General features: G+C 39.2%; 8 protein-coding genes and 8 non-coding genes across 23 annotated transcripts; 7 read left to right on the top strand and 9 right to left on the bottom strand.

Annotated features, from left to right (window-relative positions):
* Nucleotides 1–59,473: 59,473 nt before the first annotated feature.
* Nucleotides 59,474–62,609, top strand: LOC139687272 (neuropeptide-like protein 29). The gene is made up of 2 exons (XM_071584411.1): nt 59,474–59,585; nt 61,555–62,609. The coding sequence occupies exons 1-2, from the start codon at nt 59,574–59,576 to the stop codon at nt 61,867–61,869; spliced, it is 327 nt and encodes a 108-aa protein (XP_071440512.1). The 5' UTR covers nt 59,474–59,573; the 3' UTR covers nt 61,870–62,609.
* An 18,339-nt stretch (nt 62,610–80,948) lies between these two features.
* LOC139687277 (uncharacterized) lies at nt 80,949–101,719 on the top strand. The gene is made up of 2 exons (XM_071584418.1): nt 80,949–81,189; nt 100,817–101,719. The coding sequence occupies exons 1-2, from the start codon at nt 81,172–81,174 to the stop codon at nt 101,432–101,434; spliced, it is 636 nt and encodes a 211-aa protein (XP_071440519.1). The 5' UTR covers nt 80,949–81,171; the 3' UTR covers nt 101,435–101,719.
* A 26,644-nt stretch (nt 101,720–128,363) lies between these two features.
* LOC139687271 (uncharacterized) lies at nt 128,364–129,670 on the bottom strand. Its single transcript, XM_071584410.1, has one exon. It carries the CDS (start codon nt 129,638–129,640, stop codon nt 128,609–128,611), a length of 1,032 nt encoding a protein of 343 aa, XP_071440511.1. The 5' UTR covers nt 129,641–129,670; the 3' UTR covers nt 128,364–128,608.
* A 1,730-nt stretch (nt 129,671–131,400) lies between these two features.
* On the bottom strand, nt 131,401–510,273 carry LOC139687317 (protein piccolo-like). Of its 3 annotated transcripts, none has more exons than XM_071584470.1 (10): nt 509,893–510,273; nt 419,871–420,562; nt 159,458–159,504; nt 152,730–152,926; nt 150,927–152,243; nt 149,982–150,148; nt 147,385–147,479; nt 143,053–143,142; nt 135,740–139,468; nt 131,401–132,856 (listed from the first exon to the last, which is right to left on the bottom strand). In XM_071584470.1, exons 1-9 carry the CDS (start codon nt 510,007–510,009, stop codon nt 135,906–135,908), a joined length of 6,285 nt encoding a protein of 2,094 aa, XP_071440571.1. In that variant the 5' UTR covers nt 510,010–510,273; the 3' UTR covers nt 131,401–132,856; nt 135,740–135,905. The 3 variants fall into 3 exon arrangements, with proteins under 3 accessions (XP_071440571.1, XP_071440570.1, XP_071440572.1); XM_071584469.1 differs by having other exon boundaries at nt 147,322–147,479; nt 509,893–510,272; XM_071584471.1 differs by lacking the exons at nt 419,871–420,562; nt 509,893–510,273 and adding an exon at nt 384,549–385,432 and having other exon boundaries at nt 147,322–147,479.
* On the bottom strand, nt 423,667–423,738 carry TRNAE-CUC (transfer RNA glutamic acid (anticodon CUC)). The gene has a single exon. It is a non-coding gene; the product is annotated as a tRNA-Glu (tRNA).
* Nucleotides 423,927–423,998, bottom strand: TRNAE-CUC (transfer RNA glutamic acid (anticodon CUC)). The gene has a single exon. It is a non-coding gene; the product is annotated as a tRNA-Glu (tRNA).
* TRNAE-CUC (transfer RNA glutamic acid (anticodon CUC)) lies at nt 426,598–426,669 on the top strand. Its single transcript has one exon. It is a non-coding gene; the product is annotated as a tRNA-Glu (tRNA).
* TRNAE-CUC (transfer RNA glutamic acid (anticodon CUC)) lies at nt 427,502–427,573 on the top strand. Its single transcript has one exon. It is a non-coding gene; the product is annotated as a tRNA-Glu (tRNA).
* TRNAE-CUC (transfer RNA glutamic acid (anticodon CUC)) lies at nt 427,767–427,838 on the top strand. Its single transcript has one exon. It is a non-coding gene; the product is annotated as a tRNA-Glu (tRNA).
* On the top strand, nt 428,833–428,904 carry TRNAE-CUC (transfer RNA glutamic acid (anticodon CUC)). The gene has a single exon. It is a non-coding gene; the product is annotated as a tRNA-Glu (tRNA).
* TRNAW-CCA (transfer RNA tryptophan (anticodon CCA)) lies at nt 445,471–445,542 on the bottom strand. The gene has a single exon. It is a non-coding gene; the product is annotated as a tRNA-Trp (tRNA).
* On the bottom strand, nt 495,006–495,077 carry TRNAP-UGG (transfer RNA proline (anticodon UGG)). Its single transcript has one exon. It is a non-coding gene; the product is annotated as a tRNA-Pro (tRNA).
* Nucleotides 510,274–519,215: 8,942 nt separating the features above from the next.
* Tim23 (translocase of inner mitochondrial membrane 23) lies at nt 519,216–526,654 on the bottom strand. Its single transcript, XM_071584468.1, has 5 exons — nt 526,509–526,654; nt 526,034–526,283; nt 524,732–524,901; nt 520,394–520,505; nt 519,216–519,787 (listed from the first exon to the last, which is right to left on the bottom strand). Exons 1-5 carry the CDS (start codon nt 526,573–526,575, stop codon nt 519,772–519,774), a joined length of 615 nt encoding a protein of 204 aa, XP_071440569.1. The 5' UTR covers nt 526,576–526,654; the 3' UTR covers nt 519,216–519,771.
* Nucleotides 526,655–528,007: 1,353 nt separating this feature from the next.
* Nucleotides 528,008–529,087, top strand: LOC139687290 (uncharacterized). The gene has a single exon (XM_071584430.1). It carries the CDS (start codon nt 528,008–528,010, stop codon nt 528,902–528,904), a length of 897 nt encoding a protein of 298 aa, XP_071440531.1. The 3' UTR covers nt 528,905–529,087.
* Nucleotides 529,088–531,187: 2,100 nt separating this feature from the next.
* Nak (Numb-associated kinase) lies at nt 531,188–582,465 on the bottom strand. Its single transcript, XM_071584467.1, has 14 exons — nt 581,983–582,465; nt 581,789–581,907; nt 581,567–581,700; nt 581,372–581,483; nt 572,564–572,767; nt 571,488–571,620; nt 571,305–571,408; nt 567,750–568,563; nt 565,943–566,189; nt 555,983–556,223; nt 553,251–553,407; nt 550,458–550,550; nt 550,140–550,211; nt 531,188–537,341 (listed from the first exon to the last, which is right to left on the bottom strand). Exons 1-14 carry the CDS (start codon nt 582,107–582,109, stop codon nt 534,616–534,618), a joined length of 5,283 nt encoding a protein of 1,760 aa, XP_071440568.1. The 5' UTR covers nt 582,110–582,465; the 3' UTR covers nt 531,188–534,615.
* Nucleotides 582,466–585,158: 2,693 nt separating this feature from the next.
* Nucleotides 585,159–1,094,790, bottom strand: Rim (Rab3 interacting molecule). Of its 6 annotated transcripts, none has more exons than XM_071584461.1 (22): nt 1,094,536–1,094,790; nt 981,266–981,470; nt 951,874–952,687; nt 645,477–645,685; nt 634,576–634,706; nt 632,128–632,293; nt 630,065–630,154; nt 627,259–627,479; nt 626,254–626,380; nt 624,647–624,813; nt 622,514–622,703; nt 619,167–619,233; nt 618,525–618,673; nt 613,681–613,937; nt 610,255–611,729; nt 608,125–608,268; nt 607,384–607,413; nt 606,361–606,511; nt 601,443–601,657; nt 598,228–598,367; nt 591,145–591,279; nt 585,159–589,343 (listed from the first exon to the last, which is right to left on the bottom strand). In XM_071584461.1, the coding sequence occupies exons 1-22, from the start codon at nt 1,094,760–1,094,762 to the stop codon at nt 589,341–589,343; spliced, it is 5,313 nt and encodes a 1,770-aa protein (XP_071440562.1). In that variant the 5' UTR covers nt 1,094,763–1,094,790; the 3' UTR covers nt 585,159–589,340. The 6 variants fall into 6 exon arrangements, with proteins under 6 accessions (XP_071440562.1, XP_071440563.1, XP_071440567.1 ...); XM_071584462.1 differs by lacking the exon at nt 606,361–606,511 and adding an exon at nt 604,413–604,554; XM_071584466.1 differs by having other exon boundaries at nt 610,255–610,367.
* Between the last annotated feature and the right edge of the window lie 7,098 nt (nt 1,094,791–1,101,888).

Below are 1,101,888 nucleotides of genomic sequence, written 5' to 3'. Positions count from 1 at the left end.
ACCGCAGACCTAAAGACTATCCCGAAAGAAGCGTTCCAGGCGGCATTCGAAAGCTAGAGAAAAAGAGTTTAGAGCTTTATATTGATAGCTAAAGGATGTAATTTGAGGTCAAAGGCATGACTAAACGGTTACTAATAACTTCAAGTATTTATTTAAAAATACTCATCTCTTTTTAACGTACCTTGTAAATTCCAAATTCCCATCAATTCTTGAGTTTTTCTCATCATTGAAACATTGTAGTTACGTGTTAGTTGAAGGAAAAATACCGCTGTGCCAAAATCGGAAAATACGACTCGCTCATGCATTTGAGTTTTATTCGAAGTAAGCACTACCCCCCGACCAACAGAAGACTTACAGAAGATCAATTGCTACGACGTAAGCCCATCTTAGGGAGAATATAAGACTGGATGGAGTACAAGTGAGAGTGGTGAGAAGAGACAAGACGATAATAGAATGTGAGAGAGAAGAAAAGTAGTACCAGTAAGAAAAAATCAAACCAGTACGAATATTTGTCACCTACGTCAATCATTACGGTGATCACCGATAAGGAAAAAACCTCTTATCAGCCAAAAGCCAACAACATATTTGTGATCGCATTATTCCAATATACAGAACGTTTTCAGTTGTTAATATTCACTAAATTTTTATTTTACATTATTCAATTTCAATCCCATGAAATAACCTATCATTTGCTATCAACGAAAACAATTAATATTACCCAAGAATTTTACTCGCCCACAGGGGTAGTATAGCCTTTCTTCAGAGATTACCACGACGTGTTTCCAAAATTCCACACGTACATGAGAAAAGGCTCAGACAAATGCCCTCAAAAAAGTCGAATTGGCGCCCTTTCAAGGTTGTTTTTAACTTTGGAAACAAAAAAAATCTGATGGAGCCACGTCTGGAGAGTAGGGTGACTGCGGGATCACGGAAGTTACGGCTCTTGCGAAAAACTCAGTCACGATCAGCGCTGTGTGAGCCGACGCATTATCGCGACGCGTGTCATGCCCAAAATGTCTGTCAAAATTGTCTGGCAGGATCCAAAGCTTATGTTCACTTCCTCGGCTATTTCCCTAACAGTTAAACGGCGATTTGCCCGCACCAAATCGTTCACAAAATTGACATAGTTGGGGTCTATCGAAGTGGCAGGCCAAATCGCGAATCTTCATCTGTCGAGGTTCTGCCCGATTTAAAACGACTGTACCACTCAAAACACTGGCTTAGACTCGTAGCTTCATTAACATAGGCTTGCTGAATCATTCTAAATGTCTCCATGGCACTTTTGCCAAGTTGGAAACAAAATTTCACGCACACACGCTGTTCCTCTAGCTCCTTCATTGCTCCCGTTGCACGCGGCGACGAACAAGTTTAGACACGTACCGCAGCTGCATCGTAACGACTCAACGTAAACAAACGCAACACCTCTCGTTTTAGCCGTCAGATGTGTTGCTAGATGGCGCACTGAGTCTCGTTTCTATCCGTTAAACGGTTGGCGCAGAATAAAATCAAGGTATTTTTTTATCACACCTTGTACGTGTGGAGGATAGGGAGTAGTGATGGCCTGTGTTAGGAATAGGAGAACAGAGCCTTCCACCACCCGTATTTTTCAACGCATATGGGGAGGAAATGGTAAAAGAATTTGGGAAAGGACTGGAGCTAGGAGCAAGCATTGCTTAGCCAGTCAACCAAGTGGTTACAAACATTGATGAGCGTATTAGATAAAGAGTATGGTAAGGATACGATGGGGAAAAATGTTAAAAAGACAAAAGTCACGAGGATTTCGAGAAAGAGGAAAACTAAATCGAACGTTAAAATTCGTACAAGGGTAAAAAACTGAAGTAGATTCAAGAGTTAGCCTGTCTTGGGCTTACATTTTCAAAGTACTTGGGACATCAGAACGAGAAATTAATTAGACAAATAAGCTTCACAAGGAACCAGGAGCTAATTAAATTTGAGAAATGATTAGTGAAAACGTTGAGCATGATTTTGTGCGGCGTGGAAACTTCGTCGTTGAAACAAAATGACAGGTGTGGATTGCAGGTTTTTGGAATGTAATGAAGGATGGAAAAGGTAAATTGAACGGAAAGGAAAACCAGCGAAGACGTGAGTGGTACATTAGGGGAGGTGAGAGAGGCTTGTCGGGAGAAATCCAGAAGGGGCAGCAAAGATGGATCCAGAGTATCTAGATTGGCGATGGGATGGTTGAAGACCGATTTGAAGGATAAATAGTCAGGTAAGGAGGTGCGGGAAGTAAGCATGTTGGACATAATGAATAGAGGTGGAATGTATGCAGAATTGAAGAAGAGCATATTGCAGCCGACCATTAGCAGGAATGTATGCAGAATTGAAGAAAAACATATTGCAGCAGACCATTAGCAGAGCGCTAGACCATTGCGGCGTTATGCGTAGAGCGCACTTCAGTCTTTGTCCATCTGAAGCCTACCTTAAGTGGTATACTGCAAAATAATGATGAGTTGCTACTGGCTCTAGCCCATGGCTTGCTATGGTAGCATCATCCCTGGACGATTCCCCAGGCACACGGTTCGGGAACAAATGCAGAAGATCGGTGGATGCCAGGGACAGCGGGAGAGCTTTACATAGTCACAACGGTTTGGCAAATCTAGGAGTAATATGTAAATACCCAAAAGCATGTAACAGTAATTGAGGCACCATTCTACGATTTGAGATCCAAATTGCACACAATCGACAGGTATCTTTGTTCCCATAGTTCTGGAACACTGCATAGGTAGAATTATATGTTTCGTAACAACACTTTACCAGTACATGTCCTTTACTTAAACTCACACCACTTTAGATAGTCCTTTGTTCAGTTTTCTTATAAAATCCAATATACTAGTGGCGTCTTCTACATCAGGTATCTTTCAAAAGGAGGGGGGAGTTGATGGCAGGGACGTTGAGTAAGGATGTTGAGAAAAGACTTGTTCAAACTTCGATATGGAGCGTGGCTATGCACGGCGCGGAAACGTGGTCGCTGCAACAGGATGATAGATGTAGATAGGAGGCTTTTGAAATGTGGGTGAGGAGAAGGACGGAGAAGGTGAAATGGACCGAAAGGAAAACAAATGAGGAAGTACTTGGTATGATGGGCGAAGAGAGGGGTTTGTTGGGAGAAATTCTTAGGAGGCAGGAAAAATGGATGAAGGGCATATTGGTCTGCAGTGGGATGCTGAAAACGGTAACGGAGGGGAGAATGTTAGGCAAACGAGGAAAGGGCAGGAACAGGATGGGGATGTTGGACGGGTTGAAGGAAGTACTCAGAGATGAAGAGGGACTCGATGTAGAGTAGGTTACTAGATTGTGTTTTGTTAGAAGTCACAAAATATTTATTTTGTAGTTGTGTCCATCCCAAACCTACCTTAACCGGTGGATTACTTGCAAAAACATGCGTTATATAATTTTAAAGACGATGAAAAATGTGATAAAAAGTAAAGAAGATTTAAGTGGACGGAAACTGATGTTAGACACGGCACAAAGATTTATCGGGGAAGCTTCAAGGCGCCGGAAGGTCTTGCCAATTTCCAGAACTACTCGGCTTTCAACGCATTTCTTCAAAAATCTTAGTGTTGGCCATTGACTACCCGTTAAAAAGCATTTCGCTCAAGTGATCTAATAATTCTCAGATATGTTATGTGTTATGCATGTTTTCCGAAATACTATATATTTACCTTCACCATAGATGCATCACCCAGACACTGAAAGGGCGTTTCGATTTAGGGAAGAAAAGTGGATGTAATGAATAAGCTGATTTTGCTGTTATTAAGGCGTATCACAAAAGGGAGAATAGGTTTTCGAAGAGATTAGGCTTACACAACTGATTTTTTCAAATAGTTAATACCATCCAGACAGAAAATATAAATATTGTAAACTAGAGCTGCCTCCTTCCTTCGTCCACTTCAAAAGCAACTTTCTTCTTTAGCGTTCAACGAACCCACCATTCAAAATGTAAAATCGATTTGAAATGAGATATTCCTAACATCGACTGGCTGCAGTGATTAATATTTACGATTACGTCTCGAAAACGACTAATATTTGATGCTCAAGTAAAAAGTTTTCAAATGGATTATTCTAACCTTACGAGACAAATGTATTTTTCGGGAAGCACACCTATAAACTATGCGATAACACCTATGAACTATGCGATATTATTTTAATAATCACATTGAGTACGTGAATTGTTCCGCGTTGATCGACCTTGTTTGTTGCAAGGAAAATGACCCACACTCTTTTAGAAGAGCAGGCTGCACTGACTAGACGAGAAATTAGATATTAAATTATAGACAGGAAAGGAAGGATCGCTCATTATCGCCGCTCATCTTTCGTGTTTTACTGAGAAGCCAATTAGTGAGACCAAGGCAAGATGAAATGTGCCGTACAATAATAGGGAGACGATAAACACGCTGCGATTTGCGGACGCCATATCAGTACTTGTAGATAAAACACATCTGATACTATGGAGAAGGGGATGATGAAGTACAACCTCAAGCGAACCAAGAATAAAATAAATGCAAATGACCGCCTCTCCAAAAAAAATAAGATAATCCTCGCATAAGCCGAAGGAAAAACAAAAGCGGAGGAATTTTCGTTTGGAAGTAAAATCACTAACGATGGAAGAGGTAAAATGACCGTATATTGAGCATGTTAGGAATGACGAATAAGACTTTCTAACAGAAGAAATAACTAACTAATATTGACAATAGTAATAAGCTAGACATAAAGAGGTGATTCTATTATAAAATATGCGAGGCGATGACATTTTTATGGATGCGAGATGTGGACGATGGGGGCAGTAGAGAAAAAACAGGCGATCAAAATGTGGTGCTGCCGAAGATTCATGAAAAATAAAACAGATAAAAGACAGTAGCCAATGAGGAAGTGCTTCTAAGGGTTGGAGATGAGAGGAACTTCTGAAGCACACTGGGAGGAAAAAGAGTGTAACTAACAACAGGCAGCCTAAAGAATGATATTTTATCAAAGTTCAAAACTGAAGGGGTCTTAGATGAGAGTCATTAAAAAGGTGAGCTTAGTATGAATTACGAGAAGCAAGCAACGGAAAACGTAATAGCAAAGAATTATACAGAGTCGGAAAAAACAGGTAGATGGGGCACGTTGGACAACTATAATAAACCAGTCCTCGGGCTGATAACCCATATCCAATGACGATGCGGGTATGCACGGAGTGGTCATTCATGTTGCCATTGCATTCTTCGTACAAATTTGGCAAATGGCTAATATTAAACAATCAAATCAAGCATATGCAATCTCCCGTACCTAGTATATGTACATTAATGTGCCCCATTTTTTAAATTAAGGTTCGCATCCCTGCTGGATTTTACATGTTTGTAAACGAGATTAATCCACGTAAAACCGAACACCAAACAACACCCTGAGAAAACATTTTTGGCGAAATTCTTACATTATTACAATGTTATTAACTGGATCCATCTAATATTTTGCTTCGAAAATACCTTCAAATGATTACGAATACATTAAATTAATTAATAATACCAACAAGCCGTTTCCAAAATGAATTTTATATCTTTAATTTCCCCTTTAAATACATCATGCATACTAGGTAACCAAGTATTTCATATTGACGGATCACAGTACGTGGCCCGAAGACTGGGCTGATTCATGAAGGTATGGATTACCCCAGGACTTGGACCTGTAGATTGGTTGGGGAGGCAGTTCCCTTCTCTTTTCCACCGGCGTTATGAGTGGGCCCGTTACCCACAGCTGGAGCAAAACTGAGGATACCCAGAGACATAATCCGGATTTTAACCCATACTTAAGGATAACTTCCCAGTAGCTGAACGGTTTGCCCACCACCCTACCAAAACGCTTGATTTTACACTAAATGACCTAATTGCCTCGCAATGGAACACAAATTGTTGTAATGGAAGGGCTTACGTCTTCTGATAACCGCCAGTAGGCCGTACTGGAGGAAGCAATGAGAATAGCTGTCAGTGCGGTAACTAGATGCGTTAAATGTTAGGAGCCAGATGGAAGTCTACACAGTTTCTATTTCTCAGTAAGGCGGCTGCGAAGGCGTTCGACTACAATGGAGCGTCATATACATATAGTAATGGAGTCACGTTGAAAACATTATTTAGGAAGGCAACGGAAAACCACCTCAACTGCTTCTTCCAGGAAATTATGATGAAGCAGATTTAAGAATAAGTCTTAGCGAGTATGAAACCAGGCCGGTGTCACTCCCGCCCATGAGGGAGGCAACGTCTCCGCGGATGTCATCAAACGTTAACTCGCAACGCCAAATTCACAACGACAGATAAGACGGAAGAGAAGCGCACCTGCTTGAATAGGAGCGCGGAATGAGGGTACATGGCTGAGAACAGGTTAAGTTTAAAAACGTCAACCATTTACCTTCGCTCAGCCCTGCATTACGACTGGGCGACGAAATGGTAAGACAGCGGTTGAGAAACAGTTACCTAAAGCGGATATAAACAGAGTAAACAGATGTATTAAAAATGTAGGAAGTAGTAAGCTCAGAGAATTTAATGGCAGAATATCTATAAAAGAGATAAAATCAGATACAACGAACTTGGTACTTTCTCAGTCTTAGATATATGCCGGCAAGTAACGTATATCTACACGAAAGTCGCATGCTTAGAACAAAGCGATGTGAGTGAAATAGGAATTAACGGCTTTTGAGAAAGAAAGGACCATGAAAGAAAGCAGTAGTTATTCATGAGGAATGACTTAATCATTACTAATATCTGGGTTTAACACACAGAAGAGTCAAACGTGCAAGATGAAGGGAGATACAAGGAGATGACAGTTGCATTAAAGTTAGGTACAGATTTAGGGGAAGCGTTATCGATTCACAATTTCCGGGGACAAGATGCAGATTCAGGTCATGATTCAAGAGGAAAAACAAGGGAATAAGTCTAAGAAAAATCAATACAGAAGCTTAAACTGAAAAGAAACAGCTAAAAAACACCATGAACCATTTGGTAAAATTTGAATTAGGTAATGGGTGAAGGAGGAGAAATGTGGAAAAGTAAATCTCTTAAGAAGTATAGGCTGCAGAAGGACAACAGGAAAGGTAAATGGGAAAAAGGATTAGCGATCCATGGACCACATAAGATAATTTAGAGGATGTTTCGGAGAAATGCATTTGAGAACGCAAGCACAGGATTAGGAAGAAAGTAAAAAGATCAAAATACTATCCTTAAACTAGAAACAACAAAAAAAGGAAGGTTGGGGGAAAGAGGCGTGAGGGGTTGTGGAGAGATTACCAAGGTCTGGTGAAAGTGATGCACAATGCACGAATGAAAAATAAACTGATAAGATATGAGAAGGAAATATCTCTCAACATTATCAGGGATAAGAAATTGAAAGTATTTATCTCAGCAGGAAACGTGGAAAGAGTATGACTATACGTAGTGCCTGGGAAAGATTATTGTCCGTCTTGAATTTTCCTTAACAGCATCTTTCACATGTCCGAGTTCTGACCATTAGTTACTTCCTATTGTAAGGATAATTTTATCTAAACACTTACTTAGCACCACCCTCTTTATTTTATGTCCATCAAAAAATAAACCTGATGATAATTACTGTTTGGGATTATGCCAATCAAAGGATAGTTAGTGTTGATAAAGGGAGGCAGAACAACATTTGGAACTAAGCTTTCGGTGTGGCATTCACGCAATCAGGGTGGAGGGGGAATTTCCTTTCTTTACGATTCTAAACGAATTTCTCGTCTCTAGAGAATAGCACCGATTACATTTTTAGATCGGGTCGTTTAATGGCAACCCACGTGATCCTGAACCCGGAAGCATCTACTCAACAGCTGAACGTTGTTTGCTAGAGATAAATGCGTCATCTCCCATTTTCATACACAATGAAAGTATTTCACTGACGAGGCAAAGTAATAACAGATTTCGGGGGGATCAGTTTTTACCTTTGCTAATTGCCCGGGATAGAATGCGTGTACCTCCTTCCCTTTCTCTGGAGAAACATATGTCCCATGTTTGAATGGAATGACATATTGCTAATGCATACGTTAAGAACTTACATGGTCACTCTACGTATAAAAGTTATTCCCTCATCAATTCCCATTCTAAATCCACCCCTTTAATTTTTATTTAACTTTGGACAGTTATTCTATATATACTCCCAGTCATTTTATGAATCCTGTACAATGGGGCGATATTCGCATCCTCTTAAACCAGAAAAAAATTCATTCTGTAGGAACACATTGCAAAATGGCAAAAATAGGTATATACTGTGATGAATGAATGGGCTATAATTGTTGATATGCATTATTATATGTTTAGTTAACTACTTGACATGTGAGGATGGGATAATGTAATTATGCAATAAATGAATAAAAAGGGGCAAGATCCTCGTCATATCATATCCGACTTTTCCCGAGTCTACCTCTAAAGCCCCGTAAACAGTATGCATGCCAAATTCCATTTCACATAACTTGCGCGATACTGCGAGTTTGATTTTTCAGGTCTCATTTATACCGATACACTCAACCATAGAGTATTTATTTTTTACACCCCTAATAAAAGGGATTTTTCATCATCACACGCTCTATTAGGGCCCGTTACTTTTTCATGATCGGTTATTTTATTCCGCCCTATGGTGGAAATTGCGAATATTGGGTAAAATTAGCTTAACATTACTTTTCACGTTTAGTATTCATTTCCAGTTATAGTGAAAATGTCAAAATTGGAAAATTAATTTGATGTTATTTATGTAAATTTAAACTTCACAACATACTTAAAGTTTCAGGCTTGACTTTGTGGCACCTAACCTTTACGTAAAGAAGAAATAGCCATGTTGTTTCCACTATTTTTTTTAATCTTACACAAAAATTTTAAAAAATTAATTGAAATTGACATAGCTGTTTTTTCTTGCCGTTTGAGGTTCATGCTCCCGATATTCCTAAAAATTCCAATTAAATAAAATAACTATTTAAATGTAACCCGAACCCCATTTGTTTTCACAAGTTTTCGCTCCAAACAGTCGGTTAAATATTAACATTAAATGGTACTTCGAAGCCGCGTAAGAATCTCTACGAAAGCGTCACTGAAGTACGTTTTGACAATAGCTGCATTTTTATAATCATCTGCACAGGATTTGAATTTCCAACACGCCTCTGTTACCTCACTGTGTCCCTTATACAACTAAAATCGTCGATCCGAACTCGCCTCGTACGCAGCTCGGTCACGCGGCGCTGAATTCCCCGCCCCAAGGTCACTGCTGATGAAAATAAAAGTGGCGTTTTCCGCTCGTTGTCAGTTATATTTCCTCCGAAAGGCCTGCGCAATTATAAAAGCTAACAGCGAGAACTCCTCAAAATGAATAGTTAATACGAAAGGAGTCGCGGGGGGATAGGGATGGTGCCGTCACTAATCTACTGGCTTTCTACCCCAAGGGTCCGGGTTTGAATTCCAGAAGTTGGTTGGATTTTTCTCCGTCATCCCGTTCCCAACTTTGGGTGAACGTGGAGATCACCTGGAGTGTGCCGTCCGTCGGTTGCGACGTTAAATTTTGGGCCCCCTTGACGTCAACTGTGAAGCTTAGGCTAATGCCAACGCCGAGTTTCTCTCCACCATTTCCTCAACATTCTACTCGTACCAAACCATCCACTATTCCTTGATTTCGCAAATGATTTTAGGAGTCAGTCGCCTCTCCCACTAGCGACCGTTACCAGGAGTTACATCCAGTATGACTTTGCTGGGAAGAAAATATTACTAATAATAAGTTACTGATCTTAGTGGATATAAATTATTTTTAAAAAATATCACAACCCCCGAATTGCGAGCAAACTTAAAAGGAAGTACATATTTCAACTAAAAAGCAACTATATTAGAGGCAATAAAAGACTAATTATGAAACATGAGAGGTATCTCTTTCTTTCGTGCACACATCCGTATGGATCACGTGAAATAAAAGACAGTTTGTTTTTCAAAATTTAGGCAATTCACTGTGATGATGAAAAAGATGTCAGGTTACGGGAGCTAAATATACTTTTGGAATATATTCTTTAATGCGTGAATTACAAACACGGTTGAAGGAAAAAATGGCTTCGCGTAGCTTCGGTAGATTGGAAATCCAAAGACTCAGTTACACCGTATAACTTAGGAATGAATACGATAAACACACTGCAATATTTATAACAATTGGTATTTTTTTCAAAACAACGGTTTTATTACAACAACTCAATTCACAACTCAAAGTCGTACTTATCAAAACAAACGTTTAATATTAACGACTTTTTATCGTTGCTAATGCTTTATCACGCCTCCCTTCTCATGAGAACAATAGCAGTAGTTTTCAAAAAACCATTCGCTCTCTTTCCCCTTAAACTCGGCTTATGTGTTGGTCGATAGCGCTGACTTCTCTTTCGCAAATGTTTAAGTCTCCAAGTCGTCCGGTTATCAGAGAAAAATTCCCTGGTAATTTGCGACAAAAAAACTTGAGCACGACGGCTGCACTCTGGAAAAATAAATGAGTATTCCCTCTCGACTACTTGTTTAATATTAGTTTTAAATGGTGAATGGCTTCAGGAGGGATAAAATCGGCCACACTTGGTCCTAGATCATATACATTCTCACACCAAAGATGTTCTTTCATTTGGAAAGAATATTAAATAATTTACGTCAAGTTCACAAAAATTAAAATTTACACAATGCTAACATCCTTCTTAGAAATTTTCAGTATCACATAAGGGTAAGTTAGGAGAAAGATGTGGAGTGGATATACAGAATGAGATGCGGACGCCATCTACCGAAATCCTTGAAAAGCGATGTCGACAGCAGCAGCACAGAAGATAGGAGAAGACCGCGACAGTTACCATAAAAACTTGGGGCGTTCAAATGTTGGAAAATGGTTGAGGGCAGGAATATTAAAAATTATAAAGCGAAAGATGAGGCGAGAAAATATTAACATATTTGGTACTGCGCGAGGTGAGATGTAAGGATAGTGGGGGTACCTGAATCGATAGTTACAGAATACAGGTATTATATTGTGGATGGCCTAAGAGGCTGCGAGGGGAAGGGCAATAGTTTTGCACGAAAATATGAGAGAAGCGAAGTAAAAATAGAGGAGGCGAATGGTGGAATATTATTAGCAGAAGTAAAAGCTGAAACATAAGAGTTTAGTCATTATTCAGGTATGCATGCAACCAAAGAATCAAAAGGAGGAAGAAATAGTGTATACAATCATTTTAGAGGACATAATTGGAGGTGTTCTTGGGGCAAAGCGTTTGATAGTGATGAGGGATTGGAACGCGATTTTAGGAGGAAAATGAGATAGTAGCGAAGTACGGTTAAAAGACGAGAAATGTCGGCTGGGAGAAAGAAATAGTCGAGCAGGTCACCAGGGTCATTCATCAACTCTTGGTTTGGAAACCACAAAAGGCGTCTGAATTAATGAAAAATATTCGGAGATTCAGAAAGGTATCAGTTATACATTTGGGTCAGACATAGATTTAGGAACAGCGCGATCAATTCGCACATATTTCCGGGAGCGGATGAGGATTCAGAACAACATTAAGTTCCAAGATGGAAGAGGATAACAGAAGGAAGAAGATTGATAAATTGAACGGATATGCATTTCCCGGGACGATTAAAGGAGTAATGACGAGATTTGGAGAAATTATGAATGATGATGGCGAAAAGGGGCCAGGGGAAAAAAATGAGAATATATCAAGAAAGGGATATCGAAAGCTATAAACGAAACTATACGAAAAGTTAACTGGAAAAGGATAATGAAACCACTGATTGCGGGCGATATGATTTGACATACATACGAGAGATGGAAATGGAGGAATGTAAACCCATAATTGTGAAGAAGTTCACCGAGTTGAACAATTAACCGGGGCGGTAAATTAAAAGGGCGAAGGAAGCACAGCGGCAGACGCAGTGCAAGGATATGGAAAGTTTACAAAGGAAAGATTAGATTGGTGCGCTGTATGTACAGGAAGGTGAAAGCACTGTTTGGAAGTAAGAAGGTAAATCCGCGGACACTATCAAAGATAGATCAGGAAAATAATTACTGGAGCAATGGAAATTCAAGGACGGAATAATATATAGAGATGTATACAGAGAAAATACTAGGACAGCAAGACCGGGAATGTGGCGTATACGAGAATAGCTTAAGCCCAGGCATATTCGATAGTGAGATAGAAAGGGGATTAAGGAATTAATTTAAAATCAATTTATGGGTACGGGTAACATTCCCAAAGAGCTACTTAAGGGTTTGTGAGTACATGGAAGGAAGGGTAATTATCGTCCAATTCATAGAATTTGAGAGGGTTCTTATAAACAGGAAAATGTCGTCAAATGAATATAATTTCCCATCCCAAAAATGGGAAAGGCACCCTTTATGTGAGGGCCACAGAGAAATAATTTTATTTTCTCACGCAGTTAAAGTGGTACTTATGATCATCAAAGAGAGGATGGAGAGGAGGGCAGATGGTTAGCTAGGGCATTAACAGTTTAGGTTCAGAAAGGGGAGTGGCACGCGTGATGCCATTGCAATAATTACACTAATAGAATGAAATTTAAGTTGCATCAAGATGTATATTTGTCTCGTAGGAGGCAATTGTTAAAGGCCACATTAGGTAGAATTTATTTATGTATTTTAGATTACATTATAGCAGCAGAAGAGTTAACCACAATCTGTACATATCTCAAGAAATCAGATGAGAGGTGCGGAAAGAGTCAAGAAGGCCCGTTCAACGGAAAGGCTTGTTCCATTAATACTCGTGTTTTCCAACGCTTATGTAGAGCAAACTGCCGAAGAGAAATGGGAAGAACTGGATATTGGAATGAAAGTCGGTGGGATAGTCTTAAAATCAGTAAGGTATTCCGACGACCAAGCTTTAGATAGTCAGCTAAGATGTTGCCAGCCCTGATGAGTGCATTAGAGTCAGTGCGATACGTATAGTATGATAATCCATGCAAAAAAGCATTGGTTAAGCGGTTTTCGAGAAAGAAAACAGATAAGTTACGCATTAAAATAGGAGGGGAGAAACTAGAGCAGGTAGAACATTTCACTTATTTCGGTTGTGTTTGGGAACAAAATGGTCCAAGCAGTACGTACAAAAGAAGATTATGTCAGGCGAAGAAGCTACCACAAGGAGGGAATCAATGAGTAAGGAAAGTGTGAGAAAATAAATTAGTTGAGTTAAAAAACTCATTAAATCTTAGATATGGAATGTGATTTTAGACGTTTCGGGAACAGCGTCGTCGAAGCATTTAGAAATTTGGGTGTGACGAAGAAAGCAAAAGGTGAAACGGACAAAAAGGCAGACGGACGAGGAATGCTAGGCAGGGTGGGGCAAGAAAGAAGATGGTACGCAAAACTCGAAAGGAGGCACGTAGGATGGATGAGGAGCATTTCCGGGCGGTGGGATATTGAAGGGTGGTTTCAAAGATGGGAAAACGCTAGGAAAGCGAAGACAGGGTCGGAATTGGGCAGAAATGCTGGAAGAAATGAAATGAGGAAGCACATATGCGGAATTGAAGAAGACTTAAGTTGTAATGTCGAGTGTTAGGCTGTGTTTTCTTGGGAGAGGCAAAGAAATGTATCGTTGAACTGTCTGTGTCCATCCAAATTCTACCTTGAACGGAGATGAACGGGAACCTATGATAAATAGCAAATCTGCATTCGTTAAATGAAGACCACAATTTATTTTTCCACTGTTCTTTATTTTGGTACTACGAGTTGCAACGCTTAGGCGTCATCATCAGGTACATGATGACGGAAATATACATTGTGTTCTTCATTTAACGAACATGAACTTCCACAAAGTTGAGCCAGAAACCATCGAATACAAAGCAAATATTTATGCATTCAAAACTTATAATTTAGTATTCACAGCGAAAGAGTAACATGCTGACTGCCTCTGCTAATGAGGACCAACTAGCGTTTTCACGGGTCTGGGAATTTGGAATTTTGTTTGTATCCAGTCAAATAATTGCATATGTGACTTCAAATAAGAAAATAACAATATCTAGGCGACTAATTTCCACCAAATAGTCGCATAAATACGTAATTTTAAGTAGGAAATGAAGTCCCTGGGTGTGACGCTAGTGGAGGAAAGGGCTGACCTCTAACCAGGGTGACTAATCATTCAAATGACCTAGACTCTGCTTGCTGCAAAAGTGTTGCAGTTGGGTCAAAGTTTTACATTTTTCTGGAAAACTCAGAATTTCCTTGTGCTTTTCATACATATTACATTGCGTGTTTGCTTTAATTTGAATTATCTTTCGATGTGTCACGTCACTTTCGTGCGGTTTTTCATTCTATGAAAATCTAGCAATGGTCTATTTCGTTTGATTGAGAAATACATACATGTAATCTCCTCTTCCGAGCGTGGTAAGATACTCAAGCTGACGTTTGCTAACTCCGTCCGTGGCTTCAGCTCGAACGTCTAAGTTAACTAGAAGAACTTGCACTACAAAAACACCACCAAAACACATTAAGGTCCCTACATTTAATTTTTTCTTGTTTATTTTTCTACGCTAATGGAGTGTCTGCCCAGCATACTAGAGCCACGCAGGAGTTTCAGCCTCGGTATGCAACTATATTCCATTAGTGACCCTGCGAAGAAAATGAAGGTTTCGGAACATGATACATTACGCCTATGCCACTTCCCTATGTTCATTAAATAATGGTTCACTGATTTTTTTCTTCCACTTTATACAAAGTTGGCACTCATATCCAGACTAATATTCCCGACCAACATACCGTCATTCCCCTGATTTTCCTTTCCCTAAGTGCCTGGCATATGATCAGGCAATTTAAATTAATCAAAATTGCAAATTTTTAATTTATTATGATATTCCACCATATCACGCCTGAAATACTTTTTTATGATCTGGCTCTTCGTGCGAACAACCATTCATCGTTGCACGTGCCACTGGTATCAACGCAGCCGGTCCTCCGATACTTCTGGTCTCTGCTTAAGGCCTTTACACGAGATGTCCACAGCTATCACACGAGCAGGTGTCAAAACCAAAAGGAACATCTAACTCACGAGGAAACCCCAATTTTTAAACCACCTTCTCGATTTGTATAGCATATTCCCGACTTTTTTAATCCGATCCTTTTTCCATGTTTTACCAAACTTTTTTAAGAAATTGAGCACATCAGATTTTCTTTCACATCTTGAGCACATCTTTTTTCAGATTTTCCCTGCCCTGATATGAACCTCCACCCAGACGTGATGAATACAGGAATTTTCCCAAACTTTTCCAATGATGGCCCATTACTGCCAGGATAAGAATTTGGCTAAGCATTTCTAGAAAACATAAAGAGAGAACTTGGTCTCGAACATCCCCAGATCATCTCACTAATACATCCGATTACCAACAAGTCATAGAGAATTTTCCTCTTCATTTTCAGCAAAGCAGGAACAAATCAAACGAAAGACGACGTAAAGCCAGGAATGATGAACGAAAAATGCCTTTTGTCAGAAGGACCAGGTTGGAGTTAACCTTTAGTTATCTTTGTTCCCGAAAGAAATTACTGATTAACTCCCCACTGAACAAGTAACTGTACAAGGTGAGGTAGAAATCGTCTTTTTTCGATAAAATATGTTAATGCGTTATTTCTTAAAATACGTCTTTTTATTGCTCACCTCATCCGCACTCGGCTTGCATCCCGTCTTGTGGCGTTGAACGGAGATCAGAATGTAAATGCACATGCAGAGGAATAAAATCACGGTTTCGGTAAAAATAAATACCAATAAATATGCAAATGACCCTCTGAAAAAAGTCCCACACACAAATAAGAATAATGTATGGTAATATAAACACAACGTTTACTAAAAATAGTTCGCATATACAGGAGTATGTAAATTCCAAATATACGAGGGAATAGTTAGTCACAAAAGATAGCCAATGCCGAAATTTATTTATTTAATTTCAAAACATTATTCACATACCGAAGCAGCGCCAATTTACACTGAAAAATATAACAAAAAGCAGTAGCGCCAATTTACAGTGAAAAATATAACATAAGCATGAAACAGAACTAAATACAATAACTACGAGAACCGAACATGGACCGGGGAAAAATTTAATGTATTGAAAGGTGGGATAAAGCTTGGGTGGTGACATTACTGCATGATAAATTAGAAGGATCGACAGTGTGAGGGAGTGAATTTAGAAGGGAGGAGAGGCGAAATAAAGGTGAGCGGTTGGTGAGAAATATCCTAGGATTGGCAGATGGAGTAGGGAGTGTGTGCGGGTGGATCGAGTTTGTGTCTTGTAGTTGAAGAGAGAGAGAGAGCAGTTCAGGGCAATCAATAGTCGAGTTTAGGGTGTTGTGGAGGAGTTTATGAGTAGATGACTTAATGAAATGAGAAATGAGTAAATGACTCAATGAGCACATTACTCATGATACTTGCGAAGAAAGTAGATTATCTGTGATGACCTAAAAACATTTTTTGACCACTCACTGTAAAAGGAAAGGCCAAAAACAGTATGTACACATGACACAATTTGTATGGCAAATCGAAGGGTTTTCTGAAACGAGGGCCAACAGTTGAAATCATGGAGATTCGGGGTAAATGTATCAAAGACATATCTGGCCTCAATAACAAATTATAACCTTCCCTTTCCACAACTACTCCTTCGATCGTCTTCCAGCAAAAATACCTCCAAAACAATACGTGGCATACGTTGGGCGGAGGCAAAGGATCCTTTTTCTCGCTTTGACGGCGAACAATTTCTCAAAAATCGGGGCTTGTTATCGAGTGCTGCTAGAGAATTTCTTATTTTTCAGATCTTGCTTCTCCTTCTTGGGAGTCTGTTAGCAACTCCGCTATACACTTATTTGCCTCTATTCTGAGACTTTCTTTTCTTATATTTTTTAAGATGTTGCTCCAGCATCACCGATCTTCCACAGCATCACACCCACTCAACTATTCCCCTTAACAAGTAATTCACGAGGCTTGAATGTCTCATTAAAAGAGCCATAAGCTTGGTTCATCTTTTCACTACAACCTTCTCCCCTTTTATTTCGAACACCTCTCGGTTCGCGTCAATATCTACGGAACCAACTCCTAGGTAAGGTCCCTAACACAATTTCCGAACCGTGCATTCTTTTTCGATCTTCCTCCTCGATTATTCACTTTTCGCGCCCATGCAAAAAATGATCCACGCTGCAACAATATCAATTTCTCCTTTAAGGCTGTCATTATTTTTTACTGCAAAGAGTTGTTTATTCTTATTTTCAGTCGGGTCTTGCTTTTTACATGATTAGTGTACGTATTGTTGAGCTCTAATGGCATACAGCAACCGAGGCCGTCCCATTGAGTGGTCTCCGAAATTTGGGAGACAGGAGGAAGAAAAAACCAACAATAGTCTCGTGAACTGCATTTAAGCCCTTTTAGTCATATTTAGTACGAATGATCTAGCATGCGGAATATATTTGGGCGAATAAGTGCGACAGGAGCAGGGTTATAGCAACAAAGACGTCCCTCTCTTAAAAATTCTCCGCCAGACATCCATATCCATATTTTCTGAATAATGTTTAAGGGCAGACATACAATGCGGAATTGTCTTCGAACGGAAATATACAGAAATCCAGGAGCCTTCAAAATGAAAGAGGAAGATTCAGCTAGAGATAAAGTCTCAAGGTGGCACGAAATCACCTTCCATCTACGGCTGAAGAGTCGACTAACCTCAAGTTTGGCTCCCTCCACCAAAACAAAGAGGTTATAGGACACACTTACGAAGGCTAATTTTGACGGGGAATCTATATTCCATAAGACACCTACGTTGAACATTCTAAATCTTAAGTCGGATTAATTCTAATTACCTCTAACCTTGCTATAATGGTGCGAATGGTGGAGATTATTACTGTCAAGTGCCAAGGTCAAGAAATGTGCGGACCCGAAGGTCAGAAGGAAATAAATGGAAGTGTTGTTATGCGAGTATCATCACATACGCTACTTCCTCTTCATCATCGTCATCGTTACCAGAATTTCAATCCAAAGATTGGTGTCCTGCGGCCCTCCATTCTTTCCTATGAGTATTCAGTCGTATTTCCTCCGCACTCTGGTAGCTTCTATGTTTTACGTCCTTAATTTGTTCCCAGCACTCGTGGCCAAGCACTTTTGGTCTTCCTCGTGGGACTATCCCTTTAGTCAGTTGAAAATATCATTGAAATTTCGCATGTAAATCGCGCATCTATTGGTGACTACTTAGCAATCTCGCTCAGAACCTATTCGAATCTTTTCACCTGACCATCGCCAGAAGTCTCTGCATCAACTTTGAGAGTATCAAAGACAATTACATTACTCAACGAATTTGGGTATTAACCATTCTTCCAATTATAAATTAATTACAATTTTTTCAACCTGGTTATTTCTGAATGCCTTCTTACAGTATAACCGTCGCTTTAGTCAGCATAAATGAGGGTGGGTGTGGATTGGAGAGTTTTTTTTAGGCTTATCACTATTTTTTACTTTAAGTGAATAAAATGAATTATATTGATTACGAATTTTGGTGGCCTAGAATACACTGGAAATTTTCTACAGCCAATTTACACTCAGCCATCGTCACTATGTTGTTCTGTAGGTTGCATAATAACGATTTACTACAGCAGCTGTTAACTAGGATGCTCTTGATAACAGGAGCATTATTGCGCTCTGGCCAGGGATGTTATCCACAAAATCTCAAAATATGATTCTTGAATAACCAACAACAGAACAGGTCAGGGATGGATTGATCCGAGCTGTTCTTATTATTGAAATTGAGTGCTTCAATTACATGTAATCACAATGGGATTTTTCTAAAGGAAATGACTTGAGGCGTTAATATTTGTTAACCGCTCGCAATTTTTTTTTTCTATTTGAAGTAATCTGAGTAAGTCAAATTAGGGTATTAATTCACTTAAATTTTAACACTTCCGTTAGTCTGGATTATAAAATCGGAAGTTTCCAAGAATAAGTGCGTGCGGAACAAAATTGACTCCGGATTCTTTACACGCGCGTTACACCTTGCGAGAGTATGTATACCTCACCATAAGCCACGTGGGCGTGCGGCTAAGATGTTACGGCTTATTACTAGATAGGTCTTTATGAGAGTTTACTTTTATTCAAGTACATTAACGATATACCCTATCATTCGAATCAATAGTGACAGCATGCAAATATGTAATACGAATGTACAGTGCTATTGCAAAACAAACATTAAACAGAAAGTAGATTTTTTTAATGTCATGGAAAACTGTATACTACCATCACAAAAAAATAACCTTTTACATAATTCCATAAAAGGTTAACAATAAATTCATGATTTTGCTTTGATTGCAGAGTACGCGATGAGGGCCACTACGAGAATTTCAGTCCGTCCGTATGGGAATCTATTTCTTTCGTTTCGGCCGGGCGTTTCAGTCATAATTGGTCCTTATTAATTTTCCAAGTAAATAAAATCAAATTGCCTGTATATTTCCGAGTCTAATGACCCGCTCCCCTCTCACTATTCGTGTTTGGAAGGGCACCCATTCTATTTTTAATAGCAACCCAGTCATAGCAATTATTCACTTGAGGTTTCCATTCTACCATTCGGAAAAGATAAATGGGACGGCACGAGCCAAAGTATTCAAACACTCGAGGGATTCCCAGCTCTTGCGGGAGAACCGGGCGAGTTAGCAGGACGCATCTAAAAGCTTAGAATAGAGAGAGAGAGACACGAACACTAAGTTCATGAAGAACCGCTTTAGTAGTCCCGCAGCAGAGAGTCACCGCGCGCCCGCCGGAGCACGATGCTTCAGTCATGCAGATCAAGGTCAGACGGCGACAAGACCATACATAATGCTCTCCAACCTTTATTTTCCTCTGCCACGACATCCCGAACGCAGAGGTCAAACTCGACTCCTCCCTGGACACCCGGCGAAACACTGGGGGAATACCCAACAAATAAAAGTTGGGTCTTCCGAAAAAGAGAAAGCAATCCAAGGTCCAAGGCGGAGATTTCAAAACACAAACACGAAGATTTTGAAAGCACACCAAAATTCTGATCAAATCCTTTGAAGGATACTTTTCCATCAGCTGTGCCGCAGAACGGAAATTGCTGGAATAGTTTCGTTGCTGAGACCAGTTCTGTTGTTGGTCTTTTCGTAACACTGTGAATGAGTTGGGTAAGAGTTCCCGAATAAGACGCCGTGCGACTCATTTGCGGCGGGGAGTTCGCATATACACCGCTGGGCGCGCGTCATCTCTTCATTCAACTGCGCTCCAAACGACCTCGCACTCAAAATTCAGTGAAAGTTTGCCGGCCATATATAGTATGTAGAGTTTGGTGATGGAGGGTCATTTTGTCATGCATAACCAATTGGGTGTTTCGGGAAACTTTGGCTAAAAGCTCGTAATTTTGAGTAAACGAGTCTTACACGCTTGAGCACAAAACTTTTCTGCCAACCCACTTTCATTTTTGTTAAAGGATTATATCATAAAATTTTTAACCTCCCGTTCGTAATCAACATTTTTATTAATCAATTTAGCAATATTTTCAAAAGAAAGCACGCATCTACCGTTTCTTTTACGCTGATGACGAGTGATATCATAGTATTGCCAAACTCTCAATAAGGCACCGACATGACGGCTAATCGCTGAATGGGACCACGGAAGCCTTTCAATTAGGTGTTACGAATACTAGCTCATAAGCGAATTTATCCAATATTATTTCATAAACAGATAATAAATCAATTAAGACTTGTTTGGCTAAGAACGAATTATTGCTAAAGTTCAATTAATTATAACACTGGAATTGAGTTAAATATACAATTGCAAATGCAAAAAAAGAAAACGTATTCTCTTAAAATTAGGTTTATGATTAGATGATGGGAATTAATACTGACTCAATAAATGCGCGAAAGTACTTAGATCGTAACACGGCAGAAAAGAAACTTCACAGCCGGAATGAGAAGCCAGGTTTTAAGGATATATTCCCCATGTAAATATATGTCTTTATGTTCAGCATGAAGCGCAATTTACACTTAAGCTGAATATCAGAGAGAGATTTAAAATAAATTGAATCGAAAGCATTTCGCGCAATTGGAAAATATGGGATTTTCCATGGAACATAACCATAAAATTCGCTTTCCAAGCAATTCAGCGAAGACCAATTTCAATGACTTCTTTCGCTTGGTGTTTTCAAGTTTTCAAACCAAGAGGCACTTAGTCCTGAAACGACCGATAACTATTCGGATGCATCCGAGGACCCAAATCCCGGGACAAACAAGTTGAGTGATGAAGGCCGCGGCAGATTCAAGTTATCTCCAACTATTCTAGTCAAATTCATTTTAGGAATGGATTATCGAAAAATTAAATTATCAGATAGGAATAATTCTCAATTACAACAAATAAATCCATAATATAAAAACAAAATATTAAAGACTTTATTTTATAAAGGATTTTAACGGCAATTATTTCATCCATTGGTGCTTCTACATACTTCAATACCATTCGCAAATTTCTCTTTTGGCGTTGGATAAGTAAAAAAAATTACTGATTGCATTTCACATCATGAACCTTATTCCCATTCTCGAAGTTATTTTATACAACTCTACCCTTGCATACATTTTCTCACCTCTATCACATTCATACCTACTCTTTTTCTCTTAAGACTTCCCATACTCATTACCTAGAAATTCACTCCAGACTCATTCTCTCGAAACTTCTTTTATTTACCCTTTCCCCCCAAAGTATTTACCATTCTTATTCATACATTTTAGACACGTGTTTTTTTACACATCTGTTTGGTGATTTGACTCTCATACGTTCACCCAGCATGACGAAACCAGTGCAACACACTCATCTCATGCTCGACTATTACTGCTGCATCACACCCACGTTCTTTCGCAACCCACTCACTCCACGCCCTTCCGCACACTTTATCACAAATATTCCCCGCGTACCCCAAAACCACTGCAGCCTCCGGGAGTTTCGGTACACACTTCAAATACCTCCTAACAGAGGAGTGCGGACGAAAGTTATTATACTACACAGGATATCAAGGAAATTCCTTTAAAAGGGAGGTTGTAGAAAAATAGGAAAAGATGGGCTAGGTTGGTCACCACTGGGGCTTTGACTCAGCTCATGACATGCTGGAGAAGACGCGCCAAAACAAGTATATTTCCATACACAAAGGCAGGAAATGATACGCGAGACAAGAGTAATACAAAGGTTGTTAAATTTGCATGCCGTCTCTTTCATTAAAAACAAAAGTTATTTCAATACTGCGTATTAATCAATTACTACCGAGTCCAAAAACGAGAAGATTGGCTATTTTGAGAAAACGGCTTTTTAAAAATTACGTTGCTTAACATTTGATGTAAAACAAGAATCTAATAATAGGTTATTTGTAAATCCATCCATTGCTCTATATATATATATATATATATATATATATATATATATATATATATATATATATATATATATATATATATATATATATATATATATATATATATATATATATATATATAGCAATGGATGCATTTACAAGAAATATATATCTAATATAATATATATAATAATATATATATATATATCATTGTTAATAGTCCTCATTTATATAGAAACAGATATAAGGAAAAGGGATAGGAACACACATATAAAGGACGAACACAGTTGAGGTGGGGAAGGCGGAATCAAGCAGATCGCTAATGCAAAAATATTCCCTAGACCGGGATTTTAACTCCGGCTCTTTTCCCTTGCCGGGCTGAGGCTCTTAACCACTTGAGCTATCCAGGAAACGTAATTCATACTGACATCTGCGATGCTTTATGCAACCAAGTGCCCCGATTTTTTGGCCAAGAGATGGCGTTAGGGAGCTGTTTCACCCACCAAAGGAGAAATAGACAAGACACACAGAAGATTGGATAATAGTAAAGGAATCATATAACATCATTAAGGATAAGAACAATGCGTTTCGTGGCAGGCATAGCCAGAAGAAGAGACGAGCCACATTGGCCTAATACACATTCAAACACGAAATCCCGCCAAACGGCGAACAAATAGTCATTTATATAGAAACAGATATAAGGAAAAGGGATAGGACCACACATAAAGGAAGAACGCAGGAGATTAAACAATAACCCGCTGTAAAGGTCAGGAAGTGCTGTTTTCGGATTATTGCTAAATAAAAAAAATTAATTATTGAAAAAAATATTTGCTAAATGTTTGTTTGTAACCACACTTACTAAACCGTACGAAGGGCATTGCCAGTAAGGTCTATGTTTAAGTTGATATAGGAAAAATATATTTAAAAATAATGCCCCATTTTACACTTTTTTTGTAAGCAGCAAACTATTTCATTTGCCTATCAATTTATTCAGGAATGGTTGGTGACCTCACACTCCCGGCCAAACGCTCTCGCGGTGGCTAGCAGGGTACTTCGTAGACGTATAGTATTAGGTCTGTCTCATAATGACTCATTTTCTCCATTATTTTATTTCCTCGCCAAATTAAATGATTTTTTCCTCTTTATCTTTTGATCTTTCTTTAACTTAAAGACGATCAAAAACGCTAGAATTTCTTCACCTCTTTTTAATCTTCTAGCTTATTTAAGAGATGAAAGATTCTTTTGGTCTCCGTTTTCAAACAAGCTTTCCATACAATATAATTCCATTATAATATATACATTCCATATTATAATTCCAGCTTATTATAATTTATAGATGCTGTCGCAGACATCAGTAATCATCAAGTATGGACTTGATAACTCCAAGAAAACTCATACAATTTCATCACAGCATAGGCAACACAAGCGGGATTCTTACGTGCGACCTTCAGGCTAGCCAAAGAGCGTGTTGTCATCCGACCAACGGATCAATTCTATTCTCGCGAGCTTCGGCTACCATCTTTCATCTTCGGACTAAAGTGACATGTGTGTTTGTTCAAGCCAGCGGATCTATATCACAGACCCAAAGACGATAAAAGGGGAGATTGAATGTACTGGGTTAAAGAGCTTTTCCTCATCCGAACAACAATCACACACGAAAAGAGAACTTCTTCGTCATGGGGGTTTATCCCCATCTTTCATATCTAATCTTTAACAATGCTTTAATATCACCACATATTTTAATATTATCATCAAAAATCAAGTGAATATAAACGTCAGGTGACACGCAATCCCCTAGGTACGAGATTGTTTTACACAGAAATATTACAAAAGTGATAATTAAAAAATGAATCATTTAAACAATCATTAAAAAAATCACTACTGAGCAAAATATCAAAACTAAACAAAGCAATATTACTATATAATTTTCTCCTTCAGTTTTATCATTAATTTTCTAGTATGATGGGATAAATTTTACAACCGTTCACTCAAGGCGGATAATATGGTGAACGTTCACCAATTTTTCTCACTCTAATTCAAGGTTTGGAAACTTACAGGTACACTTCTTTGGGGTATTTGCCCCGTTTTTAAGTTTTGGCAAGCTCAATGACTCCCTGTACTTCGATTACCACAGATTCATAAAAAGGCGTCGCACGGTCAGCCCAATGAAGCCGAGTGCAAGGCAAGTAAAAATTCTGTAAACCTGGCATTATTAGATCCATATCCCCGTCGTCTTAAGTTAGTAGATACAAGGAAAACAAAATCTCGTGGAAGATGCGATAGCAGTGGCTTATCATGTTTTAAAAACAAAGCTTATATAATTTTAAATTTGATCTAGAAGATTGCCATCGCCAACTGATTACCAATGTTTTTTTTATATCTTTGAATGTTATCATTGATATTTTACCGGTTAAGGTAGGTTTTGGATGAACAAGAGTCTAGGCATAATATTCAACAGATTCAGGTGAAAAGTAGTGGAAGTTCGTCATTATGAGAAAAACAAAACTTGCACTTTTGCACCGATTTGTGGAACCTCTGAAAATCTAAAGAAAAGTGCAAATTTTATTTTTCTCATAAAGTCTAGACAACGGTAAAAGGATACATTAGCTTGCCTCTCCAAACAATGCACAACCGTTACCCTACAATGAACCCCTAATCAATAACGCATACTTCCTTCCTTCCACCATTCCGTTCAACATGCCTATTATATTTCTATCCCTTCCTTATTTTCCTAATGATATTTGAAATAAATAGGACATTTTAGGAATAAAAGGTATTGAGGCAAAATATTCGATTAATTTGGCGGGAAGGGTAAATATTAATATGTCTGTAAAAAGTATGCGCTTGACGTTCAAGCCCGCTACACGCTTCCACTACAGCCATTTTATTTTCAAGTTTTGCGATTTTGCTTCTTCACCGACTGTTTAAAGCAGCTTTAAATTTGCGGTGGGACGCGGGAAAATATTGAAGCTGTAGATGTAATAAACTGCACAGGAAAGGTCAAGGTAAGGAAGTGTCACCATCGAAAAATTTTGTTGTAATCCTGAATTCATTAGGGAAGATATTTATGGGAGGAAGGAAGATAAATATGACATTTTTTTCAACAAAAGCACGCTCCTGCAGAGAGATAAGACTGTAAAAATGCCTAAAATAACCGACTGCGTAATCCTTTCATGGCGGAAAATACTTCTGTCTCCAACCACCCATCGAGAAAAAACCTCCAGAGACGAGTTTGTGTGGTTTTTATTGCTTCCCATCTACCGGGGTCGTGGAGGCAGGAGCAGAAAATGCGCCGAATATGTGAATCTACAGCCATTAGACACCCTTCTAGACGTCGGCGAAGTTGCTGTCACATAGAATTCACGAAATACTAGTTTTAACACAGAACGTCAGCCATATTCAGCAATATAACGTTATATATGTCAAGCCCATGGAGAAGAAATCATCATCATTATTATTACAGGGACCATGCAAACAACAAAACAAAACATTCCTAAAAAATATTCTAGCATATTATCACACAATAGAATTTAAGGGAAATGTATAACTATACACAGGTAAGTTAACAAGCAAAGAGTAAAAACATATATCAGCTATGAAAGAAAAAATACAATAGTTTAGGAAAACGGGTAAAAGACGATAGCATAGACAAGGTCAAAAAAACACGAAAAAGGAAGTCTTTACCACTCCGGCGAAAGTTTAACGGCATTCGGATGCGCAGAGCACGACGTCATGGAGGGGAGGGGGGGTTTGCGGGGAATGGATAGAGAAAAGGGAGGGATGGGAGGGCGAGCAGGGCATGTCAAGCAGGCTAGCCACAACAGAATTTCAGAGCTAATGAATTCGTATGCTGCGTACAACGCAAATAAAGTTCAATCCAGTGACCCTTCCATGCCGTCCCAAAGAGTTGCTTACACCAAAAGATTGTGGACTGGAAGTTCTCATGTAATGACTTACAATTACGCCTTCAAGAAATTTATGAGCCAAAAAAAATAGTTATATTCGAAATTAATGCAATTAATTATTCGCATTTTATTCCTCGTGATTTTCTGGAAAATTTGAACCCCACCCACATAAAGTTCAATTCATTACCAAAAACAATTCCCGACGTAGTCATTCACAGTTAACACTACTAGAAACGGCCTGAAGAATTTCATCGTTTCATTTGATGAAAAAAATTCATAATTCGCTCCAAATTATATTACTTATTCGCTCTCGCAATTTTAATGTCTACATGCCAGACACCCTTGTGGCGGCTTGCAGGGTAAAACTTAAATGTAGCTGCAAAAACTTGATTTATAATACACAAATTTAAAATAATACTATTTGAAAATAATCATTAGGATAAATATGTCACTCAGGCTACAAGCTACCGAGAATCCTTGGTAAAAATGAAATCCCTGAAATAAGTAAGATTCATAGCTCTTTGAAACACTTCATGAATAGCACGGTGAAAGAGTATTTACAGCATGGAAAACGGACGACGATCAAGGGACAATTCAAGGGGTCCGATTTCTATACCAAATGCCGTGGTTCCCGCCTAAGCTTAGTATTTTGTAACCTCAGATGGTGTCGTTTCCTGGACACCCTGGTTATAGGTCCAGAGCGTAACCCATTTTTAGCTTACTTAATAAGAGACACGGAGACCACAGCAAGCGGTGGAAGAGTCATGCAACTTTTAATGATTATCCGAACTATAAGCAGCTGAGATAAATGAGGACTAGTGCCAATTTCTTTGCGAATTTTCCGGAACAAAATCGCTCGAAATCGAAATTTGTACAACGTAGCGAGAATTCTACGATAACAAGCTATTTTTTACGACCGTATTTCGTATTCCTGGACCTGGAATTGGTCTTGTTCACGTCCTCTGTAACAATTCAACCATGATATAAGACCAACATGATTTTTAGTAATATTCTAAATATCCGCATATAATTTTGCTTTTCAATGTACGTAAGGCAGTAATGACCACTTGGTTGTGGAATAGAAGTGGCATGAATCATTCCTTTTGGATCTTTTCAGATAGCATTTCATCATGTGACCAATTTTCCTGTTAGTAATTAATACGGCTAATCTAGAGTGAGTGTAAATTATTATTTTTCCAACGCACCCTAAAAAATATGAACAATGCATAGCACTAAAAAATATGAACAATGCATAGCACTAAAAAATATGAACAATGCATAGCACCTCCCCATCCAATATCAAGTGGATGACGCTCAGCACTTAATGGTGGCTATATTGACCCCTCTTGGCGACACGTTTTCCTTCCTCGGCACTTCCTCGACGCAGACTAAGAGAGAGACCGTTTTCCTAACCCTATATCGAGTTCAACATTGCGGGCCACACTTTTGATGTGGTCACGTAGTCCTAGATGAAATGAACGCAGAAAGGTCTTATGAATGCCATCATGTGTTTGTTGACTCCAGAGGGTATTTCGACCTTATCGCCAGCTTCCAACCCTTCCATTCGCCTCCCTTCTTTGTGAGTCTACCAATTATCTTAAGCCAAGAGCAGGCCAACACTCGCTGGGGTGACTTGATGCTCAAGCCACGAGACATACGCATTAGCCGAGGGTAAATAAATTCAAATAAGAATCGTTACGAAAACCTACACTTGCAAACGCGCAATGCCACGCAAGCCGCCGTGAACCTACCGGTAGAAAACTTTTGTATATTACACGCCCTTAAACATAAATACAATATACTTTCACGCACATAAGCATAATATATTTGCACATACATATAAACTTAATCCATTCCGCACACCCCAGCGTTGGTTTTAAGGGTAAGAGGGGTATTTTAACGGACGCACTAATTTCAATACTAACAATAGTATATTTTCAACCTAAAGCGAATTGAGGACCAGGGCACGGAAGCGACTTTCCGCTGCTAGGTTCTCGACGGGCGTTGTGTACATGTACGGTTGAAGGTCGTTTGTTTGTTGTTCCGATCAGGCCGCTGGAACTATATTGGGCCAATTTTCACGCCTCCATTGCTTTTAACTTTGCGAAAATAAGATCATTCACTTTATTATTATTATTAATGAAAACACATTCAGTAATGAAAGCACTAATTCTATTACTTATTTGCGCACATGACCCCATTTTTCGGAACAACGGCACTGCACTGATAGTCCATAATTCTTCCAGTGGTGGTCCTCCAATGCCATGGACTATATCTATCAACCAATAGGCTGGTTTGGTAAGTGTCGTTCGCGGTTCACCTCATGCTATGCCCACCGGCATGCGAAATTCACACTTCAGGGCATGGGGTCAATCCCTTTCCATGTGCCGCCTGCAGTTCCTCAGGATGTCCTGGTACCCGAAAAATCACAAGGCTTGGGTGAAGCTCTGGTTGACCGAGTATGTAACAACATGGATTTTCAGAGTCAATTTATACTAAAACTAGCATCGCAAGATCCTGATTTACCATCGTAAATTGATTAAATATACCTAGGACTAAGCGCAAATTTCATCACAATGGCATAAACCTGACTCATCGATCCAATCTATTCAATTACTGCCGCGTGGAAGAAACCTTTTCAAAGAGTACATAAATTCCTTCAATCGCTTCTCGGCAGGCTTGGCAGACTGTTCGCATAAAAGAGAAAATAAATCCTACATATATTTTCTAACTCTACCAATTTCCTCGGGCTTATTTCATTTTTTTATGTTTTAAGTAATGTTTTCGGCAGAAGGGTGTCCTTTTTTGGAATACAATTGTATAAGCGTCTCCATTGCCATTCATTCCACATATTAATGGATACATAATATACGAGTACTATATTATAATCTTGAACGAAAAACTCTTCGTAGACCTTAGTATATGGGAATTAATTAGCCGTAACTGTGAATTTTCCCGCAAATATCGATTCGTAATACCCCCATGAAGCCAAGACAGACTAAAAATCTGTATCTACTTCTATCAACTTTTATCTCGTTGGACTTTCTGACGCAAACACCAGAACATTTTTACCCACACACTCGAAATTTATCATAACTGAATACTGTTCCCCCGAAAATAATAATTATTATCATAATGAACACATTTAGTCTAGTTTAAAAAAATATAAATGTGTTCGAAAAGCAGGAAATATGCTACATATTTTAAACAATTATTAACTTGCATGATATTTATCAAGAATGTACCTATAAGAACTTCAAACCGATTGCCAATATTTCGCATCATTTAATATATTTTTCAATATCAATTAACACTGGGACTTATGAGATAAAGTTCGTCCTTAAAAAATGAAATTTCTTCAACCGAGAGGGGAGGTTGCAAGGAAATTTGAGGCAATAGATAATCCAAACGTGTGAAAAAAGTGATTCCTCAAACAACCTCAATTTTGAATTAATGCGGTAATTTCAAGGCTGACACGAAAACGTATGAGTACCGATGTTTCGCGTTTCATGTGTTGGCTTCGATTATTACATTCAACGCATTTACATCTTTCTGCATCACGAAATTAGTAAAACTCTTAACTCCATCATTAACAGCTATTACAATAAATTGACCTTTCGAGGACCATTTCAATAATTTCGAGATGGAGAAACATTGAAATTGTTTTAACATATTTTCAAAGTTTCCATTTTCCCATTAAATTCCACGCTTACATCCCATTTACCCATAGTTCTATACACATGTTCTTAATATTTGTTGGAGGATTAAAAGAATTCCCATCGTATGATTTTGGTGCGATAGATATAATCACAGTAGTTCGTATACTTCGTTCACCTGAGAAGTTAATTATTTAATACGTCGTTCACCTGAGAGGAGGAACTAATCGCTGACGGAAGAGCCACGATTTTGATTGCATTCAGTGGCGGCTTCATTTCTGCTTACAAACTCTTCACCATTTTAAGTCCGACGAAACCTATTCAAAAGAAAAAACACAAATTGGAAAAATTGGTTAAATAACATCGCTTTGAATCAAAAACGTATGCAATACACCCCATTGACTGCGGAAAGAGTATTCGTCAGTTGAAAAATTGTCTACAGATTGCATTTCCTAATCTTGTACCAATTCCGCACCTTTAAACAGGTGCTTTTCAATGAAAGGATGTTTTAATTCGAATTCAGAGGCGATTGTTTAAGAAAAGACAACATATATTAAGTATTTAACACCTCTCCCCGAACGTACCAAAAGGTTTGGTAACTCCAATGATAGGAAGCATTACAATCGAACCTTCAAAACAAGAATGTATTGGCGAAGGGTTGAAATCTTATCTTTGGCCAAAATATGCAGCAGTATGGATAATGGGGACAATGCTATCCACCTATCTGGTACATACGTCGCCAACCGTTGGGAATTAAAGAAAATTAAATCGCATTGTTATAAAGATTAACATCATGCTTGAAAGGAGATACTCTCCCTAAATAATAATGTTTCTCTAAAACTGACCTTGTTATTAACTATCAGAAACCTCTTATTATCTTACGCTTAAAATAATCAATTTAACTTCGGTGAACACAATTTCCTGGCTGGCTCCCAAATCATTGACCTTGAACTCAACCTCGCACGTGGACACCATAGCATGGCAAATTGGAGGTTTATTTCAAATTTTTCAGTTCATATCAAATTCTACACTCGTCACCGATGACACCAGTATTAATGACCATCTGGCGACCAAGAGAAATGAATAGGTTATCAAGAAATAATATTTTTCAAAAGCTATATCGATACGTTCTTACCCTTTGCAAACAATTTACTCTCACAGAAGTAAATCCTTCGAAAATTCACACATCCTTAACTTTTATAATTGAGTTTTACTTATACTTCATTCACTCGAAAATAAAACTAACTTTTTGCACATCATTAAGGCCTAAAAACTTTGGCAACTCATTAGGTCTCCCTAATTATTATTTCTTCAGAGCAAAAGTATAATATTGAATGATATAAAATTATTACGATGGACGACACTACCAAGAAAGGATCGAAGTTATCTGAAGGTTAATTTATCATATTATTACACATTTTTCTCGTCATATGCATTTTAGGACAACAAAAAGGTACCAGGAGTTGAAATAATCAATGCACTGGAATCAAAGCGAAGAATACCCTAATTAGAATATTTAAACAAACAATCTGCAACAGGAAGATTGAAAAAAGCCAAGAGCAAATAAATCCAAAGAACATAGCCTGACGTCTAAAGCATGGAAAATTCTTATTTGGATAATTAGCAGATAAAAAAGGGAATACAGGAGAACACCCCCCCCCCACACTAAACCAAACAGGATTCATGAAAACCCAGGGAATGAGAGAGGCAATACTCTGCCACAGGGCACTGGCCGGAAATAGTAGAAATAGTTATTACGTGGTATTCGTCGACTTGGAGATGTCCTTCAACAACACTGAATGGAAAAAGTTTATCAAGTTGCTGAAAGCAGTTGGAGTGGGATACATTGATATAATATTAATGCACCACCTCGACATGGATTATGTAACAATCATGCAAATGAAAAATGGAAACAAAATAAAGCCAAAATATACCAAAGAGTTGGAAAAGGAATCAACCTCTCGCCAGCACTACGTATTCAATACGTACAAAGAACACGCTACTAAAGAAGCGAAAGAACTACAAAAAAATTCAAGGTGAATGGCGAAGAAATTGACATGCTCCGGTTCGCGGATGAAATCGGATTAGTAACATGAACGGGAGAGGACCCTTTGACCAACTCAAACCACCGAAATGATAAGGGTGATATGCTTTCCTGTGTGTGTTTTACACCTTACAGTCTTGATCTCACATCTCATCGTTCCCTTTCGTTCATCAGGAAGAGGATTACCAGATTTTTCAATTTTAAAGTTACTATTAGGTAAAAAAAAAGTTACGGCAATTAAATCATATATTCAAGAAACTGCAGGAGATGCAGCAGTAACGTAACGTAGTCATCCGCATCATTGTGTATTGCCATGTTACACAATATGCGATAATTAAAAATGAGGTTGTGGACTTCAAAGGGCTTGTCCTTGATTATCCAGATGCAACAGGATGGATAAAACGAGTGTGATAACAATTACCGACATTATTGAGGAAACCGTATAACCTTCCGTTGTAAATAAAACGTTTGAGTCGCCCGAGCCGCGTGGTGGGTGAAGGGCACTCTAGTGGACAGATCTTTTCGTACTTTTCCGAAAACATGATCTTAGGTAAAGAGAATAGAAAATGACAATATGGCCTCAGCTGTAACAGCTGTCGAGGGGCTTAAACTTAGTTTTTGCAGTGACCGTGAATAGTGAGAAGGGAGAAAAGGTTTTTATATTTCTCAGTGCAGGAGTCCAGTCTCGCATTATATCTGGATTTCCTAACCTCTGTAATTAGTGAGGGTTTTTCTTTAGCAGATTGCAAATTATTCACTGCCTCGGAACTATGAGGGACCACGAGGATACTACGCTCTTCGAAAAGTCTTAGTCCCCCTTCGTCTCCTGTCTAAAGCAATCCTTGTGACTGGAGTTACCTTTTGAGAAGTCAGGAAATAATCGCTATACTATATTTCTCACCCATCGAGCAGATTTTTTATATGTCACCCAATTGCAAGTGCAAACCATTAGCATCATTATATAAAAAACGTATGGGATTAAAAAAGTGTTCCTGAATAATAGCTAGCTGTTTCCTGAAAAACGACTCACAATTGATTGCATTCCATATATATTCTCGCCATTATTATCGTTAATTTTTCGCCATTCAAGCACGTTTTAAACCACTTCTAAACTAACTCTGGGCTGCTAGTTTGTACATTTAATTTTTAGTTAAAAAATACGAACCAAGCGAAAATTTACCGAATTATTTTCTGTAAAAAAATCAAATTCGGATTTCGAAACCTCATTCCCAAGTGAATGTGTATCACTCACCCTTTTCTTCTTTCTTGCATTTTCTCTACCTTTCATGCGTGACAATTTAAATTTTCAACCGCTTTGCTAAATGTGTGTAACCGTAGAAACTGCATCATCCTCCACTGATTTAGAGGTAGGTTTTTGAGTTAGACTTAAAAAAGTTATGGGCAGCTTGGGTGCTAATAACCTATTGCCTGGTAATATGAGGCTAGCAGAGTAGTAACTACACATATTCTATCCCCCTTAGCAAATCGTGTACAGATTTTAAACCGCCCTTGAAAATACTCGTGTGAGAAAATACTCGCGTGGTTGCCTCTCCGCCATATGAGATGAGTATCCAGCAGTAAGTAATTAAAATACAAGAGCTAAGCCGTAGGAAATTACCGGAACTCCGCGAATAACGGTCATAAAAAAAAATGCGCCAGGGCCTTTGTTGTTCGAGGAAGTTCGATGGAGGTCGTCCCTGGCCCGAATTCAGGTGGAAGTCCGAAGTGTTTCGGCGCTAACAATGGAAGGTCTTTGACTGTAAACACGAGTGAAAATTTTAGGCCTTTCTCCCCTTACAATTAATTTCGGGGATAATTTGCCTTTGAGCGAGGAGATTTTCTGTTTGGGCACTCTTATACTCCGAAACCTTGACTTTTTTGATGGAGGAATTCGTTGAGAACAGCCCTTTAAGTGCCAATTCGATAGCCTTGCAATGGTTAATTTGCTCCGGTCAATAGGTGCCCACGGTTCAAGTCCTCACGCAAAGCGGTCGCACCTTGTCGAGGGCATCTCTGAAATCAATTCCGGCTCCCCAATTAACAAAAGGTACTGTAATACACTTCAGGGTAGAAAATTTCTCCGAAACGTAATTTTTCAAAATCAACAGTAGTCGATAGTGTTCAATGTTTTGACTTTTTTGTAATGTCAGTATATTTCCATCATCCTTTCCATCGTATTCATTAGCCTTGAGAATTCCATTTTCTCCTTTAAAGCAATACCAAAAACATAAATTTCACTTAATGAGCAACTGATTAGTCATTAACTATTTATACTTCACTATTTCAATCAGTATCTGGGTGAGGAATATGAATCTGCATCATTGATCCGCGGTCAATATTTTTCCTTCGCCAATCATTGTTTTTTTTCCTGATGACGTGATTGGTTTAGCTTTAACACACATTTTGATATTCACTTAATGATGGTTCTGTGTTCTATTAAAAATATAATTCCACCATCATAAAACTCTGAAAAACGGGAAAAAATTGTACTTCCCATGGCCACAAACTTCCAATTAATCATAAGTACTGAAAAAGGTGATTCATTTTGTTTCCAGATGGTATACACTAATTTTATAACACTATTTTGATTCATGACAATTGAATCCGTTTGCATGGCGACATATTTTTTTACGTATTTCGGTTATCTGTGATTCATCGAGCATCCATTCAGCACGGACAATTGAGATTTCCCGGTATATTATTTTTTGATGACCCCACAAAAAAATAATTTCCTATGTGGCACCAAGCTGCAGAAGACTTGTTCAAACTCAACCCGAAAGAATATCGGTATACACTTACCGATTTTACTGACCTAAAGCTGACTCACGAAAAAGATATCGCCCCTGATATAGGGTACGAGGCGGATCAGTACCTCGTTGTTTACCCTCCACTATCTCCTCGAAGCCTCTCCTCTCCGCACTAATCCTTCCATCCCAGCAAGAGATTAAACCGCAATCGCTGCAGTGGGGGGGGGGCGGCATCCATAGTAAGCATTTTCGGACAGATATTAGAGTTCCATTGTTCATATAAAAGTTATCATATTAACATTAGCTAATTCAGCAGCAGAATATTTTAGTGACAATGAACAGACCCCATTTAAAAAAGTCACCAAAACAAATCATTATACACTAAATGTGTTATTATATATATATATATATATATATATATATATATATATATATATATATATATATATATATATAAAAATATATATATATATTTTATATATATTATATAATATAAATTATTATAAATATATATATATATAATAGATATATCATATATATCATGTATAGTGTGTGTGTGTGGGTCGCAGCAGTTCAGGGGGTAGAGCGTTGGACTACTGACCGGAGGGCCCCAGGTTCAATTCCCGAGCAAGGCACTCTGGGCACCTGCAGCTCCACCCAAGCTATGTGAATTTTCAGGCACCAGATCTTCCTGAGAAACCAAAACCGACACAGGGAAAGGAACTGGCCCCCCTACCCTGATGTGTGAATTTCACACGCCGCATAGGGCTTAGTACCGGGTGAACTCTGCCATCACCTACCAAAGCGACCTTAGGGTTGATTACTGTGTTTATGGTTTTTGTTATGGATATATGTATATGTATATATATATATATATATATATATATATATATATATATATATATATACACATACATATACATACACACACACCCCCGTAAGAGTATTCGGTATCGCATCAGGCTACCAGAGGAATAAAAAATACACAAAATCTTGTATTAATCAATTTATTAATTAAAAAAATTACGACGGTACACGAGTCCGTAAATTATTTTCACAATTGAATTATTTTCTACGTTGAACTTGAAGTATTACAAAGAATTGGAATCATTGAATTTTGTAGACTTCTGCTCGACGGGGAGTACAGAAGTCGAAGAGCACATGACAATTCTATATTCTTTTTATGTGATTTAACTTTTTAATAAGCGTTAACCTTGAAAATATTTACATACTTAACGAGGTGTTGAACAGTGAAAATCTGATACAAAAACTGGAAGTAATTTGGATAATCAAACTTAATTATCAACAAGAAGCAAAATGAAGGTCGAAATGTAAAGAGAGTACCAAATTTATAACTGATAAAACAGGATCATTCGCAAAGGAGGAGGATTAAATGAAACACTTCACTTTAGGGTGTCACTTTTTCATTTAATTGGAAGGCATAAATATAAAAAGACGATAGAAAACACTCCTGTAGTCGGTCAAGAAATGCAGTTTGCATGTTCATTGTTGTTGGTCTTGCATATAGATTGGTATATCATGTGGCTCCCCCTACAAGTACAATGAACTCACTCCATTCTCGATATTAGTTCTTGCTTTACTTGGAAACAAAATTAGTTTCGAAAATGGCTGCACTTCCAAGAGTAAATAATTAAATCGCCATTCAGTATTTGCAATTCCAACAGAAATTACTATAAGATTAATCATGCATTGCTACCTAAAAATGCAGTCGAATTCGCAAATTTTTCATTGCGACACGGGAAACTTTGTTTAAGATCGCAATTATTGCGTAGCTATTTATCTACGTTACTTAATTTCAATATGATTTGAAAAAACTATGCATTTCTTTCTTGGTGAATTATAATTGGAATTCAATCTACTATTGACAAAAAATATTTGCGTTAGGTAAAGAAGCTTTGATAACAAGGTGGGAATTTACGAGAGGGACTATAAATAAATATATAACGAAAAGAACAAGCATAAACTTCAATAGGGACGTAGTTTAGGTGGTTTGGGAACTAGGTCGCTCGGCCTATGAAGACGAGCGTAAATAATGGAGGCTTCTGAGAAGAGTGTGGGGGATGGATACAGTGAAATGGAGGGTAATAAAAAGTAACTAGGAACGACCAAGTGGTGGAGGAGGAGATGAGACTGTTGTAAAAATTAAAAAAAGGCAAAAAATAGATACAGGATATATTAAGTAGCGATGGATTGTTGAAGATTGATAGCGGGGAGGACATTAGGTAGATGGGGTTCAGAATGGTAAAATAAGTAAATGAATCGCATGAATTTTTATGCTTATCGATTACCTTTGCTCGCCGGGGAAAATATTTATCCGGAATTTTTTTAGAAAAAAATATAACTTTTTCTAGATGCTTATTCTTTTTTCAATCGCATCTGGACTTAGTCTCACTCCACAAACTAATTTGAAATTAATATTACTTTCACATGATACAAAAGATAATATTTTGCGCCATTTTTGTAGAAATCTTTTAAAAGTTTAAAATACTGATTGTGTTCTTCATAAAATCTGTTCCTTCAACTATAAATTCAGCAAATTAAATTTTTTCTCGGGTAACTAGCAGAAGAATAGAAGGAAGGATAGCAAAAACCTCTCGGAAAACCGATTCGGATTCAGGAAAAATGAATTAATTCAATGGACCATTCAGTTTTGCTGCTCTGAAAGGTACACCATTCATTCGCCATCATAATATCAACCAAATCTGGTTCAACTTCAAGACAGTTACCACAAATCTGTATAAGATTCTTTGGTCAAGATAATTAACCCTTCATAGCAAAGAAGTTCTTCAATTATGTCCCGGTAAAAGTTTAAAAATTCCGTTGAGTCAGTAGAATCACCTGGTTAAATCAATAGAGGTGCGTAATATACAATTTCCCATGGGAATATTACCCATATATAACATCTAGTTTCCTATCGGAGATTTGTTTATGTTCTTATGTTTGGTTGATGCTAATTGGCACTGCAGATTTTTACCACTTATTCTTCGATGAATTTGACTACTTTCGTCCTAAGTTTACAAGTTACTTTATGCTAGCGCTTATATTCCGCATGACTTCATTAGAATGCCTTTACATAGCGTAGTGCTCTTTACAGTATTGTTTGCTCTGCCCTTTCTGTTTTTAAATTTCCTATTCCGTCCCTCGTCTCTCTCCGTGGGGGACCCTCCCGCTACCTGCAGCATTAGGTCGCATTCCCGACCATTGTTTGTTGCATGTCCACGGGGTAATGGAGTTTCGCCGTCTTACTTTTCTAATTATAGTTAACACGTTATGGAATATATTTCTTACTACATCCTAATGTGCAATTATTTGCTAAATGATATTATATGCCATAGAATGAAAGGATTTTTGGATGAATGTATACGCCATGGTGGGCAAAGTTTTGTATGTGTGTTGATTTTGCTTGTGGTTTTCTTCCTTTTTACGGGTGGTGACTTAACACCCCCCGCCACACACCCTTACGGCGGCTTGCGGGGTATTATGTAGATGTATGCTTCGGTGGCATTATTTACGAGTCTTACAGCTGCTGGTAATTAATGGATTTGCTTTTTATTTTAAATATTCTGCAATGCAACTTTTCTCCTCTCCAAATTGTATTATTTGTGGTGTTTACGGTTGGTATAGTTCTGTGAATCATATGTTGCGTAACTCTTGTAATTTTGTCATCGCAAAAAAGAAAATTATGTTATCTTCGGCTGGAACTTTTTGATCAAGGTAGTATATGTATGCTGAACGGAAAGAAGAGAGGCAGGAAGTAGGATGTGGATTTGAAGAATATTTTATGGCAATACGAGTTTTTTTATGACGAGTTTTATTTAGTGACGTGTTGGGTGTGGCTTAAAAAGACGACACTTTCGAGCTGGTCATAAGTTTAATACGCAGAGCACAGAAAGCATGGCAACACAGAAAAGAGTACGAGCACCACTGAAAACGAGACGGCCCTCCCATCTTCCACGCTCGGCCGTCGCGGGTTCCGCGAGGACTGCCTCTTCCCCGTCGGGACGCCGCACTTTCGCCGTGAGGTCAGATCGCGCCGGTCCGCCCGACCTTGGCCCACAAGAGAGAAACGACGGGCCCGCGGGATCCGGAGCAAGCACTTTCGGTTTCATCGACCTCAAAGCAGCGGAGGCTGCGGAGGTTATCCACCTTCCCTTTCCTCGCACGTCTCCCAACCTACGCAAATTTGCGGCAAGGCGCGAAACCTTAGGCGAAATTAAACATGTTAACGTGGAAACTATGCACTAGGCACCCATCCACTGTCGGAGTAGAACTGGCCATTTGATAAATCATACGGATGTGACCCGAACTATCCACATCGAAATCTATCGAAACCCGAACTCAACTAAAGAAGTTCTTAAAAGTAATAACTAAAGATTCATAGACGAAAGGAGCTTCGAAACAACAACCTCTGTGATACATGGCGAAAACGTTCGGTGCCATTAATGATGTCACATTGCTTCTGAAAAAGCCCTGCCATCCTCCCTCCGCCACGCAAGAGTGAACCTCCCCACAATACTAAGCCACGTTTATGCCATATTTGAAAAAAATCCCCCTTGACGAGAGGGTTGAAATTCGTCGGAATTTTATTTGATGGCGGACGCCGTGACCGTGACATTTACGCTTGCCCTCTCTCGGATGTCAAGTTTAAAAACACAGAACATTTTGAAAAAGCAAGGAAAAAAGAAGGAAACATAAAGGGAAATAAAATACATTACCCTCCCATGGCAAGTTCGAGCTACATATTCGTACTAGTCGTTATTAAATCAGCAGACAGGACCGGTTGCGAAGACGAGAGACCGTTGGTGATTTATTGAATCCAATCTTCAAACTCTTGAAGACCATACCTATCTAGTGCATTGGCGTTATAGGAAGTTTATTTTTAAAATGAAACATGATTTAATACTGCACATCGAGGAGTTTAAAATCACACACCATTGAGAATGTCTTCGCCATTAGCTCCTATTTCAACTTGACATTATCACGAAGAATGCTAACTGCCTAATTAAGGGGAACAACGCCATTTATACACGCATGGGCTTTGGACAAATGCCAGAGAGCAAAATGCAAGGAGTCGCTATTATTCGTCATAGAGTACACTGAGAGCCACCACCCTTCGTTATCTTGACGACTTCGCAAAGAATTTAATCCAGTGTAGATTTCAGAATGGCATATTAAAATAGTCCACCATTTACGTGCCAAAAAACTCCTACAAATGTTGAACGGGGCATTTTCAATCTTTAGCAAATAAAAATATATCAGGAGGTAACATCCAAATCTATAAACTGCCCAATAAATTTAACACCTTTGTAGATCTTCACTGAGGTAATCACGTCCCATAATTTCATATTAAAGTGTAATTTTGTACTTCTAAACAATATAACCAAACTGATACAAATTTCAAAGTTTTTATTAGTTTCCCTTTGCCTTGTCTACACCACCCATTGAAATGTAGCATTGCAAACTAGACATACTATTCGTAGTAAAAGGGTGTTAAGAAGCGTATTCGCGGATTCGAATACGAAATAGAGAAGAAAGGTGCATTAGAAGGAATGAGAATCAGTAGGCCATTAATTCCGATTTAGGCGATGGAATTCTTTCTCGCGAATAAATAATCGTAAATATTATCGCAGACAGGATGTATTGATTGATACAACAAATAAAGAATAATAAGGAGGTGAATGACCAACTAGGGGAACCAAATGAAAGTTCCGAGAGGTCTCAAGTATCCAAACACAAGCGAAGAGAGAACTGAGCATTTCGTGGGCAGCTTAATACGAACGTTGCCTGCAGACGTGTAAAGCCGACATCAGACATGTTTCGACCTATCTTTCACACGGCATAACCTACACCTCGTCCAATATCAGTCTTTAATATTGCTACGATAAAGCCACAAACACAGTAATAACTATTTACAACGTCGCAGCACTCCTTGGATTCAGTAATTATTATGATTAGGTAGTGTAACAGCTGAGGCAATGAACAAGATTGAACACGTCCACAGTTAGAAGCCTCGCCAAACAAAACACAACATGACACCTCACCCCACAATAAGCTGTTCATTTCTGCATACATTCTAACACCCTTTATTTTGATCAAATTTACTTGCTTTTACTCAATCCTAGTAGTAAAATAGAATAAAATTCAGTTTTAAAGAAATCATTGTAATTATGAAAGTCAATGAAAAGGAATTTAATGAAAGGACCCCGATCCTGGGAGAGAACAAAACTCAATCTTTTTGTTATTTGAAAATAAGTAGCTCCAATACAATAAAATATAATGTTCGTGAAATATTGTAGTCATTTAAAAATTAAATACTTTTTTGAGAAATTTCGTAGCATCCCACGACATCATTTTCTTTTCCTATAACTCAGGCGAGTATTAATTGAAAACTTCAACGCAGACAACCGTTATGGCTCACAAAAAATATCAACTGTCTTTGGAATTACCGCGGATATTTACTGCAACATAAAACCTTTTCAAACATTGAGAGGCGTTCGTCAAAAGCAAGATTTGTGATCCAGAAAATCTGTATCCTAAAGTCGGAACTTAATTGTTCACGAGATAAATTGGAAAATTTAGATTTTTGAATCCAATGCCGAAGAATTATGAAGAATGAAACAACACCGGAAAAGAAAATTTATAATTTTTTTCATTCCAGTCGAGAGAGACCAGGTGGCATTTCCTTCCCTCGAATTCAAGTCAAATGTGACCCAGGCGGGCAACTCGTTTTCCAGATCCCAAATTCCAGACTCCTATCCCTATTTTCCAGATGAGCATGTCGTCCTCCCCTTCCCAATTTGTTCATCCGTCAAGCTTGGAATCTGATTTTAGCGAAGCCAACCTCATCATCGCGCGTCAAAATGTCGTCTGCCATCGATACTTGTCCCACTACACTTAGGGATGTTTGCCAGGGTCTGCAGGCCGTGGAAAAATAGGTATCACAACTCTCAGATATCAATATTCTCATCGGGAATTCCCGATTCTCGTTACATTCCCGGTCTAATCAAAACAAGTCACGCCTTCGCCCGATTTTTCAATTTTTTTGCTAATTCACACCCTTATCATTAGTATCCAGACTTCGTGGCCACCCTGAGTCACGCCCCGGGGCGAAGAAATGCGACCTTTTTTTTCAAATGCCACGCCACTGGCACCTGCTTCGGGAATGGGCATCAGAACAAGCAGAAAGCCTGTCCCAAAAAAACCGGAGGGTAATTAGATTGCTAAGGGAATTGCGGGCAGGGCGGAGGGAGAGAGAGAGAGTTGGTGACCGGCGACCCCGCCCAGGATGTTAGCCGCGCGTGAACCAGCCTCCCGGGTCGACTCAGAAAATTAACGCAACTTGTCGCAAGGCGATGTTTTCGTTCACCTTTCGACGATGTTTATCGTCGACTTTTCCTATGATGCAATTTATTGGTGCCATTCTTTTCATCAGGTGAAATTTTCACTTTTCGTTTTGAATGTCGCCTAAACTGACCTTCTAGACGGCATAAATTTTCCTGACACATTAAAAAGAGAAGAAAAAACCAATGTCTGCATGCCGTACATAGGGGTTGGATTAGGATACATAGGCTTGGCAGATATTTTTTCAATAGATTCATACATTGCACACAGCAGTGGAATTACTTTGTATGATGAGAGGGTTTCTTAAATCTACATATTCTAACTTATTTGCATCATAGGGACGTGGTAGTCTAGGAGTAGAGAAATGGATTACTGGCCGAATGGTCCGGGTTCGATTCACGGTCACACCCTTGGGCACCCTCAGCTTCACCCGAGCTATGTGGTTTTTCAGGTACCAGAACTTACTGAGGAACGATAGGCGGCAAAGTGAAAGGATCCGGCCCCGCTACCCAGCTAATGTGTGATTTTCACACGCCGTTGGGTTTGGTACCGAGTGAACTCTACCTTCGCCTATCAGACTGACCTTCGACGATTGACAACTTCATTTCCTTTTAATCTGAATATATCATCATCATTAATATTTCCATTCTAAGACTGGTTTACTGCAGGATTCATTTCTTCCCTATTCAGTGTCAATTTTCGCACATTTTGGTAACTTTCCTTCAATTCCTTCCTAATCCATTGTTCCTCGACGTGTGTCCAATTCATCTTGATCTTCTTTGTCATTGAATTCTCCATAATTCCATTTCCTCTTCTGCTCTACTTCGCATACGTAACTACGTGGTTGGTCTGAACATTTTCCGACCTAACTAAGATACAATACATTTTTTCTGATATTTTCTGAAATCGGAAACTTTCCAGACCATCCTCGTACACACTCTTAAGTACATCAGCAAGCGAAACCAAAGTTTTGTTTTTTATCCATCTTGAAATTCTCTAGAAACGAAGAAATTTGAATAACTTCACTTCTTACGGACCGTGGCGAAAATTAACAATAACATTAACGAAAGGGGTTTCTTTTTGAATTCAGAGCAAATTTGCCGGAACTAAAGAGATGCCTCTTCTGTCTACCGTCAAATGCATGACCATGATACCGTTTCATGTTTCATGATAAACACACGCGATAAAAACAGTCGCGTAAGAAATAGCCCGGTTTGGCGTTGCGTGACGATTTCCCATTCAGCCGGAGTGCATGACAAGCGGGTGAAGGATCTAGCGCACTTTAATTTGCCGAGAGCGCACTCATTAAGTTAAATTGGCACCAGCTTATTTCTGCTTAATCATTTATCGCAAAGGTAACATGCGAAACCCCAAAAGTTGAATCATTGTTTGGAAAACAATCAATGAAAGAAGAAAGTTTTTCGCTTTGGCAGCTGTAAGGCTTACGCTCGAGCCAAAAGGTACACTTCGAATCTCCGATTTTATCGTTTCGGGCACCAGTTGAATACAAGAGAGCACATAGACCATCTGTATGTTTCGCGGAAAATTTATATCCCCAATTTTCATCTGAAAAACAATACTGCACCGACCAAACAAAAGAATTATGTAATAAATATCCATCGCCCTGTATAATTGAGCGACTCATACGAATCATAGGAATTAAAATTCACTAATGCAAACATACTCTGCTGTCGCTTTTCAAAATATAAGAAAACCAACATAAAAACGATTGGCAGTTGTGAGAGTGCGCATAATCACTAGCTACGAACAAAAAATGACAGAAAAACACAAAAATACTGGAAAATATAGTGAAGAAGAGCTGGGCTGAAAAATTAAAAAGAAAGAAAGGCACTGATCCACCAAAGGGATTTTCGAGTTGCCTTCGCCAAGCATCACCGGCCTTCATTCCGACTGACTGGAAGGTCACGGCAACGTCACAGAACAGCAGTAGATCTACAGACTAAAAACAGATACATTCAGTAATGAGTATCGCAAATACCTCAAAATTAATTAGGGAATATAAACGAGAGGTACAAGGCGCTGGACCACAAAGCAGTCAAATTGCTAACACCGCCACACACCGATTAGGTGTGACAGAAACGGCGAATACGTATCAATACACATTATGAAAGATTTTTCATAAAATAATTGCTTCTGAGGAAAGCATAAAAACCAATGGAAAAACAATTAGTCAAGAAAAATATCTAGAGAAATTAAGCAAATATCCTTCCTCCACTTTAAATGAAATATTTACATGTTGAATCTGTTAGAAACTTGCCATTCTCAAATGAGTTTGTGCTCTCTCGAGCAGTCATTTCCTCGACGTACTAAGTATTTTAACAGCACTTAACTAAGGGAAATAAACTCTTCTTGCAATAGTAATTCCTAAATTCGGAAAAAATAACCTTCAATCTCAAAAACTGTTTCGCCGAAGTTCTTCTCGATTCGTTTCGTCGTCAGCCTTACGCCGATCAGACTTGAATCAAAGGGTTACAAAAACCATCTCAAAGACTTGGAATGTCAGACAAATAGTTTTCTCCTTGCAGTATGGATCTATACTAATTAACATTGTCATAAAAATAAAAGTCAAAACATTAGCCGTGACCAAATGCAAATTTTAACTTTTACTCTGTCGACTTCAACTTCACATGTATAGGAAAATAGTCAATCGGGTAATGTTGCTGAGAACGCAAAGGTCAAACGCCTACGGAGGCTTTTAATTGCGAACATTATGGAATTAAAAAAACAAAAAAGAAAGTAAAAACTAAGAATTAGGCGCGTTCGAGTGTATTTTCAAAAATAAAATAGCATGAGTTTTTCGGAGTGGCAAAGGTAGGCATCACGTTTGATGCCGAAGGCCCGCCCTTGGGTCTCTTATGTGTTTATATTGTCCACAGAATCAAATTCTTTAGTCTCGAACCATAAATCCAATAATTCCACGTAGTCACGCTCGGTTAGTGTCTGAAATCCCTCATTCATTTAATATTTAGATAGCATGGACAAACGAAGCTTTGACTCACGAGGAATCCGCCATTTGATATATTTGCATGCTACAACTCGAGCTTTAGAACCGGAGAAATTCCATCCATGAGAGATATGTTAGAATTAAACCAACACATCGATGCATATCAAAGTGTAATAAATTCAACCAGGGAATGTTTCTCGCAAAAAGAAAAATATTCTTATTAAAATCATGCAATCATAGATAAAACTACAGACAAATTATTCAAGGTCGTTTTTGCCCAATTGTTTACTGCCGCATAGTATTTGCCGCACAGTACTATAATGAAATACATCATACTATCTTGGTGAAAATTACATTTTCTCACTTCTATCCGTAGAATTAATTTTACCATCCCGTCGATTAGACAGGAAAATAATACGAAGAGCGCTATTTTCGGTATTTTCAATCAATGTGAAAATTTAAGGTCCTAATAATATTCCAACTGATCCGCCTGGGGTTTTGCGACCCTTGTTGCAGAAAAATTATTGAGTTCATTCCATTCTATATTTCAAAATTGGCACAATAAAATTATAATACACACAATACATTCAATTGATGAGGCAACACTCATCCGTAAAAGCAAAATCCCACATAACAGGTTATGCATAAAATTTGCACAATTAGAATCTGAAATCAACGTTTATTACTCCTCTTTGAGATATTTCATTTGATGGCCATAAATGTTTCAACACACCACATTAGTGTCTTTTTAATGCTCCGTACTGCCCTTCCTTTTCCAATGAAATCGCGAGTCTTCAGACGGATAATTGGCTCGCAGATCTCTAGGCTTCAGGCGATTCTCACCTTTAACGGTTGTTCTAGTGGCCAAAAAAAGTTTCAACCCAAGGCCAAGATCAGAAATCCTATTTTTCGGCGAAGGGACGAATTACGAAAATACACCCACTTACAGATGCTGGAGACCACGTTCAGAGAAAACCGTAGGCGTACGAAGTTTCAGCAAGCATCTCTAAACAGAAAACTCACTTTCGCCGTCAAGCCCAAATAAGCACATTAGCTGATTCATCATTTTGTTATTAAGGTCACACGAATATCATAGGTTACGAAGTTAAACCCAATGAAACAGTACCCGTATCACGAATTATACATATACTGTCCCAAGTCAAGCGGTTACATCGAATCATAAGGAGCGTCTCGTTCTACGGCAGGCTTCTTTCGCACTGGATCAATAAAGTCCTCTTGGGCGTGTGCTAGCACACACATGCGATTATGAAAAGGGCGGGTGAATTATTTGCAAACATGACTGAAAGTAAAATTGCACAATATATAATACTCGTGAGAAATGTAAATGCATTTTTTTTAAATAATTCACCTTTCCATTAAAATTACCGCATTTTCCTTAAGCATCAATAGCATGCCACTTTATATCTATTAAATAATTACGCTCACGTTTTACTAGCCTCTTTGATTATTAATATTAAGAGTATAACTGCATGAAATACTAGAACAGTATTTCAAATAGACGTCTTAAAATTGCAAATAGACTCGAGTAAGATGTACATGTGCGTAGAAATAGACTCAGCTTCCACGCCTAAACTAATGTGCTTCAACAATTCGAAGAGACAATGTTAATCGTTTCATAATGGCCGTTCTTCGTACGATGTACATGTGCAAATTAGTTTCAGCTGATTTGCCAACCATATGTAAAAACTCTATCAAAACGAACATTCAACTAAACCACTGAAGTCTTTTCTTGTCTTACTCTAGGAAACCTTTGGACACATAAAATAGCAGCATCTCATGATGCAACCCTTCGCCACATATTTTTCGCATCTATACTTACAGCACAACACTAAGAATTTCTCACAGCGCAGGAGGTTGGACGAACTAATAATAACATAACTTTAGGATCACGGCCAGCTTTGATATATTTAATAAAATACAGCATTAATTTTGAGAAATACATCACCTTCGTATAATAATTTCAATTGCGTAGTGCCTTAAGACTTACCTGACAATTGATTTTTGAGCAGTCACCAATTTGAAACAAACCATTAGAATTTCAACAATTTGCCAATGTACTGCTTTCTCTAATGAACGCGAAATTTCAAACTAATCGAAGGAACAGCAGTTTTTCCCTGAATGAATAACACGGATAAAAATTCTCATGGTAAGTTATTACATAGACGAATTTTTCAGTCGAATTAAAACCTACCCAAGTTAAAAGAAAGCAATGTTAGCGATTTATCACGACCTGAAAATAAATAGTGCCATATAATTTTAGTTTCTGGTTCCAGTTACAAAATCAAAGGAATTTTCAATCCCAAATCTATAAAAAAAACCTGATTCAATAATAATGATTCGGATGACGATACATTTTTATCCTATGGATACGTTATTTTTGTGTCAATTCACCAAACTACTGAATATACAGAAGATATAAAAAGGCCCGTGGCTCACGCCATATATTTTCAAGATTCAAGTTCATTACAATTATCATGAAATGAACTCCTCAGTGAAAATTAAACTAAATTAAACAAATTTTTGTAGATTAATGCCACCGTAAACTATTTTCACACATTACGTAGGTTTCCTTGAAAATAAATTAACACGGACAGAAAAGCTTTCTAAATAAAAAATTCTCCCTAAATTTGCAACTAATTATTTACATATCTTTTTAAAATATGAAACGAAACAAAGAAGGCCTTACTTAAAAGTTATTTCAGTAGATAAAGCGAAGCGCTATCATAAAATAGAGTAAATATGAAAGTTTCCCTGCGGTAAAATAAGAACTCGTAATCGATATTATGAGCTTATGGGTTTTCATTTTTGCTTTTGTAATTATCAAAGAGCATTTATCAATAAAAACTGTTTGGCGCTCTATCAGAAGTTGGCGGAAATCAGAAGATAGAAAAGGGTATCTATGGCTTAAAGGGGTCGTCTCTAGGAAGCATTAGTGACCATACATAGCTTCCATTAGACCAAAGCTTCTTTCCTGATGACCAAGCAATGAGCACGTCCATACGGTTGAGACACAGCTGTTCGCCATCACGGGTTATCAAACTGAGGATTAGTGTACAACAGCTCCCCAAGCTATTCCGTTTTCTCCTAATCAGTTCATTTCTTAAGAATTCTACGCACTGCGTCTTCCATTCCCAGCTTCTCCCTCGTCGTTCATCCCTAAGTTCCTGTGTTTAAGGACGTTAACCTTAATTAATCAAGGGCATCATTGATTATTAATCAATTATCCCCTTGGATCAGCTACCATGCCTTATGGATGTGTTCAACCAATTTCTCTTCCAAGGAGTTTCTTCTTTAAACCTTTCTTATTTCGTTAAGTATTTCATTAGCAATCATTTTTTTCATTATTCTTGAGTATCACCACATTTCCATCTCTTGTCATCTTGTTTCTTTAGCTGCTCCTATCACCCTAGTCTCACAGTCGTAGAAACGTAAATTTATCATTGGTACTTTTTTCACCAGATGAAAACCCTCTGCGCCATCCCTTCCTTATATCCGTGTTGCATCTTCTAGCACTTGAAAACCTGCTTCCCTTAATTGCGAAATCCTTCCACTAGGTGTGTCTTTTACGGAGTCTGTGATAATAGAACAAACCCGTCAATTTTCACATCATATTTTCAATTTACCTGTACATGGTTCCGATTACTTGTGTTGCTATCACTTTTTCTGTATGTATTTAGTTACTTCAAAGCTTGTACATTAAAAGGTCATTAACCGAGGTGAAATTAAAATCTAAGCATTTCTATACCACTGCATTAATTGATGCGCGGCAAATTTCCACACTCCGTGACAAGAAAAATGGCAGTAATGTCCAATTTCGGAGGAATATATAATAAAAATTACAAATATCAGAAAACAATCACATGTATTCGTCATTACAATTTTCTAGAACAAATATATTATAGCCACAACAATCTCCAGACGCCCAAGATGCATCCGAAGATTAAATCACACTTGTACCAAGAGAGAAATAATACCACATATGAGAAAATACCACAATCCACCTCATGTAGTAGTCATATTTGGAAAATATGAGGGGTCAGTTATGTTTTAGAAAGGCAATCCAACACTCACCACACACTATTATCCAAAATTACCACTACTATCCCAATTAACTGTCCCTAATGATCTAACTTTCGGCAACATATAATTATAATTATAACTAATGTTTAACCTAAAGATTGATTTCAAATACAGTCAGAACCATTCCAGTCCATTACTAACTATTAAGAAAAAATCCATATTATCTATTGTCTTCCGTTCATTTTCATTTCGTTATGCAAATTATGAATACATATGTATGCACAATTAAATGTTACCGCTAGCAAATGATCAAGATTTAAGAAATTATGAGTCGGTTTCCCTCGATTTTAAATAAATAAGCTGAATTACATACAGGTTTTCCTTGGCAGAATGAAGGAAGTCCTCACTTTTTAATTAAATTGCGAAAGTGAAATTACGTATATCTCCAAGGCTACTTCTGATGAAGATAATGTTTGCAGAGAGAATTTATTAAAGCAGCTGTACTATCCTTAAATTCTCAATATGAAGATAAAGTGGGCATACTATGTATGTATGTGGGCATACTATGGGCATAGTATGAGGTATTTCTGAATATATTACGTACGGTGGCGTTATCCCCCATCCTAAATATTGATTTGCCGAGAGAAAGAAAAGAGGAAGCTACCTCTAACCAATTGTCTAACATTGGCGTTTAAATGCTTCCATAGCCGTTGGTGGAAATTTTATCAGGGAGGGCATTCAAAATCGTATGAGTTCACTCAAACATTGGATTGGGTAGCATATCAATATCAAACCAATAAATTTCTTTATTTCTGTTATAACGCGCCTCCACCCATCCATTGATGGTTACCTTCGGGAGTTTCCTCTCCTTTACTTGAAATCCATTAACCAACCATCACATTGTTCTTATGCTTACGAATTCTTACTTAGTGGACCGTAATAAAGCAATTATACATTAGATACAAGCCCCAAGGCTGAGAATATTTTATATTCAACCAAACGTATTTTGGCACGGTTATTAAGCCGATAAAGATTTTCCGGAATCAATAATGAAAAGGAGAAATTGAAATGAACGTCAAATTGCGAGAAATTTGGAGGTTAAAAACAGTAAAACCAACTTTTTTTTCTTTTGCATTTTTGATGACAGTTGATGAAGCGCAAATAGTCAAATTTTCACGCTTTTCTAAATGAAGCAGCTCATTCCACAACTGTGAGTGGCGCTAAGAGTGGATTATATAAACGCATTTTAACAACGAAATATCTAAAAATTAGCATTAATTGTAAATTGGCAATATTTCACAAAATATTTGGTGGACAATTCCCAATTTTTAAGTCATTATGATATTCCACCATATCACGCCGGAAACTTCTCTTTTTTAAAAATTAGCACTTTATTATTTTCATAAAAATTACCCAAACCATTGGGGTTATGACATACTCTGCGGCCTAACCAGTAAAAATACATCCAGATTACATGGAAAAGCACTTCATAAATAAAACTGCAGCCCAATTATTGTTAGTCATCATTAAAAAAAATTCCATGCTGGTCAAAAGGTATGATTGGACACCCGATCGGAATATAATGAGTCGTAATGCTGAGAAAAACTTCGATTCCAAAATCAGCAATGTGGATCAATTTTTTTGCCTCGAAGATTTCCATGATCGATTTTTAATCAAATATAGTTTTATGGATAGTCTTGAGCAACACCGCCCTTGTAATAAAAGTCAACACTCCAGCGTTCACGATGGCAATGTAGATGGAAACAGTCTCTCATTATTCAAGATTTTGGGCAATGTAGCTGGAAACCCGAGTCTTATTGTTATTCAAGATTTCGAGAGTTCGATAGCCTCATATTCATTGGAAGACATATTCATTGCCGACCCCGGTGGTGGCGGGGTAACGTCCTCGTCTGTCATTCCAAGGATCGCGGGTTCGATTCCCGCCTGGGTGAGTTTCCCTCCATCAAGGGCTTGGGTGTTTGTAAATGTGACCATTGTTATCGTTGTTAACAGTTCGATGTAAAGACCAAAATGCGCTGTTTTCGGACTAATTCTGAATAAATAAATAAATAAAATAAATAAAAATAAGTTTCTCATGCGCACGAAATTTCCCGTGCGATATGAAAACTCAATGGATGAGGGGAGTGGGTACATATGCCTCCGCAACCGTTTCGAGTGACTCCGCTAATGAGCCCCCGGCCTCCGATGCGGCATGGTTTCGCAATCCCCAACGCCGCGCCGGTGCTACTGCGCTTTGTGTCCCGAAGACATTTCCGTGCCAGTCGCTAATGTCAAATCTTTGCAGTTTTATTAAGGGTGCTGAATCATTCTCCATAGAGGGTTGGGGAAAAAAGGACACACTTGGGTGTTGTCAAGCGTGAAAAGTAACCCTTTTTACGCGTTTTTCTTTGCCTTTGCAACCATGCATGACCGATGGAAGAGCCAAGAATTAACCGTATGTGTTATGCTTGGGTGACCCTTGGAAGTATTTTCCCAATATTCAACAACTCAAACTTTTGGAAGAAATCAACTCGTGTTATGCTCAGCGGAAGATAATAATGTTTTTAACCAGGTTTAGAATTCAACAATTGATTACATCAGATGTATCATAAAATTTAAACGAGCTTGAATTATTTTCCGACTGCCAGTAGAAGATTCACATTATCTTTACATACCACCCTAAGAAATCGGAATATTTCCCTTAAATGAATCAAAATTTTTGTCATATTGATTAGCAAAATTTACCCTTAAATTAGTAAAAATATTTTTTGTTACCCACTTTGAATTTTATAAAATAGATGGTGATGGTATTTCGTGATAGCATGATGAATTTGGTACTGGATTCAAATAGTGCGTGTTTCAACAACATTTCAGTTTGAGCAAATCAATTGATTTTGATGATAAAAAGTTACCATAGATTGTTTTCAATTCCGATACAAAATATTGACGCACACTGCATTTTCCGCATCAGTGCGTACCATGATTTGCCCTTCTAGGAACAAGACGAAGGTTCAGATTCAGGAATAAAAAGTCATTAGCACTGCCTAGCTCGCACTTTTCCGTAACATGGAGTGAGTCGGAGAAAAATAAACTTACTCTATACGCTGCTCTAATGGCAATGGATTGTGGGCGACTTTTTCGAGTGCTTGGATGTACTAGTCTTTCCGTTTTCTTATTCGCGATGACCGTGCTCCTCAACCTTCCTTCAATCTTTCTAGCTGTTCGTGGAGCGAGAATTAGACGGCCACGTAGCACCTCAGGATTTGGGGAATCCCCACCCGATAGTCCCGATAGTTTTTTCTGCCTGGCCTCGCCTCGATGTCATTGACTGAAACTGAAGTGGCCTCGAAACACTCCCCCCAAAGAGCGTGACGCTCAACAACTTGAGAATGACATCCCACCGAACGAGCGCTGAACGGGTGGAAGGATAAGCTCACCGAGGGTCCAATATCCGTCTTTTCCATCACTTCGTTGGACGAAGTAGCGTAATCGTTCCATCCGCTTGTCCATTCATGCGTATTCGTCGATTTTAAGGTCGTATTCGACGCGAATGGTCCGTGTCAAGGAATATTTTCATGAGAAAAATTTTGAACTACGCCAGATTTAATGCATCAAGAAAAACGAATCTCTCTCTCTCAATTCTCTAGACGTCATCTTACGTGTGCTATACCATTGTTTTCCCTGAGACAACAAATGTTCTAAAAATGTATGTTTTATATTGAAATAAAAAAGGCCTTGTTTTTAATTTTTGGTATTCCTACGACCAACACTAAATAGCGATAGCGCTACAAACATTCAGTGTTTAATATCGTATTAAGCTGTGATTGAAAGATAATTACGCATTATACGAATAAATGAATATACTAAAGACCAATAGTTAATAAATATGAAATGTTATTCAGGTAATAAACACGGAAAGGTATATCATCCCACTTCCAAATTTTTACATCTTTTATCCTCAGATATGAAATTATACGTTCATTATTCTCTTTCCTCCCTACAATAAAGAGGACAGATGTAACATTATTTCATTTGTCCGCCAGAAATTAAACTTCCGTAACATGCATAAATCAACTGAAAACCCCTACACTATTACAAATTGGGATGGGGACAAAGCACACAGATTAAATGACAACGCATTTTTTCTCGAAAGGAACCGCTGTTGGTTTCACCTTTGCTGTTGTGAAATATCGTCCTAGTTTTCCTACTTGGGAGTCAAAGAGTTTCTGACAGTTTCGATTCAAAGTGAAGTATGTTCCAACCTGAAAACGTTAAAGCGTAATAGCATGGAGGCGTAAATACAATATTATAAGAATTCAAGCGAGATGAATAAGTACAGAATTACTTGAAAATCACATGTGGCAATAACTTACATGAAATTTACAACCTTTCATTTTATTGAGGTATTTCCTTTTTCTCGTATTGAATATAACAGAAAATTATTTTCACCAGGATTATGATGGAAAATGGTCGGATGCATAATCAATGAATGAAGGGCAACTGCGGCGATAAAACATCACGAATTTTTTAAATATTTGGATTAAGGGTACACGAGTTACTTCTGTACACTTTATTTCTTCAACATCAATGGAACTTTCCAATGGATAAATTTAACTTCGCTCCTCTATTAATTATGAGATATTACCCTTAACTCCTCCACTTACCAGATTCAAGATTATATGAACAGTGTACAGTTTGGCTGGACTGAAGTACCTCGACGTATTTAGAAATTTATCTAATTCTAATCAATATCTAATAATTATATTCTCCACTTCACTATTTTTTGGCAATGGAGATCCAATTACAAATACTTCACGTATTAGAAACAATTTACCTTATGATCAGGCAATACGGTAGCTATCGGTAAAGACGAAATATTGTTCATTACCAATCACACACATCAAACCAAGAGTCAGATGCTTCCAGATTAATTCGCTACATGAATAAATATTTCAAATAAGGATTTATGTTTCGAGAAAAAAATCGAACCAATAACGATAGCAAAAATTCGACTCTAAATCCCGATCCTTGATTCCGCAACTTTCTGTCGATAAATATTAGCGCTCTTTGCGTAAAAATACTGCCGGATACATCAAGTATATCATGAAATATTCCTATTTTGTTAAAGTTCAAATACGAACGATAGAATCAACGGCTTAGATATCTCCAAATTGGGTAGCAGAGTGAGAATATAATCGCTGAATTAATGGTGACAGCAATGAAATAATACGAACATATATAGTAACGGGCAATCAGAAATCCTTTAAGTCCGCGGGCAAGTAACTCAAATGACCCAGCGCGCGCCCACCGCTAATGCATGGGTCGCCGCCTCCGCGACGATTTATTGCCCGGTAACAATACGCGGCGTGCGTGGCCTTTTTTCGGGTTTGCCTCCTAGCCCACCTCTCCTCTTTCCCCGCTCTCTTTATTTAACCTTCCCCCTGCCGCTAGCTCGCCCGACCCATCCGACCACTTTCACTTTCCACTGACACGTAAGGGGCGAGCCCAAGGAGTTTCATATCTTCCGATGCTGACGGGACCAACGGACAAGGGATATGACCCCGACGAATATATTTGCGGTATGTTTCCTTTCAGACGTGGGACGCGAGTCTCGATCCAGCCTTCCCTACGGCGCCTTCACTCCGTTTGAGTCGTTTAGGCCTGATATTATTTTCTTTCAGTTATACTTTTGTAACACAATTTAACGTATGTTAAATAAATTTTATCAACCCTGTTTAATTAAAAAAAGAATATTTAGGGGTATGTCAATAACATTAATATTCACATTAATGACGTTTAACGCTTACCAGCTTTTGCCATGACATTTAAATAAAACCGACTATTATTTTGACATGGCAAAGGTGTTATGCATTTTTTTCTGAATCATAATAAATCCCATTATCGTGCTTCTCCGTCATTTTTCAACGTCCTTAACGTTTGTTTGGGTTTGCTTTCAATAAAAATATCAATAAATTTATATAAATATTTTTTTAAACGAAGGAGTGAGATGTCGCTAGTCAGCAAAAACACATAGAGACACATGCAAATGACACTCAAACGTATTCCAAATTTTCGGTGGCCAAACCACCTTCTTCTCGGGAAGGAATTAACTGACTTCCCTAAAGAAAGGTGATTTGGCCACCGAAACTTTAGAATATGTGTGAGTGTCATTTGTGTGTTTCCCTGTTTGTTTGTTGACTAGCGATATCTCGCACCTTTTGGTTTTAAATATTATTCACACCCGTGAGACTTTCCTCGTGGATTCGGCATAAGCACACCGGGGACCGATATGTTTTCAACATTTTTAAAGTGATAACTCACGTCCTGTGCGGGATTAGAATATCTATCTCCTGCCGCCGCGGTCATTTACTCTCGTCGGTCCAGTTTCGAAGGCCCGCAATATGTTTCACTTTTTTCTGTGACTTGGAAATCCCCATGATTCAACGCTGGGAAGAACTTTCAAAAACTGTTGGCGCGTCTCACGGGTCAGCGTGGATTATATCACCAAAGCGCTTTTTTCGGGGTTGGTAAACGACTCTTACGCATAACCGCGAGTTAAAAGTCGCATAAATGGTAATAAAACAGAAATCATTGACCTCAAAGGACGCTGGGGAATTCCCACGTTTCGATTGGTAAAGAGTGGATAGATTAAGGTTTCATGATCGAAATTCGTTATGAAATGATATTAAGTTGCATAATGCAAGACGAAGAAACAGCACGAGGTTATTTTTAATTCATGTTTAGCGAGAAGGGGGTTTTAAAAGGCACTAAAATTTAGAAAAATGAGGTGCAAAAGACAAGCGGATGGGCGTCAAATTATCAAACCTTTGTCCAAGACAAAAGGATAGCATTAAGTAAATAGGTTGCCCCACGAAAAGATCCGACGCTCGTTTAATATCATTATTGAATTTCGATCAAATCGAGTTTGATAACAGCCATTCGGCTGTAGGAATGGATTACTAATGCATAAAAAATTGAAAAAATGGTTTGTATGAATACATTTCCATGGAATTTACGTGCCTTAAAAAAGAACTTACACATCCAATGAAATAGATTCAATTTAAATATTCGCGAAAAAGAGCAGCGACGTATTTTTACTCCAGAATAAATGGATAACCCATGTTTTATAAACGTCAATTTCCTTTCCGCTGCAAATGTAAAAATATATTTCAGCAAGATGTGAATATTTTGCCATCGAAATATCAAAAACAGGCTATTAATTAGAGGTTTCAACTACTAACATGACAAATATACGAAAGCATTATTCAAATTTCCTAAGAATACAGCATTTCACAAAATAATTGTCTTTTTCCGAAATTGTACCCATCACTGTTAATTACCAATCGGTACAGAAGGGGCAAGTGCTATTCAATGGCCTGTCATTGGAGAGTATGCTACAAAAAATACCATGTATTTAATGGGTAATCAGATGGAAAAATGACAGTAACATAGTTCAATTTAAGCAATCCTCAGATCAGATGTAATAGCACCCTATGAGGGAGTGATAAACTTAGGTAACAATAACCTAGAATGCAACAATTACGCCCATGTTTAGATTGGAACTGACGACAAAATAAGTGGACATTGGGTCACAACAAATTAAGAAATTGGTGTTTAACATTTGAGTCCCGCGGAAAATCCTTGCTTCGTAAGATCAATTTCTCCTGACCAAGATCATCTCATCTCATTTCCAGAACATAACACATTCCATAACAAAACGTTAACCTGGAAACTAAATCAAAGGAACAAGTTTACAAAATATTTCAGTGGCTCTTCTCAAGGAATGCCGACCGAACCCGGAAATCGTCTTGGGTGCCCTTAAATTTAGTGTTTTAGAAACTTTACAGTGCATCGTGATGTGGTAACCCCGACTAAGTAAACACCGAAGAATGGTTTTCCTCGAAATTGGACAGTAGAAGAGTCTGAAATTTCTTTGCATGTGTACTCTACTACACTTTAACAAAACGCGGAAGCCGCGGTTCTTCGGCGCCAAAAACTTACCAGCGCTCTCGTCCACAAACGCAACAGATTGAAAATATTTTGGGTGCATCAGGATCACTGTACGCACATTTCGAAGTTCCTCAATAGAATTCAGTTGATTAGAATTCATCACTTATTTTCATAAATCACTTGAATAAGTTTTCGTGGCATCGTCACTAACCCTGGAATTCACTAGCAAACTGGGATATAGCCAAGTACATTCTTTCAATATTTCGAATTCTAAATATAGATAGCAATATTAATACTTAGGAAACTCATGAAATCGGTTTTAAATGCCCATTTTCATTCGAGAAAATGAAACAGTATATTAGAAGCAATACAAAAAGATTACTCTCCTAATTTATACATGAATTTTTCAAAGCTGGGGGAAATTGAATTGATTCATAGCCTGGAATATTTCGACTCCCGTTGTCGTTAAGAAATGAAGAACGAAGACAATGACATTCTCAAGACGTAGGGTGGCAAATTTACACATCAAATCAGAAATAATTGATTAAAACAGGTGGAACAGTAAACATGTCAGAGTAGCATCATGGAATAAAATGGGCCTAGTATGAGTATTCAGGACATTAGAAGAAAAATTGAGTAAGACTGAGGCATTTACAGAAAGGAGGGAATTGAAAGGCACGCTAGATTTAGACGCCCAAAATTATTAGTCTGAAAAATTATACGGAGCGTAGCGATGAATGTTTAAGGAACCTAGTCTTTGAGACTAGTGGATGAGGAGCCCAGCTGGTTTAGGTTTATTGGAGCGCATACTTTCGATTAAATCGCAAGAGAAAAATGCAGCAAATAAGAGAGAAATTAAGTTATATATATACCTGTGTGTCTATATATATATACTATATATATATATATATATATATATATATATATATATATATATATATATATATATATATATATATGTATATATATATGTATATATATATGTATATATATGTATATATATGTATATATATGTATGTATATATATATGTATATATATATTGTCTATATATATATATATATATATATATATATGTGGCGACGAAGAGAAAAGTTTCTGGGTAACATTCGATGAAGACAGAGAAGTTGATGGAAGAGATATTTATATCCTGACGTTGAAGGCCGTGAAGGAAGGGACAATGGTGGGTGAACAGGAAAGAGGAATTATGGAGGACAAACAAAATGTGGGGGCAGTAGATACGATACGATTATTGTTATCGATAATCTGCCTTAAGGTAGGTTTTCGATGGACACTAGCTACCAAACGGTACAGCGACAATTCCCTAGTCTTTCTTAATGAAACACAACCCGACATCCAACTTTATAACAGACCCCTCTTCAACTCAGCATACTTCCTTCCTACCGTCATTCCGTCTATTGCCGCCCCTACCTCGCTTGTCTAATATTTCTCCCTCAATCACAGTCTTCTACATCCCATTGACAATCAGAATGAGATATCTAATAAAAAATTAAGGACAATCCAGAAGCACTTGCTATCAGTATACTAAAATAAACATCAACAGAGTTAATACCGATTTTTTTCTAATCGATATCACACCTCATTGATTTCAAACTAATTTAAACAAGGGAGAGTATGAAGGGGATCTTTGGAGACTCAAACGCTTGGTAACCGAATTACAACGCATACCTGATCACAAGGAAATATGAAATTTCGAGGAATCGTGGTACCTTACCCTCGGTCCCTTGACAAATTATCCATCCCTTCGACGCTCGTCCACTGCACTTCGACTGATTACTTGCTTAACTCGTGTGCTCTACTCACTAGACTATTACGTCTCGACTACTCGATTACCCTTCCAAAATTCACCGGGGGTCTTACCACGTGATTTCGATAGTTCCCAAAATTTACATATCTCCGAACGTATCTTTTTCCGTTGCTAGCCCTACGAAATCTTCCCATTCCGCGCGAACGCAATGAAGGAGACCGTCTGGGAAATAAAGTCGCCCGGCGTGAGAAGGCTATTACTACGGCAACAGGACGCCGCCTTGGCAAAAGAAAAAGGCGTTGATTTAAAAGAGGAGGGGCCAACGGAGATTGGAGAGGTAAGGGGGGTGGAGAGAGTTGATAGGGTTATGCACAGGTGCCGCGGGTTGATGGCGAGGGTATGCGGTAGTCCGAGGGAAGAGGGGGGCGGGCGAAGGTGGTTTGGGACGAAATGGGAGGGGTCGAGTGGAGGTGGCGTTTGTTGGAACGCCGTGGTGGTGGAAGGGGTGGAGAGTGGGATTGCGAGGATGGGGAGGGGAGAAAGAGGGATTGTCTTAAGGACACGTGGTTTCGAGGGAAGTTTTTGAGGTCTCTCTCCCGCTTTGGCTGCGTTGGGAGCAGCCCCGATTCGGTATATAAGGATGGACTCTCGTCCACTCAACACAGTCACGATTCGGTGTGCACAGCCGTAGGACAACCAAGTAGAATCCCTTCCTTAACCGGACCACCTGTGATCTTCCGCAAGACGCCAGGACAATTAATTCAGCCAACATGCGTTCTCTGGTGAGTCTCCTATCTGAGTCAAACTTCCATTTTTTAAACTGTTGATTCTCGCTCTTAAAGGATTTCAATCCTTTACGACCGGGAGTAACCTTTCGTGAAACTTCACATATAATCAGATAATTTATTGCCAATAGGTGCTCAGTTAAATTTAAAAAAATACTTATCCGAATAAGAACTCGACTTTTGTGAAATCTAGCTAAGTTAGAATTTCTTGGTTGATATTTCCAGTTATAAACTCCGAACACTAACCCATTTGTTCTCAACTATGCGCGGGTTGAATGAAGTAAATTCGAAATTGAACTAAGAAAACCTCTGATGATGGCGTAATGTCGAAACCAATTGTATAAGATAGAGTATACTAGTGGAAATATTAGTACATAATAGTAAAAATTAGGTAATAATAGTAAAAAGTTATTGCTACCAGCTATGAATTATTACTATAAAGATACAGCGCATTATATTCAATTTTTAAGGGAATGACACGTTTAAAACAATGGCGACAGTAAACAATTAGCCTTATTTGAAGGTAGACCAATCATTTAGGAAAAAAGAAAGGGTCGAAATCCACGAAACACTAGGGAATGTACAACTCATAACGAAAAATGTATTTCTAAAATCTAATTGAACGAATGGCATTCTCAAATTTTCCATCGAAAAAGCGAAGTTCCCAATGAAAAATATTAAAAAATCAATCCTGTTGAAACGACCCTATTAAGATGTTTGCAGCCAATAATTCTTGAGAACCTATAAGGACGCCGACAGATCGTAGCACAGCTAGGTCAGAGCTTGCTGTGGTGTGGATTGAATTCGCTCAAATGTATCACTATTCAACCGTGTGGTGTTTGTTTAATGCAGATACAGTTTTTGGTCAGTGGAGAGATATGATTTGAATCACAGACATCATTCCAAGCAACATGATGTTATGTCAGTTCTGCAATTCCTTCCTTCGTATCATGAGTTACTCCCGCCTTTCTCTAATAAAAAACAAACGAGTACAAGTAACTTGTAATAAGTAATTCTGAAGTGAGAAACACTGCTTTAAATTTCCATCTTTATTTGTCCCAAGTAAAGTTGTTTGGATTAATGAGAAATACTACTCAAGGCACGGAAAGTTCTTTCTCGTTAGAAGCTTATTTTGGCAATCGTAAAATGTCGAATCTAAAGATACAATATTCATCTTTCTTAAAAATACATTATTTTTAATTTTACACGGTGAAGCCAAGGAGAAAAGAAAAATCAACGTCTTATAACCCATGGTTCTGTATATTGCTTGAATTCCTTGTGTCGTAGTCCTGTAATTTAATTCGTTTCATGAAATCCAGTACACGTTCATTGAGTATTTGTCAAAAGGTCTACAGAAAATCCTTCAAATGGGGCTCTTCTAAATGAAAATAAAAGTTATAGTAACGCTCAACTATTTACCGTTTTATATGAAAAGGAAATATCTACTGTGAATTACAAGGACATCTCGTAATGGTTGCAATAAAATCATCGCGACGGCAGGAACTACCTTTGACGAGGTTAAATTGACTTAACAGATAGAAAGACATTTCTATTCACTTTCCTTTTTGCGGTGCTTAAGTTTTTTTTAATTAACTGAGTACTTAAATGAAACTAAAATGAACAGATGTATAAACATTCACAGAGCATTCAACTTTTCGTCGCATAATCTGAAACGTATTTGGCAAAAACATATTTGCAAATACATGTAGGCGTTAAAGGCATTAAGACGTTACTCTCAAGGAATAGAAAAGGAAAAAATTTCATTTTAGTGATTGAAACGTAAGGCAAAACAACATCAAATACGTGTAAAAATGCATAATTAGGTATATCACCCATTATTTACGACTAATATTTTATTAATGGTAACTACACGCGGGGCATGGTTATTTTCTCGGCACCAAACATTTCTACGATTTTTTAACCACCCGAAAAGAACGCGAATCTGACCCCTCATTGTGTTTTCCAGCTTTTCGTCGCCGTTCTCGTGGTGATTGCCGTCTCCGCCGAAGCCCTCGGCCTTGGCCTTCTTGGAGGATATGGCGGCTATGGTGGTGGCTATGGAGGATACGGCAGGCCATACGGCTATGGTGGCTATGGAGGTTACGGCAGGCCATATGGAGGCTACGGCGGCTACGGACACGGCTATGGAGGCTACGGACACGGCTACGGAGGCTACGGAGGATACGGCCACAGACCAGTAGGCTATGGCGGCTATGGAGGCTACGGCAGGCCCTACGGCTATGGAGGTTACGGAGGCTACGGACACCATGGCATTTTCTAAAATGTCTTGCCAATGAAAGGGGACGACGCCCCTCTTTTCCAACAACTTCCCAACTTTGTGATCAAATACTGAACGCTATCAAAATGAAATCCGAGTCGGTAGAACATCAGCGGAGGCTAACGGTACTTTTTCCATTCAATCGTTGACATCACCAAAATATGTAACCGTTAAGTAGGGAAATGTTGGTAAAAACGCCTGGATACAACATCTTAAGTGCATTTCCGTTGTAGCAGGTGCATAAAAGAGCGTCGAAAAAACTTTGTAAGATACACCTTACTACCACCACTTATATGAGAGCGCTAATAATTCTCGGAATGGAAGTCGAACAATAACATCACAAAGGAAGACGACAATTGTTATTGGTGCTGTTCAACAAAATAACGGATTTGCGCCTTCGTGTATTGAGGAAGAAGAGAACTCAAGTGATTCCGACTTCCACCGAACGTATGAAGTTCCCATCCCACTTCAAGGATATCTATATTTCCACCTTATTGTGGCAAAAGATCTTTTGCAAACAAACGCACATAATTATGCTCTCTACACATTTCCAGTGCTGATTCAAACACTTTTACATTCCTAGCGAATTTATATCCCTCTCATATCATCTCCTGCGCCCTTGTCTTTCCATGCAAATGTAATTTTTTTTCTATGGATTAAGGTAGAACAAGAGCTCTGTAAACACTATACCACTGTTCCTCTTTTTTCAAATATATTTTCGCAATAAAAGTCGCCAAATACAATATTTGTGTACTCCAGATTAATTATTAATACCTATACCCAATGACATTCATCAGACGAGAAAACGGAGAAAATACCGTGGAATTTAAACGATTTCAAATACGTTCAGAGGTTAGATGTAACCATTAATAATCTGATATATTGTATCACCAAAAAATCTATATCTGCATGTAACCATTCGTGTCTCCGAGTAAATAACTCGATGAATGCATTAAACAAATCAAGGAGGCTTCAAACGAGAGGCTATTCCATTTTGATGTTGCAGTGATTTCAATTGGGAAGCATGATTGAGGCATTAAAAGTTAAAAACCTAAAAATAAAATATTAATTCTACATGCTACAAGGGGTTAGAAGGTAAAACGATAATTAAGTAAGCATTATAAATACTCCAATTTTTTCAAATAATTTGGGTATTAAAAAAATTCAAGTAAAATATTCCCAAATCAGTCACATAGAATACATGAAATTTTTCCTCAAATACTACTACGTCACGTCTGATATTACTGCTAGAGATCACCTCAGTAATTACAAGAAACACGAAAAAATGCTGCATTAAAGATCGACCATTTCTTAAGACTTACAACAAAAAAAGGAACATATGAAAATGGAAATTCATTCATTTTAGAGCATTAATAAAGATTAAAGTATGTTTTTAACAGTGTAATATACAACTTTTTGAATGAAAATTGGATCATTTAAAGTGTGATTAATCAATTAAAAAATACACTTTAACACCGAACTTATTCATCATTTTCTTAATTAAGATTTAAGAGCATACTTTTATGTTCTGTGTATATAAAATTCCTAAATTATGGCCCCTAAAAAATGATTTTCTAAAACAGCAAAAAATTATCACATCATCTACCCGCTGACAGCATGTAACTGGTGAGTATTTATTATGTAATTACAGTAGGTACAATGTGCGGCCTATACAAGTCTACAATTGATACAAATTTTAGGTTACTTGTTGAACTCACGTCAAGTCTCCTTCAATTGTCAAAAAAAAAGGTCGCTGTTACACCACAGTTGATCGACTAAAAGCTGAAGGCAGATATTATGGTATTATGGCCGAACCAACCTATATCGGGTAACTTCAACACCCTCCACTTTTATTCATAGACCGAGCACAATTAAAGACAAAGATGGAAGGCAATGGTGTCCCACCAACGGCTGACAGCAGGCGACATCTGAAACGGAAAATACTTCTGCTTTGTGCGCGAATGGTGCTCAAAGAAAGAATGAAATACGTCGAAATACATTGCTGGAAACTCAAACGGCAGTTTAACAAACAAAATTCTATATTTAACTCTATAATTACGTAGACGAGGAAAGTCACATTGAAGTCTATAATGTTTTATAAACCTTGTTAAATGAAGTGAATATTTTCCCGCGGAAGACAAGGTTTAAGTCTTCATTAGGTCCGCCGATACCTTTGGTAACCACTTCAGGGGTACATTGATTGGGCTCCAATTGTGCGAGTATGAGTAGTGTTTTCCTCTTTACGTATGTACCTCTGGTGGCTCAATTAATTTCATCGCAGTTCCTGATCATATATTTTGTAATGTGGACTGTACGACGAAAAATAAAGATATGAAACGCCTAACTAACTGCCATTACTTTACTGACGACTGGAAGCTGCAATGTTTTTCGTTTTATATAATTTGTTATTTCCAAAAATACGATAAAAGGAGCTTTAAAAAATGCAACGACATTGGCGTATCGAATTCGCATATATTAAATAAATTTTCAGCTTATTTACGCGAGGATTAAAAAAAATGGTTATTTATGGGCAAGAGTAAATTGTAAATGTTCATCGGTTCTGAATTAATTTCTTCGTATTGCAAAAAAAAACTTTAGTTCCCATACGGATTTCGATATTAACCAATTCTGTATGAGCGCATACCATTGTTGAAAATTCATTTTCTCGAAGCTTCAATAGCCATTAACCTATTGAAAGCATTAAAAAACAGTACCGGGAGCATGTTATTTAACGTGTGGCAGAGTTTATTATAATAATAATTACTAAATTGATAATGCAGTACCCTCTGGTAACAAGTTTTTTCGTAGTAAATAAATCACATAGATAATATATTTAGAGTACATTTAAGAGGAATGAATTTTTTTAACTCGTTGGAGTTCATTCTATGGAATTCATTTCATGCTGGAATTCAGTCTATTAATGGCGTTGAAAATGCATCATAACCCTCATCGCAGTACGGTTGGAAAGATCATACCAATAAAATTAGAGAGATTAAGTGCCAGACAGATAGATTATTATAAGATTTTTTGTTTCCACGAACGACAAGGCATCAGAATAACACTATCCTACCGCGGTAGGGGTCATATTCGGGTTAATTTGCAGAAAAATGTACCTCCTCTCAGAAAACCCAATAAATATCCTTTGTAAAAATCTTCATGTAATGCAAATTTAATTTGAGCCTCTAGATAAAAATATTTACCTAACCCGCTAATAACTTTGATCTTAATGCATTGCAAAAAAAATTGTGCACCATGCCTCTAAAAAATATTGGTCACTACAACAAATATATCTACAGAATTTAGGCTAATGGTCACAAGAGCATGTAGTACTACACATGTGGCACGTAAAAAAAGCAAGGTGGTTTTATTTGAAATAGCTCATTACTTTTCAAAAATGAATGACGTACTAGGGTTATGAATGCATCTAGTAATCACTAAATCGAGGTTTATCGAATTGAAGCAGGATGGCCCGCATTTAAATTCTGCCTGAGACAGTAAACGTACGACGACGACGAATTGCCTTGCCGTTTTTTAGGCGGCTTTTTTTTATCAGAGGTCGCCTAGTTGGGCTTATGCTCTGTGTCTCGGTATATATTTCCTTTTTCTTTCTGGAGCACCACCAGCATCGTTGTTTTTGCCCTTTTTTATATTTATTTAATTATTTTCCGTATTATTATTGGAGTGTGACATTATTAGGTCTCTTATGTTTATCATAGGGGCCTATTTTATTTATTTTTGTGTATGTCATGGCCCTATTTGGGTTTTCTTTTAACTTGTCATAGTATGTTTTACACCTTGTTAGTAGGAGATCTGAGAGTTTTTCTATGCCTGTTTTTCGGTATACATTCTCATTTTCCTCCCAGGGGGGGAGCCCAAAAGCCAGCCTCAGGGTCTTCCGTTCTGTGCTACATAATTTGTCCATTAGGGATCTACTGAGTAGTCCCATCCACGCAGGGGCTGCGTAGGTCAATATTGGTCTTATTATTGCCGAGTATATTAGAATTTTTATTTCCTTAGGGGTGGCGTTTTGTCGGATAATCGGTGCCAATTGCGACCTTATTGCGGCCGCTTTATCTCTTATCTGTTTGATATGTATTTTAAAGGTCAGTCTGTCATCTAAGTCCACTCCTAAATATTTGATGCTTTGACTAACGTTGCACATGTAAAATTGTCTTACGTTATATCTCGTTATTTTCAACTACAAGACCTTCAACTATAACCAACCAAAAGTCCTGAATTACGGGAAAGAAGATATACTATATAAATACATTTTAGCGCAACGCCAACGATCTATCGCTCATGCATCCGAAGCATTAACCTTTGCTGCAACTTGTGAATACTACATCGAATTTCATTGAGACATATAAATAAATTAAAACAGTTCCATCTCGGGGGAAAAATGCCTAAGATAGTCGGTGATACCAATAAATAGACAATAAGTGAAATATTTTGAGAGACACGGGTTGCTGTAATTGATGCCGATTTTTTTTTTTTAAGGTAATCTACCGGTTAAGGTAGGTTTTTCGATGGACACAACTACCAAACAAATATTTTGTGGCTACTAACAAAACACAACCCTAAATTCTACTCTACACCAGGTCCCTCTTCATCTCTGAGTACTTTCTTCCGCCCTTCATCCCGTCCAACATCCCTATCCTGTTCCTTCCCTTTCCTCTTTTGCCCAACATTCTACCCTCTATCACAGTCTTCAACATCCCACTGCCGGTCAACACCCCCTTCATCCACTTTTCCTGCCTCCATAGGATTGCTCCCAACAAACCCCTCTCTTCGCCCACCATACCAAGTACTTCCTCATTTGTTTTCTTCTCTGTCCATTTCACCTTCTCCATTCTTCTCCACACCCACATTTCAAAAGCCTCCAGTCTACGTCTATCCTCCTGCTTCAATGACCACGTTTCCGCGCCGTACATAGCTACGCTCCATATCAAAGTTTTTACGAGTCTTTTCTTAACATCCTTACTCAAAGTCCCCGTCATCAACTCCCTCCTCCTCGTGAAAGCCTCTTTGCCTAGCGCAATTCTTCTCCTTACGTCCCTACTACTTTGACCGTGTTGGTCCAAAACACTACCGAGATACGTAAACTGTTCTACCTGCTCTAGTTTTTGCCCTCCTATTTTAATGTTAAGCTTGCCCTTTTTCTTTCTAGAAAATCGCATAACCTTTGTTTTATTAATGTTGATTCTCATCCCATACCTGTCGCACTGAATTTCCAATTCACTCAGCAATGCTTGCAGCCCCTTGGCTGACTGACAAACTAAAGCTTGGTCATCAGCAAACCTAACTGATTTTACGAATTCCCCGCCCACTTTCATTCCTACCTCTAGTTCTTCCCATGCCTCTTTGATCATTTCCTCTGCATACAGGTTGAACAGCAACGGTGATAATGGGCAACCCTGCCTTACACCCCTTCCTAACACTGCCCATCCTGTCTCCCCGTTTCCCACCCGCACCTGAGCAGTCTGAGACATGTACAGGTTGCGGATTAGCCTCCTTTCCCTCCAATCTATTCCTATTTTCTGCAGAATACTCATTAGTTTTTCCCAATTCACTCTATCAAACGCTTTTTCGAAATCTACGAAACAGGCAAATACCTCCTGGTTGTGTTCTATATTCCTCTCGATTAATAATCTCATTACTGCAATGGCATCACGCGTACCTCTCCCCTTCCTAAACCCAAACTGATCATCCCCTAAGTAATCATTTGCCCTACTCTCTATCCTTTTGTTTATGATCCTGAGAACAACTTTAGCTGCGTGGGATATCAAACTAATTGTCCTATAGTCCTCACATGACGTGGCCTTTACCTTTTTCGGAATCGGAACTAAAACTGCTCTCACAAAGTCTTCCGGCCAGATTCCCTCCTCATAAATGCTACGGATCAGCCCATATAGCCTCTTCCTCCCACATTTCCCTAAGCATTTTAAAAGTTCCACGGGAATGTTATCTACCCCCACGGCCTTTTTTAGTTTCATCTCCCTTAATGCCCTTTCTATCTCATTGTCTAGTATGCCTGGACCTAAGCTGTCTTCCTCTACGTCATTTTCTTTTTCAATGTCTAACTTTGTAGGTCTGAGTTCTTTACTATACAGTTCTTCTATATACTCCTTCCATCTCTCTTGGATCTTTCCTGCGTCAACTATTACCTTACCCGCCTTATCGCTAACTGTTAGCATAGCTCTTCCTTTCTTACTTCCCGATAACGATTTAACTTTACTGTACAGCGCACCGATTTCACCCTTCCTCTGGAGACTTTCCATATCCTCGCACTGCGTCTTCCACCATGCGTCTTTTGCCTTATTTGTTGCCCGCCTCAATTTATTGTTCAATTCTTTGTACTTCATTTTGCCTAATTCTGTATTTATATTCTTCCATTTTCGCCGCTCATCCATCTTTGTAATCATCTCATCCGTGATCCATGGTTTCCTAGTCCTTTTAGCGTAAACGGTTCCAATAGTGTCTTTTGCGGCTTTAGACAACCCTTTTTTGATCATTTCCCATTTTTCTTCGATAGTAATAAGCCCTTTACCATCCTCCATGATTTTCTCTACCGCCTGTTTGTATTCCTTCCTTTTCAACCCATTTAATGCTTCTACATTCCATTTTCTAACTCGCCGCCCCTGCCTTATCTTTTTGAAACGTACGCTACATTTCATAACAACTAAATTGTGGTCTGAGTCCGCATCCGCTCCCGGAAAGCTGTGGGAATTTATCACACTATTCCTAAACCTGTGTCTAACCAGGATATAATCTAGCTGATATCTTCCTGAGTCACCTGGCATTTTCCATGTATACCTGCGTCTTTTGTGGTGTCTAAACCAAGTGTTGGTGATGACTAACCCCTGTCTCCTGCAGAACTCAACTGCTCTCTCCCCGCGGTCATTCCTCGTGCCCAAACCGTAGTCGCCCACCTCATCACCATCTCTTCCTTCGCCTACCGTCGCATTCCAATCCCCCATCACTATCAAATGTTTCCCTGCAGGAACACACGCGATCATGTCCTCTAACTGATCGTATATCTTATCGACCTCTTCTTCCTTATGGTTGCTCGGTGGCATGTATACCTGAATAATAACTAAGTTCGTCGGTTCTGCTTTTATCTCCACTAGTAGTATTCTATCCGTTACCTGCTCTATGTTGACTACGCTTCTTCCTACCTCTTCATTTAATACTATGGCAACCCCTCGTTGGCTCTCGTCCCCACCGCTGTATATTATTCTATACTTATCACTCCAGTAATCCCCGCTATCTTTCCATCTCACCTCGCATAGACCTAAAATATCTATATTTCCCCTTTCCATCTCTCGCTTAACATTCTCCAATTCTCCAATTTCCCTGTCCATTGATGCCGATGCTTAGTGGAATTCCATAGTAGTGCACAAGGAAGAATCAAAATACTTTGCGTTTCCACAGGATATAATTAATTGCTGCTACCTAGTTTTGCTATACTGTAATGAATTATTGCAGCCTCAAGGATGATAAGGCTTTACAATTATACTAGATTATAAGCATATATACAAGACTCATTTAGCAATATCATTTGCATTAATAAAATTAAATAATTATATATACACATTAGAAATGTTTATTTCACAGGTAATTAAGGATCACTTTTATGTATCGCCGTTAATGATATTCGTCCTTTTTACAAGGTTTTCCGAGACATCTGATGGCGCTCAGTCATATGAAAAATTTCTACTTCGCCAGTTCTCCAGTTAACTGCAATAAACTGATTAATAGTATATTTCCAAAGAGGAAATTGTGATTCTTCATTATGAAATTCAGGAGGGTCGCTGTCCATGACTTCTGCCACGGCAGAAAAAAATCTTGTCCTCGAGATCGGAAGGCGTTATCTTTAAAAGCTGATTAGCTCATTTTAAATATTTAAGTCACCCCTAATTGTAAGTTATGAAGCCATAGGTCAAAAATTCAGAGTGCTATATCATTTCCTGTGAACATGAATGAAGATATTTATTGAAGTTTTTATTCTGTTAATTTTTTACAAGAGCCACAATTAAATTTACTTTAAATTATAAATGTGATTTCTTTAATATTTTCGTTAGGAATTTGAAAATATCTAGATTTGAAGCCAAGCCAAGTTCTTCACCAAAACGACGGCCAGTTATGCCATTATAAGGCAACAACAATACGTGACTAAATTAAATAACTAACTTGCCTATAACAAAGACGTTTATTCGATAAGGAGTCATGTTTAATAACTCAGATAAGCATTTTATTTTCATACATATACATGCGTTAAATTTATTAATGTTTAAACGCAAAAAACACACTCCAATCTTACTGTTTAAGGTGGTCACCTCGTTGATGCTCTCGAGTTCACAAAAAAGGTGAATATGAATGAGTCAATCAAAATTATCACGCATTAAATAAAGGCATATGTAGCCCTTTATCAGTTAATACATGGAACGTAGTTTTTGCAAGCAGTCAAGACTTCTTGCTTTAATTTTACTCGTGCTTAAGCCGATTTCACATTAAAATAATATAATTTTAATTCGTGACCAAGAATTAAAAACGATCTTTGTCGCTTCTGAAAAGGGAAAAAATAATCCAGTATTCGCATGACACTCAACACAACATAGACTAAGAACCACTTATGATTTTTTTTGCTTGATATGCGACGCGATGCAAAAATAATTCCACCGTCATTCAGAACAAATTGCTTTATCCTTCAAATAAATTTCTTCCACTTTCACCCTCTCGCACAGTAGTTACGATGTGATTGTTTCGCAGTTCACTGACCAGGGAATCACCTTGAATCTTTAAATGTTATTTGCAGTTAAATCAGCGCGAATTCTGAGATAATTTGCACCATTACGGAGTAAGTGGAGCATCTAGGATTTAGGAGGAGTTGACAATGTGGAGAAAAACCGAACAAAACTGATGTGTTAGAAGTCGGAGTGGATATGAACGAGGGGAATTCACGCGACGATCTCAATATTAAAACGACCTCGACGCGCGGTCGGTCCACGGAGATTGGCGGTAAATGGGGAAGGCCGCAATGACGGTACCAGTGGGATTCACCCGCTCAAGTGACGTGGAGGCGAGGCGTCCTCGACGAAGTGCGATCCTTTAGCACAGAGTCACATGGTCGATTAGGGCTTTTTGACTGGGCCAATGAGAAATTGTATCAGTTATATATAAGGCATCGCCCTTTCTATTGCACCCTCAGCATCAAGAGAAGCATCCACGGGATAAATTCGAAGGAATACTTCCATTCGTTCAGTCAGTTCAGTCACAGTCGGAATTTTCGTCGGAATGAAGTCCTTGGTGAGTATTTTTCCATACCCACTTTGTCGGGTTTACCGACGGCGATGTACCGAAGGCATATTCGGTCTCATCCCAATTGATGAGACCGAATATGCCTTCCAATAGGAAATAGATTTACACCATTATATTATCTTTTAGGTGTTAGATTATAACACACGCATGTATCTATGTTTTAGAGTAGTGATACTCATATGTTCACATTTTGTGGACCAATTAAGCTAGGCGTTTAAGAAAGTCCGAAACCTACATCTAATTAGATAGAATATCTTTAGTGACTTACCTCACCTCTCGTGTGCACCACATTCACTTTTTCCCAATTAATCAAATTTTTCCCCAAAACCTTCTTCTGACATGACTACAACTTTATTGCCTGTTCTACCTCCCTTCTTCCACTCGACTTCATCCGCTTTTTTCTGCGACAAATTCCTAAGCCCTTAATCTACGCTCACGCTACGCGAAGCTCCTCAAATACTAAGCTTCTGAGCCATTAAAAATAAACTCCATGTAAAATATTTTCCACTATCTTTTCTGTAGCTCTTTGCTTCATTCTCTTTGGAAATTTAAATGACGTCTCTCATAAATGAAAAAGAAACACTTTGTTCCAATCCACCACTTTATCACTTTGTTCCAATCCACCAACAAAGTGTTTCTTTTTCATTTATTAAAATGAACTTCCACAAAGTTGAGGCTGAAACTATTGGACGTCTCTCATCTTTATTAACTCTTCTTTAGTCACCACCAATCTTCTCCGAAAGCGCTCAATACTATGTCCAGTTCTGTCTAAAAAGAGGTCCTAGGAAATACTGAGCGGAAATGCAAGGCCGAGGAGTGAGATTAAGGGTTAGGTACTTGGTGGGAAAAGTAACCATGACATAAGAATAGCCATTATGAACCAAGTGAAAGGGTATAAAAAGAAGGTGAAAAATGGTTTATTTCAACTTAAGTGGTAAGACTTTTAGCTTCTCGAGGGATTTTTAGTTTTAGAGCTAGAGTTTTTTTTATATTACCGGAACGAAGCAAATCCACTAAGGTCACTCGCTTAGGGTAAATTGTCCCCTTCAGGCTCTTTATTTTCTCTATGCTACCACAAGTTCTTCAATTTTTTTCTATTCAACAGACCTTTTTTTTAATTTCGTCAAGAAAAGAAGCAGTTTTACCGATTTTGGATAATGCGTTGTACAGTTTGCATGATGCCGTGACATGCCATTTCCTTCCGTGGAAATGTTGATGAGCTCTCGTAACAAATATATCTTTTAGCATTCCAGGAAAGATCCATGGGCAAGAGGTATGTTGGGACATATTTCTAGTAATTGAATGCTAATGGCCAACATTATTAGCCTTCAACGCCGAATATCAACCTTGCCAAATCATCCTGCTCACCTTAATCATTTCTGTTCTCAACCTTCAAATGAAAGTTTAAAAAAAGCAATCCCGCCTTCCAGTATTGCAATATTTTCACAATATAACTCTAGCAAAGGCATAGGGTCATTATTATTACAGAGAAGAGTAAGGAACACAGAAATCAAGTCTACATAACAATATTTTCTGCTCCCCTAAAATTTAAGAGTAATAAGATAATTTGAGAATCATAAATGATCTCTATAAAACCGTATTACGTTTAAAAGTTACTGGTGAATTGACGGCTGTGTCCAGGGGAACATCCTACCGAAGTCTTTTTCGATGGCCCCAAAAATCAATGCGTACCCTCAAAGAAGATTAATTAAAAATCGCTGTGTTATACTCCAAAATTGATATAAATAGTTATCTTCTGATTTATGTACCATCGTGATAAATATTCAAATTTTCTATTTGTCTGCGATGGAATCGCTGGCAGGAGATACTCGTAGTTCTGAGGATAATGTAACATTGACAGGTGAATTTCAAGCAATAGTGCACTGACGCGGCAATGGAATTCAAAAATTTTAAGTATGTAAAAATGAATTTTTCCGAACCTCTACAGCATTCAAAATAACGAAAACGCACGTTTATACTCGAAAATATATGTGGGCGTTACTCAAACTACCGTTCTCTCTTGGGCGAAGCATATCGGGGAGCATGTGGACCAGGTAGCAAGCGAGTGATACTATAATTATAATATCTTTGGTTGGACGTCATTTAAAACTCGCTCCAAGTGTGTAGAATCCTCACTTGCGTTTCCATTTCATTGCCGTCTTAGACCGTTCGCAGCAAAGATAATTTATTTATGTAAAACTCAGTTAAATTTGGTAGTGCACCTACATTATTAGAAGATAGGTTTGTGAATCACTCACGGAGCGAAGTTTGAATCACAGATTAAAAATCTTGCATAAATTAGAAACATGTACCTTTAGAGATGATTTGAAAATGTATCGCGTTTTGTCCCATCGTACTTCATGCGGTAAAATAGAATATGAAAATAAGATTAGAGAGGGAAAAGGCAAAGAAGACATTTCAGATGCCTATGTTCCCACGAACAATTAGGGAATCAAAAAATTCCGCGCAAATTTTTCCTGTCTCCTGATGATTTCCCCAAACAATACGAAGTGTTCTCCCCCATCATGCCTAGCAACTCTTCATTTGTTTACCTTCCTGTCCACTTGACCTTCTCTCCATCTTTCCTCACACCCACATTTCAAAAACCAAAGATGAGTTATCTATAGTTCATCTCTCTTCATGAGTAGCCCAATCGAGTGATTCTACTCGATGCATCCAGCATCAAGGGCTTAAGTTAAGGGCTGCTTAATTGACAGCTCCCAACAACAGCCAAATTGTTCAAACACCAAAGCTATGGCTTTAAGGGTACCGTGTAGGTGCATGTCTCATTTATTTCACGTCTTCAACCTTACATGTCATTTAGTATTAATGTATTCACCACGATAAAATGGTAATTGCTACTACTAGAACTCTAATTGAATGATTACTAACACCAATGTACACCTCGCAGAATAACATTCGCATTTTCGCTTGAAACAAAACATTTCTTCATTACAGATCATCGCTATTCTCTTATGCCTCGTCCTCGTGTATTCCGAGGCCACCGTTGGCATCTACGGCCCGGGTTTCCGTCCCCCTGGTTTCGGTGGCGGCTATGGCAGGTATGATGGATACGGGAGACCTGGAGGCTACTACCGTCCAGGAGCTAATTTCTATCCCTACGGCGGAAGACCCTTCGGATACGGATACGGCGCAAGACCCTATGGATATGGATAAGGGTTTCATAAACTGATGATCCCAAAATTAGAGTCCAAGAGGCGGAGAACTCTCTCATACCAGGCTTTCCATCAGGCTGGATTTGCAACATTCCATAAAAAGCACTCCTAAAGAAGAAAATCAATAGGGAAGGAGGACCGAACTCGAATTGGTCCATGGTTTTTTCAATTCCCGCAATCTAGGCTGTCACTCAAGAAGTGAGTAAAAGTTCCTGCCTTCAAATTGAAACAACGTGAACATTATACGACAGTGACGTGCCATTAAAAAAATAATCCCCAGAACTATTGCGAGTGTCAGTTCAGTGCTTCCGATAATTATCGACGGCTGAAATACCGAAGTGTATCATGAAAATTATGTGAACATAGGGCGAAGAAATCACAAGGTCGAGAAAAAACAAATACTAAATTCGATAGTTTCCAAAAAAAATGGAATAGCACTTGGAAAATTTTGCGCAACTCATTAAGCTGCCACTGGTTTGCCACAACCCTAAAACTGGCTGTACTTTAACGTGTCAGGTGGAATATGGAAAGTGCATTCTTATTTCTTTATTTCCATAGTAGCTGATAAAAAAATGTATTTCACACAATATATTTCATTGTAAGCCAAACTTGGGAAGTTGAAACTTATGTTTCATATGTCACCATTCTTTTGTTTACTAAATTGAAGTAACACTTTTTTAAAATTTTGTGATATTGTAAAATTTTTGGTGGACAAATTGTGTCGATATTATTATGTTTTTATCTGAGAAACGTGAAAAATGGACTACTTCTCCATTCTAAGTTGTCCTATAACGTCTCAGTGTTTGTACACTTTCGAGTCTAAAGCGCGAGTCCTCCATTGTACTTATAAGCATTTTAAGTATTTATATTGTGGACATAGTGACAAATGTAAATATTAATTATATCAAATATGTCTCAAATATGAACTGTACCCTGTGCTTAATAGCCAAACAGATGCAAAACATTAAAAAAGACCGACAATAAATCTTTACCAAATTCACCATTCAAAGGTGTATCAATATTTTATTTTTATTCGAAGTTCTCTCCAAATAATGTCCATTGACCACAAATTGAACGTTCATATTTAATTCCTATTAGAGAGACCAATAGAGAGCGACCAATGGCTGCAAAAGACAAGGCTCCACCTTTGGAAGATGATGATACGCAATGTTTTTAAAATATAAAAAAATGTAACATGCCACGACTGAAGTTGCTGAACCAAAATATCAGCATTTGAATGAACAGCAGGACGGAAGCGACACAGGATTTTGAGTTTGTCAAATGCGAAAGAGGTGGCAAAAGGTATCCAAGGTTGAGTTGAAAAATTATAACGTGTGCATTTAATTATCTTGATGACCAGCATGTAACGTGACAGACCAATTGAGACAATCATGCCAACGCTTCCTAATATATCGCTAACCAATATGCCCCCTTCAATGAGTACCATGACCTTACCCCCACCAGATTAAACCAGACAGAAGCAAAATTAGCAATACATCATTTATCGTCAAACTTATAGAAAAAAATTAAACTTTGATAAATCTGTACGTATCTACGAAGGTTAAAATGCTCTTCTGACCTCAAATTCGTGAAATACATGAATACCTGAACTCTTAATCAAAAGTACAAAATGGAGCACAATATCCTGTACCTAAGCACAAGTCACAGCAAAGAAAATAATTTTTCAACAGGATATTCTTAGCTCCTAGAACTTACATAAGACTACAACAATAATAATAATACTTAAGAACTGTGCTCGATAAACAATAACGCATCGTGCTTGGGTTTAAATTTGCAGTCCTACATAAACTTCCCTCCGCAGGGTCTTAGAAGTTTCAGGCCTAACTTTGTAGAAGTGGTGCATATTCAAGATGGGACAGACATGGCACTTTCTGCCACCACCACGTTCAAATAAATGCGCAAGTTTTCAAAGGGTCGCCAGATGACATACTCACATCCTCCCTTCCAACGGCCGTCCTCTCAATGGGGCGCCGCGCATTCTTAGACCAACCGTTAACACAATCCACCGCCTTCCTTAGTTCCTGTTTTTTTACAGTCTCCCCCCCCCCCTTAATCCCTTATTACCTCTTCCCTTCCCAGGCCACCACTATACCCACATACATGTATATGTATTAAGATGTTTCTTTCAGAATGACGCTGTGAGATGCTTTACGTACTAGAATGAAACCGGTGGCATTCCTTGAAATAATAGCGTGGAAATCTAAAATATGTCTCTTTCTTTTATCAACGCCTCCGAATGTTTGCACTAGAGCCAAATGTTTACTTTTTTCATACAAATTCATCTCTCTCCTCGTCTGAATCTAGCCCGATTTGTACTACGGCGTGAAAAAGGCTCCACTTATTCGTATGCAACAAAAGTGAAATACTCTTGCAACGATTTGTTCCATTTAATTCTCTTTCCACTTTCGATGTGTGTATATACACACACCGAAAGTGGAGAGGATTAAATAAATATATATATGTATTTATTATTTATATTAATTATATATACATCAGTTCTGTCCCTCTCTTCCTTGATGAAGGAAGGCCAAAACCCCTTCCTAGTAACCATCCTGTCGAAATTTTTATACGTCTCCTTATCCAAAAAGTATCCAATCAATCCTTCAGAAAACATCTCAGACCAAAAAACTCATGAGCCAAAACCCCTTCCTAGTAACCATCCTGTCGAAATTTGTATGCGTCTCCTTATCGAAAAAGTTTCCAATCAATCCTTCAGAAAACATCTCAGACCAAAAAATAACCTCTCCATGAACGAACGTCATGCCCTAAAAACCCTACAGTCCATTCCCAACATCGTTGTTACCTCCGCCGATAAAGGCTCCTCTGTTGTAATTCTAAACACCAATGATTACATTTCCAAAGCCCTCGCTCACCTGAACGATACATCCACCCATTCCACTCTAATCAAAATCCAACTCAAACTTTTCAAACCGAAATTCGGTCTGTACTCCTCCACTCCGGACCAGAAGAAGGCCTCACCTCCCAAGACATATCCCTACTTTCACCCCCAAACCCCAGAACACCCCAGTTTTATCTCCTCCCAAAAATACACAAACCCAACATCCCCTGTCGTCCTATAGTTTCCAGTTACAATTCTCCCACCGAAAGAATCTCCGCATTCCTTGACCACCACCTACAACCTCTACTCTCCTTGCCCTCCTTCACGAAAGACACGTACCACTTCCTCAACCGTCTAAATTCTGTCTCTATTCCCTCCACACACAACCTACTTATGGCCACCATCGACGTTACCTCGCTTTTTACTTCTATTCCCCATGCAGAAGGTTTATCCTCCCTCCGGCATTTTCTTTCTCTACGCCCCCTACCCCAGCGCCCCTCGACGGAATTTATCCTCAATCTTGCCACTTTCGTCCCGACTAAAAATGCATTCTCTTTCCAAAATTATTTTAACCTAATGACAAAAGGCACAGCGATGGGAACGAGGATGGCACCATCATGCGCTAATCTCTTCATGGGCCATCTCGAAGAGACTTTCCTGTCACAGCAACCCTTCCAACCTCTTTTATGGGTCCGCTACATAGACGACATTTTTATTCTCTGGACACATGGCTCCGAGTCTCTCAATAATTTCTTATCCACCTTAAATTCATCTTTCACTGTTAAATTCACCTCTTCCATTTCAGACTCTACCACTTCAGTACACATCAAAAGCCACTAACCATCAGCAATACCTATACCACACAAGCTGTCATCCGCAACACACGAAACGCTCGATTCCTAACTCTCTCTCTATCCGCGGACACCAAATTTGCAACACCACAGCCACTCTCAACAAATACCTTGACAATCTACATCTTGCACTCCTCAAACGCCCAGAAAAGCTCCTACTAAATAAAATCCACCGCTCCACCCGACCACACACACCACATGAAATCAAGCCCACGTCTGACGCAGGACTCAACCTCCGCACCACCTATTTCCCCGGATCACACAGACTGAAAACCTTCCTTAAAGAACTGTTTCCAATTTTACATGACAATGACGTGACCTAATCCTTACTACCCCAATTCCCATCTATCGCATAGAGACGACTCGACAATCTCAAAAACCTTCTGAGATCCTTGCAACCGCCCCCGATGTAAAACCTGTCTACTTATTAGGTCTACTCCCCTCTCCCTACATCCCCTCATTGCCCCCTCACCTCGTTCCCACGCTAATTGCCTCTCATAAAACATTATTTATCTTTTGTCATGCAAACATTGCACTTCCTTTTACATAGGCAAATGCATTACCCCCTTATCCATTCGAATGAATAATCACCGGTACTCCAGCAATTCTGCCTCACTCTCTTCTCTTCCTATCCCTTCACACGCCAATTCCCACAACCTTTCATTCGACCATTGTTTTGCTCTTAGCATCCTAGAATCCCTACCTGATGCAGCCACCAATATGGAGGTGAGAACTCGAGAATCCGCCTACATATTAGCTTTCCGATCTTTCAAAATTCCCACCCTTAACCGCCACCTTTAATTTCCCTCCCAGCATTCCCTGCTCCCACCTCCCTTCCCCGCCCATACCCCTTTCCTCTCTCCAGCATATTTTAGCTTAGGTCCAGGCATACTACACGATGAGATGGAAAGGGCATTAAAGGAGATGAAACTAAATAAGGCCGTGGGGTTGGATAACATTCCCGCAGAACTATTGAAATGTTTAGGAAAATGTGGGAGGAAGAGGCTATATGGGCTGATTCGTAGTATCTATGAGGAAGGAATCTGGCCGGAAGACTTTGTGAGATGAGTTTTAGTTCCTATTCCGAAAAAGGTAAAGGCTACATCATGTGAGGACTACAGGACAATAAGTTTGATGTCCCACGCAGCTAAAGTTGCTCTTAGAATCATAAACAAAAGGATAGAGTAGGGCAAATGATTACTTAGGGGATGATCAGTTTGGGTTTAGGAAGGGGAGAGGTACGCGTGATGCCATTGTAGTAATGAGATTATTAATCGAGAGGAATATAGAACACAACCAGGAGGTATTTGCCTGTTTCGTAGTTTTTGAAAAAACTTTTGATAGAGTGAATTGGGAAAAACTAACGAGTATTCTGTGGAAAATAGGAATAGATTGGAGGGAAAGGAGGCTAATCCGCAACCTGTACATGTCTCAGACTGCTCAGGTACGAGTGGGGAATGGGGAGTGCGGTTGGGCAGTGTTAGGAAGAGGTGTAAGGCAGGGTTGCCAATTATCACCGTTGCTGTTCAACCTGTATGCAGAAGAAATGATTACAGAGGCATGGGAAGAACGAGATAGGAATGAAAGTCGGTGGGGAATCCGTAAAATCAGTTAGGTTTGCTGATGACCAAGCTTTAGTTTGTCAGTCAGCCAAGGGGTTGCAAGCATTGCTGATTGAATTGGGAATTCAGTGCGACAGGTATGGAATGAGAATCAGTATAAATAAAACAAAGGTTATGCGATTTCCTATAAAGAAAAAGGCTAAGCTAAACATTAAAATAGGAGGGCAAAAACTAGAGCAGGTAGAACAGTTTACGTATCTCGGTAGTGTTTTGGACCAACACGGTCAAAGCAGTAGGGACGTAAGGAGAAGAATGGCGCTAGGCAAAGAGGCTTTCACAAGGAGGAGGGAGTTGATGACGGGGACGTTGAGTAAGGATATTAAGAAAAGACTAGTAAAAACTTTGAAATGGAGCGTAGCTATGTACGGTGCGGAAACGTGGTCATTGAAGCAGGAGGATAGACGTAGATTGGAGGCTTTTAAAATGTGGGTGTGGAGAATAATGGAGAAGGTGAAATGGACAGAGAAGAAAACAAATGAGGAAGTACTTGGTATGGTGGGTGAAGAGAGGGATTTGTTGGGAGAAATCCAATGAAGGCAGGAAAAGTGGCAAAGTATTGACCGGCAGTGGGATGTTGAAGACTGTGATAGAGGGGAAAATGTTGGGCAAATGAGGAAAGGGAAGGAACAGGATGTGACATAACTGCTTAAGAGACATCCTTTCAATTTATGCAAGAACATCAATCTGCAATTTAACCTTCGCTCCGTGAGTGATCCCCAGCCTAGCTGCTCGAATATTTAGGATAAGCTTTACGTTTACTATAACAATGTTTTACAAATCTCGACGCTGCACGCGATCAAATTCGGCAATTAATCCAACTTTGTGATGAAAAACGAAAAAAACCTCCACTCAAAATCCCCTAAAACACGTAACTGAAGACACCTGGTAACTAAAGACACCTGAAATCGAACCCGGGCCTTACAATTCCACCCACTATTAACCACAGTCCTCGTAGTATGAAGAGATGATGCTGATTCGGAATGAGATCGCATATTACTTCGAGTGCGCGGGAATATTTTGTCCCTTCCCTTCCGATCGAGGGAAACGGGTCAAACCATCATCGCCGAGGAAGGGAGGAGCGAAGTGCACCTTCATCTCTCCCTCGAGCGAGACATCTTCTCAACGAGCACACCCACTCTCCCGTTGCTCCCTCCCTCGATTCACTTTCTTTCATTCGCTAGCTCACCCTCCGACCGCGCAGAGAAATGACAGTCATTCTAGTCACCCCTCGCCACTATGAAGACTTGTTGAAAACACTTCCGCGTGTGCTCCCTCCCACGCACCCTCGGGATCACAAAAGGGCCCTTACACCCTTATATGCATGCCGCGCACTAGGGCTAGTCGCCACACGACGCTAGACATCGCTGGGAGCGCACCGACATCGGTATAAGAGGAAGAGACTCGGGGTGTCTGAAGCTTTGGGGGAGACCCTGCTGAAACGTCGGCGCCAATTTACCGAGGATTGAGTGTAGTGAAAAATGGATCTGATCCTTTTGGTAAGACACTTTTATTTCCCATTTCGGTAAGTAATATTATTTTTGTAAGGCCACAATTAAAATCTACCATTTTCTCTGGTAATTTTCCACGTGGTAAATTAAGCATCATCACGCGTCTCATAAAATATGGTATGAAGGATTCTAATTAGAATTCCACCAGCATCAATTGGGCATGTTTATTTTTTCTATATTAAAGAAATCGTTTAATCCAAAAATGGTTCTACGCACTCATAAACTGATCCCCAGTTACTACGAACTCATGAAAAGATGCTTGAAGTGTTCTCATAAAGACTATTATGACAATCAATAAGTAAACACTTTTTCGCTTGTCTAAACATCAAGATATGTAGCAAACATGTTTATAAGCATTTGTCACTTTTAATAAAGGGTTTATATAGTGGAATGCATCGGTGATAAACTGGTAACTTTATAATGGCAGTATATATGAAATGTCGCAAAACTAAAGAACATTTAGGAAGAATGTTTTCCGTGTTCCCTCTAACAACTAGCGCTCTCAGAGAGACAGATTTAATCGCACAGGCGGAACAGGAATTATCGTAATGTTATGCTCTACGTTATTTACTTTCGCTCATAACAGGAATTCCAATGGTATTTGCTTGATTTGTAACCGCTCTATACAATTTGAATCTTAACAGGAAGATCGTTTTAACCATAAAAATGTTCTTTATCTGTCTTTAAAACGTTTTACAAACGGAAACAATACTAGGGCAACAAAAACACCGCGCACGGTAAGAACACCATTATCTATTGGGAGCAAAATAATGGAAAGGAAGCTTATTTACTGAGCAAACTTTAAAAAATAGTTTTCTTCATCAACGCGACTTAAATCATTTAAAAATAAGAATTACTATGGATTTTTATGTTTTCATAATATTTCATTGTATCTTCTTATAACACTTGATATAAAAGACGCCATAGGAGTGCACGGCAGGGTGTTAGGAATGGAATGGAGAAACCCCACCACCTTCATAGTCACTAAAACGGGATGCGATAGGATTAATTGGAATAGTTGTGTAATATTTACCACTGTTGAAACTGTGAAAGGGCGCCGAAATATGATTTCTCATTGTTAACTATCTGTTCGACATAATATTTCCCACGACTTCCCAATTTGGTCCCGCCTATTGATGTAATGCCATTTTAAGATGGTTTTCTCGGCGCATACTGTACATGTATACTCACAAGATGTTTTTCCGTACTGGGAATCGGCGTTCCTCAAGCGACTCCCACCCTAAGTTTCCTCATAGTCGTGTGGCCATTCTTGTCTTATTACACAAATTTTATAAAACTGGGCGATTTTTCGCTTCCTTTTCTTGTTTTTTTTGGAAAACTGAATTTAATGGGTAATTCCTCACTAGGCCATGGACATTATTATAGAAAATTGTATCCTAAAACAATTATGTATATCTTATATAAATATCAGCAATATAAATACTTGAAACACTATTCAAAGACCACTTCCATTAATTTTTTCAGTTCTTGTATTTCATGAAAAATCTTGGGAAGCGCTAAGAAATAAATGCTGTTTAATGCAATCATGCCTCTTTACCCGTCAATCCCGTGTCTCGTTGCGTATTAGATATGCCTAAATAATGTGATTTCATATCACTTCCTAACTTTTTCAACCGAATATTTGCTCACAATTCTTTTGACTAGAGAAAACTTTTTCGATGCAGGTGATCAGATACTTCTTTTCCATACTAAAAAGAAAGACTCGTACTTTTCCACAGATTTTATTATAGTACCGTAAGTACCGTATAATAAAATCTGTGGAAAAGTACGAGTCTTTCTTTTTAGTATGGATATTAAATACTTCCACGAAGTGAAGCCTGAAACAATAGAATAGATACTTATTTCTTTCGCCATGCTATTATCGATGTAAAAGAAGTGTCCAAATGTCTGATTTAGATAGTTTAACATGAAAGGTTGTGTCTAGATAAACTAAATCCTGCGCGTTACAGCCAACGAACAAGGGCTAACAGGAATAGCGTATAGGGAAAAGGGCAATTTAGTACCCCACACAGCCAGCGTCGGTTATAGTTTCACTATTCCAAAACTGCGTAGGTACAGAGTAATTCATACATGGGTACAAGGCTGGCGACGCCGAAGAGAAAGTTGGATCGATATGTAACTAAAGAAGAAAGTAAAGAAAACATCTAGTACGCATTCCTTAAATATTACGTAACCCTATTTATTTCTACCGCCATATAATTACAAAATCAAAAAAAAATATCATCCAGGATCATGCGCTGCCTTCCAAATTAGTTCTAGATAGTTATGAATAAACTTATGGGTCAGTTGATTCCGTAAGTCTCAAAATATAGTGCACGAGACTAAATGGATTCCTTCCAGGGATTCACCTAAAAATGACAAAATACGCACGAAAAGGCCAACGAACCCACTAGCCACATGGAATGATAATATGAACCAATCACCTATAACTGTTCAAAGACCTAATTAACACAACAACACATTTTGCCTTTTATTCATTACGACTTTTCGACGAAAATAAGCATTTATATTCCCTATTATTTATTTAATTATAATAATTATTCCCTATCAGTGACAAAACACTTTTGTCTCGCGTAGTCAACCAGACAAATTAGGGCAAAAATATTTGAACTGCAAATTTTACACTGAATTCTAAATTCTAAAAAGTGAAACGACGGTTATAGATATATTGATAATCACTGTAACAGCTAATACTCAATGATCCGCTGGAGAAGCTCCATACCATTCTTTCGAAACCTTCAAACTGGCTCAGAGGATCAGAGAAAGGGAGGGGTACTTCCGTCATGCAGTACAATCACTGACGCAAAACCATCTTCAAAGAGAAGAAAATTCTGAATCCTTCGTGGCGACCACGATAGCAAAAAACTTCCGTAATTACAACAGAAAATTTCCAAATTTCATGCGATTCCACGCCATTAACCTGTAACTTAACGGTTCGCCTTGCGCCTTAATCCCTCATTCAATATCAAATGGAAACATATACCATTAACTACGGTTAAATTATCAATTTACTACGATTCCAGGATTTGTAACCCTATCATTCATTTCTTCCCCCAATCACTCTCATACATATCCCTGCTGCTACATACGAGGTCAGTTCAAAAAGTATCGCGACTTTTATGTTTTTTCAAAAATTATTCATTTATTCATGAGTATTAGTAGTATGAAGGGGAGGCGACCGACAGCTGAGGTCATTTGCGCCATTAGTGATGGACAGGAAAGGATGAAGGGTGGAGAGAAACCCGGCGTCGGCATTAGTCTCCTCTTAACGAAAGGCGCCAAGGGGTCCGCGGCTTAACGTCCCATCCGACGGACAGCGTACTCACTCGAAGTGCCCTCCAAAAACCACCTCAATTTGAACCCAGGCCCTATCGTAGCGTAGCGTCGTCCTTTCATGGCCCTTTTCAGTTTCGGGAACAAGAAAAGGTCACTGGGGACCAGGTCTGGAGAAAACGGTAGCTTCGGCATCATTGGTGTGTTGTTTTTGGCCAAAAATTCGCGAAAAAGTAACGATGTGTGAGCAGATGCGTGGTCATGGTGCAACATCCAATTTCTGTTCTTCCACAAATCCGGACGTTTGTGGCGGGAAAATCAAAATTCGCTATACTTTTTGGACAGATCTCGTACACTGAACATCATTCTTTCCCTGCCATCAACAGAGATTTACTGGGATGCAGAGAAGTTAAAACAAGCACGTTACGCAACAGAGGAAAAGCAAATATCCACATTCAGGTTCGATCACAAACGATAAGAGATCAATCAGAATAGTTGTCCGACCGCGTTAGTGTTTAAATGATTCGGGTCTAAATTAGTCTAGCGTGTTATTCACTCACTAACACACACCCTAGCTGGAGCTTCCAGATTACTGCAAATACTAATGCTAAAAATAAATCGGTAAACAAACGCTCACAAATTGTGCGCCAATGGAAGGCGATTTTTTTTAGCATCCGGCTGGACAAGCTCCGATGTGAATGAATGACATGGTGACCTGTTCAAATAACAGTATTCATTATTAATCTCCCAATTGAAGAGGTTATCGTCAGTGCTTGACATGCCGTATTGAAGTCTTTGCGTGCCAGGTCAGGACTCCGCCCGCTCACCGTATGCTGCTGACACCTATCGTATGCGGTATAAGGTTATCTCGTCTTGAACTCTTGAACTTGAATTTTGGAACGTTTTGCGAGAGGACGACTAAATAGTTTCAAAGGCAAAGAATTTGCGGGGCTGGGAAATAAAATTCAAGAACATAAGACGGGCTGAGACGAAAGACATTTCGGTACGTGAAAAACCCCTTGACAACGAGGGAGGAAATAATCGTGCAAGACGGGAAGAAAACATTCGGAAAAATAAACATTTCACGAGCCAATTGTAGGTTGATTTTTATTGACATGTGTGGAGACGAAAAAAAATCATATCAATCATCGAGAATCGGCTGGAAACAAAAAACATTGATGGAGGGAGGAATTTGTTGAGAGGAAGGTTTCAGGACGAAAGGTTTATGTTCGCTTTGAGACAATGTTGTTCACTTTCGTTCAAAGGCCTAATTGGAGTGTAAGGGCTAGTGTATTTTTGGGTTCTAAAATAAGTTATTATTATTATTCTCTTTCATTAAAAAGATAAAATACGAAGGTTGTTCAACAAAAGGTAATCGTAAATATTTGATCCGCATTATTTACAGCGCAAAAATATAATTTAACGTGATGCATTACCCCTAATGTGTAATTTATACATGTGGTAATAGTTTAATTGATTTGGCTTGAGTATTACGTCGGCCGTCGCATGTTGAAACATGTTCAGCTCGTCTTTGCCAGAGTTTGATGAAAAACATTTCTTTCACGAAGGTGCCTCTTCACTTGGGAGAGCGTGGGGTTAGGTCTAACCCAAAGGAAGCATAAGGAACGTACTTCACTTTAACTTTTGCGAAACACGGCCGTACTTCCTCGTAATGCTGCGTCCAGACTGATTGCTTCGAAATGTGCCGTTATGAGAATGATACGGCCTTGGAGAGTTTTCTCTAATGCCTTGAGTATTATGCTCTATTTACAGATGTGCGTGCTGGCACGAAGAGCTGATATACGTACCACTCTCAGAACATCGAAAAATGACATGAACGTCACTTTCCCCGTAGATTTCATCCCCTTTGGCTTTGGTAATTTCTGCACCGAACTTTGCTGTTTGCTCTCACTATCAAAATGCCGTAGCCAAGTTTCTTCTGAAGTAATGCCCTTCGAAAGAGACTCTTATTCTTTTAACATCAACTTCAAATGCGAACCAACCTCCACGCGACTATTCTGCTGGTCGGGTATAACCCAGCGCCCACAAACACGTTTCATTGGCAATTTAATTACAGTGTGGGTGGCACCAATGAAATTTTTGAGAGCGCTCCTAACGTTTGTCAACGATCTCTCACAATAGCAGCTAAGGCGTTCCGCGATCGACCGTGACTGGAACTCCGTGTCTCCCTTCCAATGAAATTATCTCCATTTTTTGAAGAGTTTTAACCACCTTCTACCAATCCTAATGGGAATAACATGCACTCCGAAAGCCTCCTGCAGAGTAAAATAGGTCTCGACTTATGATTTGCTCAGGCGGAAAATAATTCAATACTGCATCCTAGCCGAAATCGAACATGTTTCAACTCGCAATGGCTGCCACGATCCCACTACTGGAACCAAATTAAAAAAAAACCTTTTTCACATAACCTCACGCTAAGTTATTTAACAATATATTATCCGAATGAAAAAACAAGAATAAATATTTACTGAACATCCTTAGTACGAATATCCGATCAGATCAGCCCAGAGTGATACGCTTTCGATGAAAAAATGAAAATATATTTCCGGTGATCCTTTCGCTAGTTGGAGTATGACACTTTAAGGAGAATTTTAAATTTAAAGGTAACTTTAGCCAAGTGTATGCTCAGATTTTAAGCTTTGAAAACGTTTCTTCGATTGAAATACCTTACACCGATACATGCAACACTTCAATGCGGAAATTTCACTTTGATAATATGGATTTCCCTCAAGCGTTTATCTTTTTATTTGAATAACGCAAATAAAAAAATATCTCGGAGAATGAGAACAGCAATCGCCACATATTATCTGACGATGCTTAATGACGATTGCAAAACGGTGTTACGTCTTAAGGAAATTTTATTATTCGTTTCTATTGAACGAACGGCAACAGCTGTGGGCACAACTGAACGGTCAATATACAGCATTCATATGGGGATTCATTGGAACATGTGTTTCTCAAAATCAGCCTCACTTATATTGCAGCCATATTTTGAAATGTTTTTAACTCTCTCTCTCTATATCAGAACTTAATATCCACGACTCATCATTTCCTCTCACAAAAAAGAATCCCACGCGAAAATAAACAATTGAAAAATGACAAGCATATACGTACTCCTCTTCCTTTCTCTGTCTTCGCGTGAAGTTTTTTTCTCTTGCCTTTGGGTTCATTCCGTTGTATCAGTACAGCTCTATTGTGAGACTTCCCTTTTCCAAACATATTTGCCATTCAAACCACGTCCCCGATTGTTATTCAACATTCGAATTTCACAATTTACAACCTTAGACGGCGTGTCGATCGCTATGACCATTTTATTACGTCAGTTACGTGTCGAATTGACTTTCAATACCCAATTTTGGTCTCAATAGTCACCAATAAGACTGAAATAATTAATTCAACCAATCATATTCTAAAGGCGAAGTCGTGCAAATCACAGGAGAAAGATTATATAAGAACGGTTTCAATTCATGACAAGACGGAATAAATAGTGACATCTATGCAGGTAAACCGCAGTTACACTTACAAATGCCAACCTTAAGTTTAAGCCTGAATGTAGTTACACACCAAATAAATATGCACTCTTATCGCATTATATCGCTAAATGTCATCTGCGAAAAAGAATTGGTAATCAACGGTAAGCGATTAAATATAATACTCTCCGAATTTTATGGAAAATTATTTTCAACCCTACCTTACCAATCTGCGAAAACTCTAAGCAAATTATTCCCAAGCTGATTAATTAGAGAATAGCACGAAATTAACTACATTTAAGCACTCGTATCTTAGCTCTTATCCTTTCTGTACTGTATTTTTTGAACGTTCATGAGAACATTTTAAACCTAAATTCTTTAACATATGCCTACGTTTATTAGAGTACTGCCTTCAAAAATCAATATTAACCACAAACTTTCTTTTTGATGAGGGAAAAGTATTAAAGACCTGGATTATGACTGAAAACGAAAATTGCGAAATCTATTTCGTTGTATTCTGTGCTATCGACCTTCATCCAAACCCCAAAGGTGGCCAGCTTCACCAGCGACCTCTCACTCTCTTCTCATGGCCCCGACAGTGACAGCGTTACTTACTAACGTCACTTACAACGTTACGTAATAAAGTTACGCACTACGTTACTTAAAGACAAAATATTTAACAAAATAATATTGGAGGAGGAGAATATTATGCTTTATTCTTCGTCCGGTTCCTAAAACATTGATTTCTGATAATTTTCTGTGCTCGTTCGACTTCTGCAAACGAGTACAACCCATGTAAATAAACGTAAATGAACGCGTACCATGGCGTCCGAAAAAAGAATCAAGCGAATATGTAACCATCCCGCAGAGGCAAGAATTCCATGCAAAATTATTGAGAGAACGATTGATAATGCGACGTTTAAGAGGGATACAAGGATGTTAAATGGAGGAGAGGCGTTGGAAATAATGACTAGAAGTGGCTTGATATCGCTATGGACGCCGCCTTACTTTTCCGGTGAGAGGAACTCTTGGATAACCACTGGACATGATTTTCGGAGCACGAAAAAAAATCTAAAGGGATCAAGCACACACTCTTCCTCTGGGAAAAAGAAACCTTGTTGGCTCACTATTTTCCAAGAAGATATTTCAGGAAAGGAAATTATGGAGGCATGAAAATTGCGCCCTATTTAAGAAATTAGTATGCTACACTATTTCCAGACGAAATTACACTATTTCGCAAAAGGAATATTGGAAAAATAAGTATGTCAACGAGAAAAATTTAAGGACCATTACCATAACTGTGCATTAAAATTGATGGATAGAATTGTGTAATTCATGGGGATATCTTAAGCGGACCGCTTTCCAGGAAATGCCGATGCAATGATTGTTATTAGTTCGTCCGTGGATTTGAGGCCGACCCCCTTTCTACGCAGCAAACGAAATCACATCAGCGCGCATTTGGAGGAAGGGATTAAATTTATCACATTCAAAATAATTTTAAATTCGACTAATATAGCTCCCAAATTAATTTTTATATCCAATATTGTTTGAAAAATACGATTAATAAAATGCCATTCTGATTTAAAGCAACAATCAGCAAACACAAAATTGGTGAAAAATTCTCCTTCGTTAAGTTAATCCCTTCCTACGTTAAGTTAATCCCTTGAAACAAATGCACGAAACTAGATCGAATTCGGATAATATGGATATTCAAATAGCTCCTCACTATTCATAATTTCCACCGTTTTTTATTCCACCCCTAATTTACTTCTTCTTAGAACCCGTTTTTCAAAACTGCTCAACCAAATCATTAAAATTATATTTATTTAGTTTACAACTCATGGCATTCGTGTAGCCCAAAAACATTGCATTTTTTATTCCACTCTTAAACCGTCCAGATGTTGAATTAAAAGGACCGGTACCTACAGCCGTACTCTATATAAGAGTACGGCTTGGGGTAATTACTCGTTCGAGTACGGCGGGAATTGATTATTCTCTTAGTACGTCAAAATGTTCCATATTGAATTATTGTAATAATTTTTATTTTTAATGTGTTCGGTACTCTTGAAATGTACTTATTTTCTAAACAATTTGTTTAAATGAGTACACTTAGATAATGAAATAGCGCCATTTTCTACACTATTTAACAGAGAAGCTGGACGGTTTCGATGCTAAAGCGATGTCATTAAAAGGTTACAATGACACAGGTTTTTGAAGCATCTAACACCAATTTTGTGTCCATTATTTTATTAATAGAACATGCTATCATGGTAACACGTAAGTAGTACATCATTCCAATAAACAATACTAATGGTTTGTGACGGTCAACCAAACCATCTCGTGGGTCGGGATGGTGCGGTGGCTAACGAACGGGCTTCCCACACAGGGGGTCCGAGTTGAAATCCTGGAGACAACAAATATATTTTAGTGGTACCCTGATCCCTACTTGAGGCGCTTGAGGCGCAGGCTACTTAGCACTCTGGGTGAATACGACGTCCGTCGGATGGATCGTTAAACTGCGGACCCCTTGGCGCCTTTTGATGAGAGTAGGCTAATGCCGACGCCGGGTTTCTAAATGACCATAGCTATCGGTCGCCTCCCATAAAAACTACTACTGCCGAACCATCCCAATCCATGCTTCTTAGTTCGTCACCCACCTTGGCATCATTCACTCTCTTCTCGTAGGCCATCCTTGTCCACCCACTGAAGCCCTTCCTCCTTCTCGGATTTCAGTATCTTCTGTCGTTTTAGAATAAGCCCGATTACTTCTACCTCTCCTCGAGTCAGCTTATTCCATAGTTACTCTTTTCCCACCATTTAAGGCTATTTATTGGTCACACTGGCCATTCTATTTTCATTGTTCCTTTCTTCATTCATTTCTCATGTACTTCCGTTTCCGATTATTTTTTTGTTGTTTTCTTCCTCACTTTTTCTCACTACCAGTCTTAAAAAATCAATCTTCAGTTTATTTCTTTCGATGATATTTCTCATCTCCGGGCTATCAGTTCGATCTTAGTGGTGCGATTCGATAGTCTTTCCTTTGAACTGAAAGATTTTTTCTCTGGCGCTCCTCTCCCTGGGTACCATCTGCCGCTTACTCCCCTCTATTATGGTCGCCTCCGCAGCGTACTTATCCTTCCCTCATTCTCTGCCTTTTCATCTTTTCCTTTGATACGCGCTAAGACTTCAAGAAGCAACAGCAATTATATTATTGCTTCATATCAATTCCAAAATGTGCATCACTCCATACACATTTTTTACGCACCTAATAGATCTCATTCTACTATTCCTAAGCACGCTAACAATATCGACATTTAGATTTCCAATCGTTTTCATAATATCCCCGTTGCTAGTAGTTACTTATGTCCTGTCGAACTTGAGAATGTACTGGCTATTTGCTAACGCAAGACTTTCGCTATGACAAAAAATAAGCATTTTTTTCTTCTTACGGCATTTGTTACATTCTTGCAAAAAACAGCAGGAAAAAGCGAGGCGTATCAAAACTGCTAGAATGAACAATAGCCTCACTTCCGCAAGAGGATTCGTTACGAAGCCTTCCACCGCCAGACCGGAAAAGATCATGTGAACAAATGAGGTCTGACGTCGCGATTTTTTTCCCACTGGAGCTATTGCGCGAGCAATGCCCAAGGTCAGGCGCAATGCGTCGCCCGAGAACTTAGCACGCAGAACATGCACGGCCTCTACGGCACCCTAAGAGCCACCGCACGGCATTTCTGGAGAATTGAGTCGATCGGAAATGAAATCATAAAACGATGACAAATTCCAAAGAAACTGCGGGAGATGCCGCTACAGTAACTTTTAACGGAGTCATCCGCTAATGTGCATTTCAATGCAACAATTTCAGAGTGTAAAAATCATTCGCCTTGACTGGGACTCGAACCCAGATCCCTCAATATCCGGTCGAGTGCTTTAGCCACTTTAGCTACCGAGGCGTCCTCTCAGTTTCAGAGTTCCAAAATTTCTGAGTTTAATAGGACGCCTCGGTAGCTTAAGTGGCTAAAGCACTCGACCGGATATTGAGGGATCTGAGTTCGAGTCCCAGTCAAGGCGAATGATTTTTACACTCTGAAACTGTTGCATCATAAAACGATCTTGGTACGAAAAAACTGACAAGAGACGATGGTGCGTAATAAATTTGAGTTTCACGACCACTGAACGCGTTTAGACGTAAAAATACAACGTATTTCTGAGGCCTCGGCAGTTCTTGCAACGTCGACAAATAATTCAGATTCGAAGCGTGGGGGTATATGATTTTCCATTTATTTTTTTATCTCTTAAATGAGGAAAAGAAAGTCTTAAACATCGATCGATAAAGTATCATTTAAAAACTAACTCAATAGTTAGTATTTTAATATAGAAACATTTCTGCAACATGTGTATTTACCTTTTAATTACTCAATCATCAAGTTTATCACCACAACGACGAGCCGATGCATGCTGTCGGATCAAGGTCAGATATAACCTACCCACTAAGGAACTTTATCTTCCATACGAGACTTCCTTAACTTCGGTTTCTCACAGGTGTAAATGCAGGCAATATGTATACGAACTGGAGTATCCAGAACGAACGCCTTTGCCTGACAATTTGTACACGGGTTTCCTTCGATTGTTGTACTAAGTCGCTCCTACTAAACTAGGTAGCGCAGCGTAGTGTGTATATGCAGCGCAAAGCACAGAAAAAGGGCAGAATTTCGTTTTTATACATCATTTCGGTGGCGCAACCTCTTTACTTCCAGAAAGTAGCAGACAGCCTCCGTCTTTCCGGGGAAAGAGATGGTTTTACCACCAAAACCCTCAACTACAATATTTAGTGTGACAATATTTTGCATTTTGTGCCATCGTCGGGCATGTGACTCAATACACTTGCACATACACAATCCACTTGCTAAAACTCTCTCCTAGAGTTGAATAATTAAGATGTTTTATTAACTGAATGTCACACTAATTGTACCACTAGCATTCGCATAAATCTCTATAAATTATAAAAAAGAAGTCTTCTGCGATAGAAAAAGACAAATATAGAGTATCATTGCGTCCCATTCTAAAAGCGCTGAATGCTTAGGCGATCATTCAGCCACGTTCGATAATAACTATGCATGCTTTTTATTTAAGATTTAAAAATGTTCTGATTAAAATGAAACGCCCACTCGAAAAGTGTATTCAACGCTTTGAAAGTGGAAACGTGTCATGTGCATAACCGTTCGATGGCAATTGTCGTGAGCAGAAGGGAGACAAGAGATTCTTCGACAACACATTCCGGCAATTTATTTGATATTTGACGGGGAGTTTACAAATTCATATTATTTCAATCGCTGTAGGTTAATTGACTTTGGCCAACAGCCAAACATTAACCTCTACGAAAGTAGCGAACGCAAAAGAAAAATTTCTTTACTTCCAATTATCCACCTATCAAACACCTATCTCTATGAGCGTCCTTTCGATACTTTGAATAATATAAACCACCGATGAATACCCATTTGGCTTGACCGGAAACCCACAATATTACCAAAATTATCCATGCTATGGCCGCAGTCTACGGCCCAACGGAATATATGCACTAGTCATTCGCCAATTGAAAATCCTTACGCCCACGCCATCCAAAAGAAAAGCCTTCACGTTTTACTGATGATTATCTGCCACATTTCTTTTCCAGTTGATACACTTGAAGGACTATCCAGAGACTACATAATGACACGAGGCAGCACCGCGTCAATCTTCAATGGCACGCGAATTGGGTAATAATAAAGGTCCAACTTCACTTCTCACCAGGGAGGTTGCGTACTAAGAAACACCGCATTGAAACGAAACTCGTGGCCCGTGACCCCAAACGATTTATCACTCCTGACAAGCAGACAATGAAGAGACGATACCGCCTCGAGGAGAATAGGGCGTGGGACGTCGCGCAGTTATTGTACCGCCACGGCGCATGGAAGTGGCGCCAAAACTTTTCCACCCAGAAAAGTGTTTGCGTGGTCAAAGTTTACTGGGAAGAAAGAAGCGGAATCCGTTCGGCCAAAGTGTCCACGTACGTCCGTACAGCATCCGAATCGTTAGATCAGGTTCGTCGCAAGTAATTCCTCCGGTACGCGTGTTGCGATGGCAGGTAATATGTGCATTAATGATCAATTATCTCACATCAGACAACGATATTATATAGAGTTCTGGTATGAATACAAGGTATAACTACACCCCCATTGCATGAGTGCATCATTAGCTGATTGCTCGCATTGCATCCATTTCATTCCTTCAATAGATCATTTTTTCCTCCTCACATTTCTATCTTTTTAATTGCAAATTTGATATGCATGGAACTCACTAAGTGATTGAAATGAATCAGTTCCTCTTTTACTTTTTGTTAATTACACTTCTCCTCATACATCTTAATTTCAAAAGAATCTACCCTTAAACGCTGTTCGGTAGAATGAAGTGTATTTTTTCATACTATTCGGCGAACTGATATTATTAAGAAGAATACCTTTGTATTGAATATAAGTAATCTATCCGTCATGGACAAAGATAAAAATCTTGTATGTTCTAGGTATCCGTATTCACCAATATTCTGGGAAATGGTCATGGCAATGGCTATTCAGGACTAGTTAAGGTACTGTTATCCTGAAATACCTGAATACGGTCCCAAAAAATCCTTAATTTCCGAAACAACCCTGCGAATTTTATAAAGGAAATGTATTAAATCAATTCATAAAAGATCATTTCAATTTTTATGTCGAAACTGAGTTTTATGTTAAATATAATGGTCGTACATAGAGATACTATCGTTTGAAGAGATGTTTGTAAAACATCATTCATTACAGGCAAATTTCATTGACTATTTAAGCCAACTAAGCTAAGCCGACTACAGAACAATGAAGGATCTTTCTCCTCGCAGATGATACATTAACCAAAATTCCTTCACGAAACGATGTGGGAATAATGCTACAGATAGTTAAAAGACATTTCCTTCCACAATGCTGTCACTGTTATGACACAGTAGAATAAACTTCCGTTTCCCTAGGGTGTAATGGGTACGCACATAAAAATTACCCTCTAAATCGGAGAAATTAAGCTTTAGATTGAAACAACTAAATTATAAAATTTGATTATTTTAAACTGACTGAGCTTAGATCAGAGAGTTCAAATTCAAACATTAAATAAAATAGATAAAGTAATCGTTTCGGATTTATCAAACGGGAAAACCTAATCTAATCTCTTATGCAATTTTTACTAGGAAGATTATGACGTCTGGTTCAAACAAAACACTAAAATTTTATAACTCTACAAAACAAAACTCCACAAAAGTGAAATTCCAACTAAAGCTCTCAGTCATTAACCCAGGTAATCCTCAAATCAAAATGAAGAGGATATTATGATTGCAAAAGTAATTATCATCTACAAATGACCTTCACAAAGAATGAAAACAGCTATTCAAGAATAGAAACATTAATCAATTGCGGATGTATATATATAACTTCCTTAAACCACCCAAATTATTTAAATAATAAAGTTAAATGACAAGTCTAAAGATAATGTTTATGAATGAAACTAAAATTTAAGTCAACTACCCTGGAAACAAAAACATTATCACAGTGTCAATTATTTTCATAATTGTGCATATTATAATGCTAATCATTATGTTTCAAGATATCTGTACACATATATATGACTGCTATACATTTTCCCAATTACAATAAACGCAACGTACCTTAACTAAAGGCACATATGGTTATTATCATTGGTATTCTGCCGGTTAAGGTAGGTTTTTGATAGACAGCCTACACAATGGTACGTGACCTTGCCAGAGCAAATACCATTGCTCACACACACTCCACTCAGCTCTTAACACAAACAGCACAGCTCTATCAGAATGCACAATTCCTTCCACCACGACAAGGTGCAGACGATAGGGAGGGTGCATTTGATTAACATAAGTCTGTTACCCGCAACAAACTCAATTCATGTATCATCACAAAAATAATCCTAATAATGAGTTTCATTCCTCCATGAGCGACCAAATAGATTTCCTCATTGGGGAACACCACTAAAGTTTCCTTTGGAGGATAGAGCCACTCAATTTCAGAGAAGCACTCCATGACTCATTTCAGATAAGCACTTCTATGAGTCTCACTCGGGGAACTAATCTCAAGGAAAACGAGAAAACAGCAGGTGCTCTCAAATGGCCAGGAGGCTTCTGGGGGGGTACAATTCAAGATTTTGAATCTTAATCTAAGAACAGTTCAATTAGATCATACACTGTGTCCGCTTCGTGGACGCATGCATTAGAATATTAATCAAATCACACTGGCGTACTACACATATGGGCAGGTGCCCTTCCTTATGTGTGGTGTAGGGGATTTTTCATGTTTTTTGGGATAGCTGCATAAGAAATGGCAAATGACAAGGTCTTTGTAAAAATTATGATGATGAGTAATTTAATCTGATCCAGCATTGTTACACGCTAGGAGTACGTGGAGCTGAAAAAATGGGTCATGATAATTTAAGGTGTTACGGTGTAAAGGGCCGCATTAGGACAGAATTATAAGTGCAATGTTAAGTCTTTGTGCCCTTCAAACACTTACCTCAACTGTAATACTCTGGTACAGTTGTAAAATAATAATGTAGTAATATAGTGGAAGTAACCAATGTAAATGAACATTTCTCTCCAATATGGAAAGTTTCCACAAAGTTAAGCCTGAAAGTATACGGTTCGTTACTTTAACTGGATGACCACTACAGATAATAATAATTGCACTTCGTCCTTTCGTGATTAGAGCCGGTATTATTATTTGGTAATCTACCAGTTAAGGTAGGTTTTTGGATGGACGTAATTTCCAATTAAATAATTTGTGACCCCTAGCAAAACACAACATCCTACTTTACTTCAGGTCCCTCTTCAGCTGTGAGTACTTTCTTCCTCCCTTCATCCCGTCCAACATCCCTATCCTGTTCCTTCCCTTTCCTCTTTTGTTAACATTCTCCCCTCAATTACAGTCTTCAACATCCCGCTGCCGGTCAATATCCCCTTCAGCCACTTTTCCTGCTTCCATAGGATTGCTCCCAACAAACCCCTCTCTTCGCCCACCATACCAAGTACTTCCTCGTTTGTGTTCTTCTCTGTCCGTTTCATCTTCTCCATTCTTCTCCACACCCACATTTCAAAAGCCTCCAGTCTACGTCTATCCTCCTGCGTCAATGACCACGTTTCCGCACCGTTCATAGCTACGCTCCATATCAAAGTTTTTACGAGTCTTTTCTCAACATCCTTACTCAACGTCCCCGTCATCAACTCCCTCCTCCTTGTGAAAGCCTCTTTGCCTCGCGCTATTCTTCTCCTTACGTCCCTACTACTTTGACCCTGTTAGAGCCGGTATAAGGAATATTAAATTTTACATACGGAGGGGTGTGCTTCTTTTATTTAGCGCGGGGGTTAATATAGTGTACCCTTTTCTATTTCCTCGTAGCCAGAAGTAGTGCCCTTTCCGAAGAATTTATTCTAGTTAAATATACTGACTGGAGGGACTTGCGTTTTGATTTCTCTAGAGACACACTTTCTTCCGGTAGCGTTTTTTCGCTAATCTAGTTAATAATATTTAGAAATTATACAATTACTTAACTAACACTTTCACAAATGGATGTCAACTAACCAAGAATAAGTAATCAACCCGAAGTTTCGTATAATAGGAAGAACCTACCTAATAATCGTAAGCACAACGGCGGGTAAGGTTCAGATATCAAGAAGGGGGGTTGGGCAGTTCCCACTTGGTTTGAGCCAAGGGTGACAATCGAACCCGGACTCTCCGGTGAGTACGCCAGCGTACTGACCACTTGACTAACACGCCCCTTCATACCCGTATTTGCTACATTTCCCTCATGAAGCTGAAGTAACGTGGTGTAAAAACGTTTTCACTCAAGTACCCACGCAATGGAATAAGTTTCATTTTTTATCGCGCCATACCGCGGTGAAAAGTTGGTTAAGAACCATTCCTTAATTGTGACTTCTGCGTCGTTCCGCAATGAGTGGAGGAGCCCCTTCCCTTCTATGTACTTTCCCCGCACATCTGCAAAGGGTAACGATACTCCATCATGCCTCGCTGGAAGGGTGGCTCCGGAGTTGGTCCAGATTTATATATCTGGTTCGCGCAATTTTTGAGGGTTCATCCACGCCTCTTCAAGCCTTTCCGCACTTTCACTCGCGGGGCCACATGCGTAGGCGGACGAAAAACATTCCCCTCGCCCAGTTTGTCCGTACGCTATTGCATAAAATATTCCTTTTTTCAAAATATCTTCGCGAAAGCAGCGAACTCAAGAAAAAAAGGTTTAATGAGGTTGGTAACTTGATTGGTAACAATAGCTAACTGAAAGAGAATACTGTACTTATCACGCCCTTCTTACCGCAACTGTTATCTCAGAATTTCTTGTACGCCAACTGATTAATTACCTTTGAAATCTATCATGATCTGATAAAACACTTCAAGAGAATGTCAACCTGGGACTTGGGACGAATAGATTAATCAACCGTATGACTGGCATGACGCTAAAAAGGACGTGTCGGGGCCAAACATTTCCCGTGTAGGAAAGTATGCCCTGAAGCAGCATATAGTATGTCGGTTAAATTTATAAAATGTCACGAGGGAGATTATATAACATTTTAAAACATGCAAGCGTCGTCATATTAACGATTCCGGCTGCCATGGCTATGAAAGACAACTTCCGGGATCTCTGTTTTGGCAATTACCATTCTTAGTGCTCATTGGTGTCAAATTCATGCAATATTTTTTTATTTACTCCCGTTATCCCCCTAACGTGTAACAAAAGAAGACCATTTAGTCGTGGTTGATAAATTTCGAGTTTTTAATCTTAGCGCGGAACAGTATTAATAAAAGTTAATAGTATTAGTAAATAATAAACTATACCATGAGTGAATTTAACAATAATTTAAATTTTATTAATAACTGAAAAAGAAATAGCGAACTCATTTTGTTGATAGAATACCGCGACAAGTGTACCTCACTACGAATTGCACGAGCTAAAATAAAGAATAAAAAAATAAATGTGGAGCAGTTGAACTATAGATGGCAGTGGGTTAAAAGGCTATCTCGACCTAACTTTTTAGCCTGTGTGAAAAAGGAAACTTTTCTGATAAACAATATTTTTCACTTTACGATAAAACACAATAATTTTTTAACTCACTGCACATTTTTATTATTTTTGAACTCGTTATATTTCATGATTCTGCTTAAAACACACACCTAATATAGCATCTTAAAATATTGCCAGAAGGGAGTGTTACAATTTCCGAATAAAGGAAAATTAATATTCATAGTTTGAAAGCAAGCTACGTTATTGCACAGAGATGTACTAAAATTTAACAATGGATGGAGAGTGAACCATAATGCAGCCGATAGTTATTTAACACACAACCAATGTCGATTAATACAATCGATTACTTAATTATACAGCCGATGGGAATACGAAAAAAGCTTTGATTTTGTTCTATTGGAGAAAATTATTGCATTCGAAAAAATACGACATTTTTTAAACGTTTCAGATTGCTTAACATGCTCAGCTCCACGTATGTAAAATCCCTTTATTTTCTTAGCATACCTCTCTTCTAATAGCTAGGCAAATAAGGCAGCTACGACAGCATGAACAATGAAATCTCCTGACAGTAGTCATTAATGAACGCAAATCGCGTGTGAATACGGACTTATATGGGAATTTAGATTTGGTTATGAATCCTATAAATGAAATGGAATGAGCCCAATCAATTCTGCGGTCAATACAGGCATTTAATGACTCATTAAATTTCATTAGGACGCCAATTCCCGAGGATCCACGTGGAGCGGACTAAAGATAAGCACTCCTCGATGTGCGTGTGAGTCTACGGCATATACTTTTTCATACTGGCCTTGGCAATATTTTTTATCAAAGTAAAAACTGAACACCGGAAGTAAAAACCACTTCACAATCTTGTTTCCATTGCATCGTTTTGTCATCAACTTCCAGCTAGTGCTTTTTTCCAATTTGTTTTCACGCGTCGCCCTTGTACATTTGAATTTGAATCAACCTAGTTCCATTCTGGTAGCATCGTAAATAACATTTTTATCGTCTAAATTTAGTAGAACTGCGGAGCTGTATCAATGTTTTCTGTAAGTATTGATGAAATTAGTCAAAAATACGCAAATTCACTCGGTCACGTAGTTCATAACTGTTATTTCCACATATTTCCACATATAACCTCAGGAAACTTGATTAATTTGGGCTGAAAGCTTAGCGGCACAAATGCCTGTCGTACACATATTGACCACTTTGCTTATATATGCGAAAGTCCATTAAGTAAGTCCATAGCATGGGGTTAGATTAACTCATTAAGAAAGTTGCACCGAACCATATGCAATTCTATTTCAACATACACAGCTTAAATAGCATTAAGAAAGTACTTATTTTTTCAAGCTTAAATGTAAAAATTTATTGCAATATGCCTACATGTGGTTTCATTTCCATTAAACATTTCGAAAGTCAACACTAATGTGCCATTTGGTGAATTCACCTGGAATTAACCTTCGATAGTCTACACTGTGCCATAACTGTGGCCCGGATTTTCTTTTTCTTGTCGTGGTCCGACTTTTAATCCCTAACATTCATGTCGGCCATATTCATCAATGATTTTCCAGCCACGTAAACGTCGGGTTTCCCTGCAATCCCTCTGTCCAAGGAAACCGGACTTCGCCTCCTTGCCCCTGTGCTCACTCGACTATTCCAAAAATCCTGTCCGTGGCCGTCCTTGCTAACATCCGCCAAACAAATCATTTCAGATCGCAGTCGCGACGGTCCTCGGGGTCGAACGTGCCGCGACTCGGGACATTCGCGATCACCTTGACTTCCCGGAGCCTCCGAGTGACAACCTCGAACATCCGGGTTCATCACTTGTCAGGAAACGGCGCTTCTTCGATGACGGCGACGACCTGGAGAGCATCGAGAGGCATTTGGAGGAGGAGATAGGAGCGGTGTGTCCAGCCGCGAAGCGATGGTTCGACTCCCACGATGGTGGTCACCCGGGTGGTCCCAAGACTCTGGGCCACGGGGACGCCGTCCACTTGGCCCTCAAGATAAGGAGGTTGAAAAAGGCGTACACGACACTGTGCCACCCGCCGACCCGGAGGCCTCACAAACCGCCAGGACACAAGCCTCGGCCTCCGACCCATCGTCCGCCGTACCGCCCACCATACCGCCCGCCGCACCGCCCGCCGTATGACCCGCTAATCCTCCCGCCGACTCCCTCGTACGTCCCCTATCCCCCCCTCGGCGGGGGTTTGCCCCTTACGGACGAGGCGGCCAGGAACTTGCAAATCAGGCGCCACGTAATCCGACCTTTGAGGCGTTGGTTCGGTTGGCCGGTGGGAGCCATCGCCTCGGCTTTTCTTCTGCGCTGAAGTCCTCAGGAGCCTCCGCTCCGAGATGCTGCTGAGATTTTCCCCCATTCACGCCATCACATCAATCGTGATTGCAAACAGTCGACGGTGAACTCTTTAATCACTAAAAACTGGAACTTACCCCTCTGCTACAACCATCCATAAGGATGAGGACATAAAAAAAGGCTGGGGGAAGCGAGAATAATATTTTCTGCTCAGAACATTTCAGGCTATGTGTAATGACGCTTCACTAGAATGTACAGCGCAATAACATTCTTCACACTAAGATGACAAAATGGTAGCGCTTATTACATTTGACTTGTAATATAATATATACATTTTTGTACAAATAATTAGTAATTTCAATCCTCCAGACGGTCGGAGGCGTAAGAAAAATTCGAAAGGTTTCACGCTTTGCATTTTTCCTTCGAAGAAAATATTATTGCATCCATGCCCGCAAAAACTCATCCGAAACTTCAGGACTTCTCACGGTGTTTTCCCCGTGTTACTTTCATGAATCCTAACATAAACCCTTTTTTAATGCCACTTTCAGACCATTACTTACTTCGGAAGAATGGCGAAAGCATGGGAAGTTGCGTAAATTCAAATGGGTGGAAGGTGATTGGGAAGAATATACGTGAAAAAATTCCCATAACAAACAACAACAAATGCATCAATTCCTTCCAACTTCGCACGCTTTAGTTCTATTCTGTTTCAACTGTTCTTCCTAGGCCCAACTTCAAATTTCCTTTCCTCAGGTTCGACAAACGGAAGGAAAATTTTGGATTTGATAGTGGAGGAAGCTTCGTTTACCCGTCGTTCCTCATAGACTTGAACTTCTCAAGTCCCGTGGCTCCATCAGTCCAAAGATCAATTTTAAGGGTCAACACGATCGCCAGTATAACGGTGATCGCAGGAAAATAACAGATTGGAAATGGTCGAACGACACCATGCGATTCTATCGCCAGATGTATCCGTCTTTCTCCCGTTCCACTTGAGGCCGCAAGCCAATTCCCACCGATCTCCGTAGCTGCTGGTCAATTCTCCTTCGAGTCACCCGCACTCCCATCTCCATAAAAAATATCCCACGGCGAAGCGTTCAACGCACCAGGGAGGAGGCCATAAGAACTGGGCCAAGGACGAGTAAGGGGAGAAGCTATTGAGAAAAATAATTTTTGGGGCGTTCTCGAAATTTGTGGCAGGGGCCATGGGTTAAAGGGAGGGCGAGACGGAAAGGAATCGAAAAGACCGGGTGAAAACTTGCGTGTGGGCGAAGTGAGCGTACGCGCCCGGGCGAAAATGAAAGAGGGGACACAACGACGCCGACGGGGGTTGGCCAACCTCCCGCTGCGGGAATTGCAAGCGTGCCCGAAATTGGAAAGTTAGGGTACACCCATAGGGCGACGTAATGCGGTCAGAAACTCTATTCCAGTCACCGCATTAAGGGACAAAGAAAATGGCACTTTTATTTCGAGAGCGTCGTTCGCGAATTTTGACATTCGGCCGCAGAAGATTAAATCTCCATCAGGCACACATGAATTCAGACTTAAGAATAGATGAAAACATTTATCAGACCGAAATTTGTTTATTTTATCCATCCATATCAATCCTTAGCTGCTGTCAATAATATTTATGATTGCATAGGAAGTACCTTGGGCGGATTCGAAAAAATTTCTTGGACTCCGCACCTGGAAGTCTCATTCTGTTTTTGCGAACTCCACGCGGTTGTCCATTGTGGATGACTGAAAGAACGCCGAATGGTGTCAAATTTCTACCTTAAACACTGATTTACTTTAAGAGACGGAGGAAGATACGAACTTTTACAGCTGAAATTTTTTCACACGAAATGTATAGGCATATTGAAAATTTCAGCTTCTGACATCCTTAATTTCACGACTGAAGAAAGATGAAACGTAACCATTTCTTCTGCTTTCACTGACTGCTCTCTCTATCTCTCTCAGCGTTTCATTTCAGCAACACCATGTCATCATTTCGTAATTGAATTTAAAATCATCCTATCAATAAAATTTTTTTGCGTCATTTTTAAATGCATGTTAATAGAAATAAGGTTTACGGATTAACCTCACGGCATCACATTGTAGTTTTTTCATAGAACCTTGTTAATGGAGATTCGTAACAAATCGGCTATTAAAGTGCTCCAAAACTCATTTCTCACCGCAAACCCAATATTGCAAAAAAAGTAAAGGCTACAGGGCATCTGTGGGGGGTATTAAAGGGTTTGCCTATTGACTATTTAAGTCCGTATACTGGAGTCAAATCTCAGGTGCCGCATTTTGACGACATCTTAAATCTAAGCAGTGAGATTTTCTGATTTCCAAAAATTTGTGTGAAAGCGATATTTAGGTACAGAGAAAAGAATAACACCCTAACGCTGAATTAGTATATTTCACACTTCGCATGGCTTAGTTCAGTTTGTGCTCTACCCAGAAAAAGATGACGCGTGCTTTTTATTGGTCTGATTGCTTCGAGTTGATGGAGGACATCCGTGCCAATGGTTGAACCCGTGACCTTCGAGGTATACGACGAGCGTGTTACACACCTGGCTACCCGAGCCGACAGATGACCACACGAATGGGCAATTAAATAAAAAGGAGAGCGAATATTTCGTAAACTTGTTTTATTTATAAGTGGGCGTGTCCCGAACGTTTCGGGAGGAAATGTTGAAGGCAATGTCCGAGCTGCCAGTTGAAGTGACGTAACACATCCACGCTCAATTCCGAGGGGTCAGTGACTTACCGGGAGGGAGTGAAACGTATTTGCTCTTGAGAAAGGCAAACGCCTTCGGATTAAGAGGGGACGCCAAGAACTTGTTGGGATCGACTGACTCCCCCCCCCCCCCTTAGTGAACCCGCGGCTATTCAAACGTGTGCACCACTCCAGTTCAATGGAAAATATGCAGGTGAGGCTGAAGGAGGGTCAACAGATCTGACTGCAGAGGTTGAAGCGCATCTTGCAACATCATAGGCGTGGTTTGCACAATGGTAGATGCCTGGAAGGGCACATAATGAACGTATGAGGAACTCCCTTTCAAAGCAATACACGAGTGTTTCATTATGTTTCCCAATTAACACAAAAGTTTACAGAGGCACAACGCCATATTTTTAAACGAAAAAGAGATCCATGCCAAGAGTTCTGTTCATTTCGCACGAAATCTGTATCAATTATATACACCACCATTCTTTTATTAGAGCAAGGTTCCAAATATAGACAACGGTTCAGAACATGTTAGAAAGAACTCGATTAGTCAACGATTATTATTTGGAAGTCTATCGTTTTAGGATAGGTTTCAGGATGGGCACACAGAGTGTAAAATCCTACATTTATTAGTCTCGCCTAAATAGAGAAAGCCAGACCGCTCTACAATAAACTGTTCGATAGTTTTAACGACACGTACGTGTATCGAGTATCTCGATATCTCGTATCTCCCTTCATTCCGTCCAACATCCCTCGTGACTCTTCTACCTCCACCTCACTTGCCAAACGTACTCCCCTCTATCACAGTCTTCAGCATCCTTTCGCCAATCAAAATTCTCTGCATCCATCTGTCCTGCCTCCTTTGGATTTCTCCAATCTCTACCACCCCACCGTGCCATCACTTTGTGTGATCTCCGATCCGTCCATTTTACTTAAGTCTTCAACCTATGTACATATATAATCTAGATTCAACGACCAAAATCCCGAGCCGAACAACGCAAAGCCATACGTAACCGAACCATACCAGGGTTATAGCTTAGTCTTTTCCTCAACCTCCTTACTTTAAAGTCCATGTAATTAATTGATCCTGCTTGAGTCCTTATCTAAGTTCATAGCTCGAACACATGATTTTTATGTACAAGAGTATTTGTTCAAAATATTTACATGTTCAAAACCCATTATAAGACCTCGGGCCAACCGTCACTGGTCCATTTTTCGGACTAGGGAACCTCGATTCTGGCTCAGAACCCTCGAATCGGTGATCTGTGAGCCGCGGGTGAGCATTGAGCCGTGTTGCCTTTCTGCAACGGAGAGGTACACATCAAGTGGTAAAATTGGTATCATTAAAAAAGTGGTATCATTAAAATCAAGTGGTAAAATTTAACATTTCATTTAATTGGTTTCAATGCGCTGATACAAACTCTTTTTCAAACGGAATTGGGCGATAAATATGAATAAACATAACATTTCGTCCACAGAATTTATGTAGTTCATTCACGCATTGAGTGCTATGCTTTTCGCTAGTCAGGGCCCATATGAAATAGATTCTTGAAACGCTTCGAAACGGATACATTTAACGTAACACATTTATATTCAACTCTTCATTCCGCCGCGCATAGCCATTCATTCTCGCAACCTATCCTTTTCCACATCTTTCACCTCACGCAACACTCATTTCATTCTAACTTTCACAAGCATTACTCACACTTTCGTTTCCCATTACACTGTCTCATTCCGCCTGCTGTAATGAGAGTTTATCCTCGTGCTTCCATCCATTTCCGCGATCCACTCATGACGGCACCAAATTGAAATCTTTCCTATACCCAGAACACCTCAACGCTTACCGTCCCTACCTTTCGCTCTTTTCGTGCTCAATTAAATCGATTATGCCCTTCGAATTGAATATGTCCCTCAATAAAATTCATTCTGGCATTCGGGTTATTCGGTGGATACTGGGAAAGTCATTGAATTAAAATAAGTTTTGAGAGGATCCATAATTTATTGGATATAACTTAGCAGTAAAATATTTAATAAATCATACAATTGCACCTGATGATACCGTAACTGGCGAAATTAGCCACTTTCTTTTATTAAATAACTGAGATTCCAAAAGAAAATCATTTTAATTACGTGGCAATGGGTATTTACGCCGAAACCATGCGTTAGAAACAATCACGTCATTAAAGACAAGTGCCAGGAAACTGCGGGAGATGCCGCAGCGGTAACTTTTAACGGAGTCATCCGCTAATATGCATTTCAATGCAAACATTTCAGCATAAAAATCATTCGCCTTGACCGGAATCCCAGTCAAGGCGAATGATTTTTACCCTCTGAAATTGTTGTATAAAAGACGAGTAGTCAAAACTTTGTCATATGAGAAAAATAATATGTAGGGTGCAAAATTCGTGAGGTAATAACCACCAACATTGGCTAAGAGATCATGCAAAAAAGTAATACATTTGTGGCCCCTTAAAAATTACGATAACTGACCAGATTATGAAAAATGTTAGCGAAATGCACTTCATGATTTATTAACACGATCCGAGCTTCGTAGCGGCCCTACGTAACCTGGGTCTCATCATTAAAACACACGTACGTCTTCGGCCACTTCCACCGCCGTGGAGTGTCCAAACTTTTTTGTCGTTTCCTACTGGAATTTTTCCAAATATTTAGCACCCCAACTTGACTAAACATTCTGAGCAAAGGGTTACGGACAAATCGTTTCCTTTTTACAGGTAAAATCGATAAAAACACCGGAATTCGAATTCGACCGATTATCACAACTTCTTCGGTATCTTTTAGCTATATCTTCGATGCGATTTCTCATTGAGGACCAACTAATACGTAAAGAACGGAAAGGTATCCGAGTTCTAGAGAGTATGGGCCAGTGTCTAGATTGAAGACAATAGACCTCAACAAATCTATTATCTTTCCCATCCCTAATTGCACATTATCGTAGTCGATTTCATATCGAAAATCATATTTGCACACAATAGCCTCACCACCACATCTCTGATCACAATATTTTATGGACATAAGGAGATTAAAGAGCTTAGCTCATACTAATGTAATCACTAAGGATGTCAATTATCACGATCGAATTAAGGCGAATTCTTTCCCTTGAGCCAACTCATTTTCGTTTTAAGTGGGGAGCATCCAGAAAGTAAATTTCCCCGGACTTGAATCGTGGACCCACCGGTAGGTAGTAAAACACCCTTTTCACTAGGATTGCCACGTCGCTCGTTGTTCCACCATAAATATAATAATTGCAAGCGTTATTTCATTTTCAAGTTAGTGCACCATACATTTTGGCCTTTTAGAGTGATTTCCCTCGATACAGCACTTGCTCCACACCCAAAATGAAGAAACATAGTGGAGAATGTACTTCCTAGTTTTAGGGAACCGGAAAATATTCCAGTTCCTCTCCAGCTGTCATATTAGAATGCCCGACTGATTCTATTTGGAAAGGGGATGAAATGCATAAAAGTCAACATCACTCGGCCTGAAGTATTTGCTTTTTACTCCATTTAAAATGGTGCCTGCTAAGTCATAAGTGATGTTGTAGCCCAGAACGGAACTTGACTATCAATAAGGTAAGCAAAGAGACCAAATTTACTCAACAAAGTGTACAGGGCTCAACAAACCATCCCGCGACGACCCCTCGGTAATTTCGTTTTCAGTGTTTTCGAACTTAATACCTATAATTGAAATATGATTTATACCAGCTACATACAACAATGCCGTCGTCCTGTGGAGTAATTTTAAATTGAATGTACTCGCATACACTTAATAAATTTATTGGTAAAAGAACGTTAAGAGCGGGACACGAGTCAACTACGACCTTGTGGATAATGAAAGATTCATTGTCCTCCTAGGCAGACACGTCTCGCAATAACCGACCTTAATCCATTAAGGACAAAATTTATTTTAAAGGGTAAAACTTAACTGCAATTTAATAGGGTAAATATATTACGGGGGCTCCATGAGGATCATCTATCTATAGCATTCTATCTGCTATCTGCCATGCTATCTGCTCCATGTGGGCCAGCTCTATCTGTTGCATAATTACAACAGCCGTCACGAGTGTAACGTGGAAGAGGAAACTTCCATCTCAAACCAGAAGTATTTATTTATCTGATACCTGCATTAATTTTCACTGGAGTTCATTCAGAAAAAAAATATTATGGCAAATGATATATTAAATAAAAATAACTGCTTGATTCGATGTTTTTTAACCGCTTAATCAACGTGATCAAACACACGACCATTCAATTTGACCACAATATATGCAACAATTTCATGAAACCGACGCTTCCGCTGAAGCTATTGTGAATAGAAACGTAACTGCATAGTAATTGCGGGATAACGGTTCCCTCATTCAATTATTTCAATTTAGTAGCAGAATTCAAATTCACTTCATCGCGATCACAGCCCTGTTCCATTAAAACCCGATCACAATACAGCTAATAACTAGGGAAATACTATTTATTGCTTGCGGGAAAGATTTTAATTGTTCTCCCTTCGACCATTGTTCACTCTTTCGTTTTCTTCAATAACGATGTTCTTTTCCAAAGAGAAATGCCAGGGAATGAAGGTCAGAAAATGCTCGAGGACCTTTATCTCTGAACATCTGGCTGACATGATAACTGGGATTGTCAACATCGCTCTGTGCAGTTACGTCATGATAAATATGCGTGGAAATTGCCAAGATGTTTCCATCATTTCTGATCACTTTGCAGGCCCCAGGTAAGTGAACATGGAGAGGAAAATGGATAAAAACAGACATCTACATAATACCCCGCAAGCCACGGCAAGGGCGTTTGGCGGGGGGTGTTTGGTCACCACCAGTACGTAAAAGAGAAGAAGTTCAAATCTGCCATTGAACACTTCTGTGTGTCTTCTCATTACTCACTTTATGCCTAATTGTAATTATAGATAATAAATAAAATCAAAGCATGCTCTTGATTACCTGACCTTTCCATTATTAGTGGAAAACATAACTCATGCAATTACAATTCACGTCATTCTAGTTATAATCTTTGCTGACTAAGCAGGCAGAGATCATTGACGACTTTTTCATTCAAATCGATTGCTTCTTGAATTATTGGTCAGGCGATTCCCGATGTTCTCAAAAGCTCTTAATTGGGGAAGTAATAATTACATTACGACCACAGACGACCTTCACGGGTGCAGGCGCATGGATAACGAGGCATATTGCACAAGATGACTGTTCACTGGTAAGGAAAAATGACTCAAGCATAAAAAGATTCAAGAAGACAAACACAAGACAAGGTGGGCTTCTAACCAACATGGAATCTTTGGAGATAAATTTTTCGGAATGTAAATATGTCGTACAAAGATATTTAAACACATACTTGAGGAATTTAAAAGGTAAGGATTCTAGAAATGTGACGATAGAATTCCAGAGCTCAATGCTTCAACTGAAACCGAATACTCGCCTTTTTCAAAGGAATTTTCGCATTAGTCTGAATCTGACACCCGTCGAAAAGAAGCAATAAAACAGTACTGAGCTAAAAATTCCATAAAATTAATGAATATTAGACTATTTTTTAAGAACGAAAAATAATTTGAGACAGAAAAGAGACAGATTTAGACAACAAATTTCGAGGGAAACAGAAAACGATAATTAAGATTCTTAATTTTGATCTCGTGAAGTCAAATGTGAGGAAAGGACTTCCGCTCATATGTACTTGGCGCGAGGTGACGTATTCAGTAATGCACAGCGTCATATGAAAGTGTGACCGACCGTCGAGTCCGGACGCACAACTATCAAATGGATTACCTCTTGATGCATTAATATGGAATTATTATTACGTATTATTGTTTATTTTTTCGATAACGGGATACATTTTTATTTCTCTGGCAAAATTAGAAATGATTGAACCTAAATGCTAGATGCTCTGAATACTAATACAATAAATACTTAGAGAAGAATAATTGCGGTATTTGAAACGTATCATTTTAAATGGTAAACGATGGGCTTGGAGAGACGTACACGCCTTTCCATTCCCCCGGTGGGCAAGTCAAGTCAAAATATGATGGGATATTTCAGGAAACGCTTCCGATGTTTCACCCTTCCTCAGCCACGCTGATTTCTCCAACATCTGTCAGGCATTCATCCACGACACACCCACTCCGCAGAATCCCTGTTCTATTTTTCCCACCAAAATTCAAGTATCTCGTACCCGCAGTATTTAGTCGGCAGCTATCCCTAAGCTTCCATTTAAAGTGTATCAGTGTATTTATAATACGTGAATGTTTCCACGCAAGCGGAGTGGGACAATAAATATGCAAAATTGTCCGCTGAAGTGGCTGGACTCCCGCTGATGGATCAGTAATGCTACTCCCGATAATCTGCCAATGACGACCACACAAAACATTAATGATCTGCTAAATTCCGCCTTTTCTTAGAATTATTACGACAAAATGACACACACATGTATACACCAACTACTCTCTGCTGCCCTCCGAGTGATAAAAGAGGCTTGTAGCAGAAGATATTAGAGCACCAGTTATTTTTACGTGGGTGCGAGTTATAAAAAATGGTGATATTATGAGTGATGGAAGTGGAAATACATGATGAAACATCATATTGATCGTGTCAGAACTTTTAACAATTCACATATATTTTTTGAAGGGTCTAGAATACATTTAAGCTGTTTTTTCTTTACTTATACACAACAGTTTTTAAAAAAATTGTCATACTGTGAATTCTGAGCGCGTTTCATCCGCGATACCTACCGACATCCGCGATTCGACGTTGACGTATTTTATACCCGGGTCACCGAATTTGTGTAAGGCACCAGAGTGATTACCAAGAATAATTAATGAAACCCCTTGAACTTCGTTGAAACAGTAATTAATCGAACACTCGATTACCGGCATCCTTCCTTTCACAGTGAACCAAATGCAGGAGCATTGGACACACCATACGGAGTTCACATCAATACCCATACATCCCCGCCATCCGAAGGACGACCGTGAGGGCGGATGAAATAAATAATAGTCACGGATAAATGTGAACAAAGGAGGAATCCCGCGAATGTGCTGCGTCGTCGTGGTGTCATCGACACGCTGAATCGTGCGAAATCGGACAGAGGCGGCCGAAGAATGGGTTTGCGATGCGAGAGTGCAAGCTACCCCCCCTTTCCCTCTTTAACCCTCGATGTCCTACCGCCTCTGCTGTCCTTCCACCTCACCTTAGGAAACTTTAACAAAAACAGCTGAGGCGATGAGTTCAAGGAGGCATGCTTCAAAGTCCAAGCGTGATGCACATTTCGCATGCTTCCAACAAGGGAAAATGCAAAAGAAGAAGTCGACAAGTCCGATTGAACGAAAAAAATTAAAATTACGCCCGAAAACCGACCATTTTTTTATTTTTTGCCATAGTTAAGATTCCACAGACGCAAAGAGAAAATGGATCCGTCATCAAAATGCAAAATTTATAAAAGTGTAGCAAAATATGAATCGGCGAACATGACCAAACTGTACTTATTGTCCCCACTTACATCCCAGACCTTTTCCCGAGTCTGGGATTTTAAGGGTAGTCGATGAAAAGACGATCACTTATTAGTATATTTACGGACCAAACATCCAAAATTTCAGGTACGAAATTTTTTTTGAAGAAATAGCTAGAAAGATTTCCACTCCACAAATACACGCTTAACTTCTAATTTACTTGGTATCTCGAGACTTCTCGTATTCAGAGTCTTCACTTGGACCACATCCACCAACGAAGGACCCACCCAGCCTATAAACCCTTCCTCTCTACTCATTCATTGTCTCACAATTATCGCATCAGTCTATTACAAAGGTACGCAAAGCACATTCCTCCATAACTGCGCATTCCCCACCTCCACTTACCACTCTCTTCCATTTTTACCACAACCACTTCTTAGTGTCCCGTCCACACAGTATATAGTCAGCATATGCACATACTATTTTTGCTTCCTTACGCAAGCACTAACTTTCTTATATGCCCACCTCATAAAAGTCTCCCCATCGAGCATTCACCTCTTTTAAATATTTTGCAAAGATATCATGTTTTACACTCTGGCATAATATATAATATTACTTATTCATTTAATTATTTCCGATTAGTTGTTGACGACCGTTTCCGGAGGGATAAGTATTTTGGGTCAGAAGTGGTCTGGTGTGTTATCACCCCCTGCCAAACACCCTGGCGGTGGCTTGTAGGGTATGATGTAAATTAAAAAGTCTCATCAACTGCAATACTCCTTTCCATTCTCCATACCAATCACAACCATTGTCGCCTCCGTCGAATTTTACATCTTGCTGCTTACCGAAATGTTGTTTAACGCGCTCGGACACAATTCAACCCAGATCAAATTCTTCTTTTGCATCACACTTGCATTTTAACCTCGCAGAATAACCCAAAAGCCCTTTTAAATCCTACAGGATGTCACTAATAATTTAATCACGATAAGAAAGTATTGCCCATCAAGCGGTAAGGGAAGTGTTGGAGTTACTGGGCTCGAGGGGACCGTAAGGTTGATGCTAGAGGGTTGATGTGAGACTGTAGACCGCAGGTAACGCTCCCACTTCACGTCAATAGTTCTTCGACCTATGTTGTAGTCACCATTTTTACATTTTTAATTTTATGTGTGAATGAATGGTGCGACAGGCTCGGATTTTTCTCCTATAAGTTTTTCAGGAGTTAAACTCTGTAATGAACGAAATTTACATACATGATCATTTAGACATTTCTAAAATTCAATTTAAATGAAAAAAATAAATGAATAACAAATACGGGTCATAAGCACGCCTTAAGTGATTGGGAATGTCCTTTCATCATCTGTCACATATTGAACTTACATGAACTCTCTCCCAGTTAAATACTTCCTGTTTCAATCAATCTTCGAATGATATGCCACGTTAGCTCTTTACCTTCTCAACAATCTTTGTAGCTGAAAATAAATACTGTACACTATCACGCTGACTTGAGCCCCAACCGGAAGTTGTAGTGCGAAAATAGCCATGTTAGCGGCGACCGTAGTTAGAAAGATTCTGGCTCTGATGTAAGACGTCGCAACCCTTCCATCCATCATCGCCACGCTTCAAAGAACCCCTTATTATGCATTAGTGGGATCAAATAATTTGAACAGAAAAGAGGAAGAAGGGAACATTGAAAGAAGAGGACAAAATGTATCTCACCGCTAGAAAGAAATTATTGCAGTAGCCCGAATTATTGCGGACGCGCAGTTTCTCCACGTACTGACTCGAAAGGCTTTCACTCCGTTGCATTAACTCCCACACTCGACTGTCCATGAAACTTGCTGGAAGCCGATCGTTTCTCTCCCTATACATTTATTGGAGAGAGAGAGCGTACTCGACTCGGTTATCGGCTGGAGTCTTCCGGTATATTTTAGGCGTGTCCTAATTCATTATCTTTGCGAGCGACCCTCATCCATACTGTCAGCATCGAAATCATGTTCCGCTGGACTTTTAAACAAATTACACACGATGTGGAAGCGGATATAGTATACGTCGTTTTAAAGGTTTGTCTATTAAAATGACACTATTTTGAGTTTTTACAAATCTAAAAACTTTAAACATCGCAATCGGTAATTTACCCCGTGCGCCCTAAAATTAGGTCAAGTAGGGTGACTTGAGTAGTAAGTGCTGCAAAGTAGACGGCGCGTTTTAATTCCTTCGGCCAATTCCGATAAAGGAATTCAGTGGAAAGGTACCGTTCGTCTGTTTGTCGCTAACCAAAGCGCATGATTTGGAAGACGGGAAAAGGAAACTTATAGAGATTGCGAAAACCAGTTCAACGTCGACGTGCATTTAAATAGCATAAATACTGTGCAGTACTTTAGTAGTGGCGAATAAATTTTATTTTTCTACGGAGCCTCGTTATTTGGGGCTATCCGACAGAAAGTTACATGTCTACAATTCCATTCAGTTTCTGAGAAATGAAATACTTCTTTTGAATTTGAATTGAAGAAGGACGTTAAATATTGTCCAATGTAATGAGTGGAAGGAGGTATGGTCTCTTCAAAATTATCATTTAAGTCGCAAACGTCGAATTCCTGGTCTTCCATGTCTGTCTTCCAATTTTTCCCATCTCATGTTATTCGCTAACCACCACCTTCGCGATTTTGGCCGCATTCTCGTTTAAATTCTCCCATCGTTTACCTAATGGAATTCTAAGGCCATGGATCGTAGAACTGATTGAACATTAGGTTGATTTATCGGCTACCTACTTTGCGTTTTCATATACCTTCGTTGTTACGTCTTGCTTCATTACCTAACACGGGACCTGAAATCATATCCGCGTTTCTATCCCAAAACTCCCTTCAAACCACAGCTTTATGCAGCTACTGTGCCAGGTAAATCTACCAACTCTTTTCAGCGATGCCAATAATCTCCTTTCGTCTCCCGCTCTTTTTAAGTTTCAGTTTACCACTTTGGATGTCTCTTTTAAGGGGTAATATAACACTTTCGAAGAATTTCAAGACGATGAATTGGTTCTACAGAAAGAGTGAAAAAAAGGCCATTTTGAGAAGAATTTATTTGAAGCAGAAGAAGAGATTGACTTTTCGAAATTCATCCGAATCATGTGTTGGCATCCCACAAGCTCCCAAAAACTCTTTTGGCCCAATGCTGTTAATACGATATCGCTTTCGTCGCTGCAGTAACCCAAACACAATTGTGTATGTGGTGCGCGTAAACTGCGCGTAAACATGAATGAGAAGTCGGGAATAAAGCCAAATAATAGAAGTTGCCGATCCTGATTCATAACTTCTAACGGCTACCCGATAGTAATAATAAAATAAATATTTAATGATTGAAATTTATGAGGATAACGTAGAAGGATGATATCTAACAATTTTAAATGATAATAAAAACAATTTTAACTGACTATCCTCCGATTGACAGCAATTATGACAATGACATTGAAATAGAAACCCCTAATAGCGGTATCTTATATAATTAGGATCAAGCGAGTGCGTACCTATACATTTCTGAATTAGAATTTTCTTTCACGACATCATGGAGGGTGCATTTCTAAGGAGTCAGTCGTGTGGTCTCGCCGAGTTTCAAAACTCTTCCGGTTTAAGGAAACAAATGAAAATAAACACTTGATATCTTATCCAGAAAACTCGTAACTTCACCGTTAACTTCTAATCCTCGCTCTAAACATGGCTTTATGGTATTTCGTTGCACAGGTCGGAATCGCAATATCATACCTCCTAAGGCCATTTTGATAGCAAATATAACTACAGGTATTTATCACTTGAAACGCACCTTCCAGCAGAATATATCCATTCTACTTTTACCCAGCCATTAAGTAGTTCACCAGTGGGAGAAACTACGGCACATGCGTGCGTGTTAATTAGTTTTCGGGAACCTTATGGTATTAAAATTATTCCGGCACCAGATCAATTAGAATAACCACACCACCGAAGCCAACCAAACATAAATTGGCAATGGGACTGATACAAATTATTTAAGGAAAGTCATTTCAACAGCATGCTACGTTTTCAACTATAGATGTTGTAACAATCTATATTCTCAAATAGAGCAATGTCATCGGATACGCTATCCAGAAGTATTATACGAAAGGAAATCATTTGAGGCAAATTTCAAGTTGACTAAAAATTAACAATATTTAAATCTTTCATTTTCTGGAGTAGGAACTAACACTGATCTAACGTAGTCTTCCAGCCAAATTCTTCCCTCAAAAACGCTTCGAAATATTTCATAAAAACTTTTCCACCCACAAGCAAACGAGGAAAGCTAGGTATTTGAGGGAAGGAGAGGGAATTGCTGGGAGAAATCCAAAGGAGACAGGAAAGATGGATACAGAGTTTACGATTGGCGATGGGCCGTCGAAGATGCGAAAGAGGATGGAATGATAGGCAAACAAAGAAGGGGCACGGGTGGGACGGTGATATTGGACAGAATGACTGGAGGGAGGAAATATGCGGAAGTGAAGAGGGGCTTATTGCAAGGTTGGATTCCGGGTTGCTTTGTTAAGAGACATAAGAGAATTGTCGTAGCACCGTTTGTAGCATGTGCCCATCAAAAACCTGCCGTCACCGGTAGATTACCGATAATTATTTAAATATCATAGAATATAAGAAATCAAATAGACCAGACTCACATGGATATTAATGACAAGCGAAAGGAAAATACATTTAAGCAGTATGCAATATGGAACCAGTATTTAATTACCAAAAAATAAAATGATTAAGTGGTCAGTAAGTGTTGGTTTTTGAGGAAGCACGTCGGATTACATCGTACAGCACCGTTAATGTTAAAAGCAATAAGCAGTGATACAATGTATTAGGCCTTGAGAAGGGCAAAAAATCAGAACCAAAAACCAAGAGGAAAGACACCAACTCAACGACAACCACGATAAACGCCAGATAGCCAAGACAGTAAATGAAGTATTGAGTCAATTTTAAAACACTAAAGGAATACGAGAAACACGAAATACTAACGTACTCTTTCCCTCAAGTACTCCATCGTAATTTATTTGAACTTAATTATTTTTTCAATTAATTTTCTTGAAAATATTGACGATAAAAACCTTGACTAAGTTTCAGCTAGACCACGAGGCTAATCCCACCCGTTTGCTTCGGTGAAATTACTTAAAAACATTAAGGAAACATAGAAGGGTGGACAGAAGAAAAATATGCCTCATTATGAAAAGCATCACATTATTCCCTCGAAAACATTTCCGTGGAATATTATGATATCAATTGTTGGAAATGGTTATTTAACACACATCTGTGAGGGAAATCACACAAGTTTCATTTAAGTTTTCGGCCCGAGATCGAGAACGCGCAACTGCAGACTGTGAGACCGGCAAGGGTTGACCGATATAGCTCGAACTTGAGGATTTATAACCTTTCGACACTTAACATTTTCGGAGGGAATAAGAGTATAATCCGTACTCACCGACTGCATGAATCTCAATACTCTCGGATGTAACCAGTTAAGCACACGACCGCTGACAACCGGGATCTTCTAACAAATGCACCCGTCATTAACCGCGTGGACGTCTTGAGTCGTTGGAGAATGACACACGTTTGAACGAGCATAGCTGAAGGGAGAGCCAACGTCCAGAGCTGGTTATCTCCCAAATCGTTTATCAAGAAGAGCGCACGCTGGAGATGAGCTAAGGAGAACTGAATACTTTCGAGCACGTTCGGCAGTATTAAACTGTTTTTCCAGAAGCCAATTGTCACGGCAACAATTTCGACCTAAGACGATGGCACTTCTTCCGAGAAACTCCTAACGGCTTAACTTGATGGTTGCTTAACTAAAATGCTGTATTCTCTTGCGAGAGATAATTGTATGCATGATATATATTTCTCAAAAACAGCTCCAAGACTTTACATGAAACTTCCCAACTCAAAATTTTCTTCGGATTACAAATTCATTGAGCAATATCTCTTCTTCGGGAAAACTCATTTAAGGTATAATCGGGATTGAGAAATAATGGACGTGATTAATGCGAACAACGAGATCTTATATCCAGAACATTTTCCAATTAATAATTAAAATAAGAAAAAATTGAGCTAAGCCAATGGGACTTAAGCTGACAAACGACTAAAGAATTAAAGAATCAATATTTTTTCAATTCAAGGCAGTATTTACTAAATATTTTTCGGGCATTAAATTTAATAGTCCATCCCCTTCAAAAAGCAAATCTCGGTCTCCCGAATGGTATAGTATACAGAATCCATTTCCAAGAAACACACGGCCTGGACGGATAAGATTAGAAATACTCGAAAATTGCAAGAATTTTTAATGTAAGGAAATACGCACAGAAAAAAGGGAGCTTTAAGTGCCCCATTTCTGAAAAAGAGTTTCCCGTGGTCTCTATTTAAATTAATTCTCCAGAAACTGATTTAACGACTTGTTTCTGTAGCGAGAAAATTCTTACAATTGGAAGAAAACGCTGTTCCGTGAAATGCAGAGGCGCGTTTCAATCGAGCAACTGAGCTGGATATTTTCTACCTTTCAAGTGATCCAAAAATTCTCTTCTCTTCCTTCATTTCAATCACTTTCATAAGTCAGCATTTTTCACCCGATGTACGCATTTAAAGCAAAACTTTTCGGACTTACTCACATTGCTCCTACTTCGATCATCTAGCCTCTCTTATTTCCCACTCTGCCAATGCCCCACCTCATCCAGCCACTTCATAAGATGCTGACATTGAACTTGGTGGAAGAATGTTTTTCAATCAGAGAAAATGCGAATCCTTCAGCCCATTTCTTTCAGGTCTGAGCCGAGAAAAGAAGAATTTAGAGGTTTCTTAATATGTATGCACGGGGTAGGTGGAAAAAAAGGTCATGGGTTGGGTGAAGAGATAATTTTATCTTGCTATCTGGAGGCATACGTACACTCCATTGCCTGGGGACTGGACGTGGGACAGATAAGATAACACTAACTGATTGGCTTCCCTCACAGGAGTAACGTCAGCAGTCCACTTAGCATTTAGATGAGTTCGTGATTAGACATAGGAAGTGCCGTAGGTCTTGGAAAACCACGGATAGACATTTTCGGATGGAATATAAGAAATCATGGACGGAAGTAAACCGAAATGTTTTGTACCTTTTTTGAAGCCTTAAACAAATTTGTCTTTTACAGACCAAAATTATACATTCTATGAGAGAAATAGTGAGAGAGACTAAATTAAGTAATTCCAAATTCGCTTCGCATCAAAATCTTCAAAACTTACGACATTTGTTATTAGAAGATGAGTAAAATAGCTTTTCTGATGTCATTTGTGTAGACTGACAATCTATACCAGTGTTTCCCAAACTTTTTCGAGCCACGGCCCCCTTGGATCCATTAACGTACAGGTATACTCCTGAAGACCTCTATCTATCTATGAAAGAGATTAAGAGCTAAGTTTTCATATCACATTTATGCAAAAGACTTAATACACAACAAAAGGAACTTAGGTGAAAATAAACTATTTACATGCGTGTAAAAATATCAAAACAAATAATTTTAAGAGAGCTTTTTTTAGAAGTTTACATGTCATTTTTTACGTAATTAAGCAACTATATGACATGAAAATTTTCAAATTATGAAAATAGAACAACCAATCATGTTTCGTTAAAATTTGTTAAACAATTAAGTGACTATTGATTATAGTGTTTCGTGGTCTAGAAGTTATTTAAGGACATTCTATTGCCTATTTTAATAACATGTTTCCATTAAATTAAAATTGAGATCAAATGGATGGGCTTGATGACCTGATACCAGTTTTCCGAAGTCCATTTTAATTTCACTTAACAGGAGTCTTAAATCACCGCGTTCACAAACCTGAAGTATGTTTCACTGCTCGGAAATAAGCTGAATGACAGTACTAAAACCACGTTCAACCAAATATGAAGTCGGAAATACAAGAAGTTTTTTAACGTCCTTCTGCAACCAAAACTCTTGATTATTTATCTTAAACTTGGATTTTGATTCAACGTAATTTTGAAGTCCAATTAATTCTTCCTCTAATACTCTGCGTCATATACTATTTTTTTTTTTTTTATTTTATTCAGTATAAGTCCGAAAACAGCACATTTTGGCCTTTAAATCGAACTATTAACAACGATAACAATGATCACATTTACAAACACCCAAGCCCTAGATGGAGCGAAACTCACCCAGGCGGGAATCGAACCCGCGACCCTTGGAATGGCAGACGAGGACGTTACCCCGCCGCCACCGGGGCCGGCAATTGTATATTTATGCAAGGTGGCTAAATGGTCACACAAGACTCTCAAATCATCATCACCCAGACCAGCTTGCTCTCCTAGCTTAAGCAGAGAAGGAAGTGAGTGATAAAGCGGCTGATAGGGTGCGTTCTCAAAGTAATGCAATTATATTTGTAAAAGTAATTAATTGAACAGATTTGCACAAACCCTTAAAATTCTTCAAAGTATTGTCCTAGGGCCTCATCACATTTTTCCAGCGACTCTGCCATGACCGGTACGCGCCCTGAAAGGCATCTTCTAATGTGATGAGTAAGTCAAGGAGAAATGTCATCTGTCGTTAATTAGGCCTCATTTAGAATATACTGCAAGCATATGGGAACCTCATGAAGTTGGATTAATTGCCGAATTGGATCGCGTGCAGCCAGGAGCCAAATTTGTAAAACGTTGTTATGATAAACTTATCTGCGTATCCAAAATGTTAGGGCAGAGAGGATGCGAATCACTCACGGAGCGAAGGTTAAATTACAGATTGCAGCTCTTGCATTAATGGGAAGGTGGTGTCTTTAGCAGTGATGCTGAAAATGTATTATTATCCCCATCGTACTACGGTCGGAGATATCATGTAATTAAAATTAGAAAGATTAAGTGTAGAACAGATAGATTTAAGATGTCCTTTTTCCCGAACGATAGGGGATCATAATAAAATTGTTCGACCGCGGTAGGGTCATGTTCGGGTAAAATTATTCTGGTGTGTATTCAGCCCCTGCGGAACACCCTGGCGGTGGCTTACAGGGTATTTATGATGAAAAAAATAAATAAAAATATAATAGGTCCATTTATCAAAGTTTTATATTCTACAGTGAGTCATAACCAACTCATCTTCTATCATCTGTGATATGCGCGTCCATGCTGAGTAATTTGCTTTTCTTTTTTTTAATTTTTGCTCGTATATACACGAGCTACTCCAAAAAACTTTCAAAAATGTCCATTCCAGAGTATTGACTGTGTACGCTGGTCCTTAGTGTATCACTGACCGAATCCAATATTGTTAATGACCCTTAAATGTTACACTTCGATTATAATGCCACCGTTTTTTATTTAGACATGTTTCTATTTATTGCTCCCGTCATTTCACTAAATTGCTTACTTTCTTGGGTTAAACGATTATTTTTTTAATTTGAAGAGATATTTCGATTCATCCCAGACCGCTTGGACACCATATCTGCGAAGGATGGCGAAAGTAAGGATTTTGGTAGCGAATTCTTAATTCTTTTACAGAAACAGCTAACGGGTCTGTCTAATCCACAAGGTATGCTCTGTTACAATTTCGGGATAACCTTGCACTATTCTTCGAATATTTAATGCATACGATAATGAATTTTGAAGGTTACATCACACTCCTCATAGAATCACGTAACTACTCAAACTACCGTTTTATTACACTTTTTAGCACTAATTTTCACACATTTGAGATGATGTTGAGACTGAGTGGTCTCAGCCAAACCATTACAACACAGTGGTTCATTCCTTATTAAACTTTCTTTCCATCATCTACAGGTATGAAAGTATTTTTTTAAATTTGTCTGGTATATTGACTGATATATTTGATAACCTGCAGTTACGGCAGTGCAGTAGTATGTAGCTATGCAGTATCGTACGAATCAATTTAATGGCAGCAAAAAACACTTCATTTGGTGAAGTTCAAATTTTCTTCTAACCAACTGCTACCAAAAAAACCGAAACAATTTTTTTTCATTTCCGGTGACCACTCGAATACTCGTAAGATAAAAAAGGCATGGCAAATGACAATCCGTTCCAAAAACAAAGGCGACACCAATTCCGTGAATGATTCAGCCCAAAGATTGGCTTTAAAATGAAAGTCTACGCTAAGTATATTGCGTCAATTGAAGGGGAATAACTGTCATTAGATTGGTGTTCAATTAGAAGTCTTAAATCCAAAAGACCCCTCTCATTGGCTACAACCTTGACGTGGTGGAAGAGCTTGTGCGTCCCGATGACCCTTAGAGCTGTGTTGGCGGGAGAAATGATAATTGCTCCTGGAAGGTTCACCCAAGACAAATAGGTCGAAGGTTAAGAGCCAGACGTTAGTTAGTCCACGCACAGTCTATTCCTCAGTGAGGCGACTGCAAAGGCATCTGACTCCAGTGGGGAAGCCATTTAATAATTTTATTTCAATTATATATACCCTGCAAGCCACCGCCAGGGCATGTGGCAGGGGGTGAATGTACACCAGAATAATTTTACCCGAACATGACCCGACCGCGGTCGAGAAAGGCAATTATGATCCCCTATCGTTCGTGGAAAAATGACATCTGAAATCGATCTGTTCTACACCAAATATTTATATTTTTTCTAACATGATCCCTCCTACTGTTCTACTATTGAGTAATGATGTCACGTTAAAACACTTTCGAGGAAAGAAACGGGAAATCACCTCAATAATTATTCCCAAAAATTTTATAAGTTTTGCTTGTATAATGGACAGTACAGAGGATATGAGCCATGCAACTACGGTACTCGGCCCAATCGGCCGTGTGTCGTGCCCGGGATTGGGAGAGGCAAGGCTTCCGCGGTCGTCATCCCACGAAACCTTTGCAAAGGAAAACCAACAGCGGCAGAGCAGAAGACGCATAAAAAGAAGACCGAATTAGTTACATTAGGAACTTGGAATGTTAGGACAATGATGAGGACTGGGAAATTGGAGAATGTTAAGCGAGATGTGGAAATATAGATATTTTAGATCTATTCGAGGTGAGATGGAAGGATAGCGGGGATTACTGAAGTGATAGTTATAGTGTAGTATACAGCGGAGAGGACGGAGAGAACCAGCGAAGGGTTGTCATAATATTAAATAACAAGGTAGGCAGAAGCCTAGTCAACAAAGAGCTAGCAACGGATAGAATATTACTAGTAGAGATAAAAGCAGAACCGACGAACTTGGTCATTCTTCAGGTATACATGCCACCAAGCAATCACAAGGAGCCAGAAGTCGATAGGATATGCAATCAATTATAGAATATAATCGCGTGTGTTCCTGCAGGGAATCTTTTGATTGTGATAGAGGAAGGGAATGCGACGGTAGGCAAAGGAAGAGACGGTGATGACGTGGTGGACTACGGTTTAGGCACGAGGAATGACCACGGGGAGGAAGCAATTCAATTCTGCTGGAGAAAGGGGTTAGTCTTCACCAACACTTGCTTGAGACACTTCAAAAGGCGTACGTATACATGGAAAATGCCAGGTGACGCAGAAAGGTACCAGATTATTTTATGGTTAGGCATACTGTAGATTTAGGAACCAGAGGGACTTGTTGTGAAGTAGGATGCTGGATTATGTTTTGTTAGGAATGTTTATTGTAGTTGTGTCCATACAAAACCTAACTCAACCGGTAGATTGCCTAATAATAATCCAAAAGAATTAACGCATGCGCATTTTACAGGCTGCTGGGCGACAAAGATAAATCTATCTACCCGTGAGTCACTGTTACTTTCTTTTACGTTGAAGTCCATTCATCAACATGACACTTCACCAACTAATGGCGATATTATTCATCATTTGCTAGCAACGAATACACCCGAAAATCTCAAATATAGAAACCATTAAAGGAATAAATGACCACAGAGCAGTAAATGTTAAGTTTTCCATATGCAGATTCCGAAAAAAGAGAAAAATGCTGTCACGCCAAAACGAAAAAATCAGGAACGATATCTCTGCCAACGCACGGAATGAGATCACTTATTAGTTATGCAGGGCAAAAACCTGGGAAGAATTTCGGAAAGCTTTAAACAAATTCAAAAGGAAAAGATTGGCTGAAAATTTAAACGAGAATGCAAAAGCATTTCGGTCCTCTGTCAGAGAGGCTCAGGGAAAATAAGTCTACAGTTAATTCACTCAAAAACGATAAAGGCGAAAGGGTAACCAGCAGTTTGGGAAAGGCTAAATTATTAAATTCCTTCTTTAAAAGCGTTTTCACGAATGTCTCACCGAATGTCTCAATACATAAGCCGTTTCCGCCACCATTGCCCTAAATTGAAATTTCATACAATTGAATATAGCGATTGCTGAAAAATATTAGACCTAATAAATCCTCCGGGCCCGATCAAATGATAACATTGTAACATATGTTTATCTGCCAACGATGCAGTGGTTTAGAGAGATATCTGTAATCCTGAGGATAAAGAAGCTTTAATAAATGACCTAAATTCTACGCAAAGCTGGCGCGACACTTGGCTATTGGAGTTTAACTTAAAAAAGTGCGTAGTAATGAATTTTTTGAATAACATCAGTTCCCTCGGGAACGCCTACTGCATCAGAAATACCAAAATAGAATGTGCACACTCGATTAAATACTTATATGTTACCCGCATTCAAGACCCCTCCTGGGTGAAACATATATGGGAACTATGTGGACAAGCTAAAAAAATTGAGTTTTATTAGATGAGTATTGGGGAAGTGTGACGAAAAGGTTATTCAAAAATGTTATCTTTCGCTAGTAAAACCTCATTTGGAACATGTATGGTGCTAGGACACATATGGGACCCTCATGAAGTTGAATTAATTGGCAAATGGTATCGCCTGCAACGTATAGGAGATGGCTTGTAAAACGTTGTTATGACAAAGAGTAGCGTATCAAACTTATTATAAGAACTTGGCTGGGAATCACTCACGGAGCGAAGGTTAAATTATAAATTAAATATCTCGCAAAATTGGACAAAGATCTCTTCAGCGATTATCTCGAAAATGCACATATCATTAGCCCCATCGTACTACGGTAGGAGAGATCATGCAAACAAAATTAGAAAGATTAGGTGTATAACAAATGATGAAAGATATAATTTTTCCTACGACCGATTAGGGATCAGAATAATGCAGTCCAACCGCTTTAGGGGGAAATATATTTTGGATTAAAAGTAGCCTGGTGTGTGACCACCCCTGCCACCCACACAAGTGGTTGCTGGCAGAGTACTCCGTAAATAAATGCATACCAATCAGTATATTTAACGAACTATCGTCGGAATTTGCGTTTTATTCAGATATCGCATTTAAGAATTCCTTAGTGCGAGTAGAAAAACGGAGACAGCAACAAACAATCTATTACAGACCTATTTCCCTCACATCCATATCACACAAGATCATGGCCTACATGCAATAACATGTAACATAACCCAATCATAATAATGTACAGTTTGCTTGAAAATCCTTTACTCTTCACTGACTACAAGTCAATACACCTTCCAAATTGATTGATGCTATTTTAACCAAATTTATATTTTAAAGCTCAAAATCAATGTTAAATAAAATATGACAAGCATCACACAGGCATGAATCAACCTGTCTGGAAATCCTTAGGTTCACACCTTCAGATGCAGATCATTATTTGACAGAAAACAGCTTTGACCACCAATTGTAATGGGCAAAATTTGGTAAAAATTAGAAACCATCTCCATGAATATTAAAAAATGGTAAGGTAAAAAAGTAGAGTTTTAAATAAATTCCTTTTTAAACAGTAAAAGTTAATGTTGAAATTAGGATTGAGGACGATTGATGATGATGAACACACCATTATGAGTTAGATTTATATAGTACCCCGCAAGCCACCACTAGAGAGTGTGGCAGGGGGTGATTATACACCTGATTACCCTTAACCGAAAACACCTTTCCCTCTTAGTGGGGTCGGACAACGTTTCTCTGATCCCTTATCATTTGTGGGAAAAATGACATTAAATCTATCTGGTCTACTCTTTATCTCTCAAATTTTTTTACAAGATCTCTCCTACAATAGTAAAATGGGGCTAATAATACATTTTCAACACCATTACTGAAGAGACTTCGTTCCAATTTATGCAAGAGATTTAAGCTGTGATTTAACCTTCACCCCATGAGTGATTCCTTTGCCAAACCCTCTAATAATTTTGATTTGCTACTCAGTTCAAATATTTTAGAAATCTAGCCCTCTATGCTGCACACATGTTAATTATTAAATACATTAATTAGTCATGATGAACACATTAATGCCTCATCCTGGCCTACACATGTGTTCTTATTTGATGGATGAAGCTATGTGTAATGCATTTTACCCTTGGTCTTTTAAAAATCAAAAGGGAAGGAAATAAAATAGAGCAGATGGAGTAGTTCATGTATTTGGGCAATATTTTATTAGGAAATGGACATAGCAGGAAAATATTAGGAAAATAAAAGCATTTGTGAAAGATATGTCTATTAAAGAAGAGGACTGATGACAAGTATATCAAGTAAGATGTGAATAAAATATTAGTGAAGATTTTAATAGTGAACATAGTGCTTCATGGGTGTGAAACCTGGTCTTAGGCAAGGGAATGAATGTAGATCGATTGAGCTTTCAAGGATTGAATGTGGTGAGAAATAGAGGAAATAACATGTACCGAGAAGAAGACAAATGCTAAGATTTTTACATATATTGGGAGAAGGGGGAGAAATAAAAAAAACATAGAAAGCGGGTGGAGGGAGTATTAAAAGGTATTAGAATATTAAGGCAGTGATAGAAAGTAAAATAATTGGTAAGCATGGTAGAAGAAGAAAGAGAATAATTAGACAGCATGAAACTAGGCAGAGGTTACAAAGAAATGAAGAATTAAATAATGTATGGCAAACAAATGGAAGTTCGTACAACATGAAGAGTGTACAACATAGCATTAGGGTCTGTCAAAACTTCAGTAGGAAGAATATCCTGAATGAATAATCATATATGTACTACTGTCCAACATGTGATAAAAAAACGAGAGCACACAAGGTGATTTGTGAAATATAATCATCTTATGGTCTATATAGTCTGTTTGTCATTTTTTTGATCATATTTGTTTTGATGTCACCTTAATTTCCAGTGAAATGATGTTAGTTAAAAATAGCGGACGATTCCCGTATGATATATTGCTTTACGTAGGTATATAACATATGGAAAGTTTGGAAAACAAACATTTAATATTGGTCTTCTGGTAATGTTTCGTAATTGGAAAAGGTAGATCGATAGAGAAAATGATCATTCGCGAACATTAATAATCAATTACTCTCTTAGTGAGATTGCGCAGTGTTACCATTCGTATTCTGAAGTTGAATAAACTTTGTGTTTGTATTATTGGTTAAATGGATGCAATTGGATAGATAATAAGGAAAGTTAACTTTACAAATGCAAGTGAATCCCATATCATGGTTTGGGCATTTTACCCGGAATAACTTTTAATAAGTTCATTGAAGATGCATATACATTATTTTAGAATGCATAATAATATCATTTGACAATGGAAAACTCATATGTAGCATATCATATTAGTGTTTTGTGTTACATTTCCAAAAGTTATGAAAAACTCAAAATTTTTATTTACATGCAGTTTTCTGGGTAGTCAACCGTTTAAGGCAGGGTTTGAATGGACACAAACTATATAAAGGTACAGCAATACATTTCTCTGCCTCTTCTAATAAAACAACCTGACATCCGAAACTACAAAAAAACCTATCTTTAATTCCCCATACTTCCTCTTTTCATCCCGTCCATCTATACTGTTAATTATTTTTCCTCATTTGATTTACATTATTCATAGTAGTAGTAGTTTTAAGGGTTTGTAGGGTGCGTCTACAGCTATGGTCATTTTGCACCCATTATTCATTCTACTTGTTTTCAACATTCCATCCCCAATCAAATTAACCCGTTTCCATCGCTCCTGCCTCCTTTCAATTTCTTCCGACAATGCCCCCTCTCCCACCCTACCATGAATCTTGTTAAAATGCACTGTGGCTATACAACTTGTAAAATTCCTAGATTGTTAACAGTAATCTACTGGTAAAGGAAGATTTTTTACTTGCATAAAGTGCTACTTTATTGCATGCTGACTTTTCTAGACATGAAAAATTTGATGAAAGAATGGATTATTAACAATTTATGGCATAATCTATTAAAGAATTAACTACTTCAAGAATGATAATTCAAGTAAATTAATTTCAGTGGTGGCACTGATGTTTTTTGTTAAAAGTTTTCACTCATATTAGATAACATCTCCCTAACCATGAATCCTCACTGGCAGTATTTAATTAACCTTTTATTTACTTTAAATAAATCCATAAACTACCTCAAGGTGGTTGCTTTAAATTTCCGTTAAAATTTGATGTTTTTAATCAACAGATTCGATGAAGTGAAAAATTCAGACCTTATTTCAAGGTTTTTATTTAATTTATTTTGCCGAAGTTGAACTTTCAAAGTGCTTTTTTGCACTCATATATAATAATATTTGGAAATGTAAATAATGTTGTAATATCATAAGCAGTATTAATATCTATGATATATATACACATATATATATGCATTCCTTAAGGAATATAATATTTGATCATCTATGCATGCACTGAGAAAAATGTTGCTCAATATTTATCTATACTAATCATATCTATAGGGATGAAAAGGAAAAAGAATTAACTACGTTAATCTCTTTAAAATGTAATTATCTTTTTTTATTCACAAGATTTTAATTTACAGAAGTCTCCTTCGTAAGAAATCATGTTGACAAAGGTATTAAAAATCTTTCACTTCTAGAAAAGACCCTTGTTGAACTATTGAGCACATCTCATTAACAACATTGATGGCCAATTGTCACTCTGAAGTGCTTCACATCATAGCACATAATGTGGGAAAACTCACAGGGTGAGTACATTTTTAATACCTTTTTGATGGCGTTTCATTTTTGAGATCGAGAGTTAAGATCCAGTCCAAGTTCAATATCCTTTCCCACCATAGCCTCCATCGTAACCTCCCTTGCCACCATATCCGCCATCGTGGCCACCTCCATAACCACCTCCATAGCCTCCTTTGCCACCATATCCGCCATCGTGGCCACCGCCATAGCCTCCCTTGCCACCATATCCGCCATCGTGGCCACCGCCATAGCCTCCTTTGCCACCATATCCGCCATCATGGCCACCGCCGTAGCCTCCCTTGCCACCATATCCGCCATCGTGGCCACCTCCATAACCACCTCCATAGCCTCCCTTGCCACCATAACCGCCATCATAGCCACCTCCATAGCCTCCTTTACTACCATATCCGCCGCCGTAACCACCTCCATAGCCTCCCTTGCCACCATATCCACCATCATGGCCACCTCCATAACCACCTCCATAGCCTCCCTTGCCACCATAACCACCATCATAGCCACCTCCATAACCTCCCTTGCCACCATATCCGCCATCATGGCCACCTCCATAACCACCTCCATAGCCTCCCTTGCCACCATAACCGCCATCATAGCCACCTCCATAGCCTCCCTTGCCACCATATCCACCGCCGTAACCACCGCCATAGCCTCCCTTTCCACCGTAACCACCATCATAACCACCCTTTCCATAGCCAATTGACATTGATGGGTATGGCACGATCACATGGTGGTGCTTAGGCTGTAAGATGGGGAGACCATAGTTGCATCCGGAAGAGTAGCTTGGGGTGGGATAAGTGATGGACACATGAGGCTTATAGGTGGCAGGCATCCCATATCCATAACCTCCAGAACTATGACCTCCAGCTCCATAACCTCCAGCTCCATAACCACCATGACCTCCAGAACCATATCCGCCACTTCCATATACTCCACCTCCACTTGCGTAACCTGCAGAACCTCCATAACCACCAGCACTATGGCCTCCATATCCTCCAGATCCATAGCCAGCAGATCCACCATAAGATCCATAACCTCCTCCATAGCTGCCGCCATGTCCATATCCTCCATAGCCTTTCCCTCCATAGCCTCCCATGTCGTGACCTTTCCCTCCATATCCTCCACCCATCCCATAGCCCTTTGCCCCATACCCTCCTCCCATTTCATAGCCTTTTCCCCCATACCCCATGTCGTGGCCTTTGCCCCCATACCCTCCCATGTCATAGCCCTTCCCCCCATATCCTCCCATTTCATAGCCTTTTCCCCCATACCCTCCCATGTCGTGTCCTTTCCCTCCATATCCTCCCATTTCATAACCCTTCCCCCCATATCCTCCCATTTCGTAGCCTTTTCCCCCATACCCTCCCATGTCATGTCCTTTCCCTCCATACCCTCCCATTTCATAGCCTTTCCCTCCATAGCCGCTCATTCCATAGCCCTTGGAACCATATCCACCCATTACATAGTCACCAGTTGTGGCAGTTGATGGATTGGTGGCTGACAGGAGGAGGAAGACAGGGAGAAGCATCATTGCCATCTAGAAATGAAAATATTCTCTGTTAGAAAAATTCAATCTGATTTGTTTTCCAGGTGTAATTTGCCCTTTTCGTTGGCAATGAATTAAATGATTATGAAAGGGTAAAAATAGTCTATAGCTTGATTTAATGGATCTGAAAATGTAAGGTTAAGAAAAAATAACTGTAAGCATTAAATAGAATTCAAGATGTACAGTGAAATCACTAGGGGCAATGATCATTCAAAATTCAGAGTAAATTAGTAGTGAATGAATGCATAATATGCAGGTGAATAATTAAAATACATTCACAAATAATTTAACTGGGAGATATTTACTAATGGATGGATCTATTGTAATTTAAAATGAAATACATCCTAAAACTCTCACATTTTCTATTGGACAGTCCAGAAAATTATAAAGAAAGAAAGAATCAAAGGAAATTGAATTGTTTTAAATACCTTTTATCTTTCTCTTTGTTAGTAAAGAATTACAATGTTAGGAAAAGAAAAAATGACATTGTAGGAGAAGGATTTAATGTGCTCATAAACATTTTCTAGGGAGCTCTGAATAAGAAGTAAGCAATATAAAATGAGGTATCAAACAAACCTTAACTGATGATTGATAACAAAATATAAGTGAAAAAATAAAATGAAAATCCAAATATTTTAATGGGTTAGAATGACTAATACATGCTCCATTAAAATCATTAACTGAATACAACCTTAAAGTGCTATACTTTCCCTTGATTAATACATATGGTTATACAATTATTAATTAGGCCTATTGGCAAGCAATAAATGCTACATGAAGTAATTAAATAATATATAATAATCAAGATGAGACACACCTTGAAGAGGAATAATAGAATTTCAGTCACTCACCATATTTGAGACCATTGTGCTGCCCAGGGTTTCTCTTGCAATGAGACAAGTTCTTTCCTGCTTCACTGAGAAGGAAAGCACAATGATGGACAAACTGTTTGAAGGTCACCTTTTTATATGAGCAATTCCCCACTTCCCCCTCAGAAGCATCCATTGCAAGAATGCATTTCTGTCCTCAAGTGATGAAACTGCAAAATCATTACTTTTTCTGTCGGCAATGCCAACTACTCAGGAGTATAAGTGGAGTGGGAGCCCCCACATCTCTATGTGCATCAGCAAAAGTGAAGCATAAGCAAATTGCTGCATTCTTAATGCTTGGCATTTTTATGCTCATCCACCCGAGGCTATTTCTGAATAAGATTTAACAAGCTAAGGCAGAACAAAATAAAAATGCTGCACATTAAATTCGAATAAATAATCAAAAATTTTACGAATTGCAATAAATAATAATACATTCAATAGGGAAAAACTGTGCTTATTTTATTTAGTACAAATTTCTTTTACAGCACACAATATATAACAACAATGCTTGGTATTCATGCATTTATAAATTAATTTCAATGAGGAAAGAAGGGTTTAAGCTCATCAAAAAAACAAACCATCAAAATCATTGCAGTTTTTGCTATCAGATGAAAGTTTTGCAACAATTTTAATACCATTCAGGTAAAAAATAAACCACACTTTCATCTTCACCAAAGGTGAAAATTAAGCAAGTGGTCTAATTAAAATGAGAATCAATATTTCACTAAAAACAGTATAAATGGAAGTTTCAGACTGAGAGTGAACCTACACCAGATGTGATGAAACAAACTGAAGTTTCAGAAATTTTTTGATTGCAGTAAAATACTTCCACTTTTACAGTCTCTTCAAAACACACATGCTATTATTAGCTATCCATGTGATAGTAAAGTTATCTAAATCTTACATGACAGAGAGCATCAAAGTCATGAGTTCTTTCAGTGGTATCTAGTTAATACATTTCTCGGAAAGAATGTACAAAATGTTATTACGGAAAATGCTTTTGTGAAATATTATTTACAAAACATGCCATAAAACTAAATAATGACAATGAATGGTAATTAACACATAATAAGCATAACTTTGTTCTGGCATTATTCCAGTTTTAGATAGATCTCCATATTACCCACAATCACCACTTGTAAATAGTGAATAAAAATGAGAGATCCCCTTGAGGGAACATGAGGAACAAAATGGGCAAAAAAAGTAAAGCATTACTATTTTTCATGGCATTTCAGCACTGCTTGAAGCATTCAGAGAAATTAAATGAATTCATTTCCAACAGCAGAAATATTCTGTTGAAAGGAACACTGTAATCTTGTCACCCTGATTCAGAGTCATTATGCCAATCCACATTAAATCACAGGTATTCACAGTAACTATACAGCAATGATGTCATGTTACACTCAACACCATCCTTATTCCACTGTATCTCTGATGACAGTAAAATATGTGCTAGCCATGTAGATTAAGGCTTCAAAGCGATCTTGATAAGTCCCAATCAATGAAATGTTCTGCAGACTTATTTAGCTAAAAATGCAAAGCACCAGAGACAAAGCACCACATTGCTATGTGAGAGGCACTGATTGTAAAATGCCAACTTTGTAATGAGGCACCATGTGATAGGATCATTAGGTATGCAAGAAAAAAAGACGCTGATTTATTTTTCTTCACAATGAAACAAACCATAAAAACCAGCTGAGATGATACTATGACTGTATGTAAATGGCAAAGTTGGCAGCCATTAAAACATTGATTGACACTTTCCATTGATCCTGGCCATGGTTCAAAACTTTCATTGAAACAACTGACTATGTGGGGTATGGAAAGCACTGCTGAATCCCCACATAGCTGATATTCCCTGAACATGAACCTCACATGTCTGATTGCCCCGGGCCTGGAAAGAATGAAGGATGAATTAAGATATTGCTCCTCTATGACCACCTTGTTATTGAAAACACAATGAGAAAGCCAATTGCAGTAATTTGATTATTTAAAACATTTGAGAAATTTACAAAATACTTTTACATACTCAAAGAAAATATGTTCAGAAACTGTTGCATTTCACTGTTTTATTTGTCAGGCATGCTTTGTAATATTTTTGGATTCAACAGTTCTCCATACATGCTGAAGTTCAAATACCATTCATGGAACACCTTCACACAGCAACGTATAGTTTATTTTGAAAGTTACCAAATTGATGGATCAAATCTACCACTCACTGAAGCAAGTATCTACTCAACTCAAAACGCACCTTAAGAAGATTGGAATACTCGGGAAGTAAAAACTAAAATATTTCTCATATCATGCACACTTATTCAGAAACTGTCATGCATTATATTGCATTAACATTGAATAAAAGCTTAAATTATGCAAGGAATGTGTTATGAAATGGGCAAATAGCTTCATGGAAAATAACAGATTGAAAATTAAAGCAGGATAAATATTAATTAGGCATAATTGAGAAAATATTAGGTGAACCCAACAAAAAAATTAAAATATGTGCCATTGAAATACATTTAAAAACTATCCTAAACATTTTCAGCCGTGACTTAGCAGTTGTTTATGAGGTTCACTTAAATTTTCAGATGAAAAAAAAATATCCAGAAGATGAAATTACATTAGTGTATATTTCAGTAGGTAGATACCTATTTAAACATTCCAACATTCATTATATCAGTCCTAAGTGTCAATATTTTTAGTGTTCATCGGTCAATGGTAAATTTTTTTTTCAATCAGTGCTAATGATTACCCTAAAACAAAGATGCTTCATAATATCTAGATACCTAGGTTCATCATGGAAGTAAAGGAGTGAGATATAGCTTAAAAATGTTTGTACTTACACATGAATAATTCTGTTACTGAGTCCACAAACTAAGATCAACACTGAAAAGTGTTACTGACAAAGAGGAAAATATATATATTTATTATTGAAGCTGAAACCAAAATTTACACACCAATTTCTCTTCCTGTGTGTATCATCCTAAAATCTGGCAACTGTTTGAAACATATTGATGATATTTTATACAGGATCTACATTTGTCACTCTTAGTTCTTTAAAATTAACAGAATTATGGACATAATCTAACATATCTACCCGAGTACCTTTTTGTATATATATGTTTGTGTGTGTATTTACATGTATGAGTGTGTGGGTACATATATGGACACATGTACAAATTAACAGAAAGAAATCATATCCAAATGCAATGTCATCACTACAGAATTAATCAAGAGGTTAGGTACCCATAATCACCAAATCTTGCAATTTGAATGGAATTCATTCCTCATAACAAATAAATCACAAATGTAGTCACATAATGAAATTTATACTAAATGACTACATATTGCATGATGATATGCTGCATGTATTGAATGAAAAGGTCATGTGAACATTACAATGTGCATGGTGAATGTGCACATCAATTAATTTCAGTCTGCATGTGACATGTAATATTAAACTGCTTTGTTCCTACCTAAATACTTATTTTTTGGTATCATCCTGAGTTTGTGATCTTTCAGTCATATATGCACAAACTGCTTTATATTTCAAAACCAGTAAACTCTAGGTCACGCTGTCAGATTACATATAAAAAATGAGAATAATTAACTACATCATTGTCGCTGAGATTTATTTTTTCAGAGTCAGGGTTTCTTATTAGTTATGTGACATTTAGCAACCTACTTGGGCAATAAAATAGCTGGATATTAATCATGAAAAAATTCTTTTTTTGCCAAGTGCCATCTTTTGATGTCCCAATTCAAACACCTGTGAACCTTTATTTAATGTGTAACTAATTTACCTTCATAATGTATTTCCACTGAACTCCATGGATGTCATTCAACTTTTTATATTTTTGGTAAGTTAGTCCTAATTGTTAAGTGCACTATTATGAACAAAACAGGTCACTACGACATCACAAGTTAGAGAGGATCCTCACAATCTCTTTGAAGCAAACCACACCCAATCGCAGTCCTTTTTAAGTGTCAGTCCATAGTGAAGAAATTAATGCCAGCCGTAGGTGAGACCATATGAACTTCTAGTACATTGGATAACTAATTAAGGGATGAAGCTGTTAATGCATTGCAAAGAATCAAAAGGATATAAAAAATGTCAAAAACACGAGTGCAAAATGCAACAGTATATTCTGACATCTTGCCGATAAATTTACACCGAATATTTTACAATTCAAGGAAAAATTGACAAAATGAAGTCAACCACACTTTAATAAGTGCAGAGCTCAGAAAGGTTATAGGCATATATACGTACTTAAAGTTACTCAATATTTTTTCATATGGTTCTAAAAATGTTGCAGGCCTCCAGTCCAAACGAAATCTCTTGAAAGCATTAAATGTTTTTGTGAATATTTCAGCTCACCGAATCGGCTTTCAGAAAGTGAATTTCTCAAACAAAGATTCAGTACATAATATCTTCTTTGCTTTTAACTCTCATATCCATTCCTTTTACATTGAGAAAAACACCTCTTCTTTTCATTTTTAATTTAGCATACCCTTCTAGAGAAATTTTATCACAATTTCCTGTACACTATCATTCATTTTTTGATTTGAATGAAAGGGAATGGTGGAGTTTACTCCAGAGAGACCTCAGCACGCATCACTCAAACACTCATGGTATTATTATTTGGCGCAAAAATAAATCAAAAAAATTTAACAATTATTACAGGTATGTGAATGTAGTAGAGAAAAAAAGTAGATTAACTAAAAAAAGGAGGGAATATTAGCCCACAAAACTAGGCAAAATTTTTTACTGTTCAATGACCTGTTTTTGATATGCCTGCTGGCCCCAGGCCGTGACTCTTCATAAGTGGGGAGGAAGGGTATGGGGAAGATAATAGTGAAACGTGGAAAGGTCACACCTTGGATTTCCTTGCCTTCATCACGACCATTTAGCCCCCCACCCTCCCGACCCCCCCTCTCTCATGCGTTCAAGTTGCCTCAGGTGAACAGGGGGTTTGGTCAGGTATAGGATTGGGTTCACTTTTATCACTTACATCTGGACTCATGGGGTAGTGGTGGATGCCATCCCTATTGGGTACTCGGGGGCATTTGGCCCAGAGGCCATGGATAACACCACCACTGAAGCCCTTTGGTGTAGCATGCTCCCTCAACAGTCTAAAAGCTCTTGAAGGAACAACGTCATACTCTCCCCACCAAGTGGGTTGGTCCCATCTTTCACCACATCTCATGTACCCGTTACTATCCCTCCATGTGGCATAATAATCACAGTAATCCCTATAGTATGCAGGGTCTGCATAGCCCATAGGTGCATAATACTCTGCAGGTGAATGAACATAATCGGTATGTGTAGGAGGAGGCCTCCTTGCTGGACTCCCGTCCTCAGATGGAGAGCTTCCAGTGGCAGTGTCATAGGGGTCCATATCTTCCTGGAGGATCCTTAAGGCAGCAGCATGAAGTTTTGCCAATGGCACCTTCTTTGGCTTCTTATGATGCTGCAATGCTTGGGTATACTTCCTCCTTTGTAGTTCTGCAACCAATTCACCCACGAGACGCTCTGCAGAAGCGGTGGGTGAGGCTGGAGATGCCACTCCAGAGGATGAAGACAAGCTGTCCGCTCCACCCTGACTTGCCTCTCTGGCACGGAGAGGTAGGGTTAATTGACGGCGTCTCTTTGCGATATCCACAGTCTCCTCGTCCACCTCTCTTTCCTTGACAGGAGGCAAGGGGTCTGATTTGTTGTACTCTTGCTCTATTTCCCTCTGGTCATCTTCACTACCATCATCTTCACAAGCATCTCTCAAGAGATTGAAAAGACGAGAGTGAGTGGCCGCCCTCTGGAATTCAACCATTCCCCTCCTCTCCAAAACTTGTGCCACAATGGCTGCCGCAGCTGCAGCCGCTTCATCATCAGGATCTGTACAAGCAGATCGATTACCTCTACCAGTGGATGAGCTGTCACACTCAACATCAGATATGTGGCGACTGAGATCTGTCACACCAGAATCATCCTCACTACCAGGAGGAGATACTGGAGGTGGAGGGGGCTCATTTGCATTCTCAGCTGCTGTTCTCCCCTCCTTACTTACTTTCTTTGTGGATGAGCTTGATTTTGACTTTTTAATCTTCTTCTCTATTTGGGATGAACTATTTGAATCATCTGGTGCTCCTGCAGCCTCCACCTGGGCAGCTATTGAAGCTGATTTTTCTGGCATCTTCTCAATTGACTTTCCTAGAAGATTTTCATCATTAATTTCCTCTTCCTCATCCTCATCTTCATCTTCTGTTTCTTCTGATTCTGAAGAGCTTTCAGAAGACACTTCCTCCTCTTCCACTTTTGTGATTACCTCCTTTCCTACAATTCCACCGCTACTTTCCTTAGACTGAGTCTGGAATCCTCCAGATTCAGAGCAGGCACCGCTGTTTCTCCTGCCACCTACAGTTGAAGTTACTACAGCAGATGCTGCCCCACACAACCCAACCTTCACAGTTTGTATGCTTGTGCCACTTGAATCATCTTCCCAATGGCTAAATGGCGATTCGCTCTCATGTCGTGCCTTACTTTCTTCTTCTTCCTCCTCTTCCTCCTCATCTTCTTCTGATTCCTCTTCAGATTCTTCCTCTTCTGATTCCACATCTTCAATTTTCATTGAATTTCTGAAAGCAGCCCCTTCAGCTTTGTCCATTTCAGCTGCCAATGGCAATGATACAGTCACACTTACCTCGGAATCTGGCTCAGAGGAAATAGACTTTGACTTTGCGGTGGGTAAGGGAGATTTTGACCTCTCTCGGGAGTCATCAGTTTCACATTCACTTTCTGGGTCACTATCTTCCCCAGCTGAATATTTGTAAGATTCTTCTCTCCATTTTTCCACCTTAGTTTTGGCAGGAACAGACAGGGTGACTGAAACATTTGGATCATTTGGTTCACTAGCTATCCCATCTGATTTCTCCTCATCCTTAATCTTAGATATTGCACCTGTGGAACTTTCCATTTTCTCACTTTCACTTGAGCTGGATTTGCAAACTTCACTGTCACCCACAATCACAGTTGTCACTTGCTCATCATCATCTGAGCGACTGACTTTTATCTTCAGGGGCAGTCTGACAGTGACCGTTGAGGATGCTTCTCCATCCCATGACCCTGCTTCACTCCCTGAATCTGACCCAATATCTTGATCCACTGATGTCTTGCTTGATGCCATGACCTTTTTTCCTTTCTCCTCTTTCTTCTTTTCTTCTTCTTCAGTCTCAGTTTCCTCTTCAGTCTCTTCCTCTTCCGTCTCCTCTTCAGTCTCTTCTTCCTCTGTCTCTCCTTCAGTCTCTTTCTGCTTGCTCTCAGACTTAGACTTCTTCACCTTCCCTCCACTCCTTCCAGAAGTTTCTGTTTCAGCCTCAGAATTGCTGGCCACACTTTCACTCTCCTCATAAATGATGCTCAATTGTTTGGGGATCTGCTGTTGCTGTAAATCCTCCTCCTCATCTCCTTCCTCCTCTGCTTCCTCTTCTTCCGTTGTTTCTTCCTCACTCTCTTCCTCCTCTTCGTTCATGGAAGAGCATCCGGAGCGAGAGGAAGACTCAGCTAAGGGTGTACCCTCTCCATCATAGATGCCAACATTAGAGACGGACCGGATCGCTTGCAGGCCAGGGGATCTGTCTCCCTCTGCATCCTCGCTTTCTCCTTCTCCCTCAGTCTCAACCTCTGTCTCTGTTTCTTCCTCCTCTGATGTTGCAGATGCTTGCTCATCAGCATTATTCTCTAGAGATTCGACCTTCAAGCTTTTCATATTCTGCTTTGGTGATTTGTCCTCAGCAACAGTTTTTGATGACGTTGGGGTTTGAGAACCATCGGAGGCTGAAGGTGTCACAACTATACGAGGAGTCGGAGAAGTTGGGGGATTATTCTGTGCCTCATAACCATTTTGATACAAAGCAGGCTGTGGGTGGCCATAGGGAGATGAGTTTGAATCTTGTGCTGCAGCCGCAGCCGCTTGCATTCTACCATAATAAGCCATTTCTTCAGCTGATGAATACCCAGAGTAATCATCTGAGTCACCATTCATGTAACCTCCATAATAGCGAGGGTGGTGGTAAGGATAGGGAACCTGCTGAGGGGGATATCTACCCCACTGGGCAGGTGAGGGTGATGCGGCAGGGGTGGTGTATGGGGAAGCCGAAGTGGCTGCAGCAGTGGCAGCCTCATAACCAGCCATATAAGAGGCATAAGCATAAGGGTCCCACATTTGCGGTTGGGACTCGGCCCCATTCCACCAATAGGAAGGATCATACTGCTCACTACCCTCAAGCATAGGATTTGAATATGGGGAATAAGCACGGTACTGTGGATCATATTGACCCCAGTATGGTTCAGTGGGGGAGACAGAGGATGGAAGGGAGGGTTGGCTCTGGGGTCTGCGTGGCGGGTGTGGTGGGAGGCCAAGAGGAGAGGGTGAGTGCTTGTTTGAAGGATCTGAACGATGAGAGAGGAAGGCATCGGTAGGGGAGCCACCTCCATCTGAGGATGAAAGTGTCTCTACAAGAGATAAAAAAAGAAGGCCATGCGAGGAATGGGGTTATCAAAGCTACTGTGTCACTGTGCATGGGTTTGAAATAGTTTTGGCATGAGTGTTGGCAACAATATGAATATTTCAAATATAAGCAATATTCTTTATATCATAATATTAAAAACTGCATTTTCTTTCAATCTTGCATATCAGGAAAATATTATGTAATGTACCCTGTACTCAAATCCATGATATGCAGCATTTTTAAGAATGCTTAAATAAACATAAAATGGTAAAACTGCCCGTAAAATGGCTTAAAGTTCTGTAATTAATTTGCTCGTTATGCTCTTCACTTTGTTTGAAGGAAATTATTGACCTTGGTACAATATTTCCAGGAACTATTTACAATCTACAATAAAATGAATAATTTCAGCAAACATATTCAATGAAACTTCTATACAAATTAGTTTCTGCCAACACTCATGACAGGCAAAACAAAGAGCTCACAAATGAGTATCATATTCAAATAAACCTGTAATATTCCATTTCAAATGGCTAAGCAAAATGACAGAACAAACCTAAGGGATGTGAAAAAGTTTTTGAAAATATTTTCCAGCTTTCAAATGCCAACAAGTATGGCTTTGAAACCATGCTAAGGAACTAGAAACCATTTTATTAACATGAAATTAAAATAACTCTTTGCTCCTGGGTAAAATTCTGAAACTTATTTTTATGGAGTTTAAACAATCAAGCATAAGTGGACAGAGAGACTCAGTCAATATTGTATTAAAAAACATGTGGGTAACATTGGAACATATAGGAAACAAATAACTATACACATTCTAACAGAAATTTTCATGGTAACCACATAAGGAAGTGATTTAATATTGTCTGATTGAAAACTAAGAGTACATCAATACTGAACCAAACAATATCATATCAGTAATGTCATTTACTGACCCATTCAAACAAAATAGGTAGGCACCTACTATTGAAGCTTAAAAATTCCAACCATTTTTATCTCCCATTTTATCAGTTGATTTATACTTAAATGCAAATGCTCATATTCTATGCATTTATAAAATGTTGGAGAGGAGTAATAAAGTAGTCATAAGACTTTTTGTGCTTGTATCTTAGCACGTTTAGGGCTCCAATGGCTAGGGCTCATTTAGGGCTAGAATTAGACGGGAAGCTCATTCTTGCAAGTTAAGCTGGAAACAAATTTGTAATCACAAGCTTAAACGTTTTTGACAAGTTTGAATCAAGCAAACTGGTCTCTTTCTGAGAAGTTTGTGAAAGCTACATCTGAAAGTTTGATTTAAGCGTATGAATGTGTTTCCTGGAGGAATGCTAGTTCTGGACTATGAGCAGAAAGAGTTATCATAGTTCAGAAAGAAATACCGGAAAGCCTGGTGGGGTGTACACACAGTCAACTGTAGCATCACTAATGTTTAGGGAAGAAAGAACAATTGAACTTGTTCATGAAATGATCATTTATCTGCATAAATAACCAGATATACAACTATACTACTTATGTGCATTACAGCATGATCAAGCATAGATCTGAAACAATAAATCTGCCATTCAACTACTGTGCTCAATAAAATTTCAACTGAGTTAAGAACTGTACTGATCTATAGATTAGAACTGTCATAGGTGTAGTATAAGCGTTAAGAGTAATCCTCGATTGGCTGTGTATAGGTCCGCCAGCCCCATCACCTGTTTTAGTTGAGTTATTCCCTAAAAGTTGAGTCTGTGATCAAATGACTTCTTGACATCTCTTACTCTATTACTTCTGACTCCTGCAAGTTTGAGCTAGTTCAGGGGTGAACTCACTTCAGAGCAGACACTTTTCTGAGTAGTTGACAAGAGCTCTCTTGACGTCAACAGTAATTGAGAGACTATTGATTTAGCAAATATTAATGCATATAAACAAACTGCATTGTGTATTCTGATATGAATAGCAGAGCCAAACTACACCTGAAGATGTAGATTTGCAGGAATCAGATAAATCCAAGATTGAGAATAATGTTGAAACTAGATCTATAGTTCAAGTGCTGATGATGAAGTTGATGGTGATGGAAAGTGATGACAGAAATGGAGTAGCGAGTGAGAATTATTTTTCTGTTGCGTAAATATAAAAGTGCCTATCCTTATGTCTGAAAATATCTGTACAATATTGCTAGCATGTGGTGCTGTTTTGGCACCCAAAAATGGAACATTGTGGAGAAAGTTACCCAGTATGAGTCATATTGTGACAGACTCTTGGAAACATTTTTAAAGTGATAATATACTTGAATTAAGTGTTGCAGAGACAAACTTACACATCTAACATGTTTTGCATAAAATTCAAACATGGAAGAGTAGCAGGCCAACTGATGTGAATCAAATTAGAAAGGTGATTGCAGGTAAAATTTCCAGCGGATGAATTGATACAAAATCTGGAAAACTGAATTGAGACTGCCAAAGGTATTTATGGAAATGAAATATCAATAATACTGCCAAAGCCAGTGATTACTCAAGAAGAGGCCATTGTGTCCCCTGATATCCCATATGGTTACCCCAAAAATTTCTTTCCCAAAATATTATGTAAAAAATGCAATGCTTGAATTGCTTTTAAATAAGCACTTGAGAGCAATTTGTGAAAAATATCTTTCCAGAAATAATTTCAATGAATAAATTCATTGACCACACAAACTAAAATTTAGCAATTTTAACAAGATATATTCATATTTATAAAAATGTATTTTTATATAAACAGTTACCATTAGTGTGCATTTATTTTTTAAGTAATTATTGATACATTATTTTCACATATGTAAGTATGAAAAATAATCAGATAGGGGTCAAAATTTTTACTTGACCCTTGTGCAACCAGTGCAACCAATGCAACTAAAGGTATTCTAAAGTCACTTGGGCCTAATTGAATATTAAATCAGATTCTTGCACAACCTGAGAAAAATATACATTATTAAATATCTACAATCATGACTAATCATTTTTATAGACATTTCGACAAAGTAAATAACAACTTCCGATAATATTATAAATATAATAAATTCAAATTTATATTTTTATGTTCAAATCCTAATTGCTCAAAAAATTATCATTCTAGTCCTGTTGGCTTGTCTCATACTTGTAGCATCACTTGGCATGACAAGACAATATCAAATCAAGTGATTGTTCCAATTCCCAAAATGAAATGAGCATGAAGGTAGGTTGCCTTAAGCTTATGTCCTAACTGAGAGTTTAATGAATACCAATAGTGTTTATTATGATGGAGAGATTATATCCTTAATACTATACTTTATATCCTTACAATATAATAGTATACTAGGTGTTCAAGTATTTATCAGTCCACATTGATTAAATACATAATCCTATTGCATTTCCAGAAGAGAAGTAATATGAAATTTGCAAAATTAAGAAATCTCTCCACCCAAAATCTATAAAAGATTACAAAAAATCATAAGGGTAATTCATTAAGTCAAATTACAAGAACCACTCAATAGATAGTATAGGCATATTTATGCCTACCTATGTTTGCTCATAAATATAAATAAATAATCATTTTGGGTTCTTCACAGTTCCTTTAAACAGTTTTGTTACTCACCACATTCTCCATCATCTCGTCTTGCCCTGTATCCATGGGAGTAAGGGTAAGAATTTGGGGACATTGGAGCATCATATCCTTCTGTATGACCTGAGAAAATGAAAACCCAAAAAAGTTTATTAAATATAGCATGAATTTACCTGAGCATGTCTTAGGTTAATTGCATGGTGAATACTAAAGCCTTTGTTTTTTTAAGGATAGTTATTAGTTAGATGCAGATGATTAAGTACATGGCATATTAAATAACAGGTTTAAGTGCTTTGATATGCGGTGTGTTCAAAAAAGATCAAACATTTTAATATGAAACCAACCAGTACAAAGAGCATCCCAAGACTGTTGAGTAAACCTAGCTACAGAGTTTGCTATGTTGCACTATGACTGAGGAGACTTTGCATTATATTCTGGAGTGAGTACAGACACAAGCTCCACACAAGATCAGTGATGAAGTGTCAAGAAGAGACATTAAAGGGTAGTATGCATTTAAAATTTTGCTGCAAACTTGATGAACACTTAGCCAATATATTTAAATTATTTTATCAAGCATACAAGGGTCTCTATAATAAGCAGAATGTATTACTATACATTTTGAAGAAGGTAAAAAGTGAGTTGAAAATTGCCTGGATAAACTTCTGCATCAAAAAACAATGAATATACCAAGAAAATTCATCCTGTGATTCTTGGAAATTATAAGACAGGTTGCTGAGGAAGTGAGCTTCAGTAGAGGATGTTGGTATCTAAGGATGAATGAAACATTTGAGAAGCATCAAATCATTGTACAAGTTTTGCCATGCTTGTTAACAGATGTCCTTCGTCACTAATCTGGTTGTTATCTAGTGAATGTGCTCACTTCAGCAATTAGAGCTTGAATGCTAATACATAGCTGAATAAAGTAAATGGCAGGCCATTGTCAAAACTACCACTAGGCACGTTCAACAGTTATAGCATGCTCTCTCTGCTAGTTGGTCCGCATTCATTAACTTTGGTATTTTTTGTAACACACCTGACATCCTGGAAGCTAGAGTAACTTTATTATTTGACTGGAGGCAGGAAAGAATAGCCAGCAACAAAGTGGTAAGTAATGTTATCAGATAGGTACTCATCCATTCTGATTGCACAGGAATTCTTTGAATGCTACTTCCTTTGCTGTGACAGTCATTGCATGCATTTTAATGATGCATATATGCAATTGCACTTAGATGGACTGTAGATACTAGGAGTTAATTAATTTTGATCGATACTAATTAATAACCACTATTGCTGGACTGTACTATATACTATGTCCATCCAAAGAAATGAAAGTCATTTTAAGAAACAAAAATAATTTTAGCCAGTTGATAGCCTCAGCTCATGAATTAGCCTTGCAAGGGAGAGGAAAATTATCCATTCCAAGGCATGCTGGGTGAATTTATTGGCATCAACAATATTTTAATACCTGTGTATATATCATGCATAAGATAAGTGTTATTTCATATGAATGCATAATATTACATTATAGGTATTGTTGTAACCTTGCACCCTTGCAATAACATAATTTCAGGATTCATCTGATGTATTCAGTAATGCTATTTAGTGCAACAAAAATTTTTGAATACAAAGGAATGATTTCCTTCTAGGTGTTCAGATATTGTTCACTCTTATGATAATATGGTGCATATTTTTTCTTTGCATGTGAACATAGCTATATTAGAGTGTAAAATGTTGCTTTACTCATTTTAGGTAATCTCAAATTAATGACACACTTATTTTGCCAATTGATCATATTATCTATGTAATCTACATCTGATTATAAATGAGGTGCATTATAGGGATTTAATGTAGTCTTACTTTTATTTTGAGAGTTTTCACTGTGCTAACAGAGCATTGATCTATTTACTACCACTGTACAAGGAAACCAGTGTACTGTTACATCTGTTTGGTTGTCAGTTGGGGAAACAAAAAGAAAAGTATACCACATGTGCTGCATACTAGAAATGTATTTAGAAAGGTATACCGGTAAAAAAAGTGTAGGTAGTTATTGTCTAATGGTAACTTCTGTAATGTAAAATGTTTATCAGCTAGACTAAAAAAGAGATATTCAATGGTTCATGTAGTGAGAGGGAAAGAGAAATCGATGCAAGTATGCAACAAACAGCTCTAGGTAATTAATAATTGATCTAAGGTAGCCCCCAAACTAATATCCATAATGCAGAGTGTGCTGGATCATTGGGAAACAACCCAACGTGAATGGAAACAATAGCATACTCCTCAGTAAGTGTTACTTGAATGCTTTTCCTTTCCCTATATTCACAATGTTAAAAATCTATTGATCCCCTTGATTTCATATAAATGACTGAATGATGATAATATACCTGTATATTGATAGAATGATTAAATAAAAAAGCCAAACAGTAAATAAATATTTCTAGATATTTATATTTGTTCAGCAGAAGAATTATTCTTTATGTAATCTGAGTTTTTAGTTTATGCAATTATCTTCTTCTGATTAACAGCTTTAATGAGGAATCCAGTTGAAATTCATTTTGTGACTAGGACAGAGAGGACAGGAATTATTTAGTGGTTGGTAGAGTAATAATATTTGAATTCAATGCAGCTCTGGAAAGTTCTTTTTTCTCAAAATCCACTGGGGCAATTCTTAAGTAAATAATTTTTTGTTCAGAGAATAGGCAGGACAAAAAATGCAAAACATAATTGGGTTGTTGACACTCAAAACCAGATGAAGGAGTGCCTCCAGAGAAGAATATAATAATGATTTTCAATTAAATTTTGAAGCTTTGTAATGATACTGTGTGTGACTTTAAATAATAAGCCCTAAGTTAATTTCACGTTTTTTTTATTTTTCATGGCATATTAGCTCTTAATTTTAAACTTAAACATTGGAGAAAAGCCTGATACCATTTTTATAAAATTTAATAATTTAAAATAATTAATGGGAGGCAGTGAAAAACAGTCAGTCAACTAGCCACTCCCTGAGTGTTCAATGAATTATAAGCTAAAATAGGTTAAATTATTAGTATAATAATGGACACAGATGTCCCTTTCTGCATACATTTTTTATAATAACATGAATAAAAAAGAAAAAGTACAATGAAACTGATTGGTCAGGGGATTTGGAGCCTATTAAATATGTTGAGTGTCTCCTTTTCCAACTTTATGACTTACTCACTTTATTCACAAGAATTTTAGAACCAATTAATATTATAATACAAGGGTATGTACATGGCATAAGTCTAATATAATTTATAAAATGTATTCTTATGAAATTAAGGTATGGAATGTAATGAAAAAAATATGATAACATGAGAATGGATACCCGTAGCTATTTAATTAGGTGGGTAGGCACATTTCTATACATGCATGTCTTCTAGTAACGAAGGAATGAAATGCCAACAATAAGATAGAGTTGCCAACATGAGGGAAATAACTGAGAGGGTGTTGATTCAAAGCTCTCTTCCAGAATTGGAATTGTGTCTTTAGCATTACAGACAGGAAATTATAATGAGGAAAGAATCACATAACATAGTTGAAGATATCTTTGGAAGTCAGAGTTTACTAAAATACAACAAGGCCTAAGAAGGAATAAAATACCAAGGACAAGAAAGCAACTACAAAATATGAAAGTTTCTAAGAAGAGGTGAGGTACACCAAAGGAGAAAGACCACAATCTGCTGAATGATATTGGCATGCCGAAAGCTATCTATCATTGAAGACAAATAACACATGTTAGAACATACATACACGAGAGTAGAAATGTCAACATTTAGATGCTTTTAATTACAGCCAACAAAGGAGAACACATATGATGAGTTCTGTTTTAAGGAATAAGATCATTATTGACTGGAAGACAAAATAGAATCAATTTTTCATTGCTTTTGCAGAAAAGTGCTTCATAGCATTTAGGTAGGAGTCCAATTGAAGACTTCCACACTCATAGTATTAACCTTTAGGTTCTATTCCCCCATAGAAAACATACATATGGAAAAAAACAGCACCACAACATGATACGATTACAGTTGACATACTGAACATCGTCCCACTAAAATACGAAAGAGACAATATGAAAGACAACATTCTCTCCATATTCTCACAGGATTCCATGAACTCGGAAGCTCTTATGGCACAAGAAGAGGGTTATAAAGATAGTTTTGATAGTGAAGGGAAATGGAGAATTTGGAGATTTAAAAAAATACATCTGGATTTCTTGAAGATAAGTTGGCAACTCTAATTCCCTCATCTCAGCCACATGCACCTGGTATCATTAGCGCAACCCACCATCATCATCAGTGTCTGTGATTTTTTGAAGAACTCGGAAGGAGCGTGATTGTATTGGCCCACCTCCAGGTGTGGTTGGTCCCCACCCTCCTCCAGGAGATGGATTCTGCTGAGCTGAATGTTGCCTTGCAAACTGAGGAGGCTGATCAGTTGACATCCTGAAAAGCAGCAAGATTCCATATAAGAAGTTGGATTACACATTAAACTAACTGCACAACTAATTAAAAAGTTGCTTTCTTACAGTCAAATTAATTCCACCAGGCAGACATATTGATAAGCATTTTGTAAAAAAATTATAAATTCACATTCATTAACCTGAATAATAGTGTTAAGGGCAAGTGGTGTTGTCAGAAATCAACCTTGGAAAGAAATAACCCATCATTCATTTATTACTTTTGCAATATGGCTACCATTATCCTCCATTCTATCCATTGTTTATTCTTATATGTCTTGATAAACCTTCTAACAATCTTCTTGATTTTTGATCTATTTGATCTGATCAATGAATTGACCTACATATTTTCCCTCTTGGTTTCCTTATGGATCTTCCCTTCTATTACATTCCTAGTAATCTCAACACATACAATTCCCTTAGTATTTCATTTCCATAGTAATGCATGCCATTATTTTTCTCTATTCTATTTTCTATATAATTCCTCATTTTATCTTTTTATTCACCTCCACAGCAAGTTTTAAAGGCTTTTATCCTTCAATTCTGTGCATGCTTATTCTTCAAAATTTCTTCATTAAGGTAAACCAGGCATTCTGTTATTACATATGTAAATTTATTTTTGAAATTTTCATTTGTCTCTCTCCTTTCAAGGATTTAAAAATATTATCATTCTAAGAATAAAATAAATCAAAACATATTATTGCTTGCCTAGTGTACCATTGTGTGGTTGAAAAGGGGAAGGAAGAATATGAAACAGGCTCATGCAACTCTCTCTAGAATGATATTTTTTTAATGAAAGAGTTAAACATAGTTCCTGACTTACAAGAAGAATTCAAAGTAAATGATTCAAAGTGATGTCAATCAATCAATAAATTATCATAGGAATCAGACTTCAATGTTTGAAAAAATAAAACTTCGGTTCCTTTATGTCATTCGATTTCCTTTCTAATTTTTTCTGCTTCCTGTTGAGTAATTTTTCACTTTCCAACAGAGTCCTGAACCACTGAACTAAGCTCAAGGATATGACTAAACCACTGTCAAGGAAAGATGGAAAGAATACCAAGTCTTTTCATCTTTCTATAATAAAAATAAAAATGTTTACAAATATTGTGAATGTAATAAAAGTTTAATTTTATGCAATACAAAATGTATATTTGAATAGCATGAGTTTGAAACTTTGATTTGAAGGTAGTTAGGGAAGATAGGTAGATAGAGCTCGCCAAGCATTAAGCCCAATGGCATGTGAAATTCAGACAGCAGGGGAAGGGGAGCCAGTTCTTTTCCCTGCACCCCATGTGATTTCCCAAGAAAATCTGGTACCCAAAAAATTACACAGGTTGTGTAAAGCTCAGAGTTCCCAAAGGCTTCATCCAGAATCAAACCTGGGCCAGTTGGTCAGCATCCCAGCACTCTTTCCATTGGACTACCTTATGTCCAATTAGCTATGATGCAAAACCCAGATATGAAGAGAAGGATAAATATTGTATGGATGTGGTATCGGACCCTTTACTGGGTAAATTATTTCTTTGCTAGCAATGCAACAATTTCTAAGAGTAAAAAGCACTCACCTTGGCCAGGATTCTAACCCAGATCCCTTGATGTCTGGCAGAGTGCTTCAGCCAATTAAGCTACCAAAGCATCCTAATTGAGGATCGAATCCCAATCAAGGTGAATGATTTGAACCCTTTGAAATTGTTACAATGTAAGACATAGTGATGGATTACTCTGCTGAAGTTACTGTTGCAGGATCTCCTTTGGTTTCTTTGATTTTTCATTTCTCTGCTAGCTGTTTGACATGACACTACCTTATTGTTCCGGAGAAATATTCTAAATCAGTCATTAGAAATCACCCACATTCAGTCCCCTGTGTGTTTTATTGCATCACATAAGCTATTTCACATTATAACTTTATAATAGTGGCTCTGTGCAACTGATTTCATAATATAAATAAATGAAAATTAGCGTAAGTTTGACAAAAATGGTTTTTTCATAAGTTCAAGTGAAAATAAAATAGCAAAGAGAATATGAAAAGAAATATAAACCATGATTATAAAAGTAAATGAGACCTGACATATCCCTTCATTTTCTATCATTTTGTCAAGTAGAAAACATTGTGAGGGAGGTGATGAAGACTTTAAGTAAACTGGAAGAGATGATGATATTTCATGTCATTAATACCATGTTTGGACTGTTCAGGAAACAAGTTTTTAACCAGCAAAAGCTGTATTTCTTATAGTACTTAAAATATGCAAGCGAAGGGGTAATTTATGATTGATTGCTATTAGATGTGACCATTTAAAATAGGAATCCCATCAGTATAAAGGCAGGAATGTCAGGAAATATTATATAATGGTTTGGTATTCTTTAGCCATTAAACCTCATAACCTAAACTAGATCTCCGACTAATCATCTTATTAGCTCTCATGAATATATTTTAATCACACAGACTTCAAAGCCTGATGAGACTATATGAGTAAAACTGCCCTACCTCTCCATGGCAGAAACAAAGTTTCCATCCACCTGGTGTTGGTATTGAGGGGGAAATCCTGCTGATGGTGTTCCCGGAGAGCTGAACTTGTTCTGAACAAAAGGTGGTCTTCTGGTTTGCTGTTGCTGTGGTGATGGTGAAGACTGCTGGGTAGACCTTCCTTCAATCTATTGAGATGAATCAAAATAGATTTTGCTCATTTATCTATGTTTACTACACACATATTTCATCAAGAACATTATTCATTCATAGGGGTGAAATATATGCACATAAAAAATTACTCACATAACCCTTTGATAAAAGCAATTCATTCAAAAATACAGTTCAATGGAGCATAAATTGGAGTTCCTATAAAACCAAGAAACATCATATATGTCTATAACCTAATAGAATGAGATATGAGGTCATATTTGAAGTTGTGGTCAAAGTAAATAGGGAGGGAACGTTATGTAGAATTAATATTGGTCCTTGAGTACAGAGTAAAAATATCACTGTTTCCTTTCAAGTCAAAATTAGTGAATTTTCAGGATAGCCCATGAATAGACATCATATTAAATAACCACATTCAAAGTTGGTTTTAAAATAACAATATCCCTAATTCAAATAGTAAATTGATGTATTCTGTTTGATTTAGAAACACAGGATTTTGTGGAACAAGGCCTAATAGTAAGGTGTTTGCTCAGCAGATAAACATTTTTTGGAAATGTGTACACATACATAGCTGGGTTTGTTGAACCAGTTATAGGAAATAAAATTTACACTAAAAATTTTCCACTAGGGAAAAAGTAAACCAATTATTCAGGAGATGCATATCATCTTACACTCTTATCCTTAGCTACAAGTAGTAATACATTTTACAAAGTTCTAATTCAGGGTAGAGTCAAATTTAATTACTTGCATACACTAAACATAGCAACATATTAAAAATAAACATGCATGGACTACCTGGATCGGGATCATATGTTCTCTACTATTAGCACCCTGCTGTTGCATTTGCTGCCGCTGTTGACTCTGCTGTTTTGCGGCAGAAGGGGGATCATCACGCCCTTCTACGTGTATTGGTATTATCCTCGTTTGGGGCTGATGACCAGTCTGCTGCTGCACTGGTGGCTGCCTCTGCTGTGGAGGAAGTTGGGGCTGCTGGAACTGCGGCTGTTGGAACTGCGGCTGCTGAAACTGCGGCTGCATCTGGGCCTGCTGTCTCAACTGGTTCTGCATGAATGCATGCTCCTGCTCCCTCAGCTGCTGCTCCTCCAGATCCTTCTGGTATTGCTGTTGGTGCCTTTCCTTCTGAAGCTGCTGCTGTTGCTGCCATGGAGGTGGGCTCGACTGAGCGCCACTCTGCTGTGAACTTCCAGGAGCCCTGTTCTGTGAATTCAACCATGCGGGCTTGGGAGTCTTGTTGAGAGAGACTTGTATGGGCGACATGGGTGCGGTGGCGGAACCGGGAGTGGCCGAGGAGGCCGAGCCTGAGCCCCTGGACGAAGGGGTCGCTGTCTGCTGCTGCTGCGGAGGACTCGTAGGAGGGATGTATATCTTCCCGGGACCTGCCCTGACTGTCGCCGGCTGCTCATCCTGCCTGGCTGGCGGAGGACCTGTCCCGGCTCGGATCACCACCACCACGGCCGGCTGTTGCTGCTGTTGAGGGGGCGGCGGCGACGCCACCGTGGGTGGGGACCTGGGCGAGGGGTAGGACTGGGGTGCCGGTGGCGACTTGGGCGCCGGGGGAGGCGGAGGAGGGGTGGGCGAGGTCTGGGACGGGACCGGCGGCGACTTGGGGGTTTGAGTCGGCGACTTGACGACCGGTGGGGCGGGTTGGGACGGAGGAGACTGTCGCCTCTGGGCTTGGGAGTGGGGTGGTGCAACCCGGTTGAGGGTGTGCTGGGCCCCCGGGGGTGGGAACACCGGGATGGCTATCTGCGGCTGCATGGCCGCTAGGGCGGAGGGCGGCAGGGGGCCGGGGGGTGGTGGGGGCGGTGGAGGAGGCGGTGCGGGAGCCGTGGAGGTGGGCTGCTGGCCCGGGGCTTGCTGAGCGAGGGGAGAGGGCGCCGGCGGTTGAGGGCCGCCGGACACGCCCTCGGAGGCCGCGTTCCTGGAGATTCGTCTCTGCATCCGCGGGCTCCTCAGCTGCGAGAGGTCGATGCCCCCGGGGGTGTAAGTAAATGGTTTCTTGTCCTTCGTCATCATGGCGTTCTGGATGGCCGCAGGCGGGGGCATGCCCAAGCTCACTGCTTTCGGGAGAGTTCCACCTCTCTGAGCGAGCTGCAGGATTACAAAAGGGAATGTGTCGAATTTCAAAGTGATTGAGCAGCGTGAGGTATATCATATGAGGTATGCATGTAGCAGGGAAGAGAGAATCAACAAGTGAAAAAGTAGAGATTTCGGACCGTCCTTTAAAACTAATGCAGAGGCTGTTGAATCATTACAACGTCAAATATATGTATTTTTCCTTGAATTCTGACAGACGTTCATTTGGAATTTTCCGGGCATGAATTGATGGAAAAATGGTAAAAAAATACATTGGATAACTTTAGCAAAATGTAATTGGTAAATCATTTTCAAAGAACATAAGGTTACCTAAGCATTTTCAATTTTATTTTAGTCCATCATTCATGAAAATCTAGCTCCTACACTGAATACAAAATAATTCTCAATCCTTTGAATTTCAACTCCTTGGAAACGCTTCGAAAAAGCTCACACTGCGTTCGCATCTGAGTTAAACCACAAAAATACATTGACATCCCTTACCTCGCTGTTTATGCGAGCTCCCGGGAACCCGCCGCCGGATTGAGGCATGGGCGGTGGGGGTGGAGGGGGTGGAGGAGGCGGCGGGGCCCCGCCTCCGCTTGGGGCCGGCGGCGGAGGGGGTGGGGGCACGGCGCTCATTGGAGGCGCCGCCATACTGCCCTTGTCATTCCCATTGACACAGGTCTCGTCGTAGTCATCTGAAAACAAAGGACAGACAGTCACAAATCACACCACAACTTCACGCGATCCACCTGCCTGATGACAAGGGGATCTCAACATTAGATCGGTGACGAGTTCACGGGACTTCGATCACTTACTCCCGTCAACACGTTTAAGATGTTATAAGAGAAAGAATTAGAACTGACGAAAATTATAACACACAAAATAAAGGTATTACAACACATTTAATGAAGCAATTACATGCCTATAAAATCAATATCGATTTCTATTCTCTCCTTAAATTATGCCCATAGACGATAACATATCCTCAAGGGTATCCGATCTATGGGATAGTGGAAAGGGATATGGTAGGACGAAACCCTACATTGTTGGAGGAAATGGAAGTTAGCTAATTCGAAACGTGAAAAAAAGGAATAGACCGAATGTTGAATACTTCCTTCTAATCTTTAATCGCAGCTCATTCTGTTCATCGTCTCACTTTCTTTCATTCCCAAAAAAATATCTTTAGAGTATATTTTTAAACAAAATATATTTATTTTACATTTAATTCATTCCCATATAAGTTAAGTTATTAAAGCGGAGAAAAGTCTACGGTTAAAGGAAAGCACAAGGCAGTAGAACACATCGTATATCTGAAGAATGCTTATCGATGGTTATTGATGGCATGGGCAACGACAAAAGAAGAAAAGAGAAAGTTGGATGCATTGTGATTGCAGTGTTGTACAGGGGGTGCTACACCGAAGTTCAAATTATAGATCGCATAGCTAACGAAGAGTTTCTGCGAGAAGTAAGAATTTCAATGAAAACTCTGCAAAGAAAAGGGAGTAAGACTTAATACAGCAAATATTTAAGCAAACGGATCTGATTACGACAGTCGTAGCAGGAAAGCTGAACGGAAAGATCCAAAAATGATCCTGGATGAGATAAGAGTAATGTATACAATATAAACTATAAAAATAGTACTCAACCCGAAGGTCGGTTTGGTAGGTGATGGTAGAGTTCACCCAATACCAATCCCGACGGCGTGTGAAATTCACACATCAGGGTAGGGGGGCCAGGTCCTTTCCCTGTGCCGGTTATGGTTTCCCAGGAAGATCTGGTACCCGAAAAATCACATAGCTTTGGTGGAGCTGCAGGTATCCAGAGAGGCTTCCCCAGGAATTGAACCCTGACAGGGACCCTCCGGTCAGTAGTTCAACGCTCTACCCCCTGGACTACCGCGGGGAACCTGCAGCTGTACCAAAGCTATGTGATTTTTCGGGTACCAGATCTTCCTGGGAAACCATAACCGGCATAGGGAAAGGAACTGGCCCCCCTACCCTGATGTGTGAATTTCACACGCCTTCGGGCATAGTACTGGCTGAACTCTACCATCACCTGCCAAACCGACCTTCGGGTTGATTACTGTGTTTATGTCATACAATACATCGTATAATAATTAGCGTCAAAGAGAAGAAATATCTAGGCATGGAGAAGTTGGCCGTAAGGAGAATGGAGAGCCGCCTCAAAATAATCTTATGACTGAAGACCCGTGATGATGATGAATGCTGTGTTGTAAAAAATTCCCTGCCGGCTGCCGCGAACATGATGAATACGAGAACTCCGACAGAGTAAAACTCTTCGCGACAGAAGAGAATTCCGGATTTTTCCTATTGATCGATTCCCGGAGAGACAAATATTCAGGAATAATTAAGAAGCCACAACGCACAAAACAAGGCAGCTATCATTAAAGAAATGTATTAAATCGAGAAATATTGGCCCTTGGATTTTTGTCGCGCTTCGAAACTATATATCCCCATGTATACCGCCCACGGGACATTTCGTGATGGATTCCAAAAGCATATTAAGGAAAATAAAGTCATGGGAATGAAATGGAGAAGGAAGCAATGCGTTTGGAAACAACGGAAGGCAATTGTGTTTTAGTGGAAACTGAATAAGACTCCTAAATTCTTACGGATATGAGTAAATCTGTTCTTATCGGTATGGTGTAAATGACCGTCGTTCCTGACTAAAGCAAACCTAACCCAAGGACTTTCTTGTTCCCTATGAGGATCCAGATGAGAACTATTTATTTGCTGATTGAAGGGCACTACATTAGTCATTATATCGTTCTTTTGTTCGCGAACAACAGATTGCGGAAACTTGGTTAGGCCATGGAAGGAATGAGAGCGCTAAAGGAGAGCGTAACACGTTGGACTACGGTTTTGCAGTGGCGGAAATATATGCCCATTCGGGGCCAAGGATAGGTGTTTACGAGGGTGGTTGTGAGGAAAAAAACTCTTGTGGGCGGAAAAGCCGCACGGAATTCGGCCTCGGAAGCTGATCATTTACAACATTTATTTTGTGGGTAACTTTCCGGCATAAGCCTTCAGCCAATGAATCAAATGATACACGGGGAGGAGAGGGGGGGGGGAAATAACAGTGAGCCCACATTTCTCCATACAAATGGTCAAAATATTTCGGTATGTAGACATTAAAAAATTAGAAAAATCTTCTATCTTCAGCAATTTTCACGCCTGAATTTTCACTTTCTCAATGACTGCGACATCATAGGTTTGGCTGTTTAAGTGTCCGGCACTTAAATCACTCGTACGATGGCGCCATCGATGACTAGTTTCATTCTTAAGGTCAGCGAAATTTTTCGCGCATAAGAGTACACCGTGAAGTGAACCATTCGTTTTGGATGCTGGCCCTTGGTCAAGCCAAATGGAATAGCAATTGGTACTTAATGACTAACTTAAAATGTAAAAGTGTTAAAGTTAGATTCGCTCAGATTTTCTACCGAGAAAATTTAAATCTGTGAAAGCTCATTCAACATTTAAAGTAGTTAATAAATGGTGATTTTTCTAAACAAAATATTTCCTCATTAAAAAATTGGGAGATTCGTAGATTTTTAAAGATCCACTCTATTTCAACTTCGACATTTTATTTCAAGGCTAAAAAGAAACTCAAAGTCAAGCTCTGAAAACAAAATCATTTAACCATAAAGTTAATCAACGTGTACACTTTGATACACAGTATTTTTCATTGTCATATCTTAAAATGGTTTAAGGAAATCACAAAATTTTGAAACGTACTTCCTTGTTGCATGTAGAACTGACTAATGAGTATGCTTTTCTAAATTATTGACCTTAGGTTCAGTTCATGGGTCATATAAAATTTTTGTATACATTAAAAGATCTTTCTACATAAGACGGGACTAAATTTAGGGGATAAGATTTTATCAGGTCGATCTACTTACAGGCTGACTTACTTCCCAAGAAAATGGTATCAAATAGAGGATTAAAGAATTAACCGTACATGAAACCAAACTGCGTCACAATACCACGGCCGAATGTGCGTTACACACTTACGAGGGTAATCCCTGAAGTTCCCGGCCCAACAAAGAAAATTCAAAAATTTTGGAAAAAAATATATTTATTTTCCAACATAATATCCTCTCAGCTCTATACACTTCCCAGCGATGTTCCATTTGCTCGATACCCTTTTTATAATAAGAACTGTCTTGATCCTCAAAATAGCCATTTACTGCCGACATCACTTCTTCATGGTTGGAAAATATTTGACCACCGAGCCATTATTTCAAGTTTGCAAACAGAACATAATCCGAGGGGGCTAAATCTGGCGAATAGGGTGCATGAGGTAGCAATTCTAACTTTAATTCATGAATTTTGGCCTGTGCAATATCGGATTTGTGAGCTGGTGAGCATTGTCTTGATGAAACACTATCTTCTTAGCCTAATGAGGCCGCTTTTGCTTGATTTCTTCGCTCGAACGTTGCAATAAGTACACCACGATACTTTAGACAGCGATTTGACTAAATATGCGAGTATCATGAATCAGTTAAAGGTGAACTAAATTACAACAGCAATTTTCAAGCACCAAGAAAAAGGTTTCGATAGTTCTCCACACGAAATAGGTTAAGTTCCCATAATAAGCTATTAATCATAAATTTAAAAATATTAACAGTGAGCCTCTAGTAACAGTTGCATAACAGTGCAATCAGAATTTTACTGAATGTTAATTTTAAAGAAGTTCAGAGTAAACACAAATTGATGCGCAGATTAAGAATGGGAATGCTGTAAGAATTAGCACAATGGATTTTCTTAAAAATGTGTGCTTCTTTCAAGAAATCCGGGCGAAGTGTATCTTAAGTTTCCTATACAAGTGTATAGGATATATTCCTTGTATACTCATGTAAATATTCTATGTGCACTTAGTGTATATATTCCATGTATACTTGCTGCAGTATTTATAAATAGCTCCACGAGTAGGTTAATAATTAGATTAACTAGTGATTACTGAATTAGACCACGGTTTAATCGGAATTTAAATATTATTTCCCAAGCGAGTTTTGGCTGAGCACACAAACCAGCTACACGGTCCTGACGTGCGGGTAGTTATACCAACAAGACGCTCCCACTTGACTTAAAACGTAACTAGTTGTGAATAATGACTGCAGAGACATATGCAAGAAGTTAATTCATTGGAATAACTTATTTATTGGCAGATGTCTAGAGGATCAGGGTAGGTTCTCGATGGAACAGGCACTATCCACTGTTTCAGTTCTGATCCCATCCTAACAAACGACACAACACTCAATTGACTTAAACCCCATTGCATAATAAATCGCCATTAACTCCGCTCATTTTCCACCTCCCTTCATCCTATTCAAAATGTCCATTCTTTTTCTCCCTCAATCTTGCTTACCTAACATATTCACCCCCCCCCCGCAATGACAGCCTCCGGCATCCTATTACTTCTCAGTATCGTCTGCATCTCCCAGTTCGTCCAATTTGCATTCGATTGTCCCGCCTTCTTCGAGTTTCTCTAACTCTCTTCTCCCGCCATGCCTAGCGGGCATGGAAACCAAATGAGTTGCTATGTCATACCAAGCAATTCCTTTGTTTCCCTTTCTGTTCATTTTGTTTGCACATTAACCTCCACAGATAAATCTAAAAATTCAGAAATCTACGCTTTTATAATTACAATATGATCAAACAACACAGTTAAAATGTTAAGCAGATATTTACAGTGAAATCTTTACACTTACTAAAGACAAGTAATTTGCCGTAGCTACGTTAGAATTAAACGAATCCGAAAATCTGTGCGAAACTAAAATGTTATTAGCTTTATTCCGAAGCAAATCATTTACGGAAACTAGGTTTATCCGCATGACGCACTTTCAACGCCATGCGAGACGTACTATTGACATGAGACCAAGGATTGTTACATTATATGGATGGCAAATCTACAACATACGAACTCGAGAAGGTTGAGAAGAAATCAGATTGATGAGAGATCTATGATCAACTGCACCAAAGCCCGAAAATCAGACAGATATACTTAGTTAATTCATCTCTACATCGTTAAAATGCAGCTCACCATTCTTTTCCGTTGACTTTACGTTTGAATTACCATTGACGGTAACTCTGCCATTGGAAATAGCGAATTTATTTAGAAGGGAAATATATTAATACATTAAAATGGCCACTGGTACTTTTAAAAGATTTGATAAATGCTTTCGCGTGTTTTAAAGACTGCTGAATGACGAGGAACACTTAATAATTGCATAACAATAGAAGATAATAGGGTTGAGGGGAATCGTCACTTGAATAGAGTAAGTAAGTAAGAAAATCCTGTTAATGCTGTCATTGTAAGGCAAAGTAAAGCAGTTAGTATACGAAGCGAACGTTAAATACGGCCGTATTAATATTATGGGAAGAATTAAACCCCAGCCGTACTCTTACAGATGGGCAAAGGATATGGTGAGGATAATTAGAGAGGAAAAATAAATAAATGAATAAAAATAAATAAATAATTCAAATTAATTAAAAATAAAATAAAATGATATAGGGGGGTTAGAAATGAAAACGATTAAATCAAAATGTGATAGCGAAAAACGCTCTGTCTAAGGTGTACTAGATAAAGCATTTAGTGTTATACTACTGCTTTCTATTTCGAATAGAACAATCACATCAAAAGGACCTCTCGACATAAATCACGCTAAAATATAAATTAAATAAATGAGATACCATTATGGAAGAGAGAAAAGAAATATTTTAAATAATTGGTGCATGCAGTTTGATAAATAGTAAACTGCAGAGAATGTGATGTGGATCAAAACATTTTCGACGGTTGCAAAAATTTTCATTAAAAAAAATAAACTTAGGCTAAATAATATTTTCGGATCAATTATGACGAATGATTTGTAATTAGTTATAATTAATAAAATTGATTGCCTTTGTGTACATCCCCATTTATGCACAACAAAGGTATTTCGAAAAAAACAGGAAATGACAATATAGAATTCGTTATATACTCGTTATCTCTTTCTGGATTAGGAAGTTTAATTCAGAGGAGAGAACATCACAATCCACTCATTCTCGTCGGTAGTCAGACTCACAATTGCCAGGGGCATAATTAGGCTGAGTGTACTTCCTAATACATGCAAAAGGCACCAAATCACCAAATTCTGGTGGCAATACAATTTATTACCGTTTACGCCATTGCAGGGCCAAATATAAATCATAAGAATGCTTGTTTACCTGCTTCCGTTCCAGGTCCTCTGCCAGAGATTTGGCTGGACTGCCGTCTGAAAGGAAATAAAAGAACGTCAGAAACCACAAATAATTCAATAATTACGAAGTTAAAAAAAAATACAATACAATCATTTAAAAATGCAGCTATTTAAGCAACATAACATTTATTTTTTGTAGTGATGAGTTAATAAGCATTTCCAGATGATATAGGTACATATTTAAATATCCGCCAGTTTTTAATGAATTTACAGGTTAATGAAAATATCTGCGAATCAACAAGTGGATTAAACCTACACCTTGATTCCGCCGAGAGTACACATTTTCTAACTGTGATAGTATCTCACACAATAAAGGTTGGATTTGGTATCATTTTCAATGCCACAAAGAAAATGAAGACACTTGAATGCCACAAAAAATAGCCTATTTTGCTAAAATAAAAAAAAAGATCGATAAATAAAAATACCTAGAGCACAATAATGACACGGAATAATTCAAGTTCCGAGTTATACTTGCAAGTGAAATCACAAATAGAAGGGAAACTGATTGCCTGAAGACTCAATTTTCCCTCACACAATCGTGACCACAACAGTTAAAAAAAAATACGATCCATAACCAAAGTAATTAACCCAGAGGTGGATTTGATGCGTGAAAGTAGAGCTTATTCCATACGGCATGAAGAATTCGAGCACCAGGGTGGGGGGGGGGAATTTTCATTTCCAAAGCGCAGTTTTTCGAGGAGAATTGGTATCGGAAAAAAATCAAAAAACTTGAGTAAACCGGAGATGTTCTAAGAGCCCGGGATTCGAATCCGGGTGAGAGGGACATGCGAGTTAAGTCACAAAACAAGAAAATTGAATATTGCCTCATTTTTTTCTAAATTTACTCATAAAATTCCCAAGTTTCCCAAATGAGTGTTGACTTAACACCCCCTTCTACTGGCCCTTGCTTTGGATTGCATGGTATTGTGTAGACGCAGATAAAATTCGTCTCGCATGTTCTTCACCAGCAAAAAAATTAATTTTAGATTCTTGATTTGGTACCTTTTTGGAAAAAAATCTCCGCGTGAAGTGAAGAGCGAGCCTGTCGAGGGAGTGCACGAATCCCGATTGGCGCCAATGGACAACGCAGGGCCGCAACGGAGCTCCTCGGTTGTAAAGGACAAGTCGCGCCGTGCGGGAGAGGGTATATGGCGAGGGGGCGTGGGTGGACACGGGATTGCCATCTGGACGTCTTTCGACAGCGCCTCCGGAAGGGTAATGGTGGGGCGGGCTGAAGAGTGGGGCGGAGGGGGTGGTGGAGGGGGGGAGTGTAGAAGATCAGAGCGCGGGAAATATACGGCACGGTCACGAAAACGACTACATCACAACAAAACATATTTTGTAGGTCGCGGGAAATGAGTTCGTTCGTTCGGAGGCCGCTGGAAAGAGAAGCGGTCGGGTTGTGGAGAACAGGTGGGGAAAAAATTCTTTTTTTTTTCATTTCAATTCCATAAATGTATATCGTGACAGAAATATCTCGTTACAGTTTCAGGAGACGGATGATGAAAATGGCGAGGAAAACGGGCGATGCGAAAAAAAAACTACGGCATCCTGGAGGATATTTATGAACGTGAAAGGGTTATTTATCGTGGCGAGAGCGCTAAAGCGCCACCTTGACTCGAATTAATATTTCACGCGAAGGATGGATAAGAACCTTATAAGGCGTTGAGGCAAGGTCGCGGCGAGGCGGCGACGGGAGGGTTTATGATGGGTCAAGCGAGTGCAACAGGTGTCGCAGTCAACGAAGAGACGCGACGGATGCCGAGGTGTGAAAGACTCCAAATGCAAACCAAATGGTTATTTGGGGACGAAAGGAATTCCTCACTTAACGATAATCAACTAGAGCAAAGTCGATACTGACAATATAGGGATTAAGAACGTACGTAGCTGGATAGGTCATGGTGGGGGACCAAAGTTTCAAAACGTCCTTGTGGTTCAGAACATCTTAAAAAGCTTCACATACTTTCATTTTTCCAGTGTCATGGCCAAATTCCAAGAGTTGGGTAGCCTCCGACTTGTCCAAGGATATCTTTAATGCACACGATTAAAGGTTATAAATTATGGATGCATGCTACACAGACCTAACACGATCATTCGACGAAAGAAACACGATCGTTCGACGAAAGAAGCCAATTGGGAATAAGAATAGAAAATGAAAGAGTAGTTCCCGCCGCAGAGAATTATTACCGTCGTACTGTTAACTCGGTGGATTTTTGTAATCATTCAAAATCTAAACTTTTGAAATGCAATATACGAAAAAAACACGTAATTCTAATCGGGAGATAATTGAATAATCGAAAGGAAGAAGGTGAAAGGTTTCGAAGCTGAATTCCATTTCACAAGAAACTTATCCGCAACGAAAACGCCGATACGCCGTCAAAATACGCTCGGGATCGTCGGAGCCTTGTTCGTGCCCATACTAAATTCAAATTGAGCTCACTAATATGCCGAGATCACAGAGTCGGCGAGAGCTAATGTTGGGAAGATATCGCCGTGCTACAAAGAGGCGGCACATTAAATTGTAAACTGCGGCACAAGTGAAAAGCACTTTACACGCCCGAGTGCGCAAAGAAATCCTGCGCGTTTTGCTCTCGGATGGCGCCGGGACTTGAAAGGACCCACGCCGCACTTCAAGGAGTGGAAGCGTACCTTCCAGTTGACCTCGAGAGGGATAGTAAGTACCAAGTAATCCTCATGCAGGCACGGGCAGCGCGTGTCTAGAACCCTCCCGTCTCACCATCAGCCGTCATGAGACCTCTGACCACCCGTCATCTGTCAGAAAGTTCACCCGGGAAATGAAACCACGATAGTTCACTCATTGTCCAAATTGTCATCCACCACATTGAGGAATTAGTAGAATACCCGTACCTATTTCAGTCAAAAGCTTTAGGTATTTTTCTAGACACAAGCAGCAATTTTTAATGCAACAAATTCAGAATGTTAAAACCATTCGCCTTGACCGGGATTGACTGGTCAAGGCGAATGATTTTTACACTCATAAATTGTTGCATTGTAATACATAATAGCGGATGGCTCCGTCAAAAGTTACTGCCGCGACATCTACCGTAGTATCTTGGAAGCAATTTTTAAGTATAACTAAATCAAAAAAACATATCATTTTTGCTGAGAGCATAAATCTTTCATTGGAATTAGGGCCTCCCTCTACAATCGACATTCGAGTTATCATGATCGCTACTCTATCATACTGTCATCAGAATTTTCTCGATTAAATTAGTTCCGCTAGACTCTCTAGAATCCTCCTCCTCTACTTCCTCCTCTTCCCTCTAGAATCTTGTTCCCTCTTTATTCTTGTTAGGTAATTTCTCTCTTAATTTCCGACAGCATGCCGAATTTCCTTTTTCCTCCCCGACCGCTAATTTTCCCGTCTTCTTCAGGAAGTCCTTCTTTACGATGTGGCCTGTCCAGTCCACCGTCCTATTCCTATTATGTATTTTATTGTACGCGTACCGTCCAGTTGCTCTCATAACCTCCTCAATCACTAACCCTGTCGTTCAATCTAACCCTTTCCATCCTTCGACACAATTGCACCTGGAAATTTAGCAACATCTCTCGTTTATTCCTCGCCATCCACATTTAACAACCATAATCTGCAACCATTGAGCAAAATAACTCAAAAAGTATTACACCAAAACCTATTTTTAATCAAAAACCGAGAATTTTATTTTAATCTCTTTCATTCCAACCCGTCACCTTAAACCGTCATCTCCAGTCGGTCATCCCACCTCGTATCCTCCAAATAATTAAACAGTCATTAAAATAAGTTAAACCCAATGACCAGAACAATCTGTAAGAGATATACCGTAAAAACCATGGTCTCTTAAACAGACTTGGTATAAAACCAATGAGCTGTTTATTAATCGATTATTAAGAGACTGAAGTTTTCACAAAATACTTATCAATTACGCACACGTGTTCATTCAAATCATCTGAGATGGAACGAACAAAAAATTTGATTCTTCACTTGAAAATTCAGTCCTGTCATAGCTCTCTCTTATAGAGCCTATTAATTACGCACAAATTTAAATTCCACCAACCTATTATTCACCGACATAGTCTGTGTTCCATTCAATCACTTTCTGTAAAATTTACAACGGAAATTAAGCAATTCCACCCTACTACATCCCAACGAATGAGATCAACACACATTAAAAACCATTCATTACCCGCCATGAATTATTAACATCACGTTTATTCATCACAAAATGTTTCGGTAACACGTACTGGTAGCTTCTAAACAAAATTTAAAACCTCTTCGTTCGAGAGTACACCCTCACCGTCAGTGTTTAAAGGATAAATGACCGACTAACGTCCAACGATGGAGTACCAAAATTTTACACATCGCCGTACTCACGAACGCATCTTCCGTCGAGGTGAGGACGGCTAATAAGTGTCTTCGGAAGATAATCTGGGACCCCAGGAAGGATGAAGAAGTAAACAAAAATGCATTGAACTATTATTTTTCCAAAGTACATAAATGAAGTAATAAAACTACATGCTCTATCATAAACTGAAATCAATCGAATAGTTTGAGCTTCACGTTTCAAAATGGGTATCGGGTGGACGTGTGCCAAAATTCTGTGACATTCACCACAGAAACTCCTCGAAAAAAGTTTTAGTTTCTTTAATAACCCGCAAGCCACCGGTAGGGTGTGTGGCAGGAAGTGATTACACACCAGAATACCCTTGACCCAAAACACCTTTCCCTCTTAGTGCGGTCAGATAACGTTATTCTGATCTCCTATAGTTCGTGGGAAAAATGACATCTTAAATCTATCTGTTCCACATTTTATCTCTTTAATTTTATTGACATGATATCGCTTACCGTTGTACTATGGGGCTAATAACACATTTTCAACATCAATGCCAAAGAGAAATCTTTCCAATCAATGCAAGAGATTTAATCTGTAATTTAAAGTCGTTATTGTATTTCTTGGTTTTATGGATAAGTGGCACTACCAATCTACGAATGATGCCCATACTCGCATATTAGGTTAGTGTCGTAGGATGCAGGTAACCAATTGACAGACGGTATTTATTCTCAATCGCGTTCTCTGTGACGGGCAGAATCCCTCCACTCCCATCCAAAAGATAGATAGGAGATGGGATATCAGATATTACAAAGCATTAAAGCATGTGGCCCTACAAAGGGAATGGAATAAGTTCGACATGGCCCAAAGGCTATTCTGGAAGGTGAGAGCTCTTTCTCATTCTCCCTTTCTCGTTAAGAGCAGCTGGGGGAATGGATTGTTGGGTGGCCATTGTCGCCCGACAATACTTGATGGATGACACATAAATCTACGAATTAGCTGGCTCCATTCCTTGGCATTTACGTAGCTTAAGCATATCTACTCTGCCGTGTAAATCAGTCTCGATGCCGAAAAACGGTATTCGATATGATACGATGCCTCTTACGCATTTTCGTAACGGGAAGTCAGCAAGTTTTCTGAGCCCGAAATCCCATGTTATTCAAGTTCTGCAAAAAACAATCATTTCCGAAAATTTTAGACTACTTCCATCGGCGTCGCTAATGCATATACATGGAAAAGCAAAATATACAACTTTCCCTTAAGTGTGAACATTTTTACGAACGAAAATTACAAGATTAAAGTTCGTGTTAGCCAAACCTTTGCAAAGCAAACCTTTGATACCATTTTTACAGGTTAAACATTCGAGACCTCAAATATAAGATTTTAAAATTCAGAAATATATCCATCTCGTTTGAGATGACCCGGAATGATTATTAGCATATTATATGCCGCACTTAATTACTTCAAATTCAAGAAAAACTGTTGGTAATAAAGTTAGAGATTATGTTTTATTAAAATGGGGTTGGTGGTACAAAAAGTGGGTTTCATTCTTGCCACTAAAAATAAGTGAATACATCTCATCTGCATACACACAACCTCGAGTGCTAGGCAGTTTTCGCATCCGGTAATGCTAAATAATGTATCGCATGACGAATATTTTTTAGATCTCTTTCAATGGGTATTCAAACTACGTGACGTGATCTGATGTGATAATGTATCCTCTGCGATAAATTTTATTCATTTAATCATCAGTTTTCTTATCATCCGATGTAGTTTTGTCAGTTTCTATGCAATGTAAGATGTGAACTACACAAGTTATGACGATAAATTATGCATAAACTATTTAATTTTTATTCACGGACTGCTTCAATTACTTTATGCTCATAAAAACTTCCCAAGGCCATATGGAATAAAGTTTATATTTTTATAATCAACACAAAAATGAACCCAACTTCAGTATTTGGACCTGTAGTTTGGTTTGATAGGTGTGGGTGGAGCATAATTCGTAATAAGCGAGCGATATTCACTCAACAGGGCAACCTACCTCCTAGAAACCTACTGTATCCTAGAAACAATTGATACCCGAAAAATATCGCAGATTGGGTGAAATTAAGTGTGCCCAGAGGCGTCACCCGGATTTGAGCCCGGACTCTCCGACCAGTTGCCGAAAGCACGACCTCCAACGCCAAATATAAAACGAAGGTTAACACACAAAACACAAATAAAAAGGTTATAATATTATGCAACGAAAAAGAAGATTTTTTTATCGCTCCTTAAAATTTGGTTTCATCCAGCACTAAGGGGGATGACTTTTTTTTTCACAAAAGACTCAAGAAGACAAGTTTCGAAAAATTTCCAATTTTTCTTCTGTCCAAAAATATTTTTCAAGCGTCTAGTTTATTTCACGTGTGGTGGCGATAAAGATACTGTCAAAGTAGTGCAGTTGACCCAATCAACTTAAATAAGTGTCGATGGTGCGCATACGTTATCAAGGATCTCCCACAGCGATAGCAGAGAAGGGCGAGCCAAAAATATTGTCTTTAAAGTTGTGCGAGTTCAAACGCCCATCCCACCCAAAAGAAGCCAAACCCCCCGAAAGATTTTATTCAAACGAATACAAAGAAAAAAACGCCAAAGCTTTCACGCCCATTTATTTCAGACGAAACTCATTCCTTTTTTTGAGTAACAATCCTTCAGACCAGCCATAATGCCTTCTTCTAAAAGCGGTTAAATAAGCATTCCAAAAAAAGTCACTTGTATCTCGGGAGAGAGAATAATTTTAATCGCCTGATCGGCAGGAGTCAGGCAGGTTATTTCATTCGCGATTCTTGGTGCGAAATGAGATGCCTATCACCTTAACTTCTGGTCGTTAGGAATGCATCAACACCTTTTCAATTGATAGGCGTCGATAAAATCCTGAGCGGATTCTAATCTTAAGTGCTTTCCTGGCGCGCGTTAAGAGGGGAGGGGTGGGTCGCTCGTGTCATAGGCGGTGACGAAATGAAAGAACTGAAAAAATCTTAAGTGAAAATGGGTCGATTGTCGGACGTGATAAAAAGAACGTAAAAGAAAAGAAGCATTCATTAAGGGTCGGAGAGAGTTTTTATCATGGTTAGACCTCGAGAAATATACTCCCATGTTTTAAAATGTTTAATCATTTCCTCTTACCAGTGTCTTTAATACCTACGCCTTTAACCTGGAAACTCAATACAAGTTTGTTAGGATGATGAATATCTTCGACGCAAAAAAATCCTCCATACGTTCTGTAACATATACCTCACTTAAGAGATGGCATTCCCTGGATAGCCGGCCTCATTCACTGACGCCTTTAAAAATAATTTAAAAGAACTTAAGACGAAATAAGATTATTTCGTCTTAAATCCGTCAAAGCAGCAACCTTTGTCTGCAAATTTTCGGCCAAAAAAACAGAATTTATACAACAAATATTTGAGGAAGAGCGGGTCCAGTTAAAAGAAAAAGAAAGCAACAGGTAGAAATATTGTCCCATGCTTTTCACAAAATATTGATCACACACACAATGCGACCATTTTTCACTATTTTATTTGTTTTCTTTTCATACACATCAATCAGCTCCGCGACACAATGAGCGTCATTATATAAAGAGTCCGCGACGAGCGAATCAAACAATTGAGCGCGGAGACGAGATTGCGCGCCGGTTTGTTCGGCCGCCATCCGCCGCGGCGCCACAATCGGCGATGTATTCAAAGTGGAGGTTAAGTGATGAATTAGAGTGAGGGGGGTGGGGGTTGGGGGCGGGAGGGGGGGTGGCGAAGGAAAGAGATAGGGATGGCACCATGTATGGAAATGAGGAAGGACACGCGGGTAGTCGAAAGGTCGGGACCCCGGCGGGGAAAGGACTCCGTCGCCTGAAAAGGGGAAATATAGGCACGGAGCGGACGGACCTATTTCCCTTCTCATCTCACGTCCGATCTACGAGATGTCCTATTGCAGTCACCCCCGCCTCTTTCCCCTCCCCCCCATTCCCACCTCCGCGGGGCAATTACGCGCGACGGCGGACCTTGGGCCTCACGTCTTTCGGGCGACAGGATGGCGGGGCTACGGGCACGGGGCGAAGAAAAGGAGAATGCGAAACGACATGCGCAGTTTTAGGATTTTTTTATCAGTTACAGCCGGTTTGGGTGAATAGGAGACACCATTAGGTGAAATTATTATATGGGAGCAAGGAAATGTAAAACGCACCATTTGGAGGCTGGGAAGAAGGAGGGAGATGAGGAGATGGAGGGGGTTTGGCAATGTGGGGTGTATCTCCAATCATATCCACTCCCCTCCCTCCTCTTCCCGATTGTTTTAAACAGAAAGCACAAATAAGGAAAATCACCTGAATATCTAAAAGTTGTGCAAAATAGGGTTGAAATACTGACAAAGTTGGAACCACCGCCGAAACTTATACTATAAGTATGTATGTCTTTTTTGCGCCATCGATGTTTAAACAAAGTATTTTGCACCTTTGTTTGTTTGCTACTTTTAAAACTCAGTCCCCCTCCATGCTTTCTTAATATTACAAAAATTATACCATCAAAAAATGAAACCGGTCTTGGTCTAATTAAATAATTTACGACACAATTTTTCAAAATCAATGTACGTGAATCTTTAGATGGTTGTGTTTGAAAGATTCTCAAAGTAGGAGGATCTGATTCGTTACAAAAAACCGTCTTTAGAATACGAAAACTGTCTCCACGACGCCTTCTGGGGAAGAGAACAAGATTAAAGCTTGGCTTTGATTATTAATGAGAAGAATTTACATTTGAAGTTCAATCAATTATTCGAAGGCCAACTTAAAATTTCCAGTTGTACTTAAGATATATAAAAAAAAGAGCCAGAATCAAAAGGTTTATGGAGTCGTCAGCAATAATCGATAGTGCTCCACGATTACTGGTCTCTAATCAAACTCTCATAAATCCATTTCCGTTGGCGATGACACCATTGTTTTCGGTGGCTCGCGGCGGTGTGAATGCGAGCGTAAAAAAAGCGGGGACTGGAGAAGAAATCAACGCGATCGCGCCGACTTGGAGCACAAGTCGTAGCCGTTTTATGGAGGGGAGGAAAAGATCGTAAAGTACTTAGGCGTCTGGCGGTTCGATTTCGTCTCCCTAACCATAACGGTCGGGGAGGGCACCTATCGCGGACGTGAGATCGGCACTGGTAATGAAGGGGCACTCCTCCCATCTCCGCCTCCACGGGAGACGTCTTATTCGGTCCCCGAGTCAATTAAGTGTCGAGGCGAAATTCATCTCAAACATGCTTATCCGGCTCCTTTTTTCCAGATATTTTGGCTTTATCAAAACACGCCCCAGAAATGGATGGGGTGATGGCTTCCCAAACTCTTTCCAGTCGCCTCGATGAATGGCTCGAGTCTCCAGATGTATGCTTCTCAATAAATCTGGAAACAGCTTAAAATATTTCACGGAGGTAATTCAACTGTAATAGAACATCACCTCTCCATGAATATTTTGACCTTATATATTTTTTGCGATGTCTTTAACTTACTTCGCAGTTTTTATTTTTAGAAGATTCTAACTAAAGTTCATCATATCCTCTAAAATCATCTTTTCAGAAGACGAAGTGAAAATTGTATACGTATTTTCTATTCTCTAATCCCACAGAATTGCACGGAAGAGTTTTTGCATTGGATTTATATTTCCGATTTTGTTAGGAATTTAAACGCGAAATGTAAAATTTTAGCTTTTAAATAATTTGACCTTAATTGGCGGCTGTTCCGCGTCCACCCTCTTACTCTATTCAACCCGTCCATATGGGTAATAATTGGATCAGATTGCACGAACGCTAGGATGATTCTGATCAATTTTACCCACGCTGACGAAGCTATTGTACAAATAAGTCAACTAATCTGAATACATTACTAATTAATAATCCATTTAACTACTCCAAGGACAACCTTTAATTGCTTACCGACTGTCGTTTAAAACTCACGTTGAATGCCTTCCGCGGGACTATGCCAAGAATAGGAGCCGAACTACCTTGCTAATGTGCTCCCCATATTTATCCGGAGATATTCAAATTAGCGACGGTATCCACAGTGTTTCACTAAGCTTTCGCCATGGCTTTCCATCTGTGGGTGCTAAAAAAAACCCAGAGCCGTGATGATCTACGTGGACAGTGTTTTGTTCACATGCAAAGGAAGAACTCATAAATCTAAGGTAGACAAAGGCCATGGGTTTTATATCAGATCTAGAATTCCATTCTTTATCGGAAGAAATATGGGATATCTCAGTTATGAAACACTTCCCTGACTGCAGTAAAATAAAGAATTTAACAAAGAACTTTGTTTCGAAGCAATCATCACTTTATTATGAGTAATACATCATTTAAAAAGAACTTGTAATAGAAAATATTTGGGACATTCTAATCATTTTTGAGGAATCAAAAATACTAGGAAATTCGTTAAGAAATTCTACTTTAAATTTTTTAAAACTTAAACTTCCTTTTAGATGATATGATGGTGACGCACTTTTTTGAGCGATCTTGTATTAATTTAATTCCATCCATGATAACATTCTGATTCAAAAGATAAGGCGACTGCTACGACAAAGTGGATGATCAGTAGCGCGTTAGCTTGAAGATCTGTCACTAACCACTCCCAAAACCAACGATAGCGTTAGCAACCGTGAGATGAAGAGCACGCTTCGGATGCTGCAAGAACAGCTCTCATTAGAAGACAGCTCAGGCATCCGATGTGCATAACATGATTTTCCCAACGCTACCCCTGCGATCAAACCACGCTCTTCATTTGAATAAACGGAAAGGAACTCATCCAAATGAGATGCACCAATGGGCACATGACATGTGTTTTAAACTTCTAATCCGTGTTAGAATTACAGCAGAGAAGAAGACAAGAATCATGATCATCCAAGGAATTACATCGCATTTGGACTCTCCGCCACATCCCCATCACTCCGTTTGTCAATCATGTTGCGCATCCGGAGAAAATTTTCACAATCAGTAATTTGAAATTGTTGCCTTCAATTAAATTCAATGATAATGCTGCAAATTTATAAAATTGATGTCGAAAAATTTTCGACGAGATACCATGAACAGGTAGGATAACTGAAAATTGCCAAAAGTCGCAAAAGGTTCCTGAATAACCCATGGCTGACAAATATCTTTTACGACTCGTACTCAAAACTCTTTTCGTCTTCGGACCCTGCTTTTTCTATTGGTCCAAAATACCTATTCTTATCTTCCCTCTTCTTTTACGTTCGCCTTTCGATCTGAGTCTTCAACATGCCGCCAACTCTCCGTCTCGCGTTGCTTTTGCGTTCTTCGCAGTCGATAATTCGCAATGACATACCAACGTTCTTCTAAAGTGAACTCGTTCTGTACTGAGAAAAAAATGCAATCTACTATGGAGCTAACTGTCACGCTCCGTTTCGATACTCATCCATAGGTGAAGATTCATGTTCTTCAAGATTCAAGGCGATTAAATCGATTAGTATCAGAGTATTTGTAGTGGTACTTTTCTTTAGGCAGGTATCCATCGAAATACAGTCCATTCTCTTCACATTTCTCTCTAAACATTTACTTGATCCTTGACGAAAAATCCACGAGATCCGAAATTTGGCAACAACCTGTGGTACTCGAAGCGCACAGATGCAAAAAAATCCAGTAATAGACGCTCCATGTGCTCCAAAGGATACCATTTCAGACTGCAAGCGCATCTCAAGGTGCTTCGGAAATATGATTTCAATTCGCGACCTTCGAATCAGCCGGAATGTGCACCTGCCTACCATAATAAACGGGCCAGGGCATCGGAAGCCTGTTTAACAAAAGAAAGAAAATACCTTCCCATCCCTAAGGAAGGAACCCGGACCTTCGGCGTGGGCGGCCGGCATATTTGCCACCGCATCAATCAGATCTCGAGCTAAATGCAGCTGCTTCGTGCGCATTTCTATAACGTATGCACCGGCCAGCCTGACACAGCGCCTGCCACTGTGCATGACGATGGTAAATCAGAGGCTGAAAGGGGAGCGGAAGAACAGGTTTCAAATGAGCAGCCAAAAGGAAAGCGTGAATGTTTATGGGCATGGCGGGTTTTGTTGCTTGAAAATAAAACGATATCTTCGAACGCTAAGCCTGGCGTCTTATAGAGAAAAAAAGGAAAAGCAGGAAGAACTGTATATGTAGTGCTTCAGACCGCTCATCCCATGTAATGCTTCGTAAAGTTTTTCATTTATAATAGCTACAGGCAAATTATTTTCCAGGTACATGCTCAAACGATATTCCATTCGACGACACGCGATTTTAATCACGAGGCACGCACGCACGAAGTGTTCCGTGGGTCCATATCGCTAGCTTTCCTTCCGTAGATTGCTTTTTAGAATCTTTCTCAGTTCATCATTATTCTTTATATCCCTTACCCAATTTATTTCACTGTACAATGTAATTTTTTTAGTCTTTCTCATCTTATTTCCTTGCCATATTCTTTTTCCCTTGGTTCACGGGGGAAATTATTGTGTCATACCATCCTCCTAGATGATATGACACAAAATCTTAGGCACTTCTGAGAGGCGAGCTAGGGCATTTCCTAAATTCTAAGTGTAGCTCATTTTGGTGATCCCTTGGGCAAGTAGAAGTGGGGGAAAAGCGTAAAAAATCATCTATAACTTTTTGAACCCTCACACACTGCAGTTTTCATATCTCAACCAACGTTTTGGGTATTGTATTCATATTGCTAATCAAATGGGAGTTGATTATTTTATTTTATTATATAAGCTTGCCAATAATGTTGTTTATACATGCATATATTAATTTATTTACGATATATGCGATTTAAGGGGAGATAAGTCATTTATAATAAAATACGAAAACAGCGCTTAAGAATAAAACATGCTATACTACCTTGATCAAAAAGTTCCCGGAATAACCACCGTGTGGCGCTCCCATCGTTCCGATTTGAGTTCTGTTTTTTTTTGTTAAATTGGTACATCTGTTGTTGATATTCCCTTTAAATCTTAGTGTCATAACTTGACATTTGCAAAAGTTACGTAGCCAAGAGTACATCTATCTCTGTGTGTGTTGGCGATTTTTTACAATTGCAGAAATGGATTTAAATTTGCAACAACGAACTTGTATTAAATTTTGCGTAAAAAACGGATTTAGTGGCGCACGGACGTTGGAAATGTTGGAAAAGTGTTTCGGCAACGATTCTCTAAAAAAAACGGTCGTTTACCAGTGGCACGAGCGGTTCAGAAGTGGTCGTGAGTCAATCGAAGATGATGAACGCAGTGGCAGACCATCGACATCGAAAGTCGGTGAAAAAATTGATAAAGTAAAAGAAATGTTGGTCAATAACCGCAAATTAACCATCAGAGAAATAGCGGAGGACTTGAACATTGCCTATGGATCCGCCCAAGACATTGTGGTTAATGATTTGGGTTTCCGTCGTGTAGCAGCAAAGTTGGTGCCAAAAGACCTCAATTTCATGCAAAAAAGAGACCGTGTTGACGTCGCAAAAGACATGATTTGCGAGGCTGAATCCGATCCCACATTCATCAAAAGGATCATTACTGGAGACGAGACGTGGGTTTATGAGTACGACACGCAATCCAGACATCAGGAAAGTGAATGGCGTTCACCAAATGAGCCGAGACCAAAAAAACCACGTCGTTTTCAGTCAAAAAAGAAGGCAATGCTGACGGTTTTCATGGATTACAACGGTGTAGTGCATCATGAATTTTTGCCAGAAGGCCAGACAGTAAACAAAGAGTATTATTTGGGCGTTATGAGACGTTTGCGTGAAGCAATTCGCCGAAAGAGACCAGAAATGTGGGCAGAAAACTCGTGGATTTTGCACCATGATAACGCACCGTCGCACAGTGCTATCATTATTCGTAATTTTTTGACGAAAAATGCAACAAATACCATCCAACAGCCACCGAATTCACCTGATTTGGCTCCCTGTGACTTCTTTCTGTTCAATCGAGTTAAAAAACCATTACGGGGAACGCGTTTTAGCAGCCGAGAGGAAGTAATGGAAAAATCGCAGGAAGCACTGATGGACATACCGAAAACCGAATATAAAAAATGTTTCGAGGATTGGATCAAGCGCTGGCATAAGTGTGTTGCAGTCGATGGGGATTACTTTGAAGGGGACAATATAGATTTAGATGAATAAACTTGTATTTTTAATTTTCTGAATAAATTCCGGGAAATTTTTGATCAAGGTAGTATGCTGTGAATTAGACGACATTTCTCTTTTCTTATTAGAATATGAATTGAACAAAAAGGTAATAAATGGTTTACTCATTCGCCCCCCTCCCCCTGTTGGAAAATCCCTTAAAATATGACTTGAGCGGTTATTTGCCTCAATTAGACGACTATCTAATTGTTATTGGTGTTCAATTAGGGCAGGTTATGAATTAGGGAAAGGGAGGGAGGAGATGAATCGTTTTCCACAGCAGCCTGCGATAAAGAAAGAGAATCCAGGATTCCGCAGTGTTTACGCCTCGCCAATCGGATGGTCGGTTGCGAATGAAGCGTCGCACTCAAGGTAATCAAATTTAGACGTAAATTTAAAAAATGTTCCAAATCGGGGATGTTATTATCTGGTCTTTTAGAAACTTAATTTCTCTTTCGTTTTCAGTTTGATTCTTACCAATTGTCTGGACAAATTAGCTTCAGAGAATTCTAGTAGCTTTTGTTTTTAATGCCCACCAACCCCTAAAATACGTCCTGCTGCATGAAAAATTCAAATATTCAGGGCAGAGAGTCAGTTCCTTTCCTTGTACCGATTGAGGATTCCCACCAAGTTCTCGTGCACAGAAATACTACAGATCTCGTGCTTCTAAAGACGCCAACCGTATTTGAAATAAGAATTTTCCAGTCAGCAGACAAACGCTCTACCCACTGGACTACCGCACCGCCACCTCTTGTTTTGCAAGAGAAGAGAGAAGAGTATTTAATATTTCTCTCTCTATCGTAAGCCAACTATAATTGTTGGAGAAGTATTTGAATTAAAGTTGAAGGACAGGCATAAAATTCTTCAAAATGCTCTGCACATATCACGCCCCGCTCACAGGAGGGGAGGAAGAGTGGCAAATTCTGATAAGAGGGTATTGGAAAGTCACCGATAAAGCATTGCGCGAAAACTGCACGAATTTTGCGAGATGTCAATAATTTCATATCGTACTCAAGTAAACGTGATCAGACTGATCAGCGCCCTTTTATGGGAATGCTGGAGAGCACATCTGTCATGTGCCATTCATTAAACGGGTAGTGCGCAGACTCATACTTTTGGGCTGCTCATGAGCATCGTTTAAATAAAAAAAAAATTATAATAATATCTCTGAGCTTTAGAAAGAACCTCACTTAGCTGAAGGGAATCGATTGCCTGACAATAAAAGGAAAATAATGTGTGGACTACGAAAAATAAGATTGGAGTAAAAGAACGGGCGATTGGAATATGACTGGCACCCTCCGGGAATGTACCCCCCAGCTCAAGTCTCACTTCCCCGCAGCACAAAGAGAGTTCTGACGGCTGGTATTGAGGGCTCGCGAGGGTCCCTTCGCGGACTCAAGGCAGTCTTCCCCAAGGCCGAGGTGCGTCCTGGAGTCGACTCCACTCTCGGGAGTGATTTGTGCGTGCGGTGGTACGAGTGAGCCGCGGACTTATATGTTATGGGGAGGACACTGCGGAAAAAGAGAGTCGGCGGAGGCGTCACGTGCCCGGCCTTGTCAACGCGGTGTTTAGTCGTATCATGCAGTGACTCAGGTTTCACTCCATTTTGCTTTGCTCCTCAATCTCTCCCCCGCGGCCCTTACTTTTTTAACGTGTCCGCTGACCGAGAGGTTTGTTGTTTCACCGGAAATGTGAAGAGTTTGAGGCACGGATGGGAGTAAACACAGAGACGGTCGTCTAAACACGTGTCAGTTGGTGCCTTCATGTCGATACGAGATAGCCGTTTATCGGCGAGCATGATGGATGTCACTGGAAAATGGTGGACGTTGAAATAAATAAGCAAATAAAGAGAACAAAACCTTCTTCAGTTAAGCCACATTTGGGCGTAATCATTTCTGGGCATAATGTCATGTTAGAAGTTTACGAGTAAAAATATGTTCAGTATTAATTGACAAAAAATCAACCATTCATTCTCATACAGCAACATCGATTATTTAATGGCGAAGAAGCATCCAGTATACTGACATATATTGGTGCCGAAGTTTACCACCATAGTATAAACTAAATTTTGCTATAATTATCCTTAAAAGACGAAGAGAAAATTCATGCACTTGTGATTTTCATTACGCATCGTTGAAAGCAATAGATAGATACTTCTCAACTCAGCTGCATGAGCTACCGGCCATTTCGACTTCAATTCTTTCTATATGACGATGAGAAAGTATAAGTACAGCAACAGTTTGGGAAAATAAGGAAATGGTTTAAGTCATTCCGTGAATCAATTCTAAATAGAATCTGAACCAAAGGATTCAGGTATGTTGATCTCGCTTTTTCTTTTAATTCAATAGCTAAAAAAAATGCTGCGTTTAAGTGAAAATACAGCAAAACTGGACTAAAGAGTGACAGACCATGGTCCGCTATTATAGTTTAATATTTTGTCACGTATACGTAACCGCGAATATGAAGAGAAATGACCCCTGAAAGCGTTAGTTGTGAAAGGGATTGATTATGCTTTGAAAACGATTTGCTGTTAAAACGAATCGCGGCAAAGTGTTCAATTGAATCGGCCAATCGTCGCCGTTGAAAGCATTTGCGTTTAGTTTGTCGTCCTTTTCTCGTGGCATCGCTTATTTATCCCCAACTTTAATGCACTCTCGATTTTTATGCTGGGCCATAAAATTCTTTATCACTAAATTTTATGCACACGAAGCATTAACAATGGCTGAAATAGCCATTTTACCGAGAAAATAAAGAAAAACTATTGAAAGAATAAGCCATTGTGAGCGCGGCGGTATATCCATACCAAGCCACATTAATCAACCCGAAGGTGGTTTGATAGGTGAATGCAGAGAGGGCACCTGATACTAAACCCAACGGCACGTGAAATACACGCATTAGCGCAAGGTAAAGGGGAAGTTCATTTTCCAGTACGAAGCTCTGTGGTTTCCCAGGAAGATCTGGTAACCGAAATGTCACACAAGTTGGAGAAGCTAGGGATACGCAGATAACTCAACCAGAGTCGAACCCGGACCATCCGGTCAATAGCCAAGCACTACCTATGCACTCCCTTATATCATACTATAAGATAGACCATATCATTCAGAAAGGGTAAGCACCTTGACGGACTGTTTAAGCGTGAGAAGAGAGAAGTCCCTGTACCTCTCTGCGTTTGAAAAATCTAACATTTCATTCCATCCATCGGCGTTTGGTAATGGTTGTAACACATACTAAATATTGGGTAAATAAAAAAACTACAGGGTGACCATGCCTCAGGTACGAGTATATCGTTACGCAACAAAGTTTCCAGAAGAGAAAAAATATAGTATGACCTAGTAGAGAGCGTGATTCACCTCATGGGGTGATTCACAGGTTTAAAACACGAGCTGCCTTATGACCGCAGAAGTTAGAACTTAGAACTGATGTAATTATCGGGTTTAGGAGACCACCCACCCATGAAAAATCTACGGAAAAAACAAAAAAATGATGTATCATTAAGTAAGACTATATATGGGATACTAGGCCAAACTACCTGCAAGGGAAGCTTCGTTTAATGTCCGCAACAGATTACATAAAAAACTGTGATAGGTCCATAATATTTTTTTTTTTATGTTCCATAAAAGAATTTCGTTCCTTGAGATTGAAAGGAGAAAAACGTAACCACATCGGTTCAATGAGTTCTCAGATGGTCTCATTTTTTTCCACCATGAAAATGTCCACCCCTGTGAAAATTCTCAGGTGTTTTTATTAAATGTTAATAATGACACATCCACGCTGACAGTAGTTCATCCAGCAATTCCTACTACAAGGATTGCTCTTAAATCTAAGTACATGGAGGTAGAAAACATGGGAAATGGAATGGTTTGAGATTATTTCAGAACTACACCAAGGAATTACACGGAATGAATTGCGATTTTACTCAGCTGTTATGGAAATAAGATTTAATGAAGGCCGTTTAGTTATAGCACAGTTTTCGTTAAAGGATGGAAAGGGAAAGTCGATACGGCTATAGTTGTGGTCAGCGCGCTCGTAATCCACAAGCGCGCTAACCTTGTTCATGTAAACCGAGCGGCTGGATTTCGAACTAAAGCCAATTTCAAGTTTGTGGTTTTGTGGTATAAATTGTATGAATCTTGCTTTTGGTAAAAAATAATGTTGAGTGTAATTTTTCCTAAAACACTTACCATAATTTCATTAATTCAATATCACACAAATCCAAGAATTTGTCGAACTTCTTTCAGAAGGAAACATGTTCGCTTCTAGAAGGTGTACCTCTGGTTTGCTCTCAAGCATCATGATTTGAAACTGCCCAAATAATAAAAAATAATGGCCCGACGACAAATTGATTGAATTTTTTGTGATTCAAATAAGATATATTTTCCCATTACTTGTCAAAACCTGAGGCCTGAGTTCACAAAGCACTCAGCTTCAGTTTTATCATACTATAAGATAGACCATATCATTCAGAAAGGGTAAGCACCTTGACGGACTGTTTAAGCGTGAGAAGAGAGAAGTCCCTGTACCTCTCTGCGTTTGAAAAATCTAACATTTCATTCCATCCATCGGCGTTTGGTAATGGTTGTAACACATACTAAATATTGGGTAAATAAAAAAAAAATAATTACTTGTATGAGTTAACCATTTCAACGTTCCCCGATTTATTACCTATTTTAACGCACCCCGTCTAAATAATATTTAAAATCTAACCATCCAAGGTTCATGAAACATCCATGACTTCATGAAACATCATGGCCAAAGAAAAAGGTGAGAGGGCTTACGAATTAGTGGAAATAAAACTTATAAAAGCCCATAGAATTAATTTTTGCATCACTTCATTTGATTGAACTACCAGTTAATCTTTTATTTCTCATTTAAGTTCCCCATGCTTTCATGTCTTCATACACTCATAGCCTCATATATCCAATTGCTTTGAGATTATCCTCCTACTTCCTGCTCTCCTTGTCTTTCACAATCGTCTTTGAAGAGCAATCCCGCCTCAAATTATCCTCAATGGGTTAATCCGTTGATCGAATCCATGTTACTCATTGACATCTTTCTTTATCCACTTGCCGCAGAAGTTCTTCATTACAAGGCTCGATCTTCTCCTTTGATCTTCACCTTCCTGCCGCAGAACCGCATTTCTATTGCTTTACGAGTTTCTTTCCCTCCTGCTGCGCTCTCCCATTTCTCACAATCTTAAGGAAGTATACTCCTTATCTGTAGTTCTTTCTAATGCCCTGACCTTAAAATGCACTCTTACGAGAAAGATAAGAAGCAATAATAATTACGCGATCATTTCCATATGAAAAGCACAATCATGCAACGCAAAAGATTTCCTGGCTGAGCATTCGAACTGTTCGAGGATGGAATGCATTATTTCCTGGAGGAAAGGGAAAAAGAAATATTTATTTTTAATTCTAAAGGATTTTGTAGTTTAATAGTAGTATTTAGAGGAGGCGACCGACAGCTGAGGTCATTTGCGCCATTAGGGATGGACAGGAAAGGATGAAGGGTGGAGAGAAACCCGGCGTCGGCATAAGCCTACTCTTTACGAAAGGCGCCAAGGGGTCCGCAGCTTAACGTCCCATCCGACGGACGGCGTACTCACTCAAGTAGTGGAGTATCTGGACGTTTTGGTCTCACTTGAATATGATACCATGGGACACAGTAGCTAAAAATTATAGTTTTTGTATCCCATGGAGCGAGACAAAAGTCTAAAATAACTAACTGAAGCAACAATATTCACTATTCAAGTGGAGCAGGATTTATTATGATTCCCCTTTGAATGGCTAGCCAGTACATATCTCTGTGAAGCCGCTAATTAATAGGGAAGTGACATTTTGGGAGCCACCGCATTATTCTTATCAGGGAGGAGAAATCCCACTATTCACCGTTGGTGGCACTGGTTCTCTAGTCCGAGACGGAGCCCCCCGCTTGGCCCTGGGTGGGGTTGGGGGCAGGCGTCACGCCCAAATATGAGTGGCCAGTCTTAATGAGACACGAAATAGTGTTTCAGACAAAGGACCCAGTGCATAAGACGCCTAATGGGGCGAGGTCGTGACAAGGAAGTGTAATGGCTGAGATAGAGTCAAGTCTATCTCGTAAAATATCATTAAGAACGAACGATACAGGTATACACGTTCGAAATACTAATTTAATGACTGAACAGACAATAACTTGTCCAAAGAGACTTTTTGCAGGTAAGCCGTTTTTAGGTGTCCATGTGAGAAGAGAAAGGATCCACGCTAGACAAAAGTTGAAAAGAAGCATAGTAATTACACTTCTTCCTTAAATCAAACCATTACTTATAAGGGAAAAAATGTCGTGAAGCTGTATCGCAAAAAAGTAAAGAGCTAAATTTTAGAAATTCGACTATTCAAAAAACTGATGTCTATAATTGCTGGCGGAAAGAAGCTTTGCGACTGGAAAATCGTAAAAGGAAAATTTTCACTCAACGCAATCTTTAGCATGTGTATCAAAATGTAATGGAGGTATTTCCTAAATATGAGCAATTATTCTACGTGGGCATTTGAATATACTAACTTGAAAAAGAATTAAATCGCACAAGGATAAAAATAATGTACAGTGAAAAGTGTCTGTGGAACAACAGATGCATTTGACGTGGCATGACGCACGTAATTTGTATTAGGCCACTGACGTATTGGAGTATTAGGCCACTGACGGAGGGTCCGGATTCACATTCGGGTGTCGCAGGACACTCTTAAGCTTTACCCAAGCCGCGTCATTTTTCGGGCACGACGTCTAATTAGAAAAAGCAGCAAAGAGAAAGTAATGAGACACCATGCCTTCTGTGAATTTCACATACCGTATCGCTTAACGTGAGGTCTCATCTATCAAACATGCCTTCGGATTTACTACTACTGGTTATTCTCTTAAATACGCATTAACAGTTACTTAGATTAAAGGTTTTTAGAGGAAATTAAGAAAATTCAGCAAATATTCACATATACTATATGTGCATATTTCTCCTCGGAAGTTTTTAGTAAAAAAACTTGGAATTTCGTGATAAAGTGGATTTGAATCCTGTGAAATTGTAGAGCCGTGAATTGTGACATTAATCATTGCCAAATGAAGTAACTCGCAATTTTCATAAACTAATGCCAGAGGACACAAATAAAAGCTTAAATCTTAATAAATAAACGTAGTTAAATATATGAACTTCTGAATTCATTTAATGCATTGATACGTGTATACTTACAGTAATGACGACGAAAAACAATTTTATTATTTTTTATACACTTTTTATTGATTGACACGGGTTCATATGACTACAGCGATGTGCTTTGAAAGAATTAACCTGTTAACAGACAGAAATTTGCGAATTTTTGAAAGGTTTTTTCAGGCTTCACCTCCTCCAGCGTCAAACATCTTTGCTCTGGTTAAGTTTTACCTTGGCTGAGAACTTTCCAGCTATTGGATGATGTAAACGCGTCATTGATGAAAACATATGCTGCGTTTCACGCAAAATAAGAAGTCGAGAGACATAATTCTGAGAAAAAAGAGCTTATATTGACAACAGGGAGCGTGGGAGCTATGCTGATGATGATGCCGTCCAATGGAAGAAACGACATTACTCGTATTCTTTCAAGGATTCCTCGCCAGAGCACGTGAAAATGGCACCTACTTAAGGCGGCTCAGCTGTTGAGTAACGCCTCTAAAGTAACGCTAGACGTTGCGCCAAGTTTGGGAAAATCAGAACAACGGAGCAAAACATAAAAAGGATGAGGTCTGGCACTTCGGCTTCCAAGAATTTTTCCACAGTGTGGGATGGGGGCGGCGGATGCTGAGAGAGAAAGAGAGAGGGTGCTATGAGGATCCTGTTAATGGCGAGACTTGCGCTCTGGTGCGAGAACAATCGCGTGGCGGGGAGATGAAACGCTCCTTTTCCACCTCTCTTACAAGTTGCGGAGACTTTCATTCCAAGAAGCGCGGATTCAGACGGCAGTTGGCTTAGCTGGTTTTCCAACTCACGGAGGAAAAGAAAAAAGAACTGAACCCCGTGGGGGTATCTGACTAAGGCTTGACGCGTTGAGACATCGGCGTCCGGCCGTGAAATCTCAAAGGGCCGACGAAATAGGCGTGGGCTAAATCAATCGAGCCGAAATCAAGATCTTAAAAAGGTTATCCTTCATTTTTTTCCCAGCTGCCCTCGGGAGTTAAATGAACTCAAACAAGCTGAAATTTAATAAGACACTGGAAAAGGGCCCAGATTATTGTTGATGGCATTTAATAATTCGAGTTTACCTAACATTATAGTTTGAATTTTATAAAATTCTACTTGTATATTCTATTGTAAAAAAAGGTAGCTTTCAAAATCACACGACTGACACACGGGCAACTTAAGAAATAATCTGGTTGCGAGGAAGAGTCAAGGATACACTTACTTGCTGTTGGATGGGTGGATTCCTGGAAAATCAAGTTTCTTTGAATCAGGATCTTTAAAAAATTGCTTGAGGGCACCGCAAGTACGAGCCTTCATATCTTTTCTCTCGCGTTGAAATACCTAAAATGAGGTTTTTTTCCCGGACTTGAAAAGACAAAAATTATATTTCGCCGAATTCTAGAAAACTCGGAATATCTAAGGTTATGAAATTTAGGAATAGGTTTAGGGTGTAAAATTTATTTCAGATCGGTGGAAACTTCATACTTCCATGAAGGACAAACAAAAGAGACATGCTGTACGTGTACCACGCGTTACAAAGGATGTGAGCTTCCTGGTAAATGAGTATTTGTTTCCTAGCTACTGCCCTATCCTCATTGTCTCTAACCCTACCTGCGTACTTCGTCCCGCATTCTTCCATCCTGAGTCCTTACTTTCCGCCTCGAGTATCCAAGCGTATAAAAATTGCGCGAATGGGAAGTTTTTCTGCTGATGTATGAAACATAAGAAAGCAGATCGCAAGTTAACAAATACGAGGTGTATTAGCATTTATCACACTGAAACATCAACACATACTTAAAAATATCACAATAATTGAACCGTTAAAGTGTAAAAATTCGAAGGAATTCGAAAAAGAAAAGAGATGAATTTCGAGATGTATATACCTAAGCAACTTACGACTAAGAATTTATTTCTTTAATAATCGTACACGGTAATTCGACGAGTTTTGATAACGCGGCTTATAATAGTACTCGGGTTAAGGGTACTTTAAAGGCTTTCATTAAGTGTGACCGATTGGCACAGTATCATGAACACCGTCATAGCAGAGATCAGGCTTCAGGCAAACCCGAAGCTTAATTATGATATTTCGCCAATTACTGAAGTATAATATAAGACTTGAGATGTAGTTGATGATATTATTGGCGATAATATACAATATATTTCATAGCAATGGGAACGAAGTGTGAACGAAGAAGCTTCAATCAAAAGACAAAAGGGTACAAAATTAATTGCTGAAACCTCTGAGAGTAACATTTTTAATAACAAGGTGACATGATAAAATTCTGAAAAGCTTATTTTTTGCACTGCACTGAAAAGCTAATTTTTATGCCAAACCGGGAATTTTCATCGGGTGCTGGGGGTAATTTCTGCCACTCTTTTTCCCTCAGGAAAAAGGATATGGGTTTTGTATTCTTACATTCCATCTGACCAAGTATATACGAAACCAAATTCGCCAATGTCCGGCATCCAAATTAAACCTCATTTGCACCCTATGCGCGGCGATGGAAAAGCCCTTCGCGCTGTGCAATACAATGCACCGGAAAATACACTCGGAAAACTTGGCACATTAACAAGGCCCGAACTTGAGTTCTCACACATTTGCCCGAGGAGGTAGTCCATTCGGCTCGCGTTCTAAAGGGTCATTGAGAAATCTCTGCCGCGAATTTATGAATTTTTTTGAGGAAAAGACAACAGCACCCACAGAGCAGCACATGCAATCGAAGGTGCTCTCAAAATGAAAACACCCGTAATATAAGAGACAGGGATACGTCCACAAAGAAAGTAGAATATTTTAATTTGCGAGTAATATCTTCTTTTTGTGTTGTCGCGAATTGTGCAAAGGAAAAACGAACCCTTAAAGCTCTATTTTCACCGGTCTCTCTCTAATAATTTGCTACCATTATTCGACCGACATATATTGCTCGGTCATTAAAGTCTCCACGCCACAAGTAAACTTACAAGACTGATAGGTTAGAGATAAGTTTAAACTTCCATTAATTTTTTGCAGCTCGCAGGGGTCCCTATCATCCCTTAATGTCTGGAAACTGTATTCTGGTACACTTTGTGTTCCTTCGCCGGGTTGACTCTCAGTGTCGTTCCAACGGGAAGACGTGGATGCAGACTCGTGAGGTGTCAAAAATAAACGAGTGAAATGATTTGTTTGATAGCTGTAACGTATTAGTTCAAGGATTTGCTAACCTATTCACACTCCTTAATCAACACAATATCTCTGAGTCAATGGTGCGTCAGTCCACATCGGAAGTTCGAATTCCATGCCTCTGATGAGATATACACCATGTGATACTGTCAGGAATATTTATCACAACATTCAATGGGCGTAACGGGAATGATCCTCACACCTACGAACGAATTCTGCATTGGTGAATTACTTCCGTCAGTCTCCGTGCACGACGTCCGAGTTGGCGGTGAGCAACCTTTTCTTGAACGAGGGCCAAGGCCCGTAAATCCTCAAGGGTCCGGACGGCCAATGATTAGACGCTTTCCTTTCCCAGGTTATTTATCCACGTTCCGTAGCTCAAAATGTCGTCTTCAATGGGAGAATCATTATTTTCTCCATCTAGATCCTGCGATACAACAAATTCACACGTGTGGTGGGTTAGGCTAGCTTATCTAATTATTGAATGTAATGAAAATACCAAAGTAAATGTAAATTTACATACGTTTATCCTAAAATAACCAGGATATCAAAAATACTACAAAAGTAAATATATAATTATAGGTGATGCGTACATCTGTCAAGTCGACCCTTCACTTTGTAATATAATGTAATGTACACCTGAAAAATATGATCGTTTTTAACACCATTTTGCGCAATGTGTGAAATGAAAGGGAATGATAAACTGAATACAAAAATTCTCCACCCATGAAATTACCCATGCGAGCTACGCAATTCCCAACTCGACCAAAGATAATAATATTCACAATTGATCACCGCCGAGCGTAGTGCATTCAAAGCCGTGCGTGGAATGACACGCGGCACGCACTTTAATCAACCCGGTTTAAAGTCGTGGGTAGAACTTATTTCACGCTCGCTTGCTCCGGGCACAATAGCCCGCGACCTGACACGGCATAAGTAAAAGAGGTCATTAAAGAAAAAAGTATGCCCGTGGAAGAAACGGACGCCAGAACAACGCACCGGAATGACGACTCACAGCTTGGATCCGTTAAGAGTTGGAGAAAACAGAAATAAATAAAATAAAGGATGGCCAAAAGGGCACTCTAACACTCGCTTTCTCCCGCCTTCGAGCACGGCAAGAATGTACATTTTTTCAAAGTTTCATAACTTTCACGGGTTGGCACGTATGGGGCCGCATTATGTGCACCGTAGAAAACAGACTTGAGGAATCCTGACGACTCATTTGCTTTCACCCATGATCGTTGTTGATACAAACATTAGTGCGCGCTTGGACGTACCGGCACCGTGACCTACACCTCGTTTGAATAGCAGCGATCCCTTAACGGACGCCACGGGGAAAATGAAAGGGAATAAAAGGAAAAAAAGGAAATCTTTCGTCCGGGTGGAGCTCCGGGGGAAGAGATGAGAAAGGAAAAGAGTGTATAACTTATATGAAAGGGGTAAGAGGCGAGATCCACGAAGCGGCGCCGAGTAGATCACTCGACATGGGCGAGTGGAATGCGGCGGCCTCACCGACCGATCCAACCTTTTATTGCGTCCGCCAGGCGTCGATGCAATGATTTCAGCTCGAGCGCGACGGCTATAAAAGCTGAATTTTACGCGCACTGAGCCATAAACCGGGATCAGGCAGGCCATAAGCGTAATTGGAGTGCGGATTTCTCATGATAAAAAAAGGCGACTCTAATCGCTTAATACCTTGGATGCATCTTCATTTTAGTTTTTTATGAATCGATATTAAAGGCGCTATTAAATTGCATTTAACGAAAGTTCGCAAATTAAACCGAAATGCCAGAAATTATTTTATAGTGTCCTTGAATGAGAATCGTAGTTGCCGATAAAGGAGTAATTCAGAGTACATTTATAAAATACGATTTTTTTTAACGGTTTCAAAATCCACCTTTTTCATCCAACATTCAAAGAATGTATCCACGCTCTGGTAAAAATATCCTGATCGATATTCATTTGTCAGTTGACGACGAGTTATGTGGCATCAGTTATTTAATATTAAATATGCTTCTATTCGAGATTATTTTTAACAGATTATCAATTAAAATTTCAATCTCCTTCAGCACGGAAATTCTTTTTTTCACGCTACCGACTATCATTAAGGGTACATTAAAGTTTTATGACTAATGCCTGAATAATGATAAGATTCATATTTTTAATGACTCCTTGAACTTTTGGTCCTTCCGCCTTAAAGGATAACGTTCATAAAGTTTTATAAACATTTCGGGGATCGCAAGAGAAAAGTTACTCAGTAAAAAAAAACTCAGTAAAACACGGTGCCTCAGCCTTTTATTTCATTCCCACATTTCAGCTGCAACAACTCATTCTCTAGACGGTGTTCATTGCGAGACTTTTCCCAACACTTGCATATAGCAAAAATTGTTCGATTCTTTGAAGTGTATGGCTGCCGAAAATAGAGAGTATCAACCGAAAACAGAGAACATTCTCCACGGTCGATCAGCTTTTATGTTAGCATGCCAGTTAAGACCATTAAGGAGGTAATCAATTAATTTTAACGTAGGATAGAAATGATGAGTTCAAAATTAGCCCCTAACTGTGCGAGGGATAAGGCCAGTGTGCATCAATAATTTTTATCGCACATTAAAATTTTGGAGTTATTCCCTAATTGAATAATAAACATCAGCAGTGGCACTACGCAATAATGTAGGAATCAGATTTAGTGATATCTATAACACCACCGTGATCAACTTGAAAGGTTAGTTCCATAGGTGAAGGTCAAAAATAGAAAAAATGATAGTCTTTCCTCAGTAGCACATAAACGCTCTATTAATATTCATTCCCTCCTTTTCTTTAAGCTCATACAGGCTTTATAAAAAAAGCCTCAAAAGTCTAAATGACAGGGAAATTCTCGGCGACCTCAAAATTTTAAAGGAGTGACATTTCATTTCTTACAGCGACGCAGGAAAAACAACTGACAGTGCCCGGCAGCGTGCAAGAGTGGAGGGTATCAAAAAACCGTAATAGTCTACCGTTGAAATCCAAAGGTCGTCCAGATTTTCAGTTCCAGACCTTCGACGAGAGAGGTCCATTATAATCGCAGTGCCGCTCAATTTCAACTTAATTATCTCCCCAAACTTTATCGAGGAACGAGTATTTTCACTTTATGAATGCTTACTTATCGCGAAAAAAATATCTGATTAAAAGAGTTAATTGGTTTGCGGGCTTCCTTCCACATTTTGTACGTGTCTCGAGACAGAAGACGACAAAGCAACGCACGTAGTAGACAAAACTTTCGGTCAGCAAATTCATTCTTTCATAAAAGGAATAATTCATCAATTATTTCTCGTCGCTGTGAAAGCTATAACTTTAGGGTCCCTTTCTCGATGAGCGGAACAATATGCACGGGTGAAATGAGACCATAATGGACTCATGGACAGGTGGCAATTATCGAACTATAGAGTCCTTAATTGATGCACAGTATTTATAATCACATGCTCCACAGCAAACTCGTAATTTCACAATGAATTAAAACACAAACAACAGTTTATTCCACATATTTCTTATTTTCACGACACAGAATTCGGCTAAAAACTCATCATCAGGCGTACATCGCAATTCAGGTCGTGAATATATTAATTTTGTGGAATACGTAAAACGTAAATTTAGGGGGAATGATGCAACGATTTCAAAGTGAAAAAATCATTCGCCTTGACAGAGATTGAAAACTAGGTTCCCCCGATTTCCGACCAAGTGCTTTAGCCCGTTAAGCCAACTAAGCGTCCTCTTACACTGCGAAATTTTGGGGACTTCGAAGGAGAAAGATGCTACGCATAAATACAGTACATAAAATGCCACAGGTATTCGTAGTCGTGCGAATATGACTGTGACATGGCGTATTCGAACGAACTCTGATTTCGTATGCACGGTATTTCGTCGTGACACCCCTTTAAAACCCACAGAATTACAGATTATAAGAGGACGCCTCGGTAGTTTAATCGAGAGACCCGTGTTCGAATCCCGGTAAAGGAGAATGATTTTTAAACTTTGACATCATTGCATTGTAATGCGCATTAGCGGATGACTCCGCTAAAAGTTACTGCCTCGGCATCTTCCGCACTTTCTTTGAAGTGGAATGATATTCGGATATATTGTGCGGTTCGTGCTCCAATTCATTAAGATGAACAGATTCCACTGAGCCTCAGGAATTCCAAACTTGAGATGTCGCGATATCTAGCATTCCTTCCATTTCCATCGCAAAGTGGCGTTTATCAGCACTCCCACGATCACCGATTTCCATCGCACTGGGATGTGCCAAGCAACGCCCATCATCGGACATGGCGCACCTCCCGAGGTGGTGGAGGAGAGCACAGGCACTCGAAAGAAAGCAAGGAGCGAGAGGGCCGCTGCCTGCAGCGGGGATGTGGGCCACGGTCACAACACCCTTCGGCCCCGCTCACTCGATTCACCTTGATCCGTGGCGGGAAGGTCGGAGAAAGCAACTCGCAGCTTCCATAGACCATAGGGGGGGGGGGATTAAAGTCGGATGAGGTGAAGGCGCACCCGGGCGACGTTCTCTCCGAGGCCCCCTCCCGGGAAGGGAGGGAATAAGGCGCAAAACTCAACACATCCATGCCCCTGATTTTCCCCCAATCCCTCGACTCTCCATGCCAGCGGAGAGCTATGGTAGTCGCTGAAATACCCCTCCCCGTACGCACAAAACCATGCCGGAAATTCCCATCGCTCTGAGACAAGAGAGAACCGCCTTTAGTGGTCCGAAGAGTGAAAAAAATCACAAATATGAATGAAAGGACATTAGTAAGACCACTCTTTTAAAGTTATTGTTTAATACTACGGTGAATTCGAATCAGAAAACCTGAGGGTCGTCTTCTAAACTAAATCGGAAGTATTTCACCGAATCCCTTCCACTGCGAACGGATTCAGAAATTGTTCACAACTTAAGATTGAATTCTCTTTCGCGAGGTCAAACTTTGCTTCAATTTTATCGGATACATCAAATGGAAATAAATAAAAGTGCATGAAACACGCTTAGTGATGCGCAACTAATGCATTAGTACAACGCTCTTAGAAGCCGAAGTGGTCACTATTCCCTTCACAAAGCTGACCTAATATTCGAAAGTCTCCCCGATTCGTGATTAAAGTCCTGGGACAAACATGTAGCGCAATATAAAAAAATCGTGATATTATGTAAAGAAGGATTTAAAAAAATGAATGAATCCGCCCACCATCACCGCAGGCGGATAAAATTGTTCGAGCGGGTATCCATTCGGGGGAGTCTTCAAGTTAATTCATAATTATCCTGGGCGCGCGAGACTCACGGGGGGATTTCAGTAATTCAGGGCACGTGGGTGGGGGCCAATAAAAAGACAGCAGCAATATTACCAGAATCTTGATTTTAGCAGTCATTAAATAGCACTTCTACGTAATTTTTATAACTCCCTTCATTTTAAAGTCGTGAATATTTTTCTCGAGACTCATTTGGAAACACCAAGATAATTATTAATCTTTCTCCGATATTACCTAGGTATTTAACCTACTAAAGTAAGTTATGTATGAGGATATAATGGACAGCTCAATAAAATAAAAACGTATACGCCTAAATGTTACAGGATCCTTATATAGAGTCTATTATTCCTTATAGAACAGCTAGAATATGTATGTTTTCAAAATTCTGAAATGGGGAGACAAACTATTTCGGAGGAAGGTGGACACGGAGCTCCGGTAGCCGCTCTAATTTTAGAAGAAAACATTAACACGGATGCCGCCATTATTAGAAAATAACTCCGAATAACGTTAAGAGCATTTTCAGAAAACTTCATTGGGTGCCACCCACATGTTGGCAACAGATAAACGGCACATTAAACATGTGTTTTGCGCGCGGAGGTTTCCTCGAAACCCATCGCGAAATCGCGATCATCTCGCAAAAATCAATGTACAAGTAAAGTTTATTCCTCATCTTACCTAAAGAACAACCTTAGCCACATGTGAATTTTTCCCCGTTGCCCTACGTGAAGACACACCTTCGCGAAGAAGCGTTTTTCATCATTAGAAGTAGAAACGAACTGAACGTGTTTCAAATTACAATTGCTGTCGATGACGTAATACTGGAAGGAAATCAATGTAACCTGTACATAATATACATTATGCCTTTGGATAAAATAAACCATAAACACAGTAACCAACCCGAAGGTCGGTTTGGTAGGTGATGGTAGAGTTCACCCAGTACTAAGCCCGACGGCGGGTGAAATTCATACATTAGGATAAGGGGGGCCACTTCCTTTCCCTGTGTCGGCTATGGATTCCCAGGTAGATCTGGTGCCTGACAAATCACAAAGCTTGGGTGGAGATGATGGTGTCCAGAGAACCTATCCGAGAATCGAATTGATATATCCGAGAATCGATAACAATATAACAAATTTATATGCTTTCTCAGTTAATTTTGCAAATAAAAATTCATCACCACTCCCTAGATACAGCAATCGTATCGTTATAACGTTATCACAACGCGGCTATATGTTGCAACTGCTGCACTCAGAAACTGAAGTTTTGGAAACAATAGTTTCAGTTGTTACTGGAAGAGAGATATTGCGACTGAATTATGATATAGTGCCAAAGGATAAAATCAGAACTTGGAGAGCTGCTACAAACCAATTGATAGATTGATAACCTATGATGATGAAAGAGTTGTAAAATCTTTGCACTAAACGCGAAATGCTTAGAATGACAGCATGATGCATGCGCGTTTTTGACCTAACAAGGACAAAATAACATCTCGAGAAAAGAATCAAAGAAATCTCTCAATGGAAAAAATAGAGTTAATTCACGAGCGTAAAAAAAGTGCCAATGAATGCTGATTTTTAGCTCAGCTGTTTTTATATTCTCTTCGACAGACGTCGCGCAGGTGGCCATCGTCTTCACACATCCGATGCCGCCGACACATGCAAGTGATCTTCGCACTCGGGTAACATGCGCCTCTCACGTCCGCCGGAAACGCCTGCGTGTGATCCTGCTCTGTTACGCTTCCTCCGGGGAAAGTCGCTCACATTTAACCTCAACGTCAATTTCGGCGGAAGAAGGCTCAGCGCTCTTGAAGTTAAGTCATTTCATAGAGAAGTTGTGCGTCCTCTGAGCCATTTTCTTAATTTAAATTAAGCAATATGTTGGGAGGAAGGTCGGAAAAAAACCCAGTTGTCGATATGAGAAAGTATTTGTCTATAGATAGGAGTGAGGGTGCAACACACGGATGGGGGCAGTAGATTTCTTTTTTGGCCAATCCTGAGGCTCAGTGTATGTTACGTCGTGTAACATAGGCAACTAATCCGAGCAGGAACACAACAACCAGCAACAACGTCACGTTCGGAACCGCGACCATTACGTTTGCATGCGGGCACTCTACCGTAAGACCTGCTTCACCCAGCAACGAGGCCCAAAATCACGGACGTGCGCTGCTATTCTGCAATTTATATCATCCACAAGCCCTGAGGACCATAAATTGCAATAGCAATACTTCCAGCCGGCCACGGGACTGGTTTCCGGGCTCCCGCGCTCCCACAGCGCCACCATGGGACCATCCAGCAAACAATCCGAATGCTTTCCTAATTTCTCCAGTTCGTTTTACCATTTTTTACGTTTTATCACGGAGAGAAAAAAATGGTGCATTCTTTCAAGCCTACATTTGAAAAACTAAGCCAAAAATCACAACGTTTGGGTAAACCTAATTTCCATATAAATTATTTGAGAATTCATCGTTTGCCCAGATCCGGATATATAGTATCTCAACGGAAGACGAGCTCTACTCTAATCAGTAACTGTGCATCACCCTCATTACACTTCATCACGATGAAATTTATCAGTTGGAGCAGTTCACTTGGTGATAGAAACCAAACGCTATAATTTTAACGCTAGACTTTTCGTCCAGCGTAGCCGTAAATTACAATTTTGTTCTCTGTCAATGGGTATAAATTTACCTACCAATCACAAAGAGTTCGAAAACTTTACCTAGCACAAAGAGTTTGAAAAATGCATTGATTGCTGTGTGGTTGATGCTAGGAATGGTCGTTGGAATTTTCGGCCGGATTTATTTGAAAAAAATTTTCATCAAAATTTCCCAAAGCGATTTCTGACACAGAATAGGCATTGCCTGAAACCACCACTGGCAACAAAAAAAAGTTTCGGCGGAGTGGAGAAGGTTAAGCACCAGGTTCTAGAACCAGTTTTAATCGGTGTTAGGTAATGACCCAGAATTAAGGCGGTAAACCCCCCCGGGTTGAGAGTTTTCCAAATTTAGAAAAATACAAGGCATGCGATACGTAGCGTGTTATTTTCTTCACGGGGAGGGGCGGCGTATTATTTCAAACCTATAAAAAAAGTATGTCAAGTGTACTCTCCATTCTCCTTCACATTATGAATATGACGGCGGGGTCTTTGTTTACGGCATTGGACAAACAACTCTTCACTGTTAATCACACTTCACAAATTTTTTTTAGAACCCGTACGAAGGCGTGATTTCTCCGCAGGCCTTACCACCACGCTTTAACCAAGATGAAGTTATGTACGTCGGTCACAGACGCATTACCATGGCCATCATTACCTCGTCCTTTGTGCAGTATGAAGGTGGTAATTAGCATGATTGGAGCTGGGATGAATATGAAATGTCACGGTGATGTGCAAATGTTCCGCGGGATATCGGAGCGGTCTCTGCGGCATACTTCCCGCATGCGACGGCGATCAAGCAGGCGCACCAGGACGACGCGTCGGTGCTCCGCGGTTTGGTTCAAGTGCGCAAAGAGGTTAACGAGGGAGGCATTGATCCCGCGGTGAAATGCATTCGGAGCGGTGTCAGTCGTCCACGTGCAGTGGCGAGACGCGGGAAAAGGTCAAACGACGGACGAGAGTGCGAAGGATATGGAGAGAAGCATTCAAGAGGGAAATGTAGCGCGCAAGCTTGTTTCTTAATATTGGAAATGGTTCTATCGTTAGTGCAATGGGGTTATTCAGTAAGGCCTCCAAGTTGGCATTCCTCGACAATGCCGAGGTTGAGACGTCACAGCCTCGGTAATTCCCGATCCTTGTACATAAAATTCAAGATCCAGCTATAGGTTATTGTGTAAAATTTTCGTCATTATCGAGGGTCAAGCCCTTCCTGATTCGCAGGAGATCGTTTCTAAAGGCTAAAAGATAATTTTTATATCATCCTTTTAATTTTTTTCACGCAGAGTGCATTCTCATCGCGCTATTTATCGTCCAGTAACTACGGACACTGCATTTCACAGAACATGCGGTGTAAAATGTGGTATAATTCATTCGAATGGATCACTTTATTTCATAAGAAACGATTCCCAAAAACCTTTTGGCTAGGGAAGTTAAAAAAATATTTCAACCATTTTAACTTAAGAGATTAGTTTAGATATACTTTTTTAATTGATCGATTTGATAAAATAATCCCTATGGCGGAATATAAATGAGAATTACATCTGTTTTTCGGGGCTACGAGGCTTGCATTGACATAATATGAGATCTTTGGAAGACAATTTTCTAACAGATTTTACTACCAATATTTAAAAATGTGTTTTCTATATAATATTATGAAAGCATAGTTGCAATTATTTCACATTTTTTAATGTACCTTCCGCATTAAGTGCAGAATTTATAAAAATTTTAAGGAAACTGTAGGTAATTCCGCAACAGTATCTTCTGCAGGGTCGGCCGCTGATGCACACAAAAAATGCGGTATTGAAATTCTCGCACTTCATATAAATATTATCCATCAGTAAAAAATGACTTGAATTTTTTCGATAAATGCTAATTTTTATATTTTGCTTTCGCCCTCACCACAACCTTTGCCAATCACAGTTTTAAATCTTAAATGACATTTTTTTTACAGACGATATACTTCAGGGTATATAATCTTCTGTTTATTAGCTTGCGATTGAAACAATTAAGTAATATTGTAAGTTGATAGAAAGTATATATGTCTGTCAGGAATTAAGCAGTTGGCAATACTTTAAGCGATAAGAGAAAAGAACGTGCCATTAATGGAAACCAGTTACCCCGTCCTACGGCGAGCGAGTTTCGCTAATCTGATATAAAAAGCCGAACTAATAATTTTAAATGTCGCAACCGGTAATGGCGTAACTATAATCTTTCTTATTAACGACACGAGTTGAAAAATAGAAGAAAAGGGATAGTATTGCAAGATAAGCATCAAATATCACGTTCAAAAGGGCGTCGACAAGTAAATGAATGCACCTTCACATCAATCAATGCCTTATTATTTTTTAAATCACGCAAATCAACGCAAGTCAGATTATGACCCAATGCGGGCATGACCTTTTAAATGAAGCAATACGTAAGGTTACCTGCCTCGGAACGCAAGGATTAAATATGATCAATTGGATTCGGAGACAACAGCGACTACGATCTTCTTGGACATACGCCCAAGAAGATCGTAGTCGCTAATTCCGTCATTGCTTACCATGCAATACTATCCCCATTACAACGAGAAATAAGGCCCTCTTTATCGGTTCATGTTTTGATTCAAAATGAATGCGATCTAAGCTCGTAAGTCGATACGATACTCTACTGTGCTCTTGTTTCGGTGGAATCTGCGAGGAAAACGAAAGAAACTGTGCAAATAAATTTTGACAAGAATGAAAAGTATGTTCGCAATTCATATAAAGTCATCTTCCCACGACGAGATTTTTCACATATTAAAATACGGGTACTCGATGGTCCACAGATATTTTGCTGTACAAGAACCGGGTTTCGTGGCATCTAGAAGATTTCGCGATGCCACAAAATCTAAGTGGGAATGAGATATTGTGGGGAACAAATTTACGTATTTAAAAATGAAACAATTCCACAAAGTGACAGCTGATACCGTTGATACGTTTCTGACGACCTCAAACTAATTCTACATATCTTCTTGAACTTCTGAGTATTTTCTACGGCAAAACCTCTTGTTACATCAATTGCTTTTTCCGGAGCCATCCTTCATGTTATCCAAAAATTCCTATGCACTTCCTCCACCTATCCTGCCTGTCTTATCATTCAAATTTGGATTTCCGCATCCCACTAATTCTCAACTATATCCCCATCCTTCACGTAATTTTCCTGCAGTTTTAAAAGTTGTCCGAACAACCTCCTCTCTTCACCTGACATGTCCAGCTTTTCTCCGCTTATGTTCACTTTCGTCTATTTTATTTTCTCCATTCTTATCCACACTCAGATTTCAAGAAGTCTCAAATCATCTACAAAAGTTCTCTTTTCTCAACAACCCACAATCGGAGACACTTTTAGCAATCATTAGTTTATATTTCCCGTAAGTCTTAAGAACAAATGATATCTATTGAAGTCATCTAGATTGTCAACAGTCATGAAGGAATTTTAGGGGACATCTCGAAACCTTCACAGAAACCGAATCGGGAAAATATTACCTCTCGATGATACCTAAATGCGAAACAGGAATTTATACGATCGCACTAAATTTCCGTCACGTCACTTTCGAATGTCGTCCCCTCAATTCGGGCAGTGCAGTTGAAATCCACAGAATGAACGAAATGCACCAATCTTATAGAAATAATACAAGTACGCAACGACGGTCACGAAATGAATAAATCTTCGTCAAAAAAGGGAGGAATGAACGAAAGGTGGACGACCTTTTAATGAACAGTCATTTCAACTCATAAAAATTCTTTCCGAGGATTCAGGACCGCTACCTCCGATTTCCAGCCCCCCGCCACGGGCGACACGGATCATTCACTGAAAGCTGCCTTTGATCCCTGAAATGTTTTCGGCCGTCTGACTGGATTCCTACCACTCACTCCCTTTTGTTCTAACCGCGAAAAAAATAAAGAGAATTACAAAAGCTGAAGCAACTCCCGAGACGGCTCATGAATGGGAATGGCAAGAAAACGTCGCAATATTTCAAATAGGACGATGGGCGTCTGGGACCAAGCATGTTCTCGGGGGTAGCAACCTGAAACTCATCGACAAAGAGAAGGCCAGGACCTCACCTCAGGACGACTCGGCCTCGTTCGGGCGAGTTGTACGCTCCGGCCGGTCGGACGGATTCCCGGCCGGACGCTGACCAATGCACCCACCATTGGTGGTGACTCATTGGGAGGTTTTAGACGTCTGCGATCGAAACCCACACGCACGGAGAAAGTCGGGCTACAGGTTCGAGCGCTCTCGTTTTATGTCTTTTTCTGTCCATTCCACCCTCTCGCTCGTAAATTCCAAAACCCCGTGGGTCTCCTCTGTTGTTTTTTTTCGCCGAAAGAAAAGCAAAGAGGCTCGGCCATGCCATTCTTGAAACTGGCCATTCCCTGGTGACGGTTGCTATGGCAATCTTCGACACCTGTTTTAGGAGGAATAAGCCTATGGGTTTACAATAATCGTGCTCCGTGGAAGAGTCAAGTAAACTTTGGTTACAAGAGAATATCTCATCAAGCTGAATATTATTTTTAAACTTGCCATCAATGTTCTTAACGACCAATAAGTTCCACAAGGTATCTGTATTCTTTCCCTAAAATTTTGAAACGACGGCAAACAGAAAATTCTGACCAAAATATTCTTCAGACTCTTCAATGTATTTGATAAAACAAGCCATATATCCTTATTAACTCCCAGTAAAACTTAACGCCCCTCTTTTCATGGTGCGATTTTAGATTGGGTGAGCTTTAAGAAAAACTCAACGATAGAGAACAAAACTTCTTCCATCACATGCATATTTTTCCTCGGCGGGTCTTTCAAATCGAATTTCCGGAGCCGCGATTCATCGGTAGACATTTTTTCAAGAAGAATTATAATACAGAGAAATACTACAAATTGCGAGAACATTCTTTAACAGATTTTTACTCTTATGGTGTTCACATTAAATCAACAAACTTAATTTCACTCCTAATTTTGACTAATCACTCCTAATTATGGCTAATGAGCTGGATCAAAATAATGACATTTATTTCTAATAAATGGTCCGGGTATAACAGATCGGTGAACTCATATACACCTTAAAACAACCTCTCGGAAGAATGGCCGTGACAAAAAATATAGTACAATACTTATTTGTTCAAGCATAAAAAACACTATTTTTATAAATTATATGTATATGTATATATATATATATAGGAACAAACAATATAAGAACACATAAAAAGATCACTCACACGTTATTTCTTGATCATTTCGACGAAATTCAACCCCGTCTTCATCGGAAGAAATAGAAGTAATGACTTCAGTCATTTCTTCTATTTCATCTATATATATCGATGATGTAGAAGCACTCACGACAGCAATATCAGTCAGTGCCGTTCCTTTCTACTAGCAAGAGAACACCGAACAAATACCCATCCCATCAATAGATTCTTTTCCATGAAGCGCCAATTGGAACAGTTTCGTCTGCACGATTAAACGAGATAATTATTTGTTGGAGTGATGACTGGTGGATTTTCTGGGCTCGCCCGGAGGGAAACGTGGCAAGGGGCTGGTCGCTGGGTAAATAGCCTCGGTCATTACAGACAATGCGGCCGCCAATTAAGATCCTTCCTTCCATCAATCACCCCCAGCAGCAGCCGCGAGAGCCGAGTCACCTAACCTCGGGCGACGGACGTCCAAAATTGTAAATGAGCTCTTGATCCACTTAATGATCCTAAGCCCCTTAAATAACGATGGCTAAAGAAGTCGCAAGTGTCGGAGAACATTTTTTCATACGAAGAGTTTACACCAGACGACAGGCTTTGAAAGAATCGATGGATGCATGTTTATTTTTTTATCATCTACAAAAACTCGATCCCCAGATGTTCTATTTTATTGAGCCCCCGAGCGATAAACTACTTTTTGTCGGCAAGGAAAAATAGAATGGAATTGATATTTAATTTAAAGGGAATTGATTTTAATACACGCTGAACTTTATGTTCTTGGGCACTGAAATACATATACGAATGCACTTTCACCCTGCACATTCAATGGCAACAGGGAAAAACAAATGCAATATCTTAAAATGTTTCTTTTAGTTGGATTTACGGGCAGTTACGCACAAGATTCAAGCAATCCCGTGTCTATCGTAATCTCACTTCATCGTGAATCTCCGACTCCCGCCCAATTACCTGTTTTTACAACTATATACTAATGTAATCACCAACTGTACTTTGGTAAATTCCTTAATAAAAACAGAAGCTTCATTCTCCAAACCCTGTGTCTTCTCTGTAAAGCTATTAAAGTAAACGATGACGGAATTTTCCGTGCCTCTTATAACGCTTAAAGACCGTGAGTTCCAAAAACATCTGCATTTTCCCGAAAAGAAAAGCAATAGGAGGTCAACGGTTTCGGATGATCAAAGTGTCGGTTATATAAATATAGATTTATTAAATAGACTAGACAATGACCAAGTAGTAACTAGGCCATGTGTCTCAGGTACCCACCAACAATACACATTGTTTATTAGAGGGGTGGCTGAAATGCTTCACAGTAGTTTGATTTTTGATTTTTCATTACCCCATCGAAAATCGTGTCGTACCACAAATTGTAGCCATTGCCACCGAATGCAATTTTGTATTCTTGTACGTTACACTGTTTCAATGAAGTAATTTCAAACTGCTGTATAAAAATAGTGTGCAGTTCATTTAATTGCTTTTAATCGCGGTTAATTGCATATTTATACATAAAAAAGAATGAAAACTTTTAATAATTGCACAAAAATAACTTGTTTTTAAATTGTGGGTCATGTAGGTTAAGCGCAAGTGATTTCAATTAACCAAGATTTTTCTTTAAACAACTATATTCTGGGAATTGAGTCAACTATGTCAATCGTATGTGTGTATGACACATATGTGCTTTGTATATTTGGTATGTGACATGTTACAATTTGAAAACTATAATAGTCATCACAAAAGCAAAGATATTACCTTTTTATATCGCCAAAAAAATAATTTGCAGTCAACGGAGAGTTCAGTCCACAGATATTTTTGCAGTCTCGGAAATAATTGAAACATTTCGGACAACTGACGCGAGCGGAGAAAGGGATGAGATAAGATCGTATCGACCCTCCACCTCGACTACTTATACGCCTGCCTGCACCGATGCAAAAAATAGGGCGTCGCTGCACAAGTCATATTTGTAATAATAAAAATACGATATCGCAATTTTATACATTAACTTCGCAACTCAACTTGCAGCAAAAAAATCACAATTTTATGCATAAAACTTTTTCGATACTGATTTCGTCGCTGGATTATTCTATTCCAACCACTGCATGTCCGCGGAGCTTAGAGGTTAGCTACGCTCTGCTCTAATAGAGGAAGAGGACTTCTTGCTGCGCTAGTAACCTATTCCAAAGGCGGTGACTCATTAGGTATCCTGTGCCACAAAATCATTCTCTACCTATGCTAACCCTTTCTCTGTCATACTTCATGCGTCGGGAGTTATTTGATGAACCATCTACGGATTTTCCCTTCGGCTTATTACTGACCCAAAAGAATAAATCTCCTTCATTAATCATAGAGGAGGCGACCAAATATTGAGGTTACTTGCATCATAGTTGGTAAATTAGGGGCTGTAATCAAAGGCTATCATTCCTGGCATTGGTCTGCAGCAGTTTCCCTTCTTCAAATAATAATTTGTCCGCTAATATTTTCGTGAAGGATTTGGGATTTCAATACAAATTAACAACCATCGAGGCAAGAATCCTAATCTTCGGCGTGGGAAAACACTATAACATTTAGTATTAATACCATAATTATTTCTAATCAGCCTTCAGCTTACAGGAATCCCTGTAGGCAGGCTCGTTGGCATTGTGAAAGAGGGATTTGACTCTCGACTTGGAAATCTGGACGATGTATATTTTTCTCCCCTCGTCACATAATAATCGTATAGTGGAGGAAAATATATCGGAGTATTGATATTTTTAAGAAAAAGTGAAGATTTTGAAATAAGAAAGATACTCAAAATCATCCAAATGGATAATTGATGGTTTCCGGGGTAACTTTATGGAATCGATTCACACTGGAAATAAAAAAAATTAATTTTGTGATTCCTCTGGAAATATTTTTTCAAACTGCACATCATATAATCGGTGCGACGGAATGAATCAAACTTCGAATGAAATTATGGACCGATTAACTAAAACCCGCACCTATTTTCCTCTTAAATATGTATACAAATGGAAAGTAACCATGATATTTACTTATGCATTGCAATGAAATTAGAAACACTCCACAGGCGTCATTTTCTCGACGCATTCTAGAAAATTCCTCATTTTTGCGAAGCGAAACATATACTCGAATGATCATCAGGGAGATTTGTGGGCGGAAATAACAGCTGGCTCAAAAGGAAAATTATAATTCAAAGGCTGAATGGAAAAATTTCATGGCCAAATATTTTTAATCATCGAATTTTCATTTTCTGCAGCTATTCATTTGTGGCACCATATCTTCACAGATCTAGAAGTGGCAAGAGAGAGTAGCTGATACAGAATTCTTTGGCTGCCGTAGGCACCATATTACGGCCTCATTTGGTGCTGACGAGGACAGTTCCGCTATCAATATGTATACGAAAGAATTTCACTTAAGCGTCATAGGTTAACTAGCTTTAGTTTAATGTGTATATTTATGATTTAAAAATGAGTTTTATAGTATTTTATATTTATGAACATGAGTTGAAATATTATGTTCCGTATTTTCCTAAAAAGCATTACACTTCGTTGCGGGACTTCTACGGACACTTCCGCAAAATGTGAACTCCTATCGCCCTCCTACGTTACATTATTTTTCTTTGCTGCCATCTGCCATCACAGATGTCCTTTCTTTTCGTCCCTCAGCCAACCCCGCTTGCTAGCATTCTCTCTCTGAAGACGTCACGCTCACAACTCTGATCGAAGAGTAATTATTATTACTTTTTTATGTGGCTGGGAGGCATTGGCGATAGGAGCAACGGATAAAATATGATTAGAAACGATCGAATGGGTGGTACAGGAGAAAGATGACGAGAAAATCGATAAACCGAGGGACTAATAAAGGAAGCCTTCGAAGATCATTAAATAGAGAAGCCTATGGAGGACACAAACGAGTACAAGAAGTGGAGAGGGACTAATTGGACGAACCCGGCGGCAAAACAGTTTCCTGACGGCCATAACTGAAGGAGCCATAGAATTACAGATGGAAGGAAAGATTAATTATGAGACGCAGGTGTTTAGAAGATGCCAGAGTCGGGAGTTATGAAGAACGGCTCTAAACCAATCTCCCGAGTTGATAAACCGTGATGGTTTTTGTTGACAGTGAACGGTATAGAAGCAGATTTCTGACGTTTCCTTTCAAAAGTTTTGAATGACGTCGGAGAAAATTTATTCGAATGAAATAAAAATTCCATACATTTGATGTTCAAATAAAAACCGAGCGATAGACCACGTTTCCCCGGCACAGGGGCGGTTCGTCCGTCACATCAGTCGTGAGGGGGATCCCACGAAAGAGGATGAGTGCATCGACAGTTGGGAGAGGGGAAGCGGCGTCGGTTCCGATTGATTCGTCTCGCTTCCTCCCCGGCGATGAATGCTGATCGCTCCCGTCACCGCAACGACCGTCTTAAATCATCGTCCTCATTTGAGTCCAGAACCAGATTATTCCTCCGCGGTGCATGAAAAGGGAGCAGATATCAAGTAGTCCTCGGAGCGAATCGACGCCCGATTCGTTCCGAACGGGAGAGTATGTAAACATCCAAGCCATGTGGAGGGGATAGCGGGGCTGGGGTGGATGGGAGGGGGGGGCGGCGGTGGATGCTCGCTCCCCCAGAACGCGACGCCAGGAATCTCCGGCGCCACGGCTGTTGCAACGCATGCAACGAGGGTCGCTCCGTGGACTCGGATGACGCGCTTTCTCAAATTCGAAACTGGGATGAAAGGGGGGGAGTGGCCGAGCGACGGGGGTGACTCAGCCGAGCGTCGAAGGACACTTTCAAGTCGCTTTTCCTTTATGGTGCCTTCATGAATCCTAGTGATGAATTTTTTTGAGGGAAATTCAAGAAGGGTATTTAATTCATTTCAGGGAGAAGTTTATCAAAAAACAACGCTTCTCCATATCTCTGGGTTTGACCTGAAAACGCCGACACCGAAATCGAAGAAAAATAATAGTTTTATGAATAATCCCAGCCAAAGGTTACATTAACTAATCAAAATCTTCATTAAGTCTGTAAAATATTGCGGCTGTATCTCAAATTGGAGAATTTACTAATAATTTATCCACATCCACATAAATAACTACTCACTGAAACGACCTCCAAGTCTGGAAGCATGAGACACTAAAAATTAACATATTAATACTTTTTTTTCTTATGTATATATATATATAGATGTATATATATATATATATATATATATATATATATATATATATATATATATATATATTTTTCTATCGGTGATGAAGTACTCACGAGAGCAATATAACAATTGTATGACACAATAGAACACAATAATAAAATAGAAAACATGTAAAAGGACACTCGCATTTCAGAAAGTTAAAGCTTTCGGCCTTCTCTGAAGCCCTCTTCAGGACAGACTCTATATATAAATACATATAATCAAGAATACAGAGACACGCATGGGGGACAAGGTGTTTCAGTGGATATAGTGCTGGTCTGCTGCCCAGGAGGCTCGGGTTCGATTCCGGGTGACGCCAGTTAGCCTAGCCCAAGTTGTGTGATATTTCGGGTACCAAATCTTCATGGGAAACCATTGGTGGCCATTATTACTCTGATATGTAAATTTCACCTGCCATTGGGCTTAGTATTGGGTGAACCCTAATCACATATCAAGCCAAAAATCGGGTTTAGAACCGCGGTGGATATACTATATGCACTTTCACATACACAAACGAACTATATATCACCGACGGCAATAAATGACATTGAATTTGTTGTCTTATATTGTACTGATTATTGTTATTTTAAAATTTTCCAATTTCAATTATTCAATGTTAACCTACATTTATATTTCATGTGATTCTGATAAATTTTAAAAACTTCATAATCAACCACGATGTTTTCAGCAATGATCCCTTACTGCCAAAAAAGGTTTCCCCATTTATTACCCCTTCTGAGCAATTTTTCATCAATATATGTATCCGTTTCATGCTGTCATTTCATAATTCATTCTTTTCGTATTCTTTTCCTTCGCTCCCTGATATCCTACCTTCCGCCAAATTACCCTCGTAACCTAAATGATCTCAGCTGCCCGTCGCCTCGCCTAATGACCCCTGCCAGTCGATCTGACGTGTCGCGACGGTGAGAACGGAGAATAAAAATCGTAAGAAGCAGATTTATAGTCTTAATCAAAGAGAATGATGCCCATTTGATGTATTATTTCTAAATTATATGGTCATAAAATTGCTCAAAAAAGAGTTACGATTAAGACAAGTGTAGAGCGAGAGGGCAGATGGGAACAATTCGATTGGCATTGACCGCATGAAACTCGTGTCCTACAACGCAGTGAGTGCTGTTCACTCCACCATGTCATTTCTCAGAAATGTGAAGGGCGCCAATTAATCGCCGATGCGCACTGAAGATATGCATCCATCTCATTCCCTTCCGCCTCTCAGGCGGACAGAGTTTGTCAGCGTTCAGCAGTGTCCACTTCATTAATTACTCCGGGCTAATCTGTTTTACTGGCATGGAGACGGAAAGTCGCCCTTCCAGAAATCGGGCTTGAAAATAAATACGAAACGCCGTTCATTTGCTGCTGATAACCGACTTAGATTTCCAGGAAAGGCATCGCTCTTCCGGCCGCTCCCTTCGAACGTTAGGCGGTTTGCAATTCCGCCTTCAAAAGAAACATGGCCTGGAATATTCATTACAATGACTAATTTCATTCAAAAAAGATATGTCGAAATAAAATATGAGTGTTTATCTGTTTTCATTCGTTAAGAATCCCTGGGACTCGTCAAAGTTGACATTTTTTAATATTGTAGGCACAGATGTTTCAAAACTAACATGTTGTGGATAGTTCTGGATTAGGAGACGCGTCGACCCAACGTAAAAACTAGTCGACATAGAAAAATATTTTTTCTATTTATTTTCACAAATGAATTTGAGTTATTTAACATTCACACGTTACTTATTTATTGAGAATTAAAAAAAAATGACTGATTGTTCCTGATTTCTTGAATTATTAGTTTTCAAATTTAAAAACACGACTGTTACATAATTATTATTAGGTAGTCTACCGTTTAAGGAACGTTTCAGATGGACTTAAACTTTACAACCCTCGATTTATTATTCTCGTCCAAGATACATTGCCTGGAATTAGGCAGGTCTAAAAATAATCGAACCATCCATTTCTATTTCCTAATGCGTGAGAAGGTAAATTATTCATGCATACGCAAGTCGATGTTCCTTGGCATCAACGGATTTCGCGAAACAGCACTGATCAATCGCTGAACACCATGATGTCCGACAGTGAAAAGGCGGTCAGAATTGCATTGTCGTACATGTCTGTTGGAATATGTTAAACTAAGAATATCTGGTTTAGAGAATCAGGCTAGATATAGGAGACAGCCTAAAAATCGACGGAATTTTTATTTTTACTTTCATTCAGCTCACCACGAGCTCAAATTTACTTTCTGGCGAAAGAGTCTTAGTAAATAGTTGCATAAGACCCCCACAGATTTCAGTAAGATTTACGTTTCCTCGATAGTGCAATGGTTACAGTATCACGCACGTAAGTATAGCATAGTATAGTACGGCCAGGCCCGTGTGTTTTCCATGTGGCGGGTTTTCGTGTTTGAATATATATATATATATATATATATATATATATATATATATATATATATATATATATATGCTTTCATAAGCGTAACACGGAAGTGCCGAATAGTACAATACACAGTAACACACAATATAGAAACACAAAATACGAAATATCAAGAAATAACGTGTGAGTGTTCTTCTTTTTTTGTGTTTCTATATTGTGTGTTACTGTGTATTGTACTATATATATATATACATATATATATATATATATATATATATATATATATATATATATATATATATATATATATATATATATATATATATGTATACATATATGGGAACACATATTGTTGACATGGATTTAGATATCAAGGGTAGGGGAGGAAAACGGATAGGAATACACATAAGGGACGAACACAGGAATCGTGGGTAAGGTAGAATCGAGCAGAACACAAGCGTAAAGTTTCCTTGACCGGGAATTGAACCACGGATCTTTCGACTTGCTGGAAAGTTACTCTTAACCACCTGAGCTAATATATTATAAGGTAATCTACCGGTTAAGGTAGGTTTTTTGGATGGACACAGCTCCTAAATAAATATTTTGTGACTCCTAGCAAAACACAACATCCAGCATCCTACCCTACATTAGGTCCCTCTTCAACTCTAGTACCTTCTTCCTCCCTTCATCCCGTCCAACATCCCTATCCTGTTCCTTCCCTTTCCTCTTTTGCCTAACATTCTCCCCTCTATCACAGTGTTCAACATCCCACTGCCAGTCAATACCCACTTAATCCACTTTTCCTGCCTCCATAGGATTTCTCCCAACAAACCCCTCTCTTCGCCCACCATACCAAGTACTTCCTCATTTGTTTTCTTCTCTGCCCATTTCACCTTCTCTATTCTTCTCCTGAGCTAATATATTATATCGTATTTTCGACTTCAAAGGCGCTATCCACAAAGAGTTTGTGCTTCAGGGGCAGACAGTGAGTAATAAGTTTTTTTACGAGCAAGTTCTCCAAAGGCTGCGGAAAAGAGTGCAACATGTCAAGGAAGGAGATCTTTGCCAAATAGAGGCTGCACCACGGCGAAGTGCTCGAGTCCCCACACCGCCTTCCTATTTGCTTTCCTTCATCGGTCTGATGCAGGAAACGACGAAAATATAAAAAAAATTAAAAAAAAGAAGAAATCCCTTTGCCCCACCATCCACACCCAATAAACTAACCTCGTGCCGACCTAATAAAAATAACGTTTCTCTCTAATCCCACACTTCATAAAAATTTATAAATCCACGCTTTCACGGCGTTCGCGTCCAACTGCGCACCTATCATGGACTTGATTGCACACGACGAAAAAGAAGATAGACAACCGTCGAAATTCGTTGCACGTCAAGTGCCTCCCTTCCAGACAGAGACAGAGACAGAGAGAGAGGGAGTTACGGCAAGATGGGGGGAGGGGGGTTTGCGGGTGCGATCGGCCGCGTCGATCCTTTATTGGCGTCACGACTCCTCGATAGAAATCGCCCGCAACCGTATGATTTCGCCGACGCCCCGTCCCAACGGCATTCACGCTCGTTCGACCGCCCGGAACAGCTGAGATGAAAGGTGTTAAGTGGCAGGAAAAAATAAACCCCCGGCTGAGGGCGGCCGCCAGGATCCCTGCCGTCCAATCACCTCGTTAAAGGAACATAAATTATGAGATGGGGGAGCGGACTGTCACGCACGTGCACATGTAAGGGTCGAGTTTTCACGAGCCATCGCGAATTTACATCTACGCTTCGTCTCTGCCGGCGCCCATTTTCAGTCGCGTCCCGTGGAGCTTTTGTCCACCCGTGGAGGGCGGTTTGCTTCAGGTCCGGGCATCCCGGCCGAGACGAAGACTCCAAGACATCCGAGAGGGTCGTCTTGGGGAATACCGAATGAGGAACCGATCCGCGGCTCGAGTGGCACCACACGCTGGAGTGATGTCCATGACTCCGGCGGGCACAGAAGCGTTCACCGAATGCACGAAAAGTTTACGCGAAGGCAACCGCTTCGAGAAATAGCTCTCTCTCTACATCAACACAACGCCCAGCAAGCCGTCGCAATGCAATGCGGCAGGGGGTGTCTGGTCACCACGCTGTTCGGATGTTGTTTTCACTGTCGCAAATTGAACGAGGAAAAAACGATTCCTAAGATCCGTTTAAAGGTCTGATATCTGAAGAATTTTTTACAAGGAGGAAGGAGTTGATGACAGAGACGTAAATATTTTAAGAAAAGATTAGTGAAAACTTTGATATGGAGCGTGGTTTTGTACGATGCGGAAACTTGGCCGTTGATGAAAGATGATAGGATTAATTGGAGGCTTTTGAGATGCGGTGGGTTGGATGGAAAAGGTGAAATGCGCGGTAAGGAAATAAAACGAAGAAGTACTAGGTTTGGTATGAAGGGAAAAAAGAGGCTTTTTGGGAGAAATCCAAAGCAGATAGGTAGTATGGATGCGGATACTTTTGTTTGGTGATTAGATGTTGAAGACTTTAGGGGTAGGACGGAAGGTAATGTAGGGAGATATGAAGGATGCAAAAATGAAGAACAGTTTAATTTGGTCATGGTGTCAGGTATTATCTTATTACGCGAAGCTAAGAAATGTAGCAATGTTCAGCCTGTGAACATCCTAAACCAGTAGTTTACCAAATAAAAATATAGGGTTGTCCGAACGTCGATTCCCTTCAATTCCCAGAGCTCCCCTACGACTGTGACGTGGGGTTTGAGTTATCCCTTCTCTCCGTCAGCAATAACTCATACGACTCGGACTTGTACGTAGGTTAAGTCGTTATGTACTTCGGGTATACGTAGGTTAAGTCGTGCACGCAGTTATTGTTCTTATATTAGTCCCAGCCCAGGATTTTCATCAATCATGTGATACTTTCAGTTCGCTAGTATTTTATAATTAACCATTTGAGGAAAAGAGCAGCTTCCCCATTTCCAATCAGAAATAAAGCCTTCGTGCAAATCGGGTTCCAAATGCGCATCTAGCCTCTTCTACATTCGGATGCCACATGCTGGATGTGATGTGGTGAGATACAGTGAGTGGTACGGAGATTAGGTCAACTCAGGCCAAATGTGATATTTGAATACTCAACTCTAGATGCCCACCAGTTAGTTTTCCTTGGCAGTGATTCGGACTGTGTGATGCTACGAAGCATCGGCTGCGATGTGAAAGGGTCATGCGATAACCCGCTGTTATGTCCAATCTCTAAATTATTCGATACACCGTATTACTCTGTGAGATTGGTATTTTCAACATTTCATTTCAAATAATGATCCGTGATACCAACAAAATATCGGTGCTGTACGTAAGGATTCAGGTCATGTTAAGCCAATCGTAAAATTGTCATCGTATTACCACATCATCCTTAAATACATGAATTCTAGGCGTGCGTGGCCCATAGACATTAGAATAAATGAAAAAAACTGTTAACACAGTACAATGTGGTGTAAATTCGACGTGAACCATACGTCCATAATGTACCAGTGTACTCGGACATCACAATGTGAACGCATTGACACCTATGAGGTGAATAGTGAACAATATGATCGATCAATGCATGAGTTCTTCGCTGGAAGTATGGCCTTTTACATCACAACAACTGGGAAGTGTATCGGAACTTAAGATAAGAACAGAGAGGCTTTATCTCTGTAAGCGAGATCTGATAATGTTTGACGGATTCGCACTTAAAATATTTTCGTGACGATTTTACTGCCATGTTTTCTAAACTGGAAAAAGAAAGGGTAAGTATGTTACCTTCTGTTTTGTAAATTGAAAAAATAGCAGGTGTTTCATCGACTGACTTATGACCCATTACCCAACCGATTATTACCTCTATTTGCCAACTTAAATTCAGTTTCCTTGGTTCGAAATGTCACTTATCTACATAATAATGGGTTCGCTTTACCCTCATTAATATTCATGTGCAATTTATATTGTTCTGCTGGATGTGCTTCATGAGGATTTAACCTTTCTCTTTGATATTTCAGTTGAATCCAAACGTTTAACGAATATAAAAACGAAACTTTTAGAGTAACATTTTAGGAAGCGGAAAGGTGTGGCGCTTATGTTTGATTTGCTTCTTGCGTTGGCGTTATCTCGTATGATGGCGGAAATTGCCATCTCGCAGAGTTGCAATATTCTCATCTGATATAGGGTGACTTAAGTAAAAAATAAAAAGTTTTATATAGATGGTAAGATTTGTAAAAACGCTCTAAGGTTATTATTGAAATTAGGACGAAAGCTCATCAGTTCTATAAAAGAGCAATACTTTTGGGAAAATACTATGGTACTCGCGTTCACGCCTGACATAAAAGAAAATATACGTGTAATTGATATACCACAGAATATCGGATCGGAAGAACATACCCCCTGGAATAAATCGAAGACTACTAAATGTGCCAAGCAAACGCAAGTAACTTTCGTTTGCTTGGCACAATTAACGATTAAAAAAAAGAGTGTGCGTATAAATATATAAGTTTCAAAAATGAAACAAAGGGTGTCTGTGTATATTTATGTGTGTATGTATGTAAAAATATATTCGAAAATGAAAAAAACTGGGCATGGATGGAATGGACATCATCAATACTTTATATATTTCCCGGTGTTATTATATGCGCGGTAATTTAGAGTAAATAAAAAGAATGGACAATTGCGACTTGAAAGGGAAGCTACCAGTAATTATCTGACAAAAGTACACCATCTGGTCGAATTTTCATTACGAGAAAGACACGTTTGAAAAAAGAAAGTTAAAACAGATTTGCGACATAGTTTGTGTTTTCATTCACTCGGTTATGCAGATTGATTAAATTGTACCCAAGATTTACAATACCCGAAGAATTTTAATGGGGTAATTCTTGTCTTAAACATTATATTTTCCTATGGAAACGCTCTTTATTAAAGATAATCTTAGCTCACTGTGATGGTGGACCGTTCTGACTAAATTGAAAAGTTACTATCCAGGTATCGTCACAATTTTTAATGAGAAATTATAACTCTGACGGATAAAATAAAAGAGAACTATCTAGAATAAAGGAAAAATGTTGCCTAATGTGGTATTCAGCTATTTGGACACTTCTTTATGTATGGGTATTCTTAGTGATCTGGTAATATCGTAGAATAGAGCATTAATCTGGTATTGGGAATTAGATATGGCAACAACCTATTTGCAACTTCAACTCATTCCAGCCGTCCATAATGTCCGCTTTAATAACAAAAATAACACAAGTAGTCCTTGAGGACGGTCGTCTTTTGGCGCTTGCTCGTCCTGGACGTCCCCTTCATGCGTTCCTCCCCGGACCTTCAGTCAAGACAAATTGATGCCCAGGGGAAAATGGAAGACCAAGGTGTACGTATATGCATCCCATTACTTTCGAATATTTTCAAATACAGTTTGAAGTTTCATAAGAATTCTTTCTTTGCCAATGGCATGGTTAGATGTCACAGAACTCCTGGACATTTCATATTGAAGAATCGTAGAGAGTTCAGTTATTGAAAAACGGACAAGTGCAAATTAAGAGATTACTCTTGAAGCTATAAAGCAAGGATGAGCTTGAACTTATACATTGATTTGCTGATATTTTCGTTCACAAACACACCGGTTATTAATTTTCACATTTCAAGAAACATTACTCTAAACTGATTTTAGGTCGATAACATTTTTGATCAGATTTCTATCTTTTCCCGCGAGCTACACCAAAAGAAAACAAATTTTTTTAAGCGCATTTTTGAGTATTTAAATCCAAAACGAAGTCGTGAGTCTGAAAAAAATCTGAAAGATAAATCTTTTATCCATAAAATAATTACAATTCGAAAATTGATTTTTATACTTTTTCCTCAAGTTACATTGGCAATAGTTTATTAATTTTCAAATATCTTTTCTTACAAGTTAATTTTCTATTACGTGCCTGACACATTAATTGAGAAGTGCGTGAAGTTATACGTGGTGCACTTAGTAGTCGACCTTTATGATGATGTGAGCCAGAGAACGAATCCAACTGTTTTCATAAATAGACTTCAATGATTTCTGGAATGGAAACACCTCGACTCTCTTCCATGAATCGCCTACGGAATAAGAAAGCTCTTCGGATACCACAGCAATTAAGTAATCCGCGACGGGGTTCCGCGTCTTATATAGGCTAGCAGACTGCGAGGAATTTCCCTCGGGGGTGGAAGCTGGGCGTCTGGGAAATATCACTCGAATCACGTATTTCGCCTAACCCGATAATGCGTCATCGAGAAGCGACGAAGAACCAACCGTGACGCTAAACCCATAACAGGAGACTCAAACGACATTTTCACTTTTGAAAATGAGCCATAATGCTTTTTATCTTAACGAGTTCGAGCTTTCAATGCGGCATTAGTTCATTGGAGGATGAGACGATATTTGTAGCCGTGAGGAATGAGGATGTCATGCCTTTAAATACATCGACTGTCGTCAAAGACAGCGGTCAGAGATAAGGCAGAGGAGAGGGAGGAGGAAATAAACGGAAAATTAACGGCGACTCTGTATATTTTCGACAATAGCACATCCGCTGGCGTCTGAAATATCTGCAACTGCCCCACCACCCCTCCATCGATGAGAAACGGACCTGTATTTGGTGTGTCCTCCTTGAAGATAAGGTTTGGAGACACTTGAGCCAACGTCTCGGTTGGAACCTTACCAAAGAGGGAATCCGAACCGTTGCGCGAGGATTCGAAGGTCACTCATGAAGCAAGGTTTGGCAATACTGTTTGGCTTATCCGAGATAATCAGTAGTTTTCCACAATATACACAAAAAAACGGATATTTCACGAAGAGGGATCATATCGAAATGCCGTTTGGTTAACTACGTACGGACATTATTAAATCACATTCATATTGAATGCTGAGAGCATCGAAAATATCAAGTTTTCAAGAAAAATATGATTGTCCCATGAGCTGAAGCCACAAAGGGATACGAAAAAGAGGGATACGATACGGGAGGCATCCGCGACCAACGACATGTTTTCCCAAGAGCCAAATCGACTCAAGGGGTCCACAGGAGGGTCCCATTTTGATTTCAACATGAATGCTGCTGCTAGGTGTGATAATGATAGGTATCAGGTATTAATCCTGCTAGGCATTATAATCACCATATTCTATCATAAGATTATCTATTTTCTTATAAAAAAACTTCCTTGAATTCCTCAAATGATTTCAGCATCTCGACCATTGAAGGAATGGTTAGCAATGGGCATAACGTAAAATTTGTTGTTTTCGGAAAGTGCCCGTCACATGGCAGGTTGATATTTACTGAATCGCTTTACTGAATCGATGTTTCTGAAAGCATTCGAGTATTCATTGCTGGTAGTTCTCAGTATTAGTACTTTCAAATTTTTGTAAATTCATTATTAGACCACAAAATTCAATCCGAAGGTCGGTTTGACAGGTGAGGGTAGGTAGAACTCACTTAATACTCAGCCCAAGGGTCTTTCTCAGTAGTTCCCTGTTTGTTGCTCTTTCTTTATTTTAATTTTCGAGTTACATACATATCACATCTGCAAACTAAGTATTTGTATAAAAACTGGTATCTTTTGCTGAGGCAGTGAAAAACGTCAACTGGGCGAGAGAGTTAAGGCATATTTTTTATCGGACGATTTTAAATTAATACAAAAACTTCTTGCTTTAGTTAATGGACATGATACACGTAGTTTGCGAATAACGTTTATTACCGCGATCGAGGGTTGGAATTAAAATTCTCAGGACAAATACGATGGTTTTAATTCAAGGTTGATTGCACGCTCAACCATCCATCCATTGAATCTCGAGGGTAATTCTCATCTTTCCGATGTAGTTTATGCACGATTCGATGATATTTCTGCCAATGCATCGATATAATTTAACTGCATATAAATCTCTAAAATACCGAAATTAGATGATTGGATTTGCTTAATGACGTCGCCGAAACACAAGATGAAGCCGCTGAATCTTGTGAGCACACGAGCGGGGTCGGAACACGAGTGGAATGCGATCTTGGGAATTGCGTAGAAGGGCAGAAAGAGGGGATCCGAAGACTCGGGGGTGGTGGGTGGCTTATGCCATATAACGGTGGGGAATTAAGGAGTCGTGCCTCGAGAAGAGCAGGAAGTTACTGCGCAGGGCACGGGTGTCGGCATGCGGGCTTGGAGAAATCTTTCGCACTCCAAACAAGAGCAACGATAACGCGGCGGGGTGTGATGTTTGCGAAAAAACATTGGGGAGACAAGGCAGAGAAAAAAAGAACGCCGCCGCACGCACGAGGGACGATTATGATGGGAAGGGAGGGATGTTGGAAAATCAGACATCCCACAGATGTGACGGCACACCCAGGGGAGGGTGCACTTTCGGCGACGTTCTTACGAGACGACTTAGGAGGAAAGGGCCGTGCAGATTTAGTGGTAGGAGTCGGGGGAAAGAGAGAACTAACGCAACGAGGAGTTTTTTTCTCGCATTCTTCACTCATTCTCCTAGAAAAGGTAAATTGATAACATACCCACATCGGCGAGCGTAAGATTCGGGTTCAAAGCGAAGTGCAGCCAAAGTAATTTCTCACGGATAAACGATAACTTTGCATTTCATGTAAAGTTTAACATTAAACGGGGGAGTCAATACTCAGCGGCATAAATTAGCAGACAGTGTTCTCACGGAATAGACAAAAATAAAAATTGAACATAAAATCTCTTGAACGAGAATTTCCAAAGGTAAAAAATTAATAACTAAATGACTAATGATAGCGAAATAACTTTTTTATTTATTTTGCATTGGTCCAAAAACAGCACTTTGATCTTTGCATCGGACTTTGAATAATGATATAAAAATTAGGCTATTGCATACACCCAAGCCGTAGGTGGAGGATAAACCACCTAGGCGGGAATCGAACCCACAACCTCTGGGTAGGCAGGTGAGGATATTATCCCGCCGCCACAGGGGTCGGGCATTGTATTGTCAAATGCGTTTAGATAAAAATATAGACCGTTAAAGGCAATTAGATATGGTAAAATTAATTGTAAAAGGAAGTGTTTAGATAAATGGTTAAACCTCTAAAAAATTTGCAACACTGATTATGAGAAGGGCTGGTAGACACAGGTGGGACCGGAGGGAGAGGTCGGAGGCCGAGAGAATGGCAAGGGAGGGAGGGAGGGAGGCACTGTCGGACCCGGAATAGCCGTTTCCCCCTCCCACGCGACCCCGGCGGCGACTGGGTGGCGGCGGCGGTGGTCCGCCCTCGTGTACTCGGCCACTCGCACGAAAACCATATAGGCGTACACGCTAAACAGGCACGATCCTCACATTCCCAGCTTGGCATGCATCCGCCCGGGCCTTAAAATCTCTGGGTGCCCTCCGCTCACGCTCCAGCAGCACTCACTCTTCGGAGGCGAAACAGTGTCCCGGCGACGTTTCATCCCCACAGGATGTAAACAAGTCTGGAGGTCGTCAACCTCGCCGGTTGCAGACTGTTTACACGATTATATATGTATTTCCTCTGGTCAAATATTTTTACAAACATATGGCTCCCCTACTATACACAATACTACTCTCCTCTTGTTAATTTGCATATTTGTTCACGATCACTCCTGTCAATCAAACTTAAACGAATGAAACTGTTTGTATATTTTAACTGATAATGTCGGGGGATCAAGAGCGTGCGGTGGCTATCGTAATGACTTCCCACTCAGATGGCCCGGGTACGAATCACGGTGGCGTCGAATGTTTTTCAGCGTTATCTCGATCTCTACTGGAGATGCTTTGTGGCGGGCACTTTTGAGTACGACGTCCGTCAGATGGGACGTTAAGCTACGAACCCCTTGGCGTCTTTCGTTAAGAGTAGGCTAATGCTGTCGCCAGGTTTCTCTCCACCCATCATCCTTTCCTGTTCTTCCCTAATGGCGCAAGCCCTTAGGGGTCCCTTAGCTGTCGGTCCATTCCCCTAAATATGTAGTACTACTCGTAAGAATGTTTTATGACCATCAAATTTAATAAAAATATATTTTGCGCCCTATAACTGAATTACGTTGAATTACCTAACATTCTATCATTGATTATTTGTATGATGCCTTGGTATTCGACTCCGATGAGGCAACACTTTGGCCTCAGTTGGAATAATATCTAATCGAATAACGCAGGCAGCATAAAAAAAAGATCTGGATAACCATTGAGTAAAAGCAATGCCCACCACACAAATGCAGATGACAAGGGACAACTTCGAGGTATCATTCAGTGTACTACAGAGAAGTAGGAGTTATGAAAGATATTTATTATAATTATGCCATAATTAGGAATGACATTTAAAATCAATTTTTTAATTCAATATAGACTGACATTCACATGGCGCTATATATACTCAGAAAAACCTAACTATTTGCAAATAACCTAGTGAATCAATGATGTATTCATCGAATGGGAAAATATTATCCACAGTCACTCGCAAATATGAGACGTAGAAGACCGAAGTTTAATGGAGCAAGGGAGCAGAATACCATGTATTAAATTTAAGGGATACACATCGAATCTATTTGCAAAGATGTTGCAAAACTGATATGCTTTTATCACCATAGCCGTGATATACTTGCGACAGGAAGGGTCAATATTTTCAGAGGAATATCGTGAATACCTGATTTACATCGCTATGGAGTATTGCTAGACGTAATGCGGTGCCACATGAGCGTCGCACATTTATCAGCCAATAAGAGTACATCGAATTATTAAAAGACTAACTCAAACGGCGATTACGCATGGGAGTTATCTCGCAAAGGGGTCCGGTCGGAAGATCGACTATTTCAGATGCACATTTCGTGCACACGACTGTGCGAGATCGCAATCGAATCCGTCCGTGATCGAAAGTTGACAGAACAGTCGCCATCGTATACGCTATCCTAGTGAGTCAATCGTTTCGATCAAATCATTTGAATAATCGAATAAGCAAACAAAGGCATTTTTTAACCATTGCTTACTTTGGGAATCAGGTAAGTTACATGTTAAAGTTACTGCACATATGTAATTCTTTCACTTCAGATTTTGAGATCTACAGTCAACCAAATCTTTGGACCATTATCAATAATGCATTTTGTACTCGACACTCGCTTTTCAGCTTCCAAGAAACTGCGGGAGATGCCGCAACAGTAACTTTTAACGAAGTCATCCGCTAATGTGCATTTCAATGCAACAATTTCAAAGTGCAAAAATCATTCATCCCGGTCATGGCGAATGATTTTTACACCCTGAATTTGTTGCATTACTTCAGCTTGCTTCAACGCTGCTACCACGGCAGCTACATTTAAGATAGTTTGAACCGCGCAAGCGAGACGGGAACGAAAACGCTACGCCTTCAAAGTAAAAGGTGATTTCGATAAAAATCGATCGGTCATGAGTCGATTCCCAAGTCTATCTGGTGAATTTGAGGGGGGGAGAAAGGAAGAGAGAGGGGGAGGAGTGAGATAGCGCTTTACGCGTGTGCGGGAGAAAAGGACGGTTATGTTCCGACGGCCGCCTTCGCGCCAAGAAAAAGAGAAACGCGAAAGAGAGAGAGAAGCAATGAACATGAGAAAACTACAACGGCTTCGGCTTATTTTCACTCAACGCCAACACGAAAGCCCGAGGCGAAAAAAAAAATTCAAACACTCTCTCTCTCGCAGCATCCCCCCCGTTCTTCCTTCCCTCCGCAGCATACCCTCCCCTCCACCTCCCGCCCGCTTGAGGATGCCGCTTTGGGGAAAAAGTCACGGGCGCAATTCCTCTTCACTTCCACGCTTCGTTCCCGAGAGGGATTTTCGAAACGGAGCCGTCCGCCACAGCGGTTATTTGCGAGGGAAAGAGAGAGGGTTATGTGGGGAGCCACGGAATGGAGGGGAGGGAAGAGGTGGAGGTTGGGGAACCAACGGCTGGCGTAAAAAAATCACGCCCGATGGTCTGACAGAGGTGCTTGGGAGTGAGAAAAATTTTAATGCTGCCCACAAATTAGTTGAACGACCGCTGCTTACTTTCCAGGAAGCCGAATACTTGTTTCAAGTCTCTTAAAATTGTTGATGGGGCACGTTTCCTTTTTAATGTCATCGATTCTGATGAATACACTTGCCTTATTTTCTTTTTTCCTCCCCAGTTTCAGTGATTTGAGAGTGACTACTTTATGCTGGCGATGAATATTCGCACACTCAACCATATAAGTCATTCATCATTTACTGCTAAGAACCTCTTCCTTTGATATTTGGGGCATTCGGAATTTAGCATTTAACGATTCGAGCGCATTTGATAGGGTGTGTACAGTTATTCACACACGAATATAAACATATTATTCCTAAAAGAAAAATAGCTTAAAGACGCGGTCAAACAGTCCATATGGATCTCGTGAGCAAAATAAGTAAAGTTACGTCCCAATTGAGCAAAGACCAACATTTTTTTTATTTTTCTACATAAACTAGCTCAAGTTTCGAAATAATTCCATATTAATTTTAGCTAACTTACCGTGGGTCTAAATGGAAAACGCCCCAATTGAAGGTCACATTGCGCAGAGAGGAGTTTTCCACTTTTTGAGCAATTTTTGTATATGCAGTAGTCACTCTCAAAAGTCAAACGTTTGGCCAATGCTCAGTTTTAGTCTTTTTCGCTCTTAATCAATTCAGGACCGTCGGAATACGTATGTATTAGTATCCAAAAGACGCCAATGATAAAAATAATTAAATGAATTTTCGCTGGAATATCGACTTTTTGGAAGGATACTTCAGATAAATAATATTATGAACTAATATAAAGGAGCGATTCTATTATTTACAATGCTACACTCGTCATTTTAAATCTTCAGTCAGCCATTCGAATTAATTCACTCTTTACTGGGTTTTCGGGCACCTGCACGACACGAGATGGACTAATTACCCTCCCCCTCGAATGATTCTCTATTTAACACCCAATAATATATGTACATTGGAAATGCGACTCGACTGCTAGGGATACTTCGAAACGTAATTCATTTTCTTAATGATATCGTGAGAGCAATCAGTTCTTCAAGCGAGAAGCCTTCCATTGTGGGAAGACAAGGAGACTTTGAATTCGTGCAAATTCGCAAGTTTCTTCAACAGGTCTCTTAAAAACACTATTGTGACCTACAGGAAGGAATGCGGCGTGCGATGCGATGATAGCGTTTAACGAAAAGTCAAACTGATATTAAGTATGAAACTTTGATAACATGGAGCTCTTCAATCCCTCTTAGCAATGTGGTCACGTCCGTTCAGTCGAAGCAGATAGTGACGTCTGTAACCATGGAATTCCTATTCCTCTCATCTATCATTCTCTCTCTCTCTCATGAAGATACGACCACTGTCCCAGTAAACCCTCACTTCCTACTTCATAAGGAATTCCAGAGAACTTCTGCGAAAACAAGTCGAATTGTCAGGGTTGCTCATTGGCTAAGTGCGACTCGAGATGCGGATAGGAATTATAATGCGTGAAATCGAATGTCTAATGTGATTTAAATAAATTATGGCGCTGAACACCAGAATTAATTTAACCTAGACTTATTTAAATACCACTCTTACATAATAATACCACTATTGTAGAACATCATCCCCATTCTAAGATCTGAAAATATGTTAATAATATTAACCAAAAAATAGAGTATAAAAACCTGAAACAATAGAATATTTCAGCGCAGGAACCGGGATCAGAATCGATAGAAGATGGAGGGAGACAGAGGATGAATAAAGTAATCCGCAAGCTGGAGGAATGTATCACAATACAAAAACAACTGAAACAGCAAATTACACTATCATGACCGCAGGAAACGACTTTGTAAAACTTTAGAAAACTTATTCGCAAAGTAACAAACCACATCGACTGATATAATATCCCCAAGTAGGATTTAATCTGAAAGTCTGAGAGTTATTGATGATCACCCGATAAATTAGTAGGATTCGCAGTGTGAAAGTAAGAAATACTAGATAGAATGATTATGACGGATATTTACTATCGATACTAATTTAGCTTATGGAGGTAATGAACGGAGTTTCAATTGAATTCAATTCCAGAAAATGTCAGGGAAACCAATTCGTAGTAATGCTAGCATAAGAGGTCGTATACCTACTTTCTAATTCATTAGCCGACATGAAGAAAACCTAGAAGCAACTATATACAAACATTTCCTTTAGGCTAATTACAAATCATTGCCCTTTCAATTGGCCAATAATTTGCCTTTCCATCAATAATCAATCAGGCTGAAGAACGTATGGGCAGATATTAATTTGCGAAAGAGATCATTTCGTGAATGCCGACATGATACCATATCTGAGGAGAAGAGGGGATTTTCCAACACTGGTTGCACTCATGCACGCGATAATTTTGATTACCTGAAGAGCCTTGTACTAGATTTGAAGAGGCAACCTTAAGTACATGATACGATACTGCCGTTTCAATTAAGCCTACTGACACGAGACATGGGATTAATAATTTAACACTTCATGCATTTGATTTGGGCAAAAAAAAGTTTGGCTGCTGAAGAACCACGAATAATTTCACGATAAATATGATTCGTAAGAAAAACGGAACCCATTGGGCCCGGATTCGAATCCCGGTGGTGGCAGGATTATTCAGTGGTATCCAAATCCATATTTGAGATGCTACGTGGAGAGTACTATATTTCCAATTTGCGTTCGCCGTCCGTCTGATGGGACGTTAAAGTTTTGATCCCTTGGTGTCTTTCGTTAGGAGCAGGTGAATGTCGGCACCGGGTTTCTCTCCTTCCTAAATCCAATCCCTGAACATCCTCCCCATACCAAATCAATCATATTTATCCCTAATGGTGCAAATGACCTTAGACGTTGATCGTCTCCCATTACGACAACTTCCACAAAACCCGAAACCCCCGTCCTCAAATTATTAGTTGCCAGGAATAATCATTAGTAATCATTCAGTCTCCCTTGAAGTGGCCTTTCGTTATACTACTCTTCCTCATTTCCGCCAAAGGTCAGGAGAGGAAACAACAAGCATCCCATGATCCCTTAATCGATCCTTCTGCTGCAAGAAGACATAGTCTCAAGCTTCACGCACTTCTCCCACGTCATTCCATTCAAAGAACGTTTAGATGTTATTAGAAGACGTTTAATTTCCACGGATCGTCTCGTTTCAGAAACGGAAAGAAAACCTCGAAAAGCGTGTTTACCAACCGCTGCAATCTGTTTACGTTTCATCGGCACATTCACGTCCTTTCATTCCCAAATCATTTCGTGTTCCGGGTGTATATCGTAACTGCTAATTCCTTGGCCGTGAGGTAGTACTGCGAATCGCTGGTCGACGTCGCTGGTGGCGTAGACTAGCGCCTGGGGCGAAATGACGTCAGCCACGGATGAAAGACGAGGCACGGGTGCGTGGGGCCGCGCACGCCAGTGACATCACGCCGAGGGAAATGGAAAGCGCAAAAAAAAAATTCAACACACGAGACTTCCCGGCGGTGAAATTAAGTTTGCGAATGAGTTTTCTGTGGGCGCCTGGAGCGTGCATTTCCTGTCCTTCGAGGAAGCTTCCGCCTTCGCTGCAGAGGCGGTGATGTATCGCAAGTACCACAGGAAAGGGAGAGAAGCGAGTAAGAAGTATCGCGCTCTCGTGACAAAGTTTTGCGAGGGTACATCGACGATAAGGTACGTCAGCAGATACCGGCCCGTGCGGATCACGTGGGCTTGATAACGTATGAATATGAGACGATTTCTTCGCATACATTTCATACTAGGACATATGCACATATTTGTAAGAAGCTATTATAAAGAAGAAGTGACAGTGTTGAAGGCAATGCTACAATTAGGTAAATCAAAAAAGGTTAACCTTAGAATTTGTCCCACAGGAAAAATATTTTTGAATAGCGGAAAGCTTAGACAGAAAAACTGTTCAATACAAGACTGCTAGGAAATCTAAAATTAAAAAAAATTGCATAAAATGTAAGGCTAAATTATCAGGTTTATATACTGATATTGTAAAACATTTTTTTGAAATCATCTACCGGGTGAGGGCAGGTTTTAAATGGATCCTAAGATCACACACAACTCTAATCCTAAGACCTAACTGTTACGACAAAATATTCTTAGACCCATATTAAACACAGATAATTGTATTTCAATAAATCATTCTTAAGTTCGGCATACTTCCGACCTCCCTTGACTCCATTTACGTTGCCTATTCTTATTCTCCCTCTCCCGACCCACCTCACGACCTTCAATATCCCATTGCCTCTCAGTATCTTATACTTTCACTTGTCCTCCGAATTTCCCTTAACAACCTTCTCTCTACCATACCCAGAACTTTGCCGTTCGTTTTCCTTTCCTTCCATTTTATTTTTTTCCATCTTTCTACACACCCAAATCTCAAAAGCCTCCACCATCGCCTTATCCTTCTGCCTCAGCGACCAAGTTTCCGAGCCATACAAAACTACACTTCATATGAATGTTTTACAAGGCTTTTCTTTGATACATATTTACTGAATGTGTCAGCTATCAACTACCACCTCGTCGTAAACGCTTCTTTGCCAAACGCAATCTTTCTTTCAATGTCCCCACCAATATGCCCACCCTCATCCATCCACCCATCATCAACTTTTCCCATTTGATGACCTGTTCCAGTTTACATCCCCTAACTTAAACGTCCGTCAAAGCCTTCCAGTTTCTTGCAACTATCATTACCAAACGAAAAATCGGCAAAATAATTTCAGTGCTCCTTCATTTTACCCTTGAACTTGATTCAAGTCTAAGGTGCAAATTTTACGCTATTAACCTCAAAAACTTAAGAAAGCAATTATTAGGATTGGCGCGAAATTACTATATTGGCCTAAAAATACCAAGTTGTGCAATTGAACTTTTAAATAAACATTATGACTGCCTACAATAACTTTTACATTATATGTACTGTTGCTTGAAATATTATCCTACGTTGAATCTATTCCAAAATGTGTCAACATGAAAAATGAACGATAGTTGCGGCAGTTTTCCAGGAATTTATAAGGAAGGTCACCTTTTCTTAGAACTTCTGCGGTTTTGTCCCACTAAAACCACAAACGCAGAGGAAATAAAATTTAGTAGCAATAAAATATTTCCGCGGATGTACGTGTACCAATCGTGCAGTCACTTTCAGACATTTGGCCATTGTGCTACACCGTAAACAACTACAACAGGTCTAAATACGAGTACTTAATATAGAGCCCAATTCTAAGAGATAAACTTTGATTTATAATGTCTTCAATATCAATCATAAACGTAAAGTTAAACTTTATAAACTATATTGTGATAAATCTAGACAAGTTTTGAGCGTTTTATGCAATTCATTGCCACCAGATGGATCTATATGAGGAAATTGCAATGAATTGTTAATGGATTTGCAAAGTTGAAAGATAGTTCCCTGATATTTCGACCGATTTGAGAACGACTTCAATATTAAGAAGCACGCCCTTCAGGAATCGGCGTCACTTTTATCAGATTATGAGGGATATCACTCATGATGTATACCCGAAAAAATAATATGTTGAATTTGGAATTTGTTAAAATTTATTTCGGTGCCAGAAGATTCGGGGTTTCAAGCTGTTGAAATTGATAGAACTTCATAGTATTTACATTTAAGAATACATGTATTATTAACCCATTAAAACACAATCATAATTCTTTATATAAGTAGAAATACATGCGAACTTAATGGAACATGGCACGGCCCGCAGGAAGTCAAACAGTGAAGCGAGTAACTGTGCGATCCAGTCTGAACGTTGGTATCGGATCGATCTTGACAACGAGTCATAATCAATGAAACGGAAACAACTGCTCATGGGAAGTTCGGCCGTTTGCTCCGAGATACCCTCCAATGAGACGCCCTTCCCACGCACATGTCGAATAGGAGTTTCCGCCACAGGAAGTGACTCAACCCCCATGGAGCGAATCCAGCGTGCGGTCATAAGGAGTACTCCACATGCTTCATACTTGGAAGTCAAACATAACCGCCCTCCGCCAACTCAACTATTAAAAGTCTGGTCTGAATCCCGTAAAAAAATACCATTTAGATTGCGTCCTAGATAATACGGTAACCACCCACTGCTTCCTCCGGTGCAGCAATTACTTACGACGGCCGATTTGGTTTTTTTTTAATCCCCCTGTACGTGAGAGATGAAACCGATTAAAGGCGACAGGTGCGTGCGCGGAAAAACATGCGAAATGATTTGGGAAAAAAATAAATTAAAAACCTCTCACCCAATGTGAATTTCTCTTGGCTAAAAATCAATCTTTTCATTTTTTTTTGACGAAAGTCGATGCGTGAGCGAAGTCCCACGTTGGAACCCAAGTTTCTCGAACAAACGCACCGAGGCGTCGTGCATTGCCTCCCGATCACTAATTTTGAAACCCCACTCGTCCAGCTTTGACACACATTACTATTATATCTTTGGGTTTTCTCATAAGTACAAGCTGAAAATCTGAAGGAACGCAACTATTTGTTTGCACTTAATTGCTCGACTATGTGCATAGCCATAGGGAGGGGGAGAATGAAATATTTCTGGATTTCTGGAGCCAAATAATTCAGAGCCAAAGATGAGTGGCATAGGAATTAATTCTTTGAGCAAATATTCCACAACTGAGTTTCCGGTGAGCATTGGATTTCATTGCCCATCGACCTTATTATCCTGTGACTCGGAAGGGGATGAGTATTGCGGTGACCTCGGCCGACCCTAGTGAATAAGTTACCCCGCAATAGAGTCGTGCTCGCGAAGCAAGCGAGTGGACACATGGACCGCGGCCTTTTTCTGCATACGATTATGCACTTGATGACCCCAATCAATCCACCTTCAACTTCAACGATTCTAAATTAATACAATCCCACCAAACAAACCTTTTTGACACATTTCCGCGGTACCTTTGCCCCTTGTCGAGAGGTGGCTAACGATCTCATGACCTCTGTCCACTGATGCCAGCCTATGCTCCTCTTATTGGCAAGTATCTTCAATTTACAGGAAAGAAAACGCACAGAGATATTATTTTTTGGTTAGTCAGGGTGACGCAAACTGTCATTTTTGTCCACCTAGAATGACTACTTTATGATTGTTAAATTGAAACTGAAGGAGTTTCCTCTCCTATCAAACGGACACGCCAGGTTCTGTAAACAGGACAGAATACTTGAGGTACCTAATCTTTCTTTCTCTTTAAAACGTAAGAAAACAAGGTCTCGGCCTTATCCAGGCCATTTTCAAAGTCGACTGGTTCGCCACACCAATGGAAGAGGTTTATCTGAGGCGGAGCAGCAGACACTTTCTATGGAGAAGGAAGTTGGCAAGGAGCTAACTCATGAGGAACTTGACTCAAGAATTCGGAGATAAGAACATATATTCGTTGTGTTTTGCACGCCGAGCACTCAAGGAGAGAACACTTCGCACTTAAATTTAATGATCAATAAACTCTATTACGAGGACATTACTTACCCTTACATGATATTAATATTGTTTTTACTCCATCGCAACCGATAAAACTGAAAGCGCGCTTAAGGGATAAAGCAATAATTTATGTCAACAAATTTTTCCCTTAGGATCGATGTAATTCCGAGAGCCACTTTCGATATTTAATCACGCGTTGGTTACTACACACTGTTTAACCGCATACCCTCCCTTGCTTCCAACACCAAATCTGGGATGTGCCCTTGAATCTAACTTCTTGCCATTACCGTTGAAAATATATTGAATTAAACGCCACCCACCACTTGATGCAATGACTTTTTTTTTTGAAAGAAAATGGTGTAAGAAAGTTTTCTCCAGCACTACGCTAAGAAGTTGAACTACTATATATGTAATATTATTCCTCTTATCCCGGTGGATCAGTGATAAGGGATGCTGAAAGATTCGCAAAAATGAAGCAATTAACTCAGGACAAAAACACCAAAAAGAAATTAAAATTGGAAGCGGCAAGATCTGATATGGGTCATGCAAAAAATGGGTGAAATGAAATCAACAACGGTTTAAAATGACGGCGTTTCTTACATAACTCGGAGGGTACTTGAAAGGATGAAAGAGGAAAGCCGATTCTTCAAACTATTTCCATTTAGTGGAATCACCACACAAGGAAAGGGACAACTGATGCATTTATTGCAGTAGATATAGTACGGCTTCTTTTCTACAATCATTTTTCGGCCATCGATATCTCATCTTCATTTTTGTATTACGTCAAAACGATTCAGAATATTCAGAAAATTTATTTATGCAGCTACGCACACACTTCAGTACCCTAAAAATTAATTATTACTTTTACAGGGGGTAATATATTTTTATAAGCATGTACACCAATATTCATGATTGTAATAACGGATTAAATTTTGTTTGTAGTTTCGATATATGGGAAGACGGTTTCATAAATTCATTGAACATAATGACGCATGTATTGATACAAAACGCAACATTAAACTCACTGATGTCAATTAAGTCTTCCCAAATACATAATGCACAATTATTTTCAGCAATATTCAACATAGCTCTGAAAAAATAGCAGAAAAGAAGAATTTTATATCTATATTACGTCTCCGACAGAGTAATATTATCTCTATGTAATAGAATAGATAATTAGATACAAATACAACCAATGATCATTCTTCATAATTGTACATTGAGAAATAATTGCAAAAAAAATAAACTGTTTTTGATTTTGTCAATGAAATATATCTATCTGTAAAATCTTCAAACTCTTCCACAAATTTTATATATTTCTTATTATATTTCGAAAGCTGAAAAGGCATTTCGACCTTGAATATGTTTGCGTATAATTTTCATTGGACAGAAAAATTAGCACTGACAGATATTTCTATTAATAATGAATCGACCTGACCATGGGCTAAAATATCAAGATTTATTTAATATCACAACGCATCAACACCCTGAAGACGATGATGGATTGAAGTCATCGAAACGTCAGCAGCTGACACCCTAACCACCCGGTGGAAAACCCGCGAAGACTTCACCGCAATCGTGCGCCGGGAAAACACCAAAGCTATCGATTCGTAGCAAATATAAATGTACTATTCCACTGTTAACAGTAGAAAAGTGCATTATTATTTTCTACGAATCGATCATGTTCGTCTTCCACAGCATCAAGCTTGAACCCACATAATTGACCAAATCTACCATATCAAGGTTTACCTTTCCCAGCAAGTTTTCGTGAAATAGATTCATTATTAAGGTAAAATAATATATTACTATCCATTTATGTATTTTTTAAATATAAAAAGCTCACCTTGACGCACTTGACGTTATCATCAAGCCAATGTTAAAACATTCTAAGAGGCTGCAAGGAGCGACAATATGCACCGTGTGCATCCAATGAATGAATACCTTTGAAATATGGCATTTTTTGACAAAATTATTACTTCAAATACTTTCATGTGATCCTTGTTCAGGATATGATTTGGATGGAGGTTTGAAGGAGTGGATGGAGGTTTGAAGGAGTGATTCGAACAACAACTTTTCGAGATGGAATTTGAAAAAAATCAATTGGATTTTGAAGCGAAGCTCAAACAAATTCGCCCTTTCCTCCTTTAAGGTTGCGAAATTGCGCCTGGCTCCGAGGGAGAGGGCGCCAATCTTGTTGACCTTCGTGAAAACAAAGGCAATTCTGGGGTATGGAGAACATTCTCAAGAGAAGGACGGACGATTACACGAATTCTCGGCGGTCACTGCTCAAGGTTAAAAAGGAAGAAGAAGCACGCTACTCGAAAGTCATAACTCTTCCTATGCCCGAGAACTGTAAAAGAAAAGCCACGAGTGAACTTCATGGAATGCTTTTGGATTGGTGGATTAACTCATTTCAATTGCCCTTCACAGAAAATAAATACATTTAGAAGTCGTTTGAATTCTACTCGACATTCTCCACAAATCCGAATATTGAGTTTGGAGTGAAGTAAGCCTTCACTTTATTTGAAAAACGAACTCAAACAATCGGATGCAGTCACTGTCAGGTCGATTACATTTTGGATCTATCAATAGGCTGCGATGCAACCGAAATGCTCATTTTTTAATTGTTATTACATAGTAACATTTAATGTATTTGCTTAAAAATTTAAAGCGGCAGGCTACGATATGTGAGGCCGTGTGAATTTGAGTCAATTAAGAAACAACCCTCCAACGAAATCCATGTTTGGATATCATTTAGCAGAACTGATTTAACAGAAGGCATTTAGCAGTACATTAAAATTATTTTTTAATACCGCAAGTGTTTTAATATTTTGTGAGATGAAAAATCCGAAGCTAAAACAACATATATTACTCGTCCGGACAGAAAACATTATTAAGGCCTAGATTGGAAACATTTAAAATGTGGGTTTGAAGAAGGATGGAGAAGGTGAAGTGGTCAGAAAGGAAAACAAATGAGGAAGTGCAAGGTATATTGATGGATGAGAAGGGATAGTCGAGAGAGCGTCGAAGAGACAAGAAAGATGGATTCAGAGCTAATTGATTGGCAACAGGATGGTGAAGACTGTGATGGAGGGGAGAATGTTGGTTGGACGGAATGAAGGGAGGAAAGAAGTGCACGGATTTGAAGAGGGGCTTTATGCAGAATAGGATCTTGGGTAGTGTTTTGTTGGGAGAGGCAAGAAAATTGTCTCTGTACCCTTTAATTAGCTTGTGCCCATCCAAAATCTACATTAACCGCAGGCTTACCGAATTAATAATAATAACTGTTAAAAATCTTCACCTTATTCTAAACCCTCGATTTCATAACCCAATATTTTAACACTTCCCGTTAGTGCTTCCATTACTTGCCGTCAGTGTTCGTTTGGTAGATATACAATAAAGACAGATGTCAGAGGTCGTTTCAATGATTGCAAAGCAATCCGGAATCATGAGTACGTATAAACATCGCACTGATGAAAAATAATGACCGGGATGGTTTCGCTTATTCGACGCCACAATTTACGCGGAGAAAACACAGCGGGAGTGCTTCCCTTGCTCGGAGTAGAGCGGATTACGCAATGCACTGTCCAGAGAACTGCTCTCATTTCGCACAGTGAATTCCGAACGTGATTCAGTGCGCACTTCTCCCACGGCCACTCTAGACCCCCCCCCAAATGGTATTAAAAGACAATATTGACGACGCTTCGCTTCAGCGCGTGACAAAAAACGCCAACTGCTCGGCCGTGCAATTTAAAGAGACCAAATTCATTAAAAACGACACGTCCCCGTCGTCCCATAATGCACTTCCGACGCGGAAACCCAAGCATCCCAAGAGAGAGGCGCTTCGATATCGCTTTTTTCTTCCTCCACATCCTCCTCCTCGAGCCTTATCTTCCGCCGGCTCCTTCACTGTGCTCCAATTTTCTCATCTAATTGAAAGACAATTTAAAAGAAAAGAGCGTTAATTGGAGGCTATCGCAGTGAAATTTATCGCTCTCGGAAGGATGTGAAATAATTCACTTGGCGCCGACTCAGTCGTTGTAACCACTTAGCTCTCGATAGGCAGTCGCAGTAGGGCCCTAATGGAATATAAGGATACACAATGGTCCCGAGGGAAGATGAAGTCCCGTGTAACGACGCCTTGGACGTAATGGGAAGACATTAATGCGTTTAGCTGTTCATAAGCTGAGAGAAAAAATGAGATGATGGCAAAGGGAAGTCTGTTTCCTGTTGTCCTTTCCAGGTAGTCATATGCCGACTGATTAATTTCTTCTACATGATAAGGCATTTCCAACGATTAAGTTAAATAAATCGGATAACAAATGTTCAAAACCTTAAGATTTTGACATATTTGTTATAAAGCAGGTGAATGCGACCAGGGGTTCCCAAACTGCGCTTGTTCTAGCGAGGCTGATCTTCATCATTGAGAACAATTCAGAAGTCCTCAAATCCCTGGGATGAATATAACTCTAAAGGACAATATGCCTAGATGCTTGAAGTGCTAAAGTCAAAACCTAAAATGCTTGTCGACTCTCAATGCTTTCTTTTCAGTAGTGATTGTCATCGTTGAGTAAGTAATTATAGGCTTTGTTTTAAAATGGTTTTACCCACCGGTGAGGCTGCGCAATGGTTCTCTTAATTAGCTCCTTAAGCACATGGAACGACTGAAATTAAAACGCGAAATAAATATTTCCTCAGAAATTGAAAGTGCACGGGCATTCGGAATATAGGGCACGAAGGGAAAACTTGTTCATTAAAAGTACTCCCTTGATACGCTAAGAAGTAGGTCGCCCCACATGGACCAATTGGGTTTGCATTTCGGATTATGCAACGTGAGACACTCAATTTAAGAGACGAAAGAAAAAAAAATATGACACATTACACCCATTTTCGAGGCCTCATGAAATGTTGTCAGCTACTGTAAATTGAGGAACATGACCTCCCTTCCAAATGGCTCATTTATCACTTCAAACATCGAACGAAAAATATTTATTTCCGTGTGAACTGATATAAAAGAAAAAACGTACGATTGCAATAAAAGTGGCGCCTCTCTCCTTTCCTGTTCGCAAATTCTTATTTACAACACGCATGGCGATGTTAACGATCGAGCAACCGTCGACGGAAATAGTTATCAAATGTCCCACGCCGAACTCCCAACTTGTAGTCCTCTTTGTTACACGTATGTCATTTCTTTGCCAGCAGCTTTCTGACATCGCAGAAATACAAAGCATAAAAAATAATTTACATTTTGTATAGAACTGCGGCCATAAAGAATACTCTATAGCTTCCTAACTGTTGACAGTGTATTTAACTACCAACAACCATATCCCGACTTACCTAATACAACTGTATGCAATGCGCAAATGTAAAAATGTGGGAGATGACTATAAAGTGAGTAAAACGGTTGGTTGAGTCTTCGTAACAACTCTTGTGGATTCAAAATACTGGCTTGGTTATCTAATGCTGAAATAATTAGTAGGCTCTGCTTACTAATATTGCACGATCGGTAAGCATGACTCCGAGGCAGCAAAAACAACAAAGCATGTCATTAAATATTTTAAAAAATTAATTTTTAGCAAGTTCAAAGCTGCAGTGAAAAAATGGCAATTTATAACTTTTGGCTCTATGCTTAGAATAGTCACCATTTGATTACTGCAAATATACTTAAATTCTCCCCCTAATAAATATCAACAAAAACAAATTATGATTACAGCACATTTAGAACACCTATAAATGACGAAAAGAAAAAAAATTATAACTATGCACACAATCATTACCCTTGAAAATAACCAGCAGACGTCCAAAAAAATCGAGGTTTTATTAAATATTTTATTAATTATTAAATAAATTGTTTTTTTTCGTCAAGACATGAATCTAAAAGGTACGTAAATATACGTATGATGTCTAATTTTGTAATTTTCAATGTCTATATAAGGGCGATATATACAATTACAACGATCAAGAAATTTGACCGTCAGGAAATCAAACGTAAACACAAAATGTTTTCTACGGCTAATAAATGTTGGAAAACAGTTTCAATGACTGAATGTTGTTACTACACCATTCTATACCTACATCTACACAATACCTAGCAAGCCACCGCAAGGGCATTTGGCGGGGGGGGGGGGGTATTAGGTCAACAAACATGCGTGCACAATCCCAATCATGTCACCTCTACACAAACATTGATTTCGTTTGTACATTGATTTCGAAATCAAGATACTACAGAGCGAAATCAAAGTAGAAAATTTGAAATTTTAAAGGGAAATGTGGCGCGAATCGGTGAATAGAATGTGCCACAATTGGAAAAACAAAAAGTGAACGCATTGCGTGATACAGTACTTCTGATGTAAGCGATAGTTGGTCTCAGACTCACATCATTGACTCCAGCTGTTTGGCGATTCCCTGGTCCTCCCGGACGATTTTCTTGGGCAAGGCGTCCACCATGCCGTTCGCCCGGTCGTTGCAGTTACTCAGCATCCCCCTGTACATGTTGTACACCAGGCGACGGACCCGTGGGTCGTTGGGGTCGACCTTGTTCACCTGAGCCGCTGACATCTTCCTTCCCGTTTCTTGCTTTCAAACTTTCTTGGCGAACTCGACGCCTCGTGACCGTTGAAAAACACCTCTTTCGAAGCGCTTGAGATCAATTCCCAAAGTGATTTCTTTTCTCAGACGGCGAATGTCTGCGAGAGATCGTCGGAGTGTTTGAGCGGGGAATGAAGAGGTTTCCGGGAAATTCGATGAGATAACTGCTGCTGTGGTCCGCTTGGGGTCTGGACAGCACGAACGGCGTCCCCCCTAAGATTTCTCTCGCAGCACGTCAGATATCCTAATAACAAAGTCTCTCCTTTATACTATATATTCAAAATTAATTTCCTCTCCTTGTCTCCGAAGAACTCTGCTGCCGGTCTTCCCTTCGGTTTTCGCCTTTTTCCCTGCCCGTTCCTTAACTCCCTTTCCGACTGCTGTCGTCTCGAGGAAGAGCTATTCGCTTCACCCTCCGCCGAGCAGACAGACCGATGAATGAGGAGGAGGAGGAGGCTGTGGGATGCCTTCGGAGGAGGATTTAATTCCCGGAGCCGGACGTGTAAAGCGCCGTTTCTACAAGGTGCGCGCAGAGACAGAAAGAGAGCGGGTGGAGGAGAGAGAGTGAGAATTCTTTCCTCAATATTTCGAGATGGCACGCAGGTCGAAGCGGAGGCGAAGAGAGGAAAAAAAATAAATAAACCCGATCCCTTCACATCCGGCTGAGGTGCGCTAAACAATTTTATGCTCCCCCTACCTCACAACACCACCCCGTCGATCCCCGATTTCCCACGACTCCGAAGGAGAACTCCCGCCGTCGGACTCGGGTTAATTTTCGGTAATCGCAAAGCGGAACAATTCTTCCCACGACGGCCACTTACATACGCACACACACACGCAAATGTATACATATAAAGAGACACTCGAACACGCACGCACGTGCAATGCGGTGCGACGGGAATATAATAATGGGTGGGTGCCTCGGGGTGAAAAAATCGTTTCTGTTTTTTTGTTGAATTTTCGCGAAAAAATTTTAGACGAAATTTCGGAAATTTAGCGAAGGGTAAGGGTGATTTTTTAAATTCATCTATGCCCCCATCCCACTGATGAGCTCCCCCACTTGGACTGCCGAATAATTCTGCCCCTGCTACAGTCAACCTTCGCTCACCGCTCGGAGGGGATTCGAAGCGCAAAATCCAGTGTCGACGAGCGCATTGTGAGCGGGCGCACTTGGTCAGCGCTTTTCGAGAACGTAAACACAAACAATTGACTAGAGGACTGCCACCGACGGAAGCGTAACACGAAGGTGAACTCCCCCGACCGCGTTTACTGAATAACTCCCCGAGCACGACGTCCGCAATTGGATTCCGGGGAAGACACCGAATATCCTTACAATTCCGCAAATCGAAGCGCGAAGTTCCGCGAATCCGAACGCTTCAATGGGCGATGATGCGTCCGGGTGCGTCCCTTACACTCCTTCAGCACGTATGACGCTCTTCGACGGAAGAAAACACTCGGATTCGCAAAAAAAAATTTTTGGCGAAGAATTTGCGGTAGAATCCGAAAAGGTTTACTCGAACTGTCCCACCGACAGGTACACTCCAGGAGTCTTTCGTCCCGTCCCGAATGGAATGCGCGGTATTATCTCAGAGGAGAGAAGTGAGCAGAAATCTTCCCGAAAGTAAGAAGCGCTCGCACTTTCCGGAGAGAGGAACGGGATGCACAATTTCGAAAAGTATCCCGCGCACGACAAGGAGAAGGGAGATGGAGCGCACTCCGAGATCCGCCGGGCCACCACCTTCCGTCGCTGGTGTTCCCAATAGGATGGACTCCCGCTTCTTCTTCCGTTGCCGTGAAACAGCCACTCGAGTTTCCTCCCTCTGCCTCTCTCTCTCTTGACTGGGTGGGAGGGAGGCTGTGTGTGTGCCGTGCTCTTGGTCGAAAGCGCGATAGTCGAGTGGCGGACGATGAGACGGACGCTGCCGTGGATTCGGAGTCGGGAGAGAGGTCGTCCGCTGGGCGGTTGAGGCGCGAGAGGGGGGAGTCGGGGCGGGAGGAAGAGGAGGGGAGGGAAGTGGTATGGCGGGAGGGGAAGGGAGGGAAAGAGTGAGGGTGACGTCACGGTCCGTGAGCGTGCTTCCCCCTGAAGTGCATGTCTCGTGTGGGCTCAGTGTGCCTGTCGTGCCCACGACGCCGTGACGTCCCTCCCTCGCGTCTGGCGCCGGTGGAGGGAAACCCCGTTCCGCGGAGTTCCTAATTTTTTTAAAATCATCATTGTCAAAGGCTTCAAAGATAATGTCTCTCCACGCCCAGCTATTTGTTCCAAAATATATTCCGTATGTCGCTGACAAACCTTTCGTTTCGCCAAGACCTCCCTTTAGTTGATTTCCATAAAGAGGGATGGATCGGCTAATCAGACGTTTCGAGTCATGCAAATAGAGGATATTTTTGTATCCTGTAAGTCACCGCTAGGGTGTGTGGCAGGGGGTGAATACGCACCAGACTAATTTTGACCCGAATATGACCGACCTACCGCGATCGATCAATGTTATTATGACCACTTATCGTTCGCGGGAAAAATGAAATCCTAAATGTATTTTTTCTACACTTAGTCTCTCTAATTTTATTGACATTATCTCTCCTACCGTAGTACGACGGGGGTAATAATGACGTATTTTTAACATCCCTACTAAGGAGACATCCTCCCAATTTATGCAAGGGATTTTTCCGGATTGGTTTAACCGTTCAAGGATCGTTCAGCGGGCAGACGTGCTGATTATCCTGACATTATTTCATGAAAATTGTAATTCACTCTAAGTGAATAAGGAGCGTCCACCATCTCGACAAATAATTATGCGTAGCATTAAAATATACATAACTCAAATGATTAGAATTTAACTTCAACCAACTCACCTTGGTAAGTTTATGGAATCACTGATTTTCCAAGGGTGAGTTTTCGATAAACATTAATAGCATTTATCTAGCACAAATTAAGAATTTTTTCATACTACAATACATTCACGAATGAATTTTACAACGAGAGAGATTTCAAATAAGGCTAATTATCAACGAATCAAAGTTTTGGCCAGGAAATAAATATTTCACTCACATATAATATGCGAAATATTTTAGATAAGGCTGCATTAAAAATAAAATTTCAACATACTTAAAAAAAACACCATTACTTACAGCATCTAAGCTACGTATTTTAAAACTTTTGACTGCAGAATGCTTGTTAAAAATTAAGCTATTCTCATTTCTTTCTGCTCCCATCGATATTTCCCCTGATTTGGCTCTTTAGTGATTTGGATATATTATCCTAAAGAGTAATTCAGTATGTGCTAGTCACAATATTGCGAAATTTCCAGGAAATAAATGCATTCTAAAATAGTCAATAAGAATGCCGCGCCACAGTTGAAGACGAAAATGAAAGTAAATGAATTGCATCTATCAGTTGATGTAAAATGATAAAATTCTTATTCCTCAAAATGATGAATATTCTAACCCTTATTTTTCACTTAGTAATTTATAATTAGAACGTAAGGTGACAATGTACAATAGAATCACCAGAACAGTAGAGTTCAATTCACGCAAAATACATTCTAACACAGGTTAATGGTACAATGACGCTCTTTTTCTTGTGATTCTCGTCATAAGCCTCGTTGACTTTCAAAATAAAAATCTAAACCTTAATCAAGTAAGTTTTAGATTTTTACCTGATGATGAGGTCCAACGCCGATACCGGGGTCGTGTTTTCAAATAAAGTGTCGCGGAATTACAAAGTCAATAATGCCATTTCAATATCTTACTCAAGTTACACTAAGCTGCAAGACAAGCAGAGTTCTTTGGAGAGAAAAGATAACACTCACGCAGTCACTCATTTACAGGTTGCCTGTAGGTTGCACTCAATCGAATTTCAAACGGGAAATAACGAAGCAAGAGAAGGTGAAGTGGTAGTTTCATCATTTTAAAAGAATTATTGCCTGATTTATTTTTACGCACACGAAAACCTAATTTAATAATATGTTTTAATACATATTTGATATAATTAACTCTTTAGGCAAAGTTTTAAAAAAAAACTTATTTTAACTCAACTAAATTATAAGTGATCCATCGCGAGTATTTCAGAAGAGTTAAGCACCAGGTTTTTATTGGTGCAAGTTAACCCGAGTACATTGCAATCTGAATATGAATGAATTGGCTGAATATTACACTCCAGAGTATGCCCTCCATTCCCAATTTATTTATGGCCTAAAGTATGTCAATGGAACGGTGCTGGATCGGTGAATGATAAACCTTCGAAATGAATTCGATAAATCCGCCTTATGCCATTTTACAAATATCAAGGCTTTCAATGAGGAAAGAAATAGCTAAAAGATACAGGTATGCCATCGCTTTCCCTCACCAGAGGCTCCACTTTAAAATATAATTTTTGGACGAAAAATTAATTGCCACCTGCCCAACACTTTGAAAACCCCTCCCCAGGATATATCCCCTCGCATCGTGACCCACGCGCATTGTTGCTCGCCCCGAAAGTCAGCTCGAACTGCGGTCGGCGACCTTTTGGGTGCGGTGAGTTTGTGTGTTACGGTTCAATTAAATTGTGCGCCCTGAGGAGAATTCCAATGGCACGCCGATGGTCCTCATTAACGAACATGCAATAAAATAGAATACGCCAAAAACTTAACGATCCTGGGAATGAAATGTTATAGCATCATTCTTACCCATACATTTCCGAGAAGTCTAATATCCCCAGCTGTTGCTTTATGCCCATTCTACGAATTTATCGTACACTGTAGTTGCCCGTTCACGCCCTTCCTCCTACCTAGATATTCAGCGAAAAATTGGTCCTGAGAACATACCTACTACCTCCTCCTACTTATTAGTTTCATTTATTTTTCTATGAAGAATGAATGAATTATGTTCAGTGGATGATGATTGTAAGGAGAACCTTAAAATTTACATTGTAGTGTACTTCCTGGATGTGCTAATCTACAACGAAGGCAGGCGACATCAAAAAGGCGATTTAATCTTTTCTTTTTCGAGTTATTTTTAAGAAATGAAACAATCTTTTGGTTTCGTGAGCATCATTAATTAGGAAATTTATTGTGGGATAAAAATGATCAACTGCCAACAAATTTATGACTATTTACTCTAACCATAAGGTAGGACAACACAACATTTCTTTCTGGAAAGTGTAATTCCCCAATTTTATTAACTGGATTACACGTTCGACCGATAGCTACAAAGTGGGTATTTAAATCCCATTTGGAGCAGCGGTATTGAGCTTCTCTTAAAGGCATTGTCTCGTGTGAAATTACGAGATGCATCTGCGGCATGACCTCAACAAAAGGAGACACCGAAAAAGATTTCTCAGGTCTGTTTCGGAGAATACATTTCTAATAATAATCTTATAATCATAATAGCATAAAGCATGCCTCACGTGGTTAATAATATCTCCGAAAGGGAGGTATGTTCCGCATGGGTAATTTAGGAGCCTGGCTCACAGCTTTTCTGCTTGAGGTCCCAAACCCTTCCGTGAATTTTGAGGGCGAGGCTCTCTGAACAAAGGCAGAAAACCGGTGTCTCCGAAGTTAGCGCGGCCCCGCTGAATCCCCCCGGTGAGGCGTGGGGCGCACCGGGGAGGCGAGGTCGAGACGGGGATTCCGAGAAGCGCCGGTGAGAGGGGCGGGGAGGGCCGTGACAACGGCGACACGCAGGGGAGGCGCGCTGACGAGGGGAGTGGGAGGGGGTGGACTGGGGGCGGCGGGAGACGGATTGGGGGGGAGAGGAGGAGTAGGGCGACTGGCGGCCCGCGCGTATACGTACGGCCCTCGGGTGACCGTGACGCAACCGGCCACACGCCGCATCATTCAATAAGAGGAAATTGGAGGTTTCACGGGAAGGAGAATAAGAGAATCGAAAACGGACGAAAGGGAAGGGAGAGGACGAGAGGGAGAAGATGGGAAGAGGGCGACACTTGAGCGCGCCCATGTCACTTTTTGAAAGACAAGCGCTGAGGGACTGAAGTTGATCGCCACTGTTCGAACATCGACTTCGTAATTAACTCCGTAAAGCCGCGGTTGCATTCATCAATTGGATGTTTGCTTTTTTAGAAGAAAACAAATGGAGTGTAAAATATCCCATACGCATATTATTAATCCCCGAGGGGTATAATCGTTAGTTCTTGATCCGAGAGATGGGTAACCGAGATCCACGATTCTTCCCTATTCAGTTCTAATTCATTAAAATCCATTTTTCTCACATCTTCCTTAATTATTATTATGATTAGGTAATCTACCGGTTAAGGTAGGTTTTTGGATGGACATAATTACTAATTAAATAATTTGTGACCCCTAGCAAAACACAACATCCTACTCTACATCAGGTCCCTTTTCAGCTCTGAGTACTTTCTTCCTCCCTTCATCCCGTCCAACATCCCTATCCTGTTCCTTCCCTTTCCTCGTTTGCCTAACATTCTCCCCTCAATTACAGTCTTCAACATCCCGCTGCCGGTCAATACCCCCTTCAGCCACTCAATTAGCAAACATATTTTATTCAACGACTCGTCCTAAAACAGTAAATTTGGCCTTTACACAGGAATTGAAACAAATTTGTAATCCGCAGCAAAACATACATATGAACGAAAAATCTGGATAATGAAGATGGAGTTAAATCTTAACATAAAAAACACTTCAAATGTAGTGAAGAAGCCAGAGGAATCAAAGGCATAAATAAAGTTAATCAATATACGCCATGAGTGTTGTAGCACCGACGAATGGATAAATCTGTTGATAAGGATAAGAATGATAACATAGAATAGGAAATATCAACATTAGAAAGACGAAGAATGAGGGGAGAGAAAATGTGTTGAAGACTGAGAAAGAAAACACAGGGTTGCGGGACGTCGTTGGGATATGAGAAACGGAAACAGGTTTCAATGTTTGCGGAATGAGCCTCTTTTCACGTATTACCCTTCGCCTTTTTGCACCTATATTATTATTATTATTAAGTAATATACCGGTTAAGGTAGGTTTTGGATGGACACATCTACCAAATAAATATTTTGTGAATCCTAGCAAAACAAAATACAGCATCCTATTCTACATCAGGTCCCTCTTCATCTCTGAGTACTTTCTTCCTCCCTTCATCCCGTCCAATATCCCTCTCCTGTTCCTTCACTTTCCGCGTTTGCCTAACATTCTCCCCTCTATTACAGTCTTCAACATCCCATTTCCGATCATTACGCCCTTTATCCATTTTTCCTGTCTCCTAATGATTTCTCCCAACAAACCTCTCTCCTAGCCTCACGATACCTAGTACTTTATCATTTGTTTGCTTCTCTGTCCATTTCACCTTCTCCATTCTTCTCCATACCCACATTTCAAAAGCCTCCAGTCTACGTATATCCTCCTGTTTCAGTGACCACGTTTCCGCACCGCACATAATTACGCTTTGTAACAAAGTTCTTACGAGTCTTTTCTTAATATCTTTACTCAAATTCCCTCTCATACTCCCTCCTCCTTGTGAAAGCCTCTTTGCCTAGCGCAATTCTTCTCCTTACGTCCCTACTACTTTGACGGTGTTGGTCCAAAACACTTCCGAGGTACGTAAACTGTTCTACCTGCTCTAGTTTTTGCCCTCCTATTTTAATGTTTAGCTTAGCCTTCCCCTTTCTGTAAAATCGCATAACCTTTGTTTTATTACTATTGATTCTCATCCCATATCCGTCACATTGAGTTTCCAATTCACTCAGAAAAGCTTGCAGCCCCTTGGCTGACTGACAAACTAAGCTAGGTCATCAGCAAACCCAACTGATTTTATGAATTCCCCACCGACTTTCATTCCTACCTCCAGTTCTTCCCATGCCTCTTTAATAATTTCCTCTGCATACAGGTTGAACAGCAACAATGATAATGGGCAACCCGGCCTTACACCTCTTCCTAACATTGCCCATCCGGACTCCCCGTTCCCCACTCGCACCTGAGCAGTCTGAGACATGAACAGGTTGCGGATTAGCCTCCTTCCCCTCCAATCTATTCCTATTTTCTGCAATATACTCATTAGTTTTTCCCAATTCACTCTATCAAACGCTTCTTCGAAATCTACGAAACAGGCAAATACCTCCTGGTTGTGTTCTATATTCCCCTCGATTCATAATCTCATTACTGCAATGGCATCACGCGTACCTCTCCCCTTCCTAAACCCAAACTGATCATCCCCTAAGTAATCATTTGCCCTACTCTCTATCCTTTTGTTTATGATACTGAGAACAACTTTAGCTGCGTGGGATATCAAACTTATTGTCCTATAGTCCTCACATGATGTAGCCTTTACCTTTTTCGGAATAGGAACTAAAACTGATCTCACAAAGTCTTCCGGCCAGATTTCTTCCTCATAGATACTACGAATGAGCCCATATAGCCTCTACCTCCCACATTTCCCCAAACATTTCAGTAGTTCCGCAGGAATATTATCCACCCCACGGCCTTATTTAGTTTCATCTCCCTTAATGCCCTTTCTATCTCAGCGTCAAGTATGTCTGGACCTAAGCTGTCTTCCTCTACGTCATGTTCCTTTTCTATGTCTAACCTTGTTGGCCTAAGCTCTTTACCATACGGTTCTTCTATATATTCCTTCCTTCTCACTTGGAGCTTTGCTGCGTCAACTATTATCTTATCCGACTTATCTCTAATAGTCAGCACAAGTCTTCCTTTCTTACTTCCCGATAGTGATTTAACCTTGCTGTATAGCGCACCAATTTCACCCTTCTGAAAACTTTCCATATTTTCTCACTGCGTCTGCCGCAATGCTTCTTTTGCTTTATTTGTTGCCCGTCTCAATTTATTATTTAACTCTTTGTACTTCCTTTTGCCTAACTGTTTTTACATTATTCCATTTTCTTCTCTCATCTATCTTTCTAATCATCTCATCCGGGATCCATGGTTTCATTGTCCTTTTCTTATTAACGGTTCCTATACTTTATTTTGCGGATTTCGATATCCCTTTCTTGATAAATTTACATTTTTCTTCGATAGTACTCAGCTCTTTACCGTCATCCATGAGTTTCCCTACAACCAGCCGATACTCCTTGCTTGTCAATCCAGTAAATGCTTCTACATTCCATTTCCTCACCCCTCCGTCCCTGCATTTTCTTATTAGAACGAGTGCTTCACTTCATATTCATATTCTCTAATTTTCCTGTCCTCAACATTGTCCCAACATTCACAGTTTCTATTCTAACTAAATTGGTCTTCTTCTTCTGCGTCTTCTGTCCTGCTGTTGTCGGTTTTCCTTTGCAAGGGTTTCGTGAGATGACGTCTTTGGAGGCCTTGCCTCCCCCGCTGCCGGGCAAGACACCCAGGCCGATTGGGCCGATTCCCGTAGTTGCCAGGACTCAAAATCTCTATAGTGTCCAACATTATAATCTTGGAAATAATAATTGAGATAGTTTACCGGTGCCTTCCTCAATAGTGTTTTTAACGTGACCCCATCACTCAATGTCCGCCCCACTGGGGCCAGACGCTTTTGCAGCCTCCTCACTGAGGAACAGAAGCTGCGTGGACTACCTTTCGTCTGAATCCTAATCTTCGAAGTATCTACCATTTGTGACCCTACCAGGAGCAATCATCATTGCTCCCGCCAGCACAGCTCTAGGAGTCATCGGAACGCAGAAGCCCTTCCATCGCGTCAAGGTTGTGGCCCACGGGAGGGGTTTGCACCTATAGCCAATTAAATAATTACCGATTCTATTTCTTGATCCATGCACGCTCTTATGTCAAAACATTATAACTTAAATTATAGAGAATTTAAATGGATTCAATCGTTGACACCCGTGTTCCATTTTTCCACACAAAAAAAATATTCTTCGACTGTACTAAGAATTTTTTTCAGTGGACGTTGAATAGTTATCGTACGGTAACATTTGGCAAGGAGTCTGCTATACGCCTAATGAGGGAAACTCCTAAGGAGATTTAAGTGATGGGGTGCGCTAAATCTTTAATAATGTAAGGAAGCACCCTGAATTGAGGATCCTCCATTTTACCTTAATGTCATACATGGCGGAGGGGCGAGTTCCTCGGTTTCCGATGACGTGGGTGAGGGCAATAATTCTGATCTCCGGGCATGCTATCATCATGGTATTTTTTCATCTTGGGAATCCATCTTTATCAAAGATAACTTATAGACTGACTGCGATGAGAGATATAATGCAAACCTGATGAAATGTTTCACCACACATTCTTAGCTCTTCCTGGTGACTATGGGAATATTCAGATACGCTACTCATTTTAATTCTGAAGGAACTGCCTCCGGTTAAAGTGGTAGCATTCCCAAGCAGTGCCTAATCAGAATTACTTTCAAAAAGTATTAAAAGGCCCCCTATGGGTTTATCATATTTTTCTCTCTTCGTTCATTTCCATCATTGCACTCTAATGCGACAGAAGGTCGAAGGCACTGTCTGGGCATATTATCATTTTGACCGAAGACAGTTTCCACTTCAATAAAAATGCGAAGAGTAACAAAATTCTCGCAGAGGGAACAGGGGGATCGCCAGCATAATTCGAGCCTTTGTGCAGACCTTAACGATGTCGCGACTGTTTGTGAAACGCTTATACATGAAGGAGGTCTTAATCGCATTAACGGTGCAGTATTAACCAGTTTTTCTTATGGAACACCCAAGGCTGAGGTCATGTCACGACAAAATTCACATTAGAAAGTACATTACGACACCACAACCATTCTTAAGGTAGGATTCAAACTCAAGACCATCGACTAGCGCCTTATATACCAGACCTTTCCTTTCTTATATAATCAGTAAATAAATGGACAAAACATTGATGGACATGTGAAAAAAACTAACTAATAGTTAGGAAAACATAATATTAACCTTTCATTCGGTGAGTGTTATGGGAATGAATATTGAAGCAATATGCATTAGTCTAAACTACGGAATAATTCGATAGCTTTCGCATCATGGCGAAAAACGGCTCCCCCTCTCCCCCCCTCCCAGGAGTGCGCATTCCAGAACTCTTCTCAAAACGTTTTTTGTGGGAATTCCTTGTTGAGTGCTGCTCGGTTTCGAGGAAAGGACGCGGATACAGGATGACGTGTGAAGCCAAAAAGTCTCCCTCTTCCGGTAAGACTTGATATGAAAGTCTTATGGGGTCAGTGTGTGATGAAATACTGAGCAGACCGCAATTGTATAAAATATTTTCACGCTTACCCACTTCACAGACAAACATACTTATTTGCTCATACAAGCCTCTAGCGTAGTTCATCAAAAGAATAGCATTATGTATATACGATACCTTTTCGAATAATTACATCTATTTAAATTAGACTTTCTAATAATAACAATAACAATACTCTCATTATGTTTCCACAATCTTCTCTCCCATGCTTAGCGCTGTAACGATAAAATTTGTTTAGCTCGTCTTAAAGGTCCATTAATTTCCAATATGATACCATCTTCGAGGAAATTGATCCACTCGTAAAATAGTCAAGTCGGATAACAAGTTGTACACTTCGTAAACATTCAAAGAGGTCATTATATTTTTCTATGATAACTACTTCAAAAGGAGTAAAATATTAATAATTTATGCTTGATATGCCCGCAGGTAGTACTAGACGACTTTGAAAATATTTGACTATATGTATTTCCATAATTTTGTTCAGTGTATTCCAACAAAGCAAATGATGAGTTTCGCGATGTGTCGTGATAATTTTCCCTTGAAATCGAGAGTAAAACGGTTAACTGTAAACGAAGTAAATCGTCTAAACAATAAAAATAAGTTATTATGTAATGTAGTAGTATTTGTGATGCAGACATTAATTACATGAATTTGAGGGACCGAAGATCCTTCACAGCATAAACAGAAATATGTTTGCGAAGTACAAAGTACTAGCAAAAATTCGTTGCAGCATTGGCCTATATGTATTGTTTTCTTTATAAAACAGTCAACTTTCAAAAGCATTCTGGATCACTTACGAAAAGTGTTTTAAGTTTTTAGAGCTGAAAACTGAGAAGACGTACGTACATATATCTGACCTTCGAATGGAATATACTGAAATGCTCACACAATGGAGCCCATTATACTCATCTATGCCTCAACTTAAATTGAGTTTTTATTGCTTATTATATGGCTCCATATCTTAATATAATTTTTTTCTGCAAGCCTGAGAGTCTCCCTTTGAGAGTGTATCTCCAACGAGGTTAAAGTAAGTTTGAACGCGAGAAAGATATAGTCTCTAAAATCTTTACGAGAGTATTATAATACACGCGTTTTCCAATTCCAGATATAGTTAGCAGGTTTCTTAGAAATCAATTGTTCTAAGGGTTATTTCATACCTAATTAAAACCATTTCAGCAAGTTGTGCGAGAAAGATGACAGAGATTTTGGTTAATCAAAAGAATATAAAAATTAAAAACTATGAAAAACATTTATTTTCGATTGAAATTCATTTCAGTCTAGTTTTTGCCATACGTTCAAATGAAATTGAGACACTACCTTTTTTAATTATAGAGAATTATGAGTAAAAAACTTATGCCCTCCTTATTCGAAATCGGCCAAATTTTAAGAAGAGATTTTTGTTGGGGTTGGGCCATGAGAAGTAAGATCACATATCTAATTTCCTATGCTCAATAGATTTTGTTTACTGAATCAGTGTCGAAAAGTAATTGGCCTACTATATATCATTAATATTAATTATTGTTTCAACTAAATAAGGGAGATTTGCACCAGAAAAGTCGCTGCTTCTGTTATTCAAGTTGACCTTAAAGAGAGTGGCGAATTACTGACCGTCAGCTGTCACCAAAGGAACCTTTTGCTCACATAAAAATAAGGAAAATCCTTCAGAAAGTATTTAAAAAAATGAATGCCATCAAATTAAAATTAAATGTAATCAGACGTGTAATGTGCAGCACACCATTCAACATGCAATTAAAAATACAAGGCAATCGAAATTTCCTATCGCTTGCAACTGAACCAAAAAGAAAACTGCTCGCTTTTTCTCCTTATTCTCAATATTTGAATATACCTGAGGCGATTGCATAATTTTAGAGTTCCCCGGAATGGAAATTGACGATCCACCAAGAAAGATAAATGCTTAGGCGATCCGGTCACTTGGGAATTTCATACAAACATTGCTAATCTTCCAATTTTATTAGAAATATATGTGAATAGGGAAACATCGCAGCAGTGATATTGAAATTAGACTTTAACCTAGATAAACACGAGCCTATTTCGGAACATACGGGGTCTTTATCATTTACTTACTTTATCATTTACTTACTTTATCATTTACTTCATCATTCGATGCACAACTATGAATAATGAAATTTCTAAAAATCCAATTTAAATTACCAATAAACATACAGCCAAGACACGATTCCCGCAAGCGAATTAAGATAAAAATTGCTTAGTATGTAAACACTTAATGCGATAGTGTGGGCGAGAAGACGTTCGGGAAGAGGCGTGCAGTTTAGTTTTCATTGGTCTCAAGACATCAAAATCGTAAGAGACTAATCGTGTGAAATACCTGTACCCTTTATGTCAAGTCCAGTAGATTTGGCGATTAATGACATGAGTACAAGAAGTCAATGGTTCAAAGAACACGAAGCATGGACACCGCCTAATCTGAGCCGAGATTGCCGATGAAGGGTAAAGAGGGTCTCTCAAAAACAAGCGCCATCCTTTGTAATTTCAAGTGACTAAAAGAGATCTCCCTTCCAGAACAGCGTATACATATGCCCTTATTTGACATAACGTATTCGGAAAGGAGGATCTGGGCAGTTCTCTCTAAATAGATGACGATAGAACCATTGGGATTACCTAATAAGGACAATTCTATTCCGGTAAAAATATCAGTATTTATTGCAAAGAAACTCACAGTTCTCAAAGACCTCTTAAAAACTATAATCAATAGCATAACATAAGCCTGCTTAAAAAAAAGAACTATACCAATATACTAAAATGGTAAACCCGTTTGATATGTGAGCGTTCACTTCTAAGACGTTTGACAATCATTTTCAAGGTATTATACTTCAAGGTAGAGAAGCCTTTCTTGTTTTGCTTTCTCTGTGTTCACCATTCGGTCTCCCCAAAAGATGTCATGCCCGAAGAAACAAAATTATCGAATCTTAAATGGAGTTATCACGAGATACGATATCATCCTTGATTTGAACCTGGAACTCTCCCACCAGTAATTGAGGTCAATGGCGTCACCTAATTACTTTTTTTAACATTTATACCTTTAGAATGCTCATGTTGTGGAATATATAGTAATATTTACAATCAGTTTCTTCATAACAGCATGATAACTGTAAGAGCGATGATGCATGAGGAAAATACATATACCTTAGAACTGATTAATATCTGTTTAGAACCAGTTAATTTTTTAATTGACCCGATTAATTTCCATTATTTTCGGAGGTTAAGCTCAAGCTACATTCCATTTGGCAGGTTGTAAAAACCACGGAACCAATTCAGGCATTCAAAAGGTCAAATTGATCGGATGTCGTCTTCTTAAATAGTTAGCGATAACTTGTAATTATCCGAAGTCGCGACAAACGCTCCTCCGTGGAGTCCTAAATGTTTACCTTTACGTAAGTTACCTCAACCATACAAATCTACCTCAATCTGCCTCATAGAACCATTACAGAAATGAATGCGAATGGCGGTGTTGAGACCAAAGGTTTTGAGGATCGACATGCAGAGATTGAAATAATACCTCGGCCCCGCACCTATGCTTTGTTTACTAGTTTGTTTTCACTTAACTGCGCGACCTTATTTCCTTGTTTACATCCCTATTCTCCACACAAGGCATCGCAGCATTCCTTTGAGAGAGGCAATTTCATTCAAGGTCACCGGCGAGGAGAATCATTGGGCATTGGGCAACGATTTCTAGAGCAGGAGTGTCATCCGTGAGCGGCCCTGGTCACAAGGCTGTCGGCGCCTCCCTCTGTACCGATGGTTTTTCTCACTCTTGGGAAGTCATTTAGAAAGGAAGTGGTATAGGAAACATGGGCCACTGGGTTGTTGAGGGAAGGAGAAAAATGCACTTAGGAAGACGGCGAACGGTGAAGCTTCGAAAGCATGATGCTGGAGTATTTTCGGTCCCTCCCTTGCGATCTAATTCAGTCATAAAGCATCTTCCAGTTTTTCTTAAATGCATATTTTTACCAAGAAATAGGATAAAAATTAAAGAGTTTCAAAAGCATGAAATGTTTTCCTTTAATTCACATCAATCGACGGTTGAAGTCAAAGTTTTTGAGGATGGGAAATTGTCGTGGTATGAAAGCGTAACTTATTCGTCAGCTTTTACTCTTTACTCTACCTTTCAAATTTCTTCACATATATTTCGCAATATGGTACTGACGGTGAATTAATGAAATCAATATAATTAAATAACTTACCTTATAGAGGGCGAACCAAAATAACTTACTTTTTTAAAACGCAAAACTCTTTCAAAAAAGGAATTTATATTGTCCCACCCTGTAGAATCAATCTTCAATAGGTTTCAATAATGAAGTTTCTGAAATCTAATTTAACTGACCCAACCTCTTTGAACCATACTTCAATCCACCCGTGACCCCGAGAGGACAGGTGAAAATCAAATGCATGTGCACAACGAAAGATACAATTATCGCACGAAGAGCCGTAATTAATGCGTCAAAAAAGTACCTCGGCGTCCATTTAACTCAGCGTCGTATTTTGGTTTGGTTCTTGCTCCTCCCTAGAGTGAGAGGTGGTGAGTTTTGGTGGATTAGGACTCCCTCAGCAGAACGCACCGGGTGTGCTGTTTTGGTGCAACCCAACCAAAACATGTTGGGTTATGTTTGTTGCACGGCTGTTGCATGGTAGGAATGGTGTAATGCCCTTCTAATGAGTGAAAGTCACTCGTGTGCGAAGGTCACCGCGGCCACGGACCTCGCCTTCTCACGACTCCTCAGCGCCGGGACCTCCACAAACAGCGTGAGTACCGCAGGTCACTTGGCCTGAACCAGAATTTCACGGCTCTTAAAGAGACTTTAATGTATATGATTATGATTTAAGCCACTCTAGTTGCTCTACTTTTTATTGTTCGCAATAATGGTTGATGGGGAGGCGCTGCCAACGAGCTCTGTTGTTAACGGATGGAATGGGGGACACCACGAAGTATATCGAACCAAGGGAGGGGACATAAATCAAAGCAGAACAGGGTATAAAAACATAGGAAGACTTGGAGAAAATAAATAACGATGTGGAATACCATTAAAATAATGATTAATTACGCATTAAAATGGATGAGATGGAACTTTGTAGTTTCCTATCACTGGAATCAGAAAAGGAAATAATGAATCTTTAGACTTTTAGACTTTTACCAACTATTAGTGATTACTATAAATCTACCAGGATTTACTCGAATAACCTGCAAGCTATCGCAAACTTTGCAAGAAAAGGTGGCAGCACTAACTGAAAGAGGTCGGGATTGAGAGATTGCTTTGAGAGATAGGGATATTAGTTGTGCCTTCTATGCATGTGAATATCGTCGGGTTCCGAGAGAAAATAATCACAAACACCGATAACACATGTATCTATTTATTCACATTTGCGTCAGAATGACGCTGCGCTACGGATACGGTGAATTAAACTGTGCTGAAAATAATATTTTGGGGTTCAGATGTGAACCCAATTGCTCTATATTTTTCAATAGCTGAGCGTTATTTGTGGAATTGTCATTGGCTTATGTACACATCTAACGAAAAGGAGTTCCGGGGGGCTATTCCGCAATTCGTAAGTAGCCCTATACTATTATCTCAGGAATGGCACCGGGTACGACCGATGCCATTTCTGATGCCACGGTAGAATTAGGGAAGAGTGAAAAACATTATTTCAATCAATGCCATTGGTTGAAATGACAGTTTCCTGCAATTGAAAAACAGCAGACGCGGATTTTAAATGTTCACTGAATGACTGTATAGTTTTATTTACATATTCATGGATTCACTTTTTAAAGTCGTATACCTCACATTTACCTCGTATTTTAGAATTAGCATTTTCATATTATGGATAGCTTGTAGTAGGTAATATAGTCTGATATGAAATTTGAAGCAAGAAATCTTTGGTGCTATTTTTTTAAGTATTATCATTGGCTGTGCATATCCATTCACCTCTGCAAATATCACTCATGTCACACGTGAATAGAGAAATAAGATTTGGGTACGGAATTGCATTATAAAGTAAGAGAAACTAGAGGCAAACTTAATTTAAGTATAAGAATTTTCTTTCAAATTAAAACTCAAGAACCTGCTCCTTATGAAATGTTATTATTCATTGAATGATTTTTGAATGAGAAGCAGTTGTGGTGAATTGTGTTTTTATTACATGCAAGTAATTTTTTTTGTTTTTATTGGCATATTTATGCAAATAGCATCGGAATACAACGTTAGAGAATAACCCCCCAGTTCTGACAATTTTCACTTTTGGGCTTTCGGCGCGTGGAACAGAAAAACTTGGCCACAATGAATTCCAGTAGTAGTTGTAGTTTTTAGGGGAGGCGACCGCTAGCTTAGGACATTTGCGCCATTTAGGGATGGATGGGAAAGGATGAAGGGTGGAGAGAAACCCGGCGTCGGCATTAGCCTTCTCTTAGCGAAAGGCGCCAAGAGGTCCGCAGCTTAACGTCCCATCCGACGGACAGCGTACTCACTCAAAGTGCCCTACACAAAGCACCTCAAGTAGGGATCGTGTTACCGCTGAAAAATATTCAACGCCGCCGGGATTCGAACCCGGGCCCTCTGTGTGGGAAGCCCTATCGATCCCCACAGTGAATTCCATTCCACTCGTTATGTACCGAGCGAAAGGCTACTCAAAGTCTAAAACTCCCGACGGAATATCTGAGGCATTGGGGAAAGGTGAATAACTGGAAGAAGGCAAGTGCCCTATTTTAGTTAAAAATAAAAAAAAAGATAGCATAAAAATCCGGGGCCGTTTTTACATTTCTTTGAAGAAGACTGAGCCATATAAAATTAACTAATATAACCTATCATCAAACGGAGGGAAAAATGCTGCCCTTGAAGTACTTTTTACGTACATGACGCCCAAGGAGGAATACGGATAAAAAATGAAAAAATCCGTTACATTTAAGGGCTTGGTTCCACTCTCCCTTGAGAGAGGTCAGTAAATAATCTGTCGACGGGGATCGGTTCCGGTAAACTTCATTAGGTCAAGTGTTCCGGGGTACCATCCCAACGCAAGAAATGGGAGTGGTTGCCGAGTTTTCACTTGACGACGGTGCCTAGTCGGACACAAAGACTCCCAACCTTGTGAAATACACGCACACGACGGCGCGGCGCGCACACTCTCCAGCACCGACCACTACATCGATTCTACGGGCTTGTCCATGATGTCACTTGGTGATTCAGAGACAGGAACGAGGTCCGCCATTATCGCGCGTGATGATAGGGCTACGTAGAAACCCTACAATCGCTCAGATTAGTCATCAGATTATAGAGCTGACAGCGCGCCTGCATAATGGCACGTTCTAGCGCCTGGATGAAATTTAACATTTGCCAGAGGATAATATCAGGGAATCGGACAGAGAAATTAATGGAGGGTGGACTCGCAGAAAGACATTCTCCGATTTTCGGCCATCAGTTTCCGACGCGAGAGCCATCAAGAGATTGATAAAGAAGCTTCGTTGAAATTGGACCCTTGATGAGGAATTATCTCATGGAAAAAATCTAGCAAAAGGAATAGGACATTGTATTGTTATTCCCGAATGAGATAATATATACTTTCCCTTATTAGTTTCTGCTGTGTACCAATATATTACCGTTCTTCATAGACAAATAAACTCAATAGAAAAAATCTTACGTATTTGAAGTTATGAGAATTCGTAGGCTTAGAGTATTCGATTGCCAATTAATAGCACCTCTGGACACCCCAAAAAACTCAACTGTGATTTTCTGGGTAGCAGGGCTTTTGCGTCAATCATAGGCCGAACTGAGAAAGAAAGTTTTCCTCTACCATATGAGCATACCATCGTGTTGTGTGCTGCACATTACTAGAAGAGCCTAGTACGTATTATACCTAGAGAACGCGAAAAATGCGTCCGAACGTTTATTTTCAGAGAGACTTATTAAATATCTTTTAAAATATCTATCTATTCTTCGTTTCAATTGAAGGCCACATACAAGATTGTTAAAAGACTTTTTTTGAGCGAGTATGAATTTTGAAAGAATTCAAATGACTGCGCGAGATTCCGATACAGTTACTTTAACGGAATGATCCGCTGATGTGAGTCGAAAACGCACCCTGTGGAAAAATCATTCACCTTAACCGGGACTCGAAACCGAAACCCTCGATTTCTGGTTTCAATCAATGAAGCTGCTAAAGCATCCTATTACACTGCGAAATCTTTTGGATAACTTGTCCGTGACAGAAAGCCAAGAAATATTGGATCTCTCCCATAAATATCTTGGGAAACATACTCTTAAAGTATAGTAAATTGAAAAGCACAAGCATTATTCTAGGTATCTTCCAACTCAATGAAATTTAATGTTCACTCAAGTTTTTACAAACAAATTTACTGTGCTCACCAAAGTATATGTTCATACGCTTATGAAAACTGAAAGGGATCGCCAATGCACCATTTTTTAAATGATGACACGAGGTGCGTGGAAAAGTTCTGAGAGCTGCAATGCAATGAAAACTAACCGATAAACCTAGTGTTCTTGGTCAATAAAATCAGATTGTTGGCCAACAAGGTAAACACTGTGAAAAATATCGCGTGTGGCGCAGAGGAGTTACGTGATTTGTAGAACGTTGTTATGATAAACTGAGTAGGGTATCAAAAGTATTAGAGGGACAGTATTTGGAATCAGTCACGGAGCGAAGGGTAAATTACAGATTAAATCTCTTACATAAATTGGAAGAATGCCTCTTTAGCGATGGTGGTGAAAATGTTAGCACTATCGTACTACGGTAGGGAATATCATGCCAATAACATTAGAGAGATTACCCAGATGGATCTAATATGCCCTATCCCCAAGAACGATAAAGGCTCAGAATAAACGTTACCCGAACGCCCTATGGGGAAAAAGTATATTGCGTCAAACGTAGTCTGGTATGTAATCACCCCATGCCACACACCTTAGCGGTGGCTTTCAGGGTACTACGTATGTATGCACAAGTAAGAACACAAAAATCAACACCAGCCATTTTCTAGTCACTCCAGATGATTTTGAAGGAAAGCAGGATGACAAAGTTGGGCCTAGCGTGCAGATAGTGAAAAATAAAATAGCAGCAGGACCAAACAACAACTCAGGGCTCATCTTCATGACAGAAGCTTTTCAGGTGAAACCAAGAAAGTGGCGAAGCAATGTATTTTTTTGTTTTACGGAAAAATGAATGATATTAAAAAAAATAATATTTGCAACCATTTTTCCTAATTTTGTTGTCAAAAAGGAGACTTTTTAATCAAAGTATTCGTGAATGTTAGTATTACGTATATTTCCGCTCGCTAAGTATACGCATAAGCTCCACCAATCAAACTCTCTATCAAAAACTCCATCAAATCGACCAAAAGACGACATTATGTAGTTCGGAGGATGTTTAGTATTACGTAAAATTTGAAGGAGATACGCGAAAGGAGGTCGCTATGCAGCTCCATCTCGGCATATCGAGAGTGCGCTAAGTAACACGTCTATATGAAACGGAACCCAGGAGTTCTCTCAACAGTCATTCATAGATTCAAAAATTCGTCCCTTGGACAGCTATTATGTTCACATGTACGCGACTGATAGGAAATTTTCTTGTACATTTTATTTAGCGGCGAATAAAAAAAACTTGCTTGATGGAGACTCCCATTGAGAAACATGGAAAACGTTTTCATTGCTGAGTGCATCACATCAGTAGGTATATTTATTGCATTATTTACCCTCCTGCACAAATCTCCGAAAACCTTGACGCACGTTTATCAATCGTGAATCTGTGAACCAAGTAAGTTCGAGAGTTAAATTGTAATTTTTGAATCTGAAATGTAGAATGTTTAACATGCAGATATATTTCAATTAAGCTGCGGGAGATGCCGCAAAAATAACTTTTAACGGAGTCTTCCCCTAATGTGCATTTCAATGCAACAATTTCAGAGTGTAAAAATCATTCGCCTTGACCGAGATTCTAACCCGGATCCCCCAACCCCCCCCCACCAATTAAAAGCCCCCAAAATTACAGATAACTTAACTGGCTAAAGCACTCAACCGCATATAGAGGGATCCCGGTTCGAATCCCGGTCAAGGCGAATGATTTGTACACTCTGAAATTGTTGAATTGAAATGCAGATATATTGATTTGGCATGGATGTTCACTCAAATATTGACATCTACGAATTTAATTTATCCGTCTGTTACACAAATTTTACAAATTATATTTTTAGATAATAAAGAGAATAAATACATGAATTTTTATTATTACGAAAAAACTAAAAATTCGGCACATACTCGTAATGCCAACTTTGTTACGCCAAATAAAATTGTAGTGATGTCGCTGGAAAGAGTTAGCAAAAACTGGATTTGGGTAGCTCACGGATAGTTTACACTGGCTAGCTATATAGCTTTACATTTACACTGGCTAGCTACTGAACTAAGTATACAGAAAACTTTACGGTCCATGAAAAGTAACGGGCTTCATTCTACTGCCAGCGGTAATGCTATTGCCCTTAAAGGCCGAGATTTCTAGCCCAGAGAATCGCTAAATTAACTCATCACGCGTCATGCGGTAGGGCGATGATTATTCACTTAGGAAATCCGTAACATCTCGATCTAGTAGCAGAAGCAACATATTTTCCGCCTCTCAAACGAAATTATGTTTAGAATGATGATGTCTATATTTCAGCATTTATAACTTCGGAAAAGGATATCATTATGTCACTGAGACTGAAATTTTCATCCACTTCAATAAGGCATCGTAAATATTTTTCGAAAACTGAATCCAATACAGAAATTTTCAAATGAAAAATTATGATTTTAAAAATTATATTGATATAAAAGGGATGAACCAGAAATAAATTTGGTTTTTCTCAAGGTTAAGGCGCTACAGCCATTGGCTACGGAGAAGTGTTGATATTTACCTGATTGCTCGTGACTGACATTGGTGTTGATGCTTAAAAATTCAGCACACTTTCCTCAACTCCCTCGCAAGCATCACCTTCCCACGGTTTACGGCGTCAAGGCTTTACGACTTGATGGAATGACATCCGGTCGATATTCGCATTTTGAAAAGGCAGACATAATAGAATGTGAGGGAACGGGTGAGACTCGAAGAAAGTTGTCTTCATGACTGGCAGAGAGCATGCGAATGTAATTAAAAATCAAAGGAGAAGGATTATTTGACATTGGTTAAACCACAATAAGAATAAGTAGAAAATATTGCGGTACCATGGCAGTCTAAGGAATTAGTTTAAATTCAAAAATCTATTGGATACGAGTACATATGTGTGTATGCATATATGTCAAAACCTTTGTCGAGAATCGGTTTTCTTAGAAGTTTATTTGAATAATCTGTAACCGCACGGTAAATTTTACGAAGACTGATATTTCCACAAATACTAATTGGTCACAATAAAGGAAGTCATATTAAGAATTTCGTCTCTGAACCCATCGACGCACCCACAAGACAATTAGGAATAAATATTCAAATTTAGTGTGACTCATTTTATATTTGAAGATATACGCTACTGCTCAGTTAAATGTATTTTCCACCGAAGCAGTTGAGTTACAATATAATTTTGATGGTAATTGATCGTAGGTGGAGCTATTTTTATAAAAAATAATAAATAGCAGTGCGGCAGGTGTATTGCTTTCGCCATTTGCCGTTCTTGTTCCCCTAATGATTCAGGCTCACACATGACGAATGCTTATCGTTGAAAAGAATACAACAATTTCATTTAGTAAACCTGTTCCTTCATTTCTTCAATTGCATAACACTCTAATAACTACTTATTTTTCCTTTCATCGGTGTTTTAAATAACAGTCTTATTCTTTTGGTTGTGTTGCTTTCGGTCAATATCATATGCGAGACTATGCAAGACTAATAAAGAGCATCAAAATGAACACCATTCGAAATTGCCACTGAAACAGCGGCCGCTGTCGACAAGGGACCAACCCTCTCATTTCAACGGGCGATGTAAAAGAGTACATTCACGCATTCGGCTAGACCTCGAACCTGTTACGTAAACCAATCAGGAAGAAGGAGGAACATAATATCTGACAGGAACAAGCCACCATCCACGCCAAGAAGAGAGAATTAACACATTATCGCATTTCATTGCGGTTGTTTGATGTGAGCCGTTATTCCCGGAGCGGTCGATGTTGTACTTCACTCGAACCATCTCATTTTTAATACGATCAAATCGTCACGGAACTAGAAACGGAGAGCGCCAACGGGGTTCTAAATCCCGTTTTTCCATCAAAACTGATGGAGCGTGCTTGGAACCAATACTCATGCGCACACTCAGAACACGGACACCGTACTGTTGGTTTTAAATCTAAGAATCGCATAGTCTGGATTACAAAACCATCATCATACGTACATTTCCGCTGTGCCTGATGCTGGAAATCGAAGGAAAAAAAGAACGCCGGTTTTGGCTCTCAAGGATATTTATTCACGCAAAACACTCACATCTAATCATGAATATTCCAACGCGTAATATATTACCGTCGCATGAATCGTGATATTCATTGATGATTTAATAAAGACATAAAACCGATTTAATAATTCCATATCCATTGAATTTCGAATGGAATATAAATAGATCTACAAGGTACGGCGCTTAAATCCGGACGAATCTAAATTTGAATTTACCGCCATATCGCATTTCCACTGGAGGTCGCGATTGGCGTTCTTGAAAGCTATGGGAATCTAGTAAACAGTCATAATTAACCGAGATGTTACGTAAAAGTGCGGAGTACGATCGAAGAGCCGCTATTATCGAAAGTTTTCGCGCCGGGCGTTCGCATAGTGAAATAATTCGATTCTTCTGGTAGCCCAGATCAACTTTTTTACGATATTGTGGCTAAGTATAATGCTTCGGAGAAGTTCGCGGAATGTATCGCTAACTCGGCGAGGAAATCTCACCCACAATCGCGCGCTTGTCCGGATTTAAGCGCTGCACCCTCTATATACGTAGAAATATGAATGAAAATAAAGTCTGTGAGCTCTTAACATTTTTTCCTTACATTGCATACTGCATAGGAATGATCAAAGCTCGGCGTTTCTAGTGCACATAAATCTCTCCGGAAAGATTGGAAGAAAATGAAATACCTATCTACTTTTTACTATAATGTAGGCACGAGCTGGAGTCTCACGGCTCGCAAATGGACCCGCAAACAGGAATGTAGAGATTATAAAAAGCACGTGTACGTGAATAATAAACAAAATCAGTGCCCAAAGTAATAAAATTGAATCCTGACGCCATCACACTGGTATTTTATATTGCTTCTTAATGTTTTCGTTGGGGCAAATTAAGGAACATTTCTCGCATTAAATACGATGAAGCATGGACGGCGCCAGACGCTCTCCCGGCCATGAAAACCGCAGCGCCTTACATGGGAACAACGACCCATAGGCGCAGACATTTGTAATTCTGTCAGTGGGGGGCTTAATGGCACCGCCAAAATCAAGTGACCAATCATCTCCTGCATTCAATTTGAGTTGGCACGAAGCGGCCGCAGGGGTCTGATCCCCCCCGGGGTCTCATCGGGGGATGAAATTCATGGAACCCCTAAGCAGCAGGTGATCGTGGAAAAATCGGTAATGTCTACGGCACTTTGTCACAAAGACGTTTGTCGAATGAATTCATGTTTCATTCGGATAGGCATGCGTAATCAAATCGGGCGAGGGTTATGAAACTATTGATTTTCCTACCATAATGGAGTCGTATCGGGTTTTGGTACTTGAAATTTTTCTCCTACAAAGAACTTTGCGCAAGTACCTTGAATTATGTTCATAGTCCAAAAAAACTGAGGTACACTGATTATACTATCAGTGGAGAGGAGACCAAAGCCAAATCTTAGGCACTATAAATGCCGTAGGTAGACTTTTCGCGGAGGAAAACTTCAGTCCTCACCTCCTCTCGCTGAAAATCCCCTCTCTACTGAAATTGAACATGAATATTAAGGAGGTTGTTATTATTATTATACAAACCTCGTTGCAATTGGGCAATTGTCTTGCTGACAACGGTCAAGTATGGTCAATGGTCACTTTTACAGTACTCATTAATACATGCACAAGACGAACAGATATGAGACAAAATGCTCTATTACAAATACAATGACACTTCAAGATTACCAACCGCACCTTTACCATCACAGAACGGCTAGGTTCACACCATTTCTGCAACGCACTCTTCAATTATACGAGCATATACCGTTGAAAATCACGCCCCGTTAACACATTATTCACTTTTGCAATGCAACTTTTCACAGGTTGCATCGTGTATTGATGAAGAGTGATTAAAAGCAATGTTCAATTGACCGATTCATGCGTAGTTCGCAAAATGATGATGCGTACATACATCCAGTACTTTATTCATTTTTTAAACTTGCTCTAAAATTTATTTGGATAAATTCTAGGGAGATAATATTGTTCAACTACGCCACTATTTCAACCCATGTACAATCGTGCATGTGATATCATTTTTGTGTGAGACAGACATGTACTTCTGCCCAATTACACTATAATTCCCCGGGAGGTACCCCAATACCATGGGAACGCGGATAAAATATTGAATTTTCGATGTCAATTCCTATGAGAACTAACACGGACTTACATCGTCACCATTTGATGAAGAATGCCATGTCTATGCATATAGAAACTGCTATAAAAATGACATACTATATACCTGGCATTTACACGCAACCTCCTTACGCTTGGTTATTCTGTTACCACCAGGAGAGACTTGTGATATAAGTTACAGACACTACCGTAAACAAATAAACGAATCTTGTCTTGAATCAACACTCTGGTGCCGCTCTATAACTGAGAAACAAATAGCAGCAGCACATGGCGCTGATGTACGTATGAAATACACTAACTCTGTGTTAACGCTTAGTAATATGATTTCACAAGAGGAAAAAAACTTGTATTTGAGTAAAAGACTATTATTAAATAATTACCTGTAAGAATACAAAAAAATGTGCCGATTTTATCAAATGTCTCATGGTTAAAATTTGAACATTATTAACTTCATGGGGATCGGGATAGTGCGGTGGCTAACGTACTGGCTTCCCACCCTGAGGGGTGGGAAGCCAGTACGGTTTGAATCCCAGCGGTGGCAGATATTTTTCAGTGGTATCTCAATCCCTACTTGAGGTGCTTTGTGGAGGGCACTTTGAGTGAGTACGCGGTCCGTCGGATGGGACGTTAAGCTGCGGATCCCTTGGCGCCTTCCGTAAAGAGTAAGCTAATGCCGACGCCGGGTTTCTCTCAACCCTTCATCCTTTCCTGCCCACCCCTATGGATTCAAATGACCTCGGTTGCCTGTCGTCTCCCTAAAACTACTCCTACTAATAACTTCATACGTAAGTACGCAATAAGTTGAGCTAATCAAATCTACGTATACAGTTATATTGATTTTTAAACTTAACTCTTGTTCAGAAGAAAAGGAAGATTTCCTTAAATGAAGCCATGTACGAGTACGTAGACTCGTATGTATACATCGCATTTTAACATGTACAAAAACTAAGATTGGTTCAAACACGTACTTTTCATTTTCACTGCACGGTGCCCCTGCTTAATATTCCGTTTCAACCACGGCCCTCGAAAGAAGAAACTCGCGTGATTATATTTCCAATAACTCTGCCCACGGTCGAATATGACGTTTTGGAGGGACACATTTGAATGGCTCAAGACCGTGCGATTCTAGTGATCGAGCGGGCGGGCTTCAGTCGCCCGGCTGACCGTATGGGAAAGTTGCCCTCACGGGAGACTCGTGGGCTCTTGAGGATCGTGCTGACCATCGGATGAAGGCCGGACACGAGGAGAAAGCGAAATGAAGTGAATGCAGCGTGCGGGGGAGAAAGCTTGGCGGAGGAGGAGGGAGCGGCCAGAGAAGCGGGCCAATGTCGAAAAGGGACCCTTGAAAATTGTCATGCCACTGGCTAACACCATGCTGGAGTCGGCAGGCCGTCGGTGGATGACTCACCGTCAACAGTCATCAATACATAGGATTGGCTTTGACGCACCCCTTCATTCATTCGCTTCATCTGCAAAACTCTTTCCGTCTTCATATTTCCTCGCTTTGACGACTTCCGTCGTGTTTTTCGCAACCGGGGTCTTCAACCCTCACTCTACGAGACCCACGAGGGTCCCCAGCGAGATACCGTGCCTCAAAATATATCCGATGATATCAGGATCTCCCGGCACCTGGTCTTAAGTCAAGGAATCGCAAAACCATAGCCACATCTCCCAAGATACAATCAGTACCAATTTTATGAACAACATTTTGGCGCGAATATGTTCAAATCAATTAGAAATCAGCAAATGTATTAATATAGAATGATCAGAATGTATTGCGTTCACTCAAAAATAAAATTAGAAGATATGATCTAATGTGAATGCCTCAGAGGTATTTGTAGGTCTTGCGATAATTTTTATTTTATACGGGTTACAGCCTAATGCAATATTGCACGTGCCAGACTGCATGTTCTCAAAGGGAAGGATTCTAGACACCGCAGTGGAACGAGAACGCTGGGCGTTCAAGAAGTCGTAAGTCCCGTTCGCGAGAGTCCACAAACTATTTCCCATATATAGTTCAAGAAATTTTATACAAGAAACGTGAATGTGTTTGGGGTCATAATCGCAGTCATGTTTAACTTGAATTTACTGACGGGGTTCAGTTTTCATTCAAGTTTTCGCTCAGAAACGTGCTAGAAAATTCTTGGATTTATGATTCAACTAAATGGAAATGACCTATCAGTTCTCTCGTCCCCACAGTACACTCAGAATTCCACAACTGCTGATCAGCACTACTGCAGAATGACTGTCGCAGCAAGAAAAAGGAATTGCTCGCACTCATTCATGACAACTGTTAACGTATAATTTATGCTCGAAATAACTCAACCATGAACAAATTTCTCACCGGCTGTCACACTTGAGTGGCCAAAGCGGTAACGAATCTCATCAAACAATCATTGACGATGTGAAAACCTCGTCATAGTCGTGGTTCAACACTTGAGAGTGTTGGATCGAATGCAGCCCACGTCGGTGCTTTGAAACCATCCAAAGTTTTTTCTTCCTCTTTTATTTCACACATTTATTCATTGGAGCAAATGAAGGGGACCGAGAAGTCTCTTTTCCCTTAAGTATTCCTTAGATAACCTCAACATTTTTCCATATTTATCTGGTTTCTTATCTTCTGTTATCATTCTATACTTTGATTACATTCGTGGCTTCCTCTCCTATTCCTATATATATATATATATATATATATATATATATATATATATATATATATATATAATGGGACGGCACAATAGAACACAAATAGAATAGCAACATTTCAAAGGACACTCAAACGGTGAATTGTTCGAGCTTTCGGCCCTCTCAGAGGCCTTCTTCAAGTGAGACTCTATATATATATATATATATATATATATATATATATATATATATATATATATATATATATAGACTTGTCAATAAATATATACATATATACTATATATTTATGTATATGAATAAACTAGAGAGGAATATATATATAATATATGGAATATTACCAAGATCGTAATTTCACAAACATTTAATCGAAAGAATCTCCAAATTTTATGAACAACATTTTGGCGCAAATAGGATCAAATCAATTAGAAATTATCTCATATGGAATGTTCAAAATGTACGGGTGTGTACCTGTATTGCGTTTATATAAAAAATAAGTTTTAAGATATCATCGGATATGAATGCCTCAAAAGCTCTTTGTAGACCTTCTGATTATTTTTTACGATAATGAATGAATGTGGCTTGCTGACTCAGTTCCCGAGAGGCCTAATAGCATTTTGCATTGTCGATGAATCTTCAATTGATTTAATGAACGCAGCATTTGACCGTTTAATATTTGAACCGGACCCGGCGCTTTTCTCTAAGTTCACGACTAAAATTCTATTTTCGGAAGTTTTTGATTCAACTGTGAGTACGAATACTAAACTGTTCATGTATTCGCTAAGGGCTTTCATGCATTGCTTAGTTTACATAATGGCTGAGTTTTCGTGATTAATTGACATTTTAATATCATATATGCTCTCTTTCCCATGCCAGAATTGAATGTAGAATTATAAAGGATAGCTCATATTAGATACTTCTTTTGGCATCTAGTAAAATTGGCATATTTTAAAGTGGATTAGTTGTGATTTTTTGGGTACCAGATCTTCCTGGGATACCATAACCGGCACAGGAAAAGGAACTGCCCCCCCTTCCCTGGTAGTGTGAATTTCACACGCTGTTGGGCTTAGTACTGGGTGAACTCTACCATCGCCTACCAAACAGAACTTCGGGCTTACCATTTTTATGGGTTTTTTTAATATCCGTTCGCAGGCCAGAAAGTGTCAGGTTTCATTTTACGCGTCGTACAGTAGGTTGAAAACCATACAAAGGTGCCAAAACTCTAAAATATTGATATATTTAAACGAAAAGTTACTGGTAGGGATTTTTGAGATAACCGATCCAAAAATATCAACTAGAGTTTTATATACGAAATGCCAGATCGAAATAAACAAATGGCCGATGGCGGAAATAAAGTACTTAATTTTTTCGACGAAAATCTGTAAGTCCGTGTTTCCGATGCTACTAATTACGAAAATTTTAATGCATTTCTTCCAGACAAAATAAATAAATGATTATTACGCACCCAAATTCTTAAAATAATAAAACGTCGGACAAATATGCAAAACAGTGCAATTTAGCTGTACACAATTTTTTCATACATTTTAACATAAGTATGAACTAAGTTTTTAAACGCAGATTTCAATATTTTCAACTATTTCTGTATTTAATGTACCACGTAAATAACATACCTGCGTAAATAAACGGTTCTGATGCCAAAAGTGGATCAATTATTAAGATAAGAGGGTCATCCGGAAAGTAGTACCCGTTCGTCCCGCTTAAGTGCTGACGACGCGAGTAGCCGCTGGACGAGGTCAGATAGCTTCAGTGGCTTGTCTGCCTTCTCTGAGCCAAGTTGCGTGACGCTAGCATTGCCTGTGTTGTTTCTGTGATTGTTTACAATGTTTAAAAAAATTGAGAACGCCGCCAGTTGTGAAGTGAGGGCAGTGATTAAATTCCTCAATGCAAGAAACGTTCGCCCATGTGATATTCATCGCCAATTAAAGGAGGTGTATGGAGACAATGTAATGGACGAGTCGTCTGTTCGGCGGTGGTGTCGCAACTTCAACATGGGGAGGGGGAACACACACGACGATGAGCGTTCGGAGAGACCGTCTGTCATTACAGACCAACTGGTGAGCTCAGTTGACGAATTCGTGAGGAACGATCGGCGCGTCACAATTGATGACATCTGTGAGCATTTTCCCAATGTTTCTCGAACAATTGTTCATGAAATTGTTAAACACCATCTGCATTATGCAAAAATTTGTGCAAGATGGGTCCCTCGCGTTGAGAAGTAGTTTAAAGTATCCTCTTTCAAATAAAATTTTTTATGTTTGTTAATATTTACTTTTGTGTCTTTATTTCAAGAACGGGTACTACTTTCCGGATGACCCTCGTACTTAACAAAAACTGCCTACAAGGCATACTGTTCAGCATAGCGTTTTTCCGGCTTTTGACTCTTTAATGAAGGTTTTTATTTAATTAAATATAACCAAATATAACCCTGTTTATTTAAAAAATTGAATATCTCACAATTATAAACCGAGCTTCAAGAATACATTGAAGAAATGCATTAGGTATATGAATGAATATAATTTTGGATGTGGACAATGAAGGAGACGGATACTTAATTAAACAATTATTTTGTTCAAAACTTGCTCGAATATTATTTATAATGGTAATAAAAAGAAATAATTAATTACTGTCATTTCTCCGCTGCCTGCCTCGTCGTCTTCTCCTTAACCGCTAGACAACGAACTTCCGTTTGAACTGTCTGAGCTTATACCTGAACTATATAAGACGACGCGTCGTCCAGAATAGACGTCAGGTTATGGTGGGAAGGGATTCTCATAGAACACATTATATCAATGCGTCATTCCGGAATATAGTTACTAAACACTAGATGATTTTCGCCTCTTACCATGCTAAAGGCATGCACAGCAAATAAATGGAAACTAAAGCTATACAGAAAGTTCCACGCCTTCAGGTATTGCACCCATCCGGCGGGAACATTACCACAGCTGTCGACAAACCAGCCCTACCAAAATGGTACAAGTCCATAACCATAGTAATTCATCGTGAAATTATGAATCCATATTCCTTCGTGCTATTGCATCTGGAGTAGCATAAAAAACGTTGAATTTTATACCTACGAGTACATCGATATGGCCAATACGGTCACCAGGGAGGAATTTCAACGCTGGTAAACAATAATCTCGAACCTAATAGAAATGTAAGGATAAGTCAATCGGAATTCGCCAATGACAGGGATTAATATCGCGAGCTAGCTGATACCGGTGCTACTTTGAAAAATATCATTCTATTGTCCGTCAATGATAGGCGAATTTCTGAAGTCATAAACTAAGATGTTATCTACAAAAGGATACTTAAGATTTAGATAAGTCTGGCGCTGACACATCCTTATCGGTATATCTAATATTTATCCTGTGGGGGGGAGTATTGTAGTGGCTACCTTTGTCACTCACCTCTTGAAAGTGAAACGTTTCTAGCTTTATAAAGAAAAAAACTTTTTTTTCGTTTGTTTTCGCTTTATTTTTTTCAACATAATCTCCATCAAGATTAATACATTTTTTGTTACGGTGCTCTAATGCAGTGATAACAGTTTTATAATCCGATTCGTCAAGTCCCTTAAAATACGCATTTACGGCATCCATGACTTCCTCGTTGCTCTCAAATGTTTTGCCTCCGAGCCATTTTTTAAGGTTAGGAAATGCCATGTTGAAACGAAATTTTCTCCTTCACTACGTGAGGTCATTCATTTATCACTTCATCTTGTAAACATTACAATTAATCTGCTTAGTATTGAACTCCGATGTTATTACCCTTTTTCAGGTAATCAATGAAAATAATTCTTTTTGCATCTCAGTCACCATAACCTTATTCACCGAAAATTATTATTGCCTTCTTTGGGGTTGGTTCACCTGGTTCAATCAATTGTTTCGACTATTGTTTACTTTCAGGAGTGTAGTGGTGAATCCAAGATTCATCTACAGTTATAAATCGATGCAAAAATTTGCTGATGGTTTGCCTCTAAAACGCCAAAATTTGGATTAGCAAACGCGGCACCCATCTACCACAGAGCTTATCCACGCCCATATGTTCACGTTCACTTGACTTCTTATTAGTCTGAGTTATCTCATTCGCTTTTAATCTGTGGTTCTTCATCGCCATCTTATGATTTTTTTCAAACATTTCAGGAGCTGGGATCTAAACGAGGCGTCCTGAACGTGGTTCGTCAGAAGTGCTCGCGTGACCTTTCATAAATTCAGAAACTCACTGTTTAACCATGTAATATGATGGAGAAGAGTCTTTCAGTGTGGAATCCAGTTCTTTCTTAATTTGAAGTGACATTAAGCCTTTAAATTAGAAGTATTTGATGGCCGCACGCTTCTCTGATGTTTCCATTTTCACGTAAGCAATCAACGCGTCTTGTTCAGTCGGCTCTAAAATGTGTACTATTAAAGCAATCAACTTGAAAATGTATATACAAGCTTGTGAGATATAGCACTATAGAAAACAAGCCAAAAATTAGATCTACTGGTGCCATCTCTAAATATAATAAGGCGAATATTCAGAGTTACCTTCACATTTGCTAGTTTTCCGGGCGATAATAACGGGCACAAGTATGCCACGCCAATGATAACCATGAATGGTTAAGATGTATTGAATACTATTTTAAACCCGTGGTTAACTACTCTAAATTTGGTTTTTAGATCTCAGCGATCGAAATGGCACGTGCATAAGAAGGTTCAATATGTTTAACGGTATTAGATACTGATTTATCATTTATGAACATTCACATTAGACTACAACTAATCCAATATACCACAACAACGCGTTCTAAGTGCCTCAATATTTCTTATAATAATGCGTAATAAATTAATATAAATTATTATCCTGCTAAAATCACCAATTGGACTCGGTTAATGAACAGCAGAAGCGACTAGTAGATAACTTATCTAAATAAACTACTTTTGCTATTCACATTGAAAGCGATGTGACGGATTGGGCGAAATTCATCTTCATGTCAGGAAGCACTCAGGATACTATGTCCTGGTAAAGTTGAATTACTTATTTTTCACTCCATAGTTAATAGTTTGACATGTTATAGAGTCATAAATATTGGTGTATTGTAAATCATCGTAAAATAATTATAAATTTCCCAATTTAGTGACATCATAAATGAATTAAGGCCATATATGGCGCCGTGCACCACATTGATGGTAGTTTGCAAACTAGAATGTTAGCTGGAAAGAGTATTGAGTGGCTGAGTCCTCCTGATTGACGCATGGAATCGTTTTGTTTGAGTGAAAACATTGGAGATTTCCGTTCGTAAATTTCCCGTTTTCATCACTCTTCTCAAGAATTCAGCCCTTGCCCTGGAGAAGGGTCCGAGCTAGAGAAAGGAGAGCTTCTGGTGCAACCGAGGTTTGCTTAGCCAACCCCCTAAGCTCACCGTTTTCCGCCTGCCTTCAATTTACTCACACGTAGGTGCTAGATGCAGAGATCCGATGCGGGGCACGGTGAAAGCGGGCGGGGGCTTTCACGAACTCTGGTTGCGAAGGTACGTATTCCCTCCTCGGGGCAACTTCGAACGGTGACTCACGCTCGCTCTGAGATTAATCGTACCCCGTCTCGCGTTTCGCATCTCACGCACTTAACTATTGGCCATTAATTCGAAACAACTCTTCCGTGCCTTGGGCGATGTCTGGAGTATTCACGCCCGTAGGATGTGAAATACGCCCCAGTTTCGAAGTGACTAATGCTATTTATGCAGTTGATCAGGAACGCACCGAATCAGAATACCGTGGAGATATCGACGGCTTAATAAGCCGAGAATCAGGATTCAACTCGATGCCAGCGAATCAAGTCAATGAGCATTTCGTTGTGTACAGTTCTAATTAGCTCTATTCTAATATTTCATGTGTCAATGAACACTAATCGTCCTTCCTCCCATTACGCATCTCTTAAATATTTCAGCGGGATATTTCCCCGCAATTATTTCAAGGTATAACGTCTGATTTCCATACCTGAAGCCACCATAAACTGGTAATAGTAAGTTAGAAATTATAGTAGCTTTATTCGAGTTAAGAGATAATCTATTGAAACAGAATGATAATATACCTCCAAGAAGTTTGTTGTACTGAATTTTTTGTGCATTTCATATCGCACAATAAAGAACAATTTTATTTTTTTAAATGTTCATGATCACTGAGGAAAGAAGACATATCTAGGATTTAAACTTATAACGCGTTGGTATTATGGTAAATTCAAATTTATTTGGTAAAATTTGTTTCCTCGATCCTCATCGCAGTTATACATAAATACAATATTCCTTTACCAAGAACATGTTTCAAATCGCTGACTAGAATATTCTATTTGTATAATATTAGGCTAATTCAAATTTCAATACGATAAGTAGCAATGCACTCAACGATTGCATTTATTTCAATCAGCTTATACTGAAAATTTTAGCTCATTGAAATTTAAAATTCAATTGAAGAAATCGTTCACGTGCATTTCACGTTGACCAGACGACCAAAATAACGATCGCGATGTGAGCAATGATTATTTAAGAAAGAGATCCTGCATTAAAAAGATTAAAATTAAATAAATCTTTTCTATTCCATTGAAAAAGATAAATAATTCCTCTACGCCACTCCTGAAAGATGGTTTTTCTTGATGTACGTAATTTCAATTGCTTCAAGAAACAGTTGTTCATTTTTTCACGCTTTGGAATGCGGTGACTTTTTTCCTCATCTAATCAGTTGGAATTCAAAAAATAAATTATGCTCCAGGGTTCTGCATGATTAAGTACCTTGGTCCTTCATTGCATCTTACGTTTCAGGGAGGCACGAGCAGAATTTGTCCCGCTGAATGAACTCCAATTAGAAAAGCAATTAGGAGAACCAGATAATGGTTCTTTTCGTGTAGAGGTAATCAAACTATACTTTAGAGCTGACATTTGGTCAGGGAAGGTCGTGGAAATCGTAATCCAGGGGCTCTTAGTTCGTGGCACAGCGATAAACGACTCGGGCCGGGAAGAGCGATCTTGGGAGAGTGGAATGGGTGCGACTGTCGTAAGGGAAGGCGCTAACGAGATTGGATCCAATCAATTGGCAACACGGCTGATGAAGAATGGTTTTTCCTCAAAATGAAATAAAGGACATTATTTACTTATTCCCCCAATTTACGTAACACAAGGAAACGGTATTTTAGAATTCAGGGCTAGAAGGTCTGAAATGAGAGAAACGCAATGCGAAGATTCCTACAATCTCCAAAGAGCAGAATATTTCAATATTTTGGGCGAGATTTGTGAATATATGTATACAATTGATATTCTACCAGTTAATGTAGGTTTTGGACGGACAGAAACATTATTGTACAACAATGCATTTACTATCCTCTTCCAACAAAACACAACATCCTACCCAACAATAAATCCCCCTCTTCAACTCCATACACGAGTTCCTATATGCACTCGAACTTCCTTCCTTCATTTTTCCAACATACCCATCCAATTCCTTCCCCTTCATCTTTTTCCTAACATTCTCCCCTCTATCACAGTCTTCAACATTCCATGGCCGATCAAAACGCTCTGCATCCATATTTCCTACCGCTGCATTACTTCTCCCAACAATTCCCTCTCCTCCACCAGTACGTCCAGCACTTCCACGTTTGTTTTCCTTTCTGTCACCTTCACCTTCACTGGACCCACATTCCAAAATCTTTCAACCTACGCCCAAAGTTTTGCTTCAATGACCATGTTTCCGCGCCGCGTCGTACAAAACCACGTTCTGCATTCCTTATTCTTCAAGACTTCGCCTGCCCTTGGTTACTGCTTTTATGAATTCAGAGATTTTGTCAAACTTGACCATATTATTTTAGTTGCGTAATCATGTTCATGTGGTATAATCATTTTTATGTTGTATAATCAAGTATAATAATCATTCATTAAAGTTGTACCAAATTCGGTGAATTTATCAATAAGAAATAGGTTTAGCTATCACACAATTCAAATAAATAGAGGTCATTTTGACAATATTGGCAGCGTGCCTTGCGGTACTCGTCGTAACGCTCTGGGTATGCGTAGCTCAGGTTGTGGAACACTGTTAGAGCAATAAAATAAAACACGGCGTCAGTTGTGAAATACTGAATGTCTGCGAAGTCATAGATACCGTATGGTAGTAACATAAAATCGTACATGGAGGATGTCCGAAAGGTTTTCTCGTTCTAAGAGGAGTGGGTTTCATTCGGAGATGCAAACAATTCAGGCTGTTTTTAGTTAAGCGGAACCGCGTTAATGTGGCTAGTACCAGAGAAGCCGCTCGGAAGGAACGCCTTATGTCTTTAAGGAAACTTTTTCAGGATTAGGAATTTCCTATACTAACCTACAGAGACTTGTGAGTGACAAACTAAACACGGGAAGAGTCAAGTCGGCAGACGATTCAGCGTAGTGAAGACTGGTCAACTCATGTACAGCAATGCCATCAGCCTATTAAGCTTTCAATGTGCAACGTCAGGGCCAAAGTAGAAATGTTTGACAGTCTAACTCTAAGAGTCTCACTCCTAAGAGTTTCGACATATTCTCACGATGTACTCTTTAACATTTTCGCTAATGAATGTGGAATGAAAAGGGCAGAGATCTGTCATCACTGGAACCATTTAAAAGATCTCGCTTGATGGTTTTGGCGACGATCCTGAAAATACTCCGAGTGAGGGACAGGTGCATCGACACTCAGGGAGAGTATTTCAACACCAGCAGGGCAGAGTGATATCGTAGTTGCGTGCATTTCTCCGGTGTTCATAGGACCATTACCTGGACCCCTACGATCGCGCCTCAAAAGAAAAAATGATCTACTTACCAACAGTTATAGGTTACAAATCAGTGACCATTATTCTAGATGTTTTTATGTGGCTCTATGTCAGTGAATCTTACCTGGAAAGAAAACGAAAAAGTACAATTAAGAACCTAATGGATAATGTACATTTAGAGGATAATAAAGATGAATTGGTGGTTTTAAGCATTGATAAAATAAAGACGTAGAACGACTTCACAAATAATCTTTAATTGCAAATAAAATAAGTTTCATGTAAAACACTGGTCTTATATTTCCCACCGTTAATTGGAATATGGTTTACTTGACTAGTTAGTCAATGCTTTCATCAATTTGGACAGACCTGCTTAGATTAGGTATTGTACTCCAGAAGAATCTTTTGAACATAGAGGACATTCTTCAAAATTATAATAAATCATTGATTATTATAATTAATACCCTGGCAGGGTAGGCCAGAAAATAAAATTAATTGATATAAAATAAAAGAAGGATGTTTCATCTTCTACCAGGATGTTGTACTTTGAGATGCTCAATCTTGGCGAAAATGCAACAGCTGACAGGGTGGTGACAAATGACAGCCAGAGGGTAGTTTGCGTTTCAGGCAACCAAAGCGCCAATCCTTCCCCTACCCTTTCACGTGTGTCTTCAAAAAACTTTAGTTAATATTTAGGTGAACTTACACGCATTTCAATTACAACTGCATTTACCCTCCTTTTAGGTATATTCATCACTGACTGAATTTTTTAATGTCAATTTAAATTGGAGCGCTTTACTGCTTTCGAATAAATCGATTCTCGAAGGAAACAGGAATAAATATCGCGGTGAAATCTTTTTCTAAGTAGCCACACCTGAGAATGTGTAAAGGAAAGTATTTAAGCAAACATGAGTCGAGAATCAACAAGAAGGAAGTGAAAGCCGGATCACATCTGCCCGTCAGATGCGTTAACCGGTTACATTACTGTACTTAATGACTTTAATGATTAATGCACCCAGTAGACCGTTCTTGTGATCTGCGTTCGATTCCCAGTTACACATGGCGATGTTTTTGTGGCAAATCTCCTCTGGCGTGCGTACAAATAGACCCATAGAAAACACCACCACGTCTCCATTTCATATAAATATAAACTATAAACACAGTGATCAACCCGAAGGTCGGTTTGGTAGGTGAATGTAGAGTTCACCCAGTACTAAGCTCGACGGCGTGTGAATATTCACACATCAGGGTAGGGGGGCCAGTTCCTTTCTCTGTGCCGGTTGTGGTTTCCCAGGAAGATCTGGTACCCGAAAAATCACATAGCTTGGGTGGAGCTGCAGGTGCCCAGAGAGGCTTGCCCGGGAATCGAACCCAGTCCCTCCGGTCGGTAGTCCAATGCTCTACCCCTGGACTACCGTAACCCACTTGATATATATAATAACCTCAAATTAGAAAGGCTAAAATGCGTATATCATTCAAACTTATATTTTGATGCTGGACAAAAAGCACTTTCTTTCTGGAATAACTGTTGCTTGTACATTGGAATCAAGAAATGAAAAAACTCAGCCAAGATTAAAACAGCTATTTTGGGTATCTGAGGCATGGCAGAATTAATATTTGAATATAACTAATATAAATTAATATTTGAATCACAATTCTGATAAATAGAGGTATGCGGCCAATAAATTGCTGAAGGAGGTGAATTTCTTCATGATACCGCAATTCTCGATAGAATATCCTATTTTAATGAGTGGGCATCGGTAGAAGAGGAAATCGAGAGGGCTACGATTTCAAGTCGTAATTATTTGAACCACCTTGGGAGCCCACCTAAGGACATCTCACACCGTAGTAGTGTTCAAGCTCCGACGGCATCCATAAACTTCGAAAGTCCGTTCGGCACATGGATGCGCCGAGGGGATGATTACACGACCTCGAATGGGTTAATCGCGCCGAGAATTGAAAGCCGGCTCTTTTTTGGCGAGCCAGACGACGAGAGGCATTTCCTGAGGTGCGAGCAGGAAGAAGAAGGGAGTCCGGCCGGTAAGCGTACACAAACCGGCCCGCGGTAATTGACGAGCCACTCATGGAAAGAAGGGGCGTGGACTGTTCTCCTCCACTCCATGGACAGAGAAATGAGCCAAATGTTGAGGCGTAAAGTCCACCACTTAATAACCTCAATAGCACTTTAATACTGGCGTATATATCGCATTTTGTTACTCTGGTAGGCTTGAAACTAAAACCAGACTTCCACTTGAATCCCTCCACAGATAACTCCCGCTCATTACCGAAATATACTTAACAATATCTTAAGACCAAATGATTTGAGTAATTTGTATTTTCTGTGCTAGAAACGAAAACGGTGCCGTCGCAAGCAGTGGGCATCGTAAACTAAAATATCACCAAACCGTTCGAAGTGACGATCAAAAGGATTGACGGAATGTTGATTTTGAGCAATTTTAACGCAAGTCATATTTTTTAAGAAGTCATTACAATTAAAGGAATTGCATTTCCGCTGTACGAGGGCTTTCTGAAGTTTCCATCTGAGATTTTGACCCTTTTAACGATAACTTTCTTCAGTTGATTTTGTCAATTAATATTAACTTGTGTTGTTTACAGTGACTCGAAAATTTTTTCTCCGCGAAAAAATGGAGTTACCTCGTGAACACTTTCGTGCGATGATTTTTTCACGACTTTCGACGTGGATAATCAAGATGGGACATCCTCCGTAAAGCCCTAATTTAGCACTAAATGATATCTTTTTATTCCCGTTTATCAAGAAAAAAATTGTGTGGCCAACGTTTTTCGGCGCCTGAAGAAGCCGTTGATCCATTCAAAAACCCTATTTTGGAGATACCTCAATCGTAGTGGAAAAAGTGTTACGAAAATTGGTTCGAGCGCATGCACAAGAGTATTGATTATCATTCAGGAATACTTGGAAAAAAATCCATTTTCAACATTAAATGACTGTCTTTTCATTATTAGGCTGAAAATATAAATAGCAACCCTCGTATTGCTTCCTGGTCCGAGAGAAAACTTGGCGAAAGAAACGAGCATTGACTGGTGCTGAGGTCACGACACCGTGATGGGTACTGCCCGTGTTCACACCTGTGGCGTCAATGGAATGACATTTCATCGGAAGTAAATGGCATAAAAATGTTTTCTTGAAGTACTTTTTCTTTCTAGCAATTCTTTAGCCACAAGCCTACGAAATTTTCAGAATAGTGGAATGATTTTTATGTATGATGAAGCAATATCGGCATGGTAGCCAGAAAAACGGCGCTATTGACTCGTAGCGAAATAATGTGTGAGTACCATTTTACGTCCTATACAGTCACGATGAACTCTGTGTTCAATGCTTCAGAGCGTTTGCGTGTCTAACGATTACTTCACATTTTCGTGGGTGTGTACTTAAAAAAGGAATGTAACAGAATTTATTTAAAAATTTGAGTATGGGGATCTCCTTTTAAGTGAGTGTGTATGTCTCTTTTCATTTATTTATTAAATCATTTCTCTTTTCGTATTCTATTTATTAGCTAAATTACAACTCCCTCTGTGGGTGGACTAAAGCCACCCAATGTCGAAAAATCCTGTTCTCGATTTTGTCACGTAGTCTTGTGATATGGCGGCATGAATGAGACCGCTACTGATTCCAATGGGGTTGTATACAATCAGTCGGCATATTCTCAAGGCAGAGTAATTTCTTAGATAATCCCCACACTTGAACATAGCTTATATCGAAAAAAGGGGTCATGATGAACAATGGATTGATACGATTGAAATGGCACGAAAGACTATACTCTACCCCGTACGTATTAGAGAGTAGAGTAACTTTCAGAGGACATTATCACTACCTAGAAGGTACGGAGTCATCGAAAATTTATGCACACTTTTTGGAAAAAACACACGCCAAATATTGAGGAAGCATGCACCATATACTCTTCGCCTTATCCTGAGGAATACTGAACGGAAATGGTAAGTGCGCACTTGGAAAACTTTGCTCCGCAATGCCTTATCTATTATTCTTTCAAGAGTAACCCTCCTCACCCGAGCTAGGTGTTTTCTGCGCATAACATGAAACATATCTGAAAAGCGTACCGCGAGTAACCTCTTATGAGTTATTTATTTTCGGAAGAATGTATTTATTACAAGCCCTCATTCAACAATGTTTGAATTATTGGAATATTGTAACACTTCTACTTACATATTTACATTTTTGGACTAAATTACCATTTACTATATGTCCCGACTACAGAAAGCAAAACGTGATTCGCACGAGTATTATGAATCAAGTTCTACATTAACATACTCTTTGAGCCGATGGTGTGTGGCTGCGGGCCTTAGGACATCAGAATTTATTGAAGAATTGTGTAAAAAGGAAAAGTTGGCGCGTGTAGAATACCAAAGGATAACTGGATCTTGAATGACAAGGCGATGTTGCTTAACCTTGATTTTGTAGTTTTCACGAATTTTGCGATGGAAGAAATATTCAAATCAATCACCAAGGAATCTTATCTCTGATAGTTAGATTCCTTGCTTCCAGTATTATAACGGAAAGATACCTCAGATTTAATCATGGATATGTTTTGGGGATTATTACTTTTTCGAGATTACGTTCAAATTTAACTCCACTACCACTAACTTTCATCACACTAAGAGCCACACAAACTTTATTTCCGTAAAATTTTTCGACGAAACTAGGGGATTTTTTTGTATTTTTATTTATGAGTTGTCTCCCTTCACGCCTAGAAACATGGATTGACCGTTATGGAAATTATGTAGAAAAATAGAGAAATGTTCAAAATTTTAAATGATGTATCAATTATTGCAAATAAACGTTTCTTTCTATTTCTAATAAAAATTTGAGACCTTAATTTTGGAAATACCCTCGTAACTTATCGATTAAAAATATAATTGCTGTTGTTTAGCTATGAAGAAATCACTTAACCTCCTCTAGAATTCCATGACATTAACTATCAAGGCGGAGTGTATATCCTACTAACACACGCTCTTCTTGAAAGGTACGAGGTTAAAAAAAAGAACTTTCCAATACTTGGCTTCATACTGAGGAATGATTTCACTTCCTTCTATTCTTTAAATAATGTCCTGTGACCCACTTGTTTAAGCCGACATCAAACCAAGACGTGACATAACATTAATACTCTCTGTTGGCCTTAAAGGCTATTTTCAAGCCGAGTGTGAAATTAAACGAGCCTCTTCTGGATATTAAATTGAATTTTCCCCTAACAACTACATACGAGAATTTATGCTAGGGTTTACAGAACAAAATGACAGGGCTAAACAAAAATACTAATATTGCTATACTTAAAGAAACTAATACAAAGTGATGTCCTACTTGAACCATAACTCTCAATTTTAATTTTTTTTAGAAAGTCTGAATATTATTTTTGGATGATTAGTATAAATGTGAACAATGGAACGTAAAAGCTTCGTGTAGCTTACGGCTGAGGGCGGCACGCGACACGCTGTGTGCCCACAAACAGTTAGGGAAGAAAAAAAACACATTACGAAATTACATTCCGAGGTGTAGATAAAATCACCGACAAATCGCTGCGACAGTGCAATTAGGGACGCCATACGAGCACGTTATTTATTATGTGCTATGATGTCCAGTAAGGTGTGTGGCCCCAGCCGGGAGGCTAATGCGATCGCGATGGGGGTGACGGTGGAAAAGCACCATTGACCAAGGCACGACCCGGGCGTGTCACGCCTCACCCGGAGAGGGTCGGGCCACACTCCGGGGATACGTCACCTTTTTCCAACGCCGGGTTTCCTTAGATTCCGGACGGGTTGTGAGACGCGGAGGTTTTCTTAAAAAGCGAGTCCAGTGCGATGAGCGGATTGAAGAACACGCACGTGGAATCTTTTAAGGACTAATGAGGCGGGTGAGTCGACGAATGCTTCAAGGTTAACACCGTGTCGCTTTGAAGGAAAACACTGCCCGCGGCTCAAGAGCGTGGTTTAAATTTATGGGCGCTGTTGGAAGTTCTCGGGACGTGAGTGCGACTAGAAAACGTCGACTAATTTCGAATTTGCATGGATGCGATTCACACATGGATGACGCACGCCAGCCAGCTCTCTCATCCGAACTAGCCCTTTTATATGTATGTATAGTGCGACGCTGACACTTAGTTTAAGAGTTGCATAATATTTGCCATGAAAATATTTGTTAGTTGCAATTTACATTTATTATTCACGACGATTTTTTCCTCTCATGCCTAACCTACAAATAGTATGTATCCAATGTGCATTTAATTAAATACAACAGGTGATAAATAACATGGCAACTTTATTTTTATTCTACCATTAAGTATGATTTATCATGAATAGAGAGATTGAAAGTTAAACTGAAAAAGATATAGAAGGTTATGAGAAAATTATTACCGTTGTAAGTATATGTCTTTGAGGAATAATGAGCATAAACTATTACTAAAGAGTAGATTTTAGCATATAGAATCATTGGAATAAAACGAGAAGTGCAAAATAATGTGAGTCACCATTCTGTGGGGCAGACTGCATGCAATCATCACAATATACAGGCCAATATATATGTTTTTTTTACAACACCATCTAGCATTAACACGGAAGCAATGTATACCTCCTCTACAATTAAAACTTTTCCATATCTCAAAGCTCTCTCCGGGGGTTGTCGGTAAATAATAACTTTTGAGCAGAGATAAGAGTCGATGGATGGTCAAAACACTGAAATAGTTCACTCACACCAAATGCAATAGTAGCGTGGGCTGCAATTTTATGATGATATAAAAGAAAAAAAAATAGAATTTTCGAAAAATACAGGTATGTCCTCCCAAAAATATCACTTAAGTCAATGTAAAAATCTAAATTATAATTATTTATAAAATACACATGTATTGTATTTTATGTTGGCATAAAGAGAGACTTATTTTTTAATTGTAAATGCCATGAAAATGGCAGTTTCTTTAACACCGCTAACTTTAGGAGATTTGTACAAAATAAGATTTCCATCAAACTTCATTATTCAATTTGATTTCAGATAGAAAACCGTAAATTTTCAGGTTCGTCGTTAAGGACAATGGAAAAAGCTGAATTCTATGGAATTATGAAAGAGGAGCTCTTGCGCGGTTTGGTATTAGTTTTCGCCAGGTGCATCTGTTTGTTCTTTATTTTCTCTAATATAAGAAAATATGGTTACCGTAATCACGACCAGTCGAAAGCGAACTCCGTTAGCTCGGTGTACGTACCCTTAACCCTCCACCTGCTCATTTTAGTCATAAAACATTTGCACTCCAACTAACTCTCTTCTTTGCCCTTCTAATTCTTTTTATGTTATACCGCATCGGAAAAGTTAATACGCATTTCGTTCCACTCCTTTCATCATGGTTGATAAATCTTTTTTTAATTTCTGCTTCCCGACGACACATAAGATGTACACTATCTTTTTATGTCGTTTTTTCACGTCGGCTTTCACTGCCATTACGTAAAATACGAGAGATATTTCGAATAACTTTCTTTTACCACAATATTGATTAAACTTGGGAAGTAGTTTCCGGCAATTTCAGAATGCTCACCCTGTTAGCTGGTTATATTAGTCATTATTCGCAGGTTTTCGTATGTAGATATGTTTCCGCCGTCACCAATTCGATCGATAACACGGCCAAGATGTGGAAATTATCACTTGTTCTAATTTCCTGCTGCAGAGAAATTAAATTACACATACGAATACTCATGAAATCAAATTAATAGCGATCAATATTGATGAAGAAACATTGGAAAATATTATCACGGCAATTAGGTTCCAGGAGGCTCCTATGTTTCCGAACACGAATAAATTAAGGGTTGACCCCCGCAGACTTTAACCCGTGAACTTTCTTTTCTTCCACTCCCATTTAAGAAAAGAGAAGGAAGAGAATGAGGCCGAGAATTCTCTTGCAGTAAAGAGTAGGAAAAACTCTTACATCTCCCTAAATGCCTTTCGTCATTATTATTTCAGCTCCTATGTTTTCCTCTTACTTACCCATTGCCTAGACTCAACAAAGTCCTACAAAGATTTATAGCGCAAGATGTGGGAATTAAACGCGGAAGGCGCAATTACCAAACCTTGCCACTGAGCCATAGTCTGTCCACTGGTTCTAAACGCATCCATCTTCCATGCTTGGGCATCAGAACAATGGACCGCAGGACAAGTTGTTTTGGGAAATGAGGAATGAAATACGTCTAGGGTAACAATAAAAACATTGTGTATGATATACGTAAATTATATGCCTTCTTATAATTTCAAGCAAGCAACTTGGAGCGAGGAGGTTTAAGACTAAACAGTCCTCCCTGATTCCAATTCCTATTTCATAGTCAAGTCCATTTCACACATTCCTCAAAAAACAAATGGAAATAATAATGTATCATGATATTTATCCTATTACATACTATACATTATTAATTATCATCAGCCGGATTATTCTGTTGGATAACTCCGAATACGGAGAGTTGGATTCCCACCTTGTGTTGGTGGGGTTCTAATTATTATGTCCCTTCGAAATTATAATGACTAGCGAAGTTATCTTTGTGATCCCAGCCGCCGAATAACTATTTTAACAAATCTTGAATCACGTTTAATGAACAAAAATTTTCAATTCAAATGAGCGTAGGTCCTTTCTGTTAACCTGAAGAGTAAAATTGAGATACTTTGTTATTAAAATTTACATACATGATTATACATTTCTTTGAGCATAATTGTCAGTAAAAAAACGCGAAGTTGAAGACATAATGGCGGAGTGTTGATGCGCACACCAGATTTTGATAACATTCTTGCTACGAAGGAACATTGAGAGCAAGGCAAAACGTGAAATTCTCCCATCAAACTCTAAACTCCTACAGACACTATAAACATGAGCATAAGTCTGTTGCCACTCGAATACCTTTCATATTAAATAAAAAGTGATTTATGATAAAACCCATTAGTTGTACCAGCGTTTGGCAATACTTTCTCAAGAATATTTTACCAAATTATAGATTATTATATCGGTGTATCTCCCGCAGTTTCCTTGGAATTCGGTAAGACTGTTTAGGTGTTCTAAAACGTTTTGGATTGACTTCTTCCTAATCTTCAGAACGTTCTCTAAATCACCCAGAGAACTGAAAATTGTATAGAATTAGTTGACTTCTTTTAGAAATGAAATAATTAACCATATTTAAGGTACACGTATTACTCTACCCCCTTGCTATTCCCTTCGCTCCGTCACAAGGGCCTCTCTATGTCCTCTCTCTAACTCACTCACCCAACATTCTACACGCCGCCGAAGTCTCCAACACCTCTTGTCTCTCAGTATTTCCATATATATATATATATATATATATATATATATATATATATATATATATATATATATATATATATACACACACATATATATACACATATATATATATATATACTGATAGGTGCTTAAAGTACCCAATACCTTATAGGGCGTCGAAGTACCAATGGAAATGGTTGGGGAATAACAAATGTATGTAAGGAAATTGATAATGTAGTAAAAAAAAGTAGTGGAATACGAGCTATTGGTCAGCAGAAATCCCCATAATCAATAGTTTTGGTATCTATTTCTATAAATTAACGAGTGCAGTTCGATGGAAAAATAGAATTAAGTACACTAATATTTATTGAAGATCTTCAAACCACACTAACTTTTTAATAATTACTTATCTATAGTTCATGTTCCGTAATGCGCTTTAGCATATCAATAAACAGTTTAGCGCAGGCAAATCGACAATATTTTATGGGATAACTTAACACTACAGGGTTTACTGCCCTTACTTTCTACGCCGTACCCAATCCTCGCCAAGGTTTAACTCTCTGGGACAGGCTAAGCCTTTCCAGTAATTAAATCTAGTCTTTCTTCCCCAAATGAAAAGCAAGGAATAGGTTCGGATAAATAATGGCCACCTCTTGTCGCTATGTTCGTTAATTCTCACTTTTTTCCCGCTGACACTGCGCTTCTCTGAAGGGTTAAAAGAGCCGCATCTAACGTAAACAAGCAAACTAGGCAAGCTGAAAACCACGTCGCGAATCTCTACAATTCAACATTTCGCAGAGTCCTTCAACAGCACGCTGCTGGGACGATGAATTATTCGTCGGGATTCCTTAGCAGAGGGAAGGATTCTCGGATCTTCCGTCTTCCTCAATTTTAAATAATTCGTCTCCTCAGGGAGGATGCGAGGCGCGCATCCCAAGTACCCGGCGACGCATTCAAACAGACGCAAGTCCAACGTCAAGGGAATCGCTCTGCGCAGAGGAGCGAGGTAAGAGAAACGTCAACGCACGCATTCATTAGCGATGTCCGGGTGATGAATATGGACAATTCGGGGGAATGAGACTCGAAACACGGAAGCGATGAAATGTGTTGGCAATGAGGACTGCTTAAGGGTTCACAGGAATAGATACACCACGGGGGAAATTTTCCGTTCACTTCTTTTGCCTTTATTGCACCGTATCTCGATGCCAAAGTTCGCGACATACGTGTACATACATTCAGACCTACGAATAAACTAAATTCACACCTTTGAATGTACACATTTAGATCCTCCCGTTTTTCTTACCTGTGACAGTATTTCCAATGACAAACTTGCCTATTGGCCCTTCCAAGAGCTATGATTCATTTCTTAAGTCAACAAGGTAATTTATAACTTCTAAACGCAAAATCGCAATTATCATCATCATCGATCATCAGGGCCATCGACCCTGGAAAAGGTTTGATGTACATTCTCCACTCATTCATTCTTCCGGATAATTAATGTCAAAAACGTCAATTAATTTTGATTAAATACATAATGCTTAATTTTTAATCCAATAACTAGGAGCACTAATTGGAAAATAACATCAAATGAACATGGTTGACTAGGTCATCTGCGCAATCTGGCTCAGGCGGGTGGTAATCACTTACCGTGTGTTTCCGTTTCGTAGGCATGGAAGAATGATCAGTTCATTGACTGGAGGGTCTCGGTTTCAAATTCTAATTTTTAAACGATGAGGATTTTCTAGGTCCCAGAACCCAGTGGGTACCCAAAGCTATCTCGGTTAGGAGCAGAACTGGCTTTCCCCACCCATAGTGTTTGAGTTTCGTGCACCTTAGGGTTTAGCTATGAAATCGCTTCATCCTCACCCATCAAAAGTAACATTCTGACTGGTTTGTTTCGTATATGTAATAATAATCCCCTTGACTTAATGTACAAATACCATTCTGTGATTATTTATAATGTGAAACTATTCTCAAAAAGGAATTAGAAATTAATAAACGTGAAAGTTATGCGTTGGTCATGGTTTGGTGCCAGATGCATATGCATAGATGCACAGAACTTGAAAATCTTTAGTCCACGAACACTACGGGGATCGAGATGGTGCGGGGGCTAACGTACTGGCTTCCCACCCTGAGGGCGCGGGTTCAAATCCCGGCGGTGTTGAATATTTTTCAGAGGTATCTCGATCCCTACTTGAGGTGCTTTGTGGAGGGCACTTTGAGTGAGTACGGCGTCCGTCGGATGGGACGTTAAGCTGCGGACCCCTTGGCGCCTTTCGTAAAGAGTAGGCTAATGCCGACGCCGGGTTTCTCTCCACCCTTCATCCTTTCCTGTCCATCCCCTATGGCGCAAATGACCTTAGCTGTCGGTCGCCTCCCCTAAAAACTACTACTACTACTACGAACACTACTCTCTGGATTCACCTCCGGAACCCAATTCTTTCGCATGGGAAGCTAGTATAGAACATACACAGTATCGTCAATTTTAATGATTAAGAACAAATTTTCACCCAAGCAATTCCATGACAGTCATTTCCGGAAAGGGTTATGACTTATCGAAGCCGTTTCATGTTTAACGCGTCTAAGAATAAATGCGACGGAAATGTTCATTTTCATTTTTAGTCGGCTTTTATTTTCGATTGGATTCCATCAGGAAACGGACACAACAAAATTTATCGACTTGAAACTTCACAAGTTCTACCTTAAAACCTTGTGAACGTAGTGAATTTGAATATCAAATCAAGTATAGAAGCAAAATACGATTATTTTATAAAGTTGGCTGCAGTAAATATGAGTACCTGTAGGCCGATGCAGGCATATAAGCTCCAGTTTTTAAAGCACACATACTTAAATATAACAGTGAGGAAGGCATTAATCTCTGTTGTGCATAACACCCCTATTTGCAAGTGTCATTATATCCTGTTTAAAAAAATGAATACTGTCGACAGGCCGAACCACCGAAGTAAAAATAGCATTTTAAATCTTTCATTTAAAAAAATATAACATAAAATTCTCAGAATATCATTTATTCGCGATATTAACCTGTTTTGTAAGGCATGTTTTATATTAATCATATAAATAATACAGGAGACTTCATATAAATAATATATCTCGTAAAATTTGCGGCCATTCCGAGAAGATATTACGAGTTTTTATCGTATTTTATAAACGGACCATTTGCACACTGCGTTGGTTGAGGAGAAATAAGTGCTGGATCCAGACGAACAAAGAACTACCCTTTAAGCAACAAGAAAAAGAGGTTTTATATTCAAAGGGCGTCCTGTCTTTCCTGGTACATCCCGGCATCATTCGGGAAGATGTGGCACCGAGATTAAATGGGCTTACCCAGAGCAACATGGAGACCACTGCGGAAATAGATGCCATTCCGAGGCGGAAAAATAAATTTAAAAAAAATCCCGTGCCTTAATGCAACTCGTGCAATCGGGCAAAGCGCTAAAATACGCGCGGGCCAAACTGCCGAGTAAGTGCTCCTATAAATTCCCTCCACCCGCAAATGGATGGGACGACCGCGAAGGGATTACCGAGAGGGGGGGGGGGTGAGGTTCGATGAACTCGGCGAGAAACACAAAGGGGCGGGAGCAGGTACTGAGAACGCCGTGCGATCCCTTGGCTCGACCGCCATCCTCCTCCATCTCCTCGCCTCACCTTTGACGATCGACTCGGGAGGTTTTCGGCGTTTCTGAAGACAATGGCTCGCGAGGTGCCTTTTGAGGAACACAATTTGAGAGAGGTGACGGCACGTGATTGGGCCGGTGTTGAATCAGCCCTTTAAAAGGTGTGCCATCAACACAGGTTTCACAAGAGTATAAGGATGGCGATACCATGCATTTTTATTAATCGCTCAAATTTACGTAAGCCTCCGTGATGATGAATATATTTTTTTAAATGTTTGTTTCGGCATCATAGTATAATCTGTGTAATTTTGTAATTTGTCGAAGAAACTAAAGAAACTTAAAAGGCCTGAAGAGGTAATTTCAAGTAACCCTCTCCCATGATTTCGCAGCTTGTCAGGTTGATCCAAAGATATCATGCCGAATTAAAATAGGCCAATTTAAACATATTGGGGAATGTTTCCAAAGTCATGCTAAAGGTGAAAAATTAAGATGAAAATGTAGCAAAACATTAAAAATTATCTGGTTGGATTGATTCTCGAGCCTTTCATCTACCTAAAGCCGATCTAATGCTTTAAGCAATTATACAACAGATTATGGTCTCTGTGTTCCTCCTTTTGCTTGTAACTCTTCGGTGACTGCGTAAAAACCACCGTAGCAACATTTACCATAAGATATTTGTTGTGAATCGCCTTTTAGTTCATTTTATAGATCGGTCAACGATAGAATCACTATAGACTTTCCCCCTGCCACACTTTTTTGGTGGCTCGCAGGGTATAATTGTAGATTTAGACTATTACTTGGCTGTACTGCAACAAAAATGGACGTGCATAAGTCATAGGCATGACTTGGACCGGTGATTTGGCGACTATTAATCCAAGTGGCCGACCCCGGTGGCGGCGGGGTAACGTCCTCGTCTGCCATTCCAAGGGTCGCGGGTTCGATTCCCGCCTGGGTGAGTTTCCCTCCATCTAGGGCTTGGGTGTTTGTAAATGTGACCATTGTTATCGTTGTTAACAGTTCGATGTAAAGGCCAAAATGCGCTGTTTTCGGACTAATACTGAAAAAAAAAAGTTGTGCGCCAATCGCCAGCGCGAGGAATGGGGATAGAATTTACTATGCGACAGTGACTTTGTGACATGCGGTCATGAGATCGGGAGTTTGAAGCTTAAATTATGGTATTCCGTCTTTGAAGAGCCAAGAACTGCACTGTTAACGTCTTTTAAGATGAATTTCTCTCCACCCTGGTAGACGAAACAATGTTTTAACCCTAGCTCATGGCCTAAATCCGAGATTTCCCAGAAGGATTCTCAAACGAAGTGTAAAAGTATCGTCTTCCATAGGATCAAGATCCGATGCATTTAGGTTACAAGGGAAGATGTTATTAAAAAAAATTGAATTAAGATAAAAATAATATCCACTGAACTTGTGAAATATTGAAACGAGAAGAGGTATATTTGACGGGATTACTGGTGACAATGGTACAGAATGTTCTCTAACCAAGATGGTAGCTAGAAAAACTGAGATTTTTTAAATGAAAAAGAGCACTGAGTTTACCAATGACTCTGAAGAAATAAATATTCCAACACTTAAGCTCCAGGCTCCAAACTACCTGGATGAGAAATGAAAAATTGACTGCCTCCATGAAAGACGTCAATACTCAGTTCTTCCTCATACTTTACGTGAACTTAACAAAATCAAAGATTTTCATAGTTATTATTTATGCATTAACCTTCCTTTTACCGTCACGAACACTTGGTAAATGTCATAGAAGAGTACTTGGTAAAAGTGATGAAAGGGTCAAAGAGAAATGTTATCGGTCATTCGTTATGCTTCATTTAGAATATGCTGCAAGTATGTGGGATCCTCACGAAGTTGGATTCATTGCCGAATTAATTCACGTGCAGCTTAGAGGAGCTACATTTGTAAAACGTTGTTATGATAAACTTAGTAGCGTATCCAAAATATTAGAGCGGCTAGGGGGGGAATCACTCGCGAAGTGAAGGCTAAATTACAGTTTGAAGCTCTTTCATGAATTGGAAGGGAGTCTCTTTAGCAGTGATGTTGAAAATGTATTATTACCCCCATCGTACTACCGTAGGAGAGATCATGTGAATAAAATTGGAGAGATTAAGTCTAGAACAGATAGATTTATGATGTAATTTTTTCCACTAACAATAGGGATCTGGATAATATTGTTCGCCGATAATAGGGCCATGTTCGGGTAAAATTATTCTGGTGTGTATGCACCCCCTGCCACACACCCTGGCGGTGGCTTGTGGGGTAAATATAAATAAATAAACACTTCAAATAACAGATTCTAACTCTTCACAAGAATAATATTAAAGGGAAGTGGCCTACCACCCCAATGCCAAGCCTGGGTGGCGACTAGCTGAGTATGGCTTACATAAATATGCGTAAGTATTAATTTGCATATCATATATCTAACTAAAATGCAACCCTATCCTGAGATATACTATATTCCTAAGAAAACCAGTTTTCCTTGTTCATTTGTACTTATACAATAAATATTTCGCACGGTACTCCCGCTTCTCTTCGCGACCGTAGACTATGCGGATTCTTACAATGAAAAACCGTGCATTTGAAAACAAAATCCTGCAAAATACCGCAAAATAATCAAACAATTGATTCCAAATTCAACGTTTTGAAATGGCATTTTACTGACTCGGGTTCCGCGGGATCTGGATTAAAAGAACCTTTTCATAATTATTCTCAATCCATTTGCTTGGGCAGTGCCAAACGCATTCGAGTGTAATTCCTACGAAATTTTAGAATAAATAAAACTCTTAAATCTGCGCATGTATCGTGCTGGTTACTTAGTGGTGATTCAATGGCCGCAAGCAATAACGAAAAAGGCTTTTAACAGTGCTTGGAAATGATTAGAATTTATGGATGCTGCGAAATTATATCACTTCTTTTTCACGAAAAGATGAGACCCTAAACATACATACATCCAGCTGACCACTTTTATATTCACGGGTCAATCTCTATATTTCTCAAACGACTGTCCTCGCACAAAGCCACGGCAGGAAATTTTATGGCACATGGTTTCGGGGATACCGCATGATACCAATTTATTTAAATACACTTTCCGCAGATGCTACCAGATGCTTCGCCAATGGATACGAATGAGACAAGTTTCTACCCCAAGAGCACATTTGATATCCATAGCTGCCGTTTTAATAATGCATCAGTTCTATTTTTTCTTGAATCCTTTTAACTGACTTTGGTAATCGCAACAGTCCCCAGGGAATCTTTTCCAAATCCATATGAAATAATAATCGGCCCCTAGCTTAATCACTTCGGCTTGTTGAAAGTTTCCTTCCTTTTACGATTGAAATGCCGGTAGTTTATAAATATGTTACTAAAGATCTTGTCTTTTTGAAAAGTGCTTGCATGGTCATAAGATCATAGGGTGAATATGAGAGACTAAAAGAATTAAACATACATATAAAAACACAGTCGCCCCATTATTGAGACTCGTGAAATTATGCTCCGAATTCAAAAGGGAGCGGCATGGGTAGGTTTGATGAATTGACACAAGGAAATGTGTCTGTAATATTCATTCTATGTTAATTCCCGTGACCTCTTACGACGGGTAGTAATCCGAGAGTGAATCTGCCGTCATTGTGACAGTATTTTCTCTTGGGTTTCCCAGTCCGTTGGGCTGAAAACATTTGCTCGGCAAGCGAGCAAAAACCATTCGCATTCTGCTCGGGTGGAATGAGAGAAAAGAAAACTTGGCCTGATCGTGACAAGAATTACAAGAAACCTTTCGTTTCGCCAAAGTTCCGTTCACTAAAAGTGATGGGCCTTTCCATCCCAATATCGCGGCAAAAAATCTGATGAATTTTAGACTTTGGAAAATTTCCTGAGGTTTAGATATTTCAAAATTATTTCCGGCTTCCGACGGCGATACTGAATGTTTGAACACCTACTTTCTTACATTATTTTCGACTACTTTCAGTCGAAGATTTTTTATTTATAATAAAGTTAATACTACTTGAGAGAGCTATCACCATACATTTGGTCAAATCCTTCGAATAAAATTGAACAATTTAATCCCCCTAGTGTACAGAGCGATTCCGTATGCTTAAAAACGATTTAATAAAATTGCTATACACTGGCTAGAACTCAGAGCATATGTTTTGTTTCCTTTAGTTTCATGCAATCAAGTGACTGCTTTCTCTGCCATCACGTTATGCAAAATAAGTAATTAACACGCCAATGTTATCGTTAACTTCAATAATGCATGACGTGGCTTCTAAAAAGCAAGCCAAGTGCATCCCAGATATAGTGAATCAAAAGCAAAATAAAGCCTTCATTGCAATCAATGCTTGATCCACCCTCAATTCATAATTATTATCTCTTAAAAAGAGGTGCGACTACTACAATTTATCATTCATTTTACTTAAACTAATATCTGCGTAAACAATAAAATTGGAAAATGAAGGGATACAAAAGCCTCATATAGGTATTTCGATACTTCCAATTTCGTTTACCCTAGGACAGAAGGAATCGAAAATTTACCTGTAAAGAAGATTTATCGTCGGGTTCAAACGCGGTTGATACTTCTGAATACCCCCGGCCTCTTCAAAGCCGTAAGATTTTTTGGTGCTAGATCTGCTCAAGGGACCAGAGATGACACAGGATAAGGAACCGAACTCCTCCCAACGAATGCGCGAGTTTCACAAATTGTACGTAAGTATCACTTCATGCGTCACAAATCAATCCAACTTTCAGGTTATTTTTTGCGGTGGCGATAAGCATTAAAATGGGATTCATCTGCAGCTACTCTAGTATTTCCATTGCACAAATAATACATGCATAAGAATACCACTGACTGGCTCAATCGAATGAATGAAAAAACGTGAATTTGGATGTAAGTAGACACCGAAATAATTTACAACTCAACCGGTCTACGGCGACTGGAATTGATATCTCATCAATATTTGGCAGAGTGAAATAATTTGCACGTTGAAAATCAATAGTCGAATTATTTTTTCGCTCCAAAGCGGTACATTGTAAATGTGCGTTTGAATATTTTTAGCTAAGTTTCGACTGAGATATTCGATTGTGAAACAGGAAATATGAATCGATTCCATTGATGCACGGTGAAAACAATTCATCCATCCTTCCATACACCATTGACTCGAGGTCAATTCTCCCTGCAGTTGTGCACGCCCATGAACCTAATGATATCGCTTTACACTTGTTTTTCCCCTTCAAGTCACCGGGCACGATAGTTGGGAATCAGTCACGCAACCAACTAGGAATGACGGTGGTAAGGAGATCCACCCGGAGCAGCCCGCTCAGCTGTGAGAGGGGAGAGGGAAAAAAATAGCCGAGCAAGTAACCGCCAAGTTCAAGACATTACGTCTTGATGCGCTTATGCACAGAGATTTATGACAAGCAGAGCCGAGGTAATATCAGCGGACTTATGGCCTATAGAACGCGCTGCGAACGGGATAACTATATTCATGGGAAACAAGAGGCCTCGGGAGGGATAGGCGAGCTCGTGATCCAGCCAATGGGATCTCACGGCCACACGTGTTTTTATTCCTCACTGAGTAACACACGTTCACACGGTGACCAAAGCATTACTTTCAACCAACTAACTTCCTATTGCAACACAAACATCAGAGAGGAATCATTTTTGCATGCGCCATTATCGTACTTACTCCGCCCTCCTTGACATGGTCAATATCGTCCGAGATCAGACGCGCGAAAGAAATCAGAAAAAGCATGCTCTGACACCGAAAAATCAATTCTCTCGAAAGGATTTAATTCGTGGCTTTCGTAATGATTTCTTGAACTGAGGATCCAGGTTCAAATTATGGTGTTGTCGAATTTTTATTTTGCATTTGGATCCCTATCGGTAATTTAGGTGGAGAGCACTTTGTTTGTAAACAATCACTTTAATTGTAAATAGATCAGTTCTACAATTGAAGTGCTTGGGATGGTAAATTGCGCACACTTTGGAGCTTCTCAGTAAGATTAGTTTATATATAATGTAGCTTTTCACGACTGGAGAACTTAGGCTGAAACATGAGGATAAGCGTAAATTGGAGACTTAACAGGCCGCGGGCGTGGAAAAGAATACCGGAAATGAATGGACAGAAAGGAGAGCAAACGAGGAAGTGGTATGCGATAGGGGAAGAAAGTTGCTTTTGGTTTGAAAGGAGGGTGTTTTGAGAAGCAAGTGAATGTTGAGGAGTGAGGGAGAGAATGTTGGGTAAGCGAGGTGGAGGCCAAAAAACAAAAGGCCCTGTTGGACGGAATAAAGAAATGCAAGGAGCACGTTGATATGAAGAAGGGCTTAGTGCAGTGCAGGGTGTTACAGTGTCTATGTAGAGTAGTGCTAGAAGTGAGGAATTAGCTAGTCTATTTACCCATCAAAAGCCTCTGGTAACCATATATATATATATATATATATATATATATATATATATATATATATATATATATATATATATATATATATAATAAAACCGAAATTACAAGTATTTTTACCTTAAGAAAAGACTCGTGAAAACCTTGACATGGAGCCTAGCTATGTACGGCGCGGAAACGTGGTCATTGAAGCAGGAGGATAGACGTAGATTGGAGGAATTCGAAATGTGGGTGTGGAGAAGAATGGAGAAGGTGAAATGGACAGAGAAGAAAACAAATCATGAAGTACTTGGTATGGTGGGCGAAGAGAGGGGTTTGTTGGGAGAAATCCTAAGAAGGCAGGACAAATGGATGAAGGAATGGATGAATTGACTGGCGGTGGGATGCTGAAAACTGTGATAGAGGGGAGAATGTTGGGCAAACGAGTAAAGGGAAGGAACAGGATAGGGATGTTGGACGGGATGAAGGGAGGAAGGAAGTACTCAGAGATGAAGAGGGACACGATGTAGAGTAGGTTGCTGGACTTTGTGTTTTGTTAGGAGTCACAAAATATTTACTTGGTAGTTGTGTCCATCCAAAAACCTACCTCAACCGGTAGATTACTTTATAATAATTTACCATCCATGATGATGGGCATGAAGACAAGTGATCCACGACCCTTGGAGTTGCTGCCCACGTATATTCTTTAACAATTATCTGTTATAAGAAGCCGATTTAGACTTGTAGGCGACGCAATATGAAATAATTATTTTTTTGTGAATGAAACAATTTTAAATTATTGCCACATTTTCACGCATAATGACAATAAACATGCCATATGTTTTCCGCCAAAATAAATTATTACAACTATTTTGTAGGAGAATTCAAGTAAAAATTGTTTTTCAATTACATAGCTATATAAGTAGTAGGAGGAGGGAGAAAGGAACCACCCCGGGATTTGAACTTTAACAGTTGGCGGGAGGGAGGAAGTTCTTTCGATTCAAACAAAAATGTTTGCTGTCTCTCTCCCTCCCGCTCTCAATATACGAGTATGCAGTGAAGTTAGCAGTAATATAACGTTATTAGCGGAAAACTGTGTTCCTTGAAACTACGGAACAGTTTTACCGCTTCATCTTGATACCGCTACATGCATTTGCACACCGTTCTTTACCGCCTCTCTGGAGCCTTTATTCTGAGCAAGTTTTAATGGTGTAAGAGCTTCAAACAATCAAAGCTGTAAGAACTTTCCATATCCCAGATAAGGCCTACAAGGTAATCCATTAGAATTATATCCCTATCAATTTTTACGGCGAGATCAAAAGTTACCGCAATGAAATTGTTCGAGGGTAAATGCGGTATCGGCTCCTCACCAAAACTAAAGTCAAGAGACCCAACGCATATATTTTTTTCCAAGGCTATCATTAAGGTTTTACCCTCTCACCCGTTGATTAAAAAAGACGGCCGAGCATAAAAGAACACTCGTCACGATATAAACCATTCGCGTGAGCGTGTTTGGGGTCGAGTGCAGACCGGCGAGATGAGAAAAGGATGGATTAAACCGTGTCTTAAGTGACCACACGCCAACGAATGGCAGACAAATCTCTTCTTTTTTCTCTCCTCAGATTTTCTCTAAGATTTCCGCACGTGGAAATACATCCTCATTTCTCTGGTTAGACAGAATGGAAGATGGAAGGACGAGTCAAACCACACAGACGAACGGATTTTTCAAGATCCTGAGGTCGAAAACCTAGGCGACCGCCGGCAGATGTCTTCCTTCCTTCCGTTCGTCGGGATGGGTTTCTTTACTCAGCTGGGTTTTTTTTTAAAGTTAACCGTGGAAATTGCCGACCTTGGATGTGGTGGCAAATTTATTGGACTCCGACCCATTAAAAATAGTAGCCGCGGAAGATACAGCGTAGAGGATGAAGACTTTAAGGTCCAGCTCGATTTTGGAAGATTCCCAAGCAAAGAGAGAAGTGAAGAAAAGTATGTAAGTGATGCTCGGAGAAGATTAAGCCGTGACTATTCGGTATGCGTGCATGGGATTAAAACATGAAAGCTATGCACAAAGAGACTGTAAAAGAGGGCGGAATTTCTCTTTGATGCAGTGATATCACAGAAATTAGACAGGAAATCATCGGGAATCAATGTTATCGTATTTATCGCATTTAAGGCATTTATTGCAGTCTTTGCTACATCTGAGTGGAATATAATTCGAAGAATTAAAAATATACACATAGATAATTGAAATAACATCTATAGCAAAGACTTAAATACATTTTTTTAAGCATTCCTCTTCAATCAATTTAATATGTTTTTAAGTATCTCACCATATGAAAATCTGCGTCGATGATTTAAGTGATAATGATAGAGATAGTAAAGCGCTGATGAAATTGTGTCACCAGCTAAACTTCAGTTGCCCTGAAGTTCATCGATGTACGTATTACCAGACTTGACTAGCCTAACGCCCGGTGTGAAGACTTACTACACATACTACACAATCACTTAACTGGAGAAGACACTTGTCACAAACTTTACAATTAAGCCATTATTCCCATTGACAATTAACGAGCTGAGAACAATATTGAGCAATTTGCCACTTCCATAATCTAAGAAATCTTGGAAGTAAAAGGAAGTAAGATCAAGTAAAATGTACGACTAATAATGAAAAACCATTGATATTTGATCAGAGCAGATTTTCGTCTGCGGAACAAGATTTAGAATGGGCTGCAATCGAACAAATATTGACATTGGCGGTTTTTCAAGAAACGAGTCCCTTTTTCGGAAACGAACAAATCCTCGCAGTTTGCTCTTGTAGATATAATGAAAATAAATGCTGCAAAACACTTAGCTCGTCAACATTGCACAAGATATCAAAATTAAGGTTTTCATCCCTTCTACTTTTCTGAATTTACATTAGATTTATTTATATTTCTAAACTTCTTAAAACACATAAATTATTCGATTCTTCTTTTGATCCTTGTCATTTCTCTGTAGACACACATTTATCACTCTTCCAGTCGTCATTTCAATTCTTCTCTTAATGCACACGATTCAAAAAGCAAGCTCAAGAGATATGTTTGATGCAGTTCTTTCTCATTTTCGTGGTTGAATTGCTAGTCGTGATCCAGCTAGTCTACTGAAATAGTCAGATTTGCCTGAATTGCCACCCATAATGTTACTCTTGCCTTTTTATACATAGCTTATTTTATTTTACAAAGATTAAAGCGTCTTCATGACTAACTATGGCAACAACCACATTGTCTTAAAGACACAACATTTTCTCCACTTTTTTTGCTTTCTCAATGAAGTCGTTGAATGATTAGTGCAATGCGCATCTCCGCCTTACTCTATCCTACATTCTTTTCACATTGAGTCTAGATTTAATTACAGAAAACTGGTATTCATACAGAATGTGAATAACTCTTTTATCATTTAAAGACACTTCTTTTTCTTTAGGATAGAAATATCTTTAATCCATTGGACATTATCGACAACTCTTTCCAGACCCAAAAATGCAAGGCATGTTTATTGGTCATTTCCCATTTTCTTCCCCGCAAGTATCATAATGATTGAAATGGGTTCTTTTATGCCGATAATTTTCCACAATTTTAATGCAATATTTAACGTAAGCAAATTGAAAATTAACTATTTCAACGGTATATGAATTTGAAGAGTGCGTGACAATGAACGGAGTGCGGCGATTGACGGAGCGTTGTAGGTACGTATTATGAGAACCTAGCCCATGTGCGATGGTGAAGGTGCGGTTGATAACCTTTAAGTGTCATTGTGTATAAGAGCATTTTGCCTCATATCTGTTCTTCTTGTGTATGTATGTGTATTGTGAAAGTGACCATTGGCCAGATTTGACCCGTTGCCACCAGGACAATTGCCTAATTGAAACAAGGTTTATATAATAATAATAATAAACATTGAGAGAACAGAAGATATATGAGCGAGGCGAGGGAACTGCGTGAATAAGCAATGGATGCCGAATATCACGGTGTCAAACATCACAAAGGCATTGGTTGGGAGTTCTGAATGCATTCGCCCTCCCGAGTGTGCCACCCGTTAATGATGTGGGTCACGGGAGCTGATAAGGGCGGGGGAGGAGAGGCTGCACATGCCTTCGCCGCTTAGTCACAGCAGCGCAACACTCCCTGCTCGCCTACATCCCTGCAGCGACACCCGCCAGCCATAAATTATAAGGATGGGCGTGCTTTTAATCGTTCCATCTCCCTCGGCCGACCGACACCGAATCACTCCAGGTGCGCCTCGTGTATTTTGACGAGCGCTTTCTCCCTCGTCGCTGACCCCCCCCCCCCGCACTGACATTCCCAAAAGACGGGGAGAATGTGAAGGGGGGATCCCGCGTGAGGGTGGATCAAGAAACAACCTCCCACCTCCGAGGGTTGAGGGGAGATGACCTACCATTTTTTCAACGTGGAGGGGTGATATAATGTTTTGTTAATATTCCGACCCTCTTTCCCGGTCCCGACATGAATCTTCTCCCCCCCCCCGCCTCTCCCCAGGGCAAGGCGATCTGGGGTGAAAAATTCGAAGGATCACGTACGACCTGGGGGTTCCAGGAATCGTGAGTGAGTGGTACCGCCCCGAATTTTATGCCAATATATTTTTAGTTTCTCGTGGTTAGGTGTGATTGAATCGGCCAATGGAGAAATACCCTCATCCGCGAAAAGCAAACTTGTAGAAAATATAGAAATTCATTCCTTGAAAGACAACAGAGAGCGGTTTTTCAACTCAAAAAGTCCGTTTTCGCCGTCATTGACACGCCGCTGTTTGCACGGATTTTTCTAACGATGGTGAACCTGTCAAAACACACACTATTTGTTTATATTTTTTAAGGGGCGAGATTTAGAAATGTTTAGCCGGCTAAAGCCTTTAAACGACTCTAAATTCATCCTTTAGCCTCTTGAAAAAAGTCACAGAACTCGTGGTCAATCAATATCGTGCGATTGCCATCACGTGGCATTATTGACATTAACCGAGGCAATCAAATATTTATGTGTACATGATCAATGGCACTACTACCATTTCAGCGTGGCTCGATAAAAATAACCACAAAGAAAGAGATAGAGCTTACTTGGACTCAGTCGAAACGTAGACACTTTCTTCAATAGCCGATTTAAATCGCTTTCAATGCCTTCGAAGAGATTTTCAAGGATATGATTATTTTTCCAGCTTTCTCTGACTGAAATACTTGGCAAATTCCGCAGATACCATCGGGGATTCAGGAGAGAGTTGAGCACCACTCGTGCCCCCCCCCTCTGGGTATGCGCATGCCTCCCGACTCCCGTTGGAATCCACCCCTGGGCCGCGGACAGGACTCTGGCATTGAAATCGAAGTCGCGAGGGGTGTGGTCTCCAGGGATCGGAATCTTAGGCAAATATCCTGCCTCCTTGCCAACCGTTAAAATTTTCAGTTTCAATTATATTGTTTAAGCGCAGAGGTCTCTTCAATTATTTGAAAAATTGCCTGATATAATTCTTTAGATACAATGCTTTATAACTGTTCCTGATTATTGTTTTTTTAATTTTTTCACCACATGTAATTTAGGGTTGCGGAACTGGTGCATCGTTTTTGAGATGGCCAATCGGCAAAGGTGTCATAACATACGACGTCCCTATGACAAACAATAATTGACCAATCCCTAATTTGAGTCGGAGTTATGCTTCTAAAATTATTTCAGCCTAATATTTATATCTGATTTATGACTAGTTGTTAGCTATATGTCTGGGGCACAGGAGGTGACAGAGAAACCGACTTTTGGTTGCTCCGCTTGCGTCCGTCGTAATTGAGAAATGCGGCCGGCTTTGTAAGACCGCCTCGCGGTAACTGAAGTGAAAATTTTCTGGATTTCCATCATCTGCCATGTAAAGAAAATTTGAACGGTTACAGGATTCACTTAATAGATTTTTCCCAACTGCTGATTGGAAGAGCATTTGGTAATTTCAATGATTTAGACAAATTCAAAGAACTGCGGGAGATGCCGCGGCAGTTAGATCAACGTAGTCATCCGCTAACATGTACTAAATTCATCCATCTCAATGATTTAGATTCAAGAGAGAGGGAAAGGAGGACATAAATGGTAAAGATATAAAGCCAACAATTTAAGACATAAAAAGCTAGCATGACGCAGAAGGGGATATCTTAGGAGCAGGCATACTTGATTGGGCGAGGTAGAAAGGGCATAAAGGAAATTGAAATCAAATAAGGCCGTGGAAATAGACACCAATCCCACCACCAATCCATGGCACTACTTAAGGGTTTAGAGAAGAGTGGAAGGGAGAGTTTTTATGGGCTAATTCGTAACATTTAAGATGGAGGAATTTGGCTGGAATATGTCGTCAGATCAGTGTTAGCTTCCATCCCAAAAAAAGGAAAGATAGCCATATGTGTGAACTACAGAACAGGAAGCTTGATTTCGCACGCAGCCAAAGTGGTTTTCAGGATTATTAACAAGAGGATGGAGGCTAGGGCAAATGATTACTTAGACGATGATCAATTTGGGTTTAGGAAGTGGGAAGGCCCACGTGATGCCATGGCAGTAATCAGATCAACAAGAGAGAGGAACATAGAATTCAATCAGTACAACTTTGCCTGTTTCGTGGATTTCAAAAGACGTTCGATAGAGTTAATTTGGCAGAACCAATAGCTGTATTTCCAAAAATGGGAGTAACAATAAAGGGAGAGGTAATTTATCCACAACCTGTATATAGTATGTCCAAGATTTCTCAGGAGCGTGTGGAGGATGGAGACTCGTCATGGACAGTGTCAGGAAGAGGAATAAGAGAGGGATGTTCATTACCACCCGTGCTTGTTCAACGCATGCATTGAAGAAATATAAAAATTGGAATTGGAAGAACTGGTATTAGGTATGAAAGTAGTTGCGCAATTCCAGAAATCAGTTATATATAGTATGTATGTGGATAAAAAAAATTACTCAGTCAGCCAGGGGATTCATTGGGGTCATTGCTGAGCGGATGAGAAAATGTGTAATAGGTATAGGATGAGACTACGTATATGTACGTAAAGTAAAGAAATGTTATATATATATATATATATATATATATATATATATATATATATATACGAAAGAAATAAAATCTAAGTTATATATTGAAATACGAGGGCAAAAATTAGAGTAGGTGGAGCAGTTTACCTTTCTCGTCAGTGTTTTGGAACAAAATGGTCAAAGAATGAAATGAATAAGATGAAGAATTTCGTAGGATTAGGAAAATTTCACAAGAAGGAAGGAATTCATGACAGGGGCGTTGAGTAAGGATCTTAAGAAACAGCTCATAAAACTTTAAGTTAAGAGCGTGGTTTTGTACGACGCGAAAAAATGGTCACTGATGCTAGATGATAGACATAGATTGGAGACTTTTCAGGTGTCGGTGTGTAGAGAATGGGAAATGTAGAGTGGACGGAAAGGAATGCCATCGAAGAAGTACTACGCATTGTATAGGAGGAGATTGGATTGTTGGGAGTTATCCAAAGGAGGCAGGAAAGATGGATGCAGAGCATTTTGATTTGCGATGGAATGCTGGAGAATTTGATAGAGTGGAGGACTTCAGGCAAGCGAGGTAGAGGTAGGAAAACGATAGGCATGTTGGACGGAATGAAGGGAGATAGGATGCACGTATGCGAAATTTAAGAACAGATTACTGTCGTGCAGGGCGTCAGGTTGTCTTGATAGGCGAAGCTAAGAAATACGCGTGTTTAGTCTTTGTCCATCCAAAACCTTATCTTAATCTTAAGCGGTCAGTTAGGGCTTACAAGAACAATAAGTTTTACTGTCCATCAAAAACCTATTCTACGACGGTAAACTACCACTAGTAATGATTTTTATTTTCCGATCAATATTTGGACGTGATGGGTTTCATTTCGAGCTCACGCTCAGTTTTATAGTAGTATAAAGCTTAGGCAAACAGGTATACACCTATAATATTTTATTTGAACGCTGTTCGGGGACTCGAAATCAATACTGATTATTAAGCACTGTAAAATCAAATGTAATAACATACATAAAAGTCACATAACACTCTATACCGTAAGAAATGATGACGCGGTCTCAGTATTATACCTCGGAAATATTATATTTTTGGAATTAAATTATTATTACTTAATTATTATGGCACTTGTGGGAAGGAATTTCTGTTACTTCCCAATTAACTTTTTTATTCTGCTTTGTCAATATGGTACATCGCTATGCTGCACCGACAGGTGGCATACTCCAAAAAGGGTCGGCCAATGGGCGTTGATTTGTGACTTGAATTTCCACAATTCCTCCATTGTGGAAGTGAGAAGAGAGGAAAACACAAATTAAACTCGATTTTACAGCAATTTTACTGGCAACGATCCAGGTTTCGACAAATAATGTCAACTTTCGGTGCAGAGATCCGAAGGTGGTATACATTAGATGCACCCCTGAATCGCAGTATTAGGGAAGGCGACCGACAGCTGAGGTCATTTGCGCCATTAGGGATGGACAGGAGAGGATGAAGGGTGGAGAGAAACCCGGCGACGGCATTAGCCTAATCTTAATGAAATGCACCAAGGGGTCCGACGCTTGACGTCCCAGCCGATGTAAGCCGTACTCACTCAAAGTGCTCTCCACAAGCACCTCAAGCAAGGATCAGGATGCCACTTTAAAAATATGTCGCTTCCGGGACTCGATCCCGGATCCTCTGGGTGGGAAGCCAGTGTGTGGGGATCGGAATAGTGCGGTGGCTAACGTATAGGCTTATCACCGAAAGGGCCCGGGATCAAATCTTGGAGACAACAAATATTTTTCAGCTTCAGGATGCCTGCTGCTGGACCCCTTGGCGCCTTTCGACAAGAGTAGGCTAATAACGACGCCGAGTTTCTCTCCACCCTTACTTTCCCAACCATTACTAATGGCGCAAATGACCTTAGCTGTCGGTCGCCTCCCATAAAAACTACTGCCACCACTGCCAGTACATTAGCCACCGCAGCATCCCGATCCCTCCTTTCTGAATCGCTCGCTCCAATGAAATGTATGCAGCGGCAATCACGAAGGGAAGTTTTTCCATCTCTTCCCTCGATCGATGCGCATTGCATGTGTCCACTCGGGTGGGTACGCCTCTCCCGTGAGATCGTCTTCGTAATCGGATAGCCTCATTTCTTTCCGAAAAACAATCTCCGACAGCACGTGCGCGCGTCGAATCGCGCCGTCACTCGTCGCGGGGCGCTCGCCGTTCCCCCATCCCTCCTTTGCCGCCGAAGGAGAGGAGAGGAGTCGGATCGAGAGAGGTGCCCGCCCCGGGAAGATGCACCGTGGGAGATAGAGGGGCCGGGGATATGCACTTCCCTTGTTCCGTTATGAGGGGTCGGGGCTTATGGGGGTGGGAATGGGGAGGAGGCGACCCATGCGTTTAATGGACGGTCGGACGGGTTGAGCGGCGGCCGGCGGAGTCGCGATGGTCGGCGGATGCATGCAAGCCACCTCGCCTGCCACACGGCCCTCGGAACGCCACGCCCAGCCCATGCCCGTCAAGGTACTACGCCCACAGGTCTACCCCACAAGACAAGCAAACTATTCCAAACCTTGCCATATTCATTCATTAGTCTGTACATCCAAAGATACTTCGCTGATGGAAGCAATTCATTCTATCCTATCCTATTCAGTGCTAATATTCTCTTGAGAAAGCAAGCCAAAAAGTTATCGTAGTTTTTTAGGGGAGGCGACCGATAGCTGAGGTCATTTGCGCCATTAGTGATGGACAGGAATGGATGAAGGGTGGAGAGAAAACCGGCGTCGGCATTAGCCTACTCTTTGCGAAAGGCGCCAAGGGGTCCGCAGCTTAACGTTCCATTCGACGGACGGCATACTCACTCAAAGTGCCCTCCACAAAGCACCTCAAGTAGGGATCGAGATACCTCTGAAAATATTCAACACCACTAGGATTTAAACCCGGGCCCTCAGGGTGGGAAGCCAGTACGATAGCCACCGTACCAACCTGATCCCCCCAAAAAGTTATCCTTCTCTAGTTATGCCTCATTTAGAATACGATCTAGTATATGGGATCCTCACGAAGTTGGATTGGATTCCGAATTGTATCTCGTGCGGTGTAGAGGAGCTAGATTTTAAAAACGTTTTTATGATATAATGAAGAGCGTATGAAAATTATTTGAGGAGTTAGGTTGGGAGATGTGCTCACAAAGCGAAGGTTAGATTACAGATTAAATCTCTGGCATAATCGGAAGGAAATCTCTTTAGCAGTGAAATTGTAAATGTATACTATATTTAGCCCCATCATATGACGGTAGGACAGGTGTCAATAAAATTAGAGAGATTAAGCACAGAACATATAGATTTAAGATGCCATTTTTCCCTAGAACGATGAGGGATCAGAATAATATTGTACGACCGCACTAGAAATGTATTTCGGATCAAATTTAGTCTGGTATGTGACCACCCCCTGCCATACACCCAGTGGTGGTTGTAGGGCATTAAAAAAGAATAGGGAGGCAGTTTCTATGGCAGTAGCTTGGCTGTGTCGTAATGATTTCGTCTACCAAGAGCATTGGAAAAATTTAGCATGCTAAATTTGAGGAAACTCGTTTGAGGAGCGCGATTGAAAACGTTGCATTATTTGAGAAAAGGTTTGAAAAATGGAGGGTGTACAAATATAAAAAAATATTCGACTTCAAAACAGAGTAGGTACTACTTATCCTCGCAAAAAACCTACGTCTGCATTTCTGATCCATAATATTATCCTATTACAGACATCTAAAAATAGTCATGCCTAATGAGTGATTCACTACAACAGTCAATACACCTCAATTTAAATTTATTCTGCCATTTTAAGAGAGACAGATAAGAGATAAACATGAATTTTCCAGCACTTGAATATGATCTTACGATCCCACTCACATAACATTTTAACGTGAGACATTGCATTGCAATGCAATGTGAATAAAACACTTGATTATTTTTCAGGAAAACTGAGTCTTAGTTCATGGATGTTCCTTTTCTTTAGTCAATATTCGTCTTAAGGAGACGAGCATATAATCCAAGACTTTAAGTGGTGATAGACAACTCCTCTAATTGTTAGAGGGAACTATGGGTATTCCCTTATTTCTCCGGGTCTTATCTTAAAGCGGGAAAAATTTAGAAGAGGAAATTAACCTAATGAAGAGATAATAAGAAAAGGATGTAGTGCTTGGTGAACAGAGATAACAATAATATTTGAGTTGGTCCATTAGTATTAAATAGGAGGCATATGAGAAAAATTTCCAGGGTGATTGAGTAAAATTTACTCCTTTAACTCAAGACAATATGCGAGTTAAATTGATTATTCAATGTTACTTGTTTAATGACGGTATTTCATAAAGAATGCAGTGAACCACAAACGTAGAAAAAATAATGTGCCGATCGCATGATTTATTTATAAACGTGGTCATGGCAGCCGGCGTGCAATGTTGTGAAGTGGGGTGTGACCTCCAGCCGAGTACCGAGACTGGCTCGAGAAAAAACTTCGATAATAACCCGTGGCCGACATCGAAGACGCGATCCTCTTCGTGGATGCCGCTCTTCGATATCGCGGACGGCGCAGGGGCGGGGCACCGTGAAAATTTATACGCGCTAATCCGGATGCGACCATAAAAATTTTCCAGAAAAAATGAATACATCGCACACGGCGCGGACTCGCTTTACAACCGGTCATTCAGTTCTGAACTGTATTTGAAAGAATCGTGCCCTTCCACAGGGCGAGTGATTGATAGAGCGGAGGGTCGAACTCGACTCGTGCTGAGACCAACGGCGCGTGAAATCGCACACTTCCTCTCTCCGCTCCACCGTCGTACGAGAAAATGCCACAGCCTGGCCTCGGCCGAGAGTGTCCGGAGGGAGGCATCTCCTGGATTTGAATCTGGGGCCTTCTAGTCATCAAGCCGAATGCCCTACGCGCATCAGTAGCGAGACGACATGAAAACCCTATTTTCAAGTCGAGTTGGAAACTTTGTATGTATCACTTAAAATGTAAAACGTTTAACCCATCATTTTTGGGTAGACATTTATTTGTCAAGAAAATATCAGCCAATTTCATCTGAATAAAAGTCTTGAATTTGGCTCTAAATATGACAAATAAGAAATGTGGGCGTCGTATATAAATCATTATGGGTGGACTCAATACATTTTTGGTTCTTAGCCTTTTTTAAAAATTATGCAATCTGCCAAAAAGCCATCAATGAAATTGAGTAAAATAATTGCAATATTTTGATTTTCCATGCGAGATTAATTCCTTTGAAATAAAAAATATTCAGTTTTCATTTAATTACTTTCGTACAAATCTGAGTAGTCTAGTATGGAGTAAGTCACGAGAATCTCCTAGCTGACCATTCTAGGAGTGTGTTGTTAGATAATTGCTTAAAAGTTCAGTTAATGCGTAGAGAAATGTCACATAGCAAATAATGCTAGGGCATGGAAAGAAACGTAACTTGTTGAGCCGTGTATAGAAATGGTGAAATGCACAACGTATTGCGGTTACTATTCGGAAGTTACGGCATTCTCCATTTTTTATTTAGCATTTTCTAAAAGAATCAATTACACGAGTTTTCTCCAATACCGCGAGTAGTAAGAAATTCCAAAGAGATCTCGGAGTAGGTCGAATTTTTCTTTGATTCTTTGTTTATCTGTAAAAAGATGGCATACCAATTCTTTCGTCAGACAATTACTCTTAAAGGGAGTATTTAATTTATTCTGTCCCAATGACTTGCTGACGTGTACAAAAAGCATCTTTTCAAATCTAATCATCATGTTTTATTTTAATTTTTTTTATTTCTATTGAAATTCATGATTAGGGGTACATTGTTTGCACTTGATTAATAATAATAGTTTTATTCATTAAAATTAAATGGAAATGTTTACTTGGACAAATATGAATCATTATTAATCTGCAGTGTTCATCATGGAGATTCGTTTTAGATGGTACCAAAGTACGCTTAAATACTTCTGCAAGGCATAATAATAAGTTGGCGCCAACTAGCGTTTTTTTTCTTGTCCCCATTTGTCCAAGTGGATCCTTTAAAAGGTTCAAGTGTCACAACCTGAAATACCCCAATCTCTTTAAATATCTCATCCATCCTTTATTTCTTCGTTCATAGGATTCTCTTGGCGAATTCTTCTCTTTTCCAGCTGACATAACACAGCTGGAAAAGAGAGTCTTTCATTTACCCAGCTAATTTTCATTGCTAAACTCCGTGTTGACATCTCACAAGCCTCCAGTATACGCTCATTACTCATTCCCCCTTCCTTAAACCTTTTCCTTTTTGGAAATCCTTCCTTTGCTAACACAATTCTATCACTAATTTCTCCAACACAACAACACATTTTTGTTCAAAATAAATCCAAAAAACTTTAAAGGTATTGATTTATACCTCCTACATGAATTTTAAGTTTATGAATCATAAAAATGATACATAGAAAATTTTGTACCAGTTAAATTAGAACAATCAAGAGTTCACGACTCGATCAAAGAAAAACCCCTCCCAGATACTAAGACCTTGACATGGTGAAAGAGCTAGCTCGCTCTGTTGACCCTTAAAGTTTACTGGGAGGAGGAATGATAATTACCCCTGATAGGGTCACCCTTTGGGGATAGAGCGAATGGTACGAGGCAGGTAAAAGGCAGTCCAAGCAGCGCCTACGCCCAGTGGGGCGACATTGACCGATATACGCTGCTCGGACACCAATTAATGAGTTTAGGGAAAAATGAATGAAGGCATTACTTGAACTTAGAGACTGTATCTGTGGGGATATACTTAGGCCAGAAGATTTCCTTAGAATAATTTTTATAAATTAAGGGTAAAATGGGAAGGGATTGAGTTTGGAATAAAAGCAGGAGGCGAGATAATTAATTCAGTGTCGTTTTCTGATGAGCAAGCGATATTGAGTCAGACAAGAGATTGATGTTTTTATATGAGTGTTTTACAGTAACATTGCGAGAGGAATAGGATGAGAATTAACCATAAGTACATGGAATTTATGATATTCTCGAGAAGCAGGAAAGCTAAGTGAAAACAATTAAGTAGAAGGGAATGAACTTGAGTGAGAACAGAAATTACATGTATTTTGACTGTATTCTAGAGGAAAATGGCCATAATAGAAGATAAACGCCGAAGTTCTAAATACGTTGGAAGAAGAGAGGATGGTAGAGGGGTGATTCTATAGAAAGCAGAGAACGTGGGTAGAGGAAAAATAGAAAGTTTGAGCTACACCGGATGTGGTGACAGATGTGAGAATGCTGAATAACCAGAATAGAAGAAGGAAGGGAATACATATCTTGAATGTATGAATAGGAAAAAATTAAAACCCAATCAATAGCAATACTCGACATCCGACATTCAGTGAACTACTATTAATTTTTCGATGGCTTCATAATCCCGCCAAATTTCTCTTTCCTTCACGAAAGCAAACATTCCCACATGAATCCATATCACCCCCTGGGAGAGTGTACACCCAACAGGTGTTCGCCAAAGCGGATGGAATAATCGCTCCAACCCCCGCCACCCGACGAATATGCCCGATTTAGCCCTTTCCGGCCGGCAGGGGACCGGCAAGGGAATTCCCACGCCTCGGACGGCGGCACCTTGAGCGCATCAGCGACGGACGGGAGCATGCTTCACCTACATTCCATCCAGTTTGCCAACCCGCCTCTCCGACCAGAAAGAGGAGAAATTCCCCGCATTCAGCCACGCAAGATAAAGAGGGAGGGGATGAGAAGAGGGGGACCGAAAGGGGTGGGAATGAAATTGTTTTTTTAGTCGACCATTCCGTTCCATCAGAGGGAGCACGGCTCCCATTTTCCCACCCACCCCCTCATTCCATCCTGTCCGAAAGATGAGGGAGGGAAAGGGGGAGGGGAGGGCGTGGTGGAAACGAGGAGGGCGAATCTCTACAAGTGCCACCACACCGGCGGACGCCTTCCCTTCCCTTCCGCCCTCCTCCTAACCCCCTGCCCTGGACGGCGTCGTCTTGAACGGACCGTCGCTAGTCGACCACCGCTCCGCCGCCCCTTCTCGCCGCCCTTTGAGACGGGGGAAGAAGGGGGAGGAGCTTGGAATGCGGAGGCGAACCCTCCACCCTCGGCGTCCCCGCATTCGAAAACCCTGACTCACCCCGTCAGCGTTGTTACTCCGGGAGAATTTCATCCATGTTCACCAATACCCGAAGGACACGTGTCCATCGTTCCCTGGGTAATTTAAGCCTTACGAGCACGCCGGGATAAAATGAAATCAGGTAGTAAAGGTGCCGGTAATAGGGTTTTGGAGTTGCCCCGACGGTTCAAGTCCCTCTTTCGCCATTAAAGGCACCAACTCAATGTTTGGTTGGATAGGTAAGGGACGAACCTCTCTTCCTGCAGTGTTTGAATCACGTGAGGGTGTTGATTTTTTGAAGCTGTCCCTTCACAATGGGGAAATGATAAGCCCTAACTGCTGTTACGTAGCAACCAGTGACAAGCATGAAAATTTTGAGATGCTGTGCGTACATTGTACCTAAAAAATGGAATAGATTGGAACATATTTTATCACAACAAATTAGAGAGAAGGACATTAGCACAAATACAATGATCAAGTGAATCACTTCAGACTCCGTGGAACGTGGGGAATATTTTCAAATAGTAGAAAACAATAATTGGCAGTCTCTTGTCTAAATAATATTTAATCACAAAAAAAAGCTGTCCAAAATAAAGTGTAGGAAACGGGCAAACTCATGATAAATGTATTACCATACATAATTATCGTGACTATACGCACCTATAATAACTAACTATAAATACAAGGAATGAAATCAGAACTGTAGTTATGCAGTGATCAGAAATTCCAGGGCAGGATGAATGCAAATACCCACTTAACCTCCCCTCGTATGGGTTCATAGGCACGTATCCGTTCAATTATTACGTTGTTGTGCAATAACGGGAATGTTTCTAAACAAATTATGGGAGCAGGCGTTTACAGCCATTGCTACAATTAATGCTGTAAAATTAAGATTCGTCTGGGGGAGCTCGGAAGTCCATAATTTTTAACAGAGTGCGGTACTCTTGGGTCCCATCGATAGTCAGGTTATCTGCACCCTTAACTGGCCTCCATGGTATTGCCATATTACACCGTCTCCGGAAAATCTATTAGCAACCCACAAAAAATTTCATCGACGAGCACTGTGGAACTCAAACACACAACCTCCCGGTTATCACCCTGGGGTACAGGGACTGGCTGTGATGTAATGATAAGTATGTTAGTATTGATAAGTTAATAAGTTATTTATATCGTAACTCATACTTGATTAATTTATTTTTCCCTTAACAATTTCACATTGCGTTAATACAGTTTACAAAAAAAGTACCGTTTAGCTCGACGTGTTAAAAATGAATTCTCCTGACCAAAGGGGGCCCTCGTTCCGGAATAGGTTTGATTCCAATTTCAATTCAAATTCAAAAAGGAGTTTCAAAATTATTTAGAGAAATGTATCTTCAAGGGATTCACAATTTAATATTTTTTGGAAAATTGGCGAATAGAAAATATAAATTTTTTATTCAGATTTTACGAAATAAAAAATATATTTTTTTAAACCATAACTTGAGGATTCACTTTTAGGTGATTCTAATTTAACTGTAATTAATTTTATCAACTTAAACTTTTTACTAACATCAGTTAAAAATATATTAAATTTAATTTTCACAGCTAATAATAATTGTGAATGATTTTGTAATAAAGTTATTCTTCGTTACTAAATTATATCATGAAAAAGAAATGCTTAATTCAAAATATTTGTCAACGGACAATTGCAGTGATACTCATGCATGTGTAAGTCATCGGTTGCATTGGAAAGGACACGTGTAACTGTAAAACAGAGTCCATATTTCATTATATACTTAGGTATGGGTTAAAACTCTACTTAGAATTCTACCACATTTCGATTAATTGAAAATATCATCACTTATTTAGATTAAAAAGAAATTTCATACTTAATTCTTTCGGCTAAAGGCACAAGTGGGGGCAATACATCAATCCTCTCTGCCGCGCAGTAATTTGAAACGTAATTTTATTTAAACTTTAAAAACTTATGAATAAACCCTTTTAATGCAAACTGCGGTTTAATTAGTCGAACATTGTCTAATGGCTTGAACCGAAAGAATTTCTTCACTTACCTTTTGCATCGCCTTGAAAAAAATATTTTATAAGCTATCAATTACATACAACACGAGAAAAAATAAACACGCTATATTATTTTTTACTCAAGTCGGCGGAATGATTCGGTCCATGAGATGGAAAACGTGGCCAATTTAAAATCGTGCCACGAGAATGGGCGTTCACGGAGATGGAGCGAGGAGAAACGCTTTGGGGGTCGTAGGGCGGAAATGGGGGAGAAATGGAAGACAGGGAGTCGGAGAAGAGACTCGGGCGGGACCCACGATTCGCCCTCTCCGTGGGAGCGGGTTGAGAGCCCGGGTGGGGGGGAGGGGGTTGACGGAAATGTGACGAGTGGGGAGGGGGGACGAGAATCAACGCGGCTTTGGGCGTAGCGAGTTCTTGTGCGTGCGTATACGTGTGCGTGCTGCTCTCCTCTTCCATCAGAGGCTATTCGTTCTGCCGCCGTGGACGAAGGGACCTCCGGGTGAGAATCAAGGTATCTCGAATAAATTTACGAAAATAGATTTCATAAGAAAAACTTAGTGGCCGAACAGCTGCTTGGTTAAAAAAATGCGCTGACATCTCTTTTAGGACAGGTTAATGAACATCACACGCGAGGAATCACGGAGAAATAGATAGGAAATTAAAAGCGTCCGGGAGAAGAGATGCTCCTCAGGGCCTGGTGGATCTTGCGTCGGTACTTTTGACTCACGGAATTATTATTTGCTGATGTTACGAGACTAATTATTTCCGATTCACGACTTCACATAAATTAACTTGGTAAATTCCACGAGATGGAGGAAAAGTTAACGCCCGAGGTCGTCGATTAAGGTCCTGCACACGAGGGATTTAATAAAATATATTTTTTCACGGATCTAATTTTTAAATCCGTTTCTACATTATGATATTAAATATTATTATTTCCGAGGGAATCTTATTCAAAGGTCTAACAAATATTTGGTGCTTTTAAAAACATGCAAATTGGTTTCATTTTCGTTTCGTCGATGATGACAGCAAAATAAGCATACAAATATTGAAGCACATATTTGTTAAAATGCGTTGTGCAAAGATTAAATTAAATTCTGCAAAAATTAAATTGATGCTCGAAAAAAATTAAAATACGGCAAATTCCCAAAACGTATGCATATACGTACGTATACTTATACGTAGCTCTATCGTGCATCGTAGGCATATCTACGTCTACGAGATGTTTATAACAAATGTTAAAAATCCAGAAGTAATTTTAAAGCGAACCACTGGATTAAAATCGGCTGATAATCCAGTTTTCAAAATTAATAAAAATGGATTTGCGACCGTAAGGACGGGTTACAGTGCAAAATTTAATATATCTTTATTTCTAAATCAAAATTCCTTCTGGTTTTCTACGGACGAAAACTGTTGTTGCTTAAAATATTACACACACACCAGGAAAACATGAAGAATAACATTGCCATAAATGTGCCACAATATATACTGGGAATTCTTGTGCAAGCATAATTTGCCAAGAGATGACGGATTAAAACCTAAAAGAAACGAACACACATAGGATCTTATCTGCGCAGAAGAAAGAATACTGAAAAAAACGTTTTTTTTGAAGGCATTTTATTTTTCATCCAGAGATTCGTTACGCTTGGCCTCCAGTGCGATGTTGGACCTCGGATCACCAGTCGAGAAAAAAGTTAGAAAAAATACAACGCCACAATAAATTATCGCATCCCTCCGCAAATTTCAAATTGAATGAAAGTGATACTAAAAAGACTGTTTTCTGATAAAGTTTTCTGATAAAGTTTTCTGATACAGTTTTGTAGATGCGCTTCTAAGACGGGTGATAGGCTGAGCTTCGTTTTCGGTTACATGTGCAAATGAGTGTGCTGGTAATAATTATAACCGAGGTGAGCGGCTAGGAAAGAAATCCCCAATTCCATTTCATTTAATACATCAATTACTTTCTACAATTAAAGTGTTAAACTTTGGTGTCCAAACACACTCTGTCGCACACTAATGCGATTGTTCTCCAGTTATGGCGTAGAAAGATGAAACAAGAGGAATTAATGCTGATAAGATCAATAAGAAGCTCCATAACGACGATCAGAACACTTTGAAAGGGCGAAATAAAAGAGCGGTGGAGAGATTGTGAACTTTTGATTAATTTTAAATAATTTTTGGGCGAGATTGAGAATCTCCTGAGTCTCCTCAAACCTAACAAGCCCTTGTTACAAGTCGAAGGTAAGTGGTATATTATGCAAGCATATATACATATTATATCACATATGCAAATATATATATGTATATATATATATATACACGTATATATATATATACATATATATATATACGTATGTATATATATATACGTATGTATATATATATACGTATGTATATATATATATATATTATATATATATATATTATATATATATATATATATATATATATATATATATATATATATATACACACATATAAAACTTGGACAGCAACAAACAATATAAGAACACATAAAAAGAACATTCACACGTAATTTCTTGACAATTTCGACGGAATTTAGCTCCGTCTTCCTCAGAAGAAACGATTGCACTCACAAAAATACATGGAGAGTGGTAAGTTCAACAGATTCAGGCTTGAGGTCGTGGAAGTTCATCATAATGAAATAAGGACAGTTTGCACTTTTCCACAGTTTAAACTGTGGAAAAGTGCAAACTGTCCTTATTTCATTATGGAGGGTGGTAATTGGTCATTATAATAAAAAGTGAAAACAGAAAATTGAGTTTGTTGTTTATAAAATAGTTAGTGAATGATATGGTCTCTATTGGTCGAACTGAGATCCATAAGATTTGGGAATTGACATTTACAAAATTAGAATAGCTTTTCCATCAATTGAGCCATTTTTTTATTTTTGCCATCTCTCTTAATTCAATTTTGGGACTCCCTAGAGCTGCAGTGGAGAGTCCCGAAACACCACTGGAATAACTGATACGGAAGGGGAATGCTGAATGGACCAGCATCGAACTTGCAAGAAGAAAGTTATCTACCGTTTGATAAAATCCAGAAACAATACATATACAAGAGATCAATTGATGTTTTTAAGCCTTCGGCAGACCTTACCAAACTTTTTCCTGGTTACCAACAAACTAAAGAACAGGCAACAAAACCGTGGAGACATTTTTCATCAAGCACAAATTTTCCTAAAAAAATGTAAATATATTTCTGATTTTTGGTATAATTTGGAGAAACTTTTAGCGGCTACTCTCTCGTTTGGGAAGAATTTACTTCATAAGCAACGAAAAAAATCAGGAGTGCCCATTTGAATAAACTGACGACTAAATAAAACACTTGCTCTAAATGCCGTATGGCGAAAGCAAAAGAGAGAAGGGATAACAAGTATTTGAAGCCCTTATGCCAACCTTAAATCATAATAAAACAAACTGACTTTTTATTACTTACTTTCTTACAAATTTTAATCATATGAGGACATGGGATAGGATGTTATTCATGCATTAAGAATACGAATTATCGTATCAACCGCTAGCAAGTCAGCTCGATATCCGTGATCCAATCTCGTATTTAAATCCAACAGGACTTCAAGTTTCATGGACGCTTTTCCCTAAAACTAAGTGATCTCTTACGTGATTTATTTGCAGCGGACAGCGTGCATTTGTGTACGTCTGATAAGCATGTCATCTCCATCTGGGCATGCGATCTGAGGCGTGCAAGCATCGTGCTGCCTCGGAGCTGGGCAGTTACTGCTCCGGACGGTGAAGGGTGAGTGGCGCGCTGCGGTCTCATTGCCATTTGCTACGCGTCATTTGCACTCAAAAATAAGCTGTCTGAACAACTCTGTTATCAGGAAATTTGAGTAAATACTTTTCAAGAATTAGATATAACGTCAATGAACGCCTTTGTCGCTGGCAAAGAGTCACGTCACCTCCTTGCGGTCTATATTTGCGAGAAGAGGAAAGTGAAGGAAACCATATTTGAAATATATACTCATCGAGTTTGTTAATCCGAGTTGGTAAGGCTTAGAAACTCTTTCCTTCGTATTGGAAGAGATCATTTTATGGAATTTTCCTATTTGAATTCGTTTTCTGGTTACAAGTTGTTTTGCAATCCACAGAAAAATACGACCGCTAGCGTGTGAATCGTCTATCAAGCGTGTGGTCAACCTGATTCTCTGTTTTGCAATCTAATAAGTTTTAATAATCCCGTGGAACAGGAGAAGGAAAGTTAAAAATAACGTTTCGTTCACATGTTTGTTGAAATTAATGAGAATTAACAACGCTAGCAATAAATAAATAACCCAAATGCTGTACTCTTCAGGAGTACAAAGCAGTGAAGAGAGTGGAATTTAAAATAAATAAATGAAAAACAATGAAAAGGAGATGAGATTAGCTTAAACATTCTCCAACTCGGGTCTCTGATGCACAGAAACGCTCTTGAGTCTCTCGTATACGCACAAAAGGGTTATTTGCAATCACAAACCAATTGAAAAGGAAGGAAGTCAATACCGGAAAAACCTATCCTAAATGCTTTGGCGTTATCCTTTTGACTTCGTTGAACTATCGTAAACACTATTTTTAATTAATTAACGCTAACATTATTATCACTAGTCGTGCGTTTTTATTTAAGAAATACATTTACTAAGGGTAGCCATTTAGCATTTCCATACAATATCGTCAAATTCAACGCGTGATTTTATTTTAAGACTCACACACTCTTCTTCTCAGCACTGCATATATACTAAAGATGAATATGAAACTGAGCACTGGACGTAAGAAGAATGAAATTTCATGTTTTTGAATATAATTCGATTTTAATTTACATTAGAATTGCATTATGATTCAACACGTTCATCGGAATCAATATCGTAGCGTTTAGCGTAAATTTGAGTAATTAAGTATTCGTGCACAACTTCACAATTTCCCGGTAACTCGTATTTTAAATCTAATATTTTTTTGTTGCAAGTGAAAAGTTTAACTTCTCCACGTATTGCGACAGAGAAGAGCTAATTTCTTGAACGAAGAAGACCGTGGGTAGTTTATTTTCCACCATCGTGGAAGTAACTTTTCTCAAACTCAGGGTAAGACGATATTATGGACATTTATTATTTATAATGGACAAATGTCCATTATAAGCATCCTCATACCGCTCCCCTCCCATTGACCATAACCTTGGCGTTGTGAAAGGTCATGTGCGCTCTGTTGACCCATAGTACTGTACTGGCAGGGGTAATGAAAACTGCCTCTGATAGAGTCACCCATACCAGATAGGTCAAAGGGAACGAGCCAGACGAAGGTTAGTCCGCGCAGCGTCTGTTCCTCAGTGAACCGGCTGCAAAAGCGACTGACCCCAGTGGAGTGACCTTTTAAGTGATGGTGCAACGTTAACAACACAATTATGAATGACAACGGGAAACCACCTAAATTATTTTTCCATAATACTGTGAACGGAAAAAAGAGAATATAAATTCCAGTGACAAACGGGACTCGTCCCACTGCCGGGTGTCGTGTCCGGCAGCGGGGAAGGCAAACCCTCCGTGGTCGTCATCATGCGACAATTTTGTACAACCGAGCTGAAAGCGTAGGGGAAGAGGACTCAGAAGAAGATCGCAAGGGTTAGATTAGAGGATGAATTGTTAGCAGAATGATGAAGACTGGTGAGCTAGAAAAAATCAGGAGAGAAATGGCGAAAGGGGATATGGATATGGAAGGTTAGGTATGTGTGAGCCGTGAGGGGGATGGTAGAGTCAATGTGAAGTGGCCATAAAGTAAGTAGAGAAAATGGGATTTGAAGTGGCAGGTGGGTTATAGAATATTGGTAGAGATGAAAGTAGACCCGAACAATCTAGAAGTATTTATGGTTTGCATGACTAGTAGTCACCGGGAGGAAGAAACAAACATTTATTACGAGCGATTAGAAGAAATAATTGGCACCATGCCGGAAAGGAAGCACCTAATAGTAATGAGGGATTAGAATGCAGTGGTCGGTGCTGGGAGGGATGGGAGCGAGTGCGGTTTAGGAATTAGAAATGATCGCATCGAGTTCTCGTCGTCGAGACAGGAAGGGTTTGACAATAACTGATATTGACATTTTAGCGTTCGAAAGTGTTCAAACATTATTAGATGTATACGCAACGCATGGAAAACGCCCGCAGAAACAGATAGATTCCAGTTATATTTTAAAATGGTTAGACATAAATTCGGAAACACCGTCACCAACTCACACAACTCACTTTCTGGGAGTGGATACTGATTCAGGTCCCGATTTGGTCGTTATGAAACCCAATTTCAAATTCAAAAAAGATTAGAGTGCCATTATGGATTCTTGATGGTACATGTATAACCGGAATAAAATGGAAGGAGTACCTGGAAAAAATGAACAAATATGTATTAGAGAGTAGGGGAACGAGAGAACTGGATGGAAAGACCAGAAAAGGAAACAAAACAGAAATATTTAAGATTAATAGGATTAGGGAATATTAGAGTAGCAGAGGGAAGGAGCAGTGATCGGCAGGGTGGTAGGGCAGGGTTAACTTATATCGCCCGTTCTTACCGACATTAATGTCGAGGATAAGGGTAGCGTGGGAAGGGTTTGAGCTGCGTATAAAAGTGAGAGGCGAGATGATTGAGTCAGGTTTGAAGATGACCAAGCAATACTAAGTCATATGAGGGATTGCTAGTATCATTGAGTGATTCTCAGGATTTGCGAGAGATATAGGATTATGATAAGACATCGAAATTAATGAGATTATCAAGAATTAATATGATTTTCATGAAGTAATCACATGGCGGCTAGATTAAGTTCAATTGGTAAAGATAATAGTAGTTTAAGCGTTAATATGAAGCGTAGCACCGTGTGAATGTGAAATCCGAGTCTTTTGAGGCAAGAGGATGAGCGTCGATTGAGGGTTTTTGGATGTAAGTGCGGTAAAGAATGGAGGAAATAAGTTAGGCGAAGGGGAAGACAAACGCTGAGGTTTTCAACGGGGAGGGCAAAGAGAGAAAGTTGCTGGGGCAAATCCGAAAAAGGCAAAGAAAGCGGAGGGAGAAAGTTAGTGCTGTGACGAAGGTCATAATTGAAGAGAGGAAGATGGGTAAACGGGACAGAGGATGGCTGAGTGTTTTTAGACAACTTGCGGGCAGGGAGAACGAATAAATGAAGGAAATAACGTGGGAAAAACATGAGAAAGTGCTCCTGACACGTTGGCAATACATGCAGTCTTTAGGGATCGTCCAAATCCTACCTTATTAGGTAGAATACCTTAAAATGGCATTACGTTCCTGGTCACCGTGAAGTAGTGCCACCCTACCGTACATTGCGAAAGGGCTCTGTGGAGAATTCATGCTTCCTCAACTAATTGACAATGATATAACTGAAAAAGGTTTAAATATGATCAGGGTTACGATTGTTTGACCAAAATGGCCATTTGAAAGCACCTAGGGAAAAATAATGTAATGAAATATGCCTGGGTGTATTCATTTGCATAAAGATCAGTTTTTTAAATTATTTAAGGCGAACGAGCAAATATTCCTCCGTACATAATAAGCGAAAATTTACGCTGAGATAAGAATCCATTAATGATGAGGCATTTTTCCATAATCCAGTTTGAAGGTCGTACAAAGGAAAAATGTTTGCTGGCTTGAAATTAAATGTTGAATTATATCAAATTTAGGGTGTTATCATATTATAACGGTTATCAGTTATACAGATAAAAATCAAAAGGTATTGTTCAATGTTAAATAGGCTATCAAATAGAAGCGAATACTTAGTCATGCGTTCAGCGACTGAGTAAGATCACGGCCATTGACTTGGTATCAACTGAAATACAATGCTGAGGACTTTTTTTGGCAACAAATACATTATTCATACTTAGATGCATGATTATGCCAATGTGTTTATATAATTTCTCTTTTGTATTAAATTTTCATCCTTTACCGTCAATTTTACTCGATTGCGAAATGAAACGCTTCTTAATTTTAGCGAAAATTATTTCGTGTGACTATATTCCAATGAGAGTTACGGAAAAAAAAGTGTGAACTATTTATTTTCTTCTTACATGAATACGATTCCTGAGAAATTTACATAAAATAGGTAACTTCATAACGATGAAGGATTTAAGACTAGTGTTCAAGCTCGGAATAAGTTACTGCTGCTAACAAAGTTCGTAATTCCCGCCGGTATTTTGGAGCCGCATGACTGCAAAGGCAATAATAGTTCTACGGTCGGCCGCGTGGGCGCACAGCGACGCTACTTACTGCGCGCTTGAACTCGTCTTTCTTATGAATGAAATACACGTACAGCCATCGTGGATTCGAACAGCAAAAAAAACTTAGCCATTCGCAATCTTACCCTCATGAACATGAGATCTAGGCATCGTTCCACTATTCAGTCTCACTTATCTTTCCGCGGCAAAACTACGTACAGGCCAGTGAATTCCCAAAGTTGACATGGAAAATTAACACGACCTAAAGTAGAAGAATCAAATACCACCACCCAGATATTGTTTATACATATATAAGGCATACTGATTCGGTCCAGAGATAAGTAAAATTTTCTTATTTACCTGAATACTTTACACAAAAAACATCTTACTGAGGGCAAGGGCAAAGGTATTCATAAAAACGTTTTTCTTTTTTAAGTTGCCCGGAAAAATTCAATAATGACGCGCTGGTATTTGTAATTTTACATTCCCTCCCTCATAAATTTTCATACTCCGTCACACCGTCACGGTGGAGTAGACTTCCCCTCAAAGGACGTCACAATACATTTTTAACCCTAGACCTTTAATATTTTCCAAATATCACTACGTATGTCATTGTGTTATCAGACATAGTATGTATGTGTGTGTATATATATATATATATATATATATATATATTTTAAGGTAATCTACCGGTTAAGGTAGGTTTTTCGATGGACACAACTACCAAACAAATATTTTGTGACTACTAACAAAACACAACCCTAAATTCTACTCTACACCAGGTCCCTCTTCATCTCTGAGTACTTTCTTCCTCCCTTCATCCCGTCCAACATCCCTATCCTGTTCCTTCCCTTTCCTCTTTTGCCCAACATTCTACCCTCTATCACAGTCTTCAACATCCCACTGCCGGTCAACACCCCCTTCATCCACTTTTCCTGCCTCCATAGGATTGCTCCCAACAAACCCCTCTCTTCGCCCACCATACCAAGTACTTCCTCATTTGTTTTCTTCTCTGTCCATTTCACCTTTTCCATTCTTCTCCACACCCACATTTCAAAAGCCTCCAGTCTACGTCTATCCTCCTGCTTCAATGACCACGTTTCCGCGCCGTACATAGCTACGCTCCAAATCAAAGTTTTTACGAGTCTTTTCTTAACATCCTTACTCAAAGTCCCCGTCATCAACTCCCTCCTCCTCGTGAAAGCCTCTTTGCCTAGCGCAATTCTTCTCCTTACGTCCCTACTACTTTGACCGTGTTGGTCCAAAACACTACCGAGATACGTAAACTGTTCTACCTGCTCTAGTTTTTGCCCTCTTACTTTAATGTTAAGATTAGCCTTTTTCTTTCTAGAAAATCGCATAACCTTTGTTTTATTAATGTTGATTCTCATCCCATACCTGTCGCACTGAATTTCCAATTCACTAAGCAATGCTTGCAGCCCCTTGGCTGACTGACAAACTAAAGCTTGGTCATCAGCAAACCTAACTGATTTTACGAATCCCCCGCCCACTTTCATTCCTACCTCCAGTTCTTCCCATGCCTCTTTGATCATTTCCTCTGCATACAGGTTGAACAGCAACGGTGATAATGGGCAACCCTGCCTTACACCCCTTCCTAACACTGCCCATCCTGACTCCCCGTTTCCCCCCCGCACCTGCGCAGTCTGAGACATGTACAGGTTGCGGATTAGCCTCCTTTCCCTCCAATCTATTCCTATTTTCTGCAATATACTCATTAGTTTTTCCCAATTCACTCTATCAAACGCTTTTTCGAAATCGGGAATGTTATCTACCCCCACGGCCTTATTTAGTTGCATCTCCCTTAATGCCCTTTCTATCTCATTGTCTATTATGACTGGACCTAAGCTGTCTTCCTCTACGTCATTTTCTTTTTCAATGTCTAACTTTGTTGGTCTGAGTTCTTTACTATACAGTTCTTCTATATACTCCTTCCATCTCTCTTGGATCTTTCCTGCGTCAACTATTACCTTACCCGCCTTATCTCTAACTGTTAGCATAGCTCTTCATTTCCTACTTCCCGATAACGATTTAACTTTGATGTACAGCGCACCGATTTCACCCTTCCTCTGCAGACTTTCCATATCCTCGCACTGCGTCTTCCACCATGCTTCTTTCGCTTTATTTGTTGCCCGCCTCAATTTATTGTTCAATTCTTTTTACTTCATTTTGCCTAATTCTGTATTTATATTCTTCCATTTTCGCCGTTCATCCATCTTTGTAATCATCTCATCCGTGATCCATGGTTTCCTAGTCCTTTTAGCGTTAACGGTTCCAATAGTGTCTTTTGCGGCTTTACACAACCCTTTCTTGATCATTCCCCATTTTTCTTCGATAGTACTAAGCCCTTTGCCATCCTCCATGATTTTCTCTACCACCTGTTTGTATTCCTTCCTTTCAACCCATTTAATGCTTCTACATTCCATTTTCTAACTCGCCGCCCCTGCCTTATCTTTTTGAAACGTACGCTACATTTCATAAAAACTAAATTGTGGTCTGAGTCCGCATCCGCTCCCGGGAAGCTGTGGGAATTTATCACACTGTTCCTAAACCTGTGTCTAACCAGGATATAATCTAGCTGATATCTTCCCGAGTCACCTGGCATTTTCCATGTATACCTGCGTCTTTTGTGGTGTCTAAACCAAGTGTTGGTGATGACTAACCCCTGTCTCCTGCAGAACTCAACTGCTTTCTCCCCGCGGTCATTCCTCGTGCCTAAACCGTAGTCCCCCACCTCATCACCATCTCTTCCTTCGCCTACCGTCGCATTCCAATCCCCCATCACTATCAAATGTTTCCCTGCAGGAACACACGCGATCATGTCCTCTAACTGATCGTATATCCTATTGACCTCTTCTTCCTTATGGTTGCTCGGTGGTATGTATACCTGAATAATAACTAAGTTCGTCGGTTCTGCTTTTATCTCCACTAGTAGTATTCTATCCGTTACCTGCTCTATGTTGACTACGCTTCTTCCTACCTCTTCATTTAATACTATGGCAACCCCTCGTTGGCTCTCGTCCCCACCGCTGTATATTATTCTATACTTATCACTCCAGTAATCCCCGCTATCTTTCCATCTCACCTCGCATAGACCTAAAATATCTATATTTCCCCTTTCCATCTCTCGCTTAACATTCTCCAATTTCCCTGTCCTCATCATTGTCCTAACATTCCACGTTCCTATTCTAAGTAATTTGGTCTTCTTCTCCTGCGTCTTCTGTCCTGCTGCTGCTGGTTTTCCCTTGCAAGGGTTTCGTGGGATGACGACCGCGGAAGCCTTGCCTCCCCCGCTGCCGGGCACGACACACGGCCGATTGGGCCGAGCCCCGTGGTTGCCAGGACTCAAAATATCTCTATTGTCCATCATATTTTTCTAGGGAATGATAATTGAGGTGGTTTCCCGTTGCCTTTCTCAATAGTGTTTTTAACGTGACACCATCACTTACTGGCCGCCCCACTGGGGTCAGACGCCATTGCAGCCGCCTCACTGAGGAACAGACGCTGCGTGGACTACCTTTCGTCTGGCTCCTAACCTTCGACCTATCTGGCATGGGTGACCCTACCAGGAGCAATAATTATTACTCCCGCCAGCACAGCTCTAGGGGTCATCGGAACGCACAAGCCCTTCCACCACGTCAAGGTTGTAGTCCGGGGAGGGATATATATATATATATATATAATATATATATATATAATATATATATAATATATATATATATATAATTATATATGTATATACGCACACACACATACATACATATATATGAGTGTGTATATATATATATACGTAAAACCCCTTCTCTCATTCCTCCCCCGCCTCCCCTTCGCCCGCCCCCCTTCTCTTCCTCTCGCATACCTCATCTCCCATCACCTACAGGCATTACTAATGTTTCGTCTGAAGAAGACGGAGCTAAATTCCGTCGAAAGTATTAAGAAATAACATGTGAGTGTTCTTTTTATGTGTTCTTATATTGTTTTTTGCTGTCCAAGTTTTTTTTATTTGACACTGTATTATGTAAATTGTATTACATATCATGATGGTTGAAATTCGCTCTATTATTCTTGGCGGTCGGCTGAATGCACGCGAAACGCATTACGTCACCCATTCCCAGACGATGGGTAAAACAAACAAATTCATAATGAGCAAAATGTTGGTTACAAAATTCGAAATTAAATATTCTGCTGCCGTTGTACATTAATTATTGCCATCACTGAGAAAATAAAATGTCAGTCAAAGGTAAATTCATGCAATGGCCAGATAATCTAATATCCTTGCATTTATTCAGTAAAGCGGAGCCCAAGACGAATGAGGCGACGCATCACGGATAGCTAACCAAGGTCGTCCCGGATAGTCACGATGCCATCAAAACACCACTGCGTCTACAAGGTGCTTGGCGTCATTTATGGATGTCATATTCGAGTTTGTCGCCATATATGAGCCTCATCGTAAGTTTTTCTTCTTGAAATTGAAGTCTAAATACTGCATACGGCTGACATCATTCCACTTAATATTTCTAACCTGGTGAACCACATCAAAATGAATGATGAAAGAACTTTCTTTATCTTTTATGCATCAAATACGAATGTCAGGTGATGCCAACAAACTCATCGTATTGCCTTGTTGAATAATGACGCGTCAGCTAGAAATTTGGAAGTATTACATGGTAGGACAGCGGTATTACGTACACTATTCTTAATGAAATGAAATATAAGAGCCCATAGGAGTAACTTCCCATCCTACGGACGGTGCACCGCCTTACTGCACCTTGCCTCAAATTCTCTCGATATAAAATTTTCTAAATCGAATATGAACCGGAATTAGGTGAAATTCCAATTGTACGATAGGATAACAGTTTTCGAGACGAAATAATCACTTTCCAATTGGTGCAGAAAAAATTGCATTTTCAAAAAGCAAAATCTCGATTTCTTCTGCGAACTGGTTTTGCAATGGATGATGACGTTTGCGAGTGCAAGTGCATTCCAAGCTGAAATACGGAAATCCCAAGACAACCTACCTTAGTGGTACGATTTCGCAAAGCGTACTAAAAAGGCGGAATCCATTTATGTCTTTAAAAGCCATAAACATTTACTTAAACAGCTGTCGCTCGTCGAGTCGTGCTATTAATCGTTCCCCATTTAGGAAATAGTTTGAATAATTCGTCCAATTATCATTAAAGCTATCAAAGCAAGTGTTACTTCGCTATTGCGCTTCGTGGTAATACTACCCAAGGATTTTTAGATGGAGAGATTATTGAAAGAGCGTTTGCTGACACAGTAGGATCCTTCTGAGAAATGGCGGCATCAAATCTGTCCCCTTTTGCATAAACAATTGGCAATTTCCATACTTGATTTTTTACAGTGAAACAGGCGTCAAGTTGAAGTAAGGTACTAACCAAGGAATTTAAATGGAGGGAAACGGCGTACACATGTAAAAATATTTGTATAAATGCCTGATTGAAGATATTAAATATACGCAAATATTGTTTAAGCATAATAATAACTTAATAACATATCTTTGAAAATGAAAAAAATTTAGTAAACCATCAAAACTTGGACTAAGGTAACTTTAGGATACAAACGATGCTTCGAATGCGAGCAAGTGCATTTTGCAAATTAACCTTCTTCCCTGGCCGAACTCCAACAGTTGCCCAAGGGCTAAGGGAACCCTACAATTTTGATTTTGGCATCTCGAATCATCTTTCCAAGATTCTTCGTAGAAATGCGCCCCAGCTGGGATGACACGTCATGCACTCATCTCATTTAGTTGCGTCATTCTCCTTCGTTTTTGGCGAGACTGCGAGGAGGGAATTTGCCATTCCCGCTACTTGAGAGCAGAGCATCGAATTCGGGCTCCCGGCCTCAGGCGGATGGGAAGCGGCGGTGCTCATGGCATTCTGGGGTTTTCCTGACGACTTCTTACAATCACTTACGGTTGCTCTAGCCTCTTCGACCGCCAACAGTGCGTGCGTGATTGAGGTGTTGTAATTAAGGTAGATTTCCACACTTACGAGAATAAGTGCCCGCATAATAAACATCCCGCATTTTCGCGAAGCCTGCTTTCATTTCCTTGGTGTGGCGGTACTGATACTTATAAGGAAAGCTTTGATGAAAAAAATCAGACGACTCCATGCACAAGCCACCTAATCTTGCTTGCGGGAAAACATGATTCACGATAGAACAGTAATGTTTCTTATAATTTTACTAGATATCAATAAAGAGAGGATTTATAAAATTCCATTGTTTCCATTATCTAAATAGAGCAGGAATTATCATTTGCCATTTGATTATGGTGCACTTTTCCCGAGTTCAAATCAATAACTTTGAAACTTTAGATTTCAGTGTTGCTCAGTTTTCCTTTTCTTAGATAGCATTTTTTTTAAAACGAACGGGAATCGGTAGTGTCAAGCATAAAAATTAACCGGCGGTACCAAATACAGATGTCCGCCTCTTCAGCGAAACTCCGAGTTATATCGCGTCAGCGAGAAGGTGCTTGAATTGTAATACTATATGTTGTAACTAAAAATAGAAAATATCCTAATTTTAGATGCTACATGACTGGTGTTGAATCACCCCCTGTCACACACCCTAGTGGTAGCTGGCAGGGTAGCTTGCAGAATTTGAACTCCGGGATCCGGTAATACCACAATTCCGCCACTTTGAAAAACTAGTGGTAGATAAGGAGTCGCAAAGGTTTCATGTCTTGCACGATAATTTATTATTGCGCATTAGATATTTTCTATAAATATCCTGAAACCAGTAACGACGCTGGATAGGATTATTTTATTATGTTTATTATGTGAGAATTACCTTAATTACTAGAGAACTGGTGGTCAATATTCTGAGTGTTTAAAAAAGACACTGATTAAGGCCCCGAATTGAATGTACCATGGTATTTTGAGATCCCAGCCGGAAAGGAGATGGCCAAAAATTGAACAACGTATTGAGGAAGCAACGCGTTTCGTGACAAAATGTGATGAAAGCACACAAGGCGTGAGGAATTCACTTGTAGTTAAAAATTGAGACCAAAGGGAACGCAGAAACTCGATGATGAATTAAAAGTATCACAAAGACGATGTCGAGGGTTTTTACTTGGGTCATCGAGGGAATATCCTGAGTCCCGAACAACGGTGACGGAGCGGAGTATGGTGAAGCGTGAGAGTGTTGAGAAGGGGGATGGAGAGATTTGGGTTGCCTATTGTTTCCCCCTCTCAGAATTCGAAATTACAGCAGAAATAGAAGGAAATTTACTCATTAAAAGGTATATACAGATAATATTTTCTACTTCTTGTCAAGGTTAATGAGCAAAATACCCTCGAGAAATGTACTTGTGGCAGTTAGTTTCAAGGTATTGCGAGTGGGTATCGCACAAATCTTCTAGAAGTTGAACATAGATGGTCTCCATTACCAACCAACACAATCAAACTCGAAATACTCATTTTAATTTGGAATATGATCTTGTGTTTTTTCAGAAATGATCACTCTACCACGACTCCGAAATCTAGCCAAAAAATAAATATTTAACTAGCAAAATATATACTTAAACTACCAAACTTCCAAAAAGGTGAAATATCAAACTCTTTTGCCAAGCATTTAGCGAATTGGGAAAAAATGGGACTCGGGCGACCTCCATAGCCGAGGGATTGATTAAACAAATATGGTATCGTTCAATCCTTTTTCAATTTTGGACGTTCATCAATCAAATGCGGATAACAGAATCACTAATGTTTAATAATTTTGGCCATGTTTCCCCATCAAATATAATAAAAGCAAGAGAACAATTTCGAATGCTGTTCCAGTTTAAGACAGTAATTGGCTATGCGCATATTTCGATTTTATTTGAGAAATTCAATGGCGCAGTTCAATAACGAAATAACTGAAATGATGGAGAATGGAACTGAAGTCATTGGTTGTACGAAAACTGGTTCCACAAAGCATATATTTTTAAAAATTTCTTTAGAGAATGGAGATAACATTCCAATTTTGATTTGTCTTTAGCATACATTTCTCAAAAAAATTGTCTATACTTTTTTAGAATTAGGGCGAAATATTAATTTGCTCAACTACCAGAAACTGCGCTCTTCGACTCTGCTCTGATTTGAGCAATAGATTTATTTTAAAGCTAACATTCAGAAACACATTTTTTGATTGTGCATATTTTGTTTTGCAAAACGCAAACGAAAATATCACGCAATTCCGCGTTAATACGATATAAATTAAGTGGAAGGGAAGACTGGGTTCTTTCTAAATGGATTTCCGATGTTTACCTTTTTACGTTCATTCTTTGTCTATAGTTAACATATGTCATATACTCACATTAATATGTAGAGTTCAATTCAAGGTCAATTTATGACCAATGAAGAGTAAAATAAAGCATTAAATATTTTCAAGTAGTAAATTATACACGCGAACAAGTCGCGATGCACAAGAATGATCCAGAAGGTGGAAATTTCTGGCATATTAGAGTGCCGTTTAAGTGAGTGATCTTAAGAAATCAATACACAAGGAACAAAAACCTTGCTTGCTCGTGGTTTTCATGAAATACTGCAAAGGTTTATTTTAGGTAAAAACCAACTTATTTTCTTAGATACTTTTGAATTATTTTCGCGTCTGCAAAAGCTACATTTTTATCACCGTAGGCTTCTTTTAAAATACCTGAGCGTATTTATATATATTAACCGCCATTTAGGAAACAATAAAACGTAAGTTTGAAAGGAAAAACTCTGTCAGTAAACGGAATTAAATATGCTAAAACTTGCCCTTCATAGTCAATTCCAAAAATGATCTTCAAAATCGATAAAATGGCACTAACTTTGATAATGTTCAATAATTCCCATTTATTTTCATTCAAACAATGGGAATTGAAACTGACGTGAGAAGAAAATGAACCATTTAGGAAACTCCACAGGGAAATCTCTAGTCATTAATAAATTTAATCACATTAATCGAGTCGAAATGGACTACAGATGCGCATTAGTCAAAAAGCACGGAAGCCTTGCGTTTAGATTTTCAACAAATTTAACCGCGCGTAGAAAATATTTTTAACTTATTTTACTTGGCTTGTGCAGACGCAAATTTCTCTCGTGCTCGCTTCCCTGTTGCTCGAACCTGGCTCGCCAAGCCACTGCCCTACTTACCAGATTTATCTGGAACGGCAGGAGTGGCACTACCTACCAGAGCCTGTGATTTCACGTTCCATTTGAATAAGGAAGAAGACACATGCTCCATTGTCTCGCCGATCAAAGCAACCTATGCATCGAAAATTGTCCCTTCACGCAATTATCAACCTATAACATACAATTACTAGGCTTCTGACGACGCGGTAGACCAGTGGAAAGAGCGTCCAGATTATAACCATGCATTTAGTCTCACTAGGGGTAGTAAATTGCGCTTTTCAATTGGTACCATAAAATTACTAGGCCTTTGGCAGCCCAGTGGGAAGAACGTTCAGATCCTGATCGAAGATATAATTACGCCATGTGTAGTTACCAACATATTTAAATTTCAGAATAAACCAATCGGGTGGTCATGCAAATAGTCGTGCCTATTTTGAATTCAAAACGAACACGGGGAATAATTAGGACGTTTTCATTTAAGGTAGGGTCAAAACGATATAATGATAGTACTGATGACCATTATGATTGCTTATGAGGTGGTCGACTTCTGGCGGGAGGTCTCTGGTTTCAAATCGAGGCGAAACCTCAGGACAAACTAACTCGCGTGATTTTTTTGGGCACTAGATATTTCTGGAAGACCGCCAGACGCCAAACCAGTGGCGCTGGTTGGTTTTACCTACGTTGCCGATGTGTAAATTCCACACGCCTACTGCTAAGTGATCTCTTGTCTCACCTATTGTACACCTAATATCTTATTATGATTTATTCGGTACGTTTGTTTTGGGCTTAAATAAATTTATTTGAATTACCATTATATTTGTGGCATGGCCATAGCCGGACCACACCAGTGCCGGTTCAACCACACTCGCTAACTCGACACTACTCCAAAGAGATCTCCGACCGAGAAACGCGACGGACGTTGTGGTAACTGCACATTCTTCAAGTTACGACACGGATTTCCTCAACCTCGACTTCCTTCACATTCTCCTGACCTCAAGTTAACCGATCGTTTCTGCTGACAGAAGACGACTCAGAGCGATTTCCCAGTTCACCTGATCAAGGCATTTCCAACCCCGTTCAAAGAAACGCAAAGGCCTCGCTTTATCAGCAGATTAATGGAAGTCCATCCATTCGTGAGGAATATTTGTCGATGTCGCGAAAACAAGGTAGTCTTTGAGCTTCTTAACCTTTTGGTGCACTATCATAACACTTCCTGAATAAATAATTAACCCAGAATCTTAAAAAATATTAGAGAGCTTTTCATAAGATTTTTAATCAATTCCTATTCAATAAGAAATGGGGTTTTCAGTTGTACTGACAAGAAAAAGTTAATGCTTTGCAAATTCATATGAGGATATATATAATATTGGGTATCCGACAGCTTTGCTTAAAAGAAAGCTAGAACGAGGGTCTTAAAACAACAGAACTCGCCCTTCGAAATACGTAATGCCTAATACATTTTTAATAGGAAAAATATACAGAAATTATCGCAAGAAAATTGTCAAAAACTCCAATTAACAATATCATCTGAATGAAGCAAAAATGAAATTAAAGACGACCGATTCTGAAATGAATCTTCATCAAAGGGAAATTTTGTAAAATGAAAAGAAAAGCATATTGAATAATATATTGAATGATATATTGAATATAATTGAATGTCATATTAAGCATAGGTGCCGCTGGTATTAATTAATAATTACATTAATTGCTTGAATCGTTGATTCGGGACGTATTCTTGTGATCTCAAGAACGAACAATGCCAATACTGTGACATAGGCCTGAAAGGTAAATTATTATTTTTGTAATAAAGTCTATCACTTAAGGCGGGTTTTGGATGGATACATACTGAACAGCAATATACGAGGTCTGTACAAAAAGTATCGCGAATTTGGCATCTTCGCGGGTTACGTATATTTTATTTTCAATTTTTTTGTGGCGTCATGTTGGTACTTATGTTTCTCTACGTATTTGGCTTGTCTTCGATTCTTGCCTGTTCCAAAAAATGGATAAAAGAATCTGTATCTAGTTTTGTGTGAAAAACGAAATTAAGTGCGCGGATGCATTCCGAATGTTGACTGTGGCATATGGAGAAGCTACCTTGGACCGCAGCAACGTTTATCGGTGGTACAAAATGTTCTCTCTCTCTCTCTTGAGGGCCGAGAACATGTGAACGACGAAGAGCGTGCCGGACGCCCGAGTACGTCAACAACAGACGAAAACATTGATGAAGTGAAGAAAATAGTTTTGGTCAATCGTCGAATCACCGTTAGAGAAGTTGCTGAGGACCTAAACATATCGATTGGCTCGTGCCATTCGATTTTTACCAATTATTTGGGCATGACACGAGATACCGCGAAATTCGTACGAAATTTCGACCAAAAACAGCAACGCATTAACATTGCTAATGAGGTATTGGACTCTGTCCGCGACGGCCTAAATTTGCTCTAGAGGGCCATAACCGTTGTCGAATCATGGGTTTATGGCTATGACGCGGAAAATAAAGCTCCATCATCCCAAATCCCCCGAGGCCACGGACATAGCTATTATTCTATTCTAGCGTACCGGGCATTTCCCTTCAATTTTTCAACGAGCGACGAGCTTCTTTCCAAAATTCTAAATGCACTCTCGGACCACACAAATGAATGAATGCATAAAAATAATATTTCAGCCCACTTGGCTGATGTCCTGATGCCCCCTTGTCACATGCTCTTGTAGCGGTTTGCGGGGAATTGTGTACACGTTCATGTAAAGATTATCACTTATTGTGACACTGGATCTATTAAATTCCCATCTTATTCCTTCTAGTTGTTCGATCACCCATGAGGGCACAGTAAGTGCTACCAGGGAATGTGGAGAGGGCAAATAAATAGTCCTCCGTGCGGTGTGGAGAAGAATGCACCATCTTCCTCCAGACCCCTCTCTCTCTCCCTCGCCGTGATTTGGATAAACAATGTAAGTTGGCATTTCTGGTCAGTATTGTTAAAACCGTAGAGTTTCCGATAATCATCGAATAAGGGTTACAATTGTATGCGTCGCATCTCCAGACTCGAAAGATGCCGCACTTAATATTAAACGATTGAACCAAAGGAAATCGCCAAAAAACCAGAAGTCATAAATAAAAGAGACCATAATCGTATCTACAAAAACTTAACCGTCGATCTGAAAATCAAAATGAAAAATGCATAAATGACATGGATTCTACTCAAAAGGTGAATCAACGGTAAACATGAGGTGGTCCATAATTAGCTTTAATGGGGTTGACTGAAGTTTTCGAAATGACAAATTTTAAGCAAATCTGTGGAATCATCATTTAAATCATACAAAGTTCATTGAAAACCCATGCCTGTAGTATTCACATTCAATTCCTTCAATTACCAATGCATTGGATATCTATCCAGACCTGAATGTTTTACAGGTACACCCTCACTACGTTTCACCATTTGCACCGACACAATACCTTACTAATGGTTAAGAGTGTTAGTACAGGTCCTATTTCATGAAAAAAATTGATGAAATTTCACTTAAAGTATGAATTTTACGGTACGTAAAGAGAATGAATAATGGAAAGATCGTTCTGTAATATATTTTTTGTCAGCGCGTGGTTTTAGTAATACTCCCCCCTTGGATTATTTTCTGTTCGCAAACTTGAAAAAATAGCTCGGTGAGGTCGGCAGTTAATGGCTATTTTGAGGAGCAAGACTGTCCTTATTGGAAAAGGGTATCAATCGAACTTATTGAACATCGCTGGGAAACGTGTATAGAGCTGAAAGAAGATTACCTAGAAATATAAATACATTTTTTTCCAAAATTGTTGTGCTTTCTTTGTTGGGTCGGGTACTATTGGGACTACACTCGTAATCCGTGATCAAAATGCTATAGACATGATTTTGAACATTATCATATTTTTTTTAAATACCTAAAAGTTTAAAACAAGTTCGATTCTCGTCAAAGTCGAAACAAAGAAAATCCTGGATATAGTGAGAGCATAATTAATCAAGCGGTAATTGAACCCGTAGGGTCAAGTGAGGACAGCACGAAATAACTATTTACACCCTCATGTTCCAAGACGGGTATATCGCATTTCTTTTCCGGTGTGGACGTCACCGCACCCACCGCCTTGGTCCTTCTTCTGGCTGCTCCAATGCACTCACTGTGTCTGTGCGTATCCGTACCTTGCCCCCTTCCCTCCCTTCCCCCCCGCCTTCTCCCCACGCCCCTTCCGTCCCTTGCTTTCAAGCTTTCGCAGCTCCGCGCCTTGCATCGTGGCGTCGTGTCGTCCCGAGGGCGGCCTCTCAAGTTACACGCCCGCGACTACCCCCCATTCCCTCTAACCCACCCCCCCGCGGGGCGAAGCGCGAGGAAGAAGAGTGCAGGGAACGGGGGAGGGGGAGAGAGAGGAGAGAGGCGAAATGTGCCCCCTTGGTCTCTGCGCTTGTGCGCGTGACCACCCACGAAGCCAAGGACTCAGACACTCTCCGGTCTCCTATCGCCCCCTTCCTACCCTCGTGCCTACTGCACCCCGCCGGAGGGTGGTGGGTGGGAGAGAGGGGAGCTGCCCAGATGTCAGCGCCGGGACAGTGGAAGGGGGAGTGAGGAGGGACACCGACACACACATTTCTCCGGCTCTGATGATTTAAAATAAAAACAAAAGTTAATTTCTCTGAAACTGAAAACTGGATATTCCCACAATCGAATACCTGCTTTTTGGCAACCACCAGCGAATTATTCTCAGAACACGACCCAAGTCGCCTCTCTGCCGTGCATTTATGATTGCTATAAATGACACTGGCATTTTATCCTAAACAAAAGTTTAGTACGAATGTCAATAGTAAAATTAACAATAATTACACTCAAATTATAAACTCGGGTCCATTGCGAAACCTCCATGTTTTGATGGATTCAAGATATTTAATCCCATGTGGCCAAATTTGCGGGCTTGTTTTTTACCAATTCCCTACACATAGTTGCGAAAACATAAAAGAAACTTTTCTCGCATAAAAAGAGCACCGATTGAAATTTAAACCTTGCAGTTTGGGTTAAGGCTTCAGAATTACTGTTGCCTTCACGTTATTACTATTCCTTAACCGCTTAGTTACCTAATGTTCATTGTGGAAAATGCATGCCAGTTGTAGTATCATGCCCTGCAACATACTGACCTGACTTATGGGTTACCATGTAGACGAAAACCGAATAGTGATTAGGAAACGACCGCAGTGATGAGGCACCTTTAAAAACGGGTGCGGATTGGTGTTCCCTGCTGTGCACCAGGTCCACACCCGCTCGTGGTTCCGCCTTTTACCCGAGGTCTCTCCTCCATTCGCCACATCTCGCCACAAGTGAAAATAAAATTGTTTGAATGTCCAGAGTGGAAACATTCGACTTATTCCGATTGGTATTGTGGAGTTATTCTGACAACACTAGATTAGTCATCATCTTCAAGTGCACCACACACACACACACACACACACACACACACGGCATGAGATATTTCATCATTCGCCAAAAAGAGAGGATTCCACCTCGCGGAAATCAAATACTCGTCAAATATTTAAGGAATAATAACATAATTATGATACAGACATTAATTTTTATTGCTAGGAAACCTTTTCCCTCATCTGATGATTTATGCTGTAGACATAACTGTACACCTTAAATAAATTACCACGATAAATTATTGACAGGAAATATTTTAAGCTGTCACCCATAATGTGAAATATTATTTAGTCAGGGAAATATTTATTGTCTGCCTAATCGAAAAATTCAAAATATTGAATTAGAATCTAAGCACAGGAAACTCCAAATTATTTAGTAAATATATATGTTTGGGATTCTTTCAAGATTATTAAATATTATGGAGTTATTATTTGGAAGGCACAATGAGAGTTTCACATATTTTTATCAGACACAGGCATTAATAAAGGTCTATGGGATGGAAAATGGCAGATTTTTTTTAAGTATCTAAAGAATATACGAGGGGGAGTGGTAGTCCAGGGATAGAGCGTTGGACTGCTGCCCGGAGGGCCCGGGTTCGATTCCCGGGCATGCCTCGAGGCACCCTCACCTTCACCCGAACTGTGTGACTTTTGGAATACTAGATCTTCTTGGGAAACCATAGTCGGCACAGGGAAAGGAACTTGCCCCTACCCTAATGTGTGATTTTCACTAGCCGTCGGGCTTAGTAATGGGTGAACTCTACCATTACCTACCGAACCGACCTCCCGTATGATAACCATTACCTACCAAACCGACCTCCCGTATGATAACTATATTAATATGTTCTGTAAAATATCGTTATCGCGTGAATACAGTTTCCATCAATGAAGTAGAAAAGGGCCTTAAGCCATCCTAGTCCAACTAAGCCAAATTCGGCCTATCCACTGGGCTCCGTCACTCCGGCTTAAAATGAAGATGACATATTTTCGAAATGCTAATTTGAGTCTACTACGCTACGCACCCAATCGCAAAAATTAATCCTTTTGAAGTGGAGTGAAAACGAATTGGGCACATCCCAATCCGAAGCGAAAATGTTGCTCATTAATTACGTGGTCGGGCATCTAAAAAGGAGCAACCGTTTAACCTTCGTGTTGAAAATTGCATTTATTCTTGAAAGTCGTCCAAAGGATTTGGTTGCATTGCAGATTAAATTCGACGCCTCTCGTCTCACCCCCACTTCCACACATCCCTCCCACACCGGGAACTCCTCGATATATAAGATGAAGAGATCCCTTCGCATAACACCTGCCTTGAACTCGGAACGAATGGTACGATCAATCTCACCCCGTGGAGATTCTGGAATTGACCCCTATTCGGGTCATTCATGGAGTTGCAGAGGGAAGCAGACTTGAACTCGTGAACTCCCGGGAAAAAGTAGTCGAGCCATGCGATGCACTCGTCTGCAAGAGCACTTTGAGACGAGCCCAATGCACATCCATCAAATTTGACGTCCGACACCTCTGCCAGCCGCCTCTTACAGGCCACCGAGGGCTGTGCATCTCCTCCTACCCCACCAGCCTCCCTTCATCTTCCACCCACTCTCTCCCTCCCCTCTCTCAAGGCCTCCCGACTGTGAGATTCGTTTTACTCGCTATACCGACACGTCGTTATATTCAGGGCATTTTCTACGGGAATAATCGAATAATTCACTGCAGCAGGAGACAATTTTGTTAAATGGTAGACACTCTTCTACCCAAAAAACCTTCAACCGAACTAATTTTATCGAGTTCCTTTCCTCCCGATCAGTACCATTAGGTTTCCATTTGGTTAATGTAGGATTTCATTGGCACAGAAAAACCACGGCTTAAGTTTTAAGTCTCACCATACAGTTAGACACTTTGCACTACATCCTCGTTTGCCTAATATTTCCCTCTCCATGGGTCTTCTAAATTCCATCGCCGGTGCTCTTTTCCACTTTCCTTAATTTTTTCGTACTTCTAATAATAGTATTTCCTCTTACCCTACTATGTCGATTTCTTTTTGTTCCATTTTACTGTTACATCCGTCGCCACATCCACGTCTCAAAAGACTTTCATAATAGCTTATCCACTTCTCTAAACGATCAAGTTTCTGATCCGTTCAAAATGACCCTCCATTGGAGAGTTTTTACTAATCTTTTATTTAGGTCCACGTCGAGGAGTTTCTGACGCGAGAAATCTTTCTCTTATGCCTTAAATAGATTGAGTTTTCACTGACATTTGCCATCCCTCATCATGAATCCTTGTTTTGTAGGACTCTTATTTAGTTCATTAGATTCTTTTTCTGGCTCAATTTTATTTTTTGATTTCAAAACAATGATTTTCCACGAGGGAGCAGTTTTGTCATTCCCGCTGTCTTAACGTAAACGACTTCCTCTTCGACGTATTTTTTACTTCTTAAAATTTTACACTTTCTCATGAATCTCCAGACGACAACACCAATGAAGCAACTTTAAGGCATCAAATTAAAACTTCTTGTCGACGAAAACACACATTAGTATTGGAAACGAATATTCAATTATTCCAGTATTTAGCTTGACATCCAAATGCGCCCAGTTACATAACATTAGGAGCGCTGGAGCGATCATAATGAAAACTCTTTCAGTTTTCAAATTCTTCTCGTGTATGCATTATTGGTAAAAAAACTGTTGATATTTCGTGACTTCGGATTAATTCAATATTTAATTTCACAAATTAAAAGCTTTATTTTTTCCATTTCATAGTTTTAACGGAAGGAGCGATAGAAAGTGAGTGTCAGGTTTAGTTGGAAAATATCACACAAATTCCCAATGAAAGAGAAGAGATCATTTCAATATTGAATGCTTAGGAAATAGAAATAAGTTTTCTGCCCGCCTTTTAGAACATAGTGTAAATTTTAAGGGACACCATATATTTTCTAATATTTCTCTAGCGTATGGCTTTCAAACGCCTGTTAAACGCAGAGATAATTGTGTTTTCAAAAATGTACACCATACATGGGAAACATGTAAAATGTTGGACTTTCGTGACATATTAATGTCTTAACACATATTAATGTTGCAAAATTAATGTTGAAAAATTAATGTTGCATATTAATGTCCTTAATCGCTTGCTGTTGATTGAAGACACGTGTTACAACATGTTCAGCAGTTTATTAGGGAAGTTAGGAATACCAGCGCCAGATCGTGGAATGAACGACGCGTTTAATCTAGAATTGCAACGTGAACGTGTATATGATCGACATGAATTAGACCAATCAGTTCAAACGATTGTACCCCTGCTGAATCCCCAACAGAAGGAAGTGTATGATACATTAATGTAGGCAATTGATGATGGAAATGGTGGCTTATTTTTCCTGGATGACCCTGGTGGGACTGGGAAGACATTCCTCATATCATTGCTTTTGACCACTTTTCGTGCGAGATCGGACATTGCGGTAGCAGTTGCTTCTTCTGGCGTAGCGATCACATTGTTGGGAGGATGCCGTGCATCTCATTCAGCGTTAAAGTTGCCGTTGCACGTACAATATTCTGAACAAATGACGTGCAACATTTCGAAACAGTCCGCAATGGCCACAATTTAGTAGCATCTAAAATCATCAAATGGTATGAATAAACGATGGCGCACAAACGCGCATTGGAAGCACTTGGCCGGACATTGAAAGAAGCGTAATGACTCGAAATACTTTGGTGGCGATATGATTTTACTGTTTGGAGATTCCCACCAAACCATTCCTGCCAGCCATTCCAAGATCGACTGCTGCCGATGAAATAAACGCTTGCCTCAAATCATCAAATCTATGACGCTATGTGAGGAAACTTCAACTGGCATCAAACATAAGAGTTGCATTGCTGAACGATCCAACAGCTGAAAATTTCTTCAAGCAATTGACCATCGTTAATGGCCGTGTTCCTGTCGACGAATCGAGAGGATTGATTTCATTTCCTCGAAATTTTTGCAATTTCGTTTCATCGAAAGATAAGCTCTTCAACAGTGTTCCCGATCATCATTGATAACCACAAATATCACAAATGGTTGAGTGAGCGAGCAAATTTGGCGGCTAAGAACAAAGATGTGGATAACTTGAACTTCGTAATTCGGAATCAAATCGTGGTTACTCTGCATTCATTCAAACCCATTGACTTTCTTACCAACGAAGACGAAGTCACCAACTATCCATCAGAATTTTTAACTCCTTGGATGTGCCTGACTTGCCACCGCACAATTTACATCTGAAGGTTTGTACGGTGGTCATGATGCGTCGAGATCTAAACCAACCAAAACTATGCAGGGGAAAGCGTTAGGTAATTAAAATAAACTGATGAACAATGTGATTGACGCAGTGAGTTTGAAGGAATTCAATTTCCAGTTCGTGTTGGATTCGCGATGACGATTAACAAATCATAAGGCCAATCTTTGTGGTCTGAAATCTAGATAATCCATGGTTTTCTAATGGTCAATAACACGTGGCATGTTCACGAGTCGGTAAACCATCTGCTTAATTTTGGTCATTCCTGAGTTTCCATCCTTATGCTATTATAAGAAGTCAATATGATTAAAATAGGTTCAGCAATTCTTGATTTAAGATGGTGTAACTAAACTGTTCATTGATTGTTAGGCGGTACGAAGTTCGCCGGGTCAGATAGTAATTTATATATTTAAGACCAATAGCTTTGTTGAGGATACGTATACGACCGAAAATGTTCTATCATATCATTTTAGAAGCACTCCCATGTGATAGAATGACTGCTGCCATCTATGTTCCGGTGAAAACCTATATACCTCAAGACATGCACCAAATTAAGTGGTGAGATCAGATAATTAGCCTGAAAGATTGAGGATTGTGACGAAATGACATCAGGTGAAAAGAATCAATGCCGACATAAAATTAAATTTTTTACTGAACAAAATGACAAAAGGAAAAGACGGGGCAATCGCCACTTCGAGGTAACAACCAACCCTAGTTGTGATAGCTTAATTCTACTCCAATAAGACTCCATATTCATTCCTATTCTTTCTTTTGGTCTTCGAGGTCTCGGCATTAAAAACTATTCAGGTTACGAAGAAGAGTAAATGAATGAACTGAAACCCGGAAGACAAAAATAAAAATAAATGTGGAAATTTATGCGTAGTGGTTCATTTCAAACGCTGACAAATCGAGATAAGACTCATTTAATTTATAAAACTAATGACACCGTTTTGATGCTTACTTTTACAGATTATTAAGCTGCACTGTGGACGAAGGAAAAACTGGGATTTTTTTTGAAAAAAGTAAGGAAAATTATACGGTTCTATTTAAGGAATGAGATAATCGTCAACATAACTTGTGTGTGAAACGATTACATCGGACCAAGATGGTTTTGCTCCTTGATGCCACGCCGTGTATTAGCCTAGGAGTTTTCCGTCGAAATTTTGCCAGGACAAACAAGTCATTGCATGCGGTCGGGAAAACCGATGAGATTTCATCTGCCGCGTCAAAAAATCACGCGGGTACCTTTTTATAGACACTTGGGTCATTGGAGCAAAGCGGTCTGTTCGCCTGAAGATTTCCCAGCGGCAATCAACACGAGCCATTAGGTGAGGAAATGAAAAGACGGCATGAATAAAATGAGATAAATAAATACTGCCCTCTCGGTTGGGGGAGCAAAATCGGTGCTTGCGGGGGCGGGTCTAAGAGACTTTGCCAATACCGCTTCGAAATCTGGATCGCATAGCCATTTCAGTCGAAACTGGAAGTTTAGATTAAAGCATTAGTTTTATTAATAAAATTTATGTCCCCTTGTTTTCATTTTAAATGACATTCTAAGTTGTTTAACTATTTGCAGTTCATACAAATACATGGATTTGAAAAACATTTTGTTTCGGTTTCCTTACTCTCATAATACTTGTAGACGTTGAAAAATACAGTACTTAAAATTAGGTACAAAATTAGGTTAGCTTTCGAAGGAATATCAAAGTATTTTTATAACTAGAACGAAGAAGGAAGTGAACGACCTCATTTTATTAGGTAAAGTGTGAAATTAAACATATCCAAGTTCGCATTTGGTCATCACGTATGGTCCAAGATACGTTGCTGACTTTCTTCGGAATATGAAAATTCCTTTATCAGTCGCCAGCCACACAGCGCAACTTCATTGATGCGAGAAATACGTACCACCAGAAAATTTCCTATGATTGGCGTTATGAATTCCATTTATGCTTCGAGATTAGTCATTGCTTCCTCCTCCGAGTGGAATGAAAGGTTTACGCAATCGACTGTCAATTGACTGCCAATGGCATTCTTCAAAATGTTGATCTCTCCTCTCCGTATAGAGAATGTACCCATCTTAGGACAAATCGCTTTAATCATGAAGTGTACAACCCCGGGATGAAACGTAATATTAGATGAAAAAAGTAATAACATCTATGGCATAGCTCTTTTAGGCTCGCAGAAAACGGTGCACACTTCGCATGCGGACGGAAAGTGAACTGAAAACGGTGAAAAAAAAGGAATCACGCAAAGCGGGTCGGATGAAATTTACGCCTTGAACCTCCCTACGCTTTCTTTTAACACTTCCGTGAGCCGTCGTCTGAGGCGGGGAGGGCGTCCGCATTGAGCGCCGGCGCACGTGCTGCCCACCCGCCGGGGAAAGCACGAACGCACGCACGCGCGTGGGCGTCGGCGACACGACCACTCGGAATAGAACTCTTCTCTTCGCCAGTGAGGAGGGTGGGATTGGGGCGGGGGAGGGGGAAGGAGAGCGAGGTGGAGGGAAAAAAAGGGAGGCAAAGGAGGGAAAGAAAGAGATTTGAAAGGGGTGGATGAACGCACACCCTCCCCTTCCTTCCACCAATTGGAAACACGCCAAATATCCTATCGCAATTGCTAGAGATAGGACACCGACGCTGATGATATCATTTAGTAACAATTTTTGGGATCGCATAAGAGATTGCATTTAATGAGTAAAAACGTAGGACCTTGCCAAGAGACAAGGAGACCGCTCTAATAAAATGGAGAGATGATTTATGGCATTTTATCGTTAACCGTTTAGTTCGATTAACTAACAATAAATAAGTTAGACAGAAAGGTAGTAAATTGTTTGAAGGGTAAGAATCTACAATAATAACAGTATCAGCCGATAAAAATTACAGCAAATATGTCTACTTTTCATGGGGCTAAATATTCGATAAGTTCAGTTTATACGAAGCTCTTTTACATGAACTTTATAACCTTCTTCATTCGAAGGTTTGGCATTTTGAAAGTGAAATATATAATTTAATAAAGACATTCATACTTGAGTTTGCCCTAATTTGGAGCGATTTGCTTAGCATATTGGACGAATGATTGTCATTTTTTCACCTGTAATTAAATTCTAAAAACACTGTATTGGTCATGATTTTCGTATCAAACAAAATATGCGAAAAACAACATAGACTATAGTTGATTTTTTTCATCGGACCATACAAATAAAATTACATGAAAAATCAAACTATAATGTCAAGTTGACAACCGCTCCCGGAACTCATTGGCGCTTCCCCGAAGAGAGATGGTAATGAGGCATAAGATGATTTTGTTTGCAAAGTGGGTATTGCATTTCTATCAATTTCACCTGTGTATAAGCGGCAACGTAAATTTGGACTTCGTTAACATTTCCTTGTGTTCACAAAGCAGTATTCTCTGAGAAAGATATTTCATTTACGTATATAGAGTCACGATAATAGAGATAGATGTAGTGCAACGCTTGCAAATACATAAAATTAAAATGAAAAAAATAATATGCCGGAAAGACTGATTTTTTCATCTCAGATGACGCGAGATGAAGGATCATATGGAAAAGGGAATTGAACAATATGGAAGGGACGTGAAAATATAAGTAAATATCATGGCGTTTCCCAAGTGCTTCATTTTTAATGTCACCACTGCTTTATAAGGATACAGTCGAATACGCCAATACATTAATCTAACCAGGGCATTAAATAGAAAGCAAAAACATTTTAGACCATTAATTTCTCGAAAGATAATTTTTCAAAAGTTAATTTGAGGGGATTTCTCAGGATAAAATGGGAGCAAATTAGGAACGTCTGGTAGAAAAGGGACAATTGGTTGGTCCGAAAAGTGAAGAGTCAGGCGTGATGTTGTGGAATCGAGACATAATGAAAACTTCGTTGCAATTTTCCACAGTTAAAACTTTATTGCCGACCATGGTTTCGATACACTGTATCATCATCAGGTGAGCTCAGTTACTCACCTGATGATGATACAGTGTATCGAAACCATGGTCGGCAATAAAGTTTTAACTGTGGAAAATTGCAACGAAGTTTTCATTAATTGCTTGGTCTTTGCAAAAAAAGATTAAAATGAAATGAGTTTAACTTCAATTGAAAACACTGAGAGAAATGAATGTTAAACTACGAGTGATTACAAAAATTCATAATTATTAACACTCGTAGTTTTCAAGCAATAAAAGCATTAGCAGAATCACAATCTAATGCGTGTATATGTGCTTTTTATATAGAGTGAGGCAGAATGGACACCCTATTTTCAAAAATCACTGAAGAGCACGCAGGTAAATTTGCGGAATGGAAATGTTGGCGTTAGCTGGGATAAACGACGGAATTTTAGTAGTTAACATGCAGTAATCTAGTGAGCATCGAGGCTTTGACGTAAAGACGTTCTTTAAGAACAATAATAGCATGGTGGCGACACAGAGGGCGCCGTGGTCTAGCTATGAAGCGCATTTTCACCTCTCCCGCTCAGTAAATAAGCACAATTTTCGTGACTGGGTGACTGACAACCCTCGCGCACTTCACCCAAGATCTCTTTATAGCCCCAAAGGGACTGTTTGGTGCGCTGTGCCCTCCATAGGCATTATTGGGCCATGCATTTTTGAATCTCGAGGTTCAACTGTGAACTCAGTGCGCCGTTGTGAGATACTGGAGAAGTTTTTACTCCCCAAAATGGAAGAGTATGGTGAAGAATATGGCACACAAGCCTTTTGGCTTCAACAGGATGGTGCCACGGCTCGGCTGAGGTTTAGTACGTTCGACCAAGGACCTTGGAAGCTCTTAATGGGAGGCATTTACAGATGTAATCCAGGAAATAGCGCAAGATATGGTGATAAGAGTTTTCGATAACTTTTTTTCAAGCCTCAACATGTGAATCGCTCATCAATGTCGTCACCCGGATGGAATAATTTTCAAAACCTAATGAAAATACAATGACATTGAAAGCAGTTTTCAGAAATAAAAAGGTTTTTTTATTAACTTGTTTGGTTTTTTTTACAATTTACCCGTCGAATCAGAGAGTTCAGACTCACCTTGTACGTTTCTATCCCATTTCCCTAAACCTAAATAGGGATGATTACGTACGTATGAGCATGTGTATACAGGTATATATAATGTGTACATAATATATGTATGTATTAGAGAGTATACATGCATACATAGACATACATCCTTTACGTGTGTTTCTATCTCTTTTCCCTCTACCTTTACCTGAATGTGTATGCTTGTATATACATAGCTATTTATATATCAAAATATTATTTTTAAGAGAAACCACTAATGAGTTATAAACTGTCTATCACATACAGACAGGTTACTTACCAACTATGACGTTGAAACCATCGGGATTACTCTAGTTTCATTCTTAGAATCCGAGATGAGGAACTTACCTACAAATAAAATAAAGATAAAATTAGTATAGTAGATAATGCAAATTATGAAGAGGAAAGAGCAACATACTGAACTGTAACTACTGACTGACAGAGTCACATATTGTAAAAATATCCCAAGATTAAAATTCTAAAGAATGGAAAATAATTTAAATAATTCAAAAGAATATGAATAATGTTAATTTTTATGTGAATTAGCCAGGAGTTGACGTAATTTGATTGTTAATTCATATAATAATAAATGCTCCCTGGCTAATGCTTTTACTCGTAATAGAATTCCATGCACCTAAAAGTGATTCGTTGATATAATCTGGGGCTACCAGGAACTTACCCTTGGATCCCCCATATACCTGGGATCAGACTGATAAATAATGATTTTGCGTCATTTAGAAGGTTAAACGAAGGACAGCATGAGCCAATCAAAATGGTGATAGTGGCATGAAAAGAGTCACTATAATGCTCTTCAACTTGGACAGTAATCGTTTCAACTTAATTAAGTTATTTACTAATTTTCTGCGAGACATTTTTGGTGGCAAGTAGTACCCCAGACAATCCAAATTGCTTTCGAATCATCCCCATTCCATTTTCCATCCCGAATCAAAAAAAAGGCGTTGATCTCTAAATGTAATCGTCACGTCCGGAAATTCGCAAATCGAGATCGGGACGCTCCGAGGAGTCGAGAGACGGCTTTCTCCCTTGCTCCCCTCCCCCTCCCGACGAATCCCCTCCCCCCTCTCGAGCGTATCTTCAAGACGCCCACGCCGGCAGACGCGAGCCTCCACCACCCCCAACCTCGCCTCCTCGCCCTCCGCAGCCGGTCCGCCGCCCTCTTCTCCCCCTCTGCCGCCGCGTCCTCCCCCCTTCCCATGCGGTTTGCCAGTCTGGACCCCGGCGGCATCCCCCACCCCGCCCTGTACGCTCCAATTCACCTACTCTTCCCCTTACCACCCATCTTCCCTTCGACCCCCGCCCCCCCGAGACCCTCCCGGCGTCACCGACTCCTTCCCGTCGCAAGAGAAGTCCCCCCCCACCCGCACTACCGAGAGTCCCCTCAACCCCCCCCTTCCCCCAATCCTCCCTCCCTTCACTCCCGCGCTGTTAGCGCTTTCAACTCGTGTTCCGGGAGGTGGCGACAGCATACGGACGATTTTCTTTTTTCACCAGCACTGAACAGAAACGTGCGCACGGGGACGCAGTAAACACGTTGTCCGAAAAACCTCGGTTGAGGGGGAGGTGGGCGGGAAGACGCCAGCAGGGGATGGGGGCAAGGATATATTGGAAACGGAAGAGTAGGGCAAAGAGGGTCTCGAGATGAAATTATGTCGGAGGTTGGCGATTCGGGCTTCGGAATGATGTGCCGGGGTCCGGCCGGGTGATTAGGGAGAACTTTGTCGGGATGCTGAAATTCACGAGCTCAAAGCACCGCACGAAGAAACTATTTCGGCCAATCTTTGTATTTCTCATGCGATGAGACAATTCATTCAATTGGCGCATAATTTCTTTATTCTAATAACTGACACTCTCAACTTTACTCATGCAATGTGATTTTTCGGACAAATAGATGTTCCTGGGAAACCACGGGAGTCACGGGGAAAGTATAAGGCTCTCCTACCCTGATGTGTGGAGCTGAACGACATTACGACCCTGAGGGGATACCCGAGACCTATTCCCCGCCATTCTAATTTCCGGGAAAACCCTAATCTCCTTCTGATGTTGTGAATTTCGCGTGCTGTTAGGTTTAGTTCGAGGTGAGCTCTATCATCACCTATGAACCCAGCCTTCGGGTAGACTAGTATACATATTATTTAATTTCTCTTCATTAAGCTTGGTGGCTTAAAATTAGAGCACTGCCTCTTTTCCGGAGGGCTACCACGTTAGAATTGAGCCTTTGCACTACACTCTACCCTCCACTGCTGTAATCTGTCGGTCACGGTCAGCTACCAACGCTAGAATACTGCTTTTTCTATCTGCGGCGTCAGCAGTGGGGACCTCAAATTGCATGACCGTGGCGCAATTAATGCTTTCTCCTTCTTGCTTTCCAGTTCTGCATGTCCTATCTTACTATGGTGACGGTCTCTCACATACGTGATTGATAATAATTTGTATCCCTTCCTATTTGATTTATTGAAAAACTTCAGCAGTGGGTTAAAGTAACACTCGTTTAGAACTAAGATTTGCGCTAACGTACGTGTGTACCATAATATTACGTATACATAAATGTATATCTGTGTATTGGTGTGAGTTCACCTTCCGATAACCACCTTGATCGTCCTTTTCATGGGTTTTAACTTTTCCTCGAAGATATATTGAAAAGAGCAGCTGATAATGGGCTTCCCTGCCTTACTCCTCTACCTCAAACTATCCCTGCCGACTCTCCATTCGCTAACCCCACCTGGGGAGTCTGAGACATTAACAGGATACGGATAAGTCTTCCATGCTTCCAATCTACTCCTATCTTTAGCAACACGTTGACTAATTAGGTATCCAGTCTAACGCTTCCTCAAAGTCCAAGAAGAATACAAATGCATGCTGGATGTAATCTATGCTCCTTTCTACTGGTGACATGATTATTGCTATGAAGTATCTATTCTCTTTCTTAACCCTATCTAATATTCTTCTCAGTACTCAATGGCCCTCCTTTCCATTCTTTCGTTGATGATTTTAAGTAATACCTTTGACGCGTGCGAACTCAATCATACTATGTTCATCACAATCCTACTGCTGCTTCTTCCTTTTCAACAGTTGGGTATCAATGCTGATGTAGTGAATCCATTGGATCAAAATCCTCCCTCATTACTCCCACGATTGAGTCTACGAGACCTCTTCCTTACTGGTTGGCCCTAAATTGTTCAGTAGTTCTGTAGGAATGTTATTTGATCCCACAGCCTTCTTCAATTCCATTTCCTTAATTGATTTTTTATCTCAAAGTCAATATTCCTGGCCTTGAGCTTTCCTTACCGACATCATATTCCCTTTCTATTTTAGGTTTTCCCTGACCAATTATCCCTGCTGTATAGTTCGCCTATATATTTTCCATTTATCATAACAGTTTCTGCGTCAATAAATGTTTACATGCGGTATCAGTAATGACGTAAGCAGAATTTCCTTCCTTACTTCGTGTCAATTCCTTCATCTTTTTATACTTCACGCCTTTTTCTCCCTGCCTTCGTCAACTTTTAATCCTTGCCCTGCTCTATTCATCACATTTCCTTTGCTCTATTAGTGTTTCTCTACTCAGTTTTTTGTTCTACTCCTAATACTTTATGAGTAGGGAGCAGCAGAGAGCAATATATATATATATATATATATATATATATATATATATATATATGAACCATGAACAAAGTAATCAACCCGAAGGTCGGTTTGGTAGGTGATGGTATAGTTCACCCAGCACTAAGCCCGACGGCGTGTTAAATACACATAAGGGTAGGGGGTCCAGTTCCTTTCTCTGTGCCGATTATGGTTTCCCAGGAAGACCTGGTACCCGAAAAATCACAAAGCTTGGGTGGAGCTGCGGATGCCCACAGTGCCTTGCCTGGGAATCGAACACGGGCCCCTCCGGTCAGCCATCCAACGCTCTACCCCCTGGACTACCACATATAAATAGATATATATATATATATATATATATATATATATATATATATATATATTCGATGTGCAAAACGATGCAAAATATATATATTTCTGTCTGTATGTGTAAGCATATAAGTTTTATCTTATGGCTAACATAATATAAATACGACGATGGGTTGAATGGAAGTAGGGACCATTTGGTCTCAACTTCGCCCAAATAAATACCTCTATATATCTATGTACTTTTTTCTCCCTAATTCTATCTTTACACACTTCTATTGTCTCCTGTCGCCCATCTTCCAAATAATATTTTCTTTAATCCATGGCTTCCCAACCGTTTTTCTCATAACCGTTCCTATTGTTTTGTTTGACGATTTCTTTGTTCCTTGTTTGATATATTCCCACCTTCCTTCCGCGGATACCGTCCCCTTATTCACACCCAGAATTTTATCGACCGCTTCCTGTTACTTTTTGCCCCAGTCTTTCGGCTGGTCATTAAGAATTATTTTTAAACGTGATGAAGTTCTTATGAAATGGTTTAACTCGATTTAGTGCTAATTAATATTCGCCATGAATGTTTCTCACGATTTTATAATTTTCTTAAGCCTAGGAGGGATGAATTTTGTGAAACAATTTAATGAACATTCGGAAACCTCTAGCGGCAAGTCCTAGCATATTTAAGGAACAATAAAGTAATTTATAATTAATAAATAGTGATACAAAGGAAGTATTTTACTTACAAATGAATTAGTTTATTTAGAGAAAAGGCGCGTACGATAGTTAAAATAATTTATATTAATGTGGTTTAGCAAATCGTAAGTTACAGAAAGAAATTTACCAGCACTGATCAATTAAATAGAATTAAGGATGTTTTCACGTAATTTTAACCGCTAATAGGACAATTGCCCGTTTATAGAATGATAGACCCATTGCATGATGCTCTTTTAAAGTTAAAACTGGGGAAACTACGATTTCTGTTACAATAAAAATGACATGCATCACTCCAAGTGAATATTCTATCACCGAAGGAAATTTAAAGTTCAAAGCATATGAAATAGACAGCCGTCGCTCCTAGATCAGAAATTGTAATTTTCCTCATTTCAGCCTTATGCAACAGATCGCATGAATATGTTTAAATTATAATACTCGTTTCACGTCTGGTGTGCAAAACGAATAAAAGTAGTAGGGGATGAACATTTTTATTTTGAGCATTTAATGACTTATTTGTCTGATTTAATATCGCAATAAAATTACGGAATATATCTGATGAAAAATGTATTACATACGATAATACCAGTGGCCTGTGAGGACTGCAAAAGTCCTTGCCTTGATACACGAATAACTGAAGTTAAGGAAACACTGAAATAAATGATATTATTTCATCTTAAAAATTAATCTCTTTGTGATATTTTTACCGAAAAAAGGTGGATATAAAAAGGGTCCTTGGAGTGGAACCAAGTGGTTCAGTTTTGGAAACCAGGACCATGACGCAAATTTTGGCCATGGCAACAGAACACTCGCACAAATGTTGCATGTAGGGGCACTAAAAAATCGAGGATATTCCACAAGGCCTCTATTTCCAAATAAACTATCGCAGAGCGCTCGAAAATGACAAAAAAAATATTTAATTACGTTAAGGTGCGAAATATTTTCGTCCTGCCTTGATGTAAGTGGCTCAGGGAACAGCATAAACGCTTGACTCAAGTGCCCACATCAAAGGAAATAGACCGCTTGAACCGTCTCAAGCTTGAAAATGTTATACGATATTCGTAATCCGGCTCCGAGTCCAAGAGTTCTCTTAAAAATATCCTTGCGCTGGAACGAAGGTATTAGGGAAAATCCAAGCCCAAAATAACAGCGAGTTTTTTTAGATCCGGTAGTCCTGTAGGATGAAAATTGAGCCATTGAGAATAAAATTTGGAGCTCGATACAGGGAAATTAAATGTCCAATCTCTTCTAACGTTTATACTGATTAAAATATTGTAATTCCCAGGAACGATTTATTTGATGTAAATGTATCTAAGACCTTCTTCATATTACTGAGTGGGAATATAATATATTTAACACATTCTTCCAACATTAATATTTAATATAACTCAGTGTACCGGATATTATTCGATTGGTTTCATAGTGATATTAAAGTTAAATCTATTTTCCCCTACTTTTTTTTGGAAGGCGTTTCTGGCTGGACGCGAATTTCATACCTTCAAACGCTTCATCCCATTACGTATTTTTTTCAATCTGGGTGTAGAGTATTGGATATAACTGGGGCAAAAACGAAAACACGTATTATTTGCACACATAGCGTAAGGGATCGAGCGCTTTGTGAATGACGGAATAGGGTCACTAAAAGCGAGTACACTAATTCTTTTCCGCGAGACAATCCGTTGCCCCAGATAGCCTTAATCACCTAAAATTTATGTGCCGAGATAAGAAAGAAGGTGGTCCGAGCGATGTACTCTATTCAAAGCGCTCTCCATCAGTTTGAAATAGGGGATAGGAGCAACACCCTGCGGGAGAGAGGTGGATGGAGAAACAACGCGGAAGACTCGCAGCGTATATACTTCCAGAACAATTAAGTCGGAATTTCCTAAAAAAAAGAAGAGTGTTGGGCGTTCGATCATCGGGGCCTTCCGCGCACCTCTACGCTTCAGAACAATAAATCGTAACGAATGTGAGAAAAAAAAGGAAATGCTTGGAGCGAGCTGGTGCGGGGCCAAGGAAAATTGTACTCGCTTCGGAGAGTTCCATCAACAGGGAGGGAGGGAGCCGAGGATTCGGGAAGCGGAGCCGCGTAGGTGACAGGTGGACTGGGGAAGAGGAGATCTTTCGCGGCTCCTGAAGACGGGAAGGAGGGAGGGCAGAGGGAGAAGGAGGGAAAAAATATTAGGCCGACATTGGGGACGACTCGGGGCACTGACACGCACTCTAACTACCTTGGATCCCCTTGGAAACGGCCAGACTAAAGAGAAAAACTGTGGCGAGTAAATTCTAACGAACAGTGAGAAAAACAGGGACTAGAAGGGATCCAGCCACTTAAAAGAGCAAGACAGACGAGGCCTCGAGTTCAACAACCCTTCCCTGATTCCGAGTACTCCAGAAGCGCAACAAAAAGGGCCCCCATTTCATGTATGACCAAAAACAATTTAATAATATTTTATCCAACATAGTAATTCGCAAATAATCACATACATGAAGAGACCGCAACACACCAAGTAGCAAATAATTTTATGCTCAGAGTAGGTATTCACAATTAGTTTAGGGTGTTCGATGTTTTCAGGTTTAACTTTGTGGAAATCCGTTATCACTGAAGAAAAAAACATACCGAAACTAGTTGTACATAATAAAAATTTAGTGGAGAGTTGTCTTGGTATTTTTTACTTCAGTAGTTTAGGGTGTGTAAGCTATATTTATTTAAAATATATTTCCCACTCGTCGGATTCGCCCTTGAATGACCTTTATCGGCAATCATTTATCTTCAGTATGTAATGATGAAATTAATAATCAGTCACTTTATTAACCCTTTAGTCGAATCTCAACCGGAAAAGAATTTTTAAAATGAAATTGCCAATGTAATGCCGTTTTGCATTTACTTTTTAGTTAAAGTAATATAGTAGTCGTGATAAGCTCAGTAAATAAATTTAAATTAATATTAGGTAATAAACTAATAATACACTTACAAAAGTGTATTTCCAGGCCTCTTGCATTTACCTCGGACAACGTGGAACGATTTCACACAGATTTTGCAGATTTGACCAACTGTACCAATTCAAAAAAATAAACAGCCGTGATATTTGATTTAAATGAGCGCCCGATTTTTTCACGAACAATTACCGATCGTAATGAAACATAGGGGGAACGCCCTTATGAAGCCAATAGAAAGTTTATATCGACGTTTTTATTCCTTCTACGAACACTTCATAGAGCAAATTTTTAATTTCCCTTATGTATATCATTAAAATAGTGTGTAATTAAATATATGATGTAATTAGATAGTGTTATTTGTGATTTGGCCCACGAAATAACTTAATATTAATGAGAAGCATATATGGCACATTCGACTAATTCATTTCTCTTTGATGAAACGTGGAATCCTCTATCTACCTGGGCAGCAGCATAACATGGGGTGGAAGAAGTTCGATCGACAACAAGCGAAGAATAGCCCAAGTCAATATCGCATTCATGAAGAAGAGGCAATCACTGTGTCCAAAGAATCTAAGGCTGGAAACAAGGAAACAATTCGTCAAGACTTCCGTGTGGAGCATGGCGCTCTATGGTTCCGAGACTTGGAACATTGGAAAACTGGACCAGCGAAGAATAGAAGCCTGTGAAACATGGTGCTGGATGAGAATGCTGAAGATTAAATGGACAGACAAAGTAACGGACGAGGAAGTATGTAGAAGAGCAGAAGAGGATTGGACCATATGGAGAACTCTACGGCAAAGAAGAAATAGATGGATTGGACACACATTGAGCCACAATGGATTGATTAGGAAAATGATAGAAGGAAAAATAGAAGGGAAGATTCCAAGTGGAAGACAAAGAGACATGTATATAGGGCAAATTAAGAAGGACGTTAAACAGAGAAGTTATCAGGGATCGAGGGAGTTCATATTAAATCGAGTAGAATGGAGGGCTGCAGTAAACCAATCCAAGAATTGAAATACTGATGACGTTGTAACGTAAGTTTTCAACGCCCAGATTCAATCATCAGGTCAATACTTATCTCGCTGGAGACGATGTAGTATTCGTATGTTAACCTGACAGAGATGTCTAATTACTGAAACAGGCTTCCAGTTTTAAAGAAGTAGTTAACTAATGGAATAATATGCTGATGGTTTATTTTAAGGTACGATGATTTATCAAACATCACGAGACACGACTGCTGTTCTTTAGCAGGTTCATTATAGTTCGCATTCCGCAGTTTTGTTCCTCGATAGGGCACCCGAGAACGACTTCGCAGTAAAGAGTCAACAGGTCTGAGGTCAGATACGCGGGTGACACCAAAATTGTACAGTGACATCTATCTTGAATTTGGCATTCTAATGAACTTTAGAGATATTTTGAGATTTCCTGCTGGCTCACTATTTCTTCTGGAACCTAACTTTATAAGAGTCTATCATTTTAAAGGACAGGAATTTTAGATTTATTTTGGAGGAGGTTGGAAAAAGTGAAGTGGAATGCAATGAAAACAAAGGAGAAAGTTCTAGGGAAGAGAGCAGATTGTTGGGAGAAATCAAAAATAGGCAGGAGGGATGGATTCAGAACGTTTTGAGTAAGCATGGGATGTTGACGGCTGTGATAGAGGGGAAACGATGTCCAAACGAGGAAAGGGGCAGGAATAGAATAGGCATGTTTGGTGGAATAAAAGGAGGAAAGAAATATGCGGAATTGGAGATGAACTTTGTGTTACTGTGATGCTCGATGTCAGGCGTGTTTTTAATAGAAGAAATTGTATAGGCTGTATCCATCCAAAACCTACCTCAACCAGTAGAATACAAAAAAAATACGTTTTGCATACCTTTTCAATAATAATTGCGTTATAATATCTTCCCCTTCATCCAGGGTTGTGCATTTGAAACTAAAATTTGGCGCAGCTAATAATTAATAGCTAAATGAAATACCTAGCGCGGTTTACGGAGACCGATGTTCTGATGAGTTGAATGATTTGTTATGTCATTTATATCGCTATCACACTGATTTTGAAGCACATGAATACGGCATTTAAATGCACAATTAAGGTTCATTATGTTTCAATTCAAAACACTTGATGTGAGAAGGAAACCGATACAAAAATTTTGAAATTGATAATGGATGCAAATACTGCAATAACATTACAGAGATCGATATACGCGCGTTCTTAATATTTAATAAGCAATAGTTAATTGCACTGCAGTATCACGTCATGGAAACGGAATACGAAATAGAGGATTGATGCTAGTGGGTGGGAACGCAAGAGTTGACAATACCGTTCGAACCCACCGCAACTTTTAGGTCACGTAGCTTAAGCTATTATTGAGAAAGCATTTGGCTCCAACAGTGAGCGATATATGCACGTCAAACTTCCGCCTTCATTAGTAACATTGACAAATGTGCTCTGGGTAGAGGCGAAGGTGGTGTCGTATCCGATATCGAGGCAATAGAGAGAGATAGGGGAAGTGTGCGGACGCCTGTAAAAGGCCGCCCACCTTCCCCGTTACAATCGGCGCAATCTACGCACTTCCCCCCCCCCCAGTTCGAATTCGATCCCTTGAGATCAAGGTGAGAGAGATATGGTCTCTTCTCCAATCAAACGGGTTTCTCTTCACCGACTGACCTTTCTCCCAGTCGGTCCACCCACGAGTCCTCTCGCCACGACTGTCCCGTTGACCCTTAGTGTGTCCTCTACCCAGCGATAGAAATACACCATCTGCGGATGAGAATATTCCGTGACTTATCACGTTCGATGCACCAGATACAGCTGTGCCACGTGAACATAACCGGATGGCCCATTGTCTGCGCATACATTATTTTATTTCGACAGCGTCTTGTTAAAAGATAGGTTTCTGACGGACCCTGGGAAACTAAGCAATACACCGAGAAGTTACGTCGGAGAAATGAAGCATAGTTACACTTTTAAGTCCTAAATATACATTATATTACGCCTAAAACTCTCAATAATCTGAATCACATAAAATCATTTTCCACGTTCAAGTAAACTAAAGTCTAAACTAAAAGTGACGGAATGCTTTCTTGAAATTATTCTGAAAATGAATGAGATTTTTGTGAAGCCTTGTTGTTTTACTTTGTTGAACACAATCTTTAACGTTGTCATTTGTTGAAAACCAAGAGAATTCCCAACCAAAGTAGTTAATATTTATAAATGGGGTTCATTGAATACATAAGTTAAGATATGTATACACAATTTTCTATTCCTCGATAATCTATAAGATAAAGTGATTGAGACATTTGGGGAAAGCGAATAAATTATTTTCCAAACCGCCAGGATTTGCACACGTTACACTTGGCATTTGAATTTTGTTTTGGGAATCTCCAAATCAATTCTGAAAGTAGCGACCGATACAATTCCGAACTGGCAGAATTATAAGAATTAGATTATGATGAGTGATTCACCTTCTCTTGCCGTTGGAATGTAATTCGGCAATTATTCATGTATTCGCAAGTGCATTCATATTTTAATAGATATGGTAAAATTGGCTAAATATATATTAATAAACCTTTGCAATTTATACTTAGCTAATTTATCTACCGTGAAGAGGTAGCTTCATGATGGGTCTAGGGACAGGGCGTTGCTGAAATTCTAAGCTCCACCCAACAGTATCTGATCATTTCCTCCCTCTACTTTGCTTACCCAACATCATTCCCTCAATCAGTCAGCACCCAATTGCTTTCCATGGTGCCCTACATCCAATTTTTCTATCTTTCTCGAATTTATCTCACCAACCATTACTTCCCATACTATACATATATACCACCTCAATGTTTTCCATTTCCCTCCAATTTTCACTTTTTTTTACCTACATCCACAGCTCCAATACACGATTTACTCAACGATATAGCTCCGGCACCGTCCAACACATCATATAAAAGTTTTCAATAATCATTTGTTAAGACATAACCGAGTGTGCAGAGCACTGTGCGGACGACCAAGGTTCAATTCCTGGGGACGCCTCTGGGTCTCATCAGTCTCATCCAAGCTATGTGATTTTTCGGACCAGATCTTCCCAGGAAACCATAAGTTGAAAGTCCCTGGCTCCATTAAATACCTTGATAATTCGTTAATTTCACACAACGCGAGGCTCAAGATGAGATCCACTGTCACATATTAAACCAGCATCTTCGTTAATTACTGGTTTTTGGTTCATTACGCCTTTACTTGAAGTTTCCACCATTTCCAGCTCCTTAATGTCGGTAAATACTTCTTTATATAATTATTTTCTTCAAACAATTATTTTCTTAAATGTTCACATTATTTTACCAGTTTTTTCTAAAATAAATCCCAAATAAGGGTAGTGTTTTACCCTCTTCAAATTACATTAGCCTATTTTGATATTTCACATTGCCTTCCTGTGGAAAATTAACAAGTTCATTTTCGTTCTGGAATTTCCTTCTGATGACTTGAGGATCTCATTGCCAACGAATGATTCTGAATGATTATCATTCAATACCTCTCACAAAGATCATATCATTTTTAACGTCACATTCGTATTTTAAGAACTTAATATTACTCTTATGGATTCATCAAAATGAACTTATTCGTGTTACTTTATTGCTATGGTCTTTACTGAAAGACGATGAAGCAATGGTACCCATATTCCTTACGATACGTGGCTATTTTTCTCACTGTCTATATACCCCACCACAACATCCCCTATCTCCAGCCATTTATTGATACGCGCTTCCTCCCCCCCCCTGCGCTCTTCTTGTTTCCACCCCATTGGGCCCCAGGGGCGAAAGACATTGCGGTCAAGCAGCGGAGCGTTGCTTTTCTCCGGTCCGTCTCCGGGATAGACCGCCCGTCGCCCTGAGCATTACCTCGGAGTCCTGACAGCGGAGACACCGATCCTAAATTTCCGACGCAATTGCTACCACTCCCTTTACCGCCGCGGAATCCGATCCCGTGACCTTTCAAATGGAGAATCCTGGTGACTCGAAGGCAAATCGTGGCGTGGTGGCTCGCGAAACGGATTCCAACGCCGATGACCGAGGCTCCGGAGACTGGAGATTTGTTTTCTCAATTTTCCGTGTCCAAAACCCAAGAGGAAATGATCAAGGCAAAGTATGGCAGTAAGATTGTCGAGTGGGACTTGAAAAGATGGGCTCCTTCGGCTTCACTTCAATTAGCGAGGAAAAGAAATGTTAACGCAGTGAGTTATCGGACGAAAAGGAACAATTTCTGTGCTAACCTAAACGCCAACATTTCCCCTCACATATCAGGTGGCAATTGCCATCCTAATGACATTCGATTCTTTCGCGATTTTGAAAGTGAACGACAAAATGCTACCACATACAAACGCATCAGCACCATAAAAGTGCATATTCGAAGAAAAATGAAAGAGAACATACTATATGGTCAATCAGCAAGGCAAAAACTTTAATCTGGCCCGCTGAAACTATTCAGAGAAGCGTTTGATACAAGGTTCTTGTGACTAGCTCTTATAATATTTAACACAAGGCTAATTAAACCCTTCCTTACGTTGATGAGGAAGTGATATGTCAATTATAATACAACTGGTTTATTAGAAAGTAAGAACTTCATTGGCGCAAAGTTCTCTAGAGTAGAGGCTTTCCTCTGCATCCAGGGTTAATTCTGAGATCATTCTTCCCTGGAATAAATCTATTTTGTATTTCTTCTCAACCTGTAACTTTCTTCCACTTCCTAAATCAATAAGAAACGCAGCTACTCGAAGATTTATTTGAGATTGGAACAGTGTTGCCCTCATCCCAATTAGTTCCATCATAATTTATTTTCAACGCGATAATGTCTAACCGCAGCTCCAAATTCACAAATAATCTCTTAAGCCATTACAGTAATACTTATACACAAGGACGTTGATTTTGATAGGCGAGAGCAAAGCTCACCTCGATAGATTCCAAACAATATGACTCTAAGAGTTATTCACATTGGAATCCACTTATTGATGGTAAAAGGGTCAATTAATATCCATTAATCATTAAATTCCCCACTAAGTACCAATATTCAGTAAATCATTCCGCTGGTATATTGACTTAGAGTATCCGGGGCATCACCTACGTTTACAACCTTGATCTCTTACGTGAATATCCAAACCTATACTCGTTCTGTGGGTGCAGAGGCTTGTATGCAGCATAGTAGGCAAATGAATCAAGAATGGACCCATATTGTGTGCAGCGTGGAAGGACGGACGTCGAAGGTTAACGAGCGCAGAGGGATGAAAGAAAAAAAATGTCCCACTACAAAAATAAACCACACGGGAGGTGCAGTGAACCCATTAGAGCCGAGTGTGGTACTTAACTCTATTGCAATATTGGTTTTGGCTTGACAGAACGTTTGGCCCGAGACGGTAAAACTCGAAGAGGAAACGAAAGGGTAAAAACTGGAATCGGTCGAAAAAAACGATTCCCTTGCCTGCCTTCCTCCCCCAAGTTGTAACATGTTCCGCGATTCCTATAAATATAATCGCGTGAAGGTCACCGAGATGGTCGGCCTTCGGGGCTGGGCGAAGATCTATTCCGGGTGAAATCCTGACGGGAACGAACGCATTCGCGGCTCACGCACAGTTCCAAAGCAAATTTGGACTCGTTCATCCCCACATCCACTCTGTCAACCAACGACGCTTCTTGCCCCCCGTCCAAAATTTAATGAGAAGATATTTCAGTAGTAATGCCTCGTAATACCCGAAGGAGGCCTCGGAAGTGACGAGCCAGACAAAATTAATAGGAACTGGGACACTGAAATATCGACCATACAAATTGGGGAGGGCAAAAGAAGAATGGGGATGGAGAATAATTGGATGAATCGAATCGGGAATGGAAAATTTTCCCGTATATTCCAATGAGTTTTTCTAAAATAAAAATACCTACGTGTTTAAACGTTAGTTCTCGTATCTTCGTGTATTGGGGCGCTGTCCGCACGACTATGGCTACTCCGTGAAACTGTGCGCGCATCTCATTCCTTTAAAAGTTCTGGGGAATCCAATGAGATGGCAGAAGCACCCCGGTATTCCGATAGAGGTGAATGGTTTTAAAACCATGAACATTTTTCTACCAGTTGTGAAAGAATTGAAATTAGGGGAATCAAGAAGTGAAACTATGAATTAAATCTAAAGGAGAGGTCAATGCACTCGACGTATCTCATAAAATGAATTATTACTGACACTACATTGAAAAGAGGAGGAATTACATCAATTTACTAATAGTAGTTTGCACATCCATTTAAACAGGTATTCTAAGTAATAGGGTAATTTTTGGATGTCCTCACTATCGCCTAAATCTTTCGAAAAATTCATTTTGTTTCCCCTGCAAAGTATCCTCCGTCATTTCGTCACTTGCCTTCATGATCCATAAAAACCATTCTCTCTTCCTTCCTCCTTTCCCCTTAGGCAACAATCTCCCTTTTATCCCGTATTCTTTATCCAACTACCTTTCAACATTTCCTTTACCCATTTAATTTGTGTTTCCCGTATTTCCCCCATCGAATTCCTCTCTCCTCCCACCCTATTTAATCCCACCTAATTCCATGTTTGTCTTCCTCTCTGCCGAACTTATTTTTTCCATGATCCGACACTCTTAAAAGCCTTTATACTACGCAAATCCTCTAGCCTAAAATACCGGTGCCTTAGGTAACGGTTGCTCGATACTTGTATACACCATACAAATATTTAATGTCAGTTTTTTGGCACAAATTGCGAGGGTAATGATCCAAGCTGCCGATACCGAGTTAAAATATGCAGCAAGTATATGGGATCTTCACGAAGTTGGATTAATGGCAGAATTGGATCGTGTGCAGTGTAGAGGAGCTAGATTTGTTAAACGTTGTTATGATAAACTTAGTAGCGCACCTAAAATATTAGAGCAGCTGGGCTGGGAATCACTCACGGAGCGAAGGTTAAATTACAGATTGAATCTCTTGCATAATTTGGAAGGAGGTCTCTTTAGCCGTGATGTTGAAAATGTATTATTACCCCCATCGTACAACGGTAGGAGAGATCATGTTAGTAAAATCAGAGAGATTTAGAACAGATAGATTGAAGTTGTCAATTTTTCCTCGAACGATAGGGGATCATAATAATATCGTTGGACCGCGGTAGGGTCATGTTCGGGAAAAAATTAGTCTGGGGTGTATTCACCCCCTGCCACACACCCTAGCGGTGGCTTGCATGGTGCATACATTTATTTATTTTGTTATTTTATTTATATATACCCTACATTTTTCATACGCTACTAAGTGTATCATAACAACGTTTTTAAAATCTAACTCCTCTACGCTTCACGCGATCCAATTCGGCAATTAATCCAACTTCGTGAGGTTCCCATTTTTTAGCAGCATATCCTAAATGAGGACTAACTAAGGACAGATAACATTTCTCTTTGACCTCTTCATCACATTTACCAAGTATTCGTCTAATAAATCTTAATTTTTTGTTAGTTTGCAAACATATTTCACGTATGTGTTTCACCCAAGAGAGATCGTGAGTTAGGGTAACGCCTAGGTATTAAATTGAGTCGACCCATTTCCATTTCGGTGTTCCCAATGCAGTAGGCGTTCGGTTTTGAATCGCTCTTTTCCAAAAATTTATGACTACGTACTCTTTTAAGTTTAATTTTTAATGCCAAGTGTCACACCAGAGTTGTGTAGCATAAAGGTCATCTGATAAAGCTTGAGTTTCCTCTGTGCTACGGATATCACGGTAAGCCATTGCATTGTCAGAAAATAAATATACATTACTAGTGACTACGGAGTTAATGTCCTTAACGTAAAGTAGGAATAAAAGAGGTCCGATGACACTTCCCTGGGGAACACCTGAAGTAACTTCTATTGCATTTGAGCTAACTCCATCCATCACTACTCTTTGAATCCGACAATTCAAAAAGTCTTTGATCCAACCCCGGATCTTTTAATCTATGCCATATGCTTCTAGCTTTGCGAGTATTTTTCTATGAAATACTTAGTCGAAGGCTTCCTTAAAATCTAGAAAAATCGCGTCCACGAATATTGCTCTCTCCCAAAATAAGAATATCACTTGACTTTTTATTCATGATATTCCTACTTCGGGAGAGAGCAATGTTCCAGTGGACGCGATTTTTCTAGATTTTAAGAAAGCTTTCGACAAAGTATTTCATTGTAAACTACTCACAAAGCTAGAAGTATATGGCATAGATAAAAATATCCGGGGTTGGTGCTAAGACTTTTTGAATTGTCGGGTACAAAGAGAGATGATAGATGATGTTGGCTAAAATGCGGTAGAAGTTACTTTAGGTGTTCCCCAGGGAAGTGTCATCGGACCTCTTTTATTCCTACTTTACGTTAAGTATATTGACTCCGTAGTCACTAGTAGTACGTTTATTTGCCGATGATGCAGTGGTTCAGAGAGATATCTGTAATACTGAGAATAAAACAGCTTTAGCAATGCAACGTGCTAAATTAGCAAGTGAGGATTGCCGCAATGTACGTATGGTAGTCATGGACTACGGGAAAATGGGGCTGGGGAAGAATCCTGAAACTAGATAGGTCTTAGAAACCTGGCGCTGGAGGGGATGCAAAACACAATGTGCATAGACTAGAGGAAAAAGATGAAGTATGGAGAAGAGTGGAAGACTAAATGGATGAATGCAGGAGAAGACTCGTGGAGTGGCGAGACAATGGATTAATGAGGTACATGAGAGAAGTGCAATAATCAAGACCCAAGAAAAAATACGTAGACCTGAGGGGGATGTGAAGATAAACCATTAAGGCACAAGAGAGCATTGGGTGCATGCCAAAGTAATATTACGATTCAAGATATAAAGTCCAAAAGGCAACTATTATTTGTAAAACATTTAAAGGAATCCATAATATTACATAAGACACCCCGTTTCCATCATATTACCTGAACAAAAGCCAAATCAATTTATTAAACGTTTACTGAAAATTTCCCAGTCGCTTGCATTGCAATAATTCCAAAATAGTAATCAGAAAACAAGTTCTTCAATGCTTACGGCAATAAAATATGACAATAAAATATGGTCTCCATTGCTATGTTTAATTAGGAAATTGGTATTCCTTTTTTGCAGAATGGACGCCGCTTTTGAATTGATTCAGCAGCGTGCAAAATGTACCCTCCATCTCAGACCGCCAACTGGAATCGAGATCCCATCCTTTCGCAGGTCAGAGACTCATTCCCTTTTATTTGGCTAATCTTCATGTTCCATTAGTAACCGATATTTATACACCTTCCACCTCTGAGAGTCTTGAAGGCTTTTAAAGTTGGGATTAGAAGAGAAGCACTCTATTACTGCTTTTAGAAAGGGTATATAGTATAGGAGCGATGCTCTTCAGCGTGGAAGGGTATACGAGACGGCACTGAAAGAGAACTACACTCCACTTCCGACGGCAAAACGCAGAAGGGGAAACGAGGTGAAGAAACTTCCCTTTCAGATGACAGAAAAGAGTACCACATATTCAACAACTGGTTTCGCAAACTTTGTTTACCACGGGATAGCCAAATAATTTTTCAAAATGTGTCACCCTTCATTCTAAAATGCATAATAGTCATTAATTCCCGTTGGATGCGATAACTGTTTTTTCATCTGGTCTTCGACTTGATTACTCGACGAAAAATTAATCTAAAATTCTTCAATTCTTCGATGTGATAACTCTATATTTCATACTTACCAACTCCCTTTGCTCAAAACCTTCGTTTCCTCATTTCTCTGGAATGCAATAAACAAAGATACCGAATTCATTAACCTATAAATGGCTAAGTATTCAGCCTTTTGTTCTCGGGGAAAGTTGTATATGAAAAAAATGCGGACAGGCTTCTCTTAAATATATCACGCCAAGTCAATACGCATCATCGCAGGACGTCATTTAGAAATAAAATAAAATAGAAAACATACAGATAATAACTTACGTGGAATAAAAATAAACACGTGCCTACCTTCATTTTCTAAGTACTAGGATATCACAAAAGCATTATTCCAAAATCAAAATGCACAAGAGAAACGGAGTATAAGAATAAATCTTGTAAAATCCCAATTGAGAGTTAACTGTGAAAATTTACTGTTATTATATAAAACATATAATGCTATTTTCACGGTTTTAGTGCAAATATTGAACAAGGAACGCTGAAGAAGTTTGACTGTTTCAAACCAGAGCGATAAAATTAACTGTTCTTAGAAACTGCCTGCTTAGGGTTTCATCTGAACAAATTAGAGGCCGCAGGTTCAAAACGTTTTGGCAGCGTGGGGTGACCGGCACCTTTGAGTGCATCTTCTTTAGATGTGTGATATCCCACCCCCCTCTCTCTCGCTCTCTCCCCCTCCACACGCACTTCCCCCAACCACCGGGGGCAGGAGGGGGAGAACACAATGAGAAACTGCCTTCGTCCAATCAAGTAGGCGCCGCCAATGACGTCAAAACCACGTGGCGGTGCACAGACTCCCAGACGCCCCGAATCCTTCCCCTTCCCACCACGCCCCTCTTCCCTCGTGCCTCCACGCATCAGTTTTCCAGTGATTTTTACACCCGGGGAGCGCACCATTAACTCCCGCTTCCACCATCCCGGGGGAGGAGAGGCCTAAAAAAAAACAGTAAGACTCCGATTGCACGCTTTTCCTTTTAACTGGGTCCAAGAGACAAAGAAAAACCCTTGAAGAATACCCCGCTTGCTCGATTATGAAAAGGTTCCGCATACCGGCGGCGAGTGCGAATGAGGGTCTCCATTTTTGTTACTCAGTGGATGGCAAAGTGGCACCGAATGGTGGCTGCGATAAATCCTGCGAAAACTTCCCTCATCTCGAAGTGCACTGCTTATTCTACCGACGAGTAAAACGGGGATATGATCAAAATTAATCGCCGGGGAAATCGTAATTTACGAGTAGCTCAAATTAAACACCTTTAGGTCAATAGATTAAAATAAATTTGGGTGTAAAATAAGATGAAGCGTGTCGATAGCACGGGGTGCGCAATGCTAGAGTCAAGTCAAGCACGCAAGCTTCAAAGGACATCCTATGGGCGCAAGCATATATCATTATCTATTATTGGACGAGTATGGGTGCAATTTATTTTCTTGAGGTCTCCATGTGTTGCGTAGTATGTCAAGGAATTAAAATTCGTTCCTTTTGGTTTTCAGACAAATGTAAAGTAAGGACTTGAAAGATATGGTACCGTTCCAACGACAAGTGTATTTACAAACATATTTTATAAAGATCGGCTGCAGTAGGTTCACATTTATCATTCAATTCATAATATTCTTTTGATTTCAGAGTGTTGATCGCCTCCATTCATCCTCCTCCCTTCATTACTAGTTCTCTTACTGCACGTTAGCTCTTATTGGAAGCATGCTTCTCACGCTATGTTACTTCGTCTTCCTCGTGAAAACTCCTATTATGCTATTAGATTAGGTGCCTCAAGGTGTAGACTTGGGATCTCTCGACTCAATCGATCTGGTTCTCTTTTTCCGTCCACTAATACATACAGTGTGTCTTTTAAACCCTTTTTTATACGCTTCTCCCGCCGTGTTTCGTCTCTCAATTTGATCTTCTGCATCCTACGTTACCACCAGATTTTACGGGATATTAATCTCTTCTGGCCTGCATTTTCGCATCATTGATCTATTGATTGCCACTTATTTATTTACGGCTACGCCTCTTAATTCGAAAAGTATTTTTTCTCATATCATATCTTTTGAGTTTATTTGGTAGTTGGGCCCATCCAAAAACCTACCTTAACCAGTAGATTACCATATAATAATAACAATCTTTTGAATACCAAGGTGAAATTCCTCCCAAAGTAAGAATTTCCTGAAATCCTCGATTCATATAATATAATACTAGTAATGTTTTGCCAAATACATGAAAAATATAAATTGCCAATGACGAAAATTATGGGACTCGTTCCATATCTTGTCGACATACGAGGGTCATCCGGAAAGTAGTACCCGTTCGTGAAATAAAGACACAAAAGTAAATATTAACAAACATAAAAAATTTTATTTGAAAGAGGATACTTTAAACTACTTCTCAACATAATCTCCAAGCAAATTAAGGCATTTGTCATAACGTGTGACAAGTTTCTGTATTCCTGCTGCATAGTCCTTCGCCGCCAGCTCATTGAGATACGCGAGGGACCCATCTTGCACAAATTTTTGCATAATGCAGATGGTGTTTAACAATTTCATGAACAATTGTTCGAGAAACATTGGGAAAATGCTCACAGATGTCATCAATTGTGACGCGCCGATCGTTCCTCACGAATTCGTCAACTGAGCTCACCAGTTGGTCTGTAATGACAGACGGTCTCTCCGAACGCTCATCGTCGTGTGTGTTCCCCCTCCCCATGTTGAAGTTGCGACACCACCGCCGAACAGACGACTCGTCCATTACATTGTCTCCATACACCTCCTTTAATTGGCGATGAATATCACATGGGCGAACGTTTCTTGCATTGAGGAATTTAATCACTGCCCTCACTTCACAACTGGCGGCGTTCTCAATTTTTTTAAACATTGTAAACAATCACAGAAACAACACAGGCAATGCTAGCGTCACGCAACTTGGCTCAGAGAAGGCAGACAAGCCACTGAAGCTATCTGACCTCGTCCAGCGGCTACTCGCGTCGTCAGCACTTCATGCGGCACGAACGGGTACTACTTTCCGGATGACCCTCGTATAAAGATTTATTGGCCTTATGGAACTTGCACTTTGAAGCAATCGACATTTGGAGACGCCATTGCGTCTAGAAATGTCAATAGGTCTTTCAGTTTTTTAATATATTTGTTATTTTTTCGATTACTCCAGTAAATTACCCTGCTCTTCCAAAGCTTCACAAGTTTCATAGCTGTCTTAATAACTATTCAAGCAGAATGTTCAAACTTGCAGAAACATTTCCCCGACAACTCCAATCGATCCTGGTTCCTGAGATTTGGCTCTCGAAGTCAGACAATTACAACTTGAAAACCCAAAAAAATTGAAATATTTTCAGCAGCCAAGGAACATAGAGAAACCGTATTTCAGAAAGTAAAATATGATTATTAGTCGCTCAGAAAAAATATAATTTGAAAATGACTTGTGATTGGAAAATATTTATTCGGCGTTTCCTTTTCAGCCAATATATTAGGCAACTGAATTGCTTGAGTGTAACTCGGTAGGGTGATTATTGCCAGAATATTTACCCAAATGAGCAAAGATTAAGTATAAAATAAATATCATCGTAGAAAAATTACTTCCGACGGTTGTATTAAAAGAAATTTACAAGGAATGACATCCGTTAGGTTCAACTTACAATTCTTAGATAAAATACTTTTACGAAAAGAATAATTTTCAACGAAATCCTATTATTAAAATGAAAATTTGAAATAACGTTAACTCTCAAAGTTATACAGGTAACTAATATGAATAAAGTAATTATGTTGTTTACCAATGAATACGATTCAGCACAAAAAATTACTGATTTCGATAAAATTCACCTGGAATCGATTGTTTTTGTAGGGTTCCAGCTGTATAAAATCAATGTATAAATTGAAAATCTAATGTATTAATACTGAGTAATAATTGAAAAAAATATCTAATAGCAAACACATCATCGATACATTTGACACTTATATACCAGTTGTAAAATATCACGGAATCTTATAAACGCATCCCCATCTTCAAAGTTGTCATTATTATTAAAATCTCTCCTCCATTTTAGGTAGCGATTTATATCAGTTTTCTTAAGATTATATTCGATTTAAATCCAACAATACGATTCAATTTGAATTTCATTCAATCCACTTCTGTAAAAAGGTTTACAAAACGAATCCGAACGATCGATTCCTCTGAACCTTTCGCATATAATGCATGCTGTTCCTGCAATAGTTTTCTCGAGTATTAGCTAGCTAGTGGGGAAGAAAAATAATTATTAAACCGATACCTTCTCCACCATATGACTTGAATTCAAAACCACGCAGTCTAGCATGAGACATTAAAAAAATGGCAGGGAGGGTGGAACAGAATCAAGACCCGCTTTGATCCCGCGCATCCCCTGTACGCGAGGAAACGAGAGGTGGCGTGTGCTTATTGGTTTTCGTCGGGAACTGGGACGCTGGGGAATTCCCCCGCGGAGGACGAAGAGTACGCAGGCAGGGTCACGTGCGCGGCGCGGATAAAAAGAGGAGTAGCGAGAGTTTAACGAGTGTGAAAAAAATGGACGGAGCGCTTGCGAAGGGGCGGCGGTGGGCGGCGACGGGAGGGGAAGGGGCGATTCGGAAAAAGGCTCGGGGTTATATTTAGTTCGGTCTGAAACGGAGCCTTGGATCAGATCGCTAAAGCTTCATTCTATCTTCGTCCGTGAACTCAAGCGCCGTCGACGCCATCTTGAGCACACGGGCTAATATCATCTGGAGATGCGCGCAAGACCTCGACTCTTCTCCGCAACTCGGTGGTTCAAAGGGTGATTACCGTTCATGCCGCACCCGTTGATAGAAAATATGAATTGGCCGTGAACGGAAGGCAGCATACATTCAAAATATTTGAGAATTTCGGTTTAAAATTGAACCATAGGATCGACGATATTTACGACTGATATTTGAAGTGAAAATAAAAAAGTAAAAATTAAGAACAACACGCAAAGCAATCACACCACCCCAACTATGGAAAATCGACGTGGAAAAAATGTTTTCTCAAGATAAAAAATAACTCATAATTTCTAATCAGAGGGCATCGTATCGAGTATTCCTTCTTCCAGACGAATTTCTGGAGATATTTTATGGGAACTGAACGTTTTAGGTTACTTTTCATACAAAAGCAAAGAGACAAGTACTATATTAAAAAATATTTTACTTTTAAATTAATTAAATTACCCTGCATATAAATTCAATACAAAAATATTCTTATTCTTTAAAAAAACCTATCTTTATCGACACATTTACTCAGTCTTCTAGAGCGAAGAGATGTAACTTATTGCTAATCCTCAAAACGATTCCTTTGACGCGCGATTATTTTCTAGAGGTACAAAGTGGGCTGAAAGAGGGAACATCTCGTTCGCTTAAAACCCTCTTCAAAATCCCTCATGAAGGAGGAAAGCTTGGAGGCGCAATAGAGGCATCAGTGTCCGAATACATACTTTAGCGAAAGATTTTCTTCACTGCGAATTCCCGCAATAAATTATTATAATCTGTCTGTGGTAACTGTTGCTGAGGAAAATTAAAAAAAAATAAAAGGTAGTATAAACTAGAATAGTTTTAGACCTATTAACATGATGATGGAAAAATTCATAAACCAATCTAGGGCGACATCGCATAATTGAATGGGAAGGAGGAAAAAGTCAGCCAAATGAGTGGTGAATGAGGAACATCATATTTATTAGAGTTTTATAGGGAACGAAAACGAACAAGCTAGCGTTCATCGCTTTAGTAGTGTTGGAAAAAGCCTTCATAGGAGATGGTTGGAGCAATGTGCCACCTTAAGGTGAAAGAGAGGAAGGATGTCAATTAGTGGTAAAGCAATAAGCCACCGTTTTCATCAAGAGAATTCTAGCGAAGTTTAAAGAAAATGGCTCCAACATGGAAATAAAAATAAGAATTCTCAAAAATATGGAAATGAAATATATATTTTTCAAATAAAGTGAAGCATGGAGGGCAACGCAAGCAAGGAGGATTAATAAAGCTTTCGGTTGCTTTCGGCTTTGAGTCAGATTTTCGTCTGAAACCAGATTTTAAACGAATGAATATATGCTGACCACTACTGCAGAAGTTCGCGGAAGATCAGGCAAGGATAGTAAGCCGCTGTCGCCATTTAAACTCCTCGCATTTTCGTCCACTGATTTTCTCCTGCCCATTTGCGCCCAAGGACTACCTCTGAAGAGTTAATCGCGGCGGGGGCGTCTGGCGGGAGGTGCAAATACAATAGTTATGCAAAAGTAGAGAACGAGGGGTTTGGCCGAGAGAAATGTTGAACTTGTCAGTGCTTCCCTATTTTCATTAGTGTGCGTGAACTAGAGAAGAACGAATTTGTGAATTTAAACATATGTCAGGCATTTATATTTGAGGATTCGTTTCGACTGTCGAAGCCGATGATATGTCTGGCAGGGAAATCTATTTCAGAGTCCACATCAAACAGATTGCTTCAGATACGATGTAGTTTCCGGCGTTGAAACGCATATGACGAAATCCCATGAAATAGTCAGTTAACTTATTAGTGTTCAATGCGCTGTTGGGATAATCCCATTAAGTCATTTTTTTAGAAATACGTCTTATCCATCTTCTTTCAACGATTTCTGTATCAACTAGAAATTTTAACTTTCAAAGCTCCATTGAAAATTAGATTATTAAATCAGATCATGTCATCATTAACTCTTTGTAGCTCTTAGAAGCTTTAAAATTTTACGGATATTAATAATATTCGCATAATTCGCTTCATAATTCTAAATTATTAGCTCTTGAAATATCGATTTTTTTAAGACTTACCAGACTCTAATCCGAGAACGAACAGTATTTTGCTTATTAATTCAGGGGTGTTAATATACATACGCATCCCAACGGGTAATCTTTTTTCACAACTCTTTGACCGGTGATTGCATTAAAAAAAGGCAAGGCTACATTTCAATAGACTAACCAGAAGGACTTACATTAGTTCACTTAGCTACAGGCAATTTTTCCCAGGCGAAATGTATTTCACGATAGCAGTGCGACTGATAATATTAGCCAAGGTCATGAATTGGAGACTGAAAAACAAAATTGCCTCATTTACTCGTGGATGAAGCGTTTATTCTCTAATTACTTCTGCCGTTGCCTGGCCCAGCCACAGCCGCATGCCACGTCGTAATTTAACGGCAAAGAAGCTTGGAAAGCAATTGAAAGACTCCACGCAAGTTTTTCATTCGCTGGTAACTCGGGTGGGCATTTGTCCAGAGGAGACACGAAACGGTGGTGCGGGCGACAATATGAATAATTAGGCTTTTTGTAAGTTATTCACTCTGTAGCATAAAATACGGCGCAAGTTGGAGCCAACCTCTCCTGATCGACTGAGAGGGAGGTAGAGCAGATTCTAATTCGGTGGCTTCTGAAATCGTGCTCCTGGACGATCAATTAACAAATGAAGAACGTAACAGCGGACGTTTTCCTGCATACAGAAGAACCAGAGTGATTTAACGATATTCTCATCGGCGGGCGTCTCGAATGAGCTAATTACAACTTTCCAATCGTTCATGTGAGTTCTTGAAAAGGGGGATATGGTGGTCTAGTGGGTAGGGCGCTGAGCCTCTAGACACCCCCAATTTCACCCAAACTGTGATTTATCGGTTGACTGATCTTTCTAGGAAACCATAGGGGGCACAAGGGAAGCATGTGGACCCCTTATTACCCTGATATATGAATATCGCACGCCAAGGCGCTGGCCTTAGGACTAGGTGAGCTCTCCCCTCACCTAACGTATAAAACAACCTTCGGGTTAATCTCTTCGAATGGTTTTATGCTATTAAAAGTCTTCATTAGCGGTTGTAGGTCTAAGGGATTCAGCGATCGCTCGTATGCCCAGGTGTTGGTATATCTGAAAATAGCCACTACGGGGTGAAAATGCATGGTCAGATTATTTCCCAAATCCAATTAACACTCAAAAAGAGAAAAAATCAGAATTGGTAATGTTTTATAGCCAATTATTAATATTTAGAAAGGTGAAAAACGTTTTAAAGTTAGTGAAAATCTGTTTCAGAAGAATTCTAAAATTAAAACAGTAACAAAGGAAAAGTACTTTTAAGAGTGAGAGAAGATAGAAGCCTATAGTGAGAAAGATAAGAGTGAAACTGGCCGGAAACAATCTATTGTACGATAGCTTATTGAAGAAATTCATCATTATCATCGGTATTTCAATTTAACGATTGGTTTGCAGCAGCCCTTCCTTCTTCTCTATTCAGTGTTAATTCTCTCACCCCCTGTCAGCTCCTTCTTACTTTTATCCTATGCACTCATCTCTTGGTTATTCTTGCGGAATTCACCCTTCAATTTTCTCTTTCATTATGCCTCGTAACTAATACATTGTGCAGGTGTGCCTCATCCATGCAGTTCTTCTATTCCACAGAGTTCTTCGTATGGTCCTTTCCTCATCGGTTCTTCTGTTTACTTGTTAAAAACCATGAGACATTGAAGTGTTGAACTATGAAGTCCTCTTGCCAATGCGAACATCCGCGACAGAGAATGAGTCCAACGTCAATTTTATTTTTTAAAGGGAGAATTGAACCCCAGTAATCACGCCGAACGGCCCATAATCCTAATCCCGCTTAGTGAAACCCCTCGGTTGGCTTGATAGGTGAGGGTAGAGCTCACCTAGTAGGGTAACCCTTCATGGCGTGTTGAATTCAGAAATCAGGGGAAAGGGGGCAGTTCATTTTCCTTAGGCCGTAAATGGTTTCCCAGGAAGTTATGATACCCAAAAAATTCGAACACCTTGGGTGAAGAGTTAAGGGTGGTAAGGGGCGTCACCGGAATTGAATCCGGACCCTCCGGGCAGTTTTACAACGGTCTGCCCATTGTACTTCCGATCTTCCCACTGATATTGCACATTTACGAAGAATTTAAACAGCAATTTTGAATATACAAATGATATGCATTCTTCCAGGAGTTCAGTCAATGACCCAGCAAAGAGATTTATTTTTTATTGCCCACTCGTTAAAAAAGACTTTAACTTGATGTGTTTATAATCGATTGAAAGTACGTACTGATGGAATTCTTTTAAAGAAATGGATTGGTTTGGCATATTTGTTTGTATTATGCCCGCGAGTAGGAGTTTCCCAGTTACCTTCTAAATGTACCAGAAAGCCAGATTATTCGTAGATAACATGTTCACTTAAAACTTTAAGGCAAGGTGCACTCTTATCATCGGTAGATTATTAAACTAATAGGGGGCAGATTATACACAATAGAAAATAGGAGATAGAGCAACGTATAAGAAATTCGGGAAGCCATATGACGCAATGATTCTGCGTAGCTCAATAAGAGAATGCGTACCGACTCATCCGGCCAAAACTTTCAACTGAAGGAAGGGGAAAAGAGTTTTGGAGAGTAGCAGAACAGGTCATACACTTAAAAATAGTAGAAGTGACGTCTTGCAATAACCTTCCTGCCAAAGCACAGCTGGCAGGGAACGAAGAGAGGGGTAGCGTACAGCCTGATTTAAGTATAAACAATCGAAGCACGCACCGACATTCTCGTTAATGCCCGGATTCTAATGAGATTCGAGGTACGGAAGCAGGTTAAATGGGTAAAAAGTAAATTGAGGTTAAAGGGGAATAAAGCTGCGGGGTTTGATATACTAGGTGCGACCAAGAAGAAATTACGCGGAAGAATGATGAGGTGATGAGTAAGAGCGTCATGCGACAACAGTAAACAATGGCGGGCAACCAACAATGCATGCTCCCTCCGGGCTTTATTGCGACACGCGGGGGCTCGAAGGAGTCGCGGGAGGCGTTCGTTCATTCACGGATAAAAAGAGGGGTGTTGAATTCTGAGGCCGTGCAATGGACGGAAAGGGTGGATGACACCCGACGAAAGATACGCAGGCGCCTCACGTTCAAGAGAAGAATTAGGTGTAGGTACGCGTATGTGTGCGAGTAGGGAGAGCAAGGTCAACTTCGGGTAGATCAGGTACCCAGGAGAATCGAGAAAGGCATCTCAAAGGAAATAAGGGCAAGCTTTCATCTTGTCCTCTTGGTCAGAAAACTTAAATAAACACAGACAATGCTAAAACAAATGTGTAATAATTAATCTTGCTTCTATTAATAGAACATTTAAGAGATATTTTAATGTATGGGTGAAATACAAGCTTTTATTTTCAACTTTAAAGAATGGAGAAATTTGAAAGTTTTCCTAATACGAGGCAAATATCTGAATTAATGTTAGAATTAGTGTCACAAATGTATGCGCTCTTCTAACATTACCATGATCGAGAAGTTGGTGACAGTATGCGAAACTTAATTAATATTGTAATTGAGAACAATTTGTGTGTTTAATGTAAAACAAAAATTCATGTAATTATAAACTATCATTAAGAAGATTAGAACAGTGTGAAATGAAAGAAATATTTTATGCATACTAAGTTAGCATTGAAACACTTGAACATTTAACACAAACTAAGTTAGCATTGAAACACTCTATGAGTTATACTTATCAATCGATGAATGCCATTAAAATTTCAAGCTTGAAGATTGATCATTGAGGTTTTTTTATAAATATAACATGGGCAAAAAATGCTCATAATTCATTTAAGTCATCCCGTAACCTTTTACGCTCCCTCAACCTCGTTTTCCTAGCATTCTCCTCTCCTCTTCGGCATCACGTTGTCTCTCAGTCTCTCTTGCACCCACTAGTCCACCCTTCTTCAAATTTCTCCCAACAACATACTCCCCTCCCCCACCATGCCTAGAACGTTGTTTCCCTTTATGCCCATTTTATGTTTTCCATTATTCTCCAGTCTCAAATTTCAAAGGCCTAAAATCTCAACGCTCACCCTCTTGTCTCGCCGACCAGTTTCTGCAAAAAGTAAAACTTCGCTCAATATTAATGTATTCACCCATCTCTTCCTCGCGTTTTTTCGTGAGGTGCGGGTCATCATGAGAGTAGAGCTCGCCTAGTACTAAGCACAACGACGTGTGAAATCCTTTCAACAGCGTAGGGGACCTAGTTCCTTTCCCTGTACCATCTCCAGTTTCTTAAAAAGATCTGGTACCAAGAAAGCAAACAGCTTAGGTGAAACTGGTTACCCGGCGTTCCCGGGAATCGTATCCGGGTCCTCTGGCCAGTGCCACAGTGCTCTATCCACTGAAATAAACTTCCCCCTATAACAAAATATCCTAAAACGCATTAAAAAAATTAGGGCTCAATAAAAGATCTTAGTTAAAATACATAGCCAGATGCCATTTATTTGAGCCCTTTCGAAAAATTAAAAAGAGCACCTATGATTAATTTATCCTCTACTTTCACCCGGCCAACTTTCGATGAGTGACAGTATTCTCTCTTATCAGGGCGGCGAAGGGAATTCTGGACGCAGGCGCGGGGGAGGTATGACATGGGATTGAATGACCGACAGCTCGCCACCCGTGCGTATGTGAAAGCTATGTGGCCACAATCTGTACTCGTAAAGGCACCGCTGAGTGATGGGTTGACCCTTAGTTTTTCTAGGGTCTGCTCAAAGACACGTGACCCAGAGCGGAGCAGAACAAAGGAAGCCGCGGAGAGGAAAAACACCTGTTCAAGGTCGTCCACCTCGAGTCGAGTTGTTTTCGAAAAGTATTTGACCATTCGAAAAATTCACAAATTCCCTCATCAGCGATCACTTGGCCGGAGGGTTTCAGGGCGGCTCCAAAATAGGACTGGGAGCATAAATTTTCGTCGACCAAGTGCTCTCGGAGAATGAATGCCGCGGGTGAAACAACCTTCAAAAGTACTTCCCGGGAATTCTCGTATATTTAGGGATATCAATGCACAACAATTACTCTTTTCTCAGTGGCTGCCTCGGTGTTTTCGCAACCATAATCACTGATGCTCGATTCCAAAATTTTAAGCGAATTTTTTCCACCACCAAAATTAAGAAATAATAAGTTATACATACAGGTAGATTAACTATTATGAATTAATCTTCGGAAAAGTATGGAAATCGGAATTAAAATTGCCATGAAACTCCATTCTTTCAAACAGACACGGAAAACAATGTATCCTAACTGTTCTTTTTATCACAAGCATTTCTCTTACCAAAAGAATAGATGGACCAATACACTACACGCATGCAATCTTGTACACTAAAATTGTAAGTACAAAAAAAAATTATTTAGCTTATCTGTCAAAACTATCTTTCAGTTTTACAATGTCAAAAAAAATCCCATACTCTCTCCAAAAATAGTGAATACATTGAAAAAAGAAGACTTACTTGATACATTAACAAGCACTCGAATACAGAAGACGCAAGGTCTAGGGTCAACCTATCGATAAATATAATATATACCCGTGTACTTGTAGAAAAATATTTCACTCGTACCTTTCGATCTAAAGAAGTTTTGAAAGTACTAAACCTTATTAAAGTGCATATGCTTGCCGAGAAAAAACAACTATACAAAAACAATTTTGTACAGTTACATGGCCCAAAGTTCAATTTGTGGCAAATTTTATACAATGTACGAAAAATAAGATACAATCGAGAAAAAAATGAGACAAACGCTAGATAATATTACCAGGTGGTGTTTAAAGATAGTCCTGGTTCCAATTTAGTTACTGATTACTGATTTATAAACAGTGAAAAGTGAGTATCCAGGGAAAGCATTTATTCATAACTTTGATATGAATTTCTTGAATACCAATCACAATTTCTCAGTAAACTTTACCGTTTCAAAATTATGTTAACTTTATTAAAGCTGCCTTAAACGGCGGACTACGTAGGTAATTAAAATGTTTTATCCACCCTAACCTTTCTTTAGACATTTGTAAATGCTTAATGAATAGCATTAGCTATTTTCTACATTAATATTGTCATTATTAATGTAGAAATGTAATAAATTATACATGAATGAAACATATACAACCCTAGGAATTTCCTTTTCCGCAGAAATGACACGTGGGCGCTAACAGCATTAGAGAGTAGATTAGAATTTCCTGAAATTCAACACCACCGGAGGATAAGGTCAACAAAATGGATAGACTGAGTTACCATTGAAGTCCTTTGAAGAGTGGGTTCAGTAAGAAATTCCCGCGAGACGTTAACATGAAAGCTCGGGGAATTAATCGAAGCACGGTGTGGTGAGGTTCGTTAGTCTACTGCGGATATTAAGGATATTAAGTGAAGGAATGATGGAAGGGAATAACCACAAAGAAAGCCAAGGATGAAATTACGAGAGGCTGGTAATGGGATACATAAAAAGGAGATATGAATGGATATAAATGATGAGACTGTCTGGGTAACATCGCCTGGAGAATGGTAACAAGCCAATCCTAGGAAGATAACCTATGAAGGCGATATAAAATATTCTGAAAAAAGGTGATGGTCATTGCTTAAATAAATCCTTCATAGTGTTCCGAAAAGTTTTTATTATAACCTAGAATGCAATTTTTCTTGAAAATGACGCTTTGACGTCGAAAAAGATCGTTTGAAGCAGAAGTCGCGTGGAAAATATTTAAAATTTTTAAAAGCAAGTGCCACCAATAATGAATATGAAGGTGATGATCCACAGCTCCTATGATTAATTGTCACATTAATTATTTATTGATCATTTTCCATTGACAAACATACTTCAAAATGAGATGAGCGTCAGATCCTAAGGACCGCGTCACTTCTCGGGAATCCGTCTTATTAATGCCCAATGGATATTGTCGAGCTAACTGAGCGGAGTGACAGCCGTTGAAGCACTTAATCAACATACATGTAGAAGCATCAGGGCACAACCTTCCTTGGCGACGGGTGGGTGGGTAGCGAGTAAATTGAAGAAGGCCGATGCGGTGTGGGGGGGAGGGTTGGGGAAAGGCGTGGGTGGGGACGGGGGTGCGGGGGGGGAGAGGAGGGAGGGTGGCGACGGGGGTCGTGGAAGTGGATGCGACCGTGACGGGGGAAGGTGAAGGTAGGAGCAGGAAATAGAACGCGAGGGAGGAGGGCGAGGGGGTTTGAGAGCCACCGGAAAAAGAGGGGGAACATAGGAAGAAGGGGAGGGAAAAGAAATAATAAAAAATGGGACGAAATAAGTTCCGGAGGGCGGGAGGTCGATGAACTCGGCCGCAGATAACTTCAAGAGCGGGGGTTAAACGCGTAGCAAATTAATGCCAAGGGTCCCGACGTGACAGGGCTCTCGCTATCGGCTCCGATGGTCCGGAGGCACTCTTCGGGTCGCGTTACTCCCCGCGTACTGTAGTTAACGCCAGAGAGGGACCCGCATGGTCAACATCGTTTACCCCGACAGGGGATGGGATCATGAATGATTTTCGCCAATGCTACTCACTTCCCCTCCGTGGCGTGGTCATTGTGATCATGGATGTTGCGACCCATCTTCAAAGAATCGCTTCAAAACACAAACTAGGAATCTCATTACTCGTATACCGTGTTCGGTTATCTATCGCGAAATGGAAGAAGAGTGATATAAAGTATTTTTAAAAGAATCTGGTAAGTGGTAGGAAAACGCGTAAAGGTTTTGAATATAAAGGATTGCGCTCTTATTCCACTCAGATCTAATTTTGCTTTCCGTAATTGAAACATTTCAGTATTTTAGTGGATTCAATGCTACGAAATAAATTTTTAACGAAAAAAAGGACAGGTCTACCATTTTGAGATGAAAATTTATGTACGCCGACTTATTTTATTACAAGTTTTATTTGTATGACCTTTAATATTTAAAAAAAATGAAAATAAAACGAACTAAAACTTTCAAAAAACTTAAATATTAATCGTACAATAATGATGGCCAATCAAAGTAACTCTTTTAAACGATTCGGGACAACACAGGCAGGAAAACTATCTCAATACCGATTATGAAATGTCGCGACTATGAGAACTGCCCGGCCCTGAATTCCCAATTGCGAAGTGTCTGTCATTAATTTTCTCGACATACAAAAACATCAAGATCTAGAAGAGGAAGCGATCCCGCTTCTTTCCACGGGCATACACACACACACTTACACACATATTTCAAAGTCACAAACTGCATTAAGTCAACGAATATTCCTCAAATATGCATATGATTATGCATAGTTTGGGAAGTCGGCTTGCAGCCGTTGACAGTAAAATGCCACGTATTCTCATCTATATCAAAGCTGATGCATGCTATTCGCCGAAAACCAACTTGAATTCTATGCAAACTGGTTCCTTTAAGTGCAAGGCATTATTGAAATCAATGAATATAATGTTAAGGAGAAAATTTACGCTAAGATATGGCATCATTTAAAAACTGCACTTTATTAAAACATACTTGCTTCTGATTGGAATAGAATTTGTAATATGAAACAAAACATACTTTATTTGATAATATATTTATGAAGTCAAAAAAAGGGTTTTTTTTTCTCTCTGGATATTTACAAATAACTTGACATTCATAAAAGCCAATTATCCAAAATTTTCAATGCACTACATGTGAGCTGTATACAACTTCAAGGAATAAATACTAATTCAAAGAAAAAAAAAGAAAAGATCGCTTGATTGCTGGTTTTTTCATATTTCAACCTTGACAACTTTTATTAGCCCTATGGGATCGACTGGAGCTAAATTTCTTTGGTGGCACGAAAAATCGTGTAATCTATAGATGCTGCCAAGTCCCGTTTTCGACCAAGATGCTTGGTGCCTCTGCCTAGCAACGATTTTTGGCAGCAATTTAAATGAAAAAAGTCTAAGAGATAGGCTTTAAGACAAAATGAGTGGCAGTCATTGGTGGCGCAATAACACGGTGAAAAAAAATCACCCCACAAGGCTGAATGCATTAAATCGAATCCAAATTTAATTTTTTAAAACCTTAAAAAAGATACGGAAAATAAAAATGTGCTCACGGGTAAAAATAGCTTTCATGAAGCTAATAAATGCGTATTATATTTTCATCATTTTAATTGCTGGAAGAAATCAGAATAATACACGACCGATTAATTATTAACATCAAATATCGTACGACAATTTATACCTTGAATTATTTTTATCAATAGTATTTCTTTCTCTTAATTAAGATAGCAGTACAAATTGAAACTAATTATTAAGGCTAGAAAGATTTTGATTTAAGTTCCATTTTGAAAATTTACCAACAAATTCGCAATGCCAGAGAATAGTCACTAAGAAGGATTATTTAAAAAAAGTGAATTTTAATTAGAGTTTTAGATACAGTTGGACGACTAGTAGATATCGATGCTAACAGCAAAGCTGGAGGTAGTACCATCAAACTCCACAGATAAATTAAGTTTGTGATCTATTAGAACTCGGCAACGTTGATTCCAATAATAACCCTTTCTATTACCTGCTTTCGTTTCCGAATCTGAAATAAATTTGCTTACTTAATGGGTTCTACTTTGGTGGTCTTAGAGCATCTTAGAGTGTGTATCGACTTTTATTTTCTTTTCCATTTTGAAAAGTGGGATCTAACAATACACTTTTAAGAGAAAAACGTTGCCATACATTTAAAATTAACTTTCCAGCAAAGCAAGTCATTAAATTGTGGGTTCTTGAAATAAGGATATGTTTCTATTAGTCCAAGGTAAAAAGATTCCAACTTGAATAACGACCTGACCCAATTTCCTCTAAGCTCATACCTATATATTTATATATATATATATATATATATATATATATATATATATATATATATATATATATATATTGTTGTAAGGGCATGTGGTGGATTAGAGGGCTAAATATTTTTTCCAGACACGTAGTGCTCCGGTAGATAAACCAATTGAAGAAAAAAAAATTTCACGATGCTTCATTTGAGACCCCCCCTATGAAATTAAGTGCGATGAGAAAATAAGCGCATGCGCAACAGGCTCCTTACATTTTACGTCGGACAGTGCTCAAGGGTGAACTATAAAAAACCTCTTGACCGGGTGCTATTTAATCCAGTGCTCGCATCAGACGGCAGTGCGTCGGAAGTCAGCTCTCCTGACGTCACCCTTCCTCCTCCAGGAGAGAAAAATAAGCGCGAATCAATTAAATGCAGGAACGAGGCGGGACGTCGTGGAAAATACCCATCGGGAACCACACTGCGCGTCTCACCGAGGGACAACAAAGTGGGCAAAAAGAAATTTCCCACTGGAGTGGGAAAGCGGAAAGAAAAATGGAGGCCGCGAGGGCTAATTTTAGCGTGAGTGATTGACCAGACACGTGGACAAGGGTCGTTCCCTTGAGCCAAGAAGGAGGAGCGAAGGAGTTGGAGGAAGTCTGGAAGGACGTGGGGGAACAAGGGATGGGGAAAAAAAAGGATCTTCGCAGAGGAATGTTCGCGAGTCTCCGGGGGTGGGAGGGGTCGGGGGTTGGAAAGGTATCGGAGGAGGGGATGGTAATAGATCATCCTCGTCCATCGACGAGGCGAAATACTTCCGGGTCCTCCTCTCCCAGCCCACCCGCTAAACTCCTCCCTCCCTCCCCAGCGGCCTAATATTTACCCTCTCGCCGCGGTTTCCCTCCCATCACCTAATTCCCTTAGTCCGCGAGCTCTTTCATGACTTTAGGACCAATGATTGCAGGCGCTTTTGACTAAAAATAAAAGGAAACTACACAACGACACACTTTGAGGCACAGATTTTTTTCGCTTCGCTAATTTTGTTTTAAAATTATGACACGCGGCTGAGCAAACATACTCGCATCCGCAAGAGTATTGTGGGAATGATGAGGAAACATACGTAAAATAAAGCACAATCAATGCCCTATTGCCACTAGGTGAATTTATAAAAAATTATTGCAATCTCTTGGTACTAATATTTCATTGAAAACTGAAGGACGTTGAGGACTTAATTGATGCATCTTTGGTAGGTTAATATAAAAGATCGATATTTTATTATCCCCATATCCTATATCTGTAATTACTCAATAACATTGGTCCGTCGGTATAATGCAGGTTAAATACGAAAAATTCTCTTTAATAGTTGACTAATCACTAATTTTATGACATAAATCTAATAAAATTGTATATAGCTAAATCGCATTTTCCTAGGAGCACGCCATCTTAGTACGGGGTGCGGCAACATAGCTTCCCTTTTTGAAAGCGTTTTGCATTTGAAAAAAGGAAGTTATGTTTCCGCACGCTGTATTATATGCCTAAAACATCATTAATGTATACAACAGCTTATTTTCAAGATTGCCAAAGCAGCGTTGAGGTGACCTGGTATAATGGAATGACAGTTGCGAAGTGGATCGGAGGTAAATTCCGTCATTATTTTACAGACTCCATCCATAGCAGTTCTGAAATAATAAATCTCAATGTATTTCGATTGGGACTCAAATAACTCATTCAATGTTTTTTAAAAATAAGTCTCATGCCATACGTAACTATTTATTTTAACTCGTCCAATTCACACAGAGGGCCTCAGAGGACCACGGCGTGATAGTATTTTAGGGCCCAACTAAATTTCACCCTCACCGATGGACTGATATTCACCAATATTCATAAAAATATGACTCCAACAATAATTTATACTTGGGAATAGCAACATTAGCTTTATACGCTTCCTTTTGGAGAGAGCTTTTTCACTTTATCATAATTATATAAATAATACAGGACTATTAGAGTAGAAATGCAAATCGATATCAAAGAAACAGAGAATTACATTGTCCCATTTCGTTCACATTCGCCTTTGTAATTCAACGAAGGATATAGAACAAATAAGTATACACGAGGAAAAGTACTGAAACGTCTGCTGCCAAACGTGAAATTCGAAACTGAAGTGCTATACTCCTAGAGCGGTTGTTTGAGTTGCGTCTTCATCTCATCACTCCTGAACGTGTCACCGCATTTCAATCGCACAATGACACAACCCAGAGCAACATCCATTTCAGATATTTCGAGAATGAACCACCCTTGAAAATGACACCAGGAAGTAGGTCTCTTTGCAAACTATTCATCTTTTCCGGTTGTCATAGCATTCAGCAAGGACATTCTGACCATTAAGCTCTCGCCAATATGCCAAGTTTTAAATTTCCCTGCAAACATCTCGGTAGTGTGAAGGCACAGGTATACTCTTCCCTCAGGATAAGACACATACACTTGATAAATGCAAAATAAATCAAAGTGTTTGAATTTGAAAAAAAATATTGTATTATAAAGTTAAAGTTTGAGTAAAAACAGAGAGATGTGAACAAAATCAACTTTGCTTGAAGAAAACTATACCTTCATCAAAGTTAAGGTTATTAGAATAATTTAACTGGGTTAGGATATGGAATGCTTAATTTTGAAGTTATTTTTTGTCTTTGTTAGTCATTTTAGCATAAATTATGAACAATATGTCGACCAAAATTCAACTAAAGAATGCCATTTGGCGTGCAGCGCAATGGACGGTTTCTTGCATGCAAAGGTCACGTGATAAGAGGAGCAAACGTGTTACTTTCCGAGAAATAATCAATTACGCAAAACCTTCGAATGCGTGGACAAAAATTAAACGATTTTTCCCAATACTTCATACCAATAGATTCTGGAAGGCGTTCTAATGCTCTGTGACAGCAAGTACGACATTTCATAAAAACGTAACCTCTATCAATTAAACCTAAATATCATTTAAATTTTAAGACTTGAAAAATAAACCAAATGTTCAGATTTAAATGGTGTATGTATAAAACAGTTAGTATCTGAATTTAAAAAAAAATTATAATCGGTGGAATAAAACATTCAAGATTTTTTGGATAAATTTATGTGCTTCAATTTATATTTATTTTAGCTCATGTATTTAAAATTCTTAGCACTCGTAAGGCGTTTAAACATAGACCTTTTTATATTTTCGGGTGATTGTAGTCAAATAAACTTGATTTAGACTACGATATTAGAGTACTTACCAAAGCACACATATTTATCACCGTAAATTCATAGCTTTCTTTAGTAATCTAATCATCTAAACTGTTTAGGAATTCGCAGCTTTAATCTAATCAGAAAACGTATAATAACATTTTAAAATATTTTAAAGTCAATTCCTTAAAACAACAGGTGTTTTCCTAACAAATTAGAGCGCAAAAAATGTGATAGCAACCAACACTTGTTGATTGCTGTCCTATTCGTGACATCATATTACTCTCTTGGGACGAATTGCCCTTATAGGCGTTAGGTGCGTGGTCGCGAAATTAAGACTTATTCTTATGTTGGTCTTAAGGTTTTTCAATGGCCGGTTAAAATCCAAATTTTAGGTAATGCGAATGTTAACTTAACGAGGAGATTATCAACAAATCCGATTGTACATACACATAAGATTGCACATCAGTGAATGTGAAAATTGTAACTGCAGTAACAGCGTCTGTTAGTTTTGCTGTTTAGCGGTCAGTTTACAATTTACTAGTGTTCATTAAACTGAGTTTAGGCTTTAAGCGTAGGTTAAAGTGAATCTCCAGTTTAAAGAAATATTATGAAACAGGATTAGGTATATCTCTGTAAACCATTTCATCGTTGGCAAATAAACCCGGCGTGTTACTTCCATCTTTGCTAAAAGAAAACTGAACATGTTCCATAATGAAAAGGCTGCCGATGACAGTTTATTTAGTTAACTTTGATAGACGCCTCAAAATTCAAATTAATACCTAACCTTGGTAACAAACCGCGAGCGTGGTAGGAAGCAGCACAGAATTATTTCACTAGCTGGTCCCCTGATTATAAAATCAAAGCAAGTATTTTGGCAGTTGTACATAAGAAAGGCGTCCTTTGTGAAATTTGTTACGGAGCTGGAATGCTGTCACAGAACATTTCGAAGACACCTAGAAGCAATTTAGTCTCATTAATTAAAAACAAAAACTAGACTCTTATTCCTCCGCTTTAACGACATTCTTCAGACTGCAAATCGAAAAATGTTTTAAGAAGAAGTGTGAATCACGCAGATTCACTGAAGATCCGAAGGTGATTTCTTTTTTGAGGCCGAAGCCATGAAGACACGAATTCCACGCGATTTATAATAATTTCGCCGGTCTCTTTAAACTCAGAAGAGTGGAAGAGAAAAGAGGGAAGGGACTAAAATCAAGGGAACCTCAACCATAAAGAAAACTGCATGCATTCATTAGATACCTACATTTATACCATTCATTTCGTCCTCTTTCGGGAGAGGATGTGTAAAAAAATCCGTTTTCCAGGAACTTCAGGAAACTTAACTACATTGTAATAACTTATTTTACACTACTTTAGGCCTGTATACTTCTTTCGTCTCTTTCGTATTAAAGCATTGTTCCATATATGCTCTTCTGTTTGTGAGATCACTAATATCCTGGGTTTTCTGAGTCGCTCCGACCAAAATCACTAAGGACTATTTTCGTCTACCGCTCTCTCTCTCTCATAGCGTATGCTTGGTTATTCGACTTCCATCAATTATCTCATTATAACCAATCCCATTCCTCACCTTTCTCTCGTGATTTCCTGTTACTGATGCACTCAATCCACATTATTTCATAAGAACACTCACTTCTGACTCTCTCTCCCTCGTTTTAGACACAAAAACTCTTCCAATGTCCCATTTTTGGCCTTCATCTTTATAAAGGTATCCCCAAATTTCGTTTTCATCCAATACTAGTAAGTTTACTTTTATAAACTAACCTCTTTGGTGTCAAAAAAATAATTAAAAATTATTAAGTTAAAAGGAAAAAGAAGAGATCTTTGTGAATTCAACCCACTCCTGGGTAGGACTCACAGCTGAAGTCATATTTTGGAGGTAAATATACAGGTCATTTCGCTATTTCTTGCCTGATCCACGGTATAATCATTAAAATGAAATTTAGTGCGTGAATGGCAAGAAAAACATATTGCTATCTGAGAGATTTATTATGTCGTACCCAATTAGGTTATCTAGTTCTCGTATTTTATCTCAGAAAACTATTCAATTATCCTACTAACACATTTGACATAATATACTCTTTATCAATTTACTCTTAATTAATCCTTTAAATTAAAACAGTATGAAAAGTCATTTTTTTTAATTTAAAATATTTTTTTCACAAAAACTTGTTTTGGTTCTTGATATTTGAAAACTGCATTCGAGTAAAATCTTTAGTGAAAAAAAACACAGTGTTTTGGCGATTTATTTAATATTTGGGCAGCTAGTATTTGTCATTGGGGCCTTCAAAATTCCACGGAGGAGGTGGCAATCACACCCTTTACCCTCCCATCATTCGAGTCCGTCGATGAGGAGGGCGGCGCGACGGGGTAGCAAAGGGGAAACCCGGAAGGAGAACGGAATACGGCGCAGAAAGGGAAAACCGAGATTTCCAAACAAGAAGAGGTGAACACGATAAAAACACTCGCAGCTCTCTCCGTTGTAAGTTTGAAATGAATGAGGGCAGACCGATCGGGAGGGGGGGGGGGGAAGGTGAGGAGAATAAGAATGAGAGGAGAATTTGAACAGTGGTTGATGAGAGATCGGCTCCATGGAAGAAGGGAGAGAGGGAGGCAGACAAGCAGGACAAGAGGACAGAGGCGGTAAAAAATGCGAGCATCAACCCCCGGGCGGGGGAGGGTGGGGGAAGGCGGGGCGGACTAAATGGGGCGTCTGCGGGACACAGTGGGCGGGTTTTTGTGGGGGGGGGGGAGAGAGTGGGGGAATGGGTAGAGGAGGAGGAAGAGGAACAGAAAGATGCGCCATCAAAAGGCGAAAACAAAAGACGCTACCGAGCGCGGACGCAATTAAGACAAGCTGAAATAATAAGGGTCGCGTCCGGATCTACATACGCGAGGCCTTGTTTCGCTCGGGGGAGTGATGCCAAGCAACACGGCCGGAATGATGGACTGTATCCAATCACATCCCAGATTTCCCGCTCCCTCCCGCAGTGAGTAGTGAGTATTTTTCCGGGAAAAAGCTTACAAACTATTTTCATTCTAAATGCCTAAATTGTCGTATTCACTGGATTGGTGGAATATTATTAGCAAACTCTAGTGGAACAGGATATCGTAAAGCTCCCAAGAAAGCCAAGAGAAACGAGAAAAGAACAGCTTTAAAAAAAACAAGTCGTTACCATATGATTGAAAGACGGGCGAATAATGCAGGCTTAAATAAAAATTTCCTCGCCCTCATGAGCATTGCTCAAAATATACTTGGAAGAGTCAACACGTGGAGCACAAGTAATGTGTGACTAAGGAAAAAGGTTGGCGAGGCCAAAATTAGTTTCATCCGTTTATCAGCCATAACAGAAATTCGAATTGAAATCTTAAAGTACTTCTAGGATAGACGATGAAAGTAAATAGGAGGAAATATCATATAAAAACATGCTGAAGATTGAACATGTAGGTATTGAAGGCAGAATTTGAACTGCGACGTGAGAAAATGATCAGGAGGAATTTTCTCAAAAGCAGTTAAATGAATGATGGACGATGTTCGAACGGTATCGAACACGGATGAGAATCTAAGACTGCGTTCTTGATTCTAAGTTTTAAGTAATTGTAAGTTTAAACTTTAAGGCGTCATATGGACTTAATTTATGACGTTCGTACAACGTAGTTCAAATGACGACTGCTACGGAATATCCATACGTATGCCCCCTTATATACACCGGAGAGTCCAGTCGTTCGACGAGGTCAATCTCAGTCGGAACCTTGACTAACCATTTTACGCTCTTTTACATGACTTTGTAACTCCATTGTCATTAATAAGCAGATAATGCTTCACAATTAAAGGTATTCATTAACATTGAGTAGTACTATAAATGGTAATACGAATGAAGTGACATCGCACCTTCAAATCCACTAATGTAGTCGCTGACAAAATTCACGATATTCTTTTTCGAGTCACAATTAAGTAGACAGATTAAACAATAAGCATGTCCTCCATCGTACAAAAGGGATCTCGGCAATACTACTCGCAATACCGGCAACTCTTCTGCATTCTAATTGGAATACCGGCATTGGAATTATAGTCCTAGCATTAATTATAACTATATTCACAAATGTGCCGCACACAATAGACATTAGACATGTCTATTATTCCTTAAATATTCAAATTCTTAAGGCATAATTACAATTATTACAAAGTAAAATGAGGGGTTAGTTTTTAAAACAAGTTATCTAAAACCTTGCACCACGATTAATCGAAGACTATTTCACGAGGTGTTTATGTATAAAGAGAATCATTAAGAAATAACACGAAGTTGCGATTAAAATTAGCAATTATGCTTGTAATCGAGTCCAAATGAAAATTTCAATTACTGAAACCCGAAGAACAGAGGAAGAAATACCGTCGAGTTGTTTATTTCCGTTCCGCCAACATGACGGGAAAACGAACATTAATATGCTGCCATTCAGGCAAAGGAATGGACGCGAAGAGTTGACACAGTCGAAAAACGAGATTTACAGTAAAAAATAGAGGAATTGTGGAGCTGTCAAAGTTGGCCGTGGTATTGGCTCACTATGAGAAGGATTATCGATGGAATAAGAGATCCCTCTCCCTTGAAAGAATCTTAGAAACCATTAAGCTCCAATTTATTGCTTACGGGTAGAACAATTTCGAAGATTTAATTTATGTGGACTGTTATTCATAATCCAATTCTGAAAATATGATATTTCAATGTGTCATAAAATTCTATGTCTATAATTCTAAAGTAACATTCGAGTCTATGATAGCAAATTTTATATTTTCCAAAATTAAAATCAAGCCCATGCCATCGGAAGGAAATTCGCAAAACATTAGCTTTAGAATTAATATTCAATACTATAAAATTTTGTGAATTTGCCCCTTATGAAGTGCAGTTAAGATTATTTTTGCATGAATGTCATTGGATATATTTTACTTGCGATTACCTATTTCCCCTTCAATTTCCGTTAACCTTATAAAATTAAGATCACCGCCATCATTTAAAAGCGCGGCGTTGTCATTTGGACCATTTCCTTCTCCCATCCCCTTCCCAACATATTTCGCAAAACTTTGTATGACAACATACGATTCGCAGTCTTCTTCATCCTATTAAGCAAGCTCTTTCCGAAAATTGAATATCCTCCGAGGTAGATCTTTCGATTTATTATCCAAGATTTTTCCGTAAAATATCGTTTTTAAAATTCAGATATGAAAAATCATTGAGTGAAAGGTTTAATAATTATGTAAACACATACATTTTTCTAAACACTTTAATACTGTATGTTGGTTGACTACTTTTTTAGTTTCCCCATTTACCAATGACTTTCAAAGGAAAATTTCACCAGATCTCATTCTGTCGCTTTTTTTCCCTACAGTAAGAACATTTTTCTTATTATAATTTGAACAATATCCGCCTTTTTATACCAAGGGAAAGTCGTCTGCAAAATGACTCTCACTACTGGAGTACCGCTTGGGACCCTCCTCTACTTAACAAGATTCATTTCTTTTAAGAGAATTAACTGCATGAACTAGAGCCACTCCGATAATAATTCTATTCAGTAATGCACCAAAATATTGATAATATTTACAAAAAATATAAGTTTTGACCAAGATGGATATATTCCAACCTCTTCAATAACATCCACAAATTATTTCCAAAAGCATAAACGTTTCACTCCAACCCTGATGAAAAGCTTATTTCTAACAGAATATTTGAAACATTAAGGTGTTTTTTGAATAAGGCAAATACTGAAGGTTTTTATTTTCACTTTTGAGACTCATGCACAGTCCATTGAATTTTTTCAAATGCTGAACACAAAAAGCACGCTACTTCAGATGTATCAACAACTATGTCATCATGATGGCAAGAATGGATAAACTATTAAAAAGACATCCATGCTAGTGTGGTGAGAAACAGCTAACTTTCTGGGAATTCTATAAGCCTTCGCAACCTCGCCCTTGTTCTTATACCTCATAATCCTATGTTTTTTTGCCACTGTACACTTCTGACTGATTCTAAATATGAAATTTGTAGTTCCTTACAAAACCAAGGATAATAACGCAACATCCAAATAATCCCGATATCGAATCCTTATAAATCGTTAGTCATTCACATCTAAGCAAGGGAAAAATATGAATCAGAGCGAAAATTATTATATAATCATCCCATATTTAAACTAACAGTTTTTGGATTTCATTAAAACATGTCGACAAACTAATATTTTAGAAAAATGATTAAGTAATTAATTTATATTGGGAGATTAATTTTGATTGGAAGTATTTTCGTCTTAAATTTAATACTCAATATACGAAAGAAAAGAATAAGAAAGTCAATATACTCATTCTAAATGCATAAAATAACACATTACATTGCGATAATAGTGCCTCCATTTTGGTAATTTGCGATGCCCGACAAAAGAACTGTCGAAGACTACGACTTGTACAAATGAAACCTTTCTGAAATATTTTTGATGGCTTTTTTACAATAAGAAACATCCTGATTTTTATAAACATTTTATACTTAGGGGCGAGTGTATTCCTATTATTGAAAGGGAATAACTAAGAAAGTCTAAAAAAAAGTTGGTAGCTTAAATTATCTAGCATAGAGAATTTGTTTTTAAATGTTCCTTTACGTCTTTCTATGCTACATTTAGGATAATGTACACTTCCTGCCTGGTGTGTTTTCAGTCGTGCTATATTTAAAAACAACTGAGTTTTTACAAAAGGTTTTTGAAAAGCCTTCTCTTCATTGATTGAGGTCTATTAAACAAACTTCAAACTCGAAAATATCATAATTTCTGCATGATTAACGAGCTCTCTCTAAATCTGTCTCCATCTCTGGTTTTAAATTCTAAAAAAAATATTTACCTGGCTCTTAATTCAATTCCTTCTTTCATCACTTTTACTCACTGTATTAACTCCTAAATACAACTACAATCCAACAAATGGATATATGAATTTGGATTTTGATCTTATAAATATAATGACTGTTTTTGCATGCATATCTATAAACCCTAAGCGTATCTATTTGCCTTCCTGGTCCCATTTTCAATTATATTTTGGATAATCCTGATGTTTTTACAAAGATTACTCCATTTACTTTATTTTACCCATCCCTGTTTTAATCTAATATATCAAAATTTCCTTTCAGTGGCAGATCAGAATCTACCGCATAATAAATATGCTTATGACAAAATACCCCTCCCTCTATTTGTCGATAAAAGCCCTCCAAATTCAAGGCTCTTGACCGTAATTATGTTAAAAAGATTTTGATTTAGACCCATCATTTTGTACGCTTACACATGTGATTATAAGATTTCATGCATAACTATATCAATCAGACCATACTATATTACGAGGAATTTCCGAGTGGATTGAGTCAACACTTAAGAGTTCTTTTTACACGCATAATAATTTTAAACAATATTTAAGTTTTATCATAGGTCTTCACAAGTTAAAAATAACGTAAAATCATATTTTATATTTATCAATTATAAGTTTTACCGCATTAATAAAAATGATATACAATTAAACTGAAATTTTAATTGAAAAAGAAAATAAAAATTATTATTTTTACTTCATTTTTTTCTCTCTGGAATACAATGAATATTATATAGGGTGGGATTAAAAATATACAAAAAATTGAGTACTCATATGTGTGTGCATCGGGTTCACTCTGGACTGTCAAAATAGCATATTACCAAATTAATAATTACGTTCACTCATTTTTAACATGGAACTAAAGAGATTGATGCCAGAGTGTAAGCTGAGCCGTAAACAATGTGCATTTTAAACAAATTATATGGGTATTAACATTTAAATAAGTGACTGTTCAGGTGACAGAGTTTCAAAATATTGTAAAATACTAAAGAGAAAAAGACGTAAAAGGAAAAGTGTCACTTTGTACATTGAGGAAACACGTGTGTTAGCCAGATATTACATATTTTTTGGCATGTTTTTTTCAGGAAATAGGAAACAAGTGAATAAGGGAATCATCGCCATTGCACGGGTGGAACAGTATGCATACATAACCAACTGCGCAATTACTAGTACGTAAAGCTTCGTCTTAGAAATTCATCCAAGAAAAGATACAAGATTTACAGGCATACATTGTTTTGGATAACCAACCTTGACATTAAGCAAAGTTTCAGCGACTGAAAAATGAGAAAATATTTGGAACCCGGAGAAAAATATGAACGATCAAATAAAACACTGTCATTGATTGATCAAGATAGTTGTGCAGAAAGCAGGCTCTTAGTGAAAACATTTGCGAAAAAAATATTCGATCGGTTAAATGAATTAATCGTGGCTGTTCCTTTGAAAGATTAACCGCGGTTAGCAGAATTTTTCGAAGAGTCCGTCGATTAATGTTACAAGCCTGTAAAACCTCTACCCTGCAATCTACGCAACGCAATCGCGAGAAAATATTGCTTGGAATTGGTCTTGGACGGATTGGCAATCAAATTCACCGAAAGAAAAGAAGCAAGGATTATTACCAATTATTAATTAATACTATAGCTAACTAAAATCGTGGAGGTAAAACTCCGCGTCGGCCATATTTTGAAAGGTATGCCAACTCCGTAGTTCTCACTGGTAAAGCATGTTTTAATGGGATATTTATTTTATGTTTTATTGTGTTCTAATATACTTCTAATTTAAAAATTAGATTCCCGCGATAAATTAAGCTTTTGACGGGTTGATATCGGAGTGAAATCGTCGAAAGATATTCGGAGAATGTGACTTCAGAACGTCATTATTACTACTTCGTAATGATCTACTGAAATACAGTGAATAAACTCACAACAACTATCACTTTAAAGGGAGCATACACATAATGACTGTGGAATACAGAAGCTGAGAGAACCTCAACCATACAGCATTTAAAATAACATTGAAATCACGGTTAATTATTATTCAAAATAACATGGAAGCATGAAAACCAGTCACATTAAACCCGAGCTCTAAAATATGCATTATTTTCCGTGAAAACGCGAAACTCAGAGTACTTTTACTTTCATAAAATAAATTTGCTAATTTTTATCATGTCATTCAATAGGCAGTGCGATGTGACGCATATGTGACCCGAACCACGTAATTTTTTCCCAGATATTGCCTTCAGAATATGAATTTTTCACAAAATTATGTATGGATTATTTGAACAAATGATAAACAAATTAATTAGGATGACTTTCACGGGAGTTTCACACTTCCTGCATCAAGAATTTACACTTTACCCACCAATAACCACACCCTAACTAAAGATAGGCACTTTGCGACGAAAATATCCGATATAATGATGAGCACGACGATTTTAAGCAATGTATAACAGTAAAAGGTTACTCAAAAATATATAAATTATCATTCCCTTGGGCACGTAAATCCCTTGATCTCTGTTGAAGATTCTTTTCAATCCAGCGATGTGCAAAGTATGTCCCGTGGACTAGACCCAAGTCCTCGGATATTTTCATTCGGCCTTGTAAGTATTTTTAGAGATATGCACGATTTTCAAGTGGACATGGGTAAACCCGTTACATAAAGGTTTCTTTACAATATCGCGCGAATAATATCGCTCAATAAAGGTATTTCTAAACAGAACATGCAATTCTACCTCAGCAATTGCTGGACCATGAATGGACATGAGATTAAAGCACAGAATAAAAAAAGAACGACAACACAGGCTTCCCAATCACATCGATAAATGAGATCAGCACAGAAATCACTCATCTACGCATTCCTCCCTCCCGCTTGACTTACCTCCAAGGAGCGGCATCATCAGTCATATCCTCACTGGCCATCGTGTGTGAGATCAGAGGTTCGCAAGGAATCTGTTGAAGTAGGTGAGGTTTTTCGTATTCTATTTGTTTTCGTCTTTGAAAATCGTTCGGACACCGAAACTTTCCTCTCTTGCTTCGAAAGTTCGATGTTTCTGCGCCAGTCTTTTTGGCCGGACCGTCCCTTTGGTTTTTTCCCCTTCTTGTCTTTCACGTGTTTCCGACGGCAAACAGACACTGACGACGGGAAAAAAGGACTTTTCCCTCGGTTGAGACCAGCCCGACTCGCGCGAGGCGCCGCTTGCGGCGAGAAAAGAGATTCACTCTCTTCTTCCACCCAACACCACCTTGGTCGAGCGAGCGACTAGAAAGATAAATCCGACTCCTCTCTCTCTCTCTTTTCCACTTCCTCTCTCTTCTCGCTCCCTCCTCTCTGTCTTTCTTTCCAGTTCCAAAACGCCTCCCAAACGCTCTCTTCTCCCTGGGGATTTTATTTCCCTCGAGGAGAAAACGGCGAAAAAATCTTTTAAACGCTAACACACTTCCCAAAGCATCTCTCCCTATCCTCCCACGAGGACGTGAGCACAAACGTGTCCGAAAGAAACGAACGAAGAGATACAAGAGTGTGGAAAACCACCGTTACTTCTACCAATTCTCTTATTCCCATGAGGAAAAGTTTTCTTCCCACACGCACGCACACAAACGCACAAACATACACACACCCCCCTTCTGAAACTCCCACCGATCTCCCGAAGGGTTCTTTAATAATAGCTTACGGAGTCACACACCGCCTGGAACTTTTCCAGGGGTGCACCGACGAAATATCATACACACCTCGAACACCCTCTCAATTCCCTTCCCTCTCCTGCCTTTCGGCTTCCTTCCTTCTTCCCCCTCCCCCACCCTTTACGCCGTCTTCGGAAGTGTAGCAGGCGGGTCGGAGGCCGTGGCCGGGAGCGAAGGAACCTGGGTAGGTGGACGGACCATTTGCGACGCGAACCACATCATCTCCCGCTTGCCGATTCGCCGCCGGAAATCCGGGCCGGCCGATTTTGAAAGTTCGGGCTCCAGCGAACTCCCCTCCCCCCACAATCCGTAGTGGCGATCTTTCACCGAGTTAAAGCGACATCATGCCACCCCCGCTTGAGCCACCCCCCGTGGCGGCCGCGAAGAGGACCATCCCCCGCCCCGCTCACCCCTCACTCACCCCCCGCAGACTGGGGAGCTTCCGTGACGGAAGCTAGGGAGCTTCCGGACGGAGCTAGGAAGTGACGGAAAGTCCCTAATATCCGCAGCGACTGCGGAAACCGGACGTAAACACCACGTTCCCTCGGCAGAGAAGGAACTCTCGGCCCCAGAAATAGTACCCCGAAGGTCGCACGAGTCTACGGAATCTAATCGCTCGTCCCTTGACTCGGTGACACCTACAAGAACACCCACCTCCCTCCCGGGGACGTTGATCCTCTAAAAACGACACACTAAGTCTCAACGGCTGCGTCCCAACTGATCGCATGTAATGATTCGCTTGTGCCGGCAGAATTAAGTCCTCGGTCCACGCTTCCTTCCTTCTTCCCGGTTCACTGTCAAATCTCTCAGGTGATCGCCTCCTCACCCCCAGCGGGGACCTTTTCCATTAAGTCCAGACGAACACAGCATCGGGAAAATAAACGGCTTTCTGATCAGCAAAGACCTTAAGAATGCCGTGCAGCGCGTAGAATTCTGAGGTTGACCCCACGATGGAGCCCGCAGGCACCACCGAAACAGACGTCTCTTGCTTCCGGAAAAAGACTACCAATTTTCTAGACGGATGAGAACTCTTTAGAGGGTGCGTTTCCCGTAGAATTAGGAGGCGGTTGACTCCTTGAGGGAGCAACCCCGCTTGAGGTCTACCGAGCTCAGTAGTCCCTTCGAGGCGAAGATGGAGATCGGGAGACAAAGAGTCACCGAAAATATTAAGGAGAAGTGGCCGTGTGCGTGCCTCGGCTCGCTAAGTCGCCCGGGTGTGAACGTTTCCCAGGAGAGTCGTGCAGAAGACTGAGAGTCGAATGGGGGGAGAGGAGCGGAGGAGCCTTGGAGAACTTGAGAGCCCCCGTTTGTGTTCCTCGAGGTGTTGCGGACTAGGCTTCGCGGGGAGAGATGGGGGGGGGGGCGAAACCGAGAAGGTGGGTGTGGGGGGATGGAGAGGGGGTGGGTTTACGAGGGACAGGGGGGGAGATGAGGGAAGGAAAGAGAGAGAGAGAGAGAAAGAAGAGGGGGACCCTTTTTCGTGTTTTTAAACGGGTTGAAATGGTTCGCGGGGATAGGAAGAGACAAGACGAAGGAGGGAGGGAGGAAGAGGGGAGGGGGTGGGGGAGAGTTTGGGCGAAAGGGCACGGTGAACTACCCGCCTTTCGAGGAGAGGGAGGGGGGAAGGTAAAGAACTGGGGGGAAGGAAGGAGGGGGGTTCGTCTTTTTTTTAAGGGGGTGGATTTCAAGGGAGTGGAATGGGGGTCGCGGAGTTGTGCGAGTGGAGCGTATGAGGGCAGAGAGGTGAGATGGGGGTCACGTGAGAGGATGGAGCGATGGCCAAGGAGGGGAGAAATGATGCGGGGTGAGGGAGGAGGGTATGCAGGGTGGTAGGGATGAAGGTGAGCAGGGTTAGGGTCGATGGAATCCAATGAGGGGAGTGGTGATGACAGAGGAGGGGTCAAACGGAGCACGGAAGCGATGCGGGAGGCCGGACGGGAAGGGAGAAGGCGACGCGGAGGGCATGAGTTCGGCAAGTACGAGAAGCTGAAACGGGCGCCCGCTTAGGCGCCCTCCGAAACAGCGTCACGCTCTTTTCTAAGGTTGCCAACCACTTCCTCACTGTCACAACATGTCACGCTATATCGGGTGCCTAAATTGACTCCACGTTACTCCAAAACTCTTTTAATACACGTAACTTGCTGGAAATTCCAGATGATGACTGATATTCACACCCCTGTCCACATAAAGGTTAATATTTAAGTTACAATTATGCATAAGTTTTCAAGAATAATTAGAAGAAACACTTTCATCACGCGCCGTTTAGTTCCAAAACCAATTATTATAGCAAAACATGGATTTTAATTTGGGTGAGGACTAGATAATTACCAGTGTCAATGGCAGACGAACCCATCCATCGTTTATGATGCATGCATAACGCCTCAGCAAATGCGTGGCGTCTTAAATGCTCGGTGTCTTACTATTATTCCGTAGGTGTCTCTCACAAATCTGCTTCGAACAATCGAATACGAAACACACTGAATGCCCAAAATCTATCAAATTAAGTTTAGAATAAAATTGTATTTTAGATAGATGAAACTTAAGTTTTAAGAAGAAACACATAACTTTTATTTCTACGATAAAGTCACCGGACCATTTTTATTTAACATAAATACGGTCTTTTTTTCTATCCCCGATACTTTAAACATACCAGCTCTATGCCACTGTGTGTTCCCAGCGATTTCACGTTGAAGGAAACAAGTTTTAAAGCTTCATATGAGCAGATGATAGAAGATAATAATGTTAACCACTTAAGCCATTCCTGAGCTGTTTCTCTCCATCTTTTACATAAAAACAATACACCAACTTGAACAGCAAAACTGTCTCAGTGGTTACTTTCCAAACCATTTCTATTGACTAAATTCCATCATAACACTGGGATATTTGTTGAATTACACATTACTTTTCTTTGCATTTTTAATGGTGCATCATAGCATTGAACTTGAATGGAACATTTAATTCAGGATTCTAAAAAATCTCAGTATTTCAAACGCTGTTGTCTACGCTGCCAGCCAATTCAAAAACTTGATCGAATACATTTTTATTCTCGTGAATCAACTGAGAGGCCAGACTTAAACACCGATGAATACTTGTAATAATTTATATAAAGTCTACACGAAAGATACGATTTGTGAGGAATCACAAAACCGTGAAAACCCTGTTCTCTTAGTATTTTACTATTAAAAGAAGAACATAACGTATTTTTCCACAGTTCTTTATTTTGATACTACTAGTTTCATTGCTTAGGCGTCACCATCAGGTACCTAAGACGCCTAAACGTTGAAAATATTAGTATCAAAACAAAGAAAGTTGGAAAAATACATTGTGTTCTTCATTTAATGAACATGAACTTCCTCAAATTTGAGCCAGAAACAATCGAATAAGTATTTTATTATCTGTAAATTTATATTTTCCAAGGGCACGTATTGTATTTATTTAAAAATCAGTTACCATTCCAAATCTGCATAATAGCAGAATTAGAGCCTGTAAATAGCCAGATAAACAACATTGGAATTCGGTACTTCAGTACTTTACAATGCGTAAACCTAATAAATAGATAACAAATTTCCGCGGCAGTCAAGCTCAGGTAATAACAGCGAGAGAAAAGATAACAATGGAAGCAAAAGGAAATGAGGTGTCTCGGAAGAATGGTTAATATTAAATTGGAGGCGCGAATAGCGACGAAGAAGAACCAGGCTTGTCAAAGAAAAAGAGAGAAGAGCGGATTGGGCATACTCCAAGGCATAATAGCCTCCCGAAGACAATTTTGGATAGGAAAATATATGCTGAGGACTGCAAAAGAAAACATAAAATTAATATCTGCGGCAGACAAGAGATGCAAAAGCATTGAACTATGGAGAAATGTAGCGGCTAACTGGAATTTGCGACAGTGTGAAGTGCTGCAGCAAACAAAATATTTGGATTGAAAACAGCCAATGAACTTGATGATAAATAAATAACTTTAAAAACGGGTAGTAAATTTGAAACTGCTCCAATTACATTGTCAAATTTCGTTCTTAACCCCTGATATTTTCTAGATTGCGTCAAGAAAATCAGCCGAGGAAGATGATTTTACTTGGTGCTTGACCAGTGTGATATTCCCGCCCATAAAATTTCGTGCGGGGAATCCCAGTGCCATTTAGCAAATTCAGCCCACGCCACTAGTGATGAGTGGATAGGCAATAGCTGCCATCGCATTAGGGGAGCAAGGCGGAGAGAGAGGATGGGGTTCGTGGGAGGGGAGTCATGCTGGAGGGTTGGGGGGGGGAGAAGGTGGGGGAGGAGGGAGTGGGAGGCATGCTGTCCTCCGAGTGGGGGATGGGAGGGAGTGCGCATGGCGGAGGGCGGGGAGGATTAGGAAGTAGGCGGGAGATGGAGTAGAAGAAGTATGGAGGATAGGAGGATGGGGTAGAAATAAATGGAAGATGGGAGGGGAAAATGAGAAAATATAAAATATTAAGGAAGTAAGATGAAGGAATAGGAAATACGTGATAAAAAAGAGAATAAGAATCTCAGTGCTGTGCATTTATGAATAAAAATAAATGGATGATATTTGTTATCTGTTAACGTTTCTACATATTCGTTTAAAACTATAGCTTCGAGTCATGGACCATCCCATGGGAAATGGTCTTTGATCCTTGGAGAAACAATCGAACAAATTATAGGGGAGTGAGAAACCTGGTGCTGACGCAGGATGATCGCGATTAAACGGACATAAAATTATATAGAAGGACATCGTAGAAGAATAGAAGAAAAGCCTCATTGAGCTAAATACGTGAAAGAAGAGCTTACCCATTTCACCATGCTTTGAAAACAATGTATTTGTTAGGAATAAAAGGGAAAATGGTAGGAGAGCAAGTCACTCTCACGAAGACAAAAAAGAGGACGATATAAGGAGAAATGTAAAAAGGAAGATTATTCGAAGGAAGATTGGGTCCTCTCTGTGGAAGGGTGGAGAATACCAATTTTCGGAATGGAGGAAAAGGAATAAACGCACATTTATTATTCAAAAACATATAGAATATAACACCTTTTTTATTTCTATGACAAAATGCATATTAATTAGAATTCTGTGAGATTCTGTTGTCGGTACCGATTTATAACGTTCAAAAGGTAAATCTAAATATCAAAGTCAACATACACGCCGTCGAACTCCAATTTAATAAAAATTACCAGGAACTACAATTTTAGTTAACGCGTTGCGATTTACGATAGGGTCTGAGTGCTAAATGTGCATGCATGTAAATAAATACTGGATTGTATCAGAGAATTTGTCAATTTCGTGATTTAAGAATTTATATGGAAGAAATAATTCCATCTCTTTCAGGTTTCAATACAAAATCACCAAAGAATGAGACGGAATATAAAGCAAAAATATTGAGTGTGAGAATATATAAGAAATATTTGAACAAGTAAAATGAAGGCAGATGAAAAAAGACGCTAAAAAAAGACGCTATATTAAGACGCTATATTAAGACGCTATTCGTGCGGTGCAAAAGAAGCAGGCGCAGGTGGAAAATTAGGTGCATCGCAAGCATTTATTAAGTTTTATGCATGGATGCGAAAGAGAATACTAAATAAGCTACATGCTTGAAATATGGGAACAAAACTATTGGGACGAAGAAATGGAGCTGATTGTCCAAATACCTGGAGGGGAGTAGAGGAGTGCATCTCGCTGAAAGAAGTATAAAGACTTCGTAGCACTAAGAAAACTGTATTGAATAAATGAAAAAAACTCAAATAGCCGTGAACAGTTTACCTTTCAAAACAAAGTACAAATGAGATTAGTTGGCTAACGCCACAAGTCAAAGGAAGGGGCAGAGGGTAAAAAGGAAAGGGATGAGAAAGGTTAAAGAATTAATATTAAGAAAACTGTCGCGAAGCAGAAAACTTCTTTGTAAAGATAGACATATAAGTAGCTATCAATCTGATCTGAATGAAAAAAATACAAATGTATACTTTTAATGAAATGCGACGAGAGACATTTTAGCCAAGTTGCTATTGCCTTTTAAAAAAATCCTTTTACGCTTGTTCATCTTAATGCCATCGGGTCATTTAATTTTCTGCCGCATCATTTAAGCACAATAATAAGATTTTATGTTGTTTGGTAGAGACTAGGGTGGTATAAATTGCGCCAATTTAGTCTTCATTTCTCTTGGGTATAAAAATCACTTATTTTCGTTTTATAATGAACAATTGTATGCGGGAGAATCTTTTTATAACTTCGCTTGAGATAGAGGTGAAATAAAGCCCGCCAAATTGAGTTATCCAACTTTCTTTGCTTTATAAAAGCGTTCTAATTATATATTCACGAACTTCAGACGTTACCACGAGAGCCTTATTATAAGTTCCTACCCTTAATTTTCTTTGTTTCCAAAATATATCAACAATGCGTTCTATAATGGTCATCTACCAATATACACACTTTTAACAAAGAATTATATCAGGAGACGAGTCACTCAAAGTCCAATTCGCTCAGACCATGTAGTTAAGAGGGATCGCCAGCGGTTGTAGACCTTGAAAAGAATACGTCAGAAGAGTATAAGGATTCTCATAACAGAGAATCAGGTGTCATTCTATGAATTGGGAAGCATTTTACCTATGTATGAAACATAATAAAATTTAAACAATTAATTTAAGCATTTTAAGGAATTGCCGAGGAATTTTGTGAGATGTCGCACTATAACTTATTATCCCATCCTGATTGGAGCCACGCTTAACATAGGGACCTTCATTCGACCTTATTTGTTGGGAAGTGCCCTCCACAAATATAACAACGATAAAAGAATAACTGAATGTTCAAAAACTATGAGGAAGAAGTGGGGTTTGTAATAATCTTGTAAATCAATTATATTGTGGCAGTTTTATACACTAATTGTTTTATAATAGTTTTGTAACTTCTTGGGGTTTATAGAAGCAATTCTGACACAAACACAGGCATTTTATTTCAATTTGGTGCCTTTTTTTTTACCATATCAGAGGATTCTAAAATTTTCTAAATGAGACTATTCCAAAAATGAAAGCTTCAAGAATGTTTATAGTTAACATGTAGTGCCTATAACTTTTGATGGACTAATTTGACGATTCTTGAACCTACGATAACTCTGCCGATCCTCTTCCTGGACGAATTTGAATACCGTGCACAGTTCACGTCTAGGAAAGTTCATAGTCATCAGGAATCGTCGTGGAAGAAATTCATAACAGAATTGAATAATCACAGTAAAACTTGTTAAGTTTTGACTCGGGCATTGTGTTGTAATATGCAATATTGAGGCTAATGTTTTAATCAAATCATCAGCATATCACGCGATAATAGTGGGAATCTTCTTCCTCGCCAGTTTAATGACATCAGTTGTGGTTTCTTATCAGAATGTAAAAGATTGTATTATGTTCAAGTTGACACTTCACATTCCCTTAACGTTTACAAAACTGCAGGAGTGCTTTATTAGAAACGTATGAAATACGATTGGAAAAACGCCACGAATAAGATAAACAGGAAAGCCCAAGCATTAAGTTTTGAAAGTGAACAATAAAAGTCTTGACAAATATTAATAAATAAAATTTTGGAGTGAATGAAATCGGGATATTAGTACTACATACAAAATATGCAAGATCGAACTAAGCAACTCTGATGAAATTAAATACTTGTGAGCCCTTCTGCTCTTCTACGTTAACACCACCAGAAAGAATACGCTGGTCCACCTCAAGGAAACTTGGCTTAATTAGATGGGATGTAGGTAAATGCAAAATGAAGAACAGGTACCATTACACTCGAATTTAGCCGACGTATTTTTAGAGCATCGGAAAACGTTTTAATTAAGGAAGAAGATAAAGTTCAGAGACGATCCGCTAGATTTCAGAAATGTTTTCACGAAAAGAAAGTAAGTGTGTCGGAGTAATTGGGGAAACCGGGATGAGAGTCCATTCGAATGCAAGGATTAAGAGTTTCAGAAAAATACCGATAACTCGCCATTACTCTTGGCACCGAGAAAATTTGGATCACAAACTATTCGATCATTTTATACCGCAATCTTTCTTTTTAGAAAAAAACAAGTTAAACAAAGGACAACAGTTTACTTTCAAACTCATTCTAACCTAGCACCATGTGTCATCGAAATCATGCGAAGGTTGAGTACTCCAAGAAAAAAGAACATACCGTTTGCTGTTTCTTTAGCGAGCACATCCATTCCACCCGAATTCGTATGATTAAAGGCAGGTGCCCTAAAAAAAAGTCAAGAAGTCAAACGCCATCATTGAGAGCTGCAGGATGCAAAGATGTGGATCTTATATTTTATGTTTATCGTTAAATTCTAACAGACCGTCGTCTTGTGTTTTGGGGGAGTTATTATGCAGAGAAGGTGAAGGGACGCGAGGAAAAAAGACGTGAATCGAAGTGAAAAAAAGGAGAGATAAAAAAGGTGGAGAGGCATGGGCTGAACGGCGCTGGGGTTGATGGGTGGCAGATGGAGTTGGGGAAGGGGGGAATGCAAACGGCGCTCAGGGGAAGGGGGGAGGAAGGGAGGGGTTGGGGGAAAAGGCGGAGGATGGGGACCCGGGGGTCGGGGGAGGCCAATCGCCCGGTCGCCTCCGGGGAGGGGGAGGACACGTCGGACGCGATGGGTCGTGGGGTGTGAGACGAAGAAGCCCAAAGGATCTATTTCTGGAGGCGATGGTCAGAGGGTTCACCACCACTCACCCCCGTCCTTCCCTTCCTCCGCCTGCCCCCCCAGCCCCTCCCACAACCCCATCCTCCCCACGTCCATTTGTCCTCCTCCGCACCACGCGCAAAACCACCCGTTGAACCTCCCCCACCCATTCTGGACCTTCGTTCGACGCCTACTGAGATCTGTCACTGCTCGGAGATGGAGAGCTTCGGAGGAAAGACCCAAGGGGATGGAGGGAACAGGAAGAGCGCGAAGCCTTGCTCTCCTGCCCCATCCCCTCCCTCCCCCCCCCTCACCACCTCCTCCTCCCTCCATTCCGCCGCACAACCATCTCCTTTTCCACGAAGTGAGGAGGAGGAGGGAAGGAGCGTGTACCCGCGAGGAGTTGGGGGAGGGGGGTCGCGATGTTGCGAAACCCGCGGACAGTCGCGGAATTATGCATCTGCCGGGTGCGCTTGCCGCCGAGAGCGAGCCGTAATTCCTGCTGTGGTGACGCTTGTCGCCTTCGGGCCGACCGTGAGGGCACCGCCGCACCCCCCCCCCCTTCCACTAAAGCCATCTATCTACATCTTAACCCGTTTAACTTTAGGATAACAACGACTAAATTTGGCTCGGGAGAAATCACTACTGCAATTTAGACTACTCTTGAGAGTTTGACAAATACATAAATACGAGTTGGGTACAAAGATATCATTTGGCTACTTACAAAAAGAATATAGGAAAACAATTATATCGTTGAAATTAAGCCCGGCATAATCTTAAAATATTTCTCAATATTCATAGTCGTGCGCAATGATGCACGCATTTCTCGCATCTTGCTAGTATTATGACGATGCCCCGTTTATAGAATACCGCCGCCTTAGTCTTCAACAATTTCTGGACGTGTCTTCTTCTTTTTCTCATCACCACTGCCGAACTCCTGAGAGTCGACAATTTCTTTGAGGTGCGAAAATAGATGGAAATCCCTCAGCGCTCTTTCTGGAGCTCGCACGTGGGATGGTGATTTGTTCACAGCGGATTCAGTTGATCAGCTCCCTGGTCACACTTTCGGTGTGCCGTCATGCAGCAACTAATCGTCAGAACGCAGAACACCAAGCACTTTTTTGCGAATGGTGGATTGATAGATTACTTAATTAATTCATCTTAACGCAGTCATACATGGTACCCTGAAAATCACCTTTGTGTGTGGCAGAGGGTGATTACACACCAGATTACTTTCTAACACAACATACTTTTCCCTCCTAGCGAAGTCGGACAACCTATTCTGATCTATTAACGAATGATGTTTCGAACATCATATCCGACGCTTAATCATCAACGACGTGAACAAAAGCAAACAAAATGGCTGGGGCACATCACCAGGTGCGCCGGAGATATGAACAGTGGGCACTAATTTGCTGGACGCATCTAGATCGAGTGGAGTGGTAGATGGAACATTCGGCTCCCAGACGAAAGAAGATGGGTTCAAATACAGAGTGATGTATTTGGAAAGTCACGGATAAATTCCCATCTGAACGTCATAAATAAGCGGTAACCCGCGGGTGGCGCTGGGTAATGAAGTGAGAGCCACCTGCGAGCCATCTCCCCCCGGGTCCAGAGCGAATAAATTTGACTCGTCATTGGGATATGAGGGAAGTTTGAGTCTCTACTCCTCGATTTACATCAACTAATGCCTTCTTCAATGGTTCCTATGGTGATTGTACGATAGCAATCCCGCAAAAAGTCAGTGAGAGAAATTAGGAGCATCAGTTCCCTTTTCTCACAATTGCCTCACTTTCAAAGAACCCTTGTCCCAGACGGATCCTGGGATCTTCTTAAGAGCTGATGAATGAGTGGACCGACAGATACAAACTATTAAGGGGATCTTACGTCTGAGTGGTTGAAAACTGCCACGGAAATTTCCAAAAGTCTCTCAAACCTAAAATGTCAACTGAAAAGTTAACTGATTCAATATCGTTGAAAATTTTTACATTAAATAAGAAAAACAGAGGTGCCCAAATTTTTGATCGAGGTCTCAGTTTTTCATGGTGATAAGAAATCCAAAATTTAAATTAGAGGCATAAATGACACAAAAAATTTGGCCTTAAGGGTGATGATTATAAAGACTTTGACATTATTTTAATATGCAATCTACAGATACCTATACTACAGATTAAATCGTTCCATTCCCTTTCCATAGCGCATTCTTCTCTTCTTTAACTCGTCGTACTTTCTGACTCATTTCATGCCGTACAAAACATGCATGTTCTTTTCTCCTCCAGCCAGCTCACAAAATAATCTCCGATCCTTCATTGCCTTCAACTTTCCACTATCTCTCTCTGTAGCCACCATCCCTTTTCCCTACTTTCCTCCAACAACTCTACAGTGATTGCTAAGATAGGATCGCTTAGTGCTTGTGTGAAGTCGAGTATGATGGCTATCATAATGGTCCAACAGAATCGTGGTGTTACCAGCCGTGGTGATGCAATCAGCCGAAAGGAGAAGAAAAATAATCTTACTTTAATGTCTGTTTTCAAGGAGTTTGCCGTAAACACTTCAAAATAAGGTAGGTTCACAAGTAAATTATTTTAAGACACTTGGCCATAATAGATGGATTCTTCAACGGTTATACAAGTATAAAGCCCTTTATAAACATAATCATTTTTTTTTCTTTTGCTAATCCATCAGTGATTTAAACAGAAAAAATAAACATGGCTTAGGTTCATATTGGGATATGAAGTACGTAAACAGATAAAATTATAAAACGGGCATACATTCAAAGACGTACTTTAAACAGTATTCTCGTTACCTCCGAACACCTTTTTGAAACATTCATAGGTCTCTCATGTAGTAGGCATACGTATACATGGAAATTAAACTTTTCCAAGACCGACACAGAAATGTGTTTGCTAAAATTTTATCGGTTAAAAATTATTTGAAAACTGAATAGCAAACGTATTACGCACACGAGCTGAGTAACAAACTTGGGAATATTTTTTTAAGGAATGAACCGTGCTTTTAATTCCTCCAGAATATTAAATAAACGTATTCTGACTTGATCTCTAACATTAGGCGCACAAATAAACTACTTAAATGTGGTTTATAAGTCCGAAGGTTGTCATCAGTGCATTCAAGCACACCACTACTTGCAGTGGTAGCATTTGCCGCGAATTTTCGCTGAAATTAACCGTAGCTTTGAGCAGTGAACGCATCTTCTGAGAAAAAAAACCACAGTCGGACAACAAAAAGAACACGCCTCGGGGCGGTGTACGTATAATCCCGCGGCCACACGAAAAGTGAGTTACTCATCGGACTAACCCAACTACCTCAGCAGCACGCACGGCTACTAAATTCCATGTGGCAGCCTGAGCGATAACAGAGAAGTCTCAAACACTCCGCACTTCAAAAGGGATACGTACAAAAGAAAAACATCGAGAGCGTACGGGAGGAGAGACGAGGCGAGAGACACAGGGCGGAGTGAGAGAGTGGCAAGGGTGGGCGGCGGAGGGCGGTTTCAACGAAGACTTAATGCGACGAGGCACAAAAAAGAAGGGTCGGGGAAAGGGGAAGATTGAGGTCACGAGACGGAGGGGAAAGAGGAGTGGGCGGGAGGGAGTTAAGGGCGCGTTAGGGCGACGGGGGAGGATTAAGGAAGAGGAGGAGGGGTTTTGGAAGCTAAAGGGTTGCTATCGGACATCATCAAGGTAGACCGTGCCAAGCGAACGTTTTCCTTCGATTCCTTTGGAACATCTTCACGGAGGTAACCTGTGCACCAGGCCATTCTCATACACCAACCCCTTCGGTAATTTTTTTGGACAATCCTCTCAACGACAAAAGAAAGACATCCGTTCTCTCTATCACTCTAACTACCCTTCTTTTGCTGTTTATTCGCTCGCAACGAGGGGGGAAATGATAGCGGCGGAAATAAAAAGTTTAGAGGACGAGGGTTATTACTTGCCTCAGTCCTCCCCGCTCGAGGCTAAATGTGAGAAGGTGCTGCTGTGAGGAGGGCATATTACCGCGTAATGCTGAAAAGGATTCAATCTTGGTTTCAAGAGCGCTGGAACCTTTTAATTATGTAACCTTCCACGGATTTTTTTGAACTATCAGAGAGAGTACATCGACGTCATAATTAGTGAAGCATACGAAAATGTATCTCCAGCGATAAATTTAAGAGTCCGATCAAAGTTTAAGAGAATGACGAACAAAATCAATAGAGCGGATCAATTGCTATCCAGTTTACAAGGCTACAGGTAAGGTCACTAAGGGTATTAGAATTTTTACGTCGTATTTGTGAGCATGTTCAGAGGACTATTAAATTAACTCGTAGCTTGTGAAACGGGAAACTGAAAATTCATGCCGATAACGTAATCACCTGCCACATAATAGGTTTGCTAATTGGCTTGCCGACCATGACACAGGCTCTGTAAAAACTCAAGAGGTTCGACACAATACGGAAAGCAAAATTTCACATTGGCATGGATTGAATGAAATTCTGAGACAACATAGTAGTGAAAAAGAAAATAAAATTCGTGAAGGAGGTAAAGTTCTTCTTCATGCTTATGATGGCTCAGGATATCATTCAGGCTATAGACAGCGGAGCAGACGAAATGCCATCCTACTGAAGTAGGAAAGAAACGTAACAAAAACGAAGCGTGATATGTGATGTATGCGAATCCGATGGCTTGCTTACAAGGTTCTGTTTTTACTAGGGCGTTCAAAACCAAAGATTAAGATGATAAGAGTGCAATCAAGGGTGCTTTTACTCCAACCATACTGAGTCCAGATTATCCCGGGCCAGGGTTTCCAAGGGTATTTCCTCAGATAGACGTTAAAGCGATCGTTGATTCTCTGATTGGCTGATCAGCCATCCCTACCACCAAATGACTTTGTTATAATCGACGTAGCAGTAGCATTAGTCGGGTTTCTGAACCGGAAGGAAAGCAGAATGAGGCAGAGATTGATGAGTTGCCCGGGAAGACGAATGCGAACTCCCCGAATTGCTTGCCAGGCGGATGGGCGTGCTCTGCGGAATGCAGCGACATTAGGATAAGAATATGAAAGGTAGGTTGTGTTGCTGGCAGACTAAGAAATGCACTTCTGTGGCTGATTATACATGTGACATTTTTCTTTGAACTGTTCATCTTATTATTTTTTTATTAAATAATCGATTATTTCATTACAAGTTATTCCTACGGACCACAGATTTTGAACATGTAGTTGAAATAAATCGATGACAGATGACCTGGCATACGAGATTACAAGTAATTTGTCCCATCAGATTACAGACAATGGATCAGTTAAGCAGGAATTATATAACCATTTTACAAGCATATTAAACCTTCCTAGATACGGGAATCAAGATTAAATCCAACAAAAATACACATTTTCCTTATTCACTGGGGTATATCATAATTTAATAAATGCTGTATTAAAATTAAAAGGACTCATTTCTAAAATTAATAATATCGTCAGGCAAAAAATTTGAATCGTTTGAGAGTAACTTAATTTAGCAAAAATATGAAAGGGAAATCATTGAAATTACCGGAAAAAAGACATCTCGTCTCTCGAAAGTCTAATAACAAATAACTATAATGAAAGCTTCTCCAATCTGTAGGAGAACACGCCAGACAAAAGCACAGGGGAAGTTATGATATTTGGAATAATCGGAGACATCGTAGAGCGTGCGAATACATACGAATATCCAGATAGAATGAGAGAAAGTTAGCATTGCCAGAGCTCTGTGATACACATTATACTTTGTGCTGAATGACGATGTACGCTGTAGATATTTATAACGACCACGTTGAAGTGAATAATTTTAGGGAACTAATGTATCGAGGGTCGAATATTACCGTAAATTAGACGATTTGGATCTTGTTCTCGATAAGATGTGCCCATGTTACCATTTGTGATATTAAATAAAAGAAGGGTACTGCAAACATTGAATGATACACTCCACAATTATACCCATAAATGACGTCGGCTTTTAAAAGATAATTATTTCAAAATTATCGATAGCCTATGCTGGATAATGAATATTATACAGTCCTTAAGTGAACAGTAAAAGCGTAACCGGCTCGTGTGTAACTCGATTGATTTTAAAAAATAGTTTCTTCAGCTGGGAAAAATGAGCGCTAGAATATCATCGTTTTTAATGTGTAAGATAAAAACATTCACTGGTCTAATGACCATGATCAATGATGTTAAAATCTCCCTGGATAAAATCTAGTGATCAACTCATGAGTATTTCGTGTCAGTCCAGTGAATGAATTTGTAATCATACTGAGGTCACATCGCATCCTAAACTCAACTATGGAGGCATTTAATGAAAACAATGCATCGTCCATGCCAAATGCAAGATTCGATCACGCAAACCGATACAGATGAACCCACGAGAGTCGACCGATGTACTCAGGGGAGAATATTTCATTCCTTGGACACACCAGGAAACATATTGAATTGCAATAGGGTTTCTCCTTATTTTTACTAATATTTAATGATGACTTAATGCATTTTGCTCAATGCAACCCCTCACATCAGATTAATGTTAAATTCCCTCCTCCAAAAAAAGAAATTTGGGCTTTAAATTCTATTCTCAAAGCAAGCAGTCTGTAGTATAAGGAACACAAACAAAATCCGTAAATGATGGTACATTTAGTCAACAAATAGCAAAGTTCTGGTAATTTCTAAGACATAAAATATTCTCCTCAATTAGATTTAAATTCATTGGATTCAAAAGGAAAGCTAACGAATGCATAATGAAGTCCGAACATAAACCCTAATCTTTGATTGGAACGAGCATTAATTTTTTTCAAATCACCAGGAGTTTTATTTGAGGTAGGAAAATATTTTCCGGAATAAAATTTAACTAAAAGTTTATTGAGGCTTGCGTCACATTAGTACGAATTGTGGATCAACAGGTGAAGTCGCAAAATAGAGAACCAATTAATGCGTCTAGAGTTGTAACCAAAACTATTATGTAAGTAAAAATATACGCATAAATATCTCAAACGACACCTTTCTCTTTCCATGAAGGACGAAGAGATTTTTTTCTATCAAAAACTATAATTAGGAATGAGATGACTTCTCCTAATTCGTCCAAGGTTTGCAGGACAAAAATACTGCACCGCCATGATTTAGATTCAATTTAACTTTCACCCATTATTCGTGCATTAAAGAAAAACATTTTAAGTCCAATACTTTTTGATGGAAGTAAACTTGAAATAAATAAAACCTGCTCTAATTTTGGCCTCGATGCTTCATAATATGATTTAATACGTGTGTTGACTGCCAGCAAAAAAGAAATAGGAAAATGATCGATATGCCAGATGCTGACTTAGCTTGGGATAAAAAGCTCCTAAAGAAATATCATCGTCAACTATCCAATGAAGTCCTCGAAAACACAATCGTATATCGCTCTTCTATTTATATCCCAATTCCGAAAACTTTAAAAGAACGAATAAAAATAATAACTCAGGGTCAAACTTTCAACCCTCGCTAATTTCGTTCCCAGGGAGAATAAATAGAAATTCCTACATCCACTTTAAGAGGAGCTGCATATGCTCGGCTCTTATTTTTTTGGCTTGCGTCACGACACGAGGCATTCCCCTTGGATTCAAACGCGTGACCATGGCTCGTGCCACGTATTTTTGTCCGCCCATCTTTAAAAACGTGGTCTACTGCATTGTGATAGTGGTCCAGCAGCCTCACGAAAGTATAATTCAATAACTATAATGCGAATTCCGAACGTATTTTCTTCTAGAAAAGGATAGCTTCAAGTTGATGAGTAATCTACGCTTACAAAACGCGCTATCAACTTGAGACAAGGCGTGCGGCATTTTGGGTCGACATAACAGTCACGTAAGAATGGAAGAAGCTTGTGAAAGGAAAATAGTATTGGTGCCCAAAAATGTTACTGTTTCCTAGACTTTGTCTTCTTGTTGTGATAGTAAAAGACGCAAGGGAAAAATGAGCCCTGGAAGCTTACATTCGGTAGACTATCTCTCTTTCTGTTAACAAATGCCACCGATAACTTGTAAGGTATTCCAAACAATCGAACAATGCTAAACAAATATAAGTGGATTCCAGAATGAAGTCCCTGTGCTTTTTGATTACTCCTTTGCAAAATGTATCAAATGAACTGACAATATTTTATGTGCATTCCACTTGTACTTCAAATCAATTTTTTTGGATTTGTATGAAAACGATAACGGACTCTAATACAGGATGTGTTCCAAAAGTAATGCAATTGAATTTTCCGCGCCGATCCCATTGGTTGGAGTGGAATCGAAACACTTGGTGCTGTAGGTGGATGGACGCTAAACTTTTCCACAAAGCCTGCCTCGGTGCTCTTTAAGGTGTGGAAGTGGCAGGATGTCCGCTATTGTAAACTCTCTACGTGCCCACCGTGTCACGACAAAAATGGAAACGACGATCGAGCAAAGTTACGCAATTACTTAGCTTTGTGATAAACTGAAAACATCTCTTAAAGGAGACTAACAAAATGATTCGTGCGGCTTACGGGGACTTTGCTCTGTTCTACTCACAAGTTCCGAGGTCGTCAAAGGCCTTTAAGGAGGACCATGAAGAGGTTCACGAAGAACAACGCTCTGGGCGGCCGTCAACCAGCAAAACCGACAACAATGTGTCTCGTGTTCGACAATTGTTGGACTCTGACCGTCGATTAATTATCAAGATAGTTGCCAATGAACTGAACTTATCGTCTACTGTGCTGTTTCGTATTGTTACTGAAGAAGATATAGCCATTAGGAAAGTGTGCCGCTAAGCTCGTGCCCGAGCGGAAATTTCAAGTGAACCTTTTCAACGTATTGAAAATACAAGGACAGCACTTCGAATAATTTTAAATTTTTTTGCAAGTCTGTTCAATAAATTACTTTAAAAGTAATTGCATTACTTACGGAACGCACTCTGTATGTAGGAAATTTGCCAAAAATAATGGTGTCTCTTTTCGTACTTTTATCGTTATAAATATGCACATTCAAACTCTGCGCTTGATCAATGCTAATTTGTCCATAAAAATCAACCAATCGATAGGTAACCATTAAATTTAATAGCAAGCTCCACATTACAAAAAATCGACAAATCCGAGAGTCGACTTGGAGATCAATGGTGAAGCCATGGAACTAAAACTAAAACTTTTATAGGAATGAAACTCTGAAACTTTTCATAGGAATGAAATTTACTAAACCAAAAATGAAACTCCCCTTTTTAAGGAGTACCATTTAGACACATAGTTATTATTTAAGATTTCAATAGGAAACTTACTGCCTCTGACTAATATCTTCCATATTACTCTATCCTGGCAAACCTCTCTCCATGTCACATTCATGCCTCATTCTGTACATGCTTGAACGTTCCTGAGAAGTCTTATATCCCTCCTACTGAGAGCCCCTTCTATTGTGATGTCCTTTCAGCACGGATTGGAGGCGGGGAAGAGGAAAAAGTCTGGTGGGGCAACGTCAGGGCTGTCGGGTGGCTGAGGTTACCACGTTGTGCAAGCTCTTAGCAGATCCGCGTGCGAGTTTCTTTTCGTTCATCCGGGAGTAATCGGGACACCAACTTCGCACACACCTTTCTCGTGTCCATATTTTCGGTCACAAGTCGATGCACATCACTTTTAGGGATTCCAAGTTCATCAGAAACCAACCGAACACCCTGTCCAACAAAGTTTTCACTCTCGCAACATTTTTGGCGCTTTTTAAGGTCGAAGGGCGTCCTGAACGTTCGGCGTCTTCAACATTATCTCTACCCTACCAAAACAATTTGTGCCACTCAAAAACACCCGATCTGCCCACGGCGTTAACACTATAAACTGCCTTGAGGATATCATGAGAATCTTTCTCAGTTTTGCCCAGTTTCACGCAAAATTTGATAGAGTAGCTCTCTTCCAATACCGGGTTCATGTTGGAGAGTAACGATGTCACGTTATAGAGGTTTCGTAAACGAACAATCCGAGCTTTGCAAAGGGCTCTTGTGGGCTCTGATCTATCAAAACTACATTGTCGGAGGAATGAAGAGTGGGAACGGTTACATCCCTATTCTTACTCCTTTTACATCTTTCATTCAAAACTCACACAGTTGAGCATTCAAGCATTGACCCAAGCATTGGTCATGGTTACATTGCGTATCACTTGTTTCACAGCAGGCCTAATTTCACTCACTCAGTCTCAATTGCCCCCTCACTCCGTTTTATTTTCATAGATTGCTTTTATGGCAATCAATGATTGATCATAAAATATCTTGTAAACAATAAAATAATATGGCAATGACATTGTAAGATATCATCAGAGAAGTAAGGAGAAAAAATAATATCTATCTTTCCTTCCCATGAGTTATGGAATCACTCGAATAAGATATTTGTAACCGTTACATACGTTGGATGGGTTTGAAAAGAGAAAATTGTTATTTTTTCAAGCAAGAGCACCACGTGAAGAGTAGAAGACAGGAAGCCTTGAAGCTCTCCGAATTCAACTTTTGCTGGCCCGAAAAGCTTCCTGTTGATTTCCAAATAACCTTGAGAAGTAACATTCGGCAAAATAAATGCTGGGAGGTGGTTATTACTGGCCTCTTTGAGTGGGTGTAAAATGGGCACGGAGTCCTCAATGATTGGTCGACGTTTACACTCGACACATCTAAACTCAGCTTAGAAAAATCCACTGCGAGCCAGCAACGCAAATAAATTAGATATTCGCGTGAAAACATTTTCCGCATTTAAGTGTGGAGCAATGAGAATCGAATAAATACGAATACTTCAATGGAATCAATAATAAAATTTAAATTTTTAAAACAAATTTCAATGGAATAATTGATCTCAATTTCTCAAATAGAATGTTTAAAACAGTTAAGCTGCTAGCCAGAGCATTGGAATACAGAAAAATATTTTAGATCATACTTTGCGGTTTTTTTGTGAAAAATTGTCATTTCTGCAATACAAACAATGCTCATCTACGCAAAGACAGCATTTAATCACTTAATTCGTAATTGTGAAACTAAACAGCGCAGTTCTCGATTATTCTTCCGTAATAAGATTTCATACTTCAAAGTAATTTCTTGATATAAATAATGAATGTTACAATAAATCAACAGAACTTGACAAAATTCAATACTGAGTTATTCAGTGATTGAAAGACATAAAATGAACTACACGATCTGTTAAAATCTTCACTTCAATAATGCTTATGAGGCGATATACATAAAATTAGCACTGAGCATATGATAAATCAACATTTCGAAGTTCTCGCAAAAATTGTAAATAAATCAGAGAAGTGAGACAAAAAACTTAAAAGATTTTGTAAAATATAGGTGAGGTAAATTATTTGCAGCGAAACAATTAAGGAAAAATAAAAGCGCTTTGGACCCCATCGAGACTGAAACCCGGCGTGTACAGTGCGCCGTTTCCATTAGGAATGTGTATGAATGTTTACGCGAGGAAACAATGACATGCTGGCTTTCTTCCAAATTATATTCCCTGCGCCAGAGGAACGAAGCAATGATAGGACACCCATTATACAAAATAGTGAGGCCCTCTCTTTTTAGCTCATAATTTAAATGCTATTGTTAGTTTCGTGGTGTCGGGGTAATGAATTCGCCCAATATCCATCCTTTGTGCGATGTTTACATTGATATTAACCGACTATTCGATGTTGCCAGGCACGGTTGAGAGATGGCTGAGAGGTCCATGTCGACCCCTTTGTACGAGGAACGCTCCCATCCCCGGGGTTCATGATTCTCATCATTACTACACCCTCATTATTCCTAAGCCCTTTGGCTTCCCTAACGACCGTGAAACTTCTTTCTCTATTCTCAAATAAAATTTATATCTTACAAAAATAATTTTATTTGAACACCTAGAAACTAGGACAATTATATGGTGAATAAATATTAAAATAGATTATATCTTGAATTTCAACTAAATGGTGTTACATTTTTAATGGGTTTTTATGCATCCGTTATAAATAATAATGCAGGCTAAAATCACATATAAATGAAGGGAGAAGTAAAACTATTTACATCGATGCAGAGGAGTGGATGTGGGTGAATTATCTTTCCTTTTATGACTTCGGTACCCTTCGCAATTTCTCTAAGCTGCTCCTGATAGTTCAGGATAGGCTATTTCTTAAAACCCAATTGAATTGAAGGTTCATAGAGATTGATTTCTCACGAAAAATACAATATTGAGTCGCTTGGGTCAAAATACCAACACCGGAACGAAAATACTTGACAGCAGAAGATCATTATGATTCCATAAATGATTTATGATGTTTATTTAGTCAATTTGATTTTGCACATGTGAGCTTAAACTTACCAGATGAAGAGTTAATGCTACTTTTTTAATACAAGCACCAACGCATATTAACTCAGAACGTTAGGCACTCATCGCTTTATTTCCTGTTCTTAAAGGCACAGCGAAGTCCGTGACGGAGTGTTACGACGGACTATTTGGGCTATGGTTAAATCTTCCTGAATAATTTAGGCTCTCTGGAATAAATAAACAAATATTAGGTAAGTATATTCTGTAACAAGGCAAAAGAAGAAGTTTAGGACATGCACATGAGGTTTAATGCAGGATGTTGATAAATATATTTCTTACAGGGTTCGTCTCAATCCCTGATTACGCTTTTCATGCAAGGTTTGGGGCTCCTTGGGTACCGAAATCCCTTCATATATCGAGATTTTACGTCAATTGGAGGATAAAAATTAAATGTCTTCTAAGCACCCTGTCCTTCCGTTAATGGTGAAATTCTCGATAGCTTTATACGCATGTATAAAGTTATCGAGAATGTGCTCAACCTTGAAAATTCATCGTAGCAATTTGTTGGGATAGAAGAGATTTTTCGGACATTGATGACAACAAGTATTACTTTTACATGCTCAGCATTTCTGTCTCTCTCTCTCTATCTGTACAATTTAATCAGTCAAGGCCTGATTTCAAATATTTGGATTGATCATTCCCTCAATTGTCATTTTTTGATTAATAATTGACGCAGAAAGGAAAATTGAAATATTTATGCATAATTAAATAGATTCACAGTAATAAGTTATTTAATGCCTACTATTAGATGCCTTTTATATTCATGCTAACCCTAAAGGAATGAGATATCGAGAAATACTATCACATATTACCCAAAATTAGACACATGAAAACAGAAAGGCATTCAATTTTCGGGATGTAAGTCAGTATGATTCCTGGAGAATCTGAAAACCATTGGTATTATGAAAATATTCAGAAGTATTCCTATTATGAATGGTACAGCAGCTTTCAATAAAACACTTTGCTCTGTACAAGCGTTTATTCAAATGGCGTGTCCCGCCAAATGGAACACTAGTAGCCCAGCATCTCTTTTTGATTATCACTTCCCCTTCTTTCTTTCACTCTTTTCTCGAGTAACCCACAGCGCTCAGTTTCTGTACGGCTGTGGTAGTACAAGCCTTTGACCTTAGAGAAGAATCGGGGTCCATCTTTGTGCAGGACCACATCGTTATTGGGCATTTTTGGGAGTTTCTTATATCGATTGTATAATGTTCAAAAACACGCCGTGGCATTATTTCTCATAACTAAGTAAAAATGTGGGTACAACTTCATATCAAAATTTAGGAATTGAATTCGTAACTGCACTAAATATTAGAGCTAAGGTTTTTTTATTTATTGTTAACTCAACGCATTTCATGAATCACGAAATAATATAAATAATATTATCAAGATTCAAAATGATATTCTAAAATGATTTTTTAATGAACTTTTGTTTACAAGGTCAAACTATGAAATTTATAGAAGTGTCAAAGAACCCGTCAAAATCATGTTGCGAGTGGAAAACGTGTCAATGCGCTCGTTTCCACGAATTAAATGCAAGAAATCACCATATAGAGAGATTATATGGTTTACAATATAAATAAGTCGTTTGAATAAGCACAAAATCCGTTACTCGCAGTGACTAGCCTCATATATTTCCTTTCTTCCACTTTCGATCCTAAATAGTTTTAAAATTTAGATTCCCTTCAAATTTGTCCAACGATCTCCCCTAAACTGTGTACATGGATTGATCACTGAACAAATAACTACTTCTCAATAATCATAATTATAGCATTACATTTCTATAAATAATAATTGAAATATTATTTGATTGCGTATTAATTTACGTCCCATGAGTGAATATTTAACGGACTATAAATGCCAAAATTTATTTTTCATTCCCTTTGCCGGGAGTCATACCCGGATCCCTCGGACACTGAGGGATCAGGATTTGGGGGATCCAGGTTCGAATCCCAGCAAAATTTAGGAGTGTAAGAGGACGCCTTGGTAGCTGAACTGGTTTGAAAATACTAGTAAAGGCGAATGATTTTTGCACTTCGAAATTGTTGCATTGTAACGCCCATTACTCAGTTAAAAGTTACTCTTGCGGCATCTACCGCAGTTTAGCAGAATTAAAAAAAAACGGGCTATCCTTCGTTTTGAACATGATTATGTTCCCATGGTCACTGAAATTCTGTTAGGTCATAGATGAGCGCAGAAAAGGAACCTGGTCTCTTGCCGAGTATGAAATAATGCACAAATAATACCTAAGTTGCCAATTAAATTTCATTCGGGGAAAAAGGTGAAGGGGGGGAAGTCGATTCAACGAGGGAGGGGACAAAAAACTCCGTCTTTCGAGACCACCACAAAGGCGGCCGACGCAGTTTGCTGAAGGGGCGAGGCGACGGCAGCGCCACTTCTGAACTTAAGACGCGACGGGAGATCTCCACTCCCCTCATCAGTTTGAACCTCGCGCGGACAAAACGCGCCTCTCGCGCAACTTCTCTCGCCAAATAAAGGCTTTAACGACGTCAACCTCAAATTTCTAACACGGTCATTCCCTTGACTCCCTCCTCCCCCGTCTCCCTCTCTCCGCTCATCCCACCCCCTCCCTCCAACCCCCGTATCCAAAAATACCTCCGCACCATCTCTCTGGTGGCGGAGGGAAAAGGGTGGGGGTGAGGCTGGGGGAGGGGCGACGGGAGGGTAGGGCGACGGACCGGGGGAGGGGGGGGGTGGATGCGAAGGGGATGGTGGTGGGGAGAGGGGACGAGGAGCAGGAAATAGACGGGCACGGCAGACTGGAACTAAGGCGGAAATTTTTAAACGCCGCTAGAGTGGGTTCTAAAATAATGCCGACGGCTCGTACACTTCGCGAACTAACAAGACCGGCAATTAATAAGTGAAAAGGAAAATGTGTTGCTTCGTTGGCTGTTACTCAAATTATCTCAATTTTTTTAACCGTCACGGTGATCATTTCGGGGGAGAATAGTTGATTATAGAAGTTACGACGTACTGAGCCCTGTGACTTATCAGGAGAGAGGGAAGTTACTTAATATTTGACTCCTACAGTTAGCCATACGTTTCCGGTAATCGGATCGACCACGATGTTTGCGTTTTCGCTGAAGGGGCCAAAAAACATCGCCTTGTCTTGAACCCGGTACCAGGAAGGACCTGTAGCGGGATTCATCCCAAATGGAGAGCAGTAAAATATATGGAGTTGGTAGAACACAACACAATGAACTAATAATTAAATAATACATATATTGGAAATTAATAAGTTGTATTACGGCAGAGTTTTAGAAAAAACGTGGTATATTCACAAAATTTCCGGGTAAAGAACTGGATTCGATTCACAATTGATGCCTAAAGTATGGCGTTAAACTCAAGCGAATAATGAATAACTCATCGTAGTCTACGATCAATTATTAATGGTGTTCGACTTCCATCCAATCACGCCTGAAACCACTTAATTTGTTAAGAGAATGAGTTAGGGGAGTGTAAGAAAATTTAACGTGGAAAACGTAATTGAGACAATAATTAAGGAGTATATGGAGGCAGTCGATAGGATAAAATACTGAGCAATAATAAGGAAACGGGTATAACAGAAGGGGGATGGAAATATCTCAATCAAGGAATAATGGAAGCGGCATGCTTCCATTATTACGGAAAATACGATTCGGAAATTGAGTGATAGAAGGAAATGGAAAAACGTGAACATAACATCAGGGAGATGAAAGTACAAAAAGCTAAGCAGTAAAGTACGAAAGTGAAAAACAGTTCAAAGAGAGAAGGCTACACTGTAAATTAAAGAAACTGTTGCGATGTAAGAAAGGAAATTCCGTTTACAATATAATTATAATAGCTAAAATTCTCTTGGAACACATCAAGGGCCTCAGTCCTTCTTTCCTCTGTTGCCACGGTTATCTCACAGGAACCAATATTGGTATCGTCCCTTCAAGTGTTCTGGTTAGTATTGTAGCAATGATAACTATAATCTCTCTTGGAATAATGCTACTGGTATCTATCGAAGCAAAAAAGGTTCTGTATGATGGAGAGACAATAGAGAGGAACTATATGATAAAGATAATAGGCTGGTGAATTTGAATTGAGAAAGGGTTATTGATGTCTACAATGATAGCTCAGGACCAGGAATACTTAGCTGTGACAGAGAAAGAGCATTAAATGTAATGAGATCGAAGGAGGCTGTTGAAGAGAAAACGCCGCTGCGGAACTACTTTTTAAACTACTTTTAGGATGTAGGGCAAATAAGTGAGGTAGGGGTTTCCTAGACTCATTCGCAGCATTTATTATGGAGGAGGTCGACCTAAAATCTTTGTTATACCAGTATTGTTACCAATTTCATAAAAAAGAAAACGCAGAAATACTTGTGGGATGAAAGTTTGATTTAACACGTGACAAAGCAAGTACTTAGGATGAGCAGCAAAAGGATGGAGAGAAGTATTGGTAGTTTTTATGGGAGGCGACCGACAGCTGAGGTTATTTACGCCATTGTGGATGCATGAGAAAGGTAGGGTGGAAAGAAACCCGGCTTCGGAATTAGCCTACTCTTGTCGAAATGCGCCAAGGGGTTCGCAGTTGAACGTCCTATCCGACGGACATCGTACTCACTCAAAGTGCTCTTCACAAATCACCTCAAGTAGGGATCAGAGTACCACTGAAAAATATTTGTCTCCAGGGTTTGGACCCGGTCCCTCTCGGTGGGAAGGCTGTACGTTAGCCACCGTAACATATGGCGAAAAGAGAACTAAGAGACTACTAAGGAAAGGCTCAGTTTACGTTTAGTAATGGGCGAGGCACGTGTGATACTATGGACGACAATAATCAGGTTCTTCGTAGAAAGGGACATACAGGGAAACCAGGGCGTATTTGTATGCTTCATATATTTAGGAGACGTTCGAAAAAGTAAAATAGGCCATGATAATGAAAATTTGAAGAAGGTAGAAACGGATTAGGGATAGACAACCGGAGCCTGTACGCCTCTCCGACTGCAAAGGCGTGGATAGTGAATGGAGACGTTGAATGCTAAAGAGGGGAGTAGGGCAGGGATGTCCATCATCACCGCTTTTTTTCTATACATATTAGGAGAAAATGGCAGGAATGGGAATAGCTGGAGATAGGATGGAGAGTAGGTGGGGAAATCTTCAATTCAGTCAGATTTGAGGATGATCAGGGGTCAGTTAGCGAGTCAGGCAATAGGTTGCATGCATTACTCAGTTAATTGCAGAATCAGTATCATTGTATTATACGAGATGAAAATCAATCATATGAAAACTAATGAACAGAAGCAAACATAAATTACAGTTTGAAGTGAACGCAGTTTTATATCAATTTACTTATTATTTACCTTTACTCCAGATATTTAATTTCTCATTTTCACCGCTACGCGCTTTTCATCATATACTTTCCTCAGTATTTCCCGACTCTCATCTTTGCTGATCTTCAAGGACCATTACCTCCCCAAAGCGTGTTATTCAACAAGTTTTTCATTCAATAAACCAGTTAGACAATAACAAATATCATCGCTCGAATTTGTAATCGGGTTATCTCTCAATTATCAATCTGCTCATGTTTCACTTTCGTCCTCGCAATATATTTGAAAGTCTCCTCACACAATACATATTCACATTTTTATGTCCTCAAAACGAATGTTTTCAGTTTCTTGGGCATCTTAATCCATTTATTCCGAGCCAAGATTGTGAAAATCACAATGAATGTCTTCATTTTTAATTAACAGAGAGTGTCTATCATATTCAAGGTGATGTACTTATATCATGCTAAAGGTAAGTATGTAAGTTAAACCTCATTAACGTTTAATTTTTTTTAATTCGAGAAAAATTTAAGATGCAAATTTAGTGAAAATGAGTTTTTTTATTAAGACTAATGGATACTGGTGCTAAATGAATTTTGGTGTACAAACCATACGATTGGAACAAATATTAGATAAACCATTTTGACCTAGATTAAAAGAGTTAAGGGATTCGGGATTGTGCGTTGGCTAACGTACTTGCCTCCCACCCAGAGAGCCCGGATTCGAACCCCGGTGGCGGCAGATATTTTTCAGTGGTATTCCAATCCCTACTTGAGGTGCTTTGTGGAGGACACTTTAAGTGAGTACACCGTCGGATGGGACGTTAAGGTGCGGACCACTTGGCGCCTTGTGTTAAAAGTAGGCTAATGCCGACGCTGGGTTTCTCTCCACCGACCTCTCATCCTTTCCTGCCCATCCCTAATGGCGCAAATAACCTCAGATGTTGATCGCCTCCCCTAAAGACGACTTCTTCAAATAATTAAATTAAAGAACAAATCTCCCTCCTGTGGTAAGGATAAATTGGTCAAGATTTTAAGTCTACGATTTTACAAGTTTATACTCCTTTTACTGAAAAGCAAGTATAGTAATATACGCATTTACCTTCTACTCATATCAAATGTTTGCAAAACCTATTGTTTCAACTTTTCAGGTTGCATGAACTTCGGCCTATTGCGTATTTATCGTTTTAGCCAGCATGTACTATGTACAGACGAGGACAAGCTGCCCGAAAAGCCGAGGGCATCCGGCTGGTGTGGGAGCCGAGTTGAGCCAATTGCTTTGTTTGTCCTTCGATTAGTTCTTGCATTCACACAGAATCGGTGCATCATAGAGAAATTATTTGTGGTCCTCCAGCCATCGAAAATATGGCCCACTAGTAGGTCAGTAAACAGACCTCTTTAATACCGCACCGAGTTTAAATGTGAAGGTTAAATGAGAAAGTAATAAATCAAGGCGAATGTTTTCCTATTGAATTAAATTTAAATTAAACCAATCTCTTTGATGAATGAATTCTATGAGAATTAAGTTTACTTTACCAATTTACTGATGGTATCAATTTGTACCCAATGAATATCTTTTGTTTCCATTTTAAAAACACTATGATAATCGTCTCATGAGCTCCGGAAACTCGACAAATTAACATCTCTGCAAGGTGACCTGATTTTACAATTCGCATTCACACTTTTGTTTTCCCTTCTTAAAAATCACTTAATTACGTATTAATAGGTAGCACAAGAAATAATAGTCTCTTCGTCAGTTGAAACTGAAGACCAGTGGCGACGGATGTAAAGCTCATACCAAATAAATATTATTAATGCATGAGGTCGGTCATATCAACTAGAATAATAGTTCAGCATGATCGCGTGATAGAGGGTCCTTCATATCTTTCCCAGGCCTAAAATGTCCACTCGCATACAAATATATACTCCAGTACCTGAGATCTATCGAACGCATGCAAACAGAGGGGTAATTTGAAAACCAAAACATGAATTTACACTTTCCTTCTTGATCTCCAATACTCGAAAACTACTTCAGAACCAACAACTCTGATGGGCAAACGATAAGTGGGAATTGTTATCAAGTATAAATATGTCACATATAATCCCCGCACAGCAGTGACGTATATGAGGTCGGTCAGAAAAGATGTCCACAGGTTGGGGCTCTGAGTAATGAATTCAGACAACGAAGATGGTACAGAGGTACGACGTCGTACAGAGGTACGACGGAAGCTAGACAATTAGTGAAAGGATTCTGGTTGAGAAATTTATACAGGCCGACAAGTCGCTGTGCTTAGCATTTGTGGACTTGACGAAAGCCTGGAGTGGAGTAAGATGTTCAGGATGCTGGAAAAAGAGTGAATGGATTTCAAGGATAGAATTATGATCCATCATCTCTACAAGAACCAATTCACTTCAATGAAAATGAGACACGAAGCAAAACTAAAAGTCAAAATAAATGAAGTTGTTGTTCAACCAGGATGTCATCTATCACCCATTTAATTCATCATCCTGCTAAAAGAAGCACTAAGGAAAGAAGGGATTCTAAAAAAAAATAAAAAGGGTGAACGGATGCATGCTTTGCTTCGCGTATGGCAAAGCATTGTGAATACAATAGAATTGTGGACCCCTACAATTATCCTTGATGACAATGGACCAAATGTTGCATGAATATAATATGAAAATTAAAAAATGGAAACAAAAATTCCAATCTGTGGAAGAGAAAGGAGGATGCTGGGCTATCAAGAGAGAAAATTAAACGCGTTAGAGCATTCACCAACCTCGGAAGCACCACCGCACGGGATGAAAGAAAGTCAACGGATATCAAGAACAGATAATATCAAGCAAAAAAGGCGTTCGTGATGAAAAGGCAACTCCTATGCTCACTGAATATAAGATTATAAAGAAGAAAGAAGTTGGTGAAAACATTTATGCGGAGTATGATATTGCCAGGAAAGTAGACCAAGGAGAAAAGGTGTACGAAACTTGGTGCTGGAAGCTAAAGGACATAAGGGAGTACACAGAAAAATAAAGAGGCCTCGAGGCTCTTTCAACCATATGAATAAAAGAGGAGCCAAATAGATTTGAATCAACACACAAAGAATTTGTAAATAATATGATAAAAGGGAGATTAAATGGGTAAGTCCCACAAGGTTGGCGAAGAGACAAATTTTGTAGTGTTTCTGCGGATAGTGGCTAGGTTTATGAGGGACCCTGATACGCGTACGATGTTGCACTCGTAATCCCTTGCTAACATGGCACAGAAATTCTTAAACCTATTATCACATATTTAGGGGACAAATAATCGGCTAAATAAGGAGGGTAGAAGGACTATCAGGATATAACAGAATCAGAATGGGATAAATAAGAATGGAGGGCTACAGCCATACAATTCAAGGATTGGACCAAGAATGATGATGATCCAAATGTATTTACATTAATAAAATGCCGAATTATATACAGTTTTATGGTTTTGGGTAGAATAGGTATGGATGACTTGCTGAGTTGGGAGTGTCCGTAATTTGACGGAGGCCGAAAGGTGACCTAATATTAATGAAGTGTTTCCTGTTGGACGATCACTTTCCTGTCGCCGTGATAGCCCTGTTTGGATTCCTCGTGCTGGCCGCGCGCAGGCGGGGGGATGACGGATTGGATACCAACCGCCCTCACCTTCCCATTCTACAGCTATACACAACCCAGTGCGCTCCCGCCGTCTTCGCTAACACCTAAAACCTACACCCCTTTCAATCCATCGCCGCGGAGTTATATAAGGACGCCCTGACTCACTGCCGACGAATTTCAATAGTGTCTGGCCGCTGGCCCCGCTGAGAAGAATGCCTCAACGAGCATGGACTCGCAATTAAGGGCGCTCTTAACTGAAGATGCGCCCCCGACAACGTGGGAGAAGGCGCGGGACGGCCGGCTGGCATAGGGAATACTCTCCCAAACCCCGCGCCCGATGGAAATAGAAATGGACCGCATGTCTGAAACGCTTTCTACTGCCCATTGTTTGAGCTTCGTATGGAGTGGCTTCCCTCCACTCCCTTGATAACTGTATCCTATACTACAACACGGACGCCGTGGAATGTGTTTTTACCGAACATTTCACGAAAAACCACTGTATCACATTTTTCATAAGTTTTTCAGCAGGCTACAATTAAGTTTAAATGAGTGCAAATAAATTTTGCATTATAATTAAAATTTTACTACTGGCATGGCCTGGTTAAACAATGATTTCATTAAATGTATATCAAGAGTTTTAAACGCAATTCTAGCTCGGTTCGATATTTTATTCTTATTCAACTTTTAAATATTAGTCTGGGCCCCTATGTACAAAGGATTTTTTAATACAGTGAATATCATATGTGCTATATAAGTACATGCTATACGCATATACATGTTCTATATTTTTTTGATAAAAGACTTACGAAAATATTTTCGGAACGATATCGAGTTCTACACTGACTAAATTTACCACACTATGGTTACATGCAGTAAACAAAGTGCTAAAGACGTACGATGGGTTTCATTTCATTCTAAGGAAGAGCACTCTAGAACATGGGTAAATGATTCAGAATCTTCTCCATTTCTGGATATGAAACAGCTTCTGGGGATTTCTTTACCTTCACCTTATTGTACACAACATTTTTAAAGCCCATAATGCCAAAGGTATTCCCTTTTGTTATCGAAGTCTTGAGAACGCGCTCCACTTGAATTGTTTCTGGTTCAGTTAAGTCAGATTTCAGACTTATCATGGCGCAATATTGTAATCATCCACTTAATAGAAGGGTAGAAGCGGTTGCTCTGGCTTTTGCAAATTCCCTTCAAACAGACATACGAGGGGGATAAAATGTGCAGCACCTGAATTCTAGTAAATAACAATGAGAACATTCTTGGTGAAACGGATCACGAGGTCATCAACGTCAAGACTAAGGTTAGTATTGTAGAAATATTTTAAGATTCCTTAGCCGACCCTACCCATACATTCGTAATTTTAAATAAATTGAGGTTCTGGAATTGAAAGAAGACTCTCCTTATCAAGTCATCAATTACATTAAGTACAGGGTGACGCAGAATGAACTCCCTGATTTGACGGGTAAATTGTAAATAAACCAAGATAATTAAATTAGCTTTTTATTTCTGAAAACTAAAGTCAATGTCATTTTATTTTCATTAGGTTTTAAAAATTATTTCATTCAGGTGACGACATTGGTGAGCGATGTACATGTTGAGTCGTTCAAAAAAGTTTTCGAAAACTCTTCTCAGCATATCATGCATTATATCAGCGATGACATCTGTAATTGTCTCCATAAGACTTCCAAGGTCCTCGGTTGAACATTGTAACCCTCAGCTTTGAGATATCCCCAAAGGAAAAAATCAGATGGGCTAAAAAACCGGGGAGCGAGGGGGGCATGGAACATCCTCTCGTAAGGAGATCAGGCGGCCGGGAAATTGCTTTTGCAGGATTTGGCGTGAACGAGGGGTGGTATGAGCCGTGGCATTATCCTGTTGAAACCAAAAGGCTTTTGTGTCATATTCCTCACCATACTCATCCATTGCGGGGAATAAAAAGTTCTCCAGCATCTCAGAATAGCGCACAGAGTTCACAGTAGCAGTTGAACCTCAAGATTCGGGAAAGGAAGGCCCAATAATGTCTACGGAGGACACAGCGCAGCAAACTATCAATTTGAGGCTATGAAGAGGTCTTGGGTGAAGTTCGCGAGGGCTGTCAGTCACCAAGTAACGAAAATTGTGCTTATTTACTGAGCTTGAGGGGTGAAAATGCGCTTCCTCGCTAGAACACAGCGCCCTCTGCGTCGCCACTATCATTGTTCTTAAATGACGTTTCTACGACAAAGCCTCGATGCTCACTAGACCACTGCATGATAACTACTAAAAATGCCACGGTTTATCCTAGCTAATGCCACAACTCTTTTCCGCAAATATACTTGCGCGCTTTTCAGTGATTTTTTGAAACCAGGGTGTCCATTCTGCTTCATCCTGTTTCAAAGACACATATTGTACATACGTATTGGAGTGTGATTTTGCTTATGTTTTTATTAATTGAAAACAGTGCTAAATTACGAGTGCTAATAATTATGAATTTTTGTAAGCACTCGTAATTTAGCATTCATTTCTCTCAGAGCTTTCAATTAAAGAAAAACTCATTTAATTTAAATAATTTTTGGCAAAGACCAAGCAATTGCCCCGTTTCTAACAGAAGTTCCTAATTTGTTCCCATTTTATCCTGAGAAGTCTCCTCATATTAACTTTTTTTAAATTATCTTACGAAAAAGTAATGGTCTAAAATGTTCTCACTTTCTATTTTATGCCCTGATTGGGGTAATGGAAAGGCGTGTTTGTCTGTATCCTTATAAAGCAATGTTGACATTAAAGATGAAGCACTTGGGAAACGCCAACATATTTCCTTCTATTTTCACGTCCCTTTCATATTGTTTAACTTACTTTTCCATATGATCCACCGCGCTTCATCTCCCATTATCAAAGATGACAAAATCAGACTTTCCACCATATTTTCTTATTTTAACTTTATGTATATTCAAGCATTGCATTATGCTCCAACCTGTATATTGCTGTGTTTTCTATCGTCCATCACGCACCTTGTAATTACGTATATTTGGAAAATAAATATCTTTGTCAATTTGGAAATCTTACTTTGGGTGTATTGCGAACGTTGGGAGTCCTATTGCGGATTTATTATAAGAGCATCAAAATCAAATACGAAAAAGGGCATTAATGAAAACTTTCGGGTATACAACATAATTTACAGGCACACAACAGCACCGATTAAAAACAAATGTCTAAAATAATTAGTTAATTATTATCTATTTTGCGAAATAGCGACTAAAATCGTAAATTTTCCACAATCAAAGATTCAACAAATGCATATTTCCACATTACCAAGGTACCATGTAAATGGATTTCTATTTTCGCTCATCACTGATATTTGCACCATAGGCAAGGAAATTCGCCTCGCACATGTGTTAGGAATTTTTAAATATTTTTGCCACCAGCGATTGAAGTTGTAGATATTTCATAATTCATTGATTCCCCTCCAGCGACATGTCTGGCGATAACTCATTCGACTTTGGAAACATATACGTCGAGGGTGAAGTGTTACATCTTTTGGTGCATTCACAATACAAAGGAGATATTTTTTGGAATGCACCCAAGCCTACGATTTCCAGATAAAGAATCGTCAAAATGAAGGCATTTCCTGGAACGGGACGTGAGAGCAATTCTGGGAGATTGAAAAGACGAAAAGAAAACTTCCATATAAAGATGAGTTCACTTCCTTTTTAAGTCGTGAGATGTACTCGCCAGTGGACGAGTCGAAATTGAGTGACTTCACCGCTCCCGCATGGGCAAAGTAAATGCATAACTGCACGTACGTGCAGTCTATCGACCGACGCACACACGCTGGCGACGTTCGGGCGGTTAATTCGTTCCCTGAAAACCTGAAGTCAGCAACCCGTGACCCGACGGCCGGATCAGATCCTCGAGGTTGCTCTTGGTTTATAAAAAAAGGCTGTGTTTGTAAGCTTAGAGTCAATCCAGCTCTTCAGAATTTGACATTTCGGCAAACAAAACATTCGGTATTTCGGCACCTTTTAATAATAATATAATATAACAATTATTCGATTGTTCCCGGCTCAACTTTGTGGAAATTCATGTTAATTAAATGAAGAATATAATAAACCATAAACACAGTAAACAACCCGAAGGTCGGTTTGGCAGGTGATGGCAGAGTTCACCCAGTACTAAGCCCGACGGCGTGTGAAATTCACACATCAGGGTATGGGGGCCAGCTCCTTTCCCTGTGCCGGTTATGGTTTCCCAGGAAGATCTGGTACCCGAAAAATCACATAGCTTGGGTGGGGTTGTAGGTGCTCAGAGCGGCTTTCCCGGGAATCGAACCCGGGCCCCTCCGGTCAGTAGTCCAATGCTCTACCCCTGGACTACCACGACCATAATATAATAAAGATAAGAATAATTTTTCTAAGAATAATAATGAGTATAATAATTTTTTAATAAGAATATGGGCATAATTTTGGGAGAAACATGAGCTCTCTTCCCCCGTGTGCTTTGTTATAATCAAGCATTAATGTCAAATTGCCCTTCAAGAACTAACCCATTTGATTTGTGACCAATGGCTACCCGACGGAGCCAGCTACGCGGAAAGTACGGAGGAATTGCGGTATTTGTCGCCACTCACCCATCTTGTCGTGGTGGCTGGGCCGTGGTTTCTTGGGCTGCGGCCGCCTCCATGTCGTCATAGCTCCAGATGGAACGCGGCAGCCTCTTCCCCGCGCCGGGAGCCACCTCTCGCTCTTCCTCCTCCTCCTCCTCCACTTCCTCGTACTCCATCGGCATCATCGTCATGGTCACCTTGATGGCGAACGGGGCGTGTGACGGCGGCGGTGAGGACACGCTCATCGTGGGGGCCGGAGCAGCCTGCCCCTTGGAGGAACGCATGCCCCGGACCGGTGGCCCCGTCTCCGGCCCCTTGGAGTCCAAGGGCAGCCCATTTCCCTCGTCTCTCGTCTCCACGGCCGTGTACAACTGAGGGTACACCCTTATCCCGCCGCTCATGTCGTATGCCTGGGGACACGCCTCGGCGGAAACGTGGATCTCGGGGGTCATGGAGGGACCTCCCGCCGCACCACCCCCGTCCTCGCACGTCACGTACACTGTAGGCCCGGTGATGTCAAGGGTGGCCTCCGGGCCCCTTGTGCCTCCGGCGCCCTCCGAGCCCGCCTCCTGGATAAGCAGCTGGAGGGAGTTGCCGGCCGAGGCGATGATGTCGTCCACCTGGGAGGCGAGGAGGCCGCGGGTGGGATGGTTCTGGACGGCCAGAACGATGTCCCCGGGGACCAGGTGGCGGGCAGCCAGCGTGCCGGGGCATACCTACGAATGGGGCGAAAGGGGCGGGTTTAATTTGGCTCTCATTGTCATCGGTTGGTGAGAGATAGGATATGCACGGTACTTGAGAATATATGCACCTCGCCGTGGTCTCCCAACACGTCCTTTCGATCACAAATTTTATTTGCCCGATATTATTTCCTCCCCCGTCTTTTCACGAAGTTAAAGCTATTAATTCCGTGAAAATAGCTATCCTCTTTCTCGTTCTACCCCTTTTCCCAACATTCTCCACTCTACCACCACCTTAAACATTTCACTGACCCTCTTATATCCGTTTCCTTTGAATTTCGCCGACTCACGCCCTTCTTCCCTCATCACATTAGCATGAGACCTCCCCGTTTGACTCCCCCTCCTTGTACCTCATTGACTTCTGAGGTTATATAAGCATTTTCGTACATACTCATCCACTTTGTGCGCCTGGTTTCTTGAAAAAAAGGAATAGTAAGGCATAGCATTTAAAATAATACGTTCGGTTTCTACAAACCATATTTTTTTCCATTGCGATGTAGTTTCCAACTGGGTAGTACTCGGATAGTGTTCAGAGTGTCCCAAGTTCGGATCTAGGAGATGCTCCCGGGCACCACCAGATGAAGCCCCAAATACAATTTTTAGGCTACGTCAACTTTCCGGGACACCATTTGTGGAGTTCGGATGGAACTGAACGATAACATGAGACCTTCACACGAGGTAAGACTTATTGCGGAGCGAGTGAAACAATAACCTGTAAAATCGACCAATATGTTTAAGAAGACGGTTTACTTAATTATCACCATCTTTGGTCGCAACATATTTACAAAGGTGTTCATAAGGAAGAGGCAAATACTACTTTAAAAAATAACCGAGGTTAGAAATAAGGAAGCAGTTCGTCAAAACACACACAGGGAGCACGTCAGTCAATGGATCAGAGATATGGAATATTGGAAAAGTGGACCAGCGAAGAATATAGGACTTCGAAACATGGTGAATGAGGAAGAGGAGCGGAAGATTAAAGAACGATATGGAGAACTTGACAGCAAAGAAGAGCGAGATGGGTTGTACATATCTTGAGGCACAAAAGTTAGGAACATGATGGAAGTGAAAAATTTGAAGGTAAGATGCCGCACGCAAGAGACAAATACATATTGTATAAGGGAGGACGTTAAATACAGAAGTTATTTATCAGAGGTAAGAGGGAATTAGCGCTGAATAGAGAAAAATGAAGAGCAGCAGTAAACCAATCGTAGGATTGAAATACAAACAAATTAATGAGTGTTAATAAAGTGCACGATTTTTACTGTGCTCAAGTTAAATTTTAAGCATTTATTTTCAAATTAGTAATTTTTTTTCTTTACCCTAGCATGATGATCTGAGAACATCTTTTTAAACATGCATCACTCAAGTAGAAGGGACACTTTCTTTGAAACTATAGTTTACACTGAAAGAATTGGTATTACCTAGACATACGATAGCTCCAATGTATGAATTAAATCTTCAATTTAGAATATTTGAAAGAGAAAAACTAATTATTTTATTTTTATTAATTCTCAATTAAATTTTATATGATAAATTGTGATGTCTTCATTATCGGAAAAACAACAACGGTACCTAGCATCCTGTAGAAAGTGCCATTTGGATGCATCATACAGTTTGAGAAGTACTCCCGACAACCTTACCTAGGCGTCTCTCCTAGATCTTTACGACGAAAAGGATTGAAACGGCGTTCATTGTCGTCTTGTTTATATATAAAGACCCCAATAATCTAACGACTGGCGGCGCCTTTTCATTTGGAAGGCACCAATCAATCAGTATCGTTAAATATAAGGCCAGTATCATTTCTGCTCCGAGCATTCCAGGAGATGGGTGCATGTTCTTAATCGTCAAACCCATTTCCTCTTCACTCACCATTGTCATTACATTGTGATATTTGATCTCGTTTGTGTGTTCTTCAAGGCTTCTACTCATCCTCCCCTCCTCGTTCACCACATCACTCATCGTATCTTTCAACAGATCATTCCCTTTCCTTCTCTCCGCAACCTTTGCCTTCTTAATTTTTCAACCGCTAGCATCTTTCGTAACAACTAGGTTTAGCAAGAACCCTTTGACTTGCTCTACTTGCTAGTTTTTTTTTCTATGTCGCTCAAGTCCTTAGGTCGTAAAACTGAAATGTATTTTAACCCTACTTCGGAGTTCAGTTCTCCAAGTGATTTAATGCAATGTTCAATTATGATGTTTTGAATTATTTTCTGGCCCACTAATTCCTTCATCATCTCAATCAATACCGTTATATCTTGTCACTTTAGAGACTTCTTTTGTGAATAGTGAGTGATATTGTAGTACCGACTCCTCTGACCCCGTAAATTTCTAGCTCCTTTCCAGGGTAGTTTTAATATACATGTAGACATTGGCTAAGCATAGAAAAATTTGGGTCTTGGTTACTTGGGTACGTAGTCCTATCAATATCCGGTTATGCGTACTAAAGTCCCCGCAAGTGTGAAACAAACTTGTGAATAACTCGTATTAGGTGAAAATAAGGGTAAAAGACAACCCACGGAGAGCACCTCAACTTCTGATTAAGTGATCTTAATTTTTAAATAATTTTACACTTAAAGTGCATGATTTTTAACTGCTAAATCGCACGCGTGTGGTTTCACCTGTGTGAATTTTCTGACTGATTAAAAAAACTCGCAGTGGGAAGTTTATGAATATGTCTAACCTAAACAGTTTATGCGGTGGAATAAATTACTTATTATTATAGTAAGTAAGTAAGAAGTAAGTTGTTCGATGCAATCCTGTCGTGATAATCCACGTCGGAAGTTACAAGAAGTAAAAGAACGAAAGTATTTACGAGTTTACTCCATTTTTTCGCCGAGACAAAATTTTCGAGGCACCGTAAATACGCAAGTTAGGATCAAACGACAAAATCTTCTGAAGGAAGATAAGCGTTAAAAGGGTCAAACTTTCAGATGAAAACTTCAGATAGTGCCTAAAGCGATTAGTGTTGGCAAGGCTCAAAGCATAAAAAAGTAACCCTCGTATGAAATAACGCGATTGAAATGAGCGCATTTCGATTGATCGCAATGCATTACAATACAAGTGATGGAAAAAAATAATTCCGGTACCGGGAATCGAACCCGGGCCTCCCGGGTGAGAGCCGGGTATCCTAACCACTAGACAATACCGGATTATACATTTCCAAATTCTCTACCTATCAATATAAAACGGTATGTTTCATATCGAGAGGATTTTGCATTTATATGTATCTATGTGGAGGCTGCAATGTCCTTTCCCTTATAATATGAAATGACGCGATTGAAATGCGCGTATTACGATTGATCGCGAATATATCAATGTAAGTAATGGAAAAAAATAATTCCGGTACCGGGAATCGAACCCGGGCCTCCCGGGTGAGAGCCGGGTATCCTAACCACTAGACAATACCGGATGATGTTCAAGATTATTCAAACTTCTCTACCTCTATATGAAGCAGTACGTTCTGTTAGGACAAGGAAACCATGGATCACGGATGAGATGATTAGAAAGATAGATGAGAGAAGAATATGGAAGAATGTAAAGACAGGGCTTGACTGAAGGAAGTATTAAGAGTTAAATAATAAAATGAGATGGGCTAGATAAATACTTGTAATATTCTATCCGTTGCTTGTTCTATATTTACTACACTTCTTTCAACCTCTGTATTCAGTATTATGGCAACCCCTCGTTGTCTCTTGTCCCCGCCGCTGTATATTGCTCTATAACCATCACTCCAGTAATCCCCGCTATTCTTACATCTCACCTTGTATAGGCCTAAAATATTCGTATCTATATTTCCTCTTTCCATAGCTCGCTTGATATTCCTGTCTTCAACATTGTCCTAACATTCCAAGTTCCTATGCTAACTAATATGGTCTTCTTTTTCTGCGTCTTCGATTATCTTTCTGATATTCATTTATATTCAGTACTTAGTCAAATTTAATAAAAAACTCATCGGAGTTTTAAGAAATTAAGGTTGGAGCATGAAGAAAAGGAAAAATGTGTGTTGTACTTTAAATTTTAATAGAATAGATGATACGTGGATTATTGTATATATATATTAAGATTGACTATCCAGCTTTCATCAAGGTTGCAAAACGGTGTAACTTCACATTTCTGTCCACTGTTGAGAATATAAATGCACGTTAATATATTAATACTGACGAGTCACGCAATGAAAATATTAATTACGCATATTAATACAGCTGATTAGATTATAATAGATATAGTGACTGTTCTTCATGGTATGAGTACTCTTTAGCAAAAACATATAACACGTTATCGTGTCAATAGGAATTAGGATTTCTTGTTTACTGACATTAGTTTTGAAATAAGAAATTCCAGAAGGAGCGGGCAAGTTCTAAGCTAGCCTGGTCAGTTTTGTACTTGCACACACCAAAAATGTGGACTGATTATTCTTAGGCGTTAAACTTATGGAGGCAAATCCTATGAGTTTAAATACAATCCCTTGCTAAGTGGGCCTGAGTATTTAGCTAATGTTTTCAATTTTTTTAAGAGAAAGGCTGGTAGTAAATGACCCTTTTTCATTATTAATGAATATTTTTTTCTAATACTTAAGCGGAAATACGAATATGCAAAGAGGGCGCTGGGGTAAACGTGCGAAAAAGTGAGAAGTGTGAGATAAATGTGCTAAATGGCAAGTGGGAAATACGACCAGAGACTGACTGAAAGAAATACTTAAATGTAAAGATGACATAGTGATGAGCAGGTGAAGTAAAAGGAGTCATGCATGAACACGTAAAGCGAATAAATGAAGTCCCAGTCTGTCCTAATAAATTACGGGATTAGATTCAATAAAAATAAAGCAATGAGGTTCATGGGAAATAGGAAGGCCTAAAAAACATTAAAACTGGTGGGTATGAATTGAAGAAGGTAGACTAGATCACCTATCTAGGAAGTTTTTTCAGGAAGAAATATGGTAAGTAGGAGCATGAGAAGAATTGTGTTAACAAGCTATTACAAAAACGAGAAAGTTAAGCCAAAATTTGTGTTTGAAGATCCATGAAGCCAGAGCCAAAATTTTCACCTGAAGTGGGTTCGTAGGTTTTTGAGACTTCGATGCAATATAATAACCGTAATGGACTTATTTCTAAATATGTGTTTATAAAAGGATTACAAAAATTAAAATATAAAGAAAAAAAGCAAAGATATAATTTCTAGTAATGATAGACGTAGAGAAGGCAGATAAAAGAAAAAAAGTTGCCGCGATACGTTCGGTGAATGCAGGTAACTTCGAGTACTATTAATATGTTAAAGATGATGATAGCGGAGGATTTACGAAAGGTCGAAGGCAAGGAAGAAGAAAGGATGACATTAAAGCATGTTTAACGAAATAAAGCAAGGTAGAAGTTGCTTGGAATTGAAGTTGATTTACGTGTATTTTATTGTAGGGCATAAGGTATTCATGCCGTGTAAGGGATGACTATGGGGTGAAACAACGTTAATATCTCTGACCATAAAATCTTATTTCAAACGGTATACCATTCAGAATATCAGAAAAATAAAATTTTCAAGCCCAATAATATGAAAATACATTTGTATGCTTTGAACGACATTTAGTATGTTAGAAAGATCATTTATTCAGTGAGCGTTTACAAAAACTTTTAACTGGAAAATATTGACCAAAATTTCGTCTTGAAGTGGTGATGAAGAGTTTTCCTTACTATTCCGAAAAAAATATATTTTATCTACGATGTAATTTTGACCCTAGTTAATACGATATCGAAATAATAAACGCAGTAAAACCATTACTAAAAACCCTATTCCCAATTCACAATTTGAATCGGCGGGCTGTACCAATTTCCACGGTCATCTGAGAAATTTGAAGAGGTAGAGGAATTTAATCAGAACGCATAACCCCAAATCAGAGAGTCGCAAGATATTTTCAAAGTAAGCTCGAATATGCTAACTTTTGTTACTAATAATCAAATATTTGAGTGACACTAATATTTATCAAAATTTTAACTTGAATCGAAGGCCTTCTAATATCATCCGGTATTGTCTAGTGGTTAGGATACCCGGCTCTCACCCGGGAGGCCCGGGTTCGATTCCCGGTACCGGAATTATTTTTTCCCTGACAAACACATTGTATCATGATAGTAATTCGTTGAATCATCGCACAAACTTTCCTTAAACAAGACTTTGTACTTCCATCTCGTTAAATTAATGCCCATCATTTTCCTTATTCTTTCGGCAGGAGCATTATTAGGTGTTTTCAAATTTTGTATGCATACCACCTCGTTCAATGAATACTAACAAAGCGATAGAAGTCATTCTTAAAAGTTTCGTGGTTACTGACGAGTAATTATTTTTAAACCAGCGTCAATTAATTAAGTGCAAAATGATCAATCAGGAAGACTTTACAGCAGCCAGCATTAAAATTTTCGCTTTTTTTCGATTGTTATTCTCAAGATCTAAACATTGCAAAATCGATATCATTGGTGATTCATTTATCTTCCTTTATCAACTGAACGAAACTAAAATATTTTTTTTATGAACGAAGCATTCCACCCTTCAATAATGAACAAAGAAGTTCAGTGTAGGTCGTCGTTTATTTGGAAATTCAAAGAGAAAAACTTTGTGTTTATCACAAAATCTCCCTATGCATGTGGATTACTTAGCATTAGCCCCTAGCTATAATCTGGGGCTCACCGAACAAATAAATGCGAGATATTTCCATTCCGCTTACATCTTCGTAGTCCCCTCAATGCCCCCGTTTATTAGGCAATAATACACGCACAAGTGCTAATCTGGTTGCATGTTCCATAGTATTAGAGGTGGAGCATCCAAGCAAATACACACATGGATACACATAAATGCTAAATCCTCTCGATATGAAACATACTTCTCGCTCCATACCGAGAGGTAGAGTATTTTGAAGACCCTTGGACATCATCCGGTATTGTCTAGTGGTTAGGATACCCGGCTCTCACCCGGGAGGCCCGGGTTCGATTCCCGGTACCGGAATTTTTTTTTTCCGTTACTTGTATTGTTACATTTGCGATCAATTGCAATGCACGCATTTCAATCACGTCATTTCATATTATAAGGGAAAGGACATTGCAGCATCCACATAGACACATAAATGCTAAATCCTCTCGATGTGGAACATACCACTTTATATCGACAGGTAGAGAACTTGGAAAACCTTTACTCATCATCCGGTATTGTCTAGTGGTTAGGATACCCGGCTCTCACCCGGGAGGCCCGGGTTCGATTCCCGGTACCGGAATTATTTTTTTCCATCACTTATCTACATCTACAAATAACTACGGGCTGTTAGGTCAGCAGCCGTAAAAAGGAACAAAACCACGTGCAAAATCAACTCAACCATGCAAAAATATACCCACAGGGGCGTGCAAAAAATCAAATGCAAAAATCCTTTTATCCTACATCCATTAGATACTTATACTATCATCTAACAAATAATTACACCTTAGGATACGGTAAGAAATTTATCCGATAACGTGCAAACCAGAATTTGCAAGTAAGAAGCGAAATTCCACTACCACATGGATATGCAATATACAATGATATCCGTCCCCAAGGAAACAGGTAGGGAATGTGACCTAACGCTGCCAGTAGCGGGAGGATCCCCCCACAGAGAGAGACGAGGGATGGAAGGGGAAACTTAAAAACAGACAAAGCAGAGAAAGCATTACTGTGAAGAGCAGGATATTATTTAATGGCGTTCTAATGAGGTCATGCGGGAAGGTTTTTGTCAACAAAACATACGTAGTCAGTGAAAATGTATTCAGTCGAGTATAACTAATTTTGCCCAATGCGCTGAGGGTGGCAAGTGGAATTTTTAGTATCTATAACCCTACAGTTGCTATCCCGTATTGTCCGTGGGAGGAAGGAGTCCTTGAGTCTGCTAGTTCTGGCATCTATTTCCCGAATTTTATATACATGATCCAAGCGACCAATGTATCTTGGAGTGCGAATAATTTGCGAGACCTCTTTGCTGAAACATACGGATCTGAATGTATTTAATGAGTTCAATCTAGTATTAAATCGTCTTTCTTCTAATGATTACCACCCAAATTCCAGAAGAATTGCAGTGACGCTTTTCGTTTTATCGTCAGTGTATTTAACGAAACTGGCTTCCCGACGTTCCACCTTCAAGTATCTCATATGCACATAGATACACCTAAATGCTATATCAGGTAATGAAACGTACGGCTTCGTATCGAAAGGTAGAGAATTTGAATATATCAAAGTCAGCATCCGGTATCATCTAGTGGTTAGGATACCCGGCTCTCACCCGGGAGGCCCGGGTTCGATTCCCAGTACCGGAAGTATTTTTTTCCATTATCTGTATTGTTATATTCGCGATCAATCGCATTGCGCGCATTTAAATCCTGTCATTTCATGTTATAAGTGTAAGGACATAGCAGTATCCACATTGGCACACAGATGCGAAACCAAGTAATGAAACGTACTGCTTCATATCGAGAGGTAGACATCCTCTAGCGGCCGCGGACTGAACCCAATGAAAGTTCAGAAACAGTCTCCACAAACCAGCGGAGTCTAACGGCAAACGCAGTAACTTCTTTGTACCGACGACTGGGGGGGGCGCGCTAGTTCAAAGAATATTTTTTAAATGATCGGAGTAGAAAACAAAATGATTTTGTCATATAAACTTCTTCGCAATGCCAACGGAGAACGAAGTGCATGTACGATTTAATAAAAATTAGTGCATAAATATAAAATAATATGCAAATAGTATAGCGTAATCCATTCCATTGTGGCAGTAATTGAAGTTTGACCGAACATTTATTTTAATTCGAAATCAATATATATATATATATATAAAGATATGAAATTTAGTTGATGCATGATCGCAAAAAAATTTTCATTAACGATTTCCTCAATGGGTGAAAATTATAAATTGTAAATAGATGCATTTGCCATTCCTAAGCAAATCATTTTGCCCATCAAGTTCCCATAAAGATCGAATGCCCAAACAACACGCAGCCTGATTTTTTTTATGAATGGCTATTGACTGTTTACAGTTTGTATGGTACCATCCATGGACTTTGGGGTTTTGGACTCGAGACTATAAACAAAATTGAAGATGTTCCATTCAAAATTTAGTAATAAATGACTTAGAAAAATGCATTCTCAAAATTTATCTGCAAGAAACTAAATTATAAATATTAATATTTTATAAAAGACTGAATATTGAATTCACAATTTCAAAAAATTGTTCTTGATAATCTTTGCTTTAATTGATATCACGGCCAATGTACACCGTGGTATTTCTCATTAATTTATAGTAGCCGTCCAATGTTATCACCTGCACTGCGGTATTTCATCCATTACCCAAAAGTAAATAAACTCCAAATATACCAAATTTATATTTATTACTTCACATTTATTTCCCTCACATAGTAAAAGCGATCTATTAACAGCTATAGGTATCTGTTGAGTTTTAAATAAGTGAAGTTTAGAAATCCCTCAAGAAAAGTCAAATATCAAAGAAAAGAAGTCGGAACTTAGAGCTTAAAACAAAATCAGAGATAAATAAATAACTAAGAAGAAAATGAATGTATTCTGAAGCCTTGATTTATGATGGTAATGAATTTTGGTAAATTAAGACAGCGAAATAGATGGTTCTGTTTTTATTACTCCTCAAAAAAGAATGAGACGTACAATCACTGCCACAGTCAATTTACTGAAACATAGGAATAAATCCGGTGGAAGCAAAAACCAAAAAAAATTACGATAATTAATAATACTTAACTTACACAAAATACACTTTTAAAAATTAAAAATATATTACGACTTATCTGAATCACAACGGTCTGTAATCTTCAATCCCTTCACATTGTCGCTTGACCTCATGCTATTGAGAAATTTCTTTAAAGGAATAACTACAAAAAGTAGAAAAAGTAATCAGGCCAATATTTATTCTTATAAATTTAAATGTAATTTTTTTAGCATTTTTAAGAGCACTTTTTACTTTATCAATAAAAAAGGCAGTATTTGTCATTAAAATGTTATTACATTCATTGAATTCACGGTAAAACTAATGCCTTAACTTTGAAAACTTTTAAATGCAATGATACTGCTGACTTTAAATTAGCAGAATCACTAGCATTAGTAGACCCGTCGAGCTTTCCATTTGCAGTGGCATCCTTTTACAAAGTAAAGAGGCAATGGATTAAACTAACTTCATAATGCAGGGAAAAATTTGAGCCAAGCAGATTATATTAATTAATTCATACCGTCATGTATTAGACACCAAAAATGTTGAATGTTTTTCTGATTTACCGTGAGGAATGATAAACGTAGGTTTTGAAGGATACAAAATGAGCTCATCATATTAACAGCCAAGTGAAATATATTTTTCATGATATTCCAAAATTGAAGTATAAAGTCAGATCACATGTCTTTCTCACATAATACTAAAAACTTAGAGAAATGCAAATATCATCAAGAACTTCGATAATAATTTTATTTCTATTTCCAGAAGAAGTTTCCTCGCTATTAATTTGGTATTTCATTATAATGAACTAATTGTAACAATTGGTTATCAAACGCGAGGTAAACTGCGGTTTTTTTAGACAAAATATTTTCATAAATAAGTGTAATTGTTTTTAAAATTTGTCATAATTTTACATTACTAAGCATGGTAGTATATAGTATGTAAGTATTTGATCATCTTTAAAAGGCATTTTAATCACTGAGATATTTGGATCGGCACGGTCGAGAGGATAAGTTTGGCATCGTACGCTTCTATTCCGATCAGTGATTGGCAATAACGTGGCTCAGCAGTGAGCCGAAGAAGACTTGCAAGCACGCCGTTCTGGTCCTAAATTTAATACGACCACGGAATTAGCACGTTCTTGCGTTGTATTAAACATTTAACGCCAAGAAATCACATATGAAAACTCAAAGATTTGATTTATAATTCATACGTTCGAATTTTCACGCTTACGTGAGAATGTCAAGGAAGATAAACATTAAATTTGCTCTAAATTTATGCTACAAAATTTATTTCATGTTTTCTTTTAGCTTATTGATTATAGTGCAATCTTTTAATTTTTACATCAACGAATGTTAATAAATATCATCCGAATACCTTATGTCCAACAAGATTCGTAAAGCACTCGTATGTTAAAAATCGCAAATGCACACTTAATTCATCGTTGGATTGATAGATTCACATGTTAAATACAAGCCCAAAAGTAGTAATTTAAAAAAATGGAGCTTAACAATTCTTAATATAAACAAAGTCTGACTTAAAGGGTATTAATAACGAGGTTATTACGATAAAATAGCAGAAATCCTCTACCGTTGCATATTTTCTCCAGTGATTAGCATTCATATAATATTTACAATGTGAGCAATAAAAATTTATTTTTACTTATCAAGACCATCCAGACTAGGCGTCTGAATTCAGCCACGAGAACTAAGTCAATAGCACCACGTTCATTATGCATCGTTGTTATTTCTCGTCTCAATTAAGTTAGAGGTTGAGAGCATACTCGAACAGACTATCTTTTGACAAACATTTTACATTATTAAGGAAAATAAGTACCGATAAAGAATGAAAAAAAACAAAAAATGAAAATAGCCATACAGGTTAGCTCAGTACGAAGTTGAGAATTGACCGCATTGATCACTAATGAATCACATACCAGTCTTCAAATTATCTCCAAAATTGAATAGAACTAGAAAATTAAGCCACCTAGAGAAATATTAATATCAGGAAAACAGATGTTAACCAACAATAACAGTCGGTGACTAATGCGCTAAACTGGCTTAACCGAAGGTCTTGGTTCGAATCCTAACCCAGGTAATGTATTTTTGAGCAACTGCTTTCTTGTGCGGACTATAATTATGCTATAAGATTCAAGGTTCCCGTCTGTCTCAGTGGAGGTAGCTGTTCAAGATCGCATTATCATTACAAACTCTGCAACCGTGACATGAGCGAAAGGCAATAATAACTTCCTCAAATATTAAAATTCAACTCCGAAGGGTTCTTTGGTCATTGAGGGTAAAGGCCAACTCGCTTTAATCACTATACGCTCTGTGAAATTCAAATATCAAGTTTAAAAATTGGGCCAGTTCCTTCTTTCCCTGTGCCCCTTGCAGATTCTCATAAAGATGTGGCGCCCGAAAAATCAAACAGCTTGAGTGGGTGAAGTTGAGGACGCCTCCGACTGACGACTCTGGGCACCAGAGGCGTCACTTGGAATTACACACGGACCCTCTGGTCGGTAGCCCAGCATTCTGTTCACTGGATTTTCACGCTCAAATAATGTCACCACACGCAAAAAATTCGGGCAAGTTTTTTAATCACTGCCCCATATAAAGCAAAACATTTATCCAACACCATCTAGCATTAAAAAAACTGCTTCGACACGTCAAATAAACGTTCCAAGATTTCATAATTTTGTATTTTGTGAAAGGTAGTCAATGTTCAGTGAATTCAACATTGTAAAACTCGCGTAAACCTATTCTTAGAATTTATTTTAATATAACCAAAAGTCATAATGTAAAATTTATGAGTAAATAATAACATTCAATCATTCATTTTTTATTTCTACGGCGATAAATAGGCGACACTCCCACGTAATTAATATGCAATCTCTACGAAAGAAGGTCTCTTGCAATGAATTTATTACCGCCGAAAATTTACGAATTCGTTTCGGTTTTCAAAGTAAGCCTTAGAAAATTTCCACAGAAGTATATTTTATCCGTGGGCTCTTGGCTAGGAAGACGTCTTACCGCTGGCAGTGAAATGCTCTCGAGGCATCACGTCTCACAAGGGGGAAGTAATGGCCCTCACTCCGCCGATAAAGCGTTCCACGCAAAATTACCGAAGGATTTTCATTTAAAAACACTCCACCCTCCGAAAACACCATGGGAGAATACTCAAAAATGTCTACCAGCATTTTCACCTCGTTTAGACGAATGCGCCACGAACACCGGGACGTGCAAGGCCGTAATTTTTTGTACGGGCGACGTTTTTTCAAGCTTCTCACCCCCAAAATTCCACCCATTCCTGGCTCCGTGCCCTTGAGACTCTTCTGAACGCCCACACCACTAACAACAGTCTTGACTTGGCAATCTCTCCATCAGGGTGGATAGCACGCCGTCGGAAGGATTTAGGAGGAAGCACAGCGCGATACTACTGAATGGGCAGGGCAGACAGAAATTGAAGTTGCAGCTGAAGTGGCCAGAGCGCACAATGGAATAACAAAATATCTGCAAGTTTGCAGCATAAATAAACACGTCACATTTTACAATTGCATGTAAGTTCTCTTCATTGTATATATCTTGTCCTTTTTTTCTAATTAAATATTAATTTGGAAAAGAGTTTCGAAAATTACTAAAAGCTGCTGTAATGGTGCATTATTCGATGAAGTAATTACATCCGAATTCTCAATCTTATGATAAACACTATTAAGACAAGGATATAACCTGATACATTTTTAATATATAAAGATTGGTTATTAAAATTCCAAAAAGATAACTCTATTTCTTTTCTCTAAATGAAATCATATCAAATAACGTCAAATTTAAAAATGTTTTCATGTAAAGTATTGGTGCTTTTTCTTTCACAGAGTGCTGTTTGTGAATTTTTCAGTCCGAAAATTATTGCATTCACAGCCGTATGTTACCAATAAAAAAAACAAGATACTTAAAATGTATTGGAAGGGATTTAATCTAACTAGACTACTGAGATGAAGCCGCGGCAATACGGAAGCACCGGGGTTGTTTGATATTTTTCGGAAAAAAATATGTGTATAAGGATTCAGACAGAGAACCATACTCACTCATCCTGTTAGCTACTTTAAAGGAAAAAAATGAGAAATCTGCTGGCCTCGCACATTTTTCCCTAGAGTTTTTGTTACAGCATTAATATTCATTGATAGTTGGAACCCTAAGGCCATGCGATTTTGACTGACTATCCAGCTCGAAGGATGCGGAATATCACACATGAAAATCCATTGCTCAAAACTAAACTAGTATTTAAATAAAAATTTTAATTTCATATTTGAAAAGCGAGAGATGAAGATTTATTTCGATTATAAATATTTCTTATTCTCTGTACACAAAAAGAGAAAAATCAAACTTTATTTCATGAAGTTTGGTTACGTCTAGATTGGTCGACTCATGATATTCACTAATGTGTTTTGAGGTGAACACCGCTAAAAATTTCGCCAAACATCTTCCCTACGCATTGAAGGTAAAATATATACTTCTAAGTATACAATATTATCGACTTCTGACAACCCAAAAGGTTAATTCCTGTCCATGACTATGAGGCCGGAAAAAATATTTCAGAATTAACCCGGTGAAATAAATGAAAATGTGCAATTTTGGGAAATGTAAGTCTTTTGAAATGTAGATGAGGACAGGGAAAAGGACGGAAAAGTGAAACAAAAAGAAAGGAAACAAACGAAGAAGTACCAGGCATAGAAGGGGAGGAAAAGGGTCGTTTACAGTAATTCAAAGCGAACCCTTAAAGTTCATCCAAGTTATGTGGATGCATGGCGTTTTGAGCGGCGATAGAATGTTAAACAGAGAAAATGATGAAAGAATATTAAGCAAGCGAGAAGGGGGAGGGCAAGGCTAGGCATGTTAAATGTAATGAAAGGAGGCAAAAATTACGAGGAAATGAAGAAGGGTTTATTATTGTATGTAGTGTAGAATCCGAGATGTGTCGTGTTAGGTAGAACTCAGAAATGTATCGGTAGTTAGTCTATAGTATGTCCATCCCAAGCCTACTTTAAACCCATTTTAATTTAATGACCATTAATATTAATAATTAAAAATATAAAATAATCATCATGGGGATTTTCGAGCACGAAAAACTAACTTATTGGATATGTTCTCTACCTGTGGTAAAAAAACGCCATTTTCGCTTTCCCAATAATGGCATTATGGTTTTAGGTAAAGTAGTAGTTTTTGCACATAAATAGAAAAAGCATAACTTTATATAAAGAGTGCAATACAATTACCGAGATTACAATTTTTTATTACACTTCGTGGTACGCTGCAAAGCCAGGAATATAATTTAGAGGTTTGTTATAGTGGGGTTCGTGACAAATCCTTTGTCTACTACGCATGGTAATATGCATTTTGACAGAGTTTCGTTTAAGACAGTAATATTGTTTCTTCCTTTCGCGATGCCCCCCACCACTTGACTCGGGCAATCGGCCCAACTCCTCCATCTCCTCGAGAACTCCCGAGTCGAAAACTCCCTCCCTTCCCACGAGTCGGCGTAGTTTTCCCGGCCTCCATCTCGAGTTTCGACGGGCAATGTCTCCGCTGGTTTATGGTTTACGGACAAGGGAATGCTACCGCTGAAAAGCGGTGTGCAGAGAAGCTGCCAGTACCGGTGGATCCTCGCTACTGATAAGAAGTATAAAAACATTTTACGACACTTAAATGGCATTAATTTTTATTACTCATAAAATTCATATATTTACATTCTGAATAATGTCACGTGAAATACTTCGCAGGCAATGAAACGTCAATACAACTGTAGTAATTTGGTGGCGGCTCTTTCCTACAATAATTCTTTTCAACGCTTTCACACCAGATTATTCCGTTAAAATGCAAACGAAGGAGTCGACAGTGCGATGATTTATCTTACAAATGAAGATGTGACTACTTTATCGAAATCTGTGATATTTAGTTGATTTTAATGTGTTATATGAATAGAAAGATTATTTGTATTTCTTGGGTAGAGGATGGGAAATAAGACTTACTCTTGTGAATCCATTCCTTGATATTTAAAGAACCGAAATGAGCTTTTTCTACAATTTCTGTGAGTAGGTTACGGGAGAGTGAGCTCTTTGGAATAAATTACAGTTTATACGCTTCCCATTACCCGAATCTTACTGTGAACTCCTTGTGAGTTCATTGAAGTAATCGTTGTCGTGTGCTCTATTATTGATTTCCTTAAATTGCCGTCAAAATGGAAAGACCGAAACAGTATGCATGAGAGTGAGAAATCATCTTTAAGAAATAAAAACGAAGTACGTTGAAGTCAAAGGTACGAATGGGAATATGATAATGGAAGATGAAGGCATGAAAAACTGAGGGAGAGCATAGGTCGAAAAGGAGGAAAAAACTCTAGTAGGTGACTGAAAGGGCAAGAAGAAAGGTGGACATAGACGATCGGGGTTCGATTATACGAAGAAGTGGCGTCAACAGGATAGTGAAAGACCAACGAAGCAAGATCACATATCAAGAAAATTGTGGGAAGAAAGATGAAATATCATTAATAAGTATTTCGATACAGGAAGATCATTGGAAAGTGGGCCAAGCTAAACCAAAGGATAGAGAACGGAAAAAATAAATACGTTGCCATATGTGGAAATCGTGGACTTGGAGAAGACATTGACAACGGAAGGTGGAATATAATGTTTTTTATTTGCTGAACAAACTTGAAATGGTACTTAGAATGACGTGTGTGTATCAACACTATTTGATTTGCAGAGTCACCCACATTGTCACATCCGCATTGAAAGACAGAAAATAAAATCGACAGTAAATCACTGAGTCAGAGAATAATAAAACCTAAAAGGAACACTATTTTGCATGAGTGTCCTTGGAAGAGGCAATTAAATTACAACAGAGATGAACATGAAAGAAATTAAGGGGACCAACGAAAAAATCAGCATGCTAGGTTGACACTGTAGTTATAAAACGGAATCTAGAAACTCCGAATGCATTATTGAACTCAGAACGGCAATTTCTTTAAGGATATAACACGAAAAGTAACAGAAAATTAGGATGTGAGGGAGAGAAGATGATGGCAGATATTGTGCTGCGATGAGATAAGGAATCTCTCAACTACTTCGGAAGCAAAAAAATTGAAGAACTCATCAAAGGAAAAAAACTGCGCGTACATTGAGTGCATTATTAAGTGCATTATTAAGTGCAGAGTGACTCCAGCGAAGAAGGCGTTCACCACAAAGAGGAGGCATCAACTGCGCTCAAAAGAGACATAATTTCAAACAAGGAGGTAGCATGGGAAACAATCATACAATCTGTGAAACTCTGTGGGTTAGGAACAAGGAACATCAGGAAGTCAGGCCAGAGAAGAAGAGGAGCTTTCAAAAAATGGCTTTTGAGGTTGTTGCTAAAGATGAAGTGAACAAATGAAGTAAGAAATTATCAAGTATAGAGAATATTAGATGACAAAAATAGCGAAAAGAACTGGATGGATTAGGTTCACAGGATACCTCGATCTGTTAAAAAATATGAGCAGAGTTTGAAATGGAATGAGAGATACATCAGGTGTGAAGGTGGACTGGGAGGATCCCGGGGAATTGAGGGGTAATATTCACAAGCTTGTGCTTCATATATGTTTTATAATTAGTTTAAGATAGCCGCTGATTTTCAACCCATCGGATCAGATTCTACGTGATTCCAGGTTGTAACATCAAAATTTATAAAATTGCAGGTACACCATTTTTAATTTAACAGTTAATCATAGAAGAAACATATTCTACTTAAATATTTCCATATTAAATTCTAAAAATATTGCCCTGCCATTCTGATCTCCTTGGGGGTAACATTTTATTAAGTACTCATATTGGTTTCGATGCTGGCAGAGTTCAGAGGCAAAGTATCCCATAGCAAAAGTTCCATTAGGACTAGACTTTTCAGTATTATTGTAGCTTGCTAAAATATGAAGATTGGTTTCTAAATGAATGTAAAAGATAAAATTTTCGAGCTATAAGTTTCAAAATTCCAACTTCCAGTACACAATAACACATTTTTTACGAAAAATTAAACCCTCATAGAGGATTTTCCTTTGATTGGTTACATTCCTTCCCTCAACAAAAAGTTAGAAAATCATATACATTCTTCTGTATCAACGTTCTGTAATTCTTTTTCTGTGAGTAAATTTAGGTCAAGCGATGTCTTAAACTAGTTAGCAACTGTTATCCCCCAGCCATCGGGGGAACAGTAATACATCCTATTAATGGCAGTGTAAGAGCGGCATACAAAAAATGCCATTTAATTTTGTTAATTTAACTCCCTTGAGTCAAAATAAGTAATAATGAAAAAACTCCTCATGGGGCGCTGTTCTTAATATTCATGCATGAAAGTTATCATGACAATCTCATTGAAGCAGCTGCAAATACCTAAAATCCACTAAATGCATAAAAGTAATCACAATAGTTTCTGCGAAGTGAAAGGTGAAAAAACTGAGTATTAAGTTAAATAATACGCTTAAAACCGTAAGATTGGCTTGGAAAACTATTTAAGGGCTCAAAATGAACTGCTTTCGACCCCATCTTTGAAGTAAATACGAGAATAAAACAGTATTTTGTAATAGGAATCACGGGAAATTTTTGACCGTTTGATAACATTTCAGTAACTCATTCGAAGGATATAAGAGTCAAGTACGTAAGTCACTAAACACGTAAACATATCATCGTACGAAAACATACATGCACGAGTCATATGATTCAGTGTCCGCTCAATTTGAATCGGTGACAATGCTAATTGAAGTACGATTAAGATCATCATTCATCTCAAGGCTAACTAGTTTATTTCCTCAGAGGGTCCTCTAAATAATACACGTGTTCATTTTGACAGAAATAACGAAAAGACCCATCATAAAATCTACATGCACACATTTTGGTACACTTTAAAGGTTTTACAATTAGAAACATTAAACATTATGAAAAAAACAAAATAAAGAAGTGGCTTTAATCGAATCGAAAGGGTTTACCTTTCGCATCACTCAAAGAGGATCTTTCAGTGAGAGGGGAACACATAAGTGAGTTTCATTTTACATTGTTTCTAAAAAAATTTCCTCATTAGCCTTAAAGTTAATTAAAATTTAGCATTGAAATCAAACATTGGGTAACTCAAATTTCAATAATAGACAAAAGAAGATAAACGAGCATTTATTGTTAGCGTCCATTAGTGTAGCAGTGAAAGTTTGAAGGATCGAATTCCAAGCAGCTTTGTGTGCAGTTAATTCGTCAGTAGCTTTGTAAAATTATGTGTGTTAATTGTATAATTATATTAATAATATGATGCAAAATAATATATATTATATATTATTTAAAAATAATAATATATTAATCATAATTATGCACAAGAACCTATAAATGATGGTTAAGTTTGGTAAAATTCCTAAAGAATGGAACTGGTCCTTGCGGGCGGCTATTACAAAGCTGTTATCCTATGCTCCAGAAGCTGTGAAACGCGTGCTCAAATGCAATTGAATTGAAATAAATATGCCCTAATACGAGGTGTCATTAAACTTTTTAGATATTGTGTTTTAGGATGATAAATAATTGCTGGTATACTGGTGGTATAATTAAAATAATGTTGGTACACTAAATTTAACGGTTTTAAAAATGCTTTTTTGCTTAGCAGCCTTCATTGGTGTATCTAATTAGAGAGTATTGTGACTTCAGAGTCCATTTGCGTCATTTAAATGACGAATCATAGGTTAGGTACTTCATAAAATGTATTTGAGAGGGGATGGTGAGGAGAATCCCGGCATCGGAATTTCGAGTAAGAAGGAGGGACCTCATCTAAAACCCAATCGCCGTGTTGCCATTAATCTGTGAGCTCCAGGGTCCTGGTGGGTAATGTGTTTCTGTATCATGGGGAATTGGCATAGCAGAGGAATCTTTGTCCAGCCAGTTTTCGGAAATGTTGGCCGAATGGGGTATCGAGGGGCTTAGTGCTCTTATTGGAATTATTAAATTTAAACAATGCTGAAGTAGAATATGTAGACATACGTTTATATCCTATTTATTCACGATTTTACTTGGGATATACATGGGGTGGGTACCTTTTCGTCACATTATATTGATACATTTGTTTTGACGTTCCGCACGACGTTATTATAGCCATGTTAGATAAACATAGTATATATTTAATATCATATTTTTAATCCTTCCATTCATGGATTCCACTATTTTCAAATTTATGGGTGAAAATCATCGCCAGCTGGGGAACGAAGGGAGGGAAGACCCCGCTCTTGGGGACTTCCAGGCCCAGGTTGGGTTGTTCCCGCGCCCCAGGAAGCAATCTGGCCACCCATCCAGTCTAGCAATAAGTAGCACCTTCATCAGTCTTAATTTTCAAACTTAAAATTTATGATTATTTCCTTAATCACGGAGTTATCCTTTTTATTGTATCAGAGACCGGAATCTAAAGTTAATTCCACGACTCGTCCTCCGCGTAAAATTTCCTTCGAACTTTTCCAGGGCCGAATTCTCTTTTATTTCATCGTTACACTGCATTAATGGAAACATTATGGCGCCGTTCGGCGATGCGTCCGCGAAAACCACAGTTATCAGCCTGGATGTTCGGATCGGCAGGGTGCAATGCGGCTCACCTTATAATATTCCGCCTGCAACTCCAAGGATTATGCGGTCGTCGATATTACTGGTATTAATGCATATTGATTACTGGCGCCATATCATATGTGTATATTTTTGCGATTCCGATTGCCTCTTGATCAGTGTTACTTTCGATGACCCTCACATTTAAGTATTAAAATTAGGATTTTTGAGATTTTTGACATATATTAGGATTTTTGACTCAAGGCATTCGATTTCAGGTTTGAAGAATCCTAATAAAGATTTTTTACTTTTTAACAACGGGGAAATGTCCGAATATTTTTAAATCTGCTAGAAGTGATGGGAACGGTTCGTAAGCACCTATTTTTTATTTCTGATAAAAACCTCTCGACACCCCACGCAGCTAACCATTTAATACTTTAACCTTGGAAATCGAAATAAATAGTATGATCATGTTATTTATTCAATGAATAATGCTTCGTGATCAAATATTTAAAGGCGAATCAATATTAATTATTAGTAAAAATCTACCGTCTTGATTTAGGGTATTAATGTACCCTAAGATCACACCTTACTGAAAGTCCTATTGAAATGTTCTATTAGAATGAAAATTATTCTGGGATCCCCTAACAAATATTAAAATATCTCACTCTGTATACTTTCTACCATTGTTAATATCATAAAAATTCCTATTATTTTCCTCCCTACCTTTCTTTCCCAGAATTTACTCGTAATCCTCTATAACTGTCTTCAGCATCCCGTTGCCTCTGAGTATCTCCTGCATTGAACTTTCATGCCTTCTTCGAAATTTCTCTCAACAAGCTTCTGTCTTACCCTACAATGCCTAGCCATTCATCGTTGATTTTCCTTTCTGTCCATTTTATTTTCTCTATTTTTCGTCAAAATTGTATCTCGAAAGCCTCCAATCTATTCTTATTTTCTAGTCTCAACAATAAAGTTTCCCAGCCATGCAAAGCGACGCTCCTTATTAAAGTTTTCACGAGCATTTTCTTTATGTAGCTATTTAAGATGTCTGTCAATAAGTCCCACCTCTTTGTAAACGTTTTATACCTTGCAATTTTCCATGATCCTACTATCTGTCCACCATCCTCCTCTTCCTAAATAGCTGAATTCTTCTTTATTTTCTAGTTGATGCTCGACAAATTTAATGTTCAGCTAAGTTTGCCTACTTCTTTAGAGTCCCATTACCTTCGGTTCATAATGATTTGTTACAATCTCATACGCACAACACTGATTCTCCAAGTAATGATTGACACCCTTTGCTAACTGGAAAATTAGCGGCTTATCATCCACAAATCCGATTTTAAGACTTCACCTTCTACTTTCACTGTTACCTCCAGCCCCTCCCATACCTCCCTTACAATTTCCTTCGCATCAGTATTGAAAAGTTCAGATGAAAATGGAAATCGTTGTCTAATTACGCAGCCTATCGTCCACCGCCCATCCTGACTCTCCATTTTCCATCCGCACCTGCGCCGTTGGAGACAAATGCAAGTTCAGGATAAGTCGTATACACATATGTACGTATACATGTACATACTCGTATATATCCAGTCTGCCAAATGTTGATTGTTCCCAGTTTACTCGGTGGGACGCCTTCCCAAATTCTACGAAACATACAAATACATCTTGTATCACATCCTCTTTGTTCCTTCACACTAGTGGTCTTATTATTGCTGTGGAATCACATCTCTCAATTCTATTTCTAAATCCAAACTTATCTTCTCCTAAATACTGATTTTTTTCTCTTCTCTAATTCTTTTGTCGATTAATCTAAGTAATGCCTTTGCCCCGTGTAAAACCAAACTTAAAGTCCTGTAGTCCTCACACACTGCTTCTACACTTTTCTCTGAAATGGGTAAAATACGTACGCAGCACGAAATAAATACAAAAATATGTGACGCATATTAAAAAAATTAAATTACAAGGACACATCAAGACTAAATTACATTGTATTACACTTATCATATCTTAAAAGCTTTTATTTGTAAAAAAAATCATAAATAAGTACACAAACTCGGAATACCGATAAAACCCACCATGCAAACACAGAATGAACAAAATTTGGAAGACCTTTAAAATTTCAACATAAAATTTAACAAGATGTCCATATAAATTTGATGCTGGAACTATATGTTAGGGATTGTTGCAATTAAAAAGAAATCAAAGTTAAAATACTGCTGGCTACTTCTTGGTCCAGAGTTCCCTCTAACTCTGTAAGGATTAGGCCCGTTTTAAATGCAAAAAAGTTTATTTTTCACTGCATTATTATTTATATGTATTTGTTCGCTGCATTATTGGAAAGGGCTCCGCGGATCTGGGGGGAATTTAAATAGCTAGAATTTTCTTTCCTTTCTCCAAATGCTAGACCGGGTTATTTATTAAAATAAGTGTTTTTTTCGATTATTATTACAGGTGATAATAATAATATAGGTTTATAATAATAATAATAATAATATAGGTTAAGGTAGGTTTTGTGTGGACACAAACTACTCAATAAATCTCTTTTCCCAACTAACAATACACGACCCAACATCCTACTCTACAACAAATTCCCACTTCATCTCCGTATACTTCCTTCCTCTCTTCATTCCGTCCAACATCCCTATCCTATTCCGGCTCATTTCTCGTTTACCCAGAATTCTCTCCTCTATCACGGTCTTCAACATCCCACTGCCGACCAATATGCTGTTAATCAATTTTTCCTGCCTCTTTTTGATTTCTGCCAACAATCCTCGCTCCTTCCCCACCATACTTCTTCGTTTGTTTTCCTTTCAGTCCGCTTCACTTTCGCCAGCCTTCCTCACACCCACATTCTAAAACCCTCACATAAAAATAAACTATATAAAATAAAAAATAAACTTGTAAAAGGAAAACGCAATATTCAAAAATTTCTTAAATTTTTAGATTTTGATGGTATAATGAACGTGTATCTCAAATAACAAAAATGAAGAAGTAACTTGTAAAGAATGATTGCGAGGTATAGATAAATAATTAATAATTGTAGGTTAAGCTGCGGAAGTGGCTAAAAGAGAGGTAAAAGCCTTTCTCTTCGGCCTTGTCGGAATCTATTTATTAACAGAGAGGCGTTACTTCGAGAGCATTGGTGGCAGTAGACTAATTAATGAGATGAGGGAAAATGAAAAGTAGAGCTACGCATATAACAACTGCTATGAGGTTTCCGTAGCATTTGGTGGAGTGGACTAAACCCTAAAAATGAAACTTTAGGATTTTCCTCGAGTAGAGGAGGAAGTCATTAATTTCCCATATAGACGCATGAAAATACCAAGGGAAAATGAATATGGGATTAGCCGAAGAAATAAATCACGCCAACATGAAGTAAACATACGTACACGACCATTTTTATGACACTGTAGATGAAATCACAAAATATTTTCCTCCTAAGCCGTAGGTAATTTTAATTTTCCATCATATATATTTTATTATAATTGATCAATCGTATATTTAATATTACTTAAGAACTAAATAATGTAGATACTCTACAACCTTCTAAATATATATTTTATTTAATCTATTTATTTATGAAAACGTCTATGCATATATTTTAAAGACAAAGCATTCATATTTTTTATTACTTTTTTATCAAATAAAATTAAAAAATATAACTTATTTATGCTTAAAAAAATAAATGGATAAGGGAAGAAAATCAGCTTTTAAAAAACCGCTCAAAGAAACTTTAAGGCGAAACCAATGGAGAAGAGGATGGGAAATGAGGAGGCTGAAGACGAATGGGAAACTTGGTAGGAATTCGAGCTGAACATGAAAACGAGAAAACAGAAAAATTAAGAAGAAGATGGAATAAATCACCCAGAACACACCGATTAATGGGGAAGGCCAGAAATAGAGGGGAGGCATCTCTTAAGGAGGAAACGAACCATAGATTTCCTACCCGACAGCAATTTAAGAAATTACACGTAACATACTCGTACGTAGGCATTGGTGCTGCCTTTAGAACCCGAACCCTACATCGTACGTGCTAAATATGCACGTCTGGATTGGAGATTACACTCAGGGACCAACCAAATATTTTTTCCCAAACTTTAGCAAGGTACTATTCCTAATTAACATTTTCTGAAGACCAAAGTGGCCTCAGAAGACATCAATGAATCAAACCCGATGAAATAACATGGTAACACTGTGACGACAGAGCAAAGCCACATATTCGTTAGTGATAAAATGGTTTCACCGCATCTGTGCCTCAAGTACTTGTCGTCTTTGTCCACCCTTTATTCAATATTTACCCTAAAAACACGCACAAAATGTAATCCTACAAAATGAACTAGTAAAATACGGCACTTTCTATTTATTTATGTTTCATTAGTTCGAAAACAGCACTTCGACCTTTAAACTAACTTTGGACTTTGAGCATTGATAGAAATATATTTGCATTACATCCACCCAATGTCCACCCCTAGGTGGAGGAAAACACCACCTAGGCGGGAATCGAACCCGCGACCTCTGGGTTGACAGAGGAGAATGTCATCCCGCCGCCACCGGGGCCGGCAAAAACAATGACCCCGACGTGATTTGAACACGCAACCTTCTGATCTGGAGTCAGACGCGCTACCGTTGCGCCACGGAGTCGGTTAGCGTAATGATCAACATTTGGTTACTTTAACCATAAGTTGCAATAAATAATACTACAATAATGCACTTACATTCATAACTTATTCTGAATTTCCGCCTTCACTTCAAAAATCTATGAGACACTTTATGACTTCCCATAAGCCATTTCATTCGCATTCTGTAGACAAAATAAAACTGTGCACATCATGTGCACACACGAGGACTCTGGAATAAAACGGGAAACAGGTATTAAAGGAACCCTTGAAGCTAGTTCCTTACAGCAATTGGACGTATTCTCAACTCTCTTGAACCTTGGCAGACCGTGGCCAAGTTCCTCCTCCTCTACGGTGGCGGTGGGTGGTCTTGGACACACCGCATTGGACAGGGAGGCCTAATAGATCACTCGAGTGATATAATGACCTCTTCCTAAAAATATTTTCAGATTTTTCACCCTTGGTGCGATTCAGAATTAGTAAAATACTGGTCATGAGAGCATTATCACAGTCATGTCACAGTATTAAACTTTGCAGATTTCTTTGCTCTGGCTTGGCCAATAAATAAAGATCTAACTGTCTCTTGAAAAAATGGTCTTCAGAGGAAAAGGAAATGACGAAAAGAAAGTGATGATAGGAGTTGCAGAAGACCTAAATGGTATCGATCAGAAAATTGAAGGACAGCCACAAAAGGACAAATACTACAAATGTGATTTCTCCGTTTGATATTTTAGAGTGAATGACCATTAATGGTATTCGTACTTGATAAGAATTTCAAAATTTTTGCCCATGATCGAAAATAGCTTTAACATTTTAATTTTTTAATCATATAACCTAACTAGAATTGAAAATTGTCTGCTGGTCTTTCATACTACAGCTAAGAGTATTTAAAAAGTGGGAACAGGATATTTCAGACTTTAATACATTGCCGACGACCATACAAAATAATTAACGCAAACCTATCTCGATACATTAGAAATTTCAACATATCTTAGAAATAAGCATATTCCACATCAAGGCTTACCTATTCAGTAAAATGCATGCATGGTTTGTAAGTGAACTCCACTTTTGATCGCGAGGGAAATCATTTCTCTTTATTCTGAGACTATTATTGACTTTTATAGTTAGGGACAAAGTAAAGCAATAATTTTTGTCCCACTTAGTGAGATTTTTTACATTTTCTGGCTCTTTTGCAGAAATGGTCTGCCGCTTAAAAATTGAGTGAGTTTCCTCAAAATCTAATATTAATTTATACCGCTTAAATTCAAGGCCTAGCCGAGTTTTTCATTCTTTTGATATTGGGGTACTAGCATACCAAAATAATCGTTCCAGTCCAAAAGTTCCCAATTAAATAGTTACAACTAAATTTCAATAGTATATATTTTTCAAAAGTCAGCAACTTAAAATTTAATTATTTCCAAAAAAAGATAAAGTTTTAATAATAATAACTAGCCATAGAATATTTGGTAATTTTATCCTAAATGTCTTTTTTCCCGATTGTTGTCGCAAGGGCAAAAGAGGGTTTTTTTAACCCTGACTGATATTCCACAAAATACCTGCAGTTGCTGCGCAATCAGAACATTCATCTTATACAGGGTGCGGCGACATAACTACCTTTTTTCAAGCGCAAAAACGCTTTCAAAAAAGGAAGTTAGGTTGCCGCACCCTGTATTTTGCATCTCCAGCACAATATCATTTTCCATTGAATGTCATCACATATTACAGCTATCACCATTATTCCAATACGTAATTTACTCTCCGCGACGTAATTTTTTCAGTAAAAATTGGAAACCACACTCAAAAATAAAATTTTAAACTGAAAACTTGATTGAATATATTGAGTCGAGTGTTAATTTTGACACGGGTTGAAGAGTGTGCATCACTTAAAACTCGTATTTTTCTAATAACCACGCTTTAAGTTGCAAGATTACATAGATACTGAAATTTCTCGTAAGTTTTGGAACTGGGAAAAAGTCTCTTTGAAATTTTCGGTGTGGAACAAATTTTTTTAACCTTTTGACTTTCTCTCTCTAACGGCTATGAAAATAGTTTCTATTCTGATGATAGGAAAACAAAGAGCGGGTAAGTTGTCCCACTACTCCCCTTCCTATCGCAACTTTTTTTGATTTTCCATCCGATATTCCCACTTGTGCAATCTGATTCATATGCAGAGCTCGGATGACTTGGTTATCACTGTAGTCCACTGCTACCTTCTGAATACCATCATAATCACTTCATTTCCTGTACTCTGACGAGCATCTTCTCGAAATATACCACGACATCCTTGCTGTTTTTTATATCCATTTCTACGTCTTTATTCAATGCAGGAGGGTATTTTTTTGAATTGCTCTACGGTAATCTGACAATGGCTCCTCTGGTGGTTTCTCGGTAAATGAACGTAAATAGACGATTTGAAGAATAATTTGCAACGATGTCGTTCAGCCCGACAGTTCACGTCCAAGTTCTCGGGGGAGACTTCGGATTCCGTCGGTGGAAAAGAGAGACTGCGTCGAGGCAAGCCACCGGTCGGCCGGCAGGGTGGTAGACTCCAACGCCGACCCTGTCTGCGGCCCTCGCCGCTTGGGAATTTCCCGCGCGGGCTAGAGTAGGGGGTGGCACAGGAATTAAAGTGTGGGGAGGAGGAGGGATGGGGGGTAAGGGAGCTTCGATGAGAGGGGCGGCCACTTAAAAATAGAAATCTCTCCCCTCCCCAAGCGAGAGCACATCAGCCTTCAAAAGATCGAGTCCCCCAGGGCGAAAGTGCAGCGGAGAAACATGCGAGGAACGGAGCTCTCTCCACTTGCCTCATCCCGAGCGACTTTAACTTCAATAAGGGTACTGTCGGCGACGGGGAAACAATCGCCCCCCCCCCCCCAGGGATCGCAGGCACCTCACCCCGAGAAGTTGGGGCTGACGCCAGGAAGACTCAATGAGAGACTTAAGCCAAATGCGGGGGAATTCAGAACCACTTTCTAAATACCATCACCATAAGGAGAACTATTAAGAGGCTCAACTGTAAAACCGAGGATGGTAACATGCGGATGCATATGACTAAAGCAATGACCAATGCTTAGAAATTGCACAATAACTTGGACCTTTGAGATTTGTGGCATTTGAGATGTGTTTTACACCAAGATAGGGAACAAAATGCTAAACAGATTTAAAAAAAATAATATTTGAGCATGAAAAATGAAAGATGTTGGAAAATGTGAATATAGAATAAAAAGTAGACCGAGAAGATATATTCAAAAGTACAGATATTTTGAAGGTTGCTATGAAAGGAAGAATTAATAAAGAGACAAGAATCTCAAAAGGCCTGGAGAGGGGTGGAAACTGTTACACGGTGAAGTAGGAAATAGTGATCGGAAATAGGGGTTCACATTTTGAAGACTTACATATAAGCAATAGTCTAAAAGGATCTAAAAGCGATTACGTACACAAACTGAATCTTCATCAAAAAACTCCCATGAATGGTATACAAATTGGTTGGGTGAAAACTATTCTGAGAGGCGACAATATAATAGATTATATTTAAAGTTTTAAGACTATTGCTTAGGTATTCATATTGTTAGGTTAAAACGGACGGTAGGAGCTACGTGTAGACGGAAAATTTAAATTAAGAAACAAAATTTGAATTTTGTGGGAACAGAGACATAAGGAAATATTAAAAGGCTAGCGGAGAAGAGGGAATGGAGTTGCAGCGTGTCTATATTAAGACGTTCAACGGCAGCTGATGATGAAGACGAACGAGGATATAATCCAATCTCGACTTCATTTTGAGCACAGTAGTCCCAAATGGAATATTAAAAATTGGCTCGGGGGCAGCTACTCGCTAATGCACGTGGTATACGAGATCGTATAAAGAAATCACGGGAAATCACCTTTTCCCAAAAAGTAACTTTAAGATAAAGTATATAAAATAGCACATAAATTGTGCCATCCATCGAATATAGTTTCTTTTCATAATATTCGGATATTGTCATCACCAACCAACATCTTACCCTGACGTAAAAAATAAAAGCTAGAGAAATTTAACGAGGATATTGCTCCAACTCCTCCCACAAAATCTCATCGAATTAACTCACAGCGAAAAGTTAGTTACTTACCTATGCCGTTCCAGCATGCTTACCACACTTGCCGACTTATCAACCTCATTTTGATGGCCAAGACTGAATAATTTACACTCACTCCAATGGCAGTAAAATATAATTTACAATCATTAAAAATTCCTTGCCTAACAATCATTAAGGCCTTGGTTTCATACGCGTAATTTGCGGACAAGTTAATTAAAATTGGTGTTTGTTACGAGTATTTTGGCAGACGCGATTTAATTTTTTTAAGATTTTAAAAATGACTTGTAGGAAGCGTAGTATGCAGCCGATGGGTTTATCGGATCCGAGTCTCATTCGTGACATCGTAATTTTTTTACGTAAAGAAATCATGTTCGCTGTACCTCATGACTTTTAACAAGTACCCTCAATGCTTAAACATCATCATCCACAGCTCTACAACTCCGGAGTGGGCTTCCTCTATTATCGTATATATATATATATATATATATATATATATATATATATATATATATATATATATATATATATACACACATATGCCTCCATTCCAATCTTCTTCTTGCCTTCTCCCTCCATCTTGAGGCTCAATTCGCTCGCAGATCTTCTTCAACATCCTGCAGCCATCGGTACCGTGGTCTTCCTCTCTTCTTGACCCCCTTCCAACTTGCTACCATGCCGCCATTTGGGCATCTCGTGCTCACCCGTCCTATTTGCTCCAGCCATACCAGTGGCAGTGACTTGGGGAACCCAATTATATCATCTCTATTAATTCATTTATCTCTCAGTTCATTCTAAATCTCAATATCTGTCATTCTCCAACCAGACCGTAAATTTTCCTTATTATATTCATTTAATATCTCTGTGCTTCTTCGTCATTCTTGGATGGGACTCGCGTCTTTGTTCCATTTATTACAATAGGTCTTATGAAGGTGTTTTATAATTTCGATTTTATTTTTCTTGGCAAGAGACTTGGCATTAGAAGAGTAGCACTGGTATTATAGGCTTTATTGCCTGTCATCACACTAAGATCGAACTAATTATAAACCTTCTTTTCACTAATTAGAATGACTCCTAGATGAGTGGACGTTTTTTTGATACCCTTAAACTTATAGTTCCCAATCGTCATGATTTTCAGTATACGCCTGTTCTGCAAAGATGACATTTTCATGTATTTAATCTTTTCGTCATTGCTACTTAGACCCATTGTTTAAAAATGTCCTACCTGTTGTTAAACATTTCCTTAAGGCTATTTATATTCCGCGTTATTGGAGCTATGCCATCCACATATACAAAACCTTGCTTAGATTTATACACAATAGTTTCCCCAGTTTAAATTATTTCCTTGATAGCCTGATGTAAAACTAGAGTTGAATAATTAAGCTGAGAGTGTATTCTCTTGTCACACTCCAGAAATCATTTACTTACCCTTTGGCCAAAAAAAAACTTTACCTTTTCCTTCAGAGCCATTTCAACCATTTTAATTAGTTTTTCTGGAATACTGAATCCTCTCACTGCATGGATCATATCTTTTCTATTCACTCTGTTAAACGCTGATCGGAAGCCAATTAAGAGAATACGCAAAACAATGTTGTATTTGCAGTACTTTTCCAATGTTTATCTTGATGAGAACATCTGATCTGAAACATCTGATTGGAAATCATCAGAGACCAAGGCATTGAATAATATACCATAATTGTAATCAGTGGGGGGGAGGGCGAGCGCATATCCGAAGTGCAACCAATTATTTGTATCGTAAATTATATTTTTCGAGCAAACCATGAGAACGACATCAAAGAAACAAACGCCAGAGCTAAGCGAGTGGAAAGACCCCTTTTTTTCCGCGAACATAACATGAAGTATGAAGTTGAAATTCCCTCGCCTGCGCTCGATACGCGTGTTTCTCTTTTGGAGAACTTTCTCTCCCAGTTCAAAGTTCTCGGAGCCATGCCAAGCTGTCCGGAATGTGGTCAGGGAGTTGAGCATGATAAACGCACCCGCGAAACACATTGCAGTACGCCCGAACTGCTATGAGTCTCACTACTACTCCTTAGGTTCACTTTTTTAATGATGATTTTGAAGCCCTTCAGGAGCCAGGCAAATTCGCAAGATGGACCCCGCACTTAGCTATCATACAGGGTATCCATGGTGATGCAGATGCTTTTGTTTCAAAAAGTATTTCCTCTATTAACAACATAAAGGAAATATTGCACAAGTAAAGAGTGATTCACCAATAGCAAGTTGGCATGAAAACATTAACTGCATGACCACAGGGTCTTCTTAATGATCAAAAGGAAGCAATGACCACTATGAAATTAGCTTTATTTAGTTTAGTAGAGAGAAAAATTGCATGTTGAAAGTACTAGAATTAAAAAGCATAAAATTATACATATATTATACAGACTGTTCATATCGTATCGGGCAAAAGTTGTACAAAAAATACTCAGTAAGAAATATTACGTAAGAAATTTACAAATGAGATCAGCATTAAATGCAAATTGGGCATAACATTATTTTATGGACTAAGCAAAATAGCTCCAGAGAATCACATCCCCTCACGACACTTCATATTTATTGCATTTCACTTATGAAAAACAATGGACACATAAATATCCATTGTGCGATGCACGCATTCGAAACTTTCCTCTCAAACATCAATTAATTCCTACATTTGCAAGTCTTTGTGAAGGTAATATGTGTGTGCAAATGTTCCTTTACATAAATGTACAGTTCTGGCAGCAGATTTAAATATAAGCAATCGTATTTCTGCATTTTATTAACTAAATTCTGTTTCAAACATTCGTTAATTCAGAAGAAAATATTTTGCACAGTGTTTCTTTCTCAAATTTTGAGTAATAAAAAAGTTTTGGCTGTTAAGAAATGTTAGTAAGTACCATAGCCTGATAATAACAAATAAATATTGCATATGATGAGTACACACAAATTAACTACTTATCCAAAGTTTGAAATTCCTGAAATAAGTTTGAGGAGCTCCTAAACGAGTCTTCAGCTTCCTCAAATCTAAAATTTTTTAAAAAATACTAATTATATAAATTACCCAATAATTTCCATATTATTCTTCATTCCAAAAACTGGACCACTGTTATTTAATCAACACAAAATTAAAAATTCTTTTAAAATTTAATGAAGTCATTTCAAATGTTTATTTTGAATTGTGAACAAAAATATATTTTTACAGAGATATCTACCATCAATCTGAATCACTTCTCTCATTTGATAATTCATATTACTCGAAGCGCGAAAATTTTGTGTTTTTTTAGGTTGCGTGCATCATAAAGAGATAGTGAACACCTTATTTTCAGTTAAGAACAATTCCAAGCGTTCTTTTCGTTTCCACAGAGCCATGAACCGTGCAGTGTTTTTTATACACATGAAGTTGTTTGTATTTTATGATTTGTTTAAAAAATGTCATGATTTTTTTCATGATATTAATTTTGGTGTCTTTTGAACTTCCAAGCATTTGGAATACTATGATGATTTAATGTTATCTCTCTAACGACTGAAGTTCATTTTTTTTAACTTAATTAAGCATCCATATTTTTATCGATACATCAATTCCAGAAGTACGAGCCTTAAGTAATCCCTTGATCACACCTTCGTTCAGTAAACTACCACATAATACTCATCACTTGTAAATCCGTCTTAATGCGTGAAATTATGACTTCCTCGAGCAGGCCTTTTGACGCCACGAAGTCGTCACGGGAGAAAAGACTTCTACCATGGATTGTGCAGAATACACTGTAGGAGTTCTTTACACTACATGCTTCTGAATTTCTTGTTTCACCGGCTGTGGCAAATAAGAGGAGGTCATTACCATTAGCCTCGCCAGCCTTCGGCTATGAACGACCGAGTCTCAGCGTGCCTGACATCCCTTTTTATCTTCGCCAAAATCCCAATGACAAATGGCCAGTGAGCGAATTTTTACTTAGTACGCCTTTGAGAGATCATGGTGTCGCTCCCACAAGAAAACCTTGACGAAACGCTCTACGAAACTTTGGATATTCGAGCAGTGAACGAGTGTAGTGATGAAAAAATGTTGATTGAAATCGCAATTCCCAACAGGTGATGAAAAATTCGGCTGTTAATACAACGACGGTGAAACTAGCAGATACTCCTGGCGGATAATTCTTGGGAAAATTAATGATGTGCTTTCTCCTGCTCTTAACAATTATATCTGAATGGCAAAAAATAAACATAGGCTTTCTAGATTAGCTTTTACTAAACACGGCCGGCACTGACATCTGAATATACTTTGGCACAGTAAAACCACGTTTATTAAAATAATCATATGAAAAATTCATACTTTTCACCATGCGATGTTTCCACAAACTTAAAAGCTCGTAGCATCACGGGTCAACAGATGACTTGGCTGATGTAGAAGATTAATATATTAACCTTCCTGAAAAATCACCGCTTTCCTATTAGGGTGAACTATTGAACAAAAAATGTCCCCTTTTCTCGTACCTTTCTCTTTCTGGAACGTATTACACAATACGAGTTCCGTGCCCTGTACCAATATTCTATGGACATTTTCTCTCTCTTCTTGCTGTTCGTAATACATTCTTTAAAAAAACTCTCTCCTTAATTTATATTTATGTTCAGCCACGCTCGGCTATTTTCCCATCATCCTTAGTAGTGATCCTTGATGTATGGTACTCTTATCTTACGCAACTGTAGGCATTAAATATAAAAAAATAAAAAGGCACATTTAGTTCGGGCGAAGGCATTTTTCACTATGATTTACTTGTACTGATAACTTAAAATAGGTAGCTTTTGCTGGGGGCAATAATTGAATTACAACTCTTGTTTTCCTTTATTCTAGTAGTTTCAATATACGTACAATGAGATGAATAAAATATTTCCATTTTATTTTAACATACTGATAGTCGACCAATTCTGAAGCGACAGTTTCATTAGTGAGTATTTGAATTTTTCTCTTTGATCATAAAAGATAATTAACATATTTTGTACATAACCAATTGATCAAATGATGCAATAATAAACTCTAAGTAATATTCCTTCTGAGTCCAACCCCAGCCCACGTATGGAAATAGAATGAAATTGCACGTACACCCCCTTCCTCCCAAAAGCCTTACATAAATGCAATGTAGCACCAGGACAACCCCTTTATGATCCATACCTGTATGAATCACGCGTCTTCCCGATATCTAGCATGATGTTTGCAGTTTCATGGCTATTTTTTTGTCCTCTCAGTTGTGTTATCCCAAGTTGAACGCATTTTCCTCCACCCATCCCATTGACATGCTCGGAAATCGAGGGCTTCCAAGTTTTTTGTTGGTTCAACTTAATCCTGCCTGCTTCTTCAGGTCATAAATGGCGATGTAGGCTTCTCAAAAGTATTATTTAAGGATATCATAGTAACACATAGCAATATTACACATTATAGTCTCATACATTGACTCCTTATTGCGCTGAAATTTCATTACAAATTAGGAAACGGGAAGGATATACACTCACAGAAAGTTCTCTCAACACAACATGTACTGCATGAGATATGAGACGTACGCCGTTTTCTATATATACTTCTACTGTGCCGATGGTCGGCGCGCCAATCTCCACTGGTGGTTGCATTAACCATCGGTGGAGATTGGCACGGCAGCGGACCACTCCCGAGGAAAATAGCGGAGAGAGGAAAAAAGATGATATGGTTCACACGAGTGCTGACGAGGTATCTTACTAAAGATTCGCTCTGTATTAGATGTAATTTCTAAAATAACAGACATACTTATACACACATCGAGAAAAGTTATTAGTTCAAAATTAATATCCCCTTGGGAAAAAAATGAATCACCAAAATATGGGTACGCCTCCAAAGAGATAACTTAACTAAAACTGTGATTCATAACCATCTTCCGGTTAACGTTACCTTGTTTTTCTCTCTATGGAGTCTAATACTCGTAAATTATAATCAATAAGGGAATTAACTAATTGAATTGAATTTAGTGGCACTTCTTCTCTGAAAACTCCAGCAGAATGACTGAAGATAATGCTTTCAAAGGCAAGAGGCAAAGTAATAGAGGAAACGGCGCGAATGATTGAGTAGCTTCATACGTCTGCATATATGTCCCAAAAATACACGTAAAACTGGAGTTTAAAAAAAACGAAGAACTTCTGTCAAAATTAGCCCAAGTCACTTGTAAATTATAATTATTTACTTGAAACGACTTTGTAGTCTCTCCAATGAACCCAATCTTCTGGGGTACTATTTTAAAAGTTCTACAAGATATATTTCACCGAGTCGTAGGAGCAAAAAATCACCTGAGTAGGTAATGTAACAGAAAAAGTGAGAAAATTAACAAAGTACGAATTAACGCCAGCAGATAAATATGAGGCAATGGAGTAGAAGGAAAACAGAAGCGCTGAGAATAAGTTAAAACACCAAAGGCAAATAGTATGAAAACTAAAGTTAAACATATATTTTTAAACGTATTTCTATAAGTATTATTTAATGGCATTACAAATAAATGTATGGAATGGACATGGAAAGTTTGCGGAGGAAGGGTGAAATTGGTGCGCTATACAGCAAGGTTAAATCACTACCGGGAAGTAAAAAGGGAAGATCTATGATATGAACAGTTAGAGATAAGGCGGGCAAGGTAATAATTGACACATAAAAGGTCCACGAAAGATGGAAGGAATATAAAGAAGCACTGTAAAGAACTTAGGCCAACAATGTTAGACATTGAAAAAGAATATGACGTAGAGGAAGACAGCTTAGGTCCAGTCATACTAGACGATGAGATATAAAGGGAATTAAGGGAGATGAAACTAAAGAAGGCCGTGGGGGTGGATAATATTCCCGCGGAACTATTGAAATGTTTAGGAAAATGTGGGAGGAAGAGGCTATATGGACTGATCCGTAGTATTTTTGAGGAAGGAATCAGGCCGGAAGACTTTGTGAGATCAGTTTTAGTTCCTATTCCGAAACAGGTGAAGGCTACATCATGTGAGGACTACAGGACAATAAGTTTGATATCCCACGCAGCTAAAGTTGTTCTCAGGATCATAAACAAAAGGATAGAGAGTAGGGCAAATGATTACTTAGGGGATGATCAGTTTGGGTTTAGGAAGGGGAGAGGTACGCGTGATGCCATTGCAGTAATGAGATTATTAATCGAGAGGAATATAGAACACAACCAGGAGGTATTTGCCTGTTTCGTAGATTTCGAAAAAGCGTTTGATAGAGTGAATTGGGAAAAACTAATGAGTATATTGCAGAAAATAGGAATAGATTGGAGGGAAAGGAGGCTAATCCGCGACCTGTACATGTATCAGGCTGCTCAGGTGAGGGTGGGGAACGGGGAGTCCGGATGGGCAGTGTTAGGAAGAGGTGTAAGGCAGGGTTGCCCATTATCACCGTTGCTGTTCAACCTGTATGCAGAGGAAATGATCAAAGACGCATGGGAAGAACTAACTGGAGGTAGGAATGAAAGTGGGCGGGGAATTCGTAAAATCAGTTAGGTTTGCTGATGACCAAGCTTTAGTTTGTCAGTCAGCCAAGGGACTGCAAGCATTGCTGAGTGAATTGGAAATTCAGTGCGACAGGTATGGGATGAGAATCAATGTTAATAAAACAAAGGTTATGCGATTTTCTAGAAAGAAAAAGGCTAAGCTAAACATTAAAATAGGAGGGCAAAAACTTGAGCAGGTAGAACAGTTTACGTATCTCGGAAGTGTTTTGGACCAACACGGTCAAAGTAGTAAGGACGTAAGGAGAAGAATTGCGCTAGGCAAAGAGGCTTTCACAAGGAGGGAGTATGAGAGGGACTTTGAGTAAGGATATTAAGAAAAGACTCGTAAAAACTTTGTTATAAAGCGTAATTATGTGCGGTGCGGAAACATGGTCACTGAAACAGGAGGATATACGTAGACTGGAGGCTTTTGAAATGTGGGTGTGGAGAAGAATGGAGAAGGTGAAATGGACAGAGAAGAAAACAAATGAGGAAGTACTTGGTATGGTGGGCGAAGAGAGGGGTTTGTTGGGAGCAATCCTATGGAGGCAGGAAAAGTGGATGAAGAGGGTGTTGACCGGCAGTGGGATGTTGAAGACTGTGATAGAGGGTAGAATGTTGGGCAAAAGAGGAAAGGGAAGGAACAGGATAGGGATGTTGGACGGGATGAAGGGAGGAAGGAAGTACTCAGGGATGAAGAGGGACCTGACGTAGAGTAGGTTGCTCGATTGTGTTTTGTTAGGAGTCGCAAAATATTTATTTGGTAGTTGTGTCATATACGATATGGTATAATCCAAAACGTCAAGGTTGTTGTGTAATAGAGGGCACTTATGAAGGAAAATATAAAACAAAACAAGAGAAAATATCACGATTCGAATTATTTGTGTTTTGCATTATTTTTAAACGACTTATAACTCACGAAAGAAAGACCGATGGAATAGCACGGTAGAGGGTCGGAGAGCAGTCACATAACTCAGCATTGCACTATGCTGAGTACTTTTTTCCTGGTATTGTTAGATGGTGAAAAATAGCAGACAATTATTAAAGAAAAGGAAACATGGAATGAACGATTCAAATATGTATAACCGTGCTAGGGCAGAGCAAAAATATTCCTTTTCGAATTTTGCAACGGGAGTAACGGGTGAAAGTTGTTCCTAGACCCCAAATTATGTGCCCAAAATTTTCAACTTTCGAGGAAACATATCGAGGCCACACATTATTTCATCGAACCAATGGTTCATCCGTTAGGCACAATTTTCCATATTTTTAGCGAATATATAAAACATTTCACCCTCAAAAATTCTCATCTTGTCGTCTTCTCCTCCACTAAAATGTTTACATGCTTTTGATACGCATTTCTTTTTTACTAGCTCCATTGGCGAGCATATTACAACACAATTCAGCCAGCATTATTCGGCTTAAAATCATACTCAGCCTCTTGATTTTGAACTGCATGTTAATAGATTAATTAAATTGTTAACACAGTATGTAACATATTAGTTTTTTCGGTTGAGTGAATTGTAAAATCATGAATGCAGTGATAAGGCCGCATCTGTTTTAGATAAGTTAATCATAAGAAAATGATTGATGGGAATATCTGAAAATAGAAAAAGAAAACTATAATTGATTGTAAATGAACGGATACCTCGGATAAGTATTCGTGAGTAAGTTATTATGTTTACTTATGAACTCGGTATTTTGGCTCAAGAGATCTGCCTCCCATCAGCACAACTTAAAAAAATTTATCATTATGTCTACCGCGACCTAAAATGATTTCCATGCATCAGATTTTCCGAATCAATAAAGATGTAACACAATTTGAGAATCATACATTTATTCTGTCCAAATAAAATAATTATAACATCAATTACTGCTACAAATACGAGGTGTTGAAAACTAATTGTAGGCATAGCTTATATTACTGCCGATATCATCAGCTACCTTTACCGAACTGCAGTTTGCAATTCATGATTACCTAAGGACTGAAAGAACTATTTTTCGCTCTGAGGAAGTGACATTTCACAGCTAAAATACGGTTAAAAATGGAAGAGTTTTCGCTGCTGGAATAAGTGGAGACATTTGTTTAAGTAAAGCACAGTCCTAAGAACCTTAGAAAATTCAAATAACGACAAGCAAGTAACTGAATACATCAGGAAACCACTGACTTATTGGGAGAAGAATTAATTTGATTACTAGTTCTTAAGCAATTGTATTCCTTTTTCCATTGACAAAGCAGGCAATAAAGACTTTCCCTCCTCTAAGCGCAACAGCGAATCTAAAATTCATTCTGATGATTTCTCATGGAGATTGTGTACAAAGTATTACCCTAATAACTGAATACTCTCATTAGAGTGCGTTTCGCTTGAGTCCAGCCATCGGATAACCTAAAGGTCGCGGGTTGGATGCCCGCCAAGTGTATAGATGTTATGCTGTCAGGCTGTACTCCCGAAGAATGAAGAATCATGCTAAGATATGACCACTGCCATCGAAGCGTCTGTGATCATCGAAAACACTGATGTCAGCAAGTTGAAAACGAATGAGGTCATTCATTCAGTGTGTATTCAATTCACTGCGAGTGTGAAGGGCACAGAGCAGTTTACCCACCACAGAGCATTTACACACTGAAAAAGAAGAGAGGAAACGATAAAAAAAAGCACTGTACAAAGGAATAATACCTGTCTCCACGTTAACTATTAGCCCAGAAATCAAGAATGGGGTATCAGTTGCTTAAATCCTGGATTTTCTTGGGAAGAGCAATAAATAGCGCCAATTTGGGAACTTCCTACTTTACAGAATTAAAATATACGCTGCAGAAGTTCATTTGCATTTTACAGAAGTGAGAGACCTACTCCTAGGCCTTCACTCCGACCCCTCGGGTGGCCACCAAACTATCCAACTGGTGAAAAGAAAAAACTAAAACACCTGGCTCGTTTGCTAAGATACATGCGCTCAAACTTTGTGCCAAAATATTTCCACTCCTGAAATATTACAGACGTGATTCATTCCTTTACCTGACAATTAATCACTGTACAACCTACCTACATGATTGCGATGAAGCCAGTATTTATTTATTCCATTGAATAGGCTGTGGGTATTTTTAGGCTATCTTTCTAGAGTTATTTACCGAGTAGAAAAAATTTCGTTGCCATTATTTTCGTCATGTGACGATGGTTTCGGCGGTATTTTCTTTGGCGTACACAATTTAATGCTTGATCCTCCAATCCTGAAGATGTCAGCTGTAGTGTCGGCGAAACCGTCGTAAACTGTCAGTCCACTAACATATCAGGGTATGGGAGTACTAGAAGGCCAAATGAATCTTTCAAATTAGACACTCCGCAAAAGCATATGCACCAACGGAACAGTACATTCGCATAAATTGAGTATATAGACAAAAACTGGCATATTTAGGGAAAAAAACTTTGAGAAATTGAGCAATCTGAACATTTCGTCGCAATGATACCTAGTCTACGGAACGATCAACATTCAGAGAGTTAAAATATACGCATATAAATGTATTTATGGAAAACTACACAGTGTGGCGAATTTTGTCGCATTTGTCCTCATTTGGAAAGGTTTCTGTGGAATAGTGACATTGGACCTAGTAAACGAGCGTGTGTCCACAAATAAATTAATTTTATAACCTTCGAGGCATGTACTCAACATTCGTTTATTTATTTTGCGGGCACGCAGAGTTGTGCCGACCAAAATTGCGAAATTAAAAAAAATGTGAATTCTAACACACAGTCATTTCGCTAAACAATTCCATTAAAAAAATTATGCTGCTCCGATTTATAAATTATTAAATGTTATGCGAGAAAATAGAAGATAGTTTTTCGAATAAATGATATCACCAAATCTCAATGTTCCATTTTTCATATTGCAGGAACGTCGTTAATATTTCTCTTGCGACGAGACCCCGCAAAGGAAATAGCGGCCTAAATAAACGGGCCAGGGGTTCGGATGGGTCAGACGCTCTGTACGAGACGTTTGAAAAATCACTTGGTGCTCGGGAGGGTTAAGACTTTCGGCACAATTCCAATGCGTGATTGGGACACTTTTCCTCGCGAGTGTATCACTAATTTGAGATGTCAGGCATGAAATAGGGTGTTTTGACCCTTGGAAACCCCTCAATTACGTAGGGAATGATGGAAAAATCCACCCCCTGCGAGGAGAAATGGGGGTCAAGAGGGACGTTGGGCCATCCCTTACTTGCCCGTCCTCACGCAAACGTTCGTGCCACAGCGAAGTGGTGGGGCGATAAAATAAAATCGACGCGCTTTTTTAAAGAGCGATTCGACTGAGGCTCGCAAAGGCAGTTTTCAGTCGACCCTGAACGGGGGTATTGGCGGAGCGGCATTGTCTTCGGCCCCAGAATAGAAACCCTCGTCTCCCCTCTCACCCTTCCCTCAAAAATCCTCCTTCCGCACTTCCCTTTGCCCACCACCATCCCCGGATCCGCCGGAGGGCGGTGATCAGCTGGCGGGGGAGAGAGCAGAGTGCGCTCGCTGACGAGGAGGCGAGACACCAAGGAGAAGTCCCGTGGGACGGGAAAAGCGGTAAACAAACCCCCTCTTTCACGGTCGTCCTCCCTACAGCGAAGTTGGAAATCATTCAGATTGCGTGGTGTTATCGCGTGAAATGGTCGAGCCCTCCCGGACATGCTTTAAGGTGGCCTTGGAGGAAACCAGAAAAGTAAAGAGTTGACAGGGTAACGGCTGCTCCGCACCAAGGCAAACAGACCCTAAATCACTCATGGGAGCGAGAGGAATAGATTGATGACTTTCCCAAGGTTACGGTGCAAACCCTTTCGACACGGATTCTACTCATCTAATATATAATCAGCATCATTGGCTTAGATGTACAAATCACTTGGCGCATTTAGATCATGTATATATTATTTTGAATAAACTCTTTCCTTAAAAAAAAGAAGCATAGCACCATGAATGGCTACTAATATAAACAGCATTTACTAGCACTGAAAACATTTCGCCTTTGAGAGAAATTATGACTTCCATTCACGTATCTTTCATTACGTGACGTCAACCGAATGCAAAGCACGCATTCGCAATTTCCCTGGGACCAAGCTACGCGATCGCTTCGTGAATTTGGCCAAATTTACTCTAACGTATGGCATACAGGAAGATTGAAGGTCGAATAGGTTTTCGACAGGCCTCGTATGACAATCGCTGCCGTTCTACACCTTATGTTATTTGTGGAATGCAAAGCAACTCTACCTAACGAATACCTTGAGGATAGAGAACACATCTTGTGCATCCAATCTTCTCCTTCCTGCTGCTGTTACTGCTCACTGCCAATGAGAAGCACGCTCGTGATGTATGTGTTAATGAAGTGCTTCCAACTTCAAGGCTTGACGGTAGACCTTTCCTCTAGTCTCCTTTTCCCTGGGATATCCTAATGGCTATTTCCGTCTTGCTTCTTCCATATTTGTTAATTATTCTGCCCAAATAACAAAACTCTTCTATGCTTCTAACTCTCAGCAGTTTCAATTGTTATTTTGCCTACTGTTCTTTCGTAAAAGACGTTTACCTTGAAAATAATCTTGCATAACAAATTATCGGACGTTCAACCATTTTTCTAGATCACCTGAGAGATTGACAGTGGGCACTCGGAGGTGTGGGTAGAGTGGGAGAGGGGAGGGAGCGGGGAGGGGGTTCTTGGGTTTTCCCTTTGCTGCGGAGACGTGTCGTCCCGGCGGAAGGGCGAAGAGGGAAGGAGAGCGCACATGATGAAGCGATGATATGCGAGGGGAATGGGCTTCTCCGACCAATCCTCCTCCTCTTGGGTTTCGACAGCTCTGATCAGAAGATTTTATCTCCATTTTTCGATTCTGCACCGTATTGTTGACAACAGTTTCACTGGCGTCCCAGCGTCTTCAGTTCGAAGGAATCGGATGGAAGTTTTGCCCGTCATTATATAGGGTATATTGTGATCTTGCTGTTTCCTGATTCATTCTTCCTCGAAGGACACTCTTTTATACACTATGGAGAGGCTATCCGTATTCTATGCTCATGTTTTTGGGCGTTTTTGCGATTTCAATTGCTTCCTGTATTAGCCTAGGGGTAGTATATTTTCTCTTTTGCGCTGAATTGTTGCTTCTTCGAATAGAATGCCGTGGCCGGGTTCCCTGGAAAATTGAAACTGTTTTTTATTCGTGAAGTTACTTCCGTCGGACTTTCATGGCTCTGCAAGTCTCTCCAATTTATCCTTTTCCGCATGAGCATGGCACCCTGTGTACTCCTTCCTGGTTTCAATCGATACTTTTGACCTGTAGACGCTTCTTGGAACACCAGCGAAATAGTGATCAGCAATGTCCAGTATGCATTCGGTGATAACCGGAAAACTGGAGAGAAATTCTACAAATTCTCCTTAAGTAAACCACGGGAGTTAAGGGGAGACGAATGAAGAATAGGGAGAATGAGGACGGTGGAGATGAAGGCGATAAGATATTAATGTGAGGAAGAGTTTATGGGGAGGAACTAGACGCAATGTGATGAGGAAGAAGGAGAATGTTAAGATGAGAGAGGAAGATATGTACAGAGGGTGATGTACATTAACCTTAAATGGATATCTAATTGAAAAATTGTGGCTTTTGCATATAGTTTTTTTTTCCTTAATTACGGGTGGTGCCCTAACACCCCCCGCCACACGCCCTTGCGGGGTATTAAGTACTTGTAGATGTAAAAAAATGAATGAGTATTTTGATACCAATAATGGAAACTCGATTTCGATTGGTTTCATCAATGCTCAAGACAACAGCCAACATCTTTAGATACACAATTATTTCGTGGTCAATGTTAATGACTACATAGCCTCAAATCAAAACCATTTCTCAGGTAAGCTGAACAATATGCCATTTAGTATCATTAATTTTAGGTGATCTCCGCTCCTTCCAATTAACATTAGTGTAATTATGATATTGGAGTATCATATTGAGATCATTTGAATGGCCAGCACCACTAACAATGTAGCTCATTCGAGGTTACATTGGAGAGTAGAATCAGTATTGAAGCATACATTATATTTAGCCGTAATATCTACGATTAATGGGCCAACATAACATTCCTAGGTTGAAATTATCATTAAAATTAAACATAAAAATAAAATTATCATCAGAAAAATGCCTCTTAGTGAGATGATGGCATCAACAATTCCGTCAAAGACAGCCCTTATTGACGAATGTTTCCCTGCGTACCGAGGTTTAAACGTAAATGATTTAAGCCAGGCAGTTGAATTTCCCGGGGACCTCTAATTCGATTTACGATTAAGACTTCGAACGACGGCGCACGATATGGGAGGAGAACAGTAGTCATCGAATTTTATTTTTTGAGTCTGCGTGTGGGAGGGTATTGGGAACTTGGGAAAGGGGGTGGGGGGACCACTCTCTTTAAAAGCATCAGTTACTGTTGATGCGGAGATTTAATGGGGTGATGCACCCTGCTTTTTTAAAATGGGGAACGATGAGTACAATGAAGGAGGTAAACAGAGTTGGGCTTGCGAGGAGTCCCGGGGGCTTGGAAGGGGGACGGCATTCAAGTGTCCAGACGGCGGGAGGTGGCGATGGAGCGAAAAATCCAGCATATCTGCGTCTTGGTTTTTGGCACCGTTGACTGTCGAGAGGACGCCGTGTGATGTCGATTTTCTGTGTTGGAAAGATCGGAGTCGCGGAGATTGGCTAAGTTGGCCGGACGTCAGCAGAGCAGGCAAGGGCACTTCGGCATTAGTTTGGTGAATAATCTGCTCGTTTTCAAAATGTGTAACAATTATTTTAGGAGTGAAATAAGTATATGCATGACTTGAAGGCACACGCGAGTAAAATTTCATGTTTTTGATTGAGATTTCTTTGTTTTGAAGGGATTGACGGCGATATTCGTTCTTAGACAAGTCGATGGATATTATCCGTTTGTGAGGAAATTTCGGAGTTTCCCTAAGTTCGTATTCATTTAAATTCTTGTGTCTTAAATGCGGCGGTATCGGATGGAGTGTGATGGTGGGATGGACAGTAGCGGAAAATCGATCTGCTGGGCTGCGAGATAAACGATAAAGCGACAAAACATGCAGATTTGAAGTGGATGTTCAATGCGATATATTAGAAAAGAGCTGAGTTGAACTAATCTTGGGATTGATGCCCAGCGATTATATTGATGAGGCCCTAGTCATTAATATCCCCTAAAAACTGAACTACTCCGATGAGCTGTCTCCAAACCTATAATATCCTCTCAAATGCACCAATGTCAGGAGACTCCCGTGCCATTACACGAGGGCCTGGGAAAAGCGCAAAAACCCGAGGCAGCAATTTATGGGACGGCAGGGAAGGCGAAGTTTCTTCGCTAATCATTAACTTCCCTTCTCATCGCGCTCCCATTGCAAGGATACCGTTTTCGTTGAGCACATATTTTTGGGGAGTTTATATGTCTGGTTTGACAAAATCCATAAGGAATTAACAGATGCAATAAAATTCTACTTCAAGGCATGGTTCCCATTGACCCTCCCAATACTGGCTTTTCTACGTCAGTCAAAAATCGCCCTATCACTATAATACATAGAATGATCTCAGCAGGAATACAAGAGTAAAGTCTTCATATTGCGCCAGAGAAAACCAGAGCCAAAGAATCTTGGGATGTATCATTGGATTATTAATGTAGAGGATATTGGACAAAAAACCCTAGATGTTCCTTACGCTCAGCGTTTCCAGAACAAGTACATACAATACGAAAGTGTTTTTGGCTCCAACTACGAAAGAGGGAAAATATGTAAGCAAACAGCATTGTATTAGTACGAGTAGTACCTCGTATCACCATACCGATATCATTCTGAAGACATACCAAGTCGCCTATGACAGATAAGTGACAGCAAAAATTGAATTCAAGAGGACATCACCGAATACTAGACTGATTACTAAGTATGAGTAGCTGAAGGCCCACATAGAAATAACCACACAGGTATTTTCAGTCCTGAAGCGGGTAGTATGAGAAGATATGCACCGTAAATAAATTCTCCGCATTTTGTAACAGCCAATCGTATATCCTCGGAGTAATCTGTTCCAGTCTCATTTCGGTGAGCACTTCAAGAATTATGCGGTAGGTATAGTATAACCTCTGCTTACTATGGGACTATTGACCTAATTGACGGCTCTCAAGTCCCGACACTATATTAGGACATGGAGCTATGTCAGGGCAGGGAGTCTAAGATAAGGAAATTGAAAAGCACGCAAATTCCATTTCGAAATGCAGGATTGACTGATGCAGCGTGCTCTTGATAAAATATAAAGGTAAAACTGTATTTATTTTTTATCGAACAACTGTATTCATTTTCATTTTACAAGATTATTTTCATTAAAATATAAACAATGAATTAGTATTGCCTAAAACTTATCCGATTAATTTCTAATAAATGTGGATGAACACAATAATTGACATTTTTTCCACTATCCTCCACATCTTGATTATTTCCCACAAATATGTAATCAACATATTTCAATTTTTTTAATAGGGGTCCGAGCGAGATATTGAACGATCTTGAATTATACTTATCCAAAGAGATGTACCCGCAGCTATTTTCTGCAAATCACATTGAGTCTAAAACGGAATGTAACGGTACAAAATCATGATTGCAACACTTCTACTAACCTTTCTATTCTGAAGTTTCTGAACAATTAACTGCCCACTATTATAAAAATAGTACACATAAGACTCCGGACTGTGAATAGCGATGGTTGGTGCTGATCCGGGTATTTACTTTTACAAAGATGGGAAAGAAGGCAGAGAAGGAGGAAAGAGAGATGATTTACACCTATTCAATTTAAATAAAAAATATAGGTTAAGGACATTAGATCCTATGACACCTCTTTCGTCTCGTAGGCAGAAAGTATTTGCGTACCTAATCATACAAACACTTCGAATTATTTCGAAGCCTGCAACACAATACTAGTCGCCTCTATAATAACCTTATTTTTAAATCTGAGCCATTTTAAATAATTTTACTAGCAGCCTTATTGGCCCGAAGATTTGGATTTCGCGTCACATTTAGGTTAAAAGGAAGGTCATACGTACCCAGAAAACCTCGGGAAACCCTTATTTTCCACACCCGCCAGTCTAATAAACCTATTCAAATCTGTAGTTTCAAAATATCTAAGAAATTGTGGGAATTGCTTCAACAGTAACTTTTGACGGAGTCATCCGTTAATGCGCATTATAAAATGCAACAATTAAAACTCGCCTTGACCGAGATCCTGGTCCAGGCGAACAATTTTTACGCTTTGAAATTGTTGTATTTCTAAAAAAAATAGCTGAAGTCCTAAAAAATGAACGCTCTCCATCTACGCCTGTGTTTTGAGAAAACTTAAGAAAACTCATTTTCAACACCTCCCGTCTACCTGCCACTCCTTTTTTGAATGAGCTGGAAATTTGGAACTTGGCTCGAATATTAGTCGAGAGTTTTCAACGGGAAAGTCACTAGTTTAAAATAATTTATTCTAGGTTTAAAAATAGCTTGATTTTCGTGGGGAAGTACGTACCCAAGGTGTGCACATATGTTTACGATGCAAAGTAGGAAAATGTATCAGATGTTTAAAACTTTTCTGAATCTTTGGTATTTTAAGTTTGAATTTATTAGGACATTCGCCCAGGAGGTACGTATACTCAAATGTATTTTGCAAGCGAGTGTTTGAATTGAAATTGCGAGTGTTGGATTAACATGCGTAAATATTTGAAGTAACATTTGGGTAAAAAATGAAAGAAGGAATGAAGCATCTCACAGATAAAACAGAAGTTATTAAAACTCTAACAGAAAATTTAGAGTAGAAATACTGTTGAGGGCACATAAGGAGTGATCGGAACGGGTAATTTCGGAGGATTGCACGATAATCTCGAATCCCTGCTATTTCGCGATTCTTATGTCGTCATAAAATAGATTTTTATTTTAAGAGAACATTAGAAACAGCCACTAAACCGGAGTCAGGCGTATTCACACTTGGCGCAACCGTAAAGAGTGAATGCTAAATTAGATAATGTACCAGAAATAATAAGCTCTTCTGACATTAAACTTTAGCTGGACATTATCGTTACTGGCGAAGAAGGCGGCGGCCGCACGCCGGGTGCAACTTTCGTGTTGGAGCGCCAAAAGCTTCAAGTGGGCGTATTCACCAACGCGCATGCGTCCTCACCACCACCCTTCATCGGCTACTTGTCGCACGTGGCCACACTCATTACTCGGATTTGGTGTTGCGCTCTAAATTCGGAGTTGACTTTCGGATCGTCTAGACTTGCCGTCATAAGTGACGTACGAGCCTATTCAAGGGAATTCGTGGAGGAATTTATAGAACATTCCTCGGATATATAGGATTCCCCGCCTTTGGAAAGTAAAAGTCAAAGAATATAGCAAGGGGCGTGTAATACTGAACCGTAGACAGTATCTAATGAACTCTCGGGTTCATGATATCAAGGGGGAGGGGTGCATTAATGAGCGGGACGATGAGAATGTGAAAAAGATATGGTTATTGAACATGGACTTGTGGATAAAATCGAGTTTTGGGAAAAAAAAGGATTCGATAGTAACTAAACGTTTAAACAAAATTACTAGTGCAGGTTTTGGGATTGCAATTGGAAATTCCGAAAGGTTTATACAAAGTGGAACATTCTGGGAGGTGGATTGAGAACTAAATTCGATTACACCCACTACCAAACACAGTAATCAACCCTATTTAAAAAAACTAGGTAAATCAATCCCGTTATAGTGATGGATGAATGGTGGTAGAAGTACTACCCCGTACTACGGCCTGTGGATTTCACAGACGCCTTACGACTCAATGGGAGCCAATACCTTTCACTATAGAAGGCTTTGACATAATTTTCGCCCTGTCTTTTCGGTTGTCTCAAAGTATTTTCGAAAAGTCCACAAAATCAGGCAACACTTATTTCTTGTGCAACTGTAACAATAATGGCAACACAAACCCTGGTATATAGTGTGGGTAAGTCCTGTTGATTTCACTGACTACACGTTTGAAAACAACCCTTTATCACCAGTGTAGCCTGAATTAGGAAGTTCATGTGAACGTTTCATGAAAGGTCCATTTTCATTACTTTCATTATTTTCCTATGAAACTTAAAACTCAAAAACGGAGGAATGAGTTGGCGGAAGGAGGAGAAAATATGAAGGAAATAGAGCGCGAGATGTCAGCAAGACTAAAAATATGCATACACGGCATACAAGTTCACATACGGTGAAAACAAAGGTGATTCTGCTTTGCTAGTGAAAGTGAGTATGGAAACAAGTGGCAATGAATGGAGATATTATTTTTAAAATCTTAGCGTAAAGGGCATTGAAAAATACGTTTGAATTCAGACCACCTCATAATGCTTCCTATTTTTGTTCAGTCTCATCATAATATACGTATACAGCGGAGTTAAATTTTTCACATGAATATCAAAAGATAAAACCTTTATGTTATACCTCGAAATTTTTTGAAGCTATCACAAGGTGGATACCTCGATATTTCAAAGTTAACTTGCCTTAATTATTAGAAGTGAGCAATGGAGGGTCATAAGAAGTTGGCGGTACCTAGTTGGCACGACAAGACAAGAGCCGACAAACTTCAAGCTCAAAATAAATTATGTGATTGAATAATACATTCGTAAAAAAAAACAATGATGTAAATAAGCGTATCCGAAAATTTGAAAGTATTTCACGAATATGGGTACAATTAGCAACTGAAGTTCACCATAAACTCATTTTATAATCCAAATTATTCATTCTGAATCTATATTTATAGACCAATTAATCAATCAATGATTCAATTCGAGATACCCTCATGGATTGGCCATTTAATGTGAAACTAGGGTAAATAGAGTAAACCAGTACAAGTCGGAAATCTTAAAATACAACGTGATACTTCTATGACTAGTAGGTTAAAAATGAACATGGATATGTTTGTGAAAAGAGCGTATGGCCCAAAATTATTCTTTTAAGGTTTTTTAAGCTAAATATATCTTATAAATCGAACCTGAACAAATATAGATAAAATATTCCATTTCATTTCTTATTTTCACCGGGCACGGATTCAAATGCAACTCATTCGAGAAATACTAGGCTAGTGCTTTCAGGAAGGCAACGGGAAGCCACTCATCTATTGTCCCATGAACTGATGCTGGCCTAATTATTTAAATGATTCTTCACAACTCGACCAAATGATCCATATGTCCTGTCCGGTGGTATTGGGAGAGCCAAAGCAGACAAGATAGAATTTAGCCAGTTACCTATTAGGGGAGACGACCGACAGTGGAGATAATTTGCGCTATTAGGGATAGCTGGCCAATTTGGTAGGGGGAGATGTTGAAGACTGTGGTGGATGGGAGAACGTTAGGAATATGAGGCAGATGTAGGAATAGGATGGACTTGTGGGAAGGAACGAAAGGAAGAAGGAAGTATGCGCAATTGAAGGATTTATTGTAACGTATAATGACAGGTTTTCTTAGGAGAGGCAAAAAAATAGATCATTTTTATTAATTCTGTTCATCTAATACCTACCTTAAACAATAGAGTATCAATAATTATATAAATAATATAAATAATATAAGCATATTTAAAGAATGATAATAATGGCGAATGTAAGAAATTTATTTAATGCCATATGCCATAAATTCAACTCTCGCAACATGAAAGACGAGGTAGAAAGAGCTATTTTTTTATGCAGCTCCTGGTAATCAATCACACTTTTAACTCTCAAATTTGAGCAGGTTTGCTTACTGCAATTTATGAAATGAGAAAAATCAGTCGTGAAAATGTAGAAGCGTGGTGCAAAACAGAAATTAATACCAAGTCAACGACAAGTCTACTCGCATGATCTAGATTTTTCATACGGATACGGGCGAGTACACTAGAAGCTTCCGGTTCAACCACATCACACGTCCCAATTGCCTCAAGAGTCTAACGACCGCCTTCGTCAAAACATACTCGAAGGACAGCTTGGAGCCCATCAAGATCCTTCTCATATTCGAGTTTATAGATTATGCTCTGCTCTCTTCGTGCCTAAGTAAATATCCAGTATCTCCGGCGGCCTGGAACTCGGCCAAAACAAGCCACCTTTAAGAGTTCCAGCCTTATTCTTGAGACTAAACATGACACTTTGGCAAACTTCCACAGGTTACGCATTGCATGTGCAATACGGAATAATTTCCGTCTTATAGCTACTTCACCACCATACGCCATACTTGGAGGATATGGAAAAAAGGAAACAAGATGGAAGAGACGTGGGAGGGACTGGGGGATGGTGTGAATACATGCAAGGAGCTGATTGCCTCGATTAAATTTTCGAATGATCTGGCTTAAGCTAGCAAGGGCATGAAGCAATCCAAGTTTCATTATTGAGCACATTACGGAAACAGTATCAAGTATGTGGGATGAAGCTAAAATCATAGGAAAACGGAAGTAATCAGATTATCAAAAGCCTGGAAGACGAAGCGAAACGTTCAAGAGGTTGGGTGTACGTTAAATCGGCTCACTATTCTGAAATACTGCATATTTATGTATTTCAATATGCATAGGTGTACTTATAAAGGAATTAGGGGAAGTATTGAGAGAGAGATTGAAAATTTGCAAAAGGGAGTGTAAAACTGACATAGACATAAGGCAAAGATTAATCAAAACTTGCGTAGCGTTTCATGGTTCCGAAATTCGGTCGTATTTGAAAGAGGATGAGTGTAGCCTGAGGGCTTTTGATTTATTGGCGATGGAGAATATTAGATTGACAGAGAGATAGACAAAGGAAAAAGAGTTGGTGAGGTCAGAGAGGAAGTTGCTCGGCAAAATTTTAGCAGGCAGAAAATATGGAAGGAAAATGTACTGAGAGGTAGTGATATATTGGGGGCCGTGATGGAAGAGAGAATGATGGGTAAAATAAAATGAGAAAGAAAGGAAATATAGGCGTTCTGAGTGGCATGAAATGGGTTAAAAGATGCAGAAATGTAAAAGAAATATCTCAAAGACAAACATTCAAACCAGGAACAAATACTTATTAGTCCACAGCGATGTTCAATAATTTCCAAGCGCAGTCCAAAACTTATGTAGATAGTCTGTACACTACCTATGCTCTTAATGATTGGCCGCTTTTCAAAAGTGTTACCCCTCAATTGATAGCCAAAGACTAACGGGTAGACTCAAAGGATCGTGTCTATTAAACATTTACACTTGGCATAACTGGGGACATTTCAAAATTTAGGAAGACCTATGACAGACGTAGTACTGTTATTACTGCCACATTCCAAATGGTTTACCCCTTTGGAAGCAACTCGGAAGACAGGTAGGCCCGAACCAACGCGTGTCACCTGAAATGACCACAATAAAGTACAGTACGAAGTACTGTACTTTATTGTGGTCAATACGACCTTCATGAATTAAGCCCTTAACACATACGTAAGAGACTACCAATGGTTATTATAATCTTAGATTGGAATAAGAATGACTTTCATCAGCACAAAAATTGGTATTAAACACAGTAACAGTGTCATCTCAAGAAAACAGCTTATTTTTTGCAAATAATTCATCGAAATAGATTCTGAGTCTACTATTACAATTACTTATTCATACGTAGTACATACGAAATTGCGGAGAACGATAAAATGGCTTCATAACTAAATTAAGCGACATGCACAAAGCTGTCACTCGCCCTTGCTCTATGAACTCCTTCGGACTGAAAAGACTCGAAGAGGTCTGGACCGTGTCAAGAGTATTCATCGCGCATGGATTCACGCTTAGAAAAATTATTAGTTCACATCTTAAGGGCTGATATCGCGTGCAGAACCCTGGCGGTGAAACCTCATTCAGCCAAGCACCATCCTCCTTAATTCAAAATTAAGATCTTAAAGAAAAAACACTTTAAAATTCCGGGAAATATTTCACCATTTCCACGACGAATTCCCTGTTTTGATTCGTATCCGATGAAAATTTCTCGCTTTTATGTAATGGAAAAGCTTGAGACCATCATTGCGATAAGAGCAATACCAAGTGGAGAGGTTTTCAATGTCTTTAGGCTACGAATATACCAGATTACCAGGTGACAATTGAGAGGAAACTACGTGTTGAACACCAACGCAGTTTTTTTTATTTTAAAGCTATGGGCAGCAAAAATTGAGCTAAACTAGCGTGGAATAAAATAAGCCCTAGAAGCACTTTCGTAGAGGAAAGAGAGAGAGAGAAAGATAAATATAGATAATTTCCTCACAGTCGGCGTCGGGAGAGAATATTTCGCATAGTTGGCACAGTGTTCATTCATATTTCAGGGAGCGCATGGGTTGGAACGCTTCCAAGTCACTTCAATGCATCCGCTGCCATACGCGCGCTATTTGACGGCATATGCTGGGTTACTTCTACAGTGATTTAACCCTTAGGGTGCTAATTGGATCCGTCGAAACGAGGCGACAAAGCTATATCGAGTGGTTGAAATTTCGCTTCAATAATGAGGAGTGAGAGTTGACGCTTCACCATTACTCAAAAATAAAAATGCATGGTTAAAAATATGTACCAGCCGTACCGATATATCCTCGCAAAATGTCTTGAAAGCGATTAACTGAATTACTAGAGAATAACTGCTTCAGTGAAGAGGCCAAAGTTTCGATATGGTGATTGCTTTCTCCGTTGCGCGTTTGTTGGGTGTATGTATACATGGAACTGGATGTCATATAATAAGATTGGTTCATAATGGCGAGGGTGCCAGGGCCCATGGGATTTTAGGGAGGGGGACTGAGTATTTGCGTTCTCTGTTTCTCGAGGAACTCCGAAGGTTCATAGATATTTCGTGGAACTACTTGCGCATCTGTGCTTATCAACTACGGCCGAGCAAATTCTAATGTGTCAGTGTTAACATTAAAATGAAAAGGAAGCCGTGAAGATTTATGGAAAGAAAAGCAGAATAATGGCTCATGGCATAACAAAAGAAAATAAGGCATTGGCACGGGCAGCAGAAACGGAACCAAGTGGAAGAACTGTATCACCTAGAAAGCAGAACCACCGGAACAACGATGGAAGAAACGAGAAAGAAGTGGCGAGGGTAATAGCCCAGTAAAAGAAGAGGCTCTAACGTGAGAAAAAGCTCATTAGCAACTTACAAATAAAGTAGAGTAAGAAAGTATTTCATTACAATAGAAGAGAACTCTATTCCTTTCTATAACAGTAAGGCATGAACGGTGAACACATCAGTAAAAAGCAGACTGTAAGCAGTGGAAATGTTATGATATCGCAAAAGGAGATGATTAAGATGCTGCAGAAATAACAGCGACGTTAAGATAACCGTGGAAGGAAGAATGGAGAGGAAGACCCACGGGGAAATATCTCGGGCGAATAATCAAAAAGGAAAATATAAGAAATTATGAAGATATACTACCTTGATCAAAAAGTTCCCGGAATAACCACCGTGTGGCGCTCCCATCGTTCCGATTTGAGTTCTGTTTTTTTTGTTAAATTGGTACATCTGTTGTTGATATTCCCTTTAAATCTTAGTGTCATAACTTGACATTTGCAAAAGTTACGTAGCCAAGAGTACATCTATCTCTGTGTGTGTTGGCGATTTTTTACAATTTCAGAAATGGATTTAAATTTGCAACAACGAACTTGTATTAAATTTTGCGTAAAAAACGGATTTAGTGGCGCACGGACGTTGGAAATGTTGGAAAAGTGTTTCGGCAACGATTCTCTAAAAAAAACGGTCGTTTACCAGTGGCACGAGCGGTTCAGAAGTGGTCGTGAGTCAATCGAAGATGATGAACGCAGTGGCAGACCATCGACATCGAAAGTCGGTGAAAAAATTGATAAAGTAAAAGAAATGTTGGTCAATAACCGCAAATTAACCATCAGAGAAATAGCGGAGGACTTGAACATTGCCTATGGATCCGCCCAAGACATTGTGGTTAATGATTTGGGTTTCCGTCGCGTAGCAGCAAAGTTGGTGCCAAAAGACCTCAATTTCATGCAAAATAGAGACCGTGTTGACGTCGCAAAAGACATGATTTGCGAGGCTGAATGCGATCCCTTATTCATCAAAAGGATCATTACTGGAGACGAGACGTGGGTTTATGAGTACGACACGCAATCCAGACATCAGGCAAGTGAATGGCGTTCACCAAATGAGCCGAGACCAAAAAAACCACGTCGTTTTCAGTCAAAAAAGAAGGCAATGCTGACGGTTTTCATGGATTACAACGGTGTAGTGCATCATGAATTTTTGCCAGAAGGCCAGACAGTAAACAAAGAGTATTATTTGGGCGTTATGAGACGTTTGCGTGAAGCAATTCGCCGAAAGAGACCAGAAATGTGGGCAGAAAACTCGTGGATTTTGCACCATGATAACGCACCGTCGTACAGTGCTATCATTATTCGTAATTTTTTGACGAAAAATGCAACAAATACCATCCAACAGCCACCGAATTCACCTGATTTGGCTCCCTGTGACTTCTTTCTGTTCAATCGAGTTAAAAAACCATTACGGGGAACGCGTTTTAGCAGCCGAGAGGAAGTAATGGAAAAATCGCAGGAAGCACTGATGGACATACCGAAAACCGAATATAAAAAATGTTTCGAGGATTGGATCAAGCGCTGGCATAAGTGTGTTGCAGTCGATGGGGATTACTTTGAAGGGGACAATATAGATTTAGATGAATAAACTTGTATTTTTAATTTTCTGAATAAATTCCGCGAAATTTTTGATCAAGGTAGTAAATCGGTTATTCGAGGAAAGGGGGAAATGAATGCTGTAGAAAAAATTCGGCTTCACATATGGAAATGAGAGTTAAAACGTTTTCCTTTACGGAAGGCGACCGCGAAGGAAATTATTTTATCAATTCGTGAATACATAAAGAACATATCTTGCCTCATGCATGCTAGAATTGGAAGTGGACAAAAGAAAGGTGGCTGATGATTGAAGCGCCGAGAAAAGATTTAAAGAAGAGATAAGGGAAGGCTCTCATATAAAGAACGGTTGTATTGCTCCGAAACTTGGTCGTTGAGGATACGGAAAGGATAAATAGATAGAATAGATAAGCTTTTGAAATATGTGTTTGGAGAAGAATGTAGAAGGTGAAATTGGCCAAAAGAAACACAAAAATAAGAAGTGCAGGGTATGGCTGGGGAGGAGAGAGGGAAATAAATTGGAAAAAATTCGGAGAGGCAGGGGAAATAGGTACAAGGCATACTGGGAGGCGGTGGAATGTTGAAGACATAGCTGAGAAAGTTGCCTAATCGAGGCAGAAACAGAATAGGCATGTTTGGCTGAATGGAAAGAGAGGGAAAACATGATAACTGAAGAATGGTTTATTGTACTAGTGCTGGGATTTCCAGTGTTGAGGTCGTGTTAGACGAGGCTGCTGGCGTTTGTAGAGGATTTATTGAGTGTAGCAGTGTTTAGTCTCCGGGCACATCTAAAATCTAACTTAACCAGTTGATAAAAATTTTCGAACAAGTCCAAAAAACATCACAAGAGCCTCTTAAAGTAACAAACGTGAATTTAATGCAAATCAAATTAAATTTAGTGTTTGGAAAGCCTTTCGTAATGTCCGTAAGGGAGGAGCGCAACCACGCTCGCTTGAGCGAGCAAAATCGCTATTGGACATCCACGGAAAACCAACAGACAGGGACGCTTACATCAGGGAATAATAGTAGAGTCATGCATTTTCCTAGTTATTCTAAAGTTAAACCTGCCACACTTAAAGTCACATTTATTGTCATGATAAATTCACACGAAAATAGACAAAATTCTGTGCTCGATACAGGCTTATGAGGAATTTTAAATTAATAAATATCTAGCGCAGTCCAGTAAATGTAAATGTTAGCTTCTCTAAGGAAATTTCAATCATATCCGTGTACCTAGAATTTACCTGGTATTTGGTTTAAAATTAAAAACAATTTATTACATGAACCGTGAATTATTCCGACAAATAACACTACATATTTACATAAAATGCAAGAGGGCGTAATAGTGAAGTAATCGCTACATGTTTCCACCTGATTTATTAAAACTTCCAGTACAGGAAATTAAAGAACGTCCGGTACAGGAAGATACGCCTCCTTAGATAAAAGAAAAATATGTGACGTGTTCGGATTGTTATTTTTAAGACTTCCCTATATGGTCACTATCCAGAGTTATGCATTTCTCCTAGCATTTCTTGATCTTTTGAAAGCCGTTGTTGTAGAACACCAGATTGCGACGAAAACCAATGTTCCACCTCTACAATGGCGTCATTTATGTTGCCAAATCTCCGACCTCGAAATGGTATTTATGGCCTAGGAATAAGAAAAAGTGGCTTGGGGCGAGATCGAGAGAAAATGGGGGATGCTGCACAATTTCAATAACATATCACTCAACTGTACCATGAGATTAGTGAGCAGGTGTACTGTCGGCAAGAAGAGGGCCGCCGTCGGTACTCATGTCTCGCCTTTTCAGAGCAACACGCAATTTGTTCATCTGTGTGCAGTAATAGACACCGGTGATGCTGACCCATTTCCAGGTAGACTGTTCAGATGACTCCTTGACAGTCCTAAAAAACAGACAGCATGACCTTCTCTGCAGACTTCTTCACCTGTGCTTCCAATCCTTGCTCATCTCTTTGGTCACTGGATCATATTGATAGATCCAAAATTCATCCATTATTATCAGGCGATCAAAAAAATCCTTTTCGTCTAACTCTGAAAGATTCAACATTTCCCTTGACAGGTCGCGCCATGTTTGCTTCTGGAAAGGAGTCAGTAGCCGCGGAACCCAGCGTGCTGACAGCTTTGACATGTGCAGTTCATCGTGAATAATTTTTCACGCACTGCCTCATTCATCATTTGAGTCTCATTCATGATCATTTGGATAGTTGCTTTTTGGTCAAATACGATAAAGTCCTCCATTTTCTTCCCTGTGACAGCATCGTTCGTGAGTAATGGTCTTCTAATTCTTGGATCGTCTGTGAGAGAAATGTTACCAGTTGGAAAATTCCTTTACCGCCTCAGAACTGTGTCATATCACGGACTATCGTTTCCACAAACAACCATCATTTCACCGTGTATTTTCTGGTCAAAATAACCTTTCAAATTATGCACCTTAATCACACTAAGAGCCTCTATTTTCCACATACTGCGAGTTGATTCAATCTACGGCTTCCTTAAAAAAACAAATGAACATTATCAGCTTTAATTAAAACATTATGTGCGCAAGAATCAATTAATGTTCGGAATAAATATTATCCAGATATATCGGTTATTCCGTAGCTAATAGTTACTTAAAAACGATACTCCTACGTATTCTAGATATAATAGGAGTAGACTGGAGAGGCATGCGACTCTCATGCGGTTAGCAACCTGTACATGTCTCAGACTGCTCAGGTGAATGTGGCGGATGAAATCTCGGGATGAGCAATTTTAGGAAGAGGAGTAAGACGGGTGTTCATTTGCACCCATACCAACATTTAGAAAAACTGGAGATAGGAATGAATGTCAGTGGGCAATTCATAAAATCATATTATCGAATGATTAATGCTTATGAAGTTAGACAGCCAAAGGATTGTAATCATTGCTCACAGCATTGGAAAGTCAATACGATAAGTAAGGCAAGAGAATAATTGAAAATAAAAGGTTAAGCGGTTTTCTAGAAATAGGGAAGCTCAGTTAATAAATAAAGGAGATCATAAATTAGGGCTTGTTGGACAGTTTACCTATCTCGGAATTGTTTTGGATTAAAATGGTCAAAGTGGTAGAGACATAAGGAAAAGAAATGCGTTAGGCGAAGATGTTACCCATAGGACGGAAGAATTGATGGTAGGGACGTTGGGAAAGGATGTTAAGAAAAGACTTATCAGGACTTGGATATGGAGCATGATATTTTATTGCGTGGAAACTTGGTCGATGGAGCTAAATGATAACTATAGATAGGAAGATATTGAAGTGTTGCAGCGGAGAAAGATGAAAAGGATAAAATAGACGCTAAGGGAAACAAACGAGGAAGTGCTAGGCATCCTGGGGCAGGAGAGACGATTGTTGGGAGAAATCCAAATGAGGCAGGAAATTTAGATGCAGGGCATTATGACTGACGACGGAAAGTTGAAAGCGGGAGAGAACGGTAGGGGGTTGGTAAGGGGTAATGACGGTAGGGGGTTGAATATAGGCGAAAGTGAAGGAGGGTTTATTGTAGTGTTGGGAGTCAGGGCTATATATTAAGCGATGCTTAGAAATGTAGCGGAATTTAATCTGTGTCCAATTTAAACGTAACATAAAGGTAGGAATACCAATTAATAATAATTTCTACCATAAAATCTTGGAATCAAAGGGAAATAGCATCTGTACTTGTGATTAAGTCGGGAAGTATCAATGACGAATTTTATCGAGGTTCACGAATGAGAACTTTTTCAAAGAATATTATGAAGTAATTCTTACACTGAAATAATTATCCGTTCACTCATACTTAGTTATAGAAACACTATGGATCATGCTTATTATGTTAGTTTTTGAGTGATATCATAAGAACTTTCAATGTCAAATTAACATACTTCATCAACTTTATTCTTAAAATGAAAACTCTAACCCCCATATCCTTACGAATGTGAGGAAAATGTTCGAAACTTTGGCATTTGAGATATATTTAGATGCTATCGGTTATCCAAAAAAATTCAAGGTTTTAAAAGTTCCGGGAAAATATTTTGAAAAATTCAGTTTGCTAATGTTTAAAAACTCCAATCGGATCTTTTCTCTTGCAGCGCGTGAAAGTTTGTCTTCACTGCTGGGCATGGCCACTGACAAACCACATCAGTTTTTAGGAAGTACTAGCGGTTCTAAGCAGTGAATATTAAGCAGTAAATGATAGAAAAAGGATCAATTCTGAGATGCTTTCACATGAGCAAGGAATCTGCACCTTTCGATGTGCATCAATATATCAGACGCAACACGACGATGTTTCAAGAATTAATGTTTTGGTACTTAAATGGAGAGGAAAGAATTAGACAAGGATTATGTTGGGCGATTCCCAACGTAAATCAACGCCAAGAAGTCCAAGCTAACAAACGGCCGATAGGCCTGCTTCTTAAAAAAAAGCTTCAAAAACTTTTAACAGAAGTGTGCCAAACAAACATCCAAAAGATTCATAAAAAAACATTTGGCGGCGAAATGACATTGCGATCAAACGCTATCAAAATGATATAAGATGCCAGAAATGTGAAAGGCTCTTGAGTTAGTCGTATGATACACGATATGCAAATATGATATTCAATTATAACATTTCGCAAGTTATACTATCAACACAACATCAGGCTTTTCAGTGAATGAATACGGATGGAGGGAGTTCATGCAGGTGCCCAATAGTATCCGAAACAAAAACTAATGTTGGCAGTTTATTATAAAAAATTCATTCTATCTACTCTTTGCAAACAAACAATTATTTTTTAATCCATGCACTTATCCCAAAAATAACTGAATATAATTGACACACTGATTATACTTTATCGATGCATATATTTTTGTGTATCATCCAACACCTTTTGATTTCAAATGCTAATTATTTCCTTTATGCTCCAAACGCATAAAAATAATGAAATAACAAATTCGAAGCTAAACCAATTTACAGTTCGTTACATTTTACTAGCTAGCAACAAGTAGCATTAATAGTTAATTAATAAAAATTATTCAAACGAAAACATTCAATGACAAATATTTCTAGTTTTAGTTTTTATTTCAGGAATATTAATTATATTCGAAGTGAAGGCGCTTTGTATACAATCGTTTGCCTGGGGCGGGCCCTGTCACCAGGCGAGGAAGGCGGTCATCATAGGTGGCGCAATAATGGGGGGATAGCAAATTCTTAGAGCGATAAAAAATAAAAATAATCCATTATATTTTACGGCAAAAAAGGAATTATTATGTAAAGAAAAGCCCCAGGTATAGAATACCTCATACGCGAGATAGAAAGGCATAAAGGGAATTGAAATCTAATATGGCCATATAGTTATAATACGTTTCCGTTTCGAACTACATTTAGGTTTATGAAAACGTGAAAGAAAGGATTTTAATGGGCTAATTCGTACCATTTATGAGAGAGCATTTCTTCAGATTAGAGTTAGTTCATATTCCAAAAAGGGAAATTTAGCCATATGAGAAGAATGATCTGGTATTTTCCCGGCGAATAATGTTTTCCAAGGTTATTCGGGTCTCCCACCGGGTCCACGTTCGTAGGTGTGCCGACGTTTCGATGGCCGAGTCGTCCATCGTCTTCAGGGCATGTCGTTACTCAGGTATTTGGCCGCCTTATACAGTTTGGTCAGGAGGTCAGGTCACGTGTGATTGGTCGGACGCTTTCCGCCTCTTGTTTTCCTTTATGTTCCTCAAAATGGGTTTCCACGCGTTACTGAGGGAGTATCCGCTGTCTCGGTTAATGGATTTGTTTTCGAGCCGGATCGCTATTGCTTCCTTAGTCAATCTTTCCCAAAATTTCTCTTCTCGGCACAGGATCCTTGTCTCCTCCCACCGAATGCTATGGTCGGAGATGATGCTGTGCTCTGCAATGGCCGACTTCTCAGGTTGGCACAGTCTGAAATGTCTCCGGTGTTCTTTTAACCTTGCATTTTAACCTTTAACCACAGCATCCGGAAACTGGAAGCTTTGCGTAAGGAGAAGGCGAGACTCCTAAGTTCTCTCACCTTTCTCCTGCGATGTCGTGACGAAGAGGCCATCCCTACTTTCGCCGCAGTCCGATCGTAAAACAACACACCGGCTGCAAAGCGAATCCTGAAGCGGGCAAGCCTGGCGTTACTCCGTGAACGCATCCATGACAAGAGGAAACACCTAGACCAGTGCGCAAGGAGGTTGATGACGCTTCACTTACGCCTGGCAACCACGCTCTCACCTTCGGACTGGGAGTACATCGACCGCGCCACAACAGCCAGTGGGGAGTTACTGCTCCACAAAGACACCGAAAGGCAGAAAAAGAAGTTCAGCAGTCTTCCTACTAAAAAATCGGTGATCTCGCCGCTGGACCCAAAAAGGTTGGTGATCAACCTGACGAAAGAGAAGCTTGATGGACCTAGGATGTCGGTCCTGTCGAAAGGACTCAACTTCGCTCCAGCTCCCAGTATCGTACCACTCAGTGACTTCGTAGCCGGAATAGAACCTGCCGTCAGAAAGCTACCCGGGGACCTGGCTGAGGAAGTGAGGGCAGAGATCGCCTTGGTCCTAAAAAGGGCCGTTCCACCAAAGCCCAACACCACGAGAGAGGAAAAGGCTGCCGTCCGTGCACTACGTAACAACAAGGCCGTCACGGTTCTACCAGCGGACAAAGGCAACGCCACGGTACTGATGACCACCGAGGACTACCGCCATAAGATGCAGGACATCCTACGGGACCAAGCGTACCAGAAACTCACCAGAGATCCCACTGACTCCATCACTAGGAAAACGATCGCTTTGATCAAGAAGACAGGCCTTCCCACAGATGCGGCCAGAAAACTGTCTCCTCCAGCACCTCCTCCTCCTAGACTCTATGGATTACCCATCGTGAGTGCCATTGGGTCACCCACCTACAATTTGGCCAAACACCTCACCGGAATCCTGTCACCTCACGTCGGACTGTGTGAACACCACATCAAGAACTCAGTGAACTTCGTTAAAACTTTGGCTGAATTTCGCCTCGAAGAAGGAGACCTCATGATCAGCCTCGATGTGGTGTCATTATTCACTCGCGTGCCTCTCAAAGACACTCTCAGACTACTGGAAGCCATGTTTGATCGTGACACGGTGAATCTCTTTCACCACGCACTGACTTCCACGTACTTCAAATACGATGGCGAGTTCTTCGAGCAGACCGATGGGGTGGCAATGGGATCTCCCCTGTCTCCTGTGATCGCCAACTTCTTCATGGAAGATTTCGAAGAAAAGGCCCTAATATCAGCGCCTCTCAAACCTAAATGTTTCTTCCGGTACGTGGATGACACATTTATCATCTGGCCGCATAGATCGGAGACCCTCAAGCAGTTCCTGGAGCACATGAATAGCCTGCACCCAAATATACAGTTCACCATGGAGGTGGAGGTCAACAATAGCCTTCCATTTCTCGATATACTCGTCCACCGGAAAGCAGACGGGTCATTGGGACACAGCGTCTACCGCAAACCGACGCACACAGACCTTTACCTCAACGGAAGAAGTCACCATCACCCCTCCCAGAGAATGGCGGTTCTATCAACGCTTATACACCGAGCAAGAGCAATATCTGACACAGAAAGTCTTCACAAGGAGCTGCTGCACCTTAAGAAGACTTTCAGGCAAAATGGCTACAGCGAGAGAGAAATCGCGTTGGCGCTAAAAAGGACCGTCAAGCCTCGGGCCTCCACACCGAAGGAAGCCGAACCAAAACCACTGGCAAGGGCGGGTCTACCCTTTGTCTCCACGGTCTCGGGCCAGGTCACGAGAATACTGAAGAGGTACAACATCGACACCTACTTCCGTCCCTGTAACAAACTCAGGGACGAATTAGTAAGGGCAAAGGACTCCTGAGGCCTCATGACCCCTGGAGTATACCGGATACCCTGCGAGTGCGGCCAAGTCTACGTGGGAGAGACCGGAAGGACCATTGCTACAAGGTTAAAAGAACACCGGAGACATTTCAGACTGTGCCAACCTGAGAAGTCGGCCATTGCAGAGCACAGCATCATCTCCGACCATAGCATTCGGTGGGAGGAGACAAGGATCCTGTGCCGAGAAGAGAAATTTTGGGAAAGATTGACTAAGGAAGCAATAGCGATCCGGCTCGAAAACAAATCCATTAACCGAGACAGCGGATACTCCCTCAGTAACGCATGGAAACCCATTTTGAGGAACATAAAGGAAAACAAGAGGCGGAAAGCGTCCGACCAATCACACGTGACCTGACCTCCTGACCAAACTGTATAAGGCGGCCAAATACCTGAGTAACGACATGCCCTGAAGACGATGGACGACTCGGCCATCGAAACGTCGGCACACCTACGAACGTGGACCCGGTGGGAGACCCGAATAATCTTGGAAAATCAGCCATATGAGTGTACTACAGAACAATAACAAAGAAGCGCGGTAGATACCGCGACAGTAACTTTAACAGATTCGTCCGCTAATTTGCATTAAAATGCAGCAAATTCATAGTGTAAACATTATTCACCTTGAACGAGATCCTGATTGATTATTTAGGAGATCTTCAGCATGAGTCCATTCTCTCTCTGGCCCTCAACCTGAGCGGACCTGCCTACTGAGCGCTCCTGGTAACCGGTTTGACCCACCAGAGACTACCTGCCTACCAGCTTGATTCTTGGTGCTTTTGGTTTTAGTGAAGTGCAGTGTAGTGTCAACGTATACGTTTCCTCGTTTATATAGTTTTCGTTTTGTGTGTGGTTTGTTAACCGTAGTGTGTGGTAGTAGTAATTTATTTAGTGGATTGTGGTGGTTTTTGTCCTTCGACTCTGATTGGTGACCGGTGAGTGCTTTCCTTTTTCTTACTATCTTTTTTTTGGTCCTCTGAAAACCAGACCTTACTCAAGCATCGTTTTTTCCACTTAGGCTTCATATTCAAATCCAAATCGTAACTTGTTTGAGCTAAATTTAGCTAACCCCTTCTAGAAATTTTAGCATAGTGTATACAGGTTAGCTTTTGTTGGGAACTTGGTAATTAAATTAGGATGGCTTCATCCAGGTCCCCTGTTGCCATGCTCGAAGGCACTGGCGAATGCGCGGCTTTAAGGGCCCGTATCGTCATGCTGGAGAGAATGGTGCGGGAGCTTCGATTGGAGATCGCCGGCCGGAGGGCTCCCCTCGGGAGAGATGGTGCTCAGGGTCGGAATACGAAAACCCGCCACGCCCATAGGGGTGCACGGATTCGTCCGAATGCAACACGTGGCTGGGCGATTAGAGACCTACCCCGTGTCCCATCTCTCAACGAGGGAGTGTCTCACGTCCGTAGGTCGGACGATTGGAGGGTCGTCTCTCGGGGCAAGGGGAAGGTAACGCTGCGGCGAGGATTGGACTCTGCGGAGGCAGATACCATCCCCGTCTCCAACAGGTACCAGGTGCTGTCGGATGACAGCACCACCGTACCTGCAGCCCCTATCCCTACTCCGAGGGCACTGCCTAGGGTAAGGCATCAGCGGTCGGGGAGGGAGGGAACCGTTATATTAGGTAGTTCAAATGTCCGGCGTATAATGAACCCGCTGCGCCGCAGAGTCCAACAGGAGGGAGGTGTTGGATTCTTGTCGTCCTGGTGTATACCGGGCGGCGGGGTACCCCAGGCGACGCTGGCGGTGAAGGCGGCCGTCAGTAATACGGGCTGCTCCAAGCTACGCATTGTGGCTCATGTCGGGACAAACGACGCCTCGGAACGTGGATCTGAAGAGATCCTGCGCTCCTTTAAGGAGATGCACTCGGAGGTGAAACGAGTCGAGGCAGAGTTGAAGGTCCCAATTAAATTAAGTATATGTAGTATTGTGCCGCGTTCAGACCGCGGAAGGCTCGTTTGGAGCCGCATTGAGGGTTTAAATGAGAGATTGCTGGGATTTTGCCGGGGAATCGGAGCGGACTTCGTTGATCTGAGGCCCGTCCTCTCATCGTGTCGGGTACCCCTTAATCGCTCCGGGGTCCATTATACTGCCGAGGCATCGCAGTTGGTAGCGCGTAGGTTACACGAACACGTTTCGAGGGTTTAGCATAGCTGGTAGGAGAGAGCGTAGGTCATATATTGGGAAAAATAAAGTAGAATCCAGCGCTTTTTGTCAATTCAGTTCAGGTAATGCCTCTCATATCCCCAAAAAAATTGAACAAACAAATACTTGCGTTAAAACAACATATAACCCACGTAAATTTAATAAAATTGGTGCCTCTACATACATAACAGATAGCAATGCAAGTGAATGTAATTCTTTTGTCTCTGTTCACCACGAATCGCCTCAAAACAGTTTTGTTAGCGTACATAAAACCGAAAAACAAGAAGTTATTAGCCATATTAAAATTATAACATTAAACTGCCGTAGCATTAGAAACAAAATATCGGATATTGAACATATTTTTGTCAGTACAAACGCAGACATAGTAGTTGGAACAGAAAGTTGGCTCACGGGAGATATAGCAAACAATGAGGTTTTTCCAAACGGTTTCACAATTTACAGAAGGGACAGACCAAATAGGTTGGGTGGGGGAGTATTTATTGCAGTAAAGTCACATCTTAGTAGCCAACGATATGAATGCGACGTAGATGACATAGAAAGCGTTTGGTGCAACATTAAGGACTACAACGGCAGAAGCCTATACGTGTGTTCATTTTATAGACCCCCAGATTCTAACACAGATGTCCTACACAAGCTCGACGAACAAATATCCACTATCAGCAGCAGACAAAGCAACAGTATTACTATAATCGCTGGCGACACAAATCTACCGTCAATTGACTGGGACAACTACTGCGTAGGAAAATCTGCCAAAAACAGAGATTCATGCCAAGAACTCCTTCATATATTCACAAAACACTCCTTAGAACAAATAGTTAAATCACCAACACGGGGCCAAAGCATACTAGACATCTTTGCGACTTCTATGCCCGAAATCATTACTAACATTGAAATAATAGACGGAATCAGTGACCATAAGGCTATTCTTGTGGAGTTAAAAACGAAGTTCGTCAAAATAAACAAAGAAAAGCGTAAAATATACCTATACAACAAGGCAAATTTTAACGGACTAAGAGAATATTTAAAGATAAAATTACCAGAATACAAGACAAAAACACTGACAACAAATACAGAGAACACTTGGAATTATTTTTTAAATATTTTACGCGAAGGAATGAAGACGTACATCCCGTCCAAACTCAAATGCGACAGTAAGGAACCTAGATGGTACAACGGGGAAGTCAGATCGGCATTAAGAAGGCAAAGAAAGCTACAGGCAAATTTCAAAAAGAGTTTAAAAAGTGACGATATAATTTATGTGAATACAACCAAACAGCTACTAAAAGAATGTCGTAGTAAGACGAAAAGTATTATGCGCACAGCACTACACTCTTTTAAATCTAAAATGCTAAGCGAATATCTTGAGGAAAATCCAAAGTCATTCTGGTCCTATGTTAGGGAAATACAGGGTAAACGTCCCACTGTTCACTCTTTGAAGACGGAAAATGGAGAAATCATTACAGATAGCGTGAAAAAGGCAAATATTTTAAACCATTTTTTCCAGAGCGTCTACAACAAAAACACAAACGCACCAAACGATCCTCCACACCCACCCGGGGAACACATGAGCGATCTTACACTGACCAAGCAGGGAATAGTACATCTGCTCCGTAGTATCAAAGCACACAAGGCACCTGGTCCGGAAGAAATACCTGCTAGAATATTAAAGGAATTAGCTGACGACATTGCCCCATTTTTACATATTGTTTTTCTAAAATCGATAGAAGAAGGCTCAGTGCCTCGCGACTGGAAGCTAGCCCATATAACTCCCATCTATAAAGGCGGCGATAGGGATAAACCAACCAATTACCGACCCATTTCTTTAACATCGATCTCTTGTAAAATATTGGAACACATTATTGTCACTAACATTATGAAATTTCTTGATAGTAGGAAAATACTAATCCACAACCAGCACGGATTTAGGAAAAGCAGATCTTGCGAAACACAACTTGGACTCTTCATTCACGATATACTTAGATCGGGAGAAAAGAACACACAAGTCGATGCAGTATTCCTGGATTTCAAAAAAGCCTTCGACAAAGTCCCACACAATAAATTGTTACATAAACTTAAATACTATGGGATCAATGAGAAAATAATTAATTGGATTAGAGACTTCTTGTCAAACCGCAAACAAATAGTAGTCATAGATGGGTTGTGCTCAACGGAGAGAGATGTAACTTCGGGCGTCCCCCAGGGAAGTGTAATAGGGCCTCTTCTGTTCTTAATATACATAAATGACTTAAGCACACACGTTAGTAGCAATCTAAGGTTATTTGCTGACGACACGGTGATATACAGGGAAATAAGGAGCCAACTAGATCGCGAGCTACTCTCTAGAGACTTAGACAATATCTCGGAATGGTGCAATAAATGGGGATTAACACTTAATATAGATAAATGTGCAGTTTTGAAATTTTGGAATAAAGGAAGCGAGGAACAGGATATAAACTACAAAATAGAGGGTTCAGTATTGACTACGGCAAATCAAGTTAAATATTTGGGGGTTGCTCTAACACCACGCCTTTCATGGGGAGCACATATCAGGACAATATGCGGATCAGCTTTAAAGAAACTTGGCTTCATAAAACGGGTGGTGGGGAAATGTAATGAAAAAGTTAAAGAGAGGTGTTATTTTGCGCTAGTTAGACCTCATTTGGAATATGCCGCAAGTATTTGGGATCCGTGGGAGAAAATTTGGCAAAAAGAATTAGATAAAGTCCAGAGAAAATCCGCTAGATTCGTTAAAAATTGTTATGATAAAAGCACAAGTGTGACAGGTCTCTTAGGGGATTTAGGCTGGGAACCACTTGAAGTGCGGAGAGAACAAGCGAGGCTTAGACTTTTAGAAAAGTTCAGAACAAACGAGTTTAAATATGACACTGAAGGAATTATAATGGCCCCACACTACTTAGGTAGATCAGACCACAAAGATAAACTAAGGGAGATAGATTCCAAGACAGATAGGTACAAATACTCATTCTTTCCCCGAACAATCAGTAATCATAATAGCAAGAAACCGAAGTCACTTTAGAAATATTAAAAACGTTGAATTTACAAGTCGGAACAAAATTAAACACTATAGAGATGTTAGGTATACTTTCAGGTGCATGTGTATGTTAGTTGGTAGTTTGAGTGTTTGCATGTGTGTGGGGTGTAAGTGTTCATGCATGAATGTATGCCATGTTTTTTTTTTTATATATGATTTTGTCGTTATTGCATGCGGTTTTTTTTTCTTTTTCTTTTCTAAATTATGGGTGGTGTCCTAGCACCCCCCGCCACACGCCCTTGCGGCGGCTTGCGGGGTATTGAGTAGATGAGTTTAACAAGGGGAGAGACAGCGCGTGACGACATAGTACTAATGAGGCCACTAATATAGAGAAAAATATAAAAAATAGGATTTGTGTATTTGTTTTGCAAATTTCGAGAGGAAGTTCGTAAGAGTAAATTAGGCAGAGGTAGATTCAATGTCTCAGGCTGCTCAGTTGCGAGTGGCGGTTGAATACTCGAAATGGGCAGAGTTCGATAGAGGATTAAGAGAGTGGTTTCACCGTGTTATTCAACGTATACGTACATGAAGTAAACATTAAAATAAACATGGGAAGAACTAGAGATAGGAGTGAAACCCGGCGGGAGAATCAATAAAATCAATTCGGTTGGCGGATGATCAAGCTGTAGCTACCAGTCAACCGAGGGGTGATACTCGTTGCTGAGCGGATTAGAAAATCAATGTGATAGGTTTGGGATAAGAATAAATGAAAAAAAAACAAAGGTTAGAAGGTTTCTGATAAAGAAGAAGGCTAAGATAAGCGTTGAAAGAGGAGGTCAAAATGTAGTCATTGATGATAAGAACGTTGAGTAAGAATATTAAGAGAAGACTAGGGAAAAATTCAATATGGGGCGTGATTTTGTACGTCGCGGAACAATGGTCGTTGAAGCAGGATGCTAGGGGTAGATAGGAGGTTCATGAAATGTGGGTGTGGAGAAGGATGGGGAAGGCAAAGAAGACAGAAAGAAAAACAAATGAGGAGGTGCTGAGCATGGCGGGGGAAGATAGGAGATAGTTTGGGGAAATCATAAGGAGGAAGGAAATATTGATTCAGAGCGTTTTGATTGGCGATGTAATGTTGAAGACTGTGAGAGAGGGGAGAAGGTTAGTCGAACGAGGAAGAGGTGGATGTGGGATAGGCATGTTGGACGGAACGAAGGGAGGAAGGAAGTACATAGACGGAGTTGAGATTAAGGGTTTATTGTAGAGTCTAATTTCAGGTTGTGTTTCGCTAGTAGAGGCAAAAAAATGTATCCTTATTCAGTCTTTTTCCATCGCAAACCTACCTTAAGCGGTAGAATAACCTAATAGTTAGTGTCCAATGGATATAAATAAGCTGAATTAATTAGCAGAGAAGCGTTTTACCATCAATAAGATGCTCCGTATGATCAGTGCAAATAAAGAAAGATAGTTTTTCTAACTCTCCTCCCTCCTCCAATGACCATCTTCCTTCTAACGCTTGAAGCTGTCCTAAAATTACCTTAAGCTTTTTGGGAGAAGCAGAGGCGCACCGCTCCGGTTTATTACATTTCCTTACGCTAAGATGGGATGGCTAAGAACGACTCAAACATAAGATGAATTAGTTCAGTTTTTAAAGTCAATTTTCTTTTTTAAATTTTGATTATCCTTCATCACCAAGGAGCACATCGCGTAATGCTCTTTGGCGTTAAGAATTATTAAATCATTTATCAACTTAGTAAAAGAATTCCGAAACATTTTATTCATTTCAGTATTTTGTTTTATATATCACCAATGCAGAAAAACAACGCTTTCTTTCTTGATAGGGTAGTTTTTAATACACAAACATGTCATTGAAGTGATCGGGGAACTGTAGTGAAAAAGCTGCCGTCGAAGCTGAATGTACATTTTTTATTCTAAAAAGATTCCCGTTTTATATCTTAATAATAGCACCGATGATTACGTGAGTCAAGGGGAGGGAGAATTTGTGTCTTAAGGATCCTTAGAAATACCAAAAACGGGAAATTGGCCCTGGGTACTTTAAGTACGGCCCCCAAGGCCAAGTAACAGCCGTCGTTTCTGGTTCCACCTTCGCGGACAGAGTTGAGCAATTATTGTTTGCTCTGTTATCATACTGTGATAATTGTTCACAAAATACGGCTTCATGCTACGATATGGTTCAATGTACGGTTCATTTTTTTTAGATTATTACGAGTACATGAATTTTCTTATTTAATATTTCTTGAGTATCTAAAATAGCACAAAATAAGTGAAAAGGCTAAAAGTAAGTCGTTCCTCATTTCATTTTATATAATTAGAGCATACAGACAAAGCAAAAAAATAAGGTAGTCCAGTCGAATCAACGCCCTAATGGCCCACCTCCGCGGTATCAATTAGCTGATGTCTACGATGCCCTATATCTGGTTTAAGAAGATTCGTCACTGGAAGGTCCTAATGATAGGATGACTAAGTAGAAACCCCTTGATCTGCTAAAAATATAAATCTTTTCACGTTTTTGATGTCCCTAACCGCATGGTACAGAATCTTATTCCTATTTGGAAAACTACGAATATATTTCTAGAAAATGATTTGTAGATTGAGGCGGTAGAGTAGATGCATAAACCATAGAAATGTATGGTCTTCTCATGAAATGATTTAGATTTTAGGTTTAGGAAGAACAATACCACATGCCCGTGAACTGACATCAAAATTTCACCTGTCCTAGTGAAAGAGATTTTGAAAAGAAAATTAATGAAGTTTCATTACGAAATGATATCAGACACTCTAAAGGTAAAGTAGGCATTTGCTCTCTCGTTTTGGACTTAACAAAAATTCTGTTTAAGGAAGATTTACTCCGTTAGACTAGATACGTTAACGTTCAGATATTTTTGTGACAGTCATAACTTCAGGCATGAACAACTGCTGAAGTAATCACACTATTTTAAAATTTAGAACAGGTATATTACTTTCCAAAGTCATCTTCATCGATTGACTGAGAGATGAGTTGATTCAATGATGACACATGAGTGTACTCTGAGAATTAAGGCCAGAGTCATCGTATTCCTGAGGCTGCAACTGCTTCAGTCGTGCGGGACTTAAATCTAACAATTAGAACCAAATCCGAAAAGTCTGAGATACAGGTAAATTTGTTTTTACTCCACCATTGTCCGTAGTTTTTGAACTTAAGAGAAAACATTTTTCTAAACTTAAAAGTATGACATCTTAAATCAATAGTCAGGAAAGACTTGTTGAACTGGACACAATGCCAATTAAAAGTGAGTTAGCATAAGAAATTTAGCCAAAAGAACTGATTGCCGACTTAGCCTTGGCCAACGCAAGAAATTATCCGTATAATTAACTTACAATATATTTTAATGATTTATTTTCTAAATTCCACTAGTTATTTATACACTATCCATATGAATATAAATTTCAAATGTTATTTTTTTAAAATTAATATTCATATCTTCACTTTAAATGGTCTATTTAATTTGACGATTGTATTTTTAACATTTCGAATCAGTATTATTCATTTTGGGATATCGTAACGATGAATTTCACTAAATTTTCATATTTTTATATATTACGAAAATTTATCTCCGGTGATCTCAAAGTATATTATTTCGTCCGGTTGTTTTAATAATTAGAATTTGCTGCCGACTTTTACTTGAAATAGATGATTTTTAATTATCACATTTTAGCAGTTTACTTGAAAAACTAAAAGTCCACAAAAGCTTTTAAAGTGAACAAATATCGATTTCTCTTCCAGTCATGACATAACGATTTCTGCCTTTTTTATGTTGAAGTGAGGAATTACACTTGTCGCCTATGGTGGTGAAATATTTTAGGCCGGCCCTGTCTTTGGCAACCTTCTCCTCTCCGCCACAATTCGGTTAGTGTTGCAACACCGTCAGTTGTCTCCAATTGTACGCATGCAAACACGCCGCGTGGTAAACACTCTCTAAGTAAGTCAGCAATACCGACGCACATTTCAGGTCGGCGAGCATTATAGAGTGATAAACGATACAGAAAACCGTCGCTGGAATCCGACAAACATTGAGTGCCAAAATACGTTCTCGTCGGCAAGATCTCACGTTTGTTACTGCAGGACATTATTTCCAGATGGGGAATGAACATGATAATATTACAATTTATTTTTTTAACTGTGGTTAAGCATTGGATTGGGCATAAAAAATAGCGTTCATAGTTCATTCGGCTAAAAACTTCTAAACAAATAATGACTCAGGAACGATTAAATAACGTAAAACATCAAAAAGTTGATTTTTTTGTGAATTTATACAGAATTGGTTAAAATGATTTAACAACACGGATCTTCAGATATCTTAAGGAAAAGATAACAGCAACAAATTGAACCCACGAAGTAAAGATAGAATATGAAAGAAACAGCATTAAAGAAGAAGAAGAGGTGACAGAGAGAAAAGCTTTTAGAGATAAAGTATTAAAATCGGAGGGATTTCAAGGTAGAGGAGAGGAAAAAGAGCAAAACCGACCGGAAGAAAAAAAAGGAGACGTAATGAAAATATGAAAAATATGGGAGGAAAAGAAAACAGCAAAGGAGTAGGAAATGAAAATTGCACGAGGTTCCTGGACGGCTCTGTCGAAGAGAAAACATTACTGGATAAACTTAACAAGTAAGACCCTCCTAAGTGATGCAACAGCGTGAAGGACGTCGTAATCAGAAATACTACCTTGAACAAAAAGTTCCCGGAATAACCACCGTGTGGCGCTCCCATCGTTCCGATTTGAGTTCTGTTTTTTTTGTTAAATTGGTACATCTGTTGTTGATATTCCCTTTAAATCTTAGTGTCATAACTTGACATTTGCAAAAGTTACGTAGCCAAGAGTACATCTATCTCTGTGTGTGTTGGCGATTTTTTACAATTTCAGAAATGGATTTAAATTTGCAACAACGAACTTGTATTAAATTTTGCGTAAAAAACGGATTTAGTGGCGCACGGACGTTGGAAATGTTGGAAAAGTGTTTCGGCAACGATTCTCTAAAAAAAACGGTCGTTTACCAGTGGCACGAGCGGTTCAGAAGTGGTCGTGAGTCAATCGAAGATGATGAACGCAGTGGCAGACCATCGACATCGAAAGTCGGTGAAAAAATTGATAAAGTAAAAGAAATGTTGGTCAATAACCGCAAATTAACCATCAGAGAAATAGCGGAGGACTTGAACATTGCCTATGGATCCGCCCAAGACATTGTGGTTAATGATTTGGGTTTCCGTCGTGTAGCAGCAAAGTTGGTGCCGTAAGACCTCAATTTCATGCAAAAAAGAGACCGTGTTGACGTCGCCAAAGACATGATTTGCGAGGCTGAATCCGATCCCACATTCATCAAAAGGATCATTACTGGAGACGAGACGTGGGTTTATGAGTACGACACGCAATCCAGACATCAGGCAAGTGAATGGCGTTCACCAAATGAGCCGAGACCAAAAAAACCACGTCGTTTTCAGTCAAAAAAGAAGGCAATGCTGACGGTTTTCATGGATTACAACGGTGTAGTGCATCATGAATTTTTGCCAGAAGGCCGGACAGTAAACAAAGAGTATTATTTGGGCGTTATGAGACGTTTGCGTGAAGCAATTCGCCGAAAGAGACCAGAAATGTGGGCAGAAAACTCGTGGATTTTGCACCATGATAACGCACCGTCGCACAGTGCTATCATTATTCGTAATTTTTTGACGAAAAATGCAACAAATACCATCCAACAGCCACCGAATTCACCTGATTTGGCTCCCTGTGACTTCTTTCTGTTCAATCGAGTTAAAAAACCATTACGGGGAACGCGTTTTAGCAGCCGAGAGGAAGTAATGGAAAAATCGCAGGAAGCACTGATGGACATACCGAAAACCGACCGTAACTTTTGCAAATGTCAAGTTATGACACTAAGATTTAAAGGGAATATCAACAACAGATGTACCAATTTAACAAAAAAAACAGAACTCAAATCGGAACGATAGGAGCGCCACACGGTGGTTATTCCGGGAACTTTTTGATCAAGGTAGTACTTAGGAGAGATGGAGAAGCAAGTGAGATTATGGAACAGGACACAGAACTGCTGAAAAAATATAAATGAATCTTAGCTTTTTTCTCATGGGATTGAAAGGCAGGTGAAAAAGTAAATGAATTTAATGAAAATTTTATTTTTTACCGAAATACCATTACCGAAAAAAATAGGGCCTGTCCGGGATTTGAACCCGGGACCTCTCGCACCCAAAGCGAGAATCATACCCCTAGACCAACAGGCCTCTTGCTAGTCTTCAAAAATAAAATTAACCTTCAAGAAAATGCATTTCCTTATGACGTTGGGAGTTCCACATACCACAGATTTGGCCTCAGGCTATGGGAGTGGGCTCAACGGGAAACGAAAGTGCGACGCACACAAACACAGGCAAATCTTTTGAGAGTGTTAGAGGATCTCATATTTGTCATATGCAATGAAAGCTGAATTTGGACTGAAAATCCATGCAGTATTTCATGCTAATAAATTTATTTGCGTTATTTTACTAAATATTTGTTCAATATGTACAGTTTGGGGAGATATTACGATTCCTGAGTAAGAAATAGGAAATCTTGTTCATATCACATTGCTTGTGTAAATGGATATAATCTATTGTATTGTAGCATACAACTATTGCCGGAATATGGTTTCTAACTTGTTCTAACTTGGGACACCCTGCACAATGACCGCCGAGAGGAGAGGGCAACCCACCATTCAGTTGAAATCACCATTCTGGATCGCTCTAGTTCCTCATTCGATGTCGTTTTGCTCCAGTTGAAAATTACACTGATCTGTCGTTTTATTTAACCGTTTATACTTCAAGTGCCTGACAAAAATAATGCCTTCGCGCTTGGGCTCATGAATTTAAACATAGAGAATTCGTTCAATCATAGTTTGAAAAGAATCTGGGGCGTATTTGTATGAAGCTCGATTCGATTGCCCGAGGTAATCATTTATAAAAAAATCCACTCCTCGTACCCGAATTAAAATGTCTTGAAGGCCATAAAACGTCCTCATTTGAACGTTTTTCATCTAATTTTACTTGGTAATTGCCCCATTTGGGCGAGCACTCAAGTAATAAGTCGTCCAACCACTTAGTGGCTTATCTGTTCACGCAGGGTGGAGATTATACGTATTTAAGTTTATTATATTTAAATTTCACATTTTAGAATAAATTTGAGGAAAAATAATATCCTGTAGTAAAATTATGTTTTTCTTTCGTCCGTTCCTCTTTAAATCATCGCGTATGCAAAGAAAATCCTTAGTTCCCAAGCCCGTGCCCGTAACTGGAAGTAACTGGAATGCAATCAACCCAAAACAAAATAAATGGCATCTCATGTCAGGCGTTACTCGTGGGCAATGTTTTGTGTTCATCATTATAAATTGAAATCACAAGATGAATTTCTACATTCCATTCTTTTAACTGACACTGGTTTCGGTACTTTTCGTCCTTATGAAGGACGCACAATGTAAAATCAGAGCATACAATTTACAAAAAAATGTTCGTTTTCACTCGAGCGTTCGGAAAAGTTACGATTTATCGTTACATGCAATAAAACAATTTCTTTGCGTTATTTATTCAGTCCTTCACTTTGCAGCCAGTTTGACCGATGTGTTGAGCATCAAAGTCTCACATGCCAACTCATATGTTCCACTTCTTTCCAGATTAGCATATTTGTCTTTAGTGCTTGAAAAGTAAGCTTCCCACATTTATATAATTACAAATTGACACACAGTTTTCGGCCGGACAGTTTTTATTTCAGTCTCTACGGCAAACAGTCAATATAAGGTAACTTACAACCCTTGGTTACGGGGTTTTTATAGCAAGAGTACGGGCTATTATCATGAAAATATCATCCCTATTGGCATTGTTAGTTATGATACCCAAATAAGTTTGCTTTCTGATACATATCTGAAAATTTTCAATAATCTTACTGATTTTTTTATTTGTAATGGTCAATTGTTTTCTCCCTGTTGTCCCCTCCTAAATATTCGCCTACCGCCAACCTCACAACCATTAACCCACATAAGTGTGGGAAAGTGACCCTCTACACATCTGTCTTCGAGAGAGACTTTTTTTCCTCCGTTATCAGATTGCGATTTCATATCGAGGATGACGCACCTTGCCAATATCTTTCGCCTTATCTGTCCCCTACCCCAAACAAAAAAATCATCAAATCCTGTCCAACAAAAATATGATACATGACCCGACACGTTGGTCACGGAAAACCCGTGTCGGTTGTATTAATGATGTGGGGAAATTTACCTAGTGGTTTCAACGTATTATAATCAATTCAAAACTTTTGCATGCATATTTATTTTTCTAAATTATACACCAGACCTACTAGGGGGAAGTATAAACGCCCTGTTTAGTTGCATTTAGACAAGGTAAAATATTTCATTGTGATAATCAATGCGTTAACGTTGTCGCGAGATGTCATGTATGGAGTCAGTAGTTAGGATACAAATGATATAATGCATTGAGAGTCGCTATAAATCTATATTAAGACATCCCTAATTTTCAAGCGTTATGACTTTCATAATTTAGCGTCAAGGTAGTCATATTCACTTATTTAGCCTCAAGAAGCCATCTAGCCAAACTAGCGTGATACCGTATAATCACGAGATTATCATTTCTAGGGTACTTCTAAAATTTCAAGGCGCATCGACAATTTTCCCCTAAGTTTTGCAGGTATTACAGCATGCATTTGATTTTAATAACTTTTCAACCCTTTAAATACTTCCAAGATATTCAAAAATCTCCGTATAACTCATTACCATAGAAATGCACTGACGTCAATTCGGCGAGTAGTTTGGACTCAAGGTAGCCCTCTCACACGCAATGGAAAGCCGCATATGACGCCTCTGGATCTATCTATTACATCATTTCATCATGACAAAAATGGAAATAGACTACCCACGCAAAGTTTTATTGCCTAATTCTCTCGATTTTCTCGATTAACTTCCTCTACCCCTGGACTACCCTCACACACACACCAATATATATATATATATATATATATATATATATATATATATATATATATATATATTATGTCAAACAGACCGTTATTGCTTTGAATAATTAACAGAAAGTTTTTGAAAAAGTGGAGGAGAAGAAAATGATACTTCCTGAAGTGGAATGACCTATAACGAACAAATTTCGATAAACGCTCGGCTCTAATTGAGAGCACCGAGGTAATTTTTCCTATACGTAAAGTTTTATTTAGTATGTTTACCAAATGCCACAGCACTTAATCTTCATCTATTACGATAAGCCTCATAAAGTAAAACGAGCACCCCCTCTCAGTATCATCTCTATATAATTTTTATTACTTTAAGAATATCGGTCCCAAGGTGATTTTTGGACATTGAGCACAGGTCATACAATTGCAGCGTCATTTGAGAACATAGATCATAAATAGGTCATAAATCTAATGCACTAATTTTACACTAATAATTCTGAGCATAGTGATTGTAGTCACGAAAATATTAACTTAGGCAATGAGTACCTCTTCCCTTTCTACTCCTTGTATTTTTATCGATTTCTACAGTAAACACACATCGATACGTAATGCATTGAATCTGGGTTAGCTGGGATAGTAATAATGTCCTCCTCGTCCCCCATTCAAAACCTGCTCCTCGCTAAAAGGGGATGAGTTTATAAATTCGACAAAAGTGTCATCAACTTAATTTGAATCGGGAAATTTTCAAAATGGGCGCCCGTTTCTCGACTTTTCGTTCAATAGTTATCGAGAGAATATAATCCATATGTGTGGACTTTTTCCCTTAAGCACAGAGCAAAGTCTATTCGATTCGACAAAATTAATGCATCTGGAGCATATGCATCGAAAATACCCGAAATTGACGCACGGGTGCGCAGACCGCCGGAATAGGGGGAGAGAACTATTCCCTTCGTTTTCTGTAAAGTGGACACCCGCTTCCTTCGCATTAGGTTTCTCGTTCTTTTTACTTCGAATTGATATTAGTCCGGCACACCCAAAAAAATGTTTTGGGCAAACCTACCTACTACCAGGTTTATCTATGGATCTACTGAGACCACTAGAGACAGCCTAGGTTGACCATCGAGATCTGAAAACGAGATCCGCATATCACCATCCACGTGTTCTACAATGAGAGGACAATCTTCAATACGTGCGCCACATTGGTGAAGTTTGCTTGGTAATTACGCCAACACCTGCAGATATTAATCGTTTTAATTTCTTTAACAATCATCCTGAAAGCAGGCACGAAAATGAAATATATTGAACAGATTCAGGAGAGATGTAGTGGACGTTCACAATTATGAGAAAAAAAATTTGCACTTTTCCACAGATTCTAACATTTTGCAATTTTGTGCAAAGTGCAAATTGGTGACAAACTTGTTGAAAATGAAAATAATTTCGTAGATATAATTTGATCACAAGACACCGAAATCATTGATTTGTTCGCCACTGCCTTACAGTATGCTTGGCCGTTTAGGATTTTAGATACTATGGTACCGCGATTCCTGTTTGGATGCCGAGAGGAGAGAATTTCAACTGAATTACTCCAATCCGACGGATGGGCCGTTAACTCTATGATCCCTTTGCTGCCTTTCCTCATTTCGTGTTGCCTTTCCCTGTTCCGAGGTTTCGTCACATAGTATCTGGGTAGAGAGATCAATAATTTGGACAGAGGGAATACAAGTACTCTAAAAAAGAAGCTCCGCAGAATAACGGAAGAAGAGTTGGGTAAGGAATGGTCTTAATCCGAAAAAGGTAGAAACATATATGAGATATACCCAGATTTAAAAACAAGGAAAAGTGTAAGGTTGAATATAATCGATGGTTTCAGGCGTTATTTTATGGAATCGGTTCATTCTTAAGCGGATAAAATTATACTTTGTAATTCCACAGATTTATTTCACAAACACACGACCCGGGTTTCGACGTACAACGTCATCTTCAGGTGCAGACATTCAGGCGACCAACATATATATACCCTTAGACCGGGGGGGGGGAAGGTGGGAGGAAAATTGGGGGGAAGGAAAGATAAAAAAGGGGGGGGGGGCTGGGGAGGAGGATGGTGGGGGAGGGAGGGGTTGGGCAAGGCGCGCTTGTGGGTGGAGAGCCAGGCGGAATGAGTGGGTAATGGAGGGCCGAGGGAGAGGGGGGGGGAAGGAGTCCCTACCGGATTATCCCTTTACTGGGAGTCCCCAGCGGGGGGGGGGGAGGTTGTGGAATTTTAGGTTCACTATGGATATCTCGGAGGGAAAGGTTAAGGAGAGGGGAATGGGAGGTGTACAATAGGTCATTAACAATAATTTTTTCCTTGGAGCGAACATATTTTAAAATCTCCAGTTGCTCTAAAGCGTCAAGTCTATACCCTTTCTTCTCAACGTGTAATATTTCTAGCTGAAAGGCACTCTGGTGGTGGTTGTCCAGCAAATGTTTAGCAAAATGCGAAGATGGCTTTTGGTTCCGCACACAGGCCTGGTGTTCCTTCACTCGCGTACAGAATTTCCTTCCTGTTTGACCCACGTACACTGCATCACACTCACAACGTAACATATACACACCGCTCTTTTCTCCTTCTAAAATTTTGTCCTTTGCGTGTGAGAGCAGGTTTTTAAGGCTTGATTTATTATAATAAGCGATTTTTAACTTATCTTTTGGTAGCAATTTGTAAATTTTTTTCCAGGTTTCACCCAGATACAGGATTCTCCGCCATTTGGCAGAGGAATCTTGTAGTGGCTGGGATTTATAAATTCTGTCAATTGCCAGTTTTTTTATTTTATCTGTAAGGTTGAAGTATACAGGTATAGTGTGTCAAATGATAACCGAACACGGAAACTGCAGGTCATATATTGCCAGGATAGGAAAAAAAGAAAAATGGGAATTGTGAGGAATGCGGACTACCGAGTACATTCAAACATGTAATAACTACTTGCGTTATATATGAAGTATGGAGGTTTACGCTGTGGCATGAGATGGGATATCGGGCAGAATCACACACCGAAATTATACATTACTGTTTAAAAAACAATATGTATGATAAACAAAATAAATTGATTTAAGACATCAACAAGTAACAAGAAGAATGACGGAGAGAGTCCTAAAGACTACGACAATAAGGTGTGAAATAAGATTAACCAGAAAAAAGGAAGACCTCAGGTTTAAGGGCTAAAGAAAATGCAAAGAGAATGGTACTTAGAGAATTGTGAAGAAGAAAAACTATGGTATCAAACGATATCCAAAGAGGATGCACAAATAAGAATTTGCATACAATATAAGACTTTATATACCAAGACTATAACCACAGTTTAGACATTGAAAAAAATTATAATAAGCAATGTACACATATAACCAATAAGTATAAACAATAAGAAATAAGCATTAAGTGTAGGAATAAACAGCAAGAATGTACATTTTGTTGTTTCAGGCTTCAGTTCGTGGAAGTATTTAATATCCATACTAAAAGGAAAGACTTTTCCACACAAATCTGCGGAAAAGTACAAGTATTTTCTTTTAGTATTGATAGCAAGAATGTAATAAATGTACAACGATATCATTAGTGTAAATAAAATAGGATCATTAACGTAACAGCAAACTTATAGCTGACGTAGAGCAAGTAAATAATTAGCAAACCATAAAAGATACCAAAGCAAAAGCAAAATTGTATTACTAGTAGTAGTTTTCATGGGAGGCGACCGAAAACTAAGGCCATTTGCGCCATTAGGGATGATTGGGAAAGGATGAAGGATGAAGAGAAATAATTTAACTATACTTGTTATAAATTGCAGAAGCCTCAAGAACAAATCAGCGGATCTAGAACACTTAATCCAAACTCATTCCGCTGATATAGTATTAGGCACAGAGAGTTGGCTGTGCAATGACATAAATGACCAAGAAATTTTCCCAATAGATTTCAAAGTTTACCGACACGATAGAGATACAAGACCCGGAGGAGGGGTTTTCGTGGCAGTTAAAAGTCATTTTGAAAGCAGGCAAATTTCATTTGAAAATAATAACATAGAAAGTGTTTGGTGCACCTTAATACGGACCAATCAACCCAACATAAATTTATGCTCTTTCTACAGACCTCCAGACTCAGATTTGAAAACACTTCACACCCTCAACGATCAAATTTACAATTTTACACGTAAATATAATAACAGCATAAACATAATTGGTGGCGACTTTAATCTCCCTGGTATAGATTGGGACAACAATATCGTTAAATCTGGGACCCGCGATCGCGAATCTTGCAATTCCATGATAAAATTGGTTCAAAGAAACTCCCTCCATCAAGCAGTACGCATGCCCACCCGTGGAAAAAACATATTGGATCTATTTCTTACAAACACGCCTGAACGTATTATTAGTGTATCAACTGATGAGGGGTTGAGTGACCATAAAGCAATTAATGTCCACTTGGACATAGAAATAAAAAAGATCATTAAACCAAAAAGAAAAATTTATAATTACCATAAAGCAGACTTTGAATCTTTTGCCAATCAATTAAACTCTTCACTACCCGAGTTCAAAACCCGCTTAAGTCATGTCAACGTGGAAGAAACTTGGACAGAATTTGTCAATATCATGCAAAAAGGAATCGTAGATTTCATACCTATAAAATACGTCAAAGCAAATCGCGACCCCAGGTGGTACAATAAAGACGTTAGAAAAGCCCTTCGAAAGCAGAGAATGCTACACTCTAGGGTAAAGAGGGCAGGCGTGAACACATCATCCCCTGAGAATAAACAATTATGGGACACATATAGATCCTCCAAAATTGAAACCAAAACACAATTACGTAGCGCTTTACTGGACTTTCAACGCAAAGTACTTTGCGAGCACTTGGACACTGACCCCAAAGCTTTCTGGTCATACGAGGGACATCCCTAACATACGCTCGTATGTTAGGGAAGTAAATGGGAGTAAACAAACCGTGGCTTGCTTAAGGGATTGTAGCAATATAATTCATACAGACAGTGAGGGTAAAGCTAACATCTTAAATTCATTCTTCCAAAGCGTTTTCTCGAATGATGTTGCCACCGCATATCTCCAAGAAACAATACATACTCCACCCATGGAAAAAATAACAGTGGACCAACAAGGAATTCTAAAATTGCTTAACGAGATTAAACCCAACAAATCCCCGGGTCCCGAAAATATACCAGCTAGGGTGATAAAACATTTAGCTCCAAACATTGCCCCGTACCTTGAATTTATATTTAACAAATCCCTCACAGAGTGCAAAGTACCTAAGATTTGGAAAACCGCGCAAATAACGCCTATTTTTAAAGGTGGTGACAGGGAGGATCCCAGTAATTACAGACCTATATCTCTCACTTCTATCTGTTGCAAAATCTTAGAGCACATAATTGTCAGTTCAATAATGAGACACCTTGACAATATTAACTTTTTAAGTGACAATCAACACGGATTCAGGAAAACCCGCTCCTGCGAGACCCAATTAGGATTATTTACACATGATTTACTTTTATCGGGTGAGAGAGGTAGGCAAGTGGATGCCATCTTCTTAGATTTTCAAAAGGCATTTGATAAGGTCCCACACGGTAAACTCATTCCTAAATTAAAGGTCGCGGGTATAAACAAGGGCGCCATAAGTTGGGTTAAAGATTTTCTTTCAGAGCCGGAACAGAGGGTAGTCCTTGATGGCGCTAGTTCCGACAGCGTTCGAGTCACGTCGGGGGTACCTCAGGGAAGTGTGATCGGGCCGTTGCTTTTCTTGATTTTTGTTAACGATTTGAACCGCGAAGTGAAAAGTAAAATTAGGATGTTCGCGGATGACACGGTGATCTATCGGGAGATATCTGGGGATGAGGATCGTTTTATTCTAGAGCAGGATTTAGATTGCATTACTAAATGGTGTTCTAACTGGGGATTGACTCTAAATTATAATAAATGTTCAGTGGTAAATTTCTTTAAAAGATCAACGGGATTTGCTTACAAATTAGCTGGAGGTGACCTAGCAGTAGTTGATACGGTAAAATACCTAGGTGTCACATTCACCAAAGACTTAACTTGGGGGACTCACATACGTAAAGTCTGCGGTCAAGCATATAAAAAATTGGGATTAATTAGACGCATTGCCGGCAAAAGTGACTCGAAGGTCAAGGAACGTTGTTACCACGCTCTTGTAAGGCCTTATTTAGAATACGCATGCAGCGTGTGGGATCCGAGTGAAAAAGGTCTCATTCGGGAAATTGAGAAGGTTCAACGCCGGGCAGCCCGTTTTGTAAACAATTCCTACGATAAAACGCAAAGCGTCACCGAAATGCTCATGGATTTGGGGTGGGAATCATTGGCTGAGAGACGATTCAATGCAAGATTGAAATTATTAAATAAATTTAGATCCGCATGTTTCATCACCGAGGTCTCGCAAATTATTCGTACTCCTACATACATTAGTCGCTTGGATCATGCATATAAAATTCGGGAAATAGATGCCAGAACTAGCCGACTCAAGGACTCCTTCTTCCCACGGACAATACGGGATAGCAACTGCAGGGTTATAGATAGCAAAAATTCCACTTGCCACCCTCAGCGTCTAAAAAATAATTAGTTGTATTTAAATGCATGCTCTTCCACTAACCTTATGTGTTTTGCTATAATAACCCATTCTTTCCGAATGACTTCATTCATGTTCTGTTCATCTGTTTTTGAGTTTCCCTTTCAATCCCTCGTCCCTCTCCGCGGGGGCAAATTCCTGCTACCTGCAACGTTGGGTCCCATTCCCTGCCATTTAGAGACTCTTTGGGGGTAGAGTGTTTCGTGGTGCATTTTCATGTGGTAGTGATGTTTCAATTTCTTGCTTGTTGTGTTCTGGCTTCCGTGTTGTAGGATGTCTTTCGTGCTGCATCATGGGGTGCAGTTTTTTAGTTGTTTTGCGGTTTATGTGTTTGCATGAGTATTGGATGAAGGGATTTTTGCATGAGTGTGTGCGCTGCTGTGGGTGTAATTTTCCGTGTTGTTTTTTTTTTGCATGTGGTATTTTTCTTTTTTACGGTTGGTGACCTAACACCCCCCGCCACACGCCCTTGCGGCGGCTTGCGGGGTATTATGTAGATGATGTAGATGAGAGAAACCCGGCGTCGGTATTAACCTACTCTTGACGAAAGGCGGCAAGGGGTCCGCAGTTTAATGTCCCATCCGACGGACGTCGTACTCACTCAAAGTGCTCTCCACAGAGCACCTCAAGTAGGGATTGGGATACCACTGAAAAATATTTGTTGTCTCCAGGACTTGAACCTTGGCCCCGGGCCCTCTCGGTGGGAAGCCTGTACGTTAGCCACCGCACCATCCCGATCCCCAATTGAATTAAAAATGCATCCGTGGAGGTGGGAGGAGTAAGCATATTCTATGCATACAATTTGTACTGCATTCCATGTTGCCTTTCCTTAAAATTATGGTCAGCCTACACCTGTGTCTGTTTTCTCTCCAAGGTTCCACAAAAAACCAGCCTTCATCAAATCACCGAGACATTCCCAAGGACGCAAATGACAGCTGTCAGTCAGCCATCCAAACATAATCATGACTACAACTTCTCACCGAATATTTATCACGATCCCAGGAGTTACGACAGAAAAAATAAGATTGGAAGCAATGAGAAAATGGCACCGCATGAGAATGCTGTCGATCAAAAGAACAATCGAAAAATTTACAATGAAGTTCTACGAGAAGTCGAGGAAGAAAGATGACAAATGTAGCCACTGAAAAGAATAACCTTGCTGGAACAAATTTTGGAAGAGTTGGATTGAAGGAGGCAGTTGGAGGAAATTTGAGCTCAAAGAAACAGCTGAGGAAAAACTCAGTATAGGGCATGCGAAGTTAATAATTGTAGCCGAAAAAATGGAATGAATACACGGAGAGGCCAACCGAAAAAGTAGAGAGCTACTTCAAATCAATCCTAGTACTCATGATGATTCAGAATATTAAAGCCTTGGACCAAATGAAATATTTCGAAAGGAAAACTTAAAGGAATGACTTGCAATTAACCTCACGAAAAATCTACCGAGGTCAAACAGGTTGGGCTATATAATTCAGAGCACACATTAATATTTAACTGCACGAAGACACACATATTTTGACGCACATTAAACGTAAAGAAAATTCACCCATTGTAATATTCCTGACCATAACGGTACGGGACGTATAAATTTATACTTTGAAACGAGTAGAAAAGGTAGTAGAACTATAGTTTCCATAAATGAAATCAAAACTAATATCTAGGGGGAGTGAAGATGATGTAAGTAATTTTCCCCTTTAAAAAATGTCAAACGAGTGAATGTGGTTCTTCTCAGTGAGGCTAATCAATTGAGTTGCTGTTAGCATGGGTGGTTTTCATTCATCCATTTGCGTGGCGCAGAATGGCACATAACAAAACAAATTGTTTGAGCTTAGTTTTGTCTGCCCTATCCATTCATCCGAGTTTGTTTGCGGGAGCCTACCATCTCTGAATGAATGAAGGAGCTACTTACACTTAGATAAGAATTAGAGTGCAAATGTTTCAACATCATAATGGGTAATCTATCTACTAATAGTGGGTTTTGGACAATCCTCAATAACAATTATTAATGCATTAAGTTTCCTCTGGACTTCCTCTTGCTCTCCCTTAAGCATGTTTACTCAAATACGAGCATCAGTTTTGGCGTCGATGTGTTTTAGAAAACCAATTGTGCATACATTGAAATCATGGATCTTCATAACGGCCAGCGTTTTCGTTGTTAAACAGATGAATTCGCGTAATTATATCGACGTTCCTCGAATCTCCCCAGATGGAACGCAAATACCTCGACCGAGCATAATGTCACCACTACGAATCATTGGAGAAGGGTGGCCAAAATCAGTAAATCACACATTGAAAGACAGTAAAAAATCACGTAATAGGGAGCGATGGGGATAATGCACGAAAAATTACCATAATCGCCGCCAGGTTTTACATGAATATGACAGTTAACCCAAAGTGTACTCCAATAGCCAGACAATAGGCTCAAGAAAAGAGTGAAAATCTGCGGTAGTTATTTTCGACTTGTTTATGAGTATAAAATGGCTCACATTAAACGAAAATATGCAAACTATGGACACCGGCTTTTTGGCCGTGATTATTTTCCACCTTTATGATTCTTCACAGGGATTTAACGAGTTCTAGAAATAATCAGCTGCGAAACAAGAAAAAAATATTTCTCCTGGCATGCAGCCATTTTCTTCGAAGAAATTAAAAGCACAAGATATAGAAACACAGAATAATACGAATGGGCGCAGCGTGACAAGTGTCATTGCAGGGAGATCATAACGATCGCTGGAAGTCATTGTCCCATAATTTTATATCATTTACTGCTGCGATGAAAGCGACCATTCTTTTCCACATCCAATTCTTCATGCCCAACTTGTCACTGCCACGAGAAATCGACATGTACAAAATCACAGCTTATTTAAGGGTTAAATAAACGTAAAAATTTCTAGAATCTCGCACAAAAGACAATCTAATTTTGCACAAAATATGAAGAATGCACACAATTTCACGAATATTATTATTTTTCAAAACAAAAGCCCGACCTGTAATAACCGTACAAGAACGATCTTAATATGAAAATTATAAGCTGCTACTCTGATCGTTTAATGACAGCCTTAAACAGAAGGTTCGTGAGAGGCAATTCAAATGATTTTTCAGGGGATTTTTTGTCATACCCACCAAATACGAATCACCATGAGCGATATTAAATCAGGGGCGTTGGGGGAGGTACTTATCAAATTCGGAGTCAGAGAGGGTAAAAAATAATATTTTTTCAAAAATGTGCCTAATCCTTTGTATCAGAATATATTATCACATGAAACTAGAACTTTGGCTGAACGTAAAGATTACGCGGTACCTCGGTCGCTTGCAAGGAAAGCCATTCCATTAAAATTTGTTCCTCTTTATTGTCAGGCGAATCCATGACTACGCTTTGGAACAAAAAACTGTCTTTTTGAGTTCTCCTCGCCAAACGAAAAGAAAAACATGACGAAAAATCAGATGATGTCAACTATAATCAAGATTGAAAGAAGTCATTATATTTGACACAGTTAATAACCGCATACATCATTATGCCATTCAAACCCTCAACTTATTATTGTTCGACAATAAGTCATGGTAAGCTGACAGTAAAGCGTATATCCACAAAATTAAACTTGAAAAAATTTCGTCGGATCTGTACCTTTGAATTCCGGCCCTACTTTAACAACTGCGATAGTAACTCATTATTACATTTTGAAAGGACGAGATAAAAATTTAAAGATACTTTAAGGCTGACTCCCGATACCAAAAAGTCAGGAACTCATAGCAAAAAAATGTGTAGTTTATTATGGAGAATTTGAGATATTCTTTAAAAAATTTCAATTTTGCATGCATTCAAAAGGTAAAGACGAAGTTCGTATTCCTTGCTTCCGAGTCCGACGAAGGAAGATGAAATAACGAAGGATAGAGGCATATAACATTAACCTTATGGATGACTGATCGCTACATTTTATGATAACGCTATCGTGACAATCAGAGGGATTCCGCTGTATCTCGGAGAAAATAAAATTCTAATATTGCCCATTATCTGGTGAAAGTTGGTATTCCATGTGATAATTATAGAGCACTTACAAAGCCCCATTACTGAAACCATAACGCTGAATGTTATATAATTTTGGATAAATTAACAGAGAGGAACAAAATCTTATATTTTTAACTGTTTTTTCCATTTAGATCGTTAAAGATACGCTTTGGACGGTCACTAGAGAATATTATGATCTTTATTCTTTGCCCTATATGATTTCCTTCATTTAGTCGTAACTTCTGCCGGCCCTCCAGCTGTCTCAAAAGTCTATTCTCTCCCTTCCTCTACCCCCACTTACCTTACACTCCCCCATATAACATAGCCTTCAGCATCCCACTAACTTCCAATATTTCCTCCACTCACCCACTTCCTGTGCCATTTACGACGTTTCACCAACAGCCTCCCCTCTCATATTTAAAATACCATATTTAAAACTTGATGGTTCGTCTTCCTTTCTGTCCGGTTTATTTTCTCCATACCTACACCTTTCAACATAATTTCTTTCGCATACTAGTTTTATTGGTTTCCATTGCATTCAATAATTTTGAAACACGGTCATTGGACAATCAATGCGTTACGAACATTAAAAAATCCGATAGTTTTCTTTTCCTCGATGTTGTACCCGAAAAAAATGTTCACATCCATAATAAATAAAGGTTGAATCAAGTGATTCTGGATGATATTCATGAAAATGGTCTGAAAATTCATTTAACCACGTCTGATAATTCGAAGATAAAGAGAAAATTACCCTTTTCATTTGTCATTTACTTTATAAAATGATGAAGAGATAAACCCGCAGCAAGATCACTCGAATGGTGAAAGATTGTTATTCATCAACAAGATTAGTGTGGTGGCTTTGTTTACTATTATAAGGGGCATGACATTATCATAACTATCATCAAGGATTTAAGTCTATGGTTTGAATAACATAAATCCTAATTGACTTTATTTTTCCGAGCATTAATTAAATATAACGCAAAAAATCTAATTATCAACACTCTGAAGCTTAAAATAAAATGGAATAACCACTTTACATTTAAATTTATAATTAATTGAATTTAATGCTACACCAAGTATTCCTTGGGCAACACAGTCCATCGATCAAGCACACTCGGTGAAAAAACAATACATAAGTTTCCAAAACAAACTAAAAAATAATAGATAAATGTACGGCGTATAAGCTCATTCAAATTTTGGCGCCAATAGATAACCTGCAAAAAATAAACACGCAGCACAGGATTGGCCATTGACCGATTTTTCCAAGAAAGAAACGGCAATAAATATTTGACCAAGACAGATTCATCGCTCGGGAGTTTTAAATTCACATTGAAGTGCCACGCCTAAGCGTAAATACTACGAGAACTGATATACGTTTAACGAGTGCCAGGAAACGAATTAAAATTAAGTATTCATCAAAAAGAAACATCACTCTTCCATTTCACTACGAAAATTCCAACAGCCCAATACTACTCACTCTTAGGACGGAGACGGGAGGCGAGTTAACCTTATCGCCTCCTCCAGCCAGCCGGAAGCCCCAGGGCACATTGCGATCCTCCCTCTGCAGCACGATGCTAAGGAGACGCGTCGTCATTCTCAGCTGGAAGCGGCCGACGAAGCGATCATATGGTACGGCTGTCTTGCCTCTCGCCTCTTACCGGTAGCACAATTCCACGCCGACCACGAGGCCATAATCATCCGAGCACAGAGCATGGGTGCACCACTACCCACTCCTTTTCAAAAACGGATAACACATCGACGATCTCTTTTTGAATAAATAAACAAGTCAAGTAACTTCCCTCCTTCCTCTCCCGCCGTCGAATCACGCCAAAACGCCGGCCTCCGACCAACTAGACGCTGGCCATGTTAAGATTCTATTCTGCTTTTGAGAGGGGTATCCCCCGACCAGAGCCGAAGAAGGGGGAGGTTAAAGATTCGGTGGTGGGGATCGAGAGATGAGAGGGAAGGGGAGGAGAAAATGGCGAAGGGAGGAGGAGTCAGGGGAAGGAGATGAAAGGAAGGGACTAACGAAAAGGAGGCATGGGATAGCACGCGCTCTATCACTGTCGTCAAGGCACCTTCGGGGAAGAGAGATCATCTTATTCATCACCTCCGTCTATATTATTTGTTCCGACATCCTTCCCTTGCCCAACCCCCTCCTCCCTCATTTCAAAAGAAGTGTTGCATCTAAAACTCCTTACGCCTACAACAGGGACGCGGTAGAGAGGTGGTCTGAACCGAAATAGGATTGACAACTTGCGCACGACGCCATTCGCCTGGATCAGACGCCCAAATGTCACATACGCGGCGTCGTTAACGGGGGCGGCGGCGTTGGAACGCGGCTCGTCTAGGAGGATACACGAATATAGCCGACGGACAATTTGCACTTCCTATTCGACTCTTTGCATGATGCCCCCCCCCCCGCTCTCTCCCCCCAGAGAATGCGTGCCCACTGCATTGCAGCATGAGTTATGGACTGACTGGGAGGAAAACGAAGTCCGAGTGGAACCAGCTGTTAAAATTTACACATCTAAAACTTTGGATGGGGTATCTTAATCTCTCTTTTCAATCAGCGCTGCTTGATCATATTTTATAATGAAAACTGGAACTTTCTAACGCCGTAAAATCATTCAAGGTAAATCGAGCGACTCATTATCTACGAGATATTTTTCGGATATGCACTACTTCAGGATAGTATGGAGCATAATACAATGATGCCGTACAAGCCAATATCCAATTTAAGTGAATAATTGGTGAAGTCGCTCAGTACCAGCAACGCCAGTGTGGGAGCTCATACATTCCACATATGAGAGGAAAGTGATATACCGAAAGACTATGCATTTTTAGGTACAAGTTATTTGTACTTAGCATATTTTCAGGATGGTCCAAAGCCATGGGTCACATCACTGCCTAATTTGTTCAAAAATTTAATTTACCTCTGACTTGCATTCAATTAATGCATCTTGAAGGGTCAAGTGTTAAGGAACATATGTGCAAATATATATCAAAGGCTACTGTTGTGCTCCGCATTACGTCCCAATCCTGGGCACTCTGTAAGACCTGTAACCAAGACAAGGTTTGGGTTAAAGATCATTTCTACGCTGATGTAAAAATGGTCTTTCATCCCAGGATCTTTCATCCAATGCAAGTAGGACAAGAGAGAGGAAATTTGACTCATAAATGCTTCAACCAAAATGTTCTACTTCATTTTAGTCTCACAGTATACATTTCTACATAATGGATTATCACAATGCTCGATAGATGAAATTTAGTAGAGTACATATGGAGAGAAAAACCTAAATCTAATCTTGTCTGAATCCAAAATCTTTGCTTACGAAGAGAACATCATAAAATTAGTATTGCAGATAACCAAAAACAACAGTAATCGACCTAATGGATAGTTTGATAAGCAAATATAGAGTTCACACTTTATTAATGCCATAGTGTGTGTGAAATTCACTCATTAGGATAGGATGGAACTCCTTACCTATATTGCCTTTGATTTCCTAGAAATACACATTATCCTAAGAAAATTTATTTCGGGTTGGCCCAGGAGTATTCAAATTCACTGGGAATCACGCCCTTCTATCAGAAGCTCTCCACTCCCAAAACTATTACACCTCAGCATCTCAGATTAAGAATGTATAAAGCAAACTCAAAGATATAGTATAAAACACTCACTTTTTAAAATGTTTAAATTAATCTAAGAACACCATACATGATCCATTCATAAAAACTTTGAAAAGATTAGTATTTTTGAATTTATGGATCACTATTTCATTTGATTACTGAATGGCTTTGTGATGATCCCTATGACGTATAATAATATTTCAAAGGCCTGGTATCCAAAGATGCATATATAACATGAATTTTCAATGTGATTTTGGCCAAAGCTTGTGAGTTATCATACATTTTTTTGCTTACAATATCCTTAAAATTTTCAAAATCTAGGAAAACAATAAGCTAACCACATAAAAATATGAATGACTAGATAGGATGTATTTTTATAACATATTACTGAAAAATACCCCAAAAGTAGCTAGTAAATGCAATAATTATAAATATCATTATATTTAGCTTCCAATGATGCTATTGCAAAGCTTCCCAGGAAATTATTTATTTTGCATTAGTCTGAAAACAGCACTTCGACCTTTACATCAGACTTTGAACATTGATATGACAATTTGACAAATACGTTCACCCAAGCCCTAGGTGGAGAAAACACCAACTAGGTGGGAATCTAACCTTCAACCTGGCAGATGAGGACATTACCCTGCTACCACTGGGTTATGATGAAGTTTTGGAAGCCTTACCATGGGCCCTACCACAAAATTAGACTGGCCACAAAATTAGATCATATAAATGAACTAATCAGCTATGCAAAACTTGGTGGTAGGAGAAGATCAATTTCTAGAAAATAGTCTAAGTCTCCTTCAAGTCCACATTCCAAAACTACAAGCCTTGAAGGATCTTCATTATTGAAAATAATTAATGTCAGAATTGAACAGATAGCCTTACATATTCCTGGCTTGCCCTGCCATTACCTCCTATCACCCTAGATCTCATCTTAATGGCTTTTCAAATTATATAGCCACTGGCAGTAATATTATTCCACAAATGGCAGAGAGATTATTATAAATGAACACTTTCAGAGAAAGTATGTTGAATTCTAACATTCAATCATAGCCTTCAATCCTTCTAAATGAATTTGCAAACAATAGCCAAATTAGATAGGTGGGAAAAATTGCTCCACAGATAACTAAAAGGCTCTAGATTCCACTTCTACCTCATACATCTACGCTTTGCAGGTTAAGTGGTTAAATATAAGAAATTAATTGAGGAATAATTTTATCGTTTACAAGATGGCAACATAATACAAATGTTAATTCAACTGGAAATAGGCATAACCATTAATTATTAGCCATTGTCATAGCATAGTATGGTTATGGAAATACATATCAGATGTAATAATAACCTTCATGGCTTCAGAACTTGAATTTATCATATTTCGATAATTGTTGTTCCGTTGTGATGCAAGTTTGTCTGGCTCATTTTCATGAACTAAAATGAATTCCAGTGTGCTGACAATAAATTGTATTCACAAGACAAATATTCAATGAAAGAATCACCCAGAGGTTTAACTCAACAACCACTAAAACAGTTGCAAATCTTTTATGTTTCAGAGAAATTATCAGCATTGCAATTACCACAAGTTTGTAGTCCTCAGTATTTTTAAGATCATTTAACACAGAACAGAACCTAGAAAATGGTAAGAAAAATAGGAATTTTCCATGACGGAAAATGCACCTAGATTAAAGGAAAACCTCCAAAGGACTACAACCTTGACCTGGTGGAATGGCTTGAGCATTCCGATCATCCCTATAACTGTGCTGGCAGGAGCAATGCTAATGGCTCCTGGTAGGGTTCCCTATGCCAGATAGGTCAAAGGTTAGGAGCCAAATGAAAGGTAGTTCACCCAGTGTTCGTTACTCATTGAGGCAGTTGCAAAGGCATCTGATCCCAGTGCGATGGCCATTGAGTGGTTGTGTCACGTTAACGACACTATTGTGGAAGGCAGCGGGAAACCACCTCAATTATTATTACCATGATTTTTACGATCAACAGCATAGAGAAAATGAGTCCTGGCAACTAAAGAACTTGGCCCAATCGGCCATGTGTCATGCCCCGCAGCGGGAGAGGCAAGGCTTCCGCAGTCGTCTCACGAAAGCCATGCAAAGCAAAGCGAGAAGCAGTAGGACAGAAGACATAGAAGAAGACCAAAATAGTTAGAATAAAAGTTTGGAATGTTAGGACAATCTTGAGGACAGGAAAATTAGAGAATACTTCGGGAGAGATGGAAGGATAGCCAGGATTGGTGTAGTGATAGTTATAGAATAATATACAGCGGCAGAAATGAGAGCCAACGAGGGGTTGTCGCAACATAGAATAAAAAGGTAGGAAGAAGTGTAGTCAACATAGAGCAAGCAACAGAGAGAATGTTACTTCTATAAGTAAAAGCCAAACTGATGAACTTGATCATCATTCAGGCAGACATAAAACCAAGCAATCATAAGGAGGAAGTCAATAGGATATACGATCAGTTAGAGGACATATTCGCATGTGTTCATGCAGGGAAACATTTGAGAGTGATGGGTGATTGGAATGCAATGGTAGGCTAAGGAAGAGATGATGAAGTGAGGAACTATGGTTTAGGTACAAGGAATGGCTGTGTTGAGAAAGCAATTGAATTCTGCAGGGTTTAATAATCACCAACAGTTGGTTCAGACACCACAGAAGGTGGCATGGAAAATGCCAGGTGACTCAGAAAGGTATCAGTTAGATTCTATTATGGTTATGGACAGATTTAGGAACAGGATGATCAATTCGGTTTCCCAAGAGGGGATGCAGACTAAGATCACAATTTAGTTGCTACGAAGAGTAGTGTCCATTTCAAAAAGATTACTCAGGGGTAGCAGGTTCAGAAATGGAATTTAGAAGCATTAACTGGAATGGCAAGGAAAGGGAGCTGAGTACCATTGAGGAAGAATGGACACACAAATATTCAAAAACCACAAAAGAAACTATAGGAATTGTTAAAAGGAAAAAGACAAGGGAACCATGGGTAATGGGTGAGAAGATTAGAAAGATAGATGAGAAAACGAAATGGAAGGATGTAAACACAGCTGGGTAGAAGGAAGCAAAAAGAGTTAAAAAATAAATTGAGATTGGAACAAATAAAACAAAAAACTCAAGGTGGAAGCCACTGTGCACGGATATGGAAAGTTTGCAGAGGAAGGGTGAAATAGGTGCCCTATACTGGAAGTAAGAATGGAAGATCTATGTTAACAGTTAAAGATAAGTCGGGTAAGATAACAGTGGAAACAGAAAAGATCAAAGAAAAATGGAAGGAATATATAGAAGAGTATGGTAAAGAACTTAGCCCAACAACATTTAAAGACATTTAAAGAGAACATGACGAAGAGGAAGATAGCTTAGGCCCAGGTATAGTCGACCACAAGACATTTATTTTTTTTTATTTACTTATAAACTTAATTGGACGAGGTTGAGACCTATAGTCCCTTCTTCCACCTAATCCTTACATTACAGACATTAGATTGAAGACAATCACATACAACCAAGCCCTAGATGGAGGAAAATCCTCCTAGGCGGGAATCGAACCAATGACCTCTGGGTTGGTAGGCGAGGACGTAAAAGGCATTAAGGGAGAAGAAATCAAATAAGGCCATTGGAGTAGACAACACTCCCGCATGACTACTAGAAGGTTTAGGAAAATGTGGGAGGAAGAGTCTAGATGGATTAATTCATAGCATCTATGAGGAAGGATCTGGCTGGGACACTTTGTAAGATCCGTGTCAATTCCTATTTTGAAAAAGGTAAGGACAATATCATATGAGGACTACAGAAAAACAAGTTTGATTTCCGAAGCAGCTAAAGCAGTTCTCAGGACCATCAATAAAAGGGGGGTAGAGAGTAGGGTAAATGATTACTTAGGGGATGATCAGCTTGAGTTTAGAAAAGAGAGGCACAGGTGATGCCATTGCAGTAATGAGATCACTGGTAGAGAGAAATATAGAATACAAACAAGGATGTTGACTGTTTTGTAGATTTAGAAAAGGCACTTGATGAGAGTGAATTGGGAAAAACTAATCAATATATTTCAGAAAATAGAAATTGATTGGAGGGATAGGAGGCTAATCCACCACTTGCACGTCTCAGACTGCTCAGGTGAGAGTGGGGGAAGAAGTGTTCGAGCAGGCAATGTTAGGAACAGCAGTAAGGCAGGGTTGTCCATTATCACCGGTGATGTTCAACATGTATGTGTAGGAAATGATTAAAGAGGCATGGGAAGGACTGGAGATAGGAATGAAAGTCGATGGGGAATTCATTAAATCAATTAAGTTCGGTAATGACTAAGCTTTTGTTTTTCAGTCAGTTGCAAACATGGCTGAATGAATTGGGAATTTAGTGTGATCGATATAGAATGATCATAAATATGAATAAAACAAAGGATTTGGTTTTCCAGAAAGAGAAAGGCTAAGTTAAACGTTAAAACATGCGGACAGAAACTAGAGCAGGTGGAACAGTTTACGTATCTTGGAAGTGTTTTGGACCAAAATGGTCAGAGTAATAGTAAGGACAAGAATTGCACAAGGCAAATAGGCTTTCACAAGGAGGAGGGAACTAATGACAGAGATGTTGATTAAGGATCCTCATTAAAAGTTTGACATGGAGTGCAGTTATACATGTATTCGGAGTGGAAACATGGTCATTGAAACAGGATGATAGGCCTAGATTGGAGGCTTTTGAAATGTGGATTGGGAGAAAGATGGAAAAGTGTAGAGAAGGGAACACAACTGAGGGGTATGCTGGGGTACGAGAGGGGATTGCAGGGAGAAATCATAAGGATACATGAAAAATGGATGCAAAGGATATTGAGTGGCAATGGGATGTTGATGACTTGATGAAGGGGAGAATGTTAGGAAAATGAGGAAGGGGTAGAAATAGGATAAGTAGTTCGATTTTGTGGTTCATTTTCACACAATCTGATGGTATTTCATATAAAAAATTATTTGAGGCACAAAAAGTTTATTTCTACCATTGCCCAAAGCAGATAGATATGCAGAGAAAAGGTTTCCAGGATTTTGTGTCATTGCATGTCTAAACTAACCGCTCATTTACTTGAGAAATAATTTGATACATCTGGCTAGTATTTCAGGGAGAAGATACATTGCAATGAATACATGGTTAACACCCAAGATCGTGGTGGTAACCTGGAGGTTTTCATAACTACATAGATGCCATTTCCTTTAATTACAATCCACAATTGTCTCCAAATAATCATAATTAGTACCCTTTAAATTTTTATCATGTCCAATATCAGGTTTTTTTTATGATCAATGCACAGAAATAAAATTAGGGATAAATAATGGACGAAGAAAGGAGGCTGGACAAATAATAGGAAGAGCTGGAAATCAGATGGAATTTGAAAAAGGGTCATTTGGTCAACAAGTTATTGTTTGAGCACCTCTCCCCATCCCTTTGTTCGCGGAAATATCTATATACCCCCTCCTAAAACCGAAAGACCCTCCCTACTGTGAACCCTACTTATCACCTTTCCTCATGCTAAACACCCATCTCCTCCTTCCCATCAGCACCAATCACAACCTTCCCTCTTCCCCCCTCTTTCACACCCTTTTCCCCACACAAATGGTATATAAATGGACTGCAACGAGAGTGAATTTGTACCTGATGATGACTCCCAAGCGTTGAAACTAGTAGTACCAAACTTAAGAACAGTGGAAAAATACATTGTGTTCTTCATTCCATCATCTTGAAGAATAACACCCATTAGTCATAAAGTGAATTGGAAAAAATTCAAGATATATTTTCATTAAGAATTTGATTCAACTTACCTTTCCTTTCTATATTAAGTTTCAAATATTCTCATTACAACTCAATATATTACTGATACAGCTATGCGATACAAATTTTTATTATAGCCTGAAACTGTTAACTTCACCAAAATCTCTTGATCGCTGTGTCATGGCAGAGTGGTCTCTCTAAAAATAAATCCCATGATGTGCAGCACGTTAAAGGGTTTTTCCAATGCAAACATTTTAGTGAAATAGTGAGTAAAGAAGAAGGAACACAAGTGTTAGCGGGAAGTTAGACCTAGGGGTCCGCAGCTTAACGTCCTATCCGACGGACAGCGTACTCACTCAAAGTGCCCTCCACGAAGCACCTCAAGTAGGGATCAAGATACCTCTGAAAAATATTCAACACCGCCGGGATTTGAACCCGAGCTCTCTGGGTGGGAAGCCAGTACGTTAGCCCCCGCACCATCTCGATCCCCTTGGTAGCACATGCGTACAAGGAGGCAGTAAAAGGTGAATTGCCAAGGAGTTGGGGATGGGGAAGTAATGATTAAGGGGATAATGTATTGAATCCACCTCGACTTAATTTAAATTAAATGCAAGTGTGCCATTCCCAACTCTAGAAAAAACATTTTGGTTTGTACATGAACAGTGGCAAAGAAAGATAAGATTCTTCCTTTTAGGATTTAATCTGACATATTATGAAGCGGGGCATTTTATGGAATTCAAACAAAATATAGGCCTAGCTCTGTAATACAAATAACTGTTTTGAATGTAAACAAATTAAAAGTTTAAAACATGCACAGCAACTTAAGAACTTACATTTCTGGGGAAAGTTTCTTTGCAAGAATGGAAAATAGGACCCACGGTTTTGGGACAATGAACCCAAATTTCCTCAAGCCACTGTCCTGGGAACCTGGTATAATTTTTTTTCATCTATTTGTCAGAAATATTTAGTTTACATAGTGGAGGAATGTCACTGCTTATCTCAAGCAAATTCATGGGATATTTAGTTACATGCTGGCATTCATGCATTGATCAATCATTCAGTCATCAATTTATCCTTTCCATGCATAGATCATTGAATATTTAGAACCCACATTTTAAACCACACACTGGAGTTCTTTGAATGAAAGCACCAGTAAGGTAGAAAATTGAACAGTGTGATAGCACGTCAGAGTTTCCCACTAACACTTTTGTATTTTCCTAAGGGATTGGGGTCGAAGGCTTCATGTACCACAAGATGTAAGCTTATGCCATGAGCCTGATAAGGTTGGTAAGCGTAGTTTTACAAACAAGCCTTCACAACATTCCAGTCAGCCAAAGTCATTGAGTAAATATCTCACTGACTTATCAATGACACTTGTCATCAATGGTTTCATAAAGCTAAAATAAAACTCAAAGACACTTTTGCATTTGCCACTGTTTATTGAAGATAATTGGTTCCACTGATTTCTAAAACAAAGAATTTGAGGTAAATCGCTCAAAAATCATCAACAACAAAGAGCTGCACAATGCAGTTTTCCAACAACAGACTAAACTCTCAAAAGATGATCCCTCTCACAAATTGCATTTTACTGAGCTGGCCTAAGCATACAATTATAAGCCTAGGTGACCAGAAATTTGACTGTCATCCACTGGCACATCTTTGGTGTACCTGCCACCATCGAAGGAGACAAAGAGAGCAAAATACACTGAACAGAGGATCAGACGTGAGGAGAACTATAGTAAAATATTTCTTGCTATGTACAAAGGCAAGAGGCCAGAGTTCCTTTGCCAACACAATCATTTAGTCCCGTTTTGATGGCTTTAACACTCACATCCATGCAACTGGTCCAGATACTGAGCAGACACGGTAGTGACAAAATGTCATCATCGGCAATGGCTTCATCACACTTCACAGCACACTGACTTCTTCAACCTCACCTCTCCTACCCCCACGGGAAAAGACACTGGGGGTCCTATTCATCTCTAGATCTGTTTACCCAAGAGCAAAAGCAATGAATGAGGATGACAGTTCTCAAGCAGTGAAATAATGTAAAAATGTTTTCTTACTGTATATGCACAGAAAGTATGTCATTACTATGCTGAAAATAGCATCTAATGTAAAGTGCAGCTGTATTGTGATAATTAAGAATTTCGCTAAAATTCAATGCTATCGGAATTTATCTATATATACATATTTATATATATTTTTTGAAAAATCATAGTAAATTAAAATCTACAATAGAGAAAAAATTCCAAACAAAAAAAGGAATATCTTCTCCAATATCACTATTGCCCCCAGCAATGAGCTATCAACTTCTACCATCTATTAGTAGATAAATTCATATTATCAACAGTGGCAAGATTAAGTGGACCTAAGCTCAAGGCCTACTGACTGGAATCCCTTAACAGCCTTGTCTAATTGGAATATTGCAGCTTTAACTTTGTAACTCAATTCACAATTACTCAGCAACATGAGCACAGCATATTTTTTTCTTTAGACAGCTGTACTCCTTCCAAGTAGATACTTTGGCCTCCAACACTCTCACAGTCATACACACACAATCCCATGTTGACCTTTTAAAATATTTTCCTTACGCAGGGTTCATTTGCCGGAACTGTTGAATCCTATCTCTTGACATCCATAAGGAATACAAGGCAGCTATGCCGAAGCCAATTCCTCCACCTACTGCACACTTTCTAAGACCCGCTGCAAAAGACAAATAGTTTCAATTTCAGATAGATGTAAAACCTTGTGATGATGAAGGTGTCTTTTGAAAGCTCTAAGAGCCATAATCAACACATTAATTTTATTGTACAAAAAATTCACAACAGGTACAATTTGACCACGATACCAGCAACACCAAAGACTACAACAATTCCCATTTGAATTGGCAGACCCTAAATCACAATATAATCTCAAAATGCATGTCTTTTCTCATTTACTACTTTTTTACCCATGCAAAGTTTGAAAACACTCATTACATGCTATCACCAGGGCAGTTGGACATAAATGGATATGCCCAGCAGCTACTTCAAAGAAATGACTCACAATGACTTATTTAATGAGGATAATGGAATTATTTGTCCTCCACACTCCACCAGGAGCACTTAACTCCTAGACTTGTGATGCAATGGTCAATATTTTCCAATATAGACTATTTGACTGAATAAATGAATGATGGGCATATTTTTTTCACATACATAGCAATGGTGACCAAGATTAAACAATGGCCACTTTGTATCATGTGGGAATAGAGTAATTATGCATATGTTTTACGTAACTACTGCACTCCACCCATAATGGCCAGGGACTCACTCAAAATATTTAATTTGTAAAAATATTGTAGTTTAACTCCCTGAAAAACTAAGGTTCCGGTTACCCCACAAGTGCCTCAAAAGAGTTTTGTGAATATACCATAATTATGAAACCACAATGAATACAAATTTAAAAATTACCATTTCAAAATCAGGTTATATCTCATGTACTCATATAAGCAGAGCAACAATCGTCCCAAACCTTCAATACAGCATCCCGCTCAAAAAGCTTTTACTTTCATAACTTCTACCTGAAATTTTTTCTTCACCTCAACATTTCTAACCACTAAGTAAAACCCACAGTTTATAGACCTTAATTTAATGAAAAAGCAACAATTTATAAAAAATTCTACAGATCCTAAATCAAAAGTAGGTATGCCAGTAGGCAAAGGGAATATAAGTAATGGAATCTCTGACTTGAGACAGTTCCAACTCATTATCATTATTTATGTGATAATTAACAGATTCAATAACTGATAACAATATTGCCATTACTGTAACAAGATATAGGGCTATTTCATCCTATGAAAGATCACTTAAGGATGTTTGTTTTACTAAGTCTTTACCTTGACCAATACATTTAAATGATCAAACATAAGACCATTCCCCATGCAATACAGAAAATTCCACACCAACTGAGAGTTATGCACATGATTGTGTGATCCAACTCAGGGCATGCTCTATTTTATTTGCTTCAAAGTTCATTTTGTTAATATTTAGAGTAAATGGTTGTGCGCCTCCTTTGACTGTCAGTATTATTTAATCTCCAGAAATAAAATGCTAAGCAACATTTAAAGAATGATAACAAAATGGCATCAACCTGTGAGTTTGCATACGCTGTTGGTCACCCTTGGATAGAATCGAAAAGTTGAACATCATTTTGCAGACACCTGTCTGCATTTGGAAACTTGGATATGGGAGCATATGCATTAATGTTGACTAATTGCCATTACATGAGCATATGTTTAGAGTATTTGAGGGTTAATAGAAATAACAGAACAAAATATTGGGTGATGAGTTTTTGTGGGCCTTGAAAAAAGAGGGTGGACTGCATGCAATCAGAATCACCAATCAAATATAAATAAAAAGAGAAGTGATTAAATACTATGAGAAAGAGAGAAAGGGATGGGTAGACTGAGAAAGTCAGGGGTGAATGTTGTTGAAGACTCTCAAAAGGCAGGAAAGGGCAGTTTTGGGAGAAAATTGGTATATAAGGGAGTAATTACAGATATCAGGGCATATATCCCTGATTTCCTTGCACTAGGCATGAACCTTTGCTGGTAATTTATCATTCAACACTGTCAATAGATGAATGTGAAGAGAAGAATAAAATAGATGGAATTTTTATAAATCATCACAATGGAAGCATTACTTTAAAAATTGAAAATTGGGTGATAAACATAGAACACATTCAACTGTTCCAGGCTCAACCTTGTGGAAATTCATTTTAATAAAATTAAGAATACAAAGTATCCTTCCACAGTCTTTGTGCCTGATGATGACACTTGAGCGTTGAAACCAGTTGTACGCAAATGAAGGACAGTGGAAAGATACTTTGTATTCTTAATTTTATTAATAGAACAAATTTTTTAATTTCATGAAGGATGATAGGTACTGTATAATAGAAGCTGACAATGGGCTCATGAATGAGAAAAGGTATTTTCACTTATTTAGAGTAAGACCCAGCATTACTTTTTGTAGGTCTCTGAATTAAAGCCACCTTATTTTTTCAGGTTGCAATCGGATTTATTACTTTTTCCTATTTGACTGCCATTGGTGTGTTTTTTCCATTGTTAGAAATGGAAAAATTGAGTATTGTACAGTGATAATATTCTATGTAAAAGAAGGTTTGATGCTAACTGAAATTCATTTGAGGATTTAAAATGTGTATGGGGACTCATCTCCTTCAATTTTCACAACGAAGACATGAGTGACTGAGTTTAAACGTGGCCATGAAAGCCTCCAAGATGATCCACGTGAAGGACACCCGAAAAGCGGAACATACCTGAAATCATCAAACATGTGTATCATATGATTTTGGAAGATCACCACACAAAGGTGCATAAAAATTGCTAATACCATAGGGATATAAAAAGAATGCATCAGTTGCATCTCATACAAGGCATTGCACATTAAAATGCATAGTGCAAGATGGGTGTTGCACATGCTGCCTGTGGGTCAAAACTGCAGTCGGACGACATTTCCCAAATAGTTCTTGGTGTGCTTTACGAAACATAAAGGAATTTTCTGCATCGATATGTGATACCAGATGAAACATGGATTTGTCATTATACACAAGTCTAGAAACAACAATGCAGCCGATAGAGGCCAGTTCTTCAGCAATGAAGAAGGCAAATATGGTGCCATAGGCAGGAAAGGTCATGGCATCAGTTTATTGGCATGCATAAGGAATTCTGTTGATCATTATTTTTGAAAAGGGAAAAAATAACTTGGGAGTACTACTTCAACCTTCTAACTACATTGGAAGCAAACATTCGTAAAAGCAGGCCCAGCTTGCAGAGAAGAAACAGTTTCCTATCAGGAAAATGTACTTGCCTACGTAAATGTCTAAGCGATAGGAAAATTGAGGGATTTGCATACCCTACTAACAAAGTGGTGAGTAGAGCAGAAAAACCCAACAGTCCAATGGTATGACCCACCTACAATGGTCGATGTGTCATTTTGAAGGAGATAGTGGATAATTTCTGTGACATGTGCCACAGGACAAATTGTGGTTTAAAAACATTTAAATTAACTTTTAAGCAGGAGTAATTGATTTAGGGGAGGTGAGCAACAGCTAAGGTCATTTGCATCATTAGGGATGGATGGGAAAGGAGGAAGAGTGGGGAGAAACCCAACATCAGCATCAGCTCACTCTTAAAGGAAGGCGACAAGGGGTCTGCAGTTCAACATCCCATCCAATGGACAGCGTACTCACTTAAAATACTCTCCACAAAGGACCTCAAGTAGGGATCAGGATACCACTGAAAAATATCTGCTATCTCCAGGATTCGAACCTGGACCCTCTTGGTTGGAAGCCAGTATGCTAACCTCCACACAATCCCGATCCCCGATTAACTTTTGACACTTTTGAAATACTTCTGCAGCTTGGGTGTGAAAAGCCTAATGCCACAGTTTTCCTGATTCTGGGCAATCTGATGTTCATCTATCAAGACTTACTGTCAAATAATTGTTGTTATATAAAGGTCAACCTGGACAAAAACTATTCCCCTCAGATTTTTAAGTTCATGGCCAGCATCCAAAACAAAATGAATTTGAAAATTTGAGTCCCACTCAAACTTTCTCAAAACCATCACATTTGCAAAAACTACAAATATGGAAATTATCAAAACTACGAAATCTGTTCTTTCTTAACTAAGGCACAGAATACTTAACAACCACGGCAGATTTTCACAACAATCAGGAATCCTGCACACTTTGAATAACTTACACAATCAACTAAACCATTTACAAACATTAAACTGTTGGTTGTCTTCAACATGCGAGGGTTTCTCCAATAAAGACCAGTTTTAGAAAAATATAGAAAAGTGAACAAGGTCTATGTTATTTCAACTATGGAATTATCAATTTATTAATAAGGTGAACAGTAATAACTACCTGAAGATTTATATAGTAGGCCAGTAGCTGTGGCTGCTGCAACTGTGTTAGCTTCATCATCTGTTCCCCGGGCCCAAGATAAAAGTACACCAAAACTACTATACATCACAGCCAGTACTCCTAAAGTATTAGCTGATGCCGCTCCTTGTTTCATAACATAATTAAGAAGCCTGTAAATAAATTAAAAATGTACATTATGGGACAAGCATCAATGGCTGTACAATAAAGGTTTTGTGTAAGACACATATACATATATAGGTACATAAATATTATAAGCGATTAATGCAAGCTTTTAGATGCAACATATAACATCATTTGGTGAAACAGAGTGTAGATATTTATAGTGTTACAAATTTTTCATGCATCATTTAGTTCTCCTGGACACTTTAAAATGCCATAGTTAGGACAGAGGAGTCCTCTTGTTCTTCAGCTATTTAATATTCTATACTCTACATATGTACTGAATTTCAATTCAAGAAATAATAGCTTCTTACTCAGGCTTTTTACACATTCACAAACTATGAATGCCATTTTTATTTTGCCTTCAAATGAAAACGAGTTTTTTAATTCCACATGAAATGTGATTATAAACAAACATATGATGATGATATTCCACCAGAAGAATTCATTTATAAACATTTTAACTTAAAAATCACAAATGACATGTCATTACCCATCATGTAAACATAAATTTAAGGATATTTATTCAACCATTTAAATCTAGTCCAGCAATTAAAAAAATAAGGTCACTCACAATGCCCACCAAGGACGGAGAAATTTTCTACACTTTAACAATAGCTCTACTTAAGTCCGATCATCTGGAGTATCAATTCTTTAAGCAATATGGGAAGAAATGGTAATTGGATTTAAACTAAAGAATCAGGCTGATGCAAGATCAGATTTTGCTCTTACCTGATATGGCTACCAGGCCGTAGATTGATCTAATTAAAATGGCTAAATACAATTTTTCAAGGGAGGTCTCAAAATTGCATCACTCAAAACCCATGTGGCATTAGCAAACATCAATTAATCCAAGGAAAGAGACTCTTGATGTACTTACGTAATCGGATATCATTAAAAAGAAGGGCTAACACTAATGTCTAAGGTACACTGTTTTAAATTATGCCAAACTATTTTATGCATAAAGAACACTGTTCTGAAGTTTAACAAAAAAGTTAAATTATGAGAATTACTTTCCAATTGCAGTGTTTCCCATATTACCCTTCAACGGACCTGGATTCATGATTGTATTCATCCAACCTATACAAAGAATTAAGAAAAAATAAACGTAAATGATCTTACTGAGTTCTCCTAAGTTTTCCTGTTTGTCCAGCTAACGATGTGCTTCGAACTCCGTTGTACAGTCCGCCGACACCACCGATGGCAGCTCCTATCATACAAGACCCGCCAATTTGCGAAAAGGCGAACTCAAAGCGACCTCTCTGCCTTCCAGCTCCTTCAGGAAATATGAATTCTGGCTGGCTTTGTTGCAAATACGCTGGATCGAAGTTTAAGTACGGGGAAAGCGGGGCCAGGCCTTGGGGTGAGTGTACTGGATACAACAACATAAATCCAAACATTAAACTCGATTACATAAAACAACACTACATAAAAACCGTATTCACATTGTTCAAAAGACAATTAATGGATAGGAATTACGATACAAACCAACCTTATTTATAATCTTTTCTCAAACGTACCAATTTCGGCGACGTGATAACAATGCAGAACACATTATATTAAGTATACTACAAAAGTACCACTCAATTTGACCTACCTGAGATGTTCATACTGGGATCTGCGTTAGAATACATGTTTGGAATTCCTGTATCCTTATTGTCCATAACAATATTTTCTCTAATTCTTGCAGGTGACTATCTACACAGGGACATCGGGAAAAGTAACATGGAGGAAAGGAAGGAATGTTACTCACTTGTTTGTAATTCATAAACTACACAGTGGTGATATGAAAGCGCTATTGTCATTTTATATTCGAGCGGACATTTTAAAATTTAAAAAATAATAATAATATATTAAGCCGCTTCTTACAAGTAAATAATCAGTGATACACTTTATGATGACCTAATAAATTATTAACTATTCAAAAAATATTAATGTAACTTATTGATTAGGATGACTTACAAACGTTTTGTTGATATATGCTCAACCCACTGCTCAAAATAACTCACAAACTCGAAATATGACCGAAGGTGTTCGTTCCAACTCTTTATATCTCCGAAAGTTTTCGGCAATATGAATCCAGGGATATTATATTGTAACACTCACCATGGTAACACATTGTTGATGAGTTAAAAAAAACACTTAAATGACCTATCGAAACAGGCACCTGGTGCGATTAAAACCATGGTGTCCATAATTTCGCTGTTTGATGAATCAAGAATTATTGTTGATAGTTCATCACGGCAATAAAAAGATAAAACAATAATATTTATAGAAATGGATGTCTAGAATTGCATAGTGTCCCAGCAGCAAATATGGTTTATCTTTCCCTCTTATCTCTTGAGCCGCGCCTAAGAAACAGATGGGGATACGGACATACGTAGTGAATGAATTCATTTCGCGTGACGCTAACATTACGATATTCACATCCGTAGCATACTAGGTTCCTACGCCATGTGCTCTGAAGAAACAGAAATATTGGATGATCTACTTTTAAATTAACAACGCCAAATTTTCTGCCTTTTTCACTTGCAATTGTCTTAACTGGAAATAGTAACGCCCGATAAGGTTGCTGTGGTCTGAGATAAGACCTTTTTATCTCTTCATGAGTCTCGTCCATCATAATTTAGCAGTTCTTCAATTCGCCCAGCACAATATTGGGATCTGTTATATCGAGAGACCTTTGCTTAGGTACCTGCTGTTCAACCATCACAAATTATCGTGTTTTTAAGTGACTGATGATGTTTGCCGTACCAAGATAATTAATTACAAAAGTGAATAGGTATCCGAAGTTTGTGATAATATTTCATCATGTGAAGTACGCTATTTTTTATAGAGATTAGCGAGTAATAAAAAAAGTGCCAAAGAATTAAAATGGGTCCACGTGAAATGGAGCAGGTCATAAGTGCAACATACATATTTTCATCAATATTGTCACTAATTATAATAATATCGTCCGCTACGGCGTTCGCCAATTGGTCAGCAACCCTCAATTATCCCTGTATCAACGATGTGAGTGATGGCGTTGGCAGAGATGGTTACGGCCTCGGAGTGTTTGCAGCGGGAGACTGTGGTTGCATATTCTACGGAAAGGCTATGGCGGTGACTTCAAGCAATAGCTACGGATTTCAAGGAGGCCCCACAGCCATTTGCCATTTTGTTGTTTTCTCTCCCGTTCCAGTTTTCGTTATTTCAATCATTCTCGGAATATACCATGCATATAGATTTTGCATTGTTCTCCCGCGGTATTCAAAGAAAGTTCAACACATTTCGTCTCGTACTACGAAGAGCGTGAAACGATCGCGTGTGGAAGACGCAGATGAAGAAGCCGGCGAAGAGAGAGCCCTAAATACGAGATCCAGGGGGCGAAGTCCCCAGAGACGGAAGCTTGATCCAGTTAGCAAGAGGGCCCGTTCCCTTAGCCCATCTGGGAGAAGGAATAAGTCTTCAAGCACTAACTTAACAGTCACAATAGTTCCCATGCCGAAGAAAGTGCTTGGCGAGTCCGTCGGGTATGAAGACACGTTCGCGTGCTGGGCTCCAGTGGCTGCCGTCGCAGCTATTATTACAATGCTCGCCCTTTCTACGGCCGTGGTTTCCTCGGATGGCTACTCACAAACGTGCTCGCAGTGGAGGCGCGTCGCATTGAGAATGCTGTCAGCAAGTGGCGACTTAGCTCGTGTAATCTCAACACGTTTATCTTGTGGCCCTATATTTGATTTCATGGACTATTTACAACCTCGTAAAGTCATCCATTACGGATATACTTACGAGTTCCGAGACTTGAACAGTAGAACAGTGCGAGAAGGAGAGACAACAATCATCAACACGGCACTGGCATTGAAAATTTCCGTCTCTGCGGCTTGGATCAATGTCGTTTGTTGGGTGTGTTTGATAGTGCTTAATGTTAAAATGGCAGTCGAGAGGAGAAAAGCAATGAAAAGTCAACGGAAAAACAGTGGGATTTTGTGTGGTGCATGCTGTAGAAAATAGGCTGAAAATGACCTTTAGTATTTTTCACAAAACTTGTCGTGTTTAATGATACATATTACCTTAATTACTTTTTGATAATATTTATATATTGCTTATTCCTACTTGAAGTATTGCAGTTGTACTAAAGAGAGGATACATTTGCATGCAAGTTTTCCTATTGCACAATTGTTTTACTTTTTAGACATTTAAGTCCACATATTGTTTTTTCTGCTTGAAAAGTATAAATAAATGCCAAGAACTATCACCAAATACAAAAAGTTTATCATTTAAAGCTAATTAGTATAAAGTTGAACAAAATTTTCAACATTACTGACTTCCCTTATCATAATAAAGAAGACAATAGCATAATTGCTGCATTTATGTGCAGAAAAATTATGGAATTTAGTATGTATTCTAGTCTTGCTGTCAGCATAGAGTATCAACACGAGGTGCATAGAGCTGGGGTTCAAAGCAGAGGGGAATTTAGGAGGAGGAAGATGACATCTCCCACAAAATCTTTTTGAAAAAATATTTTCCAAAAAGGAAAACACACAAATAAATTATAACTGCCTGTTTATGCACAGGCATTCATTCTTAAAATTTTTAATGGCATAAGCCTGTTAAAAAAGCTCTACGAATGGCAGAAACAACAGAATATTTCCATGCCTTCCCACGTCCCCCAGGATTTTTTCCATGGTATGACATGAAGTTTGGAAAATATTGAGGTTATCTTATATTACCCTGTAATACAATTAAGACCAAGACCTTCTAGGACCTCACTCCAATCTAAATTTTAGCATCCATTTCCAAAACTATGAAATATTGTAGATATAACCTTGGTTGCACTCGGTGGCAGAAAAAGTCCTCAATTAATGGAAATGTTTTCCAAAAAAAACAGCCAGTTTCATTTGCTCTTGATCAATTTAATATTGCTTCATGTTCATAACTGATGTAAATATAGCACGAGCCATACTCAAAATAGCTATGTTTCCACATAGCAATCACCAGAAGTTAATTTTGATGCATATTTATCAGAGGAAGGGAAAATATAGCTATTGATCATTATAAATGGACTGTTAGTCCCAACTTAATGATATAACAAATTTTACAAAGCTTAACTGTCAATTAATTATAAATAATCTGGATGATTTCCCTTCCAACTGTTCCAGATTACTTAACTTTGCAGCAATTCAAGGAATTCTACATATTAAAGGTAGTTTTCGGACAGTCTCTTATGAATATTATCCTCTATACACTGTTAGAACTTCCTCTAGTTTGCCTAAAATTATTTACCTCTTCAATTCTTCTATGTGCCTTTAAGCTGTCCAAAATGCCTATTCTCTTCTTTCCTCAACCCCAACTTACCTAAACTTATCCCTTATATTGTGGACCTTCATAATTAATGTCAACATTCCAACCATTTTCAATATTTCCTCTCCACTTATTATCAGAAGCTTACTAAAAGATTCAAGTTCACATTTCCGGTAAATATTTTTTTGTTTCATCATAGATTTGTTTCTTCATATTGACACCCCTGTCTTGGAATGAGAGGATTTTTTCACTTATCACAGATGGTTCATTATCTCATTTATTCCTTTTGTCAACATTTGTACGCAAGTTGAGAACTAATTAAGAGAATTTGGTATACAGTTCAGTTTGGAGTGAAAGAAATAAAATTTGGAATAACATGACTGTTTAATATGTCTAATCTATCTTAATAAAGTCTAAAGTGCTGATGGTGACTTGATGTCCCATAAGTCAAGAGAGGGATATGAAGGACAGCCTGCCCACTCCCACTCTTAGATACCAATTAAGTCTTGGATGATGGAATACAAATACCGCACTCAAACAAAACAAAGGTTTCAATTTTGAGGTGATTATTCCAGAAATAGGCTTATGGTACCTTTTTTATCAACTCAGGATGCATGAAGATTGTTTCTTTCAATGCCCAAACCTAGCGCAAAAGTGAATTTTATGAGGGCACTAGGGAGAACGTTTGTCGAAGGAGTAATTTTCACTCAAAATTTCAAGTAAAATCCATTGTTCCCTTAAACATCACATGCAATTGACAGTGAGAAGAGTTCTTAAATGAAAACTTAAAAAATGGTACTCGCCCTGAAACCCACTTTTCAATGCATAATCCGTTCATTTTTATTCCAAAAATTTCAAAATAAAAATAAAACTATTCTTTAATGTGAACTAACCAGTATGCACATTATGTGCATAAAAGAGCACAAATAACATGAATGGTAGAAAAAAAACGGCAAATACATTAAATTAATTGATAACAATCCAACTTTTTAATACTATAATTTATTCAGTATACATATATAGATTTTTTTACATTTCCTATACACAGGAGTTACTCAACAAAGTTTAACATACCAACAATTAAGTTCATTCACTGGTAAGGCATTATTATCATTATTATGAGGTTAATCATTACATATTGGCACCTGATGTTTAATGCCAAATTTCCTCTAACACAAAGTCTTTAAAATGTATCTACAAGAGTAATAACAGCTGTTCCTCCGAACTAGGACATATGATAAAAATATACCACTGTACAACATCCGACCAGAAAGAAAAGTATACACTGTACAAAATCAAAGCTCTACAGATTAAATCTACACTTAAGCATTAAATTTCATGTTGATACAACAACCTTTTTGGAATGCAAACTTGTAATTCATATTAAAATAAAAGATTGCAAGCTTCGATAAAAACTGAGAGATAAATAAGAGACAAGATGAAAATCTTTGCAGAAAATAAAAAGTATTTTTTCAAAATTGCATAAAAAGCTGAGGAAAAAATATATAACATACCAAACTTGATTTATAAATGATAAAATAAAAATAGAAAGCTGCTCAATGCTGTCGGTTTAAGTATTTTAGAGTAAATTTGCTTGGAATGAAGCACCATAGGGTACTTAACAAGACCTAGCCTAAATAAATGCACGTATGTATGTACAAGCTGTCATTCTTTGTCTGTAAACCTAATAGTCTTCATTTTCCTATTCTATTTTTTAACCTGACACTAAGATCCTTACCCAGAAGTTAAAACACTTTGATTGAGCAATGTTTACTATTTCAGTCTACAATGTAATGCAAAAGCATTGAATAGCTGTCAAACAAAATATTCAGAATATAGGCCAAGAGGCATTTTGGTGAAAATTAATCACAGGAAATTCATATTTGAAATAAATAACAGTACATTTAAAACATTGCAAAAACAGATATCTTCACATGAGTAGCTGATTTCAGTTGCTTTTAGTCATATTTTGTAGTTGTTCAATGCCAAATGCATTTCTCATAGTTGACATACAGGTAAAAATTCTGCCATTAGTACCCCTGATGTGTTTCACAATAGTGTATGTTCAATGCACAGATTAACTGTTGATAAATTGATTAAACCATCATCATTGAAATGCTGGAAAGAGTGGGTTATATCTTGCAAATAAAATTGCTATGGCAACTGGACGTCAAGTACTCGAACTGATAAATATAGTTAAGTGATACAGCTGGTGATAGCAGTAGATAGAAGAAAATATTATGTACTTACGACTAATTTCATTCTATTAGCATTCATTAAAGGCACATCAGATTAGCTCTTCCATGTATTCATTATGTATTTCTCATTCAAAATTTCAATCAAAATAAGTTTCGAATTTCATCTGGAACAGGCAAAAATAACATCAAATTTAAGTAATTTGGTTCATTGTTTTTGCTTGGAACAAACATATCTCACATTTGGTAGTCAAGTAGATCACAACTATTTAATCCACAAGCAACTAGATATTGATTTTTTTTGCATATCAGTTCATTTAAGTGATTAAATGGTTTTCCAGTAGAATAATAGATTTATCTGCATATTTTGGGTTTATCTAGCCACCTCCGACATTAGGCACTGGTTACTACACGTAAGTTGCAATAAAATATTGATAGACAAGTTTGACAAATATTTCTTACATGTAGTGTATGGAGGGCACTGCTTATTTTTCTCTAGAGTACGCATACGTATGTATATATAAACTACTCTGAAAATATAATAAGCACCGTAAGAAGTTCAAAAATGATAACTTCCTAATTCGAATGTAGGTAATGATAATTCTAAAATATGAAAATACAAGCAATACCCTCCCTTTTTTCATTTTCTGATATTTAACCCCAGCTAATAACTTCTTTTCAGGATCATAACTTGCTAAGAGCAGGAAAATAGGAAATAAAAATATGAAATTTATCTTTCTTAAATAATCTTCAGCCAAATATAAATTTGGCTTCGACCTGATTAATTTCAATTGAGAATGTCAAAAAAATTGACAAATGATTTTGATTTAACAATAGGCAATTGTAGTCAATCACCAATTCATAAATACAATATGTATAATGAAAGATAGGAATGTAGCCATCAGCTTAGCAATAAGCAACATTCAAAAGTAAAATTGTTTGGTCTCATTCGGTAGATATAAAATGGAATGAACACGTAGTTAAATAACCATTAGAAAGACCAGAAAAAATAAATACTTTTGTGGTTTGAATCGCCATAGCACCAACATCTAAGTCATACATGGGCCAATTTTCTTACTTTTAATAGGAATAAGGCAATGTCAACCACTATATATATATAAATATTACAGCACAAACTGTAGCAAACTTTTCAATCATATCTAGAGTTAAATCTGGTTCTCAATAAATATACACCATTCAACTTTATGTACAGCCATTTCATTTGCTGGTAACTTTCCCATTTAGTAATAAAGAACATTCTTATAAACAAATTCAAACACCCATAAAAATGTCTTTCTTAGACATAGAGTTTGGATGAAGGTTTTAACATTCATATACCTTTGGCTCAAGCAGATTCAAATTAAATAAGTAAAATATAAATAACATTGAAATGCGACAAAATACTGTCAAAGATAATCCTACAATTTACATGGCTAACCTAAAATTATAACAAATCCCGAAGACAACATGATAGGATAAAATGCTTGCATATAATGCATTGAAAATTAAATACATGCACGTTGAATATTTAAAAAGAAAAATATAGTATGCAAACTCATTAATGATTAGCAAAATAGTTCAACATTTTTTTAAAAGCATAAATTTGTATGATCCAAGGAGGCTAACTCATAAATTAAGAAGATTTTGATAATGTACAACTTTTTACAGTCTAAATAAATGTACTGGAGAACAGGAATAAAATAACCTTCACCAATGCTTAATATCAATTGACTTTTTTTCCACCATCACATATATTATCATGTATTGCTGAAGATGTCATCCGTCATTCTTTTCAGTTTTACTACACCTAAAAATTAGTCCTCTTTACTCATTTGCAAAACAACAACAGGGAATCATAAAAAGTTCAATTGTTTGACCTTTTGGATGGAAAAAATCACATTGTTGAGAGTACAATCATAATCATGAATGCCACTTTATTGTGACAGACACATGGCTACTCCAAAAACCACAAATAAAATGGTAATGATAAATCAATCTTTGGCAAATTCCACACGAGCAAAACGATTCTCGTTTGTTAACCTGCCAAATTTTCCCATGAGACAACATAAAAGCAGTGCAAAAGAAAAAGCAGCCAATAAATGCAAAATATTGTCCATGAGTCACACTCATGGTATTTTCGAGCTCTTTCTCCGATATTGACTCCCATTGTGACCAATCTGGCGAAATGACTCCCTTGGGTGGAAATCACTTCAGTGTGGTCCATTTTCAAGAAAAGGGATTGCTCCGGCGCTTGAGGGAGCCGTACCAATCACCCTCCCTCTGGTACCTTACCCTCACCACTTCGTACCTCCCTTCAGAGCAGCCTGCACCCACTGCTGCCGCTTCCTCTTCACTTGGAATGTCCTCAAAACTCATATTGCTGAAGCCACAACCTTTGCCTCCAACTGAGCGGCCACCAACACCACCTTGAGATGAAGACTGTCCACCCTTCCTCACCTTGCTCTTCTTCGAGATGGGAGTTGAGGTTGTGGGGGTCAGTGGTCCAGAGTTTGATATTGCCTTGGATCTCTGGCGCTCCTCATCCTCTTCATCAACAACCAAGTGGTGGTACTTGGACTGATCACCCCCTCGGCTGCCCCCACCTACCTTCTTGTGGACGCGTGCTGCATAGGGATCACCTTGCCCCTCTGCCACTGACCGATTGGGATCCATGCTCACCTTGGACTCCTCCCCGATGGAGGCATAGGGGTTCGCGCTCATGGAAGGGGAGTACACTGTACTGTTCTCCCTTGCAGGCACATAAGGGGTGGACGAAGATGGGGATGGGAATGACTGAGGTGAGAGTGGAAGGGATGGTGGGAGGGAAGCCGGCCCGGACGATGAGAACACGTTCGAGCCCACGGCCAAGGAAATGGGACGTCGGAGGTGGCCCTGTGTCTGGTGAGGGGTGGCCTTTCTGTGCCAATTGCCGTGTGGATCCCTCTGCTGAAGACTTAGAATGCGGGATGCCATTTCTGCAAATGGAACTGCACCAAATAAATCAGGTTGGGTGGGTGTCGTGGAATTAGGAATGTTTGCAGAGGATGGTGATGCCACAGCTGGGCTTGGTGGAGGTGCATTGGTTGCCTTCATGTTTAGCTGACCAATGCTTGCTGGGATGGATGGATAATTCTGAGGCAACTTTTCTGCGACCATGGCGTTCTCGGGGGTGGATTGGGCTAACATAGGCATTACCGAAGCACCAAATAAGGGGTCACTCTCGGGGGAATGGTGGAATGGATTCTTGCTGCATGATGCTTCCCTGAATGGAGCAGATCCAAAAAGATCTCTGTCTTTAACCATTTTATCACCAGGCATAGTGGTGTTTGCCTCACTTGGGGAAACCTGACATGCAGTTACATCAATGTTTTCATACCAGTGATGACTTGAAGAGGAATGGTGTCCAGAATGAATTCCATCAGAGTTGGAGACAAACTCACGCTCCTTTCTGACATCACCTCCAGTGGAATGCACATGTGGCTTTGAACTAGGAGCTGGCAGTATGGGTGGAAGAGGTGTTATTTGGTTTTTGGGAGGAGATCCAGTCTCGAGGAGAAGTGGACACTGCTCCTCCCTAGTCTGCTCTTCACTATTGTCTTTGGGTGGATTTCCAATGGCATCCCCATCAAATTCTTTACAAGGCTTTGGAAGTGAAGCAGCACCCTGCATACCGGTAGAAGATGATGGACGGGCATACACTGGAGGCGGTTGAGGAACTCGTCCGAAGACATCCATTGGTGAAACAGTCTGGGATGTCGGCTGGCTGCGGCTCAGGAAGGGTGCAGGTCCACTGGCTACGTGGCTGGTCCGGTGGCTCCTCCTCTGCCGGCTACCACTCCGGCTCCTGGCCCCACTCCCACCGCCAGAACTTGAAATTCCTATGCTGCCCCTTCGTGTTGTGGGACGGACTGGTTTGGTAAATGGTGCAAGGGCAAAAACATCCAACTCCTCAGCTTCACCAGCTTCCTTAATAACACTCCCTCCATCTTCCCAAGACATGGACTTCCCACTCTTGGGACCCCCAGCCTTTCTCCTCCGAGCCATGCCCATTGTCCAGAATGTACCCGCGCCACCTTCTGCTTCGGCAATGTCACCCACTGACTCACCTTCAGGATCACCCAAACCTTCAGTGTCTTCAGCTTGGTCCAGCTCATCATCAGCAAGCAGTGGCCTGTCACCATATTCATGCCCAACAAAGAGCAAATCTCGGCCCTGATTCAAGGAGGATTTATCTTCTTTCTCCTCATTCTCCAACTCATCTTCATTAGCCTCATCTTCTTCCGAGCAATCATCTTCGCTGTTATTATCTCCTACTTTTCTCTGCTGCCCATGGATATCCTCCTTGTCCCTAAGAGGCCTTCTCTTTTTTCGCCTTCGTCTCACATTTTGGCCTTCATCCCCTTCATTGTAATTGGAAGAATGGTAGTTCAACGATGGGGGACACTTATCCTTCACAGTTGCCTGACTCCCTCTCTTGCTGCCAATTACACAACTACCATTCTCTTCCTCCTGCTCCCCATCATCATCCTCATTGTGGGCCCTCAAATCACTGGCAGACCCAATGGAATCATCTGAATGTAATTTGGAGCTGCCTTCCTCGGGGGCATCCTTTTGACCCTCTAACTTGTATGAGGCCTTTCTGATGGCCTTCTCACTTCCCCTCTTGGAAGAATCAATACTAGATGGTTTGGTCTCAGTCCTTGCACAGCCATCGTCTTTCCCACTGGAGTCCTCTTCATCTTCTCCAGACACATCTTCCTGGTTGAAGGTTAGCTTTTCATACTTGGACCGATCTTCTGCAGGAGCACGAACAAATGATCCTGAACTCAAAGCACCTGCATTTGTGCCGCTTGCTGAATCTTCGCCATCACAGCCACCACTAGTACTGCTGTCATCATTTTCTATTCTTGAGTCAATCTTTTGACCTGCTAATTTGCTTCTCAGAGTATTTTCTGGTAGAAGGAAACAGAAAGAAAATAAATTAAAATTCCTATCAAATTTCTAAGAATGGATTACATCTCTCAGTTTATAATCAATCACAAAAAAAAGAATCAATTGCTGCTTGCTGAAGAAGCAATTCACTCCATGAGCATTCCCATTTATTTTTGATTGTATACATGTGTGGGTGGGTGGGTGTGTGTATATATATATACATATATATAAATATGCCTATTTTTCTTATTCATGTATTACTGCTACATCCAATCCACATTCTTTTATGATCATTCTTCCCCCTAACACTCCTTTCACTAAGAGCACCCAATTTTGTTTTTATTTAGGCGAACCTCAGATACAAAAGCTTCACTTCCGGTGGGAAGTGTATATTTTTCATGCACAGTCCTTTCTGCTGCCTTAGATGTTCTGTCTGAATTATATAACATACTACCCACAAATTTCTGCTGGATTTCACATGCCTTTTAAATCTCATCTATCCACATACATTTTGAAGCCATTAAGATAGACAAATTGGCCACTCTTCCAATTATTTTGCAGCTGGTACTCACTATGCAATCATTTCTCCCTACCAAACAGAAATACTTTCAATTTGGATGCATTTCCCAAAATCCAAAGACAGGTTATATTTTTATGTAAATAAGGTAGATGATCCCTCACACTTCATTTGAGGCAGCCAGAAATTTGGCTTCTGAGTCCAGATGTTTCCCATGATAAAAAGTCCTTTTTCATGGCTATGTATGACCAAACACATATTACTTCCTTGTTTCCCGAGTGCTAACTGATGGGCATTAAAATCTACAAGTGCAAACGCCTTAACATTTTTCCTAGTTACATAGGCATTCATGGGTAGATAACGAGTCAATAAAATTGGTATTAAAAATCTGAACTCTCCAAAATAAATACCCTGCTTATAGTAGAGAGTTACAAAGTTTGGAGTTTTTAACCTAACCAACAAGAAACCTCATTGTATTTTTATAGCTAACATTCAGGTAACACATGTTAATAACTATTGATATAAGCCCATGGCAGCCTTGAACAGGACAAAATACAAAATCACTGGTCACATTAAATTAAAATAAAGAAAATACATTGGTTGTTTTTCCTTGTACTACCCACTATCTATTTTTCGGTAAAATACATAATTCCTCGCAAGATTTTTTCAAGATATTCCCATTCTTGGTTTTCTACAGTTTTCATAAATGGTTGGCCACCCTGTTATTCTCATCATAACATGTTTATCAGCCTGCCATGCCTTAACTGTATTCTATATATATTAATTATACTGATGAAATGCTATAACCAAGGCTATGCATTAATTATACTGGTGATAATTTGTGTAAAATAGTCCCAATTTGTTATTCTTCATACATTTTTTTAAGATAATTATTTAGGAGAAAAACCCTTTTACAAAAAGAAAGGCAAAAACATAACTAAAGAACTAATAATGCGCATTGAAATGCATCAACTTCAAATGGTAAGAAATCATTTGACTTGACCAGGATTTGAACGTAGATCCCTCATTATCCAGCTGAGTGCTTCACCCAATTAGACTACCCAGTGTCCAAATCACAGAAAGGAAAACAAAGGACACAGCAAACTGGAAAAGCAAGTAATAGAAGAAGAAGAAGAAGAGCACAATATTAAGCGTCTGATGACTGTTCATCATGTAATGGGAATTTCAAATTTTGTAGCATAAAGTATTGTTATTTAAGTGTTCCTTTTTGGCACTTCAGTGCAACTGTACAAATGATGTGTAATTAATATTTCGAGGTCTCTCAGGGTCTCCCACGTAGGTAACCATGCAAATATCAAATTAAGCACAAAAATGATACATGCTAGTATTTTCTTGATCCTTGGACAAATATTATTTGAACAAGGTTTGCTAGGATTTTCAAATGATGCTAAGTACAGAAGATAAAAAATATATTGCAAATTATGTAGTCGCAAAAAAATCTAAGTAACTAGGGCGACAAAAGAAGCTTTTATAAGAAAAGGGTGTTACAGTGTATTTTACATAGTATTGAACTAAAAATAATAAAAAGGGAAATATAAACTGTTTGGAATGTTGCTCAAGATGCATGTAAAACACGGATATAATGAAAATAAAGAGAAGAAATTAGGTTTGAAGTTTTCAATTTGGAAGGGAATATATAGCGAGTAGTAACCTTTATTGGTAAGAGCTTATGAATGCTGTAGATCTAGTAAAATGATAGGAAAAAAATACTGAGGTGGTGGCGCTCAGGTTGGGGAGTTTGATAAATTCAATGAAGTACTAGAAAATAAAGTAAATGAAAAGGAAACTAGCATGTGTGCTTGGTCTAGAAAGTTACCCTGAAATGTCAATTTCCAATATAATGAATACAAACAATTTTCAATTGATTTAATCCTACCACCTAAATCCCAATCATTTCCACATACATGCCTGAATTCCATGATTTTTGCAGGTTCAACTTAATAATTTTCATGTTTGAAATGCTCCTTTATGCAGGGATAAAATGTTAAAAACAATCTTATTCATCTAATGTGGATACACTTCCTCAATTTAGGTGAGCACAATGTATAGCAAACAAATAAATGAAATACTCTGGAAACAACACTTTTCCATTATCAATCAAGTGAGCCAAAGTCCATAAATAAATTTTGATAATAAATAATCATTTTGTTATGATTTTACTTTTGCTGTCAGAAATAATCACATTGATATATCCCAATATGAGGGAGAGAATATGCTATTTCATCTACTTTTACATATCAGGCTTCAAAATCGAGTTTAATAAAATTCTCATGCCTAACCAGTTCACTAACTCCATTAAAAAAATAATTGAAGAAGATAAAGCTTAGATGACTCTTCATAATATGACATATTTCTGCTCTGCAAGTGACTGAAAATTGCTAACTACATTCACAAAAACGCTGTGTTATAAATGCATTAAACTAAAGGTCCTTTACACTACAAAATCATTTCAATAAATTGCATCATATAATTACTGAAATTTTCAATTTAAAAAGCAACTGTTTGTCGTTTAAAAGCTTCAGCATACACACAAAAATTTTCCCATTTTTCTTTCTTGGATCCTCTGTACTTAAATCTCCTTTAGATGATGAGAAATATTACATTTCCTTTCATATTTAAAATGAGTCCAACTACCCTAACAAAACTAAAAACTTCCAATCTATATACCAGACAAAACTTCAGGAGTTTCAAGTGACAATGAAAATTGCAGAGCCATTTTTCCATAAATTTGAAGATCTCATAGACTTACACATTTCATTAAATATGACAACTATGGCATGAATTGCAGCTAATTCGATCAATCTAAGGGCATCCAGTTTTTGTTTCTATTCTGATACATTTTACACAACCTTATTTGGGTAAGAATATTGCTTTTAGAGTCATAGTTAAATTACAAATTGCATAATCAAGTGAGAGAATTCCAAATTATCCAGCACCATTATGTAGCTGAAAGAAATACTTCACCATGGAACACTTGGGGATGAAATGGCATATAACCTCATAAAGGCTGCTTCAAAAAAGGTGGAGATTACCAGGGTGCAAACAAACAAATACTCCTATGCTTATTTCATCTCAATGAGGCAAGCAATGCATATTTACATGCGATTAAAATATCCAAGAAGGAAAAAAGAAATGGGAGAGTGTGAAACAGACGAACAAGAGAAGAAGTTTCCATGACCAATGATCGTTACTCCCAGCCACCAAAGTTAAGCCTAAAGCACACCCAGCCACCTTTTCTGGAACGTCCCTCATCAGGCTTTCACAACAAATACATTGTAAAGGAAAACACACATTTTTGTATGGCAATCAGTTTTATTATTATTGCCTCCACATACAGCTGAGACCAAAATGGGATTTATTGAAAATAATATTTCTGGAACATCGGTTCTCAGTCATACCATATATGCCAACTCAGAGCTTAACCAAGCCACATAAACTGATAAGGGGTGGTTCCAGACAAGGTTACCAAAGGTTAAAACACATGCATTACACTAATCACCTATCAACACTAAAATTTTTCTATTTTGGAATGTGACAAATATATTTTTATGATTGGTCAATTATTACAGTTTTATCCCACTACAATGCTCTCAGGAATCAACCACAGGATGATGTTTAACTAATTAACTTCAGTTGCCTAAATCACAGGCTTTAAGAAATTGTACATGATATTTACATATACCATAATTTGCTTGATTCATAACATCATTGCGTTAAAAAAATACAAATACAGCAGATCCAATGAACCAACAAGTGACAGTTAAGCCCCCTGAAGTTACAATTCAATATATATTTATATACATTTGTGTCCAGTATGCATTGCATATACCATTTCTTAAGTGTGAGGATAACCCAACTTCTTTTAGAGACACTTTCAATGAAGTTAACTACTTCTGAAAGAACACAATGATACAGATGACTAGATGTTTATGGATACATACTTTAAATATTTATATATATATATATACACACAAAGTTACAATAATAGAGAACTGAAAGAACAGTTCATTTGATACACACGTCTATTAACTTTTCTATATTTCTACAACAACAGAATTTCATATAATGCTTAAATAAAATTCTATAAAAATCTTTAGGAGAAATTATTTTCTTGGCAAGAATGATTACAAATACTAGAGCATGTATGCAAAATACAGCACAGTATCAAATACAACACAGCTTTCTTTAATTTTATCACACATCATAATGATATTCTTTTCAACATTATTAAAAAAATCAACAAAATGTAGGCCGGAATAATGTTCTGTTTCATCTATCAAGTAGAAATAATCAGAGTAATAGCATGGTAAATAATCCAATGCTGCTACTAGGGATCTATCAAGTAGAAATAATCAGAGTAATAACATAGTAAATAATCCAATTCTGCAACTAGGGATAGAACCTGTTCTAATGCAGTAAGGTCCACAGTGACACAAAGTTAATGATCATTTCATGTATTTAGTCAACTGCGATCGTTCTCTTCTATAATATTGGAGGATAAAAAGAGAGACGGCACATAACATTCGACTATTCATCAAGGGAGATTTCCACTTATTATGAAGGAGGAAAGTGATCACTCACTTGGAAATTTTACTTGCAAAACTATGATGAGAAATGGCTGGGACAGTTAGAAAAATAATAATGACAGGCAGATGAACCATTTCATCATATGCAAATGAAACAGCAACCATGCTCAAGTGGTTATTATGAGAAGTACATTTAGGCCAACCATTGCAACATGCCTTACTGCATTTCAATTGAATGTCACCATTTCTCTTCTACATTTATCCATTATTCAATAGTCAACTACAAACTTTATTAATTGTAGGAATATAATTATCATTTTATGATATGCAGGCCTCCTAAAGGAAAATACACATTGAACTAAAGAACTGGTATAACAGGGTAATAAAATAAAAGTAACAATTAATTTTAATAATGAGCAACATATTTGATAATTAGGAACACTCTAAGCAAGCATTCCCAGGCTCAAAACCATTAATGTTTTATCATTCAGAATATTTCCTTTTAAAATGAGCATTCACTTGCACTTTCTTGAAATGACACAATTACAGTTTAGGCCACTTTCCTGCCCACTTAAGTAACTTCATTACACCATCTTCAAATGATAACTAACAGAATTTTCAAACATTAACACATATAAAGATAACAGCAACAGAGGCATATTGTGATGCTAAATACGTTAAACAGCATTAGAAAAATAAAGCGATAATCACATTCAACAAAATCTATCATACGAGATGTGTAATATTTAATAATAAGTACAATTAAACCCATAGGTACACCTCAAAATCTACTAAGAAAGTTAAAATGCCCAAAACCTCACAAGCACAATCTAAGTCTTCAAATCAAGTACCTGATATGAAATTTATATTGACATGTATTGCTGACTGGCATATCAATTTCCAGGAAATAACTGTTTAACAGAGGCAGCTAAAACTGGGATAAATATGTTTACCTAAAAAAAATAAGGTAGGTACAAATGATATAGTTTAAAATTAGGAAGTATAAAATCAACATAATTCCCTATAACTTCATTTTATAACAAATATATTTAATACCTGAATGAGCCAAGGACCTAAAAAAGGAGCACTGTAATTACTTGAAAGACATTTCTCTTTGAAACAGGCATAGCAAAATGCAAATTTTTTCTGATGTTATCTTAGATTGAAGGGAAAAAAAAACACTCCACCCTCAATCAAACCTATTTCAGGGTCGGTACACAGTGAAATTTTATGTAAATCATTTCATTCAGCAACTGATATAAATAAGAGAGCAAAGAATTACAAAAAAACAAAAAATTGCTGTCATGATAATTCCAAAAGCATAATTTGCTTCCAACACAATTTCAAAGGCATATATCAGTACCTATCCTTCAATTTCTAAGTTGAATTGATGTAAAAAATCCCATGCCAGCAAAAAACCAAGTAAATAACTTTGGGGCAATAAATGAACACATAACCCAGGCTTACCCAGCTGGTGGTGAGGAAAGATTTTTCTTGCACATGCAATGATGAGTATCATTACCATGTGAATTAAAGAAGTGCAACAGCAGCATGTTCATTGGAAATTAAAAGTAACTATTCACAAACATTCTCACACCTCCTTTGTGCTTTCTAAAATTTTAATTTAGCACAAAAACTGAGATTACATCACATTAGTTAGGTTTTGATATAGTTCAGAATGACTATGAGCTGTGCAATCATTCAATATGATTCTTTATATTGCACTTTCAACTAGCGCTTTTGCACGTAAAAAGACAAAAGTATGCGCACAGCTTTAAAAAGTGAGTTCACCAATCAAACCACTGCTTGTACTATGTCAAGTACCAAGAAAATTATGCTCTAAAAACATGAAACATTGCAAATAATCGGCAACCACCTCTGAACAACTGTGTAATTAAGCATAGTTTATCTACACCTAATTACAAAAGGCAACAAGAAGTCAGAGATATTACAGGCATATAAGAAGAGCAAGGGGAAGTGTATAGAGGAGGCTTGGATTAATGAACCAGCAAAGACAATCAAGGGAGAATGCAAGCAAAGAACCCAGGACAGATGAGAAACAAGAACTCCATATTTCACTTTAATCCTTCAGACTACCCTTTCTTTGTTGACCACACTCTGCAACAAGGGAGATAAAGTAAGTCAGATTATAGTGCCTGCACATGCAAATATTACATAAGCACCCTTTAGCATTAGTCAAGTACTACTTGTCTAGGTAGCCTATAGATGGAACTCAAGTACCAAATTAGTACATGTTGGGAATATTATCAAATGTACCATAAATTAACACAGTTTCCCTTCATATCACTCTTCACCAAGAAGAAAACTAAAATAGAACAGAAAAAAATAGTATACCTAAGGAGACCTAAAATAAACAGGTGAAATCCTCCAGGCTATATCCATGGGTCAACAGTACTTGAATATACATTGGAATCCTATTTTAGAATTTTTAATGGGGGTTTTTCATTAATGAAAAACCGAATACATGCTAAAATACGGGCAAGCCATACTGTTTAAGACAACGGTCAGGCCATGGGAAACCTATTAGTGGTGGAGAATCATAGAATTTAGGATTCTTCTAAGATTCCACTGTATCATGTATCTAAATTAGTACTGATGATCTTGCTGATGAAAGATTGACATGCATACCAATTTGGTTTGAAAGCTCAAGGCACAAGAAATGATATTTTATGGACAAGTCATCACATAATCATTTAATGGTACCAAATCAACAAATAATTTTGGCTCAAATTCATCCACTTAATTAAGTTCAAATACTTAAAGTAGATCAATGTGTAAGGTGGCAACATTTAAGTTGTTGCTGATAATGGAATACAAAAATTTCACTCAAGTTTTTGGGCAGCAATATAATTTCATCAATGAATCACTTGAAAATTAATTTATAGCTTAATTTTATGAAAACCATGTACAATTGTATTATGTACGATTTCTAAGGTAAGAGATCATAACAGTGTTTTTGTGAAAAAAAACTACTTAGTGACAAAATTATTCTCCGTCCTGTGCCACGCATTCGAATTTCTGGGTTGAAAATTTTAAAATGACCAAAATAATGATTAGAAATAAATTTTTCAGGCGCACACAAGGAAAACAAATGCCTTTCACAATTGTGTATTCTTGCAACAACATATTTAATGAATTTGTGACAGTACGCGGTGGAGCTGATAAATTTCAGGTTAGCAGATGATCAACTTTAGGTAAACCAGTCAGCAAAGGGATTGCAATTTTAGTTGAATGCACTAAAGACCATGGGGTAGATATGGAATAAGAATCAATCATAAGAAAATGAAGGCAACAACTTAATGAAGAAATAGGAAGGCTAAAATAAAAATCAAAGTTGGGGGACATAAGCTAGAGCTGGGGAATTTATGGCATGTTTTACACAAAGGTGGACTAAAAGGAAAGCACATTAAAAATACATAGAATTAAGTTAGGTAAATAAGCTATCCCAAAGAGAATGGAATTTATGATATGGACATGGAGTGAGGTTTTGTATGGCTGGGAAACTTTCTCATTGAGGCTTCATGGACAGGCATAGACAGGAGGTTTTAAAGAAGTATGAGTCGGAAGGAATGGAAAAAATGAAATGGATGGAAAACACTAAAGAAGTGGTGGGTAAGGAATGAGACAGGATTGTTGGGAGAAATTCAAATTGTTTTTGCCTTAAAAACATATCAATGGTATAATGTAGAGGAAAATGAAGGCATGCATTATGGAGATAAGTACTGAAGACTAGAAACTAATCGTAAAGAATTGAATTAAATTGGAACCATCAAATGATTAAAACAGCCAAGATAATATAATTCCTGATAACAATAAATGTGGTATTAAATACAGCGCTGGGAGTTTTTTGGAGAAAAATGCAAACCTAAGGTTTCGTGGGTTGCCTATCACAAATGAATCAAAGATAATAAACACGGCAAAATTAAATTACTTTTAAAGAAAAGTCTCAAGTTTCCTCAAGTCTCCCAAATCCAAAGACTGTTTCTAATGAAGGAGATATGGTCTAGCTTCCACTTCATGAAACAATAGAAAAAAGAAAGGTCTACACAAGAACAGTACTAATTTACAGTAATGTCTGATTAATTACAATATACAGCAATAAAAAAATTCAAAGAAATTATAGCTTAAATCTTCCACTTAATTACTTCAACTATCCATCAATCAACGTCAATGAATTCACTGTTAACAGCTGTTGAAAAAACCACAAATTTAACTTTTTTAAATTGATATCAAATAACTGGAGGCAAGCAGTGATTAGTACTTTTAATATCAATGTATCTTTAGTCCAATGCATCAATACTGCGGAATCCCATCTGAGTAGATATTTACACAAAGGCCTTGCTTATGATGATCTCATCCAATTCCCTGGGGGATATCGACGACTGATTACTCATACAGGTATGCGACAACTACCCACATACAGCATACTTAAACTCCTATTCAGAACAAAAAATAACCCAACCGAAGCACATATATGCACAACTTTTTAATATTTTGAAATCATTTTTATGATTTTTTTCACCTAAATGGGCTATTTTCACTAGATATGTGAGAAAAATAAATTCCAAAGTTACCCAAGGAGTTTTAGCAAGAGCATTTTTAAAAGATAAAAGAACAAGGCTGAAAAAGTATCTGGCAAGCAAAACATTCTGGAGCTAAACATGCAAAGAAAACCTAATAGAGATCTGGTGCTTTCCTGGCATATTTGCTTGATGAAGCCTTCTCCGGTCTTCCATCACGTCAGGGGTTCCGTATTGGCTGACGTTTTGATTCTTGACTCGCGCATTGTAGACCCTGAGGATGATGCACGAGTCCAGCATTGAAACGTCAGCCAATATGGAACCCCTGACCTAGTGTTAGGCCTGAGAAAACTTCATCAAAACCAAATACACTTTGAATAGAGCAGGAGTTGACCTTATTGTCAGCAGTCTTTTTCCTCCATCACATATATGCACTTCTGTGACAAATAATATTGCCGATAGAGGATAATTTGATTCCCTAATAAAGACTTGATAAACATAAAAGACAAAACAATCAAGTTTTGCTAACATACTACCTTGATCAAAAAGTTCCCGGAATAACCACCGTGTGGCGCTCCCATCGTTCCGATTTGAGTTCTGTTTTTTTTGTTAAATTGGTACATCTGTTGTTGATATTCCCTTTAAATCGTAGTGTCATAACTTGACATTTGCAAAAGTTACGTAGCCAAGAGTACATCTATCTCTGTGTGTTGGCAATTTTTTACAATTGCAGAAATGGATTTAAATTTGCAACAACGAACTTGTATTAAATTTTGCGTAAAAAACGGATTTAGTGGCGCACGGACGTTGGAAATGTTGGAAAAGTGTTTCGGCAACGATTCTCTAAAAAAAAACGGTCGTTTACCAGTGGCACGAGCGGTTCAGAAGTGGTCGTGAGTCAATCGAAGATGATGAACGCAGTGGCAGACCATCGACATCGAAAGTCGGTGAAAAAATTGATAAAGTAAAAGAAATGTTGGTCAATAACCGCAAATTAACCATCAGAGAAATAGCGGAGGACTTGAACATTGCCTATGGATCCGCCCAAGACATTGTGGTTAATGATTTGGGTTTCCGTCGTGTAGCAGCAAAGTTGGTGCCAAAAGACCTCAATTTCATGCAAAAAAGAGACCGTGTTGACGTCGCAAAAGACATGATTTGCGAGGCTGAATCCGATCCCACATTCATCAAAAGGATCATTACTGGAGACGAGACGTGGGTTTATGAGTACGACACGCAATCCAGACATCAGGCAAGTGAATGGCGTTCACCAAATGAGCCGAGACCAAAAAAACCACGTCGTTTTCAGTCAAAAAAGAAGGCAATGCTGACGGTTTTCATGGATTACAACGGTGCAGTGCATCATGAATTTTTGCCAGAAGGCCAGACAGTAAACAAAGAGTATTATTTGGGCGTTATGAGACGTTTGCGTGAAGCAATTCGCCGAAAGAGACCAGAAATGTGGGCAGAAAACTCGTGGATTTTGCACCATGATAACGCACCGTCGCACAGTGCTATCATTATTCGTAATTTTTTGACGAAAAATGCAACAAATACCATCCAACAGCCACCGAATTCACCTGATTTGGCTCCCTGTGACTTCTTTCTGTTCAATCGAGTTAAAAAACCATTACGGGGAACGCGTTTTAGCAGCCGAGAGGAAGTAATGGAAAAATCGCAGGAAGCACTGATGGACATACCGAAAACCGAATATAAAAAATGTTTCGAGGATTGGATCAAGCGCTGGCATAAGTGTGTTGCAGTCGATGGGGATTACTTTGAAGGGGACAATATAGATTTAGATGAATAAACTTGTATTTTTAATTTTCTGAATAAATTCCGGGAAATTTTTGATCAAGGTAGTATATACAGACAGTTTTATGGTTATCCTCATGTAATGATATTTCATTGATCTTAAAGGGTGTGAAAATTAAAAGATTGAAAACCACTTCAACTTGCTAAAGGTAGTTGAAATTTTAACTTTAAAGAAGCAACCCTCATGTCAAATTATCATTGAGGCATTAAAAGTTCTCTTTTCAAACTGAACCACATATTGAGTAGATTTGTATTAACGAGCAAGTGACAAAAATTACAGGCTCGGCAGAATTAGTCCACATGCTCTAGAATAAATTGGCAATTTTCAAGAAGTATTTCTTGGCTTATGAAAAGAAATTTCTAGTTTATGGAATATGTTAATTATTTATTGATACCAGTACTTCAGGAAATATCTCTTATAGACTGGTTTTGGCCAAATTTTCTGGAAGACTCCCAAGATTTTTAATGTTTAATATCATAAGTACCCTTGATTTTTTTCATTTCATATTTATCAAGATAGGTAAGATATCATGAGATTTCAAAAAAAAACCTCAAAAATGAATATTTCCAACTCCCCAAAGAAGATATACCATATTTAGGTCTAAAAATATAATTGGAATTCCCTAGAAGTTAACTAATTACAAGGTTAACCTCCTGACATTCATGATTTCCCCGATTCAATTAATCCACAAATTTGAAGTGAGCCTTAAATCCTATACCTCATATATTCAGACTTTACCTGTGGACGACCCCTTCAAAATGAGGGCCTATAGCAAAAAATATGATTCATGTATCACTAACAATCTAACTAACATTGATTATTTTTCCCTTTCCTTCGCTTGCTCCACCTTACATTTGCCCTCCATCCTAAAATTCCATGCTTGGTTCCATTGAAGTTTTACCTAAGTTTTCTTGATGGCACTACAGTGAATATATCCTCATCTTCCTGCCGGGCAAATATGGCATATTACATTGAATATGGACAACCAAAAGTCTAGAAAAACCCTGTCCTGCCTGATTGAGTCACACTGGAATCATCAAACATGCATCTTTTACAATGCAATGCACTGTAAATTTTGTAAAATTGATCAATTTTACATAAACAATAACGCTGAAGTAAAAAATCATTGATTGGAAGACCACCAGTCTATTATATTAATTCCTCTTATCCAAAACCAGGACAAGTGACTAGTAGAGAATATTTTTCTCCGAACTATCAAAAACTATTTATGTTCCCCAATATTTACAATAGGCATGCCAGTGAAAACTTCAAACTGCAACAAGTATTGTTCATTAAAATAGATTGCTAACCGTATTTGAATACAACTATATATTTCTGAGACAAAATAAGTTTGGCTCAAAATAATATGCATTATATTAAGTAACATTATTGTTTACCTCCTCCACTCAAAGCCCCTTGGCTGGCAGTCTTCTTTGTTGATTGCTTCTCCTTTGAGTTTTGTTTAGAGGCTGAAAATGTTAAGTAACCATGTAACTCACAGTTTAGGAAATTTACAGTACTTTTATCGTTTGAATAATAAGTTCTGCAAATGTTATCAGTATGCTAAACTAAATTTTTGGCAATTTTGTTTTCACTAATGATGCAAAGATATAAAATGATATGAAACAAATTTAAAACAAATGTAGGCTTGAGAATAAGACATGATGTATAACAATACAGGATATTAATAGCTGCAGTAATTGCCACAAGCATACCTGGCAAGCTAAATGGAGCAGAACTGAAGGGGTCTTCATTCAGATCAGAATAGGTCATCACTAAACTCTCTCGGCTTTTTACATTCGATATACCTGAAAAAAAGTAACACCACAATTAGTGTATATCCCATAAAACTCAACAAAGATTCCCAAAACAAAAAATAAAATTCAGGGATTCCCAATGGACTTGTATGAAAATAGGGTGCAAATTTCAGCAATTCATCGGAGCTTAATTTTGAAGGGAAAATGGAAATACAATGCCTGATTCCTATTTTCTGCCGCTTTGCATATATTTAAATTTAGAAATATTCTGTCCATATACAAGCAAACAAGAGCTCCAGACTTGGGGACACTTGATCAAAAAAATATTGCATTTACCTAAACAACATATAAGGACCATCATTAAGTACCCCTTACTAGCTTAAATATTAAATAGGACTGAACTTAAGTCACTAATGCACATAAATCAGGTCAGCATAGCATGTTTTGTGATTCAAAAATATTTATGGCACAATTTAAGATAAAATATGATTACAAAAAGTTTTAACTTCCCTTTTCCTTAGTGCTTGTATTTATAAACTAGCAAAAGTACCATATGAAAATTGGAGGTAACGGCTACTTAAACACTTTGGTACATTTTTGAATTTTTATCTCCATTAATGTCAATTAAAAGATAACATTATTTTAAAGTGTAATTATGTCCATCCTTTGAGTCTCTTAAATTAACTTCCCAATGGAATTCTAAGTGAAATATTAGCTACGTATCAATTTTTGAGTAACTGATATTGTAGCATCATTTTACTACAAAAGTAAATAAAATATATCCTACAATTTCAATGAGCTCCTTCGTCCTGGATTCATGGAACACGCATATGATTTTCACTACAGTTATAATCCAAATTTTTACCTCGGATTTTATCTATCAGCTCATTACTATGTCAATTATAAAATCGGACTTTTCATGTGATTGTATTCATTAAAGCTGCTTGTCTTTCTGGATAAAATATTGGTCTACTATTAAAAAATGGTGGCAACAGATTGCAAAGTTGACAGTCCTATTTGATGGATGGTGTGTCGTACATTATGTGTACTTCAAACACACACAAGTTTGGAGTATTGCCAAGCACTCTGGCATTTAAATGTGGGGGGATCAACGAGGATGGCAGGACACTACCAGCCATACTAACCTGAATCCCATTTATTTATTTACCTTTAGAAGTTCCTTGATAATATGATACTTAATGCTGAGACACCACAAGTAAACAAAAAATGTGGAATGCTGGAAAATGATATTATACGATTGGGGCAGAAGGGTGGATGAAAACCTGTTGTTGGCTTCAGTCTTACTGTTGACAGAAAGCACCAATCGGTCATGGATATTTTACATTGAGCTCCAATTGTATACTCAACATGAAAACTGTTAAATGATTTGATCACTCACAATTCAAGCAATGTATCAAATTTATCCGAAACGCAGAAGAAGTTTTCTTAAGTAATTGAACAAAAGAAAATCAGGGATCATCTTGCATTTCTGCACAAAAAATCAAGGTGGGAGCAGTCTAATCTTAAATGTATCGCAGAAGACCCTAATTTCATGTGCTTCACCTTTGCAAATTGTATGCAGTAGCAAGTGCAATTTTATAATATCCCACAATGACTTGACAAGGTAAAATCATAACACTGCTCCAGGTAAGAATTAACTCTCTACTTTGGCATCAGTATTAATAAATCAATTATGAACATCATTTGAAATGAACTTAGGTTATACAAGTTTTGCAAAATGTCCTCTTTGGTGATGCTGGATGTGATGAAGGTGAGTTGCATTTGGCTAAAAAATCTCATATGTGACTTGATGAAAACAACTGTTTCATGCAAATCATGAAATGCCATACAATGCCATGTAGATAATATGCATCTGCATAGATACAATTTAACCTAGTAAGACAACTTAAACGTCTCTTACAATTTAAACACAATGACTTCTATACTTGGTATGGCTGGCATTTAAAATGTTTCAAGGAGTAGGAGATTCACGATACTGCACCGCAATGCTTGGCTAATCTTTAATAGGCACTCTAAATCAATGTTATCTTTGACTGAATTTGTTTTTCTTTGTTATTTGTCCAATGTAATTGATGAGATATGGTTTTTGGACTAAATAAATTACGTTATTAACAATTTTTGAATAGGGCACCTTAAAAGATAAACATTAGATTACGTACACAAAGAATGGACCTTGCAAAAACAATATGATTTTAGCGATGACAGAAAGTGTAAATTAACTGTGGGGAACTAATTGGAATAAGCTCACAACTGTGTGGCAGGGAAAAAATACAATGTGACCCAGACAAGTGTGTAATAGCAGAGGCAAGCAAAATTGAAACTTGAACAGGAAACTATCAGATGGAAAAACAATCTCCACTATAATCAAAAGAGGACCTTGAAAATCAAAATCATTCCACCTCATCCACTAGCTATATTCACAGCCATGGTGGCAAAAACCATTGAACAACTAGAAAAATTCAATACCCCACGCTCAATATAGTTTTTTACACATTAGCATAAGCACTGCATTACAAAAATATTTCAGGCCAAGTGATTTCAAATAATGAATGAACATCAATAATAAACCCACTTTAGTCCACAGATAAGCATTCTTACACCTAAAATATGCTATTAAATGTATGCAGAAAAACTTAAAAGACACTCTGATGATTTCTTAGGTTCAGGAAAGGGGCATAAATATAATTATGAGATTAAAGGTGAAATAATTTCATAAATGAAAATACTAACTACTTTGAGATCCTCGACGTATTTTATCAAATTCAGCTCCAAATATATGATCCTCCGTCATCAAGCTAAAAGGGGTGCCATCCTCAAAGGGATTCCAGTCTGCAATGTCAGCAGATAGTGACCGTGCTCCAGGTGTTCCAGAAGAGGAAAGTTCTCCCTAAATACAAATGCCAATACTTCAATTAATTCTGTGATATACACAAATGTCTGAAGGTCTGAACTAAATTCTAGTCACTTAATAAAGACATACTAATACTTAAATAGCGGGGACAAGTACACCTGGCTAGCACACTGGAGAGAACTAAAGCACAGAAATCAACACATAATCATAATAATAGTGTTACATATTTATCCATTGGATAGCAAGGATTTCAATTCACAGGAAATATAACTCAAAAGCTCCCTTCCAATCTCCTGATAATAATAATCATAATAATTTTATTTGCTCAAGGATTAGTTTACAACAACAATATAGGACATTTGTTTGATAATTGCTTTTTTAACATTCTCCCAATATCTTAACCTTGGTTAAATAAATAGCTTGGTTATTTATTTGGTAGGTAAAAATTATTTCTTAAGATACACCTATTATTATCAATTCTTTACTAAATAAACTAATTAACAGGTACCAAATTTATATGACTGATTGCATTTGGTGGCTGTGATGTCACTGGTGGTTTAAATATTTGGAAACCCTCAAAATATACCTAATTGTAAGAGTTTTTTCGAAGTTCTATTTATAAAATGCAACTTGTTAACCAAAATAATTATAGTATCACCATGTGCCAATATGTTATTCATGTGTTATCACATTTCCCATCTTAAACATAATTGGGATGTAGAATGCAGTGGTTAGCGCAGGGCTACTGACCAGAGGGTCAAGGTTTGATTCCTGGCGATATCTCTGGACATCCTCAGCCTCACTTAAAGCGATTTTTAACCCCTCAAGATGGCATAGAAATTTAAATGCTTGGGCCTCACTTGCGGTATTTAATTTTTCTAAAATCTCTCCCTGTTGCAGCATTGTTGAAAACAATTTATCTTTTTCAATATTCATTCTAAAAGTTAAAAAAAAAAATATGTTATGTTAAATTGCTTATTCTATTTGCTAAAAATTTTACTTACATTATGTTTTATATTTTAATTCTTTATTTGCCTTTAATTTTTGAACCTCCGTTCTAAAAGTTCAGTTTTGTGTGACAAAATTTGAAACAATCCTCTAAATATAGGCCTGCCATGCAGTCGGGGCACTAGTACACTGTATCCCCTCCTTTTACCTCATGTGGAGCACACCTGACATCTTCTTTGAGGCCTGGACTTCTTCCCGGTCGGCGGTATCTTTTCAACTAAGTGCCTCTCGACCAAAACTCCTCACTTGAACTTGCACTGTCAGATCCAATACTCACTTCTCTTTCTCCATTCAGGTGTTCTACTTTATTCTCTATATCATCTTCACTCAAAAAAAGCTTATCCCTCTTGGAATCCATTACAGAGGTTATCTACGAGGCTTTTTTACTTCTTCTCAAGAAAGAAATCTAACAACTGAGACTATAGAAGGTGGTGAGGCCTTTTGCCCTCGCAACAGTTATGACGAAACAAAACGAAAGAATGATACACAAATGGTTCCAGAGAAAATAGATAGGGAGATTATAGCAAGCAATAACGATGAACAGAACCTGAGGACAAAGCATAGATGCAAAGAACTTGCTTATCTCATAACGACAGAGTTAATATTTATCTTCCTTTAAGAGTGCCCAATCATGTAGTCTAAACAGAGAGATTAGGGAGACATTATCTAAGAGGCCAAGGACAACCATAGATATTTTAAAAAATTCAACAGTGGGCCTGGGGACTCCGGTGGGCCTGTGGACTCCGATGTACATATCACCTACTGAGAACCACGCTGAGGGGTTAAGACACTAGGGACACCTCAGTAGGCAAAGTAAAACCTGGTATTCAATGCCCCCCCTCCCACCATACTGAGTGAATTTCCCATGCTGTAGAGGCTTAGAACAAGCAGACTTCTGCCCTTACCTATCATACCAACCTTCACGCTGATCACTGTGGTTAACAAAATCATTCAAGTATTTTATCAATTCAAAGAAACTGTCATCTTGAGGCACATGTGCTACTCAGATAAAAAGAAAACACATTTGTGCCTGTGTAGATACCTAACATGACACTTTCAATAATCTCCCTAACATACCACAGCACCACAATCCAACAATATTGCACAAGACAATGGCCTCAAAAATCCTGACAACTGTGGAACATTATTTAATATACAGGGTGTAGCGCTTAAATCCGGATAAATTTCAATTTGAATTTCCTGCCATATTGTAGTTCCACTGGAGGTCGCAGTTGGTGTTCTTGAAAGCCACAGGGATCTAATAAACAATCATGCCCTCAAAATGGCCGAGAGGTTACCTACAAGTGCAGAGTACAATCAAAGGGCCACTATTATTGAAAGTGTTTGTGCTGGGCATTATATTTTGAAATCTTCTGGTACCCCAGATCAACTCTTTACGATATTGTGGCTAAGTATAATGCTTTGGAGCAGTCTGGGGAACTGCCACTAACTCAGCGAAGAAATCTCATTAGAGAAAACACGCGCTTGTCCGGATTTAAGCACCACACCCCATAAAGCCTGGAAAGACTAGAAGCAATTAAACAAGTGTGGAGAGCAGTTGTTCTGACTATTCAATTCAGGTTGATGCAATAGATGAACTTACATGAGAGGCTGACACACCAACATGATGTCTGAGAGAGCTGTTCTCCACAGTTGCAGAAGAATCTAAAGGGCCACTCCCATGTTTTGATCCATGCATAGTGCTTGATATGAGGTTGCTATTGCTGCCATTCCCACCTTGGGAGCCTCCACCCATGCTGGCTGGGGGGCTGCTAGATCCTGACCGAGACTTGACCGAGGCCTCATAGGGAGCCAAGAATTGGCACGTCTCACTAGCAAACACCCTGTCCATAGAAAGTGTAAAAAAATTGATTTATAGAAAGAATAAAACTATAAACAAAGCAGGCATATCCCCAAAATATTTTAAGAGGGCAAAGAATCAGCGGCCATTGTGCTGTTAGTCAAGGGTGAGAGAGAGCCAGTGATGCTAGGCATCTTGCATTGGGGTCTATTATTTCAGGAAATTTAGTTTTGCATTACATTTAATGGGGTTTTAAAAGAGCCTTTAACGCCCTTGATTTGGAAAAGTTTTCCCTTAAGAGTGTTTCCAGGAAAGTGAAATATTTAGTAGAAAAAACATAGATCAATATTCATCAAATCATAAAATTGGATACATTTAAAGTGCTTCCTGATTATCTTTTTGACTACATTTCAGCATATAATGAATGATTAAATAGATTTTACATAAAGAACCAGTTGTGTTTTACCCTCCCTAATTCAAAATAAAATTCAAAGGAGAAAACCTACGAAACCTTAAAACAAAACCTTGAACTTGGTCCATGGGATCTTAACAAAAAAATCAATGAGAATATATATGAGGAATGTTCTTAAATTACTTAGACATACAGAGGGTGGCCAGATATAAAATTCAAATTACACAGTTTTTTTATAAAATGTTTGATTTGACTAGTCAAAAAAGTTTAGCATTTTTTTCACTCTGATAATTCTCCATTTTGAAACGTGTATAATATTGTCATGCAGAGTGCAATTTGAAAATTGTCATGCAAAGTGTAGTTTGGTCATTTACACATAAACGTATTATGAGCTAATCTAGTGAAAGGACAAGCAGCCACATGAGAAAAACCACTTCGCTCAAAAAAGTGACCATCTTCCTTCAGTCCATTATTTCACCACAAAAAATCACAACCTCCCTTAGAAGCTATAATTTTTCACCTCATTTTAAGGATTTTTTCATTCTAGTTATCAATAATTGAAAGACCACTAGCCACTCTGATCCAGTGTTTTATATGATTACATTACACAAAAATAAAATTAAAATGAAACAAGGTTTTACTTTCACTTATATGAATAATCTTAACCTTAAATTCAGAATTTCATCAAAATCATCAACCTAATACCATTTTACCTGATAAGCATCATCCATAATGAAATTTTGGAAAAGAAAATGGGAATGGAGAAGGTAAATACAGTACAGACTAATATCCCAAAATCAATTATTGGTCATGATGGTATTTTCAGATTGTACAGCATTCATTTAATATAACCCATTAACTTAGGCCATTCTGGCTCTGATTACCACACACAAAAAATTTGCACCAACATTGAAAAACAACAAAAAACCTCCCTTGCTACAGTGGATATTTCAGCATGTTTATTTCAGTCAATGGACTGACATAAACTATAGCAGAGGCAGAATGTATTGAATTACCAAGAGCTATTTCACCTTTGTCATAAAATAACCCCAGATACAAAATTTCAAATTGAAATAAACTGATAAAAAAATTTGAGTACTCAGCGCAGTAAATTTCATTTCTTCCATCAGGGAATATTGACTGGAAAAGATATTATTATTCACAATGCAACATATCTACTAAGATAGGTTGTTTTGGAGATCACTGCAAAATTTTATACAGCTTCAATATTATTTTCATCCCTAGAAGAGACCGCATATGACTAAGTCTAAGTCTAGGTTTAAGTGTAGGGTGGTTGCCAAAAAGTGGCAACCGCCCAAAAAGATTCCGGTATTTTGAATTGAAAATAGCTCCATAGTAAATTTTACATCCATATAAAATATTTTTCTCTCAGTGAATTATGACTTTCTGCAGCACAACAATTTTCCAGGAACACTTTTGCCACAAAAAGGTAAAGGGAAATAATGAGAACAATAATACTAAATCTCGCAACAAAGTGCACTTTCCTTAAAAAATCCAAAGTTGTAAACCAAAGCAAGAACTAATTGTTTTGACAATACATACAATTAGACTTAATACAAATATTTAAAAGCATTAATTATGAATTAAAGTAACAAATGCGTGACACCTTGGCAATATTTAAAACATAGTGAATTACCCTTGAACAACTTCAATCACTTAAAATTATTGATGTTAACCCCATATTCAGTTTATTTCAAAATGCCTTTTATTCATACATTTTCCATGGCACCATGAACTTATGAAGACATCTGTCACTAGTTGAAATGACTGACAATCAAGACCACAAATCAGACAAATTTAAAAGTAAAAGACAGATGTTAACAACAATGAATGTTTATTCTTTAATTTTTTCATACTTCAAGTCATTTCCTTCCATTATGAAACAATCTACGACATTTGACAATGGAGCAGTAAGCCTTCTTCACTGAGATCCATGCAATTAATCTCTAATTATGCCAATCATTGCAAATTCCCTTTTTCACATTTGTTAATAATATCACGTAAGCCATATCAGCAGCAATGGTTTCTTGTATCATGAAACTTTGAGATAATTTTGCCACACTTGTATAGTAATGTTTGAACAAGTAAGGTTGATAAGGACGAAAATCACATATGAAGATACCTTCTCAGCATGTTTTTGATAAAATTAAAATTTAGTCTAAGGTTAACCAAAACCAATGTTAGTAATTGGACTATGAAGAAAGCAAGGTGAAAAAAATAACGTCAAACCAAGAAATTGGTGAGAGAAGAGGCAATTGTGTGAAGTCATGTGCGGTGCTCAGTGCTCCTAAGCAAAATGGCATGCAGGTATTAGCAATTATGATTCATCACTAATTGGATTTAGACAAAAGAAAAAAAGAAACATTCATGCAATTGTGTGTTATGGAGTAATTGAAAGACAAAAGATGTTTCAAGTTACTCTTTTATTTTCCACAACTCTGAAGCAGCATATACTGACAATTGAATATTCACCTGAGATAATATGTATATATATATACTGATGTTAGTTTATAAGTACTAACAATCACGATATGGTAAAGAGAAACAATCTTGTTCAACAAATATATGTTATATTGATAAGCCCTCCTACAATTAAATATACATTAAATGTACAACCACAACTTATGATTTTATAGTTTAATAGATAATTGATAGCTCAAACTATCTTGTTACTGATTGCTAATAAGGGAATTGTCTGGGTCACTGGCACATTCATATACATTGTTAGATATCACCATTAATGTGCATTAGAATGGCCATCACAAGTACTTTACTTTGATAATTACAACTACCTCAAAGTTTTGCATGCGAACATAGACATACATCTTCCACGAATATAGGTTTGAATACATACACATTTTATCTGACTACAACTGCACCTTAAATATGACAAGTTTAAGAAATGGAAGCACAATAGTTTTTAGATTATATAACAGCAACTGAGATCATGTTTAAGTAAAACTTGTAACTTTAAAATGTATTATTTTCATAAGAAATTTAAATGTTGAATTCATAATTAATCCAAAAAAATGTCAGAAGACTGATGTAGTGTGCTGCAGTTGGCTAAGGTAAGGAAGGGTCTATATTTTAGAACAGGAACCTCTCATTACAGGATATTTCCCTTTTGAGAAGTGTTTTTTTTATTTCAATTACATTAAAACATTGATATCTCAATGAAAATATGGAAATTTCACACCAAATGAAACTCAATAACTTAATACTCTGTTACATCAATACCCTCTATTTAATTTTTACAATTTCATTTGCTTGGGCAACCCATTAAAAATTCATGGACTTTGGAGTACCTCCAATTACCCTGCCAAAGCTCATAATGTAATGTAGCTAAGATATGAAGAATATTGCTAAACAATGTTGGTCACAAAAGGATAGTCTTTTGTTTATAAGACTCTAGAATACAGAATAGCATCTGACCACAATCACATTAGAATACAAAGTGTAGCTTGTGCTTATGTCATTTGCAGGCTAATGATGCACATCCAACGACAATTACTTCAGATTATATAATAAATTTTCCTCTCAAAAACTGATTCATTTTTGCCAGACACAACATTGTACCCAGTGACAGAAATATAACCCTCTTTTATTTATTGACACATCAGGTAATGTATGTGTTTGATTTTGAAAATTGTCCAAAAGAATGGCACAGGCATAATCAGCATATTTTTACTGTATTGTCAAAGTCAAATCACAGATATGTAGCATCAAGTAGAGTCCAACAATTATGCACCACACTAATTGGAAGTCTATGGATTAGTCATGATAGATCACAGTCAAAATACAAAGCACAACCACAATAAATATTTGATTAGATTGTTACAAAGTATCCTACATCCCTACAGAAATGCAATATTGCAGAATGGTATTTGAATATCCCTCATTGCTATGTTAATGCAACTTATGTCAGCTGATAAAATACACTAATTATGTCTTTACTTATACCAGATAACATCATGGTTCTCCTCCAGTTTATAAAGGTACATTGGTTACTAAAACTTCATGTGTTGGAGCTGAGGGAATATCCCTGATTTAAACATTCATTATGGTAACAGATTAATGTATAATGGTAAGCAAAGCATGCCAAATAATAAACATTTATCATTTGAAAATAATTGAGAAAATCATCAGTAAGCATATGTTATTCCACTCATGAGAATGAAAATAATCCCAGAATGCATTCTTAAGCTTATAAAGTTCATATAAAAGTTGATCTCCCCACAAGTTTTGATTAAAATAGGGCATGCACTTAACAACCAAAAGCTACAGCTAATTAAGCCACATAAATGTTAACTCTTGAAAGATAAATTCACTACTTTTAATTTGATAGCCACATTCTTACCCATATATAACTTATTATAACTGCAATACATAAATCATAATTAAACTGTGAAAAGTTAAGAATGGAGAACCTGATAAAATGGAAGACCTAAAGGACTGCTCAATAAATGATCAGGAAAGCACCAGCTCTTCGAAATCACAAAGGCATTGACCTAATAAACTACAAAATTTAACTTCTGATTCATTATCTCTTCTATGTGACTCGTGAGACATGAAACAGATAAGATAAAAGAGAGACAAAAATGCATAACCACAGCAGTGTCCGCAGGGAGAAAGAGGCTAAAGTAAAAGATAATCTTGTTTGCTCAAAAACCATTTCTTAAATCCTACAAAGCAATTAAACATAACACCCAGGTTCTTTAGATACTAATTATAATGGAATATTTCTGAAATAAAATTAAAAATAACGTATAATATAGATTATAAATTAAAAAATTAATTTTTACTCAATGCAACCATTTCAGTTGTTCCATGAAAAATAGAATTATATTAGGCATAATTTAATATCTAGACTCTTTTAAAATTCTAATATAAATTGAAATAGATGAACATATATTTATAATAAAAAACAAGAGTAATGCAAATAACACAACTATAACAGAAAAACAGGCAAACCTTAACAGTTGTAAGATACTAGTCATTATAGCTCACTATGAGGAACAACTAGGAGATAAAAATTATTTCCAAACAATAATAACAGCTGGACAAAAACTATTAATAACTATATTTTCAATCCTTCAATGGATAGGAAGGGACATGGGAATGATGATATTGTGTTGGGAAAAATAGAACATGTAATTATAGCATTAATTAATATCAAACGTTTCTTGATGCTTATGACATATAAAATTTTAAAGTAATGAGTGTATCCAGAAGTGAGCTGCATAGTATTAATATGATAAAAACAAGTTTAGCAACAGACAGCAAAAGCTCAAGCTTAGGATTTATGCAAGAAATTTTGTACAAAAAAGAAATGGGTTGGACAACATGAAATCAAGAAGCCCTAAAGAGAAACTTTGAGAAAATCAAGATAGATTGAAGAGCGGAGTCACTGGAAAGTACAGGAACTAACATAGAGGAAGCAATGGCTGGCTGTAGTTACCAATGGCATATTTATACGATGACGATTCAATCATCTATGAAATACAAGTAAGAGTAAATGTTTTTCTCATTTGACTTATTTGATTAGAAAATTTGTTTACAGCATCAATGAACAAATTAATTCACTTAAAGATAAACAACAGCGAATGGGAAGCTCAAAATTTTGTTAATATTAAAAAATATAGAGTCTAAGAGCCATACAGAAGTGAACAAAGGAAGAGTTAGGCATATGTGAGTTTATCCCTCATACTAGGTATCATTTTTTAGTACTAAGTAGATGTTCAAAATGTACAATGAACCATAACCAAAATTAAGACAAATTTTAAACAAAATTAACATAATTCTATAATAAACACATTTTTGTTAAAAGATGGAAAATTAGAAAAAAATAAATCAGAAAAAACCGATTTGTAGTAATTATGTTTTTTAGTGACTTCACTGACTTGCAATGCCAAGTCAGCACTGATAAAAAGATGCTGCTAAATAATTTTTCCTAGCTTCCAAGAACTTATATGCATTGCCAGTATCCAAAGTCCCCCACACTGAATCCAACACATTAGATGCAAAGGATGTAACTCCAAAAAATTAAAAGTTAAACTGCTCTCCACTTTTAAGGTTACAGTGTTTTCATTCATACAATTCTTAATAACTCGCAAACTTAGCAAAGCAAAGATTTTTAAACTGCAAACATTATCTACAAAAAGCTGTATGTGCAGGCTACTGAAGTGCAGACCTTTAACTTGAATTTAAATAGGTAAAAATAATAAAATATCAATGTAAGATCCTATTTTAATTCATACCTCTGTATCAGTTCGGAATAAACCCATTTTTACTCAATTTACAAGAAAAACTCATAAGAAACTTTGGTATTACTGGTGAAACATAAATTAAATCCATGATTCCCCATTTAATCTAATTTAGGAAATGAACTATTAATACAAGAAGATGATAACATTTCTATGCCCATAAATAAGTATTTGAATTTTTTTACATTTAATGAAACATTTAAAAATGGGATCAACTATATTACACCAGGTTTCCACTGAATCAATTTGGAACAATAACACAAATCATATAAATATTGAGGATTTTACTTCCAATATCTTCATTTGATCCTAATTAATAAGGTCATCCAAAAGTATAATACTGAACTTTTTCACAGAGCAGCTTAATATAAGATGTTTTATCTACATCGGTTTTTAGGTTAATCAATGTTTAGTAAATTTACAGGCAATTAATCAATAACTGGTGATTAGACTTAACTGACTGGCTAAATCAAGAATTTCATACTTGAATTATGAATAAATATCATGACATACAATGAATGTGCCACACAGTTACTAGCATCATTATTAATTTTTGTACCAAACTCTTGATAACAAGTTTTAAAACAGATAACCACAAACAATATAAAATGTGATTAGGTATTAATAACTCAAGTGAATCAGTCCTTCAATCCAATGAAAAACTCTGAGTTATCATTAGATTTTGCAAGGTAATACTATTTGCTGCTGAATTTTTACACTGCACTACGCTGGGCTCAGCAAAGATCCAACTATTATCTATCAAATTAGAATTGCTGAAATTACACGGATTGATAATTATAACACCATTTTGGTCACCTGGTAGAAGCAAAAAGCATTTTCAACAATAGGAATCCACTATGCTATAATCTCTAATTTACTTCATCTCCCTCGATTCAGCACCAATAAAAACTTTGACACACTCAAACAAAATATCTACTCTCTTATAAGTTCCAACTAGGAACTAATTACAATTCATGATACTAGAAAATAATCAGTAGGTTATACTTATTACAGAAAAAAAGTTCACTAAGTTATACCTGATCAATGACCAACGAAATGTCAATAATAAATAATTTCACACAGCATTAATGACAATTTAAAATAAAATAGCAATAGTATTGGAAGACTTGCCTCAAGTTTCTACCTGATATGGGAAATGAGACACTTATTAGAGTTTGTTCGCAGAACTTTTCTAAAAGCTTAGAACTATGTATAATACACAATAACAATACTTATTTGACTAAACTGCTGATCGATATGTGAATCTATAACTTCCAGAGCAAAGCCAACTCACACTAAAACATGCAAAAAATGAAATTCTAAAAAATATCAACAACATACTTACATCATGTCTAGCAACATATTCAGAAAACAATAGCATCAATTGCAGTAGAAGCAATGTTTACTTAGCTAAACAAGACAGAGAAATTGAGCTCGACAGATGCACATACCACTAAATGCACGGACGAGAGCCAATAGACTTTGGATGGTGCTAGTTGGCTCCTAATAATACTTGGCAACTTAGAGCATCATATGTTTCTTGCATGATGTATTGTTACCAAGTAAGATTCAATACTGAATCAATTCACAAATTCTTAGAGATATTAAAATCAAAAAATGGTACTCGGTTTTTAGATGTCTTGAACATGCAATTTCATTATGCACTGTAGGAGTCAGTACCCTTTAACTTTATAAGGTAGCTTAACCCAATAAATGCATTTTGGTCAGTCAAAAATGAAGTACGATTAAAATTTTGTCCACATTAGAACCAACCTTCTGTAGCAGTTGGAACGCTCATAGATACATCAAATTTATGGGATCATATTTTCATAAAGAAAAAATCTACCAACTATAACGGATATCAGTGGCGGTGCAAGTAGATCAGTGACTTTTCCATTATTTAAATTTCAATTTTACATCTTTATATTTCTTTGTTCCTGAGTTATCAGCTTGATTTATTTGGTTTCAACCAATACTTAAATCAAATAAGAACACTAAATTATAATTGAATTGATTTCAGGTTGTTCCAAATAATTTCCAAATATACATATCAAGGATTAATAATTTAGGAATTTAAACCAATATTATGTTATCAGTGCTCATAAAAAAGTCTACAGTGGTTTACATATACCTACCACTTTTATATTTTTAGACAAGCCAACTGTAGGTAACAAGAGTTAGCAATATTTGCCGTTTAAAGCAGCAAATGAATACTTCTAAAAGAGAAGTCTAACCAGAGTTTGTAACGAGCAATTTAAAATGTTTCACGTGCATGCATTCCGAATTGTATTGCTAAGCTCAGAAATTTATAAAATGAGAGATATTAGCATGCATAAAATAATATTCCTTTAGTTAAACACAATCACTAAATTTTTCTAAAGCACTAACTTGAAATGGCCAACTCTCTTAAAATAGATTTACTTTCAAAAAACTTTAAATGATGAAGACTCAAAAACAATTGAGAGATCAACGAATGTCTGAAATAATTCACACAGATTTGACTATAAGTCATTGTAGTATCTCATCCCTTTTTGGGAAAATAACAGCGGAAACTAGTAAAAGTCTTCAGAAAAGAGTAAGAGGGACTACAATCAAAGAGGAACTATATTCTCAGCATATGCAGTCGTGAATGCTAATACAACTTCACCGATCAATTAAACAAGACAAGGTTTTCATGATATGGAAACAAAGTAATAGGATGCTGTATAAATGTTCCTTTTTTCCATTAAAGAAAATGTGAAAACTTTCCCTCATATTCAACAAATTCTATGAAAATTTGGAAAATTTAAAAGTTTACCAGCCCCTATGCCGTATTGATTCTCTTTAATACATCCCTTTTTCTTCCCAGGACTCAGAATGACGACGATTTCAAAACCAAGACAATATTATGTAAACTATTATCTACCAGCTCTTTCTGAAGAAACCAGTATGATTATCACCTGATCTTGATGCTTACAAATATATTTGAAAAGCAAATAAGAATCCATAATTTGTTCATTATTTATACCATAAACATCTTTGTTATTCTTGATAAATTCATGCTTCATGAAGGCCAGACGCACTCACTTGTTGAAAGCAGAAGTGTCGCTCATGTTTCTCCGGTGGCCCTTGAGACCTGGTGTCACTAGTGTTGGAGATGGAGGTGGCGTTGATGCAGCTAAATGCTGTGACACTGACTCAAGCTTGTGGTGAGGAGTGGATGCCACTCCAGACCTCACGGGACATGTCCCTGGTGCTCTGGGTATGGGTGGGACCTTGAAGATATCCTTTTCACTAGCCGCTCCTGCTTCATCTCGAAAAGGGTCAGGGTAACCTAAGGGGCATGAAGGGCAAAAATTATTCAGGTATACATACCACCGAGCAATGATAAGGAGGAAGCAGACAATAGGATATACGATCAATTAGAGGTTGCGTGTGTTCCTGTGGGGAAACTTTTGATAGTGATGGGGGATTGGAATGTGATGGTAGGCGAAGGAAGAGATGGTGATGAGGTGGGGGACTATGGTTTAGGTACAAGGAATGACCCTGGGGAAAAAGAAATTGAGTTCCGTAGGAGACGGGTTAGTCATCACCAACACTTGGATTAGACACCATAAAAGGTGTAGATATACATGCCAGGTGACTCAGAAAGATATCAGTTAGATTATATTCTGGTTAGGCACAGCTTTAGGAACAGTGCAATCAATTTGCACAGCTTTCTGGGAGCAGATACGGACTCTGACCATAATTTAGTTGATATGAAGTGTAGAGTCAATTTCAAAAAGATAAGGCACGGGTGGCCGTCTAGGAAATGGAATGTAGAAGCATTAAATGTATTAAAAAGGAAGAAGTATCAGCAGGCTGCAGAGAAAATAATGGATGACCGTTAAGATTTGAGTACTATTAAAGAAAAGTGGGAATGTATAAAGGAAGGGATATCGAAAGCTGCAAAAGAAACTATAGGGACCGTTAATGGGAAAAGGAAACCATGGATCACAGATGAGATGATTAGAAATATAGATGAGAGTAGAAAATAGAAGAATGCAACAACATAGTTAGGCAAAAGGAAGTATGAAGAGTTGAATAATAAATTGAGATTAGACACAAATAAAGCAAAAGAAGCATGGTGGAAGATGCAGCGTGAGGATATGGAAATTTTGCAGAGGAAGGGTGAAATTGGTGCGCTGTACAGCAAAGTTAAAATATTTATCGGGAAGTAACAAGGGAAGATCTGTGCTAACAGTTAGAGATAAGTCAGGTAAGATAATAGTTGACACAGGAAGGATCCAAGAGAGATTGAAGGAATATATAGAAGAACTGTACGGTAAAGAGCTTAGAGCGACAAAGTTAGACATAGAAAAGGAAAATGACGTAGAGGAAGACAGCTTAGGTCCAAGCATACTCAACGATGAGATAGAAAGGGCATTAAGGGAGCTGAAATCAAATAAGGCCATGGGGGTGGATAGAATTCCTGCGGAACTACTAAATGATTTAGGAAAATGTAGAAGGAAGAGTCTATATGGAATGATTCATAGCATATATGAGGAAGGAATCTGGCAGGAAGACTTTGTGAGATCAGTGTTAGTTCCCATTCCAAAAAAGGTACAGGCTAAATGATGTGAGGACTACAATATTTATTTGGTAGTTGTGTCAGTAGTAATAATAATAGCCTATAAAAAATTTCAAGAATGATCAATGGATGAAATGGGCCTTTATGTAAACTTGAATGTAATATTGTATTATAATTAAAATAGAGTATAAACAACGACTTATGAAGAAATGGAGCAGCAAGAAAACAAACAAGTAGACAGCTGCATTACTGATAATGAATAACTTCCATTATTGGGCAGAGTTGAATCATTGGGTACCTTTAAGGGCTATGCTCTCTAATTACCTGATGGGGGGAAGAGGGCCTCAAGGGCTTCTTTTGCCCTGGACTCCACCTTTTGACTTCCAGCTGGAGGAACCTGGACTGAAGCTATCACGGGAACAGAGGCAGCAGTCGTTGGCTGACTGGCTGGAGCAGTAGGGGTGCCAACCATTGGAACGTGAGGTTGATGAGGAAGGCCACCAATGCTGGCAGCTTCAAACCCAACTTTGGCTGGGACAACAGGTGAGGGGAAAAACGAGGCTGACGAGGAAGACGCAGAGGAGGGAGTGGGAGGGAATGTTGGCGGGGGGGATGGGACGGCTGATGCTGACTGCCTGGGTGTTACAGGCTCTACAGTTGGAACGAGGGAAGTCTCTGTAGGAGTTGGTAGGATGGGCTGAGGAATGATGTTTTGATGGTTTGCTCCTAGCGGCACCACGGGGGGCCCCCGGTTGGAATGCTGCCGTTGCTCTACTGGGAGAGGCTGTGGGACTAGTGGAGGAGGGGCAATCGCTCCATTCACCGATGATGCCACAGGAGGGCGTGCGGGCAAGTGGTTCATGTGCTGCGTACTGACAACAGGTCTACGAGGTGGTGTCGCCAGGGGAACTGGCTGTGAAGCTGGTGGAGGCTGCTGGGCAGGCAGAGGGAGAGGGGGGAGTGGCAGGGCTCCCACTGTCAGGGGCTGCCCCCCTTTGGGCCTCTGCCTTGGGGTGACACTTGTGCCTTCCACCACTGGAGCCACTACTGCTTTGGTAATTTGCTTCACCGAGGTGCGCTTCACTTCTGCCTCACTGGGTGGACAGGGAAGCTGGTCAAGTATGGGCACTGGTGATTTCTGAAAATGGATGTTCAAATTAAGAGGAGATGAACTGATGACGCAGTTACCTTCACATATTATAAGTCACATAATAAATACATCCTTTCATAATCCTTCCCATCTGTTTAATAATACTACAAGCCAGCCTTTATGAACAAAAATAAATGGGCAGATACTGATTTAAGGATTAAAAGTGAAGGTTGGGTAAGAAGAAAGCCAGAAATAATTCACCATTGTATACTATGTGGATGCAGGAATGTTTAATTATTATTATTTGATAATCTACCATCCTAAGTAGGTTTTTGGATTGATAAGACTGAGCTCGCCTACATTTCTTAGCCTCGCCGTACAATACACAACCTAACTCTCCACATGAAAATAAATTGTCCTTCGATTTCATATACCTTCTATCTTCCTTTATTTATTCCAAATCTATTTTTCTAGCCTTATGTCACTTGCCTAACATTCTCCCTTCTATCACAGTCTTCAGTATTTCATCAAAAATCAAAAGGCTTTGCATCCACCTTTCTGATTCAAAGTTAAACCCCATGCATGTCAATAACAGGTTAATTAAGTTTTCATGAAGTCGCAGAAATTAAAATTAAACTAGTCGGATGACTCTTCCAAACCACTGTATAAGCAGCTTTGGAACCAACATTACATGAACAAGAAGGCTCAGGAAATATTTCTTGTGATAAGAGGGGGACACCTTAACTTGATGGGATTTGAATTTAAAAATTCAGCTTGTGGTCAAATTTTGTATCTAAGTCAAGAACAGGTTTATACTTGTGTTGCTCAGGGGTAAAGATTTAAAAATTTGGAAGAGAGAGTGACCGACATTTACATAAATGTATTCATTCATTACCTTAATTCTTACAATTGGATTAATGATGAACACTTTTAGTGTGATATTTACACAACACCACTTTTTTTCAGGTCCCTCCAAAATGATCATTTGTTTCATTCCTCATAGCCTCCTATTTACTTCATTCCTAATTTCATCTGAATCATAGTGCACAGGATCCTTAGTGCAAAGATAACACTCCTGTGACCCCCTATTTAATATTTACTTGCATTTAAGGCCATTTTTTGCAGGCTAAAATAAAGCCACATTTACACACAATATATTTTATAACTCAAATTAATGCTTTATCATGTGAGTTACTCACATTTAAGGAACAAAATTCTGGTTTCAGAACAGATATTTATTTTCAAAATAAGGTAAATACTATGTAGTACATTTGTACTATGCGGCACACATGAACAAAAAAAATTAACTACTCTCACTAAATCTCTAAACAAAGCAAAGAGTAATTAGTTATCTTTCATACAGAACAATAAGTTTGATTTCCCATGCAGCTAATACAGTTGATTGCAATAATCCAATAGCCAGACATTTTTCCAGATAGCCCTATAAAATACCCCTTTGGCATACATGACATGCCTGATATAAATCTGCACTCTAAAATAATTGAAATTATGGGTGTGTACACTGCAATTGAGGCATAGTAGATCTGTCAGTGGACTGCTGTGCTACTGGCCAGAGGACGTGGGTTCCATTCTGGGTCATGCCTCCACACACACTCAGGTTCACATAAGCCATTGAATTTTTTGGTAACCAGATCTTTCTGGGAAACCAGAAGTAGCACAGGAAAAGGATCTGGCTCTCCTCCCTGACAAATGAACCCTACCCCATGAATTCCATATGCCATTGGGCTTTAGTATTAGGTGAGCTCTACCCTTATCTCTCAAACCAGAATTCTGTTGGTTGCATGGGGGTTTTACAATAAGTGATACATCAATTAATTCCTAGATTTTATTCTCTTATGTCACAAGTGAATAGCTTTAAAAGGCTATTATGGCTCAAGTATCTCTGATTTCTAACAGGTTGTGTATGAGATTGGTTTTTTTTGCATGGTCACACTAAACAAATACCCAAGGCTGTTAGCATTTTTCACCAAGGCTGAATTTTGTCATCCCATGTGCATTATTCTTTGTTTGAAATGGGTAAATGGTTTTTTAAAGATTCAAAATGCCTCAGAAGTTGAAAAAATATTTAAACTTTGGGGTCAATTTACAGGTTACAGCTATTAGTCATGGTTTTCCTGGTTTAAAGGAGGCAGTTCTTTATAGATGATGATAAAAAAATTAATCAGAAAACAATCGCTTGGATGCCAGAACTAGTCAACATCACTGGCATCAAGGCATAATTGAAAATCAGTTATGGACTAAGGAATAAAACTTAAATCGAAAAAATGACATGATTTTGCAACAGCAAGTGGGTACATTTTTATATCAAGTATGAGACCTTATGTGGGTCTTTGTGTACTTAATGTTATAGGATATACGAGGGCGATTCGAAAAGTAAGGTCTCCTATTTTTTATTTATGAAAAATCAAATTTATTCTCAACTTTGTGTACATCATAGGAAAGGCTGAGCATTTAGCTATTTTTTACATAGTCGCCTTGACGATCAGTCACTTTTTGCATCCTTGTAACCAGCTTTTTAATTCCGGTTCTGATATAATATTCTGCTGGTTACAAGGCTGCGAAAATGTGAATGATCATCAAGGCAACTACATAGAAAAATATCTAAATGCTCAACCTTTCCAACGATGTACACAAAGTTGAGAATAATTTTGATTTTTCATGAATAAAAAATAGGAGACCTTACTTTTTGAATCGACCTTGTATCACCGCACAGTCTTCAAAAAACCATGAAAGTAATATGAATTAGCTGACAATCAATAATTACTTACATGTAAGTTCTGCACAGGACAATCTTTTCCGAGAAGGGCAAAAGCTGCACAGGCAACTTGGAATATATCAGGCCGCTTCTCTGAATCTGGTTCCAACATATACCCTGACAAAATCAATATTCTGTATTGATCTGTTTTAAAATGAGACATACTACTTCAAAAGTTAAAATGACAAGTACTCACGTATAAGGCAGTGCATTCCTTTAGAATATCTGGAATTATCAGGAATATTAAAATTACCACTTTGAATTGCCAAAGTACTCTCTCCAAAAGGCAAAGTGAAAAAGCACAGCTTATAAAGTAAACAGCCGAGAGCCTGTAAGATATAAAAAATAATCCAAATAGTTTAAAAAAAATAATATTAACTAAACTGTAGATGGTTTATCATTCAAATTTGACCATTCATTAAAGTTTGGGAGAAATAAAGAGTGGGCCTTTATTAAATTACACAACACGCCAGTTTTTTCATTAAGTTTCAACAATCAGCTCAATTTTCTATCTCAAATATTAATTACAAATTAAAACACACGAGCACAAAATTTCATATAAACCGAAGGGCGAACAGTTTAAATTATATTCTGATCAAAAGCTTCATCATGATACAGAGTAAGACAGTTGAATCTTCTAACTCCAAATGGGTACACTTCGGCCATTATATAAGATAATTGCTCAATAATGAACGCCAAAAGAAATGTTGCTGCCTATGTTTGTGGGTTTGTTTTCCATTGATCATATTATCTACTTCTACATCCTATACAAGTACATAGAGTCAACCAGCTGGACAGATCTGCCAGTATAACTATAATACCGTGTAACTACTGTGATCATCCTTTTATTGACTTCCTAACCAGAGTAATTCCATCTTTGAGTTTTTGAGTACTTTAATGAATGATTAGGGCTTGTCTAGCAATTTAAACTGAATTTTGGATTAAACCAGAGCTTAATGTTAATCATTAAATCAACCAGATATTATAAATCTGGGACTTGATACTTGATTCAAACACAAATTATAGATTTGTTTATTTTTCCCACTGAATGAAAGGTGACCTTGGATTTCACCTTTTCATTTACCCACTTTTTTCATTTTTTAAAAACTTTTTGGTTTGAATTTTACCGCTTGATTTGCTATTACATTTTCTTGGCGATGTGCGTCACAATTACAAAAAACTGATATAAGTTAGGTATTTTTAGCATTCATACTAGTTTCTTGCCTTTGTGGCAATGCCTTACGAGACAAATATAACAAACAAAACACTAACCCAGATATCAGCTTTAGTTGTTATTGGTTTCCCAGCATACAAATCCACCATTTCTGGTGACCTGTATGATAATGTAGTATATTTCTTTATTTCATCTTCCACAGCAGCCACTCCATGCACCTGTGGATTTAGCACCTTCCCTGTTGCCGAACCAAAATCACACAAAACATAGTTTCCACTGTCAGAGAGTAGAATGTTCTCAACCTGAAAGAGCAAAAAATAAAACAGTTTAACTTGGATGGATGTCCAATCTCAACCCCATTTCTGTATCCTCACTGCATTTCTATGTTGTTTCAAGTAAAAAACAGTACTTTTACACTAGAGGCACAGAGCTTACGGTCACTCATAGAAAACATCTTACCAGAATAGACAGTATGAGGAAAGAGAGACACACAGCAGGAGTGGACCCGAGCAATTACCTTGGTAAAAGTTACACTGACATGTACAGTGATATTTTACAGTCATACTGCTGTATATTACCAGCTCTGTTTAAATACTCCTCAACAGATGAAAGGATGAAATGTGTTTTCCAGAGAGATAATAGGCTTTCCCTGCAGGACTTACTACCTGGGGACTTGCATAAACTTCGACATAGCAATGAGTGGCTCATATTAAGTGGTGTCACATGGATTTCCTCAGTTCACCAATACTATTGGATATACTGTGCTTGTATTGTGCAGCACTCTGGTAAATAAATGATTCTAAAAATGAGCAGGTTTCCCTTGCATCCCATAGGGGTTTATTTTGAGTCATGCACATCATGGTGATTGCCTTATATACAGTATTCCGGTAAGTAATTAGATTTTAGTGGTCAGAATCAGACAAACATTCCTCATATAACTGTAAAAATTAATACCCAAAAGGTTCACTCCTCAGTTACCAAAAAAGGAGTTCCTCTGCTGGTCAGGAAAGATGAGAAAATTCTAGCAAGACACTATTTATTCATAGGCATAAATTTGTTCCATCACCAATGATGGTGCCATTATATACACAGTAATTCATCAAAAGTCTACTACATTACTGCCCTGACAAATTTAGTGTAATAGAATGATTCTGCAGTTTAACTGGTTAAAGAACTAGGCTAGAAATTAAAAGATCAGGGTTCAGGTCCAGCTCTAGGTATAAGATTTTTACACTGTGAAATCCTCACTTTTTATATTTATGTACAAGTATACTGACAGCTATTGAGAAAATTTATAAGCCCTGAGGTATAGTAATATCAGTTCTTTGATAGGGTAGATATTTTTTATAAACTTAAATAGTGAAAGTCAGTAAAGGGCCGATAAATTAAACAGAGGTATTTGTAAGGCAATAAGTTCTGCAATAGACATTGCCAATGTCAAAATAATAAGTAATTAAGCTTAGACATTTCTTCAATAAAATAAGTGTTACTGCCGAAACTTGGGGGAGTAGGAGTATCTATTCTCTGACAGAATATAAGGAAATTGTCAAGAACTTTTCAATGGCATAAGTATTTAGATTTTGTGTTAAACCATTAATTTATCCACCAGGCCAAGGCCTCGCAGGATGATCAGGCCAACGACACAGTCAATAACGCAATTCATGCTTTTAATTTTCTAGTGTACACTGCACATTTTCAATTATCTATAATTTAAAATTGAAGGCATTATTTTGATCTCTTAATATGCAGACTTACAACCTTCATGCCTGTCTTTTTGCCATTTGTCAATCTCACTCAACCATATATAAGCTGACACTTTGAAAGAAAAAGTTTTTACAACAAAGAAGTAATATATGAAGCCTTGAGTGTGACAGTTGATGGATCAGAGATGAATCATTGGGAGAGCAGCCTTGAGAAAGATACAAGCCACAAAGTCTGGTGCTAGAGACAGATGTTGAATATCAAATTGACAGAGGAAGTATAGATACAGAATTGAAGAGGCAAAGAAATAATAGAGCATGATAAGTAGTAGAAAAATTAGATGGATTTGGCAACACATTGAGGCAATGAACTCAACAGCAACAAAAGGGAAGTAAAAGCAACATGAAGGTGCCCTGATAGAGAATTTAAAAAAAAAACACTTAAGATTAATAAATCCAAGAGTACGCAGGATTTTTTTGTATTTTTCCGTTACGATGAAAATTAAAATTCCATTGTGAACTGACCCAAACTCTTAAATCATTGGTTAAATGGAACACCTAAAAGAATATCATTAACTGCATAAAGAGATATGATAAAAGTCTAGCTATAGTGAAAACTGAGGTGAAACTGCACACTTAGCTGAGTTTAAATCCACTTCATGTTCAGAAGGCTACTGTAAATACCTATTCAGATATTGTTGCTTAAAGAGCAACATATATAGCACTGTATTATTTAACACATTAGCAAACATAAGAATCTTTCAATTTACTATCAGGATCAGGAAGAACTACAATAAATAATAAAAGAGTTAGGTACGACTCCTGGGGAACACCAGAAGGCCATAAATGGGGCTTGAATGAAAGTTACGAATTTCCACTGAGTACGATTGGTGAGATAACCTTTAACCTATGAGATCAATGGCTCTCTGAAGCCTATTTGGAACAGCTTGAATAGTATCACAACAATTTTTACCTTATCGAAAGCTTTAATAAAATCAGTGTAGATGACATTGACCTGACCTTTCCACACTATCAAGAATTGTAGATGTGTACATTATAAGGTTATTCACACTGGATAAACATGTGGTTAAGGACTGACTAGATGCTTGAATATAGTTGTTAGCTTTTTCAAACAAAGTATTTGAAGAGTTTGTGCATGCTGACATTTTCAAGACAGGAAACCCACATTGAATTACGTATTCATCCCCAAGATTATATGATCAATCTTGAGTTTCAACTGACAGGAGAATAACCAGCAACTAAGATTTCACTACACAATAAGAAGAGGGAGTAGCTGAGGCAAATTTGCATTAAGAAAGTACGACTGGAAGAATTCTAATTGGTCCTGTAGAGGTATTATCTCCCAGTCCTGAAATTCCTTCAGATACCTCGCTGAGAGAGAGGGGGGGGGAGGGGCAAGAAGTAATAGTATCAGATATCTGTTGAGCACAATAACAAAATGAAGTAGAACAAAAATAAATATATTCAGATGAGAAAAGTAAAGCAAAAAGTTTAGCTATATCCATAGGGCTTGGTGCTTGAACATTATCTCTATGCACATTAACAAGGATACCTGTGGTCTATGTTCAGAATTAATATCAGGAGTTATCTTTTTGGATCTAAATCCACATCATATAAAAGATAAACTATGATGATTACATTTTTGTAATTATATTTGTAATTATAACACCAACTTCAAGAAAATTATTTTTAAACATAGGCTGTGTGTATAACGATGGGTAATCAACAGTATTCTACAGATCTAGGTAGGTTTTTGATGGACTCAGTGGCCAGGCAATTCCTCGTTACCCCTAACATGGCACTAAATACCCTAAAACCCCGCATTACAATGAACTTTTCCAGCTACAAATATCTTCCTTCACAGTCCGAAATGCCAGCTTCTCCTCCCTCTACCTTATTCCCCAAACATCCTACCCGATACAAATATTCATAGCAGTATTCATCCCAAAAAAATGGCTTCTGCATAACAATTTCATTCTAATAAAACAACTAATGCACCTTGATAAATTGAAACATTCCACAAAAAAAAACCCTTAAAATTTGGATGCATCACAAACAAGATGTCCAATAATCAACTATCATGAAATTGACAAAATTTTCAAGGTTGCCAAACATGCTGAGCAAAAGAAACATTCTCTGAGCTTAACTATAGTAAATTATAGTCCTATTTACTTCAAATGGCCTTCGAAAGGGCAATAGCAAGAATGGTAGCATAAAGAGTTATCTTATTTTAAACTACATTTCCCTGTTAAAAAAATGCAATGACTTCAATATTTCTATGACCTAGATGTGATTCAAAACCTACAACCACAAGTCAACTGATGAGTATACAACCTGCATCTGAAAATTGCCAACATCAAAAAGGATATTCACTCATTTGTATATTGATTTTATTTATTAGGTTTCCTGTCTTTTGTGATCCACAGGGACCAGAATAAACAGGTGTTCTGATTCCAGTTTGTGAAGACCAAAAAACTGAATAAGACCACAGAATTGTTGGCCAAACTAAATATATATTGATTGTCTTATTGGATTCACTTGCTACTCCAACATGTTTGAGAAAATACAGGGTTCGTCCGGAAAATAAGTGTACTGATTTTTTCCCGCCGCTCCAGGCGCACCCAGCACCGCTCTGACGGGCTGCGATTGGAGGGGGGTATGTTGGCAAGCAACGCTGAAAAAGGCAGTCGGCTCTGAGCTGAGGTGTAGTGAGGAGCTCTGTTAACGCGAACCTCCACGCTCGCCCCACGTCACGGAACGCGATGCCGAAGTTTTTGGAGCAGCGTTATTCCATCAAATTTGCGGTAAAGCTTGGGAAATCGTCTACCGAAACTGTCGGTATGATTAACCAGGCTTACGGGGAGTCAGCCATGTCCAGAAACATGATCTTTCGGTGGCACAAGATGCTCATGGAGGGCAGAGAAGAGGTCGACGACGAGTCTTCAAGAGGTTCCCGATGATGCCTTCGCGGGAGCGTTCCAGGAATGGGAACGCCGCTGGAAAAAGTGTATCGACTCACAAGGGTCCTATTTTGAGGAATATTAGCTTAAGATATGTAAAAGTGCAATAAATTTTTTTTCCTGAGCTCAGTACACTTATTTTCCAGACGAACCCTGTAGACACGCAGAGTACACTTTATGCACAAAAAATGTATAATTTTGAGTATGAGGTGGTTATTTTACAAGTACTGCAGAATAAAAGGAAATGGCCAAGTTTTGATGGACTTCTGTGCAATATTTTGAAGAAAATATAACCAGGATGTTATGCCAATTCACAGCTTCAAGAATTTAAGGAATGCTTGCAATCCTCTCATTCTAGGTAGATAACTAGGATTCTCATGTTCCAGAAGAAAAATACATTTGCTATACATTTGCAAATCAAAACCAGCACATCAATAGATGCTACTAATTACAGTAGAAACTTCTCATTGAACAGAGGCTGCTCAATAAAGAATGATAATCATATTTATTCAGATAATTTACTGTGCAAAAATTAATGTTTTTCAGCATTGCTAGCTGAGTGTACGATCAAGAAGCACTATGAGTTTGGTTGATTTGATTTCCAAATCGCATTAGCAGCAGCAGTTGCAAGTTTAAACACGCCCAGTTTGCTGTAGGCAAGCATGATGAAGCTTTGAAATTTTGCTGTTCCCAGAGTGAATTGTGAGCTGAGGCCTACAGGAGGCTTATGGAGAGCTGGTTCTTTCCCATAGCACAGCTAGAAGATGGTTAAAATGTTTGAAGATGACAGGCAATTTCTAAAAAAGGAGGACCCAGAGTCAATGCTCTAATGAAAATAAGCATTCACACTAATGCTTATATTATGAGAGAAGATCCAAGGTTAACAATGCTATTAGAAAGATTCAAAATTTTATTGGATACCACCCACACATTGAGAGCAGACCAACTTCACAAGAAACTTGTCTGCACAGGGGGTAAACTCTGTGACTTCACAACTAAACAATAGGGTTAGCATGTAGGTGTGTCCGCATTTTAAGTAACAGGACGATGAGTTCTTTGGAAAGATACCACTTCAAATGAAACTTGGCTACATCAATTTGCTCCTGAGACAACAGTAAATCTCTCTTTGGAAATTTTTGGTACCAACAACACCAAATTAAATCCAAGTAAAGGCTGGGAAACCAATGGTCGCATCATTTGTTGACATTCCAAGAAAGGTGTGTCAACATGTCGTACAGATAAACATCTGAAAATGGCATGTTGACATTCAAAGAAAATTGTATCAACATGCTGCACAGGCACACACATCTGTACATGACGCATGATATAGGAATGTAGAGTGTGTTTTTAAAGGCCACGTAAATAGTTCAAGGTCACATTTGGTAGTGGTGCATTGATGCACACCACAAATGTTGTACCCATATGTCTAGGGCATATCAATATAACTTGTACCACATATGCATAATACTAACAATTAAACAATTGATTTTTTGCACAATAAAATAAGTGAATACTAATTTAATGATCTCCCTTCATTGCACCTTCCTTGTGTATGAAGAATGCACTTCGACACTCTGCCCACAGATTTTCTGCTGTTAATTAATGGAGCCAATTACCGCCATATTAGCAGAAATTTGCCTACAGCTTGTGTTCAGCCTCACGTGTATGCATAAATACTATATATGTGAAATTTACAACTTGTGAAAACATAAAAAAAATTGATATGCACACAAAGCATTTGATGTATATAATCTATGTCATCAAATACCACAAATCATTAAAAAAATGTCTGGTAGTGTTCTCATTTATATATTTGTTGGACGAAACAACACTGTTTTTACTGGTAACAATGAAATTTTCTCTGTGACTTATTCACTCGGCACTATCAGCTTAGCCCCTAAGCCAAACCAATGTATTGAGTTCATGTACTTAATAATGTGACCTAATAGTTCAGAGTGAAAAACATTTCTGAACACAACTTCTTCACTTTTAGTATGAGATATATTCCTCAATAAAGAACCCACCTCATTTAAAGTTTACTATCTTACCATGAGAAAAACCATAGATTTCATTCAAATGTCACTATAGGATGGCTTACTTTAGTTTACTGAGGGGACACACAAGACATTGGCAGAATACTAATCTATGAATAGATATTTACCTGGGACATAACTAGCTGTCAAATACTAGTGTTTGGTTGTATTGGCCATGCACTGATATTCCTTACTTCCAACCAAACAGGCATTTTGACCTTAACAATGGCTTGCAAGTCCCGCATATCAAGCTTCATTTATTGCTTTAATCAAGTACAATCAGAAACTTGATTGGTACACATTATTACTTGTGCCATTGATGACAATATTTCCCACATTTTGTTAGAATCTAGAAAGCGCATACACTACAGTAAATTTAAGGTTAATCAGCAGTTTACAAACAGGGCTGGAACTTGAAAATTGCAACTTCACAGTTTATCAGATTCTTTTCCATTAAAACTTAGTTCAATTTTTATACATTAATGTACCACAAATATAACCATGAAAAAATTTAAGGAAGAGTTTAAGGAAAAATCAATCATTCTCTGGGATGCTTTGAGTCATTGAAAAAAGCATGCTTCTTGCTTAGCTACATGCTTCCCATGAAAAAATTATAATTTAAAGTAATATGCACAACTTTAAGTGCAGGGAAACACTGTTTTCTATTCTGTTTATTCCCTTTAAGCCCTGCATCTTTATTAGTTTCATCCAAGTAAGCAATGTGGAACAGAGACCAAGCCTAGTGCAATATTAGCAGGTCAATTGTCAACTAGCAAGTCAAAAAAGTCAATTCACTCTTAGACCTTGGTATCGGTTTTCTACCAAATGAAAACATACTTCTGATTTACACCTCCCAAATTAATAGGTAATGATGCTGAACAAAGGACCTCTAAATGATAGTTTTCCTTGGGCTATTTTCATTAAATTGAAAAGCTATCTTCTTTACAGCTTTCATATGAAACTTATTTAAATATCTTTGAATAGATATTTCTTTAAAAATTTCTTCAAAAATAGTTATCCCTCTATTAAATGATATAGTGGGAAATAAAATGCAATTAGAGGTGATTTACATAAAATTTAATTTGAAAACGGAAATTTTGAGGAAGGCATATATACCAAACTACTGCCTTCAAATAACCACATTTTAGAAACTCATTTTCAAAAGCATAGCCAATAATTGAAGCAATAGTTTTCAAAGGCCAGTCAAACCCTAATCCGAAATTAAAAAGCTACTGGAAACATCTTTTTAGGATGCCATATTAGTTTTTTAAGAAATTTTAATCTTTTCTCATTCTTAAGGCAGATGACCTCAGATAAGCCCAATTTTTTGGGTTACCCCTTACTCTCAAACTTAGAGTGTGGAATACTTTTGAGATGCCAAAAGCAATGCCCATTTTAAACAATTAATCATCCACATACTAGTTTTCTTACAGTTACTTTAGAACTGACAGAACATTTTAGGAAACATTAAGTATTCTCTAAGCAAAATGATAAAATTGCACTATGTGAATGAAGGCATTTTAATTTTTCATTGGATGATACAGATGAGAATTGTACCATAGCACTGAAGTTCATACAATTGTAGACTTCATAAAGTCTAGTTAGGACATACACTAAATGAAAACATTTCTCAATATAAAAACAAACTAACACTACTGTTGCTCCATTACACCAATTCCAAAATACTTACACTACAACACATCCAATGAATGACATTAGTGACTACCATGGGTATTAAAAAAAAAATGATTGCCAAATTTATCCCATATCTGTCACCAATATTTATCAACCACCAACAAGTAATGCCAACTGAATGGTACCGTTATTTGTTCAAAGGGCAATAATGAAAAATGAATACTGAGTCAAGCAAAATAAAATATTAGGGGTTCAGAACTAAACAAATTAATATTAATCTAATGGCACAAGTAAGGGCATATCGCTAACCATTTCATCAATGAATACGGTTATACTTACATGAATAAGGCATTTTCCACGAAGAACACTCAGTAACACACACTAAAATCTCATGAATATAATTGCCATTTCATCAAACAATTATTATCGACCAAAAAGTGCGGCGACCGCACTCACTATCAGACAACAGCAATACCTCTCAAATGTATGATCAACATTAAATTATCTGAATAGACAGAACTCATGTAACTAGCTATCTTTCCGAAAAAATAACTTACTTTGAGATCTCTGTGTATGATAGGAGTTTGACAATGATGTAAGCGCGACACAGCTTCGCATGTATCACAGAAAATTTGCATAACTTCTGGCTCACTAAACCCAGACTGCAACCTGAAAATATTTAGAAGTTACTTAGGGTAGTACCAAGCCGACACAACTACTACAATCATGAAAAAGCAATTGCTGATTCGTACCTTCCATTCATCATCTGCAGGACGTGGGTTCTACAGTAAGGCATCAACAAAAGGACCTCGTAAACCCCATTGCCCGTATGAGTGATGCTTGAATCCACAAAGCCAATTATATTTTTGTGCCCACTCAAATTACTCTGAAAAGTGACATTATAATCCTCATAATCCTCATCATTTGAAATGTTTCAGCAAAAATGGGGCGGATTGAAATTGAGTTATACTTACAGCAATTTGGATTTCTCGTTTACATATACTAAGGTCATACTCATTATTTACGTACATCCTTTTCAACGCATATCTCATGCCATTACTAGCTTTCACAAGAAATACAACAGCAAAACCACCTGTGAGAAGTACACTTGTTAGAAACTGAGGTTCAACTCCAAACCGAAATATTTATGGTATTATTAACTACTTACCCTCGGCCAGAACATCTTCCACGGTTACAGTCATCCTACCCACCACAAATACTTTCCCCACATAATTATTTGGCTCTTTGGCTGTGTTGTCGATTTTAGTTTCAATTTTTGAGAATAGCTTCTTCATCTTTCCTACTTGAAAATTTCACGACTTTTCAAACAAAAACTAGTTCAAAACATACCTTACGTTGCTTCTTACTTATCTCACCGAATGTATTAAATCTATTTACAATTACTTTCAGCGATAACATAACAAAAACTCAATCATGTTACGATTGCAATGTAAACGTCCAAGAAAAAATAGTATGAACGTGTGAGGTGATAACAGGTCGGCTTACAATTTTTATTACGAGCAATAAGAAATAAAATCAAGGCTAATAATATGTTGGATGGTTGTGGTTAGTTATGAGCACTGTCCTGCGTTTCTTCATCTTGCAATTAATGAGCGCCTTGTCAGATGAGCTCTCTCACACCCTCCTGCCCCATTTCTCAAGATGGCTACTTCCTGGAACGTCAGATTTACTGCGGAACCGGAAGAAGGAAAAGATCGTTGAGCGCAGCGTACAGATGTCATTTATCGCGGTTATCGCCCAAAGGCGGTGGAAGATAAAATCAATTATTTTGTCTCTAAGAAGATATCAGACTCAATAAATGCAGTCAGACTTATATATTCAAGTAAGCTTTTCAGCAATTAAAGTTTTAGCTGTATGGTAGCGTGGCCGGGCGGTCTAAGGCGATGGTAATAGGCTCCAGTATCTTTTGAAGGGTGGGTTCGAATCTTACCGTTGCTTATTGTGTATATGATATTGTCTGTTACAAATAATATCCCGTTTCATTAGGCAATGTCGGTTTTTGTAATTTTGTGAACGATGGCACGTTCGCGTCCGCGGTTGTTTTGTGCATGTGTTGTTGGCTATCCAGGTAGGGTGCTGGTCATGATAGGTAAACATTGTGATGTCGCAATTTCCTCACTGTGCCGAATGAGGAATTAAAATGATGTAGTGGCTCACTCCGTTATCATATTGGCAACATGCACAAATAGTTACTCTAGGATGATTATATTTTGTTTTCTTTTAGTAAGTACTTCGAATGACTAGGAAGTTGGCCAATCTTTGATATGTTGTGAATGTTAACTTTTTTCGTATCTCCGAAATCATTTCAGAACCAGTATATTTAAAGCATAGAGTTTAAAAACTCGTTGGAGTGATAGATATTTGCAGACTTAATAGTTGGATAATACATAACATAAATCTAATTGACACAGCGGTGTAAGGTATTTCTTGTTTTTATTCGACGCTGCCGTGATCCTTAAAAATGGTAACTGTTGGACTTTAAAAATTACACGATATTTCTAGTTTCCACTATAGTGTGGTGCTCCATACAACGATATGTAAGTGTACTTTTCATTGATCGACCATGTTGATGAGAAAAGGCCACAGGAAATGCCCCTTAATTTCTGAAAATTATAATTTAGTGATTAAATTCCCCCAAGCAAATACCGCATCGACAGGAGGCAGGTTTCACTCAATTTTTACATCGCTTATGCTACCATCGATTAAGGATTGCTTGTGTTGAAATCTTCAAATTATTAGCAAACAGTCAGAAATTAGGTGCCAGTATATTTTTAGCATTGTCAATAATCTTCTTAAATGGTTGTGCTCATTTTTTGTATTAATGAGCTATGTGCCAACCATGTGAGAAAATGCATAAATAATTGACTGATAAATCATGCCTAGACTAGTGATTATGAAGAGGTTTTGTTCCAATGCACTTCAAAGTATGAAATTATTTGAACGGTTACATTACCTACCAGAAATATTGCCACTCACAATTTACTTGCCGTCTTGTTATTGTAGTATCTTGTCGAGCACAGCTTAATGTTGATGATACTGCGCGAATGTTGTGCTTCTTATTACTTTTGATGCATATTTGTAGTATTGTGGAAATATTATGTGTCGTAAGCTATCCTCTTGATAGTAGACTATTTTTTACTCATTTCGATTGGAATCCATTAACGTCGGGGTAAAAATGGTACTATGCAGTATTAAATATCCCCATACTGCGTTCACGTATCCATCTTTGCGCTCATTTATTTGACAATGTATTTTGTATCAACTGACGTCCACCATACCATGAATGAATAACGAATGTTATCATTATATTGGTGAATTGGGCAATGCGCCGAAGGTTTCCAGTGACAGTTTGTATTTCTATTGCGAGTAGTTCATCTTTAAAAAAACCACTATCATTTAAAGAAACGAGCATAAGTTGTGTCGGAGAGAATACATGCGGAAGCCCATTTCCCCATGTTATCAAATTAATTTTGTATTTCTCTTTGAACATTCTCTTTCCACGCAAGTATCTCAAGCAAAACTCAACTCAGATGTTGAAGTTCTCAATATACGTCTAGCTGGAGTTGTCTGTGAAATTTCAGGAAAGCTCTATAATTGATAAGAGTATTCATGTTATTCACTCTATGGTATTGACTTAATCAAGTGTCCAGTTGCAAATAATCCAGAATTAATTCGCTTGTTGTGAAAATCTTACCTTCTTATATTACTTGTTCATATTTATTTAACCTTCTAAAGTGGTTTATTCTAGCAGAAAAAAACATTTTCTTGTACTTTGAAATTGAAGTTGCTACAACAGGAATAGCTAAAATCATGAGGAACACTAGAATTTGATAGGTCAACAAGAACAATTTGGCAAATATTCAAATGTAACGTCTCAAAGATCAGTTATATTAAAGATTTATTTTTAAAAAGGCATAATTTGATATGAGCTGAAAACATTAATTTAATATTTCAAACTAATTTTTGAGTTTTAGAATTTTGTGTGATGCCATGCCCGTAATATTTGTAGTTTTGAATGATGAATAAGAAATGATGCATAGAAAGGACAGACATAAAACATACCAATATTTCAAAATGCTCCAAGGAGCAAATTAAAATAGTAGAAAAAGTACTGGAAGAAGATTTTCATCAATGCATTCACTTTATTGTCATGAGTCACGATAGTCCCTGGGATTACTACACAAGAAAAAGTTAACTGTAAACCAATTACAGAAGATGCGGAAGATCTTTGTGAGCAAGGCAGAGGCATAGTTTAGTGTCTGTACCAGTAAATGTCATCGGTAAAGGAGACTGAAGAAATGGATTAAAAATAAATCATAGAAATATCCAAGTAATCAGTCATATTCATTTGCAAACATATTTTTCACAAAAACATTTAAGTCCTATGATGTATGTCATTCACAGCAGTCTTATTAAGACTGGAGAAGGCTTCTACAGAATTAGGTAAAAACTTCTTCCTTGCTTTGATATTATAACACAACAACACCCTTAAAATGGTAAGAATGGGGTTTTATTTCTTATGATGTAATAGCAGAAGTTTTTAATGACCAAGAAGTATATATGGGTCTACCAATATGTTCAATGTAAACAAAAAACAAATCTTGTTTTGATAAACAAGAGTGAAGGCCACATTTGGTTATCTTGCTTCTTTCCATTTTCAAATCTTAAGTGAATATGTAAGCATGCATAAATGCCTATGTATTCACTTAACCATACATAACTTGGAAAACTTATATTAACAAAGAATGGCTAAATCTATGATGGTGACCTTGTGTCAGGGACTTTATTTACATATCATAATGCAGTTTTTATCTGCCCAGTACCAAAACAATGATTTTTTTTAAACAAATCAAACTATGATGCTTGTACAGGATTTATATTGTACAGACATTTTGAACATGTGTCCACAGCTCTCTGCTTGAAAAGCAGCAATGTATTTGAGTGGCCTCTCTTAACTTCCATAATCAGAACATGTGCCCCATCATGTCCTCCTTGTATATACCCGCTATTATGATATTCCAAAGCCAAATACTTTTTCTGAATGAAGAAATAAACTTTCTTGTAGCATTTCTTGTTGTACCAAACATACGATGAAACATGAACACATGGTAAGTGACACAGTACGTAGAAAGCATGGAAGAGTATGGTCAGAAACAAAGCACCTCACCCAGTACCATTGAACATTCTGTGCACAAGAAAGACTTCAGGGCTGTTTGCATCTCCAGACAGAAAGAGTGTTGGCTTTCATTAGTAATTTTATAATTTACAGATAGTAAGGTCAAAAGGCTATACTAGTGATGAATATATTTGTATACTGTACAACTGTGGTTGAGAATCGGTTTTGATGTTAAGTATTCTTTTTGAGTCTTGTTTCATAGGGATGGAGAAGCCAGTAAATAGTTGTTTCATTAATTCACCGGCTGAAAACATTTTATTTCACTTGAAACAAGTGAAAGTAGAAAGAAAAGAGACATTGCCATCAAACCACAGTTGTACTCACAGAAACTTTTAGCTAAGAAATCTAAGACCGCGCAACTTTTGTAAGTGACCCCATTCCTGAAAATAAGTACAGAAACATGCCCAGGATTAAATGATCTGTTATTTTTTGTTAATAGCCACAGCCTTGCCTTCTTCCCCTCAAGTAAGGTACAAAGTCTGATTTTTTTTCCTAACTAAAACCAATATTATGCATAAAAGCCAGCCTCAAAATGCATCCCCATCATTCGAGGAAGCACAGACAACAACCAGTAGGGGATAATCAACAAAGAGTTTGACTGCCATCACCAACTTCCAAAACCCGTGATACATTCCAGAAAATGTCCCATGCAATTTTTTGGTTCTATTTTTTTCTTTTTTTTGCATTTTGTATTTATATTTTTTTAACAAAAGTCCTGTGAGTAACCACATGCTATTCGTCCAGTCATTCAGAAGCAGTGGTCACTTTTGTCATACAAAAACAATGAAAAGAAAGGGTGATATTATGCACCCTGTAGGGACAAAATCATTTCACCTAAGGCCTACATCTAGTTAACTCTTGAAAGAATCTAATGATGATGTTGATGTGTTCATCAGTTTATGGGGTGCACTTGATATTCAACAAAATCAAGCACCCAAATAGACTAATAAGAGCCTTTAAAAAAAGGCTGGTGATACCTATGAAAGGCAATAATTGGAAAAAAAATAATTTTTCCAAATTTTCCTCCATATCAAATCACAGATATTGATTCCATTTTCCTGTTTATATAACTTTAGCAACAGTGCTATAAACAATAATTGATGCATTTCATTCAACACCAACGTCACAAACTCAACAAGAAAAACACTCAACACAGTACATTTGGACCAATATATACTATGTGTTAATTAGTGTATGTGTTATATATGTATATATACCTATAATTATGCATAAAAAACCAATAGAACTTGGCATTCATGCAGTAATTAAGAGGAAACTTTTATCGGCAAACTCGGAGTTTAAGGTAATTATTGAATTGTACAACAGGCAAGAGCGTATTTTGAAAATGTTACCGTACTTCAAACTCTGTTAATTAAGTCTTAGTAAGTCATTTCCGGTCATCGCAGTACTCTAATGTATCAAAGAAGAACAAGCACATCTCTTACCATTTGAAACAATATGGCAATGGTACCAATGAAACATACCCTTGTACATTTTATACATAACAAAATATTAAATTGTTGTTACAAATTAAGTCATGCAAGATATGTATGATCATAGTTAGCCAGAGGATAGGAAACCATACACGCCTTATGTAAGTTATTATGAATTTGATATATGATTGGGTAAGACTGAAAAATTCAAAACTGTATGCATGGCACTTCTTATAGGGTATTGTGCACATGGCATGGTGTCATGATTATACATGAATGATGACACCTTGCTCTGAGATGTGAAGCACAAAGTAAATTTCATGCATCCACAGCGCAGTTATGGATCAGAGCCATTTTCCTCATAAAAAGAAAGATTTGAATGTCTCATGACATTTTCAAAGCTTATATTTACATTTTTACTTTGACCAGAGCTTGTAAAGCATTTTGTAAGAGGTTTGTAGCCTATAGGAAGTATGATAGAAAAGGAGAATAGACAAATCCCATAGGGGTTCATAATCAATCACAATGGGATACATATTATTACAAAATTGTTACTTCTTTTAGGAAAAATTAAGACAATTTCAATAGAAGATTTTTTACCAGTTTTTGGGTACTAAAGAATAATGAGTAATAGTTCAAATATGCAAATGGGAGAATTTGATATCACCATTTTTGTTTAGTATAACAGTGAAATATCCACTGCAATGGCAAATAGATATTTAAAATTCATAATTGGTCTGGATTTGGGGTGGAGGGCAAGCTATATGATGATAAAAGTTCATAAAAAGCTTTTATGATCAAGGTGGAAAAAAATGCATTTTCAAATGCGAGAAAAGGAACGTATTTCAGGTGTTCTTTTCCTTATGCAAATATGGCATTGTTTGCATGATTCCATCTATCAATAAAATAATTATGCAGGCAAAATAAACATTTTAAAATATTTATGTGAACATCTCCCATTACTCATTATCAGTCAAAGAATTCATGTGAAATGGCTCTGTAGAAATTTAATAACCATTTGGAGGTGTTGATTCATGGCATGTACACACTTGCAAAGGAAAAAAAACAAACATCATATAAAAAAGCACAGTCACTTAATATAACTAGTGCTTCAAATATTTGTCATTCATTCGAACACATTTTGCCTTAATCTTGGGATGATTTCACTCTCACTTTCCCAAGGTGGTATAATGAAATTATGCATCACTCCTCTTCTCATTAAAAGTCTCTCCCTCTCACCTGCAAAAAATATATACTGCACTCAGTCCTCTTAACATGCAATGCTGCCTACTTTTAAGAGAAAACTCCCACCATTCAAATCAACATGGTTGTTTCCATAAAAATCCACTTCCTCTTCCATCTTCTCTGCTTGTGCAAATCACTTGAGTTTCTTTTCATTGCACCAAGTTAATGCAATGGAGAGAGGGAAAGGGGAAGTTGGAGGAGATAATATAACATCGTAGCTTATATAATTATTTTGTTAGAAATTCATTTTCTCTTGTTAAGATTGATCCGATATGGTTCAAGCATTTTGGCGGCTGGGACCTATGTATATACATATATATATGCATATTGTATTCATTGTGTGTAAAAAAACTTCTTGAACTCATTCTGTAAATCACTCTTTCTCAATGACACTGCTAACAGTCAGCTTGTCACCCAATTTTCCCCTCTTCACAAGGGTTCCTTGGCAGTACTCACTATCCACTCGCACTTGCCTGAGATCTAATGGCAGAGGCACGTGTGATGGGATTTAAAGTCAAGGGGGTGCGGTGGAAGTGGGGAGGGGTAGACGGCGATTCCGTCATACCAATCGAAGGCCGTCTTTGACACAGGCTTTTCTACCCCCATACCTGCCATTTTGCTCCCTCACATCCTCTCCTCCACACCAAAGTTTCACTGGTGAAAGGCACAAGAAAGGACTTTCAACATTTCTATATTCATAGGCGAGAGGAATAAGGGTTTATAGGTGGTGGTTAAGTATTCTTTTTTTTTATAAGGGTGTGAGTGCCAGACATGAAATGAAAAATAAAATTTAAATAACTGAGGAAAATGCCCAAAATATTCTCCATGAGAAATAAAAAGATAATGACCAAAAGAAAATTTCAAAATTAAAATGTTTATGGCAATCAAATATTTTGGTTTTGTCTCCATTTAGAGAGGACCCAATTTCTTTTCACTAATTTGCTAATTTAAGTAAAAGCTCAAGTTTATTGATAAAATTTTAGGGTTAGAGAAGGCTCAAGTAGCCTTTCAGAATTCAATGAAATCAAAATTCAAATAAATGTGAGTGGCTGATTAAATTTCTCCACTCTTAAAATATCTAGGTGAAAAAGCAGCTTAGATATTTCATTTGAGAGAGCGTTAGTAAGAGAGTGAATTTTACTATCAATGTAAGTAAAATATTTATCTTTAGAATTGTAATCAAATAAAAATAATGTAATGATTGAAGAATGTTATTATGATTACATTGGGTTTGGTGTCCCAGATATTGAGCCAATGACAGGCACATAATAAATAAATGTTTGAAGCATGCGTGCACAAGGCTTTTAATTTATAAGGTGTACCTTTTTAAAGGTAGGGATCAGAAAGGTGCCTCAGAGCATGCCTAAGGGGGGTTGCGAGCATGTAAAAATCTTCATAGTATGGTCTTTTGAGAACATGAATCCCTGTAAACTACATGCATTGCTATAGACAATTCTACTTCACTTTCCTAGCACCATACATGCCATAACATGCCTGACCTTTGTAACTCATGTTTTATTTGCATGTATATATTATCTTGCGTACCAAAAATTCCATACAACATTTATAGACTTGTCTGGAAAATTTTCAACAACATCAATCATCACAAGATGTTCCTGCATACTGTTTTCATTTAAATACCACTTACTAATGCCCCTATCACTATCTAATAATATGTAAATGATATGGCTTATTATATTTGATATTGTGCCCCAAATGTACTCAAATATGTTAATAGATAAATGGAGACATTGTTGAGGACAGACATTAAATAGGCATATATGGTTTAACCATAAGATTTTAGTTTAACAGCGGAGGGACTTAGACTTGGTAGGTAATACAACTGTTCAGTGCTACGGAAAAATATGATATATAGTTTTTTACAGCTCAGCTATGCAAGGATATACACTTTCATTGCTAAAATAACAGAGAAAAATTATAAGAGTGAAACAATAGAAAGAAAAGAAATACAAGAATGTACCAGAGAGTACTAAACATAAATTGGGAAGTAGATTTAAAGAAAAATAAGGTTAAAAAAAGGAAGGCGTGCAGATATTGCAATGCAGATACAGACTTGTAGATAATATTTTTGCATACTTTCAAATTATTTCTCACATGCAGGAGATATTTACAAAATATATGGCCAATTAGGGCTCAGACCCAATCATATGCCTACTGAGTCATGACCAGTGATGAAAAAAACAAATTTCTCATGTTATGACAGCTTATTAGAGGTAGTGAATGAATGCAAGATCAACAAAGTACAACAAATTACTGGAAAAGTGTATTTGCATTGCATTTGAGGGACTTAATAAAGGTTGCCTTGGTTGCTATCAATGTTCTGTGGTCTTTGCCTATGAGGAGAAGGGTGGAACGAGCTTGGTCACTAGAGTTTGAGAGAATTCAGGCTAGCCATTGAACTCCTTCTAGAGATGCCAATGGGAGGAACACTAACCAATGATGTTGTCCCAAATAGTTTGTACCAGCCTATGACAATATTTGAGAGGTTCAGGTCATCAAGCATTATCTGAGCAACTCCCATGAACACTTTTTTTCCTTCGATCCTGCCATAGTCGCCCCACACAGTCACCTGAAAAAGAAAATAGTTTTAAAATAGGCATACTAATTATTTGACTCAGTTCCAATTTACATAGGATTTTGATGGCATTTAATATTTTGGACAGAAAGTAAATTAATCAATACAGGTATTACCAGATCACTCATACACAGGCATATGCAAAGAGCAAATTGAGTAATAATAAAGTATTTAAAGGTTTTCAATGTTCTGGCCTAAATACATACATCAATAAATATAGTCACCCAAGTCATTCTACTTATAAAGGGGAAGTTTTGGATGGTACCTAATTACAATTATCTTCTATGTATTAAGAGGACTTCCTCATTGGTCATAAAGTATTTAAATTCTTTAGTTCTTCATAACATCTACTTGTCTCCAAGCTGTGTAAAAAGTCTGTTCTCTTCCTGCCTCTCTTCCACTTAACTCAAAATTCTCACTACCTTCAATATTTCCTCTGCCCACTTTCCTTTTATTCTGCCTTTTTTGTAATTCTCCAAGTGACTTCCTCTCTTCACCCACCTTACTCAAAACTTTGTCATTAGTCTTTTAGGAATAGTAAGGAAAATATTTGGATTTATTTCACTAAATATCTGTAAATTTATGCAAATTTATTCAATTAATATTTTATTCTGTTCTTTGGCAAGACCACATCTTGAATATGCTTCTGTGGTGAGGTCTCTATGTCAAACCAATAGAAAAAGTCCCGAGTAAGTTTTTGTTAAGTGTGAATTTTAAAATGAGTAATTTGATTAATATTTATGTTATAACATCTCAAGGCCTCAGGACTTGGACTTAAAAAATTTGGGATTTTGACTTGATTTGCTGGCCTAATCTATTTGAAAAAAATTTTTTAAAACACTGTTGAATCTCCTAGACTTTTATCTAGTATCTTATTCTAAGTTACCAACTACTTGGCAAGGCCCAGAAATACTTTTCTTACTCAGTCATTTAATCAAATTATATGTGAATGTCTAATTAACAGGATTTAGTGATATGGTAATATTTATTTCCAATATACTTCAATTGGAACATTCAACACTAATTTGTTAGAGATAAAATCATTACATGAAATACCGAATTATTAATCTTAATAGTGATTAGAGCTGTATGAGGGGGTACCCAAAAAGAACGGGAATTACTTTTTTTAATAGCTACGTATTTAATTTTTTTTACTAAACAACCTTATCACCTTCAAAGTACTCTACATTACATTAATCCTTAGACTCCTGTGATGTCTACCTGATGAAGGATTCAGGCTGCTCCTGGGAATTACCATCGTGTAGGTGCCTTGATAGAAAACTGTTTCGCCCCCAGTCCTGGAGACGTCTTCAGGTCGAAGTGATGTGCATCACGATTTGGCTGCTATATATATGTACATATAGGAGATTGGCTCTTTCTTGGTGGCGAATAGGAATCACCCTTTTCCATGTGGAAGTCAGGGTGTAGTCGTCCTCATGGTTGCTGTCAATGGTAACAGTTGCCCATCAACACACCTATGCAATGGTAATTCCCGGGAGCAGCAAGGATCCTTCACTCTCCATTACATTTATACATTTGTCCAATCCGCTATTCCCTCCCTGGAAACATTTTTCAAACTCATCTTGTTTTGATGCCCAACAGCTCCTGCCTCGTTTTTTTTCTTTACCCCTTCAGCATTTCAACATCATCAAAATGCTGTCCTTTCATGTCCCTCTTCATTCCAGGAAATCAGAATAAATTGCACGGAGCAAGGTCAGGTGAGTAAGGGGTGTGGTGCAAGGGAATCTAAACTTTTTGGCTAAAAACTGGCCCACTGAAATGGCTGCAAGAGCTGGTGTGTCATTGTGGAAAAATCAGTCCTTAATCTCCAACAAATCAGGGCTTCTTTGTTGGTCATTGTTAGGCAATCTTTTTAAAACCCCCAAATAGAAAGCCTGATTAACAATCTGACCTGGTGGAATGAATTCAGAATGCACTATTCTTTTCGCATCAAAAAACAAATGAGCATGGGTTGTAACCATAGCACCATGACTCATCACCAGTAATGAGCTTGTAAAAAATCTGGGTAAATTCGGAGATGGTCTTTCAATACACAGCAAGTTACAATTTGATTCTCGTTTTGCTGCTCATGAGGCACGAATTTTGCAGTGACCCTTCTCATCTTCAAATCTTCTGACAAAATTCCTTGAACTGAGCTCTACATTATCCCAGATAAATTACTCATCTCTTCAATAGTCCATTTCTGGCCTTCAAGCATAATTTCATGAACTATTGCAACATTTTCATCAATTCTAGAAGTTGATGGATGTCCCGAATGAGGTTTGTCATCAATTGACTTTTCACCCTCTTTTAAATTAAAAAACTATTGGTACCCTTGAGTTTTACCTATCGCACAATCCTGGTAAGCTGTTTTTAATGATGAAAACTGAGGAGCAAGCAAAACTGCTTTTACAATTTTGATTGTTGTGTCTGAACACAACCTTCTGTGACTTGCATTTTATATAAGCTATATAAGCTCCACCAACTGCAGCTCTATTCCGGTTATTTTTGGGTATCCCCTTGTTCTACACTTAAAATTTTCTCATTTGATAAAATGATTCAAAATACTTGCTTTTACTGGACTGTGAAGTTATTTGACATTACATTTTGTACTTAGGTTTTATACACAGTGGAACCTTGCTTAATGAGCACCTCGCACAGTAAGTAATTCGCATAACGAGCAAGCATATTGGCCCCGAAAACGACTCACTTAATGAGTGATTTTTTGCATAACAAGGAGAGGGCTAGTCCCAGATTCACTGCATTCCTGCTACTGCAGTTTGTCTCTAGTGCTCATTCCACTAGCATCTTAGCGTCACTAGTGATCACACATTTTCCAAACTTTTGTTCAAACATATTAATAGTGATTTTTTGTGCAAAGTTTAATGATATTTTATTAATAATTTTAAAATTTACCCTGAAGAAAAATACATAAGAAGAAAGCCAAACAAGAATAAAAATAAAAAATAACTGGAAATGAAAAGTAAAATCACTGAAAATCAGGAAAAAGGTGTGAGTGTGACTGATCCAGTATGAGCATCAGCAATTGATCGACATCAATGATTGCCTTTTTCTTCAAGAAAATGGATAAGACCAAAGTGATAGATGCTTCAGATGGAGTGACAAGAGTATCTATGCTATGGTTATGTATTCTCAATGATGTTGAAAGGTTGCTTCTCATACGCATGAACGAAAAGCAATTGCAATGCAACACCATTAACTAGAATATAATTTGTGAAGAGGGGAATGTGATTTTCACTGACCCCATTAATAAAATGTCAGAATCACCAACAGCTGAACAAACAAGTGTATAAAGGGAACCGTGCATGGTTTGAGAAGTTAACGAGAAGAACCGTCATAGTGTGTTGTGAGGCATGGTGAAGCAGCAAGCTCTGAGTCAAAGGCAGCAGAGAACTTCATCAATGACTTCAAAAAGCTCATAGATTCTGAGAGTTACCGGCTACAACTTGTTTTTAATTGTAATGAGATGGTTCTCTTCTGGAGGAAAATGCTGAAGCAAACCTATATTTGAGCATGAACCAGTAGAAGAGAATGCATTGCTCAACCACAAGGCATTGAAAGGCAGTCTCACACTGCTACTTTGCACAAATGCAAGCAACGAGTTGAAAATCAAACCCTGCTTGTTTACCATTCAGAAACTCCACAAGCCTTCAAAAAGTGCCAAGTCCAAAACAGCAGGCTAAATGAAATGTGAAGGTCACAGGAAACTTATGCTTCGTACCATGCATGAGAGGCATCATCCTAATAATGCAGGAGTGATGCATGCCATAAATTTATTTTAATGATATTCTGAATTACCTTTTTATACGATTTAGAAGTGTAGCAAAAACAAATGTCTCTCGACAGCTTTGTAGTAAAAAGGAATGAGTTATGTATTGTATTTAGTAAACTATTTCGATTCTTTTTTGCTTTGGCAAATCGAGTTTGCATTCCTGAATACATCACCCCACGATAGAAGAAAAGGTATAGTATGATCCACAACCCTAAGCAATGTATGTATAATATTTTTTAATAAATCTTGACCATAATTATTTTTTCCAGCATGGAATGCAGCATCATATTTTACATTTATTTTATGTGAAAATTTAGGAGAGGAACAAATTATGTTTCTATCACGAGGTCCCACTGCAATTGTATCATTATCATATTTATTTCCTCGACCACTATCAATCACTTTGTATCTTCTACTATTTTTTAATATGCTCACAAAATTTATTCACTTCTCATTTGTGATCTTACTGCGCAATTATATCAAAATGTTCCAATAGGGATTCAGCTTAGTACTACTAGACAAAGTGTAGCCTAGCTAAAAAAAACTAAGGATCAATTGGTTTTATAAATTTCACAATGAATATTTCATGAACGGAGCCTAATTCAAAACTGTCATTCATTTTTTCCTATAATTCCTTGTTTCATGTCAGGGCTATTTAAGGATAGCTTCCTGTATTCCAGAGACATTTTTTTTCTGATTTAATGATTTATCCACAAAACTGCAAATAAAATCTGCTGCCAATAAGATCATAAATTAAGGTCTACAGCCACCATTTTCATTATATTTCTTAAAGTACCACTATACTCTAAAATACTTCATGAGCAGTGCTTCAGATGGCTTTGCATTGGACAAATGAAAATTTTGATGCATGGCCACTTTCAAAAATCCACACAAAAATTCAGATTCATATTCCTAATTCCAGTCTATTTATAATAATTTCAAATACATTTCACAAGTCAAAATCATGATTTCCTCTATCAGATTTATGCATCAAGAACAAAATAATTTCATAACGTAAAACTTAAAAAAAGTCTTGCGTGTGAATTTGTGAGAGCCAAAATTCATGGTATTTGTTTTGATGCATGATCATAAAAACTGTGTACCACATGTACTGTATTTGAGCATGTTTTTGATCCATTCAGCGCAAACTATAGAAAGAGTAGCTATATCCTAATCAAGGCTATGCAAGATTTATGCAACATATGCCATAAAAACCAGCCAAATATGGTACATAAATTTAGTGGATTTGCAATGCTGACAGTCTATATGTTTCGCAAAGCATTATTTCCACCAGCAAAACAAGCAACCCTTGAGAAAAAAACCAAGGATAGATAGTCATCAAAGAATTCCCAGTTCCATATGGGGGAAGTTGTAGATATATCTGTTTATAATTTTTTCACTACCTTAGTTCCAAATTCTGGCTTTTGTGAAAGTTAGCTATAATATATTCCAAAAGCAATGGCACCACACAAAATAGAGAGCTATTTCCCACTGTATTTGGATTTCAGAAGGAAGTAATACTCTACTCAAATGTACCAAAAAAAATAAGGCTGTGATTCTATTATCTGTAATGCATGTAGATATGACTGTTCACAATAATGCTAAGAAGAAGCCCTTACAATTGCATAAGATAGTAAGCATAAAGCTCACATTGACACTATGGGCCAGAGAATTATCAGGCACATGACACAATGCTGCTCATTGAGATGTCACCAGTAATATTCTTCAATATGCTTGATATTAGGTCTTTGGCTTCATACAGTAATTATTATGAAAATAATATGATTTTGCCTGAAAATACGAGCTAAAAGTATTAATTTATATGACAGCTGAGTGAGCAGCTTGAAAGACCAGTCATTGAGAGCAGATTTCAAAATGTGCAAGTGACACATCATTGTAGTACTAAAATAGAAAGTGTGATCAGAGAGCAAATCTTTTCCATGGCTTTTTCAAGTCGTGAAAATCCCAGGGATTCATCTAGTAGAATTCAAGCTACTTACTCTTGCCATATTTGTATAAATCAAAAAATTAGAAAAAGAAGGAGCATGAGGAAAATTTGTAGCAATACTTATCTTAAAATGTTATCAATAAATACCTATTAAAATCAATGTATTGTGTACTTGATTGTTAAGTATCCCTCTCCACTTTTTTCATCAATGATAAACAAGTAACAGCAATTATTGAACCACAGTTGCATTTTTTGTGAAGTAAGTACCCCAGATGTGGTGGAGATATTGCCAACTTCCAAAGCTTGTGATTTTTAGAAAAATAATGGTGAAAATGTGTTCTAGGTGGCCTCTCCCTCAAAAAGACAACAATCATTCAGAGCTTAAGGGCAGAATTTTCATTTTTGCATTAGTTTCATACAAAACTCTATTGTTGTGGACACCTGGGTACCCATTGATGAACACAAGGGTTAAATGAGGGGCCACCAATCATGATGATATATTTCCATGCATTTGGAAGGATTTCAGTATCATTAGGGGTACCAATGGTATCAATTGACTGGTGATACATGGAGTTAATCATAAACTGTAATAATTGCACATTTTATTATTACTTACACTTGGCTTTATACTAATCTTGTATTTTATCACTAAGCAAATTAAAAGTAAGTTAAAGATTTTATCACTCTTCTATGTTGATCCTGTTGTAAGTCCAATAGTAAGTGAGCCATTCAATTTTGACTCCCAGAGGTACATGAATACAATTGGAAAAATATACTCTATGTGACCAGAAGTCCTGTACATGGGCCATGACATATTCATGCATTTGATTGATCAGAGGGAGCGAGATTTTGCTCCCTCCGAAAATTAAATGGGAGAACTATCCCTCCAAAAATTCTATTTTTTTATGATTTATTCAGAAGTTTAAGGAGAAGTTCAGGGGGGCTCGTTCCCAGGCAATTTTTAGTTTCACAACAAAATTCCATTAATCACTGATGTATTGCTAAGCGAGCTCATGAAAATGTTTACATATTTGTCCTATACATGTGGTTGTCGAAAAAACTTTTAAAATCTCTGTCACAAGAATTTTTGGATGAAAAATTGTGTTCATTGAAGAGAGAAGAAAATTTAAATGATTAAACACAGAATGAAGAAGGTTGAATGATAGAGCCTTATTCAATGAATTGTAATGCAAGGTATTACCTGTAGAATACAGCCTTGAAAGGGTTCCCGAAAGGACAGCTGTTGCTGATATAGGGGATCCAGTGTCCTTCTTGCAGTTGAAGTCTTGGCCTTTGCAATGCATCGTTTGCCATTCACCAGGTAAACCTTGACATATGGTGCTAGAATTGCAAGTTAAGAAGAAAAAAATTAATATAAAATGAAAAAGAATTTGAAGGCACTTTCCTGTCACATCTAATATTATGACAGTTTACAGCCTATATTTGTATGTAATCTCTTGTAATGCACAAGAAAATGTAAATAATCTTTTAAAAAGATCCACTGTACGTACATATTTCAAAACAAGGAACATACAAGTTAAGTACATCATATTCTCACTTAGCTAAGACCCAAGATTCTTATGAAATGCATGGGCTAACATTTCTTAATAAACTAACATAAGCTTCTTCATATTGTGTCAACATTTCAATATTCAAAATCAAACTTTGAATATTCAACCAAGGCTTTTTATGATGGGATGAATCAAAGCATTTCTTGAGAATGACATTAGTAGTGACATGGTTTTTGGGTAAAATATACATAAATATGAATAGGTATTCTGTTCTGTTATTCTAATATTTTCTATATTTATTGCAGTATGTAACCATTGCACGATAACTGTTGCATCAAATGAAAAGCTGGCCCAGGTGGTGGCAGGGTAATGTCCTTGCCTGCCAACCGATGCACTAGGGGTTCGATTCCCACCTAGTTAGGTTTTCCTTTCCCTAGGCTTTTGGTGTTTGTAATTGTCTTTCATGTTATTTCATTATTAAAATATCTGATGTAAAGGTAAAAAGTGCTGTTTTCAGTACTTTTGGCCTTTACATACAGTTAGTACCAAATAAAAAAATGAAAATTACAATTATGAATGCACACATAACTGGTATTCAGAGACATGTTCAAATGTATTGTCATGTTCACCCATTATTAGCAGTTATCATTCTAAATATATAGCATGTATGGGTGTGGGGAAACTCTATTCTGTTTTCTTTTCAACCTGCATCCTCATCATAATTAACTAATTATTTTACCTTCAATTATATTTACATCGCATTCAAGGTCATCATCTGTAGTTTTATCCATGGTTTTCTTCAAGAGGTCTAAGGAATACATCTCATGATTTTGCTCTATTGTCCTTGGTAATATTTACAACTTATATAATTCTTTTTTGGCCCATTCTTGGTAGGGTATATTCACTAATGCTTTGATCTAGCTATTTGATCTGTATAATTCTTTTGTAAAGCCAAATTTCCAGACTCACTTTCACAAGAAAGATAAATTTTCAACAGAAATTTTAAAATCGAGACAACTCCCAAAGGTTGAGCATCTTTTAGTTTATATTTAGCATCATGCATTTTGAAGAATAATATCAAATATATTAATACTTTTCACAGTATCATGTAGTTGATGTTAGCTGCTAATTGAGAGTGAAAGATTATTCTGCATGTCCACATCTTTAGACAGAATTATTCTTCTTTGGGAAGGATAAGTAGATAGAATCACAAGGCACATAAATATGAAATGACATGCCTGTCTTTCGGCCAAATTATTCTCAAACAGCCTGAACATTTTCATTTCTTAATTATACCATCATATTCTTTGTGAGCTTAATTAGCAGATATTGACTGTACACAAAATCTCTTCGAATGGTCAACTGTATGCCATCAAAGAGAGGACCTCCTCATCACTCATCCTCACATATTTATAAAAAGCTGCCCATGGGTATAAAAAAATTCCACTCTTTCTACTTTTAAACTTGAACTAATGAATCTGTTACTCCTCAAGTGTTACTGCAGTGTAGGTGAATTCTTGGGTGACAAATTATGATTAGACTGATTTCCCTTGTTTTTCATTTTGCTCTGCATAAAAATGTTTTTGTGTATTCTCTCTTCATTCTTCTTGACCATAATCCATGTCATGTGCTTGACCAACATGACAATAAAAGTTATTATTATATTATTACCAATATATGAAAAAGTCTTATAGACTATATATCCCTAGCCAATAGAAAGCACTTAGAAGAAGAAGAGAGAAACAAATTAATCATATCTTGAGGCATGATAGTTTATTTAATATCTTCATTGAAGGGGAAGGAAATCCATAAGGGGAAGAATTATGTAGGAAGAATGAAGATGGATTAAGAGAAACAAGTGGTGGAAAATGTCAACGAAAGGAACTTGGAAGTAATTAATGATTGGGAGGTAACAGGAAAACTGCTACAGGAAATCTTCAAATTAAAAATCCAAAATGACGACAGCCTATCCTAATGCCAAATACTTATAAAATGATTATATTAATTGCTAAATGTGGTATGCATTGACTGATCCTTTGTTGGTCTTCTACTGAGTCACATTCTCCATCTTCAATGATATTTTTTGTTTCGATGAATGGCACTCCTATCAAAATGTCAGCATTGATGGAGAATATGACCCAATGGAAGACCAAGGAAAAATTTATTTAGCAAGTAGAGCACAAGATCTTACAGTAGTAGATAATATTGATACTTAATTTGGCTTATATAACTGCTATAACTTCACTTGAAAGACGTCAACATTCTGTTTTTTGGCATTGACATATTTAGAAATGTAAACAAACAACATTTTTTTCAATTTTCATAATTATTATGCTGGTCAGTTACTGAAATACCTTGGAAAGGCATAGACCTTAAGTTTTCCCATGGAGACTGAATTTTATGAATAAGGAGTTCATACCTGCATTCAAATTTAATCCTCCTATACTTCTTATGACTTTACTCTTTCCTCAAACACACTTATCATGTGAAAATGTACCGTATTCGATTTCATAATTATTGGGTGGAAGTTGGTGGTCTAAGAACTGATTGTTAAACTTAATACCTAGTCATGGACACAATTGAATATCTGACACTGCAAGTTTTGCGATCATTAATGTAGTGTACCCATCCAAGTACATGATTTCTTGGGCAAGAGGCCGATCTAGTCATTCAGAATTAGTTTCCAGATAAATATGTGGAAATTTATCATATTTTGTCAACTTCATAATTTATTTCAGCCATTGGAAGTCTTAGCTTGACTGAATGTTTCCAAAACAGATAACACAAGTAAGTGGTCATGTATCAGCCATTAAGCTTCCTATATTTTACAATTAATGTTATTCATAAGACTTTAACCCTAACCAGACTTGTCCAATTAATACTCCACGAATAAATGCTTTCTTACCTGGTAACACTTTGGATCCTTGCCTTGCTTGTAAACCCCTTGCCCTGATGACTTCAACTTCTAGATAGCCTTTTTGGTAGCACATGGAGAGTTGTATATCACCTAGAGAGGGTGCTCCCAGAACTTGCCTACCCACCAACTGCCCTGGGCCTAGGCCATCAATGAAGTCGGACAACTGACCCTCTTGTGCCAGACGAAGGGATGGCGGCATCCAGCTGTGGCCGGAGAGATTGCTTGAGTTCACACTCTCCAAAAGTCTCCCCATCCATTTAGGTTGAAGGAGAGTGGTGATTTCAAATAATTGTCATTTTATTTGTAAATAAGCTGGCCATTTTTTACAATTTGAATATTTTCAAGCTTAGAGAATAGTTAAATAATAACTTTTAAGTACAAGATCTTGGAATTAAGTTCCACTTTCTTTGGAAAAGAAATTTCTCCAAGGCTATAGTTTGAAAAACATTTAGAATAAAAACATTAATTTTTTTAATTGAACATACATATATAATGAGCATTATTTAAATATTTCACTTTCAGTTACAGCTTAAAATTTTACATCTTCAATCAGATACATACTAGCAATGGCCCAAGTACAATATTAATTAAGTAGCAGATTTTAGTATGCAACAATGTATATTGGTGGTAATGAATTACAATAATATTGTAAGTATACCACATTTGTACAAAATTCTAAGTAATGTAAGATTTCCGCTGAATGCATTCCATGACAAAAACATGGTTATTAATATTTTGATGAATGATAAACTGATGAAGCATTGATGGAATATGTTAGCAGTGTACACAATAGTTAATCAAGTTTGGAAGTGGATGTCTATATCTGATCAGGTTAGGTGGGTCAATGTGTCCGTATTTAAGTCATTACTGCTGGCACATATTAGATCTCAAAATTTCTTTGCATAATAAAAAATTGTGAGCATACGTAGATAAACATTTTTTTAAGATTTGGCAATTTATCTTTCAACTTTTGGTTCATAGAAATTTTGAGATCTGATTTCTTACCAAGTTCAGAATTTTGTCTATGCAGAGTGCTCTATCTAAGCATCATAAAAGGAAAAATGAAATTAAAATTCAGAAATGCAAGTTGGCATCAATGGCTATTTTATTGAGTGACATTTACTTCAAAAAGTTTGAAAAAAAAAATAAATTATATTTAAAATGTGATGATTAATGTAAAATACATAAATACAGCATTACAAAGCTCAAGCTAAGGGACTTTACATTTACACAAGGAGGAAAATGATTATATGGATCAACTAAACAACTGGAAAAGCATTGCATTTTTCATGTGCAATTTGAAAGTGCAGTGCAGACAAAAGCATTTAACAGCAATAGTTGCATGCAATTAAGAGCAGTTCATGCTTGACTCTAACCTGATAACTCCTATTTGTTTCCTGTAAAGCTATAATTAAAGGTCAGTACTTTGAACTGATAATTAAAAATAATACAAGAGGTGTTATTTGTTGTTGTCGATAATGTTGTCAGCCTACATCTTCATCATAGATAAAATAATACCTACTAAATGCTCACTGAGGAGCAGGATTCTGCATTCCATAAACTGCTAAAATTTACCTTGATTACTTCAAAAAATTAAAATCAATAGGTACTAGAAACTATTAACTGTGATTAACTCCTATTCAATAGCAGTACCTATGCCTAGTTGCTAAAACTAATATCTAATCATGAGGAATAAAAATGACATCCTACAAATGAAGGGGGAAAATTCCCATAGTTATATCTAAATGAATCTGAAATAAAAGCCTCTTCAAAGAAAAAAATCACTAAAAATTTCTCATCCCTTAGATGAGCTAACAGTGGAATAAAAAAAATAAAATGGAAAGTACTGGTAAAAACTAGTTTCTAATTATTTGCTGAAAGGTAATTGTCTTTAGCTATGGTTTCAATAAACCTTATAAACTAGCTATTCTTCACAGTCCACACAGTCATTTGCTTCACTTCAAATAAAAATAATGATCCCTGAAATAATCATCAAAACTTTCCTCCTATTATCTCACAAAGGAATAAATTTAATTTGAAAAATTATTCATGGTCCAACAGGCAATGATGAATCATACATCATTTAGCATGCTAATCTCTAACTCAATGCATTTTAAACAAATATGTACCTATAAGGTATAAAAAATAAAACAAATAATTTCTTATAAACCCAGAAGCAATGCCATTCACAAAATCTGCCATATATGTAAGATTTATCCATTCCTAGCCAGTAGGTTTGTTGGCACTGAAAAGTCTGAAAAATCTTACATGAAAACCTGTGAAAAAAGGGGCAAGTGGGGTGTAAATAATATTTGACTCCCAATCACCGGGACTGCAAGTAGGTATACTAAAATATTAGTGTAAACTTTATAAATTGAAAATTTCACAAACATTCAGCATGAGATTTTGTTTCTACAGCGACACTGTAAAAATCCACAATGAAAGGAGCTGCATTCTGAGCAGGTAAATAAACATGCCTTTTTCACACAAAAAGAGTCACAAAAATTAATCACGTTGAGGTTCACAAAAGCAACCACAGATCCACCAACTAGAAGAAATACAAGCCCATAAGCCCAGAAAAAAGTTCAGAGCCGTAGCTACCATAATAAACAGACAAAAATAGACCAAATGCTCAATGCGAAATAAGACTTAGTGAGTGAAGTAGTCTGATAGATAAAATGTTGTCGGTAATAAAAAATTAAATCAAAAATTAATAATAGTAATTTAGATCACGAAAGACGTTTTCCTAACAAAACTCGAAGATCTACATGCTGCCAAGAGGTGCCTCCATCAATCAGAGAAATAGAAAAAAATGTATATATATATATATATATATATATTTATATATATAACTGTTAAAAGAGAGGTACAGGAGGCATTGTTGGCCCATGAAGAGGAAAAAAGACAAATAAGGGTGGGGCGATGGGATGAGCCACGCATTCTTCGACTGCTACTTACGTCGAGCCCTCCGAACTTATGCTGTTCATACTGCCGTCCGTGGACTCTTTAGAGGGTTGCTTGACAAGCCGGGAATGAGTGGTAGTCGGAACGACCTCCTGACTTCGTTGGATGCCGCTAGAGCTACGTTTTCTACCACCCTCTGTTGCGGCAAAAAATAATCAGAGCAAGGGAGTGCAGGAAGTGAGATGGTTGGATTGTTTTCATGGCATAGGTATTGTCATAGGGTTAATGGAATTGAGGGACAATAAGGAGAGGCAAGGGATTTAAGGATTATACAGCTCTACTGAGAACAACCTGAATGGTTCCCATAGGGATAAAAATGTATTTACTTTTCTACAACATAAATACTGTCAATCCTGAATAATATGGAATAGATTTCTAAATGCAGAAAAATTAAGAAGAGGATAAACTCCCCTTTTTTTTAATAAATATAAACCATGATTAAAAAAGATGCCCATCTCAGACACTACAAACTTTTCTAAAATAAAACTAACCAAATTGGGTTTTCAAAAAAAAAACTATGTATATGACCCAAACATTCACAAAAGCAGACTGCATACCATGGCTGCAAGGACGCACCAAAACACTGTCATTAACTCGGAGCCAAAAAGCCATTCTACACGCCACTACAACAAAATGAATCTACTGCTATGTAGGGGGATAGAATAATGAAGGATGATAAGGAAGAATAATATGTTACCGGTTTTTTACCATGTTGTCATGGATAACACATCCAGGATGCTTTGGTAATGCATTAAACATACCCGACCCATTCCCAGCACAAATTATTGCCAAATTAAGGCACTCCATTCTGCTCATTCTTTCGCAAACATCTCAACATCCAATTTACCTTAGACCCAATCAGACAATAGAAAAAAATTTCTTTATTAACATGCTGCATACTAGCATGTGCCGAGTTCAAACCATCTCATACATTTAAGGAGTAGAAGAAAAAGTCCTTAATTTGTGTCACTTTTGTCACAACTGTAGGATTGTCAATTGTCATCTGAAGCTATTTCAGTCACTTCACGTGGCATTTTATTTCAAGGAGAGGAAAAACAGATTTCAATTTTGGAATCTTTAAAAAAAAAGAAAAATAGACAAGAAATAAACTTATTAATTGCAGTTTAAAGTAATATTCAATTCATTTATGCTAAAAAAATAATCTCACTGTATTAAGCTAAAAAATGAAACTGGAAACAAAATTTTATTAGTTTCAGAATTGTCCTCCTATTGAAATTTTTGAAAGTTATTGAAAGTAATTAGCCTCTGACTATACCTCTCAAAATTTAGAATCATTTACATAACATTATGAACAAGTAAATATTATTTTGTTAACATTTAGCTGAAAAATACTTTATTGTGATAATAAGGATCTTTTACTTCTCTGGCATTCAAAGTAGGACAACACATTTGATGTGCTTTGAAATTTTGTGGTCTTCACTATTTTTATGAAGATAAATCAGGGGCCAGTCCAGATTATGCCATCTTCATAAAAATTAGATATCATTTATTTAGAAATTTAAAAAGTCAAGAGACATTATTCAAGCAGAGTGCTTAAGTTTTCAGTCTTTTTGAAAGGCGATAAAAGTAAGGTTTGGATGCAATTAATTAATAATGGAAAGAGAAATAACTAAGGGTAACGGACAAAAAATAATACTATATATAATCCTGACAAAACCACAAACCATAAAATTCACTGTAGCAAAAAAAATATCAATACTGATAATGATAAGTAAAGATGGAATTCTCTAAGGGTGATGGTAATTAGCCAAATCAATACGTTGTGAAGCTGTGCAGGGAAGCATATTTGTAAAGGATGAGAACATTGTGAATGTCAGTATGAATGATTTTTGTCTGCATTGGAGTCTTGGCAAGGTGAGAGTTGTTTTTTTTATTGTGTATCTGGTGTCAAGTGAATAAGTAGGGGGTGTCACAACCGAACCTGTCGCCATCTTGGGAGCCCTCCCCGTCGCTTGAGACGCTCGAGCCCTGTTTGACCAGATGCCTCACGTCCTCAGGCAACACTTCCTCGCTTCTATGGACGGTAAAGGAAGTTTTGCCTTTTCGGCCAAACCCTAACCTACGCTTCCGGCCTGGCCATGGTAAAAGGACACACACAGACATAATATATTAAGTTAGTGGAAACCGTATAAGATGAAGAATGATGATTGTTTTTTTCAAATGAGAATGAGATGATTGAGGGGGAAATAATGTTAATTATAATCTCTTTTTTTTTCATCACACTTAACTATAAACACTTAAAAGTGGCACTAAACTACTCATATTTGTAACATGGAACACATTGCTAAATAGAAATATTAAAAGACATGGAGAAAAAATCTTTCATTTATCGTTAGAAAACTCCAATTTGATCATTAAGACACAAGCAATCATTTAAAACAAAGTTGAGATGGGCCGCAAAAGTTAAAGGCTTTAATAATAGTTGTCTACGTTTATAGAGGAACAGTTAAAAAAGTTCTATACTAAGCCACAGGATTTGATTAATGACTTAAGATGATAAAGAGATATATGGAGAAGATTAATCAAAGCTAGATTTATTAAAAAGAACACAGATTGAATTCTTGCAACATAGAAAATGCCAGATTTAATCATGCTCAATTTTAAAAGTACACTTCTATAAATAATTAATATTTCCACTACAACTGAAAAATAATGCATGTGTAATTATACATATTATTACGTAAACTAAAGGTAAGGTGAGGGGAAGAAACGCACACCAGGTACCGTATAAATGACACCAACATGAATAATCATTAATAAAACTCCTAGCAAAGAACTCTACAAAAATCTTCTCATACTACTAAATCATACAACTGGAAAACTCGTAGATCAAAAAACATCAAATAAGTAAAGAGGATTTACACAATGGGTGATTTCCAAGTGCTAAAGTATATATATAATATATATATATATCAGTTGGTGTTTTTTCACTGAATAAACTTACTTTGTCCCCCCTTGCCCTTCAACTTCTTGACTGTGTATACAAAAAACATACAATACGTTAGGTTAGAGGAAACCAAAAAGTGTTCATAAAATATTGAGTTACAGGAAGGTAAGGGTATATATCATCAACAACAACACAACAACAACACAACAACAACAACAACATCAACAACAACAGCAATTTTATATTCTACTTTAAATTTTAATAGCTTTAAAATAACCTTTTCAAGCTATCATTTTCAAAAACTCTTGGTAAAATTATATTAGCAATTTGATTATTAATTTTTCTTTTGGTAAACAATAAACTTAAGATTTCAACCAAGCCTCATTCTACTCAACTTTAATAATTCTCAACAACTTGTTAGTAATCTGTGCAGCCATAAGTACAGAACAAATGGGGCATTTTATTTCTTTAAGCTTTATAAGAGCAGGTCCTACACGCTAAATAAAGCATTAAAATACTCTATATGGGGACCAAAAGCTAAATGCCCTTTTTTTGTTTCAAAATTTATCGGTATCAAATTTTCTATGAGACCAATCAAGCAAGAGGGATGTTAAAATATCCTCAGGAATAATCAAAATAGCAAACTAGTAATTGTGGTTTTTTTTGAGTTTCTAGTCTATAAAGCTATTACTAGTTCCAAAATATTTAGATCGATGCATTATGAAAAACTTCAAAAATTTTATCAAGTCTTTACAGAAGAACGTAAATACACATAGGATAAGGTTAATCCTATCTTACCTGTGGCAGAAAGTTGTGACGTGGAGTTACTCTTTTTATTCAGTCCTATAAATTGGCTAGGCTTTGTATTGCTTGCCATTTTTCTCCTTGTGCTTTCTAAACCATGGAGATGCCCCACAGCTGTGTCACTAAGGCTTCCATCACCTGTGAAATTAATTTGAGCAACACTCCAGTAAATAGTCATTTCTTAGCCAGCAAAACAAATAATAAATAACAAATTGACCCATCAGTAAAATTATATGACTCAATTTCTTATGGTTATCATTATGAAACAATGTTTTTTATACACTGCACCCCAGTAAAAATGATTATGTTTTAATTGAAAATCTGACCATACCATTGATCTTACTGCCGAATGATATTTCTTTAAAAAATTTAGAGAAAAATATTTTTATATGATGCAATCCTAAACAAAATGAATCTTTCTCAATGATCCCAGGTGGTAATTTCCTTGGTAAGAGAGAGAAAAGTCCTATACTTCCATCAAGTTCAGAAGAATATTTTGGAGTTGTTATTGACACAGAGAAATTAGTGTGCTATTTATTAACCAATAAAAATAACGTTAAAAGCTTCAGAAATAAGTAAATAATGGAGGATAGTGATTAAAATGGGATAACCAGATGAGGAGCCTATTGATGTTTACATAAATAAGGAATCAATATAATGAGAGATTGTGATTGTGTGGTTAGGGGCATAGGAGAAAGTTGATAAAATCAAAATTTTGCAATTAGTACCATTAAACTACAATCTTGTGAAATTGATACTCAGTTTAAAAATTACAGATGTTTTAAACTAGCAATCAAAGTTGCTTAATTTTGTAATTGTTGATTCATGGATTCATTTTTTTAATGGAACTAAATGTTGTTTTAAAATGTTGTCCAGTCACACTGAAGTATTAAACCATCCTTATTAGATAAGCATCTGCTTACCTAATAAAAAGGTTAACTATAGATTGCAGAATTGTTGTATTAAAAGTAAGTAATAATGTAACATGGTGATTTAAATAGACCATATAAGCATATGATTGGTCTGAAAACAACATTAGAAAAAACTAATATGCCAAATTTTGGATTTGGGTGGGCTACACATTGCAAATTTCCTCTAACTTTGCTCTTTTATCTGTTGGGACACCATTTGGAGAGAAAAATTCTCTTGTTAGAACAAAATATGTTATTCAATTTTTAATAGCACTTCCTGGATATCAGGGCTTGTTTGTTTGCAAAGCTAAAACTCTCATGTTTATTACTGATGTATTTACAGACTCTGAGACTTCTAGAGTATTGATAATTTAGTGAACAATATAAGCTTTAGTTATTGTGTGGATGTCTTTTAAGGCAAGCCACAACGTGACCCCTTAGGGCATAACTGTGGGGTCAGTTAAAAATAGATAATATAATCATCCTAAATAATTAAAGAATAACTTATTTATTTAAAGTATGTCTAACAGTTAAATTGCAGGACAGGCATTTTAAAATCACAAATATCCAAGTTCTAGGTGGAGGAAAACCTATGCAGAAGGGATTTGAATTATGACCTCTGGAACAGTGGCCTGGGAAGGTGTAAAATAATAGTGAAAATTATTGGTTATTCATGAATTGGTTATCCATGTTTTTTATTTAAGCATAGAAAAGAGTATTCTGTGAGGCTAGTGGCAATAATGCTATTTACCTCACTAAATTTTCTCTCCCTTCCTATCACTTCCATGTATTGTGATACAAATTGGCATCATGAAGCTGGCTATGAGACATTAAAAATTAGGAGAACAATTTGGCAATGAAAAGCAACTGAAATTTGAGAGAGGGATGCTGGAGAAAGTTAATATGAAAGAAGGTAAAAAATTCTCCATAGTGGACACAAAGAAATTTTTACATAGGCTGTTTTCTGTGCAGTTAATATGGTTGACTATTATGATAATTATTACGGTCATGCATCAACTGTAAACATTAAGGATGCAGCGCACATTTTATGGAAGGGCATGAAAGTATTTTGGGGAATTTCAGATACATGATACAACATCACTTCCCTGAGAGGAAAGAAATCCCTGATAAATCTTCTATTTTACCATGAAATGATTCAAATACTTCATGCACAAGGTTGAATTTTCTATAGACTTAAGCAAAATCAACTTACCAGCTTTCTCATCTGCTGGGACATCGGCATTGGAGAGACTTCGGGCAAACTGGCCCCTTTTTGTCACGCCCTGGGGTGCCCCATGACTCGTCACCCCCCGGGAGCCATACTCACTACATTGTGTGGGGGAAGAGACAGAGGTTCTACGATTAGCATCTTCATCACTACCATTAGCATCTTGGCTACTACCATTAGCATCTTGGTCATCAGCAATAGCATCAGCTTCCTGGTTGCTACCATTGGCATTGTTAGCTTCATGGTCGCTACCAGGTTCATACTCATAATACTCAAGCTTATCATTTATGCATACCATTGCTGCACTGGATGGTGGGCTAGCAGGAGGAGTGAGGGTGGAAGCATTAGTGTTCTTTCTACGATTTCTAGATGGGGAACGTTTTTTGTGCTTTGAAGAATATTTCTCTACATTGGAAGCAGAGTCTTGGAAATCACTGGGGGAGTTTCTCCCATCTGCATCTTCTCCCCCACTGAGTTCATTGTGCCTACTGTCATTTGTGTTTTCTGACTTCTCCTCCCCAACTCCTGATCCCCGCTTCCCCTTCCTCGACCCCTTGTTGCTTGAGATACTTCCTCTTCTCATGTCATCTGGAGTATATGGATTGCTGTGCTTATCATCTTCACAATGATCCTCATCCTCCACATCTGACCTAGCCTCAATCCCAAGAGGGTTACCCCTTCTCTCTTTCGTTAGCTCTTCCCTTGCCTCACAAATTATCTCCTTGAGTGAATCTCTCTTCTGCAAGGGTATTTCAGGAGATGCGCATGTATCAGAAGCAACATCTTCTTCACCTTCTTCTTTGGACTCAGTGTCATCACCTTTGAGTCTCTTACCACTAGATGTGCTCTTTTTCTTCAAACTTGATGTTCTGGGCTGCTCACTGATTGATCTTCTCCTTGATTGCCGTTGCTCAACTCCTTTCTCCTCTGCCTCAGTGACCGATTTGCTGGTATCATCCTCCAGGCCCTCCTCTTCTTCATTGACATTCCCCATTGTCCCCCAGCTATCAAAACTTCGGTCAGAGACATGTATTTCTGTCTCAGCACAACTATTCTCACTGTCATAACCATAATAGCATGGGCCACTGTGGCAGCTCTCGGTTTCAGAAGGGCAATTGTTATGGGAAATGGAGTAAAGCCCGGGGTCTGCTGTAGCACTGCGGCTCAATGGGTGTCTATGCAGGGAGGATGTCCTGCTATTAGGGATTGAGGGAGGCATTTCAGAGTCGGGGCTGCTATGAAGCAAGCAATCCACACGAGCTAATACAGTGGGGGAAGGATCACGATGGTGGTGGTGATCCCAATCACTTGGGAGGCTACTGCTGTGGCGATGCAGTGAAGTTGCCTCAGGGTATGTTGGAGATTGCGCCACTGTTGGGACGGAAGTGATATGGTGAACCTTTTCTCTGATGCTCCCGTCTTGAAGGCATACAGGGCATGCATTACCAGTGTTGCTGAGTCTGGAAATAAGTTCCCATTTCAAGAGGTCCTGGGAGTCAGCATCTAATTAATGAAAATCACCCATTGCAGCTGTTCTAGTCCAGTATCTCGGTTTTGGCCAACCCTAATATTATTGATTTTAAGGAATATAGTTCAGGACTAGGTTTAAATCATGCCATCTTTGAATGAGATTGATTGAAATAAGAGTGGTTATTTTTATCTAAACAACCACCTGCTTGAGAGTTATTGAAGAATAACCATTGAAGTATTTCATGAAATCCAGTGATTAATAAGCAAAAAGATAAAGTACACAAATACATTTATGTCAAGTTTGAGAGATCTAATAAATGCCATAATTGCTAGATTTTAGTTATTTAGTAAAATAAAATGATTTTAATAAATGAGAAAATCAGCCACGGAAAACATTTTATAAAATATTTAATCAAATTTTCACCCAGATAAGAACCACAGTTAGAGTTAAAGCACATTATGGGGCAAAAAGGTTTTAGAATGCGATAGAGAAATATTAATGTGCACACTTGTTTTTTAGGCAGGATACACTCAATTCAAATAGATCATACAATCAAAACATCCCAATTTTAAACAAAATGGATAGCTTACTTTAAATCTATGGGTACTATAAGACCATTCAGTGAGAGGGAGCCATTACTTCCCCTCAGGACCATGATTGCAGCTCTCCTAAGAAGTGATTACAATTCAGGAGAAGAATTGATTTTTTTCCTCAGCACATTGTCTATCCCATGCACTATAATAACAGTGGTTATATTCTAGGTTGCAAATACAATAAATGCTAACATTTTCATTAAAATTATAGATCCTTAAATACAAATAATCACTCAATGCAACATTCATCCTCAAACTGGAATTGTAAAACGCAGCTACAATATGCTGGAAAGTGTAGCTACATCCTTGTCACCATTCATACTTATTATTATTTTTAAGAGTACCAACACATTGTCAATTCAGTTTTAATATTTCTCCAAGAATAGTTTTCTGATTGCTTAATGTCTGGACCAACTAATTCAAGAAATTATACACCAACTATTAGACAAGTGTGATGACAAAGAGTCTTATCCATATCCACCGTAGCCAAAAGAAATAATGGCCATTTGAAACATGCCTCTCATTTTCAAGTTTTTATCCTGAATTTAAAATTTCATCCGCCATACCTAAATGAAACAAAAAATATTATTGAATATCAATGACACATTTATTTGTTTAATGATTTTCCATAATATCCAAAAAAATAGTTCCCTTCCAAAATTCTAGTTAATGGTAGTTATACATTTTTTTGCATTTTCAAGAAATATTAATTTGATTTTTTCATAAAAAACATAGACAGGATATAATTTGCACACCTTTAAATTTACATAATAACAGAAGAGCTGAAGATAATTAACATTGAAACTTATGGTAGAAACTATCACCAATAATCAGCTGGGTACATATTTCACATCAAGCTGAGAAAGAAGAATGTTTATTTTTATTGTTTTTTTAAGGTGAATATGTAATCTGGTTTAAGTACAAAAACATCCAATTGGATAAGTGATAAAAGTATGAAATCCATATTGTTAGATAGTTTTATTTTTCTTTATAGCTTAATTAGTTTAGCAAGTGCTTTAACCTACATTAACATTGTCTTAAGCAATTAAGATAAGTAAAGGTAAAAGGAAATGTGTATAGTTAAGTCACCTTAAAGGTAGCTACTAAATGAAAGGTATCTTTTCTCATACAGTTAAACCTCATTAGAACAAATAGGTAATCATTTTCTTGAATAATGAGAAGTAGAATATAATTATTATTACCATAAGGCTCACATTATTTAGTGCAAAATATTTCTACTTGAATAAAAAACATAAAAATATTCAAATAGATTCCTTAAAGTACAAATACACCAAGTGAGCAACTTAAAAGGCTGTGTTGTAATTATGGAACTGTCTTATTACTTACCCCATCCCTCTTGATCCTCGTGGTCGCTCTGACTGCGTTGAAAAGGCACTGCTTGTGACGCTCACGACACTCTCTATATCACTGTCCCCAAAATCTCCAAGGTCTTTGTCTGGGGACAGCCCATGTCCTGCTCGAAGTGTGGGGTGATGATGAGAATGGTGACTGGGGTGTGGGTGGGTGTGGTGGGACACGGCACCATGGTGATGGGAAGAGGAAGATCCTGAATGGTGATGTGGGGCACTACTCCCATGGGATACCTAATAAAATGAAATGCTTGTTTTTTTATGATGACACTACAGGAGGAATCTGGGTTATCAACAGGTCCATTTTCAAGTGAAATTAATGCGGGAAAGTCTCTACGGACACCACTTTGAAAAAAGGGTGGCAAAATGACAGCTTATCGTTCATTTGGCTGGTAAAACAAAATTCTCAAACATAGCTCATATGTAAATTCTCCCTCTGCTATTTTGCTCCTTTATCTGACTTGCATAAATGGATGCCCACAAGAAAGAAAGTGTAAAAGAAGACAAGGGATATTAATTTAGATTTGAATATCCACTACTTTTGATGGGGTTTGGGATATAAAGAGCATTTTCCGGTGATTAAATTAATAGTAAAAGGAATGGTCTCTAAGGCTGACACCTTCTATTCAATATTTATGTGGAGTCTTAGATATGTATAAATCCATGGGTCAGTTGTTATTTCAGATGCAGTGCCTAGGCAAGTAGCAGGTGAGTGAGCGATTTCTATTTTCTTAAATAGAAATCAGGGGCAGATAGCAACTGTGTTTTGATTAAACTACCATTATGATATGTAATACAAAGTCAATACTTTGCCAAACCTGTAATGGTGAACAACAAAGCTGGTCAATGTATTAGGGCCAAAAGTGTCCTTGTTTCCAATCTTGATGACTGAGCATCAGTCTTATAAAAAGTTAAGACAGGGCATCCCTTTGTTATATATCCAATGATTAATTTTCTATTCTATTTCATTTCACATAAAATTTCATATTTTCTCTGATGATGGAATATTTTATTTGTGATATACTATCCTGTTTCAGCCTTTAATGAAACCATTTACCAGTTATTAGTGAAATGACCTATTATGCATATATTATTTTCCAAATTGTATATTTTTTATATTGGTTCACCATGAAAGAAATTGGATGATAAATGAAGAACTTCTTTTTCTTAGTTAAATTAGCATTTGCCAAAACATCAACAGGTTTAAGAAGCAATGGCCTAAGATATGAGCACCAAATCTAAGATGAACTCTTTTTCTTCTCTTTCTCCGGGTCCATATACTAGTTGAGCTTCCCTACACAGTGCATGCTTTCAGGTTACTGTTTATTAGCATGGAAATGTCAATGTCTGTGGCTTCCTTTTACTTATTATTTAAAAGAAATGTATCGGAATGATTTGTTTTCATTGTTTACTGTTTTACTGTTACATTTGGGAGCTATTATAAGTAATGTAAGGCATCATCTATTGGATAAATATTATCTCAAAATGTATAATTAACATAGAAGCATGTCCTTTGATTTAAGATATGCATGCTTCACTTTATATTACAATGCATCCTTCCTCATGACCTAAGAATCTACAATTCTCTAATATCAAAACAAAATATGGAATAATATATGATTATCAGTAATTAATGCCATTTAGGTTCTTTTTAACGGAGCAGAACAGTTTTTTATGAGTGTGAAAATTCTTTTTACCAGTTTAATTCATATAAAAATTATGGCTTATCTAACTTGAAATGTAAATATATAATAACAATAACATTATAAACCCCTCTCTGATGAGTTCTGTTTATAACAAATCAACTATTAACTAATCACATTTTTGGTCCTGGTAGAGTATAAGATTATAGTTGTAATAAGAGAAAAGTTTATTGAAACATTTTTTCAGCTTGAGTTGTTTTTGGCATCTAGTGGTATACAGATCATAATTATCCCACAGCTTGCTAAATGTTTTCACATGATGAACATTTTTAATGAGAGATGGCATTACTAGCAGTATTATTTCTTTGTAGCATCTGGCTGTTTATTATATACTTGGTGCGATACAGTATTTTATGGCTTTTTTGGCAAGGAGAGGAAAGTTAATACAATAAAATTACTATATAGTTATTGTTACTAGTTACTAATATCACTACATTCAGAGAAAATTTTGCAATTATAAAGTGTAGTACTGGCATAAAAGCCTCTGTGAAATGTTGGTCACCAACAAAGTATATTAATGATGTTAGAACATTGTTGAATGTATCAGTAATGAGGTAAACAATAAGAGCAGAACAATTTAAATGACTATAGCCTTTGTTAGCTTATTGCCCAATTGTCTACCTTGAAAGGGTTCATTTTCCTGAAGATATAAACGGCCAGTGTGTAATGCAAACAAAAATTCAGAGTTCTCTGCTCTGACTTGTGCCTCTCCAAGCACACATTACTTCTAAGGTAATATGGAAAGAAACAGTTACAGTCCTAATCTTGAGAATTCAGCCTCATACTGCTCAAAGTACTATTTTCAATTATTTTCCACTAAAAGACCTCCATGGAATACTGAAAATGCAAATGTCAATATTCCATGCAATTGCATCCTGACAATGCAAGGAATGGTAAGTTTTAAAATGCTATAACCATTACATAACTAAATGTGGATAGATCATAGCATGATCCAAAAGTATGATAGAAATGCACCTTGAAAAACAGGAGACTATTTGAGAGAGGTTTATTTCCTGCTCTCAAAATTTTCAAATAAACTCCATAGTGTTAGATGACAGCATCAAAGATATCATATTTTTTTGGAAAATCTTTTTTGGAAACCCATTAAAAGGTTAACCATGATGAAGAACTGATCTGTATCATGAAATAGTGGTCCTCTGTTAAAAATTTTAGTGCTGAATATTCAGTGCCTAGGCAATAAACTTGTGGCTTTTGAAGCTGTGGCCATCAGTGAAAAACCTGACTTCATCTGTATCTGTGAGCATTGGTTAAAAGACGTACTTGTACCAATACGAGGTGACTAAATTAGTGATGGACTTTGCCATCAAAATCATCAGCATTGTGGTGTGGTTATTTTATATTAAGGATAGCCTGGTTTTTAATACCATTTCATGTATCATAAAGAACCTTAATGATGAATCAATGTATGAATGTTCAGCTGTAAAGCTCACACCGGCTGACTGTGTTTTTGTTGCTTTGGTCATATATGGGTCTCCCTTGGCTAATTTCATGTCATTTCTTGAAAAATTCGAGTGTTTAATAGATACTGAAACTAACCACTCATCCAGACCTTCAATCATCTTAACCTAAACTTTGTACTGGACAGGTGCTATACACTTGCCAGTATTATTACCATGCACTGTGTCTCTTGGATGAATAAAATATTATTACTATGAAAGCATACTTCCTGAGTAAATTTACTCTGATAAATCACAAATTATAAATATATAAATATTCTTGTTGAATAGTAAAAAAAGAATATAAAAGAAATGCCTTTGCAGCATACAGTTTAGTAAAAAATTGTTTTATAATTAGTCTTGAGACATTCTTTCGTGCAAACTATTTATAAGTCATCCAATTTTTATTTGTTTCTGGCAAATAAGGAATGTGCTTATTTGACCATACATTATTTAAAGCTTATTAAATGACTGCAAAATTTTCAATGCAAAAAATTGTTTCATTGTGATAGCATCAATTTTATGAAAGAATACAGCCACAATGCCTTCAGATTTTCACTAAGTGTTTGGAAGTTCTGGCACAGATAAAATAAAAATATTTTGTCTTATGAAAGCAATAATAGTGGACAATAAAAGATCAACTGGCCACCAAAATCAGTTGTTTGGTGAATATCTCTTTGTCTTTCATTAAGCTCATTCAACATTCGGAGCAATGTCATGGGGAAAAATTTATTACTATATTATCTAATCCATATTGCCAAGAAGATTATTATGCAATCTATATGGGGTTTACATTTTCTTGGTATCAAATTCAAATAAGTTACATTTCATTCTCTAATAATGGTGAATTTAGATTTTACGCTATTGTAAAATTAAAACTCAATCTAAAATAGAACCTTTGTTTCATCCTAAGGGTTTTATGAGTTTGAATCCATTTTTTAGAAAAATTTTCAGCTATGAATTTATATTTCCATTCTGTGGATGAAATTATGCTGCTTACATAATATTTTTTGAATGATAGCTAAATGTTATGGCTATTTTGGAGGAATGACATATCCAAGCCAATTTTGCCATGTCTTCAACATTTGAAAACAGAAAAATTAGTTCAGGGGATGACACTTGCTGGTGGATTAATACCTTCAATGGTCTATAGCACCTTATCCCCAAAATTTCACTATTAGAATGATAAAAAATATGTACTAATTTTCTACTTTTTCTGATAAATTGATATATTTTCAAACTTTTCTTTGACCCCGACAGTTATCAGCAACTTATTTTCATCCAAAGAAAGTCTGAAAGATGAGGAGGGGATAGTTCTCCCTTTTCCCATCTTGGGAACCTTTTCCAGGAGGGTCTCAATATTTTTCAAACCTTGAAAATATTGAGGTTTTTATACGGTAATTAGCCTTCTTCCTAAATGCTGTGTTGGTAAATGTCATTTGTAAGGCATCAAATGTCTGTAACAATGAACATAAACTTTTAAAATAAGTTAAAACTTATTTGCCAAGTGATTCCAAGTAATCCAATCAAGTTTCAAACCACTGCATTATTTTTTGGTAGTAATCATTATGATAGAAAATGATAGCCGCAGTTTGAAGGTTTAGATGAAACAATACTATATAAGAGATGTGGAAGTGAAACAAAATATTAAATTCACATACCTGATGGTACTGATGACTACGAGTGCTCACATGAAGACGCTCCCCACTGTCGCTTAATGCTCCGCCATAGTGATGATGGTAATGATGCCTACTACTCCCATTCCCTTCCCTAATATCTCTCTCACTTAATAATGATGGGGCATCCCATCCTATTGAATTAAATAATATACAGAATCACTCACTTGTTCATAATCTTATTACTCAACTTTCTATTTAACTTTTCTGAATGACAAATCTATAAAACTAATTCATAAACAGCAAATATTACAGGAAAAACATACTCATGAATTGACTTGACATTTATGAATGATATTATCTATTATGATAACATTTACAAATCTATTTTCACAGTTTACCCATGCTAGACTAGATTACATGCACTAAACATATATTCAATAATCTTAAACAGATTTTCCATTACTCAATACAACTTGTAGGATCTAGTAACATTAGGCTCTATTTTGATGAACACAAAGAAAGCTGTCAATGCTGAAGTAGCAGCTGAAATAGCATAGCATTGCAAAAATTATATTACATGTATATAATAGGAATAAGTGATGTTTTTGTATCATTGAAAAATAAAGTTTTTGATTAATTTATGCTCATTGATTTAGAGTTAGTAGAGTTAGAAAGAATCATTACCTGTGCTACGATGACTTGGAAGCTGCTTCATTCTTTGTTTGATATGCCTAGCTCTTTCTTCAAGGTCCTATAAATAAAGAAACATGTAAAGCATTAATTAAAACATATTTATGGACACAATGAGTGTAAATCATTTTGGAATCTTTCTCGCAAAGCAAAATACTCATTTGGTGAATTAAGTTTCCCCATATAAAGTAATGTAAAATAGGATGATGCATTCCATGCCAAAACAATTAATATATACAAGGTTTATTCAAAGAAAATTGCATGTACATTGTTTAAGATCATGGATCATCTTCGTCTTTTCTTCTCTTTTAGAATGAACTAACCTGGAATGTGAACTCAATTTGTGAGAAAAAAATAATCAAAACAAATAGTTAAATATTTATGATACATACCTAATTTTTTTTACTAGACAGCTGTATAGAGACATTTGTTTTTACTGATTCTCCAAAATTTTGTGAAAATGTGACATAGTGTTATCATAATATAAATTTGTAGCTTTCATAGCCACCGCCTTATCAGGGTAATGCTTCTCAATGTAGGATGCAACAGTTTCTCATGCTTTCCCATGACCTCCATATCAAATTTAACCTAAAATTCTGGACTTAACACTTCTCAAACAATCATGGAGTTTCTGAATGGTAAAAAAGCAGGGGTTAAGTTTTCAAATTGCTGCTTGCATTGGCACTAAATAGCAGCTAGAGACAATTTCATCAACTTTTGCCAAGGTAATGCATTCTGCAGTTATATAGGCTTGCTTTGGCATCTTTTTTGAGAGCAGACCTGTCTCGTCACAACCTCAAAAATCATATTCTTGTAACACCATTGAAAATATGTAACCACTGCATAGATACTCTAGTCACACACTTGGTCTGAGCACACATGTGGTCTGAGCAATAAATGTGCGAACTGGTGCAATCTGGTGGCCATGACGTTGATTGTAGCCCCTCCCCCCCGCCCACTAGCGGCGCTAGTTGCCTGAGACTCAATGAGTTGTCTGTGCTTGGGAGATTGTTGAGCTGTGCGTATGGTGCCAGTTATGTTAGTTTCTGCTGTTTTTGCTCTTTGCCGAAAATGGAAATTGGCGAAATCACAGAGCAACGAATCAACAGCAAGTTTTTTGGTGAAGTGCAGTAAAAAATATCAATTAATTACCGAAATGTTCACAGCTGTATATGGTGATAATGCTCTGAAGAAAACATCTGTTATCAAGCCGATTAAGCATTTTAAAGATGGTCGACAAGATGCCACGGATGATGCAAGGCCAGAATGACCTTCAACCACCTGTAATGTTGACAACATTACAGGTGTGCGATCCCTTATCCCTACCGATCGTTGAAAAACTGTCCGAATGATAGCTGATGAACTGAATTTAAGAAAATCAACAGTGCACACTATTTGAACCAAATATAATGGATGGATCCTTCACCATGACAATGCACCTGCACATTCAGCACTGATTGTTTGCCAGTTTCTGGCAAAAAATTCAATCACCATCCGTGATCATCCTTATTCGCAAGATCTCGCCCCCTGCGACGTTTTCCTATTCCCAAAATGTATAAATATGATAGGGGGACATCACTGGGAAGATGTGGACACAATAAAGCAAGAAGTGACGAGAAAACTAAAAAGCCTAACTGCTGAGGACTTTCAAGGGTGCTTTAAACAGTGAAAAAGAAGATGGAATAAGTGCATAGCAACAAATGGAGAGTACTTTGAATGGAACAAAATTGATGGACATTAAATTTTGCAAACTAAAGTGTTTATGACCTTAGTTTGCGTAGTTATTGGACAGGGTAGTATGTCCTCAATTTTGTCCTTGTTCCTCGATTTTTTCCATTGTCCTCATATTATAACGGAATTTTGATTTCAAATTACATAATATTGCTTAATGAAGTTTTCTGGAACCTTTCATCAGGTCAGGGATTCTAAGAATACCCAAGGAAGACCAGAAAAAACTTTATCAAGCAGATTAGCTGGGAAAGCACCAGATCTTACTAATTAATATTGATTTAATGATTTTACATAAAGCTATTTTGGCCCCTGATGGAAGTATCAAACTATTTATATGAAATAAAAGAACAGAACAAATGGAATTGCAGCAGGAATGGGAAGACTTGCGACAGTTTTGAAAAACTATTTGTAACACCATAGTATCATTCCATTCTTTTGTAACAAATTCTGGCACACACTTGTTTATTGTAATTCTATTTTTTATATCCTTGCGTTTCCACTGGAAAAACCTAGTCACAAATATCTTACCATAGTTTGTTCAGAAAACATTTATGAGGGAAGTGATTGACCTTGAGAACACTGCTTACTGATCCCAGTGACAAACTATGCTCACTCAAGAGGTCACTGGTATGAATTGATTTTGGTGGTATTAATTGCATTGTTTGTCTTAACCAAATGCCCAAAACAAATGCATTAATTATATTAATGAGCCTATTTTGACAAAAAAGCTAAAACAGGTATGAGGTTCACTAAATATAAGTTTTCAAATTGATTGTTACTACAAAGGTTGTCATTATATGTTGGATATTTTGAAATATCCTTATGTCTTACAAAGAAGTCGTAATTACCTGGTAACACTTTCCATGATTACGAGGAAGAGATTGGGTGCTTCCTCGGTTATAATAATAATACACTATTCATTTTGAATATGAGACAACCATAGGCTTTTGTGGTATCAGGAAAATTTTAAGTGGCAAAATCATAAATGTTATATCTTTATCCAGTTATGGGATGGGTAATATTCAATCTGCCAAAATTTATCATACTTGATGGCATATAAGACGCACTTTTTTTCCTAAATAATGGCTCAATAATCACTTCCGGAGCAAATGGCGAGAACTATAAAATGTTTTTTCATGAGTATTTATCTTTTAAATACATTTCAGGTTTAACTAATTATTTATTAAGTTCCAAGACTTGGAAAGCCAACTTAATTTGTCTTTCAAATGAATATTTTCATATGAAACAGAATTTATATTTTATCATTTAGTATTATTTAAATTTGGCATTATAGCAGAACTAATTTAATAATATCTTTCATGGTGAAAGTTTTAATGATGAAAAATTGTCAGGGTAAATCTGAATTGTCAAATGCATGACAACCAAAGCTCATTTATCATCATTGATAATCTTGATTTTACTTAACACATATTGATGATAAAATAAAATCAATATCTTACTGTGTGTAGTGTAAATCGTAAAATATTTTCATTAGGCAAGTAGAAAGTGAAGGATACACTTAATAGTGTTTTCTTTGAGAGAAACTGGTGATTATGCTTGTTTTATGCTTATTAAAATTACCATTTTTTATGAATAAAAAGAATACTCACATAGAGGAAGGACACTGCTCGACCACCGGAAGCCATTTGTGCTGCAGATCTAGAATCTCTTGAGCCTCTTTGCAGCCTATGGGGTATTTGTGGTAATTGGCGCTTCTTGGGAGAACCGGTTGGTGTGGCAGTTGCGGAATGTGAAGAATACCTTGGGATAGGGTAGCCTGATCCAGTTGGACTGTGCATTCTATGAAAATAAAATTCATAATTAATATTCAGCATTATTTTTTGTTTATGTAAACTCTTTACGGAATAAGAGCTCTATGAGTTTAATACCTGTATCTTGGCTTGTTATGTCACTATGGTTCATTATATATTAAGCATTTTCAGGTGACAAAAAACTCCATTTTTACAAAATGTAAACAGATATCTATACACCTATTTAACATTTTACTATAATTTTCATGTTTATAATAGCAAAGGACATTTTTTACAAATACAGCATCACATGCAAAATTATCCTTGGAACAAAGCACACATTTATTTTTAGATAAGGTAGTCAATTGACATGAATTCCATTATGTATTTCCAAAATGATTAAACGAGGAAATGAATATTTCCCTGCTTAATCAAAATTATATTTGATCTGTGGTTTCAAAATCTGGTAGCTATACATAGAAATACGGGGAATCTGAACAATTTTGGTTACAACAAATATCATTATTAATTGGGTCACTTTTATTTTCTTTGACCACAACTTTAACACTCCCATTTATCAATTCAACATGCATTTTATCATTCATTGTCTGACATATGAGGTGGATAGAAGTCAAGCTTTGGTCAAAAGCCATTGTATTATTATTATTATTTTATTGATTTCTAGGTAGGCATACAATAGACCTCATCAAACAGAACACATTAGGCATGTAGTGATCCTCTTCCCTTTCACACTGTACCATTAGAGGAGAGCACTAGAAGAATTTTAATAAAAACATGCTGACATGGTCCCAATTAAATTACGCTTGAAAATATTTCAGCTGGTATCTCAAAAGGGCTTTAAAAGTTGAATAGACACTTGATATACAGATTTCATTGTTTACTTTTCTTCTGTGACTGACTATTACCTTCCACTACCAATTCTGCCCCCAACCTCTCACTGAGAACCAGGATTTAATGGCATAGTTTCATTCATAGGTATTCTCTTTTTCATTTTTAAGAAGTTGTATCCATTTTAATGAATTATTCAAGGTAACCTACCGCATAAATGTTGGGTTTGGATATTCTTTAGTGAAAGTCATATCTTAATTATTACAGGAACTAGTTTACACTGAATGCAATAAACCCTATACCATATTATAAATTGTTCTGTGGGGAAAAGTACATTTACCTCAAAGTATGAATATCTTCAGCAAAGTTAAACCGGAAGGCATGGAAAGAATTCATCTTGTTTCCCCTTCTTAATGCCATCTACCTGTCCTCAGATGGTTCTTTGATATTGAAGGCTTAGGGGAATATAGTAGACAGAGGATATGAGTTTCAACTTTCTCTCTGAATCATTCCTTAGGACAACATTGCACACAGAGTCTTCATTTTTATTTTGGTAAACTAACATTAGCTCCTGATAAACAACTGTATAAGCAAGTTAGATGGCATATTAAACTTTAACACATTTATAACTCATACCATAGTCCTGTCCTCTTCTTTCCTCTATATCTTACATCATCCTATGTCTCCTTAGGCACACATACGTTTACCTTACAATTTGTTTGGGAGTGACTAAAATGGTTGTTTTTGGTTTATTTCAGAGTGAATGCATTTATTATGTACAAAATTGATTCTACAATTTCAAAACTTTGATGGTCATTTAAAAAATTTGAATTACATGTCAAAATCCATATCATTAGTAATAATTTACCTGGTGTTCACCAACCTTCACCACAGGAATGTATTTTGTAAAATGTTGATGGTTTTTGTTTAGTGAAAATTAACATGGTACACATTCATGGAACTAAACCCTATCATTTAGAGAGATATAACTATTGTTTTAAAATGTACTAGTTAAAAAACTTATATATTTTATTTATCTTATTTGTTAGTTAATTTATGTCCCTATTTATAAACAGGAGGATGGGACAACTAACCCTAAATGGCCACCGTGTGTAATAGGCATTTCTTTCCAGTTTCACTGACCTGCTCTCTGGTGGCGATAAACTCCTATGGCTGTGGTCTGATATCCTTCGTGGACTTTTTGATCTACTTCTAGAGTGAAGGCTTGGAGAGTCAGTTGGAGCTGCAGAATGTGATCTCTGCCTGCTTCCCCCAGTGGAAATTTCCATTGAAACTGTGCTATGATCCCCCTGTAATCAATGGATAAGAGAAACAATAATAATTAAATTGGTTTGGAATATTCATCAGGGATGGCAGGAAGGAAAATAATAATTTTTTTCTTTCTAATTCCAAAAGAGACTTTTAACATAATTTTAGAATAATATATAGTTGCTTACTCTTAAACCATAAAATCTGAGACATTTATGACCTTATTAGTATTTAATCACTTGAAGCTTCAGTGTCAGTATGAGTAGTGCATTCATTCATCTATGGATACATTTATTGTCAAGTAGTTTCCTTATATTTTGACAAAAAATAATGTAAGCCTTTATTTTTAAGAATTACCAAATTAAATGCCATAAGGTTCCCAAAAAATACTTTGAGTTCTGGACACATTTCTCAATATCCTACATAGTTACTTATCCCATTCCATTCCTTTTACTTTCATTTAATCAATTAAGAGGGGAAAATTTTTGTGGAGAAAAATTTCATACCTTTCCTAAATAATTCTGAAGTAAAAAATAATAGTTTGAGGAAGACCATATTTCCACTTTGTGTCTTAAATAATGGAAAAAGTAAGATAATCGGAAAGGAAAATGAATGAAGAAGTTAGGGGCATGTTATGGGAAGAGAGAAGGTTGTCAGAAGAAAATTATAAAAGGTAGGACCAGAGTATACAGGAGACCCTGAGAGGCAATGGAATTCTGAATCAGATAATATGGCAAGAATATTAGGATAGGAATGTAAAGTGAGGAAAATTAAAGAAATTTTGGATAGAATTAAGGAATTAGAAAGTATTTAGAACTAATGAATAGGTTTTTTTTAATAATTAGTATGGTGTTTAGGGATATTTTTTCATGCTACGGTTTAGAAGTACAATAATGTGTGGGGCTGGGCTAATCAAAAACCTATCCTAACTCAGTAGACTACCGCTAATAATGTTTGGATTTAAATATGGTGGGGTAATGATATATGAGTACATTAAATGATTTTATGGATGATGCATTCATCAATAAGTGTCGACTAGGTATGAGCATGATTTGAGAGATGGTTGAGGCCGATACTTTGCAGAAAGCCATTTTTAAGCATGAAGAAAGAATCTAAGACTTTACATTTCCACTGGAAAGAATTTATTGTGCTTTACTACACTTTGGCATCATCTACATGTAGATGATGCTACAGTGTGGTGAAAATAGTTGACACAATAAATTCTTCCCTGAGGAAAGACCAAGTCTTTGATTCTTTCTTTGTGCTTGTAGTATGGGCTTATCTTATGCTAAAAATAAGGAATTATTTTGTGAATATCAACCAAATAGTAAACATATATAAACTAAATTAAAGACATAAGTTTTTAGTTAAGTATTACTCATGGATTTTCAAGTAAAAAATGTAAGAATAAAAAATAAACTTTTTCCTTTATTTATCAGTTTCTTAAAATATTTATTGAATACTAATAAAAATTTGCTTACCCGATAACTGGGAGCCTGATAACTAATAAGTTTATCCCTAGACATCATTCCAGATCTTTTCCTGCCTTGTGGAGACATATCTCTTCTTGATCTTCTTGGTTCTGAAATCTCCATCTCTGGAGGTGGACTGTTTATAGAAAATGACTGTATCACTATTTGGAAGAACAAACTGCTATTCAAATACACCATTCACAATAATTCCACCCTTGAGTATTTTTTTCAGTATTCATAATCTATTCAGGTTGTAGATATCATGTTGACTAAAAAGGCATGACAATAATGTCTTGGAATAAACAAATTTACATAATATGAACATCAGTATATCAAGAGGTGTTCATTGAAACAATAAAAATGTTCGTTCTGTAAACAGGATGTTTAGCATGCTCATAGGAACTGGTAAGTCTATACATTGACTTACATAATTCATAAAAAGTCCATCAGTTTTGCGATATCTTGTATACAGCCTATAAATTATTTAATTCTAACTGAAATTCAATTAACAATTTCAATTTAAGTTAATAATTATAGAGAATGAGATGACAAAGATGTTTTTATAAAAGAGGAGGTGCACCCTGTAATGATTTCAGTGCATAAATATTTGCTTACAGAAACCTCAGAAATCTCTACTCAAGTGTATGCAAACAAATATTTAGAGATCAATCCTATTGGTACTTCAATTGGAAAAATAACTTCATATTAAGTGTGATATGGGTGGGAAAATTCCACTTTAAAGCCTATGCTAGTAATTATGAGGGACATTAAGGCCTCTTATATATCATGAAAGGTAATGATACCAAAAAACACATAAATACCAATTTGCCGCATGCAAATGAAAATATTTAGCATACTCATTAGAATATAAATGAAATGGATTGCACTCATCATTTGATTCAGGAAATTTCTGTTTGCATAGATTGTTTTATCATATACGTATATTAGTTTCATGGAAAAAGTAAAAATTTGGAAAACACTCGGATAGAATTTGCTCGAAAGATGATGAAATACCTTGAAGAACTCCCAACACTGGATATTGAAGCACCATCAACTCTACGGTCCCTGAGTCCTGCCATTGCATCATCTAGATCACATTCAGATGTTGTGTCGGAATCAGAGAGGCGGGAAGTTGTGCTTGGTGGAGAAAGATGGTCAGTGGGTGTAACGCCACCCCCAACCAAATCTCCCCCATCCATACAGCCCCCTGTTTCCATTAATAACACATTCCGTTTCTGAAATAAAACAATTAAAAGAATATATTATGAATTATAAAACCTCTACAGCAGTGAAATCTGTTGATTCTATCCACAGATGAATTTTAAAATACACAAATTCAACTGTTAAACATATCTATTACATATATATTACAAATTCAACAGTTACAAATATCAAATATGTCTTTTATGATCAAATAAAAGGATTACAAAATTTTGCAATTTCTGTTATTGATAACTGTTTCTATAAGAGGGTTCTCATGCTCAGCGTGCTGCTATGTGTGAAATGTTCATATCTATATTTCTATTTCCTTTATACATGCATGCATTTTATAATATCTCATTATTGAAATATTTCAGAAAAAAATCTGGTAAGGGCAACATATACTTTTGGATACCCCATTAAAATAGAGGTTATTTGTGCCAGATTGTATAAGTAGAGTTGAAATTTTATTTCAACATGGAAGTAACATGTTTAACTTTTATTTTATATTATTCCGTGATTCCTGCAAACCTTTTTTTATTAGGTATAGAATCATGACTGTATTTTGTTTGTATATCTTTAAGGCTCTGATTCATGTGAAAGTTAATCTAGAAACTTACCAATTAAGATCCAACCTCCATAACTATTCCACAAGAGGTAAATCGAATCCAAATACTACTTATTGTAGATTGTCATCAACTTACAACACATTTCACAATATGAACATACGACTGTATAACTATCTGCCTACTCAGTTGAAATCAGATGGTATCCAGAGTTTCAAGAATAGGGTATATACCTGGTTACTTGCTCACCCACTTTACTCATTGGATGAATTCTTTTGTGACAATCTTCATCACATTTAAGAAAGTATGTTTATATGTTAAATAATACTTATATTGACGACATTTAATATGGTTGTACCATTTTTAAAATGAATAAAGTATTATTATTATTATTATTATTATTATTATTATTATTATTATTATTATTATTATTATTATTATTATTATTATTATTATTATTATTATTATTATTATTATTATTATTATTATTATTATTATTATTATTATTATTATTATTATTATTATTATTATTATTATTATTATTATTATTATTATTATTATTATTATTATTATTATTATTATTATTATTATTATTATTATTATTATTATTATTATTATTATTATTATTATTATTATTATTATTATTATTATTATTATTATTATTATTATTATTATTATTATTATTATTATTATTATTATTATTATTATTATTATTATTATTATTATTATTATTATTATTATTATTATTATTATTATTATTATTATTATTATTATTATTATTATTATTATTATTATTATTATTATTATTATTATTATTATTATTATTATTATTATTATTATTATTATTATTATTATTATTATTATTATTATTATTATTATTATTATTATTATTATTATTATTATTATTATTATTATTATTATTATTATTATTATTATTATTATTATTATTATTATTATTATTATTATTATTATTATTATTATTATTATTATTATTATTATTATTATTATTATTATTATTATTATTATTATTATTATTATTATTATTATTATTATTATTATTATTATTATTATTATTATTATTATTATTATTATTATTATTATTATTATTATTATTATTATCATTATACTCTCAGACCCTCAAAAAGGCATATTTTAGTGGAAAGCCATGTAAAATATGGTATGATATATTTTGCAGTAAAACTATGTAAAAAATTTTTAAAATTTAATTTATCCAATCATTTTTGAAACAATGCAACTTTTTCTGGCTAAGGGAAATACTGTATCCTTCAAGACATTTAGATTGAGCATCTTCCTGAAATGTCATGAAGTATTAGTGGCTAAATATTTAAGCTGTAAAATTAATTGGCATATGCATTTTTTCCATATTGGCATTGAAAAATTTACATCAGTAATGAGTGTGAACAATGGAAATGTTTAATGTGATATTTTATGATAACAGCAAATAATTGATCCCACTTACAGTTATACAGCCAAATATCTGTTTCAATAAATCATCCTTGGCTATATGCAACTAGTGAAGTCATCAACCTCAAACATAGGCAAAAAGCATTATTCATATGGCTTAGTGCAAATGATTAACTATGCTGAAGGTTATTTATATCCTTGGCCCTGAGGGAAGATGTTTTGGAACAATTCTTTGTGCTGTAAGCTTTTTGAACAATAATTTTAGCTGACAATATATTTGGCAGAGTGAAGAAATTTAGGCAATATATGCAAAGTTTAGGAAATATGAAAGGGAAATAAATTAAAAATTAGAGAGTTGAATGTGTTGAAAGCCAGTGAACAGAAAAAGAGCGCATATAAAAATGTGAAAGGCAGAAGAGAAAAGTCCCTGAAGGTACTGGAGAAATCTAAATAACGTGCTTCAATTTGTAGCTAACTATGCATTCTATTTTTAAGGCGAATACCTATATGTAATAACTTATTTTGTGATTCAATTAGGTACGTCATGAAAGCTTTTATGAGGCATTAACAAAATAATTAGGAAAACATAAAAAGAGTCAGTTGAAATAAATTAGAAATATAATACTCACAGAATGAGGAGGAAGAATTTCTTCGTGAGCACTTAAATAATACCATTCTGGTTCTTCCTCTAGTGGTGCTACAGTCAATTCTATCACCACCTGCAAATGAAAACTTAGTTTAAAATACATTCTCATGAGCTAGATAAAAAAAAGCCTTCTATTGACCACAAAGACATTCTCAATGTTCTTATATTGTATCTTGTGAATGCTTTGTGAAAATCATTCACTAGAGAGATAGTTTTCATGAACAATTTTATAAATATTTGAATAATGAATTTGGAAATTTCCATATTGATATTTTTGCACTCTGCTGCTAGGTCAATGTCTTACAATGGCTTACATTATTTAGATTTTTAAATAGACCCTTGGGTAGTGATAATTTTAAAAATACCAAATGTGCATTTATAAATTCAACTTCTAATTGCTGATAGTAATTGAGAATATAATATAATAATAGTGCAGTTCTGTTGCAGTAAAATAATATTGGAGGTGTCAAGTTACATCTTGTATGAAAGCTTGTGGCCTCTTATGCACTGCCCAATATGTAATGCAAAGATGCAAAATTTACATAAGGAGAGGAAATTTGGCAGTATTGATGACCTGCTTCAAGCAAAAAAAGGTTCCAATAATAACAACTTTAACCAAACACTCTTTCTAGCTGAATTTTTTCAAAAAAAAATTGCATGGGCATACTAGTTTCTGCACTTCCTGAGAGATGTAAGTGTCCTACCAGTTTATGTAATCAACCTAGCACTTGATCATATACAAATAATTCTCAACTTATTCTTCAAGTATCACCTCTGAATGGTATATCATCAGAATGAAACTTAACCAACAATATGTTTTTTCAAATACTAGCAACTTAAACTAAAACAGTGAGAACCAGAAAAATAAATGCTGCCAGTCTAAAATACTAAGAACTGAAATAACAAAATGGACCCCCTTAACAGATCAAGAGCAGATCACATATACATGTATGCACAAACATAGCTGTGGGACATGTTATAAATGTCACGTTAGCCTTTTGACCTACTATAGAATGATTGACATCCCTTAGGTGATCAGCAAAAATATAATCTATACAATATCTCTGCACTGAATACGCGGCTAGTATGGAGATGAAAAGGATAAGCTCTTGGAAACTTTAAGATCATGCAGTTAGTTTTTTCTTTTACTTAATGCAGTAGGTAGTGCCTGTCGTGCATCACCCTGCTCTTCCCACCCCTTTTGGAATTTTCTATTCCTTGCCTGGGTTAGCTATTTGGGCCTTTAAAATGTCTTTTAGCATGCCTGGTATACTCTTGCAGGCGTCTCTGTATGTAAGAAATGTACCGACAGAGAATTCTTAATTTAGGGCTCAAAAAGTATCTATCTTAAACAGGACTAATGACTTGGGTCTATAAAAAAGAACAAGATCTGATTCTGGGTTTATTATTTGGTAATGTGGGCCATTTTTTGAAGAAGTGAAGCCAAATGAATCATCAAGACAGGGCATTAATTACCATCTCCAGTTGATAGATCAAATCAAGTCTCTTACTATTAAGATAAAAATTTACAATTATCACTTTCTACTTAATAATACTACTATGTATATGTTCGTATTAGAAGAATGAATTCAGTTAAATTTTCATATTCTATTCATTATCATCAACATTAAATACACTGAGATAAAAAATACACATTTTCTGAAATAATTTGTAGATAATAAATGGAAAGTATAGTGGCTTTGAGGAATGCAGTCATTACCGAATAAAAAAACAAACTTAATAATATTCCCCACAAAATACTGGAATATTGTGCAGTTTGTTTAATTATTCAACAATACAGAAACTGTAAAAACTAAGAAGGTCTCACTTCATCTTTTTCTGAATGATTCTTGTCCCCTGTATTTTCCCATAACCTCACCAAATAAAAGATTTATTCTCCTGGACCAAAATACATATTCTGCTCATCTCAAACATAGCAAAAATATTATAGATTCTTATCTTTTATTAACTGATTTCAACAATGTTATTTCCTTGCATAATACAATATATAATATGAAACCTTTATCATATTTTTCAGCATCTTACCTCACCGAGGAAATCATTTGCACCATACCGCACATAATCCCATACAGTAATTTCTAATATCCGAAGTTTTAGATCTGCTCTTCTAACCGAAGAATATATAAAAGTTTGATTCCATTTTGGATCATTTGTGTTAGCCAAGGTTCTTGTTCTTCTTTTGGACTTTTCACTGTAAAGAATAACAAACACGAAAGAAAACATTAATGGTAGGCATAAGTTCAAATAAATGTATTCTTTTATGTACTATTTATATCATTACAGTTTAATTAATATTGACAGCTAACATGAGGTGCACATATAACAATAAACTGAACATTCAGAAGATATTAACACTTAGAAACTCCAAAATAATAAAAATTAACAAAAAAAGAAAAAAATATATGATGTTCAAAGCAAGTTATGGAGGACTGCTTTTTCTCCGAGAAAGGCAGAACTGTTATTTAAGCCACATATATTAATGTGAAATTTCTACAAGGCTTTTTGTAATCTTCATCAGCACAACAAATATAAAATCAATATCTATTTGCATTACATCTCAAAAATTTGTAATATATTTTCAGCATCCAGTCAAGATAATTTTTGAGTAATCCTTGGCTGGCTCTGATGAAACTCATGATGCTAGTGTTACAGAAATTTGTAGCTACCGCAAATTTATTTTTAACCATATTTGATCAATCTTTACCTGCCTCAAAACATCCAAATCATAAATATTGTCAACTTCCAATGCATTGATCATGTCAGAAATATTAAAGTAATGGAAAAACCAACAAAGTATAATCCAATGGTTTAGTACTATTTTCACTCATGTTAGGTAATATATCACCTGAACATACTCTTCAGCATGCACGTGGTAGGCGACTTTAGGGAAAATGAATTTTATTGAAAATAATGCTATATCCTGTATATACCACAACCTACATACCTTATGGGCAAGTTTAGTGCATGGGTGAACGTAGTTCTTTTCAACATACACCTTTGTAGTGAGTGGACGAAGCTACAGTGGTATTCTAAATGATGAAATTAAAATTGAACATGGATGGAGGAGGGGTGTGAAGATGAGCTCATTGATATATTGTCTACAACTTCTGTTAATGAAAAGGATTTAACCAAAAATGAATATTCTAAAGCATTTCCATAGATATGGAGAAAGAAAAGATAGATGCAGGGAATTAAAACTAATGGCATCGAGATTCATCAAAAATCTGTCTAAAAGCTAGTAGGATCCTATAAGTCAACCAGATCAATAAAATGGAAGCATGAAAGATTGGATCATGGTATTCTGAATTAAGAGAGGTTAATTTGAATTAATTGAATAAAAGAAGAAAAATAATCACTTATATCTCAAGTGCAAACTGCTTATTCATAACCTGCATAGAACCTTGAGGAACTTAGTTTGTTTAAAGGATGTTCATAGAATTTTGATTTCTTACAAACTCATGACAATGTAATGGACTGAGCTGGAGCTAGGTGATGGGTATTGTTAATTGTTGCAAATGAACAATGATTATAATACATAATGTTCAAATGAGAAAGATTACAGCCAATGTAGACAAAGTACATATGTACTTTTGCTATAATAATTGTTGTTTTTCTATGTAAACTGGACTCCAACATATGTATCTTTTTTTGGCAAATGGATAGTCTTATATCACCACATGAAACATACATGTAGGGTACACCTTGAAAATGTTAAGATATAGAGCTTTGTCAACCACTCACTTTCCTGAAGATGTATGAACCCAACCAATGATGAAAAGACAGCATGAGACAATTGTAAGTGTCCATGAAACATGAACAGTTCATATTTTGTTGGCTAAGTCACTGAATGCTAGGAATGATAAAAGGTACAATGTCTTTGTATCTAAAATTTTAAGTCTTAATATTCTGGATACAAAATATATGCTGGCAGAAATGAGGGGAGTTAATACTGTCAGGAGCATCACATAAGAAATTATGAGAGGCTAGGTCATGCAAGCAGGAAGGTTGAAAATGAGATGTGTGATATTTTTCCTCTCATACGATGAGAGGAAAAATGTTCACATTTTCCTGCAAAAAATTTAGGGCATATTATGAAAAAAAACTCTTTTTGAAATTATTATTAATTTTTGATGGACATTGGGTAAAATTTGCTTTGCATTCATTTCCACAAAATTTATTTGGAAACTCAATTTAAACATAATATTATCGTATTCCAATGTATCTTAAGCACAAAAATTTTATTTCATGAGAGAGTTATGAAATAAAAAGTTTGTAGCAGAAATTTACAAAGTTATTTATACTCAGTACTCATAATTTCCACCAACTGATGAGCAAGTCTGCCACTATTAGAAGGTCATTTCTTTAATTATAACTAAGAAGGAAACCTACAACACCCAAATGTGCTTTGATAATAAAAACATTTGTTACCTTGAACGCAAGGAACTACTATTAAAATAATTAAAGATACTTCACCTTCGATCGGGCAGGAGGAACAATTTGGCATAAGGATTTCTTGGCTGACCATTGGTGCGTGGTGACAATCCTGCGGCACACACAATAGTAACAACAAGTTGGAGCGCAGTAGCATCAAACCAAAGTTTAACCTGAAAATGGTAAGGAAAATTATTATGAAACTGAAAGATAACATAATACATTGCTCAAGTACCAATATAAATTGTTGAATACATGCTAACACCAATTTTAATTGGAATTAATCATAACAAATCAAAACTTTTTGCTATCCTCTGGATAAAATTGTGATATAATTAATACTCACTGAGGTCAATAAGTATGTGCAAGTAAGATGGTCAATTACATGCTATTACTAGGAAATATGATTTCTACTTTATCTACATAAAAGGCATATTTGCCTTTTTTATACCTTTAAGACATAAGGATGGGTATCAAGAATTCAATGCACACTGACTTGAGTGAAAGCCCGACATATCTTTCAATTTTACTCAATGATATCAGGTTAATTTAATTACAAGAAAACATTCAGATGCTTATCAGCGCTTTTGGGGGTGTGGAGTTTTCTATTTTTTTTTGTAAAATGTAACCATTGGTGATTTTAGAAATATATTATATATTTTTTGGAGAAATATACTAACATAAATATAAACAAGTAAAATGATATCTTTGGAGTTTATTGAGGCACCAATTGGGGTGTGCATCAACCCTCTTTCTATTTAGTATCCAAGCTTTCATGACTATACATAATCAAGGATTATGCAAAACTGGATTCAAAATATTGCAGACTGGCCTCAACACATGATTGATTTCATATAGTGAATTATCGTTTGTATAAGTATCTGCCAACTCAGTTAAAATCGGATTGCATCCAGAGTTTCAAGACTAGGGTATATATCTAGTTCTTGAACAACTACTTTATTCGAGTAGTAGTAGTAGTATTTAGGGGAGGCGACTGACAGCTGAGGTCATTTGTGCCATAGGGGATGGATAGGAAAGGATGAAGGATGGAGAGAAACCCGGCGTCGGCATTAGCCTACTCTTTACGAAAGGTGCCAAGGGGTCCGCAGCTTAACACCCCATCCGACGGACGGCGTACTCACTCAAAGTGCCCTCCACAAAGCACCTCAAGTTGGGATCGAAGAACCTCTGAAAATATTCAACACCACCGGGATTTAAATCTGGGCCCTCTGGTTGGGAAGCCAGTACGATAGCCACTTCACCATCTCAATCCCCTCACTTTATTCGATTGATGAATTGTTATATCATAATTTTCATCTCATTGAAGAATTTATGCTGTGTTATTTTATATATTATACTTGTATGTATCTGGATTTTTTATTTTGTCAACATTTAATATGGTTGTACCATGCATCAAAATGAATCAAGTATTATAATTATAAGATCCTAAGATCATAGAACTTGCTCAGATGCTTAAAAAGGATTTGATTCAAATGATTGCATAGCAATTAAATTAGAATATCATCTTCTCTTTTATTCTATCATCATATGGGGTGAGACTTAGGTCTTCAGACATAAATATTATGCTATGAAAATTGATTGTATGAATTTCCTCCAGAGAATAAGGAATGAATACATCATGAGAAAGAGCACAAATAGTAATGATGTACATAAGTAGAGTGTGAAATACTCGGGCTTCCTCTTTTCAGTTTTTAAAAATTAATCATCAATTGGATATAAATCTCCTTCTGAAAATAACATGTCATATAAGGAACATTTTTCTATTAAATCCATGAATCTTCAAGGCAATGAGAATACATATCATATTTGAAGTACTACTCAATGAATTAGGAAGGGGAGGGAAGATATTGAGTCAATTAGAAGCAATTACACAATTGGAGTTGAGTCTGAAGACTTCATTTTATTAATATTGAGAGGGATGCAGCATCATGAGTTTAATTTCATCAGCAGTATTGTACAATCATCAACTACAGATTTTAGAAAATGGAAAATCATTACTTAGGTGAAGATCTATTAGGTTTTAAAAAGGTGACAGTGACATACAATGCCACAAGCAGTTATTAAAACACAGATAAAAAGGAAAAGAATAATAGACTGATATCATTATTTTCTTAGTGAATTTTTAAGGGTATATGATAAGGGAAACATATTCAAAACTTATAAATAACTCAGAAATCACAGATAAGGGTATCAAACAGAAAAATCTGTTAGTTGGTAACACTTAAAAATTTTGGCTGAAATGTTAATTTTATCTTGATATTCTGCATTTTTGTGTACAAATTGTGTTTCTTTTTATGTGCAGAATTTGCCAAGTTAGACATGTAAAATGAAAATATTTTGAAAAAAAAATTTGAAATTAATAGCTTTCTTAAATTCCGTTAATTTCCCACCTCAGTTACATGGGTCATTCAATTCAAATCCTTAGAAAATTGAAGAGATGGCACTAATATTATCAGAGAATGTTTGCTTGATGATTTAATACGTCTATTTTAAAGGCATAACACCAAAAAAGATTGAGTTGGATGAAGTTCATGGCACATGGATTAAGGGGGTGTTTTTGAAGATGGTAGACAAAACAGTAAGGACATTAGGAGAATTATTTTGGATAAAGAAGCTTTCAGGAAGAGGCAGGAGTTGAGGATAAACATCTTAAGTCAAGATATAAGGAAAAGACTCATTAAAACTTTACTTTGGATCATATTTGTACATGGCTCTAACATTTGGTTGTTCAGGCAAGGGGATCAATAGTAGATTTGGGGCTTTGGAGATGTGGGTGTAGAGACGAGTGGAAAAATTAAATTAGTCTAAGGAAGAAAAAAATCCCTATTATTTCTATGTATGGCAAAAAAAGAGAGAAAATAGTCTGGGAAATTAAAAGGAGGCAGAAAATTGAATCCAGGAGGTACAGGGGAGCAATGGAATGGAGTTGAAGATAATAATATAGGGAAAATGTTGTGTAAGGTGAGGGAGGAAAAGAATGGGCATTATAGAATCCATGAAGGGAGGTGGAAAGCATGTTGAGCTAAATAAAGGTTTATTGATTTGCCGACCATAAGGATCCATATTGTAAGCTTAATAAGATCCAGTATGCATATAATACTATTATTCTTTCAGATAACCAATAAGACCTCCAGTATCTGCTCAATAGGACCACAAAGCAAGTCAGTGATTTGATCAAAACACACCAGAAAAAAATGAGAAATATGTCAGCCAGAGGAAATGAGAGAAAGCTGTATTCATGTTGGACTGAAACAATGGAAAGAGTGATACAACTCACTGAAGTTAGGGATCCAGGCATGGAAATCAGATTTAGAATTGGTATTACAAAGGGACAGTTCAGAAGCTCAAACATCTGATGTGAAATTATGATCCCCGAATGGGAAATTACCAGTGACCTATAAATGCTACATATTATCTGTGTTACTGTATGATGCTAAAACTGGATTCTATTCTGAAAGTTTTCTCAGTAAAATAGGTGAAAGGGTTTAAAAGGAGAAGTATTGCAATATCCTGATAATATCATGGCAACACATCCCCAATGAGGAAGTACATTAATTAAATGGGAAAACTTGCTAAATCCTAACCTCAGTCAAGAACAGCAAAGCAAAATAATTTGGCTGCATGATCTGAAAGGACTGGTATAATCTCAGGGATGGCCCTAGGGGAGATTGAGCTGTTACCTAACTATGGTAGGGGGGCACCAAAGTCAGTAAACATTTTTTGTAAAAATCTAAAAATATTGAAAATTGTAATGATTGTTTTATTACTCTAACAAAAACTAATTGAACTACTGTATTTCCTGGCACATAAAACAAGGTGCATAAGATGCACCCTGATTTTTTAGGACAGAATTTATGGAAATACTTGGATCAGACAAAAAGAGGTCAATATATTCTATTGTTTCAGGCTTCACTTCGTGGAAGTATTTAATATCCATACTAAAAAGAAAGACTCGTACTTTTCCACAGATTTTATTATACGGTACAACGCGTTTCACCGACTTGCGGCATCATCAGGTACAAATTTGCAAAACAGACAAAGCAAGAATATATACCCTCAGGACAGAGTGGGGGCGGGGAGGGTTGGAAGGATTTGAGAGGGGTGGGGGCTTGCAGGTGTGTTGATGGATTGTTTTGACCATTTCCAGGCCAAAAAAAAAAAAAGAGGTCAAATTAATTTGGTGTTAACACTTAATCCGAAGAAAATTGAATAGCTGCATTAAAAAATTAGAAGCTACTCATACTAACATTTATTCATTGTAAAATCCTGGAAATTTGTCTTTACTGGGCCAAAATGATGGGTGATCATCTTGGCAAACAAGCCTACCCACTAATGCGTGACTATTGTAGGATCCAGCTTAAGTAATAAATGTAAAATTTTTATTGCATTCGTATATCCATTTGGAATATTTTATTTGATTTTCAACTGATGGGGATATCCCTTGCCTATATTAGAAGATAATGGCAACAATTTTGACACCCCAAGAAGGGGTCAAACTATTGGCCAACATTCTAGTTTTGGGGGGCACCCAGCACAACATAAAGAAAGACTAAATGCAAGGAAGGGGAGTAACACTAAAAAATTAATGAAAAAGGCAGAAAATATACCTGGGTGTATTTTTTTAAGTAATTATTACTAAAAAAACCAAGATATCTGGATACAATTTACTCTGCACATTTATTGATTCTTGTGTACATAATGTTGTAAATTACATCCCTTAATGCTGATTTGTTTTGTTTCAGAAAGCCATAGATTGACATAACTCACAGAATGGAGATGATAGAGGCTAATTAGATTGAGATGATGATTAAGTTCCTTATCGATATAATTTTTAAGTAATTACCATCAAGAAATAACCTAGATTTCTGGATAAAATTAATTCGGCATATTAATTCATCCTTATGTGCATAGTGTTGTAAATTACCACTGCTAATGTTGATTTGTTTAATTTCAGGAGACTGTTTGAAGTGATTAAGTTCCTTCTCTCGAAAGGTTACATGCCTGGCAAATCTACAATGAAATGATGGTCATTTATGGAAATGATAGCCCATCTTATAACACAGTTTTGAGGTGGAAAAGGAGTTTTCAAACTGACCACATGCCCCTCACAGATAATCCAAGTTGTGGAAGGCCATCACTCATAGAAAATACTGCAACAGTGGAGAAAGTGGAGGAATTTCTTCAATTAGACTGAAGAGCAACCACCCAAATGACCATGAATGGGGCTGACCTTAGTTATGGCAGTTTATGGAAAATTATTCTCAAAGAACTACACACTTTAAAGGTGCCAGCACACTGGGTTCCACGACTACGGACTTCTTTTCAGAAGCAAACATAGACTTGCAATCAAAGTGATAAGGCTTTGGAATTCTACCACATCCACCCTGTTCTCCCATTCTCACCCCAAGCTACTTTTTTTTATTCCTAGAACTCAAAAACCATTGTGGGGTTGGAGATTTGACAACACATACAACATCTTTTAAGGGATGGGTATGGTAATGATGATGATATGATTTTTGATACAATCTGCTGAGTTCTCGAATTACAGTCTTTGAAAGGTTAAAAAATCCTTGGAGAAATGAAAACTCTGGATGGTGACTATGTGAAGATGTCTTAAGAATAACAAATTCAAATTGAATTTCTATCTTCATTATTTTTACTGATACTTAAAAGTTTAAAACACCCCTCATATCTGCAGAAAAGGGCATAGTCATCGGAAACAAAGAAAACCAAACTAATAATAAAAAGAACAACAAGGGATACATAGTGCTGATTTATGGCACTGATTAGGTATCATTGGATGTTTTTTGCAGAAATTTGCTGATGTTAATCACCAGTTATGAGGATGACTTGTCATAGGGAGGATATTCCATTGAGAAAGGTGCATTAGGAAGCATTCAATCTGGTAAATAAGGTGCCATTTGTGGAACTAGCATTTGAATTTTTCAACACCTGCAGGATGGCCAGAGTTTCGGCCAATTCATCTACACGGAGTGGAAGTTGCTATTAAAAAGCTGGATAGAAATAGAAAGATGGATGAGGAGGTTCAAGGCAGCATGGGTGAAATTTACAATTTAAGTGGCTGCAATATTCACTCATATTATTATTTTTAGGTAATCTACCGGTTAAGGTAGGTTTTTCGATGGACACAACTACCAAATAAATATTTGGTTTCTTCTATCAAAATACAAACCATTGTCCTACTCTGCAATAAGCCCCCATTCACCTCCGTGTACTTCCTTCCAACCCACCCAACCACCCCATTTAACATCCCTATCCTGTTCCTGCCCTTTCCTCATTTGCATAATATTCTCCCATCTATTACAGTCTTCAACATCCCACTGCTGGTCAATTACCCCCCCTTCATAACCCCTTTCATCCATTTTTCCTGCATCCATAGGATTTCTCCCAACAAACCCCTCTCTTCGCCCACCATACCAAGTACTTCGTCATTTGTTTTCTTCTCAGTCCATTTCACCTTTTCCACTCTTCTTCACACCCACATTTCAAAAGTCTTCAATCAACGTCTATCCTTTTGTTTCAATGACCATATTTCCGTGCTGTACATATCTGCGCTTCATATCAAAGCTTTTACGAGTCTTTTCTTAATATCCTTACTTAACGTCCCTGTCATCAACTCCCTCCTCCTTGTGAAAGTTTCTTTGCCTAGTGCTATTCTTCTCCTTACTTCCCTACTATTTTGACCGAGTTGGTCCAAAACACTTCCAAGATGCGTAAATTGTTCTACCTGCTCTAGTTTTTGCCCTCCTATTTTAATGTTTAGCTTAGCCTTTTTCTTTCTAGAAAATCACAGAACCTTTGCTTTATTAATATTGAGTCTCATCCCATACCTGTCGCACTGAATTTCCAATTCACTCAGCAATGCTTGCAACCCATTGGCTGACTGATAAACTAAAGCTTGGTAGCTTGGTCATAAGGAAACCTAACTGATTTCCCCGCCCACTTTCATTCCTACCTCCAGTTCCTCCCATGTCTCTTTAATCATTTCCTCTGCATACAGGTTGAACAGCAATGGTGATAATGGGCAACCCTGCCTTACACCTCTTCCTAACACTGCCCATCCGGACTCCCCGTTCCCCACCCGCACCTGAGCTGTCTGAGACTGACAGGTTGCGGATTAGCCTCCTTTCCCTCCAATCTATTCCTATTTTCTTCAATATACTCATTAGTTTTTCCCAGTTCACTCTATCAAACGCTTTTTCAAAATCTACGAAACAGGCAGATACCTCCTGGTTGTATCCTATATACCTCTTGATTAGTGATCTCATTACTGCAATGGCATCACTTGTACCTCTCCCCTTCCTAAACCCAAACTGATCATTCCCGAAGTAATCGTTTGTCCTACTCTCTATCCTTTTTTTGATGATCCTGAGAACAACTTTAGTTGCGTGGGATTTAATTCACTCATATTCTACTAGAAATCATCACAATATACACATGCAACAGATACCATAAACCAGAAATTTCATATAGCAGCCCAATAGCAATGTGTGTAAGAATTGTTAACACATTACCACATTCATTGAAAATGAGTGATAAATTATGTAATTTCAAATTTAAATTCAGGATACTTCTTCTAATGAAGTGTTATTACTTTTTGAATGCATTTTTAAATAACAAATACTTGTAATGTATTGTGTTTTTATTACATACTTTAATGTATGTGCTCTGTTTTAAGCATGTTCATAATTATGAAATGTACCTGTATTTTGTACTTTTCTTTGTTTTTGACGACTCCTATACCTACATGATATGCATGGTCAGTGGACAATAAAAATGTTATTATTATGTTCTTCATATGCAGATGGTACATAAGCCATTGGTAGCATTATGAGGTGGTAAGCCACGAAATGAGTTATCCACAAGGCTATAACTATTTGCATGTGCCTTATACACTTTGACTTCACCCTGAGAGATTAAATACCTATGCCAGATGCCCTCTCATGGGCACCACTGGAGGAGAAGCTGAAGGAGAGCAAACTACTTAACAAAGACCTGGAATATGTCACAAAGGAAGGCTTTTCCCAAATTTGGATGATTAACAAGGTCGATGAGAAAGTTTGTGAGTATATATGAGAAGGGTGGCACAAGTCTAGAGGAAGCATCAGTCCAGAGGCCAAGGGATTCTTTAAATAATGGGGGGGGCTCGAGATGGTGAGGTGCCTATTGTACTGCCTTCCCATCCAGAGGACTCGGTTCAAATCCTGGTGGCATAGAATATTTTCCGGTGGTATTTCGATCCCCACTTGAGGTGCTTTATGGAGGGAACTTTCAGTGAGTACTCCATCCATTGGATGGGACATTAAGCTGCGGACCCCTTGGGGCTTTTTGCTAAGAGTAGGATAATACCAACACCAACCCTTCATCCTTTCCTGTCCATCCCAAATGGTGCAAATGACCTTAGCCATCAGTCGCCTCCCCTAAATACTACTACTACTTTTTTAAATAATGAGATAATTTGGCAGGTCGGTGGATTGTTCCTGCATTGAAACAGATTAGTCATTCCAAAATTGTTTCATCATGCAATGCTGTCAGGACTACATAAAGGATATCTTGTGATAGTTAAATGCAGAGCATGCAAAAGAAAATCTATTTGGTGGCCGATTATTTTGTGAGAAATTTGAGAAATGGTCGCAAGATGCATGGAATATGTGCAACATTATATGTTTGTATTAAGACCACTTAATCAGGTCAAGCTACCAGGATGCGCTCAGAAAAAAATAATCATAAATACTGTTTCAGTTAATGGAAGGGAGTAACTGGTGGTGACATCATTTTTCAAGATATCCAGAAGCAGCTTGCTCAGTTCAAAATCAGCAGTGGTGGTAATTAGGAAAGTAAAGTCGGCAAGGTATGGCATTCTGGAGAAAATGAGGATATATAGTGATCCACAATTATGGAAACAGTTTAGATGATAAGAATATAATTTTTGTGTGATTACCAGTATACCTTACTTAGGGGTTAGGATATTTAAAAATTTTAGCAAATATTACATCCAAGGAGAGAGCCCCTGATCTTGGCCTTTTAGCTTATAAGTTTATTCCTCTTGACATTAATGATGACTGAGCAGAATTGCTAATGGGACGTAAGTTTGAGCAAACACCCCACTACTAAAAGAGGCCCTTGAACCAAAATATCCTGATTATAAGGAATCAAGAGCAGGAAGGAAGATGAAGGAAATGAAAAATAATAGTTTGATTAATGCCACCAAACTCAGGAGTGAATGGAGCAACAACCTTGAGATTGAGTACAGGTGGTAGATAAGAAATTCTAAGAGAGCAGATCCACATTCTTATGAGGTGAGAACAAATGTATTATTGTAATAAAACCTTGTAATTATTGCTTCGAAAACTCTCTCCTACTCTCTGATTAGTGATAGCTAGTGACTATTTCAACACTTAATGATGAGAAGGAATATGATATCACCTTAGGACTAGCTTCATGTCTGAGAGGAAATATTGCCAAAACTTTGGTTTTCCAATTATAGAAATAAATAATATGAGTGGCTTAGCTACATTTAAAAGCCTTCTTCCCAAAAATAAGATGGGCAAAATTGAAGGGAAGTGTGTGTATGATTACTACTACTCTCTTATATTAAATTTTATAGGCACGTGTTTGATCTATATTTGCTGTTTACATTTTTACAAGAGATTTATTTTTTGCATCAACAAATGCCTCAGGATTTTACAAAGCTTCATATCGATGTGTTTTCTAATTAAATAGATATCTTGTAATTACGTGAACATTTTTACTTGTTCCTGTTTGGTAAGGAGATGTACCCACATCTACACCTTATAAGGCATCAAGCAGTCAATTGTAGAGTGTATATATATTTAAATATATAGAGCATATAATATTTAAAAATAAATTATTGTTAGTAGGAAATCACATGTTACAAATGAACAGCTCTTATATCTCTTTCTTCTTTCTGTTTTTTCATTCCAATCACCAGATATAAGCTGGTCAATGAGCAATTCAATGCAGTTCAGGTGTACTCCCACACACTCAACTTTTTAAGATAATTCCAATATAACAATAACAAATTTTCTCTAATGACTCCCAGTCCATTCCTGAAAGTAAATACTAAAGTGATGATTTGCTATGGCATCCTGAATCCTAGGTTTCATCTTGTCTGATATATTGACACATAAATAATGTGGGCAAGTACACATATATAATTAATGACTCCTATAACTGCAGCAAATTTGCAAGGAATAAAAGTTTTTAAATGCTTGCATTAAAATTAGGGACAAAAGGTAACCAAATAAATTTAAAAATGTCGAGGTTTTTGTTTACAACACAAATACTTATTATTAATACATGCAATGCTCCTACTTTAAGAATTGACCCAAATAATGCATCTAAATGATAGATATAAATAGTGATCCTTCATGACATTATTTTGTGACTCTGAGGATCTATTTAATTCTTTTACTGCCTGGCTATTTTGAAAAGTACAGAAGACCTTAGCTTTCGATTATCTTGAATGCATCAATAATTGGGCAGGGTGTAAGTTTGATCAAGTCCGCATTTATGCTTGGCAAATATACTGAGTCATGATTTTCAGCATAATCCTTGATTATATTTGTTTCTAAAATTGCATATAAAAAAGTAAGTTAGCATAACTATTAAACTAGTTTGCTAATCTATAGCTCTCACTTGGCACATCACTAACTCAAGTTGCTCTGTATTGAAACTCCATTGCTCCAAATGGCACAAAACTCCTTTGCTACTGTTGCACATCAACTAGTATCATAGATTTGATAGAAATTCCTTTCAGTTTCCAGAGGAGATCCATAAGAAAAGCGACGGAACATCAAATATAATTTGGGTGAGTAGTAATGAATTTCCAGTGTCACATTTTTCCTGGGGGATATACTATATGTGTTTGCCAGTCTTACCTGCAACCTCCCTCCAACTGCACCTCTTTCTCTGTGTTGTTGGTGCGGTCTTCTATGGTGCTCTGGTTGCTGGGTATGATGCTGATGATGACGGAGACCCCGTGCAGCTGAAGATGCAGCTGTTGCGGGGTCAGGAGAGCTTGGTGATGTCACCATCACGCTAGGCTTCTCTCTACCTGATATGTCCCTTCTTGATGGGTCATAGATATCTATAGAGAGAGGAAAAGTATTCTTTAGTACATTTTATACTCTTAAGTACATTTATACATATATATTGTATGCATATGCACCAGGTTGGGATTTTATGATTATCATAACATAAGCAACCAAAAAGCCTTTCAATAAGGTATTATCAATTTTTAAGAAATTACTTTGGATCTGGAGTCAATAGTTTTAAATTGAAAGTGAAACTTTATAAAAGGAATAGTACTGAAGCAACCCTTCATTTAAAAAGGCAATGCCTAGTTCAATTTTATTTTAGAAAATAAATCTCTGTATTATTAATTTACTCAAATAAATTATTTAAAAATAAAGCAGTAAAAAAATAATTAGAGGACATTTGGATTATTTTAAAAACTCCAGATAGCTTGTTTTATATTTATTTATTATTACCATAAATTAATACAAAAAATGCATCACATCTGTCAACTTTAAAAAAATTTCCTGCAAAAACTCCTAGAATTAACTTTAGTTTTTCATAAAAAATTTTGGCCAATAGTAATTGTGAGGTTTGGCCATTATATGAAGAATAATATTAACCATCGCCAGAAAAGTCATTATTTTTCTGTGACAAAATAAATTAACATAAAAGTGACCACAAAATGCTAAATAGCATCACATTTTCTCTCAAATGGAGAATTTTAGAAAAGATACAAATGGCTAATTTTCAATGGCTGAATATAATGGCATGTTTTTTGGGTTGTATACTTTCCCATTCTCATGTAAACCGTCTTTAATAACCTTTCTCCGCAAAACTCTCTTAGAGGGAGATGGAAAAAGAATAAGTATCTGAAATATATGTAGCTAATTTTTGAATTTAAAGAAAGTTATTACCTGAATTTATGTCTTCAAAATTCTTACTCCTTCATTTCCACATATGCTGATATTGTTATGAGGTTATTGAATATATATAATATGATTTTCTGATGTATTATATGTCTGATGTGCAGATATATGCTATACACTTTATGTGTTTTGATTAATGAGTTCTATTGTAAACTTACTTCATGACCATTTAATATATTGTTATTCGTTGAAAATCAATTGAAACTAAAGATACAGGTGCTAGCTTCCTGACTCAATAATTTCCTTTTCCTCATACCCTTGGTTCACGTAAGCTGGCTTTGTAATAGGTACCTCATTTAAGTAACCTATCCAACCTATCCAAATGAAACCATTCTTGGCAAAAAACATGTTATTTGTGAAGCAGATGTAGGCTTATTTTATTTGATTGAGATATGGTGATTATTTGACAAACAACTTTCACCATAATTTTGAAATTAATATTTTCACAATTATGTGTACTTCTTATTATAATTCTGCATTTTAACGTTGTGAAAATATGATATTTTTCCTTGCAGAGCATAAATCATGATGCACACATACATCTACTTCGGCCACTGGGAAATTCATCAATTTTTACTGGAATTTTCATGGCAATGATTGTATTCTGACAGTTCAGGTTAGTTTATTTTCTTACCTAAATGATATTGCATCCTATTTTAAAATTTTGATAAGTGTTGATTTTTATTGTAGCACCATACAAGTGTGATCAAGTTACAGTGGCAGGGTACACATTTAAGCACAAGCTGAACCTCATGACACATTTTTAATTGTTTTGATTCATTAATTGCCCCCTATATTAGAAAAAAGATCCCTCTTTGAATAAACCAAAGACCAAGAAATAACCAAAGACCTTCCAATATATTTTGTAAGTATAAAAATTGAAAGCACCTAGCTCTTGTATTGTAAATACAAATGCAATGAAATACCCACAATAATATGTTCCATTTATTCATCTCTCATAACTAGATGGAATAAAAAAATCTCAATTGCTAATCATTCAGAGTATTTGGCTTCAATTCTCATTAATTGAAGGCATTCATGGAAACCCACGGCATGAGAAATAGGAATAATGGGATGAGATTATCAGATATGAAAAAATATTGAATAATTAATGTAAAGAATTTTAGTAATTTTCAAAAACTGTGATTTTCACTCATCCATGATTGGTAGCAATGTATTTTTCATAAAGCCTATATGATACTGGCATAAATTACAACCACTATCAATCTAGTTAAAAATTTAATGCAGGCACTGCTTTTACAATCATTATATCAGGTTCATATAAATATGCACTTTAAGTTAATGTTGATCATCATCATATTTCCTAGGTACATATGGAGGAGATAATAGAAAATTCTCAGAACACAGAGTAATATTTTTAGCTCATGATTTATGTACTTATTTTTGCAATTTATGCATTAGTTTACTCTGTTCTATCTCTTTGGAGAAGAAAATTGGTTCACTGATAAAATCATCAAGATGCTCTTGATCATACCAATAGGTGAAAAATGAGCCTCCTGCTATGTTTTTACTTGAGTATTTTTCTGAAAACTTCATTAAATACATTTTTTAGACACACTGGCTAAGGCAATAATAAACTAGACAGACTCTAGTATAGTTTCCATTACACATATCAGCTAGGTCCAATAACTATTTCATTTCCATCATGAAGGTCATCTTCATAATGAAAAGGCTCATTTGGCAATTCTCTCTGTTATTTGTAATATAAATTCAATGATAGAGAACATGCTTCCCATGTGAATGAAAAAACTTTTCGTCAGGGACTTAAGTCATTTAAAGCACTTAAGGCGATTTAGTATGTGGAGGGTAATTTGCTTAATAAATGTGTTCATATGTATTCATATTAAATATGTTAAATATCTATATTCATTTATTGTTTCACAAATTCATAATTTTAAGCATTGATATTGTACTTTCTAACAATATGAACATTTCCTGCCCAGTTTTTGTACTTTAAAGTTAAATTCACTTTCCCTAATCTCATAGCGGCATGAAATATAATGGTAATTCATTTAAATAAGTTTTATATATCAGGGTATTTACTTGAAACATAAGAATATAGAAATTCTAGGAATGTTTTTGGTGCTTTGTGGGTATAGTGAACTTTCGCACATCTAGCTATTATCTTATATTTACGGCCATTCTATCAATATCCTCTTGGCTATCAATGATAGTAGGTAGTCACATGGTATCAAAATCAAATTCTTCTTGAATGCCAACTTCCTGAACTGAAGGAACATTATTTTCAACCACCCAAAGATTTTCCAGTAATACACATCATACATATTTGTCAAAATTAATTAGAATATATTAACTAAGATACCAGAAACTTATCACAGATTGTTAATTTGATTTAAATATGCCATTCTTTGACTTTGGGAAAACCTAATAACTGTAGTCAGCCTAACATGACTTCTCAAATATTGTACTTGCTACAATGTGTATACCAGTGTGGAACACCCTTGATGTAATCCTTTCATCATTAAAAAAATATTTTGCTAAAATCATTGATGAACCACTTGACATCTAAATCCATCCTTCAAAATGGCCACATTCTATTCATTAATGAATATTTCAACCATGCGAGTCATGGCGAATTGTACTAAAAATGTCCATGGGCAAAGAATGTCACTACAATAAAATTGCATGATTTTTTTCTTCATAACAATCAATGGAGATGTCTGTAAGTGCATCCTAAAGCTTAAGGTACCTCATTTCCACACTTTATTTTCCTCACATTAATTAGTATGAATTAATTTTCTCTCATTTTCTTATTTAAACTAAGCATGGTTCTGTACCCATGAGTAGCAAGTTGCAATCAATTTAAAAAAATTGCATTCATGTTAATGATAAAATTGAATGAATCTGGCTAAAAGTGTTAAATTAACATTGATTAGGTCAGTATTTAGTTCCAAAACAACAATTACAGGAACAATAAGGCCAGAGCATCTGCAGGGGATAAGCCAAATCTACACACAGCAGGAAAGAATAATTGTAAGATGTGAATTAGAGTTGCTTTGTGCTTGCAAGCACAATGAAATTAAAATAATCTCTATTTTGTTTCTGTTTTCAAAAGGCCAAATATTATTTTCTAAAATTTTTAAATGTGAATGACTGGGTGAATCCTAGAGAAGAATGCTTTCCTGAATAAATGACTCTTCAAATTTTTATGAAAAATATGTGGTCATTTTTTAATTATCATTGATGCCTGCAATGAACTTTCTTTTTATATGGATAACATCCTGTTTTTTTTCTGTGGGATTTAAACCAATCCACAGAAAAAAATGATGTATTTCTACTTGAAGGAAGAACATATATATTTTCTTGAATATCTAGTGTGGAACAAGATCTTACAGATTCTGAGTCAGACAATAAATCAGAAACATGGAATTGTCTTTTAACCGTTAAGAGCATTAATATTTATTTGGCCAAATTGCAAAAAAATCTTGAGAAAGGTACTAACATCATTGGCTTTGAAGCACATATCTAAAATTGTTGAGGAGGTTGCATCTAGATGTCAAGTGCATTGCATTTTGATAAAATTTCCTCTACTTGTAGCAATAAGTACCGGCACTAAGGGCTGACCCCAGAGGTGGCAGGATAACGTCCTTGCCAACCAATTCACAGGTCGTGGGTTCAAGTCTCGCCTAGGTGGGTTACCCCCCATCTAGGACATGAATGTTTTTAATATCTTCATTGTAATATGTAGGGGTTAGGTGGAAGAAGGGACTATGAAGTCTCAATCTTGGCCCAAAAAAGTCCTAAAATAAGCAAATAAATAAGTGTACTTTACCAAATGACAATGATAAAACAGAATCCTACCATTCTCATTTTCATAGAAATTGACATAAAAATCCAAAATTATGTATTATTTTATTACAGTGAAAGACCACCCAAATATTTGGAGATTAATAGAGCAGAAAAATATGTATGTTGTTCCTACAAAAAACTGATATCATTAGTGCAATTATAGGAGTTGTAATAGTGCCAACATATAAGCACCTACTTGCCAGCCAGCCATTCAACCAGTTTCTCCATATTAACTATTTTGTTGAGATTATTGCTCCTAACCATCATTCAGCTCATGTCTTAATGGGTCCATGGAAGATCATGTCTTCACAGAGAAAAATATGAGTCATAGTTTTTCATTGTTTTGGGTTGATTATAAGGAAGGTACATATTTTAGATTTTAATTAAGTTCTTTAGAATAGGTACCCGGAGATAAAAATTTACTACTTCAAATTCCAATAAATAATTTTATAGGAAAATGTATGGTTTCAAAGGTCATAGATATGCTCTAAAAATAAAAAAAATGCTAAGAATAAAACCTACTTCACAGAAATTGTCTATGGAATTTGTTAAAAAACATGGTTTATATTAATAGTTTTGTTTCTATCGAGGAAAGAAGCTTATCTTAGCAAAATTATTGAATGCATAAAATAACCATCACAATGTTTACCCATGACATTGCCAACTAGGACACCCAAGGAATCACAATAAAATAGTGGATTTGGTTTGTAAATACCTATACAAGTATACAAAGTGGGAACAAATGAAGGTTGTTGCTCCCATAATGGATATAGTAGTCAGATATTTAAAAAAAAAATGGAGGATATAAGTCATTGTATTGCAATATACACTGCAGTATAGCATATTAATCGTAAATTAATTGTAATTCTATTGACATCTTTACAAGACACTGCAGATAAATGATAAGTAGTAGGCTCAGAGAGAAAGAGAGAGTGTTCTGTTAGTACAACCATTATCATTCAGCCAATAGATTACAGCTTCCTAGAAAGATATATCTGCTAAATAAAATTATCTACCAACAAAGCAGTCATTAGGGAAAAGTTGAGGCCATCTACAGAAGAAAGGTTTGTCCACTTCATTTATCACATTGATGAGATAGTTATTTCTACCAAAGAGGAATTTGTAATGAACAGAATAACAGTATGTGTTCCTCTACTCAGCAATACTAATCAGCCTAGATCATAATTTAAAAATACAAAGGGAGTATTACTCTATGTGGATGTTTTAGGTACTATGCAATGGCATACTCCAGCAACATATGGTGCATAGCATTACTGAAACATAACATTACAAAAAATACTTTTAGAATATAAATGTTGAAAGGAAACTTTCATGGTTAAAACAGTAACATAAATTTGGTAGGTAATGAAAGAATCTTATTAATCCATGTTTAAAAATTTTTTATCTTGAACATATAAACTGTCTTCCCCTGAAGCTGCTTGTATTCGTTCCACTTCAGCTAAACAAGGAAAGAAAGGAGTAATTCAGGTTAAGTGCATCATCATACAGCATAACATACTTTTGTTAAACAGTCACAAGGACATTTTCTGGAAAAGAGTAATGTGGGAACCTATGTGTACCATGCATATTTAAGTTTATCTATAAAATACGGCCATAACTTTGAAATCAATTCCTAATTTCATTTTAATGATTGAACTAAATATAGAAATATTAATGTATCAGTTTCACCATACCTTGTGTTGAAATACTTATGTACAACTAATGGATACTTTATCAATCAGACATCAAATTACATAGAGGATCACGGCTAAGTAACATGAAAAATAGAATGCCTAAATAGTTAGTGTCAGTGTAAAAAACACCATTAAAACTTTTTAAAAAATCACAAAAAGATTCAATGCAGAATTTGGCAAAATTTAAATTTGAAATAGGAAAGTAAAAAAAAAATTACCAGCTATATAACTCCTTCGTGAAAAAAATATTGTCCAATCATCAATTTAAAATATAATAAGGGTGCATAATATGGTAGGTGCACAATATAAAAATTACAGTTATTTGTGATCTACAATGATTAGATTCTGAAGAAAACTATCTACCAAATTACCTTTTCCACTTCCAATGCCCCTTGTTGGGGAGGAAGAGGATGATTTATGATGAGAATGGGATCGATGATGGTGATGATGAGAGTACTGATGATCTGGCAGCATAGAGGGAGGTTGGTGTACTTGGTACTCTTGTTGGTGTCCATGGTGATGGTAGTGGCTTTGCTGGTGCCAAGAAGGTGCTGATGAATGACCCTGATCAACTATTCTTACTGCACCTCTCCCTTCTCGCCTATCACCCAACCCTGGCCCAACACTCCCCAATGTCCTTGACACTATGAGTTCCACCTGAGGTTCTTGCCGAGACTCGGCAATAATATCATACACTTCCTCAAAACTTTTTCCCTGAAGGGATCGTCCATTCCACTCAATAACTTCGTCTCCTGTGGATAGAAAGCAATACTTACAGTGGCAGGAGATGGAGGTTTATGTATTAGACAGTAGATAACATGGTGAAGGCTGAAATTATCTCCACTATTGAAGGAGACTAATCACAGCTGGATTGATACAATAGCAAGCACACATTGCAAGAGTCCAATAATATTACATTAATGACTTTGATACAGGTACTAATGAGAAACAATATATTTACGTAAATATAATGGGTACCAGGGTTTCATAATGAGTTGCTATAAATATTTTGGATTGTTTGTTGATTTAAAATTATTTAGGATCTAAGAATGCCTATTGCATAAAATTTGTGTTGCTTTCAAGGGAACCAATTTTTATAATAAAAACTCTTTAAATTTCATGTGTGACCAAATAAGAAATTAAAATAGATACCCATATTGTTTCCCTTTCATTTTAGCTACACCATTAAAGCTACAACTCTAAATTGATTTTTCAATCATATTAGCTAATGTACATCTGGCCCTCACCAGGTCGTAATTGCCCTTCCACATCAGCTGTGCTTCCTTTCTTCACCTTTTCAACTATTGCTGCCCTTCTACCACTCTCCAACAACACTCCTCCAACTACCTTCAGCCCCAAAATGGCTGCACTTGAATACCCAGATGAGCTTATTTCTCTTGACGGAGTCTTCTTCAATATCATGTGGCCAATGAGATGACCCCCATCTGCACTCACCTGCCATGACAGGGGGTGCTGCATTGAGGATGTTGGGTAGGGTCATGTGGTAGAAGGTATATATAAAGGTCAATGATGTCAGGTGAGATGAAGGTCACATAGTGAGTATTTTTAATGGTAGGATTTGAGAGAGAGAAGGGAAAAATGAAATGTCATTGGAACTGATGTCAAAACAAGCATAAGAAAATGGTGGCTTCATTTTTTAAAGGAGACTGTCACTCGGTTACAGGGGCTTCTTAAGTGAAATTAATGTTTACATTCATAAATATAAACCATTTCTGCAAGAAAATTCAAAGATTTCCTTATTCACTATTCAATAAAAATTCAAAAGAGATTTTTTGTTGCAATCAAATTGTACAAAAATAACAGTTCAAAAATTTGGACAACTGTTGATAAAACAACTAATCTCAGACTGTTTTAACATTTTTGGTGCTTCAACAATACATTGATTTTTTGCAGCACCCGATTAAATGGGAGAATTAAAAACATCATATATTTGATGAATGGCTGATATTGGGAGAAAACAAATTTTGTTTTGTAACACTGATTATTAGATACCATGTGACATTATTAGAAACTTGTCATCTAGTGAAAATTAATCATGTGAATGAATTTAATCAGTAAGAATGTTGTGAATTAAAATTGGGCTGTTTAGGCAGATAAAATATGCTTACTTCGAAAATTTTATGAATGAATCAAGGAGTGCTGATGTGAACCTGGCATTGTCATAAAAATGATTTTATATTCTGGTCTGAGTATTATTTACTGTCATTTCAGCATCACAAAATAATTTTCATTGTTTCAAAGATTTTGCAACTTGTAAATGAGAGCAATACATTAACAAAATGATTTGTATTTGGCTGAAGAATAACTAATTTAGTTGTTCAAATTAATGCAAATAGAATATTTCAACCTTGTAACCAATATCTTTAATTCTCTTGCAGATTAGTGAATTTGATTAAAAGAAATATTTACAATAGTGTTGTATATATAAAAATATATATTTTATTATTTTACAACAGATTTGAAAATCTGTTTATTATTTTGCTTGAAAGCTGATGTCTCCATTTTCATAAAAATTAATGAAGCTTCATTCCAGTATAATATGTTATACTTATCACACTTGAATGATACTTATTCACAATTTTTAATGGGTGATTATATTGCCATATGAAACTTTCTTGTCAACAAAACTGATTTCTTTAAAATATGTGAGATTATGTAATACTTAAATATTGGTCAATTTTAATGCTTTCATTGTGACAAGTGCCTGAAGTAAAAGCAAAATCAGCATCACATATGCCGCTCATGGGCTTTGAAATGAAAAATTAATTGATTTGAAATGTATTGACGATTTAAGGAAACCAATTTTGGGTGACAAAATTCATTTCGAAACAGTGAACAAGTTGAACTTTCTTTTAAAAAATACACATTAACTAAACAATCCAGGCTTGCAATTTTCATATTCATATGCACACATCACAGAATCACAACATTTACAAGTGACATGTTCATGCTATTCTTTTTTAACACAACAAACACCAAAAAGCTATAGAATAAGCAACATACAATTTGACACTGATTGACAACATCTATTAAGCTGGTGTCCCTTTGTAAAACCTTTTCTGAAAAATTCAGATTTGAAATATCTGAAAATTTAATACTTAAACTTGCACTTACTAGAGACATGCATGTGCAGTATTATTTTATAGATATAAAAAGGTTTTGCTCAAGAATACTTGTCAGATGATTTCAAAAAAGATTTTCCTCAGGGACTTATTTTAAACACATAGTTACAGCCAAGTCAAGGGACTACATACATGACACGTAGTTGTAATTACATTTGCGCACACATTGTTGATCAATTAATATACAGGGAGTATTAATTATTTCTAAGAAGGAGTGGTGTTTTTTAAAATTAAAATTCAGGTGAAGGTATTTTTTTTTTAAATATATAAGCTATTTCATATTTATAATAATTCTAAAGTAATACAATGCAACAATATCAGAGTGTAAAAATCATTCGCCTTGACCAGGACTCGAAATCAGATCCCTCAATGTCGGGTCGAGTGCTTTAGCCAGTTAAGCTATTGAGGCATCCTCTTAAACTCTAAAATCTCAATTTTTAAGAGGATACCGTGATAGCTTAACTGGCTAAAGCACTAGACTGGTTATTAAGGGATCCGGGTTTGAATCCCAGTAAAGGCAAATGATTTTTACACTCTGAAATTGTTGCATTGAAATGCATATTAGGGGATGACTCAGTTAAAAGTTACTGTTGTGGTATCTCCTGCAGTTTCTTTGGAATTTTTAAAGTAATAATCAGTTAATTTTGAGAAAAGTATAGTGAGATTGGTAATTAATTATATGTTTGTATCTAGTGTCTATTTTGCTTTAAAGTTTTATTTCATACCCAGATACAACATGCAAAGCGTTATAAAATTCAAGCCATATAAGGGCTTTTGACACAGACAAAATTTGTATTTAATCTTTGGTGTACTGATTTAATCCACTATCCCACTATCATAGGTCCATTCCTCAAATGTACAAGCCTATGTGTCTGTATATAAGATAGTCTCAATGAAAAATTAACATTCAATATAAAACCATAAACACAGTAATCAACCTGAAGGTCGGTTTTTAGTAGGTGATGGTAGAGATCACCCAGTACTAAGCCCTATACGGCATGTGAAAATTCACACATAAGGGTAGGGGGTCCAGTTCCTTTCCCTGTGCCGGTTATGGTTTCCCAGGAAGACCTGGTACCCGAAAAATCACTTTAGCTTGGGGGGAGCTGCAGGTGCCCAGAGTGCCTTGCCTGGGAATCGAACCTGGGACCCTCCGGTCAGCAGTCCAATGCTCCACCCACTGGACTACCGCGACCCACTAACATTCAATATATTCTGCTAAAATTAGGAATTCTGCTATTTGCAATTATCATGTTTTGGAACTTGATAATTGCAAATAGAAGGCTTTCTATGAGCAATTTAAAATGTCTTCGAAAATTCACTTGTACTTTTAAGAAATTGACTACAGTTAGTGTGAAGTAGGTATGAGTAAGAAGGTAGCAGATGATGAATTGTGTTTACACTGCAGAATAGCTGTATATCAAAGAACAACTTCATTTGAAATAAAAACCTTAGCAAAAGAGTTGAAAGATTTTAAAAGTGAGTTTCATCCAAGTGCTTTGATAATGTGTCACACAATTCTTTATTTGTATTATTTTCATAAATTATCTCATCTCCTATCTAATTATTTATTATTGGTTAATCTAAACATTACGTAATGCATTTATATATAATTTATAGTTCATAATGAGTTCAATATGACATATTATACCCCTCACCTATTCTATACTCCCATCTATGAAACTAACCTTCGGACTGCTATCAGCCCAAAGGTTAGTTTCATAGATGGGAGTTGAGCTCACCTAATACTTAGCTACTACTACAAGGTATATTAAATTCACACATAAGGGAAGGAGGGCCAGTTCCTTTCCCTGTGCCACCTATGGTTTCTCAGAAAGGTCTGGTGCCTGAACAATCATACAGCTTGGATGGATCTAAGGGTGCCAAGAGCCATCACCCGGAATCTAATCTGGGTCCTATGATCAGTAGCCCAGCGCTCTACCTACTGGACTACGTGTCCCTAATACATTATTATGGAAATTTAGTAATTAACATTGCATTACAAATTAGGGAACTCTTGATTATGAAAAAAATTTTAATTGTAACATTGTTAACCACCATTTATTATAACAGATATGAAAATGTAATAGAATCAATCATGAGTAAAAGGCACTGCAACAGCAATTATATTTTTGCCTATTTGAGTCAATTTTTAACTTGTAATTGTTTAAACCTATTTTAAAAGCAGTGACAAAAATGATTGAAAATTCAACTAAAGTCACATGATAAAAAAGCTGGTCTTAACTATTTGTGTTATAAATGGACACTTCTTCAGTTTGAATTAAAGGAAAGTTCATGTTCGAATTATGTACTTGCTCTCATTTGCCATAGAAAATATTGTGCTGCAAAATTAAATATTCAGTGCACATGTGGCTATTTTACTAGCTAAAGCTGTTTGCTACATTAATGAAGAAGTTTTCTTTAGCTACTGGAGTGTCACTACATTATCTACATTTGTGATTAAACTAATTACTATTTAAACATTCTCTACATTAAACAAATATTTTATACCTAATCCTATCTCTATAAAACTATTAGTAAATCTAATTCAATGAATGATATTTGTTGGAATCAGACTGTGAGAAAATGAACTTGAAAGTAATGTCTAAAAAATTTCTAATTTGATTCATGGAATATGCGCCCCAGAGCAAAGTTACGCTGTATATATGTGTATATATTTCACAACAGCTTCACTGATTGCTTTACCCACTTAGATAGCTTATGTACAGCTCAGTGAATCAGGAATTCTCACATAAATGAGCAAAAGCCAACAACATCATTCACTCAAGACAGTGATCGATACGTGTACTAAAGGAATGATCATAAATTTTAAGCTACACTTCTTTCTAATTTACACATTTTTGAGTGATTTTTCTTGCTCGCCATAGGTGCTGGTTGGTACCTTCAGACTTTCTCCCCTATTCGAATCTTCGCTCGAAGTGAACGTACTACTTGTGTCTATACCCGAGTCCTTGGTCTGGGAGTCCTGTGATCCTTGTCGGTCGGCACCCCACCTCGAACCACTTCCACTGCGCCACCCTCCCCCACCGCCTCCGTACCTCCCCCCACCACCACCACTGCCACTTTTCCACCACGTCTCCTCCGAATCCCCAACCCCACTCCCCTCAAGTCCACACGGGCAACCCCGGCCGTCCGAGGCGCCGCCGGCCGCGTCTTTGCCGTCCTGCCCACTGTGGCGACGGCCCACCGAGGCACTGCGGTCCCCACTCCCCTCTCGCGTCCGCCGGCGACCCCCCGTGCCGGACACAGCACTAGACTGAGCAACTGGCGCACTGATGCTATTACTCCTGGTGATCTCACCAGGGTCGAAGCGCACCGTCTTCTTTCTCCGCTCGGTGAAGTGCCTTTGGTCCGTGGACCGACTAGTGATGCCTCCGCCCCTATCGTGGCTCCGGCTACTCCCCCCGTGCCTGCCCCTCTCGTGGAGGTTGCCGGAGGGCGGCTCGTCGGACAACGTCCGCCTAAGGCCTTCCCGGCCACCCTCCCTCCCGCCGCCGCCGCCATCTCGAGACACACGGTAACGTACCCGATCTCGGTAATCGGCACTCACATCACGTGCAAATCTATCCACTTCTTTGGAGGAGGTGCTGTAACCTCTCCCTCCGACACCAACATCTGCACCATCAAGGCCACCACCTCTGCCACTGGTGGTGCGGCTTTCATCTCTGGGGGTTCTGTTATGCCTATGGCTGTGTCTCTCCCTATGGGAATTGTAATGGTGATGGTTTGAATGCTGACCGTGACGGTGTCTCAAGTTTTCTACTTTCCCTAGTAGAGTCAACAGCAATGAAACAGGACATAAGACTGGTTCATACGGTGCTACCACAATGCATAACATTAATAAAAAACATACTGAACGTAAAGATAAACACACTTCGTAAACAGTGAAACATAGGCGAAACTGCAAAACAAATAATCAACAAATTAGGTTAAAAACAACAAACAATTTAGATTAAAAATAACTCGCCAGTAAAAAAATAACTAATTTAACTAGTGGGATAGAGAAAGTTTTTGTGTCAATGTTTCACTGTTGAGCATGAGTTCATTCATTTGGAAAATAGAATAATTTAATTAATAGCCAAATATACGCTAGGTATCGCAGTTTATTCTAATTTTAAAGGCATTAGAAATAGTAATGAAACACCAGACACACAGAAAGTCCTGCAGTAAGGAAGGGAAAGAGACTGTTTAGAGTAAGAAAGGAAAATTATATAAGCTAGGAAAGATAGTAATATTTAAAGAAACGACATACACATAGTTTATACACTCTCATGCACCCCAGACAGGCATACCATACACATAAATACAGCCACAGGAAAGAAGGAGGCAGAAAGAGACAGACTTTCGGGAAACCACAATAGAAGAGGACAACCAACATCTCAACTCCAAATCACAACAAAAATCAGGCATGGAAGCGCCCGAACATATGGAAGAACATTGCAGGTAGAAGCTCCCAGGATCCAAGGATGCTGTGTTTCCATGAAACTAAGATCCCGAGTCATTCTTTCCACTGGTGTGCTCGACACCAAATTAAAGACCCAAACATAAACATACACATCCCTCTTCATTTTAGCATGCAGAAAAAAGCATGAGTCAAGAGGCTTGTGATCAGCTCTGAAAATGGAATCAGCAAGTCATGATGATTCTTATTTACTATGGATAGTACGTATGAACTACTGTTTATGAATTTCTTTTTCTCACCGCTAAAAATTTCTTTATCTTTTCATCAAGAATCTCCTGCCTTTTCAATCTCTCGCCCATGCTCTCTGGCAATCCTAAAAGAGAAAGATCAGTAACCTTTGGATTTCAGGATGCCTGGGAAAGAATACCAAAACACAAAGATGGGAGCAACAACTTCATTTCCAATTCTTAGGTAATCATTTATGTATCTGACTGATAAATTTCATTTGCTTTGAAGTGATTTACCTTAAAATTTTAAAGTTCTCTTTCATACAGGCCATGAAGATCCTCTTGGTTAAGGCCTGTTGTAACCTGTCCCTGTAATAACTTTCGTCTGAAATACCTACCCATTATCTCCACGCGAAAAAAATGTCTTAACCGTATATTTAATATGCAATACATTTTACCAAAAAAAAGTTTTCCTGTGTGTATAAGTCCAGCAGAAACGTGTAAATAAATAACTACGTCCATATACAACTCTTTATCATGGGTAGAATTCATGTGAATCTTGAATAATATCTAGTTCCGAGTCACAGCTAGTACCTCAAGAAGGGTTTAAACCGCATTTTATTGTTAGGTGCTATAAAGCGAAAATTTAAATTGCTTGCGATGGGATACGATTAAAAGATCACGCCTTTTTATTTTAAAATATGGGTATAAACGATGTTCACAACAAAAAATTAAAATCACAGTTAAATGTTACCATTTTGAATGTTAAATAAAATATCATTATGCCATTACTCGCATAGCAACTGATTGAGGTATTATAATTTGACAATAGTGTTTATTTAAGTGGTAAAAATCATAGAGAAAACCATGAGAGAAAAATTAAATTTTTTAAAGTTGACAGTTTTCTCTGCACCAATATAGCCTAAATAAATAATTCAATTAACGTACTCGAGAATCAAGTAAAGGTGGCACATATGTTTTTTCATTTTAAGCCCAATCTTCTTAGATTACTAGCCTGTGTTGTTAAGGTGGATACGATGATGCGAGGAAATACATTTCGGGAGCAACTAAAATTCAGTTCCAAAGTTGTCACATTATGTGATGAGATAGTTCTGAAAAATGTGCATATATATATTATTAAGAATAGATTATATATATATATATATATATATATATATATATATATATATATATATATATATATATATAATCTAACCACCGTTGGCGTTGCAACGATAACTTATGTAGGCTCAGGCTCGAAAAAAAATCAGTTTGCTCCCTGGATCATGCTTTCGAGGTTTTGCATAAATTATAGTCTCTAACAGAGCATAATTAGAATGAAAGATATCAAAGCGCTCTTAAGATAGTTGGTGATATAATGGAGTATTTATCACGTATTATAAGTCCAAGGAGATATCATTTTTCACAAATTTTAAAAGAAGAACCTCACTCCTGAATATTTTTTAATCCGTCGGATGGATAAATATATTTATCTATAAGTTTGAACTTATTTATTATATTGAATTTGTCCTAATTTATAAATAGTGAATAACTATTATGTCGCGTATCTTTATTTATTTTTATATTTGCCATTGAAACTTTATTATTATGATCATTTCACGCCGGAAGTTAACGTTGAAAACATTCTATTTCGTTAGATTATGAGTTTTTAAGGATTCAAAAATAAATTTATGAATTTTCGAAAAACAATAGAAAATTATCAAACTGAGGAGATATCTTTTTTAAATCACAACTGTCATTAGACGACAGTGCGAATGCGCTTTGCTAATTGCGTTTGCCATAAACGTAATGATGCCCAGAAAATCTTGCAGCCGTGATTTGTGTGAAACTTAAAACTACCTACACGCACATAATTTATATACATGTTAGATAACATGCTAATAGAAACGACAAACTACTATCGCGTCGAAGTGCTTGCAAATGGATCAAATGATTTCTTTGTTTCGTGAAATAAACGTAATAAATTAGAGAACATTTTATTAGGAATGCTTGCTCGTACATTTATATTGTGCGATCTTCATTTTTGATTATTCGTAACAGTCTATTCATTCAGCTCCGACCCCAAGGCATCATAGCCACAGGAGTAATTCCCAAATGGCTTTCCAGAAAATACACCACAATTTGTCATTTAAATTTTATTCCTACGGTGATTCATATCTTCGCCTTTTAATAAAAGAATTTTAATCATTAGTTTTAGGAATAATTTCACTTATTTGCTTAATTTAAATGCTCACTGGCCATATTATCCACACTATGAACGCCTTTAGTATTTTTTTCATTAATTATTTAAAGAATTGGTGTCCCATTTCATAGGAATCGGAAAAAAAACTTATTAAAATCAGAAGCATTATTAAAAGTTTTAATGTCTCTAGGGATAGCTGTTTTAATTGTCGATATTTGATTTATGAAATACCTTTATGGATAAACTGGAATACATACGCAATTAACTGGAATTCATATGCCATTTCTGAGAATCTCACCTCACATTACATTCACTTATTCGATGTTGATTTTTAATACTCGACCGTCTTTTTGCTGTCATCCTTCCGGTTAAAGAATAAATCCAAGGGAATGACAACGAACATTGGACCAATCACACAGAACGCTGTAACATAATGCAATAACGAACTTCAAGGGAAGGTTTCGAGTGCTTAAGTTTGGTTGAAAGCTGTGAAAAAGGATTGAAGACCATCTTTTATCGGATGGGAGCACCATGGGTTCAGCTATTTCGCAGAAATTTCTCCCGCGAACGCTTCGTTAAAATGCAGTAGGTTGGGTCCAAAAACGAATACCTCTAGGTTTGCGTCATTTTTTTCCTCGGCGACTACCGGCAAAGAAATTCCGGAGTTCAATTAAAAGGTCAGTGGGAGATGAGAAACATACCTCGAACCAAAAAAAAATGCGATCAGTGTGCAGAGCTAATTGAATTGTGAAAAATCGTGAGAGTAAAAGAGGTAGCGGTTTGAAAACTCGGTGATTTATAGTATGTGTGCAGCTCGAACCGATTCATTTTAGCATCACGCGAATGTCATGAATGCTTTGTTCAATTAATAAGCCTCCGAGAATTTTTTTATATTATCCAATTACAAATTAAACGCGTACGCCTAAGAGTGAACCGAATTTCATGGGTTACAGTGATTTATAGCGGCGCTTCAATTTCCCCTGAAGGGATGCCACGGACGCGACCGCCGGACTAAAAGGCGCTGAAGTGTGCGCGAAGTAGAATTAACCTCGAGCGCCATTAGTGACACACGCAAGACAACCATGATCGTCATAGAGAGCGAGATACATAAGTCGATTGCCTCCCGGATTTAAATAAGTTAATATGTGTATATATATACATATATATATATATATATATATATATATATATATATATATATATATATATATATATATATATATATATATTCACCACCGGCGGAAGATCTCCCTTGCTCAGGTTATTTGCCAAGTATCTCACACAAAGGCGAAAAAAAATAAGCACATGAAGAACCGCGTGGTTCTATCAGGATGCGTCGATACAGGGCGCCGGGGTCTTGAGGGTCAGGCGAGGTCAGGAGGAGGGAATGGCGGGGCTGAGAGAAGGTGAGGGTCGTGAAGGGTTGGGTGAGACAGCCGTAAGTGGGAGAGGGGCGGCGAGGGGTGGAGGGGGGGAAGGAAGAGGAGGAGGGGGAGAGGGAGGAGAGAGGAAGGAGATTTTTCGGAGGGAAAGGGTTGAGGAGGGCACCCCCACTCAGGTTTGAGATGCGGACAGGGGTGGTGTTCGACTCTCTCTGGTCGTTGGGGCGGTGGGGTGAGTAGGCGGCGACGGTTGAGAGGGGATTGTGCGACCAAACAAAGGGAATGTGGTGAAAAGAGAAAAAGAACGGGGAATGGTACAAAAGGGTGGGACATGAGGGGGAGGGAAGGAAGGAAGGATGGTGAGGGGAGGGTGGTATGCGGAAGATGAGGATAAGGCGGAGGAGAAAGGGGCGTGGGGTGTGTGTGTGTGAGAGAGAGATGATAGAGGGGGCTGGGCGATGGACCAAAGGGCAATAGATGGCTCGACTGATAGATAAAGGGAGTTTTTGAGACTAGACCGTGGGGTGGCGTGGATACGCCTTTTTTCCTCACAAGGGTGGCTGCCAAGGACTTGGGAATTCTGAGGATGGAAAGGGGCATTTGACCGGCCGGGATCAATTTTCTCTACAGTATAAGAGAGATCTGGTCGGTTATGTTACGGAACTCTGTGTTTTTAAACGGGGACAAAACACGTTTCATGTCTCAAGGGCATGGTTAAAAGGTTATAAAAATTTCCGGACAGTCAAAATATGGACATGAGTACTTTGCTTTTGAAGATTTTAATTTCCAAAGATATGGTTCATCCACGACCAAACGAGAGTCTTCAATAAAGCACGTCAAGGAAGACTTATTGCTGGGGCCTTATAATTGATTCATCATTGTTAATATTGGTAGATATATTATGAGGTCTCTCTAATTAGTATGAGTAATAAATAACATGATCAAATGGACTTAGAGAAAAATGAAAAAAAAGAGAAAATAATATGGTCGCTCAAACATTTATTCCATATATTCCAAGGTTTATGCGTACACAAATTTCCTACCTTACAAAATAAATTTAATGTGCATTTTAAGTTTAATTCCTTATTTAAAAATTAGATTCAGACTAAGACGGTGAATTTATGCTTGCATACAACGGCGACTCATTTGGTTAATCTCGACAACGGACTTTTGTTCGGTCTTCCAGAAGCCAGAAACACCTTATAAGTTTATCATTGTGACGTACACCAATGAATTCTCCGTACACCAAAGAATTTATCTTTATTCAAGCAAACTATTGTTCAAATCCTGAACGATGAAAGAATTGTGACAAAAGACTATCGGAGAGAAAATAGGCGCAAAAATAAACTACAAACATATCCACGAGGGATCATTCAAGGGCCGCTTTGAAAAAAAACTTCCCGGTGAATATTACACGGATATTTTTTATTTTCTCGCCCCATCCCTTCATAGACTATTGCCCGCAGTGAAGGGAAAAGGGACCGTTGGGAGAGAACCCGTCCTATTCCAGGAAAGAAGGTTACCCTCATGTAAGAAATCAAATCCTTAGGATGTGAGGCCATAAAAAGAGTAAAGTACACACGCCGTCTCTCCTTCCCTCCGCCAAGTTTGCATTTCACGCCCCCATCCTCCCTTTGAATCCAGATGCTTCGGAATTCTGGCGACGTTAAGGTTATCCCATGCGTGCCACACCAGTATCCTCCACTGCGCAAGCTTCGGCCTTCCCCCTCACGCCTCCCTAACAGCCCACCGTCGAAGGCTTTTTGATTACTTTCCCTTTTTCCAAATTCCAAAGGAATCGTTTTTTTCTCCCCCCAACCAACCCCTCTCCCCTCACATCTCTCTCCTCCTAATATTTTACATTTTCTATTTTTTTAAATGGTAGTTTTCACAAACGATGCTCTCCCGCGAGAGAGTAATGGCGAGGGTGAGTGGAGGCGACTCGATGGGCGATAGGCGATGAATTTTTTTTTCTCAAGCCCTGGAGTAGTCCCAGGAATGCATGGTCTAAGGATATCGCGCGATAACGGTCGGCGCACACCCAATTGCGCACGTGATAACTGCCATATCTCACGGGATCCGCGAAGCCTCACGGTCGTGTAAGGCTGCTTCCTTATTTATTGGACGCGAACGCCTTACTCCACAGACATGTCGTGCCTGAAGGAATTCGAGTCTTAAAAAGGCAATGTGACCCATACTCTTTCATTTGAAAAAAAATTAAGCAAATGTGTAATCTAATTCGGCCGCCTCTCATCTTTCACCGTTTTCTTTACGATACAGGGAATTGGAGACCGTAATGTTTTTCCACCAAAAAAATTCAATTTTAATCTTGGTGACAGACTGTTCACTGGGAATGGAAGACTTTACATGCTAGTACTGTGGAATTTTCCAAATTCCACAGTACTAGCATGGCTTTAGGAAACAATGCACAAAATATTGTAAAAACCAACGATTTAATGCAAGGTAAATCAACGACTTATGTTGATGAAAAACAAAATAAAAAAAGATTGTAAATTTACAGGGGAGATAATGTGTCTCTTTTGATGAAGTCCACTTTCCTACAATTCAACAAATGGAAATTATTATTTCAACACACGAAATTTCGAAGTATTTCTTTCAGTAAAGCATAAATGCTTCCTTTGGCAGAAACCTAAAATATATTTTTTAAAAAGACTATATTTTATTATTGATTTTAAGAAATAAATATTTAACATAATTACCTTTTGAGCCGTGGGGAACGAAAAACCTGGTTCTTTTATCGCTAGGAATGGGGGGTATAAAATTAAAATAATGAAATACTCCAATATACTTATATAGGATACACTACTTACATCATAGCAACTCAAAATAATTATCTTTATGAATTGATTTATTATTATTAATTTTTAATTGATTATAGAGTCGACAGTTTTTCCAAGTAGATGGTTATAGTTAATTGTTAAAAAATGTACGCAGTTTGAGAAGTTCAGAACGCAACTCGTTGTGCTTTGCGAATGGGGTGAAAAACGATTAAATAAAAGCAATTAACTCCCAGTTAAACAGTTAAATTGGAGTCAGAGGAAGCTACATCCCTAGAGTACGCCACATGCTTGGTGGTTGGTGTGTTTTGCCACCTTTTCTGTAGAGGATGATTAGGAGTGGAGAATAAAAGCTAGTTTTAGTCGCAGTTCTCCGGGCTGAAAATCGATCTCGCTGGGAATATAAACTTTTTCTCGCTGCATTCATGACAAACGGCTAAAATTTCAACTTGGCCTCTTCCTGTTTACGTACTTACCAGGGAACACACACTAAAAATAAAAATTCGGTGATAGCTATGTTAGGACGATATATAGATCGAACAAAACCTCTTCACAACCTTTGCAAGTCAGGGATACCATCGGTCATTTGTAACTTTTAATCGCTATAAAAACACATGAATTCAGTATTCCCATAAAAATGGTTGAGCTATAATAACAATGTATAAATCAAAAAGTTATTGCCAAATGGCCGCGGGAAAATTCATGAAGACAAATGCGATATACCATTAGTGGGACTTGCTTTGGTACTATTAATTTAAATGTTAATGGGCAGTTTGAAAATAATATTATGCATACAAGAAACTAATGACTTTAAGTTGTCTTTTTGAAAAGGAACTACAGTCGCAGTAAATTTAAAATGAAAAGTAAAATTAATGAGCATGATAGCCCAATGGATAGCTCTATTAAGGGTAACTGCGTCAAGCCTGATGAAGATTCTGAAAACTCCCAGTTAAACACGAGTTATATGGTTTTCACGGCGCTTGATTTTCCTGGAGAGACGGAGACAGTGCATTGAAAAGAACTGGTCCGCCTGTCTTTTTATGAAAATTCTCAGGCTGTAAGAATTAGTTGAAGGTGAGCTGTACTATCAACTTTGCAACCAAACTTTGAGTTGGTTACTATGGGTCACAATTCATGATAAATTTGCAGCAACTAACATATTTACGCACGATTAAATTAGAAGCATTTTCTCGTACATATTCTTGTGAAAAACAATATAGTCTTCATTCCATTAAAGGAAAAGTGCTGTGGTATTAGGGTCGGTACACATATTGTTTCTTTATCAGAATTCTTCATATCTATAAATCACTTACAAGATTCAATATTTATATAAGAATGTAATCTGATGACTCTACATTTAAAAGTTAGCGTATTTTACTAATTTTTCATACTTAACTAGATCAAATTGATCTGGACGGAACAAGAATATTTTTTCAAGAAGTCAAATACACCTACTAACGTTTGTAGGCGACACTGCAGTTTTTATTTACATGGCTGTAATATCATTTAAGAAATTTTAATTGAGCGTTCAGGACTACCACACACCAATAAATACGTTTCGTACTGCGTAGCAATTTTTACCCCAAATATTCTTGGGCGTAACGGGGGAAGTGTAATGCTTGATATAGAAGTAGATAAAAATAATAGCGGTAGAGGAAGACGTATATTATCATGCACGTGCGCTCCACGATGATATTTTTGTATTTCATTCCCTGTCTCATCCTATCAACTCGGATCGCGGAATGTAGGTCCTTCCATCAACTCCGCTCGTTGGGTCACGGCCGCATCTTCATTATCACTATCCCAATGAACTAACACCACTTCCCTCCCTAAGACCCGTGCACACCAAACACTGCTGGCACGAACGATATTGATGGGGCTCATCATTAAGAGTGGGGAAGAATATTCACAATACTAAACCATCAGGAGAGCGCTCTTAGGCAGGGCACATGTGGACTCCGTGGCACGGGAAGTGACGGTATGCGTGACCGTGTATGTGCGAGTGCAAACGCGAGTTCGTGTTTACCCGTTAGCCTGTTTGGAGCAATTGATAATTTGTGAGGGGAGAGAGGGAACGGGGGAGTACTTCACTGGAGAGATAAGGGCAAGGAAGAAGAATGCCCGCCTGCGCATTGGACGTACGTATGGTGACCGAAAGGGCACTTGGAGCTCACAGCGGAGACTCCTCCCCCGTCGGCCAGAGACGCTGAAATTAATGCGTTGAGATATTCATCACGAGAGTTGACGGCTGCGAGAAAGTGGACCTAACATCACTCTGAGAAACACTGTTTTGTTCGAGTTCCAGCGGTATTCCTGCTATGTAAGTTATTCTAGGGTCCTCATTAACGTGAGTACTAAACGTATTGTATAATTTCAGGCGAAACTCCGTGAAATTGGATTGTGCTAATGACCGGAATAGACGCAATTTCCGACTAATTGAAGGATTTATATACGACTAGATTACGATGTACTACTCTGGTTCAGGATGAGTACCAGTGCCGCCTTATATACACTTTTATCTGGGAGGAAAGAAAATAAGGCCACACCTACCTCTTTTCCACCATTAGCTTAGTAGTAAATGAACCATTCAATTAGTGGAAAATTGCGACTATTTATGCTATTACTAGATGATGTGGCTCCAAATATTATAATTTCGATAACGTCGTAGGATTTCCGGTAACGTCATCCACAAACTATTCCGCCATCAATATATTTGACCCAAAGTAATATGAAAAGAATAAAAAGAATAGATTATCATTATTTGAAGAATTACTATCGTTTTTAGACCTTTTACTTTCTTATCAGCTATTCAAAATTATATTTAATTACAATCAATAATTCTGTTCCCGTGAGGCATGAATAAGAATTCGCATATTTCATGGAGGAGAAAAAGAGAAATATAAGGAGTTCTGGAAATGTACAAAAAACAAGTATTTCTTTACAATGGAAAAAATATTGATATTATTTGATATTATTATTCAATGAGCGCAAATTAATTGGTAGACTTTTTATTAGAACAGACCTGACGCAAAGCTGTCTTTTTCCTTCCTACGTCTTGGCCTACTAATGACAACCTCTCGTATAATATGTTTTAGGACGATAAATAATCGGAGGCATATTATATTGCCTCAACTATTTGCTTTGAATCAGTTTCAACGCTTTTATTCACTTGGCATGGATCGAAATGAAAAATTGATTCGCAGCAATGAGGGGGGATGAAGAACGAGGCATTTTGCACAGGACAGATGACATGGTTTCAAGGCCGCGGCCATATTTGCTATGGGCACGGATGCGCACACATTGCTCGCCTGCCTCAATGAACCCGCCTTGTCCGACCCCGGTGAGCCGCACTCTGGGGGCCTCTCAGTCAAGTGTTTCCACCAATGAACTACCTCCAGCGCAGACTTCGGGTCGTGTCGACTCGCGCTCTCGTTGAACAGCGTTTTTAACGGTCACTCAAGCGCATTGCCGACGGCGTCTCTATGCAAATAGTCGGCGGAAGAAGTGGCACTTTATCGCAGCAATGTCTGTGTCGTGCTTGGGTCCGTTATCAGGGTGAAAGTACATCAGATTTTTAGACTCGTCTTTGTATGGTGGAAAAGCTGTGCGCGAGGAATGGGTTAGAAGAGCTGGTACCGGAGAAGACGGAAAACACATGGCACGCACAAAATAAATGATTTATCTAAAATATTGAGTCAAATGCAAAGGACAGTATGTAGAACAGGTGTTTTAATCAGGATGGGTAAGCTGATCATAAAAGTAGGGGGTAGGAATCTGAAGCAGTTCTTCACGTATTTGAGTTAGAATTGACGAACTCAGTAATGAGGGAAATAGTAGAATTATGTGCGTGGTTGCGTTAGCAATAGAATTTTCAATTGAGGGTTTTTTAAAAATAGGAAACCTAAATAAAAATGTAAAGTATGCATTTCCGGAGGCTTTGATTAGGAATCTAGGGATGAATGATTCCAAAATATGGTCTATGAGAAAGAGAATGGAAGAATATTGGAGGTTTTCGAGAAATTTAGAGATATGGAATAAGGAATAAAATAAGCTAAAAAGTGAGGGAAACACGAATAAATGATAAATGTACTAGGGTTAGAGGTAAAGCTGTTTAAAAATGTTACGAATTGGCAAAAAAAGTGAATGGCTGAGTGATTAAGAGGCAATGTTAAAACCAATCAGAAGAGAGCACGGGTAAGCAAGAAGAAGGAGGGAAATAATAGACATTTTGGATGTTGTTTAAGGCAGTGTGTAAAAGGACCAAGACAAAAGGAGGCGAGGCAGGAGTTTTAAGCAAAAAGGTGATTATACCCGGTGGAAGTTCTCCATAAGTTCGCAACCTCATATTTTAGTTTTTAAAGTTCACCTCAGACCTAATCGTTATCGATTGATCTTCTATAGCAACAATAATTAAAATATGTAAATGTGAAACTTTGAACCTTTATTATGGTTGGGATAAGGATAATGAAGTAGCAAGAAAAGCTTGGAGAAAATGACGTGTATTGTAATAACTGGTAATGAATCAACATTGATTTTAACTACTCTCAATTAAATATACCAACTCATGAAATATATACAAATGCGAGCTCAATATATTAAATTTGTACAGTTTGAAAGTTGTATTATAGTTTAATCTCAAAAACGGCCAAGCAGTATAGGTAGATCATAATATTAATGGTATGAAATTTATTCCTTCAAGCTTATTTTACTCGGATGGATTATAAAGCTAGACATCAATTGAAGGTAGAACGAACGCGGTCATAATCATTTGTTTCATTCGCCCAGGCCGAAGAATAGTGAAGCTCACCATGATACAACCCAGAGACGAATACGGTGGTGGGTGCAAATGAGAGCATACGAGACGATCGTGGGTGGAGGGAAGAGAACTACTTAACCTATTATGATTGGGGAAAGATCTCTGGGATAAAGACAGTTTCCTGATCTCGTTCCTGGAGAACTCAAAGCGAACATTCTTCTTCGCTCTCTTCTCCTCTGAACCAGCAACGAGTCCTCTTAGACGCCCAAGGGCATCCGCTTTTTCTTCGAAATGGTCTAAACACCCTCCACTCCCCTCGCCCCCGTGACCGCTTTCATGTCCTCACCTCCACCCCCGATCCTCACGTTCGACGCCAATGGCTTACTCACACACCGGTACGATAAAGCGACCGGGTCCTATTCAACCCTTTGTGCACAGAGTGTCGTGGGGTCGGAGCTTCGGTACCCCACCCCCGTGTTGCCTCATTCTACCCTCTTTTTCAACCAGAAATAAAGCCACAACACGTAAAAAAAAATCCTTTCTGAATTTTTGCGCTGGACATTGCTAGGGAGGAGGGGAAGAAGGGAGTGGGATCTTTCGGGCAACAAGAAAGGGGCCCAAGAAAGCTTTAGCACGCTGCGCTTTTTCCATCGTCGAGTTTTTTTGTAAATCCTCCCCCAATGCTATGCTTCCCCCCCTCTCCCGAAAAAGTCCCCTTTTAGAGCTCTATGCAATTAATCTGTTCTTCAGTGAGACGAATTCTGGTGTTGCCCCATGCACATTTTTTATGGCGGAAGGAAAGGTTGGAATACCGTTTCTCGGAAGGAAAGAATATTCATTTTTTCCCTCGAATCTCTTCTTTTACTCCTATGTTTAATTACGTCCCTAATTATTCTCCTACATTTAATATCATTTAAGACAATGCATCAGGATTTGTGAGGTGGTACCGTTGTGAGACGATGTGGTAACGTTGAAAAGATTTGGCTGTCTCTCATTAAGTTGTTTGAGTTAAAAACGCTTCGGAATATTTTTAAAAAGATTCTCAAAGAAAATTAAATAGAGATGACGATAAATATTAATGATTATCGCAATTAATGAAAGAGGATTACTTTGCTGATAAATTATGGCACTAATAAAGCCTCTCTTTGACAGTGAATTAAACTTATACTGGAGATGGTGGTGCATGAATACTATGACTAAATCAAAAATGTTAAAACCAACTCGTTTTATGTCTGTTAACATACATGTATGCACAATTATATTCTACCGCTGATCTTTTCTAGTTCCGTGGTTGGCGTGAAATCTTATTCCTCTCAACATGTGGTAATGCTATCGGCAAATTTAACATTTACAGAAATATTTCGTTTGTGAATAAAATAATAAGCGCATTGAATGATTTTCACAATATTTTATTCAACAAAACTTCAAAATGTTCGTCGCGAATAAAATTTTCTCCAATATTTACACACGCCGTTTAATCTCTCGGTTCTCAATTCCAGATACGTGCTCGCGGAAAAAGAGGTACTTTACTGCTCCTCCCTCCTCACTTCGCCTTTGCAATCCACTAATTCCCAGACTAATCCCAGTCCCGGCCTAAACCATGTGACAAGAGTTCCCGACAAGGCCCGAGCAGGCAGAATCTGCCACCGACACTATACGCTTGTCAAGTTCATTCCCAATTAGGCCACAAGTGGTTGTGTCGCTGGTGTCGCTGTGTGTGTGGGCGAGCTCGTATTCTTCTTCCCTTCCTTTCTCCTCCACTCTCTCTCATTATCCCTCTCCCCGCCCCTCTATCCTCCCTACGTCACCAAACTCCCGATCCATTCCTCGAACGGGCACAGGGTTCTTCCAATTTACACAGGAATGGATCCAAACCGAGTCCTCGGAGGTGATGCAACGCGACAGCAATTGGTGGTTTGGTGGCTGCGTGTTGGAGTGTATTGCTCGTGGGCTTATCAGTCTCCTGCCGGGAGCGTGTTGAGCTGAATGAGTTTCGACGTAATTTCCGTACAAATGAGGATATTCTTTGGATCGTGAGCGTGCAAGGTTGTGAAGAGGGAGGCTAGTATATGGATCCTTCCAAGTAGCGATTGGATTGTCCAAGGCCTGAGGAGTGAGCCTTTGCTTCCGGGCTCATTATCTTGAAGTGATGTGAGCTTCATTATATGGTGTACATTTTACGATTCGACCTTCGTTATTTCTTTAGGAAAACTCTGAAATATTATTGGTAATGTATAAAGAAAACATGCTCACGGGCATAATTAATGGCAAACTTTGGTTATAAATTTTTGATTTCGATTAATCGGGTAATTTAAATAGTGGTTTGAACGTTTTCACCGATTAATTGTCCACTGATTTGAAACTGGGACCGTATTAATTTTTGTTGCTATTCAATTAATTATTTTAAGTGGACGCTAAATCGAAACAACAGACTGCCTTTTCCTTTACTAATACCTTTTGAATTTAAAAGGCGCATTACACTGTCGCATGTTATAATAATAAGATGATAAGCATTTTGATGAAAAACAATACTTTCATTGCCAAATTATTAAATTGGAACGTGATTACACGAATCTGTGTGTATTTTTCGAGGAAAGGAAAGTAAATGGATCACAGGATTAAATTAATATAATTAATTGGACGTTTAGCTAAAAAAATGTCACTATAGAGAGTTTTAAGATATTTTATTTTCGTTACAAAGTATTTGTTTTTTATTTTCCCCTTAGTGTAGTCTTGGCACAATTAATATTCATTAAAATGCAAAAATCATAATCGTATAAATATAGATTTAGATGTATCCTATACATTATGCAACTTACTTTACTTGCATTACTCAACAGTATAGCGTGTGGCGTACACTTCAGGATATTTCACTACGATGCGGTACAATAGCATGAACCTGTCTAAATCCACACCATACTATATATCTTGCACTAAATTATTCAGTTAAATCAATGCATGAAACTTGGAATAGTAACGTAGTGGCAAACATAAATTTTCCAGGTGGTATAGCATGGCATTAAAACAATATCATGGTGCCCGTTTCCGTTATGACCCGAAAACCTGGTACTAAAATATTCAGATATTCTGTGCAAATTTTAGCCATTTCAGTGTATGTGACTTTACGGGCATACTCCTCCATTAAATCGATATGAATTTGTAAAAATTACTCCTAATCTATAATTGAAGCGCACATCCATGGAGCGGGCAATGATGAATAACTTAATTTAGATAACCCGAAGTTACACGTGGTGTAGATATTAAAATTCCCAAAAAGAAATATAATTTAATTTTGCAGATGTCACTTAGAAATCAAGGAGTCTTTAATATTTATATTTTTTCATTGAACTGACTTCATCTTTTCTTTAAAGCGCTGGAAAACTCGAGGAATTCCCTGAACTGAATGTGCAGAACCATAGGTTCCAAATAACCATAGTTAGGTTTTTACCTCGATGCTGTCATATTGCTGTCAATATGGACATATTCCAGCGCTATATAAATAAAATTTGGCGAGATAATCTCCCAATATTTGTTTTAGCAATTTTGAATGCATTTCAAGAGATTAGAATTGCTAAGAGTGTGGCACATTGATTAATTCTCATCAGATTCAATCAAAAGCGTTGAATTCTCTGAACCAATTTCTGCCATGGATCCACCTTATAAGCCTCAAGCCTAGATTGAATTTGTGGTTGTTTATTTGCGTGACCAGAAAGAATGAAGAAAGCTAAAATGATTACATTTCCAAAAAATGCAATACTTCGTCGTATAACCGTGTATCAGATAAAGTTCTTAGCGAATTGACATCGTAAAAATACTACCTTTCGTTTTCAGCCTATACGGACGAATCAGTTTCGGGTTTCCTATCCATGAGAGTTGAAATTTACTAAAGGCATGACTTTCGGGATTTAGATAGTACGTATTTAGAAATCTTGAGGAAAATTTACTTCAGCTGAGGATTTCTTCAATAAAAGATGATCACGCCTGATATTTTCATTGAAGCCGTTAAAAAATAGTAACTTATCCAGTTTTCTCAGAATTTTCACGACTTTAGGTTTTTATTCAGAAGATAGCTCTGAATTCATATATAATTTCAGGCTTACAGGTTGGCACCAGCATTGCAATATTTAACTTTTTAGTGTCAGCTCATGAATAACAGAATTATTACTGTTTCAAGAGGTTTTTCTAGGTACAATCATTCGCGGTCTTTTGAGGCCAAATTTTATGCTGAGAGCAAAATTCTGTACTCGAAAAGACGATAGATAACTAATGCCGTTCATTATTGATCTTTTGAATGCACAAACAAGGGTTTTAAATAATTACTCGTAAAGATACACCCATTCTTTCTCACAATAACTAGACTTTTGTAGCGTGAAATAGATCGTATTCGCCGTAACTCACTCGTTTGTAAGACCTTATGTATTTCAGATGCAAAATTCTGATCACGTCGTTTGAAATTGTAATGAAATCTAGATGAAAAGTAATACCTTAAAATTCCTCCAATGTCGAGTGTTTATCGTAAATATTAAAATCCACGAGGGTGACTGCCCCCTCTCATGTCGTGGAGTGTTTTCTCACGCGGGTACATTCACTACGGTAACTTGAAATTTTCTCTTCCCGAGACACCCCGTGACGCTGTCGGTTTGCCCAAACTCACCGCGGTAAAGCCTAACATGTGGATACACAAGTGAAATAAAATTGAAAATAATAAAACCGATGCACTATTTTCCACATCAACCGTCCCACGTTTTTCGTGTGATTGAGCCTCGTCTACCGACCAATATCTCAAACCTTGTAACAAATCAACAGCTTAATTTCTCTTTTGGAGAGACAATTTGATTGAGACGAAGAATAAACCAAGCTAAAAAAATATCCGGCGTGCGCGCCTGTAATACAAGCGGAGCGTGCTACGGGGAGTCCACGCGCTCCCTCCCCCCCCCCACGAGGGGGTGGACGGGTGAATAAGGCGGCTCAGTCCCGTCGCCGCCCTCCCAGGGGCGTTTTTCGAAGCGGTTCCGCCCGGGAGTGAAAGACATCATTCCCTTTTAATATCTCCTTTGTTCCCTTGGAAAAAGCCTTGCCCTCATACCTTATCCTCCTCATACCCACCTCTTCCCTCCTCACTCCGCCCGACCATCGCACCTTCCCCCACCAACTTCCCTCTCTCTCCCCCCTCCTCCGACTCTCCTTCCTCCTTCATTGAGCTCTCCTAATTTGCCTCTCGAACGACATTCCACCGACCTTGAACCCTTAAACAACCTCATGACGTCGGTGAAACTTGAAATTTTAACTTTTGCTTTTGAGAGGACGCGACGGGGAAAGAGCCGAGCATTTTGATGGAGAATCTTGGGAAGCCCAGACGAGAGTCATTCGTAGAGTGAGGAATATCCATGGGAAAGGCTGAATAATCCTTTAGCTCCTTTATGAGAGAAGTACACGAGGAATATTGAACATTTTCAAATTCGTAAAGAGACGAGAGTGCTTTGCAAATTCGTAAAGAGACGAGAGTGCTTAGATCATGAGAGACCAAGGTTACCAATAAACTAATCACTGAGAATACTGAACAACATTTTGCCTGGGTGTACTACTAAATGTGCTTACGAGATAAGTATGCCTAAAGCTCAATCTAACGGAATATCTTTGACTATTTGAAGGGTCCCAAAGTCTGTATTGCGATGTTGGTATTGAAAAATACTTCCTAAAAATGGTCTTAAATTTATATAATTCGAACTTTGGCCACAGAAAACTCATGGAAAACTGATTTGAATTTTGGCTCTGTTGTTGAGAGCAGTAGCAAAATACTAAGGAGGAATAGGAAAGGTCAAGTGAAAACTTAAAGCTTATTAATCTGTCCACACTGGAAATTTAAATGAAACACACACAATTTTGATGGGTCAAAGAAATACTTGAACCAGCACAATTTTAATGAATGTCATAAATGTTAGCATTTAAATTCATTTGTAGTTCATTCTAATCAATAACAATGCTTTAAAAAATTTCTGTAAATTTGATATCAACTGAATTTCATTTTATAAGCCTGGTAAACGAACTCAAAGTCTTATAATAAACTTTCTTGCTCCTGGAGAGAATATTGTTTTCTTTTTAGGAGTCTTGATAGTACCAGTAGAATTGTGTAAGTAATTAATATTTGAGTTGTTATGCACTTTTAATATAATCTGTAGCCTCTCGCATCAGATGTATTGAATAGGACATTAGAAAAGAAGAAAATTTTAATCTGAAAGCGTTCAAAAGGATATTTGGTTACGTTGTGGTCGTGATCGTTGAAAATTCAAATATGAACAAGAGAAACAAATTCGTTGAGACGAGAGCTGAGAAAAATCATGGGGATCAAAATGGAGTTAGAATACGTGGGAGTAGGGCTCAAAGTTCAGACCACCGAGGAGAGTTATTTCGGTATTCAACGAGACCAGAAGAGCGTGAACGACGAGGTTTATGGGATGGACAGGAGCGACGTAATTGGGCGACTGGGAGGGCGAAAAATCTCTTTTTTATTTTCTTTCTATCCCGCAAGAGGAAAGAACGTGTGGCGAATACAGGAAAAAGGAGGAGACGGATGGAAAGAAGGAAAAATAGGGCAGAGAGAGAGATACGGAGGCGAAAACAAGAGTGAAATGGTGAGAAGGAGTGTACGGCGACAGGAAACAATGCGCCTAAAAGACATAGGTCAGAAGTTAGAAAAAATTGAGGGGTCGAATGTCGTTCAAAACGAGAGGACAGAAGTGGAATGGAATACGGCGAAAGTTGAAATTGTAATGAGGTTGTCAGAAATAAATCATCGATTGGTTTAGAGTACAAATCACTAATTTTCACTGGTATAATAGGTAAATAAAATGCAATTCACGTGACTTGGTGGTTAAATAATAAGTAATCTCTAAAATAGACATACATTTTAAGGAGGTTATTTAAAATTAATGAAGGAGAGGGATTTAGACCCGATGTTTAACCGGTTCTAATAATTTGGTGGTTGATATAATGAGGTTGACCCCAAGGGTAGTGAGCTATACAGGGTTCGTCCGGAAAATAAGTGTACTGACTCCTGGGCTGGGCGCGCCGCTCCAGGCGCGCCCAGCACCGCTCTGACGGGCTGCAATTGGAGGGGGGTATGTTGGCTAGCGACGCTGAAAAAGGCAGTCGGCTCTGAGCTGTGGTGTAGTGAGGAGCTCTGTTAACGCGAACCTCCACGCTCGACCCACGTCACGGAACGCGATGCCGAAGTTTTTGGAGCAGCGTTATTCCATCAAATTTGCGGTAAAGCTTGGGAAATCGTCTACCGAAACTGTCGGTATGATTAACCAGGCTTACGGGGAGTCAGCCATGTCCAGAAACATGATCTTTCGGTGGCACAAGATGTTCGTGGAGGGCAGAGAAGAGGTCGACGACGAGTCTTCAAGAGGTTCCCGATGATGCCTTCGCGGGAGCGTTCCAGGAATGGGAACGCCGCTGGAACAAGTGTATCGACTCACAAGGGTCCTATTTTGAGGAATATTAGCTTAAGATATGTAAAAGTGTAATACATTTTTTTTCCTGAGCTCAGTACACTTATTTTCCGGACGAACCCTGTATAGCCGGGTAGGCAATATACCACGGTGATCTACCCGAGGGTTGCCTTAAAAGGTGAGGATAGAATTCAACTCGTACTTAGTCTTGTATGAGGAGTGAAATTCAATCATCAGGGTAGAGGGTTCGGTTCATTTCCCATTGCAGTTTTGGTAAAGATTAGGGTGCAGAGTAGGTTCAAGAATCCAACCCGGACCCTCCGGTCAGTAGTCCAGAGCTCTAAAACTTGAACTACCATGTCCCTAGATTATCAAGAGATGGCTTTTTTATGCAGAGTTTACTGTGTTATTTTACCTAAACCGTCGGAGAATATCAAAATATTCAATTGTATATTCATTTGTATGAAGACAGAATCAAAATCAGAAAGATCAAATATGACGTTTTCTTATTTTTTACAAGCATTTACTCGATCTACCGCTCACGTATTTGTCGTTTTTGGTCTAATTTGCAGCTTACTTCCCTCAAATTGTTTCATTAAAACCCTTATTACTGTCGATAACATGCCGTGAACGTATTGGAGCTTCATCTCCTAATAATAAAATTCATAAGTTGGAAAATTGAATAGGCTAATCAGCCGCGATGGCTGAGTGCGAATCATTGCCAACGTTTCAGCACATAATTTGCAGGGTAGAGATATAGAGCATACGATTTTAATTTTGAGCTTTTGAATTCATGAGTTTGAAATAATTTGATTCAAATCATTAAAACTATACCCTAGACTAGTTTAATTCTCACTGTGAAAATTTTTGTTTGCTATATAAAAATATTACTATCAAGAGTATAGGCGATAAGAATGGAAAAATTGAAATACTTTTGATATTGAACGTAATTGTTTCGTAATTGAGTGGCAAATTGCATTGCGGTTCACTTTCAACAAGAAGAGAGCCTTAAAAACGGACACTTGGAAATATGAAGTACAAGAGTGGGTACGAAGTTGGTTAGGAAACTAATTGGCTCCCAATGAGAAGACGCATAAAAATCCAAAATGAGAACAAACGAAACCCGTTGGGGGTGCGGAGTTGTTTGAGGGGCGAGAAGAGCCAAAAATGAAAGCTCGGAATGGCCCCTGAAAAAGGAAAGGGGAAAGAGATTCAGAGAAGAGAGGGGGCGCAGTGGTGTGAGTTGGCGGTGTGACGGTAGGAGGAACGGGCGGAATCTGCTTTGGATTTCGGTGTGAAAGGGTTAGAAAGACTATTTTTGCAACAGACCGCCCAACTAATGGTCAGAGCTTTCGTAGAAAAGGTACACTAGGCCACTTCTCGTAATTGGGAGCGGAAAAATAAACTCCTTTTGATCCTCATTTCTTCCTGAAAGCTGAGGGGACGAAGGCTACTTAGCAGCGTACCGAATTTAAAAAAGACTGAACATCTATAAAAGAAAAGGATTATTAGGGGACTCCAATAATAATTCACGAAAAAATACAAAGACAAATAATTAGGAGAGTGAATCAAAAAGGGTTCTGGGTGTAAAAAACTGCAGGTAAGAATCTTCATATCAAAATATAGCTAACGATGCCCGCATACCAGCTAGCAATTTGCTTAAACGGGAAAAATACCACACTCGGATTTCGGGAATGATTTATTTTATAATGTAGCGACGCGTGCGGAAAATACACGAGTGGATGGGTCAGCGAAAATCCCACAAATTTTCCGATCCGAATTCGCCCCCGACCAATGTTTTCGACCAGCTAGACCGGCGACGAGAGTGGCTCTATCCATCTACACACTCGCTGGATTGACAACAATGGGGAGGCTGAAGGGGAAAGGGTGGCTGTGGGGAGTTGGAAGAGTCTGGGGATGAGATTGCAGCTCCGAGTTCGGGGAAGAGGGAAGGGGTAGTGGGGGAAGATGGGCCTGGGATGTGGGGAGTGGGTAGAATGGAAGGGGAATAGTGGTGGGTGGCAGGAGAGGGGGAGTGAGGAGGGGTAGGGGATGGAGGAAAGTACAGGAGAGAGGGTGTCGGAGAAGGGTGAGTTGGGTGGTGGAAGTGTTGGTTAACCCGGGAGATTGAAAACTGTATGGCGGAACTGCAATGCAGGGGAATTATTTTTCTCCTCTGTCCTCTCCCGTCCGACTAATATACCCTCCTCCAAATATTTTTTCGCAAAGGGAAGTGGCGGAGCTGGGGTGGGGGAGTGGAATGAGAGAGGCATTCACCGCGTGGGAATGGGAGGGAGTAGGAGGGGGTAGACGGGATCAGACCAGAAATCTTCTTCCCTCTCCAACTGATACATTTCGATTCTCGAGGTCTCCCTCTTAACTGCTCTCTCTACTCTCACCTCACTCTCCAGAAGTCATTTTTCCTCTTATCGAAAACGGATTCGGACCATTCGAGATGGGAAAGAATTTATTTTTACTTCTTCACTAAGTAAAGGCTACCACCGTTTCGGGAAGCGGAGGAAAAAGGGGAGACAAAGCGTGTATGCTTTAGCCTTTTTTATGATAAAAAATAATATCCAGGTCTTATCGCTAACATGTGCAGTACAGAAGTAACTCGTGAGAATCTGAACGTTTTGCTATAGTGTGTTTCCGTCCGAGAAGAAAATGAGAATACGTGTAAATCTACTGTTATGATGTAACTGTGAGATGAGGAAAACTTTTTTAACTTAAAAAGTTTGAAAGGACGAATCGGAAACGGTCAACCGATTTTAACTGCTACAAAATAAATTGGCTCGTAATATTATTGCTTAGTTGAAACAAAATAAATAATATGACTCACACAAACGAAATTCGTTAAGAGGATTAAAAATTGGTAGACGTTAAGTTACTCATGGATATTTTTTCCGAAAGCAACTCATAAATAGTTTTATTTTGCACTTTAAAAGAGGATTTAAATAATACATTTCCAGTGCCTGAACTAACTGCTATCAAAAGGACTCACTGAAACAAATGGACTTTGCTGACAATGGTTGACTCTTTTAGCAACCACTTTTGCAATCACCACCTATGAATCAAGTTGATTGATTCAAAGGAGTCAACCAACCAAGAGTTTGCAAAGCAGTCGATAATAAGGTCATTGGTCCTAAAATCCTCCATATCAATTCCATGTTATTTGTTGAATAATAAATTTTGTCAATATGATAGAAAATACAGACAAAGTCTTTTTAAAGAGGATAAAAATAACTCATATTAATATAAAAGTACGTTAAAATAAAAATGCCTTCTATCATATAATTTTGAGAGACTTTTCGATTTTTTAAACAACACATATACCAGAGAATTTATTACGTTTCATTACATGAAAGGAGAGGCATATTTCAATACGCATGTAAATAGACCCTAGAGTAGTTTAAATGGAGAGATGGAGAAGTTTAGGAGTTTTGGAAATATTTCTCAATATAATGAACCGAATGGATACACTCATGGAATGCATGCACTTGACATAATTTCTCTCAAAAGTATTTGCAGATCATTAGTAATCAAAGAAATGTGGTAGCCCTCGATATCTGCGAGTTAAAATCAGTTATGATAAGAATATTCAAAATCACACTTTCTGTTTGCCATCAAACAAAAGATGGTTTAAAGGAATCGTATGTATTTCAGATGCAAAAGAGGCTGACGGAACAGAAATAATATTTCATTTTCGCGAATCTCTTATTTCTAAATTGATTGATGTATGCATTGAAATTTGGAATATAATTTTACCTTCCCTTCAAATTTAAATGCTTCAATTTGCATCAACTAAAAGGACAATTTTTTAACAAAATCCTGAAGTGACTGATTTTTTTTTCCAATGACAAGAAAAATATTTTTCATTATGTTTTGGTTAGAGGAAAAGGTAAATTACAGTGGATCGGTCCATATATTAAAGGACATAGCTCGTCCTAGCGTCGTTACCTATCGAAGCTTTGAAAGCAAATTTCAGGAGCAAACGAACCTAGAAGACTAAATTTGAAGCATATCGTGCAATTAACCCATCTCCAGTTTGTTTATTTCAACCATTTACAGTGATGTCGAAGCAATTTCGAAATTTGAGTAAGCCGAAGGAAAACGAAAAACGCTTCACGAATACCGCAATGTAGGTACGCTATGACCAGTAATTGGCCAATCATTTCGAATGCACGTTCCCATCTTCCTTCAGCCTGCTTTGCTACCTCACATGCAACTGTGCCATTTTCATTTTGCATTGAGGCTGTATCAATCCCCTTCGGCAATTTTCCAAAGGTTTCTCCCTCAAATTACTCCTTCACTCTCATTCATTTTGATGCACTGGTAACCTGAATTCCGGAAGTAAATCAATCAAAATCAATTGCCAATAATCAATTTCATCTAGACTATAACCAACTTTTTTGAAGGGGTAATTGAGGCGTGTATATCCCTTTAATTTATGTTTATGATGAGCATCAAGTTCTTTGCATTTAGCCTCGCTATCGAACCACTTAAAAACTTAAGGAACTTGGTGTTCTCAGAATAAAGGAGGGATGATATAAGAGGGGGAGCCCTCTTAGCCCTAATTATATTTCAGCTGCTCAACGAATTTTCCATAAACGATCTCATTAACATTTATCTTGACTAATTTTTTGGACCGCGCATCTCATAAAAAATAAAGTGGTATAATTTCTGTGGCCCTGTACTATAAAACATGGAAAACTATGATAAAAAGATTTTCTATCGCGATTGGAGTTACTCTGTGACGTTAATTGAAAAAAAATTGAGAGGGAATGGCAGCTAAACCAAAACATATCTCTATCAAACATTAATATTATTATTATTGGTATTCTAACAGTTAATTCCGGTTTTGGATGGCCACAGCCTTTTAAATGGTACAACGACAAAGCACAAATCTTAAAATGCAATAAAGTAAATACCTGATATGATAAACATAGGATGAAATGAAGAAAAAATGATTTTAATATTCGGTATAAATATGGGCAAAATTTTACAATATGACTACAACTATCACAGTTCAATGACATATTTTTGCAGCGATACCACGTTTTTAGAAATTTATACATATTCTCTTAGAATAGAAGCAAATTTCATTTACCAAAAACCAGAAAATTAATAGAGCTCGCCATTGTTCATGCTGTAGGGATTAATACTAACAGCCTGATTATGAGGCGTAATTAGGCTAAACTCGGGCTGGTAAATGAGGTAAAGCAGATGGAAACATTGGGTAACGGGCCAAGCAGAGGTGGGAAGGTCAAAGTGCAGTTAGATCACACCATTAGACTAAGACAATGAAGTTTGCGGTGGAGAAATGGGAGAGGCGGAGTATTAGGTTAATGGGAGGACATCCTTCAGAATGGGAAATGGGGGTGGGAGCAAAGAAGGGGGGGAGGAGGGGAGTGGAAAGTTTTATAAGACGGCGTGGGGAAGTAAGGGTTAATGGTTCCCAGGTCGATACCTGGGCATGCCCGGGAATATTGGCTCAGGTTGAGGGGGACCCGAGGCAAAGATGAGGAATGACAGCGGGGGTGGCGGGTGGGAGGGGCAGAAGGGTCTGGGGAGGCGCGCCGAGAATAATGGCGTTGGGCCTCTCGGATGACAAGAGGTGAGTGCGAAGGGGGGGGGGGGGGAGGAGCGGCGAGGGGTGGGGATCCCGGCACGGGGGTCACCCCTTGCTCGAAGTTCACGGCGACGCACCCCGCGAGAGCTTTTTCAGTGCTGCTGACTCGATTTCGACTGGAAACCACCTCAGCCATAACACTTATTCCTTGTCATTTTCTACTGACTCTCTTGTCATTAACTTTCGCCTTAACTTTGTGAAATGTTTTCGTGTCGCGTTTGGAAAATCACATTAACCCCCCCAAGCCTCTGAGGTTGTACCTTGATAAATAACCATAGCCCGCGATCAACAGCCTTCGTGTATTCGCTGAATTTTCACGTTCCAAATGCTGGTGAATCTTAATCTCAAGTTGATGCATTCAAAAAAGAGTATTTCTACAAAAAATATAATAATTTTTAAGTTTTCTGATGAAATTGTCCTATTGTTCAATGCATTTTTATGACACTTTGTTAGCCAAAGAATTTTTTCTTCCCATTCTGTTGCTTCCCACCTCTTCTAATTGCTACATTAAGAAATTCTGCATTGGTTGAGATGAAACTTGAAGCAGAAAACGTTTACATGGATTAGGTTCAAGCAACCCTCCATTGCTAAATATTGACGAAATAATATTCGAACATTTGCCATTAAAAAAATACATAGGGCACTTCGCAAATGATATCCAGTTATAAGCAGTTCAAAATATTGATTTATATTTTGCCATAGATTAAAGATGAATTAAAAAATTAGATTTTGTGACAAATAATAATGTGGTATGATTCCAGTGAAACTGCTCCGAGAGCGTTTTCTCATTGATTATCGTAATAAAAGTTACTATATCTTTCATAAAGTCAACGACGCGCCAGGGAAGGAAGTATAATCTACGCGGGAGATAAGTCAAACAGACTGTAAGATCGCAGAATGCTTAACGAAAAGAAAAAGCAATGCGGAGCATTAAGATGGAATGGAACAAGGTTATCTGACACTGCTGGAAAGAGTGGAACATATTTTTCTACCCAAGATGAAACTGAAATCCTTTTCTCTAAATATTGATTTTACTTTTCGATTTGAAAAGAGCATTGAGGAAGACTTTCTTCTTTGGAGAAAATCAAACCTCTCACAAGGTGTGCGTGTCCTGAAGGATTATGAAAAAATCGATTTAAGCAGTGGGAAATCGGGCTTGATCTAAATTTAATTCGTAGACAATGGCTTGATTCATTGAACGGCACGTTTTGAAATTTAGGCATGAAATTAATCTATAAAAGGCGAATCATTTCAAATTCTCTCACCGAAAGTTATACCTCTTTTTGTTTATTTTAACATTTCACAATAGAATTCTCTTATCGATATATTTCTAAAAATAAATCTTCATGCTTATTAATAGAAGATGATCTTTTCCTTTTTTACATGAATTATAATCTAGATTTGAGAAAGAGATTAAACGTATGGTGCTTTAGATGATGCCTGACACACTGGTCACATAATTATACCTAAACGTGAATACATAGATTTACAGTTTATACTATTTTTCAAATCTAATCGATAGGCAAACAGTCATGTTCGAGGAGATGAGAATAATAAGAAAACATGAAATATCTCAAGCGAGTAGATCAAAGATATTTCGGGGAAGAAAGTTACAGAAGGCCAGGCGGAGCAGAAAGAAGGAGAATGAGAGTGGAGTGCATGGCAGAGCAAATGAATCACACTAAGTGTAAGGGCTTAACGGGACGTAGAGAGGCCTAAGGAAAAGATGAAAATGGAGTGCTTGCAGTTAGCCAACGCTTGAATTTTCAACTGACGTCCGGGAAGACGGTGACAAAATCAGAAGGAAAACTCCGAAATAAGAGAATAATGCTTAAGGAGGAGAGAGTCTGGCAAGGGAGAAACTTGTAGAGGAAATGTAAAGCGAGCTGTCTAGGTGGGGAAAAAAAGATATCTCGGGTAGAAATATGTAAGGGAACGCTGAAGAGTGAAGAGGTTGACTGCAAGAGGAGGGATTTAAAAGTATCATGAAAGGTGAGAGGAGAGGGCACACGCTTGGAGATAATTATAGGCATGTCCGAAGAGGGGTGTGCATGATGGGTGGGTTGGGTAGAGGGTAAGAATGGATGAGGAGGGGGATGATGAGAATGGAAAGCGAGAATCCTTCCCAAAGAGTTGGCAAGGGAGAGTGAAAAAGTTAATTTGAAAGAGAATGGAGGATCCCCCATCTTTTTTTTCATTTATTTATCCCAACCGTTGAGGAGGAGAGGGAAAGTTTTTTAAGTTTGTCACTTATCTCGCGGTGTCCGGGCGTGTTTTGTTTTTAATGCATTATTCTGAGGTGTGACGGAAGCGTGGTGAAATTAATTAAAAGTGAGAGAATCCTCGCTCATTACTTTTTATGATTTCACCGCGTCGGCGGCGGCGGCATGGGAAATTAAAGGTATGATAAAATTTAACGTTTTGCGTTTAAATATTAATGTTAATGAGGGAGAAAACTCCGAAACAACAAGCTAAAACTTATGCTGTCATCAGCGGTAAATGTTTTATCAAAATTCCAAATTTTTCCGTGGGTTTATCCTACTCCTGATAAAAAAATCACTCCTAGTTGAATATAATTGAATAGTCATAACCCCGTTTTCGTAAACTTCCAGAATATTTAATAAAATAAAAATTTTCTCGCTAATCTCTCAATATACATGTGCGGACATTGGAAAATAATATCTAATTGAAATAAGTTAGTCGACATATCGGGAAATTGTAAGAGTAATTTTGATTCCATTGGCGCTGATATGGATAAGTACAGAGAAAATATTTATTTTCGGCGTGTAGCAGAAAAATATGATGGATGATTTTAATTTTATTTTTTAATCAATTAGCGATTTATTTTACAGGTACACATTCAGGCGACTTAAAGTTCATTAGTAATGGATCATAAATATGACCAAAGTCCTGGAGCAGAAGAGAGATCATTTTACGTCCTAGAAGTAAGGAGTGGAAATGACAGAATCCAGCCAAATTTTTGACGCAGCCTCAATCCACTTGCGCCCTACATACGGGGCCGGGAGCATACAGGAAATTTCGGCCCAAGCCTTTTTCGTTGAGGTGTAACGCACAGGGCTTCTTGACGTACGTCTCAAAGGAACTGACCCGGAGAAAAACTTCAACGAGATCCATTTCAATGTGAAGAGGTGAAGAGAGAGAGAGAGCGGGAGGGAGGGGTAGATGGAGAGAGGGAGAGAAAAAGGGAGACATACGGAGAGAGGAAGAAATGATTTCAAAGCGCTGGGGCTCTCTCTGACGGAAGAGAACGGAAATGACGGCGGCGGCTCAGGGGATTCTGGGACGAAATCCAAGCCGTGCATGCCCCTCTTGCGGTGCACGTCGGGAAATATGGCCCTTATCCTCGCCTCCTCTCCTTCTTCCCGCATCGGGACGTGACCGGGCTTCGATTCCTGACCTCCAACACGGGAATGAGGAGGGGGGAAGGTAGGACAGGCAGAGGAGGGCACCCGGAGGATGACGTGCCCTCGCTTGCTCCCGCGGATTGAAAGCGACGAGTACGTGAGCCTCTATACTTATTGCTTGAGCGCCGTGGAACCTAATTCACGTGCAGGGTCCTGGAGGAGAGGGATAGCCTTGAGGTGCCTGGCAGGGGAATACTCTAGATCAAGAAACATTTTTTTAATAAATGTCCGCACCGAAAGAATAGGTTATTCGAACCAATAAAGAAAATCTCTCAAATTAAATCTAATGTGAACGTACATAATAGCGAAATGCCAAGGCAAATTTTTGGAAAGTGCATTTCATTCATTTTAATTGAAGATCTATATATATATATATATATATATATATATATATATATATATATATATATAGATCTGATATTTCTATGGCGGTAGTGAAACATATTGATTCCATTTTGTACACTCTTTCAGCTTCTACTCGAGAAACATTGACCACCCAACAAGGCTACTACACCTTCTTATCGATGTTTGGTCAACCAGTTTTTTAAAATATAAACTGGTTGTATCAGATTTCATGTGTTGAAAACGAGCAAACTAAATTGTTATCGTTTAAATATGCCAAATTCTTTGGTTCTTATCGCGTTTTTTATTGTATTGTGTATTTCGGTCATAACTGCCCGGACTATCGATGTATCATTGGCATCACAGATTTCCGGTAGATAATCAAAATACATTTTCATAAATAGGAGATATGACACAATGTGGTCATGAGATTTTGAATCAATACATAGGAAAACAATCTATGCATTATTATCAAGTGGAGAACTTTTCGACGGCGTAATGCCTGGAGTGATAAGGAAATCCGTCGTATCGTTAACAAGATATAAAGAACAAACCAAGAATTGCTACGGGTAATTTTGGGAGGAATCTCATTAAAAGGACATTGTAAAATATTGTTTGTATCCTTGTTGAAAGGAATATATCAGACCTACTTCCTTTTCACCTAAATTGATTTTAAATGACCCGTTTTAGTGCATAAATAATATTGTTTTTGTAATAGTAAGACGCAGAGGAGTATGATAACAGTCATGGTAATTTCGAACTCTCCAAATTTATAAGAAAATAACCTGGGGCAAGATGCCTTAGCTCAGTGGGTAGAATTTTTTCTTCTACGAAAGGGTCCAGGGTTCGAATCTTGGTGATGATTCTTTTCATTTTAACCTCATGGTAAACTGAATGATTTTACGGGTCCCACATTTTCCTGAAAAACTAGAAAAGGCACCGGAAAAAGAACTGAAATCCCATACGTTGAACGTGTGTGTTTTACACGTTGCACTCGTACCACGCAATACGAGGCAAGGTCCTATCTCAACCCATCAAACCGACCTTTGAGTTAATCACTGTTAGGGTAATGTAGTATTGGCATTTATCTAATGTTACTATGCCCAAATATTTCTAACAGTTTACATGAAAAGGAAATCTACATTAAAGATGCGTCCCTGATTTGACGCGTAAAGCAGTTTCCATCATCATCCAGAAGGATTGAAATAAATGTAGAGAGTGAAAACAGCTTTTAAAGAAGGCTCCGTCTATATTGCCCTTCGGAAAACGATCGTAATCACAGTTAACCTGTAGTGTTGTGATCCCTCTAGCATCGGGTAGGAGAACCTCAAATGGTTTCCTAAGAGGCAGGTGAGTGAGAGTTCAGTTGGGAAATTATGCTGTGCTGAAGTGAACTTAAACTCGAGAAAAGGGATTAATCCACAGCATTTCGACGAGAGACTTGGCAAATCCATAATCTTATGGCGTTTAGAGCATTACTCCGCGGCATTCATTGCCTGGAACGGAACCCAGCGCCGACTACTGTGTCTCCGACTCTTTTGAGGGAAGGCATTCGTGCCACCGCCACTGATTTATAGCCATTTAAAGGCACGATCCTTTAGGAACGGGGAAATGGGGGAGTAGGTAAAGGCACATTCGAGCCAATAAAGATTGGGGGATGAAAAAATATGAATGAGTGTATTAACCTTTGTACCTATGTACATATAAATATAAATGAATAAATATTTATATTTATTTATTTATTTGACATATGTATGTACATGCATGTATACACGCACACACGTACGTCAATTAGATAATGTATATACAATTACAGATAATCCGTGATCTCGACGAGAGCCTACTCGCGGGGGATCCTCTTAATGGTTGACGTGATGGTTGATGCGTGCGTGCACTCGGCTCCACGCTGTCCGCTGAATTGCATAACTCTCAACTTAGTTGCGGAAACAAAGTGAGGGAAAAAATGACATTAAAAGGCGCGGTTTTTAATTATGGGGGGAAAGGATTCGCGAAGCAAGGATACCCTCGCGATTACGATGTGAATGCGAAAGGTTTGGGAGGAAAACTGACGTAAAAAAGCTCACGATCCGGAGGTTGGGGGGGGGGTTAAGGGGAAGATTTCGAGAGGCTCCTGGCGGGAAATCCGGGATATGATGCAACTTCACTTTGGCGCGCGAGGCTGAAAATAGATATTGTGCATACAACGAGTGCGGTTGTGGGAGTGGCGGTAGTGCTTGGAAATATTCGAGTAACGTTAGGGTTCTTTTCGCCTCATTTGGGCCGGTATCCGACTAAGTTGAAACATGCAATAGTATTTATAAAAATAAAAGGCTCCTCAAAACAGTTATCATTTGAAGAATTCAGAACCACAAGTTCACGTCCATGAGATGCCAGCAAAAAAACATGAATTTTTTCCAATATATTTTACGAAAAAAATTTACGAAACATATAAATTAAAAATACGTGCATGGTCATAAAATAAATAATCATTTTAATATGGTGCAAGAGTTAGTTAACACTCGTAATATATGCTACTCATGTTGATGACATAGCAACAGGTAAACATTTAAGAAATTTTGATACTATATATTTTGTACGTAGAGTTCAACTCAGTATCCAATACGTACGCGTAATGATTTCACTAAGGACTTCATTTAATGATCACATTTTTTTAGCTTTAGCTTTTGAAAGTTGCGATTTCCATCTTCCTCATTAGTCACCAATTTTAAAGGAATTATTCGTGAAAATTGCTATCGTATTTCTCATATATTAATTTGGATTTCAAAAAAAGAATTTTGCGTAAAATCTTCATAAGTAGATAGAATCGTGCTTGCATGGACTTATTAAGATTGCAGCGATCCTAATCTTTAAATAAAATGGAATACTGAATAAGTGAAAGTAATCGGAATGTTAGTATATCTAATATAATCTCTTGAAAGCAATATGCATTAAATTATTTAAATTTCATTTCCGTTGGCATAATTATGTGCATTAAAATTCACATTAGTCAAATAAGCAGGTTGATGATGAAAACTATTGAAAATAAACAGAAATTTGTTACATAATGGATGAAGGTTCTTGAAGGGAACTAGATTGAATTACAAATAACAAAGGTTTGTTCAAAAGCTGGGAAAGTGCAATTTCCGATTCAGTGTAATAATACCCATATATTTGGAGGTAATTCGAACAAAATATGAAACCTGATGACAGGGTTAAAATACGAGCATACTCCATTCAAGAAAGTAGTTTTTCAATCAAAAAAAATTGACTGAATTGAATGGAGGCATATTTATTACGCATACAAAGCTTTCATGTCATTCTTCCGAGTTTATCTGAGATGAAATAGGAAGCTGTGAAAAACCCGCCTCGAACGTTGAATGGCTTACAAGTTAGGCTTCTAGCCCGAAGAATCTATTTTTAAGGAAAATTCACTCGGAGCAAAATTGATCGAGACTTTTAGGATCCTGAGAAACAAGATATAATTGAGATTGTAAGCGTGAAATAGAACGGTCACCCAAAGCGAGCGACAGAAAAAGTCCTTGATCCGTCCAATACTTTTTACCTTCTACTTTACGATTGTATCAATTGTAAACTTTAAATGCAATGCCTCTTAGCTCGGGGTTATTCCCAAGTACACCGGTGCAACCCATCCGACGCTGGTTTCCTGACGGGAATCACGCAAACCTCCCGCCCGCACTACCGCGCAGCCGAGGCAATTTCGGACCTCGAGACCGTCGGCAACGGAAAAAAACACCCGAACGTGATTGTAAATCTTTAGACGAGCTTAGTCGGAAGCAATTGTACGTATTAACTGATTTGTGGACTCCGTTTGCATTGGGTCCACTCCCGGTTCCGTGGGCGGAGATCAGAGGGGAGCGGGAACCTTCCGGAGGGAGGGAACAACAGGAGGAGAGGGAGAGGAGGGTTGGGCGGTGTTGGTGGAGTGCTTCGTGTGTTGGCTCTTGTGCGGAGGAAGGGAGGGAGTCGGGACGGTCGGGAGGCTGGGTTTGTCTGGAGAGGCAGCGCACGCGAAAGGACACTCAATGAGGAAAGGAGATATTGCACGACCCCTTACACCGTGGAAACGTCCAACCCCGCCCCCCTCGACCCCCCGTGCCCTTTGTCCTCTCCGCATTTTCCCGACATTGCCATCTTCTCTACGGCTCCGCGAACACTCCGCCCACGTTGAGAAAAACCTTTGGGGCGATGGCGGAGGGGACAGTTTTATTCGTTTTTTTTGTTTTTCAGTGAAAAAAAATCGGAGAGTGGTGTCTTCTCTCACTCTCTCTTTTTTTTAAAGCCGAAGCCACTGCAGGAACGTGTAGGCGTGTGTGTGTGCGTATGTGGCGTGTGGCATGTGTTTATGACGTCCTTGTGGCGTTGCTACGCGACAGCGTACCCCCTTTTGAGTCCCCCCTATGCCCTTATGTACGTTCCCAACCATGAAGCCCCCCGTATCCCCTTACCCCTCCTCCTCGAATCCCCGTGCCACTGAAATCCCGGTCTTCAGCGATGCGAGCCGAAGTCACGCGTAGCGAAGGGCTTTTGTTTGTTTACTTTTCGGCGCGAGCTATTAATTAAGACACTTCGGCGTCAGGTAATTAGGGAAGTGCTCGGGTTATAATGAGCCTGCGTTTGCGGGGGCGGGAAGGGGTAGAGGGAAGGAGTACCTACTTCTTTTTTGTTCCATCATTTTCTGGTAGTTGTGGAGGAGACTTCTCACAGAGTTCTTCAAGGTGATGTTTCAAACTGCGAGTCGAGTCTCCGGTTGAGAGGGAGATTATTTTATTCTCACAACTTCCCGCGCGAGAAATGACAGAGTTATCAAAGTGCAAGTAGGATTGGGAAAATGAATGGCATATATATATACTGTATATATTTCCTTTTATGGGATCCACCACGACCTCTCCTGGTGATCCAGATAGATGAAATGGCTCAAAAAATGCGTGGAAATCAAACTTCAAATAACGCAAATGGCGACCCTGGATATCGTAGACGGTGCGCTTTAATGTTGCAGTATTTCGCATAATGGTCCCAAGATTAGTAAGCTCCGCCGTTGCTGCGTGGTTATGAAGGAGTGTGTCACTCGTAAAATACGTTTGATAACATTCGGTGCTTCACTTATTCTGAATTTTGAATAATTTAGTGAAGATTGATCATGCCAAGAAAGATGTATGTCACGACGGCAGGCATCATTTTGGGGATACGAAAATCGTATTTAGCGAATAACACGCTTACGCTGAACATGCATATATGAGCCATTTATAAACATAGAAGTTAACGCATCCTTTTCCATATGCAAGTGAGTTGGTTAAAATTAACTGCTAATCACTAAGTATACATAGTCTGAATACGATTTTCAGTTAGATGAAAGCGAAATTTATCTGCATTACGTCAAAGGTTCTTGCCAACGGAAAAGTAAGGAACTCTTCAACCTTAGATAACAAAACACTGGCATTCAGCAACCAAATATGAATTAGTACTATTTTCAAGGTTTAAGACAACTTTAAAATTAAATTTAAAAAATATGCTCCTTTGGCGTGACATTTACATGTTTAAGAGGATTACTATGCAAATAGAACATATAAATTAACTCAAAACAAAGGATGTTTCATGTATATTTTCTATAACAGGATTTAGAACAGGATCTCAGGTCCTTTTATTAAGGCGCTAAAAATTGCTAGTGCGAAAAAAATTGTGGTAGATACATAGAATAAGTGGTGGAGGCGGTTGTGGTTAACTATAAGATGAGACGTCAGCTGCAGAAGCATACTGCGTTTGAAAACTATAGAAATCCTATTAGAATAAAGAGGGAGTCCTTATTGGAGGTATTGAAACATGAAATAGCTAAATTAAATCATACTTTATGGCTATACTTCAAACGTTTTATTCATTAATTAAGATCAATTCAGGTTTATTCTTAGATAATTATAAAAATCAATTCAAGCAAAAGCGATGTTTCTATGAGCTCAGATAAGTGAAATCTTGACGATGATGAGATAAAATTACCAATACTGGGGGTATGATGACTGAATCAATGTTATCGGGTGAAAATATTTGAAGCGTGAAATCCGTGGAGGAAGACTTGAAGAGTGGATTAAAAAAAAGATTAAAATCACGGAGAGTCACGGTACGAAGGGAATAGATCACTGCCGAGAACATTGCGAGCCGAAGTACAAAAGGTAAAGTGGAACTCGAGAAAGGGAACTGATATGCTAACGCGAAAAAGAGAGCCTGGCGGTGGGAAGGATACGGGGTTGAGATTTGCGAGTGGAGATGGGTGGAGATTGAAGGGTGAGGCTGGAAGGGTTGGGGATGCTGACGGGATAGGGATTGAATAGAATTTCGAGAGGTGTAAACCCATGGGCAAAGAGATCCGTCGAAAGATTTCTACCACCGACCCTTTCCTATTCTCGAGTGTCCTCGGGACGCGTCTTGACCTCCATCCGGCCGCGAGATTGCTGGAATTCCACTCCATCGTCAGAAAAGGAAGAGCTAAAAACGTCTACATCAGATTTGTACAGAAAAAATAATAAAATGAGCGATAAGATACATAAATTCAAAAGTGGAAAGGAACGTATTCAAGTAAAATTTAAGCAATTCCTCACGTGTAGCATGGAGTCACAATTGGCACGTGGGAAAACCAAATTCGCGTCCGTTGCTACGTTGGAGGACGAATTGAATTCTTTTCAATTCTATATTAGATTTGATGACATATAGTATTCATAAAAATGATGCCCTGTTATGATTCCAATGTGCCTTTGTTCCCTTAATTATATCAGAATTTTCTATTTTTTTAAATGAAGACCAAAACAGTAGTACTACCGTTGGAATCAGTAGCGTATGCAATATGCGAGGCTTAACATCACATCATATGCCCTATGATTATCTAGATACATGAAAATATTTTTTATAATGCGAGGGATAGATGAAATGGACTCAATAGTCTCCGCCGACGGTTTGATATGAACATAATTTTGTAATGCATCATAATAACAATACATTTCTTATTAATTTATTCGCCCCTAAGAACTTTAATCCCAATATTGATTGACAGTAGTCCTCCATCCTTTCCAATACAATGATAACTCTCTCAAACCGCAAGAGCACTACCCTTCTTTCGGGCATCCCTATTCATTCGGGAGTCGAGTTTGTCACTCGGGTCTTTCTCGTGAGACCCTCCCTTCCATTCCATTCTTTACAAATCCATTGTGTCTCCAGGTGTATCCAATCCATTTGGTTCTTTATTTTGATATAGCACTCCGTATAGACTTTTTCTCTTTTACCCTTCGGTATCCTCCCACGTTTTTCAATTCATCTGTTTATTTGATCTTCAACCTCCTCCTTTGGAACCAGATTCTCATCGTCTCTATTCTTCTGTTGTTTGCCATCGCATTAGTTAATTATTTCGTGCAAACGCTTAAATAAAATAACTATGGACAAAGAACCACCATCCGTATTGTTCATCAAAAGTTTCAACAATACATTTTGCAATTAAAAACTCAAAATTCAAAAACTGTTTTTCAAAACAAAGAGTCCACGTCCTCAAGAAATGCACACAGCAATGCAGATTCTAAAATCAATGGCATCTAAATAACATATGGAGTATGCATATTGTATGCTTGTATGCAATTGTGGAATACCGGTCCGACTCAATTCACTAGATGATGAATTATTTATGCACATGGACGACAGGTTAACCATATGTATGCTCCCCAATCGGACTAACAGAACCCTTTAAGTGCTTGCAATCGTTTCGTTACTCCTTTCCGTCGTTGCTGTGAAAATCGGTAGCGGAAGCCCCATGGCTGAAACGGCTAAAATCCCAAACCCCATTTAAATTTCATGATAATTTACTCTGCATTCTACACGAACCTGATTCGCAGGAACCTTTTCCAGATAAGCTGCACCCTATAGAGATGACATTATATGCTCACGCTAAACCCTAAGATATTAAGTACTTTTAAAATCGACGTCACGCACAATCGATTGAAGAGCACCACTCGACATCGTGCCATCAAATATTTGCTTCAATATGAATATGATTAAAGAAATTATTATCATTCAGTCACTATGAAAATAGTTTGTGAACAAAGGAACTTGTACTCCGTGCCAATGTAGTAAGGCCTTTCGCTAAACTACTTTGATAATTGAATGCGTAGTAATTCACGCAAGAGATACTGCTTAGGAAGACTATTGTGAGTTCCAAAAACAGCTCTGAGGAGGAATGGGAGATTTTTTAAAAGAAGGAAGCCATAAAAAGGACGACTTTATAATATATAAGCACTAAGTTGTCACTTCGAACCACCACTGTCAATGCCATGCGCAGGGCATACTGTCCTTGTATATTTACTGTTCTCAGCAAAGTATGGTATTAGTAACGATTAAATAATATGGTCTTTAAATATGAATCGAGATAAGTGGGAATATGTAGCCTAAATAGCACCTGATAATCTCGTGCGAAAGGGAAATGTACCCTATAGATTATATAAGGAGTAGGATTGGAGTTAGGAGCGAAGACTGAAAATACGGCTCGTGATTTTTTTAAATGCTGAGATTGACATTAACGTTCTGGAGTCCCATGCAGTTTGTGTCCTTTTTGATCCGCCTAAGTTTTTAAATTAAAAAATAAGACAATCGCAGGGCGAAATGTTTCCCCGCACTTCTTCAGCGTGCCGACGGCGTTGGTGGAAATTTTCTATTCGGACGATACTCATCACACCGCAGCGTCTAATTGGCTCTTTCTTAGTGCGCTACAATCTCATTACCGTAGAGAGCTTAAGTAGTACTACGTCGTCGCAAAAAAGCACGAGATCTTCCTGTGACAGGCTCTTCGCGCCTACCGTAAATCAATATGACAACCTCACAACTGAGTGAAGAAATTCCTTTTGAACCTGTAAGCTAGAGATGCTCTTCTTTCAGTACTCAGTGCTTGTGTCGAGGGAATTATTTTTTGCCTCAAAATGCAACTCAGCGCAACATATAATGGCTCATGGTACGACGATTACCGTGTTTGAATGCCCTGAAAAAAAATTATTTCCAATATTTAGGGAAAATTTTTCCTTTGAGGAAATTTTGCTGTCGCTCGTGAAAAAAGAGTGTTGAAAGCCTCCTTTTGAGATGAGCAACGAATATGGCTGAGAGTGAAACAAAACGATTTAAAGTGACTTTTTAATTGCACTGCACTAGATTTATCTCGTAACTATAATCAATCGCCATCTTGTGCCAGTTTCATCTCGATAAATTGCGACGATTGCGTACATACCTTTAGCACGTATAACGGTGAAATAAAATTCTTTGAACATTACATAGAGATGTCTAAATTTCATTGCAGGTAAAAATTCGTGGACTAATTAAAGAATAATTATTTAAGGATTTAAGTCCCATGCCTTTTATATGCTCTTCGAAGGTTTCAGAGAGACACAGACGAACCAGATGCATGCTGAAGATGACAGACGCTGTCACGTGGGCACAGAATTAAGTTACTTATGGAATTCGAATTGACATCATTCCTTGAATTCTACTTTGATGGAATTTCCAAATAGAATATTGGAAAAAGAGATGCGCTCCAGTAAAGTAATGTTTGCTGGGCTGGACTATTTAATTTGGTCTGTTTACCAAAGTTAAGAGTTTATGCACATCAGGGCAATTTCATTCAAATAAATTTTAATTACACAAATTAATTTCCGGGTCTCTCGTTTTAGACGCTTGATTTAGCTATTGTGCTGTCAAAGATAGAATATGGAAAAAAGTGGTTCAAGCGGTTCACTTCAAGTGGTTTGTGAATTATTTAACCAGGAATATTACATTTAGTATGTATCTTTCGCGGGTATATCTTTCTTGCACCTAGCTAAAAAAATGTTACCAAAGTCTTCGGTAGTTTCCTGTAGTTAGCATAGGTCGTTCAGCTGCCACTGTTTCAGCTCATTTTATTTGAATCCATGAACACAAGATATTTCCGAGCACAGGAATTTACTGATCTATTGCGTAGCATGATGTGATTTTTGCACGGATAATCAACTACCATTAAAATTTAACTCGTAATTATTAAACTCCAATGATACTATATTTTTAAATTTTCTAGAATAAGTTCCAAAAAGAGGATGGGTGTTAACAGCAGTGCCAAAGCCGGAGAAAAAATGGGTTCGTGAAATACACTTGTGACACTAAAGTTATGGTATACCATACACAGAATTGTTTTATACGGGAGAAATTTTGAGAGATATTCCACAGTAATAATGAATAAGAAACATTAAAACAGAAATATGGTGATAGTAGGAATAGCGTATTAACAGTGATATGGGGTAGGTTCAACTCTAAAAAATTTGCTTGATATAAGAACACGTTCTATTTTGTGAAGTCTAGTGCTTTCCTTGCATAACTTTTAAACATTTCATACTCAACAACCTGGACGAATGACGATAAGACTACTTTAATCTCTGACAGTTGATTAGGTCAAAGTATGTTGACATCCAAAATGTACCACCAACATTTTTCCGATTCCATCACGGGTATAATCGAGCAAATATTCCATCTAGACGCAGGCCCTTCTTCCATGTCCTCGTCCGTATTTTTGCTATCCATTAGAGTGGCCATTACACGAGCTCATTATGATGTGGCATGACCTCGTCGTCTCTCTTCACTCTTCTTGAGAGGCGACGTTTTCTTTTTTATTTCGCCAAGGCAATCAAAAAGGTCGACAGAGAGAAGGGATTATCGATTGGCAACGGAACCTAATCCCTCCCCCAAGTTTTCTGAAACCCTGCGCCGATCCTGTTAGGCCTCGCTGTTATATTCAGCCTTCAACTCCTTAAACCTCGTCCGACACATTGCGATAAATCATTTTCGCGGATGGCGTCGGCGCGATCATCTTGAGCCGAGCCGGCGAGATGCGAGAGGGGACGTCCTTTTGACGCGATTACGACGTCCAGGACAGACGTCCAGGGAGAACCTCATGAGGGGATGTCTCACGCTGCCCGTCCGAGGTGACGGAGCTTCTCTTACTTCATCCATTTTCCTCAATCGCGCGTTTCGTGCGCGGTCCACGACCATCGATGTCGCCATCAAGATTTCCGCGCGACCGCTCCCCGCACGTAACCTCTCGCACATCGAGTCGTAAACGCCTCATGCTCTCCCCGGTTCGGAATCACTTAACGGGGCCGGGAAAGGGGACGGTGGGTGTGTGTGTGTAGACAGGGTACCGCGTGTGAGAGAGAAAGCTGCGGAGCGAGTCGAGCTCGGTTTGCGGGGCGGCAGGAAAAAAAGAGGGAATGAGAGGAATGGGGAGAAGAGTGAAAGAGGAGAAACGAGCATTCTGTCCTGCACCCCGCGCTCTCCCGAGTGTTACGCCGGGGATATTTGTTTTGAAAATGGTGTTCGTGCCACGCGGGTGAAATTCGCCGACCGTGGTCGAGGAAAATAATAAATAATAATAATAAAAAATAAAGCGAATTTATTAACGCCCCGAGGAGCTCGCCAGTGCTTGGTCTCTTGTCACTACGAGGCCGTGTCGCCACCCTAGCGGCCGCGTACGGAGCGCCACCTCTTCCTCCTCCCCTTCATGCCAAACCCCTACCCCCCTCACCCCCCTCCTCAACTTCCCCCCTGCGTCCACTGCCCTCACTCAGACCATGGGTTCCCGCGTGGTTGAGAAACAAATGCGAACATCACCCCACGACCACGCCTCACCTCTGGGTGCAAGGGAGCACCACCACCTCCCATCGGGTCGAGAGCGTACTTGCCGAGTGCTAAGAGTCATTAAAATTTGTCTTGGCTCTTGTTACGAGATCCCGTGTAGAATACTGTAAAATTGCTGGCGATACGACATTAATAAGCATATGGTGATCCTCAAAAATCATACAGTAATTCAATTTTCAATACTCATTAAATTGCACTAATAAGCGTAGATATTCATCCTTAAACTCGTCGCCACAGAAAATAAACTTAACTCTTGGGAAAATGGATTCTCATAAATTTACAATGATCACCTACTTTGGAGTTAGTTTACGCTCAATATTGTAAGAACACTTCGCAAAACATGTAGGTTAAATAATTGTTAAGGTATATTTTGAAGAGATTGTCACTCTCAGATACTTCTGTGATGAACCTCACTTGAGGCCTGCCATAATGTAGCATCGCTTTATGGACACGAAGCTAAGTAATGACGGATCGATGAACACCATCCAAAATGAGATTATTTTATGTATGTATCGAGCGACTGCAGCGAGGAGGAAAAATAAATGAGAACACGTCAGGGAGCTGCTCACCACCGTCAGTCGTCGGAGAATGCGATAGAGCAGGTGAAATACAAATTTTTTTTTCACGTCATACGAACGCGAAGAGCTTGAACGGAGTGGTGGATTTTTTTGCGCGAGGTGCTCGGACTGGGTGGTCATAGCCGACGCTCATTTCCAAACGAGAGGACATATATTGCGCATCGCTCCGGCGTGGGAAGCGTCGATTTACCGCCGAGATAACGCCTCCGGCCCCCGCGTCATATTCCCACTCCCGCACTCAAGCGTGACGCAAAAACAACCCAATCTCTGGACACTTGCTCAGCGCGGATTCCTTACACATGCATCCAGCGGCGGAGGGTGCGGTGAAGCGTGGGGGTGTGTGGGTGAGACGGAAGGTAGAGGAAGGGAAAGAATACAGTTATTATTTCGTTTGGACGAGAAAGGATTTCTGTTTTACCCAGAGTTTATTCCTTTCACGTTTTTTTTTGGTAAATTGGATAGATTTCCCGGAGGGATGAAAGGTAGGGATGAGTGGGGAGTGGATGGGGGAGGTTACGAAAAATCAAATAAATCATGCGGTAGGACTGCATTAAAATAAAGCGGCGGACGACTCGTTTTATGACTCCACCCCGCGGCATTTCAGCACCCCGCTTCCCCCCCCCCCCTCCCCCTGGAGTCACACTTTCCCTCCGCACCACCATTTTCCTCGCCATGACTCTCTCTCTCTCCCCCCACCCTCCCCGATCGCCCCTCCTCCCCAGCCTGCCATTTCGCTCGCCGTCGAAACAAAGTTGTTTAGTCGGTATCTCCGACGCCGCCCGCCGTGGGCGATTAAAAGCGAGGGAACGGGGGAGGGGGGTGGAGGGACCCCCGCCTGGAATAATATTCCCTTCCCCTCCTCGACCACGCTCGAATCGGCGAAAGAGGGACTGACGGGCAAACCCTTAAGCGAATGATTTTCCGATCTAATTTTTGAGACGCTTTCCGTATAACTAATATTTTATTTATATTTTGCGCATGTACCTAGCGGTACTCCTTAATCTTTCTCCTCTTACGTCTCGCCCATCATGTGCCAAAAAATGTATACCTGGCTGTCTGGGGGTATAATGGAGCATTAATGGTGAACCAAAGGTAATATTTTAATTTCTGCCCTTTGTTCAGTACTCAAACAGTTGATCTACGAAACTAGAGTGTAGGTGCCTATCCCAGACTTTCATTAATTCTTTATAATATTGTCCTGGTTCACAAATCAACCCTGGGTAATTCAAGTTAGATAAACTGTCTGGCATCATGAATAATATGTATTGAATACAATTTTAAAACGCAATATTGCGACTAACCGCACATATAATAAGTACCTAAGACGTTGATGTGTATACTAAAGACACTAAAACATTTGCGTAATGATTTCAATATCCGTTAAGCACGCTTAGGTATTCAATATTAGAATATGAAACTTTTTATTTGGTGCTTATCACCTTAGTTTAGTTTGAGGGAAGATATTCACTGTCTCAAAAAATCCAAACTTATAATCAGCTAAATAAAAAATAAATTAATTAATTTAGCATATATTAGATAATTATTTTGTGAAAATATGTGACACGATTCTCATTTAATATCAGTGCAGTTAAATTATTATGTCTTTCCCGAGAATGAGCACTTGGTGCCATATAACTTGCTCCGGCTATTTCTTTTCTGTTTTCTTCTGAAAGTGACTGCGGCAATTCTCATACGCTGCTCCGAACTTTAAGCAAGTGGCATGACATATTAATTGGTTAATGCATGGTTTATTCCTAGTTAGAAACATAATTTGACCTAACTTATGGACGTACATAGATAACTTCAATCCATAAAATTCCCAAGGATATGACTATGGACCCTAACCAGCGAGCAATATCCTCCCGCTGAGTAACACTACTGCTCTGCTAGACATACAGCAGTTAATCCACACCTGGGTGTTACCACACTGAAAATGGCCACAGGGGAATATGAGTGGGGGCGTAGAGCCACCAGATATTGAAGGAAATTTATGATTTTATGCTATTCATGCAACATATAAGATTTAGTTTTTCTTCAGTAACTTTTCTATGTGATCCTGCCTTCTTGAGTCATATGAGATTTCTCGGTTGAAAATCAAATTGGTCAGTATGATTTTTATATTTCCAGTCTGTCAAGTCTTTCAACTAATGTTCCCAAATTTGGGTGACTGCCATCCTAAATTTGTACATGAGCTTGCCATTAGTTAATTGTATCCCAAGATTTTGAAGAATATGGACTGCTTTTCAATGGATTTCGTTTAATACACGAATAATTAAAACTTTATGTGCTGGGTTGCATACGCTCGACTTGTATTCATAGCTCAATGCTCATTGCTCGAATGCCGCCGCGGTGGGTTATCGGAATGAGCCCCTATTACCCAATTTCGATCGCTCCCCGAGAGGATATTTTATGTCATACCGTCGCCTCACCATTCACTCACTTCCGTCGCCGCTTTTTATTGCACGCCTTCGTTATCTCCCGCCATCTTCCCCTTCCTACATTCTTCATCTCTTTTTTTTTGTCCACGACCAAGTCTAATCTCACCGGATTAGCTCCACGCCCGTTTGGTTCTCTGACGCAGAAGGATATCCGCCCCCCTAAAAATTTTGATAACCTGGTTCACTTCCTGGATCGCTCCCTTTCTTGCTGGAGTGACTAATTGGCTAAGGCTACCCAAATTCTGTTGTTTTCCCTTTTGGCTGAGATCATATCATTGGACGTTTAACTACCGCTTTCGCTTTCCTAGTTCCTCAAATGTTAATAATTTCCTTTCAAATGGCTTTTCTCGCCCCATGCCAATTAACCTGCTAATTGCCTTAATCAGGCGATACAAAAGCGTGGTTTCGACAATAGTGAATCTCATCCAAAGGTTCCGAATGATCATCACGGAAATTAAACTCGATGGGTGTATGACTTGGGTGTATGTACTTGTCAAACTGTTAAATCAATAATCCAAGTCCGATGTAAAGGTCGAAGTGTTGTTTTCGGACTAATTCAAAATAAATAAATAGATGTTTGCCGAAAGCTCGGAGCATTTACTTCAATTTAACTTTATGATAACATGCTCCAATTCAGTCAAGCAATGAAGTTGATGTCCTTAGGTGGTGAGAGTTGATTTTTCAAAATCTGAAAGATTACTTATTTGCAACAGTCTGGCGTAATGAATGCAAAGAATTCAAGCGTATTTCCCTTTTTACAACAAAATTAATCTGGGTAAAAACCACGCCGACTTACCAAAACCGATCACTCGTGCATTGTTAATATTCTAGACAACCAATGGATACTGACCTTTGATTAAGACTTTTATAAAATCCATTATGGGATTTTTGAACTGAAGCGAAAGGGAGGACGGAGGTGAAATCACATTTTGGTTAGCTTTTACCGGGATATGACAATGACACACAATCGAGTTGAATGAGGGTAGTTCATGCAATATTCAATTCATTTTAATGGCTATACTTCCCTGAGCTGGCGTTTCCATGCATCACGAACCTTATATTCCTCTCTTTCATTCTATTTCATTGACATGACACTATTTATCCTCTTGCTTCATTCAATTATTATTTGAAAGCAACATCCACAAATATATTTATTCTGTTATTTAATCTATTTTATTATCACCTGAAAACGAATTTATCATAATCAGGGAAGACATCTAAATGGAAATTTTTTTTCTATTCCACTCTAGGTATTCAATCAATGAATAAGTACTAACTGCTAAGCATTGGAGCCACAATTTAGTGAATGAGGACATAATGAGGGATCTTACGATGGATTTGAATGTCGAATGAAAGAATAAAAACGTGCATTTGTGATCAATTATTTTACATTCATTCATGTACAAGTATAGACTCAATATATGACATTGAGAATTAAATATGCATCCATATGTGTAACTATTCCCAAAGATAGTGTCATCCGAAGTCCGTGGTGTCTATCTTTACACTTATCCAAATAAAATTGATTTAATCGCCTATAAGTAGTAAAGCCATTAAATGACCAGAAACATAAAAAAATGTGTAGATCAAATATGCTTATAACAAATTGTAAAATCAGATAAATATGTATAGTATTACTTTTATCCTTATCGGCAATTTTGCTCATTATCTACCTTTGGATCCAGTGAGGTAAGAGAGTTGCTAAAAAGAATGAAGATTTATTTTTTTAAAAACTGGCAGAAAAACTTGTTCTTTCCTTTTCATCTGGATAATATTCTTCAAAGTTGCAATCTTAGAACTGGCTCTTTTTACAAGAGAAGGATGACATTGCTAACACCGCCCACAATGCTTGCACAGAATCTTAGATTTTTTAGCTGTTTTTTCAATAAATATTAAATATTATGTTCAAAGGTAAATACATGACTCCATCAGAATATAGAAGTATATACCCTCTGCAGTATGATGGTATAGAGTTGATGAAATTGAAATTTTCTACGCGATAAACTGACATAAAGAAGTTCAGTATTATGAGGTTCACATAATTTAACTATTTTTCATTTTTTGAACCATTCTATCTGTGATGGGACACCTGCCATCAGTAAAATTTGACAAATTCAATTTAAAATATAAAAAAGTAAGGTAAGAAGTTGTATTTATACTCGAGTAATCTGAGTAGCTGCACTTAATATTTCCACAGTCGCGGTCGTGAATCAAGTATGGATTGACGGATTGATTGTACCTATTGGCTTTACAGATATTCCCTTCAACTCCTTACCTTGTCTCACCCCCCTTAGTATAATTGGCGCGAGAAATTTATCCATTCCGTATCAGAGTTACACTATTATGAATATTCTATAACTATAGTGAAAGGATTTGGGGCTCGGGGTTAGCGAATTATATAGTGTTCTGGCATATATCTACGAGGATCCGTAATCATTTCTCGATGGTGGTGGATTTTTTTCATTGAAATCCCGATCTTCATTGGAGCATCGTGTGGAGAGTTGTCAAATACAACATTCCGCATGTTGGTGGGAAAATTAAACCGCAAAATTTACATCCCTCTGTCGCTAAGATTGAAATAGTCTGACCGCTGATTTCTGTACACTCTTGCATCGGTTCTACACTCTAAAAAAACCTTGTACCAACTCACCCAAATATTCCTTAATTCTACGCCTTACCCTGCAAACCACCCCGAGGGCGCGTGGGTGAAAGGGAGTTAGGTCACATAAATTGGGGTGATAGGTGAGCTCTGGCAACGAAAAACATTTTACTCTCGGGTAGTTCGAAAGGTCACATGAGGTTTTTTGCTACTCTAACTTCGAAATTTGCGGTGGAAAAATTCCTTGATTTCGATCTTTCCGGATATTTTTCTCATTGCAGTCTCGCCTACCAATGTAATGTGGGACTATAATTGTGTAACCCCCCCCCCCCTTGCCAACGTTGAACGAATAAGAACTGCATTCATCGTCTTTTAAGTCGTGATTGTAATATTCATGCTTCCAGTAGTTCCCAAGCCCATGGTTCCTTCAATCCATTCATTATTACAAACATTACTTCGGCTATCGAGTCACCTGGAACTAAGGTAGCAATGTAGGGTTTGGGATCACATTTCTTCGAATCACCTTGTGTCCACTTTGTTTTCGGTTTCCTCGACCATTTTGTGACGATGTCCGGCGATTACTCTCTCGCCCATCTCTCTCTCTCTCCTCCCTCTCACGCCCTTCCCGCCAACTCTTCCCTACGTGCTCTTCCCTGGCCATAACTGAAGGTTCACCTCACCCCATAACCCCCTTCCCCTACACACAAACACACTCTCTCCTCTCGAACTATTCGCAGACCCTTGCATCCTGTGATGCGCGCCCGAGAGTGTTTTCAACCTTTAAAAGCCGTCCGTCGGCCTCTGCTCCCCCTCGTCACCGCCCACGGGGTCCGCATATCAACCCGGCGTCTCCCTTTCACCTGCATCATCATTCCCGCGAGGTCGTGTGGGTGGAGACCCACAAAAGGGTTGACCTCCCGAGGAGCACGTGTGGGCGAGCGTGCGGGAGAGTTTTACTAAGTCGGGAATTTTTTTTTCGGGTCACGGTTTCGCTTGTAGCCGCTTCGAAAAAATATAGAAAGGGACGATTTTGTTTTCCCTTCTTTCACCTTCTCTCTCCCTCCTTGCTCCCCTTTCCCTCTCGCCAGCGGGAATTTTGCATCTAAATCGACCCACTGCCACCTACTTCCACATCCCCTTGTTCTCTCCACTCCTACGTTTTTCCGAGTGGAGTGGTAGCTTAGTGGCTTGAGCTCTCGGATGCTGGCCGAAAAGGGTCCTCGAGTTCAAATCTGGGTGATGCTTCTGAATGTCCCTTAGCTAGACCAACTTTACATAATTTTCTGGGTGACCACGTACAGCACAGGGAAATGTCCTCTACCCAGAATCCTTGAATTTCACAAGCTTTAATAGGCTAAATGAAATGGATTCTGTAACGAAATCTTTTGGCCATTATTTTCTAGTAAAAATACGCCTTTGTCATAAAAGTTTCCGCTTGATTGTGTGTCTCCAGGACCTGATCTGTGCTTAAAAGGATACATTGAATAGGAGTGGACGCTGTTTAAGTCGATGGCTATCGAACCATAAGTGACGTGACATTACACGCCCAAGTGAGGGCTAACCCGACCTGTACAACCGAGATAAGGTTAATTTCAGTAATATGTTTTATATTTGCAAAGTGTCTGAGAACAATTTTATGTTTTTCGTACCACAAATACTAACACACGATTCGCTCAACCAGTTCCCCTTGACCCCTTGCCCTCGTCTCTACCTTGAGACAGGGGTGCAAACGAGAACGCAAGCGTACTGCATGTGGGGAGGGGAAGTAAGTGAGAAGCATAACGGATGAGGAGACAGGTTGGTGCATATTTCATGAGCGAGAGTGAGCAGACTCAAACGCATGTATGTCATCGTTGGCGTTGCGGTGGGTGTGTTCCTATTCTCCGTTAATGAGAGCTAAAGTAAGTATTCACACAAGGAACGAATGTTAATGAATATGACTTACAAATTAAGAGACATAAGATTGGAAAAATATTTCAATACCCCACATACTCGCTTGATATTAGTATCTTGACTGAAAGAGCTATTATAGAAGTGCACCATCGGTTTTAGCACGTAGCTATCCTTAATAAAGTACATGATTATGCACTTTGCTTGAGGTAAATTTCTTTTTTAAGTTATTTTTACCTCATCCTTGGTGTCTGCAATCATGAATTTCTTAAAACTTATCGCTTAGGGTATATTGAATCGTTAGAAGCTGTAAAAAAACAACGTAAAGAGTCACCATATATACTGAACCTGGTATGAGAACAACCGGAGCGCAGAACGCTGGATCGAAATTATTTAAAAATTTTATAGCAAGTGAGTTGACGTGATCAGTTCAAATAGTGTTAGTCCAACCGATGTGGCTTACTGATTAGGTAACGAAAAGCAAATCAGTAGGAAAATGAGGAAGTACCGAGAGAATTAGGAATTACTTTTGTTTTCTTCGAACGATACTTGTAAATGGCAACGTATAGATCTCGACTCCTTATCCTGAACCTTAGCATAAACACTGACTCAAGTGAGAAATCGCAACTCATTTGAGGGAACACTAGACTTGTCTCTATAAGCGTTTAGTTGAGACATGATGTTACCACTAAATATTTGGTGCATGTTCTATGCTTGATAAGCCGTTGGTTGGTTCGCCGGAAATACGTGCAGATGGCAATGAAATCGGAGCTGCTCTCGTTTTCGGCGAGAGACCGTACCGGAATTTCGTCCTGAATCAGCGAAACCACCGCTCGCTTTTCATGCTCTGCGGTAATTAGCACTGTGCTAACACCTCGATCAACGAATGAGGATTAAGTTCACGTTAGTCGGTGCCGCATTAACTACTTCGTAGATTTAACGGTGTATGTTCACGGTTATGCCGGCGGGAATTTGGAAACAAATGCAATACTTCTGTGTTTATTCGTCCTTATTACGAAGTGATCATTAATATTTGACAGAACATTGGTCACTATGACGTAAACCACTGTGTGAAAAATGTGACTATTGGCGAAAAATTTCATACTGAGTTCCACAATTACGTTACTTTACTCACTCTACATCATGAAGCTGGCTGGCCATGCTAAGAAACTGAAATGAGAGTTTTCTCGCAAGGTTAAGTATGATGGAATATATTTTCACCTCGTTTGGTTTTAATTCATTAAAAGTATTCTGAGCTAAAAAACTTTGTCGCCCGTCAAACTAAATTTAAATAATTTAACAGTATATTTCGATTTCAAGAGAACGTTCGCGCTAAAAAAGTAACCTTAATTCAAAATATATGACGACAGTGCCTACCACATTTACCCTAAACGGCTAAGATGATAAAGCGTAATTGCGGAAAATAAACAATATCCGATTAGAAAACCTATCGACGTATTTATTTTATGATATGACGATTAGAAGGAAGCGGCACAAGGCCTTCCTGATGGAATAAGTCGCAAGTTCCGGCTCCATCACTCACATATTTGTCGCGTCTTTCGGGATTAATCTTGCCCCGAGTGCACCTAAATAATTCCGAATTGATAAAACTATGCACCACAAGTTTCATTAAACAGATAATTAACCAATTCAGAGAAGATAAAAAAGATAAGAAAGGCTATAAACCATAAACATACTCGTGTCCCTCATAATAGTGTCTAGTTCCTGATTAAACCTTTAAAAAATTGGATTTCCGGGCTCTTTAAAATCACAAGGACACGATGATTATTGACGAGGGAATGAAAGATTCAAAAGCCGCATAAATGGGCGCTATGAAAAAATCATGAGAGCTCCTCACGTACGGGGTACGAGACCCGAAGATGGCGATGGGGAGGGGGGAGTAGGGGGAGAGGAATGGACTTAAATCTTTCGGGAAACAGGCAAAGGGGTACTAAAAAATATTTGGCTTCAGCTCAGTCGCCAGCCCATGTTTCGGAGGATGCTTGCACGTTGTCGTAAACAGTAAACGACCGGAGTCCCTCTGCAAGGAACCTCTTCCCGGGGAAAGAGTATGGCCAAAAACGCCAGTTTCTATCGAAATCGGATGTCGGCACACTCGTGACCCCTATTGGTGGAATATTAAGACTGGAGTGAAAGTGGTTGTGGTCAATGTAAAAATTTGAAACATAGTAAACTGCATGAGACTTTAAATAGATATTACGCGGGGTGAGAGCAATTGGTAAATTAAAGTATGCGTTTGCATAATAAATGAATAAAATCACCACAGATTTTGGCTTAAAATGGCTAAAATAATCCGAAATCTGAACACCATTTGCTAAATCCCCCATGAAGAGATTGCCCCCGCAAGACGTGTTAATGCCGGGGCTATTCTCCACCCGAGTTGACATTTTACTCGTATTAAATGACTGGAACTGAAATGACCGAAGCAGGCATTAAAGAAAAAGGTGAGAATTCAATTGTTCCATTCTCTCGGTCTCACCTATTTGCGAAGAAACTAGAGTAACTTTTTCTATTTCCCTCAAGGGACTCCCAACACCTTGTGTAGCTTATCATGAAAGTGGTAAATGGGAGGTAACATTTCGCAGTCCCATCTTCCAGAACATGTATAAGGAAGATATAGATAACATTTGAAGATAATTGAAAAGGAGGAGAAAGGTCGGATGGAAACTGTGGGATATAGTTACTGTTTCACCCAATCGGTAGATCTGCATTATTCCGGATCATTGGATCAGCGTATTTGAAATAACTTTATTATTTTCGGTGTATTTCCTAAATATATAAAATCCGGTTCCATCAGCACGAACCATAAATCATTACTTGATAAAATAATTGATAATTATCTCTCAAAATGGGGATGAATCAAGTCATAGATTGAATAATGGAGCAAATACTAGAGACCATGCTATCAACCTTAAAAAAAAAAATTTCAATAAAATGACTGTTTTTCAAACTAAATCATCGATTTCAATGCATATACTAAATCTAAATTCAGTTAGGATGATGTAAAGTATAAAAAATTAAGTTCATTAGAAGTATTTCCCGGAACTGAGTTCTTTCGTAGAAGAATTTAAGCATCACATTCTTGAGATCTGAATCCGTACCATTTTCGGACAATCTCCCGCAAATGTGGAGGAGTTCTTGAATGCATGTATGGTAAAAATTGATTAATAATTATATTATATTCAATATTAATAACGAGGTTTACGTAACAAAAAGGAAAAATTGTCCGATTAGCATAGTTTCGAACCATTTTTTTTTTCTTCGAGAAATGGCAAAATTGCGTGTGGTGGCACTCACTCCAAAGGATGATCGGCGATGCAGAGCAATAATCACCAACCGAGAGGGATAATGAGCAATCGTTTGCTGATGAATGACAACGTCATCTACCACTTCCGGTTACCGTTAATGATTGCCTATTGTGTTTATTCGTGATTAACGCTTCAAGCTGCTTCATCATTGCCAGATGTAATGTTGGCATATCTCGCGACCGAAGCGGTTGTGATCATATGCTAAATGGTACTTTTTGTTTCTTTTTGACGACGGTTCTATTAAAGGGGCGCCTAATTAAGACTCGCCCTGCGCACATGCGGAGTGGGCAAACGATGATTGGCAGGCTGCTTTGTTTGCCGAGAGCACGCAAGCACGCCGAATTGCACGCTCAGCCATTCATACCCTTCGGATGAATGGGGCTGCCCATCGAGGTTGAGATTAACCTGCCCCTGGCTTTGCTCCTTGGCGGAGAAAAGACCCACGCTTGCAGGGTGAACACACCGAATCGAATGACGGGACTCAGATACAAGTCATTCTTTTGGAGTATCTTGGAATCAAATTTATTTGTGGGGGATTGGCTATTACGTGGTGATCCATTGGACACTATGATGAATATTTTACATAGAGACACCCGAGGGATGTACTGGCCTTCGAACTTTGCTTAGCGGTTTAGCCGGTTGGTATGGTCACTTTAAAATTCTGACTTCATATGGTTTTTTTGTAGAAGGCACTTCGAATTTCTCCGATGACGCGTATCAACATCGATTTGTGTGCTGCAAGTAATAATGCAAAACGTAGTCATTTTCTATGTCAATCCAAAACTTTGTCTATTGAGTTCATCTAATTCCTCAATTAATTGATTTAGACCGTGAAGTTTTTGGGCCACTGCAGTTGTATCTGTGAAAAGGAATAATTATCGACCCTTTCTATTGGGGAGGGGAACTTCCCCACTACTTGTGAGACTAACACCTTAACAATTACCTTGATTTACTTGAAAAAACGGTTGCAGTCATTATTTATAGCTTGTTACCATAAAACATTATTTTTAAAGCAAGATAAATATCAAGGAAAAAGCATGGTGAACGCTTAACGAGGAGACTCAAGAAGTTTACGTAGATGGAAGGCTTTCTTAGTTTTAAAACCATTATTGCATTAAATAAAATAATATATTTAATTGTTATACCACATTACACCATATCTTTCCCCATTAGCGAAAGAAAAATCAAAACCGAGTTAACGAGATTCAATATCATCTAGTTTTAATATCGAGAAGTTTAATATCGTTTGATCTAAAAAGGTTTTACTACTTTCTACATGAAAACCGCACTGTTCTTGACCCGGAAAACTCACACTTCCCATAATAATTCCTTAATTCCCATACAATTGTACTGCACGCCGCTTAGAAGGGAAGAGAATTCCTGCTTTATCACACACGTGAATTTGACGAGCCGCGGTACTATTATATTCGCTTCAGGTTAATGATTGCTCTTTTCGCGAATAAATCCCTTTTTGGGAAATGGCCACAAAAACAGTAATCTACCCGGTTTTTGAGGTAATTTTAGTTCTAATCTTTGATAAATATAGATTAGAACGGCCAGTTTCTTGCCTAGCGTCACATTTGATTTTCCTGGAAATCTGGTCTCCGGAAAATAATATAAATCAGGTGAACTTAGGGTGCCCACATGCTTTACCCTGACTTCAGACCAGAGCTTCCGATCATCAGGCGAGTACTCTACCCATTTTATAAAGCACCGTTACTTATAGAAAAAATCCTTATATCAGTTGCGATGCAATATATGGGTCGAAAACTTTTACATTCAACCAAAATTTAAACTGACAACATTGTAAATTCATTTTCAAATTCATAACCGAGAAAGATCATTCTTCTACCTTTAGGATGCTAAATCCAATGAGCGTCTTTAAAAATCGTATTCCTATAGTAGTAATATTAGTGATCCTAAGCCGATACCACTGGTTTAAAAATATTATTCGTGGCGTAGTGAATTACTCAATATTTTTAGACCTCTGCACACAGTGAGACTTCGCCTGACTAGTTTTCTAATTCGCTTTTTCGTTCCGCTAGCGAAAAGCAAACTTGAAACTTGGGAAACGATGCGGAAAATGCGGCTGAATTGACAAGGGTCATCTTCAATATTCCACGCGGGTCCTTTGGAGAACCCGGAGAATAGTTTTTCACATCCAAAGATTTTTTTCGGAACGTTGTAAATGCTCTTCGGCAGTCGGGAAATATATTTCATCTCCATCTCGTATCTTAGCAGTTCAAGCCTCCAAACCTTTTCCCCGAGCTACGCGTGCAAACATGGCGGGCCGCGTTCAGAAGCAGAAGTGTCCTTACGCGAATATTTTTAACGTTCTCCTCCATTGGCAGTAGCCAGCCCTTCATACCGTCTCCAACCGGGCCACCCACGGCCACCGCTCTGACATCCTTGCTTGTATGCACCCACCCATGTACACAGCCACCCCCTCACAGCGTCCCCTCGCCAATATCTTCTCTCCCACGGTATCTGGGTCATGGAATATAAACGCTGTCATCGCATTTTTTTCGGAAACTAATGGATATCGGATTCTGTTGTCATTTATTTTCCCTACTGCCAAGTAAAAAAATGTGTGTGTGTGTGTGTGTGTGTATATGTATATATATATATATATATATATATATATATATATATATATATATATATATATATATATATATTAAAAAGATTGGGTGGAGGTTTGCCAAGGAAGAGGCTAAGACACATTTCTTAATCTTCTCCTTGGTCTTATCTTTCCCCACGCGTCCGTCCAAATGCTTTCTTTCACCTTCTCGCCCTCGGGGCCGAAAGGGGGTTTTCATCTTCCACGGTGTGCATTATGTGTACGGAGTTCGTCGGGACGATTACCCAAAAAAAGAGATCTAAAGTACACATTTTCCTCTCTTGCGTCCGTGGAGGGATCACATGTTATCGCAAAATCCTCGTGTTTCTTCCGCATAATGGACCACCGCTGTAACCCCTGCGGTTGTGCAGAACGATGCAATTTCAAGCTAGTGGAGACATTCTAATTGTGAAGAGTGTGTCATGCTCCTGAGTATCTTGGATCATATAATGGAGACAATGGAGAAATGTGAAAATTTTAAACAATGGCTACCTCCCATCAGAAAAAGGATCTCCTAAACTGCATTCAATGTTGATCGATGGATAAAAGTGCCATGCTATAAGGTTCATAGTTCACAATTACGGCATTAAATGGCTAGTGAAAAAACACTTTGTCGTTTCTCCATATGCAGTAAAAACGCCTACGTGGTAGTCGTATCAAGTAGGTTATCATATATTTTTCTTATAAATTATCTCAAATTATTGTTACCTTCTTTGTGAATACTAAAGTTATACAAAAACGCTCAGAAAATTTGGTTTGATAAAAAATTAACATTCGACATAAAAAATCATGTAATGAAAACATATACGCTTTTAGGTGAATGGTACCTACTTCCTCTCTGCATAACTAATTTATGCATCCTATTTAACTGATGAAAACTATGTTATTTGAAACCACGTTTTCAGAGCTGGGATATCACGAATGGAGTTAAATAAGACCGATTGCTTATTCCTTTCCATTTACCATATATCAATGATCCGATAAATATGGAATCACAAATCATTATTTTATGCCTAAATTTAATGCTATAAATAGAGTCCTTTGGACTCCATGGAGTCCAGGATCATAAAGTAGATCGAAAACCGGAATTATTTGCTCGGGCTGAAAGTGCTCCATCCACTAGGGAACCTAACTCCGCTTTATTTAATTTGAAGTGATGATTGGGCGTATTTCCGAGATGTTTGGGCGATCTCCGGCCTATGCCCCAATAAATAGAAATCCATTCCCACGCCAGGGAAAATTCAAATCAAACCATCTGTTTCCAACATCGTTCCACACAATTGTGAATAATTATTTCGTTCTGTATCCACGGAGCGTGACGTACCATGCCAGCCATTATAAGACCTCAGGCTATTTCAACTTGTCCCTCATCAAAAAAGATAAAAATTAATATAATCTTTCACGGAGAGCTGACAATTAGCAAAAAATAGATTGACAATCTTTCAGCACCAACACGAACGGAGAGCAAAATGCTGGAATAAGGAAATCCTCGCAATACCCGCACAGTGTTGGAGAGAAGTAAAAACAAAAACGCCGAAAAGGATGAGAAAAATCGAATCGATCATTTTTTCCATCGAATCGCACATAGAAATTCGGAGATGGGAAAAAAATCGGAAAAAAGTAAGTCCCATTTCGCTCGACCTCAACTCACGGCAAAGGAAGCAAAGGGAGTGAAAAAAAATTAACCCGAGCAAAAACTCAGGAGGGTACCCGACGTAATACGGGACCGAGGGTGGGAGTGAGGAGTAGTGTGTGGCGAATCGAGGCGAAAATATAAGAGAAAATGGCGACCCGTTTCACCCTCTCCCCTTCCTGTCGGTTGAAGCGGCAGCGGGAGAGGGGAAGGTTTGGGAGGAGTGGTGGAAGGGGCGGAGATGATCGCTCACGGGGGCTGGCTCGGCCGGCCATTGTGGGGACGAACGTCTTACCGCCCGACCTCCCGGCGACGTCGCCGGGAGATCGCCCCTGATCGGGCGAGCGCGATCAGCAAAATAACCCTTTTACTGCACCCGCAAGGGAGCGAAAAAGACTCTCGGTCCCCTCCTCGCCGTCCGTCCGCACCCATCTCTCCACCAGCCCCCACTCCCCCCCCGGCAATCCCCGGCCATCTCCGGCCCTCCCCGGCGGCTCGGGACCGCTCGGCGAGGAAATTCGAGGGTCCTGGTGTCCTCATCTTTCACCCCTCCCCATTTCTTTCCTTCCGCCCTTGTGAGCCCATGGCTTCTTCCCCCTTCCCTCCCCTACCTTCCTCCTCCCGAGCACCATATTACACATCACGTGATCAGAAGAACGGGGGTCGGGACGAAAAATCTTGGACCGGATTCAATATGGACTTGGCGACGTGTTTTTACAGTTTCGTCTACATCTACATATTTACCCTGCAAGTCACTGCATAATGACCGCTCTTTAACGGGAGATATTATGTAACCGGCCGTTCTAAGAAACCAGTCGGAGAATCGACTGTTCAGTTAAAATTGAAGTCATGCAATAATATTGATTACGCATTGCAGGAATAGTTGAGTTAATATTTTCTGGTATACTCCTCGACAAATTTTCGCGAGAAAAAAAGGTTCCCTAACGTCTCAATATTTATGTATTCGTATTTTCTGACTTCTTTGTTTGTGGTTTCGCCTAGCGAATGCAGGTTTGAGTCCAAACAATTTCTCCGGGTCAGAATTAATTAATATAACTAATTGGTCGATGTATATCTATTGAATTTCTTCCTCGTAATATTTGTGAATTCTCCAGCGTCTTCAATCTCCGGTTTACTAATATCACATGTTATACATTCTGTACATTTTGTGAAATTGTTAATTATTCGTCTGACTCTTTTTAGCCATGAATTTATGTTTCTAATTAATAAGACTTGTGTTCCGATTGATAAGGTGACGAAAATGATTCATCACTGACCAGAAGGTATTCTTTAGTGTTGAATGTAAGCATAAGATGAAGTGTTTTTGATGTCACGGTGTACAAAGGATCACTAGAAACTTATTTACCCCACCAACGTATAGACTTAAGAAATTGATTATTTTTTCAAATGCTAAGTTTGTTTTCACACTTTAAAGTTGCCGAAAATATCGATTTTATTATGTAGGTTAATGATCGACCTAATTTTGATGGAAGATATAGTTGTACTAAAAAGAAATTTTGGGAAAGTGCAAATGTAGTTAGTTGCACACAACCTATCAGTCTGTTTTTATCTGTGGAGTATAAATAGAAAGAGTATCAAAACCTCTCTCAGCTTTCCTCTCGGAGGTCTAACGCACTCATTTACGAATGAATGGAAAGAAATAAATGAAAATTCTACGAATGAGCAGGAAACGGACTAGGTTGCGTGTTTTCATCTTTTCACGTCAATATTGCATGCCAGATCAGATGATAATGAAGTTCAAAAAAATAGAGGGAGAAAGCACTAGGAGTTCCCTAAATTCCTATCCCTCGCGATAATTTCATGATAATAATAATTTAATTATAATATTAGGATCAAAAGGTACGTATGTAAGGATGGCATACTTAGTATGCTCACTATTAGTGAGAGAGAGATTGTATACAAAATGCGATTATAATAGAATAGCGGCACTATAGCTGAACTTTTGTCCTTGAAAATATAATCTCTTTCCGACAAACCGAAATATACAAACGGAAACCAAGGAATGGCTGGGAGGCACGATGAGGAAATAAAAAATTCCATATATTTCCTTAGAGGCGATACGATATTCAAGGAGAACGTATTATCAATCGAACTTCGCCATTGGTGTTGCCTTACGACTGATGATATAGGAAAAGCAGAAGGGGAAGGTTCGATGGGCGGAATTACCACCACTCTCTCCTCTCTCTCTCTCTCTCTCTCTCTCTCTCTCTCTATATATATATATATATATATATATATATATATATATATATATATATATATATATATATATATATATATATATAACACTTTTTGAAAGTCTCATGGACGTGAATAATAATGTATAACACTTAGCACTAGTGTACACAGACAAAAACACAGAAACACACAAAAAAGAGACTCATTATTTTTCGAATTTTCGGTGGTCGTGACCACCTTTATCAAGGAAGAGAGGGACAGAACTCTGATCTCTGACAGATCTCAGTTCTGTCCCTCTCTTCCTTGATAAAGGTGGTCACGACCACCGAAAATTCGAAAAATAGTGAGTCTCTTTTTTGTGTGTTTCTGTGTTTTTGTCTGTGACCACTAGTGCTAAGTGTTATACATTATATATATATATATATATATATATATATATATAGAGAGAGAGAGAGAGAGAGAGAGAGAGAGAGATACAAGAAAAATTTTTTTACAAGGATGGTGGATGTGGATTGAGGAGGAAGAATTGCTCTCGAGAACTGAGGAAGATATCTTTTCAAATTGAAATTTATTTTGAGAAATAATTTTTTCACCTTCTTTCGTAGCTTGAAATAAAATGTCTTTCGTTTGATCTTTGCCCATGTTATCATGAAATACAATTAACAAAGGAAATTCCTATTGTTTCCTTTTACATGTATTTGGGCTATACTGTATTTATTTTTTACCCTTCCTAAGGAGTAATTTGATGTCAAGCTTCAATAAATGCTGCTCAATTATGCTAAACCTACAAACCAGAGACTTGGAGTCTCTCTGGGATATTGGCTCATTATTACTGAGTTTTGACTCAACAATCATAATGCACAGTGGCCTCAGTTGTCGGGAGTGTTGGAGGACATGGCTATAACGAGCTAAATTACTCTGAAAACGAAATTCATTTGATTTTTCTTGTGTGAAAATTTTTGGTCATTGATGTTGTGCCGGTTGACTCCTCACGTGAAATACGAGCCCTCATAGCCCACCACTCTCCGCAATCCTGCCGTGGCCCTAAAAACTGAACCACAGTCGACACTTTTATCAAAATGATTAGAGGATACGATGGATCAGATTGGGGAGAAAGCTACTCACAGTGAAATTTCATAGGTAATTATCTAAATTCTATGAATTGCAAAATATTGGCGGAATATTATTACACAAACCATAGGTATAGTACGTAAAAAGGGACAGAACAAACCTGACAAACAAAACTCATGCAGCACCTTGAAAATATAAGGATACCGCAAAATCAATGTGATATCTGCTCCTATGTTTCTCCCGATTCAAATATTTTTGCCATAGATATTTTCAATGCAACGCGATCAATAATAAAGTTAGCAGCAGTGTAAAAAAAAACCTTTCCACAGCATAAAAGCTTGCTTTTTTGCTTTTTGCTTCCTATTACATGGCTTCTCAAAATTTGTGAAGATATGCTTGTGACTCGATAAATTTCACCCCTTTCCTCAGCCATCCCACTTGACTAATTTGTTCTACGGGGTTAATAAATCCTTGAATTAATCTGAAATAAATCTCTCGTAACCAAATATCCCTCCCTCGTTACACAATCCCTTTTCCGCGACCCTTTTCTCACTGCGCCCCATCTCTTACCCGCGTCTTCCCAGGCGTTCTCACAACCTCCCTTTCCCCCACCCTACTCAGACTCACCCCCTTCTCCCACCCTCCAACTCCACCCGTCCTCCACACCGCCTCTTTTATCCGACTACTTCACCTCAAATCCCGTAACCCTCTCTTGACCCGATGACTGGGAGGATGACGCAAAAGCCTTCGTAGGTACCTTCCACCCCCGCCCACCCCCGCTAACCCACCCACACAACCTCACCACGGTCTCTACCACCCCTTTTACCACCGGGGGCCGTAAGATTTTGCCTTAGTCATCGCAATCCTCTCCGCTGGTGGAGCGTGGATGGCGGGCGATACGCGACTTTGAGCGCTGCGAGTAAAATGAAATATCGCTAAAATATCAGCGGCTCATTTTGGGATGTAAACGCAACACCATATTCTAATAATATTGCTGTATAACGTTAAACAGTAGAACTGGGCCATACCGATTTGCTCCAGCTAGTTCTCACTCGCATTGTCTCGTATACCTGTATGCTTACATATTCACCCATTACTGATACGTACAGACTCGTACTGACCCCATAAATGATTGGTAGGACTGTTTGAGCAGTGTTTTTGCGAAATATCTATGCTCACTCTTTCCTTCTTCCGTCCTTGTGGTGGGCGGGGGATTTATATTTGAAGGTAGACGTGGATGTAATTTTCTACTCATTTCCCTTCTCCTAGATATTGGGAATGGAATAGCTACAAGTTTGGTATAACAAATATCGGTAAAAATTTTTTCCTGGCTTATGCGTGAAGTGCAGTATTCAGATCGTTGGTTAAGTGACCGCATGATCGCAGATAGCATTTACATTGATAAAGCGTCAGTAAACTACCATTATCAATGAAAATTTGGCGAATTGAAAGATCTGCACTAAACTCGTCCCGAAGGTCTTTGGACGGACGACCAAAAGCAGAGTCGAGTGTCTGCTTGCAAAGACCTTCTGCAGTGTGACGCGACGATTCCCCAACCCCCTTACAGTCCCGACTAGGCACGAGCAGACAACTTCCTATTCCTAAAAGTGAAATCCTCCCTTAAAGGACAACACAATGGGTCCCTTCGTGCCTTCAAAGAAGCTTGCAAGCGTGCCCTTAAGGATCATCCGGAGTTCGCCTACCAGGGAGCCTTCGAGGCGTAGAAAATCCGCTGGCAAAAGTGTGTCACCGCTCAAGAGATGCACTTTGAAGAATTATGAGGCATTTTGATAATATCAGAAATAAATCTATTTTCAAGACAATTTGACCGAGAGTTTTATACAAATAATGTATTGTACAACAGGGATTTCACATTGCATTGCAATTAATTGAATTTATTAACAACTCGGTATCAAACCGAGCGATAGCTCATGAAGAGCACACTCGAAATATCTCAGTGGAGCACACAGCCCCCTCCCTGGTCGGGCACGGAGAGTGGAACAATCCCGGAATACGTTCTTTAAGGGGATAGACAAGGTTAAGCGGCGAGTTCGGGGGTTAACCGAGTTTTTCGGATCCCACCTCCCTCCCGCTGCCATCTATTACCTGTCCTTTGCTGCATAGACAAACGAACGTCAAAATTCTGCTCACCGTCACTTCCGCGGAGTGCCCGCTCCAATGCGCCGAATGAAGGAGGAAACAGAGGATCATTACGGTGACTCATCCTCACCATCTCTCCCCCCTGCCCCATCTCGCTAACTCTCTCTGCCTGGGAACCTTTTAACTAGTGGGAGTAGTTTTCGGCCTCTTGATGTCCTGTGATTAAATTCGGACGGAGTCGTGGTCCCCACGAGAGACTAAAGTGCTCGAAGGGTGGTCAAAAGTGTTCGAAAGCGAGGACTATGGGGTCATTAAGACCCATAGCCAGCCGGCCGGTCTTGGAGCAGGAAAAAAATTCTCTACACTTTTCTCATTACTTCTGTGCGAGTCGGGGCATTAATGCATTCTTTTTTTGTGCTAAAACGACTTTAAGAACAAAAAGCGGTTTTTTCCCGTCGCAAAAACAATCGCATATCCGAGTATCATTTGCTCGAACAAATATTTCAATTTCCTTAACAGAAATATGGAATCGATTTTCAAGACATACAGTTTTTTAATGATTTGAATTAATATCATTTTTTCAGCCATGGAATGACATAAAAAATATCCTCTTAGCGTCAAAATATGGATTACACATCGTAGTGCAGTTTAGGAAAATATAAAGCTTACGAATTTTCACCCTCTTTTCCCGCGACTTTCCCTCAGGTTGAGATATCAATCGCTGACTCAGGTACACCGGCCCGAAGTAATTGTTTGTACTACAAAATGTGGCGACTCGCCAAATATAAGTTTGGATGAGTACTTATGGCCATGTGGGCAACCGATAACTTTGAAACAAAAACAGAATTGCACAATAGCTTTCAAGCAAGAGAAGTGAAGACTAGAGAACATATCGTATGAAATATTTTCACCATAAAAATTTTTTGAACTTATCCTTAAAAATTCTGAATGATGTAATAAACTTTTTCAAAGAGTAGAAAATAAGTCAATGAGAAATTTTTATGAATTTTTTATAATAAATACGTCAATAAAGCCATTTAATTCGTTGTGTGAAGCCATTATATATTCCGTGAGGAATAAGAACTAATATTCATAGCTTACGAAGCAAATAAAAATACTTATAGTTTATTTAGAGCTGTCTAAATTAGTTCTATGGAATATTTAACGACATATGCTGTGTGTAATGTAATTAGTAGTGATTAATTGAAATGATATTCTGATATACATATTGATTGTGTATATTTAAAAAAAACTATCACAATTTTATGCGAGCATTACTTCTGAAACGTGGAGTGAAACATGTTTTAACTTAATAAAATCAAAGAGAAAGAGTATCCTCATAAAATTTAGCAGGCTATAGAGAAATGGAGCTACTTCAATCTGCATTCATGATGAGTAATGAATTCATATTAACACAGTTTTGATTTTTAAAACCACTTGTCCGCGTTGGATTCCTAAATTAAGGTCAAATTATATGCAAGGGAAAACCGAGCGATGGATAAGCTGCAATCCAATATTTTATAAGGGCTTGCGACTGAATTGACGCTCTGAATCGTCAAAAAATAATATGCTCCCGGCCGTTGGGTCTGTTCGAAAATATACGAGAAATTTTACACGCTCGACTTTTATTATCATCTGGGAGTCTTAAAGTATTGATTAGCAGGGGAGTTTTGCCTCGTGTGCAGAAAGATCTCTCCCTTGCGATTCGGTGAGCGCCCAAATATATTTTCGGTTCCTCGAGGCAGATGGAAATGTGGGGGCAGGAGGAGAGTTAGATCGATTTTATCAACATTCCCGGACTGCCTACGAATGATTGCTTTTCTGAAGAATCCCTAGGATAACATTCTTAAAAAATGCGCTCTTTCGAGGCCCAAAATCATTGCGTGACAATGAGTGTAGCGTTATATTTCCACTTTGGTAATCGCTCCTATCGAGGCTTAAAAATGGCAAATTTCCATCGTCAAATCTCAAAGACTATGAATTAGAAGCAGCAAATTTATCACTTTCACATAAGGATAAAGCTAATTTGTACAGGATATTTCGATTAATTTTATACCGTAATCATTTGCGCTCTTGTAAGTTATCATTAAATCGGAATTGAGGCTGAAATTGAGGGCTAAAAGAGTTATTTAACTTGGGAGAGAAAAAAGTATGGGAAAATAAAAAAAGTAACAGATTGGTGTGTTTGGTCAGAGAATAATGTCTTCGCATGTGAAACCCCAGTGTGTACTCTAATGCTTTGAAAACTGAATTGCTTGATTCCAGTAAGAAAAGCTATTATTAAATCCAGCTCCCAACCGATCTTCTTTTAAAACCATCTCCAGTAATTACGAAAAATTTTAATTTGAGGAGGAAAGAGGAAAAACCACGGCCATATTATTTTATCTGACACATTTTAACCCGATCTTACTGCAAATTATGCCTCTTGGAACTGAGCTCAAGGAATTAAATTTATGAAAAAAAACAACAGCAGAAATTTAAAAATAATAACATTGTTAACTCTTAAAGTTCTTGTCAATTATTTCCTAGTAACACTCCATTAAATCTTAATCTTGGCCGCAGAAAAATTTGTATGAAGCATCATTTCTCAGTGAAGGGATGTAGGTTTTCATGCAATGCAAGCGTAGGGTGGAAGCACTCATTTTTTCCGTACATCCTCTTGGGAACGCGAGGTATTACACGAGCACGGCCGGATCTGGTGCTAACCCCGCATCCGGCTCTGCTTTCGATTCGTGGGATAAAAAGATGAGGGGGGTGCTGCAGGAAGGACTTCAGCGTTCGCGGGACTAACGACTGCCGGAAATCCCCACGACGGGTAAATCCTCGATGAGAAAATATAAGGGCGATTACAACACAGTCCTGTATGGGGCGATACTCGATGCGACCACGGGATGACTCCCGCTTGGCTACATTCACTAGCGTCTCGTGACAATCAACGCAGGCGACCGCCCCACCCCAAACCAGCGTTGAAGAGAGTGCACCCGTGACATGAACAGTAAGATCACCTCTTCCAGACACTTCACTGGTCTACTCAAATTACACCATTCTGTAGGTACTTCATCCCACGATTTGTAGGCAATTTGTACAATGGAGGCATTCAAATTGGCATGGTAGATACGCCACTGGCGAGCCGTGATCTGTTCTGGTTGGATTTAAGAACCTACCTTAAGCAACCAGGAATTGAGTTCGCGCGTGCCTTAAAGCTACTGAATACTGTGGATCTCTACCACTATTAAGGACATAGATATAGGCAATTTTAATCTAATGAAACTTTTATTGGAGTAGAAATTTCTTCATAAATCGATAAATAGGAATGAAAACATTTTGTTTACATCGGAAAAAAATCAGTGAAGAAGCATTCATTTGAATTTGCAATTATTATTATAAGTTAGTTTACCACTTAAGGTAGGTTTTGATGATTAAAGTGAGCATGCAAACATTTCTTTGCTTTCCCTAACATAACACATGTTGACACCCTCACACAAAATAAGCTATAATTCTGCATAATTTCTATTTCTCTTCATTCGGCCCGAAATACCAATCCTTTTCCTACCCCTACATCGCTTGCCTGATGTTCTCCCCTCTATCGCAGCTTCCAACACTCCCTAGCCAATCAAAATGCTCTGCATTCACATTTCCTACCTTGGATCAAGCTCAACATTTGCAACTCTCTCATCCCAAAAACGACCAGTACTTCGCTTGTTTCCCTTCCCATCTATTTTACATCTACTTCCTTCCCCACACCCGAATTTAAAAAATTACCAATCTATGCTTCTCATCGTGTTTCAACAACCAAGTGTCTAAGCCGTACAAAACCACGCCCCGTAACAAAATTTTCATAGTCTTTTCTCAGCACCCTTACTCAACGTCCCTATCATCGATTCCCTCCTCCTTCTCTAAGCTTCTTTTCCCAGAGCAAATTCTCTGATATCTCTACTACTTTGACCATATTTGTCCAAAGCACTTCCAAGATAGGTATACTGTTCTACCTGATCTAGTTTTTGTACCTCAAAATTTAATTTTTAAATTAGTTTTCCTCCCTCTGTAAAACCTCCTTATCTTTATTTTTTTAACATTGATTCATAATAAAAAGAGACGTTTCAGGCGTGATATGGTGGAATATCATGATTAATTAAAAATAGCAATTTTCCACAAAAATAAAATTTAATGCGACCGGTTTCAATGTTACTACATCTGATGATGATACTGATGATGTTATGATGATGATGATGATACTGATGATGTTACTACATCCTACACCTGATGATGATGTAGTAACATTGAAACCGGTCGCATTAAATTTTATTTTTGTGGAAAATTGCTATTTTTAATTAATTGATTCATAACTTATACCTATTACACCGATTGAAGTTCAAAATTTTATTGAAGTTATAAACAATGAAATAAATGTCAAAATATATGTGCAGTAATTTAGTGTGCTTTTAACCGTGGCCATTGGGTAGTGCGGTTGATTCCTTCGTAAATCTGGGGAATATTTTGCAAAATTATTTTTTATTCTATCATCATAATAACGGACGGAAAACGGGAGCAGTGATAGTCAGGGCAGTTGAAAAAGGAGGATTGCTCGTTTTCACCATCATATCTTATACTTATGCCGCAGAAGTGGCAAAGGAGGCATTGGTAAGGCCTGAGATATGAGCGGAAGAACTTCTTCTAGCTGATTAAGCCAGATTTGCGGTGAATGAAAATTTCCATAGTCAGTAAGTCGAGGGATTGCAGTCTATGTTAAGGGGATTATAGGATCATAATGTGAAGTATCTAAGGGGAGAGATAAAGCATTAGAAATATGATTCTAAAGAAGTAGATTGAACTTTAATATTAGAGTTGGGGATTATAACTAAAAGCAGGAGGGACAATTTCCCTATATTTGGACAGTTCTACCCCTGGCTCCGTTTTCCCTAAAATGCTGCCCAAATAGGGGCAGTATTTTTGAAGTAAATAGATATGGAGTAGAACATCGGAAACATTAGGAAGAGAATCGCGCTAGCCAAGGAAGCAATTTCTCAGGTAGAATTGGACGGTAGGGACTCGTTAAAGTGAAAACGCAAAGAAAAACTTATTTTAGACTCCATTAGTGTGAACCTTGTTGTATGGCGTCGAAAGTAGCTCTAGGGAAAATACAGCGTACATTGAATGATTTTAAAATTCGGAGCTTGGAGAAGAATAAAGGATATGATCTGGATAGAGAAATTAACGAAGTATCAGACATGATTGGGAAGTAAGGAATATGATTTGATATGGGATTTGATGGTAAACCTCATTCACGGCAACTTGTTTATGTAAAAGAAAAAGGATGGACATATCAATATAATTTGGACGGCTAAATGATATGGACAACCAAAGATGGAAATCGTGACAGCGTGTGATCATTTTCAGAGCATGTCCACCGGTAATCGGTTTAGCCACGTTAGCAATCATCGCTATTGTTTACTTCACTAACAAGAAATACATTTCCATTGACTTTGTGCGTCAAGCTTGCCGCGTTGTAAGGTCATCAGCGTTTCCCCCCGAAAGTGCGCGGGAGAATTGCAGGTGACTGGATCGCCGATACACTTCAAAGTCGTGCCGTTTGCAGTGTCCCGCAGGAGGCTCTCGCCTCCTCCACCCCCCTAACCGCCAGTCTCGGCGTCAACTACTCTCTTCCCGGCTTCAACGCCAAGCGAACCAGCGCAGTACCTCGCGCCTGTGACGGATGCGGTCGTGGATAAACCATGGAGAGGTCGAGGCCTCGGAAGCCCATGCACACAGATAGTGGGATTAACATGTGGGGCCCTGCCAGGGTCAGGAATAAATTGTGCAAACTATTGTATCAGGAGAGTGATTGGATAGTGCCTGAAAGTAATAGGTAAAATGACGAATGAATCAAAACACTAAATACATGAATATTATTAATAGACGCTTTTGGTTGATATTTGTAGGAGAATCAATTACACGATCAGAGACAGTAATAATATTATTTTATACATCTCTCATACTTCCAATTGCGAAGAATAGTTGTATAATGATTACTCTTGAAACAATGTTGGAAAAATACAAGCGAAGATGCTATGTGGACTATGGGGTGGGTTTCGAATATCTAACCGTAATGGAAACGGAAACATTATCCGTATCTAGGTCGTCACTAATGCAACTCAACTCTTGTGTTTCAACGCCTTCCTAAAAGTATTTAGACTGTTTACGCGCACTAATTTCTCTCATAAGATATATTTAACATTTATATTAAGAATAACTAATAAAATTAAATGCAATGTAACAATTTTTCATAGGGTAAAAATCATTCGCATCACCAGAATCCGAACCCGGATCCCTCGATATGCGGACAAATGCTTCTGAGGTATTTTCTAACACTCCGAAATTTTCTCCGAGGGATTCAGGTTCGAATCCCGATCCAGGCGAATGATATTTACATTTAAAAAAATTATTGCATTGTAATAAGCATTAACGGACGACTCCGTTAAAACTTATGCTGAGTCATCTCACGCAGATTCTTTGAAAGTTTAATGCACTCAAAAGTAATTGTTTTCCAGTAGTTAGATGATTAGAGCAAAAAATTTCTATCTTTTTCAATTTTTCATGCCTACATGGCGTGATCATTCTAATTATCATTTCTGTAGTTGTAGGGTTTTGCGTACACGAAATAATCTTAAGTTTATTTTATCTATCCGATAGGAATAACTCCAGTATCGAGTCTTTATTCTTTTTTAAAGAGTAATGGAGTAGTGGTAAACTTCTGAATCTAAAAGGCTTGGTGTCATTAATCTTCCTTTGGCAGGACTTCATTATAGGAAGGCCTCCCCCTAACTACCGCCCTAATGGCCGACTCCGCGAGTGGCTCACTAATTTTAGGAAAAAGGCCAGAGAAAAAAGTCGCGGCGGTACAAATTGAGCGGAGTTCTTCGTGGGGGGAGAAAGGTGGGGAGTGAAAAAAAATTTCAAGGGAATGTTTTCACATTTTTTCCCGTGAATTTTCGAAAAACGACGCCGTGGCGTTAGTGATCAACGCGGTCCGTCGTTCGTTTTTAATTCTTCGCTCATTTGTTTTGCATTCCTCTCCACGATTGGAACTCTCTCGAGAGAATAAACACCAGGGGCTACGATTTCTTCCCAGGGGCGCGATATCAAACCAACGATTAGGGGGTAAATAGAAGGGGCGAAAGTGGGGAAATTATTTCAACTGTGAGGGGCTTTGCTAGTATTTCTTCTTTTTAAAATAAAAAAAGGGATTGAAGGGGAAGAATGAAGCAATTTTCTCCCGAGATAATTGATTCTGAGATATAGATGATCTTTCCCTTTTGCAAACACATAACTTCTCAATGTTGTTGGATTAAAATCTCTTTGCTAAAACACATATATTATTATTAAGTAGTTTACCCCTTAAGGTAGGTTTTGGATGGACACAACCACCGAATAAATAATTCGTATCTCCCAACAAAACACAACTCAGCATCCTACTCTATAACAAGACCCTCTTTATCTCCACATACTTTCTCCTCCTTTCTCCATTCATCCCGTTCAACATCCTTATCCTTTTCCTGCCTTTTCCTCGTTTGCCTAGCATTCTCCCATCTATCTCAGTTTTCAACATCCCACTGCCGTAATTACAGTAATCAACCCGATTGTCGGTTTAGTAGGTGATGGTGAGTTCACCCAGTAATAAGCCCTACGGCGTGTGAAATTCACACATCAGGGTAGGAGGGCCGGTTCCTTTCCCTGTGCCGGTTATGGTTTCCCAGGAAGATCTGGTACCCGAAAAATCACATAGCTTGGGAGCTGCAGGTGCCCAAAGTGCCTTGCCCGGGAAACGAACCCGGACCTCTCCGGTCAGTCCATGGGAGCATCCGCCCGGCAAGTGGAAAGATCCGAGGTTCGAGTCCCGGTCAAGGAAATATTTTTACTCTTGTGATCCGTTCGATTCCGCCTTCCCCACCTTTATTGTGTTCGTCCTTTATGTGTGTTCCTATCCCTTTTCCTTATATCTGTTTCTGTATATATGAGTATTTATTCGCCGTTTGGCGGGATTTCGTGTTTGAATGTATATATATATATATATATATATATATATATATATATATATATATATATATATATATATATACTAGCTGAATACCCGGCTTTGCACGGGTTAGGGGGAAACAATAATATAAATATACTACATAAATAAAAACAACAAATTATAAATTACAATAATACACTACTTCATACAAATTTAAGAATATTTTTTATTTAACACCTGTCTATAAACTACATTTTTTGTTTCATATCCAGGAGAAAGAATATATAAATTTTTAGGCGAACCTACTCTGGAGCAAGCAACATAAAGTTGCCCGTGGCTAAAACATGGCGATCTTAGATCAACACCACAAAACTTTAAAGACTGTCCCTGTGATTTATTAATGGTAATTGAAAAAGCTAGCCGGACTGGAAACTGTAATCTTTTAAAGTTGAAGGGAAGATCAGTTGGGATTAGAGGTATCCGTGGAATAAAAATTATTTCGCCTTTTCCTTTTCCAGTTAAAATGACTGCCTGGATTATATTTTTCATTAATTTTGTCGCACACAATCGTGTCCCATTGCAGAGTTTTGGTGGATCTAAATTTCGCAATAAAATGATTGGAGATCCTACTTTAAGTATAAGGCGATGTTGTGGCAATCCAGCTGGATCAAGTGAATTTAGGAATTCCGTTGGATAATTGACGGCTTCGTCAGCATCCACTACGGTATCAAACGATTTATATTCAATCACGTCTCCTGGCAGCATGGCTAGAATCTCCTTGTTAATTTCATTAACATCATCATTCTTAGGAGCAAGAATGGCTCTTTCTCGCAACCATTCTAAATTTTTATAATTTTGATTAACGTTAGGATAGACTGCTTGTATCATATCGCGGACAGTTTTCACCGATACACATAAATCTGATGACAATTTTATCATACCAGATGCTTCAATAACTAATCTATCTTCTCCAATCTCCAAAAGTTTATTTGCAAAATTTTGAGCATTCCCATCTCTTAAGAGCATTGGCATGTTTTGTTTAAGGCTAATTTCTTGGACATGATTCCATAGAACAGAATGTTTTAAAAAGGCATAAATTTCATCGGCTGGAGTCGATTTTGGAATGACAGGCAGAGTTTGACGGAGGTCTCCACACAGGAGCTCCTCCCATTAAACTGCAGTTTCCTCTAAGATCTTGAAGTGCTGCGTTGAGGGCCTCAAGAGATTTTTTAATAGCCATCGTACACTCATCCCATACTATCAATTTACATTCTATAAGAACTTGTGCCTGGCCACTTGTTTTATTTATATGACATGTGGGATTTTCTTGTCGGGAAATATTAAGTGGCAACTTAAGGGCAGAGTGGGCTGTTCTTCCTCCTTCCATTAATGTCGCTGCAATACCTGAAGATGCAACGGCTAGAGCGATTTCTCCATGAACCCTGATTTCAGCGAGAACTAAATTAATTAAAAATGTTTTTCCCGTGCCACCAGCAGCATCAAGAAAAATGATACCTCCTTCTTGTTTATCTACTTGATCCATTATTGTTTCGTACGCGAATTTCTGATCTTCATTAAGAAGTGGCTTTTTATCCGCGATGTATGCTTCTAAGTCTAAGACATTGTAGCTAGTTTCACGTATATAATCTGGATAAAATACACCCAGTTGATCTTGTACAGGTGCAAAAAGACCGAGTTCCACTAAAGTCTTGTTAACCATGGTGATACACTTTTCCTCCAAAATAATCAAAGTTTTATTAAAAATGTTGGAGTTAAACGTAATATCCAATGTAGGATTTTCACTTCGAACTTTAGCCAGTATATCCTCACTCATTGATTCTTTATATTTTTCCCGTAATGTTTTTGGGTTAGATGGATTACAGGAGGTTATTATGATGGCAAACAAAATTCGGATTTGTCCTGGAAGAGAAATCAAACTGGTCTCTCGCAATGAGTCATCCCAGTGTTGATCTCCTTCTAGCAACCCTAAATTCTGGCAAGCTTCTCTGAATGTCTCACATATTTCTCCGTTTACCGTTCTTAATTCTGCAAATGAGCGAGGTCCTCTAATGGTATGTAGAAGCATTCTTAAAAAATAACATTCGGCGTTGTTAGGATGGACTGTGTAGACTCGGCCCGATGCGTCACATGAATAAATATTATTCTCAGGATCAAAGTTGCCCATTTTTCTTCTACAAAAGACTTTCCTTGATGTATTCTACGTATAACATCTCGGCAATTCTGAATACAATAGTGTTCTTGCAAAAGTATCCTGCTGGCATAGTTGGAAAAATTCTGTTTCTATGACAGCAAAAAAGTAAACAAATTACATACATACAAACAAACACTCTCCTTTATATATATAGATATATGATTTCGTCGAAGCAACACGGAAGTGTTGCTTCGACGAAATCTTGGGCAGCAACAAAATCAAAAACTTGGGCAGCAACAAAAAATAAAGAACACATAAAAAGAACACTCACACATTATTTCCTAATAGCTTTGACGGAGTGTAGCTCCGTCTTCCTCAGAAGAATTAGGTTTAATTTACCACAGTTGCAATATCAAAATTTATTTTTGTTGCCTACAATCTCACAGCATCGTAGCCATTTGTTATACTATCTAAGTTTTCCTTCAACACAAAATTGCTAATGTTAAGGCTGTGACCCATTTAGTACATGTGGATTTTTAATTTTCATAATAATTTCTATGCCTACCTATTATTGATTCCTCACATGAAAGCGCATAAACGATGGGAACTAGTGACTGCGCCCTGTCATAGGTTATACGAGGACCAATCAACATTGCCTCAAGCATGCGACGGCAAAGGAATTTTTAATATGATTCCAGGACAGCAAACATGCCCCATTTATCTTTTTCATATGAATATTTACGCCGCAACGGGCCAAGTAAACAAAAAATGTCAATATTGGAAGGAAATGGAATAATTTATGACGCGGATTTAATTGTACCACCATCAAAGGTAAATGGGAACTCATTCGGTCACATAGGAATCCATGTATATTTTTTTTAATAACCGACCCGAATCGATCTCATTGCCTTCGACATCGTCTGCATTTTACTATCGACGGATCTATGAAACATTGGAGCACGATCATTTATTTTCAAATACTAATTTAAAACAATGACAATTTGTTTTATTGATGGGAGCGCCACGAAACTCATGTGCTTTGCTCCTCTGCAAAAGAAGGAGAGATGAATGAAGAAACATTTCCTCATTAACGGCGCGTTCCTCAATTTGGGAGCACGAATCTGCTTCAAAGCACATTCATTGAAATCATTTCTTCTTACCTGATGCCATAAATTTTTCACACACGGATTCCTTAATTCAACAGATTCCATCGAAAAACTAGGATATTGTGTTTCATTAACTTTAATTGTTTTTTTTTTGTAAATAGCGGGGGTACAGCAATATTTAAGACGTTTACTCTAAATCATTTCAGGCCTGACTAAATGTCTCCATTTTAATTAGCCGCAGGAAAAAAGTTCATCAGTAAGATTTGCTAATTTCGAAATATAATTCGCAAGAGTGATATATTTCATGCACCATTAAATTGCAAACAATTGTGATTTTCTTTGCACAGTATATTTGAAATATATTTGAACAAAATCACGGTGTAAGAGAAAGAAAAATCTGAGCTAGACAATAATATTCAAAATTTGATTGGAAGGACGGCGTATTAGTCAGCCGACGTCGACAACAAAGATATTTTATTTCGTACCTATGGCGAGGTAGAAAACATATGACAGTTTAATACGCAACCACACTGCATCAGGGATATTGAAGCTGTATTCCGGTACCCATGGTGTATGCCATGTCATTTCCGCGAGCGCGTTTCTTTTGTAATAGAAAATTAGTTAGAAAAATACTTTGATATCGATTGTGGTTTGATTAGACACAGGACCTTAGAAGTCACATGAGATACCCATATTCCACACCATGCTTGCATCGTCATTGTATTCCCCCATATTCCTCCTCGAGTAAAACGGTTCCCGGCGAGTTGAACCGACTTTTGCCAATAAACCGCGATGGCGCTCCAGTTTTCCATCGCCACCGAGAAGTTTTATGAGCCGGAGTGGTGGTGCTAACACAGATATAGCGAGGGTTAGGTTTAAGCGAATAAGCCGAGAGTGCAAACGGGAGGAAAATAATGAAATGATGAACGCCGGAAGAGAACTGCTCTAATGGGCGGAAGTGCAGCGTCAGCTTTGGTGTGAGTCGTTCGTGTATATTCGGCCACAGGCGACCTTTGTCCAATTTTTCATGACCCTGCAGAGAACGAATTTTGCTCACGCGGGGCGTTTGCGAATCACAGGTCATCTGAACATCCTCCAGATGGTCAGGATGAATCGGGGGATTCACAAATCTCACCATTTCTTATAAAATCCACTCATTCCGTGCATTTACGTCATACTCCGCAGATTCCCTCATCTGGACATTATGTCTGGACATAATACCCTGAACACCAGCCGCAACTATTGGAAATGATGAGTTTATTTCGGCAAGCAATGCAAAGAAAAGGAACGATGAACATGGAGCCTTGCATCATAAACACACGCGTAGTTTACTGTGCTATCGGTACGTACATGAATTTTACGAAGAGAGAATCAATACATAAAAATTGAAAGATATTATCTCTGCGGGAGTACATTTTTTCTCATTTCACCCGGTAGTCTGACATTTCGATTTAGTGAGGGGTGCTAAAGGCTTTCGCAATAATACGTCTACCTTAGTTTGCTAAAATGCTCCGAAAAGTGACTAATTGTTTTCATTGTTCTCTATGTGCCATTAGAAGTTCTTGGCCAAGTTCTTTAATGTTATACACACATGCATTTTCTGCTTATAAACTTTTTTTGAAAAATTCCAGAGGAACTACCCTTAATTAGCATCCTCACTAATGTGACCAAACAACAAACAGCCAAATCCTTAACAAATCCATTTTTCCTACTTCATCCATGTCCCTGGATACTCCTTTGGATGAACCCCCACAGGACACACTTTCCTTTCCCCGAAAAAAAGGAGGAAAAAATACCTTTATGACCTCAAACTTTCGCTTAGGTATCTCAACTTCGGAGGGATAAGCCCCAGGGAAGACATCGTTAGTTTTTGAAAACGAGAGTAATGACGTGGTGGGGGAAGTGGATGGATGAGCGCGGAGGCGACACTTGTACACTTGGAGCCGAGTGCGCGCAGCCGGCAGGTGGGGGAGGGAGGGCGGGGGCAGTATATGGGAAAGGACGGGGGGAAGTATCCGCTTCGCTTAAATCGCACACCGCGGATAGGAGTGACTGCTCTGTACGCGGACCTAATATATTCTCTGCATTTCGAGCCGGCATTACGCGGAATCGCGGAGCCAATATCGAAGGAAATTAATGGCTCCAAGGTACGAAGCTTTTAATTACCCCAAAAACCATCCTCCTCCACCCACTTCTCTCTCCCCCACCCACACGCCCTCTCTCCTCCTTTTTACCTCTCTACCTCCTCCCTCCCCCCTCGCCTCCATCATCTTTCCCGCTCAAAGCGACAGACCTCGGCCGCCGTCGGCGCCCAAATGAACACACCAGAGTGGTCCTGCGAACCGACTGGCGCGAAGTCAGCAAGGGAATAGGGAGGCTTGGGGCGAGGGAGGCCAAGGGGAGAGCGGGAGTAGAGGCAATTGGGAGAGGTGTGGGGGAGGAGTGAGAGAGGTGGGCGGTTGGGTGGGAAGATATCGGGGTTCGGGGAGGGCGTGGCGGGTTTCACACGCGGAGGGGGGGTGAGGGTTCAAGAGGGCGGGAACGTTGGAGACAAGAGGGGAGGGAGGGGAGAATGGGGTGGCCGCGGGGAACCCCGAGGATTAGGGGGTATTTCATGAAATGGATGGTCGGCAATTGGGACCAAAACTCGGACATATCGATCGAGGATCGGGAGGCAACGCTTTGAGGTTTGAGGGGCGCCAGGAGAGGAAGAAGGGGACCATCGATTAGTTTTCCCATCAGTGTTCCCCGGTTCGATTCGGAAAAATGTCAACAGCGACGCCACTCCGGTCGATGAAAGCAATCCGAAGAAATCGGTCATTTATTTATTTTTTTGCCGAGCGATGGAGAGGAGTTTGCACCGGAGGCCATCGCGCAAATGCACCGAAACGCACGAAAACCTCCTCTCCCGCTCACCACTGTCCGGCAAAATATTATTGTGAGTCTGTCAAATGTGTACACCAATGCTAGCAAAAATTGAAATTGACTACAAATTAATTTTTGGTTCTTTTTTTCATATGAAAGCAACAGTAAAAAATTGAACACAAGACAAAAATCAAGGGCACCAAATGACTTCCAAAGGAACTGAAAATTGAGTGCATCATTATGAAGGAAAGAGTAATCCATTTGATACTTCCGTCAAACGTTAGATAAATTTGAAAAGCAAGATACATTTTGACAACATTTTGTATAAAAATAATTGCTATTTACTGTATATTCAAAACTGGTATCATTTGACTGATTTGGGATATAAATTGTAGAAATCTTACTAAAATACTGTTAACTTACAATGCCAATTATTAAAACGCGTAGTTTCAGGCTTACTTCTAGGAACATAAAGAAACACTATGTATATTCCGCTATTGGAATTCATTTTGAAATTCCGGTAGTCCCGGTACCATGTAAATGTATTCCGATAGAATATCATGCTTTCAAATAATGCCATCTTGATGAGACCGAGGTCTTTTGGTAAAAAGTTTACAAACTGAAAATTTTGCAGCGTTTTATTTACCTTATTTGTCAATTTTCTACGTTTATTCCAATAAATAGAGGTTTAAAAATCGGAACAGTGAATTTAAGCAAGGATTTTAATGATTCCGTCGCAAATGGAAAAATTTGACTAGGTTCGCCAAGTAGAGAGATTAATAGAAAAAAACTATTATCTGCTAATCCTTTTTACGTTCCATTGACCATATTTTTCCAAAGAAACAACAAATATAATCATTCCTGAAGCATAAATATTTTAATTCTGAAAACATATTATTCCTGAAATTTTAGTCTCCCTCTCTTTCCTCTCGTAATCCATTCAATTTTTAGGCCCCACTTTTTTGTGGCCTGGCTGACCCCAACGCGAAATGATTCCGACAACCGTGAAAGGAGAGGAGAGAGAAAGAGAGAAAAAGAGAGGGAGGAAAGAGAGAGAAAGAGAATACACACTAATTTAAAAATAATTGAGAAAATTGAAAAAAAATACAAAAAAATACATTTCATCTTTAGATCGCATGTTTTATGGTTCATACCGCTCCAAATGTTTCCGAAATCTAGTTTTGTGTTTTTTCCAAAACTCGATTTCTTGACCATTGCCGTCCCGGACGCCTATCGGTAACCCTCACGGGAGCGACCCCACACGAAAACTTCCCCGATCGCCCGAGAAGGATTGGTATCGACAATATTTATTTTCCCCTCCACGCTGGACGTGGACAGAGCCACGGATCGCCCTTGGTGGACGTGTGTATGTGTGTGCCGGCGGACGTTACGCGCGCGGTTCCGCCATGTAAGTGACGTTATCAATTAGAACGACGCGGAGTGATTGGTACGCCGGGCTATTCGCTTGGAGTGTGTGGTGTGTGTGTGGGGGGGGGGTGGCGAGGGAAGAGAGATTTCGGGGGAATGGGGAGTGGTGGGACTCGTACGGGAGGAGGGGGAGTGTGATGACCGGAAGGGGAGATTGTTTTCCCGAAAGATGGGACCTGTTTTTGAAGGTTTGGTTCAGGGTGCGAAGTAATGGAGCGCTCCGTCGAGGATGGATGAATCTGGGAGGAGTAATCCCTCCCACCGCACCACCGATTACGATTCCATAACGCTAATGATTTGAAATATCGCTGATCATAATGACCTCGGTGGTGACGGGCGGATTTCAACGGCCGAATAGGGAAGAGTTACGTACGAATTGGAAAGAAAAATTATTATACTCGTACACCTGAGTGTTTTAATTCAATTTTGAAGTCGGAATTGAAATTACGCTAACAGAAAAGACGCAGTGCGTAGGAGACTACTTTGAAGTAGACTCTGACCAATAATTTGTCAATTAAGTATTTTTTGTAATAAATAAAGTTCGGGAACTTTTACAACAGACCTCGTAGTACTAGGGCTGCTGCATTGAGAACAATACAGGATAATTATTAAGAAACGGCTTCGCAATTTGTTTTAGTGCCACAATTTTATAATCAGGGTACTTGCAATTGATTTCCATATGCAGTTTATATATGTATGCCTCTTACTATAAATGTACCAGCGCAAAAAAGGAGATTCAAAGGATAATTTTATTTATTCAAAAACCTTGGAGGAGAGGAATAGTTGTCCTCTTTGTCTCCCGCGAATCCTATACTGCCTACGCGATGGTATTTTCTTTCGTTAAGGCAAGGCATAACATTTTTTTAAACTATTGCGCTCTATTAATTATGAGACGGAATTTCTCTTTCCAAGCACAATCATGTTAGACGCCACAGGACATTTGGACAAGGTTCTATGAACACAGAGGAATCTTAAATGGGTAGAATGCCAGCGCAATTTTTGGTAAAAATGAATGAATCATGTATCAAAAGTACAAGACATTCGCCTAATCCCTGCTCAGAGAATTGAGTACCAACAATTATTTACTCCCGCTGCAATAAAGGTGTTAGTGATAGCAGGATCGATATAACCATTGGCATACGAAAGTATATTTAGTTTTTTTAATAGTGCTCCTCAACTGGACTCTAACCTGATAACATAAAACGAAGATTGAATAATCTCCTTAGTATTGAACATACACGTCAGCTCGCACTACTGCTTATTTTCAATGGCAGATTATGTCTTAAACTTTTCTGTGATTTTAATTGAAGATTTTTCATCCACCAGGCCGAGGTCGTGATGCCATCACGTTAGCTTTTGTTGAAACGAAGGGTTTATCGTATAGTTTGCAGACAAAAAGTCCCCCGAAACTTTTTATATTGAAATATTCAGAGCCACGCGCCTTTATACGAAATGGATTTCAGCATTCTAATCCAATCTTACAGTATCATTTCTCATTCATTTAATTTTACTATTTGTGAAAGGATCATTTTTTTATGATGTTTACTTTGGGGATTGAACGTGACCTTACTGCTTCCATATTTACACCCATTGGAATTCCTGGTGTAAATAACGGCATTTCGGCACACCATACGAATCGTGGAGAGCTAAATATCAGATCGATCGTGTCGGGAATGCCCGAATTCCTGCTCGTTCCCAAATCACCCATCGATTACACCTCTGCCAAGGCCCGAGGACAAAAGAAAATTAACTGCGTTTTTGAACCCTTGGCTTTTCCCATTCAAGAGCTTCAAACGTGAATGCACCTATTTATTTCGGAAGGAGATTTATGCTTGACCCAGGAGCTTGGGTGCTCTCCGTATTCAGGATCGGATGAATTATTCAAGTAATTGTTATTGGGGTATTCGGGTTTTTAGGTGAACGGACAGCCGAGGTCATCCTAGGCTATAATTAAGGTTTGAGATATACCATGATATCACGTAACGAGTCCGAATTCAAACCCACCGCCCGCAGGATAGCTAGTGGCAGCTGCACTACCACCGGTGAAGCTGAACCAATCACTGTTGCTCTAATTTGCACTGAGGATCGCATAATTGCCCCACGGTGACTGCACGTATTGCGCCATTATGGAAATTTAAATGCTTAAAAGGTCAAGCAATGGCTTTTTTCAAAACAAAACCTACGTAAATAAAGTTTATTATGAAATGGTCTCGTGTTGAGATTAAAAATTAATTGGCGAAATAAATTATGAGGAAACTCATTGCAACATAGGGCATCCAATTAAAAAGTCATACATATTTTTGGAAAGGCCACGGGATAAATTAAATAAATGGCAAACAATTATTTGAATTTACAATCCGACACGGTCATTCGAAATTTAATTAAATAATTCGGTTGTAGATGATTTCGTCGGCAATTGATTTTGCCTCATTTTAAAACTCTTTTATAGAGTATCCGGCGATACGCCGGCACGATGAGGTTTCGGTGAAATTTTAACGTTGCATTAGTACATAGTGACAGTGATTATGATTCCCAAAGGGTTTCTTTATTCGACTGAATGTAATTTGAATTTGAGGACATGTTTAGACATCCTGAATGACACCCAAAATAACTGTTGACAACACATCGGGCAGCACTTCATAGATTCACCACGCGTTACAAAAGAGAGGTCAATGTCGATCCAAACGACGCCGTCGCGCAACAAAGTGACCTGCCCCAATGGAGTAATTTCTTCCGAGTTCTGTGAACCAACCGGCAACCCTCAACTCCTCTCCCGCAATATTCCTCGTCCTAATGCTCTTTTCACCGTGACGGTTCTAGCTTGGCACCTCTCTCAATCAGAACGGAGTACACCGTGATGGAAATGAAAAACATTCCCCCCTTGGATCTTGCCTCCGACGGTGAAAATCATTTAGCGCCCATGGCGGACGGGAGAGGTGGTGAAGAGAGGATAGGGGACGAGCCCTTTCTTCCCACACCCGAGCAGGTGCGTGGGAGGATGGTCCCACGAGAGACACACCCCACTCCTCCGACCAAAAAAAATGCACATATTCAATCGATTTCAGTCGAAGGGAGTCATTTTTTTACCCATTTCCAACCCTTCCCCACAACGCAGCCATTAATACGACCCCGTTAACTTTTTAATCACCTGGACCATCGCAACGAACCCGCGGGCGAATTCCCATCGTCCTCCCCCTCTCCGTCTACGTCTCTTTTCCATCACCATCGAACCCCTCGCAATTTCAGTCCCGTGCCGTGGGTGGGCTCTGGTCGTAGGGGGCAGGGTGATCGACGGATGGGGGGGGGGGGGTGAGCACGGGGAAGTGGGGGGCAAATGGTTCGTGGAGGAGAATGTAAGTGGACTCGCGTATTGAGAACGACCAGGCGTTCTATTTTGCCTCGTGAAATCTTTCCTCGGTTGCAATAATTTTCACATGTACACTACCAAGGCGACGCACATAAAGCTCACAATATTACAAAGAATTGTCAATTTCTGTGTTCGAAGTACAGCAAAATAACATTTAAAATATGTTTGCTCCCCTAATCTGACAGCGATGGTGGCAGTGAATCCGACAGCACAGATGGCCAATTTTTCTAGAATTTCGAACTCAAGTCGCACGTGTACCGTATATGTACATGAAGAGAGTGCTCCTTCGATCAAATTAAACTTTTTAAATCTGACATCCGCTGAAAATGTAGAGAATACAAAAAAAATAAAAAGTAACCCTCCTATGACGCAAAATATACAGAATAAAATAAAAAAATCAGGACGACATCATAAAACTATAAAATTGGGAATAGCTAAATAAATAAAATAAATTATGGTAAATCGATATAATTTCCGTCAAAGTTCCGAACAAGTGCCACTGTAGCATATACATTCAAAGAACAATTTAAATCCCATTTCAATAGTGAGGATTGCGATTTTCTAATACTACCTCGCTGAAATCGTGTATTCTGTCAGAAATAAGAAATACCGCTCGTATGTCAAAATCCAAATAACCACCAATGGAAAAAAATTATAGATAAAATGATAAATTTTCAAACCCCTATGACATTAACGCTGAGAAATCGGAATGGATAACGTGTGTAATATCTGGATATCAAATAAATTCATTCTGCTTTCTCTAGCCTGAAAAGGTTACCTTTTTATCAAAATTGCTTGATTGCTAAACATGAATAATTTCATAAAAATAGCAGTGAATATAAGTGGGATTAATACATTCGCCATTCAATGGACATCAAAGTATTAATTCTGCCATTATTTAATTTGAAGAGGCTGTTAGCAGAAATGTATACAGCATTATAAAATCACAAGTGCAGTATGATACGTATTTGAAAATTACGATCATGAACCATCTAACTCGAATTGAAAAGATGTATTATTTTGTTTTGCTTTATACCACTTTCATCAATTAGATAGAATGGAGTAATTTTCTGAGACATTCAACACTCATCTCCTGACTTACCATAAACATTTACCTACTAAAGATATTAAAATGACTGCAAAAGCCCCAAAGAACTGAGAGACTGTTTACTGTCTTTCATGCTATAGTGCAGTGAGACATCGCCAGTTGAGAGGAATTGAGTGAGACTGAAAAGCTTAAAGGTATCTTCTTTTAAATACATTTTTTGAAATTATATTTCCTAAATATTTGCATTTACGATGCATTTGCTACGTGTAGTTAAAGTAGATGCTGTATATTTTGGATATCGGAGGCGAACACATTCCCCGAAATTTACTTAGCGAATTTTTGACCGCAATCCCAAAATTTTAAAGAAGATACAACAAACGAAAGGAGAGCTTTCTGGGAAGGCTTCACGAACAGGATAAAGATTTAAAAAAAACAACAAAAAATTGGCTCTGGCTCTGACGTATTAATATATTTTTAGCAATAACTTTCAACTATTTCTAGCCGTTATTCCGGTGATTACCGATAATTTGGAAATTACTGGGAACAATGAGAACATGTAAGTTATACTTCCAAGATTAACCATGTTTTCTCGGATATATCCCCTTATGTAACTTAATGATATCTAGCGAACGTTGACGTCAGTCAATGGGAATATGAAATTCCAACGGTAATTGTACTGTTCGAGTGCCTCTTTTTCATCCTAATGGAAGGAAATCTAATATGGCACCCCTAGAGTTATCCCGTCAAAGAGGAAACACCAAAGGTTGTGAAAGGGTGAAAGGAACTAGGAAGTGTGGGTAAAGAAGCGGTATGAAACAAGAGAAGAGAAGTGAGAAGGCATGAGTTTACAGAGAGGCTTGAAAAGGAGTGAAGCAATACTGTACTTTATTTACTCTCATTAGGGTATGCACGCCAATCCACTGGCGTGCTCTCGGAATTAGTGCACTCCTCTGATACAAAATACAGCCGCGTTGTTTTACACCTCCCTGCTGCAGAATGGAGGCTTTCAACCCATTTGCATTTAACTTGTTAATTCCATTTGCCCATCAGCACGAAAAACTAGACTAACTACCTTACAAGCCATCTCTTAGAGAGACGAAGGAGGGCATGGCTGGTTCTCAGCAGTGGTCGTAGTTTTTGACATACTCGTCTGTGTCGAAATCTCCATTCATTTGTATACTCTGTAAGATAACCAATGATGTTAAGCGGGAGGGAAAGAAAAAGTGGCGAGAGGGTGGAAATAGAAAAGGATTTATGAATGGAATAAAAATGAAAATTTTAGGTTCCTGCTATTTCGAGTTGTTCACCGAAATGAAATACATATTATGCTTATGGTGTGAAATTATCTAATTTTAATTGCGATGTCAGATTTACAACCATAATATTTAAATGATTACACTTAACAGTAAACCATGTTACTCTGAATTTGTTTAATCATTCTATCAAGCATTACGGCGTCTGTTCTCTAACGATGCCAATCTCGAAAATCTTGAAGCATCCTTGATTTTTTTCAAATGTTAACAAAAATTGCCACAAATTCGACTCCTATTGCTGCCACGAAAGAACTATCAGATTACCCTTGATATTTGCAGAAGCAACTTAATATGCCGGTCTGCATAGAGTATCCCGATTTGATAAAATTTTATTGACGAATTGGATTACGGCATGAATGGGTAAATAGCTATCAGGCAAAAGATCACACACTAGATTATAATTTTTGAAAAATTATGATCGGGTGGATTTCACTGAATAGTTATGTTTAGTCAGCTTCTTTGAGCTCATTTTATATTTGCGTAAGAAATAAAGAGAAAGGATTTGTGCAAATGTTAGTTAAAGTTGAACGATAGACAAAGAATACGACGGTCGTACGTCTCATTCGACAGTCTGCGGCATTAATTAGAATCAATAATTTATACCAGCACTTTACTTCCAGGAACAAAATTGTAAAATAATAAAAATATCCAGGCTCATATAATCAAATACTCCATAAAAAGTACAGAAAAATAGGGGAAAACTCACATCGGACACCCATTGAGCGATCCCACTATCCGGGCACTCTTGCCCACCACCTTATTCCTCCAAAACACTAAGGACCGGTTCCGAGTTGAAGTCACAACGCTGATATTCCATGAGCTCGATAAAAATGTGAACAGTTAGGAAGAACATCCTTTTACAAGGTTGTATATATAAGTTTTTTCAATACTCTCAAATGTGAAATGGGATACCATTGAAAAATACTTCGATATATTAAATTTATTACGAGTACAGAGAGCAACGTGGAGATTGGCGTAGAAGATGATTATGATGATGGGAGAGGGTGGAGATCACCTTGAATTAGGTCTTACGGCTTGTGATTTTGGCGAATTCAGGCTAGAAAGTCCTTCCCCTCAGCCGCCTACGGTTCCCCAGTAAGATCTACTCCCGGAAAATCCGCAGTGACCAAATAAATACTTTGTTCCTCCTAACAAAGCACAACTCAATATCATCCTCTATAACATACCCCTCTTTATCTCTCTGTACTTCCTTTCTACCATCATTCCGTCCAACATCCCAATCATATTCCTGCCGCTCCCTCGTTTGCCTAACATTCTCTCCTATATCACAGTCTTCAACATTCCACTGCTGATCAATGCACCCTTCATTAATTTTTCCTGCCTCCTTATGATTTTTCCCAAAAATTCCCTCTCCTTGCCCTCCATACCTAGCACTTCTTCATTTGTTTTCCATCCGGTCCATTTCACCTCCTAAATCCTTCTCTACACCCATAAATCAAAAGCCTCGAACCCACGTCCATCCTCCGGCTTCAACGACCATGTTTTCGCGGTGCACCTAACTACATTCCATATCAAAGTTTTGACGAGGCTTTTCTTAACATCCTTACTCCCTATCCCTCTCATCAACTCGTTCACAAACAGTTGTGAAAGCCTCTTTGCCTCGTGCAATTCTTCTCCTTACGTCCCTACTACTTTGACCGTGTTGGTCCAAAACGCTTCCGAGCTACGTAAGCTGTTCCATCTGCTCTAGCTTTCGACCTCCTATTCTAGTGTTAAACTTAGTCTTTGTCTTTCCAGGTAATCGTATAACCTTTGTTTTATTAATATTGAGTCTCATCCCTTATTTATCGCACTGAATTTTCAATTGACGTAGAAATGATTGCAATCCCTTCGTTGACTGGCAGACTAGGGCTTGGTCATCAGCAAACATAAATAATTTTACAAATACCCCGCCGACTTTCATTTCTATTTCCAGATCTTCCCTTGACTCTTTACTAATTTTCTCCACACATATTATCCATACACTTATTTCGAATTTTTGGTGGCCAAACCACCTTCCTCCAGGTAATGAAGGAACTGGGACGCAGTCTCTCGTATTCGTATGTGTTTCTCTGCGCTATCTCGCTTCTCCTTTTAATTTATTATTCACATCCGTGAGACCTTCCTTCAAGATACAGGTATATATATATATATATATATATATATATATATATATATACACCTGTATCTTGAATATATATATGTATGATAAATAATTTCCAGTTGAATCAGAACTGAGTCCATATTTCAGCTAATGAAGCATTCACCATTTTTTATGTTCAAGGCTGTTCGAATTTCTGATACAATTACCCCATGCCTTTTACTAGATTCAGAGTTTAATCGAAAGGCATCCGGGAGATGACAAGGGGAGATGATGCCCGCGCGTGATCTAATTTTCACGTAGGGTGGAGGTTGGGCCGGGGGTCAAGGCTGCGTGCGACACCGGCGGGATGTAGGGGCAAGTGAGGAGGCGAAGAGTGAGCGTGGGGCTGGGGGGTGTGTTGGGAGTAGGGGAGAGTGAAATGTTTCATTCGGCGGAAATGGGACCAACTAACTCTCACACGTCAACCTTTTCTCCGCCCATAAAATGTGATTCTAATGCAGGGAAAGTGTAATCAAAGAGGTTCTCAAAAAACGGAAAAGCGGTGATATATTTCTTTACACTGCAACGTCATCTTTGGTCATTTCCATGAAAATAAAAATCGAACGTAAGGCACAACTGAAGGATTGTATGAAGTAAGGAAAATGCTACTCGTTTAAGGTTCCGTAAATGATGAACGATGTCTATTTTTTAACTATCCTAATTACATGGTGTGCGTTACAATGCCCTCAAGACATTCGCCAGTTCCAAAAAAATAGTCCAATCGCATAGAGGTTGACAAAATCATAATTTCAAATGCGCAAACAAGCCCACATCATGATCCTTTTCCAATTTAATGAACTACTCAATTTTTTATAGTTAAAATTCAAAATTACCCTATAATGATTTCGAGAATCCGGAATTGTTAAAATACGGACCTGATGATTTCGACTATTCGACGAAACCGGTCGTTTTTTTAAATAAAATTCAGTGGAACTTACAAAGTTGTTATCATTCACTTTTCATCATGAAGTTCCATCAAGTTGAGCCGAAGACCATAGAATTCATCGTGTTAAAATATCTTTCGGTAACCTCTTCATTCTTTAATTCCGCGATTTGGTCAAGTTATTCGATCCATTTCTTTTCTGTAGCATACATGTATGTTTCATTTTGAGACAGTAATAGCATGCCTAATGGCATTACACAAGGCCTTTCAATTTGCAGCTACTCAATAGGACTGTAAAATATGGTGATGCATTCAGTGCCACGAGAAATCTATACCGACCTGACGCAAAACACAATTGCAGGCGTATGCTCGAAACATAAATCTGACCCTCCTTACCGCGGTGCGACACTTACCCGTGATATCTCGGGCAACCTATCAATCGGAACCGCCTACTAGGGCAGCACGATCTAATGAATGCGATGCATGATTTTGATAAGATAGCGAACGCATTGCGATGACGAGCCACGGGGCACGGGGTTGGTTACGTAACGCCAAAGTGAATTCGGAAAGCATTTCCGTACCGAAGTGCGATCGCCGGGGGAAGTTACACTGACTACCTGTCACAAGGAGAGGGAGTCAAGGGATGCGGCGAGAGGCAGAAAGAAGAAAAAGTACCAAGGTCGTTGAGGAACGCTCAGAGAGAAGGGGAGAGCGAGGTTGGGTACATAAGGGTCGAGGTGTGCGATTTTCGGTCTGCTGAGCGTGAAATACGTTTCCAAAAAAAATACAGAGAAAAAGCATACCATGACGTTAGTAGGAACCCCATTTTTTTCGCATATCGGAGGGTCAGGTCAGAGATGAGAATATACAAACCAATTTCATCATATTATTTCCAAGCTGCAATAAAAATTACTGAAGGAAGCGCACGGGATAGGTCAAAACGCTAAAATTGAAGGTATTTTATTTATTTATTTATTTTTGAATCCGTCGCGTGTTTTCCACGATTTCCCCTTTGAATTTCTCCCCTACTCTAAAACCCCTCCCATTTTCCACCCTCTTCATTTTACTGCGTCCCCGTAAGTTCCTCGCGACGATTATCGCCAGGCCAGTGTGTACGGATCGTTTGGAAGGGCCGTCCGTATTTATTCAGAATAAAAATTTTGCGCACCGACCCAACCAACGCCTATCTTCCCATCCCTCGCCCCACCCTCAGTTAGGCCCGCGCTGGTTCGTGCCAGGGTACAGCGTGCACCCGGATCCAAAGGAGTGGATCGAAACCCACCATTCGGCGACTCGACTTGAAAAACGCAAATGGGGAGAAAGAGCTAAGTGACGGAATCGGAGAAGCGGCGCCGTGATCTTTTGTGGAAGGGAAGAGGCGGATCTCGTCTCATCGCCTACCGGTAACGTAGTACATCGCTTCAAAATACATAATACTCGTGCCACTTAATAGGCTTACGAACTACAGAGTCCTTCAGTCGTATCCTCTTCAGTTTTATTGAGGTCTTTCGTGCAGTTCATAAAATTTGTCATTTCTCGCTAGTCTGATATAGTATACTATATATCATACTGCATTTCCTTTTCTTTAATTCTTTTAGATTACAGTCTTCCTGCATTGTAATCACATTCCATGCGCAAGGATTTAAAAGAGGAATGAGGGAAAAATTAAATGTACTTACGTAATTAACAGTAATTAAAAATTGGCCCAATTAATATTTGAGGCATTCGTAATGCAAAAAAACGTAGACGTTTGTGATATCTGAGGCAATAAATTAATAATACACCTCCTTATTCCCTAATTTATGGGGTTAATAAAAATAGAAAAGAGATATGGCACACCTAAACGATCTAAGTAATCAGGCAAGGTTATAACATTCATATCTTAAGATAATAGTTATGTAAAATGTTTGATGGAAATTTGAATCTGGGCCACTCAATTACCTATCTGCTACGTTATTGTCTAACACACCTGGATGGTAATTAATAAAACCCTGTTCGATCGCAACATGTAATTGTTTTATGATAAATTTCCAAATATTAGTGAATTAATTTACGAAAGTTAATAATAGAACATACTCTGCCCTTAAAGCTCATTATTCATGATTTATAAAGGTTTAATATCGATCGTTAAGCCTTAATCCGATCACCTAGGTTTGAAATTAATTACACCCGAATGCAGTTATCTAGAATGACATATATTGGATGCTCTGTAAATATTTCAAGATTTATTTAATTAAATAAATATTTTCTTGGTAAGTTCATAGAAAATTTAATTTAAGTTATTTACTGAGCTGCATGGCGGATATTTCAATTTATTTCTGTGCCGAAAAAGAGACGATCGAATCAGATGAATTATTATTCACCAAAGGAAAAGGAAGACATTCAATACTGCCCCAAAGGTATCGGGGGAAAAATGAAAGAGATGGGTCGTGCATAAATTACTGTCTCACCCAGGCGGGCCCACTGGATTATTCAGGGTAAAACAATTGATGTGGGGGGGTCACGGGCTGAATACATCTCCGAGCCGAAGATGAGAGAGGAGGAGACGGCTCGAGGTCAATCCTTTCAAATGGATCCGCAAATTGTTTCCGCGAATTCCTTTCAGCTTGCGTCACCGTCGCCCCTTCATATTTTATTACCGCAGTGATGAAAGAGAATTCCGAAAGTTCTCCCACACGAAGAAAATCCCGCGAGTCTATTATCTGTTCGGTCTCGTGTAATGGTGGGGGTGGAGGGGACAAATACTTAGCCGCGTCTGGGATCATCGATCAAGATTTAAAAATTTATACGCTCTCATGAAAGAGGAGTGCATGAGAAACCGAGCAGGAATGAACAGGAAAGAGGGGGAGGAGGGTTTGGTGCTATAATCGTTCCTGTTACGATGTATACATGCATATATAAATAAATAAATATATATTCATAGTGATACATAATAAACCAATATTTATGTTAATACATGGATATATACAGGTAATTATAAATATAATTATATATATATAATTATATTTATAATTACCTGTATATGTCCAAGTATATATATATATATATATATATATATATATATATATATATATATAATATACACACGCACACGAAATCTCAAATATTAACCAATTTTTTAACCAAAATTGAATTTTTGGAAAAATTCCTTTCGTGATACATTTGTAATTTATTTTCTTTCCTACGAAAAAAAACGCGTTCCTCAAGGAAGTGTTTCAAAGGAAAAAACGGCGATGATACCGGCTTGTGCCAGGGAATCGATAATTTTTTTATTTCCCACAGCAAGTAAGACGGGAATGTTAAATCAACGGAGAAGAATTTACCACTTGGGTTTCGGTGGGAGCAAACGGGAAAAAATGATATCGGAACAGCCGACTAGTACCAAGGAATTTAAGCTTATAATGCAGCGAACTTAAAGATTATATTATTGAAGCCAACATCATACGATTCTTCTTCAAATTGTATGGCACGCGTCTGATTTATAACATTGAGATGCTAAATTTTCACTACGAATTAAAATTTAATATCATGCTCGGAATTAAAAATTAAATTTTATGCTCGAAAAGTAATTATAACTAGTTTGAAGAGACTCTGTAAATATTGATATATTCCTAATGAAATGTGTGACTGTATTCTTCGGATTACTACTTGGTGATAATTTTATTTTGGGACTACCAATATTTTTGCTCAACATTTTTTGAAATTTGGCTTTTGCAATGCTACGCTCTTTCCATTTTCAACGGTATCCTATGCAATAGAAAGTCATTCAGAGCCATTTAGTAAAATGAGCCAATGATTTACAGTAAATATTATTCCTGCACCATTTAGCGTCTCCGAGGAAAGTGTATTCAGAATAACGGTAATCCTTACAATGCATAAAACATTTCTATGAACGGAAAAGATTGGAGGCTATTATTTGGAAGGTACAACCGTAAAGGATCTAGCGGCTGGAATTTCTTTCTAAGCATATGCAGGTTTAGCATGAAATGGAGTGACTATAAGGGCATGAGGATTAAAATGAAGCCGCGGTATTATCCGGAAAATGGGCAATTAACGGCATTACTGTTCGCCTCCGTTCACGGCCATTTTAAATCGGCTTGATTATCGCCAAATCCTGAGTCGAGAGTGGGAACCGAAAGCGAGTGCAGCATGTGTAATCAATATATTTATTCATTTTTCTTTTTCAAAACCCACAAGTGCCGGACCGTGAAGCGGAAATTCTGAATTCATAGTCGAAAGTCGCCGCACTCGCTGTACGTTATGCGGGCATTTCGTGTCCACAACGATCTCTGGAGGTGAAACTGGAAACTAATGAGGGCCGAAGCGCAACAACTAATACTTCTACCGAGCTGCACATTAAAATTACTGCCGATGTGTTTCGGCGATCCAGTTGGCTGGCCGCGCGGCCTTCGCCGATGGATGTTCGCATTAAAGAGCGAGATTTTCGATGGAAGACCGAGTTTAGGATAAAAAACTATGAATATAAACACACACGTATGTACTTATGGAAATTGAAATTTCATAAATAAAAAGTGTGGCTGTCGCACGAGAGAGAGAGAGAGAGAGAGTGAGAGAGAGAAGCGATTGGATTTCGGGAAATTGAAAAGTGGCGGTGAGCGCGACCGTTAAACAAATAAATAACTGAGCCGCTCGAAATGTTTTAGCTCTCCGACGCTTGTTAGCGCTCCGCGGCGATAAATTATTTCCACCCGTCATTTGCTTTGCTCCTGTAGAGAGGGACGACGCTACGGTACTCTCGCACCCCCCCCCCCTCCCTCTGCACACCACCCCCCCGAAAGAACTCCTACGACCAGAGGCTTATGCCGGTCAAACGATCTCAATTCCCAACCACTGTGAATATCCAACTCGCGTAATTCTGGAAACGAAATCCAACTCCATGATTTTTAAAGCAATCTTTCCAGAATGCGTAACCAAATCGAGACGGGAGGGTGAGGGAGGGTTGGAAAGGGGATATTAGACAGTCAGGGCCCCCCGTTCCGGCTACCCACGAAAAAAAATATTCCTGTTCGAACTATTCGCAGGAAATTAAACCCATGGCATGTAATTGTGGGCATAGTGAAGGATCAATCATTGCTGCAGGCAGTCCCATAGACTAAGGGTGTTTCTAATGCTCCATCTCCGTCGCCATTATCGTTTGATCCCAATTTCATGACAACGAGACATCGTAAATGTTTGTTGACCCATTTGGTTTTACGTCTTGAAGAGAACTCGAAGTTCTGATGTGTGCAGTGAGATTACTAAAGATGATCATTTATTTTTCACCGAAGTCAAGGGCATTGAATGTAAATGAAGTTCCTACATTTGTCTGCCGTGGTCTCCGTTGCATCCTTACCAACTTATTGGAACAGGTATTGGCGTAGAGCATACACTATTACTATTGCGTGAGGTCTCTTGTGTTCGTCATATGACATTAGTGTTAACTGGTTATTATTTAGTACAATGTACTCTATGCCAATTTCGAGGACCTGTGGATGAATCAAGTGCCGTGAGTGGACATGATTAAATCTATATGGTGTCAGAAATGAAAACGATATTAACGAATATATTTAGCGGTTAATGGATTGGAATTAATCTGGAAGCAGAATGTTATCATGGCAACAAAACGACTTCTGAAATGCGGAGAAATGTGATGGAAGACACAGTTTCGTGACGTTGCGTAATATAAAGTCACTGTGTTTCCCTTGGCGTGTCAGAGAACCGAGTGCCTACGTGAAAGGCCGTACCTACACGTATATGCCACACAAACTTATTGCTCGAAGGTCAGGGAAAAACATTCCTCCTGATGTGCTGTCGTTATTTGAAATTAACTTTATCAGAAAGACTGGAAGTAACCATGGGATAGCAATTTCAACGACAGTAGGAAACAGTGTGAGATAGTTACCTTCTCTCTTCAAATATGGAGCACGCTTAAAACTGATCACATTTGGCGAGGTTTGCTGAAAAGGTCAAACAGATTCAAAATTAAAAATTACTGCATAATATTCTCAACAGAAATTTATTCGCTGACAACGTCCATTTCTGCCACAGTTCGTAATTGTAATGCTGAAAATAAATTTTGACAAAAACTTATATTCTCTAAGCTGGTGACCTAAAATGCACTCACTGTTCAAATAAGGCATAGTATTGAATATTTTCATTTAACATTTAAAGCCAAAATTCGATTATGATGCATAACTCATCTTCTCCTCGGCTGAAGAAAACGAAAAAAATCTTCTTCATTAAAAAATAATATGCGCCTATAATTTCAAATTTCCATATTTTTCAAGTCGAACTGCGATGGCAAACTGGACCAAGGTGTAAATTATCGAAAGCCCTCGTAACTGGTACATGCTTGCAAAGCTGGTATTAATCGAGCGTATTGCATGCTTCAATAGATACTAAACTAGTTTCTAACCTCGCCTCAGGCCGGAATTCCCGGCTGCAGAACTCGGGGGCACGTTAGTAAATGCCACCCTCAGAAAACGCAAACATGATTAATTTGTAATGCCCCGCCTCTTGTTAGCTTTGTCTTTCTTTCTTTCTCTCTCCCCCTATCCGAGATGGGTTCCCTCCCCTCCGTCTCCTTGCTCCCTTTCGCTCCTATCCCCTTCTCCCTCCACATTACTGTTATCTTCCAAGTCCCATTCCCCCTCTCTTCCCTCTTGGCTTCCTCCACCTCTCCTGGCACGACTCCCCTTTCGGCCACCGCAAGCCTTTGGCGCTGGCTCCCAGCATGGTCGCATCCGCCGCAATGCACGCCGGGAAGAGAATCTCTTCCTCTCGTCCTTCCCCATCCCCCAGTCCCACCGAAAAAAAACGAACCCGTTTAATTAGACCCATTCGCTTTATACCACTGGAGCGAGTGGGGGGGAGAGAGAGAGGCGAAGAGAGTAAAGAGAGAGGGAAAGCAGGAAATGAAGAAATGAAGAGGGGATGTGGAAGAAAAGTTCCCATGGAGTGTCGTACCTACTCACTCATTTTTGAAACCGGAATTTTTTTACCCATCTCTACCCTCGGCGGGGTGTGATAGTCTCTCTCAGAATCTCTATGCGACGGATGAAGGACTCCTTTTGCGAAATGAGGGATTACGTGATGCAATAATGACGGAATCAGCAGAATAAGACGTTGGTTAAAGGGATCACACCTTGCCGTACCGATGCGGAATCGTTCGCTTCTTGGCTAATCACGGACTACGGAGACAGGAGAGTGTCTGTCAGATTTAAGACTTCTGACTTCATTTCAGACAGTCTTTGTGGAACCGTCTACCACCCCCTACTCAATCGACATCACCAACTAATTGAGCTCGTACCAAGGAATGCAAACATGATAAAATGGCAACATGAATTTCACATACGGATGAGGGTAAAACATAACAGAAACTTTCCACTTCCACACACACTTTAAACTTAAACTATCAGTGAATCGTGGAGAATGATATCATTGGCCAATCGTGACTCCATCATTTCCGTCATCGGTTACTACTTGGTTAAAAGTTTTTTTTAAATGTGGGCATTTTCTATACATTGAAAGCACCACATGCCTCATTTCCATGAATGAAAGATTGGCCAAAATATATTATGAATAACGCGAACCGCCCGCGTAAAATTGATCTAGACGACCAAAGATCCTGGAATATCCTGGGAATTCTTTACAATAAATAAAATCGTCATGCATGTGGCCGTAAAAAAAAATCGAACAAATTCTTTGGCAGCGACGTGAAATTCCTGCGCGCTCAAAAATACTGACACACAAGTGCATACACAGACAGCTAAAGGAAAATGTTATCCACAAGGAAAATGGAATTAATGTGCTGCCGGTATACTGAAAACTGACATTTCCACTGGTGCAAAAAGTCAAATAACGCTAAAAATTAAAGGAAGATAAAGATACGGCCGCAGGGTTTCAACGCACCATATTGTGAGGGGAACCTGGACACAGCTAAAATACTTTCATTTTTTTTGCCTTTTAATGGCATATACGTGCCCCAGTTCCCAGGAAAAACATAGAATTGCAGCGTTGAAATTATTTTGAATTCAAAATCTGGGAAACGACTGGGCACGCTATAGAAAATATAGTGGCCAATTAGGAAGTAAACGTGTTTCACGGCGTCAAAATAGCGAAAAAGAGTAAGCGCTTCGTGAATTACATTGGAACATTATAATGCTCGCGTTTATCGTCTTCCGTAGGTATTTGCCCACTTATTCGTGACGGCGGAGATAATTTACGAAGTAATTACTTTTAGGATCAATAGAAGCATATAATATGAGCGGATTTTGTCCCTTGCATGACTCTTTTCACACTTATAGTAACTATCACTCATTATTTTTTTGATGACCATTGAGATAACTCCAGATATGAGGTGTTGCCGCAAGGGGTCACATTAGCATAAACTCAATTAAGACGTCAAGTCTCATAATACAAGTTGTCCTCCTTTAAAAATACGTTGGTTTTACTCAAAAATGGCTTTTTTCGAACTGGAACGTGTTTCTGAATTGATAAAAGCTACGAACTGTACGCCTCTAGCGCATGGGATCACATTAACATAAAGTGAATTGAGAAATAAAATTGCATAACTTTTCCGGCTTCTACCTTAAGTAGCTACTGTCTTTCCAAATCAAAAATGCTTCTAGTTGGATAGAAGTGACGAGGTCTACACTTTTCACCACCCTTAGAAGAACTTCTATTGCAGTTCATGATGGCGAATCAATATTTCAGCGCATAAAATTGCTTAGTTTAATCCAGCGATGACATTCAAGCCAAACTACACCCTCGACCCACCGGCAAGCTACTTTCGCGAGAAAGTTTTGATTAGTAATGGGCATATTACCTTAAAACTGTGCCACAACGACCCCTTAGAATAATTCATCAATTTAAATAAGAAATGAAGCGAAAAACGGCCGACTCCCCTCTTTTTCGTCCCGGGAAGGCTGCGTATACCTTTTCCGACTTAGACCTTACGCACACACAAACGCGGGCAAGTTGGCAGGGAAGTCGTTTGCATATTGCACGCGACGCTATACGGACACATCTTCTCATTCTCTCCCCCTTAGCTAATGAGGAGGAAGGAGAAGATGGTTGGGGAGGTCGGTGGGTAGACGGGAAGGGATAAGACGTGGGAATGAAAGGGGACAGGGGGGGAGATGGGGGAGGGGCGTGGTTGGGGTAGGGGAGGGGTTGGAGTGGAGGGAAACGAGGGTGAGTAGGAGAAAGGGGGAGAGATAAGGGGTGATGCGGTCGTATGTGGCAACAAACCGCCGCCGACATGAAACAGGTGGACTGAGTCGTTCTGCGGAATTAGGACGCGCTTAATACGTTAAACGTAATCTCCCCGTCATTTGTTTTTCTTCTTCCCCCATCCCTCCCCGTTCCAGATGGGAGGGCTGAGAGGGGGTTGCATGGGGGAGCACAGGGGGGGGGCGGGGGGCCGCGCGCACCAATGTGTGAGTAGACCGAGAAGAGGAAGCTTCATCGATTTGGCACAACGCAGCGTTAAAGTTTATGAGTTGCACCCAGTGTCCTCCATTCCCTGCGACTATTTACTCCGTCTCTCCGCCCTAACCTCGCGCCGCTCCAGCCTTTGTTCTCTCTGCTCCAGCTCATCTCCCCTTGGGTCCGACCCTTTCCTCGTTCTCCACACCCCTACCCCCGTCTCCCGGCTCGCGGCTGAGGGGGGCGGGGTTGGCACCCATGGCGGGGCGCGGGATTGACTCGCGCGCCATGGCGTCGACGCCGCCGGTAAGGCCTTCAGCGCCACTCGCCTCCGATGCAACCGTCCTCCCACTCCCCCGGCCTTCCTCGGGCGAGGCTCCGGCTATGTGAAATAGCTGCTGCGTCCATTACGGTCTCGGGGTTTCGCGCGTGGCTGTGGTGGAGGTTCGCTGCATTGCATTGGGCCGCATTCAATTCAAAGCCTTCCTTGCGCGAATAAAGTTTTTTTCTGAACCGTCCTCATCAAATGAATCTGAGATTTTTCCAGCATTGGATAAATAATTAGTTGTGTATATACATTCCTCGTTGGATAAATAAATAGCCATATACATTATTTACAATATTCGGGCCTCCGGGGCACCCGAATTGAAACATGAAATTAGGTCAATTTGATTCCGGGTATCGTACCGTTAAAATTCCTGGAATGGTAAATAAATAGTCGGTTATGCTTATTTAATAAATTTAGGCTTTGCCCAACCTGAATTCAATCTTGAAATTAGCCAAATTGTTTCGGGCCGTTTTCTTCGCGTTGAGCTATCTGAAAAGCAAATACTAATTAGGGGGATATGCTAGTGACAGACTACATGCGGGTCTCAACGGTCCCTCGTTCCGGTGAACTCACTAAGGAGCAAACTTCCAAAACCTGAAAAAAATTACTCCGTGTTAACCCACTTCTTGAGGACTATAACTCTGCCGAAATAGCCGTACCATTCTCACGCCACACTTTTTTGTCGACATCTTGCAATGCACAAAGAAAAGCGCTGTCAAATATTTCCAGTGGGTTTGTTCCAGAGACATAGCTTCGGTAATTACAAACTTCATCCCGTTTCATTTGTGATACGCGAGAGAGGTTTCACACCCTCAATTTTTACTTGTACCTTAGGCTAATGCTTGATTCACGTCTCCCATGCTGTGATTGGAAATGATACAAAGTTTCAAGTTTTAATATTTCAAATAATAAATGAACCATTCTGGCAAGAAACCAATGTATATTTTTACCGAAATAGACATAGGTCTTCTTAGAAGTTTAAATAAAAAATTAAAAAAGATACAAATAATTTTTTTAAGTTAATTTTAGTACAAAAGTTTTAGAAAAAACATTTCATACTAGTATCCTAAAGAAATTGTATATATTTAGATACAGAGATATGTCTTCTGTCAGGTCATACAAAATATCCCATATCTAATCAAACTTTTTAAAATTGTACCCACGCGATGTGAAGTTTTTCTTGAGATAATTTTGCGATACATTATTTAAATAGAAAATATTTATATATTTTTTTTTTAATTTTGGACAGCTGAAATCACGCCGGGTCATAAATTTACTCCGAATATTTCCAGCGTCTATTATCGCTCTTCAAAACGTATCTTTTTCTTCCCTCAATCTCGCCGATATAACATTTTCTTCTCAATCATTCTAGCACACATTGTATTTTCCAAACAAAATTTCTATTCCCCTTCCGTTGCGTCATCCATCAATCTCACCTCTCTCACGATATCGAATACTTCTTCATTTGTCTTTCTTCGTGCCTATCTTTCAATTCCGCTAACCTCATCCTAATCTCCATCTCGAAAGCCACCAATCCATATACATTCTACGTTCAGAGAGATAACGTTTCCGAGTCAATTCCACACGTCGAACCAACCTTTCAAGCTGTCCCCTTAACTCTCCGCTTGGGTCCCAAGCGTAACTTCCTTCGCCAACAAATGGTTTATTCGGGTTTTTAGGATGAGTAATCCAGTGGCATTGTTGCGATAACTCGGAGTCTGTTCTCCGAGATTTTGTACGTCGTTATGGACGGAGGGAACGACCGTTTGGATTAAACCCTGGGTGTTGTTATGGTGGGAAACATTATCTTTGCATTCGCCAGTCAAAATTAGTGTAGGCAATTAACACTCTTCCGTGCAATTGGATGTAAAGTGCACCGAGTGCATTTCAGTTTAAAGCGCTGTCAGGAAGCGCTCGATACGAAAAACCCATTGTTTTACCTAACACCGAACATTAATGAATGACATATATTAAGATGACACTATGATTACATTGCGCGTGGTTTGGAGCACCCTATCTCGAGAATCGCATACTGGGTCGTATGTAAGAATACCTTTGCGAAGAAATCTCCTCCAAGATTTCTATGCGAAGTTTTTCACTACAGCAATAACAGCTATGTCACGTTCAGACTTGAATTCTCTTTTCTAACCTACTGAATAAGATCAAATTTTGGGAACTTGTTTTTGGTTTCTTTCCCTCGCATACATTTCATGTATCCCGAGAGCAGAGGTAATCAGGCAATGGCCTGCATCACGCGACGCACCGTATTCGAGAAACGACGTCACACACAAGGGAGTAACGTGACGACCTTGCGTAACACTATACGGCAAACTCAATTCTTAATCACTTGTTATCGGCGCCAATAAGGTGCTCGCTTATAAGATGGGTGCGCCATCTCTAACCGTCCAGGTTCTTTAATTGTCGAAAACAGGGTACAATTTTAGGACTAAAATGTAATTAATTACGCATGCGATACGTCTTCCTGAGCCGTGAAAAATACCCCACACTTCGCGCTGACAACAGCGACATTTCGAGCCCGACAGTGAGCGATTACTATCAAAAGACAATTGACGAGAGAAAAATGTCACTCACATTTTGCACCATATTACTTTTTTGACTCGGAGAACAATCCAAATTTAATCTGTCTGCGAGATGTGTTGGAAGCGTTCCTCAGTCCGGATCTATAAATATTCTTTCGAACTAAAAATTCATTCCTTTAAGGTAAACCTTTTGTTGACCCTGATCATAGTGCATATCTTGGGGTGTTTAAGAATCCTACGGTGAACTTTTAATTTGTTTCAGTACGAAATGTCACCATATTAGCAATTATTGCCTTCTAAAAATAAAACATTTTTATTGACAGAGACGCAGATTAATATTCACAGCAAACACTACAAATAAATCAAATTAAAAGTAAAACGTTTTCCACTCAGAGGGCCCGGGTTTAACTCCTGGAGACGGCAGATTTTTTTTCAGACGTATCCTTGAATGCGGTTCTTTGTGGTGAGCACTTTGAGTGAGTACGCCGGATGGGACGTTAAACTGCGGACCCTTTAGGGTCTTTTGTTAATAATAGGCTAGTGCCGCCGCCAGGTTTCTCTCCACTCTTCCTCCTTGGTAGGGTGAAGCGAAATGGCGCAAATAACCTTAGCAGTCGGTCGACTCCCCTAAAGATGCTATTATTACTACTATTAAGAGTAATATTTGATTTTACAACGTAATGGAATAAGCCTACCAGGAAAGTCCTATTGCAGCTAATGAGGCAGGCAATGTTCGTTTATGGGAAATAATGTCCGATATCCTAGCTACGAAAGGGTCATCTATTTTACAAACTGTTCATTTAGAAATGTAAAGGGGAACGAAATTTCAGTCGGAACGATTCCTGTAAAAAAAACCCTAATTAATTCGTAAGTAAATATGAATCGAAGTGAAGTGATTGGCTTTCAAACCAAATTGCGCAGAACTAGAGCGTGAAAACTGCTCCCAACATAAAAAATTTAATGATAAATTGACAGCTGTTTCAACTAGCAACTGGGAGAAACATTCCGATTGATTATTTAGAAAAAATGGGAAAATAATCTAATGAAAACTTGTTGAGGTAAATCAGTGGTATAATGCTCATGAAAGAATTTATTAGTTGTGGGAATATGATTTGAGATATATCATATATATATGCGGGCTGAATGACGTTTTTAAATCTATTTTCACGGTGCAAAAGCAGAAGAGCATCTTGCTTCGATGAGATGATAAAATTAAATCCTTCCTGTCATTCGGTCATTTTTAATCACGATATGGTTGTATCTTGCAATGAACGATTGAAGACATTAGGCTTGGCCAATGACAACAGTGTTTGGACATAGGACAAAAACTACTCAATGTACTTTCGGAATGATTAAGTAATAAACTAAACTTCCCACTACTCTTAAATTAAAATTTTATGCTTCGCGATAGTCACTGGGCGCTTTTTACACATTAACTATTTAACTGTCCGATCATTTGATAAATAAAACTTACGGGCCTATAGTGTCACATATATATTTTGGAAAAAGATTTAAAAAAAGGGGGATAACCGCGTTATACGGTTCGGAAATAACGTTGTTGACGAAAGAGGATACTCGTAGATCGGATGGTTTCGAAACGTAGGTCAGGAGACGGATGGGGAAAATGGGGAGATTGACGGAGAGAAAGGCTAAAGAAATGGTTGACACCGTTTGGAAAAAGAAAAATTGTTGGGATATATTCGAATCCAGCAGGAATAGTGAATCAAAAATATATAGAAATCTTGATAGAGCCACTACATTCAGTGTGATATTGGGTTTATATACAACCTTAGTGACCAGTAGACAACATAAAAAAGAAAAGGTTTCATGAGTCTCTCAAAGATTTGGTAGTTTGTTCTCCATGCATTTTGAACTCGTGAATTCGGATTCTGCCGTACACAAATACTGCATAAATGTGTGGGAAGCTGGCATAACTCATCGGGGGATTAAATTAAAATCCTTTTATCAGATAACAATGTTTTCGACACAGCGTCATCGTGTAGTTTGATGATGGTACGACGTATGTTGACATAGGTATTTAGCAGGCCTCGTGGAAATGGAAGTATTTACCTATGATCTTATTATAAATAAATTCCAAACAGTTTCACTTGGGAGTTTATTTTCCAAAACAAACCGTGAAATTACGTTCAATCCTTCCAAATTATCTCGAATTGGCCATAGTCAGGAAAAATAATTAGATTGCTTTCATCTAGCGTTATAATCTGCAATTTCGCTATGTCGTTGCTAATAAATTCAACTCACACTTGGAGAAAAATAAGCAGTTCACATTATTGCGCACAAACCTATGAGGGAATAAAAATAAGGAATACATTAGTTTGATATCATTAATTCTTTCAACGGAGAAGTTACATTGAGATAAAGCCAGGGTGAGTCTAGGCAGTTCCAACAAAAACCTTAGAACATTTGGGTCAAACACTTAGGAAAAGTGGGAAGCTATTATAAAAAAGTACGTAAGACTAGGCACTCAAATTAGTTCACCAAAGTCAGAAAATGGTCTCGTACAATGTAGCCAGAGTACCTCCCACCGAAAAGTGTAAGAAGTAATTATCAGAGCAATATATAAGCTGTGAGATTAAAACGACTCTGGGAATTTTTTTGAAGGAACTACTGCAGAAATTTAATCATTCTGTTTCAGCTACATATCGCGGGGAGGATTATTCCATGAGGCCGACGTAAGACTATTCTAGCAAAATTTAAGGAGGATAATATAACGTAAGAGGAATTATTAAGGTTATTACTTTCAATAGGATTATTTAAATTTCCAATTCATCGGCAGCATTTCAATACCTGCTACTACCTGCTGCAATTCTGGCAAAAATGTGTAAGAATAAGATTATTGTATTCTGTTGCGGTATCAGATGTAATATGGTGAAACAGTTCATTATTCACAAGAAAAACGTTCGTGTGTTTTACACTTGAAGATGATAAATGCAGGTTTAATTCTTTTCTCTGCAATTACTACCTCTAAATAACCGATTTTCATCAATGGCTTAGTGCCAATATTTATTTGGTCATTTTATAGCATGGTAGAAAGGATTATAAAGAGCCAAAAGAATAATTGTATTACAAAATACACTTAAATAACATTATTAAATTTGTAATAAAAGAGCAAACTGACCCAAATTAAGACATTGGGCTCTGAATTAGATAGCATTAATGAAATTCCCAGATCGATGATACGAGCAAAAAACATGTGTTAACGAGGAAGCAATACTTCTTCTTTCAACCAACTAAATAGCATCCCACATTTCCCTTAGTTTTGGGTTTATTTACAGCAAAGTCCATGCACACCATGTAAGTATCTAGTAATTTATAACGAAATTGAGACTCTAGTCTCCAGTACCACTCTTATTATCGCTAAACCGAATTTCACGCTTAACAAATTTACATTACATTTAAATATTTTAAATATACATGTAGTATGTAATGGTTATTAAACACAGTACAAGCACTAAATAGTTTTCAAACCCAGAAGCATCGGAATAAATGGTGAGTATAAAAGAAAAATACACTCTAAGTAGGCCAACTCATTTTTACACTCGTTTTCCTGCCGGAAATTTCAAAGCTTTTGAATTTTTTATTTCATAGAAGTAGATATAATTTTTCCTGTAATTCCCTACCAAAAAAAATTACTTCCGTTGCCCTTTCAAAATTTTTCCTTTTTCATCGTTTGAAAGGAAAAAAGAAAGGATTACATTTAACAAGCACATCCCTTTGTTATTGCGTTTAGAGTCATGTTATTCGGTGGCGTACGAGAATGTAGTGATATCGACCGGCTTATCTTCTAGTAATTTCATAATGATCAAACGATTTAGATATAACAGAAGGGAAGAAAGAGGAAGCACTAGCACTTGGTTTTTTCTTCCATTTAGCATAACGATTACCTTAGATTTTCTTTAAAATGGAGGAAGAGGGATCCGGGTTTTTTTTTTACGACCGCTCGGGAGGAAAGCTTATCATAAAATTCTTTCCAACTTATATTTCTTTGGGTTGCAGGCGGCCTATATCCTTTCCGCTTTAAGCCCCTATCTCCTTCCGAGCCATTTCGCATGCAACCGGTTCATCAATTCGCGCACAACCGCACACAAACACACAAGGCGAAGCGGGCCACGCTCCCCCGGCACCCACCCTTACTATTACTCCCTCACAGCTTATTCCTCCAATAAAAATCCTCTCTCAATTTTACGATTTACCCAGGAGGAAACAATATCAGTTTCTTCCACAGCGCAATTCTGTACCCGCTCGGAAGCTTACACACCCGCGACGGAGAGAATTCATCCGGAGGCTTAATCCAAAGGGAGATCCTATAAAAATGCAAATAATGTGTTCGAAATTATCTTCTTTAATCCTTTTTTAATCGGATAGTGGTAATGTAGCTATTAGTGGAAAAAATAGTGAGTAAATAGAATCAAGTGCAGCTAAATGGTGAGGTAACTGGAGCGCGTTTTCAAAATGGGATAAAATGGACTGATAAAATGGAAAAGTAAATAAACTGCAATCACATTTGCAGTTTATTTACTGTCTATATCACTTGATTGCACGATTGATTTGATTGATAATTGCCGAGCTCACTTCTTACCATGCACAGCGGCAAGTAAAAGTCGCTCATCAGGGTAGAGGGGGCAGTTCCTTTTTTAAGGGACACCTGACATTTCCCTGGAATATTTGGTACTTGAAAAACTATGGAGCTTTGCTTTGGCTTAGCATTCAGAGGCATCGGCCAGATTTGAGCCAAGGGTTCACAGGTCTGTAGCCGAACGCTTTACCAACTAGGCTACCATTTTATGTTCAAAGGTGAATGTATGCAAATGTAACGAAAAAAGTTTCTAATGCTATCATGTATTCATAATATATGGAAGAGCATTGTAAACAGCAATCTTTTCACTCTTCAAAGATCTCAGGCTGTATCTCCGATGACTTTAAAAAGCCGCAGCTCTGCACAAGTTCCATGAATTTTCGTGTACTTATCACGTTTTCCTTTGAAACTGAGAACGGGTCAGGGACAAAAAACTACCTCCCCTTCCTGCTCTAACTGCGTGAATTACGCACAGAATTGGGTTAAGAATAAAGTGAGCTCTACCCTCGTATAATCTTAACTCCCCTAAATGCATTTTACAGGATTGTTAAGGAAACCAGCACAGTAATGAAGAGAAAAGGGCAGAAACGCCCAGGCGATAATGGAAACGTATAGGGCGGAACTTACGAAACCCAAGGGATATTAGGGGCCCAAACTATGACGATATATTAGATCAATTGAATTCAATTAGAGGAACAGAGTCCCGCAATAATTGCTTTAAATGTTCGCTTTCCCCGCACACAGCTCGCGATTCAACCAAGTCTAATTCCTGTCGGATCTCGTCATCTGCCTTTCCATGCCATGAAGTCTTCATCAAGAAAGTACGGAAAGACAAAATATCAAAGACTGACGTCCTAACGCTATCTGTCAAACACTCCTGTGGCAATCTCTAAATATCGGATTAGCACTTTATGGATTGCATAATACAACTATATATAAAGGAATGCATTTTTCTATCCGATAGGTGGAATCTTGAAATTCTATTCCTTGGATAAATTACCTTTAATCTTTAAAATCTACAATACACAATCAACGATGCACTTAAATTTGTCTATTAATACTCAAGGACGTATTCCACATGATATATTACAAGAGTAATATTTGCTTAAAGTATTTATGACTTCTTTTCAGGTTATATAATCTTCAAATTCGTTGTGATTCACCGACCTATTGCATGTAATTTCAACGCTCGCGCGTGTTTCATAGGAGCAGTTAACCAAGCAAGTTACTCTTTAAATATTCAAAGGAGAAAGCTGAAATTTAGCGATTAGTTTTGTGGCATAAACTGCAATGAATGAGTTTCGTGATGGCTCCCATTTGTGCCTTCATAGAGGCCTCCTTGGTGCTTAAAGCCCATGACAACAATTACTACTTAATGGCATTTCTGATGAAGGCTCGCCGTCCATGACTCTATTTACATTATCCTATTTAAAGTTGAGAATCCTGATCTTACTAAGCCTACTTGAATCACAATTAGGTAACGAAAAATGGAAATATTGGCAGCAAATGTGGTCTCAATGAGTGCCAATGAATTATGCTCGGAAGCTTTGAAATAATAGCAGAGTAATAATATTTATTATCGTGTTCTGACCAGATTTAGTATTTCATACCGTATCTGACTACAGAACCTATGAATAATGGTTGGCAAAATTTAATGACTCGCATTAATTCAACCGAATATGAATTACATCGGGTTGGATAACCTCCCCTCATTTACAAATTGTTACAAAAGGACGCATCCTTCCTTTACAATAAACAAAAAATCATCAAAGTATGCATACATTCTAATGATTAATTTTATTTTTGAGTTACTAAAGTGTAAATGGCGATTCATTTTATGTCCTCAAAATCTCTCCTATTCGTTAGTTTATTCATAGGTCGTAAAGCATAATATAACAGCCATTTTGCATGTGAATTACAACATCAATGCCATTCTATACATGAATTTCAGATGGATACTTTTGGTGAAACGGAAAATGGAAAGAATATTTTGAAAATTGTCCTCTACGAAAATTACCAGCTAAAAAGTCATTCCAAAATTTGCATCTATCTTTAATTGACTACAGGTCTACCTGTATATGCCTGCTTCATAATATCAAGTCCGTGTCTCAACTTCCAGAGGGATGAATGTCACCATTCCGTAATAGCCCGTAATTTTCTTTCGGTGGGGTATATCATTTCCTAAATTTGAATTCGGACCACAACTCATCGGGTCTCTAGTTAGCTGCTAAATTTTGTCCCATTTTCTGTCTCTGAAGATAAGAAATTGTCGACGCATTTGCATTCAGTTGCACCGTTTCATTTCCCCGAAAATTCATCATAATGTGGATGTTTTAAAATCCCAAGTGTCATTAAGCAGTAATAGTGAAATGTTTTACGCAGAATCTACCATAGTGAACACAGAAGAATACACAAATACCAGGAACACTTTCCGTATCCAAATAAGCGAAGCAAATTTAATCAGAAAACGCTTAGGGAAGAATCTTTTGAAATAGTGATTCCCACAATACTTCACAGGTGGGCCACACAGGGGTTTTCAATAACTTATTATGAACTATAAGGCGAGGCACGTTGAAAAATATTTAACAGTTGTGAATTCAAGCGGCGAATGTAAAAATATATTACACTTTCATGACTTAATTTTTTTGTGGAAATAGTGCAATTTGCTTTACTTTTATGCTCAGAAGGACTTGCAAATATTAATTGTTGACAATCAAGAAAAAATAAATATATGTACAGGTTAAGCTATTGATGTAGATATGTTTTCCCGCTATTCCATGAGGATCAGTAAAAAAGAACTAGTCAGGTTGAATCAAGATTTAGGTTATTAAAAAAATAATTTAATTCTGCCTACAAACTTCGACAGTTGAAGAGTTGATTCAACTTATTATAACTGTGGTATTCAAACTCATTTATATTGCGAAGTCATTGTCATCTATGGCAAAATAATAGAGATATTATACAATTTACATTCATTTTTAGTCAATTTTGCCAGTGATATTCGCCGATTTCTCTATGAATTCATGTTTTTAGGCAGCACCTTATGAATTATTGATTGAATGATCAAAAAATTTCGAAGTTATAAATTTATATTACTTCGAAAGTATATATATTTACGATATTATAGATTTCGAGAATTACTTAAAAATAGATGACAGGCTAGTAGCTCTCAAATACTAACTCGAAATAATTTCTTTTTATTTATAAGATACTTTATTTTCCCGGGAAAGACGAAGGAATTGTACACATTTCTCGGCATGGACCATCAAACAAATCGAATCAACAACTGACGCTTAAAGGTAATATTTAGAATCAATATGTAAATTTTATTTATTTTATTTTATTTATTTATTCACGATAAGTCCAAAAACAGTACATTTTGGCCTTTACATCGAACTATTAACAACGATAACAATGTCACATTTACAAACACCCAAGCCCTAGATGGAGCGAAACTCACCCAGGCGGGAATCGAACCCGCGACCCTTGGAATGGCAGACGAGGACGTTACCCCGCCGCCACCGGGGCCGGCAATTTGTTACCGCCGATAGACTTATAGTTCAACCAGTTTACACAAATGATTCAAAATTGGTAGATCTATACTTAACTATTCGTTTATACAAGTGATATCAAAATATTCTACCTAATTTCGATATTTGGCGATTTTTCATGTGCAATTCGCCAAAACAGACAAATCATTTTTTGATTCCAAGGATGCATGAACTTATTCTAGGAGTATTTCAGTGTTGTTTTTCGTTGATGCTCCCTATGCTCATTTTTGCAAACGAAGGGTTATACAGAGATTAGTTAGATCAGATTCCAGAGCTTTCATACAAGGAAAACAGTGTGCCAATTACTAAAACTTCGCATGATAATGAGTTGCCACGGAAAAATGACGTATTTAGACTCGAACTCTGATAACTCACCAATAGATAACAGAAAATTTTCTAACACAAAGGTGACATATCTTCAGGAAAATCTTTGAAAAAAAACGTTTCTCCGGCTAGCACCTCGCTAAAAATATCCGGACCAACCGTTGAGCGAGGAATATTTTCAAAGTCACTCCAAGATGCACGTAATCGCAAGGGAATGACTTCAAAAAAAATATAACGTGAGGCGACAGCACTCGTGCTGACGTGACCGTGCAGCGGAGAGACCATTTAGCGACCTCGTTCTTCATCCCACGGATTCCTCGTCACATTCAAACATCGATATCCATTGAGGTGATTTATTAATGCGAAACAAAGCTTAACACGAGCGCAACGCCAAAGTGCTCCGGGAGTCTTGGAGTACACTCCCGCGGAACACTCACCACCTCCTCCTCCCTCGAATCCGTGGAAAAAAACCGGGTTTCCTCCTCCGAGACCCCTCAACCATACACTGCCCCCCTTCCCCCCACAACTCTCACCCCCCCACCACCTCACGCCGACGAGCAGGCCACTCCTCTCTCATCCTGGCCGGCGAGGAAGGAGGCGGCGGCGGCGGGAAACCCTAGGCGAGGAAGGAGAGGGCGAGAGGGAGGAGTTCAAGGAGTCTCTCTCCTCCGGACTCAATATTTCACACGCCCTCGCCACGCCACTATCCAAACCCCCTAAAAACCCTTCGCTTCCTTTAACCCCCCCCTCCCTCAACGCCGCCCTTCACTCTTAAATCTTTCTTCTACACTCAAACCGTCCTCTCACTCCATCTCGTCGCTTCCTTCTCGGTTTCCCTTCCCACCCTCCACACACCCACCTCCTCCTCCTCTTGCCTGCACACTTCGTCACGCCTTCTTCTTCTTCTCCTCTCCTTTCCATTTCAAACCCCACGTTTACCGACCTCATTCCTACTCGCCTGCCTTCCCATTAAATAATGAATTAGTTTTCCATCTCCTGAACTGTGCCAACTCCCTCACCAAGTCCTAAAACCTTCTATATATGCGGCGTTTTCATTATCTGCCCGTTCCGGTAGTGTGCCGGCCCAGGCAGGATGGATGGAACACCTCAATGGCTACAGGCTCGCTCCCGCGAAATACGCACCGAAGTTAAGTTGCTGTATTCAGTTTGCCAGTATCGTATCTTCGGTTGCAATAGACGGTGCAACCGATTGAGAGCCGTCATCGCGTGTCTTTATTGTGTACATTTGGATTTTTCGCGCACTTGAGTCAGGGGAAAAAATATTTCGCGGATCTTGAAATTAATTCGGCAGTCGCGATAAACGTAAGATGAACGACGTGATTACAGGATTCACTCCACGGTGTGATAACTGCGTGAGGATGCTCATCGCATATTTACGCGTCGAGTAATATCTGTTAAGAGAGTGTTTCATTCATTCTGTTATAAATTGTGACTGACGGACAGTAGATATCATGAATATTGTTTTCTTCCTTTGCCTTAGTTTCACTGAATTTCATGTCTCGCGAGTCACCTTCATTTAGAACTTGTCCCTTTTTCCTCGAAATGACAGTTCCGAGAGCCTCAGAGTCTTGAAATTTAGGGATTCATTGAATTTTTTATGATAGCTTACTACACGGATGCCCTCTTTCTTTCTGAATACCAGAGGAGAATAAAGTATGATCTTAGACTTCATGAGTTAGCTCCAGGATAAATGCATTATATATATATATATATATATATTTGACACTTTACTTGATATATATAACATATATATATATATATATATATATATATATATATATATATATATATATATATATATATATATATATGTTATATATGTTTCAAGTAAAGTGTAAAAACACTACTAATAATTACGATTTAAATACACCCCATTTTAATTAAATAAATTATATATATTTTAATCAATAAAAATTGCGTGTATTAAAATCTTAATTATCAGTTGTGCTTGGATAATTTTCGAACACAAAGCTCATATATCATATATGCCAGTAAACGGCTTACATCCACACCAATGACCGCCGCCAAGTCCGAATCTTTTTCAACATACGATTTATAATTCTTTACCAATGTCCCCGCGACCCGAAATATTTGCTTTATTTTAATTCAATATATATTTCCTATTCTATGAAGGTACCTTTGTTTTTTCAAGGTAAAAATCTGACCACCACACTCCGAATCGTGGGCTTCCTCCCGATTCATTTTATTTACTTACTTTCCTGCGCAAACTTCATTTATCTCCGCTAGTCGGCACGAGCGTTTTTCGCTTCGTCACTGCTGTCTTTTTTCCTCTACCGTCGACGAAATCGTACATGCTCCCCGTCCCCCGTCCTCACGGTATGGCCTTTATCCAGTAACTTCATTTATTTTCCGACTAGACTTCTATCACGTTTTAATCCGACCATCCCGCTACAGTTTTTTTTGTGTTTGTCTCTGCCTTGCTTTCATTTGTCATTCCGCCCTCCTCCGCTGGTTTATCATCGTTGTCCTTCAGCCCTCACCCTCCATCCCCAACTCTCCACCCTCGCTGGGAGAAACAGTCCTCACACGACTTCAGTTTCCAAAGCAGCAGCCATGCAGCAAAGGCAGGCATGGGGAGCCAGCTCGTCCGGTTGCCCAGGTAGAGTGCCCATTTCAACTTTGGAGTCAAGATTGGGCCCAATTTTCTCCTGGCATTTAAAATATAACCTGTCATCTAATCCTTGAACGATGATTCATGTTTTCACCACTTATTCATGCCTATTTGAGCCAAGCAATTCCTTGTGGTCTTTGGGTGTGATGATTGGGCATGAAATGATCGCCACGTGAAATTAACCGCAGTGATAAAGGTTTTTATAAATAATACTTATTTTTTATATGTCAGTGTAGGTTTCAACGTTCCATATCGCAAATCCACTGGAATTAAATATAGGAACTAATACCAATCTGATATCTCACAGGAAAACTCATTATGTGGTACCAAAAATTTTAACTCTCTCCGAAATATCACTAGGTGTATCACATAGATATTTGATCTCGTTCATTATCCCCTTCGTATCAGATAAGGCCCAACACCGATGGACTAGGCATGCGCGAGCTGGTTTTTTTCGTCGCCCGACAGTCTACGACGCAGAATTTCCTCCTGCTGGCGAATGAATAGTTGCAACAAATTTCAGATTCGTCGCTCTTCAGTAGGAGCTATTTGTAATATTTACCTTAGAATTAAAATTAAAAATAGAATTCGGTAACCTTTGTTCCGTTTGTGTAAAATTAGTGACGTAAAGAGAAGCACGGAACAAGTATAAAATTGATAAGTCGGGGGGTATAGGCCTCCTTGAAAATATTACAATAAAAAAATTAACGAACCATCGTCTATTAATATGACGTATCACTTATTAATTTAAGTTTTTTTTTTAAATAATTTCCTGTCCCTATACACGAGAAAACCGTATATATATATATATATATATATATATATATATATATATATATATATATATATATATATATATATATATATATATACATACATAGTAAGTTTCGGAAAAGCATGATCGATGTCTCACCTTTTATGCTTGACTAACCCATTCTTAATCGAAACTAAGAATAAACTTAGGTTGATTTCCAGGTTTCCAAGTTTTATTAAAGAACAAATCAGCTTGGTCTTCGAGTTTTCCTCCATCCTGCGTCATGCACTGTTGAAAATTCCTCCGACCGCCCTGTTGTTTTTGTCAGTTCCTTCTGTTCGGATATTGCCGGCAAGAAGGACAGAGAAATTTTAAATCAGAGAAAAAAACATCCTGAAGGAAAGCCCGAAAACGGAGCAGCTGCATAAAAGTATTAAGAATAAAACTTACACTGATTCACTGTCTACATTTCAATTTTCACTTACAATAATATATAATTTTGCTAGTTAAATTTTGTACTGCGCGACAAATTTATGGGTAGTGAATTTGACTATTAACATCAATTCTTGCATTCAAATCCGTATGATGCCTATGGACATACCTCACCTTGCTGCAACCAGCCCGTGCAATTATTTGGGGCACCAGTTCTTTTTGGTCCCTTGAGGGAAGCACGAATCAAGGAACTGATACCATGATGTTTGAATTAAACGCACAGTCGTACCGAAGAGCAGGAAGTTAAGCTTGACCCAACCAGTCTACATGCACTTACATGTACTTCGAGGCTTACGGCAGTTTACCACAGTTTACTTAACACGCCCTCCAAAGGAAGACAATAATCTTTCTATTCCAACATCGTTCTAATCTACTCGATATAGCATGGCAATAATACGTCTACAGAATACTGCAACTTTTTCCCATCTCTTTCCTGAATTCCACAAGCCTATTCCCGACTGTCGTGTGCATACCCTTCTGGCGACAACGAGATCTCGCCCCCAACCTATGCTTATCCTTTGGCAACCTTCGTTGCCGTTGACTCCATCTCTTCCTCACGAAGATGCTCACGGCGAGCGTGGTCCGCGAGTCGCGCCAAATGAAGCCATCCCTTCATCTTCGGTCCATCCCTCCCTCCCCGTTCTCTCCTCGGCCATCCCATCAACGCCGTCCCGCCCTCTCCACCCGCCCGTCTGCAGTCCTCACACGCGATCCATTCCACCCCACTTCCTTTGCTTCGTCTCCCTCCCCCCGCCCCCTTAGGGGCCCACCGCTGGCAAGAGGAGGAGGGAAGTGAGGAATAGAGGCCCTGCCTTAAATTTTCCAAGGCTCCCTCAATTATTTAACCGCGTCTATTGCCGTGGACACCGCTTTCCGTCCGCCCGAGCGTTTTACCGGCGGAGCTTGAAAAAGCCGAGGAAAATATTTTCACCACCGCTCGTGGGATCCGTTTGGTTGCCTAGTGCTCTCAGGGAGGAAGGAACGGTGGGGATATAAAGCGTGGGAAAATCGCCGATTTAATCCGTGTTGAGTGCCTTCCCGAGGCAAGGCTATGGCAGTTGACTGGACGGGGGGTTGGGGTGGGAGTGTAGGGGTATGATGGGGGTGGGTGGCGAGAGGAGGGCCTGGCGGGGTGCGAAACTGTGTTGCCGTGAATATTGATGTAAATGAGTGTATTTCCGCGAGGTTGGGCTTAATTGGCCCAGAAAAAATGCCCTCTCTCTCGGCACTCCTCGTCGCCCGGATGAACTGCAGTCCGACCCGCGCGCGGCTCGGCGCATTGGAGAGTGAGCGAGGAAGTGCGCACCATTTGTCCGTTCGAGGGTTTTCACTCATTCATTCGCCTTTCCACACGTGGATTGGTCGAAGCCAGCAGCAGCCATACATTACGTATGCCTTGCCCAATACTAATAATCTTTCCTCTCCCAAAAGATCCCGGCTTGCTTACATCATGTTCCCAAAAAAAATACATTGTGTCAAGTGGGGTACTCAACTCATTGAAGTTTTCTATTCCATACACCGACCATTGTGACCACTTTCTCTCCCACTCTATCTCATGACGTCTTTTGGCCCGCTTTCTACGCAAATTGCTTCCTATGTGTCTACGTATTTGATACATAAACGGCAAAACTCCACACGAATGTTTTCACGCATCGCATTTCATTTGTTAACCCTATCTTTTCGAAAGTTTACAGAGGCCAGTTTATCAGGCTAGAAGCACTTAAGACTTGGAAGCCCTTTTGAGCTTGAATGCTCAGCCAGAACCATCCATCACACACAACATATATAGCGTCCAAAGCAGACGAAAGCTTGCTCTAATACCTCTCCCTACAGCAAACCGTTTGCTTCCAGCTTCTCCCCTCTCCATACTAAGATATTAGTATCTTTCCTATTGATTTTCGCGATGACATCTGAGAATTCCCCATCCATTGCGCTCAAGGTCCTCTCAAATCTCTGATAACTACAGCATTTTCCAAATTTGAAATTATTTTCCGTATATAACGGCAGAGAGGTGTAATTTTAAGCGCCGGGCATTTATTAATGATTGAGCAAGTAGAGTAGATTAAATATAAAGGAAGTGCTTTGGACGAACATGGTCAAGTAGTAGGGAAACAATCATAAGAAATGCATCTAGAAAACAAGCTTTCACAAGGGTGAGGGAATTTATGACATGGACCTTGGGCGAGGATGTTTAAAACGGCTCATTAAATTTCGATATGGAGCAAGGTTTTGTACCGGGTGGAAACCTTACCGTGGAAGCAAGACTATAGGCACAGATTGTGATGGATATTGAAATCCAGGGGAGGAGAAGGATGGATGAGGTGAAATTAACAGAAAGAAACGCACAAAAGTCTTGGGCAAGGTAAAATAGGAGAGAGGGTTATCAGAAGAAATCCAAAGGAGTCGTAAAAGGTGGCTGCAGGGAATTTTGATTGACAACGGGATGTTGAAGTGTATGAGAGAGGGGAGAACGCAGGCAAGCGAGGGACGAGTAGGAAAAGGAGAGATATGCCGAGTGGAATAAAGGGAGGTAGAAAGTATGCTAAGTTGATTAAGGGTTCATTATGAATAAGGTTTTCGCGTGTTCCCGCGTTAGGAGAGGCTTGGAAATATCATGGTGGTAGGCCCTGTGTCCACCCAAAACCTAACTTCAACGGCAGACTAACATAAATGAAGTCATAATTGTGCTCATTAAATGCAAAGTACGAATTAGTTCGAGGAGATTCAGTAATAATTGGCGATGCTGTGATCTTCAACATTTTCCTAATTCGTTCCATGGTCTTCAGGGAAGTAAGTTAAAAGTATATCAAAACTCAATTACGCACAGATTTGCATACGTCAGATTTCGATGGAGTACCTCTCATTTGAGTTTAAGCAATCCGGTATGGTGGGATCAATTCTTAGCAATTTCTACACAATATACTTGACATTCTGAGGAAGAATATTACCATTGTATTTTTAATATTCCGCTGAGAACGTGGATCTCTTCGTTAGTGTGAGAAATAGACAATGCAAAGCAGCTATTCTACTTCGTTTCAATAGAATCAAATAAGCCATTCATTTTTCGTCATCCTTTGTTCGTCAAACCCACGATGAATAGTGGAAAATGTCCTCGCTATTAAATCAATAAAGCGTTACATAGAGAAGAGTAAAAAAGGTAGCTTTTCGAAGAGCTCAGTAAATATTCCATATGAATAAATCAAAAGTGTTCAGTAGGAGTAGTAGATGGTTTATTTGGAAGGGGAATGCGACAAAGATGTCATCATGGATTTGATTCTCCCGAAGGATTTTTAAAATCGTATCTATGCATGTATATACATACATACATACATACATACATACATACATACATACATATATATATATATATATATGTATGTATGTATAGACACTTATGTGTGCATGTGTATTTTGAAGACTTAATCTCACGTGGAAACATTTTCTCTTTTTCTCCTTTCCGCTCGCAACGCATCGTTCTTCCCCGATCCGCCCCTCAGCTCTAATCTCGCGAGCCTAGCACCCGTTTCCTTTATTTATCTCCTGTCCCTGGCCCTTTTTCATCCTTTCTTCCTCATGCATCCATCCGTTTGCCGGACTCCCACCCCCAACGCCTTCTGCCCCTCTGCCCCTACCCCACGCTTTCATCTTCCCTAACCCTCCCCGCGTCCGTCCCCTCTCAAGCTTTCACCCGCACCCAAAACACGGACACATCCCGCACCCACCCCTCCACATCTCACGACTCCCTTATTTTTTGAACACCCCCTCCACGTTTATCAATTTTTTTAACAGTTTTCCCACCCTCGTCCTAGTTACTCTCTTTGCCCCCTACTCTTACTTCCCACCTTCCCTTTCCATCTATCCCCATTTCTGTCTCCAATTTCAGGTTTCATAACTCTTTTCTTTTTGTTTACTTTCAACAAATCCCCTCTTAAGCCTTGTCCAGTCCCTAGCGAATCCGCATTTGGCTTGTTCCTCCTTCCTTTACTCTCTTCATCTAAATCATGTACGAACTGATCTGACTGATGGTACAGCTGTTCTGGGTTTTTCGGCCCACGGTCGGACGAACGCATACAAGAAACTTAAGAGCACTTTGAAAGTGGAAATGAACTGCTCATGTGTTGGAATGGAACGGTGTTTGTATACTCCTGGATTTGCTGAAGTAAGCACTTGAGCAGTTCATGCACGGGTGAGCTCGTGAACAATTCCCACTCTTCTTAGGACATGAATAATGAGAATTTAATTACGAGCCGATGATCAGTTTCCCGTGATCCGAAGGTGTTAATGAGATTCCATGGACACTTCAAACAGTGAATCCTTCTCGTTGAATACGCTCATCTTAGCCAGTGTGACAAGATGGTTGGATTGATTAAGTCTTGATTTTACTGTCCAGGCCTCTCATTTGATATTTTACAATGCGTTTTTTTAACGCCTGGGAGTATTTTCAGGTACGTACAATAGAAGAGATAAGGATTTCCACACAAGGATCTAAATATAACGCTCAAAAACTAAATCGAGGTGCATATTAAATGAAAAATCATGTCGTGTATTACAATAAATTATTCATTTAGACTATTTTGTACTCTGAGCGATCGGAAAATGATTTTTAAAACGCTTATCAACAACTATTTTATTTATAGGAACCCATCTCTGTGACCTATTTATGGGTTAGAATACCACAATACCACTAGGGTAATCTTAACAGAATAGTTGTATTAATCTGTAGTAACCATATATTTGGTAATTCCCAAGCATATACATGTACACAGCCTGTGTTTCTGAAATTGAAGACCCACAACTAAACACCGTCTGCTGACAACATGGCGAATCGCCGTATCGGTTGAATGATATGATCCAACAACATGCAATAAACCTTATTTTTGTTTCCTCGCTGATATTTTAATTACTCCAGTGTTGCATGCTACACATGAAACGCTCCGTAAAGGATCTTACGCGGATTTGTAAGAGCGTTAAAAAATTGATGAAGCTATCCAAATTCAAAAGGAACCCGTTTCCATTAATTTTAAGTCCACAAAGTTCATCTGAACAATGCAGGAAATACTCCCGCAGAGGCCGTGGTCCATTGTGCCAGTATCAAGTATTTACGACCCGAAAAGTAGGAATTTAAATTAGCGAGGCCTTTCCGTCTGGCTCCAGCAGAATCCTTTCCCTTATCTCGGCCGCCTCATTGTACACTTTTCCTTGCGTCCCGACGCTCTTGAAATAAGGATGTAGTCCCGCCATATTTGTGCGAAATGCAATCATGGGAAGACGCGCGGGGCGCTTAATACCCTGGCAACTTATTCCTCCGGGAGAAAGTTAATAGGAAGTTGAGAGGGCAGGGAGAGAAGTGGCGGCGGCAGGGAAAGGAGGGGCTGTGGTGGTGCAGGGCAGGGCTTAATTGGCCGCGTACGCAGTGTAGGTTGATGGTGGGCACGGATTCACTCTCACAGCGCATTATAGGAAAGATGAACGCGGCAGAAATTTATGGCAAGGGAATAAGGGTGAGGCTCGGAAATAAAAATTCTCTTTAACGCAATCGCAGAAGCAATTACATGACTCTTACACCATAAGAGTGATGAGCAGAAGAAAGACACAAACCATGGAGAATTATACACTACAAGTGAACGGAGGGCAGTTTGAAATCACCCAACTCGTATCATCCCCATTGTGTCGAAAAAAGATAGCAGATTTTTTTTTAATTCCTCACATTGTTCCCTACCCCAATCGTTAGTTTAATGTAACGACTTTACCATTTGCAGGTATAGACTCACGCCAATGTGAGCGTGAAAGATTTTATATTAAATAGAAAATTATTATACTTTATGTGATTCACAAATTTTATTTCGTCAAAAAAGGACAGCTGAACCGGACTTTGTTCCATAGAGTGTCGCTTTCCAGGTGGCTGCACAGGCCACCATGCAATGTTAATTCCATGACAATGGTAACAGCATACCCTGGATAATTCAATGGCCTACAAATTCACCTGGGAAACGAAAAGTGGACGTTGTGTTCATTATTCAAATGAGGGTTTTCTAGTTGAAAGCGAATATGACGAATGATGAGAATATCATTTTCCCCTTACATGCTTTAATTATGTTCCCACGCTATGATTCTTCACTGAATGGCAGTTTCCACGGTTAATTTCCACATTTAATGATTCCGAGAGCATCACTTTTTAAACTAATTCCCTTGATCAGCAGAATAAATCATACGATAACATATTACCTCTTAGCGGTGGCTTGCAGGGTACTGAAATATCAATATATGCTATTTTCCTCTTTCATTTGCAGTGTAGCAGCTTGGGTTTTGCCAAGTTTATATATTGTTATATTGCCGATTTAATGTATTACAAGTGATATCATAAATCGGAAAATCTTCCTCAACAGGACGTTGTTTAAGTTCTCCTTTGAGTCAATGGCTTCCACATAAAATGGCTCCGTGACCTGTAATTCGCATCGCTAGATGCGTTGGAAAACACGAATTGCAATATGCATATTTATGCCTATTAAAAAAATTTCGAACACATGATTATTCATTCCCGCCACGCAGGTACTTGTTCACCTTTAATTTGGGAAGGGCACGAAAATATTTTATGCCCAAGGGAGGCGTCGAAAAAAAAACACTCCCTTCCATAGGGTTTTTCGAACTGCAAAATTTGCTCCATTTGAATAACTTTATTTTTTCGGAAAACACAGGAGTAAATGAGCACACAGCTCAAGGAGTTACGCGCAAAAATTCTTCGAAATGGACATTAACGAAAAAATCAAACGGTGAGTGAGGGTGGGTGAGCGAAGGGGAACGTGTTGGCGAGGGGAGAGGATTACGAAACACGGGACGGACGGAGGAAGGCGGAATGGGGTTTGTCTCCCGTTGTGTCTCGACCATTGGCAGGGTCAGTTACCTGTGTCCAAACCCTTCTGCCAGGTTTTTTTCGTTCCTCTAAAAACAACCCTTTCCCCCTTTAGCACACCCTCATATTATTAAATGGATCGTTGTGCTGACACTTCCACATTATACCCCTCGGGAATTCACCGACCTCTTCTGTGACGCGGACCTCCTTGTTTGCCCAACGCCTGCGTTTCCTCCCGCCTGCGCCCCACCAGCGCCCGTTGCTCTTGTTCGGTATGTACCCTGCTCCTGTTTACTCCCGCATACACCTGCGCGTTCCTTAATTCTCCCGGACCCCCGTCCCTATCTCTTCTTACTCATACCCTTTGCAAAACCCTCCGACATTAAAGGACCCTACTCTTTCCGTATCTCCTCCCCTCTCCAAAAAAAACCCTCCACTTTTTCCTACACGTATATCAGACCGTGAGTTCCAAAATATTACCAAATGATGGCTAATTAAAGTGAAATGGTGTGCAGTTTGTGTTAATGAAATCGAGGGAAGTCCTGTGTCCGAAATGAAGCTACAAAGCCATTTTATTATAATGGACATCTTCCGCATTCATATAGCTAGAAACTACTTTCTATTATCGAAAAAATTGGTTTCCATTCGGAATACCAAAAGTCAAAATCTGTCCGAAAAAAATGAAATGCATGTTCTATTTTCACTACTCAGACTGAAGACGATCAGTAAAAGATGTCACAAATTACCTAAATAATCGAGAGGGTGGAATACCGGCAGCTGCGATACGGAAATGTCTTCTCAAGAGGTGAGAACTCCCGAAAATTGCTTTCGACAACAGGGAAACTTGGAAAGGAAAAGGAAAGCAAATCCGGGGACCGATTTGGGATCGAATCAATACCGAGGCAGAAAAAACTGCAATTCCCTGCGACGACTAATTTGCATGGAACTGCATTTATGAAGGAGCCACGTCGTATTTCTCGTGAGTTGGCGTGTTTCCCCTCGGCCGGGGACGCCCATTCGCACGACTTCGAAGGGAGTTAGTCGAAATCGCTCGGGGAGATAAATGAGCAAATGGGGGAAAGAACAAAAAAAAAGAACAAGGGGTGAGAAGGCTCGTGAATAAACTCTTTCCGTCATTGCTCGAGGAAATACGTTTCCTAGGGAAGGAGGGCCGAGGGGAGGGAGGTAGGGAAACACAGTGAAGGGGGGTGAGGGTTAAAATATCGAAAAGTTGAAACTTGACATCACAAGTCGCTCATCGCGTCAAATATCTGGAAACACAGATAACAAGGCCGTGTGACATTTCACCCAACCCCCCTCACCCCCCTTCCCTTCCTTCGACCGACAAGTTCCCCGCGCCCCACAATTACCTCTCCCACGTTATTGACGTTCGATCGCATATCTTCATATTTCGAGTGCGTCAAGGAAGAAGGGAAGAAAATGGAAGCTGGTAGAGCTGGAAAAATGTTGAATTATTACTTCAAAGACGTTTTACGTCAAATTCCCCCCTGACAGCCAACCAGAAACGTCAGTCGTGTGTAATAAATAATCCATAAATTTAACTCTAGACCTCTATGCCTGCTTTCTTGATAATTCGCAACCCGTACATTCACCTCTTTTTCAGTATAATGTATTTCAGTAGTATATATATATATATATATATATATATATATATATATATATATATATATATATAACCGATAGCTGCAGCGAGGGAATTTTCTTTATAGATATCTAAATCCTACATCTATGCCCACGTTCACAACACTTATACGTAATAAGTATAAAATGCAAGATTATTGTTCGTAAGTTCTATATCCGGGGTAAGTAAAAATTATATCCAATATTATATCCGGAGTAAGTAAAATTAGAGATTGCTTTCCTCAGATTTTTAGCAATGGATTTATATTTCAAGGTGATATTTGCTAATGGTTTCTACAGAACCTCTTCAAAGTATTCTTATTGCCCCTTTATGATATATAAGGTACTCAGATTTTTCCTATGAACATCATAGCATTATCGATCTACCACATTTCCCTTAGAATTGTCCCCATGTTCCTCAGTGCCCATCAAATTGTCCTCTCCGTTCCTGTAAACTCTTCTAAGTTTCATCTTTTATTTTGTCACTCTGAATTTATTCCAAGTGTTCTTTGCAATTAGCTATTTTATATTCGATAATAAGTTTTCTTTAGCTCATTATTATGATTAATATTTTAAGAAAACTTGTCACGGAGTTTTCCTGCGCAGTAAGCCGACGGCTTTCAGGGGAGGAGGGAAATTGTGTCCATGGGGGAAAGAGAGAAAGAGAGAGGGAGTGAAATGTCGCACGTTGACGTCACCAGCTGGCGGCAACCAAGGCGCCCTCTCTCAGCCACACGACCATGCAGCCGACACCAGCGTGAGCACGCACGCAGGAATTAAAATAAACACAGAGCGTGTGCAAGCACAAAACGCTTCGCCTTTCCTCTACCCCAGCCATCCTCAGCCCCTGCCCAACGCCCTCACCGAACGCCCCTGAGTAAGGATGGTGGATTGGGGAGGAAGAGGAGGTGGGAGTGGGAGAAGGGGGAATTACATGGAAGTAGCAAGAGGAGAGAAGAAAACGCTGACTGCGACCGTCTAGATCTGCACCATCTTATTCTCCCAAACACATACACACAGCCCCTTCATTCTCCAAGCCCTCCTTCCCTTAAACTCCCTTCAGGGGCGGGACGGAGAGAAGAGATGAGGGTTTCCAAAAGGAAGGGTGGAGGGTGTGGGTGGGAAGAGAGAGGGTGGTTGAAGGGGGAGGATCGTACGTATGAACCTTCAATTTGGCCGAGCGGTGGAGGGAACGAGAGGGAATGAGATTGGGGAAAGGGGGTGGGCCTGCGAGGTGGCCGAGGGAAAATTAGATGGGAAAAAATATATAAAAAAAAGTAAGCAGATGTATCTGGCGAGGGTGGAAGAACGGAAGCCACAAGCCGACGGGCGGTGGGTTTTGGGGGGGGTATTTGGGGAGTGGGGTGGTTGGAAAGGGAGAGGAGACACCATTCCGGGAGGAAAGAGAGGCGGGGCCGATTCGCCAAAGAGAGGGCTAAAAATGACGCTGACTAAAATGATTGGATAAATATTTTTGCGGAGGAAAGCAGATGTGGCCGCTTTTCCAGCCGCCCGTCATTTTAATTAATGGAACAAGTATTTATTTTATTTCGCCCTCATTCCCGGATGAACATTCGTCCATCGTTAAGGGAGCGGTGGAGGCGCCAACCGAGGGACGGAGGGGGTGAACTCTTTGATTTGTCATTAAATCTTTGGGAATGACACATCATACGGACTGCACATTTTGGAGCGGGTGTGGATTTCGATATTCCCTCCTCCATTTGGAGAGTGACTGTTAAGATTCATCGCCTTGCTGTCACATTCGTGATCTTGGAAATTTTGGGAATGAATTATGATTAGCATACATTTATTATCCTCAGCGAGGGCAATACCTATCGTTATTTTGACTCTTCCATCGCAGTACTCATCCGCGTTTGCAAATAAAACGTTCTAATAGGATGGGGTCATCGTTATCATTATTAATTCATCCCGAAATCTATTCAGCCATCCATTCGTCCCAAGCCTAAGCTAACTCCTCTTACGTCCTGTCCTAACAGCTTTTCCCTCGGACATCCCTCTCCATTTGACCCACTTGTAGTAGCTATGTATCTCCCTTGGTTTTTCTCTTACCTCCCCTCTTCTTCCTTCGTCTATTATGTCACTAACATGCTTGTATAATGCCTCAAGGCATGCTCTTGTTTTCACTTTAGTGCGGAACATTTGCTACTCTTCTGCATAATACCTAGATTCTCACATTTTTATTTTCCATTTTACCTTCAGCTTCCGACTCTTGTACCAGGTGTCAAATGCCTCCATTTTTCCCTTGTATGCTTTCCGAATGGTCCATGTCACCTAAGAATTCCATATTCCACAGCTTTTTAAAACCGTTTCCTTGTTTGCAAATTATCTTCTTTGAACGTAGCAGGCAGGAATGGGTACCATTCAATATTCTACGGACCCGCCTAAACGCTGCATTCCTCCCTCCAACCCTAGGTTAGCCAACCGTGACTGACGTGCGGAAAAGGTAAATGTATAAAGGCCTCAACACTAGGAGATGCCTGTGAATCAATTTTTCCCCATTAGCGGTCCAGATCCGAACCATTGACCACCATATCCCTGACTCCTGGTTTAGCGCTACTTTCTGGTTACAAATAAATGGAAAACTATATTAATTATTGAATCAATGTATATTTTTCTCCGATTGATTATTTCATTACTTTTCAAATAATTATAAAATAACTTGATGTTAGCTCTCATTGAAAACACTAATCGATGAAATTTGCACTGTTACGAGACACGGCGACGCCACAATCACGCTGCTGAATTGAAGAAAGTCTTTTTTTTTAAATGAAATGTTACCCCATAGTTTTAAATGATTTTAATTAACAGGAAATATTCGCGTTCGAGCCTCAATAAACGAGAATAACTGTTGCAGTCAGTTTCTTTTTGAGAGCAAATATGCTGGCGCTAATAATTTTTTTTTCCCGACGCGCAACAATTTCCATCAGCTCTCACTGCTATAATGATTTGGGATTCAAATTGGATTCCATGCCGTCACGGGAGAGAGAAAGACATAGAGAGAGAGGGGGGGGAGGGAGCGGGAAGGGGAATCCTGGAGAGCAGGAAGGAGGCGTCAGGGGCGATTGACTTGGCAGTTTGTGCGGCGAGGGAGAATACACAATACGGTGGAATTGGATGGAGAGAAACAAAAGACGGACGGGGGAGGGGGGGAGGAGCGAAATGGGACGACCGACGGACAGGTTGGCTTTGAGAAGGGAGGGAGGGGGACGGGAAAGGGAAAGCTTTAAATAATGTTCAGTCTATGGCAACATTTTCCCCGGCACAAAGGACTTTCCTCGTAAATTTTGCATTAAACCGGCGCACATCCCCTCCCTCTTTCCCTCTTCCTCCTCCCCAATCCATCCCCACCACCGTCACTCTCACACGCGAAAGTTTAGTCTCTCCAACTGAGTGTCATGCCGTCGGAATGGCAGATGCTGAATCTGAGCCGTAGTAGTATAAACCTCCATCTCCTTCCCCACTCTCACCCCCAACCTCCTCCTCCTCACCCTCTAGTTCTCCATACTCAATTAAACGGTTCGCACGCCTAAGTTATATTATCTTTTTTCCCCCTCCACTTTTATGTCTGTTTCCCGATAGATTTTGTCAACTTCTGCTGCGCACGCCGTTCGTTTTTTACTTATCGCGCCCCTCGCCCGACTGAATATAACGAATTTGCATTCGCTCACGTCATGCTTTTTACGACAGTCTTGCTGGAAATTTTTCTTTATGCCACATTAAAGAATATTATTTCACGCACCTGTGACGATAACAAATGAAGGCTTCATTCCGAACCTTAGCCTTACTTCTTCGCATTTTCAAATTCCTACCCATGTATTCATCCGTGAAAGCAATCGCATTGAGCTGTTGGAGTATTTAATAAAAAAGTACTCGTACCACTAGGAATACTTTTTCCAACTGAATTTATTGGATACATTTTACGGCCATATTTTAGAATCAATTGTTTCAATTACTATGGAGCATATTATGTTTACTATTAATACATTTATTTATATAAAAACTGGAATAATTTGACCAGGAATTGCGTTCCTTTTAAACAGCAAAACCTAGCTCTTAATACTTTGGATTAATAACTTATGACGCTTGGGCGCACAGTATCACACGACGTATACAAAGAATAACTAAGCAGTGTCCGTCCACGGAGAATTTTCTTCGTGGTTAAAACTTATTCTTGGTGGAGTGATGTGAACATTTACTCTTCACACGAGGCGATTATTGTACAACTTTGGCCAGGATAAGGGTACCAAGCTGCTAGAGAAGAGTTATTTAAAACAAGTTTCAATGCGTTCATGAATTATTCAACACATCCGAACTTTATGGATTTCGGCACGGAGGAATAAAGCACCGCGGGTAGAACACAGCGATGCAGTTGAAAAGGACCGTACTTCATTGACCGACCGATCCCTGAACGTTCGAATTCCGGGGACTCATTCAAATTCAGAGGGCGGTGGTGAATGAATGAATGAAACGCATGGCAGAGCGTCGCCGGCATGCGCCCGGCGTCACCCTGCGGATAACGGCCGCCGCGTTTGTAACCGATCGAAAAGGAATTTTTATCAGGCGTAAGGAAGGAACACGTGATTGCAATTACTCACGGCCCAAGAAGATCCCTCTGGTATAGCCAAACCGTCCTCGAAGGCAAACGCGCAGCAGTCCTCGGAATCGAAATTTTCTCAACACCGACCCATACTCTTTCGGATACCTAGTTTGTGGGGAAACGTTTCGATCGATTTTGAACACGGGCCCCACCTGGCCTTACGCGCGAACATGGCGTCCGTTCGCATCGACCCTACCTTCACTTTCCCACGGGCCCGCAAGGGCAGAGGCGGCGCGTCGCTCCTCCGCACACTCTCGCTCACGTTTTCGGGGGGAGGGGTGCAGAGGGGGGGTGGGCGGACAGAGAAGGAGAAGGGTGTGGGAGGGAAGAGAGGGAAGAGAACATCACATCCCTTTCCCTCCTCTCCCATCACCTCGACCCCCCCCCGTGTCTTCATTCATCAACCTCTCTCTCTCTCTACTCCTCCCTTCCTTCACGGGTGGCGCGCGTGGTCGTCACTCCCCGACTCACGCCGACAAAAATAATAAAAAAACACCGTCCGGGGGAGTTGCATGGGCAATAACCACTCTCCCCCACCCCTTCCCCCACCCCTTCCTCCTCCCTTCGTCAGGGGACACCCAACTCTCCCCGTAACTACAATACTTCCTCCACATCCTCTTCCCTTCCCCAAAACTCACCCCACCTCTATCTGTCCCTCTCCCAGTTATTGATAAAGGCCGATAAGGGAATGGAACCAAAAAAAAGTAAGGGCTCAACCTAGGGAAAGGAAGGAAGGAAGGCGGGAGGAAAGAGAGGCGGCTCGAAAAATTGCTCAGGTGGCCCAGATGAGTCTGGTTCCTCCGTGGCCATGATGAATCAATCAGTAGATGATTCTTCGCCATTTTATTTATCTATTTTTTTCCACCCACGCTGGTTCCCTTAGGGATGGGGGTGTCCGTGGCGTTTTTGACGCCGATGGAACCATTTATCCACACGTTTGCGGGATGATTGATACATCCGGCGGGGGCGGTCGGAGGGGGTGGTGGCGGGCTGTGTGTTTCGGGGAGATGCCGAGGGGAGAGGTATAAATTACGGCGTATTCTTCCGAGAAAAAGTGTCGGGTGGCTCAAATTTAGCCGAGGAATCAAAGGCACGTTAAACCATTTGATGCGGCCGAGGATGAATTGCCGAAAGCTTATGATCGTAAACTTGTAGTCATCACCGATCCCTTAAATCTCTGACCATGACTTGCTATAAAGACCATGGAAAGATTAGTTTCATAAAAACAAACACGGATAGATATTGATGGATACGCAAGAAGTGAAAGAAAGATATGCATAAAAGGTCTTGATAGAAATTAGTTCGCCTTCGTGTTTAGTCTACTCTAAATCTTTGTTGCAGGGGACCCAGGAGTAAAAGTAGAATTACCTGAATTTCGAAACACTTCCGTTCAATAAGATTGTACCTTGTGTCTTACAACTTTTCACTCTTGGTATGTTTTTAGCTCTAAAATATGTAAAAGACAAAGAGAAAAATTTGGGTGGATAACAACAATATAAGTACTAACAAATTAACTATAAAGAGAAATATAGGAGGGTAGTTTAGATAAACTGAGGGATGACTACTGTGAAATAGCCTCTGACGAATACCAAAAGTATGACAGGTTGACGTCCTTCAGGTTTTGGCTAACATAATCTCATCTTTAAGTTCCCTTAATTTGTTAATATCAGTTGAAGACAGCGTACAGATCCAGCCATGCAATTGGAAATGTCTTAAGCACCAGAGTGGAAACGCTGTACATCCATGTAATGAAATCCAATCAGACAACTTGTGGTTGACGTGAACGACAGTCAAATATAAATTTTAAACATTTAAGAACCTTATATTGCATGTTAAGTATCAATTGCCGATTTTTATCGTCACATTTTTCCAATTGACTGACTGATACGACTGAGAGGATTACTTTGGAAATAGAAACAACAAAACATGCACCATTTTGGATCGTATTGAGGTTCTACCAACTCCAGAAAGGCTAGCATATATACATGGAAATTGAAATAAAAATCTAATGCGAATAATAACCAACTGTCCGCCTGCTCTGGAAAATTCTCATCCATCAGCTATTTGTGTATCTGAAAGTAACAGATGCACGAAATGAACTTAAAATCACGTCGAAAAAATGCTTTTATTATTCTCACCTAACTCTCGGTAAACCCTTCTTATTGCACTTGAGTAATAAAATAAGGGAAAGTTTTTTTGGCACGAATTTCCACAAGAAAAGAAAGATTTGGAAATTATTATATTCTAACGATAAGAATTACACAAAGGGAAAACAAATATCCACAAAACTCTTACATATCAACACGAGCAGAATCAGAGATCAAAGAAAATTCATCGGCCAAATATAGCCGTAATAAAGAGAATCAGATATCAACCGGGATCAAAAGAAAGGAATTTCATTTTCATGATGAACCAAGGAAGGTGTCCTTAAAGCGTAAGTGATGAATGGAATTGACTTAAAATCAAGGTAATGTGTAATACAGACATTTAAATCACCACCGTCAAAGAAATAAGGTTTTTAGACACCCAAATATGCTACTATGTCCCATTAACCAGATTTTGCCACCATGATTTTATTGCCATGGCGGTTCTCTTCTCGCAGAAATATTGGCTAAGCGTGGTGGAGGCAGAAAAATAATAGGCATGCTGGACGAAAAAAGGGAGGCAGGAAGCAAGTGGAGTTCAAAAATGGTTTTTTGCAATGCAGGGTGTTCGAGTATCTCTTAATGTCTTCTAGCAGTGCTTTAGTTGCTGGGTCCATCAAAAACCTACCTCGACAAGAAGACTGTCCTTAATAATAATAACGCTTCTCCAGTAAAAGCCATACAGACGAATAATCGGAAAACGGGAATTTAGCTTTGTGCATAATTATGAGACCTGGTAAAGTGAGTTAGGAATAATAGATATGCGCTATATATTTTTCACATGTCAATGCATCCTTCCTTTTCATGTCGTCTAATAATAGAGGTTCATAAGTTCCAAGGACAGGTATATCGATGAACCCAAATGTACGTCCATAGGGGCATAACTTAGGAGGCCTCTCACAGTTTGGGGTGGTGTTATCAGAGGGTCACATGCCGGCATCCTTTCTCTCCCGCCGGTGGTTAAAATTAATTTTGAGCGGAGCATAGCGGGTTGGCTTGGTGGATCGGCTTCAAGTTTCAACGGGTTAATTATTATTGGGTAACAGTTCTAACCAATATAAATCAATCAATAGCTCCGCCAACAGAAAGCAATGCACCCGCCCGGTACGAGGCTCCCATTTCCCCCGCCGGCAACCCGTCAGTTGAGACCAACCGAAGAGTGGCGTGCCGTGCACCACAACTGTCGTCTGGCTGATGAGTGGGCTGGCTGACTCTCGAGGTGAGGGGAGGGCTCCCACCTCGACGATAGAGCACGCTGTACTAAGTCCTACGGCGAGTGGAAACTTACATATCTACACCGTGAGGACCACATTTTTTCTCTGTGTAAGAGTTGCATTCACAAAAACTCAGTCTTTGTTTTAGCTGGGGGGCTAGACGACATTTTTCGAATTCGAACCTAGGAACCACCACTTAGAAGACAATAGATGACCCCTAATCAAACAACTTAGTAAATACGTGAATCCGTGAAATACATCTTAATATACTATTAGTGCTAAAATTCCGTGACGTATATTACTAGTCGTTTTTTAAATAAAAATATACTCGCATGTTCCACTTATTAATACATACATAGGTTTTGCACTTACTGTTCTTAATAATGACAGTAAGTTTGAAATCCGAGGTAGGTTAATAACATTTTTAAAATTGGATTATATACATACATTTTTATATTGCAAATATATTCTTAATCCCTTCCTTTGACCTTGGCTCAAATTCCGATAATTCTAAGGACAGCGCCGGGTTTATGACTTTCCTTGATGCGTGATTCTCTCGATGCCAAAGCTCACTGGGGAGCCGCAGGCGTAACAGAAAAAATTGAACACCCCCTCCCCCCTCACCACTTCGACCCTAATGCGTGAATTTCACACGCCGTAGAGAAGAGCGACAGCTGGGATCTGCCCTCATCCACTGAACCAACCTTCCGATTGATTACAGTCTTTTTTCTGATCACCTTAATCCGCCGTTAAATGCGACCAGCCCCACCCCTCCCCAACCGCTCCCTTAAATCCCTCCCTCCTCGGGCCCCCTGGCATCCTGGGGGGTAGGGGGACACTAACACTAAGGCGGGAGATCCGTTTCTCGACCCCGCTCACTTTTTTTATCTGTTCAATCATCGGAGGGCACGGGACCTCTTTCCTCCACTTCCTCTCCTCTCATTTCTTTACCTCCTCACGACACGACTCCCTTTGCGACCCTTATCTATCGAAAAAGAAGGATCTCCCCTCAGATTCTTCGCACTCACCCCTTCCACCGATACCCTTTTCGGCAACCGACTCGATATCGTTCAAACCCCTCCCTCCCCAAAACCTCCCTCCGGCACACGTGGAGGTTATTAATGAAATGACGTGACATACGACCTCTTTATTTCATTCCAACCGGTTCCATTCTTTCCCTCTCGCCTCCCTTACTCCTTGCCGTCAATTTGTATAAATTGGGACCCTGGTGCAAAAGGAATCTGGAGAGAAGCATTCGCTCTTTTTCCGCCCCAAAGAGAGAAAGAGAGAGCACGATCTGGGATAGTTCCCTACGAAAACGAATCAAATTTATGGAGTTTCACGCTTCATGTGAAACACCAATCCAGCAAGAGCATTCACCTCCCGTAGAGAAAATATTTTCTCACATGGAAAGTAGCAGTTTTAAGGCCAAAAAGCGTTTATTGAAAAATGTAATCAGAGAATTGAAATCTACTAGTGCTAAGTGTCCAAGAGGTTACTCCTTTCACTTTCAAAATGGGTGTGATTCGATTAATTCTCAACATTACCTTTCAGCAAGTTGATTGATTGCGTGTGTGGGTTACCGGGTACTCGTATTACATGTACATTTAAAGTTAAAGCACTCTCTCATATTGATGTAGAAGTTCCTCATAATTGAGATTAAAAAATTTATTTTCCGTCAAGATAGTTAAGGATCCGAGCACTTTAAGGCATATTTTGTTATATCCATAAGGATATGGAAAGGCACATTTAGCGAGGGAAAACTCCCGTTGTAGAAAGCCCGCACGGCCACCTCTCTATTTAAAGATGGGTTTAACGTTACGAAGCAGCAAATTAAGCTACGTAATGTTGGGGAAAATCTATTCCAAAAATGGAAAGATAGTATTTTACTCTAGAATGTCGTGGGTGCATCTTCATGCCCTCAGAGGTAGACTTGAAAATAATGGCACTTGAAATCTCATGGAATATTTTAAGAATGATTGTCAAGAGAGCTTTTATTATTACGGACACTTAATTATGATTTCAAATAAATTATTATTCCTCGCCCCAACCGTCCAAAAGATCGGAAGGAGATGGAATAATGTGAGAGAGGTCTTAGCTCGACGAAACGGGCCCGGAGTAGTCGATGCCACGCTCTGATTGGCCACAAATCACCCCATGACATTCAACAAAATGGCACTCTTGCGAGATGGATCACGTAATAGTTGATGAATGGCGGTTCGGTTTAATACATCTTCCCCCGTCCGCCTTTCTCTTCCACCTCATTCATTTTCAAGAACGGCACCTCCCTGCCTCTCCTCCACACCGCCCCCATCCAACCACCACATCCGAGCTGTGACTACGCGTCAGTCCTGAGGAGACACTTACCGGCTTCCGATCCTTCCCAATATATCCACTCACTTTCATTTCCCGCCTCCATCCAAGACATCGCTTTCCCCTTTCACAGACACACGCGGACACTTTCACGCCACGGTTGCCGCCGCATTCTCACCCCACCCACCCGCACACGGCAGCAGCGAGCCCGCCTCCCTCCCAGCCACATCTCGAGGGTATTTCCTTTAACCGCCATCCGCCAGCCTCGACCCTTTTACCTCCACCTCCACCCTACACCACTCAGGCAGTTCTTGACCCCAGCCTTTCTCCCTCCCTACCTCCCCCACCCATCTCCGCTCATCGGAAAACCCTTTTCCATGTAGCCATCCTGTAAAAAAAAATCGTTTTCACCTGGAGCGAGACGAGAGGGAGAGAAAGCAAGGGTTTAGCGAGCGAGAGTTTTTCCCTCACTCACCGCCTCGACCCCCCAAGGGCCCGCGGTGGATGGCCTCACCTTCTTCTCTTCGATTGGCACTGCCGCCCCCCGGAATCCTCACTTCCTTCCTTCCTTCCTTCCAGGCCCCTTCCTCCCAAGGGAGCCCCTCCTCCCGGCCTCGCATGGTTCTCTCCCCATCCCAAGATCTAACAAGTTTCTCAACTCTCCTTCTTCCGCAAGAGTGGGCGGAGAGTTTGGAGGGGGAAGGACGGGGGGGGGCGGCGGGCGGGCGGACATTGCGGTGTTTCGATGCTCAGGTGACCACGACCGGTGCGCCGACTAACAGGCTCGCCATCTTCCGGCGATGGATGTGGAGGCCTCATTATCGAAACGCTTCACGCCTCTCACTCTACATGAATGCCTCTTCACCATCGGCCGTCCTCCTCGCCAACCGAATACATTTCATTCTGACGGAAATGTTTACTATTGGTGGAAAGTTTCGAGTGTTCGTGAATTCTACGCTCAGTTGAACGGTTGTGGCCGTTTTGATCATTATCAAAGGTAATATATACCTTAAAGTCATCTCTGTGTGGTCCCTGAGTGCCTTTTTACATCCCTGAGAGCAGTTTTGCATTAAATTTCGCATGAAATTCCTCTTTTTTTGCCATATATTATTTATTTTTTTAGTTCTGCATACTTTCTACTTGCCTTTACACCGTATAAAAAGTATTTTATCTTCCTTCCGCTACCCGGCCCGCGTTAAATTCTTCCCTGCTTTACGATTTTCAGGATGCTGCTACCTCTCAGATTCCTACCTTTCGGATTCTCCCGATCAGCTTTCACTCAATTCCCACCAAATATAAAAATTCATCGTTTTCTTTTCTTTTTGACTTATTTTCTTACTACTTCGCCACATTCACATCTCAAAATCCTCTAGCTTACGCTAAATCCTCTTGCCTCAGATACCAAATTTCAAATCCATGAAGCGCAAATTTCCATATCAAAGTCTTTACTAATACTTTCCTTTAATCTGTACTCAGCATGTCTACCATCAGTTTCCTTCTTGAACATTATTCTTTGATCAATGCAATTCTTTGAATTACATTTCTGCTACGCTTATTTTCAATCAAAGTACGTGAACTACTCCATCTTTTCTAGTGTATCTCAGCTCTATCTATGTGTTTTATTGAACCTTCCTATTACTTACAAATGCCATTATTCATGGTTTTCCTGCAATTAATATTAATGCTGTAATTCTCGTATTGTCCTCGTGATGCACTAAAAACAACTGTAATCTTTTGACTGTATTAATAACTATTATTTCATCATCTGCAAACCTGATTCAATTACCCAGCAACCCACTTTTATTCCCAGTTGCCCTTCCCATACCACCCCTAACATTTCATCCGTTTATAAGTTTGAAAACACTAGTGATAACGGTAATTTCTGCTTTACTCCCCTTTCTATTACTAACTATTCCCATTTTTCCTTGACTACCCTTTTCATGTGCCCTCAGGTTCATATACAAGTTTTCTCGAAAGCCTCCCATGCCTCCAGTCTACGCCTATATTCCTATATCAACGTTGGCCAACCATCTCCCTCAGCGGTCGTCAGTCAATATAATGAACTATCTAGATAGCAATGAAACTTCGACGAGATATTATTTTCACGTCCGGTGTTACAGCATTACTTTCTTATATATTTTCATCTAGGATATTACCAAATTTTAATAACGAACAAAGAAAATCATCCTTCTCCCTCTTCCTCCGCCGTTAACTTCCTCCACCCAACCTCCATTTCCTCCCACGTCCGCCTCACGTAACTCATCAATCATATGGATAACAGCAAATACGTTGCCATAAAAACGATAATATTAACTAATCTCTACATATTGGCTCCTAACAGTCAGGCATGTCAACTATGTTAAAACTGGAAAAATATCGACTTAGCGTTCACATTTGACCATACGGCACAAGCCTCTGGAATATCATGGCGGAATTCGTCGTTCCATAGGTATCGCCTTAAATGGTAGCAACTGCAGTAAAATTTCTCCGCAAACACTGACCTCATCATTGAGCCAAAGGCCATGAAGTACGAAATACTAATAATGAAGGTTTTTATTTATACTAACTTAATGGTGAAGATATTACGAGGTGGACGCCTTCGTGCTGAAGACGCTTGAGGTCACATAAGTGAGTACGGACAGAGTATTTGTCCCATCGGAAAATTCAAATTAGTGCTCTAGTTAAGAACCCCGGCCAAGAATAATGATTAAGTTTACGTATGTGTGTGCACGGCGGCACGTGAATCTGCTGAAGTCACTGTCTTTAAAATTTTCCGCTTGTTTTATAAGGGAGATGTGGGACTTGAGGCACTACCCTCAGGGTCACGAGTGAAAGAAAGGAATACAAAGTCCTTTTAAATCCACATATGCCTCCTCTTGCCCATGAGCTAGAATTTCAAGTCGAGGATATACTCAAACTTCTATCCGCATATCCGTATTCCACGAGGTGTCCGGGGACGATAAAAATAACCTAACTGACGAGTTCAGATACGGACGAGTCAGAGCCACGGCTTCATAAGGAGTAATGAAGAGGCGTGATGATTCAGTGTTCGGCCCCTATCTTTGAGAAACGAGAGCGAGGCGCAGTATGGCCTTCCGCGGCTATTCGTTTCGCATTCTTGGCATCAATCACGCGGTCGCGGCGCGCGAGGCCCGCGAGCCGCCGGGGCGAGCGAGTGCTCCGCGCAGCGCGTCGAGGGGCGGAGTGGGGCTATTAGACACTAACTTATCGCTCGGAGAAGATAAAAGAGGGGGTTACTCATGCATTCTTGAAGAGATGTTATTCTAGCTGATTAATACTTCGAATTAATTTCTCGACGCGCAAAAAAAGAACAAGAAGCAATTCGAATCCAGCTCACAAAATCTTTTTAAAAAAATAACTATATTTTTTTCTTCTCTCTCTTAGGTACCTCTCCAACTCTTCCCCTTTGTGAGGCGATAATGATTTTTTGCTCTCTCGCTCTGGCACTCCTCGTAAAACACAGCACCAATAATAACTCCTCAACGTTCCCGGCCGTACTTCGCTCATCCGTCCACGTCCTCCCACTATCTCAAAGCCCTTCGGCTCCTCTACCCCCCTCCTCTCTCCCCGTCTCCCCCCATCCTCCCTCCCACCGGTTCTTCTTCTTACCAACCCCCTCGTCGTCCGCACACCCTCTTCCACCCAGACCCGTCAAACCCTCCTCCGAACCCAGAACCCTATCCCAATTCCCCTACCTTCGCATCCCTGGCCGTGCCACGTTCCTCCTCCCTAGCCGATGACCCCCGTTCGATAATTCCATCTCACTCCCAAACCCCTCCTAGTACCCTGAACCCTTTTTACCCCCCTCCTTCTCATCCCGTCTCCCCCTTCTTCCCTCCCACCTCCACGACTCAGATCCTTTTGAGAGATGAGAGTTGCGATAGGAGAGAAAGGTTTGGTCGGCGGGGGGGAGGGGAGGGTTGGAGCAGGAGGAGGGATGTGGGGATACCTCGTGGAAGATAAAAAGGGGGTAGTGACGGGGGGGGGGGGAGGCTGTGGGGGTGGTGTGGAACGGGCGGGTGAGTAAGAGATTCAAGGGGGTTTGGTTCATGGGTGAGTCGGCGATTCACTCGGATTCCTTTCGATAGCCCCTGGCGCCGCCTCGGATAGATAAAGTGTTTCCCCACCGTGGATTTCCATTGCCTGCCATATATCTCCAAAGCAGAGGCCGACCACCTACCCGGGTCCCCCTCCCCACACCCCTCCCCACTTACCCACCATGTCCTCCCCCCCCCCCCGCCCCGGTGAGGCTAAAAGTGTGACTTTACTCGCCCGGATTTCAGAAGAGAATTCCCGAAAGGGATGAGTGAGAAAGATGCGCCCCTACGCAAATTCTGCTCCGGAACGAATTAATCTGGATCCTTCCTGCGTCTCGAGAATTCGCGCGCGCCTCCCACACCCCGTGCCCCCCCCCCCACCAAACCTTCGCCTCCCCTTCCCAGCCTCCCGGTCCGACTCCCCTCCACCCAAACACCTCCCGTGTTTGCCATCCCCCGTCTCGAACCACCTCCTCTCTCGCTTAAATCTCTCCCCAGCCTAAATCTATCAATCTATTCCATTTTTTCCTGCCCCCGGGCCCCCCGCCCCGCTCCCTCCGCCTCTCACCCGGACCCTCAGGTTGTCTCAATTCCTATTCCTTTCCCCTCCTTCCCCTGCGGTCAATTCTCTTCTCCCACCCTCCGTTTCCCAATCCCCGTCCACCTCACCTCTTCCTCCCTACTTCCTTTTTCTCTCCTCTTTCTCTGGGAGATACCTTTCCACCCTCCAGATCGACTTGCCCCTCTCTCTCTCTATCTCCCCTTCGTCCCACTAAGTGGCACACCCAATTGGGGAGATCGGCGTGGGTGGGACACCAGAGGGGTCCGGGAGATAGGAAGAGGGTCTCCGGGAGGCCCGAAATCCCTCCTCCGGGAGGAAGGAAGTCGAATCGGTCCATCGGAATAGTATTCCTTCCTCCCTCCGCTCTCCTCTCCGCCGCCTCCGCCACCAGTTCATGCTTCATGTTTCTTTCGGCATTACCTGTCGCGGTGGGTGGAGGGGAAGGAATATGGTGGGAGGCGGATCGCATTTGTTCATTTCTCGAACGTCTCCGGGACGACTTATTCTTCTCCTTCTCCCCGTGGAGACGACTTTTACGTTTCCGAAAAAAAAAGAATAATTTGTCCAAAGGCCTTTCACGTACACCGCCGTTCTCGATTCCGAAACCGATCTGGATTTTGAGACAGGTCCGGAGCTTCCCAAGGGCGATAGTGTCCGAGTTGGAGTTCTCAAGGATGAAGTGCCGAGGTATAAACGGATTATCGGTCTATCGGTGGAATTTCGGTAGGAGAGGAACATTTTCACCTTTTTCGGAATAGTTCATGGACAGCAAAACAGTGGCGGCTGGAATACCGTTGGCAATTAAAGCTTTGAAATTTTATCAATATGAGCAAAAATAATTGCAACGCGGTATATGTCCTAATTTTATGGTAATAAATTAATTTTAACAAATGTATGTTTAATATCGGATGGAAGGGAATCTCATAATTCCGTCTGACAAAATAATAACAAGCGGACATGATAAATCAAATTCGTGCAGGAATATAATTTGAGACAAACGATATTAACTTTGGATATGATTAAGATACGTGGAAATGATATGACTCTTGTAATATTTGACGTAGCGAAATTTAATGTAATTACTCTGTTATGCAAAGGGTTGATCTGATTTTGTTTGATCTGATTTTGATTTGATTTGATTTGATACAGGACACGAGGCTTAGTCTTAGAAGCCTAGAAAGAAATATTTCGTAAATATCATCTCAGAGAATTGGAAAAATTTTTAGATTTCACAAAAATTTATTTCGGTACGACCGCTTCCATCACATATGTAACATCTTCAGGTGACATTCGGTCCTTAAGGTACTATCTCAAGATTTTCCCCGAGATGGATTTCAATGCTAATTATCTAAAGGCCTCGTTAAAATCTACTACTTGGATCAGGTCGTGAGTTACAGAAAATCTCGTATATAACGGAAATCAAGTATAAATTAACTATCAATAAACTAAACTGAACATTTTAGGCGGAAATATAACACCAGAGCGATTTCAGACAAAAATGCATTAATTCATGATATCTATGTATACTCCTGTGGAATTTAAAGTAATTTCCGTACCCCTTCAGGGTCCACAGCGCCGATGCAATTTACATTCACACAAAACTTGTCATTCGAGAGCAGAGAGTGAGAGAGAAAAACTGGTAACTTCTTTTGAAAGAGAGAGAATTCAATAAAACACGTTGTTACGATGGGTCGGGCAGGATTGATTGGCGATGCAGCATGGAAAGCAGCAATCACTGCACGCCCCTGGGAAAGTGGGCCATACACTGGATGCGGGTGAGACTCTAAAGGAGGGATCGAAGCGCTTGCCTTTTGTCCTTTTATCCGGAAACGATTTTTCCAATGCCCGGAGGCAATTCACGAAGCGCGCATCGAGTGATCAAGGGTACACCACGCGCGGAGAATGAATCGGGAAAATATATCTTTCAGATTCTTTGGAAACGCGAGGAGGAATTCAATTCCCACGATTTTCGGCAGCAGAATCTGTTTTTTTTATCCGAGTGAATTTTAAAAACACTTGTCAAAATTGCCCGGGAGGAATAAAATGAAGAATAGAACGTTTCTTTTTCCGCGACTGGCAAGGGTTTAACATGTAATTCAAAAATGTATTTATGGAAGTATTTTTTTAATATTCATCCCGTTATTTTGTTCTTGAAAACATCGATTATTATGGCTTATATCCAAAATGTAAATCGTAATCTCATAAATACACTGATTTTTAATAAGTAAATATTCACAGGAATACACCACAGTATTGTGCAGAACGTTATACACTGGTTCAACATATTTTATTCTTTCTCTAAAATTCCAAATGCGCATAAATTATTGGTGAAATATTTCTGTCGAAATGATTTTCTATTAAATTAAGAAAATTGATTCTCTTGAATTCATATATTAACATATATGGACGAATCTCAAGGCAAAAACAAACTGACGATTATGTGACGTCAATTTAAACATTGTATAACTATTTCACAAGGAATCCTTGTCGTGTTGTGAAAATCATTACGTATATGTCAGCCAGTGATCTTTCAGGATAGGGAGCTTGATTGAAACCAGAAAAACAGATTTATATTTTGAGACAACGTCACCAGATGAAACCCTAGTTGGCGTGAGTATCCAACAAGCGTTTCTTATCGATTATGTGAGGTCAACACAAACGCTCTCAATCAATAACAGCAGCGCCTATCGATTTCTTGACTGCAGAAGAAAAATATAATATCCTTATTGTGCTTTGTAGGAGCGGCGAAACAAGCTGAAAATTTCAAATACCGGGAACCTGCACTCTCCTTAATTATTAGTCAAATAGATACTTTCATTCGTTTGCCCTAATTTTAAAATACTTCAAGCATTTTAAATGGATTTTATCATTAGAAAAATCAGGATATAATAAGTCCGTGCCCATGATTGGAATTTGTTTGAAGCAATTAGGTTACGTGCGGTAATTAAATATGCAGGCGCCTTCTCTTGGTGCAAAACTCTCTGCCAAATTTTCCTTTTAATTATCAGGCGAAACAAAAGTGCTCAGCTCACATATTAATTTCTTCACAGGGCTATTACTCTCCACGATATGCGCGCTCAGTTCTCTCTAATTAATTTCTCTGGCTATGAATACACTAAGAACAATTCCGTTAAAAGCATTGTTTCGCCGAAAAATATATATTCCTTTAATCCCGCGCGAAAAATCCCTACGTCGCTGATCGTGGGAGTAAGGGTAGAGTGTGAGTCAAGCGAGAAGACGTGCGGCTCTAAATGCTGAATTAATCACATAACGTTTTAGAATAAATTTGCACAGTTCGAAAGATAAAAAGAGATGGAGAGTTATATAATTATATTCTCTGCTGCTTGATCCTGCTTTGATATGAATACCCAACTCGGAAGGTGAAAAAATCCACTGACTGACTATCACAAAAACGGATATACTAGTACTAGATATAGTATTTCAGTGTGTGCTCGTAGCCTCCAAAAATCAAAATAAGCTTTAACAGCTTATTTTGATTTTTGGAGGCTACATTTCCAAATTTAATGGTGTGTTTCTTCGATTACCTTGATATTGATCACATTTACGAGCCATTTACAAGTAACAAAGCTGAACATATTTGGCTGGTGAGAGCCGGAAGAAAATTTCTCTCAATCGGAAACAATATTCACCAATTAATTACGAGAGCGAACGTAAAAATAAATTTCTGCTTGCTTTTGTATCAAGCAGGGATACAAGAGGGACGTCGCCGGTGAAATAAAACAAGGGAAGAACACATTGGAATCCCTTCCAATACCCTCGAAAGCTTAAGCCCCCCCTCCGTCAATCGAAAGAGCACAATTAAATTGGAAAAGGTCAAGAGGCATTACATCTGCGGAGCGTTTCCTCTTGTCGGAAAACAAAAGAAACCCGAGGGCCGAAAGTTTAGCAATGAAAGTACACCCGGTGGAAATGCTTCGTTAGCGTTTCATAACTTGGATTTACACGAACTCATGCGTGAAATAGAAGTTCTCCTTCAGTTACCCTGTTAATTTCCTCCGTCTTGAAAGCAGTTTTGAAGGGCTGCTGGTGGATTCGGGGGGGGGGGGAGATATCGGCACAAGTTTTCGTCGCGTTTAAAAAATAAAACGCGCATTCTTTCTTTCTCTGAGAAGTCGCAGCAAAGTTGGGAAATAGTGGGATAGAATTTCGCACTGCTCGAAGAAATCCGTCATCGAATGCCACGTGACTGTGTTTGGAGTGTACACAGGGATGAGATAAATGAACAGTTCGTTAATGAAGCCCCGTCTTAATGAATTTGCTGATTTTTCATGCTTTTGGAAGTATATTTCATCTGCACACGACTCTCAATTAGAGATTGAAATATCTTAGATAAATCTGCCAATGAAGGAGTTTGAACCCAAACTACCGGCATGGTACAAATACCGCAGCTAATCCCCTCCACACTTCTTCGCCATATGTTAAATTAATTAGCAAACGTTCTGCATATAATGTTTAGGAAGGATCATGGTGATTAGAGATTCGTTGACTAAACCCAAAGCTGTAGCAATTTCGCTCGAGGGAACGCATGAGGAATCTGCGAATTATTTAGCAGAATTGAACAGTATAGAAGAAATTTGCCGCCTCAGAGGATGGAATTCAAACCTCTAGAGTCATTAGAAAATGCACGGAAGGGTTATAAGGGAACCAATTGTCACAAATTGGATTAAATCCTTTGAGAAAGAGTTAACAGCCTGCGTCGAATGTACGGGAGGGCTTTCGGGGGATAAGGGGATGACGACACTGCCCGTGTTCCAAAATCTACCGCAGGCTGGCCATTGTCAGACAGAGCACCGTACTTATAAATCAGCGCCGACAAAGTGAAAAGCTTGATTAACATTCAGGAAGGAACTTTCACGTGCGTAGGAGGGTCGTGCCGACCGCATGTGCCATCAGGCTACTCGGGAGGGCACGCTCGACCCTGGTGGCCGGCCCTTCATGGGCCGGGGCGCGCGCGGGCAGATGTCTCTCTCTCTCTCTCTCCCTCTCCAGACGTGAGTCAATACTCTCTCAAGTGCGCTCAATGTAGGCTATCGTAGATGCTTGCCCACTTCGCATATCAATGAAAATATAACGGTATTTACTAGTAGAGGGAGGAATACATACATCAGATCGTTTTATTTCGTTTGTTCCATTAATTTGGTGAATTGCCGCAGCGGAAATTGAGAAACATGATCGCGAGTTCCATATGAAATTTCATAAACCAAAAGTTTTCTGTTCGCTGGAGCAATTGATCTCGATTTAAATATACTTCCAGTACTATGTCATTTTGGTACTTTTTGTGGACCTCGATTTATTATTTCAAAATTTGCGTTGGATCCTGCGTCACAGAAAAGTATAAATTAAATTATAATTTGTGCAAATAAAACAAACAGATGTACTTATTTATCCGTAGGCTACGGTGGACTAAATGATTGAACTTATTCAAATAAATCTAATGTTTTGACACCGCGTTATGGGACATTCGTTTTCATTAAATGCACATTAAACTGTAGGGTTTTTTCTAAATGAAATAAAGAGTTATTTAAATGATTCGTAATAAATGGAAAATATTTTTCTGATACAGATAAAAATATACATGAAATACTTTGTCGATAACCATATAAAATATGGCTATATATATAATACTAGTTTTATTATTCTGTCTTTCCGTGAGGTTAAACTCACTTTGTTTTATTTCGGATCCGAATTCCTCTTTTATTTTTATCTCGCAGCCATTTTTGCAAATCCCATTTATCTCGGTCGCTTTCGCCTTCCTGCTTCTCAAGATGTCTGCTGGGCTTTTCCGTCCTATCTTAAACGGATCCAATTACATCACTGCACGGGGAGTGGCTTGGAAATTCCCTCTTATTTAGGCTAACACGGAAATGAGGGGTAATTCTTCAATCGATTACACGAGGACAGACAGAGGGATTCTCTTTTCGATTGGAAATAAAGGGTGTCTAGGGAAATGGTGAATGCTCGGGGGCGCTACTTCTAATACACTCGCTCAGTCACCTCTCACTGCTAGAGGTTTGAATAAACGTATTTCATTCCTATCTCAAGAGGTGTTGTGTTATTTCATTATACTTTGCCTGAAATACATGATTTTGCAATATTTATACGACAGCATGAATAAAATTTGAGCTTAAAAAATTAATTTTGAAGTGAAATACGGCTAGTACAGATTGATTCCTTTGACTTCCGACAGGTTTTACAGGTATGAGGTACACTCTTATTGACTTCCTTCCTTTCTCTTTATTTCAAGGGCGGAGAATAAAAAATTAATCAATACATCTTTGAAGTAATGAAAATATATAACGAGCTTATTTTATGATAGTATAAAAGGATGCTCACCAAGAAAAGTTTTCCAGTTTTTCTATTTTTCACTTGATCATTTGTCAGTGCACCTTTGCGTATTGTGCTGATTATAAAACAGAAAACCCCTAATATTTTACGAATAATACAAACGGAAATATTAAATATTCTTAAATATCTATTCTATTGCATACGATTAAATAAGGTTCAAATGCAGATTTTTTTGAAGTACTAACTTCCGTGAAAAAAAAAAATTTATTAGGGTCGCCCTAAAATTTTCACAGATAAATAATTAATTTTCACAGACCAGTCTACATGAATTATCTAAACCTTGAAGGTTAAATCTAATTGATACATTAAAAAGATATTGTCTATTAGTTGAAATGAGACATTTTTAGCATTGCAGACTTATTCTATACTGTGTCTGTATATTGTTCAATGACGACCCGCTGATACCGTATTTGGTCTAAATGAAATACCGTAACTAAGCCTCTGCTTCATAGAAACAATAGCGATACCTCCAAGAAACTGGCAACTCCTCAACGCTCCCTTGGCATAAACTCATTGTGATTTTCGTCCGCGAAAAGCTCAGCAGTATGCACCAGCTGGGGCATCGCCATTCTCCCATTCCTGAATTTTTTTTAAACACATAATGAAGCCGTACTTTTGTGCAAAAAAATGTCTCCCCTCCTTACCTACACTTTTCTCTTTCCCCACACACAAACACACTCTCCCAAGTCTCGGAGCTAATTTAGTTTTTCTGGCTTCTTTTGTCCCAACCCGTCGTTATTCTTGCAGCACCTAATAGCGCGCGACAAATATTTTCCTCGTTTTTTCGCGTAAAATACTTTTCCCTCTCCATTCTTTGGCGTTGAAGAAGAGGCAAGCTATAGGAGTGTCCCACATACAGTAAGATGCAACGAAGCAATGAATAGTCAGATTTTCCCTGCCTTATGCCACAATACATCATATTTCTACGTGGAACTGAAGATTAAACCACGGCATTTGATTTCTGCTTCCTTTTGCAATTCCGCATGTATTATCAAAACTTATTCTATAAAACTGAATTAAAAAACACCAAACTAGGCTAAACACCAAGTTGGCGAAGCTTTAGTAAAATTTCAGGCTGAATTCCAAAGAAAACTTAATTCCCGATCAATTGAGTACCTATTCAAACTTTATCGGTGTCGGTCCCTAACTTTAGAGTCATATTAATGCCTTTTCAGGTTTTATCCATTTTCAAATATGGTGCTGCGATTAAAATTGCTATAGAAAGGTTAGTAGACGCTAAGAAACCTGTAAATGCCCTGGAAAATGAAAAGGGATGACTTCGTTATGAAACTGTATTCCATATCATTAGATTGGTACGGCTAAGGCGAATACCACAAAAAGGTATTTTACTTCCTTTGATAAATTAATAAGTATAACGAAATAATATGTTAATTCCCTTTGCTATTCAAGAATTATCAAAACGCACGGTTAATCATTCTTCTCCTAAGCAAAATAAAAACGTAAAAGTAATAATATTTTGGATTTTATGCTGTATTACTATAGTTTATATTAATTTCGTGGGGATACGATAAACAGGTCTTTGTGAGTTTTTAAGTTCATGCGAGACAGGATTCTACTTTTTTTCTTCCCTCCCTCATCCCGCATGCCTAACATTCTCCTCTCCTTCCTTCAAAGCTTTCACCCTCTCTATATCTATCGTAATATATTGTCTGGCCGCTTTTTCCGTCATCTTCGAGGTCTCTTTGAGAACTGCTTTAATGTTCCTCCTTCCTTCCCAGCTTGTTTATTTCTTGTTATCCTCACACGCATCTCAAAGGTCACCCACATAAAAACTCATCTCCATATCTCAAGAACCAAATTTCAGGACAATGCAGCACTAAATACCAGGATGTTCACTTATCTTTTCCACACATCTCCACTTAAAAAGTCATTGCCATCAATTCCGCCGAGATATTTCAGTTCATAAATTATCCGGGTTTTTTGTCGTCATATTGGCCAGTTACAGCTGTTATTAATGGAACTTTTTGGCATAGGCATATTACGGGTACGAAGCCGTTATCTCGAAAATCTTGTTATCTTGCAGGAGAAAATGAATGCGAGAAAACACTGGTCTTTCATTTTCCAGTATCAAGTTAATACAATCTTACATAATAAAACAATAGCATCCTTAAATGCTAAACTGATTTAATATTTGTCTCATACGATATGCCCCATGGGATTAAATAACCTCACTCGGTGTGTAGTACAACCCATTTGAGTGCTGAATAGTTGAAATACTCAAGTTTTTCATGCAATCAAGAAATATGGACAGAAAGTGAACAAGTGAGTATTTACGACCCTATCATAAGATAAAAAGAGAGGTTGAAGAGCAGAAATATCAATTGAAAAAAATGCGCTCCCAATACTTATTTTGCATAGATACGAGCGTACAATTTTTGTGAATTGAAATAAGCCTTTTCCAGAAAAGAAATTTATTTTGATTATTGGAAACCGGCAAAATGGAGGGATGACGTGATACAGTTTCCCATAGGGATATCTTTTTAAATCATGCTACAAATATACTTCGAAATAATTTTGATGCTAAATTTATCTTTCCTACTTTTCCTACGATAGAAAAACGGTGGATGGAATTCCAAAATTTGAGTTTCGTGCGGGAAAAAAATGTCTTTATCATAGTATATTGATATACGTCAGTACGACTTGGAAGATATTTTATCATCGATACACGGCGCTTACTTTCCATCACCCTAACCGCTATTGGATGTAACCGTTGAGTTTTGAATTTGTAGCCAAGAAAGTGATAAGAATCCCTGAGAAAGGGTTAGATTCGGTGAGACACAGTCGATCGATTTCCGCCAAAATTGGGCTAATGCAGGAACTGTGTTCCCTCTTTCCTTCTTTCCCTGTCACTTACCCTGACAGTAATGACTGAGTTAATGGCTGCGGTCTCGGGAGATTAAATAGCTTTGGGACGAATTCTATCAAAGTATTCCGTCCATTTGCTTTCACTTAAGCTTTCGCTATCCCGGTATCGAAGTTGGCAGCCTTGCGCCTTATCTATTTCTCAATCAAGTCCAGTGACAAAATGATCTGACATCTGCTGAAGTTTTTAATGTAAAATATCTAGCATTTGACAGCCGAACCAAAGTAAAAACTCTATTGCAAGCAGTGGACACGCGAGTTGCCTACTATAATCTATGGCTTCTGTAATAATGTAAAACAGACGTATGATGGAGAAATGTCCTCCATCGACCGTCAGGAGATCATTCAAGTCAGGAATACGGACAAACTCGAATATTAATTGTATGGTTCACTATACATGCACATTATGCTACCAACGTCTCATACCGCCAACGAGTATTAAGAATGAAGATGCTGTTATTGAGAAAATTCATGATATGAGTTAATAATTCTAAAAAATTCAGAATTCTAACTCTTGAAACTAACTTCATATGAGACCTAATTTACACGAGAGCTATAGCCATAAAAAATCATTCTTGTGTTTAATGTAGTGAAATTGTAAATCCAAGATCAAATTGAAGAACAGAAAACAAATTATCCCAGTTGATAGGTGCACAAGAATTGAATAATTCAGAAAAATGATTGTTGTGTTGGAAGAAACCAGGATAAAATGATTAATGGAATAAACAAACTCATGTATGAACTAAATCACGTTAAGCAGTAATCATGGCATCATGTAAAAGTATCAGTACACCTAGTGTACAGCTGGTGGAAGGTCATAAAAAATATGAACATTAAAAACATCAATGTTTTTAACGAAAATACATTCAATGAGACCTATTATAAAACAATTAATCTGAAATACCCTCAGATACTACCGCGCTTCATAGCATTATTATATGTAAAATAAAATTATTATTGACTTTTTATTTTAGTGATGAGGTTACTCTGGAAAACTATGTTTGGGGAAGAGGATATAAACATGGAGAGACTGTCTATGCCAAATAGACTCCATGTGTAGGTATATTATGTAAAGTACTATTTCCCCCGTTTGTGTTCGATCCAAGTGCTGGGGAAGTATTAAAGCTGAGACACTACTTTAAGATCCCTTCGAAATCACAAGTGTGGCCGCGGAAAAATTCAAGGTTATTTTTAGGAGTTCCGATCAATGCCGAATACTCGATACCGTGATACCACATCGGCTCAAAATTCTCCGATAAAGACATGAAAAAGCAGGAAGGGAAAGGCTGATTCCACTGTGAGTCCAGGAATTAATCCAAACAAACGACTTCCCATTTCTATAATATTATTTATCAATGTTAGTTTTTCCTTTTCGAGTGACAGAATTCAAAGCTCACAGGTGACTTTTTTTCCACAATGGTCACGAGATTAATAATGGAGAGAGATTATTTCCTCGGGATTGATTACTCCGCTCAAGCGACTCGTTAATCTAAAGGAAGACTCGAAAGAATAATATTCACAAGTATTAGACCCCATTAAGAGCCCTACAATAAAGATTCCACTCGGTTGAAGTGATATTTTTCCATCCTATGCGGATATCTTGTAAAACGAAAATCAGAAAATACTCTCCCACCGCATTCGAAGTTAGCGAGGGAAATTAATGATGCCTTTAAAATACTGCATGACTCACTGAGACGTTAGACCCGTCGAGCTGGTTCTAGCCCCAAATCCTCACTATTAATCACACATATTCGACTGGAATACTTGATAATATCTCTCTTTGAGCGAGAATATTTTTTATCTCCGAACGGCAGAAGGTTCCCGTGACAATGCAAGAGGATGGGTGCAAAAGAGATTTCCTTTGCCGTGGGTTAAGGGAAAGAAAAATTAATCATGACCGTCTCCGCGAACGCTAAACCATTAATTTGATTGAAACGTGACCAGACCGAATGATTTATGCCTCAAGACGGTGCTTTCATTCCGATGATGGGCTTCGAATTAGAACCCGAAAACCCTCCAACGTCCACCGCAGAATGTGCTCATAACTTCGACCTAATTTTCCCCTCTCCGCCCATCCCGCCATAACCTCCCTCCCCGAATCCTCCTTGGCCTTCTCATTTTAGCCATGCCTCGTAAAAACTCACTCGGATCCCAGGGAATCGATTTAAGCCTCCACGTCTCTCCATCCATAACGCTCATCTCTTATCCCGCTTCATTTTCGTAAACTTCCCCAGCATCCCCGAAGAACCCTTCCCTAATTAATCCAACCCATCCCTCTCACCCAGGCTCCGCCTTCCTCCTCCGCCCTAACCCTCCTTGGACTACATATTCCAGTGGAGAGCGGGTGTAGTGTGGGTGGGGGGGGGGTGCACGACGAACACGGGACGGGGATGGGCGGCCGGGTTGACGGCGCGCGAATCGGGAGGTAGGGGGGAATTGGGGCCGGTCGCGTTTTATGGTCTCGCACATCTGAACAAGACGGGAGACGCCGGGCCCGTCCCGACCGCCCGCCGTCCCCACGGCCACCCCTGCTTCCATTCCTCAACGTCTTGGGCACCACGTATGGAAAGGCCGCCCACCACCAAGCCCACACCGTGTGTGGGTCCGAGCACCAAGCTTGGTGCCCGCAACAAACCACGCCCCAACGAATTCCCGCCGTATCTCCCCGACTCCAGGACGTGGGGGTTGGGTGGGGGGATGGGGTGGTTCTGGAAGGAACGGGTGATGGTCGAAGAGCGGGCAAGGGGGAGGGAGATACGGTCTGGACGCTCTCCTCCTTCCGGCCCCCACATATCCCTGGGGGCCGGCCCACTCCCTTTCCACCTCCACACCGGCATTTCCCCATGCACCATCCGCCTTCGCGTCTCCCTCTCGGCACATGTCGTCCCTCTTTCCCGACGTCCCCTCCCCCCACCCACCCACACCCGCCTATCTCAACCACCCTTTCTTCGTCCACCCGGGGGGGGGGGTAAAAAAAGAGGTCAAGTATTAGCCTCGGCCCGGTTTCCGCGCGCGGAAGGTGTCCCCTCCCTCCGTCCTTTTTCCGTGTGCTGTGGTGGGCACGAGGATTTGAAAAGAGGTACAGAAGAGGGTTGGGAGGGGGTTTGAAAGAGAGGGAAGGGGGAAGCGGCAGGGCAAGAGGTTGTGAGGAGTAAGAGCGGAGAAAAACTAAAAAAAAAACTAAAGAGCTTTCCTCGTGTTATACATTTTTTCTCGAGTCAGGGATCGGCTGCGGGGTGTCCGGAGATGGAAAGATCGCCCACGCTGCCCTCCTGAGGATTCAACGATTTCGGCACATGTACCTAGTTAAATGGGAGCTCACATGAGGCTAATCTGAGCTTTCCATGCTGGGACATTTTCCACGGAAAGGCGGCCGAATTTAATTTACCGCGGACGGTAATCAAAATTGTTTCCGGCTTCCTCAATGAAACGCATCCTATGTCCTTTCTTTTCATCTGCTTCTGAACGTAACCCCTCTTCATTGATTCTTAAACCTTGTCCTGGCTTGTCCGTTTTGATGGTCACTTAAAATGCAATGATTTGAGCAATTGTGATAGCTCCTAATTGAGGCAACAAATCTGAAGAGATCTAAAGCTATATCCCGGACAAAACTTAATCTAAGTAGTGACTGTTCTTTTGTTATGTTGATGCAAAAGGATCCGGTTCCTAATGAGCAGATATTTAAGTGGTAATGACATGTTGAAAATAACTTTTTAGGCAAGAGAAGAGAAAACGTTTCTGTTATCTCTTCATTTGACCATAATGGACACAGAGGGAGGGATGAATCCTGCGACTCATCCCACTGAAGTTGGCGGCATCCGGTTGCGACGCAAAGCCTTGACCAATTCCAAGGAGGGTCAAGTAATCGGCAGGACAATAAAAAGAAGATAGGCAGTCTGAGACGTAAAGGGGATGTTAGAACGATGTTGGGGGCAGGGGAGCGAGAAAAATCTAGAAAATAATTAGTAAAGAAGGTTTACATTTGGTATCTTCCCTTTAATTTTAAATTAGTAGCAAGCCCGCAAAGGCTACTACTTAAAACTTGAAAGAGATAGGAGAAAAGAAGAAGGTGTAGCTGTAGTCGTGTAAAAACTATCATTTAGGAGGGGGCATTGAATATAAATCAGGAAAAATAAAAGAGAAACCTTATAAACTAATGCAAAGTTATGCCGTCTTAAGGAGGTGCGAAAGGCTAGGGGCGTATGATGGCCTCGAGGAAACATTGGAGTGAAAGAAGTATTGGGTGTGAGGTAAGGTAATATAGTTAGAAATAAATAATGATAGTGTTGACCACACATCTTAGTTTTTCTGTGCACGGATTCACACGGAAAATACCGGTGATTAAGTGTGACTCTCCATATTTCATTTTCTTGGCTACCACCGGGAAGTGAATGAGTATCTATGCTCAATCTCCCCCCTTTTCTTCCCCCTCTGTTTTCGTGATGTAAGAACGGATAAGATAAGTTCGACAGAGAAGAAGAAAAACGATGAAGTGACAGTTCGGGGAAGTTGTAGGACGAAATTGGAAGAAGGCAGAAAAAATCCTAGAAGAAGATATTGGGAGTTATTGAAATGTTGGAGACTGATAAAAGACAGATAAAAAAAAACGTCAGCAAATTGAGGAGGATTGAGAAAAATAATAGGCACCGTGGAGGTTCTTCAGAGAGGAAAGGAAATTCTATAGAAAGAATAATGCATGAGAATAATATATATATATATATGTAGCACGAAAAAGCTTTTCAGTCCAGAAAGATATGAAATAAAAATTTTTCTCGTAGTTTTAGGGAACTTCCAAAATCTAACTTTAATTAATAAAATATTTTAATAATAATAATCAATCCATCTGGACTGCCTGCGACTGTCCTACAAGTACGAATAATAGAATGCTAAATTACTAATGTAGGCCAAATGCTTCCAAAATAAGTGAGATTTGTGTATTTGTTCACCTTGAGAGAGTGAAGGAGAGTTATTTAAAGAAAACAGAGATTCCAATGTCGGAAGATTTGAGAGGAGGTACAGGGAAAAATATTCAGGGGCAAAAATATTACTCAAAAGACTAGGAATTAAAAGCTCCAGTAACATAAGAGTAAATGCATGTACGTGGCAAAGGCCAAGGAGTTATGAAATGATATGAAATTACGTAAATATGCAGTAAAAGGAAGGTCTCCCCACGCGTTATCCGAAATTACGATTTTTTCACTTACGCCCCATCGCGAAGAGTATAGCATAAAGTGTGGGCGTGTGTCTATGTACATACTTAAGCAATGTTTCCGTATAACTTGGAAGAGGCTCCGCACCTCCAGCGGTCTCGATTTCGTCCGAATGACTACGCTTTGCACACCCACCATCTCCCCGTGCGCTGCTTCCTCTCATTGTTTACGCGCCACATTTTTCCGCACCAGCGCCCACAAATTATTAGTCACCGCACTGACCTTTCACTTCGCATCATCCATTTGGGTGCGCGCGCTGGTGTTCGTGCACCGCCGTGAGTGCGTGTGCGTGCGACGGTGATGAGGAGCCGACGAGAGCGGGCTGGGTGGTGGAGAGCGGGGAGGGCAGGGAGAGAGAGAGATGCCTTGAGGGTTAAAAGGGAGTGGGGGTGGTTGTGGGAAATGGGTTGAGGGTTTTATAGAGGGACAGGGGAGATAATTGGGAAGATGGGTGGATGCGGGGGTAGGAGGAGCGGCGGGCCGCGAACACAGACGCCAGGCAATCCCTTCCACTTCAAACCGCCACCCCCACCCTCACCGCACCTCTCCCACACAAACACAGCTCACGGCTCCACCCATGACCGTGCGATGTTTGGATTCGTGTATCGCGGTGCCTTGTAAAATGGGCATCGCGCGAATTCACGCTGCGGGGGACAGGAGAAGGCTGTTGGAGTGAAGTCGAGGGAGAAGGGAAAAGTGAATGCCGGAGATATCGAGGCGACGAAAAGTCGAAGGCTCTGATAGGAGAGAGATTGTTGGGTAAGCGAAGTGGAAGAAGAGGGAGAATATACATTTTGGGCGGCACGAAAGCAGATGGAGGATAAGGAGCGTCGAGGAAGGAAATTGTGAAAAGCAAAAGGTTTTTATGTTGCTTGGAAGTACGCGAACTTTAGAAGTCTGCGACGATATGCAGTAGTTTTTCGTTCAACCCATTCTATATCTTCAGAGGAAGACGGATTGTTTCCGTCGAAATATCAAGAAAATACGTGTGAGTGTTCTCTTTTTTTGTGTTTCTATATTATGTGTTACTGTGTATTGTACTATATATATATATATATATATATATATATATATATATATATATATATATATACACACACACACACATACATACATATACATCATTTTATATTTATTCAGATATCTCATATATCCAAGAAGGGTGAGCTCAACGTTTGATAATGGTTTCCTCGATGTATCGTATGGCTCAACGATAGAACTCGAATGCTATACAACCCTAATATGCATCGCTTACGAGGCGGATAATAATAGTATCGCATATGCCTACTGGGGCGGAATTAAAATCGATGCTGAGTTGCGCATCGATATCCCGTATCAATGACGATACACGCATTATCTCCAGGCTCTAATCAACTCTCGCCCTCGGAACGGCAAAGCACGGCGCGTCATCCTCGAGAGTGGGAACGGACTGAGGCTCTTTTATGCTTATACCTGTTATAAGAGCCGCCGCAACCGGGAGATGGGGGGACGTGCGATGGGAAGAGGCGGAGGGAGGGGGGTCAAGGGGAGCGCGCGTGGATTGTGCGAGGGGATTGGCGGCGGCTGGTGCGCGAAGGGGTTGAAATTGGCACAGAGGAGATGATCTCCTCGCGGGGAGGATGAACGATGAGGCGGAGAAAGGGACGGGAAAGCGGGGAGGGGCGGGCAGGAGGAGGCGGAGATGGAAGGAACAGTGAATGCATGCGACGGGCATCCTCGGGCCTACTTTAAAACTATCCCACATTCCCCGGCTCCCTTTCTCTCTTCCGAGATAGGAGCCGTGACATCCCCACACATTCTATCGGGAGGGAGGGGGAGGACGGGGGCGGAGTTGGGTGGGGTACGAGGGGGAGTATATAAACCCAACTAGTCCCCAAACACCCCCCTAACGCCCACCCAACTCTTTATCCCACCTCTCTTTCTCTCCCCCGACTACCCTCCCCCCCCATACATCTCTTTCCCTATCCTCTTACAAAAGGAGGGCAGGCTTATATTCCACGTTCTTCGCACTTGTATCCCTCATGTGGGTAAGGAAGCAGGAGAAATACACGGGCGTGTGGCTGGCGGTGGGGGGGCCTGGGAGGGGTCCTTCCCTCTTTCCCTCCCTGCTCCTTTCCTACGCCCCTCCGGGGGCATGAGGGAGGGACGGGGGAGGAAGAGGAGGAGTTTGGTGGGAGGGGGTGTGAAGGATTGGCCACCGTCTACCCTCATTTTGAGGGCAAGGCGAGGGGGTCGCGGGGAGGAGACCAAGGGGAGGTGGGCCCGAATGCAGCCGAGGACGGAGAGGAGAGTGGGCCGCCTTGGTGGTGTGTGGGGGGGGGGGTCCCATTTAGGGTGCATGTGCGGGCGGGGAGAGATGAATGTGATTTTTGACGTTCTTTTGTTCCCCCCCCCCCCGCTTTTTTCCCGCCGCCCCCCTCCCCCATGGCAAAAATATGAGGAAAGGAATTTTAGCGCCCCCTTCGTCACAGTCCTCCCCCCCTCTCCCAACTCCGAGTAGGCCTTCTCATTTTCCTACTCTCTCCGGTCACGAAATATATCCCGAATACTCTCTAGCCGCACCCGCTCGTCCCACTCTCCTCTAGAAAAGTTACTGTCTTTCTCTTCCTTTGCTCTCTCTCTCTCTCTCCCCCTACCTCTCTTCCTCTCTGTTACCTTAGTTTAGAATTTCCGTGGTGAAAAACGACCTTTCGGAGCAGACGGGAAGGCGCGGAGGGAAGTGCCCACGAGCAATTGTAATGGAGAACGGTGTGCATAATTGCGCGGATGCGTCCGATTCTGGCGAACAATTGGCCTCCCCTCAGTTGCACGGTTTTTATGTTACACTTGAAGTAGTGTGACAGGACGCAATTTAACGGTAGCATTAAAAAAAATATGAACTTCATCACCTATTTCCCGCTACTCGCAAATTGCCAGGATTTTACTGCGAAGAAATCCAGCAATCTCCATAAATTACTATCGTCTAATTTTATCATATTTTTAGATTGAAAACTCGAGAGTGAGAGCGCGGGTAAATGGGATTTTTGAACATTCTTAAAATTTTTACTCGAGCATAGTACCTCGGGGTATTTTTACATCAGTGGGAAACTTGTAAGCATTTCAAAATAGATGTGGTTGTTATGCATTCAATGAAAATGTAATAAAAAAAATTGTTTCTCGTTTATAACGCGGGTGGATGAAGTAGTAAAGGAAAAGATTATGCATTCCAAAGAGAAGAGAAACCTCTAAGATCGGCCGTGATGACTGAAGCTTCTGGTAAGTGAAGTTAACGTTCTTGCCCATACATGTAACACATATGATGAATCCTGTACAATGCATTCAATCCTCAAAGTTAAAAAGAAATGTTCAAGTGAAATATAAACTAAAGGATTTCTCGTCCATTGGGAAACACTAAACGGATCCACGGATTCGCCAAGCTTAGTTAAAAGGAGATCTATTATATTTCGATACTTTCTCCGTCTTATACCATTTACTTTCCAGTAATGTGAATCATATCGAACAAGTTTTAAATCTTGATTTTCCAACACCAACATAATCGAAGGTAGGGAACCATTTTGAAGTTTATTTACTCTGAATAATAAATGAATGCTTTTATTAGATCAACGCCCAAAGTAAGGTAGAAATGTGTGCTCAAAAATCCGTAGTAATGGGATAGTTCGAATCTTCTTCGAAATGAAATACACAAAAATGATCAATGAGTCAAATTATTTTACTCAGACTGCACTGCATCGGAAAATATTTCCTATGGAGTAATTCGTCATATATATACGTATATATATATATATATATATATATATATATATATATATATATATATATATATATATATATATATATATATACCAATATACCGTGTGAGTATCCTTTTAAATGTTACTATTCCATTCTATTTATGTTATATTGTGTCAGCCCATTATATATATATATATATATATATATATATAGCATCGGTCCGGCAAGTCGAAAGATCCGTGGTTCAAGTCCTAATCAAGGAAATATTTTCGTGGTTGTGATCTGCTCGATTCCACCTTCCCCACCCCTCCTGTGTTCGTCTTTTATGTGTTCCTATCCCTCTTCCTTGAATCAATTTCCACGTGAATAAATATTTACTCGTTACATGGTGAGGTTTCGTGTTTGAATGTATACACACATACAAAAACTTTCAATGCCTTACAATTCAATAAATCAACCATAATAATAATAAAATGTTACATTATAATTACAAGTTACTAAAACGATGAAGATTTCCTAGAAAAGTAGCTAAAATATCGTCTGAAACAATTCATGCTGTCCTAATTAAATGTTAGGGGTAACTTTTACAGCACAAAGCGTTATAAAACTAGTGGGAGTAGAAGGCTTTTATATAACTCTTCCATGCTCCTGTAAGTTTTCGCGAACGCACATTAAACGAAGCATGTTCACTAAACGTTGGAGGTTTCGACCACACGGATAAAGTAATGCTTCTTCCCACGTTAATCCGTTTATTTATTCAATTCTCCAAATTTAGCCTTCTAAGGGCCCTTAGAAGCTGCCGGTATAAAGTATTCATTACCAAGGATACTGCACACGATGCACCATTTCCTAAGTAATGTCGACCGAGACTCCCATTAACACATCAAGTAAACGCGTGGCTGAAGATCTGCACTTAAGGAGGGTCAAGAGTGACTCAGGTGCGTTGAGGTGAAACCAGGCGTTAAGATAGGAGATGATAGGAAAATGGGCCATCGTTGCTACCATATCCTGGGTCGTGATGTCCTACGCCTTAACTTTCTCTTGTCACAAAATGAGAGATAATATGCTCTTAGCCGCCGGCGTATTTTTAACAATGAACGCGCGTGAAAAAAAGCAGATAATTGAGGCAACCGTGTGTAACTTCAAAGTTATATGTTGAAGTTTTTTAAAAGTCAGATGAGTCTGGAATTAAATCTAAAGCTAAATATTCACATTAAATAGTAGGATATGATAGATAAAATATCAAAACGTTTCTAATTCAAGAAAAACAGTACAAAATTACAATATTGAGGTTTTCAAATGCATTCAACGTCCTCCCATTAAGCTCTCGGTTAACGTCTGCTTTAAGTGTGCTTTAGCAAGCGAGTCATCTTTCCCGTGATGCATCATAATTAAGAGAAATAAAAATCCAGGCGAGACTTGATAAGTATAGCTCGTGAAATTAGTTTGCGAAATTTTAATAGGTGTACGTATTATCAGTATTGTATTATTGGGCGCCAATCAACGCCAATTACATTTTTCAATTAAGTAACCGCTATCCAGTATCAGAATCCTTTGTAGCAACCCGCAATCAGTTTATTGGTAACATTACGTACTTTTATTTATTAGGCCGATTAGGGATACAGATTTGTTAAGGGTTTCTCTTCTCTTAGATAATAATATTACGCAATTTATCCACTAGACATAATAGTCAAAGTATCCGAGAACTATAGACTGCGCTTCAACAAAAGTAATGTTAAAACTGAAAACATTACCTAATGTGATGATAATCAACAGTAGCTTTCCGTATTTCTATGCATTTTCAGTATCCCAGGGGCATTATGTCGCTATCTCATTTGCACTTGCATCAGCAGGTTTCAAATCGTGTTATCCTTCCAGTCGAAATCCGAGAAAAACCGACAAAGCACAAAGACGAAAAGGCTTTGGTCAAGTAAAGGAAGCCTTTAAAAAACTGTTATTTTTTTATCTCGTCTAAAATAGTTTTAAACCAAAACATTCATCTCGTTTCCACAACATACTGGGATTAACAATACGAAAAACAAAATCATTTCAGGTGCTCATATATTTGATACATATCAAAATTAAATTACTTATTACAATAATCGTATCTTACGAAATGACGCAAACCGATCTTGCACGCATTGAAGTTTCCAAAATTTTCAATTCAAGATGAACTTCACTGCATCGGGTCTGCCGTCATCGTGTAATTACACGCTTTTTAAGTTTTTATTCTTAATAATATTTAAACGTCACGAGAAAGGGAAAGGAAACTAAGGGCTCAAAAGTTACGGAAACTACAGTTTCTAAAAGGAAAAATAAATCACTTTGATTTTAGGTCATAAGAAATAAGAGATTTTATCAACTAAAAATCGCCAGTTTTTCCTAAATTAGTCGTCCAGTTTTGTCATTTCATCTTAAGTTACAATGTACATTATTTCCGTAAATATTATGGACATGATCCATATGAGCTAAAACTGATTTTATTAACTAACTTGCTTTATTGTTTCAGAATATTTGAAAAATCAGGATCTCAATAATGTAAGTGGTAATCTTTTTGCACAAACTTCAAATGAGAGTACCTGAGGCACGCAAATTGATACGCCGGAGCCGACAGCTAACACGTTTGACTGTTTGTCCGATTTATCACAGGCGGATATTTAGGAGGGTGAGAAACATTAACCGGAGGAAAGCCACCTTCCGTCTTATCCTACTCTTAACGTAAGGCGGACGGAAGCCCGCAGGTTAACGTTCCAGCCTACGGCACACGGAGTGCCTTCCAGCCGACTTCCAGGCAGACACGAAGGACCAATGAAAAGTCCGATGCCACCAGGAATAATGATCCCTGACACTAGGCGTAAGAACCAGAAAAGTGGCTTCCTGGAAAGACCTCTGTCACCAGAAAGACTGGAAAGACCAGGCCATAAGTTAAACCCTACACGCACACCTCAATGTTCGGGCTTAGGCACGTGAAATTTTATGAAAGAAAAGTTTAAGGTTTAAACAAAAATTAGGGACGTGGAGAAAAGAATAGCCAAACAAAAACATACAAAAGAAAATATTTTATCAAATAAAAATGGTTTCAATGCTGTAAAATGATCGTAAAATCTGCCTAATTTTATGAGATCTCGCGTGGGTCAAAAAAGGTGATTCTTTCCGTTAGATTTAAAGGCTTACACTCTTGGTTAAAGACTGGCTCATAGAAAACTTGGGACGGACAAACAATCATCAATTAGTTTTTCTTCGCGGAAAACGTTAGTTGTTCATAATTTGATGCTGATTGCGAGCGCCTAAAGGGTTAAAGCCAATGAAGTGACCAGTCTAGGGACGGAATCGATCCGCTAAATCTTTTAGCGTAAACTATCGTCGACGAGATCACTATGAATGGATCGAAAAATCCCTGCTCCTGCCAACGCCTCTCTGGCGCCGAACACGCGCTGGGGTGGGCGAGTCCGACACGGAGGGGGGGTAGGATTAGTACATCAGCCGCCCGGCTCTGGCTCTGTGCTCGGCCAACAGCGGTAAGATTATTAGCGTGATGCATCGCATGCGCACACGGCTAAACCCTCTCGGGACTCGCGCAACGGCGGCGTCCGAGTGGGTCGACCGACAAACAGGCCGGTTAGGTCCCTGGAGCTATTTCAACCCCCTCTCCCGCCCTCCTCACTCCTCTTCCAACATGGACGCGCGCGCACCTTGATCTAGGTCGACATCATTCCCATCCCCTCCTCTTACTTACACGCCCTTCTTTTTTCATTACGTTTCCGCGAGAACAAATGCAAGCTGATTCTAAACTCGCTTGATTTCGTGTGACGGACGCGTGGACGGAAACCCACCATCTGTCCATCATTGCCCTGCGGGAAACGAAAGTGTTAAGGGGCGGGTGAAAGGTAAAACACCAGGTTGCTACTGTAGTTAGTTTGAATCGATGACAAATATGGTTTTCAATACTTTCGCAGGATATTCGGGTGGATTTTAATTAGCATAAATTATTTCTCGATGCGATGGAGTAGCACATATAAATAATACATGATCTTCCGAGCTCTCACTGTATAAATAAGATCGCTTTGTAGCATTGTATTTCACATTGCTGCATGTGTGATTGGGGGGGCAAACAGAATATCACGTCTTCATTTGGGTACGAGTTTATAAGTGATCTTTCCGGAAATAATCATCTGTTTATTTAATAAATGGGGGGGGGGGTAAATGAATGTTGTCACAATGTTTGGAGGCAGTAAATGGAGTGAAAAATGCAAAAATGGCAACGGATATGGATATTATTATATCATCAAATGATACAAATGGCATATGCACAGATAAGGAAGGTAAACGAATCATAAGGACAGGGATCAAATTCTACCCATTCGATACTCCTTCGCTCAGAGATAACGCAGGAATAGGGCATCCGTCACTTCATGGTTGTCACTGGAAAGGGAGCCTCCTCAACAAGATATGAATCAACTAACTGTATGATAAGAGCTATTCCGCTCGGAGAAGAATTTGCAGTAGAGTGCCTAAGCTTAATCTAGTGTTTATAAAAGCGAGTGACAATGCAATGAAATCCATTTTTCTCATTTCGCCATCTCTAAAATTCGTTGAAAGTGAAACAACATCCTAAAATGAAAAATAACATGTTCCCTATAAAACTGAGTTTATCACGCGTTATTTGCTGAAAAATATTGCAAAACCTTTTTGAAATGTTACTTCTCATGTTAATTAAGACAAATAGCGTAACATTCAGTTTAATTCTTTCTGAGAGACATTGAACACCGTGAGCTATTGAGACGTTTAAGCTCATTAATACAAATGGTTCTCATTTGAATTGCTTTTTGGGAGGTTTATTGGTGTGTTACAGTAAATGTATTCAACGATTCAATGGTGGAGCGATCATGTACTTCAAATCTAGTCTTAGAGAAAGCCGTCGTAGAATAATTGGAATGGTTTTTTGCCTTTTCATTTTCCAGTAATTAAGAGGCAGTGCTGTGCAAACAAGAATTTCTTTTTGAGGGACAAAATAAGATCACTTAGAAATCACCGCCAATTAAATTGCCCCCAACAAAATTCTATTGTGTAATTAGCGCGTTAAAAATGTTTTTTAAGACTGCTGCTGCATTTGCATGTAGTTGGTTTTTATTCGGGAATGACGTTTTAAGTGGCGCAGATGTACGTAAAGAATTTTTAAAAACGTTAAGAAACAATACCAAGTAAATCGTTTCTTATTGAGCCTATGTAGCAAAGTGAAATTAAAGTACTTATTTTTAATTAAATAATTGAAGGGAGAAATTCAAAAGAGAGCGTCGAAGAATTGAGTTTTTTCCTACGTCACCGGAAATAAAGTCTTAACAGATGATAGGTAACATTCGTGAACGAATGCCTATGATTCTTTAACGTTAATGATAATGGAATAAAACAGCGGCAAAACATAATCCAGCATTCAAAATTTGGAAAAACATCATATTTTCGGTTTGAGTCATCAAACCACATTTCAGACCGAAATCAAGGGTATTATGAAAAATTTATGCCTGCTTTCACATAGCGCAAAATAAACAGAATTGATTGCTTAAAAACTCATGCTTTCCTCCGTTTTCTCCCTCAGCATTTCCATTAGAATTCTACGGTCGGGCGAAATTTCGTCAGTTATCTTTATGGGAGAGCAAATTCGAATAATGTTTATTCCAATCTGCAGATCGCTCGGGAGGGAGAGTTCCAAATGGAGAGATAACAAAATGGATTCGACCCGTGCTTTTTATTATTCGGTGTCTAAATTGGCAGAGACAAAATCCGGAAGCATTTGTGGGAGAAATAAAATAATGTGTAGCCAAAATAAAGCACGCTCGGAGAAAAAAACAGGAGATATTTTCGTTCAGTCAAAGATCGACTGGTTTTCTGCCGACGGGGGAGACTTCGCTGGAGGGGAATGGCAGTATCGATATCGGGAATTGGCAGAGAGAGAGAGAGATAGAGGGAGGGGGTGGAGGGATGAGGGAGGACACGTTACAGACAGACGGACCTCGGCCCATTTTTTTCTACCACCCCTGCTTTTTGGAGAGGGAAGGAGCGGGAGAAACCGAAAAAAAGACGTGCGAATATACCGAGGCGGTGAAAAAAAAACCGAGAGCGAAAATAAAAAGAACGAGCTGGGCATCATCCATAGCGGTGAGCGTTTTTGAGGATGGGGAAAGGTGCATCACGAGAATTAACGAAAAAAAATAACACTACACCGTTGGGACGCGAAGGAAAAGCGAGGAAAAAGTCAATGGTAAAAAGGTGATGTGTTTTTGTTTTCCATGCTGCTTTCCCCTACAACTCTGGAATGATGGATGGAGTTGGTGGAGTCAGTGTTTATCCTTTTATTTCAAAACGTATTAAGCATTTCTCTCTTCTCTCAAAAAAATCCCCGGCTAAGTTATGGTAAGCTACGCGTCCTTTTTTGGGGAGGGAGGGAAAAAGGCTAATCCCGTGGAGATAAATAGAACTTTTTCCGTTGAGTGGACATTCGGAAATTAAGAAACGCACTGTGTAAGTAGATTCATTTTGTGTCCTTATAAAAATCTGAAAAAAATCGCGATAAGGGATTAATCAAGATCAACGAATGTTATGGCGAATAAAAATATCAGGATACTTTTTATGGAAAAGAGGTAGAATTATTATTATAAGTATTCACTGTATGGCATCAATAATTTTCCAGAATCACGCACTATATTTTGATCGAAGAAAAAAATAGAACACAATACGCGACCATATTTGCAAGTTTGCAGATTTCAAGTGATGTATTGCAAACGACAAATAGAGAACGAAGCTGAAGAAAGAAATTTGGATCTACTGTTTTACATCAATCATCTATCATTCGATTTTCTGTGGTTTTTTAAAAGTTTGAATGGGTGTAGATATTTTTACCTCTGCGTTGGTTTTGAAACTGTGTGTAATCTACACGCTATATATAAATAAATTATAAGCGCAGGACAATGCATGAAAATAAATTGAAATATTCACAAATACGACTAAGCCTTTCGGATTTTTAAGAGTAAATTATGTTAACATTGACGGATTTTGATGCAACTTGTTCAGCTCGATGCATAAATGATTATAGTCTTATAAGTAACGCCATAAATGGTTTACGATCGTGATTTGGTAAAAAATACGTCCAAATGCAATCTTTATTCATTCTCATCTTCTTTTGAAATGCGATCGCTTTAAAATGTGTATTCTAATGCTCTCGAATACTACGCATTCTTTCACTTGGTGCGCATAAGACTAAAACACATAGGGTAATAAATGTATTACTAAATAATATTAATGAGAAATGAAACCATTAAATGGTGATGATGGCTTGATGAGAAAATAGCACCTCCCTTGATCTAGAAACATAAAAGTTATTCCTCTAGATCAAAATACTTTAAAGGAAGAGTGTTCAATTACTTGCCTTAAAAAAGTGGGAAGATAAAAAAAATACTTAAAAATAGGAGAGTTAAAATTGTGATAATTATAAGTAGGACACCCACTAAGTCTAACGGGTGTATTTTGAATTGAAGGGAATCTAGCTGAGAAAGTATTATGATTTAGAATCAGGCGTTTGCATAAATAATCTGGTGTTTCAAGCCAAATTTTAGAAGCTCCCCGTGTGTTGGCATATTTCTTGGCGTTTTCTTTCCTAAATATGAAATTACACGAGACAAGGCCTTCACCGGTGCCACATTTTATTCGGATACATTAACGTATTAAACAAAATAATTCATCCTCCAAACGATTTTCAAAGTGAAAGAGTTCAGAGCGGTGCGCCCAGAATCAACACCATCCACGTCGAAAATCTCATGGCGAACGTTTCCTTTCCAGTGTGGTGCAAATATTTTTCAAACCCGCTGAAACTACTCAGAGAATTTGCGATTTCAATTAAGGCGTTTTCCCATCTCCCGCTGCCGCCCCACCCTTATTCCCTTATCTCATCGGACTCCATTTCGCCCGTGGTTCGTCCCTATCTCTTCCTGCCTCTCCTTTCCCTCGCACTCCACGGAGAGGCCCCTGCTCTCCTCCTCAATTCTTCCCCACCCTCCCGGAACAAAATGTTTGGCACATCGCCCTCGACCCTGCATCGAGTCCGCCCCGCACCGACTGCGATGCTGAGCGAGCAACTTGACCTTTTATTGACTGTCTTCTAAGTGCGTGCTTGAGCCTTGTCCGCACAATCAGCCCCGCATGCTGGCAAGGGAAGACGGCACCGAACTTTCACGCGTATTTGTTCAGGGCTTGCAACACCCCTCCGTTTCCTTCATCCGGACGATTGTGACGCCACCAACTCAGTCCCGAAATCAAAGTGGTGGTGCCCGCAACATGAAGAGAGTGAGAACCGAATATTTTCACCAAAATATTTTCCTGGTCCCAAAAATTCCTCCACTTGCCCAAAGAGTTTCATATGCATGGCAAGCAAAGTTTTCTCCGTTCTACGACAATCACAATAATAGTAATTATTTCAATATTGATTATTTTACTCTTTTAACTGTTCGCTCATATACAAGTTTATGAATTCAAAAATACGCAGGACTATCACCATACGCTGATAAACAGCGTAGGTTGATATATACCTCAATCATGACGGGAAATTTCACCATGGTCAGGGATAACGAGCGTTCAGATTGCAAACAAGTATTGTTGGGAAGGTTAAAGTGCGTATATTCTAATCGTTATGATCATTGGCTTCACGATGATTTTCGATCAACCTATGATTGATCTCCTATGAAAAGCTCAAAGAGATCTTCGATGCAAAATATGCCTAGGATTTGGTGCTTCAAGAGTGAGTATACGAAAAATAGAGGTTTGGGAAATTGTTCAATAGTGACAAACTCCAGTGACGCCAACCTCATGTTAAAACGAGCGTTTAAGAAGATAGGCAGTTCGGATAAGCCGGACAGAGTCAGCTACTTCGGCCACGCTAAGAAATAGGGATTGGAGCGTTTGCAATTTGATTTCAATCCCATACTATCACGAGAGTAGTTTTATCTTTTATTTAGTGCTCCTTTGACATCAGTTGCTTGCTTGGCGGACTTGATACGGGTTGTCAGCAGCAGCCAAAACTCCGCACGCTATGCGAAAATAAATCGCTGGATTGGGGGCGATTTAGTGGCCATCGCGTCCTCATGGCTGGCGTTCGGTATGATTCCACGGCGCGAAACTCCCTTTGGCGACGAGAGGAAACACGGCAAAGGAATTTGGCGAGATTAGTATTGCTCTGGGAGTAATAAGGGCTTCTCTGTTCCCCTCACGGTTCGCCCTCCTGTGCTCCACTCATTGGGGCACTCGGGAAGTTGTTATTGGAATGGGTGAGGGGCGGGGGCAAGGGTATTCGCTTTGATATGGTTAAATGTACGCCAAACGGGTATGCCCACGAAAATTCGAGTAAACATACGGAAGAGGGAGATAGAGCCACGGAATTGGCGGAAAGTCACGAAAATTGCCGATTAGAGGGAGAAGAAGATATGATGAAATAAAATTGCTCACCGGACGTGTCCTACGTTGCCTACATACGGAGGTATACTATTAGAGGTTACGAGCAACTTTTGCGAAATTTTTGAGGTCCCTGAAAAAATTAATGATTAGTTTTCTTTGAAAATTTCTGAGATTATCCATGTAAATTCGTAACTTTCAACTCAGGGGCTCCCGGAAAATTTCATAAAGGACATGCATACCTTACATCAGTGCGAAGACTTCTTTAGACGTGATTTTCTTGAAATTATCGATTCGTCTTTGGTTTCGACTTTCCTCCCAATCAATCTTTTCCCCCTTTGACCCTTCGCAGGTCATTGTCTGAATTTGGTTCATTAAACATTAAATCTCTCTCGCATACACTTAGTAAAGGATTAATGGCTAACTAGAAGGTCGAATAAGATATCCCGGCTTCTCTGAATGCCGATTCCAGCTGCTGAAGATAGGACTGTATCCATCTGGTTAACATCTAAGTTTTTCGTTCATAATATTTCCACCGAACCAACTGATTCATGTATTTTATAAATGTGTTGATTTTTTTGTCGTAGACACAAGCACAGCGTTGATAATTAAAACTAATGACTTCTAAGCAATCATTTGGAAGAATTCGCTATATCCAGTCGGATTATTTGGGAGTTTAACGAGCGTTATAAGAACAAGGGTCGCGGGTTCGACCCCCCCCCTCGAGCATGGGTGCTGTCTCAACACGTGGTTTGTGGCCCCTGGAGCATACCTGATGACAAGCCAAGAGTGGCGTATCGTGATTCCAGAGGGAACACGGGCAACTAAAGGCGTTGTCAACAAAGTCAATAAAAGAATATAATGATGCATTATGCATAAATATGCAACACCTTATCAGCTACTTAGGGTAGGTTTTTGATGAATCTTAGCACTACACATTACCATATTTATAATCCCTCGCCAGTATGACTTAATTTCCTTCAAAAGGATTATTTTGTGTCTCCCCGTACCAAAATTCCTCCCCACTATCGCAGTCTTCAGCATCCAATTGTCTCTCAATATATCCTACAGCCAGCCGCCATGCCTTCTTCAAATTTCTTCTAACAGCTGCTTCTCTTCACCTACCTAGGACTTCAATATTTTCCTTTCTGTTTTATCTACTCCATTCTTCTCCACACCCACATCTTAAAAACCTCCAATATACTCTTAAGTCTCTTGCCTCAACGACCAATTTTCCGAGTTATACAATGCGACGCCCGCGCATATTGTTTAAATTAGCCTTTTCTTGCCACCTTGACTTAAGGTGCCACGCATCAACTCCAGCGTTTTGCAAACACGTCTTTAAATAACCCGATTCATTTTTTGATGCCGTAACTGTTCCTTCCATCCTCCTCCAATACCCTTCCTAAATAGGTTAACTGTTCTACCCGTTCTAGTTTATGTCCTTCGGCTTAAATTCTCATTTTTTCCTTTCTGGAGATTCTCATTACCTTTGTTTTGTTATGATTAATCTTCTCCCCTTAAACCATGAAACTGAATCAGCTTTGCGCCAATACAAGTAATTAATGTTACCCTTTGGCTGAATGACTGACCAACGCTTGATCATCGGCAAAACTAACTGGTTTAAAGAGTTCCCCACCTAATTTCCCTCTATCCTCCAGCCATTCACATTATTATATAGAAACTGACTTTACGCATATAACTACGTCATAGTGCTCTGCCGGAATATTAGACCTAAGAAGAATAACCCGAAGGACCGCAACAAAAAACCCTCAGATTGATGACGCATGATGATGATGACGGCGAAATGGATGGAACGACATGGCTTGTAGCAGAAATGGTCGGGTCTGAGGAAACGACATGGCTCTGAATGTGTCGATATGGCCACAGCTGTAACTGCTACGGTGAAGGCTCGAGGTCGTCAGGAGTTTCCAGAACGCACGAATTTCGGGACATCACACATATGACTACGGAAATTGATTTCCAAGTACTATTTACGTTTGGCTTGCGATGCATTAAAATGAAAACGAGAATCCGCTTTGTTGAAGCCTACAGTTACCAACGTTACGCAAAAATACACAGGATTGCTACGGAGTCGTGTATATGGACATCATCCACAGTCATTGACGCAGATTTTCATACAACATGGATAGGTTTCCCTACTCTTTGAAAACGTTCATAGCAGTCTGGCTACGCGTTCAGTTTGATAATAGAAACTTTCCTGTAGTCTGAGCGAATAAGGAGAAAAGTCTGAATGAAATTGACGAAATCAATATCGTGTGACGACGCGATCCAGTGAAAAATGGGACTCTCTGACGCGAATTCATTAAATATATTATAACTCACAATGGATTCCTCTCCAAGCTTTGAAAAAAATAATTCTCCCCTTCACAGGAGACCCTATCACTTCGCCACGCAGGTGGGCCGGAGTGCGAATGGAAAATTTCTCCCGGTTCCTCCCGGGAAAATTTCCTGGCCGGGATGGCATATCGCGTTCACTATTCCCACGAGAGAAGAAGACGTGGGAGGGAACGCCGTCGTGAGACGGGGACGACCGGGTGGGGGAAGATGATGGCGGGGGGGGAGGGGAGGGGAAACAACGGACATTCCCCCAATCCCCGCGCGCGATACCGCGATAAAATTCCGTAAAACTCCTGAAATGGAAATGGAGGAGGTTCAATAACAATAGCGATGACGCTCTCCATCCTCTCCCCACCTTCCTCTCCACACCCATTCCTTCCGCCCCCCCCCCTCCACCCGCACCCCCATTCCCTTTCCGAGAGTATAGGACTCCGGGAATGACGTGGCAGCAACGGCGGCGGCGTCGACAGCGTTCGACGCCGGCGCCACCGTGATTATTTGGCCCGTTCTGCGGGTGGATTGGGAAAATATATAGGGGGAGAGAGAGAGAGAGAAGGGAGTGAAAAAAATAGAAAAGGAGTGATGGAAAAATTAAACGGAATGAAAAATAAAGATGAGAGTCAACCGAGGACGGGGAGTGAGCCATCTCGCCACGCTGCTGCCAATCTCAAACGGCGCCGTTGCTGTGGACTCGAAGAGGGGAGCGCCTTTCTTCGAGGAAATGGATGGCGGGGGACGGGAGGAGCGGGTGCGTGCACGAAGGGTGTTCATGATTGAATGACTCGGCAGGGCCTCCGCCCTCTTTCTTCTTCCCTCATCGTCGCGGAGGGAGAGGTGTGGAGTCTGATGATGAGGTTCGTCGAGAGGGCGAACGCACGGGGAAAGATGTTGAGGGGCCGGATGGAACGAGGAGTGAGAGAGGTGATATCTGGGAAGGAGAGTCGGGCTTTCTAAAGGCGATCCTAAAGGAAGACACCGCTGGGATTGATGAGAAAAATGGAGCCGTCGGGGAGGCGAAATGGGACATCGCTTCCTTCAACGTGGAGGATGACCAAATCCGGCGATTCTCCTCGCGTGCTCTTCGAACGAGCTTCCATTTTATCGCTCAACATTTCAGGTCAAAAATTTAACTCCGAACATCGACGGTTGATTGCCACACTTAAAAACTATCCACGGATCGTCAGGATATCCCACACGCATCGAACCTATGCTGCGTCGCTCGTATTTACGCATGAGGGGGTCCGTGCCCACACGATGTGACGACCGCATTAGACCCACACCATTGACTGCATCATACCCGCACCATTCATGTTTACCTGCCCGTTGGTCAAATGTACGCCACTTCCGGTGACGAAGTTTCCCCGAAACAAATATTGGGATGATGTCGTAGATCGCCAATGTAACATGAAGAGAAAAAATGACGATGACTCAATCGTACTTTGGCGAACGAGACATAAATACGCAAAGGTGGCATACGTGACGTGCTGTCCCGGTCTGGACGGAACAAAACACCTATTCTCCACGCTCGGTCACGATACGATACATTACGTTCCAGCCCAAGATCGGAGTCACTGTCGCGGCATCCTATGAATATAGTCTAGATCGAAAGAGACGGTTCACCCGTAGAATGTTGACATTTGCGTTGTTGATATACACTATTTTTCGTGACCACAGTGATCAACTATCAGCAATCGAGCTCATCTCAAACTAACCCTTAGGACGTTTCTCGCACCTTTTTGACTGGTGAGACCTTTCTCTCTGCCGATGTTCAGTGAATGAATTAAGTTCCAGGAAGCGGCTTCTAGATGGGTTTTCCAATTGTGGAGGTGAATTCGACACCCTCCATTCCGTACAATAGTCCTGTAATTACTTCACTACTATGTCAATTTCGTTATTAAAGCCAAAATATTCCTGCTGACTACACCTTCGGCACCATTTTAATAAAGCCGAAACACTGCAAGCAGATGTTATTGCGTTAAGATTACTGTAGATGTAAGTGAAATAATAAGTTGCTTGTATGAATATTTTGCGAGTGATTTCATTATGGGGTTTCTTCCTTTGAACGTACGTTTACATGGTAACAGTTCTTGACGTGTTGCATCTCCTTTCTCATAGTAACTTTAAATTCTATGTCAGGTTTCAATATTCCGCGTATTCCATACTTCCTTTCGGTAGGGCAAGGCGACTGAAGTGGTAGGAATAATTAATGCTTTGTTGAACGTCAGTCATCAGCAGAGCTACGAATTGTTTAAAAGCCATAATGTGACAGGACGATGGCATAGTCTCGTTGAGGTGTGATCGAAGTCCTCCTCATCAGCGCACCGCAAAATGCAACAGCTGTCGCGGAAATGGACGCGCGAATGTGATTACACGCTCTGAAAGACTAGAGGCGGCTGAAGGTATAGAATAATACCCTTGATAAACGTGAATATACTGTGAAAAAATCCATTACATTTTGCACACTATCAAGAACAAGCTTTATCGAGTGCAAAAATAATGTCCACGCCCACTGTGCTGTATGTAATATAAAAAAACTCACATTTTATCACCATCGCCAATAAAATGAGATTTTCAAAAGTGAACTAATGAAAGCATTGCAATTAATATTATGCGGGTATTTTTGCCAGTTATTTACCAAATATATGGAGACAAATACTCTTAACGGTCACGGTTCAGGATCGCCATGACTTGGCATAACAAATCAAAAGATCAAAGGGTGAACTTTACTGAGGCATTTTATTATAGATCTTTTTAGATCACGTCACCAGTTTAATGAAACGTACCTCCGTTTCCCTGTAGTAGATATATTTCATGACACCACTTCTTTCCCATTCGCTTCCCTCTACATTCGTAAGTGAGAAGTGGTTAAAACAAGATTATGCGCATAATTGGCAATCTAATGCAGCATTTGCATGCAATTTTCACGTGGGTGTTATCGGATTAAGAAATTTTTGCGCCTGGATATGCGAGTGACGGCGGTGAATAGTAATGAGAGCATGACACTCTTCCGACGCCGTTCACGTCCACCTGAGTTGTTTTCTCACGTCGAATAAAAATCTTTCCCTCCTCCACCTATAAAATGGATTATTCCTTGCATAGCTTTGCGTTTTTATGGATGTGTGCCGGAGCCGCCTCCTAACCCTTTTGCCCCCATCGTTACCACCGCTCGAAGCTTCCGAAAGTTTCATCCTCGGGCTTCTCTGTCTTCGCCCGGCCTTGCAATGATTTCCCCCCCCCCCCTTAGTCCTCACCTCACGCCAGGAATATTAATGCGTGCTCAAAATACCGACAACTCTTGCCACATTCAGACAACTGCGGACCCCTGTCGTCACGTGTGTACCGAAAATTATTGCTGACGAGATGAATTTTCCGTGACCTTTGAAGAAATTGTGTCGCCGAGGATGGAAAATTCTTTTTTTATTCTTTTTCGGTTGAATAAAGGGGAAATTCTGTTCACTTGACACTACTTTCCTCATTTTTTCCTACTTTCAAATTCATTTCCTTGGTTATGGCTATTTGGTACTCTTTACATTATTCAATTTTTTATAGGCTTAAGTGAAGACCCTACCTATTTTATTGAGTGCAAAGAAGGTAAAATATTTCAAGAACTAGCTCCAGGCATAATAATTTGACCTCTTTTTATGATCTACTTAAAACCGCATTCAATTATTACTGAACTACATTCTTTGCAGGTTTAGTGGATGGATCATTAACCCTAATTTTATCATTAATAACGTTCCTAGTATATATATATATATATATATATATATATATATTCATATATATTGCTAAACAAACTAAAAGCTTTAGCGAAAAACCTAATACCATTAAAAATAGTTTTTACATGCATAACCTTTTATTAGACCTTAGGCCAATTATAGGGCTTTCTTAGATACTAATCTCTAATGCATCATTATCAAATATTAATTTAAGTAGTAGTAGTAGTAGTTTTAAGGGGAGGCGACCGACAGCTAAGGTCATTTGCGCCATAGGGGATGGACAGGAAAGGATGAAGGGTGGAGAGAAACCCGGCGTCGGCATTAGCCTGCTCTTTACGAAAGGCGCCAAGGGGTCCGCAGTTTAACGTCCCATCCGACGGACGGCGTACTCACTCAAAGTGCCCTCCACAAAGCACCTCAAGTAGGGATCGAGATACCTCTGAAAAATATTCAACACCGCCGGGATTTGAACCCGCGCCCTCAGGGTGGGAAGCCAGTACGTTAGCCCCCGCACCATCTCGATCCCCATATTAATTTAACAAACTTTATTAATTATAATATACATTTCTCTATAATCACACAGAGCTAGATTGCATGGAACTGTTATTTTGTCTTGCATTGACACAATGAACATGATTGGGAACAAATAACTGTGAACTAGGATCCACGCTTCAATTTCAGACAACCACCGGCAATAATTTTCAGTTACATTTGAAATGAGGTGCCCAATGGAATTTCAAAAGCCTTGTGGATATGGCAACGCTTGCAATCAACTCGTAGGAGGTACCCTGCGGGACCGAACGGTCTGCTGTTACAACTCGCACGGGTAAAATACATCTCGCGTCAAATGAAAACATCACGCTCGCACTCCCTACCCGCCCACGACCTCCACTCAAAATGGTCGTTGGGCTCAAAAGAACTGCAGTCCTTGTAGTCCACCTAGGAAGAGCTTGACCGAAGCTGGACCGATTTCAAACCGATTACGCTCTTCAGTCGAAATCGGAAGTGATATTTTTATATAATTAACATAAGTTTCATAGTTATCTACTAACCCTCTATTTATTAGTTTTAACAACAAATATTCCGCGGTTTTCCTCAATAATCCGTGATTCTAGGCTTTTGAGACACTTCCATGAATTGAATGCAAACATGTTTTATTTATTAGAAAGATGAGAGAAAGTCACAACTACAAACAGCATTTACCCCTATCAAAATTAAGCCGATTTGAGCTGTATCCTTATTATTTTTTTAAGAATTCATGACAACCCAGGATTAAATTTAAACTCAATATATTCGGTTAAAGAAATATTGTTTTGCTGAATGTATGAGCTGTAGATAATAACGCACCCCAATTCATAACACCCTCCTTTGACCGACCGACTTTGATGGTGGCTTTTGTACACATTTAAAAGTAAAAATTATTCTTCTAAAACAATCGTGACAAGCGGTCCCGGTAACAAATTAAACATCAAGCAGTCATTCACTTAAGTCCACGACACCGAGATAAGCAAAAAAAATATATCACGCACTTGCGATCTTCCTATGCTAAAATCTGGCGGTGTTGATGGAGTATTATTGGGACATAATCCGCTCTCTGCAAAAAATTGACAACTTTGACTCTCTCTCGATCACCAAAGTCTCACCAGAAGGAATCTAAAGAGGCTTGAATAGTGTCCTAATTTGCTCATGGTCGGACCTAATGGTTGTCTTCCGGGAGTAGATTCAGTTATATATTTCTCATGGTTAGACGCGACTGGACGGTAACGAGGAGTTCGTTGAGAGTGGAATAGGGTGGAGGGGGGACAGAGAGAAAAAAAATATTTATAAGGTGGCCTCTTCGATTGCCACCCGTTTTCGAGGCGAAATTAATCATTCGGGCGGACCGACGCCCGGATTCCACTTGGATGCTCCGTCAGCCAAATGATTTCCTCCAATTTCCGAACAAACTATCCAAGCCTGGACTACTCTTGGACGTTAAAATGAGATAAAACGAATTTGAGGGGAGATAAAGGCTCAGGGTAAGTACTGTTGGGAGAGACCAACGGAAGAGAAGGAAGGTTTTTCATGGGGGTAGATGTTGGAGGTTTATAAAAATTCATAGCGGCTCGGAGAAGTAATAATTTCCGGCAGGGGGGTGAGAAGTTTATTAATCCAATGGAATTGGGTCGCCGTATAAATCCATGGTGATTCCGGGAGAGGGGAGTGTTCGTCCAAATAAGAGCAGATGGTTTCGTGCTGCTTTTTTTGTTATGCACGCGATGGCGCTGGGCCCAGAAATCAAGGGGGAAAAGTAAAGAGGGAAGATTGAGGGATATTAATATAGCCGAAAAAAAATATTACCTCCACCCAGAGAACGCCCACACTTATGCGAAGAGATAATAAAAGAAAATCATTAATATTCCAGTCGGTCCGGCGATCATACGAGATATCTCAAACCCGACCCCCCTTTTGATGCGATAACAAATTAAATGTCACCATAAATCCCTTCTCCACCTACCAGGAAACTTTCAAAATCATCGATTTGAGGTTTCTCCAACTCGTTTAATAGGTATTTAACTATAGAGGGATCTCAAGAAATAGAGGAGAAAAACGATTTATTTTACCTCGACTCTATACGGGAACACAACACACTAATGGTAATGAATGGTATATAGTTTACTCGATTACTTTAGCGCAACATTTTCCCTGCCTTTCTATTGGCAATCTCACTTGCTTCATTTTGAAATAATTATTCCCTCGGTGCGGTACAATGGGTGATATTCCCGATGCAAATTACCTCAACAAACCCTCCAGTTACTTTACAAATTAAACAATGTCCTGCTAAACCGTGCCGCCGTTACTGCATAGGTGTAGCATTGACGTAGTTTAATTTGTTCGTTCTTGAAACAATGGAGACACATTCTGTCTCATTTTATATTACACGCATGACTGGGACAAATGCGAACATTATTCAAGAGGATTATCAACATAAAAATTGGATCTACTCTAGTGAAACATCTACTTCAATCGTATAATGGATATTTTTCCTTAAAATATATGGAAAAATCTTAAATTAAATAAAAAATGTCTCGCGAGTTATTAATTCCACCCTTTTAAATTTTAAAAGCTCAAATTTTGTGCAGGTCTTCGGAATTGCGATTGATGGAAATCCCATCCTGATCTATCTTATTGCACAATTTCGTTTCTTCCAGATATGAAACTTAAAATGTAGAAATTATATTATGCAGTAGATCGATTAATTCTTTATCCAATAAAACGTCAATGGCTAAAAGTAAAGCACTTCAAGGGATGTCCCGGAATTAATGACTTCTTTGAAAAGAAGTCAATGTCAGACAAGGACGAAACTTAAAGAACGTTCCCTTTCTTCGACGTATTTATCTTCAATCAAGGCCCTAAACTTGTATGGAAAGGAGTCAAAGGTGGATTTTCTCGCAAGTTTGGAGCAATAATATTTAATTTGATTATTCATTATTCCTACAAATAACAAAAAGAGTACACAATGTTGTTTGTGTTTCAGCTTTAAATTTCGCAAACCGTAAATTCTATGCGACAATTAATTATTCAGAAGTGAATAAATTATAATTTATCGTAATGACCTTCCAAATCATCAATTTTAACATTTAATTATCGAAAAATTCTCAAGTCTGCTCGAATTATTGGATGAATCGTAAAAATCGCTAGAATCCAGTACCAGCTTTTTTAACAGCAAATGATTTTTAAGTAATAATGTATTTTTTTCCAAGCATTACGATTCGTAAGGATACTATCCATGAACGACTTAGGATGGACTCTCTTTTCTCGGGAGACAAATTTAGTGAGGCAAACGAAACACGGTATTCGTCGATTTTTTTCATCTTCAGAGAAACTCAATCCTCATTCCCTGTTGGCCCTCCAGAGCGCAGGAATCCATTACTATGGGGTGTCTCAATTCAAATTAGTACAGAGGCTACTGAATATCGAAATGATGGACTCTCGTTTATTACTGGTCGAGTTAACTAAGATAGATGAAGAGAGAAAGAGCTTTATACGACTTGTAAAACACGGCGGTCAAAGCAGCCGAGAGCCTGGTGAGCTTACGTGAGTCATTTAAATTTAGAGGAATAACAAAGCTTGGTTGGGAATAAAGTGAAACCCGGAAATACGCCACACAACAAACGGTGTGCCAAGTTGGGATCAATTTAACTTCCCATTCGGCAAAAGGTGTTATTTTTTCAACTCCATGCTACTCAATTAGAAGCCGGAAACGATAGCAAAAGCCCGGACAACTCATGAAATGGAATCCAAAGTCACTCGGGAGGGCAATCCCGTAGCTCATCAAATACAAACCAAACTTAAACCTCTAGCAATAAAATATAAATGGGAAGCAACTGTGGAGAATATTTTCCATTATGTTGCAAAGAATTATTCGTATCGTGCCATTTCGACGGAGATGACCTTTCTGTATCGACGAGAGTATAAACATCGAGGAGCGAACGAAATTGGAACACGTTAATCTACCTCATCATTCAATTCCGATCGTCCGTTACCTGTGCGTATTGATTACGGACCAATCATTATCGCCGGATCATACTCAGTCGTTGCGTTCATTCAGACGAATTCCAATCGCGCATAATACATCTCATCCCTCCGTAGTCGGGAACCTATGAAAATCTTTATGAAGGTGATTTCAAGTTGTAATTAAGAAGGGCTATGCGTTTCATCCATTAAAATATCAACAGTCGCATTAAATATGGTGTATTAATCGGTTTTTAAATCTTAATTGGAAAATGTATTGCTTTTATAATTAATATTCTGAGCTACTGAATTAGTCAGTAGCCAGCTTTAGTGGGGCTTCTTTGATTCTGCGAATCCGCTCATAAGCTACAATGAGAGAGGCAACATGAAGAGTATATACGCAAATTAATGACCAAAAATTATGCTCATAAGTAAACAAATACTCTCCATTCCGATCCTACTTATTGTCAGTACAAAGTTAAAAAGCCTGTTATGAAGTTATTTCAGCCCCGAACTCTCATTTAATCATTTTATAACTAGCCTGGCCTATATTTGTATAAATATTTCGTCAAACATTTTTCATAATTCATTTTTTTTACACTAGGTACTGTTTGAAATAAAATAATCGCCACCAATTGCTTCTAGAGCTCCTTTTATCATAATGTTATGCAGAAACCAAAGGTGAAAAATCAGACAATTTTAGTACACTTATACATTCTGATACAACATAGTTTTTTAATTTATATTATTTTAAGTACACAGAAAATCACTTGAAGAGGTGATCCTAATACTCACTGGAATCTCATCTCACTCATCATATAAAAATAACACTAACTTTTCCTAACTCTCGCTAACAAACATTCTATCCGTTTGATGTATTTTCATTCTACTAATAAAGCTTATCTCATTTTATCAATGAAATTACATGCTGTTATACAGTATGTTGTGAGCCTTAGATTCCTAGATATATTATGAGCTTTAAAATGCATTACAAATATAATCATTGCCTAACATAAGTTCAGATCGTGATAAAGTTCCGGTCCGATGAACTATCGTAAGGTCATACCGTATCGTAAGTCTGACGAACTTTTGATGCTCTGGCATATGTGCCTTAATTAAACATTTGTTTATATTAAAACCTATTGGTGATATTGGAATTTAAGGACCACTATAAAATGCTAATGTATGTTGCTAGAAAACATTTTCCTGCACACAATGCTCATAACGATGACGGAAAACGTGATATTTTTCTATGATTCGATTATGTCTAATGCAATGTTTAGCATGTATCGTGGAAAGTCATTGATTTCCTGGAAAGTTAATTACTTCTTGTTGAATTAAAGAATGGACTAATGCAAGCAATAAAACTGAGGGTATTCTCAGAATGGCGAACACAGTACCTAGCTCACCATTGTAAGTTGCTATCTATATTAACATTAATATTGCTGGAGATTCACCATGAAAAAATGCATTAAATATGTAGTGTATAATTGGCTGGAGAGTCCAGCCAGCAATTGAGAGAGCTAGAATTTGAATTTCAAGTCAGAGTTTTAATGGTTTTGGTCAGGATAAATCCCTGCGCATATAAAATAAAATTCTATATCAGTGCACACGCCCCGGTTAAAAAATACAACAATTATATCTACCTCATTAAAATGCAAAAAATGTCGATTCCATTTGCTCAGGCATTAGAGAAAAGTTATAGGGCATTAACAATATTAATTAGAACTCTATTTGATAGCTTAATGATTTTTTATTCCCTAAAAAGAGTTCAATTTAGAGGATATTTTTTAAAATTTGGTTCAACGACGAAGTAAAAAAAGAATTTTGAATGGGATTTTATGCAACTATCGATTGCCCACACACCTATTAACTTGTAGAACTAATCCTGGGTGGATTAATAGAGTGAGTAAAAATATCATAAACTGTCAAATGGTTATTCCATTATAGAAAAGGTTCTTAGTAATAATTAAAAGCTAGGAAATGGAAATATGTTCATTAAAAAACAATTTCTAAATTAAATATAAATAATCATAAAACTATACAAACCGAAAATAATATTTTGATTTTTTTTTCAATTTCAATAATTCAATTGCTTCAGAAATACAAATTCACATATTCAGGTACGAAGGAAGATTGAATTCAAAGAGAACAATATCGTCGCCAAAAAAGTGGCGAACTGTTGGGGTGCCATTAAAATAGGAATGACAATTAATGCAGCCAAATTCATTTTGGAGTGCGGTAAATCACTCTCCACGAGAGGCCTTTTCTCCTCATTAAAATGACGAAGTACGGTAGATAATATAAATCCTCCATATTGGCATCATCGAAAACGCATATTTTTTGCCGCTAAAAATTCTGCGTATGAAAAGAAATCAATCGAAATTTTTGATAATTAGTCAGTCAGATACTAAACTAAAATAGTTGACTTCGCCATTAATTTTCTTGCCAAGGACACAGATCGAATGATGAACGCATGACTTATCATCTATTGGGAGATCACCCGTAAAAGCTTGTCTAACATAGCCTGGTGAAGATTTACTCACGTTAACTGGTAATGAACTTAGGCTCAATATTATATCTTTTTTTATTATAATATGGGAAATAGTAAATAACGTGGATTGTGGTGTTTTCCAAAATATGATATGATGACTTTTGACTCTAATAGAAAAGTTTCTTCCCAATTGATAATGTCAAGTTATAAGAATGAAGGTTCTTCGTAATATAAAAACACTCTCTGAGCTTCAAGAATTGTGAAGGGCCTCATTTTATATTTTAATCACAGTTGGGCTTCATATGAAATTTAAACTGAAAGTTGACTAAATACGATTGCATATGAAAAACTCGATAAGAGATGCATTTAGAGAATCTTTGTAAAGGTGTTTGAGAGAAAATTCAAGAATATTTTGAACCTACACTCCGTTGTATTGAGCGATTTTGAAATACGCATGTGGTGGGGCTTGCTAGAAAACTTTTCTATGTATTTATCTCGTTAACTTTTCCGTTTGTTATACGTCGTACCTTATGCTATCCGCTATGCGTTACTTTAAGTGCCCAAAGCATGATGCTTTAAAACTTGTTGTGATAACAAAGAATTTATGATATATTATTTTAATTTTTTTACATTTATATAGAATTTACTCTAAGAACTGAAATTAAGCTATCAATTTCATTCTCATTTGTGAAAACAATTGAAATATTTGTCAAAGGGAAATTTGCAACTCAAAATAAATTTGAAAATAGCTGGAATTATATGGAAAGAATGAATATATTCATGGATGATTGAGCCAAATTGTTTCTCCGAAGCTCTAGCCCCAGCCTCTTTCCTTGCAATCATGCGTCGTCCGACCAGTCAGCATGGAAAAAAAACTGGAGATAAATCTTTAAGAAAAATATTCGGAGACCATTCTCCGAGACCGGACTCCAAAAAAAAAAAAAAAACAAATGCCCAACTAAAGGAAATGCACTTGGGTAATCCCTCTCGACCTTCCCCGTCTATCTCACGGTCCGAACTTTTTAATTGAACGGGTGCTGTCCTAAATCCTCGAAACCTCGCAAGAACTCTTTCCCCTGGAATTTAACCACTTGTGTCACGTCTTAACGGCCGTTGGTCCAAATTTATTGGGAATGCTTAGATGGAACACATTTGTATTGGGCGGTTGTCAATTACGACGGACATCTGAGCGTACGTTTTCCCTGTAAATAGGTTGGGATGCCCTGCTCAACGAATAAATAACCCTGGAACAATGTAGTTAAGCTATATAAAAGATAAATCTTTCCTCAAGGCATTCGGCTTTAAGAGTTTACAAGGAATTTAAGTGCATTTGAGCATGATTTCAAAAGACTTGGGGGTTACTCAGGTCCATTTTTAATTAAATTACATTTAAGTCGCAATAAAGTTAAGAAATCAGTACTTTCTGAGGCAAGGCACTGATTATTTACATTTTTGATAGCGGCTCTCCCAAGGAAATGACGCTCAAAATTAGGTTGATAATAAAATTGAGTTAGCAAAGAGTATGAAATTACGTATCTTCCACTTATGCCAATGTGTAAACGGTAGGTTAGTAAAGTTACTTAATTGTTCATTGCAATATTAGGCAGTGAGTAGGTATACATACTTGATTCGACTTGAGTTCAAGGCCACTGAATACTCTTCTGTGAATCTGGAACGGAATTTTTCCAAATCTCACTCATATTTATAAAATATTTCTCCTTATTAATAAAATAAAAGCCGGTACGAATGTGTCACGGGACTCAGCATGCAGTACGGTTTTAAAAAAATCGATTAAATTTATTATGGCCTGGAAAGCACGGTATGCGAACGCTCGAATGATTTTTTTTTATCTTCTTGATGATATTGGTTGTTAATTCGCCCAAATCTCCCATGGTTTCGTTTCCCGGATTTCATTCCACTCTGGTTTGTTCTCTAATAATTAATGTTTAGGTGTAACACCTGAACCAATGCTGCAACGCAAGCGTCACGAGATTCTCATAATATTTGAAATTTATGAAATCCAGCAGAATCAGAGTATCCACGTCTCTAGGGTGGGTGTGGGGGGGGGGTTAGATAGTCATCCTAGGGAATAAACTTTAAATGCACGCGGAATCAACGTTTCCGTCCGCGATCGGGACCAACACGCATGCATCGAATAAATTTCGCGGCATGCCCACGACCCTGTGACACGCCACCGGTAAAGCGGAAAGGGCGGAGGGGATGTGGAAAATGATGGGAGGTCCAGAAATAATAAAGCGGAGAAATAAAAGAGAAATATTCCATACTGGAATGGGGTCGAGTTTTCATTCTTGTTTATTTAGTCTCTTCGCAAGACGGTCTTGTGAGAAATTTCCTAACCCCATCCGGAGATATCCGTGCGACAGACAGAAATCAATGCGATCAGGATATAAACGTACGTACACAAACATAATGACGGCGACTCGAAAAAAAATTCCTTGGATTCTCCCGAAAAAACGGATCACGCTGAACCGTGGCGACGACCGAGCGTTTTTTTTCGCCCTCTCTCCTTGAAATCTGTTGTCTGGAGACATTGCCGACCCGGTCGTCTGACGCAGCCACGTGCCCGTTGAAACAAAAGGCCGTGTTCGGATCACTCTTTTGTTCGGGATGCCATGGACGGGGGATGGAAACTCCATCGCCGAAAGTTCTTCAACTCGGGGGAGGAGTCCCTTCCGTTATTTTTCTCCTCTCCCAACCCCCCCCCACACACAAACACACACCCCCTCCCTACACAACCTTCATGCCCCACCGACTCATCCCTCTTCCTCGCCCTCCTCCCGTTCCCTCCCCCTCCCTCCGCAAAATGCTCCGGAATTGGGACACTTCCTTCTCCGTGCTTGATCCGCGTACGCATCTCATCGCAAAAACCCATCAATTTCCCACCCATCAACCTGCCCACCCCTCAAAACAGAGAGTGAGCACGGACGGGAAGCGGTGGCACGCGGAAAATAAATAACGAAAAACCAAAAAAAACCACCACCCCTTCTTTCCCCCATCCCCCTTTTTGACGACTCTGGGAGGACGTTCGCGAGAGCGTTATGCAGCAGCAGGAATGAGATGTTCGCCCTGGGGCAGGGTGGGGGTAGGGTGGGGAACCCCACTGCGAGGAGAGGGAGGATTACGGACACAAATTGAAAACGTTTCACGGGCCGCTTTCATGCTTCATATCGCCGTCGGCTGCGGGGGGTACCTCAGCGTGCCTTACGCCATCTCGGGCGGGTCCCGAGAGATGATTCATGTATGCCGACCGGCAAACGCGGGGGCCGCCGACTAAATCTCCTCCGGTTGAGGAAGGGAAGGGTATCGCGGAGTGAGAGAGGGGGGGTTCCTGGAAAACTCCCCTACCCCTCCCCCCTCCTCGCCAGACGGAATGCATTAGCGATCTCAATTTCCCCCCTCCCCCCATTTCCGTCGCGGAATAAAGAAAGACTCCCGTGATCTTCCCGAAGGTGTGGGAAAACAGATGGGGTCGAGGCGAGTCTGTGACGGCAGAGGCGCGCTCAGCATTAATGCGCCGCTTCGGAAAGATAATGGAGTTTAACGTGATGAGAATGTGCGAGGTCTCCCTCGGTGGGGACGCATCGCCTCGGTCCATCCGCGCCCAGATGCATTAGCCATGGATCAGACGGCGAATGCCAAGCGTGGGTGGGCACGTGAGGGACACACGAGCTGAATGGGGCCCGTCCCCGTCAAGGACGTCCGTTGAAAGATTTTTGGGTCGTGGAGGGGAATTCTTATGCCCTACCCTTAAATAATAGAGTTCGTCGCCTCGAGCAACCTTTTTCTTTCCACGGACGCCTTCAAACCAGGACAGAATACGTGTTTATGAATTCCCAGCGATATCTTGATAATCTCTTAAAGGGTAAAATCTCACACCACCCACTTCATCAATGTGGTTTCGTATAAATATGGTAGTAACCCAGCCGTATATTGCAATTAGTTTAGATTTATCAACGCACGCTCCTGTACATAAAATCCCAGGTCTGCATTGATGTGAATGATTTTAGCATTTCGCGAGGTCATTGACGAAGCTCTGAGATATGGAGAAAGAAATTGACTCTGGACATGGAAATGTGGAACACAATCGTTCTATGCTATATCAAAAGGTGCATTGCTGATACCTGAATATATTTTGCAAATATAAGCAATTACGAAAAGAAGCCGCTGTTTACTTCCCATGCTTTGTTTGAAACGTTAGTGATAAATTGTCCAAAACATCTAGGCCCATATACAAGAAGGAAACAGAATGGACCATTTTCTAAATTTCCACTTGCAGTAAACTACCGAATAAAAAACCCGTCCGCCAAGCTCTTCAAAAGGAACGGATATGGAAAAATATGTTAGTGTCTTCCGCTGATTTTTTTGGGTCCTCCAGAAAGATTCATCAATCATTTTCATGGGGAGGAGATGCTCTGGGTAAACCGGCATGTGCATTTAGCACGACTACGTGCGGTGACGAATGACTAAAATATTTGCGACCCCGGATGGACATTATGGATTTAGTTACATAACTTCCACTATTAGGATCATGCATTGCCAATCCGCCAAACATTTTGACCAATTAAACCGGAACATACTTCTCAAAATGTCAAAACTTTTCGCCGGAAATCGAAACTTTGAAACAATCAATGAGCCTTAACGACCATTTGAATTAAACATAACGACAACCCTATTATACTCACACCCTCGTCATCTTTGACTCGACGAGATTGGTGAAATATTGAGGTGGCATTATCACCATAACAAGTTCAGCCCTGGGTAAAAAAATTCAAACTCCAAGGAGAGGAAAGCCCTGATGTGGTCATGGAATTTGGCTAGTTAAAGTTAAGTTAGGTAAAGCTTCATTTTTGAAACTTTTCGTCGTCATTCCCGTATGTAAATTGTTTGATGAGAGCCTTTACTTCCAAATATGTTTAAGTTCCTTCAAACCATATGTTTTTGAATTTTTTAATGTGCAAAACTCAATAGGTAAAAAATAAAGTGATGAGAGGAATTTGGAGCCTGAGCATATAGAATTAAGAAGAATACGTAGGAAAAAATTCGATTTCGGATGAATAGATTATGCGATCCGCCCATCGTAAATCGTTGCGGAGATTTTATCCATGTTAATCCAAAAAAGAATAGCGGAAACGTTCTAGGTGTCTGAAATAACATTTCAAAGATCCTCACTGAAATTTTAAATATATATGCTGTTGCCAAAGAGGTTTATCAGTATCCGCAATCTAATGAATAAAAACAAGTACCAAAGACGGAAGATAAACACCTTTAAAAAAATCTCCAGAGACGCTCATGATTTTAAATCAGGCATCCGCGGAAATTTATATACAGCTGATGAATAAAACATAGGTTTTCCTTCACTCTATTGGACCGGGTAAAATAGTTGCCTATCTAAGAAGTTTTCCCATTTTGTGTTCTTGGTCCCACAGAGGGACCAGCTACTTTCACATGGAAACATATTTTAGTCTACAACAACCTTGAGTTATACCGCATCATTAACAGTGGCAATGAAAAGGCATTCTGGAAGTATAAAAGAGGTATTCAAACAGTCTTTTGCCTACACTATGAGCAGTAAATTCTGCCAAATAAATCCTTTCCGAGACGTGTAAATATTCACAACTGGAGTTCAACGAGTCACTAGAGGACATCACATGCATATATTAAAAAAATAACACAGAAGTGGAACGAAGAAGACAAAATATCCTGTGACAAAAGCGAGGACTCCCGACTCCGACTCGGATATCTAAGGGAATGTGAGGAATTTCCAGTGAGAAGACAAATCACCCCCCACAGTCCAGATTTCGGCGAAATCAAATTTTCCTCGGAGAAAGAAGAATGTGATTTCTGAGAGGAAGCAGGGCTTCCCCTTCAGTAGAACTGGAAATATCCTCAGAAGTGGAGGAAACTTTCCTTCGGGTAAACCTCTGAGGAATCTTCACAAGGGTTTATGACCGCTTCATTTTTACGCTGAGAAGGGTTAACACTCTTGATGCAAGAAGACATGAAAACACTCGCACACTCACTTTCAGTCACATTCACTCTTCCCTACTGCAGGAATGAATTATATATGGCATGCCGTAAAAAAGATAAGTTGAATAATACTTATACTAAAAAAATATTTAAAAAAATACATTCACAGGTTGCGCGCGACGACAATGCAGTTTTCAATTTTCGTATTTGCCAAAAAATACCGCAGGTACTTCAAACGATGGGCGCGGTGACAAGAATGGTTAAGGATCATATAAACATTCATTATTTTCCATTGAATTGGATAGTATGTGAAATGACTTTCTTAAATAATTCGGAATAGGCGTTACTAAAACCAGGCGCTACATATTTTATACCATTCCCAACAACTACGCTAAATATTTTAGAGTAGTTTTAGTAAAAGCCTTTCAAAAACATACCTTGTATTTTAAATAGTAAGTGGCTGAAGAAAACATTGTCTACGTATATCCTCATATTTATGGCTTGATTGCTGTTTATAAATATCTAAACATTTTTTGGCATGCGAGGTATAGCGTATAAGAAGACTTGATAAGGAATTGCGGAACTACACGTAATCATTTAGAGTTGATCCTGATGTTATACTCATCATAATGAGCTGATATCGTAATCCCTTTAAATCTTTGCGGCAGTCAACATGCTTGAAGAATAATCTGAGCGAAAAGAAAGCATTTATTTCAATTCAAATTAGCCCTAATGATTATCATAAAACGTAGAATTGAGAAAAGCTCAACGTACTGTGGGCACATCAAAAATCCAAAATATACATCTCATCTCGGTGCCGAAAAATGCTGTCACGCCAACAGTTTCCCACCCGGTCATAATTCACTACGAGACACTTCACGCCAACTTAGTGGGAGGTTATTCCGTGAATTTATTCAATCTGAGAAGGAATTAAAGGTTCAAAATGAAGCGATCGAATCCCACACCTTTACAATTACGTCTTCTTATCCCTAATATTCGACGTACATCGGAAGAGCACCCTACCGTGACAGTGTAAAAAAAAAGAGTCTCGCTTTGACATTTTTTTACCTGTTGTTCGGTGTAATTTCTCCATTGTGCAGATAACAAAATCACAACGATGCCACTATTAATATTTATTGACGACCATAGTTTCATCACTGTATGGCATCATCTCCTGACACCATTATCACAGTGGTGCAACCATTTTGGTCATTAAATATTAACTGTGGATTCGTTGTATTTACGTTTTTTGTACGAGTCTCGCTTTTCCAAACTGAGACCGTATTCGAGCACGCATCACCCCGTTATCATAACGTGGAAGTCGCGGATGCCATCCCTGACCTTTTTACGGGCAACGAAACTCTGACAGTTGCCGAAAACTCCCTAAGCGTCCCCGATCGTCCCCCGATTATGGAATTCGGGTGTTCCTGATGAGATGGGGAATAGACCTAGGAGTGGATGCAGGACGGATGGCTGATCAGAGTGGAAAGTGGACGCGGGGAACGACCTCCGGTTCCTCGATGGATATGAATCGCAGCGACGTGCCGTGCCTCTACCGCCAGAGGGCGGACGACCCCTCCGGCTGCCGCTCTACTACCCGCGCGGGCCATTCGCGAGGCGGGCGCATGGATCAACGATCCCCGATGTGATCAGAACTCCCTCTCGCTCCCGTCAATCGCCGAGGGGAAAAAACGAAGCCTGCTCCGGCTGAAAGCGATGCCGACTACGTCGAAAGTCGTGTTATCCACCGCTTGGCAACATTTCAAACGACGGAGCCTCGTGAGGGAGAGTGTAAAAAAAAACCCTGGATACTGTAAACTCCCATTTTGGTCCAAACTCATCTTTCCCGCTACCATCGAACCGAATGCATCGACCGCTACTCTCATCCCGTCCGAAAACCTCCCATCGTATCCCATTCCATCGACAAAACCCGTCGAACATTCGAATTAAATAAAAGGCAGCAGAGGCTCTTTTCAAATTAAAGCGTCTACATCAAAGTGAGATGCAGACAGCCGTGTAACACGTCCGTGGACGAATTTCTAGAAATTATTCCCAACCGTGTGTTCAAGTCTTTAACCTGCGCACAAAAAAAAAGTCTCAACGTCTGTGAATTAAAGCGACATCATTTGACTGAACCTTAGACTGAACCTCATACATTAGCCGGGAGGTAAATTATTATTTTTTTTCTTAACCCACGCTTCCGAGGTGGGTAATTTGAAGACCTCGACATCGGAGCTTTTGCGGGAGCCTTTCATCATCAAAAACCCCATTTGAAGTACGCCCGCATCACACGCATTCAAGAGGGATTCCGCTGAAAGGAACTCCCAAGGATTCCCTCCACGACTACGGCGGCAGTACCACGGCGCAAGGAAAGTACTTGCGAGAAACATTTCCTCCTCCCCGAAAATTTAACTACCTACTTGGCACTCGCGAGAGAGGCCATTGTCTTCACTTAAACGCCCCAATTTTTCCATTAGCCTAATTAAAAGACGCGCGGGCTGGCGCTCCCGACATGCCTGAATGCAAAGCCATCCAACGTCACGAAGAGGGTGAAAAGGAGGAGGGGAAGAAAGCGAGAAACCCCCAAATATCGCGAAGATTTCTCTCCTTTCTGCCATTGTTCCGTTAGTTATTTATAGCGGGAGACCTTCCCAGCGTCTTGAGAAGGAGATTAATTCCTCTCGCCGCTCGACGTATTCACCTACTCTGCCTGCTGGATGGCAAAATCTCATCCTTCTGCTGCCTCCTCCTACTCACCCCACCACACCCTCCCCGAATTACCTCACGCAGCCGGTGTTGTACGTCTGAAGTCTGATCGATGCATTAATCATTGAGGTGGTTAAATCGAGGCCTCGTGTCACTCCCCCAACTTCCCTCGTTATCTTTAACGGTAATTTCATGCTAGTCGCAATTTCTCGTGCGGCTGGCGAAGACTATTTTAGTTCCCGCCCCGCAAGAGAACGTGCATATTCTCCACGCAAATGTATGCTTGTCAGAGACACGAGGAGCACTTACGAAACGCGACAGGCCGATTCTGAAACTAAGGCAATGGCTTTGAGCTTTGACGTAACATTTGCCCGCTCTGCCATGCCTTGAAATTTAATGGTCGCTCTTGCGTTAACACGAGCATAATCGCACACAACTGGATTTACTCCTCCCGGAGACGTTTCTCAGTTCCGAGAGCAACCTTTAGGGAGGCATTTCATACTTAGGATGACAAGTTTTAATTTCACCAGAGGGAGTTATCGCTCCGCTTAAAAAAAAGAAAATCGTGAGTGAAACACGTCCTCGCGTTTTTCCCTTCGAACGCTCCTTCCAACAATTCGAGTGGCGTGCTTCCATCACGCCACCGCTTACGACTTCCCGAGACTTTTTTAGAGTCATCCACTTCAACCACTGTTTTTGCCCAGCAGATCTACCCGACAAAGTCTAGTTTCCCGAAGGGGGAACGATGTTTTTCCTTTCGTCCTCCGAATTATGGCCTGGAACTAGCAGAAACGCTCTCTCCAAAGCAAGCAGTAAAAACATTCAAGACTTCTCTTTTTTATGTGTTTTTTTTCTTTTACGACCCGCACCCCATTGGGGAGGGGGGAGGGAGGAGCGAAGACCTTCGCATTGCCTTTCGCCCTTCGAAAGACATGAAGTCGCAATGTAAGACCCAGAGAAAAAAACACGGAGCGGATGCATACCCATCCGGGATATGGTACCTACGCGATTTATGCTTTCGAAAGTGCCGATAAACAAGCACGTGCCCACATGTTTTGACTGCCGCGCGATAAGGGATCACTGCACTTAAATCACGAGGGTAAAGACCGCTATCGCAGCACCGCACGTTACCTTGTCCACCACGCGATACCTCGCGTCATGCCTATCGGATGCAGTTATTCATCCTTAACCATAAAACGACCGGATTCCTACATTCCTCCCTCCGATCGAAGGAGGGAAGTCCTCACGTCAACGCGGACATTCCGACGGCGGGAGGAGGAAGCGAAATCTTTGGAATAGTTATCGTTTCGCAGCATTGTCGTCGCGAAGCACAACCCTCCAATGAAAAAAATACAGAGAAGAGATGAAACAAAAAATATATTAATGCAGTTTAATACAAGAGAACCGTCTACCTAAGGAAACACTATGCGAAGGCGGGAATGTTAATACATACATATATATACATATATATGTACTTGTATATATACATTTTTCTTTCTTCTGGGGCGGGCGAAAAATAGAAAGGGGGTCAATTAGACCGCCCGGGGCATTTGTCCCTCCCATCCCCCGTCGACGAATTCTTTCTCTCGGCAAAGAGGAGTTGAGTGGATATTTCATTCCACCCTCCTCCCCCCCTCCCCCCAGTCTCCCACCTGTTTAGGGGTCTCAGCCCGGCTCTAAGAGAGCAGGGCGGCGGGTCAACGGGCCCAGGGGGAGTGGGCATGCCTCCCCTCGGGGGGAGGAAGAAGGGGGCCGGTCAGTGCATCGCCCCCACAGCCGTCGCCGAGAGAACCCCGATGGAAGACGTGCAAACGCACTAGCCAAGAAAAGTCTTTTGAGCCGCTGAGCGCCCTTCCAAGGCTGAACGGAGAGGGAGGCGTAGGCGGGGGGGGGAGCACGGAGGAGCGAAGAAAAAAAACATAACACGTTCATCCCGCCTCCGCAATGTGGTAATGGGATTAGTTAGTGGTTTGTGCCGTGCCACCGGGGGGAAGGGAGTGTTCTCCTGGATAGCGGAGGGACGGGGGTAAAGGGACGAGAGAACCGGGGAATGAGAGAGGGGGAAGACGAGAGGCGCGGGCGTCTTTCAGCGTCGCCAACGGCCTCCCGGCGCCCCCTCCGTCGCCGTCCTTCAAAACCCATTTGCGGGGAAACGGAAATTTTCCCGGGTCCGTTTCTGCCGCCGGGGATCGCGGGCCGCTCGACGTGGCCTTTCGGGAGACCGCCAGCGCCGTCGGGGGCCGCCCGATCTGAGGGAACGCTTTATTATTTGGACTCCGGAACTGATTGCCGGGGGATGGAAACATTTTTAACGAACGTCTCGTCACGCCTTTATCTTCCGCGTGTGTGTGTGTAAAAGGAAACATCTATCGGAGCGATGGCCCGAGAAAAGTAAAACTGACCATCAGAATTCATCACCTTTCGAGAGAAGCAAGAAAGACATTAAAAGTTCAAAAATCCTTAGCATCGCAAAATCGATCAATACTAACATTGAAACATCTTCTCGACATGCGATGCGAATGTATGCATCGCCTCCCGAGAGAGTCGCCATGAAAATAATTATATTTCTCATGAAAATAATTACGTTTCTCATTTACACGAACGCCTTGACGCATGGAATTGCTTTCTCTAGAACAATAAACTATGGATTAAACTGTGAGCAAACGTGAACTAAACCGTGGATGAAAAACCACTAAATTTAAACGCATTATGAAACAGAAGCATCAGTGTGTTAGACCCGATAGCGAAACCTTTAAATAATTTGCCATCAATAAGAACTATGTTACCCCAGGACAGGGAGAGAGCTGTCAAACGGCGGGCAACATAATCAAAACATACTCGTATGAAATCAACCGCGAAAACGTTTTCTTGAGACTGATGCACTCATTAACACTGATGAAAATGAGAATAAAGATTTTTAAAAAATGTTGCGTTATTTTGGCATGTTTTCTCTTGCATAATTACGGTTGTTCTACATGACAACAACATGAAGCACGGTTTACAAATTTCATGGAATTTCAAGACGTAAAATGACGAGCTTTAGTGACTCACGTCGTCAGTTATGACAAACAGCCGTTTTGCGGGCACAGCCCCATTTCTAAGGCAATCACCTCGAGTCAACGCGGGTTGCCCTGAGACACGGACGGCGAGGCAGTTTACACCCAGAGGCCTATAAGATCAAAAGCGGTCGACGTGGAACTTTACAGCGTTCAAGCCGCGACCGCCCTCGGCAAGTATGCTTTGAGCACATCAAAGTTAGTCACCGCGGCCAGGTATTTACCACCACGTCCGTTCTCACGAGCTCTCTCTCACTCTCCCCGGCGTCAAAGCCGTGATTAATCGCCCGCGTTGGCTCTCGTATGTCGGAGAAAGAGACGCGATTCGCTGCAACAACGGCGAAGTCGGACGATTGCAATGGTCTAAGCACACGTTCGAATATTTAACGACACACAACACGGAATAGAATGGTGCGACGACCGGACGTCTTTTCCAACCTCGGGCCGTTTCGCACATCCCCTCATACCCGGCGGCCCTCGAACGTGAGGAGAGGTTTGGTGAAACTCCCGGGACGGGGGGCGGGAGAATGTTTACGGTAAGAAATGCGTGACCTCCCCCCCCCCCCCAGTGGGGACGCAACACCTTTTCCTTCCCACGCATTCCCAGGAAGGCCCATCGCCCATTCCCAGCATCCCCTCCTCTCTCATCCCTTCCCGTTTCCCCGGGATGGGTGTCGAGTGGCACGGCAAGAAGAAAGCCCCGCTGTACTTACACTTGTCGCCGTCAGTCCCCATTCCGAAGCCGGGCGGTCCGCGGGGGTGGCGAGTAGGAATGCGAAGAGAGTGGCGGGGACGACGAGTAGGAAGAGTAGGAGAGGAGCGTGGAGGAGGAGTAGGAGCGGCAGAGGGAGGGCGAGGAGAGGAGGATGAACGCCGTGGGGGAGGAAGACATCGGAGGAGGGCGTTGGGCGGGAGGAGGAAGCGGTGGCGGCGGGTACCGACGGGTGCCGCGGTGCCGCCGGTTGGTGCTCTCGGTCGTGCCAACGGTGCTGCTCACCCTCCCGCTGGGATCCCTCCGGCCGGCTAGGTGTCCACGGGGCCACAGCCTCCGCCCACCACCACCACCCGGGGTTTTCGCGGAGGGCCCGCCGGTGTGCGGATGGGAGCGGTGAAGGGAAGGGTGACGGATTTCTTTCTTTACCCCTCGCGGTAGACCGAGGGGGAGCGATTGAAACGGCAGGTCTGGACCGGATCGGTGTAATGGGCGGTCGGGTGGTTGAGTTCTAGTGCTAGGACCAGAAGGGTACAGCGAAGATAGCCCGAGAAGGATAACGAGGGAGTGAGAGAGTGTGGTGCGATAGGGAGGTGCAGGAGAAGGGAGTTTCGCGTCGGAGGGAGACAGTGATTTAGTTCGTTGGGATGGTCGGGTGCGGGGCCGCCTCTTGTTTTGCTGCGGTGAGCGCGGGTAGGCGGGCGTGAAGAAGAGTGGGCACCCGCGGAAGAGGAGGAGATGGTTTTTCGTGCGACGCTGGGAGTGGAGCAGGCGGTCGGGGAGGTAGGAGTTTGTGTGGTGGGGAAGAGCCGGTGGTAGAATGGATTACGGGTCAGAGTATTACTCCCGGGAAGCGACAGGATATAACAATCTGCGGGGTTATATAGGGGAGCGTGAAGGAGGCGCAAAAGCTTAAGTTATGACGAGTGTGTGTTGTGTGCAGCAGACGGATAAGAGGGTCCGGAAAGGATGCGTGGGGACGTGAGGAGGATATTCCAGCGGGGTTTCAAGGGAACGTGATGTGGGGATGAGATGGGACTCAGTGAAGTATTAAGAGGTTAATCTAGTGCGATATTCCTTTATGAGTTGATAACAGTGCTGATCTAAGTTTTCAGTGCTTCGACTTAATGTTGTGTCTTTTCTTAAGGCAGACAGGTGTGAATTTATTTCTAATAATTTTCACTTCTCTTGAACGAGATAGCGTAGAAGAGTACGGCTAAGAGGGAGGGTAAGAAATCTAAAAAATATAGGAAATTCACTTTTATCAAAAAGAGGTCCTGTACGATTTGGAAAATAGATATTTTTTTTTATCGTTAAGGAATAGGAAATACTCTCCTTTCGAATGAGATTCGTATTTGGTTAATTTCACTAATGAGTTTCGATTAAGGCAAGGAACGATTCAGTTTTGGATGCTTCGGGCTAACTTCGAAAAACAATCATTTTTTTACAAATGAATTTTTCGAGCTGTAATGAAATTGCGTTTGAGGGTTTGGTGGTTTCAATGAGGTACGGGTAGGATCAGGAATCAAGGAGGAGGATTAAGTTCTTTCTCGCATTCCTTCTCAACCCCGCGGACATTGGCGATATAAATCTCGCCAGCTCCTTCCACAAGGAAGCCCGCTCTCTTCTGGATCTCTGCGGGGATATTTCCTCCCCTCTATACAATTCCCGCGAGAGGATACCAGTCTTCCTTCAGTTTATTTTCCACTTGTGATGACTTCCTTCTACCTTGCACTGCGGACTCCTCTCTGTAAACAGGAGCACTGCACATTCATAAACTTGTTGACCGAGCGGATGACGGAGCAATCGGTTTCAGTTTGTGAGATTAACACTTGATACGGGTGGAAATTTGAGACCTCTTTACAAGAAGACATAAACGTATGCACAATCAGATCCTCGACTCATTTATTTTATGGATCTTAAAGTAAATTCACCCGCACTTTCAGAAGCGTATCATATAAAAATTACTCTCTTCCCCAAGACAACACGCTATATTGAGCAATGAAGAGTGTACGGGGGAGGAGGAGAAAGATCTGGATTCATAAAAAAACACTCTGAGCGAAAATGAGAGAGATCATGGCAAGGGGAAAAAATTAATATAATTTTGGCGATTTGCGAGGGAAGCTACCTGAGATGTGGATAGAGAAATGAGAATTATGTAATTATTTTTTTTTAACGGCAAAGGGTATTTGCGTAAAGTATTCTTCGTAGATTAAATACGTGCAACTTGGAATTGAAAATGGTGTTGAAACTAAGCGAAGAGGAGACGGGGAGGAAGAAGATGGGGACAGATGGATGCCGAAGGAAGGGAAAAGATGAGATAAAAACTTCTTTTAAGCAGAGAAGAGTACAACTTTTCTACTCAATTTCTCCCCTGCCCCCTCCCCGCTCCAGATAATGTATGGGGGAAATGTAAGGGAAGACTTGCTCAATTCTTCGTCTAAATAGGAGTGGAGCAGCAAAAACTTTATCCACGCTTTCTTTTTCGCTCCCTCTTCCTCTCGATAAATAAACCAAATGGACTTACCGCTTTCCCTTAAACATACCAGATCACACAGCCCTTCTCCCTCCCTTGCCTTATTCTTTTAATGAAAAACCTTTTACTTTCTCCGCCAATTACTCTGAATATCTCGTATGCTTTTTCTCCTCTCCCCTTCCCGTTTAGCTACATAAAATGGCTCCTTCTCCAATCCACTTTCCCCGCCAAATTAAGATTGCCCGTGATTGTTATAATAATTCCTCTTCACTCCCCACTCCCTCCCTGCCTTCTAATTCCTTCCCTTAATGCTTTAAAAAGGATTCCTTCCTCAGGGCTCAAGTTCTTGCACACCCCTTCCGTCTCAATGCCCTACTCGGGTGCTATAAACCATTGATCTAGTTCCTCTTTTCTCCCTTCTGTTATACCCGAATCATACTACAAAAAAAACCCTCGTTAGAAAACATACGCTGGTTTCTCCAAAATTATTTCAATATCTTTATCTGTTAACCGAAAATAAATATCACTATCTTTCTCCCATACTAATGAGCGTACTTCCCCGTGGATGATTCTTTTTCCTTTCCCTAGAACTCGAGATAAAAACCTACATATAACTCAGAAGTTATTTTGACACATGCCTGCTAAAACTTGGGAAAGAGTGTTGTATAAATATAATTAGTATCCTCTTGTTGGCTGTACGCAGGTAACCAATTCGGAAAGAGTCACATACCACTTTTCTTCAAAGGAAATCACTATATATTCATGCGTTGAAGAATCACACGGGAACTCTTCGGCACTTGATTTTTTTAACGACACACACTAAAAACAACACCACACGGTCGTGTAGAGAAAGATATATACATATATTAAATATATATATATATGTGTGTATGGAGAATCGTGTGGAAAAAGAAGAGAAAAATATATGTATACTTTTATATATATATATATATACTCTTGTAAATCACCACACAAACACGGATGCCTTCCTTCCTCAGACTGGAAAAATATATCTAAACCTTTGCGATATGGATTCGAATTGTAGTGAACAGCCGGACACGTAACAGTAGGACTGGTTGCTCTTACACCGCTCCTCTCTCTCTGTCAACATAACCTTTTGCTAACGGAGCTTTTAAAAAAAATGCACGCAGCAATACAGCCCAGACGAGAGTCTCCTTACTTCGCTAATCTTCCACTTTGCAGGGGACGTTGGACGACGCGTCACGCACATATAAACCTCCGGACATCACGCCGCACCGCCTCTCAGATCCCCGACTCGCGCAGTCTTCCATCGGAGCGAGGAAGAGAGGGACAGCTGATGGAGGAATAAGGGAACCAGGAAAAAAAACTCCCCGACTTCTCTTTTCTTCCCTTCGGAGAGCGCGGGATTCTCGATAGACGAGAAAATGCGAGGGAGACGGAGCGAAAAAAACTTCCTTACAACAAGTGTGTGTGTATGGGCTTGATTATATATTTCCTTATATATTTTTCTCCACCTTTTCCTCTTAGGATCCTTCTGCCCTCCCCTTTTATTTCTTTTCAATGCCTCACCCCCGCGCTCCCGTCCCGGAGGCACGGCCGGGAAACAAAGGAAAATATGACGCGCGAGGTCTTTTACTTTCCCTTCACGTATGCTTCCTTCCCACCCCACGGCAGGGTCGTGGGAGACAGGAAGAATGGAACACTCTCGTACGCGCTCGGACTCTACCCCGATTCGCCGGCACCGCACAACTTGCCGGCTCGGCTTACACTTACGTACTGACTCCACCTCGATATCTGTCGCTCGGGTTCAGCCGGAGAGAGAGAGAGGGGACTTCCCCTACTTCTGCTGCCTTCCCCTCCCTTCTCTCCCGTCACCCTTTCCACTCCTCGCAAACCTTTCCCTCGTCCCTCTCCCCCCAAACCCTCTCACTCTCTCGTTCCCCGTGCCCCTCTCGAAGTGCCTCTCCCCTCTCTCGCCTTCCTCCACCCTGACCACCCCACCTCCGCCCCCCATCTCCCCCTCTTCCTCACCGCGACCCCCCCCAGACATCTCTTCCCCACTTCTACCCTCCTCCGACTCAAACACACACACCCATGCACCCTCCGAACAGCCTCTACGTCTCGTGGAAAGGGAGTAGGTGTGCGAGGAAGGAGGCGGTGGAGGAGCAGTAAAAGGACCTTCCTCTGTCCCATCCTCCTCCCACCTCCTTCCCAGTGTCCCCTTCTTCGCGGCCTGCACCCCCTCACCCCCGTTTCCGTCGTCCCACCCTTCTCTTAAATCTCTTGGCCTAACCCACAATCGGACACCCACCTGCACCCACCCACGCCCGCACACCACCGACCCGAACACACCCCCTCCCAATTACACACACACACACACCCACGGCACCACCGTCCGGACACCAACCCCCTACCCCCCGAACCCTACGGCCCGCGACACCACCCACACGTTCACACATGGCCATTATATACACACACACACAGAGTCGGTCGCGCGCGCGCGGACCCATTCGTCGAAATGCCTCCTCGCGCACACACACACACTCCCACTCACACAACGTTGCCCTCCATTTTCTCCTCCTTCCCTCATCTTCCCCCGCCACTCCTCCCCGCAAAAACGCCCCCGCTTCTCCTTCCCCCCCCTCCAAAAACCATTAACAACTCCCACACCGGCCCACACCTGCACACACACACATTAATTCCCTCCCAACAATGAAACCTGAAAGTCACCGCCACCGGACGGCGTTCGGCACCTGGCTTACGATGGGCACCATTACGATCGCCCAGGAACTCACAGTTTTGATACGAGTGCGCGGCGACGGTCTCAATTATTATAATATCTACTAGAGCGGGGGAATTCACATTGTGTGTGTGTGTGTATATATATATATATATATATATATATATATATATATATATATATATATATATATATATATATATATATATATATATGTATGTATATATAATTATATATATTCATATACACGAACACAAACTATTGTAATCCTATGTTGCTTTCATCTATAGTTCTTCAAATCTTCCAAAACCCTATTCTCTTCTTCCATCCCCTCTCTCGCTGACCTGACCTAATATTCTCTCTCCTGTAACGACCCCAAAAACTCCACGACCCCTAGAGACCTCTATCCCGTTTTTTGCTTTTTCCAATTCTTACTGGTAACTTCCTTTCTTCTCCATTATAAATATGTAATACCTGTTCGCTGGTCTTTGTCGTTATCTAACTTATTTTCTATCTTCTTCAACTTATCCACACTTCAAAAGTCTCTCACCTGTGTTCGTCTTCTGTAATCACAAGAACACAAGTTTCTAGCAATCAGAAATCACAACATTTTATGCTATAGTGTTATTAATCTTTCATCTACCATTATGCGTAGTGTATCTATATTTAAGTTCCCCCCGCCCCACCCTTTGGTAAGTATCTCCTCTCTCCTTCCATCACAAAAACCTTCTCTAAATATCCAAGTTTCCTTCATCCATAAGCACCTGTGTAACACGGAAACATTCCATTCACTCACCTACTCCCGCTGCATGTAGTAATTTGCTGAGTTCATAATTTATGAACAAAAATGATAAGAAATGGCACTATATTAGTGCCTTTTTCCCATAGTTTTGAGTTCTGTGTCTTTGAATTACTGGCTTATATGGGCTACCATTTAAAGCGAAAACCTCTTTAGAGTTTGCAGCATTTTAGTATCTTTTTATACTCAGGTTGTTGTTTTTTGTCTTGTACCATCGAATCAAGGCATTTTTATGCCTGGTTTATTGGATCAGGGACCATTTGCTCACACTCATGGAAAGGATATCAGCTAGGGAATGACATCCACGGGCTTGCTGCACATGGACCAGAATTGTTCCCACCGGACACGGTCGCCACGTGTGCTCCCCGAAACAGGTGCACATGGGAACCCAATTTCCGGTCCATGGACGCTGGGAGAGATTTTTGCCGCTCTCCGCTCTCTGATTAAACTAGAGACAATATGCACGGAGGTATGTCTTCGTTTAAACTCGGGGTGACTATTTCCCTTTAATTAAAAAAAATAATCTTAGAATACTCACTCGGAATTTATGAATCGGTATCTTGGTAACTGCCATCGGAAGTTCTCAGATTTACTTCTTCTCAAAAATATCACTACTTTCTTATATGCAAAGTTCTTCAATTTAGTATTCAAGAGAGTCATTTCTAATTTAAATATTTATTTATGCCATCACGTTTCTCTTTCTTTCAAGTTTTGTACTTAAAACTTAATTTTTCCACAGGGAGTTTGCCATTATATATTCTATCGACAACTCTTGGTACATTTTTTTACATCCAAAGTATATCCTCGTTAATGAACTCTGTTATCGTTAAAAAAAACCCTGTTACAACGGAAGAAAATTTGACTCCGCAGCAATATGTAGAGAACTGCCGATGAAAAAATTCCGCCAACTCGAATATGCTATCACGAACGTGATATTTCTTACGACCTTCCAATACTTTTCACTGAGGGTTTATTGAATCAACGTAAAGCCCGCTCTATTAAACATTTGTGAGGCGTGCCTTGTGATGATATTACCCAGTTTAATTCACTGTTTATTCGCCACTATTTTATTGTATGTAATACTAGTTATAGCTTACATGCGTGAATCAGTCAAAGACAGTTATGATTATGTTTTGACTTCTGAGACCGATGAGTAACCATGCCTATTGCATCGTCATTTGGAGTACAGACTTCTAATATGAACGAGAAATAATGATTTTTTTCTTTTCAGACTTAAGTTTTGCTCCCTTGCGCCCAAGTTCTCATTACCATATCATTAGTTCCAGAATGAATTCCTTTCTAGTGACTGGTGAACAAATACCTGAATAGATATCAGCTGCGAGTAGGAATACAGTCATCAGAAGTTTCCCGTCAGTAATTAACTCATTACCTGAAGCATATCGCACGGTGAACAACTTGGAAAACAAAGTTGTGAATCAACAATCGGAGTCAGTGAATCTTTTGTCTATTACCGCAATTTCCGAGGATTTTTGCGGTTTGTCTCCGACGCGTACCCGCTGGCAAGGTCTTACCTATCTATCCATCCACCCTCCCCGAGGCAGCCTCGCCCTAATCACCCACCTTCTACCCTCTCCACCCGCGGCATATTTAACTTTCCACCTTCGGCATATTTGACCTCCCCGATCTCACCCCTAAGAGAGCCGCCCGCCTTCTCCCAACCCTCCAATCTCTCCCCCCCCCCCGCCCAACCTCCTTCCGCTCCTGCCGCCATCCGATACTTAAACCCCCACTACTAAGTCGTGCTCTCCTTCCTCAATAATTCCTGCTTCTCCTTTGTTTGCCTCCTAACCACTCCTTCCTCCTCTCGCTCCCTCCAAGGAATTCTCTTGCCGAAATCGCAAAAATATATCACCGCTCCAGAAAAAAATTCAAAACGGTATTTTTGAACATTCACCGAATAAGAATAATGCTTCCTTAAAAACTGGGTTGCCTATCAATGAATTTATTGCTACTTACATTCCTATATGATTTAAGGGTGATTTAGGCTTCTTATACTGTTATTTTTAGACAAAGGTGCAGCGGTATTACGAATTTGAACTGTATGGTGCATGATTTGCGGTGATCTAATGTCTCATAGAAATGCACTGGTCAATTTTATGTAGTATTACAAGTGACACATGATGTTATTTGGTTTAATGCATATTTACATATGACTATGCTTACAAGTTCTAATGGTTAATTTAATGCATCTATTTAATCTAATGAACTATGCTAAAGATATCCGGTGCACAATTGTACACAAATATATTTCATATAAAATCACACACATAAAGTTGCATATGAATAGCTGTTTCTCAGGTTTCTACTATTTTATATTTCTAATATATATAAAAATAAGCTCACAGATCCTAACAGTTGATGTAATGCATCTATTTAGTGCAGTGAGCAGTGCTAAAAAATCTGTATACAAGTAATTAAAAATATATTTACACACACATAAAGTTGCATATGAATTTTTTCTCTGATTTCTACTATTTTTCTGATTCGCAATACACATTTCTCCTTTGATTCCCTAACCCTTTTCTCTTCCTCCCAACCCCCTTCCTTCTTCCATCCCATCCAACTTCCCTCTCTCTGCCTTCCTCCCTCTATCTGCCGATCCTCAGATCCTCATTGTCACCTCCTCCCTCCCGCTCATCCCACGCTTATATATTTTCATCGGCTCCGATTCCGAGAGCACGCCCGGCACCCTCAAGGGGGAAGAACGCGAGTCCCGAACTCCCCGACCTCCGAGCAAAGCGGCTGCCGGTCATTACGAACGTGGAGGTGTCGATGGAATCCGACGGAAATCTACTCCGACAGATAATAAAGGCTATTTTCACTATCTTTGCAAAGCTATGAGGTCACTTTTCCGCAGAGTGCACGTATACAAGTGATACACGACATCAGCATCGCATTAATTTCGCTAAACGGTTACCGAAAATTCAGAGAACAACATCACGGCGGCCTATTCAGTTCATATCGGATTAATTTGCAAGTATAGTGACGCCCGTCAAGCGCAATCAATTCCTGTAAAAATAGCTTTTCTTTTATACTTCACACTTTCAGGCTTCACTTCGTGGAATTAATTGATGTCAATATTAAAAGAGTATGTATTTTCCACAGACTTTATTTCACAGTACTGTGAAATGCTCGTAAATTCTGTGGAAGATTACTAACACTTTTAATAAGGAGTTTTTTTTTAATTTGGAAAATGAATTGGTGCGAAAAGAGAGGAGAGCTATTAAACAAATTAAATATGAAAAAAACATCTTCATATGAGGATTTAGAACTCTTTTGGAAATGAAGCTTGTGAAACTTCGGAGTGAAAATATTTGCAAGACTGAAAGCTGCACAACAAGTAATGATCGGGATTTTTCTACAAAAAAATCGTCCCAGCCTGTGCAGAAAAGGAGAAACTGGGTTGTAAAATGAGCCTTAATAAAGCTAATGCATACTGCTCAAAATCTCAACAGTTGTTTGATCCATCCCGGCTTTACTCGTATTTCGGCTTCCGTTTTGAAAATCCACATGAATAGCTCTACGTATTTCATCAGCCCATGTTTTGTTCGCATGGAAGTAGGACGAAAGTCAAGGCAAGATAGCAAGCATTAACCGTCAAAAAAAAAACAAATGGTCGTTTATGCAACAGAAATACTGTTGCAGAATAACCTGAAGGAAAATGGATAACGTTAACACGTATACCTTGGCGTGCCACGACTGTGTTTTGGGAGTGCAGAGGAAGAGGAGAATGAAATGCGGGATGTAGACAAGAGAGAGGACGTGATGTGGAAGCGAAAATGTATCGTAGGAGAATTACGTGAGTGGTGCTGCTAGAGCGACTGAAGAGGATGAGATTGAAGAGTGAATTGTAACAATTTGGAGGCTCCTCTTTACCGATGATATTAGGGAAATTACCAGCTAGCAGGGACATCTCACTATCGCCAGCTAGTTAACGAGTACCAACGTCGCTAACTGGCATCGGGGTGGTGTTGTCTCCATTAAAACTAACACATCACCATCTCGCTCCGCTTCTAGATTTTTTTAATCACTTCGTTTCCTTAACTCCTTTCTATTTAAGATGCCTTATTTGCAAATTCAAGACACAATCCGTTGCTGCAATTTACAAGGCTCGCTCCGGGCGTGAGCATAAAAATCGGAAACTTGCCGCGCGGGTGTAGTAGATTCCAAGAGTTTGCCCTTCCACAGCCTCGCGTTTGAGCGTGCTCCCCATTCCTCCTCATCCCTGCTCTCCCTCTCATCTCATCCTTTCCATTCCCTTATCTCGACTCCGCCCTCCTGCTCCGCCCCCGGCCCGCCTCTATCCACACCCACTTCCTCGCCGAGCACACACACATACCCTGAACACTCGCGCGCGCTTCCCTTTGGATCTCAAAAATAAAAATTAAAAAATCCCGCCCACACCTGTTTACGGTTCCCGACTGTCGCTTAACCCTCGTCGTCCTCGGGAATCTTGGTTCCTCATTCCCTCGGGTCAACCTCCAGCTGTAACAAGGGGAGAAACCTTCAGTAATTTCCTTCCTTGGTGTTTTGAGTGCGCGTTCCCATGAGTGCACGATTCGCTCGAGGGATAAATGGGACGAAATAAATATCACAATTACACAAACGCACAGAAGAGGGGATTCGAATTCCGTTTCGTTTCTTGCTGGAAAATTTCGACGCATTTTTTCCTCACTCGCGAGGACATGGTGGAGGGGGGGGAGAAGGGAGGGGTGAGGGGCGCCTGATAATCTCCTAGCGGAAGTGAATAATTCCGGTGTCATTGTAATTTTTCATCTTGGTGACGAATCCATTCCCTCTCTCGTTTTCTATCTGGGCTCCGCCCCTTTCCCCCACCCCACAGGGACGGAAGTCCTCCGGGTCACGAGAGAGACAGGAAAGAAAATTTCGGAATACAATTTCCATCGTGGGTAAAACTTTCTCTCAAAAAACTCTTTAAATTTGAATTCATCTGGGTCGTTTCTTTCAGGTAATAGGCATTTGCTTGTTAAAGCGCGTAGGTTGGCTGCAAGATTTAACTTCACAACTCTCAAAGAGATGTAACTTTCCCCCCTCCCCCCGCATCCGCGCTTTCTTTTGAACCCGCATTCGCTTACGTCATTCATTCTCCCTCCCGCTCCATCCAGACTCTCAACCCATTCATTTTATGGCTTCCCACGTCATTTGTGTCCGACACTTCGTTTCCTCCACGATTCCTTTTGCAACGAAAACCTCTTCGCCGGATGAGCAGCGTAACGAAACGGCACTTGGGTTGTTCGAGTGTTGTATTTATAATACTAATTCCTCGAGACGAGGCCGACACAGGTACACAATGAATCATGACTTGGGACGGCGGCAGGCGTAGAGCATATCTGGAAGAGAAGGAAACCAACCGAAGAGGGTGGACCGATCTGGAGATTAGATTGCCTGACTGGGAGAGTAAAAAGAGCTCAAAAAATTTATTGTTACGACCCTCCGCGCATAAACAATGCATGGGTGTACTTTAAGCCACTTCCTTCTTTTTTTTTATAAGCCTCGCGCGCCGCCGTGCCAGGGGCTGCTCGGCGCCTTAACCTGTGCCAGCCACCCCTTCCTTCTCGCCGAGTGAGACTGAGTTGAGTTTGCATTTTATCAACCCCTCCTCCCTCCTCCTTTACCCGCGCACGGTGCTCATAATCTCTTCGGCGTATCAACCCTGGCCTCTCCGCCTTTTGCAAGTCACTCGCCAGGAATGTCCTCCTTTCCTCCTCGCTCCACGCCCATCCACCCCCCCTCCCCCGTCTCCCTCTCTCTCTGTCCGTTTCATTCTTCTTCGGGGCTTGTACGGGGCTAGAGGGTGGGGCGAGGGTGGGCTCGCGCAGGGTGGGACGCGAGAACGACCCTCCAGCGAGGCGGAATCCATTCTGCGACGCGAGCGAAAAAGATTCCCTCAGATTCCCAAGCCATCGCCAACAGACCTAACGTCCTTTCCAAAGCCTACGCGCGCGATGTCCCCGCGAGAGGCATGGAGGAGCGGTGGAATATTTTGCTTTAATGTCCTCCGACGACCAAGGTTGTGTCGCACCGCCTGGCCCAATTCTGACCAACCCCACGACGAACACAAAAATGTGCCCGGGGCAGAAATCGAACACGCAGCCCTTGGGTAGCTCCAGCGACACTCCAGCGAACGAAATGCTGCCGGTGCCAGAGTGTATTAATTAATGAATATTTCATAACCCGCAAACCACTAATTATGAAGAGGAATCGAATCCGAAGTGAAGTACTCAAACCATTAAGTCTATTAGAACAACTACGTGATCGCAGTTAGAAGAGACGATATGTGTCCTTCCACATATGCTCTAAGCACAACTTCCTTTGTCAGAAAAATTGTATCCGATGATACTTTCGTGAAACTTTAAACGGTTAACTTCAGAGGGTCATAATTCCGAAGTTAGAGCAGTTACAATATTAGAGTGATCACAATTATTAATGCTAGATATGCTTTATCTCTCCTACTAAGAATTGCCCAATAATGGATATCACTCTTTTTGAAACCTCTTGTAGTATACCTAAACTGCTCAAGTTAACGCATGACCAAAAAGGAAGGAATGATTCCATCTAACCTATTGCGGGGAAAACATTGGGTTTATTGCAAAGGAACACGGTTAACTACGAAAAAAAGTTTGCTAGTGTGCATGAATTTGAAAAGGGGAATCCCACAAATGAGATACATTAAAAACAACTAGTAGTGGAAGACGCATTAACAAGGGAAGAATGAGAGTTAAGAGACAATGCTCCAAAATTTTATTGCTGAGTAAAGATAATGCAACTTCCATAGCATCCGTGAAGGATCTCTTATGTTAACTGCACACGTGTTATAATTAAATCTAAATTAGATATAAGAGGATATTACCATGACGAGTAACTTCCTTAAATAATGATAATCGAAGTTGACATAATTTACTCGTAACCTAAAGGAAACTTCAATGGGATTTGATCAACAACAATTCATACTAATCAACGTTAAATTTGGTGTGATTTAAAACTTACAGATGATGAGGAAATTTTGCTGATATTTTGAATTGTGTCCTCTCCAGAGCTTAAGGACCTTATAAATAGTTATATCTCAGATTTAAGATTCTCTTGCACAAAATTTTGACTTAAAGAAACTAATAAGAGAATCCCAGAGCTGTGAGATACGAGTACTAATGTGAGCTTGAGTAAATCAATAAACATATAAGAAACCATTTAATCTTTTTATGATTCATTTGAACTTGATTGGATTCATGAAATAATCACAGAACTAACGGCCATCGATGTTCATCTAAAATTATTTTAGGTACATCAGATATATAATATGACAATAGACTTTATTAAATCCATTGAACTTGCAGCCCCACGGGGCTCCCAACTTACGGCTCCACCCTGGCTGTCACGATATCTATCATAAATCTCGAAGTTCCACATTTTTGAGTGCCCTGAGCGAAGAGGAGTGGATGGAGGAGTTATTGAGCGGCAGTGGGGCGCTGAAGACTGCGACAGAACGAGCGCAAAGGAAGACCTCAAATAAAGTAAGCGGGGAAGAGGATGGAGATTAATCGGCATTTTATGCCACATAAACTGGGCTACGAAGTTGAAGAATTTAAGAATGAAGTAATTCGGGAAGATGGAGTTTAGGTTTGGAGGAACAGCATCATAGAAATTTTGTAATATCCATTAAAGACATTCCAAAATCTGTATTCTGGTGTGCTACTCATGATGAAGAACGCCCATCTTTTATTGTTACAAATGTTGCAGTATGAGTTATATGATACTGCATAACATACGATCTATTTAAAAGAGATAGCGAACTAGAGGCTAGTGGCATATTGTCGCAAAATTGAGTAATACATGCGCAATTCCTCTTGGTGTACGTAATTGTACGAATGATAAATATGTTTCCCCCGAGAAACAATCGGGGAAACCTTTAAGAAATAATTGGATGTTTATTCCTTAAATCTACCAAGGCTGGGAAAAATGAATGGTCGAGGCCTTCGAAATAATTTGTGGCGCAAAAAATATATTTGAACGGGTGCTCCTGCTAATGGCGTCCCACTGTCAACTTCGCATGAGATGTTAATTTAGTTCATGGAACCAAATTGATTAATACTACTTGTAATGCTTGATGCCATTTGTTTTACACTTTTCCCAAAACTCATCTGAGAAATCACGCGCTTTTTTGTATAGCAAAGTCATCAAATCAAGAACGAAATAGTGGATACAAGTAAGAATATTTGCTGTCGGCATGTTGTTTATCGCGCTGATGACCTCATTTAAGATTAGAGCACCCAAAGATACTGCTTTTTAGCTGGAACTAAATTTGTCTGGTGACCAAGAATTCACTCTCTCCGTGTCGTCGGCTTCAATTATAAACACCCTGATCTTTGGCTCCATATCCACTTCTCCCTTTCTCCCTCCTTCTCCTCCAAGACTTGAAATCTCTCCTATTTTCCAGTTCTATAAATATCGGTTTTCCTGTCTTAACCTTCCTTTTCCGTTCTATTGTTCGTCACCCGGTCTCCTCTCCGCATAATCCCCCTCCTCGGCCGTGCGGCAGATGACGGTATTAAAAAATCTGTTCAACCGAGCCTTATTGTCTTAAAGTCCTCTCTCCTCTTACCTCCCACCCTAATTATTTTTTCAGAACCAGCCTCCCTGGCAACCGTTCCCGGGCACCCCTTACATTCTCCTTTCCCTTTGCGGGAAATAATATATTCCTCACTCTTAAGCCCAGCCTCCCCTTTCTCCCGAGAAACTTTTTCAACAAAAACTATTCACCTTCGTTAATCTATGCGTACATACCAGGCGAATATACAACGCTTGCGAACGGACTCGTACATATCACTTCTCTGACCATTTAATACTCAAAATTTATTGATTTTCAATAACTTTTTTGCTTAAAGTATAATTGAAAATTTCGCAAGCGACTGGTTGCTGTGTTTTTTTCTGATAATTCAACAACGGTTGACTGGAAAAGTATTGGGTGCCGAAATATAGTATGCCAAGATAAACTAGTATATCCAGGATAAGAGAAGAGAAAATTAGAAGGGATGTCGTTTTGTCGGGATAATGTCGTCCGAATTATTTTTTTTATATTTTACGTTCCTTTCGGTCCCCGTACGCGGTTGGCCGATGGTTGTTCATTTCCTTTCCACCGGGGACGTAGTTTGGAGGAAAAACGAAGAGGACCGGTTTCTAGACATCAAATGGAAATTTAGTTCTGCAAGCAACACAGTTGGAGAAGGAACTCTTCCTCGCCCCGAAGAAGAAAAATATATGCGAGAGGAAGAAGAGGTCGCTCATGGATAAATTAAACCTTTCTCGGTGGGGGGGGGACTTCACTCCTCGAACCATGAATTATATATGCGAACATTTCCCTTCGTCCGACGAAACGAATAAAACATAATATGGCTCTATTTTTAAAAATTCTAATAACTTTCGATTGGATTTAAGCATGGCATACCACCGCTTCCAGTGTTGATTATTGTTCGCTGTGGAAATATGTTCGTTTTTTTTAAATAATCCCCGAGTTATCCCGTTTGTTATACTTTGGTAAAAATCACATATCGATCATAATTAATCTCCATGATCGAGATTACACAATTTGATTATCGCGGGCGATGTCATAAATCTATACTAAAATTCTTTTTCTTGCGCTTCTCTATTGTTGCTACGGCTCTGGCCATTAATTTTCATCGATTGGAACGATTATCTTTTTTATATTTTTTTTATAGCCTTCGGGGGCTCTTCTCGGGTGGATGATTTAATCGGATAATTTAAATTTTAGTTTAAACATTTTCATTTTTGCCTTTTCCATTTTGTTCTTTCTGGAAAATACATGGGAGATGTATACGTTTATCTGAAAGCATATCTTACACACATTTTCCTTCGAGCTCAGATAAATTATTAAGCGCGGGGAGAGAGTCCCATAAAAAAAATAAACTCTCAGGACGCAAATCCTCTCACCGAGCGGCGAAGTAATCCGCGGAGTTCACGAAAAATTTCATAATGAACTCTCCTCTTTCTGTTTTCAGGAGTGAGTCGAGATGCGCACTCCCCTGCTCCCCTTACGATCGCCTAGAGTTGGGCTGTCCCCTCTCCGGCCTCGCACGACTCCGTGGGCACACGCGGTAATTTGTCAAAGTAAGCGCGTCTGGATTCACCGTCTCTTCCTTCCCCCCCCCACCAAAACGGATTCATCTAAATATACACCCCCCCCCACAATCGTCATAATTTTCTCTTAAAATTTTCCAATTAAAAAAATAAACAATATCAATTTTTTTAATTTACTGTTATAATGGAAGAATCAAATAACTCGGCGTTTTCAGAGAATAGAATTTTTATTGACGAGTAGACTGAGAGAGCGGGTAGGTATCCAACTCCATATACACATCCACTCTCCTGTCTCACATTAACATCCATATCCCGGTCGTCGTCCCCCACCCCTTCCCCAGAATCCCTCGCCCAACTTCACCTCTTGGTGAAACATGTTTCCGTGCAACCCTTCTTGTACCACTATTTCATATGATACCACACTGTAGCAAAGCTACTCGTCAATAAAAATCCTTTTCTGTGCAAACGCAAAGTTATTTGACTCTTCCGTTTTCTTCATAATGGAATTCTACAAAGTACCGGTCTCAGCTATCTCTCAAAAAGTGATGCACGGTATTTTCTCACCTATTTCCCCCCTCCCTCCTTATTTGTCTGTGGTGCGAATTCACTTGGAAGGGGGGGGGGTAGTGGATAAAGAGGAGGGGGACAGAGAAGCTTCCTTTCCCACGCCAGCACACTTCTACTTCTATTCCTCCACCACGAGGAAGATGGCGCTTCAATTCGCCTATCCTCCTCCTCCCCATCGAGACGTTTTGGTGCTCTCGCAGCTTTAAATGTCATTCCCCCCGAATCTCCACGAAGCCAATGCCCAGCCACCCTCCCCAATTCACCGCCACCCTCATTCCTCACCTCACCACCCCTCACCACCATCTTCCGTTTCCACAGCCGACAACCTTCCCGCGCTCTTAAAAACTCCGGAAAAATTCTCTGGCCCTCAAACCATCTCCCCTCTATAGCCCTAACTCCCTTACGCGAGCTCTACATAAGTGATTTTCGGCCGTATATCTCTCAAGCTACGCCGCTCACGCTTGGCCTATGACAGATAGAACTCACTTATACCCTTCTCGCTCTCCCAGGGGGCATCTCCCAATGCTCCCCCGCCGATCATCCACCTCGGTCCCCGGCCACCCATATGCCACACCTCCTCCTCCCCCCACCGCCTCCGCCCCTATTCGCACACGAAACCGTCACTCCGTCTCTTTTTTTGCGGTCCTCGCGTGATGCTCTTTCGCCCGAACAACTCTCCCTCCTTCCCTTCGCCCCCCCTCCCCCCGTTGCCCCCCTCGGACTCTTCTCTTTTGTTTCCCCGCGCTCATCTCTGGATTCCGCAAGGCTCGATGGGCCACCAAAGTCGAGGGGGGAAACGGAGTCGAGAGGGGCGCTTTGGAGAATGTCGTCCTCGGTGCGTTTCACGTTACGCCGGCTGAAATAGGTACCAGGACGCGCTCTCGGGTGTGATTTGTGACATGCAATGGTTCGAATGTGTGACATTAAGTATTATTTAAAATAATAAACGGGCGCTTAAACTGCAGGGAACTAAAGAAGTAGTGAGCGCTGGCGTAGATTCAAGAATAATCCGCTTGCCCCAGGACTGGTTTCTTTCGTAGGGCATATTTCTCGGGATTGGTGCGCCATAGGAACACAAAACATGCATTTTGACCTCTGAATTATCTATCTGGCGCGGAGATTTTAAAAATGAGCTTTGTCAAGTCATGTTATGACAGCTTTGATGATTCATTTTAGGAAAAGTCTCAAACGTCAAAGGAATGAAATCAGCGGATAGCTGTGGTTTGGACAAATGTCCTAAAGCTAGGGAGTGAGGCCCTAAGGGTCATCAATAACAATTTCGCAAAATCTGGTTATGATTGTTGGCCAGATTTAGAATTGTGAAAAGAGAACGAACAAGCCGAATTAATGCTTCACGTAGACGCGATTTAAAATTCATCCTCTTTTCAAATTTCTCGCTCAGGGAAATATTTTTGCGAACGATTTAACGTTACTCTGTGCATTGAAATGAAATTTTGCTCGTGAACTGGGTATATTTCGACGATTTGCCTCCTCTCGGTCATTCCATCTCACAAGCGTCGCTTTGAAGTGATCGCACGGCGAGTGTCCCCCTCGTTTTGAGATGTGATAAACTCGTGTCTGACTCATTTTGGTCCAAAAACCACCTTATTACCGCGAACGATACAACGATTAGCGTTTAATATCTGCAATCGTATTCGATGTTGCCTAATTGGACTGACGTCTAATTATGCCGAGCGAGGGTAATCGTATTTGAGTAGGTAAACTTTCAATGAGGAATTTTGGGATGACTTCTCAATTAGAGTGCTCGCATAGCGGGAACAAAGCACAAAAGCCACCTTCGTATTGAAATAAATATTACTGTATTCAATCACTTGAACATCCGTTTATATATTTGCCAATGCGAACCATAATTATTTCCTTCCGAGTGAATTGTAATGGCACTTATTAAGAATGCTGAATTGGAATGTCATTGCGAACAAAAGGGTATTTCCTTTACACAGCCCCCAGGGTTAATGCGTTACGTTTTCAGTCAGTGAGCAAAGTGCTACGGCAGATGGGAAATACCCAATTATTTTCCTTTGAAGGAGTAGGCACAATCAACAAGAAATTTTCCACAAGGATCCTAGAAGGGGGTTCATCAAGTACGTCACTGAAAAAGGCTCAACGAAGCGCGGATGAATGGAAAGTACTTTAATTTGTGTGTAGTAACGAGAATTTAAGCAAACATTGGTTAATTCTATGGTAAAAACTAATATCTGCACGCCTTCATTTACTCATTACTCCGCAAGCCGGCGTAAGGGTATGCGTCAGTACCAAGAATAACCGAAACCTATTTCTTACAGGCTGACTAATTCATTATCATGTAAAAGAGTTTTTGAATTAAAACCTTTATTAGAAAAATCATGCAAAAAGTTTTCAGCTCCTTTCTTTTTCTTCAAGATCGTCAAAAATCTCCTCTGCCCAGATAATTTTTCACAGTGAATCAATTCTATGAATTCCAAAGTTATCTTCGCCCATTCTTTTGTAACGACGCTAATTCTTCATACTTCATGAAACCTTCCCTGGGTCTACTTTGTTATTCTCATCCATCTCTTAACGTATAATCTTTGTTAATTAAGCACCATAAATTTTGTAGTCCTTCGCTAAATTTTAGATGGTAACCAAGAAATACTTCAGGATGAATTCAAAATTTCGTGATCGGAAAAAATGGATCCCTTAATCTTTCCTTCTTCCGTCTGATGGAGAATGCATTATTCAACTGACCGTTCAGTCGTAATTTCCAATTTTTTCTTTCACGCAAGAGGTAGACATGAAGATTACATCCGGATCTTTTCTCTTGTTAATTAAATAAATATTTTTTGTGCAAAGATTTTAATCAAAGCTGTTCTTTTATACAAGATTCTATTTCATAGTTAACAATATTTCTGGCCATATACAGGTTCATTAGGCTTTAATGGTATAATGCTATACCAAGAGGGTACAAAGCAGCCAATATTTGTAATAAATATAAGAATTTTCTCGAAAATCATTTTGCAAAGCTAAACATTTTCACTGTAACCATGTGATGGTATCACACCAGAGCGCTAAAATAATCTTTATTTAACAAAATACGGAGTCAATCGGCTTTTACTTATATCAACCTCACCCCATACATATCATCCTACTCCTAGTCAGAATTAAGAGAGAGATGGAAGTCCAACAAATTCTTCATAAAGAGTAGTTAAATTACAGACCTCTAATACAAAGTCATTATTTTGTTATTAATGCCAACTTTTTAAAGATTTTGTATTGCTAATGATATAATTATGCAAGGACACATTTAGTCACGTTCAACCACGGTGAAATAAAATTTGAACGACAACTAATTCGTTAGAAAATGATCCATTAGAGAATAGCAACGAACGATCTGCTTCCTGAGAGTGATTAACTTTTATTAATTCTCCCTAGAAATTTACAAATTCAGTCACCTCTTCATTTTGTTCGAAGCAACAGCCAGCCATTTATCAACGTTTCCCTCTTCTCTGAGAACCTCTTAAGCCTGCTTAAGATTATCCTATCTAAACACGGGAGGTCCTTTAAGAATGCCCCCATTTAAAAGTCACACACTATGTTCTCGGGACAGAAGAAATCCTCTCCCCAAAGAATAAAAACGGATACACATTTATTTAGAGTAAAAGCCCTCCACCTCTTGCACTCGGCAAACGCTATCACTCCTCGAGCAGGAGTTTTCTTCCGACTTCCACTTCACTTTGCTACTTCTGTAGAAGCCTCTCTCAAAATCAGGAACGAGCCACACTCGCGTGACGCTATACATGTGCCCCCTGGACCACATAGCACCGGCCTACGCGGTCTCAACTCCTTCCCCTCTCCTCCCCAACCACCTCCGGACGCTCGCCCACAGACGTTGCTTCACAGCACCCCCCTCATCCCATCCCATCCCGCTTTTTTTCACACTCGTCCCTCACTTTAACGGTACCCGCACCCTCTTCCCCTTCCACGTCCTCTCCCCAGGGACTCACTACTCACGAAAACCTTTTATACCCGTCTCCCGGATTCTCCCGGCCACTTCGCACGCCCTATCGCCCGGGCACCTCTTTCAAAGTCCACCTCGACCTCAGGCTTCGTCTTCTTTCTCTTCCTCTTTTTATTTATCTCCCGCGCAGCGCGCCCACGAGAGCCAACTTTAATTTTCCCTGCACCTGGTTTATTTGGGCGTGATTCGTTTCCAGCCGGCGCGATAATTCGTCCCAATACTCTTCCGCCCTCCCCCTTTCTCCTCTTTCCCGCCGAACAGCACCAGACCCCGTCCCCACTTGAGCACGACTAAATATAAGCCTTGAAGTGCACACTTGAGCGTCTCCATTCCATCAGCCGGTCAATTTCCCCAAAGAGGAGTGGTTCACGCTGACTGCAACCGCACCCATCCCACTCTCGGTATTTTTAATCTCCAGAATCGCATGCGTGGTTAAATATTCGTTCTTCCATTAAGAAAGCGATGGGGACGCTGAATACTTTTATGGAAAATAGCACAATGTTTCTCTTATGGAATTAGTTTCTAATCCACTGCGCGCACTTAATGTCCACTAATCTATGAAGTTAAATTTGTCTATAAATACGAAAGACTCAAATATCTTTCCGTTAAATTAGAAGGCTTAACGGAGCCATGGTTTCCACTTTTGATTCTGGTGAGCTGCGATTTGCCTTGCGTGTGTGCTTTTTATGTTGACTCCTAATATATGCCACTCTTTCTCTCTGATTATTAGGTTTTCCACCCCTATTGAAGTTTTTAAATACATTATCGAGATTCAGTTAAAATTAGGAGCTTAAAATAAGTCTTCCCTCAGCAGGGCATTTGGGATCGATGATACTTATCATCAGAATAATTAATTCATAATGATTTCTCTAACCTTTCCTTTATCAATAGCCCAATTTCACATCTCATATATTCACGGCCATATTTTCAGTTAAACACAGTAATCATTTCGAAGGTCGGCTCGGTATGTGATGGTACGGTTCACCCAGTACTAAGCCCGACGGCGTGTGAAATTCACACATATCCCTATGCCAAAATCTAATATAAATAAGGAACTGAATGTAATTACAACGATAGCAGTAAACAATGGCTATTCAGAAGATGAAATTAATAAACTTTACCGGAAGAAACTTACGTAAATAGACCTAAGCAATATACATCCCCGATAATTTAAAAATCTCACTGCCAAATGGCAAAGGATACTCTAGGGAATAATCTAGGGAATTTATCTCAAAAAGCAAGCAAAAGTTTACCTAAAGAAAAAATTAAATGTGCCTTTACAGTGGTTCATACCTTAAGAACCTGATCTCTCACGCTAAAGACAAAGTTCCTAAAGACGAGAGGAGTAGAGTTTGCTTCTATGAGGACCAACTGATTAAGACGTTCAACGTCGAAACCTGGGTCACGTTTTTAAAATAAAGTGTGTGGAATTACTCAAGTCAATAATTTCATTTCATTTCAATGTGTTTAGCAAATTCCGTAAAGTTACGCCGGAGACAACGAATTTTACTTTGACATGATTATTTGTACTTCTTCAAGAAACCTCTCTCTGAATCCATGTAATTTGTGCATATAACCAACGAATTTCTCAATCAAAAATAAAATTTGATTTGACTTATAGGAAATACTAAGCATAATAAACTAATTCCGGAGGAAAACTTTCGTCAGCAAAGTTTTCATCGGATTCCTCTTCCCCTGTCTGGGCACAGAATGAAAGTATGAGTTCCACAGAGCAAAGGAAAACGCAATGGCAAACGAATCCCAAAAACTTTATGTCATGAGAAAGTGGCGGGGATAGCCATCGCAGTGGTATTTCCTCCTCCTCCCCCCACCGAAAAAAAACTCCTTAAACCTCCGCAAACAAAAGACGAGCTTATCCGTTCTCCCGATCTTTTCATAAATTGAAATCCCACCGCCCCAAAAACTAATGGGCGTTTGCAATCCATTTTTATCGCTACTCCTTATCTCCACAGGCATTTTCAACACATTACCACCGAATCCTTTAAAAACCTAAAAGCTACCTTCTCCCATTATACTCTTATATCTTGGCACTTTTCCCCCAAACCAGCATCTACGACCCTCCTGGCGCGTTCATTTAAGAGTCCGTTAACCTGCAGGTTTCATTAACTTCCTTGATAAATCTTTCTTTCCGTTTTATAGAACGGATAAGAGGTGAGAGGGTGGAAGGGTGACAAGGAATGAAAACATTCCGGGCGGAAGTAAATGAATGTAAAGGAAGGAAGAATACATTGAGGAAGTTTTAAAAAAAAATGTATGAAACGGTAATGGAGTTAAAAAAATGCAATGAAATAGGTGGAACATACAGACAGAAGTGGGGAAGGGTTTGCCGAGAGTGCCGATGGAACCTTGAGAAGTCACGAATCAAATTAAATAAAAAGTGAATGGCGGTAATTTTTGGACGGGTAAATACGATGAAGTTTCATCATGCGATTCGTGTAACATTTTAAGGTGAGAGTAATGGAGGAAGATATTCTGTTGATTAACGGCTGTTCATTTAAGGCCGTCTGCAGTCGGGCCATTTGATCCATTGAGACATTCTAATCGAGCTCAGGGAATGAGAAATTTGAGAGTGAGGGCGTTATTTTAAATTACCGAACAACCAAGTTAGAAGTCGTGGGATCTTCATCCTTGGACAAGTAAGTAGTCACTTCTCCGAAGAAAATAAAACATCGCCGCGTGTCGCTTGCGGGGATCTCAAAGTTTTCGGTCGTTAGAGTGATGAACGGAGCAGGCAAAGGTAGCTTCTATCACGCGACATTATGAATTCAGAAATCATGAGCGGGGGGGAAATGTTAATCGATGAACAGAACGAACGGGTCACAGTTAAAATTTAATGATGGAGATTCAGGGGGAAAAGCGGAGTATATTTCGAGCAGTGCTGAAATATTTGAAGATCCGAAGTCTTCTAATATTTAAAACAATTTCAAATTCTTCAAAAATACGATATATATATATATATATATATATATATATATATATATATATATATATATATATATATATACACGCAAACATATACATATATATTGATTGATTAGATACGATTACACTATACAACTAATTCCAACACTGATATGATGCTTTATTGAATAAGGTTTACAAAGGTAATGTATTCGGTGACTCCACAAGGAACTCAATTGCGCCAATGCGATTTCATTACTCCCAACAATCGAGGGAACCCATATTTTTTTAATTTATGCAGACCCCCTGAGTGAAGCAAAATTTATTTAATGACTTACGACTCATAAATTAAAATTAATATTTTAATTCGCACTAGATTCTTGAATACTAGGTTCTTAAGAATTTTATTCTGATTCTAAAAACCATATAGTACTAGAATTGGAATATTCGATCATTCTAAAGAATTCCAGATTTGAACCAATCAGATCAGTCCGAAAATTTCGAGAGGAGAACGAAGGAATTGGGAGAGAACGATAGACGGCAAGGAAAACAAAGTCGTAGGAGACGAGGAGATGGAAAGGATATTCATTCCCGAGACCGGTTTTCACGAAAATACTCCCAAGGAGCTCACAAATCGTCCCGCAGTATCTCTGTCATCGTGCCCCACTACTTCTCTTCTAATCACATTCGCCGCCCATCAAATACGTTTGTATGTACATATGTGTACGTACACACACACACACACACACACACACACACACACACACATATATATATATATATATATATATATATATATATATATATATATATATATATATATATATGCACACATATGTATATATATATATCAGCACGCCCGCTTCTCTCAATCTCCGAAAATATTCTTGCCCTCCCCTCCATCCCTCACCCGCGTCCCCATTTATCCATTCTCCACCCAGACTTTCTTTCCACCGAAACTTGTGTGTCCTCCGTCGCCCTCGTTCGCCCCCACACTCACACATACGGACACACACAAAAACACACAGGAGGAACACAGGTCCCAAAGAGTGGAGGGAGCGCGCACACCTTATCGCTGAGCCATCTCTTCTCCCCGAAAAGTTTTGAAAACTCCACCTCAATTTGTTTTCCATGGCCGAACAGCAAGCTCCCTCATCAAGGGAAAAGGGTACCATAGGGGGAGATTATGCTGGAGGGGGTGTGGGGGGGATGCGACGGGAGAAGTGGTTAGGGAGGGGATTGAGGAGGGTTTCTAGAGGGTATGAGGGAATGGGGACAGGGGACACCGCTGCAAAAGTCACCCCCTTGTCTCCCGCACGACCCTTCTGAACCATTTGCATCCTCTATTACGTTTGAAATCCACTCACTCCCACCCAACTGCCCTCTTCCTCTATCTCCTACACGGATCAGTTCTTCAACAAACTCTCTCCTTCTCTCGTCCCGTCTTCCCCCCCCCTCCACCCTCCCCGCAATCTCCCCCCGAAAACCATCTCGAAAATAGTTCCAACTGCCGCCTCTCGAATAACCCTTCTTTCCCATTCCTCCGCTAACTGCTTTATTCCTTTTTTCTTGGCCCAAGCACACACACACACACACACAAACACATTCATGCGCTCGAGGTTTAATTTCCCACTCACTTTTAATTTAATGACCTTCCAACGCCATTGTTTTGAGCCCACGCTGTTTCAAACAATATACTTTCATGAGAGTATAACTATCATCAGGATGAATAGAACAATATACTTTCATGAGAGTATAACTATCATCAGGATGAATAGAACACACTCAAGAATCGAAATCTCGAACAGATTTCGCTAGATTTTATTTCCTGGTTCTATTTTTTGGTACATGCTTCGGCACCTCTCATATCTTGTTTCAGCAACAAAAAATCGGTCACCAAAAAAACGAAAGGTGAGGCGGGGGCATCGAGGAAAGAGTTTTAGTCTTTCGGCCTGGACAAAGTCACTGGGAGACCGAGTGAAATGGGCATGAAAAGAGGGCAAAATCCGAGGTCGAGGGAAGACAGCGCGGAGAACTCTCTCCAACGCGCAAATTCGGAATGTCTGAAACCCCTCAATGTAACAAACGGTGGAAATTCCATTAGTACGAAAGTACGAAGTGGGAAAACAGGGAGTCTCACAGAACTGAATGTTTTTCACAAACTTCCTAACAGATTTATCATGGCTAAATGTGAGTCCTATTTACATACGAGGACCAAGTAACATCTATTCCATTTTTATTTGACAAGTTTCCGCAATGATGATGGAAGTTTTCGGAATTAATTGGAATTATCGGTCATTGTCTAATAAACAAATTAATTGAATAATAGTGGCAAAATTTATTTTTCACGGATAAAAACTTTCGATATTAGTAAGAGGGAAATACCATTCCACCAATAGTGGATCTGAGCACCTCGCGAAGCGAATTCATTTTTTTACGAAAATGTGTGTGCGAGTAAGCTGCTTGGTAGGCATTTTGAAGAGAGTGGAAATATTTACTAGTATGTATTTAACCTACTTATGACCTATTATTTTGATCGTTACGCTTGGCTTGTGGGCCGTAAAAGCAGTAAAATTGGCCAATATTTCTCCGTGAACATTGACCAGCCTTTGAACCTGGCGATTGAACTTCTCTTATTCTAGATGACATAACCAATGGCTGATTGCATTCTCAGTCGGCAAAGATAATAACAGGCAATTTACAGAATCCATTCCATGCCATCCTTCCTTCCAATAACCCATTCCTCCTGCGAAACGTCCTTCCCATCCCCGTCCCCCATCCCGTCGCCCCTGACGACAGAGGAGATCCTCTCACGGGCACTGGTCGATTCAATCGCCATCTCTTCCAATATCTATTCCACGAACGGTATCGGAGACTGAGAACCTTCCCTCCTGCCCCTGCCGTTCCTCATCCCATTCCTTTGACCCTTTCCTTTTCACTCCCACCACCCCTCCCAAAACCATGCTCCGACAGAGAGGCAGACTAGCAAGGGAACAATGTAGTCCTCGCACACATGAGAATCACATCCGTGTGCGTCCAATGTTCTGAGGAATTTCTTTCTTCCCTCCCCCATTCCCTCTCCAACCGGGAGTCCCTTCCCTCTCCCCCCAGCAGTTTCGATTGTGTATGCCTGTCTGGCCGGTTCCTCGTCCATTTCACGTGTGGACTGTCGGGAGCAGCATCATTGGGGAAACTTTTCAAGACACGGGAGAGTCGGTCGCATCGCTGATCCTGCACGTATATTTCCAGGGATTTAAGACGCCACCCGGTTATTTTCATACGCCTCCATCCTCATACCTTTTTTCCATCTATTTGCACGTCCTGGGAACGCAAAAACACACACATGTGTTTGAGTAAAAATATGTAGGGAGGAAATGGTTTGATTTTTACTAAAAAAAACTGTCAATGGTCAACCTCAAGGAATCGATATCGGATGGATAGAACGTCCAACTGGAAGGATAAATTTATTTGCCAAGGTCTATTCTCCTTCCTGTTTGTGGAGAAGGTTGGCGCAGAAAAGGCAATTAAGCTTCAAGACAAACAGTTAGAGGTGAGTCGGTGGCAGATTTCGAGACGGGAGATCTTCCCTGCAAATTGGCCTTGGAGTTAAAGCTGCACTTGCATCAGTAAAGGCTTAAAATGCACCATTCCTTCGATTTCCACTCGAAATATTTTGCGGAGGTATTATCACGGAACTGCTACTTGAGTCAAAAACTGAGTTCCCAGTCAAGACCACCCCGGAATAATAATTGTACTCGCATAATAATTTTGCACATCTGCTATTAAAATCTCCACTATTTAGCACACAAGACTTGATCTGCTGACGTTAGACAAAATGGGATTTTAGCACACACATCAGTAAACCAATTCTTATTCTTTGTTTACTCTCAAGTGAGACAGATGAGAGAAATCAAAGCAAATAGATTGTAGAACAAAGGCGAGAAAGAAAAATCTCTCCCACACTAATTGGACTTTTTGATGCCCTTACTGCCCTGTGACCCGAGACTAATGGCAGCATACTGTGTGGGCCTAAATACACATTTTGGATCTTGAAAGTTTGGCCCTAGTCCACATTTTCAACTTTATACGTGTTTTTGACTTCACTATTTCTTAAACTTTACAGATTATTATCTTCCATTCACATCTGTAGGTGAGGAAGCTGAAGCAAATTATTTTTCAAAACTATTCTACATATGTATATGTATATGTATATATATATATATATATATATATGTATATATATATATAAATAAAAATTATATATATATACATTATATATTTATTTATTATAAATAATATATTATGTATATATAATTATTAATATTATATGAAATCTACCGGTTCAGGTAGATTTTCGATGAGCACAACGACCTAATATTTACATAAGTAAAAAATACCAATGTATCATTCCACTAAATTTAGTGTAAAGATACGTTCGTATTCTTTGCTTCAGTGATAGTGGATTTCCACAAAGTTAAGCTTGAAAACATCTAATGAACCTAATATTTCTTTTGTTTCTCCTAACAAGACACAACCCAACATCCTAATCTACACCAAAGTCCCTCTTCATCTCCGTCCTTACCCCCTTCCTCCTTGAATTCCGTATAACATCCCTATCCTATTCCTTCCCCTTCCTCGATTGCCTAACGTTCTCTACTCTACCACAGCCTTCAACATCCCATTGCCAATTAATATGCACTGTATACATTTTTTCTGTCTCTTTATGATTTATCCCAGCAATCCTTTTTTCTTTCCACCATACTCTTACTCATTTGTTTTTCTTTCTATCCACTTCACCTTCTCCATCCTTCACCACACCCACATTTCAAAAGTATTCAATCTACGCCTATCAACCTGCTTCAATAACCATGTTTCCTCGCCATAGATAGCTACGCTCCAAATCAAAGTTGTTTTTAATTTGTGATTATGCTGATTTTTAATCAAATTAGTATAACCATGGATCAGATGTCTGATATAATGGTGTCATATTGTAGGTAGAGAGATGTAAAGTGTTTTCTCTATGGCAGCATTGTGATTGTAGAAGGAAACTAATCTCCCAGGGGACAATTTTTAGGACGATTGGGATATCAAATTTCGACAATTATATTCACATAGAACAATTTTATGGAATGTGGAAATGTACACCCTCCGGTGAGCATCGCAGATTTTAAAACGGATCCTCGGGAGTGGTTCATTCAGGCTTTCCTGCTATCGAGCCACCACACGCGCCACCGGTTGATCTCGGATGCGACGATGAGCACTCCCGAAATCTCACTCATTTAGTTGGCTTTCATTCAGCCGAAGCTCCTTACGGAAACTGGCCATCGCCAAATCTCTCACCTCTTCGCGAACATCGTCCCCTAACACCCCTTTTACTCACCATTCTCCTGCTAACACTACGCACTGCATACCCCCCTCTATTTATACCCGTCTCTATTTTACGCTCGCCCGGGGAAGAATTTACGATATGCTAAACAAATCCCCGAGAAAGCCTTTCTCGGATAAGTTGGAAAGGGTTGGGTATGTTGGCGGTTGCGGGGGAAGGGGGAGCAATGGGTGCAAATTCCGCGATTCATGGGGGGGACGGAGGGGTTTGTGAGGACCCTCCTCCCCAGAAACAAGGCTGGCGAGCTCCCACCCTAACCACGCCGTACCCTAGGCTTCCGCAGTACGCTCCACACCCTTGCTCGCCCCCAACTCGCCCCAACCTTAACCTTTTCGTTCCGGAGAGCTGTGAAGTCGTATATCAAGCCTCGACTCAGTCGCGCGGGGGCGGAGGGCCCTGGTAACCCATAATATGGATGCTAATAAACATTGCTGGGTGACACCCAGACCGTTACCGACTCCTTCCTCCACTACTCCTCCCAACCCCAAACCCTTCCCGCTCCCACTTCGCCTTTTTCCGACGACCCTCATCCCCCCACTCCCGTCCCTCACCCGCCGGAGCGACTGGCTCGCTGAACACCACGGTTTCGGCGTCGTCGGTCGAACTCCGCGGGTGGCCCCGATCTCCTTCCGCCTCTCGCGCGAAAGGGATGGGGAGAGGCCAGGCCCTCCCGCGACCCCTACTCCCCCCGATCGCTCCGATGCGCGGCTGTGAAAATTTCCACCGAGCTCTCGACCGTTGCTGGTTCAAACGGCCACGCTCGTCCCCGGCACGCCCCCCAGCCACCGAGGCGTGGGTGCGTCTTTTCATCAAGTCACCCCTCGGCCTGCCCTTTTTTATTTTGGACCACCCACCCCTCTCTCTCCCACTTCCATGGTGGTCGACGTCCTACTCTCGTTCTGTGGGCCCTTCAAGAGTATCCCTCTATCTCCATTCCCTCTTGTAGAGGGAATGAAAGGTTTTTACTCTATCGATGCCGCCGTCTTTCTAACATTGATTTCCTATGATTCTCCCTCCCTCCACAGCCTTCCTCCAAAATGTCCTTTGCGAAGGCAGTAGAGGTAAAATTATAACTACAGCGCAATTGTTGTCTCCATATCGGTGCTGTACGGTGAGCCAGCATTAACGGGTTTAATTTGGTGGTATGAAACCCAACGTGAACTTCGTCACGAGAGAAAAAATCACTTTCGCAATCAAAAGGCGTATCTCTGGCCATTCATTGGGAATGGGTTAATTGTCAAGCGGAGAATCAGTAATTAAAAAGACCATCGTTCTATGATTTACGTAGTTCTCCATTAATCACCAAACTGTTTAATGTCACTAAAGCCGAATATCATATCATCGTTTCAATACACGTTACGTGCCTCCATTAGTGTATGCGTCACTCTTGAGATACGCAAACGTTTAATAATTTCCATTCAATTATTCCCAATATTTTAAAAATTGTGACGGAAGCGTCATAAAAGTCGTGTCCTTGCTCATATATTTTATGCCTAGGGGGACTACTTTATTTTAGAACTTGAGGTATTTTATTTTAGAACATGAATCTAGATTGGATGCATAATATCAGTGCAGTAAATAGAGAAAATTTAAGACATTAGCGATAAATTTTTGTGAGAGTGATGATGCCCGCAGAGCACATGTTACAGCAAAAACGAGAACAAAAAAAATGGAGCTGCGGTTTTGTCGGTGAACACGTCGCATTTACATTCACTCAAGCCATTAACACACGCTTTAAAGTGAGTTATGGCTTGGAACTAACTCATACCCTCGAATCATTTATCAAGATCACCCGAAAAGTTATGCTAAATAGCCAGGAAATAGATACTTCAGAGAATCAAGTACCTACGAGAGAAGATTGGTGTAAATAAATGCCTTAATGCATTATAAATTATTTCTAATGCGGATATTTGTAAAAATTTGTAAATTGTACACTTTTTGCTATAAGTTTTCCGCAGTTAAAATAATGATACGATACTATTTTTTGAAAAAAGTATGGGAAAATTTTTGAAATAAAGATCTCTGGAATGAAATATAAAAATGAATATATGTAATAATAAGGATTTTTATCCTGAATTTCTTATATGATGCGTAAAATGGTGGAATAAGAGCATAATGGCCAACTAGTAATAGCACTTTTCCACCAGTAAATGTATTCGGACTAGATTTTGATGCACTATGCGCATGTATGTCGTTGTGCTACATCATCTTCAGGTCATCATCAAAAGATCATTCGAGAACCTCGAAACCTGGTCAGAATGAATTGACTAGAGGAATAGTTACTTGCGGTACAGATAGCAACCTAGACCAAAGTTATAGCAAATGGTCCATCGTCCTCACTTCACCACGGTCCTTGAGTTTAGAATCCCAACCCTACATTCACTTTCTATTAATTAGAAGACGAAAGAGCTAAACATATTTCAAATTCTTAACCCTAATATCGCCGTGAAAGCGGTATTTACAAAAGAAAATAAGTAAAGGCGGGAGCTTTTTCTTTAATTTTATTCATGAATTAATTTAAATAAAATATAATGCTGATTTTTTACACCAGCCAAAAAAATGAAAGGTTTCAAAGTGAAAAAGAAGAGGGGTCATTGGATATTCTCCTGCCTCCCACACCCCCGAAAGCCTTTTAAACTATCCTCCCTTCTCATAACTCCCGCCCAACAAAACTCCCGTTCTCTTTGCATCATGTTTTTACCTCAATCTTATTTCCTCTCGCTCTCTTTTTCCCCTTCCACCCCACCCTCCGCTCCGTTTCCCCCGTCCCCCATATCTGGCAACATATACCGGCATTCATTGGTTCCCTCGGGAGGGTAGGGGGGGGAGGAGGTTGGAGTCTCCCACACAAAACGACCCGCATGCCCTCATTCCCGAAAAGCCATCCGCACATTCTCTCCCGCCCCCCGTCCCGTCCGCCATTCCAGGAGTCTCAAGCAATTACTCCCGTTTACATCGGACCCCAGAGTCCACACAGAGGGAACACACCACCAACCAACCCCACCCCCTTCACCTCCACCCACGCCCCCCCGGTCCCCTCACCCTTTAGTGTGCGAACACAAATCCCGGTCCCCGGACCGACCCACGATCTCAATCTCGCCACCCCCCTTGGACCCGGCCGAACACTGATTTTCGGCGGTCGGAATTTTTCATCGAACTTAAATGAACCTTCTTCGTCAGTGAAATTTGAGTTGAACATGTGTGTTGAAACCTTTTTATTAAATAATACCTCAGATTACTTTAACAATTGATGACAAGGTATAACAGTGTGTCATCTACTAAGCCATCAAATCCAACCAATCATGACAACTATTGATAAACAAAACAGTTGAACAATCGAAATTATCTAGACACTGAAACCGACCAACAAAAGAAATCATACAGCATTCAAAACCATTTTAAACAACGTTGAATACTGAGCGCCATCGAACTCATACACTCAACGCACACGAAATAACCAAAATAATCGTAAAGTCGAAATCGTCGAATCATCCTGGCGATTGTGGCATCCAAGCCATTGACTCGATGAAACAATTTCATATTCAACCTTATGGTAATCGAATGAATCACTAATAATGGAATCAAACGGTCGCTCAAAATTCGATTAATAAGACCGCCGAACGACCCCTCGCTCTATTCCTCCCCGCCCGACCTACCCTGCGCGCGAGAGCATTAGCCCGGTCTGCAAAACACTTCGTCTCCTGCCTCCCCTACTTACATTACCCCCACCCACCCGTCTGATCCTCAATCCCCGTCACAGTCCCACCCCCCTGCCGTCTCCATTCCCGCGAAAACTACACACCCACCCTCGCCTCCGAAGCACCCCCCTACCTCACGCGCCCCTCCCGTCGGAGTGACCATTAGTCAGAGGGAGACGGACAGATTCACCCCTTTGCATCGGGGGGGGGGCGTTTCTTTTCGATGGGGACGGGGCGAGAAGCCTTCGCGGCACAGATTGCTTGCCCACTTGCCTCCGGCCGCCCCCGCCCGTTCGGTGGCGGAATCTTCATTAAAACATAATTGAAAGCGTTCGCCCGGAGATGCGTGCGATGTGGACGAGCTCGGCGTACGCATGGGCGTCCGGCACCATGGCTCAACGGGGGACGGTGACGACCTCATGATATCTCCACTATCGCCGAACGGTTTGCGGCCGGGGCGATTTGAGGATATTCGAATAACCAGGGGGTACGTGAACTTTCACTCTACCCACTACCTCATTTATTTATTTATCATTTATCCAGAAACAGCCATTTTTTGGCTTTCCTTTGCTTCGGACTTTTTCTAACTTGAATTAAAAAGACAAAGATAATGAAAAAAAATCCAGCCATAGATGGAGAAAAGCCCACTCAGGCAGGAATCGAACCCACGATCTCTCGCAATCTCTGAGTTGGCAGGCGAAGACGTTACCCCGACGCTACATGGGACAGCAAAACATGCGATATTGAAAAAATAGTGAAAAAATGCGATTTTTCTTTGATTAACGTTTAATACCCAACTCCTTGTTATCTAAAACCCCAGATGATTTATGTATAAAAAAGTGAGAGGATTACCCTTCATCTAACAATAATTTAATCTACCGGTATAAATCCAGCTCATATCTCTGTCTTTTATCCATTGTCCTGCATATAGGCTCAAATTTAGTGAGTATATTTCAGTCAATTTTCCACAGAGTGGTCGCGGTGCTTTTTTACAATTTAACGTCGTGCCATTTCGTACATCTCTGGACTTGAATCTGGACACAAACAAATTTCAGATGCTCCATTTCCTTTTGCTCAGCAGAGGGATGTGAATCTGTTGGGAAATAACTAACGTGGTCCACGACAACCATTCGAACGATTTAGAACTCGGAGCCTCGAAAATTCCAGACAAAGTTTGGGGAATCGTGTGAACTACGGGAAGGTCGAGTGGAAAATGTCCGAATTCACAGCAGTAAAATTTTTGGTCCCAACGTGCAAAGGTCATTTTCAAAGCTTAAGCCTGTATACCCCATATGCGTGTTGCTCTGGCTTCGCTGAAAATGTGGCATTTTGTTCATACTCGAGGGTTCCGGACATCAACCTGCCAGTCTTCTGGTAATTTTGCTGATGCAACGTTTTCAGTGGCCGTGGTTCCTAAAACCATCATTTGATACGCTCTTTCATTAGCATTTCAAACTTTTTTTGAAAATAAGTTTCCCTGTGCACATAACCCTGTGTGTGTAACCTAGGGACTCCAGAAAGTGTTTTACATTCCGATTATCGATACTAAGTAAAATAGCAATATTACCATGTGTAATCTATATGGACGAAATCTCGTGTCATACGGATGGTGGTGCACTTAAACCCAAATTAAAGGGCATTATTTTCAAAAAGCAATTAAGAAGAGGATTTTCCCCACTAACGCACACTTCACCCAAGTCGACTCCAGATTTTTGCTTTTTGATTTGAAAGAATTATTCGAAGGCTATTACGACTCGTCCAATCAAGTCCCTCCTCTCTGCGGCTTTTCTTACAACAAAATTTCTGGAAGACAAATTAACATAATAATAGAGAGGCAAGAAGAGAATCTCAATTTATTTCTTAACTCTTAAGAAAGTCAAATAATGCTCAACTTTCATGAAGATGCGCTTTTTCTAATCCAGTATCACGAGTTACTTTTCCGTTTGTTCATTTTCTTCAATTCCAAACGCATCATACGTGCTTTAAAATTTGTGCATGCGTCCTCAATTCTGGACAGGATTTTGCACGCACCAATTCATCACCTGTATGAACCAAATTTCTTTAATTAAATCATTTTTCAATTTCACATTCCAAATTACCAGCTCACGTATTCCCATCACGGGGTCACCTTTACATCCCCCTATCCGATCCTTTAAAGCATCATACTATTGCGGTCTCTACGTTCTCCGCAATACATCTCTCCTCTGGGCTATTATGTTAGCAGCCTACCAATCTTCCTTTAATGCTCCCAACTCAGACCTTTCAGAACAACAGCATTTTTATTATTCTTTCCCTCCATTTCTCTCAATTTACTCTGGCACTTTCGTATACCTTATAAACCTCGCGCGTCCCGTCAAGTCTGGCTTGGTGTACGAATTGTGAAAGTGGAACAAACGCTTGGTCCATAGGTCTCACCCCATTGTCTTAATATCTCCTTTGTCTCTTGATTTCTTTCAGGTTCATATTTGATAATATTCTAAAGTCTTGAATCCATCTGTATTGAGGTTCATCATCGGGAATAAGAGGGAGGAAAAACCGCGTACCGTCCTCATAATTGATCATTAATAAATTCACTTTTAAAAATGTCACCTACACCATGGATCTTTCAGCAGCCAATAATTAACGGCATCAGTTTACAAACCAACCTTGAAAGAGCATGATATTAATGTTTGGTAGCTCCAACTCCACAATGGGGTTTTAAAATTCTGGTTAGACAAGTAGAGAATGTTTCCAACAATCCTCTGCCAAGGTGACCTTCGACAAGAGAAGGTCGACACTATAGATGAACTTTTTGCGGTGAAGTAACTAACATTTATTTTCATCATTATGATTACGCACCCTGTATGAACTTGCTCCCATGCGTCATGAATGATTTCGCTGGCCGGGATTTTCCAATCCTACACAAGTTTCCTTCTCCGACAAAAAATAAAAAACCTCACCAAATAGGGAACAACTTCAAGTGTCCGATTTTATTTCACATTTTCTTCGATACTATAAGAGATAGATATTTTTATCACTCAAAGAGTCCGCGAGGTGCATATTTGCAAGCCTCCAAACACATTCCGCGACATCCCTTGAGATCACCACTGGCCAGGCAGTTCAGGTAAATCCAGAATCGATCGCTCAGGTAAGAGGCCCCGAGTAAACACCCAAACGAGAGGGGACCTAAAGAGAGAAATAAACCGAAAATAGACGACGGGACATAGGTGTCGTCACCACGGCGCACAAGAGAGTAGCAAACCTCACCATTCGTAGTTCTCCACGATCGATTTGTGTTTTTTTTTAATACCCAGCATGGGCAAAGTAAATCCTCTTCGATCAAGTGGCAAGGGAACGGACGGGCGCATTCGTTACTGAACTCGAACCCAAACGTCAAATAGGATTCACCTTCCGACTTCGACGCTCTCATGAAACGACTCTTTATTTACTTCGACAGCGTTCTCGGCGAAACTCCACGAGTGCATGTCCCACGGGGTGTGAGTACACAAGCCTTCACATACTGCCACCGCAACCGCACTGAATTTTACATCCGTTCTAAGAAGTGCTGGTTAAATATGAGGCAGATATCAGCCAGATCTTTCATTATAAATTATTGGTAGTCTCATTTTTGTGGTAATCACGATCTACACTTTAAAACAACTTCGGAGGAATCATGAGGATATAATAAGCTGAATAAAAAATGCTCAGAAATAATTCTTTCATAAGAACAATTACTGAAAGAAAACATAAATAACTTAAGGTCTATAGAACTGTCGAAAAACCCTATATTTGGATCTTTTTTACCAGAAGACGTGGGGGATAGCAACGGTAGAGAACAAAATATTGTATACCGTAATAATTCAATGCTACAGAAGAATTTTATGGACAAAATAAAGCCACCAATGAAAATTTTCATGAAGAAATGGGATAAGTCAAGCCTATGGTAGACCCCGACGAGGAAAGGAGGATATCCTTTTAGATAAATTACTGCACACCTAAAGTTATTGATGATATGAATACGTTCATCGCGCAATGGAATAAAATAATTGGTAGGGAAATGGCTGCATTGTGGAGGTGGAACAAACCACCACTTAGGCGGTGACAATGATGGTAAATAGGGAGAAAAAAACGAATTCCTTCTAAAGTAAATTCCCACCAAGTTAAGGCCTCCTCGGGCGAGATTTACACGCAAGGACGTTCGCTCGCCGTATCCAAACCATTCCCCGTAGCATTCCACTCCTCCGCCTCCGACCCCCACACCCCCCTCCTCATTCCTCGTAGCATACCACCCAACTCCTGTCTTCACACTCCCCTTCATCCCCCCTTTGGCGCACCCTTAAACCCTTTCTCTGCTCCCCCCTCCCCAATGCCCATCTCCACTTCCCTCCGGTGATTAACACGTTGGCACCAGACCAACTCGACCCCCAGGGCCTACTCCCCACCCTGCAACTGCCAGCTCCGCCGCACCCTCTCCCCCCCCCCGCTCCCTCACACACCAATACAGGGTCGAACACACACAAGGATCCGAGTGCGGTGGTGTATTTTTTGTGCATGGAGGTGGAGGAGGGCGTGCGGACCCGACCAAAAAGCACACAGGGGTTCGGCGGTGAAGAGTGGCAGAGGGACGGAGAAGGAGGGAGGGGGGGCAAGTTGGCGGGAAAGTGGCGGCGAGTAGATGCCGGAGTAAGGAAGGCACGTCTTGCGGGATGGCGGGATATATGGGGGTTATTTAAGGCTCTGTACCCGTGATGGTGGAGCGGTAACACCTACAAAACAGTCACCTCAGGAGCAAGGTCCATCTGTCCGAGCCTCCATAGATTTTCTTCTTTGGACGGTCCGAATTAATCATTATCCCTAATAACGGTCATTAATAGCGTTTTCATTCCCATAATGAGGTCATTCATAAGATATTAGGGGGAGGGGGAGTGATGTGTAATCGTCGGTGCATTAGAAAATGTTTGCAAAAATGTTTAATGCCGATGGAAAATGGTTACCTTAAACCGAAGATCAAGGAATGGTACTCTTCAGATATTTAAAATTACAATGCAAAAAATACATTGACTTATTTTTTGTCTCCGTAATATATCTATCATATCGACCGACCAATATACATAATCCGATAACAATGTTAGAAGTGAAAGGAGTTCTCATAAAGATATCTGATAAATGCCCATTAACATATATTTGTCATCAATATTGTGGATTCGGGCGTGATATTTTGTAGAAGGTGAACGTGATCGATTCGTTGCATATGATGACACTATTCATTCCACTGTTGATAGTGGAATAGTGCATTATTATTTGCAACGAATCGCTTATATATTTGATAATATCTTCAAATTCCTCGAAGGCCCTGGACTCAGACTACTTATACATGTGTACAATAACGAGAAGAAAATATGAAAGAATAAACCTAGTTGCACAACTCCTACGCCCAAGCTCTCTTAACTTCCCCGGGTTGCCACAGGTTTTGGAAGGGGTGGTCGTTTATGCAACAAGACAGCGCTGTTTGCAAAGAGAAACGATGATAAACGCTGAGCAGGAGATGTCGGTGAAAGATGCACGCCGGGAAATGTAGGCAGCTCTGGTGGCTTAGAACTAAAGCGAACTTTCCAAATTGTCCGGGAACGGTGATCTGGGGGGAGGCGTCGCCGGAGATTGCCCTCGAGGCCTCCCGCCACTTCCCCATCTCGTCGCATCCCCATTCTCTTGGCGGAATTCAATCGGAAGATGCACCATTTCGAAAACTTCCTGCTCTTCAATTAAAATGACCGATAAATTTCGATACATCGAACGCTCACGATAAGCATTGATGCTCCTGTTTCATTTTCCAAATAATATAGAAGTATCAGAAGATTTTTGTCAAATAACTGGATAGGTTGCCTGCCAGATTTTTTCATACTTTTACAGCACCTTAATGAAACTAGTGTTTGTCATATGTTTCATCGTAAAGTGGAGCTCAGGCCAATAAAATTACCAAACGTTTGCTACACACAAAAATTATTTATTCGGACACGTATTTATGTGAAATTTTGGTATGAGCGTGTATATAATTATATATACATATAGTATGTGTGTGTATATAATTACATAGAGATGATTGCATAGAGATGTTATATATTATATATATATATATATATATATATACATATATATAATTATTTTCCATCTCTATTTCGATTTATGGTCTATCCCTTAGGATATACCAACAGAAATCAGGAGATGGCCACCCACATGAAAACGACGACAACCATCCTCAAGGAGAAGATCCTTATTGAAATCTATTTAAAAATATACAGATTACTGCTGACCATTGATTGCTTTAAGAGTTCAAATCAAATAGCTCCTTGTGCATATATTTTTGTTTTCAATTAGCGCATTCACGCAGACCGATTCTTAATTTGAATAAGTAAGAAGTCAAGGTTGTAGGTAAAAAGATCCGCCATGCGATATTTCATGCATCACAGACATGGGACATCGGGTAAAGAGACCAGAGAAGAATAAGATCAAGTGAAACGTGACGCTTGAGGCGGATGATGATGAGCAAATGGACGGACAAAGTGAGACACGAGGAAATACAGAAAAAAAGATGATAAGAGTATATGAAGCATTCACTATATGGAATAGGAGAGCCAGATGGTTTAGGTAGACCCTCAGGCAATGATTTTGTTAGAAACATATTACAGGGAAAGAGAAGTTACCCGAAGAAAGATCAAGGGATAAATTTGTGAGGCAATTAGGAGTGATGAAAGACGGAAGAGCAGTGGATATAGAAGGATGGAAAAAAGTAGTCTTCAATCGTCCAAGTGCTTAAATTATTATTTTTAGTTTCAATTTATTGATTAAGTAAACATTTAATCAGTATTTCTCAATGAATAGAAGCATGATACCGATTGATGGGATTTAAAACAAATATAGAACATTTGACATTGTCTTTTAGCTCTTATAATTTAATATACCGGAGATTGTTTCATTGAATAGTTGATATCATTCCTTTAAAATATCATATTCATCAACTTAAAGGTTGGATTAAGAGGCAAGGGCACAGCTTGCCTTATAATACGTAAGCCCAACGACTTGTGAAATTTATAATTCTGTTTACGGCTACCAGTTCACTTCGCTGGGCCACCCGTGGTTCATCAAATTCACAAAAACTTAGATGAATAATTATCAGTTTTCGAAACAAAAAGAATCGGCATAAAGTTCTTTTGGTACAATGCGAAAAAATCAATCGAATGACCGTCGGTAGACAAACTCGGACATTCCAACATCTCCAAAAGAATTACTCCGATACTCACTTCTTTGTCGCGTTACTTCCAGTGCTCCTAAAACTTGCATTAGCACAAAATGGGATACAGTGTTGAGTCAAAGAGGTGATGATTCCTTCGCCGCAGTCACTTCAACGTACCGAAGAAATTGCTAGCCTAAAAACACAGTTCCGACCTAATGCTTTGGTCGTGGCTTTCGTGGAGCCTTTCTCTGAAGTCAAGAGGGCGTTTTCTCCTTTCCGGATATCTTCGGATCCTTAGCACTTTCCCATTTCATCAAAATTTAATGTGTTATACATAACGTGAGGGGATAGGGGGCCATTACGGACTCAGCCGCTCCACTCCGACAAAAACCTTCCGCTCCACCTCCCTCTGACACATTTCCTCCCTCACGGAATTCCATCTTCAATCCCGATTCCCCCTCTCTCCCTCCCTCGTCGCCCTCCCCGCCCCCTCACTCCTAAACCTCTTGAGAATTCGCCGCATCCTTTAATTCTGGCTCGTCGCTTTCATCTCGTGACTCGCGTCTTGGTCCTGGGGGGGGGGGTGAGTGCTCTAACCCAGAGCCGCCAACTGACTCCGAGCCTCCTTCCTACGCGGGGCCGGCACCACTCTCTCCCGCCACTTCCCTTTCTTCCCTCCCGGTCCACACACACTTCCCTCCAACCCCTTCGCTCTTTCCAAACTACGCTTCAACACCACCCGCCGCCCCTAACCCGCATGCATCCCTCATCAAACGGAGAAAGGGTGCACCAGACGTATCCGAACCCTGCACACACCCCTCCCCCCATACCATCCACTTCTCTCGCGATCTCACCCTATCCCGACACCATCCCCCCCATCCGCCCCCTCAATTCCAATCTCTCCACACCCCGCCCAACTCTTGAGAGCACACTTGTACTCTTCACCCCTACAACCCCCCTCCCCCAATTCCCGCCCCGTCGCAAATTATCCTTTGGGTGCGCCGTCGCGCCACTCACCACCACACCCTACCCCATCACTCTCCCCACCCATCTCCAGACCTCATCCGTGCTGCTCTCCCCACCCGTGACCCATTTTTTCCTCTGTACGTTTAATGAAGTCTCTCCCAAGACACTCTTTGCCCCCTCCTCCCCCCTCCCATTCGCCAGCATCCCCGCTCTCGTTCGCCCTCTTTCTCTCTGTATCTCCACGGTGGGCGCCGATCCGCGGTGCTCCTCTATGAGGCCGGCTGTTTCTCCTCCTCCTCGCGACCTCTCTCACCCTCCTCCGAAGCCGGCCGAAGTCACCACGGTTTTCTCAGCGAGGTCTCGTTCGCGGTCCAAGCGAGCGGGATACATAACATCGCCAACTCCCCCTGCCACCCCAATAGCCATTGGGCAGTCTCTGTGACTTGAATGTTCTGAGTCGCGTTTGCAGAAAGAAGAATCCTCAGGCTTTTTCCGAGGGAACATTGACCAACAAATCTCCTGCACTACCTTTTCTTTTGAGGTTGTCAGTCACGAGCCTTATCTGCGTTATTATTTGGGAGTGCCGTGAGAATAATTATGCAGTGGACTATTCGTCGAATTTAATGTTTACTATTTAAATGCATATTTATGATTAGGATTTGAACAAAAGTAAATTTCGCATGTGGAAGACAATGCGGAACAGAAAGTTAGTAGTAGGTTGAACGAGACCAAAAAGAGAACTTGCGCCCAAATCTTTTGAGAACTAAAAAGATGTGCTTATTCTCCAATTTATTTCTAATTAATTTAACTGTATCACCAACTATTTGTTATATGCATCACTTTGTTCGTTATAATTATATGTTTTAATACTAATTTAATGTGCTATCGCTTTATGAGTTGCTGTTCATTTCTATCGCTATTAATTCAGTTGGCCTTGTTAGTCCTCTTATTTTTCGCGTCCGCATTCATTTCTTTTAGTTTCCCGCAATCTGCATGATGAATATTTTTCTCCTCTTCCACCGCGTTGGCCACTTATTTTCTTCCTCTATATCGGTAACCCTGGACCAGGGGAAGGGAGTTTTTATAGTTTCACCTGATCCGGGTATGTAAATCAAAATCAAATTAAAATCATTTTTCCGAGCCCTCTGCCCACTCTTCACACTAATTCACTCTCCCTCTGTGCGGAAAAATACCCTCCCTTCCCCGCCGTCCCCGGAAGCGTCCCTCCCACTCCGCGTCAACGAAATCCCCACCCCCACCCCCGTGTGCGCAACCAAACGTCATCTCCACCCATCCCGCGGCTTCCCTCCTCCCGGAACCACAGAGGATAGGACCCGTATCTCAGGAACCAACCGACTCCTTGCGTCAATAAAGAGGGAGGGGACCCCCTTTTGCCCTCCGCGTCTCCCTCCCCCCCCCTTCAACCTCCTCCTCGCTTACCCTTCCCTCTAAATCTCCCCATACTCCCCTCACCCTCTTCCCACACCCTTCCTAACCCCCCCCGGCATTTAACTCCTTTTTTAAAGGCCGTAAAAACGTCCGTCTGAAATTTCCGAGATTCCATAAAAACGGAACGAATATATCCACGAAATCTTTTTCCTTTAAAACTGTGGTGCCTACTGCGACGCTCCCGAGTGTTGTGAAGCACTGCTTTAAAGCATTTATTTCTTTCCATTTTTTTAACGTTTTTTTTTTATTTGGAGGGCCGGTGTTTGTGGCTTTTATGAGCGAGCCAGCAGTTTTGAAGTCATTAATGCCGTGGAGGTAGGTGATCTGATTCTCGAGAACTTCAGAAGTCACGGGGCGAGACGGTGGGACGACTCGCGTTCGTCTTTGCCTCGGGTATCGACTTGTGTGTCTGCCGACACCGAGGAACACCTTTTTGCCCTCTCAACGTGGAAGACTTCAAAATATTTCAGTTGAAACAACACGAGGGATTTGCGGCCCTCAGTTTGATCTGGTACGTAAGTTACAATTGCTTTTCGAGGCAAGATATTTGAGTGAAGTTATTGGAACAAAGAGGAAATTACACCCTGGCGAAACAAATGAAGCCAGGCGTGGTAACGAAGGAGCAATCATGTTTCGTTACCTCGTGCTTCAAAACTTCTTCTCATTGCGTTTTTTCCTAGAATATAAAGGAACCCATCATCCCCTCATTCTCACGGAGTGCAGTCTGGCACGGTAGTGAACCGATAGGACAGAAACACCATACTTCTTCAATGGGGAGCACTCCTACCGAGGAATGCTCAACTAAGGAATTCCAGGATAAATTCCTCGGGGATCCGAAATCCAACGGAAGCGGGTGGAAATGATGAATGATGAAAATTATTCCATGACTAAAACCGTGACCTTCAAAAGTTCACCCCAACATTCCGTCCCCTCTGAAAACAAGTTACTTCAAACGTATGCCAGGAGAAGAAAAAAGCCCATAACCACAAAAGTTTATCGCCTCCAACTTTTACGGTTTTGTTTAGCAATAGTTTACGTGGTTAGCGACCGTTATCGATTTTTAGGATTCAAATTTTCGTCTTACTCCTTAGCACGGATTGCTGGCGGGCACATTAAATGCACGAGTGCTCCACTTTGAATGATGTGCGCGGAAAAACTCACGCCCCACGCTTAGTGTGTTTTGACTCTTAATTGATCAACGGTAATCTCAACATGAACTTTATAATGCATTATATATCTTTATATTATTATTATACACACATAAATACTTGTATAAATATTTAAGTGCATTTATATAGATGTATATATATATATATAACTATATATATATATATATATATATATATATACATTTACATATATATGTATATATACACTCACACATATATACATATATTCTTGTATTTTTCCATATTGCAATTATTGAGTGAGATACGTGGACAGTATTTTCAATCAATTTCTGCGTCTCACTGATCGATTATGAGCGACTGGTAATCACTATGATCATTTCAATCCAACTTGTTTCGCAATAGACTTGCTACCTACGGTTGGAACTTGGTAAATTTATTTGCAGAAATTAAACAATTAAATGGCTTACCCCAGGGCATTCTTTTTTATTTTTAGCAGTAAAAAAATATGCAGCCTTCATTCACAGGGGGGCATTATGCAGGGCACGTTTATTTCGTACGTGTTCCCGGGGCCTGCGCACCCGCGACAAAATGACAAACGCATGCACAAATTGACTACAAGCTACAAACTCATTTACGCTCGTATGCATAGCGCTCCTCTTCAAGGACTACAAAAGCATCTGAATACATCACCCGCAATCCGAAGGAGTGTGCTTATGTTCTATTTATATATGTCTGTGCTTATGTATACACACACATATACGTGTATATATATATATATATATATATATATATATATATATATATATATACACACATAGTATAGTGAAGAAAGGAACGATTTAACTTTGGCCATTTTCTTCTAACGGTATACAAATATTTACGGGAGGAAGGATCGCGCGTCATGATCCCCCGGAGGCTATTAATTTTCTGCTCCGTGACATTTCGCCCGGAGATAGAATTTTACACTCGGCTCCACTGACGCCCTTCCTTATTCTCGTATTTTTTTTCTCTCTCTCCTACCCAGTGTCCTGTTCTATTCACGTGCACACGGGGCCGTCTTATTATTATCATTATTATTATTTTTCGCCTATTAAGAGGACTCGGGGGGACACTCGTCTTGCGGGAGACGTCACGTGACCAAGGAGCGCGAGTGTTTTGTTTCGACCGCACAGAGAGGGGTTGAGAAACACAGATGGAGAAGAGAGAGAGGGGGGGAGCGAGGGGGGAAGGGAGGATGGTGTGGTTGGCGGATAAGGAGCGAGGGGAGGAAGAGATGGGATGATGCGGCGAAACATTTCGTCCGACCGACCGTCCCCTCATCCCCATTCGCCCGGTCCCCCACCGCAAACCCCCCTTCTCCTTCCCCGTCAGACCTCGACGCTGAGAAGGGCGAGGAACTGTTAGTTCTTCTATTTTGCATAGCAGGAAATGGACGAGTGGAGGAGGAGGAGGAGGGGGAAGGGAGGAAGGAGGAGTGAAGTAAAATGGACGTTTGGGGGTATCCGGTGGAAACGGGAGGGGAGGGCTTAAGAGGGGGATGATGTAAATTGGGATGGGGAGGACAAGGACAGAGAGAGAGAGCAAGGAAAGGGTTCTCCTTTACTGCGGTTGGCTAAAGGATGAGGCATGATGAGTAGGAGGGAGGACTGAGTTCCAGACGACAGACCCTATGCATGTTCCTGCCCTCGCGCGTGTTAGAACTGCGGGAAAACAATAATAATAAATAAAGCAATTCAAATAAAAAAATAACAATCAGTAAATATTGGAGGCTGGTCGGTGAGCGTCGTTTCCTTAGGAAAAAATAATCGGAAATGAATTGGGCGGAATAATTTTGGGTTGCATTTCGTCACTTATTTTTCGAAAATAAATGATATTAGGTAGTCACTGTAAAAAAAATTAGGATAGAACATTGATTTTTTTCGTACGCATACTCCAGAATTGCCATTAAATTTCATTGATAAATAGAAGAAACACTCAATGAAAAGTTGAGGAGTTTTCTCGTGGATTTTGAAGAAAAATTATATTTCTAAATCTTTCCTCTGATTCCAACTTTGATGAAGATATTTGTTTTTATCTGTAATCATCAATGCTCAAAAAGCCTCCGAAAGATGGGAGTATCTGTTAAAGATGCAATGCAAATTAAACGCTCTGATCCAAAAAATTAAAACCGCGACGACTTCTGTATGCATTAAAAAGACAATGGGATGATGATTGATGACCCTACGACAGAGAAAATTGGATAAGAATTAAACTAATTATGAACTTCGTTTTCGTTAAAACTATTCTACTAGAGTCATGTCATACTTGTTATTCCCATTAGTTCCATAATTAATGCCCATAAGATCCATATAATTGCGACGAGATAAATTAAAATATCTATAAGATATAAAATTTTGTAATAAAGCTATTACGCTGTGGAACTCAATTTTATAAGTTAAAGTTATGAAGGGAAGTGGTTCAATGTACTAAATCTTTTTTTACAACTATTGATGAGCTCGGCTTTATTATTAGTGATATTTTAAATTTGTTTCATATTTAAGTTACAAATCTACGGGTAACATTTAATTAAAATTGAATTAAATCGAAACCCCACGTTAATGTGGCAAAGAGTTTTAAAATCTACACTTAAATCCTCGTTATCTTTGACGGACCGAGGACCGGCGTGTCGGCTCGCCAACACTGCCACGCTGGCCCAACTAAATAGAGATTCGGGTCACGTGATGACCTAACATTTGTTACCCGATTATCAATCACTAACTGTCGACAACGACAACGTGAATATAACGTATCTTTTAATAAATTGTTTAATTTAGAAAGGCATCATGAAACCGCGTAATAATTCTATGTCTTCAGGAAAAGGCAAATCTACTCTGTTTGGAATTATTAGAATCATAAAAATGCCAAAGTTGAACAAAACATTCGTGGCCATAAATATTATACTCGTAAAAAAAACAGATTATATAGCATATTTTGAAAAAAATTGATCAAGTATTTTAGAGTGAGGAAATTGGGGGAAAAGAGTTTTCCACTTATTCATCATTTTAGACTAAGGGATTAGCAGACATCCTGAATCCTGAGAACTGCTGTCTTATTCCTCAATTGTTTAACTTTATTCTCTTTGTGAAAGGGAAGTGCAAAATGCAAGCGAGCCATTTCGATTCTGCGAAGACAACAATTCAGCAGTTAGGGCCTCTCCATTCGAGGACATAAGGAGCACGCTCCATTAATCCTCTCCCAATGATCAAACATCGAATATCCTCTCACAGAGAATGCTGAGTGTACACACGGCATCGCATCCGCGGCATAGAATGGACTCTCGGAAAGAATGCAGAGAGATAGGGAGCATCGCAAGGGGTAGGGATTAATTTCACTCCGAGATGCGACTAACGGACGATGAATAGAGGAACGGAAACGGACGATGCAACATTTCGAAGAAGAAAACAATAAGAAGAATAGGGTAGTCGCGGAGGGAGGGGTGGGGAAGTAGGGTGAACACGTGGTAGCGGATAATACGACCGAAGAAACCTCCTTTAAGACTCTGAAGGGATGAATATGCATGAGTGACAAATGCACTGGAAGTTCCTTCTCCTCTTCGTGATTACGGTTGCGTCATAATCACTCAGCATCAGGACTCGGGGCGTCTTCGATTCTCCTTCCCTCCCCAGAAACCAGAGCCGTCGCCCTCGACTCTTCTTTTCTTTCTCTCGCACTAGGGAGACCGGTCGGATCCCACAACCCCGCCCACCCTCGGCCTCCCCTTGCCGCCTCCGAACCCTCGGCAAACCCTCAGCCGACGACGACGGATGCATCCGAAGGCCGGCGGCTCAACGGCATCTCATACCTCGCTCGCCCCAAACTCCTCCCCTCCCCGCGACACGCTCAACCGAGGGAGGTCGAATTTCATCATTATTCAAATTAGTTTTCAATCATTTACGGTCATCAGAGTTCCGATCAAATCTAGCATCTTTCAACTTTCCAATTTCATTATCTTTTCCGCCGAGATTGTGCCGTTTAAACTCGTAACTTTATGTGTTCCCGGACGATGTCACACAGTCCTGAATGAATAATTACGTAGTCCTCACACTTCACTCTGTTTAATGTTAAATATTTCAGAATTCTGCCGGGTGTGTGATGTGCCTTAGGAAAGTAAGTCTAACCAGAGACTTGGTTATGAAATAACACTCACGGTTATAGCAGACTTTGTGAGAATTAAGTCTATTTTCATTTCTCCAGTTCACTAACTTTTTTGCCGGTATTTCTCCTTCTAAGCTAACGCAAGAGTTCCGCTAATGTCTCAATGCCCGGAAGGAATACTTATAAGTCTTGAAATTTTATTTTGTTCTTGAGCAAGATTCATCGATCCAGAGTGCGTGATAGGAAGACATGAGAAGAATGAGATCACGCCATGATCAAGAAGCTTTGTCCTCGAGCAACGACGAGAGACCAGAGGGGCTCAAGTGACTTACCCGAGTGATATGGGGCGGTCTTATTGCGAAAACATGTCTAAGAAAATAAATTCAAAACTTTAACGCCAAAGCTACATCCGGTTGCTGTTTCACTTTGAATAACTGCTAATATATCGAGAGGACGAAGTCAAACCGATTAACTGGAGAATTGGAGGTAAGATAAAACGCGAAAACTAATAGCTTAAGGATAAAGAAACCATTGATGCAGAAATATTTACATTTAGGTCGCGGATGAAAGAGTGTGGTACCTTGGGAAAATCAAGGCTATCAATTCGTCTTCATACAGTTACTACACATGTCGTTAAGCTTCATGGTGACAAGCTGAAGTAAAGGATTTAAAATCGATTTCGTAGTTTAATAAAGTCGTGATGGATAAAAGTTATTTCACTTACCAACCACCGACTACTTAATACGAATAATGTCAAAAAAAATAAAGATTCCATTTCCACTTAATTTCATTGCATGGTAGACTTAAAATTGGGCATATTTGAGCAAGATATCTAGGGCATTCATGAATTTTGAGAAAAGATTAAGTCAGAAATCGCACGTATTTTTTTAACTGAGGCGCGAGGAGGCATTTCCTTGAGGAAAAAAAACAACCTGCCGGTGTGATTTCAGCATTATCATGTAAAAATATTCCATGGATGAATGAACAAAAGCAAATCAATAATCCCTTTTCCGTTTGCCATAAATATTCAGGGAGGCGAAAGTCTCGTTCCAATACTCGCTCCAAATTGATCGCTCACGGTTTCATATTCATTAATTGCTTCTGCCGTCTCTCGCGACATTCCTGCTCGAAGTGCATCTCGCAGATACACAACGAGCATGCACGAAATGAGGAATATTTAGAACGGCCCTCGGGAAAAAAAACAATTTACTATGCAAAACTAATGCGATTTTTCGATTATAAGCGGTTTCGATTATGATTTTTCCTCATGTTTCCAGGAATAACCTAACAAAAAAATGTTTTTTCAATATGATAGAGGCGAAAGAAGTATGCAAATGTGGAGCAGTATGAAAGAATTTAGTAAAAGGGAGTAATTTTCCTGAAATACTTTAAAATCAAACTTTTTTTTTACTTTGCCTGCTCCGAAAGGGAACAGCGTGAAAGGTAAGTACGGCATCCTATGCACGCGTTTGCTTGAATTTATTTTAGGACTTCGGAGATTTTTGTGATTTTGGAGAAGTTGCTGTCTAGTCATAAGAGAGTTTCAAAACCACTAGGAGCTTTATGAAAATTGAATGCATTGGAATGTAGGTCTTTAAAGCCTAAAGTTGGATTCTATACCTTTCTCCAATTAGAAAAATAGATTAAATTCTCTTGCTACTTCGACGGTACTACTTTATTTTTATAAAATTTTAATCATTGCATACCATCTGAAATAGCTTCTTTTTGAAAATTTCATCATGCCAACGAACACGAAATAATCATTTAAATGAATTTTTCGCTATCATTATAACTAATATTATAATACATAATTAGTGCTCACAGTTCCTGATTATGGAAAAATTATTGCAATGAATTGAAGAAAACTAAAATAAACCTTCCAACAGTTTGAATAAGAGCATTCTTGAGACCTAAGGACGTGAGCTTAAAAACCAGTTACTTTATACTTAAACTGCCTCTTTGCTTTCCTCCTCTCTAAAGTTATAATAAAAAGAAATTCATCTAGGAGAAGCAGGACGACATTGAGAAAATAAAACACCTGCCATACAATCCGTAGAAAACACTTTAAATGAGCAAAAGAATGTTTACCACCTAGTGCTCCGCAATTATTTAAATGCTTACTCTAAAAATGCTTAAAAATTTTTAATTAATTTTTATTCAAATAGGGCATAGTTTTTCAATTTAATTCTGGAAGTGCAGTGTATACACGGATAATACGTGTGCTTCTGAGTATCAATTCAGCAGTGGAGTGCAGTTTGCGGGCACGCGTAGCGGCCTTGAAATAAATGAGCGGGAGCTGAAGAGTTATGTCTAAAATAAAACAATAAATTTCAACCCTATGGCAGTGCGTTCATTTTCCACGAGTTTGATATGTCATTAAAAACATAACATATGCAAGAAAAATTTATTACATCGATTCAGTAGCCTGAAGTGAGGCCCTACAAATTTTGCTACAGACCCTCAGTAGCAGTAAACTACATTTTTACGTAAGGGAAAAACAACTCCACTTCTTAAGGCCACGAATTCATTTCTTCGACTGAGTCAAACATCTGTGAGTTTAACGGAGGGACCTGAGACTATTTTAATTCCTAAGAAATTTCCTTTTCATTCGCGAATTCTTCCCACACCTTCGACCATTTCTTTTTGAGTGTGACTGTGCAGATTTTTCTCCCGTGCCCCACTCCCTCCACCACCTCCACCAACCCCTACTCTCTCTCTCTCTCCATCCCAAATTCCTTAGTTATACACATCTCCCCACCACGTCTCCCACATAATTCGATGGAATTTGCTCAAGCATTCAGTCTCGACATCTCCGAGGAGGTGGAAACTTCTACCCTGAAATGAAAGACGAGGAGATTTTCTCACCGCTTCCAACCCCTGTCCCCTATCCCTCCCTCTCCACTACTACTCCTACCCCTCCTTCACTTCGCCAACGCCTCCCAACCATCCGCCGCCCTCCATTCTTTCTTCGGCCATAATCTTTCCTTCCAGCCCAAGAACACTTCTCCTCTTTTCCCTCTGCCCCCTCAAACCGCTTCTCTCTTTCTTCCACGAGGACCACCCCACTAAACTTCGGTAAAAATTAATGCCAACTCTCTTCAATCCGGCTAAACCACCTACAAAACTCCATGCCCACTCACTCCTCCTCAACCGAGTACTTCCTTTTATTCTCCTCGGGGCTAATGCTTTCCCCGTAGATAAGTTCTTTTCTCTCATTTCATCCTTGCAATATAGCTCACCTGGGTATTGTCAACGATCCTACAGTTTAACAGGAAATTGGTTCGTTTTGAACCTTAACTATGCATCTGCATGTAAGGTACAGAAAAATCTGTGAAATTAAACCGAACTAATGAAAACATAGCTAATGTTAACACATATGACTGATTATATCCCAACACTCATCTCCGATTCATTGTACTACTACTTTAAAACAATCACGTGTCATATAAAACATTACAGCCAATGCATATTCCTATTCATGCATAGCCTGTATAATTATTATAATTTTCGCATAATTCAGGATGCATTTATTCATTGTATTCCTTGTTAACCAGTGAAGGGGAGTGAGTCTTGCGTCGCAGACATGATACATGAAAATAAATGAAGCCCACAAGCTATAGTAGATTGAAAATATTTTTATGTTTTCACATAATTTAAAAGAAAAAATTATTTCTAGATTGACAGTAATTAAGAATGACTAAATGTCAGTGTTTGCAGTAAATTATGTTTTCATTTGCCATCAATTATTGCACACAGATTTCTTGAATAAAGATTTATTAAGTTTATCAAGCATCACATAATATCTAACCACACGCTCAAGCACGAGGTTCGTTATGATTAGCTAAGCTTGAGTAAAGCAGAGTAAATAATCAGCGGATGGAATAAATCGGAATTGGCAAGAGAGTTACACATTGGAATTCAGAAAATAGCAATTCGAACTGTCAAGAATAATTTTTTCCTTTAATCTGCATCAAAAAAAATTTTTTAATGACTTCAATGAATGCAAAAATGAAATACCGTATGATCTATGTTTCATTTGTACTCAATTTTCGCGGAAATTACATGCTTGTGATATTTATTCAATGCCAGTTAAACCAAAGTTGAAAGCCTCTTGAGTGGGGCATATTAAAGAAGACCAATATTTAATATAAAAAAATATACTTAATCTTAAAATTTCTAGGTTGAATATACTCCATGTTTAATATAGTTGGGATAAATATGTATTAATGACGATAAATCAATATTCTATAAAAATACAGGGTCCAGTAATTATATATTTTTCGGAGCCTAATAGAAAAAAAAATTCGCGTGCAATTAGTTTAGTAATTTTAGCCTATAAGAACGGATTCAATGAAGAACTTTAATGAGGTAACTAAATCATTGAAAAATAACACATTCACCAAAAGTTTTAATGTCAGGATCACCTACTTAGACACGCTTTGTCTTATTGCTGCTCCTTTCTAAGGCAGGAGAGAAACGCGTGGGCATTAAATCTGTTTGTTCAATAAGGCGTGCAGCGAAGACGGAAGTTCCACTCGCAGCCCCGTGAGCCGAATTTCACCTGCATACTTCGCAGGGAGGCTAATCCGAATCAAGAGAATGATGTCAGCGAACACGATAGCATGGCGCTCAAGAAGAGAAAGAGGATGGCTAAAAGCGTTCCCCGAGTCCTTCCACTCCAAGCGATCCGGGCTTCCTGTTCTTCCTTCCTTGCCTTACCGCCTCCGCGACTCGTTGCTGTCTCGCACCCTTCGCTGACCCCGCATCCACGAGATCCTCCCTCCCATCTAAATAACACTCACCTCCCCAATCCCCTTAGTCTCACTCTCATCTTTTTGCGAGTAATGTGCTCATCTTCATCTCTCTCTCTCTCTCTCTCCCACCCTAATCCTTTCTTTGGTGCTCCATCAACAGTTATCGTTTCAACCCTTTGCTATGCCCCATGTTGCCCTTCTTTCCCAAGTCTCCTGCCCTCCTCTTTTCCTTATTTCTTCGCTGCAGTACCGATGTTTGGATCATGCTATTATGGAGTTGCTTCATATCCACCGAAACACCGCTCCAGGCGGGCGCTACGCAGTGGGCCTTTTCCGCTTCCAATTGTATTCGCACCCGTACGTCATTCATTTATTAAAATTATCTTAGACGTCACACGTTCAACTCTTGCTTGTCGTAATTAGTTTTATCTCGGTGCTCTAATGCCATTTTTAATGCCATTATCCACGAGAGGGGAGCACCGAAATTTTATCAGTGCCATCCCAAGCCTGCACCGTTTTTTTAATGAAGGTGTTATCTGAAGCTCTCATCAAATTAGGTGGATAAATATTAAATTGCATTCATATTTGCAAGATTTCGTAAATATATAACAGCTTTTGAGAAAAAAAATTACGTGAGTGCAACTCAATACCTTTGCTGATTTCTGTGATTTTTGAATATGACAAAAATTAAATTCTCCCAAATTTTATGAGTTTTTACTGCTTATTTGTCTGTGGTAGGAATATACAGGCATCCTGAATCTTTGAATTATTAACGTTACACAATCATATTTAACCTGTTATTTAAATTATATTAATCATCTAACATAAATGAAGAATATTTTGCAATTAACGTGTAGCTATTACAATATTCAGCGATATATGTATGCGTATGTGTGTATACTTATACATGTGTATACATACACACATATCTTTATAAATATATATTTTATATATATATATATATATATATATATATATATATATATAATATATATGCACTCAAAGCAAAAAATTAAAGAATATATACGTTCATATGCCTGACAAGGAAATGTTTCGTTTTGCCATTCCATAAGCTTTTTCCATTCAAAACCTACGGTAACCGGTAGAATACCAATACTAATAATATGCATGCGGGAATAGTAACGAAAAGAATATAATTATTAAAAGAATGTTTTATATCCAATAATGTATTGTTTTAGATTAAACTTTCTTTTACGTATATACCGAAGAATCTAAATCTCGACAATACAACTTTCTATTTTCGGCGTAAAAACTAATGAGTGCATTGAATTTCTTTATGCTGTGCCTAAATTGATTCCGCCAAAAATCTCAAAGCGAAAGCAGCGGATTCTGTTGGGCATCAATCCCCTCCGAGGCAAATGATCTTCCCTCCTCAGGCCCTGCTCCGCTCCCCATTTCCCTCCCAACCCTCCACCCCAAAGCATTCAACTTCTTCCCCCTCGTTCCTATTTGCATGTTTTGCTCTGGATTTAAATTCCTCCTTCCTCCACGCTCTCCTCTGCCGGTTACCTGTGATCACCATGTTCCCCTTCAACTTGTCGCTTCATTAAGTGCTATTCGAAAATCGGGAACAGGTTTTTTGCGTCCTTTCTCCGCATCTTCTTTTGAAGTAGGTAAATGACGATACCGTACTTTTAACATACGAAAGATTATTTTCCCGAACCAAAAATATATATCAAAGAATGCTGCCTCTATCGAAATACAGCAGATGAGTTAACGGAAAATAAATTATTTATTAAATACCTTTTGATATATACTCCCCACAAGTATCTTTCCAATACCAATTAGCATAAAGGGCCACTTCTATCAATTAAAATTAATTTTCTGTTGAATAAAGCATTAATCTCAAATTCGGACTTTTTTTCTTTACCTTTAACGTTGTCCATATTAGCTAATCCAGCACAGAAATATTTTATCTTTTACGCCATCGGTGATTAAATACGTAGATCAGGGCAATCGTACATTTCAGAATCATTTAAAATGGTGCACATTTCATTCGATAGCTTATGCTTGTCTCATTTAGCCATTCATCTCTTACTCAAACGTTTTTGGGCGAAAGGCCTATCTTTTCCAATCATCGTCAAAAAAATATCAAGCCTGCATTCATCGAACGTAAATGAAAACCATTCACCGGTTCCCCGCATTATCGATTACCATTACGAGATGTCGCCTCATTATTTGGATATTGCGTCATACTTCCCACAAAGAGATATTTGATGATGTTCCCTATGACGTCAAGGGTTCTAGAACAAAGGGTGACAGTACGTACAACAGATATTTATTCAGTCATTATATCCGTTGCAGTAACGAAAGAATATCACCAGTTGTTTCGGGCATAAATACGACACTAGTAGTTATTGCGGTTGGCTTGTGACTGCTGAGGTATTAAGGATACGCAGGAAACCGGGGCTAAGGCGGGATTAGTGGGAGTTGGGCGTGGTTTGGAGGGGTTAGAGTGTGGCCCTGAGTCGGCATTAGCCTACTCTTAATGGAAGGCGGGAGGAGTCCCAGATTATAATATACCTGCTGAGGAAAATTGAATCGAGGCTGCTCTGGTTGGGAAACCCCGTGCGGCAATCGTCTCAACATCCCAGGTTCTTCGAAAATAATAACTACGTTGCCGACAAAATTCTTAGCGTTATGCTCCTGGGATTCAAATTACAATTCCCGATCTCGAGCACTCACGGCAAGGAACCAACATAGTTCGCTACCCCCTCCTGAGCCGGTCGCGCTGGTCAACATCACCTGGGTCTCCCCCTTCCCCCTCCATTTCTCAGGGTCGCATCGACCCTGAGAAACAAAAACCGCGGATTCTGATAGTACCTCAGGGATGGGCGGGGATAGCTTTGCCATTGAATTAGTTGATTGGGCAAGGCTATGCCACTATAACCCTCCCCGTGGTAGCACCAACAACGAAATGCATGACTGCGCATTCATATTTCCAGACGAGCCAACTTTTATCTATCAGTAAACAGCCCTCTTAACTCTAGGGTTTAGGTGGCAGAAGAGACTCCACAGTCTCAAACTCGCACAATAATTAAGACGACTATCTATCTACCTCTCACTCCTGTCCTTGCCGGTCACTTACCGAATGTTATACTGCAAAACCACCCCTGGGGTCGTTGTGTGTAAGGGATATGTAAAGGATATCCCGTGGATTATCCATGGGAATATGTGCAGTACCCGCATTACCTGGAGGGAGCGATCATGACCGGATTTATTCAAACAATATAGCCGTACACTACCGAGTTCATCGTGATATCATTTTATAAATTTAATGCCGGCCGAAAATCCGAGCCGGTCCCATCAAAACCCTCGCTTCACTCACCCATGCATGCATGCATCCATCTCGCGGCCTCCCCGTCTCCCCTCCCACTCCCACTCCTCTTCTCCACTCCACTCTCCAGAGCACTCTCCTCGTCTATTTGCCGGAGTGTCACACCACTTCCAGCCTCCCTCATCCTCTTCCTCCTCTCAGCCCACATCTCGCCTTTCCCCTCGTTCCTTCTGGCCTCCCGCGCGACGGCAATTTCAGCGCACCCCAGCCAGCCACCCTTGGAATTCGTCCTGAAAGGGATGAGGGGGCGAAAGGAGGAGTGGAATAGCGGGTGTCGGGGGGAAGGGGGGGGGAGCGAGCTGGGGAAATGGCGCGGTGACTCTTTGATAAGGACAATTATTAATTGCGGAGATCCGGAATATTATTTTACCACTATCAAGCCTTTGCGCCGGGTATTATTTGTGACTTCCACATCCACCGCTTTGAATGAAGCGACCGAAATGTAAGTTTAGCTTGGCAAACTCTGCGCTTTATCCAGTTTTGCCGGTGATTATAATTACAGCAGCTACGACGAATGGCTCGACGAGCTGTGCTGAAGCGATAGGGGGAGGGAATAAAATCGTTCATTTAATTTCGAGTCGTCCCGTTAAACTTTACACTCGATTCTCTCTACGATAATGATATATTATTTTTTTCACTCGCAGTTTTCCGGGCAGAATGCTCGTTTCTGAATTATAATAATTGTTGAAAAATATATGGAGGAATGTGTCAAAACTAAAGATAAATGAGAACAAGGCAGTTATTGTCTCGCCTGATTTTATTCTCAACTGATTTTAGTCGTGAAAGAAGCAATTCATAACTTCCCTTCTAAAAAAGCAAATATACTTTGATGTAAGATCCAAATGCTATTTTAAATAACGATTAGGCGAGATTCCCAACGAGATTTTCCCGTACACCTCAACATTTACAACTGAATGATAAAAAATATTCGCGGTCGAAAGAACGTAAACGGCGCAAAGCTTTTTTTATGCTGAGCATCAGGGGAAGAGAGCAGAAGATTGAAAACATTTGAAGAGCAACGTAAAATAGAGAAGGAAGGGATTTGATTGAAATAAAACTTTGTGAAGGATCGTACGACAAAGAAAAGGACTCGAGCTTGAAAAGTTTCACTCGGGGGAAGGAAGGAAATGATAGACGATGATAGGAGTTTTGCTTTTTCGGTCGGCCAGGGAGAGGCGGGTGGGATGGAGGTACAAAGGGGAAAAAAATGGAAGGAAAAAGCGGCACAGGAGACACGGGTCGGAAATAAAATTTTCGCGAGACGTGAGAGTGGGTAAACATCAATGGCCCGTGTAATGGCGTCGTCGCGGAATCCAGAAAGCTGCCTGAGACGGAGGGGGGGGGGGGAAAGCGGGCGGGGGTGTCGGGGGACGAGAGCCGGGGTTAAAGTTTTCGTCGCCGTCGAAGGCTTTTGCGTTAAAGCTCACGGCTCTCGGGAAAGGGGAACACAACCCGAGGCCCCACCTAAGGGTTTGCCTGGATTCCCACCCACCCTTCTTCACCTCCCTGTCCCTCAACCCCATCACACAAAGGTACGAAACCGACGTCGCCCTCCTCACGAGACCACCCACCTACACACACACACACAAACACACACAGACGGACGCGAGTAAAACCCAATTCCACACAACCCCTTTCCAGTCCTCGGGCAGAGATCCGCCGTGTGCCGTGGCTCCCATCATCGTTTCGCCGCCCTCGCCGTCTGGGTCGTCCACCGCAATATAACGGGTCAAATGCCACGGAACTCCTATTGGACTCGCGGCGAAGTACGCCTTAGGAATTCGGACAGAACATGGCGTTCTTGTTTCCTACGGTCTCGGGATGAGACAGCCGGGATTTTAAAACCACTTCCCTTGCAACAAGTTATTGGTATCAACGCGGTCATTCCTCCGTTCATTGTGCTATATTTGCTGTTGGAAAATGGTGTGTATGTTATTGAAATTAATACAATACTTGTTAGTGCAGCCGGAGATTACCAATTTAGTTCGGCAACGCTCACAAAAGTATTTTTTTAATATCTTCAATAATATACAAAGAAAGAACTGCATCTATTACTCATTTTAGGCAAAATTATTAGTTACAAAAACCGCGAGTCTATATTTTTAAAAATTCCTTATCGCTGGTTTTGCATGCACAACAATGGAAATAATTTTTTGCGTATTAATTTTCTCTTTTCTCGTCAGGAGTTCGCGGTAACTTGGTTAAATTATTTTTACAATACCGCTTGATTACTTTATACTGCCAGAAATAAACCTTAAAATAGTAATTTTGTACCATCAATTAAAGTTATTTATTTCCGAATAACTCCTTGAATGACAGTTATTACAGATGTCGTTGAATAATCTATCACGATTTCCACATGTTCCGGGTAGTTTCTGCTATTCAATAAAATCGCTTTCACAAAGCTAAAACAGCAAACAACCGTTTAATGTAAAAAAATAGCACATTTTATGGAATAATAGCATTATTTTCAAAAGAAACTTTCTCAGCCGATTCGAGAAAATGTTTATAAAAACGGGGAATATTACTGTTTGAACTGAGATTACAACTGTGATGACGTCTATATTGTTGAATTTTTAAACTTTATATTCCATCATAAACTATTACATACAGCATATAAACAATTGTAAGATCTCGGGGGGTAAGAGTTCCAATCACGGCATAGAGTATTTAGAATATACGGATAATGGTTGACGCAAAAGAATTCCACCACAAATACTTTCACGAGAAGATTGAGAAGATGGTTCTTTTGAAACCAATGATACTTACTGAATTACAATAAAAATAATCCCCCCTTATCTTTATTGTTAATTTTCAACTTGTTTGTGGAATTTTTTTCCGATGAATGCTCGTTGTAGTTCGATATACCCGTTGCATTGATTCAGGATTCGCGTATTCAAAACCCACTATCGACTCGAGAGAAATTCAATGCAAGAGTTGATTCCTTTCCCAATATTCCATTCGGGGTATTTACTTCGACCCAAATCAATTGGTCTCTTGAGACTTCCTGTATGTGATTTTTAGTTGACAAACGAGTTTGAGGGAGACCCCTCGGAGGACTTAATTCAGGTCCGGCACCGTCGAGGGCAAGGAAAAAGCACTTGAATCTTCACACTCGGCTTTGGAATCGGCCCGATATAACAAATATATTCCTAAGGGCTCAAAGCGCCCTTCCCCTTCCATATCTAGATAAAAGATAAGCATTTCACCGCGCCGCAGAAACTGCCAGTGAGGGGGAGGATAAAATAGAAGCCCTCGAAACCCGATGCTCTCTTCCCAGCCCAACACTCAACCACGGTCGCAGTCCCCGTGGAAGAGGCGTCCGTGACCGACCGACCGACAAGGTGACCTCTCTCCTCCTCTCCCCCCCCCCCCCCCCCCCGATGAGGATTTTCGGAAAGACAGCGCTGCTAGAGGCTCACGCCGAGTGAATTTCAACTCGCGAGAGTGTTAATCTGAAAGCTCAGTCAGTTAAATTCACCGGCTTGTAGGAATACGTTTAGCGCCTCGAGGGCCCACAGTTTGGCGTAGTTAGTCGTTGATTTCCGTTTTGACCAACGTTTTCCATTTGTCACCAGCGGGACCTTCTTTATATCGTATCTAAGTATCTCTGAAATCCGCGATGTCTATGTGAAATCGAGGGCCCACAGTTTGGCGTAGTTAGTCGTTGATTTTCGTTTTGACCAACGTTTTCCATTTGTCACCAGCGGGACCTTCTTTACATCGTATCTAAGTATCTCTGAAATCCGCGATGTCTATGTGAAATCGACGTAATTCATTCAAGTTATTCTGCCAGTTAAAGAGAGATTATTCTGCGGTCCCTAACAGTTACCTTATTAACGGTGGTTAGACGGATATTTTATACTATGGCATTGCTTTATCAATTTTTCATGCAATGATGTAAGTCTGTACCGTAACGAAGGATTTGGCATGAGTCAAATTACCGTAAACTTTTCTCGAATAGCGAGTGCATCCCGAATCTATTGCGTGTAAAATTCGATGTCACAAGTCCATTATTAGCTGAAAGATGAGCAATAAGAACCACGGGTTATGTTTGTCACCCCACCAAAAACTAAAACTTAATTTCCTTACAATGACATTTGCCGATCAGTTTCCCAAGTTCTCTCATTAGTTAAACTCACTGCTAGTCAAGCTCTGGGTTGCCGGGTGCCCCTCACAGATCTTAAAAAAGCGAGGCTTAATCGGGGAAACTACGTCGATGACGTTCCCGCCTCATTTCCCGCCATTCTCTTCCTGTGCTCAGTTCGGCGAATGCAATTTTGACGGCAAGGGTAGCATGTCCATGGAATGGAAGAAGGGTGGAGAGGTATCCGGCGTCAATATTGGCCTTACTTTGACGATATATATATATATATATATATATATATATATATATATATATATATATATATTATATATATATATATATATTATATATATATATATATATATATATGGTATATATATATACCATATATACCATATATACCTCGCGTCTTACTCTACTTGTGGTACTCTCCAAATAGTCCCCCAAGTTGGGATGATGCCCCTGAAAAACCCTGATACCTCCAAGATTTGGACCCGGGTCTTCTGGGTGGGAAGTCAGTACATTACCCACCGCTCCATCCAGATTCCCATGTTGGTTTTGAAGTATAATTTTCGGTGAGATGGCCAAAATGCACACAACATATTTCTACCGAGTATCTCCTCGCGCCCGCGAATAGTTATTATCCGCGACCAGTTGCTCTTTACAAATATTTTTGCGTTCCGGAGTCTTAAAACTAATACTTTAAATAGTCGGCATTTTACTCCAGAACGTGGATGATTTCCTTCCTCGGGTTCCTCAAAACCTCCCAAGTTAATTTATAACTTAAGCTAATATTTTTAAGTTAAGGTAATTCAGCCGGCTGCATCTCATAATCTAGCTTATTAAATGTAAATAGCGTTTTCGCCGAATATGCTTTCATAAACAGGATATCGAGGAAGCGAATTTTCACCACGCAAGACGAGAAAATTACTCCAATGTTTGTAATGAAAATATTGTTACTTGTAAGATTATAATTTGTAACTCCCCAGTCGGAATAGAAGTTCTTCAATTTCGTTTCATGGGTTTGATTCCGACATAAGCAAAAATAGTTGACCCGGCCGACTGGGTATACTCAAGTTCCAGCTCTGGCGCCATGGTAAAAATAGTGTAACCAATGAAAGCATAAGTTATACGATCATCCGAAACTAAATTTCCTCATGATGCGAGGAAAATGAAATTGCCCTCATGAAGAAATGAAATTGATGGAGTTAATGAATTGAAGGCATAGGAAAAGGGAATGGCCCGAAGAAATTCAAGCGAGAAATAGGGATAAACTCATTAAATACACTATGAGACACAATCGACTCGTGCAGACCATAACGGAGGAAATAACTACGTACGAAGACCCCTTTTATAATGTGTTGAATCAGGTCGCGGAAAACGTGACTCCAAAGCGACCAGAATGAATAAATAATCTAAGCAGTAGACAGCCTATCGTGGTGAACGGAATGAAAGTGCATGGTTAATAATTAATGACTTTGGAACAAGGGTTGGAGAATATTGGCGCAAACAGCAACGTGTCCTGTATTCTGAATCTCGCTCTTAGGAATTACGGTTGTGTCTCATCGTAAAAGGTAAGTGCCGAGGCAGGAGAATATAGAATTTATTATATGTGATTTAGATGCATTTCTTCGCGGAAAATGAATGCAAATGCATGATATTGTGCAAAAGAAGACTAGAAAGGCTTTTCCATATCAAAAGAACGACTTTTTCCTAAGTTTCCTTAAAAAATGGTAATGTTACAATCGAAAAATCACTGGTTATTAAAAATTCCACTAATTTATGAACCTTAAAATTGTAGGCATTTAAGGTGATTTTAATTATTCAAATTATCCATATGTTATCTATATCCATAGTTAACTTCCATTAAATGTTATATTTCAAACAAATTTTTCAATTAAGTATTTAGTCAATAAATTTAAAAAAAGAGCATTAATATCAGGTTAAATACATTATCATACTAACAAATATGAGCATTATCTCAACCTGGGGCCCTGATCATTTGGGCCTTGTGCGTCAGCAAAAAACGCAATCCATATTTGCCATTATCATTGATAGCACGACCTCCGGTTCGGCGCCCAATGAAACTTTTATTTACGATAATGGCCAGTATTGGGTATATACACGAGCACCTCGTGGGCTCTGACATGTACCCGGCCATTGACAATCGCTTTCTAGCACGTAGCTATACAATCGAGAGACTCAAAATGGAGGAACCCTTATGATCTGACGTACACCGCGTTCCGTTCGCACACTACAGAAACAATACCCGGTGGGTATTTCGCTGAAAATTGGAGGGAATGGAGGGGGAGGGGTCAGAAGGGCACTGCTGACAGATCTCACCCCTTTAAAACACTCATTCCCTTTCCCTCCATCCCTAACTCAACACCAACCCCCTTCCCCCGCACAATTCCCAGCGGTGGACTAAACTCTACGTACCCCCTCCCCCCCACAATCCTACTCCACTGTCCGTCATACACCCATCACCATCCCTCCCAACCCAACCCCCCTACCCCTTTTCGACCGCCGCCGGTGGCTATAGGGTATCGCATCCTCGCAAACTCACACGAACGTACCCCTGGACACAATTCGCACGTCGCGTGCTTCAAGCCCGAATATGCTGTGTCGTTACGAACACCGCTTCACTCGGGCTGATAACAGGAAGCACGTCGCGGACAAGGGAGCATTCCAGGACCTCGGAGACCCCCTCCCTCCGCCCTCCGAATCCCCTTCCACCGCTCTCCACCTGCCCTTCAACCTCCTTTCAGACACCCCCTCCACACCTCTGTCAGCAGTGGGCGAATGACATTATGCCATTGATTTTTCACGCTTCCTTTAATCCCGCGGGATGGACTTATGTCTCGGCTCCGACTCAACCCGACCGGTCTTCCTCGGCCGCCTCCCCTCGGCGTCGGCTCCACTTAGACGGCCCCCGCCCCCTTCCCCATCGCCATTCCCCCACCCCCTCACATTTCCCACCCCACTGCGCTCCGTCGTCCTCGACAGCTTGGGGATGAAACCCCTCGTCACCTTCCCCTTCCCATAAGACCTCCCCGTCAACAATTAAAACCCAATATATTTAAAGATTAAAATTTAATGATGGTGTCTGGTGACTCACTTCAATGTTGATATTCAAAAATATGAATCTATATATAAATGAGTCGTATCTCATTTTGGTTTAGTGTAGATGCCCGTACGGCGGCGCGGTAGCCTAGTGGGTGTTGTTCCTCTGCAGACTAGAGGGTCCGGATTGAAATCCGGCTGATGACTATGGATACTCCAAAAAACAGCCCAATTCGAGTTATTAGGTTGGCAACGGACCTTTCAATGACACATAGGCGACAGTGAGAAAATAAACTTTATCCCATACCCCGATGTATAAGTTTTGCACGTCGTGAGGATATTTGCTCCAAGAAACTTGGGGTTTTTTATTATAAAGTGACCTCAGCGACTTCATATTTGGCAGTCAATCCTTTATGTTAACTTTACTAAAATTTGATACTGAACAAAACCGCATCATATTTTAATGGTTAAGTTACTACGCGGGTATTTTTCATATGGAGCAGAAAATTAATAATATACGTCTATGAAATACTGTTTTTTAATATTAGGCAAAAAAATGTATGAAGCCTTCCGCCTCGTTCGAAGGTTTCGATTTTATTTATACCTCGACCTCGTGCCCGCCAGTAGGTTCTCATGAATCAAGTACCCGTTCGTTGAATATCTGAATGCATTGAGCGTGACTTCGAGAAATTCTTCGCTCAGGGCGGGTATAATGGAACCCTTCGAGGAACTTAAAGAATACATTTTTTCGGTACGGAAGTGACGATATAGACCGCCTTGGCTGAGAACTCACGATCAGCGTCTGGTGGATGGTAGTGTGTTGAGAATCGCGTGAATACTAAACTATCAACCTCTGTTGGGGAACCCATTTATTTTCTCAATCGTGAAAGTGTTCATTTATCGGTATTTTGTCATTCACGTTTGTAAAATCATCGTGCTTCCAGTCAATAGCCTTTAAGTGCATTTGGTGTAATGAAAAGTAAAACTTCACTCATGTTGAATAAGAGAGAAGAGGAAAATATAATAGCATCCTGTGCTAAAACTCGAGAAAGACTATTTCTGAACCAAGCCCTACCGCTCAAACTGCCAGCATGTAAATAATTGCCCATATCTATGGGCAATCATCGGGCATTTCTAATGATGCAACTTTCCCGTGCCTATGACAGAGAGCGTGGAAAAATTTCTTGGGTAAATTGTAATAAAATAATAATTTTGTAAAATTATTAAACAGGTATTATTATCATTGAAACTAATTGAAAATAGTCATGCACTCGTTTTCTGAAAAAACTAAGTTCGATTCTAAAATATGATTGCAGTCCTTAGCTCATATTACTGAATAAAATCGTAACGTTCTTCACAAATTTTAGAAGCAAAAGGCACATATACATGTATGCTGTATATTATGCCTCCTGAATGGCTAATTTCAAAAGTGCTAGGACTAACATTAAAATCTGTCGTATCCAAAATCAGAAAACACTCTAAAAAACAAAAAAAAACTCTATTACACTCTACTTATAACATGTAATAAAGGTAACTAAAGTTATCTATCTCTCGTCCCTTTCTATCTAAAGTTATCTATTTCTAGTTTACAAGGCTTTTAACAGTCTGTTAAGAAATTCAAGCGATTTGTTTAGGTCTCCACTTTTTTCTTGTTTAATTCCATTTTTACCTTCCAGAGTGTTAGGTGTATTCTAATGCGACACAGTGCTTGAAAAGAAGTTAAACAGTCTCATCGGAGCCGCCCGCGAATGCATTTTCCTGCTCCCTTCTACACCATGGACTGATTCCTCCATCTCCACCCGTGAAGCCATTCCCCTCCATTCATTTTGCTCTTCGAAATCCAACCTCCCATCCCGGTTTAAACTTCCATCCTTCGCTCTGACCCAACAACAGTCCTGCCTGCACTCATAATGCAAATTCGCCCAACAGCTTTATTTGCGTTACTCGTCATGAGATGGGATGGTACGTTTTGAAATTGTCGCCCCGCTCCGAGACTCCGAAATGCTTAGCGTTCTAGTTTCGCAATGCACGTCGTGCTCTTGGAGGGAAGGTTGGAGGATGAATTCAATTGCCTCCCGTGGAAGGAACGGAATAAATCTTCCCAGAATTTAAATGAGTTTCGAAATAGATCAGGTTAATAAATTCATTATTCTACTCAATTATAACGATGCGAATTTGAATTGCGAAAATTTATCGATTGTGTATCGAACGATGAAAATTTAAAACTCATAAAGATTCCACGTGTGAATTATTGTTCCTAGGACAAGGATCTCGAGTCAAATATAGATATTTATTCGGCCATCAGAATACTTCAGGAGCCGAAAATATCGTTTATCTATGAAAGCAAATTTTTATGAAAGGGCCATAAAATCGATTTTTAGGAGATTGTCTTCTGTGTCTACAAATTTCATGATTGCTCCTCGGTTTAGATTTTATGAAAAGGTTCTTTTGTAACGCCATTCCTGACAGTGAACTCTACTTTCATTATTTTTCCTGATACATCTGTTCTTGAAACAGTTATAATTATTTAAACACACGTTAAAAATACGATTGTGGAACATTTACATATTTCATACAATACAAAATCAAATTATTTGTCATCACTAGTAGAATTTTAATCGAACGACGTTTTCCAGATAATATAAGAAGAAAATTTCCAAAGATTTATTCCCCATCTCTCTAATAAAATTAGAATACTCGAAGTATGCCACAAAGTTTGGCAAACAAATAATATCAGTGATGTATAAATAGGCTTTAAATATAACTAGGAAGGGAATCTGAAAGAGAAGAAACGTCTTAGAACGAAAGAAGACATTTATAGATTAATTCTCAACCAAATTCATACAATTACAGTAAGCCCATCCGCTTAAGTTCATCTCATCATCAAAAAGTGTCTATTATATATCTGCAAAAACATTTTAAGCAATATGAAACCAAACTTATTAAACATCAATTCACCGTAGTTATCACGAAAATTTCTCATTTTAAAAATAATTTGCGATGTTAACAATTTTTTTAGAATGTTTTTCTAATTGCTTCAAATTTGACACGTAATATTTAACATATTTGAGGGAAGAATTAATTAAATTAAGGAGTGGAAACCATGAATTTGACACATAGTGAGATCGCTATTCAAGTATGTGAGAGTAATCGATGTAAATCGATCGAACTTAATTCCCTAGCACCGATGGTGTTTGCGTGCAGGTATGGACATCTTGGAAAATAATTATTATTACACACAGAGTATGGGAGGAATTTTTCAGTTTATTTCCCTTTAAGTAGCCCAGCCAGTAGTTTGTGGCTGCTCCGAGATCGTGCTACACAGATACAGAAATTGATGACTTCTTCAGAGGACATAAACCACCGCCACTGGGTCACTTAGGAGCAAGTAGGCCAAGATAAAAACGTCGACTTCCCCGCACTTTACGAGCACACGTGATGTTCTATTATTTAACATAATTCCCATAGCAAACTTTCCGTGATCTAATCGATTATTAGCCGACCCGAGGAGAAAGAGAGAAAGGGGGGAAAAGTTGGTAGTAATTAAATGTGATATTGCGAGCATCGAAACGAATAATGGCGAAGCCGCATCTGTTCCGAGGTAAAAATTGCAAAAATACGGGAAAGCGCACGAAATCATTATTTGAGGAGCGCCGTCGAATTATTCATCCTCACGGATTCTCGGGAGAGAGAGAAAAAAAGAGCTATAATAATATATTTATAACACTTGGCGCTCACGGAAACAGGGGCATACGCGGTGATCCTCCGGTCGGCCTCCCTGGGGCCCCTTCCCCCCCCCCCCTCCTTCCCTACCCAAAACCAGTCCATGACATACACACACACACGCCCCCCCAATTTCCCACCCTATTCCTACCCAGCACCAATCCCCACCAGGCTGACAAGCGTATTTATTGCCCGGCTAAAAACGCCCAATTTCAATTTCCAAAAACGTGGCACGACGGAATGGCGGGGGCGAGGGGAATACATAACGTCTAATCGATACGCCGTAAGAATCAGAATTTTACCCACAAACGGCCGATATGTGTGCGCTATTAAATTTTCTGCGGATGCTAAAAATGGTTATGCCACCCCCCCCCCCCCCCCAACCTTTTCTCTCACTTACGAGAGGACGGAATGAATTAGTATCATTTTTATGCGGGTCAATATTGATGCTGTTATACCAACCTTATTTCCTCCGGTCAATGCGTACTTCTTTAAGCAACGTAATAAACTTATTATTTACGTAAAAGAGGTGCATGCAAGTCGATTAAAGTTACCATCAGAAAACAAGCACTGCGTAAAAAAAATCAAGTGAGTGAAAATAAACACATTAGAGATTGGCTGAAATTTTCATTGAAAAATCTTTCCAACAGGAAGACAACTTTTCATGCGCTAATATTTCGTCAATATTACTTTCTTGTACGAAACATCATGAAGTGGAAAGTGATACGAACTCCTGCCCAAGATAAATCAGCACAATCTACTTGTATCAAGTATTTGAGAACGTCGAGTATTTCACAGAAAGATTTTTTCCTTCTATTCCTGAACTTGGTCAAAAATTGACGACTTTTAGAACTGTGAAAAGTAATGGCCAGCATAAGACACGCGATCAAGGATTTTGCACGAGAGAATGTCCTACATAGATCAATACTAGGAGAATATGTCTATCTGTTCCGTTTATCTCCCGAAATAAAATAGTAAAAATGAACCAATTATTTTGATAAGATCGATTTTTATTACTAAATTTTGACCAACACAAGCCAACAAGCATGTTTCATTTGCGAAAACTTATTTGAAGCAGATTTGGCTTACGAAAATATCATGCGTTTTTGAGATCCCATTTGGGAGTTTAAATAAAATGTTAAAAATAACAATAGATTTGAGTGATAGACTCAAACATTATTTCTTAGCCATCAAGATCTATTTTGAAATTTACTTTTGGCATAAGTTGAATTTGCTTCAAAACTCCACGAAAAAAAACCATTTTCAAAATCAGATAAAATGGAAGTATAAAAATTATCAAATTTTTAATTCAAAATGGGTGTGGTTCAAAACATTCAATCAGATCAAATTTCTGAGTCAGGACCTCATTTCGGGAAATATTACACGCGGTCACCATTCATGTTACATATTTCATGTCAAGAATACACTTACCATATTTTAATTTATCGTGTTCAATGTTTAAAATATTTCTCTTTTCATGGGACGGAGATTATTTAGAAGCACACGACAAAGCCGTAATATTTTCAATAATAATTCCGAGCAAACCATGCAGAAATCTTCCTTGGACAAAAACAACAATCCTCGCACGAATTTTAAATTTACGCGGATTTTCTGATGACGGAAATCCAGCAAACAAAGAAGAGCTGTGACTCCGTGCTGTAAGTTTCTCACATTTGGAGACTTGGGCGCGACCAATAGGAAGCGAGAGGCTCCGTTAATTCTCCTTAAAAGCAGCGATGGGAGCGACTCGAGCGATCATTCCAACCGCGCCAATTGGTTTCTGACGTGAGAGAGCGACGAATTGAACCATCATCGCCTCGCTTTACCCCCCCCCCCCTCCTTTCCAAACCCCCACCCCTGCGACCTTTCCAAGGGGACGGGCCACCCGCGAAGGAAGAGACCCGCACAATCGACCGGGTTCACCGTGGGTGCCTGTGCGTGTGTTTGGGGGGGGGGGAGGCTCACGCATACCCTCGCCGGATCCACTCTCGCACGGCGGGGCAAAGAGAAGAGTAGAGGGAGGGAAAGCACGGCGTTCGGGTGTTCTTTTGGGCGACCCCCATCAAGTCCATGTATCATTCGGCCCTTAACGAACGGATCTGCCCTTCACTGGCCTTAATCGGCGCCAGGGCACTCGCCCCGCGCGGCAATCAGATCCGAACGGGATGGGGGATGGGTGGGAGGGTGGTTCGGGGGGGGCGGAGAGGTCGAGTTGCGGGTGGTGGGAACACAGAGGGGGGGATGAGGTCAAGGGGATGGACCCGGGAGAGGAGAAAAAGCGGGTGCGGGGTGGTGAGAGGAGATGGAGGAAGAAGGGGAGAGATTGGTGCTGGGTGATGAAGGAAGATGCGAGGAAATACGTAGGCTCGATAGTGGAAAGAGTAGAGGAGATAGATGAACGCTCGGAATGAAAGGATACGCAAAAAGTTAATACACTTCCTCGTGGTGGTTTCCCTGGGGAAAAACTGAAACTGAACTTGACTATCCTATTACGGTCCAATTCATTGACTAGTTTATACATGATGGATCACAGAGGATGAATTATGGCATCAATTTTTCTGAAATCCAGCAAAGATAACTCGTGATTAGAATTACATGATGGAGAGTTAACTTCTGTTTGCTCCCAGTATAGTTGATCTTTAATAAGAATGATACCGAATCGCAGTGAAGTTCAATATACATTTAATAGTTATTCCCAGAAGTGTCTATATGGTCACATTCCACTAAATGTTAAGAGATTGTTTGCGTCGTAAAATAGAAATTATTAGGGCAAGATAGGCCACTATTATAAAAATAATTTTTGATTTTGTCGGGATTTTATATTTTCTTTGATTCCATGTTTCCAAACATAAAGGTAACAATTTAGCACCTAATGTTTACTAAAAACACCGTGTACATTGGTTAATGGTCGGTTTGGATCTCATTGCAAGCACAAAGCAAGAAATAAGCGCATGCGTGTAATATAAAAACTCCGAAAACTCACTAAAACTATTCTCAAATTGTTTTCCAGTCGCTTAAATTTCCTGTGACTCAGTTGTCAGCAATACTATAACCTGTAACTTACTGCCTTTATAAAATATTTTTTCTAAATACAGAAAAAGTCTATTTAAATTATGAGCTATTAAAATCCTCGTTAATATTCAATCTTACTGCCTTGTTATTTATTTTTTAATTATTATCTGATCTGGCAACCATTGGTATGTACTGAAGAACCCAGTGCCTAATGCTATCTCTGTAACTTTTCACAGACAGTATAAATTACTATTTCCGGTAATTATATCTGTTTCTACCTGAAAAGAGGCTGTAATATTGCGATTTATTTGGGACGAAATATCTTAAAGATAAGTAGTTTCGTAATTAAAGGGTAATTAACAAGAAAAAAGGGATCGTGGACATTAATATTAGCGAATTGTTATCAAAAGAAAACCATACGAATTTTAGAATCAAATACCGCGGTCTGGTGCGTAAATGATAATAATTGGTTAACTAAGTGTACCATCGGCAGAAATTTCAATGGATAACCCAAGAAATGGGGGGGAAATAAAAATGACCACGTGAAAGTGTCTCTCCGGTTCAAGGCGCAGCGCCCCAGCTTTGCAAGATTTAACCTAAATGTGAAAGGTTTAGCTCTTCCATTTGACACGGCGGGTACGGTTCATAAATTCAAATTGCATAAGGAAGCTACCCGAGGCCATTCATTTGCTCACTTCATTCGTGCGAAAAGTGCGAAACTCGCCTTGGAAGGATGACTTTTTTAAACACTCGACGGAGTGGCTATGAAAAGGGAGGCCGAGTTGAAACCTATGCATATTGCCAATAGATGGGCCGCAATTCTTTACAAACACCTTTAGAGCTGTCAAATAAGAAGTTCAAGAGAATTATTCAGCCATTCCTAACATTCCAAGTAGGAGCAGCCAATATTCTGACTAGTTGTCCGTAAAGTAATTGTTTTCGCGTAAATTGGATTAAGTTTAAGATCTAGAACGTATATATGCGGAAATTAAATCACAGAATATCTTAATAAGTAATCATGGTGGATGGCCAAACCAGAGATCTAACGTAGCACAGTTAGGTCTTTAGATTTTAAAATGTCATAGCCACGTCTGAAGGTGTAATACGATGCAGCCCTAGGCAGGTCCCAGTGATGTGTGTGGTGATATGCATGGTACCGTTGGGGTGCCTCTGGTGGTTCCAAGCTAAAATCTAAGCCCTGCGATATTCCGGGTCAAACTCTGTGGGAAACTGCAGGTGGCAAAAGGAAAGGAACCGCCACTCCTGATTATTCTGTCAATGTGAGAATTTCACGCATCGTAGAGCTTGGCACGAGGTAAGCTCCGCCCTTAGCACACAAAACCGACCTTCAGTTGAGTCCCGAGGGGGTAGTCTAAATTCTTGGACTTTCTTAAAGGACTTTATTCACTTAATTCAGTTCATTCAATACTGATTGTGCAAAGCATACAGCTTTTTAACACATTTAAAGACCTATCCACATGCATATATCCAAAGACCAATTTTTTCCTATCTCATTACGTTGCTCATACTCTAAAGATCATCGTGATATCCATTGAGGCACCGATTTCGTTTCTTTTGATTCCACTCGCTCCATGCCGAGCGATACAATTCTTTGAGCTGAAATTTAGCTCCACCGACTGGATATTGTACGGGAATTTTATTATATCCTATTCCATGATATCCCTTGAGACAAGTTTTCTTTGCTATCAGATTTGTTGAGAGATTTTTTTACATTTTTCGCCATTGCTTGAATTCCATTGGTATTTCCCACCCCCAAAAACAGTATACGAACGACAATAAAGTTATTTGAGAACTTTTTTTTCCATTTCGGCAAATTGTGGTGTCTAAAGATTACAATCTAGCGATCCGTCCTTAAACCTTTGTCCTGATTTCATTTCTGTAAATTTCGACCAAAATGGTTATAACAAAGGTAATTTGAAAACATATCCTTAGCGAAGTAAACTGCTTGATTTCCTGAATAATCCATCCTGGTTCCATCATATCATTTCTGTCTGCAGGTTTTCGCAGGTAATTCACACTCCCCTTCATGTTTTTTTTTATACAGTGGGTTTTTTCGTCAAGGATAAAAGTGGTATTCCTGATGTTTTCCCACAATCGTTTATGTCTTTCTACACCCTTTGTACTCATGCATATTCATTGGAAATCGATTGTCATTATCTAGTTCTTTTTTATATTATGTAGCACTCAAATGTAATAATATTTTCATTGAATGTATTTGACGATGAGTTAGGTGGAAGAATGGATTGCCACAGTCTAAATCTCTCACGAATAAAGTTGAATTATTATTACCATCGTTTTTTCAAGGCACCAAAATAGTCCATTTGAAGTTTTAAATCAAATACTCGAATTCAATGCCTAAAGGAAACACGAGCAGAAGTCTATTTTCCGCTGCTATCAGTGAGCATGCATCATATCCGATATTAGTTCCTGGAGAGGCTCGCCGCCGAGGTCTTGCCCCTTTCAAATCTTAAAGCAGTTGATTCCTGTTAATTAAAAAGTTGCCCCTTATATCAGCACTCTCGCTGCATCTGAGCATTGAATTAAACCAAGCAATCGTTAATGTAGTACCCTCCAGTTTCTTCGAGTGCTGGATTCATCATATCTGCAGCTCGAACGCAGCCATTCCCCTATTCAGGCCCACCGGATGAGCATCAGTGTTTTAAAAAATGTTAAGGGGATCCATGCATGAGCTTTTTGATGCACGCATTTCAGCATATTCACATGGTAGCGATTGAGGTTTGAAATGGGAGCAGTCTACAGCGACTGCGGAGATCTTAAACGTGCAGAGCTTTCATTAACACATCCAAGCAATCGATTTTATTTTTTAATATTTCCTGCTACAAACCGAGGAGGGAACGAATGGTTATGTCATATTTGTTACCTTCTGGGGGGAAAAAATTAATCTAACAGAAATTTGAATCAATATGAAAATGTCCCTTTTCACGTATCATCTTCAATATGATCAGAAAACTTGTAAGTTGGTACAGCAGTTAAGCATTGAGCAAAAGAAAATATTGATTCGATGGAAACAATTATACTAAGCCAAACAATTTCCGATTTTGATTTCAGTCTTAGACATTGATTTTGAAACTTGAACAATGCCCCCATACAATATTGTATACGCACAACAATATCGAAACCTGAAACTAAGGTTTAATTGTGAAAGTTCGTAAGCTAATCAAATCTGAAGCTGAACCTACCGTAAGAATACAAAATAATCGTTATTATTTAACGAATATCAACTTGAGTGGTTTTTTTAAAGAAGAGCAACTGCCTTGAAGATGAAAATTCTCACTACGAATTGGAAAATAAATCTCTTACCGCGCATAGGCGCAGGGGAAGGTGTCGCTGTGAATTTAACGAGACCTGGACAGGAAAGAACCAAAGTAGAGCGCGACTTGGTCAGCATAACACGCAGGGACGGCGGCGGCGGAAAGGGGGAGGGAGAAAAAATGTTGGAGGGATATTGGATTAAGGGTATGTGAGAGAGTGGGGTGAAGGGAGAGCAGGAGGAGGAGGAGAGTGATAGGAGAGAGAGAGAGAGGCGGCACGGAGAGAGAAGGGTACGGTTTAAGGGAAATGAAGAAGTGATCAAAAAGAGAAAGGGAGGAAAGTGAAGTGGTCCAGGGGTGGGTTGGGTGTGTGTGAGCGGGGGTGGTTGGAAGCGGTTGAGCGGAAACATGCAAATGAACGGATCAATTAACAAAGTCCGTTCGAACGCTTAATCCACCGTGGAGAAAGAGTCCCGACGTGGAAAAGTTCCTTCATTTTTTCACCGAAATCAATGAAAGAACGTAAAGGTCTTCCCGGATCTGATTTGAAATTTCTCTTATTTTTTTCACTCCAGGTCGAAGGTTTGGAGAAGGGGGAGGGGATGGAATCAACGAGAGCCACTCGATTCTCCAGACGAATTTCAAGCAAAGCGGTTGAGAACAATGCACACGACCCCCTGAACGCCCTCGCGAGCAAAACATCGTCAACCGGCTGAAAAGGATAGGACGAGAGGCATTCCTCATTACTTATTTAAATAACGCCGAGTGGCTGGAGAGCGGAGTGCTCGGGTTGTAATGCCAGTGGGAGAATGGAAATATCATTCTCGTCAAAGTTTTTCGGATCTCCTCTCAGCTATATGAAGTCAAAACAAAGTATGGGTACTTGTAGCGAGCAGCGGAAGATTTATTTCACTTCCAAGCGACAAAATACGAAAGGTCAGCAGCAGGTGAGGTCGATGTTGCAGAAACTCTGAATCCCTGAGAGTCGAAAGTGTGATGCCTTGGAATCCCACTCGGGATATCATTATTCCCTTCGAGGGGTCATTTAGACAAACAAATCCATGAGTGAAAATATCCGATCCGTCTGACGCAATCGTCAAATTTCCATCCCATTTCCGGGGATGACCAAGTTTCACTTTGTTTTTCAAAATGAAATGAAAGAACTTCTCGCCGACGGAAGGCATTTATACAGGCACTGTGACAACTAAGTCGCCCGCCTCGAGCCAGATTTAATATTTTATGCGTCGCGAGCGGCAGAGGTTCCTTGCTATGCAGGTCAAGACTAAAAACGACTGAGGATGGACTCAACTATTTTTAAGTATCTGGACGGAACAGGAAACGTCCGCAACTCTTTACAACTGCCTCGAATCCTTCACACGCTTCCATTTGCGTCCCTGGCAAGGAGCGAGAGGTCGAATGTTCGAAAAATACGACTCGCGACTGGAGGATACATCCTCACTCCCTCCCTCCACTTCTCGTTGGCATTTACATCTTTTCGGAAATAAAAAAATCGGAAAAGAAAAACAATTCGTGAAATAACAAACCGAGCTCCTCCGCTTTGAATTTCGCCCTCCACGGCCCGCGTTGAACGTGTCCATTTTGGAGGAACGAAAACATCCGAGGGGGAGGGGAGGACGTGGCGTGGCGGGACGAGGGCGGGCAAGTATAAAGCTTAAGCACGGACTTAAAGACGCCTTCTTAAGGCTTAAGAAAGACTGTGATGCAAGAGAGGACGAGGCCGGGGGAGGCTGTTTGGGGGGTTAGACCGAGGGATAGCGGGAGTCGGCAGGGTGGCGGGTGAGGGTGGGAGGGGCGGTGCCGAGTGGTCGAGGGGGACTGGCGAGGGGAGGGGGTGGGGCGGGCGGCGCCCCGTGACTCAGCACCACTTGGGAGAGGCAAAGACTGACCTCACCCTCGAGTGTGGTCCCGTAATGGTCCGTGCTAATCCTTAATACCTTGCCACCTTAATCCCTCTACTCCGACCCCCTCCACCCGCGGAGTCCCACTTACCCCTTTTCTTACCCGGGAGGGGGGGACGACTCCAGGGCGGGCATGCCTACAAAACCTTTCCCGCTTTTACGACACCCTTGAGCACTTCGATTCAATATAGCCGCACCTACAAACCTACCCCGGTGGCGTTCCCCTTTTAGCTCGACCGCCCACCCAATTCCTTCCGAGGTAAAAACGGACAAAAAGAAATCCTTGATACGCCACCTCACCTTCACCTCTTGGGGGAGGGGGGGCGTGGATCTCCTTCGTTTCTTATGACGTGGCTTTCCTTCACCGCCCTCCCCCTGCCGCCTGCTGCATCGCCGCTAACTTCGCTAGCCCGTTCGTTTCTCCTGTACGGACCCGCGCGCCGCCGTGGTCGGCGAACCGAGCACCCGCGACCCTCCCTTCGAACGATTCCCTCCCGATGAGCTTGTCCCCTTCTGCTCCACCTCGCATCCATTTATTCCCTAATCCATGCGCATACATTCCTGGTGAAATGCACGTTGAAAGTTTATCAGAGAGAAATAGTTACCGCGGAGATAATTTATTAGACTTATTAGTGTTCTTTTTCTAGAACGTTTCCAAGATAGAAATGAAGCTATAAAATATATATTTTTTCAGGGTTTTCCAATGAAAACTATGATCATTTCTACAACAACACATTATGCGATATCAAGACGGAGATAGAAGGGGAAAATAATGTACGCGTACTCTCATAAGGCTTGGAATGGAAATGGGATTGACTAAATGCTTTTGCGTTGCGGCAATTAGAATAAGGCTGTTCTAATTAAACTGCCTCATATAGGATCCATTTGGGTGACATGTCTAATTTTTTAACAGGATTTGGGTGTCACTCGATGAATTTTTGCACGATGTACATCTACCGGTGCATAAGTCACGATTGAAAGACGCACTAGGCTTCACTCAATGCCACTCCTCAAATATCACTTCCTCAAGTTTGGAGTAATATGTGCCCTAATTGCATTCCTCCTGTGCTTTTTACGAGCACTTTCTGTTCCTCCTAAAGTTATATGCATTTAATAAATTATATTTTGCTATAATTTTAAGTTCAAAATCTATAAACCACGTTAATTACTAGCCCTACCTTACTCGTGGAACTCTGATTAATATACTTTCCATTTATTATCTCCTTATATGCTGTGGTTTACTAGATGGTCGGAAAATCTATGTTTTTAATTTGTGGCTTACTCTTTAAAGAACGAATCACGTTTCCCACAGACTTGGCAATGAATAACTGTATCGGAACAAAGGAGAACTGAGTTAGTATTGACTTGACGTTTACGACTCCTGAATTTCAAGTTTATAAATCAAGGTATAACAACTGGATTTATTTTATTTTCTAATGCTCTAGGTTAAATTGGATGAAATCCGATTAAAATTATTATGAATTGTTTAAAGTTTTTGTTATTGTTCATATTGGAATATCAAAAAGTAGAAATCCTGCTGGAAGACGAGTGATTCGATTTTGGGAGAACGAATACTGCGGGGGACGCCACACTGTAAATCTTCACGTGTCGATCAGTAATTGTATCTCGGATCACATCGAAAGTATTCTTTTTCATAAAAAATACAAAACCATGTGCAAGTTTCTAATTTATGAGTGCTTTTCTCCTCCCAATGATATTACTTTAAGATTTCATAACCTAGGTATTATTTTATTTTTCCCTTTGAATTTGAATTTCGTTTGCATTACAATCTAATTCACCAATCATTTTCGAAACAACTTGATTAGATTTATATCGCAAGGCATTACGTTTTCCAACTACGATTCATGACTAGACATGGACTGGCATTGAGTAATTCCTTCGGATGAGGAAAGTTTGCATCTTCGAAAAAATTATCTATATAGTTAACAATTTTCCCCTGCTACAATCCTGCCAATCGGGCGGCACATTGACTGGTTCAAGTATTCCGCGGCTACCAAGGTTCCATTCCTCTCCTCCCCTCGCCATGGTGTATCGCCCCTCTCCCCTAACCCCCCCATTCATCCTCCCCCAGCCTTTCGTCATTTTGCCCCCTCCACCTCCGTTCTTGAGCATTTTTTCTTCATTCCTTATGGCCGCAAAACCAACCTCCCCCACCAAGGATTAAATCCCTATCTTTTGGTATCCATCCAATTCTCCCTCGCATATACGGCCGTTTGTACATTCAACGGATCTCCACTAATACCGCCGAGTATTTGCCTTTGTGTTCGAAGCCAAATGAGCCTCCTTATTCATGAAATAATGAAACTTTTTAGTCCATTTTTTTTCAAGAAACTAATGAGACAGCTCGCCATTTTTAATTAGGTAATTACCTTAAAGTGCTATTGAGAGCTGATATTTGGATATATCCCCCCTCCCCAAGTAAGCTTTTAATGGAACTTTTAATTTTTAATTTTACACAAATGTTTAATATCTTTATTTGTAAGTATAATCATGAAGGACAATAGTACTGCTCCTTATGATTTGAAGTAACCATTGTAGCCAAATGCACTAAAACGCTTTAATGTTTCGCCCTCATCGTTATTCTATAAAATTTTCTTTTCCGTTTAATATCACGCCGAAAACTTCAAATTTAAACCTGACTTAATGCAGCATATCTCAAAAGGGAAAATGTTTTGGTGTGAGAGAAAACTATTGAGTAAAATGTAGGTAGCTTTTTACCTTCGTAACATGAATTATTTTTAGTTTTGATAGCAATCGACTATGAGAATATGTACTTCAGCAATGCCTGTGGGCTCATGTAAGACGGATAGGATCACAAGGGATCAAATATTTTTTCAAAAGAAAGGATGGGAGTGGAAAAAAAAGCTTTCAAAAGTTAGAAGGTAGTGCAAATTGCGAAAAATATGTAATTGAAGAACTCAATTTTCGAATAATATTACACCTCCCTTGAAAATATTGTTAATTAATGGAAATCAACGTCATGCGAGGAAAAATACACGGACCTTCAACGCAAGAGATGTTTGATTACTCCATGGAAAGGCCGAGGAAAAATGGAACACAAGAGTGTATGCAATCTATAAAAATTATAAATTTTTACCGGCGATATCTTTTCTTACATCTAAAAGTTTCATTGTGACATCATATTTGTCGGAATTGAAAACATGGAGAGGAATTGGAATTTCCTCGGAAGAAAAGAAGGAAACGGTCTGACTTTTCCTTCGAAACCCGCCAGAGGGCAAGTAAAGTCTCAAGATTCATTCCGTCGAAGGATTCGACTTGCATTCCACCCCGGACCGGAAACAATCTAGAACATATTGAACCGAATAGCCTTGCTCCTGGAGAGGGGCGAGATGGTGAAGAGGCACTCATTGAAAGCTCCCTAGGCCTTGCGATGAAATGGCTGCGACATCTGGGAATTATTACTTGTAACGAATGCAACCAAATGCAGTCCTAAAAATACTTTGTAGATCCAGTAATGGCCTCGTTATGCCAACCATGGTGATACTTTCTCGCCGAGGAGGAAATGGAGCAGTCTTTTGTTATGCCTCTTAAAGAGAGCTTTAAAAGAGTGTGTCATCATAGGTTGCATAAATGATAAAAGTTGTATTGGTTTTTAGGGCAAAAGATAAATTTTGCATTATGTGGGAAGCACTTTTATTTACTTCGAATATTTAACGACAAGAATTTGCTTCTTAACGTATCCTCTCATAGCTTTTACTTATGAACGTGATGATTTGCAATAAATCTAGAGCTTGAGCACTATGAATTGTTTTAATTTTAAAACATTTGAGTAGGAAATATTTTCTAGAAACGTGCTCTTATAAAAAGAATTGAGTACGCTTCACCGCACATCCTTGAAAATTTCCCCCAGCATAACTGAAATTTTAACATTAATTTTTTCAGCAAATAACAGAAAAATGCTGTAAGGTTACTCGTTTTATTTATGTGAATTAGACACACGCCTCAATTAAAAACAAATTATGTATTTTCGAAAAAAATTTTTCAAGGTGACCTCGACGGTGTCAGGAAGGTAAGCAAAGGACATGAGAAGAGATGAGGTAAACAAGAGAAAGCAGCGTAGCGGTTGACGTTACGACGAGTGAAACCAAGAGTACAGGTAAGCTACAGTAAAAATTGAAAAAGAATCCTAGGGCGGAATATTTTCCTGGCTAGATTGGGTCCCTTAAGTGGAACATATAGTACTCTTTTGCGAACTCGCACGCGGAAGGAATATACGACCGAAGATGTTATTCAAGCCACGAGCCGAGCTCGTGCCTGTGGCGTAAGGGGAAGATGTTTTGGAAGAAAAAATAAGTTTTTTCGCCGGTAAATATTCTGCCTCCAAAATCTGGGATGCTTGTACACCATATGTTTTTTTATTTTTTCATATTTCTCTATGACTATCTGCGCAACATTTTTCCACTGCCTGCCCCACCGATATTCGGTGACTCGGATTTTTAGTACTCAGGACACTCGAAAAAGCCAGAGAATATATATAGCTCTACCACGATTTTAGGCAGTTTGGAATGATTTCTTCCGCACGAGTTTCACAAAATATGAATAGTGGTGAAAAATATAAAAATGACAACGCCTTCCCTCATTTTCTCAGTTACGAACCAAAATGAGATTGAATTAATATAGAAATGATTTGACCCCCCTTATAAATTAATTAATTAAATAGTATTATTTCATGACATATTATAAAAGAAACGAAAGGCCGCAATCCTCATTTCATTTATGTAAAATTAAACTCATTATATTCAACCATTAAAAATAATAATAAAGACAATGAAAAATTAAGGATATGATTAGAAAGAGTTTTTAAGTAATTATTAAGTGTATAGGTAAATAATATCGGCTGAAACAAGCTATACCACGAGAGATTCCATTTTTGTAAAGACTCCTCGTCAAAGATGAGAAAATTCCCGGGTGAATATTGGTCAGACTACATTTGCATCTAGACTTTTAATAAATAGTTTCTGTGAGCGAGCCAAGTTTTGGTGTCATTATATGCACTTCCTTTCCGCTTGATGCTAATCAGTACTGCTCCCGAACGCTAAATTGTAAGAAAGATGAGGGCAACATTCCAAAAAACGAGAAGCCCTTTCGCGCGAAATTGGCTACGGTGAAACTTTCAGAAAGACACTTCTAAGGAAGCCCATTCCCTTTGAGATATAATTTAACGTTGGATTTTAATTAATAATCATACCCATTCACAGTATTGCATGTAAATATGTAGGAATGTGGGGTTTGTCTGCCTCGAAACATGAATAAAATTATCACACAGTGGCAGTCTATATATGGAGAAAAGTCGAAACCATTGTATTTATCTTGCTTCTGACTCTGTCCTACTATTGATATTATTTATCAAGGAAGCAATAATTAATTCCCAAAACTTGTTAAATAGTCGGGTAAAAAGAACACTCTAGAACACTTCATACTGAAAAGAACCTGCTCTAGTTTAAACGATCAAATTTTCTATATTTTATATACATGCGTAGGAAATATAGAATATGAATTTGTTCTCGACGTCAGAAATACATGCGCTCCCGCATGAATTAGGAGTTATAAGCTTTTTATCTCCATGATCTTACTACCAATTGAACTATTTATATTGTTCATATATATATGCAATCATCTTGATAGCCGGTTGTCATACAGGTGTTACCTGCATGATGTGTGTATTTGACATAGAAGTAGATTTAGAATACCAAACCGTCATACAAAAGTTATAAATCACGTAAATTGTCAAGAGAAAGGATCAAAATCCTTCGGATTCCTCGCTTAGAGCGCTAAATGTATTTTCCAGTCTTGACACCGGTTGGAAATAATAGTGCTAAGCGAGTTGGGTCTTAAAAGACGCATTTTGTTGTAGTTTTTCACGACAAATGTCTCCTGCGCCACCTTATAACTTGTTGAAAGATTAATTGAAGAAACTTAACACGCCCATCTTGAAAACTTGGCTTTGACTGAAGCGGTCTCGCTGCGTAAACCCAGTCGCAGGAGGAATAGATACCATCGTGAGAGAATAATCGAGATTTTAGTCTCAAAATGTGTAATATCAAGGATGCGAAAATTTTCGTACCTTTATAAGCAACAAATTTTATACCATTTTGATATTTCTATCGTTTCAAGCATTTGGATATAGAGAGAAAAAATATTACTCATAAAATCTACAATGCTTGAAAGGGATTGAAATAATAATATTACATGATACATAAAAGTATGATTATATTAAAACTAGTTTGTTTGGATTAGTTCTTGTTTGACAAATTCATTACGAATAATGCATTTAAATTACTGAGGGTAAAACATTTCGTTTTTTTGATCACACATGACAAAAAGGTTATAATGGTCTTTTTCCGAAGGAAACACCGAAAGTTTTTAGCCATAAAAGTCAAAGCTCGAAAATTAGAATATTAAACTTTGCGAAACATTTTAAGGAATTACAAGTTAAACTTATATTCTAAAATAAACACAATTTTTTCTTCACAAATTTCATTCATATCTAAGTTAAAAATCATAGCATGACTATACAATACGACGTATGAGTAAAGAGAGAAATGCATTAAAGACTGGCAACTGAACGTATTTGGGATTTCTTTCTGCTGATAGCTTATTATTTCTTATTCCTGATGATCTACTTGAGTACTTGCTGAAGCTGTTAAACATTTATCACTGTAAATCATTATAACATGCGCCATAAGCATGCATAAAATACAATATGCATCATTATAACCTACTGCTCTGCGTCGTAAAATGATAAATACCATGTATCTTCTGACAAGCTTTGTGGCATTGGAAGTAAGAGCCTCAATTTAATAAATATATATGCACATAGTATATATATAATTTTCTTGTCTTTGCACGAATCACAACATTTCCATACCTATATTTACATGCGTGTATCGACATATCTCGTGTGTGTGCGTGTGTATATATATATACACACACTCGTATGTATGTATGTATGTATATATATATATATATATATATATATATATATATATATATATATATATATATATATATATATACACACACACTCACAAGTGCATGGATATTTGCGTGTGGGTCGCAAAAGAAACCACTCACCCTCACGTATTCGCGAGGGAGCGTTCACGCCCGAGAAAAATTAAACCCGACCGCCGCCGTTTCTCGATGGTGCCGGCTGCTTTTGTGCCGTGGTGCTTTCTGGCTTGCTTCGCTTTGCATTGCTTTTTCGGCCTTCCGCGGCGCACGCGACGGATGAATGGATGGAGCGCCCCCGTTCGGTGGATCGCGGTGACGAACAAAAGACACCCGCCGACCGAGGAATGGCGGTGAGCGGGGGGGGGGGGAGGACTGGCGGTATATCGAGAGGGAGGGGGACGAATGGGAGGAAGGGTTGCGGAAGAGAGAGGGAGATATGGGGAGGAGGAGCCACCAGAGAGGGCGGGCACCACCACCTCAAGAGCAGCAACATCGCCGAGGGAAAACAATGGCGGATCTGGGTCACACTCGAGGCGCGTGGTGGTTCGTGGGTAAAAAAAATGAAGGGAGCGAGGCGCGGCGGAGGATTTTCGCAAAAGAATAAGGAGGAGAGTTCGGCCATTATGCGCACCAACATCCGTCCCGTCCCTCCCCCCTTTCCCCCTCTCAATACCCTCGCCACCCGCACTGCCCCGTCGTCTCCTCTGGCTACGGAAGAGGCGTAAGACAAAAAAGTGCGAGAGCTGAACTTTCCTTAAGCCGTGACTCGGAGCGTTCTATGACCTCACAAAACCGTCAAATACCTCCCGTCTCCTATCCCATCTCTCTTCATGCCTTCTGCTCCATTATTCGGGTCGCGAACAGAATGCTGCAATCCCAACATACTCTCCGCGCGGTTATCTCAGCCTCTTTAACCCGGGAGGTCGCCGGACTCGAGACACACTTGTCATTTTCGAGAGGCCGCGGGACGATCAACAGGAATATCGGACTTGCTGCAGATACAAGACATATCGAGAAACGTTCAATTATTTGCTGTCATTAAGTTTTGAGCTGGATATATCGTCGCGGAAACTAACATTTTCAACGTTGAGGATTCGTTCTACATAAAATTTCACTCGCGAAAAATGGTGCAGGTGTCGCCATGATTTTAACAATAATGTTACTTGAACCTCTAACTGACATTTTGTATTAAATGCCAGTGAAATCTAATGTCACGAAATGCTTCATGTCTGATAAACTTGGGAAATAAATCACCTAAGACGAAGCTTCAGCAATAAATGCAAAAAAAAACCATGCCTGAGGTATTACTAACAAGATACTGACTGTCTTCATGGTGGTCCAGGTAAGTGCAACATAAAATTCAGGACTTGATTTTCTCCAAAAGGGCAAAGTCCTAATAGACACCTCAACTCCCTCAAATTCAGAAATATCACTGTCACTTCTAGGATATACGTGTCATTGGGATGGCTTTAAAAACATTATGTAGTCTTCCTTGCACTGCGATTCTGCAAAATGCTGTAACCGATCCCTAAACATTTTAATTCATTCCGATTACCTCCTGTTTTACTTGTAAAGAGTTACTTTACAGGTTTTAATTGAGAAGAGCTGAAAATATGCTTTAAATTACCAATAGTTCAATACATAAAAGAGATTATCATTGACTAAAATATAAATTGAATAATTTCAAAAGGTGTATTCAACAAATTTTAGATTATTGGTTCAAGTGAAACTAGAAATAATTTTAGCATTTCCGGAATGATCAAGGAATGGAAGTTTCCCTTTGATTATTGAAATTATTTCAGATTACTACAATATATAGATTTCAGTAACCTCATTGTTTTACTGCCGTGCAAACTAGAGTGACTTCATGGATGATGGAAAACACTAGGCTACGATTCGAGGTTCAGCGATAGGTGAGTTGGTTTTTAAGTTGTAGGCCAATTATTTAAATGTGCGTAAATATATTATAGCATGTAAATAAAATTTGACATTGCCAAAACCTGTATTTTTTCTCAATCAGAGGTTTAAACATACATTCAGTGCGCTCTAAGGGAAGCGAAAATATCTATTTTCGCAAAGTTTATATCCAATCAATTAAACTGGCTAAAATAATTGAAAACAGTTTCGCGGGATTCAGAAATTAAGCTAGATTATGATACCAACAATTGCTGCGAATTTTATAACTTCCAATAAAGTGGGTTTTGAATTTATTCGCTCATTGTTACATTAAAATTTAATTTTTTTGGATTTACGACGCCCATTTTGAAAATTCTATGGAAAGCTAAGGTTTCTGGTTTTTGAAAGAATCTCAACTACTCTGAATACATTGCATTATAGCATTATGTACGTAATATTTATGGCACTTAGTAAAGAATGTTTTCAATATTGAGAAAGTTATAAGAATAATATCACAATCATAATTAAACGTACAATTGGTATGAAATAGTTCTAAAATCGCAACAAAGCTACTTGATTTTGGTCCATTATTACGGAATCCTTAAAAAGCTAGTGTTAATAAATACAGTCTTATAAAAAGTCGATTAGGGCAAAGAAAATCACATTCAAATTAGGCATAAAGAAAAACAAATGCTTTTTTTTTATTTTTTCCACTTTCGAGTCGATATCATTAATTTGGAGGGTTATTAAAAAAATAAACCCAATGATGATTATCTAAGGATTGCACCATAAAGCATTCATAATTTTTTCCCTAAAATGATGTGTTGCGCAAAGAATTTTCCATAGCCACAATTTTTAACCACTACTCATTCCACTCATTCATTTCGGCCAAATTATTTGATTAAATTCTATAAAACATGTCCTGATTAGTATTCCACCGTTTGGCTATAACTCAAAAAGTAATGTGCGCAGGAATCATTTCCTGCTAAAGAAATCAGATCTCATTTTTTCTCAAAAAGTCAATTGACGAAAGAAGATTATTTTGAGGTTACTTGGGCATTCTCTCCCTTAATACAGTATGATTTGTAGTACCTTCCACCAAGCCATCCATAAATATATCATTTCATTGATAACACAACTAATAAACTACTTTGTAATTTTTCACACAGCAAGTTCAACTTCATCCGTTTTTCCAACTGTGATCTGCACAGTGGCTAGGCTGATTAAATGACCTTCATACACATTCGCCACGCGGAAGTGACCTTGACTGGGAGTCCTTGATGGTGTGCCACGTGGGTGGGGGATGGTAATTACCCAATCATATTGCGTAAGTGGCCTAGAACTAACATTCCTCCACTACTCTGCACCGACTAATAGTGCAAGTTCCGTTACAGATGATGTAATAAATGGACGTACAGTTTATGTAAATTAGGATTTCAATTGAATAGACGTTATTAGATAAGTTATTTTTGGTGCAATTTTGTACAAATCGCCCGGACGACGAATTTTCAATTGATCGAAAAATCGACCCAAGCGTACGGGATTGCAAGTGACGCCATCGTCGTCGGCCATTCCACGGGCCCGAATCAAAGGGCGCACTCCGTGAGAGGAGGATAAGGGACGGCGCACGCGTGACCGCGCGCCTCTCGTGCACCTTGATGCACGCAGAGAGAGTTTTGCATGCGACAAAACTTTTTCCAGGACCGCAGGGAGCCCACACAAAAGCGCCGGTGGGCGTCCTTCCCCCTTCGCATTACATTACCCCCTTCCTCTCCCCCTCCCGGATATTTTCCCCGATCCCACCGCCACAACCCCTGCCTCCCCCCCCCCCCCGAGGGAGGACGCATTCCCTCCCCCGCTCCCGCAATCCGCAACCTCCGTCCGTCGCATGCCACCTCCTCTCGGATCGACTGCGTCTCCTCTCCTTCGCCCTCCTGCAGCCCGCCCACGCACTCTCCCGACCCCTGCTTCCACCCTCTCATCCTACCCCCCCAACCCCCCTCCGCGCGTTCGCTAACCCCTTGGTGTGCCTCTGACGTCACTAGAACGTCAAGACGAGTTTCAGAGGCATAACGTATATCCCGCTAGGCTCAATGATTCAGATAAGTTTTTTTTCATTCGCGCGTATGCTATAAAATAACTAGAAAATTTAAAGCAAATACTCTGCTATATTTACATTTATCTGAATATTCTTTTTTGCATTGAGTTGTTTTTTCTTCTAAATCCTATTCGGGGTAATTAAAAGTGAAAAATACCTGAAGTTGGAGTAATAATTTAGATTTAACGGACAACATTTAACTACCAGTCTTCTTAAAACGCATAAAAGTGAATGAAACCTTGATAAAATGTAATGATTCCAATATGAATGACATAGATATCAAATTATATTATATAGTATAATATACACCCAAAATTATTATACATCTTCATTTTGCTATAGGTGTAACCAAAGCTGTACACGACCATAGATCGTTCAATGGAAATAATCTTGATTTAATATTTCCTATGGACTTAGTTAATACTTATTCTGATCGGTTCGGGATATTAACGTGATTCATATTTTACATTTCAACTACAGATGCATGTGGGTATGCTTTTTCGAGCCGTGTATTCCTCTTCCTCGTTTACAACTCTTACCAATTGCTCTCAATTTAAACTACGGTCATTTCTGCAATGACTCTATCTTATCCTTTACATTCCATATTTATGCCCCTTTCACCTTACCTCATGCAACATTTTAACATTAAATGTAGCAAATACCATGCTATCCTTTAAAAAGATTTCCCCACCCATTCTCTTACCCTCCTCCATGTCACATTCCCGTGGCTATCCTCACTTGGCGCTCTTCCCCGCCTCTCTTTCTGTCCCTTCACCAACACCTCCTTGGTTGGTTCCTTCATGCACGCCCTCCCCATTAAAAACTCGGTCATGTCATCGTAAAATTAGTGCATCATCATCATCCGGCTCTAAACTCACTTACTCTTGATATAAGCGTTTGGGCACTCACGTGCAGACTGCGACTTTGAAAATTGTTTTGCCGTTGGGTGTGGTCGCACGACAAACTGATAAAATCTGAAATTATGAAACGAAGGACTGAGTTGGGAGGCCAGAAAACATTTCCTGTCTAGAACGGAAAAACAGGGAACTTCAGTGAAAAATTCAAGGATTATCTTTTCACGACTTTAAATGAGGGAAAATCGGATCACATCTTCGAGACTTGACTGAATTACAAACAGAAGACTCATTTAATTCTAATTGTGACTTCTTAGCACACGGTGTAGAAGAAATGTGGCTAGTAAATTCTAACGAGCATTTTTTTTCATTCTTCCTCAGCATTATCACCATATGTAAGATAATTTTCCATCCATATTGCGTTTATTTTTTAATACGTGTATATATTATATAACTTGTAAAGTATATTTAGTATGATAAGAGGTCCCAGTTCTTCGTATACTCAGGTCAGAATTTAATATCCTCGCAGTTTGCTAATGAGAAACCTTTATATGGCAATAAATATTCTGTAAAACATCACTATTCTGCCAATCATAAGATTAAATACATAAAGCTTTATATCATTCTCACGAATGTTTCCAGGGTACTTTTGAATTGGCTGAAAATTTTGTGAAACGGGCCCTAGAGAGCACACGATACAATTAACAGTTAAATACCCGGAGGTGCAGTAGCTTCGTGGATACATTAGTTTAACACGTGCAAGTACCTCCAACTATTAATTTTTTCAAGGAAACTACGCTCTATTTTGTGTTTTTATTTCTCTTGGAGAGTACACTTATCCCCACCGTCATGTATGCATGCACAATGTATATTCACTCGCAGCATGTCCCTCTAGCGGGCACACCCACACAATCCCCCACCCCCTTCCACTGCCGAAACATCTCGAAGGCTCACCTCTCGCCCCTCCACCCCCGTCCCTCCCTTTTGCTCAGCTATTCCCCGCCTCGACCTCCCGCCCCTCCCCCCAGTACCCACCGTGGATTCCCTTTGTCCTCGGCATGCCCCAGCCTTCTCCTTTTTACTCTTGGATGAACCGCTCCAGGGGGCAGAGGGGAAGGGGCTGGATCGCGGAGGTGGGGGGGGAGGGGCGCACTCCGCCCCCGCGGGGCCCTGAGCCTTTGCCACCGTCGCCAAAGCCAAACCCCGCTCGGCTCCCACTCGACCTTCCGACGCTATCCCTCTCTCCGGAAGCAGCTTCGGAACCCCCGCGGCCGCTCTCCTCCATTGGCGCGGGTCGCTCTCGGTGGTCATTTATTAATGCCTCGCGGGCGGGCGGGCGAGGAGATATTGAGGATAGCCGATAAAGATAATATTTTGAAATGGAGGGCACACCGTGTGAAAATTAAGACGGGGTTGTCGAACGGCGAAGAGTGGAGGTTCGCTCATAACGGGAGTCCCCGTGGAAGAATTTAATTTTTGCGCCTTCTTCGAAACAAGAAGCGGAGCGGTGATGACGTCATACCCCAGCATATAAAGGTACAATGTCCAATATGTGAATATGCACAATTGTGACTTCCGTTCCGCTGAGACTGTAACGATTTAGTTATCGAACGTTAGGCGAAGATTTCGAGCGCGAAATGAATAATTAAAAATGCTGCTGCTAATGAAATCACAGGATAATCAAATTATTAATATTCATTCAAAAACGATTATGGCCTTTTGAATTATGTGCTTTAATTCTCGAATACTGTGCTGCTCGGTTATAGTATTTCTGGCAAGTAGGGTAAAACGCTTTTTAGGATGCTATATATGTGTTCAAATAATTCAAAGATATTGAAAAAATATCGCAACGAAATCAAATAACAATCTCACTCTACGTTTACTCTATTCTATAATCAATCATATCCACAATGTAAACGGCTAAAGATAGCTTTCTATTTTTCATCACAAATTTCCCTAGAATGAGAATTTTTGCTATTTTTTTACATCTATCTCGCATAAAATCTACTTATTAATTTATGAGCGAGTTAGGATAAATGACCATAGTTTGATTACTTTCAACCGTGGTCATGTCTCAAGAAATAAATTAACTCCGTAACAATTACCGGACACATATTTTCAATGCTCTCTAAAAGTAATATAATTTTCCATTGCAATTAAAGCCCACGGATTTCCATTTGAGCACTGAAACGCAACCAGCCACCATTTGAACCGACCGGAAGGGTCCATAGAATGAGGATGCAATACGACACTGGATGTATCAATGAAGCATGCAGATTTCATTTCAATAGTATTGGACTCAACCTTGAGAATATTCGTCTTGAGAAATAAGATAAACTTTGTTAAATTCACAAAACAGTTATTAACAAAGTTCTACGGGTTACATCGCATTGGTGACGCCTTTAGGCACCCAGGTAAATTTTTGGAGAATTTCACAAAGCTTATCTTATTCCTATCTTCATACGAATGTTTAGTTGAAATAATTTTAGATCACCCAATTGTGACGGTGACTGCGTAATAATTATTGTTCAATACAGGGATGAAGTTAGACCTAAACGGAAAATGAAGATCTATTTATGAATCGCCGTCTTTAACAATTGAGTCATCAATCCGATAAACGAGATGAGAATGAGAAGATAATGGTTAGAAGAGCTTCCACGGCTGAGAATTCGACGACTGGCTTTCTGCCTCTTATACCCCTTTATCCTTCGCATCAGAGGAAAAAATATAGAAACTAACGGATGCCACCGCGCCGATCTGTCGGCAGAGAATAGTGCGGTCGAGCAAAAAAAAGGGGAAAAAAAAGGATATCAAGCTACTTTCATTCCCCACTAAAAGTCCACGAGCGCAATGGGATCATGGCATTAACAAAAAAACTCGGGAAGATTTACAGGGCATTTCTCTCGTGGGCAGGTCACCCCAAATTAAGGCCTTGCGTGACCCCGGCGCGGATCTTTAGCAGAAGTCGCCGAAGAAGGGAGGGAAGTCCTGGAGGAGTAAGGGACGAGGCGGTGCCTCAGGGGAAAGAGTACGAAGACATAAATAACTTTCTTATATATTTTTTTTTCTTAAATACGACCCTTCCGTCATCCCCCTACCAATTCCAATCCCTCTCTCTCTCTCTCTCACTCCCTCTTCTGACTTTTCTGCGGGGAGATTTCCTTCGTTTTGTCTTCTTCTGATCGTTCCTTTAGTCATTGTTCACGTGTTAGTTGGAGGAAATGAGACACGGATGACGAGGGGAAATTTTCGGTTTATTCGTAGAACTACCTTCCTCTTATTCGAGCCTCCCTCTCTTCGCTTTTGTTCGTCTTTTTTTCTTTTAGGTCACGCGAGGAAAAACGACCACTAATTCCACGTCCAATGATCACGCGGTATACGCTGACTGTTCCCCTTGCTCACCCACGATTCCCTTCCGCTATTAAGATGACAAAAAAATTGAATCCTACACCGTGTTTACCTGGCAACGCGCGTGTGCATTCGTTAGAAATGCACTTGATTTCAGGTTGTACGCTCAAGTCATTTCAGTTAAGTATGTTAAACTCCCGTGTAATAAAAAAATCATTGTGTTTGTGTTTTTATACGAGGTACTCATTAGCCATCCTTCATGCACTCATGTTTATTCAGTCAACGTTGAGATATTATAATTACTTTAATCGCGATAGGAAATAAGAATTAATCCTTTTCTTCCAAATGCCTACCCAATAGCAAGGTCACAGTGCAGTTAATAATGAAAACAGTCTTACTAAAACTTTGATGATCTCTTAAATGTAAGTCATTATCTGTTATCAATGTCTCAACATAGTAAATTTTAATACCATTGCCCATCGTTTAAATATATGAATAGGATCTATGAGATCATAAAAATAATTACACTAATTCGCCTGAAACCAATTTGAAATTACAATAATCCCAATTAGTTTTATTTTCACCCGGTTAAATGATAATTTTCCATATGATAAATATGTTTCCTCGCTAAAATGATGTAATAATATTATTTTACAGATGGATTCCTCTAAAGCCTTGACGGGTACGGTTTAAAATTAAATGGCAACACAAATATTACAAAAAATAACATTTATAAAATTAATCCGCATAAATGCATTGTATCGTATAAATTAAAGAGTTAGAACGCTATTACGGCGTTTAAGATTGAATATTCACATTGAAATTGAACTTTGCAACTCCACGATGATTTATTTTTTTTATGTTGAGGATAAAGAAATATTAACCTCCAAATGGTGTAGTGAATATATTTAAATACAGAAAAACAATAGCCTTTTTCAGGATATGTCCAGATTATGCGTTGCGGATGCAATAAAGTCGATTATTTTGACGAAATAAAATTTAAGAGGCGACTAAAATAAGCGAATAACAAATGAATACTCATAAACGCATGGACGAAGATTTAAAGGATTAAAAGGAACTGATTATTATTCAGTTTGAAGCCCGTCATAAAACATTTGGTCTGTTTGAAAATCAACGAACGCCAATATGGATTGGCGTGGGAATGCGTTGTGGGTGGCGCAGATAGAAGTGTGGGAGGGATAACGAACCAGTTACCACGGTTTGATGGAGAATGACGATTCTCCTGCTAGACTCAATCCACGGCCTTATGGCTGAGGGGGGGGGGGAAAGGAGTGAAATGTGGTCACCAATGGCTCAAACGACGCCTGCGTCCACTTAAGAGCACCCGAGGTTTCAGGTCCAGGAATCGATGTCGGGCCAGGCCTGATGGGAGAAAATGAGTTGCTCCACCTACGTTTCCGGCTGCCATTCGGAAAAGAGGACCATCTAGCGACGTAAGGAATAGGAATCTTTGGTGAAAGATAGGGAAGAGGCGTAAGTATTAACAATAAATACAAATAGAAAATTCTAACAATAGGTGACATTCATTGTTTGGTTGTATTTTGGATCACTCTAATAAGGCTCTGATTTGTGGAATAGTAATCAATAATAATAATTACTATTATGTCGGTGCATATAATATTTTTGTTCTATGATACATATATTTAATTTTCTTTAAAAATTATAAAACGAATGGGGCGATAACATAATGTATTTATCAAATGGTTAAATGCCTAACTAAACGATTTGGTTTTTAAATTGTCCCTTGACTTAATGATAATACCAAGTAGCTACTTAAGCACATTATTTGCATTCTTATTTGAACATAAATTGAAAATTTTGAACGCATTTCTTTAAGGACTCTTCTCTTTCTCGATCTTCCGTCGGATGACTCTAGGGCTGAACTATTAGAGTAATTATACAGCCTCCGCAAGAGGATAGGTAAAAAGCTACTTTTCATTCATTCAGTAGGTATATTTGCTCACCAGCTATACTCAACCTGCGATTTTCTATGTTCCAGAAGTTTAGAAAATCACAGCTCAGAGTAATGTACTAGACCTATACTTTGAATATCTGAAAGTCGCGCACCGTAATGTTTCGAACCGGCTCTGACCTATTAACGTAATATAATTCCCGGGTGAAGACTCCTATCTTTCTGTTTTTGTTTCCATACAACTTTCTCCATCTATTAATTGAAATTATGTAGCAATTATTTTAAATCGACCTCAACCTGAAACAACATCAAATTAAACTACACTACTTGTTATTTGAAACCGTGAACTAATCATTCATTAGTTTAGGATAGGGGACAAAATGTGGCTACCTTCAAGGGCCCATTATATATATATACCTATTTAATACCCGAAAAGTTGTAGCTCCATTCATAATTATATATGGGTGGACACAATTCATTTACAATGAAATGTATTTATTTTTCAACAAACTTTTAGTTAGCTTTTTAACTTTAGTTAGAAAATTTTTCCGACACAGAAATAACTCTTTCTAAAAACTTGGTATGAATATCGTCGGCAAATGAGGATGACGATCGCTCCGTCATTAATACGCATCGAATAATATTTTGAAAGATTCATGCGTTGATACGAGAGTTGACGAAAATACTGCCCGAGTGAGCAAGAGATCTCAAGTGATCGAGGGAGGGGGAGTGGATAGGAAAAGTTTGCACGGAGGAGAGAAAGGCAGCAAAGGTGGACTTAAGTTTCGAGTGCGCCGCATGAGGTTTGCTGGTGATTGGATGAAGGAATCTGTAAAAGCCGCAGGAAACAGTGCGGGCCCCAGGGTCTCGGGGGCGGAAGAATGGTGGGCAGGGAGGCCGTGGAACGAGTGGAAAGTGAATTATTCAAAACAGGGCTTTTCGAAACTCAAGTCCCTTGAGGCCTGCTCGGTCCCATGCCCGGTCGAATGAGACCTGTGACCTTTTCCTCTCTTTCCTCCGTGCCATTTGAGCTTCGACTATCGTATCGCATTACTCGGTCAACCCTTATCATCGACTGACATCTATGAGCAATTGACACCCTTAACCACGTTATAGGCTGCCAAATCAGACTGATAACATGGAAAATAACATCAATAAATGCAAAATGGAAACGTATCAGGTTTTTGTCATTACAAGCTCCAAAAAATGAAAAAGCGATGCAAATATACTTAGTTTGGTTGCCTAGAGAGGCTTGCCCAGGAATCGAACCCGGGCCCCCTAGGTCAGTAGTCCTACACTCTACTCTCATGGACTACCGCGTACCCCGGTATACATATATATATATATATATATATATATACGAGGGGCATCCGGAAAGTAGTACCCGTTCGTGCCGCATGAAGTGCTGACGACGCGAGTAGCCGCTGGACGAGGTCAGATAGCTTCAGTGGCTTGTCTGCCTTCTCTGAGCCAAGTTGCGTGACGCTAGCATTGCCTGTGTTGTTTCTGTGATTGTTTACAATGTTTAAAAAAATTGAGAACGCCGCCAATTGTGAAGTGAGGGCAGTGATTAAATTCCTCAATGCAAGAAACGTTCGCCCATGTGATATTCATCGCCAATTAAAGGAGGTGTATGGAGACAATGTAATGGACGAGTCGTCTGTTCGGCGGTGGTGTCGCAACTTCAACATGGGGAGGGGGAACACACACGACGATGAGCGTTCGGGCAGACCGTCTGTCATTACAGACCAACTGGTGAGCTCAGTTGACGAATTCGTGAGGAACGATCGGCGCGTCACAAGTGATGACATCTGTGAGCATTTTCCCAATGTTTCTCGAACAATTGTTCATGAAATTGTTAAACACCATCTGCATTATGCAAAAATTTGTGCAAGATGGGTCCCTCGCGTATCTCAATGAGCTGGCGGCGAAGGACTATGCAGCAGGAATACAGAAACTTGTCACACGTTATGACAAATGCCTTAATTTGCTTGGAGATTATGTTGAGAAGTAGTTTAAAGTATCCTCTTTCAAATAAAATTTTTTTATGTTTGTTAATATTTACTTTTGTGTCTTTATTTCACGAACGGGTACTACTTTCCGGATGACCCTCGTATATATATATATATATATATATATATATATATATATATATATATATATATATATATATATATATATATATATATATATATATATAGATGATTTCGTCGAAGTAACACGGAAGTATTGAATAACAAACATTATAAGAACCCATAAAAATATGAGAAAAACGTGTGAGTGATCTTTTTACGTATTCTTATATTGTTTGTTGCTGTCCAAGTTATATATATATATATATATATATATATATATATATATATATAACTATATATAAATATACACACATACATATATCCGACCTGAGCTCATATCTTGACCAGTAGTCCCTCACAAACTCCCTGAATGCCGTAGTTACCGGCCGGACGCCTTGGGTCGCGCGCAGCGTGTGTTTGTGTCCAACGTGTGTTTACCGTTCGTCGCATTTTTTTACTGTGGAAAATAATAGATTAACGAATTTGAATCGAGTTTTGCTTCAATCTCGGTAATAGTTGTACGGAGAGGATTGAAATGATACAGAAGGCCTTTGGGGAAGAAAGTATGAGCACAACACAGATGACGGAGTGGTATAGACGGTTTAAAAATGGCCGCATATCTGTTGACAGTGACCCTCGTTCTGGCTGACCTTCGCTGACAACAACATCGGAAAACATGGCACGTGTGCGATTAACGATTGAATTTGGTCGTGAATTGACTGTTCGTGAACTAGAAAATGATCTCGGAATACACAAAACTACTGTTTGGGAAATTTTGAAAAAAAAATTTGGGAATGACTCGCGTGTTTGCGAAATTCTTCCGAAATTGCTCGCGACCAAGAAGAAAGACCTTTGCTCTGAAATCGCTCAGGACAACTTGGAAATGGTCACGATGAAAATGTCCTTAAGAAGGTAATAATTGGATATAAATCATGGTTTTATGGTTACGATCCTGAAATTAAACAATAATCTTCACAATTGAAGCGTCCAGACGAACCACGGACGAAAAATGCACGTCAAAGACGGAGCCATTTCAAGTCAATGCTTCTTTTTTTTATTTTGAGGGTATTGTGCACTACGCATTTGCTCCTAGAGGTACTCCGACGATCAACAAAGAATATTACGTTGAAGTTATGAAAAGATTGCGTGATGCCGTGAGAGGAAAACGACCGCGTCTCTGGTCAAGCGGTGACTGGCTTCTTCACCACGACAACGCGCCAGCACATTCATCGAACCTTGCGCAGCAATATTTGGCAAAACACAAGATTGTACAGCTTTGCCAACCTCCGTACAGTCCCGTCATAGCTCCCTGCAACTTTTGGACGTTCCCAAAATTGAAAATGGCGCTCAAAGATAAGCGGTTCGACGACATCGGGACGATTCAGAGTAATGCGACGCACGAGCTGAAGGCCATTCCAATATCTGCGTTCGAGGGCTGCTTTAAGATGTGGAAGCACCGCTGGGAGCGTGTGATTCAATCAAATGGGGACTACTTCGAGGGATGCCAAGGCCTGGATGACGAAGAATAGCACCAATGCGGAGATATTAACGCGGGTCGGATAGCTTTCGGACACTTCTGTATACATACAAGGTGCGGCAACATAACTTCCTGTTTTTTGCGTTTGAAAAGAGGAAGTTACGTTGCCGCACCCTGTATATATGTATGTACATGTATATGGGTATATGTATATATGTATAGATACGTACACACATACAACTTTCAAGGTTCACACACACATATATGTGTGCGTGTGTGTGTACATGAACCTTTAAAATGAGTTATCTGTAACTAAACTGTAGCGTGGAAAATTTAATAAAACTATAATTCATTTATTTTTTTTAGTTCTCTTCGGCTGGTTTGACAGTCAGGACATATTAATCGATTGTCAGGCGTAATTCTATAACTGCTGTAAATTCTGACTGATTTCCTGCTGATCCGTCACAAACTTCCATCCTCAATCAACAAAGCTATTTGCTGTCTTTAAATTAGGGCAGGGTTTAGATAATTTAAAGCAAGCTCGGAGGGTTGCGAAACCAATCTAGCCTTGAGCAGCTTTTCTCTCTTTTCCATAGGTGAGAAACCTATCTTAAGGCATCTGACATTTATTATTAACCCATCACATTGGTATTCACTCTCGATTGTTTATTTAAAATTCCAGTAACAGCTGCAGGCACCTCATAATTTCTGAGGCTGCCGCGTCAACGAAGAGACCGACTACCTCAGCACTTTACTATTCTGCAATCCCGCGACTGCATCAATTTCCACTCCCATCCACCCTCTTTCCACTGCCTTTCACCTCTCCCCATCTAAAATACCCCTCCACAGCACCATGTAACCCATCTCCCTCCCACATCAACGGAAGAGTAGATAATAAAAAGAAACCACCCAGCACCACTTCACAGATGACCGACTACCAACACTTCCTCGATGCAGGAGTCAATGGAAAACACTTTCCCTCCTCCCCGGACTGTTCCACCTGCCCCTCACCCTTTTCCCGCTCCTCTTCCCCGGTCCCCAAACCATTCCATCCGATCCCTATCATCTGTTTCTTACTCTTCCCCTCGAGTTTAAGTGCCGAAGGAGTGGTTCCGCTGAGACAGCCCTCCACACCCCATCCATCCATTTCCATTGCAGGCGCTAAAACTTGGCGCTGCCCGTAAAATTATTTTCTTTTCCCGTCTTATAATCCAAGTCCGTGGCCCAGCTTCGTTATCACCATTACCGCCAGTTGAGGGGAGCTCAAGGTGTCTCATTTTTACATTTTACTAGCAATGTGACGCCGCAATTGTGAAAACACTGATTACACGAGAGCGGTCTGCAGGTTTAATTCTCGCGTTGGAAAATCCTTGGAATACCGGGGAAACGGCTTAAATCGAATTCTCATTTCCGTGCTTAAAAATTCACGATGTCGGCTGCTTTCCTGGAGGTTGTAATTTCTGCCACACACATCCAGATTCCAGCAACTGTCATAATACAAGGTTGAGTACAACTATGTTTTTGATATTTGCAATCATTTACCAAGCATAGTGTGATGCAAGAAATAGGGCACATGATTCTCCTTTAAAATGCAAAGCCAGCTATCTTGCATTGAGTTTTTATAAAGGTCAGTTAGTTTGATTACCAATGCAAAACAAGAGTCAGATGTAACACGATGAAAACGTTGCCGACAGTCTTATTTCAACATGACCACATATATCCATATTATATACTTGAGTAGGGACTTAAGATGCCGCTTGGTGACTTATTTTAAATGGAATTATCATTCAAAAGTCGCCTCGCCGTTGAGAAAAACAAATTCTTCCAAGAATCATCACCTAAACTTATACGCGTTTAAATTATATTTTTGAAACAATTCAAGAAAAATATTAGAATATTTAAAATACGGAATCATATTTTTTCTTACATGGTTGAGAGCATTGATCAAATTCGATTGGTATGAAAGGAAAACTATCAAGCATCCCAGATTAATTCAACTAATTTCATCCACATTACGGGAACACACCGTTGCGCTCTCAAAAAATTCAAAGTGGCGTTCTAAATCAAGATGTAAATAGCTATACATTATAAAGAGAAAATGCAATGCGTAATATATGCGTATTTAAATGTTCACTCCCAAAATTATGTTACTTTAATTTTAGTAATTAACAAGTATTTTTATCTGCGTGTTGGAGAAGGGCCAACTGGGCAGTTGAGAAACCCATGTCAAAGGAGAAAAAGTAACTGCTAAACATCATCATTTTACAAATCAAGTCATGAAAATGGAGTCCAGTGTACCGATTTGCCTGTTCCATAATTTCTTCGGTCGCGCAAGCGTAGAGCTAAGAGGTTGATACAGCACTCCGACTCTATTTGCACAGGCTATAACTAAAACAGTCTAATTCTGGATTTAAGATCGTATTTCTCACTGGGCACGTGAAATTCAAATTCCGTGCCCTACATAAGCAAAACTAAGCCTTCTTATAGCTCTCACTCCTGCAAACACTGATTGCTATTCAAACTGCCATGTACCGAGGTGTCTACAAGATAATATGACTTGAAAAAGCACATCTTTTTAGAATTTTATGTGAAACTGCTCAAATGCTCTTCTATTACATGACAATGAAAACTTTTCTCAATAGACTTCGATATTATTATTTCTCCTTGGAAAATCAATGCATCTGAACAAGCCTGAATAGAATTCAGAGCGTATACAAATATGATGATAAATCCCCCAAAAAAATAAGACAAATTCCAATTATAACAGAATATAAATTATTAGCACGTAATTATCACTTGACGAAATTGCAATTTGACTGACTCTCTTGAAAGAAATTTTAGAGTTAAAATAAAATGTGGAGCCTCATAGAGAGAAACTGATGATCCCGTCGTCCGTTTAGGAAATGTCAATCGATTAAAATAAATTCAATGGAAATTAGGTAAGTCGTAAATTTTCTACTTATCGCTCAACTATATGGACAAATTCATGGACTCTGTAAACATTAGTTACGAAGCTTTAGCCATTATTTTTCCTAACAATTTCAAAAGAAGCGATTGTTGTCTCACACCTTCTCACTGCACCGTTCATTCACATATGAACTGATGTTTATCTTACCATTCTTATGTTTATATTTTTTAATGATCCCCAATATTGACCAATCAAATATCAAAGAACAATTTTGTAAAGAAACATCGGTCCTTGATTATTTCAACGCATTTTTCGGTCAGTTTTATGAATTTCCGGGGCATACAGACGAATTCTACGTGTTTTTTTTTAATTATTATGAACCAGGAATACACGGCGTCATGCGCGATCCTCAATTCTGCATTATTATTTTGGTAGTCACCACCTAAAAAGTAAATTCGCTCGATTTTCACTCATGATCTCCCAAGGGAGAAACCTAAAAATGCTGCCAAGGCGGAGGGAAGGACTACTTTCACCTCAACCCCTTCCACCTATGCACCTGGGCGCCCCGCCCCGACCGACTCCCGGATCGCGGCCGGGGACAATGGATTCGCGGTAGAGGGACTCGGTCGGCCGGAGGCACGTCGATTAGCATAGCGTGGCGGGCAAGAGGCCGACCGCCGTCGTAAAAGCGTCCGTCGGCGTCGTCTGAAGGAGATCGCTATCTCTGGGGTCGCCGTCACAGAGCCACCGGCGGCACGCTCCCCCGACCTCGTAAGCCACTCCCCGCCCTTCCGACGCGGAGCTCGCTTAACTGATTATATAATGTACCCAAAAGAGAGAGAGAGAGAGGGAGGGAAGGGAGAGGAAGGGGCGACGGAGAGGGCATGGGGGAGTTTAGGCGCGGTTTAGCGGAATGCTGTCGTGGGAGGCAATTAAACACCACACGCCCCCCCCCTTCGCCTCTTTGAAGTCCGCGCCATCGTAGGACCATGAATGGAAGGAACCTTGATCTCCTACCTCCCGGAAGCCCTTCCCCTTGCGCTTTGACGAGGATAATTTTTCTTGGGTTGCACCCAGCTCGGAAGTAAACCAGCGACAAGGGCGGTGTTTTGATACTAAATTCGTTATAATTTCCCCCCTTTTTGGTATCCAGCGTGTAGCGTTAGGTACGTGACTGAAAATAATCGCCTGGCAAGAGAAAATTTGCAAGAAAATCTTACGTTCAGGGGTTCTCTCACCAAAGATGGAGATTTTAAAATAGTTTTTTTAAAGAATTTGCGAGCATTTAGTCTTCTTTGTGCTCAAAGTAATATTAAAAGACGTTCGCTATTTTAAAAACTAATGCACATTTTCTTTTCTATAATCAAATTGTTTCAAGATTAATTCTTACCTCTGTTCTGAAAAATATATTCCATTAGATTAAAAAATAAAAATCATGCGGACCTTTTAAAGTTCATATTAACATGACGTCACTTCATGATTCTCCCGAAACATACATTAATATGATGACCGACGACAAAAAGAACTGATTTTACCCCAATTAAGTCATTGCACAATCATATAGTATTTTACGCATAATATTTCGGTTCAAGCGTAGCTCAAATGCGAAGCTTAGTCCGTTTAATATCGTGGCACACTTCAGACCATTTCTCTTGACAGTGATTTCATCAAACGTTGATTGGATGAATAGAAAATATTTTTACATTGAATATTTACTCTCAACCATTGAGTCAACACATACGAGTCTCTCAGTCCCCTAGTCCCCACGTACGGCTCATCGAAATCTTTTATCGATCGACCCAATAATAAAAACGGAATATCCAACGAGGACAATTTCGAAAGGAATTTGGACGACTCTACAAGGAAATGGAGCATAATGAGAAAAAAACGGTGAAATTTAAGCCAATGCCGCGATTTCACGAGATTTCGCATTTTCGCTAACGTGTTCATTCCTACTCCAATGCATCCCTCCTCGCTTTCCTTATCTCCCATCGACGGGTACAACCCGCACCGCCAAACACACGCCCCCATCCCCGAAACCCTATCCCTCCCCCTTTCTCCACCCCACCCTCACACCACACAATCCCCCTTCCCCGACTATGGAACAGACAACGAGAAACAAGACGGAAGACAAACATACAAGCAAACAAGTTTCCTCCGGAAAACTGAGGTGGAAGGGGACGTGGAGGCAGAGGGAAGCGGGGGAGGAGGCTCCAGGAAATAAAATTCAAAAAATATCGCCGCGTACAAGGGCGGCGAAAAATTTGAAAGAGGAAAAAAAGACACAAGGATGAGGAGGAAAAACGGAAAACGAAAAAAAATACCGAACGCGCGAAGAGGAAACAAAAGCGGAGAGGAGACCGAAAGCTGGCGGGGGAAGGGAGGGGGAAGAAGGGGGGTGGGTGGAGGGGGGGGAACCGGGAAAACAGCAAAAAAAGAAACACGACTTGCTGCGTCCAGTCCACTCGTCGCGAGAGGCAACGGAGGAGGGCCAGTCATCAGGCCGGGGAGGAGAGAGAGTGGAGACGGAGAGAGATGGTAGGGAAAGATGGTGAGATGGATATAAAGAGGCCCTACATCATCCTATAGGACCCTCCCCGCATGAAATATGAGTCACCTGCAAGTACACACACCATCACCACAGGCACACATGGCCACACGTGGGAGAAGGGGGGAAAGGAGGGGGGAGGGGAGTTGGAGAGAACTCCGAGGAGTCGAGAGGGGCGTTGTGGGAAGGAGGAGGGGACGAGGCCGGCCGGGGCGTGTGGGTGGTGTCCCTCATGACGGCGGAGTCATGCGCACTGCCCATACCGTGGGGGGGTGAGGGGACGGGGAGGGGTTGGGCGGAGGGTCGTGTGTGGGGTGCCAGTCCGCGGGGTGGGTCTGTGGGGGCGAGGATTTCCTGAGGAGGCGAGGAGAAAGGGGACGTCGTCATGATACACTGAAAAGGAGCCGTGGACGACATTTGCGAGCGCGGTCGCTCGGGGGAGTCGGGCGGGGGAGGGGTGACGGCGGGGAATTAGGAGGAGGAGGTCAAATTGATATAAATGAGGGCTTACAATAATGCTACAGTAATTTTTCACCCGGGTGGATTCGCAACGGAATGAGAATAAGGCTTGAAGACCAGGGCTTTAATGATTTAGTGCTTGCTCTTTGCGTGCCGGACGTAATAAGTGGATGGAAAAAACTCTCGGCGCACGGCGGTCGACACGGGGCATGCCCGAGTGAGATGGAAAGAATGGCTTTGTCGGTGGTGCACTTCGGAATCTTCGGGTTCAGTAAATCGGTGGGTTTGTGATTTGCGCTTATTTCCGGTGAATGAACGTTTTACGTGGAAAAAAATAAGTGGGGCAACAAGCGAGAAACTTGATGGTAGCTAAGTGTTGGTCAGTGTTACTTGTGGGTAAGTACTTGGGATTCTTTGAGGAATTATCCCTTGTATGGTCGACGGAAGAATGTGGGTGACATTACTTGCGGGAAGGTCCAGCGCGCGAGCTAGTTGACGAATGAAACAGCGATTTTTTTTGTATTCTCTGTATGTCAATGGAAAAAATGAATGGGATCGTGGACTTGTTAAGTCATTAAAATTTCGGGCATGTAAGTAAGTGTCGAGGTAGCCAAGAGGTTAGAGCATTATGCTGCTGACGGCAAAGCCCGGGTCTAAATGACGGGTGACGTCTCAGGGTTCCCGCAAGTATTTTCGAATACCACATATTATCGAGGTAATACTTGCACTTGTCATTCATTGCCTACGTACATCCGCACCAAAGAAGTATTTAAAATCCGCACTGAAGTATTTAAAAATGGGCATCTACTCCATGCATAGGACTTATAGGAAACCCGCTTATGTTTATATATTGATGGGAAAATTTGCAAACTTCCTCAATAATTTCTGATGTTTAAGAGTTAAAGTGGCCAAAAGAATTTTGTATCTAATAAATCCTAGAGTTGATGGAGAATAATAATCAGATAGGAATATTAATTTTATAAATGAAAAATTTTTAGTTGAAAAAAACTCCCCTAAAACACATTTAGGGTAGAATTTCGTTAAATCAGCAAAATTCTATCCAGTATCAAAACAGCTAACAGAAATACACTTTACACGCACAGATTTAAAGGAAACATATTGTTGCTCTTATACAAAAAAATACTCTCGTAAAAATGTAAAAGATAGTGAAGACGTATCTATCGACCACGATGATGCGTAATTGCCTCGTCTTTTGTCTCCCGCGATCGATAAAGCGAACACGGGATGTCGGTCCCTACGGATTAAATGATGCCCGCGCGTAAATTTACAAGAATCAGGAGCAGCGACGGGTTATGTGTAACGCCAAACCCGACCACGCGTGAAAGGAGGGCGTGGGCGAAGAAGATATTACCATCCTCCGGCTCCTCGCGCTGGAGCCTTCCCGAAGTCTGATGCAAGAGGAAGGAGAGAGGGAAGTACATCCCGTCACGACCCCTCCTCCCATCCCTTCCCCTCCTCCCTCCCTCCCCTCGGCACTCACCCTTCTCATCCCACTCCTTCCCACCCGGTGCACCCTCTCGCGAGTCGGCGCAAACGACCTTGTGCCCCTGCAGCGAGGGTAGTCAATTTTTCAACGACCTTCCCCCTTCCATGCGCGCGGGGGCGGGAGGGGGAACCTGGGGAGGGAGGGCGAGGGGGAAGGGAGACGCAGGCCGCCCCTAGTCCTCACCCTCCCTCCCTGGTGGTGGGGTGGAAATTGTATAGTCATCCTTACCGGCACGCCAATGGTTCGCTCGCGCCTATTTTCTAGTGTACAAGTATATAGGTGTCTGTATATATACATAAACACACACGAAGGATAAGGCACAACTGTATGTGCGTCTATGTGTGTGTGTATATATATATATATAGAAATATATATACACATATATGTATACATATATGCAAAAAATTCATAAGTATATATACACATATGTATATAAATAAATATATTTATTTATATTTATATATATAATGTATATATACATATATATGTGCGTATAAATATACATAAACATATATATTATACACATATGCATATACATACATATAGTGGTGTTACTTCTTGTCGTTTGTGGTGTGTGTGACAGGGGAAAACAGGGGAATAGGGTCGGCGCTCACAAGTCGGGCGGGCTCTCGTTCGTTTTGTCGCATCATCATGGTGCTCTTCCTTTCTCTCGGCCCCCCAACGCACGTCCTCGCCGTCTCATCCGCGTGAATGAGGGAGGCCTCGCTCTTGCGCTCGAAAGCGTGCATCCATTTGTGTATGCGAAAGTATTTACACGGATATATGCATTCGCAATTATGGACACTTATAAATATGCATATGCTGGGCGAACATATAGGGAATAACTTAAAACAATTTACTACTTGAGTGCTGAATTTCCCACGATATGGTTTCAAGTAGGTAGAAAAACCTGGTCTTAATTTTCAGTCACTCACATCCATAAAAATATGCGCAAATATAAAATAGATTAGATGAATTCAACAGCATAAATAAGAGTGATTATTTCGCGGTTCAAGATCTATACAAGCGGCATTAAATGTACCAGATTAAAGGAGCCAGTAAGCTCGCTTTGTGCCCCGTCAACAATTAAGATTATTTTCGCCAGCACACAAGTATAAAATCTCACCTGTAATACTATATATCAGTATGTAAAGTTACATGTATAACGCTGCATAAAGTAACGTAACAACGTAACATATGGTATGCTGGCATGTTTGTACAAGCATGAATGACGGAATATTTGTGGTCAGTACTGAAACAGCAACATCAATATACAATTACGAGTATATATTTAGCAGCGTGCTTCTTATACATACGAATGATAAACTTTGAATGTTACATATACATCACATGCAAATATCAATGAATAGGAACCTTGATATCAAATACGAGTGGGAGTATCGTCAAAATAGGTAGCTGGAATCAATTGAGACTGTGTGCTTGAGTGCGTATGGTTAATTTAGACATGAAGACAGGTTAGCAGATATGCTAACCCGAGTACGTAAACATTTTTAAAAAAAAGGAACCGATCAAGTTTGACAGATGATGAGGCTAATCCATTTTCCCATGCCATGGAAACGAGTGGGTAGGCAATGTGCTGGAAAACCTCCCTCGCTTCCAAGTTTCGCCCGCACCGAGATAAGAAGCAGGGTGGCAGGAAGGAAGGAAGGAAGGAAGGATTTGCCATCGGAGCAGAAATTCGGGATTAAAGTGCTCCAAAATTTGCTTCACGTTCCAAGCTTGAGATTTCTTTTATTACAGCCCTCATTTTCTTCTTTTTCTGGGAAAGCGATCAGGGGATTTGTTTGACGAGTGGATCCCCGGTGACTAAGAATGAAGTAAACCAGCTATCTCAGAACAAATCTCCCGTGCAGCAAAGGGAAATTGCACGGACGCAAAGATGAGCTGGATGCTAGCTAGCGCCATCGCAGTTCACTGCACTGAGATACTCCTTCGCTAGAGAAATTTTTCTCCCACAAACAGATGTCTAACGTTTCCCTACTGGGCTACATTTAAAGTCCCTGTGCGAAGTCAGTAACATTAGACAACGTGGATCAAATTGAAAAAATAATTTTCTCTCCATTAAATATTTTTAATTCTTCCTCATCCCCGCATACACGTATCTCATAACATAAAATTATTAAAATAATAAGCCATTTATCGATAAACAAAGAGTAGTCATCGAAGGAATCTTTTATCTTATATTGTAAAAACAATACGATAGCTTTCCTTTAGAGGAACAGATATTGCTCAAGGGAATCTCCTCTGAAATTTCTACCTCTGGGTGACTTGGATACCGCATTACGTAAGTCCCGAACACGTAATAATACTACAAACTCAGCATAACATCAAATAACTGCAATGCAGTTATTTCTGAACTTTTAAAATAGGAGCATACATTATTGGTGATTGATCGAAGCGCGAGATATTTTATGCCAATATTAATACAGAAGCTGCAGAGAAGGCGTTTACAGTACTCCAAGTGCTTATCACCGACAGGCCAAGAATTTAAATTAAAATTACCGCTTAGCAGCTTTAGTTATGATTACGGTAAAATGATGTAGTTGAGCTATTGATCGCGTTCAACATGTAATAAAATAAGGGAATCCTAATAAATGTATATATTATATATATATATATATATATATATATATATATATATATATATATATATGTTATCTTTTGATTTCTATTTCGTAGTCCTCTTCATGTCATTGATATTATGAATACTATCCTGTATCACGGCTGCATTAATAATTTTTCATGAACATAATGCATGCATATATATGTATAAATATGTAGATTTCTCTACAACTGACGAGAGGGACTTGGCTGCAGAAGCGTAAATGAATTTATTTGTCGTTTTTTTTTATTATGACCTTTGTTTAACCAAAGCTATTTTATCATAATTTGTTCAGACGCACTCCAGCGCTGCCCCTCGATTCTGTTCGTAAGTATACATTTACACATCCTATAGGCTGATTTTTCTCTGCTAAACGTTTTTATTAAGATAGGTTAAAAAATTAATGTTTCAACGTTTCTTTCACTCAGCGTTGAAATTAACGCTATATTAAAAGCTTGCTATCGTTTTCTGTTAGCTTGTTTGCTAAAAATAAATTAGCGCGGTCCAGGCGGATTGGACGTGCCTAGAGAGTGAATGAAACCTGAGCGGTCTGATTTTCTCATTTGATCGCAGTTATGATCCAGTGGCTTCTATAGACTGAATTTTCGCTTCATTCCACCTTCCAAGGGATTACTCGCGCGTCTGGTGTACTTACTACCAGACTTCCAATTCCACCTCATGCTTCTTCAATTCACCCAAGGCGTCCACGTAGACGCCTAACACATGTGCCACCTTTAGCTTGCTGCGGTTGCGAAGGGCAATTGGCCACGCATCTCCCGCGACGCACCCGCCGTGGGTCGTGTGACGTGCACCTACCTTTCTCTGCACCGATGCCCCCGCCACTCCCCCCGCTGTCCGGCTCGTGCTCCTCGCAGCTCGTGCAGCCGTCCTCGGGCGTCGACCTCACTTCGTCGTCGGACGAGGAGAAGGACCTCTGCCGGTGCTGTTTCCGACTCGGCTGCGGCGCCGTCAGCCCGACCGTGGTCGGCGTCACGGGGGGCATCCGGGCGGCCCGGTACCCCCCCTGGGGCTGCGGCTGCTGCCTCGGGGCGAAGGGGGACTGAGGGGATATTTGCTGTCCTTGAGGGCCGTAGTGGCCCTGGGGGCCGGGGGCCCGACCGTTCGGAGGCACGTTACCGGACACGCTCAGGCTCCGGCCTACTGCCGGAAGCCTCGCCCTCTGGGGCGCTACCACGTACGGGGGTTGCTGCTGGACCTCGTCGCCGTAATAGTCGCCGAATCCAGCGGCACAAGGGGTAGAGGAGCCCCGCCGGAGCTGTGGCGGCTGCGGGGCGGAAAGGTGGCCGGGGCCCGGAGGGCCCTCCTGTGAATACTGCCTCCGGAGGACGCTACCGGCCCTCTGGAGGCGCGGCGGGCCGTCCTTCTCGACGCTGGCCGAGCGCTGCTCCAGCTTGGGCCTCTTGTCCCCCGGCGTGAGGGTGGCCTGCAGGTGGAGGGGTTGTGCAGATATGTGCTGCTGGTCCATCAGGGGCGGCCCGCCCGGGAGGTCCGCCTCTATCCGCCGCCGCAAGATGGCGTCGCTAGGACCTCCGGGGCCACCTTGGATCCACTGTCCAGTCTTGCTGAGAAGCTCTTGCTTTTTCCGGCAGAGAATACACACCCATATCACCTGTTGGGAGGAAAAGAAACGGTAATCGGTTGGTATACTATAATAATTAGGATGACGTCAAATGAACAGGGAATTGAGGAATAAAGTCTAGCAATTCACAAAAGAATTAGCATTGAAAAGGCCAGAACCACAGGGTTTCCGTCAACCAATGTAATACTTAAAAGGAAACTTTATACAGGCTATTGATATTCAATAAGTGCATTTTGAGATGGAAATCCATAATATAAGGATTCCACGTGAGGAATACCAATACAGCTACGATTAATTAAAAATGTTCAATAATTTTAATTAGTTGCAGTGCTTCATATTTTAATTTTTGTTATTATTTCAAGGACTTTTATCGGCATTTGAAAAAACTTAAAGAATAAGTTTGAGTACCGCTGCTAATAATGTTCAATTACGTGCCTATTAGGTTATACTCATTGTTCATCTATCAGTTGTTTGTTTATTTGAAAACATTACTAAATAAATACTCTTATACCACCTTATCCATACGTTTTTACTGATCACTAAGGAATACTACGTAGTTCGACGCACAGTGCTAGTTTACCCCAAACTACGAAGCCATAATCAGAGTGAATATTCATCCAGCTTCACCCGGAAGAGCGAGAGTTCCAAGTGATGATATGTGAAAATGTTTACCCAAGGGCAGGAAACCACTAAGTTAACCAAACTTCTATGATTCAATACGGTTTTGAGAGGGATATTGAATTGCACTTATGATTATGAGGTAGGTGTCTTCAAAAGCACATTGGCATCAGTACCTTATACTTTCCACCGAGTTCAGCATCACTCAGGATTGGCACCTTTTTAAAATAAGAGAACGGGCATAACAGGGAGGGTTAATATGACCTGCTAAACTATAACTATGCCACATACCTGTATAACTCTCTAATTAATTTTTATGGTTAAAAAAGAGACTTTTTACGAGAAATCTAGGAGTTCAGCTTCTTACACACATCTGACCATAGAGTACTGAACTAATTTAATTAAAGGACCGAAAATTTAGTGAAAACATAAACAACTATTTCAAGACGTGCGCATTAAGTGAGTTTGATGACTTAATAAATTGCAGAATGAAGCGTAAATTGGTAAAGATTCACTTAAAGAGGTAAGATTTGTTATTTGATTGTTGTTATTGGATGATATAATACTGCATACTTGCTACCCATAATGCATTATACGATATAAAATGATGGGATAAGATCTCTCAGCAGCAAATTATGTGAATCCTCACTCATATATACGTAGATCTCGTGAAAAAAGAATCCAAAAATGCATTACGCATGTAAGGTCATGAAATACGTACATTGGTTGCGTATTGTTTAAAAAACATATTCCTTCTCATCTTTCCTTCTCATTTTGTGGTCTCCGACCTGGTTCATGATAACGTTCCAAAAGGGAATGGTTGGTAAAATACTAACTTTCAACCAATGTATTATCCTAATGCCAGAATGCATCGCTCAACATGAGCATTCGACAATTCCGAGCGATTCAATCCTAACGATTACGAGAGATGATTTAACAAAACAACTAATCGAACTCCTAGTAAATCATTATCGACAATTATGACAAGTCTTATCTTGTTTGTCTTTAAACAGTCATGAACTGCTGCATCTGCTAACGGAAAAAATATCAGAATGGATAGCTTCTTTCACATTTAAAAGGCATAACGCTAAGATAAGAATGAAATCTATTGTGATATTTTGATTAAATGGGTTTCTTCAACAATTATTATACCCATTGTAAAGTTATTCTAACTGAGCAGTTAAGTATGCGCTGTTCAGGAACAATATATGCTACAGAAGGGGTTTGAAATAATACCACTAAAGCGCCAGCTCTGAATCAAGCAGTTAAATCATTGCAGCAATGTGATTAGAACAATATCTATTTTTTATTTTTAAAATAGACTTGAAGGTACCAGCTATGATATTTCTTAACGCTTTCGTTATTCATGATCGAATTTGATACAGTGAAACGTCTTTATTTGCACTTCTTTCTATCCTATAAGTTGAAAAATAAATTTCATAAATAACAACAAAGAAAAATTTCAACCTAAGTCTTTCAGGAAAACTAAATGAATTATTCGAGATTAAAACCACCTGGAACCATTTTAATGCCAAATATAGAGATTTCAAGGTTTGGAAATTAAAGAGCATTACTAGGATTTTTGCGGAATAAGATGCTATAATGATTACCATAATTTATCATTAGCAGTCAAATTGGTGAAAGAATTGCCATTAAAGGTGCCTAATCAGTGTATACATCTAATATTAAACGATAAAAATAAATGAAGTTATGAGCACTGAATGTTACCTTTGGATAAAAGGTACCCAATTAAAACTCATAACTGCTTGAAACAAAATTGTAATCTATTTCATTATTTTTTGCCCGCAGTATTGACATGGTACAAGGAAGTACGCATGCTGAAACGTTCTGGACGTTTTTGGATACTAGAAAAAATCAAACTTTACAAAAACTTTAATTATAAATACATTCACATATTTTTTCCCAATTCACATTCATATTTTGTTACCAAGGCTGCAGCATATCTCCGTTCTCCATTATGGCTCTTTATTTTAGGAACGAAAAAGTAAAGTCTGATTGCAACAATAGTGCCATATTTGGTGTAGATTCCATTGAATTATTAAAAATCAATCAACCACCTGATTTATATGTGATCAAGCTCCTCAAATTTCCACTACTGTGAACTGGGGTTTCTGATTGGTTATGGAAATAAATTTGACAAAACTTTCTTTTGGAAATTCGGTTTTCAATTAACAGTTAACTGAATGAACAAATTGTGACGGATATTCGCGAATAGTTTCAAAAATACAGATATGAGAATCATATGTAAATCAATAAAGCACAATATACTAGCGTAGGATGTAAAATGGTTTAGACTAGAATGTCATCAAGGATATAGGAGTAAACAAAAATGCTTTAATTAATGGAAAACTTATTCTATACATTTTCACAGAAAAATATCCATGAAATGGAAAGGTGGGGTCATCAAAAATAATAATTTGGTAATTTTAATAGAAAATAAGTCAATGGAATCTCAATGCCGTTCATTCCGCGATGTACAGAACCGGAAACATGCTTCAAACAATATCAAATGGGAGAAAGAAACGCCAAGGCTCTCCAGGGTGTAATAGTTTCGCGGTTCCGACGCACCATGGCGCTGCCGGCCGCTAACAAGGGGAGCGTGCATTTTATGGATCAGTAGTTTCTGAAAAGCAAAGATAGGGCTCGTGCCACTACGTATGAATAAAATTGGATCGCTTAGGTGGTTTCACATTTATTTATGGAAATAAATGGACTGTAAACGGTTTGTAACCATTGCGACAAAAAACGTGGGGATATTAAAGCATAAGATAAATAGGATGGATTGACGACACATATAATCTACTTTTGCGTTCACAGTCTTCGATTTTTTCTCAAGAAACCGTTCTCTAAAATGTATTTACCAATAATTGTAAGCCATGTTTTCATTAATTAAATTTGGAAAATAAGCATTTACAACCTTTCTCACTTTTAAGGGAAACTCATGAAACCCTTGCATAAAAACCATACTCACCTTTCAGGAGTTTCAGAATTAATTTTACAGTTACAGTAGTGTTTTTTCCTCATAAGCAACCCTGAAACTGATGTAGTAGTAACTATTAATCCCTGCTGCTCTTTACTAACATTCGGCCAAAGTTCTTGTTCATTTGTTAAGTTTGGATAAAAGTTATACCACACTGGGAAATGAAATATATGACACAGGAACGTAACTACAGGAATAAATGCCTTTTAAAACTTCGATCAACTGAATTACTGAAGAAATTGGAGCATAACACGCCTAAGCTTAACACAAACAACGCATTTGGATGAGATTATTTGAGGAAGGAAGTTAATTTAATCCTTATAACAGGAGTGGCAATCGTAATATGTTTTAAAGTAATATAATTTTGGAATAACAGGAGATTGAGGTCAATTCGCATGACAAGAGCGCTTCAAATTGATTCGTCACGCCACAGACAAAACGCCCACGTGGAGTTCATAGCTTCGACCTTTGAGGCACTCGGAATGTACCCTGCAACCTCAACCACTCCCATCGCCATATTGTGTCAGAGAACAAAGGCGTCTTTTGCAGCAGCGTGCTAATTTCGAAGCACGAGTGAAATCATTAAAATCTCTCTATTTTTTGTTTGAGCTTTGCTAGCGTAAATAATAATTATAATAATTTTTGTGAAAAACCTGCCTAATATCACGGTCATACCGAGTGTGATTTTTAGTTGCATCATTTGAAATCAACCATGATGAATATAATTTTTACGAGGGAGGGGGGAAAATAAAAAAAATAGGATTATTGGTGGCAGTGTTATGCTGAAATAATCCTCTACGTATATGAGAATTATTTACCACCCACGCATTATTTCGTCAAGGTCATATATTCATCATGCAACTGATTACGTAAAGGACAAGCAGTCTCAGATCGCAGAGGATTCAACGATGGTTTTAGAATAAGAGACGTAATGACGTCAATTAGTTTAAGTGAATCGAGCCACACTTGCCATTTCTCCTGAGAGGTTAAAGATCTGATTTCCCTTCTGGAATTGTGGAATTTTTACCGATTATTAAATTTATGTCGGCGGCTATGGGAATTTAGTCCTTTGCGCGAGCCGACTGGCCGAGCAATTTTGCTGGCACGTCCCCTCGAGGAAAGGATATTCGTTGCGGCACCAGACCATCACTTTGATGGAATTGTTATGCAACCCCCGATATTGATCTGGAGCGATATATATCAGCGCCGGAAAACTTGCTCGATTGGTGCATCGAAGGAACATGCGAAAACTTCGTTTCCGCAATTTGTAAGGTCTCATCCGCGAATCGTTCCCGCGGTCCGGCGCTCCGGTGGTCACCGATACCCTCCACAAACCTTTTTTCGGGAAGGTTAAAAGCAATATAGAAGTCACAAATTTCCAATAATTACGGGAAGGACATTGGACGGGAAGGAAGGGGGGAAAATCAATCGCTAACAAAGTCCTCGATCTGGCCAAGAGAAAAAAAATTTACGACGGACGTAAAATGGGAGCGGCGAGGGGGATTTTTCAGGAGAACGCAGAAGTCACGCCCTGAAAATTTTTCCCGACCTCCAAAACAGCTGTGTTGCAAAATTGCGCTCGGGCGACGAGCAACTTTTCATCAGAGCTTCGCCGTCTTTCCAATAGGGCGGCGCTATGTGCCGCGCGCCTCACCCCATTGGAGGCATACGGAAAGGGAGGGAAGAGAGGGTTACAGGAGGAGGAGAGGGCTAGGGGAGGGGGGAGGGTGGGAGGGGTGATATACCCCCCTATGGCGGTCAAATTTCATTGAGAAAGACGCGGTGACGCATGGAAGGCTTGGGCCACTTCCACTCCTGCCTCGAGCCCCGTCCTACCCCACCCCATGCCACCCTACCGCACACGTAAACCCACCCGCCCCACCTCCTCCCCGAACCGAAAAAAAGTAACCCATGCCACACACCATATACACTAAAATTTTAAACCTCCCTCCCCCCACCCACCTCCAGTACCAACCCCTTGCGCCTCTCTCCCCACCCCGACACAGGTATTTTCGAGAGGGGGATGGGGAAACGTGGTTGGCGAGACGGGTCTCGCAAGGAACGAGATTCGGGCGCCATTTCTGCGAGGTGGAGAATCCCCAACTCTCTCCCCTCGCCCGATCCCGCCTCGCGGAGGTCGGAATCGATAAAACGGGGGAATACACTGTAGGCGGAGGTCTGGGGGCGTGGGGTATGAGTCGAGGGCGAGGCGGAGGAGTAGGGGGGAGTGTGGCGTGGAGTAGGGGCGGGGCCACACTAGGCAGAGCTCCCTGCATGGTGACCTCACTGCTAAGACGCTGAGCGGACAGCGTGATTTTCTTATGCTTCGCCCTCATAGTTTTCTTTCTTCTCTTCTCACCCCTTCCTCCCCGTCTTCCCCATCCCGCGACCCCCTCTCTCTTTCGGAGAGCCCTTCACGTGATTTATTTTTTTCCCTCAAGACGTTGCACACAGTTCGGTTTATCAGTCCGCGAGAAGGAAAAGAAATACACACTGTCAATGGGGAACAGACGCCCGGAATGGTATTACTGTCGCTTCCATCGAAACCCCAGCTAATTGGTTGAAGAGGACATTCAAGCCGGATCGATTAAAACACATGAAATATTTTCGCGATCCTCGGGCGCGATGTGCTATTTGAGCAAAATTACCCTGCGAATTCCGTATCACCAATAAAAGATGAATTGGCTCTGCAAAAACTGAATCGGGAAACATAACTCTCTACTCTTCCCGTTTCCTTTGTATTATTTCACCGGGATATGATAATGGTTGAGATTTCTACTCAATAAAGTCACGGAGTATCGATTGAAGATTTGGTTGCATACTCTCAGCTACTACTACTCAAGCTATCCTGTTACCTGTGATTTTTCTTTACCTTCATAGTTCCCGCGCAAACATCTTCCTTTCCCTGCTTCTCATAGTTAATAGTTGACCTCTCCCTTTCTATGTTTTATTCATGTGTACTCTTCGATTAACTATTTTGTCTCAGGATATGTTTATAGTCGCCCTCGACTTCTTTCATGTGTTCTCAATAGGTATATCTATTCAACCATCCTTCGAAGTAGTCCTTCATCTATCACTGTGCCTATCGATTTTATTGTCATTATTTCAAATGACAGCAATTTTAATTGCTTCTAATCTCATTTTCTCTGCCACTAAGTTTTGATATTTGTTTATTGTGGGCAGAATTACTTTTCAAGCGCTAGTTTTCCACCAAAATACTTTAATTTCTTTCTCGTCATAAGTTGTAAGTAGGTTGGCATAAGTCTATATTTAATTATTTTTAAGATGATAATAGACTACATTATCTTAATGCCTTCTTCAAAATAAACGACCCTCAATTCAATGAGAATATCTGAATAATTCGACTAGATAACTATGACTTTTAATTTTTCTATACAAATCTTATTGGTTGTCCTCGTTATTAGGTATGAAAACCTGATTTTCTAAAATGCAAAACATTCCTCTTTGGAATATATAATTGCTTGAATTCACGCTTCTATTTCAAAACCGACCTACAATATAATTTAAAATTTGAAAACACTGCGAAAATTTAGTTTTGCGCGGTCACAATAACTTCATTTGACCATCACACAATTTTATGTTCCTTTATTCAGAGGTAATTAATCGCACTGAAGATACATTCAAATTCTCACCTTAGAAATGATGATTCTATGTATGGCAGTTAGAAACAAAATCATACTTTACTGAACTAATTTTCATCGCGCCACATTTTTTTCATGCATGAATCACAGCTACTGTCACTGTCAATAAATCAAACAACCTTCAATAATTCTACTCTCATTTAAAAGTGGCCAAAAAAACACTACAATACACCATCGACATAAAACTCCCCCGCCATTTAATTCGACTTTAAGAGTGGTCTTACTCGCCAAGAATTGATTCGCTGAGCCTTGATTAAATATTTGTCGCAGTGACGTTTTTTTGTCCATTTCCTAACTTTTATGCATGTGTCTATCCCACTCGCGGCGGCGGCTTTCATTTTATTTCTTTTTCTCGAATTGGAAATGGAGAAGCAGAAAAAGTGTCTCACTCCCGTACCCGAAGTGGACCAAGGTATCATCCCCCTGTCCTTCCCTGCCCTCCCCAACCCACACTCCCGCGTACTCCACCGATCCCTCCCACCCCATCCCTCGTCCTCAAACCCCCTCCACCGACCCTCCTTCTCTGCTTTGCCCTCCCCCTCTCAACACGAGAGGGGGGAGATGGGAGGAGCGGCCTTCGAGAGGGTGGGGGGGGGGTGGAGGAGGAGGAAGGGGATGGCGGTGTGGGGGGGAGAGAGAAAATGCCGATACGTCAGCATCGGCAGGGCCACCAACCCAAGAGCTCAAAGATTTTTGTTCGACGGAATACATCAAATGCGATAATCACTCCACATTGGAGTTATTGCGTGCGCCCATTAATATACACCCTACCGCGGCAAAATCCGGGGGTGTGGGGTCGGGACCGGAAACATTCTCACGGGAGAAGACCAGCTGACAAAGTGCACATGAATCCGAGTGCAATTTTTAACATTCAGACACCTTTAATTGACTGCAAATTGGAACACAATTGGTGTAGCCAATTGGGAGAAATGAGTGGGTGAGTACTCTCCTGGGTGCAAATGAAAGTGACGTCAGAGCGATCTACACACAATATGTGAAGTTAAAATGAATCTTTTAATTGAGTATTATCCCTAAATTCGATGGAAACAGATGAAAACTCAATAGTCGATGAAAATTAAGTAAAACTCTAAATATCATAAAAATAAAAAGGAATTTATGATATGGTTCTGGAGAAATTCAATCAATAGCTGGACAACTTGAGCTATTGCTTCACCCTGATTCTTGAGCATCACAATTAGTGCCTAAATGCTTTTAAAATTCTCAATTTAATAGTTGAAAGCCTCTTGGAATAAAAGTTTATGCATGCGTAAATCGTTAATAACAGAAATAAGTCGCGAATATTCAAAGCCATCCACACATCGAGGAAAAAATGTTTACTCATCATATGGCATAGCTTAATGGAACAAAATATTCCTCTTCTTTACTGAAATATTCTTTGAACAATGCACTCAATTCGTCGTATCTTAACTGTTGACCATGACATGAATCCCGTTATCATTTCTAAAATAAAAAGAGTTCACCGAATATGAAACACACCACCTGGAATGTCCTTAATAACCGTCAGCATGTCATGACGATACCATGGGAAATGTGAAAAGGAAAATTTTAACGATCAAGCTGTTCTTTGATGTGGGGCGTCAGAAAGGCTTTCAGAATGTCAACCTTATTTAAAACTCGACTCATTCTCTATTGGACTCCAGGGATCAAGAACAAAGAAAAAAAATATTATTTCCAACTACGACAATATCCTACACGCTAATGATCACCATTAATTTTGTGCCAACCATCAAAACATATGGAATCAAGAAGTTATTGCATATTAAAATGCGTCATTAAAAGTTTGGTTCATAATCATTAGTTGTGTCATGAGTTACTCTAGTGTTCTTCATTTACATTCGGAATAATGAGGTATCATTTTAAAATGGCAAAAACAATATTGTTTCTCCGTCTGCTCGTAATAGTATCTATAAAAATAGCATTTATCTCAGGATTCAATGTTGAATAGCATTAATAAAGTATAATAAAATAAAAGATACTTGAAAGATCAAGGTGTTTTTAATCGGGAAATCATTAATATCAATGATTGCATTTGACTTGCTTTGTGTTGACTTAAAGTATATCTTGAGTCGTTCTTCAAGTGTTGATTGGAGGCAATTCACACCATAAACCATTAATAAATAATAACCACTGATATGAAAGGCGACCTTTTATTGTCAAACGAAAACATGCATCGACCCAATTAGCATGACTGAAAGAATAGCCTTTGTCTAATTTTACCCACAGTCATAGAATGCAAAAATAGATTGGGAATGATGACAAACTTTTCATGAAATGAATATTTGATTCAACACTTCGAATAATCGTATCTAGAGACCAATAAAAATATTCCTATTTCTTCCGGGAATATTTTTTATAATGATTTTCTAACACATGCTTCTCACTTGGAGTTGACTTCAATTGGCCTCGCATTAGAAGTAGCTGAAATGTAGACACATAAATGTGTGTAATAAATCATTAAAGTTTTGAATAGAGTGAAGTAGACCAGCAAATACGGTCATATTGATATTGAAGAGATATCAGATGAAATATATTTTCCTCGCTCTGGTTTCACTTGAGTATTTACGATTCAATTTAAATTAAGTTAGTCTAATTTGGAAATCTGCCTTGCTTTACGAAAATTAGTTATTCATGTTTCATTATCGCATTATACCACATCTTCCCATTTTAAAGTAGAGAATTGATTTAATGTAAACACATTTGTGACTTCGGCAGCTTACCTCTAGTCTTTCAATTTGAAAATGTGTCATTCAATTCAAAATACTTAATTATTATCAAAATAAAAAAGAAAAGAGTTCATTTCCCTCAGACCGTCACCTTATCTAGTTTTTGTATATACTCCAAAACTCATCAACGTCCAAGAGCCTGGTAACATCCTCTTGACAATTACTGGTTGCGTCCAAGAAAGCAGTCATCTAAATATACCTAGATTCACATGCAATCTCACTTTCCTCGTGGAATTTGGTGAAAATCAAGAAATATTTTCACAAAAATAATGAAGAGGTGACAAAGGCAACACCCAAGTTTTACCGGATTTATTTTCAACGGCAAATTATGGTCGGATTAAACATTTTTTTGGATGACTTTCTGATCCTCCGTGGAGAGGAAAGACATTTTTATTATTAGGTTTCGGTGTAAAAAACTGAAGGATTTCGAAATAACTTCCATGAAACTTCAGGGAAGGGAAGCATATTGTTTTGAAAAAGCTTTAGTTTGAACCTAATATATTCCCTCCCTCCGTGAAAATCATGCCCGACAATCCTTGGGTGCATAGGTGCTCCCACAAGGTATTCATGTCAACCGATATCGCAAATGGATATCACGCACTAAGTTCCGAGTCAACTTCTCCATCACTCCGCTGCTATAGACACTGATTGGTGCAAGCGAGGAGATGATACACGGGTAGACTCCCGGCTCAAAAAAATCTTCGACAGAACTTTTCGTGCCCATCCCCTGCTCAGTATTTGCGCAAAATTAATTATCGGAGGGGGGAAGGGATATGACCGGGGGGGGCGAGGATGAGAGAGGCAGCAACTCCTACCCCGACTCCCGCGAAAAACGAAGAGCTTCCCGAGATCTCCGCCGGACGGTCTGCGCGGCGCCACCTGCAACACACAAACCTCGCCCGGCGCTGCTTTTTTGTCACCAAATCCCTCCCCTCTCTCATTCCCCACCCCGTCCCCATTCCCACGCCACCCCTCGATGGACGGGTGGGGAGTGACGTAGCATCTTCAACGGTCATACCCTGCTTCTCTCCTGCGGCAGGGTAGACGATGTAAATGAGACTAAAGGTTGTGAACCAGGAAGGGTTTTGGAGCATCGGGGGCCCATTTTGGTGGAGGAGGTGGGGGTTGGGTTAGGGGTGAGAGGGGAGACGGGTTTCAGAGGGTCTGTGAGGGTGGGGGGTTGTCCCGAGGCAGGAGAGCGGTAAACACGCAAGAACGGGGGCAAGGTGGCGGAGAAGAAGAGAGGCGAGAGGGGGGGGGGGTGGCTTAGAGCTTGAAGTGGCCGGAGGGTGGTTAGCGATGGGTGCACACCCACTCCACGCGGCCCCCGGCGAATCGAGTTAAAACGACCCGACACCGCGGAGGGAAGGGAGTGGGCCACGGGGCCCGCGGGTCACACTTCTTCGGCGAAGAGCGAAAGAAGAAAGCGCCCTAATCGTCCACGTGGCTCAGCAGTCGTTTCAATCGGGATATCCTGACGGCGCGGCGCAAGGGAAAGGGGCGGGTGGTTCACGATTGATCGCTCCGTGGGAACGCCGACGGAATTTACGGGCTCGATTCAGTTAGAAAGTCAAAGTCAATAGTATCAGTACTAGAAAATGTTTTCAAATAAAAGATTTGTATCAAGGGAGAACTTGGAGATATTTAGTATGAGGAGGTAGATCACATGAATTTTTACATTTATTTATATTTTTTGACACGTGTAATTTCTATGCATGCTGTTATAATATTCGAAGCTGCTTAAGGTGAAGCTTTTAAGTGTGGATATTTTAAAGTAGTGAATCCAACTACGTCCTACTTCGACAGGCTGTGTGCTCTTTATAATAAATGTGTAAACGGTACGTTTTCATTGTGAATACGAGAATAAAATTACAATGAAAATTTCTCGTTATAAAGTCATTGGAAACTCTTGAAATATCATAAACAAAACCTGATTAAAATGATTCATGCTCTTTTCGTAGAAAAGCAAAATGCTAAATACTAAATCATTTCAATGGAACATTTTCAGAGAGTAAAAATCATTCGGCTTTCCCAGTCAAGGCGAATAAGTTTTACACCCTGAAATGGTTGCATTGAAATGCACATTAGCGGATGACTCCGTTAAAAGTTACTGTTACGGCATCTCCCGTAGTTTCTTTGTAAAATACTAAATCATGTTAAACACATTTTGCAATAAACCGTTTATTTTATTACATATATTCTCGGTACCTTCCAAATCATCCATATCAATTAGTATACATGTACAAAAATGTGATATGTCTAAGTTCAATGAAATGGCGTTTGTTGACAGGAGGTTTGATTTCATACGCTCACAAAGTGTGTTAATTACGATTACCAGGTAATCAATTGATATATTTATTACAGTCATATTCCTCAATAAATGAATATTATCTATTCCAAATATACATCATTGATATGGAACCCACATTACTCTTAATGGCAAAATTTACTTTAAAATTAAAAAAAAATGCTTTACCAAGAACTGAGTCATACTGTTCAATCCGAACTAATTTTCCATCAATTCCAATACTCTAAACACAGTTTACAACAGTGAAATGTATTAAGAGGTGTGTGGACAGTTCACTGCAGTGAAGTCTCAATGAATTCAATTCGAGGGAACAATGTTAACTGGAGAAATCTGCATAATAGAATAGCAGATCCTTTTAATTTAATATTCATATTTTCTTAGGGCAATGTCGACCAAACATTTCCAATGAATCATTAAAAATCAAGATTATTATTTAAATATTTCATCTAGCTGAGAAATCATAAGTCTACTTAGTGTACCATTGATTCAACGCTGTCAGGGCATATCCCTCTTGCAGAATTTCTATATAACACCTTGGCCTCACTTTTATCAGAGTTAAAAACTGACATCGAATGACACTTAATTAAAATTTTGTTAATATACAATCATAACTAAGCAGAAAGCAAATACACAATTTTCAGTGTGATCCGGTGAAAACGGGAGATTGCCAACTATGTTGCGATTTTCTTGTATAACCAAATGATATTTTATGCATTAAGAAGATGTTTTATTGTAGAAAAATCCGTGAAATAATATATCACATAAGTGGAAAATTTTCATTATTTAATCTGTTAATATACCACGCCACAATTCGACTTACCCTACTCGATAATTCAATTACTGAAAATCTATAAATTGCAAATAGGAAGGAACAAAATTGGTTGACAAAAGTACACTTTTCCGTCAAGAATTGTAGCGTGATAAGTGGATCTTTGGTTAATGTTTCCATGGCGAGATTTAAACCAACACAAAGCAATAGAAAGGGAACCCCGGGTATGGTATATTCTCGACGGACAAGGAAACAACAAGAGCAAAGAGAGAAGTATCACGGAGAGAAAGCACCGAAACACATGCTGGGTGAAAATACTCCTATTCTTCCATAACAGAGACTCGAGTAGATGGGAGATCGCCCAAGAAAAACAGAAAATCAAGCCATCCAGGAGCCCCGGCGGAAAATCACCAATGTTTATCGGACGGATGGAGAAGAAATCCGTCGTTTGCGAGGGATATTTGGGCGAGGAACCACTACGGCCCAGCACCCTTGGAGAAAAATCCAAGGGTCCGGAATAAAGCGGGTAAAGTTCACAAAAGAAACATGAATGCAAAACGGGAACTTGTCGGGACCTAAGAGAGGGTGAGTTAAATGAGGACATTGGTGAACAGAGGTGAAAAGGCGAGGTTAATTGGACTCAGACGACCTCGCGGGTATGGAACGCGGCAGCGAAGGCCCACGGGTGGAAATAATAAGCGGCGCCCGTGCGGGCATGCTAATGGAGAAGAGGCTCGGTCGGTCAGTCATGGGCTGGCGGGGGAACGACTCCTCAAGGGGGGTCGGGGGAGAGGAGGAGAGGGGGCGCGGGTGGGAAGGCGCTGATGAAAGTCCAGGGGGGACTCCGTGCGAGAGGTTTGGAAGAACTGCCACCCGGCTTAGGCGATAAACTGGGCGTGCATTAAAAAAATGGCAAAACGAGGGGCTGAGACGACTAAATGTGGGGTGGTAGGAACGGGAGTGGGTGGGAATACACTGGAAGAATGATGACCTTCCGACCCTCCACACACACACACATCCATACACCCTATTTAAGAAGACTTCGCAGAGGTCAGGGGTCATGAGGTAATAGGAGGGAGAGGAAGGGGGTGCGGTGGGGATTGATGACGCCCATTGTACGAATAGTGGGCGGCTGTTATGCTATCCCACGCACCCAAACCCCAACGCCTTCTCCTGGAGTGAGGAGAACATTCTTTTCTCCTTGAGAAAGAGAGAGAGAGCTGTCGCGCGCGCGCTTGCAAGCTGCCGTTCATGTGAATTGGACGGTGGTCGTTCCGTGGGTCCGCGTGTGGTTGTTCATAAGGTCAGGCACGAATGCGAGGTAACAATGACCGTGTTTGTGGGCATTGGCCTTTCCCGAACGCCTCCCCTCCGCCACCCTACTCCTCCCTGACTATTTTATTCCTGCCCGCGATTCAATAGACAGAGACCCCGCGAGAAGGAAATATCCGAGGCGATGGTGGGGCTTTGTGTCACGGCCCCGATTTTTGATCTGCCGCGGTTTTTGATCAAGGTGCGCTACTCAAACCCTCCCCCTCTCGAGAAACCCTGCGTAAAAGGAATAATCCCGGTGCATTCGGGCCTACGCACCAAGAGTAAAGTGGTTGAAGGAACGAGATGTCACGAGTGAAGCGACCCACGGTTTTCTCAATCAGTTGTGGACGGAGAAATTAAATGAGATAAAGCGGGCTAAAAGGGCGGTTTAAATAAAACCTCTTTGAAATCTGGGATAAAAATCATATCGTCCATTCCACCTGCTGAGTAGTGTTCCTTTATTTTGGATGTGATTGAGAATTATGCCCACCTATTTGAAAAGAATAATCAAAATGATAGGTAGTGTCCAAAAAACGAATCAAAAACTATTCTTTCTCCAAGCTTACAACAAACGAAACTTTTTGAGGTGTGACAAAGAGAAATGTTTTTTAGATGAGATACAGTGAAAACGATAAACATGCACAAATATGATCTGTTGCATAATATCGTGTGCGTACTAAAGGAGTGTCATAAATTTATTACCGTGATAATACTACGTACATCATGCCACCGACATTAATTATCACAGCAGCCATCTCGGAGTCAAGTGTCTGTCTCTTGTTCCTGGAGCCATTCGAACGGACAATTCCGTAATTAACCCAAGGGAAAATATTCTCACTCGTAACATTCTAATTTCTTCGTTTTCAAACAGATATGATTAATTACTTCAATGTTATCTAAAATATTTAAATGAATTGAAATCTTTTCCTCAAGATTTACGGTCTCTACTTATAACGTAATATGCAAGCTCGCCTTTTTAAAAAATAAATCTAATCTGAAAACCTAAAATATTTCTTTTATATAATAAAATTTTAATTATACATAAGGATTCCCATTGAAAAACCTTTTGAACCCAAATTTATTTGAAAAGTATTATGATTAAAATTAATTACCGACCAATAAATACATGCAAATACCATAGGGTTATCAGTTCCATCGAGTGAAACGGAAATGAAGAGTTAAAAAAAAATGCCCAGAATGCACACGTTTTCTTTAATGGAATTACTAAGGTCAACGTATTTAATAGTTGCAAACATTCTTCATTGGAAACGTAGAAAATTGATAGAAAGCACTTATAATTTGTTCAGAGACACGTCAATGCAAGATAACGCGGGAGGACATCAATTTCATAAAATGTCGAATGGATATCACGCGAAAGAAACAGGTGAAAGGGAAGTACGTAAATCCAAACAATAGTTCCCGATGATTATTGATATTGGTTGTTTTATCGATGTGATAGAGTTACATATTTTGCAATCATTGAAGCAGAATTTTATCTTCTTTAGAATTGTGAAGCATGAGAGTGAAGTATTTAAAAAAAACTATCGTTACCGGTTACTTGATCAATTTATTTAGATCAACGGTATAACTCCTTGTAAACTGCATTAATAAAGTAGGTAAGTTGACACTTCAATTAGGAATCTAATCCTCTGTTTTTATTCAATGATCAAATAAATTAAATAGAATCTGGTGTATTCCACAATATATTAAATGCTTTTCCGAATACATTTCTTTGGAAGTATAATAAATACAAACAGATGGATTCTTCCATTTTGTACTCCCTTCTATTTTTCTAATCATCTCATCCGTGATTCATGGTTTCCTCCTCCTTTTTCCATTGACGATTGCTACAGTTTCACTTGCAGTTTTCAAAATCCCTTTTTTAATGCATCCCCATTGTTCCTCGATATTACTCAGCTCTTTACCCTCATCCATGAATTTCACTACAACCTGCTGATACTTCTTCCTTGTCAATCCAGTAAATGCTTTCACATTCCATTTTCTAACTCGCCGCCCCTGCCTTATCCTTTTGAAACGGACGGTACACTCAAAAACAACTAAATTGTGATCAGAGTCCGCTTCCACTCCCGGGAAACTGTGCGAATTTATCACACTGTTCCTAAACCTGTGCCTAATGGGAATATAATCTAACTGCTACCTTTCTGAGGCACCTTGCGGCTGCCGGTTTTCCCTTGCAATGGTTTGGTGGGATGACGACCACGGAAGCCTTGCCTCCCCCGCTGCCGAGCACGACACATGGCCGGTTGGGCCGAGCCCCGTAGTTGCCAGGACTCAAAATATCTGTATTGTCCATCATTAAATCTTGGGAATGATAATTGAGGTGGTTTCCCATTGCCTTCCTCAATAGTGTTTTTAACGTGACACCATCACTTATGGCCGCCCCACTAGGGTCAGACGCCATTGCAGCCGCCTCACTGAGGAACAGACGCTGCGTGGGCTACCTTTCGTCTGGCTCCTAACCTTCGACCTATCTGGCATGGGTGACCCTACCAGGAGCAATTTTTATTACTCCCGCCAGCACAGCTCTAGGGGTCATCATTTCTTTTCCTTATGGCACTTGCATGCTCCAAGCAAAACAACCTACCACAACCATTGCACTGGGTCATGGAATCAAACCTGCACTTCTAATTATACACACGGGCGAGATACATGCGATCAACATTTTTATCAGCGTCGAGGACAGTCAATCTAGTGGAATTAACCACAAACACGCGCACGAATTTCCTCGGAAACCGTTTGTAAAACAAAGTGGGCGGTGGGAGAAAACCTCGTTGGGTGGCAAGTTAAACGAGGGGGCCAGGGACCTTAAGTAAAAAAATAAGAAAGATGCTTTCAGCTAAATATCACTCCCCTCCCATTGTGCTCACGAAGGCAACCGAAGAAGTGTTAGATTTCGTGGGAGAGAAAAGGAGATTAGGTCGGTCGGGGGAACGCGAAGGTCGCGAGGAAAACGGGTGGGGGATATTGAGGGGTTTGCGGTCTGTCGAAAGGCGTAATGCGTGAAAGAATGTTAGGGTAGGCGAGAAAGAGGAAGAAAGAGATCAGGCACTTGAGATTGTTCAACAGGGTTAGAACACAAGAATTAGAGACGACAATTCTGAAACTATTGGCATAGATAAATAATGATTTTTTTGTACTTAATTTCCATTTGCCGTTACATACCAAAAAATGATATGATGATAACAATTTGGTAGGCAAATAAATAGGGAATATTATGATAAATCTAAGATAAAAAAATAGAATAAAATTTATCAAGACACAGACTTACTCTTTTCAAGGTAGATAGAGAATAAAAATATGTTTCTGAAAACTATAATAAATTTTAGTTAAGAGACTCTTGATGCAATACGATACATGTATGTGAAAACTTAAATTTTCTAATCTAGTTTTGTATAATTTTTTGGGAAAATAAGTAGCGATTTTGTTTGCTTTACACAGACGCAAGGGATGCCCGAAGAAATATAATTATTTCGTTATGATAAAATCTTATTTATATATAATATTATATGAAATTAAAAATTAATTTCATATTTGATTCATATGATAGGTTGAATTGAATTCCATAGGGCGAAAACGTAAGACTATATGGGTAAGTTGGTAGAATTATCAACGTTGACATTCCCTTACGATGCCGTTAAATTTGTTAGTTACATGTCATGGGTATGTATACTCATTGTTATATGTAAAAATCGCAACGTCAACACTTATTCAAACTTTCTGAGAATGAAAGATTCCCACCAAGACACTGTGTCTTTCAGCAAAATTAAATACTCTTTCACATCGTTGGGGAAGATATTACAAACAGGCCGAAGCTATTAGACATCCTGATATTGACAATTGGAATTGAGTGATCACAGTAATTGCGCAATTTACAGTGTATGGCAACACTCATACAGCATTAGTACACTAATATCAGTTAAACTCATAGTACCTTATCATTTTTACTTATTTGGCAACACATCGTACGAAATTTTCCAATTTTTGGATAAGGTTAACCTAGAATGGCGAATATAAAAATGATTGAGTATGAATAATTTCGCTTACTACGGCATAATTATGGTCGGGGAAATGTGCAGCAAATAATAATTTTCTAAACTATGGAAGAATGCCTCAATTTAACGAAGATTGCATTTATTTATAAATGAGAGAAACAATTTGATGATGCCATCTATGACACTAAAGTCATCGCTAGTGGAGTGAACCAAAGAATAGTGAAATCGACCGATTATATTTTCAAAGCATAAGCATGAAGTTTCGCAAGACTGAACATTTGGGCGTGACCGAATAAAAGTGAACACGACATTCTCGCCGTTTATTGTAAGTAAAGATCGATTGCGTCACAACCACGTGCAATGAAATCGAAATGTCTTCCAGATGGAATTGCGTGAGAGCTCTTGGGGCGTCTGCGGCATTGAAAAGAACTTCGACGTTAGCATCGAAACTATGGTCTATGGAGACGAGATGATTGGGTGTGCGTTGCGAGCGGTCGAGGCGTGGCAGGAGAGGTGGAGGGAGGGAGATGAGCGAGGATAGGAGGGGGAAGACGGGAATTAGGAGGCAAGCGATCGGAACGGAAACCAAGTAAGAAGCGAAACTAAGGATAGTGAGTGGGGGGAGGAAATGGACAACATTGACAACGCACTTGAAAGCCAAAACCACCGAGAAGAATGACTACATCTAATATTTGTTTGATATTTCAATTGCTATTGCTGCGCAGAGATATGACAATATAAAAAATAATCAAAAAAACATAATAATATAAAACCGTCATTCCACTTCTACTGGAGAATCCACCACTCATTACTGACTACATTTTTTTAGCATGGGAAACAAGTCTAATTTTTCCCATGATTCTTTCTTGGTGCATAAATATTAAAAAATGACGAACCCATTTCATCTTAGACTATTTTGGATACCCAATACACGAGACTCGAAGAGAGCAAGAGAGGGTTGGGGAGAGAAGGAGGGGAGAGAGAATAGGGGAAGGAGTGAGGGAAGGGGGACGAGATGAGAGAAGGAGGGAGAGAGTAAGAGAGAGAGAGAGGGAGAGAGAGTGAGGGAGAGAGAGTGAGGGAGAGAGAGTGAGGGAGAGAGGGAGGTAGAGAGAGAGAGAGAGAGAGAGAGAGAGAGAGAGAGAGAGAGAGAGTGGAGAGTCCTTGCAAGCCCCTCCAAACCATTCGCGTGGTCCCGGAGTCTGGAAAAACCGGAGCTGTGGATCAATATATTGCGTCACATCCCGGGCCGTGACGTCATTGGGCGGCGGGCCGCGGAGGGGGCTGGCGAGGTAGGAGAGAGTGGGGCAAACAGTGGGGAAGGGTGCACCCCCGAGAGAATGGGGGGGTGAGGGTAAGGGAAAGAGGAAGGGCGTTTGTGTGGGGGGACGGGGAGGCGACGAGAGGGTGTGTGGGCGTTGAGGGAGGCAGTGGGTGCGGAGGAGGGAATGTGTGTGTGCGCGGTGGGTGTGGGAGGATTTTCGGGCCCAGTATCCCCGCGCGTGGGTGGAGGAAGGAGGGACCTCTCTCTCGGGAGGCCGAGGAGGTGGTGGGGGAGGGGATAAAATTAGACGGATATTTAAAAAGGAGAAGAGAGGAAAAGGGGAAAAAAAGCCCTAGTACCTTGCGGGAGTAAAAAGGGAGAGGGCGGAGTAAGAGGAAGGGTTGTCGGGTGGGGGGGAGAGCCCTTGAAGGACGAAAGGGTTTCCTTCTTGAAGGGAAGGACGTAGACGAGGGGGAGGGGTTGGGGGCGGGTGGAAAATGGGGATAGAATCAGGCCTTTACACCCGCCCCCGTCGTGGAGCCATAAAAACATAAGGCCCGGCGGAATCAATAAATTAATGGGAGGCTTTAAGTAGTGTGCGTGCAATGAGTGTATGTGTGTGTATGTTCGTGTGACTAGGTTTTCGTGCGAATGTGCTCGAGTAAAGTTTGCCAATATAATTCGAGCGACCGCCACGGGTCCATCGGTATTCTGCCCACTTATTGGCCATCTGATACCAGTATTGCACTCAGCTGGTTGAGTTCTTCACAAATAATAATTCGTGGTGGTTCTTTTGTTGATAGCTTTCCTCCCCGTGTGCTCAAGGTATCTGGGAGGATTTTATCTCAAATGACTGCAGTTTGTCAATTTTCCGTTCAAAATCAGGATTTGCGAGAGTGGGGATCCCAAAAGGATGTCTATAATCGGAGTATCGAGCAGATATTACGTTGTATATCACTGAAAATCATTTTTTTCCATTATAATAATTGTTAACGGCACACAATCTACGTATAGCAAGACGTTTTATGTAGTTCTCTTTAAATGAGTGCTACTTTCATGAATGATATTTAATCAAACTTACTTACTTGGGGTCAGAGCATTTTTAATGAAGTTGTCACCCTATACATCACGTTTATAGTGGGACTGGTAAATATTTTGAAGTATTTTCCTCCTTACAAATCTTCAGTTGTAGAAATGAGTCAGTGATCGCAATAAACATCTTAATTAGAATTTTTTGACTAATTTACGATATTTTCCGGTCAAATCTTTTTTTTTACTTTAACCTTGATATTAATTGGAATTTATTTCGGAAATATTAAAGCCAAAAAATGTATTTACTTTTTTATAAATGATTTCATCCAATGAAATTAGTTTTAATTAATTATAATGACATTTTTTGTTTTTTTATAATACAGGGGAAGTCTTATCCAACAACAGAGATCGAAATAATGTTCAAACTACATTTGCATATCTGATGAACTGCCATCGTCACTAAAGTGAATTTTGACCTAAGTAATGTTACGTTAAGATTTTATATTTAAAGCAAAATTATCAAAAAAAAATATTTTAGTCTTACATTATTTTATTCAATAATTAATAACCCTAAAAAATAATTTTTTACACAAAATAATAGGCCATGTTCTACAAGGCATTCTAAAATGATTACATAAGATCTAAAGATTTAAGGAAGTCAGTAATTACAGGCTAATCGCTTCTAATTCAAACTGTTCACTTAAAATTAATGTTTATTACCTATTTATTTCCAGCATTTTAATCTCATTAAAAATATTGAAACTCAAACTACTGACATTATCATTTTATCGCTCCTATTTTTTCATTTAATAAAAAATATGTGTACTGACTGAGGCTTCACAAGGTTTAAAATATTGGTTGGCTATTTCTTCTCTTCAATAAATGGTAATAATAAATCTACTGCATAAATATATGTGAAAGAAAAAATTATCATCTCAGGAAAGACTAAAAATAGACATCTTTACTCTTTCGAACCTAATCTGATGGAAACGATGGTTTCCTCGGTTCCTTCAAAAGCTTTATCCGTTTACTATGATTTTTAAATTAAGACTGTTAATAAAATTCATGCCCATCGGAGGTCAGATTTTTAATCAATACCCCTATTGATTTTACATGGCCCATTCGACATAATTTAGGATTCGTTATATCATTCTAATTAATTTAAGGTTATTTTCCCAAACGCGCAGAATTCAATCCTTTTGTCATAAAAACTTCCTTATAATTCAGCAAATTACTATCTATAAAAGACGATTTACAATACAACTACAGAGGAAATATTTAACGTACTTGAACGTGAAAATACATGCGGACATTATGCTCGACACATCCATATTTTTTACTTTTCCCCTTCGTTTTATTTCCTCAAAAGATTTTTTCCGTCTCTTCCATGTAATTTCTGCTCTGCTTCCGACTATCGACGTGTCACCCATATCATCTCCATTTCATTTATCCACGCCACATACTGCCATACATCCTCGAACATCGTCCACCACCCTTCTCACCCGGGCTCGCCTGTTTCTGGTCTGATTCCCACGGGAGCGCCTGCGTGTATCTCTGGGGCGCACGACTTTAAGCCGGCGATCCGCCCACGGTAGTCCGCTTAATTAGTTTACTCGGATGACCAGTTGTTCCTTTGAATTGACTTACAAAAAGAATGTTTCGCAGAATTCACGTGGAGAGGGAGTGAGGCACTTCGCTCATCGCCCCGAAGCATTCGTTGCGTATGCGTATATCTCCAACTCGTTTCTTTTTCACATATGTTCAATACACGTCTGATGCTGTGGAATTTCTCACTGGTAAATTCCCACTACTCGCGCTTGATTAAAGGTTGATCGGCTATTTAGAAGAAGAGATGCATGGAACTTGAATATTTGTTTAACTGATTAAATTTATAGCTAATTAATTGAAATGCAAAGTGAATAGGGATGCGAATCATTACATTGCTTAAAACGATCTTGTACTGGAGGGAATTTGGCGCCACCATTACACTATGTATGTAAAGAAAAATAGATACACTGGGATACAATGTATTATGAAGAACAATATAACGAATTATGGAATTTTTAAAACTGTGTTTAGTTTAGCATACCACATTTCTGGTGCATGCAATTGAATTTGCATGCATGAGGAAATCAATTATGCGCATTTTCTTAAAATTAAACTAAATGGATCAAATTCATAGATTCATTGTGTAAGATAGCGGCGACCCAGTTATGATTCCCACAAAATTTTGGTTCAATAAAACACCTTAACGACCCATTTCTTCCAATCTAACGCTAATGTGGGGGTCTACGGATAGCAAAATTAAATTTAGGATCTCTTCATTACATGGAATATTTTCTACTAAAATTAAAGAAATAGACAAACCTCAGAGATGGAAATTCATAAATCGAAAACCTGACTTAGAAAAAAATTAAAACCACGTTCTATTTGTGTAAGAATTCTTGAAGTTCATTCTTGAGCTTGAGTATTTGGAAATGATAGTGAAAAACACAGGGGCGTGAAGCAGCACTAAGGAACGCCGAAATTCAATCACTCGTTTTTTTTTATTAGTGCCCCGTTTGCGCAGGCCCATATGCAGTTGAGGGCGTCATATATAGGGCGATATACCTCAACGCCCAACCCCCATTCCCTGGGCTAGTAGCCATAAATAATATCGGCTTTTCCCAAAGGGCTCGAGACTGCACGGCACTGCCATCTATCGGAGACGGCGGGGACGACGTTGACCGCCTTAGGTGAGGTTGGGGTTTATTCAAAACTGCGCCAGAATTCGGGCTAATGAATGAGCAATAAAATCCCGCCTTTGCCTCGTTCGACGAACTTTGAGCCGGTATTGATAATTTAATAATGTGCCATTCGCAGAATTATACGCATTCGTAAGCGAAAAGTGATTGTTACGGGAAAACTGGTGACTGAGTGTATGGGCAAATGTTCAGCTCAAATATTAACACATTCAAAATCATTCTGCACAGATGCTATCCGGTGAATACAAAATTTTACATATTTTCAGGATTCACACTGGAACGTTCTAGACAAAAAATCTAAAATTACTATTCAACGGTGTCGCAATTTACCAATGAAACACATCAGTGTTGGATTTAAAATTACGTGGAGAACTAATACATATTATACAATAAACAGACGTTAAATAATTTTCTCCATATTCATCATAACCACGATGGCAGTTTAATCTGGAATTCACGTTAGTTTCTTCCCTCTTGGAATTATTTGGACATTAACGCCTTGTATGTATGCAATCCACAAATCTTTGTGTAATGCGTGTTGCAACCAATCAGGATGTACTATCGGCGACACAGATGTTCAATTCGACATACGAATATGCAAAGAACAATTTCTCTTTGATACGATGAAAAAACATTCTCAAATGTATCAGCCATTGTTCATAATGAATACCTTCTACGCGTTATGTGAATGTTATTGTTCATAATAATGAATTTTTTTCGTAATCATTTCTCAGATGAATTAAAAATTTGTTAGGAACAACAAGAAATTGTAAGTTTCGCAGAATGTACTCTTTGAACATTTATATTATAGCAACTGATTAATCACTTATTAAACTAATAAATAAGTCTATGTAGATAAATATCAAATAAATTTAATTTGGAAACAATTACAACAGTTTTCTAGATTATGTATTACTCTTATTTTAAAATGAATCAGTTGTTCGTAATTATGTTCCATTTAAAGTACAATGATGACAGTAAAACAAAGTGAAATGAAAAACTACTAAGTCAACATGTAGCAATTATTCATACTGAAATTGTTTTGAATTGATATATCGATTGAAAACAAAAGCTAAGGGCATAATTACTTTACAAATTTGTGTGCTTTTACTGAAAACATATTTAAGAATGATGTTCAATCAATGTATTCCTGAGTTGAATTATTTCTTTCTATCATGAGTAGTTTGCCTAATTAATTACAGATTGTATGAAATTTGTCCAAGGTATAGCCACATGAATTATTTTATACAAGTGATCTTTGATAACTTTGTATTAAAATTAAATGAACATTTCAACGAGACAAGATCTTCGAGCAGTTTTCAAATTCTTCAGATTACACAATGTTGGGATAAAGATGATCGTTGAGAAATTACAACCAAATAATACATTAATTATTTCTGTCATTAAACTCATTTACAAAATTCTCTTCGATTGTTTCCCAGCAAAGTGAATACAGAATTTATAATAAATTTGGGACAGAAATATACAATTTTAGGAAAGTAATATTTTAATCAATAAGTGCAGATTTTCTGTAAAGAATTTCATATATCCAGAAATTTATTCATAGATAAACTAAAAGGTTGATAATTTTTCATATGAAAATGATCGTCGATTTCTAAAATTAATTACCAGAAAAACAATTTTATAACTGTTTGTCGGGATGGTATGGAAATTTGGCAATTTAATTTTAGAAGTGAGTAAAAAATCACCTAAGTATTGGTTATTAATTATTTTCAGCCGATAAGGAGCAATTAGTCTTGACCTTGCAAGCTCTTATATGATATGTTTTATTAAACTTTTAGATATAGATGGTATACAACATTCTGTAAAACAGATTTTAAAGTCCAGACATTCATTTGCACAATGCGAACTCCATTCACGAGGTATTTCGAATAGGGTGAAAGATAACCAACGAATTTATTGCATCTTGTTACTTCATGAGGGGTATATTTATAATTTTCAAAATAGTATTAATGTCAATCAAATTGTAATAACGTCCGCATATGAAAATCATTTTAAGGAAATGGAATTTTAACGCAACAGTAGCTTCGCCCAAGAATCGAGTTTTCCTTTACTCAATATAATGAGTGTTATAAAATTATGATCAACATAATAATACATATGATAAAATTGACTTCCTATTTTTAAATGATTAGGAAATAATTCTAAAATATTGAAATAACATTTTCAAATTTCAACGAGGCACGACTTAGATAAGCATATTGATCTACTTTGTTTCAAACTGCCCAGGCCAAAAGGGGAAATGGTTCCTACAAACGCCGCTTCTTAGGAGTGGCGCTCGAAATCAGGGCTCTTACGTTTTGTTACAGAATTTCGTGGGCATAAAACAATATTTTTAAAATGAAAACTTATATCTTTATGCATTAACTGTATTAATTCAAATTGGTGAAATTCTATTAATATTTGAATTCAGACGAATTCAAAATCACTTTTAATCAACATATCAGTAGTTACTCAGTTGAATCATTTCGATATTGGAAGAGGTTAAAGGAATTCCCCATTGATTTAGGTTTAAATCATTTTCAGTTAAAACTAAAAAAATGAAAATTAGCAATAAAAAAACCTTTTTGGTGATAAATTCATGCATTTAATGGTTTATTGCTTAAGCATCTATCTCGCGTGACAAATACGTATGCTGTAGCATCAGGCAGAGAGAGAAAATACTTTCAGTTATGACTGGAACTTAATAAATTAGGGTTTCCCTATACTGCTGAGAATAATAAAAGAACAAAAACATACCTCTTCTCATTTCATTTCATCCTCAGATTGCTGTTACAATACCAGTATTTTGCCGAAAATACATTATTTCACTCAGTTGACTATGAAATTCTGCATGTGGAATATTTTCATATTTAAGGCATTATTGATTCAGATTATTCATAAATAAGATATATTCATTTATTCAATCAATAATGGTTTGCCTCCGAATCCAATTGGATTCATATATTTACAACAAGATGAACGCAAAGAAGTTGAAATTGCGAAACAAATATACTCTAAAAATATCTCAGTATTTCAGGACTCATTTTTTTCTAAATTTTACTTAGAAATTTAATACATTACATTCAAAGCAATCTATGGTATATTGGAATAAAATGACTAATGCCGTATTTCCTACCTTCAATGAGATAAACGTGTATATTTTGCTTGCAAAAATTTCATTGCTGAGTTTATCAATGTGAACGGAAGGGAGGGGGCATATATGTGGAATCGTAGACCAGCATAAGGTGTCACCGTACGTTTCATTAGACGAAGCTAAAAAATGTGCCGATATTCAGCCTTTTTCCTCCGAAAACCTACCTTGAACGTTAGAATGCCAATAATAAAATTATAAAAATCGATAGGACCCTTTGGTGACAGAAGCTTTAAGTGACTATCAATCTAAACATTTCAGTATTTTGTACTGTCATTCTATTTCATTAAATTAAAACGTGTACGGGTGATCGAAATGAATACATTAGTTTCTCCAATGGAAAAGAATGACCTTTAACAAAAAGCCTGTAGAAAATAATTACGGCCGAAAAAATACAAAATTCCATATTTTTTCGAAATGCCTAGTTTCCATGGCAACACGTGACATTTATATCTGCTACACACCCCACTTCGGAGTTCATGCAGGTTTATGAATTTTTCTCTTCTAACAGAGCCACTTGATACGCCTTTGCTTATCACGTCCTTTCCAAACAAATTATTATCAAAATAAACTTGCATATTTTGACTGTTGAAATAAAAGAATAATAATCAATATAATTGCGTGGGCGGAATAAACACGATGGTTATGAAATTAAAACTCAATCAAATAACCAGACAGTTAATAAGGAAGCAAATAAATAAATTTACGAACGAATTTGAATAAGACGTTGAGTTCAGTCCCTATAAAACCGCTTGGTGTCGTCAGCCACTTCTAATTTGAACCTGATAGTATTTACGAGTCTTATCATTCGATTTTCTAGTGCTTCCTTAATTGTATAATGGATTTTACTTTATGTAAAAACATCTCTAAGATATTAGAGACTTTTGTACATTTGTAAATAATTTGATCAATGAGATTAATATTTCTGTCTCCATCATTTTACCAGCTTAACTATAGGAATTACTTTTTTGAGAATGATTTAATGTCCAATCAGTGGAGGACTATTACCCACCAGTTTAATTACAAACCCTAATAAAACATGACATCTAATATCCAATTTTATTTAATCAAATATATCATATTATTTATAATATTATAATAACTATTCAATACGTTTAGTATTTACATAAATTGCAACACTCAATTATTAAGAGTAAATTACATTTTTTTACTTCATGGAGTGATTCTCTCAACTCATACTTGTTTTATTAACCATTGCCCAAGCATCAAGTTCTCTAACCTTCAAATTAAAACTCATCCAGATACAAGAATTTCTCATAAGCAAATTAAATTGAGTATTTATTGGTCTTAAATTGGTAGTTGCTCCAATGAAAGTGAGTAAAACAACAATTTAACTGACTAACAGGACATCCAATGAAATAACATAAAATAACATAGTGTATCGCTTTAAATATTTTTGAACTCGGCAATTTATTCTTCTTCTTCATAGCTTGAATGCAAATTACTTGAGTTAAGATTTCAAACATTTAACCTTCCATGGTTCTTTGAAATATAGCCGCTTTCAACCCTCCGCAAAAATACAAGATGCGTCATTGGCCGGAGGATCACATTGGTTCAACTTAAATGGCAATGAGAAAATATTTTTGATCTAATTTGATTCTTAAACAACAGTCAAGGATTACATTTTGTTTTCAAATTTTTCTTTTTTATAGGTTCTCAATATTCACTAGTTGCAAAAATATATGTACCATATGCTAATTTTAAGAGATATTTACAAGAATAAGCATAATAATGTTTTTCTGAAAAACTACGGTGAAACTAAGAAACATTTCATTCTTATTTGCTCATAGACTATTAACTCATAGAAGCAACATAGCGAAGGCAGAGGACTCAAAGACCATTCGCCATGGAACGAATGTCCTTTACGGAATGTCAGAACAGCAGGGGTTCGGTTCTCTTACAAGAGAAGAAGGGGTTCCTTTGTTAATCTTAGCGACTCTACAACACATAGATGTCTGAAGTACCTTATTTGAGCGCAGTGTGACCTTCCCGCCACACCTTGCGCAGCACCTGATGTTGCAGTAATTACAGACGTGGCCCACTCCATCGGCGAACTTGGTCTTGAGGCATATATGGCACGTGGCATCCAGCTCCACGCCCGCCTTCTTCTGCTGTTCGCTCCTCTGACGAATCGTCTCCTCCAGGACTTGGACCTCGTCTTGCTTCCGCCTATCGGAGGGAGAAAGAAAAGTCGTCACAAAACTATACCCAGAAATTAAAATGCCTGGACGTGCAATGCACAAAGGCTTCATTTTATAACATCTCAGAAAATAAATGCATGTTTTAGTTATGAATTCAATGTTTAAACATTAACTCATTTTTCAATCCTGTTATGGACTCAAAATTATTGTTCGGGGATTCTGAAATGTTTCCAGCCAAAATATAAAACATAATATAATCTATAAATAATATAATATAATAATGAGTCGTAACAGAGAAGAAAACAAATGAGGAAGCTCTTGGTATGGTGGGCAAAGAGAGGTGTTTGTTGAGAGAAATCCTATGGAGGCAGGAAAAGTGGATGAAGGGGGTATTAACCGGCAGTGGGATATTGAAGACTGTAATTGAGGGGAGAATTTTAGGCAAACGAGGAAAGGGAAGGAACAGGATAGGGATGTTGGACGGGATGAAGGGTGGAAGAAGGTACTCAGAGATGAAGAGGGACGTGATGTAGAGTAGGATGTTGTGCTTTCATTGGAGTCACAAAATATTTATTTAGGAGCTGTGTCCATCCAAAAAAACCTACCTTAACCGGTAGATTACCAAATAATAATAATTATATATACGAGTGTATATATATATATATACACACACACATCGTATATATACACACATACATTTGTGATTTTGATAATCAAAGAGTAGCCAATTTCTCTATATTTTATACTTCAAATTGCCCATACTTAGATGCTTGGCTTTTATCAAGTACACATATATTTTTCGTTATTTCCTCGAATTTATAAATTTTAATCAAATTTTAGTTTATAAGTTTTACCGAATACCGTGGTAACATCTGAGAAGTAATTCAGTTCAACATTTTTCGAAAGCTCTAGTTACATCATTTCAAGTATTAAATGAGGAACAAATTGACCATTCTAGGAGAATATAATTGAAGCTATATAGCTTCAATTAGCTACAGTCAGCGTCAATTGACAACATTTGACATTATTCAAAGAGAATGCCAGATATGTTAGCAAATGGAAAATTTGCACTTTTATACCCCGTAATTTGAAATAGTCATAATATTACTATTGCATTTAAATCAATAGATAAAACATTAAAAAAAGCTTATCAATTAATACATTGATGCAATACATTGAACTACTCTCATACGATTCATTATTAAAGTTCTCTAAGATTTTTGTCGTATTCGGTTAGGAAAAAATAACTATTTAATTTCCTTTCGCATATTTCTTAACATTTGAATAATTCCCAATAACATATTTAACAGGCTGGTAAATCATCAATAAAGAATTAATTTTAATACATAATTTATAATTTCAGATTGACTTTCATTAACAGCCAAGGAGTTAAATTGTTTTTTAACTGTCCAACAGCCTTTCGCCAAATGCTCGCTAAGAATAACGGTAAGTTTCAATAGAAAACCTAAGGAAGGCGTTGTTGATTTCAATTCGATAGACCTATTTTGTAGGTGTGGAAATGCTAATACGGCCATGAAAAGGTTTACACCAATGTCGAATTTAAATATATCATACCTATGCCACCATAAGTTGTTATTGCTGACACTGTTGCCAGTTGCTGCTATCGGTTAACAAGTAATTCAACCGATTAAATCCAATAAATCATCAAAATATTCAAAGTGGAATTAAACACGCCTATTACAGGCGATAATGATACCCTTGAAAATACCCATTCACAGCTGTGAAGCCAGTATCAGTGTGCTTAATCGATCGGATAATGAACTTAAGAACTTTCTTAAATAATTTCAATAGGCCATAATGAACCTTTCTAGAGTTTGATGCATGCATATTATCCCACATTTCAAGTGCACCTTAAGCAAAGGCCACAATGAAGTGCTCGATCTGCCTGCCGGCTTTGAAATTAGGATGAAGCCTCTACCTTATAATTTTTATAATTTAATGTGACAATAGCCAATAAAAATCGATACCCAAGGCTGAATTTTACCAGTAAAGCCCAAAAAAAGCAACCCTAGGTCCTCCAGAGAAAAATAATCTCACCGGTTAAGTGCAACCAAAAAAATCAACCTGATTTCAGGTACGCTGATCAAAGAAAATTTTGAACCATCCGGAAGCCTATCCTAATTTTGTGACGTGATGATGGCGGGAGAAGGGGGCGAAGGAAGGGGGGGCCGCAGGGTGCTTCAACACGTCATCGCCCAAAGGAAAGGGGATTTCTCGGCGCGCGGTGGCGCAGGGATTCCCTCGGCTACCACGTGGTCACGTTAGAACAGTATCACTGATTTTGACACCTGTTTCATATATGACGGTAGAAAAAGAAACTTTGCACTCCCACATAAAGATTTAATACTTCACACGACCTTGATTTTGATGCTGCCCATCATTATCAGGTGAATGCTGATGATGATGCGTAGCATTGAAACCAAGGTCATGTGAAGTATTAAATCTTTATGTGGAAGAGCAAAGTTTCTTTTTCTACCCTCATCATGAAGGAATTATACACATTTAAACCTGGAACTGTTATGTTTACCTGTTTTACTTGTCCAAAATAATATATTACCGCATTGACAGGGTTTCGGATATTTCTGAGAGTTAAAGCTTAGTTAGCAAATTATCCCCCAAATTTAATAACTATATTATGTCAAATATTTACTGAATTTTCTTAACACCATAAATCTTAGAAGGTTTGCAGGCAAGGGAAAAAATCTTATGTTAACTGCCTTGATTAGCTGGGACGTCGAGACATGGTATGTAATACCTACATATGGAGTTGCTTTTTCTGCTACTTTAACAAAACGAGCATGGAAAAGAAGACAGTATGACTGTGAGACAGTATGGTGGACATGTAAAATGTGGTAATGTTCATGATAACAAGAAAATAACTGGTCCATAGCTTTATAATTTACTAAAAAGCCATAATAGACGGCGCTATGGAAAGCAGTAATCAGAGAAGGCCTTTAACTACTCACAAGTATAACGAAGCACTGATGAATATAATAATGAAGTAACGGAAGAAGTTCATTGAATGAACTTAGCGTATGAAGAAATTAATTCATCTATAAAGAGACTTCTTAGCTTATGACGAGCTAATAACACGGAATCTATTTAAAGACGGAGATGACTTATGGGCAAGTGGAGGATTGATGAGTAAGTTATCATCAAATGCCTTGAACAACTACAAGATGCAATGTTTTATCGTTTTCTACATGAAAATCTAGTTGAGATGAAGGTTTCAAATGCAACACATAACTTTATAGACATGGAACGTTGAACGCCCTGGTTTTTGCTATTATGTGCTGGCCTTGCCGAGATTATCTTCACTCAAACCCAAAACTCTGACCAAAGCCAACCGAAAGTGTTCTTATTCAATCGTTGTAGAAAAAATACCCACGAAGTGTACACGTTCCAGTAATGGCCAATAAAACTGTGAACGAAATTCCACAAATATAAAATAAAAAAGGCCTCAAGGACTGGGGTGAGTTTAATTTACCTCATACAAGTGCAATAATCACTTCTTTGAGGCTACGACTACTAAAACGTTGACTTCAAAGTTAGAGTAATTGTAAATTAACGCTGAGGTTTAGGGGTTTCGAATTTCATTCTTGCAGATTTTTTATTAATTATACAAATTTTACTTTTATTAATCAATATTTCCATAAATTATCTGTTCCAGAATTCATTTGGTATTTAACACTGTTCACGTATCCCCATCGATAATATAGGTACTTAACCTACATTAAATGCCACCACAGATTATTTGAAGTAATAATGACTTTAACTGGGCCAAATATTAAATACTAAAACCTGTCATTTCTCCTAGGAAATTGAATACATTCGCAATATACGAAATGAAATAAATTCCTCACATATTACCTTTTAAAATTCACTTCCTTCTCAAAGGGTTCCTGATCTATCACAATTAATAATCTCGTTCAAGATTCTATTCATTAATTTGAACTTCATTTCCTCTTTGCTAGGACGGAGAATTTTCATAATATAACTCAAAAACAGCATTGCACCATTTACCGAATTCAATCATAAACACTTGCTCCACACCGTGTATTATTTCATTTACCTTCTATACCCATTCAATGTTATCTTTACTGCCCGAATGAAATACATATCATCACCGATAAGTATCTCCTCAAAAGACGCGCTAGGGGAAATAGGTGGGAAGGCCTCGACAGCGTTCTCTGAACTATTAATCTCTTAATGCTGCATAAAAAAGTCTGCTGATAAGCAGAGAAACTGTTGTGATTAATGGGCAGCCGCATAACGAAATACCGCATTACCAGATTCGCAGACGGAGGAATTGCGTGAAGTTTAGGTACATTGGAGTTTGCTCTAAAATTAGCGACGTTAGAAATCTATTCCTTAGGTTGTTAATATCGCACACTACATCAAATTAAGATATTTTTTGCAAAATACAAGCTACTTTTACTAACTTTGTTATCACATTAAGTGAGTTAACTTTCAAGGACAAATGTAGGAATATTTTGGAATATTTATATTAGCATCTACCTACTTAAATATGCACGTATGACCTTCAATTTACCCGGCTGTCCAGGACTAGAGTTTGTAGTATTTATATAATAGTAATAAAAATAGTAATTGAACTCAGAGGGGTTGGGTTAAACTTAGGCACTATAAGATTTAGCCATCAAATATTATTAGCAGAAAGAATGAGTATCTAAATTGGCTAAATTGTTTTTAATTTTTTATATCGTATCTATGGACCAATTGAATATATAAATTGAATATATATATATATATATATATATATATATATATATATTAAAAATACCAATTGCATATTATAAACTAAGTACCAAGCAAGTAACTGAATGCATTTTTTGTGCCACTGCTAATTTGATCTTAACTTTTAAATGATTCAAGTATTGTGCTAAATTGTCCCTTGTTACCACTAAGTGGCAACAAATTCCACCAAGCTACTGTCTATGGGTGCTGCCGTATAAGTTTTATAATTTTTTGCGAATTCTTTTTTTAGCATTTGACTAATTAAGCTGTCCGACGTTACCTACATGAGGATTTCCGCGGTGAACATGCATCCATAACGCATATGAAATGTTTCAAATGAAAAATAACAAGTTTCCGTATCTCATTCGTTGCTTTCGCAAGAATGACATCTTAGAAACCCTATTTTTATTATCTTTTCTAACAATTTGTCTATAATTTGGTAGCTTGAGATCTAACACGACTGAATTTTCAAGTCATATTTGCAAGTTCAATATTATAAATAGCAATAGGTTATGCACACAAATCATCCACCCTGAGGACGATGCACGTGTCGGGCATCGAAACGTCGGCCAATTTGGAACCCCTCAACCGGTGGAAGACACGAGAAAACTTCATGAAGCAAATTAGCCGGAAAAAGCACCGGATCTTACTTCATCCCATATAACATTTGACTTGAAAGTAAGAAATGTTTCACTGGAGACTACAACTTCTACAAAAAAATCAATATCTACGAATAGGATTTCATTTTTTAAATTTGCAAATTTCAACTCATGTTTTCTGTTTAACCAATCCAATATTCTCTTTCTCTATTAAATAAATAGTTACTATGATATGGTAATAAAAAGAATTGACAGCATTTAAATTTGATATTTTCTAAATATATCGAGAAAATTTGACTGTTCTACAGGTACCAACAGTTCAAAATTAAGTATGACAGGAAGTGAACTCCTTCATACGAATATATCCAACGGTGTCTTGAAAAACGTTGATAATACATAGAATAGTGATTCTTAACGGAAACGATTCACACGCATTGTACATCTAAAAGCCATATTTTTACCTAACAATTACACAAAATACCTTAGTTTTCATTCAGAATGATTACGTACGTTTTTTCGTTAAGTACCTCCGACCATTAAAATATGCATTACTCCCCATCATGTTTGGCTGATATGACTTATTACGCCAATTATGATCTCGTATATAATGAATATTTCAAAAAAAAATAAGATTCGAGTCCAAATTTTGACTGACATCACAACAAAAAATGTCATATTTACATTAATTAGTAACTAATCAAAATTAGAATTTCGTAATTACTACTTTTATATGGGACATGTGATTCGAATTATTGACTCACGACCTGCAAACATATGATAATATGAAGGGAAATTATTCACTAATTACTTTTGGAGAATTAAGTCTTACAAATTTAACATATTATTTCACCAAATATATCATAAAAACATGATGATTTTTCCCTGTCGCTCTAAACAAGTTACATAAAGTAAAACAGCGGCGACCAGATAATCGCGAACGGGTGCAATCCATATACGACAGTGAAGTGAATATCATATATTTGTTAAGGGTGTGGGATAATAATACTCAAAAGCAAGTAAAAAAAAGCTACGCGGGCCTTCGTTATTCCGACTAGGAATAAGAGTGATATCTAGTAACTCACACATTTCACAAGATATCCGTGCATTCTTTTAATCCTAAAGACTGTCTTTGTACTCAAAACAATTAAGTACAATTGTTCTACGTTTAATTAATGAACTTGGTCTGTAATTGATATGATAATAAGTCTAGAACGCCGGTTTCATGTAACTTCCTACTTTCAAAATGTTCTACTCCCAATATTACTCTAGATTGATTGTCAAATAACACGACTTGTCAACAGGATTTTTTCAATTCTGTCAACAGACGTGTGTTTATATACATCTTCTGTCAATCACAAAGAGTAAGAAGGAACTATGCCTAAGAATGATGCCACAAAGTGCGAATATTTTTATTAGCACCCAACTATGAATATGGGCTATAATGCCGGAAGATCTCATTTTGGAGTAGAATAAGTTTGAAGAAATTAATGAATTGAAAAGAAAAAACTGCGATTTTTCCTTAGGAATTATCTTTTATGGCAATGACTTTCAATTTATATAAGACCATTCAAGTATTTGGAAAACGATATGATTAACCAGCAATGATTTTTCTAGAGCAAAACAAGGAATTAGTGACCTAGTGTAAATCCTAATTATGAATGCATGAAAAAATCTGATATTATTACATTACATAATTTTTATTATTTATCATGTTTAAGTGCAAATGAAAATGAAAATCTTTCTCACTGAGTTATAAAGTAATAGCCCCTGCAGTTCAAAACAACCTTTCTCTATATATATTTGTATTTGGAAGATTGCGCATGAAAATGAAACCATCTCCGATAGCAAAAGCATCTTTTATCACCAATTAAAACTAAAAGTTTTTCCTACTACTATTGAATACAGTTTTGATTTGAGACAAGATAAACTTTGACCTTTGATGGTTGACTAGATAAAATATACAAAACCGACCAATTGCTAAATATATATTTTAATTTTTTTAAATTTGAAAGCATTTTTACTATAATGACATACAAAATTACACTAGTATCTGAGGACCTATTAATATATGAGGAAAAGACGTTAATATATGAACTCATATGACGCCAAATACAAAATGGAGAAATAGCAGAAATATATCCCATGAAAAAGCATTTCATTGGATAAATAAGATCAATATCTTCGAATAAGTATATTTTATCGGATTGTGGAAAAGTTTTAAAAAAATATATAGATATATTTGGCTAAAAGAGTGCCAATTTCGGGCTTTGGAGAGACTTTTGGCAACCAAAAGCATGATGGTAAAAATTACTTTTCTTATTTATTTGAAATGTAACATACCCTAAGTGCTAAAGATCACTAAAAGGATTTTTGAAACTTCCTCTCATCGACTACTTACATCAAAAGCATGGAAAATCTATGAAATAATGGAAGCGATACATTTAAGCCACTTTGGGAATATAGAAATAATATTTCTGGAGCCATACACATTGCAAATGCTTCCCAGACATGAGCTAAGAATTTTCAAAAACGATGCATTTGTCTAGACATACATTTAGGTGGCGCTCTGGAGCATAAAATAAGGCGGAGAATGGGTTCACTTCTTATATATCACAATGTGAGACAACAAAGTAAATTTATGGAATTTTTTAGGCATCTTATTGTATGTTATGAAATTGACCACAATTAAACCGGAAACTATTTCACATTTCCTCTTGTTAATGTCCACTTCATTTCTAATCATAAAATTTAAAATAATCCGCAAGCTAAGGTGCATTTTAGGCCCGATATTTTAAAAAAGCACATGAATGAAATTTATTAGACAGTCGACATCGTGAGAGTCATACGATATTCTATAAATACTGTGATCCAAATATGTGGAAGTAACCACTATATATTTCATTGATCCTGAAATAGCAATGCTACCCTTCATCAGAAAGTTCCAGCCTTAGTAAAAATGAGATATGTAAAAGCAAAAGTAATGGTTTTGTTGCTAATATTTAGTTATATCCTCTCGTGTTTTGCACTTTGCAAGAATCCATACCGTGCTCATTTAGTGCCATGAAAAGCTTGAATCAGCAGATGAGGAAATGATTACAACCAAAAAATACTTTTCTCATCCAGAACTGGTGAGAGACAATGTTAGATGGATGGGGAGAATTGAACCCTTCCATAAAATGACAAGAAACATGTTTTGCTCAAAAAGTATCCTTATCGTTTCTACTAATGTTTGAGTACGATATATTGTTTTTTGCAGAAAATGTTTTACAATAGCAAGGTTGTCCTGGCAATTAATGAGGAATTATATTTTCCAAGACGTCACAAGTTCGACTTCATGATCGAGGATGAATTTTTTTAAAGACGTGGAGTTTGATCCACGCAATAAAATCTGATAAATGGGCTGCAAATGTGACCTATCATGATTCTAGGATTCTATTCTCACGGGCCACGTGGCAGTAATACCAAATGCTTCGGCGTCATCTCGGCAATTATTCCATTTAATGATTTATTCAAATGAACGGAAATTCAATCGAAGTGTTCTGTTACAGCGACGTTTTAAAATTTGTATTTTCATAACATTTCAAATCGAATTCATTCCTCTAATCCAATAATAAAGTGCGAAGAAGATTGGGTTTATCATACAAGAAAATTACAGAGCTTGCTTTAATCTAACCATGTGCAATTACGCACACCCAGAGGGGCCCCAGTTCATTTTCCTGTACCACCTTTTGATTTCCCATGAAGTTCGGGTCACCAGGGGTAGGTTTCTAACGAATAATATAAATCTGGGAAATTCAGGAGTCTAATGCTCTTAATCACTGAGGGATTACTCCCGTAAAACTTTGTTCAGGGTATATTCTCATTTTACATTAAATAAAAAAATTTTGATTTTATTTAGGTTTAAACATCAGAGGAAGAAGTCCCTTTCCCTTTTCTGTGCCGCATGTGATTTCCCAGGTAAATCATGGCACGAGAAAAATCACACAGCTTTGGTGAACATCAGGTTGTCTAGTATCGCCGGATTACAACTAAAGACCTCTTCTCAGAAGCAGAATTCTTAACCCTCAAATAATGCATTGCTACTTTGATAATGATACTTATTCTGGCATTTTGATTAAAACTCGCAGTCAGTGTACGTTTCCACGAGAAGCAAAATAACTCTCAATGAACGTTTTTAGAAGGCTGAGAGACACTGTACAATTGAAAATGATAGAAGTTGAAACCTAATTCAAAATGTAGAATTAAAGGACCAGAATGCACAAAAGCGTAATTCAATTCACTTTATTTTCTAATTTTATATTTAACGATTGACGCATGTTATCTAGTCGTAATATCAACTCAGTTTCAAAAAATATATTTGAACGATCAGTTTTAAAAACTTGTTTAAAAACATTTGGTATTTAATACTAATTTCGACCCATAAAGGCATAAAATATTGAAATTTTCTCTCTCAAATCCTGAAAAATTAATTAAATATATTTAATATTTACTTTAGAACAACCTCCTGAACAATAATCGAGTTTCCGTTTTCGAATTATTTTCGTCCCTCTCTAACAATGGAAATTTTTACTTTGATTCTCTTTACAATAAAATTTACCTCTACTCTTACGCTTCCTTCACAAAATTAAACATATGACTAACTAAAATAGAAAAATAACTGATTAATGCTCTGTGAAGATATCGCAAAAATGCCTAAGTTGATAAAATAAGAAAAGGAAAAAAATCCTTCACACCAATTTCTGGTAAGGAAAATCCAACATACAAATATATCAATAAGATCGTATTTGCAAAGCAAAAATCTTATTTAACTTGTTCAATTTAATATTTTATATTTGCAATGAAAGTTCATGTAAATTCTCCTGATCTATATTACTATACTATCTACACTTATTTGTCACCCTGGAATTCAACGTACGTGCGTAAAAGGGAGTGTAAACCAATGAGTGATCAATATGAATTTGATTGATTAATCACGTATTACTTCATGACAATATTACTTCGTTGTATGTAGTTAGTAATTGCTTTAATAAGTGATACACGATACATGACCACAATCGTCATCGTCGTCTTTTTTTCCACGCCGTTGCTCAGCAACTGCCGAAACATAACTTGACCCGTGGCACAAGTTCGACTCTAAACAGCGTCGCGTTACCATCGGCACGTATTGATACGGCACACATCGTCGTCCCGTGAGCTCGTTCCAGCTAATCCAACGCTCGCCACCTCCCTCCCATTCACACTCTCCCCTTCCACTCCACCGTCCACATTCCATCGCCCGCTGTTTTTCTTTACTCTGTTTTTTTTTATTTTACGAATCTGATGAACTTGGATAATATCTCCAATTCCAAGTGGAAGGCACAGGAAGGAGGTGGAAAGGGGGGAGGAGGAGGGAGAGTCGGCGGGACGCTGGAAGATGCGGGGACAGGAAGGAAAACCGGGTGGAGAAGAAGATGGAGGAGGAGAGGGACAGATACTATATAGAAACGCGTGGGAGGACGAGGAGAAGAGATGGAAGGAGAGAGAGAAGAGAGGAGAGAGAGAGAGGCAGGGGTGGGGCAAGCGGAGAGAGAGAGGGCTCCATTCCGGCAACAGAAAACGCCAATAGTCATATCCCAGTAGAAGGAACTCTGGCGGCAGGGACGGGAGATGTAGGGGCCTAGTGACGTCACCACATGCGGGAGCGGAGGGGAAGTTGGCGATGGGATGGGGAGGGCGGGGCATCATGGCGAGAGAGAGAGAGAGAGGAGGACGTGGGAGAGGGGGTGGATTGGGGGAAGGTTCGGAAGAAGGGGGAAGCGGGCGGTTAGGAGGGGGAGGGGGGTGGTTAAAAAGTGTCGGAGAGGCAAGCGGGAGGAGGGAGGGAAATGTAAAGGGGGCGGAATGGGGAGGGGGGGGTTGGAAATGTAGAGGCGGGAGAGATGGTAAAAAGGGACTACTGAAGTGCCCCCTCCCGCCTCCCCATTCGACCAAAAAACCTCATCCCCATTTGACTGCCTCCTCCAAAGTCTACCCGTCGACCACTTGAGATCCGCAGTGGCTACTCCCGCATTTGCAACAACCCCAACCCCTCCCGCCCACCCGCCTGCCTGCCTGCCCCCACCACCATTGTCTCCCCCCACATCCCAAACCAACCCATCCCCTTTTGCCCTTCCGACTTGAACGACCTCTCCTCCCTCCCCGCCCCCAGTCATCCTCTGCCCCCTCCCTCCTAATTCCTCAGGCCACTCCAACGCCACGTCCTCCCTGGACTCCCCTCCCACTCCTCCCCGTTCTAAAGCAACCATCTCGACGCATAGCCTTGTGGGAGGGAGTGGAATGGTGAGGGGGAGAGGGGTGTGGGGTGAAGGGGTGGAAAGGGTTTTCTCTCTCTCTCTCTCTCTCTGCGAGAGAGAAGAGGAGGAGGCGGATGGGGAGAGGCACTCTCCGCCAATGAACGCACAAGGTCTTTTTCTATACAGTCCCAGTCTGACCACAGGAATTATGACCGTTTTTCAATCCGTTCGTTTCTCACAGAAGGTAGCTTTCCCCCTTAAGGGGGAGGAGTTGCAATATAGGGGAGACGAGAGGGGCGGGGGATGGGGGGTGCGAGATGGATGAAGGTGGGACCCTACGCCGTGGATTCCTATGGACACGCTGGGGCTCATATGGCAATACAAATCCTTTTTCGAGTGCCCCCAAACGCCTCATTTTCCCGTTCCCGGATCAAAATCGATGACTATTGGTTACATTGATAACCTATAATTTGTGCACTCAAAGATGGCAAACAGTGACACTATCTTAAATTTATTGTCTGTAAAGCCTCGCCCTTAATAGCTTAACCTCGGCCCTTTAATATCCGGTCACTGTGCGAATGGAACGCAGTATCAATCGCACGAATATATTTTTTGTGTTTAGGGATATCCGACGTTTTTTATTCGCCTTATTGATGGCCAATTCAATGATCAAATCGATCTATTTACTACAATTTGTTAGTCATTGATTTCAACACATTAAATTTTCGACGGTTTTGATTTCGAGTACGGGCAGTAAAAATACAAAATTATAAGTAAAATTGGCTCAAATTATAGTAATGATCATCAATGCAATGTTTATTCAAGTGATTTGTGTTTAGTTTTAGCTAATTGTACACATAGGATTGAATTGTAATGAGGAAGTTAAATTAGACGGTATATAGTTCTCAAAATGTTTCAATTGAGAGGTTCTTTCCCTCGAAAAGAACAGTAGCTTACAGTTTACGCGTCATCTGATTCAAAGACCGAACCTAACAAAAGCCTTCAAGGCAACATTTTATTGAGTCGAAGGTAGAACTGACGTGTACTAAGTCCTGCAGTCATATAAAATTCGTATATTCAAGACAATACGAGGATCTGTTTCCATTGATCTGCAGAATGCAGTTTTCCTTTTAATAAACTAGAAACCAGCAAATCACTAAACTTTCCTTTAGCTGCAGAGCTCAAAAGCTTGACAAGGATTCGAACCCGAGAATTTTTCGCCATTACCAGAACGTATTGCAGACTGGGCTACCACGCTGCCGGCAGTTCAATATAAGTGGACGTTAAGAGTGGACAATATATTTCGACTGATCTCATAAATCTCTTTGGCATGCCTAAGGATAGAGAACTCTCAGGATAGAAAGGGTAAGCGAATACTGATATATTTGTCCATTAAAACTACTATCGGTTTGAATGATCCAGACAGCGGTATTTCTGGCTTCATTTTATTATCAAATGGTAAAAGCTATTCACAAACATTCATTCTCTAGGGAAATATATGACTCATTCACTTAATCAAAAAGAAAATCTTTTCTGTAGAAAATTAATCCGTAACGTTTCCTCGCCTCAGAGAAAAACACCGCCATGTGTATTCAGCATTCTACAATTAGTATAATAAACACCTTTCCATTCAGCATATACTGAAATCGATCGCTTGTGAATGTTTTCCATGCCTTGGAAAATATCGCGCCTAGGTGAAACGATCTAATTACTGGCCTTCTCTTATCTCGTATTAATCTCATCAAGTAAGTCTACATTAACTTGATTATTCGAAAGAACGCACCCATTATATTCTTTGAGGTCTATTTGGCTCCCCATCAGCCATTTTTTCATGAACGCATGCAGAGAATGGTGCCAGTCATTGCCATTCGTAGTTGCTAGACCTCCTCACTCAACCGTGCATTATGGAAGATTTCTTTGCAATTTTCCCAACCTCTTGGCTTCCACCATTCTCTGTCTGCAACTTAAGAGTCGTTTTGGCGTTGATTCCAGATTTCTCCTCATCCACACACCCCCCCCCCTTCTCGGACCGTCTTCAATTTCAGTCACATCCCACGCTCCCCCTCCCTACCCACCAGTCTCCCGGTGTCTAGCTAGTCCCCTCCTGCTATCCCTCCGCAAATCTTTCTGCTAAAACCACGAAAGAAGCATTGCCTCCGTGAACTCATGGCGTGCTCCTATGAGCAGCCATTATACGTTTTACATGTTTGTGTTTTTTTTATAATGTAAAGCTATTGCTCAAGTAATAAAACATTTTCTCAAAGTCAAAGAAATTTGGATTCCAAATTACACTGGTGTTATACAATTAAAATGGACAAATTAACACGCTAAATTTCATAAGTTCAAAAATATTACCATTTTAGACCGTTGTAAATAGTTTTCCTTCAAACCGAACGGAAATTTTTATGCCATCATATATTTAATTAATGTAAATCAATACATAGAACTTTTTTGGTCAATATTGACTGAGTGGATATTTCAAAATACCATTACGGAAGGAGTTATACGTATTTCTTTTAAAAAATATTTTTGAATGGATTTAACTCAGTTACTCTTCGAAATGTATGGCGCTACATTAATATATGTAAATCATTTGGAAGATTATTCTTGATAAAACTAGGCTATTCCTAATAAAAGATCTAATTTTGGTATCACGATACAGTGCGGGTATACAGAAGTACAGGTAAAATAAAAATGAGTTTTTGAATGAACTTCCATTTTTCGTACCATTACATACTTTTTTGCACAAAACCAATTCACATTTCAACTCTTTTAAGTCAAACAATCTCATTTTTCTGTTAATTTTGAAATTTCTGTTAATTAGGAGTACTCTAAACTTGTTATGAAATTTGTTGTCTATAATAAAGTCCCATGATGTGATGCTAGAAAATATTCAAACCCTGACTGTTGCAGTTTTAAATTTTTTCACGCTCGAAAAACAATTCCTCATAATATTATTTGTATCTATTTGCACCTTTATAAGGTTGTCATCGTAAATTAGGTGCGGTTGGTATGCCATGCGCATCATTCCTTGCTAAAGACATATATGGCCGTAAATATTCGCACGGGGCATGCGCCCCGAAACGAAGTTCGTTCCATTCATTGATTCGCTCCGCTCTCTTTCACGCCACTCCCCTCTCCTCTTTCTCGTAGCCGCCTTAAAGATCGACAAAAGCCAACCGATGCTCAAGAATTCAGTAATTATCAGTTTCAGAAAAAGAATTAAGACTCAAAGACTAAGGAAAATGGTCGCATCTGTTTAGTCTTGTCTGTCAATGGTAAAGCATCTCGTACATCTTGATTATTTACGACCACTGAGGATAGTCCGAACTTTTCGAAATACGAATAATCATATTTAATTAAACACTGCTCAATAAACTGATGCTAATATACCTATATTCTTATAAAACCTTATTAAGCAGTGCATAATAATGAGACGGAGTTGAATGAAGCAATATATTACTTTGTCCCAAGTGAATTTTGACTACTTTTGGATATATTTTTGGATTTAGTCTAATATCTTGTCCCAAACTAATGATAACTTAGAGACAGTCAAATATCTTGATTAGAAGCACTCGACCTGTACGTAATTTATGATCACCGTATCTTTCAACCCACCGCAAGTGGTACGGTCTACCCATCTTGAACGGGGCTCTACCATTGACAATGAACATCCACTTCTGTATGATATTCGAGCCCATACGCTTGTGCATTTGATCCCCATAAAGCCTCGATTCCCATAAATTCTAATCAAAACTGAGCTAAGAAATAAACGTTGGACTATCAAGGTCGTTAGTGAGTGATTAATGCCGCGTAAAATGATTCAGACAGAAAATGTTCAATGGACACTTTTTAAGTGAGCGTATAAGAATCATCTCATACACTTGATAAGTCCAGATTGAAATAACTCCATTAGAATGTATTTTCAATGCAATTTTTATAACAAACGATATCAACAAATTATAATGAGTAAAGGGTATTTATGTTTCGATTACATAGGAGCAGAGACACCCAATTAAAATAGAAATTCGAACTGAATGGAAATGATCTAGCGATACGTCGAAATGTTTCCATAACTATTAGGAATATGCAGAACATGAATCTCATTAGTTAATTTAAAAAGTCACGACAAACAAAAAAGGAGGACAATGATACCATGAAATTTGACGAATACGTGACGGTTATGGAAAGGGTAACTTCACGTGGATAATACTCGAATTTTGTGCGACAAATAAACACATATACCAATAAAATGAGTTAATTTTGGGCCAGGGTTCCTTAAGGACGAATTTGTACTCATACACTTTTAAGTCTCGTCTCTGGCTTGAAAAATTGCTGCGGGTAAAGGGTCGGATCGAATTTAAAATTAATTGAATTTGTTAAATATATTCATGTGTGACTATAAATGCGACAGGTCGGAAAAGATCAATTATTGTGTGGATTCTCTGGAAGGACTCCTAGCTGTTTGTGTACAGGGTAAGCTTGTTAGCTGTAACATACTTTCATTATATTATTTTGAACTGCTGTTAAGCACTCCATTTTCATTATGGCATTAGGATTTGAAAGTATACTCATAGATAGGAGATGTAGGAATAATCGCGGTGAAACTTCCGCTGTATAAGAGTAATGACAGTCAAAAAGGTCAGTATAGAGAAGGAACCTGAATTCAATTGTTTTTTTCAATAAGTGTGTAATGTTGGCCTCGATCAGTAAAAACTTTTATACTGATACACGGTGTTAAAATTTAATATGATAGGCGACTTTAATGAACAGTGCGGAAATGTGCGGGGCGATTACACTCTAAATTATGTGGACATATTCAGGGAAGGGATTTTTACTAAATTTGTTTTCTGCAATCTGTAAAGAATTTCTTTGGAAAAAAGAATTTTAAAACGTAGACTTATAATACTTATCGTAAATAAGATATACTTCAATGGGAATTTTTTCGGAATAAATGTTTCAATTATAATTTTAAAAGAGCAAAAGAAAATTTATAAGTTCATAATGCATAAAATACTCATATGTATTTAAATTAAAGCCTTCCTCAGCCGTGTGCACAGTACCTAAAGTTTCGAATGCATGAACTGCACTCTCGTTAAATTACTTCAATAAGGGGAAATTTAAAAGAAAAAATTGAATTTCTCAAACAATTTTGTGGAAGACAATATTGACTTATAATAATTATATCTGCACCATTTTCAGGACACAAATATCATGTAGATAAATCAATTTCTCTTCGCCGTAGCTATAACCTTGCCGTGGCGAAAGGACTTCTGTATTCAGATGACCTCTGGTAGGGTCACGCATGCCAGATAGGTCGAAGGGTTCAAAAGATAATCCGCGCAGCGTGGGTTCCTCAGTAAAGCGGCTGCAAAATACATCTGACTCCAGTGGAGGGGCCGATTGTCTGATGGCGTCATGTTATAAAGGAAGGAAGGCAACGAAAAATCACCTCAATTTTATTGTCACGAACTTATGATGAACATAGATTTGAGTACAATCCTGGATTACGCCCACTGGACCTACGGGACTCGGCCTACAGGGCCATGTGTCCGCCCGCTCCCGGTGCCAGAAGAGGCAAGCCTTCCGCGGACGTCATCTCACGAAATCCTTGCAAAGCGAATTCGAAAGAAGCAGTACTAAGCAGAACTGGTCTGAACCAATTTGAATACGGACTTGTGTTAGATGGATATTGAGGCAGGAAAATAAAGTGATGTAAAGCGAAAGATAGGGAGGAGAATGCTCGCGTGTATCATAGCTGAGTGATGTGAGGTGGAATTATTGTGAGTATAACTGGATAGATAGCTATATAGTAATATAACGGAGGGGAAGAAAACCAGCGAAGGGTGATAAGAGTATTGAACAAAAATGTAGGAGGAAGCGTAGTGAACAGGCGAAAGATACCAACGGACTTAATCGTAATTCAGATCTATATGCCAACAATCAATCACCGGGAGGAAGAAATACAAGACAGTCAATCAAAGGATATAACTGCGGGTGCTCCCGGAAAAGCATATGATAGTGATGGGAGATTGAAACATAATGATAGGCAAAGTGATAAATTGTAGTGAGGTTAGATACAACGATTTAAGAACAATTTTAATTTCACACGCAACTAAATTTGATCATCAATAAGAAGAGGGAGAGCAAAGTAAATGATTATGTAGATGATGATCAGTTTGGGTTCAGAAAGAAAACAGATTGATGTGATGTCACTGAATTAGTAAGACCACTGATAGAAAGGAGCAAGAAATACAATCAGGGTGTATTTTTTGTTTCGTATTTTTCGAGAAGACATTAGATAGAGTAAATTGGGTAGAAATAATGCATGTACTGCAGAACATAGGAGTAGATTCGAAGGATAGGGCACTTATCCGCAACATGTATGTATCTTAGACTGCTCAAGTGCATGTGGAGGTTGGAAAGTTTGTATGATCAGTATTATGAAGAGGGGTATGACATGTAGTACCAATATCTTCCATGATTTTCAACGCGTGTGTATGTGGATGAAATGGTAAAAGAAGCATGGGGAGAACTGGAGATAGAATTGAAATTCGACGGGAAATTGGTCACATCAAGTTGCTTTAGTTAGCCAGCCAGCCAAGGGGTTGCAAACATTGCTGAGTGAATTAGAAAGTCAGTGAGTTAGATATTGAATGAGAATAAATGTGAATAAAACAATGTTTATGAGGTTTTCCAGAAAGATAACGGCTAAGATAAACGCTAAAATAGGAGGGTGAAAACCAGAGAAGGTGGAAAAGTTAACCTAGCTACGCAATGTTTTGGACCAAAATGGTTTAAGTATTTTGGAGTATAAGTAGCAGAATTGAGTTAGGCAAAGAAACTTGCACAAGAAGGAGAGAATTGATGATAGGGACGTTGAGGAGAGTGTTAAGAAAAGGCTAATCAAAACTTTGATACGAGTATGGAGCGTGGTTTTGTACGCGCGGAGACATGAACATTGATCCAAGACGATAGGTACAGATCGGAGGCTTTTGAAATGTGGGTGTAGCGAAGAACGGTAAATGTGAAGTGGACAGAAAAATGAAAAAAAAAGAAAAAATTAATAAAATGCACACCAGAAGAAATATATTATTTATAATTTTGATAAAAGGATATCACGAGTTTATAAATAATAATTGCCTTTATTACTGTTAGAAAAATATGTTCTTGGGCCTCTGCGAGGTATCATTTCAACATGAACTGACAGTGCCCAAATGCAAGATACACAAAATTATGTAATAAATGGGTCTTTGACAAAATACCATTTTTTTAGATATTCCTCGCAGGTTGTACGTGATTGTAAATTAAAACTAAAATTATCGAGGAATAAATTTACCCCTTCTCTATTGACCACAATTATAAGCCAAAGAAATGTTTAAGTAGGAATTTAACTCATGAAAAATATTTTAGGGATATTACAATCAAAATGTGTAACTTAACATCAACTTTATTTGTAGTATCCAGTCATGGTTTTTTAACTCCCTCATGGATTTATATTATCCTCACCCATCAGAGTCGATACTTAGGATTCTCCTCCTTCAAAAACGGTGTTAAGGTTTCCATTTTCTCAATGTCTCCGAGCAGTCTACAAGCTAAATGAACTAGGCATGTGAATACTTACAAACGTTAGTGACTCACGTGAATCAGAGGAAGGCAGGCATCGTATGAGCGAAAGAATCAAGCAGCAAAGAGGAATTTTTTTGACTTTCTACAATGGAGTATATAACAGTAAGGTACTGAATAGTCCATCACTTTGTCAGGAATCGAACTTAGGGTTTCGCCTTCAAAAACCAGTGTATAAGAAAATGCACCTCTTCGAAAACATCGAGAACTAATTAAAAAAATATTAATCACAGTTTTTGCGACAGAAAAATATAAAAAACCTGAATAATTTACTCCACGTAATTTCATTCTATTGGTTTCCCAATACGGATTTTGAAACAAAGACGCATGCTTTAATAATGATTGGAATGAAAAATTTGCCATTTATATTTGAAATCAACTCCGTTGCCGGAAGGTTTAACCAGTGCTAAATGGCTATTACTTTGACAAGGCAACACGTTAATTAAATGGAATACCCATCGGTGGGTGATATCATTATTGAGTGCTCGTATACATGGAATATTTTTACGAAGCAGGTATGCTTTTCTCATCTTTACTTTTCCAAAATAAAGCACCTTTATTTAATCACCACTAAAATTCAAATTCATATAACCACTGCCACCTTAGTTAGCCTATAATAAAATACTGTTAGCTTTTAATAATTCCAAATGGCATTAAAAGTTCAGCTTATAAATAGCTATTGGTTATTCCGCGTTTTGGCATAGTCGCCCACGTTTAACTCTAAGCACACTTCCTGACTTAATTCTCACTGGCAAAAGAAATTATCTACTAACGATCGCTTAGAGAGAAATATCTGTTTTGGCACTGCCAAAAAAATGCAAAAGAGCCTCCTCCCATGCAGGTGTAGACAATGATTAAGTAAGTAATGTATTCTATGATCGGAAAGCACCTAGTTTTCGAGGATATTCTATATATTACAGTTGATCATATATTAAAAGAACTTCGCGATTTGCCGCGATAGTTACTCTGACGGAGTCATTTGCTTATTTGTATTTCAATGCAGGAATTTCACGATTGAAAACCCATATGAAAAATTAAAATTAAGGTCAAAACGAATGATTATCACACTTTAAAACTCCTGTATTTACATTCAATCGCGGTTTTATTAATCTTTATTTCAAGCAATATTTTTTTTAATGTTTCACAGCTTCGTTAATCAGTAATGACCGAAGCCGCGCGTAATTCATCTGTGAAACTGAAATGTCATTCCTTTCACCGGGAGTGGATTTAGATGATATCGACTTCCGATTCTCGAGGACTTCCGTCAGAAGAAATAAAATAAATTCTCCTGAATGCTGTACAGGCACAAAGAGAGAAACACTCACTTTCACAAATTTACGAAAGAGATAATTTAAAGAACACTAAAGGAATTGAAACCCTATAATGATCTCAAATAGTTCATCAAGGTATCAGAAACCCTGATGAAGATTGATGGATTTTAAATCTATTTTTCTCCTACCTTTTCGAGGTGATATTGTGAATAATTGAATTCAGATAAACATAGATTTATCACGGACAACTAAATCATTATTAAACACATTCTTATTTATTTTCCTTTTTCATAATTGCCATCTTTATACATGCTGAAAAGAAAATGTATACCAATAGACATCCTCATAATTCATTATTTAATATACCCAAGTTCAGTATTGGCACCAAAATATGACAAAAAAATTACCAAATTAAAACGAGAAGAATCAGTCAATATAAGTCAATGCATGATCCATAGGAGATTTCGTTAAACTTACTATATTTATTACTTTGAGGACGCTGTAAGTCGAAGACTAATGTATATAATGACAAAATATAATGGAGTATTTCTTTAAATTGAATGTAGTGTTAATTTTTTGACTTATGAAATGCGCAAAATAAGATCCATTGACAGTCACCACAAGAACCATGAAGCTTTGTATTCTTCATCTATTAAGTAACTCTGGAAACCTTTTACAAAAATTTAGGATGCTGATTGTCACCGTTTTCATTACGCAATTATTATAAGAACAGATGAAACATTACATCGCTTTGTTATTGAAACTTTTCTCTTGAAAAGTACCATGCATAGCCAACATCAAGGAGAGAGACGAATTACCAATCGTGATATACTGATAAACTGAATTTGACTGAAATCAGCGTTTATCTTTGAAGGATTCATTAAACCAAAATGGTGTAGTAACTATTGTCATAATAACTAAATAATTTTATTCAATAGAGAACATGAAATATTTCTTCGGATTATCTACCGCGAAGCATCTTAATATTTTTTTTATTTCCGGCCTGAAAAATGCTTATATCAAATCTTCGCCTCCATGCAGTTAATAAAACATAATCACCAACTCAATAATTAATTTTAAATGCATATTGTGTTTTCCGACACTTAATAATTGTTGGTTTCCGCCCCACGACCTCCCACCATGAGTCAGTCGTTTTAGCTTCCTTCCGCCAACAGACATGGTACTTCGCGGCATAAATGCAAATATACCGCTGAAGCCCTCGTATCGATTCGAAAGATGGGCAAACAGAGATAACACAATGAGAAGAAGGATGAAGAGTAACTCCCCTTTAGTATGCATTCGGATCTGACTCAACCGTGGCACTTCTTTTGCGCAATGCGTAAAGCCAGGTTCAATGACCTAGGGATCCCTGAAAACGTAGTTTTCCTCAGATTTATGGAAACGGAAATTTTATTTAGAGTCACGAATGCCTATGATTTGGAACGATGCAATCGATTTGAGAACAGGAAACTCGTTTAATTACCATAGGCAACGACTTTGCGTTCGGAAGTGAGAATTGATAAATCCGATTACAACTTATTTTGGATCAAGAATAAATAGCAACACAGGTTTCCTGGTCACGAATAAGTTGAATGAAAACCTTTATGCATAGGATCAATTAAATTAGCATCTTCGGTGGCTGATGTTGGAGCTATGTATGCTATAAGCACTGAAGTGCCAATGCTAGCAAGGGTCAGATATAATACTTCAGTTCGCTTCATGACATATATCTTATTACACGCTCTAAAAGATACACTATATCAAGCCATTATCATTTGGAATCATTTCACGATCCTTAATAAGCACTATGCATGTAGAAAATTATCTCTGTTTTACGATAGTGCTACATCACGTAATGCATGAGGATAAACTAGAACCAGAAATATTAGTCGTCTTAAAATCTCAAAAACACAATCTCTAATTAAATGTCAACTTCACAAAAAAATCTGTTTCTTTTTAGTATAGAGTCACACTTATATATTTCAGTCAGTACTTGTTTGTGCTCATCTAATCCCATAATTCGTCCATTTTGCCACGAATTTTGCCCTTGTGAATGGTTTTGTTTGAATTCAGAGGCTGATGCTAGCAACAGCAACTAAATTATTTCTTTAAATAAATAAAAGGCACACGTTTTCAACATAGAACTCAAATGAACTGTGAGATTTCGCATATCTTCCAATTACTATCTTCGGGAAACTTCTCAAGTGTTGCGACAAGGGGATATTTTAGGAAAAAGTCTTGGTACGTATGGAATCAGCTTCTTAGAGTCTCGGATGAACTACTTCAAAATCTGTCGACCAAAACGTTGGTTTGTCAGTTGATAGTTGAGATTCTGTCGCGCGCTGCGGCATGTGAAATTCACATTAACAGTCGTTGGGTAAGTATTTCCTTTTATCTTTGCGGTCCGTGATTTCCTGCATGACATTTGGTGATCCAGCATCAATAAATTTCGTCACCATTCAAAAACTCTCTCTACTTCATCACCACGTCATCAGCTTCTGTGATTATTAATTTAATAGCACATTAGGCCTTCTTCTGCTAACATTAAGGGAAAATCTATTATTCATCCCAATAGAATTATCTGGTTCCTCCAATGATTTCGAAGAAATTTCTGCGACAGAATAATGACATGCAATAGAATTATATGACATACAGAGCTACTGTTTACACCTATCATTTGATATTTAGTAGTCCCCTTCCCTTCAACTAAAGAAGACTTTTATTTGAAAACTCCACAAAAACCGATGCATTTCAGGAATAAATAGGCATTTGAAAGTTGCAAATAAAAATTCTCCCCTCAAAATTTTTGTTATTGTTATTAAAAATGCTAGAGTTTTAACGGAGAAAAACAATTAATTAGCAATTCGACGCACATTAAAGCGTCTCTTCTACTTGGTCTTTTTCGGTCTCATTTCAAATAAGCAAATTGCTTTTTTATTAACATTTTATGCATGGAATTTTCAGTTATTGCGATTAATAGTTAGCAATTGTACTGCCCACAGATCCTAATATCACAATATACAAATATAAATAAACAAATAATTTGAAAACAGGATCAAAACATGTTTAATAGACCTAGATAATCCCACTTAAACCAGAAGTCGTGGTTTTCTCATCAATGCAAGTTAAAAAAAGAGATGAAATTAGAAAAATGCGATTCAAACATGAAGGGATATAATTACAATGAATTATATTGAAAATGCATGTGGCAAAAAATATAAAAAAATGCGGATTTTATTTCACGAACTATTTAAAAAAAATGAAGGCCTACCATCTTTAGAACGCCAGTAGTATTCGCAGTGCATAATTTAATAGTAGCCAAATGGAGGGAAGTCGAGATCCGCAGTTTAATGAAAACCAAAAAAAAAGCGAAAAAAATATTGTCTTAATTACACCATCACACTTCAGTGCCTGGTGAATCATTTAAACTTTCACGCCAGTGGTGTGGTTACGGTGGCTTGTGCATTATTACCAACCTCATATTCGCCAACTGAATGGTTACAATGTTAGAGCAAGGTAGAGGAATAATGAATAAAGGGTTGCCGGCACTTTTCTGGTCTGGAAAAGAAGACTTAAGGTACATGGAGGAAACTCTTCCACCGTCTTTTGTTCTATACTAAGAAGCGCTAGGCCTAGGCGACGATCAATGTGTCCGGATAGTATATCCCAATGCCGGGAAAATTTGATACTTTTGAACTTTTCGAACATTGGTTGATATTTGGAAGAGATATAGAATGACGAAGAGTTTTCGTGTGATTGCATGTGCGTTAACTAGTGCGGATACGATGTAAACATTACATCACATGCTGTTTTATTCGACTATCCACTATATTCCAATATCTTTTTGAAGCCAATGACGACGCTTAACACGATCATTATGGACCCGTATTTAACAGTGCAGCACCTGCGTCTAAGATAAAGTCACATGCTGATATTATCAAACTACCTTGTTCGTACCCCCTCTGAATCGGATGGGAAGAAAACATACCAGCTTAAATATTACCCAATGAAAATCGCTGTGGTGACAGACACATTCACAAATAGGGAAATTTTATTTATGTGAATTTTCAAAAACTCCGAATTTAGCACACAAATCGGCCTCGCGATACTCAGAAACTCCCCAAGTTTGGGCATTCTCTGCCAAATCAAAAAGCGCATGGTTGAAATCGCTGGGAGGCACGAAACAAAGGGATAAAACGAATACACACAAATTAGGTAACGATTATAATACAAAACTAAGAGAAATATTTACTTTGTAAATATAATATCGACAGTTTATTTCTTCAAAGATAAAGCAAGGAAGACATTTGTTTTTTCCAATCGTCGATTTGTCTTACTATCGCTGGTCTATTTCTCTGTGCATCCGTGAGGGGCGTTCGGGAGGAGGGGGTGCCCCTCTTCCCCACTCTCATCCCACTGGGATTAGTCACTGAATGTGACCCGCCAGCGGTGATTCCTATTAGTGACTAAGACACCAAAAGCAACATAGAATACAGGTTTTTCCAGATGGCAACAGTGTTGGTCAAAATCGAATAGAAACTAATAAATCGAGTTGTAAGTAATTAATTAGCACGAGAAGCTGAAATCTTCAATAATACTTTACGCATGAGGAAACTAAAGGAGCTTTTATGCATTGCTGATTATGTTTACAAAATTATGATTGGGACAATGATAATATATTAATTTCCATGGATCTAAATGTGCGTAGTTAGGCACTTAGCGGGTAACCTAAATATATCATCACGCAGGGTTATCGGTGGTAGTTCATGTGACAGAAATACTAATACTAGAGCTTTCCCCAAAACGCTATTTCTAGTTAATAGCAATTAAAGGTTGTAGTAATTACATGTTTTTGCGGCTTTCCCTAGATCAAAGTTGGCTATTCATTCTTATCTAAGATATATTGATGCGACCTTCCATTTACTTAATAAGTTAGCTGTCGCCCTTGTGACACTAATTAGATTGTATAAGATAATTCAATGTACGCCAACTAAGATAAATGTGGCAACTTCTGTAAAAAAATTCAATTACATTATCCTTTTAACGAAATTATTTCGCATAGCCGCAATATAGAAAAAGCGTACAACGGACTCTTACGACATGCTCTGGTACTGCCGTCTTTGAGGTTTCAGCCGCTCTGTATTCCCAAAGAAACCAAGTGAGGAATGGTGGGTAGGATAGAAGATTCTAAATAAATTTCTGGACAGTAGTTCTTCCACCCTAGGCTCTTGTATGAACGGCATTACTTGGTGAGCAACGAATAGGGTAGATGGTGAATTGAACGAGACATCAAACGTTAGGAGAATATTTTACATCCTTTTAGTGTTTAGCACCAGTAACACAGTTTCTCTACAAATATATTTCGAGACTGCAATGTATATTGCAAATATTTTGTAGAGTGAGACTCGTTTGTAGTTATTTAAATTTCTTGCATATCGCGTCAGAGGCGAAATATTTCTTGCCGTCTAGAACTTTGCCTCAAATAATTATAAGCGTTTTCCAAACACTGTAAACTATATTTCTAACTAATTTAGGTTATTTCACACGTTCCTTATCAAAAGAAAAATTAAAGATTACAGTAATACACTTTGGGACAATCATGTAGCTGATACACGCTCACTCAAAGGCGAGAGTAGTTTCCATTAAAAAAGCATTACCTCATCATGGTTGATTCTCTAATCAAGAATATCATCACTTATCCTCCCAACCCTCTCCCGCAAAGGTCTCAAATTTGTGTGCACTATTTCCCCGCACACTATTCCGGTCGACTTCCCCTCAATCCGTCACACGGGAGTCGACGCATTAGTATTAATGCCCGCGCGACTTCCCGCGTCTTCTTCATCTCTCTCTTCTTGTCTCTCCGCCCGGCTGCGGGGGCGGGCGGTCAGCGGCCCTGGATGCGCCACCGGGCACGGAAGGGAAATCCCCTCCCCCTCGAATCAAAAGCCGCGGCCATAAATATTTCAGCTCGCCGCTAATTGGCGCGCATGCGACGCATCGAGACTCTCCGGCGCCATCCGAGAAGGGGACCCTCCCCCACGACGTATCAGGCTAGCTACGCCCACGAGCCGATGCAACCCACGCGGAGGAGGATGAACGGAGGAGGGAGGAGGAGGAGGGGAGTGAGTGGGAGAGGAGGGAGGAGAGGAGGAAGGAAAGGGAGATCGAGAGAGGATGGGGGAGGGGGGTTGGAGAGTAAACTCTGCGACGACGCCCACCCGCGTACGCATACAGTGGGGAGGGTGGGGGAGAGGGGGTGAGCAGGAAGAGGGGGATGAGAGGAAGTAGCGAGGGGACCGGGGAGGTGGAACGAAAGGGCCGGCAGCTCCGGTGATGGTTTCATTTCGGGTGCACCTGCGAGGGAAAACAAAACCCGCGAGTCGAGCGAAAATTCGTTGTCGTTGCGACCGCGAGGACGAAGCGGAGTACGCGCTTTCCCCCAAACAAAATGCGTATAGTTCAATCCAGAACGAAACTCGATGTTCCCGGGATTGTTCGAGGAAAATGGAGATACTTAGATATACATGCATATATGTAGAATTGCTCGCATTTTCCTTGCACATAAATCTTCCATCATCGACTGCTTCTCTTTTTCGTTCGGTTTTTGAAATTCCTCTTGATATTCCAAATTAGTACGCTTCGTTTTGTAGGAGTGAAGAAGCCTTACATAACGAACGTAAATTTAACATTTAATCAAGCAAGAATTCAATATTCCCTCTGTAAAATTTCCCTCCTTAACTGTTACTAAACTTTCAATATTAACCCGACAAGAATGTGACATAAATAATACCTTCTATCCCTATAAGCTACGCGATAATTTTGACTTTCGTTATTATTTTAATAGATATACGATAAATGATAATATTTCATATATTTAGAGAAGAATTCGATGATTTGAGGCTCTACTTTGTGAAAAGTCATGATCACTGAGTAAATAAATATAGCATTTTTCAAACAAAAAACTTAATCATACTACTACCGGTTTCGACGCATAGATGACATCATCAGCTATTAAATTCCCGCCGCAAATTCCCTTCCATAGCCCACTTCACCTCCTAGTGCTAGTGAGAGTGCGTATATATATATATATATATATATATATATATATATATATATATATATATATATATATATATATATATATATATATATATATATACACACACATACATATATATACACACACTTACGTATATATATATATATATATATATATATATATATATATATATATTCCCTGGCCATGAATGAGATTTTATACCTGATGATGTTGCCTAAGTGTCAAGACTGGTAGTAGTATAAAATATTTGTGTGGGAAAATACTAAGTTTACTTATTCAGTGGTTTTAGAAGACCACGTAACTAGCAAAGGTAATTCTTGAGGTCTCAAATTTTCATGGAGAACACATCTTTGCACTACGGGCAGTACGATCTCTTCTTATTGACCCATGCGCCAATTAGCAGCCTGACAATAAAAGACCTTGTGCCGCAATATGCCTGTTTCCATAGTAGGATACAGACAAATATACAAACAAATATAAGGGACTAGGAGCAATAAAGAGATCCTAGACAGATAGGCGTCCTCCTACAAATCTACTCTAAAATTTCCCTGGAAATCCGTTGAAATCAGTCTGGTTTTTTCATGAAAATTGCTCCCCCCCTCCACCCATTTCAATTGAAATATTTTAATATAAAGAGTACCATTTAGCGCTACACGTGGAGTTATCCTGACTCCAGGTAGATACCCCTAAATGGCCAGGGTACAATTCAAAATTAAGTCAACTGTGATGCTCAAAGTCACAACCAAACGAATCAACTCATCATCATGGCCCATTGACAAGTTAAACTCATTCACGTCCCCTTTCCAACGCTCTATTTAAAATTCGTCGTCTGAAATGGTTGAAATTTTTCTGAGTCAATAACCAAGGCTATGAGAACTGCTACTGAGCATCTGTCACGTCCTCAATTACCGCAACAAATATTATGGATACAATTAATGTTTTTCACCTTCAGCAGCATCAATGACCAATGATGACTCCTGTAAGTGCCTGGGAACACAAACGAAAACCAAGAAAATACCTCGAAGTAAATTTAAAAAAAACAGCAACCAACAGTAGAGAAGATTCAAAATTTCCGATCAATATCATGCCACGATTCAATCTGTTTAGATGTTCCTGTCATATTATTTTCACAGAAAAACAGGTGGTCAGGTAGGCGGGTGCCTGAAGGATGAATAAAGAGAGGTCAGGCAAAAGAAACGCGAAGCAGAAAGACAACGGACACACGAACAGAGGGTAGACACCGATAGATGAAGGGACGTGCTGACCAATGGACGGACGGACTGAGGACTAGGTGTACAGATGGAGAAAATAGCCGAGGAGGAGAGAGCAGATAGAGATAGACGGGCCGACAAAGGACGGATGCATATACGATAGACGGGCCGACAAAGGACGGATGCATATATGCACATAAATGCTTGAGCAGACGAACGGATGGTCACCGGAAAAGAGGGCAGACAAGAGGATGCAGAAAACGACAGAGGAGGTGGGGCTAGACAGATGTTAGCTAAGCTAAAGGACGGATAAGCAGGCAGAACAGACGTAAGCAAGGAATACGAATAGACAGCAGGAGGGCGGAGGAGTGGGCAAAGGGTCAGAGGTCAAGAGAACTAGGACTACGTAGGGGCGGGTGTTAACAATATTTGATATGAAATACGAAAAGCTAAAAATACACCCGGTGACACCTACCCACCCACGCACGCGTCGGGAAACAAAAAAAAAGAAAATGAAACAAGAAATTTCGCGCGACAATAGGCCGAATCAGATAAACAGCTCCGAGTGGCGAAATAACAAGTCCCCCGACGACGTCGCCGGGCCACACGTGTTGGCATTAGCGGCACTTTGTGCGCCCGCGGACACGTGCGTGGGCGTCGGTGGGGAGGAGAGTTTTAAAGGGAGGGGGATGGGGGTGCGTGCGTGTGCGTGGAAAGGGGACGACGTGTCGTGGGGGGAGGGAGAGGAGGCGTGTCTATGTGTGTGTGTTGAGGGCCGGCCACCTGGGTTGGCCGAGGCTATCGATCGGGGAGCCGCGTGAAGCCGCGTGTCCACACCCGAGGCCCGTCACCGCCGGGATGGGGACTTCGGGGGCCGGCTGGCGGGGGGGGGGAGACGTGTGGGGGGGGGGGTCCAGGCGGCGAGACGTTGCAGCGCGGGAAACGGACGGGGGAACGGACGCTCCATGCCGGACGTCCCAAACGTGGAAATCCCTTGCCCGGGGCTTAGGTCAGCCACGTTCGTGTCGATTAGGTTATATAATTTGTGCCCCGGCTAATCATTTCGAAAGCATCCGATATCCTTGGATGATGGATCACTACGGTTAAGAAGCGTCGCTCCAAGAAGACACGCATTACTTTCTTAGAATGCAATATCTTGAAGTATCGCTCCAAGAAGACGGACTTGTGGTCGGGGAGGGGGCGAGGGAGGACGCTGCGCGAACGTGAGGAGGAATGAGCAATAAATAAGGATGTATGTCCACAGGGTTCCCAATCGCCACTTGGGTTTTGTGAATATTTCAACCAAAATTCCGTAAAATTAGAAATTTAAGTCTTAGCGCTTCATTGTCCCACTGCAGCACTAATAGTCCACACTCTAACATGAGACTACTTTGACGTAAACTGCGATAAAAAGCGAATCGACGAACAGATGATTACTCTTTCTTCAGGACAAATAGACAAAAAAGGTAGTCAAGGACATGAATTCACTTTCTTTGAAGGCAATATCTTTGAATTGTTTCCAATAAAACCACCCGCTTTAGGAGCGGCCTGTGTAAAGAATAATCCATATAACCGGAAGTTGAGCAAATATTGATGAAAATGATTGATATTCATTAAATCCTTAATAAATTGATTGCACCGATGCAGAGATTCCACCGAGTAACTCCTGGCAATGTAACTTTACGCAGCAAAAACTCATATCCTTGATGGAAAATAATAATATGTCCCATGCTTATCGACCAACACACAGATCTGGCGAGCTATAATGGACATTTTTTATTTGCAAGCTTTTTCTATCGCTACCTTCATGGAAATTTTCCCAAATTTCTATAGCGTGAAATCATAACCTTGTGACAACCCAGCCTCAAGATTTGTAGCACCACCCGAGCGTTACGTTATGCTAAATATTCTTGGTCAAAATTTGAATAACGATGACGAAATATTCGTTGTAATTTGCATGGTCTACTCTCTTACAACGCACATATACACAGTCATGATTTTGGCCCTGGAGTCACCAAAATAATGAAGTGTATTCTAATTTTGTGATATTTCAACGAAAGTAATGAGATTCTCAAAACACGTTAGGCACTAAATTATGATCGAATGAACTCCAGCACATGAAACAGTACTATGAAGGAAAACTTACACAGTTTAGGGACATTTGGAAGTAAATTCAAGAAGTAATTGAAAGACGAAGGAAATCAATAATAAGAAGAACGCTTAAAAAAGGCTTAAGGACGAATTGGCGAAGTCCTTATTATGGAGCGTAGTGCTGCATGGATCGGAAACCTGGTGTTGAAGGCAAGGGGACGAACATAGGTTTAGAGGCCCTTTAGATGTGGGTGGGCATGGAGAAGACAGGAGAAAATCAATTGAACGGAGAGGAAGACGAAGGACGAAGGACGTAATGCATATTGCGAGAGAATGGAGTTTCTTCTCCGCTACCTTCTACTCCACTCCCTTGCCCTAATTATCCATCTTTTGTTAACGGCTCAAATGATCTCTGTCGTCCACCACCACCAACAAAAACACCAAAGGGTTGTGGCAACAGTAGGGGAGACGGACGGAGGCTGTGTCCTTCAGGTGGCATTTGACCTTTTGTGACACCGATTGCGTCCTTCTTGCACATCTCATCGCGCTTATTTTGTTTAATACACACATGAAAAATCCATATCTTAAGATCATCCTTCCAAATTTTATTTTTTTTTAAATTTTATGGATTTAAATATATTTTATGCTGGATTGACGAAAAGCGTACATTTTCCTTCGCCCTCGTTACTTCCACCTCCATGACTGTGTGTGCATCACATGCTCGGCCTCGGACTGTCGAGCAACGTTCGGTCTTGCAATGAATCAAGGTTCCCCACCGCCGCCGCTCCCTCTGGGTTCGGGCGGTGGGCGTAGCGAAGCCGACGGATGGGAGGGTGGGCGATATCGGCGGCGTCGTATGGGCCATCACTTGCCCACACGTCCATGGCGCAAGCGTTGTCACCGCGCCAGTCGTTCGACATGCTTGGACGATCATAAGCGCCTGCTTTCGGTGACGTGAACGGAGTGATATCGAACAAGGAAAAAAAGTAAAACTTTGGCGATAAAGGCATTTTGGAACCATAACATGAAAACTTCCCTTCGACAGAGACAAGTCGAGGGAAAACGGTTAAATTGAGGAAAAGAGACATGATGATGTTGCTTTAATATTTACTTCGTTGGGACTAAAAGGGAAAATGACTAATTCTAAGGGTATTTCATTCTCCTGGACTTGCTCTGGATGCGTCGGTTACTGGATTTCATGGAAAATCATTGTCGAATAATTTCCACTGCTCAGGTGAGAAAATATCCTCGTCGCTTCAATCTCCACTCTCGTGTGATTCACAGGCAGTTGCTAATTCTTTTATTCGCCTGCCACAACCACTGTCCTTGAATGTCTCATCCACTCGTTCTTTTTGCAAAAAAATAAACTCCGTGAAAAATTTTTCAACGGTCAATTGAGAAATGTTTTTCGCCGCTCATTTGTCAGCCTCACTCTCGCGCACGATTTGTGCAATGGCAGCTGCCAACAGTTGACTTGCGTGCATTAGTCGTGCGTCATTTTTGTAAAAAAAAGAACTCTGTTAACTGTTGTCAAAACAAGCAAGAGGAGAAATTTGTATTGAATTTAATCCAAATTCTTCACTTAAATCTATGATACAGAGCACAAGCAAACGCTAACAACTTTAAGCCTCCGACGATTGAATTCCCTTCAACTCGCGAAAAATATTTCTGGTGAAACCTCAGGACAGCTATTAAAATAATCATCAGTAACATTTATACGGCAAACACTGTATTCATGAGGCTAAGACACTCGTGCGTGCTTCAGGTACCAAGTAATTCGCGTATGCGCCCGGCGATGCGAAATATATATATACCTACCTACCAATGATAAATCTCCGAATAATTCTTTATCGAGCGTCACATACGCTTTCTGTGGACAAAACATACGTTTAATGATATAAATGAAGACCGGCAAAGAAGCATCGTGTTCTTTTACTATTTGCGTATCTAATACACCCAATAAATGTACACTTTCAAGGGTACATATATATTTTATAACTCGGATAGGGTATTTGATTTGCAATAGTCCTTAGCGAACCTACAAACATGCGCAATACATTCAATGGTTAGAACACACAAAACGGAAAAAACGCATCATAAATCTGACCAAGTTGACAACAGAATATGCGCGCATGAGATTGAAGGTTTAAAAAGAATACAATCAGCACTCCCATTACTATTTCTCCATCTCAATATGTTACTGCTAAGAATAAAATGCTAAGCAAAACATATTATGTTCCCATATTCCAAGGGTAAATTTGGATGAATCCTGGCTTGTAAGCTGAAAAACACAATGACAGCGGGTATACTGGGAGGCGCGAAACTTTTGGGGTCGCGTGGGCTAAATGGGGTATTAAAGGTAGGTTACACAATGGTGAGAGGGGGAGGTCGTGAAGGGAATTCAGGTGTCAACGTTTATCCAGAAAGAGTCCGAGAGAAGCCACAGTATTGCGTCCCACCCATCAGACGGAGACCACAACGGGATACTCAAACCAGAACGAAATATTACTGAAAAAATCGACTCCAGCGAGACTGAAACACGTGACATTGGAGTGGAAGGTCAATACATTGGTGAAAGTATGCACCAATTGATCAACCTAAAAAGTTAGGCCAAGTATTCATCATGACCGCGAAGAAGAGGTTAGACGTGAGAATTCGCTCAAAATTGCGGCGATGCAAATTTTACAATTTCTTTTGTGCACGCAGAACTTTTGAACAAAAGAATATTATTTTGATTCCAGTATTTCAATTTTTCTCCAGGATGTGAAATCGTGCTTTACCTTTCAATTTTTTTAATGGTGTATTAAAAGCTTTGCAGCAAAGTCCAGTCTCGGTCAATAAAGAAAATTATTAATGTTTTTACACAATGCCAGCGAAACAAAAATTTAAAAAACATTGCATTTTGAAAAAAAAGCTATAAGTAGTGGAGACTTAATTAGGAGGAGGACGATTTGTAACTAAGCTGCAACCATAATTACTTTTCATAAGGTTTTGATCCTATTGTTAGAAATAGTAAGTGCGGCAATATGAAGTTCCTCTAGGAGTACTAAACTTTTCCCAATATCACCGCAACTGCCGTTTTTCCCATGGACTTTAGTAAGTGATTTAAGTTAATAAACTGTAAACTCCTGGGTAAGCTATTTTCTATAATTATATCAAGATAGATGCCATAACCATAGTAATATGTGAAATATAATCATAGCCACTTTAGACTACCACTTTCATTGGAATCAAAACTTTTACATTCACGAATGTTCGAAACCTATGAACATCAGGGTAAAGAAAAGTTCAAAGGAAAAATAGAAATTTAACAAACGATGCCCAATTTCATTGCCGGAAAAATTCCATCAAATGCAACAAAATGCGAAACTGAAAATCTGTATCACGTAAATTACTTGAGATGAGCCCGCACAGCACTGGTAATAATGGATAAAGTCAACCAAGAGTACAGTCAACTTCTTAAAATCTAAATCTATCAAATTGCATGACAGACATGAAAGGCATCAAGCTGAAAGAACTACACGGTATTCCTCCAAATAATTGCAAAAATTCACACCATGGAGTAAAACCAAACTACCAATTCAATATGGAAGTTGCACGTGGCTCACGACTTGTACCATAGCACTCTCAACCTTTTTTTGTTTCCCACCAATGAAATTTGATTCCAAAAACCGGAACATATTGGTGCAGGATCATCAGGTTAAGCAGGAAATTAAATTGTCGAGTTATTGGCCAGAATGGCAATTGTAATTGAATGAAGCATTTTCAATAATAGATTTTAACACCCAATCTGATGGCTGGAAAGCAATCAAGGCCGGAATTAATCCGCTATTTACCAAGTTTTGAGATTTCATCATTGTTTCCTCTATAAACATAAAAAAAACACTGTTACGATTAGAGCAGAGATAGATGGAAGAAGAACACAAAGGTCAAGAGAAATGAGATTTCAATAGGGAGATGGAAAAATTTAAAATAATCCTCTGTCATGCCATGAAAATTAAAAATGTAATTAAAAGGAGGTTATGACATATTCATTGATTACAAATACAACACCCCAAGCATTATTTTTGCTTGCCCTTACTTCACAAACCACACACTATCGAAAACAATTTTTGAGCGAGAGAAGGCACGTACGGGATAATTGGTAATATGACGTGGGTAATATGAAGTATTTAATTTACGTAAAAAATGTTTTCATCGGCAATTTTGTGCGAGCATTAATATTTTTAGAAGTGTTCACGCGTATACGTTTTTCTCAATGCAGATAATTCTATAGAAAAAATTGAAGAAAGAACACACGCTCTAAAAGGAAAGGCAACTTGAGCATCTGAATGAGTTTTCATACCTCTTCCGACGCCCCCCACCCACTCTCATGTAAAAATGAGAGCGACCATACCTTGGGAAGAGATGCTGGAGGAAAGTATCCAGGGTATCCACACCAGTTCGACACCGACACGAATCACACCAATCCGAAAACCAACACCGAATCCTCACCGATTCGACTCTCGCGTAGATCTCACTGCACTAAAACAAAACCACGGGAAAGGACCGGGAAGGCACGCACGCCTGCCGCGGATGTCTCGACCACTCGCCGGCTTAAGTGCGCGTGTCCGCCGGGCGACGACAGACACGATCGGATCACGTCTCGGATCGCCACTGCTGAGGGGACGACGAAAGAAATTTCGACGGAGGGTGGGTCGGGGAGGCACGCACACATTCGTTTATAAAATTTCCGAGCTCCGCGAACCGTACAAGTGCAATCACCCTCGGAGACTGGTTGAGGGACGGGGGGACGTAATTATTACGTAACGTAAGGAGGGTGGGAGAAGGAAAGTCGGAGTCGGACCCGGGGGGGGGGGAGGAGTTTGGCGTCTGGTGAGGAAAAGGGGCGGACGAGGTGAGGGGTCGCATTCGCGGGGAGGGGGATGTCGTGGGGAGACATTGGGGCGGGAGGGGAAGGGGGGTGGTGATATATTTGGAAGGGAAAGGCGAGGAAATGGGGAGAGGAGGGGAGTAAGCGGGATTAACCCCACGACTCGGGAGTGGGCCGCCGCGTGTTATTCGGGACCTAGGCGTGAGAGCCAGAATCCTCCACGCCCCAATCCTCCGCCGCTCCCAATCCCACATACCCCCTCCCCCTCCCTCGCGGTGGCATGAGGGTAGGAGAGTGCCCCCACGGGATTTATGTCCCTAGTTTTGAAAAAGAAGTCAGCAAAGTGGTCAATATGAGAGATGTTGTATCGAATGTTTTAGTTTATTTTTTTCACATGCATTATCTCTCGCGATAATTTGGTCCTCTTCCAATTGGAAAGCCAAGTGAAAATTCAGCGATAATAAAGTGTATGGATGAAATGAGAAAGGGAAGGAATGAATATACATGCAGCAGAGTAGGAGCCGTTGTGCCATAAGCACTTTCGCTGCGGTGCACAAAACGGAAAACAAGAAACGACTGCAAATGGCGCGATGCATAAGGCCCGCCAAATTCGTGACCAGAATGTGACAAGAAATAACGGAAAGAAAGACTTTTAAAAAAAAGAGGTCGAGGAAGGGATACATGAGGGAATTTGAAAAAAACAAGAAATGGCGAAGGGTTTTAACAAGCAGAATAGGCACTGCGGCTCGCTACAGTGTGCGAATCGATGCTAGACTGGACTCCTGTTCGAGGGTCCCGTCACGAATTCACGATGCCATGTTCAACGAAGCATCGGATGAGTGGCAAAATTTGGTGTCAAACTCGGAAAATTGGTTTCGCAGACCATGGTCAAGGTTAAGGATTCTCAAGGAGAATAAACAATGTCCAAAGGTTTTCCGCTGGCACAAGATGTTCCGGGAGGGTAGAGACGAGATTAACGACGAGGAAGGCCCTGGACGTCCGTCAACGACACAGCGCGACGAAAAGGTACAAAGAGCAAGAAATTTGGTCGATTCCGAATAACGCCTGGATATCAGTATGTTAGCAGAAGAATACAATATTCCGAAAACTACAATTTATCGCATTCTAACTGAAGATTTAGCAATGAGAAAGGCGTTTGCCAACATTGTCCCCAAGAGAATCAAGTGGATCAAAATTCTGCTAGTGTGACAATATCGTGTGATCTCTCGGATCATTGTGAGAGTGAACTACAACTCCAATGTGGCACTGCCAGACTTCCTTTTTTTCCTATAAATTAAAAGGTACTTATGAGGTAACCATTTTGGTACGATAAAAAACGTCAAAGGGGTCGTGACGAGGTGCCTGAACGAGATTTAGTTCGACGTCTTCGAGGAAACGTAACGCGACCAGAATAGGCTCTGGCATCGGTGTGTCGATGCACAATGGTTCTATTTTGGAGCATTTTAGAAATTTTCACTTTCATCTAGAATAAAATCTTTCCCTGGATGTATCATATTTATTTTTGAGACCAACCCCGAATTATTTGGCATAATTTATATTGATATTTCTACATATTTTCAAGCCTTAAAACTTACTCTCCCGAATAGGTAGACGTGATTCATTCCAAATTTCAGAATATAAATGAACTTTAGAAAAAATATATTCAAAGTTCCTGGAAATGAGACTTTTGTCTTTTGTTATGGAAGGCCGCGCGAAGAATTTCTTAATCGCTGTTTCCTATAATATGCAAAATCGTCTCCCTTACCTCGGGGGACACTAGCCAATTTTCTATTCACTTACGTATCCGGGGGCATGTTAGCCAATTGGATTGGATATCCAGGTACTGACCCGGATTCAGATGGGTTCAGACTCAAAACTGGGCAACTCTAAACAACCTACGCACAAAACCCAAGTTGTGTGGTCTTCAGACACCTTGATCCTCCTGGAAGACCTCAGAGAGGACAAGGAAAGGAACTGACCCCCAGACCATGTGCCAACGTCACCTTCCACAGAATCAGTACAAGGTTAGCTCCACTCTCGCCCATCAAACCAACATTCAAATGGACTACTGTGGCTACATATATCGCCCATATACATAACTACCAACTCTATTGGAAAGTGCAGTCACGTCCTGACACGAAGATGGCGCTATTACAAACGATCGGCTCTAAAAGAGATTACGGATTGTTAACTATGCTTCACGTGGTTCGTGGCAAGATGTATTCAGAAATCTCGCAATATTATTTTTCCACTCTCCAGTAAGTGCATTCTCCTACTCCGGCCTACATAAGAGGAAAATTTGGTTCCCGCGGGCCATATGGATTGGGTTAGAAATCACTAAACTATCTCTTAGATCCATACTCTTTGCATCTAATGTTCCAATCCAACTCTTTGAGTTTGGAAATTGGATTTGATATATGTGTTGGGAAAAGGTAATGACGGATTAATGGAATGATTCATTAAAACTTATGCCGTATCCGCAGAGATGTCCAATAATCACGTATAAATTCTAAGGAACAACAATATCCCCCTTCTTAAGATACCCACCCATATTAAGTGTCATCTTTTGTCCTTTCTTATTCACAGATTAATTATCCTCTAATTTGAAAGATAACTTGAAATGTAAAAGGATACTCAAATGTGGTAATATTTATTGAATGCACGCGATTTCTCATTCGGTTACTGAAATAAACCTTTCGAAGAAATGCATCTTTGTCATTTTTGTTGAGACTTTTTTTCGCTTTTTGCGATAGAAAATCATTCTTTAGGTATTCTTGTTACAAAAATATCAAAAAAATTAATGAGCGCTCACCTAGAAAATAAATGTTGGCCTAGTCTCATTTAAATGTGAGGTTGCAAGTAGTTTTGAAGTGGGAATTTGATTCTCTTTCCATTCCATTTATAATTATTCTAGGTAATTATTTTACGACGAGAAATCACGATAGTCCGAACTTCTGTAGAACGCTAAATGAAGGTGGACAGGAGGCAATGGGCCCTTTTTTCTTTGTATATATTAGCACTACAGCAATCAGCAAGAATATTGACCCAGACAGGTGAGAGTTGAGCTGGCCTTGCTCTAATCTTGACAGCCCGTAAACTTGACACATAATGGATGGGGGGGACTTCATTTATTTTTCTGTTCCACCTGTAGAAGCTCTATTGCAGTTTCTCAAAATTCCGCACGACTTCGATTTTAGCAAAGGTGTCCAGATAGATCAGCCGGATTTGAGAGCATGGCTCACAAGCTTCTTCTTATTCTCGAACATGTCCACTATTCTCATATTTACATAAAGCAGAAAGCTTATGTATCCTTTTTTATATTCCTTATGAGATTCTGAAACATTCCACCAATCTGAACTTAAATTTAGGCAGTTGCATTAATTACCTTAACGTTTAATCATGCACTATTAAGACTACCGCCCCCCCCCACCGGATTTCATCTCCTTGACATGAGATATAGTTACTTAAATTCAACGCAATATCAAATTTTCATTGGAGGATCGGAAGGAGTGCATTATAAGCGTCAAGTGAGAGAGACCAGACTCGAAGCCCCCAATTGGTAACGTCGGAGTCGGCAATTTAGAGAAATGAGCAGTTTTCTTGAAATTTACCCCTCCCACAAAAGGCAAGAGTATTTTCTAAGTTACCTGTCACCAATTTTCCTCTTTAATTAGAAAACTTTTGATTGGGTGGAGTAACTAAATCCAAGTGAATAGAATAGGATATGTTCTGTTATCGGAAAAATCAGATGTGGCAGTAAATGAAAAATTGTCATATATCAAGCATAAGCGAATCCTGAAATTTTAGCAAGCTTTTTGAACACACGTTATATATCTTAACTGAAGTGATCCTTCCAAACTCTCATTTTATGTCTATTTTAAACCAGATTTCGATCTTAACGTTTCTCATAATCGTGGGCATGTATTCGCATCCAAACTGTCTGCGATGTTTTTTTTTAATTATAAACAGTTTATACTAGATTAAGAGAATTCGAATGTAATATCCTTAACATGCGTGTGAGGCATTGACATCAAACCATTTTTTCCGATGGCTATGTCATATTTCAGTAATTCTTCCAAATACTTCGTAGCATGCGGCTGAATGGAGTATGATACGTGATGGAGGCGACAAATACAGAAGATGGCAGCTAAAAGGCGATGCTCTGCGGCATCCATGCCGACTATGAGGGGGCGACCGACCTTCGAGACGGCCAGCAAGCCATCTCAGTCGTCTCGCCGTTTCTCCCCCATAGGCATTCCCGACAAATCCTTAGCGCTTCCAATCCCTTCCACCCCCGCCGCTCAGTTCCCCCCCCCCTCTACTTCCCCACCCCCACTTCCTCTTGGGACCGACCAATGGTATTTTTAACGATGCCGCAGAGATATAGGGCGCAAGGGTTAGGGGCTGACTAGGTACATGAATGCCTTTTGCCGCATAGCCGTGGATTTATGACGCTGTTGGAGACGGGCATCATTTATACGCTACGTATGCTAGGCCAGCACCTCCGAGGAGACAGGTACGTACAAGCCTAAATCTCCTCGTAAATTTGCTCTTGTTTATTTTCATTTAGCTTATGACGCTAAATGTATTGTTCCTGATCAATGTTGGGGAAATAAGCTCCTCTTTTATATCAATGAAGATAAAGATGTGTTATCTAAGAATTCCGTATATCTGGCAATAATGGATGCAGTCATTATATTTTTTTAGTGGACCCTTCTTTTTCGACATGATTACATGATTGGAACATAAAGCCGTTATTAGCGTAAATTAAGATACGTTTTGCCAAATATTCCTCGTGTTTTGTCGTGAGAATTTGAAAAGGATTCTCATTAAAATCCTTCTTTTTCTTCTTTAAAATCTTTCTTTCTTCCATACATCTGCTTTCTGCATTTCATTTCAAGATTATAATATATTCTTAAGCCGCAACACTGTCAACTTTAAGTCAACATACAAATTATATTTAATAGCTCTTGAAACACCATAAACGCAGCAACCAACCCTAAAGCGGGTACGTGATGATAGAGTTCACCCAGTACTAAGCCCGATGGCGTGTGAAATTCACACATCAGGGTATGGGGGCCAGTTCTTTTTCCTGTGCCAGTTACGGTTTCTCAGGAAGATAAGGCACCCGAAAAATCACGTAGCTTGGGTGAAACTGAGGGTAACGGAGAATTCGGACTCGGGCCCGCCGGTCAGTGGACCAACACTATACACCTGGGTTACTGGGTCCCCCGTAATAACTCATCAATCATTATTATTTCAATGGCAACTAGTAGGAGATTATCTCGGGAAACATTTTTATGCGGTTACAATGGAAAAACACTGGGATAATCGTAAAATTGAAAGTTTGCAACTCAAGTAATTCACCATTAACAAGAATAACCCAGAAAATTTACAATATTCCCTTTCATTTCGAACATATTCACTAATCCTGGCACCAGTTGATACTGAGATACGATGACAGATTCTTTGACCAGCAATAGTGACCGATCAAAGGGTACTGAAAATGAAAGAAATGAAATGGAATGTACAAATATAATAACTATTTCACAAAACCATACTTAAGTGTGAGCTTTCCTAAGAAAGATCTCGCAACTGGATTTCAAGGCACTATTTACAGCTTTCAGAAGACAAGCCATTTTCCACATGATACGCAAACAATATATCTTACAAAATCGGAAAATTCACCATGATCACTTTGCATTGCCAGCTGCTCTTTCCCGAGCGTCCACTGCTACGTATCTTACATACTGTAAGTGGGAGCAACTATCTAACCGATTTGGAAATACCATGCTTGTTCCAAGTCTCCTATCATTCTCAATAGTTTTAAATATGCTTGCAAAATGTATGCCATAAACTCAGTCATGCAATATTCATCGCTTCATAAAAATCCAGGGAAAATAATACGTCGACAGTGATTTGACATAATCAAATTAACTTTAAATCATACGTTTCTTTTCAACCTTCCATCTTAAGTGTTCTTCTCGATTTTCTCCCGTGATTCCTGCATGCGAGCCGACAGATAGAGTAGATATGTTGCCCCACTTCGTCGAGTGCCGTAACCTCTTCATCAATTCGCTAACCCGCCACACTAGTGGGTGGCCTTAGTGGGAGCCATGCCCGGAGCGAAGCACGGAGAATTATATTGGGCGCATTCTCTCCCCCTCACGTTTTAATTCCGCCTTTATCTTCTACTTCCCCCTCCCACCCCTTATCCTTGCCCCACCCCCACAACCCCTCTCCACCCCATTATTTATCCCCTGCGGATGCTCAATGACGATAAAAACGATCGGGCGGGAAAAAAGAGAATATCGGCACAAAAAAAATGTTGCTACAGCACTTAAGATATTTTAAGGAGGATCCCCGATCACCTACATTTCAGAGCTCCGAGATTTCCTTTCTTTTTTTTTCTTTATACCCCCTCCAACCGGCATTAAAGGCGGTTGACGAAGAGGGGAATCTCCGTTTAAGAGGGGGGGAAGTAGGAACGAGATCCTTTTATTGTAACTACGGTTATTTATTTCTTTCGGATACTCAGAAGTTACCGCTGTTGAGCGAGCACCGGGGAGTGGTTTAAGGTCGTGGTCTTGGTGCTGGAGCGTGCAAAAGACGCGTTGAGATTAGGGTGAGCCTCGGAGGGCCCCGATGCAGAGATGGGAATACCCTGAATGACATGTTGCTTAAATGACACTAACAACTACATCGTGCTTACCCGCCACCCAGAGAATTAATGAGCGAATTTCGCCGAGTTTCACAAAACAAGTCTCATAATACAGTACATAATACGTTCATAATAATTACGAATACCTCCCCCTCAAGGTCAAACCGTCAACAAATATTGCTACTGTTTGGTAATGAAGAGGCTGAGGGTCGCAGTGAGCCGAAAGATGCCGGACAGTGGAGAAACAATGCATGGCGTTTCCGCCACGATAACGCGCCGGCTCACACGATGCTGATCGTGACAGAGTCTGTCGCCAGAACCGGATCTTCCGTGATCCCGCGGTCATCCTACTCTCTAGGCGTAGCCTCATCAGACCTTTTTTTGTTTCCAAAGTTAAAATTAACCTTGAAAGGGCGCCAATTTGACTCTATTGCGGCCATTGAAACTAATTGTACGGCAGACCAGAAGAAGATCCCTAAGGCGGCTTACCAGGCAGGGTTTGAGAGTTGGACGAAACGTGGCAAAGGTGTGTCGTGAGCCAAGGCATATACTTTGAGGGCGACAAGTTCAATTAAGCTGTATCCGTCGAAATAAACAAGTTATAAAATCAGTCATGTCTTTTTTTGATCACACCTTTAAATCTGTTTTCATAAAAAGTTACCCAGATGGAAAGTTCCGCAAAATTCGTTGGAAATGTTTGCGAAATAAAAATGTGACGGGAAAGTGGAAACAAATGAAAAGTTGAGTGTAGTTCCTCCCGAAACAATGAGTGTAAGCGAGAAAAATACAATCAGAAATTTGTCCGACACGAATTTTCTTGCAAAATTGAGAGTTTGACCAGTACCTCACTGGATCGACAGATAAGATCACCCGAATAATATAAAAGATACAGACGATGGCAGGCATAGATTTCAATACTCTTTCTTCCCACGCAAATTCCATTGTCATGTCAAAAACAAGATTAAGAACCCAAAAAATGGCATTAATCTCCTAAGAATCCATAACTCGTGTTCCATGGCAGCTTATAGTGAGGATGTACCTAAATTGTCAATCATCGAATGGGCTTTGGTTTTGGACGAAGACCTCACGTGGTGACCACCATTTCGTGGTAACTATTTCTAATTATTACGAGTGTTTATAATAATTAATTATTATTACGAGTAGTCTACCGTTCTAAGGGATATTTGGCAGTATCAAAAAACAATAATAAATGTACATAATTATTATAGAATACCTATACACTAAGTGTACCCCCCCAGTAAAAAAATTGCATTTTTCAGCTACACAGACTTCTTACCTCCATTCACGCTATTAAATCTTTCATTCTTCCCCCAAGTTCTTCCCTCTTTCAGTCTCCAATATCCCATCTTTGACCCCTAGGATCAAATGGGCTTCCATCCACTTTTTCTACATTCTTTGAAATTCTCCATTTGGCTTTCTGCCATCCCCAAACACTCCTAGCACTTTGCTTGTCTAACTTCCGGTCCATTTTATTTTTTTCACTCTTCTCCACATCTCTCCTTTAAAAATACACTTATTCCCTCTTCAAAGAGTACATCGCATACTGCCATAACAAGGAATTGTCTTCAATTGCATTTAGGGAACTTGTTTTGAAAACCAACATTATCCAACACAATGAAACAATGCAATACAATTGACGTCCATTTGATGCCTACCGGATTTGAACACGATATAATGGATCATTTCTGAAAGGGTGGAGACGAGGGAGTTCACTATCAAGATTTGAGGTGGCTTCATGAAATTTTATTTACAATTTGTTTTCTTAATTATGTCATGTGTAACCAACAAAGAGAGCACATAATCTAAAATCCCCGTAAAATTAATTGGGAGGAAATAAAACGGTAGTGATATTATGAGGAAGCTTCTTTTGTCTTTCACCCTCCCCTACATTCCAAATGACCGACGCTCTTGCTTATATATAACCTCTCAGTGCATGAGTCACTTGGAGTACATTTGAGAAACTAGATGCATAGGCAATGAGAAACGCAGGATATGAACTGGCGAGACCAAAATGTTAAGTAAAGTGAAATAAAATTTCGAATATGGGGCTTAAGGGATCCTCTCTACCAGGCAAAATTAATACGAGTAATTATTGCGGTGAGTAAAAGTATACCCCGACTACTACTCAAATAGCAAATGATGGCATATCTCCCATTAGCGGCACCTGATGAAGTCAAACTTTCCCATAATATTTCTAGAACGAACAAGATCTCCAAGCACCTGGGGTGGCAATATCAGGAAGTAATATTTCGCATAATATTGATTGAGAGAAGAACCTGGGCGATGCTTAAGTACTCTGTATGATATAAAAGTACTTGGTTCAAATCTTAAACTTAAAATGAAATGTATATATGTTGTTTTATGGTTCCTACAATACGGTGACAATAACGAGTGAATATTGAGTTCAAATCAACCAAATGTGGAAAAGAATAATCATTTATTACATCAGCCAGATCCAGGATTAACGTGCTACGATTATACTGTTATACATGGCATATTTAGTCATATTTTTTCAAATTTTTATTAATTATTGTTTCAATTTCCTTACCCTATCTTAATTCCAACCCCTAATTCGACCCATATTTACAGTCTAAAAAGATGTTTTAAGCTTAGAATAATGTATAAAAACCTTAAGGCTGTTGGAAAAGAAGAAAAATTCAAACTGAAATCAATTTTGAGAACAAAAAATGGAATGGTATCTGCCACATTGGAAAGAATACTCTCTATATTGATCAGGAAATTTGAAATTGTCGCAAGAAAGAAAAGTACAAACGCGGAAATCTCGAGGAATGACCAGCTCCTGTGACTCCATCTTTCAATGGAATATTTAGCATCGCTTCCTGAAGGAGCAGATGTCATTTGGGACAAATCGATGAGGCCGAATGCTCCATTTCCTTCCGTAATTTGGGCTGTGATCGATAACGTGTGGGTAATTGGCGGTGGACCGAGAGTTAAAAAAAAAAAGAAATTGGCGCCGAAGTTATTTCTGCTTCCTTTTGGCATAAAGCTGCAATGAGTCTCGGCCATGATGATGCACCGTCGCCATCATTTTTACGTCAAAATCAATACTTCAAATTCAATACGATTCCCACGAGTGCAGTTCCGTTGCATCATGCGGTACATCCCCGTTTTTGTGGTGATGGGAAAACTCAATTAAATTGTTTAAAAATTAAAAAAAAATACTACAGGAGGTTTTCTTCAGTGCCCGGCCTTTATACTACTCAGTAATCAAAATCAACCGATTCACTTCATGCTTACTCTACTCGATCAGTTTAAACAAGTTTCCAATCTATAAACGTAATTTATAAATATGGTTTTCTAATAAAATGAATAACCTGGAAAGGATTAGACAAATCTTCAGACATTTCCCTTTCTCCTGGTATCTCAATTAACTAAGTTTCCAACGAAAGTGTTTCGTAGGCACTGAACCGTCTTAGTGTATAAAAACCCAATGCTCAAAGCAGAACTGGGTCATTTTCGAACAGACTCACGATCAATTTATCTATTATTTTCGTCACATTCCATTTCCCTTTCTGAAGAAAAATAGAGATATAAAACACGTGGAAAACATACGAGGGTCATCCGGAAAGTAGTACCCGTTCGTGCCGCATGAAGTGCTGACGACGCGAGTAGCCGCTGGACAAGGTCAGATAGCTTCAGTGGCTTGTCTGCCTTCTCTGAGCCAAGTTGCGTGACGCTAGCATTGCCTGTGTTGTTTCTGTGATTGTTTACAATGTTTAAAAAAATTGAGAACGCCGCCAGTTGTGAAGTGAGGGCAGTGATTAAATTCCTCAATGCAAGAAACGTTCGCCCATGTGATATTCATCGCCAATTAAAGGAGGTGTATGGAGACAATGTAATGGACGAGTCGTCTGTTCGGCGGTGGTGTCGCAACTTCAACATGGGGAGGGGGAACACACACGACGATGAGCGTTCGGAGAGACCGTCTGTCATTACAGACCAACTGGTGAGCTCAATTGACGAATTCGTGAGGAACGATCGGCGCGTCACAATTGATGACATCTGTGAGCATTTTCCCAATGTTTCTCGAACAATTGTTCATGAAATTGTTAAACACCATCTGCATTATGCAAAAATTTGTGCAAGATGGGTCCCTCGCGTATCTCAATGAGCTGGCGGCGAAGGACTATGCAGCAGGAATACAGAAACTTGTCACACGTTATGACAAATGCCTTAATTTGCTTGGAGATTATGTTGAGAAGTAGTTTAAAGTATCCTCTTTCAAATAAAATTTTTTATGTTTGTTAATATTTACTTTTGTGTCTTTATTTCACGAACGGGTACTACTTTCCGGATGACCCTCGTATGTACATGTAATTGTATCAAAACTAGTATTCCGCTATGTAACATTAAAACACTCCTTGAATCTAGTGAAATACATTCATCCAATTTCCCCAGACCATTTTTAAAATGAGCAGATTTATACTTGCTTGAAAATCAGTCAAATCAATATTAAAGAAACACATTAAAGCTCCACTATTATCTGTCGCCTGGCACTAAAATTCGTTTGGGTGAAATTTGAGGGTTCCAAATCGCTGTGTATTTACATTGCAGATACACTTCTTTAGGCCAATTTCAAGTAATTTCAAACATCACATTTGTTAATCGTGTAAACGATAAGTATTTAAATATCTCCACAGCTGATTTGCATCTCCTGTCATTTCTAATTGTTGGTATGCAAGGAAATGAAATCTCACATCTCAATGACACATTCATTCGCTGTGCTATGTGGTACGTGCGTACCCAAGAGGACCAAACTTATTAATAATTTATAAAATTATTATCACAAATGATATTTTCAAAAAATGATTACATGAATCTTTTCTCTTAATATCATTCAACGAGATGTAAAAATTACAGACGAGAAGTTGAAAATACTTTGAATGGCCTCAGATCTCTGATAAGGCATTTATTTTCTCATGAACACTACAGAACCGCCTTTAATTTGTGGCCAATATTTATTTTGGTTACTCGTTGAAAGTTGTGTGCATTGTAGCAATTGCAAAAGCGTAATCAGAGATACGTGAATAAATTAGAAGTTAACCAGTAATGCAAATGAGTATATGCAAAATGCGCAAAACTAGGATTAATAACCGCTTATGAGGGAGGATTAGATGACGCCATTCCAATTCCCTTTTAAAACCACAATTTTAAAATAAAATAATTCTACTGACCCGAAAACACTTTCTTTCGTCTTGGAACGTATTTGTCCTATAATTTTGCGCATTTGACGGTTTCTTACTATGGAGATTGATTTATTTCTCTTTTTCAATAGCTATAACGTTGACAGGTTTACGATGGGTATGCAAGACAAATAATTAGATGCCTAAAAAATGACCGATTCCGTTTTACCAATAACTGAGCAAGAATCCTCCTGTACTGTATAAAAATTTGTTTAGTTTACTGAATACATCATAGCATCATTTGAAATAAGTAACCTGACAATCAACTTCTTCTTAAATATAAACGCCTGTAATATGTAAGCATTTTTTAAATGCAATTTAAGCGAACCATAAAGTTGAGAAGAATGAGAACTAAACTATTTGTAAACATATAACGCTAAAACCTTATAAAGTTATAAAGATAAACCTGTTTACTCAATGAAGAGATTTCTATAGCCCCTTTCTTGTACATGGTATAGATCTATGCAGGTGGTGAGGTATGACACGTTTTATCGTCAGTGGTTGTTTAAACAATGAATTTTAAGACAGAAGAAATCATTTCCAGGTGTGAAGTAGTTTCAAGCATTGAGCAAACATAGTCTTAAGTTTTACATTTACGAGGACTAAGACAAGTTACTAGTATACATTTTGTTTTAACCAACAAATTCCATCAGCTACTCCTTATGAGCCAGCCTTCTAAAAAAAGGTTATTGCTTCAAATATGGGTCAACTAAGTCTCCCCCGTAAATTTTCAAAGCGGATTTCATTATTTTCTAATACAATTCGTCAAAGTATCGTATACATCGGAATAATTCGCTACTAAAATGACAGTGACAATATTTAGTGAAAATGACAATAATTAGGATACGAGAATATGAAACTTTATTATTTACTTGAAGTAACTTGGAATGAGTATCCTCTTCTGAATGCGAATCGGTTTCGGTTACAAAACTGCAGACTGGTTATTTTGTGAGTTGAGTCATTTCAAGAGGAGCTCCTCTCGCAGATATTTTGAAACTATAACATGAAACGAATAAATAGGCAACATATCTAAAAATAAAATTATATTAACATTTCAGTAAAGTCTTCCCTTGGGGCTAAAAGGTTGCGGGAAACTGCAAGTCCTGATCACTGTGCTCCACAAAAACCATTCTAGCCCCGCCATCTCTATTCCTTTTACTGAGTTCTCGCCCGTCGCAAGTTTTCATTTAGTATAATTTAAGAAATCAGAGTGAGAAGAAGCAGAGTAGTTTCAACTGCAAGAGCATTATAATATGCTGGCTGAACTCCCGCTAGTTATTTATAAGAGTTAAAGATTAGATTTGAACTGTGTAAAAATGTTCTAAGTTAATCTTGCTACAAGAAAAACCGTTTCCAGGTTGCTTATTAATAGTTAACAGTGGAGTTAACACAAAAATTATTTTTTAAACGCAAAGATATATCATCATGATATTTTCACTTCGAGTACAGTCAACCTGAAGCTGGTTTTCTATTGTTAAAACTCAATTCACAAGTTCCCTAGCAACAGGCGACATGCTCACTCCAAATCACCTCTTGTATTATACGGACAAGTGGTTTTCAGTAATCTATCGTGCCTCAGGGCGCGTCCAATTAGTTTTCCTCTCCTTAAAAAAAAATCCTCCAGAGCTTTCTCTTCTCAACCCCCTTCCAAGTACTTCTTCACTCTTCCTATCCACTTATTTCCATCATTGTTCTGTAACACCACGTTGTAATCACCCCAATCTTTCTTTTTAATGATTTTTTCATGACTTACATCCGTAGTAAATTAAAACTTCTTTCCTTTGAAGGCAGCTATATAAGTGTTAATGGATCGTTTTCTTATATCTAGTATTATCTGCTACTAGTCCGGGTTTATTCAGATAGAAAGGCTTCTTCTTCGATTCTGCTAACGAAACGTCTCTTGCTTCTTCTATCGATAGTTATCTTGCTGTTTAATTCCCAAAACGGTTCCACTCTTCCCAGTCTACCTTTCCTCAGTCCTCCTTTGAGAATATCTTTTCTATTTAATTGCTCTCCTTTTAATTGCAGAGAATTACCACCGTTTATTCTTTTTTATTTTGAGATGTGCTTCATCATCTCTATGCAGTTTTATATCCTCATTAAATTTCCATTCATTCGCAGCATGTTTATCAGCTATTCGCTGAACAAGAAATTTTAGAACCCGAATAGTTCATTCAGCACATGGCACTTAACTTCATATTTATGCTCCGTACTTTCCAAATTAAACAGGGGAAATAAGTAATTTCTTTTAACAAATAATTGCATTTAGGTCTATCTGTGACAATTTTTCCTCCATTGGTTTGTATTTATCTTAGTAATACCTAATGACCTATCCGACAGTATCAAGTAAAAATATTTCCATCGCTTGAGTCATATACAAGTTGCCAGAGGATTCAGTGAAATAAATAGAGATGGCGGGGTTAGAGCGGTTGTTGCGATGTTTAGTTATTGGGGTTTGCTGTTGTCCGTAACCTTTTAGCCCCAGGGGAAGACTTTACTGCAATGTTAATATAATGTATGCTTAGATATTTTCTTTATTTATTTTCTAATGCATTAATATCAACATAACAGCCGGATAAGAAGCTCTCAAAAGAGACCAACTCAAAAAAAACCATCCCTCAAGTATCTAACCTAAATCGATTAGTTCTTGCATACTATATAATATATAAATTCCAAACAATTTCCTTCCAATGAAAATTCAGTTTAGAATAATGACTTATCGTAATCAAAAATAAATTGGTACATTACGTACGACTTCAGACAAAAACTCAGCGGACATAAGGGGAGGAGGGTGTACTTATGAAATTCAAAGAAATTGCGGGAGATGTCACAGCAGTAGAATTCAACGGAGTCATCTGCTAATGCGTATTACATTGCAACAAGTTTTCAAAGCATAAAAATCATTCGGCTAGATGAAGATTCGAATCCCTTGGAGTCGATTGCTTAACTTGCCGGACATCGAGGGTTCCAGGTTAGCATCCTGGTCCATACGAATTATTCTTTCACTTCGAAAAATGGTTGTCTTGTGAGGTGATATGCTTTCTCCAAAGCAAAGAGAGTGGAAGAAGATAAAATATAGTGCAAGCAAAAATTTTGTCCAGACGAATTGCGAGCGATATGTATTCAACACTTAGCTGTAAAAGGAAGATTGCTATGAGTTAACTGTTACTACAAATACAACTTTATTAATACCTGAGCTTAAAAATTATTGAAAATATTCCCAAATATTATTGCCTAAGTTTTAAGTGTGTATCTAGGCGACTAAGAATTTACCGCCAAGAAAAAGGATCTATTCATACCGACATTAAAAATCCAATGTAAAATGTAACCACAAATATACACGTTATATTATATATATATATATATATATATATATATATATATATATATAACACTTTTTGAAAGTCTCACGGTCGTGAATAATAATGTATAACACTTAGCACTAGGACACTGACAAAAACCACAGAAACACACAAAAAAGAGCCTCACTATTTTTCGAATTTTCGGTGGTCGTTGCCACCTTTATCAAGGAAGAGAGGGACAGAACTGAAGGGAATACGAGGGCTGGAGCGATGGATGGAAGGGGAAGGTGGGGAGAGAATTCCGAAGGGAAGGGATTGGAGGGGCAGCGTTAGAAGGGTGGGGAAAATGTAGAAGGTGATGGGGGTGGAAGGGGGATGAAAATATAATTAGAGCAGGGTAATTAGTGCATATCAGGTCCCTCTTCATCTCTGAGTACTTTCTTCCTCCCTTCATCCCGTCCAACATCCGTATCCTGTTCCTTCCCTTTCCTCTTTTGCCCAACATTCTACCCTCTATCACAGTCTCCAACATCCCACTGCCGGTCAATACCCCTCTTCAGCCACTTTTCCTGCCTCCATAGGATTGCCCCCAACAAACCCCTCTCTTCGCCCACCATACCAAGTACTTCCTCATTTGTTCTCTTCTCTGTCCATTTCACCTTCTCCATTCTTCTCCACACCCACATTTCAAAAGCCTCCAATCTACGTCTATCCTCCTGCTTCAATGACCACGTTTCCGCTCCGTACATAGCTACGCTCCATATCAAAGTTTTTACGAGTCTTTTCTTAACATCCTTACTCAAAGTCCCTGTCATCAACTCCCTCCTCCTTGTGAAAGCCTCTTTGCCTAGCGCAATTCTTCTCCTTACGTCCCTACTACTTTGACCGTGTTGGTCCAAAACACTACCGAGATACGTAAACTGTTCTACCTGCTCTAGTGTTTGCCCTCCTATTTTAATGTTAAGCTTGGCCTTTTTCTTTCTAGAAAATCGCATAACCTTTGTTTTCTTAATATTGATTCTCATCCCATACCTGTCGCACTGAATTTCCAATTCACGCAGCAATGCTTGCAGCCCCTTGGCTGACTGACAAACTAAAGCTTGGTCATCAGCAAACCTAACTGATTTTACGAATTCCCCTCCTACTTTCATTCCTACATCCAGTTCTTCCCATGCCTCTTTGATAATGTCCTCTGCATACAGGTTGAACAGCAACGGTGATAATGGGCAACCCTGCCTTACACTTCTTCCTAACACTGCCCATCCGGACTCCCCATTCCCCACCAGCACCTGAGCAGTCTGAGACATGTACAGGTTGCGGATTAGCCTCCTTTCCCTCCAATCTATTCCTATTTTCTGCAGAATACTCATTAGTTTTACCCAATTCACTCTATCAAACGCTTTTTTGGAATCTACAAAACAGGCAAATACCTCCTGGTTGTGTTCTATATTCCTCTCGATTAATAATCTCATTACTGCAATGGCATCACGCCTACCTCTCCCCTTTTTAAACCCAAACTGATCATCCCCTAAGTAATCATTTGCCCTACTCTCTATCCTTTTGTTTATGATCCTGAGAACAACTTTAGCTGCGTGGGATATCAAACTAATGGTCCTATAGTCCTCACATGACGTGGCCTTTACCTTTTTCGGAATAGGAACTAAAACTGATCTCACAAAGTCTTCCGGCCAGGTTCCCTCCTCATAAATACTACGGATCAGCCCATATAGCCTCTCCCTCCCACATTTTCCTAAGCATTTCAAAAGTTCCACGGGAATGTTATCTACCCCTACGGCCTTATTTAGTTTCATCTCCGTTAATGCCCTTTCTATCTCATTGTCTAGTATGCCTGGACCTAAGCTGTCTTCCTCTACGTCATTTTCTTTTTCAATGTCTAACTTTGTTGGTCTGAGTTCTTTACCATACAGTTCTTCTATATACTCCTTCCATCTCTCTTGGATCTTTCCTGCGTCAACTATTACCTTACCCGCCTTATCTCTAACTGTTAGCATAGCTCTTCCTTTCTTACTTCCCGATAAAGATTTAACTTTGCTGTACAGCGCACCGATTTCACCCTTCCTCTGCAGACTTTCCATATTCTCGCACTGCGTCTTCCACCATGCTTCCTTTGCTTTATTTGTTGCCCGCCTCAATTTATTGTTCAATTCTTTGTACTTCATTTTGCCTAATTCTGTATTTATATTCTTCCATTTTCGCCGCTCATCCATTTTTGTAATCATCTCATCCGTGATCCATGGTTTACGAGTCCTTTTAGCGTTAACGGTTCCAATAGTGTCTTTTGCCGCTTTAGACAACCCTTTTTTGATACATTCCCATTTTTCTTCAATAGTACTTAGTTCTTTACCGTCCTCCATGATTTTCTCTACCGCCTGTTTGTATTCCTTTCTTTTCAACCCATTTAATGCTTCTACATTCCATTTTCTAACTCGCCGCCCCTGCCTTATCTTTTTAAAACGTACGCTACATTTCATAACAACTAAATTGTGGTCTGAGTCCGCATCCGCTCCCGGGAAGCTGTGGGAATTTATCACACTGTTCCTAAACCTGTGTCTAACCAGGATATAATCTAGCTGATATCTTCCCGAGTCACCTGGCATTTTCCATGTATACCTGCGTCTTTTGTGGTGTCTGAACCAAGTGTTGGTGATAACTAACCCCTGTCTCCTGCAGAACTCAACTGCTTTCTCCCCGCAGTCATTCCTCGTGCCTAAACCGTAGTCCCCCACCTCATCACCATCTCTTCCTTCGCCTACTGTCGCATTCCAATCCCCCATCACTATCAAATGTTTCCCTGCAGGAACACATGCAATCATGTCCTCTAACTGATCGTATATCCTATCGACCTCTTCTTCCTTATGGTTGCTCGGTGGCATGTATACCTGGATAATAACTAAGTTCGTCGGTTCTGCTTTTATCTCCACTAGTAGTATTCTATCCGTTACCTGCTCTATGTTGACTACGCTTCTTCCTACCTCTTCATTTAATACTATGGCGACCCCTCGTTGGCTCTCGTCCCCACCGCTGTATATTATTCTATACTTATCACTCCAGTAATCCCCGCTATCTTTCCATCTCACCTCGCATAGACCTAAAATATCTATATTTCCCCTTTCCATCTCTCGCTTAACATTCTCCAATTCTCCGTCCTCATCATTGTCCTAACATTCCACGTTCCTATTCTAACTAATTTGGTCTTCTTCTCCTGCGTCTTCTGTCCTACTGCTGCTGGTTTTCCCTTGCAAGGGTTTCGTGGGATGACGACCGCGGAAGCCTTGCCTCCTCCGCTGCCGGGCACGACACACGGCCGATTGGGCCGAGCCCCGTGGTTGCCAGGACTCAAAATATCTCTATTTTCCATCACATTGTTCTTGGGAATGATAATTGAGGTGGTTTCCCGTTGCCTTCCTCAATAGTGTTTTTAACGTGACACCATCACTTACTGGCCGCCCCACTGGGGTCAGACGCCATTGCAGCCGCCTCACTGAGGAACAGACGCTGCGTGGACTACCTTTCGTCTGGCTCCTAACCTTCAACCTATCTGGCATGGGTGACCCTACCAGGAGCAATTTTTATTACTCCCGCCAGTACAGCTCTAGGGGTCATCGGAACGCACAAGCCCTTCCACCACGTCAAGGTTGTAGTCCGGGGAGGGGACATATATATATATATATATATATATATATATATATATATATATATATATATATATATATATATATATTTATTAATATAACTTCTTTCAAAGTTCAGGTACAATTTTTAATAACTATTAAAGTACTTTCCTAAACATTTTTTCAATTTTAATTTTTAGAGATATTTCACTATCGACTTTTAGAAAAAATTACTTCTTTACAGATAATAAAATGATTCATTTTCGTTCCAAATTAATTTTCGTGAGAACAAAAATTTCCAATATATTTCTACTCATCATGAAACTATTTTAAATATAGGCATATTTGATTGATGAAAAAATAACCAATGGAAGGAATAATTGTGTTCGGTATATTTTACTTGGTGACTGACGGTTTGTATTTTATGAGCAAAATTATGATTACAATAGAAGCAATAGACCTGTACATTATTTGGTTAATATATTTAGCAAGCAGATGTACATCGTTCAAGAACTGGCCGGAAAACATACTCCATCATTGTAAAAATAAATACGCTGGTTAATTATTTATTTTACCGGACACAATTATGGTATGAGAAAACTCTTAATAGGGAATTACGAAAGAAAAAAAAGCGGGAAGGAAAGTTAGTATTCCTTTTTGGTATCAATATATAACTTGAGACAATTGTAAAATAACCTTTTTATTCAATACATCTTTCTCTAGTTACGTTTTACGATATATGACAATACCTTAACACTACTAATGAGTTCCAAAGAAACTGCGGGAGATGCCGCAACAGTAACTTTTAACGGAGTCATCCGCTAATATGCATTTCAATGCAACAATTTCAGAGTGTAAAAATCATTCGCATCCCAATCAAGGAGAATGATTTTTACACTCTGAAATTGTTGCATTGACTACTAATGAGAATAAGTGAATAAACACAATACTTGAAAACCATTTGTCATTGAGAGAGATAAGTACAATTTTGAATCAATTCCATACTGGCTGTTAGCATGGCTATTATCAAGGCAATAGCATCAAAATATCACATTTCTAATCGTGAAAAAATTATGACAGGAGTGAGTGTTTCTGAATGTTAAGGATTTCATGCTGTTCCGTGCCTATGCATACTGATTACTTGAATATAATAGCAACAGTATCGCTTTGAATGGAACCTCTACAATATGATTCACAGAATCCATCAAGCTGAGATGGGTTTATCCCAAAGTATTAACTAAAATTTTCACGGAAAATACGATTTCAAGCAAGAGAGAAGCCCGTGAAATCATTTTCTGCGCGCGAAAAAACATTTTTTATAGTGCGACACTCTTAACGGAACAAATATATTAGCGGTTGGAACAACAGGCCTGGAACAAATAAAATCCTAGAGAACCGTTTCTGAAGAAGTCAGAAAGAAAGATGTCTACGAACGCGTAATATATGACGCAGCAAAAAGAATCACTACAGAGGAAAGAGGAATGAGATGACTCGGGGGGAACATATATTCCAAAGAATTCACCAAGTAGGGGGGAGAATAGAAGGAAATATTCAAATAAAGAGACCAAAAGAGTAAGCTATAAATAGGAGGATTCTATTACGTAATATATATCAGGACGTAGAGAACTAGCATTGGATTGATTGGGAAGAACAGAAGTATAAGTAGATAGCATGAAGATAAGAAAATAATAATGATGATTAATGACGGTAGTGTTATTTAAAATTTTGGATGAATCAAAATAATTGAAATGACTGACTATATTCTAACTCCAATGCTTCAATATCATTTCATGGCGATTTCTCGCAATTTTAGTCAAGTATAGCCCAAGGTATGAGAACTATTAATACCACGCGCTTAGTTGTCATTTCTTAGAAGAGGAGTTAATGGGTACAAGTCCCTTCGAGAGCCCAGAACTATCTGTACCGATAGTCTACCTCAGAAATATAAGTCTCATCACATAACTGAAGCGGGATTTGAACCTGTGAATTTTCTCGTTAGGCGGGAAGCGCACCTCGCGACATGGATCGGCGGGGATTTTTTTATTCGAGAGCGGAGAAACAGTCCAGCGTGTGCATTCACGACTCTTCCCTCGCTGACGGACTCGCTGCACGGGCTACCTTTTTTGTTCGCTGGGGCGAGGACTTGCATTGTGTTTCCGGAGACCAATGGGAGTGCCGGAGGGAGAAGTATAGATCGCATTCCTTTCCGACGTCTTTGGTAAGTTTCCTGTTGCTCGGTTCCCGATTGTGTTTTGTTTGTTTGGACCTTGGCCATTTTATATGGAGCAGAAGGTAATGTTTGGTGGCACAGGATGTCGTATCACCACGAGGATGCTCCAGCTACCCTTCCCTCCCCTTCCCCAAATACCCTGCTCCAGACTCCCAACCCCATCCCCTCCGCCCTCCCCCCCCCCCCCCCGAGTAGCCCTCTACGGCCGGCCAGCGTCCCTTTCAATTCCAATGAATTTTTATTAGTATTTGCTGGAACTGAACATTCACCACCAAACCACTCTTGCACTTACCGAAAAACAAGTTGATTGAGACAAATGACGAGGAGCAGGCCGCGTCGGGAGGAATTCCCCCTCAGCCCTGCCTATTCAAACACAGAAGCAGAGATCATTTCTTCCTGCAACTAATCAAAATGGTGAGAGAGAGAGATATGCTCCGTTTAAAAAAGAACCGTTAACCACTTGCGTCCGTTGTTCAAAAACAATAACCCTCGTCATTCCTACTCTCTGAAGCATCCACGTAATTATCTGCATCATAAAAAATAAAAGCAATAGTTCCTTCCACTGAAGCTATCTTTTTCTTAAAATCAGAAATATCTTTCGAGAAAAAAAGAAGCCTAGAGAGAACCCTATTGTTTCCGAAGAATAATAGGCAGCTGCTCGTCAAATAGATACGAAAGTAATATTTTTCAGATCTTACGTCATTCTTGATACAGGATCCATTAATAAGGACTGCACTGTTTGAAAAAAAATGTACAACTCTCCCACTAATACTTACCGCAACCACAGTAACTTTGTTCAAATGACTGCGAGAAGATAAATAATATAGCATTCTTCGTTATTTTTAATGGAAACACAAAATAAAATAACAGTGGTAATCCAAAACTGAACTGTGGATTGGACAATATTTTCTTGATTTAGGAATTTAAAAAAATGAATCAATAACAAACGATTGAGTGGCACAATTATATTACCGCTCCAGAACCAACGAAAAGAGGGCTTTTGAACAAAACAGTACTAGAAAGAGATACAAAGAAGAAAATCAATGAAAGTCAAGAATAGAATTCTCCTTCAGAGAGAGTGTATTCGGAAAGACCAGACAGATTCACAGAAAATAAATTCTGCCGTAACATAAAACTGAAAAATAGTGCTAAATGAAGATAATTGCGCCCAGGGATTCAAACTAAATCGTTTATTAAAAAATTATAAACAAAAGTAGCTGTGCTCGTATACGAGGTATTTACTATCATCCTTTGAAAAAGCGGCTGAGGAAGTGAAAAGTTTTATGAATTCGTGGCGGGGATTACTGCGTTGCCATAAGAATGCAGTGGGATTTGCATTTTTTTAAATGTTTTAGCCAGCCATCTACTGATAATGACAAGCTCTGCTTCAAATCATATCAGTTGATACCGAGGATAATAGAGTTAATACAGAAGAAACACTAGTCACACAAGCTACACGCTAACCACACAAACACAAGGATCGGTTGGCGTTGACGAAAATCAAAAGGCAGGATGGATGAAATTACAATTATCATGCAAAAATAAACAGAAAATTTTCATATTTTAAACATATTTTCTATAATTTAGAGGTACACTTGCTTTTGACAGGTAGTGCTGAAGAAAGTCAGACGGTGGAGCTAAACGATTTGTCTTAAATTTGGTCCTTAAAGAGTGAAGTTAACACTATTGGAGAGGACAACGAGACAGACAGGACAACAGACAGGGACAACTAATAGCATTAATACCCTAAAATACAACGTTTTTCAGTATACAATTAAGGGATGAATTCACACGAAGAAGATTTATCCACCAATTAAGGTGAATCAGAACAGTGGGGTGCCCCAATGACTCGCGAAAGATATGCGTCACGGATACTCAGAATGATATCATCAGAATAATCGAATGGAATTTCAAATGACGCCCTCAGACTCGATTAAAAAAAAGGAATCGACGGAAGTTTTTAATTAGACAACAACTTTTGATGCAGGTGGAATAGATTCTTTACTTGAGCTGAATTCTGTAAAATACTGGAAGGATGGGTCAGAGCGATACTTTCTGGATAATTCAGTCAAATTTTTAAGCACCGAAAATTTACACTAATAACTATCGCACGGCTGTCGTTAACCTGAAAAATATGGTACATGAGACAGCCTTCAAGATGTTGCCAAAGCCTTGGAAATCTAGGAAATCTAACAAGAAGTATCAAACGTATAAAAGCATGCAAAAGAGAGCGAAAACTCACATACTCATGCATCTGTCCGTAAAACTAGTATCGAATTTTCAGAAAGTAATGGAGGACTGAAAAACTTAAGGTGGTCTTCAATAAGAAAAAAAACTTTTGAACGGAATGCTACGGATTACTAAAGAAAAAAATTGTTCAAGCCCCTATCAAGGAGGTATTTATTCAATAATCAACAAAAGAGGATAAGAACTTGGTCTGAAAAGTAAAGCAGAGGTTCGATAAAATAATTGAATATCTAGGTACCCTCGTTACAGGACGTATTGCAGTAAGTGTAGGGACACAATTGAGAAGGGTTAACTACATGCAGTAATACGGGAGAGCAAAATAGTATTCGATCAAATACAAATACAAATTATACAAATGGCATTGCATTGTAATGACAAATAATATTAAACAATGATTATTATACTTGTATTCATGTCACCCATTTGGGTGAAGTAGCGCGTAACATACCCCAATATTTGAAGCAAACTGCTATCCATATATTTTTAATTCTACTTTCCTACTTCTTATAAAGATATTTACACTTTTTTTCCACTTTACCTAGGCTCACTTCATTCATAAAAAATGTCCCTGTACGTACATAAAACTACGAAACGTGCAATATTGATTGTCATTCTTGATATTCTTAGTATTTATTGTCGGCACACTGCCTTATAAATTTCATAATCTTCTATTTGCTCGTTTCTTTTAAATTATCTTAAGCTACAGATAAGATAACTTATCTAAGGTTATCATAGCAATTAATGATTAACAATTTCATTGGTACAAAGTCATTTTTAAACTCGTATTTGATAAAATATCTTTTAAAAGTAGTATGCTTAATTTATATGCATGACAAGAAGATATATATGCACTGACTATAGGCAGCACTGAGTATTGCAAAAGTTTTTAAAGGACATCAGCATTCTCCGAAGACTTGGTTGAAATCAATTTTTATTGTGCTCAACAACTCAAGAGGTTTTTTAACGATAATGTTGGAGGAGTTGTCAGAATTTTATTTTAAGTAGTGTACAGCTTAGAGGAAGGTTAAGCGTACACTGAAAAGAGTCAAACATACTTTAGAATTACCTAGCACTGCTGGATGTAAACAAAAACTTTTTGGACCACATTTTGTCCTTTCCGTTTCGTCCAAAACACTTTTTATTTTCTTGAATAAGCTGATATTATCTCTTGTAGAGCACCCTGTAACTTCCCAATCTCCTCCTATGCTTACTTCATCCACACAAACGGTCCTCTTCAAATTACCTCCACCAACGTCCTAAGAATATGTGGTAACGATACGCTGTTCAGTTTATAAGAAAGTAATTATTTATGACTGCCATGGAGCTAAACAATTTAAAAATTGTTAAACACGGGCATGGACTTGGTTGTAAAAAACAAGATAGGCATCGACAGAATAAATGTAGATCAATCTTTAAGGAAAGAGGGGAGGACTATGGAGATGGATGCAAAAAAATAAAACTAAGTACACGAAGGAGGTGCGTAGAAGTGGTGGTGAAGAAGTTTTAGTTAAGGAGAGAAGATAGTCTAGTTCTTATCTTCGAAGAATTAGAAAAAAATGTGAGGCATTTCACGACATTAGATCTAAAACGAGCATGGCGGTGAGTATTTACAGTGATAGTTTCAGTAGGTGTAGTTGAGATTATTTGTCCATTTTTCATTCAATGTAATCACCGTAACAAAAAAAAGTGAACACTTGCATTTTTTTAAACACATTCACATTAAATTTTACGCTTAACGTAAAACCAAAAGTCTACAAATTTACCGTAAAAACCTCATATGAAACCTCGAAATACATCCAAAAGGAACAGTCCGTAAAAATCATCGCATCTACTCAGAGAAGTCCCCGAAAAGAAATAACAGGGACGAATCTTACTTTCCACCTGTTCAATGGCAGATTGAAAAGGATTCCGTGGGCGTATTCAGATTAAGCGTTTGATTAATACGTGAGAGCCAACAGAAGAAGGCGGCAGGAAAAGGGCAAAAAAAATTGTAAGTTTGGTAATTGATATTAGACAGAGTGATACGGTCACCATATTACCAGCTCCACAAGTGGCCAATAGTTCTCCATCGCATATCTGACCACCAAAGGCGATCGATAAAGATTATCATTATCTTCAAACTTCCCTTCCCTCATTCCAATCTCCTGCCTGCCACCCACACACACACACACAAAGTCGTTCTATATCTTTGGTTTTCCCTTTCTATCTCCACTCTCTATATCTCCCCAAAACCCCCAATCTTATCCCACCCAACAGTTAACGGCGCACCAGAGAAGGACTCACGCTCGATGGTCGGCTTAGAGTCCCCAAGAAATACACGCACAAGAGGCCTCGCAAGAATCTTATAATCGCTCTAAAATCTAGTGATCCCATACGAATCCCATTTACTCGGCATTGCGTTTCTCATTAAAATTACGTGATGAGCTTTAGTGTAACAGAGATGTGCGGCTTACTGTGAAGCACGAGTCTCGTTGGATGACTAAACTGTAAAAATCACTATCACCTTAGGACACTGAGATTATCTTGTAGGAAGCGTAATAAATAACTCAGAATTATGGTAAGGAGTCACCATGTTTTAATGTTCACCCGGTTTTGAAATGTTTTATCTCGATTTGCTCTTCTTTCCGTGACATATTTCCTCCAAAAACGACACAAAACAATATAAGTGGGAATAACTGTTGCACGATGTTGCTAGTTTAAATTAGAGTACGTTATTTCCATTTTTTTAAGCACAAATAAATTTTCGAGTCATCGAAATTAATATCTGATTGATTTTCTATTTATCATTGGAAATGTCCCGACTGTTAATTCCATATGCGTTCACATATTACCAAACACCGTAAGACTTAAGTCAAAGGACGAATTCTAATGCTAAGCAATCGACTTCATGATCATTTCAATTTGAAGCTGTGTTTGTATATATGTTAAGTACTTGGGAGAGTATAATCAGGAGGATTGCAAACCGAAAAATGAAATGAGATCACGAATCTAAATATCCATGAAGCTGGTTTTTTTAAACAGCTTAAATATACGCATTATATCTACGAAAACGTTCAGTTGGCTCAGGAGAATTTTTATCCCTTCAATCATACTATATCAAGCCAATAAAACTGACCACTTCCTTCAGCTAGGTTGAAAAAACTCTTGATATCTAAAACCTGCTACATTTTTATGTTAAATTCCCGGATTTAAGGAAAATTATAGGATGATAAAACATTTGAAGGGACCTAGAGGACATAGTATCCATACGAAGTCCGGTATAAAAGGTAGATTTATGGACGGCAGAGATGGAACCACCTGCCATGCTAAAGGGTCGGGGGATTTTCAACCGCGGCCGAGTAAACCAATTTGCCGATACGCACGCAGACCCGCATGTGACTACCATTTCGTGACGTTACTCGATGATACGAGTGATTGGAGGAAAAAAAATAATTCGAATGGCTTTGGTTTTCGATACGCCTGGAAAGTGGGTGGCACGTATAGGCCGGCGAGCGTACTTTCTCCACTCGCAGGGGACCCGTATTCGAATATTTTGCGTGATGGGGTATTTTTTGCGTCATCCCGTACCTTGCTCATTTGTCCTGTCGTGGAAAAGCGTGAGTGCATTAAAAGGCTCGCATTAGAGGAAGAATAAAGTGTGAACTAGCGAGTGGTTTCGTCAAGTATCATGCTATCCTTTTCCCGACCGTCTATTGTTCGTTAATTAACCTAATCTCCTCATGAGGTGCAAATGAACTCGGAAGGGTCGCGGGCCGCACGGTAAACTCCAATTTAAATTCAATTAGATCACTTTTTCTTTAGTATTTAGTTCAATCATATATTTCAGATTCCAGTTCAGTTTACTGGTTGCATCCAAAAAAGACAAAATTAGATAAAATTTTATGTTCAGCTTAATTCGGGAATTTCGGCACAAAACTGATATTCGATTAATCGGAGAGGTTATAACCTACTGGGATTAGGATAGAACCCATATTCATTCAACTTCTCCTATTGAGGTAATTTTTGGCACGCACGGTCTATACATTGAATCCATTAATAGTAACATCATTATTTACATTTAAAGAACGTTAAACGGAAATCAACAGAAAAATAACGAAAGGAATAATTAGATCACATAATTAAAGATATTATACAGACGACGTGAATCTTCAATAAAAAATTTCATCTAGATCTTAGGTAAACTATTCATGGAGCCCAAAGGTAATGGAGAAGGACAACGAAAATTGAGCATAACTGCCTCAGGAAAAAAATATTTCCAAATTTACATTAATGGTTCGAAAGATGAAACGGACTTTCCCGAACGGCTTTTCCCGAGAGAAAGATCTCCCAGGAAATGATCGTCCTCTTAGTGGCTCAAATTAGGTATCTACCAATTCGAATAAAATAAAATCAATTAATAAAATTTATGTAACAATTATCAATTGAGGGATATACATGAATAGGTGATTTTTTTGCCGGGTAAAAAAGGATGAGTTGGGGTGAGAAATCCGAAGAAGATATAGGAATTGGATGGAGGATATTTCGAGCGTTTGGATATTGGGACGTTAACGATCAGCCGACCGGGTCCCTGAGTGGGTAACGCGGTCGCCTACTGACCCAAAAGTCGAGGATTCGAGCACCGCCTTGTGTATGGGTGTTGTGAAATCTGGGAGCTTAATCCCTCGAATGCTTTATGATAAGCCAGGTCTGACTCATCAGGAACCGATAAAAAAGGGACTACCAGATACGAGCAAAACCTTCTACCAAAACTTTCTCCCAGAAGGGATTAAGATTAGCAAACGAAGGAATATATGAGACAGTTTATCAAGTGTAGTTTATAGTTCATCAAAAAGTGCATGTATAGAGTCTGGGAAGCATTGAAGGACTGTGGAAGAATAGAATGAAGAATGAATGCTTGAATGGTTGAGACATGTAGTGGGAATAAGAAGTTCACGGGACGGATAAAAATGTTCAAGGGTACTCAAGGACCTACAGCAGGTTTTTATGATTATAACTGATTAAAGGTTACAGAGAATCTCGGTACTAGACCGATTTAAACATTCTGGATTATTTGAATTCAGTTAATTCCCACAAAATTCCTTTTTTAAAGGTTTTATCAATAGGTTGATATGTGACATAAATAATTGATCAAGATTTTGGATAATTTCAAGTGATTGAAATGAAGGGACGTCTCGCAATCCTTCCGCAAATAGCTCGAGTTCCTAGCCCAAGATTTCCGAGAATTAGTCATGTTTTTTTCCCGTTCGTCATCTCTTAGATTGGGAAAACATTTCGGGCGCCCTTCTGACACGCTCCTCGCTCACGATTCCACCCACTCAGAAACTGAACCATTGCTGCCACACCCCCTCCTCCGCTTCATCCCCCCCCCGATCCCCATTCCTTGGATCTTCCCCCCCAACTTATCTCAATCCCTGACCCCTTCCTTTAAATTCCTCTTCCATCCCTCACTCCCAGGCTTTCTCGCTCCGTGCACCTCGCACTAAAATGCCCCGCCGTGTTATTCCGGGTCACAAAACCAACCTCCTTCCCATCCATTTTCTTCCTTTCCGGCCTCCCTTCCCTGAATGTTTGACATTCACATATTCAGGATCAAGGGGGCTAGTGCCTTTCCCGGTGCCACCTATGCTCTCCCAGGAAATTCTGGTTCGAGGAAAATCACACAGCGTGGGTTTAGCTGGGAATTACTATAGGCATCAACTGGTTTTGTACCCGAGACCTTCGGATCAGAACCCGAACACACTACCCACTTCCAGAAAACCACGTCACCATAATATAAATGCATGTGAAAAGTTATATTCATTTGCTGTCGTATGCCTAGTTTCTTATGTGCGGAGCTTCAACCTGCTAATAAACATGAGAGTCGGGAGGAGAGTTTGAAGGCGTCGCAGCCGCGGAGGAGTGTGGGAGGAGGACGGCGACACCTCCACCTCCCGCCCACTCCCCACACGCCTTAACTTTCATTATTAAATGTCTTTGACTTTACGTTTATACAAACGACGCGCCAGATAAAAAATTGCTCGTGAAAGGAAAGAGGAACGATAGAAGGAGATGGTCACTGTGGTCCAAGCACGTGGAATAAATCCTTTCCCGCCCCACTGTGATAGAAGTATGAACATTATAATTGTAAGTACTCAATTTATTAAATCTTTCAGTAAATGACAAGATAGCTTAAAACTTTTTAAAAAGTATTTTGAGTGTTTGAATGGTTTAACCACGATATTGCAAACTCAGATCAATTTTAAAACACAATCCCTTCCTGGTGTGTTCTTTTCCTACGATACGTTTTTTTACAAGGGTTTCACAATCAAATCAATATTTTTCAACAGTCTTATATATCTTGCATGTTATTTTTGCAGGTGCCACGTATATTTGGGTAATTATCCAATGCATTTCCTGACTTGATGGAGAGAATGACATCATATAATATAGGGTTATCAATTCATGAATAGATTTGTGGCAGATTTCCAAGCCATCTTGTTACCATCCAAACTTGTCATTCACTCATTGCTTCTTGAGATGGCGTCTTCCATCACCAGCTTCTCGTAAGTCAACCAGAGCCATTCCCTGGGATTCTTTTTCCCTATTATGACTTTATTGAGATGGATTAGGCCAACATTCTCAACAACTCGACATTTTCAGTGGCACAAGCCCTATATACACGTGTGTGTATATATATATATATACACACACGTGTGTGTGTATATATATATATATAGTATATATATATATATATATATATATATATATATGTATGTATATATATATAAACATCTAATATATATATATATATAATAAACACAGTAATTAACCCGAAGGTTTAGTAGGTGATGGTAGAGTTCACCCAGTACTATGCCCGACTACGCCCCCCTATCCTGACGTGTGAAATTCACACATCAGGATAGGGGGGCCAGTTCCTTTCCCTGTGCCGGTTTTGGTTTCCCAGAAAGATCTAGTACCCGAAAAATCACTTAGCTTGGGTGGAGCGGCAGGTGCCCAGAGTGTATTGTCCGGGAATCGAACCCGGGACCCTCCGGTCAGCAGTCCAACGCTCTACCCATTGGACTACCGCGACCCACTGTAGATTTATAAAAATATATATGATATTTATTTACGTATTTATTTATTTATGTATTTATTTATGTATTTATTTATTTATATATATTTTTTAATTTATATGTTTTAATTATTTATTCACATAACATTTATTAGGCATATTTTATCAATATTTTATCCTAATGTACATTTTATTCTTGGTTTAGATTCACTGTTGCTGATTTTTCTGCTACGCAGACATAAATGTCATAATAACCAGGAAATAGGAGAGAGACTAAAGCCACAGACTTGCCTATCTAAATTATATATAATATGTTTATCTAACAATCTGCCGGTCGATCGATCTACTATGCTTCACTAGGCCTCGGCCGCCCTCCGCACAACGTACATAATCTCGGGAACGTGACTGAATCCTCGTGAGCGCCCTCCACAAATCCCCTACGTGGCATAACGAGGCATTAATGCGTGAAAACAAATGAGCATCTGCATTCGACACTCGATCCTCGTGTATTTCACGTCTTCCCTTCCCCAACCCCCCTGGAACCGCTGACCCCCATCGGCCCCTTCGCCCCAGGGTGTGACGCAAGGACAACACAAGGCCCACGGATGGGAAGGGAACCGCTTAGACCTGAAGTGACGAAATTTCGGATCGTTAAACTATCCGTGCACGCCCTAGAAGAATCTCGTGGACGCCGCCTTACTAAAAATTTGCAAAACACTGCGCCGGGTTCGGTCGAGCGTTTTGCGAAAGGGCCACGAGAATATTGAGAACGCGCGGCGTTAATGAAAGAAATATTACGTAGCAAAGGCCACGGCGGAGTTACAGTGGCAAAATCAAGCATTCTCCCAAAGGGTGGCATTTAATGTGTGATCAGAAAATTTTCGCCAGATTGCCTAATTCCATCAATCTTTTGGGGTAAATTACGTGTCGGCATCAGCTTTTGATATACATTTTTCACTGAAAATTAAAATCATATCTTCATCCTCTAGAATAGTATAATTTACCATCGGTAACATTTTAAATTCTTCGGAGGGCAAAGAATCTATTTTAACCATAGTCAGTTTATTTAACTGAGCTAGCAACTTAACCTAAGAAAGATTCATGTTATACCAATTGATAATATCTTAAGTGAAATAAAAATTTCCCGATTTCCAAGATTACTGAGATATTTTAAGTCTGCAATTAAAATAAATAGATATCAAGTAATTTCAATACCCATCAAGTAGATCAATTAACTATTTTAAAATACTAGAGTCAACACTGTATGATGGGAAACTGCTATGTTTCAGATATACCAGTGGGGTCCTTACTGTTTGTTCATAGCTGTCCATTGGATAAGGGAGATTTTTGATTGGTCCTGGCACTACACACTACAGTACTCCTGACCCCTAACTGACGAGACCCAGAATAACCTCTAAACTTCAAATTAGATACATTAAAATAAGTCATTCTTTTGCTCTGGATATTTTCCCATCTCCCTTAATTTCATCCAAAATACCTGTTCTCTTCTTCCCTTTACCTCGCTTTCCCAAAATTATTTCCTGGGTAATCGTCTTCAGAATCCAATTACCTCTCGGTACCTCTTATTATTCATGCCTTAGGATTTCACACAACCACGATTTTCATTCCCCTATTACCATGTCTAAAACTTCATCGTTCGTTTTCCTTTCCTTCCTGTTTATTTTCTCCATTCTTCGCCTCACACACATACATCTAAGGGTTCCAATCTACGCTCGTCCTTCCGTCTTAATGGTCAAGTTTATGGCCCATATAAACCCACCCTCCCCATTTAAATGTTTCACCAGTATTTTCTGTTCATTGTTACCTGAGGTACCTGCCATCATCTCCCGCCTATCTGTGAACTTTTCATTACCTAATTGAATTCATCTTTTGATGTCCCCACCACTCTGCCCTCCCTCATCCAAAACACTTACCGAATAGGTGAACCGTTTTACCTACTCTATTTCATATGCCCCAACTTTTATTTCACCTTATCCTTCCTACTTCTTAATGATCTGACTTCATTGGTCTTGGAATTGAATCAGTGCTGACGTTTTTATTTCATGTCTAACCAAATTAATTGTAAAATGTATAAAGAGTATAAACGTAGGCTGTGCGTGCATAGGGCTATTACTAACATCGACGCACATGTCACGGTATTTTGTACATCACATATAGCGTCTTATATGAAATTTAAAAGATATAATTCCAAGGCTTTCTCTGAATTGGATTCATTAGTATGGTACAAAGAGTAGCCTTAAAACATTTACCGAGGGTACTTAAATATTTACTTCAGGTTTTTAGCAAGCACGTCCTACATGTCCTCATCATTAAATCCATGAATGTATCCTCGTTAGTTTATTTTCGAAATTGTCAATGGAAACGCCGACCCCCGGGGCTAACGAGGGTAATTTTTTCTTATTTTACTTATTCTTACCACTTATTTTATAATTTATTCTATGGACATTAAACATTCAGTATGAAATTGCATAAGGTTCCATAGTAAAATATATAACTATTGCACGAGAATATTGTGAATTTATTTACATCAACATTTTTTTCGATTGCATTCCATTACTTTGCACCTTTGGTAAATAGGTCATTCTGATTAGTTGAAGCCCTAAAAGTAAAATTTTCCATGTTTACCAGAAGACGATGATTAAATTGGAATTTTTCTGCATTTAATAATACTCTCAGTACCTAATAATTCATCATAAAAGTTATTATTCAAAATTATATAGAAGGAATAGGTCGTGCTTTAAAAATCCGCATATCAAGTCCCATTTCTTCGATTAATGATCTTTGTTGGTGTGAACAAATCCTAGAGCTCAAAACATCGGGATGTGAGTTCAGCATAGAATATGCGATAAGGCAATAAAATTTCACCTGCACTGCACGATGAACTCCGTTATTATTTCAGTGTCAGAACTATTTTGATTTATTTGGTAAAATACTTTCCCTCAAGAGAAAGTTTGAAGACCAAAATAGAATACAGAATACCTACTAGGATACAACTATTTTATTTTTACACTCTTAATCCTTATGACGCATTATAATCTCAACTTGTTAATGACTGTATCCAAACTAAATTATCTAGCATAAGAAAAAATCAATGAAGATATGTATCATATAAAATTAGGAATAAAAAAAGGAAAAGGCCATTATGTGGAATGGAGTTTGACTGTTTTGGAGTGTATTAATGAGTTGTTTAAGAGTAATAAATCGAATGTTCAATCGATATTTGTTGTCGATTGACAATATATGCTTTAGAACTTTACTCGGTGATTATTGGAGTTACACGTGCCTAAATAATGATAGGAAATTGTTGCTGTCTTGAATAAGCTCACCATTGAATTTTTTTTCAACCAATTTAACTTGAGACGATCAAGATATCATATCTTTAATCTTTTAATGCCAAAAATATAAATCTACCAGCCACAATAGTATTAAATATTTAAAAGTTATTAAAAATTTAAAATTAATTTTAACTCAGGGAGCATAGAATAAAATAAAAAATAGAAAACTTCGAATGATTATAAAATCGAATCACCCAACTTATGCACTTTACCAATTTCAAAAAAGACGTGAAATCTTTACATATCCTAAGTGTTGGAAGTAATATGAAAGAAAAGAATGAAATGAGCCATAGAAAAAAGACGAAAATTTCATCAAACTCATTTCAAAAGTCGTTCAAAACCTCAGCTGGTCAAAACGGACAAGGCAGTAACATTTACGATAGTTTGTTGACAGTTAAACGGCAGTCTATATTAACACTGTCTACTAATGTAGGAAAAGAATTTTTAAGCTATCATAAGAGAGAAGCTCCCTTTCCTAAACGTTTTCTCTCCTCGATAATGAAGAGACTAAAACCATCGGAGAGCCCTGGCTAGCACGCTTAAGTAGTCGATAAAATCTTAATTACGAATTGCTGGAATCAAAAAATGATATGCGAACAAAGACATACAGCAGCACTAAAATAAAACCACTAAAGGAACCCTAGACCGCTTCTTACCTTTATACTGTATCCAAACCCATATTACAGGTAAATTTATTTGCTAAAATTTCCTACCTTGTGCTTGGGAGCTTACACTCGTTAAACCCTTCTTCATTATGCTTACTCCTTGAAGCCGTAGTAATTGCGTAAAATAAATAACTAGGAATGCCTACTTGGTAGGAAAAAAGTCGCTTCATTTCTTGACCGCAAGAAATCCCATCGAGTCTCCCTTTTTTTCTACGTTAGTGAGGGGCCTAAAGGTGGTTAACAACCAAACGAAATTCGCACAAAAAACGAGGTGGTAGAGAGCTAATAAACATTTCTTTTTTTTGCCGAGGAGAAGGGAAGACAAAAAAAGCTCGCGAGGACCAGGATTCCTCTCATTCCCCCTCCCTTCCGGACACACACTCCTTGGACAGGCGAGATGGGTGGGTGGAGGCGAGGGAGGAAGAGGAGATTTCTTGGGGAGGAAGGAGGAGGGCAAAGTGCGGAGGGGGTCGCAGGGGGGGGAAGCACGTCGGGAGGGCGAGGAGGGGGTGGAGGAGAGAAAGAGAAGGAGCGAAGGGAAGGAAGGAACCTTCGCCTCCTCTGCGAGTAGGTCACTCCAAGGCCCTGCTCATTGGCGAGGGTCCGCGGACACCAGGGGGTGAGAGGGGTGGAAGGGAACCAGACGGGAGACGAGGTCGGGGGGGGGGGATGAGAGGGAGGGCTTGGAAGTTATAAAAGGAGGGAGAGATGGGAACACATACACACACACGACCCCACACTACTCACTCACACACACACACACACAAGACTCGCCCTTCTCTCTCTCTCTCAGCCACCCACCACTGTAAGCAGTAGGGTTTATTGGATGCAGGGTAGCAGGAGCGGAGTTTTTAAGGGAAAGGGGGGGTGTGGCAGCGGGAGGGGGGGTTGGGGTGTGGAGGAGGTGCGAGGATAGAGAAAGGAGCCCGAGAGAGAGAGAGCAAAAGGTGGCCGAGGGGTGGAGTGCGCACGCGTCGAATATTTCCCCTCGGCCTGCAACCTTAGCTCCTGCTACCGCCATCCTCGGTCGATCCAACTTCTGCTCCACAGGGGTTAGGCATCTCAAACCTTCCTCCTCTTCCCTTCCCGCCCACTCATCCCCTGCCTCCTTTAACCCTCTTCTCCCTTACAATATCTTTCTCCCTTTACCCTTTCACCCTTCCGAGGAGAGGAATTTCACGTTCACAAAACCCACACCGACTCCACCCCACAGCCCTCCCGTCCCCGAGACCACTCCTCCCTTATCCCGCCCACCTCCATACCTTCTCCATACTTCTCTCTCTCTCTTTTCCTCCCTCACTCTTACTCCTCCTCGCTGCGTCTTCTTCTTCTCCTCTTCCAGACCTCCTCCTTTCCCTCTTCCTTTCCAACCCTTTCTATATTTATGGGTTGCAGTTGAATATTTAATCCGTGTACACCCCTCTTTCATCTTACGCTGTGCAAGATGGAACCTTCAAGTTTTTACCTTGACACCGTGGGGAAATGTAGGGTATCGCATAACGACACGGAACGCTATTAATACGTATGTGTGTGTGTGCAACTCGATCGTTCGTTCGTGGGAAAAAATCACGACATTTCCCCACGAATGTAATTTATTTTTGAAATGATGGTTTAATTTCAGTCGTCCTTCTCCCACGAGGAATTCCAATATTTTTTTTCTTAGGGCTATCTGGAAGATGATGTTTGAAAACGGAAACGATTCGGTCACTAAACTGAGTAAATCATCAAATTAGAAATGAGAATACCAAAAAGACTTTTGCTTTTATCTATCAAGCACACTATTTTAATTACTACATATAATTAGGAGTAATTCGACATTTCGCTTTGCAATTTGTAATTATTCCCGCAAAAATCCTCATTTAATGAGTTCAATAACACTAATTCCATTTAAAAACTCTGTATATAATGACTTTATGTAAATGAAATAGTACTACAGTAATACTTTTGAATAAAAGGCATACCATTGCAAACTTTCAAGTAGTTGATAAAAATTAGTGGTAAACTAACGAATATATATTTTCGGGGAAAATTGTTTCTATCTAAATTCTCACAAGTTCTAACCGCATTAATTGAAGTCACTATCTGGCTATCACTTTGAAATAAAAATTGAATTTACCACCTTTGGTTTACATAGGGTCCATCCCAAAGAGTAAGGAAAACGATTGTTCCTGGCGAAGCGGATGACTGGAATGGGACGATTTGTGGCGGGAAAAATGGTGAGAAGTCTTGGGAAAGCAACACGACCCGCGACAGTTGTCTGCGGGCCGTTGCAGTGCATGGCTTTCGGCTGGACTAGACCCCTGTTTGAGCATCGCGTCAAGAATTCAGGGTGTCACTTTCCATGGAGCAATGATACGCGATAAAATTCTGCATTAAGCTTGGAAAATTGGGTTCGGAGACTATGACCAATGTTAAGGATGCTTATGGAGATGGAGAAATGTCCCGAGTGATGGTTTTCTACTGGTACTGGATGTTTTAAGAGGGTAACGAGGAGATTGACGACGAGGAATTCCCTGGACAACCGTCGACGACATACAATGGTACATACTTGTAATGGGATGAAAGAGTGCAAAATGCGTGGCAAATACTCAATTATGATCGACTCCAAGATATTCAGGAAATCGCAGTGCATTGCATTTCTACAGAAGATTTAGCCATGATAAAAGGTGTGCCAAGATAGTCCACAAGGTGCTGTCAGAAGACTGTTTGTGTGACAATCTTGCCTTGGACCTCTTGGACAACGGTGAAAGTGACGCGAATTTTTCAGAATAGGTGGTTACTGGAGACTAGATATAGGCCTTTTGGTAAGACCCAAGTAAAACCCCTTTGACTAACACTTTGGACTACGGGATTATGTTGTAGAGGCCTTGACGAGGTGCCTGAACGAGATTCCCTTCGATGCCTTCCAGTAAGCGTACCAGAAGCGTGGCAGGGGCGCTGACATCGGTGTATTGATGATGCTGTTTTGAAGAGTTTTAGTTATTTGTACTTTGATCTGCAATAATGTTTTCCCCCGATTCATTGTATTTATCTTTTGGGATAGACCCTGAATAATACAACTGTTGTTTAAATGAAAAAGATAGGAGAATAACATAATTCGAGCAAAAAGATCAGCTGGTAAGTGGGAGAATGGGAATATTAAACCACAGCGTAGAGATTTTATGAACTTAAGGCATACATATGCATCAATCTTATCACTGTAGTATATTATTATGTAATAATAAATTATTATATGGTAATGCATATCTATGCAATGGATGGCAATAAGAATAAATTCACATGCGATGAGGGAGGTGTTACTTTTAAAATTTCACACCTCTGTAGTTTCTGTCATCAACATCGACCGATAAGGGCTTAACATAACATGCTCAGTCCCATTGATTCCCATCGCCCCATTAAGTTCTTCAGTAATCTGGTGTGCGTGAGAAAAGTCCGATTAGTGTCCCACGCCTTATCACCGTGTTCCATAAACTGCCGCCGTCCCCTACTATTCGAATGACTACATCAATTACAAAATCTTCTCATTTGATCTTCAATTTAGTCCAACGGCACTTCACACGACTGATATCTGCCTCGGCTTTAATCTGCCTTAATAAAATCATTGTCTCACTTCTGTAAATGCGAACCTAATTCGTCAGAGGAGGGTGCGTAAACCATACCTAACTCGGAGAGGTGCATGATCGGACAATTACTACTCGTAAATACCGGGGGAGGAATCTGCAGCGGGGTTAACATTTCTGGGCGGCATTTCAGGGATAACGACAAGAATTAGTACTTATAAAATATGCATATTTGTCACGAATTCCTTCGCCAAAATGTCACCACGTAATTCTTTCAAGATATTTCATACGTTGATAAACAAATGCCATCTTTAGGTTTTTAATTTGTGCGACATAGTCATAGTCACTTTGGCTCGTATACTTGTTACTACCATTTCCCTTAGTATTCTATTTCTCCATAACTCGAATATAGTGCACAGGCACGTGCCAATTTCATCACAAAACTCCAGGTATACACCGTTTAAACCTTTTTACGCCGTATTTCCCTTTATCTCTTATGCGAACCTGAGCACCAAAACAGCGGGAAGTTAGTGCAAATGAAATTTTGGAAAGATTAGTGTTGTTATGCATTTAAAAAGAACGCCCGTTCTCGATACATTTTCACCTGATAACATTATTTGATACATTTCTTTCAATAATCTTTCGGTTTTCCTCTTGTTTTATGCTTTTATCTTCCTCACTTCCCTCCTTCCTCTAAGACTATGGGAGGTTACATACATGGAGAAATAATTACTTTCTTATCCTCTCAGTTCTTACAATACTACGTAAAGTCAGACGTATGTATATTTTATACTACTGAGAGACGAATGACATCTTATGTGTAATATTAGGATAAACTGAATTTATGATGGCTTTCTACGAAGTGCTAAAAGCAATGGCTTACATCGAGTGTACATATCTCCTTCCTTGTGTCCGCTTCCTGCCCGAGGCTGTCAGTCAATCTTCTTGCGTCATGGGAAAGTTTCACCACGCACTTCATGAATCACATTATCTTACTTCCTCTTCACTCTTCCCTCATCCTATACGCCTTTCAAGTTTCAATGTGCTGGCAAATCATCATTTCCCCTGTCAAACTCATTAACTATACATAACGGCAACGAAAATATGGCCCTAATCTTATCTAAAGCTGTTAGTTCAACCATTTGAGTTCAATTATGATGTCTTCAAGTGGATCGTTGAATTTTTATTCTATTATCAGTTAGTCAATTAGGAGGGAATAACTTATAAGTCATGATGAAAATATTTTCAGAAAAGTTGTTGTTTTTGGTTTAAACAATTACGAAATACCTTCTGTCGTTGCATGAAACATTAGCTTTCGCTCGCCGTAAAACTTTTGCTTCAGCTCATTAAGGATAGCAGTGGAAAACAAGGCGTGCGAGTACGTACCCCCATATTATCCATTGCGTTTAGTCTCTTTTTCTGTGTCTTTTCAAAGATCTTTTTTTAAATTATCAATGGAAAAATAGAGAGCTTGAAAATATGTTTCAACTCAAAAAGCTGACATAATATATAAAGATATTTACGACTGTAAATTCAGGTACATTCTCCTCAAACGACCCGGTAAAAAAGAAACAGCAAATCAGTCTCAATCATTCATCGATTCAATACAACGTTGGTATATTCATTTAAATTTCTTCCGCATTTGAAAGAAAAAATCTAAAAGGTATTGGATTAATATTCATATATGCAAAGAAATTCAAAAATAATTCGAAACAATCTTGCGATGCCAGAAGAATCGATTTTAATAGCAGATCGCTGAAGAAACGATTCGGTGCATTTCAAGTTGACCAAATAATCTTTCATGTTTTATAAAAAATTATTCAATAATAGCCTCGGAGGCTAAATAGGTCTCCTTGAACAGCGGTATCTTTTAATCCAATCTCCAATCAGTCACAACATTTTAAGAATATGCATTACATTTTCTCGGTAAATTTTCTAATTCCGTTTTCCCGGAAAATTGATATTTCAAATGGACGGCAGTTCATATTTTCTCTCAAAAAGGAATTATCAATGATGAGCATAAAAAATCATACATGATTTATTTATGATTACGCACCAATGATTTATTTCCCTTAAAGCACGCCAGGATTAGGTTCAACTGACGATATTTACTGTATTCATATGCCAATATCAATATTATCTTCATAACTGAATGAATTCTCAGTAATAAATTAATGTAAAAAATAATGTCCTATTTTTTTAAATTTGGCACCTGATTTATTATTCAATGGATAGGATAAAAATATGCAAATACATTTAAAAGAATAAAGAAAACAGATTTTCTATAGAATTTTCTCTACTTGTCCTTATTAATGAATAAATTTCACCGCTGTGTACATTGGAAATAAACAATTCGTACATTAAATAATAAATATATAAACAGCAGGCCAGAACGCTAACAAGTAAATTTGAAATACTAATTTAAAAATATTTTATTTTCATATTATTTTCAAAATTTCATGATAAAATAAATAATCGTGAATTTTGCTTGTAAATGGTGTAAACATGAATAGCTTCGCCATTGTGAGCAATTTTAATTTTCACTCGTCTAACTCGACGAGTTGAGTCATTACATTTGTATTCTTTTTTCACAAAATTTACCTTTTATTTTCTAGCAATTAAAAGTTAAATGCAAAACGTTAAAGTTAAATGTTTCCCTACGATTGAAATATAGTTTTCGGCCATCGGTCTTCGTTTCCTATTATTCCAATTTATAACTACTCATCCTAATGGACACTAATAATTTATTCTTGCATGAGGTCTTACGAGCGATGCAATATTCTCTTCCTCTGTCTGCTTCAAGGTTGAGAGGGTTGAATGGGAATATTGTGGCGGTATAAGGAGCCACAAAACACAAAACAGCGAAAACATTTGTATCGTTTTGATATTGATTTTATTCGGCAAAAATATTTAAGAGAATAAGATCCTTTCGGCGATACTTTTTACAACTGTTAATTCCCCACCAACATTTGATAAATATTCGAAATTTCTTATGTTTTCCAGTATTTTTTTTAAGATACCATGGGCGGATAAAAGAAGAAAAGAGGGTGTACAGAGCAGAGTAGGGGAGGAAACGGTAATACTGAGCAATTATATGAAGAACTAAAGAGACTGAGGCAATTTAATACAATAAATTTGCTATCAACTATATGTGTGAATTTGCTATCAAGAGATATGAACACATGCATAGAATGGAAGGCGCCATATAACGACAAGTGCAAATAAAGTTACGAAATAAATAAGGGCTTAAGAAGGAAGAGCTATCAGGGAATAAAATAGTAATGGTTAAATAGAAAGGAGTGCTAAGGTCAATCAATCTTTAGGTTGAAATGCTAATGATCGTATCGAATTTAGTTTTTTACGTGTTTTTAACTTAAATTTCGCACTAAATATTTATTAATAATCTTAAGCCTAATATCGTTCAGGATGTCCGTTTTTGGTAGATTAATTAATACTATTACAGGGGCTTGGTAAAACAATAAGTTAAACATAACATTTATGATACTCGTTAATCCAAACATAATGTGCTATCTCATTTTTTCAATATATGACAATGCAACCAACATTAACGCAATATTTTTCTCGTAATTTTGTCTGCCTCATGATCCTGTGTTTCCAATCCAAGAATGATTCGTTTGAAGTGAAGGAACACCACGTTATATTTTCTGTTCGCTCGAGATACGAGAGCCACACTCGTCTATCACTCAGCCTTTCTCACTTTTTCGAATTAAGCACTTGCCTCTTTTATTCCTCTCACCGCGGCAGTGAACTGATAAAACGACTGTTAGAGACACTAACAACGTATTCCTCCTACTTATGATCTTTGTTTAACATAGATAAATTTTTAGAGTTTTTACTATTTTTACCTAAGTGAAAAGTTTATCACCACTTAATAGGTGTTGCAAAGTTGCTAATTTAACCAAATAGTTATAATGGGATACAGTCATTGCATTGATACTGGAGAGCAGAGAAGAGGCACATAGGATCATTTTTATATTTAGTTGAAGTTTGGTCACCTCGAAGGCACATAGATGGGTCTTCAGTTCACATTGGTGCTACGGCGGTTAATAGCGTGGATACATTCAAATACTTGGATTCAGTGAAACATAAAAGGAGCGATATAGATGAAGGCATTGGAGGAAGGTTTTCTGCGGCTTGGTACAAATGGTGACAGGTTACAGGGGTTACGTACAATAGGAAAATACCAATGACGGTTGAGGTCAGAGTCTACTATACTACAAATAGGCCAGTATATATCTTATGTGAGGCGGAATGCCGGACAACTAAAACCAGGCACAAAAAGGTACTACATGCCAAAGAAACGCTGAAATGGAAGAACGAAGTTAGCAAATTGGGAAAAATGCACAATATGTTTATGAGGGAAATACTGATGACTATTCCTATAACTAAGAAAGTTGAGAAATTATGTTTCGGCCGCATGGCTACGAACTGAAACAATAGAAATACTACGTCAATAATGGAATTAAGGTCTAGAGTGAAAGATAGAGAGACTAGAGACAAAAAGATAGGTATGGATGGATTGTACAAGAAATTATATGAGAGTGAGCGGAATGAACAAATAAATGCTCTTGGTAGGGGAGAAGAAACGTAAGAAGATGATCCAAAATGTTAGCGCCAAGTGAAAATGGGATAAAGACAGGAGGAAGAAATTAATAAAGGATTTTTTTTCAAATACCTTTGCACTTTGTCCATGGTAAATATTCCTCATTGTAATAAGATTAAGAAACTTTGGATTCATGTCAATTTGTCTTTCTATGGTCAATTTGTCTCAATCTATTGAATTATATTTTCATCCTGAATGATTCCTCGTTCTTTCATAGACTCTACGCTTTTCTTACGCACATTTAAGATTCAGTTGGTTTATTTTCGACTGCAAGATTTCTAGAGATTATCATTTGCCACAAGTTTCTTTTGTTAGTTATTTTCTTGAATTTACTATCTACGCCAATGCACCAAAAATGTATATTTATTTTTCCAAATAATTTTTATCTCACTACAGCAACGAATATATTTTAAAATACAATTTCATTGAGTCCCACTTAGTTTATTTCGAGTAATTTTTGCTGCATGCTACTTACTACTCTCTCATTTTTATTATTGCCAATAAAACGGTTTTATCGCATAAGGTATATGGTCACAGAATTAAATTATTATTTAACTACAATTTAAATAGAATTAAATACTTAAGTGAGATGCCCACTCGTGGAAGGGCCCTTAGTCTGGCGAAATAAGGTGTTGAGTATATGTTACCAATAAATATTCCGGATGTGGGCGCCTTTTTCACGAAACGAGTAAATACATGTAAAAATAAAAAACGTTGACATATTGAAAGATTCATTTTATTTTTGATAATCCTTTAATTTACCTAACTAGAATTTTGTTTCCCTGAGTTTATTTTCGTTTATCTCAATGATTTTCCTTTGGGTTTCACTATCGAAATTTCTGAACACTTCTAATTTATTTAATAATTTGAGTCTTGACGACAATTCTTTCAGTTTCCTTCGATCCCTCCTGGTCCCTTATAGTTGTCACTCAGTCTCTTACTAATTAAACTTGTAACTGGTCTTCTAGAACCGTTAATGGAGGTATGAGGGGATGAGAATGAGAAAACTGACTGATCGTGACTACTGTCATGAATGGTCACTAGTCGGGGATGCATCTACATTCATAACGGGTTCATCTGGAGGAAGTGTTTCTTGCCCTGTATCCGAATCCTGTTCTTTCCGGTTCCACTGCATTACTCCAAGACTAATACGGTAGGAATAAAGTCAATTGATAAAAACCCTGATAAAGCAATACCATACCTTCTTTGATTAAAACTACATCGCTATTTTACTCAAATCAACTTATGAATTATGGTCCTGATTGATTCATAAAAAAGGTTTTAATTGTGATAATGTACGTTTTTTAATCACTAGTTTTGTAAATATATGTTTATCCAACGAAAATTTTCCTACGGAAATAAAATCCGTATTCTATTCAATTCCGCGCCTAATCAATTCATCTCACGCCTCTCTTCAACGTAGCGATGAAATCGCTCTGCCATCGCTCGCTCTCTCCTTCCCCTCTCATCTGGAAATAGATATCCTTACCATAGAATAGGAGGCCGATCAATTTCGTTGGCGCAAGGGGTGCCCACTTCGGATTTGTGTTAAGTGGCTTAAACGGCTGCATCATTTACTCTCTCCAGCAACCCACTTGAGAATCCCAATTCTTACTTCCACGTTTAATCAGATTTCTTTCTTTTTCCTGTACCCATCCCCAATCCCCTCCCCACGGCCCATCCCCTCCACTCGCTCGCCCCGCAAAACCGCCCTAGGGTACACTACGAGCTCTCAGCAATTCTTTTCAAAACCCTCGCGCTCCCCAGCCCTCTTCTCTCACATATCTCAAAATAATCAACCCGCCCCATGTGTCGCGGGTCTGACACATACTACGCCGCCTTTCTTTCCACTACGACAGCCACACCACGACAGATACGCCAACCTTCTACTTCCTCCTCACTCGCCTGCTAACTCCTCTCCGATCCCATTAGCCGCCTCCTGCCTTCACAATACACCGTCTTAATGATAATATTGTACATAATTATTTTATTGTGGAACTACACTGCAGCTAGTCTCTCATACCGATTTCAATCTTTTCTACGGAAGAAAACTACCCAAAATGTTTACAAGAATCGTCGCGAATGTAAATAAGATGAACATTTTATCGGAGACCATATTTATTCGCCAAACAATGAAGATTTCAGGAGCAAAATATTGACAAAAGGATTGAGTCATTCAAAAATTTTCTCGTTCTCCTTTTTTTACTGAAAATTAACTAAATAAGTAATCATTTGGATCAATAATGTATCCTTTGATCAGGCACCCATTTTAATCCACCATTAGTCAAAATTTCAGAATTTTAAGAGTAATCAATGAATTTTCTCGGTGATGTTTCTCTTAAAACTCCACATTCTTTGAAAACTACGGTTCAATAATGAAAATTTTTCCATAACCTATCCTCCGCTTTTAAAGACAACAACCACTGGTGACTGTTACAGATGGTTCGCGTATGCTGATAACCTGTCTGAAACTACAGTGCTTCCATTATTAACTTGAGTATATTTGTAATATACGTATGCATATATTTTATAAGTGTGTTCTCTCTCTCTAATTGCACTGAGTAATTATATTCACTTTTATTTATGATGAATTGTCAATTAAGTGACAAAAATATTACATTTTTTCCGTTAAACTTCTTATGATGTTCTAATGAGTGAAAAAAAATATATTGTTTCAAATATGGTAGAAAAGGTAGCTCTATTTCCTGGAGAGAAAGTCCTTTCATTAAAAACAAAATTCTAATCCTTAAGACGTCCCAATCTACCTACAGTATTTATCACGAATTCCTTTAAGAGCAGTCTCATAGTAGGTAGGGGATCGTTTCCCTTTAGAAGACGAGGGCTATTTTTCAGGTATTTGATAATTACTTCAAAGTGAGAATAATCTTTAAAAAAGTGGCAATGATTAATTTGCAAGGAATCTCAAACCCATCTTAGCTGAATTATTCCACTCTAAACAAGAATCCAGGCCTCATTTTGATTACGTGCGACACCTAGAACACATGACGGTAGTCTGCCCACCAGCATTCCCAGCCCCTCAGGCCAATCCGTGAGCACAGTACGTGACCACAAAGCGGTGAGACGAATCTTTTTGGCGGGGGATGAAAATTAATTCGAGGAAACTAATTTGGAAATTTCATCGGATACGAATTCCCATCACTGTACCCCCCTTTTCCGTCCATGCCGTTCGTTTTTTTCCTTCCTTCTCCTCCCTTTCGCCTCTCACCCAATGTGTCCCCTCCCCCTTCTCGCTCCCTCTCTTCGTTCCCCGTAACCCCTTCGCTCCGTGACCGAATGGAGATCTCACATCCACTCGTGGTGGGTTTGGCAACACTGAATATTGACGCCGTCGAGTGCTAGGAGAAGCATCGTCAAGATCTCCTGGGGGGAGAGGAGGGGTACGGCAAAGGGGGGGAGGCGAGGGGTAGGAGAGGAGGTATGGGGGTGGGCGAGGGGGGAGGTGGAGAGAGAGAGCTGTCACCTGTTGCGCACACGCCGGGAAAGATGGGAAGGGTAGGCACATTAGCATCTCCGCAGAAAATCCTTAGCGTTTAATGTTTAAGGTACCCCCGAATGGCGTCGTCTGCTGGCTGCAAAGTTGGATACCGTAAGTTCCCTAAGGGTTCCGTCCACGCATGAGGTCCCTCCGGGAATGGGGGAGAGGGAGGAAGGGAGTGGGGAAGGTGGTTGGGGATATCTTTAACTGTGATTCTCGCGTCCTCTCTCCGAGGAGGAGAGAGCATCTTCCCCGCCTCCCCCACGGGATGGGACGGGAGGACTAAGATGGGACGGAGGCAGGAGGGGACAGGGCTGGTGGTGCGGAGGGGCGGCCGGGCTAACGCCGCCGCGCCGGTCGCTCTCTCTCTCGCCGCTGCGGGAGTGCCGGACGCTAACGGAGATTAAGTGCCCGATAGCCTGTGCGAAGGGGGGAAAAAATGAGATGAAGACAAGATAAAGTCTGCTCGAAACCGCAATTAAAAACGCGAATGGATTACGGCCTCCAAACCGTGAGCCACAACTGGAAGCTGACACCGGAGACTGCGCCACGAGAGAGGAACATAAAATAAATCACAAAAGGAAAAGTGTGAGTCCTTAAAATGCTAACCGTTCATTGTTAATTAATTTGAATTGATAAGGCGATTTGAAGTTTTTATTGAAGCTGAGTGAGTCCTTTTCTTTGAATATTTTTTTAAACAGTAAATAAAACGCCATTTATCGTAATTTTCATGACCCACTGTTTACTAGAGTCTGCCGATTCTTTTCTTAAAAAGTACAGGGTGTGGCAGCATAACTTCCTTTTTCATATGGCAAAACTCCTCTAAAAAAGGATATTATGTTGCTGCACCCTGTATATTGAGCTAAATCCTTTTGCGATTACGAGTAAAGGAGGCGCGCAGAATCACCATGAAAAAGCCGTAAGTTTATCTCCGCACACTCCAAAGGTAGTACTAATAATTATAGATACAAACCCGAACTGAGAACAAAATTACTATATCAGAAAGGATCGTTTGGCTATAGGAATGGAAAAAGAGCATGAGTAAATGGCTGCAGTGATACTACTTGCCCCACTTAATTTAGAATGTAGGATATCTTTTACCTCCAGAATTACGAGAATCCGTTTGTCAAAAGAAAGTGGGATTTATTGCATAACGCTTCGTCAAAAATATTGAAGGCCATTATAGCCGACTTGAGGGATATGGAAATTATTCTAAAATCTAAAGTAGAAAACTGGATAAATTTAGTCAATGAATTATTTTAACGAGCAACGATATACAGAGGGCCAAAAAAATAGGAAATTCTCATACACTGCTCGTGTTTTTCAACTCCTATGTTAAAGGTAAAGCCTGAGAAGAACATAAATTATAATTTATTATAGGATTAATATTTTTTTAAATTTTATAGTATTTTCACAATTTTTCATGACATTTTCGAGAAAAAAATTGGCCCAGACTCGTCCATCATGCCGGGTTGACTGTGTGGGACTCCGAGAAAAGCTTACATATTGTAATAAGTACTATGAAAGTGAATAAATATCATCGAATAAATTCTTGTTAAATAAACTACAAAAAAAGTATACAAATTTATTGCATGAAAGTTTCCACCATTATTTTCTCACAAAAGTAAGTACATCAGTCACTTCGGCCATAAATTCCTCCTTTTGGAAAGAACCAGAGGGAATGATCTTTAGTAAATGTAAAATATGTCGATTGTAAATTGATTGTTGATATTTTATCATACACTTCCCATAGAAATGAAGATTGCATGACTCTTAAAATTAATTTTTACCTTTCGTGCGTTAAGTGCATTAGTATTGACATCTCAGATTCCATTCAAATATGGGCGTACCTAAACATGATTCCATAAATCATTACTTTGGTGGGATTAGATTGGTTCGGTGGCTGGCCCTAATGGCTTCCCAATACGAGATTCCTGGTTCGATTCCACGTTGTTGGGATTTTCTGCCGGTATCGGCACCCTTGAGGATCGCCTAAAATATATTTTAAGCAAATATCGCCGAGTGTCTAATGGTAAATATGGATTACCCTTGACACTTAACGCTCAAAGTAGGTTAATGGTGATACCGATATACCATCCCCTCATGCGCAATCTCCGTCCATTTAAATGCCACAAATTATCTCACCCGTCGCGTGTCTTACACAATAATGATTGCTACGGCTTCGAGTTCACATTATATCACCGCAGTCGTTTCTAAGAGACATTAAATCTCCATTCAATAAATTTTAATACGATTCTCTGAGAGGGAAAAAAACAGGGGGTTGGTTGAAGTTCGTTCACATAAAATGGGAGAGAGGATCTTATGACCATCTTAGATATTTAAGAAAAACGAATTATCTTGGAGACAGTAATGACAGTAATTGGTAAATCTCAAATCCGAAAAATGTCTTATAAAATCCATTAAACAATTTATTTATTGGTAAAATAATAATGGATTCTTTGAGATACGGAAAAATTGAGATTAGTGAAATAAATTCAAACCTCGACTGGCCATGAATTTTGCTAAATATATAATCGATTAAGTCTCGATGTCCATTTTAGCACGATTGATTCGACAAGATAAAAAGCTTAAAATTTTCATTGTGCAACTTTGTGCATCAACCGGTCATTGAGCAGTTTCCATTTTTTTAGCACACTGCGTTAAGGCCACAGTGAAACAAAGAAATCATTTCAACAGTTCTCATTTCACGTTCTCACAACCAGCTTATTAAGTAAGAAGGTTTTTTCTCCTTTTCACTATTTCTGATTTTCTCCTTTTTTAGTTTTGGATTTACATTATTTTTTCAAGTATTGAAAAATCATTGGAAATCAAAGAGACAATCAAATATCCGAAGACCCAAAACGTTTAATTTCCATTCGGGATTTGGGATGATTAAAAACGAATATAAACAAAATTTGCAACAGAAACTTTGGCATTCTTCGTTAAACGCAAGAGAGGGAATTTAGTGGAGTTTGGCTGAAAGTGTTCCATTTCGTGAATTTTGCCTTTTGGACTTCCCTACATAGGGTTGAAGAGCCCTGAAAAACTTTATATCTGCGGAAAATAATGGTGATAAATTTTCCCAGTAAAGATCTAATACGAAAATAATTTCAAACTTCGGTTTCCTTGCCAATGAGATTCTGTTCCATGGACTCGATATGAGCTTCTTGTCGTCACTGAAGGGCACTCAACATCAATTAGTCAGCCTTGCTTAGTACCGTGCCATAAAGGTTATCCCAGGAACAAAATGGATTCATGAATATCCCGGGGGACAAAGAATTGAATAACAAATAAATTACACTGATTAAACCAACTACGTGCCCCAGAAAATGACAATTATTTTTTGGGTAATTTTTGGAAAAGACAATTATAAAGGAGTTTAATGACAAGGAAATGATTCTGAGTACATCAATTATGTATACTATAGTATGTACCAAAGAAAATTACTATTTTGGCAAATTTCAGCTACCAGCAATTATAATCGAGGTGAATAACAAAGAAACGATATTGAGTGCACCAATTTAGTATCGCATAAAATGTTAATTATCATTTTCAATCCATCAATGTATTAAATATATAATCATGTAATTTTTAAATTAAAATACTATTTTTTTAAATATTAATGTTTATTTAAAAATATTATTTCAATACCGTATATTATTCACCTTTAGTGATCGATAACGATGATTTGACAAACAGTGTTAGTTATTCTAGGAGTAAAGCAATATAATAATTAAGTCTGGTTGACAGATTCACTTGAAACCCCCGTGCCTAGATTTTATTTCTTATCTATTAAGTTCCCATCTCATTAGACAATAAACACCATAGCCTTCAAAGATAGGAAGTCTATAATTATGGTTAAATCAGGCAGGATTAACCCATTCGATTCCTACCCCGTGTGGCATAGTGCCTCTTGAATTAACACTTTTTAAGAATCCATAATATGAATAATATGAGTATATTATTTCCTCAGGGTTAAACTTTTGAATTTCATCAGATGGAAGACAGCGTGAGGGACATGGCTACCCAATGGTGGTGGGGCAGTTTAAAAGAGCGACATACAATTGGAAGATTGTGGAAAATGTTTGAATTGCACGCGGGGAATGAGGCATGGGGAGACGTCCAAGGGAAAACAAAACTTGGTTGTTACAAAGTAAGGGGAGATCATACACAAACTAAAATGACTCATCCAAAGAGAGATATAAACATCAGAAATCCATCCTTAATAAAGGCATTAGCTATATGAACAAGTTTCCTGGAGATGATTCTTAGCCTTTTCCTATAAACATCAAAAGCTTCTATTTGAGAATGGCCAAACACCTGGACCAAACTATAATTTTTCTTTCTAATATTTTAGTTGGGCTATTTAACTGGCTTTTATGTTAATCTTGATTTGTTGAACTGTACCTTGCCTCCTGGCTGATTTCCAAATTGAATTTTAGCAATAACAACAGCCCCCAAGAAGTTCAGTACCCCAATTTATCTTTAACTAAACTACTAACAAAAAGATGTGAGCTAAAGAAACCGGTCTAAATTTTGGAAAATACAACTGAGCTATCACTTGGAAAGTAATTTACGGCATTTGTACAAAATGCTTACTTAAATCATAGTAGATGAACAAAGTATTAATCCACTTCAATAACGATTCAAATAATGGGTAAACGTTAGCGAGGTTGGCCTCTCCAAAGACGAAGCTGACAAGTATTAATTAAATGAAGAAATAAAATGTATCTTTCCACTGTCCTTTATTTGCGTACTTACTATAAAGGACAGTGGAAAGATAAATTGTATTTCTTCATTTAATTAAAATGAATTTCCACAAGGTTGAGCCGGGAACAATTGAATACTGACAAATATTCATCAAATATCTTTAAATTCTCGATCTCAATGAATCCTTGATAAATGACTGCCTAGCATTGAATGAAAATAAATGTGAAGTTTGTTTATGAGAGCATCATAAAACTATTCTCCATACAAAGTTTTCACTTTTATCTTCTTATCATCTATACTTACGGTGTCTGTCATGAACTCCCGCCCTTTTGTAAATGCTTCCTTACCTAATGCAATTTTTCTTTTCAAGTCACCACCACTGTACCCACACTCATCCAAAACAATTCCCAAATAGGTGAATTGTTTTTACTGTTCTAGTTTATGTTCAACTTTAATGTTTATCTTATGTTAGACTTTCTATTTCTTGATAATCACCCTACCTTCGTTTTCGTATGAATCATTCGCATTCCCTACCCACCAGACTGACTTTCAATTCTCGAAGTAATTTTTATAACATTTATTGACTCCGGAGTAACTTTATGGCAAATTCCAAAGAAACTGCGGGAGATGCCGCAACAGTAACTTTTAACGGAGTCATCCGCTAATGTGCATTTCAATGCAACAATTTCAGAGTTTAAGAGGACGCCTCGGTAGCTTAAGTGGCTAAAGCACTCGACCGGATATTGAGGGATCTGGGTTCGAGTCCCAGTCAAGGCGAATGATTTTTACGCTCTGAAATTGTTGCATTGTAACTTTATGGCATTTACATAGCATATTGAAATGAAATACGTAACTTAGTTATTACAAACACACTTTATTTAGAACGCGACCTAGGTTTCGACGTTGGACGTCATCATCAGGTTTCCCCGGTTGGAGTGTGAGGAATGAAGTGTGCATGGAATTACAAAGTTACTTATTTCATTTCAATAATCTTTATAACCTTTGGCCGACTGACTAAAAACGCTTGATCATCCACATATCTATCTCCTTTGATTCTCTATACCATTCCCTTCTTCCTTTCATTCCAGATTTTGGCCCCCCCTCCCACGTTTTTCTTACCATTTTCTCCGCATTCATATTGAAAGGAACAGATGACAGTGGTCATCCCTGTCTTACTCCCATTGTCCCACTTTCCATCCCGACTCTCTGTTCGCTATCCGCATTTGTGCAGTCTGAGAGGTACATCCTCCGGATAAGTTGTCAATCTCATCAGTCTGCCACTATCTTCCGCAAAAAGTTCATTCATTGCTCCCAGTTTACTTAGTCGAAAGCCTTATTAAAATCCACGTAGCGTACAAATGCTTCCTGGTTATATTCTATGCTCCTTTCTTCTAGTGACCTCTTTATTGCTATGGCATCACAAGTACTCGTTCGCTCTCAACTACACTTTTTCTTGATTATCCTAAGCAATACTTTTGCCGCGTGAGAAATGAAAGTTATAGTCCCATAGTCATAATATAATGCTACTTTACCCATTATTTAGGATGGGAATAATGTCAAAATAAAACTTCTTAAATCCACATGAAAAATAATTTTTAATGCAACTTAGGTTTCCCTACGGTTCAGCATCATCAGGCATTTTATTTTGATATTATTCCTCATGGAACAATCCCCCAAAGTCACACCTGAAACGATTAATTTTAAGATGGGTATCAATACTGATGCGATCCGGTAAAAATTCTAGAGTAGCAAGAAGAGCTTTGACGACCTTCCGAGGAAACTTAAATTAACTCGTTTGTTCTGTCTTTCTTTCATTAATAAAATTGACCTTAATCACCACTGTAAATTTCCCATCAAAATCAAATTATCCTCATCAGGCGTACAAAATCAAACCTCAAGTGAACATCACATTGATTCTGCCATTAAGAAATTTCCTATCTAGATTCCAAATCATCTGTTGTATGACGTCATGCCCATCAAACAGTTCATTCACCTTTATATTATATTATTATACTTTACGTAATAATTAATTTCAGTGGAGCCGCAAATGCTTATAAAATAAATATAAGTGCTATTCCCTGTCTAAAATTACATTTTTTTTAGCAGCTACACACAGACGTATGTCTCTAATATTTTTGTCAGTCATGAGTAAATATACTTTATAGCATTTTAGGTAGATAATTTTCACCTCATTCACAGTCCATTATTTTATGTATTTAAAAGCGTAATTTATGATCGAAACTGACAAAACTTTGTAATATACCAGATACCTTCAGTTATCAAAGAATAGAAATGCTGTTTCATGACCTCATACTAGGTGACGGAGGAGCTTGGTTTCGCGATTGCTATGATCTTACTTGGACGAAAAACAGATGATCATCCGGGGGTGAAAACATTAACACTGGCCAGAGGGCTGGATGGAGGACGACAGTACACCAATGTTAGGGTTGCAAAACCGATAATGATGATATTTACCTAACTTGAAGGAATTTTCATGTTTAGAATCATATGAATCAGGTGTACAGTGAAAATGGAAAAACCAACAGAAAATCATTTATGATAACAAATAAATATCCAACTATTCTCCAGACATTAGATTTTCAATAATTCGCTTATCAATTCGTCCCCATCTAAAATTAAATTGAGTCAGAAGAACACAACTTTCATGGCATTCGGTGTATACTATAATATCGTCCCATACACTCGGTTGAATAACAGAGAAGTCCTTGAACGATACTAGGAAAGTGGGGCTTTAACATAACTCATTGGCCACTGACATTTGAAAAGTGTAAAATGTCAGATCACCACAAACCTAGGAAGCCTATGCACCGGCTGAAACGAGATAAAATATTCCCTCCCCGAAAACGGCTAATTTTAATGAAGCATGCAAGGGACATGCACTTTTAAGGCGAGCTCCTTTCCATGCATCACGCCTACGATTCCGTGATAGACCTCGGAGGATTAAAACGAGGGCGGATGATCAATCCTTCCGACTCATACCGACGGTTCGAGACTCAGGTCCTACCCTCATATTAATTCATACCCGCCCGCGAAAACCGCGCTTATCATAGATCACACTTAAGCCTCGCGATAGACCACAGAGTGAATTAAAATAAGCCTGGACACTCGATCCCGCCGACTCCTCAGAGACCGCCTTATTTTCCCCCTCCACTCTCCAAAAAATCCCTTCCCCATGTCCATTAATTTACCCTCATCCCACCCAGAAAAACCTGCATTGTGCATCACGTGACTCGGCCACATTGGCCGGGGGGATCCGACGAATGGACACCGGGGGCTGCTTAGTCCCCTCTTACGCCCCCCGCCGCCTCCTCCTCCTCCCCGAGTCCCCAGCCGACGCTCCATCCTTCATCGTTTTGCGTTTCCCGTCGTCTGCCCAAGACCCCCTGCCCCAACCCCTCACATCCTCCCCACACACCCCCTCCCCCCCCCCACGCCCGCCACCCTTTTCACCGCCGACACACAAGTAGAACTCAGCCTTGTGCCTTTAGTCTGTGGGACGTCCTCCAAAAAAGAGGGAACCTGCTTCCACGCTTACGTTTAGACTTCTTCAAACCTCCCTCCCTCCCAACCTCCCCCCCCAACCCCCTCACCACTCGAGACTCCCCGACACGTCCACCTCCTCCGACCCGACACATCCCACACAGTCCCCCTCCCCAGCCCACACTCCCACTCTCCTCCTTCGCCCCCACCTCCGGATACCGATGACGACATCAAACACCTACTACCCACCCACCCACTCTCCAGTCCCCCTTCCTCCCCCGAACCCCTCCGCACCTCCCCGCCGCTCCTATCGACGATGCATAAAGCGGCGGAGGAAACATTCGAAAACCCATGCGATTCGAATTTGGGTCATATAACTTCCCTTCCTTCCGCCACCGAGCACCAGGGATCCATCTCCACATCCATTCTCCCCCCCCCTCCTTCCCTCTTCTCTCTCACTCTCCCGTCAGTCTCCTCCTGCCTCCGATTATTACTCAGCTGTTTTCGATTCCCGTCCATTCCGCACCGAGATGAAAAGATTTTTAAAAAAAATTACGTCGTAAACTCGATAAATGAGCGTTACAAATATTTTAATGGTCGGTTTGACGCCCGGCTGTCTGTTTAATTCATCATTACGGAATAATGAGAGGATTAAAATTTCGAGTACTGTAAGACTATTTCAACATAGTAATCCTCGTGCGGTTCCCCTTAGTTTTTTTATGGAATAATATAGGCAGATTATCTTTTGTTGTCCCGCCGAGGGAAGTGAAGGACGTTTTGAGTATCATCACACTCCTGTTGAATCCGATGTCGAACTCATAGCGCCTGGATCTTCGCCACCCACGGCAATATTTGTGAAGATTGGTATCCACGAGTGCGTTCTCCAGTCAATAGCAAGCCCAATTCAAAGTCACGTGGGTAGCACTAGCGACATTTCGAGCTACGTAGATGATTTTAATACATTTTCAGAGAAACACACTATGCTCATAACCATTGATTCAGATACCTATTTTTTAAATTTAGTTGAAGAATTACCGTTTCAACAGCATGCATCGTATTACTAATCTAGATGGAATACGTGATAACATTCATGGAAATATTCCAATAAAAATACATCCTTTTCTATACTATTTTATCAACGAGTAATTCACTCTCGTATTTCATCGATATAATTTATTAACATCCTGTCCATTACGATTGCAAATGATCGCCCTCAACGTCCAACACTGATTCCTGGATTGTGATGACTTGCCCTGGTCTTGCATTTTAGATGATATAAACTTTGTGCGGTTACGATGCACAACTGCATTCAGCGTGCTCATCATCGTATGGTGTCTCCAAAGAGGCCTGGATATGATATTTTCCATCACAAGATCAGGCATGTGCATACTAATTTCAAAATAAAGGTTATATTTTTGAAGCGCGCTGATGACCCAGTTAACTCGATGCGTGTTACTTAAACTAACACTTTTATTAATTAAAACTGCTCCACATCCTAATAAAACAGCTGCTTGTCGGTAAGTGGTATAGCTAAACCGTTTGGCGATAGGGTGGAAATATTTCACGTATATCCACGTTAATGCTGTCCCATATGGGGGATATCCATTCCAACCAACTATTGATTCGTCGTAAAGTGACTGAGTGGTATCGATTCATCGTAAAGCGGAAAAGTGGTACTCAAAGATGTGGTCAAAAAACTTGTTAAAAAATGACACTATTTCAATTAATGTAAATGCATATTGAAATAATAAAATTAAATAAATAAAACAAATGTGGGTCGCGGTATTCCATGGGGTAGAGCGTTTGACTGCTGACCGGAGGGTCCCGGGTTCGATTCCCGGGAGAGGCACTCTGGGCACCTGCAACGGGTGCCAGATTTTTTTCGGGTACCAGATCTTCCTGAGAAACCATAACCGGCACAGGGAAAGCAACTGGCCCCCCTACCCTGATGTGTGAATTTCACACGCCGTCAGGCTTAGTACAGGGTGAACCTGCCAAACCGACCTTCGGGTTGATTACTGTGTTTATGGTTTTATTGAAATAATATACAGTGGAATAATGTGGATATTAAAAAAAACCATCATGTTAGTCTTCCACAACATCACGAATGAATTTACGCAATTTGATGTGGTCAAAATTTTAAAATGTCAATGCCACAATCACAAGTGATGGAAAAATAATCATCACGAGTTCGATGATTGAAATACCTTAAAATGGCAAGCGAAGGAGTCTAGTTTACAGTTATGATTTTTCTTTACATTTCGCATGATACGTTTTATTATTTATGATCTACAGGCTGTATGCTTAGAATTCGAAAATCGGAGTACAAGTCAATATGAAAGCCGAAAACGGGGTTTATGCAGGTTTACATCAGTCCACGATCTTTCCGTGAATGATCTTTAGGATTTGTCTTCCCTTAAAGGTTCCCCATCCTCCATCAGCTTTCTCCGGCGTCACGTGATATTTCGCGCAGATCAGAGCCATAAGCTCTCAATACTGCGGCGGTATAGAGCTTTTCCAATGCGTTTTGAGCAAGTCATCTCCTGCCGAAGAATTCATGGCTTCGCACACGGATTTTATGCCATTTTTGGTGTCGGATCGGATTGACTTTATTGAAGTCTAATTGTGGGGTTTCCGGTCAGAGTTTTTTCTCGCTATCAGGATGCCTGCGGTGGTCTATGCGCCAAATGGTATCCCGATACGCCCTTCGTTTGTCGTCAGGTTTCTCTGGGGTCAAATAACCAGAGTTGACATAACACCCATGCCCAAAGTGGGATTCGAATACACCAACATTGGCTTAGTACGTGATCGCGCAAACCACCTGACTAACCTGGCATGCTTGTATAAAAGGAAATAATGCGTCTGTTAGATTGGTGGTTATTTCGCCAGCGCAGGCCCTCACCGCTCAGCTGATCTCTCTCCCCCCTCGAAACTCTTTCATAGAAGAGCAGTCGGTGTCCTAGAACACGACGGGGGATTAAAGGGTTATGTTGAGGTAGTCGCTTGTGGCCAAAACGACAGTAAAGGCCACATTAATTGTTTTTCCTTGAGAATTTTTTTTTTATTCACCCCTAATCTGGACCGACATGGCGTCTTCTAAAAGTGCGTAAATTCGTATCGAAAAAAACACTGCCATGGAAAATAATGCCATATAAGCTACCACATAATATTGGATTCAAATTTTATCCAGAACCAAGAATAGACTAACGACTATAATATAAGAGCCATAAATGTAAATGAAAAGTAAGAAAAAGTTTAAATAAACGGAACATAAACCCAAGATCTGCTGCCTGAGAGACCTTAACATTTCAATATCCAATAACTTTTATCGCAAGAGTTTCCTTTACATGTATTGTATGGATATGTAATATATATATATATATATATATATATATATATATATATATATATATATATATATATATATATATATATATATATATATATATATATATATATATACACTGGATATATTTTTTATACTTTGGATTTATTTTCTCTCAATCAGGTACCGTGTATTTCGTGTATGAAAGAGCTTCCACCATTCCGTGCTCTGGTTGACACCGGTCTAGTCGTGGAACCAGTTCCATTAAGAATCAACATCACCCTCCGATTTAAGTTGCATTCACAAAATTAATCGACTCCGAGTAGGTTGTCCGCTCATTCGATTCAAAAGCCTGATTCTGAGTGTTACGGTATCAAAATAAGTTTAGCGAAGCCCTGAATTCCGGCAATATAAAAAATTCCCTAATTGGAACCATATCGACCACCAAAGAAATGGGTTGAACCCATCAAATTTTAGATTGGTGGCACCCGAGAATTTTTTTTCGGCACGTCTTGCGAGTGGGTGACCAGGGCGGTCAGCATGCGTGTCAACGGTAACCGTGAAACTTTTCTTTGGTGTTTTTTTTTAAAGGCCTTCGGTCACGCAAGGATTCGGACAATACGTCTGTATTTCTTTTCATTCTCCACCCGCTTATTTTTCTATTTTTCCGTACACATTCAGATGGTGTCTGGATCTATCCATTCCTATAATCGACCGCACGTTCTCATTGAGGAATTTAACCGTAAAGGACTCCTCGACCGACCGCCGAAAATCACACTAAATAACTTGAAAATATATTTCTATGGGTGAAACCGCGAAACTAACCAGGGTAGGAGAAGGGGTGAAGGCGCAGTTCCACAATCCGTACCTGTTTCCCAGGAAGACCTGACCTGAGACGTGGTGTAAGAAAGGGGTCTAAATAAGGGTCCAGAGAGACCAATTCGTTGCCAATGAAGAAGTTGGCTTACCGAAGACGCGTCAATTTTTAATGCTTCATCTCGACGGCGAAACTTTAAACTAGTGCGGCATTATTCCTCTTCGTTACACCTTAGTGCTCTTAAAAGATATGGATAATGTATTTAGTACGCTTTCTCCATGAGTTTCTCACATCCATTTATATATTTAATAATTAATACTGATATAATTGATATTATCATGAAATTTTATGGAATTTTTTACTTACTTTAATTATATGGCTCAGAAAGTTTACAAAACAACTTTTTCCTCACTTGATTAAAAGCTGCATGTTCCTTCATTAAAATTTCTAGCCGTTCAGGAATTAATTACCTACAATTTGGTGCTTAGAACTATTCTCCACCCATTATTGCAGATCTAAAGATTTGCAAAATTTGACCATCATAATAAAATGAAACGTCATTTACCGTATCGTTACCTCGGTTTGATAAAATATATCGAAATCTACCTTTAAAAGTGCCCAAATATTTCGAAGAGATGATAAGCCTGTTGTAGCTTCCCTTTTAAGAAAATATTTTACAAAACATTCTATAGCCCAAACTGAGAGGCCAGGAGTTTAAATAAAATGTTTTCCTTATTTAAATGCATCGTGTTAAAATTTTCTGCTTTAAATGGACAAATATTAGCCCTACCATTTACATTAACCACATGTTGTATCGTTTAATATTCATAAAACAGGTAGGATGGCCGTTCAGTTAACAGTAGGTCATAAATGTTATATTCATATGATTCAATTAAAAATTTTATTTTATTTTAAGTAGTTAGTGTAATGTGTGAGTGTATATGTGGTTAACTTTTTATTAATTTTACTCTGACGTAGCGTCACCGATGGCCGTTGCAACTTGAAACATGTTCAGTTCACCTATAGTAACGATGGGGCGCGTTGCATGCGACGCTGGATTTAAATTTTACTTTTGTCTGAACAAATCGACAGTTTGACATGAGGCCAATTTGGTGCTACAGGAGCCTTATGGAAAGTCTATTCTTTCCTATAGTATTTTCCTATAGCTCCCCAAGAAGATTCATCAAAATGCTTAAAGAAGGGAGACAATCATTGTCAAAGATAGGTGAACCTGGAGCTTCAGTCACCTACGGAAGATGAAGTTAAAACCACTACTGCCATTGCGAGAGAAAAAGCATCGAATTAGGTTTAGACAATTGTTATAAATATTAAAAATTTTACTGAGTACCACCTACAAGTTCTTAAGAGAAAATATGTGCACGATGAGTGTTTGTGCGAGGCGGATTCGGAGACTTCATGCCCAAACAACAGGGCGGGCAGATGTTTTCACAGTTGAAGTTGATGCTTCTCTCAATGGTTATCACATTAGATGAACTTTGAGAATATCATTTTGATCCAGAAAGCCAACATTAGATCTCTATACAGAAATCTCTGCCATCACCAACACCAAAAAAAGCCAAAGCGGTGCTGGGTAGGTTATGCTCATATCATTTTTCGGAGCTGGTGAAACACGTACCAGCGCACACAAATATGAATTAATCTGAGACATCAGGCGTTAGTTTCGCAATTGAGGCGTGCCGGCAAAAACCAACCGGTAGAGTACCGTTAAGACAATCAGGGAATGCCGTGTATAGGACTGGTACGGCAAAGGCTGGAAAACTTATATATCTTTTGTTTCATTACTGAGAAAATTAGATACAGTGCACAAAATGATCTAAGCCATTTTAAGTAGCGTAGATTGTATACAACAGGCCCAGCAAAAGACGGACATAACAGTCTTAGGTGAACTTTTGGCACCTGCAATCTGACGTTTGTGCATAGAAAGGAACAAAAGTTTGTGAATGAAATGTTTCGAGAAGAATGCATGCCCTACGTGCACGCGGAACAAAGCGTAAGACGTTTTTCATGTTGAATTGATTGGAATGGCTCGGGAATGTGGTCAGGCGTCGGTGACAATTTACTAGTGTAGTTTTAGGATAGACTTGACCCTAGATAATATAGCTACGATGCATGAAAGTAAACACAATTTAATGTACCCTAGATTATTCTTTATTCTTATGTTCTTTGAAATTTAAATAGTGTTAATTAGTTCTGTTATTCACCAGTAAAAGACGGGAATAAAGTTGTGAAGCAGAAGTTCTAGGAAAAACTGAGATGGATTTTGAATTGGCGTGATTGAACCTGGGGAAGAATACAATGAGAGAAAAAAATGTTATGCATACTTGTAATAGCAGGGCTGGTGTTAGAAGAGATGCCTCTAAGTGATAGTAGGGGGATAGTTTGTTGAACCTCAAGTGAATGAGAATGAATAAAAATGAAAAACTTTATTGACTGAAAATGTGGGAAAAATGGCTACACAATATAGATTCACTTTTACTCGTGGAAAAATATTGATTTAAAGAGCATTATTGTTTTCGTTTTATATGATGTGAAAGAGCATTAGTGTAGAAACTGAAGGCTAAGAGAGAATAATCAGAAGACAAATATTTGATAGTTTCAAAAGTGTATCTGGGGAAAATTCAGTGGAAAAAATTTTAGAGCACAAGAGTGACCGTAAGTAAAATCTGAAAGCTGAAAGCCAAAAAAGGTAAGAATGATTACAGGCTTGAGGATGCGCTTTACTTGAATCAAGAGAAATGGGTCAAATATATCAATATCGAAAATTTGAGTGATGCTTGGAAAAGGGTGAAAGCAATGACTGTTGAGTACTCTGGAAGTGTATGTGAGAAGTAGAGATCGGGAGAATGGAAGGTGATGAATGAGAGACAGATAATGTAAGTCGAAAGGAAGAAGGACATATGAGAATGACTACAGCTAAATTTGAGAGTGTAAGGCATATAGCGTATGATAAATTTAGAGGAATGAGAGTGAGTACAAAAATTAAGTGATATTAAGAAGTTACCGGTAGATGCAGAAAAAATGCATGATGATTATTTAATAAATAAGAAGCTGCTTTAAAAGAGGATGAAAATAGCAGATAGATGAATCTTTGAGATAAGTCATAATAAAGAATGAGAGTTTGTTTAACTGTCTCGGGTGAATGTGGAGTGAGGTAATACTTTTTTTCAGGCTAAAGGCGTTGATTGCGATAGTAAGCCAAATGTATTAGACTGTCGAAATGATTCAATGGAAGTTTCTATATGTCAAATTTGGTGTAAAACAGTGAAAATTTAGAAAAAAAGCTGCGGCCATTTATAAGATATCAAGCAAAATCATGAAATGTAATCAAAAGCTACCGCAACGTGATCGCTGTTGCAAATTATTTAACTAATAATTGCAAACTGTATTCGAACCAAAAGATTAGAATAATGTAATAATTTTACAATAGTATAAAGGTAAGAGGAATGAGATGGGATATAAACTACAGATCAATTAGCATTTTGTATTTGTCAAAATGTGTTCAATAAAGTGTCCATTGAGAGAATACAGAATTAGTATTTGTCCACATTGAGCAAAATCTATGGATTTCAATGTGAACTGACCCTGGCAAATGATAGACGGATCATATATTTGCACTTCAGATAATACTTCAAAATATCATGGGATATGCAAAAAGGTTTATGGGTGTATTTGTTGATTTAGAGGCAAATCGTGTGAATGAATAGGTATTGATCGTCATAAAAGCGATACATATAAATTTTCAAGACGAGTGTAAGAGTGAATGGGGCTTTGAGTGACTGATTTGATATGGTGTGAAACAACGATGGTTAATTTCACCGTGTGTGATCAATGTGATTACGGATAACTGTGAGGGAAGTTGATGCAAGGATAAGGTGTAATTAACGAAGACACAAATGCAGCAGTAGTTTTATATGCCGACGAGGTAGTTATGGCTGTGCCTGTTATGGCACGGTCACTTCTCGGCTCAACGTGAAAGATTACCATAAACTGCCAAATACGATCAATATTGTTTGAAGGGGCTGTTCTAATTCAGAACCAGTTAGCTTAATGGCAGCCTTTTCAATTACTGAAGAGAGTAAATTTTCGAAGTAAATATAATCAACATAAGAGCCTATTCTAAATAATGGAAACTTACGGATTCTAGCGCATGATTTGGTTACCTATCTACGAGGTTACTATCATCCTTACTTGACGCGCATAATCGATAGCTTGAAAAGGGGTTTACAATAAGTTTTTATAAGATTTAATTTCGAACAAACAAATGACGTTGATTCCCGATTAACAGAGAACCTCTTTAAAGTTTTGATATTTTAACATAGACAACTTATTCTCAGTTCCTTTTAGTTAACAGGTTTCATAGATAAGCGTTATGGCAGATTAAAACTCCTGTAGTCGGTTCAACTTCGGTATATTCTATCACGTATTTAATTTAAAAAAAGTATTCCTTACAAAAAATTGCGCGATTTCTTAAGACTATGCATAGGTGATAAATAATTGGTACTAAGTTTTAAGACGTTTAATTAACATTTCTATAAATCTTTATTTTCGCTGGACTCGTTAATAACTGTTAAAGCATAAACACTTGTTTCAAGAACAAAAAGTCTTCGAATAATATTATTGTTACCTCCTATTTGACTTAGCTTTTGCTCCACCCTATTGATGCCATTACATTAATTCTCATCCTCCCTTCCTGCTTACCTAAAATACTTCCTTCTAAAATGACGTACAACAACCGTTCGTTACCCCTCAACATCCAGCCTCTCCGTTTTTGTAAGCATTCGTCGAATAGACATCCCCAACACCTTCCTCAATCGTATCGAACACTCATCGTCTTCTCTTTTCATTCCGTTTTTATTTCCGCAGATATTTCGAAAACTACCGAGCGTAGTCATTCTCTTTTCTCAGATGTGACCTAAAACTTTTTAACTTGGGAAAGAGAAATTATTTCCAGCGGCAGGAATTAGGGCAGAGTTTGAATGGCGAGGCGCTGCGTCCATTCGTCGCCGGTTACACCTCGCCCTCGTTCCGCGAATCAACTTAGGATACGTTTTCATTCTGCCGTGCGAAGGACGTCCCATCAATCAGGGCAGAGGATTCATTTGGTCCTGCGGGCACGATGTAGGCTAAGAACACGGCGCCGACGGCTGAAATCTATTTTTATCCGTGTTATTTATACCGTAAAAACCCAATAGGGCATCCGACACTCCGAGAGGTTCATTGCGACTTACATACATGCACTGCAACTTGGAAGGGATACATTAATAAGATGTGAAGCAAGGACGCTGCATTATTGTGCCCTCTGCGTCGCATGCAGACCTTAGTTTGCAAGCAAAATAGCATTTCTTTATATTGGAAGTTCAAATTCATAGTTACGCAGAAAAGAAAAACACTCTGCTATTCTACATAAAAATAAATTTGATATTATCATTATATTGGTGTGGAACATTAGTCTTTCTTTAATAAGCATCATGAAGGAGTTCCACAAAATAAAATACGCGATTGCATTAAACTTAACAGATTTGACTTTGCGCTACACCAGGAGTGACTGCAAAGCATTTACAAACGTTATTAAGATAAGAAGGTAAGATATTGAGACAGGGGTCTGCGGCATTTATCATCATCAAGAAACACTCCAAAGAAAACCGTTTCCTGAGCATGGGATGATGGTGGAATGGTAGTCCGAAAGGTTTACTCTGGCAATGTAGAAATTTTAATAGTGCTGGGATGGTATGGAAATAAATAATTAAGTACACAAATATTGAGAATGATAAAAAGGTTTACAAACACGTGTTGTAACTGTTGAAAAACAAGAAAAACTGCAAATGGAACAAAAGGGTAACTCCAAAACTAATGCAATTGCGGAAAGAGCCTCTCATCGCAGTTTTTTCGCCGTACTATATGCACGACATGTCCTCGTAGATACTACTGCCTCTTGCAAAGGGCATTTCGACAACGCGAAGCAGCAACTATTTTGCATACAAACCCTGTACATAGCAGTGATAGCCACATTTCTGTAATCATTCAGCAAAATTACGGAACGATGCTGAGAAAAGATGGAAATGCATTTATTTAGGATTTCTTGCACATCTTACCGTGGTTTTACTGGTAAACTAGGTACCTAATTTTTTTTTCTTATCCCATCATGAATGAATGTTTTATCTTTTAAAACTGGTATTAATTCGTATGCATCAAATAACACTGACGTTAATGTCGAATACTTGGCTGACGATTATTTCCACACTAGCAGGTAAACTAGTCAGATAGATTTTTTCATCCTTTGCAATGATCGCGTCGCACCGAGAAAACTTAGCTATGGCGTGGACTGGCTACAGATGTCGCCAACGTCACCGCCGTTCTCTCGTGGAACGCGAGACCCCACGGTGTAAACAACGGAAAGTTTCCGCGCCTCCCTCGGAAAAAACACTGAATATGAAACGACTATGTCGCATGAAAAAAAATTTGAGAAAAAATCCTTAGGGCAAACGCCACGACGGGGCAATAAAAATGCCAGTGCCGTTCCTTCCCGACCTCGTCCGTGTCACGTCCAAAGATTCTTCCCATCCATTCTTTCCTTCTCCTTTCTTCCTCCCGGCCTTTCCTACTATGCCCTCATCCATCCGCCGAGACCCCCATCGCATCCCTTCCCCCCCCCCACCGAAGACACCACAGTCTCCCCTACTCCGCCCGCCCTCCCCCTACGTCCCCCACCCGTCGCCCACGCAATTGGATGACGCACTCGGCTTACCCTCACGCGTCGAGCTGAGCAGGCTTGTCACACAAGTTTAACGTTCGTTTTCATCCGACACACACACTCACCGCCGTCAGACTGCCCCGCACGTGGGGGAGGGGGCGGGGGGAGCGGAGATCATCGGGAGTTAAATGGGAGCCGTCGGGTGAGGCATGTCACACTCACCGACACACAGGCAAACATCAACGAACACAATGGCGCCGGGAGCGGGTCCAGCGTGGCCCACAAGAGGGTCGCAAATGACTCCTCAAGCCAAGGGCAGGAGAATCGAGGGTTCATTCAAGGGAGGAAGGTAATTTCATGAAAAATTACCCCATACTTTCTCGTTAAAATTATATTTGGCTTTAAAAACATATATTTTAACGTATACATTAAGAGAAAACAGCGTAAATAGTCAATATTAAGGTAGAGTCCATGGTAAATAAGTTTAAGACCTTGCCACTAAGAAGCATTCTAACTCTAGAAGCTTTCTTATTAAATCCCAAAATATTTTTCTACTCTCATATGCTCATGAATATAACGTAGCATGTAATGAGTGTAATTTATAAATCTAGCATCCTCGGCATGAAGGTCGTCATTTAATTGGTGACAGAGTTTTCCTATTAGCCTTGTGGGAAGGGTAGGTAATTCTCATTAATGAACCCGCCCACGATAGAGTAAACACTTGGTTCTTAGCACCCCGTGGCGATTGATTCATTGAGTTCGCCAATACTTAAACAGTTGCTTAAGACATATCTCACCCATGGTTGGAAATGTCGTGTTATCCATGTGGTCATAAAATCAAATCTTGAGTTACCTTCTAAAATTCTACGTCTCGATTTTATCGCCTCTGTATGCATATGAATTTCAATCTTGATTGCTTGTATACAGTCATGAATTGAGTCTGGTAAACTCTGTACATTAGCGCAACAGATACCGATTTAGTAAGTTTCACCTGAATCCCAGAGACGGCTGAGAGCATTAGATGATTTCCTATGTGATGTGAAAATATGCCCATTTATTTCCTGAACTAATATTTGATAAAAAATAAACTTTCCTGGGAATATGGTCTAAAAATAATTATGGCACAGTGAAAATGATAAATATAAACAATAAATAATCGTTAAACTTAAGTATACCTACTCTTGGCTAGTTCTCGTGATTTTTTCAATGAAATCATTTCAATTATTTGCAGCAACATGAATACTTTCTGAGATATATTCTGGTTGCACGCATTTACGCAATCCTGATGAAGGAAAACCCTCGAAGGCATGTAAAATTGTGTTATCACACAGTGTGTGTAGTCAAAACGCAGAAGGAACACGAATAATGAGCACAAGACAAAATTGTAACATTGGCAAAATAATTCTCTCATTCCTGTGCAACATCAAGCGTTGAATGACGTTAATACTGGGATAATTAATGTACTAGCATAAGACTTTACGGATATAATCTTGTCATCAATACTTAACTGGTACTGACGAGATAATTTCATATACTTCAATTTCATATACTTCTTAAAAATAGAGTAAAAGAAATGAGGCAATGACTTAATAAAAATTCCATCAAAACTTGCTGGTGAAATCAGAAAAAAAGACCATGAATCTAAAACTCGGGGTAATCCCGGATTTTTCGCAAGAATGCCGCAGAATTTGGGAGAGTTGGCGACCCTGGGACTCCTCCCAGCACGTGGGGCTGTGCCTCAGCCACCGATTGATTGCCTCCGGCTTAGCCAAGAGAAACACGCCACAGCCACTAAGCGCTTGGACTCCCCTCGTTGCAGCCGATTTGAAATTGCCAAACAGAGATATTTCCCATTCCGAGCCACCTGAGGGTGGTCCAATCCCGACTGTCAACGAACGTTGGGAACGCGTCGTGCCGGGAGCCGTCTAGTATTCTAATATGCATCCACTTCGCATATTGTGCTCCCACCCCTCTCGATGTTAGCCACCGCTTTACGAGTTTCGTTTCCACGAGATGGGATTCTGTCTACATAAAACATTTCCACTCAATGAGCTACGTTTCACTCCTAGGAGGACAATAAAGGAATAATGAGCAAAACACGACCGGATGCATCTATTCCTCATTATTCACTAGGTGGCTTACAAGCAAAGTTTTCGGAAAGGATTAAGCGTATTATACGAGGACTATATTTATATGTATGCAAAATAATTCGTGCATTCATCAAATGATAACTTAGCCACTATATGGGCTTCCAGATTGGCATAAGTGCTACTGGAAGCTATTGGGCACGAGGGAAATAGTTATTTTTTTCCCGGGAAGAGTTTTATATCGCATACTATATTCAGAAAGCCACGACTATTCGTGTCATGGGAAAATAAAATTTCGACTTAAAAACCCCATAAACTACAGATCATTATGTTCTTCATTTAGCAGCGCCAGTTTTCCATGTGTGTGTGGCAGATTCATATAAAATAAAATAAAAATTGCGAATTGAAAAAAAACAAAGTAGGATGTCGATACTACATCAACATAAAGCATATTTTCATTCAAAATCAAAATGGAATTTCACGAGTTTAGTCATATGATAGCTCGTGTGTGTGTATGTATGTATATATATATATATATATATATGTATATATATAAATATATATATATATGTACATATATATAACTTTTGCGAAAGTCTCACGGACCTGAATAATGATGTATGAAAGTTAGCACTAGTGTGCACAGACAAAAACACAGAAACACAAAAAAAAGAGAAGAAAATAAACTCACTAGGTTTCGATTTTCGGTGGTCCAAGCCACCATTCTCAAGGAGGAGAAGAACAGAACTCTATTCTATAAAAATATATATAATAGCTAATTATAAATAAAGTAAAAAAGCATGTGAACAGGATAAGAACTATCTAGCTTAGATAGCTTTTTAGAAGACCATTTTTCATGACTGCAAGAAAAACGAATATGGGGAGAATTTGTAAGTAGCTGATGAGGGAAAAGTAAAAACTGTAATATTGTGTCATATACCTCATTTAAATGAATAATGAAGCCTTCGTGATAAGTAAACATTTTCCATTCAATTAGGTCGCATTTTGGTATTTGACGCAAATTGCGCCACTGCGACTCTCTGCCTTTTGTGTTCAAACAGTCATTAATTTTAAATTTTGTTAACGATAATTATATTCGAAGAAACTGTTGGAGCTTCTGCAACAGAAACGTATCGAAATTATCCGATAGCATGCATTATCATCCAACAATTACAAATTGTAAAATTAATCATTCCGGTTAAGGCGAATGATTTTTTGGAAGTTAGGTGTCTTTTTGTAATATTTGTTTGATGTTATCCAATCAGAATCGACTTTGCAACCGAAGAAGTGAACAGTATCAAGTGAAACCAGTATGGTTCAAATATCTCTCTTCCATCCCATAGTCATTGGCAAATACCTGTCACGAATATGAGGATCCCTAAAACATACTAAGGTACGTACTATTCATATATTCATGAATATTAATATGGTAATCTGATGACCAGGAATCTCTATGGATTTAGTACCGAATAAACTTCAACGAAACGAACATCTTATGGGGAAGACTGGCCACTCGACACTCGCCATCACGCATAAATTGGAGGCTAATGTATTCTTTATTTACTGCTGACCTAAGAGACAAAAAGGCTCAAAAATTAAGGGAATTTTATCTTTCCTGGACTCATACGAAGAAAATGTTAATAAAAAATACACATAATTAAATAATAACAGCAATAACTTATATAATAGTGTAGTATAAATTATCAGGAAGTCCTAATAAGTGGCAGTAGACGAAGTTACAACAGCACTGCAAACTACATACCATTGAAATATTATACTTGTAATTTTTCATTTGGGCTGTGATTACATTAACTTTTTATTTTGGGAGATGCACGCATGGTTATACACCTGGTGGCATTTAGTATAGGTGGGTGATAGGGTAGGGCATGGAACTCATGAGTGAGAGAGGGTTTGGGAAAACCAAGCGTTGGTAATGGTAAAATAGTGATGCCAACAGGTTTAGTTACCAATCGAACCAATGGGTGAAGTTAACTTTTCTCTCGCGATACTTGTACGGATGCCATAACACAGTATAATCAATTATCCTCCCAACATATTGTAATATTCAACTTTTGTTAACAATTTAAATATTCGATTCTTTACATTAGGCTCAAAATAAATAAATAAGGTCAATACAATGATATTTTAATATGAAAATTATAATAATATTTATAAATATTCGGAAGCATTTCCTAAAAATCGCAAATTATGCATTTATTCGATAGATACGTAATATATTTACTTGAGCGGCTGGTAAATATTTAATGATCAACTAGGGTGCAAATGTTCCTCACATACCATTGCCATATTTTGTGCCCAATATGTGCCATATGTGTGGACTGTTACGGTCATGTAAAGTGGGACACCTAACTTACTGCTCTATGGAAGAAGTGTCCAAAGTATGGCTGAGATTTAAACGGCACTCGCCCTCCTCAGTAACAGCACAAGTATCAATCGCTTTGGCAATTAATCTCGACAGTTTTACGCGTATAGATGCGCTGAAATGAGACGGCTCTTTGGAACCTATGATCCATTTTCAGCCACCACCGCAGGCAGCTAACCTCGTTTCCCCAGCGCCAGGCGCAACTCAGGCGACAGGGAGGCGTGGCCCGCTCACCGCAACCCGCACCACCAAGGACGGCACACCCTCATGGTGTCATGCTTAGGAGGGGCCGCGCCGCCATGTGTTAAGCAAGATGGAGTAAGATGTGCCCAATCGAATCCATAAATTTCCACGGAGATGGAAGCTCAGCCTCCGAAATTCCATTCACGCACACACACACACACACACACATTTCCTGCAAAAATGATCTCTTCCTCATTTTTATCCACTCTTTTCCTGACATGCACGCACGAAGTTATTTTAAATCTTCATCAAAATTATTCACCTCACTTTTTGATATCTTTTTTACCTGGTTCTTCTTATCTTTTTTCCACCGCATTCTCCATTTTTCCTACCTCGATTCCCATCTCTTTCGCAACGTGTTTGATAACTGAAATGCGGGTAACAGAAATAATATTGAATAGTTACGGAGGAGATGGAATTTCGGACCGGAGGATTGGTAAAAATAAAATGGAAAAGACTCAGCAAAATATCCTTCGAATGAGGACGCGGAAAGGCTAGTGAAGAAAGCGACAATAGAGAGAGAGATTCACTCACGCACGCGAGCCCACACACACACACTCTGGGCAAATACTTAGGTTAAATATTTTAGGGAAAATTTTAAGAGAAGGAATCATAGAGTTATGACACTAGGGTCTTGGAAGGTGTCAGTGGCAAGAATTGGAAGAGAACTAAGCAGTAGTCAGAAAACAGAAATTTTTGGAGGAATGTAACGAAAATAATCTTAGGATTGATGTCATCTGATATAATGGTCAAATTCATTTGCTGAAGTAATTTCAAAATACCAATTGAAACCAATTTTTCTCTTCTGCCAAAAATCTCTACGCTCAAGTCTCATTACCACCGTTTTTTTCGAGGGCGAAGGAATCCGATTGCGACAGAATATTGTTTTCATTTTCTCACCCCTCCAAGTGGGAGGTAACTGGAAGGCGAGATTTCCAGAGCATTGACAAATAAGATGGCAACTAAAAATGAGCAGAATATGGAGAGAGGCGGAGGAGTTGTATCTGAAATGGATTCTACATTTCCCTTCTTGTAAAACATATTAACAATGGGAGTCCATGGACGCCGTGCCCCGCGTTTTTCATACTAAATGATAATTAGCAAATGAGTAAACCCGAAATATTTTTCTATTAATTCGCTAATCCTTCCCAACCCGCGGCTTGGGAAACATCCCCCATTACACCACCATGAACATCTAAATCTGATATATGAGTACGAGAATGTACGATCTCGTACTTTAAACATCCCTACACACTCATCCTAGTTTTATGCTTCTATGGTGGCGGGTAAGGGAAACAGATTTTCTGTCAGTCGAATTCCAATACTCCCCAGTTGTCACACAAGACATGTTTCAAATACCTCATAAATTTAGTACTGATTTAGATTCATTCCCCTAGATATAGACCGACTAATACCGGATTATAATTTTATTCTAATTTTTTACATTAGCAACAACTTAAATAATGAAAAACCATATTGTTTTTCAGGTTTTTATTTATATTCAGGCATAGATACAGTCTTAACAAAGTATCATCCGAACCCAAAGAATAAATTAATATTAATACCTAATTGAACACCGGTCGCCAAAAGACATTAAACGCAATAAAAAAATTAGTCAGATTGAGGTGAATTCAGAAACAGTGAGAGAGCTATGATTGGAAAGTATTAAAGTGAAAACCCGAGGCAAAACTTTGGAGGTAGGCGTTATTTGTATGGTTTATTTGCCGGATGCGCTACCTCAAGTGAAGATGATGGCCTTGTTTTTCGATCGATAGAGGCAGGAAGAAGGCCTATTAATACCCATGGGAGTATTAAAATAAGGGTCACATGTAGACACCGTTAAGTAGGTACTTGTGGTCATTAGAAGCTCGATAAATCCTCAATCCACCCCACTAGTGATTCTTCCTTGTCTTTCAAGATGCCATATAAAATTGTAACTCAATGAGCCTTAAATTCTTAGGCGTTCATCATTGATGTAAGCCAACACTTGAAAGATTTAAATAGTATCATTTTCCACCCCACGATTACGACATTTGAGACTATGATAAAGAATCGTAGCTTGGTTAAACCTAAAATATTTCTACATTTACACAAACATTGGCCAGGCTCAGGGAGAACTTTAATTTTAGCAAAGGAAAAAACGAAAATGACACGTTTTAAAAACTCTGAACTGGACACCTTATAACAAAAAAGAGCGGTAAATGTCTGTTTTTTGGTCAACCGTTTCATTTCTTCTTTTGATTACTGCTGATAGTGTGCGTGCATATAATTTCATCTGGTGCTAATTTCGTGAAACCTTTGGTGGGAAAAAATATCACTTTTTTCAGGTTGCTTTTAGTTGGTGTAAGAAAACTGACACATAATCATCGTAAATTATATTCAACAGATTCAGGCGAGATGTAGCTAATAAAAAATTTGTATTTTTCCACAGATTTATTTCAAACGTACGATTACAACGCGTCTCCGTTCTTCTTTAGGTACAATGTCTTGCACCTGAAGATGGATTGATGAACTGAAACGCGTTGTACGTTATAAATAAATCTGTGGAAAAGTGCAAATTTTGTTTTTCTCATATCGTAAATTAGCCCAGTTTGATTCACTTGCATGATGAGCAAATGAGGAAAAGGCATAAGAGTGCACTAACTTCAGCCTCATTACGATTTGTAATTCCCCTCACGTTCCATTTTCTTAATTTTTTCAAAGAATATTCACAGGAGAGCCACGGTCTAGATAACCGCGAGATTAAGTTCAACTCCACCAAATGGCCGCTTAAGGACCCATGCTCGTATGATTCCTCTTTCGAGGCAGCACTCATCTCAAAATCTCACGATTTTCCAATCAATATTTTAGTCAATCGTAAGGCACTAAACGGAAACATTGATAATTCTTCCAACATTACTTTTACACATTACTGGTCATTTTAGGCCAATCTTATGCAACACATGCGTGTTAAAAAGTGTTCAATCGAAACCATTCGAATTCGAAAATCCGTGCCGTTTGTGAGTGTTAGTGTATATATATATATATATATATATATATATATATATATATATATATATATATATATGTCCATGTATGGGTGTGTGTGAATGTTTATGTATGTATGTATCATATGTATGTATGTGTGTATGTATGTATGTATGTATGTATGATACATATATATACATACATATGTACACTATATAAGTAGGTCGCGATAGTCCAGGGCTAGAGCGTTGTACTACTGACCAGAGGGCTCGGGTTTGATTCCCGGGCAAGCCTCTCTGGGCACCTGCAGCTCCACCCAAGCTATACTATATGATTTTTCGGGTACCAGATCTTTCTGGGAAACCATAACCGGCATAGGGAAAGGAAGTGGCCCCCTACCCTGATCTGTGATATATGTGACACATATAATACATAAACATATATATATATATATATATATATATATATATATATATATATATATATATATACACACACACTTGAAAATATGTGCATATGACACTATATATAATATTTTCCGCGCCGTTTCACATCAACATGGAACCGTAAAATACATTAAACACTTCGGCACCAACACTTAAACATTCAATTGGAAATCGAAACCCAAGATTCGCGATTCTATTCGGTTTATTCATCCCATGAACAAGTACCAAAATGCTGAGAATATTGAGCTCTAAAAATAAAGCAGTCCTGGCTCAGTAAATTCGCGCGTATTATTTTTATATCTGAATATCTTTATATTGAGTCGCAAAAATTATCGACCAAATGATTATTTCTCATTGAAATCCAAAAGTATTTCAGCAAAGAAGCCCAGGAAAATCATTACAGGGAGTTACGACTGCTCCCCAACCGACTACATCAGCTGTTGACCTGGTTAAAGAACAACACCTATAGTGCCACCGCAAAGGATCGTTAAATATCTCGATGGAACTGGGGAAACCTCTAGTCACGTGATCATCCTACACGAATGCAAGTTAACGACCAGATTACGCAATAATGCCGCATGATGTAGAAATGCGGAAGTTATCTGGTAATTTTATTGATTTTTCGGGTACTTAAAAAAAAGGGGCGATGTTCGAACGGCGGATATGCTCCAGAACACGCTGGGAGGTCAAGCGTACCGAAACAAACTAAGAACGCGGGTCATAACCATCCAAAATTATATATGTCATCACTCCAGTTTAATTCATGTGGTTTCATTCATGAATTCCGAGCGACAGCTGATCGGGAATCCAAGCGCGACAACCCGAACATCGACAGAGGCGACATCCGAAAGGAAGACACATCGCTGATAGGTCATAATTCCAGTGCAAGTTTCAGTATTTACAATTCTACGGAGATTTATCAACGAAACCACCTCGAGATTTTCCCTTGCCAATGGTGTTCACTACCTTTGCAATAGGCAATTGATGCGACCCGGACTGTTGAGTTCCAATTCTCCATTCGCACCGCCTAAATAATAACGTCTAATTTCTAAATCCACGGGTAATTCGTTGACCAAAAGTATTCAACATTTCTGGTGATATGTATTTCCTCAGGTCTGAAGGGAAATGGGAACCCTAATTGTGACGGCAAATAAACTTCGCGTAAATACGGGAGCAAGAGGCCATGTTGCGCTATTCACTTGTCATCGACCATTTTCGATTTCCCGCCGCAACACGGGACGAATTCTGGATTACATCCACCGAATCGACGAATCATGCTGGTAGCTGAAACCATCAAACCAAAAAATTATCGAAACCAACGTTCATCCTAGACCGGCAGCTGCCCTTGCATATAAAAATGCCGCGACCCAAATTCAAGCACTAAGCATTCACGGGTGAAATAGCGCAAATTCACAAACGGAGTAATGAAATATGCATTGTTTACAACTAACAAAAAGGCCGGAGAAATTTATGACTATACCGGGAGATGGTAACACAACTCGTGTCCACTAAGTAAGTGTCGTCAACGTGAGGGAGGAAAACACAATACTTGAGCAATATAAGAATTCGTATTAAAGTTGGAATACGTTGTTGGCAATCACGCCATCCTCTTTTTCATGCTATCAACAGTGGATAAAAATACTACATTGACATTCTTTTTCCCAAAATAACACCCGAAATATGAGGCATTTTTCCACCTGCTTTTAATGCCTTTGAACCAATTAGACCATATTTATTACGTAAACTATCCAATCATACTCTCTTTGAACACTTTAAATGCATTCAATAGTTGAGAGAATTCTGATATACACTTACATGTTTTAGAGAGATTTTAGATTATACGAATACCGCATGAGATTTTCAGCACATCCGTACAAGTTAATTTAAATCTATAGTGACACACAGTCCTCGAAATGGGCAAATATATCAAATGGAATCCTACTTACGACAAAAGAGGTCACTACCATTAGGTCAAAATGTCACGCAATCGCGCATTCGCTATGTACTACAACGGTACTTCAAGCAAATGTAGGTATTGAGGCAATGGAAATTGCATTTTAATACATTTTATTCTGAAAATTAATCAAATTTTCAACAAATTCCATGGATTAAGCTCGTCAATATTAAACTTCAATTGAATATCCAAAAACACACTTCCTATTTCTTACAAAGGTACATATAGCTACATACGTTAGTCCAATGACTAGTCGCAATGCTGGTATGATGTGCGTTGACATTAGCACCTAGAGATGTCCAAATATCATTTTGAAAATGTCAAGTAATTCATTCCTAATGCCTAGATCTTTTCTGAACGCCATTCATTGAAATGCTTGTACATCAGTTAATTTTACCCGAGACGCAGAAAATGACAACATAATTTACTCTGTGTTTATGGATTTGTATTGCAACTGAGCCATGTATATTCACCACTTACTCTCTTACCCATAAAAAATATGGGCACATTAAAAATATATTTTACGAACAAATGCTAGCCACAACCATTTTTGAGTAAATGAGAGCAGAATACAAGTTCTCATTATTTGATTTCAGGCTATAAGAAAAGCAAAGAAAAAAATAAAGATTTTTGTTAGCAATTGTGTAATTAAAATTATAACTATAGAATTATTTTACAACGTGTACTGTGTGGAATTTATTCATCATCATATCATAGGTAGGAATATTTTATCGGGCTGGATACAATATTTTTTAAGAAAAACCTGACCCATGGCTCTACAAAGATATTTCAGTGATCTTTGAGAAAACCAATCGGTTCTAGAGAGTCTTAAAGAAGTCAATATTATTTTATCATTTCAATAACGAAAGCAACGAACCTTGTTGCATTAATGTGTTCGGCAGCTCCATATTAAACACCACTATCCTAAACAACTGGCCCACAGCCTCGGAAAAGAGCAGCATCTCCTGCACACACACACACACACATATATATATATATATATATATATATATATATATATATATATATATATATATATATATATATATATATGTATGTAGTCTGCTAAAATATTAGTCAGTATAAATATGACTTTATCTATGAAATAATTACTACACCATTATGTCGTAGATTTATCTATTGATTTTATCTTCAATTTGTGAGGTGGGCAGACATCACACTCTTAGATAATTCACTACCTCAAAACATGTGAGAGGGGAGAAACAAAAGCCAAAATCACAGTTTTCCCCCGTCAATCCAAATCGGTCCGATCAAAAACTCAACCACCTACTAACTTGAACCCGTGCCAAACATTCCAAACAGTTATAAAATCACCCGTGAATACGAACTTCTCGAATCACCCTTGCGCTCTCCTGTTATCTCACCGGCGCATACATAGACGAGCGGATAATAACTTTCTTGAAATCGACGATCCCGTGGACAAAAGAGTATTCTTAAATCCTTGAGCCTGCGTGGGAAAGATGTCGGCACGTTCATAGTGCAGAGTGGGAAGAAAAAGGTTTCGAAACTGCCACCAGGGGCATTTAATTTTACATTATAATGATGGAAGTGGGGGGAGAATGGGGGGTTTTGTCACGGAGAAATACATCCGTTTGCAGAGTGGGCGCACTCCTTGGAGAGGGCGAAATGAGAACAAATAAGAGGAAGAGCGATGAACGAAAACCACTGCTCCACCACCAACACGCAGACTACACACGACAACCACACAGGGGAGCCGACACTGTTCTTTCCCTACTGAAAGAGGCTGGCGGACGAGACAACGGCGTCTAAATAAACAAAAGCAGACACCCACACACACACACACACACTTTGGGAGCGCGCCCGCTTTAAGCGGCCCACACTGTATCGACGAGTGGGCATGTGGGCATGGGGGTTTGTTTCATTCTTTCTCTTTTCGTTAAGGGAGACGTGGTGGTGGGAGAGCACAATCAGGAGTTTTTTGACACACAGCGGGGAGATTTTGACGGCGAACTGGGTGGGGGGAGTGTAGTGGAGGAGGGGCAGGAGAGGTGTCGGAAGCGGAGGGGCGGGAGTTAAGGGGACGATCGGGGAGGCGGGGAGTTTTAGCATCTTCGCAATAAAAACCTGGCACTCACCTCATGACCTCATTCTCCTTCTCCTCTTCCTGCTTCTGCCTCAGCATCACAGATTCTATTATCCTCCGCTCCTCCGGCGTCAGGTGGGATAGGTCCGGCAGAGGCGGCGGCGCCATGTCCGGCGCCATTGGCATCTGGGGCGCCATGCCAACGGCCGGCTGCTGCAAGCCAACACCAGAAGGGGAACCGCCGGGGGCGGGGCCGCCCTGGGGGACCTGCGGGGGCATCTGCGCCCCCCCGGGGGCGGACACGGGGTGAAGGCTGGACGGGTTGTGGGGCTGGGGTGGTCCGATACCCCCTCCGCCCTGACCCGCAGGCCGGCCCCCTACCATCACGCCTCCTCCCCCGCCTTGGTACTGGTGGTACTGCTGGTGGAGGAGGTGAGGCGGGTGCTGCTGTAGTCTGGGATCGGCCATTTTCTCACCCACACCCCCTCGCCAGACCCCTCTCCGCCCTACTCAGTCTCCCTCCCCACCTACCCCCACTCCCGATATCAAACGTCCCCGAACGCACTCACTGGAGTCCGAGGAGCCGTCGGGGAAGTCTTGAGGCACCGACCGACACACCCGGAACGCGAGTGTTTAGATAAATTTAATCTATTTATATATACCGCATAGATATATATATATATATATTTCAATGAGGGTCGAGGACAAAACAACGTTCAGTTGTTGCTCTCGGGACGAAATATATGGGTGGGGAGGATCGGGAAAGAAACGTTCGCACACGCGAAATTACTTGTCGACGTCGGGGGAGGGAAACTCGAACAATCCTTCGATCGATGAACTTCTTCCTTTTGGGGAAACAGAAGAAAAGGGGGAGAAACTATCCGTCTTAAAGAGCACTCCCTCTTCTTTTTAAATAAAACTCTTCTCCACCCCCGCACTTTAAAAAAATTTCCTTTTCTACTCTCTCTTATCGTCGTTGGGATCTCACCGCCTACGTTGTTACACACACAGCTCGGTCAAACGCTCATCATTTTCGGCAGAAGCGTCAAATTAAATCGAGACTTTCCTGTCAGCTTGGATGATAAGGCATTCTTGGGAGGTTATAGGAGGGATGGAAAGGAAGGAAGGAAGCAAACCTTTACTCCCGGAAACAGGTTCTAATCACACGCAGTACAAAAAGTACAGCACCGACAACAACGGTGCGACTATTTTTCTGCTCAGCCTTTCTTTGTTCCGGAACGAAATTAGCAAGGTGCAGGTACGCAATTTTGAGGTGTTGTCTCTTGTTGTTAGTACAAGTGGAGACATTCGTTGGCCTCGAGAATTGAACAAAAACCGTGTTTGAGAACGAGACTGTACCCCTCAGTTCCTACCCTTCCAAATATCTAAGATCACCTCCTTTCCCGGTGATTCTTCTCTAGAGTTTCGTTGGATGTAAGGCGCCAAAATCACATACTAAATACGTATCAGGCTCTCTCTGCGCTTTTTCGTAAAGTCTCTAGTCACTGAGTAAAGCTAACAACAGGGATTTCTCGTGGCCAAAAATGCCAACCCGGCTTTCCCTCTCCTAGGAGTGCGAAGTGAAAAAAATATATATGTTTATATATATGTATATAACCAGAGCAGTAGATAAACGTGTCGAAATACTTGACTAATCCTCCAGAAGACAAAAGAGAGCGACAGTGAAAGAGAAGAGTCACTAATTAATCAATGCTTTTTTGTGTGTACGAAGCCACACTCATGAGAGGACCTACTTATACCAACGTGTACACACGACAACGCATGTGTGACCGTGCGACAGATTCTTTTTTATGTGTGCACGTGGGCAAACCTCATTTTTTTTCATCACTCCACGGGCGAGCGCGTGTTTTCGTGCCCCTCGATCCCTCTCCGATGTCTTGAGTGTGGTCACTAAAAAAATAAGCCCTCGTGTTCTTCGCACGGTAGGTGAGTTTAAAATAAGCGGCAAAGGGGTGGGGGAGCGATGAAGGCTGTGGTTCGAACGAGCTGGTCGCGTTACTATTGGGATGGAAATACTATTCTTTCGATCCGTGAGACAATAGAAGAGAGAGAGAGATATATAAAAAGGAAACAAACTATCATTAGGGTTTCTTGTAAGGGGAAAGAGAATTTAATTTTTTTCTTTTATAAAACAATACGTGTTATGCGTGTTCGGAGCACTTAAATTTTCTCCCGTCTCCTCTTCTTCTTACGGCGGATGTGGGGGGGTCAGGGGGGGTTTAGTCCAGCAAACGGGGAGACATGTCTATCGCCGTCGTCTACCCCCTTCCCCCTTCCCCTCCACATACTTCCAGGGAGCGTTCCTCCCCCCCACCCCCGGTGAAGGGAGAGAGGAGACGGCGTCCCCCGGCCGTGTCCTCACTTCGGATTCTACTCCCTTTTTTCTCTCTTCGACACCAACTCCCCCCCTCTCTTTCTCTCCTCCCCTTCTTTCTCCCTCTCTCTCCCCCCTCCCGCCCTCCTCCTCTCAACCAACCGGGCAGCACAAGCAGCGGCGACCTCTGACCTGCCCCCCGCCGCCCTCCTCGCCACCCCTTCCGCCCCCGGGGGCAACGAAACCTCCCCACGGCTCGCGTGTCCCTGTCTTGAGTCCCCTCCACCGCCCGACCGGCCCGCCGGCAGGAGGTGACGACGACGGTGTCCTCCGCTGGTCCCGGCCGCCGAGTCCCATCTCGAACTTCAGGGTCCGCTCCAAAGGATAGGCCCCCCGATTCCGTCACGCCGAGAGACCCTCATGGGATAGATTGTGTATCTCCCACAGGCGAAGGTGTGCTTTTACAGTCTCTCACTCTTTCCTTCAAGCACCGGGTGGCCAGTACGTATGTGATGCGTTACGTGACGTTAGTGGCGAATTACGCGTCGTGCGTGACGCCGCGATAACGACAATCAGGGCGAGCGAGTATTCCCCAAACCCCTTCTAACTAACTCGACTAACTCCGCCTCCTCCACTCTCCTACGTACCCAACCCCACCCCCCCCCCCTGCCCGGCCTCCCCAAACGAAATCCTGGGTACGCCCCCTTTTTCTCCCTAGGGCGCACGGCCTGCCCCCCCTCCCTTCCCCCGCTCGGCTCTCGGTCCTCCCCGGACCTTCGCGTGTTACGTAATTTATCTCGCGTCTCCAACCGAAGTGACAGTAGTAACTATGTAACCTCGATAATCCTCGCGTAGGGAAGGAGTATATCCTGTTTCGCACCAGGGCGCTCCCCTTCGGAACGATCCTCCTGCCCCTTCCCCCTCTCTCTCTACTCCCGCCTCCGTTTCCCTCCCATCCTCCGCCTCCGAAAGAGGAGCTTCCCCACCCTCTCTTCCCCTTGTTCGGGAGGGGCGAGAAAGGGGGGGGCAGAGGGGAGGGAAGGATGTAGGGCAGGCGGTGGCCCTCGCGCGCTCTAATATTCCTGACGCCGTTTGGTGAATTGTGTGATATGACTCGGTGCGTCCTCCGTCTCCTAGCTGCCAACAACGTAGATGGGGATGGCGGCACGGGGTTGTGCGGGATCGGGAGATCAGGAGTTGTCGGAGAGCAGTGGGGTCGGTGGGCGGCGAGAAAAGCGTGCGTTATGAGCGCACACAGTGAACAAAACCTGGCGTTTCTTCTTTCCCCGACGAGAATCGAAAGTGCGGGGAAAAAAGAGGGAAAACCGCACCAGTCCCAACTTTTCACAGTCACAGTCCGTCAGGCACACGTTGTTCTCTTCCCTTCTTTTCAACGTTTCCACCCTCCCTCAGCTTCTCCGGGAGAATGAATGTTTGTGTTTCCGTGCAGAGCGAATGTGTTTGTGTGTGTGTGTGAGTGTGTGTGTGGGTGGGGGGGGGTTTATTTTCACGCGCGCGACCGGGATGACTAATGCAAAAAAAATAGTCCTAAGGGGGGAGGGGGGGGGAGAGAGGTCCTAGGATCCACACGGATCACATGTCGTGTGAGCTATTGACCGCTCTCTCTCGGGTCATTTCATTTGATTTTTCACCCCTCTGCCTCCCGGATTCTCCCTCTCTTGTTATTATTGTTTTTTTCTCTTCCTCTTCAGTTTCCCTTCCTCCTCTTTCTCCTTTTTTTTGAAAAAAAAATCAAAACTATCCGATCGTTATTTCACCATGCCTCCAGGGCCGATTCCATCACTTCCGAACCATTCCGACGAATAGGGTCCGCCGGGGTCGGCGGGCCGCGGCGACGTACACACGCACCAAGGGCGACCGCGCACGCACCCACTCACACGCACACGCACGATGGCACGAAAAAAATAAATTGCCCTCAGGGCCGAGAATGGGCGGCACCCCTCTCCGTTTAAAACGAACGGAGGAAAAAATAAAACATCACTACCACTGCCTCCAGCGCCAACCAGCCTCTTGGCCGCAAGGGGGGAGGGGCGTACGGGGGTGAAAGGAGGGTCCGGGAGTGTAGGTTCAGGGGGTTTGAGAGAGAGAGAGACGGTCCCCCCTGTAGGGACGGGGGTAGGGGTCGGAGAGAAGGGTGTACGTGTGTGTGTGTGATAGAGAGGGGAGTGGGTGATTTAAGGCGAGAGAGGGAGAATGCAGTGAGGGATCGGATGCGAGAGTGGGGGAATGAGGACTACGCGAGCAGGCGGGCAGAGTAAGCGAAGTACTTCGCCGGGTACTGCAGTCGTCGCGGCGGTGGACGACGACGGCGACGGAGGGAGGAAGGCAAACTTCCCTTTCCTCTCTCCCCTCTCTCCCAACGAACCGTATATCTCTCTCTTTCTTTCTTTATTTATTTTCTTTAATTTTTCGCTTCGGCCTCGAATTCCCGCCGAGCTCTCCTTCCTCGGATGGTTGGTTCACTCCTCCTTCGATTAACAACAGTCACGCGCGTACGTCCGTCGATCGATCGATCGAACGAACGAACGAGACGGTCGAGGAGTGTTAGTGGTGGGGGAGAGAAAATCGAAAATGAATGAAAGAAACAATTGCGTAAACAAATTACGCACGGTTCACGGTGCGTTGACGCTTCGTCAAATTATCCACAAGGGGGGTGGGGGGTGTAGGGTGAGATCTGGAATGGGGGCGTTGGGAGGGGGTCAGGTCAAACGACTAGAAGAGGGAGGTCACGGGATCGGGTCCTCTTCCTGGCGCACACTCCTCGGGCCTCACACCTCGGGGAGGTCATACAATAGAACACCTGAGGGGGGGGCACCCACGAGAGAGAAAGAACACCCGACTCCCTGTCCCTCTTCGAAACACGCGTACACACAACACACGACACGCACGCGAGGAGTGCGCACGTACCAGCCAGCCCCTCTCGACCACGCGCCGCGGGTTCCCCTCTCTCCACGGGAGGCTTCCCGACGCACCACTGCTACACCGAAGCGGTTACACCTCCTCCACCCATTCAAAACCTCTCGGCCAGGAGGGCGGCGGAGTTGAAGGGGGCGGTGGGGATCGCAAAGATAATGGCTCACTCGAATGAAAGTAAATACTCCCACACACGCGGCCTGATCAGAAATCCAGGGCTACGTACGTACGCAAACGTCCTCCGCGAGTGCGTATTTGTGTCTGCCCCGTCGTATTTACGTGCGTGTGGTGTAGAGGGAAGCAGGGGCTCGTCGGTAGGGGGGAGGGGGGTGTGCCTTCTCGCGCCACCACCGCAGAGCCCAGTCACGATCAAACAAACGATCACACACCAACAACCTCTTGCACCGCTTGGTGCCGGCGTGATTCTTCACGTAGAGTGTAGGTGAAAGGAGGAGGGGGGGAGAGAGATGTAGAGAGGGTGTTTGGAAGTGAAGGGCGGGTTTTATAACTGCGGTGGACCGAAAGAGAGAGATATATAAGGGGGTCGTGGTGGGTTGGGTAGGACGTGGAGGGTGAGGGGGTCGGAGAGAGGTTTTGAGAGGGGGGGTGCAGAGAAGCGGCGGAGGGGCGGTGACTGAAAGATCCAAACACCACGAGGGCGCGTCGGGGGGGAGAGGGCGAACTCTATGCGAGTCCGATGGGGTGATTTGCGAGAGAGCGACGGGCGTGGGGGAGAGAGGCAGCAAATACTCCCAAGGCGGCGGATAATCTGAGGTTAATAATGGCGCTCCTCGTCCGGCTTACTTTTTCTCTCCGGTCAGGAGTCGTTTGCCCTCCCCGCAGTTCCCTCGTCTTCTTTGGCCTCCAAACCCTCCTCGGACGCCTCTCTTTTCCTCCGCCCACAGTCTCGTCCCAGAAGCCGTCCGACTGTCCCTCTTCGCTTGCTTCTTCTCCTCACCCCCCCAGACGCCACTCGAGTAAGATCTCTCTTCGCCACTCCTCCTCGTCTCCACCGCGTGGAATTCTCTCCCCTTCGGCCTTCCTCACTTCCTTCCACCACCGCGGTGATTCTCCTTTCCCGTCGTCCTCTCTCTCTATCCTTCTCTTAACCCGCCATGCAACACGAGAGAAAGAGAGGGCAGTCGATAGTGCCGGCAGAGCGAGCGGCGAGAAGCGGGCGAGGGAGCGTTGGTTCGCCCTCTCCACACGCAGTCACACGCACACACGGGCGTGGGGACGCACGCACGCGGGCACAAGGCGAGAAAGGGAACCAAAGGATCCTCCTCCTCCCTTCCAAGGCCGGCCGGGGGCCCCTTTCCTCCCTTCCTGCGACCTACCCTCTGTGTCCGCCCGCTTTCAGGCGAAGGGAGTCGTCTTTGCGGCTCCGGGAGCGAGCGTGCGTGCTCGGCGTGAAATGGGCCACCTAGCCCCCTTCTCTCTTTCACCTTTAACCTTCACATCGCGAGGGAGAGAGATGTCACACAAACACGTCGAGACGGGAACCGGAGGGGACAGCCGGCGCACTGCAAAGCCTTGCACGTAAAGACTGGTGAATATATAGATGATAAATGTGTTTGTGTGTGTAAGTAATGTACGAGGCTCTTCTTATGCCACTCAACACAGCACAACGTGAGCTCTTTTCCCCCGCACAACACGGAGACCATTCAACTTGACTCGGTCGCTCGCTCCTTCCTCTTCCTCCCGCCAGCTTTCTTCGCCATTCCTCTCCCGTCTTCTCTTTGTTCCTCGTTCCCTTATTCACTTTCCATGGCCCCTCTTCTCTCTTTCTCCCACACTCTTTCTCTCTATCTCACTCTGTCTCACTCTATCGCTTCCTCTCTTTCTCTTTCTCTCTCGTTCTGCGATAACCGCCCGCCCTGAAACCCAGAGGAGTATGCGTGCGGATGTGTTTGAGCCGAACAGCCACCTGAGGGCAGTGGAATCGGCGGCGAAGGTACAGAGAGGCGGAGCGGTAGTAGAGAGAGAGAGGGAGAGGGGAGGGGGGCAGTGGAGGGAGGGGAAGGGGAAGAGAGAGAGAGGGAAAAAAAGACGGTAGAAAACCCGTGCGCTTTCCGCTCCCTGCTTGTTTGCTGTTTTGTGGAAAATGTATACAACACAAAATGCTCCCCTCTCTCT

Source organism: Hetaerina americana, unplaced genomic scaffold, assembly GCF_022747635.1.
Source record: "Hetaerina americana unplaced genomic scaffold, ioHetAmer1.1.p SCAF_19, whole genome shotgun sequence".
Taxonomy (NCBI): domain Eukaryota; kingdom Metazoa; phylum Arthropoda; class Insecta; order Odonata; family Calopterygidae; genus Hetaerina; species Hetaerina americana.
Note: the sequence above shows the minus strand (reverse complement) of the source record. Positions and strands in the feature narration are given on the sequence as shown.

Coding starts and splice junctions, on each gene's coding strand:
- LOC139687271 (XM_071584410.1), bottom strand. CDS start 129,640: ATGGGAGGCTATGGAGGGAAAGGCTATGGAGGATATGGACATGGCGGC.
- LOC139687317 (XM_071584469.1), bottom strand. CDS start 510,009: ATGACGACGCGTCTCCTTAGCATCGTGCTGCAGAGGGAGGATCGCAAT. Junction 147,480..149,981: donor TTTGTTTCTGCCATGGAGAG/GTAGGGCAGTTT, acceptor GCTGCTTTTCAG/GATGTCAACTGATCAGCCTC. Junction 143,143..147,321: donor CACAGACACTGATGATGATG/GTGGGTTGCGCT, acceptor TCATTTTCTCAG/GTCATACAGAAGGATATGAT.
- Tim23 (XM_071584468.1), bottom strand. CDS start 526,575: ATGGACAATAAGGATACAGGAATTCCAAACATGTATTCTAACGCAGAT. Junction 524,902..526,033: donor GGAAAACTTAGGAGAACTCA/GTAAGATCATTT, acceptor ATTTATTTACAG/GCTTCTTAATTATGTTATGA. Junction 520,506..524,731: donor CCTACTATATAAATCTTCAG/GTAGTTATTACT, acceptor TGTCTTTTGCAG/CGGGTCTTAGAAAGTGTGCA.
- LOC139687290 (XM_071584430.1), top strand. CDS start 528,008: ATGGCGGTGACTTCAAGCAATAGCTACGGATTTCAAGGAGGCCCCACA.
- Nak (XM_071584467.1), bottom strand. CDS start 582,109: ATGAAGAAGCTATTCTCAAAAATTGAAACTAAAATCGACAACACAGCC. Junction 566,190..567,749: donor GGCCCTCTTCCCCCCATCAG/GTAATTAGAGAG, acceptor CATGCCCCTTAG/GTTACCCTGACCCTTTTCGA. Junction 553,408..555,982: donor TTGGTGTGTCAGCCTCTCAT/GTAAGTTCATCT, acceptor ATTTGTATTTAG/GGAGAACTTTCCTCTTCTGG.
- Rim (XM_071584461.1), bottom strand. CDS start 1,094,762: ATGCCCCCGCAGGTCCCCCAGGGCGGCCCCGCCCCCGGCGGTTCCCCT. Junction 630,155..632,127: donor CAAATGATTTCCTCGGTGAG/GTAAGATGCTGA, acceptor TTTCATTTGCAG/GTGGTGATAGAATTGACTGT. Junction 611,730..613,680: donor CGAGGATCAAGAGGGATGGG/GTAAGTAATAAG, acceptor ACTTATTTCCAG/ACTCAGCAACACTGGTAATG.